This window comes from Anopheles maculipalpis, chromosome 2RL (assembly GCF_943734695.1).
Source record: "Anopheles maculipalpis chromosome 2RL, idAnoMacuDA_375_x, whole genome shotgun sequence".
Lineage (NCBI taxonomy): Eukaryota > Metazoa > Arthropoda > Insecta > Diptera > Culicidae > Anopheles > Anopheles maculipalpis.
This window is the reverse complement of record NC_064871.1, coordinates 20,195,976-21,220,000: the sequence shown is the minus strand read 5'-3', so window position 1 is coordinate 21,220,000 and position 1,024,025 is coordinate 20,195,976. Positions and strand designations below refer to the sequence as shown.

General features: G+C 43.9%; 73 protein-coding genes across 92 annotated transcripts in view; 27 read left to right on the top strand and 46 right to left on the bottom strand.

Annotated features, from left to right (window-relative positions):
* LOC126559623 (uncharacterized) overlaps positions 1-31,426 on the bottom strand; it is a 43,695-nt gene extending 12,269 nt beyond the window's left edge. Inside the window, exons 1-6 of the mRNA XM_050215793.1 lie at positions 31,024-31,426; positions 25,772-25,829; positions 18,450-19,146; positions 2,197-2,366; positions 1,677-2,097; positions 1-1,600 (exon numbers count right to left, since the gene is read on the bottom strand). The exon at positions 1-1,600 is cut by the window's left edge and continues 182 nt beyond it. Coding sequence (XP_050071750.1) covers positions 1-1,600; positions 1,677-2,097; positions 2,197-2,366; positions 18,450-19,146; positions 25,772-25,829; positions 31,024-31,426 — 3,349 coding nt within the window. The remainder of the gene's footprint in view (positions 1,601-1,676; positions 2,098-2,196; positions 2,367-18,449; positions 19,147-25,771; positions 25,830-31,023) is intronic.
* Positions 1-34,488, top strand: part of LOC126558210 (maternal effect protein oskar) — a 91,162-nt gene extending 56,674 nt beyond the window's left edge. For both annotated transcript variants that reach the window (XM_050214178.1, XM_050214179.1), the window contains exons 2-5: positions 33,028-33,152; positions 33,255-33,733; positions 33,808-33,904; positions 33,977-34,488. In XM_050214178.1, the coding sequence (XP_050070135.1) occupies positions 33,035-33,152; positions 33,255-33,733; positions 33,808-33,904; positions 33,977-34,485 (1,203 nt within the window). In that variant the 5' untranslated portion in view covers positions 33,028-33,034 and the 3' untranslated portion in view covers positions 34,486-34,488. The remainder of the gene's footprint in view (positions 1-33,027; positions 33,153-33,254; positions 33,734-33,807; positions 33,905-33,976) is intronic.
* A 964-nt stretch (positions 34,489-35,452) lies between these two features.
* LOC126557942 (uncharacterized) lies at positions 35,453-107,800 on the bottom strand. The gene is made up of 6 exons (XM_050213872.1): positions 107,796-107,800; positions 37,166-37,190; positions 36,749-37,097; positions 36,624-36,674; positions 35,616-36,552; positions 35,453-35,540 (listed from the first exon to the last, which is right to left on the bottom strand). Exons 2-6 carry the CDS (start codon positions 37,180-37,182, stop codon positions 35,461-35,463), a joined length of 1,434 nt encoding a protein of 477 aa, XP_050069829.1. The 5' UTR covers positions 37,183-37,190; positions 107,796-107,800; the 3' UTR covers positions 35,453-35,460.
* Positions 37,464-38,634, top strand: LOC126558386 (abasic site processing protein HMCES). Its single transcript, XM_050214395.1, is given in 2 exon segments — positions 37,464-37,483; positions 37,563-38,634. Coding segments are annotated over 2 exon segments (1,092 nt in total).
* Positions 38,716-39,325, bottom strand: LOC126565391 (translation machinery-associated protein 16 homolog; the record flags this gene model as incomplete). The annotated part of the gene is made up of 2 exons (XM_050222567.1): positions 38,716-39,163; positions 39,228-39,325. Coding segments are annotated over 2 exons (546 nt in total), but the record flags the coding sequence as incomplete, so codon positions are not given.
* On the bottom strand, positions 39,933-41,580 carry LOC126558127 (epoxide hydrolase 4-like). Its single transcript, XM_050214082.1, has 6 exons — positions 41,332-41,580; positions 41,156-41,254; positions 40,881-41,068; positions 40,665-40,797; positions 40,187-40,595; positions 39,933-40,125 (listed from the first exon to the last, which is right to left on the bottom strand). Exons 1-6 carry the CDS (start codon positions 41,578-41,580, stop codon positions 39,941-39,943), a joined length of 1,263 nt encoding a protein of 420 aa, XP_050070039.1. The 3' UTR covers positions 39,933-39,940.
* On the bottom strand, positions 45,941-48,343 carry LOC126557943 (elongation factor 1-alpha-like). Its single transcript, XM_050213873.1, has 3 exons — positions 47,443-48,343; positions 47,156-47,361; positions 45,941-46,301 (listed from the first exon to the last, which is right to left on the bottom strand). Exons 1-3 carry the CDS (start codon positions 48,263-48,265, stop codon positions 45,942-45,944), a joined length of 1,389 nt encoding a protein of 462 aa, XP_050069830.1. The 5' UTR covers positions 48,266-48,343; the 3' UTR covers position 45,941.
* LOC126556712 (GRIP and coiled-coil domain-containing protein 2) lies at positions 54,593-59,422 on the bottom strand. Its single transcript, XM_050212156.1, has 6 exons — positions 59,402-59,422; positions 59,206-59,314; positions 57,548-59,131; positions 54,924-57,373; positions 54,718-54,826; positions 54,593-54,651 (listed from the first exon to the last, which is right to left on the bottom strand). Exons 1-6 carry the CDS (start codon positions 59,420-59,422, stop codon positions 54,605-54,607), a joined length of 4,320 nt encoding a protein of 1,439 aa, XP_050068113.1. The 3' UTR covers positions 54,593-54,604.
* Positions 60,015-61,114, top strand: LOC126559204 (armadillo repeat-containing protein 7). The gene is made up of 2 exons (XM_050215328.1): positions 60,015-60,138; positions 60,220-61,114. The coding sequence occupies exons 1-2, from the start codon at positions 60,030-60,032 to the stop codon at positions 60,651-60,653; spliced, it is 543 nt and encodes a 180-aa protein (XP_050071285.1). The 5' UTR covers positions 60,015-60,029; the 3' UTR covers positions 60,654-61,114.
* LOC126559196 (follicle cell protein 3C-1) lies at positions 61,208-61,795 on the top strand. Its single transcript, XM_050215320.1, has one exon. The coding sequence runs from the start codon at positions 61,208-61,210 to the stop codon at positions 61,754-61,756; it is 549 nt and encodes a 182-aa protein (XP_050071277.1). The 3' UTR covers positions 61,757-61,795.
* Positions 61,935-62,715, bottom strand: LOC126559495 (60S ribosomal protein L44). The gene is made up of 3 exons (XM_050215663.1): positions 62,602-62,715; positions 62,180-62,353; positions 61,935-62,086 (listed from the first exon to the last, which is right to left on the bottom strand). Exons 1-3 carry the CDS (start codon positions 62,602-62,604, stop codon positions 61,949-61,951), a joined length of 315 nt encoding a protein of 104 aa, XP_050071620.1. The 5' UTR covers positions 62,605-62,715; the 3' UTR covers positions 61,935-61,948.
* A 49,290-nt stretch (positions 107,801-157,090) lies between the features above and the next one.
* Positions 157,091-162,123, top strand: LOC126557042 (protein tramtrack, beta isoform). Its single transcript, XM_050212682.1, has 3 exons — positions 157,091-157,234; positions 157,388-158,522; positions 160,718-162,123. The coding sequence occupies exons 1-3, from the start codon at positions 157,097-157,099 to the stop codon at positions 162,100-162,102; spliced, it is 2,658 nt and encodes an 885-aa protein (XP_050068639.1). The 5' UTR covers positions 157,091-157,096; the 3' UTR covers positions 162,103-162,123.
* A 4,242-nt stretch (positions 162,124-166,365) lies between these two features.
* Positions 166,366-167,538, top strand: LOC126565382 (uncharacterized). Its single transcript, XM_050222556.1, has one exon. The coding sequence runs from the start codon at positions 166,366-166,368 to the stop codon at positions 167,536-167,538; it is 1,173 nt and encodes a 390-aa protein (XP_050078513.1).
* Positions 167,539-171,713: 4,175 nt separating this feature from the next.
* On the top strand, positions 171,714-172,644 carry LOC126558701 (S-adenosylmethionine mitochondrial carrier protein homolog). The gene is made up of 2 exons (XM_050214754.1): positions 171,714-171,782; positions 171,844-172,644. Exons 1-2 carry the CDS (start codon positions 171,714-171,716, stop codon positions 172,642-172,644), a joined length of 870 nt encoding a protein of 289 aa, XP_050070711.1.
* A 427-nt stretch (positions 172,645-173,071) lies between these two features.
* Positions 173,072-173,554, bottom strand: LOC126559390 (uncharacterized). The gene is made up of 2 exons (XM_050215541.1): positions 173,384-173,554; positions 173,072-173,311 (listed from the first exon to the last, which is right to left on the bottom strand). Exons 1-2 carry the CDS (start codon positions 173,552-173,554, stop codon positions 173,072-173,074), a joined length of 411 nt encoding a protein of 136 aa, XP_050071498.1.
* A 940-nt stretch (positions 173,555-174,494) lies between these two features.
* LOC126559579 (single-pass membrane and coiled-coil domain-containing protein 4 homolog) lies at positions 174,495-174,682 on the bottom strand. The gene has a single exon (XM_050215750.1). The coding sequence runs from the start codon at positions 174,680-174,682 to the stop codon at positions 174,500-174,502; it is 183 nt and encodes a 60-aa protein (XP_050071707.1). The 3' UTR covers positions 174,495-174,499.
* Positions 174,683-175,440: 758 nt separating this feature from the next.
* Positions 175,441-175,981, bottom strand: LOC126559447 (mitochondrial import inner membrane translocase subunit TIM14). Its single transcript, XM_050215608.1, has 3 exons — positions 175,933-175,981; positions 175,628-175,867; positions 175,441-175,554 (listed from the first exon to the last, which is right to left on the bottom strand). The coding sequence occupies exons 1-3, from the start codon at positions 175,933-175,935 to the stop codon at positions 175,441-175,443; spliced, it is 357 nt and encodes a 118-aa protein (XP_050071565.1). The 5' UTR covers positions 175,936-175,981.
* A 142-nt stretch (positions 175,982-176,123) lies between these two features.
* LOC126558785 (40S ribosomal protein S3a) lies at positions 176,124-177,346 on the top strand. Its single transcript, XM_050214851.1, has 3 exons — positions 176,124-176,506; positions 176,717-177,026; positions 177,173-177,346. The coding sequence occupies exons 1-3, from the start codon at positions 176,166-176,168 to the stop codon at positions 177,329-177,331; spliced, it is 810 nt and encodes a 269-aa protein (XP_050070808.1). The 5' UTR covers positions 176,124-176,165; the 3' UTR covers positions 177,332-177,346.
* A 7,593-nt stretch (positions 177,347-184,939) lies between these two features.
* On the top strand, positions 184,940-191,988 carry LOC126565371 (uncharacterized). The gene is given in 12 exon segments (XM_050222544.1): positions 184,940-185,194; positions 185,263-185,422; positions 186,575-186,837; positions 186,897-187,029; positions 187,117-188,209; positions 188,353-188,363; positions 189,513-190,195; positions 190,270-190,390; positions 190,475-190,583; positions 190,669-191,482; positions 191,580-191,774; positions 191,932-191,988. Coding segments are annotated over 12 exon segments (3,894 nt in total).
* A 425-nt stretch (positions 191,989-192,413) lies between these two features.
* On the top strand, positions 192,414-193,081 carry LOC126565360 (general odorant-binding protein 72-like). Its single transcript, XM_050222537.1, has 4 exons — positions 192,414-192,573; positions 192,646-192,698; positions 192,781-192,816; positions 192,887-193,081. Exons 1-4 carry the CDS (start codon positions 192,414-192,416, stop codon positions 193,079-193,081), a joined length of 444 nt encoding a protein of 147 aa, XP_050078494.1.
* Positions 193,082-197,520: 4,439 nt separating this feature from the next.
* On the bottom strand, positions 197,521-198,297 carry LOC126565349 (putative uncharacterized protein DDB_G0288537). Its single transcript, XM_050222526.1, has one exon. The coding sequence runs from the start codon at positions 198,295-198,297 to the stop codon at positions 197,521-197,523; it is 777 nt and encodes a 258-aa protein (XP_050078483.1).
* A 39,630-nt stretch (positions 198,298-237,927) lies between these two features.
* Positions 237,928-239,571, bottom strand: LOC126557904 (O-phosphoseryl-tRNA(Sec) selenium transferase). The gene is made up of 4 exons (XM_050213815.1): positions 239,455-239,571; positions 239,259-239,388; positions 238,285-239,184; positions 237,928-238,217 (listed from the first exon to the last, which is right to left on the bottom strand). The coding sequence occupies exons 1-4, from the start codon at positions 239,569-239,571 to the stop codon at positions 237,928-237,930; spliced, it is 1,437 nt and encodes a 478-aa protein (XP_050069772.1).
* A 748-nt stretch (positions 239,572-240,319) lies between these two features.
* LOC126556886 (putative leucine-rich repeat-containing protein DDB_G0290503) lies at positions 240,320-243,841 on the top strand. Its single transcript, XM_050212431.1, has 3 exons — positions 240,320-242,467; positions 242,670-243,554; positions 243,644-243,841. The coding sequence occupies exons 1-3, from the start codon at positions 240,338-240,340 to the stop codon at positions 243,839-243,841; spliced, it is 3,213 nt and encodes a 1,070-aa protein (XP_050068388.1). The 5' UTR covers positions 240,320-240,337.
* A 1,196-nt stretch (positions 243,842-245,037) lies between these two features.
* Positions 245,038-252,677, bottom strand: LOC126557541 (regulator of gene activity). Its single transcript, XM_050213349.1, has 7 exons — positions 252,591-252,677; positions 250,588-251,187; positions 246,357-246,579; positions 245,932-246,249; positions 245,640-245,844; positions 245,407-245,571; positions 245,038-245,307 (listed from the first exon to the last, which is right to left on the bottom strand). Exons 2-7 carry the CDS (start codon positions 251,182-251,184, stop codon positions 245,082-245,084), a joined length of 1,734 nt encoding a protein of 577 aa, XP_050069306.1. The 5' UTR covers positions 251,185-251,187; positions 252,591-252,677; the 3' UTR covers positions 245,038-245,081.
* Positions 252,678-255,980: 3,303 nt separating this feature from the next.
* Positions 255,981-259,583, top strand: LOC126556948 (uncharacterized). The gene is made up of 5 exons (XM_050212526.1): positions 255,981-256,263; positions 256,585-256,748; positions 256,828-258,351; positions 258,427-258,896; positions 258,963-259,583. The coding sequence occupies exons 1-5, from the start codon at positions 256,102-256,104 to the stop codon at positions 259,553-259,555; spliced, it is 2,913 nt and encodes a 970-aa protein (XP_050068483.1). The 5' UTR covers positions 255,981-256,101; the 3' UTR covers positions 259,556-259,583.
* A 1,618-nt stretch (positions 259,584-261,201) lies between these two features.
* Positions 261,202-267,539, top strand: LOC126557220 (uncharacterized). Its single transcript, XM_050212922.1, has 5 exons — positions 261,202-262,869; positions 263,435-263,554; positions 263,638-263,718; positions 267,082-267,221; positions 267,326-267,539. The coding sequence occupies exons 1-5, from the start codon at positions 261,238-261,240 to the stop codon at positions 267,537-267,539; spliced, it is 2,187 nt and encodes a 728-aa protein (XP_050068879.1). The 5' UTR covers positions 261,202-261,237.
* A 1,437-nt stretch (positions 267,540-268,976) lies between these two features.
* On the bottom strand, positions 268,977-270,604 carry LOC126557798 (cytochrome P450 9c1-like). Its single transcript, XM_050213681.1, has 2 exons — positions 270,372-270,604; positions 268,977-270,290 (listed from the first exon to the last, which is right to left on the bottom strand). The coding sequence occupies exons 1-2, from the start codon at positions 270,590-270,592 to the stop codon at positions 268,988-268,990; spliced, it is 1,524 nt and encodes a 507-aa protein (XP_050069638.1). The 5' UTR covers positions 270,593-270,604; the 3' UTR covers positions 268,977-268,987.
* Positions 270,605-271,019: 415 nt separating this feature from the next.
* LOC126556844 (uncharacterized) lies at positions 271,020-274,609 on the bottom strand. Its single transcript, XM_050212373.1, has 3 exons — positions 274,045-274,609; positions 273,785-273,971; positions 271,020-273,711 (listed from the first exon to the last, which is right to left on the bottom strand). The coding sequence occupies exons 1-3, from the start codon at positions 274,607-274,609 to the stop codon at positions 271,023-271,025; spliced, it is 3,441 nt and encodes a 1,146-aa protein (XP_050068330.1). The 3' UTR covers positions 271,020-271,022.
* A 1,700-nt stretch (positions 274,610-276,309) lies between these two features.
* On the top strand, positions 276,310-277,517 carry LOC126558322 (alpha-2-macroglobulin receptor-associated protein). Its single transcript, XM_050214317.1, has 2 exons — positions 276,310-276,513; positions 276,584-277,517. Exons 1-2 carry the CDS (start codon positions 276,310-276,312, stop codon positions 277,514-277,516), a joined length of 1,137 nt encoding a protein of 378 aa, XP_050070274.1. The 3' UTR covers position 277,517.
* A 4,649-nt stretch (positions 277,518-282,166) lies between these two features.
* On the bottom strand, positions 282,167-307,217 carry LOC126556544 (ankyrin repeat and KH domain-containing protein mask). 4 transcript variants are annotated; one of them, XM_050211818.1, is made up of 19 exons: positions 305,976-307,217; positions 299,686-299,724; positions 298,533-298,668; positions 298,365-298,457; positions 298,214-298,274; positions 297,983-298,139; positions 297,438-297,737; positions 296,581-296,995; positions 295,617-296,404; positions 294,663-295,583; positions 293,877-294,380; positions 292,552-293,581; positions 292,180-292,307; positions 291,425-291,718; positions 291,083-291,355; positions 284,917-291,009; positions 282,845-284,707; positions 282,284-282,439; positions 282,167-282,196 (listed from the first exon to the last, which is right to left on the bottom strand). In XM_050211818.1, exons 1-19 carry the CDS (start codon positions 307,038-307,040, stop codon positions 282,167-282,169), a joined length of 14,346 nt encoding a protein of 4,781 aa, XP_050067775.1. In that variant the 5' UTR covers positions 307,041-307,217. The 4 variants fall into 4 exon arrangements, with proteins under 4 accessions (XP_050067775.1, XP_050067774.1, XP_050067776.1 ...); XM_050211817.1 differs by having other exon boundaries at positions 291,083-291,352; positions 294,663-296,404; XM_050211819.1 differs by lacking the exon at positions 299,686-299,724 and having other exon boundaries at positions 291,083-291,352; positions 294,663-296,404; positions 305,976-306,421.
* A 675-nt stretch (positions 307,218-307,892) lies between these two features.
* LOC126557514 (phenylalanine--tRNA ligase beta subunit) lies at positions 307,893-309,895 on the top strand. Its single transcript, XM_050213310.1, has 3 exons — positions 307,893-308,009; positions 308,110-308,323; positions 308,395-309,895. Exons 1-3 carry the CDS (start codon positions 307,952-307,954, stop codon positions 309,893-309,895), a joined length of 1,773 nt encoding a protein of 590 aa, XP_050069267.1. The 5' UTR covers positions 307,893-307,951.
* Positions 309,896-310,469: 574 nt separating this feature from the next.
* LOC126559461 (uncharacterized) lies at positions 310,470-310,909 on the bottom strand. Its single transcript, XM_050215624.1, has 2 exons — positions 310,810-310,909; positions 310,470-310,735 (listed from the first exon to the last, which is right to left on the bottom strand). Exons 1-2 carry the CDS (start codon positions 310,907-310,909, stop codon positions 310,470-310,472), a joined length of 366 nt encoding a protein of 121 aa, XP_050071581.1.
* Positions 310,910-311,672: 763 nt separating this feature from the next.
* LOC126558723 (omega-amidase NIT2-like) lies at positions 311,673-312,618 on the bottom strand. The gene is made up of 2 exons (XM_050214781.1): positions 312,586-312,618; positions 311,673-312,511 (listed from the first exon to the last, which is right to left on the bottom strand). The coding sequence occupies exons 1-2, from the start codon at positions 312,602-312,604 to the stop codon at positions 311,673-311,675; spliced, it is 858 nt and encodes a 285-aa protein (XP_050070738.1). The 5' UTR covers positions 312,605-312,618.
* Positions 312,619-314,074: 1,456 nt separating this feature from the next.
* Positions 314,075-314,974, bottom strand: LOC126565339 (omega-amidase NIT2-like). Its single transcript, XM_050222515.1, has 2 exons — positions 314,636-314,974; positions 314,075-314,572 (listed from the first exon to the last, which is right to left on the bottom strand). Exons 1-2 carry the CDS (start codon positions 314,972-314,974, stop codon positions 314,075-314,077), a joined length of 837 nt encoding a protein of 278 aa, XP_050078472.1.
* A 1,200-nt stretch (positions 314,975-316,174) lies between these two features.
* On the top strand, positions 316,175-317,092 carry LOC126558755 (omega-amidase NIT2-like). The gene has a single exon (XM_050214814.1). The coding sequence runs from the start codon at positions 316,177-316,179 to the stop codon at positions 317,005-317,007; it is 831 nt and encodes a 276-aa protein (XP_050070771.1). The 5' UTR covers positions 316,175-316,176; the 3' UTR covers positions 317,008-317,092.
* A 582-nt stretch (positions 317,093-317,674) lies between these two features.
* LOC126558710 (phytanoyl-CoA dioxygenase domain-containing protein 1) lies at positions 317,675-321,684 on the bottom strand. The gene is made up of 3 exons (XM_050214764.1): positions 321,661-321,684; positions 318,036-318,592; positions 317,675-317,957 (listed from the first exon to the last, which is right to left on the bottom strand). The coding sequence occupies exons 1-3, from the start codon at positions 321,682-321,684 to the stop codon at positions 317,675-317,677; spliced, it is 864 nt and encodes a 287-aa protein (XP_050070721.1).
* Positions 321,685-327,322: 5,638 nt separating this feature from the next.
* On the top strand, positions 327,323-339,780 carry LOC126556732 (protein Skeletor, isoforms B/C-like). Its single transcript, XM_050212200.1, has 8 exons — positions 327,323-327,437; positions 333,071-333,226; positions 333,418-333,765; positions 333,904-334,163; positions 336,268-336,367; positions 336,453-337,139; positions 337,211-337,404; positions 337,468-339,780. Exons 1-8 carry the CDS (start codon positions 327,359-327,361, stop codon positions 339,760-339,762), a joined length of 4,119 nt encoding a protein of 1,372 aa, XP_050068157.1. The 5' UTR covers positions 327,323-327,358; the 3' UTR covers positions 339,763-339,780.
* Positions 339,781-340,176: 396 nt separating this feature from the next.
* LOC126558637 (putative ankyrin repeat protein RF_0381) lies at positions 340,177-341,088 on the bottom strand. Its single transcript, XM_050214688.1, has one exon. It carries the CDS (start codon positions 341,086-341,088, stop codon positions 340,177-340,179), a length of 912 nt encoding a protein of 303 aa, XP_050070645.1.
* A 72,173-nt stretch (positions 341,089-413,261) lies between these two features.
* LOC126557851 (nose resistant to fluoxetine protein 6-like) lies at positions 413,262-415,862 on the bottom strand (the record flags this gene model as incomplete). The annotated part of the gene is made up of 5 exons (XM_050213755.1): positions 413,262-414,182; positions 414,268-414,941; positions 415,163-415,403; positions 415,501-415,646; positions 415,757-415,862. Coding segments are annotated over 5 exons (2,088 nt in total), but the record flags the coding sequence as incomplete, so codon positions are not given.
* Positions 415,863-419,484: 3,622 nt separating this feature from the next.
* Positions 419,485-724,387, bottom strand: LOC126557182 (ATP-dependent RNA helicase SUV3 homolog, mitochondrial). 2 transcript variants are annotated; one of them, XM_050212866.1, is made up of 5 exons: positions 724,382-724,387; positions 558,284-558,606; positions 557,712-558,215; positions 556,151-557,644; positions 419,485-419,496 (listed from the first exon to the last, which is right to left on the bottom strand). In XM_050212866.1, the coding sequence occupies exons 2-4, from the start codon at positions 558,594-558,596 to the stop codon at positions 556,158-556,160; spliced, it is 2,304 nt and encodes a 767-aa protein (XP_050068823.1). In that variant the 5' UTR covers positions 558,597-558,606; positions 724,382-724,387; the 3' UTR covers positions 419,485-419,496; positions 556,151-556,157. The 2 variants fall into 2 exon arrangements, with proteins under 2 accessions (XP_050068823.1, XP_050068822.1); XM_050212865.1 differs by lacking the exon at positions 724,382-724,387 and having other exon boundaries at positions 558,284-558,630.
* On the top strand, positions 449,332-1,002,795 carry LOC126559328 (complexin). Of its 11 annotated transcripts, XM_050215471.1 has the most exons (6): positions 499,021-499,152; positions 507,510-507,521; positions 516,255-516,421; positions 534,755-534,887; positions 536,647-536,673; positions 540,042-540,216. In XM_050215471.1, the coding sequence occupies exons 1-6, from the start codon at positions 499,140-499,142 to the stop codon at positions 540,113-540,115; spliced, it is 426 nt and encodes a 141-aa protein (XP_050071428.1). In that variant the 5' UTR covers positions 499,021-499,139; the 3' UTR covers positions 540,116-540,216. The 11 variants fall into 11 exon arrangements, with proteins under 11 accessions (XP_050071422.1, XP_050071425.1, XP_050071426.1 ...); XM_050215465.1 differs by lacking the exons at positions 499,021-499,152; positions 507,510-507,521 and adding an exon at positions 449,332-449,418; XM_050215468.1 differs by lacking the exons at positions 499,021-499,152; positions 507,510-507,521; positions 536,647-536,673 and adding exons at positions 449,338-449,418; positions 768,431-768,441 and having other exon boundaries at positions 540,042-540,122.
* LOC126559008 (charged multivesicular body protein 3) lies at positions 559,233-559,962 on the top strand. The gene is made up of 2 exons (XM_050215104.1): positions 559,233-559,277; positions 559,339-559,962. Exons 1-2 carry the CDS (start codon positions 559,233-559,235, stop codon positions 559,960-559,962), a joined length of 669 nt encoding a protein of 222 aa, XP_050071061.1.
* On the bottom strand, positions 563,421-881,344 carry LOC126556746 (attractin). The gene is made up of 7 exons (XM_050212216.1): positions 881,334-881,344; positions 569,178-569,606; positions 564,538-567,723; positions 564,335-564,461; positions 563,840-563,926; positions 563,680-563,761; positions 563,421-563,607 (listed from the first exon to the last, which is right to left on the bottom strand). Exons 2-7 carry the CDS (start codon positions 569,507-569,509, stop codon positions 563,453-563,455), a joined length of 3,969 nt encoding a protein of 1,322 aa, XP_050068173.1. The 5' UTR covers positions 569,510-569,606; positions 881,334-881,344; the 3' UTR covers positions 563,421-563,452.
* Positions 571,184-574,056, top strand: LOC126557107 (uncharacterized). The gene is made up of 4 exons (XM_050212770.1): positions 571,184-573,245; positions 573,322-573,392; positions 573,624-573,752; positions 573,835-574,056. The coding sequence occupies exons 1-4, from the start codon at positions 571,184-571,186 to the stop codon at positions 574,054-574,056; spliced, it is 2,484 nt and encodes an 827-aa protein (XP_050068727.1).
* On the bottom strand, positions 576,592-580,481 carry LOC126556808 (nuclear pore complex protein Nup133). The gene is made up of 5 exons (XM_050212326.1): positions 580,342-580,481; positions 579,578-580,268; positions 577,656-579,510; positions 577,040-577,581; positions 576,592-576,957 (listed from the first exon to the last, which is right to left on the bottom strand). Exons 1-5 carry the CDS (start codon positions 580,479-580,481, stop codon positions 576,595-576,597), a joined length of 3,591 nt encoding a protein of 1,196 aa, XP_050068283.1. The 3' UTR covers positions 576,592-576,594.
* Positions 581,893-584,797, top strand: LOC126565328 (chorion peroxidase). The gene is made up of 4 exons (XM_050222504.1): positions 581,893-582,053; positions 582,136-582,275; positions 582,352-584,232; positions 584,421-584,797. Exons 1-4 carry the CDS (start codon positions 581,893-581,895, stop codon positions 584,795-584,797), a joined length of 2,559 nt encoding a protein of 852 aa, XP_050078461.1.
* LOC126558158 (lipase 3-like) lies at positions 587,279-588,654 on the bottom strand. The gene is made up of 2 exons (XM_050214120.1): positions 587,887-588,654; positions 587,279-587,818 (listed from the first exon to the last, which is right to left on the bottom strand). Exons 1-2 carry the CDS (start codon positions 588,589-588,591, stop codon positions 587,279-587,281), a joined length of 1,245 nt encoding a protein of 414 aa, XP_050070077.1. The 5' UTR covers positions 588,592-588,654.
* LOC126558175 (lipase 3-like) lies at positions 589,188-590,433 on the bottom strand. The gene has a single exon (XM_050214139.1). The coding sequence runs from the start codon at positions 590,431-590,433 to the stop codon at positions 589,201-589,203; it is 1,233 nt and encodes a 410-aa protein (XP_050070096.1). The 3' UTR covers positions 589,188-589,200.
* On the top strand, positions 591,881-594,018 carry LOC126565320 (O-acyltransferase like protein-like). Its single transcript, XM_050222492.1, has 3 exons — positions 591,881-592,139; positions 592,213-592,561; positions 592,623-594,018. Exons 1-3 carry the CDS (start codon positions 591,881-591,883, stop codon positions 594,016-594,018), a joined length of 2,004 nt encoding a protein of 667 aa, XP_050078449.1.
* Positions 595,474-626,307, bottom strand: LOC126559645 (uncharacterized). Its single transcript, XM_050215816.1, has 8 exons — positions 625,799-626,307; positions 601,925-602,031; positions 601,638-601,826; positions 601,377-601,564; positions 601,182-601,302; positions 599,519-601,058; positions 599,310-599,445; positions 595,474-597,982 (listed from the first exon to the last, which is right to left on the bottom strand). Exons 1-8 carry the CDS (start codon positions 626,250-626,252, stop codon positions 595,474-595,476), a joined length of 5,244 nt encoding a protein of 1,747 aa, XP_050071773.1. The 5' UTR covers positions 626,253-626,307.
* LOC126565310 (zinc metalloproteinase-disintegrin-like atrolysin-A) lies at positions 628,133-631,633 on the bottom strand. Its single transcript, XM_050222480.1, has 4 exons — positions 631,612-631,633; positions 630,363-630,675; positions 630,085-630,292; positions 628,133-630,021 (listed from the first exon to the last, which is right to left on the bottom strand). The coding sequence occupies exons 1-4, from the start codon at positions 631,631-631,633 to the stop codon at positions 628,198-628,200; spliced, it is 2,367 nt and encodes a 788-aa protein (XP_050078437.1). The 3' UTR covers positions 628,133-628,197.
* On the bottom strand, positions 641,403-643,105 carry LOC126557586 (TAR DNA-binding protein 43-like). The gene has a single exon (XM_050213405.1). It carries the CDS (start codon positions 643,098-643,100, stop codon positions 641,403-641,405), a length of 1,698 nt encoding a protein of 565 aa, XP_050069362.1. The 5' UTR covers positions 643,101-643,105.
* LOC126565299 (zinc metalloproteinase-disintegrin-like NaMP) lies at positions 644,371-648,842 on the bottom strand. The gene is made up of 2 exons (XM_050222467.1): positions 648,638-648,842; positions 644,371-647,476 (listed from the first exon to the last, which is right to left on the bottom strand). The coding sequence occupies exons 1-2, from the start codon at positions 648,840-648,842 to the stop codon at positions 644,403-644,405; spliced, it is 3,279 nt and encodes a 1,092-aa protein (XP_050078424.1). The 3' UTR covers positions 644,371-644,402.
* Positions 652,588-654,066, bottom strand: LOC126557946 (facilitated trehalose transporter Tret1-2 homolog). The gene is made up of 2 exons (XM_050213875.1): positions 654,027-654,066; positions 652,588-653,954 (listed from the first exon to the last, which is right to left on the bottom strand). Exons 1-2 carry the CDS (start codon positions 654,064-654,066, stop codon positions 652,588-652,590), a joined length of 1,407 nt encoding a protein of 468 aa, XP_050069832.1.
* On the bottom strand, positions 655,022-656,678 carry LOC126557917 (facilitated trehalose transporter Tret1-like). The gene is made up of 3 exons (XM_050213829.1): positions 656,581-656,678; positions 656,309-656,464; positions 655,022-656,226 (listed from the first exon to the last, which is right to left on the bottom strand). The coding sequence occupies exons 1-3, from the start codon at positions 656,639-656,641 to the stop codon at positions 655,022-655,024; spliced, it is 1,422 nt and encodes a 473-aa protein (XP_050069786.1). The 5' UTR covers positions 656,642-656,678.
* LOC126557888 (facilitated trehalose transporter Tret1) lies at positions 658,141-659,873 on the bottom strand. Its single transcript, XM_050213797.1, has 4 exons — positions 659,716-659,873; positions 659,479-659,634; positions 659,150-659,401; positions 658,141-659,060 (listed from the first exon to the last, which is right to left on the bottom strand). The coding sequence occupies exons 1-4, from the start codon at positions 659,834-659,836 to the stop codon at positions 658,141-658,143; spliced, it is 1,449 nt and encodes a 482-aa protein (XP_050069754.1). The 5' UTR covers positions 659,837-659,873.
* Positions 666,863-669,699, bottom strand: LOC126557898 (facilitated trehalose transporter Tret1). Its single transcript, XM_050213808.1, has 5 exons — positions 669,587-669,699; positions 669,341-669,472; positions 668,073-668,258; positions 667,743-667,987; positions 666,863-667,641 (listed from the first exon to the last, which is right to left on the bottom strand). Exons 1-5 carry the CDS (start codon positions 669,690-669,692, stop codon positions 666,868-666,870), a joined length of 1,443 nt encoding a protein of 480 aa, XP_050069765.1. The 5' UTR covers positions 669,693-669,699; the 3' UTR covers positions 666,863-666,867.
* Positions 679,921-695,615, top strand: LOC126559611 (intermembrane lipid transfer protein VPS13B). Its single transcript, XM_050215781.1, has 6 exons — positions 679,921-682,889; positions 682,967-686,104; positions 686,172-688,011; positions 688,168-688,827; positions 692,299-692,513; positions 692,600-695,615. Exons 1-6 carry the CDS (start codon positions 679,921-679,923, stop codon positions 695,613-695,615), a joined length of 11,838 nt encoding a protein of 3,945 aa, XP_050071738.1.
* LOC126558233 (alanine--glyoxylate aminotransferase) lies at positions 688,895-690,715 on the bottom strand. The gene is made up of 3 exons (XM_050214204.1): positions 690,045-690,715; positions 689,760-689,855; positions 688,895-689,318 (listed from the first exon to the last, which is right to left on the bottom strand). The coding sequence occupies exons 1-3, from the start codon at positions 690,713-690,715 to the stop codon at positions 688,895-688,897; spliced, it is 1,191 nt and encodes a 396-aa protein (XP_050070161.1).
* On the bottom strand, positions 695,925-696,522 carry LOC126559132 (protein THEM6). The gene has a single exon (XM_050215247.1). It carries the CDS (start codon positions 696,513-696,515, stop codon positions 695,925-695,927), a length of 591 nt encoding a protein of 196 aa, XP_050071204.1. The 5' UTR covers positions 696,516-696,522.
* Positions 696,844-698,241, top strand: LOC126565289 (nucleotide exchange factor Sil1). The gene has a single exon (XM_050222456.1). The coding sequence runs from the start codon at positions 696,844-696,846 to the stop codon at positions 698,212-698,214; it is 1,371 nt and encodes a 456-aa protein (XP_050078413.1). The 3' UTR covers positions 698,215-698,241.
* LOC126559163 (protein THEM6-like) lies at positions 699,113-699,766 on the bottom strand. The gene is made up of 2 exons (XM_050215280.1): positions 699,628-699,766; positions 699,113-699,546 (listed from the first exon to the last, which is right to left on the bottom strand). Exons 1-2 carry the CDS (start codon positions 699,764-699,766, stop codon positions 699,113-699,115), a joined length of 573 nt encoding a protein of 190 aa, XP_050071237.1.
* Positions 701,681-703,438, bottom strand: LOC126557524 (uncharacterized). Its single transcript, XM_050213330.1, has one exon. It carries the CDS (start codon positions 703,436-703,438, stop codon positions 701,681-701,683), a length of 1,758 nt encoding a protein of 585 aa, XP_050069287.1.
* Positions 708,855-710,029, top strand: LOC126559042 (thioredoxin domain-containing protein 9). The gene is made up of 3 exons (XM_050215145.1): positions 708,855-708,941; positions 709,243-709,783; positions 709,854-710,029. Exons 2-3 carry the CDS (start codon positions 709,247-709,249, stop codon positions 709,962-709,964), a joined length of 648 nt encoding a protein of 215 aa, XP_050071102.1. The 5' UTR covers positions 708,855-708,941; positions 709,243-709,246; the 3' UTR covers positions 709,965-710,029.
* LOC126556877 (oxysterol-binding protein-related protein 8) lies at positions 713,945-738,145 on the top strand. Its single transcript, XM_050212422.1, has 9 exons — positions 713,945-714,105; positions 719,284-719,391; positions 731,414-731,469; positions 734,265-734,405; positions 734,578-735,034; positions 735,421-735,942; positions 736,066-736,211; positions 736,307-737,655; positions 737,736-738,145. Exons 1-9 carry the CDS (start codon positions 713,955-713,957, stop codon positions 738,058-738,060), a joined length of 3,255 nt encoding a protein of 1,084 aa, XP_050068379.1. The 5' UTR covers positions 713,945-713,954; the 3' UTR covers positions 738,061-738,145.
* On the bottom strand, positions 761,938-763,639 carry LOC126557681 (uncharacterized). The gene is made up of 2 exons (XM_050213539.1): positions 763,273-763,639; positions 761,938-763,211 (listed from the first exon to the last, which is right to left on the bottom strand). Exons 1-2 carry the CDS (start codon positions 763,613-763,615, stop codon positions 761,938-761,940), a joined length of 1,617 nt encoding a protein of 538 aa, XP_050069496.1. The 5' UTR covers positions 763,616-763,639.
* On the bottom strand, positions 766,042-767,777 carry LOC126557657 (uncharacterized). Its single transcript, XM_050213511.1, has 2 exons — positions 767,626-767,777; positions 766,042-767,547 (listed from the first exon to the last, which is right to left on the bottom strand). The coding sequence occupies exons 1-2, from the start codon at positions 767,755-767,757 to the stop codon at positions 766,042-766,044; spliced, it is 1,638 nt and encodes a 545-aa protein (XP_050069468.1). The 5' UTR covers positions 767,758-767,777.
* Positions 768,439-770,301, bottom strand: LOC126557680 (uncharacterized). Its single transcript, XM_050213538.1, has 2 exons — positions 770,097-770,301; positions 768,439-770,006 (listed from the first exon to the last, which is right to left on the bottom strand). Exons 1-2 carry the CDS (start codon positions 770,220-770,222, stop codon positions 768,516-768,518), a joined length of 1,617 nt encoding a protein of 538 aa, XP_050069495.1. The 5' UTR covers positions 770,223-770,301; the 3' UTR covers positions 768,439-768,515.
* On the bottom strand, positions 776,142-777,761 carry LOC126557676 (uncharacterized). The gene has a single exon (XM_050213531.1). The coding sequence runs from the start codon at positions 777,759-777,761 to the stop codon at positions 776,142-776,144; it is 1,620 nt and encodes a 539-aa protein (XP_050069488.1).
* Positions 779,086-780,931, top strand: LOC126557659 (luciferin 4-monooxygenase-like). Its single transcript, XM_050213513.1, has 3 exons — positions 779,086-779,230; positions 779,300-779,507; positions 779,591-780,931. Exons 1-3 carry the CDS (start codon positions 779,102-779,104, stop codon positions 780,886-780,888), a joined length of 1,635 nt encoding a protein of 544 aa, XP_050069470.1. The 5' UTR covers positions 779,086-779,101; the 3' UTR covers positions 780,889-780,931.
* LOC126565278 (uncharacterized) lies at positions 815,736-817,277 on the bottom strand. The gene has a single exon (XM_050222445.1). It carries the CDS (start codon positions 817,275-817,277, stop codon positions 815,736-815,738), a length of 1,542 nt encoding a protein of 513 aa, XP_050078402.1.
* On the bottom strand, positions 819,438-821,153 carry LOC126565267 (uncharacterized). The gene has a single exon (XM_050222434.1). It carries the CDS (start codon positions 821,151-821,153, stop codon positions 819,438-819,440), a length of 1,716 nt encoding a protein of 571 aa, XP_050078391.1.
* Positions 845,626-955,445, bottom strand: LOC126556797 (uncharacterized). Of its 5 annotated transcripts, XM_050212313.1 has the most exons (16): positions 942,332-942,892; positions 895,122-895,244; positions 880,076-880,246; positions 871,903-872,047; positions 871,046-871,173; positions 863,919-864,491; positions 860,457-860,870; positions 847,976-848,216; positions 847,515-847,903; positions 847,279-847,448; positions 846,843-847,200; positions 846,714-846,778; positions 846,417-846,645; positions 846,221-846,348; positions 846,031-846,141; positions 845,626-845,942 (listed from the first exon to the last, which is right to left on the bottom strand). In XM_050212313.1, the coding sequence occupies exons 1-16, from the start codon at positions 942,846-942,848 to the stop codon at positions 845,655-845,657; spliced, it is 4,050 nt and encodes a 1,349-aa protein (XP_050068270.1). In that variant the 5' UTR covers positions 942,849-942,892; the 3' UTR covers positions 845,626-845,654. The 5 variants fall into 5 exon arrangements, with proteins under 5 accessions (XP_050068270.1, XP_050068268.1, XP_050068265.1 ...); XM_050212311.1 differs by lacking the exons at positions 860,457-860,870; positions 942,332-942,892 and adding an exon at positions 955,385-955,445; XM_050212308.1 differs by lacking the exon at positions 860,457-860,870.
* Positions 1,002,796-1,024,025: the final 21,230 nt, after the last annotated feature.

The following is a 1,024,025-nucleotide window of genomic DNA, read 5'->3' as shown; positions in this document are numbered from 1 at the left end:
GCCCTTGACGCATCTGTTTGATCGTGTGCTTTGTGTCCGCCTTCAGGAATATCACAATCGGGTAGAACTGCGCATAGTTCAGCCGATCGACCGCATTCGGTGTTACATCGAGCAGCGCATGCTTTCCCCGGTCCATGATGTCACGAATGTTTGACAGCCGCACAATGCCACCACACTTGGACGAACCCTTATCGTCGTCCTGCAGCGGTGCCGTATATTTGTCGGGGAAATCTTTCATCAAACGTTCACGCGCAATGTCCGCCACCGGGCCGAAGATCACTACGGGACGAACGAAACCCGGATGCCTCAGTACGACACGCTCGTAGGCCGGGAATTTGGAGATGGCGTCCGAGAACACTACATCGTCCCAGTTCTCGCGCGACAGTGACTTCGATCGGCGATGCGTTGAGCGGCGTCTTCGGAAAAAGCTAACCCGCGACTCGGATGCATTCAGTTCCTTCTTGCTTGCGTTGAACTGCACCGTTGCCAGCTCCTCGGCCCGGGCCTTGTTAGGAATGACACCGCGCTGCAGCTCTTGGTGGCCACGTCCGATGCGTAGCACCTGCCAGGCACCAACTACCCCATTGTACAGTGTATCTATCACCCGGAACACATCGCCCGCCTTGAAGGACAGTTCACCCTTAGTCGGTGTATCGCAGTGGAAGTGCGTCTTGATGTGAAACGAGTCTCCCCGCTGCTGGGCGGTAATGCTGTCGAACTCCTCCTTACAGTACTGTACGATCAGATCGATGCGATCTTGCAAGCTAAGCAAGAAGAGGACAGCCTCTTCCCTGGTAACTCCGTTCATGTCCATATCGTTCACTTTTAGTATTTTGTCCCCCGTCACTAGACCCTGTGCGGAGGCGGGACTGTTCTGCTGGACGGCCGTCACAAAGATGCCTACCTCGTTACCGCCCGTCAGCCGAATGCCAACCGAGCCCTCCTTTTGGAATGTGATGTAGCGTGGTTCTGACGTCGGAGGCTTTTCGTCCATGAGCTGACGCCGTGAGGCGTAGAAATCTTCACCCCTAGGCGGTGGTGGTCTTGGCGGCTCGTCGACGACACTGCGCGATCGGGAATGGCCGGCAGCACCACCATCCGCGGTACGACTAGACGTGCCCGGTGGCGTACTGGGACGATCGAGCTGCTGTAGTGAAATATCTGTCAGCGGCCCTCGGGAACGTCCTCTGGGCGTTAGGTTGCTTTTATCATCCGCCAGCAGTGTGCTCATGGCGGACGGTCTCGTCGGGGGTTGTACATACAAATTTTGGCCAGAGTATGAACCACCGCCCGTTCCGTTCAGATAATTCTCATCCATATTGCTACAATTCGAGACCTGGGCCGTGTGTGAGTAGACGGGCGATTGCATCCCTGATGCCGTACCACCACCAGCGCCTGTCCCATAGTTCCCGCTAATACCGTTCGGTTCGCGTAGCACAGCGAGCGTTAACCGCTCCTTGCATCCATCAATGATTTTTTTCGCCTCTTTCAGGCTCATCGAATCATTGCAGTTGGTATTGTGGATGCGTGTGACCAGATCACCTTCCTGCAGTGAATATCCATTGGCTGCCAGTTGATCTTTAGTCTTGGATGATATTTCCTGTAGAGAGAGACACAAACAAACAAGGTAGGATTAAAATTGTCGATCTGCACGCATCCGACCAAAAACTACCAACCCGTATAAACAATCGACAGCCGAGGACAATCCCGAAGTCGTCCTTTTTGTTCGCCTTCGTGACGATTACTTTGATTTGCTGCTGAGATCCATTGTTTGCACCGAGCCCTAGCCCAGTCGAGCTGATACTGTGCTGGTGTTGATGTGAATTCATGCCAACAACACTCGTCGGTAGGCCACCGATCGCACCACCGCCGGGCCCTCCCGGTCCACCAGACATCCCGACGACTCCGCCAGGTCCGGTGGCCGCCATCCCATGCATATTCGCACCCGGAAGTGGATGCATCAGACTGTGGTTCGGTACGCGCCGTTTCACCATCAGTGTCACCGTATTGCCACTATCACGCAGCACCTGTACGGCTGTGGCATATTCGACATTTTCTAAAGACACACCGTTTACGGAAATGATTCGATCATTAACTCTGCACGGAAGAAAGTGAAGAAAGAAAAAAAGTTCGATTATTGTAGAACTGATGGTGGCAAGATGGTGACGATGGAGAAAGACAAGCGTGTGGCCTTACTGTAGTTGACCCTCGGCGGGACCATTTTTGAGCACATCGCTAACCGCAATCGATGGGTCACCGTTCGCAAAGTGCGGATTATCACGTCCGCCCGAAACGGCTATGCCAAACCCATATCCGGTAACTCGGGAAAGTGTTACCGTGCTGTAATCCCAGGACGTTCTTTCCAGCTGCAAGAGAAGAATGAAACCAAAAAACCATATAAATACGTTTACCAAATCAAGATAGCAACACTATTAGTTGATGGACTTATTTTGTACATATTTGTTTATGGGACAATCAAATAATCTTTCTTGCTTTATAAGGTAACGACACACAATAAACCTAAAGCCTCTCTTTTTGGGCACATTTTGCAGGAGAAAGTAAGGAAAAATCATTGTCACGATTGCTAAAAAAAATCCATTTGTTTGTGGTCTTTTTTTTTTTTTGACGTTCCTTTCCTATAGGCTCTCTTCGGTACAGTTGCTTCTGGGGCTGCTTTCTCTGGGCGCACGTGATAGTGCGTGTTTGTGCAGTGTAAGCTGAGTAAACACTATAACAGCAATGTTACCAGATACATTTGTAACTTGCCATCGTCACAAGGGCAGAACATCCGTTGCATACACTGGCGAGCCCGCATAAACACATGCTTAATGCGTACAACATGCTGCTACGTATCGCCCGATCGCCGCATAATCCAACATGGAATCTGGGATGGAGAAATCGGACAGCAAGTCGTAACAATGGCTGCCCATTGATGATGCGTAACGACATTCCCCGTGCCCGGGAGAGGCAATCCCGAAGAAGACGCGCAAGGCAGTTTAACGGAAACAAGTCGATCTGCTTTCCCATAGTGGTTCACGATTTTAATCAAGCTTAATTCAATTAAAAGCAAGAACCTCATGCCATGGCCTTGTGTGGCATGAAGTTCCAAAACCCCTGTTTGGCAAGGTTAAAGCAAACATTTCGTCCATACATGCTATCGGGCAGATTGATGTTTGTCTTTTGCATTGGAAAAAAGGATTGAATCGTTCATTGTTCAAAATATGGACAAATTTGCATGAGGATAAGAAATATTCACCAGCTATCACATGTCGCATTGAATAATCGTAACTAGTTTTTTCGAGTGATCCAAACACAATACCTTAATTATGTTCAAACAGATGTGACAAACTAGAGACAGGATATGAGAAACATCATTAGTAATTATTAGCTACCGATTGTTAGCTCAAAGATCAGCAACACGCAATCAGCAAGCGACACACCAAATGGTGGCATTTATTGCCGAGCGAATCAAAAATGTACACTTTCTCCAAGGTTTTTGATTCAGATTGAAAGCTTCTATTGTAACCCAGATACAGCAGCTCGATATTGCAATCGTTCGTAGCTTGTGGGTTTTGTGGATTTTGTGCTAGAAGTGTTTAGAAAATCAAGCGAGCCCGACAAGTCACAACGGAACGGACCAGATCGAGGTGCTTGAAAACACAAAATGTGGCTCAAGAAAATATCTATTCAAATGCAGCGAGGAACTGAATGGGGTGAAAGCATGGCAAATTCCGTACAATAACACTGACGAAAGTGCGATCGGTCCACCTGTCCACCCTCTAGAGTCAGCCGTCGATCGAATCTGTTTTCCTGGCTGTACAGAGCAGCAGAAAAAAAACGAGACGGTAGTTATCGAACTGTGAAATTAATTATTACAAGCTACATGAGCCACAGAGAATTGTCAACCAAGGGTCCACCCAGTGCTATTATGCTTTACAAATGATAGCCCGTTTTTTTCCCTAGAGCCAAGCATGAACCAAGAAAATAAGGCCTTTGCACTCATCATTATCGTTAACATCATTAGCGTTATCGTGGGGGGAGGCGGGTGGGGGGGGGGGGATTGAGGTTTGACAAATCGAAACGATGTCAAATCAATGAGTCTGGCTGGGTGTGATGTGGGCAGCAAGAGCGATTGGGAAAAGAGAAATCATGTTAATTACGAGCTAGAAATGCATTGGCCGCGATGGGTCTTACGTGTAATATAAAGCGAGGAAATTAGTGCCGCTGCCGCTAGTGAAGATGTCCTAATAAAACTTCATAAGTAAAAAAAAATGTGACGATTTTAAAAATGATGACAAAAATATGAGATCAAAATTCTCACGATCCCCGCTGTCGATAGTTGTGCTACAAGCGATCCGAACGTGTGCATAATAAGCGAACCGAATGAATTTCGTTCAATTTCATGCAACATTCCTGGTCACCTCCGATCATCGCAATACACTCGAAGCACAGCTGGCGGCAGCAGCACCAGCTTGCCTGTTGATCGATCGCAAATCGCGCGAGGGCCCCGCCGATCGATTCGGTGTGCGAAAACCATTGCGAGAGGTGACCGAAACTCTCCACGACCACCGCGACATGATTGAGGTTGAGCTAGATAAAAAAAAAGCCCATTACACGACGCGCTCACGTCCGAAAGGCTGAGCGGACAACACAACCGCTACACAAAGGCTCAGAACGATGGCACGGGACGGGAGGGCGGAATGAATATGCCCTTCGACGGTGTATAATGGCCATCTTACTAGCACACGGGGCGGCCCCGACTCAACTTGCCTGTTGTCCTAGAGCGGTGCTACTTGTTAGAGTGCTGTGTGAGGTGGGCTATGAAGGAAATGTTGCCTTTCTTTTCATTTAACCATTACAAAGCAGCAGTAGCAGCAGCAGCAGCAGCAGCAGCATGCAGCAATCGGCTAAGGAAGGGCAGCAACGGGGAATGCGGGTTTTGTGGTAGAAGTGAGGATGCTAAATATATGGGGGCACCATAACGCAATAGAACGGTATACCGTCTGAAAATAATAGTAACAAGGCTTTTAATCGATTGAGAGGTTATTATTAGGCTCGATATTGTTTGCTGTGTTCCACAAGCAGATTCAAGCGGCATAACAGAGTATTAATCCTAGCATTTTTGTATCAAAATACAGTTTAAAAAGGGCTCACAAACGGCTCATGCTAATTTTGATTTACATAGTATTAGTCAAACATACACAGTGAGACGGAAAATTTCACTTTCTAGCAAACACGTCTCTCTATATACATATGATGCAGCGACACACAAACCGGAAGAAAGATCCAACCTAACCGATCGTCACACGACACGACAAACGGCAAATCGCAACTTCTCGTCCACGTTGCGTTACGTGAGCCCGAACTACGCTTAGGTGTGCGATCGTACGGGATGATGGGTTCACTTTCCTTCGGCCTGAACAATCTCTCATTAGCATCGCATCGTAACGCATCGATCGAAATCGTAGCGCCGGGCGCACACACACGCTAGAAGAAAGTGTCCGATCCGGTCGCAGACCATTTGTGATAGTGGATGGGAAGAGCACACGTTATCTACCTTCATTAGAGATGACGACGGGCAGGGATGATCGTTTATCGCACTTTCACCATTTTCTACGCACTTTTTCATCCACCCAACGGTTCGGTCGCATATTACACCGGTAGATGGTAATGAGTCCCCCTACTCCCCCTGGTACGATCGCGGCCCACTTTCTGGTCGGACTTTTTCGCCTTACGCTTTAAGGCGCTGCTCTAGTGCCTAGGTCGATTCGTGTGCGAAGGTAAATATGGTTAATGTGTCAATTAGTAGCGAAGAGGCAGTATATTACCTCACTGCAAACATCTCCCCCATTCCGTCCCTTTCCTGCCCCATAAATGATAGGGTGTAAAGGAAAAAAAAGGTAAATACAAAACAAAAATCAAAGGAAAAAAGATTGTACGCAAAAGTTGAAGAAAGATACAAAAAAACGCAACATGACCCAAACAATCGCTGAAAAGGGGCGATGGTATACAAAAGCTAAATGTGTCGGTGAAGCAGATTGGCGCACAATTTTCCAAACCAAGCGAGATGTAAACGTTTCAAACAAGACAAATCAATCGGAACGATTTGAATGGTACAATAGGCGAGGAAATTGCTTACGAATTTCCCGCTTATCGATTTTCGTCAATGATCGGATGTTTGATCACGTGTTTTTATCGTGTTTTATTTTATTTTATGTGTATGAAAAAAAGTATATTAAATTTAAAATACATTCAATTAACTTCTTTTCTTGTTTAAGTGCTATTAAAAGCATGCTGCTTTTCAGTTGAGCATACATCTTGCTTTTGCAAGGATTCCGGCGCACACTAAACCGTTGGGAGCAGCCGATGCATTTTTATTATTTGCCCCGTGCACCTTGTAGCAAACCGTCTTCGAACGAGCCACGGTTTCGTGCGTTTCGGCGGAACCTGCCACATTCCGCAACACGCAACACGATCAGCCATCACCAAGCCATCAGGCAGGCGCAAGCAAAGCCCGGTATATTTCTTCTGGGAGTGAACGCGAAGTAAGCGCGAGGAAAACACGCCACCACGTGAAGGTGGACATTGTTGCCACGAAGAAGTGGTAGAACTGGTCAGGTGAGTTTTTTCTTCTTCTTCCTCTTTTTTCTTCTCTCCTCCTTCTTGTTGTGTGTGTGTGTGTGTGTGTGTGTGTGTTATTTTTCAGGTTAGCCAGCAGCAGCACCCTTGCTTCTTCGGCGCGTTGAACGAGCATGCTTCAAGGCGGAAAGCTTGAGGGAGCTCTTGGAGGACCACGACGCTCTCCCCTTCGCCAATCGCTTGTAGTAGCTGTTTTTTCTTTTTCTTCTACTAGTTGTGTAGAACTACTACGTCGACTACGACTATTACTGTTACTACAGTCGCGCGCCTCGTGAACCATAAACATCCAGCGGAAACCCGTTACAATTGCGGTTAGAGACGGCAGGCGAGAAAGGGATTGCCGTACCAAGATTGCAGCAGCCATCATGATTAATTTATGGATATATTACTGTGATGCAAACGCGTACCACGAGTGCGCACACACGATCGATCGCATGTGCGAGAAGATGATGGTTGATCAAGTCCCGCAAAACCAACCAAAGGTTACGGGCAGCCAGGCGAGCCAGATCAAGCCCCGGCCAGCCAGCAATTTATTTCCTCCTGTCGATTGCCGTAATCCAAAACCGGAGGCTGGCTGATATTGGTACGCTTGGGCGTGTGTGTGTGTGCAATACGGTCGACAGGGAACTTTATTATGTTTAATGAGCAATGAGCTAATGTTTTCAACCAGTTTGCTTTGCAACATGCATTATGAAAGATTAGTTTTGCTTGCTATGGATTTGCTATGTGGACACTTTATTGCTAGTACCAACACTTGTGCAAATCATTTTAGGTAAAAAATTTGCATTTATGGTTTAACAGCAGCTCGGTTATTATTGGAAAGGTTACAATTTGTTTTTACTAATGTTTATTATTTTTATTGCAATCTCTCTTCTCCCGAAGAAAACCTTGAAATTCTCTTAATAAACCCATCGGATGAACCTTGCAAAAAAGGAAACTGTACATAAGTCCATTGCACTTCATACAGACGCATTGGGGAGTGAAATCAGCATCACGATGCATCATCACCATCCCCTACAGTGAGAAGGAAGGCCAAATCCGCACACAAACACCTTATAGAAAGAGAAAGGAGTAAAAAATCAACATCGATGCGAGTAGATCGCAATCAGTGGCAAACATAAACAGCCGATGAGGCACGGAACAGTGGCAAGATTGGAGATGAAGCTCGTGCTAAAGGAGATAAACGGTGGATAATCATTGCCCGTGAAAGCCAACCCGTAGAGCGACGTACAGCTGGAAGAAATCATACACCACACGGTGGGGTGAAGAAGACACTGGACGCACTGGATACGCATCGGCACGTTCGTCTCCAGCCCTGGAGTGAATGCCGCATGTACGCCGGACTGTAATAATATGATCGCAATGTGCAAGGTAATCGGATTCGCCACCGCACACGATATAGAATATGCTCGGTTTTCAAACATCAAGCTGTATTTATAGATGAAGTTGGGGAAACCTACACGAACAAACTGTCGAAAAGATGAATCGTTGCCTTTGTTTAGCACGAGAGTGCAGCTGACAATGTGGCGTTATTTAACATCTTTCGAGGAGGGTAAGGATGACACTAGAGAAATATTTAATGTAGACGAAAAACATCTGTAGAACATTATTTCTGACTTTATCAGACGTGCTGAAGCTACATTTTTCTATTCGAAATACCTTTAAACAGTTTTAAACGTGCCAGACTTTGCTCTGAGCAATCCACGATCACGTTAGTCGTATAAACGCAATTGTCCATGCAGTGACGATTTAATGGTTTATGAAAGGTATTGAGACTTCGAATAGGCCCATCGGAAGGACAGAATATCCAACGCAGCTTAGATCTTTAGTGAATCTTCGTAAAAGAAGAGCCCGGACATTATCTATCCTCATTTTCACTTGCTATACCCAATCGAAAACATTCCGTACCACGCTGCTAAGTATACAACATTACCTGAGAGTCACTGTGAAAGTGGTTGTTGGGCAGCTGGTTGGCTCCGCTCGGGGAGCCGAGCATATCCATCATCATCCTGCTGCCCCGCTGGATTACTGTACTACACTGTCAACACTTTACGAAATGGACCGAGACAGTGAGACTATTACTACTATTGCGACTACTGCACTGCTTTCACCACCCACCCCGTTGGCCAAACTGACCAAAACTGCACTGACTCCACAATGGGTGTACACATCAAGACAACTGGTGGTATCGATAATGCTGCTACTGCATCGCCAACAGGTGCGTTCAACATTCCTTCGATCAAGTTAGCAAAGCTTTAACACACACACACACACACGCACACACTTACGCGACCAACCACCACAACACACGGTTACTTAGATTCTATTTCTGTGTGCCTATCTGTTTAGCCGATAGAAAGCGATGACTGTGGTGCGGGGGCTCTGTTGTGTGGTTCGTCGATTGCGTCGAAGAAACCTTGAATTTATAATTCTCAGCTTTAGGGGCTGGAGAACTGTTTCGGGGAGGTTCGCCACACCGCAAACACTACCCGTCTGTGTGGCTGGTGATTAGAATATGTCAGCACACCCCCTTCCGGGCAGATTGCTTCCTTTCGTTCCGTTTCACTTTTTTCCTCCCGGGTGCTTTCTTTCTTTTGCGGCTCACACTGATGGATAATTCCGGCGTAAATCCTGCGATTGGGAGGAAATATTTTATGACGGTCAGTCTAGCTGTCCCTGCAGGTATTATGCTGCTTGACCACACGCGACAACCTTCACCACACCATCACCATCATCACCATAACTGACTGACTGACTGGCATGCCTTCCTGGCACCGTTGGACACACAACAAACCATGCTCGGGAGACGCGAACATAAATGACGATTGCGCACGGCAATACAGTGTCCGATCTCTCTGTCTCACACACACACACACCTTCAACGATAGACCCCGAACATCAAACAAAGCAAACCCGGCGAGGGTGGCGTTCTGTTATGCTGGGGGTGAAGGAAGGGACCGCAAACGCGCGACCGGTTTCTTATGTGTGTTTTTATTTTCGTTTCGTCTGGTCTCCCTTTGTGCTGGGTGCGTCTTTCCTCCTGCATGGGTTGCTGCCTCCTTCCCAAATCTCGATCGACTTGGGATTTTGGTTTTGTACCTGTTGATCCCGAAGAAGGCAGAACACGCAGCGAAGGGAAGAGGGGTTGGGCGCGATGCGACGAAATTCACCCTGTCACTCACACACTCTGTTCTTCATCGTGTCTTGCCTTTTTCCAATACCGAACATTAATGCTGGCGTATCCAAACATACAAACACACACACACACACATTCACGGCGGCTCATTCAAATATGCGCACACTACGCACAAAGCTCGCGGTCGTATGCGCGACACGCAAGAAACGACTTGTCGGATTCGGATTTCTATATCGCCATGGCGACGCGGATTGTGCTTCACGACGAATGAGACAGCAAATCAACCACCACCCCACAGCTTCCAAAGATTTCAACGATGACGGCACTGATCATGATGATGATGATGATGATGATGATGATTGTGTTGCCGTTGCGCTCTTTTCACGTATCTCTCGCTCACTCGCACGCACACACACACACACTCACTCACACTCAACTTATTTCTTTGCTCGCGAAATCTTAAGAAGCTTTTGATTTTCTTTTCTTTCTTCTTTTCAGGTGCGTCAGGGGTTTTTGGTCGGGCGGCCTCTTCACCCAAAGCACACCAGGGCTGGAGAGGATATAAGACGACGCTTACTTCTTTTCTCCCTGGTCTTGGTTGTGCCGTTGATCACATTTTAATACCTTTTAATGCCTATTGAAAAATTCGCACATCGACGCTTGAGCATTATATCGATAGTTACCAATATTTCAGAAGGTAATGTAACACTAACAATCTAACACTTTCATACAAGGACATACACGGTACGTACGCATGCACTGGGACAACATAATTTATACGATAAAACCAGAAAAAAATGTTTAAAAAGTGCATCAAAACATTAAGCTACTGCGCATAGTTTATATACTGACGAGGATTTGCCGCATTAAAGCATTCCTTGATTTTTAGATTTAAAAATGCCCCGTTCGCCCACACACACGCACACAAACACACAGAGATAGGGAAAGAACCACAGCCTACAGCATCCAAGAGCACTGGGAAGATCCTTGCCGAAATGAAAAATCACGTCTAAGTCATCACAAACGCGTTCGATTTGGACACAAAAATGGAATATTTCTCGAGTGAAACACACACCGTTCTTCCAACGTAGGGAACAATCCTATCGTTCAGTTCACCCTGCAACCCCTAAAAAGCCCTCTGCTGGCAAACGTTGCACGGGCGCGCACACAGGATCACACGCGAGAGACCCTGTCGACCGCTCGGAGACACGAAATAAAATGGACGACGCGCTAGCGATTTGATTTGGACCCCGGCGGGTCGAAGCATGGTGCCCCGTTTCGCTTTCTCTTTGTGCGGAACCCGTTCGGCTCCTCTCTTTCTAACACCACCATCATCATCATCATCATCACCACCACCATCACCATCACCGTCATCGTCGTGAAGTCGCAAGGCAGGGTTGATTTATGTTGAAACGACACAAGAGAGGGCTCGTGCGCGTGTAAAAAAGGGCCAAAGAGAGAGAGAGAGAGCGAGAGAGAGAGGAAGAAAAGTCCAGCCATTTAACAACGTGAGCCGCGCGCAACAGGCTTTTCGAGAGGCATGCACGCACACATGTGCAATCCTTGTTACACAGCGCCCTGGTGCGCCCTTCGTTGAACGAGCGTGCGGGTATTTGCATTAGAAAAGGAGCCACAGAAAGAGATGGCAATACCGCTTCCAACATAGGAATGCGATGGTATTTATGTTCCGCGTGCACTGGGAGCAAAAAATAAAAGCTTTTCGCGTTAATCTTGCTGCGCGTCGACGGACTGCAGCAAAAGCTTTGGCCAGCAAAACCGGCACTGCAGAAGGAAACTACAGCAGGAGTCCGGGTGAAGTTGTGAAGCACGGTAAGGGCAAGTTCGGCGAGCGCGAATGCCTCGGCCGAAGGACGCTGGAAGAAGAAAAGATTATGAATTCGCGACAGGGCCAAGCCGTTCCTGCGCTCCGAACCGAAAGGCGGCGAGCTTATCGTGTGAGTCACGCATTGGCAACACTTGCGCGCTTAAAAAGGGAGTGTTGGTTGTTGGGTTTTAGGGAAAGGAACCGAACACACAGGCACGGGCAGCAGTGCGAGGGTATTGCTGCTGGTTAAGATCGTACGATTTGGGCGATGGGAGAATATCAGCCAGGGTGAGAATATCTTTTACACTTCATGCGTTTACTATTGGTGAAGATCGTGTCCAGATCTCTGTCTAAATCTAGTTGTGACTACGATTACGAATTGAATTAAAAAGGTTTTTTTGTGTGAACATTTCTAGAGTCAAGGAAGAAGCATGGAGTCTCAAAAGGTGTATGAAACTTCTGGACCGTCCAAAGTACAAGATTTTATTAATAAATCACTTGTATTATAAAGTTTCCAAGCGTTACATTCGATTTCTCCTTCTTGGCTTAACGACCAACTAGTTCAAGGCGGGGAATAGCCCGGATAGGATTTCTTCCAGTGTTATATTAGTCGCCATAAATTTGCTATTACGATTTACGGAGCAAAAATAGAAACAAGTGAGTTAGCACGAATATCAATATTATTTGATAAATATTCAACCAATAGCGAATACGTGCTTGTAAAACCATTTCGAATACTGCACCCGCTTCGGGCACGATTAGCGCAACGTGTCTAAAAGAATTCCTCTCTCTTCCTGAACGTGCCAAATTCTTCGACGATGACGCGTTTACCGATGGGCTTTAAAGGCAATTCTCGTTTCTGCTTTTTGTTGATCTTTCGATACAGTGCCAGTTACATTCGGCATGAAAAGTTTTTGGAAATATTAAAAAAAATCCCCTCTTGAAGTTATTGTGCTCTAAGCTTTTGGCAATAACAATCCTAGACGCTTCTTTTGAAATTTATTAAGCACTGTGTTTAGCTGTGTGTATGGTCCTGAAGACAATTTCTGTTTTGAAGTAAATTCGAGACATGTAACTTCAATGTTGAAGGCTCATTGTTGCTTTTGTATCTTATCTCTAATTTCTTAAGAAATGTTGTATTCAAGAAATAGGCATGGATTTTTTTACAAATTTCACATATTTAATCTTCTGTTAAAACCATTTACAGCTTACGATAGTTTTATCATTTTATGATAACCGATCTATACACTCCTATCTACACAAGTAACATCTACCCTTCTCGGGTACCGATCTTATCTAGCCCCGGTGCTGGACTGTACTGGTGAACACACCCGCCTGACCAAAAATTCGCTAAAAATAAAAGTCAATATTGACAGACGTTTCACATGAAATGAGCGACAAACAAAACAACAAAAAAAGTCCCCCCGGAGTCCCCCCCCCCCAAAGTCCGACGGTTCGAGTTTTAAAAACTTTTGCTCCGTCAACCATAAATCCTTGACGTCGTGACACGGAGGATTTTTGGCCAATTCGTATTGAATTTACATAAAAGAAGGCTTCGCTTCGCTGCCATCGTTTGTTCTTGGCAAAAGCACAACACCACCGTCCGCTGGCTGGTGCTCGTTTTTGCATATCGCGTAAGAAAATGAGAGTCAGCACCCTTTGCGACAAGGCGAACGAAAGACTTTAACGCTCGTTGCCAAAGTAAATGGTGGAGACAGACAGGAAACCCCCCCGCATTTTGTTTTTCTTCGTGTAAGAGAGAGACAAATTTTTTTTTCGGCACACTCTCACAACAAACGACGAATTGTAGGACTAATAGAATTGCCTCCTGTTTGTTAAAAACTCACGAGGTTGTGTATTGTAATTGGACATGGCAAACAGAGAGGTGACCGCTTGTAGTATGTTGAAGAGGGCAAAACAAAATGTTAAAATAAATCACACTTTTAATACAATAAATTCCGTACACCCTGTGTAAATAAATATGGTAAATTTTCTTATAAATTTTCCGTAATTGATTTTCCCTTATTGTAGAACAGCTTTATGATATTGAAAATCAAAAAACAAAACAAAATGCCTACCTGCTGCTGCAAACGTTTCTGGAGATGATGGTGTTGTACTAATTGCATACCGTTCGGCTGATACTGATGGGGTGTGTATTGCATACCGTTGGGCGCGTAATGTTGCGCCAGTTGCATACCGTTCGGTACTGGTGGTCTATTTCGAAAACCATTGTAACAGTTGGGCAACCCGAGTGGATGTGGCTGACGCTGTGCTGTCCCGTAATAGCCAGGAACTCCGGCAGAATGCACCCCTGGCTGATAGGCCACTCTACCAAAGGACGCTGGCAGCGTACGGTAGCGGGCCATTTTTTCTGCATCGTCTCCTGCCCGCCCTTCAAAATGTGCCGGAGAGGGAGCGGTCTTGAAGAAATGCTCCGCAGGATAAAAGTTTTTCGTGGTGATGGCGGACGAAACGTACGAGTTTCGTTTACGTTTCCCTTTCAGTGAGGCCGAGTAAGATTTGCGACGATGTCGCTGACTGCCACCACCATCGGAGCTGTGGCCGGATGATTTGACGATGCTTTTGACGCCCACATTTGATTTAGGCGTACGCCTTATCCACTTGGGCAATTTCATTTCGACTACGTGTTTCTTTTTGTCAGAAGCAGAGGCACCGGAACACCGTTTTTCGGTGAATGCAAAAAATCACTTCATTTTAATGTACGCGATGATGGTATGAATTCTTCAAGAAAACCACTTTCCACATGCACGCACACACCACACTCTACGAGGGACCAATCCCTGTTTTTTTTTTGTTGTGGTTGCTGTTGCTGGTGGCCGCCCAACCGTCTTTGCGCGCGGCGTTCCACTTGGGCTAATTAAATTAGAACAATCTCATTTCCACCTCTTGACGGCGGCACCCGACACTCTAAGGAAACAAACAACGCCACATTTGTTTAACGATGATCCAAACAAAACCCGAAACGGAGGGTTGTAAAACGTTGACGCATGAAGCCACAAGAAAATTGATTTTCTTTCACTTTTCTTCGCAACATAGCATCGAACGGAGGACCAGCGGTTAGTGGTCAACACAACACTCTTTTACACGCGTGTATGAGGGGCCCGTGGCTTATGAATGGAATGCTTCCTGACCTTTCAACCTCGGTAGGCACTCTCTGCTCTCCGTACCATTACCAACTTTTGCGAGACGGTTGGTCAGTGGCCACGATTTGCGATTTCATCATAATTTCACGCACGAAGCACACAACATCGCACGGTCCGTTTGACCGACACCGCCACGTCCGAAGGTAGACGAATAAAAAAAAATATGCGCCACTAATTCGGGTTTCGGAGGTCCACAAGGCATCGGACGAAGAACGGTAACGATTTCGAACGCTTCTATTATTTGATGGAGGTTGTGAAGGCCACTCGCGGAGCTTTTTTTTGCCGGTTGACTGTTTCACTTTTCCACTGGAAGTAGTGACCACAGCATTGGGAGCCCTAATCTCAGTTAACAAAAACGCCCCTTTTTTACAACAACTCGGTGCTCTTGAAAGGGGCAGATATTTGTTTTTAAAAATGATATCAAGTACTGACACACATCCCTTAGACTAGGCACATATAACACTACAATCGAACGAATTAACCATTAAAACACAGAGCCAATAATACTTTCGTTTTCATCGCACAAGCACAAGTGGATTGAAACAAAAATTTTAACATTACATCGACTAGAATTGCAAATTTCTCACAACACAAAAAAAAATAGATATAAAAACAATCTCACTAGCACTGGACTTCTAGTCCTTAGAACATTAACGTACGGCGTGTTAGTAACGACTAACGGCTGGCCAGAAACGAAGCTGTTACAAACCAGCACAAGATATCGCACGAGTGTAACAACACGAGTTCGTACCATCACACACGAATCGTACATAAAGTGTCGTAGCCACACAGTGTCTTCGTGGGTAAACGTTCGGCGGTTCATGAAAATGGAAAATCGTTTCCACTGCTATCGCTCGTGAAAAGCACCACTGCACCCCGGGCTCACGATGGGCAATGATATGCCGGCAATCGGCAATCGTATGCCTCGCGGAGGAGCGGTTCATTTCGCGATGAGGTAGTTCGAAAAGTTTGAACCATTATCGGTTGGAATCTATTTTAAATTTTCTTATTTGCAATGCAGTAAATAGCTTTTTGCACTGCTGAATTCAAATACAAGCTACAACTATAAAGTATTTGGAGTGCAGGGTAATTTTACTTTACAGTACATATGATTCATTGCTAGAATTATTTCACTGACAAAAAAAAATGTCCTCTGTCCTTATGCTTGTTCAAATAAAATCAACGACACAATGGTAGATAATATAAAGCAGAAAATACTGGCAAAAGTCATACGCTCATTAAGCATTCTTCAAAAATATTACCAACAAGATCGGATTGGATCTTGCAAACCGATTGATTAAGGTTCTTTGATAGTGTTTTGTATAAAATATTAAAATGTTCGCTGCCCAGGCCAGTTGGAGGAAGGTTTATCGATCAATATAGCACTCCAAAAAGAAAAATAGCACGCCAAAAAGAGAATACAGTCTGATAATCACATGACCCGCTTCGTCTCAGATAAGCACAGACATAATTAGATAACAATGTCCAGCTTGTAGAGAATATTCTTTCCCCTTTAGACCCTGTGAAATGAGTTTCGTCTGATGGAAAGTATAGTTTTTTGACGTTTCCGCCATCCTCCAGACATTTGAATGATTCTATATGAAGCACGAAGCAATTATAAACAGTTGTCAGCACGTGTCTCGCTATTTCAAACCTCTATGTTTACTGGTTACTTTTTTTTTGCTAGACTTTTTAGGGCATTATACAAACAACGACATAGGTTAGGATAATTCAATATTATGTCATTCAAAACTGTTGATTTCTTTAACGATCTTATAAAAATCATACACAACATTTGCATCAACCCTTAGATGGAAACAAATATCGACTTTAGGGAGTGTTTGCACTACCACAAGCACCCCAACAACCAATGCGCTTTGCCATCGTCAATTGCATTTATCCCTACAACCTCCTCCCCACACAAAAACTACAAAGTTTTCCCAAGGATTAAAAGGACGAACATCGGTCTAACGACCAACCTAACCCACCTTCCAGGTCTGACGGCAGCGGTGCTTGCTGCTTCACGTGTGTGTGTGTGTGTGTGTGCGTTCAATTCCCTACTGGATATCGACTCCCTTAGCGGCGTGCACCCGAACGGTGTGAACTGTAAACTCTGGATAAGCTACGTTACGTTTCGGCAGGGGTAGCGAACAACTCTCTAGGAAAGCGGAAGGTGAAGCCGGTCAACTAGCTGGCGGGGTGGCGAAAACGAACGACAACCATCCCAACACGAAACATGACCATGCGCACTGCCAATGTTTTTCTTTCCCGAGAAGTTGGCATCTAGTTGTAACGATCCGCTTCCCTTCGAGTTTACTTCCGATTTCGATATCCAGCACTACCTCTGGTTTGCCAGCCCCCTCCCCCCGGAGGATGACCTACAACCCTCACCGTGTGCATTTTCGGGACGACAACTCTTGGCTAGACATTTAACCGACCGTATTGCTCTGGCGGCAAGGCACACAAAATACAAAATAGGATCAAACGCACACGCACAGTACGGACACTGAATTCAAACGAAGGATACGTCTAACGGCGTGAAAGGACCGCAGTAGCAGCAGTCCACCCCAATCAGCCAATCTTCCGGCCCACTTACCACTGCACTCTGTACATACCACAGGTTATCGTCCTTCGATCAATGACCCGCTCTCTTCTTCTCGCATCTGATTCGAACGTGTGGCACCCTCAACCGTACTCTATATTTTTGGATTTTTGTTGCTTAATTTACACCCATATCCTTTTTCCATTTGCCAATCGTCATACAACTGCTTCCACACTCCGACGTGGTTATGAAAAAAACAAAACTCCCCATCGACTATCAAAAGGTGAAACTAGCGATATCCTTTCGGCAGCATTCCTGGCGCCGACCGAAGCGCTTACCTGACCCTGATGGGAAGGGGAATGCTTCGTACGCCAGCGCGCACTATGTATGTAGAGCCCGACGTATGGAGCTATGTGGGTTTGTTATTGTTTTATTTGCCGCTCTTTAGCATACCGGTAACTCCTTTTCCGTAGGGCCTTTTCGAAACTGGGTGCGTAAGCATCCTTTCTCTTTCGCTCCGTTTGTCAGTGTATACCCAGCCAACGTGTAGAGCACGACTCTACACTTCGACACTACGGACGTGCCCGGTGCATACAAAATTAGCATATTTATACGTAGCCGGACGTAATACAATTACAAGCCAGACGGTATGACTTTTTGAATAATAAACAAACAGATTGCTAGGCGAGTTTAAAAAAAGGAACCAACGGATGGGGTCGCGTGTGCCACACACGGAACAATCGATACTCCAAATGGTTGTTTATTTGATGCAAAGTGTTACAGCATGAATTAATGTGTAAATATCCAGAGAAAGAACAGCGATAATTAAATTGCTGTAACAAGGATTTCCTTAATGAAATGGAAAAATGGCTGAATTTTTAGTTCGTACTTTCCAGAAAAAAATGGCGTGTATGATGGCGAGGATGATAAGCAAAGAGGCGGGTGGGTTTCAAATAGTAAATAATAAGTCATTTATAATTTTTCCTAATCGCTGTGATATTTTCTTATGTGCCTGAAGTTATGCAATGTAACGCCACTCGAACGACATTTCCTGGTTCGAGATTAATGTTTTCTTTTCTGCCTAATTGAATCACGCAACTTCAGTAGCGAAAACAAAAATGTAGAAAAACATGAATCACTTACCACCTTCTCATCCTCGACCACCTGATCTGCCAGCACCTCGATCGTTTCATTCACCGACCGCTGGTACGTTCGCTGTTCCTTTTTCGATTTGCTCCGAAACAGGCTGGCCGTTTTGTTCTTCAAGTTTAGCCTCCGATCGGTGGTGCCACCGCCGGCCATTTCCCCGAACGGTGGTGAGCTAAACCGCTTTGGATTGAAGTACGAGTAGGCGGCCGATTCGGACTTTTGCAGCCGCTTGCTCGACGGTGGCAAGTGGCCTTGACCCAACGCCTGCCGGATACTGCGGAGCACACTTGCGTCGGGTACACCGTTGGTGGTGGTGGTCGCACTACTGCTATTAACGGAACTGTCACCGTTCGACGTTCGATGGTTGTTGCTTTGGTTGTTGTGATTGTTACTACTGCTACTGCTGCCATTGCTTATCGACGAGTTGTTAAAGTTGTTGTTCGACACGGCAAACTTGCTCTCACAGCCAGCAAGATCAATATGGGTTGCCGTACCGGCTACAGCCGTTTTCGATGGTAACTGTGGTATTGGTGGTGGTTGCTGCTGACTACTTGCGGCGGATGCGGTTGCCGAGATGAGTGAGGAACGACGCGAAGAAATGGTATTGCTGATCGGAGCCGTTGTAGGTGTCGGTGTAGATGTGCCACAGTAGCTTGTGCTTCTTCGCGAACGATTCGAATCAATTGTGTCTCTTTTGGGTGTCGAAAAAAAGGGAAGAAAATATAAAAAGGAATGCATGAATACATAATAAGCTTATTGATAACCGGAAGGAAAGAGCCACGGTTAAGAATATGATCGCTAAAAAAAGCTACTTAGCCACTGAAAGGGTAAGCGAACCTTTTCCGAAACTGTGGACTACGGAAAAACACTGGACTGATCGGTACAAAGTAGCCCAACTGTGGAGGACCTCCATCGGGTGGATGATAGGCACCGATCGCAGTTGGTGTGGGCACAGGCGTACAATCGTCAGTACAATCCTCGTCCGTTGTGGTCGTATTGCTGGTGGTTGTTGTAGCACTGTGCATAAAATGTTCTTCGCAATCATCACCGTACGGTACGGAATTTTCCGGCACTGTGTAGCACGAAAGATTCGAAACCGGACGACGGCAGCCAGGATAATCGCACTGAGCACTACCGTAGCCCGTAAACATTTGCATTTGATGATAGTCCATCTTGTGCCAACGTTAAACACTTTCTCTTCACTTAAAAATTGTCGATTTTACTGAATTACACTCAAAAACTTATACCTAGAGCAGTAAGTTGAGTACAAAAATCTGTTTGATATTCCTTTCCCAAAACTTACTCTAAAATCCTTGTCGATTTCGTAACTTTCCCACGTACAATAAAACAAAAAACCATGATAAAACCTCATAGTTCCACTACGACGATGTCTACCAAACCGAAAACCATAAAACACCCGCATCGATCAACGACAAATTCATTCGTCCAAATATTTTAGGAATGCACTGGTTAGGCAACGGGACGCCATAAGGTAACCGCCGCTAGATACGGCTGCAGCAAAGCAAAGCACCAAACACCTTCTCAGGGACAGTCTTACACATGTCCTCCTCTTCATCTCTGTCCCTACATTCATATTCTTTCGCACCGATCGTTCGTACCAACCACGATTCATTACGTTTCGTGAGGTTTTTCTGTTATGCCTATTTTGCTGCATTTGTCGCATTCTTGAAATAGCTTCGTTTCTTTTAAGGTCTATGTCCTATACACATGTCTCTGCAGAGGAATTGGGGAAATAAAGAAAATGCTATACGAATGAGAAGATGTTTTCCTTTTTTTTTGGGTGAATACATTTGAAAAATATAATATTGATGCTCTTTTCTAGGTGTGCTTTTAGCTAAATAAAACACCAAAAAATTAATTACCCCTTGTTAGAGTTTCCAGCACACTTTCACTTCCCTGACGCAGCTGCCTGCTCCAGTTTTCGCTTGAAAGTGATTTTGTTTTTACCCCTTTGTGTCATACCTGACTCCCCCAAAAACTCCCACATCATCACGAGATCACGACGACGAGCCATTCGAATGAAAATTAATGGCATTCGTGAGCCTTCGGAAAATCGATCGATGCTTTTCACCGATCACGATGCTGATCGTCATAATCAACCGATGATGATGGGTGTGCCTTAGAGTAGAGTAGAAAAATGCATTAGCATCATTGTACACCATCATCACAACCATCCTCCCCGGCAAGCAACCGACACCCGGCGGTTTGATATCCACGATATGAATTATTAACTTCCATCCTTGGTCGTCTTTCGGAAGTATGGAAAATCGCGCCATAAAGATTGCGAAAGCAAAGAAGTGGTAACGCACCCAACGATCTAGCATAGCCAAAAGAAGAAGAAAAACACATAAATTCTCACATCTTTCCTCACATAAGCCCAAACCGGGAACCATCGGATCACACTCCAAAAACGGGCGAATAAAAATATCACACAACTTCCTAAAAATAATACAACACTTTTAGCGACTCCTCACTTGTAAAAACCCATCGACCGGGGTTTCAAGATGCTGCAAAACTGTGACCCTTTACCATCACCCTGCTGCTGTTGATGTTGGCCACATATGGAAAAACATACCATAGAGACAAGCGCGCTGAGGAGACCCCCGATCGGCTGGTTTGGATTTTGCAGTGAAATTTAAGCGTCATAGCTGTTCATATATGCTGACGGAGGCAAATGGCCACACGTTACGCGGTGCTTGAGTATGGGATGATCGCGCTCTCTCTCTCTCTCTCCCTCTGTCTCTAGCTTCAGCTAGAGCTCTTCAGAGCACGTTAAAACTACATCCGTAACGATGGGCTGATGAGACATGAAGTCTATTCTAATTCCTCACAGCAAACACGCGAACGAATTGAGCAACTTTCCATTTGGCCCATGAATGTGGAACCGATCGGAATCGATCTTCACGTATTCTTCGTGAACACCCTTTGGTTACATGGGATTCTGTTCCCGATTGCTGCACGATTCTAGGTTTCCGTTTTTTTTTTTTTTTGTTGCGGCACACTTGTTATTCTAAACCACCTAAAGTAATTGACGATCGTTACGCTGCCGGATTGAATTGCAAAAAAAGGAAAAGCCCTCTTCAAAAAGAAAACAAAACACATATAATTGGCTTTTCACTAATGTAATACGTGATTTGTAATGTGATCGTTATGATTTGTAGTATCGCCAATTTAGCTCCCAAGCGCAGTTAGTGGCGGCAGTCGTTGGGGTCTTTGTTTCATTTTAACTCGTTGCAATGATTTTCTTAGCTCGATCTTTCGCCTAGCGTGTGCTTCATCTTTATTGCGCAATCGGATCGGTACGCTTGGAACCGTAAGGAGGCACTTGTTACATGCTCCACACGCACACACAACGGAACAGAGCAACCGAGTGGCCACACGGCAGCTGCAACTGCAACGAAGCGTCCTTCTGATGAGTTCTTCTAAATATAAATATGCCGGTGCGTTCGGTCTGGATAGGCGACACTTAAGCGCCAGTCTCGAATCAAAGAACACAGCTCTTCCCTCAACGAGGTGAAGCGAGAAAGGTGCATTTCGGGTGCAGAAATTCAAAGGTTGAAAACCCCTGACCAGTGAACAACGTTACCAGTCTGGCCACTGTCATGTGCATTCATTTCGCCGGAGGATAAATCATTTCGAGTGGCGAATGGAAGATTTATACTGTAGCAAACTTCCCATTTTTTATTGTCTATTTACAGCATGACTTGTGTCTTCGCGATAGTTCTAGGGCAACGCTACACAGCAGCAGAGTGTTTTTGTGACCTACTTTGCCTACAATTTGCACATAAATACAACATTTGTATCTTCTTGTCCGCATCTAGCAATTTTACTAATAACGATCATCTTGCACATTTATTTTCAATTCAAACAAAGCCCCTTAAGCTTAAGCACATTGCAAACAAACAATCGGCCGATCGACAAGCCAGGACACCCACGAAACGTTAGAGGTAAAATCACAGGAAATCCACAATCACGGCTTATTCACGGTACATTGCACCGACACGACGGAACGATCACCACCAGTCTACCAGTCACCAGAGGGTTTTTCCCTCAGTTGAGTTTTCCTCTGTCTGGTGACAAAAATATACTTTCCCGTCTGACGGGAACGCACTTCTTTTCACTTTTATTTTCATCCGTTTTTGCAACGGTCTGCGGTTCTGCGCAAAAAAAAGGAGAACCAAACGAACAATCCACAACCGCTACACATTAAACAACGCTTTATGTGTCGGATGTGCTAATGTAGTGAACATATTTTTTACAAATTTTGGACCAATTTGCAATTGAAAATTCACTTCTTTTACAGCTCGTAAGCGCACTCAGGAAGATTCTTTAAACATGCTGACCGCGAATGCACTTTTTTTCCCCTTTAATTTCAAACTTTTATTTACAATTTACAACTTGTGAGCCTTTTTTTTCCTTATGGCCTAATGATATGTTTGAGACTAGCAAGCACATAAGCCACTACGACGTTCTCATCACAAAACTAAAACGCGCGACTGGCCACGCTATCCGACCGCGTGCGTGCGTGAGAGTCAACTGCCAGCGGAGCACTCACCACGAATTCGATCTCGGCGTTGAGAAGATCGAGGACTGCCACAGAACAGTCTGCCTGAGAGAAGCATCACAAGTGATATCTCCCCACGAAATAAAAAAAGTCCCTTCCCCCCCCCCCCCTTCCCTCCCTCGTGTAGCGCTAGTGCGGCGGAGGCCTCTTTCGTAAATTGGTGATTGAAAAACCAAAAAATCAAAAAACCAACATAAAAAGAGGAAGTCCGTCCCAAAACCATGTGTTCTAATTTAAAACATTCGGCTGTCGGCAAACTGTCACGACCGGAGGAGCGAAATACGATAATCGGTTTCAGCGCCGCGGACACCGTCACGGCAGGCAGCGGCAGTGCGCTCGGTTGCGCGTGAATCCGATCGCCGATGAACCCAACGACGTGATGATGACGAGGCAGGATCGTCTTCATCCGACGTCGTGGGAGACACGCGTTCGTCTGTGTGTGTTGGTGGTGCATACGGTGGACAATTTGCGACCATAGTTTCCGTTGATCAGTGGCCAAGCATCGAACGGGTGGACAGCAAATATTTGGCGTCGTGAACCGTAACGGTGATGGGAGGTAATTAATAAATTAAACCCCTTACCGTTCACGTTGCTTTTCGATCTTCAATGCAAAAAATAAGTAATTAAAAATAGTGCGTAAACTGCCTGGAATATGGCATGGCAAACGCCACCTGTATGATCGTGTAGCATATGACATTACATAAATATTTAGCAAAAAAATAATAGCAGTTAAAATTAAGACGAATAAATTTTCTTTTTTCTTCTAGACTTAACGACCTGCTAGGTCCTGCCGGCCAGCTAGTTACTTTACTAGGCTACGGGGGGAAAAGTCGGCATTTTAGCCCCGGTCCTGTCGTGTGAAGACCGACTCCGCTGTCCCCTCTGCCATCGAATTTGCCCGAAATAAATAAACATAAACACGGTTCATGATAATCTTTCAACCAAAAGGACTATTTCCCAAGAAATTAGGACTTCCACTCACATTTTCTAGGTATGCAGAATTTTCCACCGCAAAAGATCATAAATCAAAAAACACTTTTCAAAGTAAATAAAAACAAAGGCATCAGAACGAAGATGGTTTATGCTGAATGATCCGTTAAACAAATAAACCAACCCCGTTCCATCTGCACCTGGGGCGGAGTGCAGCGCAGCGTTTTCTCCCCCAAACCGAGCTTAAATGCTACACTTCCGAAATGGAGCAATGCAGCAATGTCCCACTTTGAGGTTAAATGTAGACGACACTTTACCTCATACCTCCACCTCCGTAGTCATCGCCGTCGTATAAACCGGATCCAACCGGATGGTAAAGTGCGATCGAATCATCTAGCTAGCCTAAAGCAAGGCTGAACAAATGATCACTAACGCGCGCCATCAAGAACGAGAGATGTGAACTCGGTCGGGACAAAAGACAAACACCAAAAAAAAAAAATAGACAAGGCTTCCGGCCAGCCCGACCGGAACACCCGGAAAAAAGTCATTAAACTGCAACCGATTAAAGTTTATTTACGGAGTGTGAAAGAGTTAACTCGGGCGCCCCCGTTTCCTATCACCCCACCACCTCGCAAGTGAGGTGCAGTGGTTAACCACCACCAAAGGCCAAATAGCATCGTTTTTTGCCTCCACCGTTCTTGTCTGCCGTTCTTCGGTGCATCAAACCAACCAACTTGCATCAAAAGTTGACCGATGGTGCTGCTCTTGTAGATTTTACCGTGGGAAACGTGCTGCGTTCTGTTCAGCGGACTAGCTGTGGCTTTTTCTAAACCGTTGCAGTATGTGTGAGGATGAAGGTGGTCTCACTGGCACGATGGTATCTTGTTCTACTAAGCATGTGACTGTGCGGAAGGGCCGTTTAAATATTTAATGCAGCCCAATGTATCAAAAAGCGCATGGCACGTGTGTGAATGTTTTGTCCGGTTAAAGAGACTGCCCCGACACACACAAACACCCAGACGCCCTACCGAATGCTCGAAACATGAATCCCTACAAGCAATTCATGGGCCAACCGTTTTTATCATGACACAGTGATGTTTACTTGTGCTTCATTAACCTACATTAAACCTGCGTACAAAGGTGACACACAAACAAAGTGATCCGCTCACATATTGACGGGAAGCATAAGTGATTTGAAAAAAGAAGACTCACCTTTCTACTGTCCTACCCTCTACATTCTACCAAAAGAAGCGTGCTCAAGGGTTAAATGACCTCTTCCGGACAGCTGCTTTGGGGATGGGCGAAGCCCATGTGTCCCCAAATTAACGTTCCTTTTAATATCAAGTTGCAAGTGACAGTTGCAGTAATGGTGAATACGATGCGAAGCAAAATTACAATAAAAATAATCTGCTTCACACGAAACAAAACACCGAACTAACCACCATAAGCAGTTTTCGGAGCAGTGCGTGTGCAGGTGCGCACATGCACCAGCCATATGCTTTAACCTTGAAGCCGGTAAAAAGGCTGACGTGCTTATGCATCGATCGGTAGCATAATATGCTGAGGATCGTATATTCACGTGTTGTCGAAGTTTCCCTCTCGAGTCGTGTTATTTATCCTCAAAATTAAGGTAAAATTTTGTTCCGGCCTCCGAACCACGATCGTCCTTCTCTTTTAATATGCTGCGTCCAGGTGGTGTGGCCTCCCTGTGGCTCAGTAGGGCGAGGATATTTTTAAGGAAAGAATAAAGGAAGACACGAGAGAAATGCTTCCACTCGCAGGAAATACCCCGATCGCTTACCTGCCATTCTTGAGAGACGAATCATCGTGCGTGACTCCCGACAGAACGATATCCATCCCTGGAAATAAAAGCAAAGAAGAAATCAGCAATGGGAAAGAAACGGGCGAGGATTCATTCTTGTCGAAGAACTGCGAGAACTCGGCGCACTATGTTGACATCAGAGAACGGACACGGTTCGATTGCTAAAACCTTGAATGAATGCTGCGGATTGATGCACGAGTTGTAGATGAAATCGGAAGGGAAATATGACCACAAACCAAGCTGTGAGTTAGAGTTGCATGGAATCATGAGCGAAACCTAAAGCCGGTCACAAACGAGATACGAAGCAAAAAATGAAAAGCTAAGAAATATGGCTTTTTTTTCTTCGGTTTCTTCTTCCAGCCACTGCAGTTCAGCTGCAGTGTTACGCTGGCCTTCACGATATGCCAACAGCTCGGTGGATCGTTGAATCGTATGTTGCCCTGCTCTAATAACATGGCCCGTTAAGTGTAGCAGCTCTCACACAGTTCGTTGAATCAAAACGAAAGAAGTAAGAACTTGTGTAAATTTCCACCCGTAGCTCAGCAGCAACTTAACCATGTCACTCTAACCTCACCATGTCTACACACAGCCGGTGTACGGTAGAGCGGACGAAGGGTTAGCTGGCAGAACTCGGGTAAAAACCGAATAATAAATTTTCCAATTGTGCTTGCTCGATAAGCGGAAAATAATGGCTAGGCGCTTTGGGAAAACCGGAAGATCCGCATCAACCACAGCGCGCATCTGGGGATGGGTTTCGGTTTGCTCCCAGGGAAAACTTTTTGCTACTGCTGCCGTAAGGTTTGGTGAAACATTCCAGACAATACGTTGGCCACTGTACGGCTCCGTTCTGGGTGCTTTCGCGACGCGGGTTTTAATGGGAGCAAGTTTCTTAATTAAACATGAAACACCTTCTAGGTTGGTTGGTTTGCTGCTGTTTAAAATGGTTTCGTTGGTGAAATTTCAAATGATTTGCCTGTGTGTCCGTTATTTCACGGGATCTCACAAGGTAGGAACAATGGTAAATAATGTATCTCGAAATAAAACTGTATGTAATGGCACGCAAAGATACATAGTTTTAAGAACCCTCTTTGGTGGATAAAATAGATGATCATCGAGAAGCCGTGTAATTACACTTAAAGCTTGCCCTTTACAATTAGACGACGCCCTGTTAACGATCCACTTCGCGGAAGCCAAATTATAATCAACTATAACAATAAGCATACGTGTCAAGAACACAGTTTTTGGGCCATCAAATGGATCAATTGAAAGAAAATGTACATTAAAGAAATATATTGCGCTCATTAACACCGATTTCATAACTTTTCAACAATAACAAACGAAATTGTGATACGATCGTATCTGTTTTATTGTTTTCATCAACACAGAGTACAAGCATGTGGTCTGATTTTTACAATTGACCACTTTGGACTCAATTGTACTCCACGCAAATAACAAACTGATCACACCAACAATGGCCAACAAAAGCTGTTGCTTAAACAACTTACAGTGACGGACAATGTATTAAGATCATCTGCTATTCTACATGACATAAAAAATATATTGTGAAGCCATTGTTCAACGAATCAATGACCAATTTTTTATTTGTAAGATAAATTAAGCATTTTGGAGAAAACGTTCCTATAGTTTTGGATAAATCTTTAAAACAATTCTAAGCCTAATTTTGCCATTCTGTTGGAAATACAACTAAAGCAAATAAGACCATTCATCAATTTTAAAATTCTTACAAAAGATTCTTCGAACCTTTTTTCTTTTTTAAATGCTAGAGGTGGCTGACTCATATAATAAAATAGTTGTTTTTTTTTTTGGTCCAAAGCAGTTGTTTTAAAATCGAATACAAAAGTGATCCTAACCTATTGTCCTTCACTGTAAAATATTGATAGATAAAAAAACCCAAATATATTTTTAAAGAGCTCATGTTTATGTTTACTTACTCATACATGGATTTTTGAATGTCAACATGAAATGATGTTTTGTTTGGTGAGTTTATCCACACTCACACAATCGATTATCCGACACACGCATTTCGCGTTGTAGCTGGCCAATCAAAATTCCAATCGAATTGTCGATTACTGCGGTACATCAGCACAACAAGCATGTTGAATTTATTGCTGCATTCTTCTACCTTTTGGGCCTGGTCCGATGGCAGGCTCTAATGCTGTTTCCCTATTTCAATCGTGGGACTGTCAACGCAAAGCCCTATGGAAGCGCATGTGGTGGTTGTTCCGTTTGCCACGGTTTACCACACAATACAATGCACTTCATTATCGATTGATGACCATCGAAAAATTGAAGGTGTGTCACTCCCTATTTTCCCCGGTCTTACATTACATTCGCATCATTTACCTATGCAATACACCCTAACCAACCCTTTGGCTTGGGGTGGGTTGTTTGTTGTTTGAACGAAAAAAAACTCTCTCACAAGAATTATTCAAACCGATCCAAGCTAAGGTTCAAAACCTGACCCAGGTTTGGAGACAATTCTTCCCCGGGTGCACATGATGAAATGGTCTCGACGACTCATCCACACGCAGTGTCACGCTTGAACAGCGTTTGCCAATCGGCCGGGTAGAAGCCGTCTCACCGGAATCCGTTGTTTGCATACGCAATGAGGGTGGAGTCCGTCTAGAAAAATGCGCCGGGACGCAAACATAGACACACACAGAAACAACAACACACTTCAGTACTTTTTGGGGAGGAAAATATCGTGCCCGAGCTACGAACCAGAACAAATTGTTCGCAACGAGCTGGCCACACGTTTACGGTGACTTCGGGCACACTGTAGCGGTTACCGGATGACACCTTGCTTTCGCTTGTGCTGAGCCAATCGAAACACTAAACCGCGATATGGGTCGGACTGGGCAAAAACTGCGAGTGTCACGGCCGAGTGGAGCGATTTAATTGAGTTTTTTTTTAGAATAGTTGGAATAATTGATCTCTCTGCTATCGCGATCATTCCGGTTAGCTCTTCCAGCTCGTATGCATTCTACGTTTCTAGTCTTCCAATTTCAACGCTTATGACTCCGATTCCGGTCAAGCTGTGGCTTCCATCGCACTAATCACCGTAGGATCGGGAAGCATTATTGTAACACTAAAGTATCGTGTTGACGAACGCAGTCTCCGGAAGGCTTACGCTGCTTGTGGTTTTGTGGTACCGTTGTTAATGTATTTGTTGCATCATTTTCTTGTTTGACTGTGCATTCGAATCCGGGGTCTTCTCCTGCTGGAAAATTACCTTCGAGATGTAGTGTGAAAGTTGAAAAGATCTCTTCCTCCACTCCGGCACGATCTTCTCCCCGAAGCTTTATTTCCTGTTCTGCCGATCCGATCTTCGATGATCATTAAGATCGTCAACACTGTAACGCTTTTTTTCCTTTTCCTTCCCGTCGCCATTGTTGATTGTTACTTGATAGTTTTCCATTCGAGATGGACTTTCAGGTCCAGTTTTTTTTCTTGCTTCTTTTCTGCCGCTTCCACCAACAGAACCGAGATCGTATTATATCTTCAATTTTCTCAGGCTGTAAGAACGGGTCCCCTTCTTCTGCTGCCGGCTTTTTTGCTTCTTGCTTTGCCTCAATGGTCCTACACGTGTCGGCTGAAGGCTCTTGGACCGATCATTGGATTCTTTGCGGCGTTTCAACGCATACAACAAGTGGACTAATTAGTCACCTGCGCGAGACCATCGCTGCCGGTTCCCCGGGTTGGCGTTTCCGGCTGGATGTCGCTGATGATGGTCTGAACCGAGCACAACGATATCAACAGGAAGACGAACCTGAATGTCCGGGTGACAGCAAGATTCCGGCTTTCCGGTGTAATGAGTGTGTATGAACACCCGTAGCCATTGTAAGAGACTAATGTTTAAGGAATTCGAGGATTTGTTGACTAAAAATGGGTTGTTGAAAATAACTCTCGTTAGTTTCTCTTCTAGCCTGCGCAGTGTTATCAGCAGGGACCTATCGATCAAACAGTTTCGATCTATTGACAGGATGATAAGCATATTCCTTCACACAACTGGTTTTCGAAATCGCATTTCTAAGCGAATGTTCGGGGCTTCGGGGACTGGGGCATGAGAATCTATTCCCGATGGTTGCTTATGCTCTCACCGCGTACACCACCCATCGAGTCGAGTGTGTTCTTGACCATGTTGCTCCTTCCAAATTGCCTTCCCATCATCGTCGTTCGCTGTACCGGTGCTGTGGGAATAATTTCAAATCGAAGCAATCCACTTGCTGCTGCTGGTTGTTGATTGTTTTCAATCGCAATATTGGAACCCCAGCACCACCGGCATCACGCTGGACCGCTGATGCGAGAGCCCGCTTATATTATTACACTCCAATCCAAGTAGCTTCTCGCTGGAGTGCAAGTTGTTTATTTTTATTCACCGTTCGGGCGTAAACTCTTCCAATCCAAGAAGGCTAAATACTGCCATGGGTGCTGCTGCTGCCGCTGCTGGGCTAGGAACGTTGTAAGGGAATGGATCGGCATCTCACGCAATAGATTCCGAGGCTCGTTACAACAACCACATGTACGTACCATTTGGCTGTACATGTGTCTGTGTGGGCAAGCACAAAAGCATAAAAACCAACAACACACCCCTGGGACGGAAAGACGAAATGGTGCTTGGCGGTGCGGCCGTGGACTACGAAGCGACATAAGACAGATGCCGACAGGCAGACCTTTTTCCAGGCCCGCGTCAATACCACCCAACCTATGCCGTGTTGGAAAGGGAAACGGGACTGTCCCGGGACGGTTTAGACAAATTGAAAGGAAAAATTAACCGCGTGGAATAAAGAAAAAAAAATTGTTCGTCCGTCGGAAATGAATTACATACTGCGTTGTGGGATCATTTCAATTCATCCGAGTTTCCTGTCGACTCCACACCACCACTTTGCCATGGTAACGAGAAAGATCTCAATTCACAGTGGTGTCTTGGATGCAAAAAAACGAACGAGTTGGTTGCATTTAATCGCTTTTTTGATGCCACCACCACCACCGGAAAACCATTTGAACTCGTGTTGTACTCATTTCCATCTTTTGTTTCTTTTGCATGCAGTAAATTTCACTAATGATACTGTTTGATACCGTGTTTACTACACGCTGAAAAATTGGCACACTTTCGGCATCGGATGAAACGAAACATAGAAACCGAAGTTCCCCATCAAAGCAGCACACTTTCTTCTCACTTTCACGCAACATTACAAAAAAAAAATTACCTTCCGTTGTGGCAAATGGGATGCCGTCTGCTGGAGGCTGTACGACAGGATTCGGTGCGGACGGAACGGTGCCAACATTGGTCACACCATGACCATCATCATCATCGCCGTCCACCTGGGACAGTTTATCGTTGATCAGGTCCGAAATCAGCTGGCTACACTCGGACTCGATGGCGTAGCAAAACTGTTTGAACTTTTCGAACCCGTCGCGAGCCACCAGCTCAATAAGCTGATCGCACCGCGCATCCAGACTCGGCTCGCCGGTCAGCTGTTCCTCCTGGGTGGCCGTAAGGACGCCGGCCTTTAGCAACACCTGCAGCAAACTCGTACCGATCAAATCACGCACAATCGACAACCGATGACGCATCAACAGCGACCGCACTTCACCCGTTTCGTCGGCCATTTTTATTTGTAAAACCCGACGGATGCTTTTATTTACTATCTACCGACCGGCATTCGATTTGCCACCTACATTTTTCACTTTGCTATAATGCACTTTGGTAACTTTTTTTTGCCTTCTCTCCTTATTTTGCAATCTAAACAGATTTATTCACACACACACCCACCACGGAGACCCATTCACGATACTGCGAAACACTGCGAACAACAAACGCGGAACGCACCCTCAAAACACTACCGCCAGCGTGCACGCGAAGAATTACTCTGAGAGCGAACGCCAATCGACACTGGAGAGGATGCACATCTCGCGTGCTGGTTCAGCGGAGCGTACGTTTGTGCGACACTTGTGTAGAAATGTATTGGAATAGTGTGTATAATAAAATTGAAAGAAAACAACAGAAAAATGTATTAATCGTTGTTTGAAAATAGCAAAGCAATTTAGTTTTATTTATTTATAGTTAATTACGACGGTGCAATGTCGTATTGTCAACGATAAGGTATTTCCTCCTTATTCTTTAGCTTTTGGTAGGCGTACTCGGCTACCAGCAGTTTATTTTTATTGTTGAAAAAAATATTTATATAAGTATCTGATAAGGGAAAGCCACCTCAATAAAATTTAAAAGAAAATACAATTTCTATTGTTTCCTCTAGGGAGGTATATCTACGCCGGGCATAGGTGTGCGTAGAGTGTAAAACCCGAACCGTAGGCTACGCACACTACGATTTGGTTTCCTATTTGTTGTTCGCCCTTTCCTGCAGAGATTAGAAAGAGATGGAAGACCGGTTTCCATGGTAGAATTGTTTATGAATAATTAATCAGTTTAAATAAATAAATAATCTACAACAACAATTCAACTAAACTGCAAATGTAAGCTAAATGTGTGCTTTGGGAATGTTAGCTAGCCAGCTAAAACGAAGTTGAAATATTAAATTTAAAGTCATTTTCTTAATTAACTCACGCACTGCTATTTTATTGTAAGAAAATCATTTTAGAGTAATATAAAATTATATTCTCTTCTTCTATGGCATTCCTGTCTGGTATTCCTAACTTTTATTTTTGAATAATTTGTTCAGCAATTACGGCACCTGGGGCGTGCGGATCGAATGAGATTTGATGCACGGTTCTGCTGTGTTTAATATATTTTGATGTGCAACATATTTTTTAAATAAAATTTTACATTACATTAGAAAACTTAAATATGAACATGTTGCACGTTCATTTAATAAGGTGTTGAAATAAAATTTGAAAATACACTAACCTACCTTACGAAACAGTATAAAGCCTTTTAGAACTCGCCATGTTTGAATTACTAGCGCACTACAGATCGACAGAATGGGTATCACTTCCGGTTCGATTTCGACCTTTTAAAACCCATACGGAAAAAAGTCTATAAATTGACCTCTCCACACCGGCTGGCGCTCCATTTTCCCATACTTGTTGTACGGGCAAACACGGGTAAACGGTGCGAGAAGTGTCCGTTCGATACGGGTGTCTGTAGAGTACCACGTGCCAAATATACACGGTGTGATAATACTGCCTGGTGTGGTGTGTAGTGCGAGTGTGCTGTGTTTTTTTAACAGACAAAATAATTATCTTAAACTGATTTGCAAAATGGTTTTACTCGCACCATCAATATCGAACTATGACCGAGAGGAAGAGCTGAAAATTCAGCTGCGCAGCGTCATCATCACCCGCTCGAAGGAGGGTGCAACGATCGACGAAATAATAGGTACCGGCATTGGCGGCGATCGCCACCTCACCATGGCGGCCATCGATATGCTGATGCTAATGTGTGTCTGGATTGTCTTGTATTTCACTACCCTCCAAGTAGACGATTATCGGGAGCTGACGGGGACAGACTTGTTGTCATTTTTCTACAACCGCATCGTACTGGCCCGCTATCTGTCCATGCTTGACAACGTTTGGTGCTCGACGGACGGTTCCGGTGGGTTCCTGTTGTGGTTCTGCAGCACACCCAGGACAAAGCACATGGTCCACATGATACAGCAGCAACGATCACCACGTGCTGGCCGTAGCAGTTACAAGCGTTACATGCCACGTGTATCGGTTGCCGCGTCGGATCATCAGAGTAGCAGATTGACGGGTGGCGTGGAAACGGGTTCCAAAATGGCCACACAGACAGCGTATAATGAGACGGCACAGATGCAGGAACCGGCAAGATCCGGTCAATCCAGCCGTTTCCAAAGGCGCACATCACGCGTGGAACGGTACGTTCCGTACTCGCGCAGGACCGCTGGTCGTACGGGCGGTACAGGCTGGAGGCAATCCCGTTCGGATGAGCTTGATTATGTAAGTATACGTGCTAAAGGGACAAAACAAATTCTGGCCTGGATGTACTATGGATTGATTGCTCTCCTTTGCAGTCGATGTACGGACCATCGTACCATCGTCATCAGCTAGTGGGAGACGACTTTTTCCTAGCCATAGCTAAATGGGAACTTGGATTTGCATTTGACCAAGGTAGGCAAATTTGGTGGTCCATCCGGCGCGAAAAGAAGCACCCTTACCAATTCCATTCATTCATTCGCACAGGCCATTCGATCGATATGAGCGGACTATGCATCTCAGGACTAACGCTCTCGGAGGCGGCCAAACGTGTCGAGATAGCACCGTACATCGCCGACCACGTGATTGTGAACGTTGGTACGGTCGACTTGCTGCACGGACGCGAAATGATTGATCTGATACACGATTTCGACCAGCTAGTGGCCCGGTTCCGGGAGCGTAGCGTCGAACCAATCATGACGACGTTGGCACCAATCGCAAACAGTGGCGGCCGGACACCGATGGCGGACCGATTGCTCAAGATGAACGAGTACATCTGTCGCAACTGTCCGCGCACGATCGATCTGTGGAAGCACTTTGTGCACGCGAACGGTACGACACGGTTCGAGTGTTATCAGCCCGGACCACGGAAGGTATCGGGCAGCATAATGCCACACGTACTATGGAACAAGCTCGGCCGGCAGATGATGTTGGGCGTGCTCGGCAATGAAATAGCCGCACAGCTTACGACCGACGAACATTGGAGATACTACTAGGTACAGGTACTATCGAGCTGTAGTGAACGAGCGGCGCAGTAGAGTTTAGGCATTCCTCTTAAGCATTTGTCACCGGCACCTCACATCCGGGCAGCTATTTATTGTATTTTTTTAATTTGTTATCTTATTGTGTTATGGATGTGTGTCGCGTTGGTGACCATTGTCTTATCCTTGTTAATTGTTGCAACGCACACACACACATGCTAGTGTTCTTATTGTTTGCTTAGCTTAAACTCTTTTAATGTTAAACAACCAAAAAAAGGGTGTTAATCGCCACTGTTCCCTTCGACGATGGTAACGGTAAGGCAGCTTTCGGGCAGGAAGGGCACACTGACAACCTTGGCAAACCCCGGGTACAAGCGTATCGGACAGTGTGGCTTTCTTTGCTTTGCTGCCAAAAACCCCAGTGCGGAACAACGTTTCGTGTGAAGCGGCAAGAGTTTGTCCTTCCGGAAGACGAATTGATGCTTGCTGGTTCACACCTTAGCCTGGGCCCAGGGCGTGTTCCGTACACAGCTGCAACAGCAACGAACGAGTTCCAGCATTCAGCTCTCCGAGTCGGCCGGTCCAAAAAAAGGTTTACCGGGAGAGTGTCTATTTGAACTCCCAATGCTAGGAGGCGAGAAGCTTGTGTATCTATCAGTGGACCGGTCATGCAAGCTTCCCGTCCGTCCCGTTACCATGAGAACGGAACATTTGAAATAAGCTTTACGGAGCTTTGCGGAAAGCACATAATTGAGCTTTCTCTAGCAGAAAACATGATCCATTTTCTAGGCAACCGTTGCGACAACCTGTCTGTCTGTTTGAATATGTGTTTTTTATGGTGTCCTTTCGTGTTTGTGCACTTTTTGTGTCAATAAAAATTGTACTACCCAGTGCAAGTGAATCGAACGTCTTTTTTTCAATTGTACTTTTATTTAACACTCACCAAAGCGAAACAGGAAAATGCATTGTCCCGGAACACGACATTCAAAATTACGTTATATCCTGGATACTGTTAATTTGTGCGTGTGAACAAAAATAGTCATTTACGTAGTTCCGGATGAATTTTTTGTCTGCAAAGCGAGAAAAAAAAAACGGGGTAATGTATAGAAATCACATTTTCATCTAAAAGGGACCAGCTTACTTACCGGGGTACTGATTCGCGTAGATTATACCGTCCGCTAGCCGTTTGGCAAGCTTTTTGAACAGAAACCTATTCGCTATCAGTCCATCGTTTAGCGGACGCATCAGTGCTTGCACGACCCATTTCGCTATACGCTGCCGGCAGCTCGATACTAGCACCTCGTTCAGCTCGATCGTTGGACTGTACGGGCCGAGATCCTGCTCTTCTCCATCGTCCTCCCCGAACAGTGTTACGAACTGGGATTGTACGAGCCGCTCGTACCGTCGGTAATTATCTTCCGCTATTTTTACCAACAAGTTGCGTAGCTTCATGCGCTGCATGTGCAACTCGCACGGCCACATACTGCAGCGCAAATCTTGCTCCACTACCGGTTGCTGAACCGGGAGCAGAATTTTGCTATCAATTTGCGGGCTGGAAGTGGATGGTGGATCGGAAAACTGTTGCCCAGCGTGAAGCGGTTCGGGGTATGGTGCTTCCTGTGTTCCGAATATGTTGGTTTCTTCATCCGATGGTTCAAACATTGCTTGTAATTCTCGCATAATTTCATCATCCATTGCTTCGTTTCGGGGCCGTTTACTTTCCATTATGGGATTTTCGAATAGGTCAACCGTTTTTGACGCTTGTTTTGATTTTTGTACTGGAAAGATGCATTCAGATGGGTCGACGTTCTCACTACCAGCATCTTGCGCAGGGTGTATGAATACTTCCGGCATATTATTTTGTTGAAATCGTTGCATTTTTTCTACCAAACTTATCTCCGGTACGGATGCTAGTGATTTGTACTTGATGGGGACGCTGCAATGGGCTTGCACCGTATGGTTTGTATCGGTCTGCACACCGACATGACACTGTTCCCTTTTTATTAATGCGGGTTTAAACTTCACATCAGTAATATTAGGATGTATAAGCCCAAGAGTCGTTTGCTTCCGGATTTCTCCAATCTGAAGTTAAGAAAACAAGTGAGAAACTTAAACAAATACAAGACTACAAATAACGCAATTGCTCTTCATACCTTTTGGAGGATAAAGTTACGATACAGAGATGTTATCATGCATGCTTGGACCTGCATGGGAAACAAAATGCTATTATTATTGCACTGAGAGTGGATCTAAGGTTTGCAGACTGTCGCCCTCTTACCGCTCGCATCTCGATAGTTTCAGCACACTGTCTCAGCTCATCATCGGTGAACGGATTATCGTTGTGATTGTTGCTGTACGACGCTAACCAGGTGTGATAATTCTTACGCAGTACCCGGTCCAGATAGTATAGATACTGTTGCCGGACTTTAGCCGAAAGCCGATGGGCAGGCAGTTGTATATCCTCGATTAGATCCTCCGTATCAATGACGGTGCTGGTGCTGCTACAGTACAGGTGTTCCTGTATCGTCGGTACTTTGTTGGATTCCTCGAACGGATCAAAAACACTGCCCCGATAGACAAAGTCGAATGGATCCGATTCGACATCGCCACAGTATTGCTTGTTGCTCCTGAAAATATCACAACACACATAATAGCGGCTATCACTGAATACTTGATTTTCCGAAACGGATCTTACCATTTCCGCTTCAGCATCTCCAAAAGAAAGGGTTCTGTAAATTATCGATCGGTTCTGGTGTGGCGAAGCATGCACTCAGGAAAAGAAGATCTAGAAGCGCGCGCGTTGCTATGGAAGAAGAAGTTGTTTGTAAACAAACTAGCTGCCAGTGTGTGTTTGGTGGGGACATTTGACGTTTGTCAGTGTGTTTTGCGAACGGCGCAATTGAATGTGCGTACCGACAGGACCGGCAGGTTCACACATCACACCTAATTTTTGGAAATTTGTGGGAGCCCTATTCAAGAAACGGCACTTCATCATGTGTGGCCGCACGTGTTTGTAAGCATCTTTGCACGTTCCATGAGAATAACACCACTGAAATGAGTAATTGAGTCTTGTTCCATTTCAATTCTTCAAGGACGCTGGAACCAAAAGATCTAGAGAGCTGCTGCAAGTACAGCAAAGCGGGTCATAGTAAACCAAAACAACCACGCTACCGGAATGAGTTTAATTGTGGCAAAAAGTACGTACCTTCGTTCAATGTGGCACCGACCGATGTAACGCCCGTGCTAGTGTCTGCAGCTCACTTCGATGATTCGGCGGACCCGGCCGATCGGCTGCTTGTACCGATGATGTGGGGGATGGTACCACGTTGGCACAAGGGTGATTTTCGCAAGCACGGTCTAACCACCAACAACTGCCGACTGGAAGGGTTGGCATTTTCCAAACTGTATGGGCCACCGCTTGCTGCTGGCCAGCGTTGTGTCATCCTTTGCGAGGGGTTTTACGAGTGGCAAACGGTAAAACCGTTAAAACCATCCGATCGACCTGCATTCTTCGTACACATGCCACAGGGTGAGAAGATTAAGATGGAAGACAAATCTACCTGACCGTCGAATGATGATGGACAACTTCAACTACTCCGCATTGCTGGACTGTTCGATGTGTGGAACGATGATAATGGCGATAAGCTGTACAGCTACACGGTAATAACGTTTGAAACGGAGGGTCTATTTTCCAGCATACATCACCGATCGCCAGCCATTCTTGAGACGGATGAGCAAGTAGCGAACTGGTTAGATTTTAAGCGTGTTCCAGCCAACAGAGCACTGAATCTGCTACAACCCTGCCAATCGATCAAGTGGTACCGGGTGTCGAACATTGTGAATAACTCGCGCAACAAATCCGACCAATGCAACAAACCGTTGGTGGAGGGCAAATCTTCGGACGGGAATAGTTCCAAGACTCCCGTAGTACCGAAAAGCAAGCTGATGCAATCATGGCTAATTGTGAAAAAGAGAAAGCTTGATGAGGATGAACAAAAATCATCCTTGGAGGAGAAGGTGAAGAAAGATCAGAAAACGGAACCGATGGACAAAAAGTTCAAACAGGATACGCAACAAAAGCCAACCCCAGACGAGAAGGTGAAAATAGAACAGGAAACGGAACCGATGGATAGAAAGCCTAAACCAGATCCGGATGTACCGTAAGCTTTTATGTATTAAGAAGTGTGTCATAATTTTTGTATTAAACAACAGGAATGCTCTACATTGGGAATCCAGTTTTTCGTGTTATTCATCCATCCTGTCCACATTATCTTTACTGATCGAAGGCTGTAGCGATTTTCGTGAAACAAATTTCAACTTCAAATGCTGTATGCTTGCCGCACTGCCGTCCCACTCTTGAAATAGTTTAAAGTTCGTCGCATCGCACAAATCGGGAAGCTCAATACCGCCACCACTGTTGAAATTGAGCTTTTCCGTTTCGACGGTCGTTTTGATTACCGCCTCCCGTGCTGCGTGCTGCGTTGCACGATGCTTGCCAATCGACTGGACAATTTTGATCTGTTCCAGCTCTTTATCGAATCGCTGTAGGTAGCCATCAATCAGTGTTTCGTATTCTGCCTGGGTCAGAGGCGTCTGCCGCCCTTCCAATTGCTCCGCAAACCAAGCAAGCTTCTTACCCACCAAATTGGCTTTGGCCGCATGTCCGAGCTTTATTTTTTCTCGATTATTTATTCTGCAAAGAGGGTAGAACTTTATCCGTAAAGGAGGTACAACAGATGACTTGGTTTGGTGCTTACTTTATAACCTTGCGAGTCAGAGCTAGCGTTTTTCTACTTTTGGGATGTTTGCACTTCGCTAGCTCCTTTAGAATGGTTTGTTTAGGCTGGAAATCGAAAGAATTATTTACACAATGTTTTCAAGGCAAAATTTCGACGCATTCTTACCATTTTTAACAAAGAGCCGGCGCCACAGATCGCAAGGCAAGAGGTGCGCACGTTGTTTTGATCGTTTTGTTGTATTTTGACAGATGTGCTATTGTACCGAACTGTCAAACAGTGTCGGTGATATCCTTTCAGTACTTCGCATTTAGAAGCGTGGATGACAAATTGGAACATGTTTGAATCTGCGCTTTACGTGCTTACCTTTATTTCAACCATTTCGTGTCATCTCATGGTTAATTTTACTACTTTTTCAAACGCAATTTATCAATTTATTACATAAGTAGAATCTATCGATAAGACTTAAAACAACATTTAATTGAAGACGCTAAATTACGTTCTCCAGGATGGAAAAGGAAATTTGTATGATACCTAAAATATATACACACTTTGAAACACGAACGGCACTCTAGCATACCTTATTCGAAAAGTAAAATATGATACACAAACACACGGTTAAGTTAATAAGGTTTGAGAGCAGCAGCAGCAGCACATCGTTACAGAGACCGCATCACGCCAATCTCTTGAGCAAATTTGGGAGCGCTTTACTCACAAGGACTGCAAGATTCTGGTTATCCTTTGATCATAAAGTTTGGCACACTGTTGAGTGGATTTGCAAACGCGTACGTTTCACGCAGATTATTGCCAAGCTTTACCGTGTTGTTCGCAACGGTTCCAATGCCACCAAACATGCGACCTACAAGCCCTCGCGCCTGTGCAGGCTGTACGTCCGTTGGTTTCTGAGAGTATTTTTTACCTATTAAAAAAGGAAATTCAAATTATTGTACTTCAAATTAGCTGCTGTCTGATAGGCTTACCGATTAGAAACTTTAGCACGGTACTGTTAAACTCTGTCGCCATCTCTTGGTGCGGTGCACGGCCACACTGTTCGATAATTTTGATGATAAAATTTTCGCAAAACTCAGAACTCTTCACGACCGTTTCTAGCTTGTAAAATCGATCATCGTTCCCGGTAATGATCAGACAGGGACACTGAATGATTTCACCGTCACGCACACGATAGAACAGAAAGTTGCGATAGTAATTCAAGGGTCCTCGCCAGTCATCCGTTTGGCAGAAGCTGTACAGGTACGCCTCCATTAGGTTGTTCGTCAAGGTGCCATTAGTGCCGGATAGGTAGAGTTTCTCCTTAGTAACGTGGGAATGACAGCGACGCAAAACTTTATCGGCGGTATGTTTCAGTTCCATCTCTGGCAGCATCGGTAACTGGAGGGAGACACAAAAAATGTAATGTTAGATTTATATTTAATTCCATGCCTGTTTACAGAGTTGTACCTGTACAAATTCTAGCCAGTTCCGATTGAACGGGGAACCTTTGGGAAGATTATCCCATAGTAAATTCGGATGCGGAGTCGAAACGCTAACAAACTTGTCAACCATTTCTGGATTTGTATGGGCAAACAGCCAACTGCCAACGTAAGGAAGGATAGATAAAACAAACGTTAAAAAAAATGAATATTGTTATTATAGAAAGGATTAAGGTACGGTTACCCAATGGTTGCTCCCAAATCGTGGCCTATGATGGATACACTTTTAGCACTGATGGCTATCAGAAACTTGCGCAAATCTTCACACACTTTTTTCGGCGTGTACTCGAAGCGCCAGTGCGGTTTGTCGGAGTCATTGAATCCTTTTAAATCCAGTGCGATAACGTGAAAATAATGTGTCAGCTCTGGTATCTGGAATGTGAGGGGGCGCGCGATTAGCAAAAAAGGTCAATTTGGAGCTGCGCACCATCCGAGTTCAGAGAATCATGCCACACACACCTGATAGCGCCAACCAAACCAACAGTCCGGAAAACCATGTAAGAGCAACACGATGGGATTACTTCGACTGCCGGCCTCTACGAAATGTAGCTTTGTGTTCTGAAAGTATTGGAAACGAGTTTGAAAAGAAGCTTCTCCCGAACCAGGGGTGGTCTCGCTAAATGGTTCACCATTACCTCAAGCTTCACGTACGAATGCCTGCCCAAATTGGTGTCCGTCATGAAGAACGGTGGTTTGTTGGGAAAGTCCGTCCGTTCGACCGTGCGCCGCATGATCGCGGTCGGATTCACCTTGCACTTAACACTCTCGTACAGCCACTTGAGAAGTATTGCAAAGTTGGCCAGCAAACACCGGAGATAGATCTTGGTAATTTCCCACTTTGGCACCACTTCCAGCACGTCGTAGTCATGCTTCTGATTTGCCATTATGCACGCCGTTGGGTGTACGCTTATGTTGGACACACTTTGGGATATGTTCCCGAACTAGGCTACAACAACTTTGATGTATGGAACTGTCGTCGTACTTAAGCTAATCGTTTCAACTTGTCCGGCTACCACAGCAACCAGGTTGACTAGGGGAGCGGTTATTAAAAGCAATTACAGTTTACACTTCCCTACTACGCTCGCGGGACAAGATCGCTCGCACGATGTAATTCAAGTGAGCGATGACTTTAGCACGTGTTGCTCTTGCAACCACCACACACGGTCATTGAGTATCATCGGGTGAATAGATGATGGCCGGCAGATGATAGTTGTCCGTCGATTATACACTCGTTGTGTCACGCGTCGGAGAACTTCTAGCGGATAGAACTTTTCCTATTCACTTGCACTTGAACCCGAAGGGTGATTGATAAGCGCCACCCTTAGAATTATATTGTTCACTGTTGCGTGTGCTACACGGGCGAGAATTGTCGACTGAGTGTGGTTTGCCCACCTTAGAGTGTGCATCTCCAGACACACTTGGAACTTGCTAGGTCACAGGCGAACGGCAGGTCGTTGCTTCGGACCATCATCGCACCTCACTATCTCTCCACTGCCAACGGACACACGTACGGTGATGACGTTGGTTGTTGTGTAGTTACTTCGCACTGTGCCTACCAGATCTGGATGCATTTTTGAACCACAACGAAAATCCGAGCGAAACATCCGATGCTCTGGTTCGGCGGATTCTACCCTAGAGACGCGCTGCGCGTAAAGGGCAGCACTCGACCGCAGCAACACCGTACTTCGATTCTCGTGCCTGTACGTCCGACGACTTCCAGCCGATTAACCTCTAGCCATTTCAGCAAGCGATTGCGATAACGGCCCAACAAACACAACATCCATGCACACCGCTCGAAGGAAGCTCAAATGCTGCTCATCACCACTAGACAGAGACGTACACTTCATATTTTAATAGAACATAAGTCGTGTTTTTTTTACACTGTGGTGTTCTTATCACGTATTAATTTTCCCGTTCACTGCACGATGCGCGCACTTCTTGAGGCCTTCTCTGCTTTTCTTTTTTGTTGCTCTTGGCTTCACAGTTCTGCACAGATCAGAGTAGCTGGTTGAATGTGAAGTTCACCTTACACATTAAAACATAAACCAACGCTTGCTATGTTTCCCACTCGCTCGGGATCATGAACGCACACTGCGAAAGAGGAGATATAAGTTTTAAACGCAAAAAAAGGAAAAACAACCACCTTTCGCTATCGTTTCGAGAGAAACAAAACTCTCCTCACACACACACACACTCGCACATGCTGTTATTCCCTTTCGGCCCTTTTATTCGTTTTACACACTCTCGTACGCGCCAAAGATTTCGAAGGAACTCTATGCACGCTAAACTGTACAATTTCCCATCGTGCCTGTGTATTGGTGAGCGCAAACACACACGGTCACAACAAATTATGTCATGCGGATCAGCACCGCATAAAAACCATCTGATCTCTCGGGGTGGTGTTCACGAAGAGGGTCGAAAGTCCAGTGCTGCGTCATAGGGTGCTGTGTGTGACGTAGGGTGGTTGCCCTTCGCAACCTGAGGTTTGGTGTTTTTTTTTTTGGGGAGGGGAAGGGAATAAATGTAGGTCACGCGCAGGTTTAAATATTCGTCACACACAACGATGTAACACTTTACATTACGATTGCGTATTGTGCAAGAAGTGTTCTGGCCTGTATTTGCTAATTAAATTTGAGGCTTGCAGTAGTACAATTGGATTCCTTTTATGCACACGACGAACGTAGTAACGTAATGACAGCAAAAACACGACTGACACAACGTATGCTTCCTGTTACAGGGGTGCCCCGAGATTCTATCAGGTTGTCTGGTTCACGCTCGTAATCAGTGATTACAGTGCCCACTGTTACCATCGGTTTTACCGTATAAATTCCGTATTTCCACTTAGAACAACCTGGCGGAAATCTTTATGTGAGGTGCTTTTCTTGTCGTCTCTCTACTATGTACAAATTTAATAGCCACCACCACGCGGCATAGGACCCGTTGGTGGTGGCTGGATTCGTTATCTTCCGAATGAAGCGGAGTTTTTTGCTGAGGTCTAGGTTGTGCCATGTGGTATTGCAGTGTTTGGAGATTATTCTCGCATTTCGGTAGGAAAGTTGGTCAGATGGCCAGCTTTCTCGTTTTCATTGATGCTGGAATGACCCTATGGTCTATGGTGGAGTGCATCTCACAGCCGCCTGAGTCCTGGTCAACGCAAATGCCTGTATAGCTGTGAACGAAATTATTATATCAAATCTATCTTAGTATTAAGTGTTTAATTTCCCAGCCTAGTGCCTCATGTCCGAGAATAAGTGAAAATGTAACACGTGCTTCGTTTCGGCTAGGGTTAAGTGTAAAAAAAGTAACGCAGCGCTTTTTTCTTTCTTGTAAGCCTTTCATGAATTTTATTGATAGCTTCTTAGGGTTCTGGCTTTCATCCTATGTGTGCTGTCAGTTAGTATCCTGGCTTTGCAAGTGAGTTACACATTTAAGTTTCACATATACGTTATTTCCTTCTTTTTGTTTTTGAATTGGTTTCTCTATCCAATATCTCTCGCAATTCAACACGTAGAAGAGTGTGCCTGTGTGCGTATGTCCGCACGGTTGAGAGTGGCTCCAGGATATCCGGTGCAGAATCCGAGCGTGTTGTACGTCAAACTGATCACCCCACACACCCAATGTACCGTGGTCAGAGCTGTGTGGGGTTGTGAAACAACGTCTTCGCTAGAGTATAGCAGCAGCAGGCGCAGAATGTAGCGATACTGGTCTAGGGTGTTCTGCACGAAGAGGACATCTAACACATTACTACATATACGATCCAGCTTCTACCATCGTTTCTGCAACATATGTGCATTTTGGAGTGTGAGCAATAAGAAAAAAAAAACGAGAAATCAGGAAGAAAACTCAAAGTAAAACGAACCCCAAGAGAGTACAACAGAATGACCGAATGTATAAAAAAATAGGAAAAATAACAAAACAAAAGAACACAGGTTTTAGGATCGTAAATGGTCTTTTCTTGTTCATATTCGCTCATATTTTTGTTGTTTGTGATGAATCTTGCACAATTCCTCCATTTGCTGGTGAGTCTTTTTTGGCTTTTCTCTTTTCTTTTTCGCTCTGTTGATGTTATCACGACCAACTAATGCGGGGAAGTCTTTTTTGTTTTACTAATAAAGTCTCAATTTGCACAAATTAAAAAAGGGTGTCCAGTGTTGTTGCAGCCTTGCGCGACGTTGAGCGCGTCCATTTTTTCTTTTCTTGTGGTAAAATGTTTGTCTTTTTCTCAGGTATCGAGATTCATCGTTCTATCCTGGTGTGATGGAATCTAACACGGCTCTAGTGGCCATTCATTGGGTGAGAGATGGTAGTTGTATCGCCGCTATTTCTTGCCCATTTCAAAATATCATCATGATCGTAACGAAGCCATTGGATTGGTTCGAAACTGTACTAACACTACGGTAGCGGTGGCGATCATGCTGCTAATTGCAAGCGCAACGACAACGAAGATGATGCTGTCCATAACGATGCAGACGGTGGCGATGGTGGGACACAGCTGAAGAAGAAGCGTGGCGGCGTCTTCCCCGATGGTGGTGCCGGTTGTTGATGTTGTTGGTCCACCATGCCAGCCACGGACGGTGCCGGGCTCGTCGACAGCTGCTGCTGCAGTGACCGTATTCCGGCCGTCGCCATTTTTCCTTCGAAATGCTTTACGATGGTGGTAAAATAAATTAGTTACCGATGAAAACAGTGACAGAGAGGGCGAGGGTTTGAGGGACGCGTAGATGTAAGCGGAGCTTTTCACAATTTCCGCTCTGCCGTCGCCGATGCCGTTCGGTGAGCACGTGGCTACAATCTGACAATCGACCAGATTGGCACATTCGCGCCCGGCGCTACCGCCGCGTGTGTTGTTGTTGGACTCGCGTTGGCTGACCACACTGCTTCCAACGGGTGACGAAGATGAGTGTTGACGTTTTAAATTATTACAATTATAAGTGTTATCAGTATAAGCATGGTTAAGTGGTAGTTTATCGTTAATATTAATTCTTAGATTATTATTTAATAATAATAATAATGAATGATTTCTCTTCAGCCACGCCGTTACCACCACTGTCGCCTCATCGTCAGCATCATCTTCATAATCATCATAATTATTATCTTGTAATAATAACGTAGAGAATTGGATATCCTTTCTTATCGCTGCTACTGCTGCTGCTGCTGCTGCTGCTGCTGCTGTTGTTAGCACTGCTAGCTCATACACATATTCCTCTGCTTCTACGACTAGTGACGGATGTTGCTGTGTCTCTAGTTATTTCTTCTTCTGGGCCTTTTCGGCGGCCTTCGTTACTTTACCACCGGACGCCTCCTTAAAGTTGACCGACTTGATGACGCCGACCGCCACCGTCTGACGCATGTCACGCACGGCGAAACGACCGAGCGGCGGGAACTCCTGGAAGCTTTCGACGCACAGCGGCTTGCTTGGCACCAGGTTGACGATGGCCGCATCGCCGGACTTGATCGACTTCGGATTTTCCTCCGTCACCTTGCCGGAACGGCGATCGCACTTCTCCTTAATTTCCGCAAACTTGCACGCAATGTGAGCGGTGTGGCAATCGAGCACCGGCGTGTAGCCGTTGCAAATCTGGCCCGGATGATTCAGCACGATGACCTGCAGAGGAGGTGAAGATAAAGAGAGTTGAGATTAGTTTAAACTCCTCTCGGACAACCGTATCGCGTGGAGCTGTAGACTACATTTTTTCATGAAGGACGTCCACACAAATGGTGGCAAAGTACCAGTAGCGATAGTCGTAGAATAAAACGATCCGATGGACAAACATATCAAGGTTTCTTCTGTAGTAAAAAAACAACATATTAGCAATGTCTCAAAACGCCACCCAAGTTCAGGACTCTGGATGGCAAGTCACGTTGTTTCTAAGATTAGTTCTTCACGCCTCTTTTTTAAAGACTATTCTCACTCACAATCATAACGACTCTTTGAGTTGTGCCAAAAGTATCAGCCTATCAGCTGCATGCGTTTCGTCTGCCCAACAAAAGCATAACAGGCGGCCATTATCAATACATTAATATGCGGATGCCATTGACTGATAAAGAAGTTATGAAACAATTCGTTCTATCTACGAGCAGTTTAACCCCGAAGCCGGAAGAAAGCGTTGTTGGACAAGAGAATTTTTTGGGGCGTTTTTGCATAATGCTCATTAGCATCGATCATTGACAACCGATTAGTTTTTTTTTCTAGCAAGCTTAAAGACGATATTTTTATCCACAATGTGTGCGCCATATGCGTCAAAGGACGTTGATGTTGACTTTCCCCCTTTTTTGCAAAAAAAAAAAAAAAAACATGTGTAACAAAGAAAAATTGCGTCTTACAAGGCAGAGAAAAATTGCATCCAAAATTAGACCTCTCTCTTCGCCATTTTGGACTGATGTTTGCGCTGTGTTTTTTTTTTTTTGCAAATGTATACAATGTCCACGTTGAAGCAGCGAAAAGTGTGTTCTTCTTACCTGAGCAGTGAAGTCAGCGGCACCCTTCGGCGGGCTGGCCTTGGAGTCACCGGCAACGTAACCACGGCGCAACTCCTTCACCGACACGTTCTTCACGTTGAAGCCAACGTTATCACCGGGCAGAGCCTCGGACAGAGCTTCGTGGTGCATTTCGACCGACTTCACCTCAGTGGTGATGTTGACCGGAGCAAATACAACCACCATACCTTTAAGAGCAACGAGCGAAAACATAGAGTTAAAGAGTTAACATCAGACAGCAGGGAAATGGAAGACAGTAGGCCACTTACCTGGCTTCAGGACGCCGGTTTCAACACGACCGACCGGTACCGTACCGATACCGCCGATTTTGTACACGTCCTGCAGTGGCAGACGCAGCGGCTTGTCGGTTGGGCGCGACGGCGGCAGAATGTTGTCCAGGGCTTCGATCAGCGTCTTACCCTCAGCCTTGCCTTCCTTGCGCTCGACGGCCCATCCCTTGAACCACGGCATCTTGTCCGACGGTTCGAGCATGTTGTCCCCATGCCAGCCCGAAATCGGGACGAACGCAACCGAAGCCGGATTATAACCGATCTTCTTGATGTACGAAGACACCTCCTTCTTGATTTCCTCGTAACGCGCCTCATGGTAGGGCGGGTCGGTCGAGTCCATCTTGTTGACGCCGACGATCAGCTGCTTGACACCGAGGGTGAACGCCAGCAGGGCGTGCTCGCGGGTCTGGCCGTTCTTCGAGATACCGGCCTCGAACTCGCCGGTACCGGCGGCAACAATCAGCACAGCGCAGTCAGCCTGCGACGTACCGGTGATCATGTTCTTGATGAAATCGCGATGGCCAGGGGCGTCGATGATCGTCACGTAGTACTTGGCCGTTTCGAACTTCCACAGCGCGATATCGATCGTGATACCACGCTCACGCTCCGCCTTCAGCTTGTCCAGCACCCAGGCGTACTTGAACGAACCCTTGCCCATCTCCTGCGCTTCCTTCTCGAACTTCTCGATCGTACGCTTGTCGATACCACCGCACTTGTAGATCAGATGGCCGGTGGTGGTCGACTTGCCGGAGTCGACGTGACCGATGACGACGATGTTAATATGAGTCTTCTCCTTACCCATCTTGTTGCTTTCTTCCTTTCTCGCTGGCTCAAAACAAAACTATAGAATCCAACCAAAAACCCCGATCTCTCTCACGCTCTATTACGCTTCCGCTTTTCCTTTAGCAATATCCGTGTTCTTTTGCTTTGTCTTGATGATGCCGAGGGACACACACTTCTCAAACGCTCGCTCACTCGTACGATTTGCCGAAAATCTGCAAGGTAAAGGGAGATGAAATCACACAAAAGCACAGGGAATTATTTTATGAACATTCTTGAGCAGGATAATTATTATCGACGGTCAATCAAAGCGTTCCTCTGGGGCACATCCTGCTTCAACCTTTTGCTAACGAACCTTTTCTTCCCGTTCACATTTGATGTGCTTAAAACGTGCAGTTATCTGCTTGGACTGGACCATCAAAATCCAGCAGATGTAAGACATCAGGATTACGTGAAAAATCCTCATCTTTGACTAGAAACGAATGGACACTCTCACACAATCTCAACCACCGACACCTTTTTGTCTCTTCCTGTAGTCACTGGAATAGGACTCCAGGATGTCGCTAGCCGTAAGGACTCCAGCTGTTCGTCTGGAACAGAAACGTCTCTGTGCCAAACGTTGCTTTGTAGCCGCGATACGTCGTTCCTTCGCTTTGACTGACCAATTCTAGACTGATCGCGATCATCGCAGACTGTCTCTTGATATGGGTCCGGTCCGAAAAACGCATTCACGATGCTACGCTGTTCCCTATCTCTCGCTACATAGACAAGAAGATGCGTAAAGACCGGACAGAGTGAGAGTTTAAAAAAAGATGCCTTTGAAAATACCGAATGATAGTCACGATGTTGCGTTACTGGCTTATACAGTGTGGGAGCACGAGCAGGGACAACACGTGTAAGAATATTTTTCAATATTTTACCGTCTTCCGTGAGTGAAGTCGTGTTGTTGAATTATGTTTGCAGTTATTCATTTAAATATTGATTTTCGAATAATGCCATAATGTCCAGTCCTTAGATTAAAAGAAGTGAATTGCTATTGAAAATGACTTAAAGTTTAAATTACATTTTATTTCTATACTATTATTTAATTTAATTTTATTTTGGCAAAGACGAATCTTCACATAACGTTATTTGAACAAAACAAAATCTTCTTCGGGGTTCGAGTTGGTAACAAACCAAACAAGATGGCATATTAGCGTAACACAAAAAAAAAACATCTCGCTAATCAATCGAATGATTAAGTGCGATGCAAATAGAAAAAAAGAATCAAATTCGCACTTTACTTCCACAACTGGCGAGCCACACAGCAGCATTCATCACATGAATGGGCATGCTTTTGGCAATGCTTCTTAGCACACGCCACACATTAAGCTGTTCGCTTATCACATGGAGAAGGCCCATTCGTTTTTTTTTACAAACGTTTGCCAATGAAATCATGGCAAGAATTTGTTTACTACCGCGTGCAATACTTTTGCTAACCAAATTCAAGAATAATAACCCCACACTTCAATGATACTTAGACTGGTAACCAGTTGTGGCCGGTTCTGTGCACACGAGTAAAGTTATAGTTTCCCAGAAACAGTCTAACAGCTATGCCAAACAAACAAAACAACACCATGTTTTGATGAACACCCCATTTTTTGCTGTATATTATCAGTATTGTTTCTGTTTTGGGCTATTAAAGAGTATTATGACACATTAAAGTGAAAACTGACTCATTGCATGCATTCAAAGCAGTCGTGCGTATAGTAATTGATGACCGATCAAAGCGTAATTATTGATGTAAATCATTTTAAAATAGGTTTTACTGTCGGGAACATAATCGGTTGTAAGCATCCGCAGTCGATAGACCGATCACGCGAAAGAATGACCGATCCTGAACTCGCGGGCTATGCCTTGCTACGTGACATCTATTCGGATCAGACGAATAGGCTTAAGGGGTATATATTAGACGACACTATATTCATACAAAAAGAATGAACTATGGAGGATATAGAGCAACGTGATGTAAAATAATACGTATAGCGTGCTTTCTTGTGTGTCGAAGCTATACATAATCTACCCTTATGTAGAAAAAAAAACTTTCTTTCTCTCTCTCCCTCTCGTTCTCTCCGTTTCTCTCTTTTATCCCAGTAAAGTGATAAAATCGATACTCAACATGACGTGAGCATTGGCCCAACGGAGGTCGTCCTGGGTAGATTCGTTTTCCACACTGGAACCGATGGAGACGCCCTGTGGTGGACAATTGGACGAGTATTTTTCAATTTCATATGGCACCGGGTTGCCTTTTGATAAGAAAATGTTTACAAAAATCAAGCATTGAAATAGGAAAAGAAATTTATAGTTTTTATTGAATTACCAACGTTCTCCACTGACCCGGCCCGGAAGAAACGCGTTGGTGGAGGTCGTGGAACAAATGGAAACCAATACTGGACAACGCTCATGCGCACACGAGCATATAATGTGTGGGAGAACGAACTTATTAAGGTTGCCGGAACTAACTGTTCGTATGATAAAAACCTCTCAAGGTAGTAACACAATTTTATACCTTTTTTGCAAGCAATAGAGACATAAATCTGGTTGCTATCGCAAGGCACTGGACTCCACAAAAGATAGGCAATTAAATCTGTACAATCTCATCGGGAGCGCTTCCCAAGAAAACAACTCTCAAGTAGACGTAGCAGACACCGCCATCTATTGTTGAGCACCGAACATAGGAAGGAGAATCCGGAGGAATTTTCCCGTGAAACATTTTAAGACATAAATGGTTGGCAGACATCGATCAGCGGAGTGGTTTTAATTAAGGATTTCAATCGCAAAAGAACTAAGCAAATCACTATTAAGGGAATGAGCAGACCGGCATTTTACGATCTCGGAGGAGTCAAATTGCAAGAGAGACAGCGCGAGAGAGTGATGTGATTTTACCTCCCGGTCCCCCCGGTGGCAGGTTATTGATTTTTGCCCTCCTACACACATTTATCTTCAAGTACTGCGAATGTTATAAATTGAGCGGTTGTCAGCCTGTCTCGTATCGGTATCCAAGTCAGCCATGTTTTATACATCGGGGTTCTACGATTGAAAATTTCTTTTTGGTAAATCGCTTAAAAAATATCCAAATTCTACACAGTTATAATTAAAAATGCACAAATAATGGGGATATAAATGTGGATGACAAATTCTCAACCTATACAGTCAACCGACCCTAACTTCATTTCGTGAGCTATCATCTCATCATTCCCCTGGGGCTGACACAGTGACGATGGTGATACTCTGCACAATCTCCACACGGGTAGACATCTTGCTTTTCACTGCCTGCCTGTTCGTACGGTTTGACGAAAGACGGCTGCGAAATCGTCATCCGTATGTCGTGTTCCCGTATGTGCCCTCCCGTTCGCCCCGGCCACTCTGGCTTTGCCTCCATTTCGCACACTACTGCGACTGCAGAATTCGCGTACCGAGAGACATTGTCTCCCGCTGGCGTGTGACATGTCGGTATAAATATAGAAAAGCACATTTTCTGCTCATCAGTCTGCCACGAGGTGGATCGCGTTTCGCTAAAAAACCCTAACCTAAGATTTAGCCTCCCGACAGAGTGTGATGAGCGGTACACACCGGTCGAGCGTATGTTTGACCGGAAAAAACACGCTCCAAAGAACTCGGCAACATAATTTTGCAATAATTAGTTGGCCATAAACAGGAAAAGCGAAGAATCGATGATTACTTACAGAAGATTGCAGTCTTCTCAGGGCACACAATCGTGTAAGGTCAAATGCACACCGACACAAACACACACACAGAGACACTTGGAGAAGGACGAAACTGCACCAGCGCACGTTCGCTTTCGATACTAGCGGCGAAATGAGCTGCTGGGCTCCAGCCGAGGTTTTCACAAGTTTTCCTCTTCGCTGTACCAATTTGCAAGGTTAGCTAATGCTATCCTGCTCGCACGCACAGTGTGCGGTGGTTCGTTTCTACCCTTTTCCCGAAACGCCTAGCTATCCTTTTCTACCATTTCACCGTTGCCGGGCACACCGAAGAAGTCAGAAGTTTGAAATGGAACTTCCTGCTGTCTGGGATGTGTTTCCTCACATCGTGTCAAGATGTCGAAATGCGACGATTGAATTAGTTTTCACTGCAGTATGCCATGAATTCTTTTCCCAACTACAATCAGCAGTACATTCCACCTTGCTCTCTCGGGAAATAAAAAAAGAAGAAGAAGAAGGTATTATAATGGCCGGGACGAAGAACGCAATCTACACGTCACTAAATTTACTATTCAAAAATGGTGTGAAAACTTTTGGAAAATCCAGCGACACTTCCCGACACAGGAGTCACAGTACCATCGAGACATCGCCACCACCATTACCAGCCAGGCACGGGGGGGACCGGTATTGCAACATGTCCCGCAACGACACGTTTTCACGATAGTTTAGCAATTGTTTTGGACGGGCGAAAAAACTCCGATTAGCACCACTATTTTCACACATCTCCAGCTCACACGCTCCAACTGCCAATGTCCATTGGTACGGGGTGGATGCCTCTGTTCGGTCGATGATTTTCCAGAAATTTTCACACAATTTTGCAAGAGCACACAGAAAAACGTTCCACTTACCACGAGCACAAAGGAGTGAAAGGCCGAATTTTCACTTCACTTTCAGAACATGCGCGACCAACGTGACGAATGAATGGTCCGGCTCGCCCCACCGTGAGGAGCAAAATTGGCGTTCATTCGCGGCATTCATTCATTCGCCCGGATCCGATCCGTGCCAGACGTTATGGGGCGAAGGAACCATGGTTTGCAGTTTGAATGAGCGGTAAGTATAAATTTTGTAATTTATTTTATACTTTTTGGTATGTTATGCAGTGAATAAATTTGCTATCAAACATCGATAAAACATTTGATCTGTTTTTAAACTACAATTGAGTGATTGTGCCCGTTCAATTCACACAAAGAACTCATATTTAAATGTAACTCAACTTTTAAACTTTAAAGCTGTAAAGAAAAGTGAAAATACATAGAACCAATATTTGTAAAAGTGATTTAAAAAATGTTTAAAATAATTAATACAGTGTACTTCAAATTCTAATAATTACCTTAGACTCAATCACCTATAAGATCACTTAATTTAAGATACTTATTATCGCTGAATATAATCTATAACATATAATCACTGACTATAATAATAATATAATAGCTTATAATAGTGCATGAGCGATATGCAAAAAAAGGAAAACAAACATTTCACTTTTAAATTACATTAATTCAATAATATTCGGTAGCGTAATTGGTGAGTTCATTTTGCATCACTTTCAAATCACAAACATTTTCGCTCCCCGGCACGCAATACCGGTGATTATTTCTGATACAATGAAAGGAGATAGCACTAGAAGCAGCCTCAAGCCAGACAGATAAAATGCCCCACACTCCGTTGCTTCCAACCCCATCTACCACCACCAAGACCAGCAAGCATCTCGGTCGGATGGGATAAACACCGTAACGGCGAAGTGGTCATAAAATCGCGCATGTTTTTCTCACCGTATGCAGTGCGCGCCCGTCGTACGGTCACTGATGCTACTACTACTACGTACATTGATGAGCAATTCACGTTGGGGGGAAAAGGAAGTGGATGAATACCCTAGTTTTTCGCACTTGCCAAATTCGTTTCGAGAATTTTTAACGTTCACCATACAGAACCGGCAATTTTGCTTCTCATTCTCGCCGTTCGGGCGGAATAAATGAATATCTGCGTCGAGGAATCATGAACACATAAGCATGATCAGGCTAGTTCTTTCCTTTAAAGTTTTGGTTATTGTTTTACTAAAATGATTCTCTACTTGAAATAATTTTATTGCCGTTTTAAATAAAATTTAAACTGGTACTGTCTTTAGGCAATGTACAGTGTAATCAAGATTTGCTGGAACCAAGGACATAAATGTTATTTCATTCGAGCTTCTAAGAATATCTCAAACGAAGCTAATAATGCACAATTGACTTTCTAATATTTTTAGTAACACAAATTCGTTCAAAATTATACAAGGACAATTTAAACTTAAAGGTTAATTTAACAGTAAAACAACATGCTCAATTTATTCCTTCGTTTTGATTGGTGCAATAACGCAGATTAAGAATGAATATGTACCAATAAAATTACGTAAGGGGTGTTTTTTGTATTAAATTACCTAACTTCGGACGGGACGATCGATGGACCAATATTTATATTCCAATCGTCTGGCAGTGCAGTGTACAGTCACACTGCGTAGGAACTATCTAACAAGTATAGGGGGAGGATAACCGCTTTTTAAACTTTACCACTTAAACCAGGAATGAATATAGATACATAAAGGCATATCGGACTCCACACTAACTCCACAATAAACCCGTCCAACCGCGAGCACTAGGATCAGAACCTGTAAAAAGAACCCCAGAAAATGTATTCTACTGATGCTTATGGCGGATAATCAACAGGAGCTTACCTTTGGCTACGTTCTGCAGTTTCTGTGTTTCCTCCGGACTAAGCTTAAGTATTGTGTTTAAAACCGGCACCAACCTTGACCGCTCATCTCCATTGCTTAACGTTACAAACTATGCGCACCGAGTGGAGGAAGGAAACAAAAAAAAAATACCATCAATATTAAAATTGTAGCTGTGTGATGCACGTGTTTGCGAAAAAAAAAATTACCTTGAATATCACATTTTTTAAATACTCTGAATTGTGTACATGGGCCTCCCGTTCAATGGATCGCTGCTGTCGACGTACCTCTTCCTTCAGCAGCTCGTTCAGTTGCGTCAGTTTCGCAAGATCTTGTTCCGCTTCCGCCAGCACTGCGGTTAGATGACGCACCCGGCTTTCCTGTTTGCTAAGCTGCTCCTTCGTAGCCTGCAGTTCGACCGTTGGCGATGAATCCCTACCGTACGTGGGTCCGTGGTGCTGATCACTCTCACCACCGTCGTCTGCCAGTACCACCGAGTTTGCATCGTCGAACGAAGTGTTTAGCAACTCATCCAACGGCATAACATCACGGCTGCTGCGTCCTCGTGCCGTTGAAGAGGTGGAAAGTTTTCGCCTCCATGGGCCCAAAGTTCCCGCTCCTAGGCTAGTGTTTTCCGAACCTTCGCCATCTTCTCTTTCCATTAGCAGCAGACTAATGCGCTGCTCATCGGTAAACGTGGTCCGACTAGCGGCCCCTGCGCCTAGCATTAAGGAACTTTGTAGTGAAAGATTATTGTTTAAAAGATTACTTCGGCTTTCGACACCTGCCAAACCGTCCACTGATGCTTCCGATCGGATGGAGCGTACACTTTTCTGCAGCTGTTCCATTTCTCGTGCGTGAGCTTCCTGCTGTTCTTCGAGCTGCTTCTTGTAACACTGGACAAGTGTTTCGTTCTGAATGCGTTGAGTTTTTAGCGCTTCCTGGTGTTCCTGGTTCACTTTCCTCGATTCTTCCATCAGCGATTCATTGTGTAGTCGACTTTCTTCCAGCAAACCCAACAGTTCCTTGCAACGATTCTGTGTCCGGTCTCGTTCATGTTTAAACTCTTCGTTACTTTTCGTTAAGTCCGCTATTTGCTTCAGAAGACTTTGCTGCTTGTTTTCTACCGCATCCAGCGAACGACGCAGCTGACTCAATTCTTCTTCCAGCTCCTTCTCCCGGCTGCTGTCCTTGTTCTGGTTCTGTCGCAACACAGACTGGGCACGAATTTTGTAACTAGCAAACTCGGTCCGAATGTCATCCAATTCCTGCTGCCTGCCTGCCATTTCCTTGCGCAACTCATTAAGCTCGCTCTCCAAGCTAACATTTTGTTTGAGCAGAGTATTTTTTTCCATTTCCAACGAACCGCAAGTTTTCTGCTTCTCGGCCGCTACCTGCTCCAGCTCGACACGATTATTCTCTACCTTTTGCTTCAAACGATCATGCTCGTCCCGCAGTTCTTCCAGCTGACCAGTAAGCTCCATACGCTGGTGTTCGCTTTGGCGTAATTTTCCCTGCTGGACGTCCACCTCTTGCTTTAGTTCGCGGGAATGTTTTTGCTGCGATTCTAAGCTTTCCTCCAGTATCGTTAGCTGCTGCTTGAGACTCTTCATCGAACGTTCCTGTGCGTCGATCGTTTCTTCCAGCTCTTTCACTAAGGTTTTCTTCGTCTCCAGTTTGCTGTTTAGCTCGGCCAGTGAACGTTCGTACGCTTCCATTTCGAGCGTTAACAGGTTCGCTTTCTTCACGGCAAGTTTCGAACGTTCTAGCTCCGATTTGAGCTCTTTTTGTTGTTCCATCGTATCCGAGAGATCTTTTTCCTTTGCCTTGAGGTTAGCCTTTAACCGTTGGTTCTCCGCATCAATCTCTTTTTTAGCCATTTGAAAGGCATCCTTTTCGCGCTTTAGATTTTGAATTTGTGTTTGATATTCCCGGATGGCCGTTTCTAGTGTGGTTCGGTCTTTGCTTGTACCTTCGACGTCCTTCTGGATCTGCTCTAACGTAGTCAATTCAATTGATTTTTTATCAAGTTCTTCCCGCAAGTTTGAAATTTCTTTTGTCATACCATCGAGTTGATCCTGTAATCGATCATTTTCCGTTTGTAGTGTTTGTAAATTTTTGGTAACTGTTTGGAGCGCAGAATCCGCAGAACTAGCCACGGTTACGGTCGACGTCCCTGTTGAGCCTTCTTTTTCATATTTTTGCAGCAGAATGGTCTGTTCTGCAACTTTTTTCTTCAGCTTCACTGCTAGCGAGCGTAGTTTGATGTACTTTTCTTCGTAACTTTCATCAATTTCTCGTAACCGAGCGACATCCTCGACGCGTGAAATGGTCGACGTGGACATTACATCACTCTGCGTATCAAAGCTAACGTTCGACCGGTTCAGTGCAGTCGCCAGTTCGTCACGTTGCCGTTCAAGCTCGGTCTCTTTTTCTGCGACCAGCTTTTGCAGCTGATCAATCTGTAGCTTTAACGGTTCTACCTCGACCGTTTCCGTGCGGGACAGCTTTTCCTGCAGTTCGGCAATTTTGGAAAGTTGCAAATTAATTACCTCTCCTCTATCTTTTAGCATTTCGTTGATCTCTTTTAACTCGGAAAGCAGCTCACCGTTTTCGGCCTTTAACCGGTCGCAATTATCATTCAGCGTGGTGATTTGTTCTTCCAACTGTTGCACATGTGCTTGCGTTTCGACGGACATTTTTTCATTTTCATCATCGTTTTTCAGCGCTTTATCTTTCAATTCTTCCAATTTCTGCTCCAATGCAACAATTTTATCATCTTTTTTCTTCAAATCGCGCGAAAATTTCTTGCTAATGGCGTCGCTTTCTGTACGCGCTTGCTTTACTTCCTCCAGCAAACGATTCTTTTCGGAATCGAGCTCTTCCAGCTCCAACTTTCTGGACTCGGACTCTTTTTCCAAGAGCTCGCAGCGGTCAACTACTTGCTTCGATTTTGAAATGCTATTATGCAGCTTTTCCGCAAGTTGAGCTAACTGGGCTTCTAGATTTTGATTTTCCACTACCAACTTCTGCACAACTTGCTGGTTTACTTCGACCAATTTTGAGCTTTGCTTTTCCAATTCAGTTTCCAGTGAAGCAATTTGTTTTTCCAGCATTTCTTTTTCTTGTTCTATTGTGATCAGCTTTTCCGTAGCTTCACTTAATTCCACTTGAATGGCTACGGATTTTTCATTCTCTTCGGTAGACTTGATAGAAATATCTTTTTGTAGGCGATGCTTTTCCTTTTCCGCGTCTTGTAGTAGAACTGTGAGGCTATCCACGTTAGCTTGCAAAGATTCCTCATTCTGTTTGTAGTGTTCTATCTGTTGTATGTGGTTTTGTAGTTCTTCTTCCAGTGCTTTCGCTTGTTGCTCAAAAAGGTTGGCATCCTTTGCATATTGCTCGAGTTGTTTGTTGATACTCGACTGCGTTTGTTTGCTTTCTGACAGTATATCCTCTTGAGATTGAATTTGTGCCTGCAAATGTAGAATTGATTGATTCGATGCTTCAAGGTCTTTCCGAAGATTTTCCTTCTCGTCGCTGTCGGCTTTCAGTTTAGCTTCATATGTTGACAGCTCTGTACGGGTTTTTTCTTCTAACGATGTAATAATCAAATTTAAACGTTCTATTTCTGCTAATAGTTGTTCAGAGCGCGGTACGGTACTGTCAGTTTGATCGTTAGCTGCAGCCGAACTCTGTTCAAATTTCCGTTCCAGTTCTGCTAATTGCCTCTCTAGGTCGATATTTTTTTCCTGCAGTTCTTTGGCCGCTATTTCGTGCTGTCCGATCTTTTCTTCAAGCTCACTTTTTATCAGCTCGAGAACGCGTATCTTTTCAAAAAGAACATTTGAAGCATTAACCAAATCTTTTTGCCACTTTGGTACCTGCTCAGCATATTCTTTGACTGTTTTGAGTAAGATCTTGCGATCGGATTTAAGAAGCAGCAGCTTGGCGTTGATTTCTTGAACTTTGGCTTTGTATAGCTTCAGCTTGCGGATCAATTTCTCTTCCCTCGGAGTCGACGCTGATTCGCCCAGCACAGTTTGGCTGCCCTTCACCTTTATCAGCTCTTGCTCCAGTGCTATCCGCTCCTTTTCGAGATTAGCATTTTCTTCCTGCAGTTCGTTGCAACGCTCCGTTTCTTTCTCGAGTTTGGCCAGTTTTTCCTTCAGCTGTTCAATTTCCACCTTTACTGCGTGGGTTTCCTTTTCATGTGCAATTTTTTCTTCTGCTAATTGGCCGCTTACTTTTGTTAGCTGTTTCTGTAATTCATCCACTTTCATCGTTGCTTGTAGCTTTTGGTCCATGTATGAATCGGCTACTTCTTGCATAGCCTTGATGCATTCTTTGTCCGCATTTTTCTGTGTCTCAAAATGGCTTAGTTGCTCTTTAAGCCGGCGGTTCTCTTCTTGACATTCTGCAATGGTAAAAATGCAGTGATTAAAATTGATCCGTAAGGTATCACACAATTAGCGCGAAGTACTATTTTACCATCTTTCGCTTGTTTGGCCTTTTGGGCGATACCCAGCAGACCTTTGCATTTCTTCACCAGATCGTCTCTGCTCAGACTGTCGAACGGACTAGCTTTCCGGGAGGGATCCTGGGAAATAGAGGGCAACGCCGAGCTTATATTATATGCATGACATCAGCAGCAAACTGAGTAAACATCGTAAACCAAAATTATCACCTGATCTGAGCTTTGACTCATGATTTCTCTGGGTGTTGTTTTAGGCACGATTAGCAGAAGGTAATTTCAGTTCAATTTAGATGTGCTCTGTAAGGCATAGTGCCGTTGCAAATCTACAGAGATAAGGGTAGAACTAGAATTGTGTATACGTGCTACGATAACAAGAAAATGAAATCACTTTCGCAGAATTTGCCAACTTTATTATTGAGTTTAGGGTGACAGCTACGTGTCAGACCGAAGGGGAAAACTCAAAATAGAATGCAACCAATCGAAGGTGGATCGCGTGGATGACATTGGCAAGGTAGGATTTTATATACACAAAAGATCAATTGCTGCGATTGTGGGGTAAAAATCCATATTTCCTTTGTATCTGTTTTACATCTTTGAGTTAAATAATCAAACTGTTACTTTGTAGTTTGTATACACAATATTTAAGAAAATGTTTTCGAAGCACAGTCGGCTACTGTATTTTTGAGCATGAGTCTAGCTTGAATGTCACACCGTGGAATGTTTTGTAAACATTGGAGACTTGGAAAGTAAGCAATCGCACCGGTACGGGTACAGTTGGATAAATTTGCTCAAAAATCTAACTTAGTTTTGATCATACTTGATATCTTTTGCCTTCTAAATGTTCAGCACTCAGGAACGTCTGAAGCGACGCACTCCTAATGGGGGCATAAATCGAAAGACTTACTTGTGTTTGCTTGTGGATGAGTATTACGAAACATCGAACTTAGGTATGCATTTTACTATCTAATGCCATTCCTGTCTATTCTGAGTGATCATTTAAACGCAGCTAACGATTCATTCTATTTTAGAAGCACAACAGCAAGTTACGGCCAATCTAGCTAACTTTGCGTACGATCCAATCAACTGGAAGTTTCTGCGTGAAGCAAAAGCACACGAACTTTTCTATGAAATTGTGCAACAATCGCTCCAAGGAGTGGTGGATCGTTTACTTGTCCTGCACGCCATCGTAGGACTGGCCAATATCGCGCTTGATTCAGTAATCGCCGAGTACATTGAGAGAAGTAACGGTCTCAGCCAGCTCAGGACATTGTTGGAAAAGTATCAGACAGACTGTGAGATAGTTTGCAACACCTTGACGTGCTATTCTTTTCTGTTAAACGATACCAGAACTCTGTTGGCAAAAGAAGACAAATGTCTATTAAGGTTATTAGAACATTTCAAACAGTCAGAAAGTAAAAGAATTGTTAATCTTGCAACAATACTGGCAGAAGATCTTAGCTAAAGCAATGCATTGGATACAATTAGTGAGAAGTTTTAGCAGCACATGCACCAAAGTTCAACCTACGGTAGGAACAGTGTTCAGTTTGTCGAGAACATTTCGCCAATCCGACGTACAGCTGTTTGTGGCACTAACAGGGGATAGCAATCCAATTCACGTAACCGACGTATCTGACCTCAAGGAGCAGGTCTTCGTGAATGGAGCCTTTCTGAATGGTGTCATTGCGGGGATAATCGGTACCAACTTTCCGGGCTTTGTTGTGACGACACAGAACTTTCGCTTTCCGAGCCGATGCCGTTTAGAAAAGGAAGTCCTGTTCAGCGTAAAGGTAGAGGAAATGCGCAAAATTGTAACGGTTTCGTATGAAAGCAAACAAAGCGGGCTCGTTGTTTTTGAAGGGACAGCAAAACTGTTTGCCGTGCGGAAGTGAAAATAAACAAATATTCGACTGAAAAAAGGGAAAACGTCAGAACTTTCACTTTGGTCGGAGCGGTAGACGCTAGCTTTAGACTCGGCGTTTTACTTCGCGATTAGTTTTTCTGCCACAGCCTGTCGACATGGACTACCGTAGGAAAAATGTCGCTCTTTTCGCCATTTGTATCATCACCATTCTGGTGCAAGCGGTTACTTGTGTGAAGTATTCCAGATTCCGGCTTGCCGAAGTTCAGCGAAAGTCGGCCAACGACGTACCATGTACCTGTGCCATCTACCTAACTGGACAGTTCAATCGTTTCAACCGTACGGAACAACCGAAGGGTAACCCGGGAATTCAGCTGGAGCTGATGCAACACTTTCCCTGCACGACATCCGGCAACAAACAGTGCGCGAACAAATGTTTGGACTCGATTGTGAAACATTTGCCCAACTCGCAGAACGTCATATGTGCCACCATCGATCGTGATTGTTTCCGCGAGCGTGCCTATTTGTTTTACCAAAACTGTGCTCCCCGATGGGTGAACAGTAATCTGTCGGCTGGGAAAGAATATTGCTGCCAGAATGACAAACCCATGCGTTGCAATTTGATGGCGGAGCTAATACGACAATCTTTGCGGGAAAACAACACTACTACCACCAGTTCCGACGAGCAAAACGAAGCAGACCGGTGATATCTTGAGCGGGTCGATTGAATAAACACGATGAAATCACAATACAAGTGTGTGTAGAGTGTTGTTCCTCACATGATCATCATTCCTTGCTCGTCGCGGAATCACACGCCGGGAAGGGCTGAAACTTTATTCCGGAGAAGATGGTTTTCCGAAAAATACGATGCGCGGATGTTTCAAGACCAGACACACTGCCTAGAACTGAATCATCTGTCCCTTGCGCTTCTTGTCGCCACCGAGCTCGAAATGTTTGCAGCGCTTCAGTGGGGTCTGTTTGCGGTACTTGCACTCGACACATTCCATACGCAGCACGATTTTCTTGGTGGTCTTGGCCTGGCGGATGAAGAAACAAAATCACATCGTACGGTATGAGACATTGATTTTCTTTTTCTGCCACGGTCCCACGCACAAACCAGCCAAACTTACCTTCTTCCTGAAGATGGGCTTAGTTTGGCCACCGAAACCTTTCTGTTTACGATCGTAACGACGACGACCCTGAGAAGCCTGTCGTTCCTTCGACTTCTTGTACTGTGTCACCTTGTGCACACGGTGAACCTTGCACTTTTTGCAGTACGTGCGGCGCTGCTTCGGTACATTTACCTGAAACACAAAAAAAACGGGGGACAATCAATTGACCGTTTCCAACAGTAACAACATAACCTTAGAATCCGTCCGACGGTTCTCAATGCACTATAAACATCGTTTGCATTTCTTCATTATTGCGACATTTCGATAAGCGTTTTCATAACCGGCACTTGCAGCACAGTATGGACCGATGACAAAGCGAGTTTATAGCATTGAAATATCATAAACTACTGCAAATTACGCGAAATTAAGCCATCACGTACCATCTTGGATGTTCTCGTCGATTCAGTCACAAACGAAAAGAGGAAGCACAGAGCAAGCGGTAAACGTCAATCCACGAATAACAGATGACAGAACGCTTGTTTCCGGCGTCATGACATGCAAGATAATAAAAAGTATCAATATTATTTTCAAGCAAACGGTGCGAAAACAAGTTCGAGCATATATTCGAACATAAATAATTTAAATTTTGACCGTTGAAAAGGGAAATTTAGCCCTTTTTATTGTGTTTTTATTTTATGTTCGGTTTGTACGACTTGTTCATCACTTTTGAATTTATGATTTCAAAAGCATTTTGCTAGTTTTCTTCAAGTGTTTTGGTGCTTAATATCATAATTCAGGCCAAGAATCTGCTTCATCGATGAGAGGTATAAATTGACTTACAGTGCGTGATCCCGAAGGGATTCAATACCCGATCCTGCCGTGTGAAAGACCAACACCGTTGCCTATATGACTTCGCATGCCAAGAAAAATATTTAAACCATTATCGACAATATTACACCAAGGTTTGGAGCAAAAGAATGTTATCCTTTCCTTGAAACATTTTTTTTCTTCAACAATCATCGCATTTCAAGCAATGGAAAGGAGTTCAAAGTACTATTCCCATTATCTACAGTTCACCATATGTATCGTCTTTCCCGGCTTGACCGAATTTACACACGACCCCGTACTTGGCGTCTCGGAGAGTGAATGTCGTTCGACACCGCATCAAATAACCATAAGACCACCTTTAGTGCCGACTCATTACCGTAATGTCCTCCGTTGGTGGTAATCGTCAACTGTTGGTAAGCAATCACTGTGTGTCCTGTGTTCTTCTTTTCGGCCGGCGTCACGACTACACTCGTTCACAACTGCTGCCTCATATGGCGCCCCCACCAAGTTTCCTTTCTGAACGAGGACGCGATCGTTATACTCCTTACGGCGGCGGTTCACTGCTCTCGCGTTCGAGAGTTCCTGTGGCCGTACGCAAAACTGTGAGCCGCTTCTTCGCACATAAATTGTTATTTTATGGTTTTGATACGAGTAGAAATTTTTTATTTACCAAACACACCGCCCTCCGCACCATGTGATCGTACCACATATCCTCTCATATTTTCCGTGCCTTGTTTGTGCCGGACATTCTCCAATCTCACGCACTCGTCATTCCCAACAAAACCCCGTTTGTCGATCACCAACTGGTGGATGTTGGATTACATTAAAAGTTTTACCGATTTTTTTCTTCGCTGTCTCTCGCACACTCGGGCTACCCGGTCACATATATTGCATCGGTGCGAATTGGTACCCTGAGCTGCTGAGAGTCTTGCAGTGGGAAATGCGGACACACAAGAGATCTGGTGAAGAGAGAATGGTCGTCCTTACTGAGCCACACCGGGGTATATCATTGCCACCCTGGTTCCTGTGGCCTCCACCAACCAACCAACCGCTGTTCGTCCACTAGCGCGAGCCAAGAGCAACGGGGTAAAGAAAATAAAATAAATAAAATAAAACTCACCCCTCTTCAAATGATACTTCATCCCTGGACCACTCCGCTGGGAAACGCGCTCTGACGCAACAGTGCCCACCTCTTATCATGTGGAGTGGTTCGTTCTCGGTTTCCTCGCCGGTTCGCCTGATTCCGTTGATTCCGTTGTTTATTTTATTATTTCCCTTCCAACCCTCTGACCACCAACCCCCGTTCACCCACTTTTGATATCATCCTTTTGGTGAGATCTTTCCTGGGAGAGCACTGCAAACAAACGGCTCAAAAACTTTCCTTCCTTTGCGCGACCGATCTCATCACCCTCTCGGCAGAGTGTAATCTTAACGTCTTCTGGCACTGATTCGATTGCGACTTACGCATTAATTTGCAACATCGCTTACACACTCTCTTACAAGGGCGACTCGCATTCGCTAAAACGGTATCATTTGCTGATTGCTCCATGTTCTTGCATCATGCATCGCGTTTCCGAAAACGTTCGCCGAAAAAAAAAATACAACCTCGAGATGACGGAACAGTTTTTGAGGACTCCGCTACAAAACAGGATCTATCACTATCAAAAATGGTTTCCTGTTTGTATTTCGGGTTTGTTTGTTTTGTGCCTTGCGATCTGTTCAACTGATATTTGATCGATCGCGTTTAAAAAAAAAGTACAAATTGTAGAAAGAACTGCTAGCTTTGTGGCTACCATAGTGACAGACAGAGCGAAGAAACAAAAAAAAAACATCTCCTTCCGAAAGTATGATCGCAACCGATCACAAGCCCATCAAATCGTCTGCAGCGAAAGGAGGATAATGCTCTGCGATCGCCACCAAAGTCCTACCGTGTGCCACCAACTCCAAACTGATCCAGTGATGGGGAGGGAAACCTGCGAAAAAGGACGGCACAAGGTGATAAAACTCCAATAAAGGAATCTGCATTTCTTCCGCACCGGCAGAGTGAATGGAATCCCGATTGTGTCGTCGATCTGTTCGAAAGAATTGGTTGAATGTGACGAACCCCAAAAAAGAAAAATATTCAAAAACCGATCAAAACGCTTTATTGACAGCCTTTTTTGGGTAAAATCGCGGGCAGATGGAAGGCGATTTGGGGAGCACAGCGAAACACCCCAAAAAGGGATCCCTCGGGTTGCACCTATTGGACGGACGTCCACCGTCCGAAGCACAAACAACAGTTCAATAAAATTATACGAGCCCATTTGCATATCGTGGCCGATGAGCTGATGAGTGGAGTTTTGGTGTACTTCCACTGGCCGGTCAGTCAGACACACAAAAACACATCAACTGCACTGCACATCCTGATGGGTGCATTTCCGTGCTGTCGCGATCACGCGCACAGTATCCTCGAAGCTTTGCCGTAATCTTTGTCTTGACCCTTGTTGGGGGACAGTTTTTTTTTTAGTTTTCGGAGAGACATTTGCAGAGACAAACTGCGTAAAAAAGGTAGAAGTAAGGTTTTGGTAAAAAAAAAAAGACAACCAAGGGCATCAGGATAGATTACTTCCCGGAAGCAGCCTGACCCAAAACTTAACCTGGAGCAGAAACTACGCACGATAAAAGATGGAACCCGGAAATGGGACGGGAATAAATTAGATAGCAAGCCCGTAAACAGTCCTCCCAGAGCAGCGAAGATCGCAAGACGTTGCAAATTAACTTTACCATCAAATAGCAAACGTTCTTTGTACGGGGGGTTTATTTTTTAAATCGGCAAAGAAATTCGTTATTGCATCGACCGACCACGTGTCGAATGTTCGCGCATCGCAAACGCGCATCGATAAAGATGCTTCCGGGGATAAAGATGCTCTTCGGCCGCAACTCTTACATGCTAATTAGTGACTTTCTTCCACAATACAAACACACCCCACGTACTTGCTTCTACCGGGAACAATTAAAAAAAAAAATGCAGTCGAGTTGCACGCCAAAGCACGCAGAAAGATCTTTTCGTTGAGTTCGGTGGAAGAGAGAAAGAAAAGACAAGTCTTGAAGCCCCCAAACGGTGGTGGTGATGTTGCGAAAAAGGTAAAAGAACCCTTTAGCCAAGCCATATGAACACGGACCCACTCACACACACGGAGGGCACACTTCTTTAGCATAGCTGGTGTACCATTGCAGCGCCGGATGATCCGATGAGGGAAAAGGGAACAAATCTAAAAGGAAGTGAGCATGCGCGATGGCGTTTCAGATAGTACAGGAAAGGGGCGACGTCTGTTGACTGAGGATGATGCTGGGTAGGGAAACGAAGTAAAGTTCAACTCATAAATTAATTTACCTTTTTTTTGTTGTGTGCATGTATGTGAGCTTTGCTTTCATTTCCTTTTGGATGAAAGATTTTCGTTTTTTGTTCCTGTTTTGAGTTTTAGTCTGTTTTTGGCATCCTTTTGCTTCCGTTATTTGCTACGGATTGTACACTGACGGAAGCGATAGTTCAAGTCCCATTTTGAACCGTTTCTCCGTAGTGAGGACGTGTTATCGATGAGTCTTCTAGTAAGCGAGTAAGTAAGCGTTCTCCGAAGACGTTCAAAAAAAAAGGTTGACTGGCAGGGATATTTCGCTTTTACGTATATTTTTTGTAACGTCCAGAAGGTTTTTAATGGTTTCCCAGGCATTTTTGTGCTTGTCCCTCAATTTTGTGCCCTTCTTAGATATTTTTGACGTTTTAATACAACAATAGTTTTCTTTCGGCATTTTTTTACGTATTTTTTAGTATCAAAACACAATCAAATTCTTCCTAAAAAAGTTAATAAGTTAAGTTATGTTAAGAGTAGGAATTTTTAGAGCAGCTTAAAAGTGTATAGAATAAAGAACATAGAAATGTGTGTAATTTAATTCTTTTTAAGATAGTAGAAAATAATTTTTACCTATACTTTTCGGGATTTGTTTTATTTTTAAAAAGAAAATAAGTGCTTGGCAAAATATTAAAAATTATCTGAAAACCGTCAAAACATGTTTGGGAAACCGTAAGAAAGTTATGAGACGAAGTGAAATGGATTTAGTTTAATTTGATTGAGTGATTTGGTTTAATTGTTCTAACAGTAAAGGCTCTCTGGCCCGCGAGGCCTTTCTAGCCGCCAAGACCCACCTAGCAGACAAGATCCCTCTGGCCGTTGAGGACCCCTAGTAACCGCCAACTCCTCGCTGAACTGCTGTTCAATAATTTTTATGTGTGAGGAAATCCTTACTCTTAACAGGCCAGATAGCCTTAACAATAAGGCTATCTGTAAAGAGCAAATACTGTTCCGAAGGCCTCGTTGCTATCATCAATAGTGCGTAAAAGATTGCGGCATCCGCTTGCTGGAAATTGAAAAAAAATCAGTGGACTCGCTTAAAATCATCGAAGCCAGTGCATTCCCCAGAAGATGATCCATCAGTGTAATACAATCTCGTTTGGTTGAAATCGTCGTAGTTGTTGAGTTGATGAAATTGATTATATTTGCTCAGCAAAACATGCTAATAAAGCGAGTTTTGGACAAACAAATATAATTATCACATTTACCGAAACATCTCACACACTCCTCGATGTGTACGGCTGATGAGCTTTTAATCGATTACATCTTCCATAGCTGCATGCAGAACGTAATCTTCATTCGGTATCATCCGAATGGCACATTTCCGTGTTGTTGTGATGTGTTTTCAAATAAAACCTTTGCTTCACTTGCTGTATGTGTGACGTGAAAAAAGCAACAACAATCTTTAGACCGCGACAAACAGGAGTGGCGAGGACCACTTGCACGGTCTCCGGATATAATGAGCAAATAGTCGCTAATCATCGGTGACCTTCACGGTGTGCTAGCTTGTTTTCCCACACAAAACGCCTTTGCTACGCTCAGCCGGATCACCGTTTTCTATGCCGCACTGGCAGGAAGAATAGCCACGATCGCAACGTCTATCCCACACCTGTAAAGAATGGCCGGACAACGTGGCTGGGATGAAAGGATCCGTCCCATTTTCGGAGGCAGGAGCATCGTTGATTTGATCGTTAGTCTGTTTTGTGTCTAGCCGGGCGGCTAGGCGAACTAGAATTTAATCAAAAACCTTCAAATTAATGGTGTATGGCGTGGTTTTTTGATATTGGATTTTTATGGCTACTTCGCACGGAAGGATTAACGCTCTTAATGGAGAGACATCATGGTGGATCATTTCGTTACCGAGCATGGATCCATCATCTTTATAAATGGGCAAAAGGGTAGGAAAAAAGGGAAAACCCTCATGAAATGTCTGCTTCGACTTCTAATTAAATATTTACCAGGAGATTGTAAAACTGGAACGCCTTAGAACTTTACAAAAATATTCAAACTTAGCCACGTGTTTGGAGGACACGTTGCCTTTCAACACCCGGCTTGCACAAGTTCCTCAGAGCTTAAGAAGCACACACACGCACATAACAAAACAGCCAAACAATTGCACATAAAACAAGTGTCAGTGGCCTGTTTCGAATTTTGTCCGTGGCTGAATTGCACTGAACACATTGTTTCCCAGCAATAACAGCAAGATGAGTTCCATAATGGTGAGCTCAAAAATACAACCTTGTACCTTTGTACAAGGAAAGGAAGCACCGGCAGAGCTTCCAATTGCTCTCCAACAACGCAAAACGACGCATCACCACACCGAAGTGTTCGTGGCAGGAAAGAGAACGTACGGCTAATTATAAACGATTCAGTAAGGTCGTAAAACTTTCCGACTCAACTCGGGCAGGATCCATAGTTATGAGCAGCAGTGCAGCAGTGCTCCCGGTCTGCTCCTGGTAGGCTTCATCCCTGGGACACAACCCATCGGATGTGTCGCGATCATGTTATACATATAAAGACAGACACACACACTGAAAATCTCTCCCAGTACGTTGAACCCGGCTTGCCAACCCGGAATTGGTCGATCACTGCCTCACCCAGCCCAAGTTGACAGCAGTGTGCGGATGACATGGAGTAATAGATCGCATAAATGGTCTCCCCATTATTGGAGGGGAGCTAAGTTTCATAAGTCACGCGGCCACGTGGTGAGGTGAAGTGAAGCAGCCCTTATGCAGCTGCAATCCGTTGCTGGCCAGGTCGTACAGTGAAGAGGAGTAGATGCTTCCACGTTCCGGTTGGGCAGTTTGCAGTGCGATTAAGCCGGTGAGTTCTCCGAGGGCCCAGCTCGTTTTGTTTGGCAGCTCGCGGCACAAACTGTCCGTACCGGCCCGTACAGACTTACCACGGTTCAGTCCTCTCGATGGTACTGGCCACGGTTGGTTGCGTTTGGTGATGCGTACACGGAGCGAACACACCCTTTCGGGTTGGGTTCGGGAGCAAGAGGGCAGCTTTGGTGGAACGACGGATGTCCGCAGTTGAAGCAGGGCGAGGTCGGCCATCCTGCTGTAGTGGAATCAAGCTACTATTAGCGAACGCAGTGGCAACGGTTACGCTGGCAACTGCACAAAAGGGTTTCTGACTGTGCTTGTGATGGAGACGATCGTGGCATCCAGCGGTGCGTGAGGCCCTGACGTCCAACCGATGATCGTAGATGAAGGATACTCGGCTAGCGAAACGGAACGGCTGGGACGCGCTATCGGTTGTGTCTTGATGTAGTGCATTCCTGTGGTTTGGGGGATTTCACTGCCAAGTGTGTTGCAGACTGTGATTCGAGTATCACGATCTATGCTAAATAAAATTCCTTCCTATTTTTGAATACTTTTCATCACCTTTGCTTCAATCAAGCTTAAGAAAGTCATTTCATACAAAATAAAAAAAAAACTCGTTCTTTCTGATAACGGTGCATAGTTGCTCTTCACTCAGCTCAGCCCTGTCTGTCGATGAGCATAATTCAACCAGACAATTAACCGAGGGTGAAAACGATCGTAAAACTCACATTTCGAACGCCTTGGTCGCGTTGGTTTGGATCGAACTATTTACGATCGTTCACGATCAATCAAAAACCACTCTCGAAAAACCGCTCGAAAGGAGACGAAATGTTTCGTTTTGGAAATGAGAAAGGAGAGTTCCTTTCCAAGTGAAAATGTGCCTAAAAAGTGTCCAGGAAGTCTGCCCGAAAAGGAAATGAAAGGAAAAGGATATTTGGGTTGGATTTTTAAATTCTGAAAATTAATTCTCTATGTGTGAGAAAGGGCAATTAAGATTAGTGTCTGTATGTCATAGACTTAGAAAAGTGTAGATTTATATGAGTATAATAAATTAAATACAAACTGTAAACAAAAGTTCATAAACAGCAACGATACAGCAGCGTTTGGTAAAGATAAAAAGGATGCCAAAAGGTAGCGAAAAACACAAACAAAAGGAAACATTTGATGAGAGAACAACAGCAAGAAACAAGACGTGCAAACTCTAAAGCAAACGAACACCACAGTATAAACCGTTTCTCGACGCAAAGTATAAGGCCGAGATTTAAGGAGAAAAAAAAATCATCATAGGAGGCAAAGGAAGTTGGTAAGACCAGCCAAATGGAAGGGAAAAATATGGAGAAAAAAAGAAAGAAGAACCAACAGTGAAGAAATGGCAGTCCAGGATTTTTATGGTGCAGAAATGTAAATGACTCCGCGACATCGGGCAGCAATAAAACAAACCGCGCGCACAGTACCGTGCGCAGACGAAAAGGGAATGGGTTTGGATAAATAAAGGTAATAAAAAGCCAAAACATTTTTTCTTCTGCTCCGCCCGGAACACACTGGCAAGCTTGACTATAATAAGTGGAGTCACGGACTCATACACCCGTGGAACGGAAACCCGTGCACCAGCAACGATGGCAGACGGTGGATGCTTCCTGTCAGTGTGTGAGGAGCGTACCTTCCAAGCACTTGATGCATAGAGTTTTGCATGCCCACTGGAGTGCTTTTTTGGTGATCTAGTAGGTGTTTATTTGAAATTTTCGTACTGTAATCATTAAGGAACCTGCTGCAATATCTTTTCGATAAAGTTGGAGCGATCATTACAGAATTCTACCATATAAAAAGAGGATAATAGTATTTACCAGTAGAGTAGGGCGACCCGGTTGTGAGGCGACAACGACGCCGGTCTTCACACGGCAGGACCGGAGTTCAAATCTCATCCGGGACCGTTTCCCCGTAGTGAGGACTGACTATCCGTGTCACTTTGAGCGTGTCCTCAAAGGTCGTTAAGCCAAGACGCAGAAGACTGTACCCTGAACCCAGAAATAAGATCAAAATTATCGAAAACGAATCCGAAACTTCTCCTAGCATACCCCAAAAGAGCAGCAATTCAATGATCGTCAGTAGATCAACTTCACGCGCATCCTAAGATTGTCCGTAATCCCATTGTCCCCAAAATACAGAGTACAAAGCAAAACAACAGATTGTGATTTTAATACAAAGTGAACGGAGAGCTTGCCATTACGACACGAGCTTTTAATGTTCTTAAGCGGCTCCAACTTTTCACCTCGATCACCTCATTCGAGATTCCTTTATGTTTTAACGCTTAGCTTCCTTAATCACATTTTACAAAAAAAAAAAGAACTCCAACATTCAAGTCTAGGATCGAGAAAGGCAAATGACATTTTCCTTCGTTTTCAGCGCGCGCTGATCCTCTTATTTCGCCGATCTTTGAATCCCCTCCCGGGAACCTTATCTCCCGCGCGATAAAACACTACGCAAGCGATCATCTTCACGTTCTGGTTGGTATCGTTTGCTTCTGGATCTCTGGAGGATTGGACTGTAACTTTCTCTGTCAACCGTCGAACCAGCCGAGCATGCGGTGAGGATGCTGAAGGTACATGGTGGTCCACTACGGCGTGATTTACTTTGCCTCACCATCCGGACGTGTTAAGTGTCGTATCATTTGCTTGCTGGCCGATTTTACGAGCGTAAAAGCTTACCACGGTTAGCTACACCATGGAAGCCAGAGCGATCCCAGCGGGTCGCTCGCGATACTTTAGCAGGCGGTAGGTGTCACAAATCAGACTGAAGTAGGTAAATGCAGCATGAATGATTTTGGAGCAATTTGTCAATTTGACGACGCGTGCCTTTTGCCACTTAAGCCGCACACTCGTGAGAGACTTTTATGTGACTCTTCTCCTTATTTTCCTTTTGGGGGATGGGAAAGTGTGTCTTGAAGGGAAAGTGTATTGCAATGAGCTAAGATTTTCACCGAGGTTATATCCTGGATTGAACTTATGCTGATGTTGCATTACTTGATCTGATATTTAATTTTACTTAAGGTATGAAAATAGACTTGGAAAAATAAGGAAACTCCTACCGCTCATCCATACCATCTTGACGGTGATCACTTGATCCTACTTCGTAAATTCCTCTCGACAAATCTCCGAACCACTCTAGCCAACCGCCAACGTCTCAAACACAGCGATCGTGTGCAACAGCGAACACGGGGAAATCGTCAAAATGCCCAAAAATGAAAAATAAAAATTAACCGGTCACTCACATCGCGTTGTGTGCCGTTCGCTTCCCGGTTTCCTCCTGCGAGGCGTTATGCAAACGGAACGGAGTGGTCAGCCTGAAGGGATGTGGCCGGGGAGGCTTCAATGTTCCTAGATTTTCTATCCCTGCTGCTTCACGCCAGTGCCCCGGAGATCGCTTATTATGGGAACGAACGAAGCGAGAAGCGAAATGGAGCGAAATGGAGCAACGGTGGGGGAGGGAGGGGGGAAGGGGAACAAAACACCGGGAAACGGGGAGAAGCGAAAGGCATGTAAGATGTACACGCGAGAGCGAGAGCCCGAACCGATCGTGCCCACATGGCAGGAAGAGACAAGCCTAGCCCAGTACGGCTAGAACCAAACGTTGTCCAGCCGTCCGTTTCCGAAGCCATCCTCCGTTAACGGCGCCCGCCAGTGTTTTCGTGTCCGGCTCCCAGGGAGCGCTACTAGGTTGAATGACTTTTGTGCGTTTTCCTTATTCCTCGCGCTGATTCCATTCCTGATGTGATGCTCCGTGACGCTGGTTTCCAGCCGGTTCGATCCTGGTTCCCGCGCCAGGAAGGGTGGAATGGTTGGGACCCCCGTTTGGACGAGCACTCGATACCGGCTAGAAGAGTTGAAGGGTAAGTACACTCCAGCCAGCGTTGGTTTGGAGCATGAGAATTTGTGTTTGTGTGAGCTGGAGCAGAGCGCAAGGCAGGATGCTTCGTTCAACAATCAGGTTGCCGATCTTGCCGGACGTTCGTTAGCAATCCGGTTCGCGGGTAGGGAAGCAGAGAAAAACTAGGAGAATAGAACCTGACCCTCCTCGTTGCCGGACTAGAAAGGAGGGAGTCTCACAGTATCCTGAGATACCAGTTCGGATCGGTTTTCCTTTTTGCTCCCTCAGCATGGAAGAACCTGCTCCATCCGTACAGTGGCATAAGGAAGTTGCTCCACAACAGTTTGCCACTCAATGTGCCGTTCGGGTATAACTGTTTTTCCTCGCCATTGCCTGTACTATTGAGCACTCGAACTACCGACCAGGACACTTTGCTGCTGTCGAGAGTTTTATTCTACAACATTCCAGTGGGACTGCAGCAACGGCACGAACATATGGCGTCCATTTTGCTCTCCCACTTGAGCGCCATATCCAAATAGTGGCATTCGAGGTGGAGCATTATCCCCACAATATCATAAAGAGAATGAAGTGTCATTCCCTTTCACTGCTTGGCCTGCAACTGCCATTAACGCATTTAGGGGGCACATTAAAAGTCTCACGCGAAGACCTTTTTGCAACGATCGACCGACCGTTACCGCAATGGGAAGATGCAGATGATCGTACGGATGAAAATGATTCCATAAAATCTTTAATATTTGCAGCACATTTAATAGAATCACCTCCGTTTCGCCTTCGTGCGGAATAAATAGAACCGTCAGCAATGTGCACGTACCCGGGATGAGCACGAATTTAATCCGACCCGTCCTATCCAATCGATCTATTCCGTAATGCTCACTTGGGCAGTAGTAAAACAGGCCTGGTTTGATGGTAAATTGAAAGTTGTCCCTGCTGCAGATGAGCAGAAGCCGACTGATGACTTTCGGCATATTATGATGCTAATAAAACGATTCCGTTAGATCGTTGCGGTCCAATAGGTTACGTTCATCGCCTGCGGTCTGTCATTAGAAAGGATTACACCCTGCGTTTTGCTTGCACAGTCGTTAACATATAATATAGTTTCTTGTTGAATATTTAATAACATTCGTTATGACAAATCCTTAGTTTATAACCCAACTTACTCACAAATGTCACCGCGCTTATCAATGCATTCAAGCTGCGGGTTTATTGCTGCATATTTAAAGTGTATAAATCCTTACAGGAAACCTTTAGGAACGACTCGCAGGCAGACACTTCACCATTTTGCTTTCACTTACACTTGAAACGTACCCCCTGCTAGGGTAGAAATGGATTTTCTTAGCGTTCGCGCTATCACAACGTTATCAGAAACCCAATAACAATCACCATCCTCACAATCGTATAGGGTGCAGTAAACGTTACACTCAGCTTAACGGGCGAACGGATGTATGTGGGAGTGCTATATCGTTGACTTTATTGACCCCCCCCCCCGCAAGACTGTGGCATATCGTACGAAAGTGTCCAAACTGGCAGAACGTTATGTGCGTTAAGTATATCGATACGGGTGTGCGGCCTCAATATAAACGTGCAATCGAGGATCAACTGGAAGGATCGACCCATCGATGCGATGCAATTTTAACTGCAATTTATTAACAATCCCCGTGGAAGTCACATACGCAATATTGTTTCGTTAATTTACGCAAGGGAAAGAAGGATTAAATTTAGACGACGGGTATCGGGGGAGTCCTCGAAAATGTAATTTTTGACCACCAGCATCGCGATTCACCTTCACCTTGTGCTACTTGAAATGAGTGAGAAGCTCTTACAGGGTTCTTAAACTTATTTTTTGAGAAGTTTTATTTGAAATCGATACAAAAGTTCTTATTATCTTTTCTTTATTGTTATTTTTTTTTATCAATATTGTTAGCAGTCATATCTCCTTCCTCGATTTATTAAAGAGTCATTGCAATGCACGAAAGTGTAGAAAATGGAACGAAGGAATGCAAAAGGATACGATTATCGCTTGCAAATATTGATCGATTCAACCGATTCCAACCACGGTATTCAGGACACGTTAACCTCGGTCACCGTTCGTTACCAATAAAATGGAATACTTTATTTACGTATTATAGCAGCTATTATCATGCCGCTTCTTATGGTTTTATGATGCTCGGTGTGTGCTGCTTATAGAATGCGTAAGAAGGAACTTTACCACGTTCTTTGTTTAATTTTACCCTAATGATCCTCCAACCCTGTGTCATATCGGTAGGTTGATCAATAATCTGGTGACTGGGAAAAGAATTCATTCTGTTTTAATGAAATACTTTTATAGAGTGCCTTATGAGCAATCGTATTTACACAAAATAATTTTCGTTAAGTATAAATTTAAATAAAATTTGCATATCTTCTTGTATTATTCACCTTCAAAATTAATGTTTTCTACACAACATTTTTTCAAGCTACATCCTTTTGGCTCCCTTGCTTGTTGCTTGAACAAACATCCAATCCCCTCAAGCAGAGATTCGGAACGATCGTTTTTTTGTTGCGGTTGTCAAAGTCGTTAAAAAACACTGCTACATGCATTTGAATCTGATGTTGTTTGCTTGCTTGTTTGTTTGGTGCTTCTTTTACGCTGCATCAGGTTTGCATGTCCGCTCATCTTCCCCACAAAACCGAACCGAACACCGATGTACAAGAATTTTGAGGAGTGTCCTTTGGAACTTGGACTTTAAGTTGTGGTTTTTTTTTTGTTTGCCTTTAGAACGATCCATACGACAAAAAGAATAAATGTATAAAAACAGGCGACAATAAATGGACAAAATGGGCATACAAAAGCAGTACATACCGGCAGGGGCAAATCGTTAAACGAGCAGGGCGAAACGTCCTGACCGTTCGTCAGTAAACGTGTCCCGTAAAGTCAATGAACAATGACAGCCTTTAAATGGGCCGTTACTCGTCGTGATTAAGAACGCAATAATCATTTCATTATGCAGTTCTGCTGCCAGCGTGCAGTCAGTTCCAGCAGATGCGATTGCATTATTATATCAATTGTTTCGCGGCACGTCAGCAGCTCGTGTGCTTGCAGTTGGTTTTTATCCCCCAGTAAATCCAGATCCTTGCTTCAATCCGATGGCCGGTTTCGGTTCGGCAATTATTGGAACTACTGCACACTGCTGTTATTTGTTGGAGTGTCTCGTCGTCTTTCTGTTTGGCACATCGACAAAAGTCCTGCAAAAATCGGACGGAACGATTGTTCCGCATCTGTCCCCCGCATCTGAACCGCGATCCCCATCTACATTTATTTCGCATAAAATAGCCGAAATTGTGGCATATAATCTGTCACCGGTGGCACGAGAATGAGGTGAATATTAATTCTGAGGGCCCAGTTTGCATGCGTGTGTAGCGGCTTTTTTCACCCTTCGTTCCTCAATCCACCGTTCGCATCCACACCGTTCCGTGTGCCGTCCATCGGTGTCATGTGCCAATCCAAGGCACAGAGCCCAAGCACTGAGTTCGAATTGTGTAGTTTTTCTTGTTTTGTTTGGTTTGTTTCTGACGTTATGATTTCTTTCTGTCCCTTCTTCTGTTCGTTGTAAAATTTTTATCTTTTGCTTTTCATTTTGCAGATTCTTGACGGAGGGTTTTTAGTCTTTTGTGACTGTTTCTTTTTGTTTCGCTTATGTGACGATTTGTCGTTCTGTTTTATTTTCTCTGTTTGAACCTTTCTTCGCGTCGAATCATCGTAAGCTTACAAGCTCGATGTAAAAGCCAACCGAACGATGTATGCACGGTTTTTGGGCCGAACGATTGGTGGGCGAAATTGTGGAGTCTTCTGGTTGAAAAAGAAAAGAATCACTCTTTAGGCAAACATATCAAACAAGCAACTGGACAATGCGAAGGAAAATGGCAACCATCATTTATTTTAAACGCGTACCTTTACCTAACACCAGACCACCGATCGGGACAGTTTGATAAGAGGGAATGTGTGTTGCAGAATGTTAAAAAATGAATATCTAAAGGACGAAGCATAACTCCATCCGGACAGTCATGGCATCTCATTATTCATACGTTTCCCTTTGAAATGTGTTACTTGAAAGAAAAAATGATTACAATTGATCAACTGTTCTACACCGACCATAAAGATCACCATCGATCCCTTAGAATACTCAAGAAAGAAAAAAAAAACTGCCCAGTAATCATTCGGAAGCAATGATCAATTTCTCAATCAATTTCTAATCTGCCGGCTTCTATTAAAAGCGTCTGTGTGTTTGTAGATATGCCTCCTGAACCGTACGGATACATCACTTTTGCGGCCTTTTTTAGCCCTACCACCCCGGAGACCTACGAGATAAATGGCTGTCATCATCGTAACTCATCCGTGCATCTCGCTCGTCCACTGTCGTTTCCCTGTTTATTGCTTTACAGCGCACTGGGGGAAACTGCTGGCTGGCTGGCCAGTTGCCGGGGACTGAAGTAGGTCAGCTGAGTATTAATTACATTTCCACGCAACCACGCACAACGCGAAGCCTCACGAAGCTGTAGCGACTACGGGTGAGTAAAAACGCCACGGCAATGAGCTCCAGCGCGTTTGGCTGAGAGAGGAAAAGGCCTCTCCTTTTCCTTCCCCTCCCGTTCGCCTCTACACAGCCACTTGTTCCGTGAGTCTGTGGGGGCCATATGTCAGATGGAAGCGGTAGCAGTAGACCTTGGTCTAGGGTTCGCCAATCCCCGGGCGCCATTCCAGCACAGTCATCTACGCCATCGCTGAGGGTGATCTTAAGTAGTGACGATCGTTACTTCTGTACTTTGATCAATGAATGTGCTAGAATGATGGGCTGTGGAACATCCCTTTTTGCTATGATCTAGAACAAATTGGTAGCATAAAGAAGGGAAAAAAAATGATAGATAAGCTGTGACAACACTTCATATCTCATGTTTACAGAATATTTTTGAAAAATTCAAAATTGTGCTACAAAAAGCGCCCAGATTTCTAAACAAAAATCATTCTACAAATGACCCATACGCTCTAACATTAAACGACTCAGGCTCAGCTTGCAGTAATGATCATGCAGAGAATCGCGCGCTAAACACAACACCAACCAGCAGCAGACTGGTCAGCTTTTCCGCGTGCTTCCACCGTTTTATGACAACTTGTTACGAGCGGAGCAACACAGAACAAAAACAAAAAAATGTGACAAACCGGTGCTTTGGGGGTGCGAGATGGTGCGTCCTACTGCCCCAAAGAATTCTACCGTTTCCGTTTTGTTTGTTTTGTCGAGCTGCTGCAAAAACTGGTACACCCAGTGCCGGCAGACGATTTGACAGAAGTGAATCAATTAGTTTCTTCCGAAAGGTTTGTCTTTTTTTGTTGCTGTTGGCTGGCTTATTTTCTACCCATTGTTTTTGCGTTCTCGCGGGCATAGGCCTCGTCCGATTAGATCGGTGATGAGGATGATGATGATGCTGATGATGTGTGGTTTTAGATGCTCTGTTGGTACATAACGTCACCACCGTTGACACTTGTTGGGGAGATAAAGTTTTTACTTTGAAGATGATTCATTTTGTGGGGCGGTCCGATGCGCCCCACTTTCATCCCGCCCATCTTCCCACGGCAGAACCGAAGTTCAAATCCCATTCATATCGTTTCCCTCTAGTGAAGATTATCTATCCAACTACATGCTATCAGCCAGTCCAATAAGTCATTAGATAACCGGCGTGATCTAGAAGGTCTAGGATCTAGAAGGTCTGAGGCAAGAAGAAGATGATTCACTCTGCATTTGCACATTGGAAGCTCAAATAGGTAAATAATAATCTATTGAATGATGTGTTTTGCATAAACATTTTGCGTATCCTGGGGAGGGAGAGAGAAAAAGGAAGTATTTTGCGACATTAAAATGCATCAGCAATTGATGAACCGTTGATCCAATGGTCAGAACGTTTCAACTGAGGCACAGTAGTTTAAGGAGAAATCTGTGTTGTAGGCAGGGGCAGACCATAGTAAAAACAAGCTAAGCAGATGCTTGGAGCCCCAACAGAGTCCTTTTCTTCGAGGAGGAGATCTTCATAGAGAATCAATGGGGTACTACCGGATTCTTACCGACTAAAACCTCCTCGAAACCTTTCGCCAATAATTCTCAATTTACCAGGTTGGATCTGCTTACAAGAAACTGATAAGCCTTCAGAATATGGAACTCTGCAGAGAGCTCTTAAACATAAAATAAAAAGGAGAATAAAAAAGAACTAAAGGACTTGGGGCGGCCCGGTGGTATAGTCGACAGCGGCGCCGGTCTTCAAACGGCAGGACCGGGGTTCAAATCCAATCCGGACCGTCCCCCCGTAGTGAGGACTGACTACGTGGTATGGGCAGTCTAGAAAGCCATTTCGATGGCCGGCATGACCTTAGAGGTCGTTAAGCCAAGAAGAAGAAAAAAGAACTAAAAAACTAGAAAATGATATGTTTTTTAGGCAGGGTCTATCCTATCAAAGGCGTAGAAAGTGGGAAGGATCTATTCTTTCGAATGGGGCAGATCGTGTGCACTCCTCTTCCCCCTGGATTGGGCCTCTCATTCTCCACTGATTGTATAGCTTTATTTAATCATTCTAATGTCAAGATAACGTACCAGCGTAAACCTCAACTTGATCGTGGAGGGTCACAAATGATCCGGATAAACATAAGGCAAATTTCTAATGACATTCATGGGTCTCAACTAACTGTAATTTTGTAGAATACTTCTTGGGGAGTAGAATTTGAGTGAAATTGGTTGACATAAGGTTATCTGTAGGAATTTTATATTCATTACCATAAGCATGAGCATGATGAGGCTTTCAAATTAGGTTTAAGCTTTATAGAACACAGCGTTAAAACTATCGCCAACATTTTCCATCCTCTTTCCCATTTCCAACATGGCTGCATTCACTTTTGACTTGCCCCGCTTTTCCCATACAGCCCCCTCAAACCATTAGATTTATTTGCCGTGTGCACGCATCTCTCACACCATCATCCATTTGTCTCATTATGCTGGTCCGAACGACCTCACCGATGCTGGCAAATGCCGGTTTTGCTGCCGACTGTCCTGGCACGGGTCATAACCAATTCTTACGCTTCTCAACCACATTTACATAATATCATTCCGTCCGCTTGCTCGCGCCGTTCATTCATCCATTCATTCATTGCAATTTCAACGCAGAACCACCAACACACACGCGCACACTCGCTTCGGGCTGCAAGTGCCGCGTCACCATCGCCATCTGAGCTTGAATGAAGGGGGAAGGCAGAAACCAAACTGCATTTACATTTTGCAACCCCTTCCCGGCTGGGCCGAGTGGGAGGGCGAGCAGAAATATTTACGTGCCTAGTACGCGCCGTGATGATGCTGCGGGACATTGCAGCCAACATTGCCAACAAGGCGCAGTGTGTGTGTGTGTGTGTGTGTTACACGAAAAAAATATGCACCTGTAATTAGGATCCCAAGGTTAGCGACAGACTGCAGCACGGGATTTGAAAAAGCTTCGTGTGCGTGGGGAACGGAGAAAAATGGGGAGGCTGCAGCACACAGTGATGGCCACCCAACAATAGGCGTTACGTGCACTGCAACTGCACCGTTTATCGTGTGCGAGTGTTTGCCGTTTTTTTTTTTGTTTTTTACACTGCTGTCTATTCTCCTGTCCTCTATTTCAGGTCGAGGAAAAAGCCCTCCCTCAGTTTTGCCACTTGCCACTTCGGGGAAGTTGGCAAGCGTTCTTGGAAGCACGAAAGGGGGAGAGTTTGCTGCCACTGCTTACAGATGCAGATGGATGGAAGTGCGTTTTTTCCACCTCGTTTTCTTACTAAAGCTCGCAACTGCATCGTGGCAGCGTTAGCAGTAGGCACGAATAGGCCAAGGTCTACGCGGCAACGGCAACCCTCCCGACCAGACGCACGTTCGGTGGGTTACGGTGAGTCGAGTACCGTTGCAGCGATGCTCTAGAGGTATTAGAAGCGAACGGAACCTGCCCTGCCGAGGAAAAGGATTTAGAAAAAAAGAAAACTATTCAAACGAGCTCATAAAATTCAAGGCAATCGCCCAGGATTCAACGAGAACTGATGAATAATAAATTATTGTATAACCATGGCTTCCTGTCCGTAGTAATGAATGTCTTCTGGGAGGTGTGATCAATCTTCTAGCTAGTAATAATAAATGTCAGATACTTTTTAAAACCCACTACTGACGTATCTTATCCGAGCACGATCGCTAACGCTTTCAACCTTAATTTCAAAACAACAACCCAATTCAATGATCGACGAGGGATGAAATTGATCGTAGTGCACGTATAATAGTCCTGCTGTTTCTGGACCGGAAATGAGTGGTTGATTAAGATGAGTAGCGGAAAAACGAAAACCCTCCGCCACCGTCCAACTTCCACACCGCTCGCTTCACACCGCCGGGTGCTCAAGGACATGGACAAGACAGGTTCAAGGCCACAGGGCTACGTTTAACGCAGGCCAACCTACCCGGCTAGGTTGGGTAAGGAGTTAATTTTTGGAACACACTCCTTCATCATCTCATCTACCCAAAAACTTTTGCCCGAAAACCGCCCAGCAAAAGGCCGTGCGGCCCTCCACGTATCGATTCTTAGGCCGCCAATCATACACGTACACACACACCCTGCGTTGGAGTCCGTTTTCAATCAACCTTCAATTTTAGCTCCCCTCGGCGTCTAATCGTCTCCTCATCGTCGGCGTCTTCTGCTGTTCCGTGGGTGACGAACGTTCCGGGGAGGGGTGGGAAGAACTGAGCGAATTTGTGTGGCTTGGTGGCTTTGCCCATTTCCTGTACCGCTATGATCGCGTTTATCCGTTTCGTCGATCGAACGGATAGGACGTAGTGTAGACGAGTGGGACGCCGATTTTTCTGCCGTCGCGATCATTGTCACAAACGAAGCCGAGAAGCCGCAATTGAAGAAAAAAAAATGATGGAATCGGAACGAAGGAATGAATGAATGGTGTTGATGGAGCAAAGGGGAGAGAGAGGGGGAGGGGAGGGTTGTTAGATTGGGGGAAGGGGGATCGCTAGACAAGCGTTTGATGGGAAGTTTCACGTCAAAGCACAACTAAACAAACGATTGCTAGGCACAATCGTTCGTAATAAGAAAAGTTTCAGCAATCAGAACGGACATCTGATGTATTTTGATCGTTTTTTCCCCCTGTTCCTTGTACACCTGATGCAGCTTATGTTTAAAAATAAAATTGAGAATAATTCTTTTCTAGTCAAGGGAAAACATAATATAAAGTATAAAGAGATTTGCTATTTTTAGTTTCCAATCTACAAAATTCTTCAAAGTTACAGATTTTTGAGTTTTTAATTTAATTCTCCTTACTCTTCACTGTTTTCTTCTTCTTCTTGGTCCAACGATTTGCTAAATCATGCCGGTCATATTTGAATCACTTAGCTGGATAGTTAGCCAGTTTACTACAGGTGGAACGATCTAGACGAGATTCAATAACTGGTCATATTGGCTGAAGGATTAATTTCTCATGAAGAAAACGGGCACTCGGAATGTTGTTTTGTGCAATATTTTATATGAATAAACTATAAAATACGTCAGAAAAATACTAATCCTATCTTTTATTTTTATAAAATTCCAATATGACAGCTCTTTGCCGTAGGATCATTGATTCTATCTATTTTAAATAAAATTCTATCTACTTTATGTAGACTTTTAACGAAACTTTTTTCTATTATGATAAATATAGTGAACCGAATTACTTATTATATTTATCCTGCAAGAAGTCTTGCAGAAAAGAATAATTTGTTGGTCCACATATGTATTTTAACTATTCCGTAAAAATATATAATAGTAAAATCATAGGACTGCTTCTTTAAGTTCAAACTCTTTTTTTTTTTTTCAACTCTACAACTTTTCATCTATTTTTAGCGTTTCCTACAATTTTTTTCTTCTACTTTCCAAATCAATCCCAACCCCCGTACAACCCTGCTAATTGCAATGACAGCGCCAAGTACGAAATGACCGTCACCTAGACCATTCCCAAATCGCACACACACACTCTCACATGTCTTCATACAACAGCATCCCTCCATTTATTCTGCTCCCCAGTGTTACCCTCACACAGTTCTGCTGCCTGGCGGCCTGTCCTCCCCAAAAACTAACCCCACCATAACAAATGGGAACCGGGATAGCAATTATCGTTCCTACTTCCGTTAGACGTCTCCGGCGGCTAGAGCAAGACACAATCCATCCGATCGTTGGCTTACCGAGCCGGTGGACGAAGAAAACGGGGAGCGTGGACAAGACAACGCGGCGGAGGCCTTTTCCACGCTTTGGTCTATTTTTATTGCCCGTCCACGATGCCGAGGATGTTCGCGTGGTTGAGGGTTGTTCCAGCTTTCCTGAATTTCGTTCCAATTTTTTTCGTCGTAGTTGTTGCTGCTGTCTCTAATTCTAGGATGCTGTAATGCCATCTCTGTTTGACAGTCTCTCGTGATACGATGACGAGTCGAGCAGACGAAACGATAGAGTTGCCTCGGGAAGGTGGGCAACATTTCTCAGACTTTCCCCATTTCCGTCACCGGCGTGTTCCGGTTTCTTCTCGGGCTTATTGTCTAGCTTGCCTTGCCTTGTTCGCCCCAACCACGGTACACTGTGCTGCCGTGCCTTGCAGTCTCATCACCCTTTTTTCTATCATCAGCTTTTGTGTGTGTGTGTGTGTGTGTGCTTTTTTTGTGCCAGTGCATCTTCCGTCCTCACATTTCCGCGGAATGACGGAAAACCGGGCCGGGACGGATAGATAAATTCCCTTTCCAAACGCACAACCCGGACCTGCCAGCACCCAAGAAGGAAAGAGATAGAGTCATGATGATCATGCACACCCATCAGGATGGAAACACGAAACACAGCCACAGATATCCAGATGCTAAGTCTTTGGGGAAGGAAAATTGATTTACTTTTCCCCTAGGTGCCCACGGTGGAGCACGAGGTTCGGTTCACAGTTTCCTTCCGCGCTTATTAGTCTTTGTAGGCATTTTTGTTCCTTTTTTTTCTACGCAATGTGCACCACCCGTTTGTCTATTGTTTTATTTTCTCTCGTAACCTCTCGCAAGGTTTGCTCTGTTTCCCAGCGGCTGCTCGTTGGTTTTGGCTCGAAAAGGTTATTTTTTGCCAGCAAAAAGAAATGTTTGCAGTTGCATAATATCATCAGCAGACATTAGACAATAGGGCGGCCGCGTTCAAGATGTGAATGCTTCCTGCAAGAAAACAGGTGAAAGGAACGGGCAGACAAAAAATGGGCACTCTCAAACAGCTTAATTTTTACAAACAACATACAACTTTGATTGAGTTATCAAAGCAAACGAGATTCACCTAAATTTAGGTGAAGGATTCCTAACCTCAACTGATCACAATGAAAAGCTTTTTACCCCTCATCCATCCGTACAGCCTCCATTCCCATTTCCCAGCTCGGTCCGGGTTAAAGCATTCATTCATGCGAATAGACAAGCGACGTCACATGAGAAGGAAGAGGATCGGCCAAACGAAACGATCCATTTTCCTTGAAATTGATCCACCAGCATCAACAATTCCGCCCAACCGGGCACTCCTTGTTTGCAAAGCTGCTGCTGCCGTCCAGTCAGCATCATACAGCCAGATTAGACTTTCCCAGCATCCCGTTAATCTTTGGCTCGGCCGTATGCCTCAATTTGACGTGGTTAATGCGGTTTTCATGCAATTTTCTATTCGATTCCCTGGAAAGCGGGCGGGCGGCCCGTCAGTAGACGTAATTTCTTTACGCATCAGTAGCGACGGCCATTCAGTAACCGCTCTGTAAGACCTTTAGCCCGGGAATCGGTGGTCGGTGGGTGGGGTGTATTATGAATCATACGCCTTGCTAGATCGAAGCTTTAAACGAGGCTTTGAGTGATCGAATTTTAGGTACATTTGTTGTGTTGAAATACCGGTCTAATAGAGCAATAGTATTGTTCTTGAATGTGAGTAGAATCGGTAAGTTTGGTAATAAAAATAACCAAGCTACAATGATGTATATTATCCCCAATAAAACCAAGAAATAAATTATTTGAATCGATGAACGATATAATACTTTACTACCATATTTCATGCAATCAGAGGTTTCTCACCAAGAAAAATAGACACAAAATAAATAATTCAAAAAAAAATTATATACACTCTCAATGTTTATCATTCACTTTCTGATGAATTTCTCTGATAAGTTTCTAAGGTACAAGTTCTCAGAGCTCCATTTTTTGCCATCTCAGTATCAAAGATTGTTTCCAAAAGTTCATAGAATCCTCCTCAAAGTCCTAGGCACCTATCCCCATCCCACCCGAACATACCCATTTCGGGACCTTGTCCAAAGCCTTCGTACAGTGCAACAAAAAGGATCGCAACCAAACACCGACCGCGCTATCCACTTTCAACCGTAATTCATATCGATTCGGATCAAATTTATGTTCAGCGATATCCCAATTTTTGTTCCAAAAGCACAAATCCTCCAACCAGCAAGGGACAACCAAATGATGAATGCAAAACAAGTCGGGAGACAATTCTGCCGAATTCGAACGACCAAGATGATCAGCTTTCAGGCGCGATCAGCTTTCGATGCCTATTCTCGTTCCAATCAGTCGGTGCTCTGGGATAGGGCACTGAATCATAAGAAAAGAAAATGAACTAAAACAAACCACAGAATTGATTGCAAGCATTTGATTTCCGCAGGTTTCGGTATTAACGGTGGACAGCTTTCGGTTTCTAATTTGTATTCAAATGGCAGAAAACCAATCCACACACGCCGGGTGTGCGTTTCATGCTGTGGTTTTATCGCGAATTATTGATGATGAAAACGATTTCACACCAGGATCGGGACGGTGTGGCAGTTATTTTTGTTTCTTTTTCTTCTGATGGATAGGATTTGCGTTTTGCGTGAGGCTGAGGTAGAATAACGAAGAACATTTTGAGCATGAATGTCCGGCGAGAATGATCGAGCGATAAATAATAATTTAGTTAGAACGGATTATGATAGTGAAACGGCGCATTAGATTCTACCAACGTAAGATCTTAATACCCGAAAATCGTTCCTTGTCCAATCTCGATCGTCTCCGGTTGACCATTGACTTCAAACGTTTTTTTTAAGAACTCGAAAACCGCGTCTCCCAGCCGCGTTACAGTGCAGGCCCGTTTGCGACATCATCCGGAAGGTGGCTCGAAAACCAACGGAAGATTTACCGTTGCCCGGAATAGCTACTTCCCCCAACGACGAGCCACACGCGTTCGTACGAAGGTTCCGGCACGTGCAAAGTGCCGAGAGAAGGAATATTCGACCGATCGCACCGTTTTGTCGAAGGGAGAGAGAGAGAGAGAGAGAGAACATAGGAAGGTAGTCCAACCGATAGACCAAGGGTCGACGATTCCTTCACACTGCCGTCTCGGCGATGATCTGTCTCGCGGATTGAGAACATCCGGGCAAGGGATTCCGGACGCACCGGTGAAGGAATTATAACCTCACCAGAGTTCAACATCCCCTCCCCGGTACGGTAGGGTTGTGAGGAAGTAAAAACAGAAAAGAAACAGGAACGAAATAAAGGTGAAAAAAAAGCACAACACCACACAGAAAAGAGTGCTTTCTCGACTTCCGATCCGCGGGCGGCTTCGTCAGCCCGGCGATACGTAAGAAGAAGCCGCGCTAATAAACCTGGGAACTCCTTGGTAACTAACCCCCGGGCGGGCGAACGCCGTAGAATCGGCTCCGATTGCGGTTGGGAAACGTTTGAAGGGATTGTCATATTATTCCTTCTCTTTTTCCCGCATTGTCTCGCCAAAGTTAGCCGAACGTGCGGTTACAGCAGGATGACGGGTGATGAAAGGTTGGTACTTTGCGTCAAAGTACTGGCATAAATTTAACCGATCGGGGAAGGAGGAAGGCTCTCACTTGCAGGAGGGTAGAATGATAGAGAACGTCCCCGGGGCAAACCCTTGAGTGATTGTACTTTTTGGGTAAATTTGTGAAATTGATAAAACATTGGGAATGCAGTTAAATGTTTCACACAGTGCAGAGTTCTTTTATACACTCTACTGATGATTCCAGTGTAGATCGAAGTAATTTTTATGCTACTGGTGAGGTGAGTCAACTCTAGAAGACCATTATCTTCTTCTTTTTGGAATTGTTATTCTTCTTGACTAAACGACCTACCAGGTCAAACCGGCCATGGGCAGGCTTACTAAGCTTATTGATACCACGTAATTGGATCGTCAATCCTCACTATGAGGGAACGGTCCAGTTGAGAATTGATTCCCGTACCTGTCATGTGAAGAAAGGCGTCAAAAAGGTCACCGATCCATTCCTCCGGAAGACCTCTTCTATATCAAGAATGTAATAAAAAAAAGTTGGTCAAAAAATATACTAAAAATAAAAGTGCTTTGGAAGATTAAATTTTTGCAAAAAGTTAGTAAATAAAATTCTACTAAACATTCCACTGCTGCAGAGCAGTATGATCAGCAATTGAAAGTTGACAAACACCCCAGACGATCACTGATAGTGACTCATATACTGCTTGCCAATCACGCAAGGGTTAATGAATGGGTGAGTTCGCGATCCTGGGAAAAGGCACAGGACGGGTGTTAATTAAAACGCAAAACATGATAGCATTCGCTAGAAGCAGGTCGATTCTGGGGAAGGGCAGCACAGGGGGCACAGAGGGTGCCCCCAAGACAAGGCCCCAAATAAAAATCAAAACATGAAGCTCTCCCCGCACAGTGCACCGTCACCACACCGCGATCGGGTGAAGGAAATGTGCACGAGTGAAAGAGTACACAAGCGAACGGTAATCAACCCCCTTGGGGAGTGCCACTCACCCCTTTTTCGTTCCATAACTTCTGTTCCCGCGCCACACTTCCTGCACCCCGCAAGCAGGGAAAGGGTGGTATATAATCTACAAATTTACATTCGAATTTTCCCATCGTTACCGACGTACTGGCCGGCACGTCGACAATACTGTGCGGGGCGGGCGATTTATGCCGGCACAACAATCCGAGCTGGGGAGCGGTTTTCGATCCTTTTCTTCTCATTTTTCGCCGACCGCGTACAAAGGCCACAGACAATCCGCAGGGCAACGAAATCGCCGCTGAAATAATGAGAGCTGCCGAAAAAGAAAAGGTTCAACCGAGTGGGATTTTTCAATGTTTTGGTTTGGTCTGGTGCAGGATGAGCGATGGATGGATACGGTGACGGGCATGACATAAGCCGATCGGATTGGAAAATCTGAACCGAGTGAGGGAGTGAGGGTGATGCTGAGTTTTGTTGCGAATGCAACCGAGGGATTAGTAACGATCGTTATCGGAAAGTGTTTTCTTTCCGTTTACACGGTTTCGATCTATATAATGGAATTGTAGAAACACTTAAGAAAATACTTCAATTACAGTTCAATATACAGTGCAATTTGGCATTCACTGAGGAGAAATTTGCAACGCGGCTTTGAAATTTGGCAAACAGCTCTCCACTAACAGTAACTAGAACAACTTTTACAACTATGAATGCGAAAATGTGGGTAAAATTCTACAGTCGAGTCGAGCAAATCTCCCCTAACTAAATGCAAAATTTCATTATATTATTACAACGTTTCAAAAGAAGCATGCAATACATGGTTTCGATCCATATTATGGAACGTTAATATCGCTTAGTAGGATTTTTCCAATGATTAGAGGATTATTACATGCTTCTTTGTGAAGTTTGAAAACATGTAGTGAAACATGTGGGGAAATTTTCAACTCAACTGTGGCAATTTGTAATCAACAGTGGATTTTCTGCCGAGCGTTTGAAGCTCCTAGATAGCAAAATGAAAAATGTCAAATTTGTTGTCATTAGCACGCTAAGAAAGGAGCGATGTATTTTACATTTTGAAATGGCAGTTGAAATATCAAACTAAATGGTTATTTTGTTCACAATTCGAAACGACAAGGACAAGTTGAGCTTTGGACAAGTTAAATGCACTTTACAGTGATTTATTCACACACTTCTATTCTCACCAACTGCAGTGGTGCATAGAAAATTGTTGAAAATCATTCTCCCAGGACTAAAAGCTCAGCAGCGATCCTTACCAGCGCGGTTTCCTGGTTCCTGATATTCCCACCATACCGTACCAATTTATGCATTTATTCACCCACCAACGCGGGCTCATAATATTCCGCGATCGTATTGTTGTCAACCAGTGTTTCGTTCCGCAATGTGGTTTTCCTTTTCTACTTTAAAAATCACTTCCTCATACCCACGGCCCCTTTCTGATGGAAGGAACAAGGAATATTTAATTTCATTGTTAGCTGCTCATTATAATATGCGTCATGCCCCTTTTGCGTAACGGTTTAATGCATCCACGAGTGAACTATTTCCTGTGATTAAATCCTTTCCCAACTAGTACAAAGAAATCCAATCCCACCGTAGATGCAAGAAAGGATATTAATATGACAAACCCGTCAAAACATCCAAACACTTCTAAACCCGTACAATAAAACAGAAAAATGGAATCAAAATAAGCCAACAAAATTGGCATAAATATCGTGCCACATTAAGTAGCATGTGAAATGCACAAGAGGAAGTTTCGGTGGGTGTAGCCAACCCGCTCGGAGGGCGGCAGGGTAGCTCATTTCCCATAACGGTCCACCACCATTGCGCCGAACGTTTTGCGCAAACCATGCCGTGCGCGCGAATGGAGATTTTTGTGTATGGGTCAGTGCGTGTGTGCGTATGTGGTTTTGTATTTTCGTTTGTCCATTACGTTCCTTCCTTTTCGTGGCGCAACTTCAATGGAACTAAGCTCTGCGGTTATTTGCATTTCAAATGGCCATTCTTTTTACGGGACGCTTTCCTGCGGGATTTCTAGCACGTGCAGGTGATCTGGGGGGGAGGGAAGGTGATGACGAAAAAAGCGAACACACAGTGTACACCCTTCCGGTTGGTGTCCCGAGTTCTTTTTTTTTTGTCGTTGGATGAAAAATAAAAAGACAGGAATGCAGTTTGTCAAAGGTGGGTTCACAATTCTTTGCAAACTAGCGCAATGTTCCTGCATTTTGTTGGTGAAGCAAAACTGGTGTTAAATGATCGTTCGGCTAAAACTGAGTAATTCGTACAATATTCGTACAACAATTCTAAATTTCTCACTCTGTTGTCTATCCAGTTGCAGTGAGTTTACAGTGTTCAATTGGAGACTGGCGAATGAAATTCGATATGGTACAGTGATTTACTATAGCCCTTCTGACCGAATACCGAGATAAGTGTGGAAACACACACCAGTACTTTGTGGCTGCATTTTGTACAATACACACCACTGCACTGGAGGGTTTAATTTTATTTTTTCGAATATTTTTAGACTCACGCAATGCATCACCAACAAACAGGATGTACAAGAAAAGAGTAAAGAAAAACATTGGATGCATCAATGCGTTAGGGAAGAGGGTAAAGGAATTATTCTCAAATTGCTAAAAAGTTTCAGTAAAGCATTAATTTAAAGAGAAAATATAAAAGTAATCGACACAACAGTTTCATCATACGAATGTCTTTCGGTGAGTGGGATAACGTTGCCTGGGTAAATGTAAAACAATAGAGTGAAAGGAAGTTGACGGTTGACTGTAACAACGGGGTGAAGCAATTCCCGACCCAATATTGGTGGGCCAATGTGAATGAGTCCAGTTGAGTTCATTTTTGGGATTGTTTTAATTTCCAACGATCACAATCACATAATATTGGACCTTTATTTCATATGTTTGCCATTATTTAAAGACCATCAAACATATCATTCCTTTTAAAAACGGTTGTTGCAACACATCAACAAAGGACGTCTTTTCGTGTCTGCTCAGCAATTTGCATTGCACAGCAAAGCGCTTCAAACACTACCACATTCACCTTTACACGGTACGGAAAGTGCAACGCATCTCGGAATTCAAAAGGCAATCGACCTGCCGGGACGAAGCATGGGAATGCGACCGCTCGGCCGCACTGAGGGTGCATAATAAAATAATTTCATAATAACAATGCTGGAGCAGCATAGCAATGCCACCCACCAGTACCCACCGACCAAGAAATCCTTCTCATGCGCTCTCGCTTACGCTCTCTCTCTCTCTCTCTCTTTAGCTCTCTTAGGTCTCTGCTTTTGACGATATTCGGTGGCACCCCGGTCGTGTCCAAATGGGAGGATGAATCCACACCGATCAACGTTGCATCGTGATGCGTCGGGCACACATGCACACTATGCAGCGCACATCAGCAGTGATCGGTTAGTTTTATCCCTGTGGTGAACGTTGGGTCTCACCATTGTACCAATATCGGCCTAAACGTGATCGCCCATGAGGATCGGCGGGATAGGATGTACTGGAAGGGTGACTTCAAAATAGTGAGTAAAGGGGGTGAGTTTGTAGCATTAGTGTGAGTGTGTTATTGGGTGAGGCAACATCGGAGTTAGTAGAGGATGAAATTTACTGCCGTTAAGACCTCCAAAAAAAGGCTTCGAGTGATGGTGGGTGATGTAAGTTTTAATCTTTTTTCTTAGTTGATTTATATGGCTGTTTAAACAAATAAGAAATAAATAAAAATACCCCCAACTTTGCGTTAAACCCGTTTAAAACTATTTAAATCACCCAATAGGACCTAGCGCGCAGGACTTGCAACACCAAAGCAAAACACTTTACGCCCCATGAAGAAAGGCAGATAAAGCCAACAATGAAATCTTTCTTTCACCTACTCTGACCATCCACCCTGCACGACCCCACCCCCTCCCCCACCCACTATCTCCCTCCCTCTCTCTCTTATGTATTGGGGCAGACGATTAGAAGGAAAAACTGCGTAACAGACTGCGCTGCGGTTTGGTGTGCGGGGACCCGCTTTTCCTATCCGTTGAGTCGTGCCGCGAGATGGCCCGGCGGCCCCCGGACGACCACAAGTGCAGCGCCAGGCAAGAAAACGGACGCTAGGCGTGCTGTTGTCGAAAGTCTAAAGGAACGAACGCAACCGTAAAAGCGGTTGAGCGCGTTAGAAGAGGAACTGGAAAAGGAACGAATAATAGATCGAAAGGGTATCGATAGAGAAGCGAAGAGAAGAGAGAGAAATAAAGAGCGAGAGCGTACCGAACGAAGAAAGAGTAAAACGACGCTAGAAATAGTAACGCAAGGGAGGCCGCGGTTCGTTGAACTCCCGACAGCCGTGCCTTCTTCAATCTGAAGCCGTCTGCCCGTTGCGACCCACAGCAAGAAAGGATGGACGAACGTTTTTGGGGTTGGTTGCCGCTAGAGGATGTGTCCGTGTGTGTGAGTGTGTGCTTGTGGGGGTTGAAAGTAAGAAAGCAAACGAAGAGCACTAATAGCAACAATGGTGGCAGCAAATCCCAGCGAACGATGACGACGAACGTTCGGTGAGGATCGACTGCGATAGTCGGCCAACCTGAAGGAATAGTTGAAAATGAATTATGTATACAATGCGTGAAGCAAACGCAACGAAATGAGGGAGACCAGTGGTCCGGAAGAGGCAAATTGGGTAGAGCAGGAGCAGAAGAAGGCGATAAGAAAGCGACAAGAAGCAGGCGCGAGATCAATATAGTAGAACGCCAGGAACGCACGTCCAAGAGGCCCAAGAGACTAGGTTTTAGTGCGTTTGTGTGTGTTTGTGTGTACTTCAGGACAGGAATAGATCCCAATTCAGGCCGATGGCCTCCGGACGAAATGGAGCGATAAAGCAAAAGGGAGCAAGGGCGGGAGGACGATCGCGATGACACAAGCGCGTTCACGCTTCACGATCGATTGTTTCGTGTGAGGACACATGGAGCACAACAGCACAAGAAGGATCGTACCACGATCGTACCACCATGGACGGGCAATTTGAAGACACGGCCAAAGACACCATCTCATGTCTTGGGGTCTTGTCTCCTTCGATTGGGGTAAATTGGGCAAAACGCGAAAACAAAACAAAAAGCAAGATTGACATTATCACGATCGATCGGTTAAGGCAAAACGCAAAGCAACAACAACAAAAAACGCCAAGCACAAAAAACAGTAGCCTAATTGGAGGAAGTTTTTTTTTCTTTTATGTGCCACACGCTGAGTGAGTGATGTGTGTGTGTCTGTGTGTGCGTTACTAATTTGAAGGTTAGGGACACATGGCTCATCTCTGCAGGAACACTGTTGCCGACGAAAAAAGGGGTTCCTTTACGATAAAGAAGAAAAAATCGTCCCGTGGGTGGACAAACAAGGAAGGATGCGAAGGTGTGTGTGTGTGAGGACTTTACAACTGACGCCTACCGGACCAAGAAATGGAGGACAATTAGGACCGACCGAAAGGGACCAATAATGTGATAATAATGCAATCATCAGCATGACTTGCGCGACGCCTACCGACTGCTGTGTGGCTTCCTTTCGACACCGCTGATCGTGTCCCGGGTCGATCGGTAAGGAAATGTTAAGGCGAGGTAGCCGCACCAGACGAACACCATCTGGCTGGTTGTGCGTGGAAGCGAACGCATAGAGCACGGTATGCAAATTGCGTGATCAATTAAATCTCCCCCGTTTGGCGTTTTCCAATGGGGGGAGTTTCCGATGGCACGATCAATCAGGCACGATTAAATTCTGGCACTTTTAAAAAATCGTTTTTTGAGTAAGGATTTAATGGAAACGTGTTTGATCGAGTCGATACATCGCATGATTAAACAATAAATTAATTCGCTACTCTGTTTAGATTGATTATGGCGAATGGCGAGAGAGAGAGAGGGAGAGGTGGCGAACTCAATCAAGTTCTAGTTATTATCTCGTTAAAATAAAATAAATTATAATAAAATAAACATGTCTAGGTAGCTGCTTTATCTTCAAGTTACAGTGACCTTGACGGTGAGTGGTAATACTGAAAGAAAATTATAAACAATTGCTTTACAGTATTTTCCTTAATTAGTTCAATACCAAAATCTGGCCCACGAAATGAACTTTAAAATAAATTCTTCATTAGCTGTGCGTCCCTGATGACTCCGCAGGTCTACTTTTCATTTATCTTCTAATCTAATTTCTTTCTTTCCCACCACACGAAGGTTCACGTGGCCATGGACAGGATACAACATTGTTGGACAGACCGACCAAATGCCTCATCCGTCCCGTGTGTTCCCATTAGACGACCCATCCATCCTGTAACTTCCGGTTGCAGGTTACTTCCCTAGCCCCTAGCAAGCAGCAATCGGAACGAAACGTCCGATAATGAGCTTATCACTTAGAAGGATTCCTTTGGTCCCTTTCGTCCTTGCGTGCTGGTATTTGTTGATGTTTGTTATCGTCTGACGTTTCTGCTATTATGGTATGTTTTCCGATTCCCCGGCTAAGGCGTATCAATTTCCGATTCCGATTACGTCCCTCCTGCTAATAACTGTGTCGTTACACGATGGAGAGAAATAGGAAGGACACATTTCGCTACCGTACGCCCTATCCGAGTGAACATTCCTAATTGCATTAAGGCTCGTTTGGTGAAACACGACCGACCGTTGATGGCGTGCCTGGATCTTATCAATGCGATTAGGATGTGGAAAGGAAATGAATTCTTCGTACCGATGGAATGTCACTCTGTTGATTTGAGTCAGGAACGTGTATTTAGGAAAATCTGGAGGACAAATAAGAAAAAACGCTAGTTTTTGTGCTGGAATAAGACATCATAAATAATATTTACGATCATCTCTGATGTTATTTTTTCAAATTTAAGATCAATTCCCCAACTTTAGTAACATTGAAAAACCTACCAACCGTAGGAAAGTCAGATCTAGCGAACTTTGTATTTCAAGTTGTCATAAAAAACTCATCATTCATCCGATCGAGTCAATTCACACCACAACGGTTCCGTGCCGATCGTATCGATGAAAAGAAATTTCGTAAAGTAATCATACACCAAGCCAGACACAGCGTTCACCGTAGCCACGACCAAATCGAGGACGCTGACGGATGGCCACAGCGCGTCTAACGGAATGCATAATAAAGAACAGGTGGACTCCAGTTAGCCAGTCTGGCAGGACCGGTGCCATATGTGAAAGCACCCTAACCAGTTCCACCTGTCGGGCCAGTCTAGCCACGGGATCTGTCGCTCGACCCGGAATCGTAGACCCCGGGTCCGGCAGGAGCTATCGACTAGCAAATCGCCACGTTTGGGACGATTTTTTTTTTCTTTCCGGTCGACAATTGAAAATGGTGCCACCTGAGGGGGTCTAGCCTTCGAACGGCTCCGGCTAACTGCATCCGTAATTGCAGCTACTGCATATGCGATGCAAAAGGGTTCTCGCGACGTAACGACCCAGGTAGCTGACATACAAAATTATGACCACCTTCATATGCTCACCCCACACACACACACACACACACACACACACACACACACACACACACGCACACACACACACGCACACGACGAAGTACGGATGCTTGACACCGATGGCTGCTGGATGGGTGGTGGTGGCAGTACGTGGCAAGAACAATAGGCAGAACTAGCGACCAATCAACTCGGCTGACGCTGGGCCAAGGCTCTGGCGGTTGTGCTTACTGTTTGTGAGTGGCATATTAATCAGCGGGGCGATACGTAAGTCAGCATTATGTAAGGCTTATCGGTGGCCGATGGTGCGTTCTGACGATAGAACGGTTGATAACGAGAGCTGGGGGGAAAAAGCGAACTGCACATGCGATGAGAGTGAAAGTAGGCCACATGAAAAATTGTATCTTGATAAAGGTAAGCTAAGGTAAATGGCAGAATACTCACCTAATTTTCAATATGCAAGATCTACACTTTTTTTCAACAATCAAAAATATGAAGAATAATTTAACCTTTGTTTGAAACTAATTTTGAAATTTAGGCATGGTTCGTTTAAAACTAAATAATCGTGTGATTAAAGCCCTTTAGAGCCCTTACGACCGGTCAACACGACCGGTCTTGCCTATTGATCACATAACAATTGAAATATCTATCATGAAAAAAATATTTACCTTAAGCTACTTCTCAGTCATGGCCAGTAATAAATATGGGAAAATGTGTCCGTTATCACCTTCACTCGGCTGGTACAGAGTTCAAACAGAGTAAGTCGTTCGATGAGCAGCGTGACCTATAGTCGTTAAGCTAGATATAGACGGTATTTGTTCAGGATGTGCCCCATTTTTCCTATTTCTTCACACAGGACTCAAGATCATGAAAAATCTTTAATTACAAATCTATTTTTCATGCAAACTTACCGCTATCTTTCTATTGCTTTCGCACCTGTTACATTAAAAAATAAAATTTCTTCCAACCCCGATCAAAAACCAAATCCACCAACGCACATCCTGTTCCCAGGACCTCTCCAGGATCCATGGGAACCAGCGCTAGAGGGCAGGTGCAAAATCCTTCGAGCGCATAATGTATTCATTTTCAATTCGCATCCGGAAATCGGAACGCGATTGTTTGGACACTCGGTCCCTGCTCCCCTATCAAGATCATCCAACCGGCACAAGGCAACGCTCGGAGGATACCTGAGAAAATTTCCCAGCCTTCAAAAGCAAAGTGAACCTGTTCACCCATTTCTCACATACATTTGCATTCATTTGTCGATCATTGTATATGTGTGTGTGTGTGTGTCTGATTAAAACATCCTCTGTCACGGTAGAAGGACCTCTCACACAGGACCTCACCTTGGTCGACTCGAACCAGTGAACAAAATCCGAAGGACGACACCGGCACGGATGACTTTTGACGGACGGTAATGGTCAATTAACTTTTCCCAACATTCGTTAAAACGCTCGCTCACGAGCAATCCTCGAAATTTTTCCCCCACGTTTAAAGTGCTTTTTTTTGTTCTTCTTTTCGCTTACCCCACACATATCCTTACAGGCACTTGTTTCGATCCCTGTGAATGCCAGCAGAGAGAGAGGGGACGCAACAAAACAACGGCAACCTGTTGTTGGTCTTTTGATTGCGAGGGTTTGCCTCGTTCCGGTTTGCCGGTCTCTTCGCCGGTGGTGGCATCCAGACACAAACCCCTCAATTAAAAGGGTTGGCCGGGATTTTGTACTCCCTTGCGTTATTGCGCCGAACGCTGGCTAGGATCTTGATAATAGGGCCTGCAAGCGAATGGGCCACCAGAGCTACACAATACACAACAAAGCAGCAGACAATAAAAGAAAAACCACAGCCAGCAAACAAAAGGGTGGTAGAGGATCCTTTTTCACTTACAGGAAGGATGACTTTCCTTCCCTCTTCTATCTTGCACCTTTTCCTTTCCCTCTTTTAGTGTTGCTCCAGTGCTTTCCGGTTTGGAAAAAAAAAACGCTCACACCCAAAAAAGAAAAAGAGCAGTAGTTATGCTTATGCTTCGACGATCACACTGCTTAGCCATGCGTCAAATTAATTCCATTTTCAGATACAAATGAAATCTACGTTCGGCCACAACCGCACACACGAGGGTTCGGGTTTGTCCTGCGCGTCTTTACGTGCGTATGTGTGTATGTGTTGCCACAAGGATGTTATAATTGGAAAACGAATTAACACACCTCGATTCTTCGACAGATCGTTTGTACGATCGTTCGCATCCTTTTTTTTCCGTATCCTTCCCAGCACCGTTCCACTAACGGCAACGGTGAATAGTTAAAGGGACGCAAAGTCCACTGGGAAGCTCATTTCCACTCGAAAACGATCGTGTTGATACATAATTTATGAATCCATGTTCCATTCAACTCGGCCCGATAGCGGAGGGGAGGGTGAGTGAATTTGTTTTTCATTTTGTGTGTGTGTGTGTGTGTGTTGTTTTGAATGTATGTTTTTGCAGATAGGCGAGGGCTATGGGAACAGAACCGTAACTCTTTTATGAGCAATCTTTTATTTTCATCCCCATACTCATACACGCACACACATACACACCAATGGGAAGGGGCGAGCCAGCGGGACACGGGTGTAAACCATCGAAATGGTAATTCACCTGCCGTCAGAAAAGTCAGAAAAACGTCAACCTGCCACTGTTAGGGACGGGGCCGTTGCTGCAAGCAAGTGCATGGGAAAAGGCTGTTGCATGTGCCACGTCACGGTGTGAGCAGCCGACGCTTGCGATGGGTATGGGAATTTGATGGTAATGCGAAGGTATTGTTCGCATGAAGGTTCTCTTGCCGAACGTTGCGAGCGATAGCGTTGAAATGAGGTGAAGGAATTTGCTCGAAAACGGCACTCATTTTTTTTGCGGCGATAGTATAGGGATTGATGCACGAAGTAAGACGTGGGTCTACAAGTTGTTTGATATTTGAAAAACTTGAAAAAATAATCTTTGAGAGAGTAGCAGCAGTCCTTGAGGATAAATGTTTGGTTTCCTTGGCAGGTTATATCAGGTCCACAAAGTCGTTGTTAGATATCTAACTAGTAGCAAAAATAATACATTTTATGATCAAATTAACGTATGGTTGCATCAAGAATGTCTCGTGCTTTCCCTAACGTAAAGCTGTGTAGTTTCACACCAACTAAAAACACGTAACGATCGCGGATCTACTTCGCGAATAGTCTTTTTTGCCATCGACAAAAGAAAAATCAAAGCTCATTCTAAACGTTCCATCAGCTGCATGCAACGGCGAAACATTTGAGCGGAACGAAACACACCGCCTGTGTCGTTTGCCAACTCCTATCCACACCCACCAGGTGCATCGTGGCCCAGTGGCCTATTGATGCTGCCTTCTCCCTAGTCCGCACGGTCCGACCCGAACGTGGCCTTCCGGATGTTGTTGATGGCGATCAACAAAAACACAACTCGACGGCCAAATCCTCCACGGTCCTCCCATCCACGTTGCACGGCACGTTGATTTGGTGGTGGTGGGGGCGGTAGTGGGATGAAAAATCGTAAATTTTCCACTGTCACGCTTGACGGACAAATTCCATCCGCCGCTCGCCCATCCGCGCGAGCCCCACCGATCCATTCGATCCAGGCCGAACCGTGCCGAGGAGGTGGATGATGACAATTTTTTGATTGAGTCAAACCCATACGTCCACCTAGCGCTAGGCTACCCACCCATTTCCTGTCGGCCGATTTCTCTCCTTCACCCTCAAACCTCTCTCGGTGTCCACTTTCCTTCTTCTCTGGCTCGATGGTCAGATGAGACCGAAATGATTCCGCACGAGGAGCCCTTCATTAAATGGGCATGACAATGGTGATTACGTGAGTGGATTTTATTCCTGTACTTGTGTGCTGTACATGTATGTTGGTGTAGTTTTCTACGTCGTTGTACCTTTTTCTAAGCCCTGATGGATGGAAGGCATGTTAGAAACATTGTTTGGCATGTTTTTAACTATGATTTGCAAGCTTTTTTGGTTATAATTTTTACTTGTTGTTATGTCCAGAAGGAGCATTATAGCTTCATCTTTCATCAAACTGAACGAATCCACTCAACTGTATGCAGTTCTGCTCCATTCGTCTTCCAGAACGCAACAACACCCGGAGCAACAACAGCACTCGGAAACAGCAAGGAACACGACGTGCCCATCCGTCACCATTTTGGGGCCATCATGATAGACGTTTCCTTTGCCTTCCTTACGAGCTGAAGCTTCCGAGTGGGTTGGGGACCATGTACGCAATGTGCTGCCTCATGTTCGCCTACTACACCCACGCTGCCAAACACAGACACATACACACACCGTTTCGTTCGATCGGCAGTAACTTCGTCGGCACTTTGACGGAAGCCTATCTCGGCCATAAAATCAGTGTCATTACGTAACGTCACAGCGGGCGACGACACAGATGAGCGGGTTAGATTGGTACGGGACGGGTGTACGGGCCCGGCACGACAGGAAGGGAGGAAGTGAAACGCAGCAGCTAGTTAAACGTCCAATCTGCAAAACAGTTCGCATACGGTTAATACTATCCGGCGCGCGACGAACGATAGTGGCCCGGTAAGGGGTGGGTGTGGGGAGCTGTTCTGTATGACAATGCTACCTACTAATCGTTGTCCACCCCCCCATGGAGTTTTTCGTGGTCGTGGTGTAGTATGGGTTGGTAGAACTGTGCAGGAACTGTTTAGAGATAAAAAAGAAACATGACTAGAACAAAAACCGAGCCATAATACGTAAAATTGAGGACAGCTAGAGTGATGGCGATCGTACAATGGACACGTGTGTGTGTGTGCATGTCCGTCTGTGGGAGGATGTACATACACAAGATGCAAGTTACGTGATCGTGAGGGCGTACAAGCGAACGATCACTGGTAGATACATTTTCCGACTGAGCAATTGGTGGTTGTTGTAGATTACAAATGAAAGATGTGATTAATGAGGGATTAGTCCTTGAGAGAATAGTATTCATTATCAATTGCAGTTCTGCGAGTTGCGAAGAAAATTAATTTAAAGATTCTTGAAAGATCGTTATACATTAACACACATTAAATTCTGAATACATCATAAGACCAGATTTGATTCACAGTAGGTCCTAACGGACAACGATGTCCCATCCAAAGCCAACGTTCAACCTTCAGGACGATAGCTAGGCGTACCAACCAATACCTATGACTTAAAAATTTCTTTATAACCGTCATTTCTTCAAAAGGGACATCATATACCGGAAGAAGTCGCCCACCTCACTTGGGACGAGCAAACCAGCATGACGAAAGAACAAAAACCCACCTGGATCCTTATCACACATCCACCCCGAACTTTGAACACAACCCCCGGTAAAACGCAAAACATACAGTACGTAAGCAAAACATTCTACGTAAGATCGTTGTCCAAAAACTTTAGGGACGGAAATTGTCACCGTACGCTGTCAGGCACTGCACTTCGTCAGGACTTTTCCTGCGCGGTTAGACGCTTCCTGCCCCAGATAACAGTGTTTACTTTGGATGTAACGTAACACAGCGTCATCATCCAGCGATCGCGCCTCTAATTACAGACGCCTCAGACCAAAGTGCAAGATGCACACTTCCGGTATTCTCCCTCTACTCTAGGGGGAAACAGTCAAATCTACACGGCGATGATGTTCTACCGTTCCTGCACCCTCCAGGGAAGCCCATACCGGGAAGTGTGTATCGTTTACTTCCGCCGTAAAATGTATCCTTCTTGACAGTTCCTCCCTCTCTTTGTGAATGTTTTTGTTCCACAACTTGCTTGCCAAAGTAAAGAGGGAAAAACAGATCCTTAAAAACTAGACAGCGAACTCCAAAACCTTCCACTTGCTTAGCTTTTCCAGAGATTCCTTAACACTCTTCCTTCGTGGAGAATCGCTGGAAGGAAACGTTCCAGACGAAAGGGGTCACACAAGGGACGGTCAACCCTAAGCCAGAAAGTCGGGAAGCAAACCAAGGTGATAATAATGTATTCCTTCAAGCGGAAACGCATCCCTACGCTCCCGGCAGGAACCCCTTTTTGACAACGGATGCGTCAAACCCTTCCTTCCCTTGAAAGGAGCATTTCCGTTCCCGATGGGTCTGCAGTGTGGCGTAACGCACGCAGCTAACAAAACCCGTAAGGCGTGGGCAGTAAAGTCAACCATCAGCAATGCTTCCTTCTTGATCGTTCACTTGTGTCTTCATCCTTTGGGAGGGATGTTTTTTTTATTCATCTAAGAACGTCGCTACATTAACATTCCAATTATTCACCCCAAAGGAAGACAAGTTGTGAGGGTTGTGAGGGTCCCTTACAGCACTCGTTGCTTCACTGATAAGCGTCAGAAATCTTCACCGTAGCGTGATCTTCAACCGACATTATCATAATGTTCCACCGTTGGGCTACTCGATCGCAACGAGCGCACGGAACCGAATCGAAACCGGGGCCGAGGATTCATGTTCCGGTGTAGTGCACTGTTTCGGTTGGCCACTGTGCGGATGTGTACGGTGTGATTTTCTGCCAAAGGATATAGCTTCTGCAACGTGTAGCTTCGTCACGGATGCGCAAGTTTTCGGTTGGTTTCGTTTGAAAGGGGTTTTTTTTTTTTTTGAAAGTCTGCATAAGATGAGTTCCTCATAGATGAGGGTCCTCATAGCCGTTGATTTTAATAGCGATTAATTATTGCAACGTGTATGTTAATTATGTTAAAGGCACAGTGTAAAAGGTCGCACAACACAAAGATAATTTCTTATGAATTGTCTTTCCGATTAATAATAAGTAAGCAACAACATTTAAGCTAGATGTTTCATTTGCAATATCCCTAAAATAACTAATAACATAAACCAATAAATAAATACATTTCCTACAACAAAGAGCGAACATTACAAAGCATCTCAACAAGGAGCCAAGCCAATAAACTAATCATATGCCGTTCGCCCTACAAAGAGCGATTAAACACTTGCGGCTGCCCCATGCCGTACCGTACGCGCATTAGTCTCAAATGTTTCACATTAACGCTTCTCCCTTCTGTTCCCGACATTTTCCACCGCCCACCGCCCGTTCCACATCCCAGCTCCATAGCGCAAGCACGTCTGCGTCTTATCACGTACCCAACATCACGAACCGAGCACGTCACACGCGGCTATCGGTTTTCGTGTGTGTGTGTGTGCGCAATGTTAAGTAAACACAATCGCATGTACCGTGTGAGGCAAGGTACGCGAGGGGCCACAATCCTGCCGAGGTTCCGAGACGGATCGTCGCGGGAGCGCGAGAACTCGCCCGTTCGCCTAATTCGTTCCACCGCGTGTACCGGCGACGGTTGTACGGTGTCATTGGCCCCTTGGCTCCCTGGTTCCAGGAATAGCATCGTCCTGCTCCTGTTGATTTTTGGTGCCGCTGTAACGAATTTCGACGCAAACAGTGGACGCCTTTCATGGAATTTTCCATCCAACGGCTCGGACCTTGCTGGCCGAGAAGGGATGGGATTGCTTTTTTCTTCTTCAGGTTCCTGCATCTCATTTCCCTTTCCAAACGAACGCGGGCAATCGAATACAATGACGCTCTTTATGATGCTTAGTGCTTGCAAAGGAAGGACTCGATGTTTAATGCTTGTTCCGTTGAGTTTCTTGGTGTGTGGAGTTATGAAATTAATGTTGTGTTCCAAACGTTTTTTCTACAAACGACCATGCCATTTGCTCCAAGCAGTTGTTATTGGGAAACACGGTCCTAGCATGGTCATCGAAGAAATTAGTTCAAACAATATTGACGACACAAGTGGACTCTTGCGAGATTAAATCACTCTTTCAACCAATAACCATCAAAAGGGTCTCTATTTTTAACGACCACCAAATCTTGGCGGAACGCGACACGATCAGGCGTCAAGACGTCGTGAGAATTAACCCATTAATTTATAGTCATTAATATGACTCGGACATGTGCAGGGCATCCATCTTATGGAGTATGATTATTTAAGGGTTCTTTTTCGCTCTGATTACATTTTAGGCACACGTTGACGTGAGTTTAAAATAAATTAGACGAAACATGGGTTTGAAACAACATGCACTAAAGCCATCTGTTGACAGTTGCAGTTTTTTTAAATCGCTTTGCTAACAAGCTGCTAAGGAACTGCGATACAATTTTTTAAATTCATACCCATCAAATAGGACCCGCCAATAGCAGTTTACCACGTTATCAGCCCAACGGAAGTGACCCTCATATCAGGCCGAAATTGAATTAAACATTTCCGTCATTTTCTCCCTCGATAATGCTGTGCCATTGCTTCCTGTCTCATCCTGCTGTGCTGTATGGTTTGGCTGAACCCCGAAAACTCATCCTCGATCCTCGCACAAACATTGGTCGTGCCACGGCGTGGAACGACCCATCCGTGTAAATTTGACGGTTGGTTGGTTGACTCGACCTGCTCGTTTCTGCACCATCATTTTCGTGCTCTTTCCACTTCCGGTGCATTTAACAAGTAACAGGCCACAGTGGTTGAGTAACGTATGGATTTGGTCCACCCTTAAATTGAAGTGTTTCAAGAGGAAAACTCATCCACAAATCACGCTTTGCTGCACAAAACGGGGTATTCGAGGAGATCCAGTTTAGGGATCGAATAGAGTCATTTACATTTTGTCATGAATAAAACAATAAAAACAGGAAAATCTTTTTTTTTTATTTTCAGAATAGCATTAAGCTCTAACGATCCCCTCACAGAAGAAAGCAACGGATTCCCCGTTAGTGACAGATCGATCATACATCATCATCGCTTTGAGTGTGATCCAAGCTGATTAGACTTCGAGCTCCCCAGAGCCAATCATCGATCGTGTGAAACAACGGTTGTTCGTCTCTCAATCAAGCGAACCTAACGAATAGGAAACAAATATCACCAAACTTTTACAGAGAAAGTTAAGCTTTTGGCCGAGTTGATGAAGTCGATGATAAAGAGCACTTTACAAAAAGGATTGAATTCCTCCAATTTATTACTTTCCTCACGTCACTTTTTTGATGGGGCAACCGAGCCACCGCAACGAACTGGGACATTCTGCAAATGCGAAGCAGTGAAGCCTCACATCTGGCAAAGCGGATAGGCGACGGCTATCGAGAACGAACATAAAACTAACGCCAATCAAGCGCATTGTTGAGATTTGGAGTGTGAAAAAGTGTGGAAAATGATCCACTTCACCGCGATCGCTAATTTCGGCAGGGTTCAACAACACTCACGGCAGTGACTTACGTTAAGCAAAAAAAAAAAAAAATACACCAGTCCCGGTATCTTGATCTCATCTGTTTTCGGGACAGAAGGAAGCCAAATTCCACCGCCAGATCCATCGGAAGTAAACTCGGAAGCAAGCGTGTCAGCGAAGGAAAGCGAAGCCGCTAAAAACGCTCGAATCCGGGCGCTGTAAGAATGCACGAAAGAAGCGAAAGATCGGTGGTCCGGTTGGACCGCTCGCCCTAGCACGAAGAGAGAACAAAAACTACATCCACCCGCAGCGGGACGCCCTTAACGCCCTCGGAACGAAACGGATCGGCACGCGGAAGATGAATTAAATTAGAGACGATTTGATTCCCCATTCCCCGCACTGCTTCGATCCAGGTTTTCACCGTTGTTCCAGTTTTCCAGGCAAAAAGGTTCCGAAAAAAGCACCACGCGCACCACTGTTCGGTTTGTTTCCTCCGGTTTTGCCCGGTGGCGTGCGTGCGGACGGCTGGAGATTTAAAGCTACAGCCGGTGGAAAATAAGAATTTAATGAATTTAATTCTTGGTTTGGGAGGCGACGATCGTGCAAGATGTCCCCAGAAAGTGGGAACTGCACTTCAGCCGGTACAGCGGATTGAGCACCGAGGATGGATATGGAGGAGCCGTTGGGCGGAAACTTTTGATCTAGTTTTATTCGTAGATGAAATCGTCACCCCTTCTTCAGCCTCATTTTACCCACGGTAAAGGTTTTAGATCTTACTGCATTTACCGTTAATTGTGACGGTCGTCGGGAGGGCGGGTAGGTTGGTAGCGACAAAAACCCTTGTGAGTGCGGGTGAGTGAGTAAAGATATCTTGGAACCACTTGTCCACTTGGGTGTTACACAAGTCCAATGTTTTGCCGGCTGGTGGTTCTCGGTTCTTTTGGACGGGCGTAAAGAAATAATGGAGGGTCTTGTCATAAAAAGGGCAAACCCTACAACTACAACGTTGACGATTGCCCTTTTCCCACACACCCACCCACTCCCATGGGTGTTCGATCGGGCGCGGATCGCAGGAAGTTAACCTCAATTAACGGGTGGTGCACTGGTGCGATCGAGCCGATCTTTATTCCCTTTGGGCGGCTGGGATAAATTCTCACATACCACCGCATGTTGGTGCTGTGCAAGTATGTGTGTGTGTGTGTGTGTGTGTGTATGTGCTGTAAATGAATCTCGCTTAAGCTGGGAAACATATGCTCATAAAAACATGAAGCCTAGATCTATACAAAGTGTGTGGAAAGATCCATCAAACATTTGGCTTTGATGGTTTCGATGAAAAATCTGGAAGGATTTCTTTCATTGAGGAATGTCCACTGAAGAGAACTATAAAGCAAAACTGTCTAGAATAGTGTTCTGGAGATCAGCAACACATTTCTGACTCAAACCCTCGCTCCGACTTTGCACGCCTAAACGGAAACGAAGATTTTCTTCACCCCTAGAGATACACTCACACACACACACACACACTCTCAATAGAAAGAAACTTTTGCGTTAGGGAATCTCTTTCCTACCGAAACAGAAGAAAATAATTCTCCTTTCATTGCGATCGTTCATTCACCTCGCCACCAGTGCACACACAATCAGGCTTTTTTTTCCCTGACAGAAAAGTGTGTAGCTGTTCATCGGAGTGGCGGTCAATTGGTGTTAGTTAAGTCGGTTCCCACTTTTCCACGTGTGAAACTTCCTTCCAGCTCTTCCTGCTTGCTCGTTAAGATTTGTTGTAGGGAAAATGGGGATTTCTTTTCTTCGTTTGCTTTGCTACTTTGGTATTGAAAGATATGAGGGATTCTTTTTTCGGGATGTTTTTTTCACTATTGAATGATTACAACCGATGTGGGAACAAAGATTAGCACACAAAACGTTAAAAATATTGTTATAAAAATGAAAACAAAACTTTTTAAAAAATGTTCTAATTAATTACAGAATACAATAATCGTAAAAACTAAAAATAAAAATCAATCAAATTGAAAGAAATCGCAAACAGAACACAAATAAAACAGCCAGTTGAGTTATGTGTGACAAAAGATCTTGATGTATGACAGGCTTAAGAGCGTAATGGATGGCCTAAAAAGTCGAACCAATACTTGACAGATTTTGCCGACATTGTTCAACGGAGGCCATCTTTAAATCAAACGCACTTGGCGTACCAAGTGTTTGGTGCGAGCAGCAGTGCTTACGTCAACTTAAATAAACATAATACGTGTGCAAGAAAATTGTATTATTTAAAGCAGTGCCATAGAACGATCTTGATCTTCTGTATTTTTAGTTCTATTTGACGAGACAAAGTGTGGCATTTTTTCCGTTTCTATAGCACTTTTAATGAAATTGAAAACCACTTCCAACGAAGGATTTTCAACCCAATTTGTGCGCCGTCTGGTTGATACCACTGAACTCTTTTGATCCTTTTCTCGAATCACCAACAGTGAGCTACAAGGGGAAGTGAAGTACCTAACAATATCTTTTAAAAATGCATCACTCACACATGCAGCATTGTTTTGCTTTTTATGCTCATTAATTAATGATTCCTACCGACTGATTCAACGGTCTGATTCGTCCTGATTCAAAGTACCAATAACAACAACAACAAAAAAGATCAAGAACCGAGAAGAGAAACCCAAAAAATCGTTTCAAGTAATTAAAAATCATGTCAAGTCATGCAGGCGTTATGGAGTGGAGGACAGGTTAAAAAATGATTTTTTTTATCGAAAAATATGTTCTCCATCCCTTACGAGGTGAATCAGTTCTTCGATCGCTTCCTTTACCGGATTTATTTAGCTTCTCAAGCACCTGATCCATAGCTACAACAGCCACCTGAGTTTTACCTAAAATTCTCCAACCTTAGCTCAAGGTTTCTTCAGTCCAGTAGAGTCCACTTGCTACCCTACTGGTTCTCGTGTACCTTTTCCCCATATCAGTAAAGCGAGGTCATTGGCTTCGGCAGTGCCCTAAACCCGAAAAAAGGGTTCGACCAAAAGGGTGCGCATGCTGGATGCCTTTCGTCGGGATACAGAGGGATACGGTGGAGTCAAAGATAGATCACCGTCTAAGATAGATTAAGAGAAGAAAAGAGAAAAAAAGTAACAGAAAAGCAACACACAATCAAAGGATCGTAAATCGACTCCGAAGGGAATGAGCGCTTTCGAACGAAACCGGACAAGGGTTCTCTTCGATTCCAGCGCGCACCGTGAGTTGCATATTTTGAATCCTTTCCAAATCGTGGGAAGCCTCGCTCGAACCCGCATGATTTGAATGCCCAATCCTGGCCACTCACCCAGCCTCGTCTACACAGCTTTCTCCCTTTTAATTCGAAGGCGTATACATTTATATGCTAATTAGAGTATCCTTTGGTAGCACCTCAATTATTGCTGGAAAGTGTTCGAGGTTCTCAAAAGACGTTAAAAAGATTGTTTTTTTTTCTCTCCTGAATGGTGAAGATTTTTAAGAGTTGAGTCCTTAAGATCAGCAGCCGATATACTCCTTAGCCCACTGCAAGGATTTTCTTTTCCTTTACGTTAAACTCTTCGAAGACTGCACCCTCTATGCACAATAAAACAGATGACGGTGTTGTATTTTTAGTCATCATAAGTCGCTTCATTTGCTGCCATTCATGCGCAGACACACATCTGCATTTAAAGAGATGCAGGCCACTAAAAAATGCATCACTTACATCGCTACACTTCAAGGTCCTTGACATACCACCATATCCATGAAGTTCTAAGCCAATCCTCCCAAGGAACCAATTCATCCCCGAAGTAGAAAAATGGCTGACGACATGCAGGAGATGCTCCGAATAAGATGATCTTCGTGGTAAAGGAATAGGATAAGAAGGAACAAAAATCAAAACACGCATTCAACCACACACACACACACACGATAGTGAGCCAAGCCTAGTGCGCGGATACGTGCGTCCGCTCATACGCAACGCGCAAGTTGAACGACCCCGCGACCGCGATCGTGGCTCAAAGTGTTTTTGACTTTAGCCTTTCCTGCTCGGTTTCCCTATGTTCCGTGTCCTGCCGCCCAGAGCTGTGCGCGGCCAAGAGATTTGAAGTTTCTTTTCTATCCATTATCTCTCTCTCTCTCTCTCTCTCTCACTGTCGCTCTCTCCTTCACCTGGTTCCTCTCACTGTCTTACCTTTTCTATTTCTCTTCCCCTTTATCTATGCTTGCGTTTTTTCCCCCCTCCGTTTACATTCACTTCACTCGTCCCGTGGTAAAGGAAGAGATTAGATTGGATGCCTCCACATAGACCGCACCATTCCTTGCCTTATTTTTTGTGCCCTTTTTGCTTAGCACTCGTCTTCACCGATTTGTTTCTATTTGGTTCTGTGTCTCTCGACACGCTCTCTTCTCGGCTTCCCGCCCCAAAACTTCCCTTCCGTTGCGGCTGGCCCCTTAAACTAGCTGTTCCCGTGCCGTTCCCGTTTTATGTTTCCTTTTCATACGCTTCTTCCCACTGTAGTTCCATTGGCGTTATGCGATCGTTAGCGCATCCTTCACCTCCTTGCTACGGCTCCATATATTCCTTTAGCCGATCCGTACACAATCACTTTTCGACTCCTAGCCTTTTTGTGCCATGCTGCCCATATCTCTTCCGTGCGCTCTTGGTGCGCTCCGTGGAGAATTCCAATCCCACACGGAGTTTGAAAATAGATTTCTCCCAGGATAGGGTCCCGTACCTGTAGGGAGAAGCGACGGTGACGGTGGTACGCGACTGGTGGCAACGCTTTTTGTTGCAATTGTCACGTTGACCTTTCGGGAAGGTTATTTTAGTAGAAAATTTTGTACGCTAAACAACAACGAAGGAATCATGCCTTTTTTGATGGATGAACGTTATTACTTATATCCTGCAAAAACTTCCCTTCAAAAACGATCTCTTAATTCGAAAACTATTTTTTTTTTCATCACTTCGAACAATGTATGAGGAAATTCGCAAAATTATCTAATAATCAAACAGGAAATTTAATTTCCTGCTTTGTGTAATGATAGTCGATCACTTAGTAGTATTTTCTTTTAAACATCCCTTTCTCATAAGGAGAACTATTTGGAAATACATAAATAACTTCCAAACAGTCAGTTCTAAATGATTTTACTGATATGAAGATTGACCGGAAGTGATGAGAAAAAAAAACGCCATTTAACATTGACAACACACTCAAAGCGATCAAAATGTTTACCCACCCAAAAAAAAATATTCGCTCCTAAACTCGATTTGAAATCTGATCCATGTTCTCAGAGTTAGAAGCTTCAAAACAAATGCGAATCCAACAGAGAAGAAAAAAAAACATGCACATTCGCAAATTTGGGTGATCGCGAAGGATGAAACCCCCGAAAACAGAGATTAAAGATCGCTACCGTAAAGACACCTTGAAGCATTAACCCCCCCAAGTCCCAACACAATTCTCTAACTGTCGTTCTTTCGTGCCACCGCAACATTTAGCTATGGTGGCCGGGCCAGCTAATCCTTTTAGTTTTGTTTGCGTGTATCCATTTTTTTTTTCGAATCAAATTCTCCTCTTCATCACACTGTCACCACTACACACCGGCAGTTGCTGCTAATGATTAAAGTTTGTGTTGTGCTGCCACTCGTTTCAGCTACGGACTTCCCAAAAGTGACCCTCGATCGTTTGGGTGCCCGCGAGGATGTTTTAATCTTATTTTCATTGAAGAGATGAGGTGGAGGTTTTTTTTGTTGCTTGTGTGTTGTAAATGTTATTATTTGCTATTTACCTGCCTACCATGGTACGGTAATGGATCGCATGCAAACCACCTTCCGTGTGCTTAAATATCCTCAGAATCCTACACATACTCCACACATCCGTCTAGCTAACTGCAGCACAGTTCTTTGGTGGTAACGAATGATGATGAATGAAACAGTGGTTCGGAAGGAATTCGCGTCCGAAACCTTCGACAAGCGTGTATGTGCCGGTGGATGGACACGGATGAAGGATTTAAAAAATTGATTTCTGCAATTAGCGTCAGGAAACCGAACACGATTCGATGGAAATGTGATACTGCTGCCGGATGAGAGGATCTTTTTTTTTTTTGTTGGGTTGCTGTTTTGCTGCGTGTTTATTCGCACAACCACCATCAATTAACACCGATACACGCGTTCTTTTTTTGGGCATGCTGAGAGAACACGTTGAGTGTAATGTTTGGAGGGTCTGACATGATCGTACTCTTTGGTAGATTCATTTTGGTTACTGCATAAAGATCACTGATCACAATTATTGGAAGCATAAAGTAGACACTCTCTGTACGTCTAACGCCAGCCTCACCTAACGGTGCCGGAACCGTGACCACGCAATGAGTTCCGTTCCTAATTTCCTTTCAGACCACCCTTTTCTGGTATCCATTCCCTACCAAAAAAAAGTCTCCACTTTGGTGTAAATGAAGCTACAGCGACTGCAGCGTAACTTTCTTTCCCTCCAAAAGCCTTCCAAATCAGAGCAAAGTCTCCCATCGTCACCATTGTAGTGAGCAAGGCCCGTCGGTTCACCCATAAAACGTGCAGTGGAGTTTCAGTTTTTCCCCCCTGTTATGTTCGTTCCTTCGCGTGCGAGGAAGTGAACAGAAAATTCGAATCTTGCCAGGTCATTCACATTTTCTTAAGATACTTTAATACGGAAGAGTTAGGTTTCAGTTTTCTTATATTTTTATCTCAATAAAGTTTCCCTTTTTCTTTGTGAGTATTACATTTATGTTGATAGCTTCCAAGGAGAAGAATTTCACAAAATAAACTTTTCCTTATCTAGTTTTATTTTTTGCACACTCTTGCCCTTTTCTTCACCTTCATCTCAACAACGATCCTAACATTCGCTACACACCAAACTCTCCCTTGAGCGCTGCTCAGTTACGTTGGGATTTACATATTTACAGTTACGCAAAACAAAAAAACCGAGCCAAGGAAAAAAGGAAAATCCGAAACGAAAACGGAACCAACCTCGACGAAATGTCCCGCATTTTGGGAAAGGAAAATTCAGCCCACCACGATCACGTCAGCGCTATCCACGGATGCTAAGAAACGCATGAAATGAGAAAAAATGCGCAATCCCCACAATCCCCAACCCAGCCAGCAAGCAAACAACAACACCAACAACAGGCAACAAATGAACACAATTCCCATCGACGAAACGCGCCATGGAGTTGAATTTTGGGGTGGACCTCTTGCCTACCTCTTTTATGCAGAGCCGCTCGGGTGATTGTTATTTTCCCTCCTCCGGCTTCAAATCACCGCCGTTCAGCTGAGCTCTTTCGATTTTGTCTAGCATGCCCGAGATCCATGGCCACTATCAGAAATTCATCCGTAGCTTTTTTAGTCTTAGTTTTCTTCAAAGACAGGAAGTGTCGGTTCCGTTTCTTTCCTTTCGTTCGTTTTCTGGCATTCGTATTTCTTGTGAGTAGACTTCCCATTTTTGGATATTTTTTTTCATACGCATACTACCTGATGACGTTTCCTGTCCGGTTGGAAATAGCCCTTTCAGGTATGGGGTGTAGATCAGGTACCTTCGATTGTTACTTGCTTGAGATCGTAGAAGAATATTTTGAATATGACGATGGTGCTGAAAAAAAACATGGTGCTGAAGTTGACAATTTTAGGAGTTCTCTTGTACCTTCTTCTAAAATCCACATTTGCTTTCATACCTTAATTTAACAGCAATACTATTTATTTCGTAAATTTAACCCACCTGACTTACTGTAAAAATGAAGTTCCTTGAAGTAGTTAAAACTTCTTGTAATGTGTTTGTAATAACCTTGAGACTCTAGGATCATTCACTCTAATCGCAAAATGAATAGGAATGTCTCATCCTCCAACAAACCTATTGCCAAGATAACTAGGCAAGGTCTCGATCTAGAAACAGATTTATTTTATTTATTTATTTTAAGTTTGACGGCAAGCGCCGTATTGTCTCAATGAAAAAGATCTTAATCCTAAAAAAGAGATCCGAACTTCTTCTTCTTGGCTTAACGACCGCTAAGGTCACGCCCGGTCTTATCGTTTGAAGTTAACCCCGGTCCTATCATTTGAAGACTGGCGCCGCTGTCGCCTACCCCACCGTGTAGCCATGATCTAATAGCTTACGAAACTTATTGAAACCTCGTAATTAGAAAATCATTTCTTTCTGCGATGAAGGCCGGCTACCGTTTCTAGCTTTCATGACTTGAAGTATCTGAAGAGAGGTCCTGTGTATGGAAAAATCACAATATCTTGCAATGCAATGTGTGCAATGCGCTTCAACAGCCAAAAAAATCACTCTAAACAGAGCTTAACATACAGTACCAACTGAGAACCTCCTCTTCAATAGTCCTTTTTTTTCTTCTTTCAATTCGCCCAGTAGATAACGACCCTAAATGAACGCTAAAGATCACCCCTAAAGATCACATAAGGACACTGCACCCTGATTCTAAATATACGAACGTCTCCCTCGCAGCAGGCAAGCAAAGCAAAACGGCCCTCCACCAGGATAACCTCATTAGTGGCAAGGACCTCCTCCAACGTGCTGTTCCGTCTCGCCACAGACCCAGTCAAGTCAATGTTTAAATACCAACGCATACCGGCAGCTGGGATGGAAAAGCTAAATTTAAATGCCCTCATCGTCTGCACCGCTGCACGGGGAAACCACGCATACAAGCATGGTTTTTGCTCTTTAAACATCCAATTTGTAGCACGGTTCTTCACTCGGTTCGGGGATGTTTCAACGTCGGGACCCTCGCGTTCGTCCCGATCAACCCGCAGACGATCGACCCTCCGTTAATTGCCCTTTAAATTGAGTGCCGTACGCCATGCAGGCGGTGCGAAAGCATGTCCTGCAGAAGTTCCGGTGCATGTCGGTGGCTGTAAGTGTGTGTACATTCGACAAACACGTTGCATCTGCTGGTACCTGCGCTTTCCACACATCTAGCAGGAGTTTCAATAGCTGTGAGTGAGGACTTTTCTGAAGGGTCGGAAGCAATAATGTTCCCGTTTTTTTTTAAAGGCACAAATCTCGCAGAGGTTCAGAAATCGGCAACACAAATGCAATGAAAAGTCAATCTTAATTTAATGTTCTTCAAACAATTTTTTTATTCTATTTATAACATTCGAATTATAGCGGTAGGAGTATGGGTCATTCCCACCGCTAGAATGAAGCTGCTGGGCCACGTCCCTCGCAACTAAGCCTTTTTTTATTTATGAAGTGATCAAACTTGGCACAAAAAAATTCTTTCAAACATTCTCACGCACTCATCTGCGTCTCAAATAAACACAAAACCCTGAATTAAAAAATAATGGGAATCCTTCCGCCTCGGGTTGAAAAATCTGGAAAGTTTCATGTTCGATGGGCGACCATATCAGTGACGAAAATGATTTCGCTTCACGCCACATGTGATCGACTGCTTACAACTCTTTCTCACTACTTTCCCCCACGAGCCGGATGTTTGTGATTTGACGATCGTTTCCCGCCAGCTTGCCACGGAAAATTCCCATCCATGCAAATAGTGTGTCTGCGATAGCCTGGGCAATCTTATACGCGCTGCCAACGCTGTCCCCCTCTCTCTCTCACACACACTCTTTATAGCTCCCCAAACAAACCCTAGCCCGCATAGGACGGCTTCGTTTCGTTCAAGTGGAAAAACAGATGGTTTTTCGTTCAATTTCACGCTCAAAAAGGGGACAAGGGAAATTTACTCCACTTTTGGCGGGTTTTGTTGCTCGCTTGGCAGTGCGCTGAGCTGGTGACAAAACACAAAACGAAAGGAAACCTTGCCCCTGGCAATGGAGTTTTTCCAGTGCTGAGTGAAATGTGCCTTTTTGTGAAGGAAATTTTCAAAAACGGGAAACAATTTCCCATCGTTCAGGAAGGAAACCATTTATCAAACATGGGAAGGAATAAGGAGTTGATGAGTAATTATTTTTGTCGCTGAACGAAAAGAAACGTCTCTGCTGCTTCATAACGCTTTTCTCCTTATTGCATGTTTATGTGCTTTGTTTCACAATTCCACCAACAGTCTGCAAATCAATTTTCTATCCCAAAAACCCCAACCGATCACGATCGAACGATCGACGAACGATCCATCGTACCAGCGCAGCATCGAAAGCATCCAATTGCTGGAGGCACGCGCAAGGATCCCAGCTCACGAAATCCCTAAATTAATGGCCCAATCTCTGCCGGTTCCACTCCGGCAAACGAAGGAAAGAAGGTGAAAGGCCGGCCACGAACCGGGCAGAGTGTCCTCACTCCCATCTAACAGCACTAAAATCCCGACACTCTCCCAAACTCATCCCTGCTTCCCATTTCTTTTTCTATCTCATCCCCAACATCCAATCTACTCCCCCCCCCACACTTCAGATCCCACTCCCCCTAACGGTATCCCGGGACAAGTGAACGAACGAGCGTGGCAGCCTGGTATGGACCTCCACGAAGGAAGCATGTTTTCTATTTCTATTCCTTCATGCACCGCCATTTCGGCTTCTTCTACGCCGCTCTTGGTACGAAGACAACCCCGGGCAATCGTAAAGAAATTGTTGACCCCAACACACCAACTCGCGCATCATCCCTTTCCCGGTGGTGCGGAACGAAACCACAAGGCAGAGTAAGAATGTCCTCTTCTTGCTGCCGCTTCGCGCTTTGTTCTCTCCCGAGCTAACAAAAACCGGAGGATGTGGACGGATCGTTGGACGAAGACGTGATTTTGGATTCTGCTCTTGGATAGCGTTTGCTCTCACGATTCATCTTTGGCTTTGGCTTTCGTAAGAAGTGTTTTCAAATTTCGATAATGCGAATATGGCTAGCCCTTTTCTGGAAGATAGCAGAGGCATTTACACATCCCTGGCCCACATGATTTACTGTCTGTAATAAACGTTGCAAAATAAATTTCTCCACCCGTCGCGACCATTTGGTTTGATGGTACCGGCTTTACAGTAGTAAACAAATTTAAAATAAATTGATCTTTAATAACTCACAAACTATCCTCAAACCGAGCGATCACCTTTTTGCGCATCAAGCTGTCAAGGTACCGTATGGAAGCGATTCCAATTTTATGCTTTTTTGGCTACCGTATCCAATTCTTCAAATGATAAACACGCAATACAAAAGCGCCCCAAATGAGGTAGTGTTTGCATCAGGCGCCATAAATGCTGTCGTTCGTTTTTGTTTAGCTTTCGAACATGTATCGAATGTTGAATATCGGCAATTAATCCTCGTCGGAATTAGAGAACAGATGGGTGGAAAGCAGAGCCTAAGAATTCACATCCATTTGAATGACAATGGTGCGTTAGAGATTTATGATTTCCTATGTGATGTTTAAGATTGCTTCCAACATAGGTTCTAGTCACGGGGATGTATTGAATCGATCACGATCGTCAGCATTTCATCAGAGTTTGAAGTATCAAATAAGAAATAAAATTCAAGTTTGCTTCAGAATATTGTGTTTTGTTGATCACAGACCCGTATTTCAAATTACTTAATTACGCGATCAAAACCACCTGTTACATGTTAGTGTGCGATCATATCAAGTTGGCAAATTGCAACACAAATCATCGATAAAATTATACGTAAACGCATGTTAGAACGCTAGAATTGCCTCCAAGAACAATAATTGCCCTCCAACAACCTTCCAACAGGATCAAACCCTTTCGTACATCACAGCAGGTACCACACTAACAGGCAACGGAGTTTCTTGACCTTCAGAATTCTTACGGCCAGGTGATCCTAATCCTTGTACCTGTTCGTTCAATCCTTTGCCCAACGATTGTCCCTATTTGGGCTATGATAAATTAAGTTTGTTCGCTGTTTACGGACACCTAGCCCCACCTAGAATGCTAGCTCCTTTTTTTTAATTCTACGCCGATCTCGAGGGTTGGGTAAAAAAAGGATCGACTAGTTCGAAAACATTGATCTGGTGTAAGATAACAATCCTTTTTCGTCCAGCTGGATTAGCCAATAGGCTAGGTTGTGCAAAATATTACCAGCAACACCTGCCTAGAACAGACGCAGCAAAGGCTCTATTTAAATGTGTTTCGTCGGTGTCCTCAAGACGGATGTTCTTTGTCACCGAAATCGCTAGGATATGATTAAGCGATAATTAAGGCAGTTAAAGAAATGGTGAAGGCTAGCGATCGGGTATAATTTGTTTCTAAGTGATACTAGACTGGACATTAAAAACTAGGACTTTAGGAAGTTATCCTCGTTACTCCGCTTATCTAGATCCAACAACACACACCCATAGGCTGCAAAGCCATCCATCATCGGGACCAGTCTTCCGTCTTCCCTGCACGGCGTGCAGAGCATAATTAATGGCCGGCATAAGGTATTCGCGGACCCAAATCTACAGGTGCGCTTAGGTGCGAGAAAAACGTTTAGAAGCGATCTGTAGCTTTCCTTTGGATAATTTTTGCGTCGTTTCGATTGAATCGCGTCGCACTATATGACTATCCGGTTTGGAAGCAGTCCCTTGGACGTTACTAACTTTTCGGACAGGACGGACAGGGAAGCAAACGGGGGAAACCAAAACAAAAACCAACAATCGAACGTAATGGCTTTCGTTTTCACAACCTAAATTTCACAACAAAGAAAAGGATACGGAAATTTTTAAAAAATTTATACACAAAATCAACATCCGATCGAATGAATAATATTCTAACTTTAGAGCATAAATCGCAACATTTAACCGCAATTGTGTTATGCTACAGTTGTTGCTCTTGCATTCTATTCATCCCACGTGCATCAACGATCGTGCCATGTGTTCAACAGCGCAAAAGACCACGCGATCAGCCAAGGATTGTTCGAGTTTTTTTGTTTTGTCTGCTGTGGTTGTTTTCTTCACATTACACCGGTCGCGCTTGTTGGTACAGGTGCGCTAACATAGTATCTGCTCGCAGATACCGGCGAACGCAACCCGCCAGCCCGAGCCAAAAAGGAGGATCGAAGCAACGGCAGCAACACAAAAAGGCAACACCGAAACAGGCATTAGCCATAAGCGATATGAATTTCTTCACACATTTTAGGGGTGAAAAAAAAGGTGGCAAACAAATGTAAACAGAAGCTGAAGGCGTTTGATGTTGGCTGCTTCATCGTGTGTTTTTTTTTTTCTTTCTTCTGCTGTGTCTCTTATTCCCTGTGTTTCTTTTGCGTTGCATTTTTCACTCTTTCTTATTTGCCCTTTTTTGGTCTCCGGGTTTGTCCGCGCATCGAACCGCGTGCGGATATTTATTTTATGTACCACATCGAACGGATGCTTCGGATCGGTTTGGTGACCGGGCGTGACAAGTGTGCCGTTTCTGGTACGTTTCCTTGCCAACAAACCTTGCCGGATAGATGAAGGATTAGGGATTGGTTTTGAGTTACGGTTACGTGTGTAACTGCATAAATCTTTTTTTTTATTTGAAAATTCCAGCACTCCATTAGAGTATTTAATTTTATAGAACAGAAATTAGAGAAAACGCCTAAACTAACATATTACAAAACATCAACTCATCAAAACACAGCTTTTCTAGCTCACCTGCCTGCGCAACAAATCCGACGGAAGCGCCATTCGCCGTCACACACACAAAAAAACACACGCTTCGGAAGGTATGGAACCGAAAGTGGAAATTAAAAACGTTTTCTCATCAAAGCGTTGTTGGCGGCACCGTTCACACCACCGACCGATGGGTGGAAAACATCGCACAGAAAACAAAATAGAGCAAAATGGTGTGAAAAAGAGTGAAAATAATAAGCGAAACTACGGGACCAGCGCGAACAAAGCGGGGCGCAAGAGAACGCACTCACTGCGAGGAGGAGGACACTTCGGAGGATTGTTTGGTAGACGTGCCCGTGCCGTGCCTACACAGCAACCACCAACACCAACAACAGCAGCAAAAAAAAAAGTGCACCCAACTCACACATCCACCGAATGGCGCATCGCCATTGTGTGACCCTATTAAAGTTCATGTACCCGCCCATGTTGGTTCCACACTGGGTGCTCCAACTCGACGTTTCCCAGCATAGGCAAAGCCCCTATTATGCTTCGGCACCCCAAACCTCCCCCCCCTCCCCCTTCCAACCCCGAATCGGACACAACAGACGGTGCATTAGAAAGGGACTATGGGTGGTGTGGTTGGTTGGTGCCTGGTTTTCGCATCACGGCACTACTGTTACACCACACGGATGCGTACGGATGGTGGTGAGAATTGTTTTGTGGCGTTTGTCGTTGTGTGCGACCAACACAACGGAAGAGGAGGAACCGTTTTCGGATCTGGTGAAGCTGTGTGGGAATCTCCAAGCTCTGTGTGGAGCCGGTAAATGTGTTTGTGTGTGTGTGTGTGTGTGTGTGTGACTCTCTATTGCGCGATTGTTTGCGGAGGGATGAGATATTGGAGCATAGGAAAATGAAAGGAAATCGAATGGAGTGATCTGGCTGAGGTTGGAAAATAACTAGCTTTTATCCCCGTAACGTAACAACTCCATCAGAAATAGACCATCGCCACTATCGACTCACGGGAAATGAGTGGTGTCCACCCTTTTTCAAAATTCATTTCCTTTCCCGGGAAGCTACAATAGGATAAATTTCGCTTGTCCGAATCCGAAAGAAAATTCCCATCTGCACACACACACTCCCTGTGTGTTCCTTCCACAACCTTCACAATCGTGACTAATTTCGGAATCGTTGCTCCCTGGCAATACTAGCAGGAACTAGCTCGTAGGAAGGCGAAAACCACAAGATCGCGCAAACGGATACTAATGTCCGGCCACCGGAACGTAGCATCTCGCAGCAAGCGCGGAACATCAACGCCATGTCGACGAATTCGGGTGGAAAGAGGAAAACATTTTCATCGTGTTGTTTGGCTGCCCCTGTTTTTACCCGCGTCTGACTGCCGGTGGTACCACAGGGTGGCCAAGGAAATTCTTCCGGCGAATGGTCTGCGCTAATGCGCTGGCTCCAGCCGTCGATTCGTCGCCGGTACGTGAGAACAGGAAGAGATGAGAGAAATGCAGACAAAGGTGTGAGGTGAAGGAAAACCGGAGAAAAGGAAGAAATGGGGGAAGGGGAGCAATAAACGCGATCGAGATGCGCCGATGCTGCCCCAAAGCGCGAAGAGCCAACCGGGGAGGATGGAGAAAAGCAAAGCCATGAATACATAGATAAAGCGGAACGAGCAAAGCTTCTTGCGCTACAGACAAAAACCGAGCGAAAAACTGGTGGAGTTTGCCTGTTTTGGGGTTTGCTTTCTGTGAGCCTGGGCTGGTAGGTAAACCTTCAACTGCTTTCCTCCTTCCCTTGTCCACACACACACACATACGCACACAGCGTCATTGTAGGGTGGTAAAGTAGGTTGATCATATTCCTTGCCTCGAAAGCTCTTGCCTATTCCCCATCGTGGGCAAAGGAACGCATAGACCGGAATTGTGTAAGCACAAGGAGCACTACAGACCAGCTCCAGTACCGGCAATAAATGCAGGAGAGTAAAAAAACACCAAAAAGGAAGTTTAGAAAGAAAACAAGTACATCTAGGCGAGCGATCTCTCCCCAAGACGATCCGGGCCGCCGGATCATCATCCGGCAACGAAACTCGTCTCTATTCGTTTCGGTACACGATCGCGTACCTTCTCTTCCAATCGAGTGTGCCTTCTTCCTATGCTCCTCTTCCGTCTCTGATGTGCTCCTGATGTGCTCTAGGAGAAGCAGAGTTTCAGCTTTTCGATGCCAAGGAACTGACCCCAAATCAACCCTCTTTCTATGGTGCTGTTCCCTATTCCTTTACAACTACTCTCGCATCAGTACTTTAAGCCGTACTAGTCGTCATCCAGCTAAAAGGTTTTCCTCTTCACTTGTGTACTGCCTCAGCTTGCAGCACTCACATACACAGACAAACGATTTTCCTAAAGCATCAATACCACACACTCAAACTAGAAAGAAAACTTGAGAAATGCGGAAAAGACCCGATGCCGGCAGGAATGACCGGAATAGTGAACAAGAACTTAACGCGCCCAACCAAGCGTTCGACGCAATAATATCCGAGGGGTAATATCCTACCGAACCTTTTGCCGCTCTCCGGCCCGATCACTATCGATCGATAGTGGAAGACTGTGTTTTGGTGGTAACAGAAAAATAATAACACAACCGGGTAATTGCAAAACTGGGAGAAATACACGATTAGAAATCTATCTTACGGCAGAACCCTGGACGGAGAAGCACAACAATACTGGCCCGAATGCCGCCACAGCTGGCAATTTGTTCTGTTCAAGCGGAACGAGATCACGATAAAGCCCCCGGTGGTGGAGAAATCATTCATCCCGTAATGTTTTGTTGCTGATATGCGACTCTAACAAATTTTTGCTTATTGTTTTGCTTAGAAAGGTCTTATTAAATTGCCTTTTAAAGTTATTTTAACTGCAATACATTCAACATTAATAATTGTTTAAATAAGTCACCACATTCCTATTTTTCCTGATGACACAAGTCAAGAGAACCACACGGTTACTAATTGCACGGTAAAACTTTTTTCGCTAGCACAATTCACGTTGTAATCGAACCCTGTAGCACGTAATCTGAGACGTCTTTCATCCGACCTTCAGCGACGTCTCGCACAATAGGCAACAACTCCTTGGAACTCCTTGTCCGGACAGAGTCATACCAACAGGTGAAGGCTAGTTAAACATGATAAAAGGATCAAATTTCATGTCGTACTTGTTACCGTGCATCAACATTCCAAAAACAAAAATCGATCGCTTCTTCTGCACGTGATCTTCCCATTCCAGAGCAAAAAACATTGTGTCGTACAACCTGCTGTCACGAGCCTACGCCAACGTAGCGCTAACGCTATTGCTGTTCTGTTTACTTAAAGTCCTTCCCATTTAAAGGTGGACCTTCCACATCTTGTGGCCTGTTGTCCTAGGTTGTCCCAGCAGCAGCAGCAGCTCCATAGTCCACCGTACGGTGACACATTCCTGTACCTTAAACCGTTCTAAGGCTTCGGCAGCGTTTTTTTTGTTCAACTTGTTTTACTTTTCCGTTTCGATTTTCCTTACAGCGAACGAAACCAAGTTCATTCACCTCGTTAAAGTCTCACACGAAAAAAAAAAACGACAAAGGGTTCCGAAACAGAAGGAACCCCGATGCTGGCCAGCAGAGAATGGGAGAATACATTCCTTCACAAAACGGCGCATCCTACGCGCAAAGGGTTTACCCGCATGCCCGCGGACCAACGCACAAAGGAATCGCGGCCATTGAATAGAACCCTGCCAACCCTGCCAGGGAGTCAGAAAATCAGTTTTCTCTCTCCCCATGAGCGAGCAGCACTTGGCCGCAAGCCTGCTACCCTGCTAGAAAAGACCACCAATTGCTTTCCCATGGTTTGGTGATGAGAGTCTGCTTGCTGCACATTGCCTAGCCGCCGAGCAGCGCAAGGAATGGGTGATGATCTTCACCCCGAGTATCTTCATGGTTTTCTCTCCCTTTTGGTCGGGAACTTGGTTTCAAGACCTGGGAAGGGTTCGAAGAACTCGTCGGGATTTTTGGGGTGAGTTTCTCTATGCGATCTTCTCTGTTTTCGTCTGTTGTACATCCAAAAAAAAAACACACACACACACATACACACACGATCGTGTGGTGTTTTTGATGATTCAGGTGTGTTTCCACCTGAACGAACAAAGGTCCGCACGACGGTAAGCGTACTGGCGTAAGGATCGTGAGGCACCGTGTTGGTGCCGCACAGAACCAACGGCTTGAAAGCGGAAAGAAAAACAAATAATAACAATTATGACGTTAGCTTTTCTTCGGTTTTCCTTACTTTCCCGTTTCATCCTTGTTATTTTTTTCCCCCGTGTGGTAATAAACCGTGGCACTTGTTCGGTCGGTCGGTGATGAACGATTTCTCGTCGCTTTCGAGGCGATGAGTGTAGGAATAAATGTATCATGATGAGCCAATAATTCGTATCGTGCGCATCGTGGTTTTCGACTGTCGGTAGATTTTCAAAGCTGGACGGACTGCAAATTAATTTTATATCTTAGGACTTGTTTCTGGTAATTCAATTAAACAGCAAAAGTTAAACTCACTTTTGGCAAGTTTTTTTTTTGTTAAACACTTGTGGTAAAATTAAAGCAAAGTTTTTCTCTTAGTTTCCAAAAAAAAAAATGAGCCAAAAAATTTATGTAAAAGGTAACCATGTATAGCTGATTTGTTTATGGATCACTACGGTCCTTGTGGAACTCGTTTATGTACTGTTTCCCACGTGTGGGAGAACCATTACTACATCCCAAAAATAACTTTCCTACCAATCTGCTAAACATCTTGCATTCCTTAACCTAAACGACAGGATCTTCCCACTGTCAATACAGCAAATACAGTCACCCAGAACCGAGCCATAAACTACCAGATTTTACTCTCCCTGCCGCCGTAAGCCGTAGCCTATTGCTGGAAGCCACGACATTGAAAAAGTCGTTAAAATCTTGCCAAGACGCCGAGATTTCTTCTCCGGGCACGAGTCGCCGCTGTCACAAGGGGAAACAAATCCCGGCAAACGATCGCGAGACCGGGAAAAGACCGGTTTTTTTTTCTTGTTCGAACCACGTTGCTCAATCTTCACGGAGCACGGCTCGAGGAACCGATCCTCGGTGCCGTCGTACGCGTCATCATTGTTCCCAACGAGTCCCCTTTTCATACACCGTACAGTCGGTGAAGACTCGCCACGGCACGAGAGAAAAGAGTTGGAAAGTGAAAAGAGAAAACATAAAACCCATTCCAAAGGATCTTCCCGGAGCGTTGGTGGCGAACGCACGGGGGAAACACGGTGGATAATAAAAACTCCCAACTCCCGGGCTCCCTGCTCTAGCTAGCTCGTCGCGTCAAGTTTCTTCTTCGGTGAGGAAATGTTCAAGGATAAGGTCACTGACTTCGTGACTTCTCGCGCGCTGATGGTTGCGCATGCTCTGCGCTGACGTACCCCACATTCACCGAGCGTGTACGAGCAACCGGAGGATGCGTCGCGTAGGATGCCGGCCAAGGATGCTCCGCTCGCGCACAGTGCATTGTATTGTTCGGTGCGCGAGACCACATTTACCAGCATCCCGTGCAATGGAGGGATCTCTTTTATGTTTTTCACTCTACAGTTTATGATGAGTATTTAGTGCTTACCAGCAAAGATGCAAGAGAACTCGTCCATGAAGCAAGAAGCAATAAACAATGCACAGGAACGAAACGTACCGTGGAAGACAGGACACGATCGGGAGGTGCAAAGGCGCAGGAGGAAACTTGTTCGTTTCCAAGTGCGAAGGAAGTAAAAAAAGCAAATTAACTGGACAAAAAGGGGAATGGAAAAGAAACACCTAAAGGGATACGTGCAAGGGTGGATTTGGGCCGTGCGGGAAGAGGAAGACAAAAAGGACGATGGAGACACGGATTGTGGTTGAAAACAGGATTTTGAAAAATCTCATCACAGGAGCTTGTTGAGCTTGGGGGGTCGAATGCTTGGAGGACATCGGGGAGCTAGCGTTTCTTTGCTCCTATTGATCATGCCTACTGTGAAGGATCCTTATATTACTCAAGCATTGGCTCGAGAGCATCAAAAGTTCAATGTTGAGATGTCCATTTAATACAATAAATGTATTTTCGTGTAGAAGGGTAAAAAGCAGAGGTGGTCGAAATGTGTTATGAGCAAGAATTTTAATTTAGGCAATTTAATATTCAAAATAAACAATCATATATTACATGGTATGAAACTACTACAATGTAATGCGATAAAATCTTAAAAATTTTTTTTTTTTTTTATTTATAATTAATAATGACGGTCCAGTGCCGTATTGTCAACACCGCTTGTGTTGAGTAAATTTTATAATCATCTTGATAAGGCATTTCCTCCTTATTATATTTGCCTTATCCCGGGCATACTCGGTTAACGGCTAAAAATCTTAAAAATAATAAAATATAAAAGAAGTTTAGGAAGAGAAACATGTTAAGCAGAAATTTAACTGCTAGGAGTTGTAAAAATCCTCCATAACAAGCACGTATTAAATCATGTGATCGTTGCCCTTAAAAATCCTTTCCATTCAAGCGATAAGTCAGTACCACAAAAACAAGACAACGTAGAAACCGAACCGGTTTTGGGGATCAATTCGACGTTAGAGCCTCGCAAGCGCACGAACAGGAAACCTGTTTCTAGGAATGGGGTACGTAAGTGCTATAAAATCCGAAAAAGTCCTTCGTCTTGAAGACGCCATGCGTGCTTGACGCTTGATCGAAGCTTGATAGCAGCACACCATTACCGCAGGATACGGAGAAACCAGTTTGGAAACATTTTTTATGAAGCTGAACCGAAGTACTCTTCAATAGTTCTTCGAAACCAAGCGCGATGCTGTATTAATTTATACTAGTCTTTGAATTATTTTCCTAGCTCCTTCTAACTCTTCGCGGCCTGTCATCTCATCACTAGTGGTTTCGGACACTTCATCAATCACTCGATCTCTCCTGGAAGACGATTCAAGGGAGGGATCGGTGAAGAGCGTTTTTTAAATCCGTAACATCCATATCCTTCGCCCAACGAATGGTGAAACATTCAATCCTTGACTCAAGTTTTTTTTTTGGTGGATCCGGTTTGGCTCGATTCAGTTACCCAAACACTCTCGATAATGCTCGAAAAAAAAGGGAACACAAACAAGAACGAGGATCGGTGTACGTGAATGCCGCTGAAAATGGGAAATATTTTTAAAAAGGAAGCCTTTCGTAACGAACTTTTGCCTTTTATTCCTTCTTCTTTTTTCCTTCACGGCTGCTTGGTGGTGGTGTGTTTCTGGTTTACCCACAAACCAAACCTGATTCTGGTGGCAAAAGTCCTCGAACGCACGATCGAACGCGATCGTTATTTTATTTCGCTCCGCGACGAGACAACAAGACGAAAGGATTGAGAGATGTATAGGGACAGGAAAATCTTGCCGGATGTGTGTGTGTGTGCATGTTTTATATTGCTTCGCTTCATGTCTGCAGGATAATGATGGGTGGAATGCAAAGGAAACGGAACACGCTGCGAACGAATTTCAAGGTCAGAGAATAAAAAAATGCGGGACAAAATTGAAGAGTTATTTTTAATTTCGATTATCCTTGAGTAGGGCGCACCTAGGAAGGGAGCTTAACCAAGTGAAGCAAAGTCGAACAAGAACGAATGATCGACGGAAGGATTTCATGAAATAATTCATTTTTAAGTTGTTTAGCGCGCTTAAGTAAAGCCTTACGTTATTGCAAAATCCCTCAACCTCAAACCTCAAACAAAGGTATTTTTCTTAAATTTTTAGTCATTTTTTTCCTAGAAGAATATCATTCTTATATACTCGTAAACTGCGCCGATCGAGCTTTGGAACATTTAAAACGCCATCAAACGCCATTATGTGCTCACGGGCAGGATTTAAAGGCACGAAGCGTAACGACCAGAAGCCGCACGTCAGAACAAAACCACCCAACCAAAACAACAAATGCCAAAATCATCGTCGATCGCACGGTCCATCCTAAGGTGCGATATGTACGCCATGTATGCGGAAGGCATCGTCATCATCATCAACATCAACATCATCTTCTGTCTGTCGCTCGCGCTCACAATCCTCCTTCAAGCAGCAACAGCGTCAGAATCGAATCGACCGTGTGCTGTTGCGTAACGCGTTGGCGCGTTGGAGCAGGGGTTCCAGCAAGAACGCGAGATTCGTCCACGCGTTCTCGGCAATCCCGCGTGCCCCGCGTGTGGGTGTGTGGGTGGTGCCGCTTAACTCGTTGTTTTTGTTTGCGTGTGGGGAGCAGCAACAAGTGGAGTCGCAACGATTGCATAATCCCTGCCACAGCGCTTTACGGAACAGCGAGACGCTGGAGCTGGTGGGTCTCCCCATATCTACTATTATATTCCATGCTTCCAATGCTCGGAGCTCTCCTTCTTTCTCTTTTGATTCTCTCATTCTCATTCTGACTCACCCCAACGCCGTTGGTTTGACTGTCTCATTCTCTCGCAACCGCGCTGCATGGTGCATGTCTCACCCTGTGTACACTAGGTTTAGGGGGTAGAAAATGGGGGAGAACGTGTAAAGTACCGCAGAGCCCGCATGGAAGTAATTAAGTAAAAAACAACCCTCTCCGTACCCTCATGCTACCGCGACATTACCGATCTTCTCTTGCTCGTGATGCGCCCACGAAACAGAATTGTCACGGACAGGTTGCCGGCAATTAGACACTCATTCATCGTAATCACACGGTATTTCTCCTTTCCGGAGCTTGTTATTTACTTTGCCCATCTATAACGCAGCGTCTTCTCTTACCCAAGGACCCAGGCCCGTGTGAGCAGTATCGGTTTGCACAATTCGTTCACATTGGCTTCGGTGCGGTCGGTTCACACAGTGCTCCAACAAGAAGTGGCCACGGTTTACCACGGTGTTTCTTTGTAGTGTCACTGATAGGATAACAGTGATACTTGGGAAGGGAGTTAGCGAGAGGGCTAGAAAATGGAACATTTCGTTCCACATTTGCTACCCAAATGCGTCGTCTAACGATGCTCTCACTCTGTTCGCGAGCGTGCCCGAGAGAGAACCCTCCTACTGTCTATTTCTTTCTAGCTACATGTTTGCTCCCCTTTTTATGCCACTATCTATGTGACCATCCCCAACTTCCAGAGCGACAAAGTGTACCAGATGAGGATGACACTCTCGTCAACCCCACCAAGCCATTGGAGGAGGGTAGTACACCCCGTGCAACTTCAATACACCCCAACAACTGCCGGGAATGTGGCTTCCCCCTGGTTGAGGACGAACACTTTTGCCCGCTCGGAAGGAAATCACACACAGACTCGTACACATTCGTCGCAGTACGTCGAAACAAGTGGCAACACGGGTGTGGTAAGGCCAACCCCCATTGATGTCACCACAGAAACTGATGCGTGTGTAATATGCTCAGTGTTCGGATATGAGTGTGTACATGACCGCGCAATTGTACAAAAAAGAGAGGTTACCCTTGGTCATCTGCTTGGTAACCAGGAGGGGGGAGGGGGGGGCTATGACGTTCCGATGGATTCGGAACTAACGTTGTACGCCACCAGCGCTTCCTTTATTTGGATAACTGCGGGCAGCATAACCTCAATTTTGGTTGGCTTTTTTTCTTGCTCGTTCTCTTTTTCGCTCGCATAATCAAGTGGCAGTACCAGGTTCCTTCGGCACCCTGGCACACAACTTCGTTTAAACGTGAAGGAGCAAAATTGGGACGGGCTACTAGCGACAACACTGTTAGCTTGACGCAGCTTGTTTAACTTTTCCTTGCTGAAATCTGGAGCTGCCCGTCATTGCTTCAGTTTGTGCATACGATGGGATGTTTTGTCTTTGTTTTCCTTCCCGTACTTACACCCCCTTTTTTGCCCTTGGTGTTTTACATTCCAGAACATATCTAGTCAGATGACAATGTTTACACAACAGGTCTGTCAAATGATAAAGAGGTTCAAGCTTTGCAAGATATAAGGCAAATTTTGACACCCAGTGTCCTTGACATTAAAGTTATTTAAACACCAGATTAATTTTATGACTAAAAACGCACAAAGTGCAAGATATGTCACCGAACTGGTTGGTCCAAGTGTCTGGGTAAAAGCAAGGATAAGAAGAAGCCACTGCCCAGCAGGGATTGGAATGGAAAGGAATTTCATCATCGCCATCGTGAGTGGACCGTTATCTTATCTCGCAACGGCTCGCTTGTACTGCTCCTATCATGCCAGTACCAGTGTCCACGGTTCGGCACGAAACAGGATCTCTCCGATAACAGCAAGCGTGCGGGCAAAGGGACCTATGCAACGTGCCCTAAATGTATTTCTATCACGCATTTCTTTAGATAGAAGATCTTGAATGGTAAGGAATATTTCTTTATTTTGTGAAACACAACGACTAGACGAACATCCAGAAAAGATTGAGTAAAGCAGTAGGAAAAAAAGTAAAATTTGAATAAAAATTTAGCATGTACATGCATTACCAATTGACACTTCGAAAAGTGCTCTACACTAACCCGTACCGTATCGCCATAGGCAATGAGCTCACTGTCGTTAGGTCTCTCTATCATTGATCCTGTCAGTCCTTATCTCCTGATTAGAAGCTACGTGAGTCCCCGGGGCGTGAGAATAGCACCCGTTCCTGCCATTGGTTTCCAATCGCCACACTCCGATAACAGACCCAAGGAACGCGTCGTTCCCTTTCGAAAGGAAATCGACCGTATCGGAGCCGCAACCTGTTCGGAGCGGCAAAGGGTTCAACGTACCTGCGATTCGTCATCCCGTACACCCATCTACATACGCATGAGAACAACAACAGCGAAACAACATTACACCCCAACGCATACACACGCGGCCGAACTTCCTATAGTTTCCCATATCTTTCGCGCCTTTCGTACGATTGTGGCGGCCAATGTGGGGCGGTAATGCCCGCCGTACGCCGATTGCTCAACCAGCCAACCAACCAGCCAGTGGGAATAGAGGTGATAAGAGGACAAACACGTTTACTTTAATTTTCAAGTTGCTCGTGCGTCCCCTGGCGCGACTACGTCCACCGCACACCTTCATGCACGAGAGCTATAAAGCACACAATCTACACTTGTACTGTACCGGTGAAGCAACAGTCCTTCCTAGACCGAGACCCTACCCTTGCGGCACCTGTGCGCGAGGAATAGCGCAGCAGTAAAGTGGGTAAGTTCTGCGCCTACCGTCATGTCCTCCACGGTGCGCTCGACTGCGTGTGGTGGGTGGGTTGGTTCACTTGTTTCAATATTTTCCTAACCGGGAAAGAAATGGTGCCCGTTTGAGTGTGTGTGTGCCTCGGACGCTCGAATAGACGTGTGCTGTGCACCAGTAGCAGGGCACTCCTGCCAGAATTAGCTACACGCTGCTATGACGCCATCGATAGCAGGAGCTGGGACGTTGTCGTACAATCGAAGAAGTAACCTTCCTTATCCCACAACGGTACGAACGGGACAGAATTTCGTAAGAGTTGAAGCGACGAAGCGTTATCGTTGCTCCGCGATAAATGTCTTGCGTTTGCACTTGATGATCAAATTTGTACAACGGACCGGTAGAGTAGATGCCGGGCAAACATATTCGGCGTGAGGATCAGAAGGTTCAAAAGCACATATGTACATAAATATAGTTACAGTGCATAGTATGTATAGAAAAACGTTGAATCGAAAGATTGAAAAGGAAACATATCTTCTTAGGCAAGCTTCACAACCCCCTTGGACAGTATCCTGCAAAAACCCAAACTCAAAAAGAAAGCCCCCAAAAAGTACAAAGCCCTTTTGAACTGGGAATGAAAAATCGTACCTCCAAAACTGAAGCCCACAGAGGAGCACAGTTTCAGATGTCACCACAATTTGTCTACATCATACGGGGACCACAGGACCATACCGGTTACGGACAGCCGGAATAAGGCCACGACGGTACGCTTGTAGCCATTTTCCCAGAAACATATTTCCTCCCCGTTTCGGAGGCTTGAGGGCAATCTCCTAAAGATGGCCCCGAGGTACCAACAGTACACACGGCCATTAATATAGCCCAGCTGGAACTGGGGTCTCCGTGTCGCAAAGTCCTGCCATGTAGAAAGGCACAATCCTCCAGTCTATCCTCGCGGGTCCCTTTAGTACGGGGATCGGAAAGGAGCCCAGTGCCAGAGTCCAGGCAATGAGACGCTATGTAAACGTAAATTCATGCCTTGTTTTCATTCGCTTTGCAGCAATAATACGTCTTCTCCAGGCGTCATATTTCTTTACAGGTCGCGCATTCGAGACGCGTCCGTAGCAGATACGAAGCCATGCGATCCATGCCATGCCAATTCCATTCCCCTGTATGCCAAGGTTTTCGGGACATTAAAACGTACCGGTACCGACTTGCTGCGCTCCCTTTACCAAACCAAAAGAAGCCTACCAGCGAATGTGTCCGTAACAGGGGGAGAGGGGTCGAAGTTGAGGTTCAAACTCAAGCCACCGAAAACTGTTGTCTTCTCCTCCAGGCAGCAACAACGCACCGACAAGCGAAATTGGCTGTGTAGAGCTTAAGCGTATGCATGCCCTATCTGGCACCAACACCAGCGCACGACGTTGACGACTCGCGCCACACAAGAATGGCGACCTGTGCGCTATGGCGACGTGTGGGGGTTGAAAGGCGCACGAGAAGTTAGCGAGAACCTGGCAAAAGCCACGCCGGCCCGGGAGCCGTATGCGTAAAGTTGCTTAATTTGCATTCCGTTCCTTGCCTTGCTGCCCTGTCACCTACCAACCAACCGGGACCAACGGAGCAATGCGCGGTGTGCGTACGTTTCATCGTTTCGGCTTTTGTAGCAAACCAAGCAAATCAAGCGCCATATTTATACAGGTTGTGTTTGTCTTTACTTTAAATTTTCACCAAACAACCCCTTAAGCTTAAGTTGTAAGCAAGAGGACAAACCAGACATTTTTCAGGGACAAATGTAATGACTTATATGATTCAAACGATTTGTAGCAATCGCCGAGAAATAGGGGTGTTTGTATTTAAATCATTTCCGAGCAAAAGACTTGCACTTTTTCCTAGTACCCAGGCCGACCTAGAAGCTCCCGGGAAAAGGTACAAAATCATCAACAAACTCACACAGGCAAGCCGAAACCTTCACCATAATTCAGTGGAAGCAACGATGAGTTCTGGGGGCGAACACTAACACGCAAGTATACATGCCGGCTTGTTATGGTCTGACATGAAGACCTCTTTTATGGACAGCCTGAGGAGCTGCATGTACATGTACCATGAACCGCTCAACCGTGCGTTCGCGTCTAGCAACACAATTTCCGTCCAGCAAGCTAACCAAACCGATGGTCCCGATCCCTTTTGAGCTGCTTGAAGTGGGTAAGCAGTTACGGAACTGTGGTAAGGCCATAGGTTAGCCAACCGTACAATCACTCCGGCTCCGGCTCATGGATCCCTTGTCTCTTCCACGGAACTAACAGGCAGGGGTGCTGGTGAGGTCATAGTCGTAAAAACTTTAACCAAGGTGCTCCAAGCTGATGTCGGGTGTTGGACAAAGCTAAAAATATGCAACCGTCCTGCCGACTTTTGGTGCTGGTGAAGGATTTCCTCGAAAACTTCCGGTAGCAATGAAGCTGCTTCTAGCACAATGAATGGTTCTGTTTCCAATTTCCACACCTTCCACGACACCGACAAGATCTTTCTAATGGCCATCCCGATCTGGATGCTGCTAGCAACGCTAAATAAGCAACGCAAACAAACCCATCCCAACGTGCGAACGTTCGATCATCTTCCATTTCCAGCTATCGTACATTAGAATTTTGCCACACGAACGAACGAACCTTTCTTCCTTTTTGCCGTTCCTGCTGTTTGCGCACCCGGCGATCGATGGTCCGGAGATCGTCCACTCTGCACACCAGCGTGACGATGTGTCATTCGTACTGATGTGCTCATTCCGAAATGGGAAACGCTTCTCGATTTAATTAGCTTCCCTTACCACCGTTTCCGATCGCGATCCTAGATCACGACCTTCACTGATCTCTTCTCCACGTTGGTTCTGGTTAGGAAAGAAAAAAAAAGGTTTTTTTTGTACAGGATCATCTGATCGACACCCGCCAGAGCAAACATATTGGACAGGAATGCGTATGTATACGTGAAGCCGACCACCTAGCCACATACCAAAAAAAAATCATGCCCTGACCGCACCTGACCCGGTGGAATAGACGAGCTGACAAAATGTTTGTCGAATTTCATCATCACAGCACGGTGCCCACCCACATCGTTTTGTTTCCTTAAAAACGAGAAGCACCAAAGAGGAGCTCTGTAGGATTGGCCGGGGCCGTGAGTGCGCGACGTACGTGAGGAATATTTGAAGGTGATAGCTTTACTATAAAGCCTAATAATGTGTGCATAGCATGGCGTAGCTGGATGTTAGTGAATGCGTTTCGAGAGAGAATGTATAAGAAACCGTAACAAGTCTCAAGCATTTTTTGGAATTATTGAACATAATTTATCAAATCTGAGAGCAAAAACTAATTGTCTGCATTTTTTACCTTTGACATAGTCATTATTCTGAGCGATCTATGTCAAAGCATTAAATTAAACGATAAGCCGGTATGGCCCTGTTGTAGAGGCGAAAGCGGCGCCAGTTTTCACATCGCTGTTCCGAGGGTCGAGTTCCATCCGGACCGTTCGCAGCTAGTGTTGATTTCACTATTCAACTACGTTACATCAGCAAACCTAACAAGCCATTAGATGACCGGCCTAACCGAGTAGGTCGTTAAGCCATGAAGAAACAAACGATCATCCATAATCATAAATGTTATCAAAGCTTGTGATGATCGACAGTCAATTCTAGTTATAGTCGTTGTTGAACACCTTAAGATACTTAAAGCCTTTGAAGAATTTACCACGATGCCCGGCATATCTTGAAGCATGAGCAGCATGATGATAACGACTCATATTGAAAGAAAGCTTCTATTGAAAGAAAGGTTGAAAGAAGCTGTTCTATGTAAGTTAAGTTACGTAGAAAGCAACATGGCTACAGGACGCAGCGCTTTGTTATATGAGGAGATCTCAAAGGTGTCTGATTACTGGCAACATCTGGAATATTGAATCCTTTATCTAATGTTGCAAAGGGGCGATGCCTTTACACCGCAGAACTGGGGTTCAAATTCCATTCGGACCTACCCGTAGTGACGACTAACTACGAACTACCAACTACGAGCTACCAGCAAGTCTAGTTGACAAGGGACAGGTCTCCTAAAGTGCCTGCCATTCCAAAAACAGAACTTTTGAAATGTTTCCAAGCCACCAAAGCTAGCAAAGGAACCAACAGTTAACCCCTGAAGACTCCGTTTCGGTGATAACACTGCTATCTGCCAGGACTCCAGCACAAATTGTACACCGCAGCACAGTAAAACACATTTTCCATAACATGCGGGCTGTTGGTGAAAATAAACCCACCCCACTTAAGTGGCGTATGGAAATCCTCCCCCTTTTCGTTTGAATTTTCCAGCCACTGATCCTGGTGCTCTTGAACTGAATGCAATTTCCATCGGATCATACGGCTCTCGGTACGCGGGAACAACCCTTTCCACACTTCTACCACCACCAGGAACCGCCAGCTGATAAGCAAGGAGTGCTGTATGCCGGCAAACCCGGAGCAATAAAACGTTGGGGGAAAACTAACAAAACACAGAAATAAAGCACACGCACATATATCCAGCAGCAACGGGACCGATAACGGGAAATAAGGCGGCTGTGGTTGCAATTGCCGCAGTCATGGGCCGTGTTATCTTCCGATGTTTACCAACCAGTACGCACTTTCCAGGGTCCCGGATGAGTTTAGTTCCTGGTACCATACGTACGCAACGGACACGTATGCATGTAGTTTTATCGGCTGCAGCCCAAATGTGTAACCAGCATTCCGTGAACTGACTCTGGCATCGCTTCGGATCGACACGGAAGGACAAATAAACCGTATTAACTGGAGCAAAAGGAGAGCTATCGAATTGGGAACGAAATTTGTGTTTGCAAAATAGTGCTTCTGTTGGGTTTTATGATTCACACAAAATTATATACCAAATTATTGAAAACTATTTTAGAATCCTACATTTTAAGCTTGTATGAGAAGGTAATGCAAGAAAAAAAGTACATTTTTGAAGCAGTTCTGTAGGAGTTACGATTCGTAAACAACTCATCCATATCATATTTCGCTCCAACAGTCTTTCACATTTCAAATGCGCCCATTAAGAGACAGGACTTGGTCACGTGTCTAATCGTATCGATAAATTCCGTAACCATTGCACAAGGTTACGGAACCCCCACCGGCATTTACCAGACTGACGGACCTTAATTCCATGTTTTCTTCACTCTATCTCTCTATTTTCACCCTTGAAAGCCATCAAACAGGGCAAATTCCGTTTGATTAAAATTAATCAATTCGAATTCGAAAGCTGACGCCCTAAGGAACCCGTGGAAAAGGTCTACTCTGCAAAGGTTTAGTTTTCTTTTCACCCTCACAACACACATACACGCTCATGGTTTGAGGCCCACATTTTCACTGTTTCGCCCGGGAAGCATATCAGAGCAGTCCCAAAACCGCCAGCATGTATCTGCTGACAGCTTTTATTCACTTATTTATAGCCTAGGAGCGATTTGTGCTGGGTATCGCCACTCCAAAGGACCTGCATTGGAAGTGATCTCTGTTTTCTTTGCATGTTGCGGCGGTCAATTGATGGTCATTTTAGAGTTTTCATGTAGACAATCATCCTGTTTGCACAGTCTATCCCAACTTACTATCCAAGGTCCTTGAGGGATTTTAATTTAAGATAGGGATGTGCATTCGCCAAGTCTATTATTTTTAACATTAGTTCTAGACATACTATTGTTAAAACAGCAATTAAAAGTACAGCAATAATTCATGTACATTTAGTATTTCAATAACAGAAATGTATCGACAAGCGCCATAAAACTGATCCGACAAAACAGAAATGCAACTTCAAAAAAGGGTGTTTATTAATAGACCGCCACAATCTTAGCACCAGCCCTTTGCAAGGATTATTAGGGGAAAGTTATAACATAGGAATATTTTCAGGAAAAAGGGAGAGATCTTCCTAGAACTAGACTTCATTATCTCCTACCCGAATTAAATCCTACTTCTTATTGGCCGCTCGTACTGCTGGTAGCCATTCGAAAGTTTATCGTCAATCAATCGACCAATCAACTCCGATAGGGTAAGAACCCATTATTTCTAGCTAAACAAATCAAAGTGAAAGTTAAGGGTTCTCTAACCGAAAGGACGATATCGAGTAGAAACACCCGCATGGTCGTAAATTAAAAAAAACACAAAAAATCACCCACAGACCGCATGTGAACTCCGTTTGGTCGGAAAGAGTTTTCCTCTCCTGCCGAGGTCGTTGACAGCTCCTGCTGCGTACAGCAGACTACGGTGGCAATCGAACATCGCCAGAAGACGAAAAAACAACAATATATAAAAATGACTTCAAACCACAAAAGAAAATCTACCGCTCGCTACAGGATGTCAACCAGACTGGAAGCAAAACAGAGTCTTTTCGGGCGATCATGATTCTATTTTTGCCGTTTCGGGAAAATCTTGTGTACAGCCGGATACGACTTCCCGTGTTTCCTTCCTGGCAAGGCAGGAAAAGTGTACGAACGAACTCGCGGCTGCGTCTCTCACCTTTCCTGTATCGATCCGCCCACAGTACCCCGGGACAGTACTGTATGATCCGTGATCCTCGGGTGGGAGGTTTAAATATAGAACACCTGCACCGTTCCTCCTGTACGTGCGGAGTAGCGTTTTTCGAGAAAATGTGTGCCTTGGACCGTACACGCTCGATAGATTGTGCATGGGAATAGAGATGAACCAGAGTAAATATGTCTGGGGTGGACTGGTTACACTACGAATTGGTTGTTTCTTCATAGCAAGGACTTTGACACAGGAAGAAAAGAGCACCAACAGAAAAGAGCAAAAAGTTTTTGGGCGAAGGACCGCTGTTTTAGCTGAGCTTATCTTACTCTTATCTTACCTAATGAACTTAATGTAAATGCATAAACTTTTTCTCAAGTGTCAGCTCAATTCCGATGTCAGTATTACTTGGTGCCCACACATGTGTCATGACAGAAAATTTCAATTAAACATTTTTGTGCGCGTTCAATCATTTATAGCTACAATCCCGATCTCACTACGTACGCCATTTGTCTTATCACTTAGATCGCATGCGCATAAATTGTCCTGTCACACTTTTGATGTTTGATGATTTTGCAGTTTGATGTGACGCCCATATAAATCGCAGGAAGGTGACATCCACAATCCACACATGCGCACCATAGTTGTACGCTTCACTAAAATCCCAACCTCAAATACCCATCTACAGAACCGCTAAAGCATGTGACTATCAAGCAAGATTAGAAAATTTGTTTTTTACTTCCAACCCCTGTATTTCAGCAATCCTTTCCACCATGAAACGAAACTTCTAAAAGGTCTTAAAAGTTCAAGGACTGCAAATTAGACCGACGCTAAAACAATGCATGAATCCACCAGTTCAATCCACACGGAATGGCACACAAAAGTTGAGCTGCGAAGTGGCAAGGAACAAGCAAACACGCTTATAGAACGAAGCGCGAACATTAGCGGAAATGGATATGCGTTGGCGTCCGGAACGAGCTAACGAAATGAGCGAATAAACCCCAAACCCCTCGACCAAAAAACCCCCCAAAAATCGTACTGCTTGGCACAAGATGGTCGGGTGGTGCGGTTGGTTTGTTTTATTTTGCTTCCCTTTGCTGGCCCAATATGGGGAACGGGTCGTTTAAATTTTGAAGGTGCCCCGGATGCCTTTAACGCAACCGTCCATCCGTACCGATCCCTAGGGAGTGGGAGTTGCAGGATGGTCGGATGATGATCGTTTTGATGGCATTTTCGTACGGCGTTGCGCTAACCTAACTTTGTCATTTGCCACAGTACGCAGGTGATGTTGAGCGGGTGATAAAATGTTAGAAGAAAGGTGTAGAGCAACAAAAAATACAGCATTCGCCCCGAAACACCTCACGCAACCTTCGCTAAAGGAAGAAGGACGCAGTGCCAACGAATCCGATTGGGGATTGGGGATTGGGGTAATGAATATTAAAATGCCAAACGTTGCTCTGCTTCGCACCGCAAAAGGATATGTGACGGTGCGAGCGAATGTGCAAGGAATAACGATACCGGGGCGCAAAAATTCTAACCACCCTTCCAGGTTCTGGACCCGTTTCCCGTTCACCAAGGTTCCAAGCAAACGGCTTTCTGGAACCACCAAAATCGGATCACCGCGGACTGGTCACCATCTAGTGTCGAATCGTTGGACGTGGGAGTGCAAAAAGACCGGCAATCCAAAGTGTGTGAGCAAACAGAACACATAAAACACACTGGCGCAGGCAGGAGATGATCTCGAAACGATCGAGTACCCACGCACACAACGACCAAACGCTGTTGAAACGAAACACAAAACCCCAAACCTCCGCCACCGTCAAGCTGCTGCTAGCTCGATCCTTACGCCAAAAAGGCGATCTTCACCCTCGTTCTCCTCAACCGAATTCTCCCGCTCCTTCAACAGAGGGAGTGGATGTTGCTCGGTTTGACATTAATTTATTCAAATCTTCAATCCTTTTGGGGATCGCGCAGCAAGGAAGGAATTATTCATTCGCTCCATGCCCGTGTTCGATGGCCATAAGTGATCCTCTGCCGTACGACGTTAGCGAGAGTGCCTGGCAATGATGCCTGGGCGATACGTTTTAGGAACAGCTTAGCGTACAATAAATCATCTGCTCAATGCCATCAAACAAGGATATTAGTGCCATTACTGGATAACTTTGGACAGTTTCTAGAATCGCCACGAAATGTCTAGGTGATGTCATGTTAATGCTTTGATAAGACTTTACCAGGACTTATTAGATGCGTAGTATGTGCTCAGACTAGTCCACAATATTTGATGGTCTTACAAACGCTTATCGCTTATCGATCGAGTAGCAAGACCCATATAAATAATTGCTACTAATAAACTCCTCTATAACAAACGAGCTACGCAATCGCATCTCTGGGACACTGGGACTCACAACTCATCGCTACTTTTAACCTTCGCTTGACTTTGCTCAACAGGGTGGGGATCCTCTGGCAAACGTATCCCAACGCAACGAGTCGGAGAATACACTACCACACACTTACGTGGAGGAACGAGCGATAAAACGACGTGGCGTGTAGAATTGTTCCCTTTGCGTCATCGCACGTTGTGTGCGCTTCCTTACGCGTTCTGAGTAGAATATACTACCCACTTCCATCCACCTTAGCTTAGCTCCATCGTCTACTCCCTTGCCCTTGACCAATGCTCAACGGGGAAGTTATCAACACACGCACACGCACATACTGTACCGATTACGACGAGAAGGAAGAATGCGTTCCACTTGATGGATCCCCACACACTCCAACGATCATGGGAGCTATGCTCCAAGCACCGCTTCCCCCCTCTATCCCTCGCAGTCTCACATTTGTCTCTTTCTGTCTCTCTCTCTCTCGTTCTCGTTGGCAGCGCATGCTCACAGCAAACAGCTCTGTGTATCATTTTACCCCCTGCTGATCAAACAAAACGAGGATCGAGAGGATGCTCGTTCTGGCTTCATTTGGGTGATTTTTCTCATCATCACTTTATATTTTGCCCGCACAATCTGTGTCCATGTTCTATGTGTGCGTGTGTGTGTTGATACTCGTAAAGTAGGAAAGTTGTTGGGGAAGGGATAACGATTGCATGATCGTACACCCTCGCAGGAATCAAGGAATCGAGACGATGGCAAATAATACCCCCTATACCGTCCGCCCGTTCATGCCCTACTCCCGTGCTGGAGTTGTCCGCATGAAAAAAAAAAACGTACGGCTTGTGAATCGAATTTTCGCATTCGTCACGGTCTGGCCGGTTTCTTTTTTTCTAATTTTCTCTTTTTGCGCATCGATGATTCTTCAATTTGTCCTTCCCTGGAGGTCGGTGGGTTTTTCTTTGGAGCTCAGGAAAACACACACGCACACTCACATCCGGACACCCGGTGCAGAAGCCATGTAGAATATTGTCTTGCTTGACGGAGTTTAAAAAGATTCCCGTCAGCGAAACAGGACACTTGTGGTGTGGTTCTACCTTTTGCTGTGCTGTATTTCTATCGTATGCAATAAATTATATCCAATCTAATCCTCCAAATTTGTGAAACTCTTTTGACTAGATCGTTTAGCGAAAGCATCAGCATACTGTATTTGACCTAACTTCGCTTGCGATTTCCGATTACGATCCTTTTAAGATATGCCTTGGATATGCCATCGCCTTCCCGGCTTGCACCACTTGTAGTCCTCAGCAATAATAATTCTCCTTGCGTTCGCTCACCACGAGCAACACAAGCGCAACGCATGTGTAAGTACGATGAAATCCTTCAAAAAGACGCGAAAACACAGCGAAACGCAACGTCTTCCGTTCCGTTGATTTCGCGTTTGTACTGCGGTTTTGTTTTGCTTACTCATCCGTTTCAGACCCCTTTTCGAGCCCCCCACAGTTTCTCCCGGATCCCTTTTGCCATTGTTGCTGGCAAACCTCCCTCTCCGGGGGCACACACCATTCTGGCAGGGTGTGGATTTGTTTTCAGGAGTCATATTCATCGCATTTTGCAATGTGATTTTTTGTCTGCTCTCCGCTCCTCTTTCACTATATGGTTTTGTTCTGTTTTATTTGCTCTGTTGTTGGTGTGTTGTTTTTTTTTCTCTTCTTGCTGTTGCATTTCATTCCCACTTGTTCCTTGTTTTCATCCTTTGCGCGTTATTTTATGTATTTTTATAACCTCCTCGACGTTCTTCATTTTTATCTCATCCCCGGGGTTTTTTTTTTTTGCTTTTTGTGAGTCCTCCCATGCTGGGGATATGTTTTTGTCTTCTGTGTGTATGTGTGTGTGTGTTTTTTTTCCTGTTGCTTTTTTCCCCCAGCAGAGACCACGTTTACATTTATTGCTTTGTTGTTTCTTTATTTTATTTTGGTGTCTGAATTGTGAACTGGGTTTAACTACTTGGAAAGCTGGTTCGAGCTTTTTAATTAGTAAATCGTTTAACTGTGCTTAACTAGAAGGATATTTTAGTGATGCTAAGGCACATTTTTATGAAGCTGCCTGTGGTTAAACTTTAATTGGTTACACATGGTGCAATTGGTAAACACACCTTCATGGTGCTTGAAAAATTAAGAAGCGACCCAATGCAATGTTCAATAATTATTCATGTGCCATAATTCATTAATAACGCTGTGTGTTCCTTAACTTTGAAGATTTCAAATTGCCTATGAAAAGATGATCAGCATCCCTGGCGTACATTTGAATGAAAACGTGTCCATTTGTGCCCACTGGCGGGAGTATCATTTTTCATCATCAGCTATAAAATGATGAAAATAAAGAGCGAACACAAGTATGACTTTTTTTTTTGTGCTACCAAAAAAGCAAACAATACCAAACCAGCAAAGCAAATTGAGTCCCTTGCTGTGTGCCTTTTGTCTGTGGGATCCTTCAAAAATAACTTTTGCCTTTTTCGGCACATAAGATGACGCCAGCACACGCGCTGCCAGCAGAAACAGAGCGCGCTCGGCGTAACAGTAATGGGAATACGAAGGAAAATCTTAATGCTTCTCCCCCAACACCCCCCCCCCCCCCCCACTACCCCTCAACCTGATTCATTTCAAAGTGTCGTTTTCTTTCTTTTGCTCCCTTCCAATTCAACCTTCAGCCTGCTCGAACTACCATTCGAGCACGCTCAAGGATGGTTGAGCTCCTTTTTTTTGTTGTATTGTTCCCCATTGCCGTGCTGCTGATCCACGCGCACGCTTCGCACACAAAACCGCCAAGGATCTGTTGCACATTGGCTCCTTCTTGGTGGTGCAGCCTCTTCGGTTTGTCCTTTTGAGAAGTGGAACGGATTCCTTTCGACCGGGCAGCGAAACGGGATTTTTATTTCTTGCTTTCGCTCGTTCTTCCTTTTGAAGCGTATCTTGCAGTCTTGAAGACCGCTTTGCTGTTGGTCCTTTTCTGAACGATCGCTGTAGCGGACGAAGACGACGAGGCGGTTAAAAATAAGTTTAAATGTGCAATCATCTTCGTACTGTGTCGGTATACGATCAGAGAAGCGATCGGTCCCAATGGATTTTGCTTGCGATAATATTGTAAACGAACGAATAGTATGAAAAAGAATATCCTGAATAGGTCAAACTGGTATTTTTTGTGTATGGTATCTCTTAAAATCTGTTGAAATTAAATTCCTTAATAACATTAACATAAACTACGAGACTACTCGTAGACAGCAACAAATTTTTCATTTAAAAACAATCAATTTCTTCACATCCTTGTTGTACTAACACGTGGTCGCAGTCTATGAGTTGTGTATCTAATAAAAAAAACTGTGAGCCGTAACACCCACTGGTCAATCTCGTATCACTCTCGCCATATACTTGGTGATGGAGATGCGTTAAATATAAAACTCCCATCCCGTAAATTCCACTACATTCCTCCCTGAGGGGTCTTTTTTTCTGGCAGGACATGCACAAACATACATGCGCAGTCGATCTTTTGTGCTAAAAAAGAAACCAATCCACACACAACCACACCCGACGCGCGAGAATATGTGTATCACCAGCTGGGGGAGGATTCACATTCGAGCAAAACCTCAGACCGCAGTGAGTAGAGAGATTGCTTATCAGAAATGTGCGCAAGCGCAGCATCACAAAGCAGACGAAACACGACGAGACACGGAAAGTCCACGATCATCAGCAAACAGCGAAGACAACTGCAAATAAGCAATGTAACGCTTTCCTTTCCGGTGGCCCCAAGACGGGATGTGTGTTCTTTTCCCCGGGAGAAAGTGTTCTCTTTACTGGTTTCTTTTTCCCCTTTGCTTCCTTGCTGAGTCGCGACAGGAGATCTATCGCAGGTTCAAGCGCACCGTGAAACCCGACAACGGGACGATTAAATTAAACACAACGCCACGGCATTTGGCTCGCACAAGATAAGCTGCGTCGTTTGGCAGGAAAGACCCTGCGGATGCGTTGAAGGAGAATCGTCGTACGTGTGTGTACTGTAACACTAGCACTGTACTACCTTCACCACTACCAGCACCAGGACAAAGATACCCTGTCAGCATCGTTTCATACCGTGCCGTCGTGGCATCACGTACACGATGCTCTTCCATTTCTGAGTTGCGACACCAGTTGTGCGCAGCGTGTATTTATTTTATCTTTATTTCCTGATTTTTGATGCACTTCATAAACACATTCAGGGACATCGTTTGTAATTGATTGGCAGCAAATATTGTGCAGTCTTTATCCTGCAAAGAACGGTGCGTAGATAAGGCCACAACTAATACGTGCAATTAGCAATCGTCGAAGAATCCCTCCCACGTTTGGGGAAGCCATTTTTTGTCGTGGAAGGATTTGCATATTAAAACATGAGACTGTTTTTAAAACGCAAACCGTATCGTGCACACTTTTATACGTAATTCGTACCAGGGAAAGGGGTGAGTCACTTAGGTCCTACCGCCTGTTTAGTTTATACGCGTCATTCTTTGTGCCTCTCAGGCGTAGCGGGACTGGAAAGTGTGATGTTTCTTAGAGTGAAGATGATGAACTCATGCACGATACCACAGAGACAAATTTACACTCTTCCAAAGAACGAATTTCTTCCGATACATTCTACAAAACTAACCCCGAAGTGCGTTATGTGCCTTACGGTTTGCAAATATTTGCATTTGCAAAACCAATCGGCTTTCAAAATCGCATTAGTCACACACAGTGTAGATATTTAGAATCGTTACGTATTGGTCTGGACAAGGAAGCGATTAGAATGAAACGTTGCATGCTTCGCTGACGGTAGACGCTTCCAACAAGAAAACGGACAAGAAGGAAGGGATAGTAATCGATTCATTAACGCGTTACGACCAATCTCAGCCCAAAGGACAGACAATTAGGAGGACTATTAGGCAGCGAAAGCTGGGTGTCCTTAATGAAGGTGAGTCACATTAACGAAAGTTCATCTTCATTTGTTTAGGAATGCATAAGATAGACAAATTAAACTCTAGGTTTCTGGAGATCTTTATACAAACAGTAATTGAATGAATATAACTTTTTTCGAAATAGCAACTCTACATACAAAGGGTCGTTGTGGACGACCCCGTAAAGTCCGTCGTCCACACAACCGTAACCGGACACAATCGAATCCATTCATGGCCGTTTCAAATCACTCAAACATGGCGCAAGAACTGGCCGTAAAGGAAAAACATCCTTCCTTTCGCGCCTTCCTTCCCCTCTGGTAGCCTCACCCCGGGTCGTAAACTTGGCACATTCCGAAACTCCACAAACCCTCCCCATTTCGCTCACATCTGGAAATCGTTGCAACTGAAGCAACTCTCCATAGAGCTGGTGGTATAACAGTTCGTTTTCCTTCTTAGCAGCGGAACAAGAAGAGCTGCAGGAAACTGCTGCAGCTCCTCCGTGCGATCTTCATTTCCTGGGCTCCTGTCGGTGCGAACAACAGGCTGAGATAGAACGAGAGAAAGAAAGAGAGCGGGCGAGAAAAAAGCGACAAGAGCTGACGAGAAATAGAAAATCAATCCGCGGCCGCAGTGATCCCCTAAGCCCACTCTATGTGAGTGTTTCATCCCCTGTTTTCCCTCTTTCATTTCCACCCAGCATGTAAACTCTTCCCCCAAACGTGCAAACAGGCGATCATCGACGGGGAGCTGGAAAAATGTGAGAAAACTGCCTCTCGCCCTCCCACTCCTCCCACTGTTTGCTCGTTTGCCCACAAACGTTGGTGGAACGCTTTCCTGAACGCGATCGAGGATTTCTAATGCCCTCGGCAAGATCGACAAGATCGGTTTTATTTATGTGTGTGAAGACGACTTATGTTGTATGTGTGTGTGTGTGTTTTTTTTCTTTGATTTTTCTATGCTTTATTTCATTTTCCTACTCCTTGCCTTTATAGCCTGCGATCGTGTGGTTGCGCGAGTCTGAGACAGAGAGAGAGAGAGAGAGATACCATTCGAGCGCAACAAAAAATGGGGAGCAAACGCGTTCCGAAGTAGAAGAGCGCCATTGAAAAACGCTGCTGCTCCCAAACGCGGCGTCCAATGTATTTCTTCCTTCGTACAGCATTTTCTAGCTACCATCGGGCACGCATCGCTGTATTAGCTGCGATCGTCGCGCGAGATGATGAAGCGCGCTCTCCAACAAAATGCGCTCTCCACTACATAGAAACGGGCAGGCCACTTAGGTTCCGCTCACTCGCCACTTGAACAATTCTCTAATTCCACGGTATATCGCCTCCCAACCCCACCGATACGGTGGGGTGATGGGGGTTGTTCGGCTTTCCAGTCGGGCCCGGCAACTTCCCAACTGTGCGCTGCATTCTCTATGGAAAATGAAACGCACACAAGCTTATCCCCAGCAGCGGTACCCTGGGTTGCCCCGGACGGGGGGTAGGTTTTATCCATCTCCTAGAACGCACCCTGGTTCCTAACCGCAACACAATCAAATCCGTCCACGGTGCTCCATCCTGCTCACTCGCTCTTGCCGATTCTTTCCTTTGCCCACCAATAATCGGAAGAGGGAAAGCATCCCCAATTGCCACGATGGAGTCCACAGTACCATGCACTAACACAAATGCGCGCGCGCGCGCACGATCCAGTTAACAACTCGCGCGATCTATTCCAACACCATCAAAGGATGTGCTCTTGGAGGAGCAGGCGTTGTGTTTACCGTTTTTGTTTTGTTATGCTTTTTTTCTTCTCTCCGTCGCCTTCTACTTCCCTTTATGCGTCGTTAGACACAAACAATAAGCATTGCTTGTGTGTCCACTTTCCGGTCTTCAAACGCTCTGGACGGAAAGGCGGTGTGTATGGTGCGGAGTTGACAACTGGCGCGACCCCCACAGGGTGCCCTCGGTTTGGCGGTGTGTGAGTTGCGCTGACGTGGGCAAAACAATTTATTCTCGTCCCATTCCTGCGCTACTGCAGCTTGAGATATCCCATTCGCGGGAAATAGGACATGAGAAACGGTGCTGGGAAGGGGACGGGCGGTTTGAGTCTCCTCTAACGGAGGGTCCGTATCCGGGGAGGTGCACCAGGAAAGGAAACCCTCCCCCCCTGGATACACGATCGGCTGCTCAGTGGGATGAAGCTTAAGTACAAAAAAAGTATCTAACACACTCTACGTGCCCTTTTGAATGCTTCGGTATGCGCCCGGTGTGTTGGTGTGTGCGTGGGAAATGACGATGCAGCCTACGACGGTCGGCGCATTGTGTTCAACAGGCAATGTTTCCTGTATGTACTTGAAAAGCATTAGCAATGATAGTGTGCTCCACAAACCAACCCCTTTTTAACTCCAATGACTCCCCGTGATCGGTAGTCCTGGTGTGGCAACTATGCATAGATTCAAGTGAAACAGCGATAAACCTCATCCTCGCCCTGCTCCTATCGCGGTAAACTGTTGTACCAGTAAAAATTACCTTGGACTTTAGTAACCCAGGATCTGCAGGATGATCGCTCTCTTCAGAAATTACGTTTAAACCTTATCCAACACAAAGATCTACGGACGCTCACCGTTCGGGTGTATATCTGACAATTCCGCAACGTGGCCGGTCGGTTGCTATGATGCGTTGTCATGCGAACAACGTCATACTCCAGCAAATGGATAACGCTAGAACCATACGCTCACTGCAAGCGCTAGCAAACGCAATTAGTGAACCAGCCCCAATCCTACCAGTATAAACTCACGATAGAACGGTGTCAAGCGATACGATCAATCAGACAAGCGAAACCGTGCGAGAAACAGGATAAAATTCTGCAAATGAACAAGCGCAATTTAACGATTGTATCACCATGTGCTGCGCTGTCCAACACTTCCTGTCCTCATCGTCCACGATAGATAAAAAAAAACACACACACAATACCGGGTAGTTACCGTACTGCCGTCAAATGGGGTGGGTAGGATGGGATGGGGTTGGTTGGGAAAACTCTGGGCGAGAAAAGTCATAAAAGCCATGGTGTGTAGCGTGCACGAGATCAGTACAAACGCGGAATATGCGAAGCGACGAACGGGGAAGGATGGGGCGATCATGAGAAGCGGGTCGTAAGCCACCACCAGCTCACGCGCTCGCTCTGGCACGCAAGCGGTACGATCGCCTTTCGGGACATGCAAAGCGAACGGGAAAGAGAGCGAACTAATCCAAATGCGATGACGATTCATTTGGCCGCGTAGTCGAAGAAGTGGTAAGGATGGGGAAGGGACACGAGCCTGGGGTTACATTTTTTGCTTGTATGTGTATGTGTGTCTATGGGGATGGTAGGGGAGCCCTACGCGGATAGGAAACACAATCAACAGCACACAAGTACCGCATAGATCCCAGCCACATCCACACAACCACACCGTCACACAATTGTGGATCGAGAATTCTGTCCTCCGACGAGATTTTGTGGGAAGAGTGTGCCTTCGTGCCCTGTTGCGTATCCCCTGAATGTGCGAACGATGAGCTCGGAGGGTTGTTGCTTGCCAGTGTATGTGTGATTTAGTAGATAGCTTGAAAGGGCGTGATTCGGTTGAGTAGTTCAAGCGAAGAAAATGTAGTCATCATTTATACTCAAAAATTTCCTTCCTACTTTTTATACTTTATATTTATCATACAGAGCTTATATAGATTAATTCAAATTGTTAACAACATTATACTTTCATCCCTGGACGCGTTGCTGCAGCATATCAATCCAAAAAATATCTCCCTGAAAAAGGAATTTTTCATAGCATCTACTTCTCGCCACGTTGGTCGTCCGAAGTCCTCTTTTCACATCATCAGAAATCTCAGAAAACACCACACTCCTGTATGTGCTCCCCTTTTCGATTCGATTCTCCTTGAACCCCACACCCACCCTTGTAAGCAATACAACCAAAAAAAAAGTCCCACCTCGTCCATCTACACACACACATACGCAAGCATACTCTACCCCATCCCATCGTTATACGTGTTGCGACAAGTCAAAACTCTTCTGTGTACGGAAGCTTCAAGGAATTCTCCTCCCGATTACTCCCAATCAGAAAGAAAGAGAAGTAGCCATAGATGTTGTAAATAAAAGAGATATAAAACGCAAGCGAACGAGCGAGAGAATGTATGTCAGTATGAAAAGAATAAAGAGTGTGAGAGAGAGAGAGAGAGAGAGAGAGCGTGATCTTTTTTTCCTACCCCGGTATAGTGGCGGCATTCAACACTCCCTGCGCTTGCTTGTGTGTATCGCAATGCGTGCGTGGTCGGCTCAACAGCACCACATCCAACACAAAAAGGAGCTCTCTCCGATACGGTAGCGCGTATGTATGCGTGTCCCGCATATAGGGTTGTCGATCCGTCGGCGGTGGCGGCGACGGCAGGTTGGTGTTGGTGTATGCGGGATGCCGTGTGCGTTGGGGTGGGGGGTGCACAGATCCCTGCGAAGGAGACACGCGCGTACAGCTCTATAGCGCGCACACAGGCTTGAGAGCGTGTGTGTGTGTGTATGGGGTGAGCAAAAGGAAATATGAGCGGGGAGCGCGCGTGGAGAGAAGTCGGATAGCTAAAATTAACACACACCCCTATTCATTCGAACTTGCGACGCGGACTCGGCAACACGGTCGCTGCAGCGCACGGTTACAAACAGATCCGTGTGTGCCTCACTAGAGTGTAGAGGCATCGAGAAAAAAAAAAAACAGGGAAAGAAAATCAAACAATCTTCTGGCGCAAGAGCTGTGTGGTGGGCCGTTTATACACAGGACATACACCCGGAGCGAGTCGCCGGACTATCGTCATCCAGAGCCCAGCCGGAGAGATAACCGTTTTAGATTTTTTTTCTGCTTCTGCCCGTAATCGCTGTAGAAGTGTGAAGTGATAGAAAAAAAAGTCATCCAGTGTGTGTCACGCAACCAATCGGTTTAATTTCGTGTTGAATTCTCTCGCTCGTCTAATATCGGTCGGTCGTGCGGTTTACGCAGCCCACAGTTGCTATCGGGCAGGACCGGGTGTGATAATAGTGGTGTGAAATAGAGTGCGATAAGAAACCCTTGCGCGCTCAGGTTCGGCTTGTAGCAGAAGTCGGCTGATACTCGGAAAATACCCCCTCAAGCGGTGCTGGATAAAATTCTAACCACCGCCAGTTGTGACCTACAGTGATCTATATGTCCGTGCTGGAAGACTAGTTCGATGTGGATGAAAAAGAGGAAAATCGACTAGTGGACAGCAGCAAACACTGATGTTGAGCAGCATATTTTTTCCTTCTGCTCAGTAAATCCATAGAACGTGCATTCCTAGAACCAACGGTTGAAAAGAGCGAGAGATCCTCCCATCGTTCGGGTGGGTGCGGTTTACTATTCTCGATCGTGTGCGCCGTATGTGTGTGTGGTGTGCGAAGATTGTGTGTGAATTGTACTCGGTCTCTGCGGCACTGCCTTCGTGGCGATATGTAGCGGGTGCGTGATTTACTGGATACGGCCGCTTTTTGTGTAGCTCCTGCTTGTTAGAGAGAAAAAACACGTCTAAACGATTACAACTCAGTGCAATCATGATGGATATGACATGAAGTGACGTCATCATACTGTCAAAAAGTGACAAATAAAAAAAAATCTAGTGTGCATAGTGGTCTGTCAGATTTTTTGTGCTTCCTTCTCCTACGCAACTGTTCATTCATTCGCAATTAGCACAGTCATCATACGGACTCGGCGCCGTCTGCTTTGTGTGAAGGAGATATAGGAGTCGCCAACATGTCCGAAAATCGTCCACCGTTTCGTAGTGAATGTTCCATCGTTGTGTTCAATGCGTAGAGAGAAGCCGAGAGAGAGGATAGAGTGTTTTGATTGTGAAGCGTAACTGATTGCGAAAAAGGGCTGCCAGTTTGATGGTGCGAATTATAAAAATTCTAAGTAACCAGTTGTGAAGCGCGCATATGTGTGTGTGTCTGTGCGGTGTGCCTTATGAAAAAAGTCGAAAGTGTTCGGTACACGCGGTGCAGACAAAATTCTTTCACGAAACGCGTAATGTGCTCAGCATAGTGGTGGCGCCTGCATGATTACACCCACCCCTGTACGGGTGATCCGTTTGCAGTGTGAGAGAAGAAGAATTCCAAACGCAAGTAAAAGTGCGTGTATGCGTGTGTGTGTGTGTGCACCGTCGTGACATAAAAAGTAGTCAAATTTTGGCGCGCTGATTACACGACGCGTGCAAAGTTCATTGTAAAATCTGTGCGTGCGTGTGTGTGTGTCTGTGCGTTGATAAAGAGGAAAAGTTTTGGAACTGTGTTGGTCGCAAAATCGTGAAAAAGAAAAATCTCCCTTTGGTGTGGTTGGGAGATTTTGTAAGGCGTGGAAGTGTGAATTGATTGTTGTATGTTGTGTTACGTACGACAACAGTGTGGCAGTACAAGAAGTTTGGTGTTTCGTTTAGAAAAAAACATCATCATTGCGTGGTGCGTCGCAGTATTCGCTGTGGAAACGCTCAACTAATGATTGCCGTTACCATCCCAAGGAATCAATGAAAGAAAAAGCGTCCTCTATCGGTGTTAGGAAAATAGGTACGTGGCATTTATGCTATTTTCTGGTCGGATCGGGTATTTGTTTCCACTTAAACAATTAGGAATAATTCGTTATTATGCTGTTTAAAGGCGAAGCTATTTTTATACTACAATTCGAGTGTTTTTCATGAAAATAGCTTCGGAAAAGTTCCATCGATGTTGTTCTGCCCCGATGTTGGTGTGTTGGAGGGCGATCATGTTGAGCAAATATTTTCCTTACTTTCTTTTTCTTGACCAAACCTCCCCTTCGCTTGTATGGGCAAGGGGGGGGGGGGGGGTCGGTAACCTCTTTCCCGTTTCCCGGGAAATTTGCCATTCACATTAAAAAAGAGAATTCCATGGCTGCTGAACCGTTGCACGACGATGCCTTTTACCAGGCTAGAAAACCGATTTCCAATCATTTAATATGGATTTTACAAAAATCCATGCAAAAAGATTATATTTTTATATTACTCTTTGTTCAATGTAACACAATATCGGTCATATTAAAGAAAATTAGCTTACCAATCTGTATAACTGATAAAATAGGAAAACATTTTATAGCACTTGTACTAAATGTGTTTAAAATAATAGCCCTTTCTTCCGTTAAACACACGAACAATGTTTGTGTGCGCTGTTTGTGTCAAGGATATTAATTTTCTAAAGTTTTTTTTTTCGCTTTATACACTCACGCAGTGAGTATAAATAAGATTTTGTGTACAACAAGAAACGTACCCAAAGAGAAGCCATAGCAAACCACCTCCACAGGATGGTTGGCAGAACGGCAGGATGACACAAAGGATGCGGCTCTTTGACGTTCTGTCGTGTGGCACGTTAGAAGCTTATTTGTCTAGTAGTGCAAGTTTAGGGATGGTGGACTCTTGGTACGAGGGACAAGTATTATTGGAGAAGACGAAAAGGATAACTATCGTATGACATTTGCATTTGAGCCTGCTGGTTCCAGAATACACTGCCAGAGTATAGCACCACTCATCAAAGCCCAAAGGAACTGTAGGCGGATGTACGGAAGCCCCTCAAGGACTCACGCTCCAACCAGCAATATGTGTGTGTGTGCCCAATGGTACACTTTCCTAGCTTAAATATAGCAGGGGGGCAACCTTTCAAGACAACGTGGAAGGGAAACACCGAATCCACCCAACTGTCATTTCGTCCTAACCGACCGTCTCAGGAAAGGATATATCCAATTAGGGAGAGAAGCATCTGCATCGTTGTGGTGTTATGTGTGGAAGGATAGAACCATGGACATGGCAAACACGTGAGCTGACGTTGTGTCCTCGTCTTAATTGAGTTGAATAACAAGGACCATTTGTTTAAATCCCTGGCGTTTCGGGAAGGGCCACATTGGAACGAGGGCCGGTCGACGCTGTCTAATAGCTATTTGAATACTGCGAAAATACTATTTTCAATTGGTTTTAAAATGGCTTGAATGTGATAACCAGTTGTAGTATGACAATGTTTTATGGTTAATGTCCCTTGACTTCAAGGACATAAAAGGGATTGACTCGTTTATTTTTTAGTTTCTCAACTAAAAAACTTGATCACATCACCTTAGTTGCTCAAACTTGAATATTTTTTTCTTCCCATTGTTACTTTACTAGTTTAACATTAGCATTGAAAGCTCGCAAGTGTACGCAACGAAGAAACATAGCCAGAGTGTGAGGTTAATCTCGCTCACGATTTCTCACTATTGTGGCGATCCTTGAGCGCGTTGTGCATTTCAAATGAAAGACGAAGATAGAGAGAGAGAGCGAAAAACTCCGTGAAGCAAATTGCACGAAGCAGCAGGGTTGGGTGAAAATCAAGAGCTATGTAGAGTCGGGGGTTTGTGTATTAGTGCTCCCCCATATATACACAGTGAGAAACCTTCTCTTCAAAGGTAAAAAAAAACGCAGCCAACGTGTTTGAAAATCTCACCCATCCCACGCAGCGCCGCCCTCTCCCCACGGGAGAGGAAGGAAGGGTAGAAGGAAAGGGACCCACCGAGAGGAGGAGGGTTGTGTTCGTCGGTTGTCAGGCTCCCCAGATAAATGAGGCGCAAACGCTAGAAAACGCATCGGGGTAGCTTCTAGCAGCTTTTAACCTTCCCACGAGCGTTTGCAGTGAGTGTGTTTCCCTGTTATGCGTAATTGTTGTAGGTTATAAAGACACATCCTGGATCGTGGATATTGGAGATGATGGGCAAGAGAGTAAGCTCCACCTCTTCCCAGTGTAAGTAAGTGTAGTAGTTGTACGTTTCACTAGCTTCTTACCACCGCCGAGGAAGATGTGCAAGTAAGTGGTGGAGTCATGGGACAAACTAATTGTTCGTGACTGAAATTTGCTCGCAACGTACACAGTTTCTTGACTGATGAGAAGATTGCCCCAGTCATGCTTCTTTTTCCTTTATGCTGTTAAGGGTAAAGAAGCAAACGAAAACCTTTTGCTGATTAATATAGGAAAAAGGATGAACCAATCAAATCGTACGTAGTAAAAACATCGAACTGCGCATGTTTCGTTTTATCCATGTTCCTGCATTTTTTGATAGACATTTTCTAAAAAGATCTACCATTTATTTAAAGAGTGGCATGGTTCGATCAAGTAAGGGGATTTCTTTTAATGGCGAAAAGATTTTCAAAAGTGAAAATGGCGCAGAAATGAACGCACAATGAACACGTGCTCCTTTTTCTAGCGAATTTGCTGCGATGATTTTTCCCCCCCGGTGTGGTGTAATTGTAGGGGAGAGGTTACAAAACCACACCACGAAAGGAAGGGGAATGTGCTGTGGGTTTTTCTCTCTCTCTCTTACTCGCTCTTTCTCGAGCTCGCTCACACACCACTCTCCACGTTTGCTAGGAGGAAAAATCATGCATGCGGAAAACACAAAATGGCGTCGTGTCATGTTCGGCATCCCTGCATTGTTCTGGTCGAAAGGTGGATAAGCGGTGAAAAAGGAACGCCTTAAAAGGAGGTGGTGGGTGGCCTGTCATGTGGTGTTTATCATGACACAAATAGCAGACACCTTTTTGTTAAGGCTTTAAAGTTGACATTAAATGATTAATACAGAAAAATGTGACATTTGTGCAACTAATGCATATTACTATCAGTTTTCTATTTTTACAAATATATGCAAAAGAAAAATTTATATACAGAGGAGGTCTGGTGTTTGTGTGTGTGTGTGTATGTGGCTCTATGTATGAGTAGTGTCTCTCTCGATGTAGTCGTAAAATAGGGCTTCAACTCATGTGACCATCAAACCGCGGACGTACGAATCATGATGGTATGCAGTTTCTTGTTTGTAATTACTTAAACATCGTTTTACCCTACTCTTTTTAATGTGATGCAGTACCCTTCATTTCTTTATCAAATGATGTCTCTTTTAATAGCAAAACATTTTTCAATATTTCTTGACTCAACTTGGAGTCACTGTGACTGTGAAAATCGTTACCACTGAGCCTTAAAACCTACGCAATCAAACAGCCAAGTCTAGCATGTAGATATACAAGTTCCGTTCGCTTTTAAAGCAGGTTCTTACTGTTGGACAACTCGTTTCCCTTCCTATAGACTACATGTCGATTAATAAAACACTTTAGGAGTGCAGCTTTTAATGAACTGCCGAACAAAACTCACCATTTCAAGCTGGATTTATAAAGTCATGAGATCCAGCCATTGTGGCCATACACGTTTCAAGTCTTGTTTCCAACTTTTTGGATATAGACAATGTGGTAAATTAGTTATGATGCTAAGATTTTTCGAAACTTATTCAATAAAAAATGTTTTTCCATTTTGTGGAGAAGATTAGAAATGGAAACTTCTTATCTTTTTATCCAACTTTGAAGGTAAAATATCGTTTCGGATCCTCTCGCTGTGCGGACCCAACTCAAACACACACATACACACAAACACAATCCACATAAAAGCACATCCGCGGCGTGTAGGAAGAAGCGCTAGCAAACTTATAATGATTGTGGCGCAACACAAGCCGCGTATACGAAGTGTGTAGGTAGGATTTGTTGGTGGTTTCGCGGTTGGTGCTGGGGTGGGTGGATAATGGGGGCCAATGTGTCAGCATCATCTTGCATCTCTAGCATCGAACCTATACAACCACCGCAGCAGCAGAGCAGAGTCAGAGCTAAGAGAGCAACGGTAACATAAGCTGCTGAAATGCTGCTGCTTTGCTCTTTTTTTTCCATCACCCGCGGGGGTGTCAATTCACAGTTCTCATCGTTTGTTGTGCTGTTGCTGCTCTACTCCAAACAACACGATTGTACGACAAATTTCACGGGGGTGGAAATGGAAATGTGCTGTTGAAGGATAGAGGAGGAGTACATACAGAGTAACGGTGTAGTAGTGCTGGGCCCTGCTGGAGCTCTGTTGTGTAGTGTGGCCCAGTGATTGCTCTGGTCTACTAGCGCAAACGAGATCATCCCCAACCGGCTTTGAGGTAGTGTTGGTTTGATAATGAATCCATTCATCTTACACGAGTCTCAAATGATGTACTACTCCGGTTGCTGTAGAATTGGCGTAAGAATTTCTACTATCCTTTTAAGTATTTTCCTGTTTCACTGGATCTAGAAAGGAGAACCCAACAAACAAAACTAGCTACCCTTACCATGCCTAAAGTTTCCTGATCATTTTGAAGTCTCAGCTGTTTCACGCGATCGCTGATCGCAGAGGTCGCCCACGGAAACGGGCGAATAACTTGCAGTGGAATAAATATGCATAAACCATTTGGGAATTCCTACTGCTGACCTGGACCCTGTCTGTTTGGTTCCCTTGTTTGTGAAGCCCTAGGAGGATATTATACGTCGTAGCTCGATGCGATGGTGGTGGGTTATTTTATCGGTTTCTGGTTTTTCTTGACGAAGGAACTATCTGATGAGATGACGAAACAGTTCCTCCAGATGGAATGAGGAAGCAAAAAAAGGGTAGTGGCGTGATTCTAAAAACACGATCGCGTTAGAGTCTTGGTCAGATGTGGACAAATGACAAAGTGTAGGGTAGCTCACCCTGTTGGTGAGGGTTGCTGTTGCTTTCTTAAGTTGTGTGGACAGAATTATGTGACAAAATAGTATTCAATATAAAAGCTTGAACACAACAATGCCTTCATGATTAGAGTTCATTTGGTGGGTCCTTCGTAAAGCGATGAAATTGACTAATAAATACCTCCGCTAGCTTGTGGCCACAAATATTTCATTGTGATCATTTCGAGGTGTCTGATATTTGTCATTTACCATCAACTTTGCATAATTTTATATTATGCAAATGGAATTCGCCACGTATGGGACTTCTGCTCTGTGTTCTTATAAGCTTCAAACAATCGTTTTTCTTAAGAGAAACACTGAATATCTTTTAACCATATTTTAGACACATTGTGTTGCCAAGAAAGTTTGTCACAGAAAAGGAAAATTATAGTTGTGCTTCGCTTCCTTACCCGCCGTTACTCATACATCATTTGGCTGGGGGAACTACTGCTGATCGATTCCGATTCCGTCGTTGGGGCAGTAGGACAGTTGCGCAGTGTGTGTATGGAGTAGTAATTTTGCGGTCGTTTTGGTCGTTGTTGCTCTTCCGCGGCGGTGTTTATGGTCGGTGGGGGGCATCATCACGCTCTTTTGCTCTACGCATCAAATTAACTTGCGCCGACTGAGAGACTGGCCGAGCGAAAGAGAGAACGACGAAACTGTGACGACGATGCGGTAATAAATATGCAATCGGTTTGACAGCTTGACAGGTTTGTGAAGGTCATGATCATGGGCGTCGTCATCGGTCGTGGTGGTGGCGGAAGGTGTTGGCGGAGTTCTTCCCTGATGTTCCACCGGATCTTATCAGATGAAGCTCTTACTGTTACTTTCCGCGATTTGTAGGTGGAAAACGTAAAACATTAGACCAACATTAACGATTGCGGGATGTTTAAATACAGCTTCCGTATTCTCTCACAATGCTGCTACCATGTTGGAATTTGTATGCCTTATGGGGCCTGATTGACTTAAGGCTTTACTTACACGATCCTGGTGTTAAAAGATACACTTTTTTAGATTTATAATACCTTCCCTTTCCTTCCAACTGGGTGTTGCTCTTTATGAGTATTCCACAAGATGAACAATAAATTAGACACGGTCGTAGACATAAGCGAGCTAGCAGCTCCTCGCCATTCCTCCCTTCTCGGCTGGCTACACCCTTCAGGTCCCTTCCTATTATCGCGTAGGGCCTCTCGCTCGTCCAGTGTTTACATTTTTGTCGGTCGTGGAACATAGAAAAAACCCATCCTCCTAACCCGACAGACAGCTTTGCGAGACCAGTTAGTAGTTGTTAAATGGTGCTGAAGGACATCGCAACAAATAACCACTTTCCGGGAGTCCCCTGTGATCTCTTCCCTTTCCAGCACACAGCTTCGTCTGGTCAGAAGGTGATGTAACTTTATGGGGATAGCTGTAGGAAGAAAAACCCAGCAGTAAATCTGTACTGTGCTGTTTTGTGTCTCTATTTGTGTAAAGTTTTCTACTGCACCGATCCTTCTTATTGTTACGCGATAATATTCGCCGAACGTTTAGCTCTGTAGTCTGTGGCTAATTTGTCCGGGCTTGTCGACAGTTTACGTCTTCGCGAATGATGATGTGTCGTAAAAGCTTTGGACTCAGTTTGAACGAAGAGCTGAAGGGCGAGCGCTTTCCGAGCCCAAGTTGTCGGCAAATGACGCGCTTTATCTGCCCTTTTCAATTGGGTGCGTTTTGTCACGTTGCAATCTTCTTTCGCGGTTCTTCCTTTCCGCCCATGGGTTTTATGCGCCTTGCTTGCATTGGATTTTTTTTTGGGGTGCGACTGCTATTTATCTCACTGCCTGACGTCATTCCGAAGTAGAGAGGATAGGATCGAAGTTGATTTTCAGCGTTCATTTCATTTTCAGTTGAAGGATAGGATCTAAGTTGATTTTCAGCGGAATAATCAATTTCTCCTGACGAAAATTGGTGTTTGTAATGTGTTGTAGTAGGACTATATTTTCACTATCTGAAATGTATCGTCCATGGTACTACCATATGCTATTTATGAAAATTAAACTATTAAAAATCAACAAATATATAATACGTTTTCTTGTTGCTTTTTTTTCTCTGCCCACAGCCACCAAACGTTAAAGCGAACAGGAAAGACTGAATCACCCTAAGTTCAAGCTGCTGCTGTACAATACAGCAAAGCGATAATAGCTTTTATCTTGCCTTCAAAGCGTCGAGGAAAGATAACGAAGGACAACAGCGGCAGAAACGATAAGAGAAAAGTATTGTACGGTCAAATCGAGCTTTCCTTGGCGTGCTGTGCGAATTGGGCTAATAGAGGAAACAGGATTCCTCTCGGTGGCAGTATTCATTTAAGGAAGCAACGCGAAACACAACCCACAGTTTAAAATGTCATCCCAAAGATTTTGCCTTCGGTGGAACAACCACCAGACAAACTTGCTCGCCGTGTTCGACCAGCTCTTGCACGATGAAACATTCATCGATGTGACGCTGGCTGTGGAAGGACAGCATCTGAAGGCTCATAAGGTAAGCAAACGTTTTGGGATCTATTTGTATAAAAGAAAGCACTATTTTGTTGTGAAAAATACATGCGATGTTTTGCTTCAAATTCGTCGTAGCGAATACAACAACCATGGGCTGACATTTGGTTTCGAATCCTTTTTTCCTTTTTCCCACCAGATGGTGCTGTCCGCCTGCAGTCCTTACTTTCAGCAGCTTTTTGTCAGTCATCCTGAGAAGCATCCGATCGTGATCTTGCGTGACGTTCCGTTTAAGGACATGAAGTGTCTGCTGGACTTTATGTACCGTGGTGAGGTGTCGGTCGATCAGGATCGTCTCGCTGCCTTTCTACGCGTCGCCGAAAGTCTCCGGATAAAGGGACTGACAGAAGTAAACGATGACAAACCGAATGCTCCTGCAGGTACGGCATCAACGACAACGACCTCCGCGTCAGCTCCTTCCGCATCAGCGCAAGGGTCAGGGGCGGGTGCTGCAGCTACCAACAAAGTTCCGAGTGTGAGCACACAGAAGAATAGCAGTAGCGACAGCATAACGCAGGTGGACGATGACGATGAAGATCATTGTTCTCCAGCATCCAACAGTATTCCGGTGGCTGCCTCGGGCCAGGGGCAAGCCGTTGCTGCCGGTCAACTGAAGCAACTGCCTCCCCTGCTCTCATCTACCGGTATCGTCACCCGTAGCCACAGCAATAGCTTGCTGCAGCAACATCACCAAAGTGGCAATAGTGCGATTCTACAGACGAACCCCCTGCTCGGTACGGCCCTCTCGCAACAGAAGCGCAAACGGGGTCGCCCACGGAAGCTGTCTGGCAGTGACGCGGGGGAAGGGGAAAACGACGGCAACTTCACTGGCACTGGCGAAGAGTATGACAGCAGTTCGATGGATATCATGGACGTGAAAATTGCTAGCAGTGGCGCATCCAATTCGGGCGACGATGATCAGCAGCTACGTATTGTGAGCAGCCGCACCGAAGATTGTGACACCCCGATGCACGAAAAGCCCGAACAAATGGACGAATACGATGATGAAGAGATGGATGACGATGCCGATGAGCTGGTTGAGGACGACGATTTGGAAACGGGCACGGGCGACGAACCTCTCGGCGGTACTACACCATCGCTGGACGACTCAATGGAAGTTACCACAAACAATGCAACAAACAATGCGCACACGAATCGATCCGGTCGGCTGCATCAGAGGCAGGCGGGTGCACTGTCCACACCATCGCGAGCATCCAAAAGAACAAGAACGGCGACCAGCAATCTGCGGAACAACGAGAACAGCAACATGTCCGGTGAGTACGTCTATCGCCTATACAACTGTGGTTAGAGTATGATTGCTGGCCAATTGCGACACGCAAAACGCACAATACTACATCATCGCGCGCACACTGCATATTAGATTAATAATTCGCACAAATACGATTCACGATCAGCCTTTCGATCTTATCTCTTTCATCGGTATTCTGTAAATATTACGAGAACATTGGCGAAGGCTAATACGAAAGGCGATTATGGCAATAATCGTCCTACGACTTTTCATATGACCATGCATTATATGAACATAAATATTTGGCTAGATGTATGTAACACTATTCATTTAACACACTATTCATAGCTTATCTTTGCATAATTACATATCGATTTCTGTGCTATATTAATCAAAGCAAATCTTACTTCACCAGATCGATTGAGTGAGAATTTTAAGTATTTAAATCACACGATATGAGCTGTGTTTGCGTCGCAATACAGTTACATATTAAATTGATCAATTTAAATTGGTATATTTTAATTTTTGGTAGTATCTTACCCTACATATCTTCACAACAATATTTGTAAAAAGTACTAACAATGTATATATATATTCACATTAGAACATATAGTCTTACCTCTGAATTGGGTGCGGAGAAAATGAATATAATAACTTCATCGAATAGATCGTAATTATGAACGGGTTCTCGGTGTGCCATCATGCCAGTCGGTCTGTTCGGAAGAACTAAAAGGGATATTTTTAGTTTTTACAACTTCTACTCACACTCAACGATCGTCCGTCTATCTAAATCTGAACTCTAAAAAAGAGTAAACACTCTTGAATTGAAATTGAAGAATATGTGTTTTTCCTACAAAAGTACACCGCTTATTTCTTCGATAATACGCAACCATTGCTTTTACATATGTTTTAAACTCTATTTTGTGTGTGTTGTCCCACTCATCATCAATGTCCTGTCAATAATTAAAATGTCTGCGCGTGGCGTATGGCAGAAAAACAACAACAACAACAACAAATCCAATCCATACACATTGTTGTCTGTTCAATGCTTCGGTGCTTAGTGGTAGCTGCTCGCATTAAGGCAACACGGCTAAAACCTGTACCTTTAACTAAACACGCATAGGTTAAGCATAAACACAAATGCGCACAATAAGCCGAAATCGCGCGGACAAGCAAGCACACTTATGAAAAGGTGAGTTTCTCCACCTTTCCCGGCCGCTGAAGCTTTATCGTGGATCGAATGATTTAATGAAAGAGGCGCTTGTTGTGTAAATGTGATTTGCCAAATAGTTTTAAAGATGAATTCGTATCTTTTAGTAAATTTAGCATTTTATTTCATGGGAACAATTACAAAATTAATTAATAATTGATACCTAGTTTGTAACACCTATTCGTAACAAAACTTTGCTCTTGTATACATTACGGTAAAAATGGCGCTATCTCCAAAGTAGAACTTAAAAATCCCTGCTAGTTTACTTCCGACCACGAACGTTGTTCTTCGTCTAAAAGCATGTAATACCAATAAACCTTTAAATATTTATATTTGCATTCCATGTAAGCTGAAAATTCTGTTGCACCACCATTCATTTCCGTCCCACAAAGTTATATCCTCTCTCATTAACTCACATTTATTTTGTGTTAATTGTTTGAAAAATAATTAACCTTCTTATATATCATCGCTTTTTTTCTTGCTTCAAAAACTTTCTCTCTGCCGTTGTAGTTGCGCTTTATTACAAAGTAATGCATACCGATTGGCCAGGAAAATTGCACCATGTCCTACTACTACATCGGAGAGAATTACAAAAACCATGAACATAAGTCCTCCTTTTCAATTGAATCATTGCTTCACAAAAGCTTGAAGTGGCTTGGGAAATGGAATATGTTTAGTATAATATTTAGTTTTTTAAAATTAACAATCCCTCTTTGTACATGTCTCATGACTCATTTACACTATCCTGATAACATCAGAACATTCTCTTGCTTCTATGTGGTGGTGGTTGGGTTATATCCATAGAAAGAGTTACGCTAAAATGTGACACGATTCCCGATGCAAATTTGCATTGGAAATTGTAAGCATTATCCATTATTATCTCTGATTTCCGTGTGATATGTGTGCCTGTGTATGTACTTGCTTCCTACACCAAGAATCCTGTTATCATACACTCCCTTTTGTCACTGTTGTTAACCTCCGATCTTGTGTATCTTTTTCGTTATTTGTAGATTCGAAAGATTCCTTTGTGGATGATGAAAAATGCAACAAGATGGATGAAACGGGCGGCGAAGAGGACGACGACATCGAGGACGATCAGTATGAGGAAAGGGAGCTGAATTCAAGTCTAATGGAACCACAGTTGCTGTTGGATGAATATGACGAACCGGTTGAGTTAAAGTTCGATCCTCGCACGGACAGTGGAGCAGTAGATTCGACCTCAAACAGCAACAGCTATCTTCCGCCATTGCAACCGAAACCTGGTCTAAAGGTGGCCGGTAGCACTAGCGGTACTCGTATGCCACAGATCTCGGTCGTACCGACGACAGCGTTGCAATTACCGAAACTAGCCCCGCTTACGGCATCCGGTGGAAGCAGTTTTCTCACCGGCACGGGCAACAAATCCTCGGTGAAGCTACATAAACGTACCCGATTGCTGGCACCAAAGAAACCGAACGGCATGACCACCACCCAGACGATCCTCAACAATCTGAACAACAACCTGAATGATAACATGATCTCAACCTCAAACGCTGGCAGTGGCGCATCTTCCCTGTGCCTGACGGGCATCGGTTCGGCCGAAGTGTACGACATGTTTTCGGGCAGTGTGCTTCGCTCGTCGAGCCCACGGTCCAACTCGAATTCCCCTTCCGTGAAGGGGGGAGGGGGAGGCAGCAGTGGGAACGACAGCGGTTCCCGCACGCACAAGTACGCGGTGATCGACGATACCGAGGGCAGTGTGCGTGATTTCTGTACCAAAGAGGGTGACCACGTGTACCGGTGCAAAGTGTGCGCCCGCGTGTACACGCACATTAGCAACTTCTGCCGGCATTATGTCACCTCGCACAAGCGCAACGTAAAGGTGTACCCGTGTCCGTTCTGCCTGAAGGAGTTTACGCGCAAGGACAACATGACGGCGCACGTCAAGATAATCCACAAGCAGGAGTACGCCCAGCAGCAGACGACGGGTATTGGCCCTGGTGGCACGTCGCCCGCTAGTGGCGGTGGAGGCAATTCGCGTGGTGAGGATTCGTTCAACGCATCGTTGCTCGGTGGGCGGAACGAGTCAACGAACGGTGGTGGTGGCAGTTCGTTAACGACGACGTCGATCATCAATGCGGTTGGATTGCAGCCCCGGCTAGGGTCAAATAGCAGCAGTGGTGGTGGCGGTATACGAATCGTGTTTCCCTTTCCCGGGAGTGGCCAGGCCTCGCCGGCGGCGGCAGCCACAACAGGAACAACAGCCGGCAGTGGCACGGTCGGGGCGATTACCATTAAGAAGGAGTTTCAAGAAAAATCGTCGTCCTCGTCAGGTGCCAACTCACCGACCGGTTCGGTTTCATCCAGCTCGAGCGGACTCGCAGCCCAACCGGCAACCGCGACCGTCAGCCAGTAGTACTAGTAGTAGTAATACTAGTAGTAGAAAGCACCGGAAGGGTTAAATAATTAAACTTGTGCGTTTGTTTACCGTGCCCACCGCAGGTAGGAAAACGGCAGTTTTCGAAACGACCAACCACAGATAGAGGCTAGTAATTGAATAGGGAAAGCGGTGATCATTTGCTTTCCCTTCGCCGTTACGCGAACATCAGCACAATCACAGCAAGGCACGGAAGAGCTGAACGATCGGTGGTGTATGTACTGCATGATGATCATGATCTAGCTATAGACCACACAAGAGCTAGGAAAATCATTCCTTCAAAAGGGTATTTTGTAGTTTTAAGGAATCGTCTGAATTCTCTCCACTAAGACGCGCAAGACATGAGTAATCGATCGACTGGTGGATGAGCGTTGTAGACAGACGGACTTTTTCGTACTGGTTTTTTTTTAAATTAGTTGTTTTGTTTTAGCCTTAAGAGTGACACACTGTTTAATGTTTTATGTATAGTAATCAATGTTCACTAAGGTAGGAAAATGTGTGTGTGTTACTGTGGTTCGGTGTGTGTCTGTTATTATTATTACCAAAAGTTTACCATCCTAGAGAGGGATGCACACGCTACAACAGGTCAACCTTGCTAGATTCTCTGTTAGTTTTTAGAGTTGTACGCGTGTACGTGCGTGCGTATTTAGCAGTAAATGTATTTAATTATTTTAATAATCTCTTTTTTCGTTCACAATAATTTTTAAACCTGGCTCTATGTGCTTTTGAGTCCCACAAGTGTTGGATGCAGAGAGGCAACTCGAAACTCCTTCCGGGACAGGCATAGAAACGGGTGTAAAACAACATTTGCGTCACGAAAGTCTTCCCCCATAAAACAAAAATCGGCCGAACAGAAGAGGTGCGCTTGTTGATCATGAAGGTTTACCGATCATATGAGAGTGCCTTTAGAATGTTCGCGCCGTGCGTTGCAAGTGGCAGAACATACCTCCTAAATGCGATACCATAAAATATCGTCTTGGACTTGTTTTCGTTTGCTAATACATTTTTTTTTTTTATAAAACGAACAAAGAAAATGTAGGAAGGAAAAGGAGTAGTAGAGTTTCTCAAGCAAAAAATGTGCATTATTACTATTATGATTATTATTATTATTATTTAGTCGCAGGATTTTTGTTGTCTGTTTTGTGTTCTTCTCCCGAACACCAGAATCAATCATACAAGATTGTTTCGTGTTTTCCATCTTTTGTTTGTTATTTATTTTTAGAAATTCTTTATATTTTCTAAATTAATATACACCAATGTGTATTTGTGTGGTGGTGGACCTGGTGGTCCTCTTCTGTAAGGAATCGTTCAAAAATTCGGTTTTTTGTTGTTCAGTTTGGTGTGTTACCATGTGACCCCGCGCATATAGATTTATTATTTTCTTTAACATACACAAATTCGTTTCTGTCTTTTTGTTACGTTGGTCTCAGCTTATCCTGTATTATTGTACGTTATTTAAACACTAGCACGATCTTAACGACCACAAAAGGCAGCGGCGTTTTAATGCTGTTGTTAAGTCGTTTTTAAAAAGAAGGGCATTATAATAACACGATTCTTCGTGAAAGCGACTCCCCGGTGGCGCAAAACAGAAAAAACATCCTACATTCATTACACCTCTGTGATGATGTTCCTTTCGCTTTAGATTGATTTTGTAAGTGTTTGGAATATCAATCAATAAGTTATGTTTTTTGTGCTGTTATGTAGCTGGAGGTCCTGCAGTCTCCTATCGCTCGTTCTGATCCGAGCGATCGTTCTGAACCTTTTTTTTTGTTTTGCTTAACGACGATAGCATTTTAAATCCTAGAAAAGAAATGAATTATTTTTCTTTTGTTACTCGAATTGATAAAAAATCACTAAAATAACTACAGCCTACACACATAGAATAATGGCTTCCTATAAGGCTACCGTAGTCGTCAGTACAGTGCTGTGTCAGTACAGTACGCTGTGTGGTTAGGAAATGGTTTAGAAAGCAGTGCTAAAGCTAAAACCTCCACACAGTTTCATATTTTTAGTAGATTTATGTATGTAAAATGAAAAAAGGCTGAGATAGTAGATTTTTAAAGCGTTGTGTTTTGTTGTAGTAGCTATCACCACCTAGAACCCTTTTCTTTTTTCCGCTCGTTTATCATCAGCCACAGAACACACACACGCAAACACATGAAAATAATAATTCCCGATTCGTTCGCTTACGGCGATAGAGAAAATATCTGTTTAAAAAATTCGCGTTGACACACAAAAGTGAAAAAAAGCGATAGCGATAGAATAAGTTTTTGCGGTGTGAAAATAGATGTAAATATAGTAAGAAGGGAGAGGGGAGTAAGGAACCAAGGGGGAAGGTCAATGTGTTTTTTAGCAAAGTAATTAGTGTGCGTAGTATTTATATACAAAATAAATCAAAAAGAAACTTATCCATTAATCTAAACCCATAGAAAGGAGAAGTTTACAAGCATCAGCGCAGCAGCACACCAAGAGTTAGAGACAGTGTTTTGGAGTTGCATGTTTAGATAAACGATATCGACACGTTTCTGGTTTTAAATGTTGGCGTACGATGGGTGGGATAAAGCATAGAAATGAACTTGCCGGCAAACGGTGATGAAAGGGACGTGTGTGCATTTTACGATAAAGGATTAATAAGGCATTTTTACCCGAGAAGAAACAAAACTAACTTCCAAAATGATGGCTATCTTGTATAAAAAAGATCCTATAGTAGAAGCAAACGAATACAAATACCGTTAACTGCTACTAGCAGCAACACATTGCAATAAATCGTTCTAGTTCTAGTACGGGACACTTATGCTCGCACCAAACATGTTTGTGTTTTTAAAATAATCGCATCATAACTGGCCCGCAATCTCGTAAACTGTAGTAAAAGACATGCGCTAGACTGTGTGCACTCTCAAACAGTTAGTAGTCGGCTTACAGCTTATGTTTAAACACTTGCGCTTAAATTTAAACTTAACTACTTTCCATACACACACGGCGTAAATTCCATAGCAAAAATTTAAAAAAGAAAACACAAATCACATTACACACAAAAACCCAATAGTTAGTGCAATTTTAATGTATTAAGTACTTTGTTTTAGCCTGTGTACATACACACACATGGAGGCACACATTAAAAAGAAATGGAGTGATGGAGTTATCCCATGTTACGCTTCCTTTGCCGGAGAGACGACGGCGGTACACGTTGTACATAAAACGGAAAATATGACACACCGAAGGTCGGTTGACAGTGCTGCTAAAGCGAGAATGTACTGGAGCTGAGGGGGAATAATTTAGAAAGTGTTTGGACACTACTGTAAAGAAAAGGGAAAAGATAAAAAGAAGCATTTACACTAAATTCTAGTGAACATTTCTCGCTCGTTTTGACACACCCTTCCCGCCCAGGTTGGGGGAACCGGTTCAAATGATGTAAAGTCTCTCTGAATTGTAGGAGGTCAAGGCAATCAAGAGTATATTCCGAAAGTGTAGTGGGCAGCGCGCGATATAAAAGGCATAAAAAAGGCGGTGCGCATAGGGCGATGAGGGTCGGTCGTGTTAGATTTAGTGAATCTAACTAATAGAATAACAAAGCAAACAATCACCAAATAAGATTAAATAAACAATTACACAAATGCGCACATACACACATATTAGAAAAAATATGTATTTTAAACTAAATTTATCCATTGAGTTCTTTTTTTTTTTAATCCAATGCGGTTTCTCATGTTTTGCTTCATCCACCTCGAGCAGAGTGCCTGCTCGTCACCAAAAACCAGATATTACAAAATAATGTATTTGTTCTTCTTTATTTCGGTCCGCCACCATTTGAGGGCACGGTTTTGTGAACGAAGTGGAAAAAAAATCATGGCATAAGTTTTTTGTGCATAAGTTTAATTTTTAAATCTAATATGTGGGCATGTATTTTTTTTTATTTTACCTAAAACGAGCACAATGAAAACACACTGAAAAATAAATATATATATTTAAACAATTAACTTTAGCGCTGGAAGTAACGGATCACGTAAAAACACATAATAAACAATGATATCAAACATGATGAAATTCGTTTTTGTTACTCAGTTGATAATAATACAAGATATCCGAAAATCTAAAAAGATGGTCCTAAGTTCGAGTTTTTTTTCTCATAATTTGAATATAAACTGTAACATAAATTAATTTAACTTTATTTCTTTCTTTGCCACAGATAACGTATTTTCTTCCCGTCCAGAAGATCTCTCGATCTTTCCTATCAATCTTGAGATGAAGAAGACAGCGACGGTCCTCAGCTCTTCTGCGAATGCGTGCGAGGACGAAGAAGATAGCACTGACGAAGTGGAGATCGTTCTTCCGACGTCTGTCCGTATTATAGAATCAAATCGATCGATTTTGCGCAATCCATTGCCACTGTTGCAAGAGCTGCAACGTAATGGACAACTGCAGGAACTCACGATCATCGAGCAACGCCGTACACTGCCAGTTCAAGAGGGAGCAAATGGACATCAACAAAATGGTGAACAATTAAAGCATGTTTCATTAGCTGCATCCTCATCAAGTACCGGACAAAAAACGGACCACATATCGAATGGTGACAGTGTACCGACACAAAACAGTAACGTCGCTCTAACAGAACTATTGCAGAGCAAATCCGTTTTCCACCACCAGCCACTTAGCAATGGTACCACCACCACAAGCCGCGACACCGATAAACATCCCGTAGCTGGACCAAAGGCTACGAAGCGGCGTACACGCCGAACCATGTTGCCAACCGATCCAAAGAAAGCACTCACGGAAATGTCCGTCCGCGGGCTGAACTTGTTCCGCTACGCAACGGTCAATGATGGTATGTATCAGTGTCTGGAATGCGTCAAGCAAGGGATCACGAAAACGTTCAAAAACAAGTACAGCTTCCAGCGACACGCGTTCCTATACCACGAAGGCAAACAGCGCAAAGTATTTCCATGTCTGGTGTGCAACAAAGAATTTTGCCGCCCAGATAAAATGAAGAACCATTTACGCTTGGTGCACGAGTCGTTCGAAGCGAAGATGGAAGCTCCATTACCCAGTCCGAACATGCTTGCTGGGCAGCAGATAGTGGTGAGCCCGTTGCATGTGCATCCAGCTAAGCCGCAGATCCATCAGCAACATTATCATCATCAGTATGAAGCAGAAATTGCAAACCCGAACCAACTGCACGAGGAGCAGTTACGCCGGCGTCAGCAAGAACAGAATGTGCTAAAGATTCGCAGCGTTGTGAATGCAATCAACCTACGGCAACTGCAGCAACTGCAACACCATGCTCAGGAGTTACGAATGCGCCAGACGCTTCAGGAGCAGAATGCAACAAAACCAGCCATAGCCGCCAGGCAAGTGGTGGAACCATCCGTATCGGTTCCGGCACAGCTTATGCATTTGAACGGTATTGGAAGCCAGTAACGTTAGGCACGCCATAAAAGGCCATAGAAATGAACGATTTAGTATGATGCCATCGAAACACATGATGCCCGTAACGAAACCATTGAATTAGAAGCAAATAAGCGGTAAGGAAAATGTAGCTACTCATATTAGTTATCCAGTTTCATACATTAGCAACGTTCGCCGGGCGAACAATCGCTATCGCTATGCTTCGTACAAAAGTAGTGCCGAAATTTCAATTTGATATCGATAAACAGTTAATGGAAATTTCTAAATTTAAGACACGCCGCAGTGCACAATACTCTCATCGGGAAACTTATAGAGACTGAGCAGAAGGATGCACAAAAACGGTCTGGTGGATTTTTTTTTGGTAAGAAGGGTGACCAAAACACCTATACGTACGTACGTTTTGAGTTGAGATCTCGATTACATTAAGCGTCTTTTTTCTATACGTTGTGTTACATACATTATTCGCATATATTTGGAGTCTGATTCGTAGATTGTAGGCTTGAGTTGCAAGAGTTTTAATGTGATACAACGCACATTTATTATTTTCATATATATATATATATACACCCACCCAATTATATTGTGGCGAGCTGCGCAAGATTGTTTAAAGAAGGAAATCTCTTTGGGGCAACGCTAGATTGACATTTTACTAGTGATAAGAAAGTTATTATTGCGATCACCAAAAAAAAAACGATTGTGTATCTCTTTATAAAAGAGATGATGTAGAATACTCGTGAATTTAACCAGTGAATTTTACGGGCCTGCCTAATTGTGTACGGGGCCATTGAAGGTCATCACATTTGTTTTATAATTTTCCTTTCCACTCTTTTTACAAAGCATTTATAATTTCTAGTTTGATATTAGATAGCTCAAAGAATCTGTCATACAATCAAATTCTCAAGCATCAATTATATTATATAGAACTGAATGTGTCTACTAATAGGCAGTAGTTATTGCAAATCGAATTAGAAAATCTACACAAACTGAACTGAATTTGAACTAATAAATCTGCACAAATAGAACATGAACAAATGGCGCATTTCAGTGCATGTGCATTCCTTGCAGTAGGATTTTCGTATACAATTTTATAGCTTTAAGCATCCTTGAATGGTGTACCGATACCATTTCAAAAAATTTATTATAGCCCACACAAGTGCTGCTGTAATTATAAAAATAATCCTCTGCATGTGTGATTGTATCTGCATGTATCAGCCTGCATCTATTGCAGTAGCCTAGTAATGTCCAAGAGGAAAACCGTTTACGACAAAACTTACATGTGGGCGACCGTTGTTGTTCGGTTCCAAAACGATGGGAATTTCCCATCATTTGTCGCGGTAGCTCGGACGGCACCCCGATCACTTCACCTAACAGGTCTTCCACTCCAGTATAGACGGACTGAGACTGATGAAACCCGAAACCACAAGGGAACAGGCAGCAAAACAACAGTGTACTGTTGTTGTTGGTACTATACTCAACCGAGAGTAGAGGGCGAATTCAGATTACAAAGGAAGGAGGTCACTTGCACGTTTATTTTCCGTCCAAAAATAGAGTTATCAATCGTTCTGGGATCCTTGAAATCGAAAGAAATTTTGTGACGTGCGTGAAAGATCACTTGGGTAAAGCAAAGACATTGAGGTATCGATCGAATCGGAATCAGGTAACTACGGACGAGATTAGTACCTTGACTCTTTGGACGATCTGTGGTACGTAAAGGAGTTGCAGGTGGTTTTTGGCACTATTTCTTTGTTGTTACTTTTATTGCACCTTCCTCAGGACACTTCTAGTGCGTAGTAGTAGCAGTAATTGTTTTATCGCCCTATTAATCAAGGAGGAGACTTTTCACTCCTTTTAAAATGTTGAATCGGGTGCAGATTTGTAGTGATTTCCAGCTTAACAATCCTTCAACAATACGACACGGTGGGACAAGTGCTTCATTATTTTATTTTTTATCTTTCCAACATTTATCCGACCCAACTGGAATGACTTTAATTCACGTTTCCAGACGTGTTACATAGATAAAAATGTGATTATGCTCTTGTCTGCTAGACAAGGGTCTGAGGCGGAGGGTCGATCAGAATGTACCCGGCATGGTGTACCCATATGTCTAGGGAGCAGGAGGCATAATTCAAACAAACAGCTTCCGCTACCTACAAACACACCAGCGAACCAAAAGAGGGTGTATGCAAACTCAGGGATCAAAATAAAACAGAAGAGAAATGCGAGGTAATCGTGATTGTGCCCAAAGACAGGAATGTGCATGTGCCATTACCGAAACGTGTTCCGCATTGCTGTCGCACTCTAATGTGTTTTAAATCTTCCCGTAGCGCGAGTGTCCCGTGATGTTCTGCCGTTTCACTTTCCCATGCTGTGAATCATTGAATGAAGATGCAAGAAGATGGTGGGTGAGAATCATAAGAGATGTATTGAGCCACACTGTTGGTTCATGTTGAAGCCTGTCCAGAATCGCAGGATATTTATTAATTATTACCTTTTACCCTTACCCACAGAGGTACTTTGCCTTAGGGAAGGTAGAAAGATGAAGTCAAAACAAAAGATAACTATACAGTATGCATGCTGTATTTGTTTTACTTAGGTTGGGAATTGTTTTGTCTCACTTTGGACTGTGTGAGTCAAATACCTGACGCGAGTAGGTTTAAAACATCCTGACGATTGATACAGCATCATCAGTCCCGGGACAGCAGTCATACCGAACGATCATCAAGCAAAGATCCTCGACGCGAAACCAATTTGCTTCAACATTCTTTCGGTCCCGGTATATTCGAGATGGCTAACCTGTCTACCAACTTCCAACGTACGTCACCATTCCGGACACCGATTCGTGGCGTTAGCAAATTAAAAAAGCAGAAGCAACTTACGACCGACGTGCCACCGTTGGCAAGACAACTTCTACGATCGCTCAACAACGATAGGCGGAACTCCCTGTCGAGGGTAACAACGCGGATTGCCGTCGGACAAACGGTACGGCGTGATTCCTGCCTGCTGGAACAATCCTGTCTGGATCAGTTTGACGATAGTTTCACACTCGAGATGGACAGCGCGCAGCCACTAACACCTCGCAAATCTCCACATCTGTTGCGCCGTGAATCTTTCACTCGGTTGGCCAAGATCAATCGGCAACCTGCGATCGCTGCCACTAAGACATCTACCGGAGGACTGTCCAGCATTATTACGGGAAGCTTCGCATCATCTCGCAAAAAGTTCGTTGGCGTGCGTAAACGCGTGCTACGACTCATACCACGACGCTCAACGTCCCAGGGGTACTGCAAACTGTGAAGTAGAAGTGAAAGGAGGAGGAAATCGTCGAAGGGGAGGTATGCAGTGTATTCTTCTAGAGGGAACATTATTTATTTCGACGAGAGAGGAGAGCTGATAGGGTAGGGTAGATAATATGGTTGAGATGAAACATAGTTAGGGAGATAGTTACGACTGTTAAATATTCAAGTTTGGTTAGACATAAGCGTGTTGGGGAATTAGAATAAAACAACAATAAATAGTAAAGCAAAATGATAAAAACTTGATGCACCGATTTTTTAGTTCAAGTGTGCGTGATGAGCATTAAATAAAAAGTTTCCATACCTTAGCCTCGGTCTGATGTTGATGACCTCTAGAGATGTTACGAGGAAAATGAATTAGAAATGAGATGATTTGCGTCACAAGGGGAAGGGATGTGGTGATTGTATATAATACTGAAAGTTTGATTTAAAATTTCCATCCTGATGCTGACGTTCAAACTGTTACCACGCGGATTTAGTTAAAGCATCTCAGTGTGAGGAAAGTCTTGCGAAACTAATAATCAAATTACAAAAAAGACAAATTTGAATTAACACTTTTTCAAATCGTTATATTTAAATCGTGAAGTTTACTTACAACACCCATCGACAGAGGGCGTACGGTGCATTTTGTTTTTGTCCCATAGTTCATTCGCGACCGCTGCAGGTTCATTATTCATTTTTGACGTTTCTCGGCAAATGTAAACAAATCTCGCGTTCCCGGCACTGATTGCTGTAACATTTAAAGGAAAACATATACCGACCGGTGCTAAGAACCGTCGTCTTCCAAAGAAACATCTTTACACAGTTAATGGTCTAGCAGAAAAGCGTCGTGTTGGTGGGACAGTGTGGACAAGCAAGTGTTTATCCCGGAAGTTAAACAACGTGTGACGTAAGATGGAACTGGAAGAAGCAACAATCACTGCACCCTTGGCCACTAAAAACATTTACTGGTCGTCGTTAATAGTAAGGTTCTGTATATAAAAGTATACACTTCACGAGTATAAAATTCGCTTACCTCCTACAGGCTGGTGGAGTGGCCGGGCTCGTAGTGGACGTAGTACTATTTCCCATCGATACCATCAAAACACGCTTGCAGAGCGAGCGAGGTTTCGTTGCTTCCGGTGGTTTCCGTGGCGTTTATAAAGGGCTTGCCCCAACGGCGGCTGGTAGTGCGCCAACGTCAGCACTCTTCTTCTGCACCTATGAAACTATGAAATCACACCTTCGCCAGTACGCCACCAGCAACGATCAACTTCCGTACGTACACATGGTGTCGGCCGCTGCCGCCGAAGTTGTGGCTTGTCTCATCCGTGTCCCAATCGAAATCGCCAAACAACGGCGACAGGCGCTTCTTCATAAGGGTAATGCATCGTCGTTGGAAATACTGTACGGCGCGCTCAAGAAAGAAGGCATCCGGAAGGGTTTATACCGTGGTTTCGGTACAACCGTGATGCGCGATGTGCCCTTCTCACTAATACAGTTCCCTCTGTGGGAATACTTCAAACTTCACTGGACTGAGGTGACCGGTACCGCGCTAACACCACTATCCGTAGCGATCTGTGGAGCAATTTCCGGTGGTATTGCGGCTGGTCTTACAACACCACTGGATGTAGCGAAAACACGTATCATGCTAGCGGAACAGCTCGAAAGCAACCGGATGGGAGGGATGGGCCGAATATTGCGCAACATATACCGCGAGCGAGGGATTCGCGGTGTGTTTGCCGGGTTTGTTCCACGGGTAACGTGGATCACACTTGGTGGTGCCATATTTTTCGGAATGTATGACCTGACATTACGCTTCCTGAACGCGGCCGAAGAAAGGTGAAACAAACCGTTGGTTGGCAGCGGACCGAGGTACGTAACCAAAGAAAACAGCGCGTTAGTTAATACAATAATTGAATGTTGGATGTAATCGAACATTGTAGATGAACAAATGTATCGTAATGTTACATATGATACACAATACCGTAAACTTTCCCCTAATATGTTTCCTGACGATATCACATATAAGATACGACGGGTTCAATCTTTCTAACGTGCTTCTGTCTTAACCTGTTATCTGTAGTCAAAAAAAAGCGGACGATTTGCCAGTCTTTCCGATGGACAACGAGACCACCGTATTTTCTTTGGCATGGCGGGGTACTGCATTTTTGTCTTAAGTATCACAAAACCCTTGCTGCACTGGTACCTATTTCTAATCACTATCGAACTAACATAATGGCGCGTGGAAAGTGGAACACTGCCTAATTGTATTAAGCAAACAACTCACGGGTACCACCACCTCCGTACCGAGGACTTGTTGAAAACCGATCGTTCCCACCGGATGCATCTTCAAACTGTGATTCGTCCAGTCGAAGTTTGCCCCCTTTAAGCAGATGATCGGTTTCGCGTTCCTCTCTCTCATCGTCCAAATCGGACGATTCGAAACTAAAGCTGGGCACGTAGCTGTACTTGGATCGAATTTTATGACGTCGCCTTGCCATTAAATAGACCTACCAAAAAAGGGGGAATGCCAAAAAGTGCATATTAATATTTTCAATCCGCAAATACCTTAGTACACTTACCACAACGGACAGTAACATAACCGTTACCAGTACTGCAAGCGGAATGAACAGGAAGTACAAATTATCCGAACGATCCTTATATCGTTTTGCGATATTAATTGATCCTTCCGTAACCGGTACGGATGATTCGAGCGTTACACTCGGAATCGATTGATTTGCGATGGAATCCATTATTTTACTCCCACTTACTGCTTGCTGCTTTTTTATTTGGCGGAAAACAAACACACTAACCTACTACGATCAATGTTGCATTTCACACAGGACCCAGGGGGACTCACTTCTCTTTCTTGCTTGTAACCCACCACGTTCAATGTTAACCGTGCGAATTCTCCAAACAAAGTAAGCTGTGTGTTTGTTTTGTGCTCTGATGCACCAGCTAATTCAATTAAGCGGTCAGAAGGTGCGCGTGCTGTTCCTTCTGCTGCTGCTGCTTGTGTTGAAGTGTGTGGTGCTTTTAGCACGGAAGCTTTCTTTCTTTTTCAATCGTTTACTTAATTGCATCTTATCGTAGAACTGCGAGGAAAAGTGACATATCTCTCTCCCGTCGACGTCGTTGTATGCCCCCTTGCGCGAGCCTTGGCGTGGTGATAAGGAAGTGACATTTGCCAAATGCGTGCTGAATCCCGGATAAAATCTACCTATAATTTCCCTTTTCTGGAGAATTTTTAAGTGTGAGTGAGTGATAAAGTAAACAAATATCTGTTGCAATTTACTTAAGCAGCGTGGTTGGAGGCGCACTACATTTGTTATCTAGGTTTTTGTTTTTTTGTGTGTTTGTTGTCGCCTGCAGCACTCACTTTGTGAGCAACTTCTTTGTTTATTTGTGTAGCTTTCGGATCACACGGTGGAAAAGATAGGAATGAAAAGCATTTAGTATTTAGCATGTAAATATAATCCGTTCATATGTTCACAATAAACTGTAAATATTATCATTTTGTGCGTAGATCAGACCGGCTGTTGATCATCATTTAAAATATTGCAGCGTAATAAGACTGGCGCCTTTTCGGCGGGCACACACGCACACTCCAGTGAGCCCTGAATTCTCCCTCACATCACGAATAAACAAATAAACATAAAAGAATTAACGTACAAAAGTACGTTTTATCGACCTACACACTAAAGCTCTTCGTAGCGTGGACGAGTTTTCAAAAATACGTACACCACTATGCACAGAAAAATCACGCCTATCGTAGGGAATACTATCGTTTTCATCTGCTGCTGAATTTTCAAATTTTCCTCCTTCCGCTCCTGGCGCTGTTTGCGCGTTTCTTTCGCTTGTCCACCGCGTAATTTTCTCATCGTTTCAGTCTAGCCAAACCTGCCCGGCTGGGAATGTTCGTCTAAAATTACACAATCAAAGAACATTGATGTCCATTATCATGCTTGATAAGCTGATTGTTCCAACTCGTACAGCCTTCTAGAATATAGCGAATAGTGCCACGCTGGAATCTTTTGAATACCGGCACATTCGCCTTTCCTTGGATGTCGCGTCTCTCGCTTTGCGTACTGCACCGATGTGCAAAGGGAAAATTACTTACCGACAAATGCAACTGCGACTAATGATTAGAACACAATCAATGTATCACAGCTGTGCTTTTTTGTGGGATGCAGTGCTTTGGAAAATGATTGGAATCTGGATAATCGTGCACCTGTGCCTGTAGCGGTACTTTTGTGATGTGTTGTACTTCATCAGTCAGTTTTATAAACAAACTGTGGCTGGATGCTGTCAGCTGTTTTTAGAACTGTGGCGGTTTAGTACAAACGTTCTAAAACTATTTCTGATGAAATCGTTTGTTATTTTGTTGTAAAATATGCGAGGTTCTTATCCCAACCAGGAAAGTTAAGAAAATATTTAACGAATAGATGAACATCGCCAAAAATCTTACTCCGTACAATTCTCCTCCTCGTACTTAAAACGCACGCGAGAATATTTTGTTTAAAAAAGCAAGCAAGTTTAATTCAATTTTTACCATTACTACCCTTTGTTATGCTATCGTAAAGCCAGTTTCTTTGTACAATTTTAAAACCACAGTTTTACTAATTTGCAGCACCCTTTTTTACTTGGCATTGTCGAGGAAATCCTTTGCCTCGTTGATTTTTGCGGCCAAATACGGAGAACCTCCACGATCGGGATGATTCAGAAGCATAATTTTCTTGTGAGCATCCTTTACCTAAAACAAATGCAAATGCATACAGGTTTCGGGGTCCTGGAAGTTACAAAATCAACCAATCTGTCGCACCTACCTTGATCTTGGATGCCGATGGGCTTACGCCAAGAATTAGCGAAGCTTCGCGTTTGTTCATTTTCGGTTCGAAACCACCACGATAGTATTTCGAGTTGGCCATCATTTCCGCATCAAACTTGGGAAGATTTTTAAGAGCTTCCTGCATTTTCGTAGCTGCATTCGGCATTTGGCGCATCAGCGCCCGTCCTCCGTATCCTACCACGGCCAGGCCCAAACCGGCCAAGATTATCGATGAAGTCTGTGTAAAGATGGAAACAAATGGTTGATTTCCAGCCAGCACTAAGAGATATTGAAATATTTTACCATTTTGAAGCCGATTTCACAACGCGCTCGAGATTACGTGCGTTCCAGAGGATGATTTTTTGTAAACAAAAATATGCTCCAACTGACAGCATGGACTGTCAAATCAGCATAGCTGTCGGAAAAATGGCTGTCAAAAGTGAAAGGAAAAAATGACAGCACGATAATTTCAGTTCAGTGGCTATCGGCTGTCAACGAGCAGCAACTTCCGTTCTTTTTGATCGTGAAGTGTAACCATGGCGGTCGGCAAAAATAAGGGTGTCTCTAAAGGAGGCAAGAAAGGTTCGAAAAAGAAGGTCGTGGATCCGTTCACGCGCAAGGACTGGTACGATGTGAAGGCGCCGAACATGTTCAAGAACCGGCAGGTCGGCAAAACGCTGGTAAACCGTACCCAGGGCACGCGCATCGCTTCCGACGGTCTGAAGGGCCGCGTGTTTGAGGTGTCGCTGGCCGATCTCCAGAACGAGCCCGATGCGGAGAGATCTTTCCGCAAGTTCAAGCTGGTGGCGGAAAGCGTCAATGGCCGCGACGTTCTTACCAACTTCCACGGTATGGACCTGACGACCGACAAGCTCCGGTAAGTGGTTGAGAAATCCGGTGTGTGCGAGCGGAGTTAGTGTGTGCGTGCATGTGTGTGTGTTGTGTTGCCGCGTCGCCATATGCCAGTAGACAACAAATGCGGCTTTCACCTCGTTCCGGAATGCCGATGGCCGGTCGGCTCGCACATGTTGCAAATGAATTATGACTTCATACTAACCTTTACTTTTATTCGTCCTCTAACTTATAGATCGATGGTTAAGAAATGGCAAACCCTGATCGAGTGTTCGGTCGATGTAAAGACCACCGACGGTTTCATGCTGCGCGTGTTCTGCATCGGATTCACCATCAAGGATTCGATGTCTCAGCGCAAGACCTGCTACGCGCAACACTCGCAGATCAAAAACATCCGCGCCAAGATGACGGCAATCATCCGACGTGAGATCACCAGCACCGATCTGAAGGGTGTCGTAGAGAAGCTGCTGCCGGATTCGATTGCCAAGGATATCGAGAAGGCGTGCCAGGTCGTGTACCCGCTGCACGATGTCTATATCCGCAAGGTAAGCATTGTTCGCAGCTCGTGCAGTAGTTCCTTCGGTGGTGGTGGGATAAAGTGAAGCTTCTTCCTCCACCCAAATGTATGTGTGTGTGCGTGGTAAAGCCGTCCTGCGAGTTACAAATGGTATGTGGTGTTGTGTGTTTGCAGGTGAAGGTGCTGAAAAAGCCGCGATTCGATCTGGCCAGTTTGATGGAACTGCACGGCGATGGTGGTGGCAAGGCTGCGGAAGTGTCGACCGGTGCTGCGTCCGGTGTCGTCGTCGACCGCCCAGAAGGCTACGAACCACCAGTACAGACGTCCGTTTAAGCATCTGTCGGATGGTTTAGGGGTTGTTGCGTTCGGTCGTGGTCGTGCAAGATGTCATGCACACCTTCCGTCTGCTGGATGTGACACGGTGTGGTTTGACTTATTACAGAAGTAAAATTTCCAACAAGAAAAGATGGGCAGGAATGAAGAGAAGAAGCATAATACAACATACGAGCGCGTTGTGTACACATAGGAAAATTGTCTGCTTATTTTGGTAGCTTGAGTTCCCTTCCTACCCTCGAAAGAAATTATCTTTTGTTTTTAGCTTATCCGGACGATCCAGGACGGAAGCAACCGATTGTTCGCTATGGTGCGTATCGTTGGATAATATGAAGCCAAAAAAATTTAACAAGAATTTTCTCTCTTTTCTTTAGATTATTCTGTACGCATGGTTGTAATTGTATCGCCAAAGGAAATTTGGAGGCTTGTATCCCAAAAAGAGAAGGTAAGCTGAATATAAGTTTGCTACCCTAAGCTCCCTCCCTGTACAGCTTTGGTCTCTCTCTTAATGATGAAGCGAATTATAAATGTTATTTCTCGTCTCTGAATTCATGTAATCATGAACGAATAGCAATTATTAATGCGTCTGAAATTCAATATTGACAATACGGTGACGTATCGTCATATTTTATTAAAAAATGGAATTCAACTCTGACCAAAAGCAGCTAAATCGAACACATAAAAGCGGTGATTTTAATAATTTTTATCTTTTTACAGTTTATTTCCTCTACTGTAGAAGCACAAGGACAAGAGCAGCTACCAAAAGAGAAAATGAAAACAGTTTATGACAAAATGGATATCAACGAAAGGTAATGTAAATTGGTGTACCACTCCTGTTCGATACTACCCGTTCCTTTTCATGATGATTTTTCACTCAGCTCTCTGACACGCATGTGAAGAAAACTGGTTCCAAATTATCCTACGCTATCTAAACAATCAACTGAATATTAGCGTCTCCCAAAAAAAAACGACATGTTTTTGTTCATGAACATTCCTTACTAATGTATTTTTATGCTATGCTTTGCTTCGTTTCACAGACTTACCTGGTCTATTCGCCACACTGTCTATCACATCGAGAAGAAGGGTTGAAGTGTGTTTATATGGAAAACAGCAATCTCTCAAAATGTAAGTTAGAGTTGATAAGATTCCCTTTATTTATAAATGTTCTGTTGTTTTTATGATGATACACTTACCTAGCTCACTTTGAACGAAACATGAAAAGATCTGTTCCATTAACAACTACGCGTTAAAATGTATCTGATACCTTTGTTCCTTAACAAATTAATTGTTTTGTTCGAAGATTTGTTGCACATATTGATGAAGCGGTATTCTTCTTACAGATATATTGTGAGTTACGAATTCTCTATTATGGCGTGTTTGCTGGTAAAGCTACTAAAGAAGGGTTATTCATTACACACGGTTGTTATCATACTGTCAAAGGAAATTTGGAGACTTCAGCATTTCAAGAAGAGAAGGTAAGTTGAATATAAATTTGTTAACGTAAGCTCCCTCCCTTTACTGCGTTAGTCTTTCTTGTTAATGATGAAGCAAATTATAAATGTTATTTCTCGTCTCTGAATTCATGCAATCTTGAACGAAAAGCAATTAATCCGTCTGAAATTTAAAATTAATAATGAGACCTGTATTTTAAAAACGATAGTACCAATGTTAATTTTAATCCTATTTTCATCGTTTTTACAGCTTATTTTCTCTATTGTAGAGGCAGAAGGACAAGAGCAGATACCGAAATAGATAACGAAACGAACTTATGACAAAAAGGACATTAACAAAAGGTGTGTATTATTCATACGACAATATTCGATACTACTCGTCCTTTCTATGATGATTTTTCACTCAGCTCTCTGACACTCATGTGAAGAAAACTGGTTCCATATCCTACGCTATTTAAACAATTTACTGAATGTTACCGTTCCTCAAAAACTAACCATCCTCTGGTATGTTACGAACATAAATTATTAATGTTTTTCCCTTGTTTTACAGGTATTATTAATCGAATCAAAAGGAGAATTGAAGCGTGATTGTGTAGGATATCTCAGCCTCAATATGTAAGTTAGAATTGATACATTTCATTTATTTATAAATGTCCTTTGGTTCTTATGATGATACACTTACCTAGCTCACTTTGAACGAAACATGAAAAGATCTGTTCCATTAACAACTACGCGTTAAAATATATCTGATACCTTTGCTCCTTAACAAATTGATTATCTTGTTCGAAGATTTGTTCTACTTATTAATACAACTTTATTCTTTTTACAGATTCCACAACAACATGTGTCATAGAAAAAGCAAATGCCATCTATATTCGATCAAAAATTTCTTCCAGGTGAGAATAATATGCCTGTTTCAGTGATAGATAGTTTCAACGAATTTTTTATGATGAATTTTCACTCAGCTCTCTGACACTTATTTGAAGAGAATTTGTTCCAAAATATCCTACGCTTATTTAAACAATAAACTGAATAGTACCGTTTCTCAAAAACTTACAAGATGCTTATTTATGAAGTTTTTTAGTAATTATATTATATTTTTCTCTTTGCATTACAGATATGCCGCCTTATGAGTCAAATCGAGAAGATGACTGGATCGTGAATCTGCGGAATACAGCATTTTAAAAATGTAAGCTGGAATTATTGGTAGTTTATTTAGTTTATTCAATTTTTAACTTTGATCGAAGCATTGAAATATTCGTTCCATTAACATCTACTCGTTGATATGCGACTTACACCACTGTTTCTTCACTTAACTTAAATTTGAATTGATTTGTGATGATTCAGAGTTGTGTGTTCGGCGGCAAATACAGCTACAACTATCAACAATACACTATCTATGATGAAACAGATGACGAGACTGATTGTACAATTTTAATATAACGTCAGCCATACTGTCGCATTCTGCAGCAGTTCGATGTTAAAGAAATTATACTAAAGATGTCATTATGGCTCTGAGATATGCATGTACATCATCTGTTGTAGTTAAACCAACGCAATTTTATGTAATAAAAATGTTAAACGTATATTTTTGTTATTTTACAGGATTTGTTGCTATTGCGCGTCCCAAAACCACGTTGCGTGTCGCAAATGCCTACCGGTAAGCTTTAGTTTTTTGAACTATATATTGATTCACTTGCGGTTGTGTGCGTACTACGTCCATATGATGAAACAGATGACGAGACTGATAGTTAATTTCACTACAACGTCGAACATCTGTTGCGTTCTGCGACAGCTTGATGTTAAAGAAGTTTAACGGAAGATGTCAAAAAGGCCCTGATGGACAAACGCACAGCTTATATGCTCGCTGAGCTATGATATTTTATTTTCTAAATTAGCTAATAATTGCCTTTTCTTCATACCTTTTTTTCACCACAGATAATCGTGTCGCATCCGTAGCTGATAAAAATTTCGATTGGGTAGTGGTAACACACAGATACAATTATTTTCAAAACAACGACTTAGTCGTTTGCTGGTAACAGGTAAGTACATAACGTTACGCTTTCACACTTCAATGAGGAACGTTCGTGAATTGGAACCACAGAAATCATCAGTTTGGTTAGACATCGTTTTTTAACACAAATAGCGATAAGAGCATGAGATGTGGGTCCAAGAAAACCGCAAGTACATGATTTAACATCACCAAATAAATAAACAAATAAATATTATGCGTTATCAGGCAAAAAATCTATGGTATTGTTTATGTATATCACATTTGAAGTTAAAATAGAAGAAAAGTTTAGGAAATGCAATGCGTCCAATGCTAGGCAATTCGCTTACACACAGCTATATTGTGTCTCGGTTAAATAGAAGAGGCGATGTCGACGACATCTATGAGTCAGCGTTAAAACTTATCAGCATCGTCTGTTGTACGTGCACAGGAAAACTCCTGGGAATTCACACCTATTTGTGCTAGAACACCGATTGTTGTTTCCATTCTTTTGTCCTGACGTAGACCTTATCCTTAGTGGTAGATTTAGCTTTTCAGAGTGCGGCATAACGGAGTGGAAATTGGGCACCAAGTATCACATTGCATTCCGTATCATTTACCTGGACCGGAGAAAAAATGGATCGAATAACTATAAACCGTTTTTCGCTAGAAACCCTAAGAACTTTACAGTTAAAAACACGTTCTGATGATCTTTGTATAAGATTTTCATAAAAAGAAAATAAATGGGAATAAATAAAATATAATTTCAAAATACACGCAATAGAAACGTGAAATTAATTTTTAATGACGGAATAGCTAGGCGGGAAGTGGAGGGATCGGGGTGGCATTTTAAGAAAAAAGATGTGGTCCAACGAAGTATCCGACGGTAAGTGAAGCTTCCCGATTGGACCAGGAATAACCGAGTTATCGTTGATTTTCCACAGGAATGCTTTAGGTTTTCCTCCATAACTGGGCAGGGGGTGGTCGTATTGGGGTGGGATGTTCAGCAAAAACATGCGCGGTTCAAAGACGCATCCAACGGTACGCGAAACATAAAGGACGGATCAGGAATGACCAAGTTAACACCGATTTTCCACGGGAATGTTTTGGTTTTTTAGCAATAACTGGGCGGGGGGTGGTCGGATTGGGGTGGGATGTTTCACAAAAAGATGTGCGACCTACAAACGCATCTAACGGTAGGTCATTCATCCCGATGGGACCAAAACTGAGCCAGTTATCACCGATTTTCCATGGGAATACTGGGTTTTTCCTCCTTAACTGGGCGAGGGAGAGGGGGGATCAGATTGGGGTGTTCTACAAAAAGATGTACGACCTAAAGACGCATCCAACGGTAGGTCATTCATCCCGATCGGACGAAAACTGAGCCAGTTATCGCCGATTTTCCATGGGAATGCTGCTGCCGGAATTTCCTGGGAATATGTGGAAAATTCCCCTTAATCCCCTTCGATATTAAAAATAACGTTGTGGAGGTCTTTTTAAACGATGTAGGAAGAAAGAAACAAAAATGAGAATAACAAACTTAAAATTGAAGAACAAACTTAAAATGGCATGGAAAAATATTTGTCATCTCGGAAAGAAATTATTTTCCAATCCCTTTTTAAAACTTCCATTTGCCTACCTCCTTGGACTCATGCTCTCCTGTTACTCCTGGTCGAATTTTGCCGCATGAAATTGGGTCGGTTTTGGCCGAAAATTTGCCACTGGAAGCGACTAGCAGTAACAGGAGAGCATGAATCCAAGGAGGTAGCAAATGGAAGTTTTAAAAAGGGATTGGAAAATAATTTCTTTCCGAGATGACAAATATTTTTCCGTGTCATTTTAAGTTTGTTCTTCAATTTTAAGTTTTTCATTCTCATTTTTGTTTTTTTCTTCCTACATCGTTTAAAAAGACCTGCACAACGTGATTTTTAATATCGAAGCGGATTAAGGGGAATTTTCCACAAATTCCCGGGAAATTCCGCCAGCAGCATTCCCGTGGAAAATTGGCGATAACTGGCTCAGTTTTCGTCCGATTGGGATGAATGATCTTCTGCAGGATGCGTATTAGGGCCGCGCATCTTTTTGTAGAACACCCCAACCCGATCCCTCCATCCCCTCGCATAGTTATGGAAGAAAAACCCAGCATTCCCATGGAAAATCGGCGATAACTGGCTCTGTTTTGGTACGATCGCGATGAATGACCCACCGTCGAATGCGTCTTTAGTCCACACATCTTTTTGTAGAACACCCCAACCCGATCCCTCCACTCCCTCGCTCAGTTATGGAGGAAAAACCCAGCATTCCCATGGAAAATCGGTGATAACTGACTCAGTTTTGGTACGATCGCGATGAATGACCCACCGTCGGATGCGTCTTTAGTCCACACATCTTTTTGTAGAACACCCCAACCCGATCCCTTCACCCGCTCGCCCAGTTATGGAGGAAAACCCCAGTATTCCCATGGAAAATCGGCGATAACTGGTTGGTACGTTAGGTAGTGGGTCAGTTTTGGTACGATTGCGATGAATGACCCACCGTCGGATGCGTCTTTATTCCACGCATCTTTTTGTAGAACACCCCAACCCGATCCCTCCACTCCCTCGCTCAGTTATGGAGGAAAAACCCAGCATTCCCATGGAAAATCGGCGATAACTGGCTCAGTTTTGGTACGATCGCGATGAATGACCCACCGTCGGATGCGTCTTTAGTCCACACATCTTTTTGTAGAACACCCCAACCAGATCCCTCCAATCCCTCACCCAGTTATGGAGGAAAAACCGAGCATTCCCATGGAAAATCGGCAATAACTGGCTCAATTTTGATCCGATCGGGATGAATGGCCCACCGTTGGATGCGTCTTTAGTCCACGCATCTTTTTGTAGAACACCCCAACCCGATCCCACCACACCCTCTCCCAGTTATGAAGGAAAAACCCAGCATTCCCATGGAAAATCGGCTATAACTGGCTCAGGTTTAGTCCGATCGGGATGAATGACCTTCGGCAGGATGCGTATGAGGGCCGCGCATCTGGTAGTTTTCATGCTCTCTTTTGAATTTGAATGAATCTGATCCTGAAAATTCCTGGTTGAATTTTGCTGCAAAATTTGGTCGGTTTTGACACAAAAATCCGACCAGGAGCGACTGGTAGTATTAAGAGAGCATGCATTCAAGGAGATAGCTGGTATCGTGCTTGAAAATTTTCAATCCAAATGAATTTTTTAAAATTTCGTGAAATATTTCAAAAGCTTTTGTGAAAAGGCTTACAGGATATAGAAAGCTTTAGAATGCTGTTATTTCTAAGCATTTTACGCCGAAATTTAGGCAAAGTGTAAAGCACTTGGCGGTGTTTTTTTTTTTCTACCAGCTGAGCAAAAAAACTATGTTTTTTCCACTAAAATGTTACCTACTACATTGGCATGTTCTCCTGTCACCAGAAATCAAATTTTGGTGCAAAATTGGTGCTGTACTTTCCGATACAAACAAGATTGGAATATTTTTCTCAATTCGAGGAAGAAAATAATTTTACTGCACGAAACGATCTGGTTAGCAGTTAGGATTGGAAAATGTCTTTCTTCTTTTATTGATAATAAATTGAATTTGGAATGTAAATGTTCTTTTGCATTATTGATAACGATGGTACTAGGAGTTTTGTTTATTTGGTTGGTTATCACTAAAGACTAAAGGGTTTCGTAGACAGCGGGTGTCTCCTGTCTGGCTTCCTGCTACGCCCAGAGGTTATTCCGCCACTGCTTACCGTATAAATATTAAAAAGGCTAAAATCAATATTGGCAAGTCCGTCTCTCTAAACAAACAACATCGTATGTGTATTGACTTTGCAAAACGATGTTTGATTAGCCATGTGAGCACGTACTTCTAGAATTAATTATGAAAATACAGTTTAAAATTTCAATTCATTCATAATGAAACATTTTTTTGAACTTATGTTGGCCCCAAGATGTTAAAGCATGTTATTATGAAAATTATTTCCTGAACTGTAACGGACTTCACTATTCTTGGGGCATTTCTATAAACAAACAGATCGTTGAAAATCATTAAATGTTTATGATTTGTTGATCGTACAGCCTGTACCTAAACCCATATAAGGAGGGAATAGCAACACGTGTCGTTTAGTACGCAATCGAACGAACCGCAACCAGCTGTTAATAAATGGAAGGCTTTAACATTACGCACTTTTTCTATCATAACGTTTCCGGAGGCTATGATGATGTCGTACCGTGTACAAGAATTAATGCACTAATAAACTATGTTGTGATAAACTATTTTGCCCACTTTTTCGCCGTTTGCTTCATCCGCGCCAAAGTGGACACCGTGTATCACACTGCACCGATAGCGACGATCGTGCTCGAGCTGGACGATAACTTCGAAAACGCTTTCGGTGTGGCAGTAGACAAGGGTTGTCAGGTAGGAGGAAAATGAGTACAAAAAGATACCAAAAAAGCATTTAACTAATGGTGTGACATAACTTCTAGTCGTTTATTGTTACCGAGCGGACGGCCGATGCGTTTTTCGATGCATTTCTACCGGTGCACGAAGCAGCCTTTCAGCGTTCGATGGAGAAGAGAATTCTTGTGGTACTGGATAGCAATTCTTCTGTGTTTCCTACCATCAGCCGCCAGCTTGTGATAGAAGGTATGACGGGGAAGAAATTATGAACAATCGATCTCAGATGCGTCCCCTTATGCCATCAAAAACATAAGAATTAAGTGCGGATAAGTAGTAGACGACCAACAACTTCTGTCACGCCTTGTGAAAGTCTGCTGCTTGGACATGTTCAACCTCCTGACACTTGGTTTTGTATGATAATGCTCGTATTGTCCTGGAGTCTGCCCCCACGTGTTTATTCGCATGCGATAGGAGGATAGTTTAAATTTCCTCTATCGATTTTTGACACAGATAACAGAACACAATTCACAATCAAACCTTGTATTTAGTTCGTTTGACTGTTTAGGATTTAGTTACGAACGTACCAAGGTAGCAGAACTCTTCTACCACCTCAAGATCATTGCCGTCAAGCTGATATACTCTGCTTTCTGGGCAGGCTCTATCACGGTCAGTGAATCCGGCAAGGAGGGATTTTGTCTTCGTCGGATTGATCCTTAAACCAATTCTATTAGACTGGATGAATATCGTGTCCCGGATGTCGAAACCCGCACTTCACATGACACCTTCCAGAGCGATGTTAAAGAGCAAACAGGAGAGTCCATCTTTCGACACTCTCACCTTTCCGTACTGCTGCCTGTCTAGGCCACCGTGAAGTCAATGAACAGGTGGTACGTATGGATCCGGTGTCCTCTTGGCATTTCTGGAGGATTTGCCATACAGTAAAGAATCAGTCGGTGATCGTTTTGTCTCTAAAAAATCCAGCTTGATAGCTTCCGACGAAATCTGTAACAAGGGGTGCAAGTCAGCAGAGCATTGTGGACAGTCCAGTTAACACAGTCCATCCTGTCTCCCTTTTTGTACACAAACACCCAGTTTCCACTCGTCCGGTAGTTCTTCCTGGTCCCAAATGCATAGTGGCTGCAAGCCTCTCCGAAACCTATCTTGAACAGCCCAGCGCTGCCAGCTGCATGATTGCTGTGAAGAATTCGTTTAAAGTTAGCGGTGGCAATTCGTCATCGTCATCCTCCTCTGCTTCCTGCGGCTGGTTCAGTATTCCCAGCTCCGTTAAGGTGTCTGTAGCTCTTTCTCCTGTTGATCACCTCTCGCCCTCTTCGACAGGCTCCTCGTCGAGGCAACATAGCGATCATGGGAGTAAAACCGCCTTTATTCATTCTCCAGAAATACCGGAAATGTTAATTGTACTGCCCACCAGCCCATCACCATGCGCCACGTTTGAACTTTACACACCGGACATATCTGACGGTACACCAGTGACGATCGTTCCGCGACTGTTGGATGTAATAGACACCCGGAATGGTACTGTTCCACACAACACGACCAAGGATATCAATTACTTTCCGGACAAGTTTGTCAACATGAACAAACGTCGCCTGCGGCTTGGCACTATCGAGTACCTACCAAACTCGTTCGTCGAGGATAAGGTGCGTATGTGCGTATTTTTTAGCTGAATTAATCCTGACGTCGTCTCCACACATTTTAGCCCCTTGGAGAAGGTAATGCGCGGTATATTCTTCCTCCCAAACCAAACGTATCGGCCATGGTGGGCGGAACAGAACTCTGGTTAGTAACTTTGTTCTGTGAAATTGCCAATTGTACAACGGAAGTGATGATCGGTAAGCGGTTTGTCTGTGTTTGTGTGTGTTTTAACAGTATTCCAAGCTATTCATTCCATTCTATTGGCCACTTTTGCTCCCACACAGCTCCAGAATGGGGCAACGTGTACGACAACGGTACCAAGATTGGGTTGATCGGGGCACCGGCAAAGCGCGAAGTGGACATAACGTTGGCAGGCCTCTACACCTGGTACTCTAGCTTTCAACATCTCGCCTTCACCGCAATCCACTCACGGAGCGGCTGTACCTGTATCGTCGCGAAACCTCGCATCATTGCCAACTGGCGTACCCCGTTCCTGTCCTTTACTGGAACGCTGTGGGCAGCCGTGCTGGCCGCCTTCGTCACCGGTACGTTCGCCATAATGGCCATGTCTCGCAGTCGCCACCGCATCCTGCAGCTAAACGATGCTGCTGCCCGCTATACGTTCAGCGATTCCGTGCTAATTATGATCGGATTCTTCATGGAGCAAGGTGTCACGATGCCGAACGATCTGCTGGCATCGTGCTTGCTCTTCACGACGCTCATGTTTGCCGGGTTCATGATCGGAAGTAGCTATAACGGTGGTTTGGCCAGCACAATGATTGTGCCGCAGTACGAGAACAGCATCAATACGGTGCACGATTTGGCTGAGACGCGTACCACGTGGGTTGGCGTTAGTGTGTCCTGGATATACTCGATACAGCTCGCGTACCAGCCGGACATGCTGACACTGCTGCAAACGTTCCGCGAGTGGGAGGAAGGTGAGATCTTTCGCCGAGCGTACGATCGTGATGTGGCGATCATTGTCGAGCGGATGGAATATGGCCATTTTGCACATCCGGCCATGGAGCTGGACGCGATGAAGGGCCGCAAGATGATGGCGGAAGATATCTACTGGGAGTCGGTGGTTGGGATGTGTTCCAAGACGTGGCCAGCAAGGGCCCGGTACGATCGGTTGGTGCTACAGCTGAAAGCGACCGGCATTTTGGCTCACTGGGAGCTGATCGGGGTGGCAAAGTATTTGACCTTCAAGTCGCAACAGGTCATACGCTATTCGCGGGAAAGTGCGGGTGATGAATTTACACCACTGCGCATGGCTAATATTACGGGGGCGCTGTTGATATTGGTCGTCGGGTTGTCGCTTTCGGTGGTTGTGTTTTTGGTGGAGCTGGTGTGGTACAGATGGGTGACTAGGAGGAAGCTTTAAGCGAAGAAACATTAATAATAAGTTAGTTTTGTTTTAACTTTTATCAGGTTGGACAATTTGGCTTGGACATACCTTCGTGCTTGTTTGAGGATTAATTTTTCCGGCATTTTTATATTTTATATGTTTAATGGGGTAGCGAAAGTTGCGGTAAGCATGCCATAAGGGCAAGTGAGCCACATAGTATTTAACAACAGTAAAAATTCAATTACACGACCAAGTGAGTGAGTGAAATTTCATGAATTATAGTCAATTTTTCTCACTTTTATTTTCATTTATTTTTTAACGGAAAAAATCAAATTCAAAAATAAAATCACTTTCGGGGCAATAGTGCTGCAAAATTTCCACTAATTTTAATGAGAGTAGAGCTATAAAAAACGTAAAATCGTTCGGTGTCGCACACACGAAATGCTAGAAGCTCAAGGAGGCGAATGCCAATGCTTGTAAGGACCTGTGTTCTGGTTGTTATGAAACTGTTTTTCAAACCCAAAAGGCTAGGAATTGGCGAACCAAATTTACCCACTGAATAGAGTAATGAAACTTCGGATCTGATATTCCATTTTTACATAATTTTCGATTGTTGTATCTCGATGATCAGCTAGCTCGGTATGGATGGGACACTCTGGGCCCAATACTCAAAACATCCTACACTTTTTTAAAACCATTTTTAAAAAATCATAAAATGGTTAATTTTGCATTGATTTTTCTGGAACTGATAAATAAGTGTAAAATGATATTGATAGCAAATTCAGCATTAAAATGAAAACACATGTTTCAGTAATTTACAGTATAAATTGCTTAACGTGACACACTTGCCCTAATTTCCGCTAATTTGTAGTTTTTCTTTAAATATAATTATTTTGTTGAATCACGTTACGGCATCGTACACGTCTACACCACATTTTAGCATCTTTTCTGCATGTCCAACTAATACGATAATTATAATAATCAATCCTGGTTTAAGAGCGAGGACATACCATTTCGCAGAGCATTGCATAATCCCCGTTTAATTCTTGACCAAGAAGGAGGTTTCCAACGACAGTTACTTGTATAATCCTAAGGGACCATACATGCAGGAAAATAAGGAAATAAGCGCAAATAGCGCTTGTCCGCTAATTTGAATCTAATTTACTAGGAGTAGTACACCATTTTGATAGTTAGAAAAGGGCTATTACATTATTATGCCTATCGTACATGCTTGTCTTTAAAGATGCCTATAAAAAGGCGATAAAAACCCACGCCAGGCAGGTATTAGTCACACAGTCACTTTGCGGTTCTCAAACATGGACCACTTACCAGCATCGGAAGCAATCAGTACTAGCTTGCAGATCCTTCTTAGTCACGTGCTGAGGTTAGCGTTCACGGAACACCACACCATCTGCTTCATACGAACACCGTACGAGGAAATTCCCTTTACCGGAACACCGGGACCAATAGTACCTCAAGTGATCATCATCATGGAGGAGGAGGACGATGATCACTTTCAGGAAAAACTGCTCCAAGCCGTCGATATCGCTAGCTGCGCTGGATTCATCGTTACGGCGCATATCCTTTTTCCCTTTCTCGATCATTTCAACGAGGTACACGAGCGGGCACGAATGAGAACCTCTCCAAAGCATCTGATCGCCCTAATGTCGTGCCCGCTTGATTCATCGATACGCACGAAACTGATTGCACACAGGGAAACATTCGAATCGTTGGTGAATGTGTTGCTTATTGTTCCGTCACACAAGCAATGCAACGTTACGTGGCAAACGAACACAACATCGTTTACGTTACACACGACCAAACTACTTCCGAAGCATCCGATTGGTGTAACGGTAGAGCTGATGCAAATTGGTGCTGAAGTTTCCGTGCTAGCAGAGAAGCCGCTGTCCGAAAACGTGCTTGACTATTTTCCCGACAAAGTGCGCAATATGAACGGAAGAAGGGTGCGCGTTAGTACGCTGGAGTATGTGCCCTGTACGGCTTTTAAGAAAGTGGTAAGAATGTTCGTTTACGAAGAGTGCGGTTTCATCAAGTCTTGGAGGGGATTTTCTACTACCCTTTTTCGCAGCCAATAGGGCAAGGAAATGCGAAGGACGCCAACGATGTCAGCCACGAGCTTTGACTGGATGGATTTGAGTTGATAATGACGCTGGAGTTTTGTCGACGTCACAACTGCACCGTGGAGCTATGTAGGTCCCTCGTCCATCAGCGAAAAAAGGGAGAAACACGCCTATATGTCAGTCTCAATCTCCTTTACCCTTGCACTCTTTTAGTGATCAAAACGGACTGGGGTGAACTGCTGGAAAATGGCTCGTACTCGGCTATTCTCGGTGACATTGTGGAGCGGCGTGCTGATCTCGGTTTGGGAGCACTATTGGCTTGGTAAGCTGAAACAGTACAACTTAAAACAATTAATTTGCTTTCCCCTATCCTCACCCGTTTTTCCTCTTGCCGTGTTATGCTGCAGGCATAGCTGGTTTGAAGTTACAACCATCACCTCAATGATCGGCATATCGATGATATCGGTACTTGTGCCGAAACCCCAGCTGCTACCCTTCTGGCAGTTTCCGTTCCTTTCCTTTCCTCCCTCGCTGTGGCTTACCGTTGGCTGCACATTCACCGTCGGCACCGTGACCGTGTTCATCGTGGCCATCACTCGTCAACGCATCCGAACCAGGACAAAGTCACAGAAGAAAGCCCGTGCCCAACACCTGCTCGATGCCCTCTTCTTCATGTTTAGCTTGTACGTGGAACAATCGGCCCGTCTACGGCACGACCTGCTTGCCGCGACCGTCCTGCTAACGACGCTCCTCTTCGGTGGGTTTATGGTCGGTAACAGCTATGCCGGTTCCCTCGCAAGCATTATGACGCTTCCACGGTACGAACAATCGATCGATACGGTGGCAGACTTTTTGAAGCGCAACATGCGCTGGACCGGCGGTAGCAACGTGTGGATCTACACACTGTACATGGCGACGACACCGGCCATGATACGGATGCGGGAGAGCTTCGTCATCATACCGGACACATCGGTGCGCGAAAGGTTACCATTTACCGACCGCAGCATGGGATACGTGATCGAGGGTATGATGCACGGTAGTTACGGTTTGGGGACGCCGCTTAGCGCTAACGCGTCCCGGCTGCTTCAACCGCTCAAGCATCCGATCTACTTCGACCATACGAACGGTTTCGTCAGCAAGGTGTGGCCAATGCGGGACGCTTACAATGCCTTTCTCCTGGAGCTGCATCAGTGCGGTGTTTTGCACTATCTGGAGCTTACGGTAAGGGGTTTGTTCCCTACCTCCTCGGCCAAGGAAGATTTTGTAGCAGAAGGCTTCTTGTAATTAATCCTTTTTTCTTTCGTCTTCTTCCACACAGTCACTCATTAGAAACGTTGGTCTTACGGTACAGCGAAACATTGCCAACGCACGTACAAAGGAGCAGGAGCACGAGCCAACGCCGCTCTCGACAGAACACTTTTTGGGAGTATTTTTCATACTGTTTTTTGGCCTCAGTTTGGCTTCCGTCGTGTTCGTTGCGGAACTATTGTGTCACCGGTGGAAGGGAGGAACAGTTTGTAAAATTAGATTGGGTTTGAAAGATGAGAATTGTCGAAATAGTTTGCAGTAGAAGAAATTATATTAACAAGACAGTGATTAAGCACACTACACTACAAACAAACTTAATGCCTTGAGTAATCTCTGCTCTTGCACAATCTTGCACAATTCAGCTAGAAAATGCAACATCATTTCTAACGGCTAGTCAATTTGACGCTATAAAAACATGAAGAGAGAATTCATCCACTAAATACTACTATACACTAATCAACACCGATCACTTGCGCACCCGAGCGATACAAGTCATGCTTCTCTTTTCGAACAAACTATTTTTATGGTTAGTTTATAGCACGTATTTTGAGCTCCTCTGAGACTCCTCTTCTCCTTTGTTCCCTCTTTCGTTTACTAATCATTTCAAGTAGCATCGTGTGTTGTGCAGTGAATCAGCGACAGCAGTGAAGCATGATTTGCAAGAATTTAAAGCTCTTACTATAATTTAACGTTTTGCTGCTAGTAGCTGCCTAATCGCCACTAGAAGTCAGGTATAGAACACATTTCCGGGGTATGTGATAGGCTTTGTACGAGGCGAAACCCACGTAAATGAATTAGAAAACATTCGAGCGGTGGCAGTTGTTTGTTAACTTCCGAAGTGAATATGACTTCTCCGTTTTTTGCGCTGGTAACGACGTGCGTCTTACTCTACATTCAACTTGCAACAGTAGTGAATGGCCAAACGTCGCTTAGCCAGAGCGACATGAATGAGATTGCCAAGGGAATGCGAAAGATATGTTTGTCCAAGCATAAAATCTCTCAAGGTATGGGGAAAACATGAAGTTGATCAAGAAGAACAACTTTTGTTATCTATAATTCCATCAAATCGTTTATAGAAATGGCCGACTTCCCTGGTCAGGGCATTTTCCCAGATGATGGCGACTTTAAGGTAAAATAATGCTATAGGAAACAGTTCGGTTTTGTTAAAACTTCAGTTACTAATTACATTTGAGCTCCATTTCTCTTTCCAGTGTTACGTCGCCTGCCTAATGGATCTTACGCAAACTGTAAGTTTAAAACAGCGATCTGCAGCACAGTTATGCATGTAACTCTTGATTGCTTTGTTTTATTTTGTAGTCTAAAAGAGGAAAACTTAACTACGATGCTGCTGTGAAGCAGATTGACATCCTTCCGGAAGAGTACAGGAAACCGTTCCGACTCGGGCTAGATTCTTGCCGCACCGTTGCTGATGATATTGCCGACAGATGTGATGTTGCCTACGCGCTGCTCAAGTGTTTCTTCAAGGCCAGCCCAAAATTCTTTTTTCCATAAGCGTCACGCGTTCCGGAGGAATTGCAGTCAGTATTGTGTGTTAGTGAGGAGAATCAATAAAATAGTGAAATAAAAAGTGTCATAACGCAAAAATGTGGCTACACAAACAAATCAATCAACCTCAACCTTTTTCCATTCCTCCTCTCTGCAAGCAATGTATTTGTTTATCACTGTCAACCGCATATTTATTTTAAACATGGAGACACACTTGTTCTATAACCTGAGAAACACACTGTGTAAGAAGCAAATTTTAATCTAATGGCTAGTACATCTTTGTTGATCATTGGGCGGGAAGCTGCAGGCCGGGACAAGTGCAATTTGACAACAGAAAAACAGCAAATAATGCACCGGTCACGACCTACATCCGGAGCCCTAAGGTCTGTTTTTTCCTCATTGCTTGTATTTTGTTTTCTGTTTCCTAAAAATCAAAATTATGTATCATAATATCTTGTTTTCACTGGTTATTTGATATTATTCGCGCTATTAATCTATCAAACACATTTTCCATGCATGTTCGAAAAATCTTATAAATGCGTTAAATTGAATTTCGCGTTAGTTTGTCTCGCCTTCTCCTACCTTTTCTTAACCTACATTTACGAAACGAAGCGACAATGGGATGAGAATAAAAAATCTAATTTACACAACCAGATTTCAACTTATTAGACACGAGTGCTAGTGGTGGGTCACACATTTCTGCATTCAGCACACATGTGACATGGCATTATTACACGCTTTGAGAGGCAAATGAATGATCGAGGGAGAGAAAATGAGATCTTACGCCTATCAGCAATAACAGTTTTAAGTGAATTTTTAATCACTGACGGATGACGAAAACTCCTCGTCAAATCAATCCACGTTACAAGGGGCAAAGCTAAATCGAGTTAAGTGAGAGGAACGACCGTTTCGTTTCTTGCCAGCACACCACACACATAAACTAAAACAGAATTTACGAAAAACAGTCCACAAGGAAAGAAGAGAGAAACAGTTATATACGTTAATGGTTTCATCCGGTTCGATTTATCGATCTGTGTTCTTTTCTTCGTCGCGATCATGCTATTTTTAAGCTCCGTTTCGTTTGCAGGAAAGAAAGGTGTGTGTGTGTGTGTGTAGATAGATGGGGCCTAAAGTAAGCTTAAAGTAACATGCAATTTAAAAAATAATTAAATAAATTATGCCCCTTTTGAAGGGAGGCTCTATTTTGCGCATGCATTCATTTGTATCTTCAGTTTCTATATACAGAGAGTTTAAAATATTCATATTATTCGCTAATAATTTTGTTAAACTGAAAAGCTTTTTCGCGTTGTTATATGTACAATTTTAATAACTAAAACCATTGACACTATTTTCGAATAAAAAGGGCTCCGAATGTGTTCTATCTTTTCCCTAATTTTGCTTCAAGCTCGTATGGCCAAACTAATCATTCTTTTTCTCTATTTGGACTGGAAAGATGGCACAAGACATAGGCAGGCCGCCGTACGATGATCATAACGTGAAACAACCCTATTTCTGCACAGCATATCGGCATACCAGCTCGCGAATGAAAAACATATTCCTCTAATCCTCTAGTTATGCTGCCAACATCGAAGAATTAGAGAAAGACACATGACCGCGTTTACTTGGAATCTCGGATCTTTTTGCCGCGCGTTTGTCATTGACTTTTATTTAAGGAAGTTTAGAACAAAGCTATTCCTTCCTACATGATGGGGCTTTTTTTTTTGGTTGATTGGTTGGTTTGATGATGGACGTTCCAGTCATCCTCAGTGTGTCTTTTGCGGCGAATCTTTCTCAGGCAAAAAAAAGAAGGATCAAACAGGCATATCACCCTTCCACCCCAGTGTGTGATCCCGCGTGTGTGTGTCTTTATATGAAGCCGAAAAATTTCACAAATTATAGGTTTCTCTTCTTTGAACCTTTGATGCAAACGTGCTCGGCACACATCACGACCCGCCGCTATAAAAAAAAATATAGAAGATTCCCTATGCTCTTGGATGATTGAGGAACAAACAAAAGATGCTAGAATTGTGAATCACTTTTGAAAATAAAATAAAAAAACTTTCAAATCTTTCCCATTTTTTAAAGTTAATTTAATACCCTATTAGCGATAGTATTGAATTATATTTTGAGAGAAAATCTTTTTGCTTTTAATTCTCTTCTGGCCTAACCTGAATCAGAATCAGAAAATCTTCTCCAATTACAAATAAAAGCTCTAACCAAAAAGGTAGTTTTTCTACGCGGACTGCGCCGCCGCGATCGTGCATAAAAAGATGATGAATGCAATGCAGTAGCAACATAAAATGAAAAATTCGTAGAACTATTTTTTTAACTCTAGAAGTTTTTAAACGGCTCCACCTGAAAAGGCTTGGTATATTGAAAAATATAGAAAACCATGAAGGAGCAAAGCGACTACGTTGACGTATAGAGCGCGCGCGCGATGTTTCCTTTTATTTCATTAACGGTGCTTTTCTCGCAGCACGATCAACATCACCCGTCGTCTGTTTCTTTGTGTGTTTGTGTGTAAAGAATGCAGCAGCCCTAGGAGTCCCGAGGAATGATGATGATGATGATGATGATGGTTAGAGTTGGGGTTTGTGCGGTTTCACCAGGTCAATCCACGCGCGCGCTGGTGCCCTTTTACATTCATTCCCATCCAAACTCATATCCCGCTATTCCGGGGTTGGAAAAGAAAGGAAGCAGCAGTTCGTCAGCGAACTGGCTCGCCACGCAGAATCGGCAAAGAGCTCAGGGGTTCAATAGTAGAGTAATGATGCAATAGTCCACCCCTCCCCCCCCACAGCTCTTCGATCGCTCCAAATAAAAAGCGCGATCGGAAACGAGAAAGAGAGAGCCCATGAATAGAGGGTCCCAATTTCTATCCCCCAATCAAACAGACACACTACTCAACAACAACTTGCAGACCACCTTTCGTGAACTTGTGCCGCATCGTGTCTGGCGGGACGACGACGTGCTTTGGAAATCTACAAAGAGATCCCCATTCAAACTATTTGCACCATTTCTTTGCCCACCCGTCTGACTCGCGAGAAAGCAAAGCACAGTTCTGAACACCTTCTCTATCGAAAGAAAATTGAAACTATAGCTCTCTAAATACGACTTCGCGAGTTCATGAAGAGAACCCCAGAAGGTATAAGGGGAGCGCAGCCGCAAAAATAAGCTTATTTATCTCGTCTATCCTTAAAAATCGTACCTCCTGAAGAAAAAGTTAGGAATGGCACAGAGGAACGCGAGAGTCATCCCTCTAAAAGCCCACTTTAAGAACTAGGGGTGCCCCAATAAAGGTTTGCACAGCAAAAAGGAGCTTACAAACCATGCGGGCGATCGCACCTTCTTGATGCTGTCTTCAGAAACACCGGGTGAAGTGTTGCCAGGGATGAGATGTGAGAGGTTCCGTTATAAGAGAGGGGAAGTGGACGTTAAAAAAGGTGGTGGTGGTGGTACTTGCAATCATCAGTGGTTGAGGAATTCCCCTTAAGCATTCGTTAACCTGAACAACTCTTTACGAGACCAAGATAGAAAGCAGGAGTACACACACACACACTTCACGATTCGCAAGGAATTTTTATTGCAATATTTGAACTAACAAGTCGAGAGGGCACTGTAAGGATGATCGTGAATTTAATCAAGCGAATGTTATAACATTTTCCTATTTGATCGATGATGATCGCTGTTTTTGATGTTAGAATACCTTTTTTCTGCGATTAGTGGGAGTGTATTATTGATTTCACGCAGCCATTTGAGTAGAATGTTAATCGATTGTTATTCGTCTTAAAGCTTACCGTATCATCCTGCAAACCAATATCGGGATAAATACTTAAATCCTCTTACCGTACACACCCGTAGGTGAGCTTCTTACCCCTGGCTGGCGCTTAAAGATCAGCGAATATATCCCCGTGAATGTGAAGAAGGGATCTCAGATGATAATAGCGTCCGGATCTCGTCTGAATCTTGCCATCCTTCCCCTCAATCATGTGTGTTGGATCTATTGTCTGAAACGAAACTTGTGCTCCCAGGGGATATACGACACCACCACCAGTCAAAAACTGAACAGAACATTGTGTAACTCTCATCTCTTCACTTCCGCATTGACATCCAACGTCGTCTTCCTTATCTGTTTCGGAAGGATTTCGATGTCAAGTGGTGTTTTTAGAGGGAGTAGAAACACAATTTAATCTGCGGTTCGCTTGCCATTCGGTGTGACACGGGTATTTTCGCATCCAAGCACAACCCAAATCCTTAAAACCGAGCACACTTGGCAAGTTTTTACCAACACCCAAAACAAAAAACTTTCTTTCCTTTTAGCGTGTGGAAAGAAGAAGCGCCCGTGTGTTGTACTTGAAGAGTGCTCTGTTCTTTTCGGGGGTTGTTAACTTGAATGAATATCGAATCATGTATCTCGTGCCGTCGACCGAATTTTAGTATGAATTCTACATTGAGACTTTCGCTTCGTTTCTACCACCAAATACCACAAACATACCGTTTCCGTTGGGATCGTTCATGGAGGAAGCGTGCGACATGGAAGACGGTGGACCTTGTTGCATTTGTTGCGATCCGGCACTCGAGGATCCAACTCCCATCTGCTGTTCCATCTGTTGTTGCTGTTGCTGCTGCTGCTGCTGTTGTTGATGTGCCTGTTGCTGCTGTTGTTGTTGTTGTTGCTGCTGCTGTTGTTGCTGTAGAGATGATGCATGATGCAAGTGTTGTCCCCCGCCAATTATTAAACCACCGAGAGACGACGATCCGGGTGGTGGTGCCAGTGACGTTACGACCGTTGTTCCGTGGGACGATTGTTGGGATGGTGGTGGTGGTCCTTGCTGTTGCAAGGAACCGGGTGTTCCTGGTGGCGGCGGTCCCAAATTGGACACATGGTGCAATGCCGAATGGTGATGCGCCTCGAGCGGTACCGGCTGGAGCGTGATGAGCGAGGCTGGTGGCAGCTGATGGGCAACATGTGCTGCTGGCTTGCCGTAGGACGGATGCATGATCAGGTTGTTGTTTTCGGTGAGATGATGCCCGGTGACGACCGGGTAGCTCATGCTGTAACCACCGCTCGACGAAACCGCCGTGGTGTAGGATGAAGCGGCCACATTGAGAAGATGTTGCGTTTGGGCGTCCTGTTGCAGTTGTTGCTGTTGTTGAGCGACCACATCCGACGATTGATGCGGTTGCTGCTGCTGTTGCTGATGTTGACTTGTCGGAAGCATTTTGAATGTGCGGCGCTCAACACGAGAATCGTTTGCAGGTTGTTAAAGTAAATGCCTTTTTAGAGAAGTTTTCTATAACTGCCTACTAATTCCTATTGCTAATTGCTCTTTCTAAATATTACTTCCACAAATGAGTACTTTTTTCCTTCCTATTCTTTATTGCTGGTGGTAATCTTTCGAGATTTTATCCTAGTATTTGGTTGGTATCGGGTTGAATATCTAACGGAGGCTATTTTATCGACTTCAGTTCAATAATACACCTGCTCCACTAACGTTAGGAGAGATTTGATTATTTGTATATTTTTTGGTTTGTAAATCAAATGTAAATCAAAGAGAGAGATCTATCGGCGTTTTGGTAAATGCAGTTATGAATTATTGCAGTTGGTTACTTCACTTCTAAATATGCTTCTATAAACTGAGACAATCCTCCTCTCTGACGATGTTGAAATTGAAAATAAGCAATTGAAATGTGATAGAATGATTTTAAATACATATATAAATAAACCTTACGACAACTTAAAGAGGTAAAAATCTATCTCTGCGGTTCTAATATTGCTTACTGAAGGAGTATCGTTCGATTCAAGGACCTATCACCTAGTTTTCTTAGACGATTAATTGCGTTGAGCTGTAAGTAAGAAAGAAAGATAAGAAACGAATCATTAGTTGTTTGGTAAATTCAAGTTGGGAATGGAAACGAACTAATATAAATTATATTCTACATATTAGAAAGGCGGTCCGAGACGATAAAGATGAGATGCGACAACGGCGCCGTTCTTCACACAGCAGAACCGTGGTTCAAATTCCATCCGGACCGTGTTCCGGCGTGAGGACTTGAGTATCCAACTAGGTGGGATATACCAGCAAGTTTAGTAATAAGATGGCCCCAGCATGTCCTCGAAGGTCGGTTAAGCTAAGAAGAAGACATCTAAAACGACGAATATTTTGTCAGCGACCTACTAAGCGCAGATCAACCAGGAGGACAAGCAAACAACACCAAATACATTCCACTAGAATTGTCGCTGGATAAAATGCTGTTTCTTACACTTCTCAAACGTTCCTATGCAATCGGCAACATCCACAAGAAGCGGAACTGTTATGGAACGGATGAGGTATTTTCCACCATACAGACCCAGCCACGGGGCCAAAAGCTACCACCTTCATCCTTTATTCTCACCAACCATAACCTGTTTTGTCGGTGTTTTTCTCGCACAGTTGGCTCGCTCAAATAATACACCAAAAAAGAAAATGGAAAACGGCGCTCGTTTTTTGCACATTGCAAACACCCTTGAAGAAGAAAAACACGAAACATAGTCCCCCTCCTGAAGAGAGAAACATCTCGCAGCTGAAGAACACACGAGAGACACGATCGTTGATCGATTATGTTTGAGGCAAAAGTAATTCAACGGCAGCTGTTGCCAGGGCAAGTGAGCATATGTATGTTGGCACTATTGTGCGTAACCCCCGTATAGCGCTGTGCAGAGAAGCATTGCGCAATTTCCTTTTCCTTCCATTTATCTAATGATCGCGCGCTGCACAACGATCCATGTGCGTTGTGAGGAAGATAAACGACTAATATGTGTAAGAAAGGAAAGCAAACGAAACAGGATTACAAGAAGTAGTCCAGTTCATGATGTAATGAATAAAACTGGAATTCAGTTGGATATCGCGCTGTGGAGATTGAATTTTATATGCAGACGTAAGAGGAGGACTAGTTCACCCTGATCATACCCTTTTGTAGATCACTTCATTTGGGGTGAGGGGTCAATGACTCGTATTACCGTCCAACTCCCCTGAAAAGTGCAGCACGAGAATTTCTTGTTTAGTTTAAAAACAGTAAAAACAAGCTTTCTGCAAAAACACACCCGCAACGAAAAGATTCAAGGGCAAAAACAAGGAAACGGCAGGCACCAACCAAACACCAGAGAATGGGTGAATTACAGGTTTGTACTTCGTATCGGTGGGATCGAGGGGGACGGGGGGAGAAGAGGAAACACAGGGCGTACTTTGTATGCCTTTTTCGTCTCCTCCTTCTCCTTACGTAACACCTGAGAGATGAGCGCATGAGAGAGATGAAGGAAGAATGTGTATCTGCAAGAAATTCTTCAGCAACCTTACCACCGGAGTGCGGCGGCGGCGCGAACTTGTCAAGAAGATGCCGCCGACCTGCTGCGGTACACAACACATCACCACACAAGAGAGCAGCATCAGCAAACAAACAAGTAGAGTTCATTCATTCGGTGCAAAACGGTACTTCAACCATCTCTCCTTGCCCGATGGATGACTGCTTCAGACCAAAGGAACCCCACATGCAGCAACATAGCAGCAGCCGGCGGCAGCGCCAAAAAAGACACACAACAGGGACCGACAAGAAAGTAACTTCTTCTCCATGGTAAGGCGGTAGTAGTGCCACAGTAATGCGCCCCCCCCCCCCCCCCTGTACTAACCTTAAACCCTCGCGAGCCTCGTGTGTGTGTGTGTGTCTAGAGGAAATGGTGTTCTTCCTTCATACACCACACACCAAGGGGAAGACAACGACGACGACGATGCGTTGGATCAGATGTATTTTACATGCGCCTCTGCTGTGTGAATGCACTTTCATGTCTCCTTCTCTCTCTCGCGCGCGCGCTTTGGGTCGTTCCAAATGGGTCCAAAGGGCTGTTACAGAAAACAGGTTTCCAAAATGTCTATGTCAACCCCGTGTGGGGAGAGATGTGGGAACTCCCCCTCTCTCTCTCTCTCTCTCTCTCTCTCTCTCTCTTCCTCTGTAAGTTTTTCCCTGGGTGATGATGATCATATGCTTGATCGCCAACACCACCATTTTGTGTATTGAATACAGTATTGTAACTAACTTTGTAATATGTAGACTTCAAACATAGTTTAGATTGGTGCAAATCGTTATCATCCCCAAGAAAATCCAACGCCCCAAAAATCCAAGTACGAATTCCGCAGTCAGAAGCGAGATGATCGTAAACTTCTCCTGCAATCGGGTGTCATTGACCGAACCACCACCACATCCCCTCGGGAGGCTAAGCAATTCGCGATATAGTTTCATTCACCTCGAGCCTCAACAAACACACATAAGACAAGGTTGATCTTCTCCCGGCACGAAACGAGAATAAGGAGTTCCACTAATACTCCAATTCCTTCAAGAAACATTGCCAAAGTTCAACAACAGCAACGTGAGCGCTGTATATCTAAAACAAAAAAAAAAACCTCCGATTTGCTTACCAGAATTGATTCTCAAGTCTTTGTTTAGCTCAACACGCGCAAGAAGAATGGCTTTGTGTTCTATATCTTACTTTCGATGGCACTTTGTGTTGCTAACTTACGACCAGACCCAACAGCCAACAACAGAGCGCGGAGTGTTTCTGCTCCAGTGAACATCACCCATAGGCGGCACACACTTTACCGGACATTGTTCCTAACTGCTTGGCTACAACAAGCAGCAGTAGTAGTAGCAGAGTGGACTCCGCATCCAAAGGTCCCCCCCACACACAGAAAATGGATTCACGGTCTACCACACCATCATCGCCAGCATCCCCCCGCGTGCGCTACTTCTTCTCGCCTTCTTTCTCCCCTATAATCCTTGCAGCTCTCCTCTTGGCTCATTCCAATTCAATGTTGTGTTTCCTTTGGGTGAGAAGGCCTTAGAACCCCCCCCCCCCCCCTTCTTCTATCATCATAAATAATTCCACCGTCATGAAATCGGTATTACACACCATACACACACACACAAACGGGAGGGCAACGCAGCAAGAAGAGACTCACAAAACAAGAACTTTTCCTCCCGTGGGCTTTTGCCTACTTCTTATAAATGCAACTTTTTAGCGTCGCGAACTAACTATCCCCCCTTCGTTTGGGTGGTGGTGCTGGTGGGTGGTTTGTGTACAGCGAGAAGCGACTTGTAAAAAAAAGTCATTACTCGCCACCTCTGCACGTTTCGCCGTTCGGATATCAACAATTTCATCCGTAAGTTTATCGGCAAAGAACCCTCTGATCAGCTCTTTCTTAAGAAGGGTTTCCCTCCCATCTGGATCAACAAGAACCTCCCCTTCAGTTTTATGTCTTTACTGCCAGAGATCGTTTTGGCGTAGTTAATTTTCAACAGCAGCCCCAACACAGGGGGGGGGGCAATAATAATATACTATCGAGGGCAGCAATACTTTCTGTACAGAAACCAGAGGACCAAATGCCACCCAGTCAATGTAAGCAATGTGACTGTATTTTTTCAAATGGACAGAATTCGGCCACGAAAGATCATTTCCAATAGCGTTCTGTAACTGGAGTCAACACACGTTCAAGTAAGGCTTAGGGAGAGGAAGGAAGCTTAAGTATTGTACACAGCCCTACAACTCTGGGGTTAGCCCTTAACGGTGGAATTCAAATCTTCACGGGCGGAAGAAAACTTGCTTGCACAGCAGCAACACCAGAGAGCAGCAAGGCGGCAAATCGTCGGTACCGTCGTCTTCCTACCACAGTAGAACCCGCTCCGGAACAATCACCACACCATCAACCCCCCCCCCCCCCCCCCCTCTCCTTATCAAACAGAGAAACGTGACTTCGTCAGCAGTTTTTAGTTTATACGCTTTTTTAAAGTACACCACACAATCTCGCTGACTTCTCAAACATCATCAGATCTCGCGGTTCGTTCGTCGGATGCATGAAAATCTCGATCATTGGCCAATAGTGAGTTGGTTGGCTACCACCCCACACCAAGTAACAACCCAATTCCCTCTTCCTTCTCCCTCGCATGAGCGCATTTCTTTTGCTTTTATAATACTTGCCCCGCAGCACTGTCGACTTTCTTCTTCAAACTAAAACGAAGGCGCGCGCGCGCCTTGGTTTATCCATGGTGTTTTTTTTTCACCAAAGGAACTCTCTTGCTCCTGCTGTGGGGGGGGGGGGGGGGGGGGGAGAGAAAGGGAGACACCACACACACCAGAGGAGATATGACTTCTCCCTTAGTTGGTTTTAAACCGGATTTAACGGGGGTTTGTGCCGCAACGAGAACGATTTTTAAAACGTCACAGGTTGGGGAGACCTACTGCCCAACCACATGCCGCATTCCGTCGTGGTGCTTGCTGTAAGGTGAGTCGTCTCCAAGCAGCATCATCACACCAAAGCCCACAAGTATTCTCTCGAGCAAACACCCGTTACACAAATACCGATCAGAAGAAAATCGCGCGATCGACTTCCTTTCTTCGCGGGTTGTAAAGACACGTTGCTGCACACTGTGAAGTTTACAGACTCGAAGGTTAGGCACGATATGCCGTAACCTTCTTTTGTCAGACCATGGAGAAAAGGAGGGTTATTTCGGAAACGGAGAACCACCTTCGTGTAGAACAAGGGGAAACAATACGAGACACAATATGCAGGCTCACATTACAGCCTCCTTGATAGTAATAAGACCATTTCATAATAACTTAATCGTACCACACATCACCACCGTAAGAAATTCTTAGCTGACTTCATTCCCTCTTCCGATCAGCTGTTGTGTAGCTGTTTCGTTTTACATGCCATCGGAGCCATCCAAGTACCGAGAAAGCAAAGGCCAAAGAAATATTACACCTTAGATGTAATGATGATGATTCTGGTTTGAGAGATACCACGAAAGAAAGCTGATGCGGAAGAATGTTGGAATCCAATGTCTCAAAGGAGAGAGAGAGATACAAGAAAAACACACGATTTACAATATATTTCATTAAACATAAAAAGACACACTGCTGCCCACTAGCCAGCCAGCACCGCCACAAACACGTTAAGAGAGAACCAAAAGAGGTTTCCACACCATTTGTAAATAGAAGGTACAAACTTCTACAACAAATGTTTGACACATGTTGCCGCGGTCGACGAAAGAAACAAGTTAAACGGCAAATCTCCACGGTACTCTTCTTCTTGTGGGTTATTAACGAGGACAATCCAGCGAGCAACCCAAAAAAAAGGTCAACGTTTTGAAGCACCCAGAAAACCTTGACAGTGAAGAAGGTGGCAATAAAGGTCGGGGTGTGTGCGAGCGCGCGCACACGCGGGTGTCTGTGGTTTGGAAGACGCGAACATTAGAAAAGTATCGCTCGCGCGCCCACCAACCCCCGGGGTGAGGGGGTAGGAGGTGGGGTACACACAGTTTTTGAGGGTGAATGTATAATAGCAACACCGAGCTGTTTTGTAGCTGCCTTTTCTGTGTATAGGTGGGCACAACCGACGATCGTTAGTAGATGGTTTCCTTCTTCCTGCATTATTGTTCGGCCGTTGCGTCTCGTCAAACGTTGGAGAGCGCGCGCACCACCGCCATTCTACGTGAGAAAGGCCCGTGGTTCGCGGCCTTAGGCTAAGGTTAAGGCCACAAAGACCGGATGATTCGATGGGTGGGTGGGTTGGTTGATGGGAAAGCTGTACACACGAGACCGGGGGGGGGTTCGTCGACAACGTAATCCTTCAAACAATTCCATACAATCACATCATTCCGCGTTCAGAGCTATGCGCCCCAAAAGGTGGTGATCGTCAAAGTTGCAGACAAAATATAGTTGTTCCACGGAAATTTAGTACAACCTTCGGAAAGTTTATGTAATGTCATTCCTAAAGCATTTTGGTATCAACAATAATTGATATCGTTATCCGACTCCAGCATAAAAGATTGCCACAATCGTTTCCCGATCGCGCGACTAATCTGTAAAAGCTATGTTTTCTATTTGATTGCATTTTTCTTCAGCACAACACAATCAATACAGAGCATAGAAAGACGGAACACGGAATTCAATTCCAATTCCAAGTGCGTAGTGTACCGCTGTCTAAGCCCTGTCTTCCTCTCTCTCCGATCGGTACTAAACCTTCAGGAAGAAATGGCAAAAGTGATTAACCTCTAACGGAACGCGCGCCCGCCCGCGGGAAGATCATCTCCTCTTGGTGTTTTCCACATTCAACGTTTTCCAGAGCAAGCGCGTAATGAGGAAAGAAGAGTTCAGAGATCTGTTGTTGCCCTTTAACAGCCTCCTCCTTCAGGAGCTTCGGGTTAGCTCTGATGGCTGCAAGATCTAAGATCTCGTCGTCGTACAATAATAAGGCCACAAGACGTCATTCGGAGAGTTTACCGGTTGTGACGGATCATTCTAATGTTGAACAAACTCTGTTTTATTTGAGATGGAATGTCTAATAGGGCAAAAAAAAAAACGAAGAACGTTGGTTCAAGAAATACAGATTTTTCACACCACCATTTCACTATTTGCGAACAAATGGAACTATTAGTTATCCAAATGTGTGTCCATCTTACAAGTACGGAGTGAACTTTGCATGCCCCTGACAAAGCGAATATGTCCATTTCGATGTGCAAGAAAAACTTTTCCCTACACCAAAGCAATTTACATCTATTATTGCTAGCTCATTGATGATGATCATGATGGTGATGGAATGGTGGCGGTGAATCTTGATCAAATTAACAATTGCTGATTAATGTTCGATTCTTCTTGATCCCCGCGCGTGTGTTTCTGTGCTGGAATTGTGTAAGGTGTTCTCTCCTCCTTTGACTTTACTCAATTTCTCTCCACTTCCATCATATCTTGATGAATAATAAAAACACGATGATGACGAGGAAAATGACTTTATCTCCTATACTTTACCATCAGGAGAGAGGAGATCGGTTAGGTTTGCTTTTGATGCACATTTACTTTCCACCTCTTGGATTTCCGCTATCCACAAAGTTGTATCCCCCCCACACAACACACAACACCTAGAGACTACTAGAGCTTCGATTGTCAACAGATGATGATTTGCTCACGTCATTTTGCTGTGTCCTCGCAGCAGCAGCAGCAGCAGCAACGAACAGTACACGTCTAGGTTCGATTGATGGAGTTGCGATGAGTAAGAGATCTAAAATGTATGATGTGCGAAAGAAACGAGTCGTATATGTTGATGATGAATAATAGTTGTTGGGATAGCTTGTGGGTTGCCCCTCGACAGGGGTGGCTCTTGACCGTACACACATACACACAGAGGCACGCATGATCCACCATGCTCCACTTGCTCGCGCGACTGTGCTAGGCGGCGAATAGTTCAACGACCGTTTGACAAGAGCGTTCTCTCCTGGGGTCTCTTTGTGTGTACTGTTTTTTTTTCTTTCTATTTCCATTACGCGAGGCAGCTTTCAAGATGATCTTTTCACCTGCCAAGGAGGTGATGAGTAGGATTTGCAACTTCTTTTCGTGACAAATCAGTTTAAATATTGCCTCGATCTAGTTTCAAACCTCATCAATAGAAGTATTCATTTTCCCAATTTTTTCACAATAAAGAACAAATGAACCAGCGGAAAAGATGCTTATTGCCCTTCTCCCAAGTCTTCCTTTACCACTTTCACTGCGCAAGAGAGTAAACCCTACTGCAACGTAAACAAAGATTTGATTTCGTTCATCTTTCACACGGAGAAAATGGATTTTCCCTCGAAAGAACAACTTGCGTTTTCTGCTGTTGTCTAACCTCAAAACAACACTACTAGGTTGCATCATATTTTCCTTTCCTTCATAAGCGTTTTTTCTCCCATAAGCAAGGAAAGGAAAAGTTGGGAAGTCTTCAAAAACAAAGGCTAAGGGACAGGGGTGTTAGAGAACCATCTTTGTTCCAAAGCTAGCCACGCTTATGATTTTTACGCCACATTTTAAATAACTGAGCTTCGTTCGTTGCACGATCAACCAAACCAAAGACTTCTGGATAGGAAGAGTAGTAGCTTCGCTGTATTACGCCTATCTTCACACGCTCGAAACAATAGCACAGAAGAACTGGGCTGAGAGTTGGCCACAGTAGTTCAGGGGCATGTGTAAAAAAAAATACAAATCTCGGAAGAACATCATCAGGGGGAGGAGGGGGGGCGGGTTGGTGGTGTCCGATGTCTCGTCGTTTCCGTATCACTCGCGCGGGTGTGTGTGACTATAATGATGGGAATTTGGAAGCAAAAATTCAATGCCAACGAAAGAAAAAGGTTTTGTTTCGAGACGAGAAAACTCATTTAGGAGAACTCGAACAAAATGCACTTTCATCCACAATGTAAACATGAGCGAAATGCTAAAGAAATTAACTTTGAATTTTATTTGGAAGATTTTAAAAATTAAATAGAACTGATCGTTTGCGCGTTCTGTTGACTGTCAGACGTACCCACACATAGGCCGGGACAAGTGCAATATTAGTTACAAACACACAACATTGCCCTCATCTCGACCGATGCGTAGACCTGATGGTGTTGTGCAAACCTCCTCCGGTGTGATATAAAATATGAAAATCAGATGCATTTTCCACAAGGAACTTGCAGAGTTTTCCTTTATATCGCAGAGTAGACACTTGAATTCGAACTTCACAATTTAAAACCTTCACATTTTCTGAGCTCAGTGGACTCCCCTCTTAAATCTGATCTGTTGACGATCATCCGAGAATAAGTCTGACTTTTCTGCTCATAATACATGGGATACAAAGAGTGGGGGAGGGGAGGTGGGGGGCGGGGTGTGTGCTAAATTTGCTTGCCTAGCTCGTCATTAAGACAAAGGTCCAAGGTCCGCACGCCCGCAGAAGCTGATGAATTGTAACTGGACACCTTTTCAAGATCACCTCACCACCTCTCACGAAACATCCTCTCCTACCGTCTACCATGTCCAGAAGAATTAGCCTGCGATGGTAATAGGATACATGCCACACACACACAAATGCAGTCGGATGTGACTCTGATTACACCCTTTGAGTAAAACTTCCCGCCATAGTAAGTAGCATCATCTCAAGAGAATTCTTGAATGTTTCTGCAAAAAAAGCAATCTATTCTTGCCTTAATTCTTGCCAGATCAGGACAGGCGATCACCCAAGAGGTGTGCAATAAACGCGAAGTGTAAAATCCTAACTGTGCACTCTCCCCCTCTCAAAATATGGACCCAATTTCTTATCTTCATTATTCCCTTCCGCTTTGTTTACTTTACAGACTCACGTGTGTGACAACAGGGGCAGAAGCGCCCGCTCCACATACACATCATCAACACCAAAAATTCGTCTGCTGCGAGTAACGGTGATATCGAAAAGAATCTCCTCCCTTCCCCATTCTGATGGGTCGTCTCACTTCACTAGCCACAAAAATCACGATGGTCATCGATTGCCTTTATCCACAAAAAAAAATAAATGCAACAGAGCAGCCAGAAGAACCAACACGGGGAAGAGCTGAACGATCTGCTGCTGCTCCGATCGCTTGGCTGGAGGAACATGTTACACGCGCGTCTTTTCTTATAACGGGGTTCAGGTCACCACCTTTTTTCTCACCCACTTGCGAGAGTCTTCCGCGTCCCAAAAACCAATCGGCACAAGGGTGGAGAGAGGAAGGAACATAAAGGGGGATGAGGGACACACTTTGGTCGTGATGATGAGGATGGTGGTAGCACAACACAACAACAAGCTCGGAAAGCACACACTCTGGGGTGTGTACAACAGTGCGGAAAAAAAGTTTGGAGATAGTTCGACGACAACGATTTGGGGAGAGAACATGTGGATCTCGCGCGTGTGTGTGTGTGTGTGATCGAGAGGATGTTGGGGGGGGGGGGGGGGGATCCCCCCTCCTCTTCGCGTATTTCGCGTTACCTAGTGATGGCGATGATTTGGGGTGCGAGACAGGAGACGTAACGCGACATAAAGAAACACGCGCCCTCGTACGAGGCACAATTTTGCCGTTATGGCTAACAGTACCTTCGATTTTCATCCCCGGGGAGTGGGCAATAAGCAGCAAACCAGAGAGCCATCAACAGTGTGGTTTAGTATGTAACTACCGATCGGATTAGAATATGCACAACACCAAGCGCAAAGGAGGAATCTAAATTCTCGCATGTCGCACTTTAACCTAGAGTTATACAAGAAGATTATTGCAGCAGATGTTAACCCAAAAACAATACATTTTCAAATAAATCAAAGCGACCTAGTAATCTATCTTCCGAAGAGCACTCAGCACTAAATAATAAAAATACTCGCCAATGATACACAGGATATGCGCACCAAACACGATTGGTTATTTCACACACTGTAAAACCCTTCTACTAGAATTCAACCCACTTCTGTTCGCTTTATAGCCCTAATTTTCCTACGCTAAAGCAAACACAAAGCTTAAGCTTCATTTCCCTCACTTATCATGACCATAAAGTTCACGGGTCGTCGTTTTTCTCGCTATGCTGTGAAGAGGGGCCAACGCGCGCGAGTACCGTAAGCGATCGATTACGCGCTGCACGTTCCAAACCATCGAAACATAGCAGCAGCCCTGGGGGGGTTGAGAGGTTAGTTACGACACCAGACGAGATCACCGCGATCACTCGGCTTGCTCTCTTTCTCTCTCTCCATTGCTCCGATTCATACACATCCATCCCTTGTCATTCCCGTGGTATTTGCCTATTCCACAACCCTCTACCTCCCCTTTATACCTGGATGTTGGGTGTCCACACCCAGCATCAGCAAATATCCCGTTGGTTGTGCCTTCGCTTGGAGGAAGAAAGTGTAGACACTGTGTGAGAGGGAGGGCCACACGCCACACTCGGACAAACCCGTGAAGATCATTCTGTGTTCCTTAAATTACTGAATCGATTCTCGGGGACGGAACTTCAACGCCACCCTTAAAACCCGTTCTACCCTCCGGCCGTGACAGTGGGCATAGCGGTGTTGCTTCCTACAGCTGAGCGAACCGCCCCCCTTCCCATTCGAAACTCTTAAACGCGAAAGGAAACGAGAGTGTTGCCGCTAATAGTAGGTGTCTTCATACGTTTTTACGCTTTTCGATGCATTATACGCGGAAGGTACGCGCGCACAACTTGTTGCGGGATTCGAGAGTTCGATGATCTTCGACAGAGATGAAAAACGGGACAAGTCTTCCTTGCTTTACCGTCGCATCATTGCCTCACCCGCCCCTTCCTTCTTCTTCACGATCGGGAAGGGAGGAAGAATACGATGTAGTCATCTTTGGCTCTCGCTCTTCGCTAGATTCGTTCGATTTACATATTTACAGTTAATCGAAGAAGGCCTTCGGGAGACAACGACCACTGCCACCACCTCCTCCTCCTCCTGTGTGTGACCAGGTGTGTGGGTAGGGTGTGTGCTGGTACTTGCAGCCACACAAACGGAACACGCATAGTGATCTGTACCGGAACATGAAAAAAGAACTGCTTTGCATGGCGAGTGAGTGAATTAATCTACAATGACAACGAGCATACCTGAGGCAGAAGGGGCTACCATTTATACCTTTTCTTTAAATAGTACTCTCCGGTGTTGTGGAGCGCCTATCGCGGCTAGAGGTGAATAAACAAACGTTCTATCTTGCTTCGCCAAACAAGCATAAGGTTGGAGCATGTGTCACCCAGAAGACAACTGGTTAGACCGATCACAGAGGAGTATTTATCGGTGTTGTATAGAACCAATAAGAAATTCTTCAACTGATAAAAACACGCCTGTGCCATTGACCGAACACCAGCTGCTAGAAAACTCAAGCCGATACATATCCCACCGGTTGAAAGATAGCAGCAGTCGGCTAGCAGCTGATCATACAAATTTGAAAGATAAACCCACCTTTATGGTCTAAAGTGATAAATGAATAACGGGCGCGTGTCATAAAAAAAATCTACAGAAAAAAATAGACTTATTGATGTTTCTTTTATATTTTCAAATTTTATTTTTTAATTTTTCTCGTGTTAGAAAAGTGTGGAACTCAGAAAAAAGCAAATGACGGCGAGATAGCAAATTCAGTTAAAAATGTCTGTTTTTATTCTAGTTTAACTCGGCGCGCAACACAACTCAGGAAACGAAGCTCGAGAAAAAGCACGGCAAGAAACTTCACGCTTCAGAAGTCACGTACGATCACCCTTCTCTCCTGCAATTACCAACAAAATGCCGAGGACCTAAGTTACACGCCTGAATTGGCCATTCCCTCACACTAAAAACAGAGCACAAACGAAATATGTTGGTAAAATTTGACTCTGACGATCTCGATTTCTCCTTTATATTCTTCTATAAAATCTGTTGCTATGTAGAAGCATATCCAAAGCAATTTTCGACGTTTTACCACACGATTGGAATGGAAAGAGAAGCCTTTGGAATTGGAACCCCATTTTGATATATATTCCCATCGAAAGCAACAGGTAGGGTTACGGGCTCCTGCACAAACCACGGTAACCAATTCCGTTGGTCAAAGCCAACTTGGACCCACAAGAATGAGGAGATGGATAGCATTAAATACCTGTTGTTGATCGGTGTCTCATATTAGGAGTCCTCGCATTTGCCAAATGGGACATCAACGTTCGGAGCACGTTGGAACCTCTAGCGGTGATGAGATTAAAATTCTTCAACATAATTCCAATACTTGATGCTCGCATATAGAAAATCTTTCCAAAGAATAACCATAGCAATCCTAACCTTGTTGGATCTATTCTTCTTGACTGTGTCCTAGAAGCCTCAACTCTTTTCTACCAGTACCAGCGGTGAGAAATTTGCTCAAACACTCCGCATTCTTTTGGGGTACGAATTACACCGGTGGTTTTGAATCCAAAAAACCCGAAACCATCAACTGCTATTCTACACAGTAGAGAAATATGCTCTGGACCGAGCATACCGAATAAAAAGGAATACGTGAACACAAGCACAACCCAAAAGCAGCAGCAAAGAACTTTTCAACCTATAGGGAACACACACAAAATCGAGGGTCTGTGGCGTGTAAGCCGGGGGTTCGAACCGCAACTCGAACAAAAAATAAAAGAATGATTCAAAACCCGTCGGTCGTCCCGGGGCGGCTGCGGCGTTCCGTTCCGGTTCGACAATTTTTCACTTAAAAACTACACACATATCCTCCCCCCCCACGCGCCAGCCACATTTCCACGAGACGATATTGCGTCGGTCGGTCCCTCTCGCTCGCACTGTGTGTGGTGGCGCGCGGACTTCGCACTAACCTGCTGCCTGTGTGTATGACTGTTGGCAGGGTAACGGAAGCACACAGCCCGCGCGCGCGCTCGCTACTAAACTACAATTGGACGCCTTTTTTTTACTGTTGAACGCGAATACACATACGCACGATATGATGGATGGGGACGGCGTTGACGAATAGAGGAGGACACAAGATCAGGGTTAGCAGGCTGTGAATTTGACTTTTCGTAAGCTAAGCACGCATATTTCGCGGGATATGAAGAGTTTCCGATATATCAATACAGGGGGACTACTGCGCTCTGTCGTTCTAAACGTGGACATAAGGAGTTTCTGAGCTCCTTATGGCCATCTTTTCGAACAATTAATAATACTATTGAACATTTAACAAAAACTGGTTAATAATCAAATTAAATTTTACGTACTCAGTCGGATTAATGTTGCGCCGTCGATGGTGATGATTTCAGCAACGATTTGCAATTGTTGGTTGATTTTTCCCGTAGTATTCTTGAAATTTAAGACACCTTCAGTATCGCGCGGAAGATCTGATTTAGCATACTTATTTGCACTGATCACGGGAGTCTTACTTGGAATTCGTCACAATATACTCAGGGCTCGTTCGGACACGCTCAGGCCTTCTTAACTCAAGAATAGTTTTGATCTTGAAGGAAAACAGCCGTAATAGTAACTCAACGAAAAACACACTATATTCCCGTCAAGCATGATGCATATTCGATCATTTAGTGTCACTCTACACACGAACTTTTCTTCCAAGTTTTCCTCGTGCGCCAAGAACACACAAGTCTTCACACACGCCACACGCAGCAGCACAGTAATATTCGCGCCAGCAGTTAAATTCGTTCTTCACACAGAAGTATGACTCATAAGAGCTTCCCGAAACACGCTGCTATCGCGCGTACAGCATGATTTTCAAACTTTACCACACAACAATGTCAAAGCCAGACTTCTAAATGCCGCAGCGCATTGCCAACTGGGGTGGTTTAAGGGTAGAGCGCCGTGTCCTACACCACACATACAAACACTTTCCGGTTTATTTCGTCGGAAAAAAACATGGAACCCAGCGCGCAATCTTTTCCTGGCGGTTGGTTTTCTGGTTACTTGATCTCTGTCGGATTCTTAAAATCCAAGAATTTTCACACCCAAATCCACACTTTTTCCTTTACCAACTCTCTCTCACACCACACACTCACTCTATGCACAGCAAAGACAAAGCTCACTACTCTACCAGTCTGCCAAGACCACACCACAGAACACCGTCCGACTCCGGCAACTGCTCAGATGAAAATGAACCTTCTGCCCAAAGTCCTACTACGATCGTCCAGCGACAAACGGACTTTTTCGAAGCATGCCTGCTGCACGATCGCACCACTACCAACGCAACCGACCTTTCTTGTCGCACGCTCGCGCGCTATCCTGTTCTCACGCTTCATCCGACACTTGGGCAAACGCACACACCGAAACGTTGTTGCGAGCCGCGCATAGAACGCGTTTTTTTTTTGTTCATTCTCCTTCACACAGTGATTTCGTCGCATTTGCTTCCCGGCTTCCTAGAACCGCACATACGCACACACGCGCGCGCACATGGTGAAGCATAGCTACAGGGTTCGTAACACATTTCTGGGGCAACTTACGTTTTCATTTGATTTTGAGAGGAAACTAAATTTTAATCTAAATTTGTTGTAATTTCAATGTAAAAAAGCATTTTCTCAATTTAAACTGATTAAAAATAAAAAATATAATTTCGCCTATTTGTTGGTTAAAGGAAATGCGTACAATAAACGCCAAACCCTTCACTCTCTACACACAACAAACAAGCAGCCATCTCATCCGTTTTACTTCCTTAGGACCGAACGGGTGCACGCTGCTGTCTTGCATGTTCCGTCTTGCTGGCGCGGTTTCCTTTTTGTGTGCGTTCCCGTACTACTCGGGAAGTTTCTTTTGTTTCCACCCTTCCCGAACAGAGCAGCGAGCATGGCCGTAGCGCAGTTTTCATCGAAAAAGAAGCCTCTTTCCCGCTACCTCCATCCGTGCATCCGGCAACCGCGTTCTGTTCATGTGTCTCATGCGTATCGAAACGCCCTTACGTACCCATCATCTTCACCGTGGGCCAGTGGCAAGAGGTAAGTTTTTACGTTACACAAACCCCTTTTACAGAAAAAAAAATCAAGCTGCTTTTTAAGATATTGTTTCGTATGTAAAAAATCACCTCTTCCACACGCACACACGTGTACGTTTGAAGAAAATTTCCAAAAGAAAAATTGCCTACCATCTCGCGCGATGTGAATATATTCCTTGGAAACAACCACAGCAATGGCTACTCTGATGAACGTGTTTTTCAAACCGTTCTGGAAATATATTCGCACGTATACACGCACACGCGCGCATACTACCCTTGCCCTAGCATAACCAAAGCATGCCCGAAATTTGTGCAGCACGAAGATCCTTCCGTAAGCGATCAGCGTACGATCGGGCGTTCTGCACAAGAGCGAAAAACACCATGCTTCCACCGAGGGCATGGTTGCGCATGGTAGCATAAAAATTTATGCTACGTTCGCCGCTTGGCCACCGCCGCGCCTCCATCGTCCAATTTGGGGCGATAGAATTTATTTCCCTCCTTTGCTTTTGCACCACAATATGTGCCGCAGAAAGGGGTTCCGTTGTTTTTTTTCTTTCTTTGCTGTGCTCGCCTTTGTGATCGGAAGGCGAGTAAAGATTTTGGGGCCGTTTTTGTTTATTGAATCGAAAACAGAAATGCTTCCTCTTTATACTAGAAAAAAAATTATTTTGCTCTTTTTTTTCGGAAGCCACCTAATTCTTACCCTTTTTCAAGTAAAAATACACGCATTCGACGTCACATGCACTGAAGAAAAAAAAAAAAACTTTGAAACCGGAAACAGACTTTACTACAGCTTGCTATAAGCTCCATCCCATACCATAAATAAATGAGCCAGTGCTACGTTTTTGGGGTGAGACAGCATGGAGATGTGTGTTACATTTTTTACACTCATCGGTTTAAACACGTACTAGAGAGGCAAATGGATGGATCGAAAGCAAGCAAACACGTGGTGGTAGTTCTGTGCGTTGGAGGACAAAAAATGGTTCACCCTTGCTTTAGGGAATTTTCCTATCAGTAACACATTACCTAACATTTCTGTACTGCACACCCTGCAGCCCTATCGACGCAACAGTGGGCTGATGCAACAGCGTTCCGAGTTCTGAGTTTGCCCTTCATCATGCTGGGCCAGAGAAACCTTGACCTTGAGCAAAAGCAAACGCACCGAGGGTGAGCCGCGATTCGAATTCTTATGTGGGGCGTTACAACGTACAGAGAACTTCAATGCTATCGAAAGAAAAGTCCGTTTTTGATAGTGGAATATTTTAATGTGATAAAAATTGATGGTAAAGATGCGTAACCGTCTCTAGATTTCCAGTCCTTTCTAGCCGTTTCAACCGATGAGTCATCCGGATATAAGAGCGAGCTAGCAAATCACGAAAAAGGCGAATGTTCCTCACTCGCTTGTAGGGATTTTTCTTCTTGATTTTTTGCACCACATAGTAAGTGTCTATATACACACACACACATACATACACACGCACACACATACATACACACACACACACACAAACCCCCCAGGGACATTATGTGACCGTTTTTCAAACGCACACATACACCGCTTTTGCTCTACCAAGCTGCTCAAGATCCTGTCGACAGGAAATAACGACAATTCAGGACTGCACAGAAACACAGGGTGAAACACACCTGGGAAGAGCTGGGGCAGGGAAAAAGGGGCAAAGAAAACAAAAGAAACTTCACCCCGAGTTGCGTGGCAGATGTTCACCGGTCGGTCGTTCGGACGTCTTCTGCCGAACGCACACCACACGGCAAAAGGGAAAGCGAAAGGCAACCGGGCCAGCCAAATAAGTGGCGATCCTGGGCCCATCTCCTTTTGTGTGTTTGTGATTACGATTTCAGGAGTTTTGTTGGAGCCGTGGCAGTGAAATTTCGCTGGAAACGAAAAATCCTCCGAGCGAACGGTGGCCGGTTTTAACTACGCAGCAAAATACTGAACACACAGGAAACGTGCACACGCACGTTGTCTAGCCATTCCGGGGCACACAAAGGGGTTTTAGGTTGAGTTTTCAGCAAATTTTTAACGCTTAGAGCTGCAAAGCGATGTCGCCCACATTGGGCGAACGAAAAAACGAAAAAACCTGGACTGGTCTGCCATGGACCAGACATGGCGATCAGTTCCTATACCTATGCATAACAATTAGAAAATATTTTGTTAAAATCAGAAGGTTCAAAAGATGACGAAAGACGCCCTTTTGGGTACAAACCAGACTAGAAAACATTTTTAACGTGCACGGTGAACAAGAGTCGTTTCTAGCGAATGAAACATCCAGTAACTTCTTCTACGTTTTCTTTACCTTATTTGCAAAATAGCATCGAAATTGTTATTTTTCGTTCGACACACCGAGATACACGACACGTGGCCAAAACGCAATGATCGAAATACGACGAAGAAGAAGAAGAAGTAGAAGCGTTAAGAAAAATAAAGGGGCAAGACGCACATCCTTTGTTGAGGCAACCAGACCAATGTCTAGGAAGGAGCAGCTGCTGCTACCAAGAACGCCCGACCGAACGCACAATAAGGGCGCGCACGCGTGCCTGTCCGCACAACAGCGTGTAGCACTGTGTACCTAAAGCCCCTGGCCCCTTTGTGTGTCACTGTCCCGTTTGCCCTTACCCATGTGCTCGTCCGTTTCCCTATTCTTGTGTTTTGTTTTCATTTTTTTCAGAGCATTCCTCCAATGCTGGACGAGTTCCGCCGTTCTACGAAGCCTTAATCCTTGGCAGCACAAAAAGCCTGTCGAGGAGAGGAATCCAACTGCCATCTGTTGCTTTTCGCTTGTCGGTGGTGTTTGGAAGACGGAATCGGGGGCAAATGATCGCACAGGAAGATACATGTTTCATCCTGTAAAGAACTAGGCACAAGATTTTTCTTCCTGGCAAGTACAGGAGATTTTGAAATTGAATTTTTGATTTGGTGGATTTGAGTCACATCTCAAGGATTCATCCCAGGCTACACCGCTTTTTCTTCTTCGAGGTTCTCCTAACTATGACTTGCGAAGTTCTCTCTAATGCCTAAAACGAATAACTATAAAATAAAACAAAACTAATAAACTTTATTGGCCTATTCCGTTCTCCAACAAATAGGTGACCGAGATGGATAAAATATTGAAGAAAGTTCTGTGCTCATCCAACAAATTGTACCGGCAAAATTGCACACAGAGCCAGACTCGGTATAGACTCGAAGATCGCATAAACATAGACTAAAGCTTATAAATAGTACATAGAGAAATATTCTATTTAAAGTACTTTCGAAAATGTTCGAAAATTAGTTCTGACGTTAGCAATGACTGATAAAAATAAATATTCACACGTTTGCTACTCTTCCTGATCCTCCAAATAGCTTTAATGGATTCCGTCTTGGCTACAGAACGCTTCTATTAGGAATTATTTTCGTCACAGCCGGCGAATAACTTTTAGGGCGGTTGTTCTGCATTCTGGATCAAAGTCTATCGATCGATCAGTCTCATATGAAGATGTTGTAAAACTCGAAGTTTTTAAAGTCACTCGATGGCATGAGTTAATATTCTTTACTCAAGAATATCCACCTTTAGAGCAATACGGCCTGGCCGTTCTGCCTGATAAAAAAAATCCACCTTCTGTGGCGATTCCTCGGCTAATTTACCAATATCAATATCAACTGATAATGCTGCTACCTATATTAGACATCCAACAAAATACATTGGATATGCAGTTGTTTGGATAACAACGTTAGACGATAATCACTGATATGATAGACTCATTGCATGCTTACTGATCGATCATATTGATCTAGCTCGATATATTGTTCCAACCATTGGGTATCTGATCTACCATTATTCAACGAAATTTGAGGGTTTTACTCTTAATTATGCCTAGGTACTGTTTGTAAATGTGTTCTGTTTGTAAACCCTTAAGCAAAAACCAGAAAAACCACGCCAAATATATCCCGCATGCTTACCAGTACCACAGACACCGATTACTTCACTAGTCAGATTCCGTCCACTTGCAGCAGCAGCAGCAGCAGCAGCAGCATCCATTGATTACATTTGCAGCAATCAATGTTTCTTCTGTAGGGATAATTTTAGTGTTTGCTGCTTGACAGCCGAGACATCTCTCCCGCTTCTCCCCTCTCTCTCTCTCTTTCCCTCGTACCGTACGGGATCGTTGCAGTGACTCCAATTAGAGCTTAAGTGGCAAGCAGCTTAAGCATCGCCGCTGATCATTACATACACCCTGTAGCGGGTAGGCTCGCAGGATTTTTGGAACTGTTCGCTCGTTTTGGCTTCCGTCGCCCGTCATTTTGGGGTTGCTTGGTTTGGGAGGTGAAATTATCTTGCGAAATAATTACTGTGTGCTAAGTGTGCTGCAGTGTGCCCCCGGGGCGGGATTCAAACGCCCGAAAAGTTAATTTCTTGTACAAACGAACCTAGCGAGGAGCGCATTTGCGGACGTATTATCTTGTTGCGGTAAAGCGATTTAGACAGCTGCGAGATGTTTGGGGATGTGTGGTTCTGGCGAGCCTGTTGAAGTTAATGTTCTTGGAGCTACGATAATCCTTCACGAGATTATGCTCACCAGGAAAAAACAAACCATCTCAAACAAAAAAGCAAACTTTCAGCTAGAACATCTTTTCATTTTGGATTTCAATCAAACCTCAACAAAGTAAACCATCATTCCAGCATTGAATTCGATTTGTTGCACTGATCGTACCAACGGATTGCGTCACACTGCGGACACACGCCGCACAGCTAAAAGATTGTTCTGTGTCTTTTGCCATTGCAGTGCCACGTCAGTTGCAGTTGGTAGTGTTGTAACGAGAGAAGTGCCAGAACGGCCAAATCCCCATCCCAGCGGGGCGCGGAAGGGCAATCAATGTTTGCGTCCACGCGAGATTGAAGCAAAAGTCGATTGCGATCATTCGTTGCGGTTGAATAGTTCCGTCCGTCCGGAATCTGTTTGTCGATGAAATCGTGTAGGAAGAAGTTCTCTGCGTCAGTGGGGAAGAAAATGGCGTGTAATGCACTCTCGGTAAAAGAATGCTCATTTACACAGACCTCCGGAGTCTGTATATTAATACAACAGTGGTCGTTGAAGCTTCTTTCTAATAAATTTAACGTTAAACTTGAAGAAATGGTAATAGGAATGAGAATATTAGGATGTTTGTCCTTCAGAAAACTTCTTAAAAGTAAATGAAATAAAAGATTCCCATCACTCTTTTGTTGGTATGCAAATTTGTATGCATCTTTACATAACTTATTGTGCCGGGAAGTCGTAATGTATCCCACTAACTGACCAGCCAGGATATCATCCTACAAACAATCGCCAGAACGAGCACATTCGTCAGGAGGGAAAAAGGAACAAAATAAAATAAATAAAACGGATACACCTGACGCTGAAATGGCGAAAGAAAAACATGGGACGAGCTCATCCACCCCGTGCATTTTAAATGGCTGAATTTTGAAGTTTGTGATTATTAACCCTATTTTCATATTAAATAGCGATTTAAGTTCGATTAAAAAGTTAAGAAAAAGTATAGAAATTTATAACTTACTTTATAATTAAGAAAAATATATTTAAAAAAAACTATACTTGTAAGACAAAAAGAAACCAATTTTCAAAATGAATGAAAAGATCAACCATGCGATAGAAAGTAAATCAAGCGAAGAGTTATGGCTCATCTCGTTGTGTTGTAGTGTGTATGTGTTTTTTCTTCTTGTTTTTGGTGGAAAAATTTCCCTCCCGACTCAATGCAGCCGAAAAGCAAATCTCGCATTTTGCCAAATTATCCCATCGCCCGCCATCCCTGAAACCGAAGAGAGAGAGAGAGAGACAGTACGTTTCGTTCCCGGTTCGTCTCTTGTTGCGCCACAAATTCTTGCAGTCTTTCGAGTCGGTTTTCCTGCGGTTCTCCCGAACGGAAGCACCTTGGGCGTGTGTTTTCGTCTTCTCAAGGGGATGTGCGATCGAAACAAGATCGAATGAAGAAATCGGTGAAAACGAACCGATCAATCGATCACAGCAAAAAGAAAAGGCAGTACAGAAGAAGCCATGCCTTACCTAACTTCAAAAATATTAACTATGATGAATCTTGGTTGTAAAATAAATAAATACAAGGTTAAAAATGCAGGAGGAAAAACTTGTTTAGAACAGGTAGAGTTTTATGGCTTAAAAATCCCCCCCCCCCCCCCCCCCCCCCCCCTAAACACGCTGAACTTGAAGAAGTTTAACCAGCGCGTCCTAACTTGATGGGACCTTGAATAGCTTATGCCGAACTAAACACAACCCTGTTGGCTGAAATTGCTGGTGAGGCCGAACGGAGAGCTCTCGGTAGAAGGTAGAAAATATTATTTCGACCCTACCGTACGGTTGGGGATAAGGGTTCGGTTGAAAAAGGCTCCTGGGCGAAAGAATCTTTCTCCAAGGCAAACCAGCCAGCTCCAAAAAAATAAACCCAACACAAAAAAAGCGCCCGGGTTAGGGATCCCAAATGTTCAAGTTTCGTTGTTGGAGGTTGAATCTGATGTTTTTTTTTCCTTTATTTTTCTTTCAGCTCTCCCTTCCATCGGTCGGTGTGTTGTTTATAGAGGCAGATGTTTAGCGTTACCGCACTATTATCCTGCATTCTTGGAGGGTTGTGTGGCAAAATGATCGGAGGAGAACGAGGAGAATGCAGGTGGATCTAAGAGCAACGGCAGCGTGGAGCCACAAACCGATGGGGATACGGTTTATCTCGATTCTCGTATCCTTTAAAAGCGAGAACTACAGAAAACCCAAGACAGTCTGTGGTTCGTTGTGTAGGAAATGACGATCAGCTCAGTTTAATGGCCACCTTGTCCATGGATACTGTATTTGTATTTGAAGAGCATGTTTTTTTTTATAAACGCTTTCATTTAAAATCTACAATAATGTTACGAAATGATCGTAGCTTACATTTTTGTCTGAAATATATTTACAGCCGTCGAGCAGACCTCGCATTTGCAATATTAGCATTACAACCATTAGCAAGCATTACAACAAGCCCACAACAATGAACAGCAAGCAAGATTAAGCGGCAGCTCGACATTTGCAACAAGTCAGCTGGACTCGTTGACGGTTTCGTTTCATTTTCCACCGTCGATCAACACCGTGATGCAGACGATTTCTTTGCAGCATTTGTTGCAATTGCAACAAATAGCGGTTGAGGTACAACCGAACCAACCGAACTGGCCAATGAACCCGCTGCTGAAGATGCGATAATGATGCGCACTGGTCGGTGATGATCGTGGCAATGTTGCCGATAGGCTATCCAACTTTTGCCTCCCAAACGCGAGAGGATCAGTGCGGAGGGGAGAAAATCGAAGGAAATTATCAGATCAGAAAGATTTACCGCAGTGCATTTGTGCAGACACACGGGAAAGGGTCCGGGAGATGCTGCACGATGCATCCCTGTGGATGAAAAGAGCATCAAGCGAGTGAGAGAGATCGATCAGATCCATCTGGGATCCCGTTAGTTTTGGGGGGCGATCCAATTCGATCGGGTTGGGCGTCAGCAGCTTCGTCGATAAGTTTTGACGAGATGAGTTCTATGAAACAATCTTGCAACTTTACACGGTTTCAGATTCCTTCCAGATGATACTGCTGGCATCAAGGGTACCACCAAGGTTATACCTTAATTACTTCTGACACTTTCCACAAGGCTTGTTGTAAAATTCTTACCGAAAGTTTCTGTGATACACCGAAAATGCTGAGCCGGCCTGGTGGTGGGTCTGGGTCACCCCAGTAGCGTAGCTCACATGCAGGGACATTGTTGAAGAGCTTTCCCACCTGAACCGTTCCTGATGCACCTTACCTAGCCCTGAGGATTGTCATCCTTATGATCAGCAATTAGAAAGTGGGTGTTGTCGCTTATTTGACTTTGGCCGGGTATTGCCATATAGCTTAATGTATGCCTAAATTTCTGGAGGTCGTCCCATGCAATAGGGAAGTCAATTTATTCCCAAAACAATGTAATAATGCAACCCCCCACGACGAGAGGTAGAAAAGTTTGAACAGGTACCAGAGCTAAAGCAGCTTAACATCTTCGATCGCTAAGGGTAGACGATTGAGGCGAACAGGATTATTTAGTAATACGGTCATAAAGCTGCATGCAGATAGAATATTTACAATATTTTATTTTAAGACAAAGAAGCATCCTCCGGTCCGGTCTGGTACCTGGTTTTCGTCTGTATGGTAATAGAATGCGCAGGGTGTGCAAGATTAATGGCGAACGGTCCATAAAACCGAAGATCGGTGCGTCGGGACACTACAGTGCTTTTATGGTGCAAATTCTTCACGTGGAAAGGAAGATAATGCGCTCAAAAACTTGAACACGAACAGGAAAGTAACTTACGATCACCGTTTATAATTTGTACCCCGTATGGATGGAGAATTTTCCGTACCAAATGCGCTTTCACCGCGCAAAGTCACTTTGAAGATTTTTACAACGTTAGCTCAAGGTTAGGAAGGCTCTAGGTATTTCTTTTTAGAGCTGCAGAAACTGGTGTTGTTTGGTAATCCAGCCGCTTTATGTGGACGAACAAGTATAATCATTAAATTAGAGAAATCCATTCTTATCCCTACACAACCTTTGAGCTATTGCTTCAAATGAAGATAACTGTTAGAATAACATGAACTGTACATCTACTGTTCAAGCCTCTTATCTTGCCCGTTCTTGGGATGTAAGCTTACACCTGAGGGTGTTACGAGCCGAGGTTCCCGAGCATAGAATGATCATCTTCAGCCCCTAAGACTACTATTCCTTCCATCACCCAACACCGATCATCGCCAGCTCACCGTAAAAGGTGTTTCGGTACTACTTACTGCTTCCATAAAGCGAAAAACATTAAACGTACCGCTGCAGCATAAAACCGTACCGTACCCGAGACAACACAGGCTTATCTGGTCTGAAGAACGGTGGTCGCCCTAAAAGCGTCCGGGCCAAAAATTGAGAAACAAAGCAACACGCAACACACTGCTTGGCTGGCAGTTTGAGGGTTGTTTTTTGGGGAACGCAACACGATCGATGCTTTCTTTGTGCCCCACGCCAGGGCACCCGATGGCGATGCGGATCCGCAACGGTCGGATGAGTCCCAAAGTGTTGGGCGCACAAATGCCTCACATGTTCTGTGATCATGGTTTGCGGCCGGGTTGGAGGAACCGGTCTCGCCACTCCTCGAGACACAGAGGCCATGGATTGGAACACTATGGTTACCGCAGCCACACAGTGATAGCAGCATACACCCAGGGAGAAGAATCTAAAAGCCAAAAAAAAGACGCATATTACTTCTCGGAATTATGCAGGTGAGCAAGTTTACGAGCCTGGTTTTATGTTTATATGCACGGGTTTTGTTTAATGTTGCGTGCGGCAAGATGGGGTGAATTTGTATGTGTGTGTGTGTTTTTTTAAAGATCCAAGACTTCCAGAAAAAAAATCTTTGCGGTGATCAGTAACAAAAATTCTTTAGAAGATCGAGAGTCCAAAAGAGCTTGAAATTCATCTGTACTTAAGTGTTGTTAATAATGAACAATTTAGTCATCTTTATATTAATAAAGGCGATCGAAGCATCCGATCGCTTCCTCCCAAAGGTGGTAAAAGTCCTCACCGTCAGTCTTCCCGCTTGATTGATCTAATTACAACATTTTTCCTGATCGTTACGATCCCCGTTCGACCGATCGGCTGATCACGATGGGCCGTATATCGTCGATATCGCGTGAACCTGTTCTGGGTGGTACGTTCGGTTCAAACCATGTCCATGCGAGTGTCTAATTAATCATTTACGATTTCCTTTACCGTTTGGCACTTTCCAACGGTAACCAGCTAGGGCCTACTTCCGATCGCACTCCGCATTTCACTCCGGTTGGATTATGATCGTTTCGGTTGGCACGTCGTCGTCTTCCATTTCATGGCTGATTGGCTATAGCCCGGCACACCGCACCAATGGTATGCCGTGGTCCAATTAGTTGCATAATCGACCCTTTGCCACTTGCCCGTTCTGGCGACCGGAATAAGGTTATTTAGAGGGTGAAGGTTTAACCGGGTGTTTTGAAAACTATGAAGCAACATTTCACAAGCTCGCCGATCAAGGGTTAAAATGTGTGCCTCATGCATGCATTTCACCAGATACGGGAGGGGTTTTTTTTGGTAAATGGAATTTTTACATAATTTTTTTTAAAATATAAAAATTATTAATGCATGATAATCATCCTGATGTAAGTTTTTCCTTCCAAAAAACTGCTAAACTCATGTCTTAAGACATATAATTTGAAATTTCTTTTACGCAAACCGATAAAATTTGAGCAACAAACAAGAATGGTGATGTTCTGTCTCATAAATGCTATCGCACATCGAAAGACAAACCTTCTGCAATGACACCTGCCCGTTGTGACGCGGAGTTCTAATTGCCACCTTGAAGCTCGCTCACACTTTTGCGTACGAGTTGTTCGTTCTTGAACCTCGATTCGATCGGAATTTGCTGCTCCTACCCAACCGAAGCGGTATACGTGTGTGTCATAATGTAAGAAAAAAGCCAGCTGCACGATGAATTACGAATTGCACCGCGTTCGTGGCTGACGCAAAGGTGGAAGGATTTTATTTGTTCTGTTATAAACCCTTTTATTTTCCGAACCACACTCTCGAGCAGCTAGAATATTCGTGTCGCATATGCGCTTTCGCTGCGTGCATAAATGTGCAAACAAAAGAACAATAATCCTTCGGTCGGTGGGCAGAAGGAAATGGGTACCATTAATTTATGGAACTTGAGTTTCCATCGTAGGTGTGTGTGTGTGTGTTATAAAATGTCTGCCTCGTAAAACTGATCCTGTGAAGGTGGAAAAATGGGAAGAATGTGTGCGATCCCCCACGAAAATAGCCAATGAAACGAACTTTTTCAAAGGGAAGAAAGGATCATAAATCAAACCCCGAACAGGATTGCATGGAAAATGATCAGAATAAGGTAGAATTAATGTAGGAAATTAAATAAAAATTTCAATTTTATTGAACTAATCTTATGCTGCATGTTGTAAAAGTGCCAACAGGGATATAACTGCTGCAATAGTTTGATCGTAGATGAAAGTATCCTTCCCTAACTAATTCTTCAAAGCTCTAAACAACCCTAGTGCAATGGAAAATGGTGTAATAGAACGCAAAGGTCGTTGAAATATGCATGAAAATTGGGGGCCTTTTATTTATGGCTTTGTATTAATTTATTATCAAAGCTCTTTGAACGTTAGTTTTATAGCCCAAAATCTCTTTAGGGCGATGCGCAAGGATAATTTCTTTATTAGTGTATTATATTTTAGGCTCATTTGACTGTAGCTTGCTCATCTTTCGCTGCACAATTTGGAGTGTTCGAGGACGGTTCTTATTACAGCCTTTCTTGACTTGTTCTTGAATTTATCGGTAAGTGAGTAGCAAGTACTGATATTAATTTGAATATTAGTTAAGTTTATTATTAAGGTTGCTTTAAAAATGTATGTTCAACTATCCATTTTTACATAACTCTTTCACAATCTGTTCTTCTACTTAAAACAATCCACAGAGAAAGAAATACCTAATCAATGATTGGGATTGTCAAAATAACGTAACGTTGACGAATGTGTCCTAATAATTAGCACCTAATTTACCTGACAATGGCCTCAACAATAATCACTAGACATGATACCTCAATCTTTTTTCTTACCCCGGTGCAATAAATTGAAGGATAACCCTTTCCTTGGGTAAGATTCTAGAGTTGGCCGAAGATCAACACTTTTACCTCGTTTTTTGGTTTGCCATTTTGCTCTTCTGTTTATTGACGTGCTTCGCATTCGATTTTACAGTGAATCTTTACTTGCGTACAATCGAACGCGATCTGTCGGAATGTATGTGACCGAGCTCATCGATCGAAGTTATATTGTTAGAAAAAGTAAACATAACCTAGCGAACATCAATTCTAATGTCCTTCTGAATTAAGCTAGAACAACGTGTCTTCAAAGGCCAGTGATGGCCAGTGCGCAATAAAAACGTCACCAACCATATCCATCGTTAGGGCGCATGAATTGAATTCCCCTCTGGATATTTCGTTTACCCTCAGGATATAATCGCACGACGGTCCTTAGCGTGTGTGTGATTCACTTGAGATAACTATTCTATTCGATTGCAATCAAACGCTTTGCCCTTTTCAACTCGGCACAGTCTCATCTTCATCCCCTGGGCCATGGGGTGACTTTCCTTTCTGTTACATATTCGAAAGGATGGGCCCGTGTGGTGCGCTTGGTAAAATTTACGACCATCAACAGTAAACCACACATTCCAAAAATGACCCGTGAACTCGATCGTAACATTGATCGACCGATCATCCCGAGGAATCAGTGTGGTGATGCTGTTTAGATCATTAGCCATAGCTAGGTTTTCCCCTCATTTCCCTAGTTCCTTGTTCCACGAAACACGTTAGTTTAATGAGAAATGCATGTCCATTAAACAGTCCTGTGACTGTGAAGTTGGCCCTTCTGTGTGATTCATATTTTGCCACAAACAAAAGGGTCGGATTTTGGGTAAACCCTCTTGCTTGTAAGCTTACTACCGGACTGTGAAATTGGTCATCAGCAAGAGGGTGCGTGATTTTTGGCCACCATATATGTACTTTCCCTGTGTGGTACAGGTTCAACGAACAAAGAAGCATAAAGTCTCCTTAAGCATTCCGAATAATTTCACCCAAGAAAGTGTCAAGGATTATGCTGCGTGTATTTGGTAAAGTTACTATTTCATTGGTAAATCTCTTCTTTTAACGCCTTGGGCACATTGAAAGATTTATGTGGAAAAGGAATTTAATTGAGGGTTTCCATGAGTAGAATTATTCTTTCATTCACTACAGACATGTTATTTGAATGTTTGAAAGATATACTACTGTGGTACTATTGACAAAATAACAAACCGTCAATTTCTTTGACGCGTGAAGTTTAAAATCGAATGTCACCTTATTTATTGCACATATTAGCATTCAAATTATGCACAATTTCACTGTTTTTTTATTCATAAGGGACGGCCAGGCCGTATTGCTTACAATAAACTTAAAATTAGTATACTCCTTTCCTCTTTGCTGGGAGACATTTCCTTCTCCGAGCTGGACAATTTCACTGTTAGTAAGGAATATTCTTCTTGAACACAAAGAACAGGACATTCGGCAACACAAACAGTCCTAACGATGAGTCAGTTAGAGCTGTACGTAATTTATACATTCCTGCCTGGAAATTTGGCTTGCTACAACCAAGCCAAGCCGTCCCGAATGCCATCAAAAACGTGTACCGTGCAAGGGCTGGCTACGATTGGTGCTTGTTGTGGTGATATAATATTCCCCAGCATAACGTTTCTTGTGAATTCGTTTCCCTCGCTAGGATGTTATTTCTTAAAGAAAAAGAAAAAAAAGGACGCGTCCCAACCGTTAACCGATCACAACCTATGGTTAGGTTGCTGTACAAGGGGGAGAGGGGGGGGGGATATCTGCACATACGCAAAAACGCTTCAAGGTCAGCATGTTGCTAGCTCACCCCTTAAGAGAGAAAGACATACACATTCCGCCGGGACGTGAAATGGGAAATTGATTCCCGTTTCCGGATCTCGTCCAACGGGAGCAAGTAAGTTTAGCTGGGCTCAAACAAGGAAGGAAGTGTAAGGACGAAAGTACACCACTAAATGGCCCCCTATATTCCCTATTTTCTTTGCGCGTTTACGATCGACAAAGGCCAGCTTGCTTGCAAAATAAAACAGGAATATTGGAAGTAGAGCAAAAATAAGGGTTGTGCAAGTATGGGGTTCGCACGTGCAAGAAAAATTTGGTTTTAGTTTTTGCTCACAGGCATCGTCCGGGGCTGGATTCTGTTGTGTTTCGTTGCAGCAAAAGTAATACAATACATTAATTTAATTATAAAATATTTAATTTCTTACTCCTAGATGCTCATGGAAGAGACATTTGGTTCAACTTAAATAGTTAATAAATTGCAGTACAACAAACCATTCCATCGCGCGTTCCTAAACAGAACCATTCGTTCCACACAATTTATGGCTCATCAAATAGTTCACACGTTGTGTGACAACGGAACCAGCTATGAAAGGGTGAAAAATGCACCTCAAAACCTGCTTTCGTAGATAACGGATAGGGGAGGGACAAAATCCTTCCCTCCGTTCCATCCGGCACAACCAACCGATGCAATTCTGTGCATGCAATGCACAACAACGCACGGCACAAACAAAAAAGCAGTTCAAAGCAGTGCTAGTGCAATGGAACGCACTTGTGACGATTCGCTTGATTCAGCTTTCGAAATTTCGAACCATAATGCACCGAGTGAGCTTTGTGCTCTGGCAAACACAATGCACAATGGCACAGAACCCGGGAATCGCTCAAGATATACATACGGGGCGTTTTTCTTACCTTCGCCTGGGACTACCTTTACTACGCAACCGGAGCGTGCAATGTGAACGAGAAAAGGAAATGCGCTCTTGCAACAATATGAGGCCAGCTAGCGAGGATGTCTCGCGCTAAAAAAGGAGTAAGTTCTCACGCATCATCGCTGAGCTGCTGCCGATGCTGCCCCAACAGAAGACAATCCTGAACGACACGTGAAAGCGAACACCACACAACCACAACCGTGGATCGTGAGAAACCTTGGCAGAGGAACATCCTTTACGAGTTCGATTTGTTTGTGAAATGATGAAAGCCCATTCATCTCAGAGTGTTTCGAGACAGGGATGAATTTTTTTGATATTAAAAGAACCGATCGTTGAACAAAACTGCTTTTTCAAGTGCTCCACGCTATTACTCAACCGAGGACTAAGTAGCGAACCCTGTTGCCTTGCCTTCTCTTCTAGACGGTCCAAGCAAAGAGTCCCGGAACAAGAAGACGACAAAAAGAGCCCTCTGATCCCATTGCGAGAAGATGTCAGTTTCAATTTATCATAAGAATGATCGAAATTTACATATTATGCATACGCTGATATGCTTCCGTGGCAGCAGAAGCAGCACAGGCAAGACCCCAAAATGGTGAAGATTGTGAGTTGTGTTTTTTTTTTGTTCCACAAAAGCTGAATAGGGTCCTAATACACAATTCTACTCTGCCCTTGCTCGAAGTGAACGTTTATTGATCCATAAAACTGCTTTGCAATCTAATTTTGGGTATCCCTGGCTAAGGACACCCAACCTAACAACGGTTCGGTACACTGCCAGGCCGTGACGACTGTCTGGCCGCTTACGTACCTACCCATCTAGTTTCCCATTGTTTCCGTTGTATGATCACTGTTGTGGCAAGAGGCTTAGACAGAGTTCCCATTCCAAGCGTACACTAGCAAATCCTAGGACCGACCCATTTCCTGTGCTTGCACAGAGCAGAGTGATCCTTCGGTGTGCGGGATTTGAGAACCCGTACCTTCGCTTGGGTGTTACCGGTTGGTCCCATTACCGGAAGGACGCAGCACCAGGTTGACACCCCTTAATTTTAATTTGATTGTTTGTCCACGACCCTTGTTAGAGATTGTGGAAAAGTGAAAGTATAAATTTGTGCGATCGTTAGTGGTGTTCGTTGATATACACATACCGGCCCTACGACCGGATGAGAAGTGATCGAACTGATGAAGAATTACAAAAAAAATAAAATTCGAACAAAACAACATTGGTAAGAGGTGAGATTTTTAAACATGATTTATCCAATTTAACTGATGTATGCAAAAAAACCGAGTTGCGAAACAGCAATATGAATAAAAATGGGGTTTCAAAAGAAATGCAAATCAGTATGACAAGTTTAAGCAAGTGACGGATGATGCAGCTGAAAAGAGTGGCCCCTCTTTCTTTTTTTTTTTTTGCAAAGCTTCATGTTTTAATCCTGTTTGCAATCCGGTTTTGCGTTGGGTTTTTTTAATGCAAAAATAGGCTAGACAAATACACCGAAAATAGGATAGAATAACTAGATTATTCATTCAAACCTACGACAAGAAGAGACCCAACCGAAGAATTAGACTATTTTATGTTATTTAAATCGCAAGACAATTGTTTCGAACATTTTAAAGATAAATTTACTTGGTAGATGAATCTTCTTGACCGGAGAAGATCCTTGGACAGCAGAGTCCTCTTCGGCAGCTTAATCGTATGAAGCTGCTTATCTTTATCGTCAACATCACCACATCAAATCCCATCCGAACCGTTCCCCCGTAGTGAGGACTGAACTATTGTGTGGCCAGTTATAAGTCGTCACTACGGGGGGACCGGTCCAAATGAGAATTGAACCCCGTTTCGGTTGATCCGGCCGAAGATCGACGCAGCTGTTGACTATTACCACTGGACAACTCCTTGTTATATGTCCAATATAACCAAAAATAATGAAGATTTGTGACCCAAACTTCTGCTCGAGACATCTGCCTTTTGTTTTCCGACAAACAGTTTGAAATTTAATGAACTATTTTCCTTTCTATTAGTATCTAGATCTTAAAGATTCTTAGCTATATTCTCTATCATATTTCTTCCCCTTACAAAACTCTTCCCGCTCACTGCTACCGCGTATGTGAATAGGAAGTAGCGCAAAATAAATGTCACCAAGAAAGGAAACTCTGTGACAAAATCAAAACGATCTACTGCAGGAATAATACTCCAGCAAAACAAAAATGCTTCATAAACTCGCCAGATTGAATGGCACAGACCGTAACAACCTTACCGGAACCGGTAACTGAACAAAACAGACCAGCAAACCCTCGAAAGACGGACCAGAAGCTTGCAAAAACACAACCGCGAAGCGAGCGAGAAGAGCGGGATTCTCTTCAATCTTTGCGGTGGTCGTCGCTACGAAAGGTACAGTCAGCCTCGTCGTCCTCCTAACCTGTCCTCCTTTTTTTTTTTCGTTGGCCTTCTAACTGGGCAACGATGCTGCGTTAAGATCTTCTGCTGCTGGCAGCAGTAAATTCAAAAGGAAAGGAAACACCTGGAAATACGAGCCGGGCGATATCCGTTATCCTCGCGCTTGCCTCTGCGTATCCTCCCGGTGATTTCTTGCCCCGCGGTTGGTTCATGAGCAAATGCGAAACAGGACGAAGAAACGATGCTTTTACAGACATTCATATACCTGAGCGCTGGGCATATAAGCTGGCCAGGTTAGTAGCTGCTCCGAGGGTTCGTGTTTCCTTCTTTTTTTTTTCCTTGGAGACTGTGCCTTTGTTTACCGCTTTGTTGTTGTTGCGCGTTGTACGCTCGTGAAGGTAAAATCCGATCGGCCCACAGCTCATCCTGGCCGGACGATGCGTAGCGCGCTTAAGGATGTTCGGGATGCTGGTCAAGGGAGCTACCCGTGTGCCGACATTTTAGACGAGGTACTTCAGGGTCTGGATGCTGCTGCTTTCTTGAAGAAGAGGATCAAATTTCCAGCCTCCCAACACCGACACGCCAGCACCAGGGGCTAGGTTTTCATCTGCCCTGGATTATCCCCGAGCAGGGAAGGTGATCGGACAAGGTATCTAACGAGTGCTAACGAATCTTTTGTCAACAGGATGAGAGGGTTTCGTGTTTGCTTTGTGCGGATTGGAAAAAAAGTCCTTTCCCCTGTTGGTCCCGTGCCTATATTTTCCGGAGAGATTGCGACAGATATTTGCGACACATACACATACACACTTCACCGTGCGGGTTCTCTTTGGTAAGAGATCATCTCGATGAGTTTTTCGGGTGTGTTATTGTCCCATTAAATATTGCGAGACGATGATCGATTGGAACGAAATTTCACCTAAATCATCCTCCTCGTTCAGGTTCTTCGGGCGCCTATCCCGGACTCTGCCTGTCAGCAGCTGTCCATGGCAACCCAGCGAGAGGTGTTGTAGGGGTTTTGAGAGAACAACATTACGACAAAACTTATGGTCCACTCAATGTGACCAGTTTTTTTTTTCGTATTGCTTCAAGTAAAATCTTTCAAAACAGCTGGCCACCACGAGGCTGGATCCCAACAGATGTCAAACAACAAGCAGCGCAAAGGTGCAACAGTATCCTTCCATTCCATAAAGGTAGATGATGGATTGGATGTGTTGAATGAAGCAATTTTGCTTCAAAACTGTTTGTAAGAGGTGCAAAAGATTATGCTTGTCAAAGGTATAGTAAGTATTATCCTGTTCAGGTTAATTTGATACAACCGACCGTTAACAATTGCACCCATAAATATATTTAAACAATATATTCTTGCTCCACAACGTCTACGCAGGGCAGATCTTTCAAATGGTTGTACTCTCGTACTGAATGTGCAGCTATCGTAAAATCATAAACCACACTACACGTTTGGAATGTTTGGCAAAAGAAACCAACAAACATCTCTATCCAGTTGCACCACCATTCGCAAAAGGTTTTGAAAATGCGCTGTAACTAAATTTATGATCAGTGCAGCTTTAACCAGATCACTATTATGCCGTGAGCTGCTATAAAACTGTCACATTGTACGCATTGTGAGATCGTTCCAGAAGGGGAATAAATTGATTTATAATACTAGTTTTATTTGAATTGATTGCAATATGAAAAACTTGGTCTCTTTTCTTCAAGGTCTTCATCCCTTACAATTAAGAATATTTTTCTTTTAAATCTTGAAAGTGATTGAAATGAGAAAAAAGAACCTTTTTGCTTTCACCCTTAGGTGTTATTAGACGCACCTGCCACAAGCAACGACATTCTGGAGGTCCCTAAAAATACGCCTTACGTCCTAACGATGTCCAGGAGTGATGCGATCTAACTGTGATCAACGCAATCCCCATTTTAAGTGCTAGCAGGACATACATACATACAGAAAAAACACACGCTGAAGGAAGTTATTTAGGACGTGTACCACCTTTTCTGACACAAAAAGGCATCTTGCCCACATGGTGAATTCAGAATCAGCCCGGAGTATTTTTCTTACCGTATCAGCAGAAAAATCGGCTAACACCTTCTGTGGAAAGCAACCTGTAACACTCGGAAGAAAATGGTCCACAGGAAGTGGTGGTACTGCTGGTGGACGGCCTAGCCGCGACCTAACCATACGGCAGACGTACCACCGTCATCAGAATCATCACCGACGATCAAGGACACGTAAAGAGGGTTGCGCGGCGATCTTCTTCGGTTCGTCATACCAAAAAAAAAACAAAAAAAAAATAACGTAAAAACACAAAGCATGAAAAGGTCCGACCCTTGTAGCATAGCCAACCCGCAACAGCTTGGAAGGATCGGGGAGGGGGGGTTAGGCTGAAATGGAAATAAGAAGGGAAGAAAATTTAAACTGATCGGCAGCTGCCGTACCCGTGCCATGATCTGTTTTTGATGAAACGCAACATTTAATGTGTTGCAGGGATGAAAAAGATGGCGCAACTTGTATGGTGTATGTGTGTGTGTGTGTGTGTGTGTGTGTGTGTGTGTGTGTGTGTGTGTGTGTGTGTGTGTGTGTGTGTGTGTGTGTGTGTGTGTGTGTGTGTGTGTGTCTAGAAAGAGCGCAAGCAACTGCAAACCGAATACAGTGGACATCCCTGAGTGGACCGAATAAACCGCAACCGATTACGCGGAAGGTGCGTGCGAAGGGTTTTCTTTTCTTTCTTTTCAGTCAAAATATTGCAAGAAGAAGAATTTTTGGGAGTACTCGAGAATCGGGGTGCACGCTACAAATTTAAGTAAGCAATTACCCAAAATAAGAACGAACGAAAAGTTATGCCAAAAATCGAATGCAGATTTAAATTTAAAGCAAACCTCCCATTCTGAAAGCTTAACCAGCATCTAGCGTGACTTCAAGCACGCAATGTGATTTTGTTAATATGTTTCTTTTGTTTTTTTTTTATAAATTCTTACATCATTTGTGTGAAAATCGTTCCAAAACCTTGATAGGTTCAATTAACAAATCACTAAATTAAATTACTAATAGGGAAAAGAAAATAAAATCCTTCCGTTACACCTGCCAAGCGTGTAACGGGAACGGCTTTTAATTGTTATGTTTGTTTCGCGAGCATACCCGCGCGCGATTGGCACACGGCACATGATGACAAAATTAATTGCAACCAGCAGGATCACAACACACCACATCACCACTGCCAGAAACCAGCGCCAGATGGGTTTCGGCGTCAATTATCATAAAGCGATTAATCGTACTCAACGGATTGTACTCAGCAGCTGGTGAATTTTTATGCGTGCTTTGGTGCTTTCGGGGACTCCAAAACAGCCGATCTGGTGAAATTGATTGGTACTGGGCATGAATCTGCTCGATGCGCCGCACTAGAGTTTCGGTCAGGTTCAGACGATCGATCGAGGCAGCTGGTTGGAGTGTTACAAACTTTGGAAGCACCAAGCCATCGTCCAATCGCGCATCGGAATTTAAAGGGAGCCTGTGGCACACGGTTACTCCTACGATGGAACGGTGGAGAGAACCTGAACGTTGTGAAAGCGTTCCCCTCTCGTTAGTGATGAAAAACAGCAACCGAACTAGTGCAATCCCCTCAACCGCACTGCAAACGGCACGCGATGCCAACTCAATTCTCCAAATCCGGATGGCAGGTGCATCAGGCCTCGCTCTCAGGTCCACTCCACTGCACCCGGGGGCGCTGTTGTAAATTTGTACTGCCTGTGCCGAACGTACGTTGGGCTTTTAATGACTTTCAAAATTATAATAGCCGATAACGAGGGCTGACGATGATCGGATGGTAGCAGTGGCGCTCGTGTGATTAATATTGTGAGGCATCCAGACTTGTACCATCTTGGATTATAAGCATTTTAAAAAATTGTAAAGTGCTTGATATTCTTTGACTTGTACCTGTGCTGCTCATTGTAATTACATTGTGGCGGCAGATTTCGGTCTCATGTTTAAATGATTTCCAAAGTATGCCTTCTACTGAAACAAAGATCCTTATGTTCCAGATATTAAGCATCAGAATGATATCGAAGGTTGTTTAGTAAGTTGTTCGAAAATTCTTTACGATCCTGTCACTAAACAAGTCAGAAGATCCTCTTGTTCAAGTATATTTACTACGGGATCATCTACCTCAAAACTTATACAAGAGTCCGAAGAAGATATAGGCAGTGCAGCAACTAAATGAATATTGCCTACAAGGTGTTCTCAATGATACTACAAGAGTGACTTCGGCTTCAATCGCAAACTATCATAGACGACTGCATAGAACCATTACAATCCCATTACTCACAAACGTCTCTGGGGCATGGACTCTGCCGAAACCCTCTTGTTTGCGTTCGCGAGGATGCTACTCAGAAGGCCCCGTATTTGTATCAGCATCGCGCATCGAATAAAAATTCGCCAGGCTTCGGCGGAACGGTTAGGCCATGAGAATGACATCGGACGACCCAGCTCTTAAAGGCTTTTTTGGAAAGTATCCACATGGAGACGTGGTAGGCTCAGGTTTAGAAGGAGTTGTAGCGTTGATTAAGTTAACTTTCAACTGATATAGCAAAACAGGCGGATTTTTTCACCGAATGCTTCCACGTGCGGAAAACAACAGTTGATCTATTTCACACACATACACACCTTGGCACGAGCAAATGCATCTTCATTCGGTTCGGAGCATTAAGGAAAGGACACCATTTCCTTTTCAAATGCACATGAATTGGCAACCATGTTGCAGGCAGGATATAATTGCAACCGCACGAGAAAACCCCTAGACGATCGATTGATCGATTCATCAATCTTCATTAGAACGGCGACCACCTAACACCCGGTGCGTATCTTTTTCTGTTTTGGTCGATTATTGGTGTTGGGTCAAACGTTACCGACGCTTCATTAATCGTCATATAGCGTCTACCTTCCTTTGGTCGATCACTTCAACCAATTCGGAAGGATATGTTTCCTATTTGCTCATTTCCTTTTCAATTCAAATGTTGTTTCGAGCAGAAATAGGCCAATATTTTTTTAAAGCTCATGTCGATTAGTTTAAAAAAAAGCCCATTAAATGCTACTCTTATTAAAAATAATGAATAAATAAGAAAAGCACAAAGAAATGCGTTACGTTTGCGTGAATTAAGTCTAATGCTTGAAGCAAGTAAAACAATTTACCAGTTTGGTGCACGAAAAACAGACTTAACTCGTTCAGCGTTTAGCGATGAGTTTGGTGGACTGGCAGTCAAATCGATTGCAGCATATCATCTAACCAATCCGCCCGGAAGTGGGAGCGGTTCTAATTGTTCGATCGAAATAATGGAAACCCTGAAATGAGGTGAAAAGCAACGTGTTTCACTGCTATTCTCGTGAGATCGTTTTCCGATCACCGCGGCGAGGTGAGAGGAGCATGGAGTAGTGAAGGAAAGGGGGTTAAAAACCATACCGATCTTCCAAATGGGCAACAAAGGAGTGGCCACCCTATCGGAGGTTTCGTACAAAACGGGTACTGGTGCACCGGTGTAGCATGGGATCAGCTGTGTGCCGTGTGTCGATCGAAGCATCAACTTAAACTGCCATCGAAGAAGGGCATTAAGGGGATGACGACACACACACATACTCTTCCCCAACTGGCACGCATACCGGGCAACTGTCCCCTACTGTGTTCGGGGGGAGTCGGAGACAAGGGGGGCCAGTCTCACAGTTCATTCGCTTCGTGTGTACGCATTGTTTTGCGCGCGCTTTTGTTCGGCATCAGTGCGTTTTACGGTAGATATGCTGGAAAAAATATACAGAGGGGAAAATAGGAAAGGACAATAACATGCAAAGCTAGTTCGTTCGCAGTGCCGGTTTAGCCTATGGGCGGAGGGGGCCAGGGGCTTAGAATATCATCGTCTTTACGTTTATTGCTATCAGCAAAGATTGAAAGAAATTTTTAATTCCAAATTGGAATTATTATACCAAAAGAAAGAAATACATTTTTCATTCTAAAATGGATTTATTATCAAAAAAGAAAGATTTTTTTCATTCCAATTTGAAAATTCGTGCAGTAAATTATTTGATTTTGTCTAAGGGAGAACATAGTTGTTCAGTAGGTATCCTTTTTGTCAGAAAATCATCGATTGTTCTAGTAAGTGGTAAAGAATAATAAATCACACACTTTAACAATGTTCAAGATTCATGCAAATTTCCTCCATGAAACATTACGAAAAGAACACCAGCGGAAAATCTTCTTCTCGCTGCCGAGAATGTAATGATTTAAAGCTCCAGGTTGCCTTTGTTAACATATGTTTGAATAATTTTATTTCAACGCCTTTGATTCTTCGCCTAGCAGTTTTTACACTCAAGATACGAATTTAATCAAAGAATAAAAAACTAATAAGTGTAGAGAATAGCTCGAAAATCCAATTAAATGGCTTCACATGGGTAACAAAAATTGGGCACTTACCGAACTTAGATTCAACGTTCCAATCCGCTCCAGGGCCTTCTTTAATCTACCACTCGTTCGTTCGTATCTTGTTCCTCGAAGTTGTTTTTTTTTTCGTAAGTACGGCCTGCCGTATTGCGTATTCCTCGAAGTTGTTGTTTGATATCGATATTATAGATAGTGTTCTTTCAACTTCGATTTTTTATATTTCTAGCTAGGGTAGTTATATTGGTTATAAATTCTTTAATAAATACATAACTAGCTGAACCAGTAGAACAGACTGATAAGCTCGGGGTAACATCATTTTTAACCCCTCAAAAGCATTTCAACTATCATCTCCCATATACTTCATGCGATACTTACGCAAAACGTCGTCCAACTTAGCCAGAAAGCTTGTCACTTCGTGTGGCTCAATGCCCAGGGCGGCACTTGCCGTAAGATAAGGTACACCACTCTTCGAACTATGTGATCCCCAGCGAAGAAACGTGTTCCCATCGATAGTTTTACTATCCTCGGTGTTTACTACACGACAGCCCGATACACCGCGCTTCTGTAACATGGAGCCAATCATTTCCAGCCGACCTGAATTCCCTTGGAACGATGTCAGCGACATTGCTGCAAAAGCAAAAGAAGCGTCTGTTGGAAGCTGGAGAAAAGTACCACCCGGGAAAGCTACACTTACCGATTGAAATTGGATTGCGACAGGGTAAAATGCGTTCACCGTGTGCATGAGCAAGCTTTGCCATTCCTTCCAAAAGCATTGCGTGTGTTTCCTTACGTTCCTTCGTGAGCCTTTCATAACCTTGCTTGCCCAACGATAGAAGCGTCATAAGTACATCGAGCGATTGTGTCCCAGAAGCACGGCCAGGATACAGCTTGGCAACCGCCTCAACCGTGTCGCTTTTGAATCCCGCCACTATCGCACCGCCGACCGGAACGAGCAAATTCTTATCCGTGCTTTGCACGAACGCATCGATTCTTCCCACCCGTGCACCTTGTGCCAGCTGGTGAGTAAGGTACGAACTCTGCAAACCGTACGCATTGTTCACGATGTGTGGAATGTCGTACGTTTGGCAGAGTTTAGCTAGTTCGATTACATCGTCACTGCCACGCGGTGCGAAACAACTCGTCGTGGACAAGATGCAGCATATACGGTCTGCTCCCAGTTCTTTGATTTTTGAAACAAACTCCGGAAGATCGGTGGAAAACGATGAATTAGCGTCATCTTGGTTTCTTGTTTCCGACGCTAGTATGCTATCGATAATGATGGGCCTCAATCCTGCGGCTAGGATGCTCTTAAAGCACGATTGTTGATCCACGCGAGACCACAGGACGTAGCTTGCAGAGGGACGTTTGGAATGAATCGCTCGCAAAACTAGCATCATGGTCATGCCTGTAGCGAGAGGAATAACGGTCGCATGTGCACAGGTAGGAATGCCAATCGTTCGTATCCAATCACGCACCAGACAGTTGGTTAGGTTTGCCATTATCGTTGAACCTGCCGCTTTTGGTTGTGCATCGGTTAAGTTGCCGGAACGTCCAATGCCGTGGGAAAAGTTGTAATGCCTACGACGGACGAGATCTTAAAGCGAAACGATAAAACTTACACACATTATTATGCCGTGCAAGGACTCGATTTAGATTTATGCGGCTTACCACAGATGACGCGTCCTTCCCGTTCTCCGACACCGCACCGGGTAGGAAAGTTATTACTATCCAGCAGCGCTAGTTCACGCACAAAGTGTTCGATCATCGTATCACTCCATCCTGAAGCGGGCAATTTACGCTTAAATAAAAGATCATAAATATTACCGACACGGTTTAGTTTGCCGTTTACTTTCCAAACTCCTACCTTTTCGAGCAGCTGTTTGATTTCCTTATCACGTTCCAGGCGTGCATCGTTTGCGAGTGCCAAATAATTTTCCGGAACCAGGCTCTTGGCAATCGATTTAAGTGTTGTATCATTCATTGGAATGCTATAAGTTGGTGAATTTTAGCCTATGTTACCGGCAAACGGACCCGGCTGCCTGAAAGTAAATAAACATATGAACTGTCAAGTCGGGTTTTGCCAGGGTTGTGCGACAACCTGGTATTCAAGATCAATTGATGTCAGATATCTCCACTGCGAATATTATCTTGTAACTTGTAAATAAACTCAGATAGCAGTAAACTCAACATCAAATAAAAAAGCTTGTTTTTTTAAACAAAACCTGCAGCTTTTTGCTTTTAAACAAAACTTGCCTAAACATCAAACTTGGTCGTCGGTATTTTTCGACTGCCCTTTGAAACATCCTGTGCGTACAATTACCCTATCGACCTTGATTGCATCATCTTGTTCTAATTACCTTGCACAGCAGAAAGGGACGCGGCATGTTTGACAGTAGATAAAATACACGATCAAAGTTTTGAAACGCACAACGAGAAGAAGAGCGCGGCGTTGAAAGAATAGAAATAGTTCTTTTTATTTGTTTACATCTGCACCCGCTAGACGATCCGGACACATTCCAATCATTTTTTTGCGATCTTCTCTCCCCCAAAGTTCAAGACCAAGCGTGTGTGTGCGTGCAGTACCCAGCGTCTTTACGTAAATGAACTGAAACGTTTGTATCGACCGGGCACACGAGCGCAATAAGATGTATCGCGCCAACAAGGATTAATTGGGTGGCCGGTGGTGTACGAACCGCATTCCAATTGTGAAACTAGTTTTATTTCTGCCAAAAGTGCTCCATCGAAGTATGAGCGGACCGCCGGGATTGTCGATCTTCAACGATGGTGTTAGCATCAATCTTAATCGCAGCGATCGACAAAATGGCCTGGAGGAGGAAGAGCTGCAGGAGGACCAACGGCGCCTGCAGGAGGAGCTGGCGAATGAGGTGGAAAACGCATTCGACGACGTGATATGTGACGATAACGATACGCTTAATTCGTTCAGCCATCGGTACTCCGATGAGGATGACGACACGGCTGGACAGAGCACTAGTAAACGACCGCCGGTTCCTTCGATGGCGCCGCTATCACCGAGACTGCTCTCAAATCCGGCGTTGAATCCAATCGAACCGGGTCAAATGGCTCCCCTGAACGATTACGGTGGTGCTGCCCGGGAACTACGGTTACTGCTCGAATCGAAAACCCGAGAACTAGAGCACGTTACACGCGAGCTGTACGAGCAGCGGCACAAACATGAGCAGCAAATGGGCGAGCTGGAAAAACGGTTGCTTATCGAGCAGGCGGAAAAGGATCGTGCCAATATGACGCGCGACCAAACCCGCGAACTGTTGGTGCAAAGCAAGACGAAGATTTCCGAGGTCGAGGATACGAACGATAAGCTGCGCGCCAAGGTGTCCTCACTGGAGGATGAACAGGTGAAGCTGGTGGCCGAGCTGGAACAGAAAAATTTGAGGCTACAGGACACTTTGCTTCGGTACCGAATGTTAGAGCAAAATACGGCTCAAAAAGCTGATCGCCATACGGACGCGCTGCTGAAACAGATAGAAGAACGGCACAACGCTAAGGTGACCATGATGCAACAGCAGATAGACAATCTGCGCAGCGAGCTGAATGAACGGCAGCAGGATTGCCGACGGCTAGAGGCACGCTACGCTGAGCTGCAAAAATCGCGCGAAGCGATGCTTGTGGAACAGTCCGAGACGGTACAACGGTTGCAGGATCAGCTAGAAGATTCACAGCGTCAGTGCTCGAATTTGCTGTCGAAAAGTAAAGCGCAGGGTGATTTCGAGCAAGAAAGGTTACAAATGCGCAATCGAATACGCGCTCTAGAGCAGGAACAGTCGGGCTTGCAGCAAACCATACACGATCTCACGAACCGGCTGGAGAAAACGAATGCCGAACTCGACCTGATGGATAGTTTGGTGCACGGACAGGTGGATGTGGATGAGGAAAACCCGGCAGACGGCAAAAGAATGGGCGATGCAACCACGGGTTATACCTTTGCCAAACGAAATCTGATCGGAAGCACTCCGAACAATAATTTACGTGATCGTGATGGTGGTGGCGACGGAGGAGACAGTGATAATCGGGTGGTACGGCTTAAGAACGAGCTGCGTGTCTGTATGGCGGGACAGAAGGAGAAGCGTGACCTGATACGCCAGCTGGAAGCGAACCTGCAGGCGAAAGATCGCGAACTGGAGCAGCTGAAACGGGACGAAAGCGACACGCTCGTACAAATGAACCAGTACAAGGAGGAAGCATTCCGGCTGACGTCTAAGTGTAGAATACTGGAGCAAGAGCTGGTAAAGCTTACGGCGGATGGAACGTCCTCGAAGCAAGACAACACATTGAACCGAAGACGATCGAGCGGCTGCGATCTTCGGCAGGAAGCATTTCTTGAGGACAAAATTTTCTCCCTACAGCAAGCAAAGCTCGAGGCAGACGAACGTATCCAGACACTCGATCTTGAGAATAAACAGCTATCCGAACGGTGTGAAACGCTCCACAACGAAGTCAGCTCCTGTGCTGCGCTAAAGCTGGAGGTGGAAAAGCAAAAGTTTTTACTGCAGGACGCCCAAAAAGAATGCGAACGATTGAAGCGATTGTACATCGAAGTAAGCGGAGCAAAGGAGGAGCTTGGACGAGAACTGTCCACACTGCGATCACAGGACAGTGCGAAGCAGATTGCCGTCTTGCAGGAGCAAGTTGTTTCGCTGGAGCGGGCACTTCAGCTGGCCGAACTGAAGGCGAGCGAACTTGGGAAGTTGCTTGATAAGGAGAAGACGAACCATGAGGAACTGTTGAAGGAGGTAACAGCGGGTGCCGGAGCCAGCAGCAGTACGATCGATGGTAAAGCACAGCAAAGCCATGGTGGAAGCTGTACGAAGTGCATCGATGCGTTGACACAAATCTCAAAGGTAAGGAAAGTGTGCTTAACCTTCGTTTCAATGACCAAAAATACACTCTTACTTCAGATCAGATCAAAAGCTATCAGCTTTCTGATCCAAGAAAATGCCAACTTCAATACAAAAAGTATGACATACCCGGGTAGGTGGGTATAGAAAATAGGGGTATATTTCCATTCCATTAATTCCACGATCACTATGCCTTCACTTGCAGTTGGAGATCGAAAATCTCAAGCTACAATCGTCCTGCTCATCACAGCTGCGTGAAATAGCTGAGCTTAAGGTACAACTAAACGATCAGGCAGCGACCGTAACGGAGCTACACAAACGGCTCGATCTAAAGGCGGAACGCGATCAACTGCTAGATGAACTGAAGGAAAAAGCTGCCCAGTTCGAGCAGATCATACGCAATCAGATTTCGACCAACTCGTCTAGCACCACGTGCGACAGTGCCACCTCACCACTGCGGAGAGTTTCTTCCTCTCGGGATCAAAGCGTCGGAACCGATGACCCGATGACGTTCGAGGATCCGGAATCGAGACGACAGATGCGCGAGCTGGAGCAAAAGGTGCGCGAAGAGATGGCAAAAGTCTACGCCGGGAAGGTGAACCAGATAGAGGAAAAGTTCGTTGCACAGTTTAACCGATTTAAGGAAAACATCGATACGCTCAAGAACGAGCTGTACGATCGGGTGGCCGAATTGAAGGTACGCAACCAGGAGGTAGAGGTGCTGAAGTGTGCCATCGTAACCGAGCGCGAAAAGATGGGTGAACTGTTGGCACAGAAGGACGCCGATGCTCGGTCACTGTTCGATAAGCAATCGGAGCTGATGGGCAAGTATAAGACCGAGCTGGCGAATGGACAGCAAAAAGTGCAATTTCTCGAACGTGAGCTACAGGAGAAGCGTGAGCTGGCGGCCAACGAGCGACAGTCGATGGAGAAGCTGATCGCACAGATCACTGCCGAGCGCAAGATGTTCCGCGAGCGTGAGCAAGAAATGAACGACCGGTTCAAGGAGGTGGAGATGGAGTACCAGAAGAGTCTGGATTTGGTGACTGAAAAGTATCAATCGGCGAAGAAAACCGCACTCAATTATAAGGTAAGATGGGGTTTATGGATAGCTGTTTTTTTTTCTGAGCTTGCGACAAGCAATCAATTAACTTTCGTCTCACACACAAACCAATACAGAAATATGCGGAAGACAAGGAGCAGCACATGCTGAAGGAGTACGATCGCATCAAAGAAGGCTATAATGTGGCGCTCCAAAAGGTGCAAACACGCATGAAGGAAGCGTTGGAAAGCAAAGAGCAAAGTTTGCGAGAACGGATTGCTAAGATGGAAGCTGAATACGAAACAAAACTGCAGATTATTCGGCAGAAAAGTTAATGCTTCGTGTTGTGATTAGTATATATGTGTGTGTGTAGGTGAAGAGGTGATGATAGCTAATATATATAACCATGACGATATTGTTACACATTAACAAAACTGCCTTACATATTAGAAGCAACACCACCTCACTGCCAACTGCTGCCAGCAAAAACAGTGAGATTTTCGATGATGTTCTTGGTTCTATTTCCTTTCCACTGAAATAGAGCGCTTCTGGAAAATGTCCTGGAGAGCGCACACATCACGTGCCCCTACTTTAATTGGGGCAATAGAAAAAAAAGTATTTTGTCAGTAGTATTTGTTTCACGTTCAGGCGTAAGTCAAGAAAGTTGTGTTTGAAAATTGTTCTAAATAATCCTACTGCGCTACACTATCATGCTTGCAACGAAACAAGTAGTGTTTTTGTATATATATATAACAACACCAGAGAGAGTCATTTACGCCACTAATAAAGCAAACCCCTTGTTTAAAGAATATCTAGATTGGCTGCTTTTTCCTTGCTTGTGTTTTTGCTGGTTGATCGGCGACGATTTTGTCCGGCTCTTCTTCAAATTCAAATTTAAACAGCCGCGTGATTTATCGCTGAAATCATTTAATCCCGATTTCCTTGGAGGACTGTTTCAATTGTTCAATTTCAAAACAACAGGCCTAAAACCACTCTACTACCGAAATCTGTAAAGTTAGTAGAGTTGTGTGTACCGACACATCCACATTATCAGGTCAACATTGCAGCGGTGTGGGTCATAACTCCTCCAAATTCTTTTTTCTACTTCCTGGCACCTGGCAACTACTAGAGATCTCTTAACTTATCACTTTTTTGCTTCCCTATCGTATCTGGTACGTGGTACGTGGTACTTGAGTAATGGCAGCCGCTGCCTGGTTGAATTCCATGTTGTACGTAATTGGCTGCCTGAACTCAACATAATTGAAATTTTCTATGTTAAACAAAGCGCTATTTTCGATTAGGATTTACAGCATAGGAGAGCCTCAAACCGACGATGCCTATGTAATCGGCGTAGGCTAGAGAGGAAATACCTTCACATCCAACTTTTCCCTACTATTGTCCCAGCACGATGAAGATAAAATAGTATTTTCGCGCGAGAAATTTCATTAACCTTTACCGCCTTGTATCATACGTTTTCCTTTTCGGGTACTCTTTCACTCATTGTTCAACAAAAAAAAACCAGAGCGCAATGTTTTCTGACCGTGATTTTCTGGTTTAATTACAAATTAATAAATATTATACAGGCTGTCCACTCATCGTAACGTAAGCACTTATGTTTGGACATTTATCTAACTTCACTGTATCCACTTGAAATTCTTTTGGCACTCTTCGCCAATTTTGCGCGTCGAAGACGTAGTACGTGCCACGTTCGATTGTGCCATTCTTTTCGTACGGTGTCATGCCGGGCACACGGGTTATCCACACCTTTTCCTCCGTATGATATCGCCAATCTCTACTGTGCCTGGTGGGGGGAAGGAGAGGAGAAAGTAAAACGAAAAACATCATCAATATGGAGAAACTGGAGGAAAAAATAAAGCAGCGTGTGGAAACAAATCATTACAGTTCGGCAGCCGCTGCTAATTGCATCATATCACCAACGTTCGTGTAAAATAAATAAAATAATAGATCTTCCTTATACTTTTGCATCGTTAGCTTCGACAGCTTGTCCCTTATTGACATGTTGATCAAATACTCTGGTGGTACAGGGTAGTCGATATCCTGAGGCCTGTACGGAAAATCAACGAATGTTGAATTAGCAATAAGCAAGATAAACGAATCGATAAGGGTTTTTACCTCGCGGGCGCATCAGCGAACGGGCCACCAAAGCACGGGTACAGATTTTCCACCGCGGTCAGATTCAACCCCAGTGCCATTAAATCCTGGCCCATCGCTAGCGTCACCAGGTTGGGATCCGTTTCCGCTGCCCGAAGAAACGTTAGTAGGCCCACCATACCGAACTGGTTATTCACCATACTGGCAGGGATGTTTGTTACCGTTCCTATGCGCCACGGATATTTGAAGACGGGTTTTTAAAAATGAATGTTCAATTTCACCCTGCTCAAGCTGCAGATTGCCTGAAACCTACCATTGGGTGATGTTTGTACGCCTCGCTTCATCGCCCCCTTATCCATGTTAATGTTGGAATTGCCGGAATCACTCTGCAGGTCCATGCCCATGCCTGCCGCACTACCCACCGGTCCACTACCGCCAGCGCCCTTGCCGCCCAAACTATCCGTCCCACCGTGATGGTCCGGATGGTGATGATGGTGGACGCCTTGCAGACCTTGGCTGGCCGCACCCATCTGGCTTCCTTCCGCGTTCTGCGTGCCAGGCAACGCTGGAAAGTCTTCATTCGACATCGTAAACGCAATTTGTTCGGACGTCGGTTGTTTTACCATGCCAACTATAGCGAGAAAGAGAAAGAGAGAAGAGAGACATGAACATTATTGCTCTTTTAAATTACAGCGTTACGACAATCACTGCTGCTAAGCTCGATTTTTTAAATCTTACCGTAAGGTTTACTGCCCGGAGGTTGCAGCGCGTTCGACTGCGGCAGGGATTGATCGTTTTGGCCACCGCGTGCGTTCGTGAGCGAAGGAAATTCGGAGAGATCGAGCAGTGGCGGTGTGCCAGTTTCCGCCGCACCGCCGTCGAACACACCGTGGTAGTTGTTGAGGCTATTCCCACTTTGAGATCCGTATCCTCGCGACTGCATAAACGAAACCATATTGGACTGGACACAATGAAGGCGCAATGAAAATAGAAAGAGAAAAGAAAATACAATTAGTACGTTTATAAGCATTTCCATCAATTGAAATTATAAACACTGATCAAACAAATTATGAAGAACTAGTGACATATGTTCGGAACAAAAAATAATTCAGTAGATCTGGTTTCAATTCAACCTTTTTTGTTGAATATGATAGTAAGTGACTCACGATCTGTAGACACGATCGAAAACAATTTAATTAGTCATTTAATAACGAACACCGACGATCAACCGATTATGCTGCCAAAAAAGTAAGAAAATGATGCTACAGAGAAGGTGACAGTGATAACGTACGCGGTTCGACTCTAGAAAATATAGAAGACATAAAAAAATTGAAGAAAGATAATGAAATGCGTTTTCTGTTGAACTTGTTGCTCAAATTCCGTTGCTTGTTGCTTGAAAAAATATTAATGTTAATTTTTTCAACGTAATTAACAACAATTTCAGGTATTGGTCTTATAAGATCGATTTTCAATGATCCCCTCCCAGGATCCAACAATTTTTTGTTATTAAGGCTTTGTGTCTTTAAGAACTCAATCGTCTCTTGGTCCAGCAAGGCATTGTTTTGTATTGTAAAATAACACAATTTTTCTAAAAGCACAAGGCAGATTGTCCCTTTTGCTTGACAAAAAGATGTGTTCACAATATGCGACCATCGGATTTTATGTGATCTTTCTCTAAGGAATACCTTAAATGATACAAAAAGTAAGAGTGAAACATTCTACATTAATTGTAGGATGCAATGAAACGCAATTATACATTGGCCAAAAATAAACAATACGCCACCACCGTCTCTGCAGCTTGTGTTCTTTTAATGGAATAATTGCTTTTGCACTGTAAAACACCATTTTAGCAATCGCGGATAAGGGGGATATCAAGGCGTCATATCAAACACCGTCGGCGACGGACAAGGACGCCATACTTTCGTCATTATGCTTGCGATTTCCGCGAATATTTTGAATCGCAAAAGATCGCAGACAACGCCGACACGGTCAATGTTTCGTAATACCGCGCGCAGCCGTTTATGTGTGTCACACCTAGGATCCAAGTAAATTCTACCCAATTTACCAATGAATCACTTACATTTCGTTCCCCTATTCCACCGCCAGCTGCACCCGAGCTTCCTACACTACCCACACCAATGGTTGCTACACTCGATGAACCCGACACCGGTGCCGGCCGCTGATGATAGTATCCTTTGTGTGGCATTGCTTTCGGTAGAGTGGAGCACATGCTTCATGAAAGGCACACACACACAAGCACAACACACAATTACAGTAGAAGCGAAATATGCTTCCGGTGGGTAGGTGGCGCACAACAATGCTTTTCTATCACCCCACAAACACGCACATACACACATACACGCGCAAATACTGCACGCGAGGGGGGGACGAGCAAACAGGAACAGAACAACTCTGCGAGAAGGTTTCGTCTATACTGCGCCGCTTGGTTACTAAACGCTTGACAGGTGCAGATCGCACCGGACACACACTCACAGACTAATGGGACTAATGTTTCGTCCTAATCAAGTAGAAAGATGATGGCGAGCGGGTAAATAAGCTAGGTTATGAGCAAGCGCGACGAGAAAACGCACTAGGCACAACACACGCGCGCGCGTTTCAACACACGGCTTTAATAACAAAACTGCGCAGCAGATTAGAATGTGGTTGCGAAGGGATCTTAGTAGTCTTGCTTGTTTTCGTGGGGTGTTGTTGTTGCGTGGGTACGGTATTTCGTTGGGCGAAACGGGTGATTTATTTATGTTTTATTTCATTTACACTGTTCGTTTGTTTTGCTGCTTCACCACACCAGGCGGGCTTGTTGTGTGCAGGTATACTGGTATGTAATAGTTAGATGCATCCGGTATAAATGCAAGTCAATGTAAGTGATTGAGCGAGAAACTGTTATGAGCATCACATTAAGCACCATTAATTGTGTAAACACAACACAACACCAAAGTCAGAAACCAAACATATGCTCCCCGCGAGACAAACAAAACGTGCATCAACCGATGACCACAAAAAGATTAGCGAGAATGATGAGTGAGTCGAGCATCGGCTTGAACCGCGGCACACAGAGAGGGTAACAAACGCAGTTCATGTGCATGCGCTTCCCACAACACACGAATACATACAGAGGCAGCATCGACCCGTCGCGTCACTTTTAGCCGCTGCGACTATATAGCGCAACCAAAAAAACCTACACAACCCACAAATGCATCCGGCCTCTCTAAACGACGAACGCACCACGATACTACCACTACACAACACGATCACATCGCTGGCATCCGAGAGACTGTTGTGTGCGCCGAATGTTCGAAATCTATGCGTAAGAAAAATGTAAAGCGGAAGGCAGATGCGTCGTCGTTGTGGGCTGGTACATAGGAATCGGTGATAGTCACTGGAGCGGCGGTGGGGGCCAGAAGGACGGTATGCTGAGCGCTATGTAAATGTGTACATGCTGCTGCTTCACGGCACCCGGCAAAGGTCTATCACCGACAACCGATGCATGGGGGGGGGGGGGGGGACACGGCGCGATCAACTCAACACGATTGTGAGGATTTGTTTGAATGCAAACATATGCGCAAGCATCGCAATCTCAACACAACTCTTTTGCCACTGCGCTCTATCGTAGAAGAAGATCTTCGAACTTTGATAGCAGAATCTTCAGATCCCTGATCCCATCCATTCTTTCCTACGTGCATCGCAAGCCGCACATAAGCACCAAGCACAAATGTTACGGGGCGGCAGGAACATTAAGAAATGGACATGGACGATTCTTAATGTGTCCATGAACGGATTAACAGGGCAATAGAATAGGGAAAGAGGTATATGAATTCTTAGCAATAATAAATTAAAACATATTATCCTCATCCATCTCTACCCGTTAAAAAAGTCATAACAAACAAAAAAATTGCTGTGGGCTGAAAAAATGCAAGAAGCAAGGGTAATAACATCCAGTGCTCTAATGCTCTAAAGATCGAAGGACGAATCTTGCCGCTAGCTATAATCGATGGGGTTTTTTAATAGGTATTCTAGTTTAAAAAAAAACCTTTACCTCCTAATTATTCACTCCACAAAACAAAATAAACATAAATAATGGTTATTTTACCTTTTTATGGTTGTCATTCGCACCTGAATCAACGTGCAAATGTTTTTAACTAATTATTGCTGCTGCGTAGTGCGCTAGACGTAGTGCGTAGACTAAAATCCGCAAAATGAACTAGATGTCGAAGAAGCTCTTGTATAATGTGTGCTCGTATAACATCTTAATGTTCTAATCTTTGTGACTTTCTTTACAGTTCTACATCTTGGGACCTCGGGATAAGAACACTCTGAACGATCGCGTTGCCGGCTGGATAAAAATCCCAACGATTCTTAAAAGTGTTCATTAATATATTTTAGAATTGTCTCAATTGCAATGTTTTTTTTTCAATCATTCTGTAACCAAGAAGGAGTATCGACTGATCGCTGACAACTTTGAAGAATCGAACACGCGTAAAAACACATTTTAAGGACAGTCGTGGCCACACACATTCTTGTATAATGTTTCTGCAACAAAGGTGAGAATCCTATGAGCATTAATGAGACAAAACCAAAAGACACCACCATTCCCTTGTACCAACCAAAACCGAACCAAAAACCAAACATAGTACAGAAATAAAATAAGAACATGAGACGAAACAGGGTATAAAAACATTAATAAACATATTGATTGTCTTTCAGTGTAAGCAAAAGCATGGATTGGAACATTTCACAATTATCTTAAACAATTAAAATGTAACCTGTACACACCGTGTTTGAATTTGGAGGATGGTGCGCGTTTGTATGAACAATTTAACCTTAATTTAAATTATCCCAATATGAACACAATTCCCAGCCAAACAAATGGATGTGTGTAATAGTGTTGTTGTGCCATATATATGTGTGTGTGTGTGTTTGTGTTGATTAGCTTTATCAGTATTGCACTTACCATCGATGTGCCGCTGAGCCCAGACAGTGTCCTTCGGTCTGCGAAGCCTCCCGAGCCACTACCCGCACCGCCACCACCTCCTCGCTGCTGCTGCTGTCCGCCGACTCCCGCACCAAACAGGTTACTACTTCGGCCACCGCCCGACAACGCACTGCTCGCGGACGACAGTTGCCCCTGCTGCTGGCTACTATTGGGACCGTTACTAGCGAGCCCGGCACCGCCACCGTTCGGTCCGACCGTGCCACCCATAACGCCCGATCCACCGCCACCACCCGACCGGGGGTTTCCGCTTCCTCCGTTCGAGCTGGGCGAGAGGGGTGCCACCGACGATGAGGATTGATTGCTTTGCTGCGAAGGAGGGGTAGCATTCTGTCCGAAAGGGCCGCCGCTTGCTCCGACCACCGAAGGAAACATACCGGACGTTGGGGTAACATGTCCTCCGGCACCGGCCAACCCACTACTGCCGAATGCTCCGGCACCTCCGCCCACCACACTACTGTTGCCTCCTCCGCCACCGCCTCCACCTCCTCCTCTCCCGCTTAAGGACACACTGCTCGGTATGCTTCTGGGCGGTTGTTGGAAGTTTAAGTTTGCCATAACCTGCGCCACGTGTGATTGATGTTTAATTTTGGGGAAACATCGTAAATCAGCGTTTGTTTGTATGTTGTTGTTTTTCGATCGAATATCGTGTGTGAGAGTGTTTTTGTACGGTAAGGATATGGAAGCAAGGGTGTAAGGGAGCGCATTCCATCATTTTGACAAATAAGTGATGCAAACGTCATCATAACCCCGGTAAACGCAACACAATGTATGTTCGTGTTGTTTCGAATCAGCGAAACGATAACACATCAGAACAATTAGGACCCGCGCACAAATTTCCGTTTGGTTTTGTTGTTCGGTTGGTTCGATTTTGGTTGGTTTGAGATTTATAATTTACAGTTTATACAATAAGGCAATCAAAAACATAATCCATCCAACGAAGCAGTAAAAGTTTAGCAAATATAGTGTTTCCGAAACATCGAAGCCCCATATTACGATATGGTTATTGATGGATTGCAATTATTTATATTAGATGGGAAGAAAAGAGAAAGGAAAACAGTCAATTAGTGTTGGTACAGAAATATGGCAAAAAGGAGGAACCCGAAATCTGCTACTTGCGCAAACTAACTCATTCCTAATTATTATTGGTCCATATTTGATGATAAAACTTATGATGCTTTTCAGTTGATTGTTTGATTAGGAAGATAAGGCCCTTCTTTGGCAAAGAAGTATCGTATTTTTACTCGAACCGACGAAGCAACGAAGTCTTCGTTAAAAAAAAGGATTGACTTTAACGTTTCCCTAGTTTAAAGCTTGCACGGAAACAGTAAAAAAAAGATTTAATATGTTGAACAATCTTTTGAAGCACAATTAATAGAAATAAGGCGGCAACACCAAAGGAATCATAAAGCCATCAAACATGGCAAAAACAGCTAAGAATATTTTAATACCTTCTGGTTCACTTAATAATTCTATGAAACTTGTGTTATGCAATTTTCTTCTATTTTCACAATTTTAAAATTCAGAAGAACGTCTTGAGTCTGTAGCTAGTATTCCCATTAATAGAACATTGTTTTAACTGGTTTCTAAGTGTGTTTACCGTCTCTTATTTCCCTTATATGTTCACTAATGCCGCATGTAGCCACATGCCATACAACTGCCAGCATTTCTTTTACGCACTTTTCCCTCAAAAGCATGGACCGCGCGAAGATGCGAGGCGAAATGTTGATATCCTCATTTAAAAAATTGTCCAAAGATTTACTGAACGTAACGCAAAACGGATTTTAATCCGGTTTCGTTATGCGGTTATCGTTTGTTTTTAACTTCTTTTGTTGCACTAACTCAAACGTAACGTTGCTTATTGTATTCTAGCTCAACATCTGCTCTTCCCGTCTGTGTTTAGTTCCTAAAATGAAAACAACACCATGCTCTTAATCGATGCAGTAAAAACTGAAACAACCTACCTAACTTTCGTAAACACGATTCATAAAAATCTGTATCCTGAGTGCGTTAAATCCTTCCAGCTCGCCTGTATTCGATTCACTGTTGTCCGTCTGTTGTCTCGCTCGTGCAATGTGTGGTTGGTGATTGCCCTTGATCGCCCGTGCGGGTAAAAACTTTTTTAACACAGCAATACCTAGGTGTTAAACGAAATTGCTTTTCAAATGATGAAGTACTACACAGCACTGCCTCCTGCAGCTTTTGGATGGATTCAATTGGTGGCGGTGGAATTGTTTTCCCGGTTGCTATGATATCCGCCGATTCGCAAACACTAATTCTGCTCATAGTAATGCAATGCAAAACATAAAAAACCACACACTCTCACCACGCAGCAACCATCTTCGTTTGGAATCTCAACTCTCGGAGGTAGTAAAGCTTGTATGCGTCTTGTTGTATTTATTTTTTTTGTTCTCCTTCTGTTCTCGCCCTTTAGTCCATCTTTAACAAGAGTTCCTTAGAAAAAAATAATCAACCTGCCTATCCCGCACCAACACACACAATTTTTACATGTTTTATGCCCTTTTCCTTCCTTTCTTACTTTAACCGACCTGCGTGTCGTGGGAAAGCTCTAAAAAAGGAGCTGTTGACAGGGCCCAACCCCGGTAGAGGAGAGGCAAGGGAAATGAGCAAGGTTCGCGCTCATTCATTTACCATTCCAGAAAAAAATAAAAGCGGTGGGAAAATTACACGTAAAGTGCATTTTTGGGAGGAAGGAATTCCTTACTTCAATCATAAAAAAGCACACATGCCGTCACACATATATATGAAAGAACCAACAAACTGCAGCACAGTTGCGAATCGAGTAACGCAACAAGAATCCTTGGATTGGCAGGTTTTTTTTGTAAGCAGCGTGTGGCAGAGAAAGCATAGAGATTTCTTCCCATTCTTCTTCCACTCTAACCCAGCATAATTACCCATACTAACACAAGTTCAAGCGCGCGCGCGCACACATACACACGCATACACTCTTAAATGAAAGTGTAGTAGTGCGTGTATGTGTTTATACAAACAGAATTTTAATTTTGTGTGTGTAACTTTTTTTTTGTTAGTTTGTCTTTCTATTCACGGGCTATTGTGATGTTGTTTTTTGCATATTTTTGGAGCACTATTCCATTCAACATGGGAGTGTGTTTGTGTGGATATTATAAAATTTGAGATAGTTGCAGATTTTCAAATTCCGTAAATACACGCAAAACGGCTAACCGTTTAGGGTACATACAGTCAAGGATGGGGGATAATCGATTTTGATTTTCACCACAAAAAACACACCACCGCAGACACACACTTTAGCACGCGGCGAGATATTATTGATTAATTTCGTTTAACCAAAGTCGTCCGAACCAACCTCGTCAAGTCAGAATCCAATCCGGGTGTGTGTATGTACGCTACACTGCCGGCAGGGAAAGGTTTGCGTCGAGCTAGTTGTTATGTTGATATCATGCGCTGCCACTGCTGTGTACTGTCGCCGACAACGGTTGCCGCTTTTCGCCTAGCAATTATAAGAGAAAAGATAGAATGATTTTGTATCATGTTTCCTAAACGCTCTAGGATGGAAAACAAAACACACAAATATAAAATTGTTTCGTATTGGCAATCATAAATGCTACAGTGAAGACGAATCGCGTAACGCACGCACGGCGACATTAGCCTTGGATTTGGGCATGTATTTGTACGTGCGAGCGGTACCGCGTGTGCAGCTTGCTCGGACCGGTTTTATACGAAATGATTCGTTGGGTTTATTCAACGGGAAAGAGCTACCGTACGAGGGATTACATCGATTCCGGGGGTGTAAAATCTTTCTCGCCCGTGTATCAACCAAACCATTCACATATGTCTCCGTGCCACATTCACATTATACACCGATTAAAAACAGAGTAGCCAGTGCTAAATTGGGGTTTTGGATATGTGGATCACCATGTAGTGCGTTTTATGTAATGCTGCTGTAAGGCAAAATATAAACTGCTCATAAAATTTTCCCATTTAATTTGGATTAAACAAATGCATCATCAACCGAGCACACCCGGGATATGGTGCCCTTTCACGGCTCGGAGAAGGAAATGTCTCCCAGCTAAGATGAAAGTAGTATATTACTTTTAAGTTTATTGTAGGCCGTCTTTCATGAATAAAAAAAATGCATCACAAGACAAGAGCACGATAAGTAATTGTGTTGTGCGTGTTAGAAACATTGATAAACAAACCCCTTCTAGGCTTCTTTTGCTCATGTTTCTTTGTCACCCACTAGCGACCAAATACAAGCATATCCCATAGATTGTTTCACAGCACCATCGCGCGGAGCAGCATACAATAATAATTACAGTAATTTACCACATCGTATAAACAGAGCTAAACTGCGTAACAGTATATGGCATATGATTTTGTATGCGACCATTAATTTTCCGACCGACTATACACGGTCAGGACGATGAATATCCTTGGGTAGAGCCAGCACAGCAATTGCGCCTGACAGCAGTAGGAAAATTAAATATTTTCATGAGAGGAAGACGCTGCTTCTAGCACCGAACGTGAAGGCTGCATATGCACGGGAGCTTTTTAAGGGACACACACTCACACACACACAGTTATGTACAACATTCGCACAAGGTACTCGACGAAGAAGACAACGAACTCACTGAGGTGCAAAGAAAGAGATTTCGATCCAGTTTTTGGGATACAATTTCACTTCCTTAACGATACGTTATCCGTGTTATCTGCATAAACGCTTGCTTCTGCATACCTTTGCGAACGAATTGCACCTGTTTGGCAAGGTATTTTCGCCGAAAAACGTAACACTTTGGACGCGTAAAATGTTGAGAAACTCTTTCAACTTTCGATAAAGCTTCTGCTTTGACGTTTTGTTGTTCAAGAACATCGCAAAGCTCCCAATGCTGCACAGTGCCATCGGGACAGAACATGACGGTTGACAGCAAAACACCGCGAATGGAATGGAATGTGGGAACGTGCTGTGATTTTTTTGTGCTCAAAGTTTGAATGAAAAATAAATTGTTTCTCTTAGTAGTGCAATTTATTGTAGATTTAAATGTGTGGACAAAATTAGTAACGTTTTGAAAAATATACTTAGTAAATATATAAGCAAATGCCTTCCTAATATGAAAACTTGAAAAATGTGAACATTAACAATCAACGTGCTTTTCATAAATTTATCATTTTCTTATCGAAAACGTACGTAATGAAAAACAAAAACTTTTTACCAACCCGTAAATCAATTATTTTTCAACAAACAGTTTGTGCTGCATTTCGGGCCAGCTAACTGTCAAGGTGGCGATTTGCTGCGTGCGTGAAAAACCAATCCCTCCATGCACCGACCCAGTCTAGACGCACACACTCCGGATCCGAGTTTGATCGTTTGACAGTTGTCTGTTTTTTTTCTCTCTTGCCTCTTGCCCAGCCGCGTTCCGGATTCCTGTTTTGTGCGGTTCTTGTGTTAGTACGAATGGAAAAACACACAGGGGAAAAATGGCTGATGCGAAAAGATCAACAATAACGGCGAACAATAGCAGTGGCAGCGGTGGCGGTAGCAGCAGTAGCAACAGTGCCACCACCAGCAAATCTCGCAAGTCCAAAAACGATCTGATTCGCAGCCTCGTCGGAACGTATCTGAAGGCGCGCAACTACAGTGTAAGTGTAACGTCAGGGGTTGCGGTGTACGGTCCGTATCTTCCGTGATACATCTGCTGTGCCTAGCAAAGAAACCGCGCTTCGTTCGATCCGCTTTTCCTCGCTGACCGATTAAGAAAGAATGGTGTGGTGTGTGTGTGCCTGTGTTGCTCCAGTGAAGGGTATAGCTCACAAGCCTAACCCTACAAACCCCAGCGATGACAACAAGCCATCGGCGTTAGTGGCAAAAATTCCCGGCATTATGTGCCGAAAGCAATCTTTGCTCCAGAAAACCCCCCTTTGCGTTCTTTTTCTGACTGATTTTCGTTCTACCATTGCCAGGTTACCGACCGTTACCGGAAATCGGATCTCATCCTCACGCAATCAACTGAGCAAATTGTGATGAACACTGCCATCAAAAACGACACATCGATGGTGAACAGTTTTCTGTACTCCAACATCTGCCTAAACTCAAACCTAGCCCAAGTTGATCAACATTTTGCCAAGTGCGTCTACAGAGCATCGCGCGTTGCCTTGCCACTATCATTAATCATACTTCGTTTTTTTCCTCCCCGGCGCCCATAGATTTGCAAAGTTTGTACGAAACCAACCGGAACCGATTCGTACGGAATTGAACGAGATTATCCCACCGCTGCTATGCCACCTGTACATTGAGATGCTGAAGGGACGCGATTGGCGGCCGGCGATCGAATTCCTACGTAAACATGCACCGCTGGTGGGTAAGGTGGAACCGACTCCACCCGGACATCTGAACCAGCAGAAAATAAACGGCACCATTGACAGTTTGCCGCTAGGGGCGGACATGAGTTCGACGGTCGCGCATAGCTCTGCCATCGTTTTTACCCCCGGACGAACTTCCGATTCGGCTCGTATTGAAACGTATCGCAGATTAATCCATAAGCTGTCGCAAATTGGCCGGTTTCAGGATTGCGAAAGTGAACCACTATTCGTGCAGTTCCGGTCCTGCCAAACGCAGCTACGTTTTCGGTCGGCAACCATCGCTGCCATGCGCCAATATTTAGCAAAACATGGCCATTCGTTAATTCTGCAAACGTTGCGCACGTGGTTCTACTTCGACACGACCGATGATAAGAATTTGGAGGATTTTCAACCGGATAGTTCAATCGGTGAACAGTTCGACCCGATTGGCCGGTCACAACCTACGGTTCGATCAAACTCTAACGGACAACTAAACGGAAGCAGCATGGCGATGGAGGTGGACGAAGGGATGGAAGACGTTGCTAGGCAACCGGTACCGCCGGAGTATGATTTCACTGAACATACAGAGCGTGAGAATGAACGCTATCTATTGCTGAATGGCTTTAATGCACGGTATTTGCGCCACAAAATGCTCGATGCAGAGAACGGAACATCGTCGAACGATCGGCTCGGTTCGGTGCTCTTGGGTGACGGCGAAGATGAGGAGGAGGATGAGTACGGGAATTGTATAAAAAATCCGCAAGCTTCCCATAGCGGAATTTCGGAACAGCATCAGCCAGCAAACGAACCGCTCACCGGTAGTATCGGTATGGATGGAATGTTCTCGCGAATGGACAGCCAGGAACGGTTGCGGCGGTTAAAAGAAAGCGCCGAGAAGCTGTCCATCTATCAGCGGCCACTGTGTGTGTACAGTTTAGAAAACGTTGGTCAGCAGCTGACGAGTATGGCGATCGATCCCGGATGCTGCCATGTGGCAAGCGGTTTCGAGGACTCAACCATTATGCTATGGTCGACGAACCGCAGCACCCAGATGGGCCGAAAACCGTTCGCTAGCTTTCGCGATCGGCAGTGCTGCTGGAATGTGACCACCTGTGATAGTAGATTTAGTGAATCGGACGATTCCGATGGCGATGAGTATGGGGAGGATGTTGTTAGGGGAGACGATTCGGAGTGTCGGATAGGATCGAGCGAGGATAGACACCGCGACGGAACGTCCCTGCTGGACGATGGTATAGATAGTATGTTCGACTTGCGCGGATCAGCAAACATCGAACGGATGAACCGGTTACTTCCGCCACATAAGCGGCGCCTTACCAAACGGGAACGGTGGAAGCAGTTTCTCGAAAATCGGTCCTTGGAAAACACTTTGTATGTAGCAACTCATTAGTGCACTTAAACCGGCAATCTTTCAATGATCTTCCTTTTACATTATCTCTTTTTCAGCTCTGAAACCGGTGGATTATCTTTACGCGGACACGGTAATGCCGTGACGGATTTGCTCTTCTCCGAATATAGTCCGCTGCTGGTAAGCGTTTCACGAGACTGTACCATGCGTGCCTGGATGGGCAGTGACTACACGTGTCGGGCAATCTATCGCGGCCACAATCATCCCATCTGGTGTGTGGCGGAAAGTCCTACTGGGCTGTACTTTGCGACGGGATCGCGTGACACAACCGCACGCCTCTGGTCAACCGATCGTCGGTTTCCGTTGCAGATGTATGTAGGCCACACGCAGGACGTCGACACGATAGCGTTCCATCCGAATGGGAACTATTTGGCTACCGGATCTACCGACCTGTCCGTGCGTCTTTGGTGCGTTACCACCGGGAAGTTGCTGCGTATCTTTACCGACTGTCGGCAACCGGTGCAGAGGATATGTTTTAGCCCGGATGGAAAATATCTTGCCGCGGGAGGTAAGCTAGCTCACCTTAATCGTTGACCGTTTATGGTTAATCGTGCTATTTGCTTATACCTTGCAGGAGAAGAGAATCGTGTGCGCATTTTCGATCTAACAGCCGGATCGCAGCTAACCGAGCTGAAAGATCACACAGCGGCCATTACGTGCATCACGTGGAGCAAAGACAGCAGCCATTTCGTGTCGTCCTGTGCGGACGGCACGATACGAATCTGGGACGCCAAACGAATGTTACTTCCTTCTTCCTCATCGTCGGGCGGCTCTTCCACCTTCTCGTCGTCCAACTTGGCGGTAACGCCAACGCGCGATCTTTCGTCCACACCGGGACGGAGCAACAGCTTCGCACCACTCAACAATGGCACCTGCAATCCAAAGATGAACATCACAGCCAACCCACAGGCCCAACAAGCGGCTGGGTGTGGAAGGAGTGTTGGTGGTACAGGATTGGGACCGTCACATCATCATCATCCACAGCACAGTGCCGGTGATGTGGCGGCAACTATCACTACCACCACCAATACACCGCCGAGGTCGGGTTCCGGTACCGCCAATAGCAATAGCAATCTCCTGCTCGCATACTCAACCGGTTGTCGGCGAATTTATCGACTGCACTATAATAAGCTTAGCGGTGGATTAGCGTGTTTAGGAAGTAGTTAATGACAAAAAAAGGAAGATTAGTGAGGGATACGAGAGAGAGAGAGAGACAGAGAGAGAGAAAAGAAAACCTGGAATAAGTATTATTTATTGAAACTCAGTCCTCCAAAACGAGAAGCAAACCATAACTTCGAATGCAATATCTGGACCACTGTGGACTGCATGTTGATAGGAGGTATCGGTCTGTCTGCTAAGGTGTGTGGACTGTGAAAAGAAGCGAAACACGACAAAAAAGCAGTGCATTGGTCGCACTTCACCGCACAAACACACCCCCCCCCCCTTTGTGTGTGTGTATGTCCGTGTGATTATCGTCGAGTCGTAGTAGAATTTTGAATGAAATTAAACAAATAAACAACTAGCAACTAAGGAACGAATTGTCAAAATGTCAGAAAGGAAGTGTGCAATTTTATTTCACATGAGAAAACTCTATATTTCAGTAATGTCCATTGGAAAACGGCATTCACATCCGAGCCTTCTAAAATGAAGCACATGCTTAAATGCGATACTGTAGCGATAAAACAACCAATATGCAAAACAACGGCGAACCCTGCAATGCGGCATCACCACGATGACACGCACACACACACGAACCAAAGGTCCAATTTTACACAGCGCTTTCTGCACTCTCGTTACGGTACACGGTGTCGGTCGGGGTCTGGTCTGCTGGTTCTCTGTGTACTCGGCTCGGCAGCTGCGTTTCGAGACTACTGCGTTCGCAAAAAGGATGGTGAAAAATTAGTTCAAGTGCAACATAGTCTTTTCGTGACGCAGGTAAAGGAGCCTCCTTGCTCTTGTTATCTGTCACATCCTGTTGCTGTGTCAGGTTTGCGGGTGCGAGTGTATGTACGTGTGATTAGCGGAAGATGAAAGTCATTGACAAACAGTGCTGGTGGTGCCGAAGGTGTCGCTTGTGCTGCCGCTGCGATACAACCCCGTAATAGAGGGGACACAAACGCACAATCGGAGTACCGTCTGACCGTAGCGGCGTAGTTGAAATGCGTAACAACATACGGTCGACAGTGCCAGCAGCACCACCACTAACCGGAAGCATACAGTGAGGATGGAATAGGCAAAGGAACCACTGCTTTTGCAAGGTCGTTGTCGGTCAAATTGTGAAATTCCCACATTGTCTGGTTAATAACGTTGACAGGTTGGCGGAGAAAGTGAGGAGCGAAAGAGAGAATGTGTGTGTATGTGCGTGAATGTGTGTATACTATGTGTCGGGTGCAGTTCTCGGCCCTCGCGTAGGAAGTGCAACAGTGTAAACGGAAAGGGAATGAAGTGCGCGGTGCAGCAAGATGAGAAATGTCAAACAAGGCCACCGAAACCACGGTCCACTTGGATAATCAAAACAATCGCCACAAAGTTGAACGCATTTTCTGAAGAAAAGTACATTCGGAAGGTATTGTTGGTTTTCCGTGACTTCGCAAGGTGGTAGAAGAAGCAAAAAGGTGAATATGTTATTTTCGATGTTATTGTATGTTTTTGCACCAGAAACCATTGAGGTGCGAATTTAAAACCACTATTGTGTTTGTGTTTGTGTAAGTTTGTATAAGAGCAAACGTGTGTTTGTGTGTTACATTATTGTTGTGATTTTGTGGCCCGAGTGCACCCGGGATGTGTGCGGATATTGTGGAGGATAACAGCAACTAAGGTCAGCACCGTGTGCCCCAACAGCAACTGCTATGGGAGACAGCAGCGGTCCACACCGTTTCACGAACTATTTGCAACCAGCCAATCAGCAGCAAACCACTCCGAATATGATCGTACAGCAGCACCGTCACTTTCAGCACCAGTGCCGTATATGTGGAGTAAATGAAGGGCTTCGACGGTGCAGCCGATGCCAGATTGCGTACTACTGTTCGGTCGACCATCAGCGGATAGACTGGAAGGTGCACAAAACCGAGTGCCGCTCTATACAGTTGCCACCACAGCAGCAAACGTCCACAATGGTCGCCGCTGCATCGATGCAGCTCCAACAACAGAATCGGCAAACACTCAGTGCACTATATCCGACCGTTGCAAGCGATGGACAGCAGCTGGGAAATGTGTTCATGCCATCTGCCGCCGTCTCAACCGAAGGCAGTAGCAGTTTTTGTGTACGTGCAGAAATGCCACTTCCGAACTGCAGCACCAACACCATCAACGGTGGGTTTGTTTCACAGGCAGCAAATGTAAACATCGCTGCACACCCTTCACTAACACAGCCGTTCGCAGATCAGAATGCGTCTTCTGCTATCGGAACAGTCGTTACCCACCAGCCTACCGCGACCTCCGTTGCTGTTCCGATGTACAACGGCGGGGAGTCCACGGGAGCGACGACGTGCGCGCGAACGCAGCAACCGATGATAGCCTCCGATGGCAGCGACAGTGGCGACGAGTTTCTGAACGAGCTCGCAGTTTCAAAGTTGTTTCCGATCGATGCGCTCGCGTCTGCCGAGGAGCTCGCCGATCTAGACCAGCTCGACGTGGATCATATACTGAACGAGAACAATTTTCTCAACAATATTAACAATCTGAACGTGTTTGACGGTACCGAACAGCAGCAACAGCCGGAACAGTTTATCGAGTCGGATTTTGTAATCACCGAAAACGTACAGCAGACAACAGACAACAACAATCGATTCGATATCGATCTTAGCGGTTCGGACGCGTTGTTCCTGAACAATAATTATAACTTTGTTCTTAACAATCCCGCCGTAGTACCCGGTGGTGACGGTTGCGAAAGTAACCCCGACCAACCAGCAGTGGTAGTGCTCGATCAAAGTAATCCGTCATCGTACGCGGGAAGAACGGCGAAAATGCAGCTAGCCCAATCGGGTGGTAGTGTGATGTTGCTACAGCAACCGCAGCAGCATCAACAAAAGCAGCAGCTTGATCAACGTGCATCATCCAAAGCGCAGCAGCACCAGCAGCAACAATTGGCCGCACTGATCCGGCAGGCCAGCAGTGCGGTAGTGGATGGACCAACGTTAGCGAAAGTCGATCAACTGAAGCAGGACATACGTAAGGGAAGGACTCCCCAAGTTTCGAATTTTAGTGCAACCAGCAATGGAAAGTCCGCTTCCGATTCTCCGGGTGTTGTATCGACTGTGAGTAGTGGTGATGCTGTGTCGCATCCTGCCGCTAGTGAGGGTGGCGGTGTTGCTGCCGAAGTGTATGAGTTGGACTGTGAAAATTTAGACGAAGCCTGCCGCAGTTTGATACGCGATATGAATGAGTACGGGGTGTGTGTGTTGGACAATTTTCTTGGCCAAGAACGGGGCCTGCAGGTGCTGGACGAGGTTACCGGAATGTATTCGTCCGGGGTGTTTAAGGTAAGCAAGTTGTGTGCTTTGTGGCAATGAGGGCGCTACTTAAGCAAGAAATATTCTTACACCTAATGAGCTTGAGGCAAAAGGAAAACAAATTCCAGGTCTGCCCTCCACATACGAAATTAATGTCCAATGTATAATGTCTCGGATACAAAGATAATTTATTCTCAGTAGAACCCGCGATTATCATCAGAGTTTTTGTAACTCCTTTACACGGCTTTTAAACCAGACGCACTTGCCGCAACTTCATCAAAAAGTGCGCTTCGTATAATTTTTGCAACATATATAAGACGGACCCTGTCTAGCACTGTGGATAAAGAGTTGTCTGTATGTGCCCAGTGTTTTGCTTATCTTATCTATCGCTTAATGCTACTTTGCCGATTCGGTTTCCTTTGCTTCATTTCGCGGGTTTTGTCGTACAAATGTACAAAAATCAATTTGGTTACTGCATGGGTAACCGTGGTAGAAATGCAGTTCAGTTTTTGGGAGGGAAAACCCGATAAGGGTGATCTAATGGAACAGTCATTTTCTTATAACGTTTCTTTAAAACCCCTTTACTGACTTACAGGATGGGCAGCTAGTTTCGAACCGCGTTGGAAACAATCTGCGCCACATACGGGGAGATAAAATTACCTGGATCGGTGGAAAGGAACCCGGTTGCAGCAGCATCGGATACCTTATCAATCGTGTAAGTATAATCAGCATCCGTTTAATTACAATGGTGTCCCTTTCAACATGGAGCTAATCCCCTTCTTACGGCTTCATCCGCAGGTTGATGCAGTTATTACCAATTGCAAGCGGATGGAGAACAATGGCAAACTTGGCCGGTATAATATCAAAGAGCGAACAAAGGTACGTTCCCATCTTCTAAACTTCGACTCGAAAAAAAAAATCGTTCAATTTGGCAGGCGTACTCACTAGCGTACAAGCACGTGCAGCCGTACATGCGCGCGTTCCAGTTGCTACGACGAAATCTTTTTAAATTTGAATGTCGCGCAACATGCTGCCAAATGCGTACGTGAGCTCGCACGTGCACGTTGTTTAGCCTTCTCTTGCCGCTCGTGCTATCTCTGTTTCGCTACGCACCTTTCTTCACCCTCGAAATAACCTTTCCGAGCTCGCTTTTGCTTGCTCTGTTACCCTTGGTCATTGTTTCCCCGTTGGCCGAGGTTATGGTATCCACAACTGTTGACGGTCTCATCATCCTATCATCAGTTCCATTTCCTATTTGCCTTGCTGAGGCAATTGTGCGTGCCCGTTTGTCTGCATGGTTGTAGCGTTCCTGTTATGCGTGTGCGGAAAGCTCCTGCTCCGAATCATCTTGCGATGCCGAACATCTGTTTGGGAACAGCATTTGCTTTGATTGGGTTTGTATACTGTTCCTTCTTGATTCCTTCATTCCCAAACATGCGCCGGCTCGCTATGGCTTTGTGGGAGAGGTTCAATGAAAGACCTTGAGTGTAATATCCCTTTCCCGCATTCGAACGGATGAGATGGATGCGTATGGCCGGATGGTCACGTAGCTTCCACCCGGCTTATAACCTCGTTCAGGGCCATATCCGGGAGAAGAAGAGGGCTGCACTTTCACACTTGCGCAGCCGAATGATGACAATCATTGAATGCAACCAGGACAGAATCTTATCTTGCCACGTTTCTTCGGGACACACGGCTAAGGTGGATATTTGTTCCCAGTACGGTGGATGGTGCTGCAGGAGGCAAGGCGTTTTGCGCGACAATTATATGTGCCATCCAATCCATCCTTTTTACATCGTCGTATTTGTAAACAGTGGCTGTTTGATCGGCGTAAACAGTGGATCAGTTCTACGAATCTAAAAACCTGCTGTTTCTGATGCTTTTAACCCGGTCACTTATGTCATGCCGGTGGTAATATCACTCCAACACGTTTGTTTGTTCAATGTATTAATTTTATCTACTTATTACTATTTACAACTATCCACATCCCCCTTGCTAACCCATTACATTCCTGGAACTATGTGCATCTGGAGAACGTCGGCAATGCGTCAAAACTCATTCTCCACCTCTCTATATAATGGCGTCTTAATATTGGTCCGATGAAATCATCTTCCAACAGTCATAGGAAGAGAACCGGTGGTGTTGTGTAGGATCTTTATTTGTTTTGCTTTTGCAATCTTGAACCTCACTCTTACCCAAAACAAACCAAAATCAAAACCATCAAATTCCCATAATCAACGAAACGTGATTGATGACACACCAGAGACATCCCGCCGAATCGCGATTACCTGGTGGCTTCCTGCTGCTTCCCGTTGCGTGTATATCGATGCATGGTTTTATTTTTTTTTTTTTCGTTGATTCGATCTAAATGGTTTTGTCATGGTTGTCCGGGAAGGGTAAGGGAACACATTTGGCTTTCTTCGTTGGTTGGAACGCGAACGGATGATAAGATCGTGGATGATGAGGTACCCTTTCATCGATCGCTTTTATCTTAATATCGGGTATTAACGGATTGGCGAGATATACAGTAAGAAAGCCTAGACTTGCTGGTGTACGCGTTGTCATTTTTGTTTGTTAAGCATTGAAGATAATTGGTTCAAGGACGTAATTTTGACTTGGATTATTCGTAGTTGGATCTGTATCCCTATTTCACTACATCCTATCCCTTGTTCCTCAAGACGTTCGTTGAAATGACTAGCTAAATCAATCCAACTTTTTCTTTTATAATACGAATTATAATATCATCCTAACCGTCATCTAGGATCCAGAAGATACTAATGCACGATTATAGTGTCTTATGTATGTTTCAAGAAGTCCACAATATTCATCGTTCGATGCTTTACGGATTTAATGTATCAACATTCAACGAGCAGATATAATCCTTTTTTATACGGCACCATAATCGAGCTTGATAGTGTTAGTCCAGCTGTATAATTGTGTGATTTTGTTGATTATTACATTACCATGGTCCTTCAGTCGCAATTAAACCGACTCTAACTAGCTATACCACCTAGTGTATCACACTTATGTATTAGTCATTCATTCACAAACAATGTGTGCAGCTTATCTCTTCTGTTTGTTGCATTCCTTACGAAGTTATTATTGGTTAGGAGTACGATACTCGTCGAATGATGATGGCTTATGTACTTGCTTGCACATCAAGTTCAAAAACGGCTTATGATGCATTGCTGTGACCTAAAATAATTGCAAGACCTTGGACTTGTGGCGTGTGTGATTTCAAGATTGGAGTCGCCTATATCCTTCACTTTGACGGGATATCCTTAATTCGTGATAAATTTTCAACTTTGGTAATGGACACACCCTGTGGATTTGCTGCTAGTTGGATCGATCTATGGATACGATCGGATTGCCAACTGATTTCTTTGTATTACCGCACTTAAGTTACGCTATCAGGGAAGGGCATTATAGCTGATTGTTCAATCAATTTTCTCGCTCTCTCGCTCTCGCTTTTCACCGATAATGGTTTTGTTGAACCCTTACCTATCGGATAACGCGCTACTCCTTCGCGGTGCGCACAGCTCTGATAATGACATCCAGGTGTAGTACAACCGCCGACCACAACCGACACACAAATACTACGCTAGGCGCGCGCGCACTCTGGTCGACCATCGTCACGAAAGCTTGTCCGGGACAGTCGGATGTCGGCCGGTCGGGGGAAGCAAAATATTTGCGCAACGGGTATATGTGTGTAAACGCGTGCGCACAGTTTTAACTCGCCTTTGACCGACCTACCGTACCCGGGGCCGAGGTGTTTGTCACGTACGCCAATCCAGGGATGATGATGGGTACCCGAATTTCGGTACGAAAGGGAAAGCTTATGAGCGAGGACAGGCTTTTGGGGAAAGCATAAGGTGATTTTGTTTCTGCTGTGATAAGAAAAGCATTTTGAGATTAGCTTTTTTATCCCATATATCTATAAAAAAAATTAATTAAGCGTAGGACACATTTTACTGCTCGAGCTGAGTTGTATAAGAAAGATAGTAAAGTGTGTTTCTATTCCGTATGACTATTAAACGCAAAACTTCGAATGATAGAACGGAAAAACATACCGACACTGATAGCACTTATCAAAACGCGATAGGCGTTTTGATTGCGAAAAGGATTTAATTGTTTTATTTCGACCTTTGTTGACGAGATTGATGCCTTTTGACTTGTTCTTCTCAACCAGCATATAACGATAAATCATTTCATGTATGTATAATTCTTCTATGCTTCTTTTAGGCTATGGTCGCCTGCTATCCTGGGTCTGGATCGCATTACGTGAAGCACGTCGACAATCCCAACAGTGACGGACGCTGTATTACCGCCATCTACTATCTCAATCTCGATTGGGACGTACGGGAAAGCGGTGGTTTGCTCAGGTATGTCGCACTTAAATCTTTCCTGATGATGAACCATTTTGCATACACAGCCACATCGGTTCCTCTAACACCTTTTCCAACGTTTTTTTTTTTTATTATTGTAGAATTTTCCCGGAAGGATGTAACGACCGTGTGGCCGACATTGAACCAATCTTTGACCGCATCCTGTTCTTCTGGTCGGATCGGCGAAACCCGCACGAAGTTCAGCCAGCTCATCGCACCCGGTACGCCATAACGCTTTGGTATCTGGATGCGGAGGAAAGGGAATCGGCCCGGTTGCGATACCAGCAGGACTGTGAGAAACGATTAAAGGCTTAGGAAGTCAGTCCCGTTCACGGCAGTAAGTCGCGGTAAAGCGTAACGTGAGAGAATTGAGAGAGAATGCTCGTGATCGTACCAAATCGAATAATTTATTAGCAAAATTGTTATTCAAATGTGATATAACTATTATAGAATTGCGTGTGTGTGTGTGTGCTGTGTGCGAGTGTTTGTATGTGTATGAAAGAGTAATGCACGCATAATTGCGTTCTAAATGGGCAATTGTGTGCATGTGTGATAGCGTTTGCCTAAGCCAGTATATTCAAATGAAGGAATGGGAATGTAAGATAGACAACGAAGAACACGGAATTGATCAGAAATGGGATTCCATGGACGATCCTCTGTAATCTGTGTAATTAACGTAAGTAGGACAGAGAACAAATTGAAAATAAAAAAACGGAGCTAAAATGCTCGGAGCAAGCTAGAGAGAGGGTGATAGCGAAAGCAAGAAAGGTTTGCAGATTTGTTGATCGGTTTCATTATTAGCTAGCAAATTGTGGGCAAATTCTCATTTGTTTGCTAATAAAGGGAAAAGTAAAGACTACAATATACAATCTCCCTACCGGGAGACAGCAGGACATTATTGAGGCAAAGCATGGAGTGGTTTGCTCGTGCTGTAATTTAACTTATATTGGAAGTATAGACAAACAGCGATAGCGAAAGCTGATCAAAGAGTCACGTCCTAGGAATAGCTAGGACGGAATGAAGTGAAGAGGAACGAATGGAATGGTTAGAAAGTCCTCCTGTGCGTGCGCGCGTGTGTGTAGTAATTTTGTATATGCTATACAATATTAGATAGCTTGCGAAAACAAAATACACGGTGTTTGTGCTTTATTTTGTTTTCGAAAGGTGTACCTGTTTACCGTTATCTCATCGAAAACTCGTGCTGGGGCTTTTTTCGGTAGAAGTTGATGCTGGTTTGTATCGTTTTAGATTCAGTAGAGGGCGGCTGCCAGGAGCCTTTTTCCAGGTTGTTTGCACCATTTAAATGGCTTTTGCTACTGAAAAAACCTTAAAATAAGTTTGGTCGTCCAACTCACTTCTACTGGGAAACTTCATCATCCAAGGGGAGACCCCTTGAACTACCAGGAAATTTCTATCTAGCTAATGGTTTCATCGTCTGAGACTCATTTACCAAGGCTCATCCTTTTCCAAGCCTCTCTTACCAGTAGATTCCATCATTGAAGGTTGCTATTCTAATAAGGGACCTTATCATGAAAGTGTTCCTGGTGTTTACAAGACGGACAAGGTTCTTATAATTCTTTTCAAAGCGTTATCCTCATTTTAATTATTTTAATCATGGCAAGAATGTCATCATTGTTTGTCAAAAACAAACACGAACAATATAATTCTAAAACGATATGTCTTTCTATATCAGTTTGGCGCTGTTTTCCTTGATTTTAACGTGTTAAAAATATTTGCAAATACTGTTGTGTGTGTGTCCGTTCTTATGCTACCCTCGGTTCCATTCGTATCCAGAAACCATCCCGTGCTTCCAGTGAGGAGGCGGATTCGATTAGTTTCAACGGTTCGGGTGTGCGTTCCCCAGGTTGCAGTGAGTATCTTTGCACCAGTGCCACCAGCGTAACCTTTACAACTAGCCGAACAAACTCCTGCCCCAAACAGCCTCGACCAATGCCGAACGGAATGAATGTATTGCTGTGTGGCACGTTTATCAGCTGCCCATCTGCGAACCGTTCCGGGCAGAATTGTTCCGGCTGTGGAAAGTAGTCCCCATTTCGATGTAAGGCCCACACCGAAAGGTAAAGTTTGTCACCTACCTTAAGTGGGATCGAAGCACGATCTCCATTTTCGGTTGCCGGAATGATGAATGGTTTGGTACACTCGCGAACAAGCAGTGGATGTGGTGGCCATTTGCGAAGCGTTTCTTGTACGATCGCGTCTAGGTAGGGTAGCGATCGGATACGCTCGTACGGTGGTACAGCGGAGGAACTATTTGCCAATTCATTGGAGGTCAACTCGTCGTACAGTTTCCGCTGTACCTGTGGGTTTTGAGCTAGCTCGTAGACTGCAAACGACAATAGATTAAGGGTCGGTTCGAAGCCCTTCGTAAAAAAGGTGGCACATTGAGCAGTCAGCTGTTCGTCTGTTAGCTGGTGGGAAGTTTTCAATTTGTCATTAGCTTGTTTAAGGAAGTGTCCGATTGATTTTTCGCTTGAGTTGGAAGCGGTGGCTTGGAACTGCTTAACAAGATACTCAATCTCCTGCCGATCGGTGAACTGTACGCCGATACTGCGCATAAGTCCAGGTGCTAGGTAGAAGGCCATCGTTTTTATCACTTGCACCGGATTGGTTCCGTACGCCAACCCGCTTGCTACGGCACAGAATCGATCCGTATCGTCTTGGAATGTGTTGAGTTGCTTTCCGAATGCTATGCCGGCAAACATGTTTAGTGTGTGCTTCAGAAAGATGGCCTTCATTTCTAGCTCCAGCTCAACGCGTGATGCTATAAAATCGACCAAATCGGTACAACACCGGTGCGAAGTTTTATCCATCGTCGACAGATTAGATGGAGCGTGAAAAACAGGTGTTAGAAGGGAGGCTAGCTTCATTGCTTTCTCAGCCCCCTTCACGAGATGTAGCTGACCGCCAAGAAAACGATCCTTTTCTTCGTCCAGAAAATAGCCGTGACTCTCGAAATGGCTCATGTTGGGTTGCAGCAACTGGCGGATTAGTGCTGGATCGCGTACATACAAAGCCGGTGTCATGTAGTTGAAGAAACCGAACAATCTAAGCAAAAGTATTGATTTGTATAAACATGAAACGTTTCTACGATCAAATCAAAACGGGCGTCCAATCCTCTTCTCTTACCCATGGGCGGAGAACTTTCGGTAAAACTGTTCAATTTTCTCCATCGTTGTCAGCTTTCCGCTAAGCACATCGTCCAGATTACCATACAGAAAGTGTGGCTTTTCAAAGGGTACACGCAACAGTCGAAAGTAGGATCGGTGACGGGTTAGCAGCTTGTAGGTAAAGAACCCGAGCAGTGTGACGAGGATGAACGTGAACCAGTACAGATCTTCCTGATTCATTGTGGTGCGATTTGAGTGCCTGTACGTGAAGAGAAATGATTATCGTACGTTTTGCTGTAACATTTCATAGATAAAAACAGCAAATTAACCTTACCGTGGATGGAGAACGGGAAAACAGGTGTTGTTCGCGGTCAGCTGATGTCCGGCGTTCCGCTGTCATTGCTTTGATGGTAAACACAGTACTGTCCATGTTGCCAAACACTCGTATAAAACAAAATCCGAGCATGTACAAAAACTGCTCGACTCTACAAATTCATGCAGTTATTTCTAACGTCCGTTACCAAAGGAAAATCTTTCCCACGTAAAATTAGGAATTTTCTTCTTCAGATAAATCGAAACGAAACAATTCAAATACAAATCACGCTTACTTTATTTAACCCTACAAGTATCCACTATTTTACACAAACCTTACCACTGACCACTTTCTCTCTCACGCATTCTTACCGAACCAACCGGAAAACAGTTGGTGAAACTCGTTCGACGCTCGTCGCACAAAGTTTACAACCGATCGCAGCATAAATGCGCCCGGTTTCCCTTCATCATCATCCTTACCAGTCTCAGGATGGCCATCATCATCACTGTCCCGTGCTTCCCTGAGAGCCGAATGTCCCGCTGCTCCGGACACTAACCCTTGCTTCGGCGGCTGTTCCGGTAGAACAAGATTTTCGTACGAAAATTCTTCAGACTGTTGATGGCGGCGTTGAATCATGTTGGACCGTTCCCGGGATTCCCAGGACTGTGGATGAAGCAGGACGTTGCGTTTCGTACGTTTGAGGGATGGTTCGTTTGCAGCGACTACGTCACGATCATCACCATCATCAACAGTACGCGGCACATCGTCGTCATCGCTCACCTCCCGGGCATTGTTATCTTCCGCTTCCAGCTCCTCAATCGCCTCCAGCAGCAGGTCAAACATTTCGGCAAACTTTTGCTGCAACTTTGCATTGGTCCGGAAAAAGTCCTCCAACCGTTGCACTTCTTCTGACTCGATTGAAGCAGCAGGCTGCTCTGTTAGAAGCAGACCGGACGGGTGATAGGAGCGTTTGAAGCGATTCGGGCGCATCTCGGCTACTTCGGCTGAGGTGGACTCTAGTGACCAGGTGGGCTCAAGTCGTGGAACGATCTGGCGCTCCTCACTGGTCCGGGGTGCTGGTGTGAAAAGTTCAATTTCCTCGTGCGATACTGCGGGAGCCATTGTATGTTCGGTTGGCTGTTCTTGCTCACCGTACGCCGGTTGGATGTCTTCGGGAGAGTTTTCATCCAACTGTCGTTGCTGTTCGGCAACCGTTGGAGGATCGAAGCTTTTGTCCTTCATCTGTACAATTGTGAACGCTTCTTGGCTGGCTGGTTCCGTTAGTTGGTTCGCTTGCTTGTCCTCTTCTGATTGTTCTCTCCGGATGGGCATGAATCGATCGGTACGTCTCATTTCACGCACATCTTGCTCATGCTTTGAACCTCGTCGAAGTGTTCGTCGACGCACGGCACAGTCTGCCACGTGCTCCTCCTCCTCACTGGCCTCGATCGGTGTTGGTGCTCTACGTTCCCAGACCGGTGCAAATCGATGAAAATCGCGCTGGTTGATCGAGATCCGGCGACGAACGGCTGGTCTGTGCCGTGCGGATGATCCCCAGCTTCCCATACCACTACGATGGTATCCGGATGAACGCTCCTCCTGTTCCTTCTGTGGTTGTTCCATATCATCAGTCGGTACATACGTGCCACTTTCACCATCACCATTGCCTCCCTTCGAGATTACGAGGTGCACATCGCCAAGCGGAAAATCTGACCGTTGATGCAGCTCATCATCCTCCTCCTCGCTAACAGCAAAGTTCGGTGGCTCGTTAACCGCTTCCGCCAGTGATGATCGTTTCGTTTTGCGACTGGCCAGCTTAGCTGACATACGCTTCATCAGTCGCTCCTGGAACCGGCGATTGGGGTTCGGGAAGTTCGATCTCCGACCCATTAGCATATCACCCCGTTTCGCCCGTTCCCGTCGTGCCTCACGTAGTGGATGCTTCATCTTCTTCAGATTACGCTTCTCCAAACGTTTTTCCTTCTGCCGGATACGACGCTGCTGCCGTTTGTATGCTTGCGTTTGACGGGGACCTCTCGCTGTCCGCTCTGTGGTCTCCGGTGCCGATTGCGCGTCCGCGAGAACCTCCGAGAGACTTTCCGCAAGGCTATCAGCTTGTGGTGCATTAGCAAAACGGGCGAGAAAACGCTTCCGCTTTTCGTTTCGTCTTGCAGGTGGGTCGTTCGTTAGCAGCGAGCGACGCACTCGTCGCTCAACACCTTCGAGTGGGGTCTTTTCCAACAGCTCACCGATCAGATGTTCTAGCAGCAGGTCAGTGGAGGTACGATCATGCTGCGGCATCATTTCTCGGGGAAGTTTCTTACGCTGGGGGAGAATATCGTTACGACATTCGCGTATCTGGACGCCTGGGACTACGGCAAATAGGATGGATTGCGCCGGTACGTAGAAGCTAACACCGTGTGTGAGTGTGGTGACGGCACGTACCGGTTCGGGTTGAGGTTGAGACGTGGTAGGCTGCTCCAGTGGACGATTGTTCACCATCGGTTGTCCGTCCTGTACGGTCAACAGGAACAGTTCCACCGGTGAGGAGAGTGATCGGGTTAGCAGTTTAATCGTCACGTTAGTCGCTCCATCCTGATCACCGTTCACGACCACGAGCGTTAGAGAACCGGTGCGATTACGAGTACAGTAAGCATAAACCGATGTGTGGCTGCTGATGGTATCCATGCCAGAAGAAGGACTCACATTGAAGTTAACCGGAAAAACCTTGTGTCCCACGGTACGTTTGTACAGCAGGCCGATTAAATAGTTGAGCGAGTACTGCTGAATGTCGTCCCGTTGAAGTGGTTGGAATACTGCACTAATTCCACCCCGAGCAGCTTCACCGAGTGTCCGTGCGTAAACGATGCCTTCCTGGACGCATGATTTACAGCAAGTAACAGGAACTTCAGCAAGCGAATCTAATTTTGTGCGCTGTTCTTCCACAATATCAAGCCACACCGGGAGACGATGCTTCAAAAGTCCACGCAGATGAATTTCTCGTTGGATGGTGGTATAATTCCATGCTGTATGGTCGGACTGTGGTCTACGATAAGACGATAAAGCAGGGATTAGAAAATGCAGATATCGTATGCAAAATGTTTTTGAGTCAATCCTACCTAGTTATTGTGATGGCTTCCACAAGATTGTCGGCATTAGCGTGGAAGTATTGAATCTCTTCCAGTGGGACGAATTGTGGGTTCAGCTCCGATGCTACCATGGACCATTGCTGATCCGGGAACGCTTGAAGCATCGTGCGGAACGTTCGCAAATCATCCGCATACTTTGGCGCATCCTTAACGAGTCCTGTTAAACGAAAGTGAAGTTAAAGGTTTTATTCTACATGTGGACGAAACTATAGAGATCAGTTCTTACTTACCATTGCCTAACTGCCAACGGCATTTGCTGATTCCAAGCGTACTAGCGATGGTTAGAATGCGGAGTGCATTCTTCGCGTTCCATTGTGCCCCATCGATTGGATAGTCTAGTACAAACACTGGCACCAGACTAGCGCGTTTTGCCCATTCGTAGAACGCTTGCCACGCACTGGAACTTATCTGCACCAGCTCCATATCGTCCGGCTGCCCAACCACACTCTGGCCCGTTGCTGTTTGCAGATGAAGCTGCGATGAGTCAGCTATCACCTTCAGGAAGGTACCACCGAGGCTCTGCGCCATTAGGAAGCTAGTTTCACTGATCGGATTACCCTGACCGTCGAATATGTTTTGCGGTTTGGCGTAGAAACTGATAAACTCATCGGCGAGCACGTTTGCCAATCGTTTCGTATTCACACTAACGCCAAGCTGTCGGACCGGTTCACTGTCGAACGCTGAGGGCACTTCATTTTCTCCTGCTATACCACGGACACCGGGAACGAGCAGCAGAATCACCACCACCAACCAAAGGCGGTTGAACAATTGGACCTTGTTCTGTACTAGCGTCATCGCTGTTCGTTCGTTCGTTCCCGTACGGAACGTGCCAACTGCTGACCAGTAACTGTGTGGACCGAAATGCGTGATGCTACCTTCTTTTGTGCTTTTATCAATTGGAACATAGGAAGGAACTCGGGGTGAAAGGAAGTTTTGCAGGGGATAATTTCTCCAGAAGAGTCGAGCGGTACCCGCGTACTCGACTAGTAAGGTGGCGAGCAAATTTTTGACTACTGCTAGCACTATTCTTGCACTTGTTTTGTGTATGGCTTGGCAGTTCTTAGGGCAACTTCACAACACTCCGTCGACATGTTTTCGCGTAGATGGAACGGCTCTGGTCCACTATAAAAAGCTCCTCAGAAGCAGAAATTGAAAAGTGCGAACGTCAGCGAAAGCTAGAACTAACTTAACGGCATCAAATGTGTAGGAATGCAGTAGCTGATGCTACTTCTGCTTTGTTGATGTTGGCTGGCTGGTTAATATTTGAGAGTTTAAAAAGGGCAGCCCCGTTTTCGATGATTCATCAAGAACGCTCGCCACAGGTCACAATCAGCTGGCAACTTTTCAGTCAGCAAATACAAACACAAGAGAGGCATCATTTCAAACAGTGTAAAAAACGCATGAATTGCACCGAATTTTCCAATTCGCGTTTCTCCAAATTAATTCCATTAAATTTAGCGCATTACACAGCAAATTTGAGAATTTTGAACGATTTAAGAGGAAGAAGAGCGATGCTGTCTGGAATTGGAGACATTTTCGCGTGAACCGGACCTCGATCTGGAGGATGCTAGACGATACCGATTATGATACGATGGTCTACCGGAAGGTCTAAGTGAAAATAATCCATCATCCGTGTTGTCCGTTTCCGATCTACCCGAACGGTGTTCCAAACGGTTTCTATGACGACTCCGTGATCGACGCAATCGGTGCAATCGTCGAGATCGGCGCAATCTTGCGGACCCTCTATTACGACCATTCCGTCGATGTCGGTTTCGTGGTGTCCGTTCGCTGGGACTGCGCTCAACATTTGGAACTAACAGCTCTAATATCACAATTCCACTCTGTTCGGCAATTTCGGGTGTTACTTCATCGAGAACGTCTGAATCATACCAATATTCATAATCTTCAAACGATGGTTCGTCGTCTGGTGTGTCCGGTTCCTGTAGCTCTTCCGTGCTAGACGTGCGCCGGGTGACGGTTTCGTCGTCGTCAGCCTCTGCGTCTTCCGGATCTTCAAGCCATTCTATGGGCATCTGTTCTCGTATTGTAGGGGAAAATAAACATTTTAGTTGGTTGATAAAAGCTGCTTGCGAATGATTGGCCTCCTATAAATCCTTTAAACCTTTAAATCCATTTTGAAGTTTTGTTACAATTAGGTTGCACAGGGTATTATTTGCCGATACGAGTGTTTGCCGAATGGCATCGTTACACTCGCTGCATGGCTTCTTGGATTACAAATGTTGTAACTGTGGATTGTAAAAATTCAAATTGATTTGAATGTTGCACGTGCCAGTGGTGAATTATTATACACACCACTTCATTTATTCACCACGCAGGCAGAGCTGTCAGCTGCTGACGGTAAATATAGCAATTTGGAATTGCTGCTGGCAGAGACAGACGACTTAACAAAACAAGCACCATTCTTAATTGAATGAGCAATTTAGTCTGGCGCAGTTTTCGCATTCCATACCGACGATAGTTTCATTGTAACGATAATGTTTCTTTGTGCCAGAATATATGTGATAGTTTTTATACTTTTCATACACAATCATGCAGTGCAAGCGGAAAAGGCACACAGCAAGTATTCCAAGCATGCCAACGCGCTTCCCGATTCCGAAATATACGAGCCGGATTTTCGAAACATTCAGCGTCCATTCCGCATGGCAAAGCTGAACCTTGTCTGGACAAAGGCACAACATGTAAGAATTACCCCAATTTTGTCACCTTCGACCTATACATCAGGTTTTCTAACGAATGTGCTTTTCTTAGCGGCTAACCGAACCGAAACTAAAGTCACTGTACACCGAGCTAAAGCTGCACGATAAGGAAGAAATTACCTACAAGCAGCTAAAGGAGAAAGATAAGGATGGACTGAAGGAAGCGGAGCTACGCAACAAGCTGGTTACCATCATGAGCACATACGGATTGTTGGAACATTTCGACGATACGCAAGACCCGGAAAAGTACAAAATGTATAAAGCGAACGAGGGCGGCACGAAGAAAGATACCTACAAGAACAAGAGCCTGTTTAAGGACAAAAAGCTAAACAAATTATGGGATAAAGCCGAAACGGCCGGCTTCACGAAGGAAGAGTTGGATGCGCTGCGTGAAGAGTTTGATCACCATCAGGCCAAGATCGATGTGTACTACAGTTTACTCGAGCGGCTGGGTGATGATGATGAAGGGGACAATCAGGGAGAAAACGCGATAAATGAGGACGAACATGATCGATACAATGAGGTGGACCGGGCGGAAGAACCGGATCGTTCACAACCGGGTGGTGGTGGCGGTGGTGCCAACAAACAGCACGCCTATCTGCACAAATCGAACCAGCTACGGGAGAAGCATCGCGAGATACGGGACAACTTTGATCGGCTGGATCGGATCGCTTCCAAGGGACCAAACAGTCAGGATTTCGTCGAACCGAAGGTGCAGGGCCTGTGGAGGGTAGCGCTCGCGAGCGACTTCAGTGCGGATGAGCTAGCCTCGCTGAAGGTGGAACTGCTGCACTACGAAAGTCGGCTGCTGAAGTTGCGCCATATGCATGCCGAGCATGCGCTTAGCCTGGAGAAGCACAAGCAGAGCGATGCCAAGGCGGACACGCACAAGCTTATGGAGGAAAACATTAAGAAGCAAACGCGCAAGGTGGAGAAAATCCAGGAGGAGGTCGAGAGACGGATATTTAAACACTCGGAGTTGTGAGGAGGCGTCAGAGCAAAACATCCCTCAAACCTGCCCGTAGTTTTCTTTTTTTTTTCATCCATTTAATTTCCATTTCTAATTCTCGAATAGATAAGAGGCAAAAAAAGATATTTTCATATCATAAAAAAGCACAAAAATAGATAAATGGCCGTATTTAAGGTTTGATGAGTAAGAAATTTATAAGAAAATATGAAATGCAATAAATGTTTACAAAATGATGAATCGTAAGGAGATTTTTCTTTTGTCAGACGTCCAATTCCCGATCCTGGTGCTTCTACACGGCTCCAAAAACTAAATTTAAACGAATCGTAAAACTAAATCTTATTGTTGCCACAATCAAGAAACAGCCAATTATTGACGGCGAACGCATTTTACACCAGCTTTTCTAAGTCAATCCAGATTTTACAGAAACATCGAGCAAGCGGAACAAAACCTCAGAATAGGAGTTACATACATACCGATCTACCCAGAAATGAGACAGCTGATTGAATACATATGGTGGTGGCAACTTTTCCGTAAAAACATCGGTAGCGCCGAATGGAAACTGGGACTCTACAGAATTATTTTAGTCGCGGTATTCGGAATACGCATATTCATCAGGCATAGAATATTTCCAAATCTTTTGTACAACTTGTCCCTATTTGCGACGACAACGGGGGATTCAGTTTTAATCAATTCATTAATTTCACATTTTAATGAAGTTCTAAATCGTCCGTTGACTTTCTCGTTTGATAAATAGTAGCAATTCAAAGTGTGTCATCATATCAGCTCATCCTCATCTTGTGATACAGTGCCACCATCGTCACACACACACAAAAAAAGGGTCCAGGAGTTTCCTTTTTTTCTGCTTCATTACTTATAATATGTTCCGTTTTCAGTTTTTATATTGGTTACTTTCCAAATATAATATATAATTTATAGAATAATAATATATCATAATAATTAATTATTATGCAATAATCCATCATTGTTGTTCAATCATTAATCTGTAAGAGTTTTGCTTGTATCATTTTTTTTTGCTTCATGTTATTTTTTCCATTTTTTCTGACTTCTCATCCCCCCTTCCTCATTATGTATTTCTACCTTTTTTGCCACCCACCGATAACATATTTATCAGGTTACGACGCCATACAGACACACGCGCACACCAGACTGCATCACGCACTACGCAGAACAGGTTGTGCGTGAGTGCGTTTGCGTGTAGCTTTTGCCCTTTTTCCATCATCTACTGCTAATAGCGTAATTTCTAGTTTTATAACTGTTCTCTCTCTCTCTCTCTCTCTCTCTCTCTCTCTCTCTTTCATCCTCTGCTATAATGCATACCTTTCTGTCGTCCTTTTTTGCGAGTGCCTCGTAGGGAACTCCTTCTTCTTCTGCATTCAACTTTATCATGTTTTATCCTACTCATCGATGCATCTGTGTCCCCGCGATCTCACTTGCCTTACTCTGGCCTTGCTCTGAAATCGAAAAGGAATCACTCGGCCCCTTTTGAGTCCACCGGGTTGTTGTTAGTTTATTTCTTAAATATCATCATAATGTGCAATAAAGGGTGTTGCCAGAATAATGACACATGCCGTTTTTTACTGTTGTTCCTGCCTGTTACTTTCTTGTCATACAAGTCGTGTTTCTCTTCGGATTTCTGCAACAGCGATTAGCGATTTATGTATGAAGTGTCTAGATGCGCGCGTGTGTGTCTCATTCATGTTTAATAAACTTGCCTACACATTACACATACTTGTTTTGTATGAATTTTTGATACATAATCAAGAAGAAAGAACTAAAGGATAACAATGTGTGTTAAGCGTTTAGTGCAGCAGTTTTGCGCACACTTTTGCATTTTTCTTTTATGTTCAAAACTTTTAGCAACAAATTGTGGGAGAAAACTGTTAGAGCTTGTCTGCGAAATGGCATACACAAATCGCTTTGCAATTTGAACGACGAAACGACTATACAGAGTCCCGCTTTGACATATCCCTATGGTATGTGCTCCTTAATCTTCAAGGCCCAAATTGAAGATCAAGTCACAAGAAGGGAAGCGACAAGCGGGATTAAATACCGTTCTAATCCGTTATCTCATCCTCTTACTTTAACACGTTTCCTTTGTGCCGTGGTTTCCGGACATCATAAGTTCTGGATAAAAGCTTTGTTGAAAAATAAAACGTTGAAAATTTTCAGATACAAACAAAGATAGGATTATTTGTTATGATTAAAAGCATGTAAACCTGAATACGTGCAGAATGATCTAACGATCTTATGAAGCAAAAGCATCTGTATGTGTGTGATTGGTGGTGGTGGTTATCATTGGGATTTTGATTACTTTCTAACTTCCACTCAATATTTCTTTTAGCATTGATTCTCTATTTGAGTAAAGCATATTTCTTCCTCGCTGCTGCTGCTGCTAACTCGGTAAAGCGTTTTTTTCATTTCTGTTTTCACTCTGCTAAACAGTAATCTTCCTTTTAAAATCATTTTTGCGTTTGTTAAGCCAATCAAAATCAATCTTCAGGTGGCGCACCCACCCATAAGAAAATTAAATGAATATCCCCGTCTCTCTCTCTCTTTCATCATCATCGTCATATCCGTTGCTATTTGTTAGTCATTTCTTCGGTACTATTTTTAGTCCCACTATATAAACTACTTCAGTTTTTACTAAGCTAATCAAATGACCGATGAAGCTCTCCACGAGACATCCCATCGTTCTTCGATCGTTATAGCTGAACAACAACGCATGTTAAACCTTACCACAACACCAAACACTTGCATTGGTAGCTGTGGCTTTTTAGTAGTGTCGGTCATTTAATCTAAACCGTAGATTAGCTCTAGATTTCAAACATGCAAATATTACGTTTGTTAGATGCACGATAATGATCAAACTACGGTGTAATATCAACCACGCTTAGGGTGTCGCGGAAGGAATTCGGCAGCTATATCATTTCGATTGTTTCTCTTTCAACTTCTTTCACTGTAGGGCGCGCTTTCTTTAAGTTAGCTTCGTTCTCGTGACTGCAGGCAATATTTTTAATACACTCGAGTAGCTACGTGTGTCTGTGTTTTTATCTGTTACAGGAGCTTCTTGTATTTTCTTTTGTTTTCAAATTTCTTACGCTTGTTTATCTGAGAGACGGTAGCTTTTTGTAAGTGATAGTAGTATTAATGATAAGGTAATAGTAGGTAGGTAAGTAGGTAGTAGTAGATATTATTCTAGCAGATGTTATTAGTACTGGTATTATTTATCCTTTTCGCTTTTTTATGCTATGCATTTGGCTGGTATGATATCGACTTTACATCAGTAACGGTCACATCACTAGAAAAGTACGTGCGCAATCATATATGCCCCTCATCGCTCGTACGGTACACAACACATGGTACGTACCTGTGGTTGCAACATTTGTCGTCGATTGGTTTCACATACTGCCACCGCCACCAGACGGGAATAGCACTGTTACGCCCAAAGCGGGCGTTACACGCACCGCACATGGACGAGCTACAACACAGGCCCCGTAAGAGAGCAGGGGGAAAATAAAAGATATACACACATATCTCTTCGTCTTCAAACGGTTAAATGAATCTTGGATCAATTGAGTCATCACACAGTTGAGATTAGCGTCCATTACCTTCATCAATTTCGGTATGCTCAAAGCGATCGTTTCTCCTCCTATAATAACAGCACAGAGGTATAATAAGAATGAAACGGCAATAGAGATACACTGTTGACATATATTCTTATATTCCATTACCCAAAACACGAGATGGTGTGCACATAGTGTGTCTTTTAAATCTATACACTGTAAATGAACGTTGTCTGTTGTAGTTGTTGCATTTTCGCAGGATTAACTGTAGTACACTGTAAATTAGTGTGGGGAGGGAGCATATGTATAAGTTCAAAACGCTACTCTGAACTGTATTTAAAAAAAAAATGGGAAACGTATTCTTTCTCCGGGTATATATGCATACCAGCAGCACACAAAAAAAGTGAAGTTAGGTTGACTTTTGCTACCTTTTGTTTCTCTTTTTGTCAGATTCAAAATTGCAGGTTTGCCCGCTTTTTGTATGATAATACGTTTTGCGAAGCACACACACACACACGCGCACATCAATGATCTGAATCAAACTGCGCGCGTATAATAGATATTTCACGATTGTTTTTTTTAGAACGGCGATGGTAGCTGCTCCTCACTATGTTACACTCGGAAGGGCGTTGTATAACATATAACGAGGGTAATGGGCGCGAGAGAACTGGCCTGATAGCAGCAGTAAAATGAGTGTGTGAGAAGCATTGATCGATATTGTGTAGTGTAAATTGTGTCTCTCATCATCATCATCATCATAACGCTGCAACCAGATATGCCATCTTTCTAAGATGGTAAAAACATGCAGGCAAAGAAGCGGTGGTAGGGCATGATGATAATCGTTACCATCCCGCGGAATGGTATCCCTCACCAACATCAACTTACCCAAAGCAGCGCGCGCACAACAAATCTTCTTTCTGCTGTTTCTATATAGTTTCTTCTACTCTTTTTTATCCTTTACTAATTGTGCCGATGGCCTAAAGAAAGCAGAATTCGGGGTTTTACGGGTGTAATGTTGCTGTTGCTGTTATTGGGGCTCCTGAATGATGTCGCGAACGCACCCGCTCGTGAAAATTCCTCTCTAGTGGCCAGACCACTTTTGCGACCAACCCTGAGCGCACGAGACAAAGAGAGAAACACAAAGAATCCACAATTAATGATAATTTTATCTTTTTCCCTTATTTTCGGTGTTGCTTACATGCTTTTCATGTTCCCACGGTGGTCGCAGCTCGGCCGTTCCCACCATATCGTTCGATGGTGTGAATGGGTACTGCATGAAGTTCATGTTCGGTTGATTCGGTCCACCGCTCGGTCCAGATCCACCGATTGTATTATGATAATCCATTTGAAGTTGCTGTATGAGTTTTTGATGGATAAGAACAAACAAGTGTTATCGATTTGATTAAGAAATTTGCCGTCTGTTGTAGAGATGTGCGCACTGAATAGCTGTGAGTGAGTGAGTTTATTTCTGCATGCGAAACTAGGGATTCAAAAAGCCCGAATAGTTTTTGTCACTCTTTTTGCTATTTACTCTTCAATTCAAATCTCTGTCGATTCCGAAGTATTTTCGTATTTTCCCAAACATATATGTGAGAGTAAATGAATATAATCCGAAAAAAGTTATTGTAGTGCATCATTAATTTTTAAAGAATCTTTTAAAATGAGTAAATTATGTACATCTCTTTACCTACGCTTCCTTTCTGATTTAATTCATTAAAAAGAGTGTGCATTATCATCTCTAGCCTTTTTACTAACTCACCTGGAAATGATCCGGTATATGAATGTCATCCATGTACTGTCTGCCTATTGCAGCTGGTAGCCACGGTAGAGGGGGTTGTTGTTGATGTTGTTGTTGCTGTGAGCCTCCCAAACCACCACCACCACCACCTCCCATGAACTGATTTTTGTCCATGCCCAACCATGGTTGGTTACCGGCAGCCGCCGCCGCCGCTATTGCTGCTGGTGATGCGCCACCGTTTATGATATCCGGTCCATCCAGCCCAACGTATGCGGTGACCATGCCAGCATTGTACATGTTTCCACCACTGTTTCCTGAACCACCTGGTCCACCACCTCCACTGCCACTACCCACCAGACCAACGTTACCATTGCCGCCATACTTCCAGGCCCGTTCGGTACCGATTGCGCGTGGTAGCTTTCGAGAATCGTCCATCATCGACTGCTGTTGTTGCTGGTGCTGCGCCACAAGTCCACCGACACTACCGTTAATGGTGTGCGGCGCATTGTTATTGTTGGGCGATATGTTGGGCGAACCACTGGCCGCAACCGTCCCAGCATTCAGTGCCATGGCGAGCCCATTTTCCATACCCATCAAATTATCACGCTGCAGATGGCTTAGATCGGACGAGAACCAATTGTTTCCACCGCCGGTTGCGCCCCGATGATGCATACCGCCCATCGGAGGTGGAGGACCTCCGCTGCTACCACCAGCGCCATTTCCACCGTGTGGCGGCTGCTGACTATTGGGACGTCCCGGTGCGAGGCTGTACGATGACGACATCGACGGATACTTTCCACCGCCGATACCAATTGGCGGCGGCGCATGGAACATTCCAGATCCTCCACCACCGCCTGTCCCTGCTCCTCCTCCACCGCCGGCATTATTTCCACCGTAGGGTTGATGATTGTTGGACAGATTCATCTTGCCGCCCGGTTGATGCTGCGTCGGTGGCATAACCGATGGGCCAATGCCACCGGAGAATGCCGATGCCTTTGGATTCAGACGGGAGATCGGTGGCAGACCAGCATTGCCATTACCACCGATACCAAGGTGCGGTTGGTAGGAGGGTTGCAGTGAATCGGGTGGACCACCGCCCGCTCCCGTACCGTCGTACATCAGTGGCGGAGGTCGAGAGCTTCCGACTGGTAGTTGCTGTTGTGTTAAACCGGCCGAATGGTCACGTCCGCCACCACTCAGATAGTCGGGTGGACCATTTCCACTTGCCGGATGGCGCATGTGCGAGGACATGTTCATCATCGAGCGCAGCATGCCCAAACCACCAGCTCCATTACCTTGTCCACCGTTACCACCACCGCTATGCATTGACGATGATGGAGGCTGCGACGGTTTGATACCGACATTCGGTGGATCGTTGGACGACTGGTAGGATTGTTGGTGGTGCTGTTGATGCTGGCCTCCGCCGACGGAGACGGATGACGATACAGACGATGAGGCGGATGATACTGTATTATGTCCACCGCCGACCATGTTCACCACTCCGGCATCTCGTGAAACGACTACGGAGGATGGAGGTTGTTGCGGTGGACCACCACCACCACCACCACCGCTTCCACTACCCAGGCCAGTGAGCGGAGATGTGCTGTTGCTGCTACTGTTCGCACCACTCAGTATATGGCCCAATCCGAGTGACTGTTGCTGATGGGAGCCGAGCGGCTGCTGGGACTGATGGTGGAGATTTAAATGTGCTCCGTTCGTCTGCTGCTGTTGCAATGCTTGGTGCATTGGAGGTTGCTGCTGGTGTTGATGTTGATGGGACGACATGCTGGACGATGGTGGTGTTGTAGCGTTACTCGAGGCCTTCGAACTCACTGGTGAAGAGATGGCATTTCCGCGGTATCCAGGAGCCTTTGATGCATCAACCTACGAAGTGAACCGATACATTATTTCACAATACATGATTACTTGCGCTTTCCATTTACGCCTTTTGAGTAAAGTAAATAAACGAAACGCTAATTCAGTCAGTTTAAAAATATTGATTTAAATTTGAAATTTATAGACTTAAAACTTCAAGCGGAAATTTTTTTATGAATGAATATGATTTGATTTAAGCTGATTTAAATTTTACATACCTGCAGGGTTGGCGGATTCTCCATGAATGTGCCCAAAACACCACTTCCAGCAACACCACTGCCCACACTCGCATGCTGCTGATGATGTTGCTGATGATGATGTGGCGCCATAGTGCCATGCGACAGATGATGATGCTGCTGCTGATGGTGATGACCACCGTACAGCGGAGGTTTGCCAACATCGCCAACACCCACACTACTGCCTGCCCCATTTCCACCCACACCCCACTGACTATTGGTAAACGGATCGTTAAACAACGAGTATACGTTCGATGGTGGAGGCGACGGTGGCGGCAGCTGTTGATGATGCTGTCCGATAGGTGGTTGCATTTTTGTGTGCAATTGTCCGCCAATTGTTGGGGAGGTTGTTGACGATTGCTGCTGTTGCAGTAGGGGTGATGGTGTGGTAACGCTACGACTTCCTATCGGACCCGTCGTCACGGACGATGTCGATGAGGCGGACGAGGAGATGGTCGAAACGGACGACGCGGACGATGACGACGGTGGTTGCCCGATCGGGGTGATTGACCGACCGCTACCCGGTGCCGCCATTGGATTTGCCGTGTTTGGTACGCTAATGGGTGGCAATGGTGGAATAGCGGATGCTTCGACAATCGTTGGCCCTGGCCCACTCGTCGCAATGGGTGGAATAAACGACGAAATCTTTTGCTGTCCGGCACCACCACCACTTCCTCCTCCCGGACTTGACTGATGCAATGCGTTCGATGAAATCAGGTGGGAACCGATCGATGATACCCCACCGGTACCACCAACTGCATTGGCATTGCTACTACCAAATGGTGGTACCGGTAGACCTGCCGAGCCACCACTTTTAGCAGGCGATTGCTGTACTTGCGCTGAGGGACGTCCTCCAATCACTCCGATTGCTTGCTGTTGTTGCTGTCCTTGTTGCGTCGTACTACCAGACGCATTAGAACCACCACTGCTACCGGAACCGGAGTTGGCAAACGATTTCTTCTGAACGTTACTGTCCGATGCTACCAATTTCGCGAACGAACCTACCGATCCTCCGGAGTTGTTGCCACCAGTCACATTCGTACCACCTGCCTGTGGTACTGTTGCTGCAATTGGCGGTGTGTTGGAGGAAACGATTGGCGTTTTGAGGGTGTTTTTCGACTTGATCGATTGCATGCCCACACTTCCGAACGGTGCCGTCGCTGCAGTTCCACCTGCTCCCGAGGGTCCGGTCGTAGCAAGTCCCGGATGGTGGTGAATCGATCCCTTCGGACCTCCGCCTCCTCCAGCACCTGACAGTACGTTGGACGACTGTTGCTGCTGCTGTGGTGCTTGCGAAGTCGTCTGCTGTCGTTTGGGATCTTTTCCCTGTCCGACAGAAGAAGCTGCAACGGCATATGGCACGCTACCGCTGTTAATAGTGACATTGCTGCTAGCTGCCGTCTGTGCGCGGGATTGCTGCGAATTCGTCGATGATAGGAACACATTTTTCGTGGTCGATGATGTCCGTACCGCGGCCGTACTTGCGTTGGACGCCATCGAACCTTGGGTGGACGGAGACTTACTGCTAACCATACCACCCATGGTACTTCCAGTACCAGCATTGGTTCCGGTTGAGGCGCTTCCGCTAACAGCACTACCAGCATTAACAGACTTGCTAGAAGCTCCGAAAACACTCTTTCCACCTTTTACAGAAGCTAGCGTTGGGTGGATGTGAGAGTTGGTGGCGTTGGTGGCGGCCGCAGCAGCCGCTGCTGCTGCTGCTGCTGCTGCAGCGGCAGCCGCCGCTACACCACCGGATGCCACAATAGCCGACATGGTTGGAGCAGCACCATTCGTAGGAATAATAGCTGCAGGCACAATGACTGGTGATGACTGCTGTTGTGCCGACGTTGCCGAGGACGTTATAGATGATGAGGCACCACTTTGGCCGACCGTTGATCCACCACCCCCAGATGTCGAAGACGATCCGTAGCTTTTCTGCGCTGAGTTGCCACTGCTAGAACTGTGCTTCGGCAACATAAGCAGTATGTCCACGTCGGGATCCTTAATAAGGGTAACGATGAGTGAGTGTGCTTGTTTGGTTGCTTCCTGCGATCCTTTGATAGTGATCGATCGGTCGCCCTGACTCTTGCCCTGCTTTTCCACCTCAATGTGAGCACCGGTTGCGGCACGGATAGCATTGATGTTGCTTCCGGCTCGTCCGATGACGCGTGAAATCGCATGCACCGGCACCTGCACCTTGCGACACTCCATAGGGGAGGATGATCCACTGCCTCCGGTGTTGCCTCCAGTGCCACCACTACCGGTACTACTGCCCCCCGTACCACCGCTTCCGCCGCTCTGCTGTACTGAGCTCTTGCGAACGACCTCCTTCCAGCCTTCCTCACGCTTCACCACGCCGCCGCCCATCGATGAGCTGGTTTGTGAACTTGTGTTTGCATTTTGCGACACAGACATTCCACCGGACGTTGCATGCTGCTTCATCGGACTAGCTGACGATATCTTACCGTGATGCCCGTGATGATCCTCACTATTGGCCGTGGTGTTATAAAACGTTTTGTTGCCATGCGTTTTCTTGCCTCCAGCATTGGTGCCGGTGTTGTAGTAATTACCCCCTCCTCCAGCTTGTAGTTCATCATTCTGATCCGAGGTGTGTCGATTACCCGAGCCGAAAACGATAATCGATTTACGATTTCCCGGAACACCGGTTTGTTGCTGCGACAACGACTGATGTGATGCTACACCACTGGCCGCACTGCTGTTGTTTCCCGTCTGTTGCTGCGGCTGATGGTGATGATGATGATGATGATGCTCATTGGCTGATGACGATTTTTTGCTGTCGTTCTTCGTTGCCATTGTTGACAGTGCACCGGCCGAACGATCGTGATGATCTTTTGGCGCAACGTTTTCCTTTTCGAGTGTCGCCTTATCGCGCTTCTCTCTTACAACGCCACCACCACCAGCATATTGTTGTTCCTTCTCCTGCTGGCGTCGATTCTTGTCTTTCGAGTTTTTATCTTGCACCACACTGTTCGATGACGCTGGTGCAGCTGATCCGGTCTCCTCGGGGCTTTTCGATTGACGATTGTTGTTGTTATTGTTTTGCTGCTGATGCTGCGCGTTGTTGGATGATTTACCACCATTGGATGCGTTTGCAACGGCCGCAGCCTTTGCCGCACGTGCTGCACCGGCAGCATTCGTGGAGGCAATCGTACCGCGGGCCGTTTGGGCCTGCTGTTGTTGTTGCTGCTGCTTTCGCTTCTTGTTGTTTTTCTTTTGCTCCAGAGCGTTGTTGCTGTTTGATGACGACTTCACTTCCGAGCTGGAACACGAACCCAAACTGTTGGCATCGATACCGGAATCACCTTCCTCTTGGACTTGGTACGGTATCGACATGGGCCGATACTGATAGAGTTGCCCATTGTTTTGTTGCTGTTGGTGTTGTCGCGGCTGATTGGTACTGCTGCTACTGGAAGCAGAAGACTGATTCGATCCACGTTCCGTCTCCTTATGCTTTTCTTTATCTTTATCTCGACTCTTGGCTGTGTCCTTCTCTTTCTCGCGATAATTTTGCTGCGACTTGTGATGCAACTGTTGAGACGCTAGATGGTTAGCATTGCGGTTCTTGTTCTTGCTGCTGTTGATAGCGGCCTGTTGCGTCATGGCGGCCGAGAGAAGCAATTCGTCCTCATCATGCTCACTGTCAACATCCTCCTCCTCCTCTTCCTCTTCTTCCTCCTCTTCCTTCTCATCTTCCGCCTCTTCCTCATCGTCATCATCGTCATTACCCTCGGCTTCACCATCCTCACCCATCTCCAGCTTGCGCTGCTGTTCGCGCTTTTCCGCTCGGCGTCGCTTCTTCCGTTCACGACGCTTGGCAGCTGCCGCCTTGCGACTTTCCTCTCGTGACCGTTCGAGATCGAGCTCCTTCAGCAGTATCGAAGCGTTAATGTTCGCCTTGGTAGCCTGTTGATCCTTGGCGGCACGTATCACCTTCACACAGTCGTGACACTTTTCCAACAGTTCCTGCTCGTTGATTGTGTTGATGTAGCGTGTCATCTCCTGATCCGACGGGAACTGGGTCACCTGACCAACCATCCATTTTACCACCTTCGTGTGGCCCTTGCGGAAGGCTGCCATCAGACAGGACACTTTCCGATTATCCTGCGAATCAATATCACCGCCGGAGCTACAGAGCAACTCCACCACCCCCAAATGCCCACCGTTCGCTGCCAGCCAGAGAGGCGAATTGCCTTTCTTGTTTTTCACCTCGACCAGTGCGCCACGCGATAGCAACAGTTCGACAAACTTTAGATGGCCCTTGTCTGCCGCTATGGTGAGTGCGGTATCGCGAGACGATGGTACCGGAGCGGCATTAACGTCCGCTCCCTTGTCCAGTAGCACTCGTCCCACATCGATGTATCCACCTGAAGCCGCTTCCATCAGTGGGGTAAGACCAGTCTTTGCCCGATGCTCTACGTTTGCCTTACGATCCAGCAACAGACTAACTACTTCATGACGCCCCTGGAAGCATGCCAACGTTAGCGCCGTATTACGGTTGGTTTCGATCTGTGCATTTATGTCCGAACCCATATCGAGCAGCAGCTTAACAGCCGCCACATGTCCGTTCATGGCCGCGAGCATTAGCGGCGAAATGCCCAGTTTGCTACCAGTACGTGAGTTAATCTCGGCCCCATGTTGCAGTAACAGCTTGATAATGTTAACGTAGCCACCACTAGCAGCTAAACTGAGTGGCGTATAGTCAGACACGTTGCGATGCTCCCGGTTAGCGTTCATGCTGAGCAGCAGCTCGACCACCTCGTACCGACCGCCTGAGCAGGCTAGCGAAAGTGGTGTGTCCTTGGTACGTTCCGACTGTGCCTCAATTTCGGCACCGTTGCGCAGCAACGTATCGACCACCTTCTCGTGACCGGCGGTGGCCGCCAGTATGAGCGGCGTGAAGCCCTTTTTGTCCTTGTGTTCAATATTTGCACCACGAGTAATTAGCAACTCTACCATATCTTCGTGCCCACCGGCACAGGCAAGTGTTAGCGCGGTATCATGATTCGAGTCCGTTTCCGAATCCACATCGATCGTACGCTCCGATACGACGGTGGTGCCGGCCTGTGGAGGCATCATGCCACTACCACCTGCACCATGAAACGGTTGAACGGTGCCGCTTGGTGGCGGGATATCCATTGCACCACCGGCTGATCTTGCATTGGTGCCGCTATCGTACTGGTAGTTTTGCATTTGACCAGCTGCTGCCGCTGCTGATCCAGCACTTTGCTGTCCGGCTGGTGCCTGACGTACTGCTGGCACAGCAGCAAGCCGATTTTTTTCTTTACGATTTTTCTCTCCCTTTTTGCCAGCACCACCACCACCACCACCTCCGCCTAGCTTTCCACTGCCAGTGTTAGCGGTCGTCGTCTGATTGCTGTTATCCATCAGCGCGAAGTGTTGCGTTCTAACCATCGGAGACATATCGTCTTCATTTCGAGCTGCGACATGCTGCTGATGTTGGGGTGTTTGTGTAGAAACTTGCATTTGGGCGTGTTGTAAACAGTGCTGTTGTGATTGTTGCTGTTGTCCTTGTTGTGATTGCAAATGTTGCAACTGCTGCTGTTGTCCCTGGGCCTGAGACTGCAGATGCTGCATTCGTTGTTGCTGCTGCTGCAGGACCGCTGAACCAGAATGACCGGCAGCCATACCCTGCGCATGTAGTTGCTGCTGTAGCTGAGCGTGCTGGATAGCAGCGGCAGCTGCTGCAGCCGCTGCATGTGGTTGCATTGCGGTAATGTTGCACTGCTGTTGTTGCTGTTGCTGACCAGCCGCTTGCTGCAGTGACAATGTCTGTTGCTGATTTTGCGCCTGCTGTTGATTATTGTTGGTAATCATGTTGATGTGGTCGTGCTGCTGATCTTGCATCATTTGCTGTTGCTGCTGCTGTTGAGATTGCAAGGTAGGCAGCTGGAACAGCAGATGTACTTGTGAAGCTTTATCGGCATCGACATTAAACACAAGCTTTGGCTGCTGTCCCGGTGCACCAGCATTGTTCGCTGCTGGCGGATGATGCAGTACAGATCCAGACGCGGAAGCCTGCGATACAGATGCCTAAAATGATCGGAAAAAAAGATTCCATTCATTTGCTCGAATTTGTACTTCTTCTATTCGCTCTATAGTGTACCTGATGTAATTGATTAAGCAAATGAATCGATTCCATTGAAAATTGTTGAGGATCCAACGCCAATAGTTGGCCAGCGGTTTGACCGGTACGATACGCAAACGTCGGATCGCTAAGCGTCACCATACCGGTGGTGTCCTCCTCCACTGGAGAGGAAGTGCCGGATGTAATCTGGTTTTGGTTGCCCGTCCAGCGCGTCTTGCAGAACGAGTTCAGTCCGATCAGATTGGTGAACACGTCCATTTCCTGGCACCCGAAGTTGGCCACCATATCCTGCTTCGAGGAGCAACCACACATCACATTTCCGCATGTTCTACCATTGTGCTTTCGTTCATTAGTACTCACTTGCAGTGCCATTGGAATGTCGGGACATCCGTTAAGCACGTGGATCACATCGTCAATGCTGTCCACCCATTCGTAGTTGTAGGTCGATTCGCGTGCACCGCCATGTGCTTGCGTGACGGTACCGTCCTCACCGTGATATTGTTCCAGTGTTTCGTCCAGCGCTGGATAGATGCCACCTACACACTCGGCGATGCCTTCGGCGTCGGATTCCTCGATGTTAAACACTGGCGGCAGATGCTCGTCGCCTTCCTCTGCATACGGATGACCATCGGCTGTGTCGCCTAATTTAATAGGCTGCAATAGCATATACAAGGGGAATATCATATTAGATATACGGTTTAAAATATTATTCTGCGAAAGATAATCATCGCTTACAATACGCCACAGCAAATGAGGTTAATTTTGGATTCTTTATCCACAAACTTTATGTCCTTCACTCATTGAGTAAATTCATGGAAATACATAGCGGAAATTGGGGCAAGTGTACAATAGGGCCAAGTGAGTCACCTAGTATTTTTTTCAGTCAAAATTCAGTTAGACGACCAAGTGAGTGAGTGAATTTTCATGAATTATAGTAATTTTTTCTCGTTTTTTTCATCTTTTTTCTGTTAATCAACAAAATTTTGAGTTATCTGATCATATTTTAAGGTGTTAAAATAAGCTCTCAAAACACAAAGAAATAAAACATGAAAACTGTGAATTACTTAATAAATTTGAATTGGTCATATGTTCTCAAAGTTTTTATCAATACTTACATTACTGCCGCTTTTATGCTGAATTATATTTTGCATGTGCTGGTGCACTTGCACAAACTCTGGCGTGGGCATTATGTCAGAGCCACTGAAGCTGCACAGGATGCGCGACAGCTCAGGATACTCCATATCTGAAATAGAATACATAAATAGGCAGAACATATAAATTATAAGTCGCTCACAAAATCCAAACACCGTCCGAACGCAAAATAGCCCCATCAAGTTAGGCAGGAGACTAATGTGCATGTGTCCGAGTGGTGAGATGGGAAAATTGGGAAAGAGACAGCGGGGGAAGAGGAGACAATTCGTATCGCGCGCGCTGCACGTGCACACTTCTACTATTGTCCATTCCACCACTGGCGTTCGGTACACTACCGGCATTGTTCATCATTGCTGGCGGGGGTGAAGCGGGCGGATCCAAGTTCGACCCTGCCGGGCAGCTGCTGCTCAGCGGTGGCGTTTCCGATGGCGATTTGGACGTATCGCCGAGCAAACGGTGCGCGATCTTCAGCATCAGCTTCCGATCGACCATCGCAAACAGGTTGAATTGGCTGTCCGGATCGATGCTCGACACGGTTTCACCGTTCCCACCACTGGTACCTGCTTCGTCTTCACCATTGCCATTACCTGCACCGGTTCCTCCATCTCCGCCATCACCGTCGGCTGTGTTATTGTTGGCACTGGTGGTGGTAGTGGTGCTGCTGCTGCTGCTGGTGCTGCTGCTGTCGCTACCACCAGCGCTGCTGTGGCTGCTGCTGCTGATGCTACCACTGCTGATGGTGCTTCCTTCGCCATCGCCACCACCAACAACAGCGTCGCCAGCGGGAACAATAACACTGCCACCATCACCGCTGTTCGTTGTGTTGGTCGTAGAGTTGCCGCTACTAGCTACCGAGCTGTTGTTGATGTTGCCGCCGCCCGTTGAACCACTTTCACCCGCACTGCTAGTAGTGCTGTTGCCGCTACTGCTGCTGTGGCTGCTGCTGCTGGCAGTGTCACTGCTAGCCCCCTGTTCGGCGCTCAATGTTGCATCTTTGTCTGCTGCTGTACCAGAGTCGGCGGCGGCATCATCGTTCTTAACTTCTGATGCACGCTTGGCAGCAACAGTGCTTGTGATAACGGTCGCCTTTGCTGACGACGACGTAGGAACCATACTGCTTTCATTTTTCAAATCGGAAGCAACCGACAATGATTCGCTTTCATTCGTGGTAACGACGAAATCGCTCGTCTTACCGTCATTTCCTGCATCCGCCGTTGCTGGTGTCTTCTTTTCCGTTGCTTTACCACCGGGCATGGTGGTGGTGGTGGTGGTGGGTGGCGTTACGGATGACTGTGATTGAAGATTCAAGTTCGCCATCGATTGCTGCAATAACTGCACATTCTGGTCGGAACTTGGAATCACAGACTAAAACACAAAAACAACAAAAAATCAATATAATAACGTAAGCATGAATCGCACATAAAAATAATCTCTTACATCATTTTCTGTAACAGGGATTTTCAGATCAGTTCAAATACAAAATATATTATTGCAAATTCGTATAACGCAACGTAAACGAAGTCCGAATCGAAACCTAATCGATTCGAATCCCACAGTAATCCGAATCGGATCGAATCCCAATCGATCCAATCCGATACGAATTTTATATTTGAACAGGACTGCAAACTACTGTAAATATGCAATATGCACACACACTTACCAAGTTGTTGTAAATTGACACCATTGGATTTTGCTGCAGAACACCGTTCCCGCTACCGCCGGACGAATTATTGCTCGCCAAAGGCCAGAATGATTGTTGCTGTTGCTGCTGCTGTAGTTGCTGAACGGAGGCCGTGGCGGTTGCAACAGCCGCCGCTGCTGCCGCTGCCGCCGCTGCAGCAGTTTTTCGATTATTCTTGGCATCTTTTTTGGACACGGGCTTCACTTTTGGACGATCGCTGATGGCAGTGCTTTGCGACACTTCCGAAGGGGCAGTCAGGGTTGTGCCACTGCTGGTTGCGGCAGGGCTGCTGCTGCTGATGGTAGCAGGGCCGCTGGAAATAACGGACGCACCACCGGCGGCGACATTGGCAGCCATTGTTGCTAGCTGAATATGTTGTTGCTGAGGCAAGTTGCTTTGCAGATTAGCAATGAATGATTCCGTGTGCGGTAAAAGTGTCGGCGGTGGACCTTTTGCATCACTGATGAACTGTATTTTTGCTTTCTGTAGGAACACGCACAAAAGTGGGAAATAGTTTTAGTTAGATGCTGCTTTTTGGTTACTGTAACGGGCCCGGCGGGGCACGGGAAATTTCAAACTGTTTAAAACAATACGAAACTGTCAAAAAATCTCAAAACTGCGATTTCAACCTTTTGTCTAGTGCATTGCCCCTGTGTAGGTAGGCTTGTGTGAAAAAATTACACTCATATGAACCTGCAATTTTGATTTTGAAATCTCCTGTGGCCCGCGACCTTACGCAATATACCGAGCAATAAGAAAACGTACCTTTTGAAACTGGATCTCACTCATCTGCTTCTGATACAGCTCGTAATCAGAACGCATCGCGACATTGCTCACACGAGGCGGTGGCTGTTGTTGCAGCTGGGAAATGTTTTTCAAACCAGCCGCACTGCAGCTACTACCATTATTATCCTCGCCAATCGGATCGCTGCGGACCTGCTGCTGTTGCTGCTCGGAACCGGTAAGATTTGGGGCCTCGAATGGTGAAGGCAGTGCTATTGTGGGTTGCTGTTGCTTCTTGCGCAATAGGCTGCGCTGCTGCTTATTACCAGCTGTGACCGATGTCATCTGCTGCTGTTGCTGCTGCTGCTGCTGCTGCTGAGTAACGACGTTATTGCCTTGCAGAATAATTGGCTGGGCTGCTTGCAACTGTTGCGCTTGCTGTTGATGTTGGTGCAAATATTGTATCAATTGTTGTTGAGCGACAGCAGCTTGATCTTGCTGCTGTTGACCGGCAATTGGTGGAGTGGTTGAAGATCCGGCAGGTGCAGCTGGTCCGCTGGTCATGCGGCGACCACGCGGACGCAAACCCATCGCCAAACCTTCGAGAAAGTTTTCCTTCGATAGTGGATCCTGTATTTCTAGCAAGTGCTGTGCCAGCACGGATGTATCGTTTCCGCTGCTGTCCAGCAGCATGTTTGCCTGGCTGATGAGCTGATGACTGTTAACGAGCAGCTGCTGGTGTTGTTGCAGCTGTTGCTGCTGAATGTGCGCTTGGAGCGCTTGCTGGGACTGCTGTAGTTGCTGTTGCGCTGGTGTTTGACTTTGCAATTGCTGCTGTTCTAGCATATCCTTGCTTGGCAGTTGGAAAATTTGTTTATTACTCACGCGGATCGCTTCCGGCACCTCACGCAACCCAGGCGGACCTGCCAGCAACTGCTGCTGCTGTTGCTGCTGCTGCTGCTGCTGTTGCTGCTGTTGCTGCTGTTGCTGTTGAACTTGCTGCAGCTGTTGCTGATGGTGCTGATGTTGTTGGTGATTCTGGGTAATAATTAAATGTTGCGCCTGCTGATGTTGCTGTTGCAATTGCTGCTGATGGACCTGCTGTTGCTGCTGGAGCTGCTGCATCTGTCCATTGCTGAGCATATTCTGTTGCTGCTGTGCAGCGGCGGCATTCGCGTTCATCAGCGAATGAGGAAAGTCGAGCAGCAGTTGAACAACGCCGATGTGACCACCCTTGGCAGCCTCGATCAGCATCGTGCTGCTGTCCTTCAGCCGATGGAACGGATCGGCACCATTTTTCAACAGCAACTCCACCACATTCTGGTGACCACCGGTGCACGCTAGCGAGAGTGGTGTGTGATCATTGTTCGTCGTGTGCCGATTCACGTCGGCACCCCGTTCGATCAGAAACTTCACTATACACCAGTGACCGGCACGGCACGCTTTCATGAGCGGCGTACGGCCACCCTCCGACTCGTGCTCTAGTTCGGCACCGTAGTTAAGCAGAATGTCCGCGACCTCGGTATGCCCGTTCTCGCACGCATACGTCAACGCAGTGTCACCCGTTTGCGTTTGCGCGTGTACGTTTGCGCCGTGTTGGAGCAGAAAACGGACCAAATCGATATGACCCTCCTGGGCTGCTTCCATTAGCGGTGTTGACGCACCGAGCTCGATATCCGCACCATTTTTGATCAGATATTCTGCCACCTCGATGAATCCTCCACAGCACGCTAGTGTGAGAGCCGTTTCCTGAGTTTCTTCCGTTTGAGCATTAATCTGCGCATCTGTGTTCATCAAACGAAAAATTCATAATTCAATTATTCGCCATTAATGATTTAAACACGTAGAGAAAAGAAACACATTTCTTAAATTAGCGGTTAGCGGTTATTTATAATAGAGTTAAAGCTTCTTTCTGTATTCTACTCGTTAGTTATTGAGACATTTAAAACAAAAAACTTACTCTGTTGTAGCAACAATGCCACCATCTCTTCGTGACCCTCGCGAGCGGCTTCCATCAGCGGTGTATAGCCTTCATCGTTCACTTCCTCGATGTTGGCTCCGCGATCGATTAGCAGCATGGCCAGATCGACATGTCCACCGCACGCAGCTAGCGTGAGCGGAGATTCAAACGAGTCCGTTGGCATATTCACTTGCGCCCCGGAATCCAGCAGCAGCCGCGCCACCTCAACATGCCCATCCATGGACGCTTCCATCAGGGCAGTGTGCATTTCGTCGGTCTTATGCTCCTGATCTGCACCGGCCTCCAGCAGATAACGGACCATGTCTAGATGGCCCTTGTAGCAGGCTAGTGTTAGGGCACTCTCCTTAAACTCGTTCGAATGTGTATTAATACCGGCCCCGTGTTCCAACAGAATCTGCAAAGAAGAAACAGCAATTGAAATTGATTACCCATAGCTTATATACAAACATTTCGCCCACATGGCAAAAAAAAAATGTGTGAAGAAAATGTTTTCACAGAGGTTAAAGTTGTGAAAATCCATCAGATAAGATCAAATAGAAATCATTACTCAATCACAAAAGCATGCAACGGAGCTTTCCACACATAAAACACTACTCAGAAGCGTCTCCGTTCTGTTCGGTCCTTAGAATCAGCTTTTAGACTCAATAATGACGAACTAGTCTGCGGTGTATAATCGTCATTCTGAGAGTGTTTTCGCGTTAGGAAAGCCGTAGCTTGCCGTAAAGTTGTGAAACGTTTGAGAGTTCTGTTCTCGGGTGTAATCATGTGGAATTGGCAAAGAAAATCTACAACATTTAGAAAAATCCCTAATCTAGCTGCGCTACGGGGTACCGTACCTTGGCGACTCCGACATGACCAGCGGAGGCAGCCTCCATCAGCGGAGTGTGACCATTTTCGTTGTGATCTTCCACCTTAGCACCCTGGTCCAACAGCAGCTTCACTGCCTTTTCGTGACCCCCGGCACAGGCGTACATGAGCGGAGTGTTACCGGTGGAAGATTGCGCGTTCACGTCGGCACCATGCTTGAACAGCAGTTCAATGATTTCCACATGGCCAGCCGATGCTGCTTCCATCAGTGGTGTGCAATCGTTCTTTTGGCCACGATCGTCGACCTGTGCAGACATCGCCAACAACACCTACAATGAAGTAAATGAGAGAAATAAGCACTTTAGTTTGCACGCCTCGAAAGCGTGCACTTAGGCCGGAATCACTGCTCAGTCGTACTATCTTGTATGAGATTTGATAGATTTTGATCGTGCATTCAAAATCTTCATCCTCTATTCATCTGTCAAATCCCACACAAAATTTGAAATAATCGTACGACTGAACAGTGACTCTAGCCTTAGACCACACGTCCTTCTCTTGCTCTGAGTATACACACCTGAGCCAGTTCGAAATAACCGGCGGAGCATGCCAACGATAGCAGCGAATCGCCCTCTTCGGTCGCTTCATTCAGCGAATTTCCTTCAACGAGCAATCGTCGCACTGTGTTTACGTCATTATCGGTGCAGGCCGCAATCAGCGAACGTGATAGCAAACTGGAAGGTGACAAGAAAAATAGAAACGTACCCATAGAGTAAAACATTCATATTCTATACTTTTTGATACTTACTTCTTATCCCTCGGACTGCCATCGCTGGATTTCATTCGCGTTAATGCGTGCGCTGCTTCGTCTAGATGGGAATGTCAAAAGCGTGAGTGTGAGGTGTTAGCAAATCTGCCTGTGTACGAGACACCGGGCGGATTCTATTATTCTACCTTACCTCGTTCATGGTCGGTATCATCATCGTTCTCTAAGAGAAATTTTCCCGGTACCGTACTATGAACCATATCGTCATCATCATCTTCCTCGTCTTCTATATTCGCCGAAAAGGGATAAACACAGCACACATTTAGTATATACGTTAAACCACTGACCTCAGCCCACTTACCGTCAGAATCTTCATTATCGTCGGGATCGTTGTCGCAACTGTCCGACTCATCCATGTCGACGTCATTCTCACAGCTATCGGAACATTCCGTTTCTGGAATTTCGCATGACTGCTGATCTAATGCAAAGTCGTCAACCTGGCCAGGCGAATGAAAAATGAATAGTTGTATTATTTACATCGGTTGGATTGTGAATGTACAAGACAAAATCATTTGTTAACGGCAAAAACGGTATGGTAAATTTTATTAAACTTCGCAAGCGTTAAAGTGATTCCTCCCCTTTCTCTCTCTCTCTTTCTTCAGCGAACGCTGGCCGGCAGCCACTGGAATAAGCATTTACATTCTTCAAATGTATAGTAGTTTCATTTTCAGTTTCATGAAAAGCAACATATTCTCATTTATGCCGTACAAGACAGAGGAGATGTGGATGTGTTCTTATTGCAAAACTAAATTGTAGAAAAACAATATCTTCCAAACTATTAATAAGTAACACATAAGAAATTTAAAAAATGGGAAACTATAACATAATCCAACAATATTACTCCTCTTAACAAGAAAAAAAAGCAATAAATGACTCTAATAAGAATATTTTCCAGTGTCCTGCTTTGCTGGTTGCAGCATCTAAAGGCTCAAGATCGGCTGGTTGTTGCTGTTGTTGATTGTAAGCGGTTTATCAGTAAGTGCACCCGATCCGGTAGTAAACGTTATGTTAACAGTTTTTTATTCATTTAGACGTCAATATCAATCACAAACATGAATTTAAAACGTGTGTTAGAGTGGGTTGATCGTACACACGATCATTGCCGGTGACAGGAAAGGGAACAGAAATGCGCCAATATACTCTTGATTTGGTATCGAATTGTTTTCAAATCATCTAATCAGTTAAATGCCAGTACAGCACGTGTAATGTGTGAACTGAACGATGGTTGTTAGTGAAAAATAATATTTTAGCTTAAAATTTCAATTCTCAAGGGATATAAACATAACATGCTAGTAGAAAATGAAAACGATAACATAACATCAAGCCAGGGATGAGAGAAAAAACGCGCACACGTACACAAAACACACACAACAAACACACATGGAATGCGCAGGCCTCTTGGGGGCAGGGAGGAGAGACCACCCTGCTTCAACCACACAAGCAACGACACTTACCAGCAGATCTGGCCTTAGACATAGGCAAGCCAGCAAAATCTAAGAGGTGAAAAAATTAAAAAGAATAAAAATGGCAAAACTATAACGTAAAATAAAAGGGGACGCGCAAAGTTGATCGTTTTCGTCGATAAGAATGCTTTTTATATGCAACTACCGTCATAAAAAGAACAATTTTTATCGCTTAATGCAACATTAAATGCAAAAAAAAGTGCAAGAACAATTGAACGCGTGTTTAGTTTGTTCACTAATTCAACTTCAATGTATGCCCTCGACGTAAACGCTAGATCTTGTTTTGTCACTATTAATTTGATCTATGCTTGGCTAGCCTAAGGTATGCCCTCATCTGTCCCAACGATCTTTACTCGTTAGCTCGGATGGCAATACGCACGAATGCCCCGCAATTGTCTAAATTTAAAATCTTGCATTGACATTAAACCGTGAGCTTAATCGCTAGCAGACGGGAAGTGATCTACCTGTCGGCATGTTACGCAGATGTACTTTTTTTATTAATTTACTGAGACTGGGCCTAATGGCTGACAGTGTAAAACAACACGCATTTTTACAATATTTTACATTTAAAGATACTTAAAATTGCGAGCGTGAAACACACCTTGCCACTAACTAAAAGCACATCTTATGAATTGCATGTCATGTGTGTCAACACGTTTGCCACCATACCAGGTGCATTGACCTCCCCCCTTTGCGTGTGGTAGGGGTTTTTTTGTAGTAAATGTGTACCGTTTGGTCAAGCACTCTCTCCGGGGTGTTGTACCACCATTGGAGAGTTGATGCGGTTGAAATGAAATATAGAATTAACCTACTCTGTTGGTACTCCTTTGACTGACTCTAGGCATGGCTAGCGGGGTAAGATACTCCAACGGTAGTAAGAATTAATAAAGGTATATTTAAGTTCTTAACGCCTAAGAACGACAGTCAGGCCCCAAAAGCAAGCCCAGCTCTAATCTACTTAAAACTGTTTATTTGACGCCTTCGCATTCGTGTTCGTGCATACTTCTGAGGCATCGGAGTGAAGGAAAAGGTGGCCATTGGATACACAAACGTACGGGGAAAGGGCCACTTATTCTTCACCTAGTTTTCGTTCAAGTGGATCATCAAACATTTCGCCAAACGAGAACTGTCTCGCTTTGCAAGACAGTTGCATCAATTGCAATTGATTACGTTTGATAAATCATACCTGTATGTTTTACCGTTCCCCACACTATGAGGATTTAAGCGTACAAACATGTGAACACCAAAGGGCAAAGGGTTCAATACGGGGAAAGATTGAATTAATACCCTCTCCGTTGTTAAAACCATCTCTATTAGTTTCTGTAACGTAGGCACATACACCATCAACCAACCACGTTCCTTCTCGCGGCCCCAATTACCATCGCGGACATTCTATTACCACACTACACTACTACTAACTAACAGTACGGCGGACGGATGGATTCCTTCTTTTTTTCTACCCCCTCTCGAACAGTGCGTTTTAATCATAATTGCAAATCTACGAATGCTTCAACTGAACGGATACGCAATTCGAATCCTTTCCGACACGAATCCGGGCTAGATTGATCTTGTTTGAAGGCAGCAAGTAAGATTACTTTCTTCCCGTATATCACACGGAATGGAAACCCACAAATGATGCCGTATTAAGCAAGAGCACTTGAATGTGAAAATATGAAAAGCCAATGTGGTGAATCATTGTTTAAAATAAAAAAAAACAATAGCTTTTTGTTGACAAGTACCACCCGCGCCAACGCCCAACACGTCCAGGGCACAGTACAAAGTAATAAAAAAAACTCTATGGCAACCGGGCACGACCGAGAGCAAAACTATGCTGGTATGTTGCACTACTGCTGCTAACATGCAAATGTGCCGTTGCTTATAATGGCTCGCGCTTTATTGCCGTGTAACCAGCTGAACCATATGTGTGACGGGCCAAAATGTGTAGACATGAGGTGACACATGTGTTTCTGGAGTTCATATGACCACTATCATTCATCCTAACGTTGCTTCTTTTTCGCTTGTGACAGTTGTAAGCACTATAAGCGTTACTAGCGCCATCTGTTGGACGGTATTTGCATAAAGCAATGTCACCTGCAATCTGCAGGAGACCCAGGCACATTAATTCGAATTAGTTCGCTGAATGAGTCGTGGTTGTTTTTATTCTATGAAACAGAAAAGTTTAATTAGTGATTGCATGATGGTGGTAGGAAAAAAACCTAACGTTGGGTCAATCGCTAAAACGCACGAACGAGTCAACTCACTCAGTCACACCGGCCATCACATGGCTTACTAAGATTAGCTGATAGTTCTTACTACGGTAGCGAACGGTTACAAAGGGATTTGAACCCAGGTCGTGTTGTGTGAAGACGCCTCGACCACCGGTTCACCCTATACTATGCTTACTTTAAAAAAACATTAAAAACTCATTTTCTCTCTGGAAGGACATCCTCGTCTGAGGAGTATGAGGTGCAATACCGATCCAAAACAAAATAATTTCTAGCAACAATGTTCTTTTTAAGCATCATCATTTTTGGAGAATGCTTCCATTGCTACGGAGCTGGAACAAGTGGGTAACAACAATATCTGCGCTCGCTGTTTACAAGCTTAAAAAATCCAACACACAAGTACGAATTTCACAATGCTTGCAATTTTACTTTCCGATTCTTTGCGCGCCGTGCAGCATCGATTTTACTGCGAATCCATTGAATGAAATACAAACATTTCGCCACGAACAGAAATGCATTTCACATTAAAAACGGCTACAGAGAGAAATCGATCAGCGGCCGCTGACACAGGGAAAAGGAATACAAATTGCGGGCATGCGGTTGCGGAGCGAAGGCTAAACCGTGCGCTCTACGGTACCACACACATCGTGAGCAAAATGATTGGACACAAAAAAAACAACAGGGAACTGCTACTGCAAAGAAACGTTGTCGTCTTGGCCGACACCGTCGCCGTTTGGCCGTCCGACGTCTGCAATGGCAGCAGCAGCAGCAGCACGGCATCCGACGACGACGGAAGGAAGAGCGCTTTCACCAACACACACATATACTTGTATGCGCCCACCTATACCATGGTTTGCCGCATCGGCTGCGAATGCGGAATGTGGAACGCATACTACTGTACCACATTTCCGCCTGCTGCTGCTGGTCTCTTTCAACCAATTAGCCTAACTTTAAATTATTGCGAGATTTTGTCCAGCGGAAGTAAAAATACAATTATGAACTGTAATGTGCCGTAATTCGCGATTTGATTATGATCCGCTGATCTCCATCATTTTCGGGTGTAAGATGGATCACACTCTTCGTGAAAATTGCCCCAGCAATCCAGCAGCAGCGTGGGGTTCACATGAATCGCTTTAAGAGCTCTCTGGTTGGTGTTTCCTATAGCTACACGCTATTTTCGTCAGCAAATCTCATGCCATGCTTCTAAATTCATATGAACGGCTAAAATCGCTTGTTTCGATGGTTTGAACAAGTCATGCAGCAGCACTTTCACGTTTTCTCCTATTGGTTCTACGCTGTGCACTATTGGCACTACCACCAGCATACACACACGTTCCATTGCCGGGGACCGCTCATCAATGTAGTGGTGGTACCGCCTTTACGTGCACGTACTTCGCTCTACCGTCGAAATAGGCAGCACAGAGTAGTGTGGCTCCAAAGTAACGTCATGTCATGTCTCCCCCGTTTTCAATTCATTTTTCTTTTTGCTGCGCAAATTCATCTAGTTCCTTACGCCTTTATTTGGAATAGATGCATACGATGCACTTTATTTAGGAATTACTAACAGACACGGATCACGTAACCTCGTCTACGAATTGAATGTCTTGTATAGATCGATTCTACTTCACGCAATCACTGTTAGTCGAGAACGGAGAACAAGGGGGCAACCTAGAGGCAAATTCACGGTTCAGTTGATCGAAGAGGCAGCAAAAAACTCCAAAGAACAAATGTAAGAAAAAATCACTCATTTCTCGGCACACGTACACCTCACATACACACGCGCAGCACACTTGCAAAAACTATTCTTTTTTTTTTTAGCTCCCACAGACCCATATTGCTGATGCTGATCCTACACACATACACACATAACGTGACAGTGTGTGTTAGTGTGAAATGAACTTTTTTCCATCATAATTTTGACAACTCCTCCCAACTCACTTGCAATCACAATACACACATGCGGGATTTGGTGCTACTGCAGCACCACCTTCCCTAAAAAAAGGCCAATTTTAGTTGCGAGTGGCCATGGTTTTCGTTTTCATCTTTTTTGCCTTCTCGGTCACTGGTTCTACACAATGAAACGGTTACAATTTAACACACCACGAAAAGCACCATTTTCAGTAACACTTACACGCATACGGACTTCTTCCAGCACTCGCCGATGGTCGTTTAATGCATTTGGCTTGCACACATTCACTTCCTCTTCTTTCGCTTCATCTTTTGTTTGTACTAGGGCACAATCTTTTAACCTTTTCATCGCTTTTTCCACGCTCGACGCCGACATCATGCTTCTTTCATCACACATTCTGCTACTTCGAACATCGGCAGCATCTTCCTCGGCAGTCGAATCGGCGACGATGTACCACACCATACACGCGGTACACACACAAACGCATGCACGCACGCACTATGAATTTCTTTCGCCGTACAACACACACACGGGGTAGCGTGAAACTTCTTTCAACCAGGTTCGGAATAAAAATTCTGCCTCACTATTTTCCTAGCACCTCTATTCAAGGAACGAAAACGGTCACGACTGAGTCCCCCTTTTTCTGGCTGCCAGTGCTACCCACCACATACGCACACATACATACACACGCGCACACTATATCTTCTGCCACAGTGACTGCTCTGTCAATGTGTTAGTTTGCTTTACCAGATTCCGATCACACACGTATACATGCGGCATACGCACACACACAGCTGCCGTTACGCACACCTTGGCTTGCTATACCAACTGCCGACAACTGCTGCTGCTGCTGCTGGTCTGCTGTACGGGTAAAATGTATCACCAGCAACTTTTTTTTGGGAACAGCGCTATGATGCCGAGGAACGGAACGGAACGAGGATTGGCCACACGACTGCTCGCCCTTAGTAAGATTCAGAATGTCCTCTACGTAATAAAATTCGCACATTTCTTACGAACACTCTACACTAATGGGTGTTCTAGCGCTGCTGGGTTGTGTGAAAATGAGGCATGGACTGCTCGATAGCGCTTCCGAAATGACAGTTCTGCGGGATTAGGTTAGGGGACGAACAGAGCACAGTTCGAACAGAAGCTTCAATTGAGAATAAATTTTTTTTTTTGCTATACCAAACAGTTTTTTTGCTGGTTCATAATAGAGGGGGGAGGGGGGGGGGGGTTGAGTTTTTACGCCCTTTGTCTGCAAAAAATTTCGTTTTTTTGCGCACGTCATCTCGCTAGAGAAGAAAAATAATTTTAATTTGCTGTACCGATTAACATAAAACAAACCCTTAGCTTACTTGGACTGGGATACTCTTGAAAGCGCATCATGGTTGAAAAAAAAAAAACACATAATGCTTTCTAGCAAATGCAAGTTCTCGGTACTTAGATACTTCCTTTTCCACCCATGAGAACACGCCCTTTCTGGCATTTTTATTCTCAGTTTGAAAGCAAAATTATGCTTCTGCATGCATTTTCCCATGCACAGAACAGAGAGAGGAACGATTGCCATCGCTTGAGATCGCATTTTAATATTGCTGGCACACGCTTCCGGCTTTAGTTTGTACCCATGTGTCCTTCCGGTATCCAGCATGAAAGCAAACAACTATTGTTTGCCCCACTAAACCTAACGGTATGTAAAAAGTTGACTGTTCAATTGGTACAAAAGGAGCATTAAGCTGACATTCATCTCTGCGGAATTAAACACTTCGATGACTCATTGCCAAAGTAGGTTTACGCATATCTTACGTTGAAGGACAAGAATAGTTTTATTGAAGGTAAGGATAGCAATCAGCATATTGACTTCAAGTGGCGCTGGATCAGGTTCAGTTCCCATTCCGAACCCCAACAAGAAAAAGAACAAATGGGACAGCATTAAATGCTACGAAGTAGACCAAGTGACCAAACCACATGGCGTTACGTAGATGCATTTACAACAAAGAAAGTACATCTTATTGGCTTCTTTTTCGCTATGCGAAGAGTGAGGGAAGCTTTTTGTTTTAAATTTCTACTATTGGGCTAAAAAAAATCTTTTCAAACCCGTGTAATACGCCCTGGAAAAAGAAGAGTTTAATAAAAGATGAAGAAATTACCTCCGACACCGACTCCTCCTCCGACTCGGACGAGTCCGAAACGCGAGGCTGTATCTCGGAGAACGTCTCAGTATCCGACTTGGTCGGAGATGAGCTATTGCTGGTCGCTGATGGTTTGCCGCTGTTGATGCTAACCGTACCAGCCGTAGCGCTCTGGCTGGGCTTCGCCGCACCAGTGCTACTTCCGGTTTCTCCCGCTGCGTTCTTACAGCAATCGCCCTCTCCGTTAGCTTGTTTGCCGGTACCGCCTCCTCCATCGCCAGCTCCTGGGGCGCTCGATCCAGTGGCGGCACCCACGAGCACGGTCGATGGTGGAGGAGCAGGCTTTGTTGCTGCGGCTGTTGTTGTTGTGGTGGAACTCTTCGGTGAAGACATTGTTTTACCATTATTTTTAGAATTGTTTTTACAAATCACGCTGCTAGGCGGCAGCTGGAACCGATTAGGTTCGGTCCCGACAGGTTGTACAGAGCATCCAGTTGCAAGTGTAAGCCTGCTCAGCGCTCCGGCCGCAGCGTCAGCTTCCGTTGCTACTGACGGTGGATGCGGCGCTGTTCCTACGACCGATTCCGACCCGTCATTCGCATCCTGCCCTGCATGCAAGGCCGCCGATGACGATGATGATGGTGATGGTAACGGCGAACCTGCCGAAGCAGAAGTGGTGGCCGTACTAGCAGCAACAACGTCGACGATGGTAGTAGCAGCGGTAGCACCGTTTCCACTTGTGCTTGTTACTCCACTATTACCACTGTTGTCGACACTACCACCACCACTGTTGCTACTACTACCACCACCGATTGTGCTGCTGTTATTGCTGCTATTGTTCTTTGATGTCGATGACGAAGTCTTGGCTGCTCCTGTTTCTGCTATTTCCTGGGCAGTTGCAACTAATGCCGTCACCTCTTCTCCTTCCGATGATGTTGAGGAGGACGAAGACAACGAAGACGAACACGACAATGAAGGCCGCTGCTGCTGCTGGTGCAGCTGCGATTTCAACGATGTCTGCTGATTCACTGATTTACCAATTTTCTCCCGGTTTTTCACTCCGGATTGTTCAGCATTCTGCATCTTTCACTATGCGTCCAATAAGCTAGGCGCATTCACCATGCGTTTGTCACACTTTCCGTAAGGGTACAATCACTTTTTACCATAGAAATTCGCTTTTTCATACGGAGCTTCTGTGCCTTCGACCGCCAGTAGAATTTTTCGCCATATTTTATTTTCTCCCCTTGCTTTCTCTCGCTCGCTCACTCACCCGTTCTGCTCGAAATGTGCTCGAATATCCGCATTTTTTTTCTTTCGGTCCCCAATCTGCTCGACAGCCGTCCGCTTGTTGACAGCTGATTCGCCCGGCAAACTGGCTCGTCACATCCGGAGCGAAGATCATGCGGTAAGGCAAGCAAATTTTGCCGACGAGTCGCGTTCGCAAGCAAGAATGGTTAAAATCGAACGTTCCAGAGGACCGTTGGAAGGGGTTTCATTGCTGAAGATTATAGTGGATAAATAGGGTGGATTTCATGTTTTTGAAGCCCAAGAATGAGAATAATACACATTTTAATGAAGCATCGTATCTTAAGGATGCTTTGAAGATGCTGAAGAAGGGGCCATTATGAGACACTTAATTTATCTACTTTCAACAAATATACAAATGTGTATAGATGATTGTTGTATTGACTTTACCATGCACAAAACTGTACGAAGGCATTTATTTAAAGGGTAAAATTAATAATGAAAAACAAAAACTATTTTCAGTTCAGTTTTTTTTTTTGCTGCCAGCGAAAATCATCTGTGGGATGTCAGTATTCGCCGAGTCGCGCAGATGTGGCATTTTGACATATCTCCCTATTTGACATCCCCCGAGGAAACAAAACTTCTTTCGGTGTGTTGGCAACAACAAAAATCCTTCGCGTGTACGGAGACATAACTTGCCGTGCTGTACAATTTGGTGCTCCAGTTTAGCGATCGATTAATCCGGAAAAATGCCTACCGTCGGCGTGAAACGTGACCTACTGTTCAAGGCGCTCGGCCAAACGTACAGTTCGTATCGTCAACATAAGTAATTCGAAGAGGAAAGGTTATGTGTCGCTTAACACTTTGCCGGGTGGTTGTGTGCCGGGTTTCCTCTAATCATTTGCAGCTGATGATGAGTTTCAAAAACTGTGCTTCGAGTTTGGCCTGGAGCTGGACGAGATCACGACCGAAAAACAGATGATTACCAAGGAGCAGGGTGAAGTAGAGGCGGCAAAGGATGCATCAGAAGAGATCATCTATCGCATCGACATTCCGGCCAACCGGTACGATCTGCTCTGTCTGGAAGGGTTGGTAATGGGGCTGCAGGTGTTCCGGGGCAAGTAAGTACGAGTGGTTGTGAATAATTGCACAGAAAAAAAACGGCTCCTGTTAATGATTTTCTGCATTCCAGGCTCAACTTCCCCCGTTTCAGCAAGGTTGGCCCGGTCGGCAAAGGTGCAACGGTTCAGAAAATGGTCGTTACCAAAGCTACCGCCCAGATCCGTCCGTTTGCAGTAGCGGCCGTTTTGCGTGATATAACCTTCACGAAAGATTCGTACGACAGTTTCATTGATCTGCAGGATAAACTGCATCAAAACATATGCCGCAAGCGTGCGCTGGTAGCGATCGGCACGCACGATCTCGACACACTGAAGGGACCGTTCACATACGACGCTAAACCACCGAAGGACATAAGCTTTGTACCGCTGAACCAGGACAAGGCAATGAATGGCGAAGAGTTGATGGAGTTCTACTCAACGCACGCCCAACTAAAGGCGTACCTGCCCATCATCCGCGACTCACCGGTGTATCCGGTGATTTACGATGCGAACGGTGTAGTACTATCGCTGCCACCGATCATTAACGGTGACCACTCGAAGATAACGCTGAAAACGCGCAACGTATTCATCGAGTGTACGGCAACGGATCTGACCAAGGCGCGCATCGTACTCGATACGCTCGTGTGCATGTTTTCGACCCACTGCGCGAAACAGTTCACCGTCGAGTACTGTGACGTCGTGTCGGCTGCCGGTGAAACGACACCGTATCCGGATCTCGCCTTTCGAAAGGAAACAATTTCGGTAGCGAAAACCAACGCGTATATCGGTCTGAACGAATCGGCCGAGCAGATGACCAACCTGCTGAACCGGTTGCTTCCTACAAGACAAATCGATGCGGATACGCTGGAGGTAGAAATACCTCCCACCCGGCACGATATGTTACACGCCTGTGACATCTACGAGGATGTGGCCATCGCGTACGGGTACAACCGTATCCCGAAAACACTCCCAGCGAAGATGCACATTGCGAAGCAGTACCCGTTGAACAAGCTGACCGAGCAGCTACGGGAACAGATCGCTCAGGCCGGCTTTACGGAAGGATTAACGTTCACGTTGTGTTCGCGTGATGATATTGCGAGCAAAATGAATGCCAGCATCGATCGTATTCCGGCCGTGCACATTGCCAACCCAAAAACGCTCGAGTTTCAAGTAGTCCGGACGACACTCATACCGGGTCTGCTGAAAACATTAGCAGCGAACAGGAAGATGCCACTGCCGCTGAAACTGTTCGAGGTATCGGATGTGGTGCTGGCGGACAGTAAATCGGAGGTTGGTGCGAAGAACGAGCGACGGGTGTGTGCGGTAAACTGTAACAAGACGGCCGGGTTTGAGGTAGTGCACGGGCTTTTGGATCGGGTGATGCAACTGCTCGAGGTACCGTGGGATAAGGCGGCCGGGTACTATCTGCAGGCGTGCGATGATCCGGCCTACTTCCCGGGTCGTTGTGCAGCGGTACTTTACAAGGGCTCGGAGATTGGCCGTATTGGGGTGCTGCATCCGACTGTACTACATGCGTTCGAGCTGACGACGCCTTGTTCGGTGGTTGAGTTCAATATGGAATATTTTGTCTAGAATGTGCGCGCACAGCAATTTCAGTAATAAAACACGTTGCTTTACATTGGAAATGAGAATGATAATAACCAACGTTGCACGCCAAGTGATGGTGGATTAAAAACTCTCGGGGCCCTATAGGAGACAGGCTAGCCTGATTTCATTTCAACCTCGAGCTAGAGAGGGCCATCCGCAACTCGGAATTGGAAGCTTCGGGGATCATCTTCTACAGTCAATCCAGATGTTGGTATTAGCTGATGACATAGACATTATTTGTTTAAGGCACTCCTATATAGGGGAAGCTAGCGCACTTTAGATCAAAGTTTCACCTATTTCGGGCCAAAAGTCAGCACCAGCAATATCATTGATGTTGAAATACGCGTTAGGGTGCTGGCTATCAACCGGGCTTTCTACTGTCTGAGGAAAATCAGGACACCTGTCGCGACGATAGAAACTGGGACTATATAGATATTGGAATGGCAGACAACGGCGCTGGTGGACCGAGAGCGGCATAGAGGATTTCTGCAGTAAGCCAAGATCGCGAAGCGGTTGAAGCGTATAAGTAAGTAAATAAGCTTAATTGATTATTGCGCGTTTACTCGTATAGAACACCGTACACCGATAGTTTGACGGTAAACTCCTTCAGCTGCGTTACACTGGTCACCGTACCGAGCAGCTGTTTAATACGGTTCACACTGTTGCTTATACTAGCGGAACAACCTGGACCGGTTCCTTCTAGCTGTACGAAGGTAATTTCTTCATTCCGTAGCGGACTAACGCGATAGTCCAGTTCCAGCTGAATTATTTGCTCAACAGCCAAAGGTCCTTTCGTAATCGTTATGTTGTGCAGCAACTGTTCACCTTGAAATGTGAGACAGTATTAACCTAACGCCGCTAGAATGATGAAACTAGTGCACTCAATAGTCACTACTTACCGGGCACTTTTTCGCCTATTGGAAAGATACAATTTGCATCGCAAACAGCCATCAAGCTGAAAAGCATAAGCACAATTGGTAAAAGTGAGTAAAGCTGCATTGCGAGACCTGGTAATGCTTGGGTGACGTGTCGGGAAGGAAATTCAAACTTGCATTGAATCCAACCATGTTGGTCGCTATCAGTAGATAGTGAGAAATTTTATCAATGTGCGGTTTCAGTTTATCTCCGACCGATAACACACAATTGTGTTTTATGTATAAAACAATATATTTATTTCTAGTTTTACCTATTAACTTTTTATAGGTAATAGAAAGAAATTCTAATTTACATTTTAATACTACTCACTTTCATAATTTTCAGTTTCTCGGCTATCGGAAAAGTATAGATTCTTAGGCTTTTTTCTTATTGCTCCATACACCTTTCAAATTAACTGCTGGTTGTTTAGTTTACTATTTAATATTCGTTGTATCAGCTTTCAGGCCATTATAACCCTGAAAAGAATGTTTAGTCCTGCTTTTTCTTTTGGTAGTGTTAACTGGGTCATACTTATTCTCATGCCTCCTCTAGGACATTAAAAATTACCTAATTTTTGTTAGGATCCTATTTGTTCCAAGTTAATCCCTCTCATCTTAGGGTGTACAATAATTTGACCATTTTTTGTGGTACACACATTCTTCACATCAATCTAAAACGATGAATCCAACCTAATCGGAGGTCTCACACGCTTAACCGCAACAACCTCAAAATTCGGACTCTTCGAGCGATTAAACAACGCTTTGTTAAAACGTATAAAAACTTTTGTATATTTTTAACAATTTTTTTGTGTGTAACAAATGGCGATTCTTCCCCCAAGCACCTGTATCTACTGACCGAAACCCTCCGTTTTGTACAGATCTGTTCGCCGCTGACTGTATATCGGAATCTGTGCCCGTACTTCATCCACCGTCTGGAGATTCACGTCCGCCACAACCGTTGCCTCCTCTTCGTTGGCCTCCGTCACCACCTTTGCCCACGGATCGACCACCATCGAATGGCCCCAGGCAACGTAACCGGCCGCCGGATCACGTGCCGGCGAAATAGTCGCTACGTACGACTGCGTATCGTTCGCCCGACCCCTTGCCAACAGCTCCCAATGCAGTGGGCCCGTCTTCATGTTAAATGCTCCAGGGTAAATTAACATATCACATCCCTGGTTGCGATACAACCGTGCCAACTCGTCGAACCGTATATCGTAACAAATTCCGATACCAACTTTTGCACCATCAATCGAAACGGTTGCCAGATTGTTGCCCCCGGTCAGTACGTCCGACTCGCGGAACGTTATACCACCCGGTATATTGATGTCGAAGAGATGAATTTTGCGGTACGTCGCCATTAGGGCACCGTCCGGTGACCAGACGGTGCAGGTATTGTACAGCTTGTTGTCGTTGGTACATTTCTCCGGAATCGTACCACCGATCAGGTAGATGCCGAGTTCCTTCGCGATCGCCGCTAGACTGCGGCTTGTTTCACCGGTCGGGATCTCTTCGGCGTAGGCCGGAAAATGTTGCGTGCCGTAGGGTGAGTTGAAACATTCGGGTAACGCTACCACACGAGCACCTTTATCCGTTACGGCATGTCGAATTTTTGCTAAAGCATTTTCAATGTTTTGTGCCTTGTTTGCACCTACTTTTAGCTGCAGCAGAGCGATGCGAAATCCAGCTGTGGGTTGAGAAAAAAGGGGTTCAAAATTTAATGCATGTAAAGTTATTAACGCTAGCTATGCTTTTTATTACCGCGAGCCATCCGATTCATTTACTGTTTCGATAGTCGGCAGCAGATCACGAAAAGAGTCCTCTTTGCTAGATAATTAAACAAAAAAAAGAACGTAATTTATACCAGACTCTCTTATCAAGTGGTGCATTTATTCTGAATCTTTTATGCTGCAAAACAGCTGATATAACAAACCTTTCCAGATGAAAAGAAACTTTATATAGCATCCGACCTGTGCTAGAAAATGTGTACCATCTGCATGTAACTTGAAACACGAATGTTCAGATAAAATGATTAAATTATGCTTAAATACACTTGTAAGCTAATTTTAAACTTCCTGCTCCAATATGTTTGTTGATCTGTTGATAACAACGAACAACCCGACGAGCAAATTTTGACAGCTGCCGTCAAATAGAATGACGGGCAACGAATGAAGTGACGCTTAATTAACTTCTTGTTTTTGTATTTGCACAGCCCGGGGCTAGAGGCGACACCGGCACCAGTCTTCACACGGCAGGACCGGAGTTCAAATCCAGACCTTTCCTTCGTAGTGAGAACTATCCAACTACCGTGGTATCCGCAAGTCTAGTAAGCCATTAGATATCTGGCGTGACCTAGAAGGGGCGTTGAGTCAAGTAGAAGTTGTTTAGTAATTGCTTGAGTTTGCAGATGCCCTGTTCTGTTTACCCTAGTTGTCTGTAGCGATTACTTGAATTAAAATGAGTTTGATACAGCCTACTATTACGTACAGTAGTACAGATGCGTTCTGGTAAATTGTTCCATACGCAGAAGTGATTGTTCACAAATTCGTTCACTAAACAGACGTTCATAATTTCAAAATTTCCTGCTCAATATCACACAAATGGTTTCCTCGAAAGGTGTAGGCATGCCATTTCTGGCTTCATATCACTCAATTTTTCCAGTAGCTGGACAGTCAGTTTATGCGCATGGGCAGGCGGGTCCGGATAGGCAGATACACGATCATGCCCTGTGAAGGCAGGCACTTCGGCTACCACACTGCTACCAGATTGTGGTTTGATATGCACCAATTTCCAGCATGTTTAAATACAAATATAACTACGCACTTCCATCACTGTGTCGTTTATGTTCCGACATGTTTTATATATGATCACTCATATTCATTCACCATGATCGTCATTCTGAAAAGTAATGTAATAACAATCTTGGACGAGCAACATGCGACCAGCGCATCCTGGTCATGAAATCATCACACCCAAGATTGTTTGCAGTTGAAGTTATATTAGAAGGAAACATGTTTTTATTCATTATCAGTAAACCGAAAAAAGTGGCAATTATGAGTATCGCGAACGATTGCTTCACTTTTGACTTTCTAAATTCTAGCATAGTATAATAGCATTGATTCTAACCAGTTAGGGTAAAACATAATGGAACACACACAGACACACACGTACACACAGACATTATCATAATCGTGCTGTTGATGCTGTGGCGTGATGATCGCAATCGCAAACCAAGATCGCCAATTGCGCTTTAGGTGGAACAGTCAACCTTCAGCTCGTATAGATCAGCTCGCTTCTGCTCGAACACCGGTATCCGTCGGCGAACTTCGGTCAGCTCCTTTAGCAGCAGTTCCGCCACCACGATCTCCTGGAACTCGGTCGCACGCTGGATGACGCGACCCCACGGATCGACCACTAGCGAATGGCCGTACGGAATCAGTTTCGCATGCGTATCCCGGGCCGGCGAACAAAACGCGACGAACGTTTGATTGTCCAGTGCACGTGCCTTCGCCAGCAGCTCCCAGTGTTGCTCCCCGGTCGGTACATCGCAGACGGCCGGATAGATCAGTAGATCGCAGCCCATCGTCCGATAAGCGGTAGCAAACTCGGCAAATCGCGTGTCCCAGCAAATACCGAGCCCGATGCGCGTATCGCCAACGGTGAACGTGGCGTACTTGCTGCCGGGCGTGAAGAGCTTCGTTTCGGCCACTGTCGTCTTGCCGCTAAGGCTAGAATCGCACAGATGCACCTAGAAATGTAACGCACATGTGAGAAACGGCAAACCGTTGTTTGAGGTTACGATTAACAGTACCTTCCGATACGTTGTCACTAGATCACCTTCCGGGCCCCAAACCGTGCAGGTATTGTAAAGCCGTCCACCGTACGACTCGACAATTGAGCCACCGACGACGTACACACCGAAATCTCGGGCAGCATTCGACAGCGCACGGCACGTTTCCCCGCTCGGTATCTCCTCCGCAACGTTCAGCAACGAATCGGCCGTGTACGGTGCGTTGAAACACTCCGGCAGCACGACGACATTCGCGTCCTTTTCCTTCTTGGCGATACGGATAAGATCGATCGCGTTCTTCAGATTCTTTTCCTTCGAATCTACCACACGCAGCTGTATAAGCGCGATCTTGATCGTCATTTTGGGCGACAGGTAGTTCTCGCAGGCGACTAAAACAACTGCACTTTTTACGCGTTCCTACTGGGGCGACTACTCACGGTCAAGTGCGTTTCCGAACGAACCACTACTACTGCTGCACCATGCACGGTCGGAGCAGCATCTGTTCGGCCGATGGAGCTGGTCGGGCTGGCTGTATGCGCTATCAGCTTGCCTGTTTGACCCCCGGAAACCATACGGCGACCGGGTGACCGGGTACGGGCTGAGATTTGTTATGACGTTACGCACGATGACCGTACCCGTAGCTATTTATTGCCGCCAGCGTCTGACGATAAGCCAACTTCCCTGTACGAGATGGTACGAGATGAGATGATGTGGAAGATGCATCAGAACGGCCGCGGGTGTGAAAGAAGAAAAAGCCATGACAGGAGACATGATCGATTACTACGTTCGTGCAGTTATCTAATTGTTGAGGTCTCATCGATTAACACTATTGTAACTGGAAAGGTCAGTTTTGCTAGTTTAAAATCTTTGTTATTGTTTTAATTCAAAAATACTAAGAAGTTAGGCTAAGTAACTGTCTATAATTGAGCATTAAATGAATAGTTCCAAAACTTAAAAAGTGTGTATTTTCCACCTTTTCCAGATGCAAGATGCAGGAGTAGTGTTGAAATGATGATCGACAAATAAATAAACAAGATCACGCCGTTTTGTATTTGCGAGCTGCTTTTCAACGTTGCTTGTAATCGATTGCGCCTGATAGGTAGGCACGATCATTACCTAAGTAAATCAAAACAGTGGTACAATTATAAAGACGCTGTAATAAATATTTACATTTGACAAGCATGATTTTGGCAAATGGTTTAACATGGGCCTCACACACAGACATCTCGATCTCGCCTTCGTTAAAGCATGTTTGTACTTGATAACCGAACGGTTGCATTAATCTCATTCCTTAATTGCATTACCGCTTCCCGGAATCGATCGTCACCGTGATCACCGGCGCTCGCTTATCATAATGTGCAACCCATGCAACCTTTGGGGTGGTGTAAAGGATTTTGATAGCATATTGATAGTTGGCAAATTTATTGCATCCTTGCAACAAAACGGGTCGATATCGATAAGCTGCGCGGGATTGACGCTCGCGTTTGTATATAAACCACCACCGGACGCTGAGCAGTAGTTGATCCAGGAACTTCCACCACTTTGGTTTAGGCGTTACAGTAATGTCGACGCTTCGTGTAGCTTTGGTACAGTTGTACGGTCGTCCAACGAAGAAGGAGTGTATTGCAAATGCGATCACACAAATCCGGCTAGCAAAGGATCGCGGTGCACAGTTGATTATACTACCGGAGTGCTTTAACTCTCCGTACAGTACGGCCGAATTTGGACGGTATGCTGAAGAGATTCCACGTGGTGAAACGAGCCTCGCATTGGCTAAGGTAGCGGCCGAGCTGGGTATATATTTGGTCGGTGGTACATTCCCGGAACTTGACGGAACCAAGCTGTACAACACCTGCCCGGTATTTGGACCGAAGGGAGAACTGTTGTGCAAGTACCGGAAGATGCATCTCTTCGACATGGACATCCCGGGGCGATGCACGTTCCAGGAATCGTCCGTACTGGCCCCTGGTGATCGATTGGCAACGTTTTCCATCGGCACGCTCAAGATCGGTATTGGCATTTGTTGGGACAAGCGGTTCCCCGAGTTGACGGCGTGCTATCGTCAGCTGGGCTGTGATATGATGATCTTCCCGTCTGCCTTCGACCCGTACACTGGTCCACTGCATTGGGATCTGCTGGGTCGATCGCGCGCTCTAGACAATCAGATGTTCGTGGCGCTAGTGTCACCGGCAAGGGACCCCACGACCGATTACGTCGCGTACGGTTACTCGCTGCTGTGTGATCCTTGGGGCCGGGTACTGTGCCGGGCCAAGGAGGATCAGGAGCTGCTCGTTACCGACATCGATCTCAAGCTGTGCGCCGAGATTAAGCAGCAGATACCCGTGCTGCGTCAGAAGCGGAGTGATATTTACGAATTAAAGGTTAAGAAATGAGGCTAGTGGTCGTTTAGCGGTCCGCTTTGGACCACTTACTCCACTTAATGGTCAATAACGAGGCACTAAATAAATCGTAACAATCATCCTCGAATTTGCGTATCTACACAGCTGCTCCCTCTATTTGGGTCTCGCACAAATACACAAAAAAGAGTGTTTGCTTGCTGTGAACGTTTCCTGCTGGCACTTCTTTCCACTACAGCGATCATGGTGATCGTAAACCATTCGTGACCATGGCATTGAAATAAAAAAGGCGTAGAAAAAAAAAGATCACCGCCAACGAGTGAAGGAAGGAAAAACGCTACCCATGTAATTAGCAATTTAATAGTTGTTTTATTCACATTTAGCTACGTAGCTTATTCCGGTGCAGTTGCTACCTTCTCTGGTGCGTTTTGCGACTCCGGGCTATTGATCAGTGCATTGAAGTCCGCCAGAAAGCCCCGGCCGCCAACGCCGAAGTGTAAATAAACATCTATGGCACGAAGGTAGAGAGCGGAGTGGAGATGGGACGGGTTACAGGATGGAGTTTGCAGAAACACACATACACACAAGAACTAAGCTGTACATATACGTAAGTCGCAGAGGAAACTGCGAACAAATCGGAAAAAGGACATCTTACATTCTAAAACAATCGGTTGCAGCTGGAATCGATCGATTGTCGGGTGCTTTACTTCCGTTCGTACAGCACCGGAAAGGGACGATCTTCTGGTGGTTGCAGCCAGTTTTCTTTGGAATATTCACAGTCTTCAGTTTCGATCACGTGGAAGGTGTACGCGTGTCGGCTGCGGTCCGATTTGTTCGCATCGCTCCGATGCACGACCTGACTGTGGATGAGAACGCATGAGCCGGCCTTTACCGGGACGGCGACAAAGTTGGACTGTGGGTAGAGTGGTGCCGGTCGATCGTAGATCAGCAGTTCGTTTGAATTCTTTTCCGGATTGCGGATCCATCTGAAGGGATAGAAAGGAACGCGTCGAATTAATCGTTAGACTATGTACTACAAAATAGACAGTCACTATCCTACGCACCGTCGGTGGACGCCGCTTTTGTGTGAACCCTTGATAAAGTGTAGACATCCGTTTTGCAGTGTGGCATCCTCGAGCGGTATCCAGAAGCCGATCGTTGTGCTCGGTTCCGTGTACAGGTAAGTGGCGTCCTGGTGTGACTTTACCTCCCCACCAATGCCCGGATTCTTGAAGATGTACATACTCTGTGCAACGGCCGGCCGACGGAAACCTAGCTGCCAGCAAACCTCCTTTACGCGGTTCGAAAACGTGATCTCCTCGAAGGCCGCATTTTCCGTGTGCAGTGCATGTCCCACCTTGTTCAGTGCAATCGATGGATCAACCAGCAGCTCACCATTCTCACCGACGGCACCTTCCTCGAAGAAGTATCGCACCTTGTCCGCACTGTCGAGAAAGTACTGTTCGCGGCTTTGGGCCGATTTACCGTCCGCGTTCGCGCTGAACACTTTCCGCTCCTCTTTCGGTGCTTCTTGGTGTAGATTTTGACCAATCTTCAGCAGTTCCTGCACTTCGTCCGCTGTCAGAAAATCATCTATTACGGCGAACCCATCCTCGCGGATCTGTAACGAAAGCAAGACGTTATGCAGACGGTGAGAGGGGTGGCTTAAGATCAACATTCTTCGATGCGTGCCATTCGATTGGCGTCACGTGTTGGGGGAAAATGTTCGACCATTACTCATCGGTCGCGTGAGATGAAAGTGCGTCGCAGTTGTGGTAAAAGCAAGCCAAACACAACCACACAACATGAGGGAATAACCATTCATGCCACGGTAAAGGACGCGCTTTTGGGGGTGGCATTGGTGTAAAAGTCTCCTCAAACCAACCCAACCAATACTCGCGGTTGGGTTAAAAATAACAATAATCCTCTTAGTTCACGATCACCACCACCAACAAAAACAGCAACGACTCACCGCCCGCGCACACCCACGAAGACGCCGTTTCGCATCGTCAAATTGGACGCGAATCGGCGTCTGTATCTGTGCGTTCGTTTGGATGTTTGCGACGTGCAGTATTCTTCGGGAGGGAGGATTTTCGGACCCATTGCATCATTCCCTTTTGCCGGTTGCACGAACTAATCGAGAACTGCATTTCGGCGGAAGTCGTCTATGGTGTATCATATTTTGTGTTATAATTAAAAACTGGCACTCGAAATAAATTAACCAGCAGTCGCAATGTTACAGACGATGCCTTTTATGTGCATGAGTGCCAGCGCGCGAGAGAGAACGTGAAAGATGTGTCATAAGAATGTGATCGTACGCTTGCTTTGTTGGTGATGATCTACTAAATTGCCGAATGGTTAGTAATCGTTCCGAATTGGGAGCGTGATGGTACGACTCATTTGGTGACGACATTTGAATGAGATGGTTCTGTAAATACATTGATTATTCATTGCGCTCTTTGAACATTGTTAAGCACTGATGTTAAAAATTCAATACAGCTTGTCTTGGAACCCGATAAAGATGATGTTTTTCTCATCAAATTGCTTTGCATTTATTTTTCTATCATCTCAGGAACTAAAGATAAATTGAATCGACGAAAGCGCAAAGGAAAAGAGAATTCCATACTTATCTCTCATTTGATAAATTGTTGTGTTAGCTGATCTTTGTAGTTATGACTCAACTCAGATCTCTTCTTTCTTGGCTTAACGATCTTCTAGATCACGCCGGCCATCGAATGGCTTACAAGACTCGTTGATACCATGGTAGTTGTATAGACGGGGGAACGGCCCAGAAGGGATTCGAACCACAGTCCTGGTGTTTGGAGACCTCCGACGTGTTTGCCTCAAGACCGGACTTGCAATGTTGACAATTTTATCTAAAAACCGATCTGTTAAACCTTAAAAATCTTATATTTTTTAAAAGCACAAGCCGAAAAGGATATTTCGAAAATTAGACAACTGCTTAAGTAGAGCGTCCACCTAACTATCCACCAGACTCCACCTTACAAACGCCCAAAGCAAAGCAATAATGGCGTTGTTTCATCACATCATCGCCACCCCGAACAAGTGGACGGAAAATATCACTTCCTTCATGCTGTGAATGACTCCCACTCGCAATGCTCCAACACAAACAAACCCTGCCTTGAAACAAATGAATCACTGGTGAAGAGATCAGTGCTCGAACATATGCTGAAGTACCATCCCTTGCCATTCGTATGGGCCGCTAGTTTCGGAACCGAATAAATAGAGTGAATCGTGGACAAATACAACTTCCCACAGACGGAAGACCCATCAGGTCTGCCGGCTAACAAGATCGTCCGTACGGCAACGATCAACTGATCAACAACTTTCGGGCATGTGTGTGTGTGTGTGTCTGTGTTGTTGAGGAATGTTTCAATGCGTGCGCATAGACCACTGCACGAAGACGCGGGACGCGCGGACGAACGCTGACAGCGCGTGCAAGTGCGTGAAAATGCACACATATGGTGCGAAGGAAATATATTTTCACCTGCACGCTTCTCTTCACACCGATGCCGATATAGGAAGGAGCGAGGGAGGGAGGGTGGCGGTGGGGTGACGTGTGCAAGGTGTCCGCGCGGTCCATCTCATTGACTTTTTTCGATGCGGCCAATGGCCATTGATGATGATGATCATGATGTATGTGTGTGTATTTTTTATAGCTATTGTTGTTAAAGTCCATCTGATCCATTTTCTTGACACACACCTTGCCGGAAAAAATCCCTCACCTCCCTCCCCCTGTTTGTAGTTGAGTTTTGGGAAAGCCACAACGGTTAATGCGTTAAGACGGCCTCGAGGACCGGTTGGCACAATCGTCTCAAATGGCGAAAGCGCCGGAAACCGTTAGCGGCACGTTACAGGCAACAGGCGGCTACCCCTGGGTGTGTGTCGTGCATTGGTGGGTGAGTTCATTAAAATTCAATTATTATTATCCCATCAGCCGGTCTGTACCGACACAGAGACCGACCCGCGCCGCGGCTCAGTCGGGTTTTCCTTATACGGTCACGCCCGGGTCCGGCGCGGTTCAGTGATTCGGTCATCCGAAAAAGGAAAACCACTTTGCCGCAATTTTGTTGCCGAGTCTTTTCATGTGTGTTGACTCAATTGACACGGATTGATAGGCGAAGAATGTTGGCGAGCATTATGTCACTGGAAGTACGGTCGGAAACGACCTGTCGAAGGTGGCGAAAAGTGAAAAGCGACAAGCACCTAATTTTAGCACGTTCATTTCCAACGGTGCCGAAACGAGTTGCGAGTTTTTGGGATGTTTGGTTGGAGGTTGGAGGAAACAACCTGAATATCTCTCTGCGGTCAAGCGAAACTGTCCATACATGCCGTGTCTCCGGCTGCGGGACCAAGGTAGATTTGTTTGTGCGCCAATGGAACGCTTACCAATAGGTAAATAAATCCCACCAAAATAATCTAATTGCTTTCGGGGCAGTTACCTTCGCGCAGATATTTAAACTTTAATTTCCTGCGCATTTCGACTCAGCTGCTGGCTGGCCGCACACAGTTTTCCACGGTGGGGTTATTTTTTTCGCTCCCGGTACCGGTGTTGTCCGTAAAATTGCACACGGTTTTCTAATTTTAGGTGCTTGAAAAGATCGTTGAGATCACGGAATGGGGAAGCGAACACAGCTCACCGGACGGTAGACGATCGTAAATGCTTACCTGATCGATCAGAAGGTGCCTCATGGTGGGATGAAGTTCTAGAAGCTTTTCGAAGTCCTCTGGTCCAAGCACTGATAGCCCACAATGAATTCCTTGAGTCCCAAACAAACACGATCGTTTTACTGTACGAATGTGGCTGTTATCTTATCGCTCAGTCCTTGCAATGCTTCCAACCACTAGCACACGAATACACGTAAAACCTTATCTATTGCTTAGGGAGCGATTATCACAATGGTGTCTTTCGGACGGCACAGTTCTTATAATGCACGCACTCACGACCGTACTGCACGAAGCATTCGAGACAGACTACAACGCGGCCCCGCTGGGTGGTACGGTTTTATGTCGGGCCAACCTTTATGGACAAAAGCGAGCAGTTTCGAGAAAGGAAAACATTGAATCTTCGCTTGCTCTCTCTCTCTCTCTCGGTTCAGACTCTCTGTGTGATGCGCACGCTTTGTTTACATTTTTGAATCACTCATGAGTGTTTTTTGGTATTTATTTCTGTTGTTAATTGATGTTTTATACAAAATGTTATAGTTAATTTGTTTGAAATTGTGGCATATGTTGTGAAAACTACTGCAGAAGAGTTTGAAGTTGATAAATAACTCATATTGTAAATATAATCCTTAAATAAAGCCTTCAATAGAAGCTACAAGAAACTATGTGAAACAACTTTCCAATAACGTCCAAAATTTTGTAATAAAAATACAATAATTACAATACAATGCAATACAATTGCAAACCCTGCCCTATCTCAGCTGCTGAGCTACCACCATCGCACCGGGAAATGCATCTCGCGAGATACGCTTTGTTTACGTTTCATTGCTCCCGATGTGGTAGGATCGTGATAGTTTTTGCTTCTTGCAGCAGTCCCAGATCAGACCTCATCTGCCATGCGTAATTAAACATTCCACGCAATGCACTGCAAACACCAACGAAAAGGTGGCGATGGTGCATCGATGCGTTCAAAGTATTTCAAAGTAGGGGGAGGGTGAGCGCGTGAAAAAAATCTTCACTAAAGAAGCTATTATTAAATGGACGCATTTTTTTGTGTGTGCTTGGTTTGTACATATTTGTATAATTGCAAATGCATCCTGCTTCTACGATCAGTGCATGATTTATGCAAACATATGCTTAAGACCATCTACATTGTGTAAGTGGTTTTTTGCCGCTTAACTATTGGCAGTCTCTCTCTTGCCTCTCTCGCAAATGCATTGAGAGGGATGGTTGTTTTTACGGTGCATTTTAGAGCACTCATTCTCGTGAGAGATCTGCACCGAGTACAGGGTGATTTAGGTTGTAGTATAATAGAGTAGCGTAAAAAATGTAAAATTTAATACCGTACACACGATATTTTTGTTTATCTGATGGCTATAATCTATGGCAGTTAATAAATAAAATGCATGGAAATGCATGCAACAACAGTCGTCTTTGATGTAATATTGCTAATTTAAGATTTTAATTTATAACGCCCGAAAGTATGCAATTACTTATTTTAGAATTAATTTCCAGCTTGTGAGGAGTAAGGATTTTTTGTTAGTCTCCACGACAGTAAATTTTTCGTTACCTGAGCTAAGATTGCAAAGAATAATTCCCAGGAAATTGTCAAGGGGAATTATCAAAGATAATAAAAGGATTACAAAAAAGAAGTAAAATTAAAGAAAACTAGCATTTCCAAGAGTGGCACGACCCTCGTTATCGCTAGAAAAAAATCCCGAATTTTATCTTCCAAACTAGCTTTTTGTCCTGGAAGCCAACCTAGCCATGCCACGAATAAAAGCGATATCCACTGGTGCTCGGTCCAGTCAGTCAGTCAGTGGTAAATGTATGCTTGATAGCTACAAACTTTCAAAGTTTTAGTTTTGAGTTCCGATGACGAGGACGACGAGAAAACAGAAACAACTTTGTGCTATGTATTGATTCGGTACCGCCTGCTCAATCAGGGCCTAGCAAAAATCAGCCATTGTGTTACTTTTCATGTTGACTTTTCATATGATCAGGCTAATATCTATTAGAAAAAAAAACAAAGAAAAGTTTATAGGGTGAACGAATGGAACTGGCCGTCCGTCTTCACTACTTCAGAATTGGTAGTGACCAACCAGATTTATAGTAGAAGCAGCCTCCCAAAAGCTTTTTCTTCTTGGCTTAATGACCTCTAAGGTCATGCCGGCCATCGAAGACTGCCGATACCACGTAGTTGGTTAGTAAGTCCTCGCTACGGGGGGAACGACCGGATGGGATTTAAACCCCGGTCCTGCCGTTTGAAGACCGACCGGGCCGCCCCAAAAGCTATCACCTGCATTAAAAAAGTATTCCAAAAAGAGCGATATGCTGTAGCTCACAACGCTTGGATCTACGCTTGGAAAAAGGAGACATTCGGGGATCGTGGTGGATCTCAAGCATGTCAACTAAAACATGTCCAAGTTTCATCCAATGTCGAATTTCTAAACCAATTTGAGAAGGAGACCTTTTAACCGAAAAAAGTCCAACAAATTTCTTGTTGTCGCCTATATAATAAGGTAGTATATTGTACAGAACAATAGTAGATTCCTGGCGAATATTCCTTGCTGAAATCAGAAAAGGCCTTCGTAAACAAAAGTTCGACGAAAGTAACATTCCTAGCAACATTTCCTGCTCAGAGTCATTCCCGCAACAAGATCCCTTGGCTCTGACTCCTCTGCCGATGCTGATGGTACAGGCTACAAGGTGAATGTTAAAAGTAACTTTTACCTGCTTTTGCAGCTACCCTTCCATTAGTCTTCCTCTTCAACTCGCATTAAAAATCGTCACAAAATTAGGTTAAGAAAAGGGAAGCAACACTTACGCACCTGTAATGATGTGTTCATCAAACACCTATCGTACACTTAATGAGTACAATTCACACGGGGTGAAGCAGGTATGCCTGCTGATATGTTCATTAACGTTTTCCATCGATCATCGATTTTCTGGCCACCAAACTCGATAGTAAAAGCGTATCGCCCACCTTACCGGTTGCTACAGTTCGTTACGGGACGCACCAAGTCAGATAAATAAAAGCGTCTGTCCCACATTTTGCCAGCCAAATGTCTTCTAGTGTGCCATTCCATTCGTACCTGTTGGAAAATTGGTTTCCATCACAGCTGGAAAAAAACGTTTTTGGCGAATGAAAAAGTACGGTTAAGAAAGGTGAAAAAGTGACGTTAGTCAGGCAGCGACAGAGCCGAGTCCGTCTAACTGGGGGTTGGGTACAGCTTGCGAGTGGAGGTAGATAGGCAGGATGAGACTAATTTTAGACAACGGTTTCCGTTTTTCCTACGATCGGCAGAGTCACACGGCACGGTCGGAAAAGGCATAGAAAAGTATTAACTAATCGTGGAGAAGGGAAAACTAAACAGTGGAATGATAAGTTTGTGGAAGCCTTGCAGAAAACTAGTACGAGAGATGCTGTACTTTACCACTTTTTCTTGTTAACCTACCCCAATGCTAATGTGTCTTGAACGGATGCATTGTAGAGCAACGTTTATCGTCTACTCTTTGCGAAGCGATCCATTGGAGCAACAGATTATTTATTACCATTCAAAGAACTCATAAAACTTACCGTGCAATCAAACGGACTGATGGAAAACTGGACGCTGGACGCATGGAACGGTGCATGAAGCCATGCAAGCGAGAATAAATTATACGGAATGGTGTGCAAGATTGCGCTACTAGAACTTCAGCAAACGATTACGGGCCGTCGGATCTCGGGAGCTTCCAGCTCCGGCAGAGGGCTTCCAGCAGCAAACAAAGAACTTTTCCGGGCCGTCAAATTAACGGCAACGAACCTCAAGACGTCAGTGCAGGAGATGTGATTTGCATTGAATGGTGTGCCAGGTTCTTGAGAAGACACATCCAGCCTTACCGTGTGCCGCATCCCATGCAGAGGCACCTGTGCGACTTCGCGGCGCTGCAGGTTTGCTGGTCGGAAGCGTTGGGTCACCCTCCCCCCAGTTTAAGGGGCGTCATCGCGTGAATTTGCACACCGCACGATGCGCTCGAACGGTCGTGAATTCCGGTCGACGGGCTAACGGTTGCAAATAGGAAAAAGGTTACATTATCGTCGGCGGCCTATCACGACGAACCGTCTGAGATGAAGCTGGTGGAGAACCTCGTCTGTAGAACGTAATCGTTTGACGCCACAGTGCCCGTGAAGTGAATGGGACGACGGGAAGCGGACATACCATATATTGGAGCCATCGATTGCAGGTTTCTTCGGTTCACGGTCATTACACGATGCGGCACGGCGCCGACAGCTTGCATGCTGAAGCCGTGACATTTAGGCGCGCAGGGGTAGCAACTGTTATAATATCATTAGATATGAGTGGAAGACTTGTAATACGTTCCCACTGAGGTGTTAGCGAATTTAATCTCCACCTGCCACCTGGCTCCTCGGCAACACACGATCGGCATCGAACGATGCAAATGGATGCACGGAATGGAAATTAATTAATTTTCTAGCGAATTCAAAACCATTCTACAGCATTCAAGGCTGTTGGTCCAGTTCCCTAGCTTCCTCTTTCTTTTTTTTGTTGTATTTCATCTTAGCTCACCAATGTTGTTTCGGGTCGGCTGGCGAGCGTCCGAAAGGAACAAGTTGTTTACCGGAAGGAGCTGCTCGTGTGCATGCGCGATGTTTTGTTGAGCATTTTTGCCTGCTCATTGTTGTTCACATGGTACCGAATGGGGTTGCACTTTTTGTCCAAAGTTTTTTGGTAAAGAACCTGGCGGCGAAGGTCTCCCTGCGGGGCCACATTCGTGGATTAAAGATGAAACTTTAGGGGGGGAATCACAACCCAACCTCTTCAATCATACTTGCCAGCAGGAGTAATCCTCGGTTGATCTCAGCTTAATTGGGTTCGGGGCTGGAGATGCTGAGCTGGCTGAGATCTGAAAGCTCTCCTGGCTCTCCAGCCTGTATACGGGCAAGCATCATAAGACGATCGTTGTTGAGCTGCGCGAGAAGAAGGCAAAGAAATAATATGCGGCGCGAGTTGCGTACGGCAGCCTCTCCACGAAAATCCGCGAGAGCTTCGTTCCGAAACCTCCGTCTGTTACATACTTATGACCGTGCACGATCGCGGCGGGCTTCATTTGGGCTCGAGCCGTTGCCCAGAGAGCAGTGATTGGACTTGTTTCCATAAAACCGTATCCAGCAAAACGAAAAACCCCTCGAGGTGATCTAGTGGCACCAGCAGATCACCGAAGTTGTGTGTGCGTGCGAGCTGTGTGTAGCGTGTGTGCGTCTGCCTTTGTGTGCCGTGGTAGGAAAAAGAAACGGGACTCTTGCCCCTACGATCCCATACGCGTTGGGTTTTCTTAGGTTGTTCACGCAGAAAGTGAAGTAGTGCAGCAAAACAAACATCGTAAAGCTTATAAAGGGAACCGAAAACGAACGGGACTTGACTTAGATACAGTTCCCGTGCCATTTGCTGGTCTAGCTGTCAGACAGCTGGAACCAGGGGAACCGATCGGCCGTTCCGGAATTTTAAAAGTGAAGCTTTGCTGAAAGGGCTTTGCTTGAAAGTGAACTGCATCTCAAAGGACATTCTGCGGTTGCGTGTGAGTGTATGTGAATGTGTGGTGTGTTGCAGGGAGGCGTGTAGTGTGCATTCAAGAGACTGGCTTAAGAGACTGACTTACGATTCCCGGGTGGAACAACCGTTAGCATCAGGTGGAGAAAATGTTGCCAACGAGCAGCATTAACAACGTCCGGCAACGATCGAGAGTGATCGTTTGCTTCACTGGAATACTTTTGATCTGTAAGTTTTATTTGTGGAGAACGAGGACTTTCTTATGGGGCCGGGTGGGTCTGTGCATGTGAGTGAGCGTGTGTGTGTGTGTGTGTGTGTGTGTGGTAAAGCATAGTAGAACATGTCTACCTTTACTTCGTATCAACTCCAGAGTACAGGAGACGATCATCTGAAGACCTGGTCGTTATTGACGCGTGCAAGACGAAGATTTGGGTCAATTGTCGACCAAGGTAGGCGCTTGTTTCCGCCTTGCGATGGAACCTGAGCCAACTCCAACGGGTAGTGAATGTGTGCCATGATGCTACGCATCGAATTGAGGTTCCAATTTCTCCACGACCTCACTATCATTGCTTGTCGGTGCGCTAGGAATCCAAGGCTCAGCGTCAGCATTGCAATAGAAAAAGAACACGATAGCGGAGAAGAGGAATGGAAAAAAAAGCTATATTGCAACATCGATCTGACACGATCTTACTACAATCAGGGTGCTTGATGTGATGGAGAGTCATGCCTCTTTTTATGCCATTCCACCGCATGGCGCACCATTCGCTCCATTCATCCCGACAGCCTTTCTACCAGATTCCAGTTGTGCCTGATTTTTGTTCCTTCTGCGATGATGATGATGGTGGTGGTGGTGAACTGTGCGGGGTCTCTCGACTTTATCCGGGTGGCAAATTATCGTGTGCCGGTTCCCTAGTTCCACCCCAGCTGGCTACTGGCGCGCGCTTGCATACCGGTACCAGACCGAGTTGCCGGAACCGGGGGGCCTTACCAGCGCCAAACATCATAATTAATGGGCTGCCGATGCTGCCGTTCGCAGTGAAGAAAAATTCACAATTTTCGAATGGCAAGACCCAAATATCTGTACTGGCCGGAATAGTGGGCACCCCACTTTATGCGCCTGCTCGAATTTTGTTTTTGTTTTCTCCTCCCCGCCCGTGGCCAACTTTCGGTCTTCCTGATACTTTGTCCGCATCGTCGGGCCCGCCCGTCAGCTCGATCGTGGCAACTGCTTGCAGTTTTTTTTTTGCACCGATCTGTACCGGGCAACTCGATATAAACTGTTTCCTCCCGGTTGGGGTTTGCCTCCTTTTTCCCGGTTTGCTTTCACGATTTCACTCTTCCTCGACCGTCCCGCACGCTGGACGGCAATGATAGTGCGATGTCGGTCAGCGAAGCCGTTTAATCGGTCTCGATACTTGCTTATCAATTTGTGGCTAAGGAAAAAGTTGCTCCAACGGAAAAAAATTGTGTCCGCTAGTGTCGGGAAGGAAAACGGCGAAAGAAACCTCTGAAGATCCACCGGACCAACATCGGTAAGACCTGCTCCGCTTCCCGTTGAGTCACTTGGCCGTGAAATGAATTTATATAATTATGCTCGCTACATACTTTTTGGCCACAACCAACACACGCACACATATATGATAGTCACAGGCCTTCCCGCACTGGCGCACGCTCGGAAAAGGGAAATTTTGACCCAAATATTTCGGTGCTGGCTCGATATGGTGCGCTTGTTAGGTTTTGAGTGAGATTTTTGTTGATTTTGTTCAGCTGCTTTTTTTTTTTTGCAATTAATATCAGCCGTTTCGAGTCTTACCGTACCGCTGGTGTGCATGGTTTAGTTGGTGCGGAACTGGAGCGTTACTGGTTGGGTACGGATCGACGACAATTTTGTGCTCGAGATGGGTTTATTTTCGGCAGTTGTGGATTCAATTTTTTGCTTTTTCTTCGGTTGAGCTCATATCACTTTGGTGCTGTGTTTTTGGAACTACCTTTCGGGAGCATTTTCTCTTTTGAGCGACGAAAACGAGGATGTAGTTAATTGTGGGCAATACGGAGACATTGTGCTACATTTATTGTCGTAATGAGTCGAATCGAGGAAACTGAGCTAAGGAAATAAAAAGACTCTAATAAACCAAAACTCTTGTCTAGGTTTTTAAAAAATTGAAGGTTTTTAAAAAACTAGTTTAGTAAATTTATGAGGATTAAAAGCACATTAAATATGGAATATGTTTAAGAAATAGTAAACTACAAACATAAAACATTAAATCAGTGTAGATTAAAGACTTGACAGGACTACTTTTGAAAAAAAAATCTAACCACAACTTAAGCAAAAGTTTGTTGAGGAAATGGTTCGCTTCAAGAACTGCGAAGCCTTTATATAACAGTAAAAATAAAGCATCAAACGAAGTGGATCACTAAGTGGCAAGAATGAACCAGCGCCAAGAAGCACAGCGCCAAAACCCGTCCAGCAACTTCCCGAACCTGCCGCGCAGTGGATCGCAGCGATCGTTTGCCGATGTCCAGCTGTGTGCAAAACCTTTCGAATGGTAGAGATGGATTGTGCATCTTCGACTCCCGCCACGCACAGCGTCCACGGGTCGGATCGCGTTGCAACGGGTTGATGGAACCGCTATTTATCAAAGGTTAAAACGATTATGCAAATGTAAACCCCCGTATGCTGGTTTTGTTTTGTTGGGTAGCACTCTTTCTACCCCAGTCTCTCGTCTCTTTGCTCCCACCTTACTGTTTTCTGCCGCACTCTGCATGTCTGAGTGTTTCTACGCTCATATTGTGGTTTTTTTGTTGTTGTAGTGTCTGTCCGAAGATCAGCGCCTAACCCCATCTTAACGCGGCCAGCGAGCGAACGGGTCGCGTGCGCAAGATGTGTGAAGATGATCTTCTCGATCTGATCTTCCTATGGGTGTGTGAGAGCCTCCCGTTTGAACGGGAGGCATTTTGTTGTTGGCCTGTTGAATTATCTTCTATTCCACCGATTCAACGTACGGTGGGAAAACGGAAAAGGCCAGCGGCCTTTTGCTGGCCATCCAGCCGAAGCATAATATCGAGTGTTGCAGCGTCCGCCAAACTCTTCATTGAGTAACGCTTTCGTGTGACATTGAGATGGCGGTTAGAATAAAAAAACCCCACAGATTGTCTAATTAACCGTAAAACAAAGCTTTGAATTGGACAAAAAGGTTTGCTGTATCAAATAATTGCTTTATCAATTAATGCGACAGCGAAAAAAGTGTGTTGATTAAAATGCAAAATTTTCTTTTCACTTTAATCGTTTGAATGCGAAGCAAAAAGTAAAAAGAAGCGATTTACCTGATCATTAAAAAGCCTGCAGCTCTATCTCCACCACCATTGAATTTTGCAAAAGTGTGCTGCAAAGTGAACAAAAAGCATGTCATAAACGTTACAGGAAGGCTTCGCGTCATAAATCGATACTTCGAGATCTGTCTTCCGTTGTGGCCGCTTCGTTCCCTTTCGCTTTTCTAGCCCGGCGATTGAGTATAAGTCTTGTTTTTTTTTCCTGTATGTTGTATGCGTGCTTGATTTTCCTATTCACTTGTCATTTATGCATACCACAAGACACGCTGTGACGGTGCTCCAGCCAGCGGATCGAGCGAAACCATTGACCGATTTTAGCAGTCCGAACGGTAGGGTAAATGCTTCCCTTTCGCTTTTATCAAGCACATCAAAGGTAGCAGCACCAAACGCATCTTTGCGATCGATGTTTGGTGTCGCTTGGTTTCAAAGCGGCTCAAGACGATCGTAAAGTTGTGGTGTTTATTGAACAGTCGTACGATCGTTTTTGCTGTTCGGTTGTGTTAGTTATGGAATGAATAAGCTGCAATGGGAGGATTTTTGTCTGGAATAAAAAAGGGGAAAATTATGTGATGAAATTCTTCCCTTAGGCATCCCATCCCATGAAAAGTTTTCACCCAAGATTTTTCAATTAAAGCTCACAATTCGTTAAGCAAAACACCAAAAGCTGATCTAGAAATCAATCAGCTTTACCCTGTCTTGCTAATTTTTCCGCTGATTAATGTCCTCCGCCCGGAAAAAAGCTCTTACATCACTCACCAGGTTAGCAGATCGTTCTGTTGGTGATCCCTTTAACAGAGCTGAACTTGTACGCTAGCACTGCTAACGATATGTTAATTTACAAACGTCTCCATGTCACTCCGTTTGCACCAAACCCGATTGCATCCGGTGGCAACGTTGATGCCGTAAAAGAACGCAGCGAACGCGCAGCCAGGATCGTTACGCGCAAGACGGTTCCCCGGTTGCGTAACTTTACGATCATGTCGCAATGGCAAAAATGGCGACTCTGTTGGCTTTATTTTTATATTTTTCTTCTCACTGCCGTTGTCTCTACCCGGTGTGTGTGCGCACGCTTAAGGAGCGTTGATGAGGTAAGCTTCTACGTTAACGGGCAGTAGGTTTTTGGGGTGGTCGAAAATTTTATTCGCAATATGCAAAAAGAAAAAGCACAAGCAAGGGTGAGAAGCTGCTGCAAAAGAAGCTGTTTACCGGATCGTATATACTTCATCAGCTTGGGGGCACAATGATTGACATCATGCCGGCCTTGAAAGTATGGATTTGTTTCGGGGGTTTTATGGTTATTTATGGTAAATGGCACAATCTGTAAAGGAGGATTCGTGCCAGAATAAAGCATCTGGTGATCGTCACCTTAAGCCGTTTGATAAGGTCAATGGACCGTGTGTGTGTGTATGGTGAAACTTTCACCCTTACAAAACTATCGCGGTCGGCTAGTCGGCGTCGGAATGAGGGTGAGTAAAAAATTTGATCGATTCGGGACAGGAAAATCACTTTTGTTTTCCTTTCGCTACACAGCCGCGACGGTGGTACGTCCGGTCCCGGACGCTTTTCACACGATCGTCGCTCGGGGTGGGTTTGTTTCGGAGGGTATGTTAATTATAACCGGCGCATTCGTTTTGGGGAATCGTTTCCGAAGGCATTCCTAACGGCAGGGTACAACCATTAGAGCCAATCAATCAAACGACGACCAACAATAACATAGGTGTCGCGAGTTGTTCGCTAGTGAATGGACGAGCGTGTTTGAATGTTTGCAAGTGTCCTCTTATCCTTTGGAGCACCCTCCCAAGTGTCTTTGTCTTACCTTTCTATCGCTTTTCTCTTTCGACACAGTCGCTTCAAATGTCTTTGCCCGGTGCAAACGATTTACGATCGTGCTCGTGCTTTACGACCAACCGTCCTCGCCCTTCAATCAAATCTGGGCTGGGTGGATACATCAAACGACAAAAGCATACTCACACACGTACATACATAAAAGAAACGAGCCCTCCAGCCGTTGGGGGTTTGGTAGCTTGGAAGATCATTTCGCCCTGAGATGTGGCGCGGCTGAGAAAGTGGCTTTTGCTTTCCTTCCGGCGAGCGGACCGAAAAGAATTTGGCCATTAACAAACATTTCTTGCAAGCTTCTTGGAAGCGGACGGGAAAGGTATTTGAGGACAGTGAGACAGGGTAGATTAATGGACCTTTTGGTCTGGTGTTTTGTCAAAACCTCGGCTGGAAATGAAAGGGAAAAGCCAATTAATTTAAGACGAATAAATGGCTTTGTGTGTGTGTTTTTCTTTATTTTTGTTTTCATTTTCTCGGTTGGAGAAACCGAATTTGCTGGACACAAGCAGTGTATGGGAATTGGCAAAACATTACCAAATGGGCGAAGCGATACGGTCCTTAATGCCTGTTGCGAAATGGTTATGCTAATTGGAGAACATCTTCTGTGTGTTGTGATTATTCTTTTGATCTTACCGGAAGATCGACTGGACGGTGAATATGGAAATTGATTTAGTTTTACTTCTTCGTTACAGGTTTCCTCACGAAACAGACGAGCGCACTGCAGGGATACTATGGCACAAAAATCGCTGATCTTACCGAACTACACCACGGTGTGTCCGGATCGGTCTATGCTGTGGACTCGAGAACGCTTTTTCTGAAGAACTTTAACTACGACGGAGAAGGTCCCGGTAAGTTGTGCCTTATGGCAATTAGAGAAAGCGATCAGTAGAAAGCTGGATACTCATCACCTTCATTAGGACATTCCCCTCTGGGTAGTTTGAGGGTTACCTAATGGTTTGGTTGGTTGTTTTCTTCAAATTGGGGGGTTTTTTTTATCGTCCAACTGAAATCACCTTCCCGTTGTTAATGTTCCCCATAGCTGCTTACTTCTACGTCGGCAATACGAGAGCCCCGAGCAATAAGGGTGCTCATCGGCTGCGCGATGAACGTGGCCGGGCCGGTGTACTGCGGCGGTACCGTAACGAGGACATTACGCTGTCGCTGCCAGAGGGCAAGACACTGCGCGACATACGCTGGTTCGCCGTGTGGTGTGATGACTTTTCGGTCAACTTTGGCGATGTGCAGATACGGAACGATCTCGACTTTCCGCGGCCGACGAAGATTGCCGGGCTGAGCGGTGTGCATGATGTGAGTTCGGACAACATTGTGATTGTCGATGCACAAACACTGCTCGTTCCCAACTTTAGCTACGATGGTGAAGCACCTGGTAAGTAGTAGAAATTGAAGGGGATGAAAATAGGCGAGAGAATGGGAAGAAAGTACAATGAAGAATGCTGAAGAGACCGAAGTACATTGAGATACATGAAACGAACATCCCATTTTTCTTCCACTCACCACACCACAGACGCGAAGTTTTGGGTAGGACGTGGACCGGCACCAACCTCGCAAGGTATCCGTATCCCGGACGAGAATGGCAAGGAGACTCCGTTGCGCCGTTACGACAAGAAGACGATCGTGTTGACGCTCCCGGGAGATTTGACCGTGTTTGACATCGGTCATTTTGGGGTGTGGTGTGAGGCGTTCACCGTCGATTTCGGACACGTGCGCATCCCGGACCAGATCAATGTGCCACCATCGTTGAAGATGCTTGGCATCAGTCCGCAGGTAACTAATGGAAATCAGCGTCGCAAACCGGGCCAGCGTCCAGCGGCTGGAAGTGGCAGTTCTGGTGGGCTGCTGGACTACGTAGGCTCACTGCTGTTCTAGTGGAGTTCGTGGGCGGGTTGTCGTTTTGAAATGCTCCATCTCCATTCTCATAAAATGCACAAACCATGGGACCATACCGTCACGCCACTGGGTTGCAGGTTCAGGGTGTACTCTCTTACCTCATACACATTTAACTCACAATTCTATGTTTGTGTCACTCACCACCATTCCGTCTGCGTATCAATAACATATAACAACTTCCAACCGATGTCCAATTCGACTCTAATTTCACGAGACAAATGCACCCTGGTTTCATTGACATACGATCGATCACAGCACCATATACACGCACCTCAGAGATCGTTATCTAGCATCATTTGTGTCTCATGTTCGTTGCAGTTCTTGCCCGATTCACTGTGCAGCATGTGAATGTTCTTCTAGTACTTACAACCAATACGCTAGTTCTATTCTTCAAACTTTACTTTCGTTTGCAGCAATCACGTTTCGCGTAAGAGCGGCTGGTGATCAGCGATCGACTGATCGGTCGTTGGAACTGCAACGATATGCAGATATTCTATGTATAAGTACACGGTTATTTAAAATCTTAGCTGCGTCGCGTACGAATGTAATACACGGATAGTATTATTCGAATAACTGAGCTTTTGTGGGTGATCCTTTAAAGTGGAATTTTCGTAGTAAAATGGCGAGGCGTTAGAAAATTGTCTCAAGGACTATAGTTGGAAAGCCAGCAAAAGCAACAATTATTCGAAATTCTTTATGTAATACTTCTAGACTGTAAATAAAACAGTGTAACTCATAAAATAAATGCTGCTTATCGTTTCTGAAACGACTAACACATGTAATTATAAAATCTGTCAGCTGAGCTGAATGTTATCAGCCAACAATTCCTACCGGAGAGCTGGATAAATCCAAGCATTCCACAGACATTTTCTTCATCGGCAACGTCGTGCAAAAACGGGATGCGCATGCTCCGGGTGACGGTAATTGTAACGTGTTGGTGGAACAATCAAGATAAAAATAAAGGAAAATGTGTCTTTGCACACTAGAAAAAAAGATGCCAACGTTTTGCTGTACGAATGTGAAGAATGCGCAACCGGTATGTGCGGCAGTTAAAACTCCATTTCCTCGAGAAATACCACGCGAGTTCAGCGACACGCTGGCAATAAAGCTTTCGTTGGAGAAATGAGGTTCCTCGTTTCGCGCTTGTACCACTATTTGTCACTTACCCATGTTCCGAGCTGTCAATATCTGCTGTTTGGTACCTAGCGGAACCACTACTGAGCAATTAACCAATCTTATTATCCCTAAGTGGAGGAAGCGTACGGCAAGCGAGCTCGAGTTGGAAGCCGAGATGCACCGATCATCGCGCGTGAGCTGCATCGCTAAAGCCGTTACGCTTACCGGGGCCATCGCATCAAACAGCAGTGACGATCAAAAAGCAACCGAATGCTATTGGTAATAGTGAAGGGAAGCAAAACGCTTCCCGCTCTCCCTTCCCCGGTTCGGTGCTTCCATTGTTTGTAAATAATAATTGTTTCGTGCTGTCAGCGTGGGGTAGCGTCGATACACCATTCCACTTTTGCTAATGATTGTTGTACGCGGCTAATGAAAATCCTCTAAATGATACGAAATCAACCAATCGATCGAACGAGCTCAACCCCGGGATGGTGCTTTCGTTGGCGTTGGCGTGCGTAAGTAAGACCCATCGCTTGGAAAAGATCTAACCCAATTGTTTGGCTTCGTGCTGCTGATGAGTGAGAGCGCGCAGCCAAACAATGAAGCGATTGTAAATAGTAGCTTTAGTAATGCTGTTAGACTACCGGGTGGCATTGGCATGTAAATAGTAGCCTTTTAATTTTGTGGGGAAGCCTAGCTTAATGCTTAGATCGAATACAGCTCAAGGAGCTTTTAGCTTTCGCGGAAAATATCTCTTATTCTCGAAGAACCCTGCATTAGACAAAACACCACTCGATAGAGCGAAGTATGTCCGTGATTGTAATATATGATTACGTTTTCTTTTCCTTCTGCATGTGTCTCGCAGTCGAAGCTGAACTGTGAAGTCCTGCTAGACGAATTGGCTTTTGAAGTACGATGGGCCGTAGCAGGAGAGAGTGTAGTTGTTCAGCTTGTTGCGAAATTGGGTAAGTTGTGGATACATGGAGAGGGTGATATTAGTAAAAAGATTATTCAAACTAATACCTTTTCATCATCTCCCGGGAAATCTAGACGATGGAGAGTACATGTCGTTTGGCGTTTCACCGAACCCGCAGCAGAGCCAGATGGTTGGTGCCGATGTAGCGGTTGTCTGGGTGGATAAGGCAACTGGCAAGGGCTATGCACAAGACTACTATCTGGATGCGAAATCACAATGCTCAGGTGGTCGTGGCAGCTGTCCCGATACACGCATTACCGAGAACAGTAACTCCATCCGTTTGCTAAATGCCGCTATGGTTAATGGGTACTCGATCGTAACGTACCAACGACCACTGCGTGCCTCGGATCATCTGGATCTACCCGTATTTACCAACGCATCCCAGGCAATTATCTGGGCCGTGGGTCCACTGAATCAGCGCTACGAGGTGTCGTATCATTCGCACTATCTGAAGGGCAACAAGCTGGTAGACTTCGGACGCCAACCGTTCTGGAACTGTCCAACACCCGAATCGGACCAGAAGCAACCAGAGCAGCCACAGAAGCTTTCTTCAACGCCCAGTTATGGCGGTGGTAACCGTCGCGAGGATGTGGCAAACAGTGTGCAACAGCAGCGACCACAGCTACCGGCAACGGCAAGACCACCAGCGAAACCGGGCGCATGGGACATTCCTCCTATCCAGTGTTACGAACCGGAGGATGGTGTGTTCTACGCACAGATGGGACCGACCGGTGGCAAACAAGGATATCCAGCAATTACGGGTATATTCATCGGTTTGAACGTTTTACGACAAAGAAATGTAATTAAATTTTCTTAATTCGCTTCCTTGCAGGACACGTCGGATGGGGTATTTCGTGGTACATCAATGGGTTGCTTATTCCCGAAATAAATGTTGTGCGCGGTAAGACGTACACGTTTGTGGTGGAGGGTGGACATGATCCGAACGTTCCGGCCAAATACCATCCTTTCTACATTACTGACGATTCCGTTGGTGGATATGAGCATCAGTCGGAAGAGGATCGCAAGGTAGATGAATCTTTGTTTCGAGCAACATATCAGCAATTGTCAATAATTTGAACGCCTTTTCAGAATATTCGCATTTTTGCTGGAGTACATCGCAGCCGCAGCGGAAAGCTTGTTCCCACCGGTGTTGGACGTCTCTGTAACTGGACACCGAACCCGGATGGACCACCGTCGGACGACTATCCATCGTTCGGTGCGTACCAGCGCAGTCTATCGCTCAAGTGTGACGTTGGTGAGCCGGGCATCATCACCTGGACGCCGGATGCAGACACTCCCGACACGGTTTACTATCAATGCTTCACACATCGTTATCTTGGCTGGCGCATTAATGTACACGATGCCTGCGATGTAGCACAGCCAAGCGAGCTGGATGAGGTGTATGCCGAACCGAACGAAGGAATCTCGGTGGAAGAATCGATACGGCATGAGTCGAAGGTCTTGCCAGCAGATAACTTTTTACAGCAGCATGAAAATTTCCTGCAAAAGCACGAACTGGATCTCATCAAGCATCACAAGATGACACCCGATACGAAGAAGGAACAGTCGTTCGATATTAACTTGGAGGAAAATCCCGAGATGACACGCATTATAGAAGATGGCATTCGAGCGGCAGAAGAACTGGAAGAGAAGCTACGCGCGAATCAAACACTTGAAAGTGTAAACCAAACCATACCACATCAGCACCATCCCGGACATCCAGGTTTCATTCCAGGGCCACCTGGTGGACATCGTCATCCTCATCCGCCACCCGGTTATCCTGGTTCAGTGAAGCCAATCCTATCTTCGTCTGGATTACCGGTGTACCTTCGCCCTCCAAACAGTGGTCCAATGTTCCGTCCGGTGAAGCTGCCCGTTCGCCGTCCGATCGGTATGGAACGTCGCCCTGTGCATGGAAGTCGACCAACCAGGCCCTTTGTCATTCCGCAGCCATCGATGATCGTGAGCCACTATCAGAAACCGGTCGCACCGTTGATGCGTCCGTTTGTGACGAAGGGTAAGATGCCGATCAAGGCGATCGCTCCGATTCTGCTGTTGGGTGAGCCTACGGAAATTAAACCATTCCGTAAAGGGCCGTCAGTGGAGATGATGGTAGCGAAACCACCCAAACAGATTTCTGGCGGTGAGCCGCGTCCCGGTACGTCTCCTGGTGGTCCGCCGTTTGCCTTGCCCGAAATGCCACCACACTTGACGATGAGTTTGAAGAAGAATGAGCCCGTTCCGATTACGCTTCCGATCCGCCATACGAAACCGGTGAAGGATTCGTTGAAGCCGAACATCAAACCAATCTTCAAGACGCCGTACGATGTTTCAGAACCGAAGGTGTCGTATGAGGGACATGCAGCGAATCACGGATTCGAACCGAGTTCGGTCGTGGTGGAGAGTGGCTTTAAGCCGATCTATCGTCGCAAGGATGATTACGATCTCGAGTTCGAGGATAACCGTGCTCACGGTTTTTTGCGACGACAGGACGATGACATCGACGAAGCGATCGAGAGTGATGCACTGATGATCCACGGACAGGATGAACCTTCGAAGCAAACATTCGAGCCAATGTTTATTCCATCACCCCTGGACAGTATGGCGATGGCACATGTTAAGCCTTCGGCCGGACCTTCCCGTGAGTCTGCAACTAAGCGTAACGTCGAGATTTTACCGGACGAAACGGCCGATGTGGTGGGCGAAGGACAAGATTCGTTAGGAGCGGCGAACGATCGAGTAGATCCATTCTATCTACCACCGATCGGTTCCGATGGATCTGTTGTTTCGTTCGATGGTAAAGCCGTGCTGGATATGTCGCTAGTGAACGGTCCTTCAGCTGGCTCTCACCAGAGCGAACCACTGCCTCCGGTCGGAGGTCCAGGGTCGAAAACGGAACAATTGCTGCGTGAAACTCCTCAGTTTGGACCGTTCCGTGGTGAGTATCCACCGATAGCGGCTTACCTCGCACCAGACACGGCAGCTATCTATGGAACGCGTGGATCGAATGCCGTCCAGCCACCGGTGTCCGAGTATGCGAACCCTCTCCTGCCAGGCGGTATCAATGTACAGGATAGCGCCAGCAGCGAACATCAATCAGCAGCGGCAGATAAACCCATCTCGACCAAGCTGTCGATCGTAAAACCCGTTGCGAGCTCGCACGAGGATCCGATCCCGTATGAAGAAACCGAATCGGACGCAGGTCGATCACGAAGCAAACGATCGGCACATCATCATCCAGATCATCACGGAGACAGTCACGATGATGGTTGGCAACCGATGGCTGGTGCTGGAAGTATCAGCACGAGCAGTTGGAGTAGGGTAATTGTTGGCCTTTTCTTCACGGCGTGGCCTACGATCGTGCTTCGACGAGCGGTACTGTAATTGGATCGTTTACATTGCCCAGGCCAGGCCACGTACGGGACGCAGTATTAGAGGTTAACAATGTGGAGCGTTCGAGAAGCACAGTAGAATTAGCATTTTATTTAAATAGAGACCCAAAACACACGCACGTACATTAGAGTTACAAACCTCTCAGCTCAGTTGTAGAAGCGTGGGAACGGATCGTTGAGGGAAGCAAAATTGAAGAAGAACGGATGGGAGTGAAACTAGAATCGATAGATCATGCAAAAAGGGTCTACATCTATCTAGATTGAGCGAGTCACTCGGCAACACTCACATAAACTATTTGTTGTGGGTTGTAAATAAAGTTGAAAATTTCTGAAAAAAAAGTTTTATTACAAAATTACCATCATGAAACCCTAGATATGATTATTATTGTGCCATGTGGCCTTAAGATCAAATTTTTAGTCTCCTCCTCAGCAATCGTAGGATCTCCTCTTGTCCCCAAATTTGAGCGTAGTAGAGCGGTGTCAGTCGCAGCCGGTCTTTCACTTTCAGTCGGCATTTCCGTTCCAGCAGATGCCTTACGATATCTACCGAGGAGCGCATGTACAGTGCACGAAAGATTAACGTCCACTGGCAGCGATCACGCGTCTCCTGGCTAATGCCCTGCGCTAGCACGTACTTAAGCATGGTCAGGTCGTCGGCATCCACCGCATAGTGGCCCACGGTCATTCCAACACAGTTCTGTGCGTGCAAATTGGCACCACGCTCGATCAGATGGCGCACCAGCGTCAGGTTGCGTTGGTACACTGCCAGATGAAGTGGTGTAACGCTCGTTTCCGGCACACCCAAATCGATGTTAGCACCGGCATCGAGCAGCGCATTTACCAGCTCCAGACTGTTGCTACGAACCGCTAGATAGAGGAATGTTTCACCGTGTACGGGCACGTTGACCAGCTCGGGGCGTGTGAACAGAAGCCGTTTCACAAGACCTGGTTGACATTTTTTCACCGCCCGGTACAGGCCCATCGTTGAGGGAATGTTTGGCAGGGTGCTTGCCTTGAAGATGGGTGACTGATAGGCGTACTGGAAGTCGGCACCGTCAAATGGCTGGTGCAGGATGCTTGCACGGAACGAGTAGCATAGGTTTTGCTCCAGGCAGCGCACCGTCAGTGTTGTGGCCGCACCCCAGTAAACCGTTTCCCAGCTATCTCGCTTGACGCTGTAGCACTTTTCCACCTTGAACAGATCGTACGGTACATCGAGCGGGTTCCGGAACGTCCACTGAAACGTGATGGAGGATGTGGTTTGCTTGACTAGCACGATTTCAAACCAATCGTCGGACGAAAGAACCTTCACCGGCATTTTGTAGCGGTGTTTATTGGCGTCCGCGAAGCGACTGTTTGGTCGATGCGTTGGTTGCAAATACGGTTTTGGCGGGTTAGCTTCTCCTAGGGATTTTGAGCAAACGCATGCGCATACCGAACTGCACGAGGGATCCGGTGCTTCGCGAAGCTTTTCAAACTTCAGTACAACGCCATCTGTTGTATATTATTGGAACTGAATAGAGCTTTTGTGACGAGATGGGCTTAAAGAATGGTAATTCATTTTATTCCGAAATAATAGACAACAACTAGAGAAATACATGCAACAAAATAGTTAGGTTGTCTTTAGTACCAAAACTCATGAGGATGATTAAAATATTACAATACATCTTTGAAAGAATTTAATCCACAGGAATGATGAACTCCATCCTACAAGACTCGTGTTGTTTCCCCATGAATTCCGATGCTTTTACATTTAATTCCCCGTTATTAGTTTGTTTTTGGCTCTCAGTATGATTAATGATAATGTGATATGTTGAAAATAGTATGTATTTAATCATTTTAAATTATCTGTAAGTATCATATTCACTGAATTTCCAAGGACAGAACCGTTCTTAGAAGGAACTACATAAAGGTGCGTTACACGTGGCTGACAGTGATGTTCTGAAATCAATCAAATGTGGTCAAACCCCAAACATAGATTGTAAATACGAAAAAAACCAAAGAAGACCTATTAGTTTGAGCTTCATATGTCCATTGGACAGTGAAAAAGATCCAACCGTTATACCTTAATCAAATGCCGGTCCTTCAAACATTAACGAAAATCTCGAGCAGGGTTGAAATATTGTAAGCATCTAGCAATTTTATGTCAAGAACTATTTCTACGGGCAAACCGATAATGATAGCAGCTACATCAATATACATAGAGAAGCAGATATTTTGCTTTTCTTTCTATGAAAATCAAAGCTTTGCACAAATCGATTGATTAATTTGTGCTGCAAGAAGGAATACACGTTATATGATGAAATGTCATACGGAAAGAACTGCATAAACATTCCATTGATGCCACTGCCTTGCCCATGATAGCCCGAGACATTTGGCACACTTTGTCCGATGATTTATCGTCTGCTTGCCTCGCTCCGAAGCAATTCCTCTTCCGACAGAAGCAAATGGAGTGTAAATTATATACACCACATCCTTCAATCAATAGTCTTTCGCTTGGCGTAACCCGTTCGATGTGGCCAACTCCGCAAACGGAGGGCAAACTGTCAAGTGGATCGAGTCGAGCTCACCATTTCCCGTTATTCGTCGATCGCTTCCAGCACTGGGCGTCTCCATCATCCGAAGCTCGATGGAGCGTGAAGAACCCGGGGAAGGATTTACTTTTTCTCCCCCATCCTTATCATATTAATATTTTTGTTTGAACGTTCCGTTATCGGACAACGGATGGGTTACAGGCTTCTGGCATCGAGGGGGGAGAAGGGGGGGGGGGGAAAGGGGGAAAGGATTGATTTCAGAAGGGGAGTTTAGCCAGGATCGTCGATATGCATGGGTCGCTTTTTGTGGGTTGCGTCCACATCATTTTCCAGGTCAGCCATCTCAGGAACATCCTTTCGCTTTTTGCAGAATTTGTACTTTCTCCTTTTATGTTGATGTTCAGGCAAACCGTCGCCCTGATGTGTAAACGACGGAGGTGAACTAACGGGAAAAAATAGTTATAATCAATCTTCATTAGCATTGCTCGGTTGTGGTTCGAAGGAAACGGACGTGAAAGAATACTCGAGCGGTTCCAGTGTCCGTAATTACAGACTCCTCTCCACCCCCCCCGCCATAAGACCGCGGTACACTACATGTCCAACGGAACAGCTGTAATTGAAATGTATATTTATCAGCTGCAAGACGTTGCGATAACTCAATTAAGAACCTTTGCACAGGATTTCACCGAAACCATCCTTCCACCGGCCAGCAGTCGGCGTGTCCCAATTTCCGGTGGCAGAATTAAATCGTTCTTCCCGCACGCATGCTGTTTACCGGGGCCGTGTTTGATCCTGCCAGCACACCAGTTCAGCTTCCGTGACGACTAACGGATGGAAGTTAAAATTGTGTCCGCTGTGGCGCTGCTGCAGTTGAGCGATAAATTTCCGCTTTATGAATGCTTCGCTTCCGGTGTGTTTGTGTTCGCTTTTGCGATAGGCCCCAACCTTGTCGCAAGGCTTGTTCCTTGAGATCCGAGAGTCTCGAAGTATTCCATCAATAGTAGTAGACTGCCGTCTTCACGACCCTCGTCATTTATGCTTGCGGCATGGTACAGCATCCGGTTGGTCAGTTCGACATGCCAGAACCAAACCGTGTCCACCATATTGTGTGGTGAACAGGATGCCGTCACTATGATATCGGTACCGATAGTTCTTTAGTCTTTTGCTTGAATGAGTTTTCAAACGAGTCGAAGCTTTTTTTTACGGATTGGTGGGTGCTTTGGATAGATGTGTGTAGCGAAAGGTGGCAATCATTGGAAAGGAAGTTTGTTGTGGACAAAAGGAGCAGGAACATTTCGCATACTGAAACGAATGCCAGCGGGGAGGTTGCCACACGCATTTGTAAATGCTTTTGGGAATTGGGATTTAGTCAATAGCTGGACTCTGAACGTATAGCAATTGAAGGAACCTTAACAGTTTTAAAGGCCCAATCGAAGGACAAAGTTGTATTAACATTTTGAGGAATTCTCATTTTAGAATCATATTTTGAACTATATGACTGCGTTCTAGATAAAGACATCAACAACATCAGCTGTCAGTTTGGAGATCATTGAAACCGTTCAATCTTTTCATTCAATTTACCACCGGGAGTTCTCGTTCAGAACATGATTGTAGTAAGCAGCTCTTATTTATAGTCATAATAAACCATTATTTTTACTCCAATTAACTTAACCAAGTCAACTTAACCAACACAGGAAAAGGGAACCCAGTCGGGGTGAAGGGATAGTTAATAAAACAATCCCAACTTTACAGATGCTGTTTCACAGTCAAAATGTGTCCTACACGAATGTCCCTAAAAAACCCGAAATCACAGCACTTTATCGTAGAGTGAAAATGTAAGAGCGGGTTACCTTGCGCCAGGGATTGCAAGCTTTGTTTGTACGCCGCTGTCTCTCTTAGCCGACCGAACTTCATAAAATGGTTTTGATACGAAACCGTTCATCTCGGTTCACCGGTACCGGAGGCAATGATTTACGGTCACACAACGGGGCTGACAGCTTAAATTTAGTGGAAAATAGAGAAAATTTTATTCTCTACCCTGTCGCCACAGCAGACGACGCTCCGATTGTTAACCGTCAAGCCCTCGCCCGCTTCGAGTAAGCGTCCAACGGGAACAACGTAGGCGATGGGTTGAGAAGCTTCCCGAACGAACATGCTTTCAAATTAAACATATCCCCCAGGTTTCCCGTAAAAACCTCCAACCCGACATGCCGGTCTTGGTGCAGCGGTATTTCAAGAAACGGCCGAACGGACCCTGATAAGATACAAACCATCTCCCACTTTACCGGTACGACTTATGGTGGACCGGAGGATCCTTCTTCGAAATTGATTTTGTGCTCCATGCCACCTCCATGCCATCCCCGCAACAACAAAAAAAAGGGCAACCCCGTTAAACCTTCGCGATGGGTGAAGGCTGGGGGGGGGGGGGGGAAACGGTCGTCGATGTCCGCAGGCCAAACATCGGCTAACGGGCTCACTATGATCGGGCACTTTATGGGTGGGCTTTAACTTCGGCCAGAACCTGTCCGGTGGGTGTCCACCGTCGCCGGTCCACCGATAAGTACCGGGAAAGTGTAGCATTAAATTTCGTATTTCAAGCCGCCCGTCCCAAACGCCATCCTGCACCTTCGGGCGCTGCTGACATCGTAAATATGGCATTAAACTAGAATGTGTTTATGCTACGGTGTCGCTTCGGTCGGGGGTTTCTTTTTTGTTGTTGTTTTTGTACTCCACAGGACGCCATTCGCGGGCCTTACGCGGTAAATGGGGATGTTGTTCCCTTTTTCGGACCCGGACCAAACGGACACAGTGGAGAGGAGGCGGTCGGGCAGTGCTGTCATCGTAATTCCATTCAATCCTGAGTGCAAAGTTTCGCGCCTCGCCAGTTCCGTTGCTAGCTAGAGCAGTGCTGGAGATGACCATCTCTTGCCGGTGTCGATTCGCTGCTCTAGATGCCAACGTTTGATAACACGCGCGAAGGACTGAAGTTTGCGGTGGAAGAAAAAGAGCAAAACGTAGCATCAAAATCTTCTTATTTTCCGCGACACTATACCCATAGAAAAGGGGTTACAAGGAGCTTAATGTTGGCCGCGAGCGTTTTGTTTTGTTTGCCCCGTTTGCTCTCGCGTACCTTGCGTGGTTGTTTTGGTTTCTTTTTTGTCGAGTCGAGTTTTTTTCCCAATGAAAAGTTTACGATTGTCGTCTATCCTGTGTCGTTTAAGGTGTGTTGTTGTTTTTTTTTTTTGGTTTTTCTATCTGGTGTTGACTCGCGCTGAAATGATTGCCAATATAACATGGTCTTATTTATGCGTCAAGTGTAAGTGGATACTAATATTCTGTCTTGTACTCACGTTAAACCATCTCTTTTCGATCATTCATTAAGGCGTCATCATCAATTTTATGGCAGGATGTGAAGAAGGGACATGCACTTTGACAAAGTATTAAAAGAAAATATCATTACCTGATGGCTTCAAAGGCCGCACAATGACCTCACCGTTTACAACCTCATTCACCTCCAATGACAAAATTGCATTTTAAATTTTCATTTTAAAGAAAACAATCTCCAGCTTGTACTGTACAGCTAGACAAATCGGTTTTACTATCAATTTACTTTTAATCATATTACGCACAAGCTAACCCTCACATCTTGAATGGTCCCAAACAATATCCACTCCAGTATGCTTACCTTTTCTTAATTTAACCATTCAACACTTTTTTTTTTGAGCTAGTTTTCTCCTTCCGATCTCCATTACAATCGAACCCGAACGGGAGAAAAAAAGGCTACCGAGGTTAAGCGACCGCCTTTTACTTCTACTTTAACCTTGCTCCTGGCAACATATGGTATCTCTCGAACCGAAACTCACTTTTGCATAAAATACAGCATGCCCCTTTTGCGAAAGGTTAGTGTGATACTTCCGATGTCTGTAAAGCAATCGGGTCTAAAAATATGTTTTGAAATCTTGCCTTACCATGCCTACGCTTGTTTTCCTCGACCTTTTTTGCGGATGTCACACTGGCTGTAGGGTTAGTGATTAGATTGAAAGCCTGTAGCAGTTAGAAAGCTAGTCAGACATGCTGCTCTCCATCACCATCCGCACGTGACCTTCAATTTGAAAATTGTGAACCGGTGCTTCATTTTGCAGATAATAAATGAATTCATTCGATGGAACCGAAGGCATAATTTTGGGTCATAATCAGAGAATTCACCCCAACGGGAGACAGGAGTTGATTGGAGTGCTGTTTGCTCGATTTAGCCTGTCTTCGTACAGCGTTGCACGGCTGGCAAAGTAATATAGCTATAAACAGATGGGAAATTGGTTGGCTACATATGTGGAATGAATGCATTAGGTTTAATTAATTAATATGTGCTGCAAGTTGACACATCAAATAATGAGGCACACGTGCATTGCTAATTTAACTGTTAATTAAAGCGATATAGTGGTCCAATCCAATCAATTAACTATAATCGATGGATATTTTCATACTTTTCATTGCACTCAACAAAGGAACGCATGTATATGAATAAGCTAGAAAATTTAAATTATCAGGTGAGATGATAATTGTTGGGCCTATTTAAATACAATTTTTTGGCACAATTTTTTTTATTCAACCTACATCCGTTCAAAGGTGGTGCACCGATGATAGCGGTCTTTCAATTTTTTGATACATTTTTTGTAGTAGTATTTATCGTTTGCCACTAAATAGGCCTCAGTTTTGGCAATCACCTCTTCATCCGACAAAAACTGACGTCATAACCTTGGCAGCTGAACGTTACGTTTTTCCCCGCTTTGGTGCTTATTCTTTTGGCTTTGAATGATTAATCAAAATACAAATGTTGCGTCACACAAAATGCTCTAGCTCACTGGGTTGTTGCCCGAGTGCTGTCAAATTTTGAAAGAACTCGCTTTAAGATGAGCACAAGCTAAATATAATATGGATTTAATTTGACTAGCGCGATCTATGTGTCAGGCCAAACAATTAAAGCCATTTATTTAGCTCAAAGCATAAGTTCTTACTCCTTCTAACTAGTGTTGTAAATACTTCTTTAAATGACGATTCGTGTCTAAGGAGAAGCTCTTGTACCTCGTCATATTATCTCTTAATGTTGTAATCCTATAACATTTGTTGAGCTGTTTCACCTGTTCGTAAATTCTATCTAATTTTTCTATTCTTTCAAAAATCTTTTGCATTGTCGTAAGCCTGTCTTTTATGTCGGTTGAAGGCGCTTGTTGAAAAAATTTCTATGTGATATATATTTTTTTCAGTAGGTAGATTCAAGGTGGAATTTAGCGATTTTCTTCCCACGTTATGTGTTGTTTTGTAAACCCTTTTTTCGTCGTTGCGTTTTATGATCGCTCGGATTTTATATGGACACACATGTTGTTTTTGAATTTAAAATGTATTACTGCGTTTCACATACGTACACTTCACTGGTTGTTAGCTGCTCTTTGCTGCTCTTTTTTATTTGTTTCTTTTTTTTTACACTCTGGATGCGTTTTGCAATTTTAAAGCTCTCATCGTTTGCTTTCTAATAATTACTTTGTAGGCTTTCCATAGAGCGTACAACAGTTGTAGACATAATTCCCAATTATGGTTATCATGTGCCTGCTTGTCACCTTCAAGGATGTTCATAATTTTTACATGGCACATTAAGATTTTTGCCCTTCCCGATCATACATAGAACATCTGTATTGTGTTCTGCTATAATTATGCACTTCACTGCACAAACTTGTTCATATTTATCAATTTGACTCACACTTTTTTACGCATTGCATTTTATGCATGTAACACTCTTTCAGCATTCACTTGCTATCACTCCAAAGTCGGCAGATGAAACTCACGATCGCCATGTAATATGATCGCGCACTCATGTACTGTCGCACGCCATTGGCTGCACTGTCAGTTTTTCTGACGTCACTCCGAATGGAAGGTGGAAACTTTTCGAAACGGTATCGCCTTTGATCGTCCAGGCGATCATAGAAATCTGGAAGAGATTTCCCTTAAAGGAATGTTGGAGACATCGAGGCCTTACCTTGGGTAGGCTTCTCTCGAAGCTTATTAACTAAAAGTCGATTTGTTTTTAAGCTAAAATACTCTACAGTCTTGGCGGTCCGATCGATAATGATCGTCCAAAACTATTACGCTTTATTTATATCTTAATTTAATTGGGTTTTTTTTGGAAAAATTTATTGTTATAAAATTAAGGTTAAAATAATTATTCGGTTCCCACGCAATAATGCAGTTGCTGATAGTTATTGGTTTCCCATTGCATGAAGTGTAGCATCAAGAACGTAAGGTTCTCGATCAATCATGTTTTTCATAGATTTTATTGATAACTGCTCAGTTTGGTAATTTGATTTAAATCAATTTTGCGTGTGAACCAAAATGATGATTTTTATGTTAAAATTATAAATTAGCAATAAGTTGTATTTGAACCTTTTTTTTCTGTTTTGGGGTTTGCGTCTCTACTGTGTTGTTTGTTCTGAATGGTTGAATATGCTATTGCTACGTTTGCAAAAAATGTGTCGCATATAATTTTGAATTTCTTCGATTCGCTTACCATTGTAGGGTATGCCTTTAATTATTCGTTTTGGTCAGTGTCTGGTTGCGTTGACTTAATATCATATTGCATTGCGTCACGCGTTAGCTGGGTGCGTTGGTCAGTGTTTCTGCAGTTCTTGCGTTCTTGGCTAATGCAGGTTGTTGGTTGAATTGGTGGATTTCTGTGCACCGTATAATGCTACGTAACGCTTATCGTATGCGAGATAATGTATACTCTAGCGAGATGTTTAGCAGATATGCTACACTGTCACAAACTTTGGAAAAGAATTATTCAAGATATTAAAACAACGCACTTAATTATTGTAAACGGTTTTTAATTGCACTACTAACTGAAACTATCTTTTGTTTCAGTTGTCGTTTTATTTTATGCTTCACAAAGCACAAAGAAGCACTACTTCTAAGGAATAGAGTTTCCGCCCTCATTACGCACCCGCTGCTGCTGTGTGCGATGGTTATGGCGTTAAACCGGAAGCACACTGTCAAGAACAGTGCGCTCTCGACACAATTTCTTAAAGCACGCAATTCAACCTTCAACACTTGCACTGTGACGTTTACGGCCATTCCCATCGTACGCATCACACTCGCAGCAATGGTGCACGATCAGCATATCTTCACCATCCACGAACGGGTAAAGGATCAAAGCGAAAGCGATGCGGTAGCACTTTCGTGTATTCCGCCTGGTCGCATTAAACCGCCTTCCTTTACGCATTCCCCCGGCCACACTTCCCTCCCTTTTTGGCTGGTCGGTTCTTGATGGAGAGAATGGAAAAGGGACTGTTGCACATTCCACCATGAAAACGTTCCCTCTGCCTCAACTTCTCCTGCTTCCGAGTTCGTATGATCGGGTTTGGGATTTTGTGAAACAGAAAGAAACCAGACCAGAGTACCATGCCCGTGCTTTTGCGGGTGCCGGTACAGTGACAAAGAATGTCATGGCGGCAACTTTGTTATTTCCACTTATTTACATACTATTCCGGTTTCGGTGCGTGGTCTTACTAGCCCCAAAAAGGAAATGAGAAGAATTGAGACGCTGGCAGCGGGTTCGGCGACGGGTTACAGAAGGGTTGCGATACGGTTGCGGGCGAAAGGTGGTTTGGGAAAAACTGTCAACCCGCATTTTGCTAGCAGGAGGCAGAAAGTTGATTGGCAAAAGAAAGAGCACCGTGGATCTGTCGTGATGGTGGTGTGATGCCGTCAGCTAGAGCAATAAACTAGTAAAACCGGCGCACGAAGCTAGCTAGCTCATGCATTCGGAGGTTTGCGGTGGAACCGATTCTGGGGAAACGTTTGGTGGCAAGTGGAAGAATATGAAGTAAAATGCCACGTTCAAAGATTCGCGTTTTTTGGTAGAATTGTAATGCTTTTGGGAAGGAGAAAAGGAAACCGTAACCATGTTTTGGGTAGCAAGAAACAAAATTAGTGTCATTTGGGAGAAGCCATCATTTTAAAGGTATTACAAATGCTTTCTGGTTGTATTTAGTGGCACAGGCTGTGCCGTAAGTGGAATAAAATGATGTAAAATGAGACACGAGTAATACAATTATATTTGAAATTGGATTTATACCTAAAATCTCGAGAGGCCTTGGCAGTGTCATATCTTGACTAAAGCTCATTGAACCTTTTAGGAAACCCGTTCATTACAAGACTCCTTACACGACAAGGTTCTTTGAAGGATGACGAAGAATTTTTGGTAGATAAGGTCCATTCGACTACGAGGTCTCCTGATAGAAAAATACGATGGATGCGATTGGAAGGATACGATGGATGGGGTTCGTGAAGCCTCTTCACGAAGCCGCTGGACTCATTCCCCACCAAGAGAGTCCTCGTCATCGATTGCATCGATGCTACGGCCTGGACTGCAACAAAACAAAAATATTGTTGAAACAGCAAAAACATTTATTTGTCTTCGAATAGTGTTCTCCAACGCAGTACAGCAGTGACATTCTAAGCTCGTTTTGGTCAGCGTCAAATCTAAGAATGATCGACAAGCTCTATCCCGCATGAGGCAAGAGCGACTTCACTACTCTCGAGACTGAAACCTCCAAACACTCCCGAAACCAACGTCAACAAAGCTAAAATTGTTGTGTCAAAGCTGGGCTGGCTAGTAGAACACTGTACTATAGGATGCGCCTGCCTCCCTTTTACGGCAATGTAGAAATTACTCCCGCATTTGCTGGTGCCCAATCATCGGATCACCCGTGGTACTAAAAAAAAAATAATTAAGACATGGACAACACAACATGTAACAAAACCAGGAATGGTGGAAAACGATTAAGGATTGGAAGGATACAATGTTTCTCCGTTCACAAAACAGGTGTCTTCACGTAAAAAACAATCCGATATTTCGGGGTAACGAACAATCCGAACAAGCTACGTCTTATAATTATTCAATTTAAAATCGCCAACTGTTCCAAGCATGGAGCGTTCTATGACCTGAGAAACACTGTAATGGGGACGTGGAATCATAGGACAAGACCGTTGTCTTTGGCGAATCGGTAGATGAGCCTCAAGTAAGTGAGGTCCCTGGTAGCCAACACTTTGCTTATTTCCGTACCCGTTTTTGCACGGTAATTTGCAAAAATGCTACTATATGAATTCATCCAAAGAAGTTTGTAATTATGCAGGCGTGTGCAAAGTTCAGAACCTTATCAAACCCTAGCTGCATTACGGATTATTACTTAACACATTAAATGTCTTTAACTTCGTATATCATTAAATACGCATCATGGCAACTTGCAAGAATTATACACACCAACATTTAAACCACTTTACCTTTTTCAATTTACATTCTTCATTAAATGTCTTCAAAGTACCGCCTCCTCCCAACGTTGTTGGGGTGTAACATCCGGCTTTGTGGCTGTTTACCACCCGCTGGGAGTCACTCTCGAATGGCACGTGCGAAGCTCGACCGGATGATTTTCAGTTCCTTAATGACCCCATGGGGAGCGGTGTAAAGTCGTTGCCTTTCACGAGCCTTGTTGGCGCTGCCGAAGCCTTCGGGGCATACCAGTCGAGTCGAGAGATTTTATCAATCATTTGTCAATCAACAATCAACATGAAACCATCGTCTGCCTCAGCTCCCAGTAATGTTGAGCATCGTCCACCCACACCCACAGAAACACACATACAACTTAGCGAAGAATCGATAGACAGCATGCGATGAAAGTATCGCCCGCGTTTCACAAAATGCCCGGAACTGAGTTTCTGCTCGAAGCAAAGCTGGCGTGCGATTTTACAGTGCCGGTGTTAGTTGGGTGCGGCCGAGCAAGTTGTACACAAGTTGTGCGGGTGTTACTGCGTATGCGGGGGGTATCCGGGGGATGGAGATGAAAAAACACACCACTGTCAGCGACACGATGACATGCATTTGAGATCCTGGCGAGTGACACAAATCAATTTTCGGAACGGAGCGCAGGATAAAGTACGAACACCCAACAGCAATACCCGTACCGCTGGCCTCCGCTGAGAACGATCGCAGGTGCAGAGTTGTGGACAGTAAATTAAAAGTTTACTCCCCGTGCCGGGCGACAGATGTGAAACTTTAATCGAAACATCGCGTTCGAGTTTTTCTTTGTTTTATTTTGGTGTGCAAGCTGCCAAACGGGATGATCCTGCTGGATGAAGCGATTTATCTATTCCGTTCCGGACCGAACGAGATAGGATTCATATTTAATGAACCAATCAAATATTATAATAGCCTGTGACATCGAGCCGCCTGGTCGCAGCGAGCTTCAGGGGGCTTGAAGGCATAACGGGGCGAGTAGATAGAACAGAAAAAAGGTAAAATAAAACAGCAACATCGATATAAGCAGCAAAGGATTAATACCGCTAGCTCCATTTGCCGGGAACCAGCACGGTCCGACAGGAAGAGTCTGGTTGAGGTGTGTCTGGTTCGCGTTGGCAGAGCATTTCCATAAGAATGTTGAGCCGTGTGCCTCATCTTCGCTCCACGTTCGACGCGCTCTCTCTGTTCGATGTCAGCTTTTCCCGTTCCGAAGGCGACCGATCCGGAAACCGGACACCACGTTCTATTTATAAAGCCATTTATGCAAAATCCTTACCTCTTATCGGAATATCTTTCGCTCTGCTTACAGCGCATGATTGAGGCGTGGACCCGGTGGTGGAGGCAAGGTTAGAGCACGACGTAGCGAAGATTACTTCTGCCAGCCTTGACAGTAAACTTCTGGGCACCGGGTTTGGCGTGGTGTGCGCAAGGGTAAGATGAAATGCTTTCGCACGTCTTAACTTCCTGACGGCTGCGCCTTCTATTCGGGAACGGAGCGATTGCGCTCGAACGCCGTTTGAATTATTCAGCAAATATGGTGGGAAGTGGGAAAAGCCAACGGTAAAACATGGCACGACAGGTAGGGATCATTAATTATTGTGGTTTCGAAGCGATTTTAAGGGAAACGGTTTAATGTTTGAAGGCAAGCATCGATCGAGCTGACCTTTGAATTTGTCTGGTGGTGGTGCTGGTGAAGGCTGAGCGAACGGGGGTTTATTAAATGTTATGCTTGTTAATTAAAGAAATTTCTAGCACAGGTTTAGTGAGTGGAGGTTCATCACTGATTAAACGGAATAAAATAAAACCCGTTTGGTGCTTTGTAACCCTGAAATAGTTGCTAAGCGTAAGCCTGCCGCCATAGTTGAATAAATAAAAGAAAACTTATAAAACGATAGCATGCCTTAACACATTGCCGAGAGAGAGAGAGAGGGTTGTTCTCCACCAAAACTTTCAAAGTTTACAAAACAACTTTCTTACGGACACTGGATGTTGGTGCGTTGACAAACAAATGGTTCGTCGTTTACGCTTGATCGATGTCGAACAACAAAAATCGCTTTCCAACCTACAACGTAGCTTCGACTTCGACTTGTTCAGCAGTAATTGAAAAGAAAGTGGCAAGTCATTGGGAATCTGTTTGGAAGATCCTTCCTTTACTAGCAAGACAGGCAGCAGCACCTTGAGGGTACCTTGGACATTGATTCTGTAACGAAAAAACTCGTTCCAATCAGAAAAAGCAGCAACCGATCAGCCCCCGAATGGACGCAACACTGTACAAGAGCACTTGGCCGCCTGCTGCAACGGAACTGCACACAATCAATCAATGCTAACCGGTTCGATTTGACGGTGAAAAGATACTTCCGGATTGGTGAAACTGTACTGTACGCTTCGGACCGTATTTCTTCGCATTGTTGCAAAATCGAATGAAAAAGCTTGCACAAATGTTTCTTCATCTTTTGTTGCCTGGATTGTGTCCGCTGGAGGCTTCAGGCTTGTTTGTAGCGTTCTAGCAGAAAAAGCTTCCGGGCTTCGATTATTCGAGTATGTCTGGTTGGGTGAGGATGGCTTACAGTTCTGCCAGCGTTGAAGATGTACAAAATCAACAAAACGTCACGTTCCCTTCCCAGATGCTACTGGTTCGGAATTGTTCCCGTTGCAGTCGAAAGGAACTTATAGTTTGTCTTCTCGAAGGTTCGTGTTAGAAGATGTTCCTTCACACACTTGGTTTCTTACTGTCCATTTCGTGTTTATTCAACGAACAGTCGAAATGGGTTTCGCTTTTTACCGTGTGTGCACAAGTGTCGGTAAGGATAGAAATAATTACAGCGACCAACAAAACGTTTGGCTTTATAATCCATCCGGACCACAACCGGTACTTCCTGGTGCGCTGGCAAGGCGGAGACTTCCTTTATGCCGATGTGGCAGAGCAGGGGCCGAACTTCTTATGGGTTACATACGTTAAGGCGTAGGGTTTGCTTCGCTTACCGAACCTCAATCTTTGCTTACCGACCCATAATAGATTTGTATGTTTTTGTACACATGTTTGTGTGTGTGGGTGCCCCCGGTCTTGTAATCGACAGGCGATCACTGTGCGGGAAGGCGGATGTAATTTATTTTTCAACCCTAGTCCAATTATTGTTCACTTAACGAGTTCAAAGGTGTTAGGCGTACACCATCGGTCTATCGCAGCTGGTAGTCCTTGATTGTGTAAAAACTTTTGCAAGAACCAGAAAACATTAATTGAAAGTTTACTAATTGTTACATTGTTGAAGAGGAGGAAATTGTACTTCATTGGAACTTTAATGTCAGATTCTCAAAATTCTGTAATTACATCCGAAATTATAATTAACAGATGTCAACTTTATACAAAAGTAGTATATTATATACGAATTGGATTCACCAAAACCGGAGGGATTTGAATCTCTAATATTGAAAGAACACATTAACAAATCTCTTCCAAAGCGCTTCGCAGGAAAACGACTTTTATTTTCATGATAATCTAATTTGTGCATATTAGTTCCAGAAATTTAAAAATAGTTCGTAGAAACTAATACGAATGCAAACTGCTATAAAGTGAGTCACATGGACCATCTACCTTCACAGCATGCCCCAAATGTTTGAATTGAAAAAAAGCTGATCCGTCAGATTGCAAATTCACTTTGTATGTGTGCATATGTGCGTAAACTTCGATTAGCTTCGAGTCGCAAATCGTGCATTTGTTTGTGTGGCGTGCGTATGTGCGCTTTGGAACACAAATCTGCCAAATTCTATTTGCTCAATAATCCAACCAACCGCAATCATTAGGATAGCCGCAGATTTTATCGATGCATTCATACAGGGTGACAGAAATGTTGGTAAAAAAGCAAATTTTTTACCAGGCCCCTTTATGAAAAAGGGGCGATAAAATCGATATGGAATGTAAATGTAATATTAATTAACATATTGCAAATTGCATCTCAACCAATGGATTCGGGTGCGGTGGGATGCAGTTGTCCGGCAGTGGAATGGGCTTTTCACAACGGGTGTAGCAACGTGTTGAAATTTTAAAGTTGCGTCCGTACTTACAACACACGGTCACAAGCACTTTATGCTCACGCTTAACCCGTAGAAGCTGTGGTAAGGGTAGTGCATGGGGAATCACAAATGATATTATAATGATCAACGCGAATGCTGATGACATCGCATCGGTTCAAGCGGTTTGCTAATGGTGCCCGATGGCGATAGGAGCGGTTTTTCTTTCGTTGTTGTAGGTCGAAAATAAAAATGTAGTTAACTTCATCTTTACTTTCGCAACTGGCCGTACTACAATTCATGTTGGACACAAGATACGAGATGGTTTGAAAATATTGTAAAGAGAATGAAAAAATAAGTAAGCTCGAATACTTGCTCAAAGTGTGTTATGATGCTAAGCTGAGCCGCTTCCCAATTCTAGAAAGTAGGGAATGTCCTGGACAAGTTCTTTATTTTCGCATGTAATTTGCATGCATTGCTTGGAGCAATTCCAAAAAAAAAAGTTATTCTGCCATTTCGCTGAAGGCTGAGCAGGGGTAAAGCCAAGGTGGTCGGTTGTTTATTTCCTGGATTTATTCTGCGCTGTGTAAATAAATTCCAAACTGCACACTAACGCACGGTCAGTTTGGACAGTTGTGAGGTTTGTTTACACTAGAATTGGAAAGCGTTTTAAGTAAACTGTAAACGTACACGTGTTGTGTAAGTAGGGGTGGAAAATTCACTATTTTAATTAGTTTATTTGTGTTTAATTTGATTATGGTCTGTTCAGAGTATTATTCACGCATGAAGGGTTGTCTCGCATTATGTTTGTGTTTTAATTAAATGTTTTTAGAACAATTTGTTGCTTCTGGTGTGGAATAATATTTATAGAAAAGTACAAAGTAATCTAAGACATTATGAGTAAAATTCTAACTATACAGCTGAATTTTTGTTTAACTCCATAACTCGTAATAACACTGAAATACATAATGATCAATAAAAAGTGCAATTTGCCGCAGTTACATGACATTATTGTTTGCTTTAAGAAGGCCTGGCCGTTATAATTCCTTTTGGGGATTTATGTTTATAAGTGCTATATCAAACTGTGGAATCTTGGTTAAATGGAAATACTATTGTTTTTTAAATACAATAATCTTGCACCCACTTTTTGTAGGGACAGAACGGTGGTTGAGGCGACAGCAGTGCTGGTCTTCACACGGCATAAACGGGGTACAAAAAACGAAAGCTTTTGTACCTCTTACAACGATCGGTAGCCGTCTTGCTTGCTACAAAACTCTCTCGGGGACTATGCAGAGTCCACACCATTAGATCGAACAGTTTTTACGGGGAAGGGAATCACCAATTCGTTTTGTGCTTCAGCTTGTGGTTCCTTTCGAGCCGCTCTGTCAGCTTGTAGGAATAGCTGCACCGAGCTTGTGGCTTCAACACCGAGGTTGTTGCGGAAAATCGCATAACTTTTACTGAGAACTTTTGTAAAATAAGCGAATTGCATTTGACCAGATATGAATGCAATTTTCATGCATCGGTGGTCGGCGTGATAAACTAATTATTGGGCTTTGTTTGACAAGGGAGCATTCAAATGAAAAAATAATTATTACCAATATGTTTCAAATGATTGTTCGAAGAAAATACAAAATTGTGATAAATTCTATTAAATATACATAGAACTTTATGTAATTCAAAATGTCTATGAATAATAATTTTTTTATCACTATGCTATTGTGAATTTACAGGCAGTTTTCAACTATGCATGATAATGAATGTTAAGTTATGTGTTGATATTTGTATGAGCAACGATTTATAAAATAAAATATATTTAATTTTATTACTCGGGCGTTTGTAATTCATTGAAATTCCTGGTTTCTATAAATTGTTAAATGTTCTCATTGGTAGCAATTGTTTTACAGCACATAATGTTTTTGGAATACCAATAAAATTTATTATTTTTAAGTTTCGCGAAATGAATTTGAGTTTTGTTGTGAAAATGTATCCTACAAACTCTTGTTCAACTTTAGTGTTATTATATTTTACAATCTAAATAGTTTGGTATACCAATTTGTTAACATTTACAATTCATTTCACTGCTAAGCGTTCAAACACTCACGCCAAACTCTTTTCCATTATGAGCCTAAATGATCGGTTAAAAATGATCCTACCTATCTGCTCCACTTGATATCTTTAGAGGAAAGATGCGACATCGTCCCGCTATGATTCGTGTCAAGTGAGAAGAACGATTACGGGCAACTACAGGCGGCAGCCTCTCCCGCAACACCAAACAGTTGATAAATTTCGTCGATTCATTCCGGAAAGCAATAAATCTTGGCCGAAGCGTGATAAGTGACGCCCGTCACCGTGTCCTTTCATCGTCCACCCATCGTACCATCTCCTCACACACCAGACAGAGCGGCAATTTGGTGGCTTGGTTTTCGTTCGGGAACTCGTTCAATCATCCCATCAACGGTTGGGCCCTTCAAAAACGCACGGGCTAGCTGCTAGCCACCGGCACGAACGACAGCTTGGCCCGTGAATGATAAAGTAATGAAGTATCGCACCACACGATTCCCCATGCGCTGGTGCGGATGGATTTCGCACCGCCGCCCGCAAAAGGGCACGCGTGCGTCAAGCACGATAGATACATTATCGTTATGATTAATCTTAATCTTTTTCTATTGAATTTTGACATATTTTCCAGCCCGCTGAGAACTGCGATGTGAGTGCCGTGTCTCCCGGTGTGTATTTTGAAAGCAAGCTGTTGAAATCCTGTGCCTATGATAAGGATGGATGGTTTATTTTTGCTTGCAGATTTTCCCTGCGTCAATGTGAGTGTCAGCCTCGTGCACACAATTAGAAAGGTAGCAATCGGTTCGGCTATACGACAGGCCGAATCCTTTCTTTCCCCCTCCATCTAATGGTCATTTCGAGCATGGAGCATCGTTTAGCGTTCCGGGCATAAATAATTGACTGCACTTCTCGTCACCTTCAAAGTTCCTGAAGAATGTCCCCAATCCTTGGCACGTCGGCATTCTTAACAGCGATGGCCGCCGACCAGTTTGTGGTGCGAAACATTCCATTATTGTCATGCTGGGTTCTGGTCTGACCAGTTGGAATGTTTCTCGGTTTCTTTCGGTGTCTTTGGTATTGTTTAGCTTTTTCCTGTATTCTTCAGATCCATTAGAAAATACACATTTCTTTCCGTTTGTCACCCGTTTCCCTGCCTGAGCTGCAGACATACCCCGCCTGTTTTTAGGGGTTCGGATACGGTTACGTCTGAATCCACAACTGGGGGAAAAAAACCCGCATCGGACTATAATCCTGCAAGTGATGAGAAAGCACCATAATGCTTTTTGACTGCCAGTCTGCTACCTACCACCAGCGACGCCCTTCCGACGCGACAACTTCGAAGTTAAAGCACTCACTTCTGTTCCCCCGCACTGGCCACTCGGTTGGAAAAATCCGCCGTTACCCGTTGCCATCTCTTATGCCACCGCGAGCAATATGATTCGCATTCGAATGAGGTGTGCTTTGTGGTGCGTGCGAGCTGCTGTCATATCACGTCCGCCATTACTCACCACATCCATTCGCCTTCGGTTCATCATCAGCTTTCGGATGGGAAGGTCTTTTTTGCGGAGTTCTTTTGGCTGTGTATCGTTGGCGCTTCCATAACACTCGAGGTATTAGCGCGACGTGCACAAGTTATGTAATCGCATTTTGTGGAAGGATTTCGGCATTTTAGAGTGAGATGGATGGTTGATGATAATGTGCTTGCCGTTCCTGCTGCACATTTGCAGCGAGTGTGAGTGGATGATTTAGTGTGGGAGTAAGCTTAACATACATCCGATGCGGAGTTTGGGATGAATTAGTTTAGCGAAAGTTTTTCGAGACAATGCAGCAAGTTGATGTTTCATGCTAATGAGAAGATGGAATTAATTTGACGATGGTTTGAGTTGTGCTCGGTTGAAGTTTGTTCGCTATTATCGATTAGACGATTGACAATAATTGCTGTTTCATGCTTAGCCTTTAGCTAGTTTTTGTGAGATCAGAGCAGAGGCACAACGTTAGAAAAATGGTAGTGAAAATTGATTAAAAAAGGATCATGATTTTAGAGGCTGATTTGCTTGAAATATTTTCAGTAAAGAGAATAAGGCAAAACAATTAAAGTTCAGAAAACATAAACAGTAAGAAATAACCATCCCTAAAGTTTTGAATTTATTTTAAATTGTAGTGGAATAAGTAGCGCACACGGCAGGGCAGAGCATCGAATCCCACTCAGACTATTCGGAAACATGGTTTAAAAAAAAGTCTGGTCTGGACAAAGCCATTTAATGGCCTGTATGTCCTAGCAGGTCAATAAGTTAGTAAGAAATTCAATATATTTTAGTAATTGAAAACTGAATAGATACATTTTGTTGAGTTCTAGTGACGTACACGTTCCTATCATGAAATCAATCAGTAAATCGATGCTGAGTGCTAAATTTGTAAGTGTGTGTTTTTCAGGTTATTAATTATTACACAATGAATTGGTCACTTAAAAGCGACAAGAAAATTGAATCGTTAGTTAAGATGCTGATATAAATTCTATCAAATTTTTGATGAAGTTAGCTTCTTCCTCTTCTTGGCCTGCTCAGCCCATCGTTGCAGACTGGTTTGATTCCAGCTGATCCAGCCAACGAGCTGTGCTCCTTTACGCCTCGTGCCGAACATATCACTGACGGTGGGGCATAAGTCCGGCATTTTCATTACCGAAACCAACCATTCCGGCTTTCACTAATGTCAAGATATTTACACCGCCACCTTCATTTTCCTTTGCTTATATATCGTGTATTTCTTGTGTTGTTGGAGTCTACCGGATCGTAGGAGTTTGTGAAGTCCGTAGTAGCCATGATTTCCAATTTGAACAATGCGTCTTCTTTAAACGAATTTATCACGGTTAGAGTCACCGGCAAGCAGGTACTTTATCTACGTCGCTTTGATCCTTAATTCAATCCTCTTGGCCTCACATTTTAGCCGGGTGATAACCGTCCGATAATGTCGATGTCATCCGCGAAGTTAAGAAATTGGAAAGATCGTTTGAAAATCGTGCCCCGGATTTAGAAACCTGCGCTTCGCATGACACCTTCTACAACGATGAGGATCAACAAACAGTCTCCAACATATTCAGCTTCCAACGAAATCAGTATCTGAAAATACTGAGTACAAGCATAAGTACCGAAATTAGCTGTTTAAAATCGGGTTTATGTAATAGTGGTCTTAATTTGAAGTCCTTTACTTCATTTATTATTTTATAGCATTTGTAATACTGAACTAACATAAAAAAGAAAGATAAAGTAAGATCTTAATCTTAATAATGATGAGTGAAGTTTTTTTACCATGGTTTAAGCGAGATCAGATAATCCATCATCAACTTCACAACTATTTACAGTGTTGGCACAATGGCTCGTGCTCGTTTTATCACTTTATCTAGGATAAAATACAGCTTATTTCATGTCAATTGAATGGAGTTTATAAAATCTTGTCCACGCTGTGCTGCTTCGGCTTACCTGTGCAGATCTTTTCCATTGTTTTGATTCTGTGCCGGAAAAAACGGATAATGAAAAGTGAGAAGCAAAAACTCACAACTGCTCGTTTGTTCAATCGTGGTTGATGATGGCGGTTTAATCGTGATGTAAAGAAATAAAAAAAAAACGCTTAGATAGCAAATGTCTGCCATGTTGATTCTCTCTCTCTTGCCTACGCCACCAACGGTGCACATTTCTAGCTAGCTAATTTATGAAGATCACCGAAAAAGGATGCTAATAAGCTAGGACGAATAATCCGAGATGGGTATCGTTGACCGGGAAGAGGGAAAGCGTTCCGTTTCCGGCACCAGGTTTTGTCGCTTCTTATTTCTTGACATACGATTCCGGTCAACATGAGTAAGCGTTAAAGGGAGGGAAAAAAAACAAAAATCGTTTGTAAAATAGACACTGTATTACGAAATTGAGCGTTTCATGTGATAAATGGTAACTTTTTCAATGAAATGTACAAGCCGCACCACATTGAGCAAGATATAGATGGAAGGAACCAATTTAAAAAACGGACGAAAAGTGACCGCTTAACGATGAAAAAGTTCCGCCATTGTGTTTTGGAGGAGAGAAAAAAAAGGGAGACAATGCCACATTCATTCGCGGCATTGTCAACTGCGGGCTTCTGATAACAAGCTAGTTCTAATCTGGCCGGTCAGTGGGCGTCGTACCTTTTTTTGGGGTTATTATTTTTGTTTCACCGGAGCATTTTTTCATTTTCTCGTTTTGTTAATCTTTTCATCATTAAGAATTTCGCTTCGGTCTGTTAAGCTTTTTTTTGTCTGTTGTTCTCTTGACGCTTGTTTAGGGAATGTTTTACTGCGGGAGAAAAAATCGTTCGTTAAGCTTGGTATCGGTAGAAGAGTTAGAGAAGTGAAATGGGAGAGTATGGGGAAAGATTTGCATGTAATCTATTATTAATATTCGAGATGGGGCTGTCGGATTGTTGGTGTTGATTTTTTTGTTCTTACTTTGCAACAAATTTCTACTGCTATTATGCTCCATTTTCCGCAAATCTGTTTCTTACGTTTGAAAGATGTATTTCTTTTTTTTGTTTGTACTAAAAAGAGAAGGGAAATTTACCCCAAAACTCTGTCCCACACCTGGTGCAACCAATTGGTGGTTTGCTGTACCACCGGCTGTACATCCGGCACTGGTTGGTGACTTTTTTACAATCAGTTTTTGGTTGTTTCGTCCATCTTTTTCAACTCATTGAAGCTGTGTTACGGTGTCGGTGACGGGATTTCCGTACAGCGCAGCAAAACCATTACACCAACCAGGTAGAGCGTGCTTCACTGCAAAAGTGACCGCCTGGTTTTGGTCCGTCCGTACGCACAGTACCGGCAATTAATCTCGGTCTCGGAAAAATGGTAAGTGCAGTCAGAGCGGGTGGAAATATCGAAATTGTTCAACAAACCGTAACGATACGCTGACAGCCGGATGATGGAATGGTGAGCGGAAATCCGCGGTAAAGGAAAAATGTCTCCCGGGCGGCTAGTTTGCGGCGTTTGTGTGTGTGTGTGTGTGTGTAGATGGAAGCGTGCTGATATTCGTATTAAACTTTTTCTCCCTTTTATACTTTGTACCATTATGACAAATTATGTCCAATAATTTGTGGCTGGTAATCAACGAATCCTTTTACTACGATCTGGGAGGGAATTTGGAGCGCGAGCAGTTGAGCGGTGTATGCAATTCGTGTAATTGTGGGGTGTTTGCCCACTCGAAGAGGTTTCTTGGATAATGTTTGCAGTGTGGCACTTGTTTTGATTTCCTGCGAGACTTGGTGTTGGTGTGCTGCTGCTAAAAGTTATTGTACTGAAAGTTGTTTCTCCTTCCGTGTTTTGTGAATGCTGCTGGATACCTCATAATGCTTAAGCAATCACGAGTGAAACGTTCATTGAGCATTGTCCTGCTGTTGCCTATTCAAAGAAAATTGATGTAAAGCGCGACTGATGTAGAAGATGTTTTATTCAGCCTGGTAATCGTAACGGGAAGGGTGAGAGTTGGATGTATAGCTTAACGTTGATTATTATGATTCGTATGTAAGTACGCACTAATTCTGGTAAACGCTAATTTATTCAACATAAGGATCACTGATTGCACTAATTAATGGTGTGGCCTAGTTTATGTTTATTACATAGAGGACATATCGTTCCTTTAATGCGAACCACATAGGATACGAAATGTGAAGCATTAGATATAGAAATATAAGAGATATTTATAGATTCTCAGCTAATCTGGCCAAGTAATGTCTTGCATGCTGAAAAGAGAACAGCAGAGTGTTATTCTGGAGCGCTTTACCTGTCTTCACACCACAGAACCGGGGTTCAAATCCCATCCGAAACGTTGCTTCGTGGAGAGGACTGACTATCCAACTACGAGGTATCAAATAACAGGTTGGATGATAAGTCCCCGGTCTGACACATAGAATGCGCCGCTAGTATTAAATGCATATTATTTTTATATAGCACCAACCTTCAAATGATTCGTGTCAAAATTTGACGTCTCAATTAGTTTGTGAGACAGAGCGTCTTTTGTCAAGCAACTTTTGGTTGCTTGACGAACGAAAAAAGAACGAAGAAGAAAAAAGTGTTGTTCCACCAAGACAACGCACCGTGCCACAAGTCATTGAGAACGATGACAAAAATTCACGAATTGGGCTTCGAATTGCTTCCCCACCCACCGTATTCTCCAGATCTGGCCCCCAGCGACTTTTTCTTGTTCTCAGACCTCAAAAGGATGCTCGCAGGGAAAAAATTTGGCTGCAATGAAGAGGTGGTCGCCGAAACTGAGGCCTATTTTGAGGCAAAACCGAAGGAGAACTACCAAAATGGTATCAAAAAATTGGAAGGTCGTTATAATCGTTGTATCTCTCTTGAAGGGAACTATGTTGAATTATAAAAACGAATTTTTTGACAAAAAAATGTGTTTTTCTTTGTTAGACCGGGGACTTATCAGCCAACCTGTTAGCAGGTGTTAGCAGGCAAAGAAGAAGAGGACATTTCAATTGAATATAATAGTTATTAAACTATTTAATATAGTTTATTAGTTATTAAACTACTACTATTCTAAGTGCCCGGAGGTGCAGGCGACAACGGCGCCGGTCTTCGTACGGCAGGACCGGGGTTTTAATCCCATCCAGACCGTCCCCCCGTAGTGAGGACTGACTATCCAACTACATGGTATCGGAGAGCCTCGTAAACCATCTGATGGTCGGCATGACCTTAGAGGTCGTTAAGCCAAGAATAAGAAGTAAACTATTTAATAGTCCATCAACTACTGCTTTTCATTTACTTTTTTTATGGTTTTCCAGCAGTTTAATACTAGAGTAATTTTTTTAATTCAGGCCACCCTGCTTCGCCCTTCATACAGAACTTTTTACCAGATATTTTTATACCGAAAATTTGTTTCTTCTTTACAATTTACATGTTACATTACAATTGGGTGTAAATTGAAGGCAGAAGTACTATTTTTACTTCTGCCAAGATAAAACTTTGTAAAACCAAAAACCGCTCTTCACCGAATGCGAATCTAGCACCAATGTTCCCCAGCACTGTTGCGAGTGTACATAACCTGAAAAAGTGTCGGTTCCAAAATGCGAAAGCGATAGTCCCACTAGTTCCTCATGATTGTTCCATCGCTTCGGGTGGAAAACTTAAAACAGGGTACAAATTACGAATCGTACCATCGCCGTAGCGGGTGTGTTTGTTCAATGATGCTATCGCATAAATCTACGCAAAGACAATAGTTTCAATTAGGATAAAGTTTCAGCCGTATCTATACCGTCGTACCGGCAGGGGGATAGGGGCGAGAAGGGACAGAAGGCCTCCGTACCGGAGACGAGGTCGTTAACTCTTTTCAGGTCGGGCTGAACTGGAAATCCGGTCCTGAGGATCAAGTTGGCGAAGATATAACCCGAACCCGCGCTATCGCCCGGGTACGGGTGACGATAAAGTTGTGCCATTTTGATTGGTTGACAACATCTTTTCCTGGTTCCGGCCGGGTTGCGTACCCTTGCGTTGGATGCTGCTGCTGCCCGGGGGAGGTGTTTTGCAGTTGGACGGAAATCCGTTTTCGTCCTTTTGTATTGGGTCGCCTGCGTACTTGTGCGGACTGGTAAAGGCATAGCTCATCCTGCCGCTGGTTTGATGGGTGGACGAAAGGATCGACACCAACAGTTCTGCCATCAGTGCCGCTGGGAGACAAACGCAAACGATCTGATGATGCCAGGGGCCGTTTTTGAGCCAGTGGCAGTGACGGTTCCGGGGAAGAAGCAATCGCTTGATATCGCACTGTAGCGGATGCGGAAGCGTACTCATTCGAAAACTATCTTTTCAACGACGATTTCGTGGGAGGGTTTGGGTGCAAAAGTTTTGTGCCGAAGTTGTGAAGAGCGAATTAATTAGCCCCTACCGATGGAGTGCCTGTCGAACGGGGGGGCGACCGGATGAGCCAGTCACGTTGCCGTGCGTGTCATGGGCACTTGATGGTTTGGTGCGAGCAGCAGCGAATGATTTGGTTTGACTTCATCAAATGTAGCAGTACACACCACAGGGGCATCAATCGTGGACGGAAGAATCATTTTTCTTTGAAGACAGAGTATGGAAAGAGAAGTTTTGTGCTTTTGCTTAATGTGATTAGTATTCTTTCTTGTACTGTAGCGAAGCTAACATCTATTTTAACAGCCGGTTTTAAAAATAGAGTGTTTTTTGAATTTTGTGTTTTGATGGATCACAAATTAAATTCTTTTACGTAATTGCCACATTTTTTCAACGTTTTATAGGCCCTATCAATCAGTATTGCTACTCCGTATTCAACAGAGGTATGCAGAAACCAAACTTATTGATCGCTGTATCGCTGTATAAAGATTAGCAGGTCATCTGTTAATCTTTCCGACCCAAGACGGTCTTATTAAAAAAAAATAATATGATTGATTAAGTCCATCTTGTCCTATTAATTCTCCTTCGTTACGACGAAAACTCTGATACTTGTATGAAAGATTATAAAGCCTCGAAGAAAAACTATAAAACCTCAATTTCCTATATCATTTTCTGATGTGGTTTTTTATCTACATTTATGATATTTTGACTTCTGGGCGGCTCGGTATTATATTCTACAGCGGCACGGGTCTTTAGACGGCAGGACCGGGGCTCAAATCCCATCCGGACCGTAGCGATGGATGCTCTGACACCTGGATGAATGATTATGAAGCATCGAATCAGATTTTGCCCTTGGAAGGCCCTAAGAGAAAATGGTTTTGGCGGTCAAGTTGTTAGGAAGTTGGCGGAAGGGATAATGGGAACCAACACCATGCAGTAGCGGGTCGACGAACCTCGCTGATCCGCGAGGCATCCCTCAGCTCGGGAACCCTTTCTAGGTGGCCCCGACGCCCCACGCGGCCGTTCAGTTCGCTTATATTAACCGCTTCTGCATTGAAACGAAAGCCTCGATTGTCTACATCAATTTCTGATGCAGTTTTTGTCTATATAATACTTTTGACGTCCTGAAATCTGTCTTTTATTTGACTCACAGAATTATAAGCATTTGTTATTAGTCATCAGGGTATTCCTTGCTATTTCCAACTTCTTTTGCTCAGGAATAAAACTTATAGAACGCAGAATTCTGTAATTACAATCGATGTTTCCGTTTAAGTTCCGATAGCTGATCCTCATCATCTGTAAAATCTGTCATGTATCTGTACAAAACATAATCTATGTCGTATATATTAGAGTACCATGATGATTTTCTTGTTGACGTTTTTCCACATTTTCCATACCTCTTAGCTGGAGTGCCGCATAGCATCGGGAAGTTACCGTATTGTACATTAAAGCATAGGAATATCAATGGGCAAAGCGCCCTTATAAAGCAACATTAGCAAAACAAACTATGTTACAAGCTTTCATTCACTTAGCAAAATGCATAAAACTAGCCCGATCAAGCGATTGATAAAGAATGGTCTGTTTATGCAGGATTATGTGTAGCGGAGGAACAAATCGCATACACTTCCGCTTTACTCTGTTTCACCTTGTTCAACTGTTTGCAACGAAATGGTGTAGAGAAGCATGAATTCATTAGATGTAATCCTCACACGGACGTAGCAGCTGGGGGGTGGGTCAAACTTCCTAGCAGATATATTCCGGCCAAACTTTTGCTCCCCCTTTTGATCGGCATCAATTGTTCGTGCCTCCAGTTCATGCTCAATCGAACAAAGCGAACACGGAACTGCTCACCGAGACTCCTACTTTTTTCATTAAATTAATGAATTTTCCATAAAAATAAGATTTATCTTTTACTTCTTCGGGGGATTGTTCCTTTTCTTTTTTTTTTTTGAGCTGCCCCATTTCCATTTGCCATCGAAGCAGAGGGTGCTCGCTCGTACAGCTATTAGAGGCTATTTTTGTGCCACAATTTACGCCTGCCGAAAGGCTGGCTGAAGGCATCCCGGGGATGCTAGCGATTCGTTTTTCGTTTCTTTTTTGGATTTTGTTTCATGGTTCCTCCGTTCCTTGGCTATTCGAACGCAAGTCGTTTGGGTTGAGTAATTCCTTTCGCTGGCATCCCGTGGCGAACGCGGCAAAGCCGGAATCCAATAAAATGGACATTTTCTTTCACCTCGGCTTGGGCAATAAACGCCAATGAAGGGAAGGGGAATGAAGGGGGGGGGGGTGACGGTATTGGGATGACCGTTACCACATTGCAACCGACACCTTCAACATTGAGACAAACGAAGTGCGCGTGAAAAAATGGTCCTTCGGCTTCAATTTCCGGCAATTGATTTTTATAGAGGTGTCCGTTTCGAGGTTGTCGTTTCCTATTAGCGTGCAGGCGAAGTATTTTTCTTCTTCTTGGTTTAGGTTGGTCAAAACAATGATGCTAACAGTGCTATAGTTGCAAGATGGCTACAAGGTCTTATTTATAAACCATTTTATATTAGTTTAAAAAAAAAGCTAGCAGCGCATCGCTTAAAAGGCGTCTTAATGGAGGTAAAATATAGGGGGAAAAAACTGTCGTACTAACTTTTGTACACACCTAACCTAATAACATTGCCCAATCTCCTGTTCGGTCGCTCACAAACACACTCGCGTACTTGAGGTTGAAAGTTTTCTTACAACACCCCTCGCTCAAGTGGGTCGTTTTTGTAATGTGGTCCACTAGGAAAATGAAATACGCATAATTTACGTGGACGATGTTGGTCCTTGGAACGTAACACCTCTCGGCTACACCTCGAATCAATGTAACGGGCAGGAATGGGCGGTTAGAGTCATTCAATAAATTATAAAACTTTGGCTTACGAAACACCAGCACCACACGTTGAAATGGACTTGTATTTTTCTCAAGGCAAAGCAAGGAAAACCGTGACACTAACAATCCGGCCAACTTTGAGCGTCTTTCCTGCAGCCACCGTAATGGTATTATTTTAAATGAAATTGAAATTTATCAATCATTAAATGGTGTAGCCCTGTTCATTATCGACAAATGTGCACATTGATTTCTGCGATGCCATTCGAGCCACATCGATTGGCACTACGAAAGCCGTCCGAACGAGAGTTCGAGCATTCGGGCAAGGGCAATTTGTAGTGCCTAATCGGTCTTACACCATTATCCTAAGCATTATTGCATTCCCTTTTCCCCGCATATTCCGGAGAGCGATAAACTGGTTCAATAAATGGCAGCTTCCCGCATACGTACACTGGAAACGCTTTCCCGGGGATCAAAGAGTAAAGCTCGTGGCCGCCGTTCGGCGTAACGATGTGTCCTGTCGGTGTCTATGCACGGTACGCTTCCGGCTTTGCATTCGCTCATGTTGGCGACATAATGCGGGAGCTAACATAAACATCCAGTCCAGCGATTTATTTATCACCCACCCCGAGACTGAGGTACGGCACGGTGATTGCAAAACCAGCCAGTTCGTCTGTCCGGGCTTTAGCAAGCTTTGCAGCAATCGATTATGGGGCCATTTGTTAGGACACGGTGTTCGGTCGCAAAAACCCGGGGACGATCAAACACAAGGGATGATATTTATCAATTTACATTTGGCGTGAGCCTTAAACAGGACCGTCTTTGTGAGGGATTTCGTGAAAACACCCTCACACGCAGAATGTTTGTTCCGGACCAAAGACGCACTCACTCAAAGACATTGCACATTGTGTGTCCGATCGATTGTGTCTGTAAATTGGAATCACTTTCCGTAAACTACACACCACACAGAGCAGTTGAGCCAAATCCTTCCGATAGTATCCCCACTGCCAGACGAAAGTGAACAGTCGAACTTCACATCGATGTTCACCAATATAAATGCGTTCAATCGCTTCCTGAATTCATTGCCTGTTTTTTTTTCTTTTTCTTGTTGTCGGTATTGTTTTTAGCCTCCCGGTATCCCTGATCCGCACTGGGAGAGGTTTTTTTTCCAAGAAAATGAGAACAAATGTAAACAATAAACGAGCAGCAGTATGGCGGAATTGCACAGAAGTTCTGACTTTCTTCCTTCCAGTTTTGAGTCGAAGGAACTGGAAAAAAAACCGTTTACGAAAGTTACGAATGGGCTGATGGAGAAGTGTGCTGGGAATTGGGTTGGAGGCCCGAGACATTTTGATCCGTCGTGATTCAAGATTTGGGAAGGATTTTTGACTTCCGTCCATTGGGTTGGAAAACGGAACAAACAGTGGTACCTTCACCGGCGGGCGTTTTTCTGCCGGTTGAGATCGTTTTCAATTTAATAAATGTTCATTTCGCTTGCTGCCTGCTAGGGTTGAAAGGACCAGTTTTCCGGTTTCGCCTTTTCGCGCCTTACTTTTGGGTGCATTGGAAATTCTTCCTAATCTATGCTTCCTCTCTGGGTTGGTTTTAATACCGAGCGTTACAGACATTATCGACCTTGAGTAGGTTGAGTGTAGTTTAATTTTAATAACACTCGTAGAAAATCCCGACAGGGATTAGCATTAATTCGTAGCACATTCAGTTGGGGCGCTGTGTGCCTTACTAACAAGCTTAAAGCGAACGGAACTACTTTTCCAGTAACTGCAAATTAAACTAAAGAGAAGGCATCTGTCGGGTGGTGGAAGCGGCTTTGCCTTACGACTAACGGCATTTATTTTCCGTAAGATTGGTCCGAGCTGATAAACATCCTTTGCTCTGGTAGGCGGATAAAGGCGGAAGATGGAAAACGTTGGAGGAAAAATTATGACCCACTCAAAAGCTACGCCAGTTTGCGAACGGATTGTGTAGACTGTAAGTGTTCAATCCACCGTAAGAAGAAAATAGAGAATTTGGAAAGTGCACACCGCCCGTCTGTGTGTTGCCTTCACCACCACGATCATCATCATCATCATCATTATTATTATCATTCACAGACCGATCCGTAAAAACGGAACCTCTGTATTATGTGAGATAAAAATCATATTTGTACCGAGTGAACGACCACACAACCGAACTTCGGAGACAGCTGGACAGCTGCACGGGTGAGGTTCGACGGGGTCGACGCCATAAATTATCTATGTCACGATACAAATCCGTTATAAATTGCATGCCTCTTGTGTGTATGTGTGTGTGGGAGTGATACTTTTTCTTCTTTGTTTCGTTACCAACCGGGGTAAAGGATGCAGGTCGTGATAACACCGAGTGCGGTTGACAGTGTCCAAAATCCATTATCACCAGCCATGCTGGACTACACACACACACACACACCCACACACTCGGTCGTCCGGATTTTGGTCCGGAGGGTTAGCCTTTTAAATTAGTGGAACGTAATCCTTCATCTTTCCCTCGCGTTGGCTTTGTCCTGGTTTTGAATGACCAACACACTAAGTGTAGAAAAATGGTTGGCTTAAGCTCTTTTTCTCACAAACGTATGGTTTCGATGCTTTTATTTCACCGTACATATGTGTTCCGATTGCATCCGTTTGCGCTTCCGGTGAGCTATCGGTGCCTTATCGGAGCTCCGCTTTGCTTGGTTGAAGCCACTTTTATTAGCCAACACTCACCGGGGAGCTGTTTCGCGTTTGCAAAAATGCCTGTGCCAGCTCTGTGTGTTACGAAATTCCTTGCAAAGCCGAGCGGCCGAGGGGACGATTTTGATTTCTTTCACTTTATGTCGTTTCGAATGGTACGAGGCAAGGTTTTCGCCTCCTACCACTGTGGATGAAAACGGCGGCGGCGAGCGGTATTTGAGTTTGCAGATAAATGGTGTTTCGGGATGGTTGAATTTTGTTAGATTTAATATCGAGCTGGGTTAGGAATCTCCCATCGCCGTACCGTTTTTTTTTCGTTTCATTCAATCCAGTGCAATCTTCTCCGGAACAAGCTTTCTCCAGGAATGCTAACCGGGAACGAAACATGGCACAGTTTCGCTGGAAGGAAGCGCCGGGCCGGGAACATAATATATAGATTTTGATTATAACATTATCGTAAATCCTTCGCTTTTCCATTTCGCGTACGAAAGCAAACCGGCTGATCAGCATCTTCGTTTCACGTTTTGGGTTCAATTGCAGAGAACCCGGTGCCAGCGTTGCCAACAATCGAATTGTGCAATTGGAATACGCTTCGGTTTGCAATTTTGACTTGAGATAGTTGTTCACCCGCATCCAGTGTGTTCCATCATCGTCGCGAAGGGTTTGGTTTGGAAAAAAAACCATCACAAATACAACACGCTCCGTTCGCGTGGGTTTGAATTCATCATGGAAGGAATTTATGGTCCTACGAAATGTTCGGAGCAATCCGTACGAAAATGTTTTTGAAATACCATCCGCACAGTAAAATATCGAATGACGATTAAGGAAACGAAAGCAGAAAGATAGATACTGCAGTTGGAGAAAAAAACAACAGACATCTTAGACTTTGCGTGAAGTGGATCTGAAGTGATCTTTCCACTTGCAAACTGTCCTTTACCGTGGCGAAGAAAGGTATTCAAATTTCAGGCCAAAGTTATACATTAGTGGCAGCTGGTTAGTGGTGGATAATGCTATCTCTTTTCCCTCAGTAAGTTTAGGTGCTTCGTACGGAAATATTGTTATTTTGAGGGTCCTCGTAGCTAGGGCCTAGGTGTTGCTTTTTTGTGTTGGTTGACTACAAAGCGAATTCAGAAATGCTTGTTTATGTTTGATTTGTGGATATTATAATCCACGCTACAAAGCGTCTTATGCGTTTCTCAGACACTTTTGAAAGAAAGCAAATTATAAGTTACATGTTATTTACTGTTGACCTTGTCGTTATTCTGCACAGTGTGTAATTATTTAAAAAAAGTGGTATTGAACACAAAACAAGTACATATCAGCCTTACAAACAGAACAATAAATTTCATCCTTGTCCGTAAAATGAATCCTCGTCATGTCAATATATTTAAGCTGTCATGTTAAACGCAACTACCTGAAACGAAAGCACCCTCAGATCCATCTTCTAAAGACAGTTTCACTGTTTTTCCCTCCCCTTATCCAGCACAGCTGCCCTATAATTCCACCGGGAGAATAATAATCAAATCTACTAGTTCTCGTGGTTAAGTAGAAGTTGAAACGAAACTTTGCGTCAATGGCCGGAATGCCTAAATCATCCACCTGCTGCCCATCATGCTGGTCGGGCCGTGATTAATCATTAAGTAAGCTAGCGCATAGTTGGCAGCCGTTGAAGTCCACCCAAAGTGGCATGTACTTTACCTTTTCGTAGGTAAGTTGTTGTTTGAGCCACTCTTTCTTGTCCTATTTCTGGCAACGCACGTTCAGCGCTCAGCTGCGTCAAATATGTTACCAGATGAAGCGGACAGCGGGAGCACAAAGGGAAGTAGGAGAAGGAGTAAAAAAGTAATTTGACCAATGCACATCACGAAACAGAAGCCAACACTTTTCGGATGAAGGTGGTTAGGAAGAAAAAATGGTTAACAAGAAATGAGTACAGTAACCATCATTCTTTGTGGGCTTGCTGTACCTTGGCAACCTGCGACCATGTGCGCGAAACCTACTAGAGGTCTATCCCGCCTAGATTGATGGATATGGTTTGGGAGGAGGGGGGGATGAAAGGAGACTCCGGACGAGATGATGAGCATTACCTTTACGTGGGTAGTGGATGGAAGCGGTATGGGACTTACATAGTTTTCTTGCAGTTAAGGCAGACGATAGCTAGGGGCTCACAGATGCAGTGGTTATTTTATTCACCCAGATAAGTTTTATCCTACTTACGTGGGAGGTCATTGTTTATATTATCCGGCGCGTTTATATTGTCCGGCAGTGGAGTGGTGTATTTATGGTTGCATGCATTCTAAGGGCCCATCGTTCGGGATGTGTCCTGGCGTGAAGTATGGGAGCTATGTAACCCGGCCACGTATACTCGGCAGGATCTCGGATCGCGAGGGCGGAATAGGGTGGAAAGGAAAGAGGAAGTGTGTTTACGTGTGGGGTGAAGTGTTCCCGCTGAAAAGACTCCTATTTTCTCCGGGGGGTTGGTTAGGTCATATCCGGCGCGTCCATCGTTCGATCCGGGACCATCAAAGGAATCATTCGGGCGGAATGGTGCGCTGTGCACATCAATGGCACAAAGCAGTGTTATGCAGCATGATCACATGCACTCCCGGTTTTGGTGCGGATACCGGAGCAACGTGTTGGTTGGTTGGCTGGTGCGCAAACAGGATAGTGGTTTATGGATCTTTGCTTTTATCTCAGTTTTATCGAACACTCCATGACGCACAACTACAGTGTCGAGACACTTGGTGGTTGACTGTGTAGCTTAGTGTGGTTATTGATATTTTTGGTACAGTTTTTCGTTGAATTATTTAGCAAAAATTAGAATCAAGCTTGTTGAAAGAAGCTCAACACAGATAATGCACATCGATGGAGGCGCCCAGTCGTTGAAGTATTATTGTGCATTTGAAAATTACATTCAGCTGGAAAACAACTTTTTTTTATCGATAAACTAGCACACTTTAGTAGAAATTTGTCTGGAGCTTGGTAAGTGTGCGTAAAGTAGCTTGAATTTAAGCACCAAAAGCAGACTACACTTCCACGGTTATCTGCACGACGAGCAGTGTGTTAAAGGATGATGGCCGACCAGTAAACCGATTGGCAGCGTGTAATTTATGTGTAATGAAATGTTCCAACGCTAACGGAATGCTCATACCAACCGAGCATACGGTCGAGTCGTCCATCGTGGAACGTATCCGCTGAGTCCTGAAGCGGAGTGTGATAATGCTTGCTTTATTATCCCATTTTTCTCCAAACCCCTTGACCGGTGATGAAGTGGATGCGTGAGACGGAGAAAAAAAAACATGTGAGCGTGTTTGTGTGTGTATGTTGCACACCTTGTAGCCTGCAGCTCTGCCACATCAACATGCTTGTGGTGGGAGTGGGGGCGCCTCGATCGAGGATCTTGAATTGGGTATGATTTCCCGCTTGTTGGCCGCATTGTGAAGATGGACAGAAAGAAAATATAATCAGGGAAAAACAGAAGCCACGTTGGTGGTGGCTGGTGAACGACGGTTCTAAGATGTGTTATTTGAATTTTAGATTAACTAAACCCTTGCGAGGAAAAAAAAAGCAAACCAACCAAAGTACACCACACTTCCTTCGGTGAAGGGTCGTAAGATCGGATGGAATCGATAGGAACCATCAACTGGACGGAAGGACGGACAGGGTTGTGTTTGTATGCCGTGTAGTCCGTGGAATTGATGGGGCTCCTGGGTAGTGACACCGAACCGGGAGTGTACCATATCCACCGAGCATAAAACGGCACTTTGTATTTTGTGGTGGTGGCTGGTGTAAATTTCTTATAAATTAGTGCAATTACTTATCTCGACGCCGCCTCGACAGATGGTGGTGAATGGTGTGCTAGAGGGTGTACTCGGGTCATATTGCTTCGTTCGCGCGATGAAAAGAGGGAAACGATGAAGGAAAAAATAGCATGCGCTAGATCTAGCTGAAAAATTGCTTCCCAAGCTCTAAGTTCAGGGTTGGCTACGATACGCTCATTGATAGCAATACCGATCGATCCGATCTCCGAGAAGAATGATGCTGTGCACAGACAATGGACTCAATTTCCCATCCAAGGAAAACATTTAGAACGGTTGTTGATTGTGAAATGAAAGGGTGCTTTTTCATTACAAATTTTAACGTGCTGTTTGAATGAAATGAAAAATAGTGTATGTGAGTTTTTTCTTGTTCTGGTAATGAAATTGAAAAAAAAAAAACAAGTCGCTTAAATCACCCAGCAATTCATTTAATCCCTTATCTTAATTCAACAGCTTTGGATTAAAATTTTGATCCACGATTCAAGAATCGAATTATTGCACGATCATTACCATTAAAGCACACAACTCAGCAGTACACGCTTCAATCACAATAATGTGTCTGAAAATGACGCCTCAAGCAGCCGTGAAAAAAGGTGTCAAAAGTAAGTGGCGCGAAAAAGCTACGCTCTTAAACTAGCAACTACACGTTAATGTGCTGCTGCCACAGATAAACATCGTTCACACTTTCAGCAACAAGGGTACAAGGTGCTTCGGAGGATAGTGTTTCGCGATGGGGTGAAATTTTATGTGGCAATGCTTCTGATGCGTTGCTGCTGATGCTTTCTAATGCTTTCCTTACTCTCGCACCGTAAAACGAGCCTGCACCTCCCTTATCAACGAGCATCGATAAGCAGAGCAAACTGCTGTTACGGGAGGGTGTCTAGGACAGCTGTAAAATAGCGCTCTGGCTGGCTAAGTGCTCCGGGTAGGGTAGAAATTGCGTACCATCTTTTAACCACTTCGTCCCGATGGTTCCGCGAACCGCGCATCTCATTGGAACATTTGCGATTTGCTGTACATTGTAATTGGAACGCGCACAATAGCACTTACCCGTGAGAGGGCGTTGAAAAGTCCGCTGGCAGTTTTTAGCAACACGGCCCGCGATGATCGAGCGTTACTGGTGTTAGAGAGAGAGAGAGAGGGATTGGAGGCGGTTTATTATCTGCTTGACGGCTTGACGACGACCCGGTGCGGTGCTAGTGGAGAATTTAGAATCTTTCCGCTGTGAAAGGATGAAAATTTACATCCCTCGCCACCCGACCTCGATAGTGGCTGATTCGCGCTAACTTTTCATCCCTTACCATAGAATTGAAAGAGTTGTGTCGACTGTCGTTTTTTTGGGGGCTAAGTGTGGTACGAAAACTTTACCACACTGACGCGTACGACGACTGGTGGGAGTATTGGGATGGGTTATAAATTTGAGATGCATTCAAAGAGTATCTTCGCGACACGTTGAAGCCGGGTTGAATGGAACTTTTAACTCGGTCCGGTTAGGGTTGTAGCGATTTGGGGAAAGTTTGTCGAAAGATTGTACCGAGATCCTGGGTAAAGTTTTTTTGTGTGTGTGTGGTTTTTGGCTGCATTATGCAAGAAACTGTTATCTGAAAAGGTCGATGTAATTATGAGCTGATGGTTAGAATGGTTTATTTTTAGCTTTCAAAACTTTTCTTTAAAGTGTGTCAAACTAATAATGATATAACAGACGAAAGAAGCTCAGAATATTACCATAATAATTACATAATTGGAATATCCGAGCTGTGCTTTATTTGATTTAGTGTTCATTTATGTTCAATTTTTGTTCATTTTCAGAACATCCGTTCCTGGCATTTAAGGACAACCTGTCTGGGCGTGTATGTTACCGGCGTAGCAATCGTCTCAGGCACCGGACTGATGAGATAGGGCCATGTTGTATCTTTGAAGTTTTGTTCCCTTTAAATATGGAATGAATTCTTGGAAGTTTTCAGTGTTGAGCAGACCATCGTGGGCAGTTGGTTTCTGAATAAGTATCCAACTGCTGTAGACTAATTTAATTCAATCATAGCTGAAAAGATGTTGCGAATTAGTTAAACAATTATAAACTTTATTTTTATATTTCATAAAATCTTGTTAAATCATATGGACATCAACCATGAACTACCCACCCATCCACAACCGAGTATGCTCGGGATAAGCCAAAGAATAAGGAGGAAATGCCTTATCAATATGTTCATAAAATTTATTCAACACAAGCGGTGTTGACAATACAGCACTGTACCGTTATAATTAATTGTAAACAAAATCTTGTTCAATGCTCACTCGTGATTCTGTGTTGATTCTCTGTTCAAAGGAGGAAATGTCACTCAACCAAAGTGAACGAAGATTTCTCTGTAGTTTAGTTTTCAGAAATACGGTCAGGTTGTTCTACTGATATAAAACCTTGACAAATCAGGACACCAAATGACATACTGGAAAGTAAATTGCTCTTCAAATGCATCTCATCATCAACAATGGCCAAAAAATTAGACTAAACCACATCCTCAGACAGGTTCACTGGAAACGAGCGCAGAATAAAATCCTATGGAGCTGGAAAAGATCTTTAACGAAATGGATGCACCCCGACTAGGGATGTAATTTGGCTGTTAATACGGTGAACAATTCCTGTGATGTACACTACCATTAGTAGCACACCATTCTCCAACTCTGCTTAACAATGAACTTACTTTATGCCTGCACAAGGACTCACTCAAAATGTGATTCTTCAGGATCGTTTGATGCTTTCTTTTGAGAGAAAAAAGGGAACCGGGCACATACTTAACACACACACACACACACACACACACACACAATACAGTTCTCAAATCAGTTGTGTTGTGTAGCTGTGTGTCTGCGTCAGTGTACGATTTCTTCATTTTTACTGTGTATTATCGAGACTGGGAGGACCCATTCTCCGGAGCACTTTCGAGCATCATTGCCAATCATTATCACCCGAAGCCAATTTGGTGCATCTCTTCCTTCACATTTCTGCTCCAATATGGGGATGAAGAACTCCCTACTCTCGTGTTGGATGAGGTGGGTTTCAGCAATCCATTGCTTGTAATTCCCCATCCCGGCGCCCTGCCAATCATCCGTTGTCGTACGGTTGTATCGGTTATCAGCCCTTTAGCTGGACGCACTTCTAACCGTCAGCCTCATCATCGTGTGTACGGCACTGTCGGATAAATCGTACAACGGGGCGGATAGTAGCTAGCCACTTTAGAGTTCAATTCCATTCCAATTTCAACATGAAAGCCGCCCCCCCCCCCTCCCCGCCTCATCGATGGATGCGCTAACGCTCCCGGTACCGTTGTGCTGTAAATGGCAAACCGGATAGAAATCTCATTATTCTCGGTTCAACGAGCAGAATCAATCGCAGACTACGAAAATGCTGGCGGAAATGCTCTGGCTAAGAGCTTACGGCTAACAGCGCTCTATTGGAGCATAAAAATGAAATGATGCTTACACCACGCCATCGTCCCATCCATCCAGCCCCTTTTGTACTGGAATAGTTCGCTGTGGGCATTGTGTGTTTTTCGTCCGGGACGATCAGCGCCCCCGATCGCTGCCAAGACGCTGATTGTGAGAATCTCAAGAACCTTATCCGTGCTGCCAGGCGCAATAAGAGCAGCACGATTGGTGGTTTTTGACGGTTTCACAGCAGCTGGGATTGCGCGCTCTTGTTTCGATATGGATAATATTTACTGGCGAGCAAATTGGTTCAAGCAGTTCGTGTTGACGGAAAAACGCGAATTCTTTACCGGGCAGAAAATTAATTAGCCCACTGTCAAACGCTCATTGTGCGTCGCACCGCAGTGGGTTGTATGGGCTTTGGAACAGCAGAACAAGCAAATCGATTAAACCACCAGATTCACCGCCACTTTGGTGAATATGCAATCGCAAATGGGTAATGATGTTGCCGTCCCAAGGCCCTCCTTATTTTCCCCTCCCTTCGAAGCGCATTCAACGACTCATTGAGTTTAATTGATTTTCAAAAGTGAAGTGATTTCTTAGTATTTTTCTTTTGCCTATGCTTTAAGAGAGGTCGATGGAAAAAAATATGCCCCAACGTCTTCTGGGCAATCTAAGAGCGCAGGAGTCGCTGGTGGCGGTATAAAATAGAATGCCCGTTTACGGTGATTATGGTCGTGTGGTTGGTGTGCTGGTTGGGTCCTTTGGACTTACACGTACCGCTCCGTTCGTTGCTGCTGCTTGTCGTGGGTGTCATCAAACTCTCCCAGGATGGACGCAAAACGACGTCGCCATCGTTTCCGTTGTTACCGTGTGGCCGCAATCGCCTTACGATAATTGCCATAATTTTCTTTGCCAGTCGCACTGTATAAATACACATAATTCTCACCGTTAATGAGTCACGTGAGAAAACGGTCCCAAAACGAGGTGAGTTGAGAAAATGCCACAGCCGACCGAGTTAGGAGTAAGGAACACGAGAAAGAATGAAAGGACGAAAAAGATGGTTCCAACGAGTGGTTGGATGGATTTTCCATCATCCATGTGTGGTACACGTGTGCACACATATTACGCCCTTGCGTTACACCGTTTTGCACGTATGGCTTTCATTCTTTCGCTCTCGCTCTAGCAAGGATCTTGGCACTGGCATTGGTTCTGACACTGGTTCGTTGTTCGCAGTTTTTGGGGTTATTTGCATATTTAATGTACAATTTAACATCACGCCGTTTGCCTCCGCAATAGCGCTCTCTCTCTCTCTCTCTCTCTCGTTCTGGTTGTTTCTATATTTGACAGCAGGGGCAAGATTTCTGGGGCTAGATTGGTTCACTTTTTTGTTGCGCCCACTTCCCACAAAACCTTGTTTGCGTACATCAACGTCACCATTACAAGCGACACAGGCTTAGGCGCGCGTATCTTGCTGGCGTCAGTGGTGAAGCGTACGACACAAGTTCCAGGTAAACATAATGAATTAGATTTTTATTCTACTAATTTTAATCATCATTACTAGCAGCACTTCGTTTACAGCACTGTTGGTCCTGTGGTTAAGGACAGGTACGCGTTCGGCCGACCCGTCCTGATGATGCTTCCTGTGAAAGCGAACCATGCTCGGAACAAGCTTACGGTTGGACCTGTTTAACGAACCGTACTGGTGTGGGAAAGATTTTTGGAGCACGAGTAATTTAGTGGGACCAAACGCTTTAAGGATGTGCAGCAGATACAGTTCTGTGTAGCACTTGCTTAGGTTAAATTGCTTCTTTAGGTAGCGACAATTGGGGAGCATTTAAAAGTAAACTGGTCGTGTAACTACGATTAGTGACAGGAAATGAAATTTAAAATATTCAAACATTTACGTGAACAACAATATTCAAACATGGAACAGAAATCAACAATATGGGTCATAGGAACGATTTTGTTGTATACCATATGATCATCCCTCATTCGAACCCGTTTCAAAGTGAAACTGAACCAAACGTATGTTTCGTCAATGTTGTCGAATGCTTGTGGAATAAAGGTCAATCCTTCGGTTGGCATAATAAAGTCGTACACTATTGGCAAATGATACACACTGCGCATAAAGCTGAAACCCTTTTTTCATGTGGTAAAAAGGGTAGAACAAAATTCCCCCCTCCGTGCTATTTCAACGTATTTTAATAGCACATTACCGTACTTATCTATTCACCGAACGTCTCCATTTGGCGAATGGGTCACCAATCCGTAGCCCTTATTTTTGAACAGCCAGTACTTACAGCATAAAACCGAATGCTGGCTAGAGGGGGGAAAATGTTCGATTTTATTTGCTAAGAAGAAGTATTTCTGTAAAGTGGTTCGGGTTTGGGGTGCCGGATATTATTGAATTTCCTATCGAAATTTAACCACACTTGAGAAGGTACTTTTATTCCCTATATGGGGTTGATACCGTTCCAAATGGCTGTTATGCAGATAGGAGCACGCGTGAAGTAGCGTTTCGGGGAACATTTTCAACAAGCAGTAGCATTATAAGGTGTGTCAAATGATCGTTATGAAAAAAACCCGGTTGAGGACAGCATTTAGAATGTGTCTTGTGTATGTTAATTTCTCGTGACAGGGCTAGAGTTCAAATCCGGACCTTTCCACTGTATTGAGGAATGACTATGACTAGGGGTCCCAGCAAGTCTAGTAAGACACTCAATGACTGGTGTAACCTTAGAGGTCGTTAAGCCAAGAAGAAGACATTCACACAGGACGGTCCGTTGGTAGAGGTGACAGCTGCGTCAGTCTTCACGCGCCAGGACTGGAGTTCAAATCTGAACAGTTCCATCGTAGTGAGGACTGACACTCCAACTAAGTGAAAACAGCAAGTCCAGTAAACCATTTGATGACCGACATGACCTGGTAAATCTAAAAACCAAGAAGAAGAAGAAAAATATGAAGAAGAACAATTAGACATTTACGCAATACATCCTATCAACATTATTTCTTCCACAGAAAGTCTTAATAAAATTGCCTGCAAAAGTGTATGTTTTACTGTAAAAAAATTATGTTTTAAAACAACAGAAGTATACTTAAGAAAATACAAAGGAATGTTTAAAAAAATACCGGGATAGCCTTGTATTTCTTGATGTATTGATTCCAATCATAAAAAATTGAATTTTGAAGGCTCACATTACCTAAACGTAATATTATCTCTTGTTAATGGCTGTTCATTTGGTCAATTTTTTTTATACAATAATATTCCAGTTAGGAAAAAAAGCGAACATGAAAAAGAAACAGATTTAGCGTAAACTATTTCCCGCGGTACAAACAAAATGCCGAAAAATCGTTTCAGATTCCGCTTTTGAGGCACGATTATCGACGTGCAAAGTATTCGGAGTATGGCCTCTGGACGGGATCAGCATTTATTCTTGCTTTTTTTTGTTGCGTCCCAATCCTGCACCGTCTAACTGTAAGCCCGGGTGCGCCCCATTTGTGCGAGGAATCGACCCGAAGGACCACGTGGGCTTGGGTACTCAAAACGGGCGAAAATATGTTGTGTGAGGAGAGAGAGCGAAAGAGATCCTCATGCTGCTTGGAGAGGGCTTTCAGACGAACGTTTTGCTTTTAAATTCTGAACATTGTGGGCACATACACACGCACACACAGGCTCCCCAACACATGTACAGTATGGCGCACATTCTGTTTCCAGGCACACACACACACACAAACTGGTTGCCCAAAACCTTGGCCAAGGGTCGCTCTTGCTTTTGTTGCTCCACAGCATACGATAATGCATAGGGCTGAACGGTTGGCTATTGAGTTTTGTGCGTTCTACGCCCATGCTCAGGGAAGTACCGGTCGGTGCCGGGATCGTGGGTAGTGGCGTTTAGCGGAAGCGGTGGTACATACAATCAGACTGGTACGAGGAGGGAAACGGGTGAGGTGAGCACACTTGAAAATATGTTTCGGACAGAAAGTACTGATATTTGCATGGAAATTTTATCTCCGGTTCGTATCTCCGACCCCCTACTTCCCCCTTGGGGTAAAGTTTCCGGGCTGTTCGTTCTGTCCCTGGGTATGCCGAAGCAGGAAATAAACAGAAGGCGGGCGGAAGGAGTCTGTTTTTTTTTTTTGGTGAACTTATTGTAGTTCTAAAAGACCATGTGGATGAAGTTGGCATTGGTGTGGTGGTGAGCGCTTTTTTTTTGTCCTTGCCGCTGATTCATGACGGGTCACGGAACGTTTGCTATGGGTGTGGAAATATGCGGAGTATGTCTGACATTCCATCGCAAAACGCTGTTGCGCGCCAAAGGTACGCCAGCAGCGGAACGTTTGAGAAAAGATGTTTTCTAGGAAGAGTGAGGGGTTTCGAAGGCACTGCTGACATTTTTGAAGCTGTTGCTGAGAATACACACGCCGTCCCTACGCGAAAATCGGGGGTAGAAAACATGCAACACTAGCGTTGGGTATGATCGAGGCAAACTGCTGATTCCGTCATATCACTGGGCACATATTGCGATCGGCTGCCCGAAATGTGTGCGTGCGATGGTTGCTTCGGTACAGATGCACCGAAAAGGCCACTCCACTCCATAATAATTGAGAGTGCCTGATTGCACTTTGCAGCAGCGCCAAACTGGGAACCATTGTGCGATTTGCCGTGTGCCCGTTGTTGCCCGCTTCCTGAACTCGGGCTAACACAATTAGGTTGACATTAAATTTTAGCTGACAAATTACGTTTTCCATGTCGGTGTCGACCGGAGCGACAGCATCAGCAGCGTGAGTAGACTGCACTTTCTGCCTTGGCAAAATGGTTTCAATACCATACCGCTGTACGATCCCGTCTAGAGGAGGTGTCGAAAGATATGTGACGATAGTGCACGCAAGGATAGTTTGTAGAGATGGTACTAGGTCAACGGCAACGGTAGGTGAAGCATGCCCGTATGTGGAAATGGTGGCAGATTACTAATTCCGGTAATTGTTGAAACCTCGGCATATTTTCGATGCCAAAGTATCGTTTTTCTCTGTTCCCAACAAAGAACGATAAAGTTATGGATGCACTTGGGAATTGGACGTAAGAGAATCAGGACAGCAAACATCCGTATAACTGTGGTGTGATATTGTTGCAAATTTGCTAGATGTGGTATGTGTTATAGAAACAATAACATTACGATTTAGTTTATCTTGTTTATATGAAACGATGCATGAAAAGTGCAAATATAAGCTGGAATTAAGATTTCCTTAATAGTGTTTGCGATTGAAATTGATCAAGATATGACAATTTTCAATCCTGGAAAGGTTCTGTGTTCAGGAAAGTGAAGCTATCTCTTACTTTTTTGAGTTGATATTAGGAAGGACACTCCTGAGATCGTTGGCGATGATATTCGAGGATCTTCTAGAAGACAATCAAATTTGAAAGTTTATCTGATTAATTCAAATAACTATACTTATTTGTACAGTGCATTAAAATCACGGCATATTACAATAAACGGATCACAGGATGCAGCACAATGTAGCACAGAGCGATCGTGGTGAGACGTACCATGTTGAGAAAGCAGCACCTGCGAGTCGTGTTGGCAAATAGGCTGATCCAGTGACTTAATGCCGAGTAGTGCAGATTATTCGACGTAGTCCAGCGGGATACTCCAAGAACTTAGCGTAAATCTAGTGAAAGTTGGTACAATATGCTCCATATGAGACGGACCAAGATTGCTCCCTTGCGGCACATCGAAAGAGGCTTTGATGGGTCTCGAATTGTGGGATTGCGTTTTCGGTCGCTACTTTAGGACCGCATCCAGGTCAGTAGTTGTTCAGGGAACCCACATTTCTGAAACTTGGAAAGCACCAGAGAGTTCTAAATACTGTCGAAAGCGGTCTTGATGTCCTTGTACACCACACTAAACTAAAAACCGACGTCGATCGTCTTGCAGCAGGGGCTAACAAATTATGTCAGATTGGTCAGATTTCTGAGCGTTTGGGAATAAATTCGTGTTAAGCATACACTTAGAGCTCGAAGACCTTAACACAGACACAAAGCCGTGTGATGCCGCGATAGTTGGATGCTTTGTTTCACTGCTGATCATTGCATGATCAATTCAGTTAAGTGTTTACTGCTTGCTTTTTAACAAATAAAAACCAAACTTCCTCCAACACAAAGCAGAAAATGGTTTCGAGACAGTGTTTAAAAATTCAAGCAACTTCCCACGATAGGCTTCGTCTGTACTTTTAACCACCAGCCAAGTACCGAGGGCGAAAAACTTTAGCTCCGAATCCTCTGCCAAGGTTGGGGTGGTTAAGCCGACCAGGTCAAAAAAACAAAGCCCGGTCGAATTGTCATCTATTATTTCGGTTACATACGTTATTTACCCAAGCTCACCAGTACATTTGTCTGCGGTTGAATAAAATTGATGCTACCCAACACGGCCGTGTGCTTTTGCTCCGAAAACAAAGAAAACAGGACGAATTTAGAAAGGCTCAAAAAATATCAATAAAACACCGCCTTTGTGTCCGTTCTCAGCCGGATGTATGCAATATAATATCGGCAGTGGAAGAAAGTTTATCGAGTAGGGAATCTTTCCGACACCGTGCACTCGACACACGGGGCGATCCACCGAATCCACTTTTTGCCCTCCCCAACGTATTTGTGCATGGTGATGCCACATGAAGCAAATCACCACCACCACCACCAGCACCACGAAAGGAACAGCTCAGGCTCTAGGCTCTGTGGGTGACTAGAAAGCGTTACCGGGTTGCCGAAAACCGATTGTTTTCGCCTGTTCTGTTCATCATGCTCCGGTTGGTGGAGTGAACACGGTGAACAAAAAACCCCCGGCACTAGACGAACACCTTCCTATTGACGGGGAGCAAAAGGGGAACGGCGGAGAGGAAAAAGTGAATGAAAAATAGAACTAAATCAAATTTCCGTAACAGTAAAGCCGCTTTGGGTAACCCGGTATTTCCTTCCGTTCGACATAACACTCCTTTGGCACCCTTGAGTATTGACTTCCTTTTTCGACGGTGTATCCGTTTCGTGTTTGATATCAGGATGATGGGACAGAAGCGGGTGAGGTGGATTGAAGAACGGAATAGGGAGTACGAAGGAGAGGAAGGCTTGATTTACAAAACTTTAGCTCGATCCAGGGAAGAACACGCGACAGTATGTATGACGTCTACAACGTTCGGACAATGAAGGGAACAAACCGAGAGTATATTCCTTTACGTCAGCAGATTGTACAAAGGCTAATCCAGATTTATAGATTTCGAAATCAAATTTCGGTTCAAATTTTATTATAAAATCATAGATATATGCTCTAGGATGATGAAGTGTATCTAAGTTGAGCAATTTTTTGGAACTAGAGAATTTCAATCGTTCAAAATAAGGATCTGTAGAATACTATACAACGTTTTTTAGATTTAATCGCTGTTTACATCACTTTGCACAGTTTAAACCATCATCGGTTTATTTTAGCCGATTACATTCTATTACAAGGTTTTCTTGAATTTCCCACACGAAACTGATATGCTGTAAAGCAAAGGTACATGCTCCAAACATTGTACTTCATTGTAACCGTAACTCGAATAAAAAGCATAGTATTGGTTACGGTGGCCATTGCCATCGGCCGCGCCACAAAATAAGCGAGCAGAAGTTTACGAGACCGAATCGTGCGAGACATGGGTTTATCGTGTTCGCTTTCGTGTACCAAACACACACAGTTAGTGGATTTATTTTGGACTCATCAAATATTTTATTTTATAGCTCCCAATTTGTACGATGATAGGCGTCCGGTGTGGTATTTTCCGTGTGTGCGAGTTTTTTGTTGTGGTGTTGTTGTCGCCACTTCTTGCTCCAAAACTCCGGCACCAGTAAAAGAGTAAATGCCATTTGGTATGGATTTGTCATTCTGTAACAGCTGTTCGGTTGGAAAAATCGACACAGCCAGCAAACGAACGATTCGGTTCGAACCGTTTGCCAGTGTGCGTGTGTGTGATTCGCAATCAAATGGCGCTAGTGGGTGGGTTGTGGGTTTTTTGTAGTACACGAAATTCAGTTACATAAGCAAGGGCACCAGAACCGACAGCAGCTTGGCCATGCTTGCGAAACACAGGTTTACTGGTGTAATTTGTGCAAGTTTTCGCGGCACCACAAAACATGCTTCATGTGCATGCTTCGTCCCCGCCCTGTGTGTCTAAAGGGATCATGCTTCGGTGTCGAGCTGGACACGAGTTTAAATTGGTTCCCATATCGAGCACGTGCGCTGCTTATGCTTTTAAGAAACGAAAAATGTTTCGCCCAATGTCACGATCACATCACGTAACGTTGGTAGGTAAAGTGAACGGTAAGGCTGCGTAGCGACACAACGGTAAGTCCTTCCGGGAGTCCACAGGACTCCCGCCGAAAGGGGGAAGTTTAATATAGCGAAAGCTAACGAAGCGGAAATGACGAAGCTTGACAAGGGCGCCACCCGGTCGGTGCCTTACGGTTAGTGGGTGGGGTTGGCCATTGACGATTCGATGGCATCCTTCACGCAGAGCATCCTTTTTATTGTCGGTCCTCGCATTGCATCCAGCGCCCGGAACTATGACATTTCGTTTGATGGTTCACGCCGGTGCACAATGGGTTTGCGCCGGGTTGCAGTTGCATTATGAGTTGGTGGTTGCAATTGAAAGATGCAACGTCTTGTCCTTTTGTATCAATTCAAGAAGCTGCATCCCCACACGACCCCACTTGCTGTGTGAGGCCAATTCGAACGGTTCTGCTTCGCAAACAATGTAAACCGAAGGTTTGGTGCTGGCGTCTGATGTTAGGCGAAAGGGCACTAAGTGTCCACTATTGCTGCTCTTTGTGCGAGAGTGTTTCAATGGTTTTGTACTTTTTCGTATCGGATTTTCCGTTTTTTGTTCTGCTGTTCCGTTGTCACTTCCGTTGCACATATCGAAGGTTTTTTCTGTTAACTCTGTGCTGCAGTTTGAGGGCTATTTGCTGGTTAGTAGAAATGCAGTTCAAACGAGCGGACCAATTTTCAATTATCGCACCGTCACCGGTTCTTATAGTGGGAATTAATTTGAGCATGACTTTTTGCACGCTTGCAATGACGGTGTTGGAAGATGTATTGATAGGGGGAAAGCTTTCAATTCGTTCTTTTTCTTGTTTCTTTTACTCGTAATATCGAGAGAGAGAGAGAGAGAGAGAGAGAGAGAGAGAGAGCGAGAATAAACGATCAATTTTTTGACGAATGAGCAATTAGCAAGGAGTTTTTTTGTCCAGTATTATTTTTATTGTTAAATGGTTATATAAAAGAAAAGAATAGCTCAATTTATCAAGAATGAGTAGAGAAAAGGACACAAGCTGTTATGATTCTTGATGAAAATATCAACTCCCTTTAATACATGTACAAGTACTCACTTTCATAAGTAAACTTGAAAGAAAGAGCGCCGTAGAAGTATCTCTCTCAAGCCAATGAGGAATTCATATTCCAGACTATTATCGTTTTTACTAGGATATCTACAAGACCTATAATCGAAAGGTTAACTAGACTTGTGGATAACCACGTTGCTGGGTATAGTCAGTTTTCACTGTGAAGAAACGGTCCGGATGGGATTTGTGCGGAGGTCCTGCCGTGTGGAGACCAGCTCTGCTTTCTCCTTTACCACGGATTGCGGACGATTCCGATTTTTTGTGGAATCGTCAAGAACCAGGTCGGATTTTATGCCATTTCTTCCCATCTCTAGTTGTTTGCTTGCTGTATTGTTGTTTCGGCGACGAGGATTCAATTTTTGTAGCGATGTTCGTACCTAAAAATAACAGTCGCTTCTTCTGCGGAATTGTCAACGGCAGTCCGACACCCAACAACTGTTCAAAAACTTCTTCATTTTAAGCTTCGTTCGTTGTCCTGTATTACCTTTGTGAGTTAGAAATCATTATGACTTAAACGGCATAGTTAACTTTTATCTCATCACGATTGAAGCACTGCGATTCGTGAATAAATATTTGACAAAACCATTTTCGATATTAAAAGCCTTTACCTTTACTCAACAGACCAATATTACTCCTAGCATACGCTTCCAGGCAGAAAGCTATCAACAAAGTGATTGAAATTACAACGCCCCAATTGATTTTGACGCTCATTTCAATGATGCACAACATTTGCCATAATTGTTTTAAACTACTTGCGCTCGTTATCAATTCCGGCACATTACTGTCGCTAAAGTGTGCTTGAAACATCCGAAAACCGAATTTTCCACCGCACACGCAAGTTGCGTCGAACCGGGGCAAATGAGGCGTAAAAATCCAATACAGATACTGTGCTAATTGTGTGACAAGCGCTCAATGCGATAACCGTACACCAACGGGATGGCAACCAGCACCGAAAGCTAACCAACCGGTACCGTGGTGCCTGGTGCAAATCCCAGTCCGAATACATGCTCCACTGGCCTAGCCCTTGGATTTCGGTATGTCAAATTTGCCATAAATGTCGCTCGTAACACAGGGGAGGATACTTTGGTACCTTGTTTCGGGGTAGGTGAGGTGCCGGGAGGGATGGTGGGTACCACCGAGCGGACGGTGAAAAGGTCACAGTTTTGATGTTGAAGCTAACGAAGCGCACGAATTGAGTGCAAATCCAGGTGAGTCGAAAGGGTCGGAATGCCCTTGGGAAGCGAGATTCCCGGCTGGGCAATGTCAGGGACAGGGCATGTCGTTGTCCGATACGCTGTCGGTATGGACCGGGGTTGCAAACATTGCTTGCGTACACAAATATTTCATTGTATCATCGACAATTCCCACCGCATTTGGGGTCGGCCGGGTACTGAAGTTCGGTAGATGGGTGGTACTTTTTTTTCTCTCTCCCGTTGTGTCATTGTTCGTGGTACCTGGCCATGTGAGCGTTGGGTTTTACGCAACGACACACATTTATGGGTTAAAAAATCCAAATAGTAAAAAAAAAATACCGATAAAAACGGGAGATGCAGATTTTCCGTCCAACGAATGGAACTTGGAAGGAAGTCGGAAGGACAGTTGTCCGGATGTTCTAGTGAGGAATGCTTGTCGGAGTTTTCCATAGCACCGGTGAGGTTTTGCTAGGACGGCGACGGAAGCAATTTATTTATTGCGTACACCGTCGCCAGACAAAGTTCTGGCTTTTCAGTTGCTGAGCTGAAACGGTGGCCGGTATTGGGCTGGGAAAAATCGGGTCACCGGGCGTACTTGGCTGTGCTCGGATGCAGAACTCGGAGGCTTTATTGCTCGCACACGGAAGCAAGCGTGATCCATGTCGTTATCATTCGGACATGAGCATGTTTAAAAAAAAAAGGAAGAGCGCCGTACTATCGTGGGTAGTAAAAAGTGGTTCTTGACAAAGAAACCCAAGTACGATCGTAAAACTTGTGCCAAGCAACATCACTTTATGGCACTGCTGAACGGAAGTTTTGAGTTTGGTTTAAAGTTGACCTAGTTTTTTTTTTGTTCGAAATGAGCTTTTTATCTGGCCATTGATGATTTCATGCTGTCATTATATGTTGTTGGTAAGAACGTACTCTGGTTGATAGTTATGACAGTGACAGAATATTCGTGATACAGCTTAATTAAACATTCGTAGCTTCGAAGTTCTCAGTCTGAGGGTGACGCAACGATCAGCTAGGGGTACGTGCGATATTCGGTTGGCTGGTGTTTTATTATTACTATTTAATGAGCTGCAATATAATTTTAACCAGCAAAAATTAAATTTTAATGGTTCAGGACGGTGGACGGTGTGAATGGGTAACTGGATATAAAATAAATAATACGACTGCACTCGAGAATGGCTCTGCAGGTGATATCAGAAGTTTTGAAGCATTTAAAATTGTTAAACATTTTACCAAAAAACTGATATGACACCGTTTACTGATCGCAATCGCTCTAGAACTGCTGCAATATGCTGGACAGCTTGATATTCTTCTCACGTCACATTAATGCCACTCATCGCTTATCATCGGCCGAGAGTGCTATCCGCTAGGAAAATCTTTAATTAGTAAAAACAAATTAAACGACCACGGTCATTCCGAAACCCCTTCAAAAGATCCTCCTGAAAGCATAATTTAAAACGTGTTTGAGTTTATGATTAAGTATAGCATAACTTAACCAAAGCATCAGCTAGTGGTGTATGTGCACCGTGGACGATGGCTTCTTAATCCGACTATTATCGCCGGCGTACCTTTTCGTGCTTTTGGGTCGGGCCGGGTTTGTGCCTGTGACCCTGTGAACCAGTGAACAAATGGTGCATTAATGCTTCAAACACAAAGTTGAAAGTTCCTCATTGTGTCGGCTTAATTATGTTTACCTTCTGGCCGTATAGTTCGGAAAACAATCGACAATGCACACCTGAATAATGGCGAACAAGTTGACCGTCCGTCAATCGTAAGCTCTTGATGGTCATAGTATTGGTTTGCTGATTAGTTTGGTGGCTTCTTCGGAATATGATGGTATAGTGCGATACGTTTAACAGCTCCTTGTTCTTCCCCGGTCAGACTGGGCAGTAGAAGGAGCGAATCTTTGCCTTTGTACTCGCCTACGGATGGATTAAGTGGGGGCACGAAATGCTAATGAATGGTCGCGTTTATTCGTTTGTAATTAAATCGTCTCTCTGTTTAGGCCATTGTGAGCTTTTGTTAGACTGTTTCGCGCGTTCAAAATTGCCTTCAAGTTTCCCGGGAATGTGTCTTTAACCGATTGGACCATACTTAACGTTCGGTTTGATTAGGTGTTGCGATAGGGCAGGAAACCGGATTGAGATAACTTTAAGATGCTATCGAAGAAAAGCTGCAATTCTGTCGACGAACAAATGGAAGTATGGTTTCGTGGAGATTACCAATCTTGGTACGATTGCGTGTAGTATTTTAACATGGAAGGAGTTTGATTATGTAGTCGCTATCACTAAACCGTTCGTGGATCAATACAAGCAGGCTACAAACACTATGGACAGCTTTGTAAAGCCGTAATCAAGTGCGGTTTAATGAACAGCCACGAGTACGGTACGTCGTAAGCTCAATCATGGCCGTTGTTTATCTTTATATTTACCTTGAAATTAAGCTTGAATAAACAACGTGCATATCAAACTATCTTATTGCACGCAATCCAAACATAACCGAGAATAATATACAATTTGCGTTTTCTTCCTCTTTTTTTCTTCCTTTTTTATGTAAATAAAGCATTTTGAATTATGTTTGCTATTCGATGTTCAAGCTTCTAGTATTGTTTTATCATTAAAACGATTTGAATTAAAACAAGTTCTACGTTTTAATACTATAAAACGAAAATTAGTTTCAAAGAATATGCAATCAAAGTTAATTAAAATTAAACCTTGTTACAAATGCAGAGTGAACGTTTTGTTTCAAATGAATTAAAACATTTGCTAGCGCACATGATAGTGACAATGATCGCTCAATAATATGAAAACCCCCGAACCCATCAGTACAGTGTAAGGTTGTAATTATTCAACATCATGATTATATAGATACTGTCGTACGTTTCAGTTTTAAAAGGATTGAAATTAAAGTTTTCAATTCATTATCGTCATGTGGGGTGGCCACAAAAAAAGACCTGGGTGAAAAACTCGAAAGTCCCATTGCTAATGTTCCTGAGTGGAAAATAGAACAAAAAACACGAAATATAAAAAAAACCGTTTTTTTTACGGCTTGACAGTTGAAATCACAGATAACCATGCATTACAGTTCCCTACCGAACCATTCCCTTTTTTCCCCGATTTTGTTTCCCGGTACGGGGAAAGCGACATAAAGGAAATGAAAATTCCCGTTCACAAGAGTTGTAGGATAGTCAGCAACGACATGACCCCATGGTACTATACCCGTTTCTGTGGTCTGTATGTGTGGATGTGTTGTGTTTTCTTTTCTCGAGCGGTGGATGGAAAACTTCACCACATTTGTGCTGGGTTGGCTCTCCCCCGCAAGCGCCCTTAACCCGCAAAAACCGATAAGAAGAATCAGTCCACTTTGAGGTTTTATGGTGGCGGGGTAGTACCGAAAGCTCCTATCTAGATTGGTGATGATGATGATGTAGGTGGGCGGGTTTTTTTTCGTGTTACCCTTTTTCAGCATTTCGTCGTTGCAGGGTAGGTCTTATCAACGTTCTTGCCATGAGGATGGTTGGTTTTTTTTTCTCGTCGATTAACAACTTCAGTCTGCAGTCTGTTCTGCAAAAGTTCCAATGTGTGCAATGTGGTAGTGTAGTAGTAGCGTTTCGTTTCCCTATGGGAACAACGACATAACATTGCACGGGTCTTTTCTCTGAGATTGGCAAACTTTGTCATTGGTGGGTGACGATGAATGAAAAATGCAAAAAGTATCCCAAAATACCAACGCAAACCAAACTTGCCCTTACTCGAGTTACAACTCCTTCCGATTGTGTCTTGTTCGGAGGGAACGTAGACCAAGTGTAATAGGTTGTTGTCCATTGTGACTCGATGTTTGGAGAACGAGAGGAGCGAGCAAGGTTCATCCGACTGAACGAACTGAAATCAGCGGACGAACAGCGTGACGTTTCTTATCACGATCGGTACCATTCACCGTCCAAAGACGATGCCTGAGTGCGTCCAACGACTGTACGAGATGGTTTGGTCCGGTTCGAAAACTGCGGGCACGCTTCAGTGGCAATGAGCAGAGACGACTAAAGGATTTCGTTCGCATAATGGGTGATAAGCATGGTTGAAGGGTTCCATCGTTGTATGGCTTCCGATCCGAGACATGGTGGAGAAAATTTCCATCTGATTGCGCAACCGTTTTTGACTGGTGGTGCGTACACGCGAAAGCAAAAGCTTCACGTGCGAATCGGTTGTTCGGGTTTCGATGTTTCGGAGTCGAACTTGACTTACCCTTGCTTGCTTTCTCTCTCACATGCACATGTACTCTTTCGCTGGTTACGCTATTTTTGTCCTATTTTTAAACATCCTTTTCCTCTATTTCTATCTTGCTCGATGTGTCGTTTTATCGCTGGGAAGGAAGAAGGCATCCTTCGGGATGCCTCCAACGAAGCTTACCAGCTCCCGAACAGCAATCAGCGCGGGATCCCGAAGGAACCGACCGAAACACCACACGAACGAAGGGAAAACGAAGCTTTTTCCCTTGTGAAGTTCGATTCGACGTTCGTAGGTGGCGAACCGTGGCCGTCTGCATGTACGTTAGGTACAAGGACGAGGAGGGCGGGGGGGGGGGGGTGGAAAGGGGAAGGTCGAGAGAGAGAGAGAGAGAGAGAGAGAGAGAGAGCTAGAAAGCTCTACCGCTGCATGCATGTGTCAAGAGGACAGGGAACCGCTTTGCTCCCTGTACGTGAGTGGAGGTCACTCACGGAAAACCGGGGATGAGCCGTTTGCATCACTCACACGGTGAGATACCCCCTGTCCGAAAGGATACATCATCATCGCTAGGGTGGACGAATAGCAGACGAGTTGGCGAAGGGTTTGGGGAGAAGGAACAAAGGATGGGTCGCAGTAAAATCAGGCGCGGAAGGCGCTGTGACGGGGATGGTTGAATGGTGGCAAATGGCGCGCAGGCGCACCCCATTACGTCATCGTTTCGTTTAACGACGCGCCCGCAGAGTGCCCCAAAAGTCGAGTCGAGGTGTCGTTTTTGGCGTGTGCATGTTTTTCGGTTGTCAGTTTATTCGGCTGTTAGTTTTACCGTTCGGTGGACACAATTTAGTTCCCAGTTGTTTAGGGCGTTAATTGATGCGCCAGCTCTATTTGCGTGTGTGTGTGTGTGAGAGTGTTGTATGTGTGTGAGTGCGTGCACGCGTGTGATTCGTGCGTGCTGATTTACCACCAAACGTGCCCCATCGTGTAAGGTAACCGACTCCAGAGCCGTGCTTTCTCGATGATTTTACTGCGCCGGGGGGGAATCCAAAAACTGAACCCCAATGGAAGAGGCAAATGGGGGAGGGATTATGTGGGTGGTGAGACCGTTTCTGTGAGGGTTTTGTGAAAAAACAAAGACACACAACAGCAACTAAAAACGCACAAAACAATCGATCGATATAGCGTGGCAAGTGGACGTGGACGGATCTGATGTGCGGACCTGCGAACAGTGTGCGCTAGTTCGTTCAAAATAGTTACTATACCAACCACATCTGTCACACTTTTCTTGTGTGTCTTCACTAAACGTTAGCGAAGCAGTGCGTTTCGTTCATGCTTGCTGTGTGGGACGTTGTTGCGTTAACTCGGTCTCACTTACACAACCCCCGGTGAATGTAGGTGGCAGTGGGGGATCCGTGAGTGTCCGTAAGCCAAAGCTAAAGTCTGTGGAAGTGGAAGAGGGGAGGATAAGAAGTGCAGGGAGAAAACTGGCACTCAGTCCGGAGCTCACGCATCGCACGGCCCACTGCTACGTTACGCTACGTTACGGGGGTTTTGTTGCCGTACTGCACGCGCTACTTCAATCTGGATCCGTAAGCGAGCCGAAGCTTTCCGAAGCGAACGTGTGCGTGTTTTCAATCTACTCGTCGTACCCGCAACGGAGAACGGAAGGCGTTGTGCTAGCAGACGGACGCGGCGAGAGAGACAGGTGACCGGGGTTTGACAAAATTAGGGTTGAGCGTAGTGACCACGTACAGGGGGACCCTTGGACTGCCCAACTGCATCAAAGAACAGTGCCGACTGCAGGGAAAACAAACGCTCCGTGGTGTGGCCGCACTGGCTGCTGGGTTTTTTCTCGTCCGAGGTACCCGTGTGTGTTTTATTTATACCGTGACTAAATCGGTGGTGTACTGGTGTGTATGCGGAAGTAGTGGAATTTGTGTGTAAGTGTGCGTGTGTGTGTGCTCAGTGACAGTGGGCGGAGTGCAATGGGAGGCTGTTAACTGCACCATACGGAATGCATCCGAGCTTGAGCGGCACCTGCTATCCGCATAGCAGTAGACAATAACAAACAAATTTCTCAGCAGTAGAAAAACTTCATCACGCACTGTAGTGTTTCTGCTCCGGAACGCAGTGCCATTATGCTTCGTAACATTCCCACTGCAGTTTACTAGAAAGTAACGGGGAAAAGTTGCAAAACTATGCTCCAAAACTGTGCAACCGTAAAGTTGTTTATGTTTTGCCGTTCGTCCGCTGCGGGTGTCATGTTGATGCGTCAGATGAGAATGACAGTTGGCGCTTGTCGGTGAAGGGGGCGCTGCCTGCTGAACGAATGGTATGTGTGTGTGCTTTTTTTTTTTCAAATCTTTTATTTTGTTTATTTGGGAGGGTAGGATAGAGCCGTTATTTAATGCAGTTGGATCACGGTTGGCTAGCTTATGTTTGTGCGGCGTACAATCGTACTCTGCCTGCTGGAAGCGAAAAGTGCCGATTTCCTCTTTTTTCCAAATATCGATCCACGGTTTGACAGTTCTCGGTAGCTCTTTTTGCTAGCAAAGTCGCGAGCGAACGTTGGAGCAAACGAACGGGCTAAGCATGCCCCCGTGCACGACGTTGAAGGATTGTTTTTCATTGCGTACAGCTTTGCGGTAGTGCCAGTGACCTACGCCTGTGGAGTACGGAGTAATAGTAAAAACATTGATGTTATCCGGTTATCCAAACTAATGCTGGCGTTCACTTTGTCTTTTTTTTATTTTGTTTTTGAACTTTTCGATCCTTATTCAACGCGCTCCATCGTTACTGCAGCGTTCAGTTGGTTGAGTCTTAATTGAATTAAGTTCCAATTTATGTTATTATTCACCTTTGGTACCGTATACACATGGCGTTCCGAGTCGGCTAAACATGTGACACAACACCCCGAACGCCAGCTCTGTTAGCGAAGTATTGGTGAATCATGCCGTTCCGTATTTTGTTGTTGTGCTTTTACCATTGCCATCGTCCCACCGGATCGATATCTCGATTTTGTTGGTTGTGATGACGTTGTTTTAAGCGGTTAGTTTAATTTTTCGGCTCTCACTAGACCGTGTATTTATGTTTCGCTCTACATCACGGATTCCAGTATTCCAGTGAGTCACGTGAGCCGGCTCGTGACGGATGATATAGTAACGGTTTGTCTTTGGAATTTTCCGACAGCAAACTCAGAGCTTTCCTCTTTGATTTATGTGTTTGGCCTTTTCTAGTCGACAAAGCAAAGTATAGCTAAGAGGAGGGTTGATGAAGACCGGACATGAATTCATCTTTTTATGCAGTGTAATAGAAATCTAACAATCTGATGTACGGTATCAATGCATGTATGAACTGTACTGTGTAAACAAATGTGGGACTTTTAATGATTCTTTTTCATCTGTACCATTATGCTTTAGTCCTTTTGATGCAAGACTAACTCATACTCAGACTTTTCATTTTGATCTATAAGCTTGACTGCCTGCTCCTCGGTCATAAGTACCCAAGACAGGGTATTGTGAAAAAATGTCTTGTTCTTTGATAAAGCGGCTAAAATCGTATTTATGCAAAATGAACGAGATGTCAATTTCGAATCGTGGAACAGATACGATCGGTATCTGATCGTGGACTGTTTTTTTTAGAATTCAATAATAATATAGCTAGCAATACGGTCTGGCCGTCCTACATGAATAAAAAAAAGCAATACATTATAAAATAAATACTCACATGCTGCTACCGGGAGCATAAAAAAGTATCAATATACTTTACACTCATTGAATGTAAAATATGTGCTTGAAATAAAAGCTTTTGTCCCAAATCATGCTAAAACATAAACTTTTAGTACATGTTTAGTACTTTTTCAAACATATGGGCACGCCTCAAAGTATGCAATGTATATACACGGTTCATTCGGCTGCTGCAGAAATCGTGTGCTCTTGTCGGGCATGTAGTGATTAAAAATAAAAGAACGCTATAAAATGAAATCCGAGACGAACAAGGATTTATAATACGTGAATCCTTCTATTATTTGTTTTTTTTTTATCTGTCTTTTGTCATTTTATAATGAATATAATGATAATGATGGTGAGTTAATGGTTCTACTCTTCAGTCGCTCACTAATTAATTGCACAGAAAAACAATTGCTGTTGTTTGCCCCATGCTACGTTGTCGATGAGTACATTTTTTCACGTTCTATTTTTATGCCCTGCATCCATCTATCCGTGAATGAGCCGTTGAACTTTAGAAAATATAGCACATTCTTTCCTAAGAGGTGAGCCAATTAGCAGCACCACACTGCAACTACACCTGAAGTGTAGCGTACCCGTGCTTGACTTTGTTTGGAATAAATGTCGGCAAATAGTAACAAGTCCCTGATGATGTTTTCCATTTCTGCTCTAGACGCTAGATGTATTTGCATCCCTGAAAGCACTAGTGTGCGACGAAGCAGTAGCAAAGCCAAAGCTCGCAATAAAAATATAAATAACCGATAGCCTTTTTCACGTGTGTTCGTCCGAAGGGTAAACCTCCGCATTCGTTATGCCAACCTCTGACAAATACCACTACAGGCCAGCCCCGTACCCGATGGTGGATCGATTGCTGTTTGCAAAAAGAATAGTTTGCTCATATCTGTCCGGAAGCACCCGTTTCTCTGGGACACCCCATCCCAGCTGGGCATCATTTTATGTGCCTCGAACTTCGAAAACGGTAGAACAATAACGATGACAACATCGACGAACGCTTACAATTGCAGAAAGCTGTCGTAGACGCTATACATCCTGTTTCTCCGTTGTCCTGCGGTGGTCTAGGGCCATTTTTGGTCTACGCTTTTATTGACCATCGTGATCGCCCAAGGATGTTGTGGTGGGGGAAGGAAAGATATCGCGAGCAAAAAAATAAGTCTCGTTTATTGGATAAACAACCGATAATTGGACTCCCGGCAATTTGTATCCGTGCCGCTGGATGGATCTAAATGGCAAAGCGGATTGAGGAAAAGTTGGAAAACTAGCAATAATAAATGTATCCCAATGAAAATGATGATGGCTCGCTGCGAGTGTGCGTGCGTGTAGTTCGTATTGGTGAATGAACATTGAGGGAAATAATGTCTTTTTTGTTGAATCTGTTGTACTAATTACTGTTAGCATCGAGCCGTGTAGCTTTTTTATGATATTTTTTTCTGCTGTTGATTGATGTTTTGATTGATGTAAATAATTGCATTAAGAGAAATATTAATTGTGTGTATTAAATTCAATTTTAAAGCTGGTTGGTTGGTTTACGTATCCCAATAGCGATATTAAATTATAATCCAAGTTACACTACAAAGTTCATAAAAGGATGGTTTTCTCGGTTCCATTTGTCCTTTGTTGTTGTTCTAGCTTTAATTGTATTTGCTTAAATGTTCTCCTTTTAAGTCTTTGTTTACTCATAAAAAGTCAAGACTTAAAAAACTCCTTTTATGTCATTATTTGTAGAAAACTTAAATAAAAAAAAAACACTCTAAAACAGAAAAGTTTACAGCGTTACCGGTAAGAGGCAGCACTACAGTTTCCCATTCTACGCGGCTCTTTAAGAGTGCCTAGACGACAAGAGGAACGCGAATACAAACACCACTCCCGTCGAAGTTGTTGACCATGTAGCCCGGAACAGGGACGGGAAAAAGTAAAAACAATGTGATTCTTTTGTTTTCCATTATGTAACTTGCTCTTGTCATATCCAATGAACGTCCCGGGTCGATTCGACGAGACGTGGGAAACCCCACGGTTGGGGCAGAATGAACGCGCGCATTGGCATAAAGGCAGGAAGTCCGGCTCCATTGCTGGCCCTTGCTGCTGTGTCCTGTGGAATAATTTATAATGTGGCCCGGTCGCATCGTTGCTGCCGAACTCTCAATGGAAGGCTATACCTGCGGCACACGGCTGGTAGGTTAATTATATAAAAGTCGTTGTCATTGATTGCGCTTCGATCGATATGCGAGCGTCAAGATAAGGAAAAGGCACAGGAAAGTTTATACCAATCAGTGCTTGCCGGGTGGCCGAGTAGGAAGTAGGAAGGAACATTATAAAAATTGCATAGCTTTTGTGATTTAATTTAAGCTTACAAGTACATACATTGTAAGCTATAGCTTTTTTTCTTTTTACTGTTTTGCCTCTTAGAAACCTTCCCTTTTATATGTGTTTGGGCTTGTCGGGTGCATCAATCCAGGGAAAGTTCTATGAGAGACACGCCTGAAGCGAAAAATCGATTGAAACGGACAAGCCTCAAGCTGTGAGCAGACAGGTTCCTTGTTTTACATGTCAGAAATAACCTATCAGTCCGAACCAGCGCTACCCGCGCTCATTTCCATAGTTACGATGTCCCCTCACAGTGAACGACTGAACGGTCAGTATTCGTCCTGTTCGAATTCCGACAAGTCGGGATGTATGTCATCCTCCTGCGGCATGTGTTGGAGAGAACGAGGATGGACGTGCCCGTTTTTGATGTAGTAAGCTTTCTAGCAAAGGTCTGATGAGGAGTGAAAAACGAGCGCATGCTGGAAGCAAAGGGTGGAAGTGAGGCAATATAAATAAAGAATTAATGGGTAGACTGAGCTGAAAACGACGGCAACTCCTCATAAAGCCTACATCAGGAAGGCGTAGGCTAGGAAGGAAGGATTCTCGACCGTTTGTCCTTTAGTATGTGTGTGTGTATGTATGTGTGCATGCGTTGAATTTGTACGCCTAGGCAGCTCATTCCTTGGGCCCGGGCAAGGCCAGGCCGTATCTACCGGAGGCGATTCGATTGTACGTCCTTTCTTGCGCTTTCCATAAAAAAAGAAAAGATGACATTTGTTGGTCCCGTTTTCTCGATTACAAATTTCACTACAGCTGTCGTGCTCGTCGTGCCAGCAAGGAGCGAATCATAAACAGATCCGTTCTTGGACGGGTTCGAATAGTTTTTCGAGACGCAACGAGGTGGAAGGCAGAGAAGGAACGGAACTCTCATTTAACCGTCAGTTGAGCGGGTCAATGTGGTAGAGCTTACAAAACGGTTGCATAAATCGTAGGCGTTTGCTGCTTGAGGCGACCAGTTCGACATTCCTTCAGCAGTGGAATTTGGCTGTTGGGCACAACATCGTTTCCGTGTACCCGTTCGTATCATATTTCAAATCGGGGGTAAACATTGGGACCGTTTTTGAAGGGAACGGATCGAACCGGTGGGATGAGGTTTCGGATGCAAATAACGTTATCGTTGTTGAGGCATTTGATATGATAGAGTGCCGTGATTAGTGGTCAGAATCGGTAGGTTCGAGCGTTTTTTTTGAGCAACGTAAATGGGCGAAGGTCCAGACTGTGTGGACGTCGAGAATACACGTCGTTTTCCGAACCGCAATTCAGAATTTGCTGCAGACAATGAAAAATGGGAAGACAGCCTGATGCTTTTTTTATTGTATCTTTTACGGAGCTTGCTGATCCTCGTTCAATATTTTCGGTTCATCCGGTTTAAACGTCATCCATTCAGCTCGTCCAATGTTGGGTAGGTTGATGGGGCATCAAAAACAAGGAAAAATAGTTTTAAAAAATCAATCCCTTGCATGGACCAGGAAGAGGAGAGCTTATAGATGGATTTGGAAACCGGTAGGTTCCAGGTTCAAGGAATTCATAACTCGCAACTCAAGTCTAAAGCTTTCGAGCAGAATAAAAATCCACTTCATTTCCAGAGGATTGTACCTCGTTGTGTCACCGAAACTGTCCATTCCTAGAAATGATTTTTGCAGACGCAAGTCGGCAAAGTGACAGTTCTAAGGGTATTTAGGTCAAAGAAATGGAGAAGAGACGAAATTAGCGATTGAATCATGTGTTTGCTTCTGTCGTTTCGCTTATGCAGTCTGCTCTGTGTGGTCCATTTTCGGACGCAAACGAGGGTTTTTTTTTGTTGGCCTGTCTTCTATCACTCCCGCTCCCGAGTGTTTGGCAGGGCATATAGTTCGGCCGTAGAAACGACCGAAGGAGGAATTTTGAATGCAACTAAATCAACTGTATCCATCGATCGGAGTCGTCTGAAAAAGGCGGTACACCAGCGTACATCACAGAACGGATTGGCTGAGATTTCAATATTCGAACATGCTTCATACCGACGGTGGTCTGATGTGCAAGTTCCGCCGCTGTCATGGTACTGCATCACGTCCGTGACGGGCCCGGCTTTGACGTGCATGTAAATACCACTTTTCGTCAGCTCCAGCATTTTCCAACCCGTTTGTCTTACTCTGCAATCACCGCGGCGTCACACATAGTTGAAAATCTATTTTCAGTGCAATTTTGTCTGGCCATCTTTCACGTGCGGATGATGGGTGGTGATGGTACGGCTTTCGCTAAATCCGATCCCAATCACGATTCGATATTACGTGCACGCTGGCAGAGAGCATTTCGTTTGGTTTTAGTACCGAACTGGGCTGTAAAATTCATTTCTCTGTTCGTTCGCTGCTGCATGCATGACTGTCGACCGAAAGAACCCGTGCGAACCGTGCTGGAGTGGGTGAGCTGTTATTTGAACGAAATCTTCACTAGCATGGAATTGAAACGAAAACGTTTTAACGGTGAAAGCAAAACCGTCACCGGCGGCAATCAACCTTTGCCATTCGTCGGTTCTATCGTCGAACGGCAAACGGTGCGCGACGGATGCGTCCTATCGCTGCTCGACGATCTCGGCGTGGGTAATGGCACCTTAGCAGGAGATTAAGGGCACGAGACATGGGACATAAAATATGGGTACAATGTTGCTCGCGTTAATGCTTGGTTTATTCTGACTTCGTTGCATGGGAATCTTGCCTTTCGCTGCTAGCGCGACGGTTCTTGACAGTTTGAGGCAGACGCTGCATCACCCATCGTCGTGCTTTTCTGCTGCACGAATGGGGTTCGAACTTTCGTCGAATCATTCGCAACAATCAAACTTGAGACGAGTTCCCGTCGTGGCAAAGTGTGTGACACTGAACTAACAGTGGTGGCATGGGTACACTATTTCTGTGAGCCGGTTCGCGGGATCATTTTGCCGAGCGGCATCGCGATGACAATCTCCTGAGGGGGTGCGATTTCATCACGTTTATTCCTGGTGAAGTGCGTTCGATCGGTGCTTCGTAGCATCGGTTGATGTTCTTGTGAAGTGGTACGCTTAGCATAGAACAAATTTCCTCTGCTCAGCTTACCGACCGTGCGTTACCTTGCGTGCGGGCTCTTGAATTTGACAATGACTTTAGCTTGAAGGGTCATGTGGCCTCTCGAACTTGAAGGACGGCTACACTCAGCCCAGCGAACGCAAGGGAAAGCAGCCACCGGTGTTCTTGGTTCTTAACGAAAGCTTCAGCCGTAGCAGCTGTCAGAGAGGGAGCAGCGTAGTCGTATGTCATTGTCAATTCCAGTCAGCAAAGATCAGAAACTGTGCTCAGGGCAGATGGTGGCGGTGATGTGTACACCACCGGAGCGGAGAATACATCGTCGATAGATCTTACGGTCGAGATACGGTTGGTGCTCTTGGTGCGGTAACCGTGTCGCGTTTCTTTAGACGCCTGGTAGAGTGAGCTTTGCAGAACATGCAGATGCATCCACAAAAACCATATCGCGCAGGGCGCACTTGAAGCCTGACGTTGATGCCAGGCGTTTTCAGCAAAAATTCAATACATCTATTATTGGCTTAGCGTTTGCTTCCGCGTTTCGGTGGCTTCGAATCGATTTATCATGTGGATGGAACGGCTCGTCGTGAGTGCTTTATCAGGTGCTTTACGTAATCATGTTTAGGGTGCTGCTCTTGTTGCCGCACGTCGCGTCAACTTTTCCTCAACACTAGTAATTGATCAAAACCCATCAAATATTGGTTGCCTTTGCACCATTTGCGCGCCCTCTACTCTTGCACCATTTCTCCCATTATCGCTTTTGGATATATCGCTCTTGCCGTAGCGCCACTGGGCTCAATCGTGGTCACGAATGGAGCGGTGACTACTATTGATTAGGAAAGTTGGTAAAGTACTAGCATCGGGGATTACATAATTCACCACAAACTTTACCTTGTGCACGAAGGTGGTAGTCTGCTTGCGTTCTTGGGCTGACTTGTCCAGGTCAGGCCGAGGTCCGGCGCGCGTGTATGTGTGTGTGAACGGGAATGAAAGGAAGGAGTTGAATGAAATATTCAGCTCTAATTCTGGCATTGCATTATTTCATGTAACACAGAGACAAGGATAATGGATAGAAGAAGATCTTCAACAATAAAAAAACAATAGCTACGTAAGATTAAAATTAACAACGACAAAGAGCGATTCATATAAAGAAAACCTAACGATTTTGTAGTTTTCGAGATTAGGAAAAAGATTCTTTGTTATGGTGTAGTTATACGTAACTGTGAGAAGTTTCATAGATTGGTTCTACCAAAAACGTGCTTTTGTTAGTCTAAACACGCTTATAAATGTTGCATTATTACAATTTTTAACTCTTAACAAATATATTATATTTATTTACATGAAAATTTGTATTTTTTGTAAGGTTGTGTACTAAACATTCGCTTAGTATAGCCTGAGTAAAAATAATATTCTTGCTGTAAGAACTTAATCGGTTACATAGAACGTAAACAAAATTTCCTTTTAAAATGCTGACTCGCTCATGTTTTGTCGTATGATTTATCATCCCGCACAGCTAGAGCCGAGCCACAGAACCCTTGCGGGGATCTACCATGAATCTACCGTCATCCGGTTTGCGTCAGTTTGCATTTGTCCGACTAAACGAGTCCCTTTTCTTGCTGGCGTAACCGTAACGCGCGTAAGCATTTGCGCCCGAATGTATGCGATGTATAGCGATGAAGCCACCACCAGACAGCAGTTTGCAGAATGAAGGTGTTGTGTCAGTAAGCCTGCCAGCAATCCTGATGCCGTCCAGTTCCCATATGCTGTAGAATGGACAAAGGGGTGGCGCATTTCGCTAAACAATAGCTCATCTAATACATCCCGCTAATAAAAAAATCCCCATGACGAGATGGTACTGTCGCGTGAGCAAACAAACACATTTAACGTGTCAGCACACGAGACGGTAGCCGTACTGTACTGCCGCAAAAACCTCTATTTTCTATCGCTTGCACGCTTGGTACATGATTGGCATTGAATGCGGCAAAGCATGGTTGAAAATAATGAGCTCGAGCACATCGTGTCTTGGCAGTGTCAGTGTCATTAGGTTTTATGCTCGTCGAAGGGCGATTCTCTAGCGTGCAATTTTTTGTTTTGATTTACCAGTAGCCGGATGCGAACCGGATCTACGCAACGTTTACGCGGCACTGATTTACAGTGTGAAGATATGGGTTAAATTTTTAAAGCCGGCCTTAGAAAGGCGAGAAAGTTGTCACCTAAAATTGTATCTCGGTAGCGACAATCCTTGTGCGGTAATGTTTTCGTAGCGAAGTTGTTTATTTGGCCTTACGGTCGGAATGGCCATGGTTTCCTGCTTTCGGTACCACGCTTATCATTAAAGTTATGGGAGTAATACAAAATTTAATGCCGTTTCTTGGAAAGTATTTATTTGCAATGCCAATATTCATTAGTCGAGCGGAAAGGTAAACTTGGTTTGAGTTTTCACCACGAAGGACAGTTTTCTCGAACCATCGCAGTTTCGTATCGTTTCAATTAAAAGCTGACGATTGATTTCGCTTTTAAAGTTAATCCTGTAGCAGTAGCGCAGGGTCCATTTTTATCTGCGAAGAAAATGCTCTGATTACAGTGACACAGCGAAGCGGAATAATCTGTTCCTCCGAAAAGGATAATTATGATAGCACAGTGGTCGAGTGGTTGCTGATTTGACGCAGGTGTAAATAAGCAGCTTTCCTGCCGCGAAAAAGTTGTGAAAATGACTTGAAAGTATAACTACGTTCCCTGCCTGGCCATTCCGTCAGCTAATGAAGTGAAACCTTTTCCCAGAAAGCACCCCGTAATGAACAAATCGGGCGAAAATCGGCAAATGGTTTACCAAAAGCATTAATTCACGCACCAAAAAGGCACGGGACCCGATGGGCATATAGGCTTTGTTTGCCTGGCGTTCGCTGAAGTGCTTCACAGGTGATGATGAAGATATGATTAGACCGAAGGGAGTGCAAAGTGAGCCATTATCGTTAGTTGCAATCGTTTATTGATTTTCGGTTACGGTATTTATTGCCTCCGAGCACGGCATGAAATCATTAGACGGGGAAGGTAATCATTGAGATAAGTTTGTCCGCTAGCTTCTAGGGCTGGTATAATATTATTCTTTCGAAACTTAACTTTATACTCAAGCCGGCACCCATAACCAGCCCAGACGGCAAACTATTGTCGATGTTAGCAAGGCCATAGTAAACACAAGTTCAGGCCAAAACTATTGTTTGACTTCGTGCGTCAACCGTGGAGCTTTATAATCATAAGCTTAATTAATGATTAAGCTTAAAGGTTTTATCCCATCGTTGCGTTACGGTAGAGAATCAATTTAACGCAGCGAATTGATGTTTCGAAAAGTTGCGAAAAATGATAGCAAGCTCTAGCAAAGATGAAGAACAGAAGGAAAAAAAAATACTGAGCAAAATCCAATCAAGTTGCTAAATGATGCCCTATCGCTTGAACACACATCTCTTTACACATCTCAAGGTACGCTTGCTGTGGGAAAAACAGAGAGAATCCACTGCGAAGGCAAACACAAACCAAATTGCTCCCCTGAATGCTTAGTCATCGCAAACATTCGTTTCATTTTGTTACCGAATGCATTGCACGCCACACTTTCCTTTCAACGACTCTTCTCAGCTACCGGATAGTGCTACCGGAGATGAAGCTGTCCTGTTCGGTAGAAGGTTACCACGACCAGCACGAGAGGTTGAAGAGTAAATTCTCCCTCCTTTCGACCCTGTACTTCCCCATCTGCAAAAATAGGTTTGGTTTCTTAAGAGTTTTTGCAGTTCCCATCTTTCATCGGGATTCGGATGCCTAGACGAGTGACCAGCGCGCCGTCATGGTGCATTTGTGAGCTGTATAAGTATAATATCATTAGTGAACGCTCCAAGCTACACTGCCGCAAAGTCACAAATTCAAGCGAACGGCGAACGTATTCCCCTTTTTTTTCCCCCGTTGAGTAATCAATCCCCAATGTGATGTGGGGGCGGAATACTACCATCCGCGTACAGAATCTTGCACGCAGGAGCAGCAGGATGAAGATTTTGACTAATGGAAAATGTGCAGCATAGAATGATGAGGCGAAAGAAAGTTCGCATCGAACAGCGTACGTAAATGAAAATGCCCGAAAGGCAAGAACTGCGAACAGAGGGTGGAGGGTAAACAGCCGAAGGAGAAATGGGGAGAGCAAAAATCCGAAAGGGATGCTAGAAATGAGGAATGGCGTAAGCAGACCGAAGCTACTAATCTTCATCTTCATGTGCATTATCGAGCAATGTGAAGGAAGAAACTGCCGCATCATTCATCGTAATCTTATTAGCCACAAATGGTCCGTTCCTCAGTATCCTGTGCTTGGATGCTGGTTAGCCAAAGCTGCTGAACAATGTGTTCAAACTAGTAAATTGATAGGAATGGGGCCTGTGGTTGGTGGATTTCATCATTATGGCTGAAAATAGCAAAAAATAGTGAGGAACATCTAATTACCATTTCTTTCTCGGCACTGGTTGATGAGCATTTATGTAAAGGGGATTATATATGCATGTGTGTGTATGAGTGAAGTGATATAACAACCTAGAATGGTTTGCAGATTACATTATTTATGACTATCATTAGATAAAACTTGGTGACATCTTTATAGTTTTGCATATGTACACGTTATCCACAGTATCGTGATATATTACAGGCCCTTAAGATTAAGGCCCAAATTTATCAATTCTTTATTCCTTACATTCTAACCTAACGCTCATTTTCTCCTCTCCTTTCTACTCGTTTTAGGTAAGTTATCCATGTGATAAGCGATGCTGCCTAGAACTAACCTCCAACATCTTAAAGAGGCCCCCATATCCGATCGATTCCGAACAGATGGAACAGTGTGCTGATCATCGCGAAGCTTGTTTTCTTCCAAATTTTTGTTGAGATTCTTCTCCTTCCGCTGCTTCACTTCACATACCTTCGGGCTACCCCAAAATGCGACAGGTAATTCACGGTGAGCTGCGCAAACACCCACAAAATCACCCAATAAATCTTGCGATTGTCATTTTTATTACGGGCAACGCCCTCTTCGGTATGGTAAAGCTGTTCTTGTGGTTCTGGGCCCGTTGCATAATGCGTCCACCACATCGTAAGATGGATGAGAGTTGGCGTGAGCTCTAATCAACTTCCCGGCTTGCTGCGGAACCGGGAAGGCAGCAGGTGCCATTTTTCATGCCGTTCGGGATTTGGTGAAGCGAAAGCGTGAGGCCATCCGGGGAGAAGGTGATAAAATAACATCGATTTTGTTCCCGGCACTTCTCTGGCACGTACGTGGTTGTTTTCTTTTTTTGGATGGAAACACGTTCCTAAGCCATCAAAAGCCATTACCAATCACATGTACATGGGGTAAACCAAGGGTAAGGTAAACCATTGCGAGGGGGAGTGTGGCCTTGAGTTACTAAAACCTTGAGAGCTAGGATATGGCCGCAACGAGAGCAGCGCTGGTCGTTGCCATTAGTTTGCCTGCTGGGGCAGATACCCCAAAGGAGGGAAAGACACAATGACGGACGTGTGCGCCGCAAGATAATAGGCCGAGCCCGTAAGAAGAATGTAACCTACCGCGCTATCCCGTGACGATGGATCAAATCGATGACTAAAGTTGGACTGCGATAATGTTGTATCGGTGCCTGGGGCGATCTTCACGACGTGCCCTAATGGATAGCCTTGCGAGCCAATCAAACGTGTCAATCGTGTAGTTCATACACCCTGCAGCTTTGGCAATTGTTAGAGACCGCAATTCTTACGCGTGTTCGATCTTACGGATGATCGACATTCGACCACTAAAGGTGTCATAAGCGGGGAGACGTGCGTGCGTGCGTGCGTTTGTGTGTATGTGGTGTATAATTTGTGCTGGACACGGCATTCGTACCGAGCCGCAACGGCACATTCGATCGCACGATACCTTAATGAAGCACACGCGGTTCGTAATTATTTCATACATTAGGCCGCGTCCTGGCGCTACCGGTGAAGGAAGTCTGATGGGTTTGTGTTTTATATAACTAGTTGTTGTTGAATTTGGGACTTCCGTACCGATGCGGAGGGCAATGCTTTGTTCTACTGAGGGTGCTTTGCGTGACCCGGGTAATGGGCATGAACAGTGGTCGCAAGTTTTGTAGGCAAGATACTGCTTTACACGATTACTTAATAACAGTCACTTGAATTGTCCCAGCCCGGGGGCACATCGATTGAAGTGATCAGGGAGGTAGAATCACTGTATCACTGTAAAAAAAATAATTATTTGAACACATTGAATTCATCAATTGCACACCCTTGTCCGTGTTGTGCGGTTTTGTGGTTGCCGCCAAGCCGAGGACGTATGTTTTTTAACACAACTTAATATGAAGCGCTGTGCGTGTAGCGCGAAAACGTGGAACTTATGGTTCGATATTAGTGTTTCGTGTGTTCCATTTTGTTCACATCGTTCGCGACGTTGTATCGCGGCATCTTTACGCTTGAGCGCTGGCGTGGCGCTCGCTTTGGGCTGGTGAGTTTGGGGTGTTTTCATGCGCATGAGATGAAACGGAAAAACATAAAAAACTCACAAATAGTCTCATAAACCGTGAGAAATAATGCTGCTGCTTGGCGGTCAGGGTGGTGAAGTTTTCATTTTTTTCCACCACGTATTCTTCTTACATGACAGTAGCTTAGCGTGACAATCTTTAGGAAAATGTGTTCACAGTGGGGTTTCTTTCTGTGCAAAATTGATCTTCTTCCCCTGCCGTTACGTTTAAGCACAGTGTAGGACTTGTTTTAAATGGCTTTGATAGGTTTTAATACCGTGCCGTAAATTAAGATGTTGTAAACGAACGCAATAAATCAGATCATCGTGTGATCGTGATACCACCGCAACAATGTGGATCGGATCCAAAGCGTTATTAATAAATGTAATTTGTGTTAAATGATTTTGCTACTAAATCAAATGAACGATGCGACAACGTTCAATATACTTTATAAGGAAAAGGTTTGCAAACGATCGGAGACATCGGGGTACAGATGGACGGTTTTTGACACCTCGCGCGAATGGTGAAGTTGTGGGGAGAAATGTAGCTACCGGTTTCTGAATAGACAATTACTTCTTTTAACGAATTCGCGTTTTTGGCTTCCATTTTATCTCATTCGGCTAGATCTCATCAATGAGCAGTGAACGACCGCCGTTAGGAGCGAATGAAAAATGAAGTTATAAATGCTAATTTACTTTCATTTGCACCTTGAATGTTACATGGGTTTAAAAAAAAATCTGAAACATGTTTCACATACACCACCTAGACAAAAGTTAAGTTAATAGGCTAAACTTGATACGCATGATACGTTTAGTCATCTCTTCTAGTAGGAACCGATCATCAGAGTTGCTAGAAGAATTATGCAGCACGTTTTTCATTGATTGTTTCCCTTTTTTCTCGTGTGATCCTGCACAACTTGCAAACATTAACGACATGATAATCGATTTATCTGAGAGAAGTTTTCAATTTTCCCCTTTTCGCTAGGGTGCAAGTCAAGCGCTGACAGGATTTTTCTTCTTTGTTTTTGGATAAAATGTAGCCAGTAATCTTCAGTAAACTATTCCGTGTTTGCAACATTTGCCTGAAGGAGTTCTGAGTCGCAAAAAACTGCACAGATGATGGTTTGCGGATGCGAGCGATAAATGGAAGGAACTGCGAAGATGCCGCCATCGCAAATCCGTTCCACAAGGGAAGATTTATGGGAGATGATGGAATGATTAATGGGGTTTCTATCGGTTTGTCCTGTGTGCCGGTTCCTACGAAGAGCCTTGGAGCGATTTTTGTGCATATAATAAGCGTAGATAACTCAGGAAGCCCATGTCGAAAGTTGCGGTATTGTGGGTGAATGCCAAATTCATCTTTCCCTTTGTGTGGTTCCTCTTGCTGTGCTATTATCATCTGGTCATGTTGCCTGTCGCAGAGCGTTATCTATCTTAGGCGTCACCACTCTATTCGAGTGTCGTCCAGCCGTGTCAATCAATCGACCGTTGGCAGTTTTTGCGTACATTTGTTAGCGAACAAATTAGCCAAACATGGAGTTATGAGTGATTTGCATGTAAGTAGAAAAAGCTTTCTCGGGGATGTAGAGGTAGCGAGTAGTGAGTTCAATGTGCTAACTGAGCTGTCGATCGTCGAACGGTGATATCATCGGAAAACGTAAAGAATGTTTCAACTTTTCATCGACCGGAGGGCAGCAACACCGTCACCTCTACTAACTTTTCATAAAATATATAAAGTTAAAAGTTAGAAGTATTTTTTTTATCCTGTAATCTCGATCACATCAAACGAATTTACTACGCAAACACCCGAAAATAGAATAATCTTTTCTACTTCGGTACTTCGTATTATGAAATTATTAATTCATCTTATGCTCCAGCGCATTCGGTGGTCTGCTTTGCGTTGCTACCTTTGACGTCACTGTAGCCACCTTCTGGCAGCCAACCAAAATACTTAGTCGCGACCCGACTAATGATACACTATAACTCAATCAGATTCCAAACTCCCTTCCCAATTTGGTTCCACACTTTAGAGAGGGTGTTGCGACTCGTTATCTTTTATTGATCATGCAGACTTAGCCCTGCTCCGGTTCGGTGCGGTGTTTGCGGTTTATAATTTAAAGTCCAAATTTGTGGACGAACAGTAACAAAAAATCCGTCAATTGAGCAAACTGACAGTTCCATTTGGCGATCTGAAAGGCAACGGCGGGACACGATTCTAACCTTCGACAGTGGGAGAATCGTACAAAAAAGGGGAACCTCATGTGCTGGATACAAAGGCAGGAATTTGGAGAAAACGCAGTGAACAGAATGGAGTAGGTGATTATTTTCACATTAGCTCTGACTGGCATTTCGGTTTTTTGAGCACTTTCCTTTTGTAAACCCCACGAAATGACGTGCCGTTCAATGAAGTCAGCAGATTAGGGTCCCGCAATGCTTTGCAGACTTAGACTTCAACAAGCTGCACATACCTTGCGCCTTCATTCATTTCGGCACAGCATCGTGCTTTTGCGGTTTTAAATAGACGACATTCGGTGGGAAGGATACGATTTAATCGTTTAAGCTTAATGTTGTGGTTTCATGCTTGTATCGTTAGGCGAGTGGTGTTGGATGTATGGAGGAAAGCGAACAATGGTTGTTTTCTTTGTTGGTATTGTTTGACACGTTTGTTAGTTCAGCAGTGCATAATGAAGACATTAGATGTGTGACCTTACAACACATTTCTTGGGAGCTGATTAATGTTCCCTCTGATTGCACGCTGGTCTGGCAGAAAGCTTAACTAGAAGCTATAATAATTGATTATTATTCGAGGGTCTGTCCGAAAGAAAGTGAAGTATTTAAATTTGAGCGGTACGAAAAAGATGGTAGAAGTTTAATCAGCATCTTCCTAGCCAAAATGAAGACATCACAAACTACGACAGGTTGTCTTGTTCTTTTACAACAAAAAAGAAACCGAACGTGAGGCAAAAATCCAGCAGTAGCTGCACTCCTATCGCTATTATAGATTTGCAAGCGTGTCGCTGTATCCTGCACGCGAATCAGGTTGAAGATACGAGCGAAGTTCAGGGTCAATTTGTTCCGTGACCAGCAACCAGGTCAAACAGTTTTTTTTTCATGTGAATCAAGACGGCTTTAAGAGTGTAACGATCCGTACATTTGAACAGCGCAAATGTTGAATGAAAGCTCGCACGTGTTTGCTACGATGCCACGAGACCATTCGCAAGAGCGCAAGTTGCGTGGCCAGAAGCGTGTGTCCATGAAGGTTTACCACGCGTCGATCAATAAATGCGCTTTGAAATGCGCACGTGCTAAGCGGATTGGTGACTCGAAAGGACAATATAATTTAACATTCCAAAGCATGTTCGGCTCGTGGACAGCATTGCTAGCAACAAATGGTAACAAATGGTAACACATGTATAGCAAAAGCGCCGCATGTGCATGTGGAAAGCGTTCAGAATGATTATGTATGTGCTGTGAAGTGTGCAAGTGGATTTGACGGGAGGGAAAAGCAACAATATGTTACATCGTAACGTGCGGTGAAGCTTGAACCTTGAAAACTTCTCATACACATCTTAAACGATCCTATGTTGTCATCAGTGCATCCATTAAGTGCAGTAATAGCTTAGTTTATTGTTTTGCATTATATTTTATTTATTCCACAAATAATGTGTGATCCTGCGGTTATCTAATACGGTAGTGCGCAAGTTCAGCCAAGCCGGTAGAGTTGTTCACAACCTTCCACAAAGAAAAAACAAAATAAAACAGCCTAAAATTTACCTTGCACCAGTAATATTCGTGCTCGATATCATGCACACACACACGCACACTTACATACACACACACACACTTACACACTAAAACCAGACCTTAAACTAGCGAATACTTGTGTTTAACGACCCGAAACGTCGTGGCTTATCTGTAAGGTTTTGTTCGCTTTTGTACAGAGGGCTTAGTTTACGAAGGGGCGTCCTATACCGGAAAGCAGTCGGTAGCGGATGTCGGTCAGTCTTAAAGGTATGGAAATGGAGAAGGCTAAAGAATCTTCCTTGCGGTGAGAAGCGGCTTTTTTTTCCAAAAAAATATTTTTCTACTTCTATAAAGCAAGCATGAGCACTGGTATAAAGTGAGCACTTTGGTATAAAAATGAAAACGATTGTATTGCAGTTTAACATTATAACACTCAGCAGAAAGCTTTATCGTATGCAGACATTGGAGTCATCAAGCACAAACGTTATTAATAATGATGTCTGATTTTAAGAAAGGGTATGTAAATTTCCTAGCAGATTCTTGCGCTTCACCAGCTTTAACAGATGTCTTGGATTATCACAGCTATTCCGAACGTGAGTTTATCGGTTCTCATCCGGGCTCTTCATGACGGTGGCATCCGGTGCACCAGCCAGTGTGGGTGACGATGGTGCTACCTGTGTGCCGATAGGTTCCGAAGCCGTGTGGACTTCATTGATGGAAGGTTTCCGTGCTCTAGGCTCAATCAACTCTTTAAGTGCTACCCCTGTAGGTAGCTCTACCAGCACGCAAAGAAACGCTCCTAGGATATAGCTGAAAAAGAGCACCTCAACTGTGTAGCCTGTAACAATCTGCTCGTTGCTGAAGATGGGCGCCTTTTCCCTACCATAAACCTGTACTATAACGGTAAAGTGAATGAGATACACACTGTAGCCCAGTTTGCCGAGCACACGAAAGATCGGATGGCTGAGCGTCATCTTGATCCAGTTGTTTCGGTGCAGTAGAGCTAACGCTAGCAGCAGCACAGTGTTGAACAATCCCCAGCTCAGCTTGAAGGCGCTTGCGTACGCGGCAAGACAGATAGCGGGAAGCCAGGATAGATTCGACACCACCCAGGACACGGTGGCCATGCAAAACACGTACAAAAGTCCACTGAACTGAGCCAACTGGCGGAATGCAGCAACCTTAAACAGCTCCTTCCTTTGGTCCCGATAGTGGTGATAAACGATGCCGGCAAGCATGCCGAAGAAGTAAATTCCCGTGTTCTGATGGAATGGGAAGTAGAGTACGCTCTGGAAGTTTTGGCCCCGAATGTACTGTTCCGCGTCCTTCATATCAACCGTCATGACGGGAGTGATATTGGACATCAGATAGGCCACTGCAGGAACGATCACGCTGTAGAGGAAGATTGCACCAAAGATGTATCTTCTGGTGGAAGGCCAGCGCCAGAAAATCATCATTATCATCATGCCAAAGATGAACAGCTGCAGATCTGTTGCAAGGTACCATGATGGTATAAAGCACTGCAGATAAGAATGAGAATAAGATAAGTAGGCTTTAGTCTTTCACGCTTAGCATAAGTTAAGTTCCTTTGTGTTTCACACCTACCGGATTATCCCAACCGATATAGTTGTTGACGAACAGCAAGTTCATCCACCATCGCTGTTGACAGTTTTCGGCCGACTCGCCAATAAACTGTTGCCCGAACGGTCCATCGATCAGGTGCCGCAAAACTGATGCTTCGAGCAGAATCATGAACGCATACGTTGGAACCAATCGGCAAAGTCGATTCAGCAGTCGCTCACCAAAGTACGACAGGCGGAATGTTGGATGTTTGCGTATATGATCGAGAAAGTTGATCGTCATCAGCATACCACCGATGGTGAAGAACGTTTGTACGTAGTTTTGAAACTCGGCGATAAACGTTTGCAGCGATGCACCATGCTGAAGCTGTTCCAGATACTCGGGATTACGCTGTGGGATCTTCAGGTGGGCAATGGTTACGTGCAAGAAGATGACACGCAACGTTTGTACGAAGCGGAACGCTTCGAAGCATGCAAGATCGATTCGGGTCTGTGTGTGGATTGGTTCCTTCAGTCTACGGATGTTGCGAGGAAATGAGAACGCTGTTAGAAGCCGCTGATGGGCTTGCTTGGAGCTGCGTGTGAAGTAATCTTCGGGAAACTTTTGTTTGGCCTGCTGGTGTAGGTCGTACACGGTGGAAGCTACCACGAGTACGATTATTGCGGCCGCTAGTACGAGAAACATCACATCGAGCCAATCTGTACGGGAGAAGAACAGGTGTATTATGGAGGAGAAAAAAAGCGATCATGAAAAGGTAGTACGCATGATCGGTAGAAGCTATGCATGTTTAAGATGATTGAAGCGAAGTTTGAAGTGTGTTAAATCATGAATTGATGTAAGGCATGAATGAGACGTTTTGACGGTAGAATGTTATAGCATGATAAATAAAGAAAATTTGAAGATTTGAAACTATCCATACCATAGGGGATATTTTCTGTATCACGTGCGTAACAGTGCTGAATACGCAGTTCGGACGATACAATCAGATTGTAGTTGGGCGTTATCTCTGCGCTTATGCAGCGATGAATCATTTGCTCGCGCGAAAGCCGATCCATTCCACTTTCGGTCGCATTTTGTATGATAGCATCGTGACACTTTGGTACGCATATGCCCCGCTCCAGCACCGAATGATCGTAGTGGTGATAATCACTAGAAAAATACTAGCATTCCCACCCAACAGCCCAATTTCTATATCAGTAAACTTGTCTGATTTTTTAGGCAACTTTTTGCAATGTTCTGCCAATGAGTGTTACTCACACTGATATTCCGCCATAGATCGGATGACTCATCCGGTGCTAGCGGTGCCTTTACGATGCAATAAACGTACTCATCCTGGTACCATCGGCGGCAATCCTCGAAGTCGTCGTATTCGAACACTGGTGGAAATTTGAGGTACTCTTCCACTAGAACAGAACACAGAACAATAAGAATATAGATTATTCTTTTTTGTTCTATAACACATCACATTTTTCCGACACACTCTCACACATAAATACACTTATTGAGCACTTACTTTGAAATGTTTCAGCAAACGAGTTTCCTGCTGCAACCAGGCTGGACACTAGCCACGCACCGTGGAGTGCAAATAAAAATATTACAAAAGCCATTTTGCTTGAAAAATGGATAAATTTTCAGAAATTCTGCTTCTTTTCCACTGAATAAAAGACAGATACAGCCAACACGAACTTTTCCAGCGCAACACACTGTACGTTCACTTCAACACTTGATCTACACTTTGAAGAAGTTTTATACTTTTATCACACTTTTACTTACTAATTTTAATACACTTGCCCTTGTAGTAGTTTTGCTAGCACTGGAAGAAGCTTTAATTGATAGTACTGCGCATTTCACACACAAAATCACCGAACACTCACTTAACGATCGTTTGGAAAGGAGCTTTTTTCACATCAAAGTGTGTATACTTTTTGTAATTCTTCTGACAAGCGTTTCATACGCGCAACCATCACGGCGCAGTACAATCACTGGCGATCGTCATTTTCACTGCCGGATATCGACGGCTCACAATATTGGTCGTTGCCAAACACTTTACGTATGAGCCCGTACGCAAACGAAGAGCTAAAAGCTAAGCTGATGGTGCTAGATTGGGGCGACGTGTTGAAAGAAGATAATAAAAAAGAGATCAGCATACATGTACACGAGACACACAACTTGAGGAAAGTATGACGCAAATTATACAACGTTTCGGGGTGTGTCCAAGGTGGTGGCACGATAGTAAGGATTGTGATAAGGCAGAAGAAAGCGTAAATTGTGCTTCAAAGAAACGCCATAAGGTTTGGGAACTTTCGGCACAAAAAGGCATGTAATTGGTTTCAAAACAGAACAAAACTTTTTCTAACATTACCAGCACTTGTATGAGCTTGTATTATTTTCCTCTATCTCAATATTTTAGCCATACTCTACGAGACAAAAGAAAATCATTTCTTTAACGACTGTATATTGTGTGCAGCTCAAAGTTGTTGACCGAATCGAAATCGGCATGAACACCTCCTAAACCACCACTTCAGGGACAAGACATGCAAAACGCTTCTCAAATAGTTGGAAAATGCAACACTCAACCATGAGATGAGCCATGCTATAATATGGCACATCTATTTGTTTGTGAATCTTTAGCCTCTAAGGACGCTTGGTTGAAGGCTAGTCTCGCTCGTCTCTATTTAACCCTAAAATAGATGCACCGTTCACAAGGGTTAAATGTTTGCAACATTCTATTGACACAATTCGCTACTGTACACAGCGAAGTTGCATGTTACTAAACTATATCTTCACACCACTGGTTTGTCAATATATTGCTGTTTAATTAGCGATCGTTCCGGGCAAAGAGCTTTAATTGTACGATCGCTTGTTTGCGCCCAGCAACAGCCGCAACATCGGTCATTGAGTTTCAAACATTGTATTTCACATTAGCACGGTAATAGCACCTTATTTGCACTGTCTCTAAGCGCAGCATTTACCGATGGCAGCCAAGATTGCCGCAAACACATCTACGCGAACAAACGGCAACGTTGGCGCATAACGTTTACCGAAGAAAAACAGCAACGAATCACGATCGCGACGGTTGCTTTGCGATTATTTCCACGAAATCGAAGGAAATCAGGTGTTGAACTACCGGCGAAAATTTACCGTGGCCAGAGGTAGAAGTTGAAAGATGTGCACCCGTTCAACGATCACAGTCGACTGCACTGATCGGTCTCAGAACGGTACGCAAAATTAGTTTTCACCGCGAGTGTGTGTGGCTAACCGCGTTCGCATCACCGCGTTCGTCGCCGGATCGGCCGTTGAAGTCTTTCGTCTTATTTTCGGCTGATGCCGTCTAGCGCAGTGCTGTGGAGTTCGTGGGGCGTTGTTTGCTTGTGTGTCGCGACGGCGAGCATAGTGTAGGGGCTTCAGTGATTCAGTACACAGCGATATGGTAGCGGCTCGTTCTATCCTCTTCCTTCTCTTGTACCTTTTTGCACTGCGATCCTATCGTCGCACAAGTGATGCTGCGTCAGGTGGAAGGATGGGACGGTTTTGGTGTTTCGGTTGTATGGATTGGTGCTGCACGAGCAAGCCATAAACGTATTGAAGAAAGCGCTAATCTCAATTATTGCGTCAAGGGCGAGGATTGAGGTCGATCGCAATTGAAGTTATGAATATCATTGACAACATGCTAGCCATTTCCTTCCCCTGGTTCGTGTTTTGGAAGGTGTGGATGATTTTTTTTCCTTTAACGGGTACCACACATTCATACAACCATGGACGAATCGTCTTGTACCAAGGTAAAAAGGCTCCCAATATGATGTAATGAATTGCTTTTTTGTTGTTGCTGTTGGCAATAATTTAGCCTTTCTCTAGACAAATCTTGAGATGCGATTATGCGATTGTGTTTGCCAAAAGTGTGCAGCCCGCTTAATGTTTATTACGTTTTGAAATTGCTTCTATTCGGTCTGCAAATCTCGGACCGAACGCCGGGTGCGCTGAAATAATGAAGCTTCTTTGATGGGCGATCGTCGGAAGTAAAGATTTAATGATCCTATAATGATCTGTTGCTTTATTATCGATTAATACAGTGTTCTGCGAAAATGTGCTTCCATACAGGATGGTAGATTGGGCTGTTAGGTTGGGCAATATCTTGTGAAGAGAGTACTCTTGGTGACGGTGGTAGTGGAAGACAAAATTTGGAGGTAAACAAAAAATAACAATCTTGTCCCCTTGTCCAATGAGCATGATCAAGCTAATCGATTTTTTTTGCTACCCCTTTTGGTTTAGGAATCAGTTAACGTGCAACCTTCCGTTGTTGCTGCGGAACAAGAACAAGTTAGGCTTATAAGGAAACGAAGGAAAAACGTGTAGATAAAACCGATTAAACCGTTGATGCTCAAATGTCATGTTAGTCTGGCGGCTACAGACAGTTGAAGGTCTTCGATTCCCCGAATTGTTACGATGCATTTTACTATAGCTAGGTAGTGAATCATTACAGCAACACCGAGGGTAATTTTTTTTCCACCCCATCCGAAGCGATGATCTTCAAAAATTCGTCTAATGAAGTACTGTCGATGTATGCTTATCAGATGTATTTGTCTGGAAAAAAAGAAGCAGTTATTTGATTTGCCCGAAACAAGCCCTTTCTTATGAATCTGTCAAGCAAAAGTTAAAAACATAGCTCGCATGTGTTTGTGTGAGCGTACACAGTCCTATCGGTCATTGCTTGTACGGGGCAAATGTGGTACAATTTGCAAAACAATCCTGCTAATGAATTGATTTCAACGTTTTCGATTTTTATTCAATGACCGCACAAAAACAGGGTATGAAACTGCATGATCATGGTTCGGCATTTGGTGGTGCGTGCATTGATACATTTTGCCAGTCATGGTAAAAATGGATTAAAACCATTTTCATCTACCGGTGCTCTTGTTTCAATGAACTCTCAAGCAATGCCGCCGCAGTAGCTGACCTTGCTGCAGACGGCGCAAATGCTCTATCTACTGACTTTTAATCTATTTGCGATGTTAATTTTACGAGTTGGCCAGCGCGGAAAACGTAAGCTTGTAGATATTTTTCGTACCGTGGAAGTATCATAGCATCTACGAATAGGAAGCGATCGATCGATCGAAGGTAGCCTATTATCAGCTGAACCGGAGAACCGTTCATTTGCTACGCTTACTAGCTCAATGAGTTGAAATGTCTTCAAGTAGGGATAGCAAACAGTGGTAATTCCTTCCTATTCCCGCCCTTTAATGGCCTGGCCTTGTGCTGATGGCGGGAAGCATGTTTATACGAAGCGGAAAACACGCATTACATCGACTGTTGACCCTGATGACGTCAATGCAGTCGCAATCGTGGTGTTTGCTCGTCTTCGAACCGCTTGTCCACCTATGCACACCTGAATCAGTTTTCAGCGACACTCGTGTAACGGCAGAAGGAAAATGAGTGAAACTCTGTCAACAATTCGGTGGGAATCATTCCCCGCTTAACAGTCGATTTGATTTCGTTTTCTAGCAAGCTGTTCCGGTGAACAGTGCTGAACGCTTTAGGCGCATCTTTACACCATTTCAAGGCGTGTTTGAATATGAAGCGAAAACACGTGAACGCAAGAAATGTTTTTTGTCAAAAAATGTATGGCGGAACCATGTGAGTGTGTGTTTGCCCGATTTGTGCCGTGTGGCGTGTGCCTTCGACACTTGAGACGCGAGACTCTTGGTGAGGAAGGCTTGGCTGGAAGCATGAAGGTGTGGGGCCGAAATTTGTTTTGGCTAAGCTTCATCAAATAGGCAATTAAGTCAATCGTTCGATGATTAAACAAACGACAGACTACGTACAGATGAGCGAAATAGACACAGCTCGGAGTTTGGTTTGATACTTCGACCAGACATAACATTTTCAACGCAAAGACACCTCACCCCTTTAGGCATCTCTTGTCCTCCACGAGAAAAAAGCTTCAATGAAGTATATGCGTGCATTGGTGGGCGTACGATGAATCTTCCGACCTGCACAGACCGTAGTCGAAGGGTTCCTTCGTGAAGAGTCATAACAGTCATAACTGTGTCTGCGGTAGAAACACACGTGTTGGAGGTATAATGCATGCATCACACAAATGGGGGATCCATTTGTTCCAATTAAAAATGGTATGTCAAAGTGATATGTTTTGACGCATTATGAGAAACCGTTTTTAATTTATTCACCACACGAATATCTATTATCTCATCCAAGTGATCTCATCGGGTACCGACAGCAACTTAACTGACCGTAGGAAATTTGAAGAATCGCACCCAAACAGAGACTAGGGTTGATTATACAGTCTCATTTAATGTTCTAGGGTCGACAAGTTAGATTGTCTAGAACAGCTTGCCGGTGCGTGTAGGAATTGATTCGAAGGATAGGTTGTTTTTTAACCTTGGCCACCTTGTTTGCTGGTCAATCATTTTTACTACCTGGAAAAAATCACATAAAACGTGTTATGAGGTTTATTGACCTAATTCAGGGAGATAACATTGGGTGTAAATGAAATTTCCTTCCGTGTTATTGTGTCTTGTGCGTGATTTTGATTAGAATATTGTTTGGAGCGCACAACAACGCAGATATGTTGAAGGTATGGAAGGTATTCAACCTTCCTTTCGAGCGAACTTTGGGTCGCGTGTGTGTCATAAAACATGGCCCCGTTAAGGTGCGTCTGATAATTGCATCCCTTTTTTTTAACGGCATATAATTTCAGCATTTTGGTTTGTAGTTGCCAATTTCTTGTTATGTTCAACAAAAAATTATAGTTGTGAATGTCTGCACCGTTTTCGTGATTTTTGTTTATGGTTTTTTTTAGCGTTGATATCGTCGCACGTGGAATCAGCAGCGCGTGGCGATCATAAAATGAAGTCGCTGTATCGTTGTAAGCTGGTGGAACGATTAGACTTGATCGTTAAAGTCACTCACAGTAATCAATCGGTCGATCAAACTTTATTAATACAAATGTGCGTTAATGGAACATGTTAGTGAAGAGGAGGCACAACTCGGCTCGGAATAACTCTCGTGGGAAATGAAAGAAAAAAGCAACAAATTATGCTACCTATGCTCAAGATCATTGCCATCTCTAAACGTTGAATGGCTGGAAAGGAAGCGCGTGTGGAACAAAAACATATCGTTTCGTGTCGGGCTGTTACAATCGCCGGTTGTGGTAAAAAAAAAACAAAATGTTGCGATTGAAAACAGGCCGAATCTATAAAACGAATCAAAAAGCTCCACGTGCTTGCTATTAACTGCAGCAATTTTTGCTATAAAAGACATGCGCCACTATTTGGTCACCTCGCCGAATAAACCGCGCATTCGACGATAGCTTTGAATTGATACGCAGATTGCAGCTGTGAGCAAATGGTATTTCATCTATTCCCAGCACATTACTTCCGATACGAACTATTTACATTTATGAGGGACTCATAATTCCTTCCCTCAACGCATTGCTATCTCACTATTAGTCACTCGTTTTCCATTTCGGTGCGTTCGCGCGCACTATGGCACATCGGAACGGAGTGCAATCGTGTATTTCTGGTTCGCTGCCATGGGCGTTGCTGACCATCTTAAGGGCGAATACAATGTCCGTAAATTTTGTTTAATTCATTAGTAAAGGGCTGGTCATTAAAAAAAATTATCAGACAAATAACGAGTGTTTTGAATTCGATTAGTAAGGTCTCTTAACAGTGATTGATGCGGTAGGGCCCGAAATCAACACATTGTTGCAGCAACCAGCTCATGGTGCCCTACTAACGATCAAGCGTGAACCAGTGGATGGGTACATCTGTGTATAGTGGAGTCACCTATGACGTTGGCATTGTTTGTTTCATTAGTGAGTTTTCTAGCGTGCGTTTTGGTTTAGTTCTTTCTGTCGCTGGTTGTAAATTGTACCTGGTTAATTGCAGGGTGTTTTTCGTCTGGATGACGTCAAACCGACCAGACAACAGAACTTCCGTTTTGTTGGATGATTCAATTAATTTTTTTGAAAAAGTTTTACTATTTCAAAAAAAGAGTAGACAAACGCTTCAATAGAATAATTTAAAAGAATTAGTGAGAGAAAACATACATTGAAAAATAAAATAATAATTAATTAAGAGAGTTTAAGATCCTTCGAGACTTTCAAAAATTATTGGTCTCAATCAAGGCAAGGCAACACGGCACGATGCTTGCTAATGCATATTAAATTAAGGCAGTAAAAACATATTGTGTTTGACGCAGTTCCGCCAAACAGACCGAAAAGCATTTACCAATTTTACGCGGAACCGTTTTCTAAAAAAGAATTATTATAGGATGTATGCACCGAATCGGTAATTTGCGTCACGGAGCGAAGTTTTCCTCCGACATACCATCGTCAAGCGGATGGAACGGTTGTGTTCGCTTCGGTCGATTGCGATATGATGGTTTCCGTCGTAGTTAGCAATTCTCAAGGGCAAGAATTTTTCTTGTGAAACCGTTTCGCAAACAAATGTTGTTTAGAGTGCGATAGTTACATATGGTGCTGGAGAGTGAGTGTGTGTGTGTGTGTTGGTGGGTGGGTGTCTGTTATCATTGTGGTACTGCGTGAAGAAATCAGAGGACTTGTATCTTTCTGTTTGTACCGGTGGTTTGTGCGTTAAAAGCGTAAACCATTACGTTAAACAGCGTGTGGCTCGTAGTGTTGCGTGCCGTTATATCTACGTGTTACGTATTGCGCCATGCGAGTGAAATAAATTTCTTCTATTTATCTGACATTAACAGTCTGCTAGGTCATGTCTTTCGGCTGCTGTTCGATTTCTTTTTGGGGCCATGTGGTTGAGTTAGCCTTAGCGTACGGATGCAGGGAAATCTGGATGACTCAAGCATGTGGCAGGTATAAAATTTGCTGTAAAGATTTTTTTTTCAATCGAAAACATGTGGTACATCGAACGTTGATTTAGGCTCACATTAACCTGATAATAGCGTCTAATCTAATTGAATGTCAAGTACAGAGAAGCAATTGTCCTCCATAACCTCCGTCGTGCTACAGCTTCTGGTAGCTGTTGCCCATCTACTTCTGTACCTTGTACCTATAGTGACAAATATTGCTACATCGTCCTCATATGTGTAGCCCTTTACAGCAAAAGTGTTGTTTGCTTAATGGTGAGAAACCCTGTGAGAACACGCACAGCTTGACGCACCTACCCCTACAATCGTCTGCTGCCGCATCATCACCCCGCCACATGTGTCTACCGTGGCGTGAAATAAATGAATTTCCAAAGCAACTGGACCGCGAACGCTTCTACTAAGGTTTTCCTGTAGGGTTTTCAGTTTTGGTAAACAGATTACTGCTCATAAGCGAAAATGATTATCACATGTCTGTCCGGAAGCTTTGAATCCTACTTTCGGTAAGATTATGTACTTTCCCGTTTCGTAGTCTTTCTGCGGTCGGTGAGCAGCTCTAATATCGCATCTTTTCGGATTGCGCGACTCCGAATAGTGGCGAATAGTGGGGAAAACTTTGCGAAAACAATTTAACCTTCAAACCTTCGCCGAATTCATCCCGAAGCGATTGTTGTAGGGACGGTTAGCTCCTACCCGCCTGCTCCACTAAACCCCCCCCCCCCAATGTATCAAGAACAACTGGGTACACTGGTGAACCGAAGTGCATACATATGTACAAACACGCGCCAGTTACAATAAGGCCAGTGCCAGGTTACGGGTGTGCCGTAGAGGACTCTTGAGCTTCCTCTCGAGTAGACACCAACAAAACACTAAGAACCCATTAACGAGTATCTAATTTTCTTATACTCTTGCTGCGCCGCTCCTGCCATCCATCCCGGCCCTCCGAAACACCCCCTAAAATACACGCTTGAAGGACTTCCGACGAAAGAGCTGGACCGGAAGAATAGCACCTCATGCATGTGTAGGATGAAGCTGGTACGGTGTACGGTGGGATTTGTCTTTTGTTGAACCGTGGATACAATCCGGCTTTCTGTGTACTTTGTTGAATGGAAGGGTGTGAGCCTGAAATTTTGCCACTACACTATACAGCCGCCCTGTGTTGTGTGTGTTGACCGGGTTTCGGGATACGAAGCAAGGGCCAAAGCCTTGTCACAAATCCGTAAAGGATGCCCAGCACGGATCGATCAGCATCTGTGAAGTGTTGGTGCATTTTCTCATCGAATGGGTATTTGGGCCTAATGAGGAAAACCAGGGTCATGCAAAAGGGGAAACAGAAGGTGGAGAAAACCCTTTTTCTCGGGCCGTTGAACATTCAGGACGCGTTTGATGATTATTGTTTTCGTTTGCCATTATCCCAATAGGGTTTGGACAGATTTGTGTAATTATTTGTTGAAACTCGTTCTCGGGCTGTACAAGTGCTGCAAGGAAAGATGAAAAATCCCATCCCATAATGGCGGATTGTTTTGGTTTTGTGCTTTATTTACCCATGTCCCTGTACGATGGAGGTCATGGGACGTGTGTTGTTTGTGCGCGTGTGAAATACTCACACAAACTTGCTGAGCCTTCTGTGTGTGCATTTTTTTTGCATATGCTTTTAAATATATCTAACGAAAAATACTTACAAAAACCGAGGAAAAGAATGTGTTTGGATTTAAATTGAGCATTTCTCGTCCTGCTCGAATGAAAATCCTTTTTCCTGTGTTTTATGTGTGGGTGTGTGTATGTGTGTGTAATACACGGTGCAATTATTTCTGCTTTCTCTTCGATACGACCACCATTATTCGTATTGCAGCGCTGTTCGCTAACGAGCACTCATTTGCAGGCAGTGACCGTAAAACGTTTGGCATTATTTACGAGCACTGCTCTTTTGATGGGCGTTCTGGCGAGTCAAGAAAATGGTAGCTTTCCACGTGCGGAAAGCGATTCGGCAAGGAATGTATTCTTGATAGAAGCGATCCTACATTGCGCAAGAGCTGTTGGTGCTTTAATCCTACAGCCATAGTGTTGTCGGCTTTAGGCTTTCTCCGGGAGAAGATGGCTTTGAGATTTTTCATTTTTTATTCAAACCAATCTAGCAAAATTTGCTTTTGAGTTTAGTATTCCGACCGAGCGTTTTGTGTAGTTCCGTGCGATGCTACATAGAGACATGTTTCACATGCTTCATAGAGTTGATGTGAGCATTTTTATGCATTAAAAATGGGCTCACACTTTGTGACTCTCGTAAAACCGTATGGCAGCTGGTCTCTTTTCGATATCGACTTTGTCGAACTGGTAACGAGCGGTGAGGAAGAGTTTGTACAAGAGCGGCGTTTAGAACCGTTAAACATTTTCTTATTCATGTACAGTTTTTCATAATGTTTCGATGCGATAAGACAAGTTTAATATTGCGAAATGATAAATGAAAAAGAATATAATATTTTAGTTGTGTGCGCATACTTGTTCCATTTTGTGTGACTAAAATATCTACTCTTTTTTACCAAACACACACCTTCCATGCCCACCAACCAACCCACTGGGACATGTCGGTAGGGTGTTAAAACCACGCAAACTCATCAGTGTAACGAACAAGCTTCTGGCCGGTTATGGTAAAATGGCGCGATGCAGCCGGTCGTTGGTTTGGTGAAGGTAGCGTACTGTTTTGCATTTTTGTAGCAAAAAAGCAGCCATTTACAGTGACGAACTTTTACGGTAAATTTAATGCAGCTGGGAAAAAGCTCACATACAGCGTGGGTCGGCACAAAAATGGGCCAAAAAAATGGGCAAACAGGAAGTGGTTAAAGGATGAAAAAATATTCATGAGATCATACGGTAGTAATCTCTCTTGCCGATAGATTATTAGCCTTACTAGAGCCGGATGAAAAGGTACGAAGTGAGACAGTTGACGTTCGCATTGAAGAGCTGTCGTGAAGCACGAGGTTTGTTGTTCGATGAAAATATTTGGAGAGCAAATTTTTTCCAGGATTTGCATGGCTTCTTGTTGGTCTGTAAGAGTAATATTTGCATTTATGGTTCCATCGCTTGGAGGCACTATGATGCGGCAATAAGGCTAAGAGTAATCAAATCGAGCTCATCAGAGTAAGACAAAATTGGAGATGAGTATAAAAAAAAAGTGAGTGAAGCGCACGAATTTATCGATCGATTACCATCTCTGTGCGAAATGCCACGAAGCATTTGTTTTGTGCCGTTCATTGTTCATTGCAGTCCGATGGTGAATTGTGTGTTTATTTATTTATATTTGGTTGTTCTTTTTTCTTCAACATTAAACACATCTTTGATTGATTGAGCTAAAGGTTCGGCGCGGGTTATTGATTTTTATCTCCAGCACCGTGGGGAGGTTTTCATTTCTAACGGCCCCAAAGAGCTCGGTCGTTATTTTGGGCAGTTTTGATTGATAGCCTCTCGTACGTCTCGTAAGTTGGACGCTGATTGATCGAGAACACGGATCGGCACATCGGAATCGTCAGCCCCGGAAGCGGAACAGTGTACAAAAGGGTGTGCTTTCCTGTGCCCCGGGTACGCTTACTGGAACCGAACGGCTAGTGTATTGGTTCTTCATTTGTTGAACCATTCTGTCATCATTTATCAACCATTTCCTAGTGTAAATTACCCAGTACGAGAAGGACAGTATGTCACACTGCATGACCGTACTGTTGGTACGGATTGCTCTGTGACAGTGCAATCCGACAATTCCGGCAGCTTGTGATGAATATTTCATCAGTCTCAAGATGCACTTCATCGAGCGTAAAGCGTGCGAAGTAAGGAAAGGTCGCTCGTGCGAGAAACTCGTCTGCAAACCCTTTGCACTACACATTGGGTTCGCTTTCGAAAATGCATGCTTGCGCGTCTTTGCGTCGTTGCTGTTGTTTCATTAGGATTCGGAATGGTTCTTTACAACAGATCGTTTGACCAAATCCAACGGGTACACGTTCAACCAACGAACCGAAAGCTAATCCATCCAAGGAACTAACTGTCTGTTAGGGTGCGCTTCGTCGTCGAAGTCGTCGACGTAACGGCTTGGCTCATCAAAGTTTTTCGATAGTCGTCTAGCTCGTGGAACTGGATATGGAGAATGCGGATCGAAGATTTTACTCCTATTTTACTACTTCGCATACAGGAGGTGTGCAAAATTGAAAAAGTTTTGATTGCATTCCGCTCCTACAGCATCAATGTCGCTACGGGATGTGTGCTGAAGTTTTGGATAAGTCTAATATGGCCTCAACTTTAGGCGGTTTTTTTTCCAGTTGCGCAGTTTGGTGCGCTCTTTCGAAGTCGGTTGATGACTTCTGGCATCGAATGATGGTGCACTGGCTGGCACTGGCTTATGTGTGCACCATAAGGAGCAGAATTTTCCTACCCATCATCCCAACGCGTCGGAAGAGGGTGCACTTGACAGCTGTACTACATTTCGTGACTGACAATGAGATGAAACGTTGGGCGGACAGAAAAAAAAAAACTGAAACGCTCCGGAATACCCATGGAACTGCACCATTTAGCACCACAGCAAAGGGTCAATATGTCAAGCGTTGTGATGTGCGAACGGAAATTGTGTTCGTACCAACCTCGTGACCGTGCGGTTAATTAAATCGATCGCTCACAGTGACGCTCCTTGACATACATCATCCGTGCAGGCCCGGTTGGCCCTTTTTGTGTTTGTCGGAAAACTGCAAGCGGAGAAGAATGTCAAGTGGACGATTGAATACTAGCGGTCAGATGAGAGCGGTAGAATGACAGTTTGAATACACATCCACACGATGTGATGCTTCTTGAACCGTCCATGCAATTCAGATCTGGCGCTATAGGGAAGTGGTGTTAAGTAGTGTATGATGATGCAATGAAAAAATAATGTAAAGCTTATCCACAATGGTTTCACATCATCCCGATGGTGACAGAGGTTTGCAAATCAAAAACTTTTGCTTGGCTTGTAAAAAAAACGGCAACTGTTTAATTAAGTTTGTCCGTACGTAACTTTTCAAAAGATAAAATGATTAAAATGAAATCTACAGCTTTACTTCCAAAAGTTAATCTTTTTTACTCTTCCGTTTATGTGTTTGTGATGTAATGTAACTCGAAATCCGTACGAAAGAATTCTTTTCTTCGAACCGTCACAAATTCTTAACTGGGATGTGTTTGAGTTCCGGAAAAGGATTTTTTCTTTCTTCCTTTTCCAGCTGCAAAGTGGTTTCAGAAAGTAAACTCAGTGCCCGTCGTCGTTAGAGTAAAAATAAATTCCTAAGACAATAATAAGATACTCAAAACAACATTTGTACGGCAAAAGAAGCTTCCATTCGCAATGCAATACAACGCACAAAAGGATTCGTCAAAAGTGCACAGAAAGAAGCTTTCAAGCGAGCAAGTTCGATTTTCCATTTTTTTGGCATTTCCAAAGAATTCTTGCTTTTTCTTCCTCTCGCTTTCCCTTTCTGTCGCCGTTTCTTTCCTTCTTTGGGTTTTCTTCTCAAAAAAAAAAAACGGGCTTTTGATAAAGAAATGTTGAATGGCGTTTTTCATGCTTTTCATGCTGGTGAACCTTGGCAAGGGAAGTCAATCCTTGTGGCCGTGTGTTTTGGGACGAACAGCGGTGTGCGCGGTGAGTGCGAAAGAAAAACAATTTTCTTATACTCCGATTCTTCCGTTCACTAGTGGCGCTTGGCCGTATCGCTATGGCACGGAACAGAAACCCGTTCAGCCATGTAAATTTAATTCCATGAAAATAGTCCCCAAAGCGGGTCGGGTCGTGTTGGCGGGGATGGTTTTTTTTATCCTCCTTTTTTTGGAAGGTAAACTCAATTGTATTTGTGTTTGTAGTAAAAAAAGAAGAAAAAAAAAACATAGGCAATACAGAACTGGCTGTGAATGATGGCATTTTTTTTCCTGCAACAACATGAAGACCAATAAATAATGCACCAACCTTCCGGGCTTCCTACTAGGACGAATGCAATTGCATTTCGAGGAATGAAATGGACGCTAGTTTGCCGTACGGGCTCGAGTCGTCAAATTGGTTTGTTGCCTGATTATTGTGCTGATTGTGTTGAGGTGACCTGCTTTTACAGTCAAGGTCTTTATGCTTTAGGTTTCTTTGCTATTCTTTACATACCAAGGAGAAAATGTCATTCTCAAAGGATAGTTATTTTTCTTACTTTCTTCCGTTTAACTTTTTTTTTTGAAGTATAGAAAACCCTCAACTAATGTCAGCACTGCTTGCCTTTCAGCTACAAACAAAATGAAACGATGTTGCCGTTTTATGGTAGAGGAGGGAAAAAAAATCTGTCCGCTTTAAGGCAGACACATTCTTTTCAAAATTGTGTACGACAGCAGAGCACCAAGCGCCCAAATCGTTGACGCTTTCGGTTGTGTTTTTTCTTTCATTTTCAAATATTCTTCAACCCCCTCGCCGACGATACCGACCAAAAGCAATTCCAATGGCCCATGCCTACCGCCAACTTGGTGAGGCAGAAGGATGTAAATGCTTTTTTTGTTGTTGTTGCATCGTCCCATTTGCTTATCGGAAATGATTGGAAAATGGAAAATTTGCGTGGAAAAACCGTTGGCGCTTACCGACGGCTGAAAGAAGCGAAGCAAAGCACGTGAATTGGAATTTTCCACTTTGGGGAGAAACACGGCAAGCGAAACCGGAAGCCTGTAACACCAAGGATGAGCTAATCAATATGAAAATGCAAAATACGAGATTGTGAACCTGAACCGCAGGCAAATCGCCGATATGTTTCGCCCGGTTTGCAGGACAACATTGAGGATTGGGGGTGAGAACTAATTTCATTTATTGGAATTGAGTTGCATTTTTAAGCGCTCGCTGCATGGTAGGGCAAACGTCGGAATTGCAACGATTGCGATACGGGTGGAATAATAAATAAATGAAAAACAGGATGATTTTGGGTGATAATTTCTGAAGGTTGGAAAAGGTGTATTAAAATTTGATTAAATCCCAAAACAAAACCATCTGTTGTGAGGGAATTTTTTGCAAAAAATCGATAAAAAATATGAAATTGACAAACATATTATCCCATTACTCAAATAATCACCAAAATATGTAGGTGAAAAAAAATCCCACCTTTTACGCAACCAATCCGGATGTTGGTGCGTCGGTACTGAGCCAATAAGAGCACCCTCTTCAAAACACTCAAAGCTCAAAGCCAAAGCTAATGAGTCGCTCGTAAAAGTGCAGCGGGATTGGTCCATTTTGTTCGCGTTGGTTTTGCAAATATGCGAATGTTCCACTGATATTACAACCGTGCACAATAAAAGGAATTGAAAGTTTTCCGAGGCTTTCCGAGCTTATAGTAAGAGCTTACATTGTAGGCTATCTTTATTGCACATTTCCACGAAAACAAAAATCAATTAAATGAAATCCTAGTCCTACTACGCATAGTGCTGCCTGAGTTCCCGTATGCTCGGCCACCTAAGGATCCAGGTATTTGTATCAGAATGGCTAGTTTGGTACCGTATCTATGTCGATTCTGTATCCATGCAACCATGCCCAGGACAAGAATGTAAAGCATGGAGAAATCCACTTGCTTTCAACCTGACCACTGGCAGCGGAACTTCGTTTGCTTCGACGCAGGTGCTATGCCTTAGCTACTATTGCAATCATTGTGGAAAACGAGAAAAACTCATCACATCCGATCGATTACGGTCGGCCGAAGTAGTGCGGAAGCCATCGTCCCGATAGAAACTATCCGATAACAGTCATCCGTAGTGTACGTTCCGTTTTCGACCATGTTTCAGCACGCTCTACTAGCCGGGCACACCTAATTTGATTAAAGACTTGAAAATGAAAAGATAATTGCTTTGTTTGAAAGTCAGTCAGTGCAACAGTGTGTCCGGTTCACCATCCAAAGTATCCGGTGGGAATTGGCCACAGTACATAGCAGCAGCTTTACAGCTGGATGTGCCCATGAGAGGTCTGCAGCATCTCACCGGACTACAGTCTGACTGTCGCTGCACAGCTTCATCCTATAAATCTTTCAGTCTTGCATGTCTGGAGGTCTCGGACGTTACTTCCGCTTGAGCAATACCGCGATGGAGGTGGTGGTAGATCTACTCGTGTGTCATCTACTCGAACCTAGTGGCAGCTTCGCTGATATCAATCAACGACGCCTTGCTTTCGACGGCTTCCACAGCACGATGAAACTGCGCCCGGGACGATGATGATGTTGAAGAGCAGCTGCAGCACAGCTCAGCATTACCCAAGAGCCTAAGCTGGCGTGCACGTGGTGAGCTTAGATTGCAATTTGTTACAGAAAATTAACATCGCTTCGACCGGCGCACATGGTTGCGTGTGTCGTCCGATATACGTACGTGCGTCAGATGCCTTCGAAACAAACACCGAAAACGCGACCAAGCTGTTGTTTCTTGGTGTCTCGTGGCGATGATTAGTGGCAGCCATCAGCTGCACTTGTTTGGGTTTTACTTGATGCGAGAAGACGCTAGCTCGTGACAACATATCCCCCCTCCTTGCCCTAGACAGACTAATTTTCTTCACGCCATGCTCACCTCAGCTCCCGGTTGGGCGGCCGGTACATTATCTCGTGTGTGTGTGTAAAGGCCAAAAAGTCGATCTATCGAACATGGAAGGCTTAATATGCGGGGATTTTTGTTGGACTGGTAGTGTGCGTTGGGCGTTGGGGCTTTTTTGTGTGTCGTCTTTCTTTCTTTCGTTTGACTTTCTGGCTAGTTTCCGTACCATATACCAGTGCCGTTTGACGCACAACGAGTACCTCATCAGGGCGGCTATTCTCCAGGCCAAGATCCGCCTCGGGTGATTTATCACACCTCAACGAACACCACACACACACACACGCACACCGTCCGCAACCGAACGGCAATGAAGGCGTCAAAGTGTTTGATTATCTTTTCAAGATCGGTTACTGACGTCGTGTGTTTGGTGTGTTGGGAGTTTGTTTCGATTTCGGGGGTTCCGTCTGGCCGTCGACGTCGACATCCCCCACCTGTCCGGAGCAATTAGTCGATGTGCCCGATACCGCCCGCTGCCCGGCGTTTGACCGTCTCAAGTGGGAGGTGTGTTCTGAAGATGTCAGCGCTGACTGATTTCAATGGCAGCACGATCACGAAAAGTCCAGTCCAAAGTGGCGGTACGGCAGGTGTAACGCCAATAGTTGTTTTTGGATAAATGGAACGTCTGAGAACGTCTGAGGTGTGTATAAGGTTCGCTAGTACGAATAATTTATCATGTCAAAGTATTTTGTTTGTTTTTCTTTTTTTTGCTCCTTTTCGTATATTCTGCACTTTGCAAACATTATTGTGCCTCCGTCCATGTATGGACTCGGTTCTTTTTTATGTGTTATATTTGGAAGCAAGTTTCCTCCGCTAGACAACAGCACCCATTCCATGGACAACTTCCGCTAGCAATCGCTCCATTTCGTAGCGCCTAATGATCATGCATCAACGTCACATCTGCACGACTGTCTCATTTCTTATCGTAACTAACGCAAAAGTCCTAATTAAAAGAACCTTCAGATGTGTATCAGAAAGTGCACGATAAAGATTCTAAATGTAGTCAACCATCTAAACGATTTCTTTTTGTAACGAATGCTTTGCTGTCGGACAAAATGGTTTTATGGGTTTCCTGATTGAACAGTAAAAGTGTTCGATAATTATGTAAAACTAGACCATAAATTGAAAGATGTAATGCTCCATGGAGATTAAGATACTATATTGCTGATGCTTTCTTACTTACTTACTTATATATGTACTTACTTGTCAAGCGCTACACCCGCTTTGTGGTCTTGGCCTGCCGCAGCAAAATCCGGAACCGCTCAAGGTCCTGCGCCGTCGTCCGCCAATCCGTTATCCCGGCCTTGATGGTGGATGATTCCACGCCATCTTCCCACCTCAATCTGCCCGTGTGGACGGCCTAAAAGGACTTTCTGAGCTGGGTCGTCCATCGGAGCCTGTCGAGCCTAATTCGCTGCACGACGGTGAGGTCGTCATACAGTTCGTACAGCTCGTCGTTGTAGTGGCTCCTCCATTGTCCTTCCACACATACGGGGCCAACAACCCTTCTGAGCATTTTCCTCTCGAACGCTGCTAAGAGGGCTTCGTTTGTTTTGGACAGGGTGCATGTCTCAGAGGCGTATGTGAGTACTGGGACTATTAAGGTGCGATACAGTCCAGCTTCGACCGTAGCGACAGGTTTTTTGAGTTGAGATGTTTTCTCAGGAAGGTAGAATGACCGGCTGGCCGCGCCGGGTGTTTTCCGGGCCGGGCAAGGATGCTAGTCCTTGCGCGCAACTCCGTCTCTATGGTGTTTTCGGTGCTGACTTTTGACTCGAGATAGGTGAATTTCTTAGTAGAACCGCTGGTGGTGACACTATCAATTTAGTCTTTGCCTCGTTAATCTACAACTCGTGGTTTTCTGCCGCCTGCTCGATCCTTTGGTAGGCCTCTGCTACTTGGGATTGCCGCAGACCAATGATGTCTATATCATCAGCGTACGCCAAGATCTGAGTTGACTTATAGAAGATGGTTCTTGAAGTCTCCACCTCCGAGTCACGGATGGCCCTTTCTGGCGCCAAGTTGACTAAGAGACAGGCGAGCCCATCTCCCTGACGCAGGTCTTTGGAGGTAGCAAAGAACCCTGAGAGTTTTCCATCCACCTTCACCTGGCATGTGACGTTGGTCATGGTCATTCTAACAAGCCTGATCAGTTTGGCCACGGTTCCAAAAGAGCTCATGGCCTCGTAAAGTTGTACCCTGGCTATGCTATCATATGCGGCCTTGAAATCTATGAAGAGATGATACGTGTTCAACATTTGCCGCTTGGTGAAGATCTGCTTATGCTCTCTACTAATATCAAATTGGGGTTACTTGGAGCATTTCATGGATTGGAATTTTGCACTCAAAATCAATGAAATCCCACATTACGCGACTTCCTTTCATTCATGAGCAGGACATCAAACGAACATTTTTAATGTTACATTTTATTGTTTAATTAAAAAAATCTAAACTCCTTCAGCTTGTTTTGAGTGCTGTGTTTATCGTATATTTGCAGACAATTTTATTCCAGCTGAAGAACCAATCGAAAGTACGGTCAATATCAGTACCGCACATTGTCGAACCTCCAAAGTAGGTCAGTGATCATAAATTATTGTTTTTCTGGCGCCATCCGAGACGATAAGACAACCATCTTAGACCGTACTTGTCGGCGACTATCGCAGCAGTCAGCTGTGGGTCGGCCTAATGGCCAAGATATTTCCACTCTTCCAAAAAAAAGTAAGAACATGATAGTGGTGCAGTAGAAAATTTCATTGATGACTAGCGTGCGCCATAATGTCTAGACATTTGACGCCTGCCAATGTGATGTGGCGTGTGTTGGTGACATGATGGCACAGTTTGCTTTCGATTTCCGAAACCTTCCAACGGTGCGGTACGGATTCTGTTTTCTTGTGCGTTACTGTTGAAAAGCATCTTTGTTGATCGGCCATCAGCCACAGTGAGGGAGAGAGCTTCTGCAACATGAAAAACATAACACAACAACAACAACAACATGTTTTTGCGATTGTTATTGTGTTTTGTTTTTTTATTTCGTCCGGCAAACTGTGTCAGCAGAAGTTTCGACCGTAAAGCGGATTAGAGTTTTGTTTTGGTCTGGCCTATATTTGTTTTTCTGTTTGCAGTTTACCGAATAGGAGAAAAAAACATTCGTGAATACGGAAGTAATTTCCATAAAAATGGTCACGTTAGGTGGGTTATGAATTTGGATTATACTCACCGTGGCTGGTACGTTGGACTCCATTAGGTAGACACTTTAGTACGAATGGTACCGCAACAAAATTATTATAACTTTTCTTTAAGGTAAACCAACTTACACCCTGGTACGGTCCACAAGAGTGCAAGTTAAATAAATTATGAGGCAAAATATGTACTTAATCTTGCCACACTTAAACAGATGGAACTTTTAAGTAAAAAGGCATTTGTTTGAAGATGGCTTTCTGTTCCTGTTACTGCAAAGCGGAAACAACCCGGCCACACGCAGAGCGACTTTGAAATGCAAACGCATTCGCTACTTGCCGTCAGCGTGCTTCATTCTTGTCCTAGGCTCCCGGCCGTTCCCTGCTCCGCCGAGTCAAATGTAGCATAAACATAAATAAATAACAGCACGCCATTCTTACCCCGTCCTTGGCTGTTCGGTTGGCCAACGTTCAGGTTCAGGAAGGTCAGTTGGTGTTTGGTGCGGGAAAAGCATGGAATAAAATCTACATATTTTGATTAAAATACATTCACCAAAAAATCTCCCTCAACCCAAACTGTTGGAAAACGCGTCTCCGCGTCGGGAAATGTACTGATCGAAAGTCAGCGAGCGAAGGGCAAAAGGGAGCGAGGCGATCTGGGCGAAAGCAACCTTCCACCAGAAGAAGCTCAATTTCGGTCAAACAAACTTATTTCGTATGCAATTGTACTGGGTACAGTTTTTGCAGCACCAGTGCTTCTTACTTCGGTTGCGAGTGCGATTGCTAAAGTGGGCGAATGGATAGGTTTTTCGCTCGAATGTAAACTTCTCGCCGCGAATCAAATGAGTCAGAAATGAGGGAAATCATCGGAAGAGCACGGTGGTGGAAAAGTTAGTCGTGCTTGTACTTTGGTGATGCATCGCGCTTAGTTGAGTCGCTCTTGGAAGGGAAGCGATATCGCGCAAGTAGTCGTACCCGGAGACGATTGCGTCTTGGTTATTTTGTCTAGCTTTTTTTTGTTTGTGGGCACAAAAATATGCGCGTGGATTCGCAGTGCAGAAAATGGAAGGACAAGGACAAGTGTCCGGTGCGGTTGGGTGCAAGGACAGTAATAAATAAGCGAAAGTAATTCAATTGAGCCCGTGGCAACGAAACACAACCGCCCATCATGAACAAAAAATGAAAAAATTTAGCATTTCGAACGAAAAACAGAACCAATACCGATGGCGACGGAGAAAATGGTTGAGCTTACAGAGCTGCCAGTCGAGTGGTTGGCTGTTGGATTGAAACTGACAAAAATGTTTTGCCCGGGATTGCCCGTTTTTCGGTGCAAAAGTTTTTCCCACGCGGGGAGAGTTTTCCACTTTTCGATGTGATGGTTTGCATAAGCAAGAACCCAGGTTCTGTTTGATAGTGGTGGGATGGTTTAGCATGTTGTGTGCTAAATATTGCCACCGCTACTCGAAACATGGGGCCCTTTACCGTTTTGAAATGTTTTTGCTGGTAGAAATGGTTGCGAAAGGAAAACCGTTGATCGCATTCCTATGCACAGAAGTAAATTGAAATGCTTGGCTTGGTTCTGTGTACATCTGTGAGTGAGTGTGTTTTTGTGTGGGAGCTTGGGTTTGTGTGTACTTATTGATTAAACTGATGTTCATGTATTCAACCAACTGAAAATGAAAGCTCACTCGTAGTATTACTTTGAAAGTTGAATTCTGGACAAATTTTGGACCCAAAATACGAGTTTGGTGAAAAGCATTGGCATCGACCCAGGAAAGTTATTTAAATACATTTAATTTGCTCCCGGTTTCATAATCATTTTACTGTACATAATGCTTATATGCGTTACGGTTATTTTCACGCAATGAATTACAATTAAAGTGGCTTTGTCGCGATACACAATATCCCTGGGAAAATCCGGTTTCCACGCACTCAAATTACCTCTGCTGTTATGTACCGGCGCGTAAAAGGGCACCGCCATTAACCTACGGCGTATGTTGAGCATCTGGCCCCTTTAAAACACCAACCAGCGCAGGACCAGCGCGATTTATCAACACATGAACTGTCAAAAGTCAGACAACAGTCGTTTAGCTTTTAAGAGACACCATTTTTCGTGCAGAAACACCACCATTTTATTCCGAGCCAACCCTCGGCGTTGCACCACTGGGAAGGTACCATGTAAGACAACACCCCATAATCTTAATTAAACGTCCTGTCCGCTGTTCCGTCTCTTCGCATCATCCCTTGAAACCGACAGAAGTTTGGTAACGCGTGTGCGACAAAAAGAAAAACTCGTGAAAAATCGTTGCTTTGACCTGTAACCAGTGTTAGTGAATCGGGAACAAGCGGACGGTTGTTTTGGTATTTTATCACCCTCCAGCTTGCCTACCACCCAACATTTTTCCACCGGAAAAAGTGCTCCAAAGCACGTTTAAACATGACACCAGCACAAATTGTCTTTCTCCAATAATCGTTAAATCGTGAGAGGTCGTAATTAGACCGTACCGAGCACACTTCCTCACTAGGTTGTGTGGCAAGCGCAGCAACATTCCAATTCCTCTTCCCTGCTTGCAGTGCTCTAATCCGACAACGCCCTCGTACACCAATCGCCCCCCGGTCGAGAGAACGCGTGCATTGTTGGATCTAAAAGTTGGGTTGTAAAAAATCACTTTCAGCATCATACTCGCAGACTCGCAAGATCGCAAGATCTTTACTTTAAGCACGGTTGTGCTTGTGGAAGCTGAGGATGGCAGTAGACAATTAAACTTTCACCGGGAATAATCTTTACCATTAACATAATGCAGTCGTACTTCCCCGGCATTGGGGGTGACTTTTGCCAGCGTGCATGCAAAATATCTCTGCACGGGTTGGTGACTATGGCGCGTGAGTCATCGTTGGTCGCTGGGAAGGGTACTGCTAACAGTGGCCACAATGTCATTATTGTTGCATAATTTATACCACCTTCAGTACTATTTGTACACTGGCAGGTAGCATGAATACGAGCAGCAAAAGCAAGCTTCCGGTGGATAGTGATGAAAATAGTACGATATAACAGTCCTAGGTGGTGTGTAAATGTGTTCGAGTGTCGAGTTAGGGTTGTTTGCATTTTTTTTACAGTAAATTGTAATTAAAATGAAAAATTTTGCATCCCCGATTGCAACCAAGTCAAGGCACGATGTTGGAAAAGCGATGACAAACTCTTGCAATAAAGAAGTATTACATCTTACGCTTCTCTGTGAAGGGAAATGTCAAACAAGTTGGAAGGTTTTCTTTTTCTTCTGTACCTTATACCACTTAGCAGTACTTTGCAAAGACTCTGATGAGCAAGAAGATCAACATTTTTCATTCTTAGCAAACTATTTTCTATTTTTAACTTTAAAATTCCCGCAAGGGTGGTTGCCACCACTACTGACGGTGCCAAACTCTGCAATAAGCTAAAGGCACGAAAACCCGGCAAAAGAATGCTCATTTCCCCAGTAAAGAGCAGGAAAAGCGGTTGATACTTTTTCGACGCGGAAAGTATGTATGTGTGGTTTGGAGAAAAGTTATTGCGCAAAGTGGGACACAAAATTTGGAACGTGATTATTTGCATTCTACTCACAGCAAGCGCAAGTGATCATCACATGGCTGAGAATCTATGTTTTTGTGTATGTGTGTGTGTGTTTGAGTCGGTTGAAAGTTGCTTCTACAGTTTTCTTCACCGCTAGTGGCAGAAGCCAAGCAAGAAAGAAGAATTTAATAAGTAAACCAGCTTTGCGGTGCCGGTAAATGAGTGAGAAGGGTCGCGTCGGCGAGGTCCAAAATGGTGTCAATAATTGTGCATCTAAGTTGTGCGGCGAATGCACCACGTACGACAGTTTTATGGAACTGCTGGTGAGCACAAAAAAAGAGGAGGAAAGTTTTTAATTTTTGCCTGCTAGAAGGCAGAAAGCAGACCGAGGGATGGAAGCGCAGCGCGAAAGCTCTAACGATTTCCTGACTATTAAAAGTCAACAGGAATGTAAGCGAATTCAAAGGAAAGGAGAAAAAAACAGGAAAACAGCACGGTACACAAAGATTGGAACCAACAGGAAGCGAGAACAGAAGACAGTTAAAGAAACAAGATTTATGTTGGTTGACAGTTTCAAGCTAGAACTCGCTTCAATCGCGATCGAATTTTGCAAGTATTTCCATTCGATAAAACGCGGGAGAGCTTTTGCAGGCGCGCGAAGCACTGGACAAGATTAATTTTCCGAACGGGACTGGAAATTGAAAAACGGAGCAATGCAGCTGGTAACTGTGAAATCGTGAAGCTTAAAGCTGAATGTCAATTGAAATTCTTGATATTTGTTTTTCAATTTTAAAATCAAATTGAAAGATGATTTTCATGCTACATCCCCCCACTTTTTTGTTCAGCGTTCTTGATGGGTCCTGCAGTTGACTTTGTTTTAATGAAATACTTTTCATCGTGGTTTTTTTGTGTGTCTCCGTTACTTCGTGTCACATTTGACAGTAATGAAACTTTGTTCTTAAACTAAAGCATTCTTCTTTCGAAGTAGTTTCTAGTAGAAAAAAACTTTTAGGCCTTTTTATTATCGAGTTCTACTTAAGAATGCTGTGTTATACTTCCAGATATAATTTATTAACTATATCTTGATTGTATCTACTTACCGTTTCGTGGCTACATTGTTGCCAAACAGTCACATCACGACCATTAAAGTTCACACTTGGCAGCACATTGGCATTGGATGAGCTTTCGGGTGTTATGAGATTAATTTATTTGTCAAACAATTTAAGCAACTAAATAATTTAACGCCTAAATCACTGCAAAATTTATTTCGGTTTTTACAGCAGAATCAGGATGTTATAAGAAATATTTCACAAAAGGTAATAAATTAAAGAAAATTTCATCTTGTCCATCAGCTGGACAAAAACTTTCCAAATATTCCATTCTGAGCGAGCGTATTTATCTTCCCTCGGTATTAGATTGCTCTGCACGGGTAAACAAAACCGGATATGCGGGCTTACACTACCTACGGGATGTTGTCTATGCAAATTGTGTACACATTCGTTTGTTCGAATGTGCCGCAGGGCAAACCTTGACGGCGTACAAACAGTTGTCTTTAGCACCTGTTCCACGGGTAGTAACCCGTTTTGTCCGATTGCAGCCGTGTAATCGGTTGGCTGTTTTCTCTCACGTGCAAAAGGCAAAGCACCTGGCAAAAGTGCAACGATTAAGGATAGTACTATCATCTTTTCGTTGGTTTTGGTTTTCCTTCTGTGTACGTAAATGTGCTCCGTGTGTAGCTTTAGGTTTTCGTTAGCGGCAACAAACATTTTCAAAACTAACTAGCGTACTCCTCTTGCCATTTTGTGGAAAATTCGTGGCAAAGGCAAGCTGCCATCCAACATGTTGCGAGTACGAAATGGTGCGCTGAAACAATAAGCTTACAGCGGATTTGGTTTCCTCGCGTTTTTTTTTTTTTTGGGGGGGAAGAGCGGTTTCGTAAAGTTGTCGACTGACCCTAGAGGGTGGCATCATCGCACGATGGGGTTGGTGCCGGACGAACCATGGGGTTTGACATGATAGTATAAAAATGTTAGCGTAAAGTCGTTTCCCGTTGTGCCATGCATCCTGTTCATCTCGTTGTGTGCAGTTGAGATATTTTTTTTTTGCGGCGAAAACTCATACCTGGCAGAGAAAGTTGAACTGCTCTGCTGGGCTCGCAATAGCTAGAAGCTAGAAGCTAGAATACGACGTAACGCAACGAGAAACGAAACCTGGCGGCCATGAGAGTTGGAGTTTTGTTGGTCTCTAGTTTGGCTCGTTCTTCTTCGGATTATCAGGTTTGTTGCAACCTTGGACTATTTTTCTATTGCGCGACAATATTATTTTTTACGAAAACCCAAATGTTAAATAAAAATACATGGAGGGTTGTCCTTTTTTGCCGTTGGGTTCTTTTGCATAAAAAGCATTCCTACAAATTTCAGTGGTTAGAGAAATATTTTATTCGTAAAAGGATTCGGTAAAACCAAATGTGGCAGCACGGTACTGTTTCTGATTCCATTTCATTTTGGCCACACATTCACACACACTATCTCGCGCAAAAATAAAGCCTGGCTGACCGAGGGAATGTAGTTATTCGGTGTTCAGTGTTCCATATCAGTTGTGTCGCATCGACACGGTTTGCGTTAGTGCACGGCTTTTTTTATGTTTGGCAAGTGTTAGCAACGTACTATTTTCCACACCCGACACTCACATGCACTTTATCAAACGGTCCGGCCCCCGGTGTTCGTTGACAGATGACAGTTGACGTCGAGCCTGGCGGGCGGAGATATGACTGAAGCTGTCAAAGAAATAGACTAATGGATCTGCACGGTGTGCTTGACCGGTTTGCGCTTTGTGGCCACAGGACGCAACGGACGAAGTCAAAAAAAAGAAGAAAATTGTAACCGAAGCACAAAAGTTAAACAAAAAAGAGGGGGACACAAAAAATGCTTCCAAAGCAAAATGACCGACGAGAAGTGCAAAGCTATTGATTGATTACATTTCCAATGCGACGACAAACTAGCGTACGCTGACACCATCAATAAAAGCTTCGCGTTTACGTGCTACGCGGCACGACTTAACTTATCGCAATCGGGAAAAGGATCATTCGGGTAAAAAAAAAGAGCAGCAAGGCTGGCCAAACGGGATAAAGCCGCAAACAGTTCGTTAGCTGTGGTCGAAATTTGATTAATCAGCACAGTTGGCCGGCTGTGCCACCACGCCTCCACACATCGACGCGGAAGCACACAAAACATTGAAATTGACTCTGTTGAGCTGGCTCGCGTGCTCCTCTGGTGGCTAGCAGTGGGGGTAGAAATTAAAATAAAAATACCTCACAAAAGAAAAAAAAGGAACACAGCAATTGACAGTGCGTCACTTGGGAATGTAATTACGAAAACGAATTTGTATGCACAACTATGTGTGGTCGAGTAAAATTCTCTTACTGTAAATGAAATAATGCAACCATGGGCTGAAGAGGATGGAATTGCAATTGCCTGTTATTGCGATGAGGTAACGCGTGCAAGGCTAAATAAAAATACACACACACTTGTTGGGCGGAATGGTTCATCAATATTCGACCCCAGCAATGCAATAATCGACTTAACTGCTGGTTCATGTTCACATTGACTGCAACTGCAAACAACAGTTCCCGGGAGTGTGGGAGTGATGAAAATTGTAATACCAATTTCACGTACCTGAACACCCGGGATGAACACATACGAGCGAGCAAATAGCGGGCTTAAGCTGGTGGAAAAGTTGTCTAAAACGAAACTGATCCCCTCGAACACCGTTGCACTAACGAAGTTTGGTTGAGGGATGATGCGACGCCTGTGCGACTACGGTTGAGGTGATAAGAACTTGAAGCTTCTGATCGACAGCAGCCAAGTTCGAGCAGATCTGAGTCGCTCTTTTGTATGTTGTTGCTAGGAAGATCCTTCAGCATCGCTACCTTCACGCTCTGTGGCGTTTGGCGATGAAAAGGGTTCCATGGTCGGTGTGTGAGTGTTTGTAGGGCGTCTTTTTTCGACTATCTTACAAATTGACGTGCGGGTGAAGTGTGGTAGCGTGGAACCAAGGAAAAGAAATTTGAATTTCAGATTTTAAAACTTCCGCACCAGAGTAGTAGTCCTTTCACTTTCGTAACTCCTGCACGGGGATGGGGTACGATTGGTAAGAGAATAGATCCAGGCACCCATACACACAATCTGTTCGTGAACTGTGAACTTCTTTTGAGGTTGTTTCAAACCATCCCTTATGTGCTATACCGGGGAAGTAACTCCGGATAGCTAATGCTTGATAACGTTTCGCCACCCGGTTCAAAAAGTTTTCCGGTTTCGAATTTGTAAACAAGTGTTACAATGCAAAAAAGTGCAAATCAGCCGAATGACATGGAAATGAGCCATCGACACCACGCGTCGTTTGTGTTGTTTGGCCGGAATTTTTCCCCCCCTGCTAGTCTCTGCATACGAAATGAACCGAGCTGCTGGCCGGTCACAAAGGTTAATGCCGCCAAAGGACCGGCCATTAGGATAACTGCTTTACCGAGCCCAACAGCACCCTCGAAAGGGGATGTTATCGATCGTTGGTGCTATTTATGGTGATGTGGTTTGGTTCCCTTTAAATAGCGTTCCCTGCCATCAATCGCCATTAACCGCCGCCGGAGTGATCGGTTTTGCATGAAGAATTAGCAGTTTATAGGTCACACGGTCGTGCCCACCACACACCGCTGGTACGTTAATTGCTGGTTGCTTTAAAGCGTACCGTAGTTGTTCATAAATAATCCTGACAATTCGAATAAATCTTTCGCACCGTGATTGCCTTCATTTCATTTTGCACGTGCCTAGCGAAGACGAAACTATTTCGCCTTTAAACCTCAACCGTCCTGGCATAGAGAGGGGGCGGGGAACTATATCTTAATACGAATCGGAAAACTTTCACAATTCTCTTGCGTTGTAAGTTGGAAAATCTTGGGCACGTGGGTCGTTTGAAGGTTGCGAGCGCGTGTGGATAAAGGTAAGACCAGTTCATGTAAAGAAACTATTTCCGGAGCGATTTTTGGGAGGGTTGAAATGGCACGAATTCGGTACCGAGTTAAGCGGTGTGAGCGTGATATACTGTACAGACGATCTACCTGTTAAGAAATGTTTCGTGAATTTGGGCTATAATTTTCCAGTGATTGGAAGCAACTTTCCATGTAGCAGATTGATGAATGGTTCTCACGTGTGTTTGGCTGTAGAATATTGATTTTTGTAGCGTTTTGATGATATTATTGGTGTACATGCAAGATAAATCGTTATCAGGAATCATTCGCGATGCTCTCCACAATAAAAGCTTTTGGCAATCGAAAGCACAGAAAGTTATGGAGATTTTTTTGAAATCTTTTTGTAATATAGAAAAGTCAATTTTATTTCCATCAAAAAACGCTCTCGAGGAGATAAAAAAGACTTTCTCATTAATCACAACTTTTTATGCTAGAGTGCACGCCGTCCATTTCTTTAATTATTGCCGTCAATTATTATGTCTCTTTGCTTCCTAACTTCTATTGAACGATTTTTTGGTGCGAAAAAAAAGTAAAACATTTACTCTCATCTTTTAACACCTTCGCCAAGACCGAGAGTGGTTTTTGCTTTATTCTGCCGCATGTCCCTTATATTTCCACTCTAAAATCCAATACTGCTCGTTGCTAATGAGAATTGAAACAACCGGATCCCTCACCCAAATTGACCGTCGCAAGAGTAAGGAAGCGATCGAGAAAAAAAGGAGGAATGACACTGTGCAAGCAAACAAGCATGCAATGCCACGATCCGTGAGCAAACGAGCGAGAAAATCAAATTAAAATCTGAAAGCCTGTTTTTCTGTGCGCCTCTCCCCATCGCCTAGATGGGCTAGATAACACCGCAGAAACTGGGACTACAGGCTGTGAAAAACTGGAGTTTGTGTGTGTCACTTTTATTTTTCTTGAACCCTCTGCCCGCATTCGCGCGGGACATTTTGCTTTCCGTGGTTGGGGGTTTTTTTTTTGAATATCCCTTTTGTTTTGTTTGCTATTTTCATCGTTCAAACGCCGAGCACAATGTGGATCGGCAAAAACCACCAAAAACCTTGGGTGACTTGGATTCCCGCTAGCTTTACCGGCGGGACGGCAGGACTCGCCAGAAGTATTGGATGGAAAATGATGACCTTATCTTTCGCCACCGCGTGTAAGCACGCTTGCTTGGACTGTGAAAAAGGATGTGGGCTTTGGGAAGTTTTTTTGTCAGGGTTTTGGGTGTCTGGCGCAACTTGCGCTTGGTTCCCGGTTTGTTACGCTTTGTTTGCAGCCAGCAATGGTGGCTACAACGAGAGAGGCTCTGCGTGGTGGGATGGAAATTGAGGTAAAAATCAATATTGCTCTTGAGGCTGGGGTAAAAGGGCGATCATCAAAGGATGTGTGTCTCTCTGGTGATAAAATCTATAATGAAAAGTATGAAGGAAAACGGAGTAAAGCAATTAACTACTATCGGTTGAACATTTCATATTCTGCAAATTACCTGGTGTGTTTAAAAATTAAGCTCGCTTTGATGCTGTTTCGTTATTGGATTTCGAAGAATTGGAAGGTAATAAAGGACACATATTGCTTACAGGATCGAAAAAGGATTTGTAATTTAAATACCCAAAACTAGAACAAATGATGTATCCATATCAGCAAATCTACAATTGATTGAGAGAAGATAGTGAAGACTCCTGGAGGTTTTAGTCATAAAATTAACATTGGATAAGACAAATTGAACTCTCAAACCATTTTCGTTAGTATGAGATAGCACATTATTGTTCATATTGTCATACTCACATAGAGAGAACCCATCTCTGTGTGTTCATAAAGAGGTTTATCGTCTGGATGGAGGAGAGAATTATTTAATCCATCCAATTCCCCCTTACTTTCCTATCGACAAAAATCCGGCCAAGTCCTCGCCCTAACGATTGTAATAACAATTATTTCTCACTCACCAACGTCTCGTACGTCTTGCGCTCAGGAAGGGAACGTTTGGTAGGGTTTTTGGAAGCCTCGTTAACTATCTTTCGTTGCTCCGACCGAGCATCTCATCACGGCACGTTTCGCTTGGTTGGTTTGTCTTAATGCGTACTATCACCGAACGAACCTGGTGGGTGTCACCCGGCAAAAGGGCAACTTCGAAACACCAGAAAACCCACCCCGGGTACCGTACGGGGGGAAAGGGTCTGCCAAACATAAACATGCCTTCGGTATGGTATGGAATTACAAACGAATAGTGCATTACAGAGCAGATCGTTTGCTGTTTGGCTCAGTTCGAACGAGTTAAGCGGTTGTCTTCACCGGATAGAAAGCATAATTTGACGCTGTCCTTTGAGCTAGCGCTAGATGCTTCGCTTTGAACAAGCGGTCTTCACTGGAGGCGTGATATTATGTATCCCGAAAATGGAGTTGGCGTTTTAATTAATTGCGTGGAGCGATGCTCTGCCTTTCGGGCGCGCTTGAAGTGTGAATGGTTATGTGTGAAATCAGACTAGTAGAATTATGAATACAATACCGTTTTGCTCTATCTTTTCGCCGTTACGATTGCGCTTAAAGTGCTCTATTAGTACAAACTAATGAATCGATTCATATGCCGCTTTATGCGGTTCATGCATCAATAGAACGGTTATCTTATTTTTTTGCTTACCATTATCCACGGTATAAACGGTATGAGCTGAGCTTTAAAATCTCACTTAGCTTTCAGCTTCAAATGCATCCAATTAGTATGTACCTTTAACCCTCACTTGATGTGGTACATATCTTTAAAATGGACGGAGCTCTTCTTTTTTTGTTGCTGCTCGGACATAACTTCACCCGACAAACACGTTCGTTCGGTTTGACCGCTTAATGTTACGATACTTTAATTTCGGAACGATCACACTCTTACTCTACACAGGCGTCGAGAAATGCTTTTCTGCACACATTTTTCCTCGACACGCTCATTTTCCCGTTCCGATCTTGGGTCCATTTTCTCACCGTTCGCCACACACGAATCATTCCCTCCCTTCTCGTTTCTCACCTAAGGTTTGACGGAAGAATTTACTCGCTTCCACTAAAACGGTGCGGAATCTGATTACATCATCAGTTTTCTACCACCAACATCCCATTCGTTGGCCGGTGCTGCAACACTCGTCCACCATTCCCACCCCGCCGCCAGCACCTTCCCGCACTGACGATTTGTTTGTGTAGTGACCATAAAATGTTGTATTTGCGATTACCGAGCCACCCAGCGCAGCAGCCACGATGGCCGCAAAATATCGCTATTCCTTGCCGGCAATATTCTACTCCGGTTTCGACCTTCCCGTCCTGGGAAGCCTCGAGTATGCTTGAGATTGAAAAATTTCGCCAATTTGTATCATCATTTCGTTTTGGGGCTGCTGCTACTGCTGCTGGTTATGCGGTGCTTGAGCACGGCTCTCGGCACTAGTTATCCCGGTTGGCTTTCCCATCCCATTTCTCGGCTTCCGATGTTTTGTTGACGGTTGTGTTTGGTGCTGTCGAGTTGAGGTTTTATGCATGCCCAGGGTTTTATGTTAGCGGAATCTTTTCCTCGTACCTTATTTATCTCGTCCACTCTGATATCTTTTGCTGCCGGATGTCTTTTATCGATTTCGGAATTTTCATACACTCGTCGAATAAGAAGGCTACAAGAAAAGATAAAGAGAGAGAGAGAGAGACACACACACACATAAAGCTTCTTCCCTAGAGCATACGGAAGCGTTGCATCCATCGCTTGCATTGCTAATGTGTACTCCGCGTGCCCACCCATCTTGTCCGCATTGCCACAACTGCCGCAGAATGTGCTTGCAGGAAAATGTACTGGCCATAAGCAAAATCAAGGACTTTTGGCTAGTGCCCAACATTCGGCGAAACACGACGGTAGCACGGTGTGTTTCGATCTATTTTCAGACTGTACAGGCGCGCATCCGGCTCGGTTTGGGTGGGGTGGGCAGTGATGGAATAGTACGGTTTCATTTCCCGTTTTCTGCTCGGTAGAGTGGTAGCTTCTGCGCTCGTGTGCTGCTGCTTTAGTTAAAAAGAAGTTGGACAAAAAGGGCCTCAGAAAATAGGACAGCAGACATGCACTCGTTAAATATTTAGCCACCGCTTCTAGGGAATTAAATTTGCTTGCCTAGGCAGTGTGCCACTGCGCCGCAGAAAGGCTTGTCCTGTAGATGCCGTGGAGAGCGTGGACGAGCCAAAGAAGTGTGCTTGTGTGCTGGGAAAAATCAATATTGTGCGACCTAGAAGAATGATAATCGGTATGGGCTAGAGAGAACGTGCGAGTTTGTTTTGAGAGTGGTGGCTATCATTAATAATTAGGACGAATTTAAGAGTAATCTGCAAATGAAGTAAAAAAGTTACTACAGCATGTTAGTTTATCATATTTAAATTCCGTTTCATGACGTTTTGCTTGCTATGTATGCGTCAAACAATGACGCAGCTGAAACAATTTCCTATTAAAAACAGTAATTTTTTAAAACAATCATAAAGTCTTGCCAACTTTTTCCGTACCGGTAAAACTATTTGAAAACAATTCACATTCCTTCATTATGCTGCCTACTCTGTACTGCTCAGTTTTTTTCCCCACAGGAACCAAATCTCTTGTTCATAACTATGCCACTCACTGTTCTGGACTTTGTTTGAAAAATTCCTTCCAAAAACAGCAATTTCTCCAAACTAACGCAAACCATTTTTTCTTCTCTTCTTATCTTGACTATGTTTCTTTGCAGATTTTCCCACCAAAACGGGAACGGGTGAAAAGTTGTGCTGAGGGTTGCCCTGCAGTGTTGAGCTATACCTACCAGGCTTCATGATGAAAAATTTCAACTAATCCACCCGCCAAGAAGAAGGAAGACAACAGCAAACTTGAAGGCAGGAAAAAAAAGCCAAAACGAAACATCACAAACAGCTCCAATCACTCCGGCGGTCCGGCTCAGTTCTTAGCAGTTGAAAAATTATTTGAACAATTTTCATCGTTGTGAGTGGAGACAGATGAGTTTTCCGCAGAACACAATCGGACGAAAAACTTTGAACAAGAAGTGAAAAGACAAAAAAAACACAAAAACATCCCCCCTGCTTAACGGATGGGCTCAGTTTGTGTGAAACATGTGAAACAAAGACAAAACCAAGCGAAGCATAACATCATAGATTTCGAAACTCTCCAGTTCATCGGGCGCCTCCATCGAAGACGCAAACGTTTAAAAGTTCCTTTCCCGTTCGTTCACTTTGGTGCTTTTTCGTGTCCGATGTTGTGTTGGTGTGTGCGAAGGTTCCGTTTGCCTTCCTTTCTGTAAACTTTGCCTGGGTGTAGCAATACAAAGAAGGGACGCGAATGGAACAAAACAAGTGGACAAGTGGGAAAAGAAAAGTGAAAGCACGGATAGACAAAGAGCACGATCGCCAAGAGCCTTGGCCGACACAAACACACAAGAAAATAGCGTGGAAAAGTAAGAGCAAAAACGGAAACCCGACCAAAGCATCGCTCCGGCTTAAGAATCCTTTTGTTGATTCTTTGGAAGGATTTGTGCCTTTTTGTTACGTGTGCCGTGTGCGTTACATTTTTTCTTCAAACATCAGTGTTTTTTTTTCTGTGTATCGTTGTTCAAGCAGTTCAAACTTGTGTTCCAGTGTTTCGCGCATTATCGAAAAAAAAACAAAAAAAAAAAAGAACCGTTTTAAAACTGATCTCAAATGAAGTGGAAAGCTAACCTTTTTTTACTCGTACGTTGCTTATAATCTTACAATTTATTTTGTGTTTTTATTTTTCAGCAAGAAACAGTATTGTTAACTAAGCAGCTAACACACGTACGCGAGCGTGAGTGATATTGATCGTTATTAAGTGTAACAGGCGCAGGCGATAGTGCACACACACACACACAGTGTTCAAGTGGTTAAATCCGGTCGGTTGTAAAAGTAAAAGCCAGCAAGCAAAATGGCCGCATTCGTCGCAAAGCAAATGGTCGGCAACAAGCTGAACGCCGTTAAAGGTAAGTTTTACGCCAGGACTTGAAAAGGATTGGATGCAATAATCACCACTGATAATGGTACATTTGTCAAACAGTGGCTATAACCATGGCCGGTGTGTGCGCCTTGCTTTTACGATTGTTTATAAACACCTTAATGGAACACACGGGGGGTGGGCTGGCGTCACCCGGCTGATAAAGCTGGGCTTGCTCGGCTCGAAGAAACTCCAACCCGAATCATACTACACACCGGCTCACATACTCACACAGGAAAGGATCGGAACGCTCACGTGGCACCCGTCATTAGAATCTCATTTTACCCCCATTGAAAGCAATATGTGCAGTATAAATCATCGTAAATAATGGGCTCATAAATTATTCATAATTCGGCATTCCCACCGAGTGCGGGATCTCCTCGCTGGACTGCCTAGGCACAAACCGTCGACGGAGCAAGCGTTCTTGTCTTCGGTGCGTTTCGCTTTTAAAAACCATGTTCTGCCACAAATTGTCGTTCTCATTATTGCTGTTGTGTTGTTCTGGATGGGGTTTTTGTTGTTGTTGTGTTTTAGCTTCACTTTGTTACGCTCCATTTGGCAGCGCAAACAGTTAATCCACAGCCGGGCGCTGTGCTGAACCGGAAAAATGGTTCGGCCCGTGAAGAATGACGACCGGAGGCCGGCCGGGTATGGAATGAATGCATCGCTCGTGGGTGGTGTAGCGGCACATGACTCTTTAATTAAAAAATGTACTGCTTGCTTTCGCTCGCTCGCCGGGTGAAAAGCCCATTCCGGTGGCCGGAAGTATCTGCTGCGAGCGAGCGTAACAGCGTGAGTGATGAAGTGTGGTCGAATTTTTTCCCCCTTTATTTTTTTTTGGCTTTGTGTTGTGTGCGAAGAATGTTCGTTCGATTTCGGTTCCGGTAATTACGCAGAAAGAATGTGTGGTCGGTGTTTTGCTGTCTACATTTTGTTTTGCGCTGTTCCTCGTCGTTTTCTGGCGATTCCGTGCGAGCAGTGATGATGGTATCAAAAATACATATCTCATCCTGTAAATGAGTTTGTGAGTGTTATGTCCGATCGATTTAACAATTAGAGAAAAAGGGGTTGAGCTTTTTATCGATAGGATGCGTCAACCTAACGATTGTTTCATTAACGATTTTAAAGCTAAATTTTATACAAAAAAGGGTTCGAGTGCGTTGGCTGTTTGTAGTGGTATTTTGGGAAGGATAGATCTTGAACAGATAGCTGAACTGCTTTGGTATATTGTGAGTTGTATTATTTGATTCTTCCTTTTTCTTGGCTTACCGACAATATCCGGCAATGATGGCCATCTAATGGCCTACGAGAATTATTGATACCACGTAGAGTTGGTCAGATCCTTTTCTATGGGGGAACTGGGGAACATTATTCGAACGGATGGGATTTGAACTCTGATCCTGCTGTGTGAAGACTGGCGCCGCTATCACTTGTATTACCGTACCAACTCTGTATTTGTTAACATAGCTATGGATAGCATTTCGTTCGTGATTATTAAAGTACTTGACTTCACATTAATTTAGTGACATTTCCTTTTCCGAAACGTGAAAGACAAAAATATATCAAAATTAAGTTTATAATATTAATTGGCATTTTTTTTATTGAAGAATTACACTTTTATGGTTTTGCAAAGTGGCTTACAGAAATGTACTTTATGTTTAAAAATTTCTGCAATTTTATAAGATCGATCTATCTTATTCTATGTAATTTGTTGGGTGAATTAATACTGTACAATGTCCCGAAATATTTTCAATTACCGTTTCATCAAATAAAGACCTTCAAACAGGAAACATCTTTTATGTCCTACACTGTCGCACAATGTCACTTACGCCACATAACTTCGTTTTGCCACTTTGTTGCCAGTAAACCCTAGCTCCACTCTCCGATATCGATAGCTTTTCGTGTTGTGTATTGTAAATGGGTTGTGGGAAATGATTTTGTTGCTCGACTGCACAACATCCTCGCACTCAATAGTGGCAAAGTAAGTCCATAAAAAAGCCGGAAAATCAAGTAACTCTGTGTGTATCGAATTTTACATTACAGCAGTGTAGTGCAGGATGCATGCAATGACAAGTGCCGGTCTCGGTTGGAATGACAGTCAGCCGGTGAATACATCTAGCTGCTAGCAGACGGGATGATGTATCGGAAATAGGACTGGATAATAACTAAGTAACGTAAAAGCAGTGCTGATGAAAATAGATTTTGAGCGATTGCAACGTTCTTGAAATTTTACGCCATGGTATGAACCATGGTATGAAGCACAGCGGACGGAATTATTCAACGCTTTAACAATTATTTCCAGGAAAAATGCTCACAATTGTAAAGCGTTTTTATCAAGAAACACCAAATCCTTTTTTCCATCGAAATAAAGGCACAAATGGCGCGACGCGAGGCACAAATGGCAAAACGTATCATACCAATTGTTTGTTTAACGTACGAACGCAGTGTTCCGATCGAAATTAACTTGAAAACTCTGTTTTTCTAACCAGTTCGGGAAAAGAAGAAAAATCTTCAAAAATTCTAAAACAAACGGGTTTGCTAATATTTCCTTCACGTTGTCGATGCTCACATTGGGCATGTTCTTTCCTCGACATACGTAGTACAAGCGCTCGGCGTTATCGTGGTGCGTGTTTTGTTTTGCGTCGGCCTGTGCCGGAGTCGAGCTTTACGCCAGTTCCCAGCGCTGAATCGGTCGCTTCCTAAAAATATCCGCGAACTTAGCTATATCTACTGCGGAAAAATGCGCCGTATGTGAATATCCATTTTTTCGTTTGCTGCTTTCGAGTAAAAACAAAAGCTACGCACACAAAAAAAAATATCTGTTGTCCGGTCCAAAAGGCTGTACAAAAGGATCAGTGGGTGTGTGGGTTGTTTTTGGTTCGCTTGACTGGTGGAAGGACGCGTTGGGAAATCAGAAAGTTTTGTAAAATTCATGAAAATTTTCCTCTTCGATTGCTGGCCGACAGAATGGTTGAAGGTTCAGCTGACTGATACTGAATGGAATAAGAGCGAGCGAAAGATGGGCGCAAAAAAAAGTTCCTCGAACACCAGGCTCCATTGTGTGTGTGCCGAGTGTGGACGTGTGCTGTACACGGGTGTACGCCTGTTCAAGCGATCGTACGCAGCAGCATAGCTGTACGGCCCTCAACTGCAGCAAAGTGGACACATTCAAAGTTCAGACATCGTGCTCATGTGGGACATTTGAAAGTTTTTACGAGCTGTATATTTTTTTATGGCCATATTTATCCTTTACCGTTTTTTGCGTATGGTGGCTATCGGGCCAACAAGAGCGAAATGGAGCTAATATTTCAAACACGAGGAAGAGTTTTGGCCAACCTATTGGATGGCTGGATGAATTTCATACTCCAGTGGTCGTTAGATATGGTTAGATATGCATAGTATTTTGTTTATATTGTTTTTTTTTTTATTTTTGCTCAACAGCTTACCCAAAACCTGTTAAAATGCGCGTTTTTATGCTACCGTACACTAATGAATGCTTTGAATGTTATTCACACTTCTGCACTGGCTGGCTGTGCAAGTGTTCGAAATGCTTTTAGAAAGGTGTCTTTCAAGCTTTATCGGTGACAGCGCATGACAGCAGCACGTAATTTAATACGCTCGCTGTACCAGCTAGTATTAGAAATTTTATTTTAAAACTGTGTCATATCGTTTTGGTCCAGAAGCGTTCGTTTATAGTATTGATTGAAGTGTTTGGTTTGGCTTTCTGTGTAGCCAACAGTGCGCCAGCACTACTCGAAATGCAATCCATTGCAGTTTATTGCAGTTTTCACACCCTTTGGGAAATAAAATTGGTAAATCATTCTCGACTGTGCACGGTCAAGCCGGCGAGACCTGCCGAGCATAAAAAAACGATCCTCTAAAAGGGTAACATTGGCAACTTCCTTTAAAACACTGGCACCGAAATCTTAATTCAGTCACGTTTCCGCGTCCGCGTCGCCCCTCTGGTCTCGTCCTTCTGGTCAGCGCACCCGTTGTTGGCAAACGTGAAGTAGTGTGAATTCTTTTGCTGCTGGACTTCCGATCCGATCCGTTTAATGCAAACCTTCTCGGACGCAAATGGAATAGCGCTTCACCGGCTTTGCCCTGCTCTCCATCCTTGTTGGTGCGAGCACGAAGCAAGCGGAGTAGAAAACTTCATTAGGCGAACTCAATCCCGCTGCGGTGAATTCCGGGTGTTTTGATCGGATCGAACACCATGCGCTTCAATAGTTGCATTATCGCTGCTATCGGTGCAGGGTGAGGGGAGAATTCGATCACGATTTGATCATTCTTCTTTGCATTGCATTACGAATGCTCCTTTTTTTTGTTCCCTGCTGGTGGTAAATATGGAACCATTTCGAATGGGAAATCTGGGTAAACAAGGGAAATGATTCGTTCGAATGGTTGAGCAAGCTAATGAATTTCAAATCAGATCGATTGGTCTTAGCACTGCAAAATTAGATTATTTGTAGCGAATTAATTATCTATCATGGGTGCACTTCTATCGTGTTTAACGGGGCGTGTAGGCTAATGCTCCAAAGGATTTACAATAAATTAAGTTTGATATGTGATATAGTGGGGAAGTGTTTCAGGAAGACAATTCTATAACCTTGTAATATAAAACAAGGCTTTCATTATTAATATTTGCGTTAAGAACTATTCGTCTGGAAAGATTTTCGCCATACGGAATGAAATAAGTTAATTAATTGCATTATTTTTTTTCAAAATAATCAAACTATGTACTATTCTACTAGCAAACCGTTGAGAATTTATAGACTTTGACTATAGATCGAAAAAATAAAGCCAATCTGTGGTCAGTTTAAAACCAAAAAAGTTGGGTTTTCTCCTGTGCACCATTTATTTTCATATTGTGTTTGCTAACATCCCAACATGCAGTAAGCAGCAGTAAGCCACATAATAAGGGTCTCTTGTATATGGTTGGGCAAAGGTAAATATTGCCCATGGGGATTTCGTTATTTCGCATCCTGGTCGGCTGGCCTTGATACAAAATGCAAATAGGGCAAACTGATTATGGAAAAGGTTAGGTTCGGTGTTATTGTTCTCTTGTCTCGTTTGTTTGCACTTTTGTTTGGGTCAGTTATAAGAAATGTGTTGTGCAATGGTGGGGTGAGTTATTTAAGCTTTTTTGTAATCAGTGTCACACAGTTTGGAAGAACAGCAAATTTTATAAAATGTTATATTTGAAATTAATACGTTTGCAATAACAATTTCTTGAAGCAAATACCCATGCAAACCTTTTATGCAAACCTTTCCTTGAAATAGTTAAAGTGCAAAACAGGAACGCTCGCACAAAAAAAGAACACGTTTGTAAGCATTCGGCAAAATATGCACCGGCAGCGGGCGCATTGTTTCTCGGCGCCATTAATTTCCAAAGAACATCTACACGTATCCACATGACCCACCGGGATTTCCTATTACAACGCTGCTGCCTCGGTAATGAATTCGCAGTATTCCTATAGAGCCCTTACTGCTGCTGGCAGAAAAATGGGACGGAAAATAAAAGTTTCACCAGTGCGCCCAGATTTCGCTCGCACATAATCCGAGCCAAGGCCCCACATTTCTGCAGCAGCAGAACGTGTGCTGAACCAAGCGCGCACACTACCTATTGTTTCCGATTCCTTAGTTTATTAATCTTCGTTCGTGTCGTTCACGGAACCAGCCAGCCGCCCGACTACTCCCGTCCGTTCGGCGCGGGCCTTTGGTTCCATCGGGATCGTGAGCCGTGCAGGAGTGCTCAGTCACGTCTCGGATGGAATGATGCCCCTTCGTTCCGAGCTTTCAGCGCCTTGCCGGTGCCGACAAACTCTCGTGCCGGGCAGAGAGGGCTACAAATCTTTCCCGCTCCTTGACCTAGATGAAAGTGGCACTCGAAAGCGCTAAGTAGAGAAGCAAGGAACACGAACACTGGCACCTTTCCTTTTTGTGGCTGATTTTTCCACCGTTTCGCTCAAGATGGCTGCAACGGGGCTTTGAAGGGAAGGGTTATTGTACCATAACCAAGCGTTGAGCACTCGGTTTTTGAAAGCCCGTGAGTAACACGTTACAAATGTTCTACCTCACATCCACCGAAGCACTTGCCGAACCCGCGGCAGATCACATTCTTCCTGGCGGGGCCTTTTTTGTTTTCCTCCTAGGTAAGTTTCGCTAGCTGCATCGGTGCCCGGTGGGAGCAAATGATGCGACCGTTAGAAGTTTTGGCATCTAAGGACGACCTTATCTGTAACAAGACTGGCAGCCGTGTGCTATTCCACCCGAAAGGGTAACACACGCTTTCCTTCGCTGGTGCTAGAGAAGAGGGTGGAAATCCGGTTGAAACTATTCCGATGGCTACAATCGCTGTCCTTGCTAATCTCGGCAACCGTTTCCGGGAACGATTATCCTTTAGAAAATGGAGCTTTTTCCCTTTTTGTTTATGTCCGCGTACGCTTGGCGATGCCGGTGTAATTGTAATTAAAATTCTAAACCCTTGGCCCATTTGTTTTCTGCCCGTGTGCGATATTTCAAGAGTCGGTGGAACCTGGTTGGCAGGTTCTTAGTATGATCTGTCCCTGTAACGTGTCTTCGTGAAACGTGTTAACAAACGTACCAACGAAGAAGTTGAACGAAAACTTGAGCTCGTTGAAGCACGTTTCCGTTTCGGTAAAATGATAGTTTCAAGAGACCGGTGTGTAGTTATTTATTAGACGTTAAATAAAGGATTCCTCGCCCATTCGCTTACTATGCTTCGCATTATTGCAAAACAAAACAGAACAGAGCGCAAACAAAAAAATCAGAAACGATCCTTAGGAAGCTGGCAAAGCTTAGGTATTGTATTAAATTTCTCCCCAGTCTCATTAGTGGATTCTGGATCATTAGTAGGTTACTTAGCGCTGCTCCAGAAACCGTGTGCGAATCCTCCACGAAGACAACGCGATACTGCAGTAAACCTTCTTTCTTTAGCTGGGGCATTAAATTTTTATCCCCATTCACACACCATAAAACCTCTTCGGCACTGGTTTTGCTTCCCGTTTTTCCCGCACTCGCGTAGTGTGCGTTTGAAGGGAGAGTATTTAGTAGCGGTACCATTTTCAAGATCACAAAATGGCGTCACATGCACACAGACACAGTGGGGCGGGAGAACACGGACGGACGGCGGTAATGTCAAAGCTAGTGCCATTCACAGCGTTCGCATGCGAAGTGATCATTATGGTTTCAGTGGGACTTTAAGGGTGGCTTAATAACAGGCATTCGCTTTTATTCTGCGCTTTCCATCCCGGCGATGACGACAGCAAGACTGAATGGACCGAAAAAGTAAGAAGAAAAGGGGAGGTTTTAGTACAGCCCGCGGCCAGTGTGTGAGAAGGTGATGGTAGAAGGCGCTTTTATTTCAATGTGAATTTATTTATTTACAACAGTAAGCAGTCGGCGCTTATGCAATCGCATGGTGCCCTTAACCACTTCTCTTCTGCCTCCGATGATGTGTACAATGGGATATTTGTAGGTTTAAACCAAAATAAAAGAAGGCGGTAACATGCTTCCTTACACATGTGTATATTTATATAGGCACCCACAGGCATTCCCCAGTTTGTCCGTTTTTTTTTTTGTTGGAGTGCAGTGGATGCATATGGCAATCCTCATTTTCTACTCTCGCTGGCGAGCAATAACACTGCGTCTTACACGAGAATACCTCGAGCAGGGAGCTTTGTGGCAAGGGAGAATAGTAGTGTTGGTACTACAAGCAGGTTATATTTTCATCTTTGTCCCTCAGGGACCCATCTTTTGCCTGCGAAGCAAATTTTACCTCACTTCAATCCACTTAAACCTCTTCCTGCCACAAATGCAAGTATCCCTGCACCTTTCAAGACGATGCTGCGTGCTAAATCCAATTCAAACATCATCAAGACTTATGCGCACACCAAGCACATCTACACGTCTGAAGGTATACAGCCGCTTCGATGCGAGAATGGTTCTTAAAAACTTCACAATAGCCTCGAGGGGGTTCCAACGCTCCAGAATCGGAAGGCCCCGGACGTTATGCGAAATGGTGGCCGCGGTGAACCTTGCCATTTGGCTGGCTATGGAAACGTAATGCACTTGATAAGCACAGCATGGCTAGGGGAATCGAATAAGGGCGTATAAGGGGTAGGTGAAACGTTCCATTTACTCTACCACCAGGGTTTGTAGTTCGGTAGGGTTCTAGTCTAGCCGCGAATTTTGTACGAATTGTCCCTATGTATATGGTCGCGAAGCACAGCAGCGTTCAAAACGGATGAAAGCTTCTACGCTCCAAGGTCTCCAGCGATACGGCAAAAGGGCAATCTCTGTGGGAAATTTATTTGCAAATTCAATTTATACGATCGAAGCACGGGCGATGGTTGTTGTGTTTGGATGTGAGTGCCCTAGGGGTGGATGTGTCGCCCCACTAGGTGCTTGGTTGTTGTTATCTTTCTCTGGTTTTGAGTAAATACTCTGCTGCAGATGGAGAACTTTCAGCACTGATTGGTACGCGTGTGCCGTTTTGTACTTTGTGCCCGGCATTTGATTGAAGCTTTATTGAAGCAGTCGGCCAAGAATAACACTCCCATCCCGATGCTGGGGAACCATTTTTGGTACCCTTTTTTTTTGTAATTAGTTTTGGTATTGGTTGTAATGAATTGGGTTCTTCGTATTGACACTTAAGTTTACGTCACTCGTAGTTCCAGGAATTGCGTTCCCGCATGTTACTTTTAGTGAGTCAGCGAACGCAGCCGATCTCCATCTTTTCAACTGTGACAAGTCATTGTTAACGTGAATGAGTTGCTACTTTTTTTTGCTTCAGCTTATTTTCCGTTCCGTTTGTAACGCACATTGCGAGCAAACCCGATGTTTGATTAGTGTCTGCGGCTGTATCATCTTCAGCCTGTGGTCGCTAGTACTTGACCTGGCTCAATGAGATCGGCTTTCGGACCGACGGGCCTATCCCACAATCAGCGACATTAGTTCTTGTGTCGTGTCTTCTGTTACGCGCAAATACGTACGCTCGACGCCCCGGCAACGGTTGAATCGCGTGGATCGTGGGTTTTACCGAGCGCAGGGTTTTGCATTAATCAAACGACGTTATTGGAGTATGCGAGCTAATGCTACGAAAGCAAACAAAAACCAGGAACTGAAGATGGGAGGAAAAAATCGTCTGGTGACCATTGTACGCGCTGGATCCTGCTTCGAACGATGTGGAAGTGTGTGCGTATTTGTTTGCTCACCTGTCATATTCCAATCAGTCTGGCTCAAGTTTCGTTTACCCAAGCACGTTTGCAGCCTTCCAGCAGTCGAGCCAAAATTCGTCGAGTCGAGATTCATCATTTGATAATTTAGAGAGTCTGCGGGGTGTTTTTTTTTTGCCTTGCAATCACACAAACCACCCACTTTTGCCTACCGAACAAACCCCAAAAAGGACATCGTCCGTCTGCAGACAAATGGTTGTCCGATGAGTTGGTTAGATTTGATGACGCTCACACAAAAAATTGCTTGTTTTAATGAGATGAATCGCCGCGGTGTGCGTACCGAAAATGATGAGTCCGGTACACTGAAACAAAACACCTGCTAGAATGATGTTTTCTATGGGTTGTTTTATGCAGAGAATGTTTTATTTTGAAAAAAAATAGGCCGAAACGATTTGCACACATTGCACACAAAAAAAAAAAAGTGCCAGACAAACACTATTTATCATTTGCAAAATTGCGCCCTACAGTAAACAAGTAATTTGTTGCCTTTTTAGTGTGAATGAAAAATGAATCTTCGTCAGCAAGGTGCGGCTGGGAGTGGTTAGAGTCGTGAGAGTGCGCCAAACCAAATCATTAAAATTTAACAAATGTGATCTTCGTCGTCAAATGGATATTTTTTTTTAACTTCTATTTCGGAAATGTTGAAGCTTTCCTGTCTGCACAGTCAGATTCATTAGCGAAACTGCATTTATCGGTGAATAAGGAAGGCGAAAAAAGATGCTTCTTTTTAATTTTACTCTTCTAGGAAAAACACAAACCTTTTTTTTCTGCATTGAATCGCAATTTTTCTTTAAATGAAACAAAAAAAAGTATGGTTCATGCTTTTTACTTCACAACCCGCAACGCCCAAGGTGCGCCAAACGGAACGGAAACCGGCGGTCTTGCAAAGTTCATTCCTTTGCACCCACGGTCGTGCTAGCTTTTTAGTGACGTTTGTTTTACCTTTACTCCCAAGGTGTGAAAAATTCGTATTGAGCAAAATGTAACCCCAATCTGGACACTTTACGATTGCTGTCCGGTTGGCAACCGATGGGCAAGAAATTAAAATGAAACGTCTAATTAAATACAACCTTTTTGCTGTTTTTTTTTCTTTTTGTCAGGAAAAAAAAAATCTCACATTGGGAGAGAAACGCAGGCTTACTGGAGACACGAAAAAGATGCCTTCACAGCAACGGCGAACCGAAAAGAGTCTCTTTTACGTTTGTGGGTGTTTTTTTGTGTGTAGTTGGTCACATTAATTGCGCTTGCTGGAACAATCCTTTCGCACTTTCTGTGACATCTTTCCTGTGCCCGCCTTTCTACAAACAAGGAAGATTCTTCGACGTTTCCTGTTCATTTGACAAAAGAATGGGCGTTTTTTGTGGTTGAAGGACAGATGTTGAAAAGTAGTTGGAAGGAGTTGCTAGAAGTTCTTTAAGAAGAAATTTATGGTAACTGAAGGAAAGTGTACTTTCCACGTATCTTGCCAAAGTTTCAAGGTGTCCACCTATAATGTGAGCAGCACGAGACGCGAGATGAGCACGAAATACTCTGAAGGACTTTTCCGCAATTAGTTACGAAAATGTTAAGTGCTCGCCTATTTTTGGCCGTCGGGCGGCTTCCCTCCTAGCCGTAAGGTAAATTTCTGGAGCGTTTGGAGTATTCTTCGGAAAAAGACGAAAAGTCAAATCAAACCATCAAATTCACAACCATTTAACCTTTGTTCAAATCGTCAGCCGCTGTTGCCAATCAATTCCCACTCGACTTTTAGCTTTGCCGAACTGAAGGAGTAATTTGAAAGCCACCGATTACCGATTGTCCAACCAGCTTCGTCCCGTAACGATTCGAATTTATTCGCTGTTGCAAAACACAGACGGTTCGGTTGATTTGCTCCCGGCACAGCGGGTTTTGCGATGCGCAAAACAAGGTACGTACTGATTTCGGTGACCGATGGTGATGGAACCTATTTTCTAAATTTCGAATGTCGATCATCAACCGCTCACCACCCCGCACCGGGAAAGTCAACGAACGAAAGTGGCATCTGAACTCGTGTCAAAAAAAAGTGTTGTTTCTCGATTGCTCAAATGGACGATCCCAGCAGTTGTCCATGTCTTTCTGTCTTTTGATTTGATTGAAAGCACCGCTGGGAAAAAGGGACCGGTTCGCTTTCTGGACCTTCTTCAAACCTTCTGGATCGCAGCGGGATCTTACCCGGGGTTGGGGTTTTGCAATATTCACTTCCATTGGCATTGGCTCAATGTTCATTTTGCGGGAGAATTGTGTTTTATTTTTTGTTCGTGTTAGTTAGAGTCCTTTGCTTAAGGGAGTTATTCGGGATACGGGCTACGCTATTCCGACGCAAAACCTTGGTCCCCGGATCAGTGGGTTCGATACGTAAGGTGATTTTTGGCGTATCTTTTAAATTCGGAGAAGTTTGTCGTCATTTGTCTTGGAGCTAGGCTCTGTAAAGGGAGAATGTGTGTGAGTATTTTTTTAAATAGAAAAGTTACCTTCGTTGAAAACGAAACAGAAAAGCTAGATAAATTAAGTGCCTTTTTCTAGTTTTTTAGCTGTCGGAGGAAAAAGTTGACAAACCATTTGGATTTATGAGATTTCTGTCCTGAAATATTGTTTTGTATACATTTTTCATACATTTTATTTGAATAGTATTGGATTAAAATGTTACTCTAATAAATTTAATTTGAATTCACATTCAATGCCGAAAGCTTTTAGTGCTCATTCATTATTTTATTAACTCTTAATGTTATGTAGGCAATAAAATAGAGCAGACAACATGACGAACGAAAGAGTTTATATTATGACAACGTATAAACTCGTAATAAGCCACAAAATGTGAGACATTAAGAGTCCATCAGTAAGCAAAGGTGAGCTTTAAAATTTAAACCTTAAGCCCCCCGAAAGTAGACAGACAGATAGAAAGAGAGAGAGAGAGAGGGAGCGGTCATTACGAGTGAATTAAACATGGCATAAATTAACCTTGTCTGGAAAATGGAAAAACAGAATTAATTGCCCATCGCCAGACCTCATTCATAAACATGCAGCGGGCAGAGGCGAGAACGATGTTCTTGAATCGTTGAAAATTACACAAAACACAGAAAAAGGTTCATGTCTTTTTTAAAGGTAGACAAAAAATTAATTACTGCTTGAAAATCGTCCAAGTATCGCAAACAATTCTAGCACTATCTTTGATCAGGCCGATAAAAAAGCGGTACAGCTCACACTTACTAAACTAGTGAGAAAAAATATGAAGGGTTGATTGAAAACATTCTTACGGTAAAGAAGGCATGAAATTTGGAGTAAAATTTCATCATAAATTCAACTTTTAATATATTCATCACACCGTCTAGCGCCCTCTACTTTGTTTCGTGAACAATTTATACAGTAAGTTTCTTCCAAAGGCGCTTTTGTATTCTGAACGTTGCTATTTTATGATTTTAACCACACCAGTCTTATCGTTCGACCTTCACCGTGCTAATGTCCACCTTTATCGTTCCTATGTGTTTATGTTAAATCGACCAACAAAATGTTCCAGCTCCAGCAAGGGTACACAATAAAACGAATGTGCACGTAATTTCCATAAATTACTTATCCAATATCTAAAAACTACCGACGATGTTTGAAACTGTCCCTTAGCAGAAACAATTATGGCGGTGACCAATGATATATTGTTGCCGGCAAAACTGGCACGTGTGGATGTTCCGCCGATTAATGGCGCTGCACTCCACACTGTATTTCGTTTTATTTCACACAATAATTTGGTTGGGCATTAACAGAATTAAATAACGGAGCGGTAAAAAAGAGAAAAAAAAACAATCGTTAACCATTAAGCGTGGTGAACGATTTTTCATTTGCTTTCGAAATGGTTGCGAATGTTAAATAATAAGTAGACATTAACTGGGAGGACGGTGTGACCGCATGTACCCTGTGGAGGCTTACTGTGGAGGCCGGGCAATCAACACAGTAATCAGTGATAAATTACGTTATTACACTTCGAACGGTTTGTAAAGCGAAACAAGGTCCTTTAGCGCAGCGTTACCCACACGGGCCCGCCGGTAAGCATCTACGAAAGATTAATGGCATCGCTTCCGGAAAATCAATTTCAACCGTGGCCATTTACCGCAGCATCGCCGTGATCGAGCGCTACTAAATGGTTGGTCCGGATTTTATACCGCCAGAACGAGGCCGTATGAGCTAATCCTGTGTGTCACGCAGGTTAAACTGCTGCCACTTTCCCATTTACGGTTAGCCAGACCAGGGCACAAGTATCACCGGCCGATCAGTGAAGTGATTGTGTTCATGTACGCTCATACGGAATATTTATGATACTCGCGAGTCGTGACCGTTTTTCGAGGGCAGCACATCAGAAGAGGACACTTACTCACAGGCACCCAGCATCGAGAACTGCTAGATCGGGTGCGTGGGATTAAATTTGATTTTTAACTCGAAAAAGGTCTATAATTCTTATTCCGAGTGTATGGCCTTGGGCGCGACGAACCCTAGCTTGTCGCTAAAAGCTTCAATGGTTAGAGTACTACAACGCTTGCAATCGTCCTTTTCGCCCATTTTGATTGCACCAAAATGGTGGTGCTGTGTGTGCCTTTTTAATCGATTTTTCATGTTTCCGTTAAAAGCCTTCGAAATCGCCTCTGACCTCATTTGAGCCTCAATCGAATCACACATATACACATCGAGAGAGAGAGAGAGAGAGAGAGAGAGAACGAGAGAGAGAGAGAGAAAGAGAGAGCGAGAGGATGCTTTAGTAGGGCGGCTTTTTTTTTGGAGTGTGTCCCGGCATCGGCAGGACACACTACAGTCACAGCTGGCTATAGGTGACGGGACGTGATTGAATTATGTATAGGCCGGATTCTTGATGTTCGCATCAAACAACAAGAGCTAAAAAAACGGGCCTTTGAGTGTGTTTGCTGAGGATGAAAAACTAAACGCACTTCCGCTTCGACTTCCGAGAATGAATCATAGCACAATAAAACTATGGGGGGCGTGAAAAATCAATACGAAATTCCCCTAAGATTGTATTTTGGGGTTTTTAAAAAGCTTCAATACTTATTGAAAGAATGACATCCGGAATTCACAAGCTGTCAATATTGGGCATTCCATTGATCGGTTCGAAGTGAATATTGGTTCTTCTTGGTGCAGGGAATGCAGACATGACAGCTTTAAAAGTCCATTGTCTCAACGCTCAATAGGACGAACAATGCAGTACAACATCGTTTCTTTGCCAATCGTTCCACAAATGGCACATCCACATGGCAAGCTAGTAAATATCTTGCCTTCTTTTTATTAAAATAATTTGCTGTCCCATTCTCTGAACGATGTGCGCCCCATAATGCTCCCTGAATGCTCCCCGGATGGTCATAATTGCTTTCTTGCAGACAAAATGCCATCAACAAAACCTCCCTGGTGTACGTTTTATTTTACGAAGCAGGTGAACCGGTACCACAAGAATGCCATCCCTCCCTGGCAGGGGTATGTATGCAGTTCGCGTTGCTTTCATCGTTTAACCTTCCCGTCCGATCGGTTCTCTTTGTTCTCCGCAGCCGGGACAACTCTTTACCTATCCAATCAACGCATTCTTACTCTCGAGATTCTGCTGGGAACGTTTTACAGCATGGTTGAGTTGGGAAAAATATTCATCCATGAAATGCATGGTTTTAGGCGAGAAAAAGGGGGCAGGGAGGAAGGGGGGCGCACGTTGCCATATTTTCCTTCGGTAGCTCCGGAATTGGTTGGGCTGGTGTGGAAGGGCTGGGAACTAAAAATTAAATTCCATAACCGTTTTGCTAGCTGGGTAATGGTTGTGGGGATTTGAACTTCAAAAATTCTTTTGCCATCGCACAATGGAGATTTTCCTGTGTTTGATCAACTATTTGAATTTCCTTTATTTACAACCGTAAGATTAGTAATAAAATATTGCTTCAGATTAACAAGTCTAAAACTATAATTCTGATGTAAGTGCTATAAATGAATACATTGGAACTTCATTCGATATCCTTTGAACATACACTTAGTAGTTGGAATGAGTCTCAACTCAGTCTATTTGTACCAACATTAGTCTATTCATTCATTGTTTCTTTCAATCCTCATCGTTTAAGGACGCATCTAAATAAACTCTCCTGTCCTCATTCGGTAGCCAACGCTTGTCAGTTTCTGTGTGGACAATTTAATATTTATCTAAAAGTTTTTCTGTTGTCAAAAAAGCAATATTGTTGGATGACCGAACACTTCAACAAAAATGGTACTCCTCACCGTACCGAAATCTCGAATTCATTTTTCATTTAATCAGGAGGTTCGCTTTTTACAACTAGCTGCGGTTACGAAGTAAACTGTACGTAACATTCAAAGGTCTGCAATAGAACGTGGAGCCCGCTTCAAGGAACGCGGCACCAATGCCCAATCTCTCTCACTCTCTAGTCGCGCTTATCTCGTTGTGGTCGCTGCTGGCACCCGATTGCTGCCGCTGACAGCATGATTATTTCCATATCATTCTAGCGGGCCGAGCTGGGCGACATCATCCTCACTGGTCTTATCGAATCGTACCGCTTCGTTGGACCACTTCACACAAACGAGCGTCAACTTGGCCGGGAAAGCGGGCAGCGATAGCGCAAGCAGGGCAAGAATTTTGGATGTTTTTTGGCAAAGTATTTTCTTGCTTGTTGTCGTCATTTGTGCTTTGCACAATGTTCTCGGCACTTGCTTTGAAGTTTTGCGCCGCTAGAAGTGCAAGAAAAATGGAATAATGGCCCCTTATTTCTATCTATATCTTTTTGTTGAGTTCTTGGTTGAATTTCTCACCGCGCCACCGGCTAATTTGCCTCAAGTGGCTTAGGCTAGTCGTCATCGGTGTCGTCTTCGTCGTCATCAGTTGAGGCTTGGGGCGCTTATGGTTTCATTTGTTCGGTTGTCTTATTTGGAAGCGTTTGTGCTTCAGCTTTGTTTTTTTTCTTCGCTTTGCTCGGGCCACTGGATACGTTGACAGCTTTCGGGCTGTGCTCGCCACAACTTTCGGGTCAGAAGGAACTCAAGTGGAAACCCAAGAAACGTCCAGGAAAAACCTTCACATTATGGCAACTCGTGGAAGGACATCCTCGCATTTGGCCGTTCATGGAGACGCCAAATCAAAGATAATCATTTCGTAAACTAAATAGCACACGGACGCACTTGAAGTGTGCCGTATTTATTCGCCTTTTTGTCGCATTCTTCTTCATTCCTCCATTTGTGGATGAAGTGTCGGAGCTTTTCATACCGTGGTGCTTGATGATTGTGTTTACCGAGATATAAACTCATCTCGGTCGCCATCATCGAGTGGTCGAAAATAGGATGAAAACTTCCTACTCTCGCGCTGACAATGGTGGTCAACAATGATGGTTTGTGGGTCTCTACCGCGCAGTATTCGCGTGCTCGAACAATGTACGAAATTAAATTAAATGAATAATTCAGCTGAAGAACAAAACAAAAATGCGAACATAAACCAAAACACATAAAAAAAACACTGTCATCGCGGGGAAGTGTTTTGCAGCACACAGCTTTTACTGCCCTTTTTGTTTTCACCGTTGACAAGGGCTACAGCGGGGAGAAAACTTTAATGAGATTTCACTCCACCACCACATTCCTGTTTGTCCCGACACAATCGTTTTGTATTAGCCGGGTTGTATGACGCTCTCATAAATATGAGCCGGAAAGCTTAAAAAAACAGAGCACAGCTTGGAGCGAATTGTGAGGCGTGCGCTACATTTTAGTGTACTTTTTTCCGAATCACGACCCTTCGTTAGCTTGAGGTAAATACATTTTCCTATATAGGATAAAAATAAATGACACACCGAAGCGGCGACACCCTCAACCGTGCAAGCGTTCGCCTGAGGCAACTTTGCAGGACCTCAGCGGTGGTTCAAATTTGATCACTGTTTTTGGGTGACGCTATTTTTCTTCCTTTCTGGGGATGTGTACTAGCCAAAGCTAGGTTTTGTTTCGTCAAGTTTTGTCAAACAAGTGATTAATGGCTTCGGAGGTCAGTAAAACGCACTACGCCGCGTGGCTACCCGTGGCAGTGACCAGCAGGCTGCTGGATTGCTGTGGTGAAACAACAAGTCGTAAATTTAAGGATATTAATGGCCTAAAGCATCAAGCAGGTTCGTTTCGCCGGGGAGGGTGGAAATGCTTCCTGTATTTTATTTTTTCCCTCGCTCGCTCCAGATGTCCCTTTTCTTAGGACAGCCAGGATGCGACCAGTTTCGGTTAGAAGCGTTGAAGTAACGTTTGAAAAATTGCATTTTGATGCTTGACAATGGTGTCAACGGTGGCGTGGATTAGGGATCTTTAAATGGGCTACTTGAAAAACGATTAGTAATGCTTTTTGTCCGTGATCTATTTTGTCTTTAAAATATTTTTCCAGTTCCTTGAAATTGTCAGCACCATGTGGCAGCAGTTGTAAATTGTTTTTTTAAACATTTAAATTATGAAATTCATGAAAGTAAAAACACGTATGTGATATTATTAATTCCACCTCAAAATGAGCACACACATTACGTCTCTACATTAATTCTCTAGAATGAGGCCCATTGGAAATTCATAATACATGCGCTCGTGTCGGTGCGCTCGGTGTCACCCAGTTGTTCCTGGCTTGCGATATGCCTCCCAGGAGCCTTCATTATAATTGGCATTGTTCGTCGTGCCCGGGGAAGAGGATTTTTCAATTTCTTATGAATTATGCTTATGAATTATGTATGCGTTACGTACCGAACTTGGCACAGAATTTCTTCCCCAAATTCACTCTCCATAAATGATGTTCGTATGCTTTTCACCTGGGAAGGTGATAAATTTTCCTTTCCAATCCACTCGCTAATCGCTTATGAAATTCAATGATACGCTTTCTTTTGGCAAGTAGTGATGCAAAGAATGGAATTCATGAGCAGGCTGCTCACGGGCACTTGGTTTTAACACAATTCTAATCACCAGCGCTGACAATGTGGCGGTTGATTATTGTTTACTGCACGTGGAACAGTGTTGTGGTTGTCTTGCTATCGTTTAATCCTTAACAGAATGAAAAATTGAAATTTTTCATCAGCTGTAGTATAAAACCATGGAAGATAAATGTGTGCCACTCGCGAGTGGAAAGGATTATAGGAGGGCAAAGTTCGGTCGCTGGTTTTATGCAGTTTCCGAGCTGCTGGTGTAAAAGGACGGGCAAGAAGGCATCCATCCTCGATCCATCCACAGCCGGTTCGTTGTATTGTGCATGATAAGTGTGCGAAAAATTGTCCTCCCCATTGTGCACCCGAGAATAAAATAATATCCTGCTATTGTTGTAGATATGGGTGGGTGCGTATAAATAAGCACAGGAAATCCGATTACTTGTTAAAATATGTGCAAAGGCCGACTGTGTACGGAAATGGGTGGCAGTGTGCAGGGAAAACGGTTATAAATAAAAACCATCTCAGTGTTCTGTCAAAGCTCAGCCCATTCCGAAGCATATTACCACAGGCAGAGGGCAAAGCCGGGGCGGCTCGATGAAAGAAAACGAGCTAGAGATTTTTCAGTGTTGATTGTGCTTCCTTTTGTTACATGTAAAGGATTTCCTGTGCCTCGTCGTCCCTTTTCCAAATCTGGCAAACACATTCATACGTGTCGTTTTGCTTATTTGGTTGTGGCATTGAATATCGTACGATGAAACGTGTGCATCCTCTTTTTTCCCCTAGTTTACCCCTAAAAAACAACGCAAAATTTAGACATTTTCGGCGAAAAGCGATAAATTTCCAACAGCCAAAAAGTTGACCGAATTAATCTGATTTCTTTTTATTTTCGTTGCGTTGAGTCTGCCAGACGCAATGAACGCTGCCGGGATTTATTAACTGTTTTTCATCCGATCGAGTGGAGACATTTGTAACAAAAAAGTCTACCAACAAGACTCTTCTTCAACGTATCCTGCCCAGTGTTCTAGCCGAGAAAAAGCTCCCAACACTTTACTTTCTCCCAAAACACCAAACACCACCGTGGAAGTGTGGAACCATTTTCGGCAAAGTCTGACAGTGGATGGGATGCAATGGGGATGGGATGAATGTTGTTGTAAAATTAAACGACACAAACATTGTTCGCAACTGTCAACCGTAAGATAGCGGAACACGTTCCACAGCGGAACAGAACATGAACCAAGACATGAAGGGAAAAGGTGAAGATACAAAAACCGGGCTCGAAAAGCTCGTTTGCACGTGTAAGAAGCTCCGGTGAGGGTGTAGAAGATTTTCTTTGCAGTGTTTTTTTGTTGTTGTTGTTGCTGTTGCTGCTTTTGCTCCACCCAATCGCCGGAAGTTGGCACAATCAAGGCAGAACCTTCGATCCGATCCGACTGGCTGGGGTATCATGTGGGAGAAGGTTTGTAACTTTTTCACCCAAAAAGTCTTCGTTAAGGGGTTTCCTGTGTCGCATTACAGCCACCCCGCTCTCGTTTAGAGTATGTGTATTTAAGATTGTGTGTGTGTGTGTGTTTGTATGTCCTAACTAGGGAAGATTTTCTTCTTTTCGGACGTTTTTTTTTGTGCTATTTGGTGCTTGATACAAGTCAAAATAGGATGGGTGTGTCGGATGGGTGGAAGAAAGCGTTTTTCCGAGCTGTTTTCACACACGCTAAAAACTGACTTCTTACGTGCCGACCATCTGTGTGAGACAAGTATTTGCGAAACAACTCATAAGCAACCCGTGCAGCGTACTTTCACGAGAAAGTTGTGACAAGGCGCCCCAAAACTCTGTTCCTTGTGCTTGCCGTGTAAGCGATGTGTTTCGACTTTCAAGGGATGCTACACTGCATTTGAGTTTGTACCAGCGTCTAGCTGGTACAACATGTTTTCAAAACTATGGCTTGAAGTTCGAGGATCACTCACAACTGCTGCACAACGCTGGGCACGTCTATTTGCACAAGTTGTTTTCGAAGTAGAAATGAAAATAATATGCAGAAGCTTACGTAGACAAAATGTGCTACGGAGTCTCCCCCGAAGGTATGGTGACTCCGCAACCGATTAGAGAGATATTGCCAGATGATGTGAATGACAAATGAAAAGTCAACTGGGTGCCCTTTCAGACAATAGCTGTGTGTGTGCATTGTGATAATGAACTAAAATATTGTACATTTTCCCATGACCTTTGGAATGTTTTGAATCGCAACGGTGTCGGTAAGTTAGGTGCATTTTGCAAAAGCGCATTTCATTATTATAACTCATTGTTTTGCAATGGTGTTAGTGTTTTCAAAATATGTTAAACAATTGTTTCAGGTTGAAATTTATAAAATTCTACGTTATTTCTAACGCGCCTTAAAATCAGCATACAAATCCACCACACGAAAAGCTTTCACACTTTCAACGATTTCCTTCATCATTCACATTCCTGCTCGAAACTAGTTCCAGCTTATCGATTTCGTATTTACACATCCCCACGAGATCAAACCACACATCAAACCATTTGGCAGCCCATTGAAGCTAATCTTGGCGCTCATTTGCAGCGCATGTGGTACGACCTGCCAGGCTGGTTGCTCTCTGTTCCCATACAGACAATGAAATGTGTCCCATCCCATGGCATTACTAAATTTACCAAACACGCAAACAGTCGACAGTTTAGCGTCGGTTGGGACGCAAGAGTGTGTTACCCGGTTGGATAAATGTTTGACAATTGGTTTCATTTAATTACATTCCAAAATGAACCGGAGTTGTAATGTTTCGGCTGTGTTGTGATCTGTGTGTTGCTGGAATGGTTTCGAGGGAAGAATGCGTAAACTCGCGACTCATCATGATTGTTGAAGCGTAAGCAAATTTTCCATCCAGCTTTGCCTTTCCCGGTCCATGCTGTTGTGCGTTTTAGGAAACTATGAACAATGCGGAACCGTGTACACAGGCTAAGCCATGCCTATATCTGAGAATGCTGTTGATGTTCGGGTATGGCGAAATTAAATTCGGATGAAAAGTAGACACACTCACACGCAGTGATGTAATTAATCGTATCGGAATGATTGGGATTGATTCCGACAATGCGACGTGCACCAGCGTGAACCATCCATGCTATGTTGTACGCTTCCGTAGGCTACAATCTTTACCAGAGCCTTGGTTTCAGACCATCGATCAGCAAAACATGGACACGTTTCGCACAAATAAGCCCTTATGCACACGTAGCGCAAGGGCTAATCTTTGAAAGGATAATGAATATGTTGAGACCTTGTTTAAAATAAAATTGGAAATCATCATGATGTGTACGTGCGCGTTCGGTTCGCAGGTGATTTGGGAAGGAAAAGCCAAACAAAAGTTAGCACACGTGTTAATAAAATTTCAATTCCATTCACGACTGTGGTGTGCCATGTTGGACCGGGACCGGGCATTGTTGTGCATAATATTTCGCTCAAACATAGCTTTAGCTTCCGGATATGCTCAGCTGCTGCTGCGCTGCAGATGGAAAGAAATTCATTCAAATAAAGACAAACAGGTTTTTGCGCCATGTTTTTCAAGCTTTTCATTCACCGTTGCCGGTTGGAAAGCGCGAAACGAAGCAACGCTGCTTGTGCCGATACACAGCAAATGCCGGTGTAGCGTTAAATGATCGTAATGGAATGGAGACAATCTCGAGCTTTTGCTTGAACCAAATTTCTCACCGAACTGATGCTGACTGTGGCAGTGGGTTTGAATGTAGCATGTAGCACACGGGGAAGTACAGCGAAAAACAATGTGAAATTAACATATAACAACAAGCTAGGAAAGGCACGGAAAAGGATACTAGAAGATGAGAGGAAGAAGTGTGTGGATGCGTTTGTGTGTGTGTGTGTGTGTGCGTTCTGAGATATTTTGCATCATGCATAATTTACAGCCATCTCAACGAGCAAGCTTAAGCCTTAGCTGTGTGTTCTATGGTCGGTTCCAAAAGCGGATCGCATAATTCGCAACGAAACACAGCGAAACGGATCCATCCGTGCCATGGCACGCCGTCGTGGCATCCTATCGAGGATACAATATTTCCTTCGCTAAATATTGACACAAGACATTCAACATGGTAACGATACCCGGCAGCTCATCGGGGACCACTCCCCGCATTTGTGTCGCGTTCTGTAGCGTAAATCTTGAGCGTTTCTTACGTATCCAATGTCCATTACCGCCCTCCTTCCCGCAATCTCGCTCAACAACAACCGCCTATCTTGTTGTTCCTTGTGGAAAGCGCTCATATTGTCATAGCGGTGCGTTGAACAAGATGCAAACTTCATCCAAGTTGTGTGGTGGGTACAGCTGTCTGCACGATGGATCCGTTTAGTAAGGAAGGATTTAGTTGAATAATTCTTGTCATAAGTTTTTGTTTGTTTGAGTTCAGTTTTGAAGTGCTTCTGCGACGTTCTAGGGCGCTGTGTGGCTTCGTCCCTGAGATTTAAGCGTGTCGCTTCGCGGTTTGGTATAATTAAGCCACTATTATTCAACGACCTTCGCGTGTGTGTGGTCGAAAACTTAAACCGAAGGGTTCTAATTATGGTGGCTAGAAGAAATAATTTTCCGCTTAAGATTCAGACTTTGGTATAATGTAAAATATTAGCATTAAGGGTGTTACGGTGGTAGAGACGACAGCTACGGAGGTTTTCCAACGGAAGAATCGGGGTTCAACTCCCATCCTTCCCCTCGTTGATTGCCTATCCAACTACGTGTGATAGCAGCAAGGGTAGTAAGCCAAGCGATGTCCGGCAATGACCTAGCGGGTCTTAAGCCAAGAAAAAGAAAATATTAACATAAATGAATGTTTATTTTTTATTCAAAACGTTTACATTTCAAGTATATATGCTTGTTCATTTAGATGACATGTTTATGAATAAGCTTATTAGTGGTAAAGTGGTGACTTTTGCACGGCAACACCCGTATTGAATCTCATCTAGAACTTACTTCAATCCGCCCGACTGAGTATCCAGCTTTAGGTGAATTAAAAGTCAAGGAAACCAAAAATGTTAGGCTTAAACTTTGGAACATGCTAGAAGCTAAAGGAGCTTCTGCTAAAGGAGAAGCAGCTGGTTAAGACCCGACTAAACTTCAAAAGTATTTTAAGTTAACTCATAACTCAAAAACTAAGTGAAGGATTGAAATTCTCAGTCTTAAGGACGCAAAGAGCTTTTAAGCTTCGTTTTATTTATTTATCGTAGAGCATTTCTCACAAACATGATTTCATCGAAAACACTGCGCTACTGCAAAGGAATGCTTACAATTGCTGCCGCTAAATTGTTACCGTTCGGTTTAATTTGCTAACGTGAATGATGAAAATTGTTAAAAAAAAGCTCCACTGTTGCCCCGAAGCAGGACGATTGCTGCACAAAATTGGCTTAATCAACGAGCACGACACTAAGAGACACCCCTCATGGATTATAGGTCCCCACCCTCTCTTTGTCTGCCTCTTACCGTACTCCATGCGATCGTTCGATGTTTGTGTTCGATCCTGGCGCCACCGGTACGCCATCGTAGCGGCCAAACCGGCACACGAATCTTAATCTTTCTTCACGTACCACGTCCACCATACCGCAAGCTTCGAGCTTTCATCGCAGCGCGTATGAAGGATAATTTCGCTTTCTTCTGCTCGCTGCTGATTGTTTGCTTTCGATGTTGGTACAACAATTTTCCCTTTCCTGAAGTATGCCGCCTGCGAAAGATCCACTGCTTGTGTGACACACACACGCTCACCGGGTAGAACGTTTTTCGTGTGAACTTTCCCTTCGTTTGGAGGGTGTTTTTTCCTCTTCTTTTTATTACTGGAACCTGAAGCCAATGCTAGTTCGGTGTGCGACTCTCCGGTACCCGTTACCGTAGCATGGCAATCATTTTCATCCAACATTGAATGTCCTTCGAGTACACCATTAGGGGTAAAACAGAGCGCCCCAGAAAGGATGGAGAGCCATAAGTTGTTTGTTTGTTTGCACACACACACACACACACTTACTGGAAGACGTTCGCCGGTGCGACATCATTGTCGCAACCGTAGCTGGTTCGTTTGCGATCTAAATTGGATTCCGGAATAGAAACTTCAAACTAGAGACCGTATGTAGTAGCTAGAAGATGGCGACGGCATCTGGGCGCCCGACAGTGGTCCCAGGGCCAGCAGATTCTTCCGTAAGCTTCCTATCGGTGACGTTACTGGTCAGTGGCACGCCATTCACCGAATCCTTTGTCTCAATGAACTGGGTGACTCAATGGGTGACTTTGCCGTCTGCAAGTGATTAATCCTACGGAAGCTGGCGTTGAGTTAGTTGATCGTTTTTTCTTCGCCGGCTTTTCTTTGCTGCATCCTACCTTTCCCATTGCACTTACAAGATGGTCGGTGAAGTACACCGGAAATGTTAGTCCCCAGTCGGTTCGGCTGCTTGGTCTTAGTACTGTAGTGGATGTTTCAGCATAAATCACGAACATGGTTTCTGTTTCTTGGTTAGCCTTTTTTGCTGCTGTTGCACGGCAGAAAATCACCCGAGGGCATCGATCATCAGGGTAGCGGGGTTGAACAAAGATTGTTCCCAGTTTCTTCCCAGCGGTATAAAAGGAAACTCTAGTAGCTCTAATTGCTTCCGTTTTGGATGGCAAATTTGCGATCCGAAGCAGAATGTGCTGGATGAAACCGGAGGAAGTAAAATAGCCCATGTCAAAGCAATAAATCATAAACCTCGTAACAGGAACGATCGAGTTGAGTGGAGGAATGGTAGGTTTTGTCGTGGAAGATTATTGTCCGGTGGACATTCGGTATTTAAGCGAGACGATAAGGAGACGTTTGTAGTTTCTTGGAAATGTGTCTATCACCTAACAAGTACAGTGCAAGATCTTACACACCAAACTACCGTGACGTGATGTATGGAATAATTGCTTTTTTGATGATGAAATATTACTGCGACGATGCAAGCTATGAAAGTTGGTTTTATTATATGCGGAATGATTTTGTTAAAAGATGTAAGAAAAAAATATATTCTGACATTTATTAAGGTCGTATTCATTCACAACGAATCAATCTCATTCTCAAAGTGCTCCGATCTGGGTTCTTCTCGAGATCATGCAGCTGTTTATAAAGATCAAATGAAACATTCCAATTAAATAAAGTTCACAAATGGTTCAAATTTCTCTTGCAAACAAAATCTTTACCACCGCACGCGCACATGTAGAGTGTCGTACGGGTTGCCTACTTTTAGGCGTGTCATCGATCACGGTGGTTTGCGCGTGGTGAAATCTTTATCATATTTCGGCACGCAATTTCCTGCGCACCCTTATTCCCTCTAGACAGTAATGCCCGCCCATATGGTACGTTTGCGTTGTTGTTAACGAGACACACCATCCAGATAAACTAACATCCCTCTTCGCCCCTGCTCCCCGGGAGCTGCTTATCCTTTCTCGACGGCATAATCGGGCGACATTCTTCGCTTGCTGGCTTGCAGCGCCTTTTTGATTAATACCCGCAGGCCAAAACCAACATCGAAGGCGACTGGCCTAGGCCCCGTTTCGTACCATCGTCGTCTCGTAAACTTTCGGCTTATAAATTTTCAATTTCGATCTCATCGGAGCGAAACAAAATGATGGTTTCGATTAGCACGGAAAGCCTGCTGTACGCTGTTCGCATCTGTATACTAATGCATGGTTCTTTTTCTCTCTTCTTTCTCATTTTAGGTAAGCCTAGCATGAAGGGAAATTATTGAGGTTTAGAGAACCATTCGACCAGACGTAAGGATTTTGACGAATTTGACCGGCCAAAAATAGCCCGAGGTGTGGTGTGTTGGTGAGCCGTTTTCGAAACACCATCACCTTCAAGCAGGCGAGCATTACCTTCAAACCAACCACAATCGTACGCACGGCTGATAAAGGTATCGATCCGGGTCTCGTGCCCGAGAGTGTCTTGATCTCGGGGGAAATTTCGCTTCGCAAAAGGTGAAGAAATTAAGCCGCCGGTATATACACGCACAAACACACAATCATGCACAGATACAAATAATTTCCCGGCTGTATTGGGTTGGGTGTCAGGACGGCTGGCTTAGGATACACACACACACACACACACACATACACACACTCAGACGCACCACACCATGGAAGAGAAGTTCATGCAAACATTCTTGCGAAACAATTTCGTTATAAGATTTTTTTGCATTTTTTTTTTTTGCTGTTCGCCCAAGTCACGTTGGCCCGAGCTTCCTCGTGCCGATTTCGGTTCTAGTGTACGCACGCTTTTGGGTGGTGGTGTGCCCATCGTACCATGAATAATGCCGCCACCCTGTCGTCGACGGTGATGATGATGATGGAGACGGATTTAAGCTTCCTTTTTTGCTATTTACATATCGAGTCGACATTCGCATACTTCCCCCACATACCGCGCGGAGCGGGAAGTAAGAACTAAAACCAACAAGAATTGTTCAAATATTAAAACAACGTCTCAGGCACCAGCGACCCTACTAAGCTCACTGGGATTCTTTCCCACCGATCCACAAACACACGCACAGCCAGCATGCTATCTCGCTTTGGCTACTGTATTGGAGGCAAAATCTAGCCTTTACGTTGCGGGACTAGTAGTGCGAGACTATGTGTGCGGGGCAGGCACGGAAGCCACCGTGGAACCAGACTTACTTCACCGTCCGGAATGGGTTCCGGAATTCCGAAGATGAAAAGTACGATCAAAAGAATGTCATTGTCAGAGGTTTTTGCCTATGTTAATGGAAAACTCGTCCGCTCGTTTACGATCCACACAGTGGCCGCTCCGGAGCGTCGATGAGTTTTGGAATGGCATTTGCTTTCTTCTGGCGAAAGTTGGTGAAAAAGTTATTTCCCGCAGTGGTTTTAATTGTTGTGTGTTCCCTTCTTTTTGCGGAACCGCTGATTTTCCCGACTTGTCGATATCTTTCTCGGTGTGGCACAAAACACATACACTCACACTGTTGTATGGTTGTGGTATGAATAATTTATCACGATCACAAAACGATATGCCATTGTCGCAACGTGCAACGGATGCTTCCGTTTGCTTTCTGAAGCAAAACTAAGAAAGGAAGCTGATTTTCGAACCCTCTTCATCCCCGGGCGTGTGTCACGTGCTTCGTTGCGCATTCGTTGCCATTCGAATGGGATGTGGGATGCAAAACATGATGACGCGAGCGAGCCTACCGTTACGACTTCCGGTGAGTTTTCCTTGCTGCCCCGTACCACAATCGAGAAGTCAGCGCGAAGGGTGGGAAGAATATTGGGTGCGAGAAGGAAACCGAACCGATCACAAACTAGAAATTGTAAACGACCATGCGCCTCCATCCGGTGTCAGCGGGATGGCTAACGGGAGAGACCACGGGAAATAAGGATGCCTGTGTCATGTCAGCCTTCCCAGTGCACCTTTCTAGCTTCATCCTTTCAGCACGATGATACCGTGATACACAACATTAAATTACTTTCATTGTAACCGAGTCACGTACGCTGATTACAAACTTTTGTGCTTACATTCACTGTACATGTGGCGTATGGATGTTTATGTGTGCCCGTTCGACGTCCATTTCTCTGCCTTTTCATGCTGTTTTACTCGTACATCTCGTTTGCGGAAGTCCTTCAGTCCTTCATCTGGGCGGCTCCGGGCATCATCAGTCCCACCTTCCCGATGCGGACATTTTCTTATCAGGCTGCACGGTGTTGCGATTTGACAAAGCACATTCGACTCGAGATGTGCGGCTTCAGTCGGAAGTGGAACAAACCCGAACTCGTCAAGTCATCGCAATTTGACGCATTTTACCGTCTTTGAGTCGTCTTGCTTGTTGGGCTCTGGTCGGGTTCTGGTTCCCCCTCACCGTTTTTGTCCTCCAATTTCACCCGCTGCCGCTCAAAGTATTTATCCTAACCGAGGTTAAATCTGACGACGATTGATAGTGCTTCATGATGCTTATCCACGTCCAACGACTACGTAACATGACCGATAGGCACGGGCTGGTCATTGTTAGTGAAGCATCGGGCTCATAAAGAGAGCGCTACTGTCACTGTCTCCCGTTCGTCACCATCCGGCTAGATGTCTATTCTGTGTCTTTGTGCAGTAATGTGTCTTTGGAAGTCATCTTTTTTTTTCTTCCGGAAAGGATACTTACGACATGGTGGCGTCAACGGTAGAATGATGTCAACGTTTATCCGTTCCGAGTAGGGCAGAGTGTCTAGAGTCAATACACACGCTTACGCCTACTTTCCAAAACAATGCTTTCAAAGGAAACGCAGTGTCCGTCACAGTATCTTTGTTTGCTATCTGGTGTGGTTTTGCTACCTTAAATGGGTCGCTATCGATGACTCATTCCAGTGGAGTTTGCACTGCTGTAATCGAACCTATTCCTTTATCATTGAAGTCATCTTGTGCCTTTGTTTCTTGGATTTCTATTCACAAGACATAGTTTTGATCCCTTCATCGTCGACGACGTTCAGCTGGTACTAAATGTATCTTTCATTCGTATTTGGACTAGTTTCTACCACAACATGAGCGGTTTTTCTTCTTTTGTTCTCTTAAGTCTTACACAGCAAAAGCAAAATAGATAATTATGATTTCTAGAGTCAACTGCCCTATTGATGCCCATGCGAGCTCTCTCCTTATACGAAGGACTGTCCATTCAGCTACGGCTTATGCTTCTAGCATAACCCATTATTCTTGTTTATGCTAGAAAAGAATTTAATTTTTTAACAAAATTTTCCAAATTTCAAGTCTTATCTTCTCTTGAACTACTGTTTATGTTATTTTGGTTAAAAAAGCAAACACTACACCGAGGCTGACACCAAATCTCTTTGTTCTTTTTTTCTGGTCGGTGCTGTTTCCTTCATCGGCAAGTTTGCATTTACAGGTTTCAAATTTACATGAATGCTACCTTTTTTGCCCCATTTGTAATTCTACCACCTTTCTATCACGTGTTCGCTTACGGTGATTCTACAACTTTAGTTTGCTCGACAAAATCAGGCCTTTTATGTTTTAGCTATTTTTGTAAGCACGAACGAACAAAGCTCCAATTTACGTGAACAGGTAGAAATGAAGCATGAGTAATACTATCTTGATGTATTTTATGTTTTGGTTTTTTACTCCCTATCTCCTACAATTTCCAGATACTTTGTTCTTTTGGACCTTTGATACTGTTTGTTGCGCTATTTCCTCCAGCTTTTCCTTTCACTCTCTCTCACTACCCTGTTTACTGTAATGTGTTGCGCTGGGAAAATGTTCATATGCCGTAAAGTAACGCCAGCAAAGCACTGATTACCATTTGTTTTCGATTTATTACTTACTAATTGTTTCCGCCTCTTTTGCCGAGGATGGGAAAATAAAATGAACCTGCCCACTTACTTCTCTGCCTCGGGACGTCAAGCAGAATGAGTTTTGTGTGGTAAGACAAAAAAAAACACACACACACACACACACACACACACACTCGGGGAAGACGAAATGCTGGCAGGATCTTTAAGCACGTGCACCTCTTTGTGCCGCGAATTGGAACACGTTTCCATTTTTATGCTCCGCTTCTCGATTTTCTTGCTTTGTTTGCTGTGTGTCTGTGTGTGTGTGTTTTTTTTTTTGTTTCACTCACATTCCTTCGTTACAGTGCGGTACGGTGTGCGCGAATGCATTACGATTCACCATGGTGAACGTTTTCTGCCGCGTGGAACAATAAGTAGGAAGCTTAGTAAGTGAAGTTGATGTGATTTATCCTCCGTCCGCCATACGCCCCAATCTGCCAGCGGTAACGTCCACCGGCGCACAAAGTCATTTCCCTGCGGAGAGTGCTCATTCCTGTCACATATGGGAAGTGTGTGCACGATTGTGTGTATGTGAGCTGGATAGAAATCAAAAAGACATGCCCTACCGTTCTGGAACTTAAGAAGTGAAGCGCACTTTTTTCCCTGGTCCCCATCCCGGAAGAAACGTAAGACGCCTTGTATGTTTCCCTTTTGCTTTCCTTTGGAGGATTCCATCGGCAAGAGCACGAACCGTAAGTAAATGGGAGAAAGATTTATATTTCAATCAATTTTACTTCTTCCACGTTTCGTTTTTTTTGTCTGCCACCGACTGGTGTGGTGAAACGGTGTCCAATTTGCTTTCGGTTGTGAAGTGTTACAATCGAAACTCCCGTAGCAACGAAGATCTCTAAACGTCACGTGTGTGTGCAGAAATTGTTTCATTGTTGTATAGGATTTGTTTCGCTATTTCTCTTGGAAACTGTTAAGCGTATCAGAATTGATAGAGAACCATAAACTTGTGTGGTTTATTAAACGTTTAGATAACTGCTTTTTTAATGCTTGTGATGCATAATCGCAAGCTGTTAGCTTAATATGGGGATGATCGTTTTTACGACCATATAATGCAAACAATAATTCCAATTGCAAATGTCACACATTTCATGTTTAAACAGTTATGCCAAAAATAAAAAGCATTTGCAAACGTTTTATTCCTTTAAACATGTTTAAGCTACTGAAACTACTGTAATTTGCAGAAGAGCATTCAAAAGTTCTTTCATAATAAAAATAGATATACTTTGAATATATTTTAAATACGAATGAGCTGTAACTGGGTCAAATTGTAAAAAAAAAATCTAACCTTGTATATAACAAGTCAAAAATTGGATAGGCATGAACGACTCGTTTTGATTGGTTTTGAAAGATCCTGGCACATACCCGTTTAAAGCACACACGAAGGAAAATACGAATCAAACACAACATTTTCTTTTGATCAAAGTTCCGACGCATATTCCCTGCGTGCCGTGGTATCGGAATATTGAAATAAACTTCTTTAAGATTGATTCAACTGGCTGGTTCCCAAATCGAAAATATTTTAACCTATCCTTCCAAGAACAGCCGTGAACGTTTTACGGTGAAACCAATCCCTCGTAAATCCTGCCCCAATCGTAACACGGTGAAAATTGTAAATTTTTACAGAATTCACCCACAAACTTTCGCACGCCCTCGCGCTCATCCCGTTGTGGCTATCGTGCGTAATTTATCTTTTGACGCATGCAAACCAATTTTCCACGTCATTCGCTATCGTGCTGGAGCGCTTGAGTAGCTTTTTTTTTACCTTTTTCGTCTTGAAACCGGTGGCTAAATACGGACCGCCGAAATTGTTCTCAGCAAATGAGACACGGTACGGTAGTGTTGGTGAACTGTTTGAATACGTAAAATTGCTGATGATAAGAATCCATTCCGTTCGCTTCGTTTGCTCAGCTCGCGTACATTAGAGCGTTCCGATTTCCTTCAGGCCCGAGGAGGTCGGATCGTGTCGAAATTAGCACACATCGCAAACCATAATAGGAGGGCAATTTTCTCGCGAGTTTGCAAAACTTTTCCCTGCACAAAAGCGATCGAACGTCTCGTATTGTCCGTGCGAACGAAGCTGAATGCTTTAACCGTTAGCGAACTTTCTAAGGGTGGAATTGGGGATGAAAGTGGGCGGGTTTTGTGAATTTTATACAACAATTCATTGATGAGCGCTTTGACTCGGTCTTTTTTGGCGGAGAAAGCTAAATTATCGTACAGACGATTGTGACACGTAGCAAAGCAGACTATACCATTCATAGCTCGAGCTTCTAATTTGCCGCAAGCTTTGTAGAGCACAAGGTCGGTGCGATATGAGATATTGAATGGAATTTTAAATTCAACCATATTCACATGAATAATAACATATTTACAAGTGCAAAGGGCGGAGGACATGGATTGGGTTGATGGAAAGATTCGCACACACACATACCCAGCACGAAACTCATGGAAAAACGTACAAGAAGCGGTACGAGAGGATACGGTAAATTTGGGCTCACTTATATCACATTTGAGCTGAACATTTCAACACACCGTAAGACCATTCCTACCACCGTCGGGAAAGCGACACGGTATGTAAGAAGTCAGGCCGGCTTTTGCTACACATGAGCAAACAAAAGGGCACTTTCGAGAGGTGCCGAAAAAGAAGGGTTATGCTTTCGGGCTAGGAATTAACAATAGCGCTTTCGACGTGAGGGAGGTGGGCAGGCGCACACGCTGCACGATTTTGTTCAAACATTGTTAGAATGTAATTAAATTATTGTTGGTCTTACGTCACATGTGTTTGAATTTTGTATCAAGCGGCTCAGTGGCGCGGCGGTGTTTGCACTTTCTCGCATACGATCGCTGTTCATTTCATTAGAATGCGTTCCTGTGAGTGAAATGAAAAATCAGAACATTTGGGAAGTCTATATTAAAATGCCCCATCAAACACCAAACGAACCATATTTTTATAATTAATTTTCAGTACGGTGTTTTCAGACAAGAATAATGTTTGCTAAGGAATATGTTTTGTATTCCTCACGAAGAAGTGAATTCAATTAGATATGTTGTAAATCATTAAAGTGACTTTTGTTTCCCTAACATATGCTCAGCTCTACCAACCAAAGTCAGATGTACCAGCTCACACACTTTTTTCTTTCTATCCATCAGTAGCAAAATGCTTCTCCGCTTAAAAAAAAAACGAATTCATCGTGCAATTTTCTAACAGTGGATTTAAAACAACAAGCATGCAGTATTTGTTTCTTCCTATTTTAAGCTTAAAAAACACGCACACTAATCGACTTTTTATCTCATGCTGAAATAATCGTTCCAAACGAGTGATAATGCATTAAAAGGGCGACGGGCGAATGGTTTTTTTTCATCCTGACCCACAGGAAATCCCTTATTAATTCTTCCTATTTTCCTTTGTCCCGTGTGCTATACTTGTTCAGCTCGGGCTATATTTTAAGGCTCAAAGGCATAGGACAGCAGCATCGCGGAGCAGTCGTGAGCTGATTTTTTAATCAGACTTGTAAGGATTTTCTCGCATTTTCTTTCCGCCGATCGTTGCGTCGTGCTGATTCGTGCAAGGGTGCTTTGCCAGATCACAGAACCGTGCTATCCAGTTTACAGTGTGGGCATCGGACTGGTCGACCCGCACGCTGTTTTCGCACGATTGCATTGCGTTAACGGACGGATGTTGTGCACATCAAGGCCTTTAACAGTAGCGGGGGAGCAAATGCGTTCAACCGTACAAATACGTATGAACCAACGCATTCGCTGGCTGGAAACACCCGGAAAGGGCTTGTGAATATTCGAGCTCGGAGCTTACCACCGTAGTTTGAGATTTGTTTTACTCTTTTATGCTACGAATATTTCCCATGCAGTATCATCGTGCGGGGTGTTTCCGGGAACGGCAAACGGTGAAAGCAGGTCATAGTTGTAAAACAACTGTGCCGGAACAAAATTCTCCAACGCACAGTAGTGTGCTATTGAAGGAGCACAGGCACAGAACATTTATTTCGTATTAGCAGTGACAGCTAAAGTGGTTGGCCCATAATTTATGTTTATAAAAAGTGATCATCATCTTCATCATCATCATCATCATCACAGCACTAAGGGAGGGTAGAGTTCACTGTAGAAAGTACCAACCGCTGCAGTGTGTTCAGCGCGTTGGCGAGCAAAACTAGTTGACTTTCATAAATACTAACAGGGAAAAGGATGGTAGAATTATCGGGCACTGAGGGCGAGTGTTATCCTCATCCATCTTCGGCTACTAGCAAGACGACTTAAAGTATGGAAGTTGTATGGAACTGGATCGGGATCGTAGAGCTTAGTGGTCGGAGCAAAACCGAGGGCTCAAATGTGCACACATTCCATCCCAAATCCTTCACAATAATGGTGCCTTTTCTGACGCTATTTGTGTCTCTCCAGCTTTTTTTTTGTGTCTCCTCCTTTGGGCTTTCGTTTAAGGAGTTGCTTTTGCTCGATCGTGAGAAGCTAACCGGAATTAGTCTCGAACGATCATGCACCGATGCACAACTGGAGCGTTTATCTACACATCTAATTCAGCTTCTCCGGGCACATACTTGGAGATGGTGATTACTGCAAATGATTTTAAATTTAGTGCAATCCATCTTTTTCCTTCGAGCCGGCTGTTGTACACCTACTGACATCTCAACCCGTGCTGGAATTGAGCTTGAAAGTATGTGTGCACCATCTTACAAAGGATGATGCAACTCGGAATGCTATATAAATTTGAAGCAAACTGGACACGGCTCGTTTGAAGGATAGAAATTCGTACCACTAGCAAGGATGCAGGACATTTAAGAATGATTAATGGACAGGCTGTTGTTTTAATAACGATGCGTCATTGCATGGTATCTACGGATACTGCACGTCGTACGTAATGGATAACTGGTTCAGAAATTAATCATCTTGTTATCAATAAGTAAGGAACGAACCGTGAATGTCAGTTGATGTAACGTTTAGTTTAACCTATTTTACGTTCGTGTACGACAAAATTCAAATTAAATTATCATTTGCAAAGGAATCTCGTTCCACAATGTTTAACACTTGATTGATAGCATGCCAAAACTAATATATTGACGTTGTATACTTAGATAAACTTAATAGAAATTCAAATTTTTCTTTTTGAAAGTAAAGCATCAAAGTCAACCAGTTCTGCTTTCAACGTTGCTTCATGTATTGTTCAATCGGAGATGTTCATTTTCCAAGTATTTAACCCAACGCCTCAGTCCAACAAATCATGCCAACAGATTGAACGTCCCAAATCTGTACGCCTTAGGGACGTAGTGCTTCCAACGTAAAACTGTGCCATAAGTCATTGTAACGCTTCCCTTCGTTCCGTTCGTATCCGTTGCTCTTGTTACTGGATGTTTCTATGTTGTGTGTAGTATTTTTCTTTTTTCGTTGTCCTCAGTGCAATGTGAAACGACGAACAACAGAAACTAAATTCGTCCAGTTTTTGAGTGCTAGCAATCGAAAATGTTGCACTTGAGCATGTCAAGTTTCGTTTTCCACTCACGGATGTTTGACGACGTTCGACAGCTTAAAAGCGATTGTTTCCTTCCATCACTGCAGTGATCGGCTCACCGATGGATTGTGCTGCAGTTTGCATGTAAATGGTGCTCAAGCAAGCGAAAAAAGAGTCCTAAATGTAAAACATTTCGTTGTGAAAAACAAGATGCCTTTTAGAGACGACATGCTCTAGCATATACTTACACACACATAAAAACGTTACGTTTTAAGGGAAAGAAAGCATTCATTTTCCAACGGCTTTGTTAAACGAACACTACGTCATCTTGTGTTGACAGTGGGACTACGGTTTGCCTTCCAAAAATTCAACCGAGGTGAGTCTTTCAATCGTAAGTAATTGAACAGACCTGCCACTCTTCAGCGTGAAGCCGTGTGATTGTAGCACAGGTTCCATTTCGTCGTGCCTGCTGGACGGGTTCTGTAGTTCTACTAGCAAACACCATCCAACCTTCTCAGCAAAACACTGGTTTCGCGATCGCACCGTTTGCTCATTGATTGTTCATTTGCGAGATGTGGTTTATTTGCACGAAATTAACTCAACCATCTCACGCAAACATCGTTCCGACAGCATGCCATGGAACGTTCTACCATCTCCTCAAGTATGGACGCATGAGAAAAAAAAGCCTTTTCCTAACTGTCAAAATGTGACGATTGACGATGATGGCAAAGAGACGCCACCTCAAGTTACCGTAACATGATGCTCGATGGTGACAGCCCAAAGCCCTGATGGAAGCAGCGGTTGTTCTCAAGTAGCGTAAAAGTGTGTGAAATAAGGCACGTGGAACAGCGAGCAAGGAAAGCCAGACAAAAAAGCTAGAAAAAACACAATCCACGGTACCATCGAAACCACAACAAAAACCGACAACAAACGGTATGTAAATAAATCAGTTTGACAACACAAAATGCCAAACACTGCGTTGCATGAGGCTTGTGTACCAACCACCAGATAGACACACAAAGACTTGGGTAGACGACGGAAGCCAGGCGCTGAAGGTGCTGAAAATGATACCAAATCAAATGTTGTTGAAAGACCAGATTGGTACTGGAATCGGAGAGTGGTTTGCTCAGACGTTGTTTTATTCGGAAGCTGAAAATGGCGTTGTATAATTGTAAAATTGTGGAAAATTCTATAAACAAAACATATCCAAATTATTTAACATTAATCCTCTTCTTGGCTTAAAGACCTGTTAGATCTTTTGGACCGTCCATTGAATGGCTTACTAGACTTGAAATCACGAAATTATGATTTGAACCCAGATCCTAACGCGTGAAGTCCAGCACCGCTGTGTATCTTGACCTGTTCCATTCCAATGAGTCAATGTAAAATAAATCTTTGTATGTTACACGATCCACTGGCAAAGAATATCACACAAAATGTCTCATGATATGTTCCATCATCATAAGCGTACATAAAAAGCTGTCTTCAGTAAGACGTTGTATTAAAAATTGATACAACACTGCAGGTTAATGTCAACCGACACCATGCACCGCAGCTTATGGTATGACCATAAGGAGGTAAAGTTTTATTCGTTTAACTTTACGAATTAATATTCAACTAGTACCCGAACGCACACACACCCATCCAGTTCCACACCAACAGTGCACGTCATCTTCGCACCAACATGACATGGCCACACTCCGGCAAAGCTAAGAGCTACAAACAACGATCAACTTTACCACGGCAGACGTGGGAGCCATTGAAAAAAATGGGAGTCATAAAAATATGCACACGAAAAAATAGACACCAGCAATGCAACAACCGGCAAGCCATTCACCATCCCGACCTGAGGAGTCTCTGGTCTGGTCCGGGACACACCCTCTACCCCGCACACCCCAGTGTGGAAGCAAACGAGCGACAATCACGACAATATGTTAGCCCATTTTAAAATGTTCCCTCGCTGCAGGCACAACCTGCAAGCCACTGTATAAATATTAATGCACCCATCCCTACATACACGATCCTAACACACACACGAACGAATGCAAGGCTACATAGGTGGGGACTCTATGCCAAAGTATGATGATGCTTTGGGCGGAGCAGTGCAGTGACTGCTTCAATTCCAATAATAATGATGGCCAACACAACAATCGCTTTGGCCCAGCTCGACTTTCCTCAATTGGTGTCGCCGGGCATAAATGCAGGATGTCAACACGCGCAGAGAAGACATGATAATGGTACCCGGTTTCCCGAGAACACAACATCTCCTAGGTGTGTGTGTGTGTATGGGAGTTCTTGCCCCATTTCAAGGGTTCACCCAGGGAAGAACAAAGTAAGGGACACTCCATTTACAAACACAACGGTGTAGCGTTTCCAAGGACAGCTCCAGCTCGGAGTTTGATTGTTTCAAACGCTGCTGCACGGAAGGAGTGCCCGGTATGTTTGTCCGCTTTGCTCGAACACTTTATAAAAAGATGGCATTAGCATTTCAAATGATGTGCCAGTTGTAGAATTTATGAATTTCAGCTCCAGTTCCCGTACCGTACGGGTGCCAGACACTGGCACGATTCCGTGGTCCGACACTGTTCCGATGTGCAATAATGCAATCTTCCTTTCGGTTTTGGTTCGGTTTTGATGTGCATTCGGTTGTGCGATGCGAAAACAACACCAACGGGAAAGACGCACCACACTCATGTAGCAAGCAGATATGCGCGCCACATGCACACTGTGAAACGGGGCGCATCCTTTCACAGGGTTTCGGCACAAATAAATGTTATCCGCAAATGCAAATGCCACCGAGTAGCATCCCCGGTATCGATAACATTCACACACACACACACGGTGTACAACGATTCGGTACATTCGAAATTGCTATTTTCTCCCGGGTGAGGAAGACAATAAATTTTCACGTAATAGAATGTAGCTTGCGTGTGTGTATGGCAACAACGGTACAAGGTAAATCTCTTGCTCAAATGTTTGGAAGGAAGCTCAGAACAGAAAATTAAATTTACTGTTTGAATGTGATCGTTTGTATCGTATGCGGCTAATAGCGAGGTGTGTGCCCTGGGATCGCTGAGCTATTCTTGTGTTGTAATAAAGTGCAGCAAATCTGTGAGTTACATGAATTACGAGACACATAAAAAGAAGCAAAAAACAAAAGACAGATAAAAACTGTCAACCGCACAAAATAAGTGTGAAATTAAAGTGACATTTCCTTCTTTTTTACCTGGCAATGCAACTTTTAGAGGTTGAATCCTGGTTTAGTTGTCCTTGTAGGTTTAGTGGCTAACTCAGGGAAGAATCTTGCAGTGTCGGCGTAGTTTAAGAGTTTGTGAAACAATTATTAAACATTTATGAATGTTGAAATCCTTCACCCGGCGGGACCGAGGTTCTTCTGACACTGTCTTACTTCTTCTCCTGTCCTCAACTCACTTCTAGCTCACACTGGCCATTTAATGGCTTACTAGTCTTGCTAATACCATGTAATTGAATAGGAATCGTTGCGGGGGAATGGTCTGAATGCAAATTAAACCCCAGTCCTGCCGTGCGAACCATCGGACCTCTATCCAACTACGTTGACCTAGCGAGTCGTTAACCCAAGAGGAAAAATAATAATTTTAAGTAATTATTTATACTAGAGAAGGGAATTTCATTTTGGAACGTTTTTTGCAAACAAGCATGTAGTAAATCAAATTTTTAATAAACGATTAGAATCAAGCTCAGGAACTAATCGCACTCATATACGATTATAAAGCATAGTTTGGAGCAGACAAAAGGTGTTGCTGAAACGGTATCACATTACCTAAATATGATCATCATCACCATCAGATGACGTGATAAAGGCTAGCTTACCTAGCACCTCGAAATCCGGGAATCTATCCAAGGGAAAAAAAAGTAATACAGTATGATTACTCCATTTTACTGCATCTAAGGATATTCCTTGCTAACGACACGACCATAGTTTTGGCACGTAATGATTGCATGCCTTCATCGGGAGCTCAGTGTCTTATATTCATTTCTTCATCATAGCAAAAGGATCATTGGTGAAATTCGATATGAATGCTACGTACGGAACGTACTGGAATCTTGCACAACATCCCTGTATGGGGTAGATTGAACAATATTCCCATCAACACACAAACACATTTTTTCTCTCTTGCTAAACATATCTACTTCACTTCTGCTAACTTTAGCGACACGTTCTGGGGTGCAATTTTTGTCCCCTACATTGAGCTGTTTCCCATTGCATCGAAGCGAAAGATGATAACACTATACACTCACCATTTTGCTGTGTACAGTTCAAAATTACTAAAACGTGTTGTGGACGTGAACACTCCTCCCTACACGCCCAAAAAATGTCCCCCCGCTGCGTTCCGATCGAAGCGTTCCAACACGAAGGCAGGGTTTTCTTTGCAACCCCCTTATGGATAGGGCAAATTTACATACAACACACTTCCGTCCGTTCCGTTCCGTTCAAACGAACAAAAAAAAAATAGGAAGAAGTAATATCATACCTTCTACAAAAAAAAGGTAAACCTTTTGCCATGTTCGTGTCTAGTAAAGCTTGCAAATAATATCACTCATTCAATTTCTGCCATGCAAAAGGGAAGCTCGATTTTCTTTCATTCATTTATTTGAGTTATTTTTATTTGACGCCCCGTTTTTTTTCTTTTTTTTTTGGTACGGGTTAGTGCGGATGAAAACGTCAACCGTTCCCAAAATATGACAAATTATTAGTGCTAGAAGGTCCTGAATCCGATTCGTGTCATTTTTATTTTTTTTGCTTTGCTTTGCAATGCCACTTCCGTCCGGGTGGGTTAGTTGTTGGGATTATGAATTGCTTTCGCCCGTCACGTACGACTAGTTTCGTTAGTAAGATCGTCTTGCTTGTGAGCGTGAGAAGTGGGCGATGTATTTGGCGTAACGTGTTCATTTTCTAGGGCTCTGTTTTTCGTCTTTTAAGCAGCTCGGAAAACAGTTCGCTTGGCTTCATTTCGTCTTACGCTGGATGGCGTAAGTGTATGCTTGTGAGACATTGAAAGATATTTCCAGATAGGTGAGTTAAGCTGCTCTAAATGACGCTACCGAGGAAAGCTGTTAGCTTGCCGTAATGTTTGAGATTTGGCCAGATTCTCTGGATGTTTTTCAATGTTCTCTTCCTAGAACGTAAATGTATCATATTTACATGAAATGGGGTGTGTTTTTATGAACTCGTGTCATTGATCACGTGACGTTTGCACCGATGTATTTTGTGCGCTCAAACCATTGAGCAAACTTTTTGCACTAATTAATACATTTTGAATTTAAATTTCCTACAAGCTATTGTTGTATAGCAACAATATGCATTTCAATTTAATTAAATACTCTCAAACTTCGATTCGACAGCCATTTTCCATGTATTGTAATTCGTGTAACGTGCCACAATACAAGTTCAAACTACAAAAAATATAATTTTAACACACTCATTGAACATTCTTCAATTACACTATCCCTCAGCACTTGTCTTCTCCGTTCCGTCCATTAACATAAATCAGACAAATCAAAACCGTTAATGGACAGGCGTCAATTGTCGTCGCGTGATTTTCCGTTCCCTAGCTTCACGGAACGGCACGCGTAATTGCAGGCAAGCCAATCGAATGGTAATTAATTTTCTCGATTACATGGCCAAACGATAATGCTGTTGGTAATAAATCAGCACCAATTAGTTGCAGCAGTCTAGACGCGATGGTCCGCTTCTCTGCGATGGTCCCGGAGTGACGGAAGAAAATCGCTTCAATGTTGCGTATCGTAAGACGACCGAACTAAATTGACAACCTGATGGTAGACGAGATGCTGCAGAAGGCACTTATACTGATACCTGGTGCCGGTACTTGTGGATACATCTTGAACATGCTTGCCACCGGCGGTACTATCGATAATAGATTACAATCGCAAACCGAACAGACCGGAGGGTTTTGCAATGCATCTAATAGTACTCTCGACTCATTGGCGACTCGACTTTGTCTAATAGGGAGTAAAAAACAAAAAAGTGGCAAAGTAAACCCACGCCAGCACCATAGTTGGACAGTAGGACCGTTGGGAATCTAGATTACATTCTAGAGGGCGAAATTTCTTGTGCGTTAGGGCAAGGATTTCTTTCGCCGGCCGTTAGTGTGCTTCACTAATTAAGCGAAGATTTTTTTTTTGCTGTTGTTACCTCCAGTACGATCTTGCGAAAAGGCAGGCACGGTGTCAATATGCTGGTCGAAAGTTCATGTCCAAGAGCCATCGCCCGGTGCTCATCTGTCATGGTACAATTAACTCAATTCTCTTCGCTTTGGTTGGCTGCACTTGGGAGATGGACGCGCTTTTTTCCCCTCCATTCTGTTCCGTGTGTTATCGCTGGCTTTTCTTGAAGACAATCCATGGCTCGGGATCCTTCGGGACTCATTCGAAGCGGGGCAAATCACTATGGATAGATGTCTGGCGGTGGGCTACTGACACACCGACACCAGCAAAACAGTACGACCATCAACCTAAAGGTGCCTGCGTAAGGGTAATTGACATAACGAAACGAACCGAACCGTCCACGGATGCTGCTTGTCCCTTGCTTGCCGTAAAAGTATGCATCCCACCGGGAGACCGTTCCGAGCGTTTCAGTATCCTTTTTTCCAAGATTTATCCCTTGAAAGTTACCCGCACTTACACACTTTCTGTCCGATGGTCAGAGCCACTACACTACCGGCCGTTACTACTTCTCAGCTAATGAAGAGGGGTCGTTGCTTCTCATGGTCAATCCGCCATTGGTCGAGTTGCTGACTTCCTGTGCCGTGCCCAGTTTGCGCGACACCGGTAGACGGTGTCTGTGGTGAAAATATTGCTGAGAGAAGATTGAAGTCGATTTGATTATGTTGTGCGTCGTCGTCTAAGCCGTGTTTCTTGTGTTGAGCGAACAGACAGTAGCACAGCCACGGTGGACATCATTCCGCACTGTGATGAAGCATAATTAAATTGTACCCTGTCGTAAGCAGCTTAAATTGGCTTATAATTAAAAATTAATAAACTTTGTGCGCTGCACTATGAACTTAAGACGGGAAACTTTTCCCTGTGCGTGTGCATTTCCCGCATACCATTCCAGGAGCAAACGAAACTTGTAACATTTCAATGATAGAATTCCAGTAAATAATGATTACTGTTAACGGAGTGACTGTGACTGCTCTTGAAGACATGCTTTTGTACCGGATTTAAAACAGATTGCATAAATGTGCTAATTATTTCTTTTCTTTCCTCCCTCTCTCTTTCACAGGTAAGTTCATCGACCCATCGCACCAGTGGCAAACAGTAGGCCACAGAAACACCATGTCCAACGCGCTCCAGCATGAAACAAATATTTTGCATCATTTCGCTTCCACCAACATAACCATTATCGCGCACTACTGCTAGAGGAAATGCGCAAGTAAAGCAAGTTTTCGATCTTTTTCTTTCTATCGTTTTCACCTGCTTTCGATGATTGCAGGCAAATTCGTATTACAAACATTGCTGGTGCCATACTGATAAGCACGATTATATTAGACATATTGCCATATTATAATGCGCTTGTTTTATTGACCGATGCGCTTTACATGAAAACCAAAGTTGTATCATCATTAAAACACTTTTTTTTGTTTTCGGATTAATCAAAATGTCAGTTACTATTTAGATCACATTTCTCATTTGTAGCTTTATTAGTTAGTGCTGAGAATACTGCAATATGATCACTTTTCGATTAGCATTGGTAAAAGTCTTTAAACGACATCGCCGTTCATAAGTGTTTGTCTAATTCTGTAGAAAGGTTTGTACATATTCGAGGTAAATAGTGAATTACATACAATTTTGAAGAACCGTAAGAAAAGTTTCGTGAAGTAGAAACTGCTTCTACTTGCAATAGTCTTTTTAGTGCTATTTAAATTTCACAACTGTCAGTTGACTACCGAGCTTAACAAAAAACGTCAAGATGCTCTTAACGTCGGTGTTACATAGTTCAGAAAAAGCGGCAGTACGAACGCGTACCTTCTAAACCGGGCCTTTATCCGTGTACTGACTGTCGGACCCGAAGGAATCTGCCGCTTGGTGCGAATCTCATTTGCATTTACAGATTTTCCAATTTTCTACCTATTCGCTCTTTTATTAATCTTAATTTTACGCTCCGTCGAACGAGTGTCGTAACCGACGGCCATCATAGCCACATTCCCTGCGCTCTCTCTGGCACGATGGTTCAAATTGAGTAACGGCTACGACAAACCCCAACAGAATACTTCATGTTTGCTACGTTCAAATTGTTAAACATGGTACAGATTATGGTAAAGTTACGAAACCGGTAAAGTTACGAAATGTTTCTGTATAGAAACTCCCAATCAAAATTTTTCCTACATGTTTGCGAGTTAAGTACAGATTGAAACGTTTATTTGTGGGTAAGTTTCATAACCCGCAAACACAACAATTAGTGAACCACGTTACAAAACACCAGCCATCATCCTACGGCAATCGAGCGTCGCGCTCCCCCCTGTCATGCACCTTCCTTTCTATCGTGCAGCACACGCTACAAGGGTGAGACCAGCTCAATTACCCTAGAGCAATGGCAAGATTTTATCCCTGGGGCAAATTTGCAACAAATTCTGCATCCCTTCTGAACGCAAGCGAGGAGTGCCACCGTGCCGTTCAAAGTAAGCAAGCGAAGAAAAAGCAAAACCCGGACGACCTCGTGAAAACTAATGAGACTTTTCTTTCACTTCTTTGCTGACCGATGACTATGGTTTCAAGCGTCTTTGTGCTTGCCAATGGCACTGGGGAAGGCAAGTGGTTGCTGCAATCTTGGCAAATTGTACGGGCGAGAGCTTTTAAAAAGAAGCAAAAAAGTGTCCTTTGCTTCCTTAAACCTCTCCCAACACTGGATGCAAATCACCGAGAAGTGTCCAACAAGGAAGGATCGAGCAGTGCTGAAGGGTCGGGCAAACATTTGCCGTTTGTTGTTTGCCTTGAATGCCAACTGCACGAATGACAAAAAATGGTGATGGGTACCATCAATTCAGTCATCATTTCCGGAAACCAGGCTGGCCAATGTCTAGAAAGTGGCAGTTGATTACGACTCATGGTAAATAACATTTGCATTTTTACGGCTTGAAGAAGTTTTGATGCAAACATTTACGTTGGTTCAACCTTAGAGCAGTTGGATATTTTTTAAAATTGTTGTGAAATGATTCCAATTTGGTCTATTTGTATATTCCAATGGGGCGGTCCGGTGGTAGAGGCGATAGCAGCGTCGAACTTCACACAGCAGGACCGGGGTTCAAATTCCATTCGAACCGTTCTTTCGAGGTGAGGAGTGACTATCCAACTACAAGCTATCCTTACGTTTAGCAAGCCATTCGATGGCCTGCTTGCCCTAGTAGGTTGTTAAGTCTAGTAGAAGAAGAAATATGTTCCTATAATGTCGTTTAAGTTTTTCTTAATTATTATTGAAAATACTTAAATTACAAAATATAGAAACATTAATTGCAACGAAACCCAAAACGAAGAAAATCCACGTACCAGAGACGTCTCATTTTCATTTCGCGTATCCAATGCTTAATCAATATTCAATGAAGTAACTTGCCGTTGTGCCTTCATTCACACCTGTGGGCCTCCATTTTCCGATCTGGTTCAGAGGTTGTTCCACCGTCTAAACTCTCCTGTGTCCACTCCACGTTACACGCCTCAGCCGGAACAATCGAACTGCCTTCGTTATCGTTGGCTTCGTTTCGAGCAATTTGACTTTTCCCTCTCCACTCTCGGCATCAGGCCAGCATCCAAGATCAACCGGCCACAAAACGCAAAATTGCAAAGCCCAAACCAAAAAAAAAACCAAAACTCATCCCGTTGTCCGTTCGGGATCTTGGGAAAAGATGATGGATGCCGATCGTTCAGCAAATTGTACCTTTGCAAATAGCGGCACGATTTACTCCACCTTTCTTCTTACCACCAACACCTTCGCTCTGTAGATTCCAATAAAAAAAATGTTAGAGAATAAATTATTCAAGAAATGTCACATCCTTCCGGTACAGTGTGTTGGAAAAAAAATGGCGAAGAAGCAAAAACCCGTAGCCACCTTTCCTGCGTTGGTCATCCATCCATCAGTGTTTCGGTTGTTGGGACCACTTCCGACAAGTTCGGTCACTAGTCTAGAGGCGTTGCGTGTGGATTTTCTTGATTGTACCATTTTTCAATTTTTTTGTCCGTTCTCAAAAGTCTTGTGTCGTGTCGATGTGGTCCGATAATAATATCGTTCGCACCATCAGCCGCCCCAGCATCCCTTATCCGTATCGGTTATGAACATCGTGACCGTAGAGCTACTGTCCCTTGCAGCCGTTTGCCTGGTGAATAGCTGACAGAATCCTACGTTGCTGGCCTTCTGGACGGTTTAGCAAACGACAGAGAGATAAAATATGCATAATTTTACCGCACAGGCAAGTCAAGTCAAGCGTTCCGTTCAAAACAATTTCAATTAATCGCAAGTATTTGCGATTCGCCGGTAGAAGTTTCGTCGAAGACTGGAAAACGGGTGAGGTGTTGAAATCAATAATAGAGTGGAAGAGACAGGGAGAAAGGGGGGGAAAGGCATGCGGCCAAGATGCCAACGCTTGGAAACCCTCTACCCAAACCGAACCGAAATGCGGTAAGGCTGTGAAGGTTGGTGATGGAGGTTGATAAGTATGTGGATGGAAATCGAGGCACGGTTCATCTCACCATCATTATTACCGAGTTAAGGATAATGGGGATTACGATTGATGCTGAACTGCTGTAGCTGCTAATGCTGTGTGCTATCGCTGCTTTTGTCAGCAAACGGCAGCACGGCAAGGGACGCAGAGGTACGATGGGATGATGTACAAGGAACCCTACGAAAAGTTCCTAGAACGTTGCGGTATGTAGACGACACACAGTGTGCTCGAGTGTGCTTATCAGTGTGTGAGGGTTTCCCAAGGCACATTCCAAGGCCGTAAAGCATAATGGTGCCAAGGGGCGAACGGGTGACCATGGGGTGAAGGGAAACACGAAACGTACAAGTAGAGTTTAAGAATAATGATACCAATAACGGTATACAGCGGGGTCCGTTGTACTGTGCAAAACAGACACGAGCGGGCGAAGGAATCAAGGTAAAAAAAAGGATGGTACCAATGCGGGGTGCGAAGTGAGCACTACAATCTCAAGGTTCATTCCGGTTTTTTCCTTTTCTTCAAACCGTGTGTTTGTAGCGTCTTTTTCTTTTTGCATTCCTACCTTTTTTTTGGTATATTCTTCATCTCCACATACATAAGGCTTCTCGCTATCTCTGGCAGAACTGCCCATTAGTCTGCATTCTTGCATTCCGCCCGTTCGACCCTTCCTTAGAACGCCTTCGCCTTTGTGATGGTAATGCTCTTGACGTAAGCTTCTTATTGCTTCCTGAGAGTTACCATCCGGCCAGTCCGTGCTGTAATTGAAAATGGTTTCACAAGAGGTTTCCCGAACCTCACACTTGTCTTCCGGGCGAGTCCAGCCCTGTCTTGTATAGTTGGCGATGTCCCGCGAGATCTGGAAAGAGTTGGTGGTGACTTCAGGCGACATTAAGCATAATTCGCCATAATTCAACTTTGCGAAACGTTCGTGCACTTTCTACTTAACCATCCTGCCCCCGTCCGGTGACGCTTTGCGACGCAGCGAAATTGACATCTTCGCTAGATTGTGGGATTTATAGTATCCTAATGATGTAGAACAATTTTCCCAAGGCGAGACCACTACACACTGCACGGTGTTTTGTACGGAAATGGGAAGAGCGGAGAAAAAAAAAACGATTCTGCTTCTTTTTTCTTTATTTAGAATGTAAAAAGTTTCCCTTGGAGTGGGGAGGGGGGTTGGGGGTGCCTTGTGAGAGCATTTTCCGGTGGAATAGCTTAAGCGTAATAATTCTCGACACCGGGCAAGACATTTTCGCGGTGCGAGTTAGTTTCGCAAACTGTTCCCTGGAAGGCACGCTGGGAACTATCAATTGGATTTTATCTCCATTTCCACGGTTCCGGTACATGGTCATTCTTCACAGAAACTAGACAGTATTCATGTGTTTTTGTTCCTGCCAATGAACGGTGCACAATGCACGTCAGAAGCATATTAAAAGCAAAATTGGCATGGCAAGTGGCGAATATTGAATTTTCGTTGTCCATTTTTTCTTTCACTTACTGTTGCGAAACTGAAATTTGTGGACTTTGGCACTTTAAATTACAGTTTCCTAAGAGAAAAATTTGCTCCCAATGTTGCGCTTTGTTTCTTACATAGTTGCAAACGTGTTCTAAAATCATATTTGCTTCAACGTGACAAAAAATTATCAAAAAATGATTTTTATAATTTTCTCAAGATCATGTGTCTAAGTTCTTTGGAAAAAGTTTTCTTAGCAAGGCATCCAATATTTAGGAACAATGATTTAAATGTGTTTCAGAATATAGACAAAAATCCTAATCTTTCAATCTTGTTGTCTTATTCTATGTAAAGCTGATGACAGCATTAATCTGATAATGAAGAAATAAAATCCCTTCTGTGTCATGCGATAAAAAAACCCCGGTCGCAAAACTTCAAGAATCGAATATAGCTTCCTATTCAATCAAACCTCAATTGGTGGTGTTGTTGTGCTTGGTGTAATGAAAATAAGCAAAGATCAAACTCATTCCGTTTACGACATTGGCCCAATTAAGCTGTACGTCATTTATCTAAACAGACGACACTGATGGACGAATTGCGGGAGAAACGTTGTGGTGTTTCTGGAAAGGATTCAATTACAGCAAATGTTTCGACACGTGTAGGCACTTCTCGTAACTAAGACACACACACACAGGCCCTCCCCAAGAAACATTTATTCGGTATTTCACCAAAATCCCGTATAAGTCACCATAAATCCACACGGGAACGACTGTCAAACAAAACGTACCGTCTTTCAGCCGTTTTATCATCCGACAAAAAGTCTTACCTAGTTCATTAGCTTAAATCCCCAGACCGGGAGCAGAGTTTTTCTTTTCGAGAAAATCATTAGAAAGGTAAGTCTGTGGATAGTCGTTCAGTGTGTCTATCTTGGGCTCAATAAAATTTGGAAATCAATTTTTCTATTAGCAGCGATCCAGCTTTCCATGGCTGGTGAGCTAATGCTGCTTTATGGTAATCTATGAGTTTTCTTGCCACTGCCACAGTCAACTGTAAAGGGCGGTGTTTGTTAGCAAAATTAACTTCACGCACTAAACTGAAATACAGTCCAGTAAATCATTGCAAATCCCTCCCAAGAACCTAGATAATGCATTGTGTACCGAACACTCGCGTCCCCACCGCTCGATGGGCTCCTTCTCGTGACCATTACATACACGTTCCCTTTCCATCCGCTGGTGCGCGTCTCGCAGTGCAGAGTGGTCCGTGCGGTACTCAGGCCACTGGGTCAGTTGGTATTCCCTCGCGGAAACCCCTTTGTCTGGCTGCGGTTTCGATTGACAATCTGTCGACGCCGACCGCTCGTCACTGGCGTCGGTTTCCGATGTCCTGCGTGTGCTCGTGTTTCGGTCTCCCGAAGGAGGAGTAAATCTTGGGCGCGATTTTCCCACTGGTGTTAATTTATTCAAACCCTGCCGAAGCATGGCATCGATAGTATGGTCAGCCCCTTCTCACCCCCACCGTGCTTCCCAATCATCGCTTCTGACACCGACACCCGGCTTCCGGCTAGCCTCGGTCGTAATTGAGTGCCAAAAATCCGAACCGAGCAGCAACGCTGTGGATGTTTGTATGTGTGTGAGTGTAGTAGGACCATTTTCTCCCAAAGCGGAGCCTGCGCAGATGCAACCCACACCCGCTTCGGCCGATGGGAACTCACAACTGCACGCAGTCCGGCGTGACAAGAAACCAGCCAGAAGCAGCCGAAACGAGCAGGACGGCTGCTTCATGCCGGATTTTCATAGCGGAAAACGCGACCGAGCACCCGAGCACCGTGTGTCCTTTTCTGCTTCGGCCGAGCGGTTGGCCTGTTCGTGGTCTCTCGTCGGACAGTTTGCTGACGGGGCGACCAGATCTCTGCAGACTGCACCGTGCGGTCGCTGCTTTGGTAAGACGGCGTTGCTACTCGAGAGTTCAGTTCAGTGCACACAGCGCGTCAGTCAATACAACCGTTCGCTGCTGATCTCCGGACTCCGGGCCTGCTGATCTCCCACACTGGTGTGTGGTGTGGTGTTTGTTAGCACCCGCAACAGTACGCTAGAGAGACGTCATCGCTTGGACCGACCACAGCCGGCCACAGTGTGTTTACGTCCGAGCGGCCCTAAACCTAATCCCCAATTACCAGTGCCTGTGTTGTTTTTAATGTATGTGCGTGTGTGCGTGCGTGTATATGTGGCGCCTATGTTTGTGTTAAAGGCGCATCGATAAATCGGACCCTGCTGTGACATCTGGTTGCCTCGAAAGTCTAAAACGGCCAGCCTTAGTAGAGCGTTAGCGTTCACGATCGGAAGTCAGACCACAAACCGCACCAACTAACTCAAAACCCACCTGCAAAGAAGGACAAGCGAGAAAGGGAGAAAGCGAGAGAAAGGGGTAGTCAACAACCGCAGTCACCGTGCCAGCCCGTCGGTAGCTTCACCTGCCAGCCAACACGGCGCCCAGTGATAGATAGTAGTTAGTGAAAGCAACAGCGCTTTAGAGAAAAATGAATTTTCTCGGTACGGTAGGGAACATTCGATTTTTCATGCTCTGTATCAATGTCTATCATACAGCAAACAGTCTCCCGTCCCCTCGAATTCCACACCTGTTCCCTTTGCGGAGTGACCGCGTCTACCATCGCTCCTTTTTCCCGTAACGCTGTAACGCCCGTATTGATAAACATCGATCGTACTTTAACACCTGCGACTACGAAAGCGTTTTCTCAGCTCAGCCGCTCACGCGCGCATCAGCACCTTAACGTACTAGTTGGTCTCCGCTGTTGTCCTTAGCTGCTTGAGCTCGTCGTAATGTATCTTTTCCACGTAAACTTCCGCCTATTCGCTCGTTGTAGACTGTGTAATTCGATGTGTATGAGTGTATATTGTGTGTACCGTGTGAATCGTTGTATGTGCGACTCGTGGCTCGCTATGTTGTAGTTATGTTTAATGTACTGTATTAACGGTGATTTTCAGGATCTCGTTTTAGCCTAAATAAACCTCCCGTTGTAGTCTGTCTGAAGTACCGTAAAGCCTTCAGAGTTCCGCACTGCAGTGCACTAAAAATTGCATCAATCTCATCTCCCTTTCTACTTCCTTTTGTGTGGGTAAACCTCGGTTTATCCCAACAAAACTAATAAGCGCGTGGTGTAATATCATCACACGGGCTGCAGTCATCATTTCACTGGCCCGAAACAAACGGTCCACCCTGAAGAGTTTGTCATTTTCGAAAAGCTGCACCAGCTCGGATGGAACAAATGGTGATAAATGCCAGAAGCGCCCTTCACTCGCTCGCTCGCTTTCTCGTGCGCCTACGCGCCAGTAGTAGTCACATGTTCACCTACCGCACTACGAGCATCACTACGGCATTGCGGCAATGGGTCGCCCCAGACTCTGTGCCCGCGGACGGTGGTGAATCCTTAGTCACAAATTCACACATTTCGTGTACGCCGACCCGTAACCGATTCGGCACTAGCTCTCACTCGTTCGCTTCCTTCTTTTTTTTTTGACGATCCCTTTGTGAAACGATGCCCAAACCATTCCGACGCTAAAATACACATTTTAACGATCCTTGCCCTTTTACTTCAGCATAGGCAAGCCATTGTGTACATACCAGGGCAGGAGAGCGAACGAGAACAGATAGAGAGAAAGAGAGAGAAGAAGAAAGAGAGAGAGAGAGAGTACATATTGTCGTTTGCTTCAATGCGGCACACGCTATAAGGGCCGCGTTGCAGCGCATGGTGCGCCCTAGTAGTACGCGACTGTCCACAAATGACCGAGGGAAAATCGATCAAACAGAACCCATCGGCTCGACGCTTTCTCGTGCGATGTAGAAACGTGCGTTGTATGCAAACCAGGACAAAAACACCTGAGTCGTGCACCTGAACGCCTTGTCGCTCGATCGCGTGTCAAATCTCGACCAAGAGAAGGACGGTCGCGACGCGTCAGCGGGGACACGGGTATTGATGAGATGGAGACGGTAAATGTTGTACGCGGAAAGGTCCGTAATGATGCTGGAGCAGTACTTCCCACTACTCGCACGCTGACGGTGAGGAATGCTGATTTGCCAGATGATGGTGCCAGCGCTCGGCGCGTGTTATCTTACCGGTTTGAGTCACTGCCGCAGCCCTTCCGGGCATACGGTATGAGACTCATCAGTTCCACAAATTAGACGAATCGCGCTAATTGCTGTCAACGGAGTGATGACCATCGGTTTTTGTCTGAAACTTCGCAAAAAGGCCGTCGTCGTGTGCGGGAAACGATTGTTTTCGTACCTTCGTATTTTGTCTTGAATTAAAAGTTAGTAAATTTCCTTAATAAATGCTTAGAATAAGTTGTTTGATAAATTTGAAGGCAAACAAACATTTAAAACTACTTGTTGCGCTCATGTCACATTGAAGTGTCAAATACCTGTTGCATAATCTGTCATGGCGGATTAAATTTGACAGTTTAAGTATGAAAGGCTAGCTAAATCTAAGTTTAAAAATTGCATAACGGAAAAGTACTTATCAATAAATTAGAACAAATCGTTGTCACGAATAAAATAAGTTTCGTTATTTACAAATTAGATTTAACATATACTTTAACTATTTAGCTGTACAAATTCCGAGAAAACAATCAAGAGCCTTATTTACTTAGCTCCATTTAGTTGAATGCAACGAAACTAATCTCACTCACTTTATGTGGAGTATATGAAACACCAAAACTAAGCTGAAAGTACTCGTTTTTGCTACACGAGCTGTAGTAGTACTAATGAAAATCTTCCTTCCGCAAGGATTATCGTGACAGAAACGATTTAATGTTCAGCACTGTAGCCCGAATCGCAGCGAATGAAATAAAAACAAAATCCTAATTGAACCTCCAAAGAAAAGATCCTCTTTGGCTGGATCTGCTGCAGAAATCCTTCGTTTCGTTGCTTCGGTGCAACGAAACGTTCACTTCCAAGCGCCAAACTACCCTTACGGCCACTTGGATAAAGTGGGAATTAAGACTGTACAAATGAAATCTTGTAAATTGGAGCATTGCTTTACTTTTCCAACTTCCAGACACAGCACAGCGTGCTGCCGTAATGCTCACGGGAGTTTATCTTGACTAAAATGAAAAGTACGCTTTCTTCCATGGGCTACCAACCGCCACCCTTAATGGATGCTGGTAATGAATCTAAAAAAGAAAACGCAAAATCGAAAATCCTTTTTCATCCTTTTTGCAAGTGCCTTTACAGATACAGATCCGCGTCGTAATTTCAATGAAACACACCCGATACTGCACCAAAGGCGATTCAATTCCCAATGGCATGCATGAAAAGCTACCGATGCAATAGACCTGCTACCCATTACCCATTTTGTACTGCTGCAATTCATCCGTTTTTCAAAAGGCATTCGAAAACAGTAAAGAACCGATACTCATCCCTTGAGGCAATCGCTCATCGATACGATGTATCGGAATGCACGATCGTCAATAGCGTACGCGCAACCGTATGTGCCAGTGGGTGCGGGTTGCGGACGGCGATATTTTCCCGAAGGAAGACTACATTCGTTACAAACTACTTAGCAAATGAGAAAATAGACGAACTTTTTATTTCTTCTATTTTACCGCTCAACTGCGACGGGCGAACCGAGGGACGGGGCGAACTTTTACGGTGGTTTCGGTACGGAAAGCTTCGATTGTGAGAAGGTAAACACACTTACTGCCGAGCGGAGTTGCTGGAACGATTGAAAGTCGCTTTTCTATTTTCTTTGATCGATACGGATATCGATCATTCGTTCGGGGAAGTAGTTTGACGGGTGAGCCGTTTATGTCAGCGTTATTTGTTTCGTTGCTTTTCCGCCTTGCATGATGTTGATGGATGTCAGTACATCAATTGCAACGGTAGAGGGAATCATTTACTTTTGCCGGGCGTTGTCTTTGAAGCGTTGAATGTTTTGCTTCCGTTCAAGGTTTTCGTTTGAACCTTCATCAAAGTGCATTACGTTGATGAGTGGAAAACGCTGAAATATGATCAGGATGATCAAACATTTTAGCATTTTTATAAGGGTAATTTTTGTTAAAATTCTTTATGCAAATAAGCATATAATATTCTGCATTTGCATGTTACTCAGTTTCATCGTAACAGCAAAAACTCCTCACTAAACATTCAACGAAATGATATCAGTGCAGGTACTGAAAACTTTCAGCATGAAGCTCACACCTATTCCTGTAAATCCAACCATGGTTTCGGTTTTCATCCTGATCAACACAAACCACCACCTGACCAACGCAAAAGTAGAAAAAGTCTCCACAGCAAACAACACAATTCTACGATTTCGGTGTAAATAACCCAACACCTGTACCGCATTTTTCCAACCACTTGGAAATTATTTTTCCCAATGCAAACTAACCGCTCAACACGCTCTCGAGGGATTTGTGCTGCTGGTGTAGCGAAATATGTTTCGTTCAGTGAAAGCACTTACAATTTCTACAGCTCAGCTCGTACTACGGGAAACGGCAAAAAACCGCAGCAAAACGGTACCGGCCGCTCCGGGTGTCAACTTGACGCAAACCGGAGCACGAACCACCGTGTAGTCCGGCAGCAGAAATATGTATTTCTAAGAAGAAAAGCAAAAAAACGTGCTTCCGAGAATTCGCTTCATGCGCTTCGGCACGGATGCATCACTCCAGTCGAGAGGTTGACATTTCAGGAGTTCGTCTTTACTTGTTTGTCTGTTATCCTTACTGGCCGGCTAGCTCAGCGACTTTCCCATCCATCCTATCCGGTATTAACGGTCGTTTTTTATGAGCAATTCGTTATCGAAACATATTTGCTTTTGTTTTTCCGTCACCAACATTGCCGAAAGATTGGCCGGCGTTCGATGAAGCATAAATACGGGTTTACACAAATTCCACGAATTGGTGTAAACCATCTGTTATGCTATCTGGGCATAATGTGTCAACGGTATGTTTTTTGGGAATGGTTTTGGGCAACGAACAGTAATGTCACACATACATGGAAATACATAGAAATCAAGTAGTGAACTGAGCGAACGGACGTGTTCTCCTTTTGCTCCGAAAATCCTCTTTTTTTTCTCCTAATACAGTCCACTCGAAAAGGACACCATCCTTACGCTAACGCCGTCCCGCCCGCCCCCTCCTGCCGGACACGCCGACCTTAGGACGCGGATGGCAAAATGTAAACTTTTTCAATTTACTTTTGCAAATTAATTGCGACAAGCGGCCAGCGGTAGAAGTTGCTTAAGTGCCACCATAGGAAGGCATGCACCGTGCAAAGGGAGTGGATGGCGTTTTCTGCCATTTGTTGATGAGGATGGATGAGAAAGTTTTTAATTCGTCAAGATTTTTGCTTCATTCCACTGATCGTGGTTAAGCGAGGAGGAAAGTTGGTAGAGAGGTTGACTGTCTTCTACGTCGGACTGCCGTGCCGAAACCCTGAGTAACCATTCTGGACGGTTGGTGTGTATTTATTAAATTCTTGTCCGTCTCGGCTTTTTTTTGTTGTTGTCCCCTCTGTCTTGCGTGAGTGAAAGCGGGAGAAATAGAGCTACAAGAGCGTTCTGATGAACGATGGACGATGGATCGAAATCATATTAGCAGGAATTACTTGCGCTCGATGCCGTCAACGATAATCAAAGCGAAGCGCTTCATCATCGGCAAGGAAGTGAGATTTTTAATTGAATTTCAACGTTCATTACTGGCAATGCTGAGATTGAGTTACAGCTCATCTTCTCGGCCCCAGTGTCCAGTGTGATCTAATGTACCGGAACTATATTTTACGTTCGATTATTTATCCACTAGAAACACTTGCAGCTCAATTACTTCTGGGAGTTGATCGAGTTGATGCTGGGTGGTGGCCGTGGTGGTGAAAGTGTAATTCACTTTATCGTACCATATTCGAGTGGGCCGAGTTACCGAACACACACACACACGTAAACCCTCATTGTCCAGTTTGTGACTTGGAGGATACAAGATAGCATCTCTGTTTAGAAGGCTTGATGGCTGCGTCATCTTGAAACCATCGAAATGGTCATTGAATTTCTACCAGTTAAAAGCTCTCAAGCACTCGAGTCGATGGAAATTGTGATGCTGGTTGGGGGGGGGGGGGGGGGGGGTATACCGATCCTTTCAGAACACATCCTTTTTCCACTAACAATGCTTCAACGTGGAAGAAATCAGTTCTAACAGGAAGGTGCTTCTGATGGCAGTGAAAAAGTGACAGTTTCAATGACACTGATCTGGATTCCCTTTCAAACACCCCGTCACTAGCAATGGCCAAGAAAGCTGTCGGAAACATTTTCCTTCCATACACCATCTATGTATCGCACTGATGGTAATTGTGTCGTGTTTCGTACTCCTTCCGGTGGAGTACACCTTCCATGAATCTCTTCCAACTCTGGTACCATCTTCCATGTGAAGCAATAGTATAAAATTTCAATAATTACACGAGACAAGAGGAACCTATTCTTGCTTGCAACAGAAGAAGAAGCTTTTCCCCGGAAGATGATGCTTGAAAGTGAAACCGTTGGGTCTTTGGGGGGGGGGGGGGGGGGCTATAAAACTCACCCTCCTGTTGTTGTGCGCAATGTATGAAGATCGTTAAAGCTTGCCACCTTTTTTACACCCTTCCGAGTGTCTTACGAAGCCTAGAGTGGCACAGTTCCGGTTGCCAAGCTTCGAGAGCGTAAGCGAGGAGAGCAAAACAACCATACATTCGAAAACCCATATTGAACGATGACAGCCAACACTCTGACTTACTCTGTAATACGCCTCGCCTGCCAGTGTTGTATTCCAACTTGATTATTATTTCTTTCTATGCGCCAAGCCTGACAGCGACACCCGTTTGGGACAAGGTTGGTACGGATGTCTAGAATGGGGAAGGGAGAGGAGAGCGGACAGCAACAAAAAAAAAAGTACCATGTAACATGACTCCTAGATGTCTGCCAACAGCTGTCACTGTCGTGTATGGCGTCGCCAACGTTGGATAAGAAAAATACTTAACATTATGAATGTCCCGTCTCAATGGCGCGCCCCACACCGCCATACGTTCGGCGGGAAAGCACATGAGATGGGATGGGAAGCTGTTTTACATGCAAACTTATGTTACGCCACTCGTTTCGTGCAGCGAGCCTCGAGCAAAATGGTTTACTTCTCATCTGCCACACATGGTTCCAACCGTTCGTGGGGTGGTTTTAGGCGATGGGGTGGAGTATTTTAATGACTTCCCAAAAACCAAACCACCATTGCAGCAAACTTGCGCCACGGTGGCGACTTCAAGTGCGTATAAAAGAAGATTCTTCCAGCATGAAGTCTCCATACACATACTTAAGGTCGTTCAGGCATGATCTGTCGCACCCAGCGTGACAGTGCTTCGGGAAGCGTTCCTTAAACCGCAAACGGGTTTCCTTGTTTTTTTTTTTAACGTGCAGGTTCTACTTAACACCAACGCCCAACATTATGTTTTAGGGTGCGATCGCCTTCATAAAATCAGTCGTGATATATGACCAGCAAGCGTGGCGGCGTTTGCATTATTTGCATACCCCACTTTTGTCAGCAATATTTCTTCGGGTGTCATTTTCTATTGTGACACAGTTGGCTGAACTAGAGATTCCGGACAGGTTGTTGTGTCACAGTTTGGGCGCTCATTACATTTTATTCTACAGCTTGCTCTATGATGCAAACAACTTCATCAAGTAATTATAGCTAAAGTGGCGTAAATTCTTCATTTAGAGCAATACTATTTATCAAACTTGATGCTTGTGCTGAAATAGCACGTTTTGAGTGATTTTTAAGTCATTAATTTTTGTGTAAAAGTATAGTTATAATACTGTAGTAAACAGGTAAGACTGCTGTACGAGCAATTTAAATCAAGTCATTATTTAGTAGTATCACTCAAGTCATAAAAACAAACCTTAATGCATCGTCAACGTTGCTGCTGTTGTACAAAATATGTATTTAAATTGATTATTTTATTAGTTTCATTAGACAAGTTTGCGTTTTACTAAGGTTTGATTTCGAGATGTAGTTGCATCCCTAAAATATCGCTTGCTCTCTACAGTTTATCGACTACTTTCTGCATCTATCTATCTATCTATCCATCCTCTACGTTCTATCGCTTTATCACACAGTAATCTTTCCTACATGTTTCAGCTGACATCCTCACATCAGTAAAACGAAATACTTATACATAAATAATCACACACAGCATTCAGTCTCGGTGACACACCAGGCGTCTCCATCGAAGCGGATGGTTTGAATTTTTTTTAACCATTTTTCATTTCAAGCGATGCTGACGCATGATGTGAACACTTTGACCTACTGTCATATTTTGTACACAATATTTACCAACAGTTATAGTTGCTTTTTGCTTACAAAACAATACAACAATCTTTGCTTTGAACTTGAACCATTATTTGAATCGTGTACCATTACGGAAACATTTAGTACATTTAGCAAGCAGTATAACGTACACAGATTATTATTACAGCACATATTTACACTCCACATAACATGTTCGCTTCCTTCTTTACGCTATCATCCTTAAACATCTTATACAAACAATTTTCTTCAAATACTAACGAACTTTTCTCTTCTCTTTCTCTCCCCTTCTATTTTCCTTATTTCCGTTTCCGATTATCCTCTGATTTTAATTTCACTGTTCTTTGATGTGTGGTTTTATTTTCTTATCCTTGGTAATTAAAATGAAACTATGATTTATTTTGTTCCCCTTTATATGGATTTACTAACTTTTTTTTATAATTTTTCCTTTAAAAACGCTAATTATTTATATCCTTCTGGTTGTATGTTTTTTAACCTTTGCTTTCCTCTTTTTGAATTGCCCTTGGTTTTCGTTTCCTTGCTTAAAACTTTTCTGTTGTATGTCTTATGTTTAGGAGCTGCTGGAGGTAAGTGTTGCACCTCGAAATCATTTCGATCCCGGCCACCAACGGTGATCGAATGAAATCGGGCCTCAGCATAAAACGGTACAATAATTACATTTGCTCGTTGAACCAGTTCCATGCTACGTGATGGGGCGCAGGTCTCACGTTCCATCGGTATTACTTTCTGTTTTTCTTGGATCAATGAAGCCAATTAGCTAACTGCATCGTCAGCAACACTACCCAACCTACATACACGCTGTTAGACGATCGATACCGATTAACATTTTTACGACTGTGTGGTTTTTTTTTTCGTTGTTGTTCATGTTCCAAACGATCACTACACAAACCCATTAATGGGCAGAGCGAATGATTTATTTTCTTCGAGCAAACTGGAACGTGTTCGGAATAGAATGTACGGTAACCGTGTAAAGAAAAAGAAAATCGTTCAACAATCGAATGACCATCACTCCGAACGGACGCGAAAGGACGAATGTTCCTATCAAGATGGCTTCCTGCTTGCTATCATTTTTCATGTGAAAGCTCAAGCGTATCTGCTCGGCAGCAAGTAACGTCTTTGCCTCATCTGGCGCTACATTCTTGACTTCTAGCGCGTAATACAAATCCATTTGGAAGGATCGCATTCCGCACACTAAACTTCCTCTGTACGCACCATACCAGCGGTATAGCCGGTGGAATATGCACGTTCGACATACCATCTCGACACCAAGAGAATTTTGCCATCGCATCGGTATTTGCGAGATGAGCAATCAAATTGTTATTCAAACGAGAACGAAATGAAATTGATTAATGCCATTTTTTTCTCCTCTGCTCCGTAGAACCGTTCCATCTTCATCCTCCTTTTCCCTTTTTACATACCAAAACCCCTGCCCGATTCGCGTCCGGCATCGAATGGTTCTCATCAACCCATCCGAGCGTTGAATTGAACGGTAAACATGGTCGCCATTCACATGACGTTGGTACGCCGTTCAGCGAATGGGACGTTTTATTTTCGATTATTGACTAAAGAACTTTTAATGTCATTCCTGAGCTCACTACATCCGGCTGCGGAACGCCCGGTTGGGAGCTGCTAGGAAAAACTTGAGCCTTTCCAGTAGTTTCCGGGCGGATGATGATGCATTCCGGAACCGATGGAACATCAGGGAGTTTTTGCTCGTTAATAAATGCCACTTGGTAAATTGCATAAATTTCAGCGGAATGGTCGGAATTCAATTATTTGCTGTGTGGAACAGCCTAGAGGCCGATGTGTTTGCCTCTTACATGGTTGAATGGCTGAAGGATGTCCTTTCGGTGGTTGAGCGTTTTTTTTTTATTCTTCATTTCGTTGGAAAGCATATACGACACACATCGTATATTATCACCCCATGAATGTTACTGGCATCATTTCCTTCTTTCACTGGCACCATTTACAAAACCCGTACCTTTGTACTGCTCGGGAACGTCCCTTGAAACAGACAGATGGAAGCATCATTTGGTCACAGTCTCCTAGCCGTAATTGATAGGGAAATTAATACAATTTTGATTAATTGAATTGTGGCTGCGCACATGCTCACTCGGAGAAACACCTCTTGCCAATCCACGCGAAACCTCATCGTTGCTTAAAGGGCGATGTGCTACATTCCGATGGCAATGTTTCCCTTGAAATGTTTTCGCAAAATAAGGTATCGTGAAAATATTTGTGCTAAGGAAAGCTTAAGGTATATTTTCCTCACTCATTTGATGAATGTTTTCATTGAACAGAAATAATAATCCGATCAGTCTGTTTCACCGAGAAATTCATCTTAAATTTTTAGCCAAAATTTTTTTCACTCACAATATAACATTTTCCTGCTGGAAAAAGATGCTCGATAAACTAACCGATCGAATTTTCGTTCAATACACTGTTACTGTTCGGTAACCACTTTTGTGCACCCGGAAACTTAATTAAATCGTACCCAATACATTGTCAAGCTCGGTTTTTGCAAACTCCTTCTACGTGCGTGTGGTAAAATTTTGCTTTCTCCTCATGTATGCAAGAAAACCGTTGTGCTTCGCTTAATTGAGTTTTGAGTAACATTTTCTACCGTACAGCAGGCATTTTTTTTTGTGCATAACAAAGTTTTTCAAGCACGTCGTAACAGCAAGTGTGCATCCAGTGAGCAGCACACGGTTGATATAGCGCAAGGAAAACTTGCTCGACCAACAGCATCGGAACAGAACTAAACCTCTGAAATGAATTTGGCCTGCCCCGGGGTGGGGTGCAAAATTTGATATCACAAAAGCTGCAGCGTGTAGATTGGTTTTTGCTGGATGATAAATTATTTGCCAACATCTGGCTTTTCATCGACAAGGCGAACAAGCCATTACTTCACTATCGCACGCCTAGAAAATCGCTTCACCGTCGTACTGCTGACGAAGCAAAACGGCGATACCGTGACTCGGACGTTGCACGTTACCATTTTCCGGGTGAAAGTGTTTAGCTGCTCACTTTAATGCTAATAATTAATTTTTAATTACTTTTATTAGCCCTTGAATTTCAACCTTTCGCTTATTCACCCTGCTCGAGTGCCGAACCTTGGCTGGGGCTGTGTGTGTGTACGGTGATAATCGTTCCAACCCAGTGTCCCGTGGCGACAAGCACGCCCATATTTCTTCTTCTGAATTGCCTTCCATCCGAACGAGCTTGGCTCATTTTCCTTTTCCCAAATTGTGACATACGGGCAGCAGAAACCTTACCCGATTACTGTACAAACTATACTGCGTCCTGGTCACAAAAGGATGTGCGTATACCCTCACACTCGGAAGAAAATTTGCAACCGTTTCGGAGCTAGTAAGCTTACCGCCCCCCAGGAGCGCTCTAATCTTATCAGGACAGATTCTCCATTAATTCTTCAACACTGAATCGCATCCTATCACCGTACCGTACGTAATGTTCGCTTTGTATTATCTCCAAAGATGCAGCAATGTGTGTCCCGGAGGGATGATCGACTAATAGAATGAGTCTACCCTGCGCCGGGTCAACAGAATGTCAACCCCTATGGGACGAGCATATTATAAGGAGGGAACCCAGATAAGAAACAACAATCGAAAACAACCAAACCATTACGCCCTGATCGCTGACAAGGGCCGGGCGCAAGAAACATCCTTGCTGAAGCTACTCGATGAATATATATGAATGTTCTCCAGCATCTTTCGAGGTGGGAAGAGAGTACCAACGAGTCTTACAACCACTGCTTAAGCAACAATGGCCCTCCGGTGTGTGGTCAGCTAAATGTTTAAGCTTGCCCACAGGACAGCACTGACGTTCTTCATTGTGTAATTTCCTGCCGGTCTGATTTAACACTGGCGCATACTTCTCGTGGTGATGATACGATACCATTTGAAATAGGATCCTTTCAAACTGATGCAAATATCACACCACTTCAAACACGCACACACACACACACTTTTGGGTGGCAAGATGGAGAACAAAACTCGGATTTTGCTACATGTAATCAAGTAAAACGTTTTCCGATACGCTTCTTGGACTATCGTACAAACTTAATGAATATTTCATGTTACTGAATGCGAAGAGAACGAGAAGGACAGGAGGAACGAACATCCTTTCATTCAGCTTTCAGCAAACCGGGGAAAAAGAAATCCCTTTTAAGATATCCAAAGAATGTGCCCAGGAATGGTAACGTTAATTCGGTTCACTGTAACCAAGAGAACGAGAGGGTTTTAATCTTCTTCCCTGTTTCTCCCCGAGGTGAAGTTTTTCTGAGGAATCCATACCCCAACGTTAGGGGGTGTCCATCCCTAAATCGGCTACATCGATCCTTAATCAGCTGCATTTAAAACAGCTAGCGAGCGTTAGCCTGTGTGTTTGATATTGACCAAAAATTAAGTTTGTGCGCGTGTGGTTTTTGTGGTATAGTTATCAGTGAGCGAAACTGAACGGAGATCCAACCACAAGTTTCTTTAATCTAGCTAAAAGCTTGACCCTACCGACCCGCATGTTTATTGATGCATTTATTTCGAGCATCGAACTAGCAAAAAGGACATACACCACTGCTCGAAATGTCATTACTTACCCAGTGCAAATAAGGGTAATTCGTTTCTAATGCCACAAATGAAAGGAAACAAAGGAACAACCGGCAGCTGGTCTCGAATTTCCGCATGCATTTTCATGGATGAATAATTTATCATCCGCTTTTTTCTTTTGCATCTATCACTACACTCCAGGATAGTGACAAATGACGCAAATTAAAAGACGAGGAAGACAAAAACCTCAACCGATAATTAGTTTAGTTAATTAATTTTTTTTTTGCTTCAATAAATTCGTTTCACTGAAATAAAAAAAACGTTCTAAAGCGTAGCTTTTTCTAGCGTGCGTTTTCATCGTACAGTATTGTACGTGGTTGTCGCGAAGCGAAGGAACGAAAGCGATAGATGTTAATATTCATTTTTGCGTGTGCCACATGCACTGGTTTAGCCTTGCGGTTGTTCAATGGGACAAATCAATATTCAATCATCATAACAGCAAATCAACGCTCTTTGACTCTCGTTCGCTTCAATTAGCGATCGGCTGGTATGTGTACGAGTGTGCGAATAGAAATTGCAGATGACGATGATGATGATGGTGATGGTGAGCTATATTCGATCGATACCGGCAGAAGTCATACATATCGTACAATCGGCGATAATTGGAAAACAATGATATAACCCCATTTGGGGATGGATTCAAAACGTCACAGATCAATAATCTAATGCACTAAGCAGCGAGCACGATTACCATGGCCACCTCAATATTATCTAGCAAAAAACTTGCCTGACCTGATTTGATATTTTACTGGGAAGTAGAAATTACACCGAAACACCACACTAGCCGCACATACACTCAATCTTTCGATCGGTGACGATGGCTTCCAGCAAGAAGAGGCTTCCACCAGCGGACGCCATGTCGAAAACGGGAAGGAAAATCAATTTCGAAACGATAAAATAATGGGCTGACAATGGCGGCGACACATGGCCGATGGTCGGTAGAGCATATCCCAGCGTGAAGGATGTGTGAACGAACGCGATACGTCAACGTGACAGAGGCAGAGACGCTTCCCGTACCAAAAGCCGTCGCCCTACCGATTGGTGCAACTTAGTACGAGCCACGCGACACAAGCAAACGCCTTTCCCCTCATGCGGGACGAGGCAATGTCGGGAAAATTGATGTATTTTGTTTGGCCTTGTTGTTGTTCCCGTTGTTTCTTGTTCAAACGATATGTTCGCAAGAAAATCGAAAGCTCACTCACCATTCTGCTTTTTTTTCTTCGTCGTCGTGTGTGTGCCTTGAATTGCTTCCGCACCACGTAACACGGACAGGGAGAAAAATGATCTTTCGAAATCGACCACCGTACTCGGGTGGTCCCCCCGTTCGAAGCGCGCAAACAGGAACAATGATGTAGTGAGGTATACTTGCGTTTGCGTTAGTGTGGCTTACGGCAGGATATATGAAGCTGTACGCGCGTCCCGACGACAGCAGCAAACCTCACATCGCACCAGCCCAAATGTCATAATCGAAACGATAATAACGATTATTATAGAAAGCAGCTAGAGAACGACCATAAAAAAATACCCAAGTTGTGTTGTTGCCACCGGGACAGTGATTGGCATTATGGGCAGCGTTGTGACAGGCCGTGAACGGTATGACAGATTCAATTACCGGTTTTGCAACCAATGTAAGAATATCGTGACACGTAGCACACACCAGCAAGCAACGACTGACTTGGCTTGTCGGGATTATGGTTAGCTTTCTTTTAAATAAGCAGAAAGCATGACTACATGTCTAGCTTCGATTATGTCTCTCTGAGGACACCTTTTTCATGCTTCAGGCCAGACCGCTGTATCATAACCGTTCGCACTGATGCGTGCATGTTTCTCTTTTTCAAACTCTGGAATCCTTGTGAGGTAGAACGAAAAATTGCCGCAACAATATTGATGTGTGAAACAGTCTCCCCAATGGCTCCATTTCACAATCTCTCAATGGCTATTACGCTGGAAACAGGCATCAGTTTTGAAGCTGTCAATGTTTTTTGGTGCGTTAGTGGGTATGAGGGGACCTCTAAACAGATCCCACGCTTATTCTGGGTTCACCAGCATTCACCCTACAACCCCGTAACGACTCCCATGCATGCCATCGATCGTCAATGTAGAGCTGTTGATGGTGGCCCACGATGGTCATTACGATGTGACGCTTGCTAACTTTTTGCCCTAGCCCTAGTCCATTTGAAACGTTTTGAAACAAAGCAACGCAAACAAGAAGCACGTTATCGACTTAGCACACGCACACAGCCTCCAGCTGGGACTCTTCTACTGATGTGATTTAAGATCAAATCGATGAAATAAATCACTCGTCCGTTACAGCGAAGCTTACATCGCATGCTGCAGCATAGCCGAAATCGATGTGAGATCAATGTTGCCTTACCTACGCCGAGATTTTCTTCCCGATCTAAAAAAAAAAAACTCAACTTGCCAGTTCTTAATGGCACACTTCATCAGCTCTGTTCTCGGCACAACCGGCATCCATTTGTCGGTTGGTTCATCCGCATCAACTCTTCCGTTACGATGCCGGTAGCATTTTGATTGATCGACAATCTCCGAGATTGATGGGCTCAGCTCGGTAGGTTTTGATTTTTGCTTCCACAACCCCGACCGTATTGTCCGGCTTGCGAAGATTTGACCGATTTGTCAGCCACACACGAACAAGAAACGTCCCTTGCAAAGGTTTTGCGCGCAATCTGCGTCGAGAAGAGAAACTCGAAGATAATCCACTTCCAATACTCTTCCGCTAATGAACTAATCCCGAGCATCGTACGTAAAGCGCACAAAGGTAAAAGCTTCCCGGGATCACGGCCACTATCCCCGTATCAACTGTCACATTCGGAATGTGACTGGACGTTTTACGTGATAAACATGCACACTGTTCGTGCCGGTACGGTGACACGGTAGTATCATCCGGCCTGACGGTTTCTTGCTACAGTTGTCGGGTGTAAAGGAAACAAAACCATTTCCCTTCCAAACAGCCCATTTGGACGTACTAGCCATTTACGGCATTAAATATGCAACGGCTGTCTCGCTCTAATGGTACCGTTGAATACGGTCCTACAGGAATGCCCCTGGCACGATGACCAGAGTTTGTACCGCTCGGTGTTGGTGAGCCGCAAAAGTTAGACCCCGGCAGGAGCTCGGTGGGCACACCTTGGCCGCAACGAGAGGGCAACGCGTGTACACTCTTAATTGCGGAGTAAATTTTTCATTAATATTTCATCTCACCGTAATTAGGTAAGTCGGTAATGGAGAACTACACTCTGGCCGGCTGGGGCGTTCTTCCTTTTCCGATACTGTCCCACCTCGTAGTTCTCAGTCGCCGGTCTGACTCATTTTCCTCAGGGGAGGGGGACAAACCGGCTTCCGCAAATTGACTTATGAAAAGCTTTTAAGATGGCTCGATGTTGTACCCGATGCGAGCGAACGGTCGAGCAGGAGACCTTACCTTTAACTGAGTATTCTTGCCCAAAGACAGGGACATGCTTTGATGGTTCACCTGTCTCAACTGTCAACAAAATGACCAAGCTAGCGGTTCGTACCGGCCACTACGTACTGTAACTCAATTTTCAATACCGCTTTTTTGGATTTCGCTTTCTTTGAAGAGAAAAAAAAACGAACCTCACTTCATTTCCTGCTACTTTCCGGTTCGCAGCGTCCGGTGTAATGAAACCAAAATATTTTATCAAATTTCCTTATCATATCGTTGCTATTCCTGTTGCTAAAGGGATAGCAACCTGTTTCCCTTCTAGGTAGAGATAGGTGAACAAAAAACCAACAAAAAAAACATTTGCTGGAGAAAGGAAAAAGAAACGGACCTCTTAGTGAAAATAGCAAATTCCACAGCTCATGTCCCCGTTGAAGTTGCGATTGTTGTTTCACCGCACGGCGCAATGATTCGCAGGATTTTCGAGACACTTGAAGGTGTGAAAAATGTAAGCGCAAGTAAGAACCAAATTCCACCCCCTGTTTGCCGTCCTTTAGCTTCCCTGGTCTCGGCGCCTCGTATGGTGCCACGTGATGGTTTACCTCCCTGCAGGGGTAATTGAATTATTCACTTTCACTGCGTCCTCCACGAGTAGCCGCTCCGAAACGGTCTGGTCCCGTCCCGACTTGTGCGCTAACTAGTAGCGGAAAACGTGCCAGCGACAATCGTCTCCCGCTGTCAGCTAAAGGGGACAACCCAGCGGGAAATGGTAACAAGCCTGACAGGATTCTTCCATTTAAATAATTAACTTAGAAGTGTTTCGAGTATTTCGGGTAGCACGCACTTTTCCACCACTCCTTTTTCCGCTCGTTGTTAGCCGAAGAAAACGGCAAAGCCGTCGGTGTCCCGCTGGGTGGTTGTAAAATTAGATCACGTCTCCCGTCTCCGGCTCGTCGTACGTACATCCGGTGTGCTCCATATCACACATGCAATCGATTACACACATACACAGTCTAAACAGTTGAAGCTCCCGAAGCGGTTATCGATTTTTCGCCCATATTCGTGTGCCTTCTTTCTTATTGATCGACCTTATGCAAAATCTAAGGCCACGAGACGAAGCAATTAAGAAAGCAAAAGAAAAAAAAAAAGTGCCCTCAGAAACAAAAACAACGTGCTGAGAAAACGCTGGGGCCCCCGCGCAAGCCGATGCGCTTCCATATGTTATTCCCCCTTGTAATGTGTGCTATAACTTGCAGGCGCTGTTGGAGGTGACGGAGGCGACGATGAGAACGACAAAGAGAAGGAAGAGGAGGCAGAGCGCGAACGCCAGGAGGCGATCCGTGAGGCCGAGGAACGACGCAAGGAGAAGCACCGCAAGATGGAGGAGGAGCGGGAGAAGATGCGACAGGAAATCCGAGACAAAGTAAGTACACGCACGCACACCCACTCACAGGCCCCTATTGAATGATTTGGATTGCTTCGGCAACGGGGAACGGGCGAAGGGAGTACCGTTCAGCCCCTGTTTGTGACTTTTCAGTAATCAATATCGAAGTAAATCTTTATGTTATTCATCATCACCCTCGTGACTTTTTTTTTATGCTCGGGTGTTATTCATCCCTATGGGACGGTCGTCCTGATAGCATTACAATTTGTTAAAGAGTCCCTAGCAAATAAGAGGGCGTAAAGAGGGTTTATTGATTTAAGCACGGGCTGTCAATCCATGGCTAAATTACCCTATAAGCTAGAGAATGATTGAAAAAGTGTCACTGAAGAAACATTTTGAAGAGAAGTTTGAATGTTCTCGTATAAGAGGACAATTTTCAGCTAAATATATAAAGAATGAATTAAAACATTTTCATACTAAGTTTTAAACAGTACTTTATAGTAAATTAATCACAAACACACACGTGATTACTTTCGTAAAGCAACATCATTAAATTTCGCTTTCGACTCCCACCGTGTACCAAATCGATTTAACGTTAAATTATGCAAAAAAAAGTTTCTTTCGGGTGCAGCTAGTTTTGTTTTCCAAACTAAGAGAAAAAAATCTTTTCTTGTTCACTCATCCACCTCCAAGTACAATGTTCTCCATTAACTCAAGGTACAACTTTTACACCATAAACTAATAAAACTTTGCTAGCGCTTGGCAGAATAATTATTCAAATGGTTAGCTGCTCCCAAGCACACCTACACTTGGGAACACACACACACACATACACAAACATGGTGCGTGTACGTTCGAGGCACACTCGAGGTAGGAACAGTTAATTACTCCAAAGCAATTCCCACGTCAGGCCATCTAGGTCACTGGCAGCTTTATAATCAGCCAGATGGTAAAGCTGAAAGAAATACTAGACTATTCTCAACGTGTCCTAGTTTTTAGGAGGAGTTTTACTTTTTCTTTTATTGTTTTTACTACCACTGTAAGGTATGAAGAAATCATGGCCGCGTTTACCTAATTGGGAAAACATAATACGAACTATACGTGGCAACTCACTAAGAACGGTCATAAAAAAAAAACGACAAGCTGCTGTTAAACTTTATTCTAGGGTTTCTCTAGGTTCTGAAAGAGATAAAAATTATGAAAGCGTTACTTCGCACAAATAAGCACACTGAAGTGCCTTACACGAATCCTGAAATTGTACAAAACCTTAGAAACGCGCAAATACTACGTTAGCAAAAATCACAAAAGATAAAACTAATATTTAAACGCCTCAACCTTACGGTGCCATTTTTCACAGGCTTTTTAATGGACGTCGGTGGCCAATAACTTTACGCTAACGAAGGATGCTTTTTTGTCTGTTTTTTCTCTTGCTCGTTTCATGCTAGTGTCAGCAGTATATTGATTTGCTTTCTGATTTTTTGGTCCCTTCTTCGCTTCGAACGTGCACAATTAAAGGAAAGCATAAAACAAGCTGGTAAAAATTCGTTTTATTTTTCTTTTCCCATTTTGATTCTATCACTTCTTCCCATGCCAAGTGGGACTCAAAATATTCACTTCTTTTTACACCGACCCCAACTCTAAAGACTCTATAACGAAATAGCTTACAAGAAAAATGCTGATCCACTACACGGATCCCTTCCGCGGCCGGCATATTCACTTCGCAAACTTACTTATAACCTGCTGCGAAAAGAAATGCTTTTATTTCTCTTTTCCCTTTCTTGTTGCTGCAAAAGTCTGCCAAAGAAGCAGAAATCCGGCATAATTCTTTTTGTGCGTCTTTTGTGTCCAGCAGTGAGTCGGGTTGATACTTCTCGGGTGGTTTGTTTTATTTTTCGTTCCCTTAAGAAAGAATGGCATCATTTGGAATACGGTACGGTTTTTTTTTCCTCGTGTTTACTTGCCTTGTGCATACTTTTTATCCGCTTGTTGACCTCCTGTGCAACTCATTTGCACAAAGATGAAGCTCCTACTTCTTTACATTGCCCTTTGCATCGTTAGGAGTGCCACTGTAAAAAGTAAATAAACCACACACACACACACATAGGCACACAACTCTAAAGCACGCAAAAAAAAAACCACGACCAGACCGGAACGGTGGCAAAGATGGCGGAAGGCGTGCCGGGTCTTTTCGTTTTATCGCTGTACACACTTTATTTACATGCAATTAAAAAGTTTCACTAACATTAATTTAGCATAAAAGTCTTGCAAACGTTGACGGGTGGGCTGGTGGCCATCTGTACACGCCACGCCTGTACAGCAGAGGGACTAAGAAATGTAAGATGGATACGGCAAGGTCCAAGTTCTCGAGTTGTTTTCTTCTCGTTCCTACACGAGTCGAACTTGCCAAGAAAGCTTCGAATCTTGTGTTGAATTTATTAACTTTTCAATCGCCAACGTTTGTTGTCATTCGGTGTTTCGAGAGCTATTTCTGAAACTCAAACTAACAAGCCTTACCGGTCGCTTATTGATTCCGTTTATAATTGAAGGTTTTCCCAGTGGGGTTGGCGTTCAAAATTATAGCTTACTGCAAAACTATCGACAAAACTTTTCTGTACTAAACCGGTTTAGAAAATAAGGTAAAGTGTGTATTTTCTACCTCAAACCATTTTTTCCCCCATCGGGCCACAGGAAAAACGGTGCTAACGTTCGATAAGCATCGCACCAGCCTTGGTCCACTTGATTAGGCTGCGTGTTGAAAATTGCGTGCTTTCGTACCGTATACCTACGCTGCCTTATCAACGTCAATCTTCGTATGCCCTTACTCTGCGTATAGTGTTTAAAGGTGTATGTCTGGTGTGTGGTGTTGATGGTTAAGGGCTTGATAAGGATGAAATCATTTGCACAAGACGTCACACCACATCCGCTTCGAAGCGGATTCTTGCTATAATTTCTGTATGCAAGGAAGGGCTTTGACAACATACTCATTAGCTTAAAATAACGCTTGAATACAGACGGTTCTATCGACCCCTTTGGTGGCAAACGAAAATAAACACTATTTTTGCTGAAAGGAAAAAAAACCCTCCCAGCGCTCGGTTTGGGCTGTCGCGATGGCGCTTGTCAAAACATCACGCATCACCCCACACCAGCACGAAAGACTGGCACCGGGAAGAAAAGGGTTCCGCTGGTTTCGTGCATCCGTTGGCACGTTTAAATAATGCAAATTCTAATGACTAATGGCTGCAAACGAGCGTGACAAAACCCTTAACCACGTAAGCCGAATGTGCCGCAGCGGTGCCACGTTGCATAACTTGCAGGCGCTCTTAACCGATCGTAAAGCTTATTATGGCTTTAAAACCTTAAAACAATTCGTGTTTCTTTCTTTCCACACCGTGAGTGTAACGTTGGTGAAGCTTGGAGTAGAGTACTATTCCTTTCCTTCACTTGAAATACCCGAATAAAAATATAGTCCACTACAGAGGATTTTATTTTTACTTTACATTGTGAAAGTTGCTTTAACCTAGCTTACTTTGCTGTGCACTGTTCACAATTAGTTACTCATTCCGTGCTTCCAGTACTGTACGGAACAAATTTTCCCTCCAAACGGTATGCACTTCTATATTTCCACTCCCAACGGTGACCCGGACCCAACGCAGAGTGTAAAATTTTGTAAGCAGCTTTGTGGAACCGCCACCCAAAACACCAACATTTTGCGTGTTTCGGTGAGCTGCTAGGTTTCACCGGCATCGCCAACGACAAACAAGGCAGCATGGCAGCAAACTCGAAACAAAAGCAGCCCTAAGCTAGCAACTGACCATCGCACGTAAGCTCGACCAACCGAGCAAAGTCGAAGGGATGGAACAGATTAGAGCGCCATCACTTGTGGTGCATTGGGCTGCTGGATGCATCCGACTGCTGATTGTGCTGATGGGGTGATGTACTGTAAAATTTTACACCTACTTACCGTTTTAGTTGTCGTGCCACGTCCCTGGACCAGTCCGGTCACTGAAACCATTTCGTCGAACGTTTTTCCCGAGAAAGGCGAGTAAAGTTTATCTGCCGGAAACTGCTCGTTTTGCTTAACGCTCCATTGCTTACCGAAGCGAGTGGTGAATGCCCTTTTGGATGCTGGTAAGATATTGCCTGCCGTCGTCCTTCGCCAGATCTGATGGTTCCTCAAGGGTACTGTGGTCATCCTACTATCGATAAGTATGGCAGCATAATCTGCCTTGTTTTCCCTCTCTCCATCGCTCTGTGAGTTGTGAACAAGTTTCATTCCATTTTCCAGCTCACCGATTCGGTAACTCTCGAGCTCTTGAAGCATTTAATAAAATCTTATCCAATGCGTCCAGGTCCCAGGTGTACTCCACTAGTAGACACTTATTTATGGCTCAAGGGCTTTCGGTGATCTCCGTTCAATGATATCCACTGTGACAGGGATGGTAAATGCCTGGAGCATTCCTGCGTCTTCTGATACCACCTACTGTACAACCTTCACCAAAACTCACTACTATTACTGCTGTTTGTTTCCGTTTTCTTGTGACCTTTGCTCGGTCACTCGAACATACACACACACTCACGTAGGCTGGCGTATTTTCGTTTCCTTCTTACGCTGTGGTTGTAAAAATTAATGACAAAACATTACCCTGCTTCAGCACCGGCAACACTACCCAACAACGGCGACGGCGACAATGGTCTAACGCCGGACGTCTCTCGCCATATGGTCATCCGCTTTGCGTGCTGACGTGATAGCACCATACCAGCGAGCGATCCATACATTCTCGGCCATTTCTCGAAAGCCAAAGTTCCTAATCAAATCACGTAACGAAAATAATCGTAGATTTGCTATCGTTTCGTAACAAATGCTCAAATAACGGCCACCGCCTGGTTCCGTTTTCTGCTACGCGAACCCTAGTTTGCCCGCAGGATAGATCCCCCACAGGTCACCAAGCTTATTATTTTTCGTTTGCATTGGTTGCGCTCACACAACAAAACCACAACAGTGTGCAGTGTACGCACTTTCTGTGTACGATCGATCGATGATTATCGTTATGTTGTAGGTCTGGAGAAAAGAGTGGCTTTTGGAATATCTCAAATATACTTTGAGGCTTTTTTTTGTTTAAGAAGTCCTTATGTTTTACTCAATAATCTTCTCGTTTCTGAAAAGGTCAGTTGGAGGGCATACATTCCACTCATCCTTCTCCGTCAAACGGAACTCATTGAGAAGCTTTCAAAACTCTACATTGTTTATATTCGCTTTTTTTTAGGTTAAATTTATCTTTCTCCCTCTCTCTCTCTCTCTCTCTCTCCATCCTCTCCACTCGTGAAGGTTGCTAGTTCTTTTGCAAAAGCAAACAAAACTGTGTTATCATGGGAAAACTTAGCCGAGAATAGGATCTATAAATTAAACCTCAACAACATTGTAGAAAGTTTTCCAAGAAAACATCAAAAGAAATGATCGATCTGTATCGGTAACCTCTAGCATATGAATTTGTTTGGCGATGCCCGAGGTGATTGTACTAAAGAACTAAGCTTCAGTAAGTCTGTAGGACCACAAAAGGTACCTAACAACCGCCCGTTTGTCCCTCGACCCGTTTCTCTGTAAGTCTTAGTCCAGGGACGGACAGGTTCGATAGCTGTGAGAACGTTTCAACCACCATCGAACCTCCTCACTGAGGTAACGGCAGCACGAACTTCTAGAGAATTTCCCGGAAGGAGGTCGTAGAAGTGTGTTTGTATGTGTACAACCGATCGGCATACCCAATCATCGATGCGTAGCATGGTATGCAAATGGAATTAAATTTACAATCCCTCGGGGACGTAATGCAGCACACACGGTGGTGGAACTGTTGGACGAATGAACGGAACGGACCCGTTACCATCATTGCAAACAAACTAATCGAAATATTCGATCATAAAACCTGCAGCCACATCAAACGGTCCTACTCTCTCGGGTGGGACGGTTCGGTCCCTTACTCGTTTGGATGCTTCTCTCCGGCACGCTTTAATCCGATCAGAAAGAATTTACCAAAACAGTTGATGTGCAGCAGAGCCGAGGGAGAGCGTGTGTGTGTGTGTAGCTGTGCTACCGGGAAGCATTTATACAGCTAACAAATATTTACTTTTCAAAATCGCATGCACTTTATAGATTTCCGCCTGAAACTATGCAAACAGCCACACAACTTCGTTCTCCTGCAGGAGCGCCATATTGTGTGCCTTTTCGTACGAGTTGTTGTTGAATATTGTTATTCGAATTATCGTTGCGAGAAAAGCCGTAGAAGTTTATCGATTAAAGATTGACAATTTCCGTTTCCATTGGGAATCGATAGAAGCACAACTTGCGCCGTGTGCAAACGCTACAATTTGCTTTGCAGAAATTTTCGAGATTTTCACTATCGCTATCCGATAAGTCTATGTAAAGCGTTTTCCTGGCAACAATGTTTTAGTCTTCGAACAGCTTCTACACGATCCTTTCGACCACAAAATAACCCTTGGCAGTTACCCAAATTTTGGCGGTCTTAGATGATGATAATGATTTTGAAGGATTTCTATTTTACGACGACCCTTCGTACCCTTTCGTGCACGGGGTGAGTTTGAAATTAAATCAGAAAAGGTTTTATCACTCACTTGAGAAGCCAGATGAAGTGGTACTGCTTGTGAGGCTTGGTGGAGGACGGGAGGGGGGAGGGGAGGGCATCAAGAACTGTACCACCAGGGAGTGTCAGAACAGGAAACAACATGGAATCCTTTGCGAGAACAAAGAAGCAAGTGTGCAAATGAGTCCCTTGTGGCGGAATTGTTTCTCTTTTTTTGCTTTTTGCATTTCGTCAAAGCGAATTGAAGCTTTTTCTCGAATTTCGCGACCCTTCACTGTCTGACAGATTGTTGTGTCGGTATGTGTGTGTGTGTGAGTCTGGTTGGAAGAGGGAAAGTGCAGATTATTTGGGAAAATATTTGTGTACCCCTCCGAGGGGTTACAGCGGAGCTAAAGTTACCAACAATGGCTAGCAGGCACATTCGCGTACGGATGTTTGACAGGACTGTCGGGATGAGATATTTTCCAGATGGGAAGGTAACTGTGTAACCGGCGAGGGACTGTTGGGTTTCGTTCGCGGAAACCCTTATAAGGTTGATAATTGTTGGAACCAGATTACTTACGAAGGTTTTTCGAGGGATTTTCTCAAATTGGTTGTCGCCGGTGCGCGAGGCAAAAGTGTATGGGGGAAAGAGAATGGGGGTGGAATTCGTACTAAATTTTCGTAATCCGATCTAGGGACCATCAAAACAACCCCAGAAATTAAGCTTTAAAGCTCAAAGATTATATTATAATAAATCCACAAAATGGTGGTTCTATGCTCAAGTTATGCGTTCTTTGCTCAAGAGATGTTAAAGATATTGTTACAAATTTTCAATGTACTTAAATTTTTTTTTTGCATTTGCAATGCGCGCGTTATTTGTTGGTTCACTGGAAAACTGATTCAAATAGAGTTGACGGTATCATCGAAAGTTGTACGAATCATGTCAATCATCAATAACAGGCATTAACAAGCATTACACACCATCGTTCCCTGGTTGCAGCTGTTATTGGGGATTACGAATGTTTTTAATGGTCGGTAGACTTTTCATTCAGGCATCCATCTCTTTCTCTCTCTCTCTCTCTCTCTCTCTCTCTCTCTCTCTCTCTCTCTCTCTTTGTCGCTTTTACATCACATATACTGTAATGTTCGGTGCAGACATAACACTCAAAAAACAATTTAAATCGAGCAATCGGATAGTACATGCTAGTGGACATTATTTATGACCGTGTGGAAAACATAAGCATCCTTTGGTAGCATTTTTGTTAAGTCGATTTCTGTTACGAGTTCCAAAGAATTAAATTCAAAAACTTTTTCAAAAAATTGTTTTTGATTTTACAATACCGATCCCACTAGAATTCATTTTACCAACTCTTGCGATACATGGTTGTTCAATATTCACTGCTAACGGTAATGACTCCCGACACATGTTACATAGCAACTCAACAGCATCAGCAACATCCCAATTTGTAAAGCTATCTAAAACACATCTCTCTTTCTCGGTTCGATAGTGAGCACACACACAAAAAAAAAACAACCCCAGCAGAGTTTAGTTGTATCGTGAAAATTCTATCCAACAGATCACGACGCACCGATCGCTTTCAAAATGGGTCCCCATTTACGGCATGCAAACCATCGCGAGCTCATGCACAAAACCGAGTACTAAATTAAATCAATAGAGCCTATCTAGCGCTACCGGCACCGGGGCCTATCTGGCAAAGATGGCTGTCAAACACAGTGGCAGCACATTTTATCCTAAATTGGCATACATGCCGAAGGAAAATGCATCCTTACCCGCCGAACGCAACCAATGCCGGGTGTGTGTGTGAAAATACAATTTACGCGCTATTCAGTATCGTTGGTGCGAAGGAACGTTGTAAACTCGAGCTCTCAACTATGCTATCTATGCAACTATCACGGTTGGTAGTACGAAAAGCACGGAAAGGATGACCCCGTTGGGTCATTGCGGGTTCGTAATTGCATCGTATCACCGCGGTCTCTTCCCAGCGGGATTGAAACGTTTCATACGAGCGCATTACTAACAGGCAGTTCATCAAACTTTTTTGCTGCATACCAAATTGTGAAAATCGTAAATAACTAGCTCATATTTTTTCGTTTTAGTTTCATTTTGTAAAACATTGATCTATAGAAAGTCAAATTTTGGAGAAATGGAAATGGCATTCTGATTGCATTCTGTTGAATATTTTAGTCACTTTAAAGTGAAAAATATGATTTGCTCGATCGTTCCGTCAGTTCCGTCGCACTTCAACGTGAATCAACTTAATTTAGGCGCACAGCAAGCTGTCAAATCAAAGGGTTTGTTTAGGGATTGGGGATTGGTATACAAGGCAAAAAAAGAAACAAAAATGTGTACGAAATGTGTAAGATTTTTTAAGGAGCTTTCGCTCCAAGAAAACTGCACAACGTAAGAAAAAAGAGAAACCACTCGCAGTGAAGTACGGAAACGTATGAACCCACAAAAAATAAAACCGTACGTAAATTAAATTTTCTAACCCCTTCTGGGCTTCTGTGCCTGGGACCCACAACAAGCACCCCAAAATCTACCACCATCATACCAAGCATCACAATGGAGTTTGTAAGCGTCCCCAGCTAAACACGTCATTCAAGGAGCAGTGCAAGGCAACGCGTTTCTTTTCGTTAACCTGTCCCAAAACACCCACGCTGAAGATTTCGTAGCTTGTGCTATGTGCTTTGTATTTTTCATATTTTTTGCAACTCCACCCGGAATAGTTGAGCAAACTCAAACACAACCTGACGGTGCTTGATTTGAAAGGTTAAAGCTCTGATGAACGTTATAAATGATTTTGCACCTTTAAAAAACGCCAACCATGGTATTTTCGATACTTCTAACCTGAAACAACTTACTTTACGCAAAAAGGCAACATTTTACCTAATTTTTCAATACGCTCTCTGTCTCTCTCTCTCGCTCTCCAAGAAAAACTTTACTTTAAAGCCAACATTAACAATGTGCAGACAAAAAATGGAGGACAAACTGTCTGTTGCAGATGAAAGTGCAAATTGAAGCGAATAATCAGATGTAATCGAACATGACGCCGGCTTTTTTGACGATGGCGTTAAAATGAGAATAATTTAGCTTGCTTCAACGCGAACGAGGATCAGAGCAGCAGCAGCAAGGTAGAGAGAAAATTTGTACCGTGGTTGTTTTTTTTTTTTTGGTGTATTCGTTCTTGCTCGATAGGACGCATCAATTTGCAGCTTGGTGTGGTGTTCTTCCTTCGACAAGATCGGATGAAATTTTATTGCCAATCGAGCGTAGAAATTATCTAGGGCAGCAATTTTTCTCCTTTTTTATGTTTTTGGGCCGCAAGTTTAATGCTTTTCAAGGTATATTTTGGGGAGCAATGTTGCTTGAATTGAAGCCGTTGCTTTATTGTACCTTTGTAATAGAGGCATTTTTTGTTTGCAAGTTTCTATGGAACATTTTTATTTTTTTATGAGCAACATGAGTATAAGTCTCCATCGATACATAAAAGCTTCCAGAAAATAATTTCTGAAACAACTATCGGCATAATAATAAAATGGTAAACTTTCCTTCCGCTTTCTAATCTACGGTGTGGGTTTATCTAAACTTTCTCAAAACTTCTGTCGACTACTCTCGCGGGAGCTTTTCCGTGATTACTGGAGCTTCCCTTTCGCTCCGCCAACAAACATTTACGCAGCACAGAAAACGAAGGTTAGATAAATGGTTTTGATAGCTCAATTGAAAGTTTATGTCGCTGTTCATCATTTCCTTGCTGTGCAAACTCCGGACGTTGGGACGACGGAATTTCCCGCAGACGCTAATAATGCCGCTGTCCTGCTGTGTATTTCCTATTTGTCGTGTCGTCCGCTCTATTTCGGCTGTGATTGTTCCCGTTGTGTGCTATTTGCTGCCGCTTTTTTCCCCCTTCTCGATCTCTCTGGACGCATTTGCTCCACAACCGGTCAAGACAACGTTCGTTGTGATTAATGACTGAACTCGCGGTGAGCCGTACAAAAGAAAAAGAGAGGGAGAGAGAAACCCGGACGGAGGTGGCCAACAAATAAGGTAGATGAAAAGAAAAAAAAAACTGCGAAAGCTTTCCCAACGATGGAAAGTTTCGCGTTGTGCAAATGTTTAGAGCAGCGGTTTTGTTGTACACGGTTTGTATGAAAATTAGAATTAATGGTTCACCGGTGCGCTGATAAAGCTCTGCCGAATGGTCCCTGTGCGGGGTGCGAAAATGCCCTAGAGTCGGGGAGGAGAGGGGGGGGACAAGTTTAATCAAAGAAATCAATTTTTCCATTTTGTAAATCGTGCACCAAAGACAGTAAAGTACAAAATGAACCTAAACAAAGCGTATGAAAACTGTACCCGTACAGCAACGAGATGAAAACGTTCATGGGACGGTGATGCTTTTTTCTTCCTTCCCACGTAGCCCAAAAACCCATGATTGATAGAGGTGTATAAGCACGACGAAAAGCACACAATCATACCGACAACCATCTTTCCGTCCATTTTCTTCGCTCAGTTCGCTTGCACGTCCAAAAGAAGGAGAAAGATAATATTATACACCATAACAAAAATAAACCTTATTTCGCATTCTGGGCCAAATTTTGCTTCAAACCCAAAATTTCTTTGCCCCAGCGCTTGAGAACGCTTCGATTCGTTATTTACAACCAACACCTCGGCGCCGGAAACGTTCCCGACGTTGGGAACCGCCAAAAATCGCCACGGATCGTTGAATAATTTATCGCAATCAAGCGCAATTCGGTATCGGCGTGAGCCGTTCGCCTTATCATTTGCGTAGCCGCACCACGCTAATGCCATTTGTCTCACCAAGGGTAGGAAAATCAGTTCCTAGCTTTTCGGCTGCTATCCCAGTGTGCTCCCGGGACACCTCTTATGCGATGCTGGTGAATTTCGCATCTCGATTCGACCAAGTAAAGTCTTCATAAGCGGTGGCGTTGGTGGGTTCATAGCGAAGGACTGTGGCGATAAATTATTCTACAGCATTACACCTTTCCCACACTTTGTAGAATTATTGGACGCCTCGGTGGTTTTAAATATGTAGTTCTGTCTCAGACAGCAGCGAACAAACAAAAAAACCATCTTTCGAGCCGGACGGTTTTATGAGGAACGAAATTTTAATAAAAATATGTACCTTTCTCGGTGGCTTTCTGTGCTTGCTACGAATCTTTTATGTTGTGATAATAACGCAGCAATAACCGTAAAAGGGCAACCCATAAAGCAATGTAAATTATAAAACTTTACCCGTTGCCCGTTGTGATAGCAATGCCGGTTGGGTTTGGACAAGAAATTTGCATTGTTCTTTTGGCGTTTTTTTTTTTTGAATATTTTTGGCGTGTCTTTCCAATTGTGCTTTACGCTGATTAGGCTGATAATAAGACAATTTTATTAACATTTTTCTTTCCAACGGATGTAGCCTGTTAGGGAGAGAAAAAGCTGGTAATATTTTATATGATCAAAGCTATTATTTTTCTTCTCATTAAATTGCAAACCGCAAAATGGAGAAAGTTTTGTGAATCTGTTTTCATTTCACCTTTCAAGTAGCTGCTCCGATCCGAAAGGGTTCTTGTTTAAAGTTACTTTAACATGCTGTATCGCTAAAAAAAAACACACACACACACACACATAAAGCGTGAAAACTTAGCTTTACACACAGCTACACATCCCACTGGGATCGTTTAACGTTAACTTTGCCATATTTTACCACGTTCAAAGGCCATTCGCACGTCGAAGTACATTAATTTTACTTACCTGCTCTGAAGAAAGAAAAAAACCTTTCTTCCTTGCCAGGTGTTAGTGTGTTAGTGCAACGGTTTCCCGGGTGCAGCTGTACCCACAGCGAAAGCCAAGCAATAAAGGATAGCCTTGTTTTACGCTGTCTATTTTCATCAACGTATCCGCACCATTAAAGTGGCTCGTCTCTTTTCTTACTTTACGTCGCCGTTTCTTCGTGTACCAGTATTGAGCGAGCAAAGGAAAAACACGTTTGCTTTCTTTCTTTTTTCATTCAATTTTTGTTGTATTGCTCTGTGGAACCGTGTTTGATTTTTTACACATTTTGTTTTGATTCACTCATTTTGTTCAAAAAGGCTTCCCTTCCGATCCCACCTACTACTTTATCTGTGTGATTGTTTGGATTCCTTGAACTTTTTTGGCTTTCGTTTGGCTTTAATTTTTTGTTCCCTTCAGTGAATAACAAAAAGTGAAAGTTTAAAGTGAAAGTTAATGCAATGCAGCCCACTCGAAACCGGGCCGCAACAGTGTAACCAGCGTGTGGGGCTTCGGATGGTAAAGAAAAAGTTCTCACCGAGTGGCGGCACCATGGATAGCCGGTATTCGTGTATGCCTACGCGTGGGATTAAATTGACTCTAGTAGGGAGTCCTTTCATATGAGAGACTCCCTAACGGAGTCAGATTGATTCCGGTAGTGCCTCGTCAACAGCAAGCTTCGTGAATCTGTGTACATGGTTATGTATTATGTGTTTTGTTTTATAGCTGTTGTTTGCTTTTTTATTGATTTGTTTGTGTTGATTTTTTTCTAGTTTTCTTAAACTTTAACCCTTTTACAAGCGGATTTCTAATATTTCACTATATGTCGCATTTTGTGTTTGCTCAGGAAGAACGGCTTACGAATATTAATATGATCTATGAAAATAAAAACACTGGTCTTTTACGCTTCACATAATGGAGGCGCCTAGTGGTTCATACCCTACTGTGCTCTTGCCGATGGAGACGCATGGTGTTTCCGACGGCAAGGAAAGTATAACATCCGTATTGCTTCGCCTCTCAACATGGAGATAAATTTTATGATAATGAGCTATATTGATGGGATCCGGAAGAAATAATAGGCCTTATTTCATCTACCTTTCTTCTGCATGTCACTCGCCTCCTTCGCTATCTTACTTGCTCCGCTAAAAGCACAATTACCAGCGCTGTTTTATCGGCGGCATAAAACAACACATCACGGGTAATCCACCAAACTTTGCGCGTACGCTGCACGCTTCGGACAATCTTATTATGCGGCATTATTCATTACATTACTTGACGCAACTTTCGGGCAGTGTGGGTTCAAAGGTTACACGCTACAACAAACGATGGTATGGTGTGTGATACATACTTCCTGTCGTAAAATATATGCCCAGCCCAGAGTGCAGATGGTTTAAGCTGGAAAGAGATCTTGATTAATGGGGCTTATACTCATGGTTTGTGACCGAGATTAGGTGAGAGGTTAAGAAATTCACCTAAAGACAAGATACAAAAGTTCGTTACAAATGTCATAAAAATAATGTTTGCCCGTAGATCTTGCTCATAAAGCTACTTAAAATATTACACTGAGATAATTTTTGTTTGTGCAAACAATCAGTTGCGATGCAGTTTCAGACATAGAGCAGTGAGCAACATGCTGATAATATGATCAATTAGCCCAACTATCCCATTTACCAATTCCTTTAATCCGGGAGCTGCTTTCATCTCGTTAAGCAAATCACTAAATTCGGCAAAATCTTTTTGTTGTTTACTATAGAAAACATCAAACGATTACGATTCCTGAGCACAACTTTCCATTACAACCACCCGAAAGCGGTGCTCACACAATCCATTTTAGCGCATCAGCAACGATGCAGTTTCCCCGTGGCAAGCTTACGCTGGATCGCTTTTATTGATTTATCTAATTTTCCAAGTGCTGGCAAAATGTGCACGGTGTAACTTCCACCGTGCATTTTCGAGATAGGCAAACATTTGTGTTGGCTGGAAAACGGTACACGGCTGCTTGCAAAAGGAGCCTACAAATGGGAAAATACCATTCCAATCCGGATTATCGTTGCAACTAAGCCGACGGGATTAGCCGATTGAAAAGAAGAGCTATTTTGTTCCTTTTTTTAAAACTTTTTTCCATAAGGAAAACTTCTGCTGCATTACACTCTAAATCCACACTGTTATTGGAGTGATGTTGTAAACGTTTTCGTTTTTAGATTTGTAGCGCTTTTTCTGGCGCGCTTTAAACTAGTTTTGTTAATTTATGACGCCCGACGGAACCGATTTATATTTTTTACAGTCTAAGAAAATTTAAACTGCTGTTTTTTTTTTAAGTTAAGTGAGCTAAACCCTCATCAATGCGACGTGGCCTTATCAATCCTTTATGAATAAAAAAAAAAGATGATCCAAACCCTACATGAGCCAATGAAAGCTCTGAAAAAGAGATATCAATCACAACAGCCATTACAACGAACCACACGAAATGTTGCATTACTTTTAACGACGCTTTTCAATAGCTCTCTCAATCAACATTATGCTGGCAATTCATTCATGTTAATTAATAGCTACACTACATGATAAGCATCCTGTCACCTTCGGCGTGATTTTGTACGGATGCAAATCAATTAAATGCACCTGCTTGATTAGCGTACAATCGTGTGACAAAACGCGCCAAACAACCTTCCTGTCTCCATAGCTCCATGGCCCCTGTATCCATGGATAGAGTGAGTAAAAAAAGCGTTCAAACAATACGCTAAACCATCGATCCGCTGAACTAAGCGTAATCGAGCAAGGAAAGCGATATAAATGGAAGGAAACCATGGCATCGTCCGCTAGCAACTATCCGTCACGTATGGTTAACTGCTGACTTTACGAATAGTATAGCACAGCCCCAAGAGAAGCGATCCCGGATTTGCATGAGCTATCGCGTCGGTCGTCGGTTTCGGTGCGATGAATAATGTATCAAACTGAAACGGGAGCCAGGATTCGGGCAAGGAGCTGGCCAAGTGCTGACTCGAGTGGGGTTTGGACGAGTGTATTTACATCTGCTGCTGCTCTTCAGTCGAGAGGCTTCCTTAAAAGCAGCACTAAGGAGTCGTGCAGACAGGATGTCTGTTCGCTAATGATTTCTGCAATCAAACCACACTCTACCAGCATTGTCCGTTTGCCATTGAAGGGAACACGCTCTCAAGCTTGAAGGATTTCTGCTTTACAATCTCGCACCGGGCAAGCCTCTTCAACCGGTGTTTGATGAGCGGTACATTCATCAAATCATGAGCTGCAACCTGCCATTTACACGTTTCGGGCACGAATCGACGATATATGGTATTGTGAATGTTAAATCATGGTTGGTTTCTGGTTGCTTTAAACCTGTGCGGAAACCTATCAAGAGTATAGTACAGTAAGACTTTAAAATGTTGAAAATTTCGATTTTGAACGAGTATTCGAGAGACCATTTCAATACACTATAAAACAACCTTACTTTCATTAGCTGCCAGACAAAATTGCAAACGCTACACAATCAATCTAATGCACCTCTTAACGATGCAAACATGTTCATTAGCTTGCGCATAGCACATCGCTTCAATCGCTACAAATTACACCAGACAGCGATGTCGTTGGCCATCCGACAAGCGACCATTTCCGAAAGGAAATCGGCTTCCCTGCAGCAAGCCCGTATGTTTGTCTTAACGCTGTCGGACACAAGCAAGAACAACATCGAAACCGGATGCAGAAACCCTTGCAGAAATGCCTGGATGGTTGGGAATGCGCCACGTTAAGCGCAAGCACATGACCGCTCGACTGTTGTGCTGCTCTCTTATCTAACACGGCGCAGCGACACACAGCGAGCGCCAGCGTACCGTGCTACCAGCCGCACGCATACGTGACAGTGTCAAGCGCTCGCGTGAGTCTAATTTAATTATGAAGGATGTGTAATTAAAACCATCCTGACATTCCCCTGCCCTGGTTACGTTTGGCGGACGAGCAGGCAACACAAAGGAAACAATTTTGTCACAGCACATGGACGAGCTTATCCGGCGCCCTTGCCCGTCAACACTGCTGGCGCACTATTGTGAAATACGTTCTCGTTCCTATCGTATCGTATGTTGTGTCACCAGCAAGATGGATTTGCTTGTGTTAGACTTGTACATCGGATGTACAGTTGTTGCACTTGTTGCAACCATCTGCGCACGTTGATGTAGCGTCGCCTATGCACGTTCCCGTAATGAAGGTTCTGATTATATGCCGCTACAATCAGTTAATGAAAACTGTTCACTTTGTGCGACAAGTATGATAAGTTCACCCAAAGACACATAAAGCACATATCTGCATCTTCAAAAGAAGAGAATGGCAACATGATGTAAGCCAATTAATGTATGCCTACTGATTCCATTTTCAATCTTTAAAAATGGTTGGTGAAATTAATCATTGCCGTTTTCTTCTCTGGCCGGTGATTCGTTTCCGGAAAGCTATGTGCGCGTGTGTGGCGTATTGGTTTTTCGTTTGTTTGCCTCGTTGCATATGAAAAGCATGTAAATAATACGTAAAAAAAGGGATATAAATATCAATTGAACCAGCTCCAGATTAATGCATTCGCACGAATAACGATTTCGGGATTTTTCCAAGCTCCCAAACGTTAATACGCACTGAATCCCTGTGCAGGCAGGATTCAAGCCAGTCAATTACAGCATGTTTTTGAGTGCAGTTGCTTTTCATTCCATCTTCCCTACTCGAGTGCATATGGTGAACTGAGTTGCACAAAAATTTAATTAAAATCGAAACTGGATCTGCACTTCGGAATGACTCTCACATACGGTGCATTGATGCATTTTTACCCTCTTAAATAGCACGAGATTTAACGGAACCGTGAGATGAAAATGGAATCAAAGTAAATAAATTGAACCAAACGGCTTCCAAACCACACGCACAATACAGTAATCCTTCTCCATTACTCACGCTTTCTCGATGTCAAAACGTCAGCGGATCAAACGACGATACTGTAAACCATCTGGGTGATCTTTTCCATTTAATCCCACTGCTTCCGACACATTTTTTCTTCCGCACGTGTGACAGGACTGTACAGAATTCGCACAATTAGATGAATGATTTACGGCGCAAACGAATTCCATCACGGGGGTAATAGATATCTTTCAATACTATTATCGTTCACTCATCACTTGTCCTGATTTTCCGTAGAGCCCCGAACGGTGTCAAATAGTTTCCGACACAAAGCGTTGTCCCGCTAATGTCCCTGCAAAGTGGTTTGTGGCACGTGATTGCGTAACGTGCGCCCTGCAAGTTCGTGGGCAGAAGTGGCCGTTCGGTTGCTCTAATCGCTTTTCGACACCTTTAGGCAAGCAAAATGGTGCAATTTGGTCTCCCAATCAACATCATTGCCGGTTCGTTGAACAGTTGTTGTTCGTTCGCTTGGTTGTTCTCCTGCGGTCACGGGCGGCTTGTCAGAGTGAAAGTCGGTAACCAGTCAACCGTTTGAGTGACCGAAAAAAAACGGATGAAATGTGGCAGACAAATCCTTGGAAGATGGCCCAACATTCGGGGTCGGTTCGTCACAAAAATCTGTGTGAATCACAAACCTACGGATGAGAGAAGTTACGATAACGATGATATTCCTCATTTTTTGTGACAGAAAGGAGCTAATGGTGATTGCAGGCAACATTTTTACAACGCGTGGGCAACATTACTCAATGGTAATGATAATGATGATGGTGATGATGATGATGATGATGATGATGGCAACAGTACTGGAACCGTTTCCAGTCAAAAAGAAATCTATTTTACGCTAAGTACTGTCTCTCTATTAGGTGGGCATGGAAATATCGTCGATCGTCTCCCTGCCCCATTCGCTCACCCACCGTCGTAGTACCGCTGCTTGACGATTAGCATTATGTGTTTCGTAATCGCGCACTATGACTTACGGCCATCATCCAGATTGCTCCGAAGCTGACGCCCAGTTCTAACCACACACTTTGCACACTTTGCCCGCTCTCGTTACAGTATAACATAAAGAAAAAGGAGGAAATCGTTGAACAGGCACCTCAGGAGGAACCGAATCCACTGATGCGGAAGAAGAAAACGCCCGAAGAGCTTGCGGCCGAGGCGGAACAGGAGGATCTAGACGACTTCACGAGTAAGTATTGTGGACGCGCGCGTACCCTGTTCGGTCGCTTCGCCTGCTGGAAGTAGAGTGGGATGGGTGGGGGAGTGGGAGAGGGAGTAAATGAGCAGGGGGGCCATGAAGTTCTTGTGGGTGGGGGAGGGAAATTAAACACTAGGAACACTCTTACTCCCTCTACCTGGTACGTGATCGAAACATTGGGTTTCGCAATGCATTTTTGCTCGACTGCAGTAGATGCATTTTTGATCGATATAAATTTATCATGAAACGTGTTGCCCTCCCCCCCCCCCCCCCTCCCCGCATCCCACAACAACAACACAACAACATATCTTTCTCACAGACACACAAACATAAAGGCACAAACAATGATATTTTTGAAAGCTGTTGTTGTTTGGGCGACGACCGGCGGACGAGTCGTACAGCAAAAGCACCCGCGGATAAGCAGGAATGATTTACCTCGAAACAGAAAATGAATGACAATAGTACGATTTGCCTTCTTCCCTATTCTTCTTCTGTTCATTGTAATCGAATATTATTTTAGGTCAGTTTTGCATAATTTCTGTATATTTGTTGTTTTGTAATAAAGTTGCGTATTGTTTCTTTTTTGTATGTTCAATTCTTTTCTTTTTAAGTTTTTGCTTCATTTATTTTCTATTCGTTTTCCTTACACATTAGTTTTCATTTTCATATTACACATTTGACATTCATCATTAACATGCAAAACAGTTATTTAAAAAAAAAAAAAGATCATTTTACAGATCGCCAAATGATTGATATGTGTAGGATGTAGCTTTTACGCCCGACTAACGGGTTTTGACGATATGGCATTAGACTAAGATACATATATGAATGTTGAGCACCACATGAATGTTGTTGTTATGATGCATTATTGGTGTTTAAGCTTGTACTAAATATTTTACCACATACAACAGTAGAATAGATCAAAATTTCTAGGTGTCTAAAATAACGATACGGGCTACTCGGCTGCGAGTCAACTTTATCCATACATGTTCCTCGAAGTATTTATTTATTTTTTATTCTGTTGTGTTCTATTTTATTTTCCATTAGTTTTGTTTTTTTTTTGTATTTTACTTTAAATTATTTTAGTTTAATTTTGTATTCAACGTTAGATTTACAATTTTCTAGAAAGCGAACAATCAACTGACTTTTGACAATATGTCAACAAAACTACCAACCTTACACTAAGCATCTAGGAGCTTTATATCTCTTCTTATGATAAAAACAAAATGTCCTCAAATGAGGACACTTTGTCATGGTTTCTGGACCGTATATTTACACTACAAAAACAACTATAAAATGCTCCCAAAGCGTGGTTGCGTACTCTGTAGAATCGATCGCAGAATTAGAGCATCTTTCTCGCGTCTGTCTCGCCTAGCGTAATGTCTCGCTTCTCACTCACCAAACTCTGTAGCCGAATCAGTACCGAAACGATCCTTTCCATTGCACCTGGTTGGAGTGCGATGTAAGTCTTTTCCAAGCCTCCAACCATCACTCCACAAAACCGCACATCTATTGCATTCACATCGGTTCCACACTCCGAGTATCACACCATACATCCCGTCTACCCATGTCAAAACACCCAATTCAAAAACAAAACATAAGCAAAACCCCTATACCCCGAGCAAAAAACTCCGAATGAAGTCACACTTAAACCAAGAAGAAAAACAAAACCAAACAACCTCACCTCGTCACAACGCTCATCGAATGAACTACCCACCAAAGAAAACCATTTTGATCCCGTTTCTTGTAGATGGCGAACCATCAACCGGTAACCGAAGTAAGTAGTAAGATATTGTGTAGTGTAACAACTTTCTGCTAAAACCAAGCAAAACAATCTCAAACAGATGTTGTTCCCTATGTTTTTTTTCTCTCTCTCTCTTTCACTCTCTTCGCTCTCTCTCTCTCTCTCTCTCTTCTACTTGCCTTTTTCCTATGTTCAAACTCCTCTCGATCCAGCAATTTCACCCAATTATTCTCTTCCCAACTCCTGTTACACCGTTACCTCGATGGTTAACTATTGTGCCCAATGTTTGAACGTTTTCGTACTCACCAATATAAGTGTGTGTCGTATGTGTAGTGATTGAAATGTTGGATGTTATCTAAACGTAACTAAACGTATCTTTATCAATAACAAAAGTAATGCGGTTCTCATCCACCGCCGCCCTCGAAGCGAAACTCTTGAGCGTCTTAGTGGCAAACACATACAAAAGCACGTGTTTTTGTATTGTGTTGATGATCACCAATATCTATCAATAATTTTCCCTTGCCATAACTACGCTCAAGAGCACCTCGATCCTTGTCCTCTAGTTGTACAGCGATAGGCTTCTCTTTCTCTTTCATGTGTATTGTTATGGTCTGAGCGAATCTGTTTCACGGCTGCAGCCATCAAAAAGGGCTCGTGTGATCGAGAACTCCCTCAAGCGGTGAAGCAGATATTGGTTCATTTTAGGCTTTCTTTACTGAATCGAATTATGCTTTTCGTTTCTCATGTTTTGGTTTAGTTTTCTGTTTTGCCCTTTGCCCTTTTGAAATCGTCTTTTGATTGCACCTACTTCCACTCTTTATTCCTCTCTTTCTATTCATTATAATCGCTTTCCCTTTCTTCTGTGTCTAGTGCTTACTACATTGTAAGTGAGTTTTCGTCTTGTTGATCTTTTTACTATCTTTATCATCCTTTGTTCTTAAACTTTCACTCACTAGCTATTTCGTTTCTTTGTTCTATAATATATTCTATATCGTCTTGTTTTCCAACACACAACACCGCCAGTTTTACCCGCTCTGTTGTTCAACGGCCATACGCCATGTTCACTGTGTACGTGTTTGATAGCTTTTTTTTTCTCTTTTACTCTTTAGCTTTTTTTCTCTGACTGTTTGCTTTTTCTTAACACTGATCAAGCAATTGTGTTTTAGTTTTATAAATTTCTACAATACATTTCTTAACGTTTCCCCACTAACACAACGGGTCAGTAATTGTAACAGTATACTCAAACTCAAAACCACACAACGTACGCTTGCGAGAAGAAAATGGACGTGTTTCTTGTGTCTTGTGTGTTAACACCACCAATACACAACTGATACAGCTCTTGTCTTTCCTTCTTTCCTGTTTTCCTTACGAGCACTCTTCACTACCGGCAAGACGTTCTTTCCCCATACACAAAGAAAGTGCAGCCAAATTGTTTGTTTATTTTTTCATTTTAATTTGCTTTGCTAAATAATTTCGCTGGAGAAATTTTTTTTTTTTTTATTCGTTTCATTTGCAGCATATTTTTTTTATTTTGTATCTCAATACAGCAAATAGAAGAGACCTTGGTTTGAGAAACAGAAAGAAAAATATCAGATTGTAGTAGCATAATGAAAAAAGAAGAAGAAAGAAAAGGAGAAGAGAAAAGAGTTTCTCCAGTTTTTATCCTACAGGCGGCACTTTCTTGCAAGAAGTTCATTCAATATCTTCCTACTTTCTTCAGCATCGGTGGCCAAAGAGCTGCTAAAAAACACTACTGGTATATCAGCTCCATCATCATACCTACTACATCCATTCCATCTCTCCATCCCTCTATTGCACGTGTATCAACCTACATTCCTTACTGTCTGCCTTTCCTCCGTTCTATGACAAAATCCTTCCATCGTTTCGTTTGCATTTTTTCCGGTTGGGAAAATTTTCATAAACCTCTCTCCCCTTCTCTGTCTGTCTGTCTGTCTATCTGTCTGTTTACTAAACATGAGACTATAATACATCACACAATCCACTCCACACATGACCACAAAGCTTCACCACGTGATTGTGCTCTTCGCTCAAATTAAACAATCACCATAACACACTCGAACGATAACCATAAAAAGTATATTGTTTGCTACTTCATGACCCACTTACCTAATCAATGGCACTACGATGCCCCGCGGTTCACAATGAAGTCCACCGTCCACCTTACCACCAATTTGTGCAAAATGTCAAACGGAATCGATACTGAGCGATCGATCACTAAAAGCCATCGCTACTAACCACGCTGTCAAGTAGCGGACGGTAGGAAGCTCGAGCACGGCACGATTGGTGTGGACAGCAATCCAAGTTTGATAAATATGGTTGTTGCACTCAACATCATCCAAAGTGACAGTGTAGACACAACGTTTGGCTAATGGTGTCAATGGGTCAGGTCACACATCAACTTTGCTACACTGTTTCTGACACCACACTCAACCATGATTTAAAGGGGTTGCATGTGGCCACACACAAAATCACCAACCGAATGGGAATGGTTTTATTAATGGTAAATGAAACTGTACAACACAAAAATCCTTACTCCTTAGTCTTGTTACAATGGAACAAAAAATGGGTGTTTGGTTTATTTAGCGATCGGTTCCTTTTAACAAGACACACAGAGTCCACAAACATCTTACATTGCAACAAAAGAAAAAACAACGAAAGCCCGTATAAATCACAAATTATAAGTAACCCTTACTCGTTTGTGTTAAGTTACACAATAATTATACACCACTTACTGGTTGTGGCTGTGACTGTCGCTGTATTTTGTTTAATTCTATTTAGTCCTAACCAAACCCCAAAAACCTGAATTCTACATCTATCACTCTATTTCTCGTTTTCTAGCTGTTTACATGTCTGTTTTCAAAGTTTATATCTGCAAAATATATAAATAAATGTATATCAATATGTTTACATATTATATCTAGTCTTGGCTGCTCATCGCATCTGATCAGCTTGTGTTTCATACTAACTCGAGACATACACTATGTATAACTAACAATAAGAACAAAGTAAAAAAAAAACAAAACACAGAAAGAGCCCTGTTAAACACACCTCTCCAAGGCTCTCAAACTGGATGATGGATGCCATGACTGTTACACACATTTTATTACTTTGGCGAAAAGTGCAAACGAATCTTGCTAATGAGTACATGTTTTTTGTCTTCTCTTTTTTCTCTCTCTCTCTCTCTCTCTCTATTTCCTCTAACATAACTACCTCTACTACCACTACTACCTCTACTGCTACTGCTTCGCCTTCGCTACCTTTTTGCAACTAAACCGGAACGAACCATCATCACTAACAACTAACAATCCTCGGTTTCGACGCGACGTGTATCAACAATAACCACCACATCGCGACGATCGTTACCAATATGGCGGCGGCAGAGTTGAAAAACTCCATAGAGACGCAGGTGAACGAGATCAAGACACAAATCGAAGGCAAATGCTCCTTGCAGTGATTGTGCATCGCCGTACCGTGCGTTCTCTACCAACCAAGTATTCAGTAATATTTGACGACATCAGTCACCACAACTACTCACAAACACACACACACAGAGACACACAAAAACCAACAACAACTCCGCGTACAGCAGTGTGGAGCAGTACTCGTCATCGATCGGATCCAGGTGCTCTGAAGCCACCTGCGAAAGCTTCCTCTACTCAACTTCTACAGGATTCGATTGCATCGCTGTAATCGCGAAAGTGAGAGAACAATGTATGATCGTCAAATGCCAGAATGGCATCCGGCTGGAATGCTCCACAACCTGGAACAATGATACCATTTCAACAACGGACATACTTACATACACACATGAACCCGGCGTGACCGAAACGGAAGCCAACCCACACACGACGACAACACATACACACACACACACCCGGAACGGAACGGAAGGACTTTCGTGACGGGTGCGTGCATTCCACCACCATGAAGTAGTTGTGAGTAGCCCGCATGAAACGGGGGGGTGGGAGAAAAAAAAAACAAGTCGACCGAGAGACAAAGTAAAAAGTAATAAAAGAAAAATTATTCCAAAAATTGTTAAAAATATTAGGAGCTCTTTGCTGCGTGTAAGGATGAAAACAAAGCAACAACAGCAAAAAAAACACAAAAAAAAACTTAGCAAAGTAAAGGAAAACCAAAACAAGAAAATTAGTAGTGCAGTATAAAAGTAATGCGTAACGTAATGAAGAGCAACAAAAGAAAAAACCAAGTAATTGAACTTACATCAGGCAAAAAGAAGAAAAGAAAAAACAAATAAGCAAAAATTGTGATTAATCTCCTCGAAACGACAACACAATACACACTAACCACACCCATACACAGCCACTGGAGTGTTTCCGTTTTCAAATACTTTGCAAATAATAAAACCTCTTTTTCTGGGCCAGCAGCCCCCTCCTTTTCATCCTTCTCATGGACACAAACAGACGCACATACACAAAGACACAGACATACAGAAGTATAGAATATGTAAGTTTTGTAGAGAAAATTCGTTATCGTACGATCGCACGATCGTTGCTATCTAGCAGCCTGTTACGTTTGAATGATCCGTTATTTTTCCGTTGTTCTTTCCTGCTTGGAAGCGTTGTTGAGTTTGTAATCGAGAATCTGTAAGATCGATCCATTGCGATCGCGAATCGCTTTAGAAAGCAGGGGTTGAGTGGAAAAAAAAATGTCACCCAATGTACTACATCGATCGGTTTCAGTGCGTTACCGGTTCGGTTTCGAAACGCTGTTCGAAACGGATTGGATCGCTTTTCCACATTTTTTCATCCCCTTATCGCAATCTCAACTGCTTGCGTTTTGTCTGATTCTCTTCTATTTTCTGTCTATCCATTTGCAGAATTATATATTCTGATTCTTAATCTCACTCTCACACGCACACACACAGACAGAAAACAATTTTCTCTCCGGCTGCCCTTCTTTCTATAACGAAAAAATAAAAAATCTGCAATCACATAAATGTAAATGTTTGTGATAGAGTTCCAAAGTGATAACCAAAGCAAAAGCAAAACCCAGGACGAAGCAGACCGAGGGAGAAGCGTTTGTGTGTGTGTGTGTGTGGGTAGGGGGAGAAGCAATGGCAGCATGATCGTATCTCGATCAACGGCGATCTCAGCTAACCGATCTCAACCGTAAATGCTTTCCCCGGAACATTGTTTGATTAATTGGAGCCGAATTATAATGGTAATAAATTACATACACAAACCAAACAAAACGCCATCCCGCCTCGGAAAATCCAACGGAAGCTCGTAGCGCTTGTGTGTGTGTGTGCGTGCTCCCGCGTTAGTAAAAGAAAAATGTAAAACACACGGACACACACTCGCAGACATATTTTTCGCGTTATCTTTTTTGATCGTTAGCCCAGTTGATTGAAAGCGTTAAGAAGTAATTGAATGCAGAATAAATAAATACATAAATAAAGGCAACAAGCAAAAGCAAACCAAAAAAAAAATTGCAAATGTTTTAACTGTAGCAAAGCAAACAAACAAGACAAAAAGTAAAAATTTGCAGCAAGCAAGCAACTTTATGCACCTTACAAATGAAGGTAACCCAAAAACACGTGAAAGCGAGAGCGAGAGAAAAAAGAAAACCCGTACACTGACATACATAACTTCACACACAGACAGAGACATAAAAACTGGACACACATGAGAAAATAATAATGAAAACCCTTGTAAAACACTTGTAAAACATTTAGGCAGAGTGAAACAAACCGCTTCAACAACAAAACCGAACAAGAAGTTGCAAATGCTGCAAGTGTGATGGGCGTAGAATGTATATTTAGAGTGAAGCAAAAACGAGAAACACACAGTAGATAAATGAAAGGAAGTTAAAAGAAGAGGGAAGCGAAACAGCAGAGCAACAGCAAGTGGAGGAAACAAAGCAAAAACAAAAACTTTAGCGTTATTATTATTAGTATAACAATTATAGCTTGAAATTCGTTAAAAGTTTAAATATGAAATTTGAAAAAAAAAGAAGAAACCGGAACAGTGGAAAAAGAAGGAAACAGAACAACACCTCCAAATTCCAAAACACCGAAAACTGAAACAAAACAAATGAAAATGGAAAGAGAATAAATTAAACCGACCGATCTCATCAACAAGCTCGCCAGTTACCTTTACACACACACATATATATATACACACAAGTACACGTATGTTAAAGAACCCAGGCGTCTGTGGAAATGGTGGAAATGTTCGGAAATGCAACCTGACAATGGTGTGCGCGTGTGTGTGTGTAGTAGAGAAGCGAAAATTTTGTGAGGTTATCTGGATATTATCGTGCCGATGTGGATCGTCTGATGAACGTTCGGAAAAGACCTTTGTTTGCTCACTTGCTCATAATTTCATTCATCCTTCCCACGCGTGAGCCGCTTACAAGAAACGGGACAGGGATGTCGTACGTTAATGTAGGTGAAGAAACTTGGGGCAATGATAATATTGGAATAAAACTCCCCGGGGCTTATTGAACGCTTGCCGTAGCGGATCTTCTATAATGGCGCCTTCAGCAGGCGCAACATTACTCACTATCCCTACCTAAATGTTGTTAATTCATTTATCTAGCCGTTTGCTGTCTGTATGTGTGTCTTGTGTTACTGTGTGTTTACTGTGTGCGTGTCTCACTGTCACAATTCTATTCTAATGCTCTTCTCTATCCGGACGCCACATTTGATGACTTCGAGGAACCTCAACTTTCGAGAGGATGTTCCGATATTATATGTACACCAACTCACACACACACATATATATATATATATGTAAAACCACAAACGACCAGAAACACACAACAACAACAAAAAAAAAACAACCCAAAAACATCGAATTGCAGCATCTTCAAGTGCACTTCCGAGTTGAGTGATGGAGTAGTGAAAGTAATCTGACTTCCCCAGAAAGAAAACCGCGCAATAATGAGACGCCCAATGTCAGTTAAATTTAAAGGAAAAAAAAACACAATGAGTGATAAATTGTATAGGAAAAGTAGCTGTCCAGTTTGTCTGGATTAGCGAGCCATACATACATACACACACATACACATCTAAACAAACGCTCAAATCCTTTTTCTGTACTCTTGTGCTGAACGTCCCTTACGTGGAGAGGATGTTACAAAGCATATGCTGTCACTTCTTTGCGTAGTAGTTTTCATGCGCGTTTGTGAAATATTTCAGCGCTGTTGTTGTTGAATTATTTCACATCGCCTACTAAGACGTGTCCACTTTCCTCTGTGACATGTGTCACTCGCCCATTTCCGCTTTTCGCCTCTTCTGGCCCCCTCCCCGCCTCTTTCTATCTGCTCTCGCTTTCACTCACTCACACACACACATACACAAACAAACATTCACACACGTTTGTGCATTTGATGTCGTGTTGGTTGTGTTTGTTGTTACGTTCGTTCGATATTTATAGTTGAAATACGATCAATGTGTAAAAGAGCAATAATATAACAATCGATATAATCCTGTTTGCGTGAGAGGAAAACGAAAGTTAAGAATAAAACCACATGGAAATGGATGTTTGTTAAACATTACAAGTAAAACCCACAAAGAGAACAGGATAATAGCAGTAAATCATTTCATTTCACACACACTCACACACACACACACACACACACAAACGAGCACACATACACATACACGGGGCAGTATGGCACGAATTTTCCCGTCGCGCGATCACTATCTTCAGCGTTGTATCGTTTCTGGTAAGATATTTCCTTTTTTCTGCTCAAGGCGTTTTTTCTCTGCTCATTAATGTCCTGTATGTGTGTATGTATGTGTGTGTGTGTGTTTGTGAATGTGTGTACTTGTAGTGAATGTATATTAATAAAAACAACAAGAAAAAAACCCGAAACAATGCGTACATTTGTCACAGACCAGTCACAAACACACATTGAACGATGGTGAAACAGTAAGAACGGAATATTGTGCAAAAACCACAATAAAACATGATATAAATAATTCTTCACACATTCACACGAGGTAATACACTAACACTAGTGCACAGGAAGCTTGCTAATGATTGGCAAACCAAAGAAGCGAAAGCGCAACAGTGACCGATTAACATACGAAACATGAAACCATTAGGATGCGATCAATCTTTACTCACACATACATACACACACAGACATCTATAAATATTTAAAAACACACACACACACTTCCTAAATACAGTCAGTCAGTCAGTCGTTTGCGCAAAAAGACGACGCGTATTTATCTTTCTCTATATCTCTCTATCTTTAAATCACATTTATCTAACGTAGCGGGTAAAGGAATCCTCCCAAAATGCGTGCGAGTGAATATAAACGGTAACATGCAAGTAACACAAAACCCAAACTCTAGTTGAAAAGCAATGTAGTGAAGTAAAGTAATGAAGTTCATTAGTAAAAGAAGAAGCAAAACAAAAAACAAAGAGTGAATATACTGGCTAATGGATGAGTTCTTTTTATTGGAATATGTTATCGAAGTTACTTTTTTGAAAGTTTAATATTGTATGCTTTGTTTTAGGTTACTTATGTTATTTAACCTTTTAGACGAGAATTTTGTTTAACTGTTTGTATTGCTTTGTTCTTGTACACGTTTATAACAACAGTATTATTTACTTAGAGCGTATTAAAATAACTTTAAAACAATTTAATGAAATGTTTGTACGCCAGCTGAAACCACTCAATTTTTTAGTCGATTTTTTCTGCATTTTCGTGCGCATTCCCTTCTTCACCCGCTCGAACCAGTATCGAAACAAATATATATAAAGATATATTAACGCAGAAACCATATACATAAAACATATACGAAACTACATATGTGAGCATATTTAAAAGAAAGCAAAACAGTACTATGAAACAAAGCAAAACAAAACACATCGGAATACAGTGAGTGTGCAGCAGCAGCATCTACCAATTAATCGAATGCAGTGTGTTAAAACCTTTCTGTCTGTGTGTAGTCAAGCAATTCACCTGTTGTCGCTTTATCACTCACGTCTGTTTGCTGCATCGTGCATCACACATCTAACAATCTCAATCCTGGCTTCTTCTCGCATCTCTAAATGGACACAGAAACAGAACACACATACACACACACACGCACACACAAACACATCCATTTCACGAGACATTAGTAAAGGATAATGTAACAATCTCCATTTGAAAGGAAGCAGGATTTTGGCGTGTAGAGTGAATGAAAGAAGAAAACACAAAACTGAACCAACTAGGCAAAAGCAAAACAGCAACCAGACGACAGTAGCAGACCCATCACAGGAATAAAAACAAACAACAATTCATCACCACCACCACCACCACCAAACATCACCAAAGTCACCAACAACAAACCACCAACATCAACAACAAAAACATGGCATTAGGCATCCGTTTGTTTATAATTGTTAAAAGAAACGATAAATGGTTTAATGGAGATAGCGAGACAAAACCAACCAAACAACAAAAACAAGACCCCCAAACAACAAACAAACATGAAACAAAAGCGTTACACATTGAAAAATGAAGGTTAAAAAATTAAGGAATAAAACACAGAAAACAAAAAAAAACTGTTGAAAACAAAAAAAAAACCGAACAAAACTCAATGGCCTTTTTAATGCTGTGCTTACTGTTTTGGTTTTTGGTATATGCTTTCCTTCTGTTCTGTTCGGTGTTTGCTCTGTTCGCTCTTCTTTTTTTGTTCTTTGACGCAAATTGATGAATGTGTTCTATCTATTCTATCGATCAACATAAACCATTACTAACCGAGTAACACACTTACACACACCGACACGCATCCCTCTAAGCTAATTGTGGCTAGCTACGGGACAAATGAAAAAAATGGAACAACATGGTAAGCTTCTACTCCTGTTCTTCTTATATTCGTATTACTTTAGTTGTTCTACAAACAGCCTAACACGTACACGTGAACCACGCTCTGTTTGCATGCATTGAAAATAATGTTAAAGTAAGTGCTTTATTTGGATTTGTGGTGGATTTCATTGTGTGCTATTCTTTCGTGAATGATTTTCGACCAAGCGACGCAATAAGAAATAAAAAGAGAATAGCATATAGCCTACAACAGCAGCAAACGTTAGTAAAAGTAGCACTATATATATATAAATAATCACACATACACACAAACACACAGAGCCAAAGTAAAAAGAAAACGAAAAAATATAGAAGAAACATAATTAAACACAAGCAAGTTCTGGCCTGTGCTAAGGTAAAAAAAAAAACACCGATAAAGTAAATCGAATGCAAAGGAAAACAATATACATGTCAATTACAAAGAGAGGGAAGCTGATTTATGGACTAAATTGTGTCATGCATCGGGGTCGTGGCATGAGCATACATATATACATACATATATATTATATATACACCACATTTAACGAGTGCGTAGTGCAACAACAACCGAAAAAAAAACGAACAAAGAAATCAAGTAGTGAGTAGCAAAACGAGAACGAGCAAAAATTATAAGGATGAGGGAAAGAAGTAGAGAGAGAGAGAGAGAGAAAGAGAAAGAGAGGGAAGAAAAATGTTTAAATCCAATAACATGCCCGGTTTCCCAAACCGTTGTTTAGTCGTTTTATGGGAACGAAAAGTATCGAAAAAGGTGCTTTTGCTAGGTAAATCATGTTGTTTTCTGTAAACTTATTCTTTTTAACATATTTTTTATTGTTTTCTTTATCCTTTTTTTAATTATTATCTTTCACGTATAAACTTCTTTCGCTTTTTTCTACGTTTTTTCTCCTTTTTTAAATTTTACTATTCTATTTACAAACTTTCTTATTTAGTTTACACTTCTCTTTACAATTTCTACCGTTAGCTGGTATTGTATATGTTTTATTTATACCTTTTTTTTTTTGTTTAACTTTATACAGGATCTTATTCGATGAGGGGAAAAAATTCTCAAACAACAAAAAGAAAGCTAACAAATTGTTATTCGTAGTGAGAAAATAGAGCAGAACTCGGTTCATTAGTTGGTGCCAGTTAATGAAAAATAAAACCCCCCCCCTAGTGTGAATATAACACTTGCCGACTGTGTAAAGCTTACCGCAGCAGTAAAAGCTACAGCAAGCTAGGAGAAAAAAAATCATTAGCCACATTAGACACGGTCATCGATCAACGAAAAGCCGTACACGGTAACATAACGAGAGGTTTCGCTGGGTTCATTTCGGGAAAACTAGAGAAAGTTAACTGTTCCATCCTTTCCTCCTTTCATCTGTATTTGAAATTTTTACTATTTCACTATTTTTTTTCTTCACTCTTTTCACACTCTTTTACTCTACGCTGCTCTACTCTGCTCAAAAAGAAATCTATCCGAAGCTATTTGTTTTTAAAAAATCACTGAATATACTTTTGCTCCATTGAGCAAATGTTCTCTTTCCTCCCGCGTCGGAACCACATTAAGCGTAACTCTTAAACCACGCTACTTATTCTAACCATTTTAATCTCTCGAAATGCCTAGTGCTATCTTCATGCTAAGCCCAACAACTTTAACAATAAACACAAAACAGTAAAGGAAAGTACTGCAAATAGCAGTACTGCAATGAACGAAAACGGTAGAACTCCTCCATCAAAAGCGTACACTTCGAGCGTATTGTATAACCTATTGAAACATGTATAACACTTATTACTCGTACTACTTAAACGAAATGAAAACCCTAAAATGTTTGAAAAGATGAACAAATTGCTACATATATTACTCATCATTGATTATAATATAACAACAATGGAAAACAACACTTCTTCTCATGGAAAGACAATGGAAAAGAGAGTCTGTGTGTGTGTGCGCGCCCGCGTTTTTTTTTTCTATTTATTGTTTAACTAAAGTTTTAAACCATTCGTGTAAGATCAAGTGAAAGGAAAACAGAATTGTGAATGGCCAATGGAATGACAAAAAAATAAACAAAAAGGGGAAGAAAAGAAGTGTAGCAGCAGTGCAAAACAGGCGAACAACACCACCACCAACAACAACAACAACAACATCCAAATGGAAACAAAAGGAAACGTATTAACAAATGAAGAAGTAAAAACCGAGAAAGAAGATTTAAAACAAAAGTAGCAAATGAAGCACGAAAAAGGCAAAACATATTTAAGGAAAAACAAAACAACAGAAAAAACCTTAAACCCGTTTGCGTGTATTTGTGTATTTTTGTATTTGGTGTCGGTGTGTGTGTGTGTGTTTTACATTTTATCTGTATCGTTGTGATGTTTATTTGTTTTTCTTTTTTCGTTTATGTGTTTGGTAAATTTGTTTCATATGTGTATACATGTCTAATCTTATTGGTGTGGGTGTGTGTGTGTGTATGTGCTTCTTACACTCTTCGTTGTTCTACTTGATGTTTTACTAACTGTTGTTGAGGAATTTAAAAACTGTTTCTTTTTTTATCATTACCATTTTCTTTTAGTTTAGTTAATTTTTGTATTTTTATCAGAAAACTCTCATTTTATTTAATTATTTAGGCTATTTTTATTTCCTTTTCTTTGATGCTGTGTACTTACTCACAACAGCGTGATAAAACCACCCATTTCAGATTATTTATTTCATTCTACGTTGTGTGGTAAATGGACTGAGGGCTTTAAGTATGGCAAGGTAAGTAATCTATCCGAAAGCATGTACAAACATACTCTGTCTGTCTCATTTTAGCTCACTACTCTTCTGCTCTACCTCTCTCGCTCACTATCTATCGGTGTGAATAAAAAAAATAACACGTGAAATAAAACACTCTACTACTAACAACAAACACTTGCTTCATTTCGGTGTCTTGGTGTTTTAGTGTGTACGTATGGCTCGTTGATGGAAAGAAACAATAAATGTTCCTACTTCTTACACAATTTTACACAAAACTGGTCCGCTTTTAAGAAGAAGAAAAAACTTACTCAGTATTTCTGTTTGTAATTTGTTTTGCTTTAATTGTTCGATGCGATATCATCGTCGAAAACTTTCCCCCTACATGCAGTGATGGACAATAAAAAAAGAATAATTCATCAACTATAAAAATCAAACAATAATTTTAATAGCTTTGGGCATCTTTCTCTCTCTCTCTCTCTCTTTCTCTCTCTCTCTCTCTCTCTCATATACTTTTCAACTTAAAGCTACGTGCAAGCTCAGATATAGAAATAATTATTTTCTTGTGTCCCAAAACTGTTGAGCTTTATTTGAGATTTTATTTTTATGCATTGATTGGCATGCATTTTATACAAAATTCACATGATGGTGATGCTTTTATTCGATTTTGCTGTGGTTCTCACAGGTAGAAGCATCAAGTTTGACATGAATTCCTTTGGGAGCCATATTAATTAAAACATTTGTTTATTTATCTATTTATTTAACATTTTTTACATTACTTTCATCCCACATAGCATAATTTGACATTTGGAGATCTTATTCTATTGTCCAGCACTGTAACTGCCTCTCGGTTTGTTCTAGTCTTCTTGTCTTGTTCAGGTTGCTAAGTAATGTCGTAACACCTAGTGACAGACCGATCTGTCATCGCTGGCGTACAAGCTGACGTTTCACTCCATTTATGTCAAACCACTACACGTTTGCTGAGGCAGTGTTGTAGCAGCTTTCTTTCCGAACATTTCAAGAGCATTTTATTTAAAATAAATTAAATTTGAAAAATCTTTCCTAACGGTTCCATCAAACGATACGGCATATAACCAAAATCCACTATCCACTAGTTGCATTTCCGAACACGGCACACCTGAACCCAAAACACACCGACACGCCCTCCACGAACGAATGGTCTGATACTGTAGCTTAAGCGAACGGAAAACGTTTTAAACGTATCGTATAGAATAGAGGCGAACAGTCACACCGAATATCCACTCCGAATGGTGCAAACCTCAACAATGCAACCAAGAAATAGATCAACCAATCAAACGTGTGGTAGTGGTAATATCCGATCACAATCACGAAGAAATCGGCATATTTCTCTCGCCTCCGAAATTTTAGCTGTACAGTGATCGCGTACCGATTGACGCATCGCATCGATCACAGAAGTGATGAAATTCGTAAAAGCAATCTTAAACGTTAAAGTAACCTGAACCAACCACCTAAATTTAAACTAACCATTCTACCATAATACAAAACAAAAGGCGAAACATACACACGCACACAAAAATGCACCTGATAACCTAGAATGATAGCATGTAAGCGATTGGGTGGTAGCAAGTTTTTAAAAATTGCACAGTTTTGCTGTGTTTTAGCCAGGGTTTTGCAAAGCAGAACTGTTTCCACTTGTAGTATTAGTTCTACTACTGCTACTGCATGTGCCCAACAGACAAAAACACCGAACTGTATTTTAACATATCCAGCAGTAGATAAAGTAGTTGATTGTCAAGCAACAGCAGTCCTTAAAACTATTTCTTTTTTACTACCACCTACCATCAGATAAAGAAAGAGCACCGAAACAAACAACGACGTCATACCCGTATATATTTAGATAAGTTAAGGATAGAAAGCAACCAACCAAAAGTATCTAAAAAGGCAAAAACCAAGTTCCCCAAAAAAAAAACCCCCCAACTCAGTGATAAAGCGTACAAGCAACTGGGGCGACCTTATGCCAGACAGAGGCTAAAATAAAGTGGCTAGTTCCCTTTGCTTTTTTGTCCTTGTAGCGTCAGTCAGTTATATGGCAGCGGGCGGGTGGACAGTGAACTTATGTAACAGTCTTGTAGTAGAAACAAACAAAAAATGTCACAAAATGAAGCGAAACAAGACTTAACTCTGGAGGAGTAACGTATGGCGACACCTCACACGATTTAAGAAGCCCGAAAGAGAAAGGAAAAAAAACTTTACGCATTCGGGCAGATATCTGCCAGATCGTTTACGAAGTCACCTCGTCGTAGTTATTGTTGATACATATATATGCGATAATTAATATAAATAAATAAATAACACAGACAAACTCACACATCACTACAGGAACCAGTTTAGCAGTAGTTTGCACACAGCTCCACGAAAGCAAGCACCAATAAATTGACTCCCATTTCGCTCCCATTCGCTCTCCCTTTATTCCCTTAACTAACCCCAAAACCAGACCGACTAAAAATGACCTCCGGCATGCACCTTTCCTGTGGCGACAGTCGGAGCGAACTGTAAAAATGGGACGCCATTTTCGCACCGATCGTCGGTACAGGAAGGCGTGAATCAGGTGCGGAATCAGGTCAGCCTCAGTTTCGATAGGTATTCTGACTGCTGCTAAGTGACTATCACGCCGTCTACTAGAAAGACGGCTAGTAGTGTATGGTGACAGCAAAACTGACAACATAACGCATTGTGTTATTTTATTTTTATTTTGCTTTTGGAACTATTTTTCTTCCTTCCCTTGAGACTTCCTTGCTTCATCTCCTATCATCTGTTTGAAGCTGTGCGTTTAGCAATTTCTTCTAGAGGAAAAAAAAAATACAACTTTCAATGCACCACAAAAATGAAGTAGTGGAATGCATAACTTTAGACCGAAAACATAAAATATGCTAAATTAAATTGAAACTTGAAGACAACTAATATTCTAAAAACTAAAACAAAAAAAACGCAACCTAAACAAAAGCTGTTGATCAAAAGTTGCAGCAGCATAAAACTATTGGAAGCAAAACTTATCGATAAGAGCTTTAAATTGGATGATAATTGAATATGTGTTTTTTTGGGCATACTGTTTTGCAACTTGTATCTTGTTTTTTGAGTATCATGAACATGGAAACTAAAAGCAGAAAACCGGAATCTATGTAATAGCTCTATCGTAGCGAATATTTTTCATTCGATCACTTCTAAATTAGCTCCGAAAGCGTGCAAACCCGTCAGAAAGGCTCTTAAAACTGTTAAATAATGTTTACAAAAAGCACAACACCGTGCGAAAAGCTTTTAGCGTATCAAAGAACAAACCTTACCAAAAAGAAAACCCCTAACAAAACGAACTGATATAATGTTGCATGATGAATCCGATCAGGATTCAGGATTGTAAAACAAAAGGCGAAGAAAACAATAGAACAAAAGCAAACATTTGTAGCTGTTGCAAAGCTTACAAAACAAAACCAATAAAAAAAAAAAACCTGTACCCAACCGACAACAGTAGCAGCAAAGCAAAGAAGCTTTCCAACCAGTAATCCGCTCCAATGGAGCTTTCATTCCGTGGAGAAAGTTGCACCGAAGCTCACGGAAGTACAGTAGTGCATCAGCATGTAACAATACCCTGTTTTACGAAAGTGATTCAATAAAATCAAATGCCATATCGAACGTTGCGTTTGCTTTTACTTTGCTTTTATAAGTGAACCTGTAGTGACGTACAACACGTATGATTTCATAATTAAATTGACTTCATTTACCATTCCTTTACATAATGTGATTTACATACTTCTTCTTCTATTTAGCTTAACGTCGCCTTAACGCCGGCATTGACCACAGTCAGGATATCAGCACCGCCAAACAGCTCAGCTAGCTCGTAGTTAATTCTCCTGCTCCACACACCCTACTCGCTCGCACACCACCGAAGATAGTCCTTAGCACCCGCCGTTCGAAAGTGTCCTCCGGACGTATCAGTGTGCGATATATCGTGCATTTCGTCTGTTTTTGTCCGAAATTACGATCGTACAAAGGCAGCAGAACCCCTCTAATGCCTCGAGATCGTCGCTGTCAACTGATACTCTGCTTCCGAGTCGGGCTCTATCACGGTCAGAGCCTCCGGCAAGCAGGAATTTTCTCTCCCAATAGTTGCCACCTCCCTGAAGCCTCCCAATAGTTGCCACATAGATTGTGGTGGGGTGTGAGAAAGGAGCGTTTGAGGATTAAAGGTCGTTAAGCCAAAAAGGAGAAGAAAGAAGAAGAAAGAAGCAAAAATCTTTTTTTGTGGAATGACTGAGCGAGGGGTGAAGGGATCGGGGTAGGGTGTTGCACAAAACGAGACGCGACTCAAAGTCGCATCCAATGATACGCAGCACGCTACGATCGGACCAGGAACGAATGAGTAATCACTGATTTTCCGCAAATAAACCCCTTTTTCCTCCATAACTGGGCGAGGGGATGGAGGGATCGGGTTGGGGTGTTCTACAAAAAGACGTGTGGACTAAAGACACATCCGACGGTGGGTCATTCATCCCGATCGGACCAAAACTGAACCAGTTATCGCCGATTTTCCATGGGAATGCTGGGTTTTTCCCCCATAACTGGGTGAAGGGATGGAGGAATCGGGTTGGGGTGTTCTACAAAACGATGCGCGATCTAAAGACACATCCAACTGTAGGTCATTCATCCCGATCGAACAAAAATTGAGCCAGTTATCACCGATTTTCCATGGGAATACTGGGTTTTTCCTACATAACTGGGTGAAGGGATGGAGGGATCGGGTTGAGGTGTTCTACAAAAAGATGCGCGGCCTAAACACACATCCAACGGTAGGTCATTCATCCCGTTTGGACCAAAACTGAGCCAGTTATCGCCGATTTTCCATGGGAATACTGGGTTTTTCCTCCATAACTGGGCCAGGGGGTGGATGGATCGGGTTGGGGTATTCTACAAAAAGATGCGCGAACTAAAGACACATCCAACGGTAGGTCATTCATCCCGATCGAACGAAAACTGAGCCAGTTATCACCGATTTTCCATGGGAATACTGGGTTTTTCCTCCATAACTGAGCGAGGGAGTGGAGGGATCGGGTTGGGGTGTTCTACAAAAAGATGCACGGCCTAAACACACATCCAACGGTAGGTCATTCATCCCGATCGAACGAAAACTGAGCCAGTTATCGCCGATTTTCCATGGGAATACTGGGTTTTTCCTCCATAACTGGGTGAAGGGATGGAGGGATCGGGTTGAGGTGTTCTACAAAAAGATGCGCGGCCTAAACACACATCCAACGGTAGGTCATTCATCCCGATTGGACCAAAACTGAGCCAGTTATCGCCGATTTTCCATGGGAATACTGGGTTTTTCCTCCATAACTGGGCCAGGGGGTGGATGGATCGGGTTGAGGTATTCTACAAAAAGATGCGCGAACTAAAGACACTGCTTTCGAAAAGGTAGCTCGTGCCGGCCGAAAATTTAAAAAATCAATCTTAAAATCCAAAGTCAATTTTAAAGTTGCATTGGAACTTTTAATTTGGAAATCAACTTTTTAAATTGACTTCGGATTATAAAACTGATTTTTGAAATTTTCGACCGGCACGAGCTACCTTTTCGAAAGCATGCTCTCCTGTTACTACCACTCGCTCCTGGTGGCAAATTTTCGGCCAAAACCGACCCAATTTCATGCGGCAAAATTCGACCAGGAGTAACAGGAGAGCATGAATCCAAGGAGGTAGCAAATGGAAGTTTTAAAAAGGGATTGGAAAATAATTTCTTTCCGAGATGATAAATATTTTTCCATGCCGTTTTAAGTTTGTTCTTCAATTTTAAATTTTTCATTCTCATTTTTGTTTCTTTCTTCCTACATCGTTTAAAAAGACCTCCACAACGTGATTTTTGATATCGAAGGGGATTAAGGGGAATTTTTCACAAATTCCCGGGAAATTCCGCCAGCAGCATTCCCGTGGAAAATCGACGATAACTGGCTCAGTTTTCGTCCGATCGGGATGAATGACCTACCGTTGGATGTGTGTTTAGGCCGCGCATCTTTTTGTAGAACATCCCAACCCGATCCCTCCATCCCTTCACCCAGTTATGGAAGAAAAACCCAGTATTCCCATGGAAAATCGGCGATAACTGGCTCAGATTTCGTCCGATCGGGATGAATGACCTACCGTTGGATGTGTGTTTAGGCCGCGCATCTTTTTGTAGAACACCAAAACCCGATCCCTCCATCCCCTCGCCCAGTTATGGAGGAAAATCCGAGCATTCCCATGGAAAATCGGTGATAACTGGCACAGTTTTGGTCCGATCGGGATGAATGGCCCACCGTTGGATGCGTCTTTTAGTCGCACATTGTTTTGAAGAGCACCCCACCCCGATCCCTTAACCCTTAGCTAAATTATTCCACAAAAAAGAAGGATTTTCTGCGGTAAATCGGTGATAACTTACTCATTTTTTATCCGACCAGAGCGTTCCGATCAGATTTGCACTAGGCGTTGTATTTGTTTTTTACTGCGTATCCTTTTGTGAAACACCTCACCTCAAATCCTTCATCCCTCACTCAGTTATTCCACGAAAAGGTGTTTTCTGCAGTGAATCGGTGATAACTCGCTCATTTTTGGTCCGATCGGAGCGTCTGATTTGTCTTTAGATCGCGCATCCTTTTGTGGAACAACTCTCCCTTTGATTCTATAGTCCGCAGGTTTCCCGTTAAATTACAATATGTTTTATCGTACAAGAATAGAAAGCTTGTGTAAATTATTTCCCAACAGGTGGAAAAATTACCCGTAAAAAATTACCCAACAAACTGTACCACGCGTTGCATACCGTTAGGCGTATAACTCTTAGCAGAAAAGGTACAGTATAAAGCGCACATACAACACCAACTAAGCGTACATGTACTATCAACGCTTCGATATTTTTATTTCCAACAATTCTGGCTATTATTGGCCAACCGATATTTTACTTTCCCTTGCCACGTGTCGCTTTTCGCCGTCCCGGACCCTTCTTGCCACCATCGAACGGATCGTCCTCGTTGTCCTCCGATGCGCCCTTGCCCGTGCGCTTCGCCTGTTGATCCCATTCTTGCTTCAACTCTTGCAACATGGCTGGTGTTAGCAGGCCCTGCGCCAGCAACCGCTCCGTTAGTCTGCCGCGCGTTCCACCCGTCCCGGTACCCGCTTCCCGATAGTACTTGCTCTTCTTCTGCCGCATCACGAACGAGTCCTCGTCCGGTGTGTTGGTGGAGACGGCTGTTTCGGAATTTTTCAACAGTTTCGTTATTTGAAACACACCCTGCTGAATGATATCGTCCAGCTCGCGCTGAATGTCGCGCACCAGCTTCTCGTCGGGAAAGAGGTCCGGAAAGCGGTAGCTTAACCACAGGTACAGATCCAACACATCGAACACGGCCTCTAGGTGTACGAGATCGATAATGGTGCGAGGTAGCTGGAACGGCCAACCACACTGATTGCACAACCAATCAAACGTAACGGGTTCGTTGCGGCTGTACCGTCGTGCGTACTTAAGGAACATTGAGCAGACAAAGGGCATGTTGCGGTTGATTGGGGCACAGCAGAAAATGTACCGTGCCCTCAGTGGAAGCGGTACGTGTTGAATTGTTTCGGCCAGGAACTTAAAATCCTCGGTGTTGCACATAAAGTAAAGCGAATCGTCTACCGTGCTGAGGGACACGAAAATCTCCATCAAGTTGCTGAGGGTCGCGTTTGGTAGGTGGTAAGCGTACAGCTCGATCATGTCTGCAGTCGGATGCAGACCAGCTTGCGACAGAGGATCCGGTGTTTGTGCCAGTATACCTTTGAGTGTTGGTAAATCTTCCGCCTTGAATGTCGTCACGTAACCCTCCTCCCACTTCATGCCGTACCGACCGGCTCGACCCGCGATCTGAAGTGCCGCCGAAACGGATATTGTGTCCATCTCTTTTTCACCCTTCTGGTTCATGGTCGGTTTGATCATCGAGTAGAATATTACACGCCGTATGCTTAGGTTCAGGCCCATACCGATCGCATCCGTTGCTACCAGTACCTTGCAGCTATTGTTGGGATCGTTAAATTTAGCCGCCTGTGCTAGCTTCGTCCCAGGTGGCAGGCCACCATAAATAACTGCCACCTCTTTCCCGCGCGCTTCAATTTCCCGCGACACGGCATAAATATCGTTCTTGCTGAAGCACACAATACAATCGCCCGGCAGAACATTGTCCAGTGTTTGCAGTGCTTGATCTTCGATGTGCAGTGGCGTGAGACGTTTGTAATTGCGCACTTCGAGCGATTCGTGTGTCGTTTCACACAGCTTCTGTAACAAATCCGCCGTGCCGGGTTCACCGCACACGTGAATTTCTTCTGCCATTAGGCCTAGGAAAGCTCTTGTCCAAGCCCATCCCCGGCCAACGTCCTTAAGAAGCTGTATTTCATCAATTACTGCTACTTCATCTGAAACGAAGGACAACATTGATTCTTGCCCTCTAATTACATGCTGACCATTTCCTTAAGCACTCACAGGGCTGATTGATTGAAGTCATCTCTACCGTGCAAGCCACGTGTGCGGACGGTTTGCCATCCGGGTTAGCAAATTTGCGCTCCTCGCCCGTTACCAAATCGCACGGTGTTCCTCGCTGATTGCTCTTGTTGTACACTTCGCTGGCCAGCAATTTTAGCGGTCCACAGTATACACCCGATTTGGCAGTGAGGAAACGCTCCATTGCGTGGTACGTTTTGCCCGAATTGGTTGGACCGGAGTGAAAAATTACCTTCCGGTTCATGCCGCGCGCATTCGGGTACCAGTTGGCCGGTTGCCGAAGGTCCGATATTTTCTTCAAATCATCCATACACTCGAGGTGTGGGAAAATTTGCTTAACGTGGCGCAAAAAGTATGGGAAGATGTCATCAACGTGACCCGCTCCCTGCAGTATGTCGCTGAGCACGACGTGTAGATCGGCCGGTAGGGCATCCGTTTCGAGACAGTACTTCCGAAAACTGATAAAGGCTTGCTGTTGAAGATTGGCTACAATATTGGTTCAGAAATGTATGTTAGCATCTAGTAAGAGAATATTCAATAGAAAAACAACTTACAATCGATGCCATTTTCCAGACAAAGAAACTTGATTTCTTTCCGATTGCTGAACTTTAGTATCACCTTCAACATTTCTGCCTTATCCAACACACCGGTCAGCTCGGCACCGACATTGATATCGTCCGGGCTAGGTCGTATCGGAATTGGAGTAAACAATCGACTATCATCTTTCTTGCCTCGATACGATTGTGCTGCAGTGCTACTGTTTGGGTACAATATTCGTCGAACGCCTATCGTTGTGCTCGATGCAACTTGAACCGAATTTAACACTCTCCGACAGCATCTTGTCCATCTGTGACCATTTGCCAGCATTTTGTGTAACCTACTACAGTATTGTGTAATTCATCCAGTCCCCCAGAAGCCGGTCTAAATATTGCGCCTACACAGCAAGCAACACATTCGGAGGGCGAGTTCACTTTGTTTTGAACTTGCACGTGTGCTGACAGAAACAGCTGTCAAAATGGAAGCACACACAAGCGCACGTACAGAACCGTGCACAATGGTAAGTGTTTGTTTACATTCGCTTAAAATAGGAAAAAGCACCTATAAAATTAGATTATCGGGATAGAATAAAAGTAAAATCATTTTCCACGTTTCCTGTAGTGGGAAAAGATGTTCCTTTATGTCATATCTATTGATAGGTAAATTAAATAGCAAATTGCAAGTTACCCAACCCATTGCACAACTGTCAAACTCAAGGGCACATACATTCATTCCTTCGCTGGGAATCGACTGCTACCCTGCTTGGTAGTGAATCATAACAAAACAAAATCCAAACAATAAGCTGGCTGTGAAAAGAAGCAACGAGGGTGCGCTTTTAACAAGTTTTTCATCTCTAATTAGTTATTTATTTAAAGCTTCTGTTAAAATCTTAGTTTATCCCGTGCAGTGTCCGCGGTGTGTTTTGTGTGAACCGCTTCATTATTCCGTCGTGCAATAGCAACAATCATGGGTCTGTTTGGCAAATCGCAGGACCGTAACCCGAAAGATATGGTAAGCAAACATAATTGTGGTTAAAATGGCTTCTCTACCTGTTTAACACATTCATTCGCAGGTCCAAGAATGGTCGTCCAAGCTACGCAAAGAATCATTCGCACTCGACCGACAGATACGCTCCATCCAGCGGGAGGAAGATAAAATTAAACGATCGCTCAAAGAAGCGGCCAAAAAGAATGACAAAGAGGTGTGTACCATCCTCGCGAAAGAGCTCATCCGTTCGCGGAAAGCGATCAACAAAATCTACACCAGCAAAGCGCACATCAATTCCGTGCAGCTACAGATGAAGAACCAGATGGCAACGGTGCGCGTCGCCGGTTCGTTGGCCAAGTCGACCGAAGTGATGCAGGCGATGCAGGCGCTCGTCAAGCTGCCTGAGGTTGCCGGTACGATGCGCGAAATGTCCAAGGAGATGATGAAGGCCGGCATCATCGAGGAAATGATCGACGAAACGATGGAATCGCTCGAAGACGTGGAGGAGATGGAAGAGGAAGCGCAAAAGGAGATCGACAACGTGCTGTGGGAGATTACGGCTGGTAAGCTTGGTGAGGCGCCGGCCACGCCGCTTGCAACTCCCTCGAAAGATGGACCGTCGACGTCGCGTGCCGAGGAGGAGGAACCGGAGGATGAAGAGGACGATATGAAGGAAATGCAGAACCGGTTGCAGGCACTGCGATCGTGAACAGAGCGCTATTGCCCACCTCCACTTCTCGCTCCCTCCCAGTACTGGCCGCCCTATTAGAGCGGGATGCTTTAGTACATCCTCACAGAAACACCACTTAAAAGGCACTGTTTGTCAGTTACGATCAAACTAGGTATTTTCGTTCCGCTTTTGTTTTTCCCTATTACGAATGATTAACAAGTTAAAGTATAAAAAATATATCCTGAAAGGAATTTCTTCCCAGATTATGAGTGTTACTAAAATAAATGCTAACTTAACTTACCTCGTCGCTCGATGTATATACTTCTTTCATCCCATACGTCCGGTTTTTCCGTTTTTTCAGTTCAAGTTCGCTTTTGTATTGTTGATTTTTCTTTTATTACCGCAACAAATGCCATAAAATACTTGTTTTTTTTTCTTTTCTAGTTTCTTCCCTTCCTTTTCTTATCTGATGTTTTTCGTCTGGTTTTGTATGAGTGGAGTGGTTTTTATATTTGATTTTCTTATTTTTTGCGGTTAAAGTCGCTTTCCACTTGCTCCAACTATCCTTTCCGGCTTTTCTTCTTCCTTCCTTCCGTTCTAATTCACACCTAACTGTACCGTACTTTACGCTTTACCTTAATCAGCTGTATTTATGCGTCTTTCTTGCATTGCAGTGGCGCACTCACTCTGTGTTCGATCTGGTTAAAATTTTATCCTTTCCATACTGCGACCACATAGCGCAGGTATTCCCTTATTGCTTAACGTATAACCGGTTCGGTGTTGCGGTTCCTCTATCTCTCGGTCGCGATCGATTCTACCGGCTTAGCATATCTCGAAATCCCAAATCAAACTAGCTAACAAAACAAATATTTAAAAGAAAGAAATACACCCCATGTGACACGCGTACGATGATGCTTGGATTAAAAGTGCAGTGTATGTGTGTGTGTGTGTGTGTGTGTGTGTGTGTGTGTGTGTGTGTGTGTGTGTCTGTGTCGGAAACCGGACAACGATGCGTCCTCGTAATTAAATATATGTTCAGTATGTGTAATACGCCAATAATATAAGAACACTTACATGTCCACTTTTCAAAAGGCTGATTTCGATACTTCTATTAGGTATAACTTTACCAAATTTTGGTATAATGATACAATTACATTAGCAATTGAACTATCTATAGTATCTTTATGTTTGTCGATAAACTCATCAATTATTGTGTAATAAAAAGAAAACATGAAACATGTTTGAACACCCAACACACCTAACCAAACCTAGAGTTGAAAAAGGTGAAGAAGGAATGCCCAAAACCATGAAGATTTTTTTGTTTGAATTTAAAAAAATGATGGATGGTCTTATTTTATGGTCTAATATGTTTAAGCCATTTAGCCATCAGAATCGAAAAAAGAACTAATAAACTTCAACTAACTTTCACAAAAAAAACTAGGTCGATTCGTTGAAAATTGGCTTTACAATATCATTTGTACATGATGTGTAATAGTAGGTGGTCTTATTTTATTGGCGATCATTGTATATGTATAGATGTATGTATGTCCATATATATCATAGTCACAGTCTCTCACTGCAAACCCGAAACACACGAGCACACTTAATAAGCTAAATTGTTGGAAGGCAGCAAAGCATTCTTCGAAAAGTTGCAGTCGGCTTTTTTGCGCGATCCAAACACACAAATTGAATAAAAGCAAAACATAGTTGTTTAGCTTTCGCTCCCTTCCTTTTTTTTTCTTCGTTGCAATTATTTATATGCTAGTATAGCGCTTTTGCTTCAATTTTCAAACCGACACGCCTGTTTATTTTTGATTTTGAACGCATATCGCGTACATTGTCCGAGTTTTTAAACCGGGTTTTCCTGTGTTAATCCCAACCCTTCTTTACTGTGTAACCTCCTTATTCTAATGCTTTGCAAAAGAGAACACAACACAGATCCTGATGAAACCTATTGCTATTTTTGTTGCACCCTAAATATACAAACCGTGCACAGAAGGATCAGGAGTAACATAATCGGTTGCAAGCACACGCTTTCTACCGAAACCTGCTGGTAGCGTAGTACAACAGACGTGAGGCAGAGCGATGATCATGATCCTGTGATGATGATCCTCCCATGCACAATATCAAACCTCGGGGCCACGGCGGAACCGAAAGAACAAACACAAAACCGATGCGCGTCTTGCGATTAGTACGTATTCCTAATAATCATCACAATGTTTCCCTTTTTTGCTAACACCACTACGCAGCTACCCTCTTCTATTCATCATTCCCGGGGTGGTTTCGGCTACTTTTGTTCATTATTACTTCCTCGGGTTGTATTTTACTTTGTATTATTTGCGTACGCAGTTTGTTCCTTTACATTAGCGGTAGCGTAATTATGAGTTCGTTTCAGTCATTGTTGCTTTTTTGCAATAAAAACGGTCATATGAATTTGGCGATGATTCCATGACCCACCTTCACACAACGTTTGGCCTGCAGGTAAAATTGCACAAATTTGAAATTTAAAACAAAAAGTTAACCGTCATCCTCTACCTTCCCGCGGATTTATTCCATCATAATCTGTCAGAAAAACGGACCAGAAACTAAAACGGGAAATGAATAGTTCGAATAGCACGAAACTCTTATTGTATGAGTATTTTGTGTAGCCTTCAGTTTTGTACCATTTTGTACAGGAGAATGCAATCACCACTGTAAGCACACACATACACACTTCTGGCGAAATGATTGATAAAGGTCCTGTTAATAGTGAGGCAAAGAGACAGCTTTTACATCCTCACAAAAATAAAACCCCAAACTGATATTTTTTCCTTAACTCGCCCCGTATGCCGAAAACTATGCCACACAAATAACCACACGTTTTACATTAAATTATGTGAAAAAATCCCAACTAAGATCTATGCACGGTGTTCGCTACTTTACACACTCTTCAGTGGACAGAAAAGAAATTACTTAAAGCACAACTCAATAGAGTGCGACAGAGTTCGCGCTCCTACTGCCGTATTTCTGTTACGATACTACGCATTTTTTTTAAAAGTGATAATCTAATCCCTCCAACTATCCGAACTCCTACTCGTATCGTTGCCTTTTTGCCACGGGGTACACCTGTTTCCCGGCCATCAGTAGTATAATTATTGGTAGTGTAATTAATTATTAGCATTATTGTTGTAAATTCAGCGCCTTTCAGCAGCGCCGACCGTGTTCCTAGTTTCAGACTCTGCTTTTTATCCAGAGGCTTTGTAAAAGCCAATGGTACTATATCTCGGTTTGCGCACACGCTTATCCCCTATCCAATCATTACCATTCGTTTGGCCGTTTTAAAACCTTCGCTTTTCATCACTTGCCGGTGTATGCCTTGGTTTTGTTGGGTTTAATGTAATATGTACTTTGCCGAGCCATATGTGTGCCTCAATGGTTCCCTCTTGGTGCAGTGGGATATAGGCTAGGCTAGTGCCCCACCAACAGATCCCGCACACACTTGCTTATATGTGTTCCACCCGTGTGGGATGCATGCACGTAGACATGATATTTATATACAACTATCAGGGTGTTGGCTCTGCTTACGCTTAGTCTTAGGTTCCTTCGGATGTTCTATCGACGAGCGTCGTGGGTTTCCTAACGTTACTAATGCACTTGCGACGGCAAGACCTGCCGATTGACCAGGAGGAGAATGCTGAAGGCCACCTGAAGGAAAGTAGGAACATCGTGATGAACTGGGTGTCCTTTGAATTTGCAATTATCACATCATGAACTTACCCGTTGGCAGCCGGACTAGAAGCGAAAGAACTGCCGCCCTGTTACCTTCACATGGCTCCAGCGCGATTGGACTGGGTGAGTCCTGCAAGCGACAAAAAATGGTTGTTTGACTTAACGAATGAATGAATGAAAGAATGTTTAAACATGGAAAATAAGTTACCTTTTTACGTTTCCGGGGCGCAGCGGTAATATTTTCTACAGCTGGCGATAGCTCGTTGTATTCTCTACTTTCAATCTCGACCAACACCTGCAATTAAAATTTATTTATTTATTCGAATTATTCGGTCTGCCGCATGGATTAACTCGTAGGAATATCTGATACTCAGACCCAAGGATTTATTGAAAATAGAACGGTTAACGAGTACAATACAAAAGAGAGTCTCATCCACCTACACTCCCAAGTCTTTTACGGAGGTTACTCGACCTATGAACGTGTCATGGAGGCTGTAGCTATATGAAACCTTACCAGATCTCTCAAATGAAATGACAAAACTTTTATCGGGACATAATAACAGACTATTATTACGATACAAAACGGGAAAAAAACTATTGAGGAAAACTTGTAGGGAACGACAATCAGCTCCATCATTTAGGAGGAAAATTTGAGTTCATCTTCGCGCCTCTCCTGCATTAAAACCTCATCCAATTGTCTCACCTGCGAAAATGGTCTCGACGCCATCTGTTCCATTTCAACAAATAGTCGCTGACGACGCCGGAACATGTCGTAGTGTTGCTTAATCTTCCACAGAATGGCCGCCATAACGAGGAGCAGAAGGAAACATCTACAAAACAAAGGGTAACCGTCCAGTTAATAACCTTGCTTGATAGAAACCTCACCACGCGTCCAATGGATCTTACGTTGAGAAGGTAATAAAGAACTGCTGCAAATTCAGCTTCGGATACTGCGAAAACGCTATCTGTATCCAGAGCGGTGGCTGAAAGTCGTACACGTACACGTAGAACGTTGTCAGCGTAACATTGTCCTCGATTCCAAACTGATGCTCCGCCTTCGAAAATCGGTACCGAAACGTGGAACAGTTGACCGCCGAAAACAGTGGCTTCTCGATACCGCCCGCCGTCCTGATCGTGATGTTCATCCTGGCCGCTACACTGCACGTGATGGTAAAGTCCGCATCAATGTCCGGCTTGACCGGTGAGTTGCGGAAATTGATCTGTGTAAAGTGGCGATCCTCCTTCTTCGAAAGGTTGAACGTAAACTGATAGTCGATCGTTAGATCGTAGTAGCACGAACCACGGCTCGGATCACCATGGTAATGGTTCGTGGCGTCACACTTTTCGCAATGATCACCGGCCAGTCCCTTGGTGCTGCAGAAGCACTTGCCCGTCTCACTGTGACAGTACTGTGCCTGTCCGTTGCATTCACACTTCTGACAAATGCCTCCATTAACCGGATTACCCCAGTAGCCCGACTTGCACTTGTCACAGTTCGGTCCAACGGTTAGATCGTTACACGGTTGCTTGCACGTCTTCGAATCGGGACAAGTACTATGTCCATTGCACTGACAACTAGGACAGTGCGTAAAATGCCACCGCTGGGCTGGACATTCGGATTCTTCGTGTGCCCCACTGTCTCCGCCCGGCAAACACTTACCCAACCCGGTCATCGAACCATCGTCGCACCAACCACAGGCCGGATCATCCCTACACTGGGCACAGGTGCGATAGAAACCGCACTGACTTTTCCCGCTGCTTGCCGCACGACATTTGCTCGAACCCGTCGTCCACTCGCGACACTGGCCGTACGGAAAGCTGGCAGTGTACGCATTCTTATCCACGCACCGCTGTTCATTCTGGCACCAGATACACTCTTCCTGCGTACAGTTACCGCACGACGTAAGTCCCGAGCAGGCCGGTGGACACGCATCGTTCAGTGCATCGCCCGATTTGTTCCGGCTGTACTGACACTTGCTGTGCTCGTAGTCCCAGTGGCAAACACTTACCGCCGTACAAGCATGGCACCCGTGCAGTTGCGCACACACGTGCTCCTCATTGTCCGGACAATCCTTGAGTGCCTTGGTGGGATAGAAATCGGCCCGAAACGTGTACGACACATCCGGGCACTTTTCCTTCACGCAGATACCCTTCCCGTTGCCGATTCCGCAAAACATACAACCGTACGCGGTCGAAACGCAACCCTGGCACGTGGTCAGCTGACTACATAACTCGTAATCCATCAGCTCCTGTTGGGTCATTACGAGTCGACTCTTCTTCGGACATACTTCCAACCCTTCTTGGTCACGGTCGAACAGCCGCTCGCGCTGTACAGCCGACGCCGGCATACATTTGCTCTTCTGTATGTCCCACACACACTTTACACCCGGACGCGTATTAAGACACTGTTCCGTCCGGTTAAACGCTTGACATTCTCCCGGTGTAAACTTTAGCATATCGTTTATCATCTGCCCATCGAATCCGCCGTAGATGTACAGTGACCGCTCGAAAACTGCCGCCGAATGGCCAAAACGTGCCAAATCCGCGTACAGATCCGCCGGCATCGGTTGCGTGTGCCACGAGTCACACAGCACATCGTACACCATCAGATCCCGGGAGTAACACTTTGCGCCAAAGCTGTGTGATGTATCGTTATGGGTATTACCGCCGAAAACCATCATCAGTCCAGGCGTTAGGAAGTTGGCCGTGTGCAGAAACCGCGCCGTCGGTGCCGTCTCCAGCAACGTCCACAACCGTTCGTGCGGTTCGTAGCTAAACAGTTTATTGCTTAGCAGCTGCGAACTGTCACTCTCCGACACGATGCCACCGTACACGTAAATACGGTCCCGCAGGGGATCGTAGGCAGCCGAATGGCCATAACCACCCTTTACCGGGTACCCACGCGTCTGCACGATCTTCCACTCACGCGTCCCAAAGTTAAACTCTTGCACCGTGTTGAGGTATCCGAACTGAGGCGAATGTCCAAAAATGACCACCATCTTCTGGGAACTTCCACCGCCCCCACCACCGGACAGTATCTTCTTTCCACCGCTCCCTCCCACCTGATCGTAGTTCGTTACGATCGTTGCCGTGTGTCCGGCGGAACGTAGCGGACCACACATCTCATACGTTTCGTTGCACTGTTCCGACTTGACGGTTATGTTTTCCCAAATCTTTGCACTCACATCGAATGCCCACAGCTCCCCACAAACGCCCTTGCCCTCGATGACACCGCCGTACATAAATATCTTGTCACCGAAGATGACCGTCGATGCGCCGTACCGCAACTCCGGCACCGGTTTGCTCTCGGTATGTGCCGTTTCCCACACCTTCCCGTTGAAATCGTACATGTATAGCAGGGCCGCCGCTTTCCCATAGCTTTCGCCCGCAATCACGTACAGTGTGTCGTGGAAAACAGCTGCTCCATGCGATGCACTGCCCGGCGGGGTAAAACCCTCCGTCTCTCCCGCATCGATCGCCGTCCAGTAGCCGTGTGCGATCGTTTGCGAGCAATCGTTCCCCGTGTATCCCGCACTGCAGATACAGCGTTGCTGCTTCTCGTTGCAAACGCCCCGTCCCAGATGGGCGGAACAATAGTTTGGACAGCGGGGAATATTGCAAGCCGCACCAGTAAATCCGACATTACAGCTACACAATCCATTCCAGCAATCGCCATTCCCGGAACAATTCAGTGACGAATCATTCGTGGGGCATGCATTCACCTGGTAGGAAATGTTAAAGCCGGACATATTGTACGCATCGTCACTGAAGAAGTGTAACAGGGCTGAGCCGGAATGGGCAAACACTTCCGGTATTCGACGGATGGTGAAATTTTTCCGATACATTAGCCCGCTAAAGACGGCCAGCAGCGGTGATTCGACCGAATCGCCATCGTACACGTACAGATGGTCCCAGCCACATTCGGTCGCAAACTCTTCCAGATGAAGCCGTATCACTGACGGTTGGGATGGACCGGTCGATACCTTGTCCGTGATGCTGTTGTGTTCGCGGGCGTCGATTAACCAGCTGCATTTGACACCAATCGAATAGTTGCCCAATCCATCGTGGATGCTGCCGGATGGATCCGTTAATCTGGAAGGGAAATTGACGATTCATGCATTAGTAAAATATTAATGGGAATTTGTTTATATATTTGACCTTTATTTCAATGATCACGTCCTACCCGGAAATGTTTTGCATTTTTATTCCATTGTTGCAATGCCTAGAAAAACGTTTTTTCTTTCATATAGCAAAAAAGTGGCCTAACGACCTGTTAAGGTCACACCGGCCATCTAATGGCTAGCTAGACTGCTGATAATAATACCACGTAGTTGGATATTCAATCATCACTAGCGAGAACAGTCCGGATGGGATTTGAACTCCGATCCTGCCGTCACCTGTCTACCGGGCCGGACTTTAAAGTTTATTTAAAACTCTATAAATTTTGTTAAACAAAGTATATTCTTTTTCCAAAAGTGGTGCGCAATCATCATCAGTTCCTCGCCTGCTCGCCCAGTGATATCATTGCCTACTGTTCTCGTTTTTCGTGATATATTTTCATCGTATCGCACTTTTCGGCTCGCCGTATTACGCGCATAGCCTACTTGGCGTCTTGCGGCTTCCAAATTTGCTTCCATAAAAGCACATCACAAGATAAAGACGATGACGGCGAACGGCCGACGCGTCTCTTTTGCTCCCGGACGGTCCGTCTACCTCACCATTCAGCGTAATTAACGTCCCGCGGGAAAGATAAGAAGCGCGATCCAGTACAACCAACAAATTGCCCAGGCAAACACACGGGGCAAAAAAAAACATCTTCCTGAAACGCAGAACCGTCAGAAGATGAGTATGAAACACCGATCAACCTAATTTACTCGTTGAGGCATTTTTTTTATTTTTCGTTCCGGCATGACCAATATGGATTATGGGTGTCTTTCAAAGGCGGATTGTTTGGTTTGGGAGATGTTTTTGAGTCGTTGTTGTGGGTTTCATTGTTGAAATTGGAAGCGTGGATGCGGTTTCTTTTATTGCAACTGTTTCTTAAAAGTTGTATATCGATGTTTATTTATAACTTCTACCAGAATGTAGAGATTATATGCTATCATCTTGCTTCACGCTGCTTCATTTCACAACAGCTGTTCGTTAGCTCGGTGTTTGTGTATGTGTGCACAAATACACACAACGACAAATGGACGAAAACTACTATTTACGCATCAATATATGGCAAGGCATTTGATTGGATTCACCGTATACAGCGTGCATATTGTTGGTTTTCCTAGCTTTTCCCCGCTTTTCCAGTGCCAACTTTAATCTGATTACAGAATATCAGGCCAAACTTGCTGGTTGTATCAAGAGCTCCCGGACTTTCAATGCTATGTCGGATGGTTTCTATCCGCTCGGTGCAGGGACGAGCGAGCTTCAAATGCAGGTCACTGGGACGGCACTTGGGACGGTATTGGTTCTTGTTCGGTTTTTGTCTTCTTCATCTTTTTATACCGCCCCTCTCCCTATGCTTTAGTAAACAGGTTTCGAATGTCGACACTTACCTAACCTTACCACCGCAGAATTGGCACTCGGACCCTTGCCAGCCATCCGGGCACAGACAGGTTCCGTTTTTGCAGACACCACCGTTCATGCATCGTACCTCCGTGCATCGGCTGCCGGGATCGGTCGCTCCAACTAGTCCCTGGCTCGAGACGATCGTAGGCCCAAAGTGGCATGATAAAGATAACAGCACCACCAACGAAAGACGACACAAGTCCATGGCACGGCCACCCGCCACCACCACTGACAGTGGCGTTGGCGATGGGCCACATTTTCTTCGGTACTTGGATTTGTGCAGCAGATAAACAAACATTTGCAGATATTCGAGCGGCATTCCGCTTCGCTGCGCTTCCGGAAGACCACTCCACTTTCAAACGGCGAATCACCCGATTCGGGCCAGTCTACGCTGTAGGCGCAACAGAACTGTGCACCTCTCCTCAACTCTTGTGCGGCGCTAGACACTGACACACTCCACACACACACATACATGCACTGTGTTCACTAGCCTGCGGCAACGGTGCCTTCGATTATCCCCTTTCCACTAAACCGAGCGGCCAGTGCTCCGGATTGCTCCGATGGCCTTTGCACTGCCTTAGCACAAAACAAATAACACACAATAGGGCACAAATAAGAAGTAAAAAATTAACCGAAACAAAGTAGGCTATGCTACGATGCTGCCAGAACAGATTTCGGTAGTGGGTTGAGGAAGAGAGCTTTGCTTCCTGCTGTCCAAAAACAACAGCAAAAAAAACTCGTTGGACGTAACCGATGCACACACCGTCTCACGAACGCACTTTTGCAGCAGACGACCCCACCAGCAGACGAAGGTCTAAGAGGAAGAGCCCTCCTGCCGTCTGCCGCCCTACTTGCAGCCCCACCGCTCGGGATCACACACACTCTTTTGCATGCACATACGGAGCTGGCCAGGCGCGGGCGAAGGTTCACGATGGGAATGCAAATCTTCCTCTTTCGCGACTCACTTTCCTTTCGCTAGCGCCATTGCACCACACAGCGGAAACCGTGTCACGAGCGGAGTGTCACATTCTGCAGAGGCAGAAAAAAGAAACCTGGCTGGCTAGCTCACAGCTGTAGCTCGATGGCTCCCGTACCACCAACAGTTCTGTATAATTGTAAATTACGAACGTTCAGTTTTCCCGTGTTTCTTCTGATAAATCTTAATTTAACCTGACTATTCCAGCCAGCAGTGGTCTGACGGAAGAGATTTCCTCCTATCTTTTCACTCCTTTCTTTCTTCGGTGTGACTTTTTCTTTGCTTCTCCACTGTCACAGCTTGTGTTGGTTGTGTTGTTTGATGTTTTTATTTACGTATTGGTACTTTGACGGTACTGAACGGACAGGTGGGTGACATTTTGTGCAGTGAAATTGCTTGAATAGTGATAATTTGTGGAAAATACATTTAGTTCTAACAATTGTGGTATAAACCTATTGACTTAAATGACACCAAATTGGCGAAAATGCGATATTTCTATGCATACACCTTCTGTTGGCTCGATTCAATATGTGTGAGTTAACTGTTCCTTTGTTTCTTTAAAATACTTCAAATTTCACACTATACACGCTTCCTGCAAAATATTGTAGAGATAAAATTATTAGAAACGCGGAAAATTAATAGCAAATCAAATGAAAAAAAAAAAAACATTCCCCATGGCATTTATAGAGTTCCGCCATTCAGACAACAATCGACCAAAGAAGCGTTTCGTCGATGGTCGACTTTGATCGAGTAATGCAAAAAAAGACCAAACAAACACGTCAAATGCACACGGCGACGGAGAAAGAAAAACCACAACGAAAAGAAAGAAGCATCTGTCAAGCTCTCGAGTCGCAAAACGAAAATTTTTTGAAAGTGTCGTAAAGTTCTAGATAAAATTGTTGCTTGTAAACGCTTATCCAAAACAAACCGTGCTGCACCAAGCATCGGTGTACTCCGGTTCTGGCAAGGTGACTGGTTTCACAACCTGTGCACGCAGGACAGCACAACGTACGGGGTATGCCTATAACGCGATACTTGCGTGCCAGCGGTAGAGGAAACTACTATCACCGCGGTTCCGTGAAATGGCATCGCAGGCGCGGCGGGGGCGCCCACAATGGTCAAATGCCGCGAGAATACAACAACCAAAGCCAACCTGCATCCGCCTACACTACTTACCATGGGCAGATGGAGCGTCGGTCGCGTGCAATTTCCCCGGACGAACGATTGTTGGCACAGCAAGACAGAGTGTTGTTGTCGGAGCGGCCGTCCCGGGAACGATACCGCGCTGCTGCGGACGACTACTCCCGGCACAGTGCTAGCCGTGAGCGTAGTTTATCGTCCGTGCTGAGCGATATTAGCTCCGGAAGCAGCTGTTTTGGGACGGTACGGGCAAGCGAAGCGTACGGCAGTCCGGTGTACGAAGATCTTACGGACGAGGATGATATTCGATCGCTGGACCTAATGACGGAATCCTCCATGAACCTATCCGTAGCACCACCGCCGGTAATAAAGCACAAAAAGCGCAAAAAAGACAAGCGTAAGAAGGAAAAGGCTCGGTTACGGGAGCGCAAACGTGCGAAAAAGGATAAGCGACGCCAGAAGGAAATACTCGAGGAGCGAATCTGTCCACCAGAGCACGAGGTGGCCCAGTCGAAGGAAATATTCGCTTCCGGTCAAAACATCCTGGTAAGCGTAAGCTTCATCGACAACGACAAGTCGAAGGATCGAAACGATCGACACAAGAAAAGCAAGCGAAAGAAGACCAAAAGGGAAAAGACTCGCGAAAAGCTAATCGTTACCAAAGAGGAACGTGCATCCGATACGGCAACGTCTGCCCGCAGTCCTCACAGAGACAGTCCCAGCTCCGGGCGAGAGCTCGAAACGAAAGACGTCAAGGAAAAGTACAGCTTAAAGCAGCAACAGACAACACAATCGGAACAGGAAAAGAAACAGGACAGCCAACAGCAGCTACAAAGTGAACAACATTCAACATCGGTTCATCAATCACCTGATCAGAAGCTTCCTCCCGCGAAGAAGAAAAAACTTGATCCGGGCGTTAAACCTGTCATGGTGATCGATCTCGAACGATCGCCCGGCGGTCAAGTAATATCAAGCCCGAAGGAGATCATTGTGCTGAGTGACGAGGAAGGCAAAAGGACGCTGGCACAACGGGGTATCGGTAAAGAAGAGTCGAAACCAAACGAAGCGGATCAAAGTAATCGCGGTCCGAACACCCCACCGGAACCGGCGCCCAAATCGCCTGACTCGTACGATCCCTTCGAACCAACGAAATCCTCTCCCAGCACGGCCATTTCGAGGCACGACTTGGGTAGCATATCATCGCTCAGCTTTCTCGACCATCACACCCAACAGGATGGACAGAAAGAGTCGAAAATGGACTTCCACCCCCACCATCACCATCATCACTCGGTTGCTCATCATGGTCTCCACCACCATCATCCACACCACGGGCATGGCCACCATCATGGGCAGGAAAGGTTAATGGGACAATCCGACCAGCAAACCGGTCCGGGAGCAGTGTTCGGTAGCGATGTGCTCGATCTTCATCCGGACTCACCGTTCGAGAAGATGAACAATCTTAACAGCAGTCCATCGCGTACGACCACCACCGGTCCTTACCATCACCTGCATCATCCGTCACCGATGAAAGCGATCATTAAATCGATGCCGAAGAAGCTGCTTGCATCGGGCAGTGGACGAACAGATCACACGCGATCGCACGGAATGGCGGGCAAATCGAGCCAAACAAATGCGACGATCGGTGGTCAACCAAGCGGTGGAGGTACGACGAGTGGTGGTGCGACCACGAGCGGTGGAGTTCCCTTCGAGGATGAGCTGAACGATGGTGATATTTCACCGTACTCACCCCGTTCGAGTGATTGCGATGAGCAGATGTTTGAACCACCGAGCCACGATGGCAATGGGGAAACGCAAACCATCGCACTGACGGTCGACAATCTTCGGAAGGTGTTTGGCAACGATCCGAAAACGTTGTACGGTGATCTGCGGAAAAGCTATCAGCATCGATCGGTGATCGCTGTGGATGAAATGTACAAACGTAAGCGAAAGCAGACTTTTTTTATAGTGATAAGGAAGAAAGATTAATGATTTTGTTTCTACTTACTTTTATTTAGCTCATAAAATGACGTTAGAAATGCTGGATGAAATACCTGACTCGGCCGTTGATATGCAGGTGAAGGAAAAGGTAAGCAATATGGCAAGAACCATCGTGTCGTCACCATGTATTGTTGGACGTTCCGGTATGAGCCCTGCAAAATAGTTCATTTTTTCAAAATCGTTCCGATCCGATCCGTTCGTCCTAATACTTTCATTTAATTCATTTCGTTTTGGCTCATCATAAATTTCTCAACACTACTACCATGGCAACTGATCACTCGATTGATCCAACTCTTTCATTTCATCATCTCCTCCCCAGCTCATCAAAAAGCTCCAGCGCCAGGAACGAATAGTGGAAGAGGTGAAACATTTCCTTAAACCACACTTCAATAAAAAGCGCATCGACAAGGACGAGTACAAGGAGATAATGCGAAAATCGATTCCCAAGGTAGGTATCTCGTACCGTATTGTACTCACTATTTGCTGTGTATGCGTAATGATCGTTTTTATCTGGTCCTTCTTCGTTACAGATATGTCACAGCCGATCGGGAGAAATCAATCCGGCCAAGATACAGGCCCTGATTACGGCGTACGTTAAGAAAGCAATTGCCAAGCGGAAACTCATCGGTGGTGAGATGGGTTCCGCTTCCGGCACGCCGTTGGCAAACCTCGGTAGCTACGGACATGCACATGAACCTACGGCTACTGCCACCACGGCAACACAGCCACCGGTGGTGTTAATGAACCGATGAAGTTAAAGTGCAAGGAAATTCGTGTGACGCCCAGTTCCGTTCCTAACGTCGGTGAAAAGTACTAGTGATGTAGATAAACCGCGAAGAGGGGGTGAAAATAAAGACGACGAGTGAAATGTGCGCTGGAAACCGTGGCCTCCCTTGTATCGCGCAAAGGAAGATGGTGATCGAATGAAATGTGAATCGAATCGGTGTCGTCACTCTGCTCGCCGTGATCCTGCTGTAAGTGCATACTTAGCTGGTCATATAGCGTTTTGCTCGGTCGTAATGAAATGTTCCGTGCGTTACCGGGAGTTTTTTGTTTCTTGTTAGCCGTGCAGTGTACTCGTACGCGGTTACAATGGCTATCCCCGTAGCAACGGTTTTTACACGCTTCCGCTTCAGCACCACATATAAAAACGTCGCGGTTAGTGTTTAATGTTTGTGTACATAATACATGTTGATTTCATTCAGGAAAGTAGCGCCGTTTATTTTATCCACGTGCCGACAGTCTTGTAAATGCCAATTTTGGAAATTCGACGGTGCAAGAGTGTGTCCTTAAATCCTTCCATCGTGTTAGTGCTGGGGTTGATGAATAAGTGACGTGTGTTTGTGTGTAATAAGCGGTCTAATCTCACCGTTCTGTGAATCGTGGATTGCAAGAGAATCTTTATGAAGAAGCTGAAGAACAGAATGAGTGAAATTTTATGAGTGGTGACCAACGGCAAATGCAATGTAGCACATTAGGTTTTTTTTTTCTCTCGATATTTACATATCTTCATGCGTTACCCGTATAATTTTCGCATCGTTTCGTAGTCGTATTTTCGGTTTTTATTTTGTAAGGAAACGAAAAAAAGGTAATTCACTATAAGTGTGCACAGTGAGGCGCTGTGGGTGGGCAACAAGGTTGAACGTTAGTGTGCATCATTCGGAACGGTAGTTGCACGACAAAAAGGGCCTGTGTACTCCTCTTCCTCCTTACAAGAGTCACTTAATTTGTGCTGTATATGGTATCGTAAGTTCTTTTTAGTAAAATCCCTCAAAAGATACTGTACAGTATATTATTCGATAACGAGAGCGCGTTTGTCGTCCGCGTAAGAGCAAGACTGTGTATGTAGTCTATTCTTCTGCATGAGTAATTTAAAAGTTAAACAGTCACGAAGTCGCGAAGGCCACTGGACGCGACAAAGGCCGGTTGGTAGAGCCAAAAACCGAGAAATACGCATCAACAAAGTGGAAAGGGTCTTTTTTAAGTGCAGCAAACATCAAAAAGAGAATTTATTAAATTACCGCCCTGTGGTGGGATATAACATTGAAAAATCCTCCGATTCGGTATGTAAAAGTATGTGATGACACCAACACCGGGGGACACATGTACACACAACAGCACACACACACATCCGGAAACTTATAGGATTTAGAGAGAATTCTCTACTACAATTGTCTGTTATGACGAACAAACAAGAAAATAAAATGTAAATAGTTACGAAGTGATTTAAACAGAAAACAAAACGCCCCATGCGTTGTATCTATTCTACGCCACAGGTCTTGATGGAACCGGAAGAAGACCGACAAGTAAAAGTGTGTGAATGTACCATCATCTGCAAAATAAGTTATGGATATGATTGGTATTAGTTTCTTCAGATCTATAGTTTCTCTATACTTAAAATTTTATCCCTATGTATGCCAGAATTATCCGACCACAAAAAGCAGTATTGAAATCTTTTGTGAAGAACCAGTACGGTTAGCTACAAATATCTATTAAGAACACAGTAATCTGTCTTTATTAGTTCGTGAGAAGGTGGACCGGTGACTAATATGATCGTCCTTTAGACTTCATTCTACTAGATCGAACCAACTAGTTCCCTATGTTTTACGCCTTGTGATGAACGAGCTTTTCTACCGAGTCTATTACTGGTAGGGTATGTGTCCGCCATTCTCGTCACGTTTTCCAAACATTGTATCCTTGCAGTACTGGTTACGTCGAAGGTTATCTTCGACACGACACCGACAGTTAGCAAACGGGGAGAATAATTGCGTCCTCCATCAGTCGAGGTCAGGATTCGCGAAGTTCATTAGTTGTAGGCATGCTGTTTCAAAAAACAACTTTCAACTTGGATTTCGCCAAGGTATCAAACCTCCTCTACCGTTTCCAGATATTCACAGGAGGATTTTATCTCTACAGTCAGATCTTCCGACATACAGGTAGTTTGTCTTCGTCCTGTTTAACACTAGGAGTTGTGATGCACCTTTCTTTTGTATCTACTGTGTAGTTTCATCGTTATGGAACCATTGCAATAATCATCCGCTTCGTTAGTTTCTTCCGTTGTAAAGTGTTTTGATTTGTTGGCAGTGTGTTAACGTAGACCAGATATTAACACGAAATGATCGCAAAACTGGCTATGGACAGCTACGATTAAATTAAAGCAAGGATGTCAGTAATGTATATCTATTGAGCTGAATTGAACACACTTTATTGAGATGCCTGTTTGAAGCACACGGACCATATTATAAACTGCAAACTTATGACAAAAAAAAATCATTGACACCAACAACTACCTATTTTTGTCTGTACGATTCATTGATGTGTTCATATCCAAGCTTCATAAGATACTGGAACGATTTGCTTTGCGTCAGATCGCCCAACTCTGGCGCATTCAGAAAGCTTTCCAATGGTGGCAAGAAGTTTTCCAGGTCACCCGCATCCGAGATGTAGCAAAGATCGATCAGCCTAAAGAACAGTATGTTTTGCATACTGTCCAGTGGAGCATTTTTGTTGTACTCTTCCCACGAATCACGCTGGATCGCTGCGCACCAGATGCGATGGCGAATCTCGATCGGATCTTCAACAAACGGTAGCAACGAGAGCGCATAATGGAATTCCTTTTCACTCGACTGGCTATACTCATCGGCAATATAGAGCTGTAATTAGAAATGCGTGAGGAAAAGTAAGAATTGAATTCAAAAATATAGTATAATGACAATTTTTAGCTTCCTTCCTTACGTCAACTATCTCTTCGGGTGTGAGAACCTTCACATGTTTCGTGTCGTATCCAAATATATCCAGTATTTCTGTCGGAATGTTTTCCTGTATCTCAATCAAATCTAATTCAGCGTTGATTGCATCGATCTGCGCCTGATAGGTGTCACCTTCCGCCGCCAACAGGCACAACTTGGCTAGACAAAGTATAGCTCTCTTTCTTGCCAGTAACTCTTTTTCCCGCTGGGCCAATGACAGGAGTACGTCGGCTGCTTGAGCCAGCTCACCGTTAAACAGCAGCTGTATCCAGGCCATCGATGGATGATCGACCAAAAAACGGGCTAACGCTGACTGATTGTTCTTGAAGCGATGCAGTATATCTCCCTGCTTGTTCTGGTTCATGTGCCAGCTGATGGCGAACTGCGAGAAGTCGTGCTCTTTGTACCGCTCGATGTACTCATCCAACCGTTCCTGGTTGTTGGTTTTGTCGCATATTTCCACCAACGTTTGAAAGTCCAAATACTTTTCCGCCAGCTTCGCCGCCATCTCGTACTGTTCCGCTTCCACTGTTGCGAAATGTATCAAAAAGATGTTTGTTAAGTAAGAATTGTACTCGTAGTTGCCTTAAGCAATCGCTTACCTAAGGGATAAATAAGATCGATCCGCTGTGATTCGTACTGTTGTAACAGGACGGCATACTTTTCCTCGTCATAAACACTTTCCAGATAATTCTTTCGCCCGTCCAGCACATAATCGATCAGCTCGGTCATGTGCTTGAAATGTTTCATACGGAACTCCGGTTCCGCCGTGCCCTTCACACCGTGGCGCAGTGTGCTACTGATTAACTGCAGCAAAACATCTCGCAATCCTCCCTTTCCGGACATCGCTGTCCACGGTATCTGCTCGTAACGGTTGCGTAGCTCCTCGCGGATCGTGTATGTACTGGCTTTCGATTCTCGGTACTTTAACACTTCCTGCAGGACGGTTAGGACGATCGTGTTGACCTCGACCAGTGCTGTCTGAATTTGAATCGATGTAAGCTCCTGCTGAACGTATGAATCTACCAGCTCGCTGAGCACCTTGAACAATTCCTCTACTCGATGCGTCTGTGCGTAGAACAGATCTTGTGGCGTTAGATTGGGGAACGGAACCGTACGGTTCGATTGTCGCAGTACCAAGTTGATTGCCTCATCGATGATTCGTGAATGACTGTTGTGTAGACATTTGATACCAATCGCAGCGACTATCTTTTCCCCTATGTCCGACAGGCACAGTGATGTTGGACGGGCATCTCGCGAATCCATCGTCAACGGATTTCTGACCCCATTCAAACGATCCCAAAGATTCCTACTGCGCAAAAATTCAATAAACTGCGAATACGCAATATTCTTCTCTCGTAGCTGTTGAATAATTTGCATCGATGTGGAAGAACCGAGCGCATGCTTGTTTGTGACCTCCCAACGTGGATCAGCAGCCGGTGTATCTTGGGCAAGATCAATGGCAATTTTAAGCACCGTACGATCAAGCTCACCATCCACCTGATCACGCTGGCTAACGGATTCTAGCAATGAGAAGATTATTTCATCCGCTGCCACCGTGTTACGCTTTATGTGGTATATAAAGGCTGCCTTCAGCTGCTGTACCGGATCTTGCTGGTGCATGTCGTTCTCGGTAGCAATTTCTTCCGGATCCAGCTCGTACAAGATCAAATTTCCCGCATTGGTAGTTGCCGGTGCAAAGATCGACTGCTGCATCAGAACGGTCGCATCTGCTACGGAACAGTTCGGGTTGAACATATCCGACGAAACGGACGAATTGAACATATCGCTCGGATCGAAATCGGATGGCGTTACGATAACCATCCCGTTGAGACGCGAGAAAAAGAGTGGCGTATTCTGGAAACAGTTCCCCATCAGGATCATGTCTTCACGTGCGTGAAATTCAAGCTTTTCCACCTCTTCGCCACCGGTTGTAGTGGGACTGCTTCCCTGACTACTGATCGCATCGGTTTCCGTTAGTGCCACAGGGAAAATGTAACGATCGTTGTACACGTAGGCAAAGCTGCGATTAGCAATGAACCGGAAATCGATCAGCTCCGCCAACCGTTCCGCACTGTAGAAACCCTTGTAGCGCATGATGGTGCTTTCTTTGAGCGTGAACGTGCTGTCCGATTCGAATATTACCGTCATTAGTGCGTAATAGACTTGCGGAGAACGTTGCTCATTAACGGCGGCCGCCAGTATGATCACACCCCGATCGGTTGCCTGCATGTCCAATGCCCACAGCTCAATTTCCGACACGTCACGGGTGTTCCATAACTTTTGGTAGAAAAAGTCACGCATCTTCTTCATAATGTCAGCATCCTCGCTAAGGAATCGTTCGTTTCCACTGTGTGGCTGAACGGCCCAACGTTGAATCCACCGATCGGCTAACACTGTGATGTGCCATTCGGTGGGGTTTTGGGAGATTTTTTCGCAACTTATTTTAACCAATTTCTGGAAGGTAAACGAGTTAGTAAGGAGATAAATGAATGGCAAGCGCTTTTTTTGGTTTGTTACTTACATTCTCACGCTCCTGATTGTTATGCATTCCGATGATGATAGAAGCGAATCGTTTTCCAATACCACCGAAAAATCCGGACGGAGGTTTAATAAGCCGTGGAACGATCATGTACCGCCCATTCTGTAGATGTACATAAAGTCTCATCAAGCTACACGTGGTCGTGGCTAGCACAAATTCCTGTCCACCGAGACCAATCAACTGTTCAAATTCCTGTCCCTCAAGTATGTTGCACTCGTCGATCGAAGAACCATCGTGAGCGATCGACTGCCAGTAGCGTACATCACCGGCTGGTGAAACGGCCAAACAGGAAGCCATCTGGTGGCCCTCGTTCACAAACACCGTCACCAACGATGCCTTGTGACCGATGTCGCAGTGTGGCAGTGTTAGCTGACGGCATTGACCAGCGTACGGACGCCGTGGGGTAGAGAAAGTTTCCATCCCAAAGCCGGCGGTTGGTCTATGGTTCGGATTGTCACGATATTGCCAAACGAACAGACGACGCCCCTGCACCAACCAAGCCCAACCATTTTGGCTGTAGTTTACCGATACGTTGATGTTTCGCTCGTTGAACGTAAGCACCTCGGTCACCTGCACCGGCAGCGAAAAGCCGTACGATTCCAGTATGTTGTACTCAGATTTGGCAACCACGCGCATTGTGGACACATTCGAACGCGACGATACGCTGTAGCGGCTAGATAAACGAGAACGAGAGAAGGATTAATTAAAAAAAAAACTCACTTTAACAAAACACCCAAACACAATACCCTGAGCCTTGACGAGCAAACGTGCTGGAGTTGGTTGACCGTGCCCCGGCAGAGAATAGTGAACCACCGAGCGACTGACGCGATTTCGACATTGTACTGTTTTTAATAGGGCCGGGACCAAACGAAAATCTACGATCCATGGTTGCGACACAAATTTAGGCTTTGCTCTCGAATTCTACACACACTTTTTTGTACAATTTTACAATACAATCGTTTACAGGTTTTGATGTGCTCTCGCGCTTTTTCCTGTTTATTGTCAACATTCACTCTGACAACGCAGCCGGCATGAGCGTAGCGTTTATAACGTCGTGTTGCGTACTACACACTCTGCTGCAGCTACAGTAGTGTACAAAATTTGGCATGAAATGCGTGAATTGCATGTGGTTATCAATTTATAGTGGATTAACAATTTTTCTAGGGAAATAAAGCTTTTCGACTTAACATAAGCCGAATAAAAGCATTAGAAACTACTTTTCCTCCATCTTTAACTCCATACAAACGAGCAAAAATGCCTTGCACGAAGCCACCTGTAATCAGGCTGGATACTTTCTGCGTACTTGCAGTACGCAGCCAAAACATGTTCAACGTGTTCAGTTCAAATCTAGCAAATAGCTCATATTTTAAAAGCGATTTAAATTTTCATGCACTTTCGCTTTCGCACAACAAAACGAATGGTAAGCATTACCTTCGCTACCACCGGACTTAGCGTGATCACTTTCCGGATTGATTCCCCCCTGTGGAAGAAACCTTTCAAGTGTTGGTTGTTGGCCGAAAGCGACCACTTCAACAACACATCTACGAATTCATCATCGAACTTATCCCAAAATCGTTTTTGTCCCCATTATTGGGACAAAAGACAACATTGAGACAATGTTAATCTACCTCAAAAATATGTTTTGACGGTCAACCATTAGACGTCCTAGAGCGCCTTATTTTCCATCTTCATCGGAAGTAGCAATCGCGGTGTGGACGGACTCTTCTGGCAGACTTTCTTAGAAGTTATGGATCGCTTCCGTTCCTTCGGACGGGTCTTAGGCGGCATAGGGAGACGAGCGAGAATGAACAACGAGAAACCTTAGTAAGGTGCAGCGTTAGTCAGCCATTGGTCGCGGGAACTTAGTTGCAAGACATGGTACATTCGGCAATGTACGGTGGTCACGTCACTCACCACACGAGCCTACACGACGAAACGAAGGTAGCACGGTGTTTACACCGGTTGGAATGCATTGTATCAAATGACACGGGGGGTGGTGATGGCTCTGTGGCTTCGGGAACGCTCACACACAGCGGCGGTGTGGCCAAAGGACCGGTTTATTAGATGTAATGGTGATAGTTCAATTAGTCCGTGTGCGATCGTGGTCGATGTAGGAACCCTCTCTCTCTCGGTGAAGCGGTGAAGAATTGTTTCAAAAAGTCATTAGTTTTTAGTCTTTTAATAACCGGATAACCCTGGCTAGTGGCGAGTGCTTTACAATACTAAAATATCATAATCGCTTTTGAACCTACAGTGTATTAATAGCGCTCATTTTGGCTTCATTTCTTAATAGATCGATGGTCATGGTTGATGAACGTACGCCATTAACATCGGATCTTTCCGGTCCACTTCCGCTGGTGTCAGGTCCTTCAGGAAATGTGCATCACCTGAAGTCACACGAAAGTGTTCGCGAACGTCAGGTTCGAACATTCCAGTGCTGGATATGTTCGGCCATCATGTAAGCCAGTATTAACTCGGAAGAAATAGAATTAAGAACGAACGCTTAACGTAATTGTCTTCCTTTGGGAACCTACCAACAGGGGTGCATTCGCGCTGGCGATCGTGATCAGCATTAGTTACATCATATTCGGCGATGCGACGAAGCCGCCTCTTGATGGAGCCAATACTACGGCGGCGGATTTTCCTGAGCTCTTAAATCTCATTAGTTTCCCACTGGCCGGTAAGTAATGGAGCTGTCAGTTGGGAAGGTTAAGAGAAGTGTTGGCTTAAAGTGTTGCTTATTGATTCATTTCCAGATGAACTACCTCCTCAGTGGAACGGTACGGATGTGAGTGAAGATGCGAAAGCGGCCGCAATAGCAGAAGGCGAAAAGGCACTCGGTGATAAGGAGTTGCTGGAGGAGACACTTTCTTCACCACCAATTAACTCGCCCTCCTTCCGTCATCAGAAGTCGGTCGGTGCAACGGTGGCCGCCCGGTTAGCGGCCAAGGTTGGATTTGTCGAGGATCGTGCTACGAAGGCACTGGTGCGAAGGCTTGACATCCGTCACCGAGGATCGATTGGTCGAGGACCGGTGATGAATTTGCCTCGGATGCACCGTAACCCGCAATGTGATTTTAACGCTCGATACCGATCCGCGAATGGAACTTGCAACAATAAGGAACATCCGTTCGAGTATGGAGTTGCGATGATACCGTTCCGGCGTCAGCTAAATCCAGATTATGCTGATGGTATTTCTGCACCGCGTGCTTCCGTCGATGGCGCGGAGTTGCCCAGTGCTAGACAAGTTTCGCTGGAGATTCATCGCCCGTCGTACCACAGCGATCCTAACTTTAGTGTAATGCTTGCGGTCTGGGGACAATTTCTCGATCATGACATAACTTCAACGGCATTAAATCAGGGTGTGGACGGGAAACCTATCGAGTGCTGCGATCCAGGCCAGCCACAACATCCGGAGTGTTTTCCCGTTCCGCTGGGTCCAGGAGATCCGTACTACCATCAGTATAATGTCACCTGCATGAATTTTGTACGCTCCGTACCGGCACCAACGGGACATTTCGGCCCTCGGCAACAATTAAATCAAGCCACTGCCTTCATCGACGGCTCTGTTGTGTATGGTTCGGACGAGCAACGTATGAAGAAGCTACGGACAGGTGAAGGGGGACGGTTGCGTATGCTACGCACACCAGATGGCCGACAATTGCTTCCGGTATCGACTGATCCGCTGGACGGTTGTAACGAGCAGGAAATGAATGCAGCCGGCAAATATTGCTTCGAATCGGGTGATACACGAGCCAACGAGAATCTGCACCTTACCTCGATGCACCTGATCTGGGCAAGGCACCACAACAGTCTGGCCGATGGATTGGCCCGAGTCAACCCGCACTGGGATGATGAACGGTTGTTTCAGGAGGCACGACGCATTCTTGCCGCCCAGATGCAACACATCACGTATGCTGAGTTTGTGCCGGTAATTGTCGGCAATGAAACGGCCTCGAAGATGGGCATCCTGCCCGAATCGACCGGTCGCGATGATACGTACAATGGTTCGGTAGATGCTTCGATCGCGAATGTGTTTGCTGGCGCTGCCTTCCGATTTGCGCACACGCTTCTTCCTGGACTGATGAAAAAAACGCGCAATCCAACGTCGTCTAGCTCGGGCATTGAGCTACACCGGATGCTGTTTAATCCTTACTCGCTGTATGCGCACGATGGGTTGGATAATGCGATCGGTGGTGCCATGAGCACGGCTCTGGGGAAATACGATCAATACTTCTCCACCGAACTGACGGAGAAGTTGTTCGAGAAGGCGGACGAACATTTGCTGCATAATCATCCGTGCGGGTTAGATTTGGTGTCGCTCAACATTCAACGCGGACGGGATCATGGGCTGCCGGCCTATCCTCGTTGGCGCAGACACTGCCATCTTACTCCGGCGGATAGCTGGAGCGAACTGGAGCGTATTGTAGATCCGGAATCATATAAGCAGATGAGGAGCATCTATCACGAACCGGCCAACGTGGACGTTTACTCGGGTGCTTTGAGTGAGCCGCCGGTTAAGGATGGTATCGTGGGACCGTTGCTAACCTGCCTGCTGGCGGATCAATTTTTGAGGTTGAAACAGGGTGATTCGTTCTGGTACGAACGACGACGAGGGCCTCAAAGATTTACTGAAGGTACGTTGCAAGAGGAAAAAAGCAATCAAACGCCAAACATGTTCGACGACGAAATACAAAAGCACATAAAATGCATCTAAGTAGTCTTAGACATTTGTGTGCGCGATTCCAAGGCAACAACAGATCCATGTATCGAAGATTGTCTGTAGTATAAGGTAAGATAATTGTTCTTTTCAACTTCTTCACAGGTCAACTGCAGCAAATTTACGATACGAAGCTCTCAAGCATTATCTGCCGTAATTCGGATAACATCGAGCAGTCACCGGTTCATCTCATGAAGCGTACCGATTCAAAGACGAATCCCGAAACGAACTGTAAGCAGTTGGATACGTTCGACTTTGAACCGTTCCGTGAGGACTCGACGTCGCAGCCTAGCCATAGAACGGCTAAAATTGCAACCGATCGAATGAAGGTGCTAGTACTAGAACCAAAGTCTACCGGAACTACCACCACACGCACCACAATGGAAACGGATATGGTGGATAGAGAGAAGGCAACAGAATTTATCACGACGGAAACGACGACCGAGACACTTCTGACGACAACGACGAATTCTGGAGCGTAATTTTTTGGGTAAGAACAAGGTTTTTTTTGAGAATTGTCTACTACTGATGACTTAATCTGCTACAATTTATTATATCGAAGAATACTTTTGAATTGGTCCTTAATTTCTCTCTTCTACAAATGTTCGTTAAATAACCTTTTTCTGCCTAGATGAACCTTCGTGTCCATGGGTGCCTTCGGTTGTGTGCACGTTTGTAATCGTACTACTCGAATCCCCGGACCTAATGTTTGGACAGGGCAAGGGTGAGATTGGAACGGAACCGTGAGTAATTAAAAGGACTGCCGACGCACACGCGCCTGAAACACGTTTTCCTTTTTGTATCCACTGTCTCGCTCTCGCCAGACCGTATTCCCATTTCACTCTGGCTAATGAATGGCACTGATAGTAGATTTCCCCAGCATAAGCCAGGGCTACCCGGTATTGTCGGTGTGTTGTCACTGGGGAAGTACAATTCGCTCCCTTGTCTCACCGGATGGCACCCACTTTTGTTCGGCGTACTCTGCCGTTTTGTACATAGCTAGAGCATGTTTTCGCCCTGTTGCCTGTAATCGGTTCCATCCACCGCCATCGAACGCACCATCGCACCTAGCACAACGATGGTTTCGGGTATCTTTCTTTTCGTTAGACAGAAATGTCGGTACAACCGCTATCTCCTATGCGTTCTGTGCGCCTGGTAGAATGGACGCTTAATGAGTGAAATCTACGGCCACCATAGAGTTGCCGTGCACATAGTAGCCCCAGCTCCACAGCAAGCGACAGGCGACAAAGATAAATGAACGACGTCGGTAGGGTTTCGCTGATGATGTGTGTGCTGCACGACTTGGTAGGGTGGGTAGGTTTCTGGTAAGGACTGTCCGGATGAGAAGTACGACTGCGTCGGATTTTTGCTGATGAGTGCTGGGAGAGATAGAGATAGTAGGGCATTGTTTTAGCAGTACGAGGGGTTGTGTATGGTGTGATTGGAGGTAGAGAGGACATTAATTAGTGCTTCGAAACGTTTGAGGGAAGAATGCCATAGTGAGGTGCACAAAACAGAATAGCAGGATTGAGAAGAAATATGTGAACCTATTACCACCTATTAGTAGGTGGTTTTTGAAGATACTGAACGTTCTACAAAATATGCTTTTTACGTCCCAGAAAGTATTTAACAAAATTATTTCATATTTAAATTCATTTAGCAGCATTTAGCAGCAGCAGCAGCAAAACAAGGTGGAAATGCCTTGAGAAATTTGTACAAAATCAGCCAAAAAGATCTGAGAATATGGCACCGAGCCGTAATACTTAAACAAAAATTAAAAAAATATTTTTATGGTATAATTTGTCCACATAAAGAGTAAATACAAGAGGGTCCAATACAAGAATAATCTAGGGATCATTAATACAATTGTAAAAGACTGTTTCTAACTTGATTTTATTAAATTAAAGATATTATTTCTCCTCCTTTTTTTTCTTTTCAGCTCAAGCAATTCAATAAATTCTTCAAGAAAGGAAAGATACCTCCGATCGTAAATAATAGTAAGCGGAAGTCTAAAGGTACTTAACAGCGTTGCATGTTCTTGTACTCACACGTGAAATCTGTTTTAGGCGCTCTAGTGCAATAAGCATGAACATCACAAACCATTAATTTCGGTACATTTTCCAATAAAATAGAAGAAAACGAAAAGGAAAACAGAGAGACGAATATCCCGCTTTTCTTGAAACAATCTTTGGTGAGAAATTTACACCACGAGTACCGACACAAAATGCGTTCATCACTGTAAGAGTCGTTGGCAACGTCCACCCCAAAAGACTCAACTCCAAATAACAATTAGCTACTTCGGTTTTAATTAGTAAACATTGCTCCAGCAAGTGTATCCTTTCGGCGTCTTAACGTAGGCCACCACACCGAAGCAACGGTGTGTTAGTGCGTTACTCATTAAGTCGAATTTCTATCAGGAGACCAGACCACACAGGAGTCTGTAGCAGACAATCAGAAGGCACGTTTGACCGGGTAACGGAGTGTTGGATTTGGCATCGCAGGCGGAAATAAAGAAGGAGAAAGACAGAACGAAGCAAGCTAACATCTTAGCTGTTTCCCGTCGTCGGTTACGACCCGTGAAGTAACGTCGACGAAAAAGGGGGAACATTCATTATATACCACTTTCTTGGTGAGTTTGCCGAGATGATATCCTTTACTCTAACTCATCACGTACATAGCGATATATAAGCTCCGGCTGATGGGGTGTCTTTTCTCGTTATTTCCTTTACTCCCCAGTACAGGGTAGAGTATTAATTAAGTCCAGTTCTATTTTCTTCCCGGACTTATCCACGAAGCCAGGCAGTTGCTTCTCAACGAAATGAAAAACAGTCGCCAGAACAACATGCTAGCCATGGGTGCCTTATCGTACAATTGGTTTTTTTCTTTTTATCAGAGCCAGACAGACTTTGTTTTACCTCATTTGTACATGTTTTCAATTATTTCGTAGTATTGCTCTCTTCTATTTAGTTGTATCGATCCATGAAGCTGATGACACGTCGGTAGAGTAGCGAATCGGCATCGATTCCCCAAGTGAAATCCAAATGGTTCCAGTTCGGGTCCGACACACGGAACAATCCGATCGCGTTACGGAGGTTAGAGTGCAGTTGGCGCACATCCGACACGGCCGCCAGCCAATCGTTGTCACCGTAGTGGAGCGCTACCGGGGCGGTAATGCGGTCGAGTGGATAATCTGGAGGACGGATCGATCCGTACCGGATGAGGTTTAGCGTCAGACCGTAATCAAACTGACGGAAGCGTCCGGAATTATAGCCTTGAGCGTAGTGTACCAGCTGGTTAACCGAAGCACCGGCGGGAGTGTTGGCCAGAATTGCAGGCAGCATAGTACGGTTGAGTTGGGGCGAGTTGAAACCTCCGATGAGGAACAGCACGTTGGCGCACACCTCCTGGAAGAGTGCTTCGTCACGGCACAGCATTTGACCACCGAGCGTCATCATGTCGCTGCTGGGAAGGAACTCGTTCACGCCCAACATACGCATTAGCCACTAAAACAAAAGCAAGCAATCCATATTAAATCGTCATCCAAATGAAGATAGGCTTTTTCGAGAATTACATCAATCTGGTCGACGAAGGGAGCAAAGGCACGCACAAACGGTGAACGCAGATTGCTCATGAAAGCTACCGGTGCCAACGCATGCATCGAACGAATACGTTGATTGTACTCCGGACGCAACGACGTCATGATGAAGAACGAGGTCGTACCCTGCGAGTGGCCAGCGTACTGCAGTGACGTCTGTCCAGTGAACTGTAGCGCGTAATCAATCATAGCAGGTAAATCGAAGTAACCGATTTCGTGCCAGCTAAAGTCCCAGAAATCCGTATTGCGCGCATCCGGATCGTGGAAGATATGGCGGCGGGAGTGCGTATTGCCACGCGCATTACCCAACCACACATCGTATCCGGCGTCCACAAGCATGTAGGCGAGAGCTTTGCCCGGTCCCAGTATTACCCAGTCGGCCGACGAGCAGAGCAAACCGTGCTGGACAAATGCAACGTTCTTGCCTTCGCGCGGTGGATTGCCAGGACCGCCCGGGATGCGGAACATTGTCAGGACGTAGCCATCGGCCGTCGTTGCCTGGTGCTCCTCGACTAAGTATCCATCGTTGGTGATGATGTCAGCCGTTAGCGGTGCAATGTTGGTGGGTTGTGGTGCATCTCCTCGGCGGAATGCCAACACATCACGGATGGTGGAAGCTTGTGATAGCGTGGCCACACTAGCCAGGGCCAGCAGGATCCAGCAGCTGTTGCTTAGTACCATGCTCGAGCAATGGTTTTTTACTGACTGTACCTTCGGCCAACTGGCTAATCCTGCTTTATAGAACTCCACTACACCAGGTAGCCCACCTGGCGTGATTTACAGGTGAATTTAATTATTTTTTATCGAAAGTCTATAGCAACTTTATCACACTGATGGCCGTATTTTGAAATCTTATCAAACGCGTATTGTGATCGGACGAAAATCGGAACGACGACGCAATGTGCTGCTCTGTACCGAATCGGTGTTTTGAAGTACAATACAGTGTAGCGCGATGGATTTCCAGAACCGTCATGGTTTGGGAATAATGTCCAAAGGTTATGGCTAACTTATGAAAGGAATCTAAAACTGTCTGCTATATTTTTAGCTTCAAAGCATAGGCTATTGCAAGTTAAATTATTGTCAGATTTCGAAGATGCTATAGACAGGCTAAAATCGACTCGAAACATTCAATGGAAGAATCGTGAATCATGTATATTTGACTCCCGGACTCTCTACGTACAATATCTTCCTTATACGCAAAGATGTTTGTATCACACTGTTGGTTGTTCTACCGTGTTTTCCTTAATCAAACCTCTTTGTGCTACCGCAAACGTAAAGATTGCCACGCTATCAGTTGTATCGATCCATAAAGCTAATCACCCGTTCGTACAGGAACGTGTTGGCATCGATACCCCAGACGAAATCGAGATGGTTCCAGCGCGGATCAGACACACGGAACAGCCCAATTGAATTGGACAATTGTCCGTGCAGCTCGCGTACGTCCGACACGGCCGCCAGCCAATCATTGTCGCTAAAATGCAGTGCCACCGGAGCCGTCACCCGATGCAGTGGATAATCTGGCGGACGGATCGATCCATACCGGATGAGGTTAAGCGTGAGACCAAAATCATACTGCCGGAAACGTCCAGAGTTGTACCCCTGTGCGTAATGTACCAGCTGATTAACCGAAGCACCTGCAGGAGCATTCTCAAGCAGAGCCGGTATCATGGTTCGATTAAGCTGGGGCGAATTGAAACCTCCAATCAGGAACAACACATTGGCACACACCTCCTGGAACGGTGATTCGTCTTCACATAGTCGTTGACCACCCATTATCATCATATCGTTGCTCGGCAGGAACTCGTTCACACCCAACATATTCATTATCCACTCGAGCTGATCCACAAACGGGGCAAAGGCACGCACGAACGGGGACCGCAGGTTGCTCATGAAAGCAACTGGTGCTAGGGCATGCATCGAGCGTATCTTCTTGTTGTAATCCGGGCGCAATGATGCCATCACGAAGAACGAGGTCGTACCTTGTGAGTGACCCGCATAGTGTAGCGTCGTGTGACCAGTGTACGCGAGTGTGTAATCAATCATGGCGGGTAGGTCGAAGTAACCGATTTCGTGCCAGCTAAAGTCCCAGAAGTTGGTGTTGCGCGCATCCGGATCGTGGAAGATGTGACGGCGAGAGTTGGTATTGCCACGAGCGTTTCCCATCCACACATCGTACCCTGCATCCACCAGCATGTAGGCAAGGGCACGCCCCGGTCCGGAAATAACGTAATCTGCAGAGGAACTTAGCAGACCGTGCATCAGGAAGGCTACGTTTTTGCCCTGGCGTATCGGGTTTGCAGGACTTCCTGGGATGCGGAACATCGTTAGGATGTAACCATCGGCCGTCGTTACCTCGTGCTGCTCGAGAAAGTATCCATCTCTCAGAATGATATCGGCGGTAAAGTTCATCGGCACGTTCGTGTCCTTAGTGGACATGGATGGTGATTTTGGAACAGCCGCTCCATTGACGATACCAAACACGCCAATAGCCAGCAACAACAAAATGTCTATACGTCTACCCATTGCTTTCTGGAGGGTTCACCTCACAGTTGGAGGTGTTGAAATTATGCCACGATGTTAAGTTTCTTTCCCTCCGAGTGGGTCTTTTATGGAGTGCCGAGAGCTCCATCAAGTCCGTTTATCGGTTAGCGATTCACAAAAAAAAATTCTGCTAATCATATGTGACCCCACGCCAAGTAAAGCAAAATTGTCGTTCGACTATCTTACCGAAAGCCACCGAAAAATTGGCCTCATCATTGCTGGGGCTTGTGCATACCCAAACCAAAAACAAACTGTCAGAAGGGGACAGATATCAGAGGTTTTATCAGAAATCTGCGACTCAAATCTCACCGATAAGGCCTTATCGATGGCCATTCCAGCTGGCGTTGTAATTCGTGTCGGCGCATTGATAGCTACTTCAGCGGATTATTTATTTATAAGCTGAAGAGAAGAGAGAAAAAACCGTGACACACGTTTGGACACCCTTATCTACTTTACCTTGCTTATCTTACAAAACTAGGGCCAGATTCTAGAGAGGCGGCAGTGTACCAGTTAAAAGCTGTTCTCCTGATACGTTTGTTTCATATTCAAACAACATAACGAGACTTGTTCCGTCGGGCTTGGCCGTTATCGGATACACCTGACGATGATAAGAATGATAAGCAGTAGTCCACTGTGTATCGCTGGGGGAGCGGGGGGGGGGGGGGGGGGGGCGTAGAAATAAGGTACTTCCATGATAAGAAACAAGCCGATGCGGACTGTTAGCATTAGGGCCTGCTACTAGTACTGCTCTCCTGTTCAATAGATCATGTAGGATATAAGGTATTGTTGGGCGATATTTATCGTGCCGTTGGCCCTCAGTGCTTGGTTGAGAAAGTGCTTTTCTTACAGCGGTTTACCGCGTTTAGGTGGCAAAACTGTTTAGGGAATTGAGACTGTTCATTTAAACCAGTAGTAGTAGCATACCACGGAGCAACCGAATGTTTGCAAAATGCGCGTGACCTTACGCTATTAAAAGCAACGTAAAAGCTACGGCATGTGACAAATTCTGCTGCACACCGCCATGATGATAAAAGCAACAATTAAGTGGTCACTAATCTTTTACTCTACTGACCACAAATTTCTTTGCCCTGCGCATGATAAAGTAGCGAATTCATCAGGGGTGATGATAACCAAACCGTCTTTCACACCCGGCCAAAAGACCAAAAGATCGGAAATGAAGTAGTTGTTTTATATTGCGCGCGTACCCTCTGGTCATGGGAATTTCTTTTATCACACTTCCTTTAAATAAACCCCCATCGTTCATTGATCGATTGATTGCCGAATATATCTTATCCGATGGTGATGGCTGCTGTTATCGTCAAACGTCTCCCCGATGGTGGAACTCGCGTAATCAGTTATTAAGTTGCACTCCCGCCGAGCAAACAGCAACAGTCCATATCCTGATTGGTGTAGGTGCAGATCGTCAAAGATGGCGCACACCAGCATTTGTCTAGTGCTGCGTGTCGTTCCGCTTGTCGTGGTTAGTTTCACCGTTTTGATCGGTTTTGTGGTTCCTTCTGTTAGTGGTCAGTTTCAAACGATAAACCAAATACCGGTAGGATTGTTGGATCATCTGAAACGAGTGCCTCAGCTATGGAACGTAACGTCCGCAAGCGATCAAGCCTGTCTGAATCAGCTGGATGTGTTTGCGAGCTCGTTCGATGCCGGTGAACCGTGGGCACTTAGTAGTGAGTCTTAGTGAACATCGTCGCACCAACTGAACCATTAGCATTTAACGAATTTCTTTTTCCGTGTATTCAGTGTACGATTCGTGGGGCAAAAATCCGGCCGGAATACTGTTTGGGAATGTGTATGAGTTTGGCAACTTTGACCAATGTCGGCGCATTTCGCATCAGGGTGCACTGGCCAAAATCGGCGGTCAGCATTGTACGCTCTATGTGGACTTGAGTCGTACCGGTTTACCAGCAACTTCAGCACCACTACAGTACGGTGTATGCATGCCGGATGTCTGTGAACCGGCCCTGGTCGCACAGCTTACTAACGCCTATTTCGCGTCCAATCAAATGTTGGTGGTGAATGGACCGTTGCTGGAAAAGTTTTGCTATCGTGATGAGGACAAACCCTTTCCAGCGGTTACCATCGTTGCGATGTAAGTTGTATTGAAAGCGTCGTTACTTAATCTTATCGCCCTATCACCTTCTTCTCTTCAGTGTACTGTTCTCGGGGTACGGAGCGATACTGCTGATGGCCACGCTGGTCGAGCTGATCTTCTTCTACCGAAAGCAGGAAGCACCCAGCTACGTTAAGCGTCTTTCGTTCTACACCAACCTTGGCCACGTGTACCGCATCGTACCACGGACGGTCGGTAAGGACGGTGTGCTTGAATGTGTTAACGGTGTGCGCGCACTGTCCATGCTGTGGATTATCATTAATCACGTGCACGATTCGGCACTTGGTATACCGACGATCAACATACCGGTGCGACAGGACTATGCCGAAAGCTACTTCGGCGTACTGTTTCATCGGTTGGGCGGAAAAGCGGTGGACATTTTCCTGATGCTTAGCGGAATGCTCGTCTCGATTAAGATGTTACGTGAGCTGGAAAAGACGAAGCGGTTAAACGTGTTGGAACTGTGGTTACATCGTATCATCCGCATTACGCCTGCCTATGCGGCACTTATCCTGTTCGGCATTGCGTTCGTGGACGTTGTGGGCGAGGGAGTGCTTTACAAGCTGGTCGCTGACGAACTGCTGACCGCGTGCCACAAGAGCTGGTGGTCGGCATTGTTGTACGTGCAGAACTATGCGCATTACGAGTCGATGTGTTTCGTCCATACCTGGTACCTGTCGGTGGATATGCAGCTATACATTGTGTCCCCACTGCTGATCTATTTGCTGTGGCGCTATGGGAAAAAGTTTGTACCGGCAATTGTGCTTCTTGCCCTGCTTTCGATTAGCTGCGTGTTTGCTACGTTTATGGTGAACGAGTATCGTTTAAATCGATCCGCACCACGAGGTGATGGTCTAATGCCACGCAAAACGTACCATCCAACGCATGCCCGCATGTCGGTTTGGTTGTTTGGTGTTCTGTTCGGTTATTTGCTACATTTAACGCGTGGCGCACGGGTTAAACTCTCCAAACCGGTGCTCGCTTTAGGTTGGCTGTTTACGATCGCGATCTTGGTCGTGACTGGATGGTCACTGAAGCAACTGTACATTGGGGATTACACACGCATCAAGCCAATTGCGGACGCATTCTACGAAGCGTTACATCGCTCGTTTTGGGCCTTTGCCGTCATGTGGGTGATATTTGTGTGCATTAACGGGCAGGGAGGAATAGTTGATCGGTTTCTCGGTTGCCCACTGTGGCAACCATTGTCTCGACTTTCCTACTCAATGTATCTCGTGCACATTGCCATCCAGGCGATTACACTAACGCAAGCGATTCGTTTTCCGGTAGAATTTACCGTCGTGAACATATTCTACACCTCGTTCGGATTAATTTGTCTCAGTGCCGTGGTCGGTACGGTGTGGTGCATCGCGTTCGAGTATCCATTCTTTGGGTTGGAAAAATACATTTTTCGGAAAAAGCAAGCTTCGGACTAAGAAGAAGGATACGTCGTGTTTGGGTTTCGTGTTTGAATATAAAAATGACATCTTTGTTTTTGTTTTATTTAAACCATTTCGTCTTCTTCGATACACAACTGTCTCACACTACTCAACACAGTACGAAAATGGAACTACACACTATTTTTCAGCATTGGGGAGGGGTGGATAAATTAAATACCTAGCGAAAAGATGTCCAACCAGTCAAAGTGTATACAGCGAGTTTATGCTTAAGCGTGTGCTTTTTATCCACAGGAAAGAGAATTCTGTGATGATCCAGTTTGGAACGAAACAAAACACCTAGAACACGTTCCCGTCTGCAACGCCCACGTCATCAGCAGGTCCTTGGTGGTTTTACAAATATTTACAACGTTCGGAAATACGGTCTGGTTTTGATTTTCTTCTCTAACTTTTTTCGCGGAGTTTTGTCCTTTAACAAATTAATCGATAACGTAGCACGGCATTTAACGAGCCTGCTTTACGACACCGCTTCCCGAGTCCCGATTCGTACTTTGGCTCCCCTCCTGGGCGTAGCACACTTACTGAACACATCAATACACATTTACATACATTAGCTAATCGGTTGTTGTACGTTGGCGATCGACTCTCTCTCTCTGCAAAACGGTCGAGGATCGCGATATTTTTCTGATTCAAAATCACGCACACAAGGATGGTACTGAAGCGGCGGTCATTTTGTCTTCTCCATACTGGGAGAATAATAAACGATAATACAACTAATCAATTGGTCCTATTCAAAATCGATCCGAGTTTTTGTGTTGCATGCATCGAAGGCGATGCAAAGTATAAATAATAATTATGTTACAAGAAAAACACACACACTCGCCACGTGTCTTCCTTCTCCTTCTTGGCCTACTCAGAATTGAGCGCGTTGCAGAGACATGGCCAGGTCGCCACTACGTTTCCAGGAAACTCAATCGAGGGCTGCAGTTCTCCATCCACGCCTGAATTCTATCTCCGACAGGTGTAACTCCAGTTGATCTAGCCAACGAGCTTTCTGTGCTCCTCTACTACCGTCCTTAATTACGGTCAGGACAGCTCCGCTATCTCGGAATCATGCCCCGGATGGCGGAGCCTACACCTCACATAACACCCTCCAAAGCAATGTTGAACAACAAAACAGGGCGCAAGAGTGGCGAGTGGCCCTTAACAACAGTAATAGCTTCCCAGGGAATCCGTACTGCTGCATGGGGGCCGATCTATGGTATCGTACACCGCCTTGAAGTCAACGAATAGGTGATGTGTAGGGTTCTGGTGTCCTCTCGGCATTTCTGGAAAATCCGCCGTAGAGTAAAGGGGCGTAATTTTGCAACAGTGTATTTTGGACAGGATCATATAGGCAACATTCAGGACTGTGCCACGTGTTAGCGGGATTTAAAAATATTTAAGAATAAACTTGCTTTCTGTTTAACTAATTTTTTGAAGTTTGGGCCGCCATTACTTTCGCCCTTCAAATTTTTGCTGTAACGATGCCACGTTGGACACTTTTCCTGGGCCGGGACGTGCGGCAGCCGTCAACAGCTTCCCGTTGCTAACGATTGTGGCTGGTTTGGCGGCCGTTTTCGGCTTTGTTGTGGTGGCTGCTGCTGCTGACGCCGTTGTCGGCGTTGCTTTTCCCGGTACGGTCCCGTTGGGTAGGGAACCGTTGGCAATGCTACCACGCGGTGAAGGTGTACGCGTGCGGACGGATGCGTTCGCTTGTGAAGGCAGTTTTTTGGCGATCGTCGTACTGGCCGGTGCAGTTCCGTTCGATTTTTCCGATGCTATTTTTGCTTTGGCGGCGGCCACCACCGAACCAGCGCGCGCATTGTTCGTTAGCACGCTGTGGTACGGTTTGTAGGTAGATGGTCCACCGGTTGCCGTTCCGTTTGCTGTCGTGCTGGATGGGCCGGTTGTTGTCGTTGAGGTTTTCTTTGCCGATTGTTCCCCGGCCTTGGCAGTGGGACCTTGGAATTTTATTTGATTTAACACGTTCGGTGCTGTAGCGGATTTGAAGCTGCTTACACCCGCTGGAGTAGGTTTCTCGCTACCACCGCCGTTCGTGGACGGTGTTATCCGAGCGATTGGTGTACTGTTGATTGCCGACGGTCGCAAATAACCGCTAGAGGTTGTGCTTAAACCCGAGTTGCGGTTCGGTATCGGATTGTCATCTTCCAGCTCGTCATCGTCGTCATCTTCCGTGGCATCGAAATCGTCATCGTCGTCGATTATTTCCGACGTGTTAACGTACGTCGGTTCATCGTCCTCTAGCTCCGGCGAAGCTAACGCAGCAGCTTTTACTGTTGTCGTGGTCGTTGTCGTAATCGGTTGGCTTGCGGTGGATGAAGATTTTCTACTTCCACCATCGCCACGACGCAGTGTGGACGCAATGTACACCGCCGAGTCACCGTTACGGCTCTCGATCTCGTTTACGATTTCGCCCAACAAACCCATACTTTCCGAGCTGCCACCGGAAGAAATGGCCGGCGGTGAAATAATGCTTGGCGGTGAGGGTGATTCGTCAATGACGGAGTAGATATTGTCCGAACCGAGCGACGAGTGTCCTCCGGTACCGTTACCACTATCCCGACAGTCGTCGTACTCTCGCGATCCGGGCGGTGTCTGAATGCGAACCGATTTAGGTGGCGGTGGATTCTGATAACCAGGAACGCCGGGAATTTTCATAGCCGTCGTCGTTTGCACAACGACCGCAGCTGGTACGGGTGGTCTTGGAGGTGGGATGGTTGGCCTTGTACCGACCATACTTTGTGGTCGCTTTAAAGCTGTTCCCGATCCCTTCTTTCCCGACCCGGTACTGCTGCCACCGATCGAACCATTCTCCGAACGCTCCGAACGATCGTCAACGATGCGTACCTTGCGCTGTGTGTTTCCTACGATTGATTCTGGATCGCGCATGCTTTTAGCACGCTGTACCGATACTCCTATCGGTGTCGGTTCCTTTTCGTCGTTCAGCGCCGTAATGTCGGCCAGCCGGGGCATACTCTTTGCCAGCTCGGGATTATTCTGCTCGATCGGTATCGGTGCGGAGATGTTAATATTGCGTAGCTTTTCCTTATCGATTACCTTCAGTTGCTTCGGTTCCGGTTTCTGTGGCTTCTCTTCCTTCTTCAAGTACGACGTGATGCGGTTCAGCTTGCTTTCCTTCGGCTTTTTATCCTTGCTGACCGGATTGATCAGTACCTCGGCGGAAAGGGTGCTGGACGTTTCGGATGGAATGCCCGTCGATGGATTGGAAGTTACTTCGCTGCCCGCCACCGGTGGAAGCATTGGTGCCGGTCGGATAGGAACATTCGATGTCTTTTGCGTGACGCCAGCCACCGCCAAGTCACGCGAGGTAGACGATTCTAGAATCGGGCTGGAAATGATTGGACGAGCTGTGGACCCGGGGTTGGCGGGTGGGAGCGCCGGTGCAGCGGATGTATCCAGCTGATGCTCGTGGTTGGCCAGCTTGCAGCCGTTGACGCGGGCTTGCGTGAAGGGTACCCCATTATTACCTGCCGGTTTAGTGTAGTTCGCTACATTATCTAAGCTACTGCTTCGGTCACTGCTAGTGTCAAGACGGGTAGCTAGCGTTTTGAGCGGTACGGGTACGGGAGGTGCAGCACGGGCCGGTACAGCATTGCTGATCGGTTCCTCACTACACTTACTAACCGGTTGCACGAACGCCACCTTGGGGGACTTTTTGTGACCGCCCGGGACGACGCCGCCGACCGTGGTGGACTGGGGAAGGGGTTGCAGGGTGAATCCTTTAAATTTACCGAACATGTTGTTGTTGGCCACAAAGTCTGACTCGTTCGGTGCGACCGTACTGCCCACACCGATCGTGGACGAAGGCCGGAGAAGGGCCGCATTCATGTCCGAGTCGGGTGAGTTCGGTGAGGAAGGGAGGATCGTGTGGGTCGAGCTGGCCGAATGGGAACCATCCGGTTTGATGTGTGTAGTCAAACTGAAAAAAAGAGGAACAAAGTGATAGAAATTTGTATTTTACGTTTGAATCTTATAATTAAAGAAGCTAAGGATCGTGCAGTAAGTTAAAAATATATAAGCGGAATAGGTTCAAGTTATGGGTTCCGAAAACTATTATGTTGGTTTTAGTATATTGAGGTAAGCATATTGGAGAGTTTACCAGGTCAAAAAACAAGTGTCCAAGTCCAAGGTCAAGGTAAAAAAAAACAAGTGTCCAAGTCCAAGGTCAAGGTAAAAAAAACAACTGACTTCTTTTCCTACTAGACTTGCCGAAATCACGCAATTAGATAGTCAGTCCTATCCACAGGGGAACGGTTCGGATGAGACTTGAATCCCGGTTCTGCCGTATTCTGTCCGTCCCCGTTGTCGCATTAACATCGGGTCGGGTCTCTGTCTATCTCTACAAAGCGCTGAGTGATTGGAGCTACAAAACAGTCTACTAATTTCATACAAATTCTACAATTCAAGCCATTAGTTGTACCAAATTATAGCAGCCAAAAATGGTTATTCCTTCACGTTTTTCATTAACAGCAACAATTTCTTTATTCATGTGGACAATGTTGCAAGAATGATGTGGCATCTTTGTAAGTAGTAGACTGTTGATGTAAGTCAAGTTTTGCATTGCTTTAGACATGCGGAGGATTATTTTTTGAGCTGGTAAACCTTGCTAGTAGCTTAAGCGAGTATTAAAATTAAAAGATATAGATTAAGCTAGAAACAACTACGTTATACGTTTTCACATACCCATGCTACCAATATCTATGTACCATCACCATTACGAACGCAAAGAAGGACAACGGAAACAAAGAAAGAACACACACACACAATCACTACTGAATTGCTACTTTCTATCGATGAATGTTTTTGCCAATTTTTAGTCTTTAAGCAAGCAATACTCGCATCTAAAAACCGTGCCATGCAAACCAAAACCAACAAACAAAACCACAGCACACCACACACACAAAATCAACTAAAGATGTAGTTCGGTGCTAGCATTAAGAAGCGCTGGATTAGTGCTCGATATCAGCCACATATCACCGATCAAGACGTGTCGTTGGGCGGTGGCAGGTGCTTTCACGGGTATTTCCGGTGCCTTCCGCAACGTGACAGTATTTGTGGTCGACACGAGCTGCACCTCACCGATCACCACCGGTCCACGTCTATCACGGGACTGCGAAGAGAGTTGATCTCCAGTGCCACTAGAACTACTACTACTATTACTACTGCAACCCGCAGTACCGAGCAATGAAAGTGCAGTGCGAGAGGTGGAAAATGAAACGACAGCAGCGGACTGTCGCGGTACGTACGCATTCGGTGTAGGTTTGCGTTTGCCGTTGAACGTATGCCCATTTCGTAGATAGTATACGACTAAGGCGAAGATGAAGCATGCGGGCACGACGCCACAGAAGAAAATGTACATCATACGACGGAAACTGGCAGTAGCTGCAATAGAAAATGGAAGAAACACACGATCATTATATTGGTTCTTGCCTTGAGACTTATGGGCATTACTAACCATTTGGATCGGTTGCCGGTCCACTATCGAGGGAACCTCCGTACCCTGGAAGATTGCAAAATGGGGGAGCAAACCCTGGCTCACAATGGCAGTGGCCCTCGCTATTACACACACCCTTGTCGTTACAATTTTCCGGACATGCTGCTCCACTGCCACCCGCTCGCAGCTTTTCCACCGACATGCACATTTGGTTGAGACACATCTTTCCCTCGCCACATTTGGCACCGTCCGGCGTAAGACCCGGATCAACCTTCTGCAGACCCAGATCGACGATTGCCGTCCGGCACGGTATCACACTACCGTTGTACGTCATGAAGCTGTGCGACAGTATCGCGACCGATTCCATACCAAATTCGAGCCGCTCGTTCAAATGCCTACAGTGCAGCATACCACAGTGGACGTCCGCTTCGTCACACTTGACGTACTCATTCTTCACCCGATTATAGCCACAGTTACCATGCCGACTTCCATCCTCATTCTTAACGTAACACTGCTCGGAAGATTTCCCCGTCGGTCCCCACAGCAACCGGCACTGATCGTTCTGCGATCGGCACGTACCACGGTAACAGAACGCTTTGCCACCGTCACAAATTTCCGTATCACGCTTAAACACATCACCCGGACAGTATTCCGACTCACCGGAACAGTACTCCGGCAAATCACACTCCCCGTCCGCCTGGCGACAAACGGTACCGCCAACCATCGGTTTGCACGTCCGCAAATCGCAACATTCTCCCGTCGCACAGGATGCGTTCGTGTGCAGCATACAGGTGCGCGGATCGCAACACGAATTGTCACAATAGTCCGGCAACCCGCAGTCACACTGTTCACCCGCCTCCACAAACCCATTGCCACAGACAGGTGAATCGAAAAGGCTTTCCGGTTTGTTCGTTAAACAATAGTTCATGCCGTGATGAAACGCCAAGCTCAGCTGATCGATGCTGCAACGGCTCCAGTGCTTCGGTGCGATCGACGAGCTCGAGGCGGACATGATGCAACGTTCCTCCGGACATTCACAATCCGCCGTATCGTGTTCCATACCGAAGTTGTGTCCCATCTCGTGCGCAACCGTAGTTGCCTGCACACCGATAATTTCGCTGTGGTACATCTCCACACCGCCGGAAAATTCGTACGTACAGATCGGGCCTTTCAGCGCTTTCCCTACGACACCACCTTCAAAGTGTTCTTTCGTGAACAGTTGCGCGTTATCGTTGGGATGATCCTTGATGAGCGTTTTCTTGCGATAGTGCAGAAAGTTCTTTAGCGTCACCTCGCCATCCTTTGACAGCTCAATCTCGTCACCTTCGTTCCAAACGACCACACCGACCAGTCCGACGAAGATGTTTAGCGGTTCGTACAGTGCGTTGATGATGTTCGTTATATCCTTACAGTACTGCTGGACGGTTTTAAAATTTTCACGCATCGTCTTGAACATCTTGTTATCCACCACGATCACCAGCTCTACGTAGCTCGAGTACTTGTTCGCATTGTACGGTCCGCGGATCTTGGGCGAACCTGACGAGGTGGCTCGTTTCTCTCGCTACAATAAAGACGGGCGAAGGAGAAGGTGAATTTATAAATTTTCTTATCATTTTCTGCGTCTAATAAATTGCATGCTTAAGCCATTAACAAACACACACACATACGCAAGTGTGATACATACCCTCGGTGCTGCCGTATGTTCCCGGTACAGCTCAGGATCGTGGGTAGCGTTAATGTGTCCACCGGCGTAACCACACCTATGCCCTTCACCTTCCGGCCCGCTGGGAACTAAATCTGAGTGTCTGATTGCAATAATAATGGCCAGAAAGCGAAGTGCATTAGTTAGCGAACTGCGGAAGATTGAAGAGCGACTTACCGATAGATAAAATGTTCGCCAAGGTCGATCCTTGCTGTTTCATCGTTAATATTGTTGCTTTTTACAGTCACCCGCGGACTTTCGATGTAATACGTATCGTCGGTATCGATGATAATTCCTCTAATGCCATCCGTCTCACCGCACGTTGAAATTGCTGCTCTAGAGTCGGGTTTGCCTCGTATTTTACCCTATTAAAATGGAGTAAGCAATTGGTTGTAAGTAGTGTCGTTGTAAAACAGCAGCTCTAGTCTAGAGACTTACATAGTAGTGGCAAAGATCCACCTCTTCCGGACGGTCATACCGTACGACGTGTTTGCCCGTTCCGTTCGGTAGCTGATAACTAAGAAAATGTGTGTCCGGTATGAGCGCTTTGTTAAGTTGTAAATCTAATATCACATCAGCTTCGATTAATGTATAACTTAATGTTAAATGCGTCGCGTGAAGCCCATTCTGTTGGAATTGACGAATTGAGAGAACAAAAATGTATTAAGCATTAGGAATAGGACGTGAAGATCGTGGCGCTGATCACACACACACTGACACATTACCTCTTCGCGCGTATTTGTTAGGGATCTTTTATGCCGTCCATGTTGCAGCTGGGGCGTTATTTTACCGTAGTGTGAGAATTCTTTGGAAGGATGAAATCGTTCATCATCTGAAAGTGAAAAGCGAATGGGGAAAAAGTTACATTTCAGCACTAGAAAACAACTTGTGTTGTTCATTTGCTCTGCTTTCTAAACATTTCTCCGGATGGTGGCCTCTTCCCGAGGGACGTACATCACCCTTTCGGGGGACGAGCACGTGTAACATACATCGACGCTTGTGTGCATCTCTTCACTGCGACCATTTTATTGAAGGTACCCAAGGTACATCGCTACCCCTACGTAGAAATTATGGCGCCATGAAGCTCTGAGTGTCATAAAGCTGGTTTTATTAACTGAGGAAAGTATCTTGCATGATATAGCTGTGTTTTTATTTGCTTTTCTTCAAAATAAGCTTTACGGAGCACACTAGCGTATGTTCGCACGTAAATGATCTTTTCTTGAACCTCTTTCTACAGGGCACATCTTGAACAGCATCTTTCTTGAAATGGCACATAAGCGCTCCGCATTTCTTGCACCGGAACTCGTTCTACTGTTTTCTGCAAAAGCTGGGTTTCGAGATTGAAATGCGTCCACCCAAGAGCAAAAGAAAGTGCCCGTGCGACGATTTGGGTCAAACTGTGGCGGCGGTCCGATGCAACAAAACGAGCGCGAAAGAACACCGGGAAAATGGGTAACGCGTGGAACAGATACTAATGACGGGCGTTTAAAGCTGTTAATGTGACTGGGCTGGGCTGAGGTGGGACTGTTTGAGTGTGCCAAAGGTGCAGCAAAGCAAGGTGGGCCGTGGTTTGTGCGAGCCGAACCAAACGATAACCTACCTCCCCACAGAAAGGGAGCAGCAAAAAAAGCATAACCGAACAGAAATTAAGAAACCGTTTTTCGGATTAGATACGCCATTCGTTTGCTGTTCCGTTTGCCACTCCACAAGGTAAGAAAGAAAGGGCACGAACCTTTATTCCGAGAAGTTAGAGAAAGAAGGTGTCAGTTACGAAATTGCATGAAGTTTAACGGATTCTTCGTTGATCGGAGCGCGGTGCATGACGCCTACGAGTTCTTTTGCTTGAAATAACTGCAATCCGACATTTATCTAGTTTTAATTTTGCTGTATCAAAAAATTAATACCAGTTAGATTTTGGCCATTAAATTTATAATTTCACAAAAATACCTGCACTGCTTGTCACGTCGCCTTGCGGAAGTTGATCGGGACATTAGCCATAGGTGACAATAAGAAATCTGTTGGACTTTTTTCAGTAAAAAAGGTAACCTTTTTCATCCATTCATGTCTGGCTCGAACCAAAAACATTTTCATTATATTCTGCTCTTCAGATCACTGGTCCATCCAGAAGAAAATAAGACAGGACGTATCATGCTTTTCACTTATTGTGAACCCCAGCCTCTGTTGAATGCTCTGGTCGCTTAAAACTGTCTAAATTGACTGACTGAGAATTAATTTATGAATTTCTTAAATTTTTGTCAACAAACAGTCAACAACTCTGTACACTGACCACTGACCGGTGGATCGACCACCAGGTGTGTCCAGGCCAGCATAATCGCATGAAGAATCGGAACATTTTGTCGCTTTTATAAATGCATCTTTGAGAGATCTTCGCATTACGTTGAAACCAATGTGAATAAAAGCTAGTAAAAATACTACCAAGCCTTTCGTTCAGAAGCCCGGGAAACAGAAAAGGCACAAACCAAGCAAATAAATTGCAACTTAAATTAACACATTTTCTGAGTGCAGTCGCTGTACACCATCTCCCACTCACTTTAGATCTTCACACAAAGTGATCATTTTTACTGGCGTGCCAATTTTTCCACCACGAATCAAAGGCAGAAGAAGTTGTCACGCCATGGAAAAGAATCCACGCCATTGTACCGTTTCTTAAGGACGTAGCAAAAAATTACCCCACTCACATGCAAGTGCTACAGTTTCTGTTGGGTTTGCTAATTCGTTGCGCTAAACATTCAAACCTTGGGCGTGGAGCGTACCGCTAGATAATATCAGTCAAGTGGGTGCTACAACTGACACCCAGCTAGAGCAGTGGTCGGCACATTTTCGGGGTGGAACAGAAAGAAGCAAACAGTAAACATTTTGCCTAAAATTGTTTGAGCCATATACACCAAAACAGATTTGAAAATATGAATTAAGGTTATGTGATAAAACTATAATAAAATCATGCTTATAACTTTTTTCATAACCTAATATAATATATAAGAAATGATCATTTTAAATTCAACCTATATATGTACTATTTTTAATATGTAATATTGATTTGGGCCTTGAATTTGTCAGGTCACAACGACATTCTATTTACGTGTATTCCTCAATTAAAATAGATTGCAAATTAGCGTCTGTAAAACATGATCTGTATTGTGATTCCACAAATTTTATATGAGATTTTTTTCAGATAAAAACGTACTTCCTTGAAATGATATAAAACCTTTCGTGTTTGGAAGATTTTTTGTCTTTCAGAAAGGTAAAAGCCAAATCAATCGCTCATTGGATAATATTTATTTGAACACTAAAGATCTTAATAGAACTGCTTCTTTACAAATCGATCGTACAGCAGTATAATATGGTATATTTCGGCAAAAATTCTCGAGAACGAATGAAGGTTTACATTTGACATTTTCTCCTGAGCCGGACCTTGCCGACCCCTGCAGTCAGAGGGTAGAGAGGATGTTCTCTATCCAGAGGGTAGAGAACATCCTAAGGTTAGGTTGCGGTACAAGGGCCCATCATTCTTAGCTGTTCTCGTTCACAGTGCACCACCCATTGCAGGACGTCTTGAGACAGATTATGCAACAGGGCGTGCGTTTGTGTATGCAGTGACACTTCACGTGCATTGCAAAGTGAGCACTGGCAACAAGTGCTTGGTAAAGAGTAATTAACATCCGTGATTTACGGCTCGGTTGGTTTGCGTAATACTCGTGCTTGATGCTCGTAGCCATTGCAACATTTCGACCATCTCTACTACAGGCTGAAATGATTGATTTGCGATAGACGGCACTTGGTAAAGGATCGTTGGAAAGCAATCGGCGACACTGCTATCATGGCGGTGGCGTTTGCCTTTTAGTGTAAAGGACCTGATGGTGAGATGCTTGCTAAATCGCATTACGAACGATGGGTGGTCCTCGCGAAGGTCAAGGGTGACTTGTAACCCTTGTGTTCTCGATAATCGCTTAGCCGCGTTCATTGTGTTCTGATTGTGATTGTTCGCCGAGGTCATAAAGAAGAGCGGCTGATAGTAGTAGTTTCTGCGAATCAATAAACGTACGGACGGAATACGTTTGCTGAGGAGCGGTACACAACATTCGAATTAATTTTAAAAGATAGAGCTCGTACGAGGTCTTTCGTTGGAGCAGTTATTTTTAAAATTTTTTTTTTTGATAAGCTCCAAATTTGAACTCACTTAGTTCGTCCATTTCATGAGCTGACAAAAAAAAATTTTTTAGATGGAAGATTTAAAACTTTCAAACTCCTCCTACCTTGCGATGCCTCCGAAAGGAAAGTAATTTACATTGAATGTGTCGAAACAAAACAACAAAAAAGCCGCTCGATTAAGGGTAGTTGAAATTAGCGTTTGACCCATATAAGTGAACCTTAATTTTAACGGGAGAAGAAAGGGAATCGATTTTAGAGACTGCAAAAAGCGACTGAATTCAATCCACAACCACGAGCTTCTTAATCGTGCCCTTAACACAGCCGATGGTAGCCGTTAGCCTTTCGCATTCTTGCACTTTTTGCTTTCACAGTTTTCCGCCCCTTTGCGTCGATTGAAATCAATCGAAAAAAAAGCGGAACGGTTTTTGCAAACTGTGCCAAATTCAATACCTCCATCCAACTGTTCCTCCTCCGCCCATTGCCGGTTCCGTCAAACGGGCTCGAATCGCTATCGAAAAGATCGAACGGATCTTTGGTCACTTTCTTGCCCCGGTTGTTGATGGATGCCTCCCGGTAAGGCACAATGTGTCGATTTCGCGTCAAGGTTTCGTATGGCCCCACGCTGTCGTTTCTGCGAAATTAAAAGCCAATTATCGATCTTGCCGTACCGTGTGGTCGCGGTGGAACTGGACGGGAAGTTGTTTAAGCGCGACTTGAACGGGGCCTACAAAAAGCCAACAAACAGTCGAAAAATACACCCAAAAGCCCAGCAGGGCTTTAAGTACGCTTGCCCAATCGGCAAAAGCAAAGATGGTGTGCTTTTGCTGGTAGGAAATTGTTGGGCCCACGGTGAAGATAACCGTAAGAGGAACCGTTTTTTTTTTCTTCCATTCCCGATTGTCGAACGCATTCGCAACGGTCGGTTCGTTTGTCTCGAAGCTCGTTTTAGCATTTTCAACCGGGATCTCTTTTATGGCATACGAATTTTGTGCGCTAAGGTGAAGTGGAAACCTGAGAATGCACACGCTAATAGAAACGTATTAAATTAACTTATTTTTTTTCGGAAACGGCATTATAGAATCAATTGAAATAAGAGATTATTTTTGATATTACATCTTAATTGACAGCGGAAGTAAAAAAAAATGTGAAGCCTAAGGGCTCTTCTTCAATATTATGATCATGATTCAATATTGCAAGATGTTAAAGCAAGAGGAGAATTGAATTGAAATAAAAATATACCAAACATCAGACACATGAGTCAATATTCTTGGAAGCAGCAGCCAACCCACCGTTTCATCTCAGCATCCATCCGTAGCCAACGAATGATGAGCATGTGCCGCACCGTTTAGCTCATCAATTATCTCCAAACCGTCTTGTTGGAGATGCGAATTGGCTGGGAGACTAATAACGGAAACGGAACAAATGACGGTTGACGGTTGTTTTGTGATTAAAAAGAAATATAAATTAATAAAAAGAACAGCAGTTGATTGCAAAAATTGCGCTGTTAGGTCTTGTCCGTCGAGACTTGCAAACGATTCTGTATATTTAAGCTTGTATATGGCACAACGATGAACAGAACTTAGGCCATATAGTCTCAGCAAGAGCGCATAAAAACCTAACCAAACTCAACCGCCGTTGTGTGACTTTGAAATCGCGGTGATGTATTGACCTCTCGGTTTCCTTTCTGTTAACTTTTCGCAATGCAATACCCACCGCGACTTGCGCACGATGGTAAAGGGGTGGTCATTGCATTTTTTTCTGGTATGTCTGATGCCTACGGACTTTACATTTTTTACTGTAGATTTTCCTCACTTTTTTAATTTTATCTACACAAATTCATAAATGGAAATGAGGAAAAGAAAAGCTAGGAGTCAAGACCCTTGTGATGAGCGATCAAAACAAATTTCGATGCTAAACAACCCTTCAATCCATGCCTTCATCTGTGTTGAACCACTGTGCGACGGTTAGATCAACCCCATTAAGGTAGGGAGTGACAGCAAAACCTTCACCGGCCTGTTGGGTATGCTTGGGTAGGTCTTACGCTTGAAACGTTTGATGCTCCCCAGTGAAGCCTTCCCTACAGTCCAACCTACACCAAATATGGAGCAAACTGGGTCTCCTTTTTCTCGTTCTTGACGATGAGAACCGACATTAGAGGTCTCGGTAGAACAACTGGCATCTACAACGAAAAGATCCGGATTGGCAGCATCATGAACCCTTCCCTTACGGATGTGTGTGTGTGTTTGTGTGTACACACGGACGAGATTTGTCCATTCCAAAAAGCATTAAAAAAGCGGGGACAAACACACTGAGCTATTCGTTTCACTTCCTCTTACAGCGGTTTGCCATAAAAGGACAGTATATGCACAGGAATGAAGACACCGGTTTTGGGGACCTTTCGGGGGAACATATTTAACATGTGACACGGTACGGAACATTCAAACCCTCAACTTAATGGTACTAATGAGAAGTAACTTCAAAGGATGTGTACGCACACGAAACACCAGCAAACCACAACAGCAAATTTCATTTTCGGTGCAAAAAGCCCTTCAACACCATTTAACCAACGGGGTGGTCTTGCTAACTAAGCTTACCCATTCAAAACTCTTATGCGAAGAGGCTTGTGGTGAGCGTGGTGGTGGTCGTGTAGGTGAAACATTGGTTTTTAAGTGTGATTCTATTTTGGGAAAGTTTGCATCAACAAAAAACTGGATGCGAAAGAGAGATTTTTGTACAACAGACGGACGCATTACAACCATGCACTAAAGATAAACATTCGAACACGTTTATCTTGCATGGAAAACTGCACGTTCTGGCCGCTTTTATTTGAGTGCATACGTTTGTTTTCTAGATCGAAAGATTTTTTTTTCATCACCATCATCACGATCTTGCTTGATAGAGAGAACTGTAATTTTGTTACGATTATACGAACGAAAGAGATCACGTTCCAACCATTCTACCTTTGCGAGAAGGGCAAGATTCTAGTTTTCCATTAGCATCTTCCCACCGTAAATGCACATTGGCTAATAACCGTTTTTTAAAGCAATAAATTTCAACCCACCACCGATCACACATCAATAACGTCCATCAATCGGAATCGCGGGATGGTTTTCCTCCGTTGCAACGAGTGGAGGTGTACAGTGGTCAAGCTAATAATGCCAACCGGCAACTCAACACGAGGAACCGGCAACTTGACGAGGAAACATGATACGTATGGCGTCTTTGTGGAAGGGTTTCTTTGTTTTACGTGACTAGAGAAAAAAAAACGTCCAGTTTAAATTTCAAAAACAGCTGACAACTGTTACAGTGACACTCGAGAAGGTGCTAGGTAAGTGGTTTTGCGAAATTTAGAACTTCGTTCCTTTGGAAGATCATTTGTATTCATTACTAAATCACAAAAAAACAAGACTCATTCTATGTTGTACATCTCCATGTGAAACAACAGTGCACATGTAACCCATAGTACACTTCCTTAACGATCTTTAGTCAAGTGAATTTTGTTGTCTTTGCAAGCCTCAATAATTGGCAGGTGTGTCCGCATGCACAGAGGAGCGTAAAATTTCCCGGATGTTTGTAAAGGAAAAAAACATACTGTTCAGGGAAGTTTGAAGTCTCATCGGTGCATAAAGTCTCTTCAGCGTCAGCACAGGACAAGAGCAATGTCAGCTTAAGACCGGGGTGAATGTATGCCGAAAATATATTTCCAAACTGCCGACAACATCTGTTTGTTTAGGGCGAAAGAGGCTTAAACCAGGGGGACACATGGCATGCGCCGCTGTCTATGTGCTTGGGATGTGATATTTATGGAACATATTTATTTTTCTGTCAGGTGACGAAGAGACGGGACTTGTTCGTAGAGTGTTGTTCATAGTTTTTTTTTTGTTTAAAAAAATATTTTTACAATCTGGTATTTAAAAATTCTTTATCACATTCAAACACACTCCCACGGATCGCTTGAATGCATCGTTTACTGTGTCAGCCCTCCCCACCCATGACAGCAATCAATAAACGTTATTAAAGCTCGCCGGTATTACAGACATCGTTGCCAGTTCTGCCCAGCCCCCAGCCTACAAAGGTGCACATTTTTCCAACCGACCCGATGAGTCATCGGATGAGTTTTTTCCTCTACAAAATAAAACCAACGACCGCTTGTCGGGGGAGACACGTGGAACCGTCCAGTTGCTATTATGGATTGTTGGCAGCGGTCGGTGAGAAATTACTTCCACGTGACGGCATATCGTACAGAAAGAATAGATTTTCTACGATTATAGTACCCATAGTAGCGTTGATCGACTCATAATCTCTTATTTTAATCATAAAATTTTGTAATTTCAATAATTATTATCATATAGAAAAAATATTGCAATTAGTATGAAACATTTAAAAATGCAACGAAAAACTCAACACACTCGCCAGAGTAAAAATGGACACATGGCTGTTTCAAGAGCGGCCAACTGATTAGCATTTTAAATTACCCATCCATAACGAACAAAACAAACATAACCACCGTGATTCAACCCCCGTAATGTTTGCCAAGGGGCGTGAATTTACATTACAATCCGGTGACACGAAGCGAGATGCAAGCAATCAAGGTGTAATATAAGGCCCGGCGGCCACATGTATCGTTCCTCCAATAAGCGGGGGAAAAAATAAACCTGCCAGCCTCCAGCGACAGCAAGAAGGGTTTATGTTTTCTGAATGTCTTCATAACTGCTACAATAACAACAATGGCCAAAGAAAATAATAAAAAATTAACCATTTTTCCCCTTTCCATTTCACGTGCACCAATCTATTGTGGTTGCGTTCGATAAGCTTTCAAAAATAAATAATAAATAAACCGTTTCACGGTTGAGTAGAGAGTCAACCATCCAATTTCCATAACGCACCGAAGTGTCGTCGAGCGGGTGTGCCCGGAAGAGAAGCGACCCACCGTAACCGTAATTGTTGCCATGCTCTTGCGCTTCAAACGTTCTCTGCCGCGCTTTCGTCAAGGGGGCAGTAGATATTTTAGTGGCACACGTTCGAAGGTGAAAGCTTACGTCATATCCGTCGTAATCCGGTCGGATTAGTCTGGCCGGTCGTGAGGAAAGTAATAAAATAATATAATAACTATCGTGCGTTTCCTGCGGAACACAGTACACGATGTCTTTCCATTTTTGGCGTGTCTGTCTACAATTTATGTGTCGAAAGTCTCTCTCGCCGCCGTAATAGAAGCTTTGGAAGCGTGTGTATGAAGTAAAGGAGAATTAAAAAGACAACAAACGCTTGGAAAACTTGGATCAGGATATTAAAACTGTAATCTAAAAATCAATTTTTCTAAAATAAGAGAGCTTTTAATAGGTGAAGTCATCTCGCAAGCCACACGTAACGAATATAAAAATCTATTAACACAACGGCCAAATCATGCCTGCAATAATGATATCCGGAGCGCCTTCTTTTACTGTTTCGTGACAAGCATTACCTACGACCGTCATGCTCCCCGGGTGGGGTATGCTTTAGGCGTCGAAACTCCAACTCGTGGATCTCGATTTCATTATAAAATCGTCACGTTCCCGGCATGGTCGTCGTCGTCGTACTTCGTCATCTTCGCTGTCACTGTTTTTGCCAGTGTCATGGCTGCTGCATAAACTCCTATTATCCACAATCTATCGTTCGATTGTGCTCCCTTCATAAGTCACTCTTTCTTAAATCGTTTGTCAACCCCCGGACCGACGAGACGTGACGATATCTCCCAAGAGCACTGCTCCGTACGACAATTGTTGCCGGTCGATGATCATAATCGTAAGAAAAGGCGTATCGCAATTGAGACATCTCCTTTCCACTTCAGTGAGTGCTCCAGCAGAGTGTTCTGCCGATAATTTGTGTGCATTGGAAAAACGGGTTCAAAAGAATGTCCGAACGGTCCCTGCCACACTGTTACGCAGCCCGTCAATCATGCTGCGAACCTCCGTGCGAGGTTAAGTTCAAACCATTTCAGTGCCTAAAACGCCTCGTCGCTTATGGGTGTGTGTGTAGCTGCTCCATCAGCTCCATCGTGGTCAAATTGGACCTCCCCTTCGCTTGTCATCGATATGGCTACGGTGGCAGCCATGACCATGAACCTTTCATTTCCCTCCGAAGTTATGCTATTTTCTCCCGTGCTGTCGTAACGATGGATGTGAAAAAGTAAACCCTTCGGGGGATGACTGACCATAATTGTTACGCTGGGAGTGTTGATAATTGATGGTGAACAGGTCTGTGTGAAGCAGTTATAGTGGCAGTGTAGAGTTTTACTATTCCTGAGCGAAAGGTTTCTCACCCAAATTACCCACCCAAGGGTTAAACGTGAAACAGCGTGTACTGATCTACCGGTTCCATACTGTGTGTGTGTGTGTGTGTGTGTGTGTGTGTGTGTGTGTGTGTGTGTGTGTGTGTGTGTGTGTGTGTGTGTGTGTGTGTGAACGCATAACAAGCCCCAACTGGGTGGAAATGCAGATCAAAAGCAAACATGCACACAAACACAAAAGCTACGAAAAAAAAACAACAACACCGATGAGTGATGTCAGCGTGGCCAGGGCAGAGGCACACGATGGGGATTGGAATTGGTTTTAAGTGAGTTCACACTTTGCTCCAATTTTGCGTCCGACGTGACGACGTTTACGACGCCATGAGATGACACGGGTGCCGGAGAAATTGGCAGGTGGTGCTGCAGGGGGAAGTTGCGGCACGCGGATGATGGGCGCCAGGCCACAAACAACACTGCTCAATGAGCATAAAAGCGTAATTTCGTTTGTAAGCGTTTGCTACAAAAGGACAGGCAGGAATTCAAAATTCGTTTAAGCGGAAGGGAGCAATCGATAGGATGTGCAGACACTTGATCGCCTCTTTCAATTTTAATAATTGTCTTATTAAAAATCGCACATAGATTTTAGAATGAAGCATGTTAAAAATATGCATTTTAATAACTAAATCAATCAAACAAGGTTGACTTCAATAAAAATCACAATATTCTTAATAGAGAAAATGAACAAATCTTCGTTAGTTTAACCATTTTCGTGTGTGTACTATTCTGTCCGGTCAATAGCCCCAACGACTGCAAGACGTACGCGGCTATAAATAACTTTCTGCATCTCGGCACGGTGTGCATGTGCAGCAGCATGGTTTGCTGCAGTCTCGCTTACTGCTACACCGAATCCAACGAACGACGAATCCTTTACTGCACGAATCTATGGCGCCCACAATCTTTCAAGAGATGCACTCGATCAACTCGATTGATTCTATTCTATGCACCACCATTCTGCTGCCGATCTGCTGCCGGCCCTCGATCATAGTTTGCGCTACAACTTCCCTGCTTTTCAAGCTATTTGAAAGCCCGGAGCAGAGCAGACTAACCAGGCGCACAGTGTAAGACACGGGGTGGAATTTTATGCTCTTCGTTGCCCTCTTTTTCATGTTGCAGACCGGTGATGAAGAAGTCGTGATTCGTGCAGCTAGAGACTGTGAAGAAGCAAGATGATGATTGGTACTAATTCTTTTTGTCGCTTCGAACTCGTTTCGATGCTGGAAGGAATCGATGATGCGAATATACAATACAAATAATCGATAAGTGTAGCAAACTTATGCTCTTCGGTTCTATTGTTGATCGTTTGCCAACAGAACACAATTAGGACATGGAAGCTTCCAACGTTTCTTTGTGCTTATATTATGAGGTCCAACTGCTATTCATTTATGACCATTGTACTAATATTGTTTCATTCGGAAATGATGATAATCTCTCTCCGTAGCTTCCGTAGTCCGATCATCGCTATAATCGCTGTCAGCAATCCAACAACGCTGTTTGTCAATGTGTGTTAAATGAGACTTAATTGTTTCAAGGTGCACCACAAACAGACAGACAGACAATAAAGCCGTCTCCAATTGTCCGCTCTCGCAAGGGAACGAATGCAAGCGCGAATGAGTGCCCTCACAATAAGGGATGGAACATTGTTTCGACGGTGTTGATTGTTTCCCGCATTCTAAAGCGAACAAGGATTCAACCACTTCCCTTGATGTGTTCTCTCTTTTCACGTCCTTTTTGCTTCTGTGGGCACCGAACGAAAAAAAAGGGCTCAAACACTAAATAGCTACACACGCTATTTGCACTCACATTCGAACCTATACATACCTTACAACCCACTAAGAGGACACACGTTTTATGTTGGTGCCAGTATGTCGTCCGTGGTGGAGAATGAGCGAATAAGAACAAAATCCCACTAGCAGTGACCTCCACCAGCTGAAACTACTGGCCTTCGCTAAAACCGTTTCTTGGTCGATGTTTCTTGCAAAAATAAAACCCCCTGGTGGTGTGGCCGGTTGCTTTCGTGGTTAACCGATGCAAAGAAACACATACACAGAATATGGAAGCTTTTGTGTGTTTCCGAGGCTATTGGAAGCTAAACATGGCGACCTCTGGTGTGGTGAGTAGGCCACGCCACCACAGCATAAGAGGGAAAACTGTGCCCTTAAATGTTTTTCAACCTTCAAGCTAGTGCCGGCCCGTAACCGATGGTCGGCCAGTAAACAAAACGCCAAGAAGTCGTTGGCTGCTTTTTTCGAGTGCAGTTTTTCCAATTCTTTTTTTTTTGCCCCACACAACGGCCATAACCTCCTCTCACTTTTCTTTTTGCTGAACCGGGTGTATAATGCGTCGCTTTAGCAGGTGCCCTACAGACATTCACCATTCAATGGAGTGTGTATTTTCCTCCATTTTCCTTACCGCGTCGTGGGGGAAAAAACACATTTTTCACTCTTGCTTCTCACGTACGGTCTTCTAGAGGAAAATGGATGTAAAGTGTCCATTTCTTTTCACTTACTTTCACGCTTGCCGTCTTTTTCCACGAGCTCCAGGAGGGTGGCAGTAGCACCGTCGTGCCGGTGACCCCCGTTCGTGCCGTGTGTCGCGCGTGTGGAACGGTAGCGAGATTATGCTGGTTTTTGGAGTGAAATCGATCCGATGTACTTTTTGCTTCTTCCTCAGGAGTGCCAATCAAGTGACACTTCAGAAGCGGATGATTATCGAAAAGCGGATGAGGGTGTTAGGTTCACCCGTCACAGCGAGCTTGAACTGAGAAAAATTAAACCGGGTATTGATGGAATTTTCATCACCTGTGTTGTGTGTTGAGGGAGAAGATGTCGGCAAGCGATGATGCTGATGGAATTTAGTAGCAAACGAACGATTGTATGGCTCTTCCGTCGATATTTGCTATCAAACTTCTCAATCGGTCACGCGGGACGTCGGTCGGCCATTAGCATGCTTTCCGGCGTCTCTCTATGCAAGAGAAACATTTTTAACGTAGGTGTTTATTTAGAAATATTTCAATCATACCGTCTGCTAGCGGTTCTTTGTACGCAACACTCCTTGGGCGAGACATTTTAATTTCACGCATGACTATTTATTACTACTTCTCAGAAGGTTTTCTATTTTGCTTGAGCATGTGTTAACCTTTCAATGTGAATTATGGGTAAAACATTATAAATGAAATACTTACTTCCTAATTAAGTCGAAGAATAGCATTAATTTTATAATATCGATCTACTTAAAATAGTATTCAAAAAGTTAAATATATAAAATGCTTCCTTTCAGCGATGAATTGCTAAGGGTTAAACGGATAGTTTTCTTCAGTGGCGTTGCTCGGCTCGGCGATGGTTCGTTTCCGCTGGCTAAATTTAAATTTCGTTATCCACCGACGCCGAAAACCCCACTCGAAAACACTCCCAGGTAAATTTATGCTACCATCCCGTGCAAATGTTCCGTAGTTTCTCAACCCTCCCAACGAAGAACCCACCCACCAAAGAAACCTAGGGCGGGAAATTGGCCTACCATTACGCAAGTATAAAAATGCGATAAAAATCGGCAAAGTGACACACTTGCAAGCGCGCCCAAAAACGAGTTTGTTTTGCAGATAGCACAACCAAGCATCCGAACAACATTCCACAACCTTTCCGGCTTGGTTGTGATGCCCAGCCGAACCGAACCCGCGGCAGCGAATCGATATACATCCCCTTCTATGGACTCCAAGCGTTCCGGATTGCGGATCATAGACTTTCAAAAAGAGGGCCATTTTACTTATGGGCGTCCTTCTGCTTCAAAGGAGGACACAAAACGTACAGACATGGGTGGAAGGAATTTATTGGTGGTACAAATTACTGGCGCACGGCACCACTAACGGGAACGTAGTATTACTGCAGCGGATGTGAAGACGATCGACGTTCGTCGTACGGAACCGAAGGAGGAAGATGTTTTCGAAATGGGTGCAAGTGAGAGTTGTTTGAGAGTGGTCGATCGATCGCGAGTTGGACGTTTAAGGCATCGGAGGGAGAAAAACAAAATCCACTGTCCCCATTGTCAATGACGATCGACGGTGGATAATTTTTAATTTGAACTATTAGTGGGATGTTGCATTCCCAATGTAAGCTTGTATTACCGGCTTTAAAGCGATGCATTTTAATCAAGTGTTAATTGGCTGTCGTCTATTTAATATATTCACCACATGCTGTGTACCTCATACGTGCTTCATCCTTCCCGGAAGCATTGCGATCCACAACCAACCAATTCCAAAACTCAGACATTATTTTCCATTTTCCTCAAGCAAATCCTTCAAATATATTGGTCACGGTCACTGAAGAAATCTTCATATGCTTCATGTGCCCCCAGACTAGGCTAGAAATTCATATCGTTTATCTTAAAACTGTGTCACTGCACACCATCGACTTGCATATGTATGCCCTTGGGGAAAGTATTTTAAAATGTCAGATTTCTAAAAGGATCCACCCGTCACTAGTGGCGGACACGTGCAAACGGCACACCACACAGGAAAAGTGTCAACGATCATGTGCATCATGGCGGTAGTATGCAATCGGCACCTGTTTTCAGCATAGCACAGCATAGGTGTGCTGATCGTGTGAAAGTAAAGAAAGCTACCGCTGTCCACACACTGTACTGTCCCGGTCAACGCCGTAATGGTTGCTGGCTAATGTTTGCGACCGGACTATTAAATGTGTCAGACGCGATCACAAGACTGTACACACACACACTACACGTTTACTTATTTATTTTTTCGATGCACCGTCATCACCAAGCGAAAGGCTTGGCTGTCTTGCGCTAGCTTTGCAGTGATTAGGGCCTCGTTTTCTGTGTCCTTATCTCGGACGTTGTGCGTGCATGGGGTACAAGCAAGACAAGGAAGACATTCAAAGTCACACCCGACTGAATGGCGGTTCCAATTTTTTCCGCCTTTACCACTCTCTACGCTGGTTATAAATTTTGCTTGACGCTTCAAGCACAGCAAGCATCTTTATGGTTTGTTTAAGATAAATGTAGCTCGTTGGATTGTTTTAATATAATCGAAATAAATATTAAATAAATTGTCTGTAACTGACAAGGATGAGTAAGCGACGGAAGAGACGCGAATACATTTTTTTATTATGATCCATTTTATAATAGTTTTTTTTAAAGCTTTAAATTTTTACAATTTTTATACTGTTTTTAGAAAAAAAAAACGACACCAGCGAGTCATTTGCCAATTCCCAGTGGTGGAATTATTTCCGCAAACCACAAATCCACCGACACCACGAGGGTCGTGCTCTGTCGGCCAACATTGACGGCGATTTCTTTTCTTCCGTATTGGATCCGGTTACCTTATCACTGCTGCCTTGCCTTCTTGGTGGCTCATCAATTATACAGTAAGCTTCACACCTAGCTCGTGTATGAGTTTTGACTCGTTTTTTTTTTTTGTTTTTGTTTCAAAATTGAACCCCTGGCGCTTACTGATTGAAACCTACCCAAGTCTTGGGTGCGCAGTTTCCTACATCGCTCAAAGGAAACGCCGACCACTATCGGTTTGGTTCCGTTGTTGCATTTATCAACCGGAAACGAACGACGATCGTACGATCGCTATTCCACCGAGTTGCTGATGTGCAACAATTGTATGCTTGGGCCGAATGGTTCGCAAAACAGCTTACTTCAATGTCCCGGAATTGCCTTGGTCAGTGTTCCGTTTGAAGTCACGTTTTATGCTGCACTTATGCTGTACCGCCCCTACTGCCAGCACATTTGTGCGTAAGCGCGACAATCAAGTCGTGTAGTGTCGGGCGATTTAATTCGATTAAACACGAGACACACGAAACGGAATTTGTGTGTGCGTACGATCGGCCTTGGTGAGATTGTTATTGCGAGCAAACGAAGAATGTTCCTTGAACGGTTAACAATTGTTTATTCGGATAGCATTGTCCAAATTCCCAAGACACACCCCAATTGAAGGGAGGTTATCGTTAAGTGTAGGAAATGGTTATAGTTTTATGATCTTTTAATGCATTGATTAAAGTAGTAATCAGTAACAAGATGATTGAGAATTAAGTGTCATTTTGATGGCATTATTTTCAAAATGTTCTCATGCTACCAGAGCACGTTTTCCAAAAATATTTAAACCCAATAAAATGTCCTTTTTGATAAATGGAGCAGAAGAGCTCCAAAATCAGACGCTTTTAGCTCGTTACTAATGCATGACATGGATTGATTTATGCCACTGGGCTTAAGCGTACGTCCAAATGGATCACAATCATTCCAAATAAAGCAACTGAGAGCCACACACTACACTTCACCACCGAATCCATCCCGCTTCCGTTACTTCAGTTTCCACAATCCTAACCAATCATTTTTCTCATGCGCTCGCCAAAGGAAGGAAATGCTTACAAGGGCCGCAAGACGGAAACGAAGAGCTGAAAACAAACAAAAATAACAATACTCCACATTCACCAATCTCATCACCACACTGCTGCAATATTTAAGCCAATGGAAATGGACCAATCTTGCCCATGTTTCAGGATGTAGCTCCACAATATGTTTTAGCACAAGAAGTCAAACCGCAGATGTGTGTGTGTGTGTGCGCTTTTTTTGTGTCTGGCAACATAAAAAAGGCACACAAAATCGTATGAAACATCGAAAATAACGCCCACCAAAAAGTGAGAAATCCCATTTCATATGCGACTAAAGCAGTGCTCGAAACGGTTCGTTTAAATTTTTTTGTAAGAAAATGCTTTCATTTCCCGCTATTTATCCCTTCACAGGTTTGCGATGAAGTTTCGTTCGGGCTGCTGCTGCTTTTTGTTTTACCTTTGCAAACATTATAAGAGAAATCGTCGAGTAACGAGCTACTAAGTGGCAAAAACCACAACCCACAATTGGCATTAAAGCCAAAGTTGCTCAAGCCCTCGCGCGCGCGCACACACACACACGACAATATGGTACCACCCTCGAAAAGCTGGCCCTCATCAGTCTTGCAGCCTTCGGTTACGGTTCAACTCTTTTGTCCTGCACGCATCGAAGGTCACGCAAACGCGAAGTACACAGCAGGGATGGACGCTAAAAAAGGGAATCTAGGCCTGTGGTGAAGCGCCTGTTGGTAAATTGCACGAATTGTTTTGGCTGGTGGGGCGAGTGAAATTTGGCGTTGGTTCGTTTCTTAACTGTTAACAATTAAATGTTGATAAGGCACCAACCAAAACAACAACAAAAAGGTTATTTCGTTCGTGCCGAATGTTGAAGCATGAAGTCATTTGGTAAATTTTGAGGTTGGGTTTGCAACAGCAGCAACAAAACAAAAAGTGCATCAAAATGCAGCTCAACACTCCAGAGCTCCACAATTCCACGAATCGTTCGTCCGAGCGGTTTTTTTTTCGCCAAGCTTTAGCCACAACAGGGCACCACCGACACCATGCCTTTGTTTATTTACACTTCGCTCGGGTGGATTTGGATTTCCTCCCACACTGACGTGCGCTGTTGATCTTAAACATACTTCACAGCAGGAGGGCGGATGTGTGCGATCGCGTACTGAGCCGCCGTTCGTTCGTTCACTCCGTGTCCCAGGCCCGAGACAGCCGATTCCCTTAGAAGCACACATTATGTGCTGTGCCCCATTAATCAAGCATAATTTATTCAATTATACACATTACACCACGAGACGTACGGCGTTGGTTGGTTGAGAAATGAAAAAAACGCTGCATTTTGATGTAAGAAGCGGATGCATTTAACAACAACGAAAAAAAAAATGCAATCCGCCTCCGATCGTGATCTTCTCACAAGTCGATGAGTTGGGAGTGAAAAGGAAAAGCAACCATTACGATCGTTTAGAAGCAGTCCGTGCCAAACATCAACAAGTGATGCACCGCCATGCACCAGCGGAGTGTGGGTTTGGAACCGGAAAGAAAAACTAACGAAAGAAGTCGAGACGGGGTGCCATCAAACGATGCGATCGCGTTTGTTTTGCCGGAAAAGGCATTAAAATTTTATTCCGTATGTCAAAGCTAATGGTTTAATTCTTTCATAACAGAATTAGGTTGGCTTGAGTTCTTGTTCAGGGGCGAAACACGAAGGGACTAGCATCAGATCCCGTCTGGATCGTCTATCGGCATGCAGGAACATGCTTATCTAGCTGACGAGTATATTAATTCACAGAAGGCCTGAAAAGTCGGTCCTAAAGACCTGTCCTGCTTTGACGTAGAGCCATCGATAAAGAATGAAATAAATGTCCGCTACGAAGGAGGCATCGTCGATCCATCCCTAAAGATCCATCTGATAAACATGTTTTTCTGTTTGCAGTCGATGTCAATATTTGATCATTTGCACTAAGTTCATGTGTGCCTGCTTTCCCCACCCATATCTCACCCGTTTGAGTTCAACAACCCTGCTTGTGTCCATACGTAGCTTAAGCACTACACTTTAAGACACGATTATTTAACGATCGTTTCAAATTGCTTCGTTCTCCATGTTAATCATCACCGCCGTTCCGAAGGTGGCCACACCATCATGACAACATTTGCTTCGCACTTCGTGCGTTCGTACAGCAACATATTTGATGAAACAATTTCTATAGCCAAACGAAACAAACCGAACAAGAATCGGAAAGGGAAAAAGTCTCACGCACAATGCGTGGTCGAAAAACTCGTACCACAAGTGGCTTTCTGGCTGATGATTATGACTTTAAAGTCGAAAATGAAACTGAAATACAGCTACACAGCATAAAATTATGTTTTTGCTGCCTCCCCCACCCGTTGTTTGGGTGGCGGGGGTGGGTATGCTTTTTTTTCCTCCTTCTTCTTCACCCGTGTTTGGGCTCGATTTCTCGTGTCGGGTGAAAATGAAATCGAGAGTTTTCGAGACGTACATCCGCACGCTGCAGACTTGGCCTGCTGTGTTCGGGTATGAGCTGAGCTGTGTGTGTGTGCTGAGCTGATGTATTCTCCCAGAGAAAGATCGTCGAGGTCAATGCAATCTCGAGTGCGTCGGTACCGATGGCACACCGAACACCAGGCAGTAACGGCGCTTCAGGAGGCTTATGTGAAACATTCGGAGAAAAGAGACAAAGGTTACCAGCATGATTGCTGGGTGATCTGCATTTTCGTGATTTTCACTACATTTTGCGACAACTTATGCTGAAACTTCCATATGGTCCATTGCTTTCATCGCCAGCTAGGGGCTGGAAAGTGGACAACTTTTTATTTCCAATTTTACTGTGCTGCGAATGCTTCCTTTGCTTTAAGCTACAACTGTACGCAAGAAATGATGTTAAAAAATGGCTGTTTTACTGTTATCAACCGTCCTTGATCGTAGCCTTATTTGTCAGTGGTGGTTTTTTTTTTTGTTTTGCTGTTGTTGCGACCACAAAACGAGCATCAAAATTAGTCCACCGAGTGCCAAAATGACAAGAAAGCGCATACACGCAGGGTTGTGTGGTTTCTCCAATTTTTTTGGTTAATACACGTTGCGAAATTGGGACGACGATTTCTTTAGCCACAACACGAAGTTGGCATATTTATTTCGCGATTTTTATTTTTGGAGTGAAAATTTATGATCGTATCGAACGGAACGAAACGAGATCAATCGATGTTCGTGACAGTAGATTTGTTTCTGATGGACCGTATCAAGTGCAGATGACAGATTGTTGATTTAAATGCACGGTTACAATATTAAAGTTGTGCAAGAAAATATATTAAAAATAAATTATTTGACTAAACAAGAAGAAAATTTCTTGCTTTCGTTAGGTCAATTGAATCCTAAGTATGACAAATGAGCGTCTCGATGCTGCCCCTGCGTCCTAACGACGCGGAAACGATTCCCACCCACATCGATTATGATGAATGTGGCGAGTCAAAAGTGGATAATTGATTAGCCGTCACGGCACACAAAGCCAAACTCAAACACATGCTGTTAGTATGGCGACGATAATTGAAACTTCGCTCGGAAATATGCCCCCAAAGCATCACCATTATCCACATAGGAAAATAACTCATTTGCAATATTTTTTTGATTGAGGTTTATAATTTTTTATAAAAATATTTCCACAAATAATTGTTCTCTTGTTTAGAGTGTAAATTAAAACAAGTCTTTAAGATCCCTTTTCCAACAGTCAGCATTTCTTCCTGCACGCTAAATATCGTTTATGCGTTCATCATGTTTATCTGACACAGACTATTTTTGACACCAGTCGCCTTAAATCGAATGAATGCCTTAAGTCGAATGCTGGCGGCACAAGCACGAGATCTGGCGCGGCCCAATCACATGTCCATGTCTTCGCATTTTACGTTCCCCGGGAGACCCGGAGTGTGCCATTTTTCATCCCGAAAATGTCAACCGTGTGTGGTGCGTCTTACACGATTTGTTTTTCACTTCATTCCCCGCACTAGAATCCAACCAGAATTAGAATTCGCGCGCAACAAAAAAGGGAAAAAAACATTGGCGTTGACCAGCCCAGTATTCTCATCCATTAAGTGGTCTTGCTCCCCTACTGCGGGACTCCGATAAGAGTGCCCCGAGTTTTGCAAAATAAATATTCTTCGCACGACAGCGACCACGGGCGACGATCCATCACTCGCCCTTTTCGGTGGGTAGGTATAGTTTGGGTGATTTGCCTTACCACACACAATGGTCACATCTTCCCCGTTCCCAGGACCCACACGTAACCCACCTAGCGGACATACTATCAATCTGCTTCGATCGAAATGCGAAACTTGATTTAAATTCCATCCACACGACTTCGAACCTCTCGGGAAAAGTGAAGCCTGCTAGTGGCCAGATTAAACGCGTAGCCTTACGAGTATAATTAGAACTTCCCTCCCAAGCAGCAGCAAACTGTTTGGCAAACAAGCGAGACGAGAACAGTAGTTTCTCCAGTCCCGCTCGGGCCCCAGCATGCCCCGCGAACAAGCCTCTAACGCCAGCCCTCAACAACATCAACAGCAAAATGGCATAGCAAATTGTCTTCTTCGCTCTTCTACCGGACAACACAACACAGTGCCGCCGTCACATCTTTTGGCACACGCACCCAGTAATGGCGCCTCGAATCCTGTCAGAAGCATCGTACCAGCAACAACAAAAACTCCTGTCCTCTGACATCATTCTCAACCGTCCGAACGTTCGATTAAGCGTTCCGCTCGATGGACTAGATTCGAAACGGGACCAGCAAAAACTGGCACATTAAAGTTTAACAGACTAGTGCCGAACTTTTGCACTGACACAAACCTTTTCCTTGACACTGAAATACCACAACGTTGGGAAGCGAATCTGGTGTGCCGGATTGTGATGATACCCGTTGATAACGGGGCAGCGGGATGATGTTGCTTGCTTTCGCGTCATTTAACCGGCGAGCATCTTCACAATCAGTAAACACGCTGCTTTGTCAAAACTTACAAACCGGGCGTGAGGCTCGTTCTTTCTTCGATTTTCTAATCATCATCTCCGGGAAACGAGCGAGCAGAGCGAGAGTGGTGGACGGTCCTCCAGCAGCTTAGGGAGTAGTTTTTCTCGTGATATTTCTTCCTTCTTTCTGTGGCAACCCTCTGTTTATGTCATTCAGCAATGGCAATGTGGCTGGATGTCTCTCCCTGATTCAACTTCATACACATCGTTAATCTTCTCTTCCACATGTCCCATCGTTTTTTTTTTCTTTCAAGTAAGTTCTTCCCGTCTAGTGCAAGGTACGGCCATAATAAACAACCTAGCATCCGGCTCCGGGCTCCACAAATCGATAGTCACACATTTGTCGTGTCGTGTGAAGGAAGGGTTACGCTGTTTGTAACCCCCAGACGTTCACACATGTTTTCGTTTTAACAGAAACGCAAGACGGAAGGGCGTTGATGTGTTTTTGAAGGCAAAAAAAAAGAACCATATACGCCAACATCCAACCACGATAGAATTGTAACATCTTGAAAGGGTTGAAGTCCATGCTGGAGGTGTTTTATTGCATTACAATCCCTTCGCTATGCGTACCCAACCTAATCCAGTAAGGAAGGAAGTTTAAATATACATGAGGCTGTCCTTCTTCTTTCAAAACTACTGCTCGTGCTCCGTGTCATCGCTTAGGCAGACCTCGTGAGTTGGAAAACTCACGAGACAAGCAGTTTTCCAGCATAGTCAGCCCGAAACGTTCCGGAGTACGGCTGGCCTACTTATGTCGACTCCGGGTCCCGATGTGACACCGGAAGCCGGACGCATAATTTAATGCATAACCCGGGGATGCCCAGCTAGGGATGGAAAATATTCATAAGCAAGCACTTGGTCACTTCTGGCTGCGAGCCGACTGCAATGAGGTTCTGTATCTAGTTTAATATGCCCTCCTTTCTTTCTTCCGTCTTTTAAGAAGGGCTTTCTCACCCTGACCCGGGTAAGACGAAACAGACGAAACAACAATTTTGAGTATTTTGGGCGCATTTTAGGGTGGTCGGGGATAAAGTAAAAAAATGTATGTGCGCCTATGCAACATTTCCTGTGGTCTCTTGGTGGAACACGAACGGTTCGAGTTGTGTGTCTCTAATGCTTATTTTTATTTTTCAATCGTTGTTTTGCTTTCTGACAACCATCCATTTCTTTATGGTCATATCATAAATCAAGCTCGTGTTTCTGGCGAACGATGAGTAATATGCACGTGGAGAATATTTTATTTTCAACACACACGTTCAAAATGTTACTAAATTGTCTGAGTGTGTGTAAGATCGTTTCTAGTTCCTTCAGTAATTCTAGTACTTGAATGCAGAACTCCAATAAGCCTAAGAATGGCCATTAAACAGTGCTTTAGGATCCTTCCAATTTAGTAAAATTCGTGAGAAAACTCCGAGAAACTTTATCCCCAACTTGTATTATAGTGGTTAAACTTTGCTCCAGAGATCAGAGCATCCGTTCAAAAGGTGAAGAATATCCCGGACGAGATAGACGTTGTGATCTAAACTAACCTCCGTACTGACCAATAAATTTGTGTGGACATACCTACGTCAGAGGATCTTCTGTAGCCAAAACGGGATTGTCACTGATTGACAAGGCCCACAAAGGATTGAGAAAACGCGAACATTTATTTCTGCAAAAGAAATGTCCTAGATCACAGGTATGAATCTGACGTTGGAAGCTCCCAGGAAGGGTTTTGACAATACTTTAATAAAATGCTTCTCAAACGTAATCCTTACGTTTATTTATAGAAGTTTCACTGCCGTAGTTATTCGAAATCATTGCATTTTAATGCAGCTATAAATAACTTAAGCCTGAGGATCGCTCGTAGATGTACTGCTCAGTCAAAGTCCTGCTGATCAGTCAAAGTCCTTGCTGAAAAAGATTGTCATATATGATTATTTATTACATAGCAAAAAACTGCAAACGAATTGGCGAATGTTTACCGAGCAAATCATCCCGAAATTAACACATTTTTTTTTCAAACATTTGGATACGACATCTGAAACGAACCGAATGCCATTTACAACAGTACACTGAACACATAAAGAAATGGTAAATGGCGGTCAACGTTCTCAAACCCCCCTCCCACGAACATACAGACTTAAACTTTCTTATCAATTCGTGCAGTTTCTTCAGCTGCTGCAATGTTCGCTTCCGGGATGGCAAAACGTTGAACCACAATACCGCCACCGCGATCGTGTGTAAACATTGCGTTCTCGGGAGAGGCCAAAGCAAACGTCAGTAAGGAGGAAATGTTTGCAGGTTGCAATTTAACCGCCAATGCAACATCCCTTTGTCGAACGTTACGTTAGGAGCGTTGTGTTGCATATGACTTATTTCAGGGTCATCCGTGGTCGCTTTCTCAGTGCGTCCGTTAATGATTTGTAAACACGCGCTGCACGTGGAAGACATACTGCACTCGAAAGAACAGAATACTTTTGTCTTCTGGAATAATCGTAAATCGCGCGAGTTATGTGTGTTTGTGTGACGCTCCGGAGGTCAAAAGCTGACTGTTGATAATCGAAACCCCACAGCATCCGGTCGCCTTTTGAGCACACACAAATGAGCCGCAAGTCTAGCGGAGAACTCGGTTCCTAATGCACAACATGCATGAAGAGGATCGTACATAAATTGTATACTTCGTCTGATGGAAAAATAAAACTTAATGATAGATTTTTCCTTTATCTTTCTAGTTTACCTGTGCCAAAATTCTCCTGCGCCATTTCACGACCACCAGACGCCACACGCTGCCAGTATTCCGGTTTGATCGACAACGGTGTAGCTGCAACCAGTGTGATGAGCTGAAGAAGCAATCCCACATAGCAAGCCGTGATCAGCCGTCTTGTCTGTAGGCTGCGGCGGTGGCTTGCCGTTTTCACAGCAATGCTCATCATTCTAGACGTACGACAATGCAGTTGGCCCGTTTGCTCGATCAGTTGCTGAGGTTGGATGGTGCGTTTTCTTCGTTTCCTTCGCCGTTCATCTTCGCCGTCGCCGGTGGTACACTGGTGCCGTTGGGCCAGCTGCGGTCGTCGACATGGATTAACGATTAGCTCTGCTCCGTTTTGCTTCTTTTCCGCTGTACGATGGTTGGCCTTGTATGCAGCAGCAGCAGCAGCGCGACCAGTGGTGCTGCATCGATCCGTACCCATTATGTTCACGAACTTGCACTGCACGCGGGCAAACGCATCCGGATGCACTACACTTGCGCTACAATAAACTACACTGCTGCAATTGCACTTGCAGCATTGTGGCTACGATACACTTCTTTAACGATGCTTGCAGCGGATGGACATTAGCAGCCACTGCCCGCACGGAACATGGACACATATACACACACAGGCACACGCACCGGACACACTCGGACGACAAACAATGCGTTTTGGGGATACGAATTTCTTAGCCTTTGAGGCGTTTCCGGAACGCTTTCCGAAGATATTCAGATTTTCCACGGCCACTGGACGAACGCACGGCAGAGCAGCACACAGCACATCAACTGAAAAACACTCTAACACGAACGATTATCAGCGGACGCATTTCGCTTCAACAGCGAGGCAGAGATAGTAGTGGAAACAAATCGATGCGAACAAACACACTGCACTTGCACTCTGGCACGGTGCTGCTGCTAACAAAGAGGCACAGTAAAAACACGGCGACAGCCTTCCTCTGCACGTACACAGCGACACGGAGGAAAAGACGCGTGGCCGCGGTAGTTAACGACAAACGAAACAAAGTTACTATCGAACCGTGTACGCGAATTGTGCTGGGCAGCAGCTAAGGTGAAGCATATAGCAAAGCTCTTAATGAACACCGGGACCACACACAGGCTACAGTGCAGTTGCTAGAGAGCTAATATTTCGGAGGAAAAACGCACAGCTACACCCATCCGTCCGATCTGTTCCAGCAGAGAAAAAACAATAACAATGACAAAACAACAACTTCAGACGTTTCCTCCCTTTTCGGTTTTGACGGTAAATGCAGTCCCATAGTGCATTATGGACGTTGCTTTGTCCGTAGTGGAGGCGTTTGCATAGAGCGGGATGTAGCGAAAGATAGAAAGAAAGAGCGATAAGCGTTACTTTGGGCGTGCACACACGTGATCCACTCAGTGCGGGGTGTTGTCAGTTCGAATTTGTTTGGCATAAAGAAAAGTCGTTGACAATACTGCTTTTTAATGTTTGTTGCGAATAACCATACCAATTTCCACATTAAATTTTAGTCAAATAAAGAGTTTAAATTTAAATTTAATAATGTTAATTTAATAATGCTTAAATTTAATAATGTGTAAGTATTAATAAAATATTATGCTGTAAAATTTGAAGCTTTCGTTAAAATTATTATTTGGCACAAGAACCTATTAAAAACTATGAACTGTATCTGTTGGCAGCAGAAGCGAATTGGAGAATGATGTCTAACTCAACTTGACTGATATCTGTCTTCCTAAACTGTAAGCCTTTCTAATTTTCTTTAGTGATATACATTACCAAGGCAAGACAAAGTAAAGCTGAGTTCTCAGCGGGCGTACTTTAAGGCGTGACAGCATTCGTTCATAAATTTAATACATAATGAAAAGTTTTATTTATCAATCGTTTTCTTCTTGGCTTAACGACCTTTTAGGTCACGCCGGACATCGAATTTCTAACTAGACTCGCCGATTCCACACAGTTGCATAGTCAGTTCTCACAACTAGTGGCAAAAAAATAATCAATCGATCCCATGTAGTTGGATAGTCAGTCCTCACTTCGGGAAAGCACTCCAGATGGGATCTGAATCCCGGTCTTGTCGGTGGAGGTCGGTTATCGAATCCCACCCGGACCCATGCACAATTACGAATAACACAATTTCCACTCATCTAAAACATCATTCTCAACATAGATCGTCAACAAAACGCAAATAAAAACACAATTCTCTTTACGAACTCTTCAGCATTACCTATCGGATATGACTAGAAAAAGTGAGTGTGTGTTGTTTATTGCCATGAATATCTTACACCAAATACCTTACGCATTAAAAAACCGGGACGAAGACGACATTTATGTAAGAGAGCACATTATTGTTCGTTGGTGATTTCGTTTGAGCAAACGGGAAGAAGCCTCGCTAAAATGGACGCTGTCGGTGCACGGGGACTGGTGGAAGTGGAGCATGCCGATGAGTCCCTGGTACGATTCGATACTCGATCGTTACCGGTGGTCCGTGCGCACCCTGATCCTGTGGTCTAGCCACGGTAAGCACTCGGATGCCAGCGTCTGGTTCCGTTTGCCAGGAAGATCCTGCGATCGGTCGATATTGTTGATCGTCACTGATGTCCCGCGTAGATGAGTGGTACTTTGGAAGCGATATGTCACGTGCTGCTATTGGTGTGGCCGTTTTGATCGGTTCACGAAGGCTTGTGCCACGTACTTTGCAACCACGCCAGTGTCCACGTCCCCAGTGAGACATGAGCCCACCACGTAAGCTACGGACATAGGCAGCAACCGTTACCAGGACAGCAAACACTACCAACGTAAGTGCGGCGAATGTAAGTAAGTCCCGTAAAGCTCCCGTGTCGGTAGAGGCTGGTCCACTGTCAAGTGATCCTCCAACGCCCGAATGTTCGCAGTAAGGTGGATCGTACCCCAGCTGACAATGACAGTGTCCTTCGCTGTTACATACACCTCGCCCAAAGCAGTTGTGTGCGCACATCTTCCCTCCGAGGCCATACTCATTCAATCGTTCCACACTTTCACACCGCTGTCTGTAGCACATCCGGCCATCGCCACAAGGTGCCCCATCCGGTACGAAAGCCGGATGACGCCCCTGCCCATCACCGAGATCTACGTACGCCGAACGACACAACACATGGCGCATTGTCTCATTGCCCTTCTGCACACTGTACCGTGAGTCACCGTTATATTCTCCAAGCTCCAAAACTTCGTCCTGCTTGTGATGATGACAAAACAGCAGTCCACACATCACATCGGCCGACGCACACTTGCGGAAACTCTCAGCCGGCCGACCCTCGTAGCCACAGTTACCGTACTTCGTACCCTTAGCATTCGCCTCATAGCATGCTTCACTGGCCGCATGTCCCGAGGGACCCCACAACGCCCGACATTGGTCCGTTCGCGTCCTGCAGCGTCCCGCAATGCAATGAGCCTCCCCATCTGCACACGGTTCCGTATCTCGTCGATAGACATCCGGTGGACAGAACTCGTTCCGCCCGGTACAGTACTCGGGAAGATCACACTGTCCCCGCGCATTCCGACACGGGACTGCAGGTTCACGCAACTGACACGTTTCCAAATCACAGCACTCACCCGTGGCACACTGTGCCCCTTCCCGTAGCCTACAAGTCCGTGCATCACAGCATCGATTCTCACACGCCTCCTCTAGCCCACAGTCACATTCCTCTCCCGGTTCCACGAACCCATTGCCACAGCTCTCGAAGGCCAGATAGTTCGGTCGGTTCGATAGACAATGATGCAAACCACGGCCGAATGCCGTGGTTAACTGTTCCAAGCTGCAGTTGCTCCAGTGCTGCAGCGTAAGCCCTGTCACGGTGCGGGTCATGATGCACTTCCGATCCGGACAGGAACAATCGCCATCCTCATCGTGCTCCATCGTGAAGCTGTGTCCCATCTCGTGGGCCAGCGTACTCGCCTGTATCGCCACATCGTCCGTGTGTACACGTACGATCGCACCCGAGCTACGATCCGAGCACATGCCGCCTACTTTAGCTTTTCCGATCACATTATCCTTAAACTCGATCGCCGTGAGTAGTTGGGCGTGATCGTGCGGATGATCGTGCAGCAGTGTGGTGGAACGGTACGAGAGGAAGCTGTTTAGCGTTTCTTCCGCACGGGTAGACACGTTGATGAGATCCGCATCCTTCCAAATCACAACATCCGTAAGGGCGATGAAGATGTTAAGCGGGTTATATAGCTGGAAGAGAGGATGCTGGAGTTAGAATTCGAGTGAGAGGAGAATTTGGAGCACTCTACATACCATGTTGATATGGTTAACGAGGGTAGCACAGTACTGGTACACCTTCCACGTGTCCTGGTTCAGCTTACGAAACAGCGAATTGTCTACGACGAGCAGCAACTCCACGTAGTTCGAGTGTGAGTTGGCTTGATACGGGCCTTTGAGTGTGCTGAAATGGTTCCGTTTTGTACGATATTTCCTCACTCGGTGGTGTGGTGGGTCCACCAATCTGTCACACGTGGAATAAGTAAAACGATTCTCATTAATCTAACAGTTACTAAGCGCTCAAAATAGCTTACCTTCGAATAAAATGAACCCCAGCCGTGCTATCGTACTCGATACGGAATGTTCCTTCCGGTAGACGTACTGTCCCCCGGATGCGACCATCGCAGTTGATAATTTCGGTTGACGAGTGGCCATCATGTCTGGTTCGGGGTTGCGTCACAACGCGATACTGCTGACATTCTCCAGTCGCCCGTCCATGACTCTGGATCAGCGGCAGCACCGTGACCTTGCCAGTCAAATTGAAGGTCAGTGTGACCGTGTCCTGATTCTGTGACGGTACCAGCAGAGGGTAAATCGGATTAGGGAGTTCATCGCTGGCACTGCTAGCTGCAAGAGAGTGGCAAAAGCACAGAAGAACAATGATAGTGCGAAGGTGGAATTAAGACCACAGCTCAAGAGAAAGTGTTTAACTTTAATTGCTAGAGTTTAAGAATGCAATAAAGCGCAACTGGCGCGATTTAGGCGAGCACGTGTGAGTGTCTTGATGCTTTTGTGTCCCCATCCCATGGGTATCATCGAGTCTTCTTGGTGATAATTTTCAAACCAAAAACATGCAGCATAAGGTAAACAATTTCATCACCACATTTAAATTCAATTTTGTTGACCTACATGGCACAGTTTAAGCTTTGTCTAAGTCAACTCTTCACCACACTTTTTGCCCAAAATCGATCAGAAAAAAAACTTTTCCTAATGCCAAAACTGAGTCTGCCGCATGCTTTACCGATACACCCCAACAAGTCCCACAAGATGTGCGTGACTAACCGACACTCCATCTTTGGTGCAATTTTCACATTTCAAAATGGGACAAAAAATTATGAGATAGCAAAAGCTGGGACTTAAGTCAGAAAAAACGGGGCACGAGTCTAGTGTTCTTTGTTGTCTAAGGGATGAGCTTGACTCATGGGGAAGCAGCATGCTTTTTTTTGTTTTGTTTCCTCGACCAGAACGCAGACATTTTATTGCAGTTTGATGATTGCGAATGCGAGAAATGCACTTCCAAGGAGTGCGGTGAGCATGAGAATGTGTGCGAATCTCGCAGGAGCAAAAATATGCTCTTTCTCACACTCCGTGCATGAGAAGAGTGCGAGTGAGATGAGATCAGGATCAGCTGTTTTTAACGAACGCTCGACGGATGAGATTAAATTGCATAAACTGATGGGGATGTAGCAGAACAAAACAAAAACCATGGAGAATCCCCAAATGACGATTAACAAATCGTTATCTTGAACAGATTCGGTGTTTCGCCCCACTCTCCTTTTTTACCTTTTGGTACTCGGCGCACCATGTCTGAGGGGGGCGCACGTATCATCAACATAAACGGTATGGGGGCATGTTTTATGAATGCATTTCAATTGATTCGAGTGTGCACATTAGTGTGGTTGTAGTAGCAGATCGTGTGATTTGTGTGAAACAGTGAGACGGGTTTGTTTCTAAGATTGTGCTACATTGGTAGATTGCAGTCGTGGACGGTTGATCGGTTTTATGATTGCCATCGCACCAGTGCAATGCGAATTTTGCTAACGCACGCATTAAGAGCTCTCAGAGGACGATTTCGAAGCAATTTATGGCGGTTTGGCTATTATTGACCACTTTATGGTAGAGTATTGATCACATGAGAATCTTGACGCTGGATATTTTTAACAAAGAAGGGATTGATAATTTAATTTTTGACTTAAAACCTTCATACTTTTCGTATTTGATATTTCGTACAAAATTACACATATTTCTGTGTTTTTTTAAATATTTTAAACTCACTATTGAAGTGTTTTTAGATAGAAAAAATTTGAAAAACTTGTTTTATAAAAGCTGAATAACTTTTCATTGTCATTCTACACTTATTGATCACTCAGAAAAAAAAGCACAAAACATCTAGATGGGCAAGATAACCATCTGTATAAAATCATCGAAAATTATGGAAAATCTGATCACATGTTTTATTAGTATAGGCTAGTAAATGCGGTCCACCAGTTCGTCCTCTTTTGGACCTTTTTAAATTGAGCCTTAACTCCTTTCTGGCTTTTACCTCTTTGCGTTTCTAGCATTTGACGTGTGTTACCGGTTAAAGTTTAGTATTGCTGAGGGGCTCATGTAACCATAATGCTCCTTTTGGTCACGAAACTTATTGCTTATTCCACTCTATCCGCTGGCCATCTTTTTTGGAACTTAACTCACTTGTAAGTATATACCAACCTGCTTCTCTGTAAAGCTGCAAAAAGTGTATGGTAGGCCTTTGACTATTTACTTAACTTAACTAAATTTCATTTTGTTTCAATACAAAGAAATGGGTATTTTTTATACACAAAACAATGGAAACAAAAGAGAGTTTTGAAAAAAAAAAACATTAAAATATCAAAAATATCTCAGCACAAAACAAAACTCAGACAAAAACGAACCCAAAAATATACAAAAAAGTATAAAACATACCTCGTGATAACATAACAAAAATACCTTGAGATACCCAGTAAGACGCAGGTCTTATACTTGCTGCACCAAAACGATGACAAACATTGAACATTCGAAAACCAGATGCCTGATCGCGCTCAATCGTGAGACTGACAAGTGTCCTGGCGCGCTGAGCACCATAATTTTTCCTCCATTTCTTGCATGACAAACTATATGTCTACGCTGTGGTCCTAGAAGCTGGTCTATTTTAAACAAAACCGCGTCTCATTACAATCAAAAGTCTGTACGCCAAGTACAGAGCGCGCGCATCGTGCAGCACGTGCTTTTTCTATCGTCTTCGTCGTCTCACATTGCGCTGGGTTTGGTACCGCTTACGTGCCACACGTGCTATGAAACCAATTCAAAACCAGACCACCCAACACATCCACCCACATACAAATGAAAAACAAAAAAACAAACAAACAGAAAAGAAACAGATCGCCTCGCGATAGAGCGAGAGAGTGCGTGTGTGTGTGTGTGTGAAAGAAAAAGTTGATCGTAAACCATTCCCGGGCACTGACTGGGAGCTTTGATTGTAGCGAAGTTAGTGTTTGCATTATCAATATTGTTATTATCCTTTCTTGGAAGCTAGGAGCTTAGGTTGGGTGGTGGATAACGATGGGGGTGAAAGACAACACAGCGAAAGAGAAAAAAAAACACTTCTTACGGTTGAGTTCCTTTCGAAGTCAATAAGTTTGGGCGAATGAATTTGTTCCCCAAGCAAACTGGAAGCTTCTTCGGCTCGTGTCTCTCGAACCCTTCCAAGGTGGTGGGGACAGTAGATAGAAAAAGAGCAAATTGCTACAAATATCCCTTCGGTCCAAATGAATAAGCTGCTGCCATTGCGAACACAGCTGGGGACATTTGAGGCATTTCTTTTTCTTCTTCGAACTGAAGGGAAAGCTTTACAACCAGATGGCTGCCGACGCCGACGCCGCCGAAATGTCCTTACTGTGATGCGAATAGCCAAGAGGAGAACTTCTGTTGGTGCTATGCTTCTTTCTGTATATGCTGTGATCAAAAATGTGTCAATAGCAGCAGTACACCACGGGCACGGGCCAGTAAGTTTTCAGCTTTGGTGTTGATGAAATGCAAACTCCCAATCGTTCTATAAGTAAGTTCTCCCGATGGGGGTTTCTACACCGAAACCTTAAGTGTTGCAGAGGAGTTTTTGGTAATCGGTCCTTCCATACAAATCATCTCTGGCCAGTGATGTACAACAACCCGAGCAATCGCCAGAAAAAGGGTTGTCTGCGAAACATCAGCTGCTCACTTTAAACCTGATCTATACGCTCTTCATACTTGAGATACGCGCATTTGAAGATGGTTTTAATTTTAGCCAACCCCCGTTGTTCAACGACGCCGATGCATTCGATCGACGGTACGTTTGTGACGTAGCAGGGTGTAGCAACAGGAATAAAATGTGTTCTTTCTGTTTGGTACGGGGGTTTGGCAGCACGAAGCGGTTACTCATCGGAAAGGCCTGCCATCGGTGTGTTGCATTAATCGCATGAAGCGTCATAACCGGAAACGGGATACACGCGGTTTCGGAACTTCCGTAACGATCGACTTCATTAGCATGTGAATATGAGAGTACGTGAAAGACCTCGGCCCACTAACGGACGGTGCCGAATTGAAGAAGGATTTCGTCAGGGGACAAGATAAAGATTGTTTTAATATATTACTATTAAAACGAACACTTTCAAACCCTTTTTAAGTAATTAATCCAGCTCATCCTTTTAAGAAACAATCATCTAGAACTTTCTAGCCTAAAAGGGAGGAAAAAATTGGTTTATCTTTTAATAACATGTTAAGCAGGGGACAATATTAAAGATGTATGATGAAATAAAAATGAGTAAAAATTTATTTAACTACTGCATCAAATTAATGAAGAAATGTCTCGTAAAATTTTAAATTTGCCAATTTTTATCTTATTTATTCTTTGGGTTATCTCCTACATACTCGGCCGCCAATTTTTATCAATAATTCCAAAAAAATAATGCATAAATCAATAAAAATCTTGGGAACGTCTTGAACTTTATATGCCTTGTCTTCTTGGCTTAACGACCTGTTAGGTAGCTCATGTCGACCATCGAATGGCTTACTAGACTTATCTGTACCACGTAGTTGAATAGACAGTCCTACGGGGGATCATTCCAGAGAGGATTTGAATCCCGGTCCTGTTCTAGTGTGAATACCGGCGTCACCTTTATCACGCCTAGAACTTTGTAGGCTTATATTTTTTAAATACGTTTTCCAAAATCTAAGAAATGTAGAAATAAAATTTAAATTGATAGCTTCCGCTCCAATATAAGTTTTGTTTCATGTATTAGCTATCTTCAAAGCTGGTATAGTTTGGATTTTCAAGCAGGGGCAGATCATGGTATAAGAAGTCCCCCATAGATCTTTCTATAAGTAGCAATTTGGACACAGCATTGCCCATAGCAATCATTGAGCATTTAGAGGGTTCCGGAACATAGTTAGGAAGCCCCTTCGAAAGTGGGAAGGATCTGCTCCATTGAAGGCAGAGACATCATGAGCACTCCGCCTCGAAAGGTGTGTTTGATCCACCACTGGTTTCAAACAAATGAAAATATATTAAGAAACTCTCTGAAACCTTGAAAAGTTCTAGTTAGCATTGTATACCACGAGTCAGAAGTAATTCTACCAGAATTTTACTAACATCAATTGTAGCGAAAAAATCTTTTTTCCCGGTTGATTAAAAACAATTATCGTATTTGACGGATTAATTAAATAGAGGATCAACTATATAATTGAGTAAACTTACCCTTTACCCTTAGAACCCAAAAACAAAACAGAATAACTACACAGCACGGCCAGGAAAGGTTTCCTATCGCTCACATCGTACGACAAATGAGCTATGCGATCGTTTTTAGTTTAATCAGTCGCCTTCCACTTCCATGGAAAAAGTTTTGTTATCATCGCCAGCGGAAGTTAAGTGACACAGAAAACGACAACAACAACAACAGAACAGAATAATCCCTTTTCCGCTTTTTATTCTATTGAAAGGCACGGTACGAAGAACAGTTTTAATGAGTATTTACATGTTTGAAATCAAAATATAAAGTAAACAATGCTATGCTAAACGAAAATAAAAAGCATGGTGATAAGCTTCCTCCGGTGTAAATGGTTAGGAGGAGGACTCACGCTCACCCTTTTGTGTCGGTAAATTTCCATCGATGCCATCATCCTGTCGATGGTGTTGATGTGTTTTATGATTTTTTAATCCTTCCAGCGGTATCACCACAAGTAGAAGCGGCAGTAATACTATCGATAACGACCAAACTAATGACGACGGCATTCCCAGTGCCCTTCGTCCAGCCATGTTGTCGCGTGGTTGTCTTACCGGCGCGGGAAATATCACAGAAAATCACTCCCCGTCGATTGCTTCTTGGCAGTTGGGTATAGGGTTTTTTCGGAATCGAAAGCAAAAAAAAAAACATTTATTGGTGCTAAGGTCGCCTCAATGGATTTGCTCGAGCGATCGAGATGGCGGGCATCACTTTTGATTTGGCCATGGACACTACAACCGTCGTCCAACCGTCCGACTTACGGTTTAACAGCACCCTAGCATCGTCGCGTGCACACAAACTAACCCACTTCACTGGGTTCTTCACGGTTCGCACTTTTGCCGGTCCGCGATTTGACCGCGATTTTCTTTTAATAAACTGTTGCCGCGAAGTTTTCCCGCAAAGCACGCCGGTTTCACTAGTAATATGATTTTCCACCGCACCGCACTACAGCACTGAGCGTCCCACGCAAAACATCCCGTACAAGCAGTGCGAATGTGTCACGAGACGAGAGTACGAGCCCAACGTTCTGACGCCGCGTCCGGTTACAGCACGACTGACCTGACTGTTGCGAGCACTGGATGCGCCGTGAATGGAGCGGACAACCGTCTACTACTGGCTGCTCGAATACGCGAACACGCGGCTACCCTTATAGCCAAGGGTAGTTCGTGCCCTTTGTGATGGTTGGGGCGCGACAAGCAACAGTGCACGCTTTTGTCTGCAAAAGGATCGGCGAACACAGCACGAACACATTCTTGGAAGCTGGTCCCGAGACCGGGCGCGCTTCGAGCCACAGCTGGCCAACATGTGCACAGTAACGGTCGGCTCTTGTGGGGTAATGGAGCAGCGCTGGATACGAGTGCTGGAGATAAAAAAAAATCTTACGGCAACGCGTTGTGTGAAATTCGCTCGTAAAATGCGTGTACAGCGTGTGAATGAACGGTTAGATACACACTCTTCCCTTTCCCAGACGGCCACCGACAACCGGCAACTTCCATGTGTGCGAGGAGACGCTGCTGAATGCACCATGTTAGTAAGGATTTTGTTTCTTTCTCGCTAGATTATTTTCTTCTAAACATCACACGAATGTTTTCTGTTGCCTTACCGGGGCAACATCATGTTATCCAAACATGGACGAACGAATCGTGCGTCGGATGGTGCGAATCTGGCTACAGGTCGGGCACACTCTAATGCACTCCCCTGGCTAGTTACTGCATCACTGCAGCGGGAGGTCACTGATCAGTGGTGATCTTTTATGTTGCGGATAAAATGGGAAAAAAAAAAGATTTACGCTAGCTTACGATCATCATCGGGTTGGAGTTGATTTTCTTTTACAATTAATAAATTAATTGTAGCAGAAGTATGGCAAGTATGGAGAAACGAGGTATTTCTCTTTTTCCAATATGGAAAACAACTTGCACAAAATATATTTTGTTGATATTTTCAATTTCTAGACCAAGGATTTCCCATCTTCGATTGAAGGGCTGTATTGACAGCGATATGACCGATGCAGGCCGGTATGGGGAAGAAAGTTCTGTCCGAATTTGCGACTTCTTGGAATAATTGTTCAATTGTTCATCTCTGTATTATTATTACAATTTAGATAATAACAGATCGTTTGTAATTTAATTTTTAAACTCCAGATTAGTGTTGTGGAAACTAAGCCACAGCGGGTGATTGATTTAAATCTTTCTGAAAGAATTTTTACATCGCTTTTGTGTTTCGAATCTCAATGAGTTTTTAAATTTCTCTCTGGCTGCTATCAACTCCTTTGAGAGTGAGTTTAATTATAACGACTTCCAAAAGAGTTCTTAAAAGATTTGAAGCCCAGTAGGGAAGATTTAAACCGTTGGTTTTATTCTTGAAGGATTTTCTGATTGATTAATGAACGAATTATTAGAAAAGATCAGTCATTTCTACTTCGTACGACATCGTTAGCATAAAAACAATTGTAAAAATGAAACTCAAAAATTAATTTCTTCAACTTTTCGCCTGGTATTTTTATGCTTTTTCCAGTTTTCAGATATCACAAATAAAACAATATACAATTGATGAAATTATTCTGTAAGTTGTAATTTAATTTCTTTTAAAAATAAATTGTAATACTGAAAACCAAACCCTCCACCCGTATATGGTGTACTGGGGCGGTTCAAAGTTCTCTTACGTTATGATATATCTTCGTGAGTCATTCTAGTTCCTGCTGAATGTGAATCACTGCTGATTACCAGTAATAGTGCAGCAGTTGCATTGCATTGTTTTATAAAATTGACTTTTTCTGCTCATTTTCTAGTTGTCTAGACGATTTCTACAGGTCACGTCGGCCACATAGTTCAAGGCAGTGAGCACTACAATGGAGCGGTCCGGAAAAGATTTGAAACCCAGTCCCACCGTGTGAAGATGGATTACGCTTTTGTCTTCATAATCGAGCCGCCGTTTGATTGTACAATCTATTATGATGTTTCATATAAATGTTTTCAAAAAAGCTTCCCATATCATATCATCATCTCCATAGATCGCAGCAGAACATGTTGGGTCGTATGGATAATCTTTCGAAAAGACATCATAAATAAAGCAAAGCTAATTTATTGAAAAAAAAGCAGAATAAATCTCTTCAAAATAAGTACAGCTCCACCGTTTGCTCTCCATTAGAAAATCCAAACCCTGGTCAACAAAGAGAATCCACCTGGAAATTGATCGACTATCGGAATCCCGATTTGAATTTCTGCAACATTAGCCCCCTCATCGTGGACCAAACGCTTCTTTAATGCTCTCAATAAACTCCCATTCTAGTGCATTAACAAGTATCGCCGTAAAAACTAAAATAAAACCTAAAATTGCTCCTCTCAAACGAAGCTACTTTCGCGAGTCAAGTCAATAAACTTGTCTGCCGGCTAAAGAGAAAGAGTCAAGCGGCGTAAGGGAACTACTTCACTGATTTCTTAAACATGCATAAAAAGCTCGCACCGGTCCTTCTTGCTCTTCCTTTTCGTTGTCTAAACGTGTGAAGAAAGACAACTGTACCCGTGTGGTGCAGGAAGTGCAGCGCGAAGATGCAATCCATCGCGAAACCACCCAACAAGTCGGCCAACACGGGAAGGATGAACAGAGAGGGAGGGCGTCGCTTGCTGTCTACAGTGGGCCGGTTGTTGGCTTCCTAACCTTGACTGTGGGATGTAGCTGCTGTACGTACCTGCGCGCGCGTATGGATCCTGTCCGCTGTCGTCCTCCTGGGTGTGAGCTCGGTGTGTCTGCATGCTACCAACCGACCGACTGTCGTCGATTGGGTGAGATTTGGGTGGTTCTTTGTTCGATTTCCGGACTTCAACAGCTAGACGACACGCTGACGACTCCTCGACTCCTTCCCCGGCAGCTGGGTAAAGGTGTGTCGGTGTGTGTCTGTATGTGAAGGTTTTGGCACATCCTTTTTCGGGTCTCTGTCAAGAGTTCAATGCTACCAGGCGAGTGCCATCCGTCGGTCAGTATCGGGTGGGATAGGTCAGTTCGTTCTTTGTCCTACTCAGCACAGACTTAGTGCATAAGTTCTTACCGCAAGGAGAAGCAATCAACCCACCCATCACAATGATGAAACAGGAAACGGACACAGGACGCAGGATGAATTGATTATAGCGCTTCGGATGTAATTCGTCGGTTGCGGTGTCGTAAAACTGGTGAAAACTGACCGTTATTAGGGACCCTTTTTTTCGTAGACAATCGCGACACAATGACATCCTACATAGAGGAAGGCGAATGAACTCATACAATCATGGTGGGTTAAGGTTTTTGGGTAAGGAGAATTCGGATTGTAGTATCGGATAATACCATCAGAAAGTAAAGGTTCTTTGACAAGAAAAGACAGTCCTTCGACCTGTGCGACACAATACTGTCGCTTTGTGTCTCAGTAGTAAGCAAAGAACATAAATATAGCACATGACCTTGTTACGGTGTTCCATTTGCACCGTTAAATTCTCTGCACGCAACACTCACTCCCACGGATAATGTGTACTAGTTGTTCATATTTAGTTTATATTGTATTTATTAAACCGTTGATGACAGATTTTGTATTACATTCAATCATGTATTTTTTTTTATTTTATACCTTTGCATTCTCAAAACATACGATGTAAAGCCTAATAATGTATGCACGATGACCAAACAAAAATAGGAAAAATGGGATTCGCGTTAGTGAGTACAAACGAAAAGAATTATTTACCCGGTTATATTTTTTCAATTTTTTTATCCGTACCAGTGTGTGGTGGTGTGTCCAATTATTAGTATTATATTGCTGCCGGGCGTTTGCTTTTAGGTTTACATTTTGGTTCTTACTATCGACGAGATGGTCAAAATTGCGATCCATCAACGCGATCAGCTTAATATTGCAGTCTACCAGTTTAGTTGGCATTGTACGGACACGGGCAGCCCGAGTACACGTGCCGGCGCGAGGGCACACCGTTCAGCTGTGCCCCAAGTGCGTCGTCCTCCTTAGGGTTTGTTGCATACGCGTAGTACGCGGGACGATACAGGACGCAAGAGTAACGGAAATAAACGAATTTTAAATAGTAAACAATGTAAAACCACGATCAAACACATCATGGGATCAAACACACATACACACATACAACACACACGCACACTCACACTTGACTCAGTATCGTCGCGTTAGTCATATATAAAAGAAAGGGAAAAGGTTCAAACTGTTTGAGTTTTGCTCTTGAAACCGTGAATGCTCACGTGATTTTGCAATCCGGCTATCTTCCTGCTTCATTTAATGCCATTTGGCTTTGTTGGGTTCTTCATCAATGCGAACAGTGTGAAGCCTATAGATTTTGCATAAAACGGTGAATGTGCCGCCGAACCAGTATTCTACTATGGGCCGAACTTAAATGTTGCAAATACATTAAAAATAAGGATAAAATTACTTTTTACGAAAACTCTTACAAACACACACGCGCTCGAAGGAGCTGCACACTACTGCACACATCCATCATGCACACTCTATACTATTCACGCTAAATTCACGTAGTCACACATTCATCATTATCATCATCATCATCGGACGACTCACATCCTATATGTTCACACCCACCCCATCCTCTCGCTCTCTCGCTCTCTTGCGCTCTATTGCTCGCTCGCTCTTTCAACCCACTACATCGCTAGCATCCTTCTGTTTCACCACCTCATCCTTATGTCTATTCTCGAGGGTTGGCGGTTGTTCCGGGGAGATCGAAGACAGGGCGGCGAGTCGTTTGCAGTCGTCAGGATCGCCGGTACTGTATAAGTTAAGAGGGTTGTCGAGCTTCCGGCTTACTGGCGGTTCGGGTCTACCCTTCCAGCCGGCCCACCAGCACCTGGCGCCCCATTACCGGTGCTGTTCCAGGGCAGGTACTCCTGTTCCGATGGACCTGGTCCGGGACCAGCCGCACCACTCGGTCCCGGTGGTCCACTGGCCGGTCCACCGGGGACATTCGCGTTCGCCTGACCGGGAGCACCCGGTCCACCCGGTCCACCGGGGCCACCCGCACCCTGGGCGGTGTTGTGCATCTGGTTACCGATTATGCTCCACTGGCTCAGTGCGGCCGCTATTATTGCCGGATTGATTGGCATCTGGTAGTAGTTCATATTACCAGCCGCCGGTCCGCCGTGGGCACCAATCACCCCTGCCCCATTGTTACCGGTGCCACCGGGAGCGGATCCACCGGCACCACCGCTACCGCTCAGATGGTTTCCCATCCCCGCATTGTGCCCACCGTGCAGCCCTCCACCAACGGCACCTCCCCGCTGCCCATTCGGACCGCTCGAATTGATACCGAGCGCTTGCAGGTTCGGCATCGATTCAATGTTGCTGTTGTTTTGTCGATTCTGTGCCGTGTACTCGTTGTAGTTCCAAATAGGCTGCTGTTGGCTACCTCCACTTCCCGACTGCAGATTGTTGTACCCAGCGGGTCCACCACCACCGTCACTTCCACCACCACCACCGCCGCCACCACCTCCTCCACCATGATGGTAGTTATTGTTCGGTGCTGGAACGTGGGGACCTACCGCATGCCCGCCACCACTACCCCGATGATACTCGTTACCGCCGCTTCCACCACCAACTCCTCCTCCTCCCCCGCGGCCACGCTCATCGTAGTTGGAAAAATTTCCCCCCATCTGGCCTTTTCCGTGATGCCGACCGTGTTCCGGCCGGGGTGACGCCGTCGACACGTACACCGAAGTGCCCTTGATCAGATGATCCTCACCGCACAGGCTCTGCGCTACGTGCGGATCAATAAAGGTGACGAATGCGAATGCCCGGAATGGTTTCGGTATGAACACGTCCGTCACCTCACCGTATTTGCTAAAATAGTCCCGGATATCGTCCGAATTGATATCCTCCGTCAGGCGGCCTAAAAATATCTTGCTTGGCATCTGATGCTGTGTCTGATCTTTACTGCTAGGCACCTTCACGTCACACCAACGGCTGTCGATTAGGTGCCGCTTCGAGAGCGCCTTCATCTGGCTCTCGAATCGGGCGAACCGGATAAATCCGTAACCCTTCGATTGGCCAGTTTTGGAATCTTTCTTTATCTGCACCACCAGCAGATCACCGAACGTTTCGAAATACTCGCGAAGGCTTTCCTCGGTCGTCTTCCACGGCAGTCCCAGCACGATCAGGTCCGTCGTCGTGCGGTTCCTGCTTTCGATCCGCTTCGTCTTGGGTGTTGAATTTTCCAGCTTGTCGTCGCTTTTGCGTTTGTTTTCCTTCGGAAACACGCATATGTACACATGGTCACCCCAGCCCGAGTCGGGCGAGAACGGGTGCAGCTTGTTGTCACTCAGCCGCACACCCCGGATGGCTTTATTGTCCGGGTTGCGATATTTCAAACCGCACGCACCGTAGAACTGGGCCTGCAACGTCGATAGCAGCAGTGTACCGTCCTCCTCCAGCGGTATCTCGACGGCTTCGTCGCCTTCGTCCTCCACGACCAGCACCGTACCGTTATAACCCATATCCACTGCCATTCCTCACCTCCTGGGTAGCGACGTACCTGTCTCGCGTCGGATTGTAGTTTGTGGCTACTAAAATTCACTTCTCCCAACGATATGCAACCGGGGCATAATACGGTAGCTAGGGCCAATGGGAATGGTCGGCACGTATGGTGGTGGGCCGGTGAATTGGCAGCGACAAGCTATTATGCGCTTTCGGTAGACCAGGATTACCTTCACCCCAACACTTCGTACTCGTTTGCTCACGCACTTCCGTTCGTTCGCTCATTCGTTCGTCCACTCTCTCGATCACTCTACGCTCTCGTTCGCAATCAGTTCAGATCATTCAATCTATAAAAGTATTCTATAATATAGGCTTTTTAACACGAAAAGATTCCTACCGTTGTTTATTTTAATACCAATTTTTAGCAGAGAAGTCGAAAACAACAGCCATGACAGACAGGGTCGTTATGCCCTGTTTGACAGCAATGCGTTAGCTGCGCGTTAGCTAATGCGCTGCGTGCGTTTGGCGTTACGTACTGTCAACCGCAAACGTTACATCGATTTGAAACGGTTCACAAAGCAAATAGACGATTATATTCCGTTGGTGTATGGCCAGCTCTTTATTTTATCTGTACTTAAATTTGTCTCACTTATTTTGTTCGCAAGGGCTGACCAGAAATACGGTCAGCCCTTGCGATTTTCTGTCACCTCTTGTCATGTGAAATGGGAGCATATCTGTGGATGAAATAGCACATTGATTAAAATCTTATTCAACTGACTATAATTCTTTCGTCATTTACTGTGATCTGCTCTATATTAAACAAATTCGTGTATTTGCAACACAAATGGGAGCAACATACGCGTTCATTCTACAACAATTAAACATTACAATAATCTCACGAATAAAACAAAAATTTATCACAAACAAAACAATATACAAACCTTAATTGTTTTACGAAATATTTTAAATACACAAAGAAATAAAATACAAAGTATATTTGCACTGACTAGATAAGAGATTTCTTTTTTATTTCACTATGCATGATAACCGTCTTACAATACTACCAATCTTACATACTAAAAATTTCTTTTCTTAGTGGACAGTCTAACAATTTCTTGGGGACGGATGAATTGAGTTGCCCAAAACAGTGGGCAATAAATATGCAGTCTACATTTGGTTGAAATCTTCCGTCCGAGGCCATGTCTAAGATCTCGTTATTTTCAAAACTACAATACTCATTCGAAAAAACAAAATACTACTTGCAATACTGTTCGTATTGGATATGGTATGGTGTAGGCACACGTGCCGAACGTGCCTCACGAATCACGCGCTCGCTATCTTCTTGCACCAATTTCCGCTAGATTCAGCTTTGCCTTCAGTGCTGCTACGTTGTTGCCCGTGGACAACTTTCCGGGTACTGGAGCGCCGGAAGATAGATGTGCTTTATCTAATGTTTTGAGCTTGCTGCCGATACCACTACCGGTTCCGCTAGATGGTGTGGTCGGAAGTAACCGTGACGTGGCAGCACCCGGCGCTACTCGTGGCAATGGCCGTGGAATCTGTTTCGGTGTGGCAGGTTTTTGTGGCTCTTCTTCGTCCACATCGGGCAACCGTTCGATCGAGTCAAAGTCGCTGATTGTGTACTGACGCGGAAGCTTTGGAAGTTGCCTTGCCGCAGCAGGTCTCTCATCACTCTTGGAACGATGGCTCTGGAAGGTGTGCATACGATCGGTTTGCTTTAGCTGCTGCAGTACCGAACCGAACACTTTTCCCTGGGAAGCTCCCTCTACCGGTTCGGTTAAGCTGGTGAGGCTTGGTTTATGCGTTTCCGCTGTAACGAGCGGATGTTCGGAGGATGTGGAACTTTCCACGCTGAAGGATCGTTCCTGCAGTAGTCGCATACGGAACGCTTCGTGCGTATCGACAACGCTCGGTTTGTGTAGAAATGGAGAATCGATCAGCTTGTTCTCGATCGTCACCTTGCCGTCTTTGCTGATGTTCACATTGATAAAGCATTGCGGTTGCTTTGTTTCCGGGAGGGGTGGTGGAGGCGGGATCGTAGGGCGTCGGGTGTCATTAGCAGCTTTTCTTTGGCTATCAGTCGTCTTCATCGTGGTTGGAGCTACAACAGCGGTCGGGGATGCCGGCGGTACCACAATGTGGCCATACTTCCGCTCACGGAATCGTTTCAAAACAACACGTAGTTGCGCCATCAACAACGTGCGTTTAACAATTAGCAGGATGAGACTAGGTATTAACAGCAAACCACCGACTGCCATAGCAGGCACAAATACCTTCAGCAGCAGTTCGTGCACGTTGTTTGCCGATCGCCCCGCCGGTCCACTGTCGATTGATCCTCCGTCTCCAGGACCATCGCAAAACGGTGGTGCAAAACCAGGATGACAGTGACAGTGGCCCTGACTGTTGCACACCCCGTTTCCGTTGCAGTTCGCAGGACATTCGTCACCAATATCTTGCTCCTCCTGCAGACGGCTGATTGCGACACATTGCTGCTGGTAACACATGCGTCCTGCGCCACATTTGGTACCATCGGGCACAAGACCAGGATTGACTACGTCCAGTCCAAGATCAACGATAACCGCATTGCAAATCGTCGTCCGAACCGTTCCACGTGGTCCGTAGCGTTGGAATTTGGTAGCCGTTCGCTTTGCATACGCTTCTATGCCATACTCAAGCTTCTCACTTTGATGCGTACAGTGCAGCAACCCACAGTGCAGGTCATGGGTTGTACAGGGCTCGTACCTATCTGTCGACAGATCGTTACCACAGTTTCCAAAAATGGTCCCATTCACATTAGCTTCATAGCACACCTCCAGCCCTGATCGTGCCGAGGGTCCCCACAGCCGTTGACATTGACCGTCCCGGGTATTACATTCGCCCCGGTAACAGTACGCTTCTCCCTTTCGGCACGGACTCGTATCACGCAGATAAACATCCTTTGGACACAGCTCACCCTGCCCATCGCAATACTCAGGAAGATCGCATTCGCCACGCGCTTGTCGACAAACGCTACCGGCCTGTTTTGGCTGACAGGTCGCCAAATCACAGCAAGCCCCCGTAGCACAGGTGGCATTCGCACGCAACTGACACGTCCGTGCATCACAGCAACTATTATCACAACTATCACGCCGACCACAATCACACTGTTCGCCCGGCTCCAGTAAACCATTTCCGCACACAGCTCGCACCAGCAACCGTGTAGGTTTATTCTTCAAACAAGCGCCCAATCCTCGTTTGAGCGATTCCTGCAAATCGTCCACACTACAGTCGCTCCAACGGTTCGGTATGTCGGCAGAATCGCGCAACTTTGCCTCCATAATGCACGGTCCCGGTCCGGGACAGCGAGATCCACCGCACTCTTCCGTATCGTGATCGATGTTAAAGTTGTGGCCCAATTCGTGCGCGATCGTTGTTGCCAGCGGCGTTACGACAAAGTTCTCCACCACAGCAATACCACCCGATCCGGCCATACTGCACATGGAACCAAGTTCAGCCTTTCCGATGACACCGTCCGGAAAGCGGACAGCCGTTAGCAGATGTGCATTATCGTTCGGGATTTGTCGAAGCAACTGATCCTTCCGGTACGCAAGAAAGCTGGTAAGCGTTTGCTTCGAATCGGTCGAGATGATGATATTGTCCCGCGTGTTCCAAAGCACTACACCCACTAGCAGGATGTATATGTTGAGTGGTCGGTACAGCTCGTTCAACACGTTCACCACCGACAGACAATGCTGGTGCACCCGTTGGACGTTCGTGCTAAACTTTAAAAACAGCGTCCGATCGACGACTAGCACCAGCTCGACAAACAGCGAATCGGTGTCCTCCCGATAGCCGGTGGAAAAGGCCGTTTTGTTATTCGTTCCTGCACCTTCTGGAGCATCCACCACTTGCAGCTCGTTATCCAGGATGTCCCGTTTGGAGCGTCTCCGATAAAGCAAATGTGTATCGTTGTGATACTCGATGAGGTAGGTTTCGTTACGCTCGTAGATCACACCACCGATCGATCCATTACACGTAGATATGGCAACCCGTGAACCGGGTCGTTCCCGTACGGTTCCTTCATAATGGCACAGTTCAACTGCGTCCCGATCGAGTCGTTCCACGATATCCTTTCCCTCGGCCGATTGATGCACGAAGGTGTAATCGTCCGGGATAATGTTTTCGTTCAGCGTCAGATCGAGAGTCATCGTTTCACCCCGCATTCCGTACTGTATCGTAAGTCGCTCGCGATGGGGTCTTCGCCTAGTTGACGGCCGTCGGTCCAGCGATCCGCCCTGACTGCTGTCAGCATCGTCCAGCGATGATGAGCGAAGGGCTCGTTTCGTACGGGGGCAGTGAAATGTTGGGAAAATCCTATCGTGCAGCTCAAAATTCTCGTTCAAATGTCCTAATTATGGAGCAAAGAAAGAAAATGGTGAACATGTGGAAAACCCATTAGAATACGTGGAAAAAGGATACAATGAGAGATTATTCATGTATATACTGGTTGGAATTTCCCAACGGTTGATCGATTCCACTAATTGTCCGTTGATGCAACAGGTGCACAGCCTCGGAACCAAAAGAGCGCAAGGGTCTCCGGGGCTAATCGATGACGCGCCCAGTGGTAGTTGTGGGTCGATAGAAAAACCTCGACATTCATTTTACGCGCCACTAACCCCGTGTGCAGTAGAAGGAGCGAGCCCCAATGTTAAAATGCTCACCACGTGCAGTTTTTCGCGTGCAAGAGAGCAACGCCAAGAGAAAGAGAGCGTTTATGTGGCGTGTACCGTGCACTGAATAGCGCATGATGTGGTGGAATCTTTGGCGCAAACGGAAACGAATACGTGAGAATATGAATGAATCACATCGGTTTGGAGACGGCGTGCGTGAAGCGCAGACAGTCGTGTTGTTCCTACCGCAGTCATTGTACCCGTTGGCAATAAAATATCTGTGTGTGTGAGAGTGAGAGAACAAAGCTAAGCATTTTTGCCGGCGGCATTGCCATGGGTGGGGAGAGATGCTTGCCTTAGAAGGGGGTGTGTATAAATAATCGAACGGAAGCCCCCAAGACGCTTGGGGTTGTCTCGCGAGGCAAGCAAACGCAAACAGCAGTCGCCGTGGTCACGAAGCGGTAGGGAATTGGCAAGAAACCGGAATCTTTGGTGAATCATCATCAACAGCACCTCCTGGAGACACAGCACATGGGAGGTGATCTTGCAAATGGGGTGTCTGTTGCTTTTTTTTTTAAGTATAGTTTTGAATGTGGTGCGTTTCCTTTCTTCTTGGAAAATGGTATGATCGTGCATTGAGTATACGAAAAATGAAACGATCAGATGCCTTTGAATAACAAAAATAATGAGCGCATCTGTTAACGTAACGAGACATCCGTTACTGCTAGAAATGCGATGACCTTTGATGAAGATCGCCATTAAAAGCCTCCGGAACCATTCATTTCAACGGAACCTCTTTAAAATGAAATGCATCATCGGAACTAGCTTTAGCAACGGAAGCTACAAACTAAACCTCAAGGAGACGATCGTAAGTAAGTAGTTCACCATTTTCACCTTACCTTCCGTGAACGGATGATCAACACTCCCCAGCTCTAGCCGGCGAAGATCTAAGGCACTACGTTTGTCTATCACAGCCCTCACTATCACAGTGTGGCACACCAGCAGCAGCACGATGAGTAACGTTTGAGGCATTCTGCACTCGAGATATCCTCCTCTCGATCGGACATTCACTCCGATTCGAGCGGTTTGCAACAGCCGCCACATGGGTTGGTGGTTGTGGAGTGGTTCTTTCAAGTGTCTTTCTACACCTTTCTGCTGCACAGCTGCAATCTACCACGGACCAAACCGTTACGGTGTACAGTACATCTGTAAGAAGCGGTCCGGGTGTTTACGCAGCCCTTTTTCAAAATGTCACCCCAAAGCTCACGTACCCTAATTCACGTAAACGGCACTTCAATAGCGAACGTGTGGTGTGTTACAGCAACCGAAAAAAGACACTGCACAAACATGGAATGAGGAAGTACTGTCGACTGGCGATCAGTTGCGTTTTGTTTGGTTTTGTCTCCGATAATGGTTTCCGAAATTCCGCCTCACTTTTTCAATCAAACACAACCTTCACGTTGATAACTTTTCAAAAACACACGGTCGCTCCACTCCATTCAAACGGTGTAAAACATTTATACTTTTACACCTCTTATTTTATCACTCAACAGTAAACAACGAACGAAGCTACCGGAAACACAAAGCTCACCAACGAAAAAAGGACTCCCTGTTGATAATCAAGCAAACAACGCACCGAAGTACAAGCGATAGTGCTGTTTGTGTGATTAGCGATTTGTGGCACCAAAAACTCCTTATCACTTAACTTTTTTTTTGAATTGCAGAAACAGCACACGCAAAAAAGGCTCCAGTTTGTCTTTATGTACGTGACCGCGATTCGATGTGTATCACTGCCGGTGCCACCAGTTTGGGAACTGTGAGCTCGTGCCGACGCGTCCTGCGCGTTGGACAGACAAATTGTTTCTGAGACCGCAAACTTCACCGTCGCACGGTATCATAGGAAACGGTTAGTGCGCGCGCTCTTTGCAACTGGTTTCGCCGTGCCCAGGGACAGCCAACGTGTTCATCTTTGGACATATGGATGAATTCTCGTGTGGAAATTCGTAAATTTTTTGCTTTATTTATTAAATATTTTGACCGTTTATTTGTTTCTAACATATTTATTAAACTATTTTGTTATAACTTACAATTTACAAGCAACGACAACGAAGTTTCTTAAGATACAAAAAATGTACAATTTATACCAATTTTTTATTTATTTTTGGTTTGTTTCGTTAACGTACTATGTTAACGTAACGCAGTTTAACAGTTTAATTTGTTTTATTTCAACGAATTTCAACGTAGCGGCTCAGATCATGGATGGAGATCATTCCCATGAAGCGGTTCTGAGATGCAGCAAATATTTTTGGGGATGACTGTTACATTGCTTATCACCATACCAAAATTTGAAAAAACTAAATTTATGCTACTTTACGCTAGAAAAAATGGTTATGCGTATCGTCCATTTCTAATAAAAATAAATAATTTCAACAACATTGATCTTTCGTTTCTTCTTGGCAATATTACTTCAAAAACTTTTCGCCAGCCAATTTTTGCTTCGTTGACTTCATTAATAAGTACCGTCACCTTGACGTCAGTTTATTTGACCGTCAGTTTACTTAGGCGAGAAAGGCACGAATAGGATTTGGTACCGATCTTCTCGAATTGAACCCCTGATGATACCCCCGAACGTAAATTCAATTCCGCCGACGTAGCTTCATTCGCTTTCATATACAGTGCGTGATGTGCGACGTACTCTATATTAATTTATTTCGTCCACGTTTAAAATCAAGTATTTTGCATTTGTTTTGATATCCCGCTTCAAGAGAGCCTCAAGCGGTCCGCTGAATTAAATAAAGTAAATGATAAATAAACTAACAAGATTGTCTAAAATATTTGTGAAATTATTGCCGTAGGAATAAACTCAATTACAATTTCTAAATCGTCACAAAAACGCACAAAAAACTATCATGATATTATGTCCCTCCACTAAGCTATTGTCCAAATGAAGCAGGTTCATCTGTACCATGCCAACACATGTTTCCGAGCGCGGTAAAAAATTATGCTTTGCTTGTATCGGTTAATGATTTGCGGGATACCCACCAATAATGTGGCGGTATTTTCCACCCCATCGATGGATTAACTCCCCCCTAACTTCACTAATACTCGTACATGCTTAAACAGCATTATGCTACGAATCGTTAGTCATACGAATGAGTCATGAATGTTTACGCCGGAGAGGTGTCCAGCCATTTCACTGACCTCTCGTGTACCGGACGCGCTTACAGGTTTCGGGCAAACTTCTGGTCCCAAAAAACCCCATCCACATGTAGGTCAACGGGTAGCCGTCGGGTGTGTGTTGTAGCTCTGGCCGATATTTGCCGGTGAATGATTTTGTTAAGTAATATTCACGAATGAGCACGTGTTTGAAAGGGGGGGGGGGGGGGGGGGGGGGTGTAATCCATTCGAATCCTTCATTTCCAGTAAGGTAGCAGTGAGTAAGCAATCACTTGTACGTACGTGTGGTTTTATTTTCTAAAACTGAAGTATCTTTGATGTTAAGCAGAGTCGAATCCAGATTAAGGATTAGTCAGCTCTTTATAATACTGAGCAGATGAACGAAGAATAATAATATTTTGTTTAGCCATTTGTTTTCATTTTGCTCTTCATAGCACTCAAAGCATGGCGTTACAGCTTCTTGACTCCATGTAACATCGCATCGAACTGTGGAAATAAATGCATAATAGGTAGATTACATTGCTGTTATATTGTCCCTCGTTTGATAACCTTGGCGAATCATTAACATCTTCAAAGTATTATAAAACAGGTTTTTAAACTAACGGCATTGCTGTCAATTAACAATGATGCAGCCGACTTCAAGCGATTAGAGCAAATGTGTTTGTGACAAAATTTGCTGCAAGCTATCGTATCATTATACGCAGTGAAGTAATCTCACAATAATAAGTCATTGTTTTCAGTGGTATATATTTTACTACAACTATTCTCGACTCATTAACATTGTATTGATCGACGATGGAAAGACAAAGGACTGACGAAAGGAGTGCATGATGCTTTAGTGGTTCATTCTACTCGAGAATTACTTCCTATGTCGCCGACGACTCCAGACAGACGTTGGAAACAATGAATGACAACTTTCTTGGGTAGTTCTTTATTCGAAATACAAAATAACACATGAAGGAGGAGCGTTTTATTGATCTTTTAAATAATCGACTGGGGTGATTGCATATGGGTCCGATTGCTATTCAATCAGAACAATCGAAGCCTCCGTCGATTGTTATCAGATTAGTTGTATTGCTCAGATGTTACGACATATCAGAACGCAACTATCGTCATCAGCCGTTTGTAGTTGCTTCACGGTGCACCGTACAGTCTTATCAGTCAAATGCGGGCTGGAAGGCGGGAAGCAACATTTGCAATCGCGAGCACGTGGAACCCCGAACAATGCAGCAAACCGTCAACAACGGCTTCTCAAGCCTTGCGTAATGTTTACTGTTCTGTGCCGTGGCTGTCCAAAAGGATGCCATCGCAATAGGAGCCGGCTTCTCACTCTTCTGCTCACCGTAATGCACACATCACGTTCACGCATTATCGCGCCACCGTGGAAGGCAGGCCCACACGACCAAATCTCTAGACTAGCATACGAGTTTGCGGTACGTAAACAAACAAATTTTGCGCGAAACATTTTGTCACTAGCACCAACATTGTTCACTGTGTGCGAAGGTATGTGCGGCTTTTGGCGGCGATGCATTGTTTTCATAACGAAACAGGGGTGAGAAAACAGTGCTTATCAATGCGCGGGCCGTGTCCTACAGCGCGTACGGCAATGTCACTGTGAAACGATAGTGCTGCTACACATCTGCGAGTGCATAAGTGGTTCGGAGGACCGATTTCATAACCGTGCCGTTTTGATACCGCTCAACCGTTCCTGTATCTCGAGCAGGTTAAGTGCGCCTGTTTCGATGACGCATATCCAGCAGAACGCACCAGCTGCAGCACAGATGCACGCCAGTACCCAGAACGCCCAATCTAGGCCAGCAGCCGTTGTGAGCACGGTGATAAGCTGCAGGATGGTATAATCGAACAGTACCGAGCCGAGCACGGACAATGTTACACCGATCGGTTTGAGCTCGTGGGCAAAGATCTCCATTACGATCGCCCATGCAACCGGACCAAAGCCACCGTTGAAAAGTGTCACGAAGCCTAGCAAAGCTGTAAGTGGTAACCAGCGAATTGACACTATCGAAACAGCGTGGCGACTTAGCATGAAATATGTCCCGAGCGTTGCTAGTGCAATCGCTAGTCCGATCGATGATACCAGCAGTATTGGGCGGCGTCCAGTACGTTCGATGAAGAGCGGTGTTGAGCAGCTCGATAGAAATTGGAGCACACCCAGCGCAATTGTACCATAGATTGGTCCTAGGGAAGCGTTCGATTCGGCGAACAGTAGCTCACTGTTGGCGAGAATGATGTCGATGCCGGACCACTGTTGAAACAGTACCAATCCTAAGCTGATCAATAGTGCCTTACGATTGCCTCGGTTTGTCAGCAGATGTTTCAGATGATGGACTGTTCGTACTGGTGCACCATCATCCCCGTCACGCCGCTTCACGTACTCTTGTATCTCTTCCAGTTCCGATTTAACTTCTTCAGTATTGCGAGCTCCTCTCAGGAACATCAGTGTTTCTAATGCCCGCTGGTTGTGGCCACGCTGTACCAGATAGTGAGGCGTTTCTGGCATGTACAGGAACAATGTACCGAACAGAATTGGAACTGCACAGCAAATTACCTGTAGCATGAAATAGCTCACAAACGGTCCGGTACAGTATACTATCAGGATGCCCAGTGTGCTTCCGATCTGAATGAAACATCCCAATGCTCCACGGTACTGATCACTGGCAATCTCTCCAATGTAGAGTGTCACCACCAATAACACGTAACCGTTAGCCAGGCCAATAATGGTGCGCGCCACTATGAGCAGTGAGATTGATCCAACGATCATAAACAGCAGCCAGGCTGCAATGTACAGGACGCTGCTAAGTAGTAGCGCTAGACGTGGCCCCTTTCGTCGTGTGATCCAGCACGCCAGCAATGGTCCGGCAAGACCACCGATTGCTAAGGCCGTTTCGGACCACAACTTAACTTTCTCGGACAACACTTCAGCGAAAGGATTATCCTCGCGATCAGCCTCGGATAGCTTCTGAAACGTCGAGGAGGGCCATGCTATGCCACAACCTACCGAAACTGTGGCAAGGTTTGCTTCGAAAGGGATAAAAAATAGTAAATACTGATCAACTTAGTCTACCAAGGGATAGAAAATGGAATGCCTACCAACTGCTCCCGCCAGTAATTCGCTGTAACGCCAGCGCATAGTGACAGTTGTACTGAGATTGTTCTCACTCTAAAACAGAACACAATAACCTATCAAGGTGGGTGTGTGTGACGGTTTTATACCCGGATGACGCGCGGCACCGGCGCTAGGCAAGGCGGTGCACAAATCAAACATTGCACAGATTGTACAAATTATCGAACATGGGCAGAGAAGTGGTACGACAAGTTTGCAGAAATGCACCATCAATCGATTATTTGCCGGGCAGAAGGTTAGAGCAATGGAGCCCTGCAATGCAATGGAAGTAGTCATGCATTTGTCATCGTATCGGAAACTTCACATTTTACTCTCCTTTAGGTAGAATTTGTTATACGTTTATTAATGTAAAGCGAGTTATAACTAAGCGAAACTTAGAAGATTGCTTCCAGTTCATGTTGGTGTGAGTGTAAGACGTGAGAAGTTTTAACAGCCGTATCATTATATAAGGTTTTTGCTTAGGACTAGCCCCGGCACGGAACCAAGAAACTAAAAAAAATTGTGAGACACTAATATACTACGTCACCGGTAGGTCTTATAGGATCGATTAGTTAAGCTCTACAGACATTTGGCGTAAATAGCGATTCGGTTTGTAACAGCTTGATTTCTAGGAAGATGATTATGATGGTAATAAAGCGTACTAATCAATTGCTTTTACAACATGATCCTTTGACGTCTTAGAACAAGTACGTGTCCCATGACTATCCGGCTGAATCGAATCCAAAACAACATGTCACCGTAAACAACTCTCGCTCTCTGTGTCTTTTAACCACTTCACCCTAATTGATCCTTCTTAGACAGATACTTAAGCAGCTACTCCACAACGTACTTATTCAAAAAAATCTTTGACGATGCCGATAAGTCCCAAGTGTCCTTAATCCACATCTTCACAAAGTCGAAAGCGAAAGCCAGCAATCAACGCAAAGCCACGGTCATATATTTGCTTAGCTTCACCACAGCTCTAGGGCTTATCGTTTATTATTACCGGGGCGGTTTCGTTGAGCTGTGCCTGTATCTCCGGCAGCGACATGCCCTTCGTCTCGATCACAAACAGGTAGGTAAACAGAAACGCACCGGCAGTACAGATGGCAAACGTCCAGAACAGCCAGTGGGTGCCAATGGCCGCATCCAGCGAGCTGAAGTAAAACAGCACGAAAAAGGCCACACCCCAGCAGGTGCTGGAAACGATCGACGATGCGAATGACTTGATATTTGGCGCAAACATTTCACCTATCAGCAGCCACGCGATCGGACCGAATCCGAGACAGAACGATGCCGTAAACACGACGAGCGACAGGACGGGCAGAAAGGCGAGCCGGTCAAGCGAGAAGCCGCTAGACACGCGCTGCGTCTCCAGATAGAAGTAGGTGCCGAGGGCTACCAGCGCACAACACATGCCACCGGACGAGATTAGCAGGTACGGGCGGCGTCCAAGCTTGTCCAAGGTTAGGACCGTTATCATGCTCGCTACCACCTGCACACCGCCGATGATAATGCTCGCCAGCTCGGGTTTGACCGACGATCCCGTCTTTTCGAAGATGGTTTGCGTAAAAAACTGCACCGGATTAATGCCGGACAGTTGCTGCAGTACGATGATGCCGGTGCAAATGAACAGTGCACGCCGGTTGGCATGATCACGGAACAGCTCGCCGAGCGTGCCCCGGTTGCGGATCGAATCCTCCACCGAGCGCTGTATCGAACCGAACTCATCCTGCAGCTCTTCGATCGATTCACCGCGTAAGTACTCCAGTGAACGAGATGCGTCCGCGTAGCGGCCATGGGCAACGTAGTAGTGTGGTGTTTCTGGCATTTGGCAGAAGGCGGCACAGAACAGCACTGGAATAATGAGCAGAATGTACTGCATCGCGGCATAGCTAACGTACGGACCGATGCTGTACACCAGCAGCATGCCAAGAGTCATCGAAACTTGGAGTAGTGAACCGAGCGCACCACGTCGCTGGGCTGTTGCAATTTCACACACGTACAGTGGGGTGATGGCTAGTGAAAATCCGATTCCACATCCCTGTAGAAATCGGCCGACCAGAATCTGGGCTACGGTGTGGGCTGTTACGAAGAGGACGAAAGCTACCGCAAACTGTACACCACTCGCAAGCAGGGCCAATTTTCGTCCGAAACGATGTGCGATGTAGCCTGCTAGTGGAGGTCCTGTAAGAATCGGAAAGCCGCCGATCGATCAGAGTGACTTTCGTTTGTTGTTCGCGGTTTACTAGCTAGTTTCGTGACTTACCAGCCAACGAGCCCAACGCAAGTATCGAACCTATCCATGAGAATTCTGCATCGGTCGGCACTGTAGATAGTGGCGAAAGTCTCGGATGGCTAAGCTTTGATTCAACCGGAGACGTCCAGCCCATCGCACACCCAGTACAGATGACGGACAAGTTCGCTGTAACGAGTGAACTTCACACTTAGCAGATAATGGAAAGCTAGCTGAACGTACTGAGTAATTGTCCTATTTTTTAGGAATGACACATGTCATCTGTTAACGCACATAATACTCACCCAAAATAGCCGCCAAATACTGGCATTTCTTGCGCAAAAATGCAATACCATTGATCCACATGGCGATAACGGGCAGATGAGTGATTGATGTCTTCCCAAGTCCAGCAGTATCGATATAGTACCTTGATCGGTATCTTGCACTTTATGGCACTTTATTGCGCACGATGGTACACCAATTGCATTTAGTGAAGAAAGGCCATCGCCATGAAACTAGCATAAGTAATTAGCACGTCGTTGCATCCACAATAGCACGCTAATTGGCTATATCCCCCACACACTACACCACTAGGGTTGGACAAAAAAGTACGTCGGATTCAAAGTCCCTAGTCCCGTACACGTCTAACTATGTTCGACACAGCAATGATCGAACTACCACCTTTCTCCAGATTCTACTACGACTTTATTCAATCAACTTACAGCTCCCACTTTACACAGCAGATTAGAACATTCTCACTTTCCGGCGCGTCCTACTTCAAAGAGCTCGGGCTCTTGACTGACCACCGCCAACTTGGTACGGATCGTAGCAACTACTTCATCACACTGGCTCATTACCGATTACCAATTAAACGCAACCACACTGTTGCGCTTAATCTTCCGCTTCCCTCCCATCAATTGTTCGTATGTTTAGTTTTTGCTCCGGCGTTCCTTTTTTTTACTGGCCAGGATGTCGCGAAAAAAAGGCTGTGTCTTCCGTCTATGTCAATAGGCGGCATTTGTTCTCCCCACCCGATCTCACGCTCATGCCTTTTACACCAGATAACTAACAGTGTCTTATCGCGGTTGGACACGGGTTATGCTTGTTTATTTTTTAGAAGACACACAAAAAACAATTAAACAAAATCTGAATAGCTCCCCTCCGACAAAAGCTTACGCTAGTTGGGTTTCAAACCGCAACAAAAGCTCACATTGATCGTCTGCTTGCTATGGACGGAAAGCTTTTGTCGGAAGTCGGAGCTTGTGGTTGAGGAGGAAAGTAGTTTTTTTAAGAGAATCATTATAAAAATTCTGTATAATAAAATACAAAATTATTAATCATCAGTGTCAAATTAATCTAATAATTCATTTAAGAGAAACTGAAGCAAAATTTTTAAGAAGCACACAGATTCTTTTTCTAAATTATAATTAAGAAATTCGTAATTTTTTCACCATATTTACAGTATTTTGGTTTGAAGAGTTAACTGTGTTCCTTGAGATAAGATGATTGGAAATATCTCACTACTACTGTTAACCTACTTTACCTTCATATGCCTTTTTTCGGTCGTTTATAACGTTCAAACAACTACTCCACATTACAATACGGTAAACATACTTTTTTATTCAAGTAAAGTAACACAATAACGGCAAAGTAACACAATACATTCAACACGAGCGTTTGCGTTGGTACTCCCTAACAAACGTATCACTTTGGTTCGCGTGAAAGCTTACTACACTGACCTAACGAAGAAAGTAACAAATAGTAATTCTACAGCAATAATTTGTTTGAGCACTAATACTACCACCTCACGCAGCAAATGCACGGTGGTAGATAGACAACGCTGTGCCGTCACATCGCCATGCCCATTAGGCTTTACCGTTCAGTCGGTCCTGAATCTCCTGTAAGCTAAGTCCCTTCGTTTCCATCATCGTAGTAAAGGTAAACACGAACGCCACCCCGCAAAGGATGCCAAAGATCCAGAACGACCAGTGCGAACCGACGGCCTTGTCGAGGTCGGAGAAGAATTGCAGAATAATGAAACCAAGCACCCAACAGGTGGAGGCAACGATCGACGATGCGATCGACTTGACGTTCGCCGGAAACATCTCCCCAAGCACTGCCCACGGCAACGGTCCAAATCCGATACAGTACACCGTGACGAAAAAGATTAGCGACATAATTGGCAACCAGCCAAGACTGTCGATGGACGGTGATTCGATGTACTTGAGGAAAAAGTACAATCCCATCGTACCTTGCGACAAGCACATGCCTCCAGCGGACGTTAGCAGGATTGGCTTACGCCCGAGTCGATCGACAATCAGTGGTGTGGCACCACTCGCCAACACCTGTACCGCACCGACGAGAATGGTGGAAACGGCCGGGGACAAACTGCTGCCGGTGCTTTCGAAAATGTTCTGACTGTAGAACAGAATTATGTTAATGCCGGACAGCTGTTGGAAGCTGATCAGTCCAGCACATATGATCAGTGCCTTCACGTTACCGGCATTGCGAAAAAGATCCAACAACGTTCCCTTGTTCTTGAGCGACTCCTCGACGGTGGTCGATATTTCGTGCAGTTCCTCCTGCACACCTTCCACAGTTTTGCCGCGCAGAAAGCATAACGATTCGACTGCCTTCTCTTTGTCACCTTTCGCGATGTAATAGGCTGGTGTTTCGGGCATGAAGAAGAATGTTGCATCGAATACGATCGGTAGTGCCAGGCAGGCCCACTGTAGTGCGTGGTACGAGACATACGGACCGATGCTGTACACGTACAGAATTCCAGCTGAAGAGAGTGAGAGAAGAATGATGCGTACGAACGCCGGTATTAGCGATCATCAGGGGTAAAAGAGAACCGAAGTACAAGATACTTACTAACGATGCACAACTGCATCAGTGACCCTAGCGCACCACGATACTCGCTACTGGCGATCTCACCAATGTACATTGTTTGCACAGTCATCACAAAACCAACGCCCAATCCTTGAAAGAAGCGAGCTACAAGCACCTGCACTACGGTTTCTGTCGTCAACAGCAACACCCAGGACAGGATGAAGAAAGCTGAGCTGCCGAGTAGGGTGAGCTTACGTCCAAATCGTTCCGCTGACGGTCCAGCTAGGAAGGGCGCTAATGTACGGTAGAACGGCACAAGAAACACAGGTCAAATAAAGCTTGCTCATCAGCCAATCCAATAATTCACTTACCGATCAGTGCACCGAGTGCTGTCAAGGAAGCAATCCAGGAGCTTTCCGATGTCGTCGGGATCGTATCGAGCGGTGTGTCGTCTTTCGAGGCAAACTTGGGCGCAATTGGCGAGGTCCAGCCGAGTGATGTGCCAACCATAACTGAGGCAAGGTTTACTGCGTGCGATATCAAAACCATCGAACAGATTTATCAAACAAACGCACACCGCAATCCCATCAAACCTGTGCTTTGCTTACCGATAATACCAGCCATAAACTGGCGCGATGGACTACCCTTTTCCATTTTGTAGAAATGTGAGCTTTCGAGCTTCTCAAAGGTAGCGACTGGTTGGTACTGATTGAGTTCAGCAGGATTCATTTAACACTGTATCCCTGTGACGGTAAGCAACGCAAGTAGAAATCATTAGTAACTGTCCCTGTTTTTGTTGTCACGATTCTTTCGGTACGATCACATAATTCATCAACCACTGTGCAAGAACTACCCATCGACACAAAACGATTCTAAGGATCAGTTCCCTTGTTTAAACACAAGATCTTGAATAAAAAAGCCTACACTATTAACTGGTACACGCAGAATGGAGAGTAAACGGTAGAACTTCCTTGTCAAAGGCCGGCACCTTTACCGTCCGTCCTCGTGCGGGCCGTGATGTGGAGGATGATATTGAAATGTCGAGTGCGAAACTTGACAGCGCATCGACTGTCGCGCTGGTTCAATGTCAGGAATCGAATGAAATGCCGTAAGAAGGCTATCACGGTTCTTATAAATACGCGCGTACCGTGTGCAGGGTACGATCACGGTAGCACTTGAAGGAACTCCCTGAACATAAACATACACCCAGACGCAGACGGAAGAAAGGAGCATGACGCTGGATTTATGTCAACAGGCCGCACTATCAGTCGATCTGGTACGTGTAGGAGTGGCAGCGAGATGGCGACACTTGAGCATTCCTGTCCGATTCATATTTGTGAGTCGGGCTATGGTTTTTAACTTTTAACCAGTACTGATACAGCCGCAAATATTGTTTGCCACTGCTAGATACTTCTTGTATTATCTAAATATCACTTATCGGGGTTAGGCTCATCGCTTAAACTACAAGTAACTTGTTTCAATATCCACGAGAATCAGGCCTCGTCTATGAGGGGTTTCACTCAATCTGATCTGAGATTGAGACGATTCTTCCACGGCCTCCGTTCACGATGGGGCACTCTTCTTTGTGATCACTTGCCAAGACAACAATGTTATTTAAATTGATCTTTTGAACAACTCTGCATTTCCTTCCCTTCACTACACTTACACTAGCCATAGACCGAGGCGTCGTTTGATGCGCTATTCTAGATCTTTACAACCATTGCTATTGCTCCACCCGGAAGAGCAGTGTACCACCGTCAACTGGCTAAGCGCGACTAAGCTTTCGATGGATAGTGCGAATCCCTTTTAAAATCTACCATAAAGTCACACCCGGTTGGGATACCGTTTCATATTAAGGAAATCAATCTCGTCAAATCGATGCACTCGACTCTATCGGCATTGGTTCGTAAAACTCCCGGTATCAGAGGTGACCGTGAAATGTAAGTGTCCTACCGGTAATCGGCGAATGGATTGATAAGTGCACGGAACGATTCAAGTAACGATGATAGAAGGATTTTCTTGGATTAACCTTACCATCCATCAACAATGATTACTCAAACTTTTCATCACAAACAATAACAATTGAACGATCGCGCACGATCACGACGCACGTGCATTCGCCGGTCCTCGGGTCGGACCGGCACATTATCACCGATCAGGCAACTTTATTTGATGGCTTTGGCACCTCTTGTGCGATACTGATCCACCCAACGCAAAGCCGATGGAAGCAAGTGCGTTAGTAGCGTTTTAATTAGGCGCTTGTTTTCTCTGGCCATGCTCACGTTGTCGCACGCGTCCAAAGCATTACGCAGTGCGAGAAGTTATGGAGATGGTCTCGGTCGGCGTACAGCAGGCAGATGTCATCGGTCAACGTCAAGGTTGGTGTACTGCCACGAGACCACCGGTACCGGAAACGGTAGGATTTCAAGTTCATTTTTAATAAACAAAATCTAAGCGTGGGCGAGCAATGGTGCGAGTTGCAGTCCGATTTGCATAATGCGAAATATCGTTCTCTTTCTGGCCAATCGTGTGCAGCAGGCGATTGAAGTAGCCTGTTTATTTATACAAATACAATCGTTGGGAGGGAAGCTACAGGAGCTTTGTGTTAAATTTAGGATTCTAGTTAGTAAATCATGTCAAATGATGGTCTGGTTTTATGTAAGCGAATCCCAGTGCCTGTCTACTGTATTGAATCAATCTTGAACACGATCAAGGTTTTCAAAGCATCCAACAAACAGAGCAAGAATGTTAGTAGATCAAACAGTAGAACAAATAATCAGCCCACATTTCTAGGAAAAGGGTATCTTTTTCCTTTTTTTTTTGTTATTTTCTATCGCTTAACAACTCTAGGAAATAGCACAAATACAACAAATATCAGAGGCGCCTAACGAACAATTTGTACGTCTTTGAAGTTATGTGTGTGGAGCGCTTTGGTTGAATGGGTTGATAAGCTCATTGATGATAGCAGCTGGAGCTACTCAACACAGACGCGGAACCAGCAGAGAAACTCTATTGAAGTGAATGAATGAAAAGTAATTGTATCTAAGCATTGCTCAAAACTCACATTTATAGTTCATAATTTTTCATTGCTTAAGAGAAACGTAGTATGCTGGTAATGGTCATTCAAGATCATTTAATATAGTACAAATATATTTATATTATTAATATTTATACTTTTTTATTATTGCGCATAGATTTTTTTTAACTGACATTTTTGGTGCGGAACATATGAAGCAAGCAAGGAAGGGAAAACTATATTTTTTCATAAATTTTGAATAATAGTTTGTATTTTTAAGCTCCTTATTACACTTACTTATTATATCGAAAAGAAAGATAATGTTACATAATCAAATATAAAATATACAAAAATTAAAAAAAAACTGTTTGAAAAAATCGACTCAAAAAATTCTAACAGATATGTGACCCATTAAAACCCGCATACGACCAACCTTTGCATTTGCACAAATATGCATTGTTGTGTTGTGTTTTCTCCCTCGAATTAAAACACCTGAAAGCTCATGTGGCGCTGCCTACACCACGTCTATCTGATGGGTATCTTCCGCTTTGTTTGATAGCAAACACGTGCCCTATGATTCAATAGTTGGTTGTTTAAACAAAAAACTGTAAAAGTATTCGCAACGTTGTTTGTGCATGCAGTACCGCCCGAACAGTTGCACTTCAAACGAAAATAATAATTCTAATGCTTCACTCCGAACGATTCAACAACTGTTGACCCTTCAAAATTCCCAGTTGGAGGATTTTTTTTTCCTTTCTTTCATACACTCTATGGTTTACATTTACTTTCGGTTTGCTCTATTACACTCGGTTCATAAATTTTCCTCAAATTCGCGTTAAAACCACAAACTCACACACAAGCTGATCGAAGATCTTATCACATGTTTAATAAAGACGATCCCTATCTTGCTTCAATTGATCGAGACCTCGAGACAACAAAAAAAAACTATTTTCGCACCCATTCCATAAATAACAATATTTACCATTGTGGAAACATTTTGTTTCTCGCTTTTTTTTTTTCAAGTTCAATTACAACAACACAAGCTTGATAGTATCAGCTGAGCAAACAATACTACACCGAATCGTAACGCGTTACAGCTTAATGCCGAGACGAGATTCGTCTGTCGGCCGGTCTGTTGATTCCGATAGCTAGAGCAACACTAACCTCATCCAGGGCTGCTGTCTGCCCATGTAGGTTACGTTTGATAATCGCCCGACCGCTGGTATGTTGGTGCACATGCAAATTTGATGCATACCCCCTCACCATATTCCCGCCTTCTCCATCCGTCTGCCAGAGAATCGGTAGCAAGTGCAGCGCTTAATCAACTTATCAGAACCACACCACACTGGAGAGGGAAAGTAGCTGCTCACTTAACGTGCCGTTTGTGTACGTCCGTGGCGGACTGTGTTATGATGATAAAGCAAAAAAAAAAAGCTTTTTACAACTATTTCACTATACCGCCTTGTTTCTGCTGGGGAGGAGGGGATCGAGAGCGAACGATCATCAATCGCCACCACCGGAATCGGGCGGCGGGACAAACAAAAGTAGTTCCCGGTTTTCCCACCTACCAACCGGCTGCCCACACTTCTCGTTCCGTCTCTCAATTCTCTTAACGAGTTTTTCTTTCTTCTAGATGGTGAGAGTTGGCTGGCAGGGAAAATTACCGAACAACGATTAAGACCAACACGTGCTTGTCACCGGGCTAAAAATTGCATACATGTTTGGCGTGACCTTTGGGGGTATTTTAAATTGATCGTTGATAATGTGTCATGCGGACACGTTGATTTTGTAGTTTGTAGCTTAATTTTAGCGGTTTGGGTCGACAGCAAACAATAAACTCGTATTGTAGGGACCAATCTACTTACTGTGATGAAGAACTAGAATGTGCAAAAGCATTAGTCGATGGGCGTCAATTGTATCAATAAGTAAACAGGCTCGCTCATCGAGAGACTTAAGCACCATATGTTTTAGTGAAGAATGATGATTAGATTATTTTTCACTGAAGCTTTGTAGTAATTTATCACAATGTGTAAAGCGTTTTAAAGTAAGTTAGCTTTGAACTCATTTAAATGCTCTTTAAAGGCTCTATTATTGCTCACCTTTCTGATTTCTTATACATACCACAGAACGTTGATCTGTTAGCCTCTAGAAGTGTTGTACATGCTTATTAACAATTTGCGGATTCTGGTACACAATCTACCTAAGGTAAAGCGTCCCATCAAGAGTAGATCCGTGATCCGGAGCTAATCGCACCACACTGGTGAACTCCTGTCGACGCGTAAGCCTCAAACAAGCAGCTCTAATCGGGATGAGGCCAAACAAATTGACGTTATCAGGAAGTTATTGAAATGGCCGCTGTGGGGTCTGTTAACAAACATTCGCTCGTGTGCTGTCGTCAGTCGATTGTTACGCCCAATGCCAAAATGATGCGCTGATATTAAGTGTATTTATGCGATCCATTTACTATGCTAGACAATTCAGCTTGAAGTGATGTGGCCAAGAAATGTCTGGGAAATTCGTTAGTATCATGAAAAAAATGGTCTACCATGAAAATCATCCCTAGCAGTCTTGTAGCCACCATCAAAGAGGTTCCGTAACCTTAATACACGTGAAAAACAGGAAACGTGTTGACGTGAGGCTCCAATGCAGTGATGAATTGACCGATACTTTAGTATCACAATGCAAACACCTCACGCTGCTCGCTACGCGTCCCAGTTTGCACGCGTGCAGGTAGTTTTCTGTGACTAATATTTGTTAAAATGCTTCTGTGCGGTTTGCCAACGCCGTCAAAGCCGTGTGCAAGAATGTAACGGTCGGTACGTGCCAGCATAAACAATGCCCGGTTCCCTTTTGCGGCCACGCGGTTTTATCGTGGAAAATTAGCTGTTGACAGTGGCGCCATCTAGCGGAAATGATGAGCAGATTTAAAATTTATTCGAGCAGTTTTTCGAGCAGCAATGTCGTTTATGTTTAGCGCCGTAGTAATTTGAAGCTGAATCGGTTTGCCGAGAATCAATTTAGACCAAAGTAGGTTTTCATATTTAAAAACAAATGTTTAAAGTTGGCTTCCACCGTATGCAAACAACGACAAATATCCGGATGATTAATCATCGCGTAACGTTATCCGTTGCTTTACGATCGAGGGTTGTTACTGGAAGCTCGTATGCCATCGTTTCAAAGACAATTACAAGCAAGCAAAGTGCATGATGATGAAGCATTTTGCATCTCAAATACTTCATCAGATAAAGCTATAAAAATGTAACAAAATAATGAAGTGAAACACACAAATTACACCGGTTAAATATATTATATTTTCCACCTGGTTCGTTGCCGTTTTTCCAGCTTCATGCACAACACAACCTGTTTTTTTCTTTGCCAGTTTGAATAGTGCTATAAAACTGCTTTTTCACATACCACCAATTTTGCCATTCCGTCATCCGGTGGGTATAAATGTTCATAGGAAGGGATGGGCGACCTAGTACGGTGATGTGGCCTGGTTAGTACTGTGTTTACATGAGCCGCCAAAAGCCAGCCGTATGCCCTGTTATACATTTAGCCATATTGCTCCACCTAAAACACTAAAGCCTTTTTCGTTACTCTTCACTATTCGTGTAGCTGTTTGAGGAGTTTATTAAACATTCAGTATAATTTGGTTTTAAATCGATATGGCACCATGGAACGAAATCTTGTGTGTTAGCCGCTGTATCTGTATTGCTAGCATGATAATGAACATTTCCCCAAAAAAAAGTGAGCTGTTACGGCAAAAAACCGGATCGAGGTTCGTGATTGGTTGTACCATTGGTAAGGGAAGTTTGTTTTCAGACATATTATGTTTTTTTTTATACGTGGTCTTTAGCGACTATGTGTTTGAGATGCGACGTACTCTGGCTGAGAATGATCGAAAGTGTTGACAACCTTTCGCTCGAAATCTGGTGTCTGATATGATAGACTGATTGCGTATATATCGCCTACGATACACAATCGTTTCGTTGGACATAATTTTGATAAACAATTGACAATAAGGAACTGTCGAACCTGCGCTACGATTGGCTACGAGTAGCTTTCTGATCCCGTAGAATTTTTGCAAACATTCTTGCTTTTTGGCAAACAGTGCCCAGTAAACTGAATTAATTGAACGATAACGCAACCTAAACTTAGATTTAAAACTTAGCATACTTCTTACAAACAATACCACAAAACTCTCCAGTACGGTAGCCTCGTCCTGCAAGTGCACAACCCCGGCGGCTAAAGGAAGCGAACCTAAACCCTTTGCTCACTCTGTTTTCACACTCCTTCCGTATATGTGTTTTTGTTTCTCCTCCTTTACGTACTATTATGGCGATATATTGTTTTAAAACTCAAGCATCTGCTTTTGAAATTTCTATCAGCATCCTGTCTCCCATCCTCCGTTTCGATTATACCCAAAACGCACAAGAAACCTTTTACCGATCCTAATCTATTTCTTGTCCCTTCCCTTTCCCAAAGGATATCTGGCACAATGCACCTACAACGGATCTACGAATATTTTTATACATATACTAGTAGACATGAGAAAGTGCTACAGAAACATATTTACAACACGTTAAAATAAATCGTTCTAAACTTATCAAACATTTCTTTCCCTAACGACGCTACGGTACGGGCACGGAATTTTGAAGGACATACTAAACAAACCGAAACGAACGCACACAGATATATGGTCGTGCTTTCTCTTTCTCTCTCAGAAGCAGTACGTGCAACAATTTTACTTTTTGCCACCCAGGATGGCCTGAATCTGTGCGTTGGTTTTTCCTTTCGTTTCCGGCACCTTAATAAACACGTACACCGTGCAGACCATCATCCACGCGCCAAAGAACCAGAACGTCCAGTCCGATCCCAGCAGCTCCTGCATCGTACCGAAGCTCTTCGTTACCAGGAAGACGAGCGTCCAGTTAAACATGACTGCCAGCGCAGATGCCAATCCCTTAATGTCCGGAGCACACAACTCTCCCATCATCATCCACGGGATTGGTCCGAATCCGAGCGAGAAGCTAATGATAAACAGTACCACCGAAGCAAGCGGCAGCCACCCAATGTTCGATACGTCCACCTTGTCGTTCTGCATCTTAAAGTACACACCGAGCACAATCAAGCACGCGCCCATGATAAAGCTGCTCTGCAGCAACAGTATCCGACGGCCCGCCTTATCGATCAGTACGGAGGACGCGAGCGTCATGACGACCTGCACAACACCGACCACAATGGAACAGACGGCCGGATCCATGGTACTGCCAGCCGACTGGAAGATGGGTGCAGTGTAGAAGATGACCGCGTTAATGCCAGAAAACTGCTGGAAGAACATCAGCAGCAGCGAGATGAAGAGTGCTGCCCGGTTGGTCGCGTTGGTGAACAGATCCGACACCTTCGCATCGCCCGAAGCAGCGTCCAGGTCGGACTGGATGGTTTGCAGAGCTGACTGAGTGTCGGCGTTCGGTCCCCAGAACCATTTCAGTGCTACGCCAGCATCAATGCGACGACCCTGAAGTTTTGGGTGTAAGGTAGAGAGAAAGAGAGAGAGAGAGAGAGAGATAGATTTATTAAAAGAAAATTGTATTTAATTTTTAAAAACATCACACATACCTTTTTGACCAAATATACTGGACTCTCCGGTACGATAAACATTGCCACAATCAGCAACACCGGAAATAGGGCACACAGGATGCTCAGCGTTACCCAGTGCGTGTAGGAACCGACGGCGTACACGAACAGGATGCCAACCGTTAGATGTAGCTGGAAGAATGCTCCAAGAGCACCACGAATGGAAGTTTCGGCTACCTCCGAGATGAACATCGGCGCAACGACACAGGATGCTCCGGTTGCAATTCCTAGTGGCAGGTTTGTCAAAGCAAAAAAAAGGTGGTAAGTATTGAGATGATAAGTTCTTGTTAATGCTTTGTATTCTAAGCTTACCAATAACCAAACGACCAGCGTACAGCATGCCAGCACCGGTGGAGAAAATGATCAATGCCCAGCTGATGAGGTATGGCACTGCCAGCGACATCGTGGTGTATTTGCGTCCGATCTTTTCCGCCAAGTAGCCGGCAGGCAGGGCACCAAGAAAGGCTCCCACTGCCAGAAAGGCGCCTACCCATGATCCTGAAACGATAGCAAAGTCATATTATTTACTTACTTTATTTATAGATTTCATTGGAGTATACTCTTTTGAAGCGCATATGTATTCAAGAGCATTTTTCCTTCCACGCTAATTACCGTTTCAAGCGACCACACTCGAGCTCGGTAGTAATAATGTTTACTTAGCAAATCATTTTCTCACTAGTCCTTGAGCTAGAACCACCACTCTTGAAACACTCTCAGGCCAAACTAATGATAGGCCGGCATGATTAAGTCTTGATCGATATCGCAGCTGATTGGAAGATAAATGTGCTGGCCTGGGCAGTATTAGAAATGCATCACCTTTCCACCCATCACTCGCACATAGGGATGATGATGCATTAGCGTGCACCGCCTCCAATGAAAGTGTAATTTATCTACCACAGACAACCGCAGACAGATACGTACGCTTGTCGCAAATTCCTGTCGTGCGCTGCATACGCGCTGCACGCGAGCATGTGAGGCAGTATAAATGCAAATACATTCGATACGGGTTCCGCGGGTTTACCTCGGGAACCGGTTAAACTTTAGCTACTTGAGGGTGTTTTTGGGATTTGGTACTTTCCAAAAATGAACAAAAATACCTCCAATGAGAAAACAAGTACTTTTTAAATCCCCGATACTCTGTTGTACTTTTGAATATCTTAAAGAGACAAGCTAATAGAGTAGTAATAAATCATTAAATAAATGAATTCCATAATTTAATTGCTTGATTAAATAATCCACTTTCACTGCTTGATCTTGACAATCGCCCCCGAGATCGTGCGGTAATTTCTAAGCCCACCGCATGGGGAGTCTGCTCTCGTAATTCACGTGATTTACGGTAGATAAGAGGCCATAAATTCCCCCAATAAAAAATAATCCTCCCAAATACCGTGTGCACTCGCACGATTGCAGGCAGTATTCCGTGGGAGCCGGTTTACGACCCCGCCACCCTTAAAGCAGCAGTAGTTGACAAACCTCCGGCATAAGTGGTGATAAGATGCGCTGCAACACTGATAACAGCCACTTCAACTGTGCGAGAAAGTATCGGCTAGTTGCATACCGCCTGGGCTACCTTTTCTTACCTTCGTCGGTGGTCAGCAGAAAGCTTTCACGCTCGAGCCCACTCGTATCGCTTTGATTGGCCGGCACGAGCTGGGCCAGTACGGGCGAAGTCCAGGCGAGGGCCGTACCGCCACTGACGGCCGCCATGCAAACTGCAAACGAAGTCAAATTGTTACTCATCATTATCTTGTTAAGCAGGCAGGCCAACACCGGCTTCCCAAAAAAGCGTCGGCTCAATTGGTGGCGTGCCGTGCCAAGCTACTTACTTCCGAGCGCAGCGACAAACTGGTTGCGTTTGGACGTTGAGCCCTGCCCCTCCGGGATGGGATCGTACAGCATGGGGTTGGTGGCCCCGGGCGCGTTGCTGCTCATATTGACTGCTGCACTTGACTTGCCTGGACCTGGAAAGGAAAGCGCGCAAAACACACTCACAATAAGCAATTTTTGCTAAGCAAATAGTACCCCGTCCGGCACGGTCTTGTAACACTATCGTGCAGTTTGGAAAACGGGGGTTTGGGCATACCCCATCCGGTGCCGCTAAGTGAAAATTCAATATTTAAACACTCGTACGTACGGTTCGATGCGTTTGCATTGGCACCAGCGGACTGTGAAACGTGCTGCACGCGGCACGAACGCGCCACACTGCACGATTCACCGATGTGTCCATTAATTCACGACACGGGACACCCTCCCTCCTACCCTTCACAACCGGGCGGCTCGAAGGGCAAACACACCAAATAAACAAACAAACAAAAGTTGGCAAAGGGATTGGCGATCCGTGCTGGGGCTGGTTCCGATCGATTCCGTCATCGAAGGGCCCTAGGGGCTAGACTAGGAAAATTGTTTTGATGCACTTTTTGCACGAAGGCATACCTTCACAGGCCCAACCAATTGAAGGGTGGATTGTTTGGAGCTGACCAGGCTATCAATCAAGTGTTGATGGATGGAATTTTCTTGAAGAGTGCAAACTGGTATGTTACTGCCGCTTGGTAATTGATTAGAATTTCACATCAAATTAAGGTTGTAATTGTTCTTGTATAAATGATGTCCGTAGCATGGATATATGACAGTATGGATATAGATACGGTCTTCATACGACAAGAAAAATAAAATCCTCTATGGAATTTACAAAAGTATCAATGTTGAGAAATATGTGAAGATAATTGTAGATTTGTTATGTGTAAAAATCAACCAACTAGAAGACCAGCTTGAAGATGATAAACGACCTGAACGCCCCAGCAAATCGGCAGACGAAACAGACATGGAAATGGTGACAAAAATAAATTCTTAAAGGTCGTGTAAATGAAGGTGAAACTGCTTAATGTTGATGTTGGAGTACCAGCTACTGTGATGGCACGAATAAGCCGTCCATATTCCCCCCTCCCCCCCCCCCCCCCCCCTAAAAAACCAACACTTAAAAGTCGACTTAACTCGATCCAACCTCGTAATATGATCGAGTTGATAACTCCATGTAGTTGAAACTCTAAACCCATCACTTCAAACGCTTGCCATCGACATCATTCGTGACGCACTGGCGGGAAAAACTAAGGACAAATACTTTCGCATTCCGTTGCAAGCCGGCAAAGAGATGAGCCGCAGAATGCTCCGTTCGTGTCCACAATAATGGTTCGGCACACACGAACCAGAAAATCGCATTCGCTGTTAACCCCCTTGTGTTTCCCGGTTCATCCAATTTGTCCTTGCGGTGACCTTCGCCGGTCGGTCGGCCGCTATGCACGATGTTTCGACAAGTGACGAGGAAAATTCGGCCACCAACTCGGGTTCGTGTTATTTGTGGGTTTGCCCGTACACACCGGGTGGGGCCGAAACAAACGCATTTCTAGCCACACATTGGCCAGCTTTTCATAAATGGTTAACCGAATCGGACGAAACGCGCGGTTCGTTAAGGATGGAAGGCCCCGCCAATGTTTCCTTTTCCCAGTTTTTCGCTACTAGCCGCCGGTTTGCATCGATGTTTATCAGCTGGTAGGGTTTTGTAATTATTATTAATTTGATGATGACGATGATGAGTTGTTGATAGAAAGATGGGACGTTTGACGCGAAACAGTAGCGTCGAGCAATGGCGACAACGTGGTGCCATTGGTTGCAGGACTGTGTGCTGCCGGTGTGCCGTTTTAGTCCGGCAAATAATGCATTAAAGTTGATAAGGATGCAATTAAATGACCCGGGGTTAGCCGTAGGGCGGGATGTTGAGGGAAGTGAGTGACGGGAATTGTATGCTAAAAAAACGCATTTATTTGTGCCTCTTGGTCCATGAATTAGTGACGATCCTACACTTCTACTGATACAAATTTCAAACTCAATACTAGAAAAGAAAAATAAAAATCCCAACAGGAAAAACAATCTTCGGCACTTTTTGTGCATAGTATCGCGTATTGTTTACATTCATATCACCCACCACCATCCACGTCCATCTGCCAATTGTCGTTGGCAGTTGATCGATTTGGGGAGAGCTTTCGCTTCCTGGTTTATTTTTGCCGAGTCCGAGCGCTACAGCCCGAAACCGAATGACCTGCTCGGGGTTTAGCGTTTTACATAATCTTGCCCGCACCTGGCACGCGGTGATTTGCATACGATTTGCGCTACAGGATTTGTGAACAGGATTTTAAAAATATGTCGCCTCCCCATCGGTTGCGGATCGAGCCAGCACACAGCAGGAATTGTTCGAGAATCTCGATGAATCCAGTTGTGTTTTTTTAGTTGCAAATACAGCTGCAAAAGCTACTGTGAGCTTTCGTAGTCGAAATAATGACACTGATAGGAGGCCGGCTCCAGCTTATCAGACGATGCTGATAACCCCACCGTGCGCGGCAAAGCGCAATTGCACCGGAGAACCGGCGCGAGACATTCGATTTGTTAGTTAATTTGTTATGGAAGACAGATCTAATCAAGCGATCGTGTACGTGGGGCGCAATCAGTGGATTAAGTTCGCTGCTTTTTTTTATTACGGCTTGCCACAGAAGCTAGCAGTTGGATGCTCATTCATGAATCAAACGGTCGGCCGTGTAAAATATTGAGCAAATCTTATCAAATTGGGTTGTAAGGAAAAAATTGTGCCAATGCATCTCTAATGCTTCATCGTAGACAAAGCATGCTCGTAACGCATGCTGATCACGCACGCCCTAAACAGAAGTTTAATTGGCCAATTGATATCTTTGCAATTTTACGATAAGATACGCGTAAAACGGAAGGATAAACGGCAATTGTACAATTTCATTGCAATTACTTGAACGGTTCAGTGCGTCTCCCTTTCTAGCACCGTGTCTGTGGTGCGATTGAACTTACTACCAGCGGCTATCAGTGGATGGATGCTTTGCTGGAGCTATTCGAGAAACATCTCCGATTCCTGTGCTGTGCTACTATCTCGGGGTCCAACCGAACCGGAAAGATTGGTGTCGGTGCCTTCATTCACGCACGGCATGAACAATGCTATCTGGCCGCACATATTTCACCTACCGGGAGGGTGATAAGGACACAATGTGATCAATTACATGTGTCGAATCTTACGGTACGAGAGGTTCGTTGCGGTCCCAAAAGAAGAAGGACCGTGATTACTTAATTCTTACCCGCTATCAAACAACCCGGCTGACCCTACGACTTTTTTTCCTCCTCTTCTTGCGCGGTCTTGAGGCGAGTGAAGGTCAAGTGACACCTTGCTTGTGTGGTTGGGTTCGTAGAAAAGTTTTGCCACAGCGCTTCACAAAAGAAATGCTTGATCGAGGATGGAACGATCGTGTCGTATTCGCGCTTGCTACGTTCAACATTCAACTTAATCTCAATCAATTTAAACCAAGGAAAAACGATCCTCTACTGAAGTTGATTTTTGATCTGCATTTCTGTCGTTACTGCAATGGTTTCTGTTATTCTGCGTGCCTTCGATCGTATCCAATAACATTGTCTTCGTCTTTTCATTTTGTCCATGTTTCCCTCTTCAATTGAACGAAACTTTCCCCACACACAGCGACGCTCTGGAAGTAATTTGCGTTCAATTGCGATCCTCTGTGCGCAAGATGAGCCGTCAATTGAAAAACGATCAAGTACTGATGTTGTCGCCAGTACTGACAGCAGAAAATGTGCTCCATCATTGCAGTAAACCAGATGGAGAGACATTTGTGTTTATGCATTGTGCCTTTTTTTATTTGTATCCTACATCATTATCGCAAGCATCATGGTCTCCATAAGATACAAAAACCGGGCTTGATAAAAAGGCATTTTGTTTTTCTTCATTTATGGTACGGGCTTTTTTTAACTGTTTCTAACACCACCATAACGCATATGTTTAGATAACACAAGTGTCATTATCCAAGGCCACATGGTTACCAGCAGTTTGAGCAGCTGTCGGAAATGGAATAGATATCGTAGTGGCCACAAACAAACTTTGTGTATATGATCGGTACAAACACGCCTGAAAAGTATATTTCGTTTGAGATCTTTGGACACTTGAAGAATCTTAATTTGTATGAAAATTTTGGTAATTTGCTTAATTTATTTTTGCACCCAATGTTGGATAAATACTACAGGAACATCGCGTGAAATTAGATTTGTACTCCATTGCCAGCTCGGGCACCGAGTACAGAGTGTACTGAACTTTACGAGAGGACCTACATATTAGCATGTGCCCCGAATGGGGTAACTTTGTTTGTAATCATATGCTGGCACACAAACACGCGCACTCACACAAACACACACACACATACATTCGATTGTAAACCAAATTTTACATAATTCCAACGAGAGAGGCCATTCAACTCCGTGCCGTTGACAAGCTAACGTACGACAATCGTGGACACTTCCGCACATTACAACAAAGCATGGTTCGTACCTTGTGTACTAATCTCCACCAATGCACTGTTTGCTGACACACTAGGCCCCACAAATGATCACCAAAAGTCACAAATCACACTCCTATTGAGGATCCTTCTTTGGGAACGCAGGACACAGCCACACAGTAGTTTGAACCGGGACACCTTTTCCGGACCATCCGTTTCGGTCGCGAGTTCGAACGGTATTAAATCGTATCGGAACGTGGCGCACAAGAAATTGCAGCCGGTAAATTAGAGCGAGCACGTCGCATACGACTGGGCGCCGTTTTTTCTCGCTCTAGTACGCGTCGACGTTACGTTCGGGACGCGTCGCATCCTCCGCAACGCGACCGGCAATCCGATCGTTGTTACCCCACGCAGACACTTGAAATATGATAATCGGATCCGCGACGGCGCTTGCTCCATCATCCCCTCGTGGTCACACACAGACACACACACACTTTAATCTCTCTTTCTCTCTCTCTCTCTCTCTCTCTCTCTCTCTCTCTCTGGATGCAGAGGATTATCTATGCATACTATTCGACCGAAACGTGTTTAGTAGTTGAGCAGGGTAAACTCCGCACACTAAGCCACTACCCTTCAAGACATGATCGAGGGAATGTTAAGCTAAGACCTTCTCTCTCTTTTTGTCCCTCTCTCTCTTTCTCACGCTTAAAAAGCAACCCCCCTAATGCGCATATGATAACGTGGCTTTATTTATTTAACTGTTTAATGTTCGCTTTTTTTCTCGCTTGGCCTCCGCTGTACACCGTCAACCCGCGTCGATACTATCTGCGGAGAGCAGGACTTGTCAGATTAAAGATTTGGGAGCGCGTGTAAGCGAATGAGAATGAAAGTATTTTGGTTTCGTTTTTGAGGGGACGATAGGGGTTTTTACAGCCAGTTCAATCCGGTCTCTGGATGCGGTAGGCTGGTCGGGCGCGAAAATTCGATCAACGAGATCAACCGAGGTTTGACATTTTCTGGGGGCCCGCTTCCAGTTTTGGGGTAAACTGGTTTACCGTGAACTGGTATTTTTGGATGTTTTTTTGTTTCATTGTTACGAGAATTTAAATTCCACAACTACGTAATACGGTCAATAATTGCACTCACGTAAATAAAATAAATTTCTTCAGTTTTCTGAAAAAAAATTACTAAACTTTTCACCAACACGTAATGTGTTCGAAGTGCGTAAATGCATTCCTACAGGTTACCATCACCATCATGCGTACAACAGGTCACCCCGCGTCACCAAGGGGGTCCTTTCAATGAACCTGCGAGTACTACAGCCGAACCGCTGCTGGATTCGCTTACGATGGTCGTCCGATTTCATCGGGTGTGCATGCGCACTATCAACCAAACATCACGGCAGCTCGGTTCCCCTCGACGTTTCGACCGCGTTCAACCGTTACCCACTCTTATATGGGAGAAAATTTAGTGTTTTGGACATACTTTTCCTTACGTCCCTCCGTTTTTTGGGGACCAATGACTTTCACTTGTTATTGCACTCTAAGGTTGCGAGCTTTCGCTCCACTGTGCTCCACCATCAGCACGGGGTTATGATTGTCGATCGGTTCTAATCAACAACCAACCGGGCTGCTTAAATAGTGCCAGCAAGTTCGATCTGTCCGGCAATCTGTTATCAGTTACACGGCCGAATATTTATTCCACATCCATCAACTTCTCCGAACCGAAAGTGTTCCAGTGTTCCAGGCTAGGAATTGCGTCATGTTGCTATATAATATCACTATTATCGTTAGACGTTTGACAGTAAAAGCTTCGGAGCGTTTTAAGCATAAAATCAGCACCTTTAGCAAGGTCACTGCTGCAACATTGTTGCATAATAGGGACACATCAAATTACCGGTCAGTAAGTGTGGGACAACTGCTCAGATTTTCCAGTGGAACGACTATTAATTGCTTCGGGAAAACACACCTTACACTTTTCACGAACTTGGGCACACCTAGTAGTTTACCGGTCCACTCGCTAGATAGAGGTTTTAAACGTCCTGTTTATTCTGCTGCCAGTTAAACACTGAACACCCCAAAAATATACACTCACTTGACGGCTGATCGATTTCCACACCCCGCAAAATGGGAAAGGAACAGCGTGCGGACCAATATCTTGCCGTACGCCCCACTATAGGTCCTTGGACTGGATCCCACGCAGCAAACAATCCGGAGGGAAACCGGCAACGCGCGTACATAAGAACGGCCATACATATCTCGCTCCCACCACACCAAACCAGCGTCATGTTTGCTCATTCCAGACGCCGAGCATAACTCCACGTGACGTCAACCTTTCTCTTCAATTCTCGCTCTCTCTCTCTCTCTCCGTAGCGATGTTCTCTACATGCGCAGGGGAAGAAATGCATAAGGATTTTTTAAATTCATTTCTTGATCGGCGTAGAAACTCTCACGTGGTGCTATGTTTTGAATTGTCGCTGTACTAAAAAGCGAAATCTAGCCTGACTCAATCAAATCAAGGGGTGTAGCAAACGGTTGGCAGAGGCCTCGAAATACGCATGCTTCCGGTGTCCCCTTGTGTGTTGTTCGTGCTGGCGTTTCTGGTCTGCTTACGCACCACGTGCTGTTCGGGTAATGCATTACAAGACGAAACCCGTCGTATCGTAAGGGCAAAGGGAATTACCCGAAGCTGATGTGCTGTGTGCCATATCCATACTAACTGTGTTATTGCTATTGAATGGGAAACGTTTCGTCATCTTCCTGTAAGTTGGTCTGCAGCATTTTTTAATGATTCTGGAAATAGAACCATTAACACGTCCTATACGGTACAGCTGGCATACATCGAGGGCATGTGTACAGTAAGGGATTTCTGTCGTTTCATCAGCTTAACTTTATTGTTCTGCTTTCCGTTTCCTAATGATTTTTGTGCATTGTTAAAGTTTCCTTCAAATTGTACGGCGTACTTTTGTATTAGTCATTGTAACAAGATAAATAAATTCTTCACAGCACTACCGGGTAGACCCAAGATGTACTTATAATTTATTTGCAAACGATTACACTTGACATGCCATTGCGCAACGACGTTGCCACTTCCTGCGAACATTGAATTTTAAATGGCGAGTGCTATGCCGAGACATTGAATGATTTCCAAACGAACTTAAAAGGTTATCAGCGAATGAATAATATATTGCGATCGGACACCCAGCCGATCTCCATCTGGTCGGTAATGCGTACGATATTACTTGAAATGGTAGTAAAAATGGTTGCAGTTCTATTTTAGGAAATCGTAAATACGCTGATCGCTGTTTGTGGTGTATCCAGCGCGTACTGTTTGTATGCTATTGTTGGAAGGAATCCAACCGAGGACCGATCCAAGTCCTGACGAAACTTTACCTCAAATTGTGTGGCCTGTTTTTCCCGCCCATACGATGATACAATTCGGAGATGCTATCCAGATAACCTCCAAATGTCCTTGCACGCTGGTAGATTGATTGTCCAAAAGAAATTGGATACTGGTGTCGGAAAAGTTTGTTTTTCCTGGGAGTGAGTGAGAGAGGTCGGAAATTGGCGCAAGATGTGGAGGTGTTTTCCCGCTCACCTTTTCATGACGTCATGGCAAGAGAGCACGAATTCTAGCCGTGTGTAGAGGCAAAGGACCCACGTCATCGTCCCAGACCCACGGTTCTGAGGTAAGCATGACGACATCTCAATCAAACACAACGCAATACGTCGGGAAGTTTTTGATTTTGAACAAAAGCTACCGGTTTTTAAGACGATTGAAGCAAGAGTTTTGGATTGGAATTTAAAGGTTAATGTGAAACAAAAAACTAAACGTACAGTATGAGACGGAAACCACGCGAACTCGGGACCATGTCGTCGGTCATCCCCTATTTTATTTATCCCTCTCGCTCTTTCTCTGTACTGCTAGGGACCGCCGTCTGTCTGGTTGTATAAATAAAACATTCATTAGACGACGACGACGACGACGATGGCGACTATCCACACGATGTGGAATTGTTGCGTAGAGTTCGCTCGTATCGAGAACGAGCCCCCAAGAATACACACCCCCCCAAGAACAAGAACACGGTGAAGACAGGATGAAAACGATACGATACATGCCAACGTGTGTGCTGGGGTAGTTAAAAGAAGCAAAGAAACACGTGTGCGTAGGCCGTTCAACATGGCCGCCTTACTATGCTGCGGGGCTAATCGTGGAAAGAAAGCTAAAAAACTTACAGACTTCCTCGTTACCACGTTGATCTTGATCGTGGATCTTGGTCACATTGTTAAGGTATTATGCCATAGTTTGTTTGCAAGCTTATGGTAGTGTATGTGTTAGAGAAGTGTTTTATTAAACTAGCGAAACTTGTTTCGTAAACAAGTTTCACATTACCACATTGCCCCATTCAGCAGTAGCGTAATAAAATATTAAAGAATGTAGGAAATCCGGATACCACTGATGCTTAAAGCCACTTGAATGCTTATTTCCACTTCCAGAGCAGAAGTGCACTCAGTAAGATAGATTGCAGATGCTCCAGTGGGAGATGCTTTCCAGATCTTTTCATATCTGTTTGATATGATTAACGTTCGTCTGGGATTTCTTTCGTCCACTTGATAAATTTGAGCTTCTCGAGGATTAAAATAAATCGGTACATTACAAAATGTACATTAGATATCATACCGGATGCGATATGTCCGATAGGTTTAAATCTTTGATGCAACTGTGACGACTTCACTACGTTAACTGCCTATAGGACTCTGACCCAGGATAAGCGAAGTTTTGGACAGCTTCAAAAGGTGCGTTCATCTCACATTAACGAAAATAACAGGACCACCTGCGGCTGTACCATCACGATAATCGAATCGAAAGTCTTGGTAATCTTGTTTAATACCAAAACTTAAAAAATAGATAAATAATTCAGTGTACAATTATGCTAGATGAAACGGGCATTTCAAACTCTTTCGCCATGTAAACACGTTACTCGGGCGTTACATACTCCTTTTTAACTCCACACCATAAACACATTGGGCGTTACGGGCGTTTTGCTGTCAGATCACTGATTGCGTTTGTTGATATTGCGGTGGAACACAACAACATTTTCATCTGAAAAGTGTCGCGCCGGCAGCAGACAAGCAAAATAAGGTGTTGCGAAAAGAAAAAAAAAAAAAACAAAACAGGCAGCATCGTACGATGTGTGGCCCACCTTTCGCTCCATCCCAAGTGCACCCTCCACGGCACGTGTAATCTTTTATTTATTGTATCGGGCCTTAACTGGGGCTGGAAATTCTGGTGTGTTGCTAAACAGTCGTGCCAACTGTGCAATTTTCGTGCATGGCGGTGGTGAATCATACAGTTTTCGTTTGATATACTCCCGTTGCGTGGAAAAGTAGCCGCAGAATATGTGCAATACTGTTGATAATCGACGGCTACTTCTCATCGAAATGTGTAAACATTCCCCGACTGACACGGCATAGTAACGAGAATTGCAGCATTCGGGTAAAAATTAGAAGTGAACTAGTCCAAATTCACGTCCCGGTATTGAATTTCTTATCAGTAACGCTGTATCGAACAACTCTCCAGTTAAAGAAGTACAGTGTACTCGTTCGACGGATACAATTCCAGAGGGTTCTTTATCCATATCGAACTCAACATGCGATAACGCGCCGCGCCAGTGCGGATCAAAAGAGAATTTATCATCCATTCCTGGTGCAATTCGGTCAGTGCGAGACCGCATAAAGAGTGTTTAAGTTTAGGTGTATCATTACGAACCGTGCACGTGGACCTGCATAGCGGTACAGGTGGACACAACGATGTTCAAAATCGAATCTTACATCACTCCGATCATTCTGAGTTACGTTGAAAAGTACGTGAAAAACATCCGTCCCGAAGACTCCCAGCTATCGCTATGGGGTGGCGAAGTGGTATTTCAAAATCTGGACCTAAAGCTGGACGTGCTTGAGGAGGAGCTGCAGCTACCGTTTAATTTCCTATCCGGCCACATTCATGAGCTCGGCATACGCGTACCGTGGACAAAGATCGCGTCGGAACCGATTGTCATCACTATCAATACGATAGAGTTTGTGCTGAAGCTACGCGACACAAATGAACGGAACGTCGGGCCAAAGCGGGAACCTCCGCGAAAGGGTAAAAGCACGGAAGAAACTCCTCCACCGGGTTATATGGCATCGTTGATAAGTAAGATAGCGAACAACATTACAATCCGATGCCATAATGTGATACTGAAGTATGTGGAGGAGGACATTGTCGTGTCCATGAACATCCAGCATCTTTCGATGGAATCGGCCGATGGAAACTGGAATCCGGCGTTTATCGACATGTCCCCGACAAAAGTATCCCTCCGGAAGTTGATCAACATCGTCGATCTAACGATTTGCTTGGACAAACGGAACTCTGCGGGTAAGATCGAGGTTTGTCAGGAACCGGTTCTGTACCGTAGCACGCTACAACTCCGTATGCTGGTGAGGTACAACGTTTCATCGCACGATCGCTCCTCGTTGACCCGCATCGACGTACATTCCAAATTTCTCGACTTTAACGTATCCTCACAACAGTTTCCAATGTTGATGCGGCTGTTTGATTTAGCCCTGGCGTTAAAGCAGGGCAAAATTAAAAGCGAACCAGCCCTACCTACCGCTGAAGGAGGCCTGGATGTGGAAGATGAAAGTGGCCAAGAGTCGCTACTATCGTGGGCCTGGAATTTGCTTCCATCTTTCTTCCCCGAAGAGCACGAAAGCGATCATTCCGAGCAGCACGATTTTCGCGTATTGCACACCGGGCTGTACATCGATCAGCTGAGAATAATCTTCAAAACGCAGGAACTGATCGGCGATGGAATGATGGGCACGACCAAAAAGATCAAGTACCATCCAATATTGCGGTTCGATTTTTACAACTTTTACGGCGAAATGATAGCTTGTGGGCTGAAGTGGTTCAACGTGACGCTAGGAATATCGCGCGTCCAGGTACAATCTGTAGAAGATTGTCCCTGTGGCCATCGGGAGGGTAGCGTGAAGGAAATATTCGAATCCATCGAGACACAACAAGATGGTGAAACGCATCTAGAGCAGTCGTTCTTCAGCGATAGTTCTGGAGGTAATCGGAAGTATAATGTGAACTGGAATTATCATCTGAGCAGTTTCAGCCAGGAGCATTTGTTGCGGAAATTTCCTGCCATTGCAATCGACCTCATCCACGAGGTAGAACTGCCGGACGATAGAAGAACGTCCGAGTTTGGAAGCGATCTAGAGTTTAGCAATCTGGCAGAGAAGTACATGATACGCGTGTTTGTGGGCCGTTTTCGGGCGAAAATCTCGGCCGATACGATCCATCGATTCCAGACGCTTGCATCGTACAAGGATTTCTACGAGTATCCACCGTACTATGAGGACAAACCGATGCCAACCTTGTCGCAGCTTCCACCGCCTTCCTCGGAAGATTACGATGCTCTTATGGCGGAAATTCCTCTACGTCAGATCCACATCACGCTGCAGAGTCCCACGGTTGAGTTGCATTCATTCGATCATGGACAGGAGAATTTGTTGCTGCGAAAGCACAGTAGCGGGAAGATACAAAACCCTGTTCCGCGACCATCGATCACCATGCAGCTAAATCGAGTTGAATGCAACATCCTGGCCCCACTGTACCCAAATCGGCTCGTCTACACAACCTGCCAATTACCGGAACCACCGGTAAAACTGTTCGATGCCTGCTATCAATCGATTTCCGGCAATTTGGAGCGACTTCAGATGAAACTTCATCATCCGCGATGGAACGATGCAACCATAGCAACGGCGATCAGCATGAACTACCAGCAGCGCATGTTAATCCATCCAGCTCTGTGGCACAACGGGGAGCTTAACAAAGCAGAACACAACCTTACGGTAACAGATTTGAAGGTAATCGCCAATCCACTGCAAGCACTTACGGCGACATCCACCGTAAGTTCACTTTTGGCGCAACAGGAATCATGCACTATCGATTGGGAACCATTGCAACAGCAACTTCCGCTTCCTACGGCGGACTTGCTTCTTTCGTTCATCCATCTGCGCAAAGTTGAAGCAGATCGGACCGATTGCTACAAACTATTGGCCCGCAATTTAAAACTTCTCACGTATCAACACGATGCAGCAGACGAAAAATCACTAACAGCGCTATGGCCAGATCATTCCACGGAGGAGGACTTTCTTACCGTAATTTTCCAGCTGCCTAAACAGCTTGATACCACCATCGAGCATCCACCGTTGTTGTATGCGAAGTTGCTGGACATGAGCCTGAATTTGGATCCGAATTTTCTTGCCTTTTTGGATCTATGGCAGCGGGCGATTCTTTTGCAAGATTCTCGTCGACGTGCCGGTGGATCTTCCTCGAAACATACCCATCGTTCGGTCCAGCTGCACAATCTACGGCCGGTAACGAGAAGCGATGAAAAGAAGGAACACTCAGCGCCGGCTACATCCGTTCACTCAAGTTCGGGTAAGGTGGGCGTTCCGGGTGGAGGAGGGCCTATCGTGCACGGACGACCAGCATCTACAATCGGTGTAGACGATGTTGATACAACGAAGCATAGTAGCGCCGGATCAACAGAACTGGTGAATAATCCCGAAGATAAACAGTTTTGGGCAAAGTTGGCGAAAAGGATCATTTTTCATCTGGAAGTGAGCCACTTTACCGTGTGCCTGCCGCTGAACAATATTATCTTCCATTCGCTTAGCGACTCGCTAGAAGATGAATTTGGACAGAATGAAATATTCATGATTAAGTGAGTAAAAAAAAAAATGACAAAAAACGGAGATTATTACCTGTCTCTCTAACGTTTTCTTTTCCCTTTTCCTGTAGACTTCCGCTGATCTCTGTAAACTCTGCCTTCAAGTGCCAAACACTGTCCGGTTATATTAACCGATTTCCGATCAGTATCGCTAAATCCGTCTGGCCGCTGGAGAAAGATAGTTTCCCCTGGACTATTTCGCTCGCAAACGCATCGAGCTGGACGTATCAGAATGGCGAGATGAACAAGCTGCTCGATGAAACGACCACAAACATTTCGATGGTGCTTACATTCAACGATGACCACACGCCAGCGAAAGCTGCCTTCTGTTCTTCGGCTTGTTTCCACATCGATACCTCACCGTTTCGAGTGACTTTAGTGAAGGAACAGCTGATACTGTTGAGGACCACATTGGATCGAATAATGCAACTACCGATGGTGCAAAGCGTTGGCAGCGATCCTGACGAACGTGGTAAAGCGGAAACCGTCCAACCGTTCCTTGAAATCCCACAACTTCCGGGCGCTGGTAGTTCGATCGCGGCAATAGATTTGCGAGAATTCCTTGACATTGCTCACAATTCCAGCGGAGGATCGGAGGAAACGCTTAAAGAAAAAACGACTACAGCGGAAACTGGAACCACCCGTATGATGCCCTCGCTATGGTTACAGTGGACCTTCTCAAAGCTTACCGTAAGTTGCATCACACGGGACGAAAGTAATACCGGAGCGCGCAAAGAACGCATCAAGCTTAAGATCGGGCTAGAAGATATTATTTACTCGCTAGACAAGCAGGAAGTATACTCACAGATGAAAGCCAAAATTGGTGGCATGAGTGGTGCATGTTACGAATGGCAAGGCACAAGTGGCTGGGTGCGTAACGAAGCGCTTGCCCTAACGGTGCAAACGGGTGAGACAAGCGAAACGAGCAAAGCGACCGGTACGGATACATTCTTCTACATGGTTATAACGCGGGCCGAAACACAAAACGTGCACACCAAGTGGGACACGGTGAGACGATCGAGGGAACATAATGAAACGCTCGTGGAGGTGCTGATTAAGATGGAGCAGGTTGATCTACGTTTGGATCTTGATTTGCTCGGGGAGTGTGTGCAGATAATGAATGTCTTGCAAGCTGGCACACAAGAGCAACCGTCGAATATGGCGGATAGGGATACAAATACCAATTCTGTGCTGGGTGTGAAAGACCTACCACTGATACTGTTTTCCAGTAAGGGTATTACGGTGTACCTTCCGCTACGGTCAGGTTCGTCTGAAGATCGTGCCGATTGTTCAGTTTACATCCTAAAGGTGAATAATGTGACCGTGCAGTACAATGTAGAAAATCCAATCTGCCGTGTTCCATTACGTCCGGACGTGTACACGAAAGCGGCTCAGATGCGCATCTTAAACGTTCCCGGATCGAAAATCGAAGATCGTCAGTACGAACTGCTGCTGAAGGAAATCTCGCTCAGTACGGCTGTCTGGACTGATGTGGTGACGTATCTGCACGATCAGCAAACATCCACCACCCATCACGATAATCCAGCATTCGAATGGAACAATCTTCGACAAGGCGTTCAGCGCACCTCACATTTCGACGTTGTGACCGTATTTAAAGAGTTCAACTTTTCCGCCATCTATGCACCGTGTATAATCTTCAAAAACGTGCTGATCTGTAGCCGTGCGGTAGAGTTAAACTGCATGTCGGATTTGGTAGTCGACTTAGACCTGGAACAGTTACGACTAGCCGAAAAATTGCTAAGCAAAGCCAAACAGATCGGAGACTATCTGTTTCCTGCCTCTATCGATGGAGAATTTTCCCACCATACGGAACTGGCCTCTGTGCCACCAATGTCGCGTAGTAATAGCTCGGTGGATGCTGGAAGTTTGCTTACGTTTACCTCGAATGCTCCGAGTGGTGAAGATACGGGACGGGAATCGGTGAAATCGTTTCGCGACTCGGTACCCTCGACACGGGTTCGTCGGAGCAACTCAAAGCTTTCCCGGTTTGAGGAAGATTCGGGACTGGAGTCTTACCGAACGTCCGATGGCAAGCGGCCCATTTCGAGCGGTAGTAGAAGGAGTGGTAACCAGCGACAGCGTAAAATATCTTCTATTTCTTCGGAAAGTTCATCGAAACCGTTACGCTCGCGAACCGCGTCTTCCCTGGCACAACCAAGCGTGGCAATCGTTCCGTACGAGGTTTGCCTGCTCGGAGGTTACTTTAAGGTGAATTTGTACACACAGCAGTGCGATCGGAGCAGTGTGGCGCCGTCTTTAAAGCTGGTGCTAGTACAACCAAATGCACTCGTCTCACTAAACCTGCTGGAACGTGTCCTTCAGCTGTCACTGTTCGATTTGACGCTCGAAGTAGACGAACTGGCGATCGTTAAAACGGTTACCGGTGAACCGGATGAGCTGGGAATTGCTCAGCCAATCGTCAAAACACGCTTCGTAAACAGCTTGACCAAAAAGAGCCGTGAGCTGAAGGTGGATTTTAAGCGACCCATTAAGCTAACCATTTCCCATGGGAAAGTGAAAAAGATTATGGAACTAGTCGATTCGTTGGATAATCTGTTTACGCCACCGAAGACAAACAAGCAACGTCAAACGGGAACACCCAAACCGTTGCCGAAACCAGTATTGAGCGGTAATAAGTTTCTGGTCATTAAAACACACCTATTTGATGTGGAAAAGATCCAAATAGGTCTGTCACAAGTTTTGGTGCATTTGCTGGAAGAGGACACCAATCGGCCCTCATCGTACAACATGAAATTATCGTTTTCTTCCGTCAACTCAACGATAAGGGTACAGGAACGTCCGGAGCGTATCGTATTTGAGCTGGAACTTGCCGAACTACTCCTCAGTGCCGGAACATTCGTCATTCTACATCCGTTTTCCTTCAAGCTACAGTTGACGCTTGCACAGGAATACTGGAAGCGTGACCCACTCGTACAGATAAAGCTTCAATCGTCCTACCTACAGCTGGACCTAATTCCTTACATCTTTCAACAACTGGAGCTAATCCAGAGCGAAATGTTGGACGCATTAAGGCGGGATGAAGAAACCGATCGTAAGGATTCCGTGTCGACGGTACAAAGCGCAAACATGACACCAAGCCGGGAATTGCTTATACCGATCGTGCCGCCACGATTTCAGCAGCGGCGTACGAAAGAGATGCAGGAAGAATACTACCAGGATGATCTGAGGTGAACGAGAGTCGGTGTATCTCGTTATTGTCGCTTTTATTAATTTTTTTTTCTCACTCGTTTCCAGGGCCGGAGCATTCCAATTCATAGAAAGTATGAAAGCTAACGAACTTCCACTGCCTTATCAGATAAAAATCATTAACCGCGAGGTAGGCATCATCTGTTGGCGTTATCCACAGCCGAGAGCCCTACACCAGGTGATCGTGTATCCCGTCCCGATGAACACAACCAAATCCGTTAACATTCAGTGCAAGCTGGAGCATTTCACTGAAATAAGCGGTAACTTCGTGGAGGTGTGTCAATTCACCCTGTCGGAAAATGAGAAAACGTTTCTCAAGTTACCGCAGCGCAAGATTGCATCGGCCATTTGGAGAATCGTTATGACCCAGAACGTGGTTTACGATGAGGGATTGGCTCGGTCACGAGATGACGAAGACGACGACGGAATTAGCATGATGCGAAATGGTACGAACGAGAGAAGTGAAGATGCCGGACAGCAGCGCGCCACAAATGGTCTGGGCAGAACACTGCTCACAACGCTCACCGATGTACTTACGGACAGTTCTTACCTACCCGGACAGCGTGTGGTAAGCTTGCCGTATCGCTTACATCCAAAAATCTTCGTTGCATGCATGCGGGTGGACTCCATGTTTAGTGCGGCGCTAGTACCGAATCTGGAGGTAACGATCGACGTGAAGCCAGTGCAGGTGAACCTGTTCAATCATGTGTCCGTACATCCCGACCGACCCTTACCGAAACCGTTCGAACGATATCGACTGTGCAGAGAGTCGGCGGATTTCAATGCTCACAAATTCCTAATGCTTAATGCACATCGATTGCGCGGACAGTGCACGATTTACGATAATCTGGAACTGTTCGTGAGTGCCGAGTTTAATTTGCACTGCGATCTGCTCGATTACAACTACTTTACGTTCGAAAATGCACTGGAAGTAAGCAATATGAAAGCTTACGGATGGATTGGTGAACGATCAGCTGAGCTGCGCACGATTACGGATGATATTTGCTTACGGTACGGTCCTTCGATTGGGTACAACCTAGCGGTAGCGGAACGAATGTGGAATCGTAGCATGTCGACGACGGGCGAAGAATCGTCCTTTGTGTTGTACAGCAGATATATCGTTTGTAATCGCACACAGTTGGGCATCAAGTTTGGTCAGACCGGTACCACGGAAATGATTTATCTCGGCCCAAACGAGCTCTGTTTGTACGGATTTCGAAGTTGCCGCCAACGTCAACAGCTGCAGCTATACTTCACCGAAGGAAACACACAGGTCACGACGGAACCGTTCGATGTGTCAACGGACGGTTTACAGCAGGTGTGTGTACAACCGATCTACGAGGAAGATATGGAAGATGAAAAGATGCTCCTAATCCGGACAGAGTCGCTCACCGCAGATGGTAGCGCTGGCAGTAACATTCAGCGTACCATCACAATCGAAGGACAGATTAGTTTCTACAATATGACTTCGCAGCGACTAAAGTTCCAGTATCGCTATTACAAAATTGTGCCAAACAGTGATCGTAACTACACGACGACCAACTTCCAGGTGCCCGCAAACGATAGTGCGAATTTATTTTCACCAGCCAACAATAAAAATCAGCAAACTATTAACATTGCGATCGATGGTGAAGATGGCCGTGTGGTTTGGTCGGGCGATGTTCCACTGCGCGAAATTACGAACGGTGGCAGCATGCCGTACCTGGTGAAGATACCGACATCGACGATAACACGCGAAGGCTACATTAGCTATTGGGTGAGGATTGTGCGAGAAAAGCTGATCGACAGCAAGGTAGCACCGACGGTGAATGGTGAAGTGCTCGAACGTGTGCTGGTGATCGTTTGGCCACTGTTTATGGTGGAATCGTTCCTGACCGTTAACACCACGGTAAGTTAACTGTGAGAATTAGCCGCGATGAAGTTCAAAAATTCAGTATTGATAGCACTATTAGCCATCTTGTCATCTTGCGTCTTCGTAGAAAGCGATGGAATACTGCATTGGAACCCTTTTTAATTTCATCCCTTTCTTTCTCTCTCACACCAGGCGTACGAGGAAAAACTTGATCAATCGTTTTCGATTTACGGACAAGGACAGCGGAGACAACTTAACATGGCGGGCACATACTCCGAAGAGCATGAGCTTTCCTTTCGTATGGATTTTAACTCTCCCCGTGGAGAGGACAAACGTAAGGCTCTGCTATCGTATCGATTGATTGATGGGAAAACGTTTTTCCAAGTACCGGCCCGATGCCGTAACGTCGAAAATGCACTGGAAGCGTTACGGAACGGTCGACGGTTACCCGATTGGCCTTGCTCGCGGGAGGAAGAGCTACGATGGAGGCGAGAAAATTCCATACAAGAAGCAACGTTCCCGGTGTACCACTGTTCCGCTGCCTACGAAATGTCCTGCTGTTTGATGCTTAACATAGCCCCTTGGGCATTGTTTATAAACCAGCTCGGTTGTGAAGTAAGGCTCCGAAATCATACAACCAGCGATGTGAACATTATCGCACCGAACAGCCTCATAATGCCATTCCACGTGGAGACGGGTTTTACACTAGAAATGAGTGTCAGCATTGGCCAACCGTTGCATTCCGAACTGATCTACATCGACAGCACAGACACGAAGAAACAATCGACCAACGGATGTGCCGTTTTACCGCTGGAAGGCTCAATTGACATCACTATTCGTACGGAATTCGGGGTAAGTGGTTCACAACATCTGGTAACATTGATTTATTTTCCAATCGCGGCATTGTATACACATTTTTTTACATTTTTGATGCACCTCTGCGGAACACAAAATCAGGCTTCACTGCTTTAATAGAGTCTCGAAATACCTGCAACACACGGTCTACTCGCTCGCTGGTTGCGTTCTGTCCCATCAACCCGATGCGAAATACTTGCCCAGCGGTCGGTCCAAGCCCTCCGCTTATCTCCACCAGATAGGTTTTCATTGCGTGCTGCGAAACATTTAGCCAGTCAACACCGGTCGGCACTCGAATGGTGGTGACGGTAGCCAAACGGTCGCGTTCCTGTGCGTACAGCTCGAATCCCATGGCTAGTAGTCCATCGTACAGCCGGCGGGCACAGTCCTGGTGGCGGGAAATGAGGGATGGGATCGATTCTTCACAGGCAAGCGCTATCGCTTCGCGTAAACCGTACAGAAGGGTAGAAGATATCGTGTGGTGGTAGCTGTGAATGGTGAAGAAGAAAAAGACATTTTGTTAAATAATTGTCGCAGTTTTTTTTAATCCAAATTAAAAGAATCGTAGATTTTGCTGTTGCATTTTTTCAAAATTAATGTAGATAAAAACTAGCGATGGGTCATACGACTCTTTTTACGGATCGATCCGGAACTTGGTTCTTTCCTATAGTAAACAAATTCGATCTTTGAGTGCAATGAATTAAGATAGACCGGTAGGTGCAGCAAAACATATGGTCATCCCGAATCTATTGCACCTAGAAGTCGACCCGAACCTACGATACTTTGATGCATCCACGGGTTCTCCGGAACTCATTGAAATTGGGAATACGACCTGAACCGCTCCGGATCGCTTAAGGATGGCTCCGACGTGTGTTTAATCAAATTGGCCATTGATTGTTTTGTTCATGTAGTCATATCAGTACACTTACATGCGTGGTCGTCCAAAGCAGCCCCAGTAGTCCCCAACCAGGAACATATCCCAATAATACACCTTCACCTTCGTCTGACGTCTTGTATACCGTTCGCTGCACATATTTCCGTCAGATCATACGTAGTTTCGTCCCATGACGAGCGCCACAATAGCCACAGATCACCAAAGAGAAGCAAACCAAGAAAAAACGTAGTTAATCTAAATACATTCCTGGCGCATATTTGATAACGACAATTACGTCGCCGGTGGCGGTGAACAAACAATACCCCAGCAAAATACCTACACAGCACGATGGTTGAAGGAAATGGGTGTAATGCCCGGTGGTGCACCGAGCACCTTCTGCGAACCGGTATACACTGCATCAACTTCCCACTGGTCCATATGGAACGGTGTACCGCCAAGTGATGCAACCGTGTCCACGATTAGTAAGCAATCGTTCGCCCTACAAAGTGCACCAACTCCCTCCAATCCCTGCAGCACACCGGTCGACGAGTCTCCCTGCGTAAGGAACAGCACCGACGGACGGTACATTTCGATGCCTTTCCGTATTTCGGCCAGCGTTAGAGAGCTGCCTGAAGTGGCTCGCACCATATGCACGTCGGCACCGTATCTCGATGCCATATCTGCCGCCCGATCACCCCAGTGACCGGTGTGTCCGATCAGCACGACGTCACCATCCTCGAGCAGGTTGCAAAGCGTAGCCTCCATACCACCATGCCCCGACGCACTCAAACAGAAGGTGGCCGCATTGTTCGTTTGAAACAGATAGCGCATACCCGCCTTAATGTCGTCCATAATTTTCAACGTTTCTGGATGCAGGTGTCCCAATATCGGACGACTCATTGCTTCCAGTACGCGTGGATGTGCATTGGAAGGTCCCGGTCCCATTAGCAGTTTGTCTGGGACTACTAGCGGATCGCGTAGTACCTCCGGAGCGCTCACCCGATACTCCATGGTGTTGTGCAGTGGAATGTTTCCGTACAATTTGTTCCCCTTTAAACTTTCGCCGGTATTTCACACACGAGCTCTGGCTGTCTGCCTTAAACTCTGCAAACACACTGACTAAGCTGTTTCCAGTCTCGGTGGACTGGTTTTTATGAGCCTTCGGTTTGAAAAACGCTAACTTATCTGCCGCGTATGTGGTTTTGCTTGCGAACACGACTGTTAACAGCTGGTTGGGTGGTGGGAGAGCCTGAAAATGCTCGAGTGTATTGGTTGGATTGGTACGAAAACGAATACGTTATCAGCTGTACAATTCAGTCGGTGCGTATCTCGTGAGAGCATAGCAGCACAACATCACCGTCATCCAGCGAGATGCGTTCGTCGCATGCCGTGGCGTCGTATGTCGCGTGTAAATTTTGTGTTTGTTTTTAAGTCTCTGAGTAAACGGAGTTTGCAGCATAACTTAATTCGGAGCGTTTTTTCTGTAAACTGTTTACAAATTATCGTGTAAAATCATGAGTATTGTAGCTTAGCTATGACAAGCCAAGGAAAAGAAGTCATTTATCAGTATTTATTCGACACATTAGTCAGGAGATATTTTTTTGTTCAAACCTTAAAAGAGCATCTTATCTTGGAGATTTAACTTATTTTATGTCTGAATCCGCTTGATTTCCACCATGAGCCCAAGTTTATTTGTTGAAGGATTTCAGATATATTTATTTCGTAGATTAAATACGAAATAGCAGTATAACAGTTATAAGATAACGTATAACAGTTATAAGATTTGCCACATCTAGCCTCCTCAGTAGATCCTGTTACTTCGTCGGACAACAACTCGTTAACTTCAAGGGCCACTATGGACGCAAGGTGTGCAAGGTGAGAGTATCAAACATCCATCGGGATCGTTCGAATCTCAACTCTAGACGGTCAGTCGGTCTTTAGGACTCCAATGTTCATAAAAATACTAACAAGAATGCTTGAGGATCTCATATGCCGAGATTATGGAGCTTGAAAGATGAGACAGGTTTTTTTAAAAATCAACTCGGTTTGGCTTAAAGACCTTCTATTTCTAGGGCACGCAGGTCATCTTATAGCCTACTAGACTTGCTGATACCACGCAGTTACCAAGGCAAGATATATTCAACCTTCCTTTCCTAATTTGGACTAGATTCTGAAAAGCCCTGCCGGATTGTAATGCTTCGGTAGGTCTTTAAAATATCAGAATTTAAGAAATGCTTATTAGAATAGAAAACTGTGTTCAGGCATAGTTTAACAGTGAAGGCCAATTGGAGATTAAATTGAAAAGAAAAGATACACGAGCATGTAGAATTCATAAAAACGTATATTCCAGACGATGTTGCTCTTTATCTCATGTGGGTCAATGGGAAAAGCGAGGTCATTGAATTCGCAAAAGGAATGTGTACGGGATGTGGTCACTGTGGTTTGTTTGGACCAGTTTCGATAGGTCATGGTTGAGAAAGACTTCTCTCTCTTCCTCTCCGTCTGAAACATCACAAAAGAAAATGACTATTCTTATCAACCGCTTCTTCTGTTCTTATTTAAAACTTATGCGAAAAACATGTTTTTCATTTCAGATTATGAACTTGGTACTGACGTCGCTAACGGAAAACAAAGTGCGTATCTTTATTTTGGCTTCCCAGTTCATCGTGACCAACTATTCGAGCATCGATTTGCACTGTTGGTCGTTCGCATTGCCATCGAACGAACGGTTGGAACAGTTTAAGCTAAGCAACTCTGGACCACATAGTTGCTGCTACAGTCTTCCCAAGAATGGCGTTAAAAGTGAAAAGTATGTATTGTGCATACAACAAAAAAAAAAAAACAATCAATTCTACCTCCAAATTGTTTCGGTTTCCTAAACTCTCTCTTCCACAGTCCCAAAGGAACGGTCATTACGATGCTTAATAATGTGTCACAGCGCAAGGGAAAGATCAAATCCAACGCTAACTTCAATCACTATTTAACCATCTACCAGCGGCGCGAGAATGGTAATGAATTTTCCGCCCCAATATTCCTCAACAAACCCATCGCCAGAAAGTGCGTAAGCGTTCCGCAAGAAGATCCAACCGACCGGCGACGACAGCATCACGCATTATCGCTCTCGATCGTATCACACCAAGGTCAGCAGCACGTTTCAATCTACGACGATCCGTGCCCATCGTATGCCATCGAAAACAGGACCGATTTTAACATGTACGTCGCACAGTCGGACACGGTACAACCGAACAAGGCAGCAACGGCCATGCCGGAAACGGTCGAAAGTAATTTCGCCTGGTTCCAGACAGTAGGTTCCCGGCAGACGATTTTCTACACACCTCCAACACTGGATGATAATTTCCCCGAACCGCAAGAAATGACCGAAATAGCATTGATATTTGCGTGCGTCAGTGGCAGTGCAATCCGGTGGTCACATCCGGTAAAGATCGATGAAGACAAGAGCATATTTTTGAACATTCCACTGTACGGAGATCTGAAGCTGGCGATGAGAGTGCGTAACCGTACGACGTTACTGGTGATCGATTATATTAGTCAGGATTTAGAGTTTTCAGCGAAGGATATACGGACACGTCTTTCGAATCCGATTCGTCCTCCGGAATCAACCACATCGGTAGCAACGAGTGGAAACTCATCGGAGTCGACATCGAGCACAGATTACCGATCGATCGAGTACGATTCGTCGGATAATGAACCGCCAAGCAATGCGAAAGAGCAGCTCATTCAGAGCTACTTCCGTACGATCATGATCACTCTGTTCAACGATGACCCGCTTCAGTCATGCTTCAAGAAGGACATAATCTCGTTCAATTTCGAACGGATCGGATTGAAAGCAAATCGCGGATGCAGCACAAACGAAGCCACCCTGCTCTGTGGCAACGTGCAGGTGGACAATGAACTGCACTCGGGTGGAGAATACGATTTCCCGGTCGTACTTTGCAGTGAAGATCACGAGACGAAGCAGCGCAAAATGGCGGGACAGTCATCGCCTAACTTTTACCGATTAGAGGATCAACTGGAACAGCTGGCCAAGGTCGCCCTTTGCACCCTAGAGTGTGATCTCGTGGAGGACGACGATGAAAGTGGCGGTTGGTCTGGGGTGGAAGCGTTACGTCTTAAGATCAACCCAATACGAGCGTACATTGAAGATACGTACATAAACGTCCTGTTGGACTATCTGATGGAGTGCATTCCGACGGGAATGCTTCACGAACAGCGGGAAAGTGATACGGCACCGACTCGCATCCGTTGCCAACCCGGGGAAGTTCTTATACCGCGAACTGTTACACAGCAGTCAAGTTACCTAGCTGAACCGATCAAATTCCGTTCGGTCCGCATCGAACCGCTCGCCGTACTGCTGTCCGTACACGCTTGCATGCGGCTGTACATTGCGCTCGATCATAGTCCGCTCGAGTTTGCGGCATTCGAACGCCGCTCGGTTCGTTCGCTACCGATCAAGTTCGGTAATGCGGTCGGCATGCACTACCTTTCCGGAGCGATCTTTGGCGGTGGCTGGGTAATCGGTTCGCTCGAGATTCTTGGCAGTCCGAGCGGGTTAGCTCGATCCGTCACGAGCGGTCTGCGCGACTTTGTATCCTTACCGGTGCAGGGACTGTTCCGTGGTCCTTGGGGTTTCTTGGTCGGAGTGACGCAGGGTTCTGCATCGCTGATACGAAACATTACCGCTGGTACAGTAAACTCCGTGACGAAGTTGGCCCAATCGGTATCGCGCAATCTCGATCGACTTACCCTCGATTCGGAACATGTACAGCGGACGGATGCTTTACGACGCCGTCGGCCACAGGGCATGACGGATGGATTCACACAGGGTCTTACGGGGCTCGGCATCAGTTTGCTCGGAGCTGTCGGTGGACTGGCACATCATCCGCTGCAAGCAACCAACCCGATCGGTGTAGTAACAGGCATGGGTAAAGGCATCGTGGGAGCATTTGCTAAACCGATCAGTGGTGCTGCCGAGCTGGTCGCTTTAACCGGACAAGGAATGCTGCAGAGCGTCGGGTACAACACCCTGCCCACACCGAAACTCCACTCCCGTCAATCCTTGCAGCGACTTGAACCGATCCCTCACAAAGCGCTCTGGGAACCACAAGCCGTTGGTGAAGGATCGCTGCTCTTCTCCGTCCAGGCAACGCTGGCCACGCACGGCGAATATCGGCTAGTGCTGGTGGCCATCTACAGTAAAGCGTTCGTGCTTTACGATGTACACGAATGTCAGCTGCTTGAGGTGCTCGACCCTAAGACGGTGTTTTTCGACACGGACGAGGACAGTGATGCGACACGGCTCGTTATACGTGTACGTCCAAAGTTGCCGCCTCCACCTTGCTCGGACTATGATCAGTATCCGATTTCGAGCCGAACGTACGATTTTGTGCGCGATTCAACGATGCAACTTCCACGCATCATTGGTAATGTGGCGCAGTCCTCCTACGGAAAGGCCGGCACAGGGAACAGGCCAAATATCTCAACAACTAACGTGAGACAGTTGGAGCAAAACGAGGACCCGGTGGTCGGTTTGGATGATAGTGTGATCGAGCCAACAGTAATCGATCAGCAATCGGTCGTGCTAGATATCGAACGATCGTCCAGTGCTACTAGCGGCCCACCAGACGATGGAATGGACCGATCGGGACTGCTGCTGAATGATGAAACCAGTTCAACTACAGCGATGGACCGAATGCTGGAAGACGATTGTGATGAAACCGAACGGGACGATGCGTCGAGTGATGATAGTGAGCGGAAGATTGTGATCTTTCTGGACGAAAATCTGGTCCAGTATCTTATCACGTACGTGAATCTATTGAAGCGTACCGTGGACGGTGAGTTTGGACGGAGCAAACCGGAAGATGGCGTAGCTTTTCTTCCATTCGAGTGTTAGTGGTTTGAGTCATAGGTTAATCAAGGGATAAATTATTCAACACGTAAACGGTAAGAGCTGGCATGTAGAGACATATCCATATACCTCAATAAAAAGGCTCACATCCGGAAGTGGGTGTGTGTGTTCCAAACCGTTTCAAGTTTTATTGAAAAAGTGGCATTGAAACGTGTACTTAAACTTATCTGTCACATGGTTGCGCTGCCATTGCGTTGGCAAGAATATCCTTTTTATACCCCAAAAGACAAATGCCCATACAAAATACTTAAACCTTATGCTCCCAACACAGACCCCTTCCGCAACTCTTTACACCTATTTATCTTTGCGTAGCTTCTGGCTAGACATCTCGATCGAATCGAGCCACAGCTTGAGCTCTTCCGGCATCGGAGGTCTCTGCTCTGCGCCGGGGAACTCCTTCATCAGCTCGAGTACATCCACATTGGTAATGCACTGCTTCGACATGGCTACGGCACGCACAAACCCATCCGCTAGCGTCACAAACTGTTGCTCAAGATAGATAGCCTTGTCGTCCCACCATACCAGCTTGGTGATGATTTTGTACGCGGTAAAGATCGGGATCGTACGACGGTAGCGCACACTGGAGGCGCCCTGTACGGCACCACCACGTTTAGCCTTGATTTTGCCATAAATACCGGTCAGTCCGTAGAAGTGGAAGCGTGCAAAGTCAAGCTCTCTCAGGTAGCGTGCATTGTTCATGTGGCGGATAAAGATGTCCACGTCCTGGGTCGTGCAAAGTCCGTAGATGGCCGTCTGTTCCGTAACTTTGCGTTTGCGCTGGAAAAGCATGCCGTAGCCGAGAGTGGCCACACACCGAAGAAAGTAGTTCACATCCCAGATCATGTAGAGGATGAGCAGTCCAACAAGTAGTACGCAGGAGAACATTTTCTGAAAACGAAAAGAATTAATCTATACCGTGAAGTGAGATAACGGAAAATCGATTTTTTTTTCAAAAATCAACCCCTTCTGCTGGTAGCGCGCGTTTGTTTACATTCGACACTGCTCGAAAATGTTCGACCACTCGGGGCTGTCAAAACTGCTCGAATACACATCATACCCCAATTTACATGACGTGTATTTCATTCAAAACAAACAGCAAGCAAAGAATCATCTTTCCCGGTCAAGAAATCATGTTTATTTCATCAGAAACTGTGCTGGTAGTATAAAAAGATTGTTGGTGCGACCAACGGAAATCAAAAGTTTCCATTTCAACATGAAAGAGAGCGTGTTTAAACAAGCGATAGTGGTTAGTTTAGTGGTGGTGTTGTTTTCTATCACCGCACAGACGTCGGCCGCAACCGGCAGTGGTTCGAATGAATCTAAATTCGTGCCCACCAGCGAATGGCAGGAGATCAAGGAAGGCCAATCGATCCCGGAAGGATTGCATGTACGGATAAATCTAACCAGCGGCAAAAAGGAAGCCAAACTACTAGACAAAGAGGATGGTGGTGAAGGGGATTCATCGTCGCTTTCGATGGTGCCGGGAGAGAAGGTAAAGGACCATCAAGTACCCGGTACGGGGGCAAGCAACACCGATACCGTAGCTGGCATGAAACTGGAAGCGCTGAGAGAAGCACTCAAAGACATTCCAGCCAACGAGTACGAGGAGGAACCGCTGGAGGAATCGGGACGCGCTCGGTTTAAAAGTTACGAACAGATTAAGCAAGAGCTCAAAGACTCCAACGTGGAGCTGAAAAGCGACAGTGAAATTATGACCGATTTGTTTGGCCGCTTTGAGGAAGTGCTTAAGAAAACTTCCACCACTGACCGGCAAGAGTTGGATGCTCTTTTTGAGGATCTCGAATATCTATCACATCAAATCGATAACGCACTACAGTTCATTGATCGTGGCGGTGTGGAGAAAATCATCTGGCCCAGCATAAACCGTACCGAGGATAGTGTAACACGCACGAAAGCCCTCCAACTACTGGGCACGATCGTACAGAACAATCCCAAAGCAAAGGTCGCACTAATCGAGCGTAATGGCGGTACGAACCTGCTCACGGCACTTGGACGCGCTTCGACGACGGACGAAATTTCTGCCGCACTGTACGCGTTCGGCAGCCTGGTACGAAAATTCCCATTTGCCCAGAAGCAACTGCTAACACCGCACGGGTACAGCGTGCTGTATGGTGTGTGGGAAAAGAAGGTCGAGCTGAAGGTTAAGGTGAAGGTGCTGCAACTGGTTGCGGACGTGCTGGAGGATTATCAGAGCGCAACCGATGGAGGAGAAAGTGACCCAACGACGGCAGAACAGTACCGTTCGACCAAGCTGATCGATGGATTACAACGGACCGAATTTTGTCACCATGCGAGGGAATTCTTTCACCAACATAAAGCGGCACTCATACCGGAAGACAACCTGACCGATGACACGGTAAAGGCACTGAAAGTGTGCAAACAGCTGTGCCAGGAAACGTGGTCCCAGTGTCCACTGTTTCGGCATACGTTACTAGTGTTGCGAAACAATCTAGATCACCGATTAGACGAGGATAGTGAATTGGCTGACTATAGGAAGGAGATTAAGTGTAGCATCGATGACTTAATTGTGGAACTGTACGGTAAACCGAAAGATGAACTGTGAGAAGGGAGAGCGGAACAAAATTAGAAAGTAGGATGTTAGGAGGAAACTACAAATAAATTATTTATATTTCCTAATTGTACAATCGAACCCAATTTTGAATCGGAATGGAAAAAAATCTCAAAGTTGCGATTTCAGCATATCTCCGTTACCCGCTGTTGACTTTAACGAGTCAAACTGGGTTGATCCGATGCTAGGAAAATGGACCGGAACCGGTTGCTAACGTCACGATTACATTAAATCGTAAATACAGCAAGATCTATTTGTGCATTTTTGTATTTATAAATTACGTACGACTGATCCATACACGTGTGCTTAGCTGCTCTTCCACATTTAAATTGAGAATAAATTTAAAGTAAACACCTTTACGACTCTCACGCTCATTGCTTTTGGTTTTTTGCTGTCTCATGGGTTTAGCTTTTGGACTTTATCCTCCACTCGAAGTTGAGATCCACGGTCAAAAAAGGGTTACACATCGATTTACATTTAATGTACGTACTCTTTTCACGATTGAAAACTAACCAAAAACTGTCACAATCAATATGCACCCACAGTAAACGTAAAATGGCACACAATTTCGAATGTGTCGCGCTGATCTTTAAAAACAAATCTTACCGTGCTGGATAAATTTCTGGTGCACACTCGGCAGAAACCGTTCGAAGACTATGCTGCTTTGCTTTGTAATGCTACGTCAAGCAAACCTGTCCGCTACACTAGCGGGGGTAAGCTTTCTAGAGGTTCGATTGTGTGCGTTTTTCCACACATTCAACGCACACACACACTTCCATATACGACGCTTTCACGTGTTACTCCGATCGCACCTGCCTTTCTACTAGCGATCGTGTAGCGAAATAGAGAGAAGGAGAGATCGAACATGGAAAGCCCTGTCTTAACTACTGCCTCACTTGCGTAGCTGCAGACTGCTTGCCTCGTTCGCTTCGATCCAGCCCTTCAGGACGGTGGGCTGGGCGGGTCGTTCCCGACACTCCGGGAACTGTTTGACGTACTCGAGCAAATCGGCACCGATCGCACGCTGGCGGGAGTAAGCCACGGTACGTATAAACCCGTCGTGCAGCGTGATAAACTTATGCTCAAAGTAAATTGATCGCTCGTCCCACCAAACTAGCTGCGTTTCCACCTTGTACGCCTTGAAGATGGGTAGCATGCGCCGGTACCGTACCATACATTCACCCTGCAGTAGGTTCTTTGCGTTTCCCAGTGGCCAGAAGCGTGTCCGACCGTACCAATAGAACCGACAGAAATCGAGCTCACGCAGATAGCGTCCATTGTTCATATGATTCAGCAGGAAATCCACATCCTGCGTTGTGCAGAACCCTACGGATGAGAGAATCCAGACGTACCGGTGAACACATACACACACAAACATAATTGCAAAGAAAACGCGCCTGTACTCACCATAAATTGTATGTTTGTCGGTAACTTTAATCGTTCCCGGTACTACCATCACATGCAGTATGGTAAAAAGGATCCGTATGAAGTAGTTCACATCACACAGCGCATACAGGAGCGCAACAAAGGCCGCCAAACACCACATTTTTTAAGCTACAGAACGAAACAGATGGAGTGATTCTAAACCGATGCAAATTATGCTTTCTTTGCTATCGTACGAGCCGCCAAATTGCACTGTCAACTTGACAAGTAAACTAGCCCGAAATTTCAAGGTCAAAAACGCAAAACAAAGCACGCGCTGCTCACTGTGCTGGATTCATGTATTACTTAAGGTAAGTATGAATGGCATAATGGAAAATTGAAAAAAGGGCCTCTTTTTCGTTTCTTAGCAACAAGCGTTTACTTGGATCCAATTGACGGATGATTGAATTTACCACACCGATTGGAGTTCCCGCAGCAAAAAAAGATGACTAAAGCGGAAATAACAACCTTTAATACTCTAACCCACCGAACCGGCCAGGTCCATCTCTGATAACGTATTACGATTAGATAACTGCCGGTATCGATAGACCGGCTGTTTAAGTTATTTTATGCTTACCGCTCGCGTAACAACTGTGACGTTGAGATTGGTATTTTTCCCGCTTTAGTTTCTTTCTCACTCCGTTATCTTTTATCACTTTTGATATTCTTTTTTCGCATAAAACAGCTACATTTCAATTTATTCCTCATTGTCTTGTCTTGTATAGAGAAAGGGAGTAATTTTAAGACAAAGATCAGATAAAAGGGATTCTCCCTCACGTTTTGCTGTTTTTATGTTGTGATATGTTTTTATTATGCGCTCTACAAAATTAAAGTTGTTTTTTTCACAAAACTCTTCGCAGTGATGAAAATTGATCGAGACACTAGTGTGCCGCAGGTGTAATCCTAGTTTGGACTTACTAATACGTTAATCTCAATTTCGTTCCAATCAAATCGAAAGCATGCACGATTTACATTCGGGAGGATTAAAGAGAACGCATTTTTTTGCACTACATATTACTAATTTGTTTCCGGTTGCGGAAGACGGGGACATCCCTTAATTATTGCTATCGATTGCTGATTAGAGGATATGAGATGCAGTAAACGAAAATAGAAGAAACAAACTAAAATATTTCTGATTGTTGTTAAAAGGAAATCGATCGATCGATCTTTATCTGCGCCATTTCTAAAATCTGCTTTTATTACTAATTTTGAACCACACACGTGTACGAGAGCTAGAGAAGAACATACAAAATATTATCCGAGTTCAATAATATATGCGTTATCTCTGTGAATGTTGTACAAAATTCTTGGCAAACGTTTTCGTTTTGGTGTGCGTGTATGTGTGTTTTTGTTTTTGCCTTACGCCATATCTCTCTTTTTTAAACATTTGTTTTTTCTTCTAATTTTCATTTATGAGTACTTTCCAAAACAATGTGAGCAAACGCATATTCATTCATTGAAAGACCATGGGTCTCTCTCTCTCTCGCTCTCTCTCTCTCTCTCTCTCTCTCGCTCTCTTTATAATATATTTATATGTATTACCTTTCTTCGTTCCTGTAGCAAACGTTCTGTTTGCAACACATAAAAATTTAAAAGAAAAACTCTACCACAAATCTGCTCAGTTTTCTTCCCGCTCTCTTTACCCTCAACGTAAACAAAATATACATGCTAAATCTACATGTAAATAAAAGAGAGTATGATGTTGTTGATCGGTTGATCGCGCGCAGTGGTGTTGGGACCAACTAATACACTCTTCTACTAGAGACCGCTGTAGTAGTACTGTGATTATATTAGCGATTGACCCTTCCCGGAAACCGAACGACGATTTTGCGGGATGAATATAACATTTACCTTTTAAAACACGGGAAACGGAGGACACGTATACAAATGCGACGGTGCGCGATGTTCCACGTGACCGACACCCGGGCATGGCTGCAGATGGTATATCGAATTGAGTAATAGAGAGATAGCCCGTCGTCGTCGTGAGGTTTGCGCGCCGTTACATACACACACATTGTTACATTGTTACAGCAGGGCTTTACATAATACTACACCGCTTTGGTTGCTGCTGGCCAGTGGTGACGATCTTCACCTCAACCTCATCCTCATCAGCAACGGTGGCCGATGAAGATTCCTGCCCTTGTTGCTGCTGCTTCTCGGTGTCATCCTTTCCCGAAACGACCGTCTGACCGGACTCGGCAACTGATTTGTCCTCCTTTTCAGCCACATCTATCTCCATTTTTGCGGCGGTAGTTTGACCTTCCGCCGGTTTGTCGGCAGCACCACCTTCACCATCCTTCTGGGGTGTAATGTTAGCGGTTGTGGTGGTAGCTTCGGCCGTAACTACCTTCGATGCGTCCTCCTCATCAACGATCAACGCACGCGGTGTGCTCTGTAGGTTGACACGGAACAAACGGTCCTTTAGCATCGATACCGGTGTGCCGACAACTTTGCTGAAAATGCCGCTCAAATCAAACCGTGCCCGTTTCGGACTCTCGGCCACAGCAATATCCGAGGTCGATTCCGGCGTCATGTCCTTGCGTTTGCGCGATGCCGGTGCTGGCGTACGCATCAACAGACTATCGTTCCCAACCTCCGAACCGATCGTTACATTCATGCTGGAAATCGAATCGTTGTGCGGATCGGCGATCGAACGGCGATGGTGCGTAAACTTGATGTCTGCAATCGGACGGGTCGAACGGCGACCGGAGATGGAACGGAGCGGACGTCCGATCAACGAATCGTTACCGCTGCTCACAGGTGTAGACGGAGCAGTGGATTCACCACCCTTGGAGGCGACCGACGCTTTCGGTGAACGATTCTTGTCAGCTTCTACTTCCGGTGGAGCAGCACCCTTCTTGGATGGGCTGCTGCTGTTAGTTGCTTCCTTCTCTACGGTAGCATTATCCTGCTGCTTTCCCGTCTTGAACGGGCTAACGCGTGCCTGTGCCTGTGGTACCGCTTTTTGCGCAGCCTTGGACTTGCCAGCGTTCGTGCGAGCTAGCGGCTGTGTGTCCTCCAAATCCCACGGATCCAACAGAAGCGATTCCATCTCTTCACCATCAGACATGAATCCTCGGAGTGATTTTTCCGTCAGAAGAGAATTATCGGTAACAGCAGCTTTTTCGGTCTTCGGCTGCTGCACGGATGCTTTTGCAGCAGCAACACCTTCATCAGCCGCCGATTGTTTCTGCTGTGCATTGCGGGAGTTTGTTGGAGCGCGTAGCTTTGAACCAGTTTCGCCTGTCACGGCAAGCTGTGGTGGTGCGGCTGGTTGTTCTGCCTTTTTGCCGGTCACTGCAACCTCTGCAGAAGATTTCTGCTGAGAAACTCTGCTTTTATCAGCCGTCGCCGATTGAGTTCCGTTGGTGGTTGACCGATTCGCAGCAGCAGCTGGGATCATTGTAGCAGCAGCAGCAGTGCTCTGTTGTTTCATGCCATAAACGTGATCCGATTGGAGTGATTTTTGTCCAGGCGTTCCATCGGTGGTTCCTGCCGTACCGGGGTGTACAACGGCTGTTTGTGGTGCTGCCGCAGCTGCAGGGGTGGTTTCGGTGATGTTTGGCGTACCGACCACACTACCGATTGCTACCGGAATATGTGATTGTTTGCTGTTGCCTTTTCCCGCACGACCGACTGATCCGCTTCCAGCGGTATTCGGTCCGCTTGCTGTGCCACTTCCATTGGTGGCCGTTGGTGTTGTAGCTGTTGCGCCAGCAGGTAAAGCACCAAATCCAGGATACACCTGCGGTGTACGACGCCCGGACGTAGTTTGATTGGACACTTGCAGTGACATCTAAAACGAAAGATTACAGGAGACAGATTAGAAGCAGGCTAAGTGCGATGAAATTCCAAACTGTTACTTGAACAGAATTCTACCCCTTCTTTCGTTAGATCGCGAAAAAGAGACGATCGTACAATGTATGTGCGTTGTTCCGGGGCGTTAATCATTGACCGGCTCCCCCCCCCCCCCCTCTCACTCTCTTTCTCTCTCTGTTCTCTCATCCGTGATGTGGTTGTTGGATGAACATTTCCACATATGTACAACATAGCCGCCGCGCGCTCGAACTACAAATTGTACATACTTGAATCTCGCGAGCTCGTGATCTATATACTTAGCCGTCTGTAGCACCATAGCATCACATCACTACTACCAATCACATTGCCAGTGTATGTACCAGTCGGTCGCCATGGTGCAATGTGTATAATCAAGCCGGCAAATAAGAAAATACACTGCCTACTGTGTGATATACATAATAGCATATAATAGTTAATGATTTGCAGAACTATTTCAATATTTTCTGTTCATTTTCGGGTTCGATATTTTTTCTCTTGTTTTATTAAGAACGTAATAAATAAGCATTTTTTTTGTTAACATATTAATGCGTCTCAGAGCTTTGTTTCGATGTCAAACATAGTTTTGCGCATGTATGCTTTGTACGCCGATCGCGGATACAAACAAACGAAGAGCCGGCAAGGGTTTCTTTGCTCTGCTAGCGAAGAGCACGCGGGTGTGTTTGTGAGACCTCGCCCGCCCGCGTTATGTACCATAATTGCCGCCAATGAAACATAGTTTCCTTGCCCGGTTCATTGCGGATTTTTTCATCTTCTTTTTGCTGTTACAACAAATCCATCATGCCTCCTCGCGTCAATCGCGCACAAAAATCGAAATAAGCAAATCTAACACCTATGGCACTGGAAAAGTGTATTCAAAAGCAATGCAACAAAGAGAACACACAAATAATACAACCACACCTACACCCAACCCAACTTCAAACTCTCCACCACGCACCCTGATGAGTCTTTATCAGCTCTTTTACTGCTCGCAAGCAAGCTCTGTGGTCCAATCATTGGGCCTATCTATCGGTCCATGCTTTCGATCCCCATGATGGCAAGATTTAAAAGCGTTCAAATGCCAGGTGGGTGAAGAGGGAGTTGGGACGGGGGACGGAGGAGGGGGGGGGGCGAATGGACGCAATCAGGGAGACGATTCTTTTATTTTGTCACTCACCCCGCACCTTCGTCGTTCGCCCCATTTTATGTTTGTATGTAGATGAGAGCATTGTTGCTTGCATGGTTTCGAAATTAATCACCAGAGCGCACCTCTCATCAGAACGCCCGTTGGTTGTGCAAACCCGATCGAGCGTTTCAATTTAATCTGTGCTCACTTTGCAAGATGTCTGATCAACCAAGAATCGAAACAGTCCAAGAAACATTTCTAGTGGGAATATTGGGACACACACATCTTACCAGTAGTATGGGAAGATGAAATTGCAAGAAAAGCCTGAATGAATGGTTCCGCACACGATCAACCTCGATCCCTTAGGCCTGGCGATGTGTGGTTTATCGCGAGACACAATTTACATAGCCCCAACACCCCGCCCCGTTTCCCCAACGCAACGGAATGCACGTTCTATATGGTTTGTTATTGATGCACATTCAATGTGCGCGCGGTATGTGATAAGTGAGGGTGTTGAATATTATCATACGCACGGATACATCCGTACCATCTTGCAATATTCAATTACTATCACTTCCCCCTGAATGTGTTGCTCTTGCGGCTTTTGCCGTGCGGTCAGTAACCACAACGGCTGTGCGAAAAACGCGACAAAAAAAAAAACAAGAAAAACAGCTCTTTCTTAAAATATCAACTACACAAACTTTTTCAGCATCACCTGTCCGTTTTGGGGATGTTGGCACCGCATGCGAGAATATTACGTATTTGATGGACAGCAGGAGCTAGAGCGCACGAAAGCCGGATATGTGTGTATGCTTACGTAAATATTTACGAAACAAACAACTGTGTCTGTGCGGTATCATCATCTTGCAAACGATTTTACACTTTACCCTATTACCACCCCACTTAAACACGGGGCAAAGTGGGTGTTATAAAGAAAGTGAAGTTCAGCAGCCAAAAGAAAAGCAACAATTTGTTGACCATGACCGTCCGCAAACCGGTGAAGAATGGTAAAGCAAAACAGACAGGCGTGCAATAAAATCGATAAACACTTTCGTGCTGAATTCGCGCGCACATGCTTCACTCGCTGTGGTAAGCTTCCTTCCCTAATCGGGGGGCAATAATCGTCACGCACGCGGTTCGCTAGTTTCTGTCCTCTGTGTGCCTGCTGCTCTCTATGCTGGGGGGGTTTGTTTTTTACTTCTGCAGGTTTGTTTTGAGTCGGGCAACATAGATACCGCTAATCGAAGCAGGCGGTAAAATATCGAGCAAGTTTACTCGTATGTACCACACACAGTCGAGTAGCTAAGGAGTCTGGCACAACTAGGAAATAGAAATAGAGGTTCAAGAGTGCTTTAAAGGGACAGAAGTCATGGTTTCTCTGCGGTTTAAGAAGCCAGGCTGTGGTGATGATGATCTCGTAGTGAAACTCACGCACGCACGCACGTTTTTCGAACGAATCTAAATTCGTCACACTCGCACTCGTGCTTGATAGTTTTGCCGGTTGTGATGAAGTATGTCCTTTAGAGAGTATGGCTCTTTAGATGGGTTAGTAGCCGCCCTTTCAATGTGTCTCGGGATTTACAAAACAAATACACCGGTGCGCACCGATTATGCTGCTCAAACGCAGAAATGCTTACCACCGCCGTTTCGTGAGAAGTGATCAAGTTTATAAATAACAACGTAATGTGCCGGGTTCTTGGACACATCGGATGGTGAGGGACGACCGAGGGGGGGGGGGGGGGGGGGGTGGTCCTCTTTGGCGAAACCGTAATGTTCCCAAGACAGGATGATGATAGACACGGCCATCGGATAATTGAACATAAAATGAACCAGTCATTCATCTTGCGACGTATGACTTTCGTAAAAGGTTCGTTTTTTTTTTGCTGTAAATGGCGCGCAAAATTGCACGTGATTCAATTTGTCTTTATGTCTAAACATGTTGATACTTCATGCCTATAAACAAGTCGCAAGTGCAAGTTCACAACACCTTAGGCAGCATTTCTTGTTTTGCACAAGGGCACCATTTGCTCCCTAAAAAAGCCATCAGAAAGGTAGATCCACATTTCTGTCCTTCTTCTTCTGGAAGCTTTCTTATGGTCAGGTTGTTGAAGATGTTGAAGAAAGAAAAAGCGGTTGGACAGCTTTCCATTTTTCCCCTTGGTTTGGCGGTATTCGATGCAGCATAAAATGTTTCCAAGTGAAACACAGACTTGAATATGTTAGCCAGTAGGGTAGCTAAAATGATAAATTTCTTTGTTATTTAGGTGTATGACTGTGGTTTTTAGAACATTAGACAATCTAGCAAGTGTAGAAATGTGTACCAATCACTTCTTTTGTTGAGTTTGCAACCATTATCACTTAATTAGCTCTGCCAAGATGATGTTGGCGGGACACGGGTGGGCGACGTGCAGTCGTTTTTTTATTGATGGTCCCGTTCTTTTCATATTCGTTCTTCTATCATTTCTACAACAACTTAGCGCTCAAACGCTACCCGCCAAAGGGATCAAATACCAGTGCATCGGTTCGTTTGTGTATGGGCTGTACATCATAAAATTGAGCATAAAACATCCTTGCCTATTAGAACCACATACGCACACACATAAAAGAGCATAGAGAAGCGGATACACTTACTAACGCACACCACTTTACAAACATAGGGTGTAGGGGTGCACACACACATACAGATGCAGCATCATTCATACTCAACCGTCTTGTAGGGAGAATTCGCTCAACGTTTCCTTCTCGATCAACCCAATAATGTTACTAGCTCGGAAACCTAAAAACTAGCTTGTGAAGGATTTTTTTTTAATTTCTTCTGCATTTTATTTCTTTAAAAAAAATTTTTTTCATGAAACTAGTAATCGCTCGTTTGTATGCTTTGCTTCTATGCTACCTCAACCCAAAAACGTTGGCCCTTTGCATACACTACATATACGCCATTTTCATTTCGAATGAGCGCGAGAGAGAGAGAAAGAGCACGAGAGAATGCAGCTATCCTTTTCACACGCACTGCGCCATTACCATGGCAAACCCTAGCCGTCTCTTCGTTTTGGCTACGTTTTTCTGCACGGGAAAAGTTTGACCTTTCTCGGCAGAGAGCCCGCGAATTTTACCCGTACAAACGCACGCACCCCTTACCACCTTACAGACTTCCCATACAGGTTGCCTCGGTCCGTAGAAAAACAAAAATAACCTAAAAATAAAGTTCCGCGCCCAAGGAACGCCACCGCTGCCGCTCGCGCCACTGTCGAACGCTGCTGGTTGCTGTTCACCCGGGAATGCGTGGTTAACCTTTATCTAGCCTACCGAGATGGTTAAGCATTAAGAATCAGTTTTATTTCATGTTCTTTGTGAACACATTAGTGTACCCGCCACTAGATTCTTTTCAGTTTGGCGTTGTTTCTCACTGTTCCTTCTGTAACGATTGCTCTTCTCAAGAACCGACCAGTTTACTGAATAAGGCGCACACACACACACATACAAAATATCACTGAAGATTATCAGGAAATTGCACTAGCTATTTACCACCGGAGCTGGTGGAGCACATCTTATAGCATAAATTCCTATTTAAACTTACTTTTCTCGGTGGATATAAAACGAACTTGCTGTTTCTTTTCACACGAACGCCAGCCAGGAATAAAAAACCGGTAACAGCACAAGGAAAAAGCCAGGCACAGCACAAACACACACACGGAAAAGACGCGCGAGTTTTCGTTTAATGATTGAAAATTGTAGTCTTCAGCTGGGCAGGATACGTACACGACAACGGAGATAACAAGTTAGAGGTATCCGATTGTGTTATTTTTTGGTAATTAACACCGCACAGGTATTGAGACGAACAAAAGAATAGCTTTCAACGCACGCACAGCAACGCACCACCATCCGTTCTGCTCAACGTTTCGAGTTTTTGTAATTTTGTCAAAGTCGATATGAAGCCCCTGCTACACGGTGCATTGCCGAATCGATCAAAAGCGGTGCTGTCAAACGTTGGTCGATTTTTTCACGTGTTTGATTTCTACTGAAATAGTGTTTTTATTCGTTTCTATAAAATAGAATAACTGAGTAGAAATGTTGTTTCGTTCTTTTCTCTTCTAAATGAATAATAAAAACAAATATCTCGTCCAATTGGAATAAACTTACAATGGGAATAAATTTCCACAGTGGGTAAATTTCGTTATGTCGATATAATCGACATGAGTGAAACGTCAGGAAAGAAAAAGACAGCAGCACAAGAGGAGGATGGATTGAATCACATACCCAAAAGCAAAAAAGTAGAAGCAAAGTAACGGGACGGTACAGTAATACTGGAATTATAATAAAGAAACGTTGAAAATTGTAAGTATTTATCGGTGTGGGAATCAATTTTCAACCTTCGTCAACCACCTGGCACAGTAGACAGTGGGGTAAGAACAGGGCGTTGGCCGTCTTTTATCAAAATCACGATCAGATGCCCCCCGTCATGAACTGTCGAACCTGGTCCGGGTGTGCAGTGATGATCGAAATCTGGGACCGGCCTTTGCAGGCAGTGTGGAGGCGTTTCCATTTGTGTTCTCTTGCGTCTCGTGAATGAAACGAAAATTGTTCACATTTATTGTAACACACTATTGCTTTCTCGCATTGTTCACCTCCCAACACGGTAGAAAAATGGAACAACTGATACAGAATCAAATGATCTCGGCCGCGGTGCAGCTGGAAAAGCATCTCGACAGTGAGCTGGATCGGCTGGAAAACCTGAACACGGACGAGCTCGACAAGCTGCGGGAACAGCGCATCCAGCAGCTGAAGAAACAGGCCCAGCAACGGCAGGAATGGAAAAACAACGGACACGGCGAGTACTCGGAGCTGGCCGATGAGAAAGAATTTTTTGCCGTTTCGAAAAAATCGCCCAACATTGTGTGCCACTTCTATCGCGACTCGGCACCACGTTGCCGGATCGTCGATATGCATCTAAAAATTTTGGCCACCAAACATTTGGAAGCGAAATTTTGCAAGGTAAATGCGGAACGCTGCCCATTCCTCACAGAGCGCCTTCGCATTAAGGTGATACCGAGCATCGCACTGATAAAGGACAGCAAAACCAAGGATTACATCGTGGGTTTTACCGATCTCGGGAACTGTGATGATTTCAGTACCGAAATGCTCGAATGGCGCATTGCCCAGTCGGGTGCGATCGAATACAGCGTAAGTATTATTCACTGCCGAGTTCGATAACTTTGTTTGTCAGCTAACCACTACTCCACACCACTTTCAGGGTGATCTCTTGACTCCACCGGATGTGAAAAAGCAAAAGAAACCGAGCAATCTTAAAACGATTCGTGGCGGTTACGATTCGGATGATTCAGACATTGACTTCGACGATTAGATGTCGACAGAATCCATTTCTTCGTGACCTGTGTGTGTGTTCCGGTGAGTGGAAGTGCGTAAGACATAGGGTAATCGTTAGATGGAAGGATGTGTTACCTCTGTTCGATGGGAAGAATGAATATCTAAAAGGGAGACTCAATTCCATTCACTGCAAATAAGTATAGTAACAAATGTTATCGAAAACAAACAATCCACGCATCCACAGCCACTCCTTCGCACCGGTATGCTCGTGTGGTGGTGGTTAATTTTTTGCTTCGATTTATAACTGAAACTTTTAGGACATAATACGGAATAATCGAATTCTCCCTCATCGTGGGACGAACGTCTCCTCCTCCCTTGCTCACGTAGTGAGACGAACAATCTTATCAAGCGACGAAGAATGATTGTTGGCAGAAGAAACAAAAACATGTTCGGAATCATATTTGTAGAAGAAAACTTTTTGAGTTTTCTTTACAGCATAGAGCAAAGATAGAAAAAAGAGAAAAAAATCACAGTATTTTACTTGCGCCGCCGTACTACACGTATTTAATATTGAGTTCATAATTAACATTTTTTCTTTTTTCGCTACGGCTACGGTAGGGAACAAAATCAGGCTAGCAAGTCGGCTTTTTGAGTGAAAATTAAGCAACTCACACCAATCAACACACATGCGTGGTCCCCATTTTGCTACACGAAAAAACAGCTAATCCTGCGTGGGAAAGCTTTTGTTTGATTTAAGACTTACTTTGGACCATAACAAGGATACAATTCTTATTCTTAACACTAATCGTAATGATGTACTCATAGGGATGAATAAATCACCTGAAGAAGTGTTCTTCTAGTACTATGATTTGTACAACGATTTGAGAGTAATATTCATTCCGGGAAAATGAGTGAAGATAAAAGATTACATTACTTTAATACTCATTCAGGATTTTTAGATATTTCGATCTTTGAGCATTGCGTTTCATGTTTCCAGCCCAGTTTATTTACCATATTTTCGACGTTGATGGCAGATACTCAACCACAAGTTATAAACGTAAAATAGGCATGCAAAAAACATCGTTCAATTATGCCAGTTCGAACAATGGTCGGTCTAACATAGATTTTGGGAAAATATGATTTATTAGTTTTATTAGTTGCTATTTTATTTATTTTATGTTTAAACCACCATTGAATGATAGTGCAGGTCCATCTATTAAGTACATTTTTATATGAACTGTCTTTTTTTCTCCAGTTCTGAAGTAATAGGGAAGAAAAGGGAAACAGAACATTTCACAACTTTTTTACATTTTTGTATAAGTTTCATCATTAAAATGTTTATTAAAGCACATTTTAAGTACAAAAAATAAAAAATTTCTTTATAAGCAAAAACAAGTTCAAATTTATTTTGCAAACTGTCACCAGCATTGAACTGAGGGCTGCATGCACGGTTCATCCTCAACCTGCAATGCACCACCCAACCCACCCCAAAAACCCAAACAACACATCAGCAGGCGTCAACCAACACGAAGGCAATTCTCGTTGGCAGACGGATTGGGTGGTGTTTCTCAGAAGCGGTGCTGTTGTGCTGTGCCGTACGTTGTGCCAACAATCATTCTGGTGAAAAGTGTCCGGCAGAAGAGTGTGTCCGATTTTGCCGATAATTAATGGTAATTGGAATCTATTTTCTATCTCAACATTGGAGACGACGATGTGTTTTGTGCTAACCTACACTATTATTAGTTTGTGCTTTTTGCTCGAAAAGATAATTGAATCTAGGTTGTAAAGTTAGGTTTCATCTACTAGCACTGCACAAGTTAATGCAATAAAGTAGCTTCCGGTGTGTGTACGAGGTGGCAGACACTTGAATGAGATTGCCATTGTGTGTGTATGTGTGAGTAGTGCTGTTGTAAACTTAGCTGCCCAACAACCACCCTTCAGGATGAGAGGGGGTTGGGACGCTGGGTATGTGTGGGGAAGAGGTGTTCCGTGTTGTCCTGAGCGCATACCAATCCACCGAACGTTGCCATATCCGAGGATTGTTGTTGTTGTTACACGTCGTCCATCCGTGTATTTTCAACCCCTGCAAGAGAACAGTGTGAAAACCGTACAAAGAGAGAGAAGCAGAACCGAAAATTCGTGAGTTTTCCGGATTCGGAAAAATTCGGCATACTCGTTTGGCATCAGGGGGGGCCTGATGGAGCTGTATCGGAGAATCGTCATCCTTTCCCAAATTAAAAACCAAGAAAACCAAACAAGAAAACAAACGAACAAAATCGATCTCATCTCAGTAGCGAGTGACTTGTAGTAGCCATTTGTTTGCAGTTTCAGTTTCCAAACAAGAAAGGTATAGAAAAAAACAACTCTTGTTGAAAAACTGGATAGGAAAACCTACACACACGATAATCCAATTACGACCATTTCGTTCATAATCCACCCCGTACAGCAGTTGGTGGAAGATGTGCAGGTGGAAAGGAATGTGGGACTGAGGATATAAATACGGCTACGGGACACACACACATACATGCGAATTCGCGTACCCGTCTGTCTGGTGCGAAGTGTCACAAAATTAAACATCCCCAATCCCCTGCAAAAAAGGGGTGCAAAAAGGGGTTGGAGTGGGAAGGATTCTTGAAAAAAAAAAATGCAAACCAGCAGCAACAAGAATTGAGATAATCGGAAGCAATTTTGCCCATTTGACTCCTATATCACGGTTTGCCATCTCGTGTTTCATATTGCTGTGCTGTGGTTTCTTTGATTGTTGTACCTTTTCGCAGCATCCGGTTGTAAAAAAATGTCTCATTTTCTTTGTTTTTTTTTGTTGCTTTTCTTTCAGCACAACGCGCCACCCGGCACCGGCACGGGAAACACACGGAGCCTTTCGAATCTCACTTTTTATCTCATTTATCTCGCTTGTTAAAAAGTAATCTCATCATCCGAGGGTTGTAGAAATTGTTTTTGTGTCGTGTGCTTCGTTCGTGATGTAAGGTGAATAATTAAAAAGGTATTATACTCTCGGTGGTGTTAGTCGTGAACCTCTCGGGGTGTTGTTTGAAGAAAGCGTAACGTAAGCAGCATCCTCCTTTTCCTACTGGAATTCAATCACTGCAAACAGATGTGTTTGTGTGTCATGTAATATTTTTGTAGTGCGTAATTTCTGCCCGTGTGCTTTCGCGTAAAGTTTGTTAGTGTCCGAATGTCGCAATAAGCTTCGGAAGCACAAAGGAAGTGACGTGTTGTTTGTGTGTTTGGTGCTAAAAAGCAAGGATATACGGTGAGCGGTAGTGAGGTAGCGACGAACGCAACGTAGTGTACAACGGTCGGAAGTGCATCACAGTATCCGTGGCCTGCTGCCACCCCGAGATTACATCATCTCTGAGTAGTTTAGTGTGCACACACACTCTTGCTCACTCTCTCGTTCGCTCTCTCGCAGTGTGCTGCCAGCACGCATACACGCCGGACTCTCGCGCTCGATTTATCTCGCGCCGCGTTAAGGGGAGTCTGCGTTCGGTTCTGGAGCTTCGCCGCGTACGACGACAGGTCCGAACCGTTGTGCTTGGGGAATATTTTATCCATTGTGCAAATATCGCTCCAATGGTGTGGAGTAGTGTAGTGGTTATACGGTGTGCGATTGCTTCGTACCAGCAGTGCTGTCTGATCTCGCGTGTCCATCCACTGTGAGTGTGAATTTTAATGCGTGTGCTATACCGCCGAGGAAGCCCACTGGCCCAAATGCAAGTGTTCCATTGCGAAATGTGTCGCGCGAGTGTCCAACGTGCAGAATAAAGTCTGCAACTCATCAAAAGTGGAGCAAAAGAGCGATCAATAAATTATTGTTATCGTATTAAGCAAACACACACACGCGCATACACACCCAGACCACGTACATTCACGATACGCATCATCGTCACTCCGCATTGGTCCGTATGCTCCAGCATCCTCCACTATTGTGAAAAGTGTTCCCAGTTCCGAGAATCGAGCCGCGTGTGCAGAACACAGACCAAACGAACTACCACCACACCGTACAATGAGTGCCAGCAACAGCCACGGACCATCCGCTTCCGTAAGCGCGGTGTCCACGCCGATCAATGCCGGTACCAGACCGGATTCGGCACCTGCCTTCGGAAGTTCGCACCAGGCGTCCACACCACCGAACTCGGGTGGTGGAAAATTTCTCGGTAAGCTGTCCACACCACCGCGTGTTCACTGTGTTTTACCCTTTGATTTAAGCGCATTTTGTTTCCCAGATCTGGCCAGGGAGGGGGGGGGGGGGGGACTCCTTATTTTGGCCTATTTTTTGTTGCTTTTTGTCTGGTGCTACCGGTACCGATGCGACATATTTTATAAGCTATTTTTCTACTGCATTACCCCTGTCTGTCCACTGACCCATTATCAGCTTTTCCGGCATTGGTTTGGCTCGTTTTCGATTCGTTTTCCCCTTTTTTTGTTTGCTTTTTTACGGTGTGTGTGTGTGTGATTGTTTAAACAAACCCCCTCTCCCGATTGAGGGCAAACGCATTTAATGAGCATGGAGTAGAATTTGAGTTTTACACAGTTCACAGTTTTTATTTTATAATTTAAAATGAAAGGTCACATTACAATGGGCAGCGAATGATCGTGTTTCAGAGACGTTGTTTCTTTGTTTTGGTGTGTGTTGAATTTTGCTCCTTTTTTAGTTTCATTCTTTATGCTACTTTATTTTTACAATGCGATAAGTTGGTAGATTCGATGCACATTGTTGTGCCACTGGATTTATTCTGAACTGAATTGAAAATTATTTTCCATTCCATTATTTAAACACTATTTAACATTGAAACGTCATTTGTGAGTATATATTTTTGATATATTGATGCTGCCAGCGCTGAAAAGGTTTATTTAGCTTTAATGTACCGCAGGTTTTGTAAAATTTTCAATCGCCATTTTGGAACCTTCTTAAATAGAACAAAAAAATGTAAAAGATGATGACGGAGCGGGTGTCCAATTGGAACTAATACTAACTTGCAGTAAATATTGATTTCTTGAAAGTGGTGCTTTGTAAAACTTTGAAATTTTGAAGAATGTTGGTTTTTGATTTGCGATGGATGATTTTGTCTGCATTTTTAGCTGACTTGCGTGGTCTTCGGTCTTTCCATCGCCTACCGGCTGTCCCTTGCATATTACGAAAACTTGTCTGAAACTAGTTACTGATAATATATGAGAAAAATGATTAAAATTATCTTACGATAGGCTGTGTTAGTCATTCCAGCTGTTATATTTTATGTGGTGATTCCCATCACTGCTCGTCGGTTGGAATAAGGACCGTGGTCGGTGAAGTGGATTGCATGATTCACGCGTGTTTTTAAAAGTTTTCTATAGCATAAACATCGCTGCTCTTCAAAACGAAGGCCTTATCTTATTTACAGGCAAACTTTAACATGTAGGTTATGTCTGATGTTATTGGCTCAGATGTCCATAGCATTAATGCTCTTTTTATCGAATAGTATTACCTCACCTCAGTAGTTGCACACCTCATTTAGCTAGATTTTTGCTCTGCAAAGTTCTTTCAATAGTTAAAACGAATTGAAAAATAGGATCTCTGCGATGGATGTTTACCCGTCCATTCATGAGATGTATAACAGTAAATCCAATAATGTATGTAGTATCAAAATGCACTAATTTAGGATTGGTAATGAATTTATGCCTAAAAATTCTTTAAAAATCCAACTTTACAAACTTCTTGAGGCCTTATCGATGAGTTGATCATCTCCTTTGACAATCATAACCACCAGAAAAGGAAGGCCAAACGAGGTTTATTCAGCAAAACTTTCACTTAAAAACTGTTCTGGTTTTGACTGGGAATTTTTTAGAACAAAGCTCCAGAATATTCTTCAACTTAGGAAACGGTTCTGGGGACTGAATCCGGCCCGGATTCAGACACATTTTCTGTGCGCAAGACTAACTACTAGGCCGTTAGGGCATTGGTAGAATAGAAAGCGGCGCAGATCTTCAAATGGCAGGACCATTTACCATCCAACAAGTTCTGCTATCAACATGTTCAGTAAGCTATGGTCGTTAAGCCAAAGAGAGGAGAAGAAGAATTCTTACTACACTGTCGTGTCACCAGGTCTCACGGCATTTCATGAGGCTGTATAGAGTCTATGAAAAATTTGGTTCTTCAACATATGGATGGATGCTCTAACCTATTTTGCGCTGAAAGGTGGTCATAGTAAGTCCCTAATCTGCCAACTTTGTCAATAGGGGTGTCTTATGATCTCCAACTACATAAGACCAACCTAACATAAACACGATGTATAGTTTGAGATGTAGTTAAGACACAAGGTATATCTAAGAATGCTGAAGTTTGATCATTTTTTTCAATGCGAACGAATCAAGTTTTTGGTTTTTTTGCTGGGAAGTTATCTTACTCCAGAAAGCTTATTGCGGTGCCTAATTTGTTCCATTCACTTTGTCTGGAAAGCAGTGGCAGAATTGTTACTTACTTACTTATCAGGCGCTACAACCGCTTTGCGCTGTTGGCCTGCCGCAGCAGAAACCAGAACCGCTTACGGTCCCGCGCGGTCGTCCGCCAATCCGTTTTCCCAGCCTTGATGGCGGATGATTCCAACCCATCCTTCCGTGTGGACGGCCTAAAAGGACTTTCTGAGCTGGGTCGTCCATCGGAGCCTAAGAGGGCTTCGTCTGTTTTGGACAGGGTCCATGTCTCAGAAGTGTATGTGAGTACTTGGACTATAAAGGTACGGTACAGTCCCAGCTTCGACCGTCACGACAGGTTTTTGTCATGTAAATTCTAAAAAAAATAACGTTTTTAAGTCATCCTTAGCCCCCATTGCTAGTAAAATAGGATCATCATTTTTCCTTTCCAAAGAAAATTTTATTGTTCACTTGATAATGAACGAAACATTCTCACCTGCCTTTAAAATCAGATTGCGTGAAACTGTTCCATTTGCCCTCGCGCTTACGATAAAGTCCTTCGAACGCGGCGAACTACACCGCAGAAAGTTTGAAGTAACCAGTAGACTTTTTAACTACAAAAAAATCTCTTCGAACATCACTTATCCCCAGGCAAGCTTGACTCTAAGCGTTCCCATCATGGGGCTGAGTTCAATTTGCAACAATCACAATCGTTTTCATAGCTGCCCGGAAGGCCAACCCCGTGGTTGGGTGTGTAGTGGGGCAGAAAGGTTCAATCGCGTGTCAAGAGACAATTTTGCACTGTCCACCGTCGTGACACTTTGGCGCCGTCGTGCGGTTGTCCTAGCTGTTAGATTTGTTTGCTTCTGTTTATGTATAAAAACTTTTTTTGTTGTTGCTGTTGTTTTCATTCATTTTGCGGCACTTCATGCCCACCGTGCCGATGTTACTGTCGAGCCTGTCCGGTCTTAGGGGTGTGAAGAAGGTTCGTTTTGTTTCGTTGCGATTGTATGGTCGGCCAGCTTTTCCGTTTTCCACAACATCCTGATTCTCTGACACACTCGCTGGACCGAAAGAGGAAACGTATGCGCTGACACCGGAGACGGGATTGTGAGTTTGATCGATTTCACTGTTCGTGTTTTTGTTGTGTTGGGAAAATTGTAAATCACAACGCAGGGAGGGCTTGCAAGCTTGTTCCAGCTGATGTTGCAATTTATTACTTTTTCTTTGCTCACCACGAGAGTGATTCATGTGGCTCTTGTTATATTTTAAGCTACTACCACGAGTCACACAACCATACGCTGCTTTGGGATCGTTACATTAGGTTCCAGTACTGTAAGGGAGACATATTTTACGGGTCGAACTTTACGACGATCGTGTTATTGCAGTGCAGCTTCTAACATCGCTAGGCCTGCAAGCTATAACCGCATTTATTGCACCCCGAACGTGCCATACCGAACGTTTTCGTTGTGCGCTTCGCAATTCGTTTGGTCTAACAATCCTAACCGCAGCGTTGCCGTCCGCCAGGTTTTGACGTGTGTTTTTGTTATTTTCAAGATTTATTATTCACGAATTCAAATTGTTTTCCACTGTCTGTCCACCGGTACGTCCCATCGTCGCTCCCTGTCATGCATCTCTCTCCCTCTCTCTCTGCTAACTTTTGTTAGCAAACACTGTCCGTTTGCTAATGATAAACTAAGGGAAACACCAACCATTTGTATATCTGGAGCCCGTCTAGGTTTGCCAACAAAAGGAAAAAAAAGGATATGGTTTGTACCGTGCGAGGGGAGAAGCTGGGGACTGTCAACGGAGTCGCGAAATGACACCAGGCACGCTAATTAGTGCCCCGAGAAATGTACTTGATTTCACTGCTTTTTTGTTGCGAGAAAACAATTGGGATGACGCACGGATGGGATTGCTGAAGACAACAAAAAAAAAAAAGCTGGATGGTGGTGTTTTTCCTAGAGGTTCGTTGCGTGTTAAAGTGGAGTTAGAGAAGATCTTATCCGTAGAAGAAAAACTACAGCAAGTTTAAAAGGAAGTATTGTAAAATGGATAGTGGAATTTTGCATTCATTGCGGGGAATTTCCCCACAATGGCAAAACGAGAATGCAATTTTGCAATCAGCTCTGGTTAGAAGAAGCAGTGATGAAAACAGCTTTTTCAATTATTTCGTTAAACCCGTTCAATTGTGAATTATAGGGCGTGCTAAAGTCAACAAACTTTTGGATGGCATAAATTGCCTATGAATTGACTATAAATTTCCATAGCTAAGATGTAAATTTCTCTTAACTGAATCCAGTAGTTCACTTTATGATTAACTACATTGGGACGGCCCTCTGGTGTAGATGATAGCGGCGTCAGGTTTTCCAGGCCAGGACCGGGGTATCAATCCCATTCGGGTAGTCCCCCCGTAGTAAGGACTATCCGGAGGACTACCCGTAGTAAGAAAATTCACTACATTAAGTTCCCAAAGAAACTTGCAATAATCCACTAATTGTTTGAAACATTCAACCTTCAACCTACCAAAAGTTGATTTTTTTATTATTGTAATGTAATGTATTAGAAATGGTCGTTAAAAATAGAGTCCTGTTTCGGGCCCTGACTGAACAAATATCCTACCATATGTTCATCATTACCTCTTTTTTAAAATAAATGTTCTTCCTTTCCGAATTAGGTTTGTTATTTATAGCGTTTTCGCACTCTTTTCCATTTGTTCCATTTACTGTCGTCACTTAAGACATCTGTGCACCCCATATCCGTAGCTACATGGATATATTTATATATTTATATATACTTTACTCACCATTGGTCTTATGTTTTGGTTTCATCTTTTTGTTTTCTTTTTTTTCCCCCTTTTCTTTACGCCACATCGTCGCGTGCCGGTGTTCCGGTGTTCGATCTATCGTTATACACGTACCGATTTTTGCTATCGTTCGCCACAGACGTCAAGACCGAGGAGAAGAAAAATCGCCGTACCTCGCTGCAGATGCTTCTGCCCAAGCTTCCATCGAACGACAGTGCCGGCCCCAGTCCGGGACCGTCCTCGCCAGGTGAATTGAACGAATGTTTTACCTTTCCCTTCCGATAAGTCCTGCTGCGAGATACCAAAGTACTAACACGCCAAAACCGTATATGCTGCTGCTGCTGCTGCTTTATACTTCCTGCCCTGATCCCGGGATTTGTTGTGGTGTGGTTTTTGCTCTGCTCTGTATTAGTGTTTGCTCTGTGCGGTTTATGGCCGACGCTCGGAAGACGCTCGTTTGTTGTACTATTTGTTTTCAACTGTTTGCTACCATTGGTGTGGTGTATGTTTGGTGTTTTGGTTAAATTTTTCCAAATGTATGTGTGTGTGTTGTGTTTTATGCTCAGTTTTATCTTTCATGTGTGTCCATTTTGTCGTTTTATGTTTACATATATAAAATCATTCATCGAATGTTGGCATTTAATGTTGTAACTTATAGTTTTGTGTAGTATTTCAGATTACTCTTATCATAATCCTCATAGGGAACATATTTCATATCACTATGCTGTCTCACTCGACTAATCATTCATTGTGTAGTTGTAGCACTATTTCTGTAAATGTATCCATAAGTTTATTTAAGTGTTTATTTTTTCATATGCATTGTCAACTTTATTTTCTGAGATATTTACAGTTTTATTGTTATGCTTTTTAAAATCATTAAACATGTGGTTTGTATTAAAATAAATAGCAAAAAGAGAAAAACATTGAGACGATACTTTCATTAAACATATGTTTGTCCAATAAATAAACAATAAGCAAAGGCATCTCGCCTAAAAGGTAAGGTCCGGTGGCAGAGGCGAAAGCGGGGCAGGTCTTCACAAGGCAGCGCCGAGCTTCAAATCCCATCCGGATCGTTCCTCCTTAGAGAGGACTGATTATTCAATAATGTGGTATCAACAAGCCTCTTAAGCCAGTAAATGGCGGCATGACCCCTAGAAGGTCATTTTAGCTTTAGTGATTCATTGAAAGATGATGTTAAAATCATGTTTTGTTGTAAATCAGAATAAACTGTAAAAAAGACAGATTTACAAGAGTGTTTCCTTTTGTAAATTACTCTTTGCTCGAACGTCCTCTTACTGCAACTGTTTCATGTACTTCGATCTATAGCTTTTCTAGTTCCGTTAACAATTAACAGTTCTCCTTGCCTGTGCCAATAACCTGTATGTGTGTGTGGCTTAAATAGCCACATTTAAGCGCATCCTTCACGGCACAGTGCAAGTGTAAATTGTTTTACACTCGTAATGTTTTCTTGAATTTCGCAGAAACAAGATAAGAAAAATAATATTTCAAAATGAACAAAAAACAAAAACCTCCCTAAAACACCGAAGCTAACGAGCGATTATGCTAAATGGGCGAATGGTTCACACAATCTTCCCATTCGCTTCTGTGCCCTCGAAGAGTCGGGGAGCTTTCTTTTCGTGTCTGCAAGCTTAGCTTCCTCTGGTATGTGCCATGTGCCGTTCATGCTGGCGAAGGAGCTGAAAATCAAGCAAGTGCGAAAAACGTAGCAAGTTCTGTTTAATTACGGTGAAATGATGATCCGTCCCCGTACCCCAGAGCCGGCGTTTATTCGGGCGTGGTAATGTTCTTAATTTCATTTTTAAAAGTCTTGCGGATGAATTTGCACCATTTGCGTGGTGCCTTCGTTTTCCTGCTGTTTGATGTTGAAATTGTGTTGCTTTGGCAGGTTCTGTGTGCGTGAGGGTTTGCGCTCCAGTGTTGTGCATCCATGGGTTGCGGCAGTTGAGAATGATTGAGGTTAAAGTTGTTTCGCTTATCACATTATATCAGTGTTAATTGAATCGTTCTTTGTGCACGGGATCACGGGAGTTCTTTGTTTTTTTCTTTTGATCCTATGCTTTCCTTCAATGGCTAAATTACAAGGGGAAACCTTTATAATGCGTCTAAAAACTGCGAAATAATTTTGCAAAAGAAATTTCAAACAGCTGCTCGCCATGTTAGTGGCATTAGGGCATTTGTTTATTTGAAACGCTGGTCGAATGCCGCAAGATGCGTTGGATAAAAGTTGTTTGCGAGCTACGCTGTTTGCATATATTTTGCCCCAGCTCAACCTTTACTGTGGCTGTGCTAAAGACATAAACAATTTCCAAATTACTATCGACCGCCGGGTGAGCTGGCGCTGGCCCGCTCGCGTTAGGGTAAGGTTAACTACAGGACAGCATAGGACGGCTTTTATCGTTCGATGTCACTTGCGGCAAAGGAGTTGGTGCAAAGTGGTAAAGCTGCATACGAAAAAAAAAGAAACGCATAAGCCCTACGACTCGCCAGTTTGCGTCATATCGATGGAGGCAATTCGTAACTAACCCTCCCCTTTACCCCCTCCACGCAATGCCTGTGCGTGTGTGTATGTGGTACGGAGGGCGGCGGGTTGTGTTAGTTTATGGAAAGAAATAATAAGAATAATGATAATGCAGAAACCTGCCGGGAGGAACCCTAGCGACAAGCGTCTCGGTGCGTGTATTTAGCCGGCATTATGTAAGAGAAATGGAGAGCTCAAGTTGCGCTGCAGAGTAGACGGTGGAACAGTAGAGCAGAATGAATGTTGCTTTTTTTTGCAACGAAAGGCCACCTAAATAGAGGTTTGTTTCTGACGTCTTCTAGAGAACTTCGTACCATATGTCACACTCGCTCTAGAAAATGGCCGTTGAAGCCCACGGGGTGGTGGTGGTGGTCGTTATCATGACGTCATGATTGTGTGGGTTGACGTTCGTCATTATTGGGGTGCTCTATTTATCATCGTCCCCCCCTGTAGCACCGATGGGCGTCTCTTTAAGAGCCTTAAAGTCAAGTACAACCCGGTCCCCTTAGGTTGGTACACGTTATTCAACCGTGCTCTGGTTGAATTATGACCGGAACGTGTAGACGACGGTGGACGTTCGCAATTTACCAAGGTTTAGTTCTTGGTAAACGTCCAGAATGTAGCCCATTAAAATCCAGCTTGGAAAAAGTGTTTTTTGCACGCAATTTTTGTATACCCGAAGGCTGAATCGTTTTTCAACAAAACCTCCTAAGGAAACTATAAACTTAAGCTTAGCATCAGTTAAGCAAAAAACGCAACTATAAATTGAGCAATGAACCCACAAAATCCTCACTTTGATCTTGTCTTCTCGGGTGCTACTGTGCTGACGGTTATGAATCTATCATTCCGTTAAACAAGCCACCAGAAGCGTATCAACCGTAATGAAGAAATAAAACTTGGGCACACTTTTACGACGCTTCCGCTTTGGTGTACGCCAAAGTGTAACCGTTCTTGGCACACTTTAAACGGTACCCAGGTCCACAGGTGTGTGTTATCTTCTTCCTTTTAGATTGGCTCTCCGTTCCCGTACCGTGAACTAGCGACCTACCGTTGTGGTGATGATCAGTCGCGTGGATCGAACCCATTTTCGTTACGAAACGTTTGCTACAGTACGAACGGAACGTATTCCATCGTTTTTTTTTTACCGTTGATTGGCCAACTCACTTGAAATTGGTCAACGTTCGAATCGTTTGAAGAGCTTCCGAAGCTTGAGGTCGTCATGTCCAACGCCGCACTAGACTCTAGATAGTGCTTCTGTAAGCACTTTTCTTCATCATCATCATCATTATGTTACTTTTTTCCCAGTTTCTTTTACTGTGTCGTTGAAGAACAACGATAAGATCTTCGCTCTAATCAACGGAGGCTACTGTGTTCCCTCGCCCGCGGAGAAATGATTGTGGCTTGGGGCGCCTATCGTTGCTCTCTGTAGTAGATGGGCGTTCCTGGTCGTCGTGCCTTACAAGAACCGTCGATAAAACCACCCCGAAGGGGATCTTTCAAAAGCAAACTTGATTTATTGTTCCTTGTTGGTGGTGCTCGGCTTTTACTGCGGTTATGTTCTTAAGCAGGGTCCTGTTCAAACAAAATTGTGCCGATAAGGCCGAGAATCTGCGAGCAGTTGATTGATCCACGTTTTGTATGCGTAAATTTTTTTCGCAGATTTTGAATATTTTTTTCGCCGTTCAAAGTTCAATAGCCGGTAGGATGATTTATTGATTGATTGATGATTGAACTGGACAGTAATTTTTCCATTCATGACTCAAGTAGCGCTACCATTTGGCGATTTTTATTACATGACGAGAGTGGTCACGATTGGAAGAGTCGGCCAATCGGCTGTAAAAATCACGAGCACCTTATCATGCGCCTGTCGAAGCAATTGGAAATCAACGATTGATAAGGTGTGACAGGTGGACATATAACATTGATCAGATTAGATATATCGGTACTCTGTGATTTGTGAGTGGTTGTGAGTGGTTTTGTTTGATACGGTTATCGTCTATCTATCATCAGACAGCTCCTTATCGTAGTCATATTTTGATAAAGTCCCAATATGTGGTTAAATTTTAATCGAAGTGATAAAGAAAAGGTTCTTTCTTATTAGCATATCCTCGAACCATTGCTAGTTAGAGCTCTGCTCTGACTCTGCGCTATGACGCAGATATGCCTTGAGCCTAAAAATACTTCCATTGAATGGCTGGATTTGGTTTGTTTTTCTAGCGCGTAAAGATGCAACCGGCATCAAAGAATCGCTTTCCTTGCGAGAGGAATGGGAAAAGTATGAGAAAACTTTTGACCGCTTGAAACCGTCTGGTTTTTTGGCCCGCTAGTTGTAGGCGAAGGAGATGAATCTTGAGATTGCTTTGAAGAATAGGAACAATCTTTTGATGCGGCTTGAAAGTAGATTTTATGAATTTTTGGATTTTATTGTTTTAACCACCAACAAACTTTCTCGGACATGGTGTAGAGACTTCAACTTCTCGCGCAATATTGCATAAAGTTTAGTGATAGTACTTCACTCATCCACCAGTCGCCATAAAACGTTCATGTTCTAAGAAGAAAAGTTGTACCGTTTAGGTAGAGTTTTCACTCGTTATCGCTTGAAATCTTTTTCTCGCTCGTGACAGTGTGCAAGACAAACTTGCAAAGTGTCTACTTAAACAAGCAAATCACTAATGCAAATAAAGGTAAACTTGTCCACTTGTGCCGCAGTGCAGCGATTGCACAGGCGAACAAAAAAGGGTAAGGTAAGTTTATTCTTCACCGCCTTATCACGCTTTGGCCAGTCTCGGTGTTGGTAAGAAAGTGGAAGCGTTTTATTACACAAAGGATGTATCATCCTTGCACGTAGAACCCTCAATGACATGTACGATACGTAATCGAACCGGTACGAAAGACTTTCTCTACGCTTTGTCCATGGCGCACCGTCCAGTGTGGCAGGGCGTGTAGCGTGACTGAATAATTTAAATGTATTCAAATATTTAAATCGTTCCCGGGGTGCGAACCTAGCCATCGCTAACGAGGAAAATTGCGCCTGAAGTCCTTCAGCAGATAATGGAAGAGGGATGTGGGGAAGCGTGATGGAGCGTGATGGAGCGTGAATTTTTTAATGAATTGATAGTACCGGTGGCGGTAACTGTGTCCTGGCTGTCCAGGCTATATTAGCCTGGGCAACTTAGTATGCAGTTCCCATTAGGGAAATTAGTTTCGTTCCGAGTCCGCTTGGCTACTACATGTTCTGGGAACATTTTGATATGATATGCTCTTTGCGTGACTATCGGTCGTTCTGGAATAATATGTTTCTTAAATATTATTGACTTTATTATGTATTATCACTCGTTCAATAGCATTATAATAGAACTATTTGCTTCTTTGTGGTGTGAAATCTGGAATACGGTTGTGTTCCTACTGGATATACGGCTAGGTCGAGTTGAACACTATGCCACGCAATTCTCGTCAGAAATACGAATGAATGCATCTTGTGTACATACTCTTTTCCTTTCCTCCAAACCCCCTTTAAAAACCCCCTCTAGAGAACGGCCTTTCTCCAGAGCAGGCTCTAAGCATCCTATCGGGCGCAAGTTTAAAGGATGGCCATGAAAAACTCCCGCCGGCAAAGACATACTGGAACTAGAGCGTTAATAAATAGGGCTCCCTGATGAAGCAAAATGAACTCTTCAATAATGCAGGTACTGTGCTTAACTGGCGGGGGGTTTTTTTTTTGTTATCTGTATCGTTTATACCGCCTCGAAACGGTTGAAGAGGAATCTCCACGAGGTTTTGCTAAGCTTGTTCTTTGCATAAGGATGGGATCTTATACATCGTTCATTTTTGAAGTATCGTTGCATGAAACATGGCACCTGAATAGCTGCAAGAATCGTCTAGCTTTAGCTTTACTCTTGTATGAAGCGTTAATCATGTGCCTTCGAGTGTAGTTACACTGGAAGGTACACATTTTCGCTTGCAGCACGTCAATTATCGTTTATTGAGGCCGGTTTGCGATAGGTATGACCGGTATCGATAAGTGTTGGTTGGATTAAGACACACGGGAATCACTTTCTAGGCTTACGGATGCCTAGGGAATTTCAATAACACTACGGATTATTGAAAAGAAACAGTTTGTTTAACAAGTCTTTGCTCTATTGCTGTTGCATCCACTTTCTGATAAATTACATTTCATTCAATCACCATTTTACAAATGTTCTCTTTCCCACACAGTGTCCTATCTGGCACTACCATTTTGTGACCTCCGATTGAATGTGCTAATTGAAACGGAGCGGCGCCGGGTGTTAATGTTTCACAACTCCTTCCTTCCCTGTATTTTATGGGCAGCACCTTTATTTAACGAACAAGTGCACTATTATCAGTACCATCGATGGGAATAAGCATATCACATCCAGCTGTTGGATCTGTACGACATTGGTAAATCGTTCAAAAGCTTAGCCTCTCATATCGCCAGTATGATGGCTATCGATCCGTGGGGAGGTTTGATCGTGACGGAAGATGCGTGGGAACTGTCCGCTAACAATCCAACATGTGTACATTTATGTTCCAACTGTCGGTTTGTAGGGGGTATGTTTTGTGTGTGTGTGTGTGTTTGTGATTGTCTATTGCAGTGATTTTGGTTGTTCCTGATCTTGTTTCGTTCCCTTCCCTCCTTTATTAGGCCTAATTCATCGATACTACAATTGGCGCTGCTTAAGTTCGAGTCGTACTGCCGTGTACGGTACGTTAAGTTTAACCTGTCTCCTACTATAACTATCTTTACACTGTGCGATGCCGGCACGTGGTACACCTTGCACGCCCTAGTACTTAGCCTATCACTCTGTGACGCTCTCTCTCTGTCTCTTTCGCTTTTACATTCAATCTCTACTATCTGTCTGCTGAATCGCTTCACTCGTAGGGATCTGTTCAACATCCACACACCCGTTCTGCAGTTTCACACATCAGCTCCGTATTGAAAGCGACACCTTACTGCACCTAGGACGCGTAATTGTATGATGGCGATGATGATGGTGATGATGACGATGGTGACTTTGCGTGCGATGTGGGTGAGGTGAAGGCTTCATGGTGTGCCAGGGTAGTGTGTTAGCTTGCCAGATGTGTGTCTCCGGTACGGTAGTGTTTAGCAAGAGATAGGCTGTCATTTTGTGATTGAGAAGTAGACGATAGTGCAGTGTAATCACCGTGGACGTTCACCACCCCCCGCGCACCTATGACATTTAGCTTGGGAAGGGTTAAGGGTGGGATGTATTATTTTCTGTTAGTTGGTTTCACGTTATTGTGCACACGGTAAGAAACAAAGATACTTGCTTTACGTGGTTCTTTAAGGCTCAGGAACAACGGCGATATTTTACATGGCAGGAACGGGTGTAGAATCCCATCCAGACCTTCTGCTAGTAGGCAGGTTCCCAGCTAAGGGTAAAATCATGTCAATGAATGCAGAAAGGGCAGTTCTAGTAGATTCGAGATTATTGTATTATGTAAAAAAATTGATCGATCTATATACAATATCTTAGAAATTTACGAATCAATTTTCTTTTAAGTTTAAATTGCTATTTTAATCTATTTGAAACATTTTAGTTTGCTTGTTGCGTTGAATTTAAAAAAAAATATACAAAATCGAATCGGCTAAAAAGAAGTCTTTTATGGTGCTGATCATTAACAACCTCGCCGGTGTGATTTCAGTGAAGAACTTGATTTTAATACGAGCTGTAACATTGATGGGGCCTGCCTTGTGAGCCGTTATTGCCTATGGCTCGGTGGTACAGCCGACAACGACATGGCAGGACCGAGGCTCAAATCCCATCAAGACCGTAGTGAGGACGAATTATACAACTACATTATTCTGCAAGTTCAGTAAGCCTTTTGATGGCCAGGGGTCAGTAAGCCTAGAAGGACGGTAAAAGATGCGGAAGTTGAAGGATGTCATCTAAAAGTGAGACGTAGCCTTAATCGATCACGCTGTGTTTTGCATGGGTTTTACGTTTACCAGCAGAAAAATTCTCAACTCTGACTTAAGTCTAGTTTTTACTCAGAGACTTGAAGGTTATGAATTGCCAGAGCAATCTGTGTACCCTTAGACAACCTGTGTTCTGTATCCCTTAGACAACCTGTAGACAACCTGTTTTTCATCGCATTTATAAACACAGCAAACAAACAAACTAAAATGTTTAAAATAGATTAAAATAGCAATTTAAACTTAAAAGAAAAATTGAGTCGTAATTTTCTAAGATATTGTCAACAGATCGATAGATTTTTTTACATAATACAATAATCTCGAATTGGACAATTTTGGCAAGCTCTGTATCGTCATTGTCCGGAATACTGGGAGTAATTGAGCTCTATACTCTCGAAAACATTTAAAATGTCCTAGTATTACTTTTTTACGAATATTTCGGCTTAAATGTAAATGGTTCACAAAGGTTTAATATAGATAACACCTATAGAAATAACGGTTCATATGTTTCGGAGATATTGTAAAAAAATGGCAGTGATATTCTTAGTTCGCTGTGTAAAAAATATTTAATGAAGATTTTTCTGTAAAAATGAACTTAAGGGTACGATGCTTCATATCCGTTGAGTTGTGGTTTTAATTTAGCTTCTTTCATCTAAATTATTTCGACCATGGCCCCTTGTCCGTTCTGTTTAAAAGTTGTTTATCTTTTTATTTTAATTTTCAATCACTTCCTTCGCATACAGCTCAACAGCTGAAAGTTATAACGAGTTTTGTTGGGCCTTATGCGGTTTATAAACATCACATTATACACAAAACCATTCATTGTAACGTTTCGAATGGTTTCACACGGTTTTCTCGATGTTTTTGATGGTTTGAAAAAAAAAACGGGAGCGAAAGTGTGTTTACACTCTAAACAGTCGTATAAGTTAACAAGTGTCAGTGGGCCTGGGATTTCTGATACAAGTTTGAAAATTTTAATTAAATTTTTAAGCCATACTTTCTTTCTGTGGACTTTACAAAATATTATCGATGATTAAGAGTCCATTATATGTTGCCGGAAGTAATCTACCAGCTCAAGTTAGTTCAACCAACTTACTAGAGTGATTGATAGACTGGACTGCTCGAATTCTGCCAGATTTAATGTTTCATCCTGCAAGCTATCGGCATGGGCCATCCATCGACTCTATAATACTAACGTTCGTTTATGCCGCTCGTGCCGATAGAATATCGATTGATCTTACGTGATAAGACAACAAAAAACATTTCTACATATGTTTTTTTTCCTGCTGTTTTGATACCGCAGAAACTGAAAAAGGTGCTTTACTGCTGGTAAACCCTTGACCATCCAACCTCGCCATTAACTGTTAATGTACAATTTACTCCACTTACTGTGCTGCTGATAATGCGCGATGCAATATTCATGGCTATTTTATTTCTTCCAAACCCCACCCACCATTAGCCCGCCCCGTTGCTGCACCGCGCTGCCCTTTAGCGAAAGGCGAAACCGGTGCGCGAAAGCGGGTGAATCGTGAAAGCGTCGGAGCGTGGATTTGAGGGTCATATGGTAATTAGTAGTCGATTAGTAGGCAAGTCGCTAGCGGTGCAAGCGGGGCCTGGGTCGCTTATGCCGCGGGACTCCGTGGCCAGTTGAGCGCGGTGGCGTGCAGCCGAAATTGTAGTTTCGAAACCGGCGAAACAGTGCTTCCGTCGTGTGGACTGCGCTCGGCTTGCGGTCAGGGTCGAGCTTCGTGTTGTCATATACTGCTTTTGTGTGTGTGCGCGCATCAAACACAGCCACGTATCGGAGCGCATCGATATCACACCCTTCCGTTTCAGTGGCCGCCGTTGGGCTAGTAGTGTGCAGTAGTGGTAGCGTTAGTATAGTGGTGGTGAACAGCACGACAGTTTCCGTGTCCACCGCCCGAGCGTCGTAGGGCCGACGCGTGGTCCGGTTCGTGTGTTGGCTCTTAGTCCGCTTGCAACCGTTTCGATGGGCGGGCAGTTTCCGTTTGACAGCGTGCGTGTCTTGTGAGCATCGGTGTGCCCCTACCCCTGATCTTATAATTCCACGAGACGATCGTTTGGCTCTTGGATCGTCAGTGATCTTGAAGACCATTTTACCATTTGCTTGATCGCGTTACGATCGCGCGTGCGAACAGTCGTCACATACGAACGCGCAACGGTCACTCAAAGCGCCGTACGATCAACTTATCGTAAACCAAGCAGGAGTAGTTGGTTGAGGTGGTTGATGGTGTAAATAAAAATCTTGCGTCACTCGGTTGACGCCGAATCGCAAAGAAACAGTAGAAAAATGTGAAAATGTGATCGTGAAGAATTTTAAGAACCACCCTTGCACTGTGAGCGCTATTTCGTACGCGAGAAGAATGTTAAACGTGTGACCAAAGGGCCCTCCCCCCCCGGGCAAAGCGCGATCATGTGCGACCGTGCGATGAAGGGGCTGTTTGTTGTCCATCTGGCAATGCGCGAGGGCGTTGTTTGTTTATCAGTTTAGTTTATTTCTCTCTTCCGAATGACGGGATTTTCTTCCCCGGATTTGTACGTGGATGCATCTTTAGTGCGCAGTTTAATTTCCGCACACAGTATGAAATAGAATAGAGGGATAAAGGCGATTGTTCCATCAACTATACCGCGAAGAAGCTTCTGGCTGGGTTGAGACAACAGTTCCTTGCCAGTGCCGGTTGATCAACAGCAATGGATGAATGAAGTTGTGTGCCTAACCCCACTGATGTGCTCTTCCGATTGCTCATCGCTGTAAATAACCAATTAACCAGTTGGTGGTGAGCTTACATGGATCCAATGTGTTGATCGGCCCGGGTTTCTCACTATCGCGCGATAGTTTGATTGTTTATGCTAGAGGCAACAAATGCCACGAGTTAACATCGTCGTACGAGCGTACCGGATAGCAATGGATGGTAAAACCCTGATGGACGGAAGCTGATAATAACCTCGTAGCTTGTTCGACGCCCCGCTTAAGACAAAGTGTGATAAATGCACATTTAGATGTAGATTTGGTGTTTTAGTTGTTGTGTTATCTGAACTGTTTTCTGTGCGTGCTTGCGTGTGCTTGAATAGCGTGTTTAGTGATTGAACATTTTGTCAGTTTATTTTGCGTACTCAGTACCTCTTTGACATGAAGAAAACGTACCGGGTATGATGGTAGACATCTAATTAGTAGCTAGTGTGTAAATGATTCTGATTTCACAAGCCCGTCGAACCATCATCATCAACAACATTGTGTGTTTGCTAGTTAGTCTGTAGTTTGCTGCGTCGTAGCTTGATTGCTTACTAAAGCCCGGGCTAATATCGTAGCCCGGGTCTAGTTGTGCAATATCGTACATACACGCGGAGCACACAGCCACAAGATGTGAGCATGACGTTGAACTAGTGGTTTGGTGCATTTTGTAGCATGACTAAGTGAGGTGGGATCAGCAAATAATCTGTTTAATTTGTATGATTTTCGGCAACTGCTGCTGTCACCATTTCTCGTTTGCATCGTGTTTGTGTGTGTGTGTGATTGTGCCTTTGTAGAAGTAGATATCAGTAAAAAAAAGGAAATAAATACAAAGTTTCAAAAGACAATTAAACAGACCGGCTACTAGCGCTCCTTAAAACAACTCCCATTGAAGACGCGGCAATAACAGCAGCAGTAACGACAACAACCTCACCGGCGCCATGTCTGCGCCATAACAACAACCATCAACAGCAAGACATACATCTAGAGGCAGACTGTATCAATTATGAAATTCTTTCTAGGAATCACGGGATGGAACGACAACAGCCCCAAGATCGAGTCAGGATTCCCAGACAAGGTGAGTGTGCGTGTGTGTGGAAATGAATAAATAATCGTTCATAAAAGCATGACATTTTTTTTTTGCGAAAAGTTGTGTAATTTGGAGTGTGTTGAGTTCGTTACAAAACACTCTCCTAAACACTTCCAGGATTCGTTAAAGGTTTTGTTGAATAATAATTTGTGAAGAATTAAATATAAACTATCAAAATGAAGAATGGTCATGACTCAGATACTCAATGCTTTAACGCAGTTTTGTGGTACATTATGGAAGGGAAGCTTTAAATATGATTAGAAGGTATGGTAAGGAAAACAGAAACCTACAGTTGCAGCAGTATCGGAAAAGAAAACTAGTTTTTAATTGAATTTAAAAATCCGTTGCACGAAGCTTCGGCGTGAGTAAATTTTAATTGCTCTTGTACGGATGAATAATGAATAGAAAAGGAACGATATCCGGAACCGTGGAATCGATTGATCCGTCATTCACACTTGTTCTTCATTCAGAAACGTTTGAAATATTAATAGGATTTTCGAAGCAGTATTTAAAAAAAGTCCGAGCAAAGTTTTATTGTTTTTTTTTACCATTAAAAAAAACTTTTCAGTGTCAGTCAGTGTGTTTTACATTAATTAAATTTTGAAATAATCGGCAATGTGCAAGATATAAAGAAGCGACGACACTCCACATTTCCATTTCATTTATTTAACGCCATAAAAATAAGCAGCATTGTTCATCGAGCAGCAGCAGCTTTTTGCCTAATGAAGGAATTTAAAGGAAATGAGTGTGTCGCAAAGCATAAACAGCTGCGGGAATACACCATTTGCTAATGAAGCGGTAGCAATTAACATTTCCTTGCGGAGCTTTGAGCAATTTGATTTGCGTGTGCTGATATGAAAACACGAGCGAAAGAGCGTGCTGTTCCGTTGCCAGTTCCGTTCAGATCTGAGCCGCCTAAAGTTATGCAACCGTCGGACGGTATGGGTAAGCTAATCTGCTAACCCGATGTCATTCCAGCGACTCACGGGTCTTGTGTTTACTCGGTCTGTGTTTTTCCTGCGGATGTAGTCCTTTTTCACCAACGGGCCTTATACGGTGGGTGGCAGTGCAGGGGGAAGGGAACGCCCGACAGGATGAATCATCCGTCGTCGTCCTGCATTGTATGTATACGTACTCCTCACGCAAGGTAAATGATATCATTTTTGCGCAAAAATGAAAGCTCCAATAAAACGGAGCGAGGAAACTCTTTCATATAATCGCTGTCGTTGCCCGTAATTTATGGAGTATCGGCACGCACATCGCTCCTTACGGGGGAAGGGCTAGCCGTCCACACGATGCCTTGCCAATCCGTCGATGCAGTGGTCGTGTTCTTCCGGTGCGGAGGAAAGCGACGGTTGCCGGGAACCGGGTTGCGAAAATGATTTGATTGCCGTGGCTCTATAGCCGGTAGTGTTATTTTCACTTTTTGCTTGACTCATGAGCTTCCTCCATCGTCGTCTGCATGACTTGATGGTGGTATGGATTTATGGTGTTTTTTTTTGTTATTTCCATCAGACTAGACCATGAGAATGGTGCGATGATCAAGTCCCTACACCAGCAGTCCGTATATATAGCTTAAAGTTATCAGAAATGTTCATCAAACATTGCGTCCGGTGTGCATGGAAGGAATGTTCGGCTTTATCCAGCACTTTAATGGTACCTAACGATGTCTACCAACGGTGCCAACGGTGGTTCTTGATTGAAATACTCAAAGGAGTAATGAAATTAAAGCATAAACATCACTCACAAAGCGTTGACCGTGCTTCCTCGTAACCTGCGAGAATCGCTAGACACGCGGTGATATGCATATAAGCCCCTGGTGTCTTATAAGGCATATCAGAACAGAACTGCTTTTTGTTGGTCTCCTTGCTGAGAGGGACGGAAAATCGATACATTCTTACGCCGTTGTTGTGTGTATCACACACCTTGTCGATTGTCACCCGGACGGATTTCTCCACCACGGAAAGAGGATGGTGAAGGTGTGAACGACAGAGGGAGAGGGGTGTGTAATTGGAAGTAATGGTTCCCTTTGCTGTGTGTTACATCAGACGGTACGGTTTACCGTTTACACAGTTGTAGGTGTGCAGTGTGAGCACTCGGAGACCTTCATTAGTTAGTCGGTGTAAAGGAAGTGGGCGCCATTGTTTGAATAACATACGCCGGAAGGATGAACCTGAACCGAAGCGCTCTTGTGCTTTCTGGTGTGTAAAGTCCGGCACAACACCTTAAGTGCGACGTTTGGAGTAGGTGGCCTTGGTAGAAGGTGCGAAAAAGATCCTTTACTTTTACCTTTCACCTAAGTAAAGTCTTCCTTCTTTAGCTTGCCACATAAGATGAAGCCATGGTAAGGTTTATCATGGGTAGTGGGAAATGTGATCTACCAACAACCATTTTGCTTAATCTTGGGCACTGTCTGTTTACATGACCTTAATAAACATTTCTAAATAAAGAGTTGGAAATGTTTATGGATGTCTGGTATTGACGGCGATGGTGGGAAGCGATAAAGTCATCGATGTTTGAATTAGAAGTGGGGCAGAGTATAATAGGTAGTTCTGGACTGTGTAAGCATAGTTCTGTATGAATAAGATCCAACTATTGGACATTGGAAGTCTATAGCATGGTTAGTCCTGTGAAGGTGATTTCCTCGGGTCCGAAATGATCCAATAAAGCAGTGTTTTATAGCCGTCGAAAGAAGTAGCACTGGAGAACGAATGAGCATCGTCTATTAATCATACAAATGCCTAATGTCCACCTTTTTCTCCTTTTGCTTTCCAACATTCCAGAACGATTCTGCCAAACTCAATCGGAAGGAGTCGTACAAAGCACAGCGAAAGAACTACCGACGTGAAAAGAAGCGGGTAGCATCGGAGTTACTCAACTCTCTGCAGGACCCGGCCGTCATTGTGCTGGCAGATTGGTTGAAGGTGAGAAGCATAGTAATAAACTTCTACTTCCAGCAGGTTGCACTCCTTTGAACTCGACCGGTCTTTGCCGCCCATTTTGTGTGAGGTTCAAGGCCGTTCGACGATGCCAGCTGTGGCTGTAGGTATTTGAATATTTTATTCTAAACACACTCCCATTGTGCTTATGTTGCAGATTCGAGGGACACTGAAATCATGGACAAAGCTGTGGTGCGTGCTTAAACCGGGCCTGCTGTTCATCTACAAAAGCCCGAAAACGAAAAGCAGCCATTGGGTCGGCACTGTACTGCTCACGTCCTGCCAGGTAATCGAGCGGCCAAGCAAAAAGGATGGATTCTGCTTTAAATTGTTCCACCCACTGGATCAGACAATCTGGGCACCGCGCGGTCCGGACAAGGAAACGATGGGCGCGGTGGTGCAGCCGCTTCCTACGTCCTACTTAATCTTTCGCGCCCCGAGCCAGGCCGCCGGTAAATGTTGGATGGACGCGTTGGAACTATCGTTGCGCTGTTCGGCATTGTTGGTGCGTTCCGTGCCGAACATTGACACGAACCTTAGCGAAGGAGCAACGAGCACCACACACGAAACGCAGTGGTCGGAGGCGGATTATGAGAAACACTTCGATGAGCATGGTAAGGATATGCAGACAAGAAACCGCTATGAACACGCTGAATTATTATTTTCGTTTGATATGTGTGCCCTTTACTAATGGATGGTTCTTTTCTCTCTGTTGTATCCCGTTTTCTTTTAAATCACGTACTTCATTTGTCCCCCGTGCATTGTATTTATATATGTCACCTTGTATTGCGTGTTTGTATATTAATGCCCCCCTGTCATGTGTGTACTATTGCTGCTCCGTCGTCTTTCTGTTGCTCCAATATTGGTCTGTTCGCCCTTTATCCCTCACGGAATTAAACATCCTTTCGATCCCTTGTATGTATGGACTTTGTTTGAGGCATTCTTGAACCATCACTGTCTTTCTCACTCGACTCTGACTCTTACCATCTGGGTCCTGTAGCTCCGCGCCTGAAAGAACATTTAAGCTATCTGCTAAAGTATCTTCCACCATCCCCACCGGAGAAGAAAAACTTGCGCGTAGAACCGATAGAAAAATCCTTACCCCGTAGCGCTTGCCCCTCGCCGACACCGATCTTTCAGCAGCTCTACCTGGCGGTCGCCCACTGGGAGCGCTATCTGCGAGATTCACCGGAATTTTTCCGCTGCCGGTCGGTTGACATCGGTGGTCCCCTGCGTCGCCGCATGCCATCGTCCTCTGGCACGGTTTCACCGGCCGGCGGCGATGGAGATGACGAAGAATACGAGGAAGTGTTTAAGAATGAGGATGACGGTGCGATGCTGATGGCAGGCGGAAAGCGACGTAATTCGTATCAGGTCGGAAGCAGCATTGTGCCGGAATCGTCCGACGCCGGCAAACTAATGGCGGTTAATGGGTCGGAGAAGTTACGGCGCCGTAGTTCGCCGGCAGATTTCTCCAAAGGTCACCACCATGGCATCACTATACGCATCTCTGACGATCAATGTGGGAACGGTGTTCAGTTTTAGTTATCTTAAACCCCGTGTCTAGCAAGATTCTGGACTGGATGTTTTTGTTTGACGGGGTAATCCTAATGGAATGGTTTTTTTTTATCTCCGATTGGTTTAGATCTCGACATCGACAGCCAGCTGGATCAAGGTACGATGGTATCTGCAGGCGAATCGGATTCTGAGTCGGATTTGGGGGAAGGCATGGATGTGGAAGAATTCCCGGAAACTCCTTACGTTCACTCGCCCGAGGAAGAATTTGGTGCGGTAAGTGAGGATTAAAGATTTAAAACTTTTTGCTCTTAAGAGTGCTGCTGCATCTTCAAACTGGCAATCAAATTTTTCTTCATCTCGTTTTTTAGGCTGGCGAACAAGTGGAAGAGCTGCCGGAAGAGCATAAAAGTTTGATTTGGTTCTTGGTGAAACAGGTGCGTCCCGGGATGGACCTTAGCAAGGTGGTATTACCGACGTTCATACTGGAACCTCGCTCCTTTTTGGACAAACTGGCCGACTCGTACTACCATGCCGATATACTTTCGAAGGCTGTGCTTGAAGACGATCCATTCACGCGCATGAAAACGGTCGTCCAGTGGTACTTGTCCGGATTCTACAAGAAACCGAAGGGTTTGAAAAAACCTTACAATCCGATTCTGGGTGAAACGTTCCGGTGTTACTGGCAGCATGAGAACGGCAGCAGGACATTCTATATCGCCGAACAGGTGTCACATCATCCACCGGTATCCGTGTTCTACGTAACGAACCGGCAGGATGGATTTTGTATCAGCTGTAGCATTTTGGCCAAGTCCAAATTCTATGGCAATAGTACATCGGCCATCCTGGAGGGTGTCGCCACGTTGACGTTGTTACCTCGCGGTGAATGCTACACACTAACAGTGCCGTACGCGCACTGCAAGGGCATCCTAATGGGGACGCTTTCGATGGAGTTGGGTGGCAAAGTGTCGATCGAATGTGAAAACACGGGCTACAAGACGGAGCTGGAGTTTAAGCTGAAACCGTTCCTCGGTGGTAACGAGTACACGAATCTCGTCGTAGGCAAGCTCAAGCTGGGCAAGGAAACGATGGCCTCCATCAACGGTCATTGGGATAGTGAGATACGGATAAAAGATTCGCGCACGAACGAGGAAACGGTTCTGTTCAATCCTACGCCGGATATACGAGGACGGCGACTTAAAAGGTTTACCGTACCGATGGAATCGCAGGGAATGAACGAATCGGAACGATTGTGGCAACACGTATCTGCTGCCATTCATCGGGACGATCAGGTAGGAGCAACGGAGGAAAAGACGGCCCTGGAAGAAGCGCAACGCATCTCGGCGAAAGAACGGAAGGCTACCTGTACCGAGTGGATACCGTTGCTGTTTCAGCAAGATTTTGTTACCGGTCAGTGGCACTATAAGTTTGCTGATTTGCGCCCCTGGGATCCAAGGAACGATCTGCGTCAGTATGAGAGCAATTATCGGATTCAAACGAAAACGCGACATCAGGCACCGATGGTGCGTACGGCTTCGGTCGTGAGTACGGATCCGCTTAACATACTGCAGGTAGATTCGCGTGGCTCGCTACGCAAAAATCGCTCGGGAGCAATAAAGTCACGGAAAATATCTTCCAACACATCGACACCGGATCTGAACGATCCGAATTCGGACTCTAGTCATTCGAACGACCATGACACCGTACTTTCTAGCACAAGGTATAAAAATGACGTTGCGAGTCAATTTGTTTGTTTAAATTTTTACACTCCATTTTTTTTAAATTCTCTTTCTATTGCAGAATCATGCAAACGCTGGACGACATCAACAAAAAGTTGGAGGAACACTCCAAGAAGCTTGTTAAACTGCAGCTGGACATGGACAAAATACATTGGGCACCGCCGCGAAGGCAGCAGTTTAATGCGGATGGTCCGTTGGCAATACTTTCGTCGCTTAACGTTAAGACGGTGGTATTTGTTGTTATAGGGTTCTTGCTACAGTTGTTAGTTTCATGGTTTCTCATAAAGCGTTCGTTTGCCACGGCAATTACACCACCAGGAGGCAGCAAGGATGCTGATGCCGGAGGTGGCGGTGATAATGGTGGCGAAGGTACAGCAAGCAATTAAACATATGATATTCGGCTTCATGGTAACGATACGCAAGATACATGTTAGATTACGCTATTTGATACTCTTTTATACACATTAATCGGACGACCGATCTACGGACACTGTTGTGCTCTGTAGCTAGAATTCGGGAGAAAGCTTTCTATCCAAAACGCGACATCCAAGGGTATCATCTCTTCCCTCACCATATACCAGGCGCCTCCATCACCCCTCGATAGAACGTTGCATACACAAATTTATATCCCTGTTACAAGTTTAGATATCGACTTCAATATTAACTATAAGCTTCATACAAATGGAAAACTTTTGTAAAATCTCTACACGAGCGCAAGGAGCAAAGAAAAGCTTTACGCTGCTGTAGCTTTCATTCGAGACATATAGGCACATCTTTCCAAAAAAGGTTTCCCTCCCTAGCACCGATGGCATCTCTACATGGCTAAACGGTAACATTCCATTAAAGCTTTGTTAGCCGGTGGCAGTTAGCGAAGACACAGTTGCCGTACGGCAGAGCCCTCTGGCGGCTCTTCACGTTTTCGTCGGGTCAGCTTAAATTAAAGTTTAAACAACTTAAAAACACACACAGGCACACGCGTTTTGCAGTATGGTTTAAGTGTTGAATATAAAAACAAAAATATGAAGAGCTTAACAAAAATTGATCTGCAACCAACAGGAACGTAAAGTAAAAATGTTTTCAAATAACGAATGGTTTCTAGAAACGATGTAATCTCGGGAAAAAAATAACAACCCAACAGTATACTTTAAAGTAGTCATCGGATTAGAGTGTTTTTTGGCCAAATTGTTGATATAGTTGATATACATGCAATATATACCTTTTACTTCTCGTTTGCTTTCGCATCAGCTAACCTATAATTATTATATCTCCTTTTTCTCGTATCATTCGCGTTCGTCGTTTCGGCTTTACGGAAGCTGCAGAGGCGCGATGTGCAGTTTACTTATATTAATTATTTGCCAGTAGGTTTAAATGGTGTTACAACAAATTGCAATAATATGTACGTAATGGTATTGGTGAATAATGGTGTGCTGAAGGCATAAACAGTTAGCAATTCTGATGGAACCTTTTGCGCTGGCATAATCATAGTGTTACTAAAAGTGGAATAAATTTTGATGAGTGGCAATCTCTGAACGAATAAATAAGTGATCAAATCCTTATTTTTTATTAATTCTCCCACATGAAAGAAATAATCGGCTTTGTTAGCCAAGTTAGCTATGCTTGTTTGATAATTTCAATACCATTTTCGATGCACATCAAATATTATAAATAACATACATAAATTGTACCAAAAACTACAAAAAAAAAATCTCCGGAACCGGATAGATTCCTTCCTATACTGTAATTCTAAATCTCCTCATTAATTCATGCAACTAGGTCACATCTGTAAAGGCCTGTAGTACTAATTAGTGCATGACTGGGCGCCTCCATCAGGATGTAGTTCACCGTTTAAACGTTTCAAAGGTCATCTAACAGTGGCACAGGCCGTAACAGAGTAACGTTGGTTTCACACATAAATTGCTATGCATAGCAATCGGTTGGAATAATTTTTTAAACGTCATCAGTGTCCTTGTCTCTCCACGCCACTGAATGATAATTGAATGTATTTATCATTTTGCCCTGTGGCTCGCACGGATGAAACAAGGATACCTTTTTACAGCTCATTAGTTACTTTTATTGCTGCAACCGGTAGCCGGTTGGACTGTGTAACATTGAAAAGAGGATAAGGTTTCATATCAGATCATAATAATAGTGTAATAAAGAAATATAAATATATTTTCTATTCGCTTTAAATTGACATATCATAGCATCAGGGCCTATATGGCTGCCGGACACACTTTTATATAATTTACAGCAGGCACGTGAGTGCTAGAGTTCTAGCTATTAAATCATTGATTTTTTTCTATGCACATATAATTTTCGTACTTCGCAGCTTTCATTATGTATTCTTGTTTTACCTACCTATACCTTACCGATCAACCCTATTCGGAACAACTCAGTTTATTCGACTGTAAAGTGCAGTTCCATCAACAACCCACAAAAAGGTTATGATACTGCCATCAACAATGAGTCCATGAATGCATTGAGTGGATATTGAACTTTTATATCGAGACAAGTGTGTGTGCGTGTTTGTGTAGGGGCATGTGGGGGTCTGTACGTATATTTTTTTGGTTAACTCCCCTCTCCGTCGCTCGCATAATGCACTTTACTCGAACGTTTAGCCTGTTGCAGTTCACAATGGATGTAAATTTATGGTACAGACTATGGCAGCCTATCAGCCAGTTTTTGTAATTGTTTTTCCAACCACACCGATACAACCACCTACACCACCCCCACTACTTTTAATTTTTGTGTTCGGAACACAATCAATCATTACAAATGTAGACAACTTAATTTTATGGTCGAACCACGAAATCAACCAATTGATTCGAACCGATGAACTGAATCCGTGGGCCAAACGTTTCAAATCGATAATTGAATAATTTAATGCATCTGTATAATATCGTCCGCCACTGGCCGCTTGTGTGTTCTGGCACACAGTTTTGGATCGGGGCCGTGTTTTTGCAATTTGCTCTCAATTTCACATTCCTCTTTTTTATTTTTTCTGGATTTATTCGGTTGCTTTCTTTTTCCGTTGTCATCTGTCAAACATCATCTGTATCCTTGCCGTTCCTGACCGTTGCCGGACGGGATCAGTTACGGTGGAGGTTTGATTTATTTCCTTTCAGCGGCACGTATCGATCGCACACTCACACACACACACACACACACACACACACATAAAAAGAAGAACACGTTCTCTCGGGTCAGGTTTCCCGGCGTTTGCTAATTAATGGTTCAGTCAACCGTCAAAACTGGAGATTGACAGCTGCGGTTGGCCGGTTATGAGGTATCGACAATGGAACCCGTGAATGAGTAAGCGGTTTTAAATTCCGATTCTGCTGCCACAGCTCACGCATGGTATTAGCAAATGAAGTGATGAATAATCAAGCTTCGAATGGGTTCGGGATGGTAAAGTGTGTGCTGCACTGTGCCGAAACAATGTAATGGAAGATGATGGCATGGTAGGAGTTTGATATTTTGAAAAATAATTCTAAAATTATTCTCTTATTTTTTAAATAATTCAACAATTATACTATTGAGTAGTCCATAAACGATGAGAATTCTTCTTCTCTTTGCAAATGAAATACAAGTTCAATACGATTTTTTATTATTTTTCCACAAAATTATGTTACTTAATTTCTTTAAAATATTTTTATGTTTATTACAGAACAAAAATAAAATATTTAACAAAATATCAAGTAACACATTTCTATTTACAATTTATTTTGTGCTGCAGAAACCATCCATCCTTTATAATACTTGCTTGTGTCAGCATCTAGAGGCACACATGCGTGCATAAGGCATAACCAAACGGTATGGATGATTTTTTACAAACGATGCTCAAAAAAAAAAAAAACCATAGACACAAAATAAACCAAGATTCATATCGCTCGTACGTAGGGCGACACATTTTCGACGGTGTAATATTCTACCTTCAACCGATAGCGACCCGAACCCGGGTCATAGCATCAAACGACATGATGTTGTGCCGAGTGCCGGTGCTAGATGAATAGATGGATTGATGGGCCATCGTACGTACATTCTGCACACATAACCACACACACACACACCGGAGTGAGACGAATGGCGCGAAGCAAGATATGAATTTTTACGACATTATTAAAAAGTAATCAGCAAAAATTATCGAAAAGTTTGACGCTCGGCGTGGGTTTGTTGTGGGATCGTGTGGGGAACACATCCTTCTGGATCGGTTTTGTACACGGAAAGGTTAGACCGTTGTTTAGGGTATTCCTGTATCGTTATTCAAAGCAAGGCAAACATTGTGCGGACCGGTAGACGCTGGCATGCCGGAAGAGGTATGTAGCGTTAGGGGTTGTGAAGCGTCAGGGGTTAATATCTTAATCGAATGGCCATCAATTTACGAGCATAAACAGAGATAAGAAATAAGTCATGGTCAGGAGACGGGCAAAAGGATGACGGGTGTTAATGTGTTTGGTTGAGGGAAGATAATGTGACTTAGGGTGTGGGTGTACGATTATGGCTGTGGCTGACAAAATTGATTTCGATGGGCACATATTTTATAGTCTTTTTTTATTTTGTTTAAACATGTTTTTTTAATAACGATTTATTATGCAAAGAGTTTTTAATGATTGCTAAACTTTGGTAACGATTGTGTACAGTGTGGTTCTGTTATTTTTTCCTTCAGGACGACCTGACCTGTATTGCTTATAGCATAGTATATAACAATAAGATTTTATTGTACGATTTAAAAAAATAAGGTTTTATGGCAGGATCAATGCGACAAAGACAAAATAGCTGCTTGCCGAAGGCTCTGACCGTGATAAAGCTCGTCTCGGAAGCAGAGTATCAGTTGACAGCGACGATCTCGAGGCGTTAGAGGAGTTCTGCTGCCTTTGTACGATCGTAACTTCGGACAACAACAGAAGACTCCAACAAAAGACGAAATGCACGATATATCGCACACTGATACGTCCGGTAGTCCTCTACGGGTACGAGTCCTGGACGGAGGACATTTTCGAACGGCGGGTGCTAAGGACTATCTTCGGCGGTGTGCGAGCGAGTAGGGTGTGTGGAGCAGGAGAATTAACTACGAGCTAGCTGAGCTGTTTGGCGGTGCTGTTATCCTGACGGTAGCCAAAGCTGGCAGGATACGTTGGCTGGGGCATGTGATGAAGATACTGGACTCGAGCCCCACCAAGAAGGTGCTCCGTGCCGTTCGGCACGAGGCGTAGAGGAGCACAGTGAGCTCGTTGGCTGGATCAAGTGGTGTCAAACTTGGTGGTGGTCAATCAATCAACTTGGTGGAGCAAGTGGTGTCAATCAAGTGGTGTCCCGTGGAGGGAGGACTGCAGACCGAGTTTCCTGCGAACTGATTGGCGACCTGGCCACGTCTTCGCAACGTGTTCAACCCTGAGCAGGCCGAGCATAAGAGTATGAAGAGGAAGAAGAAGATAGCTATTTACATTGTTTTATGGTGAACTCTTTGCTACCTTCATTATTTTATTGTTTATCTCGTGAGTGTTACACAGTCTTTAATACGATAACCTAAAAATAAATCGTAAACTTTGAGAGAGAGAGCTTTTTTTATTATGTGCAATTAGCATTTTATGAAGAACAATAATTCATACCTTGCTTATGAGTATGTTCTACATACAACTAATAACATTTTCCAAAAAAAAAAAAATGTAAAGAAAACTAGCATATTTTGGATATAATCATTTTTATTTAAATTCTCTTGTGCGTACCATCGTTTTTAAAATATAAAAAAGGATGGTTTCTTCTTAATGCAAAATGGGTTATTTTCATTTTTTACGTATGTTACGTACTGTATGCTGAAGCCATTGCTTTTTTATTTATCCTTTCCTGCAGAGTCGGATTTAGATCCTCGAAAACCCTAAGCGGAATGGAAGAAGGAGTCCCCTATCGCATTGAAACTGCAGACCGTTAGGGAAGGTTTTTGTGGATTCTGAGCCTTTTACTAGCTCGGGGCTCCCGCAACCTTTCACTCCGCTTACCCGCCACTGCTTCCCGGCGCGGAACTTTTTGAACTTGATTAGCTGACCAATGATTCGGAAAAGACGTACAACTTTGCGTTTGAATGAAGAAACATTTGGCAACAAAACGGCCAACTACAACTGGGATAAGTGCCGCAGGATAGGCTGTTCTTCATTGGCAAAAAAAATCCAATCCAACTGCTCGCAGTATCAGCCGGTCAGCGCAGTAAACCACTGCCTGCAACGTTTAATTAATCTTGTCTCATAAAGCATTAACCACACCTCCGTGGATGTCAAAACCGAAGAGGAGAAAAAATCTTCTTCCCAAAGGGCATTAGCTGTTAATTACGTATGCGGTTTGTTGAGCACTTGACCGTGACTACCAATTACCTGGTGTCGTTTTTTTATCACTTCATTTAAGAAGATGTATGGTAATTATTAGACGACGATAATAATCATGTCTCACACGCTCGGGTCTATTAAAAGATTATGTGGTGCATCGCACATAATAAGCTCGCTTTGACGGTACGCTTAGCCAAACGTTTGCCTGTATGATCTTTGATCAGGGCATGAAACGAGCAAATTCAAAATATTTCGTTGTTTAAAGACGCTATAACACGAGCGCATCATCACGATGCACCCTGCTGCCATCGTGAACGTTTCGATAAGCGGGACCTGCCTACACGAGCGATACGACGGCGGCTCTTCCCGGCAGCATCCCGCGCAGCAACGTAAATTAAGTCGTTATTCCCTTACCGACACTAATATCCCTTTCTGGGCACGTTCTGCCTAATGATGGTGGAATATTTCTTCACAGGCCCGACATCATCAGGCCCGACGAAAACTGGAACGACGACGTTCCGTGAGATCGTGTCTATCGCGGCGGACGAGCGCGTTTATGTTGTTCCAGCAGCAGCAGCAGCAGCAGCGACCCCACGGACCAAACGGCTTGCCACAACAAAACCGATCTACCGTCTTACGCGACGACGTGAAGAAGGATCAGATTAAGAGACGGTTCGCTGCTGCTGCTGCTGCAAACACGTCCTGTGTTAGTGATGATGTTGGTTAAATTTCGGCCGTTGGAATGCCATTAATCATCGAAACTATTAAATGAGTAATGGCCGCATTTAAAGCACCGTGAAATCAGTGGGATATGAAGTGTTGCCCATGTTTCGCAGGATCGTCCGGCAGTCTGGTAGTTGGGGAAGAATTGCAGCGGATGCCAATAAAAAAAAAGGGATCGGACGGGACAGGGCACAGTTTAATATTCATGCGATAGACATTTAACGGGCAAAATAACATTCCGACCGGGTGGTAATGGGTGTGAAGATTGGTGTGAACTGGTTCCGTCATCTTAACCGCTCTCTCGATGCTTTGATGTGTGTCTTGTAGTGTGTCTGCTATCGATAGGGGGATAAGAGATTCCCTTTATAGTGTGTGTATATATAGAAAAAAAAACGAATTGACGTGATGAGTTGTATTTAATAGTTTAGTATAAGTTTGTTCAATTAAAAATTAGTGACAAACGTTATCAAGGCTTTTTATTGAATTTGTTTTCCAATTTAACACATAACATAACATAACATTTTAATAAAAAATCTTTCAATTTCCTTTGATTTTAACCATACGGCAATAACGCACAACGTTGGAAATAAAAAAATCAAAAATAAACTCTAATTTCCGACAACGTTAATGATTGAGATCGTGTATATTCGAATTTCAGCTCTAAATAAACAGTAGTCACAACTATTGTCAATATCGAACAGAAAACTGTTTAATTATTCTTTTTTTTTTTGGTAACAAGTTTGATTTTTGAGACGAAAATGTTTTTTGCTAATTTGAAACATTGTTTTTCAAAATAATTAGGATTGTAAATACTATAATTGTACAGAAACATTAAATTATAAAGAAGAATAGCCTGTAGTTGAATTGTTAATCCTAATTTTGAATTTGAGTAGCTCATAGATGTTAATAACCAGATACTAAAAATATAGTTAGCCGAACGGGTCAACTTTTATTTCGAGGAGATCTTCATAGAGACCCATGGCACCATCCATTGGGTACTGTCCATCCATTGAGAATGAATGCTATAGACGATTATCCTGATCAATTCGATCGTTGATCTACTGGCTGTCGCGGTAGCATGCACTTTTGCGAATGTCATAACCACGGCCTCGGTATAAAGCCGGGATCTCAATGGATGACATCCTGCTGAGCCCCTGGAAAAGTCTCATGTGTTTCGATGCGAATACATTGCTGCTGAAGCCGGCAAGGATTGCCGTGATCGTTCTTGTTATTGTGCACCATCTGTTTCGATTGGAGCACATCGTGGCCTCTCATCCAACCTGAATGTTCGGGCGTCTCTGGACACACTGTCCTTGGTGGGACAGTGTGTCTCCTGAATGAGTTTCATTCAGAAAGTTCCTTACAAAGCTTACAATATTCCAAAAGGTCTACAATATGGATCAAAATCCTGTAATAAATAAAACCTGCATTTTATATGTTCCAAGAAATTATTGCTTATAATTTGTAAAAGTTAGTTTTCTCACTATACAGCTTTTTTATACTGTTAACTTGTACGGAGGGCTGACTATCCGGCTATGGGTAATCCATGTTGAAGCAGTCAGAAACGGCAGGCCTGTACCATCTAAGATTGTCCGTGTGAAAAGAGTTCTCAATGGTTGAACAATATTTGTTACAGTTTTATTAATGAAATTTTCCGCAAATATATGCTCCCGTTAGGGGATAGTAATGGGATAATTACTTAGTAATGGGAGTTATTTTACGTTTCGCGCTAGTATGTCACTATCAATCGAGTTCTGCAATTGCTCCTATTTTTTAGGATTAAAAATCAAGTTTAAATCTTTTTTAGATCATGGAAAAAAGGTTTATTATTAAAAAAAAAAAAACAGTAAAAAGTACATTTTTGCAGAGATTTTCAATGTATAAGGGCTTTTATTCGTCTATGGTGCATTGTGTGCTTTTATTGGTTCGAAAAGTACATCACCTGCTAACCTCGTAGCGTGTCAACGGCACTAACTAACCGGCTGCTCGAAACGATTGTGCTAAAGATTAGAGCAAATAAGTGCTGCAGAGCGTCATAAAATCTGCTTGCAAGAACCGCGAATTGTCCTGCGATGGTCCTTGCAGTCTGGATGGGTGACCGAGGTAGGTCGTGGCTTCTTCTTATCTCCTACCGGAAGTAAGTACACGAAGTACAGTGACAGATCGTCGTCTTTATGAGGTCCACCGGTTGTGCTTGTGTGTCCTACCTCCTCCACATAACCGAGAATGCTGTGGCAGGCTCGTTAAAATCACATAAAAAATAACGGACGCAGCCTCAGTCGTCAATGACGGTGACGATGACTTTTGTGGCTGTTCGGGTGAGCGTGTGGGTAGCGGTGCGGTTGAGCTTTTAGGTACCTCGTATCATTTTTGTCACGCGTTGTAATCTCATTAACGGGGATCATTTCGGTACTTTCGAGGTGTGTGTGAGTGTGCGTGTGTTTGAACGGTGGGAGCAATTTAGGTTCACCGGTGATGGTCGCCGCGGTGGTAGTACAGGAACGACGACGACGGCAGGCGACATGTGCCCATTTCCTGTTTATTTAGGCTATGTGGTTTGCGTAATCCTTGTAACAATCGGGATTTTGATGATCAGATTAAGCGCTCCGTGCAGTGGGAATGGTCAATCCGATTCGGTGGCACGTATGCGATGCTGAAAGCTTTTGGTTTGATTTCGTTCCATTCCAGGTTCCAGGTTTTTATTGTTCCATTCGATGAATTTGTAAGGATTCCCGGCACCGACAGCACCATGGCAGCACGTTTATGAAAGGCTGCGAGCTGTATGGGTTTTGTATGCAGTGAATCGAATTTGGCCGCGCAAGGGCAAAATCAAGCTGCATGAATCAAATTTGAATTCAATCAGTAAATACCACAACAATTGGCTCGGGATTGTTTGGTCGGGTGGGAATGGTGGATGCATGGTTTTTATTCTGCAAAACGATGCGGAAATGAATCGTCCGGCTGGAGAGCGATCTCTTTGGTCGGTGATTGTTTGGAACGGACGGGAAAGACTTTGAACGGATGAAGGGATTTGTATTGTGTTTTTCTTTTGCAAGTTAAAAAAAACATTTTTGCCTTTATATTGCGACAGAAGCTCATTGTCAAATGATTAGATTTATTATCGTAATTTTAACTATGGCCATGTTTAACCTGCTGTATACGTTTATGCAACAAAAGTAGCATAAGAATAATGCGAATGATTGAAGAGAAATGAAAATAGACTATTTCAAGCCTGTAAGTGTTTCTCCAAAATTAGAATCCTCGAAAAAAAAATCGAACTCGAGAAAAACTCAAAAATTCAAAATTAGAATCTTTGAATGCAATGAAACTAATAAAAACAAATTATCTATCAAAACAAGAAAATCATAAATATTTACTCTTAAAAATGAAGGTTACACCACAAAAGTTTCAATTACTTTTCAAAGTAGTTTTAATCCTTCACTAATGATATGGTAAATGTCTTCAGTGCCTTAAAATTTTATGAAAATCATTTCATAAATTCATATTTTCATTTATTTAATTATTATAATTATTAAGACCTGTCGTATGGTTGAAGTTACTATTGACTGTGTTAGCAGAAATTTTTTGCAGGCATTTCTTCCTACCGATGTGTCTTATCCCGTATATACTCGATTGATTTGATTTTAGTTTTGGGTCATTCCTCATTTTTAGGCATTTAGGCATATTTCCTTAGGTTCCAAAAGCGTTAAGACATGTTCTCTTTCAAATTTGAACATTATTTTCATGTATGGCAGTTCTTTTGTCGCCAGTATATCTCTAATTGGGACAGCTTGTTGTCTGTTCTTTAGAAGACCACTGGAGTTTATTATTATTATTAAATTAATTTATCGTCCATCAATACGACGGTAAGCCATAGTACTAGTATATACATAAATGGCAAAAGACTAGAGAAGGATCCCCCTAGAATATTTTGTGTATAGCACTGTGAGATTTCAATTTTATTGCATAGTGTGTTTTTGGTGGTGGTCAAAAGAGATAGAATAAATATGATGTTTCTGAAAAAAAAGCGGGTTGTTGCTAGATTGAACATTGACAAAACAAAAAGAAAAATACTTTCCTGACCTCACTACCTCACTGCATATGGACCTTTACCACCAACATCTAACTTGCGTGGTATTTACGCATCAGCATCAGCCCGAGTTTCCTCTCGATTCATAATTTAAACTTTTACATGCACATTCTAATGCCACCCACAAATTTACGCATCAGCTGGTATTGAAATTCAACAACAAAGCAGAATCAGCGACTATCCTACCCCCCTTGGTCTGTAAACAAGCCCATCATATTTATTCTATCTCTTTTGACCACCACCAAAAACACACTATGCAATAAAATTGAAATCTCACAGTGCTGTACACAAAATATTCTAGGGGGTGCCTTCTCTAGTCTTTTACCAAGTCCTGATTAATTTTTATTGTTTGAGTACTTCAACAGCAGTTTGGCTATCTGTATAGATAAAGTACACATCTGGCGGTCTGGCACTAATAAGCAGAAGTCCAAAAATATTGCTGCTTGCTCAGCACTATAATTAGTACACAGTTGACTCGGATTGAAAGTGAACTGTAGAGCGATTATTTATGGAGCGATTATGGAGCTATTGTGTTCCTACAATGAAACAAAATCATCGTAGAATTATTTCATGTAATTCGAATAGATTACATTGCATTTACCGAAAAAAAAGCTTGTATCATTATAACTCGGTGGTTGTAAATTCAAAAGAAGTCAGCCAGGCTAAATTGCGACATAAAAAGTCTATTTAATACATCACACGTGAGATGAAATCATTGAATAACAAAAAATTGTATGCTAAAAGTTAGCTGAAACACTTTTAATGTTTCAAATCATCAAAGCTGATTAATAGGACTTGCATTTAACCGTAATGAGATTAGTCGCGGAACAATGCTTTGAACGGAGCACGGGAATTATTTTATGAATAAAATGTGATCTGTTCAATGGGAGTTGACCCGATACATTGTACGCGTTTTTCGTTCCTTTCCTTTACATCAATGAGCTGACGAATTCATCGAACAGACAATGGACGATTTCGTTCTTCTTTTTGTTTTGTTTAATTTTACTCAGAAAAGCTTTTGTGTCCGCTGCTTCAATGGCCAGTGCACTGCTCTCTACACACAGTTCCACAACAAATGAACCATTTTCCCATTTTCTGCCAATCCTAATTAGAATCCTTCCAAACGGCATCTAGCGTCAGCGACAGCGGGCGTTTGTCCAAGCCCATCGCCCACCGAGTGATATCAGTTGTGTTGCATGCTAAAAATTATGTTTCACTTGTGTGCATGTGTGCCCATCGGACAGCCACTTCATCAGCCGGTACGTACCGCTTGGGCTTCGGCTTGTGATTGGATTTGTTTTCGTACTTGGTGGAAGTTTTTTTTTGTTTAAATTTTATTCCATGTCGCAAACTGACACAAAAGTGTGTGTGTGTGTAAGAGAGAGTCTTTGTGATGTTTTTTTTCTGTTTGTTCACTAGTAGTAGGACAAATGAAATCATTCTTTTTACCGATCTGGAACCGGTCGGTGAAAGTCTATTATAGAAAAAAGGGGTTAAAATAGATAGATGCATATAAAGCCAAACGTTGCACTTCATTTGCAGTGGCGGGAAACGAACACGGGACCCATTTTCCAATACCATTCATTTGCCGAGGTTTGCTCGTTTCGTTTTCGTTGACGTTTTACCTGCCGGTGCAGAGCAGAACCATTAAAAAAGTTTCATTTTGTACCATCGGTTCGGCTTCTTTTGTTGTTTCATTTGGCACGAAGAAAAGGTGACCGTAGTGATCAGCAACGGTACTGAATGGTGTATAAAATAAATGAACACAATCTGTTGTTGAGCTGGAACCAGCGGGCACTGTAAAGCCGGGGCCAGTAGTTGTAGTAAAATTTGAACTCTTTTGGTTGTTTCAGTAGTTCGGTATCTAAAACTTGAACTAAAACCTATCTCAACATAATGCACTGTTAGGTGGCTTGTGCAAAATGGATATCCGTACGTGTGTGAACAACAAAACTTGTCCTAGCAGTGGAAAAACTCAATTGACCCCATCTTTTGGTCGTTAGTTCTCGTGCTGTTCACTCGGTTCTACGTTAGTTGAACGCTTTTGGATGAAGCAATCGTAACGTATTGTTGTCAACTTTTTTTTTCAGTTATTTTTCCAGTGGACTCTTATTATATGTTTTAATTAAAAAGATATATCAGTCTACTACAACCTCCTTAAAATTTAATAAAAGACAATTTTTTTAATATAAACTAAAGAGGTTTTTGTGTAAAATAAAAACACCGCAGAATATTATACACATTCACATGATAGGTGGAAAAATGATTACGTAGTATAAGATACTTTCATGTCTTCTACTCTATTTTGAATCGTTTCTTGAGTCAGAATCGATCAACGAAACGTATATTAAAATTCGAAAGAAATTTCGAGACCTGAGAGTGTTAGTCACGATGAATCTTGCAGATTTATTATGATCACTGCTGGCGACTACAGATTTGTGTTCTGTTAAGGTTTCGACACGCTATTTTAGTATTCAAAATGAGCTATTTTTTCCATTTAATCTCTCAACTTTACTCTAAATGCTTTCTTATTATTCAAGAACTCGTTTCAATCTACCGATTTATATTGAAATAACATGATTTTCCAGATATTTTTGTTTTTGCTCTACTTTAATTTAGCTGTTTTCAAATATTTTTGAAGGTTTCAAGGATTATTCAACCCATTTTATTTTCATAATCCAATCCAAACTGGAAGAGCTAGAAACGACATCTTTTTGGCGTCGACCTCGGAGGTCATGAAGGAGAAGCTTAACTTTGAACTAGTATTTTTGAAGAATTGGATTGTTCTGCGATGGCTCGACTGGAATTCATCTAACACTGGACTGGTTACTGGAGGGTGGAAGTGGACTACGATGGACGATGCGCGATGCTAAACCTCAAGTCGCTCAAACCAGCGAAACTGTTACGCCCGGAGGCTGTTTGTTTCCTGGACTCCTGGACAACCGGATCGGCTTGCCGGGGCTACTAGAAGATCGCCGTACGCGACTTGGCACCTCTGATCCGTTGTTATGTACATGTGCCGTGAATTTAACGTTGTTTGTGACCGTCACCAGCCGGACGGTCACATATCGCGCACCGCGTTTTCAACCTGTATTCGTGGTGTGTGACCAACTCTTTGTTAAGTGTTTGTTACACTTTTTGTAACGTTCCGCTTCAAGTTCCCGCCTCTTGCGGTCCGTTGGAAGTAAACTAAATATCAAATATCAAATATCAAACAAATAATTATGTACAATAGATTCCAAATAAAATTAAATCGTTTAAAAAATATAATAATAACAAAAATATTCGGGCTTTCGTAAATAAACCATGCAAAAACCCCGTAGCAATAAACAGATTGAATATTTTTTTATCTCACTTTAAATTTTTAGTTTGCTGGTTCCAAAGAATTTCCTAAAATTCTGTTGCGTTTTAACTGTTTTATTCGCATCATATAACATTTATGTTTAAATTTATTTCAAGTCGTCACATGCGATAGTGACCATGCGGCGTCATGCCGTCATAGCTCTAAATTATGTCCAGTTGTATAATATACAAATTTGCTGTAAAGCACTTCAGTTAGTAATAAATAGCAGAACACTTATTACATTGCCATGTAAACTCTTCAATTATGATAGTAAAGCCATATATTCCCCCTAAAGCACAGTGAAGATGTCATCCCGTTCAATAAAAGTAATGAGGGAACAAAACTTTCACACCGAACGTACACCCGCACCGGCGAAAAAAAAGCAGATCGAAGCACCAGACAGTTTGATCAAACTCCTCACGTTATGAATATTTACAATGAAAAATTGATGAGGTAATTTATAACATGCGTACGCCGTTCGCCTCTTTAACCATTCCCTGCGGTATGGTGCTTAAACGCTTTTTCCCTTCCTATCTGCGAACCATCTTTCAAGCCTAGTGCGGAGCCGAGAATCCTCGGTACTGTCAGTGGAAGCATTTTCATGCATTCTCCTGGCTGGTTCGATATCCTGGCTGGAATATTGAGCCACTTTTTTGTTCGTAAGTTTTCTGTTCCGGGTGGTAAATATTTTTCCCCTTCATCACTTTCACACCATCCCGGCGGGTCGGTGGACAATTTTTTGGTGTCATTTTTCTTAGAGGACAAGTTCACCATTCACCAAGTAAGAATTTTTAAAACGGATGAAATGAACATAAAAAAATATGCATGGTAATACTGCTACCAGATGATAGTGGGGCGAAAGGTATGATGGAGCTGACTTTTTTTTGTTCCTGTTGTTATTCAAGCTCCTAGGAATTTTTGATGACAATGAACACACGTTCGTCTTCGCTGGGTGAGATGAAGCGCAAAGGCTCCGGCCTTCCCAAAACAGTGCGGTCGTTTCGAAGCTTTGTGGCAAGCTCCGGCAGCGTGACAAATGGTTGCACAACGGTACGGTGGTAAGTCGCCGGTCTGAATGACCGTGGCGTGACGATGCAATCACTTGGTAGAATTTTTGAATGATGGCCATCGATTGTGAAGACATAACCAGGACAGGAGGGACGGTATTTCGGGTGCCGATTTCGTAAATGGCGCTAACGATCGGGAGATGGCGAAATTTACTGCTCGGTAGAATAATTGGGTACCGGGGCTTGTCAGCACTGGTTAAGGAGAATTTATTGGCCATTGATGGACAGCGCTATTTATCGATTGCAGTGGTTTCGTACACTTCATCAAGCTGCCAATACACAGGTGTACACGAATTTGTTCCCCGGTCGTGAAGATGAATGTTACGTTTGGTTTTTGCTGCACTTTCTTTGGCGTGAGGCGTTGTAATTTATTGTTGCGAAAGGTAGCGCTGTTTAGTAACTGTTTTGTCACGAAGAGCTTTTGTTAATATTTGGTTTGTGTATCTGTCTTGTTACGGAGATCTTCAATGAAGATGATTAATTTGTGATGATAACAGTATTAAACGCCTTAAGGTAGCTAAATTTCGTTGCATATGAATGCTGGATAAGCTTATACTTTCTCCGCTTGGCCCATGAACTTTCTAGGTTATTGGGTTGGATATTTAATCCTCACTAAAGGAGAACGGTCCGGGTGGTATTTAAACTTTTGATCTGGCGTGTGAAGACTTAAATCTGGATAATCATAAATTAGACAGCAACTGAGTTGGGAAAAAGTAATTTATTAAGTAGTTTCCGTTCCATTGGTTATCCGGTCCTTGAATTTAGAGGAAAAAATTTAAAGAAAATCAAAAACCTTGTATTGCGGAAGTCCTCTTTGTTGCTGGACACTTCTGAGAAGAGTATAAATTGTTTTATTAATTCTTCAGCGTTAAGATAAATCGACTTCAAAGCTTGTGATTGCGGCTTCGGATAGCACGACATAGAACATCTTCTATGGTTTTGTATGGAGTACGAGGCTACTCGAACCGGCTTGTTAGACGCAATTCACGGTATTGGAAAGTAGCCGAACGTTCCGATACGGGAGACGCTGGTGAGGCTTACCTGAGCTCTTCAATTTTTGCAATGCAAATGGAGGAAAAGATGTGATCAAATGGACAAGGATCACGATTAAGACTTGCTATGGACAAGACCTATGGGCTAATAATCAACAACAAATAGCCTGATTCGCAATGATGCGCGAGAATTCGCATCGCACAGGACTCTGCTTTTGGATGAAGGAACAACCCACAACTAAAGCCCTCTCACGGCTTGGAAGAGGAAATGTTTCCCAACCGAAAAGAAAGGAGTTTTTTGCCTGTAAATTAGTTTCAAGCCGTACAGCCAGGCAGTGACTCATGGAAAAAAAATATCAAAAGATACAATCGTAGATCTGAAAACTGTATTGGGGTGTGAGGTGGCACTCATCATCAGCATCATTTAATCATTATCAATTCTAATGTAGACACGTCTACTATCATCCGTACGATAATATAGAGTTTTATGAATACATATACTCGTCTTTCAAACCTCTATATTATGATATATTCCTCCGTAGTGAGGACTAACTACAAGTGTGATGGTGGACATGACCTAGTAGATCGTTATGCCAAGAAGTAGAATTATGTTGAACTTCCTTTCCTCATAAAAGAATTCTTCAAAGTCCTGTTTGCAATTTTTTTTTATTCAGCTCAACTAAATCAGAATAAGACTCATATCCAGAAAAAGGGTTCGCTTTCCGAAAAAGAATAAATCTCCTGGAATGCCTGTCACACGTATAGTGATACCGCATCGCATAAACTCGCTTTTGTCTGCATAGCTTTTCCCTTTTCACTTTCTATGCAACGTGCATTTTACCATTTTGACTCACAGTCCAAGCTCAGCGACGATTGTACGGCTCGTTGTCGCTAGATCTCGACACGCGATGTGCACAATCCCCGATAATTGTTTTAATCTCGGGAACAAATGAAACTTAACACTGTCAAAGCATTATTTATTCATAACACCATTAGGTAGCCTGGTGCACGCTGGTGAGCCAGGTTTCGCGTCCACAGCAAGCGATTATCAGCGCTCTATGATGGCGAACTCGGTGTGGGCAGTACCGAGAAAGCCGTTGACAGCAAGGAGAAAACCGGTTGATAGGTTAAGGTTTATAAATTTTCCCCATTTTATACGTTCCGTCGTTTTTTTTTCGTTTGAGAGTAGTGCAGAAGTGAATAACGATAAAGCTAGTGTCGGTGAAGGTAGTTTGGCAGGGAAAGCAGTAAAAAGCAACACTAGAGCAACATGGTACAAGAGAGTTTTAGCTTGTTTTTGTGGTTCAGATTTTGTTTTTAACCAGTCATTCTCGTTTTTTTGGTTGATTTTAATGGGATTGTTGCACTTCAACTGATGCTTGGGTGTTGAAATCTGGTATTTTGGCAAAGAAAATCTTCGACCGTATGTATAGTACACTCTAGTATGTCCGTTCGCTACGATGAGTTGGCAGTTTGTTGATATGTTTGTTTCCTGATTCATCGGCTGATTGAAGCTAGCGGCTGTAGACACGTTCGGCATCTTCACAAACAAGTGGCAAACCGCAAGCAAACACACAACACAAAGGATAATGCAAGAGAAATTAGCTGTTTTCTCTATTAATTACACACATCCACACTCAAGCGCACCGATTTGAGGATTTAAAGAAGATCTCGAATGGTTTGTTTTTGTAGCGGTTTTGTTAAGCTGTTGAGCAGTGCATCACTTTGCTGATGCGATTTCTTCCACCAACGTGAAGTAGCAAGTTGGTGCAGAGCATTTGGAAAGTCAGGCAACGCCATTCGCAGCCCATCGGTTAGAGCTGTCGAAGCTTCCATCCGTCTAGTCGTTCCTGGTTAGCCCATGCTCGGTTAAGCGAGCGGTGTTCAACTCAGAAAGTGGAAAATTAAAGTTGGTGGAGACGCATGGTGGCTTGTAGAGGGTGTTCAGCGTCGTTCCAGTGTCTAGCGTTTCGGTTGGTAAAGACAGACCACTACCTACGGTGGTGCAGCAATCAAACCCCCCGACAGGCCGGAAACGATCAGTAAAGTACGGTTTAAGCTCTATTATTATGCTGTTGGTGTTGTTGCCACCTCGTTTCACGGTCATGGATGGAAACAGTACACAGTGCAGGCTTTAAGCCAGTGTCTTAGACAATGCTGTGACGAGCTTGAAATGTACATTGGAAACGTATTGTTTATTTAACAAAAAAACAATTAGAAAATAATGTGATCTAGTTTTGTTTTGTGTTAATTAACATAATTAAACAAAGCATTTCATAAGTTGCGTTAACTCTTTTGATTGCTTTTCGAATATTGGACATATTGTACAATGTTTTTTTGACAAAAACTCATGGAACACGCCACACACGTAGTACTAAAATCATTTGAAACTAGAGACACAAGCTTTTGTTGACACTCTAGTGACATTGTGGTCGCATGCAAAATATCCACCACCACCGAACTAAGCCGTCAATCGTGATGAATTTAAGCTTCGTCGTTCTATTCTGTGACCATACTGTCATCATATGAACTCTACGGTTGAATGAAGGCACCGAGCACGGTCGTAACCTCCGTAACCTGTCAACTAGTAACCATGTAGACAGAGTATTAATATCGCACGTAAGTTGATTTACTAAACTACCAAAAGTTTTGTCGTAGTTGATTGAATTTGATGGTCTGCGGATGTCAATGAGCCCTGTTCTCTGTGTTTAATTGTGGAATAAATTGGTAACAGCCGAATTATGTTACTAAATTCGTTGGAAAAATTAAAACTACAGGCTTTTGATTTATTCTATTGCAAAACAATGTGGTTTTGGAAACAGATTTAAAACAGTAACTACCAATAAAAGTTTCCATCTTCTGTTCTGTGTACCCTCAAAATAGCGTTAATGATTGCGAGAAACCCGTACGTCACACACGTGTCAACAACGGTTGGAAATTAACAAATGGCTGTGGTGTTGCATGTCATGCTGAAATTAATTATTGATACAAGTTGTTGGAATGGATACATAATTCTGGTTTAGACTGAAATGTTGTAAATTTCTATCTTTTACCGAATTTTCTGAAATTAAAACCATGTTAAGCAATATACATTGTAAAAATATTAGAAAAAAGTGGTTAAGTTGACTTCAATTAATCACCACGTCGACCACATCCTATAATGCTTTTTGTGGATTATTATTAACCTGCTGTTAAATATCAAGCAAGTTGAAAGTATGTTTGGAATTTTTAATGTATGATTTTAAAAGAAAACACAGAGAAGAAAATTTAGGTTATTTTCAATTATTTTTTATCTATTCTTATATCTAGTGTTGGTTAGAAAGAAATTATTTCATTTTCTACATGTCATGGCAAATATTCCTCTCCTTAGTTTGTGTCCCATATTCTCCATGTGCAGGATCTCTTACGGCTTCGGTTCACAACCACTTATAAGGATGTGTTTGCTGGAATGCTTTCTTAGTACAAACATCCAACAGTGCATTGGTACCACACCACCACTTGCACAAATCGTCCTGTCCCTCTGCCAAGCCCGTTGGTTCATTTTCTCATCTTCAGTGCACTTCCGGCAAGTGGTACAGCATAGCCGGACTCATTCACAGCACATACCAGAGTGCCACATGTCCTTAGCCGAAAGCTAACAATTCAAACGCAAATCGGCAACAAAACTTTGTTTGCTGTTTCGAGTTTTCGGCAATACAATTATTGTCGTCGGTTACGAAACGATGCCGACGAGACGTGGATTAGGGTGTCCTGGTAAAACCTTCTCACACTCTGTTTTGGGGGGGGAGGTTTTGTACGTACTGACCGACAGACAAACCACATCCAGCAGAAGGAGAAGGTTGTCACTTCAGCCGGTGATATGGTGATGGCGCGTTAAGCAAGGTACTGTGCTGTGGAATGAAATGACAAAACAATTTCGTACGCAGTTCGGGAGTAGTTTTCGGACGGCGGTGGTGTGTGGACACCGTCGCAAGATAAGGTAATTTCTATCCTCATTTGCTTTGGCAACACTGGACATTGCTTTTGACCGAAAGTAAATAGGAACCACTCCGGAAGGTCCCTGGCTGTTCGCCTGTGGGGTTTTGTGCATTCTTATTTGTTGTCCTCTGCTCTATTGCTTTCATTTTCTTTGCCTTACTGATGTTGCTAACTCAAATTGCTGTTGGCATACGTCACCACGATACCAACGACCACTCGGGGAGATGGGTGTGAAAAATGACAACGCTTTCATACCTATCTCCCCTGCACTGGTGGTGCGAGCTGTCCTGCAGGAAAAAATAAGCTGCAAATAGCCTAGCCAAGGGCATATTTCGATCGTAGCCTGAATATGCCTTCCGTCTACATATGCTAGCGCCAGCACGGGTGGAAAAGTTGTGTGTAGAAAAAGAAGAGTTAAAAAAAATGATGATGACTAAAAGAGCAGCATGGTAAACATGTATACCTTCCGGTTGAAAGATCAAAAGAAACTGCACACGTCTGGCCGGGACAGTGCCGTAACTGACCGAACGAAGGTATCGCTAAAGTTGCATAGCAGATGTGGTCCCGGTACGCTTGTTTCTATGGTGTTGAATACCGTTGGTACCTTGCAAAAGTGGCGGTACGGGAACCCTCACCTTCAGCTAGGTCAGGAACGAATGCGGCACGTCAGTACGCTCAACGTCATTCGCACGTGTTCGTTACTACGGTGTTTGTGTGACGTAGCGTTACATTGGAGCAGGTGGCAAGGCCAGAGACGGTACCGTGTGTTCTAAAATTCAACCAGCAACATCAGCTCATGCGCAAACTTTTTTCGTATACGTATATGTGTGAGTGTGTTCACCCTAAAGCTTCAACCGGAAAAGCCAGCTGATGGCGTTCGTGCATAGTACCGAGCGTCGGCTTTGCTGATGTCGTTTCACTCGGCGAAAGCTTTTACGTTCGGGATGTGAGATAGCATCGCATTTCCGATTTCACCCATCTCTTTTGCTCAATTTTCCGCACCGGAAAGCTTTCCGCAACCAGAAACAGTTGGGACTTATGCTTGCGATGGGCTACAACCTGCGGTGTGTTGTACCTTTCATCAGGTAGCTCATTCGAATAGGTCTGCTGCTGAAGGTGGAATTCTTTACCAGCAGCACGATACCAGAGTAGTGGTAGACACGGCGAGAGAATCACCACTACTACTACTACTACTAATACTATCGCTACTACTACTATCATCTGCACACCTTCGTTCATCGGTGGTTTTGCTACGAATGTTTTGAATATTTATGAGCAGGATTATGGATGTTCTGCCCCGATACTTGCCGGTTCGCCATCCCATTCCAGTTGCTTCCGAGACCGGGTTTGCACCGCTGTCGATATTGGGTCCTTCCCGATTTACTCATCAAATCGCTCGCTGGGCACGCTGAGCCTCGATACAGTACACGTGCAAACCGAGAAACGGTTCCCTTGGGGGTATCACTTCCCCCATCGCCATCTTGGCGCTGGACGGAATACAACTTCGTTAGTTCACTTCTTCTTCCATTACGGACAAATTCTGGCAATATCAAACGAAACAGTTGGGCCCAACAATGTCGGTCTGTCTTGCCCAGGACTGCGATTTTGACCCCCTAGGAGTAGTGGGCTAGTGGAAAACTTTATCATCGATTCGCAGTGACGCTGCGTGAGGAAGTTTGGTTCAAGCTGAGTAGTTAGGCTTAGGATCGCTCACTTGACCTTTATTGGTTGCGAGTGAATACTCTGACATACACACACAGACACACATTCAAGCACAGCTGTCTCGGACATCTCACCCACTCACCAGTGTCCATCTTCATCTGATGAAAAGGTCCGACAACGGTGATGCATTTATTGGATAAGGTAATTTTTCGCTTCACTTTACGGTTGATACGATTTCCTTCGGTTTGGACGTTAAAACGGTTAAGTTGAAGTTTTTTTTGTTGTTGTTGCTTAGTTCCACAAATCCGAAAGAATGAGAATCCGAACGTTAGGCAACGATAAGAAGCGATAGATAAAGAGTGATTGTGGCAGCAGCTCTACACGGGCACTTGTTTTTCCCTGTTTCCAGTCTTCGTTGTAGTGTGAACCGACTCGGAAGGAAGGATACATGGAATTTGAATACATTCACACACACTCACAAAAAAAATGCAATATTTTCTAACTTTCCGCTTCGTACCTTAGCTGGAAGGCACACACAACAGGAGCCGAAACGATCGATTGATCGAACGAAACCTAATCAGACTAATTGAATGATTATTTGTATACACTCAGGCTGGAACCCCACGAACCCTCGGAACCATTTCGGCAGACATCTTGGTACCGTACCCCCGAGGCTGAGTTGGCTGCCGTCTGTGCAATGTGTGCGTGTGTTTGCGAATATTTCCCCATCGTGTAGAGTGTACTTCATGATGAAAAATGTGAATGCAGCTTTTACCGGTGTTGCATAGGACCTTCCGTATATGGGAGGGGATTTTTTTCTTCTTCTACTCTACATGGGCTTCTCGTTTCGTAGGAATATCCTGGAAATGGTCATTGGTACTGAATACGGCCAAAAGCACCTCTGTATCGATCGACGTCGCCAGACCAAGGCTGCACTAGTGTAATGCATCTTTTTGATCGCACAAAATATTTTGCCGTATGCTTTGCCATTTGGTTTATGTGTGGCGATTCACTTTTCATCATTAGTAAATCTCGTACACATCCCGCATTCTTGTTCTATTGGTTTGATGAAGATATGGGAAATATTTCTTTATTAATTTATACTTCAAATGTCTGTCCATTTTGCTTACTGGCATAGAGCATAAGGGAACATTTTGATGAGCTTAACTAATTGATCATGTATTTATAGTTTTGTTTTGATAAGGTCCACTTTGTACGAATGAAGATTGGCTGAAGAACATGAGAATTTAGTTAAATTTTTTTATCTATTATCTGTTAAGAGAGCGATGTAAAGTTGTAGGACAGCTGCCAATTTGAACATTTTAATTCATTCATTATGCAAAATAAGAAATCAACCGAACATACCCGGGATATGGTGCCCTTTCACAGCTCGGAGAAGGAAATGTCTCCCAGCAAAGATGAAAGGAGTGTACTAATTTTAAGTTTATTGTAAGCAATACGGCCTGGCCGTCCTTTATGAATAAAAAAAAATAATAATAATAAATATGTATGCTGCGTGCAAAGCAGCTAGTGATGGAAAAGTTCCGAAAGTTTTATTGTAATATCAATTTATCTCCGTTTGATATTAAGTTATACCTACACACATAATTAATTATGATGATGCTAAACACTGATTTAATTATGATTATACTTGTTGCCATTTGATTGCGGAAAGTTTTAGAAGCAAATCAATTCTCCCTATCGGCATGAATATCTTCTGCTGCTCATTAACAAGAAAAAAACTTCTGCAGCAGTACTGAGTACAGTTTTGTTCTGTAAGTGGCACCGCAGAGTTTTCTTTCTTCTGCTCATGCAGGAACAGTTGACTGAACTTTAACTTATGTTTCATTTGCTGGGTTTAACATATTTTCTTCAAAGTTTCAAGTTTAGTTCCATGAATCTTATAGGTTTGAATTTTCGGTCTGAACGAACCTGCCAGGTTCTTAAGGGATGAGATAAATAACAAATTTTATTATATTGTCGCGGTAGAGAGGCGCAACAATTGTTCTACCTTACAAAACATTTATTCATATAAAAAGTGTGTTCATTTTCCTTAAATATTTTAACCACAGGTCTACAAGCGACACGTGCCTACAATTTCGCTTTTTGATTTGCCAATTCGCGTAACGTGCGACGCAAGATTTTGCCACTAGCCGTCTTTGGAATCTCCTCTACGAAGATCACTCCTCCACGCAGTCTCTTCTCGTTCGAAACTCGTGCTTCTACGTGCCGAACTAGCTGCTGCTCAGTAACTGGAGTCCCTTCGGCCCGTACCACAAACGCTAGCGGCAGCTCACCAACACGCTCGTCCTTTTTGCCCACCACGGCACAATCTTTCACACCCGGGTGGCTTAGCAGCAGAGCCTCCAGTTCGGCCGGAGCCACCTGGAAAGCTTTGTACTTGATCAACTCCTTAATACGATCGACAATGAAGAAGTCACCGTCCGCATCGTAATAGCCAACGTCGCCAGTGTGTAGCCAACCATCCGCGTCGATCACGCGCTCTCCTCCGATGTAGCCCTTCATGATCAACGTACCCTTGAAGCAAAGTTCCCCATGTTGGCCAGGACCGAGAGCCCGACCCGTGTCGGGATCAACCACCTTGCCTAACTGACCGGCCCGCACCTTACCAATGCTACCCGGTTTCGGTTGCTCACTGTCGTAGAATGTGATTGCTTGCGTAGTTTCACTCATCCCATAGCCCTGTCGGATTCTTATACCCGGTAGCCGGGCGTAGATCAGTTCCTCCACCTCCCGGCTGAGAGGTGCTGCACCACAAGCGATCGTTTGTACCGAGGACAGATCGTACTCGGGTACGGCCGGATGTTTGGCGAGGAAAACAACAATTGGTGGTACCATGTTGAGGAAGCTTGGCCTGTATCGTTCGATGCAGCGTAGATAGGTGCGTGGCTCGAACCGTGGCAGATAGACTACGGTCAGGTTAGCACCGAGCCAGCTTACCATCGACATACCGCCGGCCACATGGAACCAGGGCAACACATCTAGGCTACAGTGCAGTGGAAAACCTTTCTCAAGCGCCTCGCGCACATTGGCCATCGTAGCCATTACGTTGCGGTGCGTGATTAGTACGCCCTTCGGTAAACCAGTCGTACCGGAGGACATTACAATGACAGCCACTTCCTCGGCAATATCGACCGGATCTGGTTGCAATGAATCGGCGTTGCATTGTTTGTTGGATCGTTGCAAACACTGGGCAAAGGTTGTACTGCGTTCCAGTGCATCGTAAGAGATAACGGTGAACCCTTGCTTGACGGATCGACTAGCTTTCAGCAGCGCATCTCTGGCCAACGACGACACAAACACTAGCTTGGGACAAGCGACGCCCAAGGCATGAACGAGCTCCCCTGTAAGATGGTCAAAGCGTGAAAAAGTTTGCGTATTTCTTGTGAATGAAGCATAGCTTACGTGAGGTGTAGCTTGGATTGAATAGTGCAGCCGTAGCTCCCACCAGAAACAGTGCAATGATCGTTATAGGGTACTCGCTACGATTTTCAGCCACTATCGCCACCACATCTCCTCGCTTAATGCCGTGATCGGTCAGATAGACAGCTAGTTGACAGGAACGTTCCAGCAACTCCGCATACGTATACTCTTTCCCAGTTACACCATCTACCAGAGCTACAGCGCTGGGCTTGTTACGCAGCACTTTAAGAAACAGTTCACCGAGAGATCGTGATCCCAACGTTAGATCAGCCGGTGCTGGTGCACCACGCACAACTAAAGTGTCGTCAAACGCGGGTTGTTCCATGGTGGTGGACGGTTCAATTGACACTGGATGCGGAATAAGCGGATGATTATTAACAGACCAACAGCGGCGTCCTTATCTCTTGAGAAGTTGATAAAGCGCTAGAGGCAGAAGAGGCTGGTCGGAGTTGAAAGATACGCGTTGTTGATGCTTTCTTACTGCATAATAGCACAGTCGGAAGGAACCAACCATGGGACCATGACTAGCAGGAACTTTCTAAGACGACTAACACCTTAACCTTTTTCTCGTATAGGTACGTGTGGTTTGCAGTTTAGTATGGGTAAGATTTATGTTTGCGATTGAGGTGATGCTCCAGACATTTGAAGCACAATATTGTCACTAGATAGCCGCTTCCTTCTCTTGATAAAAAGTGTCTTATCTTCGTGACACAGCCGTTACTTCGAAAACAGAAATCGTAGCAGCTGAAGTACAAAAAAAAACAAAATTTGTTTGTTATTATAGTTTTGACTGTAACTATAATTTAAGCTTAATCTGCTTCTTCTTCTCCTTTTTGTTTAACGTCCTCCGAGAACTTCCTGTAGGCTTAACTATCTTCTAAGGTAAAACCGGTCATCGAATGTCCACGCAGTTGGATAGTCAGTCCTCATTTCGGGGGGACGTTTCGGATGGGATTTGAACCCCAGATTTCCTGCAGTGTGAAAATCGCTGTTGTCCCCATCATCCGCATTAACCTTAGTTTAATCCTGTGACCGTTCAAGCCTAACCTTAGTTTAGTTCAACGATACTTACTTCATCCAAATCAATTTCACTGTAACATCTTTCACTTAAAATAATTACTCTTTCCTTTATGCCGCGGTAAGACTTTACAATTTGTACTCAATAGCATAAATTGTAGTGCATTTTATTAGTTCAGTTGTTTTTTTTTTAACATCGAAAACGCGTGCCATCTAATTTACAAAATAAATTTCTACAGAAAAGTATCTAATTTCGTTGAAAGGTTCCTGCTCGAAAGCAGCATCCAGTGTGGCTTACGAGTTTTGCTGTTCGTGAGATAATTATTTGCTGTGGATTTCACAGAGCACAGCCCAGTTGACATGGTCACAAATTATCTACCATTGGCTTGCTTAAACCCCGGGAAGCTTAACTTCAGTTACGTGTGAATATTTTTTACCCGTGCGGGCTCTGTGTCTTTTTCCTTGTTTCGTTCGGGGTTTATATTTTATTTCTTATGTATTCCGTTTCCGGTTCGTTTGCAGACATCCGAGATGCCGGATGTTTTACAGTTAATTAGTGAAATTGACTCTTTGATGGGACTGCGGTGTTACGATTGGGGGTGGCCACAAAAAAAAAACCCATATCGGATGATGCTACGTTTGGGCAGTGGTGGTGCAATTTCGCAATAGAAATAACCACAAAACCGTTCCCCTACTGGTGGAGCGGATTCATCAACCCGATGGTCGATTATGAAGATACTAAAGGGAAGCTCAATAACACGATGCGTTGAATGTGTTTCGGTATTTTGTGTTGTTTGTTGCTTTTTTCTCTATTCTATCTCAGTGCGTTCCATCCCACGAAAGGAATATTCAGATATTTCGTGAATTCATTATCCTTCAAAATTAAAATTCCTTTCCAGAATAGCCGAAAGCATCCGATGAAGCACCGCTTTGAATTGGCCGCTCCGGAGTTGTAAAAGCCGAAGAAGAGGGACGAAGCGAAATGACTCAATGATTACTCACGCAGCGAAGGAAGCGAAAAAATAAGGACACTAGCGTGACGATTGGTTGGTGTAAAACAGCAGTTAAAACCTTTTGCCATCGTGTTCGGTGTGGTGAATTAATTTCTCCCGGTTTTATTATCCGTTCCAAAGTTGGGGACCGATTCTGTCGGAGCTCAGTCTGGCTCGGTGCCCGCGCTAGAAATGAGAATCAAATCGACCATGGAGGTGTTCATTGCTACAATAGGATGTTATGAAAACGACACTGTCGAAGAAACTGATGATTCAAAGATTGACGGTATTGAACTCGTTCGACTGAGCACGCTAAAGGGAAACGATAATGAAAGCTTCTATCAAAGGGGTTTTCGTTTTATGTAAAGAGGTTTGTGTAGAAAAGGTTTTTGTTTTTTAGCTGTTAATTAACTGAAGAAAAAACCATTTGGACCTCCACTTTTGATGTATCCTGGTTTTATTGAATTCTATTCTATTGTATGATCATTCGATTAAATCGATCAACTTTTATGTAGGGCGATAAGCCAAGCGAATTCTTCTTCTTCTTATTATTATTATTATTGGCTTAACGACCTTCTAAGGGTATGCTCCGACCATAGAATGGCCGGCTAGACTCTCCGATACCACGTATTTGGATAGTCAGTCCTCACTACGGAGGGGGACGGTCCGGATGGGATTTGAACCCCGGTCCTGCCGTTTGAAGACCGTTGTCCCCTACATCACCGGGCCGCCGCCAAGTGAATTATAACTTTGATTTTTGGTGTTGCAAAGTATTTCGTAGCTGACGGCGCAATATTTTACCACTTCCCGTTTTGGGTATTTCAGCCACAAAATACACGCCACCTCGCAGATGCTTCTGAGGTGACAATCTCGATGCTACGTACTGCATTACTTCGCGTTCAGTCACATCTTTACCGGGTTGGTTGACAACAAAAGCGGCCGGTAGTTCACCGGCCTCTTCGTCCGGAACACCCACCACAGCACAGTCCCGTATGGCTGGATGGCTAAGCAGTACATCCTCCAGTTCGGCCGGTGGCACCTGGAAACCTTTGTACTTGATCAGATCTTTAATACGATCGACGATGTAAAAATCTTGCTCCTCGTCGTAATATCCAATGTCACCAGTATGCAGCCAACCATCGCTATCGATCATTTCAGCTGTTGCCTGCTCGTTGTTCAGGTAGCCCTTCATCACCAGCGGACCCTTGATGCAAATCTCTCCCGTTAGGTTCGGTCCGAGTGCACAGCCCGTCTCCAGATCAACCACCTTCACATGCGTAGTTTTATGTACCTTGCCGACGGAACCAGTCTTATCGTTGGTTCGCGATATAACTCCAAGCGAAGTTTCGCTCATACCGTATCCGGTGCGGATCGTTTGCACATTGGGTAGACGGGAACGTACGAGCTCCTCTATCTCCCGGCTCAGTGGAGCAGCACCGCAGAGGACGGCATACAGTGAAGTTAGATCGTAGCTGTCCACCAGCGGGCTTTTGGCCAGAAAAACTACAAGCGGTGGTACGAGACTAGCCATGGTGATGCGATGATCTTGGATGGTGCGCAGGAAAAGGTTTGGTTCAAAGTGGGACAGTACCACCATCGGCACCTTGTTGAGACAGCTGTTAAGCGACAGCATGAAGCCAAACACATGGTAGAACGGCAACAGTCCTAGCACACGCAACGGTACAGGCAGCTCGGTATAGCGAGGATCTTCCGCCTGGTACGCCATCACAGTCATCACATTGTGATGGGTCAGTTGCACCGCTTTCGGAAGTCCTGTCGTACCGGACGACATCACCATCACAGCGACTTGCTTTTTGAGCGGAACCGGTTGTGGCGTAAAGTTGCGTAAATTACTCACCGGGCTGCTATCGAAAAAATCTTTCAGTAGTGCAACTCCACGCGTGCGGCAATCCTCACCGAGTGAAACGAGCAGCTTAACAAACGGTAGCTCGTTGCGCATCGCGATGATCTTTTGAAGTGGCTTTTCGGACGCGAACAGTGCGACCGGTTTGGTCAGCTGCAGTACGTGCTTTAGCTCGGAAGTGCTGTAACCGTAGTTGATTGGTAGCACAGTTCCACCCAACATGATGGTAGCGAACGTAATGGTAGGGAAGTGAATGCTGTTTTCACTGCAAATTCCAACTACGCTATTGCGCTTGATGCCGAGCCGATGGAAACGGTTGGCCAGCTTGAGGGCCCGTGCAAGAATCTGATGGTATGTGAGCGAGTCACCAGAAACTGCATCCACCTGTCCAGAGAGAAGTACAACAGTTCGATTGTGTAGTGTTTGGAAAAGGAAGTATACGGATCCGCAGGTTTGACTTACCAGTGCCACATCGTCGCTATTACGGTGTAACCGTTTCACAATCAGCTCGCCCAAAGAGTTGCAACCATCCTCGATGCTATTACGTAGATCGCCACCGTACAGTACCAAACGCTCGGATGCTGCCTGCTCCATACCAATTATCAATTATGTCTGAATGCGACCCCAGTTATGCCATGGAGCAAACGAAATTTGAGAGCAAGAGTAGTGATGGGCCAACATGCGCACTTGGTCAGAGAGACAAACTGTTCAAACGTAACATTTGTTCTTCGCTATCTACGATTGTTGTTTGTTTGTTTTTAAAATTCAAAGCTTACGTACGTATCAGGTCGTTTGGACAATCTTACTGTATGCATCTCTACTTTTCCTTTTACTACCATCATTCAGCACGAAAATATTTCGCATGTAACGATGATAAGAAGTTAGCTTTATCTTCTCAGCAAGCTTAGGAGCTGTCGATATTCATTATTGATGTTATTGATTGCACATGGGATGTAGTCAAACAGGTCCAATTTATTATTTCCAATAAATGTGTATTCATGTATACCTACACAGCAGGTGCTAAACTACTGAATTCTAATGTTAATAAGCATGATGAATCTTGTCTACAGTCTACAGTCTTTTTCACTGAATTTTTTGCCAGCGGATTCTCTCACCGAATCTGGCCCTAAATTCGTACAATGAACCAGCAGTTACTCGTTATCACATCACAACCGTGCCGTGCTATTTAATAACAGCGAAAGCACGCCTGACGGGTTCCTTATCGTGGCGACGATACAACATGGCAAAACAATCGTTTATATGCTTCCCGTACCGTGCCTCCCGCATTTATTGACCTTACGCTTACGATTATGATCCACTTTTATCAGCATGACACATCACATTCGCTTGATTTAAAGCTTCGCCTTAGGGAATAGTGCGGCCAGCTCGCGTCGCAAAATTTTCCCACTGGCCGTCTTCGGTATTTCGTGCAAAAAACGAACGCCCCCGTGAAGTTGCTTCTGTTTGGACAGTCGCTCCGCCACGTACTGTTTCACCTCGTCCTCGGTAAGGTTTGCACCAGGCTGTAACACCACGAACGCTACCGGCAACTGTCCAGCGGACAGATCCGGTCGCCCTACAACCGCACAATCCTTAATGCTGGGATGGGTCAGCAGTACCGCTTCTACCTCGGCCGGTGGCACCTGGAATCCCTTGTACTTGATGAGATCCTTGATGCGATCGACTATGTAAAAGTTTCCATCCTCATCGAAGTAGCCCGTATCGCCGGTGTGAAGCCAACCGTCACGATCAAACATGGCGCGCGTTTCACGATCATTGTTAAGGTAGCCTTTCATCACCAGCGGACCCTTGACGCAGATCTCACCCGTTTGCTGTGGACCGAGCGTACGACCAGTTTCCACATCGACCACCTTTAGCCAGCTCAGCTTGTTCACTTTACCGACACTGCCGTGTAGGTCCGAGTGCCGTGTCGTTACACCGAGTGACGTTTCGCTCAGTCCGTAGCCGACCAAAATCATCTGCAGGTTCGGTAGCCGCTTCATGACGGCCAGCTCGAGCTCTTTGCTGAGTGGTGCTGCTCCACAGCCGAGAAACACGAGCGAACTCAGATCGTACTTGTCGACAAGTGGATGTTTGGCGAGGAAAACCATCAACGGTGGTGCAAGCGATGCGACCGTAACGCGGTACTTCTGTATCGTGGAAAGGAATAGCGTCGGTTCGAAGCGGGGCAACGCAATCAGCAGTCTCTTGTTGAGCAGCGAGTGCATCAGCACCATGTAACCGTACACGTGGAAAAAGGGCAACAGTCCAAGTCCGATCTGTTCGAACGGAATGAGGTTTGAGTTTTCGCGCATATACGCCAGCACGCACATGATGTTGTGATGGGTTAACTGCACCGCCTTCGGGAGTCCCGTTGTGCCGGACGATAACACCATCAGGCCAACCTGATCGCCCAACTTTGCCGGTTGCGGTGTAAAGCTGATGTACTGCGCCCGGTTACGATCAAACAGCTCGCGAAACAGTGTCACCTTCGAGTTCGGTTTCTTGTCGCCGAACAGTACAGTCAGCTTGATGGATGACACTGTCTTTAGCAGAGGTTGTAGGGTGGCCATAGCGAGCGGCGATGCAAAGATGGCACGCGGCTGTGTGTACTTTAGCACATGCGCCAGCTCCGTTGCGGTGTAGCCAGGGTTAAGCAGTATCGGGATTGCTCGCAGGTACGTCGCAGCGAACGTCACGATCGGCATCTCGATACGGTTCTCGCACATTACCGCCACTACGCAGTCTTTCTTGATGCCCAGCCGGTGGAACCGGTTTGCCAGTCGGACGGACCGTTCCAGTACATCGGGGTACGTAAACTTTTCGTCTGTCACGCCATCGATCTACGGGTGCAGACGGAGATAGGAAATTGTTACGCGCACTTGTGTGGAATTGTGTGTTTTTTTGCTCCATCGCTAATTGATGCTACTTACGAACGCTACCCCATCTCCGTTCTCTTTGAGACGTTTGATGATCAGTTCACCAAGCGAATTACATCCGGCTTCGATCGGTTCCTCCAACGATCCACCGTAGAAGACGTACTTCTCGTCGGTACTCATACTTGCTTGGTTCTATGCGTGGCCACGGTTCACAACACACTAGCATGAGTGCGTCTCGGTCGACCCTTGCTCAGCAGGATGATAACAACGCATTGAGATTGAACGTGTGTGTATGTGTTTGTAAAGCGGCGAATAGCGTCGATGGAGTAGTGCGTATTTTTAACGCCCTGTTCTGTGCGTATTGAACCGTGCATGTTGTGAGCGGGAGAACGCGTCCATAAATGGGGTACTGAAATGAATGGAACACTATGGTCTGTGCGTTGTGGGCATTTTCAAAATGATTTTTTTGAATGGTGCAACATTGTAATTTTTTAATTCGATAAGGACGGCCTATAGCTATTACAACATTGTACATTAATTGAAATTGAATTAAATATGACAAATTGTAGCTTTTATTTTTATTTTATTTATTTCGTACTTTAAGCTTAATAAAGTATGACGGCCCGTTGACTGAAACAATGAACGTTAATAGCAAGTTATTTTTTCCTTACTCTTATCGTGAGCATGCTTGGTTATAATTGTAGCTTTTATCAGCATAATTTATTAAATGGCTTGGTCGTAATAATTATTCTAGCTTATCCGTGCCGTGCCACCGAGTATTTCACTGCTTCATTAGTACACTCAACACCTCAGTTAGTGATCGTCCAGACCACCATGGAAGCAGCAACCATACTAATATTTTTCGTTACCTTGTTATATTCAGGTTTTACACAGCACGATGAAAGAGTTAAGGACGTCACAAAATACGTTGCAAAGCTTGCCACTCATCTTACGAAAACACGTCACACTGGAACATTCGTCTGCTGGCTGGTGCAGTTCAGTGTAGAGTTTCTTCCCCGACTAGTACACAACACGTTGGCTCGAGCACTATTCGTTGATGGGGCTATAGTTTTATTACAGGCGGATTTTAACACACCTTACAGCCCACAGTATGGAATTCCGAACTTAGTTATTTTACTGGCAGGAAATTTGAATGAACGCTTGGATTCGCTGTACATAGAGGCATGGATAGGTGCGATCAAAAGCGATGCAATTGTGATTGTGCTGTTCGAGCAAAGTGATCTAAATCTTGTAGCTGGCACCGGGAGCTATTTGGCGCAGTATGGAATAATTAATTTGATCATGATGGCGATCAATAAGGATGTGATATACACGTTTACTTATGTACCTTTACGAGTTCTGAGCTACCGTGGGCTTCCCCTTTCAAATGTTTTGTTGTACGATCGGATAGAGAGTCTAAGAGATGCTTCAAGCTTAGTGCTCACTGCAGGCTATACTGAAGATATTCATACGGTTTACATCGAAGATGTGGTTGAAGGAGAGGATGTGCAGTTATTTAAACTGTTTTTTAAACAGCTTGGTATAAGATTTGTCCTATCCAAATTGACTTGTGAACCGTTGGAAAGTATCATACACTGCTTGTCGCGACATAACGATACGAATATTTTCCTCAATAGAATGCTAGTTGATAAACTGGCCCCGGAAATGATAGACACGATAGAAATGACCAGTTTTGGTTTGTTTGTTCCACGAGGCCGTATGTTAACAATTGGAGAACTACTGTTAATACCCTTCAATGACAATGTGTGGATATTTCTTGCCGTACTTTGTTCGATCGTGTACATGGTAAAACGTTTCATTCCAACATCGTTTCACAACGATCTCGTTTTGCTTGCCCTGTTTGGGTTTGAAAAGCGTAAGCTGCATCGTACAGATCGTTGTGAGAAACTGTTTGCCATCACATTAATCTGGTTATTTTTCCAGCTCAAGTGTGTGTACGAAACCATATTAATTTCCAGCGTGATTAGTTGGCCGATCGAACCTGATTTGCGAACCATTCAAGAGGTACGAGACCGGAACTTAACTATTCGAACCGATACTAACAAGCTGGGTGAACATTTATCATATTTTAACTTGGACGATATTTCCATCCAGCCTCACAGTAGTTCCCAAACGCTAGATGGCTATGTGATTATCGACAATTCGTTAGTGCTGCAATTCTTGGATTCACACGTAACGAATATTGATGCTGTAAGCGGCAAGCATCGTTACCGGCTGTTGAAGCAAAATGTTTGGGATGGTATGAGCTTTTTTTGCTTTCCGAGAAATGCCATATTTCTTCGCAAGTTTGCTTTATTTCGGCGGCTGGTGTTTGAGGCAGGACTTCAGCAACATTGGCGAAAAAGAGTACTGTTAAATTTTCATCAAACATGGCGTATGATCTATCATCAAAATCTGACTATCGAAGAGAGTGGTGGTGTGCATATACGATTTCTTAACCTTTGGCCGATATTTAAGATTTTTTTCCTTCTTTGGGGATTCTCGCTGGTAGTGTTTGTAGGTGAGGTGATGGTGTGGAGCATCGAGAGGGAAAAATTTACAGTACAGCTGGTAATTTGACCTGAAGCAATATGTTTTATAATAAATTAAAATAGCTTAAAGCAAAGCAACAGGGTCAGACAGACCTTTACGAAATTAAAAACATAATCATGTCTTTGCATAATTAAAAAAAAACTTGCTTATTTAAGTCCTATGTTTGAAACATGTATGTAAAGAATTGAAATTAAATTACAATCATAGAAAGTAAATTTGGTACAAGATACCAAGAGATACATAGAAGAGATTTTTTTTATTTTTATTTTATTATTAATAATGACGGTCCAGTGCCGTATTGTCAAGAGATTTTTTTTTATTGAATTAGTTTTTTTCTGATAGTTTTTGAATGAGCAAAAATAAAAACTTTAACGATGATATTTATGTGAGAAAAAGAAGTATTTTCTTTGTAGTGTAGTAACGCTACACTACAAAGAAAATTTGATTTATTTATTGTAATTAATAATGGCTGCCTCAATGTAGCTTGGAGCTGCACAATGTATATGTTTAAACTATGGTAAAGGGGGGGGGGGGGGAATTATGATGAGGAGTCATTAAAAGTAAAGGATTTTTAAGGAGTAAAAGTAGTGGACTCTAGAAGGCGGGTTCGGAACTGGGAAATAGGAAAGTTGAAGTCGAACAGCTCGTGATCTTTGTTGAAAGAGACGCAACATCTTAACCAAGGATCATTCTGGCTAAAAACCGAACGGCGGGAAGGGATGAATATGGGAGGTCTACCACGAAGTCGACGACGATTTTAACGATGTATTTTCTTCTTCTTGGCTTAATGACCTTCTAGGCCAAGCCGGCCATTGAATGGCTTTCTAGACTTTCCGATACCACGTATTTGGATAGTCAGTCCTCACTACGGTGGCGCGGTTCGGATGGGATTTGAACCCCGGTCCTGCCGTTTGAAGACCGGCGCCGCTGCCGCTACTGGACCACCCATCGATGCATTTTAGTTTATTTAATTACAGGTATTCAATTAATTTGTCGGTTTAAGTCCCTCGAATGGAAGTTAACTATCAAATTTAATCTACCTTCTAGTGAGATGTACTTTGTGGGTTCTGGGTTCTTAGCGGTCCCCGAGCGACCGCTCACTTCGCTTACGTCACGAAAACTCCAGGATGTATGCGATAGAATTGCAGTGAACAAAGTAAAACTATGCATGATTTATTTAATTTAATTTTTACATTTAGAACCATGTTACAGTTGTCTATTTTTTTTCTTTGTTTTACAACAGTTACATCGTTTGCACGTACTTTTGATCGATTTGTGTAATTTACTTTCTAATAAGTAAAATAGAAATACTTCACCTAAAAATATAAAAAATGCGACCCCCCAAAGTAGACTAACGAAAATGAACACTCGTTCAAGAGCGTTGCGTTGAATAATCATTTGCTCAACGTTTGCAAACTGTCCCACAGCGATACTCCATTTTTTTTCGAAATATATTACAACCAGCCTTCGCCAGTGCTGTTGCAAACCTGCTTCGAATACTAGGCGCTGGAATCGTACGAAAGCTTGCTGGAGAATGTTGTACTTGCGGAAAAAGAAAAACGGGATAGTTTCACCCAAGGTTTCTTGCAGCATAATGTATCGGTTTTTGCCATTGGTGAGATCCATATTTACCGTATCCTTTAAGAAAAACTGTTTGCCTATGCTGTGGAATAAGAAAGCTTTACCATTCATTTGCAGTATATTATCGTGCGTTACAAACATCAATTCTCCCAGAGACTCACGGAAATGGCTTGGTTCATGGTATTTGCTGCTAACGGTCACCTGACAGTTACGTTGGCGAAGATCGGAAATCATGCTAGGATCAGGCTCGGTAGGTTTATCGATCATGTACGACATGATTTTCGTTTCGTATGCACACTTAAGCTGAAAGAACAGCACGATCAGCGATATAGCAAACAGTTTTTCAAAGCGACCGGTAAGCCGCAGATTACGCTTCTCTACACCGATGAGGGCAAGAAGAAGCAAATCGTTCTGGACGACGTGTGGCATAAGGTGGCACGTGAGACGAGTGACACAGCTGACAAAGAGCAGCAGCAGCCACACGGTTGACTTGAAGGGTTTTAGTAGAATTTTCGCGAATGTCAGAGGCGTTCCCTTCGGGGCGAAAATGATTAACTTTTCCATTTCGATTGTGTTGACCAGCTGAGACGAAAACACAGAAAAAGAAAGCCGATTCATGATGAGAACAGCATTCGTTTTTTTAAGACATGCCAGGAACGTCAGCTTTTGATCGCAGATGAGCTCATGGAATGCAGCTGTAAAGTTTAGCCTGTGGAAAAATAGTTTGAACAGCTTCGTGTCTTCTCCTTCGATCCCATCTCCATAAGGAATGCTATAAATGTCTGGAATGAAGCTGATGGTAGTTGATCTTATTTCTATCCCTTGCAATCGATCGTAGAGCAATGCTTGTGGGTGAGGAAAGCTGGCGTGCGTTATGATCCTTGTAGGAGCGTAGTTGAAGGTGAAGATGCCGGGCTGATTTGTTGCTATCATTATCAAATTCGCTATTCCGTGCTGCAGAAAGCTGTCAGCCACGACAGGTACAAGTCCTCGTTGGGTGATCTTGAAGAGTACGAAGACAACGGCTCGGTAGGGTATTGCATCCAGCCATTTGTTTAGATGAGTGATGTTTACATCTTCGTCCAAAGTATCTACGAAGACGATAGCCATGTTGGGTGCAAGATACGATGCGTCGTAAGGTGTGTAGAAATCGGCCTGCAGAAGAACTAAACTTTCCTGTTCAAACATCTTTCGGGCTAAAGTTTGTTGTAAAAGTCGAGGCCATAGTGCGTTGCTGTATTGAAGCAGCCAGCAGATGAACGTTCCAGAGTGTTGATCCTTAATGAAATGGGTCACATTCGTGATATACTCGGCAACATCGATTGGTCGTTCCAGGGCGAAAGCTTGTGTTGAGGAGATAGCAACGAGAAACAACAACGTTCCGGTTGTGCGGTTCATTTTGTACTGATGTTAAGTGTGATAATTATTTGTGCTTTTAATCTTGAAAGTAACGTAGTGTTGCTGGTATTGATTAATCTAGGAATTGAACAGTCATCAGCCCTGATAATGGTAATTAAATTGTGCACGTAATGCTGGTGGAATAAATTAGTCTAAATTGAACGAACATTTACAAATGAATCGGTAGCAGATTTGCTTTACGTACGACATTGAACATGTGATGACTATAAAGTTGATTGTAAAATATGATTTGCCTGGTGTTTAGGATTACATTCTTACTTGCTTTAATATTGTTTATTTGATCTAAAACACTCACAACTCTCTTTGTAAGGGACTGTTACTTGAATTTATCAACTTTTTTTGTTAGCAAAAGCAATAAGCTTTGAAACTAATTGTTTTATTTGTTTAAAAACCTTTGTCATGCAATACAATAGGAATAGGAATACGCCAAAATGACTTGAAGCGTATTATAACTGTCTCTTACATAATACAGAACTTTGTTTTAAAAACAAAATGGCAAACTTCTGCAGCAAAAACTAGAACGCAAAAACCCCAGACCATGCACAATTATTTAAATACAGGAGCTATCTTCTCTAGTTTTAAAAAATCTTTCTCTTGATTGTTCATAGCATGGTAGATCATCTGTTGTTTACGCATGTTATACAATTTCAACTCCTTTCTCCAGCAATGTTGCAAACCTGCTTCAAACACCAACCGTCGAAATCGGGCAAATCTTTTAGCAAATATTGATTTCTCTCGAAAGTAGTAGAATGCCATACTTTCCAACAAAGTTTCCTGCACTACTACGTGTTGTGGCCGACCGGTAGCTTGATCAATGTTCATGGCATCCATCGCAGCTAACTCCAACGAAAGCATGTTACCTAGCTTTGCCGCGTTGTCCGAATCTTCCAATCTATAATCTTTACTCCTTATATCCATTTCACGTATATTCATATTGAACGGTTGAATATCCAGCACCTTCGAGTCGAACAGAACCTTCGCATTTGTGTTTAAGAATTCCTGAATGGTTTTCGGTGTCCGTTTTATCGGTCTATTGATCATGCTAGAGATGATGATTGTTTCATACACGCATGTGAGCTGGAAAAATAGTATGATCAACGCAATGGCGGACAGTTTTTCGCATCGATCGCTTCGATGCAAGGATCGCTTTTCCCAGCCAAAAATTGCAAGCAGGATTAGATTGTTTTGATAAAGGTTGGGTGCGAGACGATGCAGGATACAAAATGTGGCACACAACAGACCCACCAAACCCCACACACTGATGTCGAAGGGTAGCAGGAAAATCTCCATGATGGTAAGCAGCCGACCATTAGGAACGTATAGCCCGTACTTGTACATTTCGATCGCGTCGACCAATAAATTTTCGTACCGATGTGGCATGAAACGATTGATAAATATAGCGGTATCGGTCTGGTCATTCAAACACTGCACATACGATTCCAACGGTTTGCAGTTTAATGGTTTAATGCTTAACTTCATTCCCAGCCGGTGGAAAAACAGTTTAAACAGTTGTATATCTTCTCCATCTGCAACGGTCTCTCCGAATGGGTAGGTGTATACGTCACGTGCGCATGATGCGGATAGTTCGCCTAAATTTATATCCTTTAGCCGATCGTACACAATGGCTTCCGGTGTTGGAAATCCTGTCAGGGCTACTGCTCGCGGAGGCATGTTATGAAATGTGTACAAGCAATCCACATTTACTGCGATCATGATGAAGTTGACAATAGCTTTTGTTTCGAAGGTGTTTGCGATTGGAACTATCAGATCTATGTTGGTTTGTTTGAATAGAAGAATGACAAAGCATTCGACGGGGATGGCTTGGAGCCAGGTGTAAATATTTTCAACATTAACGACCTCGTCCAGCACATCGAGCGTAATGGCGACCATGTTCGGAACATGGTGTGATGCGTCGTAAGTAATCGTGTGATCAGCTTGCAGGATGGTTTTATGTTCCCCTACGGACAGTGCTTGAACCAATGCATTGAACAGCAGTTCTGCCGAATGCTGCTTGCTAAATTGAAGCGTCCAACAGACAAGTGATCCTGTACGCTGTGCTGCAAGAACACGCGTTACGTTCGTAACGTACTGAATGACTTCCCTTTCCCTGTAGACTGCCAAAGCTTGCTGATACAAACAAACACTGAAGCACCACAGCAACTTCATCGTGAAGTCTGTCACTGATCTATTGGGCTTTAGGGAAGGAACGGTAATAATATGTTCAATGTTTCTACTGCACATGTCAATTGGGTGCTTTTTGTTTATCTATTTAATGTTTGATGAGCGTAATAACACCTTAAATTAGTTTCGAATATCTCCAGGGAATGCAAGCAGTATACGGCAGCAAATCAAAATAATTGTAATAATTTATACACAGTTGCGATCCCCAATAATGGTTATAAAATTGTAAAATAAATCATATCAACTTTACTATCAGGAGTATAAATAAGTTCGTGTGGAGTTTTTTTTAAATGAATGCTTTTTTTGTGAAGAATTGATGGCTCTTTCTATTTTCAAAGTATTTTCTATCGTTAATTATTACTTTTTCTCATATTTTTGGCAACTTTCTGATTCCTTAGAGAAGCAAGAGGCTTCTTTAGACGCCAAAATTGGAGAAGTGCTACTCTGCTTGACCATGTTACATCGATCGGAAAATATGATATGCCGCTTTATCTGAGCCGTACAGGCGGGTATTGTGGGACATTACATTTCAGCGTTTTTAAATATTTGTTCAACCGATGCTGCCACATGTGATCGAGTGTGATCGAGTCGATGATTCTATGGCTTCAGTTCGTACGGCTCCCAATGTTCTATCTTGCGGATCATTGACGTTTGCGAAGGATCAGTGTTGCCTGGAAGTTCTCTATTTTCATATTGCAATGAATATTCGTAGCTACTTTTAGTACTCCAAAAAATCAGCTGGGGAAAAGGAAATCCTGAAGATGACACTTCAAAATGTCAGTGTTGCTAGATTGCACCAAAGTAAAATCGAATAATTTACAACGCTTGTACTAAAACAACACGAACTTATTTATAGTCCTGATATTTACACCGATAACTCAGTCGATAACTTAAACAATTTTTATATTCCACACACGGCTAAAGTTGACGAAAAAGGGACCCCCAAACCTTACTTTGCATAGTGCCCATAGTGCGCAACATACTTGGCGCTCACCACCACACCAACACGATACGCGGGTCAGTTCTCTATCTCGCCTTTAATGCGGCGTGCGCAGGTGATGTTCATAACATTTGTAACGCAACGTTCGCGCGCTCTAAACCGGTTCTTCAAGCGGTGTTTACGGTCTCTGACGGTTGAGTGACTTTTTTGTTTGCACGGTGACTATCTCTCTCAGTTGGCTTGGTCGCGAAACCTTTGCTTGCCCTCTTGCTGGTCCAAAGGGCAGCTAGGCAGATAGGTTTTTCGGTGTTGTTTACGTGTCCATCGTATTTTGACTGTTGCGCGGCCGAGTGCAGTGAAGTGGCTTTGTGTTCCGGAAGCGAAAATGCATACGAAGGAGGATGACCAGTACGTACTGTACGGTGGACCCGACCCAACTGACCTGGACCAGTACGGTTCACTGGGGGAGGTGATAGTGGAGGAGCTGAAACTGCGTCCTTCCAACATTGGTTTGGTATTGTTATGATCGTGACCTAATGGTGGGAAGGTTTAATACACTTGTTTGTGATGTCATCTTCCGTAGATTGATCCGGTTACGCTGGAGGAACTTAGCTACAGTCAAATATTAGACCGATCAGCACGGCTAGCGCAGGGTCTGTCAAAGTTAGGCATCAAGCGCACGGACAATGTAGCCATATTCAGCCAGAACAGTCTGGAGTACTGCATCACGATGTTTGGCAGTATTTTCGTTGGTGCTCCATTGGCACTGCTTAATCCAGCATATGTAGAAGGTAAGCAAGACGTTGTAATCGTCCAGTTGCACATGCTTATCGAATGTGGGTAATCGATAAGAAAAATTGACGCTTTCTTGTAGGGGAGCTGAAGCACGCGATACGGTTGGCGAACCCAAAGCTTATCTTTATTTCACCCGATGTACTGGAGAAGCTGATGCTGACACTTCGCGGTATGGAAGGGCCAAAGCCACGTGTGGTGCTGTTTGGGCAACATCCGACAGCCAGTCAATACCCGGATTTGATTCCATTCGAAAGTCTTCTCGACAAAGCACCGATCGACCTGATACGGTATCGGCCGGAGCCTGTGGATAAAGCTTCACAGGTGGCACTGATTGTGTTGTCTTCGGGAACGACCGGCTTACCAAAGGGCGTCGAGTTGACGCATCAGAGCATCATCGCTACGATTGCACACTCGAAGGAATCGGCCAAGTTAATAGAACTGCCCGAACAGTTGGTGGCACTCGCTGTAACGCCCCTGTTCCACGTTGTAGCCGGTGTCGGTTTGCTCAACATGGTCACCAACAATTGCCGGTGTGTGGTAATGCCCCGGTTCGATCCGCACCTGTTCCTTAGCTGCATCGAAAAGTATCGCGTAAATCTTATGACACTCGTGCCACCGCTTATGGTGTTTCTCGCCAAACACCCGATGGTGGACAATTACGATCTTTCCTCGCTCATGACACTGTTCTGCGGTGCGGCCCCACTCAGCAAGGAGATAGAGGATCAGGTGCGCGAACGGCTCGGTATCGCATTTATACGGCAAGGTTATGGCATGAGCGAAACCACGCTTGGCGTGTTAATGCAGGACGGGTACGAGAATAAGGCGGGAAGTGTGGGCAAGGTGCGCATGGGTCAATGGGTGAAGGTGATTGATCCAGAGACGGGCCGCGCACTCGGACCGAACCAGCGCGGAGAGCTCTGCTTTAAGGGTTCGCTCATAATGAAGGGCTACGTGGGTAAGGAGCAAGCGATCGATGCCGACGGTTGGCTGCACACGGGTGACATTGCGTACTACGATGACGATCAGGTGTTCTTCATAGTGGACCGTATTAAGGAGCTGATCAAGTACAAGGGATTCCAGGTACCGCCGGCCGAGCTAGAGGCAATACTGCTGGAACATCCGAAAATCAGTGATGTGGCTGTAATAGGTGTGCCGGATGAACGGGTCGGCGAGCTACCACTTGCGTTCGTCGTGAAGGAGTACGGTGAGCAGCTGACGGAGCAGGAGGTGAAGGATTTTGTCGCCGGCAAAGTGTCGGAGCAGAAACGGTTGTATGGTGGGGTTCGGTTTGTCGAGCAAATACCAAAGACTGCGAGCGGTAAAATATTGCGCCGTGAGTTGCGGGACCTGGTTAAGAATACCAAATCGAAGCTATAGGGGATGAACGGGTTATAAAGCTATCTAGTCGGGACGGATATGGTGTTTTTTTAAATGTTTTGGATAAAATAAACAAGAAAAAAAGGGGGAACTATGGCTCGGTAACGTCGGATTAACTTCAAGGCGAGAAGCATCAAGTTAATTAGGTTTTACGCATTGTCAAGACACAAGACTAATTGCCTTGGGATACTAAACGTGAAGCTATTAAGCTGTAATTTTTTGCTATTAGTTATATAGTTCAAGAACGACAAAGACAAACATTGACTCGCCTCTAGTGGCTTTGGATGGATGCAATTAATTTAGTAAAATCGTGCAAAAATGTTTTCTTTACCGACAACTGCAACACAACAGCTTCTATCTCCACGAGTCAAAAGATAAACTTGACCAGCTTGGGTAAAGAGTAAAAAAAATATAGCCTTCAGTGTCACTTCACGGAAGTTTTGGCGCTGGAAGGTAATGTTGTTGCCGTTTTTATCCCCCCTTTTTCTTATTTCTTAGCCTTAGCCAAATGATGCTAGCTTATGTTAAATGGTTCAGAACCGTGTCTGAAAACATGGTGGAATGCCAGAGCTGGAAGCAATTAATATTTCTTCAACACTTTAATCTAACTCCGACCGGCCGGCACGAGACGATCGGTTGCGCTTATTTACCGGACCGTACTTGGTCGCGTTCCGCAAAATGCGTTTTCAGCCTTCGTTGCCTTTCGCCGCACCACAGTTTGCAATCGGCATGGAAAATGCTAAACTGTCAGCTGCCAACTGCCGGTCCGTGAGTTTGGTGAAAATGGTTTAGTGAGCGGACGAAATAAACTTGCATCGCGCACCGGAAAACGCACCGAAACCCGAGCAACTTTTGGCCGAGCGAGGAAAGTTTGTCCGGCTTGCGTTGGTACGCTGCTACGGTTGGGTCGCACGGAACCTGTGCGGGGCCGTGTTTGGGCGGGAAGCAGGAAGAGAAAGCATTGACAAGTGCGAAACAGCTGGGCAAACGCGTACGGTTGGATGGTAAATGGTTGGAAAATTTGTTTAGTTGCGAGTTATGAAATGAATTTATTAATTACCACTCTCGCCACGATTTTGCTCCACCTCTTCAGGCGGCACCGGAACTTCCCGCTGGCTGTGTGGCGTAGTTAGCTCGGTCCGGATTGCGGAGCACACTTAATCTGGCATCTGATTTACACTTTTGGTTTTCGAGCCCGAATCGTGCCCGAAATTTCCTGCTCACCGATCGCTAGATACTGTTGGGCTGGTAAGCAGCCTTGATGGCTGTGTTTTTGGTTAAAATTGTTGACGGTAAAGGGGTTGAAAATAACATTTCCGTAACCGCAAGACCGGATGTGTGGAAATGGTGAAGAGAAGGAGAAAGAGAGCGTGGAAGGGCACACAGAAAGGCGTGATGAAAATATGAAGTTTTGCGCTAACTCGGACGGTTTCGGCAACAACTGATCGTTATCTAATGTTGGAAGAAATTTGGTGGACTTAAGAACATCCGACCGTTGCCGTTGAGGAAACGGAATAATGGGCCATGCGGATTGCATTGGACCATGGGGAAGCTACGTGCGATGGGAAATGGTAAAAATAAAACTCATTTGCACCGTATCACATTCCCTTCACCGATGGCGCTGGCCAAGAAGGACGGAAACATCTGGTAAAATGAGTTTTTAATTAAATGCCATTGCTCTTAGCAGTTTGTTTTTGCTCAAGATTCTACAGCCCTATCCTTACCTGTGACGGTATCATCCATTTGCAGTGAGTGACGGAGTAATGGAATGGTTCAGGGATAAGATGAAAGTGTCACGCAATACAACTAATTAGGTTGGTTGAACGAAGTCGTTTATACAAAATGTTGCTTCTATTGAAAGTTATGTTTCTCGGTTTCGGGACACATTTCGGCTAGTATTTTCTCTATTTGTCATACTATTAAGTTCAATAAGAGCAGAAAATATTGGAACTAACTGATTAAATAGTTCTTGGGATTGACTAGGATGTTTCATAAATCTGAAAATACTAACTTTAAACTTGTAAAAAAGCACCCTCTTTATGCACGTGAAAAGCATTTGGTCCATTGGCAATCACACGTAGGAATTGAGTAGATTAAGATTCGCGGAACTAGGAGGTCACATGCTCTTCGATCGATAAAAATCGATCAAATTGTCCCGACAATACGTTTTGACGATATTTGCGGCTATATTATTAGGCCGACGATATTAGGCCGACGATATTAGGCCGACGCGTTGTCCAGTCGAAGGACGTAATGAGCCTTTTCTTAGAGGTCCCGAAGTTCTGGGGGAAAAACCTTCTCCAGAATTTCGGGCTTATATTGCACGGCATCAGTGGTTCTCAATGAAGACAGAACTCCGTTGAAAGAGTCTCTTCGTGTAAGCCCCGTTTGCATTTAGATCATTTAGGAAGAGGAATTTTCGTCCATCAAATCTCGTAAACGAAGAGATCTCTAAGACATATTATAGTTAAAGTGGATACGTTGCACAGGCTTTAGCTTCAAATAGATTTCGTCATTTGAAAATCCGCTTTCACCGTAAGAGAATCGCAGATTCGAAGAGACATCGGCGTCCATGGAACTAGTCTAGTGATAGACTGTGTCATACAGTCTCTCATATAGTCCAAATTGGTCACAAATGCTGATTTTTTAAGGATTTTTAAAGATTGATTTAAAAGATTCAACAATTCCTCGTGCTATAGTTAAGTGGTTCATTAGAATGTACCACACTGTTGGGTGCAATCATTATAATACATATTCCAATATATAAAACTCATCTTTTATGCATCACATCATTGTGTTTTTACTAAGATTGATACTATGTCGAAGGATGTGTATGAATTTAAAGACAACAAGGAAATAAAACGGATGCTGTATCTTGATTGGCAACACGAAACACAGCGCGTAAAACGCAAATCGTTCGAAAACGAAAAGCTTTTAAATTTTATGACTTTGATTCCTCCCAGCGCACAATCGTCGTGTCTTGTGTAGCATCGTGTTCGGTCACAAAACTTGCACAAAACTTGGTCCGGAGTTTGTGTGTTTAAAACTACCCCAAACCGATCGTCGTCCTACGCCAAAGATGGCACAATCATGCGGTTCGCGAAGACACGGCAGCTAGCTTGCTGCAGCTTGAAACATAGCAAAAATCATAAAAATGATAATAAAATAACAGCAATAACAGTACCCGTGTAGTGGGTTGCGTTTTGTAAGAATTCGTTCGCGCGACCCTTAGGGCCAAAAGGCACAACCTCCCCCAACCAGTCAGACCAATGATGGGTGTGCAAGGGATGCGTTCGCAGGAAGCGAGAGGAAGCGTATTGTCCATTTTTATGTTTCAGACGACACTGCGCACCGTGCTTTGGGAGTCGTCCAATATTACCGCCAATCCGCTGTCGCACGACAAAGTAGTAATCGTTTTTGGGTTTCTGTTTGGATGGAAATGAAAATTTCAAAATCATTCCAAACTTTGCAACACCGCCGGCAACAGTGACGAGAGACGGTTAGAGTGTGTTTGGAAGCGGGAATACCCGCGGTAAAACAAATATCTATCCATCTTCCGAGTGATACACCATCAAATATCCATTCGGTGGATGCCACTTACAGCCAGGAAGGTTTGGTAGAGCAGAAGAAAGAGTAGTGATGTTTTTTTTTAAGGCGACATTAAATGCATTTCAAAGATTGTATGCTTTTTTCCATTGGTTTGTACTGGCTGTTTGCTTAGCGGGGCTGTGAAAAGACACAAATAACATCAAGTGATGAGTGAAGAATGGCTTGATTAAAGTGAAAAATAAAAGAAATTCTTGTGATGTTTTAGTGTCACATTGTGGAATGATCCAGTTGCGATAAACTTCAGTAAAATATGATGCTGTGATAATATAATATTTAAGCTGGGAACTGCTTAAATGAGACGATAAGTTTATAGGATGGAACACAAATTTTCGGACCACAAAAACTACTAAGTTGAAAGTGAGTAAAGACTGTGTAATGGAAACTTTGTACTATTCATTGATTAATGCGAGTTAAAGTTGTAGATTAAAATGTTTTCAACGTTTATGTTAATTTGCCGCTTTAAAATTCATTTCCTGCATCAAGTAAAGCATCAAGTAAAAGTATATCTCGTCCCAGAAGCGTGGTCTGACTAACTTTATGATAAACCGTCACATGGTATTACAAGTGGATAAAATTTACATTATTTGTTAACCATCCACCGATCCATTTTGGACGGTGTAAATGCCACCCATCATCAGGTGTTACCTTGTTCGGGCACCGAGCTCGGGAAACGGATATCCGAAAATATGTTTGGAATTGAGAAAGAAGAAAAAAAATCTGTACATTGAATCGTGCAAAAGGGACGAAAAGCTGTTTGTTAGTGTTTGCGTGATGAGAAAAATAATATAATGTAGAACAAAAGAATATAGTTTAACGTTAAATAGTTTGAATTTCGCTTGAATTTCTGGAAGGTGTGTTTTCAAACTACCAAAATAAAACCTCCTTTCGTTTCGATGATCAGCAGTGCTTTATAGTGCGTATTTAAAGTCGAAAGAAAATCGTACGTGCAGCACATGGAAAATTATTAGCAACCATTTTGCAATGTAAATTTTTAAATCGATAACAATCGATTCCTATTCGTTCCTCTCGTTTAAAATAATCTAACGTCGGAGTCGATCGTTATGAATGCATATTTTATTTCGCCCATGGGAGAAATCAATACGGATGTGGCACGACAAAACCGAGTGGGCCAACGAATGCTGACCGATGATTATGTTTTGTTTGAAGTATTTTAATTAAATTGAGCAAGAATTATTGCGTTGGTTGGTAGGACAGTGTTTGCTATGGTGTATGGCAAATTGTCCTTCGGTTTGATTATTGTGAAGAAGGCAACGCAATTTTCAATTGGCCAGTGAGACCTGGGTGTATTGTTTGTGAGTGTGTCCTGCAGGGAGTTTCTTCTTCTTCTGCTTGGCTTTTGACTTACTAGGATACGCCGGCCATCGAGCTTACTACGGGAGAACGGTTCAGATGGGTTTAAAACCCTCGTCCTGCCGTGTGAAGACTGGCACCTTAGCCGCCTCTACCACCCGGCCTCCCTACAAGGAGTTTAAAAGTTCTGTTTTAAAAGTGGATTATTCCGTTTGAATCCGCACACCTGAGAGCCATCGAATTCTTCAAACCACACTGTGTGAGTACGACTTCTGGTGTAAGCGCAACGCTTTCATTATATGCATCGACAAATGTGTCATCATTACTTTTTGAAGATCGAGGGCCCCTACACTTTTCAGCTATGAACTAAATGCACGGATCCTTGTAAGAAAAGATTGTGTCAGAGATTTAGGATTGTGTTTATTGATACGAAGCTGTCTTTCGCGTGGCTTTGAGGCACTGCTAGGCTTGGTTACTAACATGGCGCAAGAGTTCTCTGCTTCGATCGTTAATGGAGCATGCAAGTACAGTGTAGTGGATTTCCTGGAACCAATCCTTGGCACGATTTGAGTGCATTCAACGTAGAGCTACGCGCTTTTGCCCTACCCAGCAACAATTTTGACCTGAACTATAGGACTACATGTCTGGTGCTTGGGTTTCCGTAGCTTGATAAACGCATTCCATACCCCAGGCTTGCCGTAATCGTTGGACCCCTCAACGCTCCTGCGCTCCTCACGTCGGTGGATTTATATGTGCCAGCCAGGCTGCTCCGTTCTCGGCCAATGCTCTCAGTCACGAAGCCCCAGACCACGTTTAGCTTACGTGTCTGTTTGGCCTGTATGTGTCGTCTCCACAACTTGGTTGGTGAGGCGTTTGATCCGGGCATGTCAGCGGGAGAAAATGTTCACAAAAGATTATAAATGTCGTGTAACCGACAGCACTTACAAAGTTAAACACGTCCATTTTAATTCAATAATTAATAAAAAATAAAATAATATTTAATGATGGTTGACGATTACTTTCTATACTCTTGGTTGATACCAAGTCCACCTGATGATAAGTTTATTATTTCCTGTATACAATAAATCAGACATTTGGTTAAAAATCAAGCTCAAAATCCTTAGAATTTGTTAAAATGATGGGAAAACAAGACCACACACTATTTAATAATTGCTTGACTCAATGAGCTGTCCATTATTAAATGGAATCGAAGATAGCAAAGTAAATTGTTTCCGAGAATACCTGGCGTTGGACAAGGGAGATCCATATGGAGGCACAGCAAAAATGGCGTACATCTCCTACACAACATAATTCAGCCGATCCTGGGCTCTTTTGCATTACAATTTGAAAGATACTCGATTGCTTGTATCAGTGATGGCGATTTGTATCGAATCGATTCGGTGGAAGCAGTATGAAATATGCATGAGCTGTTGAGCATTACTCAAATTCGAAACGTTTATATGGCTACGCTTTCTGCCGGGTAGCCTTCCATTCTCTCCATGCCTCCCCACAAACAGTCGATCGTACGAATCGGCATCCCACAGATGCACAGATCGTTCTTAAGTTCATGAATCTCGACCAGCGTGTAAGCCGCTGCAATTCAACAAGCATTCGCTCGGTGGTTCATCCAAACGGGGGACTCCCAAAAAAAAGTAAGAAGAAAAGGACAAATAAATATAAATTTTCAATAAAACATATTGATTGTATTTTGGGGAAAAATCGTTCCACCCAAAATGGCAAGATACAAAAGGAAAGTGTGATGGAAAAGAAAAGGAAATGGAGCAGAATGAGAGGAAAATGTTAACGCTGCGCTTGACACAGCTTGGCACAGCGTCGGTGGAATGTTTGTAAAATAAAGAGTGGAGGACGGTGGGTGTGAGAAAGCTTTTCCGCCTGCTTTCACCCTCATTGCCAGGTTTGCTCTTCCTTTTAGCTCTCCGTTTGGGAAAATCCGGTGGATTGAGTTTCGAAATCAAATAGCAACCGATTTGCTGCGTTTACTTCATTTTCTAGCGAGCTCGTTCTATTTTCGATTTGGTTGCCATTTTAAGAGTGTGCATGTGAATGTGTGTGTTTGTGGACATATATGTATACACACACACACCCACACATGGACACCCACAAACAGAGCCGTTTGCGTGTATCAAAAGGCAGTGTTTTTCGTGAAAGCTGCTGTCTATCGTACGGCCCAATACGTACGGTGCGCCAAATCAGGAAGCCGGAAGTCACTATCGTTTGATGGTGCCGCTTGCCAACCCTGTCAGATGTGTGGAATCGGCCCGCACAGATCTTCACACCCCGCCAGTACAGCTCCCGGTTGAGTATATTTATGTTTGAGCTACATTTTTACACAGATTTTATTTTATTTGTACGCCTGTTATTTTATGCTCCGTTTCAGGTCAATTGGCAAGGATGGTAAGGGTTGGCTGGCTGTATTCTGTGTGTTGACTGTACACACAGGTTCTGGTACATTCTCTAGGGTTGGGGTGGATTCTCGCACACCCATTCATACCCTCTCTCCTACTCACTAGAACCGAGAATATTGCACCGGTAAGCGATGCAACGGTTTTCGCGCTCCCGTGTAAAGCTGGAGCCGATGAAATTCGACTCCATGCTACCGAAAACGGCATTCCGGCAGTCAGCGCAGAGGTAGAGTGCAAGGCTTACAGTTTATGGTGCTGTAAAGATCCGGTATCGGCACCGATGTGCTTCTACACTCCCGATGGAGATATGACTCCATTTAAGTTTTTTTTTCTCTGCCCCAGCAAGGTATGAAGCGATGAAGGTTTGGCAAGACATATCATGGTCTTGGCTGGATAGAGAAATTAGTCCCGCGATACTGCGTCTCTGTACCGAGATGTTGTCTTGAGCGGAGGAATAAAAATGCCTTCACTGTTGGGAAAGTTCATTTTATAGTTATGTGAAAGATTGCCTGGATGTTTGACACAGAAAATCTAAGAGAAGGGATTAAAATCGGCCTCTCGGGATAATTTTTATCAGTTGTGAAATGATTTTCATGACGACGTGCACTCTATGCAGTTTGATGATTTCCATATTTCATAGCGAATCAAATTTGGTTAGATCAGCCACGTTAGTCATGTAAATAGAGCGGCTCGGTGATGAGGCGGCTTCAAATCCCATCTCGGCTCTTCCATACTGAGGGTTGAATTTCCAACTACGTTGTAGATCAGCAAGTCTAGTAAGCCATTGGAAGGCCGGCATAAACGGAATTCAACATAGACTTTGTTAGCAAACTCCATTCAATTGCACCGAGACTTCAATTCGGCGCAGAAGGTGGTGCTTATGAACACCTTCCTTCTGTCCAAGCTATGGTTCTAAGCTCTAAGATGGTGCGATCTTTCCTAACTGGCCCCCTTCCATACAGTCAAGGTGGCGTTGATGGTGTATCGGTACGATTCTGAACAGGGATTACCAAATGTTAGGGCTAAGCATATTGCTTGTGCTGGGAATCACCCGAATATGGGTTGCATTTCCACAACGTATCACTGTTTTTGGACAGTGATCCAGCAGCTGGCATACCTTCCGGCACGCAACAACACAACAAGAAGCCTGCGGCAAATGTTGATCGACGGACTTTCGGACACCAAAGTGGCTGTGGGACACCTTCAAACTGATTGGCGATGGATCCGCAAAAAAACATCTCCAGCTATCCACTATCATCACACCAACGATCGATCGCGCGGCAGCTCGGTGCACAACAAGCTGCCGCGCGGACTGCTGCTCGACTGGATGAATAGTGATCCTTCAGTCTGCTCAGTGCTTGCAGCATACTGCTGTTGGCTATAGAATAGAGGCATTCTTCGTCTTACCTATTTTAAATCACATTAGCATAATTAGCATAAGCAATACGGTCTGGCCGTCCTTTATGAAAAAAGGCTTAATTAGCATAATATATAAAAAAATATATTTATCGATTTATCGATTTCGTGTATTTCACTTACAATTATATCTTTTTCGTAAGTAAGTAAACTTTTTTGAGCGGAACTCCTACTCCTTTCATCGGAAGCCGCATTTTTTAACCAATTTTAATCACTTACCCATCAACCGACCTGATCGAAACTTGATGTGTCTGTCTGCATACCGATCGCTTGCAAATTACTAAGTGCCTCGATTGGCCCACTTATCCCATTGCCGGATTCAATCGAATTACAAAATCCTCCCACCGAACGCTGACCAAAGCGTCCAATGATTGTGCGAAGCGTGAGAGGCAGGGAAAGCATCTTCACCAGCGCACCGGTATCGACCAGTGTTCAATATTATTCATAACGCTGTTATTTAGTCGCTAGTGGTAAAAAATTAATTGGATTATGGAAATTTCCCTCCACCGTGATCGATCGTACGGCATTGGCGTTGCGTTGAATCCAGTCCAGCACCCGGGACAGTCCCTGAAGGCCAACGTGTTACCGCATCGGCACAGAATAGCGTGCACCCGATGGTATTACCTTCGGGATGCTCCGCGTGTGAGGAGGAATTGTTTGTTTTTAAGTGAAAGCAAATTTCCACCAGAATTGATGTGGTGCACGGGCGGGCGACCTGCTGGACGTGGACGGGACCAGCGTTGATGATGGTAGCGATGATGCTAGCTTTTCGATAGCGCTAACCGCTTTCCGTCGATGGTGCACCAGTGCGGGCCAATTTTCGGGCTTTCGTCCCGAATGAAGTGACCATTTATCATCGTTGAGCGTTTGTGCAACGCTTTTTCGGATATTGTGTGCGTGCTTTTTTTTTATTGTTTTTTCGGTGCTATCTTTTAGAAGAATTCCGGATTGTGCTCGCGTATCGCGTTCTGACCATACGCGGTTTCAATCTTCGCAACGGCCGAAGCGTGATCAAGTACAAATGGTTCGCGTTGCTTTTGAGTGTAATTTTAATCCGTTGCCGTTGTGTGCTGAGCAGCACAGCGTTGCTAACGGACAGTCGTTGTAATCCGTTTGAAAATGTGTGTGCCTTTTTTTCTTGAAGTCAAACATTTTCGAGTATTGTAAATGAAATAATATTTTGTACTGTGGTTGTCGATTGAGCGTGTCGCTTTGTTTAGGTTGGAACTGTGAGATGAGATATGCATGATTTTATGCTGGTTTGTTGTGACTACATGATTTTATAGGTGCATTCATTTATTATTAGAAAAGAAAATGGCAATCTTTGTAATCGACCTTAACAGGATAATAATTGGCAACAGAAACTATGCTTGTAACTAAAAAGAAGATTTTTTTCTTGCTTTACTGTCCCTGGAACAAGCGAATTTTGCATGTAAGCGAGGCCGTTACATATCGACATGATGATTGAAACTTTGCTGACGTGTGTGATCAATTTCTTACACGCAAACGTTACATGCCGTGCAAGCCGGTAAAATAAAGCGAAAATTTTTACACCCCACAGTAAGGTCGCTTTACATGGGACAGAATCGATCAATGTCCATCCTATCAGCCTGTGTCATTAATCAAAATACTTTCAATTCATCTTTGCTCAGCTTTCCAGTCCTGTATGTGATCGCGTGGCAGGGTAAATATATTTACAGGCATATTTTGCTGTCATATCATTTGATGCTGGGTCGGTGGGAATGTTGGAAGGTGATGGCACTTTTATGGCTTAAAACGCTTTGAATAGGACATTGCAACGAATAATTCATTTTATCTTATTTTCTAGATAAAGGTTAAATGCCTGTAACCAGGAACATATATGCTCATTATGTTGAGCATTGTCTACAACAAAACTGGGTTGAATAAAATATTATTGAGACTTAACTTGAAGCTTTGCTTCAGCTGAATGTGAATGGATGGTTTCTTAATTCTTCGCGCAGTTAAGCATACCCGAAGGCATTAAAGATGCCCTGATGCTCCTTCATCTATTAGACACAATCAGTAAGCAAGAAACAATCGATGCCAATGCCCCTTTAATGGCTGTACTTAATTAACACAAGACAGTTTTACCATTACATCCTTTCATTATGTGTTTGAAGTATCTTAGCCTTTGCACACCTAAAAGTGAGGATTTCTATGGCGGCCTGTATGTAAGGAAATTGGCCAAGAAGAGAGCGTTGCCTTCAATCCAACAACGGCAACAGAACCGTCTCCTTACGGATGCAGGTAATGCTTATGAGGGAATGTAAAGAGCTTAAACTCTGTTGCTGGTTTGACGCAACATCATCATCATCATCATCAATGTTCGCATCAGCATCGAGAAGCATGAAAGAAACCGTACAAAGTGGGCAATTGTTGAACGATCTGGGATGTGTTAATCGGGGTCGGGGAGTCATTCGATTCAGTGATGCCAGTTGTTGGTAAGAGTATTTTGTTACAATTGTGTACTACCTTTGGCAAGCCGGACGGACCACATCGATAAAAAGGTCAAATTCCTCCACTCCCAAGAGGTACATGAGACGAACGAAGAGGTGATTGCTCGTTCTGTCTTGATGTTAGTTGAACTGGTACAGATTGGTTTAATTGTCGTATAATATACCAATGCACCACACACAGCCATTCTGCTCGATGACCCGAACGCTCTCGACGCGTCAGTTTGATTACACGTATAAAATGGGATATAATTATTCGACTTTATAGCTGGAAAATTGAGTGCGATTTTGAGCAGAACGAACGATAGGTAAGTGAGTAAGTATTTCCTTACCCCGGTGTCCTGCTGGCACCGCGAACGGGCAAAATAGGCAAGGAAATGAGGCGTTCGTCGTTTAACACTGTGTGACTTCCGGGCGTCGGCTGTCGACGGCGAGGCCTGTTCTTACTGTTACGCTTCCGGGTCAATTTCAAATGTGTCGCAGCCGGTGCGGAAAATGGAGTCAAGTGTGGTGCAGCAGTTCGATTGCTGGCAAGCGTACGGATGCACCTTCGCGTATTCATTTGCACCGATTTTCACCTGTTATGTGTTAATCAAGGCAGAAGATATGATGGAACGCACCATGATGCCGAACATTGATGGGATTGTCGCACCAAAATACATGTTAATGGCCGTGGGATGTGCGGCGGAATGGGAAGGCTAGAACAATTATTTCACCCACTCATTTGTCACCTGTGCCGTTGAGTGTCGAGGCGTTTATTTGCTATGAATAATAATTTTTCACACGCATCTACTGCCTCACAAAAACGCCGGGCGTACTCCGATAAGCGTACAAATGGAATATTGTGCGGCGGAATCCAACCGTGGAACCCATTTCAATTCTTCCTGACGCCCCGATGAGCTTTCATTGATGCGTTTATGAAAGGTTTTGTACATATGCAATGATTTGTCGACGAATCACACCCGTTTCACGATCGGTTGGATGGGTTTTGGTAGCTCCGCGAAATAAAGGCAAGTGAACGTTTATTTATGATGCTGTAGCTGTAGCTTGTGTGGAATGGGATCGCATTTTCTCGCCAGCTTACCTGCGCACATTTGTGCCTTGTGTGGGTAGGAGTAATTTGGCAAAGAGTGTTATTGTTCATGGCCAATTAAACGCAACTGGAGCGGAGAAGGTGCATATAGTTTAAACATAATGCGATTGAATGCAGTTTTGTGACCGTGAAACATATTTGATGTCAGTGAGTCGTGCCATGCGGCGATAAATGAGAATTCAGGGAATCATTTCATTATTTAGTATGCTTTGAAATTGTTTTACTAACATTTGTAAGTAATCATGCTAATGTTTTTAATTTATGTTGTGATAACTTCTACAATCCAATATTCCAATTCGCTCTTCTTCTTCTTGGCTTACGACTTTCTATTTTAGGTGGTTATTCGATGACGCCGGTCATCGAATCGCTTACTAGACACGCCCAATACCACGAGACGCTCCGGATGGGATTTGAACACCGGTCCTGCCGTTTGAAGACCGGTGTCGCTGTGGCTTATACCATCGGGCCGCGCGCAAATCGCTTCAAAAAAGCATTTACGTAATTAAACCTTCTGTACAGGGTTCTCTGGAGATTTTTTGCACTTTCCTAGGAAGTTTTCTTTTCGTCCAAAGTTTTTCCAGCTTTTCTATATATTTTAATCTGTAACCCTTAATTTTTCTTTTAACACTAGGCTTAAGCACTAAGTTTCTGACATGCCTATTTCTGCAGGCACTTATATGGTTTGATTACATACTCATTTAATGTAATATTAAGTTTACAACTAAATTAAGTTATGATGAATGCTATAGATTTTTTTGAATTTTATTTTAAGGTAGAAATTTCGTTCCGGACCCGTTAATCTAGTTAATCTAGTAATAATAAAACAAAAACAGGAAGAGATAGATACAAGTTATGTTTTAGTAACATGGAAAGAAAAAATATACGTATTTCTATATTTTGATCATATTTTTAAGCACATTATTGCAATTTTGCTGCTCTTAATATTCCTATTTGAAGCTTAGATTACTTTGAACTAGTATTTAAACAGATCTAGGGTTCCAGGCTTTCAGTAAAACATCAGTATCAGTACACATAATTGGTGATTTTATTTTTGAAATATTATATTTTCTTAATTATCTAGGAAATCGTAAAAAAAAAATCAGGACAAAATCAAAACTGCTCAGGCTGCCGTCAATAGAGCATGGGAATGCGTCAATAATTCTCACGATACCCTGTAAAAACATTGAATAGTGCTTTCTTTATGCTACCATTATGACGTAAAATTGAATAACCCTAATGGAAGAGTAATTTATAACTGTCTGAAAAATGGTCATCATTGTAGGTAGTTACCGCCAAGCGCTACCAGAAATTGCGAGATGAAAAACTGAACTGTGCAGTGCATTCAAACCTTAACCACTGCGATGAAGATTGCGCTTTGAATTCTGAAACGATACTCAATGCTGTGCACCAGTGCAACTTGCAACGTTCACAGAGTACGAGACATAAATCTATGATATATTTATGGACATTTCAATCCGTTTGCAATGTTACAGAGAAGTGCACGGTCATGTTGGCGATGAAGAACAACGCAACCGTGTGAACGGGAAACCTGTCACTAACACTTGAACGAATCGATCGTATCGGAGGGGAAAGCAATAAGATGGTCATGGGGTTATGAATTTTTTTCTTCTTCCTGTTTTTTGGTTGGTTCCATCGAATGGCAATGGACGAAATAAAGCTGCATCGAGAGGAAATTCAATTTATATCCCATATCTAGTTTTTATCTTAATCTCCATGCCCGAATACACAGACACCTTGTGTTGTGGTGCGCTAGCTCCAAGCTGTACCACATCACGGTGTGATCGATTCCGTTCTTTATTTGCGAAAGCTACCGAGACCATTGAGACTATTAAGGAAAAGGGGGAAAAACCAATGTGCTCATGTGGTAATAGATGACTTTGGTCAATCAAAGGGACCTTGGTTCGTGTAACGTGCGAACTATGTTGTAATCGAATCGATGAAACACGAGGAAGCGTATACAAAAGTTCCACACGCTCAACCACCAACACAAACGATTCTAACCCGCGAGCAGCATGATGGAAAGAGCGAAATCATAATTTATTCATATTTCTTAAACTTTACGAGCGCGATTTGGTTAGGCGGAGGTGTAGATCGGGCCTCAAATGGAAAAGCTCCGTAACCCGTGTTGCGAGTTGGGGCCGTTTTTGTTTTCGCTTTTTTTGCAGTTTGCAAAAAAATAAATTTCTTTCTTTGGCAGTAGAGAATTTTTAGACTGTTACGCCTGCTCGCAAGAGTGGGTGGTGGGAAAATGTGATAAAACCACCACAAAAATTGATGACGGTGTTTTTGATGAGGCACTTTCGTTGCTAGGAAGGAAGAGCTCTTTAACCATTTTTGTAGGCTGTCTGCTGGGTGAAATTTTCACAATGGCAGAAATTGGTTGATGAAGTATCAAAATGATCAAAATAAGGTGACTGAAACTAGTGTCGATGATTAGGACAGTGTTGCTGTGCTGCTAAGGATACAAAACAAGATCCATGTGATGGCCCAAAACAAACATTCATCTTAGATATATCGTAATGAGATTGATGGATTCAATCTTTTGAAGTAAATAAAGCAGCAGCTTTGTAGTGGAAAAAAGCTGACATTTAACAGTATTTAAACATACAAAAACAAATGTTGAACCAATCCTAAGATTCACCCACCCAACTTCTTACATCATTGATTGAGTATTGAGCTTCGGTGGAAATCATTAGACCGTACGTACGACGGGGTTAATGGGCCGAAGACTGAGCTCATCCACCCACAGCTAAGTGTTGTAAAACGATACGGTGCGACCATCGGCACGTTTCTGTTCAATCTGCCTTAGTGGGATGCTTTCATCCAACGCTCCCCATCGGTATGAAGACAGTGAAGCGCGGGTGTGAACGTTTAGGATTTAATTACAGTCCCGTTCAGACATTCGAGCTTCGGGCGAACGGTTCTTGCTGACCTAAATCTTCGCGGAACGCGATTAACCAAGAGCAATCACTTTGACACGATTTTGTTATCGAATTATTTCCATTACAGCATGCCAGATGGGCCAGACCCTGAAAGAAGCGTCGATCGCGTTTGGGCGAGAGAGCGACACAAGAAACACTGTGTCTTCTTGTAAGCATTCGTGAACAGGATTCACATGCCTCTAAAGAGCAGGATAATGAATCGATTTAATTGGCAAACTTTGTAGCTTTATCGAGCGAAAGCATTATGCTTGGGACAAGTTTGTAACACGCAATACGTACGGGGCAGGCTCGTGTGATTCGCTGGGGAGCAGTAATTGAAACGAAATTTTCCACCGAACGCAACTGTGCATCGTCGCAGCACGTGGATGCCGAACTGCCTGCCACACACTGCTAACTGTTGCAATAAACCTATTCAGCGGCACAATTGGGGAGGGTAAAATCAATTCAGTTAATGAAGCAGTGGAACGAAAAACGAGCGTTTCGAGAATGCATTAGAAATTGAAATCGAACGCATTTTGTTGCACGCTGCAAACGCGCGGTACAAAATGGCACCGAGGAGCATGGTACCGATTTTCCAAGGATTTTATGAATGCTTTACCGTTGCCGCTGGGGCCATGGATAATACCGTTGGTGTAATAAAGTGAATAATTGATAGCGTTTTGAAATGGTCTGTGACTAAAGTGTTCGAATGTGTGTCAACCGTGTGTGGAGACGGAAACCCGGGCAGTGGCTATTCATTCGATAATTATGAGTTCCTGGTGCGTGATGAGGTCAGACTAATAAATGTAAAGGGAATCTATGGAGACGGGAGGTTTGTTTTTTATAGGAAGTTTAATTAATATTACATGAAATTGTGTGTTTTGATTTAGAATTACGCATTTTGGCTTTAATCATGCTCACTCAACTTTCATGTTCAATATTTTCAAGTTGCGAAAGAGAACAGTTCACCTTAAAAAAGGACTAGTTTACTGGAATTTGACATCTGCTGGAACTACAAAACCTTGACGTATCGCATCAAGTAACGGTTAAACTCTAGCAACTCTAGAGAAAGTTTCTCTGTCTCAGCGTCAGCCATGGTTTTGATTCGCATGTTGAACTCCCCTCAACTAATCGAACAAATGCACGGAGCTGACGTTCGTGGAAGTACATCAATTGAAATAACAATCAGCAAACTTCCGATTGTGTGAGCTAACAGGACCAAAGTGTTAGGGGATACACGAGCACTGGTTTTGTTCACAAATCGATCTGATGTTCAGCATAAAAAGGTTCTTCGGCGGCAAAGGTGTCGACGACACGACACCTTTGTTTAAAAAAAGAAGAACTTTGAAGTGTTTTGTTCGATGTGCTTTGGTGCTATCGTTAGCAAGGAAACTGCAGTTAATTGAATAGTCCTCGATATGGTCCGGTAAGAAACAGTTTCGAGATTGGGTTGGACAGAAAACTTGTGCTTTATCGTCAGATACTATAACTATAGAGCGCTTGAGATTGTGTTGAATATATTAAAGATGAAAAGCGATGCACATCATGAAGGTGACAGTTGTGAAAGTAAAGTTAGTGTTTAAATGCATTTACCTTTAATTTACGCACTGAAAACTTCAAACATACAGTAAGCGAATCTAGAAAATAGATCGGATCAAATTGAAAATTTCTGCAGCTTTTTCCCTCCTTTTTCTTTGACAAAAAATGGCTCACTTTTGAAAGGTTATCCTGCGACCATGATCCTAGCGGTTAAGGCATTATCATGTCTGAGTGCAAACCGAAGCACTAATCCATGTATCAAAATTTTATGAAACTAGAATTGATTTACGAGCGTAATAAAATCCCACGATGCACAATGCTCCAATACCGGCCTTTCAACTTACAAATCTCCCGGCAAACAGTCCGTTGATGCTGCCCAACCAAAAGAATTGTCCTTCACCGTATCGTGGTTTTCTTAGCCACCTTAGCACGTCGTCGATGGGAACTGCAGTCCTTCGCAGGTTCGCTCGACCAGATAAAACAGAAATCATTATCAACGCTCGGTGCGTTGCTAATGTCAGTGCCCTCTTCAAATTCGCTGGAAGCGATGGAAGATAATTAAATTCAGCTCGTTCGCAGGGGCGCACACTTCAAAGGGCCAAACACCGGAGAGCGTTCGAGAGCATGGTTCATAATTGAACGGCCACCACCGGTGCGTGAGTACTCGCCGAGCACGAGTACGGACGATTAGTCCGATCGTGAGTTATGAGTGTCAGGAAGCAAAACCGGCAACCAGGGGAGTAAATTATGCTTAATCCACTTGTGCAAATATTCTGCCCATCGGACAGTTCCGGCTGAAGTGTCGTGGTTAAGAAGGAATCGGTTTTATGCACGCTTCGTCTGCGGGAGTGGAATTTCCCAGATGAACTACTCAGCCCCTGCTCAGCACACGAGCGCGCTAAATCACTCGGTATGTGGAAAATGCTGCAATAGAAATAGCACTCGTACCAAGCGCAGATGACCAGCAGATGGTGGTGGAGATGCGCTCGGCTCATGCTTAACCATCCAGGAGGCCTTCTTATCAGTCATGCTACTACCTCAACAATCTATGACGCAATGAGACAAAAAAAAGAAAACAAATAAAACAGAACTCTTCTGAAATGCGAGTGGTAGTCCTAGAAATGAAGCATTCTGTGAAGGAATACGACTATCAACGTACGGCAGCTAACAAAAAAAAAAAAACCAAAGCAAAATAGATATAAAAAGGATCCGGATCCGGGATTAGAATAAATTCCATTCTTGGTATATCTCACACTCCCAGTGTGCTGATGCTTGTGGATGGGTTGATCCATGATGCTCTGCCTCCTCTTCCTTTTCTTTCGTCCGTCTTACCTCGTTTTACCCTTCCTACGCGAGGAAAAAACATATCCCATGTACCACGCTCCCGAACGCCCACCACCCTCTGCAACATTTTGCTACTTTGCCAGCAATGATTTCACACTCGAACAAAGGGTGAGCAGACCGGAAGGATGGCGCACCGGCAGGTGGCAGGCCCGTTATGAAGAGTGGAAAAATAATATCCTCAAGCGTTATTATTTAATCACGAAAAGCTTTGGAATGTTTCGGAAAGATATCTCATGTGGCATACTTGGGGTATGCACAGAACACACGCCGTGCCTCCATACGGCCGGACGACATGATTTCCCGGTGGCGCTGCGCGCGCCCACGGGTTCGGAAAACGAAATAGAACCGGAAAGATGGCAAACACGGGCCAGAGGCAAAGATGTCTACCCGGCTTTGCCTTCGTCTGCAGTGTGGTGAAGCATTTAATTTATATAAATATATATGCTCTGTCAGTGAGTAATATCTCGCAACTCGCTTGTACCGGTTGGCTAGATAGATAGCTAGAAGGGGTGAGCTAGGCGGATGACATGTACGGGAGAGCTTTGCGGAGCTTTGAAGTAGGGGCAAAAATAGGTTAAACGTAGCCATCCGGGTCTGTCTGCATCGGGTCGGGGTTTTTTCGGGTGCGAAACCAGGCACAACTTTGCCCTTGCATCAAGACATTAATCCAACGACCGGTGGTCACGTGCGGAACTAATGAAAGAAGAGATCATCGGTTGAACTTTTTGGCCAAAGTTCTGACGCCGTAGCGATGGCGTCAACAGTTGTTGAGTTTGCCGTTTGGTGCAATTCCTCCACGATTCCGCGGAACTTTTTGCGTTTGGACATTTGGGCATATCGAGCGGAACGGAATAATACTTTTCGGAACAGTTTTCCGATACACCGAGGAAATGCTGCATTTTGCCTTTAATATCGTTGCAAAGCGCACACACCCAGCTTCTTCGTGCCCTTGTTTGTTGGGAATGGCTTTAGAAAGCTAGAACAGTTAAGAAACAAAAAAAAAAACTCCCCAAACCATCCTCCGAAAAATAAAGTGAGCTCGCGATAAAAGTGTTTCTAGTGTGAAGAAAAATACTGTCCGGGTCATAAAACAAGCCAGGAAACAAAGGTAAAGATAGAAGGGAGAGGGGTGCAGGGGAGAGGGGGGGGGGGGGGCGTGAAGAAAAGAATTACCTTTAAGCCAAATGCAAGTTCCGAAGAAAATTGGTTTCCGCTCCGTGGAAAAATCTCAGAATGCACTCGTGACTTTCAGCGGCAATAGATAACGGAGCTGCTGCTGGAGTGCGGAACGGGTGAAAGATGTAAACCAGACAAGGAGAACTACTTTTTCTCCTTCCTGTGAGAAAAAGACATTCAGGTGGGAAGATGTCAATGAGTTGGAAAAAGTTTTCGTTCGTAATGCCGATCGGCGCCACAATCGGACACGTTTGCGGAGATGAAATTGAATTAATTCCATTTCAATGCAATACGATAGGTAGCGTAGCATACGGAATGGTTAAGAACGGCTGCTGGTGGATGTAGGAGCGCGAATGCACGGATTGCACCTTTTTGGTGGAATGGTAAAAGTTTATTTGAAAATTGGCCATCGAGAAGTTGGTGGGCTGTAGCAAAGATTCAAACAGTGTTAGAGGCAAGACACCGAAATGTGTAATAACTTGTGATGGTGTGGATAGTCGTATCAAGCGGAATGCAGCTGTGGGTAGTATCCAGAAAGAATGGCTTTTGTTTTTGGAACAACGGCTTTTTTTACTGAAAAGCTTAATTAAGAAAAGCTTAGCTGGTTTATGCATACCATTTGGGTATTTCATGATTGATTTTAAATGATCATTAGGTTTCCTTGGCAGCCATCGTTGGCAGCTTCTACATCGCTACACCATGAATATTCTAATTGTTATGAAATGTAGATGCTAATATTAAAGTATTAGCGCTTACGGCCCGTTAATGATTCTTATCATTTATTTGATTTCTGCATCTCTAATTCCCTATTTTGCTCCAGTTTCCTCTTCTTTCTCCGATTCTTAGGCTGTGTATAAATAAGTAGATAAATTTAAGACAAGTTGAATGATTAACACATAAATTCCAGCAACTCCTACAAGGTTTATTGAGCACTTTTATAATTATTATGATTGTTGCAAGTCCTGGTGTACTTACATAAATAAAATTACGCATGGAATTATTGTTGAAGGCGTTCTCCTCGAGTATTGCTGGTTCGTAAACGTTTTTTATACATAAAAAACGGCCAGGCCGTATTGCTTACAATCCACTTATAAATAAATATAAGAAATAAATAATAATTATCAACTCCATCATTATCATCATCACGTTGGTCTGCTCTTTTAAAAAGCACGTCGACGTGAAATGGCCCGGTCAACAATAGATTTCCAGGAAGCTCTATCCCTGGCTGCAGCTTCCCATCTGTGTAGGCACCCGAACTCCGACACTCTTCACCTGAGCCAACCAACGAACTCGCTGTGCTCCCCGACGCCTCGTGCCGAACTGGGGGTCGCTGACGAATACCTTCTTGGCGGGGTATGAGTCCGGCAATACTAATATCAACTTATACATAAGTAAAGAGTATCGAACACACCTTATTCCGGGTGTGTTCGGTTGAGTTCTTTAAAGTTTGTATTGGGAAAAAATGTCAAAGTATGAGTAGAAATCATTATATGCTTTACAAATGGAGGATAGAGGATCGTCCCACCCATAGTTTGTTTGATGGCGAGCGATGGCGTATAGCTAGAGGTTGCTATAGGCGTGTTGCTGTGAGAAGCTGTCAATGTACTCCGTAAGCATATTTGCAAAAAAAATTGGGGCATTGTATGAAAATGACGGGCATTGTAGGAAGTAGTTGTTGAATTGTTGTTGAACGGGAGAACTTTCACTGTATGGATTCGAGCCAATTCGATAGGCGCTGAGTGAATGGTTTTGTAACTTGGTTGGTCAACATATGCTTCAAAACTGGTCAAACTAAGCTACAATAAAAAAACTTTTAAACAATTGGGGAGATCGTAAGAAATTCTAGTCAGCCACAGTACAAATCCCAGGTCAACTTAGAGTTAAGCACAACGCCAAGATTATTTATGTAGATCTGTGAAAGGCCTACCAAGATGAACTGCATGACAATAACCATCAAATTTCGATATACACCCTACAGGGGTGGTACATAGTAAAACCAAACTAAGCAGTTGCTTGGATGGCCCCAGCATTTATTTGGGGTCAGAGACAGATATTCTTAAAATAAGCTGGTTGGATATTTAAAGGGATCCTTTAGAATATAATAAAATAAAGTCAAAAGGATCTTTTCTATCGATGGGAAAAGACCTCGTGATAGTTGAACCTCGTGACCTCGTGAAAGTTGAACGTAAAATTTAGCAAAAGAAGCTTTTAAACTTGCGTTACACTTTAAGACAATTCTCAACACTGATGTGTGAGAAAAATAGTAATAAATTCGAAAAACACACAGTCACCAGACGACATTTCTAGTTCGAGATGAATTGGCTGCCTAACGATCTCTCAACCCGAAGCAAGAAAAAAGCAAACACATCTCCGCAGTGCCTGGAAGGATTTTAATGGAACGATTCACATTTTTAATTAAATCGCATTATTTTATTGTTGCAAAACAGTGTTCGAAACCATTCGGCATGCCTTGTGCTTCGCATCCCTGGCTGACGAAACGTGGCGAACGCATAAGAATCTCTCACTCTCCCATAGCCACCAGGGAAGAAAGATGTCGGAGCCGTAATCTTCTTTAATTAAACGAAATCTAATTTAACGATTCAGGCATCGCGAAACGGCATCGGTTGCTAAAATTGGGAACGACAACAGCAAAAAACGAATCGCACCCATGTGCACGTGGTGCCACCAGCCGGAAGAAGGGTGACAAAGATGCCGTTACGTAAAATGGCTGCTGTATGTACTGGTTGGTCGCAAGCCATCGATTGTAGCGAGTGTCGTCTTTCGCCAGTATTCTATTCGCTCTTGCTGCTGTTGCTGTTGGAGGATGTGTTTCACGAAGGCATTTTTATGTCTTGTCCGCGAGCATAATCGAGTCGCGGACAAGAAGCACCTTCCGGGGAAACCTCACCAACATGGTGATAATTGAATGCTATAATTGTTTGCCACAATGTTTATCACCGCAGGAGTGGCACAGCATGGTGCGGCAACGATATCCTATTGAATACTCTTAATCGAAAGCCATTTCCACCGGATGCAGTAGCGTATCGCAACGGTGGCGAGTTGTGAGCCCTCAGCCGTACGGTGCGATGCCTTTCATTAGGTGAATCCGATGGATTAACTTATCGCTGTAGGCCACATCAGTGGCGATGCTGGAGGTTCTGATTGATGCACTGCCTGGCCTTGCTGGTGCGAACCACGGCGTGTACTAGGCGACGGGAACGGATGGACGTATCGGATGGTCACTCACCACGGAGCCATGTGTAAAGTTGGTTAGTGTGGCGGGGTTAAGCGCATCTCGGATTGCAAGGATAATGTGCTCGGTTAGCCTTATCGACGAAGACGGTGGAGCTGGTTGACCGAACGGCACCCGGCACAGTGCGGAAAGCGGAAACAGTTTCAAATAAAATCGAGAAAGATAAATGATACCTCGTTTATCAACGATTCAACGTGCGAGAAAGTCGTGCGCCGTGGGAACGGAAGGCAGAAGGCTTACCGTGGAATGTTGGGTAGGATGAAATGTGCTCCACAAGTCACTTCTATCCAGGGTGCCCCAATTCATTTCCTCCAGCCGAGCCGCACAAGACTTTGATCGTTTTTGTACCATTACTCGGTCCTGTTCGCGTTGCTTCATCCGGTGAATTTTTTTTTTTTGCAATGCTTTGTGTGTGTTTTTGTGTGAGTTGTGACTGTTGGTATGCCTTATAGCAGCCAATTTTATGCTCACTTGTGCACGGGCAGCAAGTACCCGCAGTAGGGAAACCAACTTCCGGGAGCAAGAATGTTGAACTGCGGTACGAACCGCAGCGTAGACACGACGACGACGACGACGACGACGACGACTGGCCGCAGTCTGGACCGTGTCCCAGTCCCAGTGTAGGATGCCAACCGCAAGGAATAAGATTAATGAATGTTTAATGAATTGTTTTATTGCATGGTAATCGTGTGATAACGTCTTTCAATTGCCGGAAGGTATGAAGCGGAAAGATGTTTTTTTTTTTTTCGGTAGGAAAAATTCGAACAACCAACGTTGATGTGTGCCTGAGCGTTGGTTTGCAGTAAAGATTTGTTTGTTCGTTGTTTTGCTGTGTCGTACGTTTGTTATCATTTTGTTTGACGGTTTTCCATAATTAACTTCTTATTTCGTTTAGCTTTGGTAGGCATTTAGCCTAGCGGATCATAACTTAAGTTGGAGGTATTTGGTCAAATAAATGTGAGATATATATTAAACATGCGATGGTAAATTTTCGTAAGGTTTAATAATAATTATCTCTTCTAGTTTAAAATACTCTAATCATACAATAGTTGTTAAATCATTTTCAAAACCAGAATACACTTTATAAGCATTCCGTTCGATTGTATATTATAATGTGACCACAATGTTCATTATACAACGACTTCTCTTCCAGCAAAAACCTCTTACCGTAGATTCTCCTGCTGCCTCGTATCAACAAAATTGCCCATCGCAACCAACCAGAACGTACGCTGACAGGTATATCGAAAACCGTAATAACTGCCTTTAGTTTGATGGCTGCCATCAGGCTCATGCTCGGATTATAGTGATAAGCTTTCAAAGCTAGATGATATGCTGCTATTAGTTGGTTTCCATGCACCACAACCACACCGGGCATGCAATCATATCTAGCTGACAACTGTGCGAGAATTGAAATGATCTAGCGAAATGGTGTTCGGTTCCAAAACGGTTCCGGTGTCGGTAAAAACCATCTCCATCACCACCAGCATCATGGTAGGGATGGGGAATTTGCTACCGAACGCAATCATAAACCGATACAGATACAGCTAGAAGGGCAGATTTATATGGTTCGTTGGAGGCATGAAAGATTATGCTGAATGTGGTCAGGAGCGATTAGTTCAAGTAGAACTTTGGGCGAGAGCTGTATGATGGTGGAGGTAGCATGAATACTTTAATTATACCAACCAAAGCAAAAGAATATGGCAGTATTGTTGCTAGTGGGATTAGTGCCACGATAAGGTGGAGTAGAAAAAAGATACGGTTTGTACCAATCAGAATAATTAATCTGCGTAGATGAGGTTTTATATAGTAACTGACAGGCATCAGCAGTTCAGTTGTCTCCAAGCACTTAAGAGAGCTTAAAAGCTTCAAGATGAGAATATTTACAATAATTGAGCTACTTTGGTTTCTTTTTTCACCTGTAATAGCCCTAAACAAGTTTAATTCTCTCACCTGCTTTATAGAGAGTGCTGTCAACAGTTCTATTTTAGTACTGTATCTTGTGGGTCTCGAAAATCGAACAGTAATGGATCCTTTGCTTCGAGTATCTAACATTCCAAAAGTCGTATTTGATAGTGAGACTAGCCTTGGAGTAGTGGACAAGTCCTGTTTGGTCGTGCTTTTTTTAGATGTTCAAAAGGAGGTGAGTTTATGAATCAGATTCTCTAAAATGCATTTTGATTGATATTTTCGTTATTAATCACCAACAGCTTCAAGTGAGAGATATGATTCAATCGAAATTTATGAACATTGGGCTTAAACCGTGGGAGGCAAATATTTTGATTCTTGTAGAAAATCAGCACTTCGAACAGCGCTACACTACTCAGTTGCTGGATTCGGCTTTTAAAAAGCTAGGAATTTCCTACTGGGCTGTTACTACCGAGTGCGAGAGCAGTGCACTTAGGTATGCGGTATATCTGGCTGGACAAACAGTTTTCTACGATGCACCGATGGATTTTCAACTAGTTTATACTTACCGCCGAATAGCGTCAATTGAGCGTCCGCAGATCAACGTGCAGTGGTATGCATCGTTCCCGTACACGTACATGGGAAAGAACAAAACGGTGAACGGGATTGATTATTACATATTCTCAAGGTTATTTGAATATCTTCACATCGATAGCAATACGATAGATGCACGCAACGGTAGCCTTGATGTGTATTACGGACTGCGAGCGATTGCATCGAATCTGATCGACCAGAAGGTGGACCTGACGATCACGCGCAAGGAGATAGATACTTACCTTTTTCCTATGATTATATTAGCCGAACCTGTTCACGTAAGTTTGGTGGTTCCAAGACAAACTACGCTCAATTATTTCGACATTCTACTGAGACCATTTTCTGATGCTTTATGGACAAGTATTTGCTGTGTTGCGATCGCTTCACAACTATTCAGCGCGGTCGCCGGAACCAACACCAGTCTGGGAGGTTGCTTGCGAACCTTATTTGGGAACGAAGTTGCGAGAACTTTGACACAAGCATGTTTTTATATAGTAAAATTCATTCTAATCGAAAGTTATATTGCTCAAGTTATAGCATGTCTGGTAACGCATCGTTACCAACGTGATCCAGAAACTCTCCGCGAGTTCCTTGCCTCCAATATCTCTATCCGATTGACGAAGGACCATGAAGAGCTTATTATGTCACTTGCCCCTGAATTAGCCGGGTCTTTAAGGCGGCGTGCAACTTTTACTTCACACGTTCAAAAACTTTCAGCTGAGTATGCATACATCGATACTGCAGATCGTGCATCCTTTACCATCAATTTGCTGGTCAAGCCAGATAAGACAACAGGGCGGCGATCGTGCTTTGTATTGCGCGAACCATTGAAGGTATGCAGAGTGGCTTATCTGTTCGCACGGCATGCCGTTGCGCTTCGAGACTACTTTGAGGTTGAGCTGGAATGGTTAAGATCATTCGGATTTATGGATTTGGCAGAGCGTACCAACACCAAACTAGTCACCAGCATTGTGAGGCGAGTTGTATTTCATGAAGTTTTAATTAAACTCGACCACATGATGCCATTTTGGTTGTTTGTGGCGGGCGGATGGCTTGCTGCAGTGGTAGTTTTCTTTGCTGAATGTGCGATAGTTGCAGGTTTGAGCTTTTTGCGCAAAATGAAAGGCCGGATCAGGGTTCCGAAGTAGTACTGACTATCTAGTTACGTGGTATTAGCAAGTCTTGTAATCAATTAGATCCTTTAGACCGAGTAGGTCATTAAGCGAAGAAGAAAAAAAGCTAACGACTTTCTTGCTGTGAGTGTAACTAGAACAAATCATAAAAGAATAAGCAATAAAATAAATTGAATGAAATGCTTCATACTGGGTTTTTCACTTGCCTGTGTTTCAACATAAAAAACCTCCTCTAATAGAGTCAATTTAACTTAAGTAAACAGACACCCAGTCGTTCTTGTTGCACATCTCAAATGTCCTCATCATTGCCATCAAGTAGCTTAATTTCTTGTGCAGATTTGTGTGCCCAATTTGAAAGCACACTCACAGTTGGCATATAAAGTTGAGCTATTGAGTTTGCCTCATCCTAGCAGCGGCAAACTTTCGAGCTTGCACTTAGGTCGCTTGTTTTTAAAGAAAACACTAAATGTCATAACAGTTTTAATTTTAATTGCTTTTGGATGGTGATGATTCGTGCGGTTTTTCCGTACGGGGCACGTACGGCCAAACACGATGTTGAAGCATCATGTTTCAACCGCGGCCAACTTTGGAGGGCAGTGAGAGCGACAGTGGTGCAAGGTAAGTGGAAAACTTTTCCACTTCGCTCAAGAAACGTTCGTTTGCTTTTTCGTCCTCGTTTGGCGTTGGATGGCCAACACTGGTGGTGATTTCTTGAAAGCGTACCGAAAATGCTACAGAAATATGCTTTTAACTTGCCGCACATTGCATTGGACAATGGTACAGGTTGATGTGTGATTACAGCTGCCCGCTTGTCGCTACACACTCAACCACACACACACACCTAGCCGTGCATGTTGAATGAGGTCGTGCAAAACCGACATGGATCAATTATTGGAATCCTGATAAGACTCGGCCAAAGCTCGCTTGTAGGCGCTTTAATGTGGCACGAGCGGAACATACGGGAATTAGATATAAGTCGTCGTAATGACTTCAACGTAAACAAGCATGCGTGTTGCTTCGATATGCTTGATAAACACTGCTTCTGCTGAAGGGATAGGGTCGGTGTAGAGGATTGAGATTGGACATAATCTTCTTACAACAAGCGCCATGACTTCTGACGGTGGTAGCCTGGTGCTGGTCATCGTTGGCGTCGTCGACGATAGCACCAAGGCTCGGTTATCGTGATCGATAGGATTGACCGTTTGTGAGAGCAATGTAAGCCATACGAGCAATTAGACCAGAGATGTGCGGCTTGAGTATGCTTGGTACAAGCTTAATCTACACCTAGAGGCATACCAGTTAAATGATGGATAGAAAAATATAGAATTATGGATAGAAAAACCATTTGTTCTTATTATAATTATATTGCATATTGAAGCCTGAGAAATCAATAAAGAAATGGTAATTAAATGCTATATTATAATAAATAGGAGAAACTAGGCAAACCTTATTGGAGTTGTCGTAACGAAAGGTTTTTTTTTCATTCTGTTTGTTCAAAGAAGGTTACAAGGGATTTGTTGAACAAGGATAATCTTTCGTACCTACTAGGCACGCATTATGAACACACCGAAACACGCCAGAACTATACAGCCCGCATTCGTAAAAGATAGCAAACGATGAAGAAACAAAGAGCACTTTAATCCGAGTCGAGGATATCGAAACGAAATGCATGAAGCAGGACTTCATTTACGATAATTGAGAATAATCGGGTTTGTTTGCTGTTTCAGTTCATTTTACAAAGCCAATGCAAAGTTTAAATCAGCTTCATTGATGGAATTAGAGCTGATAAGTTCATAAGTTGTATTTTTAATTGATCTAGCTACGATGAACGAAACCTTTTGTGTACTTTTAATCCTTTTTAACATTAATTGCGACGCACTGCAGGATGGTACAGATGATGCTTTCATGACGATTATTGATGGAATATTTTTATCAATAGCACTCTTCAATAAAATTACATTCGTTTCGTACCGATTGCGATTAAAGAGTAAAAAGGTATTTGAATGCGATTCCGATTACGATGATAGAAACGCTGTGAACGAGGCTGCACATTATCAGACAAACGCATTGCTGATAGACTCTTGTCCTACCCACACCGAGTGCGCTTGATCACCAGCCAATCCTCAAATGAGCTAACCTTACATATTAAGTCGTCGGAACGGAGCGATAGCGACGGTCTGCCCGATCGTTTCCGGCAAATGTTGTGTGGGCCCCTGTACCGAGCAGCATCGTGCATCTTCCCTTGCCGGAAGAATGAAAAGTGTGGTGGCAGAACACCCATCGTGTTTGCTTGGTTCACTTTCTTACCATCGTTAAAGTCAATGATGACGCGCACATCAAAAGGAATAATTTAGGGTAAGAAATGGAGCGGGCGGCCGGCCTGGTAAGGGAAACATTAGGGATCGCCCGGTCGGTCGGGGCAGGAAACGCACACGCTACACGAGGTCGGTCGGTCGTTGGCGTAACGAACTCTCATCAATGCATGAGAGGTTCATAAAAACCATTCCGACGGGGAAAATAAGAAAATCACATAATGATGTTCAAATTAACTTTGCACACGATTCACGGAGAACCGGCAACGTTTGCGTGGATCGGTGTCTGTAGCCTGGAAGTCTTGGAAGCAATAAAAAAAAGTACCATCCTTTGAGCTTTAAGTGTTTGCCAAGCATTACGCGGTGGCGTGGGGGATTGAATTTATGAAGTAAATAAATGAAAAAAAGTAATCAATATACAGCAAAGCAAAGCAGCAATGGAGCACTGGAGTGTCCTAAATAGGTGGGACAGTATTTATGTTTTGTGCAGCGATGCTACAACTAAACAGAACTTAGGATTGCCGTAATAGCATCAAATTTAATCCTGTGAAGAAGCTGTGCAGTACTTCGGGCAAACAGTATTGTCTTGTAAAGGAAATGAGATCACATTTCGCAACTGGAGACATTTTCCTGTACTCGTGTGTGTGTGTGTGTGTGTGTGTGTGTGTTTTGTACGGAATTGGCTTACGGGAAAATATTATTGATTGTATGTTGTCCTGCACACTTCGCCAGTAGGTGGAGCAAATGCTCTAAACTTTTTGTAAGGATTTCATCGATGCGTTATTTCGGTGTAGTGGCTTCCCTTAAAGATGAACACGATACAATCGGAGCAGGGATTTATTTCTTAGGTAAGTAATCTTTTCGATTTCCACACGCTTGCCTGCCAGCAAACATTTCATCTTAACATGATCGTTTTGTTTCACAATCGTACGCCCGCCAAGTGCCCCGTTCGAGGTTGAATTGGATGTTGGAGAACATTTTCCTGTGAGATTTCGATAAGATTTGGCACTGGCTTTACGTGCAGCGTCTGGGAAAGAGCCGACGTGTTGTTTTTGTTTTGATGGTCTCTTGTTGGTCAGCGGTGATGGATAAAGGTAAACGGAAAACATTAATATAAAACCGATTGAATTCTTCATCGAAACCCTTCCAGTAATCCTTTCCGATTGCTTGAGGCTTCAAGGGAAAATAAAGCAAACTTGGGCAGTTTGCGGATTCGATTCTTTTGAGCATCGGATTAATCCAAACAAAATCGTTGAATTCCAAGGAAAGCTCTAAAAATCTGGGCTTCACGAAGTTTATGGCAGTTTTGATAAGTAAGTTGAGTTGAGTTGAAATATTTTCAATATCTCAGGTTCGCTTACCTTTTATACAGATTTAAACTCACAATTAATATTATTCTATGAGTTATGCTAGTATGAAATCCATACAATAGCTTCCTGACATGTAATGGCAATAGAAAAGTTTGTGGCTTCACGTGCTCCTCTACGACTCACGCAAGAGATTAATGATGCTTCAAGCCGTGATGTCTACTGTGCCCGTTCAACCGTATACTACTAGAGCAGGAGGTTGGATTGTGGGCTGGATTTAAGGATGAACCATCGATTGGAAATAAACGTTCCGAAATTGGAACTTTTTTCTATTCCTCCTAACTAGGCGGTAGATTTGTGTGGCTTTTTATCATCCCAAAAAGAAGAAAATCTTCATAAATCTTGCATCCATCAAAGCAAAAGGGTAACCTTCCCCGATGATAGCTAGGGACGTTAAGTTAGCGCCGTGGTCGCAAAACCCCTTTTCGTGTACGATTATAGATGTTAGATCCTTCACAAGCACGCACGGTGCGTGGACTATTACATATTTGGAGGTATTATAGATTATAGATGTTAGATCCTTCACAAAAACGCACGGTGCGTGGACTATTACATATTTGGAGGTTTCGTTTTTGGGCGTGCTCTCGTAAGTGTAGGGAGAGCTGTTCGAAAGGAATATTGAAGGCGGTACATAAACGAAACATTTTCATGCGTGTGGTGTAGAATGCTTTATTCACATACATATTTTCTAGTCAAGGCTGAAATGTAACGCGTGTGAAGTCGAAAATTGGTACGAAAATATCGTTTAAAAATCCATTTATCTTTTTCAAAATTGATTTCACTTTGAAATAGCGTTCGCACCGTTAAGATTTGCAATGCAAGGCGCGGTTAAAGGATTGTAGCTGGTAGGGTGGAACAGATAGTCTTTTCGGGAGGGTAGTTTGGTCATAGCAGGAAGAGTGAAGAACTGAATTGTTTGTGACATTTTCTTTCGTTAAACGAGTTATACATACAAACAGTCACACAAACTAGAAACGTTGCTATTGTGAGAAAGGAATGTTAATAAGGAGAAGCGAAACGTAGAAAAAGATTGACAAAAAGAAGAAATAGTAGAACTCGTATATCCCGATATGAGATCCTGCTTTTGTCATTTATTATTTCACCACACTTATTATATGCCCAAGCGAGTAAACCGGAGCGGGCGAATGAGAATAATAGTACGGGCGGGAGTGCACAGAACTGTCCGCCTTCGGTCGCTTGTCAACGCACAAACATTGTGTTATGCTTGCGTTTGTTCGTCCGAATCTACGTCGGACGTCAACATATTGAGTGACATGAAACGTTGTTGCGAGGAGCTTTGGGGAGGGTTACCGAGGAGGGTCGGTTTTGGCTGGGTGCAAAGCTCGGGAACAGGGAAGGAGTCGACAAGCTTGGCGCAACCTTCAAGTGGTCGTTTGATGCTAAAACGATGAAACCTGTCATGTGGATCACGAAACCGGGATGTTTGGATGAGCGGATAAACAGTGGCGATCAAAATTAATTGTACTGTTCAAGTAGAAAGATAGGACGAAAAAGGAAATAAAATATAATTTTTAAGCGCAATGGCCTCGAAGCTTGCCAAGAAATGGCTGTATTCAAAAATGTGAAACATACCAATATAGTTTCCATTATTTCGTTGGTCCTGTGATACGGCTTGGCTCGCTTTCCTTTTCGAACCACCCCAGCAACGTTTCGGAACCACTTCACCGGACGAGCAGTATCGCTACCATTCCGCAGCTTCTCCAACCATTATTTGAAGTGCTGAATGACTGACAGCGTCTTGACGGTGACCGTAAACCGAATGATACTGTTCCTGGTCGAGATCACAGTACAAACGCACTTGGGTTTACGCATTCGGGGTCCGGGTGCGACTGTCGAAAGGAAAAATATGTGCGAACAAGGGACAGAAAAAAAACACCCACTCCCATCGTCACAGCGTATGAAAACGGGAACACTACTGGAAGGCCGCACTCCGATGCTTTACCCGGTGAATCTGAATTTTAAATCACTCACCGAGTGTCACCAAAATTTCACCCACGAGAAGTCGCAAAAAAAAAAAAAACGAGATTGAGCAAAGAAAATGAGCGCAACATTTACATAAAATATATTATCCTTCCCTTTTGTTGTACCTTCTCCACTTCACTTCAGGCCCATTCCGGGCAGGTTGTGTGGAACTGGCACGTGATACTAGTTTACCGTTCGGTAGGATTCATTTTTTCGTCCTTTTTACATTGGTGTGGGATTGTCTTTTTTTTAAGGGGTGATGTTTTCTGAGGAAAAAATGTTGATGACACATTTTTCATTCGAAAGTTCTTTTTTGTTGCTTCCAGTGCTTGCAGGAGAGGTTTACGAGCGAGTAGTTTTTGGGTGAGCATGACAGTTTTAGAGAAGCCCTCACCAATCAACGAGATATGGTCTATAAAGTATTAACGTATAAAGCGGGTTGAACACGAGTGATCATTTAGTTTTTTTGCATCATAATTTTTTCCATACTTGTAGGTAAGCTAATCACATAAGTAAAAACAAGCTTAGAATGGAATAGAAACGGAATTTTAAAATTCTGTAAATACGGTTTCTTGTAACACGTTTTCCAATAAAGTAACTCAATTACAGAATTAATCCCATTTCCACTGAACCGATTAGAGTAAAATACAGTTAACTTTAAGCAATCCCGTTTCCTTTCTGTGCAAAACCATAAAACTCGCCTCTCGACGGAAAACCCGGAAGCGGCCGCTCCCGTTGCACCACATTTCGACGGTCTCGTATGATTCAATTGATCTTCCAAATTTCCAGCCTTGTACCCTACGTGACGTCCGGACGAAACCGGTAAAATGCGGGCTTTGATGTGGTTTTGCTTTGTGCATCCGGCCGCTGCAATGTGTCCCGGTGGTCGTGCCATTGTTTCGGAACGGGCATGCTGTGTGCGATGGACTGAATGGAGCTGGCATTCGTTCTGGCAGATTTTGCCCACACGCTTGTCATTGTGCAAATGGATCACAGTTTGTAGTTGCCTGACTGCCGCAGGTCGCAAAACCATTTATCGGCATATTATGAGCTGGTAGAAGAGGAAGCTTTGTGCATCCATGTTTGGTGATGCAAGAAATATGTCAGCAGCAAATTATTGAAGGATCCGAATGTAAATAAGTTGTGTGTAGTGTGCTACAGAATAAGTAAAGAAGGAATAAATTTCAAGGCTAATGTAACAAAAGGTTTATGAAATTTTTATAGATTTGCACATTTATTTATTTATTTTATTCAGAAACTAGTTTCTCTGTATGTATTGTTAGTTTTTTAGACAATAGATTTTAGCTTTAAAGAACAAGAATGAAATTTTACTACCAACTAAACGAGAAACATTAATTAAAAAAAATGGCAAGTAACGGAAAATCAAGTATTTCATTTCTCACAAAAGACGCAAATTGCTTCAATATACCGAGAAAACAGCTTCCGATGGGTTACAAAACAGGGAAACAATTTCATTCAATAGAACGAACCAACTACTCTCCCAGCATGATCATCATCGTTTCGGTACACGGGTATGCCTTACCGAGCGTCCAAATAAAAACAAATATTGAACCAAAGTATGGTAATTTGAATAACAAAGGTAGCAAACATCAGGCCATAAGTGAGAAAAGGCAACCATTTCCCAAACCGACTGTCGGAAGTTGCAAAATGATTTTGGGACGATTTTTTGTTTTCGTTTCTGTGCTTTCTTGGCACCAGGAGTCGGCACCGGGGCCGAACTAGTCTGTCCAAGGGAAAACATGAAAAATGACTACAAATTCGTCGTAATGGGATGCGATCTGATATGGCTCTTATGAGCCTCCTCCCAGTACCCGACCCGGTATGGTTCGGACTGTGTGTGTGTATGTGTTGTTGTTTTTTTATGTTATTCCGGTGACAATATCAGTGCTCCATACGTTCCGTAAGCGATACCGAACGCGTCTGTCGTCAACACAAAAACGGCAGAACACACGCCCAATCGGGTGGAACCGTCGAATTGTGCAGAGGAAAAGGAACACAGTGTTTGCGTAACATTTTTTTTTTTTTTGGTTGTTGTATTTGGCCTGTCTCCGTCGCTGGGGCTGTGCTGGAGGCAAATTTTTTTGGATGAACGGAAGAAAATTGAGCCATCATGTGTTAAATGGGGTACCGGGTACCGGGTGGATACCATGGTGGCCGGTAGGTAACGTATGCTGTTTCGTCTTGGTGCTCATGTTGCGTGCAGTTTGATGGGCGAAATGTGTGTCGAATGGAATGGTTTCGCGATGGAAACTATCTTTTCATTAACATCAGTGCCACATGGCACTGATGATACACTCACATTGGGCGAGTCATCTGCCTGGTCCGCTCATATCTGTTGCAAATTGCTCCCTGATTGCGGTGGCACATTTCCATCGAACAGAAATGGGAGCAAACCGACCCAACTGATCGAACCGGTGGTTGGGATGGACTCGTGCAGCATTAGATTTTGGTACTTCTGTTAGCGTTGAAGTAAGATTGCTGCAGTACAAGACAGTGTAGAAGCTAATGCGTCGTAGTTTTTTTTTTCTTCAAACGAAATGTAATGTTGACTTTTGCTTGACAAACAACTTTCTTTTCTTTATCGATCGAAGGTAAGATTGATGTTGACTGTAAGTGTAGTGGCAGTATTTGGTTTTAATTTCGACGTTGTACCAAATCGATCAATTGAAAGCTGATTTTGTTTCAAGCAATTTATTAAAAAATAAAGTTAAGGTTTCAATAAATTCCATAAACCTTTTTATCGTAAGCTGTTGTTGATACATGACCTTATATTGCGTTGATTTGCGAAAACTAAATGAAAAAGTTGCTACGTCAAAACGTTTAGTACCAGTGCAAACCAAAAACCGTTTCAAGAGTTTCAGAATTCAGCAAAAGCTACGCCCGGTGTCTATGTACTCGTGCAAATAATACACTTAAAAACGGCTAAACCAGCCAAATAAAAGAAAAATGATTTCAATCTACCACATCGTTTTCAATGACAGTTTTTTTTCCCATTCTATGCTTAAAGACTTTTCCTACGATCATTTCAACGATAAAAACCCCAATTGCATACAGCCACTGAACGCTAAAAAATGTTAGTAATGGCTTCAATTTGTCTATTTGTATTAAGTTGACTGTTTGATGTTGATGAACTTTCGATTTTATCAAATGTATATGATGGCGATAACAGCGCAGCATCTCGCCACGCCAATGCAAGGGTAAACCAACTTCAAAAACCTTTTGTTGGTATTTGACGAATGGCTGTCGTATCGGTGACTTCGGTTGAAACGTAAAAAATGGTAACATTTCAAACACCGTCTCGTCAAGTATCTTGTAAGGAATGCCGTAGAAACCTTTTATTTCGTTAAACATCATTTCGATGCTGAAGATGATTCGATTATCTGCATAGGTCGAACCATCAAATACAACTTCATTTCCTTCATAGTTTGCTAGCAATCCTTCCAATTTCTTCATGTGCGTAATGTTGAAGTTTTTGTGATAGATGGTAATGTTGCGATCGTGCAGCTCGCGAATGGATGAAGCTCCCGGTTCTCGCGGAGTTTCTGTTATGTATGAAGTTAGTTTCGCTTCGTACGCACATTTCAGTAGGAAAAACAACATAATTAATGCACTGGCTGTTACCTTCTCGGTAGGTTTTGTGAAACGTAGCTGAAACTTCTCGAATCCGAACAGCGCGAGACTGACGAGACTGTTACTAAACATCGTGGGTATGACGATCTCCAAGACTTCGAACCCTAAGCAGATAGCTAACATTATCCACCAAACGGACTGCTGAAATGGCTGTACCAGAATCTCCCAGATCGTGAGAAACCGTCCCTTAGGTGTAGCTATAGCAATTTGTGCCATCACCATGTAATTGACGCTGTATTTGTTATACATCTGGTAAAAGAATCGATTAATTAGAAAGTCCACATCAGGGTATCTTGAGCAACACTTCAACAGAGTCTCGTTTACACAGTTGAATTCTTCCACAATAAGCTGCATGTTGATCGTATCTGCAAACAACTCGAACATTGCCAAATCCTCACCAGGTATTGTTTCGCATGGTGTTCTTGTAAAAGGGGTTTTCGTGAAGGCTGATGTTAGTTGTCTGATTTGTATGGTTGCAAGACGATCGTAGAAAAGCTCCTTGGATTCCGGATATCCTGTGTGGCTTAAGACGCGCAAAGGTCCATAATGAAAAGTGTACACTGCATCGATATTGATGGGAATCAGTATAACATTCCACAACTTCATCATTGCCAGATAGTTTCCGATTCTCAAAAGCTGCATCTTGGTAGCATCATGCTCATATAGCACAATGGTAGTGGATTCAAAGGGTGTGCGTGCTAGCCAATAGAGAAAGTTGCTATCGTTGTTATCAATTGTGTTGTTTCCCAATATAATAACAGCCAAGCTGGGGTCCTGTATAGCCGCCTTGTATTCGCCTCGATGTTTGACTTGCATCAGGCTCATATAGTTTGCGCTTAGACGGTAAGCTAATTCACTTTGCATCGTGGAATAAGTTGAGTCATCGGCGAAATGCAGTATCCAGCAATTAAACACACCAACAAGCTGCTGCTTCTGCAGGTCCAATGCAAGCTGAGTTACGAAGTTCACTACTTCGTTCGGTCGATCAGCAACAATGTCATTTAACAAAGCAATAAATAGAATCAATTTTAGTGTATTGGCAGTAGACTTCATTTCGGATTGTGTTTTGAAACGTAACTGAAATAATGGCTACAATTTACGGCTTCTTTCGATGGAGAAAATATTATTGATCGCTGTGCTCGATGTGATTGGTAATTAATTGTAATGAATAAAATTTAACCTCTACTTAGCGATTATTACTAGATTGTACAAGTTACAAACCAATACGCAATACTTTTTAAGTGCCTTATTTTGAATTTTTGGCGTCCATATTCCATGTGTTGCACTTCTGATTTATTGAAAGCGATAAGACGAACCTTTTTGGAACCGCTTCAAATGTTGTGTTGTATAATTTCAAATGTACATTACCATAAATTTATTATCCATATAATCCTTCCCTTCAGCCTTTCACCTAATTTTATAATTTTATTCAGCATCGCTTACAAGGGAATTACTTTATATTTTTCATGGCTTAATATTATTCATTTTTGCTTATTTGCTAGTCGAGTAGAAAAAAAAGTTCATTCATTGTTACTGTTACTTTTTTATAATTTGTAAGCTATACTTATGTAATAAATAAAAATGGTTATGTTACAACTGACAGTCCGATAATGATCTTTTGATAGGGATGTAGAAATATTTAATTTATTATCATGGAGGACAACATTTAACTCATGACATATAGGTTGAAAAGGATTGCGTTGTCCATAAATTTTCTTAGTAGTAGTTATTCAAGATAGGGTTACATTTTCTTCCGAAAGTTGTTACTTGACATTTGCCAGAGCACAACTAAAAGCAATTTCGGATGCACCATTTCAAATTGATACGCTGAGGTTCTCCCGAGGGTGTGTAACAAATGTGTACAATAGAGGCAGCTCAACACCACCTCGTTTTGTCCGATGTAGCAGGTACGCTTGCATCAAGGAGATAAACTTATCAGGAGCGCCTAGTTTCCTCATTTTCCGCAGGAGTATTTCATGTGAGATGTAATCGTCCTTGAAGTCAATCTAGCCTTAACCAATTTAGTAACATTATTCCTTAGTACTTAGTAACAGAAGCAGTAGACGGTTTTATTTTGTAAAGAAGTGTTAAACCCAGTACGATGCCAATAATCGCAATATAAACATCAATAACATCATTAGCCGTCATACTAAATCCGCTTTAGGCTCTTTTGAAGCGGGACACCAAACTTGTGCTCAATGTCCAGTTACTGACGATCACAACACAGACAACGTTGAATTAATACATAAACACATACATAAAAAGTATTAGAGGAGCCAAATCAGGAATCGATCTTGCACGGCGCATTGTCTGTATTGCTTATACGTACGGCGAGTCGAACCATTTGTCTAGGAGTCCCGCAACAAACAACCTCTGGGCGTATTATCGTATATCGGAATTGGTCCCGCTTTCTCGAAATCGCAACGACAACACACTCCTCGATGCACAATTTAAGACTATTCTAAGAGCACTGTAACTGGAACGTATTCAGAGTGACTTGCTGGAGGAGTTGATCTGATCGCTTGTAGATCTGCAAGAATAGCTTCACATCCGCTGCGTATAGTGGGGAATACCAAAGTTAATCCCTTGAAGCACACCTGAAGAAGAATCGATACGGAGTGACGTATTGTGTTCCATTTTCAAACAGAATGATCGACTGGCAAGGTAAGTGCGCATTCAGGCAACTGGTGGCATGGATAAAAAACCAAGCGCTTGGATCTTGGCGAGCGGCAAGAAGTGCGGTACACTGTCAAAGGCAGCTTTGAAGTCCGTATATACCCTTCCGATCACGATTTCGGCATCGATGGTTCTTTGCAGAGGTTCGTTGTGTTGCCGTCAGTATTGCCCAACGTTGATGAAGTTCGAGTCAGCAGCGAGAAGAGGTTGCCACACTAGAAGCTCAACAACCTTAACGCAGGCACAAAGATCAATTTATAAGACTTATCTCTAAATATTGCAAGCTCATCCCAAAGAGGTGCGATTTATTAGCAATTAACTCCACTGGAACTTATCAGCATCCATGACTCATTGACATAATGTTTGCTTACGATTAATTGTAAAATATCTTCCCACGATAACTTCCACAATAAAAAATCCCACTTCAATTGCCCACTGAATGCCGAAAAACGTTAGTAAAGGCTTTAATTTGTCTATTTGTATTAAGTGTTCCGTTAGCTTTCGATGCGCTTTTAATCTTATTAAGGTTGCATGATGACGATAACAGCGCAGCATCTCCTTACGCCAATGCAAGGGTAAACCAACTTCAAACACCCTTTGTTGGTATTTGACGAATGGCTTTTGAGCCGGTGACTTAGGTTGGAAAGTAAAAAATGCCATTATTTCAAACACAGTCTCGTCAAGTATCTTGTAAGGAATATTGTTTACTCCATCTATTTCGTTATGGATCATTTCGATGCTCAAGGTGATTCGGTTATCTACGATAGTTAATCCATCAAATACAACGAAATTTTTTTCTGAGTTCGCTAGCAATCCTTCCAATTTCTTCAAGTGCGTAATGTTGAAGTTTTTGTGATGGACGGTAATGTTGCGATCGTGCAGCTCGCGAATGGATGAAGCTCCCGGTTCTCGCGGAGTTTCTGTTATGTATGAAATGAGTTTCGCTTCGTACGCACATGTCATTAGGAAAAACAACATAATTAATGCACTGGCTGTTACCTTCTCGGTAGGTTTTGTGAAACGTAGCTGAAACTTCTCGAATCCGAACAGCGCGAGACTGACGAGACTGTTACTAAACATCGTGGGTATGACGATCTCCAAGACTTCGAACCCTAAGCAGATAGCTAACATTATCCACCAAACGGACTGCTGAAATGGCTGTACCAGAATCTCCCAGATCGTGAGAAACCGTCCCTTAGGTGTAGCTATAGCAATTTGTTCCATCATCATGCAGCTAACACTGTATTTGTTATACTCTTCATAGAAAAATCGATTAATTAGAAAGTCCACATTAGGGTATCTTGAGCAACACTTCAACAGAGTCTCGTTTCGACCACAGTTGAATTCCTCCACAATAAGCTGCATGTTGATCGTATCTGCAAACAACTTGAACAATGCCAAATCCTCACCAGGTATTGTATTGCATAATGTTCTAGTATAAATTTTCTGTGTAAGTGCTGTTCGTACATATCTGGTTTGTAGGGTTGCAAGACGATCGTAGAAAAGCTCCTTAGATTCCGGATATCCTGTGTGGCTTAAGACGCGCAAAGGTCCATAATGAAAAGTGTACACTGCATCGATATTGATGGGAATCAGTATAACATTCCACAACTTCATCATTGCCAGATAGTTTCCGATTCTCAAAAGCTGCATCTTGGTAGCATCATGCTCATATAGCACAATGGTAGTGGATTCAAAGGGTGTGCGTGCTAGCCAATAGAGAAAGTTGCTATCGTTGTTATCAATTGTGTTGTTTCCCAATATAATAACAGCCAAGCTGGGGTCCTGTATAGCCGTCTTGTATTCGCCTCGATGTTTGACTTGCATCAGGCTAATATAGTTTGCGCTTAGGCGGTAAGCTAATTCACTTTGTATCGTGGAATAAGTTGAGTCATCGGCGAAATGCAGTATCCAGCAATTAAACACACCAACAAACTGCTGCTTCTGCAGGTCCAATGCAAGCTGAGTTACGAAGTTCACTACTTCGTTCTGTCGAGCAGCCAAAGCTTGAACCACGATTCCAATGCATAACAAAGTCTGCCTTAGGTTAACACTAGTCGTCATGCTGGATAGTTTGGTGAAATGTGACTAATGGCTTTGGTTGGACAGAACACCAGTTTTATAACATTAGATTAATTGTATCGAATTCTTTTTCGTGGTATATTGATATTAATTATTGTCATTAGTCCTGCGATCGATTGATCGCATGCTTTTTAGGTTTTATATTGGGTCAATCGATTGACCTTCATAATGACTTCTAGATTTTCATCGATTGGAAGGCAAGACTTAGAGCGTGAATTGCAACTTTACGACATCTTGTGTTAAATATCTCAACACTTGGTTTTAGGTTAAAACATCTCATATTTTTTCGTCGAACTTTTGTGTATGTATATCATTCGAGAAACGAACTACATGATTAGAAGAGTTGTTTCCAAAACTTGAGTTGTTATTTACCGCGGTAAGGATGTAATAAATATTAAAAGCGCTGATCATTTTGTCAAGTAATATACAGCTTAATTAACATTTTTTTCTTATTGATATTTTCTGATAAAGGAGATAGTTATCTATTTTTTTAGTTTCTCTTACAATTTTGGTTCATTTTTTTTGTTTTTGACTGATGATTATTGATTTAGCAATATCGCATGGCCGTTCATTATGAATACGAAGAAATTAGGACGATTTAAAAAAATGAGTAAATTTTAAAACCTTTTTATTGGATAAGAGCTATAGCATCTGTTCCAACAAAAAGTCAGTGTTTGAGACGTGTTGTGAAGGGACACAGTTGATCGACGTGCTCTTTACTTGTTCGATGTGTTTTTGCCCCTCTTCTAAATGCTGAGCGAGCGTTACTTGAGCTTGATTTTTACATCTTCTGACGAGAACGACGAACGAAGAAACAAAAAAGGCCAATGAAATAATGGATAGAACTAAAAGAATACGCAAAGACATGGGCTGGATAAAAAAGGGCATCATCTTGTTGGATTCAATTAAGTGCTTCGCCCCGAAAAGTATGGGTCAGGCTAAGTTGCCACGATTGTTTTAACCTTTTTCGTTTTCGGCGATACATTCTTTTAGCTTTCGGAAATGCAACCCTGTACGCAAGGAGCAGAAGGAGCGAGTTTCCGGTTGCGCGTCAATTTTCGCTGTCCAAAGCGGTCCGGAGCGGTTAAGGATGGGATCAGTTTACGCCGGTTTGCAGCCCTCGAAAGCCTTCGAGCAGTTTGAGGAAAACCAAATCCCGTACACGACTTTGCGTGAGGAGTACGATAACAACACAACCGGAAAGCGGACATCAAGGCAAATGGAGGCAGGAAAAAAAACCTCACCGTACACACTCGACACAACAGCTAAAAAAAATAATAAAATAAAAAGAGAACGAAAACGCTCTAGTCAAAAGTGGAAGGAAACAGCAACAAAAAAATACAATCAGCTAAAACGCTACGGCAAATTCCAATCCCGGCTTGGAAGTGCTTTAATTTGGTGTTATTTTTGCTTGAATTTCGTTGCCATTGGAAAGTCAACACGAGACGGACCACCGGAGATGGGGTGAGTGGGTTTTGCGTTTGGGTCATTCTGCAATGTTAATGTCTTTGGATGAAACGGGGCAGGAAAAGAAAACGAGCAAAGCGAGCGATAAAAGCACCAGTTTGCCAAGGAAGTGCGGAGTGTTTGTGAGTGGCACAGCGAAACGGTGGACGGTGAATGTTCTAATGCTCTTTGGCATCAATTTAATTTGGTAAAAATGAAAACAATGGCATTTTGATTGAGTTCTAATGGAGCAAGGATATGTTCGAGCGAGAGCGTTTCGCTTAGAGTGAGCATTTTTCGGTGTGTGGAGTTTTTTTATGATGAAATGGATTTGGAACATTGTTCATTGTTTATGCAAACATTCAAAAATGCTTGGATCGTCAAGAAGAATGCAAATATTCTCTATTGTAATCAATCGGTTCGGTTAGGCATGAGCTAGCGCTGGTTGAGGTTTGATTAATTTTTTAAAGGTTTTTTAGCATTTTTCGTAGCAAGTCTTTTATTCAACAACGCCAACGAATCTCATAAATACTTTGCCGGGAGAGAAATGTTTTGACTGTTGATAGCAAGATAAATCGATTAGGTGTCGATTGATTGAATGTTCCATCAGAACGCTTTGACGGCTGGTCGGGTTGTAACTGCTGCTGATAGGATAAGCTTTCGTGGAGTGCAGTAGTGGCACTAGTTCGTCCATCTTAATTTATCATCAACAATTACTTGAATGTTTTGATTCAAATTTATTGATTGTAGAACCGCACTTTGACCTTTTTTCGTAGCTTGAACCATTGTTTGTGGACAGATTTTGATGATTATTTTTTTAATTAGCAACAACGACAATTAGAAATAAACGTAATAGAAATTAAACAGAAATGCAGATGCAAGGGCCTTGAAAGAAAGGTAGATGCGACGAATCCGTCTACATTGTAGAAGAGCGTAACGAAACCTTCAAAACAACAATGTAATATAACTTAGGGATAGGAAAAAATCATTCCCGCTAAAATGTCGCATCGACAAATCTGATTTATAACAATCTATCCAGCACTTAACTCGCCGATCGGCATAAGCACGCGACGACAAACATAAACAAGAGCAGGAACGATCAGATGAAGTTATACGGTCCAGCATAAGCGATGCGCGATCGCTCCAGCGGCTAATGTTTACATTGAAGCATAACGTCAACGCAGCGTAAGGCGATGCGCGACCGCATCAATATGGGCGAAAAGAAACGATGTAATCTTTAGGAAAGCGATGTGCGCACACGTTGCTAATCGAAAGAATTCCCCGCAAATCTAAACATAGCGGAACGCGATATTTAAGCGTAGCGAAGCAAAGAAGGAAAATAAATCATGCCTTCTCACTTTGGTAACATCGATCAAGGGATCGAAATTAGTATATAAGAACGAAACTTGTTGAATAAAGCGAGACTTATTTTTGAAAACTCAGTCCACAGAACTTGTAGGTCTTTGGGACATATTTTCAGGTTCGGATAAGTTTTCTCTTTGCCTTCCCTCCGGATGTTGGTCCCGCACTCCAGTAGTGCATCCCCACTCCGTCGGAAGAATTAGCAGAAGATATCCGCGGTTAAAAACTTCTCCTGGCAAGACCAGGAAAAAAGGTTAACTCACCTGACTTGGCAGAGCTGGTGTCGCCCAAACGGCCTGAGATCCGGGAAATCGTCGCAAGTCCAGTCCAGGAAAAAAGGCTTACCCGCTTCGCCTCAGGAAAGTCGGTGACTCCCGTCGTCCCAACGGGTTATCAGCAGATACGCGGATCCACTGATAGGATTTAGCCTGGTCGACACAGGAATAAGCCTATTCGTCTGATTCAAGTAAATCTGGTAACGCCAAGAAACTGCGCGAGAGTTTCGGATTCGGTCAGTCCTTCGTGTGATCGATCCACCCAACGGCGGATGCTTCGCATTCGGCTTTGTTACCGTCAGCAACAGCCAGGCATGATCTTACCAATGATAAAAATTAAAACTTATCAAACTACGGCAAAAAGCGCCGGAACAAACAGGAAATTGAATGCAATCCACAAAATCCTAGTTGAAATCAATGGATTGACCATTGAAGTGTTGTAGGCGACAGCGGCGCCGGTCATCAAACGGCAGGACCGGGGTTTAAATGCCATCTGGCCTGTCCCCTCGTGAGGACTTACTCTCCAACTACTTTGAATTTGCTTGTCCGGTAAGCCATTCGATGGCTAAAGTGACCTTTTACAGGTCATTAAGCCAAGAAGAAGCTAGTCAAACAACATTCTAGAAGAGACATTTATATTTACTTTAGTTTATAAATCGAGTGCATTCATTTCATCGATGAGAAATTTAGACATAAAAATGCATAGGGTCTCCCCAAGTCTCCCAGAAAGAGTATCTAAATCTAATAACAGACAACGAGTATGGCACGAAGGAAACATGATAAGCTACATGACACCACAGAGTAAAATGGAGAACAATACGAGTTATTATTTATTTGACCGATTGAATTATGTTTGTCCATAAACTAGAACTGGGACAACAAACAACTGAACTGAACTCAATCACGGTAAGATATTTTGAATATGAAGTAATAAGGTGCTGTTTTATTCTTTGAACCAAAGAAAGTTTATTTTAATACACGTTGTGTGTTGCTTTAAATAAATTGAGTATTTTTTGTTACTTTTTCTTCTCTTAGCTTAACGACCTATTATTAGGTGATTCATTGATACCAGCGCAGTTGTATAGTCAGTTTAGTCCACGCTTCGAAGGACCGATAGGAATGGGGTTTGAACTCCGGATCAGTCGTGTTAAGGCCGACACCGCTATTGCCTCTACTATCGTACTAACCCTGCATAATTTGTTTATTAGGGTCTATAAATCACAAGTGAATCATAGTATATTACTATAACCAGTGGCATCTCGGGGAAGGCAAACTGATTGCACCGTTCACTTTCGTGAAGATGACACAAAATGCCGCTGTGATAGAAACCATTCCATTCGTGTATGTTTTAACGCATCAGAATACCATCTGTGTTCACTCATCAGTCTCCAAGAAAGATCACGTGCAACGGGGCAACGATGTTAGACACCAACTGCACACGTGTTGGCTGGTGAGTTGCCGCATCAGCATCGCTTTCCATCTTACTTACGTACTTCTTTGTGGTCAACATGTCGCCTAGCAAGCATATGTCTTCGTAACGTCTTCCACAGTTCATTATTGGGCATGTGGTTTCCATCTGAGGCATTGCCGACATCCGGCTTCAATCGAGCCCACCTGCGGAAAAATACTGAACGCAAAAAAAAAAAAACACGCGTCCATCGCTACATGCACGCGTACGGTTTTTCGCATGCTTCAGAAAGCAAAGCTCATTCGTTTTCCCTTATTACGCGCCATTATTCGCTTACATCTTTTTGCACCTCCGTCCCCACTCTGCTCCGAGTCGTGCCATCGTTTGGACCGGCTTGATGGAACCGTCATCATCTTGGTCGTCGTCGGCGTCGGCGGCGGTGGCGTCGTCAGTTCGGTCTCGTTCTGCGGAAAATAAATGGCATTATAAGTATGTAATTTAAAATGAAATAAAGTTTCATTCCCAGCCATCTCCAAGTTGCCTGAAGTTGCAAATGGAAAGAAAAAAGGGAAAGAGAGTGAGGGAGAAAGAGTGAGAAAGATCGAGAGATCTGAGTGGAGCGTTTTTTGGGGGTTCCATTTTCCAAGAACTGTGCCGCCGAGCACCAAAAGTCGTTTGGCAGAGTCGTCGTGCTTTGCAAAAAGTCACCCAAAAGCCAGAAAAAAATTGAAGTCGAAACTGTGTAGCCAAGCTCCATACGACCGCAGCACCAGCGCTGGTGGGAATGTTTGTGTTGTAGCGGCGCCCACCTTGTGCTCTGCCTCTTTTCACCTAATTTTCATCCGACGCTGATGAAGTTATATCTCAACGCATGGACTTCCTGGTGAAAGTTGCTGTTCTTATACATCCGCAATTCGTTTTTTTTTTTGGCACTGGTTGTTCAGTACTGTGGAAGGAATGAAGTGCATATAACTACCAGTCGCTGAAAATTGGTACAAAAATAGGGTAAAACATTCCATCCCGTTCGGAACATGCGGGCAAGTTTAAAGAAGTGAGTGTGTGTGTGTGTTTGTTTAGTTGTTTAGTACGCAGCCTCGTTAATGCTTTTGTTTTGTTTGTGTACCACTTGAGCAGTACATCACAAATCATTTGCATGCTATTGCTTTCCCGGTCGACCGAAGCCATTACGTCCGATCACAGTTAAATTCCTTATGAAATTGGTTCTTAGTCTGAACGAATGACGCCATTGCGGAACTTTTTGTACCACGCGCATGTAAGATATCTCACACCACTGTTAATTTTAAGGCTATGTGTGTGCAAGAAGGTATATTTACACAGCAAGCATCCAACCTTGTGCTATTTAAAAATATGCCAATAGCAAAATTCGGATGAATCATTGCTGATGGAATTGAAATCGTGTTTGCATTCTAAGCGCTCAAGTCATTTCACCGTTAGCTAAGCCCCGGATAGCACACCTCGATCCTATCCAACATGACCCAGTATTAATCAGCATACCGACGAGATTTTCGGCATAATCCTCCCACACAAAGCCCACCACAACCCGGACAACGGAAAGATCAAGCGACCGACTTTTTCGGTAAGGATGGAGTGGGTCTGCTAGTGTGAAGCAACACCACCACGTAACTGAATCTCCATGTCATTAGGCGTAACGGTGAAACAGCTCTGTCCGTCGAGCGCCATCTTATGCTGCGAGTGAGTTTGAAGCGTGTGAACATGAAGTGACCCGATGTGTGAGGGATGAATGTTGTGCGAGAGCCAAATATTTAAATGCATTGGGACGGAGTAGAGCGGTACGGTAAGCGGTAAGCGACTGGGAGGAAGTTCAAGCCGAGCATAATTTATGTAAATAGCACGAGATTAGTTGAAGACTTTTGATGGCGTAAGGATGTGCCGGCATGGACGTGCGTCTCGCCGGTCGGTCTAGATAGCGTGGCGAGCACAAAGTCGGGCAAGGATCTCGGATGCCTCAGGTATTCATCCAACGTTGCGCGCTGGAGGAGCGTTTAGAGGATATTACGCACCTTTGATATACACGCCGCCCATTCGGGTGTCAGTGTGGATTCAAGACCCCAAAACCCGGGACATGAAGAAGCCATCGTAATTTTTCACCTTACCGACTTTAAATCCACTTCGGGTGAAATGGTGCTGAAGGATCAAATCCTGCACACGTACGCGAGCCGTGCCAAAAACCCATAGTGTATAGAGGGCTGTACCGGCACGATGGCACACGGGCCGCGCCGGTAGGGGTGGGAGAAGATCGAGTGGCTACTTGGCCCGGTCGAGATACGATGGGTTGGGATTTAAATTTAAATTTTTCGCCTGATTTACGACACTGGCTACGACGAGTGGCTCAAGTTGCATGGAATTTCTGGGTTTTCGGAACTTTTCTCTGCGCTGACTGTTGGTGTGTGGCATCGTGCAAAGACACATTAGCATTTCGGAACGTTCGCAAATGGGGAAGGATATTGATTCGGAAGAAATCGAACCAAGTCGTACCGTTTGCGGACCATCCGAGTGGTACCAGGATGCACCACTAGCCGATGCATTATTACTGGCTTTTACGAGTATTATTGACATTCGAGCGTTTGATGGATGAATGGCACAGACGTTCCCAGTGGCTAGAGTACCATCTCGACTATTTCTTTCCCAGTAGTACGGATCACTCGGCACGGAAACGAATGAGTTGGATCTTAGCGTAATCTCCATCCATTTTGACGGTTGTCTTACCGCTCAGCTGCTGGAAGCAATGGCTGCTAACGATCCTTCACATTTCAAACCAAACCCGGGGCTGCATCCATTTCGGGGCAGAATTACGGTTAGAAGGTAAGGATTTTGGGGTTTTCTTTCTTGCTCTTACGTGTGTGTTTTCACCGAGACCGACTCGACACTGTGGCGAAGTGTTTCTAAACCAGACAAGTCGTTGTTTTTTTTTCTCTTTTTTTTCGTTGCTACTGAACCGTTTGCTAACTGCTCGTTACGAATTCTGTGGATGTGCAATGTGTGAATTTCAATTTAATCGAAAACTGGGAAGATTTATTTCGACACCCAGAAATCGAACCGTGCTGCCAATCTCGTTTGATGTTTTCGGGCCGTTTGTTTTTTTTTGGGCTGGTTTGTGGCACGCAATTTAAGTACGAATGTGCTCCGATCTTTGGCAGCATGACTCGGTCACACTTCTACGCTCCTGGGCGTAGTGGATAAAATATTCTTTTCGCCTCTAATTATTTTATTAGTTTGAGGTATAAGTCGAGGGAGTTGAATTACTATGAGTAGAAGAGAATCTCCTTGCATAAATTTTCTAATTGTCAACCGCTTTACTTTATTTCTGTAAAGGATTTTTTCACCTTTCACCATGAATCCTTCTTTTTCAGCAAAATAATTATCTAAGAATGAAATCAATGAAAAAAAAAAATTAGAGTAGCGGGTTGCTCATGGGGTTTCAAGCAACAAGTTATAAACTCTAACATATAATTACATGGTACTACGAGTGACTCATATGAAGCACTTGCTACGAACCATCAGGAACCTGAGGCTAAGTCAGCAGATTCTTCAGCTCGGCAGCTCCCGGTCGGTCTGCCGAACATCCGGAACCCAGAACGGGTGAAATATTCTGTGCATCAAACACGTTGCTTCCGGAACATTCATGCATCTGATACTTTTGGCCATGGAAAATTCCACACATCGGCATCAGGTTAGGAACAAGCAAGGGAAGAACAACATAGGGTTTAGTTCAGTCTCTATTTGGAACACATTTTTTGACGGATGCGTGAATCTCGTGTATGTGTAAATAATACGTGGCACAAATTTTGCACGTCATCGGGAGTCACCAAGAGTGCGTGGTGTCCATGCCCCGTGAAGAGCTGGGTCAACAAAAAGTCCACCTCTCCATGGTTTGGCCGAACCAGGCTAACATATCTGGAATCAGCCGTTTATCTATTTCCTCCTAGGCATTCCGTTGTTTTCTTGATTCTCTACGATCAAGAGCATCCTAAACTTTTCTTCTTAGCTATCGATACCACGTCGTTGAATAGTAAATCTTCACTATGGGGGAACGAACCGTATGGGATTTGAACCCCGGTACTGCCATGAGACACCAGAGCCGCATTCGTCACGACCACCGGGCGAATGAGGCACCAATTTTGCTTTTGTTTTGTTCTGGACATGCCAACACAAATAATTTGAAATCTTACTTGTTATGAAGCGAGCTTATGATGTAAAAAAAAATTACAAAATTTCAATTTTGAATTTCAAAATTTTTCACACAGTACACCATTTTAGGAACAGTAGTGAAAGTTTGTCAGTAAACACCTACTCGAATCACTTATTCTCGCAAACACTGCGACTGAAATACATCTGCAACAGCCAATGCTGTCCAATCTGACCACAACTAACTAGTTGACTGATTTCCACCAACTCATTTAAGATGTTTTTCAACAGCACCCTCAACACGAGCGCAAACGATGAACAGTGCCAAACAACCAACAGATGGTACAGCCAGCTGTAGTGAAAGTTACTCATCCTTTCCCAGCACTATCCGCACGGTTCGATGGTTACGAAAAACTTACCGAAAGTACCACCGCGAACCGAAGGCGCGTGCGAGTCTGATGTGCTTTAATTACTTGTGAAAAGTAATTAAGATAAATACGGCTGCACCTGAAGCGTCCTCTAGCCCATCTTCACATCACATCGTGAAAGTTTGAGGCGCGAGCGAGACTGTAAGGTGCAAAGGACAACTGGCACTAGTCACTATAAAGTGCCACACCGTGTCATACCTTCGAGTGTGTCTTCTCTCCATTAGGGAACCAGTGCCGTACGGTCACAACCGGAGCACCCTGGCGCTCCTCACGCTCACTGTCAGCAGCCCGAAACCGAAAAGAGGGTACTTACTGTTGTCAAACAGTTTTAAAAAGTTACTCCTTCACCGTTCCACGTGCTCGTGCGGCATGTTGGCTCGGGGTTGGTTATGCCGGCTGGCTGCCAATTAATATGAGCAGCACTCGTCTATCGCGGCCTGCATTACATTGTGCGTGGTGTGGAAGCAATTAGCGTGGCAGTATCGGAAAGGTTTTGGGGGCCAGCAAAAAGGGGTCGTCATGGTAAGATGTCTTCATTAGTATCGATATGTGTTTATTTTTGTTGCTTTCCTATTTGTAAATAGCTGCTGGGGTTTATATTGCACGGGGATTTGGTTGGAACCGGTGCGTTGATCGGTACATCGGTTCTGTAGAAATGGTTCATTTGAGCTGCTGCATGGTATCGAGCTTTGCTTGTTGTTTTACTGATCAGTTGACGCAGTTTTGCGTATGTAAATGTATCCACTTATTAGCGAACTCTATTCATTGATTGCACACATTGATTAGATGCATTACCAGTCCCACATGATTTGAAACGCGCGTTCTGCACTCGGGTACACCTGGTACCCGACCGATGTAGCTAATGTTTACCCACAGTATAGCTAAAACAGATAATTTATGCTGTTCATTAAATTAAACTTTTGTTCACCATGCGTCCATGCGTCTCTTCCGCCCGTACCTAGTTTCATCCGCCAAAACAGATAAATGTGTACCGTTCGATTTCGTTTTGCATATGAAGCAAAACAACCAGCCCCAAAATACGTTTGCTATCATTTTGCTAACTCGAGCTTTCCCGAAAATGGAATCGGAACACCACCATGCCACCACGGAAGCGCGGGTTTGGCGGATGCCTGCCTGATGTCCATAAAATGCCCCTTTCCCTCGCTGTATTAGCAAATTTGACACCGGCTTCCGGTTTGCAGTGTGTATTTTGATTTGAAAGCTCTGTTTTTCTTTCGCTACACCGTCCCAAAGCAGTCCGAAATTCGCATCGCGGCGTTGAGTTTCCGTTGCACTGCCGGGCGGATAAACAAAGCTAGCATGTGGCACTCCCCCCAAAATGCCTGGGCCGGCAAACAATTGTGCGAGCGTACATGGGCATTGTCGGAAATGAAATAGTGCCACGGTGTGGGATCGATTCGCAGCAACTGCTTGAAGGACGAGGAGTGTTGCAACTTTCAAGGGTAGGCAATAGGGGTCACTCACATAAATTAATGCAACTCGCAAAAGAATTGCGTTAGCCAGTATTTGATCATTGTAATTTTGTGATAAAATGAGCTGTTTGTTTTTGTTTTGGGCACCGGTAAAGAGTGGTTTCTCTTGTTTCCTTTTATTTGGGCAGTTTTTTGGACCTTTGTCATGGTCATTCATTATCATTTTGCTTATCTTCCTTTGATAATACAACCTTAGTAGTTTGTTTGCGCCTATGAGTATGCAATCAGAATAACCGAAATTATTGTTAGTTAAGTTATTGTTGTTAGTTAATATGTTAGTTAAGATCAGAAATAGGTTGGATATTAGTATAAATGTCAGATTGTACAGAAAAGCTGTAAAATATAAATTTTTAGGAGTCTTAAGGTAAACTCAAACCAGGAAAAGCAATAAAAAATGTACTAAGCTTTTGAAACAGAGGTTCTTGAAGTTATTTTTGACTTCTTTGGTGTCTTTTATCAAATCTAGATGAATTATCAAACCTGAGAATCTGATCGTTCAGAAACATGATGATACATTTTAAATGCTTCTTCAGAATTAAATAGCTTAATATGGCTTAAATCCTCTTCAATTTAATAATTTTATTTACAATTAACTATGACGGTCCGAATTTCATAATTAATAGTTATATTAATTTCTGCACGGATTTTCTCCGAAAAGAAGTATGTATTCCAGCTAATGATCCATACACATCGGTCAGTATTCGTACGATAAACCATTCGTTTCGCCGTTGCAATCTGTGTGGTAAATCTACAAATGAACAAACCCTATACAATTCCTTCAAACCACAGTGAGTGACAGCTTTGCACGCCAAAACGATGCGATGGTTACGGGGTTGAAATAATTTAATTGATCGTAATCAGTACCAGCGTCATCCAAAACTCTCCACCGGCACTTTACCTCATCATTGGTACGGACTAGCATTCCCCACCCCCACCCTTAAGGTCCGTCCGAACCAACCAATCGCACCATCAATCCTCTTGTTTTGTGCGTCATGTTTTGCGAGGCTGCAAGTACGCCCAGCCGGATGTACTTTTATCACAACCTGTTCATGTCCCGTGCACAAGTTCATTGCGGTTCTATCGGCACGGCGACGGTGCACTTTTGGGTGGTTTTAGGAAGCTCTATTAGGCAGCAGAAGATCGCAAATAGGCATTGCGAACCGAGCCTCCCTCATGCAAGCTCTGCTCGAGTCACATTCGACGGTGTGATTTAGCGTAAATTTAATTAAATTATTCAAAACTGTTTACAAAAGGCACTCGCATCCGCCCCGCCGAAGCCGTAGCGGGGAGTGGGGTTTTGTGCACGGAACCGTCGGTACTGTTTGCAACTTGCGCAAAGTGTCCTATTGTGAAGAGTTTTCGAACGGTGGCAGCAAAGTGGGTGGGCATTCATTTCGGTGCTAGCGCCATCCTTTACTGGCGTAATATTTCATTTAATTTTGCCTGAATACTGTTTCACTAGCGTTCCTGCTGCTAACCGTTACTCGGTTGAGCTCGGTGACAGAACGCACTGAAGGTTGCGAACCATAGGCTGTGGTTTGACATCCGATTTTGATGGGGCATGTGTGTGACATTTTATTATATCGATGATTGTAATGAAGTTTCTAATTAAGTTTTATTGATTTACTGCGCACGGACGCGGCAAGCTGTACAGGCTTTGGGGTGTTGTTATCAAAGTTAGTACAATTTTAGGGATGCTGCTGATTGTGGGCACTTTGCTTAATGCTTTAAAATGAAGCTAGGGAGCGGGGTATAGATATGGCACCAAGGCTAGCATAGCAATGGTGGATGGGTGGATTGGTGTTTAATTTAATAGTGTCATAGATTAAAATAATTCATTACAACCGATACTACACCTTCCCCTCGAACGTGTGCCATAGGCCGTTTGGCTGATGTTGGCTCGGTTTGTACGGTTGATTGTCATTTGTTTGCTCGCAACTGTTGATTGCGGGTTGACATCCGGTTTCGCTCCGGTAGTTGGTGCAATTGAGCATACAGATGGAAAAAAATGCTTGATTTAAAATGAGCTGCAACAAAACCAAAGGTCAACAAACTTACTTTGATGTTACAGATCGATGAAAGAGTGTGTTCTGCAATTTATTCATAGTATCTCTTAGTGCTGAAAGAGTGAAGGATTTGTTTGAAATTTACTTACTTTGGATTTTCTGAGCTGAAGCTTTGGATGAGGAAAATAATTTAAAAAATGAATTATGAAAATATAACACGCTTCACACACTTCTGTTCGTCTTTTTTCAATTACCTTCCAAACAGTCATGTGCAATAAGTGTTAAGTCGTGTCTCCTGTACGTTTTTCTCATTCTTCCTCACTTTGTAATTTGTGTGTTTATAACGATGTTGCTCTAAATGGAACATCATTTGCTTCTTTAAAAGGGTTATAGAAGCATGAGTATGAAAAAAAAAAACACACACACATCGACCCGTGTGGTTGGTCACTTGCTTCAGTTACCTTAAACGCAATCCCCTTGGAAACGTGAATTGCATTACCGGTGACAACGTTAACGCTAAGCAAGCAGTTCTTATCCGTCCGGGGTGATACAGCACCGTGCAGCTTCGCTCTTTCTCTCGCTCGAAGACAGGTCGAGACAAGACGATAACGAACCAACTTTGCTACCCTACGGAATGTTCGCACCCGTAGTGGATTTTACCATCGGAAGGGAAACTTTGATGTGAAAATTAATTACATCATATCACGTATTTTTGAGGTATCAAGCCAGTAAGACGCTCCGATGCCACCGAGTCATGCCGGGTCTCTACTTTCTCCTTGCAAGAGTTTCTTGGGCATCTTAATCATGTACCTTGATAGGTACAGCTACTACCTTGCCCAACCATTCCCACACCCGGTCATTCGATGCATTCGCACGTCTGCATTAGGGGCCAAAGTGGCAGACACAATTAAGAACCGAGCACCGATCTTCTCGAAGAACGAACTCGAGGACCAGTGCTGGTTGGTACATGTTGTTCTTGTGTTTGCTGCCCGAACCTGGCCCTGCAGCTGGACGTTGCGGATAAGGTTTAATTAGATTTTGAAGCTCATATCGTCGCAATCCGGACGCAATCCTGACAATCCCTTGAACTTGGCGGTGGTTTGCAGCTACCGGGTGATGGGCGGTAGGGTAGGTGCACTTCCAGCGATAAAACAACATCTTTCAATCGACTTGTAACATAAGATGCACATAATCGTACCGTTCTTTCGGTGCTGGGGTGTTGAAGGTTGGAAACAACACCCGGGCGCACTCAATTTCGTTAGCACTCGCTAATAAACTTAGAGCGCCAAACGAAGCGTTAGATTAATGTTTTTAATTACAAGGCAATTAGACCGAGCAAGCCCGGCCGGCTACGAACACACCACTCATACACGCGTATACACCTGGCACCTGGATGTGGTGGGTTATATTTAATTGGCTAATATTGTTTATCAACTATGCGCTGGTTCGTCACATGGGAGGACGTTAAAATGCCTGTCTAGCTATTAGAAGGTAATATTGGATGAAAGGAGATCGGTTTAAGCGAGAGTTTTCAAGAATGAGTTAAGTTAAATTAGTATCTGCTTAAGATGATTTATGATATGAGAAAAGGGGGTATTATAACAGGCAGATTTAACCCTTTTGAGGTCCTAAGCGGAAACGATGTTGCCAGCCCTTCAAGGAGGGCCCCAAGCTTCTCCATCCAGATAACCTTATGAATAGTGTGACTCATACGTTTTCTAAATGTTGTTAGATTACTATAAATCAATTATGACCAATGATCAACAGGTGGCTCGGTGAAAGAGACGAAAGCGGCCCGGGCTTCACATGCCAGCCAAAACGAGGAAGAAATCGATAATTTTCTGGAGGCCAATAAAAGAATACTAGATTAATGTGGGTAACATGCTGAGATGCCACCACCTTCCCTAGTGAATTTTAATACATATTGATAGACACAACATATTCATTGTCATACATCCTTAATTTTGTAATTAAAATGCTTTTGTCTGAAAGGGAAACCCGTTAGAAGCACAATCGATTTGCATTGTAATGATTTCCGTGTTGAAAAATATTTTTCTAGGAACTGTACAACCCAGAACAAATGGAATGTAAATTAGTCCATTTTACTAGTTTTGGTGCTCTGTATGACATGCGTCATCTAAACCTTGGCTTCATTTACATGATTAATTGCACCTAATATGTCATAATGGCAGCGTGCTTAACTTCAAATCAATAACAATGCCACTTCTTAGCAGCCAGGTTAGGGTCATACACATTCAAGCAACACTGCTACAGTCAGGTTTGTGCCATCGTTTTCAGCCGTCACCACAAGACCCGAAGTCCACAAGAACGCGTGCCGAGTATCGGAAAAGTTTGCTGCTGGTACCCACTTTCCCTCAATTAATCATTGATAAGCGAATAAATCTGTTCGGACACACCCGACACCCGAGATGGGCGTGTAGGCGAAAAAGGGGCAGTGTCGGGAAAAGGGAACCGGGAGCGCGTTCGCCCATTCGAACAAACAACCGACGACCAAATCCTGGGGACCGGGACTGATTTCGCAATCCGGGTACCCTGGTATACTGTGTGAGCTGCCGGAAATGGAACATGATTAATTTGCACCGTTTTCGAAACGCAACACAACGCTTTGCTCAACAAACCCGGCAAACCATTGGCTGGGACGCGAACCCAGCCAATGTCCCAGCCCGGGTGTCAGTAGTAAAAGTTTACCGCAAGATTATCAGCCTTCCGAACCCGACAGTAAAGCGGAAGTGATCCGATCAGATCATTCACCATCGTCGAACTGTGCGGCCTTGTGAATGGGCCAAAGGCACGGGGGGGGGGAGATGACTTGCCCACGCCAAGATTGACTCGATGGAAAAGTTCGATAGCAAAGTGACTGCTGGTGCCGCAAAAACCTTACCATAGAACCCACTGCATCTGGGGTTTTGTTTGAGCGATTTGGACTACAAAAAAACAATACGGATGCGGTGTACCGTCACTGGGATGAGCGTACCGTTTGCTCGACACCATCGTGATGCAGTGTCCCCGCGTCCAGCGGCAAAAAGCGGCAAGGGGACAAAAGGGGGAAAAGTAAAGCTCATTAGTATTCCTTCATTTGACAGTCCTGAAAAATTACTTCTTAGATTCACGGCTCTCAGTTTGTCGGTGAAAGGAAAGCGAACCTGGTCGGTTGCCAGTCGATTTCGACTCGTTTGACTTTTCACTATTCTCTCGCACCATGGGGATGATTTCTTGTCGCAAGGCAAACTAAAGCAAAGAGATCAAACGCCAATCCAGACACAATCATCATCCCAATGCTACCATCCAAGGGATGGTTAGGGCGATTCGTCTCCGTTAAAAATTCTTCATCACTCTTTCGTTTGTGGATATGGATGTGGATAGGAAATTCCGTCCGATCGAGCTTTCGTCACTGTCCAACGGTGAGTGTGAGTTGGAAGTTTCAGAGATCAATTCTTTTAAGCTATTCGCATCTTCTCGCCCATGCTGGAGACGCTGGTGGTTCGTTTGTATTTTTATGCAAATTATTTGATTTATGAGCTTTTCATTAATCAAAAAATATCTCCCAGAAACCCCTTTTCACACGGCAACCGTTTGCTATTCCCTTGGAGGTTTACGCTAGCGCATGGAATTGATGATGATTTCCTTGGAACTGGTTTTTACACCATCGCCAGTTGCCTATGCTGGGCGCTGCATTGTGGTGCAAAGAATAGAAGAGATTGATTTAGCTTTTGTTCGATTGAAGAAAAATGAATCCATTTCTCGTGTAGCGTTACGATACCCTCTTTATCTGCTTAGCTTTGATTGCAATGGATGTGGAAGCCATCAGTGAGCGCTTTTTGCCATCGATATTTGTGCTCTTTAAGCTTTGAAATGTAGTTTTTCAGCTAAAAACTACAATTCTTCAAGTTGAAATTGAATATATTTTCGACTACAAATAGTATTTTGTTTGCATTGTCAAGTGTTTTTCCTTATTAGTGATGCATTGATTTGCAACTAATATTTTGAGCATTTCCATTTCAATTTTCTGCTTATCTTCTTCTGGTTAATTTTGGTTTAACGACCCTCTAGGATATGGCTTAAGGCTTATTGATACCACCTCGTCCGCTCTTATGTTTATCTGGACTCAAAAAAAATAAATACACGAATTACTTTCAAAATCCTGTTTCAAAGCTTTTACAAAGCAAAATTGTTAAAAGAAAATTAATTCGGACATCATTTTATGTCATTTAAACTAAATAAGTCAACGGTACTAAACTTTCCTATAACACTAGGCTCAATACACCAGAATGCATATATCCTTTTACAGAGAGGAAAAATGAAAAATCCACCAGACTGAACGCCTTTACTGGATTATTCAACACTAATGTGTAGTATGCGCATAGAATATGGGTTCATTCACACAACTTTTACACACAACTGTAACAAAAGAATGATGACGTTCACCATAGAAACAATACTCTACGATCATTGCTGTATTTTATTTTGCATATTAAGTTTTATTGATTTCTAAACATCAGATTAAGATTTGATGAATAACAAATCGACACGATAGCTTCAACAAACAACCTGTAAAGGGTCAAGTTAATAGTTTCTATGTACCAGTTTAAGTACCAGGACCTCAAAGGACTTCATGACGACATCTCTCATTTTTGGTGGCATGCAAGTTAAGTTGGATTTTCTAATTTAAATTTTAGTGATTTTTGCAAAATTGTAACATGAATTTTAGCTAATAGATTTGAGCAACAATAATACATTTCCCAGAATGAAAACACTGGTTACCAAAATCACTGAAAATTTGTCTCTTTTTACTGTTAAACTTACAATATGATTCCAAACAATTGTAACCTAGTCAAAGGCTCCATACTACAGAAGAAAAAAGGTACTAAACAAAAAACTGTTCCGTTACGATCCCATACGCGGAAGCTGGTCGGATAAATGCTGTAATAGAGATGTTCTCCCGGGTGAGAAACATTCCACGCAAAACTGGACAACAAACTGTAGCGATACCTTTAAAACTTACTATCGCATGGAACGGACGGACCAACCCAGGATGATACTGTAACGAGCTTACCGTGCGCTACGCTGGGAGTTGGAAGGATTATATGGACATTATCTTTTCATCCGCTGCGAGCAATGGAATTCTTTCAACTTTACCACACTGAGGTGCACTGTACGGGGCCAATGATAACATTTCGATCCAAGCGCGGGTTTCGATATAGTTTCGTCTTCCGATTGTTTTTTCTTTATTATTCTCTCTGCTCTTTCACACTTTCCTGCCCTTTGCAGGAGCTTACAATGGATTTAGGTTTTGTGTAGTTTTTGGTTTTTAAAGGTTCTTTCCCTAGTCCACACACTCAACATTTTCTATTTCGTTGCCTCGTTCTTTTGACCTTTCGAGCGGAATTAGTTGATCACTTTGAATGATCGCTTAATCGCTTTTTCTTCCCTTGCTTTGTATTTGCAATAATCGGCTTTACACTTGTTATACTAATGTATTTCTATTTGTTTGTTTTTTCTCTTTTCCTGTGATGCGGTATAATGTGTATGCGTTTTTGTTAGGATTTTCCACAATTGGCTATGTGTGTTTGATGAGCTCGTCGGCGATGCACGGGATGGAGTTAGAACTAGTTTGTGAGTTGGAAAGCAGTACAAAAGATTATGATTTGGTGTTAACAAAGCGTGTTTGATGTGGATGTACTTGCTTGTAGGAAACCTTTGTAAACGTGTGATCAATCGGTATCGGTTATTTCCTTCAACAGCAGTAACCTGTCCTGTTTTTTCTTTAAATTGTTGTTTTATGTACTGTTTTTTGAAGGACGTTAAACTTTGGTAAGAAAACATAGGAAAATGTTATTCCTTCTTATTTTGTTTTGGCCAGATTGATGCAATTTCTTTCTTTTTCTTGCTGTGCACAATCGCACAACCCTAGTATTATGTGTCTTGGCGGATCTCCTAACAACAATGTCAATAGTTTGCTATTTAAAATTTGCTAAAGTTCAACCAAAACGAGCCTCGTAAAGCAGGATTCTTTCGGACGTTTTTCTACCACGCACACAAACACACACACACACACTTAAAACAGCAACAATGGTTCACCATCACACCATCAACAATAATGGCTCACCAACCAATTGGGATTAAAAAGTAGATCGTGATGCTGCGTGTTGTAATGTATTGTGATGTAAAATTAATGTGTCGTTTGGATCATCGTGCAACCGTTTGTAGTGTAAACGTGTAGTAGAAGAATATTGTTTGTGTATGTGTGTGTATGTGTGAGTGGAAATATGATAACGGGTAAGGATGCACGGTGTATTCGTATTCGATAACAGTGCCTCGATTCTAGGTGTTTGCGTCATATGTGATGTGTTACTGGATGGTCTGTGGTGCTTTTATATCACCACAGCTCTTCTAGGTAAGTTGTGGTAGTGTTTGATTTTGGATGAATTACATGATATGTGTATGTGTTTGGTTTAGTGTTTTTTTCCCTCGTTCCGGTTTTATTCTATATACGAACCAAGTATCCGCTCCCGGTTTAAGTTTTGTCCCTCCTTTCAGTACCGAGGAAGGAATGTGGAACAAACTAACGGCTTAACCTAAACTGTTTCACCCAAAAACGTAAGCGTCCAAAGTGTCTAAAATGTCAAAAGAACATACACGTGTATTTTATCATTGCCCGTTTCTTTACACTCTCTTTTATTCGGGACGAGAACCTAACGTTTCATGGAGCACTTTCCAAACATCGTCGTCGGTTGGTTATGTGATGCATGTATATAATGTATATTTATTATTTTCAATATGTATATCCTCATGTATATTATGTATATATATACACTCACACTTATACGCATCTAGCAGTGAGAGGGAGAAATCCGCTCACTGGAAGACGGGACACTCTCGCCCGTCTGGCATGGATCGTACTGCTGGCATCTTGGCGTTTTCTCCTCCCAGGCCCATCATTTTTAGTGTGGTTTTGCTTTATTTGCTAACACATTGTCAACTAGGATGTGTGATACTGTTCAGAAGTTAACGGTGTGTCTTGCACTTCCCGCTGGTTTTGCTTTCTTAAACTCATTTTGCTATTTCGGGACACTTTTACTAACAAATAGCTCAGATACTATACATTAGCTCTACTGTTGTGCAACCATTCCGTTTCCTTTTTTTAAACTTTTGGTGACGATGACTGTGCGCCACCGCATTGAGAACAGCCGTTTCGCAGATATTATTCCCCGGCAACCATTCCCCAACCGTCTGCAGCTCACCCAACCACAGCTGCACATTGGATAACGTTTAAATTCTAGAGGTGTAACGTCACATTTGTTTTACAAACTGCAGTTTATAATAAAGCGGCAACCATCATTCTTTTCTTCTTAAAGTTTAGTACTGAGTCAATTCATTTGTTTTCTAGTGTTTAAGTGTTTCTGTGTGTGAATCTGTGTCCTGTGGTGAGCGGTTTGACTGATATGTTGTGTGTTGAGTGCTCTTATGTCTAGGTTTTTTACGTCCCCTCTCGCTTAATTTCGTGTTTGGTTCGTGTTGTGTTGAGTGTGCACCGGTTTCCCTCAAAACGGGCGTGAATGTATGCTCGTGTAAAAGTGTTGTTGTTGTGTTACGATTTCTTGTTTTGTTAAGGAAGACATATTTTTTAAACGTACGATTTTGTAGGATCATACATCTGTTTTTATTCCGCTCTGCCGCCCACTTATTCGAAATTTTGATAGCTTTTGTGTAGTGTTTTCTCTTCAATTTCAATCCATTTCCCATACTTTCTTTCCGCCTTATAGTCATATGCCAGATAATGGCGGGCATTTTTATAATTTCTACACCGCGCAAACTACACGCTCACATACTTTCACATACTTGCTCGCTTTCATATACATACGCATCCATACATACACACACACAAACATCAGTACACTCGCGGTAAAAGCACATGAATGAGTAATGTTAAGCGTTTTGCCACTTGTGACACGATTAGAGCAAAACGGAAAATAAAAGAAAAACCTCTTCAAAACCATTTTAGAGACAAACTAAGATGCAAACAAGAAACCAAAATATCCAGCTGCCTTCCTTCACTACCTTATCGATTACCTACAACACACTGTTTCAACACTATATTGTCACTACTGCTAGAAACGGGCTATCTGGTACACATTATGCTAATACACCTTATACTGGATTCTATCAATCCCCTGGCTTTGCTAACGATATGTGTAATCATTGCATTTGGTTCGTTCTTTTCAGCTTTCAGGTTTTGTGTGTGTGTTTTATTGAATAATGAAATTGAAAATGGTTGATCTTATATTCAAAAAAAAAAAATTATGAAAATATAACAGATAATTACAAGCACATTAAAGTGTCTTGTGTAGAACTTAAGTGAAGCTTAATAACTGTTTGACTAGAATACACAAAGAAAAAATTGTCCCACGACCCATAAACAGTAATTTCTTGCTGCTGCATTATTAACGACTCCTGGAAGGTTCGTTTCAAAATTCATGTGTCAACAAAAGAAGAAAACAAAAATCGCATCGTGCCATTCGCTGCATGCATTTTTCAATTCAATTCACCCGTTCGGCAAAAAACAACAACCTCCAAGACAAAAGGTCATCCACGGAACGGCGTCTTGATCTTGTTACACATCCTTAAAGACTGAAGGTAAATGTCCAGCAACGACTTACAAATGAGCAAAACGAAAAAAGGAAGGAAAAAGAAAAACGCGCTAAGCGCTAAATGTCAGGGTATCGGTTACTGACACCGTCGTCCTTCTGTTACGGTGCTTTAAACAAGCTTTCCCGGGAGATCGTTACCTTTCGAACGCTGTAACATTGATAGCCCTCTGGAATCCAATCACACATCGGGCTCGAATGAGAGGTGAAACAAAAATCCAATAACCCCACCCCAGTCTGCCAGCCACCAGACCTGGACAGCGTGTCGAACAAGGGCCATAAAATCCCTGTTCGGTGGTATAGCGTTTTTTTTGTGTGAGTCGCTCTCCTATACGGAGAGGGGGTTGAACAAGCTTTGGTGGGTATTTGAAGTGGTTGTCGGAACCAAGCGCGGTGTCGAAGTGCAAATCGAACCACTCCACAAGGTGGTCCATATTCATAGGGTTGGTTTTGGAAAACTGGAAAGCTTTTCCATCCGGTCAGAGCCGGGGCGAAATATTGGCGCTTTTGTTTTTTGGGGTTGTAGTTTGAATGTTTTGAAGCTAGCTGATGCGTTACTAAGCGTTACAGTGTGAGAAATGGGAAACGAAACTCGGGCAGAATGGCTGTACGGTGTGTAAAAAAAAGGCAAGTCGTGCATAAACAAAAAAAACCTTCCATACATGTGTTTAGCACATGTACGTACATCCGAAAATCCTATCTGAAACATGTTGCCCGTTGGTAGCTTGGGGTTGGTGTAGTACGGTTTGGGAAAACTGCTCCGACACCAGCGTATGAATAATGGCCATTATCAACGGATGTCCAATTCTCAAATTATCGATTCTTTCGGGCGAGTTTGGGTGATTTATTTCCCCACCCGTTCATCGTTCCGGCCACTGTTTACCGAGCGTTTGGTAAAAGGTTAGAACTTGATAGGATTGAAGCAATGTTTTTTTTTCTTCTTTCCTTCCCTTGGCTCTGTTTGTGATTCACACACCACAGAAGCGCTGTGCACACGCTGGCACTGATAGTTTTGGGGTTCTGTGGCTGTTGTTTTAGTTGTGCTGCGCTGGCACTCTTTTCATCTTTGCATTAGACCGATGCAGAAACCAGAGAAGCGTGGTGATGATATGGACCATCCATACACCACCTGCAATGTGCGCCAACTTGGTTGGAACAACAACGAAAAAAAGCCAACCTCGGACAGTTTTTTGTGAAAGGTTTCAGGAAGGGTGGAAAGAACAAAAAAAAAAAAACTCAAAGGCTCCACAGCCTCCACAAATCCAAGAACCATCGTACCGAACGTGAGATGACAATAAATGGTGCAGTGCAACTGATGAATCCCACCAGACCTGGCACGTCGCCTCACTGGCGGTTGGGTGTTTGTGTTCTGTAACGCTTCCCTATCGCTCATTCCGGTGGCATGAGTTTTAAGCGCACGGGGGAAATGATTCAATGAATGTTGAGCGAATTGCTGCTTTATGTTTTATGCTGCTGGTTTAGGCGTTTTCCAGCAAAGGAACAATTCGATGTTACACGTACCGGGAACCGTTTTTGAAGAGAGTTGTTTGAATGTTTCTAGCTGTAAACAGCATAAAAAATTGTTCAACCACCAAAAAGGAAGTTAGTAAATTGTGAGGAATTACCATAAGTTGCAATTAAAGAGGACATTGAGTATACCACTCTATACCAGAAAAAATGGGATAATAATTTGAGGTAAGAAATTGAATATTTCTGGGTTCCGGGTTCTGGGGGTGGTTTCAAAGAAAACACTTCAACCAAATTCAAATCATATTTCTAATCATTGCATTCCATAAGTATGTTATAACAAAACATAGACTAAAGTATGATGGGAAAGCAATAGAGCAAGCTCTGAAAAAAAATATTTTAAAAATTGTAATAAATTTTTGTGCCTGGTTTTAAAAATAAGGCAATTTGAAATACAACTACCTGGCTTATTGCCTTTCAAAATGAAACTTTGTTATGTGGAATGTATGATCTTAAAAATTTGCTTTAAACAAATAAATTATTGGAAGATTTGTAGCTCTTCTCCTGTTGGGATTATTCGCAGTTTCTCTGTTACAAATCAATAAATAAATCGTCGAATCACCATATAACCATCTTCAAATTAACATACCGTTCTGATTTGAGGAGTTTGCTGTCTACCTTCGTTTCCTATCGAACCTTTTAACGAACTGAACCTAACAATATGCAGCTTTCTTCGGTTTTTTTTTTCCACTTCCACTTTTCCACTGGTCTTTTTTATCGGAAACAAATCATGAGCATAAAATAAAGCATAAACACACGCACACACTCACGAATCGCAATTTGATGCAAAGCTAACGACGATGACATGTATTAACATTCTGCTGCCTCTGCTCACCCGAAAACGGAACGGCCCAAAAAAACAAAGCACTTGAAGCTCATCCATTCCATTCCATTCGTTCAGTTATGCTTATGTATACGTGCACCAAACACAATTCACCTTGCACTCGTTCACACTCGAACCACACGCACATAATCTGCACCCCCCCCCCCCCCCCACACACTCCCCACAGTCGCTGGTCAGAGAGTGCACTATGCAATCGCGGCAGAACACTCTCTGGACGTTATTGCAGATTTTTCTGTATCGTAGCATAACCCTAGGATTCAGTGGATCTGAGCAAGAGATCAACAGTACAACACGATCGTCAATCAGTCCCGGTTGCTACAGTGGTCGTGATGAGTGGAATAGTAGATAACGTGAATAAGAGCTGTTTTGGAGGAGGTAACGAGAACGGAGAAACGATCATAACAGGAGGCGCCATTTTTTGCTTGGTAATGATAGTAACGGCTATGTGTACTTGTTTAACGGTAGTAGCATTATTATTTAGTTGGTAGTTAGTAATAGTAGTTAGTAATAAAAGTCATAGTAAAAGCAGGGAGCGCGTATTAGCACCTTCGGGAGCATGTTTGGATGGGTATCGTTTTGCGTGAGTATAATGATGTGCAGTTTTGGTTGTAAAACACCACTCCGGGCTTGTAACGCGAGCTGAACCGAACCTTAACGATCGCACTGCAGAAGGACTAAACGAAACGTACTCTCTACCATATATTACACGCAACAGTCATATTAGTTTCTTATGTTGTTCGTCCTCTCTTTCGATTTCTATGCTACCCTCACGATGACTTCATAGGTGATCAGGAAGGTGATGAAATGTTTGTGTGCGTGTCCCTAAGCGTGTATCCCACTTTACGTCGGTATTGTCAATCGTCACGTAACTGATCGTGGTGCAGCCGGCCATCGTTGATGGTGATGTTGGTTCCACCGGACAAACGGTGGGACGAGTGTGCCGCAGAGTGTGAGCAGCACCATTGCAACGCCCGTGAGCAGACTGACCGTCACCGTTGGGGTGGTGTGTTGTCGGGCGCTACTGACCTCGGGCCATACGATCTGTACCTCGGCCATCTTGAAAATGCTGAGCAATCGATGAGCGGACAGTTCCACGTACTGTGTGTTGATCTGGTGACTGATCGTTTCCAGTATCCTGGTACACTGGTCCTGCAAGAGTCCGGAAAAGAAAAAAAGAGCCACAGACGAGCGAGTTAATAACATGGCTTAAGCTTGATTTTCTCGTCTCGCAGTTTACCTTTTCCAGCTTTAACAACTGCATTGGTGTGAGCTTCGGATCCGTCGGTAACCTTATTGAAAGAATTATGTTTTCTTCCGTGATGTTGAACAGTGTCAATGTACAGAGAGTCTGTAGAGAGAAAACAGCGAAGAGAAGATCACATTTATTATTGCAGTTTTAATTTATTTTTAGTCGAATCTTGAGTTACCGAGTTATCGATATGCTGCAGGACGTATTGCTGTAGGGCACGTACGGCGTCCTGTACTCCTAAGTTAGTGTGCGGTCTTAACAGTGCTTCGTCGGTAGAACTATAACCTAATAGAAGAAAGATACCTCCTGAAATGGAAAGGAAAGGTGTCAATGATAGAATCTCGTGCCATGTTTTTAATGCCGCCGGTACTAACCAGGAAGCTGATATTCTCCCGGCGGTGGCCTCATGCAGATGAACCGTCCCGAATAGCAGAGGCATCGTCCACGGAACGCTTGGTATGCTGGGGCAGCGTGGCTGTAGTAAGCTAGGGCGGTCCGGCAAGGAGCCAACGGAACGCACAGTGCATGACAGGTAAGAGCGAGTGAATCTCCACCACCACACGTGCACAGTTCGCTGCATTCGGCATCGTCCAAGATGTAGAGCTGTTGATAAAGGGAGATACTTGTATCAGATCACAAATACACAGTCTGATAACATTTGTAATACTAACCCTGCGACTCTTTCCTTCCGCGATCAGCTGATCGGGCTGATGAGATCTCTGTACTACGCAGTATCCTGCAATAAAGAAAAAAAGAAGAAAATTTATTGCCGTACTCGACTGCCGCACTTGTCCACATACTTATTGGAACAGGTGTTGTCGTCGGTTCGGTTGTTGTTGTAGTCACGGTTGTTGGCGCAAGAGTCTCCACCTCCTGAATCTCCGTGCTGGCTACGTGGAGCACCTGCTCGTCGGGTCTTTGGTAGATTTCTTTCTCGTACTGTCCCGCCATTTCATCCTCACCGTCCGTATCAACCGGCTGATGCCTAGTCCCGGAAGACCGATCATACTCATCAGGGTGAGGATGTTGGTAGCCACGATCGATATCGGAACGTTCAATCACACCGTTTTGATTGTGCAGAAGCGTTTCTGGACGCGTGTCAGGCGTTTCAACGTAATTTGTTTCGATCGTGTGCATCTCGGTTGGCTTTGGTCGATACTGTAAGCAAGGCAGGGTAGAGGAATATGATATAAGTAAAATGGCTGTCTGTTGTGCACGGCACGTTGACATACATACCACGGGTTTTGGTTTTGTTGGAGGAAGTGTTGGTGGATGCGTAACACGGGTAGTTCTCATGGTGGTGGTCGTGGTGGTGGCGGTTGTCGTAGTTGTGGCCATCGTCGTCGTAGTCGTCAGTAGTCCCAGCTCCGCCAAGCGCTTCAAGTGAAAGTCTTTCTGTGACTCAACTGGAAGGTTTTGTTGAAATTAAAACACAAACGGTTTCCTGGGGCCCAGTTCACTGCAAAACTCACCAACGCAAGGGTTGAGCCAGAGCAGTCGCTGCCAACCCAGACAGTCGTACAGCTGCTGCATGTCCGAGCCCTGGCAGGCGCAGGTCGTCCTGAGCGGTGTGCCCAGAATGCCAAGCATAGCCTGCCTGCAAGCGCTCGTCTTTCCGGCACACTTCTTGGTCACACTGTCCACCGCACAGGACTGCTCGAACACCTCCAGCCGGGCGCGGCAGTCTTCATCCTCACGGCACAGCTCCGCGACGGCGTGGCACGCTGGCGGCGCATTGTACGTGATACCGTTACCGGCCGATGAAGACTGCTGGCTGAGGCTTTCCGGTGGCCGCTGAGCGCACACGGGATGCAGCTTTTCCTGCGCGATCATGCAGCTGTCGTGCCGGTTCGGTGTTTTTCTGCGGACAATGAATAGTTGTGAGCGTGCGCGTGTGAACGTAGAAAAGCCATCCCATCCGACGCTCACTTACCTGCACAGACAGAACGCAATGTCCAGGCTGAGATCGTCGTGAATGCTCTTGTAAAAGCTCTGCAGCGACTCCATGCAAGCGTTTCGATTGCACCGATGCTGATCGCAGTGCATCAGAACCGTTTTCAGTGCGGACGAACATACCTGATCGTCACGGCAAGAGTCCAGCGCAAGGTGGCAGGTACTTTGGAAGTGAATAAAACTCATTTCCGCCTCTTTTTCTTCAATGTCGTCCGATCCGACTGTTTTGATCGTGGGAGGGAAAGATAGGCAATAGAAAATGGTGAGTAAGTGTGATGCAGATGCAAATGGAAAGGGAAAGTGAGTATAGTGCCGTTGCTAAAACGTAATCATCTGCACCGGAAGTATACGGCATAGGAACTGTGTCATAACCGGAGTGGTAGTATGTTTTTTTTTCTGTCCTGGCGTTAGTCGACAGTGGTTTTTGTCAGTCGGTATTATAATGAGTAGCTGCGCTTGTACGCAGTTTGTGTGGAAACTTGCAAGAACCAAACGGTTAATAATTATTAGTACGAGAACAAAGAACAGACGATAATATAAATGGAAAATTTACGCATCTATTGAAGGAGGAAGAAATATGTTGTATGTTCATACTGAACTGTCAGTTGAAGGAAGTAGACAAAAATGGAATATAATAGACACATTAAGAAGTCACAGAAAACGGGATCCCGAAAATGGAAAAAGTGAAAGAGACGATAGGAAAAGTCAAAGAGTACGACTAAAAGTGATAAAGAATGCAAAAACGCTGTGGAAAAGATTTTCTGGTTGCCGATAGACGATTGTGATGAGTGTATCGAAATGTACGGGCATGAAGATCAAATGTGGAATCAACCAAACGAGACGAGCCAGTAATGCAGATGATCATCAACCGTAAAACTGCATCAACTATAACCAACGTTGAAAATTTTCACAGGCTTTTCTTCGATGGTGCGATTGCAACCGAACGAAAACGAAGCGGTGGCGATTGTTTTGGCGCTGAAAACCTGTTAGTGGAGGGTAAAGCATTGCGGTTAAGAAGTATCTAGCATTGTCTAAACGAAACGAAACAGAAACGGAACTAATTACAAAGGACGATATATAAAACACAGGAATAAAAATGGAACGAAAAGTGGCAAGGCAAAAAGCTGAAAAACTATTCTAGAGCGTAGAAGCGTTTTGTTAAAGTGCAGAAAGATTGCAAAAATGATGAAGCGCATGAATGATCTTGAATGGTGAATGGTACGATTTTTGTTTTAATTTGTGTTTTGTTTGATGTTTAATTCCACTGAAATTCTTCGCACAATGTTTCCTTAACTTTTTCTTCGATAGATTGTTTTCCTACTCTTACAAAGTAGCTAACATGGTATAATTCATTTATAAGCTTCATTCATGTTTTTTTGCTTCATTTTACATAATATTTTCGTATAATTGATCGGCGCTGTTGCCAATCGCTTGCTCGTCTCGAATCGTTCTAATGACTGTTGCCGTTGCAACTTTAATACGAAACGATCAAAGAACTGTTCAACATCGTCCGGGGCTAGTAGTTCCACTTTATATTCCGTCTTGCTTCGTAGCAGTGTTACAAGGAAACCATCCGCTGCTTTTCAACATTCCTACTGCCTCACTCACTCGTTAGAAAGGCACGGTGTTAGAGTGGAAAAATATTAATAAATAAAACATAAATTTGAAATTTAGCAGCAAATCGGTTTGACGAGGGACGCCGGGTCGTCTTCAGGCGCAGCTGGATCGTGGCTATTAAAGCTGCTAATGTGAAGGGCAGGCCAAGCATGGTGGGTGTGTATGTGTGTGTGTATGTTTATACTGCCTGGCGGATAGCAACGACAGTGTAGCGATAATGGCGCACTGCTGGAAGCGAGTTTGCAAGCCGAAACAGCGTGTGGACGCAGCTGACGTTTCCGTGAACCGACGGATGACGATAATTTTGCAGTCGTCTGTGAGCGCTGTGCTACACGATGGAAATGATTTCATCCCCTACACTGCCTTGGCACTCAAAGGTTTTCCCACCTCTTCCAATTCCACCCTCTCCCTCCCCCTCTATCCCTGCCAGCATGTTGGGTTTGTTTTGAAGTATTATTATTAGCGAGTCGGCCAAAGCGTGTAGCGTGAGTACACGAGGTTTCTTTACAGCTTGTGCGCTGTGCGCACAGGAAGTTAGGCAAAAGTCATGGAACGAGTGTACTGTTGCATGTGGCTGTTGATGGTGGGAGTTTGACAAAAAAAGGCACCGAACGAAAGCTAGATTCGCAAAGAACTCGAAAGCCAGCAATGATAAGAAAATCTCGACCGGCTCTTGACCGTACCGATAAAGCGTTTGACGACAGATTAGAAACAGACCACGGCATGGAAAATCAGACGCAAACCAAAAAAAAAAACGAGGAGAAAGTGGGTAAGGAATCGGATGGAGGCTCGTTCCAAGCGGTCAGGCTAGAAAGGAGAAAGAAAACAAAAAAAAAACGCAAACGAAAGCGCAAAAAGGTTGGTCGACAATTTTAATGAGGAGAAAATTAAAAACTCAATAAATAAATTTGCATTTAAATCCACAGCCCGCGTACACCAACCGTTCGACCAACATCGACACGAGCAGCTGTTGAAGATGGAAGTACTTGAAATGCATAGGACTTGGGTGATGGTGGTTTAACAAGGTTTTTGCTTTTAGTGTATGACGGGAGACTGTTGTGTGTGAGTGTGCGGGCGTTTTTTTTTTGTGGGGTTTGCTTCTTCTGCCTTTGCGAAGGTAATTAAATTAAAAGGCAAAAAACAAGCAGTTATAAGTCGCTCGAAGTGATTCTGCGGTTGAAGCTTTTTACCGCTGAATAGATTCAAAATTTAGATTGCAAATGTATGCCGGCAGGTGAGTGCGGAAACGGTTCGCAAGATGCTGTCAACTCTGTGGGGAAACATACACTTGCTTTTAGATGGTATGAAAGAATGATTATATGTATGATATTTTGTGACGATTTTAAAGTTAAGATTACTCTTTGAAACCGTTCTTGCTTGTCAAAAATCAGTTTGAATTTATGCAACTTTATGTTAAACAAACAGCGTTTGGGCTAAAAAGTTTAATTTTTTGTTGTTGGTAACTCAACTTCTTAAAAGCTGGTATCAAAGAACAGGTAAAACACATACTCTTGCCCTCTCAACTCCATTCCTCGCCGGCTCACCCGTTGCAGGAAATCAATAAAAGCAGAAAGAAATAAAATTATCGTAAATCATGGGCTGAGCTAACATTTAGGACGTGGAGCAAAGTTGGTCTCGTGGTAGCGCGATTGTAATAAAAACATTACCGGAAGGCAAATTTGCTCTACCCCTTAGCCAGAAGCGGGAGTTCCACCATACCACATCCTGTAGCTAGATTTACAACAGACGATTTTGTAGCTACGACGCAACAATATTACGCCAGTGTGGAAAGGCTAGCAAACAATGGCGTTTGGCGTACGACGTTGTGTAGCAGAAATTGAGGAAAAACACTCACCGGAAACTAAAACCGAAACTATATGGTCGGTGACGGGCAAACTCACTGGTTTGGTTTGGTGTGTTTTCTATTTGTGCTGGCGGTAGAAAGTATTTGAACCACCTGAATGCGGTTGCGTTTTTGTGAGCATATTTTAAGAATGATGTCTTCTGTGTTTCGTAAGTTGAAATGGTTTGGTGTTTTTGGTGCCCACAAAAACTTGTATTATGTAAGCATAAAACGAATCAAATGTTAGCAAGAGTCGTATTGCACTCACGATTTCGATGGTAAGGTTTGAAGGATGGATTGAAATGGTTTTGTAATTTATTTGAGAAAAAGATCGTTAAAAAATAAGGACATGTTTGAAGCACACTGTGAAGTGTCCTGTGATGTCATTGTGTATTAGAGATTCCCATGAATAATAACGCATTATTGCAGGTTTCTAAAACTTTGCTTTACAAAAACATCTTTACAAAAACATCTAATGTCTTCAGTTTCATATAATCAAGCATAACATTTTTATTAAAAAATATATACAGAAATCGTTAAAAAATTTTGACCAAAAATCGAATTTCTGTTTTGTTTTAGTTCGTAGTAAACAAATACTTAACTGAAATATTCTAGGGCAAATAGGATCTTACAGCTTACATCCTTACATTGGGTGTTACGATCGAAGGTAAAACAAATATATTTGTTACCAGACTTTCCTTCATTATTGGCTTTGTTAACATCCCTTGGCTATTCTCTTTACGGTGGCAAAAATGCAAAACTTAGAAACATATTAACTCTTGCTTTAAAACATTGATCTCAACCGTGCAGAAGAGTAGGCCTATATGGGAAACGTTTGCAAAGACCTGTAAGAATTAGTTTAGGATTCCTCAAAATGAATGTAAATTTGTAACACATTATCGATCGATATTTTCATTATCTAATTTATTTTATAATTAATAATGACGGTCCAGTGCCGTATTGTCAACACCGCTTGTGTTGAAAAAAAAAAACAAAATTACAATCATATTGATAAGGCATTTCCTCCCTATTATTTGCCTTATCCCGGGCATACTCGGTTGTGGATGGTTGTGGTGATGGTGTTGATGATGCTGATGATGATGATGATGATGATGATGATGATGATGATGATGATGATGTATTCGTGGATGATGGTCCGGTTCTATTGCGGTGGCTATTGTAATGATGGTGGTTGGTTGCATCCGAATTCCGGCTATTGTGGTGTTGTGGCTGATCTATTGTTGATCATTTTGTTATGGTCTGGACTGTAACGAACAAATAAACATCGTTAAGACAGCACGAACATTTATTTGTCTGCGTACAGTGCTCTCCAGTGCATTCCAGCAATGACATTCCAAGCTCAATCTAGTCAACGTCCAATCAAAGGATGATCGACAAGCTCTATCCCGCAGCAGCGAAAGCGACTTCACTACTCCCGAGACTGAGCCCGCCAAACACCCCGAACCCGACGCCAACGCTGTCAAACTCAATGTGCCAAAACTGGACTGGAGTGGAGAACACTGCACTTTCAACAACGCCTGCCTCCCTTTTACGGCAGTGTTGGAATCGCCCTCGAGTGCTGCTGCCCAGTCATCGGATTACCCGTGGCACTACAAAAAATACACTTAAAACATAGACAACACAACATTTAACAAAAAAGGAATGGGGAAATACGAATATGGATTGGAAGGATACTTGGGATGTGGAATCATAGGACAAGACCGTTGTCTCTGGCGAATCGGTGAATGATCCTCATGTAGGAAAGGTCCTTGGTAGCCAACACTTCTCTAATTTCTGTACCCGGTCGTCTGCCGATATTCTCAACTGCGCTCAACAAGGAGGGTCTTGCGGTTTCAAACTCCACGCAAGACCACAGAAGGTGATCCACATCGTGGAATCCGTCACCGCAGCCACATACTTTTGTCTGAGCCAGAGTTATACGCTGTAGATGAGCATTCAACGCAAAATGATTCGACATCAGTCGAGACATCATCCGTATGAACGCCCGGTCCACAGAGAGCCCATCGAACCAAGGCCGCAGGGACACTTGCGGAGAGATCGAGAAGAGAAAACGCCCGAGTTCATCCGCCTCCCACATGCTCTGCCAGCGAGACAGGAAAAGTTGCTGTGGGAAACGAAGGAACTCCTGGGCCGAGATAGGTCGGTCGTAAAAAGCGCCTTCTTGGACGCCTGTTTTGGCCAGTGAGTCTGCCTTCTCATTGCCGGGAATTCCACAATGAGAAGGGACCCAAATTAGCGAGATCCTATACGCCTTATCGAACATTGAGCCAAGCAGTTCAATGATTTTGATGGTGAGGAAATCCTGACTCTTAACAGCCTTCGGAGATCTCAGAGCTTCAATGGCACTAAGGCTATCAGTGAAGATGAAGTACTGGTCCGAAGGTCTCGCTGCTATCATCGATAGTGCGTAAAATATTGCGGCTAGCTCTGCGGTGTAAACACTACATGGCTGCCTCAATTTGAAAGAAGCTTCGGTGAACTCGCTAAAAACACCGAAGCCAGTGCCCTCCTCAGAGGATGATCCATCAGTGTAGTACTGGCTTATTTGGTCTAAATGACCATACTTATTCATGAAAATACCCGGAACTACCCTCGGGCGAAGATCATTAGGTATGGTCTTAATTTCCTCGTGCAATGAGGAATCTGTTATTAAAATGGAACTGTAGTTCTCAGGGAGGGCAGCACGATTTAATGCCTGTGGAGCGCTAGGATGCACTTGTAGGACAACAAAATCTTCATAAATCTTGAGGATTTTGCTCTTAGAACCTGTCTCTAGAAGCGCTTCAAAATTTTCTATTATCAAGGGATTTGATACTGAACAACGGACTAGGAGGCGAAGCGACAGCATTTCAAAACGTAGTTTGAGCGGCATCACTCCGGTCATCACTTCTAGGGACATGTTGTGTGTAGATTTCATGCTCCCTAGTGCGAGTCTAAGACAGCGGTACTGTAGCCTTTCGAGCTTGAGTATCAACGTATTGGATGCCCAATGGAAGCATATGCTTCCATATTCCAATACGGATAGTACCGTTGTCTTATACAGTCTCAGGACGTCTGATGGATGTGCGCCCCACCAGAATCCTGTGACTGTCCTTAGAAAGTTGATTCTTTTACTGCATTTTTGCACCAGACGGGTGAAGTGAGTACTCCAGTTTAGCCTAGAATTGAACCATACACCAAGGTATCGAAAATTGTCGGTAATTGATATCTTTTCACCATACAGAAAGACATCAATTTTCGGGTCATATAGCCTTTTCTCCCTGTTTTTTCCCGTATCGCTAAAAGGAGAAAAGACTACCATCTCAGTTTTCGTTGCAGAGAACTTGATACCAAGGTTTTCAGACCACTCGGAAAGATTGTCCAGAGTGGTTTGTAAAGCCAGTTGTATTTCATCGGCGTCTCTGCTTGCAACAGATATAACGCCGTCGTCTGCCAATTGTCTAAGACTGCAGTTTGGCGCTAGACATGAGTCTATCTCACTAACATAAAAGTTATATAACAGTGGGCTCAAGCAGGACCCTTGTGCTAGTCCATGGAAACTGGTCCGTTTTAACTGCACGTGACCATTGTTGAAATTCATAGCTTTTTCCGACAAAAGGTTGAATAACAAGTTATTCAACTTTGGTCCCAGGCCCGCATTTTCTAACTTTTGACTCAGTTTGTATGGAGAAACTGAGTCAAATGCCCCCTGTATGTCAAGGAAGATAGACCCCATGTTCTGCTTGCGTGCACGGGCAAGCTCTATTTCTGTCACCAAAAGCGCTAAACAGTCATTAGTACCCCTGGCTTTACGAAAACCAAACTGAGTACTTGAGAGAAGGTTGTTGGTTTCCAACCATTCTTCTAACCGTAAAAGAATCATCCTTTCAAGGAGTTTCCTCAGACACGAAAGTAATGATATCGGCCGATATGAATCGTGTCTTGATGGCGGTTTGCCAGGCTTCAAAATAGTGACAACTTTCACTTCCCTCCATTCTTGCGGGACGCTGTTGAACTCCAACATATCGTTGAAGATTCTTAACAGACGTTTCTTGCCCATGTCGGGAAGATTTTGCAGCAGTTTGCTGTTGATCTGATCCAGGCCTGGGGAAGAATTTTTGCTTGAAAGGAGAGCAAGCGATAGCTCAATCATAGTGAACGGTGAGTCCATGATAGGGTCACTGCCAGGCGCATTTTGATGAAAGTTCTGCGCAGGAACGAAATCAGGGCAAAGCTTGTGGGCAAATTCATTTAGCCACTCGCCAGAAAAGCTTTCGCTCTCGTTGATGTTGTTGCTGTTTCGCATCCTTCTAGCCATCCTCCAAAGCGAATTAAGTGATGCGGAAGGGTCTAGGTTATTGACGTATCTACGCCAATAACCCTTTTTCTTCGCCTTCAACAGGTTTTTACACGATCTCTCCAGTCCTTTATATTTTTCATATAAAGACCTTGAGCCCGTGTCCCGGAATGCTTTAAACGCCTCCCGCTTCTTGTTAAAAGCCGCTTGACAATCCTTGTCCCACCAAGGAGTGGGAGGTTTTTTGAATGTCCTTGCTTGGTGGGAGCGCCTTGTTTGGGCTTCAAGAGCGCACTTGTTTATAATTGAAACAAGTTTTTCGTACTCCTGTACTGGAGACAAATCTTCCAAGTCAAGAGAAAGCGAAGCGGCTACTAATTCACCGTATCTCGTCCAGTCGATGTTCCTCGTTAAGTCACATTTAACGGGGATTCCACCTCCTGGACATCCTCCCTTGATGTAGGAAATTTCTATCGGCAAGTGATCACTGCCGATAGGGTCCTGGATCACCTTCCAACTAAAATCCAGGGCCATCGCTGATGGACATAGAGACAGGTCCAGTGCACTCGCCCTACTCTTCGGTGTGTGCATCCTAGTTGCCTCTCCTGAGTTGAGGATTGAAAGCCCAAATCTGTCGCAGATGTCTCGGATAATTGGAGCGCGAATGTCATCCTTATCGCAACCCCAGTCGATTCCATGGGAGTTGAAATCTCCCAGGATCAAAAGTGGTCCAGGCAAGACCGCTGCTAAATTTCCAAGATCCTCTTTGATCTTTTCAATTTTTTCTTTTTCATTGTTGGCTATCGGGGGGATATAAATAGATGCAATTGTCACGTGAAGATCGCTAATTTTTGCCTTGACTGCGACAGTTTCGATCATTTCTTGCCTAGGGGTAGGTATTCTGTTGAAAGCGTGACTCTTTCGAACACCAATTAGTACTCCCCCACCCCTTGTAATGCGATCTTCACGGATTATATTATATCCAGGGAAGGTAAGATTGATTTCTTCCGATAGCCAAGTTTCACAGAGGGCGAACACATCGCAGTTGTGCTCGCCCACTAATGCTTTAAAGGAGTCTAGCTTGCCAAGCAAACTCCTACAGTTCCACTGTAAGATGGTAGCCTTTGGAGGAATTAATCGTCCAATCGGACCATCATGCTTAAGCATGGCCATTGGGCCAGCCACTGTTTGATCATCCCCTTCAGGAAAGGAAGGGCCCAAGTAGCGATCATGTGCAGGTGCTGCGGGAGGTTGAGGGTCATGAGGAGGGACTCTAGGATCTCGGAAAGGGACGGGGTAGGGGTTTTTGGTAAACCCCCGGTTGGAAAAGCCAAGCTTTCCAGAGGGGCTTCGGTCCGGGGAGATCGCTTTTTCTTGGGCTCCTTCCTGGCAATTTGGGGAGCGGGAATGGGATGTTCAGTATCTCGTTTTTGGACTGGGGTGGAAGCTTTAGCTTTGGCGAGACGCTGTTGTGCCAAGGATTTAGTTTTTGTCCTTAGGACTTTCCTTTGTACCTTTTTATAAGGTACTCTCTTCACCGGTCTCAATGGCACCTGTTCGAGTGCAGTCGGGCTGGACTTGCCATTTGCATCTGTACCCAAAACAGCAAAAGGGTTTGATGCGTTTGCTCCCTTTAGAGCATCGCTGTACGATCCGCGTGCCCTTTCGGATATTGTTTTCGTCTGCTCCTTTTGGAGTTTTCGGTACACGGGGCACAAAGCTACCTCGTGCCACTCGTCCCGGCAATGCGAACATTTTTGGGAGGGAGCTTTGCACTCCTCGGTGGCATGTGCCCCTCTACATTTACCACAGCATGTTTTACGGGTGCAAAACGGTTCAGCGTGTCCAATCTGACTGCACTTGGAACAGGTTGCCACCCTTGGTACGTACGGCCGGTTAATGGGTATCCGGAGGCCTTCTAGAATGAGGGCCTGCGGGAGTACCGTACCCTCAAACGTAACCCGGATTGAGGAGGTCGGGACATATTTTTTTTCTGGCTTGCTTGAAGCATCAAGCTTGAAGAGCTTTTTTGCTTCAAGCACTTTTATCTTGGGCGAGTTTGGGGTTTGAAAAACCCCAAAGCCCAATTGCACCACTTCCTCCTCAGGGTAATCGAAATCCTCGATTACGCCGGAAACCTCAACCAGACTACCGGGAATATAAACCCGGTAGTGCTCCGTATATTCTGGGTCAGCCGCAATGACGTTGGCTTGAGCCCGGTCCTTTGCGGTAACCCTGATCTTGTTTGGGCGCATCCGAAAAACATCGGCAACGCCCGGGTACTTTTTGAATAACGATGCCGCGATCGTCCTTACATCGAGTTGTTTAACTCGCGGCATAAAATATACTATTGGCTTACCCTCCCACGACGACGGGTAAGCACGCGCTCGGTGTTCTGATAGCGGCTCGTTAGTTGCTACCAGCGGGGCACTCTTTGTAAGCGGGGCACTTTTTGTCACCTGGGCACTCTTTGCCAAAGTGACACTACTACAAGTGGCCTTCGATGTCGAAGGCCTTTCGTCCAAGGCAATTTTTTTTGCCGCTGGTGCAGCCTTGGGACGCCCTGGCTTTCTTTTCACTTCTTTCGAGTGATCATTCTCCCGATCAGAATCGGAAGCATCCTGCTCTACCGCCATGGTAGGGCCGGAGACAACGGAACGTGTAAAGAAAAAGGGTAACACTTACCGTATCACACGATGCACAAATAAACACACACCGACACACACACACACTAACTTGTAGCAGCGCCGATCAAAGCGATAGCGTTGCGTTGATACGCTTGCTTATCGCTACGATCAGCAGACACACACACTAACACCACAGGAGCACACGTCGATCGCCAGTCGATCTATAGGGATAACGGGACACTCTCCGCACGAATATCGGAGTAAGACGGAGACACCGATAGGTGCGTTACGGGTAATCGCGTTGACTACGCATTCGCACTCGAGAACAATAGCCACTCTCTGCCGTATGCAAAATCGACAATGACGCTTCCGAGCGGAATACGTCCTCTCACTACGGAAGCTGGAGGCAGACTGATCATTATCTAATATTTGAAGCAAATAAGTTTTTTTGCTAGATCATGTACTTGCGTTTCATCATTTGCATGTGCACAGGCAGAGGGCTTCTATGTAGCTTCTAATTTACGCAAAATAATACGCATAATACTTTCGAAAATTCTTAACCTTATGTAACAATCATTATCAACACAATAGGAAAAGTTCTAAAAACCAAAGATTGTACACAATTGTTCTGTAACTTACTTTACGATTGGAAAAAAAAATCGATATTGACACAAAAAGAAACAACAGAAAAACATCGACAAAATCACACAAACCAGTAAAAAGAAAGGTAACAACTCAAAAAGCACATACTGCATTTACACGGTGTAGGTCTGGTTTTGGCGAGATGCACAAGTGACAGGTAGTGTTTTCATTAATTTGTGTGTCAAAATAATACTGTGAAAAAAACCAAAACAAAACAAAATCGATAAGGAAACGGGGAAAGGAAAAATGCAAACCATAATTTACCCGACAAAACTTACCTTCCCAGCACAGAAATTACAAATTTGAGTGTGTTGTAATGAAAAATGGACACCAGGCACGATAGGTTGTATATGTGTTTTTGTATGACGAACGGCAGCGAATGATGATGGTTGAAGTGTGCCCAAGCTATACTGTCGTCAAAAGATCCTCCAAACGATCGATCCATCTTAAACCTGCTCCGAAAGTTAGTGTAGGTGAACGGTGTGGATGATCATACCGTTTGATAATAGTTTTGTTTACACCTTTACACAAACACTTTGACACTTATTATTCGAACGTTGTACTAGGGGAAAGTGTAGAACAAAAACTGCCAACTTTGATGGGATTTTTCACTCAACTAAAAAAACCAATCATGAACCGAATTGGCTTACGTTAATGCCATGAACTCGAACGCTAAATCAACAGCTCATCGACGGAGATTATTGGCGCTGATAATCGGGTAACTGTACACACACACAAAACGTTACTAAAGCTTGCTGGTAAACTGTCATACACATTACACACCTTGCTCGAATTAATGGTGAACAAGAGCGACAGAAAACCTGCATAATAAATGTTGATGCATTCATCAAACGTTGGAATTTCGACGAAGCCGAGCGGTTAATGAAACAATAACATTAACGTAACCATTATTCCAGTTGAAGCCTGTAAAAGCAATGAACGTTGGTGAAATTCGCAACATCGAGGATGCATCGTTCAACGTGATATGAAAGGATCCATTTTGATAGAGATTTATTTTTATTTTTTGAAGAGTACCGATGACGTATAGTTTGGTCCTACCTATCCTACGTACAGTACTTTACCTCAGTTAATACCTCAATTCCTTTATTTGGAGGGAAAATGTGTTGAAAATAAAAAATAAGAGGATTACACTCATCTCAATCGTCTAGAAACGGGACAAACACAGAATAGAGAAGGGGATGTTTGAAGCAGACATACACACAACAGACACGCGCACACATACAGCAGTACAACGATGCCGTCATTCGCGAACCACGCACGCCGGAACCTAGTGGACGTACCCAGCTTGCGTTACTTCCAGATGCAGGCTCCGTCGGTGGTAGTTTAAGGTGCAAGAGGAAAGTACAGAGACAGAGAACGCAACCGGACATCCTGTACAGCTGGACAGGACGCTGTCCGTCCGAAGGGTACCTACATTGTTTGTCCATTGTGTGCTCGTAGCTCGAACCGTCGAGCTCGATGGCCGCATCTCCATTGCCACCGTTCAAACTGATCAGAATATTGTCGACCGGAGCGGACCCAGCCGATGCGGCCAGGTAGCCACCGGTACCGGGGCCACCGATGCTACCACCAACACCGCCACCGGTCGCGTACTCGTACTCGAACCCACCGTACGAATGCTGATGCGGTTGGTGCTGGTGGCTACCGAAGTGGCCGCCGGTACCGTGCTGATGCAGATGGTGATAGCCGCTGATGTTGTACGGATAGAGTGCCGTCTTGTAGTGCTGCGGATAGTAGGCATGCGGTGGCGCGACCAGCGGCGTCTCGATCAGGGCCATATTCTGGTCCAGCAGACGGTGATAATTATCGTCCACACCCATTGCCCGTACTGCAACGACGGAGAATAGGGTGGAGGTGGAATATCGATGTAGCAGAGAAAGAGAAAGATAGAGAGAGAGAGAGATAGAAAGAGAGATAGATAGATAGAGAGAGAGAGAGAAAGATATATAGAGTGATGTGAGATGTGTAGGACAAACACACCAAGAGCGCGTGTGAGGCTATCCTTCGTGGCAGGTTAATTTGTTGCATGTGATTGTATATTAACGGGTGTGTTTTTGTATCTGTGTGTGCGGGTGTAGGTGTGAGTGTTTGCGGTTGACTAAATTATACGAGCGGATGGGTGTTGGTTGAGGGCATGGTCTAGGGTACGGTAGCGCTGGGAAAAAAATTGGAAGAGGTGGTACGTAACCAGAGTTACAGTTGGCATTAATTCATGAGCTCGGTTTTAAGTAACCGGCTGCGGTCGTCGAAAATCAACAAACTTAGCTAATTGTCGAACCTCGTGGTGTGTGGAGCATTAGGTCCAATTTTTACTTTCTTCTCTTTCGTTTCAAATGATAAGCCACCGGATGTTACTCTGTTGCCAAATTCGTTTGGTTGGGTGCATTTGAAGGGTTTCAACTCACGTGGAGTAAAATCTGAAACAAAAAATCTATGCCCTACAGCGTACACGGTGGGAGAAAACATTCAACCAAACTGTGTTATTTGTATTGGTTTTTGTTGTTAAATTTCTTTTTTGCTCACACTGCGCTTGTTCGTAACGCGAGCGCGATGGAAAGAGAATTTGTTCACTCCATTTTGCAAGCTGAACAGCGACACACCATACAACCTACATCGGACGTGTGGTTTCGGGGAGCCTGATTGTGGGTATCTCATTGCTGTCCGATTGTATTGAAACAAAAACTAGAGCCCCCCCCCCCCCCCCCCTCGAGAGTGGTTTGATTTACGAACCGAATGCTGACTTTCCATGTCTGACCTTTGCCGGCGCTTTCGAAGCAATTTATTTTGAAATGATATTGCATTTAATTGCTGAACTGTTTCCAATTGCATTTTTTTTTGCCTTATGGTTTATCTTGTTGGTATCTGGAGCGGTGAAACAGTGTTATTCTTTATCCCTCCCTGAATTTGCGTAGCAATGGTAGTAATTTCATTGTTAAACAATCAAATATTGAGTGTAGTTTTAGTGAGCGGGAAACCTGAAAATTTTAAACCTACAAATATTTACTCAAATAAATTAGTGGTGGTTGACTTTTGAGTCCATCACTACATCGCACACTCCCTTCGGATTCTCGTAAACGTTTGCTGCAAAACAACAATCAATCATGCATCTGATGCATATCTAAACAGGTTTATGTGCCTACGTCAGTTTGATACCATTATTCCTAGCGCTGATAGTGATTTCATTTACTAATGACAGATTAGAATCTACTTTGTTGAAAGGAAACGATAACTGGAGAGTGATTGACTGTCGTCATGTGTTGTACATATTAGTTGGACTACTTTTATCCTTCTTGAACAAAGGTAACATTCAACTCTTGGAAACGTTACATTCTATAAATACTGCAACAAATCTTAATCAATTTTCTTAGAAATCAACGTAAATTCTGTGTACAAGATATTAACTAAACATAATGGAGGCGCCCAGTGGTTTTGTCACCTGTACTTCATCATGAGCGGTTTTCAATTATTAATTCAAAACCTATATTGATTTTTCTAAATATAATTCGCCTCTCGACTTTAAAGTAAGTTCAAGTGAATGTAAGCTGATACTAAGTATCTAGTTCATTGGTTTTTGAAGGCAATCATCTTTGCAGATGATGTATTGTTGATCGATTGCGTTGTGATTAAAGTTGATAGTTGATTTCCAAATACAAATTTGTGCGTGCCTAACGTAAGTTTCTTCTATAGGAAGTTGATTTTCTTAATCGTAAAGGCGAATCACGTATCTAAATTTTTATTCTAAAGTGATGGAGGCGCCCAGTAGTTTTGTTTCCCGGCGAAGAAAATTATGGAGCCGGCCAGTACTTTATAGTAAGCTTTAGTGACAGTCAGCAGGTACTATGTGCCTTGTTCATCAAATGTTCCGATATCATAGAGCATTTAGGCTATTGAATTTTTAAAGCAATCATCTGTTAGCTCCTGTTGATTGATTGTTCTTTGGTATTGACGATTCGATTTCAATTCGTGTCTATAAATAGCAATTACGTAGCTATTGTCGGTAAAATACAGAAGCATGAAGGAAACGTGTAATGTTTTATCATGTCATACACAGCGTTTGAACAATTATTTTTTTCTGTTATTTAATTGTTGATCGCTTAACTCGTTTGCTTAACTTGCTTAACTGCTTCGAAATAAATTATAAACCTGTGGAAAAATGGTATATTAATGAGATTTAATCAGATGAAACTCTTTATGTGTAGCTGAATGACATCATGAGGGTGATACCATTTACCAGTACCGTGCCTGTGGTGTGATTGCGTGCGTACATTCGTCATAGTGCAGGTGCGTAAAAGTTTTGTTCATGTGTGTGGTTGTGCGTCAATAAAGTGCTTGCAAGTAGTCACGGTTTAGCGTAGGTGAACAATATTGAGGGTGCGTCGTAGAAAGTGCTTTCGGTGCAGGTGATTACATAGGCACATTTTAAAGGCAATAGTTTTTCAAGCATTTTCAAGAGTTCAGGCACAAAGGTAAAGGGTGTGTATGTGTACTCAAAAGCGTGACATTTAAACTATTGACTTACGGACAGATTGATAATTTATTTCATGAGACACTGTCAAGAGCGTCTTTTGAAGTGGAAATTGAGCTCAACCTCAATAGTACTTAAACTTAATCAACAATAGATAGGTTTAAATCAGCAATAGATAGGTGGACAATAGAGCACAAGTTAAGATTTTTTCCCACAGCGAAAGTGTTTTCAAAACTACTACTTTTGAGTACACCAGCATCTCCCTTCCCTTGTGCCAATCAAACACTTGTCCGTGCAGCTTGAAACGACCGTTCCGTTTCTTATCGGTCCCACTCAAGCTCGCTAGAAGAGGGGATGGAAAAGTGTGATAAATATATGATGAAACAGGGGCAGCGATAGCTAGTTTCTCACCAGTCTCCGGTTGCTGCTGGAGGTCAGATGGGACCGACATGCTATCCCATCGTCCCATACCAACGTGACCGGTAGGATCGGCCGTACCATTCTCGCCGTGACGGTACGGATGCTGCTGGTGCTGGTGCTGGTGTTGGTGCTGGTCGGGCCACGACGGTGCGATGGGTGCATTATTACTGCTACTGTGAGTGGGACTTTGGTGCTTGGTGTGGTGCATGCTGGTGTCAAAATTGTGCTCGTATCTAGTGCGATAGTTATGCTCGGTTCCCGGATACTGGCGGGGAATAGTAGAGGAGGAGGAGGAGGAGGAGGAGGAGGATTGATCTGTCTCTGGGTTGGTCCCGTTGGACGTGTTCGAGCCCGTGCCCCCATCGGGTAGGTTGATGTAGTCCACGGTAGCGTGGTAAATGGCGGACCCGAACGCCGACGGTGGATACTTCTTGGAGGGAAACAGAAAGTACGGATAAGTGCTGGTAGGTGGAGGATCTTCTATGATGTCGGAGGGAAAAAAGTTCGGATAGATGGAATTAGTTGCGGTGCCGGAAGATGTGTCTAGTGCGGAGGGAAGCACATCTGCAAGAAAAAATGAATGGTGCAGAAAAGAGTACAGTATACACAACACATGATATTGGTTGATTTATGGTTTCGTTTCGTTCAGACAATCGCAGATCATCGAAGGAACTACGGACGGGCAGGGTAGTGTGTTGCACAAATAAGTGTCAATAAAGGAAGGTGTTGGCAATGTTTGCCTCAGCTTGAACCTCGCTTTCATACAGTTTGTAGTAAGTTATTTAAAGAGATGTTTGTGTTACCATAAGTCAATCCACCGCTGAGAACACCATCCGTCCGCTTAATATGTGTTGAGTACCGTAAACCTTCTAGCTGACTTTTTCATCATCATTTCTCGAACTTCTTTTACCCAGCACATTCTACCGAGACTTTTCACGCTCACAGTACACCACCAGAGTGCATTAGTATTTTGGCGTACTCTACACTCATTACACTCATCCCCAAGTACTTTGCACCTGTCGAGTTGAGTCCACCTCGAGCGTCCTGGTTTTCCGTATAAGTTTGAGCTTTTTAAGCATGAAAACGCTGGCTAACCAATCTTTCCACTCGTGCAGCCTTTCGCTCAATGCACTTACACCCGTATGTCGGATGTTGTGGTTTTTCTGTGCTGTAACATGTTGTGCTACCGGGGTAAGAAAATCCCCTACACTCTGCACGTCAGCCTGATACTTCAGCATGCTTTCCAGAGGAAACACGATACCGGAAAGCGAGTGTGAGAAGAAGCTTGCAGCCTGTTTCCTCGCGAACAGCAAAACCATCGTCACTCTTGAGCACACGGCCGACCATAACTATGAAAACTACAAATTGCTTTAATAGATCACGTCATTTTTATGCACCCGTTGCCTCGTTGGTTTTGCAGCGCAGATAGTAATAAACCTTCGGTTTCCCATTTGCAGGATGCCTGGTTTGCAGGTTTGCTTTAGCTGACGCGTCTACTTCCGATTGTGTGTTTTTTTTGCGCGCGCGTGTGTGTGTGCTTTTGTTCTTTCATCCCGTTCCGTTCGTGTTTATTTGACCTTTTTTGCTTGGCGTTGAAAAGTTGTTGTAAATTTCTCTGATACACACTCACACACAGCGGAACCCGCAAGCAATAGAAGAGTTTGCTTTATTTTCTTCATTTCCGGACGTGAGTTCTCGGTTGGTCTGGCGAGAGTCTTCATAAAATTCATTGCTCTTCATTCACGGATGGTTGAATGGTAACAAACAGAACAGAAAAGGATTACGAACCCAGTGCGTTCTTCGTGCTGTTGTCTGATCCACTACCTACCATCCACCGTGGCCGTGGGCAAGTGCAAGCGATTTCTTATCAGGCTCCTAGCTCCGCTTCATTCCCTGGCTGACTGCTCAAGCAGGCAGGGAGGAAAAGTTTCGTGGCAGATTTTTAGTTGAAGTTGTTCTTGCACCTTTCTCACCGTTACCACCGTTCGCAGTGTGTTACGCTGGTACAAAAAGTGAGCTTTTGCACATCAAAATATGGGAACAGCGAACAGCACCATGTTTGTTGCCGTTTTTTTGTTTGCTCAACCATTGTCTACGGTTACAACTCATTTGTGGAAGATTGGTTTTAATTGGAATGTAAGCGGTAAAAGTTTATTTGCTGCTTCTGCTGCTCAATGAACGTGACGTTTCTGATGGAAGCAGTATGAGAATGAAACAAGATTTATTTTTACCAAGTTATCATAACTGGATTAGAGTAAATTTAATGCTTGAATGTTCCCAACTGTTCAGAGTTCGAAGGTCAATAAATATATAAAATTCTGAAAGTAGATAAGCTCCTGTCAAATCTTCAATAAGAATGTTACACCCAAATATAGAATGTTTCATAAATCTTTGGTTATTTATTTTCACGCTCCAAAACGAGCATTATCGTGAACCTGCAAACAATCGTTGGCAATATTGCAAACTACTCTTTTCATGTGACTTTCAACCACTAACCTTACAGCAGCCCTGTACACGAAACCTGCAAATTGCTATTCCATGCTTGCATTTGCATCGTTTCGGTTTCGTTTGATGCTATTCTTTGATCCTTCATCGCCTTGACATTTCGCCTCTTGTTAACCTGTGCTTATTCGAGTGCATTTTATTTGGAACAAGGTGTAAGCAGTCGAGGCTTTTGGTGTGTTGAATTTTGGCACGGCTGTTTCTTATAACGAGGCGGCGTAGTTTTACCTTAGATTTTAATATCTCTGCGCAGTGTTTTTTTTTGCTTCAAATTCCAACAACACTTCCACGTGGAAATATATTGTCGTTATTATGAAACAGGACGGCAGTTGTTGAGTTTGTTTTGTGTGGCATCGTGCAAGATCCACTCGGCACATCGATGACAGTGTCCAACAACTTCCCATTGAACATTCATTGAGTTGTCGTTCCACAATGACACTTGGGAGATTCTCAGAATCCTACTTGCTGTGTCCTTTCCAGTGCTGTCGTTCACACCGTGACGATTAGTCACCGTGGAGCCTGTGATGCTGCAATACTCAAACCATTCTCACTCCTTCTAGGACGAATCATGTGCAGTGTGCGCGCGCGACCTGCAGCCATTGCGCCCGAGCGCACCAACGGCATCACGATTCGTCCGACCACAAAGAAGTGCACCACTTTGTCTCCTGTCTAATAAGTCTCGGGCTACAGCTCGGGTGCCAGCACTTGACGCGATCGTATCTTGTTTACTTTGCGCCTTTGTAGCCATTATTGTAGCCTTCCCCGACGTTCTCGTTCGTTAGTCTGATGACCCATGACACGTCCTGGCACGCTCCATTGCATCGTCAGCCAGCTGCCCTACTGTACGTAAGATACACCGGCCGGGTTTGAAGGAAGGCAACCGTCGGATGCCTGCTCTAAAGTAATGGCACGTTCCGGACATTCCGGGACACAAGCAGTGGGAGCATTCCTTCGAATGTCTCGTGCGTGCGTTTCGTCCACTTGGCAGTGTTTTAAGAGGATTTGCCGTACATACATACAACTCTCCTGCCAGCCATTTGTAAGCTCTTTCTCTCTCGCAGCACTCCAACCATGCGTGACTTATTGCCGGGCCTTTGCCGGGCTACGGTCGAGTGGAATTTGTGCGAGCACCACCAAGCGGAAGCCAAAATCACACGCAGTTGCACGTGCAGTGTGCGGTGGTGAGTTTTCTTTGGGGGATGGATGTTTAAAATTTTCATTACTTCAAGCCTGCTGTCTCACGCCACGCCACGCACCAGGCTGAAGCGAAAACGGGACCAAACTCTGGTACGGTCGAGACCGTATGCAGGGTGCAGCCGGTGAGTGGGGTTGGGCCCACGTAACCCTTGTGGGTGGGCCTCCCGTGACCCGTTAAATCTTGTTTTTATGTACCCACTACCAGGAACTCAATTATCCTTCCCACGCGGGGTTTGCTCGGTGCAAAACGCCGGAAGCGTGAATGGAAGGAAGTGGTTTATACCTTCTGAAAGCTGCGCCCATTTTGTGTTGTTTCCTCTTCGCGGGACAAAAGGTGCGTTCGGTTATTTGTTGGCATATTTTTGCTTTATGCCACGCCACCACGAGTACAAATAGTGTGTGTACGCAATGCACGTTCCGGGGCATTCCATTGTAATTGATTCAAGCCGGTAGAGGTGAGTGTGGGACTGGTTTGTGGGTTGGAATACTCTTTGGCACATATAAAACAAAGCAAAAACTACTCCCTTTGCCACCCACCCGACGCAGACAACAACGGCAAGCGTGTTGGAACACATTTTAAGGGCTGCGTTGCTTGAAATTCTACCCGTGAGATAGGGCGCCCCGGGGGAGATATTTACAGACCCTCGCGTAAAGGATACGCGATGTGAAAAGCACACCGCAACGGACATGCGATGGTGGTGTAGAACTCGAGAAGACTATAATTCTTTCCACCATAGACGGAGGTGTCGCTTAGCGACGAGCACGTGCAGCACGTAAGAAGGACAGAGGTGTTGGTCACTGTACTGTTAGGCATAGATACGAGATGCTGCTAACGGATTGAACAGGGATTTCGTCCTATCCGAGTGATGGTTCTATCTGATACCATCCAATTTTTTATAGACTTGTAGTGATGAGTTGGCGTCTAACGAATAGTCCGTGTTGATGGTGTTGTCCTTGCAGAAGAAGACAACCCGTAACACTGTGCCCATGCTGTACGTCCTATTTGTATTTTTTGTTTATTGAACAGTCAAAAGTTATGAAATAAATAGAGTAGAATTTTGTATTTTGGCGCATTGTGGAATCGGAATTTCACTCTAATTAGCACCTGCAGATTTTTATCCTGTAAAACATCTTTGTTTATTGTGACGCTTTTCTCTCAACCAAGCACCAACAGCAGTAAGGATTTATCTGATGTTGGAAAACAAGTATCATTCAAAAGGCTTTCCCCCCGCCCGAGCTACACCATCTTAATCAATAGAACTAATTGCTGGAGGCATCAGACAAGTGCAGCACGAGTCCACTTATCACTTGTCTTGCAAACGGGTACCGGTGCTTGGAAGATTTTTAATTAGATCGCGTGGACAAGTGTCCATATTTAGTGCCGTCGCTAGTGAGACGATTCTGCACCCCGCGTAACGCGGAAAAGGAAACGTACCGCAATGAATGGTGCAAACCGTGCACTAAAACAACCATTGAAGAGGACTCCGGTGTAGATGATGATAAGAGTGTTGTTCTCCACCATGATGCTACCCCCTTTTTTTCAATGCGTTTGTTTTTATTTACTGCCAGCTTATTTTTTCATTCTACTTTTACTGTACGTGCAACAAAAAACAAACATCAACACGCTTGTTCGGTGTGCAACGGATACGGTTAGTTAGCTCAATGGCAATGGAACCAAACCAAAGTTGTGCTTGGTTTAGAATTTCCTTTTTTATGTTCAACTGCAGCCTGTCGGCCGACGCAGATGGTGCTCGTGGTGTTTGACTTATGGTTGTTGAGGTGTTTGGGAAACTTTATCCTTCGATTTGTTCGATGCATACTGCCAATGTCACACAATCGACACTCTATAAATTAAGTGGTTCTTTTCAACTACGGCTGGCAATCCTACGTGGTACCTCACACACTACCATCGCATATAATTGATGGATATAATTGCAGGAACATTGCGAAAGGTTCGGGTGTTTTATGGGTTCTATTGATTTTTAGTTGGTGTTTTTCCTGATAACTGGAGTAATGTAAAACCCCTCATTTTTATTGTAAAATAATAATATTTTTTGTAAACATTTAGTACAAACGAAAGCATCAAAATCAATTCTTTGAAAATTCCAATTTTTCTCATCATAATTGTATGTGCAAGATAAAAGCATAAATATAGCACGAAGCTTTTCGATGTTGAGTTTCTATTTCGATGGAAGTAAACGATCACTCTACGCTGAAAATCCTATACGATGAAAAGGTAATGGTAGAAGGCATTTTGCATGCACAATGGGATGAAGGATATTTGCCGCAAATGACGTGACGCTCTTGCTTTACTGATAAGGTATTAAAATTGCTAAGAAAATAAGCTTTCGTTATTGAATTTGCCGAAAGAAAGAACAAAGCTACGGAAAACAAACATGTGCAAAAGCATACGAATCAAATAATACGACAATTGATGTATTTGGCGGCTGTCTGGGGACCGGAAATGGTTGACTTGGGGAGAATTTGAACCCAGCTCAACAGGATCTTTGGAAGCTCCTGTAAGCAATTTTTCATCTCCCAAAGTCCTGCTTCAGCAAAAGACGAAACGGAACCAGTTAAAGAAGAAAAACAAACATGGAAAAGGAGTTTCGATCGCGCGGTACCGCGCGACAGGATCGATGTTTTGCTAAGAAGTGTTAAAGAAATCCCGTAAATATTGGTACGAAAAGTTCGCGTACCGTAAACGGAACGGATAAATAAGGAAAAAATGAAAAGAATACAGAAAAAGAAAACATCCCGGATGCTAAAACAAACGGCTAGGCGAGTAATAGAACGATGCCGTTTCAGCGTAAGGCGCGTAAAACGATGTTGGCGAACAGAAGCACAGAACGGGAAAGTTTGTTCTCCCTGTTGGTGGAGAAGAAGAATTTTCTTCCGACGGGCGTTTTCCACACGTCTCGTAGAACGATGTGTTTAAATGTGGTGTTAAGGGGGAAAAGAATCGGAAACAAAACGTACAAAGTAAAGTGAACAAGCCAGAAAAGCCGAAGAGCAATAAAAAGTGGAGCAATAACAAAAAAAAGTAAACCAATAGTAAACTGTAAAACAAAGAGACAAATCATCTCGAACGGTTCGGAGTCGCAAAGTTTACCATTAAAGGTGGCATAGGGTACGGCACGGAATGGCAGAAGAACTTTTCCTTCGGTCGACTGTTGATTGGGAAGAGAAAAACTCAATGCAAACCGGTTTTAAGAACAAGTACTATGTCTTGGGAATTATTTAGGTCGGATAGCGTGTCTTAGTTACGTGCAATCGATCCGTTACGTTTCAGCTTGCTCCCTTCTTCGTACGCCCTTTGCGAAAGCCACCCAGCCTTTGAATGTACTTTTCTGTGCGAGTCCGAACCGATCGACACGCGCCTGTAGGTAGGCTGTGGCGTAGAGGATGTGGCAACTTACCGACGCACGGATTATGGTTAACAACGCTAAATATTTTATCACATCTGCGCTTCATGTGATTATTCGGGCAGATGCAGCCGAACATCGGCGATAATCGCAGATTAGTCCACGCTTCGTAGCACAAATCCCTGTTGAGTATAGTAACACACGGGGCATAATTAAGAAACACGGTTGAGTGAACGCCGGTCGCCGGGTTGCGTATGCTATCCGTCAGCGGTTTTGTATACCCGGAATGTAGGTTCGTTGTCGTTCCTTTGTGTGTGTGCTATTTTTGTTACACACGTGGGCATACTCGGGCCTGCTCAGCAAGACGTTTGGTTTCGTCTTTTGTTTCACAACGCATCGTAAAATGCTCGATGGAATATTAGATTTGGAACGTGGCTCAGGAGAAACACATCGCTTAATGTACTTAGTGATTGTGGTTGGGTTTGAAGTCGTTCAGAGCAATTGTACCGAGCTTCTCTATGTTATGCAGTACGAGAAAATTAAAACCTCATGGATAGTTGTTGATGAGTTAGTTATTTAATAAAATAGATTTAATTTAATTACTATTTGAATGACATCAATCTGAATTATTACAAGCAGGATTTTCTTGTAAAATGACAATACGCGTTGATCGTTTACAAAACGTTATCGTATCCTTCTATAAACATGTATCTTGACACTGTTTTTTTAAAGCTTTAAAAAAAGAGAATTTATAAAGAAAGCTTGGAAAAGTCTACATCATTTAAATGGATTTTTTGTCCATTTTTTCCAGTGCTTGTGTTCTCCTTCACCATTTCCACAATCGTACTACACTGAGCACAAGAGTACGCAGAGCAGTTCCGTCATTCATTTCTTAGCACAGTTTGCCATACCTATCTTCCATGCGGCACTTATTTTCCCGCACTTTACAGTGTAGCTTAAAATCCTCGAATAATTTTATACACTTTCGCTCCTGCTGGCACACAGATAGTGCATGATTGCACGTCGGTAATGCATCCACCGGATAGGGATCTTTTTCTGCAAGTAACAAGTTAAGAGAGAAAAGGATAGAGAGAGAGAGAAAGAGAGAGAGAGAGAGAGAGAGAGAGAGAGAGAAAGATGGACGAAGAAAAAATAAATTTGATTAGTTGTGGTTTTTTTAGTGTATTTATCAGCATTTTGCATATAATAGCAAGATAATCCAAGAAAGATTTATGAAAGATTGTTAGTAGATTTATTTATATTATTTCTTAAACATAAAGAGTCTTGTTGCGCTCATTGCTTGGATTGCCCAAGATTTAATATACAGAAAACCACAAACACATGTGGCATCATCCAGGATGGAGCATTTTCCTTCCACACGATCTTCAAGGCGTCTGGTTTGTTTGCGTCTTCGAACAGTTGGAACACACACACACATGCGCACACACACACAAAGCAAAAAGAATCTTAAAGAACCTCCGTACCGCTCCAAGGCAAAGGAGGCATTGAATTCTGATTTGCATAATGTTTGCCACTAGGGCTCGTCCCAGTGCGCTCGAAACCGTGCAACTAACACATGTTTTCGGTTTACCGAACAGCCACTGCACGTGTGTGAGCACCAGTAAGCAGTGAGGTTCAATTTTATGACCCCGAACAATCGATCTGACGACGGTGCAGTGCCTCCGGGGAGCAAAATTGTCTTGTCTGACGCTAGTAGAATAGAGACGATAGTCTGATACGTTGTGCTCGATCGTTTGAGAACTTCTATTGATATTAAAGATGTTTAGCAGTCGGTAGTGATGGTGCTGGTGCTATTGTTGCTGGTTCAAGACACAAGTGCCAATCTCTTTTGGCAATGTGCTTCGGAACCGTTCCAAGTGGTTTGTTGCATCCGTGTTGGTGCAACAGCTTTGCGGCTGAATTTGTTTGGGACGGCACTTGATGTTCTGTATGCAGCACTGGCGCTGTTCCGACACTCCAGATGCATGACACCGTTCCGATGCATCGAATCACTTGAAGCATCAAACAGTGTAGTGTGTGTTTGCTGTTTATTCTTCATCTTTTCATACTATTCATCGTGAACAGGGGTTTACTCAGGAGAGTGGTCAGCTAAGGGTTAAATAAATTTCACTCCAGTCGCTGCAACACGGGACCATTGAAGATTATTTTTAGTGTAGAAATAAAACTCATTTAATGGTAAGTCTTTTGGGTTTTTATTCGAATGGCAAGTAGCATTCATGTTTTTCGTGTTATTATTTTCAATATTTGTTTCCGATACTACAAACTAGTAGTACAACAGCATTGTACGATAAAGTTTTCGAGAATTGTATGTTGTGTGAGATTTTTTGTATCTTTTTATGTTTCGTTTCAAATTTTCGTTTGATTCTTGTGGTATCTACCTTTTTTTTGTGGGAGCCAAAGATGCTCTTGCCTTTAGTTTAATTTTTGTGACAGGATTCTGTACACCTTTCAAATATATTAATCCCAACTAACTCTTCTGCAGTTCAACAACATTGAATCGTATATTATCATATTTAAATTAAATAGGTTGAAATTGCTTGATTGTATGGTTGGGACTTTTCAAATACACAAGAATGATTGTTTAAATGGTTTAATAAACAGAAATTGTCTGAGTTTCAAATGGAAACTCCAATCGAATGATTAGAGACACAAATCGAAAAACTAGAATAATTCCAAAAGAAAAATCTAATGGTTTAGCCTTAGACTGGCCATTCCTCTGCATTCTCTGCAGTTCAAGCATTGCAAACACCACACAACTAGCAAAACATAATCAAAAACCGACAACCGGATGGCATATTTTTTGCTGGCCGCCTGCCGCAGCGCTTTGTGCTCGATTATTTTCAAACAATAAAATCTTTCTCCATATCGTGCAAGGTGTGGTTTGGCATTGTCGTGTGGATGTGCGATCTTTTTTCTTCCATCCCATACTTCCCATGCCCTCTTTTCACTATCGAAATGGCAAAATTTCTGCCAGAGTTACAGGAAGGAATCGAAAACTGCACTTCCGGCTCTTGGAAACAAAAATGTTCCTACATTCTGCAATCCAGTACCGGCGGGTCACAACACAAAAGAACGGGGCTCGATTTTCTGACGCTGCATCGCCTGGGCTGCTTACCTGTGCAAATGCAAACATCCGTAAACGGGGGGAAGAATGGAATTTCGTGTTGGTTTTTTTTTGTCTTCGCATTCCCTCGTGGCTTTTATTATTCTCGGCAAGCGGTGCAACCCAGGCAGCTGTTATTTGCAATAAATTTCTGCTTGAAGTAATTTACTATGCAATCTGTTCACTAGTCGCCGTCATCCGGTACCGGTTGTGATGTTTACCGGCCCTTTCACTCTTTTTATGCTTACAAAACGGAAGAAAGAAAAAAAATCCCCTCCGTTATCCTTTTTATGCCGAGTGGATCGGGCATTCTTAGAAGAATCTCTTATTTGTAAGTGTTTTTTTTGTTTGTTCTTTTTTTAAACATTTTCTTTACGATCACTACATGTGGTCAGAGGAAACTTTTCGCCTTTGCAGAACGCTACCAGTACGTGGGAAATAAAGCAACCGACACAAACGATCATCATTGGCCTGCATCGAAGAGAAACGGAAATCCCCATCCGGAATGAAAAGAGCTGTCCAGAACAAAGCCCTCACTAAAGAGGCCGATTGCGCTTGATAATAGCAATCGCTTCAAGACACTTCACGATGACGGACGTTGATGGCCCCGGGCTTGACGAAGGGTAAACGATAATAGAAACATAAAAGTAATCACATAACGAAAGCAAAATCTTCTTAAGCTCTATTAAACATGGCACACGAGCGTGGAGACGATGGATGACGGGGTATCTTTCTCGCTGCTCGATAGCGCAGGAAGGCAGTAAAATAACAATAAGTGCCACGGTACCGGGCGAAACAAAAGAAAAAACGCCACATATACCGGCGGGTATCCGTTTCCGCATGCAGCGATTTTGAAACAAAGCTATCGTGTGCAGTAACGGATCGTCTTTTGGATGACATTTTGTCTTTTGCCTGTTTTGCCTGGGTGTATGTGCACGTGTGGAACGATGAAGGAACGCTGTGACGTTCAGATGAAACCTTGATCAGCTTGACATAAGCTGTGAGGATGAGGTACGGCTTGGGAATTGGTTTTGCATCGAATGTGCTGCCATGCGGAAGTGGTCAAAAGTGAAGTGCTTCAAATGCTAAGAATTTCAAAGTGTGCTTTGAGTAACATTAATTTGTTTGTGATGGAAGTAATTTATCGAATATGTTATTTACTAAAATATCTTTCAATTCTTTAAAAAAGAAACCGGGGCCAAAAATTGTTCTTTTAATGCTATATGCTTGAATATAAATAAAGTGTTAAGTAAATCGTAAATAGTTTGACTACAAGACATATTATTAAAAAATATAATAAAATAATTTATCTATTTACGTTTGATTATTACGGTTCAGTGCCGTATTGTCATAATAAAATAATATTTTTTTATAATATGTAATTAATGTAGTTAATAAGTCTTATTGATGAAAAGCTCATTGCCAATCTAAAACTAACTTTTTAAATGGAGGCGCCCAGTATATGATAAAAAATATAACTTGGGGTCTATGATGACCTAAGTAAGTTTTTTATGGGTGTTTTGACAATTAGAGGCTAAAATGCCGCTTTAAACAAGACCTGAGCAATCATGAATAAGTAAGCAGGTAAAATAAGCATACTTTAAAACGATTGTAGCAAGTACTAAAATAAATATGCTTCAACTTAAAGAAATGGTGCATTGAGGAAAATAGTAAAAAGGTTTATTGAAATGATTGTATGCTCTAAATCTAATGAGTGACTAATTGTAAAAGTCAAAAAGTAGTTGATTAAAGCCTACCAAAGTACTTTATCAAATCTATCCAAATATTAAATTTACAAAATTAATATTTGTCGAGTATGCTCAAGTACATTATACTTCTTGCAATATAAATGTTAGGCTAGAAGTTTATATTGATATTGTTAAAAAAAATGGTTCATGGTGAAGCTCTCCGAAATCCAAAGCGTCCAACTATGAGTAGTTTTAAAAGATTTAACTTTCCATGTTCAGGGTTTTTTTTCTAGACTGCTTCATAATGAATGTTAGACATCATCAGAACAGATTATTTTAAGCTCATCGATTGTAATGAAACCACGACATTTTTTTTGCACAATTAAATCACCAGAAAAGAGATCATACTCCCGTTCGCTTGCTAATTACATACTCTACACAAGTTTCTTAAAAATCTGTCATAAAAAAACTTTTAAACTGTGAAGCTGCTTCATGTAGAAGCACTGTAATGGTCCACCATAAAACTGCACTCTCTTGGTGCAAAGTTAAATGTGGATGGCCACCGCATCGGAACACGAAAGCACGATTGAAGCGCAAGCAATAAAAGCTTTTGCGCTTCTCTTAACAAACGCTCGGTACGTGCTGGGGAAGAAAACCGTGCCAACTCACAGCTCAATGCATTCGAAGGCTTTTTTCTTTCGTCCCTCAAGGAATGCGTGACCGTCGCCGAACAAATGGCGGAAGTGTATCGAATCTCGACACGTACCGGGTGACACTAATGTAGCCGTGCACATGTGAAGGGGGCCAACCCGTGCACGGTGCAATACTAACAGAAGAAGCTCATTCACACGCTGCGGTTTGATACAAGGATGTGTGCCTCGCGAACAGTGGATTTTATTTAAAGCAATTGTCATATGTTTTTCACCTTCACTGAGTGACGCGTTTCGCTAATTATTTTCTGCCCACATTAATAGATGGCAATATTTGAAAGCTGCTTTTTCCGGGAAGAAATTCTGTTCTGGAGTTCGGCTGTTTTGGAGTTCGTTTTTCGTTCAGTGATTCTTTTATTCTCGCTTGGGAAAAAATCTCTACGTGAGTACCGTACTGCTCATGCTCATCGAACTCTTTGTGCGTTTGGTGAGCTTGTACTTGAGTGAGCCGGCCTAGCACTTCGATTTCATTGCAGCCCGAGGGAACGTGATTTGAATTTTTTCCACTTATCGTGTGGGAGATTTTATTTGCTCAAGACATGTGAGCTGGAACTCGATAGAACGCGCCGTACACGGGAGGGTAATAAATAAAGGGCAAAAAATAATGCGAAAATGGTTGGGGCAATATAAAAATACAAGGGCTCCTTCAAAAAAAGCTTCCATTGGTAGCAGCTTTAAAAGCTTAGCAATAGAACACAATTTTGCTTCGAATTATGTGATTTGCCTCGTTCTTCCAACGTAGGAACGATTTTTAAACCGATTGAGTTTGTGACATTTTTCTGAAATCTGCTGTGAGTAATCCATCTGAAGCTGCTTTTATAAATAGGGGTTAAAGCCTTATTTATATTTGCCAATATTCCGTAACCGCTGCACTTCCAATTCAATAAAATTACTTAGCGTTATTAAAACTTTCCTCAACTCTTTTCTACACTAATTCTGTTCCCTTCTTAGCTTTGGCCATTTCGATTGCATTTGGTAAAGTGACATGTTCAAGACAGAAAAACAAGAAGTGCTTCTGGTGCTCTTTTGCAGAAACAAAACTTAATTGTGTAAGTAAAGCAATGTAAACGGGTGCTCCAAATCCAGCCAAGAACATCTTACAGCTTGAACTGCTCGCCAAAAACAGAAAAAAAATATCCTTTTTAGTTTCGGACGAATTTTTCATCAAATGAAGTTGTCATATCGGGATGCAACTTTACCGCACACCGCCAACTTTATCCACGATTGGAAACCCAGCTCAAAGAGACATGTAGTTATGAAATTTTTGCTCTCCCATACCCTTCGTACCGTGTCAGGAACTTTCATGTCCCGGCTTCAAACTTGTTCGTGTGAGGAAGTTTTTTGTTGCTTTTCACAATTTCTCACGCCACACACTGTTGATCCGGAAAGATCCTTGTAAAACGGTGTAATTTTGTTTAGTGATCGCATCGAAAGATATTCCGAACGAGACGGTCCAATCCATCCCGTGCTAGCTGGCTGGTTGGAAATTTGAAACAGAGCTAACGAAAAAAAAAAGGGTTCAAATCCGATGAAGAAGGATGTAAGACTGTATCGGTGCCTTGCCATCCTGCTGCTATTTTATCTTTTTTTCGTCTGTTTTTGTCTCCCTTTTTCCACCCAAACTTCCTTTCAATACAAGCCGCACACTTCCCTGTGCTTTATGTGAAGACCATCGTCAAAGCCATAATACGCTGTCATGTTCAGTCAGCTCGTCAGTCAGCTTCTGAGACGAACCGAAAGCGCACGAAAGAGTTTCCTGGACCCAGGGAGTTCGGGGCCACCAATGGTGAACTTTTGTGTGTGCTCATAAATAAATTTTGCTGCTGGGAATCCTGGTTCCGTGCTTGTGTTCTGTTCTCTCTCTCTCTCCCTCTCTTGTTCTGTGTTTCACCCGGTACTCGGTTTGGTTGGTGGTGTAGGAATGATGGAGCGATAGAAACACGGGAGGAAATTATATGTTACCTGTACATCCGGCGCTCGGGATGGGATTTCGGGAAGGGCAAGCGTATTCGCAAAAGCTTACCGCATCGGCACTGTAGGAAGGATTATTTTTTTGCTTGGATAAATATTTTTAAAGCTTGCTTTCCAACGTTCGCCTCCCGATTCGGTGCTTGCCTGCGTTCTGTACAGCGTTCCATAATTACATGGTTCTGGTGTGGTGGTTCTGCACCTAGCGAAACGGAGCGAATATTTGAAGACAAAATATTTGCAGCGAATTGAAAATTTTGTTCCAAGCCGGGGTTGTGAGGGCGTACAATTTTAACTAGAAATTTGCTGTACGGATGGTTTGATTGTTTAAAATGTGCAGGATTTTGGACAACAAATCAAAGATCAGAACATGCGCAGGATACACGTTTGGCTGTTTCCCACTCAGTTAAAAAAGCCTTGTTTGCATTGCGTATAATGATTTTTGTAGTTTAACAAAAATATTTGGTTTTTCCTTTGCCTTTGCCAGGTCGTAAAGCTCTTAAAAAATAGGCCTTTGCTTGAAATGATGTATTGGAACAGAGTAAAGATTTGCTTCGTTTATTTATCGTTTAGTTTTATCATCGTTCCACAATCTTTGGGGCAACTTGACGAAAGATTAGGTGGTGTGAATAATTTTATTGAAACAGTTTTCTGTTATTAAATTTTCCAAATAGATTAGCTATTGAATTTTGTTTTAAAGAAACGAAAGAATAATTGTTTTAAATTTTTATCCAAATGGAATAAATCCTGGAGGACAACTTTATGCTTTCGTGTAACATTTTATTCATAAGCTACGCGTGCATTTGTTACACCCATCATGGCCATCCTTGCCAATGACTCACAGTGTGACACGTTCAGCAACCACGGCAGCAGTTTCAAACGGCTAATTAGGGCTTTACAAGTACCAGACAACTGTCGCTAAACTACGCTGGTTGTTCAGTATTCCAGGAAGTAGTAAGTTAGCAGCAGTTGGAACGCACCGTATGAAAGTCTCTTTGAAGTTTATAGTACAGCAAGACCATGTTTAGAGTAGCTCCTCGAATTACTTGAAAGCAAAGCATGAAGCCGACAGCGTAACCACGCACAACGAGTACGGCGTTTGGTATGGTGGAGAACAATTTCGTTTGCTTAATAAGGTAGAAGAGTTCAACTTTAGCATTCCTGCTCGAGAATAGTGTTTGGAAAATCGTACAATGTTGATAGTGTGTGAAGCGAGATTCAATATGTGTCAAGAGTAAGTCGCAGAATGGTTGCATCCGATCTGTGAAAACATTTGTCTGGAGTGTTTAGCTGAATTTTGTAGTTTCGATCGATGCTAATCGAATAAATGGGATCAGTCTTTCGTTTTAAACCACACAAACATCTTCGGTTCACTTGGATACTTCACATACATGCTTACAATACAATTAACTTTCCACTCATTAGGATCCATTAAGAACCGTTGAAAAGACATTCTTAAGTCAGTTCCAAGCCACCAGAACTGTTACCTTTTCGACGAACACATATCGTCGACCTTCTTGCTGAAATCAAATGAACCTAAAAAAAAGGGCTTTCGCCACAACATCTTGACAACCCAAGAAACATGTATGCTTACCTTTCTTGGACACGAAACCGCAGGGATGATCGAACAGGAAGTCTCGAAAATAATTACAGTCCGGATCGATGCCCGGCTCCTTGCACAGACAGGTGGGCCGGAAAAATGGAAACGCCTGCAGCGTCCGGAGGGCGGCCTGACATTTCGTTACGGTAACCGTGCTGCAGGCAACTGTAAAAAGAGCGAGAGAGAGAGAGAGAAGGAGAGATAAAGAGCTAGCATTAGAGCGTTAGAAAATGAGCTAAGGAAAAACAGGAATTATAGCCACTGAATCCGCTGGTGGTAATGGTGGAAGAGTGTTGTTGAATGATTTTCCCACATCTTAAGCAGTCATTAAATTCACGTTGAATTTGTTGGTGATGGTGTGTGAGTGAGGGTGTGTTTTTTTAATGTTTTTTTTCCCCCTATTTTTGGTTTCTTCAAAGTTGTTTCAGGTATAGAAAACAAAGCTGAGCAAAACACAATATTGGAGAAAAGGTACTGTTGTGTAAAGAAACCAAATTTCCGATGGTATGGGATTAAGTGAAACCTTACGAGAACTGTGGACGGTTGTTGTTTTTTTCTTCTGCTTGTTTCCTAACCCGAAACCGAAATCATCCCCATCGGTTGCAGCTCATTCATTCGTTATCCCTAGAATTTTCCGGGAAAAAAATGGAAAACGGTGTCTTTTTATTGACCCATGGCTAATTTTTTTTTTCTCTCGACATTTCCATTTTTTTGCTTCTCACTTTATATGTTTCTCATATTGTTTTTCCTCGTTTTCGGGAAACCCAAAAGTGTCAATGAATTTTTATGAGAACCTTTACCTACAAACTCAAGAAAGTGAACGGGGCTACGTGGTTGGCCGTTGGTTGGTTAGGGATCGGATTTTTGCGGTTTGCCACAGGTCCTTGGCACAGGTGGTGGAAAATGAAAATTTAATTCCTATTAAAAGCACTTCTCTTGCCAGAGCAAGCTGTCAGGAAGGTTTTTTTTTCTTATTCAGGGGATAAAAATTCATAGAAAAAACGCACAGCTTGGCATATCTCATCTACTTTTACCCTGTGCTGTGCTGGCAGCTGTTTAAGGACGCTCTTACTATTAGTCAATTTTGCCAGACTGCCGCCAAGTATCGTTCGTCGATCGAATACTTTTCAAAATGGTGTGTTGTAGATTCTATTGCACTTACTTACTACTACCAAGATGCACAAACCATTGGCCGTACGCAATACACACTAAAAGCTTCACGTTAATACACCAACACAGAAGTTTTCGGAACCACCTTAACACCGTCGACGGTTCAATAAAATATTTTGAATAATTTATAAACCACCGCATCTGCTAGTGTGTGTGTGTGTTATCCATCGCAGACTCCAAAAGGCGACTCACTCAGCACTCGGAACCATCTATCTTTCATGGTGTCCCTTTTTCTGCATCACATCTTTCGTTCGCCAATTTATGTCCCTTTTCTACGACCTCAAGCATAAAATTGAGCATCCGGTGAGACCGCGGATGAGTCTGGATATTTTTTTTTTTCGTTGGACCCATTTTTCACGGAAGTAAAAAGTGCTGAAGGAAATCGCGTAAGTTCTGCAGGAAACAAAACGAAAAGGTATCGATATTTACAACCGAGACCGTTTACATCACTGTAACAGAGCTCTGAGGGGTGCAAAATGATTTAAAAAGCAGAGAGTAAACGAATGGATCTGTGTGGAAATGACTGGAAATGTATAAAAATTGTTATACACATTCAAATTAAATGTGGTATTTAAATGGCACAGATTTTTTTATCATTCCACGTAATAGAACGGTATGATAATCGAGTAATTGTTCTTTGACCTTTTCGTAGTGTTCTATATTCAAAAGGTGCGATAAAATGTGATTCAATCAGTTCCTTTCATAGTATTTTTACATAAAAATTGATCACTTCTAGCTCGACGAACCGTGCGATTGAGAGAGCTTTGTGCAAACACTTCATGTCATGCAGCATTACTTAATGCGCTCAACAGGCATATCGTTTGAAATTCATAATAAAACCTTCAAACCTGTACGTACATTTATGATTTCTGCCATTCGCTGGTCAGTATTCAAACTCCACAAACACACATTTGGAAAAATAAAACACCAAGTCACTTAATCAATCTGCTGCCACCACCCATTTCTCAACCCGGTGGCAGAATGAAAAATTATATTTATATCCTTTTTGCTTTGCAAAAGAAAAAAATCATAACGCTATCTAACCTCCAATATTTTTGCTGTACATGTGCCCCATCAACATTAAGTTACGAGCGTGCAAAATTAAGGATCACAATCACCGGTGACCGAATGGAAAAAAAACTACACCTCCACCAGCACCAGCACCTATCGAGAGCAATCGAGAGAGGTTTGCTTTGCTCAATGGGCCTCCGATCCCAACCAACCAGCGCTCTGCTGTTTCTCGCCCCCGTAGGTCCACTTACCAACTTAGACCTGCCGTGGGAATAGGTGGCCTATCTGCATAACAAAATAAAAATGAAATAAAATAAAATAACGAATTGACCTTCAACTGGTGCTAAATCGACGCTCGGGTGCTTTTTCTTCTCCTTCTTCTTCTTTCCGGTGGTTGGTATGGAGCGAGGTACCGAAAACAAGAACCCGAAAGGACATATGATGGAATCATTTTTCACTCAATACATGCGGCGTGCTTTTTGGGTTCAGGGTTTTTTGGGGCCATGTCTTGATTTTCCCACCACAGGCGGGAAGGCAATTATCGGCCTATAATAAATTATTTACAAGCCATATTTATGAGGTGGCTGTAAGGGGTGGGTATCATGGTGTTGGTGGTGGTGGTGGAGTGATTTTAGATTGCGGTTAAGAACCCGAACGACTGATGTGTGTAGGAAAGTGTGGTTAATTTGGTTCGCTTTAGCGTATTTGAGGTGCTACGAGAGAAAATTTGCTACTCGAGTGAAGTGTTGAAATTTATTGAAGAATGATTCTCTCTGAATTCCGCCTCAATCGTTAGTATAACAGAAATTAATTGTAAGCAATTCGTCCAGGTCATTCTAGCTGAATTAAACTATAAAATACAGTAAACATTGGTTTAGTTTCAAATAAGCCTGATATGATTTACTCTCCGTCAATGATGCTCGCTGCAAGTGAACAGTGAGGTAAAACACATCCAACTTTACCATGTTGCTTAACTTTTTGCTGGTAATTTACCTTCACTCAACGAATAATAAAAGCGATTGTACAAGAGTAATGAGGAGTTTGTATTTCACCACAGCCCAAAAAGAAAATGATAAAAGAAAGCGCATGTAAACTACTACCACCACTACTTTGTACGAAAGCCCTTGAATGCTTCACTAGTGTCGGTGGATTCATAAAAGAACATTAACTTCGCTTTGCCTACCGTTTTGGGTACGCCAGGCTTGGGAAGGTGTGCAAGAAGGAGGTGTAATTATACTTTCACGATTTCGTCGATTTTCCTACCTTTCGTGACGTTTCAAGGTAAGAATCGACCGGTCCCGGGGAATGTTCCCTCGGTCCATCGTTTACAAGCGCGTCTTCGTAACGCCCGTGGGGTTAACCATAGCTACTCGCTACCGTCGACTATCAGATTGCGAAATCTACAACTGGAACCAGTTACAACTAGCAACCCTGCTGATGCCGGTCCGTCCGTACCTTGGATTGGAAGGTGAAGCAACGGTTTGTACTACCCACAAGACGGTTGTGCAAAAAAAAAACCTACGCAGCGAGCCATTGATTTTCTTTTGATTTAGCCTGCTGGTTTTTACTCACGGGGCTTTGCCATTTGTAACCATTTTCTTTCCAACGAAACGGTGACTTTTGTGTCGGTTTTTTGTGTGAGTGTGTGGGAGAGAAAGAGCGAGTTATGGTTGAGAGTGGTTGGAAATAAAAAGGTGAAGTAAGGTGACTGAGGCCGGACGATCAACCATAACGATAGCTGGGGTAATTTGCATGGATTTTGGATGGATCACCGGCTTACCAACACAAACACACCACGTAATGGAGGCAAATCTTTCCACACCAACACCATCAGTCGTGGTATTGATTAGCTGGGACGGTGAAACAAAACAAAAACGCTACTCGGGATGGAATGTTCCGGGTTTTCTTAAAGCAATTGATATTATGTTTTGTGTGTGTGTGTGTACTGAACAGTTGTTACTACAAGTTGCTAATGTTCAAATAACTAAAGACAGCACATAAGTCAGTCTTCAGTAAGAATTCATTTCAATAACTAGCTTCTTGACTATTAGTTATAATATATTCTCATTCTCCTAGCAAACATACACACAAACCATTAACGAACACCCTATTTATCCAGCAAACGCTCTGACCACCCTAATCGATGTCATTAATTTAATCCTCGCGCCGTGAATGAACCCTTTTCAAAATCAAATTTGCTGCTGGTGGGATAGAAGGTGAGAAGTTCACAGCGCAGTTTAGCTGGTATGAGTAATCCGATTGCCGTTATTGACTCACATTAAGTACTTTCACCGAAAAATTACCAAAACAGGGCAATCAACTCACGCCAGCGAGGTTATTTTTTCTTTGCTTCCCGTAATGGATCGATTTATTTGTGGGATTTTATTGACAGTCGGATGAGATGTTGAGGATTTTGCAACAGCCAATGGAAATGGATGATAACAGGTGAACAGGCATGAAGAGAATGGGAACGTATTAGACAGCGATATCTTCTGATAAAATAGTAATATAGAGGCTGGTGAATCGTTGAGGTATGGCAAGCAGAACACACGTTGTTCTGACTGTAGGGAAAGGAATACAAATTTTATCTCTTTGTATTTTAATAGGAACCGCAAGTAACTTACAGGTGTTTTGAAATCATCAGAGTCAACCGAACTATGTCACCATTTCAAGGTGAGGAGGTGTTGCTGTTTTTGTCTCAAACAAAGAAAAAGGCAATCGAATCACATCGATAACTTGTGATCCTTTACGGAAATGCTTCTTCAAACGACGCAAGGTCTTGGGAGTGTATTCGACGCTTTGAAAGCGGTGATTTCCGTGCAAGACGATTTCCACACCGATCGCTGTCGAAGGAATTAACGGTTTTATTGGAGAAAAACCACAGCCAAACACAAGAAACCGGTCCTGCAGTGTGAATAATGAGGTAGCCGCAATCTCTTTATCACCGGATCGCCACCTTTTTTTTCGGTGGCAATTTATGCGATGTTGAATTTTATCTCTTTCTGACCTCTGAGAGACTTCTTCGGCATTAATAAATGGTGTTTGGTATAGCCAAGCACACTATTATTATGTTTTTATTTATTCCTTTTAAATTATGATAGGTTCTCATTAAAGGAAAATTTGGCCTCTCACCTAGATAGCAAAAATTTAAAATTTTCTTCGCTTGCTTCGCTTAGGAAACAAATTTTTGCGCCATCTTCATCCTGGAGGTCATCGTTTTCAATCCCATCCATCAACGCGAGAAATAATGCAAATGAAGGTGTTTTAAAACGAGCATACCCCGTAAAAGAACAAGATATCACCAAGACAGGACAGACAGGCTGCTGTGCTAAGACATCAAAAAACAGGTGCGCGTTGCCGGTTTCCGCTAACCATTTGCCTTGTGTACTAACGATCACGCAAAAGCCCGAGTGTCTTGCTGCTGGGCTGTCCATCCGTTTGTGAGACATTATCCTACTGTCAGTTCACCCGATCTTCCTCGTGGTTCGGGCAATCAATGCGCTAGCTCACTTTAAGAACAATGACTTTCGGTAAAGAAGGTAACCGTGAGGGACTGTAAATGCTAAAAAGAAAGGAAAATGAATGAAAAACTAAGGAACGCACCAGAAGAGAAATCGTGCCAATGACAAATTGCTATTTACTGCCTTTTTCCGAGGAGTCTATGCTTCTTGTGCGCATTTTTTTTTTGTTGCTTGTTTCCGTCTTCATCCACTTCCCGGACGCTGCTATAATGGGACACTTTTCTCGGAAGGAAGCAGAACACGTCGACGATTATGTGTGCGCGCGCGCTTGCGACATGCATTAGACGCGCTGCCAGGGATGCTGCTGAACTGTAAAGCGGGTAAATCGGACGTCACCCGTCTCGTCCCGTGCGAAGATGGTGACCAGATGGACGATAATGAATTACGGGAATAACGGCTGCGTCTCATTGCCAGCTAGGAAACAATAATGAATTTATTTTTGCTCAATTTCGTCCCCAGCTAAATGAGTTCTTCCACTTAATTTTCTCGCTTCGCTGATGTGTTTCGGTTTTTAACACTGCTTATTGCGCGACGAGCTTTTCACTTTTCTCTTTGTTTTATATCGGGCCAATTTTCGCCAACCTACTCTCGCTCTCTCCCTCCCTCCATCTTAGCGGAAATGTGATGAAAACCAGCTTTGGGTTTGGGTAAAAAATAATGGTGTATCTTCAGGAAGGAAAAGTAAAACAAAACAAACAGGGAGAACGAAAAAAACTAGCCCACAGACAAAGAATTACACCGACGCGGTTTTCGCCTACCACTCAATTTCGATCGTTTCCCGAACACGTTACTGTACTTTGGGAACAGGAAGCGGAGAACCGAATAGTATGGGGCATGCCGGCGTGATTTGATGGTCTCGAAAGATACTTCTTCGCCAGCGTTTGCGTCATCCCCGGCTGCTGCTTTCGTCCAGCGTCCTGCCGAAAGTCTAATGACGTGTAATTCATTGCTTCGAAACCATGGCACTTAAAATGTAATCGCCCAAGGTTTTTGCCCACGCCGATGCTGCGCCACATCCAGCAAAACGAGTAGCAAAACCGCAATGAAAATGCTCCGAAAGAAAATGAACCACCACCACCATCATCACCGCACACACGAAAACCCATCAGGCAGGTCCATCAAATTGAGGTGGCAACGGAATTGAAGAGATAAATGAAGCGGTAGAAAAGTGAAAATTCTACTGTCCTTTGGTGTTTGTGTCCGTTTGTTGCTTGGGGAAAGGTCTTAATTTACCTAATTGAGAAAGTCAATTTGGCAAGCATTCGCTGGATGGTGTGGGCTGCCGTGCATACCTTACGACCAATGGGAAACTCCGAAAGGGAAACCACAACTTGCTCGCTCGTTTCGCTCAGCTTTGGTGAACGACATTGTATGTGTACGGCATTAAAGAACATATTTCATCATCTAAAGGGAAATTGCACAAGTATTGGTTTGCTTTCAGAAATGGTAGCGATCAGTCAGTCAAGTAATGCGCAGTGATCCGGGAAAAAGATACATGATTTCTTAAGAGCAGTCATGCTATGAATCGGGGAGCATTTTTACTATAAAAAAAAATATTAGAAAACTTTCATGAAATCTAAATTTGACTAAATTCAAATCACTTTAATTTAATTACTGACTAGCTGAATTTTATCTGCACAGACTTTAAGATTAAATTTCAAAACAATGCAAGATGAATGTACTAAAACTGTTCCTATTTAAAATGTTAAAAAAACAAGCGATTCCAAGCGTTTTCTAAACCCACGTTTGATTCGAAAGCAAAGCTTGAAGACAATAAAAAAAACAGACATGAAACACACGCACCTATACATCGTATAAGATAAATCGAACACAAAAGTCCAAAATGCTTAATAATTCCACGTTCTCAATACCATAATGCGTGCAAAGCACCCCTTTGTTTGCTTGGTAAACTTTACAGTACTGTACTTCGTGATTTTAAATTAACTCGCATTGTTGCCGGGAAACGAAAGTTGGCAGCACGCAAGTGAAGTTAAATATTTGCTCATTGAATTAACGTCACAATACGATACACGAACATACTCACACACTCACACAAGCGTGAGCTGGTTCTCAATGGCACTGTTTTTGTACCGAATTTTCCTCGCAAAGCTCAGCCGATGAAGTTAGCAGGTTGGGCCATATCATCAATCACTCCACGAACAGAAATGGTCGGAATTTGGGAAAACGTACGGTTTAGCCTAGCTCAATCCAGCGCGTGACATGACAGGACACCAAAAGTGTCAAGTGTCAGGTTTATCAGCTCCAATGGGAGCTCATTTCCTCTACCCCAAAACGGAGCATAAACGGGTGAACAATGAAACGGTTTGAAAAAATGGAATAAAAAAAAACCTCGAACACACAATCCCTACGAAGAGTCACGGAGACAGGACACTTGGTGATGCTTCCATAAGGAAGCAAAAGAAAAGAATGAGAAGCAAAAAAAGACACCATCAAAACCAAAACACACGCTAATGAGCAAAAGCATTCGCTTCTAATGATCGCTTGAATGCTGAGGCCACTTAAGCGTTGCAGTGGGCTACGGGGAAATTCGGAAGCTGAGCGTCACAACAAATGCAAAGGATGATTACACGCGACCCGCTCCCGCAACATGAAAAAGCTAAACGAAACTGATTTATCGTCCTTTTGGGAGAATTTTGTGATTGGAACACATAACTAAAAAGAAAAACCAAACTCTCGGAAAAAGCGAAGCATAATGTAACCGTACCGTTATCGATAAACACTTAGCTGGCAGGAGAGGTCGAGCCCTCACTATTAGCCCTCAGTGGTGGTGAAATACCGGAAGACGGAGAGATTATGGAGCTTTCGCGAGACGCATGCAGCTGATGAAGCGAACACGGACGAAGCTAATTCCAGCACTTATAGATAATACCCGGAGAAATGGTGATCACCTCCGGGGCACTCGAAATGGCACAGAAATCGGAGCAAAAAAAAGTACATCATCTTCACAGTCGATCAAGAATTCGACAGACAATTACCGGACTTATCATCCGATCGGCACACAATCTTGCTCGTGCCAGTGAAGAAATTCCAAGAACATCTCAATATGGAATTAAGAAGCGTTGGTTAAGCATTGGCGACAATCAGGCGGCAGTATCGGTGACACAGTGGTCCTTGGATGTTCTTCCACTTCGAGACACATCTTTCTTAGATCAAAGTTGGTTGCCTCACACCTCGGAACGGACTCGAACTATGCTTTGATGAAATGCCTCTGTTGAAAGCATTACAAAAGACGTAACAACGGTCACCTTCCTACTCATGAAGTGAGATTTTCATCTCTAAAGAGCCAACATAAAGCGACGACATGGACGATTCCCGTCAAAATGCTTGAAGTCCGGCTTCAATTGTCACCTTTCGCCGTATTCATGGCTTGGCAAAAACAAATTTTCGCATTTATGTAGCTGGCAAACACCTTTACACCCCCCAGGCTCCCAGGCTTCCCACGTGTGAGCCAAAGAGTTCCCCTATATGGTATTGTAAGGATCTTGATTTGCTACCTTCATCTTCACCAAGCATCGTGTACCGTTTTCTTTCTTTGTGCAGTGACGTTGAAAAGGAGCCGAAAGTAGCCGGTTCAAACATTTATTGACATTTTAACGCTGAAGCGGTCCCAACGAAAAAAGAAAAAAAGCTTGTCATCGACCTCTCACCGACCCCGGGCCGGGACAGGCCAGACAGGCTGAATGTGTATTAATAAAATTGTCACTGTCACGTCTGTCGCAATCAATTTTATCTCTCTGGTCTGGTTTTGTGAAAGTGCGAAAGGCCCGTCGGCGTTTGCTTAGCTGTTTCGGTTAGTTTGATTACAGCCCGTAGCTGTGGGATGGCGCACGGGATGACATCGGTCGTGTAATGGTTTTTGTGCCGGAACGAGCAAACTGCTCTAGCACGAACAGTTCCACGAAACCGGACGACCCGGTACCGTCAATTAGTTCCATGTTGCTTCATCGTCCGGATAATTGACAAGAGATCAAGGTGAAATGGTTGATGTACAAGGGGAAGTTCGTTTGTTTGTGAGTTTGTTTTGTTTATTCGAGAAGTGGTAATTTATAGCCAAAGCACACTTAATGCCAAAAGAAAGCTTTAAGGTTTTAATTTACCTCATTAGATACAGGTAAGATAAATAGTATTTAAAAAAGAGTTTCTATATTTAACTTCCATAACCACCGAGAGCAGAGTTTCCACGTATCGTTCCGATAAATGATTCGATAGTTTCACCGAATCTCTAACCAATCATCTTCCGGGAAGACATGCTGGTTGGATCGATTCATTTGACAGCAATTGATTCTGACCTATTGTAATATTGGAACCGATTCCTAGCACAACCGCTTGCATCTTCCTATTTCGTGGAACACTCTACTCGTCCCCAGCTTCCCACAGTTTCCCCAGCTTCCCTTTTCTCTGTGCCATAACGATCGCACAGTACCTTCATTCGGTCGGAGTTCGGTTGATATGCAAATTTATGCTCGTAAAAGTTTTGCGATTGTAGCGAAATAAATGTCCACCGGCAAGGGGGGTTTTTTTTTTTTTGAAGTTGGACTAGATGTGTTGCCATCACTTCTTCTTTTTCAGTTTCTTAGCTCAGTTCCGTTTGCATCGGCTTGCTCCGAAATCGAAATCGAAGAGTCAAACGGCACTCCCTGCCGGGGCTTCGAAATTGGCGCACCGGTTCCGAATAGGAATGAACCCCCAGAGAAAACATGCCAGTGATGCAGTTTTTAGCAGGCGAAATACAACGAAACACTGCCTCGTGCCTTTTGCCGGATGTCATTCCGGGACGACCGACCAATCAAACACTGGTTCGCATTTTCAATCCCGAACCATGCCCGGGAGGTCCGGCGACGAATCATGGTGATGGCGTTACCATGAGAAATAAAGCACACAAAACGTGGAGGAAAAGAAAAAAAACTGACTTAATACTGCAGCCCTGAATGCTTACGGACAATGCTTACGTAAGCGGTGTGGTGGGAGGGAGAAAACCGGAAAAGTCCATCTGTACCATCCGTTTGTGCCGGGTGAGCTTGTTTGGCGGGGCCTAACTTTACTACCGAAAGTGAACAACAGGCTACATGGGGTGAGTTTGTTCTTGAGAGCGTCTCAAGAAGCCCCGGTTTCCGAGAAGCAAATAGAGCACATAGTTTATAGCGATCGATAGTGGTGAAGTAAAATCAATACTGCTGCCAGGTATAACCCCTCCTCCCCAGTTGCAGGTGTGTTTCGTTTCGTTTTTGCACTTCTTGCGCAAGTATACAACGGGTGCAGAGTGCAGTCCAGTTTGTCGGACTGAGCAAGAAGGTAGAACACATTCTCAATAATTGAACATAGTTTAATATGCAGATGTAAAGACCTGGTCGAGGCCTGGGTCCTTTAAAAGCAGTGCAAAAGTTGATTTACGGACTGTGTATATCTTAGTAAAGTCGAAACATTCATGGAATTTTTGCTAGTGGAGTGAACTGTATTGAAACTATTCGGGTAAGTTATGCACTTTAAAATTTATTGATTTCAGACTTCATGGTACAGTTGCTGGTACAGACACTGGGTTTTTTTCTACGACTTAACCTCCATAAATTCCAAGAAAACCTGAAAATGAAGTCCATCTTTGGACTAAGTTATCACAGCTGTTTTGTGGTTATAAACATTAATTGGTCCTTAGATCTCCAATTTAAAGTCTCCAAGTTTAAGGAGGAAATTCGATTGAAGTTAACTTTTGCTTCCTTCACAAGATGTTTATAAAATACATAACTACGAATTTAAGCATGCTGGCAAAATGAGAAAACCTTCTGCCAAACCTTCTGCTATTCAACAAATACACTCCAAAGTGAACCCAAAATCTAGTGTAAAACATCTGGTATAAAAGATTTACATAATGGGTTAATGAACAACAAAAGCAGCAACGAAAAATGCTAATCATGGCCATGAAGCTAGCATCAATGCATCGAAAAGCAGAACTTACACGCTAAATCTGTTGAATAATCAAGTTCTTGACTGCAATAAGGGATCACAAAATAGGAAAGAATATAGCACATGGTCAACATCATTCGAGTGAAAGCTTTGACTGAGGAACATCTGAAGGAGGTTAACAAAAAATGTTGTGCTTCAACAGGTTGCTTGAAGTCACACCGAACACTGTCCACCTGATGAACCTTTCTTTTGTGCGTAGGTTCATTCCTGGGTAAGTTCCTTTTTTTGTTCCCTAAACAGACAGTCATTCACAAAGCGAACGGCTTACATGATCTTATGTTGCATTCTAAACAGGCAGGATTTTGTCTACCCTAAAATACCATCACCATCGTACGATTTAGTGAAAAATGTCGAAATTTCATCATCCTCAGATTACATCCAAAATCTGTTCTATCAGCATTTTCCCGCTCGCTCATTTGTTGCCCGTATTGTGATAGCCTGTTTTCATTTCACCAAGCTTGATCATTCTTTCTGCTGCCTTAAGCTTGTCTTTCCCTTTATCCAGCCGCATTCAACCGTGATGACGATGATAATGATGATGCTGATGATTCATTTACATATCTTTCTCAATCCGTTAGTTTGGGATCGTCTGAACAAGGTCGAGCTGTACGGGAAAAACGAGTCTGATGCAATACATCGATATTTGCATACATTGTAGAATTTGAAAAGCCTTAATACTAAAAACGGACGACTGCATGTATTGATGAAACTTTCCACTCACCTTTCATTCACAGCGTTTTCGTACCTAGTATCTCATTAAAATGACACAAACGACGTGAACTGTACTGTCTGTGGCAAAATTAACACACCTTGGCAGACTTGGCATTTTTCTCGCATTGAATAGCTGCTACTGGCCGTGACTTACTTACTGTAACCCGTCATCTTCATTCATGGCTCTATTTAACGCCCGGTTCGGGGTTTTTGGCTCTAGCATGTCCAACGTCCCTTTCGTTCGTCGTTGGGATTGTGTTTCCATTCACTGTCCTGCCTTCCCGGCAGCGCTTCTATTCTGTATTTTTCCATGCGATTTGAATGTTGAGTAGGAAATCGTGTGCTTTTTACAAGGGATCAGATTTTCACTACCCATTGACCACATGTCCTCGCTGTTCTTGTTCGTTAGGAGTTCGTACAGGGCCCCGTTTCAGCCCGACTCGGTTGGCCTTTATCGGAAAAGTTGTACCATCTCCGCATGTACCCATGGCGTCCAGCAAACTTGTCGTCCTGGGCAGCGAAAGCCACCCAGCAAAATAGGATACAGACAAAAAATGTGTCCACTGGCAAAAAAGGGAAGTCGTGGAAGCGTTGCATAAATTTGCATACATTTACCGCATGGCACCATGGCAGTGTTGGGGGCAGCATTGAGGAATTGTTCCCGTCCATAGCCGGTCCAGCAAACACCAGGAGACGACGGATCGTGCAAGACCCTGCTTCTTTCGGTGGATGGATCGAGTTGATCAGAATCTTGCCGTCAACAAGCAGGAAGCGACAGCCGGCCTCGTGCCCAAAAAGAGTGGGCAAGGCACTTGAACTTGATACAGTTTTCCACATAATGCGGCACTGTTGTTCGGGCAAGCCGAGCGATACCACTTTCAGCCTTTGACAATGCGCCGTGTGGAACGCCGACAACCGCTAAAGCCTTATCTTGTTGTGTCTTGTGCCTCGTTCCGGATCCATCCCGGGGGCTTTTTGTTCCGGCTGCCTGCCGAACAAGGTTCTTAAGGTTTGGAAACGATTTAGCCACCGTTGTGGGATTGTATCACTAGAAGCACACGCATACACACACGCTGGCACATAAACTCACCCACTCAGCTGCGTCCACGTGTGGAATACAAAAGGGTTTCGTATGGTGGTGGATGGGGTAGAGGGTTAAGGGGGCTTCTTTTGATGGGGAAAGAATATTAATGACTTTTAAGAACGCAACCGGCTGCCGCTAGCGACTGCTCAGCGCTAAACGGGGCAGACATTAGGCCAACGAAAGTAGGGGCCACTTGAGCGATCGTTTAAACTTTAGCTGCAGCCGTGCAGTTGCAACATCCGGTGCAGGCGCGCCTTTGCAAGCGATGAGGATTGGACGTCCTACTTTGGGGGTTAGACTGCTTCAAAAGCGGTGGCTCGTTCCGAAATCTCTACCCCTAATCAGCTTTGTTGCGGATGATTTAACAAAGCATGCACGCTGCGAGCTAGTTAAAGTTTATGCCAGGTTCTTTACTGCTATTGCGTGTATTAATCCTAAATAAGTATGATTATCATTGAATGCATAAGCTTTAACAATATCGATTGTGTCATAAGCTTGCACATTTTATGGCGAGACTTTAAAAATCCTTTCAATGCCACAGTGAAGCTGCATTTTACTCGTTAACTACGTTGCAGCTCCATTTTTTTTTCAACCTTGCCCAGCTGACATTCACAAATCATCCCAGTAACGGTACCGGTTACCATTTTGAGCCAACCGACGCCACATCATGTAGCGTTGAATTTTCCACAAATTTGCATCGTTAGCGTTCCTTGGCAAATCCCCAGTAGAAATGCTTCATCCGCTGCTTCACCAGGCACGGTCACCAACCGTGTTTCTCAAGGTGCATGTAAGCAACAGAGCCAGCACACGCCAACTCTGCATCCGTAGTGCAACCGCCACGCGTATGACCGTGCAGACTTTGTGGCGTCTCCTTTAATTAAACTCCCGTTGCTTCGCGTTGCGTCTAGCTGCAGAGAGAAAAATGTGTGTTTGTGTGTTTTGGTTTTTTTTCTTTCTTGGCTTCTTTGGAACGAGGTCGTCAGCAACTGGCAAACGAATTCGCACAACTACATACCTGCGCACTGCCACACTCACGCATGCAAGAGTTCATTAGAGCCCAACCGCGCGATAAGGACTTGCAGAAACGTTCGTTCAAGTGGTTGGAAAATAAGCACAGCCAAGTCTTGGTCGGCAGTATGCTAGCGGTTCCGTGTCTTTTGTACACGTGCATGCACTCTTTTCTGTGTATGAGTGTACAGTGTAGTGTGTAGGGAAAAGAATCTTTTCCCTTTGCTGTTACCATTGACACAGGTGATGGAAAACACATCTTGTGCCACGCTATCATTATGTACAACAGCTAAACAATGGTAGGGTGTGACATTCCACGGAAGACAAACGATACGGTGCGATTTATTTGTCGGGTACAGTTTAGTTATGGGCGCCGAGGTGTGTAGATTTATTTCACACAGCAAAAATGTTAAGTCACCGAGAGATAAATGGAACATTTTGATCTACAAATATTGTTGAACCGTGATGTTTCGAGATAAAAGTTGCATTAAACGTTCAACCTTAGCAAGAGATATTAAGCATCGATTAAACAAGTGGTTTGAAGCACACTACTTACCCGGTACGGGCCCACAGACGCGCGGTATAATCTCCAGGATGGCAGAGCATGACGGGTCCTCGAAGCACAGCTGTCGTGCTAATATACAATTTAAAATAGCTATTGCAGTCTTAATATTCGATCCTGTAACGGGAGAAAAAAGGGAGAGAGAGAGAGAGAGGGATAGGAAAAATAAAGAAGATAATTAGTGAGAAAGTTATGCTACTTAAATGCATTTTTGCACACTTAACGATCATAATCCAAGCGAACGGCAGCAGACTATGGTTGGTTGTTTAAACAAATTAATAGTTTCATATGGGCGCGAATTACCGAACGGGGGAAAAAACGAAAAAAAAAACACTATCCTTAATCCCTGAAGCCTGAAGTAGAATGTATGCATGAGCGCGAATATACCAGCCGGCTGGTCGGCTGCACTAGACGGTTGCGTTTCGTTGTCGGTGGTCCGTAAAGTTTCAAAACGCCGTAACGGGCCAGATTTGCATCTAGCGTGGTGCAGCTTTTGGTTTTGCTTTACACCCTCCCAGAAATCTCAACTACTTTCACCTTCTCCTGGAGGTGCTTGAGTGAAGCCTACTAACGGACACTTCTTATACACACTCACACACATGCGTTCCACCCCGGAGGCTAACCGTTATTGCGTGCGATATGTATATAAGTGTCAGCAATAGGGTTTGAGACCGTTGGCGGTGCGTGGACGAAGCACATTAGCTTTCGAGCCGTTGTCGTGACTTTCGAGGCTGAACCACGCAATTGGATTCGGTGGTTTGGGTGAGAGAGAGAGAGAGAGCGAGTGAACGAATGTACGGACTTTGGCAGTAATCAATTCACGCCTTCGTGCAAACGCGGTCACCACCGGAAAGACGGTGGTTGGCTGTTGATTGGCGGTGCTAAAATTAATACAACCGGCAACACAGGTTCTGGGTAGGGTTGGTTACTAGTGCCTTACTGACAGGCACAAAACTGACCACGGAGAAGTGGAGGTAGTGCTTGTATGTATCCCGTGTTGTTATTTCTAGCGTGATCTTCCAGTGTTATCGGACTTTGGAAGGTCGTGCAGAAGGTAATTTTTTGACTGGAGCACAGCTACACGTGTGCTGTACTATTTACATATCACTTAAACTGAGTAGTTTTACATTAGAGTAGATTAAATAAGGTTGAGCCGGTATGATAAAACAACACACGTACACGGATATGTCAATTTATTTATGTAGGCTTGTGCAAAAATATGAAAAATAACAACTGAGTATAAATATATGAATGTTTCTTCTAATATGAAAAATATTTGATCAATAATTCATGATTAAATGGAAATGCCATTTAGGAATTTATAAATCTTATTTTTCTATTAAAACTATACTCGATAATAATGAGCTTTTAATAAATAATAAGCTTTATAGACCATAAAGTGTACGATGGTTAAACTCTTAGTCAGCAAAAGGAAAAACTTAGCTATTTTTAAGAAATAATCTGAAATATCTATCCTCAATAAGGTAGATTCAACTTAAATATATAAAGTAGTATGGGTTATTATTTACGTTTGTTTGGTGGTTTCTAATATGATTTTATTTTCAAACTTATTTTCGCAATATTTCGTTGCCCTACAAGTGTATTCTAGCGTTCTGCAGGTATTAAACCGTGCTGCCCTTTCTGAGAACTATTTAGACCAAATAAACCAGTACTACACTGACAGATCACCTTCTGAGGAGGGCACTGGCTTCGGTGTTTGTAGCGAGGTAGCTTCTTGACTTAATGTTCAACAAGGCGTTTAGGATCTCGCCAATTTCGGTCCCTTCGCATTGTGGAATTCCCGGCAATGAGAAAGCTAACTCTCTGGCCAAATCAGGCGCCCTAGAGGTGGATGAACTGCGGGCGTTTCCTTTCCTCGATCTCGATCGACAGAGACCTTGGTTCGAAGGTATCTGTCTCAACTGATCTGCAGCGTATATCTCAGGCTCAGACAAAAGTATGTGGCTACGGTGGCGGATTCCACTGGATGGATCACCTTGTGTGGTTCTGCATAGATTTTGATATAACGCCAGACCATACTTGTTGAGCGGAGTCGAGCATATTGGCAGACCCCTGGGAACAGAAATAAGAGAAGTGTTGGCTACCAGGGACTTCTCCTATATCAGGCTCATTTACCGATTTACCAGAGACAATGGTCTTGTCCTATCATGCCGCGTCTCCATTATGCTTCCAATCCTCATTCATTGTTCATTATTCCTTTTCTGTTATTTTGTCTGTGTTTTAAGTGTTGTAGTATTGTCACGGGTGATAGAGGGACAACAGCATTCGGTGGCAAATTCCACACTGGCGTAAAAAATAGACAGACTTTTTCCACAGTACAGTGTTCTTCAATCCAATGCAGCTTTGGCACAACGTGATTAAATGCGTTGGCGTTGAGTTCGGTAGTGTTTTACGCATTCAGGCTTCAATGCAGTGAAGTCGCTCGCTCGAAAGATTTACGTGCTTTATTTAATGAAACACGAACCGCGTAAAAATTGCAAAGATTGCACAAACAATTATTTGGTATTAAGTTTCAATGTTGTCTATCGTGTCTCTCGAGTTTGAGGAGAAAAGAATCAAAACACCTTCAATGTCTAACATCATCACTTCCAACAAATCTGCTTTAATTTTCTGTATAATTATCCGATTGTTAATATCCCAAACATCACCAATTGCTTACATTGTACCACAGGTTGTGCTTCTCCCATAGCACATTTGCAAATACTTAACATTTTAATCACTTTATTCAGCTATAAAGGCTCGCTCAAACTCACCATATTTACACAGTTCATTGTTTTTCAGTAACTTTGCCTTCAACAACAATGACTCTTGAAAGTACATTTAAATTTTGAAATCTTCCCTGTTTTTGTACAACCACAAACCGGCATCGTACCAGTGGCTGTTTTGTTCGCTTCATCAAGTCAATAATAAATTTAACGATCATAACAATGCCACTTTACGACTGGGTGGCCCGGGGCAGCAGAACAGAAAAACAACGCAAAAGAAAAAGGTTACATTTTACGACTGTTACGAAAGCGACGGATCGATTGCCCTCGCAATCCAGCCAAGAAAAGGTAACTTGCCGTGTACCTGGTGCGTGTACTAAAGCACACAGAACGAAAAGGAAGTCAGCGAACGAACGTATGCGGCGTGTCAGTGCAAAACTTCCAAATACGGAGCGAGTTCTCGCGAGTTCGGTCGCGAAGGTAAAGATGAAATCACCGCGATAAGACGTAATCAAACCAGCAGTTGAAACCAATTGGTACCCCTTTTTCTTTAGCTTCAGCCGCGCCATTCTTGCGTTGCGTAAATTGGCACAAACCGCAATGGAGTGCGTGTACGTACGGTGCGTGTGTGATTCTGCTTCTTCTCACCTCATCACCTTCGATTATGCAAGTGTACAGTTGAGGGTGCTTTTTTTGTTGCTACTCCACATCGCTTTAATGACTTCCTTAACGCTTTTACAGGCAAATCGTTTGCCTTCCGGTACGGCAGTAATGTGTTTGTGTGCGTATGTATGTCTGTGTGTGTGTAGTTTCTGTGAGTGACTAATTGATTCGGGACTTCCGACCGTAAGCAAACATTCTCCATTCCCACCACATTTAGCAACATTGGTCGTCTACCATCCAGCGCTCCGGACTTTACAACCTAAAAAGAGCTTTGCCTGCTAAATGACTTCCCCGAGGAGCGACAGGATTATCGACCGTACCGAATTACAACCAAACAACAAGCTCAAATCTAAAAACTTGTTCTCTCTCTCTCTCGCATCCAACCAAATGCCGGAGGTTGGATGGTACATGAGCAGTCGGCGTCGGTGTCGTCCCAAAGGCTTACTTGCTCTCAGTGAGGCTACATTGTTATCCCATTTGAACTACTTCATTACACTCAGACCTCCAGTCAGCCAAGCCGACCCAGACACGACGACCGCGATCGAACCAGAAACCTTGCTTCCGGTGTGCGTGCGTGTGTGTGTGTGTGTGGAAGTATGTCAGCATTTCTGACAACACAGTTCATGAGAGTTTTCGTTCGGAGCATCCGTTTCCAACAGGAGAGCCATGTTTTCCCCGAAGAGCACACAAAGCAGGGAAAACTTTTCCATTTTCCAAACGCAAACGTGGGACCGAAACCGGAGTTGAGATGATGATGGTTCCTGCACGGGCAAGTGATACCGCCGTCCCTGGCCGTAGTATACCATTGGTATTTCCATGCAATTCCGACCGAGGTTTTGCAGGTTTCTGTTCAGGAAGCATAAAATTCACATCCTTCCAGGGTGGGTGAAGGGGCTCCATGGCTCATTCAAGCGTGTAATAAACATTTTATCACCTCATTAGAAATTGGTGTGCCATGGTTTACTCCTCCACATGATTCCAAAACCTTCCAAGACTCCGTCGCTTCGTCGACTCGTCGAGAGTGGACCATTCCGTAGGTGCCTTTTTTTGTGAAAAATATGTTTTCCCTTTATCATTCACTCCCACTACTACCACCATCCTTGCTTGACCACTGGCCTGGGAATCTGGCAACTGGGACTGTACTGAAACTGTGCATCTTATTTTTCGCACACTCTATATTCTGTCTAGTTTGTTCGTTTTCCCATGCAACCGGATGTCAGGGGGGTGGGTGCCTAGTGGTGGTTGTACAGCGCTCAGAGTAGCAGCAAGTCGTATGCCAGCTGTGGCCAGCCGGAAGTGAAACAATCCGTTTGCTGTAACAATAGTACCGTCTGGGTTTTGGCTTTCTCGTCGCATACCAGCAACAAAGAAGCATTGTGCGGTTGAACGCTGTTAGAGATCAGCTGCTCCCAATGCTGCCAGTCGGGCAAGCTGAGTGGGCAAGGACCACCACCTAATACAGTCAAACGTAGCATAATTTTCCCTCCAACGATACAGTAAGCGGATCATATAAGGCTGATCTTTACGATTATGGAATTTAACGTTTGTTTTCTGGGTTGGTATGTGAGCTGCACCGTAGGCATTCTTATAGCTTGTTTATTATCAGTTGAAATTCTTGAAGCAAATGTTGGAAGTTTGCCCATTTTAGTTGACACTAAGTTAGCATCAGTTTATCCGATTTTTATTCAGTTTATGATGTCTTGAATATTAATGCTGAATTTGGGCACTATCTTCTGTGAGTATTAAGCTTTTTTAATGTTTTAAAGGTAAATGAAAGAGTTCAAAAATACATTTCAAAATGTACATTCGCCTGCAATGATTTATTCTACATGCAGTGTAATTAGCTTCCAATATGTATTTCAATAAGTGTATTAAACACGCCATACGTGCGGATACAAACACATCCACGCAAAGTAATTTACTAGTGTCATAGATTTCCACAAGTCCCGCTGCATTCAACATCTGTCGCAAAGAAGCGACATCCGCATCTGGGTGTATTATGTTGCAAACTAGCACCACACACACAACATTTTAAAACGACACATGTTTTTATGTGTCTTTCTTTTCGCTTGCCCAAACTTCACACTTCATTACACTAGGTTCTCCAAGCAATAGTAACAAAAAAAGAAATCTTTTCAACAACAACAAAAAAACCCTATCTACCCTCAATGATGTTTGCAAGTGGTTGCAAACTTAAGCTAGCAAAACCCGACAGGGTGCAAGTGAACTACACACCGTAACATCATACCGAAAGAAAAGCCCGCTATCTATCTCTAATAAGAAGCTTAAAACCGGGGTACACAACGAACTGGTGGCGTTAAAAAACTTTGTCACCGAATAGCTAAAAACATCATAAAGTGAAAAGGTTAAGTGTGTTTTCCGTCCACCGTCGCGTGCCTCCAGTTGTGCAGTGCCGTTTTGAACGACACTTGGCGAAGTGTGGTGCACAGAAGCTTCTGGAAAACCTTGAACGTTGAGAAGAAGTCGTCGCTGTGCATTCTACCCACCACCACGACCGTGTCCTCACGTTCGGTGTGCTTCTGAAAGCCACCCCGCCATTGTCTGTAGGTAAATGGAAATGTGTTTCTCTGGTGTGGGTCTATGCAATTGCCACGTTGTTTCGTCGTTGATTCCCCATTTTCCACTGCTTGGAAGCTGTTTTTCTTGTGTGTGTCTGTGGGTGTTTTTTTTACCTGGTTCCAGGGAGAGCCACCATTCCAGGAAGGGAGGGTGCGTTTATATGAATGTTGGCTCATTTCACGTATTTCACGAGCATTTTCGTGCCTGTGTATACCATTTGTCTAACGTTTGTTCGTCGTTTTCCCCTCGGTTAGATCAGCTTAGTTTATGGAAATCAGAAAGTTGGGAAGCAAGGACGAGCCAGTTGCTTTTTAAGTGTCAATGCAAACATTTTAATACAACTTAAAGCATCGTTAGTAAAAACGCATCTACATTTATAACGAAAAATGTTCAAGAATTCATTTCAAAGCTTATTTTAATTATAATTTAAATAAAACGTCCCTTATCCACACCCAACGAGACTAACCCCTTAATAGCAGTCCATTTTCGAACATTCATGATCGATTATTGCTGTTTCAAAATTACTTCAAGCTTGTCTCACATTTTGGGTTTGCTCCCTTGATATCAGGTAGAGGTGAGTGCAAAAGCATTGACCACAAAAGTCAATTAAGTGAAAGCAATCTTTTCTTGAGTAAAGTCTCCCCTAAACCCATTCACCCAGTGTGTGGGTGATGCTGGTTTTCGAGCATCGATTCCCGCAAACCTTCGGGCGTTCCGGCTGTAAGAGGCAAATTAAACAAACGAACTTGCCGCACCGCAAGAAGCCCTAGAAGATTTTACTTTCGATTTCATCTTCGAAGCGAGTGAAACCTTTTTTGATTTTGTAGAAATGTGCCAAAGGGTTTTGAGGGGGGGGGGGGGGGGGGGTCGGGCACAATTGGCTGATGAACAGGATTGCCGCTTCACCAAACGGCTCGGCTCGGTAAGGTCACTCTGTGGCGGTTGTTAAATAAGAATTTAAATAAAACTCTGCCCCAAACGGCAAGCGTATCCGACCGTTGCTGGGCCTGGTTCGCTTTGTTTGTCCCGGCTGGTACCGGTGGCATTGTTCCGGGCATCGAATGAGCAGCTTTTGGTCGGCGTGGTGCGTTGTGTTTTCGCTTTTATTTCGCAATTTCTACATTTCTCAGCCACAGCGGTGCGGGAGAGGGTAAATTTACGAAGCTGCGATGATTTCGCCCAGTGCTTTGTGCCGTGCAGTTTATGTTGGTTTAATTTGATGGGCCTGGTATTTTCTTAAGTGGAAACGAGTTCTTGCCCAAAAGTCGGGTAGAATGGGTGCAAATGTACGAAGGTGGGTACGAAAGGAACAAAATAAATACACCAAAAACATTGTACTTTAGGCTCAAACACACACATACCAGCACATACATACATATCTTTGTATATGCATACAGATACATGTAAACAAATTTAACCGAAGACGCGTTGTGGTGCGTCTTGAGAGAGAGAGAGAGAGAGAGAGAGAGAGAGAGAGAGAGAAAGAGAGAGAGCGAAAGGAAAAAGAAAAACTGAGTTGATGAACACGACGACCATGACGACAATGGTTGCAAGGACGAACTTGAAGGAACGACTCCACTCACAGGCACCAAGGTCAGGCACTCTGAAAGAGGCACGTCGAACGTTGATGAAGGGAACGATTGCCGTGCGGTGACGGTGGCTTTCAGTTAATCAAAGAAATTGAGGTCGACTTTTCCCGAAGTTGGACTGTTTGATGGTCTTGTGAATTTTAAATGCCAGCACACGCGTTCCATTGTTTCTCGTTTGATTGTGACGAACGGGTTGGGGTTGGGGGTTGGATTTTTATACGAGGCAAAGAGCGAATGAAAGAAGGGGATCATACTCCAGTCAACGTCCCAACGGAGTCATGAGCTTGAGCAGCGCGTGAAAATTGTAACCGGGAAAATGGATGTACGTCGAGGTTTTGTACCAAAAAGTGTGGATACTACAGAAAAGCGAAAGAGTTTATTTGCCATCGACAAAGCCCGGGCCGTGGGAAGGCAAGCGACCGAAACTTTACGAGTGCAAACCAGCGAAAACGAAGCAAGTACAAAAGGGTAACCTCAGAATCGCGCTGTAAAGGAGGGAAGAGTTTACTGGCTTGATGTGCCGTTAAAAACCTGATCCTTTCCTCTTTTGGATCTTTGGGACGAAAAAAAAATTACTAAAAACTCTAACAAACCCACCAGTAAGAAACGAATGAAGAAAAAGTTCCTTAAAGAGTTGTGTACAGAAGTTGATTACACGAAATCTTGCCCAGATCGTCCAAGTCACCGAAATCGGAGAAAGTTGAGCTTTATATTCTCGAATTTAGCTGCAACAGACATGATTCATTTGAAATAGATTTTTTTAAACATACTGACCGCTTGAGAAGTATCGATTTTCCAGGACTGTCAGCTGTTAGTTTCGATGAAAGAGAAAACGAAGCTAAAACGCAAACTCCACCGTGCAAGTGTTCCAGGATTATTTAAGCAGTGCGGTGGAAATGGTGCAATAGTGGACACGATTTATCCATTTAGGCGCAATAAAATATAAAATAAAACTCAACACTACGTCCCTTGAGAGTTTCGAGCGAAAGAGTCGTTATTTAGATATGAACTCGTGTAATAGAAAGCATCCGTTTCGTAAGTAGGTAGGGGTTTGTGGACTTTACGATTTTCTTGCTTATTTGAAAATTAATTAAATTAAATTAAAGTCAAGTTTGTGAAAAATGTGTAAACAATTCCCTTGAATTCCAAAAATGAAAATCATCTGAGTAAAGTATACGGGTTCAAAATTCGAAGAAATGTTTACAGCGATTGTCTTTAAAATACTTTCCCGTGTCATGTGTGCATCCTGGAAGGAACAGATCGCTTTACATTAACTGCAACCACTTTAAAGGGCAGGAAACGATGTGTGTCATGTGAAACTTTCTTAGAAATTTCTCCATCATCTACCTTTCAGGCTAATGCTTTAATTGTACACTTCCCAAAATCAAATAGTTCTCACACACAAGCAGGAGGGACATATTTGTGTTCGATCGGCCGTAAGAAAACTAATCATCGAAACCCAAACAAGATGGAACCATCCAACACTAGCAAATCGATGATGGAATCAGAACAGCAAACGGGCAGCATGTGGCGTGCTGGAAGTGCTTTACCGAAACGAACCACGCAAAACTTACCAGGCACAAGTTTTCCCTTTCCTTCGACGAATTATCGAGCTTTTCCTTTCGAAATGGAGCACCACCGTGCACACGTTCCTACCCCTGCCTGGCACACTCAATACTCAACACAGGGACAGGGGTAAATTGTGCCCAACATTTATAACCGGTAAAGATCGAAAAGTGAATGAGAAGTTTTGGCTCTTGTTTTGCTCCTGCTCTCCACCCCATCGTTTTCCTCGGAAATTCGAAGTGAAATTGAGCAGAGAAAAACACAAGGCCCACGAGAGAGCGCCAGTGGCAGCGAGGCAGCAAAAAAAGCAAAAGCATCAACCCCCAGAAGCATCGTCGCCTTTCGCTGTTCGTTTTTCCCCAAAGATATGAGCAATTATTAACTTTTGTTTTTGCTGCTACCACCACCACCGCTGCCATTACCCCATGAGAGGGTGGAATTGGACGGGATAGTGGGGGATCAGTGATGGTTGTATCGGGAAAACCCATCACAGGGGTTGGCTTTGGTTGAGTGGCACGCTCGGGGACAGGTCGGGGTTCGGGTGAGCGTGAGATGAGTTTTGGGAAAAGATTCCCCACGCGTGTCCCAGGCCTGGTTCTGTCTATATTCGTTTGCCACAATCCACAGTGGTTGACCGAGGACGATGGGGACGAGCATGATGATGATGATGATGATGCTGATGGCGATGGCGATGCTGTCCTTTCCCATCCAAGCAATGTACTCTTTTGCCCGTGACCCCGATGAGTAACCCCATGGAAGTACTTTCGGTTTTTCGAAACCGTCGAAACTTCTTCACACTGGATTGGAGCTGCTCTCGTCCTATGCTGACGATTTCTGTTAGAGTTTCTACTAAAAACTCCCCGTGCCGAGCACAAACTCCCTCGTCTCCCTGGGCCTTCCTTTAGAGCGCAAGAAACAAGGACCACTGCGTGTACGAATTCGTCGTCTTCCGATGAAACACGTTGCCCCCAGGAAGCTCATCTTGGATAATAGAAAAGTTTTCAAATGTTCTCTAAACGTAGCACAGGAAAATCGGGGAAAGGGTGAACGGACGGGGATACGAAGAACCCTCAGGGACTTTGGGCACGCTCGCTGCTGGGTACCAACGTGTGTGTGTGTTTGGAAGCAGGAAGTTTGCTGTGGCTTTTTGTTATTGTAAGCACTAAATGATAATTGCTGATGTGTTTTCACTGCCAGTCGGAAGTTGCCTGTCGGAAAAGGGCCAGAGTCCCGGAAGCTGGTGTGGGTCCTGAAAACACTGGTTGTGGGTGTCATGATTTTTGCTACGTGCCCTCCCCCTTAATTTAAGGGGGGGTTTGAAAGCAGACAGAAACAAGGCCCTAGGTAATAGGTGATGTGGTGTAAAATGTGACCACAGCGAGAGACCCGTGTAACGGTGTCTAACGAAGCACAGCATCATAAAACCAATTATGTCACAATGATGGCTTGCGAACCCCTTTTTTTCGGACGTTCACTTCATGGTTTAATACAAAATGGGAGCACTTATTTCCTGCGTAGTTAAAATTTCTCATTTTCTGCTGATGAGAAAAGGAGCAGCATCGAGGAATGACCGTTCCGGGTCCATCTTTGCAGCATAAACAGGGCCGGCAAATTAACGGCAGGCAAGCTGCTCGGCACTATTAAGTACACCGGTGGGCGGAAGAGTCGGATTATATTCCACTGATAATTCTGGTGTTGATTGGCTGTTTGGAGCGGTTTCATTTTAGCGTTCCATTTGAAACTGTTTACGATGAAATTTATGACGAACGGAACAAAAAATCCTGCTAAACGTAATCCAATAATAAAGCTTTTCTTTTGCGCCCAGGCAACTCCAGCGTAACGATGCTACTGTTGGGTTGCTCTAATTAATGATTTAATGACTCGGACTGGTTTTCGGAAAGCGAAAGCGGAAACAGTTTCAAATGTTGATTTTGATCGGTTTGTTGGTAGGAGGTAGAGGGCACAGCAAAACACAGCTTTCTACATTGAAAGGTAAAATTGGGACGAAGTAAACCTACGCTTGTTTCCGAAAACTGAATGGCCGGAAAGAACCAACACAGCAGAGTGCCGTGGCATTTAATTAGGCAAAAATGTAAAGAGCAACAAACTCGAACAAGCTCGTCAGGAACTGAATTTGTAAGGAATTGCTAACGAACTACAATTGCAACGAATCTCTTTGCTTGTTAGTATGTGTCCAGAAGGTGGCTTCGCTTTTTTCATTATTACTCGTTATGTTCTATTGTTTTCTTTTTTCTTTAACGGATTTAACCTGCGTTGAATTTTATTGTAAAAATAAAATTTATGCTGGTCAGATTTCGACTCAACAGAATTTTAAATTTTAGAGGATGGCCTAAAGAATGAACAAATCAAACATTGAACTCAAAAAGAGTAGAATAAGTATTGATGCGAAAATATAAATAAAGGCATTAAATTTAACTATAAATTTGAATCTCCTAAAATCAGTAGTGGTAAGGTGGCCTGGTGGTATAGGCGACAGCGGCGCCGGTCTTCAAACGGCGGGTCCAGGGTTCAAATCCCATCCGAACCGTCAGTAGCGAGGACTGACTTTTCAACTACGTGGTATCGGCAAGTCTAGTAAGCCATTTGATGGCCGGCGTGACCGTAGAAAGTCGTTTAGACAAGAAGAAGAAAATGAGGAGGTTTGTTCAGTTTTAGGACTGCATTTTTAAATTATTTTTCAACTTTACCGAATAGTTTATCAAGGCATTTGATTTTCTAACTATTCTTCTTAAGAATTTTGTTTCTTTTTGTTATGTTAATTCCAAAATATTCATTTTTTTCAAGAGCTTTTTATTGTCCATAATAAAAAGTTTACTAATAATAACTTATTCATCAACAATTTAGCTTAACAAACTATTGTTAATCTGGCAACACTTATTCTAAAATTAAAACATCCACTTTATTGTCATGTTTGATCACCTTCCACAAAAACACACATACATACATATTGTGCATCTTCCAATCACAGTGCCAACTACGGTCAATGCGTTTGATTGCAATTCGCACAGATCAAATTGCTGATTGCCGCGCTGCAATTTGGTGCGCGTGTATAATTTTCTGCAAAGTATCATCAACCGGAAGCCAGTGCAGTGTGCACATTGAACCCAGGCGAACCTTTTTGCAGTACAATGCAGCAGAAATCGGATGAATCTGATGATCAAGGTACATCAATGTGACCGTGATTGTGACTGGTCCATTCGGTGGATTTAAGGTTTCGCTGGGGGGTTTTTTTTTGTGGTCGTTTTCCTTCGGGCACTGGTCCATGGTGGTGAACAATTTGGTGCAGTATCTGTGGTGCACATTTATTGCGTATGTATATGTGTTCCGGTGCTGGAGTGGTTCGTCCTGGTGCGGCACATTCTATGACATTCTTTTGCTCTCACAGGATTCTACCGTTGCCATGAAATTCGTGGCGGGGTCAACACATTCCCACCAACCTGAGCTTGGATGCTATCGACAAGCATTGCCTCAAAGGGATCCATTATTACTTTTACTCGCAGCGATTTTCCCCGTTTCCATTGGTGGAGCGAACCTACAGCGTAAAGTCACGTTTGCATCTGGTCAAACAACAACTAGTGGGAATCGGTACAGCAACGAGACGAGAAGAGCTACTTTTCTCTTATCAACGGTGGTTTTTCCCCGAAAAAGCCCAAAATGCACCATCCATTCGACGGTCAAAGCACTTGTGTATGCAATCTCCTGCAATCTGTCACCACGGTAACCACGCACATGCTATCTACCATTGAAGTTTTGTGCTCTTGCTCTCCTTCTAATGCACATGCTAAAGTACGAAACACACAATTTTTATCGACACCATCATCATCATCATCATGAAGGTTGGTTTCATTGGGTTCCCTATTCCATCGACCATTGGACGAAACCGGGGTTCGCTTACCCGGTCACAAAGCAATCCACCTGTGCCGGATTAGATGTGCACCAGAGTCGTTCTATCCCAGCAGCAACAGCATACTCGTCAATTCCGGGGGCCAGCTCCATTTATCTTGCCATGCACCGGGCGCTGGTCCTCATCGTTGCGCGACTAGTGATTTTACAACCACCACTACCGAACTGAGGGAACAATTGTCCCTACCGAATGCCACAATGGCTGCATGACCCACAAAACCACAGCCTGGAGCTACGATCGCCTAGATTTCGATCGGCCCGATACACTCCGTAAAGCAGCGCCCTGTTTTACCATGCCAATGTGTGGGCGTACGAGGCTTGTCCGAAAAACCACGAAAATATGCAGCTTAGTTTCACTTCTTCCGGTGGATTTTGATCGCGTTGAATCGGCTTGTCCGTTCATTTTTTTTTGTTTTGCTCTTGTGTTCAATCTCTACATTTGCAAGCCCATGGTTGCACTTCGTACAGGTGCTCAGCACGAACTCGCTCGCACGTAGCTTTACTACGCAAGGAAGAAGCTTTCGGTGCTTCTCGTCCGAGCGGCTACCACGCCAAAGTGCTGTTTGTGTGTTTCGCTTCAATCTGTGACACGTACACGCCTCGCTCGGTGGTTCGGTTGACGATTGGATCCGGCAACGGGTACTCGAAAGCGTACCAAAGGTTCGAAAGCGTTTTATCACTCAACGACTGGTGGTTTTACATTGCTATTGATATGCAAATGCGACGCAAATGTAGCCAACATAGCCGGGCACTGCATCTTACCCTTGGTCTAGCAATGGTCTGCAAATGTGCTGATAAGGTGGCAAGGGCTTGCTTTTGTTTGGTTTGCCCACTGCATCCATCAAGCTGATACCGGTGCATGCGTGACGTAATGATGGGTGTAGTGTTTTTTCGGAAAAATAAAACGAAAGCGATACGTGTTTCGAGCGCTTCCCGAATAAGCAGAGATCATTTCAGACAAATAAAATAATTTTAAAAAAAGGCTGAACAGAAAACAAGCCCGTCATAAAACACAAATATCCTGTGAAGCCGAATTTTTATCATGGTTTTCGTTCTATTATTTCACAACCCTCAGCGTGATATTGATTCCGTCCAGTTTGCTGTACACTCCCTTCATTTATTACGATTTGTAACAGACGAACAGTTATTGCAGTTTGGCCCCTGTAGCGAACCATATTTTCAATTTTTACTACCACGTTAACCTTTCAACCGCTTTGCATCTCAAGTACCCGTGCAACAGCTTCGAGCAGTAGGGCACCGAAGTTCAAGCACATAAACTTCGCCGCGCCGAAACTATGTTGGTGATTTCAATAGAAAAAAAAAGAAAGAATGATTGATCACTACTTGCTCTTGCTCCAAGTTCGAGGTTTGTGTTACGGTGGCTCTTATCTCTGTGCGAAACTTTGTGCCTCCTTCTTCTTGTCTAAGAGCCATTACATTTGCTACACACATCTCAATGTCAATAAATTTCTTGTAGTAAAAGATATCTCAGAAAACATTACTTCGCGTGCACACGAGAGTACTCACCGAAAGGCGATGTTGTTTGAGGAAAATAAAACGACTTACAGCATGAAGCATTTCCAGGTTTTCACTTTTTGCATCTCAAACTTTACTACTTTTAGTTGAAGCATTCATTTGCTTGAAGATTCGTTCCATCACCGTTCACCACGTAGGTTCAATGCAATCCATTTTGCTACGTTAGCGTGTTTAACTCCGCAGACAGATTTTGGTCGTGAAATCGTCAGCAACTAGGTCACTGACGAGCTCATCAAACATTCGCTCCTTTCGCTTGTCGTGCAATGTGGTTCAAGGAATTAAGTATTTTTGAGCTAGATTACCTCACATTGCACTTTCGTTTAGCATTTTGTGCAAGGCAGAAGGTGACGCAAACAAAATGGCCACCGCACTACGACGCTACGTGTGAGAATAGCGATGCACTCTGTACCCGATTGATTGAGGTCAGCTAAGAAAGATGCAACCGAACGGATTATTGATCGGAATTGGTAGAGTACTTTTTACCGTTTTCCACAAAGCGTAGTTAGGATAACATGCAGCGCCCATCCTCAATGTGATGAGAACAGTCTGAAGGTTATTCATCATATAAACTCTTACTTTTAAGCACTGTGATTAAATTGCAAATTTATGATCCTGTCAATGGTCAAAATCGTTTGCTTATAAATTGAAATTATTACCTACCCAAATTTATTAACATTATAAAAGACAAGATTCACCATCCGAGGTCGTTGCAATGAAGCCTCACACACACACAGGGAAAAAAGATCGAAAACACCAGAAGAAGCACCAAAGTTGCAGCTCCTAATAACGGTGTACAACCGCGTGTTTTCGGTTGTCGTTTCTGTCAGCTGCGGTCAAACAACGAAACTTTGTCTCCGTGTTGCTGTTGAGCTTAGGAATTTTGGGCAACTTGAAACATCAAAAGTCACCATCGGTGGAACGGTTTTGAAGCAGCATAAGTATGCATGTGGCAAAGCAGATTGGCCGGCAAAGGAGAGGAAAGAAAACACAACAGTCCAAGTGGAAGCATCGATCGCAAAGCAACAAAACGACCCGAATCGCTGACGGTCGATTTTCGCCTCCATTTTTCCGTCCGCTTTATGATTCATTAAAATTCGATGAAAAACTGTTCTATTTGATTGGGTCGTAAACATTGTTGGAAAAGTTATTTGAAGCTCGTCTGTGCGACTGTTCGATGGGGAGAGTGGGAGAGAACGTGCAAAAGGCAAGGAAAGGACGGTTTGGGAGTGGAGGAATTTGTTTTGTTCTCTTTAGTTTTTTGACGAACAACCCACCGGCTTGGCTGTAATGGTGTAATGGTGAAAAACGTTGGGGAGCTATTGTGCGAGGTTTCGTTCAAGTGCGATTATTGTACCCACTTAAGTGTTATTGCATTTCGCTGTTTAAGTTGATCGTTTACAATCACTTAACTTTTAATAAACAGAATTAAAAGGTTTTGAGTTTTTTTTTTCATTGTTAGTTTGAAGTCTGTTTGAATGAAAAAATGCATTAAAAGCATTTTTCTTTCCCATAAAACACGCAAATGTGCGTTAACGTTTTGCACTCACACACAAACGGACGCATCAACACGAAAAACTCCCCCGTTAGTCCCAGTGACAAATGTACAAACGATTTAACAAGAAAATTTATCGAATCCTTTGCCGATGCCCATGCCAAAAATGCTTTGTCCCCGGCTCACACATTTGCCGATGGACGGAACGACCAAAGCTCGGCCGATCGAAACATAAATTGGAACACTACCGATACCAATCACGTTCGGTAATTTCTCGATTTATCACGTAACCACTTTTATGACATTTTTCTCACCCCTAGCCACAATTCCGCGTTCCCACGAGACGGCAGTTCATTAATTTCGGCTTCGAACGCACTTTTGCAATTGGGGGGGCAACTCCCCTCCTGCTGACCTCGTTAGTTCACTCATCTGCAAAACGGCTGCTTCATTATCATGGGACAGGTTCGCCAACTTATCCGCCGGCATCTGACCGAAAAACGGCAAGAAAATGTGGCGCCTTCACGGGTGCGCAATAAAATCTCAACTTCGATATCTCGGCATCGCACCGGGAATCACCTTCCGACCGAGTCGTTACTGGCGCTTCGTTGGCGCATTCCCGGCGCCGTACAGTTCAGTGCAGCCCGCTTCCAGAGGTGTTAAAATTTATTGCCAGTTTCCCATCTTCCAACTGCCATTGACCGCCATTAGTTGGTTTGTTGCCCGGTGGTGGACCACATGCCGGGGACTACGGACACGGTAAAGTTGAACCTGGACTGGGTGTATGTTTTTTTTGTTGTTGTTGCTCCTTCCTTTTCCTTCCTTTTGTGTAAGCCGTCGATACCGTGGCCATTATTTCTTGCTACCTTAAATCTACTAACCGAACTTGTCCGTGGTTTGAAATCAAAGACGTATCGGGATTGGAAAGTGCGGGATGATATAGCGATCATGCTTATCGTTATCTGACGTTTCTTTTGCTTCTGCCTCTTCCGTTCCATCCGGTGGAGCTTACCATCGTTTGAGAAACCCAATTCGTGATGGCAGCAATCGCCTTCGATTCTGCCTGCATGGCAGCAACCGGGCTAGGTGGTTTAGTGAGTCGTCAAGACGATTAGTTTCCTTCGCTGTTCGCAGGGTAACTACACCGCAAAGATGGTCAATATTTGACTTGCCATTGCATATGTCGACCATGAACCGTTCGAAAAGGGCCAGGAAGTTTGTAATGGGTGTGGATTGGGAGGAAGGTTAATAGCCGATTGGTGAGGGCTGACTGATTTGTGTGAGTCATCAGAACATACTTGTGTGACCGGGGGTTAGAGAGATAGGTTTTGGGAAGGAAAATAAGCAGAACACGGACGTTGTTTGCGCAACTATTATAGTCCGTGTTTGTCATAGGGCATCGGCACAATGTTCCCTTAGGTGTGCAGCAATGTTTGCTTTTGCAGACAAACTGGGAACGAGTTGCAGACTGCAAATGTTAATCTTAGCATGGTTCACAATGAAGCGATGAAGGAAGGTTCGTGAATCAAAAGTGGTGGTTGTTAGGTTCATTCAACAAGTTATTCAACATATTTTGTATTGTTAGTTGAACAAAATTTTATTGAAGCACGCATAAATTGGATTCAGAATTACACAACAGAAAAGCAGTAAATACGCAAACTACACAGCCTTGTTTTAGTTGTTAGATAAGTGAAAATTTATAAGGAAAATACTAATGAGATTTTATAGTTTCGCCTCAAGTATTAGCCATAGATCAACTCTGTTTCACAAATATCTTATATCACAATTTTTTACCTTTACCTCAGTTTTATATTTCCTTACTTACGTTATTTAGTGTTTCTTCAGTAAACATAATCTGCCTTCAATTAGTAATACAAAAATGGTTTGTTATTGCTTGAAGGTCATCTTATTCCGATCCCTAATACTTAAAGCCACATTATCTATACTCAAAATAGAAATTTGCAACCATACACAAGTGTATTGATCGTAGTACTGCAATATCATAAATACTACAATCGTGAAAGTTCAATCCATTTGTACAAAACGGAACGCACACGGCAATAAAAATCATAAAAACAAGAACCAACTACGCCATCGATTGCTACCCCTTGAACGACCTAACGACCGGAAGAAGCTGCTTACGCTATCCGTCTGCGTAAAGTTTTTGGCAGCATGCCTTCCGGTGACAATAATTTAGCGAATTATTGTACCACAAAAGCCATTCCGAAAACCGTACCGCCGTTGCGCAGTGCAATCGTTCTCCCATCGATGTATACCGGCAGCAGAAAAGAACGTTATTGGCTGATGATATACAATAACCATCCGGAGGGTAACGAGCGTTTCCGCATTCTGTTGGTAGACGAACGATAATAATCTTTAAAATGTTCTCTTTTCTAAGAAAATCATACTCAAAGCCATTGGAGTATAGAGGAAGAGACTAATTAACTGATAAAGATAAACTTTTTTTCTTCTAAAAAATCAGTAATCAACAGTAGCGACGAGCTATCGTGATGCGTTATTCTCGCCACGCTGGTAGGTGCACGTGAAGAGATTCCAATTATGACCTCGGTTTTAAGGCACGGTTGCAGCAGCAGCCATTACGGTTATACGCTCTGTGTTTATGTGTAATATGTGTGTAGTTAACATACTCAACCACGGACGAAGCACTCCCCGAAACACCAGCCTCTTCACACAGACACAACACCGTGAGAAACGCGTGGTTGAGATACGGGTGTGCTGGGAAAATTGAATCAAATTAATTAATTTTGAAATTTATGTGCTCATGTAGCTCTGCCAAACGGGACAAGGAAAAAGTACACCCATATACACATAACTTCCGTGGGGCATGCTGTTGCCGCCGCTCGTCACATCTACCTTCCCTCCGTTACCAATGGCATGGTAGCTTATGCTCACCCTATCTGTCTGGTTGATTCATACGGTTCCTCACTAAACGGAAATGGGGTTTGCATCAGCTGAGTCGCCCGTCCTCCGGATGCTGCTGCTGTTGGGGGAAAGCTTCCCTTTACCAGGAAGTTGACACCCGAGGTGTCTTCAAAGGATGCCGGTTCGTCTTATTGCCTGCATGAGCCAAACCGTTCATTTGTGTTGCTAAGGTTGCTTTTGCTCTCACTCACACTGGCACACTGTTTTCCCTCCGTTTCGTGCTATTAGAGGGCCATTTTACTTGGTGTGCATGTGAGGCTGAGTTTCATCCTTGTACCACTTGCTCTGGATTAACTTTTATCGCACATACGACACCCCTCCCCCGATCTCGCCGTGTCGTGTTTTTTCCCGGTCCCTTCCCTTTCCTGCCCGTTGAATCAATTACGATAAATTACGTTACACTCATTTTCGTTCCAAGTTGGTGGTTCTTATCCCCCGCTTTCGTACGTTCTCTTTCTTTCCCTTTTTACTGCATATTTTTCCTGGTAAGCTTTACCACCTTCTCCCGCCAGCTCAAATGGATACGTGTGTCTGTCCCTCTTTGTAGCTCGTGCCGGGGATTGGGATTCTAACGAACAGCGGCTTAAAACTGTGCACAAATTTCCTCATCGGGATTCACGCACCCAGTACGTGGTACTGGAAAAAAGGGGGGGAGCGGATTGGCGTGACATCATTTTTATGGAAGAGAACGTAAACAGAATGAAATAAATTACGCTTTAATGTCGTACCGATGTAAACATACATTATTATGGCTCACTGAGAGGGACACATCACACTCATTACCGTGGTGCTATTGTTTATGTACTTAGTTTGTTTCATTACACTGAAAGTGTATTTTGGGTGCTATTTCCTTGTACATGTATTTAAAGAATATTTCAAACTATTTTTCCATAACACAAAAACGATATATTATGTTCAATGACTAGGCGTCTCCATTGGTGTTGGTAGAAATTTTTATTTTTCCATCGCATAACAGCAAAACCTTGTTTTCCTAGGAAAAAAGAGATAATTGTAATTGTTCGTTTAAACACTATTGTTCACGTTCAATTGCAAGAAGTAATCAAGGGAATAATTACGCGAGTTTGCTACTGCGCTGTTGTTCCCTCTGCAAATGCTAGTTTACGTTTTCTTTGTTTCATTTGTGTTTTGTTCTTGTATTAAAACTTCCACTTCGTAGCGCATCCTGAAATGCTGGGAAAATGCACAGCCCCCAACGGTAACGAAGGATGGGGAGGCACCGGTCAACGCAAGTTTCGTATCCCTCGCCCATAAAACATTTATTGCACCAGACATTCTGTCTGTCAGTTGCTCAATTTTTAATCAGTTTACGTACTTCTATCAGCATTGGAATAGCTTTCGTGTCACCAGAGTTATTCTCTATCCATGTGAGCGGCGCACCGTAAATGGACGGCCGCAGTATAGACGTTGGAACCGGCCAGACTTGGAGCTGAGGAGGACGACCACCACAATCGAGCGTCAGCCAGCACGGCATTGGGAATCAATTCTAGCCACTGCCAAGCAAAACTTATTCATTTTGTACGTCAATCAAACAGTTGATCGCCAGTCTGCCATTGTTGGTGGTGTGATGGTAAGAGAATAATAATATTTCCCAGGAATATTCATATTCAGCAGGGCGAAAAGTGATTAGGTTTTGAAAAAGCTCATAAACAAATAGTTTCATAGCTATTGATTTGAAAAATAAATCAGTCTACAATTACTAAATGTTCATTTATTGTCAAAGTTTTGTATGATGTCGAGTGAAACTCAAGTACCTTAATGCCTTATCATTTGGATCAAACCATTTAAATTTTCCTATTATCTGTAGAACTGTGTTTTTTCCAATGTCCGTTGCGTGCAGCCATTTAATAGACCTTCAAACTCCAAGTATTACTCGCTCACCCTTGACATTCGACTGATAGTTTTTGGTTTCGTTTTTTATCCAAACAGAAACATTTGATTGGTAACACAAACCAATGTTAGCTTGGAAGGTACAGTGTGCTCAAATATCAACGAATCCTATGCTACAGTATAAGTGGCTGCTGTGGGTTGGGAAGGTTGCAGTTTAATTATTTATAATAGCATAACTAACACACACCCGGCCTCAACGTGGTAGAAGATCACATCTAAAATGAATTTGCTGCAGTACATTCTGACAAACAACCACATCCCCACGAAACAAAAGGGCCACGACGTCCGGGTACTGGTGATTGCGCTCGCCGAGAACCGAGACAATGGGAATAGCTAGCAAATGGGCCGGCACCAGCGTTGGTCAAAGGCCCCGTTAAGGTGGGCTACTAATGGTAAGATAAACAGCACTCGGAAGAGAAATAAATTTTCATCTCTCCTTGGGCACGAGGTACAGAAAACCAGCGCTAGCACGACTGAAGTACTAGCTGGAGAGAATTTCTACACTTGTTTTCTGATTGTAACTTAGATTTTTTATTGCTGTGTCTCATATACAATTACAAATAAACGAGTTTCATTAGCCAGCAACCTTTTTTTTAAGTATTTTCCACAATTTCGGTATTCTAAACTCCAACCAAAACTACAAACTTTTCTCTCCGGAACGGCTCAATTGACTGCTGCCCCAGGGCAAACCTAGTGAACTGAGCCACGCTACATCGGCTCCATTCTTACATGGACCAGAAAATCAACCTACCAACTGGCAGCTAAACCCCTCGTTTGCAACCGTCTTATCACAAACACATCAGACAAACGCAATCGAAAAAGGGTCTGGCAAGCGTGCCACTACTGTTCAGTGAATATTACAGCCTACGGAGGACCTTTTTTCCCTAGCCGGCGGGCTAGGCGTCGGTAAAAACGGAAAGAAATCTCGGAGCAGAATCAAATCTCAAAACGATGTTCAACCCAGCACAGTCTGATCTGTGCAATGATCTGTGTAAGCAGGTTCGGTAAGCCTTTTGGAAAGCCCAAACCTCTCTCCGAGACTGTTACTTCTGCCAAGCTCAACCCGCCAGCAAGCTTACACGTGGCCGGAATGCATCTGAAAAATCACTTTCACCTGCCTGGCGAGTGGTAGACTCGAAGCTCGAACAGTAGACATCGGGAATCAATCCAACCGAACCGATCACTCAGTCGCTCGGCAAGCTTACGAGTGTTTCTTGTGTAATCTTTTCGCTTTGATCTGTTTCTGGTCTTCTGCATCCGAACCAGAGCGGGATTGGAAAGAGCTGTTTTGTTTTCGCTTATCGCTTGGGCTTGGTTTCTCAAGGGTTTATCTCACCGGAATTGATGCCGGGATGGTGTACTGGAGTGGCATCCATATTTGGGAACGTTTTCACCGGAAAACCTTATCCTCAATTCCCTACCGACGTAGAAGCACTCTTGACTGTCCTGACCGGTGTTCTGACACTCTGGGGCGATTATCACTAAACATTGGGATTATTTGCTTTTGCAAGTGAGCAGACCTATCAGGGCATTGTTTGAAGAAGTGGGCAGCTTTGCGGTGGTTCATTGAACACAAGCAAATCGTGCTTAAAGTGAGCGGGTTTTCTTATGAATTTTGAAACTTTTTTAGCACTCGTTTTCAAATCACGTTGCGACGATTGCTCACCGGATCACAGCTTAAAGAGCATTGAAAACGAAGCAAGCAACACTATGCAACACTATCATTCTACATCTCATTCATGCATAATGCCCGGACGACGTTAAACACGTTAATTGACTTATGAGTAAATTAACGGAACCCATTCTAGCCAAGTCATTACCAGTCGGCGCCCACTAGCCAGCTAGCAGGGATTGTATTGGGAAACTTTGTGTTAAACCCACATACCAGTCGTAGCCCTTTACAAAGGTCGTGATTCATTACCATCATGCCATCGGGCTATCCTTCCACCAAGCGAGCCCTCTCCACCGTTGTCAAGGTAAGATCGTTGAAGGTAATCAGCATTCGCTCATGTTAAATTCACCGTGAAATGCTGTACCCTTTCGATCGATTCATACGAGTAGGATGTTTGCAGAAAGGCAGCGATGTTTCACCGTTAAAGGGATTTGAAGTTGAGACATTTGGAAAATCTTGTTTGTCTCGGTATAAAAGCAAAAGCTTTTATCCTTCTGGTGTAGTAAATGTGAAAAAAAAACAAATGTTTCGATGAAAATCCACAATACTTCGCTTGCAAACAGTATACTCACGTGGCATCATAAGACAGTCACACATGTTGTTTGACTAACGTTAATTTTTGAAAGTTATTAATGCTGAATGCGATTTTTATACTAAAATTACTTGGTAGTTTTGGTTTAGAGTTGAATTCATCAGCTCAACGGCTAAGTGAAATCAGAAAAAACGTACCTTTCGTGTACTCACAGAACAGATTGTCGAACCTTTTAACCAAATGCTACCGGTACTCTGAGTTGAGAAAATGGGGCTTATGATTTATTTTCGTTTATTGGCCGCTAATACTTCCAGGAAAGAATTATTATAAGCCAACAACTTTTAATCTCGACTGATTTTAGTGCATGTAAATAAAATGCACCGCAACGCATTTAAACTTGTTCATCATTGCAATATGAAAAGTTGTTGGCAGCGTTACACAAATTGAATCGCCAAATATACAACAGGTACATCGCTGAGTAGCGCCGAAGTTTGCAAAAAAAAGCATAGAAAAACATCGCAAAAGCTTCTTGTGCACGGCATTCAACAAAAAAGGAGCACATCCCGTGGGTGTTAAATATATTTCGTCCGGCTTATTTTGTTGTTTCGTTGCGTCCATTTTCAAAGACGCCGAGCCAATTCCAACAAATCGTATTTGATCCGATTAGCTGGTGTGCGCTGTGCGAGCTCATACACTAAATAATAATGGAGCATGGTGCATAAGAGCATCGAGTGTATAGTTTACCGCGGGAAAAACAACGCAACACCCAAAAGGATGCTCGTCGTGGTCGCAAACGTAAGAAGCATCTGCAGCCGATAGCAGTAATGAGTTCCGGGTAGCTGTTGGCCGCTTGACCTACCGATTCGCCACACAAAGCCCTATGCGAACAATAATAAATTCCATTTTAAAGTTTATCTCTCGTTTTTGCTCCGACCACCGTACAGCGATGCGCCGCTTCTTGCGGGCGAATGTTTTTTCTTCCGATTTTCAAAAGCTTTCTTTATCCCTGTTTTCCACTGTTCCGACGGTGGTGTTTTCTCAGAGCCAGCAACTTTTTCCCACTTTTACAGCCAGTAGCCACTGCTTGAAACGGGGTCATAAGTCACCAGTAGAAGGAAAACAACAGGCAACTTTACCCGGCAACCTCGGCGGGTTGGAGAGTGATGATGGCGTTGCATTGGCTTCCACCAATCCGACTTCCGGGCAAACCGGGCATGGACGAGCTAGCAATCGTTCTACATTTGCCGTGTGACACGAAATTCTCTTAAGGGCCGTTACGCTCTTCTTCAGTCGGTCAGTTCGCTCCAACACATCGACTTCGGTGGCTTAAGGGCAGTAAAAAGAAAAAGGAAAAGCAAAAAAAGATGGGCTCAAGTGGGGATAGATTGTTGCCATTATTATCCTCCCATTCAATTTCTCCAAGAAGCGCAACCGAACAAACGAACAAGTACGAAACGGTCGCATCCAGCAAACGATGCAAAAAAAGGAAAGTAAAAGGAGTAAAACCCTTGTTTCCTTGGCCACTGTTTTCAGCCAACTTTGGAGAGATGCATCGACTGGCGCTGTAAGCAAAAAGGAAACGCGAACATGAAAATTCACATTCAGAACACAGAGTCCTCCCGAGGATAGTACGTGGATGGTGCAGAATATTCTTCTCCGGTCACCAGTTCTCTCCGTACGAACACAAATCATTCTTCTCTGCTGGTGCTTCTGCAGCAACTCGTTCCGCTGAGCAAACAATGGTGCAAAGGCGCTAAGATGAGGTGAGTGAAAAGTAGCCAAAGAGAAACGAAAACATCCTTATCCTCTTTTGTGACCATCACATTAATGTCACAAAGAAGCTTGACCGTAGGAAATGGGTTTGATCGGATGCGTCCTGCTTTCAATCGATTCTGGTGAGAAAACGTCTACACACGACTAACATGGAGTAAGCACACAACTGTACTCAAGCGACCAAAGTCCCCAATCCGTTTGGACAATTGTTAAAGTATGAAACAGCTGCACTTTCGTTACGATTGTGAATGCGAAGGATCGGAAACAAATAACAAGTTTAACCATTTCAATCCACAAACTTTCATCAGACAAACAACCATTTCCGGAAGATGAAAAGGTTGTGTTTTCCTTTCGTTCGACCAAACCAAAAAGGCTAAACCGCACACAGTTTGGTTTGATTTCTATCGTCATCGGTTCGATTGCGGAACCGATGAAATCAATGTCGAATCATTATTTATTGACACAAATTCATATTTCAAACGGAGGGATGATGGGATGGATTGAATTTTCGATCTAGCCGAGATCACTCTGGTTCTTGGAAAATTGCTGGCAAAAAGTCACATTGCTAGCGAAACGAATCGAAGTTTTTTACTTAAGAAATATCGAAGTATGGTGTGGCAAATCAATACACTGACTGGGAACTGGAGATTTGTTGCTTAGCCTAGGTACAGTGGACATGGCAGTGTTTAGTGAAGCTTTTTGATGTGTTTAAAGTTTTTGTACAGTACATAGATTTAAAGATATTTTGTGGCCGGAACGAACATTACCGGCCGGCGATTTGTTATTCTCTCTCTAAATAAGATTCGAATTGAAAATAACATCTGTTTTAAACCTTACCCATAATTCCCAAAACTTATTGAAAATCAATAAGGATTTTAATGATTTTTGTTGGATTCAGATTCTTACATTTTATGTTTGGATTTTAAATTTTCACACTCACCAGGCAATGGTGGAAAAAAATAATGTTACAGTTTTTAATTTTAGTTTTTCTGTACTAGTTTTCCAGATTATTAACAGTAGTAGTAGTAATAGCGAATAAAAAATATTACAAACACACCCACAAGTTCAATTCTTTGTTTAATACTTTTACCTACTTTGAACAGGCCTTTTCATCTTACTTGTTACAAAACTACAGGTATTTAACACTTACCTAAAATGGAGAAAAAGAAAGAAAAAGGAAATTCGTTAGCATACTGCACAATAGTGTTATTCTTTACTTCGCATGAACTTCCACTCAGTTCAAGCTATTTTTATAATCTACAATGAATGGTTTCTGCGATCGGTGTGTGAATATGAATAAATTTTATTTTTCACTTCTGATTTCACAATCCCTTACAAGTGCACTTTAATTGAATCAACCATTCACTCTTGGCCCTTCAACATTAACACCTAGCACCGGAATATAATGGAAAGGGGAGCTATAAAAATATTCAACCACGTCTCCCAAAACCATGCCCCCTGCAGCCTGCAGCAGACTATTGAAATAATCACTGCGCTATCCATCGGTCCCTCGGTGCAGTCTATTTCCACTCGTGCACAATTCCACTCATCATCGATACCCGTGAAGCTGGTCGAACAGAATCTCGCGGTGAACCTGCGTACGGAGCGAGCCCATTAATCACCGATACCGTTGTACAATTTATGCACTCGACAAAAGCAAAAGAGCAGCATTGAAGCCGTTCGTCCGCCATAAAGCAAGGTGGCGGGCGCAGTGGATGAGACCAGCGGAGCGAGACGGAATTTATGTTGATAGAGTTACAGTTATCAATTGATTCAATTAATACTATATCGATACGGTACCGCACCGTTATGCTGGGCCGCGGCTTATGTTTGCTTTCCAGCGGTATGTCGTCCGCTGGAATGTGTCCTGAAGCGTTTGCACTCAGCATACCATTTAACGGCTTTTCCTGTACCGTGCCGTCCCGCTCTCCTTTTGGGGAGCTGTCGCCGTGTGGCGGTCGATTTTTATTGCAATATCGACACGAGAGTGGTTGTTGTTGCACGGTACACAACGTATGACCACGATAAGTTCTTCCGTAAGTAGGATTTGAAACCGTAATCGAATCGCGAACGATATAATCAGCCGATTATGAGCTCCGATAGCTCCATAGCTAGCTTCCATGACCATGTGGGGAATGTTCTCTTCTTTCTCTCTCTCTCTCCCTCTCTCTCTCTCTTTCTTGCACTAGCTGGATGCTTTTCAATCTAGCGATCGATCAATTGATTGATTGATGGCATCACGTACCATTCGGACCTACCAGCCATGTTTCCTTCTGCAAACACTACAGCAGACATCATCTGAATTTTACGATTTTACGGCCGGTGATTTGATTTCCCAATCAGCCGCCTGCAACGGTTGGCCCGTTGCAGCATTGTCTGGTAACGCCTCGGATTCATTTCGTGCAATCTGGAAAGCAACCGAAAGCGTTCAAATGAAATAAGCATGCGGTTTTGTTTGTGGCTCACAATGAATTTCCTCCATGGGGTTGGGAGAGCTCGTAAAGAAACCAGTCTTACATTATTGACGCAAATGGGACGCTCTCGTACCCGTTTGCAGGTTCAGACCGTTTTCTCTCAGAAATCCGCACAACTACTGAGCTGGTTCCGACAAAGCATCATATTTGTAGCAGCACCTTAATATACCATCTTTCATCCGGCGCTGTTAATAAATAATAGCCGATGATTGAAAAGGAAAACATCCGCGCCATTTTGCAGCTACTCACGCACCACTGCACGCGCACGGTTGCCTAATGCCTTCAAATCCCGAGCAAATACCCCATCAATTCCCTACCAAACATCCCAAAACACCAGTCAACCAACCCGATCCGATTTGCAATAAGGGTAATAAATTTTACGGGTACGGTACGGTGGCATGTTTTAAGCCACCAATAGGAATCACTCGGTCTAAGGGAAAGGGACACCACCGGTAGAAGATATTCTACCTGTTTGGCAACGGATTGATCTTTAGTAGCGACGGAAAAGGGGAGGCCACTAGAAAGAAAAACGAAACAGAATAGAGAAGAGAAGCCCACCGTGACATAAAAGGAAGCAGGTGGTGAATAAAAATCCTCACGTTCAGCATTCTGCAGTGAAGTGGATGCTTCCGGATTCGTGGAATGAGGTGATTCTGGTTGAATGTGTCTGTTCAATCCATTCCGGGAACCATTTTCTATGCCTGCGGGTTGGCAAGGTGTCTGTGGAGACGTTGTATCATCTGGCGTTGTAAAGCACAAAGGTCGGGGAGCCTACCGAATAGGCGTCAATGTTTCGATTGAGCTGATGGAAACATTGGCACACTATCGGGTAAAAATGGTCAAACTTTTTTTTACTTAATGTTTATTTTAATTCAGTTGAACCATTTGAAATTAATTTTCGCACAAATATCAGCTTTGTATGATTTTCTATCAAGCTGCATCGAACCGTTGAAGTGGCAGTTATACTAGTGTAAGTCTGATTGGATGGAGACGCCCAGTACTTGACTCAAGTAAACACAATATTCGGATGATTGGTTAGAAAGATTATCTTGTGGACTAAAAACTAGGAAAAGCATAAATAATATTTTTTAATACAAAAAATATTTTTCTACTTATTTTAAAACTAGACTTAATCATCTAAACTTATGCAAACTTTCACTAAATCAAAAAGGCATCGAAAAGGGTTCTTTTGACCACGGTTTATCCCAAGCCATCCCACAGTTCACGAGTTTAGCAGCATCACTTCGTTTGAATTTTCACTCCAAACCTCCTAACAACTGACACCGTGCTTGGTTGTAAGACGAAACGTCTTTTTCGTGCCAACAGGAACGGGTGATGGGCCGGAAACAATGACAGCCATAGTCTGTGAAGCTTGTCAGCTTATACGAACGAGCTTCCCGTGGAGGTCGTAGGTGTGCGTCGAGACGTACAGGTCGGAAGTGAGTTAACAAATTTGTGTCAAACTTGATTCCGAGCAATGGTTTGCTTGCACGCGACCGATCGTCGATCGATTGACTGCGTACACACACGTCCGCGCCATGAAAAGGTGTCTTCAAATTCAAAGCTGCTTCCGGTATTGTGAAAAAGGGAATGATTTCTTTATAGTAATTTGTATGTATGTGTGTGTTGTTCCGTTAAAGCGTGTACTCTTCTGCCAAACGCTCCTTTACAAGCAGCATGTTTTCCGGTGCTATTTGGTTGTCGATTCGCTAGCTTTCACAGCTTAACAGCTTTGGCTTAGAAATGCTACCAAAAGGTAAACAAAGTGTGCAGAGTGGTTGGGCCGCCAACCGCTCTTTGGAAGCCTCCAAGCGCGTACATCAAATGCTTGGGTACAGCCTGCTGGCAAACCCGGGGCAGCAGACACTGTCGAAACACTCGATTGTAAAGAAAATAAGCGCTTTTCAGTGAAACGCGAACGATTTCTAATCTGATCGGGAAGCTTCCGCGAATAAAAAGAACCCATAGGCTGAGGAAAAAGCGAAAAAAAAAAAAAATAAAACGCCAGCCACACAGAGGGAGACGGGAAGCACCAAAGAGGAAAAAGAATCCCACCAAAACAAATTAACGAATCGAAACCATGAATAGAATTCTTAAGATGTTTTCACGGCCACATGCCACGGGAAGGCGAATAAGTAAGCCAGCGAAAGAGATGTTATCTTTTCGTTGTAAACGAGTGGAAATTGAGTTTTCCAATGGCTGCGACGAGCGATCTAAGCTTGCTTTTGACATTTGGCGTGCGGTTTTTCGGGTGTTCGATTTCTTATTTTTCTTTCCCTGCCTTCCGGACGGCTGGCACCAACGCTATCACTGCTGGCAGTTTTCTGTTCACAGGCCAACCGATTGCTTTCAGTGAGATCGTTCAGCTGATTAGGTATTCATGACGGCGACCAGCAGCCGCCTGCCCGGGGAGGATGATGATGTTCGTGGATGGATCCATTTAATCTGCGACGCATCCAGCGGTTTTGCGAAACATTCGTCAGTAGGAAACGAACCAAACGTCTTCAAGTTCGCGGAAACCATCAACGCGACCGTTTCGTTTCCATTGTCTCGCTACCAACCCTACTACTCGGAAGGAAGGCGAATGATTGATCTGTCCATCCATTCGAAGGCCTATCGTGGGAAATGCGTGGGGAATGATGGTACTTTTTGCCGTTTCGCTTGACCGATAGCGTGCTCTCTTCGTGCAACACGTGCTGATTGCAAGCTTTTAATCACTAAGCACTAAGAAGGGATAAACCGTTGGGAATGAGGCAAATGGTTTCGGAGATGTCCTTCGATGGACATTTATTAAATGATCTTTATTCTGATGGGTATTCCCATCCATCATTTTTTGTACCAGATAGGGTTAAAGTTGGCTGGGAACTGTGCTTAAATAATTAAATCACTTTCGTTTGCTAACTATTGATGGCTGCTTGAACGAGCATTTCAGACAAGATTTATTATTGGGAGTAAAAGCAAATTTGATAAATTGAAAATGATGGTGATTTGATAGGAGAGTATTTGACATTATAAATAGGAGAGTTTCATTTTCAATCAAATAATATTTTATACCTATTCTGTATTGTAAACACCGTGAGCAAATTGGATATTTTAAAACGATAAGTTTGGTTGAGTAAATAAAAATAATGGTTCTATGCATGAAATTCTTTAATATCTTCTTGGTTTTGGTACATATGAAGATTTTATTGAAGACTTGAAGACGTCTATTTTGACTATTTGAAGCTCTTTTAGTACAAAATCTTGTGAAACTCTTTAGCAAAGCAAAACAATTACTTAATTAGATCAATTACTACTTTATTCAACAATTTTTACAGCTTATGAAGCATAAATTCAACTATAATTCATTAATTCAGAACCGGCTTACAAACTGTTACTGAATGTCTGACAAGAATACGAGATGTTTTAAACTATTTTTAATACTCGTTCGCTGTAATATGTCGTTTCCTTGGAAAATAATTTCTTTTCATTCCACAAATCATGGGACGCTCAATTTTATTTTACAATAAACGAAGCAGAAAAAAATTTTTTCTTCTGATGTCAAAGTTTTTCCAGTCGAACAGAAAGCTTCATTGACAGTATACGGTGATTTTACGTTGTGATTTCAGCAAAGCAATCGCATAGGATATTATTGATTGCTGTTCAAAAATAAATAAATAATCAAAATAAATAAATTGACCTCTTCGAAGAAATCAAGTGGAGAAGATAAAATAATAATTCATTAATATGGTTTCCAGAGTAGTGCTTCGTACACTGCTTCTCTGTCAGGATCTATTTGAGTGTATATTTATTCTAAGCTTGTAAAAATAACGCAACTCCCGTTCGATCCGTTCTTTAAAGTGTCTCATTTAAATTGAAGCATTTCCCACCCGGCATGCCTTAATCAATTCATTAGCTTGCTTAAGGTGACACTTCGCTGCTAGCGGAATTATTTCTTATTCATGAACAAACTGGATGTTAATTACGTTACCACCGAAGTCTTTTGTGATTCTAATTCAACACTCAAAGCGAACGGTGCTATCGCCCACGTTGCCAACACCGCCACCACAATCGCACCATGAACATGTTGCATCGTTCCCAGGGCTGGCTGTGAATTGTGTTGTTCCACTATTGAACAGGCCGAAGGAAAAACAAATTGTGGCACACGCCGCAAGAATTGTAACGATCTTGGTCGGTAGCTTACGGCAAAGACGGCACCCAAGGAAACGCTGACATGTGCCAATCCAAAGCAAAGCGGATTGCAATTTCTTCCAACTTGCTCTCCGCCGCACAACCTTCAAATGGTACCGAGTTTGGTACACCGAAAATGGTCAACATACAGCAGCTATTTCCCGCCATAACTTACACCCTACGGACGCCCACCGCTTTCCGGAGGCGGCCTTCCTCTTCAGTTGTCCATCGCCTACTCACTTTCCAATCGTGGGTTGCGTGAATCGTAGACGAATTCTCTCGTCTTCCGTGCCCATTCATCTCAAGCACCGTTTCGCTCATTAAAGCGTAATGAAGGAAGAGTTGGCCCCGGACCCTGAATCTGGCCCGGAAAACTGCCTTGGGTCGTGTCGACCGGGTATGCCGTAATTCTCGGAAATTGATTTTCTTCGTTTGCCTGTCCGGTTCCCGGCCCCGAACTGATGACAATCCTCGGGGAATGGGTGCAGGAGAAGCAGGCAGATAAGATGGTTGGTTCGGGGTTCGGAGTAATGATTTTTTGTTTCCTCTTTTGCCAACTGCCTTTCTCATCATCTCTTTCTTCGGCTTTATTCCGCACCTCACTCTATCCGGGTGCTGAAGGATTGAATGTGTACAGCACAGCATTATGAATAATTGAATACGGAACGTTTCAAACCGTGCAGAGCACGAGCGTGCGAGCGAGAGCAGAATCCCGAGAAACAACGAGAACGATAGGGCCACCGAGCATTCTGGACGTGGTTCTGGTTGATGTGTCCTCGTTTGCGGAAAAGCCTCCGAAAAACCACTGCGTGCGTGCGGCGGCGCGTGGTGCGGTGGTGCGTCCTACGTTCATTCGTTCCAGCCCGTTGGCGTGGTATCGTGTAGCCGTTTTATTGCACCCAGCGTCTGTTTTGTTGGGGGCCACCTTCCCACAATCGCATGACCTTGTTCATTCTGGGCACAGTGTGTTTATTTTTATTAGGTTAGGCTCTTAGGAAAAGGTTAGGAAAGATACTTTCAAATAAACTTCCGTCCACCCGCGTTCATCCGGGTGCCGCCTTCCGACCAAGCGGAGAGCTTTCGATGCGAAGCGTTGGCCACCCAGACTCGGACTTGGACCGGGTTTGGTTTACAGCCCATGTTTGTTTGGTCGAAAAGGCCTGTTACCGGTTTGGGAGCATACCGAGCAAGCAAACTGCGGCACAAGAACAACACACCGACCGTTATGAGCAAATTTGATTAAAGAATTCTGCCGCTGTACCTGTTGCCGGTTGTTAAAGAAAATATTTATTCAAACATGTTCTATAATACGCGTTCCGATCGGAAACTTGTATTTGTTTTGCGGAAGTTAATGTTCAATGAGTTTAATGAATGTTTTAAATACTTATTGGCTTTATTGCGAGTGACCGAGAAGACTAAGAAAGTGCCTTTGCTGTTTGGGATATTTAATGTCAAGTCTTGTACATTATAAGGTAAATTTTTGAGTATCAAGCGAAAAGTAACGTAACAAAGTCAAAGAATCAAAGCCAAACGCAACGAGCATTTTCTTGTACGATTGTTTCGTAATGTGATTTCGGTTTGCTCCCAAAAGAAGTTAAATCAATTCTTTCACCCAACCAAGTGTCGTCCATCGAACGAGAGTTCTTAAACTGCTGCTTCATTAGGCAATTAAGCGAAAAACTTGTGCAGCTAATCACTTCCCAAAACCGGCCTCCGGGTTCCATCGCGTTCAGTATCGTAATTTTGACAAACGCTTGCAACATGATGGTCATCCTGTTTCCATCCACAGCTGACCACTAATGAAGGAAAGGGATCAGCCGTCAGCCTACGAAAGGGTTCCCCGGTATGGCAGCACAAACATACCAACCTTCCTCCAATGGCGGTAATTAGGGTGCGTTCCTAACGCACCAGCAACGCACACCAACAATACATGCCTTCACTTCGCACTACATTAGGCCTCCATCACGGTGGTGGTGTCGGGTCGGGTTCGACCGTCCGTTCTTGGTCGAACGAAACACGCTTCAAACTTCCGCCGAACCGAAGTGCCGAAACAACGAAACAATGTTTTCCTCCACCTTGGCCCAATGTGGCAACGTATGCCGCGGACTGGTGCGGATTTCCGCAATGCTGAAAGCTTGGGGTTGAGGTTGAGGATTGAAGATACCGGCTGGCACCGTTTCGCCTTACCACGGTTTGTGGTGGCAAAGATGAAAGAGAAAGTTTTCCATCACAGCTTCTCATCGTTGGAGATGTTTTTCTTGCGTTTTGCTTCTGTGTGCCTTCCGACGCCTTTCTACTAGGTTACCGAAGGTTCCCATGCATAGGAGCGTTTTTAGGCGAACAAAATACCTTACATATTTTCGCAAAATATCTCCCCAATCGGTGTAGATGGCTTGCGTGGTTTAGCCGTGGCGTCCCGGTGAAGTGCGGGATTACGCGTTTCGGGTGCGAAACACACCGCCACCGCTGAAAGGTGATGAAAGATAATTCTGGCAGCCGTTGTGCCTACCTTTCGTGGGCAGAATTTGGGAAAGGCAAATCATGCTTACGGTAGAGCAGAGAGTGTGCACGAAGTTATTTGCCCGCGGTTGCTACTACAGCAAGGATGCCGAATACGTAAATCCCGGTGTAGGTGTGGATGTACGTAGGTGTTTGTGTGCAGTATACTAAGATATAGCCGGACGTTGGTAAAGAAACGGAAAAGTTCGGCTTCTCGGTACATTCGCTGTGTGAAATTGGCCTAAGGTTTGCGTGCATGCTAACGAACACGTAACAAATTTTCTTCTGTGCACACATATACAACGAAGAAGATTGCTTGTTTGCAATGCGCTGAGACAGCGATTCGATCCGATCCGGGAGGGGTTGGTAAAGTAAACTGAACTGTTAGCTCAAAGGCTCAAGACCAACGCAACACGGTACGGAAGAGTGAACGCTTAACCATGTCTGATACATGCTTTAATTTTTGTCGTATAATTCTTATTAAAGCATGATAGAACTGAAAATGATATTCAGTGTCTTGTGAAGATCTGTGTGTTCCTGATGAGTTTTTAGTTATTTTCAAGAGCGTTTTAAATTTGTTAGAAGAGAAAAGGAAGGAAAAATTACAAAATATTAAAACTCTAAACCATTAATATTCTCTACATCCGCTGGCAGCTCCATTAATAAGAGGACAAAAATTAGAAAAAGACTCAAGCGTACAATTTATTTTTAATTTTTTATTCTTAAAGGACGGCCAGGCTGAATTGCTACAAGTTTAGTTATAAGTCGGATATCATTCACTTAAATAAACACTGCATTAAAATATGACCCATTTCTTTCTGACCCGAGAATGAACAAATGACGAATGTGGTTTGCACAAAAACTCTAAGCCACCATGTTTTACACATGCTCTCGATATTGATTATGAGTTAAGCAGTAGTCTCACCGAAACCGAAAGTTGTGTCCCTTCCATTAGCACTTAATTATTGCATAATTTTACCCCAAGTCCCAATAATTAAATTGTCTCATGCGGTGAAGGCCGTTTACACGAAGACAACACCTTTCGCTCCCATCAAAAGCCCCGTTCTATCCTAGCGCAGCCCCCAAACATTCGGTAGCAGGTGCGTAGATGTCGACACGCATTTATGTCTAACGACCCCATTTCCCTCGCCTCCCTGCGCGGGTGCGTGTGTGTGTGTGTGATACTGCGTGTGAAAGAAACACTAGTAGCCCCAAACAAGGAACAGCGAGTGTCAGACAGTGCATCCGATAGAAGACGAAAGAAATTACCTTCGACACGCAATCGAACTCTCGGCTCTGTGTCTCGTGCACCCTTCGTACATACCAATGACGAGGATTTCACGCCACAGGGTATCCACACCAGACGGTGCTACTCTTCAAATTGATTGTTAAAGGGGATACTTTGCTAGTTGGAGGTGGTCAAAATCTTAATGTGTTTGATGTTTTCACATCTCAAAGCTTCTGAATGCAGCAAATTTATTGAAAAATATTAAGAGTTTGAAAATTCTTATATTTTACTTATGCATGCGTTGTTATCAGAATAGCAGAAGTTGTAGTAACTTTTCGCACATGAAATGTATCGATGGAGACGCCCAGTATTTTGTACAATTTTTCTTATAGCAGAAAATAAAATAGAAAATAATTTTTTTTTTTTTCAGTTGAAGCAAAAAAACAGTTCGATCATCCTGTGCTTGATAGTTTTGACCATAGTGCAGAACAAACCCCATAAGCGTAAATGCCCCGACCAACAACGAACGCACTAAATGATAGCACCTCCAAACCTGCTAGTCAGCCAAGGGTACCAATTTCACCTGCACACAACCAAACTATTGTCAACATACTAGACCGGGAAGGGCTTCTTTCCTTGCGTGAATGCTACCTTGTGTATGTGTGTGTCTTACACACGAATTGAACAACACAGACCATTATTATTAGTTTCTATTTCATGTTCAACAAAGCGCTGAAAATTATTGTTTCGTCAAGTGGCCACAAGCATTCCGGTTGTTGGAGTTACCTCCTCTAGCACATCGAAAAACCCGGAAAGATGGTAGTAATTACAAGCGCATTAGCGTCGCACCGATGGCAATTGGTTTCGTGTTGCATTCGTGTACCGTTCCTCACAGCACGACATGCATGTTAGATGGAGTTTTATTTTCTATTCTGTGCCTCGAATGTGTCGCTCGGCTTGAAGTGAGTAATGAGACCAAATTACATTTTGTTTTACAGGTACTTATCCATATGTCTATGTTTGTAATTTTGTGCTTCAAATCCAATAACAAAATAACACCATAGCCTCCAATTATGATATTAAATGTGTTAAACAACTCCAAAGAAATGACCAACAATTTATAGTTCGATACTCAACGCCTAAATATAGGCTGCACAATCAATCTTCGAACACTTTACACCACTCAGCACTAACACGATATCGGCGAGAAACCTACCGAGCGGAAATAATCGCACTGAAAGCGTTCTGAGCAGCATGACATCACACAAAAACTTGCAATCTGCACCGTTACCATCGTTTACGCAAAACTTTTCATCTAATCAGTTCCATCCGGACTGCCGCTACCCGTACAAATAATGGCAAAAAGGGTCGGAGAAAGGGAGTCAACCCTAACCAATGAAAAAAAAAAGTCAAAACGCCAATACCGTTCGTTCCCTGGTGTTTCCGGTAGATATTTTTCCTTGCGGCCATGCCCTGTCCCAACTCAGCACGATGGCAGCCCCTCCCATTTTTATGCCCGTACCTCGCTATCTGCATCACGCGGAGACAAATGGCGAACAGGAAAACATAAATCGTGCCACTACCTTCCACCGCCAACCGGCAGGAGAGGTTTCCGCTACGTGCCACCGTCCGGAAACGATGCGACCTTTCGCAATCGTCATTCCCGGGGGTTTCGTTTTTGGAAACGGAGTGAAATGGGAAGCAAAAGCTGCCAGCCGGAATACCGGGGCTACCGGTGCGGGTTTCTCTAGTTTCGTGAGTATGCGTTTTACTTTGTGTTGGTGCTGGATGTGTGTATGTTTAACCCGACTTTTGCTGGTAGGTGCGTCGATTTTTTGTCGTCAAAACGTATCCACTTTTCCCCGTGACGTATGTTTGTCTTCGCCATTTCTTCGCTTCTCGCAGTATGATCCCGAGGCTTCACGAATGCTTCACATCGGATGAAATGTTTTTGCATATCTTCTTCAGAAGACTTTTACCGCCTGTAGCACACCGTAACCAGTATCCGCCGGCCGCAGTTAACAGAGGATTCGACTGATCAAGAATATTTGCCAAACGGTGAGCGTGTTTTTTTTTTTTCGTTATGTTTTTCCTCCCATTTCTATTGCCAAATCTTCAGTACCACTCATCCTGCCAAAAAGCAACCGCAGAAAGCGTATGGCCACAAAAACGTAAACGACCAGTGAAACGGTAACCGGTTCGCTGAAAGGACTGCAAAAGGATAATGCTCCCTTCTTCGTGTCGGTTTTTTTTCTTCTTGCTTTCCTTCTTTATTTGCCACGATAAAACTGGTCGCACATTTCTTATCCTGCTTAGCCGCCAGGCAGTGCAAAACCACTGGCACGAAGCAGGAGACACCCATGTAGGCTTATGGCAATCGATGTGTTTATCCGCTTTTCCAGGTACTAGTGCTTTTCCTGCTTTCCCGAGTCAAGAGCTCCTGTGGGAGCGGATGTTAAGTGATATTCTGGTATTGATTTTTCTCCACGCTTTTTCGAGTTTTCTCGGCTGGCAAAACCAAGATCGATCCCGCTGGCTTACGGTTAATGGCGCCATGCATTAAGATACGTTTCGTTAAGGATACATTTTGTCGGTACGAACGGTGAACGAGTGGTCCGGACGAGTGCTGTAAGAGTAGCCCTTTTATCTTGTTTCGTTCAATTGTTGACAAACCACAACCTCTAGTTCAACGTTGGTGCTTGGTGATGTTTGACACGAGACAACGTTTGATTTGGTGAACAAAATGTCCATAAAAACCATTGCAATTTTTTTTACCATAAGTTATGGGGAAGTACTTTATTTTTATAAAACTGATTTACATGATAATAAGTATCTAAAATTCACAAATCATTTCCGTTTTCCGATGAAGCAATCTCGTTTCGTTTTCATTTTCATCGTTCTTCCCACTTCATTCGCCACCTCACAGATTGCTTCACCCAAATTTCTCTTGATTTGTTCCTTTCCATCCAACTCGCTTTCTCACTATTCTGTCATCAGCCAGCAGTCACCCATTTACCGGGAAGAGTTTTATCGAATAATTCATAGACCATGTCGAGCGGAACCGAAATTCACCTGCTGCGACTCCCGCAAAATCCCACGTCCGTTCAAAATTCCCGAGAATGGGTTGCCGTTGGGAGTATAGAGGTAGCGTAGGGTGAGCCGAGCCGAAGGGGAAAATCATTCACGGACCGACGGAAATGAAAACCTTTCCCATCAAGCAAACGGTTTGCGTAGAAACCGCACCGTTGCTTGCACCGTCTAAAGAGCGGAAAAGAAAACTAAGACAAGCCGTCCTGACGACGTCGTCGTTTCGATTGCGGGACGGAAACCAATCGCAAATGTTTCTTTACAGTCCCGTCGTTGGCCTAGTTTCGATCGGGACCCTTTTAGCTCTCTTTACGGGTTAGCTAGTTACCTTGAGCTTATTAGCTAATTTAGGCCACCGACTGAGGAGGTTGAAGAACATTTTCTGGGATATCGGTGGACTTTGGGTGGTACGAGGACGTGGGTAAAATTCGATTGATTAGAGTAAATTATGTGTTCGTTGTGCATACATTCCACCTTCACAGAAACGCTTACACATCTTTTTTCCCCTAGCAATCATTCTAATAATTTTAATAATTAAAGTTGCATATGATTCGTGGGTTGTGCGGAATGAAAAAAAAATAAATAAATTACTGCTTAATACATCCGGAACTTCCTTTCACGAATTAGAAAGAACATTTCAATGGAAACGTTTTTGATCCCTAACTTAAGTTCCACCCAAGTAATCCACATTTAACAAATATTCTGTTTCCAAGCATACTTTATGGCCACACCAGATCCTGTGTTTGTTGCAAACAGTTTTTGGCGAGCATTTTTTTTTCCTATAATTGCATATTCATTGCAAATTGTAACACCCTTCTACACTCTCGAACCCAGCATATCTTCCTTCTATCACTTTTGAACCCTTCGAGACGTAATGAAAATATAAAGAGAGATTTAATGCAATCCTCAAACAGCCTGTTGATGTATGACGATGTGCAGCATGAGCACTAGACCGAGCCAACCATTGCGGAACGATCATCGTCATCATCAACAGCACAGTCACCACCAGCAGTGAGCGTGAAATGAGAGACAGGACTGATTTTACGAAGCCCTAACCCATCCAACCAAGTACAACACGCTTTGGTACGTCCTGGTCAACACCGCTCCACGCTCACGGGCGACCATTGCATTGCTCCATGAACCCACGCTTGGCTATGGTTAGAATGCGAAATAGAATCACTCGGTCCTGAACAATCCACCGGAATGGCAACGGGACGGGAGCTTTGCGAGGTAACGGGTGGAAGAATTATGTGTATTCAATTAAGTCTCGACCGCGGGTCATTTCGGTCAACGCTCAAAGGAATGTCACATGGACGATGGAGTGAGCAAGGGCACACTGGGGTCGCTCGGTGCTCATGTTTGGGATGATTGAAACTGACGAATTGGACCCGCCCTACCATAGCACAATGGTGTGGCCTCTAAGTGAACTGTTGGCGGTGCTCTGGACCAGCAACCATGTCCAGGGAGCAATGGTGTTGGCGTAAGGTAACCGAGATGTTCGTTTGTCGAGCATGAAACTGTATAATTGCTTGGTCAGTAGGAAAATGTGCCTTTGTGTATTGTGTGTGCCTGCGTTCCATAAACTCGGTGCCGGGCAGGAATCATTATGAAGTTGTTCATTTAGTCAGCTTTTGAATCCCGTGTGCAGGCAAATCAAGTTCCGCCGACGTCGATAACGACGACAACGACTGGGAAATCGGGAATAGGTGTATCTCGGTGGAATACATTGAAATCAGTGTCAGACATTGGTGTCAATTTTTCTTCGTGATTAGATAGAACCTCGCGACCATCCGACTGAACTTTGATTTCTGATAATTAGGTAAGCTATGGTCAGCTTTATCGTTTGTTTCGAAGGTGTTTTGGTCTGATGGAAGTTTTGATACAATAGAGTTCTGTAATTCGTTTTAAAGTGAGTGTAACTGACTATTACTTTCTTCCCTATTATATGTAAAAGAAGGTCATGAAAATCTTTCAAACTATTTCAGTGACAGTTGAGAACGTTGTTGAAACTTTTCGTTGAACTAGACGAAGCTTTGCGTTGACAAGTGTTATGTGATGTTTTTAAGCGTTCCACTAGATGGCTGAATTACAATTATGCTATTTTTGGACAAGTTTTGACAAAAAAAGATCAAATGCGGGATTCAGGGACAGAAACAGAGCATTTTTGTTAATATTTAAGATGATAGAATACTTTGACGATCCCATGAGCATCAAACCGTTATGCTGACGCCTAGCCAGACCCATTCTAGAATATAATTAGGTCACTTCGTGTTCTTATGCAGAGAGATGGATAAATAGAATAAAAACTTTGCAATGTTATTCTTCCAGGTACGTAGTTTCCGGTAATTTCTCAATTACATTGGAGAGACCAAAACAATCTGCCACAGTACAACGAATGACTGCTTCTGTTTGGATTACAAACCTTTGAAAGCGTCCAAAAACTCACAGACTTCATTAATAGCAGGCTTAACTTTTATGACAAATCATACACCTTCGCTTTTTGACAAGAAAAAATTCTCAATCCCTCGCTTGATTTCTCGAAATATAGAATGCTTCATGGAACCAAACGCAACACGTGATACGGCGCAAATACACCTATAAGTATAACAGGTTGGCTGATAAGTCCCCGGTCTGACACATAGAATGCGCCGCTAGTATTAAATACATATTATTTTTATATAGCACCAACCTTCAAATGATTCGTGTCAAAATTTGACGTCTGTATGTCAATTAGTTTGTGAGACAGAGCGTCTTTTGTAAAGCAACTTTTGGTTGCTTGACGAACGAAAAAAGAACGAAGAAAAAAGTGTTGTTCCACCAAGACAACGCACCGTGCCACAAGTCATTGAGAACGATGGCAAAAATTCATGAATTGGGCTTCGAAGTGCTTCCCCACCCACCGTATTCTCCAGATCTGGCCCCCAGCGACTTTTTCTTGTTCTCAGACCTCAAAAGGATGCTCGCAGGGAAAAAAATTGGCTGCAATGAAGAGGTGGTCGCCGAAACTGAGGCCTATTTTGAGGCAAAACCGAAGGAGTACTACCAAAATGGTATCAAAAAATTGGAAGGTCGTTATAATCGTTGTATCGCTCTTGAAGGGAACTATGTGGAATAATAAAAACGAATTTTGACAAAAAAATGTGTTTTTCTTTGTTAGACCGGGGACTTATCAGCCAACCTGTTAATGACGCGTTGATTTCAAGCACGTTGAATTATTACATTCAAGAAATACAAATGATTCCATTTAGCCGTTTAGAATACCGTTAGAATTAATTCTTGTTCGCTAGCATTGCTACATAGTTAAAAATAACTGCACTTCGAATTGTACTTACCGACGGCAACCATCAATATTATCCTTAAATTTTCCCCATGTATATTAGTATGATTATTATATTTTCTTAATTTATGTAAAAGCATAGAAACATTAGTTCGATGAAATAATCACATTGAAAAATGAAGTTTTCTAATTTTATACTTTATCTACAAAATTTCCCAACGATTGTGAGATCCCCTCTCAAGAGAACTCGATAAAGCTTTAACTAAAATACTGCAAAGTATCCGCTTTCCCGAAACTTTACTAAACAGTACCAGCTTATTCACCCATCGGCACAAACCGAACACGATCAGTACGGCAAACTATTTGCAAGCAATAGTTTGTCTGCCACTGCCGGTTTTCAGCTTAAACTTTATCCGGCTCTTTAGTTGATTAAACATTTTCTTCCAAGCGCGCCAACGTAGGGCTAGGGCCGAGTTTCAATCCCCGGGTTGAGAGAACAAAAAACCTACGGGGGGAACTAAAAGCCTCTGAAATGCAATCACCCGTCGCAGTGCTCTTTAATTGATTCTTTAATCTGCAAAGTTGGTAATTGAAAACGAAAAACCCCCTTTTTCCGAAGGTCTGATGACATTCACGATCGTCACTGGAACTTGAACTGTGTTTTTTCCAGTTTTGTTGTTGTTGTTGTTGCTGCTGTTGCTGTTTCCGACCCTTATCGAATGAACCGGTCGCTAGATGAACACTTTGCAGCGAAAACGATCAACTTTTTTATTGTCACACTATCGAAACGATTTATAAAAAAAATTTACACCGAATACTCTTAAAGAGATGCTGTGGTGAAAAGTCTTTGCGTGTCCTTTTTTTTTTAATTGCAAGTCTCATTCCTAGCACAAACTTTGCCCTCAAGGATTGGTGCCGGGGGCTCGCAATGTTCTCTCCAGTAGCGATAGAAAACATCAACGCGCTGAGAACCTTTTAAGGATTTGCAGAGAAATGAATTTAAAAAAAATTCACCTCACAACAATTCCGCGGTCAGATGTAGCCTTTCGCCCGACAGTACCCGGAAGCGGAAAGTGAAAAAGGTCCTTGGCGAGGCGATGCAATCGAATGGTCAATATACATAATTAGTCCATTTCCGCTAGTATACAACAATGGTGTGCTGAGAGCGTAAAAAGAAGAAGAAAAAAGCTTTAAATACATTCAAAACCGCACCGAGGCAAAAAAAGGGGTCCCCAAGTAATGGAAGCTAATTTGGCCATTTTTCTCATTTTTATCACCCGCGCATCGGGCCGGCAAAGCGTTGAATTCAGCCGTAGTATGGTGCGGAAACATTCAGCCAGACGCCAAAATCAAAGTGCGTTCAAAGTGTTTCCAGCAATTTCGGGACCAATATTTTCCGGTTCCTTACCCTGCATCGAACCTCATCCGTGCACCGGGAACGCGTATTTTTTCCATCCCATTGATGCCTCAATCTGCCATTAAAATTATCATAAATTCTTGCAGGATTTTCCAAATGCTTTTACCGGTCATACTGCTGTGTTTGCGCCCACATCCCCCCGGCTTCGCCTTGCCTGCCTTTACCTGGCGCGCTTCGTAGCACGAGCGGCGGGACATACCACACCAAATGCCCGACACGTGTGCAGGACGAAGTTTCCGGTTGGAATGCGTAAACAGAGTATCCACACTCCCAGGACGCACATTCCACCGTACGCGCTCGAATCGGATAAGTACTGTCAACAAACGGTTAGGAGGTCTGAGCTTTACCCATAGCGCACTGACGGAAACTGACGATGATGCCGTTGATGATGGTGACGATTTTGATGACACGCTTTGCGCGCCCCTCCCCGGTGGGAGTCACTGATTGCCCTAATGACATTACGCTTTTTTTTTCCTTTTGTTTCGATATTTCCTTGTCTCGGAGAAAAGTTCGATTTCCGTTCCCGTTCAATGGTCAGGGAGTCGTTTCGCTTTTTGTTTTGTTTTGTTTTTTTGTTTCCCTCCCGTGCCAGCTCACTTATGTTTGCGGTCGAACCGAAATGGACCTTTTCCTCGGGGAGTTTTGCACTTCTCTTTGTGCGTGGTGAACTATAAGTTTTGCGGTGACACTTACCCCACACCAACACAGAGATAAGTTCGTTCCCTGGGAAGCGATCGTTACGATACGATTGAAGCTTGTCGCTTGAATTTGCTTCATCGCCCAGCGGAAGTGCGTTTGTTTTGGTTTCGGCTCGGTTTACGGAAGCCTCCCACCGTTGGTTCACTGACTAGCGATGGGTGGAAAAGTAAAGTGAACGAATTGTCGTAAATATTTGACATTTTCCGCCCTCGTGTTTGAGTCGGTACGGTCTAAAAGTTTTGTGTTTTCTTTTAGGGTGTTTTTTTTGCTTCTTCTTTCGTTAGAGCCAAAATGGTAAAGTGAAAGTTGCATCCGCCTTCTGGTTCCTGGTGCCACTTTTTTCATCGGACCGGGCATAAGAAAATCAATTGTAGCTCGTTTGTGTGGGGCAGATGTGAGAGAAAGATTTTAGCCAACTAGGGCGCTGTGTTTCATCGTGTGGAGGTTGCATTATTTCCAGGTTTTTTTCAGTTTTTCACCGAAGCTTTTTCCCCCTGTGTGATGCTGGATTAGAAGTTATCTGTTTGAAGTGAGTAAAACATGGGTCTTTTTATGGACAAAATTACTTTTTTTTTAGCTTTGTTTCTTGTTTCTGGTTCTCATACATGTTTGCATAATGCTTGAACAACGAATAAATTTGGGAAAATAATTTATGAGTCCCAAAATAAGCATAAACATGATCTTACAGGTCTTTATTCCGCTCGGCAATTTGACATAGAGCTAAAAATCTTTTGCAGCGAAAGCATTACTAAGAATGCATTGTGGATTTTTGTCTTCATGGTGTTAGCCATCAATCTAGCCAGGTATATCCGTGCTGCGTTAAAGGCTGCAGTGGCCTTTTGTAACGTAGGAAGCAATTTCACACTTCAGTAAAAAGCATCTGCGTGTCGGCGTGTCGTATCAAATGTGCAACAGACCGGTAAATGTACCCCGCATGAACAAATCATAAATCAAGCTGAGCACGAGTTTGCATTGAAAACAGGTTCAACAATCGTTCAAAAACAAAAACTATTGCAGGAAAAACTAAAGTTCATTTGCTCACTCTGAATTATTGATTTGATTTAAAAGCGTTCCAATTTTGTATGTGTTGTGCATGGAGTTAAGAGTCCTGCAAGTGCGTTTATGTCAACAACATATGCCACATACATTCCTCGTCAACAAGCTTTATAACATTTTGTGTTATACTACCGCAACATATTGAGGAAAATATTTTAATACATAATTCGTTTTTATACCTTCACATACTTCACCGAGCCTTAACGACAAGTTGGTTATCCTTTACTTAGACATAATGGGCTTGGTCAAACCTTCCGTGTAAGGCCAAAGAACCAAAACTAACCATTTATTCTTTACTTGCACCTAGAAACAAATGGCATAAAACGTCGTTCATATCACGGTTCAGAGGCAAACTTTGAACTCTTTTCCCTTTTTCCGCTGGTGTTTCTTGAACCGTACCCGACCCGGAAAGGACCGCTCGGAGAACCAGGTGCAATAAGAAGTGAAAAAATAAAGACAGCACCAAACAACAAAAAAAAAAAAAGGTTAGTCATTTGAACTCAACCTTTCCGGCGAGCGTAACCCGACCTTTTCATATTACACAGCATCGTAGGCCACACTTTTACACGCCCCAAACCGACCTTGCACATATTCACACTCGATAAAGCCGGCTAAAAATGTGGGTTCCAGAGAACCCGGCCTTTTAGCACCTGGAAATGGATCCCGGGTGTTACCGTGCGCGTGTGTGTGTGTGTCGGGAATTTTCTTTTTCTACCTGACCGACCGAGGCTTCAGGGTCGTTCATCTGGGCCCACCGCCTTGTTTGGATGCAGGAACTTTAGTTGTTCCAGCAAAAAGTAAGGAAAAGAAAAGAAAGAGAGATAAAGGGAAAAAAATACGACACAACAACAATGCTAGCCAGCACTGCCCTTTTTTCACTGATACCAACCATTTCATCTAACGTGTAAACTGTGTGTGAGAGAAGCAAAAAACAGTGGGGCGAAAAGTGAGCAAATAACCGAAACGAATGACCCATAAACATTCGAACGGTATAATTCATAAAAATAATCGTTCGGAGCGCCAATGGCTTTGCCTTTCGGTGTGCAAGACAAGCGTGAGGATGCACGTATTAAAAATAGATGAAATATGATACAGGTTGGTCCCTTTTTTTTGCTTTTCCCCTTGTTTTGGTTCCACACAACGAATGTATGCGTGTGTGTGTGTGATTACAGTGAGAAAGCCTGGTCAGTTTGTTGCGGGAGGGAAAAAAGTATCCAATTGCTTTATTATTCGATTTAAAGAAAATTTAATTTTTGCCGCTATGCTACCGGTCAAAAACAGCTAAAATTGGAATTTAAATTTGATCAAATAAAGCGTAAACCCGATTAAAATGTAGTGAAGAATCCGTTTACTTTTTCAAACGGAAAGGTGGTTGGGAAAATGTTACCAAAAACAACGATTCTTGAAATATTTTCCACAAAACTCATATACATTTGGAATGCAAAAAGAGCAACAACTAAAACAGATTCTCTTTCGTTCAGTTGTTATTAAAGAAAACGTACTCCAGAAGAAAAAAAATATTTCAAAAATGTTCTATACATCCATAACATGCCACGCAGTGTTGACAACATGCCCCAGCATCAACGGCAGCGCGGGAAGCTCCAGACGAAACATGAGCTATCTACATACGACGTGCCAAGTTCGAGCATAGAACGCTTTATTTCTTAGGTTTAGGTTAATAATTGTATACAAAGCTAAAGTCTGTAATTGTAATATTCTTTTTAACAAAGTCATGAGTAAATAGACGTTCTATGAATTGCTTTGATGACAAATTTGCCGTCAGATATTGATTCTTGAAGAATTATTTCGTCACCACGATATGAAAAGTCCTTCTTCATCTAAGGTTAACCGCCTTCTAAGTCATGCCGACAATCTACTTGCATAAAAGACTTAATACCACGTAGTTCACTAATCAGTCCACGGGGGAAAGATTAGCACTCCCCAAATCTTCCAATTTTTATTTGAACCCCGGACCAGTGTCAACTCTACAAAAGATTAAAATATTACATGTTAAAAAAGGTATATTTCCTGTTAGCCTATATGCAATTTCAATATGACTGGACTGCGCGTCTCATGTTTATAAATTGTAAGACAAACCTTGACTGCATCATCCAGCTAGCTCTACTCATTCGAAAACTATGAATGTATTTATTCAATAAGATAAGTTTCTAGCTAATCTTAAGCTTTAGTTAGGCGAATGGTTCCAATAACACCATTAACTTAGTCCTTATAGACTTTGGACAGATTTATCACAACCAGATATTATCTGTGCAGCAGCACATAAGAAATTTTTGTTGATTATGCAAGCATTATTTCCTATAAAGTATCATTATCCATAGTACCAAGAAGTTGTCTTCACCAAATTAGTAAAACGTCTTGTCCGCCCATCAACTTACCAGAATAACCGATATGCATCGGTCGCGAGGATGACAGTTGACTACCGGAACCCGTGCCGATCAGCCCACCACCGAGCTCGTTTCCCACTGCCGTGGATCCTGCTCCAGCACCACCAACTCCCCCACCTATTAGCCCACCGCCCACACTCCCACCCTGGCCGGTCTGAAACGAGGAGGAGGTGGAAATCGTCGTCGTCGGGTAGGCCGGACCCGGAATCGGCTCCGGGTCGGGCATCGGTGGATAAACTGGATCGCAGCATTCACGCTCGGGGAACTCGCTCCCGCTAACGGTCATACTTGGCCCATGCCGTACATCTAGCGCCGGACCTAACAGTGTGACCAGCAGCATCGTCGCACCGAGCGACATCCGTGGCGGACCAGCTCTTGTCCTTGCCAGACGCTTTCCTGTGCGTCCATCCTGCTTACCAACAGAATACTGGCCGCTCTGGTCCTGTGCCTTAGATGTCGCTAACCGCTGCCGCTGCTGCTGCCGGTTGGCGTTACATTTGGATCTCATTTTCCGCGCAGCTTTTTCACTCGATGCGTGCACATTATACTGCGAACTGGAACACTTTTCCCAAACCTCACTTTGGCGCTCTATTGATTATATTTTCACACCCTCACACGCTGCCACTCATACACACACACACACATGTGCACAAACACTTTTGCCTTCTGCTACGATACCGAGGGTGTAAACCGTAGACAAACGATGACGAAGGATTACCAGCTAATTTCTCTTTCTCGCTTTCACTTTTATATCGGAACTACGGGCGAAAGTGTCGGGGAGTTTGGAGACGAGGTCGACAAAACGTTGGTCGATAGCATAAAAATAAAACACGTCCTACACGAAAGGCCATTACCATTACCGGTGAAAGTTAATTAATAGAAGCAACGGGCAAAGAATGTGTGTGTGTGTGTTCATCAGTCTTAGGAATCGTGCCACCCTTTTTGGAAGAACCCCAGCGGGAAACAATAACCTCATCCAGATTCTGGTTTCTGTGCCTGATGGTTGTTTCGGGAGAGGTGGTCCCATGGACGAAGCATTTCAAGGTTAACTCACACCAGGCCCAAAACACGGACCACACAGAATGGTCCGTCCGAGTGGACGCATTAAAAATAATATTCCACCCTCCGGCGGTGTTGCTGTTATGATCCTGCTCACTTCCACCGATGGATTTGGATCCATTTGCTTCTCTTTTGTTTCGTCATTTGAAGGCTCCTCTTTTTTTTTTTTGCTGGGAGAGATTAACTACGCCACTCTCGCTCGTTCATAACACTTCCATAAACGCCACGATCGCCGTTAGGTGGCGATCAAGCGAGCAGCCGCATATGGAAAGCGAGTGGTTAACACTAATGGCACGCGAAACGGAAGGGCCAGCGAATAACTTTTACGGTGATTGCAAGTGGACTTCCATTCTTGCCCAATAAACTGGTCTAAAAGCGCACCCTGTGGAGCATTAGGAAGGTCAGCAACCACCGATAGCATCAATAGTCTTTCTTTTTCTACCGCAATTTTACCTTGTTGCTTGAAACCTTATTTCACCGAACAAACACTGCAGTCGCGAAATGATCCCACGGCCTAGCAAACTGGGGTCCCTCTTTTTTGCAACATTGATAGCATTTTGATGGGAGCCCAAAAGGAAGAGAGAAAAAAAAATCCCCTCAAATTCAAGTTTGCGTCCGTTTATAAACGCTTCAACCATGCTTCAATAAAACCGTCTGGCAAATTGGTTTATGAAAATGAAAACAGCTCTTCAAAAGTTGACAGAAGTTGAGTGAAGAAAAGCAGAAAGAGAAAAATTCTAAATAAACTAGCTGACAGCTTCAGGTCAGTCGGCCAGCTAGGAGGGCGTAAACGGCTACCCTAATTTCCCCTCTCTCTCTCTCTCTCTCTCTCTCTCTCTCTCTCTCTCTCGGTGTGTGTATGAGTGTATGCGATCCCATTTCCCACACAGAAATCTTCCCGTGGGTCGTTTTTATTTGTCACTTTGGCCAACCGCACTTTGGCTTTCCACCTTCTCTGTTTCACTGATAAACGCATTTAATGGAGTGAAACTTTAATGAACCGTGGAAAATCTTCCCGGCCGAAACAAAAACAAAATAAATAAAACAAACTGTTTGTATCACGCGTTGCACAGCAGAAGCAACCAAACAAAACTAAAAAAAAAAAAAAAACAGATAATAAAAACCCCGACTTGAACACGCGTACACAACCGGCTGACAATACCGCAGACACATCAACCCCCGAAACCTGGTCGAGGCGTGTGGCTAAGGCATGTGGAGCCGTGCAATATGTTTGGCAATGTGTTCGCTTGTGTGTACACCGGCCCGTCCGTTCCGGTTTGACCTGCATTTTGGGTAAAAAAGGATAGGGACCCTCAGTAGGAACATTACGGTAAGCACACATACACACAACCACACACTTCATATTTCCAGCGAGGCCTGCAAATTGGCCACATTTTGTGGGAGCTTACCGCTGGGGAAATATCAAAATCAACCTCACAGCCCACTTTTTTCCCCCCCGGTGAGGTCCCCGTTGGTGAGGCGGTTGGCAATTTTGTGGGTAGTTTGTTTTTATGTGCTGATGTGAAGCCCTCGATAGGTAATGCTGGCGCACTATGCTTGATAGGTCTACCGGGCCAGCACACTCACTCATACAGCACGATATGAGTGTTTTTTTGGGGGTCCCACAAAGAGGCGTAAAAAGTATGTGAAAATCTCTTGCATCGTCCTGGTGCGGACAAAAATGGGGAATGAAATATGGCCACACTTTTCCCTATGATAAGCTTTCCATAAAACCTACTCAGAAACAGGCGCACACACACACACACACGTTCGAAATTCGAAATATGAAACGGTCTAATGGAATTTTGCTACTGTTTTGCTTGCTTGTAGTTTCTCTTTAGTTGTGTTTGTCCTCAATTGGAATGATCGGCGGAGCTTTTAACGATTTGATTGAAATGACCTCAATTTTCATCTTCATAGATACAATTTGCTTTAAAGGGAACTTGCAACAGAATTCTTCAACAGAGTCTTAAAGCTTGTCACAGCATGCATTCTGTCACTTGTGTCCTTTCTAGTCCGTTTGAACTGTTTATCAAATTTTTTCCTTCCTCAACCTTCCAAGCGACCGACAAAGTTCATCTCACTGGCACCCTTCTTCCATTACGCTACATCAAAGATCTAAACTTTATCTACGCCCGTTGACGAAATGCACCGAACCACGCACAAACAAAAAAAAAAAAACTTTGAATCGTTTGATGAATTTGAACTGCCCTCGCGCAACTACTCTCCGGGAGCCAAATTGCGAATTTCTAAATGTCCTCCAACTGTACCGAACTGTGTTGCATCACGCTTCAGTTTAGTGCACCACCATCCCGACCGATCCACGACTAAAATCTGGCCCACGTACAGCACGATTAAAACGATAGTTATGCTCCGTTGTGCTCTTGGAGCGTAGAACCGAAACAAAAAATCGCTCCTCAACGATGACACACTAGTTTTTGTTTGCCAAACGCGTTTGATGCAAAACCCTATCCCTGGCCCAGCTCGGCACGGAACATTCACGACCGATCACTCGGTTTAATCGACTCCGCCATCAACCAACCAACGCTAGACGCCAGCGTGACTGACGGACAAACGAATGTAATTTTCACGTCATGAAGCGAATAACGCCGCTGGGAAATGGCAGGCTACGGTACCGAACCGCGTTTATCGCGACAGTGCTGCCGTAGCGATGCAGTTCTCGTGCACAAGAAGCACGGCACACTAATTCGACGATTGACTCGATTGATCTTCGATTTTCCACATAGGAGTTTCCCCTTTATAGCGCAGAAAATCGGGACGTAAATCAAAAATGAGTTAACCATCAAGCCGTTCCGTATCTCGTTCGGTAGAGTTAAGGGAAAATACACACACATGCTCACACACGCACACACAACTGCGGATGTCGTTTGATCGTTGACACCAACACTGTTCAGCAGCATACTTCCGTTGACACTCAATTAGTTTCCGGAGAACTCAGGGCGAAAAAAAAGAAAGAAAATCACAAAATAGAAGGACGCTGATTTAATGAGAGAATCTTTTTTTTAAACAGAAAAACGATTTCCTTGTTTTGCCCAAGTGCCTTTCCCGCCAATCGGAAAACTTTTTTCCCATCGGCCAGGGAGTCTCTGTTTGTAACTCAATTTTCATGATTTTTTGGAGCTTGTTGTGATTTTTGCCCGCGAATTTTGGAGGGAGAGCAGATCCATAAAAAGTAATACAGAAACGAAACTAGCCAGACTTTAAACACTTTATATCTACCAGCGCAGCGAAGACATTGCTTTCTGGTTTTGATTTTTTACTTTATTTGCTGAACGTACAGCGTTTCTACGATTTCGTCCTCGTCGCGCTGCTAAGCCGAAAAGTTCAAATTAGAATAATAAACTAATTATCTTCGGCGAGCACGAAACTCTCGCCTTTGGTGCCGTAGGGCAAAGCGCTGCACGCTACCCATCGTGCACCTGTAAGCCTGTTTCGCGCCCTTGAAAGAGGGAAGCGAATAGCGTACGCGCCTGGCGTGAGAGGTGTTACAAACGAAAGCAGCGAAATTCCTTTCTCAATTTCCACGGTTCAAAGTCTATCCAAGACCATCGAGAGCAGGCTGTATGCCACAGGATCAGCTTCGCCCGGCTATCGATCTAATCTCGTGCCGAAGCAATCCCTCAAGAATGCAATTAAAATTCCACCCCCAAAGGGCGAAAGTGCGTTGAGTAATTTATTCTTCACACTCTCTGCTACGTTCTTGCGAAAGTGCACAAATGCACTCACACACACACGCATTATGTAGCACCATGAAATTGCATTACTTGCGAACTAAAGGACAACTCAATCATCATTGCATCCCCAAGGATCCCCCAGTGCAGTTCCGTCATCGTTTCGACGTTCGACGAAGGTGTCACTCACAAAGGTGGCATTTGACGATTGAAGTTTTCAGTCAGTGGACGAGATGCCTTTCGTATTGGACTGCTGCTTGTGCCATCCTTTTCGTCGCACCGGTTGTTGTTGTTTGCAGAGAAGGAGTTTTGCGTGCGAAAAGGTATATCATGACGAATTCGTGGTACCACGCAGCGACTACATGGCACGCGAAATTGTGCCCCAACACACGCCAAATTGAACGGTGTATTAGTATGTATGTGACTCATGAGTGTTTTTTTTATGTTGGGGGCTTGGCTTTAGACCTTCGTGACGTCCTACATTTCACCCTTGGCTACTCAGTCGTGTGTCTAGCAGGAAGGATTCGTCATGAAATGGAACAGCAAAGCAACTGTTTGGCAGTAAAAAGTTGTAAATTTGTCTCTCAGCCAACACAGTTTTGGTTCGATTAGTTTCTGTCAAGAATAGCACACCATTTATGTATTGATAATGGAGCATTAATTGGGTACAAATGATGTCATTAGTTCCTTATTAACTTGTTTTTTTTTTTTGCCTCGATGATCAAACCAATTCCGTTACAAATGAATCGATTTGCTTAACTTGATTCCGTTTATGTGAAATTTCCTATTTCACTAGCACTATCCAATTACAGCAATTCACACTGTCGAAAATCAATCGTAGCAAAAGCAAACATCAGGCGATTATTTGTGTGTATCGCCAACACCAACGAAACACCCGAAACGCTTTTCCATCACATCCATATTTGCTTCACTGCGGTTCCGGGCTTAATAGTAATTATATCGCCACTGCACGTACTCGATCCACTTGGCAACGAATTTTCTATTCCCCTAGCGAACCAAGCGAGCCAACCGTGGCACCCGTTGCACGAACACACTGCACTTGCACTTTTCCCTCTCGAACTCCCTCCCTGTGGTGTGCATCGTGCAAAATGCAGAATGCAAGTCGGTTAGATTTGAAGCCGATGTTGCGCTGGATGAGGCACGAAAGGGGGAACGATTGGCAGTACCAGCAGGATTTCAACGGTGGCCGAATGCAATTTGCAAAAATTTGCCACGCACACGCTAGAACGGGCACAGCGGACTGGCACTTTTTCGGCTCGGCTCACGTCACTTAGAACGGTCCTTTCGCAACTGACTGCAAACCGACGGCCCGTTGTATTACGTGGTACCGGGCCTTTTTCCATTCGGGTTGCTCCTGCTTCCATTGGTACACACGCACACACACAAAGACATCACGCACGCACACTCGCATGCTTGCCCGAGCTTCCCGTCGGCTCTCGATCGCACCAAAACAAACGTTCGGGTGTTCGGTTGTGTTTGTCTTGAACGGGACGGCTTTTGCGTTGCTGGTTTAATTTGTTCGTCAGTCCGGTTGTAGTTCAGTCACCACAGGGAAAATCCCTTTTTCCTCTGGTGTGCAGAACATAATGGAAAACCAAAACAATTTTCCGAACGCCTCCGAAGCCGAACGCACGAAGTTCGGTTTGAAGCTTTGGAATGTGCTTTTGCTGAACCGAAAACCGACCGATGTTCGGGTTAAGCTTTCCGGGGGAGAATTTTTTCCCCAACCGTAAGGAGAAATGGAAGCTTTTTCATGCAAAGAGTGAGACAGACGGATGGTTTTATTTCCGCGTCAAATTCACCCGACCAAGTCGAGCTGTACTAAAACGGTCACGACAATTACACTGCTAAATATTCTTGAATGGGGATTTATTGCCTACCGGGGGTCGGGTGGTTATGGATGATGGTTTGGAGGTGGACGAAACGAAAAATTCGATAAAGATTGTGGCGCTTCAGACTAGGACGTTGTGGCAAACGAAATGGGCTATACGTAAATGTGCGATAAAACCAAAACTTGACCTCATCCATCATATCGCACTGAAAGGTGGTAGACTGTGTGTATGTGTATGTGGAGTTGGTAAAAATATTCTGGCTAATTGAGATGAAGAGTAATAGAGGTTAAGAGCTTTTATGTTGTTAATGTATTTTTTATTGAAAACTCAACAATTATTTTAAAAGGTGTTTTCACCACTGTACATTGTAAAAAACGAATAAATTTTTAAAATAAACACATACCTGCTGTTGTCTATATTCATATTCTAATTTTAAATAATTTAAACGGTCCATTCGATTTTCTCCAAGTGATACATCCAACAGCTTCACTATTAGCTGTCACAACAAAGTATTCTCTCAAAAATACAAAAATAAACTAAATCATATGCCCATCCTTCCTAATCATAAAGCTTCATTAGTCAAGTTTTCTAGACCGATTCGAGGACGTGAAGAATGCTCTTGAACACGGTTTCGTTTCCAGTGTTTACTTCAAAAAGGCGCCGTAAGGTGACCGTCCCGAGGCGTCTTAACAAAATATCTCACAAGCTCGGCGACCAACAATTCATATCGCTCTCCATTAGCTGCCCTGCAACGGTAACAACAGAGGACCTCGAGACGGGCATCGCTGTGGCATTACAACCTTAACCACTACACACTTGCACCGACTGCACAGAGTTGCAGGTTGCGTGCGGAGCGAAAATTTATGCATTTGCGTTACACTCGCCACCCTTTCCAGGGCTCCTTCCCCTCCTGTCAAGCCGGTAACAACCCTCTTGTGCTTACGAATGAAGAATGGTATTAGCTTAAGAAAAGAAGTTTGTAGTACGTTTGATGCTACGCGTTCACTTGGTCTCTCCTGTTTACAAGGACACAACGGGACAAAGGTTGACCGGGGCACTTGCGAGGGTTGCTTTGTGCCTGACGGATGGTTTGATGGCGTCCAAATGTTTCATGCATCGCTCCACCACGTTCTTTGTCTTGCTTCGTCTTGTCGTGTATGGTGTCGGGCAGGCTTCAGAACCAGCCCCAAACCATGGACACTGCCGAAGTGATGTAACTTTTCTCTCACCCTCAATCGCTCAACTTGGACCTCGGAGTAATGTTTGGCTCGTGATGGTAAGTAAAACTTGGCTAAGAATTCTTTTTTCCACCTGCTTCCCTTTCCCTCTCACAAACACTCACACAAACACCGATGCAGCAAACGCTTGGATTATTTGAAAACGGCATAAGATGTTAGATGTCGCGTGTTGGAGTGGATGCTAAGGAGAAGGAAAATAAGCTATTCTGAGGTACCAAAACATACGACATCGATGCGGCAAGGGGGCGATACGTAAACACAGTTGTGTAGCTGTTTGGAGCGTCCAAAACGAGTCCGAAAAGTAGGGTGACACTGAAACTTACCATAAATCTTAACTCGTTCGGGGCTAGTTTACTGTGAGGGCGAGATAGGCGAGAGATGCATTTGTGAACCTATTTGTGGAAAAAACAGCAATGCTCTTATCGCGCGACATGAGGAATTCGGTGCCATGTCGCTCGCTTTTCAACAGTTTGACCCTACGCTGAACAGGATTGGGACGCCGGGCAATGTATGAGGGAAAAGTTCGAAAGTTCAGGAGAATTTAAAATCTATTTTGATGCAACTTTCATGCATGTATTCGCCTTGTTGAGGAAAGAATCAACACCATAAAAATTGTTACGTCTGACTTGATCCCGATCTATGGGAAAACTTTTGTCCTTGAAGTTTGTTTAGAGGCCAAGTAGAGATTTGTGACCAAAGTGTCGTCTTTATATTTGCGCTAGTACAATAGAAGCACTTCTTTAACATTTATTAAATCAATTCGACAATCATCTAAAGAATCGGGTGTTTGCCATCTGATTAAACACTATTCCCGGGGGTGTTAGCATTGCAGTCACGATTATAAAATTGAGCCGCTAGACTCTTCATTCTCACGTGATATCAAAGTCCAGCAAAACAGCTTACGCTGTTCATTTGTAATCTACCGATTGCACCTTAATATCTCACTCAAGCAACAGCTCTCCGGTGCCGGCTATCTGTCGCAAGCCAGATAAAGAATACCTTTGCCTAAAGCGACCACCAGGTTCGTCAAAAGTCCTGACACAAGGATAATGATAATTCCCAGCTTAGTCCGTTTCTCCGTGCGGGCGGCACACAGACCACAGCGCGAAAGTACGTAATGGATGGTTCCTGTTGCCAAAAATCAAGTGTCCTGTTGTGTTCATAAGCGTAGTGGTTTTACAACTGTGGCCAATTAACGTGCCAGCCATTTAAGCCTATAGAAAGTAAACAGTACAATAAAATGAACAAATTTCTTCCGACACCTAAATACTCACGTTAATACTGTAGGACTGTAGGGAGAAAACATAGCAAGGACATAAACAAAAACTTTGGCTGGTTGGCCAGCGAAGCGCGATCTGATGAAATCGTCCGTAATCCGTTGCTTAGTACGGGAGTGACAGGTCGGTTCGGGGAATTTTCAGTTCGTTTCCTACAAAACCCCGCGAGGAAATCGTAAAGTTGACTTTATCCTCGCTAAGCTGTAGCGATCGTCGAGTCTCGTGAGTCGAGTATCAATGTCAATGTACGGTTGTCTGTGCGAGTTTTTTTTTATATCTTGCTGCCGCCTTGGATGACGGATTATGATTAGAGAAATGCTGGTTTGTGTGTTTTAAAGAACTGAATGTTTGAGGATTCCTGTATGGATGAAGATGAAGTTTAGTTTACTTGTTTGTGTCTCAAAATAAATATATTTCATGAAATTATCCCATCAATTATGGTCATGCTAGACGTGTTCATTGATATAAATATTATTTAAAACTATATTTTATAAACTTAATGTGCTATGCACTTTAATAAGCTCCTTTCTCAACTCTGATTGACGCTTTTGAAACGTTCCGTAAACTTCCAACGATTTTTGTTTTCCACTCAACCACAAACGGCCACTTCCGGTAAAACAATCAGGTAAGCTATTTCAGGAGCGTCTTTAAATAATGGATCAACTATCGATTAGTTGGCACACTCGAGAACGAGAACGAAAGAGGCCACGTCCAGCACGATAGATACCCGCAAGGACATCGAACCACGGGACATGAAACCGATACTGAAACCGGCCGAACCAATCGATGCTCATTTCGCTGCACTAATTCGAGCTAATCTATCCCGATGCCATTTCATTCTCAACCAGCGAGTTTTGTAAAAGCTGCATAAAGGTCGAATGATGCAGGGACAACGAAAAAAAATGATCTTAATTTTGAATTGCATCATGGACCCACAATGGGAACAAATCCGAGACTCAGCACTCCGGACGAGAGAGATCGGGCGCAGTGGATGAAGAGAACAAAAGGAATCGGTTGCACAAATCCGGAGGACAGTTGCCATACATAATATGCTGATTATCAATCAATTGAGACGAAAATAATGAAATCGTTCCACATTGATGAACGCAAATGGTTTGAAATGTGGTTGGTGCACGAGACATAGAGACAGAAGCAAGAGAAATGCTAGAAAACTGTATCCTGTCCATCTCTCAGGGTCTCTCACCTTCTCTTGATGGTACGATATTCTGATAATACCCTTTAGAGAATTTGGCATACATATGAGGGTTAGTAAAACGCATACCAGTTCACTTTCATTAAATACTACTTTAAATGACAATGCAAAGCATTGAATCGAAAATCCTACAAAATTCATTTTACCTTTTCCAAACACCATACATGGTTTAACTAAAGCCAACAAAGTGGTGTAGTCTGGTTTTCCGTAAAATGTTACACAATCGAAAAATGGGCAGAGAAATATGGAACCATTTTCGACCAGTTCCTGTCCGACCGTGGCGAATGTGGTTGCATGCGAAAAACTGGAACACCATTAAAAATCGTTGATCAGGGGTAAGTAAATCATTGCCTGTTCCGAGGTCCCGTACCGCATACGATCAACCAACCCCCTGTGGAACGAACTTTGTGTGTGTGTGGCCACGGGTACACAAAAGGCTAATTATAATTTAATCACACACATTTACATTTGCAACCACTGTCGTCTGTAGAAGTGTTGTAGCTTTTTCGTGCACCAGCCATTGACCGCCATACTACTGGACAGAGGGACAACTACTGGCGTGCAGGGGAAGCAAAATGTCGTAAGGATTGTTTCATCGGATGTAAGAACACTGTGCTAGTACAACGGAAACAACCTGTAATGGCGTCATGGTACATATTCAGGTGAAACTGTCGAGTAACGCGATGTTTTAAAAAGTGCACAATTATTCATTGCTGGTACCCGGCCCAATCGGTATTTGGATGCAAACTGTAGAGGAAATAAGCAATGGAAAGGTGTGTTGTCGTAGCTCATTGGAGTTTGCATGGCATTTTATTTTCTTCGCCACAGCCGCCGTGAGAGCAAACGATATATTTTTTAGCTGACATGAAAAGGTTTGTTTTGTTCGTTTCGAAACCATTGCATTCAAATAGTTTGTGATATATCGCCATACTGATTTGATTTTCATGCCTAGAATGCAAGAAATGTGGAAAATTTAACGAATATACTTAGGACATAACATTTGCTAAATGGATAAGTGAGACATGGATAGAAAAGGAATCTTCTGGTTTGGTACTAAATAAAAGTTATTTTTTGCAATCTATTTTGTTGCTTAAAATGTAAAAAAAAGACACATAACATTCTTCTAGTTATTATAACCTGTTTATCAAGGGCGGGCACAAAAAGATTTTTTTTTTTTTGTTATTTATGTTACTTTGTCCGATAGTTAGTTCATTGTATCGAATATTTATGTTCAACACCTGGTCTTTTCGCGTAAAATACAACTGCTGCAATCTCTCTTGGACCAATCCGCCTCAACCCAATCCAATTCGAACATTATGCCATTTCATCCAAATGAATGCTTTGTCACTTGGTCTTGGAGCAAAATACCAAAAACGAAAAGAAATTCTGTCTCATGACGAAAACATTGTTTGGTTAAAGACTCGAGAAGACCGCCCCTAGACTATTTTGTGTGCAGCACTGTGAGATGTCATTTATTTTGGACAGTGTATGTTTGGTGTGGTCAAAAATTGTATTTTGTTTATTATAGATACCAAGTAGAATAGAAAAATAAAGGAGAACACGCATTTTAGTGAGTGCTAAGCTTTGGATACATATAAGCGTGTTTTTTTTTCATATTGGCGGCCCTCAAATTTGTTTTAGTCGCCTGTGATGTAAAGTACCAGGCGTCTCCATTACTTTTTATTATTGAATCGTACGAGGCGTCTCCATTCACGAAACGTCAAATTAAAAACTATCTCGTTTTGTTTTATGATAGTTTTATTCATGATTGGATGAAAATTGTACAAAAATACCATAGTATTATTGCTTAACTTTGAACAGGAAAAAAACATAATTTTATTTAAAAGGGTAATTTAGATTGAAAATTATTTATATTTAATATAGCATTTAGCTGTAACATATTTATTAATAAATTATTGCCATGATCCTTCAATGCAAAACCCCATAATTGTTCAGACATTCATATCTTGTTCCAGCTGCAAAGAGGGAATAAATAATGTAATAGATCTATAAAATTATGCAATCCACTGTCTGTGCATACAAAAATATTTGCAGATTTGCTTCCAACTTTAAAAGCTGTTTCATAAGTTCAACATCGGTAACTTTTTTCGGAGAAAGCAAACAAGTTTTTCCTTGAAAAGCTTCCGACATCAATGCGTCTCGAAACGAGTTTCAACCTTCGAAATAGCTACATTTTTCGAACAAAATGTCCGCATGCGCATACCGTGGAGCTTTTTTCAAACATTGCAAGCTTTGCTCGCATAAGAAGTACTGTGTGAAGTTGTGCAAAAGCTTCAAGGCTTGAAAAGCTTTTAAAACGAAGTTTCACATTTTATCAACTTTTTATAGGAATGTTATGCTACCTTAACTTTATGGAAAACTTTCTCTATTGTCGATAACTCGTCGAGTTTTTATCGTAACGCATGCATAAACCGCTCGCTGTAACCGTTACATGCCCGCTCAAGGTCATGTAAACAATTTTGCCCAACTAGCATAGAGTAATGGTTTCCTTCCTGTACGTATCGCACAACACCGCACGTAACTGTCACAACTGTTGACGGTTTGACGGGTACGTATCGTTTGAATCAAGCATAAACCAAACGACTCACATTCATATTATTTTCCCACCCTCTTTGAGGCGTAAAATGTTACACTTTACTGCAGAAAAAAAAGCGAAATCCTGCAAAGAAAGCTTACAGTTTGTTTACTTACCGAGAATGGAAACGATGAGGAAAATTCTCAGCAATGTCACTAACATGATGATATGTTTTCGTTACTGTGCCCGTCGTCGGCGTCGTGAAAAGGCGTTATCCTTGGAGATTGTGTTTGTTTTTTCAGCTTTTTGTCTCTCGATGAGTAGTGCACGGTATACGACCGTACCGATAGCGTTGTTTGCACGCGAAAAGTGTGTGTGTGTGCTGGCCGTGCCGCGAAAGCGTGAATGAGAAGGTCGGGTGAGTGTGAAATTAATTTCTCCTGCCCGTCCTGTAACGGGCGTAACTCGTCTGGAAACTGAAATGAAAGCAAAAAGAGACAGAGAGAGCCACCCCAAGGTGGGTAAATAAATAAAAACGCTGTAAAAATATATCATCATTTAGCACGGTAAGTGTACTGCACTCGTAAGCGCGTGAGACACACTCACGCAGCGCGCGTGGTGCGGTCGGGCTTATCATTAGGTTGGTGGAACTGTGGTAGATTAAAAGAGAACCACTCACCTCAACAATGGTCGTTTAGGGGAGATGGACAAGAGAAGCCACGGATGGAAATGGCACCCAAAGTAAAACGAATGGGATACGCTCGAAATGTTGTGCTCATCTCGCACCATATGAATTTCGTTTGTAAGCAACAACAGCAGACGGTACGGGAAGATCGTGTGCCCGAGACACTTTTATGACAGTCCAGGGAGTTCGCTCAGAATGTCTCCATGGCCACCCGATGAGTTTACCGAGGAATAATAGAGACACAATGCAATCCTTCTCGTATGGTTCCCTAGTGCACTGTGCCACGATTATAATGTGTGGTATAAAAATGAAGCACCCTTGACCCTTCCTAGTTATTAAGCGTCATTTATTCGTTTTGGAAGTGATGCTGGATCTGCATCGGGGAAGTTAAAGGTAACGGTTGATGAGGCCGTTGCTAATGGAATGATATTAATTAGTAGCATTTTTGTTTTTTGCTTGCAAAACAGTACACTTGGTGATCGTAACACCAACAGCAGCGTACTGTAAATAATTTATGCGTTGAAGACCAGCAACAGGTTAAACCAGAAAAAAGGGCGTTCATTACAGCAGCTGAGCAGGTTTAAGAATAACAAAAAGGAGCATCACAATTATGCTTTCTTCGGGGAACAGTGATTGCGGTTAATTTTATTATCAACTTATTAAGTAATACAACAATGCGCGTTCAGACAGAGGATAAGGCGATAACGGCGCCGGTCATCACGACACGACAGAACTGGTGTTGAAATCCCATCCGGACCGTTTCCCCGATATGAGGACTAAGTCTTGTAAGCCACTTGATGGCTGACGTGACCGTAGAAAGCCCTTAAGCCAAGAAAAAGAATTTTGAATCTTAAAAATAACTTTGAAACTTAAAAATTATTGTTATTTTAAGTGTTCTTGAAAATTAAAAACCACAGTTTTTGTCTGCATTCTTTGCTTATTGCTTTAAGTATGCATTATTTTTAAACTAATGCCAATCATGCGAATTTTGCTAGTCACTATTTGATATGCGATGTATTTTAATACTATCGATGTTCGATGATTTGCAAAATTGATCTCTTGTGTGCTCGAGACATATACCTCAACTAACAAAACTTATGAATTAATTTCTACATGTTACATGAATTGTTCACTGACATAACGCTCACAATCACTTTTTTTCCTTTCAACCACAATTTCCTCCCATTTTTATGCTCACCGGTGAGTATCGTAGTGCGTCGTACCAACATGGAGGTCATGGAGAGCCAACCAATCGATACGTATTCAACGGCGTGTCTCATCCACGACAAAGGGGAAAACGAAACGTGATAAGGTTAAAGACGATGCAAAAACTGAAGGGTGGAATACGACCATCACAACGCAAAACGAATATTCCCACCTTCCCGCACTTACACACATTCATTGAACACTTTCGGACAGGGTTTTGTGGTTTGTACACTGCTCTTGGCGGTGTGGCTGTCCGATTTGCAAATCATACTCAAGCACGAAACGTAACCGGTTTCCGGAACGTGCTTCTGAACTGAGCGGAAATCGGCTAATCATCTGAAGGTGTTCGAACAGACCTACCTCGGCACATGGCGTCTAATGAGCCAACGTGAAACATATGTTCATCGTACTTGAAAAGAATCGAAAAATTGCCTCCTATGTGGAGGAGTTCAGTATTGTGATGCATTATTTCATCACAATGCTGAACTTGCCTGTGTTTTGCCACTCGGTTCGTCTACTCATTTTCATACTTGCATGTCATACTCATAATGTAGGCAAAACATACTTAATGTACCAACGTGTCTGCAAGCGTTCTTTTTTAATCAAATATTACAATGTAATTAAACGATTCTCTCAACTCATCTCCGCATACAACTCAGCGGTTGAAATGGTTTATTTTTCCATCACACTTGTACAAAACAAACGCCAGCCCATGTGGTGGACTACATAATCAGCCCGGACCGGACGGATGACAGTTAATCAAAAATTCGCAATCATCCTTTCCAACCAAGCCGACCACACGTCTCCATGTACCCGGACGCTCTTCTCTATCTATCCACGGTAACACCGGAAAGAGCGACAATCGGCAAGGGTGTGTTCGAGTTGACACACACACGCAAACAAAACAAAACCCTTTTCAACGACCCCGGTACGCCTCATTAGGATGGTCCCGGTCCCAGTTGCAGCAGGTGGAGATGGTAAGCTTCGGTGGCGGCTTTCGTCGGAAGGTAATAAAGCTCCGCTACTCATCAATTATTTACCCAAAATGCCATCGGTGTGTGGTTTCCGTCTTGGTGCTTTTGCTGCTACTTCATATTTCTTCTGCAAAACGAGCTGAAGATGGTGGTGATTCGAGGTTGCTGTTGACTATTAATTACACACCTGCACAGTTTGATCTTGTTTGGAAAGGATCTGGACAATGTTTTGATTTTGACTTCAGTAAACATTCGCGTGCACTTCTTATAATAATATGTTATTGTTATGATTGTTTTGCGAATTGATTGGTGTGTCTGTATGTGTTGACTAACATCAGTTTTGCAAATAAGAAGTATTTGGAAAACGATCGAGCGAAATGCGAAGAGGATATCCCTAATGGGCTTAATCAAGTGTCGCTCAGTTGAAATAATGTATGATAAATACATTAAAATTATTAATGCCATTTATCACAACAAACCAGTGTTGTGTGTCCTCTGAATAAGAATGAATAAGTGATTTATAATGTGCGAATTTGATACACTGTTCACTAAGAGTTTTGACAACTTTAAACTACTGACAGCATTTATGTTTTGCCAAAACGTTATAAAAGAGTTGTAATTTTTGCAACAAAATATAGTTTATTTTTAAGCCAGGTCCTTCATCTAGTCACACTGTGCAACTGTACCTATCCACAATCAGACACCTGGACATGGGACCCTATACCTTGCAGAATTTCTCGTACAACATCGTCGAGCACGTACGATATTGTCAATAAATTTACCACTTCTCTCACAGCCGACGCCACGTCACAACCGCTCACCCGTAAACGGTAGTTAATCTGCTTAAGAGGTATAAAATTTTATTTCTCCCCCCCCAAAAACACAGCTCCGCACCACAAACCTTGTTCGACACCCCGTCGTCGTACTCCAGCCGGAAGTGGAGCACAAATGTCACGCGGTTCCATGTGCAGACGAGTGCCACCAGCAGCAAGTGCGTGTGACCTGTGTGCCTTCCATTCTCGAGGCCTCGGCTTGACTGTGACTTCCAGCTGACTGTTTATCATCTTTGTCACCCATTTGGTTGAGGTGTGCAAGTTATGATAATACATAATTAATCATGTAATTAATTTTTGTATTCATAGCGCCTGTAAATAAAGTACCTTCGGCGTATGCACAGCCCTTCGGTCGGAATGAGAACCAAGGATCGACGGGATTTGAGTGAGTGCAGCTCTAGTAGTATACCTGTAAAAGGTAATCAACCATTGTTTTAAATCAACGGAAGGCAAGATGAAGCTCTCACTGAAGGCCTCTGTGTCGAGGCCTTACTTCCCGGTCAGTTGAACAATGTAACGACCGATTCCAAACCAAACAAGAAAAAATCCTTTCTCGAACAAATCATCCTAGCTCAACAATGCGTTGACGTCTTCACGGCAGGTCGTGCGTAGTGTAAATCCTGCTGAAATATTCAAAACAGTTTTATAACAAATAAATCCCCCCCTTTTTTATAACCGCGGTGCTCATAAATCTAAATAATTGATGTTCTCTCTCTCCAGCACAATCTCTCACGCTCCTTCCGCAAGAATGCCACCGTCTGGCCAAACCGTTCTGTCGCACAGCCTTTTCCTGTCCGTGTGTCCCGTCCGGTCGCCAAGAATCGGGACCGGAAAATGATAAAAAGTAGCACCAGTAGCAACCCAACCGTACCGAACATACCGGGGTTTGCGATTCTCGCTGTTGACACTCATTGCCCACAAAAAGACCCCACAGAGTTCATTGTCACTGTAACGCACCGGACGACCGGTGCCCGAATGGATGATGTTGGTGGCGGTTCCGGTCCCGGGACCAGGTTCGGTTCGGGTTCACTATTTTCCTCATGTCCTTTTTTTTTTGTTGGTAATTCTATTTTACTTTTTAACTGTTGCGAGCACTGAATGGCGAGTCCCTTTTTGCGCTTCCATTTAACGATCCGAAACCCCGAACACCATTGTTTAGGTTGCTGACCGCAAAGAAGCAACATAAAAAAAAACAACGCAATGAGCAACCACCATGGGTTTATGGTCGGCCAACGAGATCACGCAAAAGGATTTTTTTTTTTCGAGCAACGCTTTACACCTCTGTCCGTTCGAGCCGTGACTGAAATTTGAGTGAAAAAATCCGCTTGGTCAGGTAAACGTGAAAATGATCGAGGAAAAAAGGGGGTTACCGGGTGCCCAGATCGACCCCGAGCATGGAATGGGCTTAATGTTTCACATTCCACCGGGTTTGAAGTTGTGCAGTGCTGCGTGCCTATGCAATGGCCGTTTAAGCCCAGTGTGTGTGTGTGACAGGTACACTGTTGATGCTTTACACGCAACAGTGGGCTGAAACAATGAGCAGTGAATTTCGCTTTTTGTTTCGCGAACCTATTGTTGTTGAGATCTTTTAATTGGAGGAAAAACAATTCTCTTGATGATCAAACAGATTTTGAAGCAATTTTCGTGTCGTAACATTTTATTCAAAAATAACAAGTAATGTCAATTGCAGCACAAGCCTCAGAAAATGGTATTGAAATAGATACATATTCATTATGTTCATTGAAACATTTTTATGGTAATTGCAATGTAATATAGTTTTAGTAGAGGTGAGTGATTGCCGTTGGAGTAAGCGAATAAGTAATGTTTCAATATCCAGAAAATCGATGATGGATGTTTCCTTTTTTTTCGATAAAAATATGTCGAGTTTGATCACAATAAAGTGCTTTAGTATCTGTTACTCTTTTAAGTTGCTACATTTTGTTGACATTCCATAATATAAAATAAAGACTTATCTTATTTTAGTGTACCTTTCCAGTTTTGACTCATGAATGTCGTCATGGCGCCGTAGTACTGAAACATTACGTTAACACCTTACAAGCTGTACAGATATGAGTGACGCTTTATTAAACATATTTGGCCGCTCATTATTTTTAGTATAACGCGAGTCTAACGCTGGAGGTTCTTGCGTTTTGCAGTCCGTTCCTGGGATCGCCATCTCGATGATAGGATGATAGGATAGGTATCTGATGCTTGGGCTATCTCTTCTTAATGAACGTCTTGAGAAGGAGAGGCGTCTTCCATAACAGATCTCATAACAGGCATCATCGATAGCTCAGCGCTACTTTCTTCTATAAAGTGGTACATACGTATCCGCTAGACTCGCTTCAATCCCTAGCAGAGGTTGATCAAGATCTGTGGAGTCCCCAATCAAAATGAAAGTTGGGGTGGAACTACTAAACTAGTGACTTCCGGGGAGTGATCCAGCGCAGCGTATAAAAATGCTCAGATGCTCTTGTGAACTGTGCTCGAGGTCGATCAAAATTCCCAGAAAAAAATTGTTTTACGTTACAATCAATCTGTATTAATCATGAGAATACTTATGGAGTAGCACATTGCTTGAGCTTTAAAATGAAAAACATTTAAAATGAATTTCTGCATTTAAAATGAAAAACTATCATATTCTGTGAATGTGGAGTTGGTTTAGGCCCTTCATTAATCTACTGTCGAATACTTTATGATGGAATAAAAATCATTTCTTTTTTGCTGATAAATGGTTTGCTCGCATTTCTATCAAAATGATCTTTTTGTTGATCGTCTAACTAACTTAGCACCGAAGTTTTTAATCATTGTTGTTGCTGAGCCGGGCCCTTGTCCCGTTCAACCGATTGAGACCGGAGGATACCTCCGAATCAACCTTTCAAGACCGGAGGATGCCTCCGACTTGACGAAGTAATTTCGGCTAAATTGAAGACTGGAGTATGCCTCCGACTTCAATGAACAGTCTTAGGTGTTGGTTAGAATGCTGCTTTATTCAAATTCTTACTCGCTAATTAACACTATAAAAATGCTGACCGATCCGCAGTCAGCGGATATATCTGACCTGGTTTAATTGTTTTCGTTCGTTCACCTGATTATTATTTCTTTTTTGGTTGATCGCCTGTTTACCATTAACATTTTTGCCACGTCGGTAACATACGGCACATCGGTGCGTCGGCAACAATAGTATTTAATATTACTGCAAAAGTCTTCTGTCCGGATTTCCTTTAGGTTTGCAAAAAATCAGACTTTTTGCATGCCTTTGTCTATTTGGGCCATTTTAAAGCAGATTTTCTATCAGTTCTTTTGTGAACGATCAATAGCAAGGTGTATGAAAAGATCAGTAAAAAATAATCTTGACAAACAAAATCGGCCCTCAATTCAGTCAACTGCTGGATTTTATGAAGTCCGAACTTCCATTTTACTCACGGTATGAATGTGCCGAAAATTCAACCTTGGTTGCATACATGCATAAAATCATGTAAAAATTGTGTTCAAATGGTTGCACGCTCTGAAGAAGGCTAAGCAGTCCATTGAATAAACATTCAATGAATCAATAAATAATGCTTGTAATCGCCGCTGAGCCGTTTTACTTACAATCGTTCCATGTTGTTTTAAGCACAATTCCAATGTAAGTCACACAACAATAGCACAAAATTTTACTTTAAATTGTTCTTAGAATTCTGACGTTTTGACGAATAAGCAGCAGGAATTCACCTTAAACAACTATATGGATGTGTTTTTCCAATTGCTATACTCTATATTAGAGTGTTTAATGTTACACTCAATTATGTATTCTTTCAAAATTGCAATCTAAAACATTAACCATATCGCCAATCGAGGATAAAAGGATGGATACTAGGAAACATGCATGCCTGTACTGAAACGTTTTTCAGTATCCCATCGGCTATTCTCAAAGCCACTGACAGAGAATTACTCAGGTATCATCCTGAATCGGAAAAAGTGTCAAATTCCAGGTACAGGTTACATTATCGTTTTCTTCTCGTGTTCCTTCCTTGTGCAAAAAACTTGCGGAATATTACATGAAAAATCTTGGTCCTGATTATTTATCTAATTTTGTACAGCTCCCAAAGAATTCTGTCCTTACGCATATTACAATCATAACATCAGTGACTCATAAAACAAAGCGACCGTTTAACGTGTTTACAAATTTCGTTTATTACGAACGTGCAAACAATAGCCATAAGTTAATGTAACAATCAACAACTATATCAAGCGCAGCAAATCGTTGCATGTGTACCGATTGAATTTGAAAACGATACGCCTCATTAAGCGTGCCCCATTTACTGGTTGTTGGGCAAACTTGTTTTAACTGCCGCCAGTCGTTAAATTTTAACGACCCACGGACTCGTAGGCTCTACTCCCCATTCATTCCATTAAACGTTCCGAAACAGACAATTTCCGCTGGACTGGGGCCAGTTTTTATTGTGATTTATTTTTTGCTTGTTACGTTCTATTCACACGCTTTCACGATATCTAAAGCTGCATATGGCTTCGAATGATTAGTTTAAACGACGTTTCCTGTGCTCGAGCCTTTTCAACTTGCCAGCTATGCTCTGCGCTCGAACGACTCACGATCTCGATAAAATCGGTCTCCAATGACGCAACGCGACCCACCGCGGGCTCGATTGTTTACTTAACCCGCTGTCCCGCTGGGAATACCAACTCCAATCAGCAAAAGCAAACAAATGTAGAAGTAATCGATAAATATGGTTACTTTTTTATTTCATTCCTTCTTGCCCGCCGAACTGCTCCGCCGTACGGATGCAAAACCGAACCGCACAAACCGAAAACGTTGCCCGTTCCAATGATCCTGCAGTTTTATTTCACGATTCTCCCAATAAGACCGCTGCCATAACTCGTTCCTTCCGGTACCAGTGCAGGCAAAATGGTATTGGTGAATCGAAACAATTTTAATGAAACGTAAATAAGCCACTCAATAAGTGAGCTACATCGAAGGCCAACAACGGCGACGACGAAGACGTCGACGGCAATCTACGAGGACAACGTCGATTGCTTGTTAATGTTACCTCGGAAAGGACCGCCAGCAAGGGTCAATCTACCAGCATTACGTCACCCTGGGAACGCTCAGAAGAACTTCCTGTGCCAGGTGCGGTTTCTTGTAGCGACATCGGCAAAGCAAACAACCAATGACGAATAGAGACGTCAAATTGAATATAAAAATGTTAATTCGTCTCGACAGTGCTGCCAGTGCTTGAGGCACCACACGAAACGGTGGACACAGGGGAAAGGGGTGTTGCCAACGGGGCAGCACCCGTCGTTTGCTTTTGCTTCCTTCCTGTAGGGTTTGCACCGAGGGCACTAAATCAACGGGTGGCGACGATGATCAATCAAATAATAAATTTTCTTCCCACCTTACTGTAACGTTTCGTAACCGCGTGTTGTTGGCGGAAGTGCGACCAGGTTAAAGCACACCATGGGTCGCCCCATTTAAGGTTATCAGCACGAAGGAGGTTCGGCGAGTTCTTAAATGACGAATCTTGCTGCAATACACGGTGTATGGTTTTATATTTTTTAACAGTTTTAAAGAGCAACTTCAACTGAAATTGAAGTATCCTTGGGACGCATTCGACCATATAAGCTATGGAGCTAATGGATTAACTTTTCTGTTTGTACTTTTGTTTTATTTTTATACTTTTTGTTAATTGGTCGTTGTGAAGCAACTTTGGGCAACACTGAGCGAAAAAAGTTCAGAGCACCGGAGTTCAAATCCCTTCCGGATCGTCCCCCCGTAGTGAGGACTGACTATGACCATAATGATACCATAAAAGCTCTCCGCACAGTAGGCTTTATGTCATGTGTTTCTTAAAAATTTAAGGATCCATTTAGTGTTTAGTCTTTATATTGTACAACCGGACCGATTCTACAATTTCCGTGCATCTTGTGCAATTCCATCACAGCAGTATTTAATAAAAAAGATAACATCTGTTCAGTGTGAGGTTTTGCGAAACTTGTTTTATCGTCTTTCTTTCATCTCCATCTTATTTATTTTATTTGGGTTTACAATAGTTGGATAACTCGATGCTTGTAAATGTGAATATGTGTATGGTTTATTCTAGAAGAGTTTGATATAGCTATTCGAATCTCAAAAAACTGAATCGGTACACGATTATCAAAAATATTGTCAAAAAACATGGCGTTGTTATTTTTCTTTCGTTCAATGTATTCAAATCAGAATTAAATTTTTCTGTTTTAAAATTCATTTGTTATAAATCTGAAGTAAATAATCCACTAACATCAACTCATAAAATCAACACTGGGATCAATTACATCATCACACTTCATCCATGAATTCGCGAGACCTACTCCCGGTGAAGCTTCCAAAGTGAATGGAATGTTGCCAACCATTCTAAGGATTTCGATTGAAATTTGACCACAATTTATTCCTCCATTGAACAGTTATGATCCTTTGAAACAAATGCTGATTGATTGAATTACCACCCAAAAGTGACTAGCGGCCAATCCTGTTACGCATAATGTACCAACTCAACGGACGGTTGTTGTACTTTAATGTGAGCGTACAGCAAAGATTTTGCTCAAAATGCAATTCATCGTGGATCTGCTAGCTCCATTACTGGAATGTTTGTTGTTCGGTTCTGTCAGTCTTCATTTTCAAAAACTCACCTTAAACCTGCCCCAAGCCCCATACAGAACGTGACTGGGACAAACGAAAGCTGGAAAGAAAGTCGAAAGGAACGGTAAAACCCACCATTTCCTTTTAGCATAGTTAGGCTTTTACGCACGGCGCGTTCCATTGGAGACACTTTTAAGGTGACTTTTGGATTAGCTGGTCTTTCGGTTATTTTTTTCGATTTCTTACTTGCCGCGTTACGGTAAGTCCCCCGAAGGGCGAAACGGCAGAAAACAAAAAACGGAAATAAACAGAAAAAGTCTTGTCATGAACAGTTTTTGTTCACCTGCTTGGGGTTTTTTTCCCCCCTGTTTTACTCTTGGTTCGAAGAATTCTTTGATATCTCAGATGGTAACACGGGATGCAAGAGGACAGCAAAAAGTGAGCCCAAAACTGAAAGAAAGCCGGAACCCTCCGCTACACACCCGAAAAGTCACCGGTAATGAGATTAAGGTAGTTTGGCGCTCGTCCGAAAGTGTGGCTTCCATTTTCACCCTGCACCGGGACGCCATTCGCTTATTTACAAACCTCGGTTCATGGTCTCCAATTTTCGGACCATAGTGTGGGTTTTATTAGATTCGTTCGCTTCTTGTGCGGTGCTTCCATCGTTGCCATACGCACACGCCGTCCCGGGCCGTCAAATTATACGCCAGGAAGTGAAGAAATTTAAGTCAATTTATAACTTCAATTTTGCGGTCCACAAAAAAAGAAAAGCTTGAAAAGCACGTACGGTGTCCGAAGCTCGGTCGCCTAAGGAACAAGCATCATTTTATTAACTCACTTACGGTGGCCACAAAATATGTCTTATTTTTATGCAGTACAATATCGAGAGTTGGATCGAGAGCTGGCTTTAAGTTAGCAATGTTACAGGCCGGGAATGTAGGCGATTTTGTTGTTGAAAAGTCAACTGTTATTTGATTTATGTTTGAGATGTATTTCTATGACACAATCGTCTGTCTTTGTTGTGATAAAATTTCTAGAGAGACCATTATCCTCTCAACATAAAGCATATTTTCAATGTCATGACCTTTTGACTGCCAGCGTTCATCTGTGCATCTGATTTACCAAACAGCCCGGCACAGTGATTGATGACCGTTTGTGCTTTTCTAGCGCGAATCCCCTCTGGTGATCCACCTCTACTCCCGGGCCCGGGTCACTTAACGGCAAAACAGACGGGGATTCACTTAACAAATTTATAAGATCAAAAGTGAATCGCATTAGGTAACGCTCCAGCGGAGCGAACCTAGCCCCAAGCCGCACCTAGGTGGAGATCGAGCATCAAATCTTTTATCTGTTAACTCCGACGGTGGTGGTCCCTTGCTGGAGCACAACACACCCCCGGCTGCCATCGCCCGGTTGCAACTCCCCCATCGGAAGAGCGATGAATTTAATCAGGAAATGGGAAATTAGCTGCTTGGTTTTATTTGCCGAGACTATACGGTTAAGGCCTTTCGATTTCCTTTGGCTAGTTGCCGAGTTCATTTAGGCGCTCCGTACGGCATCCTGTCGGATTTTGCATGCCACCCGTGGCATGGCACCCGCTTATGAGTGTGGCTTGTTTGTCAGATTTTTTCTGCGTGGCCGTCTGGTACATCTGTCCTGTCGTGGTGGGAAAGATGTTTGAAAGGCCCCTCGACTGCTTTTAATTAGCAACCACAGCAGAAGGCAAAACGCTCAAAACGGAGCCTTATCTGACCAGCTTCTCCGTGTTTGGTTTGGGCATACTGTTTGATAAAATTGATTGGGCTGGCAAGGAATGGAATATCTCGTTTAATTGCCACCGTATCAGTCGCTGTATCAGATTGCCCGAACGGGGCTAAACAGGCAACGGTTAGCTATTTCGGGAAAGTCGAGCTATTTGAGCAGTTTAATTAGTTCACGCAATTGGATACGCAAATCTGACAGGAAATGGTCCAATAAAATTCTCATATTTAAGAGCCTAAGCACATCATCAGCTAATCTGATTGGTGGCGATACTTTGTTGGTGTCTTACTTATACATCTAGCCCAGTTTTTGTAGCAAAAAAGAAAACATTTAAAGAAGAGCTGAATATTGACTGCTTTCATCAGATTTTTCACAACTTACTTAAACTGCAAATCAAATTCTGTGAGTAGCGTCCCAGATTTTCGCTCCAGATTATAACTCAAAAGTCAAATATACCATATTAAAAATACCCGTGAAACTGTCAGCGAACGAAAAAAAGCTTTGCTTTCCTTCCTTACAGATAGTTAAACCTCCCAAGAGAGTTCGATCAATTTAAAGAGCCAGAACAACAACAAAAAAAACCTACAGCGATTTTCTGCTCTCTCCCTGTGGATCTTCTGCGGTGGATGCTGTATCGATTGCAATCCACTGGCTTCCAGCTAGTAGTGCCCGTAACCCATATGCCATCAGGCCAATTTTTCAAGCACACTCCAACCCATCAGCGCCCGTTATGCCTTACATCAATTCATCCCGGAGCGTGGTATGCGTTCAGTCGGCCGGTGTAACCTCGAGCCCCGGGAAAATGTAGCACATTTCCGAAGCATTTCCACACACGCGGTCGATCGGCACCTTTCTTCTACCATGTATTTCTTTTTTTTTTTGCCCACGCTTCGGGCGGAAATGTAATCATCACGTACGATCGATACGCTGTGCACAGATGGAACATAGCAGAAACGGTGGCCTTTGCTCTCAGTTTTTCGGGCACCATCCAGCTTCATTAATGTTTAAAGCGGTGAACAACTATTTGACAGCCATCAATTGGCTGCATCGATCGGGTCAGCTTTTGAGTGAGGCGGAAGGTGGAGTGTTCCAAGCGAAGGCGGAAATTCGATAGTGGAAGGTTCGTTAGAGATGAAAGCCCATTACTTACGCCTCGGCAGGTTTTTGTCCAGGCGTTTGCTGATGCCGTTAACGGTTGCACAGGGAGCGGAAAACAATGGTAAAACGAAAGGGGAATTTTGCCCACCCCCGTACTAGAACAGACGGAAAGCGGTTTATGTCGTGCGTGGTATAGCATCGATTCATACCCGGTTACGCCGGTTTCTCTGCTCAAAGCAATTCCCCTGCTCGATCGATTATTAATCGATCTCAAACAAACTCTCCGATAGGTTTGGCCCAATTCAAGCGTCTCATTTCATGGGTCGAATCGAATTTACACTTCCCTCGTCCTAGGGCTAATAGGAAAATGTAAACTGGAACGATTGCCTGCATCCGGTGATGGGCCGTTTTTGGGTAGAGCTTTTCCACCCAATTCTCTTATCCATTTAGCCTTGATGATAATGAACCTCTCGTCGGGAGGATGCTCATCGAATTAGTATCCAATTCACTATAAGGATGTACGTTACAGATTGTAGGGATGAATGCAGTTAATAACATGAACATTACTTTACTGCATTATCACAGTGTAAAAATACCCATTACGCTATCTTTACTGTAGAAACTCAAATTTTCAACACCATTTTATGTCTATCACCAATAGTAATCATGTATTGCGCTGATAATGTTAATGTTAATTAGATTTGATAAGTCAAAACATTTAATTGATGACGTTTTGAAGTTGCTTTTTGATTTTTGTCTATTAACAACGTACTGGTTACAGTAGGAATTCCGATAAAATTCCCAACCTTACAATATATATGTTGATATGAATTGCATCAAATGAAAATGAATATCACCAAAGTTAACTAATAACTACAATGAAAAACAGTTCGAATTCGTATGATTTTTATTCACTTCATTTTTCTGTACAAATATAATGTAAAATGATTTCAAAACATTACTAAGGCTGTAATTAAACTCCAACTGCAAAGGAACTTCCCTCAGCCTTTTGTGTGAAGTACTTTAAACAAATCCTGACGCCCTCGCCCATTTTGTACCATTCTCCGAAACGCCTATTCTGAAACCGTGTCTCCCAAACTCTCCCTCCACGCACACAACGACCCACACGTGCTTGTTCTGAACCCACGGACACGGTCGAGCTGACAGGTCACGCTGCTACGTGGTGAGCAAAATAATGTCGTAATTATCCTTAATTTTTAATCACGATATTACCGTGTCGGACGACAAAAACATGGCTGGCACAGTTATGGTGGCCAATGCGCGGCTGGATACAGCCGATAACTCCCCCGTTCCAGGCAGTTTGCACAAAACCGCTCTCTGATCGACGAACCGGGAATAATTGATCCGTGCTAAAATATTCATCTGCGTTCGACCCGAACACTACGCGCTCACCGGCACGACCATTAGCCTAACCACTCTGCACTCAATTTTCTTCACGCTGCAAGAACGATTTTCCGCCCATTCCCAGGCTCGTACCGCACGTGTGAAGGTCGATGTTTTTCACTTGTCACAGCAAACTATGCATTAACGAACTCACTCCCGGGCGAAGAGCTGGGGAAAGAAAAAAAAAGCCTGGCACCACATGGGCACAGGTTAATGGACGTATGAGTCAGCAGCAACAACATGGGCGCTTTCCTTTGCTCGGTATGTGCGCTTAACGGATTTTCAGTTCCCGTCGCCCATTGTCAAATCGAATGCTTTTTCCATAAATTATGTTAATTAAATAAATGTGACACACATTTTCTCTCCGTCACATTTGTTCCACAAACTGTTCACAAGTTTCACGGAACCAGTTACAAGGGGTGCAGCTAATGAATGGCATCCGATCAAAGCAATGGTGTTCCTTTTAAAGGAGTTTGTAGGAAAAAGATCTTGTCCTTGCTTAACCGAAGTTAGATCAGTTTATGCCAAAGGAGTGTCGTAGACGAATGCCATACAAGTGTTTAAAATACCAAAGGAAATAGCAATACAGAATCCCCTTTAATTTACAAGGAAATGATCATCCAACGACCTTTTTTATTTTCATTTAAAGAATTGGTACCTTTAAAACACTTTAAATAATTTTTATAATAAACACTGTGTGTACGCACACGTCCAACGGCATGGTCAGACATTGTTTATCAGTATCGTGTTGCTATCACCTATCACCTATCAGGATGGCGTTACGGACGTGCCATTTTCCTACAAAACAATCGTGTTCGTGTGCCGACTTCAACGCTCGAGCATCATGCAATGTAGCATTCCAAGAAAATGCTGTTATTTTCTCAACTGTCATCATCAATCTGAACGTATTTCCGTGCTGGATTTGCAAAACTCGAAGCACATAATAGGTAAACGGACAAACAACTTCACCATCATCTTTCCTCTGCCGGACAATGATTGATTGTGTTACGCTGGCCAGGGAGCTACGTGTGCGTCTGTGATGTGTCAGAGTGGATGGCAACTGACACCGGCAAACAACATTCAGTTTGATTTTTAATGCTTCGATATCAGGTGATACACTGACACCAGAACAGTATCTGGATCCTGTTTCTTTGCTGTAAATAGTTTCGCCTGTCGCAAACAAAAGCCGAAGTGACTCCGTTCGTTCTCGTGTGAAAACTCATTTATAAGAAGAAGCGATTACGATTAATTTTATGATATTCGTTACAAAATGGTTCCATGACAGGACCAGAGCCGGTACTGACGTACAGCTAGAGTCGATCCTTATTTACAATGCGCTGCCACTGCGCTAACAAGTAAACAACCTCGACCAAACGTTTCATCGTCAGTGCGCTATTCTGGCGCCCAAAATTGTTTCCCGTCCAATCATCTTCTTGGTAAGAGCGTAAATAATATTTGTCATTTCGATTCTGCCAATGATGGGCGCGCGCGCACACGGTAACATGCTCTTTTATGTTTTATGCTTCACGAACCTAAGATGATCTGCAAGATTCTAACGCGGCTTGCCAGCTTGTGTTCGCTGCCATCTTTATAACTTCGACATTAATAAACAATTAATGAATGCTCGTCAGGCGACGCTGTTATCGCAAATTTTCAAACGAATCCGGTTCCTTCCTCCGCTTGTGAAATGGAACCCCATCTGCCCCTCTCCATTTCCTGTGTGTAATTAATTGTGCGCTGTTTTTGAAATCCGAAATATTTCAGGCCACTCGTATCGGCGCGAAAAAGAAATGCGAACGTTTTGCCGAGCGCCTTTTTGGGCGGCCGGATCGTCGGCCGGTTCAATGTTTGCACTTCATTCACTGGGCACAGAATTCCAGGGAATTTTCCCCACGGGAAAATTTTCATCCGGTCTAGGCAATTGGTAAGCAAATAGTCCTTCTGCGAGTTTTTGATGTTTTCAGCTGTCTGACTTTGTGTTTTTTGGAGTTCCGCTTCGCTTTTATTACAATCCTCCCGAGGGTCTAGAATTTAGGCAAATGGATAGACAAACAGCTTGACACAAACAGTTCATCGACCGTTTTCATTAGCAATCCAAAGTTTGATGGCGCTTGCTTGAGCTGACCGGCAGGGAAAACAAATCATCGTAAACGGAGTAATTGCTGTTGATTTTTCCGGCAGACGCATGGTGCATAATTGAACGCTTTTGAACAGCTTTCAGGAATGTTATGGAACTCAATTATTAAAATCCCCCATGAAACGAACCTGTAGCATTTCTATCAGAATTTTAAGAATCTTAAATACAAAAAACTTTTACTTTTGTTGCCTTCAATTTTGTTTAAAAGTAGATACAACACTTAGCGAAATTTGAATAGCGTCACCATGTTTCTTAACAATGATTTAGAAACTTACGAATCATTTCTTCTATTTCAAGTTTAGAGACTAAGACGACTTATTTTGCTATTTTCTTGTAGGAAAGTTAACCTCCAGTGCAATTTTTTTTTTCAAAAGACTCAAACAAAATAAAACCACTATTGAGTACTGAGCAGAAAACTTTGCTTGAACGTAAACGTCGAAGATTTTGTCACAAACTATAGAGGAGCTATTCCTTTTTCACTAAGTGCATAAGAGAATTATCAAACTTTATATAAATTATTTTGCTTAAATTACAAACATAGTTTTCATGAGAATTAAAACCAATTTCATCGCAATGAGAATATAATTTATCGTATTTTGGTGTGTCTTCTAAATATGTACAGTCTTTATATTTTTAATTTTTAAATCCCTGCTGGCCCTGCTCGTTCTCTCCTGTATGTTTCCTCACCGGTGAGTAAACACAATGCTCATATATTGCGCAACAAATTCCTCTCAATGATGCAAGTAGAAAGCTCACTCATGAAATTTTTACGCATTTCTCGCATGATGTACGCGCCTGCATGCATGCTACTAACCCCAACGAACTCAAGCCTTATTCAAAGTTCTACTACGCGCTCTATCTTGTCACACACCACTGCTCCAGAGAATAAACTCAAAACATTCAGCACACCGGCAAGCCTGACAAGAAAAAAAGGAACATCCACAAATATAAGCCAGCCTTCTCAACGCTGACACGACAACGTGCGGTGACCGCAGTATGAACGAGCACAAAAAAGAAAGGATACAAATAAAGCAGATTCGTCTTCCATCAGTAGCAATTGCCATCCAACTAGCTAACAAGCTACTTCAACCGCTTCGGTGTTGCGGTTGGAACAAAAAAAAAAAAAATATTGTCGAAGCAAAATCCATATCCCGGGCGTACATGTTTCGACACTGCAGTGGTTTCGCAGCTTTGCTTGAATTTTTCATCGGTTCGCGACGCTGCCGCATAAAAGGCCTGCTAGGGCTGCTGTTTCGAACCGGGCGCACGGCTAACGAACCCAGTCATTCGTTCGGCCGAGGATTCCTAGATAACCCGGTATATTTCCGGGCCGCACTCGGATAGCGCACTTGCGCGACTCATTTTTTTGTTGTGTCTGTGTGTCCTTTCAGACTTCAGGTCCTGGTGCGTTTGACTTGTTGCCCCGTTTTGTGACCCAAATAGAGGCATGCGTCACCGATAATGACAGCATGTGTGCGCGTGTGTGTGTGTGTGTGACGTGCCAAGGAAGGATGTTGGGCTGGTCGTGTTAGGCATAGAGTTTTATGATCTGTTCTAGGAAAACTAGTTGTACCTATCCCGAATTCGAGCCGCCGAACGAATGAGCCTCCTATAATCGGCTTATGCACGTTTTTCTCCACTTTTTTTTCGGGAGGCGCGTACTATCACGTACCGCAATATCGTATTAGATTCGTCAGTCATGTTAGTGTACAAGTCATAAGCCGCGAGCTAGCAGCTTCAACGAAATGCTTCGCGGTTTCACGCTTAGTTGATAGAAAAAATAAGTTGATTTTATATTTTACTACAAGCCACACTATAAAATGTGTAATTATAGCAGCTGAATGGACAAAAAAGTAAAACCGATACATTGTTCAAAAAATAAAAGCCAAAATTAGCAAATTAAACATACCAAAATTAAGACTGCCATTTGGAAAATGCGTGGTGCTCGTTTATAAAGTTATTGAATTTGAACTATGTAAGTTATTTAATTCAAAACTCTTAAATTAAATTTATAAATATTGCTTAAACTGCAAATTTGTTACACTCTCTAAACTTTCGACAAAAACATTCCCTCTCCCGAAAAAAAAAACGAATCTTTTAACCCTTTTCTCTAAACTTCCACAGCATGGAAACGTTTCCTACCAAAAATTTCACTCACCGATGCCTATCAGTACATTTTGACTTTAACTACATTTCCTGTCGCCCTGCCACAAACTAAGGAAAAACACTGACTTCCTGTGCGATACCAATCACGAATAAATTATTACGTTCTTGTACGTTAATCTCCTGCACGGTCGCGAGAACTTTAACGTCGAAAGACTGCCTCCATCCGTCATCAGTTTCCGGCGAAATCGAACCGCAACAGCAACAAAAAAAAAAAAACAAAAAGCAAAACTTTTCGTAGAAAGCAACATACAACACAATCCAAACATAGCCAAAGCAAAACGCAACGAGCGACAACCATTTGGCCGCCATTATCGACCATCGTGGTGAGGCAAGCAAACGTGGAAAGCGAGCGAAACGAGGAAAAGAACAAAAACGCTACGGTAACATTTTGACTAGATAATGTGACTGTTGGGTGCAAAACAAACACAAAACAGCAATAACCGAAAACCTTAGGCTCGGCTGCGAAAATGGAGAAGTTGCTAATTAATCATAGCACGGTTTCAGGGATTCGCCAGAACGGGCATGCCGTTTACGTTTGGCGTTGTCGTTTTTAATGCGCCAAGAAGCAACCAGCTCGTAGCGAGGGAACGGCAAGGGGAGAAAGAAACAAAACATTTAAATAATAAACAAAAACTAATGCACACGCACCACTCGCTGACACGTGCACGGAAAACAGCTGTCTCATGGCGTCTTTCCGCTTTCACCCACCTGCTGGGCCAGCCCTGGGCTTTACCACCTGGCAAGGGAAACAATTTCGATGGCGTGATAAAATGTTATAAACCGTTATTTAGCGGTTGGACGACCTTCTCCTTCGCCGGGGGCCAAGCTACCAAAGCCGGATAAAGATGGAACTAATCGAATGTCCTCGAGCCGGGCTGGAAATAGTTCAAACGATGGTTATGTACCTTTCATCCATTAACTCCTTCCTTCGAAAAATATTCCATTGCACTTTCACCTCGACAACCTTCACCAACTTTTCCAAACGGTAACGGTCCAGTTTCACTGCGTACACTCGAGAGCGTACATATGTTGAGGTTTGTGTGAGGAATTGATCCAGCCCGCACGTGGATTACGAGTGTCTTCTTCCACTGTCTTTGTGAGCAGTGAACTTCGGTACTCTTCATACCGGATGTTTCCAGTTGGCCTAGATCATACTTCATCATTAGTGGTACCCCAGCACCTTAACCATAACCTATTACTAGCAAGCTACGAAAACGACTTGTGCGGTTGGACTTATTTTTCTACTCACTTTTCCAGCAGTTAAATTTAGCTCGAGGACTAAGCCCGCACGAAAGTGAATCGGGCAATGGCACAAACGTCAAACCGGAAGTTCGCTCCGTAGCTCAACTCGCAGTGGCAGTGAAAGCTAGCGACGTTCAACCCTAGTGGCCCCCGGGGGTCTGGGGCAGAAGATAAGATCGTCTAGCTAATAATAAGAATGGCTGCAAACGGTAAACCGGTCGGGGCAACCAAGGACGTGGGTATACGGGTGGTTAAATGAGAATGAATTAGTGTGCGACTGAATAGGCTCCATGGACCGGAAATCTTGTAATGGTTCAGTTGAATGCACACTGACAGCCAGTATTGTAGTTTTGCGTTCTCATATGGAATGTGGTTTTGTATGGGGTTTCGAGCATTTAATGGGACCAAGAAAACGTTTCAGAAAATTGCTTTGCAATTCCTGATCATTATGATGCGTGTTTTTTTTTTTTTAGTCCTTTTGATCGATTTTTTTTTCTTCTCAAAAGAGGGTTCGAGTCTAAAGAGATCAACGAGCTTTCCCTTCGAGAATTGCTTATATTTTCTTAGAGATTGTTAAGCGTACAGTAGGGATGGGAAAAACGACTACGGAAATGGCTTTGAATAAGTGATTCCGGTTCCGAAGCTAGCCCCGCCTCATGACTCAGAACCCAGTGGTTCCACATCCACGGTTCCGTACCCACAGCTCCGCACATACGGTTCCGCACCCACGGTTCCGCATTCACGATTAAGCACCTACGACTCAGCAGCCACGACTCCGTACTAACGATCCCGAAACAGCTATTCTCCAGAATGTCGAGAAAAGAAATTGATTGGTTCGGAACCGGCTCTGGAGCCATGTGCGCGCTCGGTAGCGGCCAACACTACAAGCTCTGGTCAAATCAGATCACAGAGAACCTTTTTAGATATTTATCCATTCGTTGCCAGCAACCTGTTAGTAAAAGTTCCGCAAACCTTAGTAATTTATGAAAGTAAAACTACAACATGACTAGGATTAAATTTTCAACACAATTATACTTAAAATAAATAAATAAAATTACTAGGAATAAATCACAAGATTATCATCAACATGGTTTCTTCATTTTCATCGAAGCATAACAATCCATTAGTAATGTTGGCCATAAAATCACTTATTAGACTTAAATATACCACGTAGTTGGATCATCTGCCCTCATTACGGGAGAACGATCCGAATGGGATTTGAGCTACGGTCCTGCCGTGTGAAGGCGTCATTACGGCCTTAGCCATTGGACCGCCCCGTTACAAAGATATATCATGCGGACAAATCATTCAACAAAATATGCTTCTTCGTTAACGACGAGGTGACCAGCTATTCGAAACCACCTTACACAAGTTCAAGCGATCCATTGTACTTAATTTTTCATAGTTTTATTTGTCAGGTCTCCATTTTTACCATTTGTTAATGGTTTAGCATAACATTAGATTGAAGTGCTCTTTCCACCGATTATTCAAACCACTTACCAATCGAAAACGATTCCCTTGTCACCCTCCGAGGTATTGTTTGGCCGAACAAAAGCATTCTCCATGCTCCGATCAGCTCCATTGATTTCAGGATGCAATCAAGGAACCATGGTGGCACTAGCTACACCGGCTACTCCAAATCCCATGCAACCATAATCGGTGCAAACTGGCCATTGTGTGCTGGCCGTAGTTAATAAACAATAGCAAATCGACCACAACCACCAACACAAACGCTAACCCCAACAGCTCATATTTCATACTTGCTTCACATAACGCATCGCTGTCGACCGGTAGTCCCGAGTAGTCCGTGGCGTTCCGAGGCGGGTAGAAAACGGTGATAATGTGCACACGGTTGGCTCACCGGTAGATTTAGCGCACATCTAAACGGTCATTGTCAAAGCGGGCGGCAATAAGCACGCTTCTCGATTGATATATAAACCTATAATTATTCGATAATAGCCCACATTTAGCACCCACCCGTGTCCCGTGTCCGCGTCCGACACATTGACCATCGCTAGTGAAAGTCTATGGACACGATAGCCGCTATGGACACGGATTGAATAGGCTGGAAAAACGACCCATTTCCGTCCGCCTCGAATCGGAGGTCATTCTCAGCAGGAGCAGGCAGCAACAACGAACGAATGGGGTGAGTCGTTATGCTTTAATTAAGAGATTCCTTTACCTCCCTAGCGTGGAGAGGAATATTGAATATTATTCCGTACAGAACTGCTGTGGCACTGCTTGAATGTGAACGACGTAAAATCACGGTCCAACGACGGAACGAGCTCCAAGCACCAGCAGCGGGCGAGAACAGAGTCAGAGTTGCAACCCATAAATCGACAATCCATATCCATGCTTCACCTGTACGTACGCCATCCATCCGAAATTCGTAGGAAAAACGAAACAGAAAAGAACGTATTGCCAACGGGAGAATCGAAAGCAACTACAACTGCTAGGTCCACCAGCAACACGGCCAAGAATCCGAAATTCGACATCTATCTTAATAAAAAGATTATTACGAGCCACCCAGTCCAACGAAAAAAAAACCACAGCTACAGGCTGGCCAGGATTCGCTTGGCTTCAGCAAACTAACGAACGCGAAACGCGAAGGTGATCACTGTGGACGAACCCTCTCACCCCATGGGAAGAAAATCGCAAAGAAAAACACTTCATTCCCATCGTTTTCGTTTTTTTTTTTTCATCTGGCAGTAACGGGCCATAAATTGTTTTAACAAACCCATGCTGGCCAACCGGACCGGTACATCCATCCTTTGGGGTAAGGCGTCCTTTTTTGGGCTGCTCGTTCGATGGTCTTCTTTTCTTTGCTTGCCTAATGTACATATTGTTTCACACCGAAAACAGAAGAACCTGTGACTCAAGATCATCTTCCACGATGTGCCTGGGCGGTGTGTTCGGGGATGAAGATTGTTCCTTCCATGGTGGGTAGGGCAAGAAGAAACGCTGGAGATTTGAGCAGCAATATACATTTTTTACTTCTAATGTAGTACTTGCCGGTCAGATTCCGTTTACCGTTGGTGGGTGATTGATCTCGCTTTACTTAAATTACCAGTTTGTTACATCCGGTGCAAAAAGCGTGTACAAGTTTTTGATTACAGTCTGACTTAATATTTGATGGAGCGATTGTATCGTCTTAAAATATCTACTACAACACTGCATCTTGTAGAAAACAGCATCTTATTAAATTCGGCACTTCCAGTGTATCAAACGAAAGAACAACCGCTTTTTACCAACCAATATTTTACTTTAATGCAATAAAATAAAATATAACATTAAAAAAACTGAACACTCGGCTCAGTTTGTTTTAAACCACAGGCAAAGAAAGTTTATCTCATTAAATGCGCCATTTCTTTCAAATGTGCTCAACAAAAGTTTCCCAAGTATCTCTACATTGAATCTCCGCTCGTGTTCGTCCCTCTAGGAAAGGTATCAAGAAGAAGAGGAGAAAAAAACACAATAAAACACAAATATACCTAAGCAAACAACACCATCAACACTTCCAAGACACTGCCGTTGGAACACCTTCAACTTTCGAACTTCGAGCGCGAAAAGTGGTGCTGTGTTTGCTTTTTGTTTAGAATCCGTTTTCTCTTGTTATTTTTTTCTCCCACATCTAAACACGCATTTCCATGTCCTTCAGCGTCCTCCCGCTAACGGATACTCGAAAACGTCAAGTTGCTTCTACAAGTTTTTTTTTTGTCAAGTTTACAGCTTACATCCACCAACTGCACTGCAGAAAATTTCGCCGTCAGCGTCACCCATTTCTGAAGGAAAAACTTGTTTACGCACGCTCTCGCAATCTCGGCTCGTCTCGTAAAATATTTTCCCGAACCTCACCGGGCTCCCGGAGGTACACACGCTTGTGACAGGCACAGGCATCACGGCTAGTACGAAGCAGTCGTCGCTAATCTTCTGCAGCGCGTTTCTCGTACCCAAAACCTGTCCAACTGGTCGTCGTTGCGGAAGTAGCGCCACTGGCAGACATTTCAATAAATAATTCTTCTACCTTCACTCACCCCACCGAACGGGGGAATCTGCGTGCGTGCTAAAGTGAAGGTTGACTGGAAATCTGTAAAATTCTCACTCTACACAGTATCAACCATCTGATAGCGATGACGAGCCGAGGCAGCCAAAGAAGAGGAAAAGCTCTCGAGAGACCGTCGAGAATATGGCCTGATTTGCGTTCAAATTGAATCAAAATCACTTTCAGATGTATGGTTGATTTTTTTTTGTTTCCTGTACTCGTTTCTGTGTCTTCCGGTGGGCCGGATTTTGCAACCACGATTTAACGTGTACCTCAAACCTCCGAAGGCGATGCGGAGCATGTTTGTGCAAGTACCGTACCGTAAACGTCTCCCGCCGTCGTGTGTGTGCGTGAGATGAGGTGGAAAAGCGGGAAGTACATTACATGAGAACGATCCGGACACCGGTGACAATCCAATTGATCCTGACAGCTACAAACACATACCCTGGCTGTAGTGTACCAGGCTGCCGCTCATTCACAAGCCACCCGGAAATGGTTCGGAGGCTTTGTTTGACATGCTAGAAGAAGTGGTGGAATCGAAATTGACACTCGTTTCGGTGCAATAGCACGTACGGAAAATGCCATCTTCAGGACGTTTACCATCATACATTGGTTCGATGTGAAATGAAGAAGATTTCATCAAAAGAACAAAAAAAAAGCACAACAAACAGCATGATACTAAACATAAAGCATGATCTAATAAAACATAAAAGGTGCTGTAAGAGAAGAAAATAATCTATTGTTTTGGAAGTCGTAGTTTTTCCCCTGCTAGCCCGGTAAACAATAGCGAGCATTTTGATTCACCGCGCCAGCCGCGTTTTCCCGGGAGCTTTAATAAAGATGACTCATTGTTTGGTACCGTGTTCCCGGTTGATGTAGCTTCTGTAGGCTGTACCGGAGCGGAGGAGATGATAATAGCAAGCAAATGGCTTCCCAAAACTCTGGTGCTTGTCTTAAAGGGTAATTGTTGTTCTTTGCTAATCCTCGGTTGGTTAAACATGAACCGTTGGAAAAGAAAAAAGTAAAACTTAAGAAACATCTCCAATCTCCCCTTCGTCTATTGTCAGAAGCTTATGAACTTAGGTAAAAACTTTTCACTCCAGTGTTTTGTTTCAGGCCTTCAGGATGAATGTAACAGAAAAGGATCTTGTCTTGTATTTTGGAAAAAAAAAATCCCCCCGCTACTGTTACTTTGTTTCCAAAAATTGTTAGCCAGCATTTTAGCGCACGTGCTCAGGTAACAGCAGAAAATATACCAACCAATAGGCGACAACAAGAAGGAATCTCAATCTTCAATCTTCCTGCCCGCTTTTGTTCATCTACTGGCAATACTTACATGCTTTTCGCCGTGCTGCCGGTACTTTCGTCGTCGCTGAATAATATGAACCTTCGGCTCACACCTCACCACCAAACACTAGCACACTCAAAAAGAAGCCGGATACGAAAGGACGATCGATTGAGCACCAAATCAAAAAGTAACACACTCGACAGCCTGGCTGGCTCACCTTCGAACCGATGCAATGGCTTGGGCAGGCTCCTTGGCACTCTTCTTCAATACCAAACGCACTCGCACACACACACACACAAATATACACTAGCAAATGCTTTACATCAAACTTTGGTTCGTTCGAACCATCTTTTGCCTTGCACTGCACGAACCAATCACAATGTGGCTGCTACACGAAGCAAAAGCACACCACCGCTCTCTACGCCCGACAAGTGCGTACTTCACCCGTCATTCACATGCGCAAGGCCCTCAGCGCGGACTTGATCCTTGAATGGTGGGATCAAAAAGCCTTGCTGCACTTTGATTCGACCGGATACACTCGGTACACGTTTGGAATCGAGATTTTATTTTTCTTTGTTTGTTCTAGCACATTCCCTTTGCTCAAGGTTGCGTGAACTGTTGTACTTAACTTACGTGCGAAACACTTCCATCCAAATTCTTGATGTAGACGATAAGGGTATAAAATAGAGACTCTAGTACACACATACACACACGCTCACTCTTTTCCCTCGCTGCAGAAAGATGCAATACTTGTGTGGAGGGTAAATTGAACTTTTTCGAAAAAAATAGACACACTTACACTTACGTTCGGCACCGCTCGAACGGATGATATGCTTTTGATATGATATGATACGATTCTGCAACGCGTTGCTTTTGCCTCACAGCAATTGATATGTGTCGGTTACGTCACTAGCTTTAGCTCAGACTTTTGTGTTGTGGTTGTGTGTTTTGAATTGATTACATTGATGCGCTTGTGTACTACATTCTACACGCGAGCCGCGGTAAGGTGTGTCTTCAATGCTGTGTGCTTTGATACATCTCTCTGTAGCTGTAGCTCATTAACACCTTCAACGGCACCACCACCGGGAGCCTGGAGCGGCCGCTGAAGGCATGAATTTTAAATAAATTCCCACCGGTAAATGTGAACACGACTCGCGCCCGCGTGCGATGTTGTTTAACGGCCCATATTCTCCAAGCTGTGGGGTTGTAATTTTTCTGGCTCGGTTAAAACTTTTGCACCAACCGCTTGACGCACCGTTCCGCGAAGTAAACGCACCACCGAACGAACGAACCGCAACGCGCCCGTCCGCGCTGTCAAGCGATTTGTCGCAATTTTTCAACGCACACGCACATTTCTCACGTATGCATATGATAGTAGCCTGCCAGAAAACGGAAATACTTTGGACCACTTTTTATTCCGTAAATTCCGCGAGAACTAAACATCGACCGACCCGAAACTGAACGATTCGAACCACGGCACACGCACGGCGAATAGACGAAACGCGCTTGCAATGTTTATTGCACTTTTGTTCGAAAGTACTAGCAGATTCTTGGGGGACACTTTTCAGTGACACTCCACTCCCAGCACGCTGCACACTTGCCAGCAGTTGGCTTTTAATTACACAACCAAAATGCACAATTTTTCGAACAAGATAGAATAATGCTTTCTATGCTTGTGTTTGCGTTCAGTAGATTAACGAACTGCTGAACTTCTGAAGGACATCCACAGGAAATGTACACATAACACAACACTAGAGTAAGTATGCTTCGAGCGATGGGAGAAAATGGCTGTGATGCGATTTTTCCTGATTAAGTTTTACTTTTATCCACACTAAGGTTTAACCAAGCAACCGGTGCACTTGACGATGGATCGCAAAGCGCTGGTAAAGTTTGCAGGATTTCCAACTGCATCGTGCCAACAGAGCTGCTGTTGCTGCTCCATCTCCATCCTTTTCCGCTTCCATGTAACCGGAGCGAGCGAGTATTTAGAAATTGAGTTTTTGATTACGTTTCCGGTTTCGAGTGCCACATTTTGGCGCCTTACAACCAACTTTCACCAACCCCACTTGTCACCAAAGCTTTTCTGCGTGCTTGTGTGTGCAATGCAGTGCATTAATTCTTGATTCTTTTCGACACAGTTTCGCAATTACTAGCAGCAAAGCGAACGGCCAAAATGAAGCGTTTCAAAAACGTGCTGCAGCAGACCCCACAGGACCTCGGTGGATTCCTGTGCGCGACCGACGGAATCTCACGACAAACTGCCGCAGCTGTTCCGAATGCTCGATGACGCCTCGGTACCAGGTACCCGAAACGGGGAAACGGGAAATCGACGAAACGATCGACCAACAAACGCTAGCGAGCTGCATGTTTCGCCTGCTTACGATAGAAACGCTCGACGAACCGTCATTGCGCAGGACTCGGGTGCAACTCGCATCATTCTCCTGCCACATACACCCGAAACGGTAACTCACCCGGTACCGGTTGCGAAGGGGGCATCACGTCCAGCTGGTCGTCTGCCTGGTGTGTTGCCGCCGGGGCGATGTTGCTCGAAAATGAATCACACCAAGCGTGTCAACACGTGGCGCATTTAACACCATTGCAACGGAGCCACCGGTGAACGCTATCGTATTGGGAGGTGGTGGGGCCTGGTGAAAGAGAGCGGTAAGCATTGCACGTAGCAGAATGCCAAAACACGAACGAAAGGAAAAACATACTGTTAAAATGTTACTTACCCGCCGCCGTGATGGTCGATGGTCGAATGAGGGAACGAAAACGATTCGACGATCGGTGACGAAAGAAGGAAAACGTTCGGATGAATGCGAAACCCTTGCGTTATCCTTGCAAAAGCATCCGACTGGCCCGCTGTTTGTCGATGTCGTCTCGCCCAGATGATGCGGTCCCGCATGTGCACAGTCGTATGTGTACCTCACTGCCTGCAATGCAGGTGTCCCGGTGAAGTTTTAATTGCATCCTGCTACTTCAGCGTGGATAACTTGCCAGCCGGGCGTACAATTTTCCAACCAGTGAGTGGCTTGAACGGGCCGGGACATTTCGTACGCCAGTTAGAATTGCAAGGTCATTTGCTTATTGCATTACTGGCAAGAAGAAATAGAGAGAAAAAATCACTCATTTCGTGAGTTTGATTAATAAATGACAAATTGGTGGAAAGCGCGATGGGAAATGCTAATAACCAATTACTGCATTAGCGTATAGAGGAAAAATTGAGCTCAATGCTCACTGTTGTTGAAAGTCATAAGGAGCAAAGCGTAATCAAATTTTCTTGCATCTTATTGGACTCCAGAGACGTTTGTTGATTATTGTGCAGCTCAAGTACCCTCATAAACTATGTAAAATGCCAATAAATCGATTTACGGATCGAGATCTACAGTAGGTAAGAGTAAGACAGTAATTGAACTTTTATTGCTTTCAGTTGTATACAACAGACTTCAACGAGAAAAGAAAAAGAACCAAGAGACATTATCGATTAAACAGCATGGCCTTAGGAACAATTAAAAACAACAGATCCTGTATACTATTGATGAGATCTCCGGAGTGTTATCTAACCTCTAGCATCTCCTATTTAACGGAACAGATGAATCAATATCGAAATTTCTTTTTCATTGTTGAGGATATCTCAATTATCTTTATTTGTTAGTGGCGTGAAGACTTTTAGTGGCGTTATCTCGTTAGCGATGGGTTGAAAGTTTCAAGATTTCAAAGGCTAAAATTTACAATATTCTAAGGTGAGGTGTGAGAAATAACACGAAGCTGTCAAGAGGTCTCCTTGAGAGACGGAGGCAATGTAAGGGTGCTTCGATCTATTGGGCCGGCGTGCCGCAGTAGATCAACCAAATGTGAGAGAGACACGGGTATGCGGGGACTAAGTGCCTCGGTAGACAACAAACACACGACAATCGGTGGATAGTCGAATTCTGGTTGATCCTACCAGTAATATACGCTTGTCTCAAAGGTTAAGCCAGGCATGCCTAAGTACAAACATAAATGAATGTGAAACCGCATAAGGCTCAGTACAACAGCCATAATTCACAAGATTCACAACACATGCCCGAAGCACGAAAAACTAGATGGATAGAGTTATAAGCTTTCTTCTGTTTTTTTTGGTCTGCTCAAGGTTGAGTACACTTGCTGACAGGCCAGTACTATACTCCATTTCCAGAAAAATCCTACATCCGCGGCTATTATCTCTGATCACCGACAGGATTGACTCCACCTGATCCAGCCAATTTGAATCCTTTATTGTTTTTTGACACTTTGGCTCGGGCTCTATCATGCTTAGAGCAGGGGAAGCGGGTACTTTGTCTTAGTCAAATTGATCGTCAATCCAATCCTATCCACTTCAGTAGGATGCACGCCTCGCACACCGTCACAGAATGTCCGTCCAATGTTGTCGATGCCATCCGCGATCAAAGGATAGAGAAATCAGTATCGAAGATTTAAATGTTAAGCATGAACATGTAACACAATTTTATTCAACCAGTACATCTGCACAACCACCATTATTTTGCCATTATACTGAAACTTTCATGGCAATTGCCATAATGTTAATTATCGTAAACAGACATGATTGGATGTATCAAGTTCGATTTAAACCATCAGGTTTAATTAACAATAATGGTTAATTTCATTGCAATTTCTACTCCAAAACAATATATTGTACACGGTCCTATTGACTACGTAATCGGAGCTATGTAATTAAATTAGCTAGCGAGATCATGAGTGTTGAAAACTATTATTTACTCGAGTTTGCATCGTAACGTCCTACATGTGCCTTACCATTGCAAACAAACATGTCCAAAATCCATTTTAATCCAACCCCTATGCCTGAGCAGTGTTTCAGCAAAGCTGTTACGTAGCACAAACTATGAATTGCAACAAATCCAATTACATTTATCAAACTTTATCATTACACCTCAGCATCCAAAAGTACTGCCATTCGCAAACGGACGCTTATGCCACCTTTTTTTTCCTTACTTGTGTACAGTTTCCAGAGCGTACCGGAAAGTTCAATAAAAACAATCGTCCGGAAGGTCAGAACGGTAATGTAAACGAAACATCGAGCTGCCAGCAACCAAACCCACAACTTTCATCAACAGTCACGAACAAAATGTCAAACCGTCAAAAACTTTTTACTTCCCTTTTCGTACCGGGCGCTTTTCTGCCAACCGGTGCATTATTCAGAGAATCTCTCACCACGCGCCCGACCATGCACTTTCGACAACGAGTGCAATACTGCCTACATGCATCGATGCAACTTTCACACACACACACAGACCCATACACACCCAGCAAAAGCAGCAACGTTGTGGTGCGTTCGTGAGCGGATGATTTGAATTTTTTATGCAATTGCCAGGATTCACATAACTTTTTCAACACTCCGCACGGCACGTTACCCGTTTTCGTGAGCATTCGATTCTTGGCGGCAAAAGGTGATCCTCGGCAATGGTGCCGAAAATCGGCGAGCATTGCAAGGCGAGCTTCGCCAAGGCGCGGTTTGCTTTGCTTGGTTTAATGTATTCATCAAATTTTAATTCGCTGCAGCTGCCTGTCTGTTGGTTGGTGCAAGCGATCGAAAGTTGCTCCTTTCCGCAAGCCATGCCAAACAAGGGCGTCGGCCAAGATAGTTGCAGGTTCGAAGTTCGGAAGAAATCCGCTCCCGGTAATCCCCTGCCTGCCAGTCAACAGAACTTTATTACGCTCCATAAACCACTGGGAAAGCGTATCTTTTGTGGAAAATAAGCTTAGAATGAATTGAAGCAGGGAAAGAAAAACTTTCACCACACCCCAATTCCTGGCCCTTGATTGCAAAGTAGTGCAACCTTAAACCCTTTTGCACAAAGATGCATACAGTTACTGGTGGCTTTATCTAGCATTCTTGCAATTCAGCTACCATACCTTTTCTTGTCTCAGCTGGCAAAGCTCTGAGCTTGGTTAGGTAAGTCACGAAATAGTCGTTAGCATTGATTGCCATTTATTTTGCAAGAACAGAGCACTTATTAAGTATCGGTAAGGATACATTTTGTATCACATCAGCATGAAACGAAAATGTTATAGCTGCACATTCTTCATAAACGGCGAGGATTAGTCAAGCGACAGTGAGCATGCTCAGGCTGCTAACAATGAGTCGTTTAGAGATTTTTTCCTCCTACTGTTTACTACAGTCCCTCTCGGAAGTGTTAAGGTTTTATTGGAACTGTTATTTTTCACTTCAACTTGCCACAGTTCACGCGTACCTGTAGGTAGGCCGAGCAAAGAAAGATTCGATTGCAGCATCGGGAGTCAGAGTTGGCTAACTAAACCTCAATCTAACGGCTAGCTGAAAGGATAAAACTTTTCAATGACTTTGTTCGCAGGCGTTACGCTACCTGTCTAGCATCTCTTTCTCAACCGATACCTCATGGAATGGGTTCAAAGCGAAGCGTCAGAAAACACTGATCACTGAGAACCTCCGCTGAAAAACCTACCGCAACACGCCGCACTGGTAGAGGGACCGTGGACCCAACAAACAGACCGGAAACTGGTGCCCAACTTCACCAGGATGGATGGGACGAAACAGTTAGACTACACAGTGCTCTGCAATGCTACTCACAAAGTTTTAGCATAATCGGATTAAAGTTTACTTTACGCTTCAGCATTTTTTCCTTCTTTTCTTCCTTTCGCTACCAGGAATCAGCCATTTGGGAAACAGTTTAACCTGTTCCTGTACCATTGCCAAAAGTGGGTTGTAATTGTTTTTCGCTTGAATATGAATGCAACACATCGACATCAGGTGGTTCGTTTTCATGATTTAGTTTATATGCTATCTCGGTTTTCTTTCTTCTACGCAGAAGACATTAATATTCAGAGCTTATAAATAATGTATAGTCACAAAAATATGGTTTTCAACGTCATTTGATCTTAGCCAACAAGTGAGGGTCTGATGACGATTCTAAGGAAAAATTACTATTCAAAGGCGTTAGATACCTGCCTATTTTTTAATCTTGCTTTCAAACTTGTCCACAATTGTACATGAAGAAAGTATCTTCCATACTTCGAATGGGGCATTATATACCAACGTCTTGCAAATATCTCAAATAGCTTTAATGTTAACAACCTAAATAGCGAACTTTACAGCTCATTCAAAATTACTTCAATTTAAGCGCACAAATCAATCCTGTCAAAGGGATTTGAATCATTGCCAAGCATGAGCATCCGAGAGCTTCAGATGCTCTTCAATCATTTTGTCGTTTTCAACTAGAACATATCTGCCTGCTGAAAATCTGCAGCCGTTCCCAGCTCACAAGAGACCACCTTCAGCTTCAGTTTCAACACGCACACATGACAAGCCTAGTTAATGATGGATAAACAACGATTTCTGATATTAATGACATTGAGTCTGTCATACACCGGGCACGTCCGTTGCTGCTGTTGCTGTTGCAAGGTTTTCGAGAAGCCCTTTCAACATCAGCACACGCTTTGAAGTAGCGTGAAAGCGTCAATATGGTTGATGTGCACCGTACGCCATCCATTTGTACGTTCCGACATCGGTCACAATCAAGGATCCGGTACGCCGGTACGCTCAAGTGCGAACACAGATTCATGCCGAAACTTTTCTCTGCCCTTCCCGTTTTGATGTACATTTGCTACAAGCTTACTGCACTATTTGCTCCGCTTGCTTGTATGTGAAAGCATCTTCTGCATCAATTCTTCAGCGGTACACAACTGAGCGTTTTCATTTTAGAATCGATCGTTATCAAAACCGAACCCCCGGATGGTATCGGTACATCAAAACAACGCATCTTGCGGATGTTGTTGTGAAGGACATTGAGGACTGGACTTACCGGGAACGATTTAACGGGCCAACGGTATTGATAATGTTCCAAGGGAGGCCCTTCCCTTAAAGGTACGCACGTTAATGTGCTTTCCGTTTTTAATGGTTGAGCAATTTCCGGACGTGAAAAGTGAACCCCTTTAAATGAGTTTTCCCATCATTTCACGCATAAACGGAACATTGGTTGGAGCTTTATAGCGCTAATTACGTTCGGGGAAAGGCCATAAAATTTTGTTAATGTATGTTGTCGTGCAAGTTTATTACGGGCACACAATTTTTCTTATTTTATTTTAAGCAGTCAAAAGGATGAAGAAATCGTTATTTACAAAAAACTTTAAGACACTTCATTTAACTACTACGCTGATAAAATTATGAGAGAACTGAAGGTAAAGCACAGCACAGAAAGTGTGCATCGTTTACGAGCCTTATTCAATAAAATAAACCGAAAACAAGTCATTATTTTGATCACGGTGAAACAATTTTATCGTACAAATTAAAGACACCTTATTTTTATCGTACCTTTACAATCAGTTTTATCTAAGTAACACCATAGTCTGGCCCGAACATCTCGATCTTCAAACCTTCCTCAACTTTATCGAAATCCAAGTTTATGTCCTTGAAGGATGGGTTTCCTGCGACCTTTATACGCCTTTTCTTCGGTGGTTCGAAATGGGATAATTAACGTTACTTGATTATGATAATTTTATTACCTTCGCCAGTTCCAGCCTGTCCCGTCCGGTTTGCTGCAAAGGTCCTGATTGCTTGGGTTGGGTTTGGCTAGCCATCTCCTCCTCCTAGCTTCAAATTAGCTTGCTTGGGAAAAGATTACATTTGTGTTCGGTCAACCGCATCCACATCCACGCACTTCGCATTATCCCTCGTTCGCCACACTATTGCAAAAGAAACAATTTCAAAAGAGCAATAAAAATTTGTCTAACATCTAGCCGCCCGGCCCGACCGCTCCTTAGCGCCGAACCAAACAGCTGTGTCACTAGCCCATGTTTAGTCCCCATGCTCGAGATGGCACACGCTAAGAAGAAGTTATTCGGGCAAATATCTTCCCGTTCTTCGCTATGGTTTTGCTGGATGGGGTGTAACAGTGGTGGCGATCTTTTAGCAGCTGCACCCCACCAGCGAAAGGTGAAGGTGATGGACGGTGCTCTAATGCGGCAATATCATTAGAATTAATAATTCAACAGATGTTAATTGAGTTCCCCTTGGTTTACGACGGTGGCATCTGACTGTAAGAGCCCGTTCTATGTACTGTTGCCGTTCGCTCTCTCAGCACTCGGCTTGTGCTGGCTAAGCACCAACGATAATGATCAGAAATCGAAAGCATCCACAAATAAGCTTCACCAATCGGTTACCACGTGAGATGCAACGTACCCCCTGGCGTGGGGAAAAAGTCAATGCACGTCCGCTGACGCTCAGCCGAGGGACCGAGAGCTCAGCTTCTTGGGCGCCAAAGCGCCAAAGGACATCTAATGAATAATTATGATCCTGTAACCCATTTCCGTTGCTTTTCGGTAACAAATGCCAGGCACACTCACACACACTCATACCCTACCGTTTTATGATCTCTCGTTATCACTCGCACCCCCTATACACTCGTACCGGGTTCGGAACGTCGTAGCAATGGATTGTTTCACTCTCGACGTGTTCTGACTTGGCAAAGTTGTTAGAAGTTTAACAGGAAAAAGCACTTCCGGTTGTCTGATACTCGTTTTCCTGTCGTCCTTCGGTAAATCATTCCCTTGCCGACCGGCCGCCGCCCGATTCCCGGTCCAGCTCAACCACATTTCAGATGCATTCAGCTTCAGTCAACTGGCTGAAGAAGGTAACTAACCGACAGGGCTAAGAAATCATCAAGGCATGACGATGTTAGTGTAAAGTGTACTCTCCACCGAAAACTTTATCCTGGATCCCCGAAACGATGCCGATTTTGACGATGGTTTGCCACAGAAGAGGATTGTGAAAGTTGATCGATAAGCTAGTTTGCAAAATTAATTAAAATAACGATCTTTTGGCTGGTGGATGCCTGACACCGGATAGCTAAACGTTCAATCGTTCATCGTTTATTCATAGTGTTTGAAAGGGTGTGTAAATTAATGGAAATTAAATAAAAAGAGACTGAAAAATGAATACAAAAATGTGACATGCAACTTTAGCTTCAGAATGAAAAGAACTCGTATGAAAAAGTCTATTTGGGAACATAAAGTCGCAGAAAAGTCAGTAGACGAGTCATAATTGTGTAATTTTTCAATATAAACGCTGTATTCTAAAAATTGAATCTAATTAGCTTTGCTGAATTGAAAAACGGTCCGTAATTACATTTAAATTATTTTTTAATCATTCTTGAAATCTTGCTGCAAAAGCTTAACGTACAAAAAATTGTCACGTAAACACCCCCAACACCCCCCCCCCCCCCCACCCCCCTCTCCCTTAAACATCGTATCACGGAACCAACGGAAATGAAAGGTGATAAAAATTTCTACTAAACGCTAATTGAGACCTTTCGCACACTTCACATGTCCTCACGCGTGGGAAAACAACACCGCGCGACAGACACGGCACCCCACAGGCACACACACACACACACACCCTACGCGAAAGCATAATGGCCTGTTCCGATGCCTCATTAACCCAGTCCAGTACACATACACTACACGGTAAAGTGCAAACATGCAATTTCCCTGATGGTTCCCCGTTGCACCCTGACTGGTTTACTACCCGCCAGTCATCTGCCACCGGCAGCAGTAATTATTCAGCAACGTGTGTTATAACTTATTTCTCATTAATGTGACATTTCTTCGCACGAGCTCCCTAACCACGTTGGTAATTATTTTACCTACGTGCCCTCGGTTCATTAGGTTGGTCTTTGAAATTATATTTTCCCTCTTCTTGGTCGCCGGGCCCAACCACAACGGAACGAGATCTGGCCGAAGTAGCATAAACCGGGAAAAGTAACAAACAAATGACCTTTGTGCACGGTATCCTTCGTGTGTTTAGTGTGGAACTGTGCAGCTGCAACGGTCGAACGCATCAATTAGTAACGAGTGCAAGCCGTTTACATCGTTTGTTTGCCCTTTGGAAATGGTTCCATTGCGCCTTGCTGCACCGGCATTTAATGATACATTTTTTTATGGTTAGAAAAACCATTTTTAAGATGCTTTTATCCCTACCCAATGATAGTTACAGTCTGTTGTTTGAATTTATTATTATTATTTAGCAATAATTTACACAAACATTTTCCTCATTATTGAAACGTCAGCTTTCCTTAAAAGCCGCTCTTGAAAAAACTTTTTCCTTAGGTCACCTTCCGTCACTGTAAAAGCCCATTTCGTTACCGATCGTACCGTAACAACCTTGCACCGGTTTTCGGTTTTCTCACGCCGTACACCATAGTTCGATTTTAACGCAAAGCAGAAAAGGCCGTCCTGGCCTAAGTGCTTCCAAGTGTAGCAATTTCCGGCAAATTTGATTTACTTCTAACGCTCGGCGAATGATGTGACGGCTGAGTGATTCCCAGCACAATAGCTCGCCAACCACCAAACCGGCTCGAGTCAACCTTTAAAAGCGGGCCGTCACTCACGAAGCCAGGTTTCTGGCTCGGTAAGGCTCGCAAAGCTTTCCTACATTTCCATCCGTACCTACCGAAATAGCGCAACCGACCTAGAAATGCCGGTGCTTCAGCCGTGTAAGCGTTCTCTACGGCGCACGGAAATGAAAGTAGTTTTTCCACCTCCAGAAACCTCGACACACGTACACACAGAGTACTCGTACCGCCAGCTTTACTGTCAATGATTTATTTACCGTTCCATCTCCGCTTTCAATTTGCGAATCGAAAATGATGCCTGGTGCCGGGGTTGGAGCGATATTTGGCTCCAATTTTGCAATCGGAGGCGCTGCTCGGTTTCTGAGGAAACATCGGTTCAAGATTGACACATACATTGAAAAGTTTTACATTATGCTCAATCCAGCAAACACGTTTTGTACGACCAAATAACAGATTTGTCCCTTTTTGCTCGTTGAATAGAGTTTAGAGCATCCGTCGGGAAAATGGAGTGAAAGCGAGATAGAAAGTATGTGTTAAAGGAGCACCGAACCCGCTAGAGCATCGCACGTAAAATCAATAACCAATATTTGGTTTAACTTTCCTCTTTCGAACGGGAAGCTCCCGACAGGATACACCTTCCCCGGATACAATCGATATCCATATCCGAAAACCCCCGAAAGATAAAACTGTCCGAACCCGAGTCGAATCGATTTGTGTCACCAATAAAACATTAACCCATTACTCAATTTGTCCCAGCGCTTGGTAACTCTCACACTGACCGGCAGACCTACCCACGATGATCCAGCCCAAAAACCCTTTGAGACGATGCCAAAAAACCCGATTTTCTCTGTTCGAATTTCACCTTATCAAACTTTCCGGCGACCGAACAGCGAGCGCTCACACACTCACACACCAGGCTCAAACGTGTTAAAATATGCATCCATGGCTGTGAGGTTAAATTATAAATCGAACAGACAACAGTGGACCTCAATTTTCGCTTCACCTGCTGGCCATCGACCGTCGGTCGAGTTTATTCAAAAATAACACACATCGTAACCTGCTGCTTTTTCGCATACCCATCGGCACACCAGCAAAAGCTTCGGCCAAATCCCGCTTACAATCTATTGATCGGATAAGCCGACACCGGTATCGCACTTGGGCACTGGCTCATCATCGGCAGGAAGCAGATTGAAAATCAACGACCAATTGAAAAACGATCGGCCGCAATCAACATGCATATAAAGCATCGGCACTGCTGCTGGGCACGTTTATCATAAATCCACTGCATTTTGCCGCAGAATAGGTGGCTTTTTGGCGATTATCATTCGATCGATGCCGTACCTTACCAAACTACACACGAGCGATAACTGCAAACGGCAGCAGAAGAGAGCAAAAAAAATGTATGCAAACTCGCCCACCAGAAGCGGCACATTTTCAATTTATTTTTATTATTACAATGTTAGAGCCCACACAACTTAAACACCCACGTGCGCACGCGTTCAAGAGTTCCGTTCATGTCCATTCTTCGTCGTGCAGTGTGGATAAAAGCTACTTGGCGCACCACTCGGTAAGCCTCTTCCCGTCCGGTGTACATAAATTAGCATGTATCAACCATATTTTTTCTCCACTCGCAGCACCGCACTCGTCCGGGAACTCGTCGGTTTGGTGCTCTAAAAGCACCGCTAGATAATGCATAAATATGTCGGTAATTTTTCAAAGATTATCTCGTAAATTGTGCGTTTCTAACAAGCAACAGATCATAAAACTTTCGCCGTATGAAAACTTTGTAAACACAGCCGAGTGTAACGGGCACGATGGGCGATGAACGCAACGTTCATTGCCAAGAATCTTAATATGGCAATGTATTTTAAAGTGTGCACAGGGAGAAGCATCGTGAAGGGAGCGTGATAACGAGATGGAAAAATGGGTAAAAGATAGCCTTAAGTATGCGGCAAATGCATAATGTACTATAATGGTGGTGTAGAGATGCCATCAAAAATGCAGCCCAGGAGTTGGTGACGAAATTTGCTTGAAGTGCATAACTAGCCAACTTTAAAGTGGCACAGTAAAGCCGTAGAACATGTTCTTGGTGTAAAATGATACAAGATTGAATATACGTTATGCATATTCAATTGAATAGCCGTATTTGTGTGATAGAAATATCTGTAGTAAACCTAACAATTTTACCAGAATAACGAGAAACGATTCTACCTGAATAATGGATTCCTTTTAAAATAAATCCTTTCAAAAGATCCTACAAATAAAATCCTGTTTTGAACGCTTTTTTCCTGTATGACGAGCATGCCGAGAATTCTATTGTCATTTATTTTTGACCTTTGATAAAATTCGTACAAACAAATTGGTTTTGAAAATGGACATAACACGCACACAGGAAACGTATCAAGTTTTGTGTATTGTTTGCAGCTCTGTTTGAATGCTATCAGTATTTGATTTTCTAGGATCACTAGGATAGGAAACAATTCATCCGAAACAGCTTTATGTATGCACAACGCGGAAACCTTCGAATCGAATAGAAAAACCGGCATTCATTCTACGTTAAAAGATCCAACGCATCCGAACATGGTATTGAATGGCACTGTGAAAGGAAAAAAAAAACGCTCGTGGGAGGAAATAAACCCTCCTTTCAAAAAATATTACTTCTAGTTTCGTCGTGTTTTATTTCTCTTCTTATTCCCAAGCTAAATATATGATATTCATGTGTTATTGTAACAAATATTAACCAGTTTGTTAGACCTAAAAGCACTTACTCTTTGAAAGCAACGAAAATGCTTGTATTTTAATAAAATAAAATCTAGGAATTACTCACATTTGCAAAAGTCTAGTAATGAAGGTAGATTGAAGATAAGAGCGCCGATTCTGCACCCTGATAGGCAACATCGGTAAGGCCTCGATGTCTCCAACTTTCCTGTAAGGAAGATTCTCATCTAGAATCTTCAGACTCCCTGGACAGTCAGATAAAAGAAAGATATTGGTCCGCACAGTTAGCAATCACGTTGTTCTGTTCTCGTCGCGATTATAAGTCCGAGTTTCTTCTTCTCCACCACATGGCGACCGTGAATCTCTTCTTCCCACCACATGGCGACTGTGAATACAATTATTCTTCTTCCTACCACAAAATGATCGGTGAACGTGAATTTAGAATCTAACCAAACTTCAAGATCCTTGATGGAAGATACTCGATCAATGTCGATGACACATATTGAGTATCTCCTAAGCATCTTAATGTTCGCACGACCAAACGAAATCATTCTGCACTTCTGTGGAAAAATTAACAGTCTGTTTAAACCACACTGAACAGAAAAGGCATCAAGGAAATTTTGAAAACGACAACAATCAGAGGACGAGGTCCTACATGAGGACACCATTACAAGGAAACATATTAACACAGTCATCGATGAACAACAAGAATAACAGAAGACTCAAAACTCTGCCCCAAAGAGACATCTGAAGAATCAACGAAAAGATCATAAAAACAATCCTGAATTCTTGCTTCTTGCTAAATTCTGTCCAGGAGTTGCTACTATCACTAAGATCTGTACCGGTGTTAGTCAGGGGTTTTATCAAAATCATTCTCCTTAAAACCTCCTTAATCTAAACGGAACAGGGATTCTCTGGCCAAGTATATCCAGTGTAGCTAGTTACAGGTTAATTAGAATTCGGTCGATTGCTGCTGAAAGAAGGAAGCACAGTGGAAAAGGACGAAGGAAATCAAGGAAATGAAAGGGGTTGGGCTTAGGAAATGAAAGGGCTCTGCACTATCCACGCAACAGGACAGTGCAGAGCAATTGGCCGCAAGGTTCTTGAGGATAACAAACCTTGCGAACAATCTGTGCACTGTTGCGCTACGGTCTATATGGATCTTACCAAGACTTGAACTGCAACTTGACCTGTCCTGAGACAGGATAAAAGATTTCACTGATGTCAGCATAATAACACAAACAACAATCATGTGGCAAAACAGAGTTAACATCTTTAATAAAAAGGTTAATTAACAGAGGACTAAGGACTCTACCCTGTAGCAAATCAGTGTTGGATGGAAATGGAGAGGAAAAGGAAGCATCAAATTTACATTTGCTCTAATAACACTAGCAAAACAATTTGCCCGTTTCTTCGCGGAAAATAAATTAAAAAATGAGCTAACAACGTTATCAAGCTCAGTGTAAATTTTCACTTCTCACGTCAACAACAAACTCCTGCACAAAGCTCGCTGCATTCTACAAAATCTGTCATTTCTACGAATGCAATCTAAATAACACAGAACGTACCGTTGGCAGGACATGTTTTTCCTGTCGATGTTCTGTTTGACTCAACATCACTTTACTTTACACTGTTATCATACCGTAACTGCTCGCAAATGCTTTGCTAAGCAACGCGGTTTATAACTTCTACGGAAAATTGTCCATACCCATCGTCATCATGTTTGTTCATGGTCCTCAGAGAGCAAACGCGTGCTATCTCATCCGACCGACTTGTGCACTGGAAAACAATGCGGAACGATAATCCGCCGTTGCCTGGGTAAAGCGTGTCGGGCGCTTCGCTCAAGGCTCGGACGGCTTAACATGGTTTCACACCTTTGATCCATGTTTCAATTTTTCCCACCACCAAACCGTTACATTGTAGCTTCATTATCCCGGTTCCATCGCGTCGCGTCGTCAGAATTGTTTTCCGGCCGTTCGCGGGAGGGTGGATTGTCGTCGTTGTTGGCCACGGACGTGGTGGTTAACTTAAATTGAAAAAGTTAAAAACTGTTTAACATATTATGCACGTCCTAGAATCGACGCGTCCGCGTAGTTGGCACATTTCATGTTCTTTCCGGGTTACGCGCGTTGCCAGCGTGTTGTTGTAAGTTTTTGGGGTTATTGGGGTGGGGTTTGTCGTTCCACCTAAACCGCCGATGGTTAGCGTGGTTTCCCCTTTGTGGATGTTATGCAATCATCGTCGTGTCATCACGATTATCTTAAGTGTAGCATGGTACGCCGTATCATTGGTGCTGTCTTTGCCATTTTTTTTTTTTTTCTGTGGTAATGAAAACCGCTCTGAGCCCACCTATCATCACTATTGGTTCGCTTGGATGGGAATGGTAAAGCACAGTACATGTTGGTTCCCACTAGAACTTGTGAGATTCAAGGTTGTGCTTCCGCGCATAGAAAGCTATGTTTACACACCGCTTCAAACGCATGAACGAGACGAACTGGAGCTCAGGTACAAATGAAGAGTGGAAATAGAAAAGCAGGGCAAAAATAAAGCCCCGGAATCATTAGCAGCTTGGAGGCTCGAGCTACAGACATTTACCAAGGTGGAACCAAGTTTTCCCAAGCTAAACAACCGACGACATCGTAGTGTGTGTGGGTGGGTGCACGCCACACGCGAGTGCTCGAGGAAGCATCAAGCAAATTTATGCAAATTGAACCGAAATAAGATTTATTTATAAGATGTTACCATTCCATTTCACGGTGCCCGATCGAGCGAAGCAATGCAATGGAGGGATGAGTGGAAGGAAGGAGCACCTGGATCAAAAGACTAGCTTTTCCTTTCCAAGCACACTCACACATACTCCAGTCGTGTTCCTGTACTCTCCACAACAAAAAAAAAACGACCAAAACCTCCACATCAAACAAAACCCGAAGCCATGACGGATAAAGTGTTTGCTTTCGAGACTTGCAATTTTCAGGTCCCAGACCCGGCCGCTTCCCTCCCAAAAAATATTACCCGTTGCACCATCCGGAAGGTATCGCGCACTTTCGACGGATACCATTCGCCTTCCGTTTTCCGGCGCTTGTACAAACCGATTTCCCATTCCCGCACACACACACACACGTTCCGCGCATCATTTGAATCCATATTCACTCACTTTCACTTGCGCACACACTAACATACACCAATACATGAAGCCGTTCGCGAAAGGATAAAACATCCATGAATATTCATCACTAATAATCTGAATTATTTGCATGTTTTTTTTTTTGGCTTCTTCTTTCCTGTCTATGGGTCTGTTTATGTGTGTTGAGGTCGATTCTTGAAAGCTAACATTTGCTGTGCAAGCACACTGCTCCATGATCCTAGGTAACAAGCTCTACCATCCTTCTATTTGCTAGCGCTAGAAAACTGCCGACCCTTTCGGAACCTCCCAAAAATGTCACCTCATCCCAGCAAACAGCGCCAAAAACAGCAAGATAAGCTTAATAACTGCAAATGACTTTACGTTTCGAGCACTTACGGCCTGCCGGTTTGCCGGTACGACACAGCAAACCGAGACCGAGACCAGACCCGGTTGCCGGTTGCATACTTGCCGGTGTGATAGTCTGAAATATGAGCTGTTCAAGACGCTTTTTACGGCTAATTTAGCACAAGTTCGACCCATCTGCCTGTCGGTTGACTGGCCAATTTTGGAGGTAAGCGAAACTACCCGAGTGCTCTTCCCGGGTTGTACTTTGGGAAGTTTCATCTCGCTCTTGCTCTCCCTGTCCTACAGCGCTTTAACCATGAATGTGTCATTGAAACCATTGAACGTTTTACACATCGTGTAAAAACACTTACCTTCGATCGCGTTGTACGTGCGATTTGGTCACGTAAGACGGTTACGAGCGCGAGATGCATCCGGAGCGGATGGAAAGATTTACCGGTCCAACCGTAAATCCCGAAAACCTTCGGCCAGATGAAGCTGTCAGCCATTTCACTCAACCCTCGTCCACTCACACCCGATTCCAGCTGCACCACTAAGTGTCCATTACTCAGCAGCTTCCCTTCGAGTGTTTTCCCATGCTTCTCGAACATCGGTTCAAATTGTGGTGAAAATATTCATACCATCCAGCAAACCTGTGCTCCCAGAGGCGGATAACTAACTGTAACAAGCAAAGAAGAAAAACACTTTCCTTTTACACTGCGGTCTAGCAACTTGCACGAAAGCTGCACGTGCACGAGAATGCAACGTAAATCCCTTGCCGATTTATGCCGTGTCTGTTGGGAAAGCAAACCACGGCAAGGTAACGTTTTTTTCTTCTCCATTAGCGTTCCCCCTGTTTTTTTTTTTTCATCACTTCCGATAGAAGATACGTCACAGAGGAAGAAATTTGCTGCAACAATCGCAATGGCTGGAAGAAAAACGGCCAGCTCTGTACGCTGAGCGGAGCATAAATATAGTACCCACGGGAGGGCAACAGCTAGCGCAAACTATGATGTTTTAGAGCAGTTTTCTTTTGCTCGTTCTACGTTCAGTTGTAAGCATGCGAGGAACTCTTCTGACGGAGACCCTCAGGAGAAAAAAAGCACATTCCGTGCCATTGCTGTGTGTGTGTGTGTTTGAGTCCTGCAGTGGTGTCGGTAGCTGGGGTGAAGAAAATTATGCTGCACTTTTGTTCCCTTGGGAAACGAATGTCGGATTTCCCGTTTTAGGCTTTTATTTGTTTTACCTTTTGTTTCTGTTTTGGCACCAAACTTTATTCCCTCGGGAGGAGGCGCTCATATTCACGCGATTTCGAGCACATTGGAATGAAATATTTTTTTCCACATATTACTTATGCTGGATTACACTGAGGTTAGTTTTTTTTTGAGACATTTGATTTTTCAAAAAAAAAATTATTTAGACGAAGTTATCAGTTAGTTATTTCGTATCGCTTTTTTGGGTAATATGATTTAATATTTAGATTATGGAGAGCTAAGCTTTAATAAGCTTTTTACACTATTCTAGTAGAATATTTTAGAGCTTTAAGGTTTCATCGCATCAATTTGAATTAAATTAAATTTGCTATTTTTGCGTGAACCGCATGCTCCAAACGAAGTTTTATTTTTGACTCGAGGTCACAGATTAAACTAGAAGCAAATAGATCGACTATCAAGGTAAATGATTGTAATAGATTATTTGTAAATTAATGTTATCTGATCTAATTATTATTAACACATAAAAATAATCTCTGGGGCGGCCCTTTGGTGTAGGTGACAGCGGCGTCGGTCTTCAAACGGCAGGACCGGGGTTCTAATCCCATCCGGACCGTCCACCCGTAGTGAGGACTGACTATCCAAATGCGTGGTATCGGAAAGTCTAGTAAGCCAAACGATGGCCGGCGTGACCTTAGGGTCGTGAAGTCAAGAAAAAGAAGATACAAATAATCTGTGGATCGTCAATATAACTTTCTCAAACTGTTTCTAGCATTTACCGTCGTATTCATATCATAGTAATTCATAAGGTTTGCTTTATACGGCGTCGTTATTTGTGTGATTGGTTTTACTAACGCGATGCGTGGTGGATCTTAATTGAGCCCTTGTCTTTGTTCGAGTTGTTTTTTTTCCTGAAACCGTCTTACGGAGGAAGATGCACTGAGCCGTAATTCTTCCATGCTATAACGACTCAAGTCCCAAAAACAAACATCTAATCCAATAACTATGGTTAAGTAATATTGCTGGACTAAGGTACATTATAGCATTTTTTTTGTTTACTACTATTTTTTTGCAAAATAGTTCTTAGTCTAACCTATCTTCTTCAACCGAGTATGCTCGGGATAAGGCAAAGTATAAGTCGGAAATGCTTTATCGGTATGTTCATGTAATTTAGTCATGACAAGCAGTGTTTAGTACGGCATCGTACCGTCATAATCAATTTTAAATAAATAAATAAATAAATAAATAAATCCATCTATTTCTAGCGGTTGCAAGACAATACTATCAAACTTAATAATGGGACGAACTAAAGAACAGTACAATGATTTTAAACAAAAATAATACATTAAGTCTTTACATACATGAACGATAAAACCAAGAACTCGAAGAGCTTTCTAAATGATTACATCAAAATTCTTCTGAAAACTTTACCGGGATCACGAGCCTCATTAGATCGGTAGATTTGACCCTTAAATTTGCGTTTTAATAGTCAAACATTATTGGCGCTTTTTCCGTGAGCATCAGGCATTACTTAAGGAGACGTTGCATTACATTACACCATGCACTATGCATTCATATACGTCAATTCAAGCCATAAGAGCATCAAAAAACAATGTTTGAATATTTCGATTACTACTATTAAGTGTTTGCTAGAGTTCACTTGACAAATGCCAAATAACACTTAAATCTCACTATTCCTTGAATAAACTCACCTCCCCTTGACCCTTGCATACGTAAGTAAATCACATACACACAAACACACACAAAAAACTATTTGTATGCATCTTTCAATCCCATTACATCCTCTTGTACTCATACGTACACATCAGCCAACAGCTTGTAACAATTGGGTGAAAGGATCGAGTTTTCCCAAGCCAACGAGCCGTATTTTCCTGACTGCAAACACTTCCAGCCATGCAGTTTTTACTGAATTCGTTATCCTCCTCGTTTTTTTTTGTAGTTACCTTTGAGCCATATATACGTCCACACGGAACACTGTTCGTGGGCATATGGAACGCTGGAGTTAAGGGTTCGGTTGGTCCAGACACGCCAACGGACTCTCCAACAGCCTGACCTCGTTGTACGTTGATTGAGGCTTGCGTGAATCTGTCTCTAACGACTGTTTACCTATTTCCCTGTTCTCCCCCATGACCACTTTTCCCCTTAGCGGAGCGTCGAAGCACTATCATCGAAAGTCTAGGTCGAGTTCCTGTTTCTCGGGATCAGAAAACGCCAGAAGTGACCAACCGCCAACATTCGTTTCGTTTACTTGTGCCTTCCGGAGGTACGGGAAGGATGATGATTTTGTTTTTCTTCCACTTCAACCCGGACTGTTCCGGGATGGGCTCCTGGGCTATCCTGAGCAAACGATAAGGAAACACAAATTCAAAATGTACAAAAAAAAAAACCCCCCAGACACAACCAAAGCAACTGGGAACCGAGACTCTTGGGGAACAACAAAAAAGTACAGAGAAAAAAAAGACAAGGAACAGGAAAATTTGATGCTTTACCGTGCCGTTCCGTCATGTTCTCCGTATGGTGGTATTCCCGTGGCTTTGGCGGCTCCTCTAATCCATCCGTTCACCCCTCACAGGCACACACACACACACACACACCTCGCGTAAGCAATTACTGCATTGCAGACAATTTTCCCATGCCAACATCACAGGAGTTACCGGCATGCGTCTCGGCTGGTAGCTGTTTGTATCGCGTATCGCATGTTATTCTGCTGCCATCTTTTTATTTCCCTGTCCTGGTGGTCATGTCGTGTCGCTTTGTGACGAGCCGTTCCACCGAGGCTCCAAGCGCTCAAGCTAAGGGTGCTATTTTGCATGTTTTTTTTCTGTCTTCTTTTCCTCTCTCCTTTCTATCCCTCTCTCTGAAGTGTATTTTATTTACCTTCCCCGCTAAACTCCCTGTATGTCTTCGGGAAAAAAAGGTGACCGTACCCTTAAGTACCTCGTCGCCCGTCAGATAGCTTTCGATGGTTTTCGGGTACGGTAGAACATCACCGAAAAACCTCAACGACGTCCACATTGCGTACTTTTGGCAAACGTGCGGTCGACAGTCATCCAGCCGCCACTCCATAACCAATCCCAGTCCTCGCCGCTCGCAAGCACAGCACTGGCATTGTCCTAGCGCTGGTGCAAAGCTGGTACGCATGTAGTCACCGTGATCGCTCACCGTGTGAATGACACATGAATAATGAAGTTGTCAACTTCATGTCCTCTGTCCAAAAGTGTCCCCGGCAAATGGCCCCTTCGCGTGCCGGGAGCCGAGATCGCCGAGAAGCTACACATGGGAAAACGCATGTACGCACTCAGTCCCGAAATTGGTTACATCAAGCGAGCGAGAAGCGGTTGATGTAAATGCCAATGCTCGAGACGAGACTTGTATCGAACATTGTTCCGAATGTCGTTCGTTCACCACGCATCTGAACAAAACATGTTTTGTTCTGTCAATTGTGCTGGCTGCGGATTAACTGTGCGTACAAGAGCAAGCACCGCCCAACACGCTCTTAAAACGCATTAAAAATAGAATCAAGAAAATGTTTGCTGTTTGTTTAATATTTATTTTAAAAATCAGAATTGGCATAAACATAATGCAATGCTATAAACATGACTTTAATAAAATTATCTCAAATCGTCATAGAATTTTAACTGAGGATGAGTATTTTGTTGATTCAAATAAATAAGATTTATTACATCGATGGAACAATATCTTTTATTACCCATAAAATTTAGTCTAAGTCTTAAAACTATTATTATTTATCTATAAAAATGTTAATAATTATTATATTATAAGTGTATTCTATTGCATCTAAGCCATAAGAAAATATTTTTTTGTATCTGGGAGATTCGTTCCACACGACTTTTCTAAATTACGCTGTATGTCTTTTGCGATAATAGTATGGTTTCAGGCAAAAACAATTATTGTAATTCATGGCTTAATCGTTTGGTTTTACTCCGCCTCATTCCCATTAAATAGCGCATTAGAATCAATGTTAATTTGGCTATAAATTTCAATAAAAAATAATGTTGCAAAAATTAAAAAAAAAATCATCTCCAACTTCACTCCATCTGTAAAATTCCACTCAAACTATCTAAAAACAAAAAGACTACATTTGCACATCAAAGCATATAACTTACTCCTAGGGAGCTGTGGGTTCAAATTACTGATCTTTGTCGCACCTCATTAAAAATAAACTTAACCCACTCCCGGCATCATCTCCCTTCGTAATGCATTTTCATTACAAGCATTAATTAAAAGCTTTTGCTAGCCGAATGGCAAACGGCATCGAACTAGCCGAAGTAATCTGAAACCGAAACGTAAGCTCAAAGATCGATTGCCATAATTATAGCGGAGTGCACGTTTAATCCTCATCCCCCCCCCCTTCCAGCAGCCAGCCATAGAACCGAAAAACCCATCTCACTTTCTATACCGGGCAAAACTTTTCCTTCGCAGTATCTGCTTACACCGCTTTTACTCGAGACTGAGACGCGGTCCTGGTACGAATATGTCATGAGCCAGAGAGCAAAAGTTGTAGTAAAAGTGGAAGGAATCGCTGCCAATGATGATCATCGTATAATTATCATAATTTATTAATTGCTTAATTACTTTTCATTTGCTTCATTTCTCACCACCATTTCCAACGAAGCGTGCCGTAACGACATGCTTGGAAAAGCAAATAATCCACTAACACACAAAAAAAACCTAAGAACTGTCTCGAATGCTGTTCGAATGCGTGATTGTGTACATTCTTATCCAACTTAACAATATTGCTGCAACCCGCCAATGACAAGCGCGCCACATGGTTCTTTCGCCCGATAGTTACAGACACGAAAACGATACTTTATAGTCGACATTTATATGGCAAAAGCGATTTTCAACTTAAACACCGAATTTCTCTACCCTGTCACCGGGCTGAAGAAAGCCGTTCGGTAGCTTTCTGCAATGCAGATAAGCGCACTGGAGCGCACAAACACCGCGAACCAAACGTGACCAACTCTTAACATACATTTCTAACCGTGCCGCTTATGGGCCTCAACAATGCGCCGCCTGACCAAGGAATGGGGAAATGATGAATAAAATATTTGCATTTCAACCGCAGCTATCGGGTCGAGTGCAGTGGAACGAAACACGTTTATCGGTGATTTATTTTGTGGCGAATGTGTTTTAAAATGCGTCTCTTTGCATGCCTTGTAAATGATTTGAAGTTATCGCTGGGTTGAAGTTTCATCAGTGAGGTGTGTATGTTTGAAGCTTAATACACACTTATTGGAAACGCAAGGGAAAAAAACAAGATCGTCTAAATAAATTGGGTTTGATTTTCTCTTTCAGGTATTTCTTTCTTTGCCGAGAAGAAAACATCTATTGATTTTCCATCAAATAGAAGGTTTTTTTTCCAAACTGCTTTAAAAAGACACCAATGCTGCCGGAATGGAATGTTTCGATGAATAAATTTAGGTTCAATCCGGGTCTATGCTCTTGACTGAACAGACAGGCTTGTATGGACAGGAAGTTCGCTATCCTGGAAGCGAACTAATATAATTCGATTGAAATTGCTGAAATTCCTCGGGCACGAGCCCGAACCAGTAGATTCCACACTTTCGGGGAACGCACTCGGGACCTGACAGCGTTTAGCAGAGAGGTAACTTTCGGCGAACCCTTTTCATAAGTTTACGGGCAACGCTAAATTGAATAATCCCCTGATCAAATTCAATCAATTACCCACTTTTTTGTGTTTTCGTAGCACGCGTCCGTTCTGTGTCCGAATTTCGAATAATTCCTGTGCCGATGGATAATTCTATCAATCGCATGCTATTGATTTGCCGCAAGGCTACTTTTTTGCCTTAAAATGTTACAACAAATCTTGAGAAGTTTATCCTTAAAAAACTCCCCCGTCCCTCTTATGCCGCTAGGCAATGATCAGTATCGAAACGAAAACAAATACAATTTAATAACTCGTCTGCAGTGTAAACCGAACCTACCCACAGACTACACGCGGCAAACAAATGAGCATAAAACATACTACCTTTACGTGGTTTACAAACTTGTCAAGGCAGGAAAATCAATACCAAGTACCAATGCCCGGTAAAGTACAACAAGTAAGCAAAGCACTTCCGGAACGGATTCATTGATTCCGATGCTTTCGGAATCGCTCTGCACGCCAACACCGGCACGAAAGCTGCCCCGTTGAAAAACAAACAAACCAAAGCTCGGAAGGCACTCGGAAAACTTTGTCATTCTTTCCGGTTTTGCAGTAAAGTTTCCAGCAGCAGCAGCAAAAGTTTCATTTTATGCTCGACAAGAACATATTCCCTGACTTGCCACCAGTCAGCTTACCACCGACATATCGTGCGTTTGGTGGAAAAACTTGAAACCGATGAGGGCTCGGGAAAAACTTTATCTGCTCAGATTTAGGTTGCCCATCGTTTTGTTTTTTTTTTAATGTTTTTGTTAAACTTAAATTCTATGTTTGAAAGGAAAAAGAAAAGATATCGAAAGCATTCCATTTCCACTGTTAAATTATTTCAATCGCTCAATAATAGACCATCCCAGCAGCCACATACGAAAATGTCTTCTTCGTGAGTGAAAATTTGAAACAAATTGTCCACTCAATTTACTCGATGGAACCTGCTTTATTAACTATGCATAACCGATGGTACGGGATGGAAGACTCACCGGCGTGCAGACAATAACAAGACAACAACTAAATAAAGCCATAAGAAAAGGAAAAGCAAAAGCGGCCGGGATGCCGAATGACCCAAAACACTCACCGTAGAGCTATTAACTTGATTGGGCTGCTAGTTGCCCACCGGGTCAGGGGAATGTTTCGAAAAAATGAAGTAAAATAAAAAGAAATTGCCCCACTCACGGACCGAAGCCTTACCATCGTAGGCTTCGGTCACTCAATTATTCAGTGCGCTTGTCCCGAGAGTTGCAATTATTGTTTGCTCTATCCGTCCGAGAGGACTCGCTGCAAAGGACGGTACAACTACAGCAGAAAAACACACAAAAAAACACGGTAACGACAAATAATAGATCACAAATAGCTTCCTCCAAAAGGTAGCGTCAAAAACAGGTCAGATAAAAATACATCCCTTTTCGCATTTTTCCAGCTGCACCGCTCGGGAAAGGATTGCCGTTTGGTTGCTTTTTGGGCAAGGTAGAGCCGAATCCGTGTACATTGCTTGGAGCTGCATGCAGATAAGAGTGGATCCCTGCATCAACCACTTTCCCAGGAGTGGTAGTGGAAAATGTGATGTACTTGGCTTACCACCATAGTGCCACTTGAACAGATTTTATCTACCAGGTTTCACAACGAAATGGAGGTAATTTACCACGCAAAAAATATGACACGATCGATAAACCAAATATCCAATTGTTATCATGGTAAATGAGCGCTTAATTGAATCCTGATAGGGTAGTGATACCAGCCTGATACAACCTGCAGCTACGGTAACTTTTTAGCGAACATGTTGTTCATGTAAAAGTTTTCCATATTTTGTGTTCACAACTTTTTCATCCATTGCTTCCATCTCCTGCCAGCGGCATGCTAATGAAGAGAACAAAACTACCACCCACAGCAGCAGCACAATGCACAGCTCCGAGCACAACAGCTGATAAATTTATGCCACACAGTATGTAGTACAGGCGGGTTCCCGGTTGTAGTTGCTCACCGGGAAACAAGCAATAATATGCAAAGCAACAACGCAAGTCATAAAAGGTACCGACACATTTAATAGCACGCCCTTGTAAGCGTAGCGTTTTGTACGCACAGCGTTTTATTTACAAGCAATAGTTTGCTACACGGCGAGGCACTTCGATTCGATTGACTTACTGAAACGTTGTAAATTATGTTGTTAAGCTTGTGATGTACAATTAACACTAAGTGGATACAATTGAATTGCTTGTGCTTGACTCATTAAATCATTTTTCTTTAAGGCCCAACCAGCTATAAAATAATATAATTGTATTCTTCATTCTTCATGCTCATACCCTATCTTAATTAAGACCATTTTATTGCATACGTTTTCTTCACATGAAAATACACTCGATATTAAACTATTCCTCTTCACCGGCAAGTAAATTGTGCACAAAAAGAGGCTCCACATGATTAGCTTTCGGCTTGTTCGACGGACGCCTTTTGTTGCTGTTCTCGCTTTAAGATCTTTTCATTCGAACACAATAGTACACTTGATTTGCAAGAGAGCAGCTTAAACGCAATATTCCATTTGAATAATCCTGTTCCAGGAGCATCCGCATCTTCGAAGAATGGGCAAGAAACGGAATCAAAGCCGCTGCTGCAGTTGCAGCACAATTAAGGTTGCGGAAAGCTATGACAGCAACTCGATCGAACGATGATAAATCTCGGTACAGTCGTTCCACAGAAGACGAACGAATGATTTCGAATACGGAACTTACCCAACAGTGCCCCAACAGGAAACGCTTCATACGGTGAATGGCATAGTTGATTATACATACTAATCGGAATGTTTGTGATAGACCTATTGCGGTTCCGGCAGATAGTTGAGATCAATGTGCTGCTGCTTGAAAGCACATTGATAAAGCCCTAAGATAACTGAATTAGAGAACCGTTTTCCACCAGTGTACCAGCTTCATTTTGCAAAACATATAAAGAAGCTAAACATTGCCGGTAAGCCTCAATATCCGAACAATAGTGCTACCTTTGATGGCTTTCTATTTACGCTCAAAACAACCTCTAGGAATCGGTTTAATTACGCAACGGTGTATCATATCGAAGCTGCTCCATTACGTGGTACAATCCTGCCAAAGACACTCCGCTCAAACATATCTTAAGCGGCACTGATACTCTTTTATTGACAATCGGTTGTATTCGAATGCTGTTCTCATCTCTATTCATATCTGCTGACGCGTAAACCTTGACCGGTAACAGGTTCGGGTGTGTGTGTGTTCGGTTTTACATCCACTAAAAGGACGCACTTGTTTTGCAAATCGATCCTTCGTACACCCTCTCCAGACAAGATTTGTACAAGCGACAACGGAACGTTCTACGGTGGTCTCTTCCGGTCGGCTTCGTTTCCGCTTAACAGATAAGCAAAAGCGAGAAGCCTCAAATTGCGTAAGATATTTATGAAAACTCTCTTCAACCTAAAAGCAGACCACTTTTTAGCTGGACCCCAAGCCGTACCGGCCCTCGAACGGGAACAATCTGCTACTATTCAGGCACTTTTGCACCGTTGACCGAACGCTTCTTGCTCTCACATCGCATTCCGGTATCGATAAATCACTCCCAGCCAGCACAGTGCCGAGGTTCATTCGACTCCCGCTGGGCACGGTGTGGCTGCCCACAAGTCATAAATTTCACTTTATTACAAGGTCCGGCCCAAAATCACCCAGTTCAATGGCCACCGTACCGTTCCGTAGCTGCCATACAGCGGCGGACACAACAAACGGTAAAGGTACGATCTTTTCGTACCGCGTTGCTTGCATTGAAACTGAATCGAAAGATTGGAAAACAGTGAGCGAGATGATATGTGTGCTCCGTAGGTTCGGTGTAGGGGTTGTTTTTTTTTTTATCGCCCACAATCAAACGGCCAACACCTGAGAGCTTTTCCGGCATCGACGCAATCAGAATGCATTGTGGCACACCATGGCATGCTTACGCGTGTTACATAAAATGCTTCGTAAGGGATTTTTGTCGGGGAAAAAAGCAGGCCCGTGCATCATTTTTTAAACTATTCTTGTTGTTTTGCACGCAGTGCAGAACAGGGTAGGTTTTTATGATAAACAAGCTCGAGAATCAGAGTGTGAGATTTATTGCAAAAACCTATTTTGTAAGCTTTACCATATGATTTTCAAGTTTAAGAACTATTTGGTGACATAGTAAAGGAAGAAAAAGAGTTAAAAGGTTAAAGATATCGTATTTGGTGTTATAGTTCAAGAGGTAAAGGGGTAAAGAGAGCATTTTACAATAAACTTTTCAAGGGTTTCATTGAAACAAGTGAGCGCATAAACTGAACGCTTAAAACATATGATACTAAGCCACCGGCTTACCGCAGCCCTCCTTGTGTCGTCGACTTCCATTTATTGGAATAACAAGTTACTTATTTAGCACATTCAACCATTGTTTACATGAGTGGCCTGGCAGCACCTTCATCCAGAGCGTCTACATTTCACACGAAAGCCCATTTTCGCGTAAAGTTCTTAAGTTACCACAATAGTAGCTTTCGGGCAGCCGTACACAACCATACAACACCGACTGTCAAGTAACCTTTAAACTTTAGAACACACACACACACAAAACCCACCTGGCCGACCGGTTTCGGTGCGCAGATACAATTTGATTTCAAAATTGTATCATCCCCGTGACTCCCTGGCGTTCGTTACCTGGTGACCATTTGTTGGCTGACAATTCTGCTGGCTTTTGGAAGGATTTCCAGTTAGCGAAGTCGAGGCAACGCGCTTTCGTTCGAGCCCCTTTTTTTTAAATCCTCCGGTCCGAAACTTTGCCAAGCAGCGCATCTCGTTCCAGCGTAGTCCCATTCACGCTTTCCCGCCCTTTCTGTCTCACGTCGAAAAGATGTGGCAACCGAAAGCCAAACAGACAAACACGCTTCTCGTACGTTTCGTGAGCGTGCGGCGGCCCTGAACGAACTGCATGAATTTTAGATGAGGGCAATTTACAGTGCCTAGTTTTTTATTCATACGGAAGCTTTTCCAAAGACCATCCTGAACTGATCTACTCTGACCGACCCGAGCCGAGGGTTATGGGCAGGGCCAGAACCAGAACAAACCAAAGAAAGTACGTGGAGAGGATTGGGGATGGAGGTAGCGGCGAAGCAAGGGGAGAGAAAAAATCTCCTTCGCAACCGATATTGACTTGAACCGACCGGAGACCGCAGTTTGTCCCGGAAAGTGTACGTGAAAAATGAACTCAAACTCGAACTGATACTCGCTCGCCCGTCGTTCAGCAGACCTGCTCCCAAACCAATACACCCCATATCACCTTTCCTTCTTTCCCATCCTGCCACACAACCGATCATTGGTTTTCTTCCCTCCTGCACTTGCTGCTTGACATTTTGACTTTTCCAACGTGGATGGAGAACAAGGGATCAAATAATGGTGGAAGATTTGAACTGAAGTGCGTTTCGCACTCATTCGGAATACGTTGTGCCGTGTTTGGTGGGTGCATGCACATGTATCGACAGATTTCATTCGTGGCGTTTGTGAGGGAGAGCATTGCGTGTGCGCACCTTTACGAGCAGCTCTTTACGCGAGCGATCATAACGAAGCCCAACTCGTTGGCTTAGAACGTCGCACGTAAAAAGGAAGCCCACAAAGCTTACGCGAAAACGACCATTCTCATAAAGTGGTAAAAGTTATGCACATTCGTACGTAAGCACCCTGGTCGGGTCGGGTGATAAGGATTACGAGGTCAAGGTACGGGCGCTTGAGCCTACTAACGGACACGAAAATACTTGTGCACGTACCACGTTCTGTGATCTACATTCTTGACCGTACTTACATTTCTTGTGTGCGATTGTTGGAAAGTTGCATTAGCAGGGATTTTGCAATACTTCTGTCAAATTCTTATGATATTTTCTAAATTCATTAAAGACCAATATTTGATAAGCAGTCGATTTAAACAAACTCTTCTTGTTCTTGGCTTAAAGTCCTTCTTGGTCACTCCGGCCATCGAATAGCTTACTAGACTAGCGGATAGTACGTAGTTGGATAGTCAACCCTCAATACGGGGGAATGTTTTGATGAGATTTGAACTCTATTCCTACCGATCTTTGAAACTAGTAAAACAGATACTATAAACCTTTTTCTTTTTATTCCGTAATTACTGCTAGACCAAATCGAAGCATGAATCTGTAAACCAAGTCTATTGTATACGGATTCCTTACAAAATTTTCAATTGGATTCCTTGCAAAACTTTCAATTTATAACAAACTAGTTATAAATACAGTCCAAAATCAGTCATTCATTCAATTTTCTTGCACCATCCACACTACTTTGTTTGTCCAAAGAAGAACTTTTCTGTATCATTGACGCTAGTGAATAGGTTGACGAAATGCGTCAACTAATTTTAAGATTTCTAGCTTCAAAACAAGAATTGTAGACCTCATTTCAAGCACGAGATAATATCTGTAGAGATTTTCACTGATCGGGAGGACGATTTGTGATATTTCATAAAGCTATTCGTATTGCACGTTCAAGATTCAGTTTGCTAATTGTATGTATTTTTCTATCCAGTTACATAGTTCATTCGGTTCATTTCAGGAGTTCATTTTCCTATTTCCCTATGGTTTACATCGTACATCAAGTTTATACTATAAGCTCCTAGCTTTGTCCAATATCGTTTTGTAAAACGAAAAATTCGAATTGAAACATTTATTACCATTTCATTCCAACATTATCTTAATCTCTTTGTTTTTTCTTTGCTGACTTTACCACCTACCGTTTTAACAATATTTTATAGTTCTTTATTCTCGTTTAATAATAAACTTTTGTTAGAAAACCAATCGTAATTCGATTAACTTGCTTGGGTACAGTGTGCATGCTTCTGATTGTATTTATTATTTGCTTTTATGCTTTCTGTGCTTGCACTTTTGTAGCAAAAAAAAGCGTTGCATATTGCACACCGTACACTACCAGCATCACGTTTCAAAGTTCATCTGCAAAGACACTGCAGTAGAAATGGGTAGCGTTCGTTGTGAAACACCGACCAAGAAACCGCTCCAGTTGCACCGAAACCGGGTTACGATGATAATCAAAATATTACAGTTTGGAGCATTTCAAGTAGAATCGCTTTGACTACAGAATGAGGCCGAAAGGGGATCTGCCCTAATAAGTGTACTTTCTGTCTCTCTCCCTCTATCCCTCTGTCGAGTGGGTTTGTTTCAACCGAAAAGAAACCGCATCTTAATCACCGTTTTCAGCTCAGTGTTTTGATTATGCATGCGGAGTGTTCTGCAATCTGAAGCATTTGTTTCTTATGCATCGGTAGATTGTACATGCTTTTGTTGGCTAACTGCGCGCTGGTACATTCTTAACCATATTGCAGTTGATTACTAGGTTAACACTTGAAGGGGAAAGGCATGGCACAGGTTAAGAACTAGAGCAAAGCTTATGGTAAGTAAGAACTTGAAATAGAATTGTATTATTTTCAATCATTACCATAAGCATGCAGATTAGCAGGAATACCTTATTTTATCTTATCATAACGATTCTACTAGATTCTATCCTATTTCTGGTTTATTCTTTGTGCAGATTATTTAGTGATGTAAAATGCAGTGACTGTAACTTACTAACCAACAGCTAGCCAACTAATTATTGAAGCAATAACTTTTACCGTAAGTCACAAATTAAATCAATCAACGTCTTTTCGTTTGCTGCCCTTTTCAAACAATTTCTAAAACAAGGGCGATACGCTTTTGTGGATTAGAATGTTACTAGTATTTTAAAACGTCTACGCAACGAACAACTAGCCACAGCAACAACAGTCAATCTTATCTAGCACTTTGCTTAACTTCATTCAAGTTTTATGACTCAACCGCTGTCTAATGATACCCTCGTTACATCGACTGTGCATGCATAACATTCCTTCAACCTTTCTGAACCATCCCTCCGAGTACTTTTCCAAAAATGGATGAAGAGTAATGCTGCTAGTTATGATTTTCTTTCTGACTGATTGATTTTGATTGATTGGATATAAATTTCGAGCCAAACTCGTTATGTGGCAGAATGTGAGGAAGTAATCTTTGCTTCTGCGCTCGTACATCGTTCGCACGTTCCGGTCAGACTTTACCAGAACAAGTTGCTAAGCTACTAACAGGAAAACAGTTTTTTACCCACCACCGTATTCACATCCGCCGGCAATGAAAAATTTATCAGAGGAAATAAGATAAAAGCTTATTTTTCGACGATTCTCCACTGGCAATGAGCAGCACTGCACCCCTCTAATAATCAGCTTTCACTCTCTGGCAGGACGTGATGAAAAACTTTTATTTTCAACCTCGCTATCGATGCCACTGACTCCTAAACCGGCCAAGACAATATTTTCCCACATCGTGTAGGACGCGCTAAATCTCCTTGGTCTCCCCGGCTCGTCATGCATGACTTTTCGAGATGATTATTGAATTCTTCGATTTTGCTTCACAAAACTTTCGTTTGGCGGTATCGGCTGCCGACGGGAGCAAACCATCGAGCATGTGACACAAGAAGATGACGAAATCGTTTGGAAGTTAAATTGAAAAAGTTGCTACGGGCAATCCAAGTTCATCGAATGTGATGGACGGATGGTCTTGATTGCTGCTCGAAAGATTGGAAAAGACCAGCACACCGGTTCACTCTACGGCAAACTCTACTCCTTTCGCATGTGACAAATTTTGCACTGGAAGAAGTTCAATGACGGTGTACACACCTTCGACAGCAATCTTGAAATCGATGTTTTCGTCATTTAAATATCGAACAGGTTGAAAGGTTGAGTAGGTGCGTGAGGTTGACATTTGTACGGGAGTGTTAGATATTTCCTTGCAGACCTGGAGAACAATTGCAAGACGATACAACGGATTTCCTTTTGGTTTTTGCAGTTGCAGTTTTGCAGTTCTCCAAAGCTTTTATTAACACTAGAAATTTTCTAAATTTTACTTAGGTTTTTCTATTGTTTTATTAAATCTTTTAGTTGGACGACTAAATTGTTTTACTGTTGAACAGATTCTATGATTTATTTAATTGGAAACACTATTGCTTTGCTTCATACATTATTTATCGCTTAAATCCAAGAAGAGATCGAAAATAATCATTCCTAGCCTCGCGATTCCCCACTTGAAAAGTAAACAATTTTCCAATTACATTCAACATGAAATTCTGAAACCTTTATACTTATCACTATCGACAACTGGCATCAAAATAACGTGAAAATATGTTTTCGAAAGTGTAAAGTGAGGTAATATCGATGAGCAAGTACGAAATGTTACGAATCGAAAGAACGAACCACCATGTTACTCTTCTCACCATGTACTCTTTTCTACGTAAACAACATCGTACACTATCACACTGCCATACGGTCCACTCAAGCACCCAGCAGGACTGACCTATACCAAAACGAGTAAACCACCATGCGCCTCCATCTCGGTGTACGTTACTCAGCACAGTCACCATGCGTCTCCATCCAGCATGAAATAGCGTCCGAAAGAAGGTTCATTCAAATTTGACCTTTATATGCATACCACTATACAGTACGAACCATATGTTAAGTGAGGTGTTGAAAATAGAGACAAGTACATATCAGTGCTGCGCTGGGGGTCGATGGATGGTGCGAAATTTATCCTGGACCTGGCTGATGAAACTATGTTACTGGCTTCAACATTTTTCGCTCGACTGTGTCATAGTTTCTAGTTGACTACATGGTTGGACGGTTTGCTAATTGGTTTTCGTCGAATCTCTGACATGATTAGAGACCATGCGTTATTTAGTAGTAAGTATTTTTGGAATACTATTTTTAGTTTCAAACGCATTGGAATGTTCACCGTGGTGAACATTTTGAGCGTAACAGGAAATTTTTTACAGTAAAATAACCAATTTTCGAAGTGTTTACCTTATGCAAAATATACTATTTAGTTAGTACAAATCAAAGCATCTAATAAAGGCTACGTGATTTATTTATTTTTTAATGTAAAAACCATTCTCGACAGCAAAACAATTCATTACCTTATTTAATAATGAATCAATTTCATTACCTATTTAAATAATACAGCAATTTTCTGTGACCCATAATTGCATGTTACAGCAATTATTAATTTAAAAGTTTTATTTATAATCCATTATTATGATGACATGATTCCAGCATAATTAATACGATTTCCTATAAAACGTCCTCATTAAAAATTTTTCGCTTATACCCATAACAGTCCAATGAAAATCATTCGTAGTGCAGACAAAATTTTCACCACAACCACGTAATGAATGTTCTTGTAATTGTAATCGTTATTTCAATTTTCTGGCCATTCCTTCTACACACCATAGGCACACCGCAATCAATCTGCACACATTGTGTATGAAGTTTTCGGTGACGGGCCCCTGCAAAATCCTGCAAATTATCAAACGTTTTCCAGTAGGTACCACGCACCAAACCCAAACCGTCAATTGATTTGTTTCGATGCGTCCCAAACCGACAATGTAAAAGCCAATCGTGGTTTAACACTCCCTAATCCTGCCCCGATTCAGACCCCCAGGATCGATCGACTGATGTCTATCATCAGATCAACTCCCGTTCCCCCCCCCCCCCCCCCTCTCCCCCTTCCGATCCGAGCAACGGCAAGTGAAAACGTGCCATAATGGTGAATGGTCGCTTCACATGCCGCCTCTCAAATCGTTTCCCAGTCATTGGGACACAAATCCCACAAACAGCGTCACGTCAGTGAGCAGGGCAAACTGCCAGCTGACCGGTACGGCACTCCCAACGGGGGCTGGGAGCCGGGCACAACGGTGAGCTAAATAAATAGAGCCAAACCAGCGGGCCGTCCGCCGTCGACACGGCACAAATCACCGCTCATCAATCACGGGGCTTGGGGGAAAATTCGGAAAAATCCGTTCCATTCCGTGTGCATGATTTTCCACCGTTTGGCAAGCGTTTCGAGCGTTTGGCCACTAAAGCGCTAAGCGACGGCACACTCGAGGCCCTCTCAACTTCATGCCACCTGCTCCAGTGCTTGTCCTGTTTCAACACAAATCTGGCGCTCCTCGCCTAGCCTGCCAAACCCCTACACTGGCTAAAACATTGTACGCCTACCATTGCCGTTGTTTGCTTCAATCCGGTGTGTATCTTTCTTTTTCCCTGCCTTGTTTTTTTGTGTATGTATCTGTGTGTGTGTTCGTGCTTTCGTGTGGCTCGCACCGCTTGAAGGATGATTTAATAACCGAACGCAAACAGATTAACCAAACTACTTCAAGCGGAACAGCGCTCGATGGGGAAAACATTTTTCTTTCTCTCTTTCTCTCTCTCTCTCTCTCTCTCTCTCTCTCTCTCTTTCTCGAGCTTGCTTGGCGTGGAACGGTCGGTCGGTGCCAACCTTTTCCTAAGCGACCGAGGCATACCGGATTACCAACGCTTTTTCGCTAGGCAGAATCCTACTGGGCGTGGGCGATTGATTGTGCGAAGGGGATTCACCCGAAATATGGCACGTTGCCTCACCTCAGCCCTCCGTTCGTCACAATCCATTAACGATCGTCTATGTTTTTTTCCTTGCAGCGCTTTGTTTACCTTTTCTGTTCCGGAAAAAGATGTCACACGGTGGGCTTCCCTGGGTCTGACACGCGATGCCACGTTCCGTGCCCTGCCGAGAAGTGTACGCGTCGCATTGCGGAGCGACATGCTTCTTGAGGAGCGTCAGTGGTGGGCAGGAAAGACATGCGGCTCCCCATTAAATATGATTTCATGTGAAGCTGCATTTGCGTCGACTCGTTACCATTTGCCAACCCTGGCAGCCCAGCACGACTGATTGGATATTATTGTATTGGATTATTGCAAACAACCGTTCGGTTAAATCGCTTCCACCGGCAGCCCATAAGCAATCGTCCAAATTGCACCTTCCGGGATACGGCAACGAATAGGGCACGTACACCGAAACCGGCCAGTTCGAAATGCCTTCAAATGATAACATTATTGGAGCATTGTTATTGGCCAGCCCGATCAATGGGGAGGAACGGTCGGTGCGAAGGCGTGTTTCCTCGCGGACTGAATTGCCTTTTTTGGTTTTGCTGGGTGGAAAAATGTTCGCTTCAATTTTCTTTCCACCAGTGTGAAGTGGTAAGACGGTGACGTGATCACACGTTCACCGTGCTCCACTATTTTTCCGCCACTTTAGACGGTAATCTACTCCGGGCACGCCATCCCGCATCGAAATCGAAACTAAACTTCCGAAACGGCCGTACCACGGTGCGCTCCATCGCACACAACTTTGTCGGTTGAAGAAATGCTTCAATTCCTCCATTCAGCTGGTATGAGTTTCGGTATGAAAAGCGGGAAAAAAAGAAAAAACAAATACACCAACAGCGAACTTTAGCTAGCACACCACTGTTAAGAACGAGATGCTCGATGCTAAGCAAACAAAATACAGTGGCAAAACACGGTAGCTTATCAACGGGGGCCAAATGTGCCTATACCGCCCCGGTGAAGATCGCATCGTCTGTTGATGCCAGTAGAATAATAACAAGCCGGATAATTATCCGGGAAACAATCACGAAACGTAATCTAACCCACCCACATACATCCTGCACTGTCCCGTACACGCGAACGGAACCAAACGGATTTTGGCAGCCGAGGCGCACCGTAAGAAAAACATTTTCTTTTCCCACGCGCGAGAACAGAACCGCGAGAACGGCACGTAGACCCTCCTCTACTATCTACTGTCCTTCATCGCTGAAATCTTCACCAGACTGAATGTGTAGCTAAAAAAAAAAAAGACGGAAGAAGACATCTTATCCGACTTCCGAAAATTCATCCCTCTTGCAGGACTGCTGGCAAGGCATCACATCAACCTTCCCTGGCCACGTGCAGTGTTGTTTATCAATAATTTCGGCGTAATTTTATTTCGTTTCAATTACTGTCGCTTTTTAACGCTTCACAACATTACCCATTAGCAGAAGGAAAGTGGCCCGCGAGCATTCGCTTGCCGGTGGAAGATTGAGTGAGTGAGGAAATGTTCCACTTCCGGAGAAGTTTAAATGTTTAAGCGCTATCTGATGCAACCATTGAGTGAATAAATGCTCCCGTGGGAGATATCTAATAGCTGTGCTTTATTATGCTTGGCTGCCGCCGTACGTTGTGCGAATAGGGTTGAGCATTTTTTTTTAAACTTCTTGCTAAGTAGCTCGTGGGACGACGCTCTGGTCCGGCGTTGGGTTGCGAGATTAACGCTGGGGCGGTGAAAAAGTTGTATCATCCTTTCTGTCTGCACGGTTGTAGGCGAACGAACCGAAGGTAGATACTATGAAATCGATCTCATAAAGTTGTTTGATCAGCAACTCTCACGTGGGAGATATTTTATAACCAACCTATTTACCTTGTGCTGCTTTGTCTTTCGTTTGCTGCTAGTTGATTGCTAAAAATATCTCTTGATGGGTTTTTGGTTTAAGTTTAGGGTGGTGTTTAATATTTTATAAAAATTATACCCGTTTGTTGCAGATTCATTACAGTGATCATCAACAAGGGTTTAATACTGGAATCATAAGAGCTGTTAGAGCCTTACAATGATCTGACCATCGTGCGGTGAGTTAGAATTCGGTGAGCTCCGTTTGGCTGAAGAAAGGAACTAAAGGTCCTTGGTAAAGGTCGGTAAAGGTGGTAAAGGTCGGCTAGAAGAACAGAGGAAGGCCCATTGGTTCTCCTGAAATGGCAGAATCTTGAACCGGTAAGCGACAGCACAAAATCGAGAGAAACATCAAAAGCATCTTGATCAGACCAGGATCACGAAGCGGTTGTAACACTTAATAAATTACCAAGCATCTTCCGTTGTAATATCGAATCGAAGTCAGCTGAAGCTCAAGCATATTTTCGTAAATCAGTTCGTTAATGTTTTATTCAACGGGTCTCTAAAAGAATAATACATCAAGAGACAAAAAAGAGCTACAAATAAAATAGAAAACTTTCCAATTTGTGCTAGGTTCGTAACATTTTATGTTTCACATAAAACGGAACTAAATCAATTTGAGGAAGACAAATTTAAGATTCTTCAAGAGGTTTTTTTTTTAATTTTGTGAAGGACGGCCTGATCTATCTCCGAGATAGTTAATTACTACAGGTCTTTAAACTCTTTGCCACAAATTGAAAGAAGTCAATGATCAATTAAAGAGAGGCCCATCGAACGAGAGACTCAAAGACTCTATAAATAAACAAGAACAAAAAGATCTATTAGCGTACGAGAACGATGAAATATCAGTATAAGGACAGTTCATTGTATTACACGGCAACACACTATGGTAGAAGATTTAGAGTGAAAACCCGATTACGGCGAAGAGTCGTCTAATTCTGTCCCTACCGGGGTTATTAACTCACAGGGCAAATGCTTTTGTTCTCCATCCATTATACAGTTATTGTCCCTCGAAACGTGCATCCCGTGATGCAGAAAAATGCATTGTTCGAAAAACATGGCTTCTGAGAGCTCATTCATCTGTGTTCCACATGCACTTTTGCTAGCTACACACGAACGCCATGTTTCGTCTTGATTGACTACTATGTCACCATGTGCGCGTAGCCAACGTTACGCTATAATCTAGGACACAGTTTAGCTAGCGGGCGAGAGGCGTAGCACTAGCGACAAAAGACTTCACATCGCACACAGCAAAGACGCAGCAACGCCCGAAGCGCCGCTTTCCGAATGTCGACTGCTTGCTATCATTTAAACCATCCGCTCGTCCACTGACCACCGGTGCTCTGCGAACCGTTTCCCCCTTTCCGGTCCGGACTGCGACATAAGCGTAGCACTCGAGAGTTAAATATAATCATTAAATATTTAAACCATTTTCCGACCGCTCACACATTGCCGCCAGCGCAACAAACGAACGTAGAAACCGAGCCGGGGCAAAGAGATACAGCGAGTGCTAAAGCGAGAGAAGAAAAAAAAACGTTCCAGCAAATGGCAGCGTTGGCCCTTAAAAAGCATAAGTGAACGTGCTTTACCACCATCAATCGGGAGCAGAGAAGCGTGCAGCGTTGCGGTGGATGGCGGCAAAAAAGGGCCACACGCGTGACAAGTACGGTGCGGATGCTCATGCTTTTTAATGCTGATGATCCTTACCGTTTCCTCGCTCAAGTGTGGCCTTCAGCAGACACTAAACTCCATGCTGCCCCTAACGTCGGTATAGTCCGGTGAACGAACCATCTCGCCCACCACCGATTTCACCACGTTCGCTTTCCACTACCTCCGCACTAACGTCGAGAAGGCTCTCAGAGATTTATTACAATCACTCGTAGTTCCCGGTTTCTGGTATGTTTCTTTTCTTCACGAAGCTGCTCGTTCCCGCTGCTCCGGGAACGCAGCACTAAACTGTTTCGCTGCATCCCTTGCATACTGATAACTTGCCATATGTAAATGAACGTTAGTGGAATCGTCCTTGTGAAGCTTCACGAGCGAGTGAGAAGGCGGCGACGCAAGCAATCCAGTGTGACAATAAATTTTTGGTACATTTCTTCCTGAGATGCAGGATGAAAAATACGGGTATCGCAACATAGGGGCAAGCAAACGAAAGAAAAGCAAGATAAAATGGACCATACACCCAACCGATGTGATAACTATACAATTTTATGCGAAGAAATGCCCCCCCCCCCCCCCAACCACTGTCCTCATATCAACGTTGGTGTAAGAATTGCTGTACACCTTTTCAACTAGCGGAAGGGCAGAAACATAGTACTTGGAACATTGTCACAGTATCGTCCTGCCTCGAAACCATTGTTTTCGTACGGTTGCTTTTCTTTTCGTTTGTGATTTTATGCAAACTTTTCCCAAACACCCAGCCCTATGGTGGGTCTTACCAGTAGTTGTAAGACTGTGCAGTGTTTGTAAAAGGAAATCAACAAACAGTTCACGAACCAAGAGACATTCACATTGTTTATGTTTGCTTTAGCAAACTGTTGACACACATGACCAGTTCGGGTCGAAGGCAAGCAAAAGTAGATATAAAATTAAAAATATCGTGAGATGGACAGATGATCCAACCATGTGCAATATCTCTGCTTCAATACAAAATTTTGGTTATTTAAAATAATTTATACTATTAAAGAGATCAAAATCAAGTACATCCTCTAGGAAGGCAAAGATCTGGGTATACTTTTGTGGCACTTTTTCGAGAAGATAACAAAACAAATGATCTTGTGTATTAAATGTTTTTATGTAGTGCAACGGCCGTAAGAAAGGAGGAATTCATATGTCACTGTAACAGTGTCCTCCAATCCAGTCAAGCCTTAGCTCTACGAGTTGGGCTGCGTTGGGTTCGGGAATTTTTTCTGGGTTAAGTTTTGAGATGTGAATGAATTTGCCGATCATTCTAGAATTCGGTACTTGTCAGGTGGAGCTTGGAATGTCACAGCACTAGAGAACACTGTACCAAGACAAATAAAAGTGCTTCTCAAGCACAAAATTGTGCTTGTTTTGGAAAAGGACGGATAAAAATATGAAGACAAAGACCTCCATTTCCGTGACAGATACATCGAAAGAGCCGGACCAAGCATAACATTCAACACACACAGAGCTCACCAGCAACAACCAGCCAGCATACAATCTGTCCCTGTAACATTCCCAAGCATTTCCGGGATACAAGGAAAAAATGCCTTGAGAAAGATCAGTACAAAATCATCACAAGAACGGCTGAAAATACTGGTTTGTTCACTGACTTAGTGACAAAGCTGACGACTGCTCACAGAATTGATATGAACACAGAAAATTTGAATTGATGTGAATGTGATTCGAAGAAATGAATATGATTCATCAGGCGTCATACCCAGTTCCTGAAATTATGGTGTTGATGCATGTGCAAGCAAGTCTGAAATGATTGACGGATGATGGTTCTTGTTTGATAATGACTCCGAAACTGTATGCTATAAATAATATTTAAGATCCTGCATCTTCCCTTCATTGGAGAACTTCACAAGCGTTTGAAAGATTTCTATCACTAAAATTTATTAAGTTATCTTGGTGACAACTACATTTCCCTACTTCGATACCCACCGCTCAACACAACATTCAATAACATCCTTCGGAATCGTCCCGATCCACCGACGGGCAGCCCTTTTTTCCGTGCGACATTTTTACATTAGTATTCAACGTGGGCTGGTCGTTCGTAAATTTCAATTCAATTCAACAAGACACTGAAACTCCAATCGCGCTATTCACTCACCGGCACCAGCAAAGCCAATGAGAATGTGTGTGCGTGCGTTGCTTCAAAGAGTCTGAGAACATCCATTTCTTTCATCTCATCACCGACCTCATCCGTTGGCGAATGCTATCGATACCGGTTGTGGAATTAAATTACATCATACCATCACCCGGCCATCGGCGAAATGATACATCCGTCAATTTGCATCTATTTTTTCCTCCGCAACCGAACCACCAGAACACCGCAAGCATGTAGTGTGGGCCAGTGTACGGTTCGTTAAAGCTGCCGGCCGGAGATAACCCCCGTTGGCCCCGGGGCTGGCTCATTGCCATTCGATTCACTTTCGCAACGATATTACGGCATTACACGGCTGATAATGGGGTTGAATGGGGATGAATGAACTGAGTGCGTTTTTCTTTTTCAAAACCACTTAAGTAACATCCGCTTAGCTAACTCTGCAAACTCGCATTCAACGTGGTTCGCTTGTTAGTGCAAACCTCGTCGGATACTTTACACATGCGTTAACTGTACGGTCGGTTTGGGTGGAATGATAAATCTATACATGAGCGTATATCCTTACATTACGGCACCGTGGCACCCGTCCATGGACGAGATTGAAAGCTTATTCAGTCCGATACAGAGGTGAAAAGATCCACAATTAACTCAGCGTGGCGTCGACAAACAGCACCGAATTGAAAGAACCACCATCATCCCCATAAAATGCACGTTTGTGTGTGTGTGTGTGTGTGTGTGTGTGTGTGTGTGTGTGTGTGTGTGTGTGTGTGTGTGTGTGTGTGTGTGTGTGTGTGTGTGTGTGTGTGTGTGTGTGTGTGTGTGTGTGTGTGTGTGTGTGTGTGTGTGTGTGTGTGTGTGGGCATGAAGTTCATCAGACCATATTACATCACGGACTGGAAACTGGTGTCAACTTTCCCCTGTCTGCTGTTAGCTGCACGACTAGCATCGTAAGCTCGAAAGGAAAACCTTAATTTGGTGACAGACACAACTCACTCGATGCTTACTTACTTCGGTCACAAACAAGATAAGCGAACAAAATACCGTCCTCCCAGAACCCCGATCGGAATGCTCTAGACGCAACAGCAAACGTTGAACCAAAACAAAAGGAGAAAAGCACAACAAACACTCACTTTCGTGTTCCATTCTTTCCGAAGTTTATCCTTTCCTTTGGCTAATGAAGCCAACCGTTGCGAGCCATTTTTTATCGGTGGTGGTTCTTCATGCACAACTGGCCAATAATTTTGCAAACCCAAGCTCCAAGCACAACCCGAGGCCGGTGCAAAAACAAACCCAGATAAGCAAGAAAAGTAAACGAACTATTGCTCCGGTCTCGGATCCCGGTCACACGGCACAGCATAGGCTTTAGATAGATATAATTGCACCAACGCTAGAAACTGCACAACAAAAGGCATCAAACACCTCTTTGCCCTATCGCTCGAGTGAAGATTCATTTTCACAACAACAAACACGTTCCCTTCACCGCACACGATGCTACTCCATTAAGGCCAGGACTTTTCCTGCAGATCGACGCAGAGCGCATCGCACAAATTACGTTCTCTATCGATTCCATTCAGCTTCCTAAGCCACGTTAGCCAAGTTTTCGGTGTTTAGTTTCACCCCGTGCGACTAAACTGGGAGAAAGCTTCTGCCCGATGGATGTGCCTCTCTCTGCCGAGGATATCGATTTTTTCACCACCACATCCTTCAC

Bases quoted from the DNA above. Each gene is read 5' to 3' on its own strand.
- LOC126557942 (XM_050213872.1), bottom strand. The intron at 36,675-36,748 runs GTAAGAGGGCGA...TTTCCCATGCAG, and splicing joins AAACTATCGAGATGCGAGCG to GTCCAAGCATGCATGATAAC. The intron at 35,541-35,615 runs GTAAGTAAGCTG...CTCGCTTTGCAG, and splicing joins CTACGCGAATCAGTACCCCG to ACAAAAAATTCATCCGGAAC.
- LOC126558127 (XM_050214082.1), bottom strand. From the start codon at position 41,580: ATGGCAAATCAGAAGCATGACTACGACGTGCTGGAAGTGGTGCCAAAG. The intron at 41,069-41,155 runs GTGTGTGTGGCA...CTCACATTCCAG, and splicing joins GGTTTGGTTGGCGCTATCAG to ATACCAGAGCTGACACATTA. The intron at 40,596-40,664 runs GTACAACTCTGT...GTCTCCCTCCAG, and splicing joins ACTGGCTAGAATTTGTACAG to TTACCGATGCTGCCAGAGAT.
- LOC126557943 (XM_050213873.1), bottom strand. From the start codon at position 48,265: ATGGGTAAGGAGAAGACTCATATTAACATCGTCGTCATCGGTCACGTC. The intron at 47,362-47,442 runs GTAAGTGGCCTA...TTGCTCTTAAAG, and splicing joins AACCGGCGTCCTGAAGCCAG to GTATGGTGGTTGTATTTGCT. The intron at 46,302-47,155 runs GTAAGAAGAACA...CCTCCTCTGCAG, and splicing joins CCGCTGACTTCACTGCTCAG to GTCATCGTGCTGAATCATCC.
- LOC126556712 (XM_050212156.1), bottom strand. From the start codon at position 59,422: ATGAGTCAAAGCTCAGATCAG. The intron at 57,374-57,547 runs GTACAGAAAGCG...AACAGTTGGAAG, and splicing joins GGAGGAAGTAAAGCAAGCGC to AACAAATCACCACGCTGAAT. The intron at 54,652-54,717 runs GTAAGCTCCTGT...TTCTTTTTACAG, and splicing joins ACTGCAGAACGTAGCCAAAG to GTTCTGATCCTAGTGCTCGC.
- LOC126559204 (XM_050215328.1), top strand. From the start codon at position 60,030: ATGTTCAGCACTCAGGAACGTCTGAAGCGACGCACTCCTAATGGGGGC. The intron at 60,139-60,219 runs GTATGCATTTTA...ATTCTATTTTAG, and splicing joins TTACGAAACATCGAACTTAG to AAGCACAACAGCAAGTTACG.
- LOC126559196 (XM_050215320.1), top strand. From the start codon at position 61,208: ATGGACTACCGTAGGAAAAATGTCGCTCTTTTCGCCATTTGTATCATC.
- LOC126559495 (XM_050215663.1), bottom strand. The intron at 62,087-62,179 runs GTAAGTTTGGCT...TTCATCCGCCAG, and splicing joins AGCCCATCTTCAGGAAGAAG to GCCAAGACCACCAAGAAAAT.
- LOC126557042 (XM_050212682.1), top strand. From the start codon at position 157,097: ATGTCATCCCAAAGATTTTGCCTTCGGTGGAACAACCACCAGACAAAC. The intron at 157,235-157,387 runs GTAAGCAAACGT...TTTTCCCACCAG, and splicing joins AGCATCTGAAGGCTCATAAG to ATGGTGCTGTCCGCCTGCAG. The intron at 158,523-160,717 runs GTGAGTACGTCT...CGTTATTTGTAG, and splicing joins CGAGAACAGCAACATGTCCG to ATTCGAAAGATTCCTTTGTG.
- LOC126565382 (XM_050222556.1), top strand. From the start codon at position 166,366: ATGAAGAAGACAGCGACGGTCCTCAGCTCTTCTGCGAATGCGTGCGAG.
- LOC126558701 (XM_050214754.1), top strand. From the start codon at position 171,714: ATGGAACTGGAAGAAGCAACAATCACTGCACCCTTGGCCACTAAAAAC. The intron at 171,783-171,843 runs GTAAGGTTCTGT...TACCTCCTACAG, and splicing joins TTTACTGGTCGTCGTTAATA to GCTGGTGGAGTGGCCGGGCT.
- LOC126559390 (XM_050215541.1), bottom strand. From the start codon at position 173,554: ATGGATTCCATCGCAAATCAATCGATTCCGAGTGTAACGCTCGAATCA. The intron at 173,312-173,383 runs GTAAGTGTACTA...CTTTTTTGGTAG, and splicing joins TTATGTTACTGTCCGTTGTG to GTCTATTTAATGGCAAGGCG.
- LOC126559579 (XM_050215750.1), bottom strand. From the start codon at position 174,682: ATGAGAAAATTACGCGGTGGACAAGCGAAAGAAACGCGCAAACAGCGC.
- LOC126559447 (XM_050215608.1), bottom strand. The intron at 175,555-175,627 runs GTAGGTGCGACA...CATTTGTTTTAG, and splicing joins CATCGGCATCCAAGATCAAG to GTAAAGGATGCTCACAAGAA.
- LOC126558785 (XM_050214851.1), top strand. From the start codon at position 176,166: ATGGCGGTCGGCAAAAATAAGGGTGTCTCTAAAGGAGGCAAGAAAGGT. The intron at 176,507-176,716 runs GTAAGTGGTTGA...TCTAACTTATAG, and splicing joins CTGACGACCGACAAGCTCCG to ATCGATGGTTAAGAAATGGC. The intron at 177,027-177,172 runs GTAAGCATTGTT...GTGTGTTTGCAG, and splicing joins ACGATGTCTATATCCGCAAG to GTGAAGGTGCTGAAAAAGCC.
- LOC126565360 (XM_050222537.1), top strand. From the start codon at position 192,414: ATGACTTCTCCGTTTTTTGCGCTGGTAACGACGTGCGTCTTACTCTAC. The intron at 192,574-192,645 runs GTATGGGGAAAA...AATCGTTTATAG, and splicing joins CAAGCATAAAATCTCTCAAG to AAATGGCCGACTTCCCTGGT. The intron at 192,817-192,886 runs GTAAGTTTAAAA...TTTATTTTGTAG, and splicing joins TAATGGATCTTACGCAAACT to TCTAAAAGAGGAAAACTTAA.
- LOC126565349 (XM_050222526.1), bottom strand. From the start codon at position 198,297: ATGCTTCCGACAAGTCAACATCAGCAACAGCAGCAGCAACCGCATCAA.
- LOC126557904 (XM_050213815.1), bottom strand. From the start codon at position 239,571: ATGAATGATACAACACTTAAATCGATTGCCAAGAGCCTGGTTCCGGAA. The intron at 239,389-239,454 runs GTAGGAGTTTGG...CTTTTATTTAAG, and splicing joins TCAAACAGCTGCTCGAAAAG to CGTAAATTGCCCGCTTCAGG. The intron at 238,218-238,284 runs GTAAGTGTAGCT...TTGCTTTTGCAG, and splicing joins TCGCAATCCAATTTCAATCG to CAATGTCGCTGACATCGTTC.
- LOC126556886 (XM_050212431.1), top strand. From the start codon at position 240,338: ATGAGCGGACCGCCGGGATTGTCGATCTTCAACGATGGTGTTAGCATC. The intron at 242,468-242,669 runs GTAAGGAAAGTG...CTTCACTTGCAG, and splicing joins CGTTGACACAAATCTCAAAG to TTGGAGATCGAAAATCTCAA. The intron at 243,555-243,643 runs GTAAGATGGGGT...AAACCAATACAG, and splicing joins AAACCGCACTCAATTATAAG to AAATATGCGGAAGACAAGGA.
- LOC126557541 (XM_050213349.1), bottom strand. From the start codon at position 251,184: ATGGCAAACTTAAACTTCCAACAACCGCCCAGAAGCATACCGAGCAGT. The intron at 245,572-245,639 runs GTAAAAACCCTT...TTTTCCGTACAG, and splicing joins TTCGCTGATGCGCCCGCGAG to GCCTCAGGATATCGACTACC. The intron at 245,308-245,406 runs GTAATGATTTGT...TCCCCCCACCAG, and splicing joins TTAGCAGCGGCTGCCGAACT to GCACAGTAGAGATTGGCGAT.
- LOC126556948 (XM_050212526.1), top strand. From the start codon at position 256,102: ATGGCTGATGCGAAAAGATCAACAATAACGGCGAACAATAGCAGTGGC. The intron at 256,749-256,827 runs GTGCGTCTACAG...CGGCGCCCATAG, and splicing joins GTTGATCAACATTTTGCCAA to ATTTGCAAAGTTTGTACGAA. The intron at 258,897-258,962 runs GTAAGCTAGCTC...TATACCTTGCAG, and splicing joins AAAATATCTTGCCGCGGGAG to GAGAAGAGAATCGTGTGCGC.
- LOC126557220 (XM_050212922.1), top strand. From the start codon at position 261,238: ATGGGAGACAGCAGCGGTCCACACCGTTTCACGAACTATTTGCAACCA. The intron at 263,555-263,637 runs GTAAGTATAATC...CTTCATCCGCAG, and splicing joins TCGGATACCTTATCAATCGT to GTTGATGCAGTTATTACCAA. The intron at 263,719-267,081 runs GTACGTTCCCAT...TGCTTCTTTTAG, and splicing joins ATATCAAAGAGCGAACAAAG to GCTATGGTCGCCTGCTATCC.
- LOC126557798 (XM_050213681.1), bottom strand. From the start codon at position 270,592: ATGAATCAGGAAGATCTGTACTGGTTCACGTTCATCCTCGTCACACTG. The intron at 270,291-270,371 runs GTAAGAGAAGAG...ACTTTTGCTTAG, and splicing joins CGAAAGTTCTCCGCCCATGG to ATTGTTCGGTTTCTTCAACT.
- LOC126556844 (XM_050212373.1), bottom strand. From the start codon at position 274,609: ATGACGCTAGTACAGAACAAGGTCCAATTGTTCAACCGCCTTTGGTTG. The intron at 273,972-274,044 runs GTAAGTAAGAAC...TTCGTTTAACAG, and splicing joins CCGTTGGCAGTTAGGCAATG to GACTCGTTAAGGATGCGCCA. The intron at 273,712-273,784 runs GTAGGATTGACT...GTCTTATCGTAG, and splicing joins GAAGCCATCACAATAACTAG to ACCACAGTCCGACCATACAG.
- LOC126558322 (XM_050214317.1), top strand. From the start codon at position 276,310: ATGTTTCTTTGTGCCAGAATATATGTGATAGTTTTTATACTTTTCATA. The intron at 276,514-276,583 runs GTAAGAATTACC...TGCTTTTCTTAG, and splicing joins TCTGGACAAAGGCACAACAT to CGGCTAACCGAACCGAAACT.
- LOC126556544 (XM_050211817.1), bottom strand. From the start codon at position 307,040: ATGCAGAATGCTGAACAATCCGGAGTGAAAAACCGGGAGAAAATTGGT. The intron at 292,308-292,551 runs GTAGTGTACCGA...ATTCTATTTCAG, and splicing joins AGCAATGATGAACAATGCCG to ATATGGAGTATCCTGAGCTG. The intron at 291,353-291,424 runs GTGAGTACTAAT...TCCTCGAAGCAG, and splicing joins ACATTCCAATGGCACTGCAA to GATATGGTGGCCAACTTCGG.
- LOC126557514 (XM_050213310.1), top strand. From the start codon at position 307,952: ATGCCTACCGTCGGCGTGAAACGTGACCTACTGTTCAAGGCGCTCGGC. The intron at 308,010-308,109 runs GTTCGTATCGTC...AATCATTTGCAG, and splicing joins GGCGCTCGGCCAAACGTACA to CTGATGATGAGTTTCAAAAA. The intron at 308,324-308,394 runs GTAAGTACGAGT...TCTGCATTCCAG, and splicing joins CTGCAGGTGTTCCGGGGCAA to GCTCAACTTCCCCCGTTTCA.
- LOC126559461 (XM_050215624.1), bottom strand. From the start codon at position 310,909: ATGCAGCTTTACTCACTTTTACCAATTGTGCTTATGCTTTTCAGCTTG. The intron at 310,736-310,809 runs GTAAGTAGTGAC...TCACATTTCAAG, and splicing joins AATAGGCGAAAAAGTGCCCG to GTGAACAGTTGCTGCACAAC.
- LOC126565339 (XM_050222515.1), bottom strand. From the start codon at position 314,974: ATGACGATCAAGATCGCGCTTATACAGCTGCGTGTGGTAGATTCGAAG. The intron at 314,573-314,635 runs GTACTGTTAATC...TTACATTTCTAG, and splicing joins TAGTGACAACGTATCGGAAG to GTGCATCTGTGCGATTCTAG.
- LOC126558755 (XM_050214814.1), top strand. From the start codon at position 316,177: ATGTCGACGCTTCGTGTAGCTTTGGTACAGTTGTACGGTCGTCCAACG.
- LOC126558710 (XM_050214764.1), bottom strand. From the start codon at position 321,684: ATGAGGCACCTTCTGATCGATCAG. The intron at 318,593-321,660 runs GTAAGCATTTAC...CTTTCGTTACAG, and splicing joins GGCACCTTCTGATCGATCAG to ATCCGCGAGGATGGGTTCGC. The intron at 317,958-318,035 runs GTGCGTAGGATA...CTATCCCTTCAG, and splicing joins AAAAGCGGCGTCCACCGACG to ATGGATCCGCAATCCGGAAA.
- LOC126556732 (XM_050212200.1), top strand. From the start codon at position 327,359: ATGTTGCCAACGAGCAGCATTAACAACGTCCGGCAACGATCGAGAGTG. The intron at 337,140-337,210 runs GTATATTCATCG...GCTTCCTTGCAG, and splicing joins AGGATATCCAGCAATTACGG to GACACGTCGGATGGGGTATT. The intron at 337,405-337,467 runs GTAGATGAATCT...ACGCCTTTTCAG, and splicing joins AGTCGGAAGAGGATCGCAAG to AATATTCGCATTTTTGCTGG.
- LOC126558637 (XM_050214688.1), bottom strand. From the start codon at position 341,088: ATGCCGGTGAAGGTTCTTTCGTCCGACGATTGGTTTGAAATCGTGCTA.
- LOC126559328 (XM_050215465.1), top strand. From the start codon at position 449,364: ATGGCCGCATTCGTCGCAAAGCAAATGGTCGGCAACAAGCTGAACGCC. The intron at 449,419-516,254 runs GTAAGTTTTACG...TATAACTTGCAG, and splicing joins CAAGCTGAACGCCGTTAAAG to GCGCTGTTGGAGGTGACGGA. The intron at 516,422-534,754 runs GTAAGTACACGC...CTCTCGTTACAG, and splicing joins GACAGGAAATCCGAGACAAA to TATAACATAAAGAAAAAGGA.
- LOC126557182 (XM_050212866.1), bottom strand. From the start codon at position 558,596: ATGCTGGCAAATGGTCACAGATGGACAAGATGCTGTCGGAGAGTGTTA. The intron at 558,216-558,283 runs GTAAGTTGTTTT...CCAATATTGTAG, and splicing joins TCTGGAAAATGGCATCGATT to CCAATCTTCAACAGCAAGCC. The intron at 557,645-557,711 runs GTGAGTGCTTAA...CCTTCGTTTCAG, and splicing joins GACTTCAATCAATCAGCCCT to ATGAAGTAGCAGTAATTGAT.
- LOC126559008 (XM_050215104.1), top strand. From the start codon at position 559,233: ATGGGTCTGTTTGGCAAATCGCAGGACCGTAACCCGAAAGATATG. The intron at 559,278-559,338 runs GTAAGCAAACAT...ATTCATTCGCAG, and splicing joins ACCGTAACCCGAAAGATATG to GTCCAAGAATGGTCGTCCAA.
- LOC126556746 (XM_050212216.1), bottom strand. From the start codon at position 569,509: ATGCCGCTCGAATATCTGCAAATGTTTGTTTATCTGCTGCACAAATCC. The intron at 563,927-564,334 runs GTGAGACAATTG...TTTTAATTGCAG, and splicing joins CGTCGAGACCATTTTCGCAG to GTGTTGGTCGAGATTGAAAG. The intron at 563,762-563,839 runs GTAACTTATTTT...TGTCGCTTGCAG, and splicing joins CGCCCCGGAAACGTAAAAAG to GACTCACCCAGTCCAATCGC.
- LOC126557107 (XM_050212770.1), top strand. From the start codon at position 571,184: ATGCCTATAACGCGATACTTGCGTGCCAGCGGTAGAGGAAACTACTAT. The intron at 573,246-573,321 runs GTAAGCGAAAGC...ACTTTTATTTAG, and splicing joins TGTGGATGAAATGTACAAAC to CTCATAAAATGACGTTAGAA. The intron at 573,753-573,834 runs GTAGGTATCTCG...TCTTCGTTACAG, and splicing joins TGCGAAAATCGATTCCCAAG to ATATGTCACAGCCGATCGGG.
- LOC126556808 (XM_050212326.1), bottom strand. From the start codon at position 580,481: ATGGATCGTAGATTTTCGTTTGGTCCCGGCCCTATTAAAAACAGTACA. The intron at 580,269-580,341 runs GTATTGTGTTTG...TCGTTTATCTAG, and splicing joins TTTGCTCGTCAAGGCTCAGG to CCGCTACAGCGTATCGTCGC. The intron at 579,511-579,577 runs GTAAGTAACAAA...TTTACCTTCCAG, and splicing joins ACAATCAGGAGCGTGAGAAT to AAATTGGTTAAAATAAGTTG.
- LOC126565328 (XM_050222504.1), top strand. From the start codon at position 581,893: ATGGTCATGGTTGATGAACGTACGCCATTAACATCGGATCTTTCCGGT. The intron at 582,054-582,135 runs GTAAGCCAGTAT...ACCTACCAACAG, and splicing joins TGGATATGTTCGGCCATCAT to GGGTGCATTCGCGCTGGCGA. The intron at 584,233-584,420 runs GTACGTTGCAAG...ACTTCTTCACAG, and splicing joins GCCTCAAAGATTTACTGAAG to GTCAACTGCAGCAAATTTAC.
- LOC126558158 (XM_050214120.1), bottom strand. From the start codon at position 588,591: ATGGTACTAAGCAACAGCTGCTGGATCCTGCTGGCCCTGGCTAGTGTG. The intron at 587,819-587,886 runs GTAATTCTCGAA...CTTTTGTTTTAG, and splicing joins CCTTCGTCGACCAGATTGAT to TGGCTAATGCGTATGTTGGG.
- LOC126558175 (XM_050214139.1), bottom strand. From the start codon at position 590,433: ATGGGTAGACGTATAGACATTTTGTTGTTGCTGGCTATTGGCGTGTTT.
- LOC126565320 (XM_050222492.1), top strand. From the start codon at position 591,881: ATGGCGCACACCAGCATTTGTCTAGTGCTGCGTGTCGTTCCGCTTGTC. The intron at 592,140-592,212 runs GTGAGTCTTAGT...CCGTGTATTCAG, and splicing joins TGAACCGTGGGCACTTAGTA to TGTACGATTCGTGGGGCAAA. The intron at 592,562-592,622 runs GTAAGTTGTATT...TCTTCTCTTCAG, and splicing joins GCGGTTACCATCGTTGCGAT to TGTACTGTTCTCGGGGTACG.
- LOC126559645 (XM_050215816.1), bottom strand. From the start codon at position 626,252: ATGGGTACGGATCGATGCAGCACCACTGGTCGCGCTGCTGCTGCTGCT. The intron at 601,827-601,924 runs GTAATGTGTCAG...CAATTCCAACAG, and splicing joins TAACAAATACGCGCGAAGAG to AATGGGCTTCACGCGACGCA. The intron at 599,446-599,518 runs GTTAGTAATGCC...TTTCTATTGCAG, and splicing joins ACCGGCAACCGATCCAAATG to CTACTGCCAGTTTCCGTCGT.
- LOC126565310 (XM_050222480.1), bottom strand. From the start codon at position 631,633: ATGGTGCGCCGAGTACCAAAAG. The intron at 630,676-631,611 runs GTAAAAAAGGAG...ACTCTCTTGCAG, and splicing joins GGTGCGCCGAGTACCAAAAG to CTAGCAGTGCCAGCGATGAA. The intron at 630,022-630,084 runs GTATGTAGAGTG...CCTCTCTTCCAG, and splicing joins TCGTTAACCATATCAACATG to CTATATAACCCGCTTAACAT.
- LOC126557586 (XM_050213405.1), bottom strand. From the start codon at position 643,100: ATGGCAGTGGATATGGGTTATAACGGTACGGTGCTGGTCGTGGAGGAC.
- LOC126565299 (XM_050222467.1), bottom strand. From the start codon at position 648,842: ATGTGGCGGCTGTTGCAAACCGCTCGAATCGGAGTGAATGTCCGATCG. The intron at 647,477-648,637 runs GTAAGGTGAAAA...CTCCATAATTAG, and splicing joins TGATCATCCGTTCACGGAAG to GACATTTGAACGAGAATTTT.
- LOC126557946 (XM_050213875.1), bottom strand. From the start codon at position 654,066: ATGCGCTGGCGTTACAGCGAATTACTGGCGGGAGCAGTTG. The intron at 653,955-654,026 runs GTAGGCATTCCA...TCCCTTTCGAAG, and splicing joins ATTACTGGCGGGAGCAGTTG to CAAACCTTGCCACAGTTTCG.
- LOC126557917 (XM_050213829.1), bottom strand. From the start codon at position 656,641: ATGTGGATCAATGGTATTGCATTTTTGCGCAAGAAATGCCAGTATTTG. The intron at 656,465-656,580 runs GTGAGTATTATG...CACTCGTTACAG, and splicing joins GTATTTGGCGGCTATTTTGG to CGAACTTGTCCGTCATCTGT. The intron at 656,227-656,308 runs GTAAGTCACGAA...CGATTCTTACAG, and splicing joins TGCGTTGGGCTCGTTGGCTG to GACCTCCACTAGCAGGCTAC.
- LOC126557888 (XM_050213797.1), bottom strand. From the start codon at position 659,836: ATGAATCCTGCTGAACTCAATCAGTACCAACCAGTCGCTACCTTTGAG. The intron at 659,402-659,478 runs GTAAGTGAATTA...ACCGTACATTAG, and splicing joins AGCACTCGGTGCACTGATCG to CGCCCTTCCTAGCTGGACCG. The intron at 659,061-659,149 runs GTAAGTATCTTG...CACTCTCTTCAG, and splicing joins GATGCAGTTGTGCATCGTTA to CTGGAATTCTGTACGTGTAC.
- LOC126557898 (XM_050213808.1), bottom strand. From the start codon at position 669,692: ATGAGCAGCAACGCGCCCGGGGCCACCAACCCCATGCTGTACGATCCC. The intron at 669,473-669,586 runs GTAAGTAGCTTG...CTTCGTTTGCAG, and splicing joins GTTTGTCGCTGCGCTCGGAA to TTTGCATGGCGGCCGTCAGT. The intron at 667,988-668,072 runs GTAAGCTTAGAA...ACCTGCCACTAG, and splicing joins CGCTGGTCGTTTGGTTATTG to GAATTGCAACCGGAGCATCC.
- LOC126559611 (XM_050215781.1), top strand. From the start codon at position 679,921: ATGTTCAAAATCGAATCTTACATCACTCCGATCATTCTGAGTTACGTT. The intron at 686,105-686,171 runs GTGAACGAGAGT...ACTCGTTTCCAG, and splicing joins TACTACCAGGATGATCTGAG to GGCCGGAGCATTCCAATTCA. The intron at 692,514-692,599 runs GTATGTATTGTG...TCTCTTCCACAG, and splicing joins AATGGCGTTAAAAGTGAAAA to TCCCAAAGGAACGGTCATTA.
- LOC126558233 (XM_050214204.1), bottom strand. From the start codon at position 690,715: ATGGAGTATCGGGTGAGCGCTCCGGAGGTACTACGCGATCCGCTAGTA. The intron at 689,856-690,044 runs GTAGGTATTTTG...AAATATGTGCAG, and splicing joins TCCTTCAACCATCGTGCTGT to CGAACGGTATACAAGACGTC. The intron at 689,319-689,759 runs GTAAGTGTACTG...CACCATTCACAG, and splicing joins TGCTTTGGACGACCACGCAT to CTACCACCACACGATATCTT.
- LOC126559132 (XM_050215247.1), bottom strand. From the start codon at position 696,515: ATGTTCTCCTGCGTACTACTTGTTGGACTGCTCATCCTCTACATGATC.
- LOC126565289 (XM_050222456.1), top strand. From the start codon at position 696,844: ATGAAAGAGAGCGTGTTTAAACAAGCGATAGTGGTTAGTTTAGTGGTG.
- LOC126559163 (XM_050215280.1), bottom strand. From the start codon at position 699,766: ATGTGGTGTTTGGCGGCCTTTGTTGCGCTCCTGTATGCGCTGTGTGAT. The intron at 699,547-699,627 runs GTGAGTACAGGC...TCTCATCCGTAG, and splicing joins CGACAAACATACAATTTATG to GGTTCTGCACAACGCAGGAT.
- LOC126557524 (XM_050213330.1), bottom strand. From the start codon at position 703,438: ATGTCACTGCAAGTGTCCAATCAAACTACGTCCGGGCGTCGTACACCG.
- LOC126559042 (XM_050215145.1), top strand. From the start codon at position 709,247: ATGGAACAACTGATACAGAATCAAATGATCTCGGCCGCGGTGCAGCTG. The intron at 709,784-709,853 runs GTAAGTATTATT...CACCACTTTCAG, and splicing joins CGGGTGCGATCGAATACAGC to GGTGATCTCTTGACTCCACC.
- LOC126556877 (XM_050212422.1), top strand. From the start codon at position 713,955: ATGAGTGCCAGCAACAGCCACGGACCATCCGCTTCCGTAAGCGCGGTG. The intron at 719,392-731,413 runs GTGAATTGAACG...AATTCTTTCTAG, and splicing joins TCCGGGACCGTCCTCGCCAG to GAATCACGGGATGGAACGAC. The intron at 734,406-734,577 runs GTGAGAAGCATA...CTTATGTTGCAG, and splicing joins TGCTGGCAGATTGGTTGAAG to ATTCGAGGGACACTGAAATC.
- LOC126557681 (XM_050213539.1), bottom strand. From the start codon at position 763,615: ATGGAACAACCCGCGTTTGACGACACTTTAGTTGTGCGTGGTGCACCA. The intron at 763,212-763,272 runs GTAAGCTATGCT...ACCATCTTACAG, and splicing joins CAATCCAAGCTACACCTCAC to GGGAGCTCGTTCATGCCTTG.
- LOC126557657 (XM_050213511.1), bottom strand. From the start codon at position 767,757: ATGGAGCAGGCAGCATCCGAGCGTTTGGTACTGTACGGTGGCGATCTA. The intron at 767,548-767,625 runs GTAAGTCAAACC...CTCTCTGGACAG, and splicing joins ATAGCGACGATGTGGCACTG to GTGGATGCAGTTTCTGGTGA.
- LOC126557680 (XM_050213538.1), bottom strand. From the start codon at position 770,222: ATGAGTACCGACGAGAAGTACGTCTTCTACGGTGGATCGTTGGAGGAA. The intron at 770,007-770,096 runs GTAAGTAGCATC...CTGCACCCGTAG, and splicing joins ACGGAGATGGGGTAGCGTTC to ATCGATGGCGTGACAGACGA.
- LOC126557676 (XM_050213531.1), bottom strand. From the start codon at position 777,761: ATGAAGTTGCTGTGGTGCTTCAGTGTTTGTTTGTATCAGCAAGCTTTG.
- LOC126557659 (XM_050213513.1), top strand. From the start codon at position 779,102: ATGCATACGAAGGAGGATGACCAGTACGTACTGTACGGTGGACCCGAC. The intron at 779,231-779,299 runs GTATTGTTATGA...CATCTTCCGTAG, and splicing joins GTCCTTCCAACATTGGTTTG to ATTGATCCGGTTACGCTGGA. The intron at 779,508-779,590 runs GTAAGCAAGACG...GCTTTCTTGTAG, and splicing joins TAATCCAGCATATGTAGAAG to GGGAGCTGAAGCACGCGATA.
- LOC126565278 (XM_050222445.1), bottom strand. From the start codon at position 817,277: ATGCAAAGTGAATTAGCTTACCGTCTAAGCGCAAACTATATGAGCCTG.
- LOC126565267 (XM_050222434.1), bottom strand. From the start codon at position 821,153: ATGACGACTAGTGTTAACCTAAGGCAGACTTTGTTATGCATTGGAATC.
- LOC126556797 (XM_050212313.1), bottom strand. From the start codon at position 942,848: ATGAGATCCAAATGTAACGCCAACCGGCAGCAGCAGCGGCAGCGGTTA. The intron at 848,217-860,456 runs GTAGGTACCCTT...CGATCAAAACAG, and splicing joins GCACACAATGGACAAACAAT to TCGGATCGGACGACATTGAA. The intron at 847,449-847,514 runs GTGAGTTTTGCA...AAAACCTTCCAG, and splicing joins CTGGCTCAACCCTTGCGTTG to TTGAGTCACAGAAAGACTTT.